Consider the following 1,153,433-nt stretch of genomic DNA (forward strand, 5'->3'; position numbering starts at 1 on the left):
TCCACACAAGGTAAAGGCAAGGAGAGATTGGAAAAAAGGCAGACCACTCCATAATGACTAGTGCCAAGTTTAAAAAGCAACGGAACTTAACAGGAGGCTTGTCTTGGTCAGCCACAAGACAGCGATCTCTGCACCCACCTGCTATAATCTTGAGTGTACGCAGAGGCCTTAAAGGGATTTCAGGCACAAAACTGGTTTCGATAACACCTTATTCTGTCAAGACAATGTCCTTCAAGTGGTTCCCGGTACAGGAACAGCGGACAGAAGGTACATTTATTTCAAGAACAGGGGAAAGGGTACGGAACTTCTCTGCCTGGGGATTCGCCCGTGGTCACATCCTCTCCATGACCTTCTCCCACACTCCCTACGCTTAACTTTGTTAGGTGGCCCTGATTCTGTTTAAATGGAAGTTATGCTCTAGGGAACCTGAAGCGGGGTTAGGCTATGAAAAACCATGTGCCTTCCTCCGGTGGAATGCGGAGTAAGGAACGCCTTCGGCTTTTCCGGCCTGGCGGACTTCGCAGACGACTTCCAGAGGCGGTGGGGGGCGGGGAAGACGGAGAGAGGAGCGCGCTACAACCGCATGAGCCCGCCTCCGGAAGGTGCCGCACTGGACTTCCGGGGCCCCCTGGTCCCTCCGGGTACTTCTGCCCCTGCCTCCAGTCGGCCCGCGGAGCGGGAAGTCACGCCCCTTTCACCGCTCTTCCGCGCAGTCTCTCTCCGCTGGCCACGACGGCAGCATGGCGGGCGCGGGATTGCGGGCGGCGCTGGAACAGCGGCTCGGCGCCCTAGCCATCCGTACGGAGGTCGTGGAGCACCCGGAGGTGAGGTGCTTCTGCCGGGACAGCCCTGCAGGACGGGTGGGCTCCGCTGCGGCGTTTCTCGGGCTGGGCCGTGAAGCCCAGATGCCCCAGCGGTAAGGTGCCGCAGAAACGTCCGTTCTAGGACATTTTCCGGGTTCCAGAGCACAAAAGGGACCCGACAGGAACATCAAAGGCCTTTCGGGACTACGATGTTATTGTGAGAAAACAACGTTTTTCTCTTGGAACGATTTGGTCACATTTCAAGAACTTCTGCGTGTTAAACTGGTGTGTAAGTTTGGGTCAGTGTGTCTTTATGGTGTAAGTTACCAGGCGGTAAACCGTCTCTGTAGTGTCAGCGGTGTATCAGGCATCATGCATATAGCAGGACACCAAGCTTAGAGAGTTTGATATGAACATGGATTCATGTATTGATGTGAGGAGTTGCAGACATTTCGCGGAACCAGTGTAACTTGAATGGTGCAGGAGCATAGTAACATAGCTTGAGTAACAGTTAATGATAATAGCTAAATATGGTGATCTTCGAAGGGTTGACAAATGCTTTTAAAATCAACTTTACAAATTTAACATCAAAACTATCATTTTCTCTGACCTTCTTTCCGCCCATATAGCACAGTTACTCTCCCTCTTTACCTGTGCCTGTTGCCAGCTCTTCTGATGTTATTAGTCCAGGTCCCATTCGGGTCTCATTCCCTGCCCATGATCTCAGCCTCATTGTGGTTATATATTTGTAAAGCGGAGGTTGTCACGTGGTCTGGATGTAATGGAATGCTAAGGAATAGGAATCTGGGCTGGTGTAAATTTTCAGTACCAAAAGTTTAAAGAAAAAAAACTTGAGTAGGAGTGCTTGGCCAGCACATTGGAAAAGAGAACTGGCCTAAGAGGTCTTGAGATGAGGGATTGAAATGGCAAGGTGTATTATTTGGTAACGGGCTGGGAATGAGTCCCTACCAGTCACATCCATGGCATTGAGTACTCCCTACCTTTGCTGTTTTTACCCAGCAAGCAGAGTATGTGTACATGCACATTTTTGACATTTTCATGTGCTATTTTTCAGGTGTTTACAGTTGAAGAAATGATGCCCCATATCCAGCATTTGAAAGGAGCACATAGTAAGAACTTATTTCTTAAAGACAAGAAGAAAAAAGGCTATTGGCTGGTTACAGTTCTTCATGATAGACAAATTAATTTAAATGATCTTGCCAAGCAGTTAGGTGTTGGGAGTGGAAATCTTCGGTTTGCTGATGAAACAGCCATGCTGGAAAAACTAAAAGTTGGCCAAGGCTGTGCCACACCTTTGGCACTCTTCTGTGATGATGGAGATGTGAAATTTGTTCTGGATTCAGCTTTTTTGGAAGGTGGACATGAAAAGGTGTACTTTCATCCAATGACCAATGCTGCAACCATGGGATTGAGCCCTGAAGACTTTCTCACATTTGTGAAGAAGACAGGACATGATCCCATAATACTAAATTTTGATAAAAACAAATAAGTGGGCTGATATTTAGAATACATTTATTTCCGAAAGCTATTTTTCTTATTTGTAATTTATAAAAAGCATTAAAACTGATAAGAATATTTAGCACCTTGGTTTGGTGACTAAATCATTTTAGGAGGAACATTTCATCTAAAAGGAGCTGCTTTTATTTTTTAAGTAATCTCTATACCCAAGGTAGGGCACAAACGCACAACCTTGAGATCCAGAGTCACATGCTGTACTGACTGAGCTGGCCAGGCGCCCTATAAAAGAAGCTGCTTTTAAAAAGATATATTGAGGTAGTTTTAGTCAATTCATAGAGTCCACCTCCCATTCCCCATTAGCACTATTCATTACAGGAATTCCTTCAGCAATTAAGAGGAAATTAACAACAAAACTAAGGCTAGGTAAGATTACCTATCTTATATCTTCTTTAGGGTGTTTACTTGAAAAAAGCAACTTGCAAAAACAGCATATGTAAAATTATACATATATCGTACATATAGGGAAAAAATAAAAAGGGATATAGGAATATATTAAATTGTTGATAGTGGTTCTCTTTGGGGAATGAAGATTAAGGAAAGATTTGTTTAATCTTTTGAGAGGTTAGAAATGTGACCACACTTCCTGTTCTGTAGGCTGTATTAAATTTTACTCATCCCCCCCTTCAATTGTGGCATCTGAAACAGTGTAAGAACTCAGGATTATGTACTGTCAGTTCTATAGAAGCTAGTTGAGAAACATACTTTTTCGATTAAATTAAAACAAAGTCTTCATTAGTTGAAGGGCTGAGGTAGACTATACTATAGAAATAGTCTAGAGATCTTGTAAAGAAAATTCTCTTATTTTCCTCTGGTACAATCAAATGGGATAGTCGTGAGGTAACCATATTTTACTAAGTTTGGTCACTCAAAAGTAACTTCCATCTGGTAGTGATAGTGTAACCAATTTGTGTTACTAAAAGGAAAATAAAAGTAAAAACATTATTTCTTGATATATAGGATTAGAAACTACAAGTCTACTCATGGCCAAATTTCTATAAAGAATGAATTTAAGAGATGTGGGGTTAGTAAATATTTTCTATAAATGATAACTTATTCTAAGGTGCCATGTTACTTTTTACCTGCTGTTTACTACATCTCTAAGAGGAAATTTTAGGTTGCTTTGCACATAAAATGAATGTTTAATGAATAGAATCAAAGACTGAGGACAGTAGACCATGTCCTTCCCATCTTATAGTGAGAACAGGCTCAGAAAGACTAACTTGCCCCAGAATACACAACTGGTTGCCTCCTCTAACATTCTGCCTCCCCAAAATCTATAAATGAAAATGAAAGACACTGCTTTGTGCAATATATTGTATTTAAACACCTATGTGGGGATTAACAGAATTGATAAGATTCTATTCTTTTCCCAAACCTCCAATACTCATCCCTAAAAGATTTAGAAAGAATCATCTGAACAAGGTTATGGGTTGTGTCTGAAAAAAAGGTTTTCCAGGGCAAAGGGAAAGGAAAGATGATACTTAACTAAATTATATGTTACAATTTTTAAATGATTATTAACCACTTGTTATAAAAGTCACCTCTTTGTTTTATTTTATATCAATCAGTTTAAGTGAATGTTAAACCAACTTAATTTTTTAGGAGTAATACAGTTAAAACTAAAATGAAAAATAATGAAATGTTTTTAAAAAGACATATCAAACCAATGATGGTTTGTTAGGAACTGGCTTCCTGTGGTTGATAATAGGTATTACCAAGTAATAATCACTGCCATTCAACTCCAAATCCCTCAGTAACATTACTTTTAAAGGAAATGTTACAGCTTTTATATTATTTGATTTGGTATTTAATAACAATTTAAGTACAATGGCAAACATTGAAAGAGAACCCTTGGTAGAAAAGAAAAAGACAATTTAAAATCAGGTTTTGTTAAAGGGTGTTATAAGTGCAACTTTATCCATAAGCATTCCTTTTAAGGCATTTTCATTGTCCAGATATCTCAACATGTACATCAAGGTTTATATCACAAAATGGGCTCCTTTTGTATTACTCATTCAAGGCTTAAAGAAAAAATACATCTCAGGACGAAATGTAGCAGAAAAGAAAAGCACAAAAATTCACTTTTCTCATAAAAGTAACTTAAAATACAAAGTCACTTAGCATACATTATTACTCCTCATTGTAATTCCAGATTTGGTACAGTATCTTTTTCACCTCCTGACATAAACTGTAAAGACAGTGCAGGCTGTAATACTTCATTTGTGAGGTGGCTGCAATTCCGTCCGTAATATGCACAGTGATTTTTTAATAGGCTCTTACCATGCCTTGCATGAAAGGTGCTACATACAAACCTGTTACATGAACTCTTTGGTAACCACCAGTTCAAAGACGTGGACCAAACCTTTCCACATGGCCAGATTTGAAGCACTTTATTGGAGCTCTTTGCGGAAGCCATTACCCTGTATATTAATTCTTCAGTTTCCTTGGGGTGGGGGGTGGGGGTGGGGAGTGGGTGTTAGGTGTTGATTTAGAAGACAGCCAGATAAAAGCATGTCAGGCCCCAGTCAGGAAAGTGGCCCCAGTAAGTTTCTCGGTAGCCATACTATTTTGTTTGGCAGAAGCCGTTTATCTAAGGGAAAGTAACTTCCTACTAAGTTTGCTTCTGAATCTTTTGGAGAAAGTAAAATATTCATGGGGTGATTATCTAGTCCTTTCTTGAAATTGTATGAAGGTGATGAACATAACTGAGAGTATTCCTACTTTTATGGTCTTAAGTGTTCCCCCTTGTTTGTCTCTAACTGCACTTTCTCAGGGTCAGCCTCCTCAGACTCAGTGCTATATAGGCTGCCCCTAAGCATGTTCTATGTGAAGCAATAATGTGCTGCTTAAGTCAACAGGTTCTCTATTTTAGGACATTAGTGTTCTGGAAAGGTCAAGCTGTGGTATGATTCACCCTCACTGGGCCACTTCCTACTCATTAAATTCCAACTTTCAGTAATTGTCCTGGGATGTGTCCTAGTTGTGCAAATTAGATGCTAGTTAATATAAATCTAAGTTACCCACTTACTGTATTTAGCTAAAACATAACTTCTATATTTACTTTCAATTTATCCACCTAAAAATGAATTTACATTTTTTACATGCAAGTATCTCTAGACTGCCATGATGCCCATTATCAACTGGATACTTGAATCTAGGGAGTCACAAGAGAGATGTTTCAAAGTCTAGAGAATAAGTTTTAAATATGTCTGTTGTGCAATAGTTGTATTTTAGTAAGAATCCTTTTTATTTACATTTACATAGCACCTTTCATCCAAGAGTTTAAAAGTGATTTAATTTTACAGCATTATTTGGCGGCAAAACCTAAGTTAATGGTGGCATTAAGTCCAAGTTCTCTAAATTCCTTTTTGATTTCTGGTCAACTATACATGCTGTCTTTCTTTTCATTAAGTCTTTCTGAAAGTAGACTATGAACACAATACTGCTAACTGGCCTACCAAAAAGAGAGGGAGGGAGGGAGAGAGAGGGGAGAGGGGGAGGGAGAGAAAAAGAAAGAGGGAAAGAAGACAGGGAGAGAGAGACACACACAGTTCTCATGGCTACTAGGTTAGTGATGAAACACATAGTTCCTAAACCACACACTATGAATATGGAATTATTCCAAAAAGATTTTTAGAGCTGGTAATGAGAGCCTAAGAAGTATACCATTAAAATAAAAAAGTCATTATCTTTCTCATTTCAGACCTTTAAGATTATTCTGATATTTATGTTAAATAATGAATTGGCATTAATAAGTATCAATGCATTTTTTGATTTCATAAGAAAATAAAACTGTGATATAAAATTGGAGCTACAAAAAAACTGATGTATCCCTGGGTTAACTAAATCTACTTTTTTTGTGCTTCTTTCAAATGTTTAAGGTAACAAATGCATACAAATATTTCAAAAGTACCAATAACAGTTACCAACTTTAATGTAATATTATAAAGGACAAAAACAGAAAAGTTCTTATTAATACGTGATAACCTTAAAAATAAATGAGTTCCTGGCAAAATGCAGATCATAGTAAATTATTTACATTTTTTTGCCATAAGAAAACTTCTTAAGCAACAGTCAGCTCTCATGTTAAAAAAAAACAAACACACATACATAACCCAATACTAAAGAAGGGAAATGAATTTAAAACATAACAGCATTATCTTGGGAATGCAATTTGCTGGAAAACCACCTTACTAAAAAAGTTTCAGAAAAACTCTTTTTAATTACCTTGGATCCATGTGTGAATGCTTAGTGTTGCTTAAAGGGGAATACGGAAAGATTAATATTACTGTAAATTTTTATAGCTCCTAGTTTTCAGATTTATCTTATAAACTGAATTTCTTTTGCAGTGCATCAAAATAATTGGCTAAAAAAAAGAATACCAACACATGCAGTCTGCTAACCAAATAAGGCTCTGACATGCCAAAACAATGTTCTCTGTATCTTGATATATAGTACATTCCACAACATACTACAGCATTTAATTTAGATTTACACAACTAAATATAAATGGCTAGATTTTGGCTAATACTTAGTAGAAGCATTAAGCAAACATGGATAAATTCATAAACAAATGACGAAAGAAGTAGATTGTTCTTGGAGTACTTCTTGGAACCTTAAAACACTTGGTCCTTAGTGAGAGAATATCCTTTATTCGGTAGATCTTATCAACACAGTGTATAGTAAGTCCTAAAACCTTCTAAAAATTTTGGCAGTTGACTCCAGTAGTGCTCCTTGATTCAAGGAAGGAATGAAGGTTTTGTATTTCTTGCCTGCTCTAGTCACGATGGATTGTTTAAAGTCTCCTTAAAGATTTTTAAAATGATTCCTATAGTTGGGTGTCTTGTTACTTCAGAAATAAAGGCTTCCCACTGAGAAACTGAAGGACACTTTTCTCTCTGTATTTAGTTGGAAGGTAGAAAGAAGAAAGAAAATATAAGAAAAGCTTGAAGATAAGAGAGAGATATAAAACACAGAGCAGCCACTATTAGAACAACATGCACCAGTTATTTCTTCTATAGGAATGAGAGAGTGACAGAAAGTCAGAGACAATTTTTCTTTGGCTCTTCATATAAAAGATATTTAAATTTATTGTTTATTCTCAATTATCAAAAACACTGTGGGAAAGTTGTATTCCTACCAAAAAAAGAAAAAAAGAAAAAGACTTCAAATTAAAAAAGGAATTCCTAAAACATTATTGACAAGTAAAATTAAATTTAAGAAAAAACAAAAAACAAAAAACATTTGTTTCCTGCACTGACAGGCAAAAACTTAAAGCAACCAATAAATCTTGCTTGACTAGTAAGTAGGACAGAAAATCATGAAATAAGCAAGCAATATTTACATCTGTTAATGCAATGTGCACTTATTCTTATAAGTAACACGGTTAGTTTGTATAAATGAGACTAATCCCATTTACATTTAAGCAAGGAACTCACCACTTGGCCCACATGTCATGTAGTGGGAAATAGAATTAGGAGCTTTGTTGCTCCCTAGACCTGCTTTTTGAATTTCTGCTTTCTTGTACTTTGTCCACATCTGCAGGAGAAAAGCATTTCATGTTACTTAATCAAAGGTTAAACATAATGTAATTCATGAAGTTAAGAAACTAATGAACTCTTGTTGAGTAGGGCAAGGAGAAAGAATCTAACTCTGGGAAATTTATTAATCTGATAGACATCTTATTACTTAAAGACTGTTGTATTTTAAAAGCTGGAAATAATATACTTATGTCCTTTTAGTAGCATCAGATAGGTTTACTTGCTATGTTTATTTACTAAATGGTCACAAATAGTTTTAAAGTACAAAATAATCTTGCATGTTGCCACAGAAACATCCACAATGAAGTATTTGTTTTATTTACTGAGAAAAATTTTATAATATGCCTACTTTCACTGTTACAGCTAAAACTGCTTTGGTCAAAGGGGACCCAATTCTTAACAATGTCAGTTTACAATGTCAGACAAATAATAAGGGTATGATTTCTAGAAACCCAGGGTAGGAATGTGAATGCTACTCAGTGTCATCTAAAATCAGGGTACTGAATCTCCAAATAGTTTTCCAAATATTCCTTTATGAAATCGTAGGATATTTATGGAGATGTCTTAGAGGAAAAAAGTGCAGCTGCTCGCCTGAGTCAGAGTTGGTTAATTTTATCTTTAAAAACAATAATAAAAAAGTTAAAATACTGGTGCATCTTTGTAAGACTTATAGCAAGTGGTACGATGATTTTTTAAAGTTTGGGAAACACTGGCTGTATATAATTTCTAAGGTTCTTCCCATGCTAAATATTTGATTCCAAGTGCTATGAAGAAAACATAAGGAAGAAACTGGTATTTTGAGGAAATTTTACGACTCCATAGCCCTGGTGATAGTCTCTGGAGGAAGTCTAGCCTGTTTTCTCACAGACAATCCTCAAGACACATGGACATGGTATGGATCTGTCTTATATGCACAGTGTATATGTTCCTTTTGAAAACATGTTATACTATAAACTATAGCCATATGTATTGGAAATACTGTTTTCCTGTAAGTCTAATTTTGTAAAATAACCACACAGTTTTAATATAATAGGACATGATTTCTCAATGTATTTTGCATAAATAAATTTAATATGTTTAATTTAAAGTATGTGGCCAGATTTATAATATGTAAAGAGTTGAAATGGTTATAATTATTGACTCAAAGTGGAAAAGAAGTAACACTAATCATTACATTTTAATCATATGTGGCCCCCCAACTAATCTCACTTATATTTACCGTTAAGTTTTATTATTGTTATAAAAAAAAAGTAGAGATGCCAAAAACATTTTTAATGTTAGGACTAGCAGTGAAACAACTGATAAGACAGATGTATTATTCATGGACAAAATATATTACGTCGTACTAAAAAATATGAAAATTTTCTGATTGTGCTTACGTGATTATTTGCAGTAGAACCATTTTAGTAATAGCTGGCTGTGAGAAAAGAAGCATAGTCAAAGATAAAAAGGGAGAGGGCCTAGCCCCCACAATGATCTTGTGTATAAGTACTAGAGAATGCCTTAATTTAAAGGAGAAATTTTGTTAAGCAAAGATTCTCTATGGATTCTATTTCCTTTGGCCTAATTAATAATAACTTAATGTAACAATATGTATAAAATAGTGATTTCCTCCCCATTTAGAAAGTTACATTTCAAAGCATTCTTTTCCAGATGCCAGGCTGAGTTATTAGCAGTAATATTTAGACTGAATCAAACTGGCAAAAACATTCCAGAGAAAGAGCTAAGATCTCCTCCAGGAGTAAGTGAATCAGGGTTATGGCTTTGTTTTGTTTTTTTTTAAATTCTGGGAGTTAGAGATTCAAGTTTAGCTGATTTTGCTTTAAAAGTGCTACAACCACAGCAAGATAATTTTAAAGTTTATGACACTGGAGTCAGAGTTAGAAAATATTTTCTTTATCTTATATGTTATTTTCTTAGCTAAAAGTTGGTATTTATTTGTAGTTCTAAAATTTGTTCCACTAAAAACACACTTGTTTATTTAAATTCTAATGTTAGTTTTATTTTAGCACAATGTACTCATTTAAAAAGCTGTTTTAAGGAGACACATATAATTTAATAAATACAGAAGCAACAATCTTCACTACTTTTTAAACTTACTACCTTTTTTGAACAGAAGTAAAAATGCAAATTTCCAACACATTGAGTATGATTTGATTTATTTCTCTTTGACTCTATATAAAAAAAGAACTGGCAAAACTAATGTATTAACTGATTCCAAGTAAAAAAGTCATCTTGAAGGAAAGATGGTCCTTGAGCTCTTACATTTATCAGATGAAGGAGAGTGAAGAAACAGAATTAACACAAATGCTCCTAGTCACTGTATAAGTAACGTGTAAATCTGATGGGGTTTTTAAAGAAATACATTAGATTTATGAGTATCAATGTTTTAAATCTGAACAATTTTATAAATATGGGCAGTAGTTAATATTTACTACATAAAGTGTTAATGGAGTTACTGACTATATCCTTGGAAATAAAACAGCAGGACAGAAACGTAGTTAAATGGCAAAAGAAGATGACATCTTTTTACACAGTATGTGTGCAACAGGAAGTGCACATTCTGGGGGAGGAAAGGAATGAAGAGTGAGGAGGAAGAGAGGGAGGGAAAGGGAGCAAAAACGGAGGGAGGGAGAAAATGAGCATTCTTTTTTAGGAGCAACAAGGTAAATATGACTTGGAAATGTCTTCTTGGTAATTATAGCATGCAACTATCTTAATATGCTTCCAGGTATCAAAGTAACAATCTTGTATCTGGTGACAAGAAATGTGAAAGAGGAACATGTATTGTTAAGGTTTTTAAAGTCATGCAGAAAGTGTACAATGCAATTAATATTTCATGCAGGCTTTGGTGTGATTACACATTCATATTTATACACATGCCATCATGTACAAGTCAATACTATGCCACAATTTAAAAATAAAAATGTAAGCCTAGCCAAATTATACTTTTCAACAGCAGCTCTTCAAATCAGATTAGAAAAGCACAGTGCATATCAAGTAACATCAGTATTATATTGTGCAGTTTTGATCAAACACAACCATACTCATACCAAACAGTCTGATTATCCTCAGAAACCAACAGTGCAGCTTCTGTGTCATCAGGATAGAAGCATGCAGAAGTGATAAGATTACTGCTATCTGCAGAAGACTGTGGGTTACTGTTACTAAGGTTCTGATTATCAGAAAACTGTTCATTATCTTTCTTTGCAGCTTTATCCAAAGAGGCAGAAGACTGATCAGTTACTCTGGTGATTGGCCTGGGAGGTAACCCACTTATGTTACTAACTAGTTCCGTATTCAGGGATAAAAATGGCTGAGATGGATGAGCCACAGTAAATGACTCTATGCTATCAGCTGATATTCCAAATGCATCATTTGACATAGTAATAATGGCAAAAGTTTGGTTTGGAAAATGTGACTTTTCTGTTCTGGAGTCTCTAGCCTGGGCATATAGAGACTTGGGCTTATCTGTAGCTAAATCATTTTGTGCATGAGAACCTACAGCATGGGCTGCAGTGTGAAGTGTATGAGAGGACCACTGGTGTAAAAGGTACTCACTAGAGGCTGCAGTGATGTTGCTATCAGCAGTAGCTGGTGGTGAATCGACTGATACAGGTAGTCTACTGTCCTTGGTCAAAAAATCATGGATGCTTGTCCTTCGAGTAGTTCCTTCGGCAGTAGAGATCACACTGCTTGCACGAGGTAAAGTGGCATAAGGATTGCTATCTTTTGATTGTCGTGACAGAGAAGTTTCTTTTACTAATTTTATCTTTCCTTGAGTGCCTAGTGTAGGTTTTCCTGGAGAGCTAATGAAGTAGGCATCTTCAGTCTTTCGAGGACTGGGTCTCACAAATTGTTCAGGCTTATTTGTCCGTCTATCGTAGAAGTCTCCTGGGGTTTTTCCACTTACTGACCTGGCCAGACCACAGCTAACTGGTTTGTTTTTTCCCAAAAAGTCAGAAGAAACAGACAAACTTTTCATTACTTCATCTAAAAGATTCTCTTGACTTGAGGACTTTATCTGTTAAAAAAGATATCACAACACATTAGTGAATGCAGCCAAGCTTTTACTTTCCTGATATAGCAGACTGTATGATATAAAATTGCTAAGCACCCCTTAACTTAAAAAGAAGCTCTACAGTTCAGTCACAGAAATTTAACTTGCTGTGTCGATCTAAATTAAGGTCCTACTTAGATAAAACTAACCTGTATTGAGGTAAGCTTGTTGCTTTCTTCCAAAAACTGCTGTAGAGTAACAACTTCACTTCCAGGGGAACCAGTTTTGATCTTGTGATGTGCTCGACTCTCTAATGATTCAGGCATTTTGTGCTGGAGCATTGGACTTGATCTGGTCTGTCTTTTCAAATACTGGATTGGACTGCTACCACTGCTGGACCAAGCCTCATGATCATGAAGCAGGCTAAATTCTCCACTGCTGTGGCTTTGTGGCCTGCTTTGGATATTAACTGCACCTGCTTTTGGAGTAAATGGTGTGTTAAGAGTTCGGTAATAGAAATGAGATTAAAACTATGTAAGTAATAACATTTGTTGACTGGATTCTTATGAATAGCTAAACTGACTTTCAAGCTTTATTTAGAAATGCCTCGTGAACTGTATTCATCATTGTCTACCCTAGTTTCATTTTGACAAATATTTTAAGTTCTACAAGGGCAGAACTTGCTTTCACCATTACGCTCAGAGCCAAACTACAAAGCAGGCACTCAATACATTTGATGAATGAGTGAATAAAAAAATAATACATTTTAAAAAATTCAGGTTCAAGTAACTGTAAAACACCTCACGGTTTAGAACAAAACACAATTGTATGGATTTTAAATTATTTCAGAACGTTAAAACCAGAATACAAATTCAGATGTTAAAAATTCTAATTATTTGCTTCTCTATGAAATCTTCATTCCTTATTTGAAGGTTTCTCTGTTCATCCTGAATGAATAATCTTAAAGAATTTTTAAAAAATTTAAATAGCAGGCATATAAAGGAAAATCAATGGAGATATGATAAAATTACTTAGCAAGTTCTAGTCAAAATATAAAATGAAGTATGTTTTACATTTTATTCTTTAATGTCTGAATCATCTGCTTGCTCTGCTTTCCACTGTTGGTATGTGGCTACACAGCCTTAAAAGACTCAATTGAGGTTGAGTAACTGTATAAAATGCAAATTACTAGTTCTGGAAAAAAGCTCCCTAATGTTTAATGCTATTCCTTATGTGGATTCTAACTGACAGCAAACTGTATACATACAGTATCATGATGGAAAATACAACTTTCCATGCTCTCCTAATCATAGAGAGTAAAACGGGTCATGAAAGAATTTGGCTCAAGTTATATAACATTTTACAGAAGGAAGATTTTCTTAAATTTTCAAATCAGAAAAGAAATACTTTGTATTTTCAGACTAAATTTTTCTACTGTATATAAAAACATGATTATAGAAATAAAAAAAAATCCCTAAAAAAAAAATCCCTTCTTGAGATCAGATATTTCAGACCACTGCAACAGAGTCATAGCATTAATGATAAAATTACAACTGAGACAAAATGATTTTATAATACAAAAAGCAACAGAACACATGCATTATAATTTGGCAATTCTGGACTATAGAGAGTAACTACTTTAACCAATTTTTATAATCTATTAAACAATTCCAGAACCCGAGTAGGCAGTATACCTTTTCAGGGAAAAAGTACTAGTCAAGGCCTCTAGCATTTACATAAAAACCTTACCTTAGAATGCACATTAAAAAATAGAGAAAAAAAACTTGAATTCTTTATATAAGCTATGTGCATCCATTTGTCTGTTATACACAAACACAACTGTCTTCTCGAATTAAAAAAATTATTTCCCCTTATTTCATGAATAAATTAAGCTAAAAGTATTTCTAAAACACTTCTGTAATGGGAGTTCATGGTACATGCCTCATGAGAAAATTAAGGACAACCATTTTTATGACGAAGACAAAATGTAAGAAAAATAAGGACTTACATGAAGTTAAAAATTACATAAAAATATTTTATTTGTGAAGATGAAAAATGGCAACCAAAATTACTGCTCCTGTTTTTACATTTATATACATTGTATACACTGTATTACAATGTAAGAAGTATAAAATGTTCCAAGGAACTATGCATAGGTGATTTGGATTTCATACTTTACTCCAGAAACTTCATCAATCTTCTAATTATAAAATCTGGAAATGGATGGACAATATTAATAAATTTACCTACAGCATACCTTTGACTTCATGGAGTGAAGCATTATTATTACTATTGCTAGTGGATGTTCTGCCACTATCAAGGCTGGCTGGTCTTGAAGCTAAATGAAAAGATCAGGAGACAGTGTGATAAAACTCCTAGCTAATAACATTGAACTTTTACATTCTGATCACAGAATGCTCTGAGGAAGCAATCATGCATACTGTCACAGGCTGAGCATGCCCAGAGTTGAATCTTACAGACTAGAGAGCAAAAGCATTTCCAGGTAGTTCAGTTAGATACTTTAGAATAAGACTCTTCTGAAACACTAGTTGAGATTCCAAGAAAAGAAAATAAAGTGCATATTTAGTTTTGGAAATGATTTCTAGATGGATACCAAAACTGTTCTGGTTGAGTAGAATGACATGCCAAAAAAAAAAAAAATGCTAGTGATTAGGTCACTTACAACAGATCAGACAAGGAACCCTGCACACTGCAGAGATGCCACGAACAGGAGGAACATGAGCATCTGCAGAGTTAATGTCCTGCATTCCTATCCGTACAAGGGGAACAATTGCACAGTTAACATGACCCTACCCCGTTTCTTAAAATCCTGCTTACATATGAAATTCCCTCAACATGTTATCCATTTATTATTAATAATTTAGCTTGGTAAGATATGGTTTTGCAGATCTCTCCAAAAAATTAAAAATCTGAAATGCTCACCACTGCAGAAAATGTGGTCTCTTAGAGTTCATCCTTTATCAAACTAAATATTTTTTAAACCAACGGTAAAATGTGTTTCTCATAACTTTAACCTTATATCAAAATGGCAAAATTACCTTCGAGCACTGTGCAGGCATACTTTATAAATGACCTTGACCAAGAGAGAGACTACTTAGATGAAGCAACAACCTTAAAAAGGGGCAAAAGGGAGTATTAGGTTTGAAGAAATGACAGAAGTAGCAGTGAGATGCAGGTTAGAGAAAACATGCTTGCTGGCAATGCCACATTCACCAAATCAATGCCAGAGCCTCAGCATTCCCATTCTGTATGGAATATGTACTCTCTAAGTAAAGTTCATATCTTACCATGAACTCTTGATCCCGTACTAGAATCATCACTAATACCTTGTGGACTTATGTCTTCAAAGGATGTAGTATCTACATAAAATAGCAAAATGGATATAAAAATGTTTTTATACAAAAAAATTATAAAATTTCATATATGCAGACATGGATATTCTTTTTCAATCACATGTAATACATCTTGATTTAACTTATTTCATAGACTTAACCAGAAACTGGAACTAGGAATAAGAAACAGAATAGCTGTGATGAGAGTTGACTCGCTTAACACAGAAGCAGTGAAACAATCTCCCCAAAGACCCTGCAAAGCAAAGCAAGAGCCGGGGTTGTTCTATGTGGTTGTCTCTGTTTGAAGTTGTAGTGTTTTTAGTTTAGTTTTTATTTTAAAGCTTCTATCATCACTTTTTCCCTTTCTCACTCTTTACTTGGCTTATTTTTCCTTTTCTTGTTAGTTCATTAGCTGTTTATTATGAAAGGCCTAGGAAAGATTTTAATTATTTGTATATTTAAAATTTTTGAAATGATTTGAAAATTCTCTCAAAATGAATCCAGACTGTTTTGGTAAATTATTTCAGGTTGTTGCTGTCAAAAAAGTATACATGGAAAAGTCAAATTAAAATTCCTGTTGCCAACAGTTACACCACAGTGCAAAGAGCAGACGGCCTATACCTTTATTATTAACCAACTGCTTGGATCTGAAGCCTGTAGAAGAGTTGACAGTTGAAAAGTTGATGGCTGTAGTAGAGAAGGCCATAGCTCCCAATTCTTTTCTCCTTTTACCCGTTGAAATATCATCAGGAACCTCCAAATTTTCAGTACTACCTGTCCACTGTCCTCCTGCTAGGACCATGGACTGCACCAGGTCATTCATGGCTGGGATGCAAATGAAAGCAAATGAATCAGCATGGTTAATGTATCTGCTCTTACTTCTATCTTGTATTATAAATGATCTGGTTTTTGTCTATGGATTAATGCAAGTGAACATCAAAGACTATAACCACAAGGTCATTCAATTATGACATGCATTCAGCTGAATGAAATGAGTAGGCCAAAGGCTGATAAACTTCAGTAAATATTTTTATCCCACCTCCACCCCCTTTAAAGATAGGAAAAGGAATTTTACTCTGTACAACTGCCATGCTTTTGCGCAGTGATGTGCAATATAATTAGAAGCCTTCATAATGTGGTTTTGTGATGACAGAAATGGAATGAATAAAGGTAAGATGGAGAGCAGTTCTTATACAGCATCATTATTGAAAATGACAAAGAGTCCTTGGTCAGAGCAGGTTACTGAAGAAATCATTCATTTTATGAATCAAATAAGTATACCATTCAATAAACACCTGAAAGAGATGATATCCAAAGTGACATTTAATTTGATTATGTAATTAATTACCCATACCACTTTAAAAAAAACAGAGTATTAATATATAAAGAATGACAAACGTTTTCAAGGGTTACAGGCCATTTTATTTATTTATTTGTTTAATTTAGTTCATTAAGAAAATAAATTCCTAATGCTAAAGGTTTTGTTATATCTTAAGTAAATTTCTTTGGGAAAAAAAATCTCTATGGCATAGAAAATTAAAGTTTTTTTTTTTGTTTTCTGCCAACTTTTAGAAGGCACTGGAAAATTATATTACATGTATGACTAAACATATATGCATGTATATGTATCAGTGAACATACATATAATGCGAATTCAGTGCCAGTTTTGAAAAAAAAAATTCTTCCAGCTCCTTGAATTAGAGGAAGACTGCACTTTGCAAAATAAGAAAATTGGCACAGTCCAGAGAAAGGTTAGTGAAAAATTAGTAATGGAAGCCAGTGTAGTCATTTGAAAGAAGCTGAACTGTCATAAAGTCTTACACATGGAACGACGGTAGCAGGCCTTCATTTTGTCTTTATCCTTCGGTCTGTTCCTCAAAAAGGGCAGTCTTTTCAGTGCAACCACTTTAATGTCAGAGCATGAGGAAAAACAGAAACAGAAAAAATGAAAGAAAAAAGGGAGAAGAACAGATGGGAGTTAAATGTTGAAATTAAGGACAGAAATGAATGTCTGAGCTTCAGCTATGTATGCTATACTAAGCTATTATTCTCATGCTGCTGAGTGATAATGAAATATGAAATATGTACTTTGACACTTTAAAATACTTGGAAAGCACTGAAGACAATGATGAGGAACATATACTTTGAAAGCTTGGATTGGCTAAAGTCCTACAAATACAGGAACTGATTAGAAGTATTTACTGAAGGAACACTTTTCCTAGTTAAGTTGTAAAGGTATACCTTTAAAATTAGGGCTATTGGTGGGCCACAGTATACAGGATGAAAATGTATAAGGCTTTTCAATCCTCTATTTTAACTTTTTAAATAAAAAGACTTCATCTTGGAAAAAAGTTACTCGGGAAAATGCACATTTTACGAGAGTATTCTAGTAATAAATATTAACAAAAACTAGGGTGCCCAGGGAATGTTTAAAACAATCTAAAGAAACTTTACAAACTTTCATTATTTTCTTAAACTTAAACAAAGAAAATAGGTGATTTTGGGGGGGGGGTTAATTTGAATTCTGGTGCATTATTTAACAGCACCATGAAAATATTCTTCTGAACAAAGTCTTCCAAAAGATGACATGAGCAATTACATTTATTCCATTTTGCGAAAGCATGGGTGGGAAAAGAGAAAAGCTAGCACTAAGCTCTGTTAAAGCTAAAAGATAAGAGGCACCCTAATGCAAGCAAAAATGACAGAGAAATGTGTACTCATAACATTTTTAGCTATTTTGAAGGGCTTTTTGGGTGAGTTTGTTAAGAAAAACAAAGGTAGCACTGTGCAGAAAAATTCTGTAAATGAAAATTAGGGTTATAAATGTAGGAGGTGTCATTACCATAAAAATTAAAATGCTCACTAGAGTCACTAACATTCTTGAGTTATATTTTAACAAGATTCAAATACAGAAAACTGTTACACCTTTTGGAACTGCAATTTAGGAGTTAGGGAGAGGATGTGAATAAAGACTTAACAGCATACTGTACATAGCCTTACTAACTATACTCCTTCTCAAGGTTTGCCATCATCTTGTAAGTAATCAAAAGTTCTTCTCCATTAAGGAGAATGCAATAGACATACAGCTTTTTAACTTATTTGACTGCTATTAGGAATAGTCATGATTCATTTAGGCTTTTAATTTGACCTATTTCTTTTCTAGCTTGGTAAACACAGCTGTTTTTAATGATTAAAAAGAAATGAACTGAAAGCAATGTAAAAATGGACACTTAGCTAAAACAAAGCTGAGTGGTTGCAGCATGCACGTGTTGTCTTGTTTAGATACTTCTGTTTCAACTGTTTTCCAAAGACTGCTTTACTGACAGACAGGATAAAAGGAGTTTTAAATTTGCCAGTGGTGGAATATGATCCTTCTTATATCAACTAGTTTGTAGATATACAATGTTCTTTTTCCAACATGCTGAACTTCGGGAACATTAGCATTGCTGGGTTTTGTTTATTTAAAACATTCTAAAACTGAACAACTGCAGGAAAGGAGAATATTACTGCCTTCTGATTCTTATTCTGGATGTTCCAGTAGGGAGTATGAAAGAATGTCAGCCTTATATTAAAAACAGACAAGTTGACCTCAAAAAGGACTGCTGTGCCTTTCTTGTGTTACATTATCATATCTGAATTGAAATATCTTTCTTTAGGGTGCCTGGCTGGCCCAGTCGGTAGAACATGCGACTCTTGATCTCAGAGTTGTGAGTTCAAGCCCCATGTTGGGTGTACAGCTTACTCAAAAAAAAAAAAAAAAAAAAAAAAAAATCAATCCCTTACGAAACATCTTCCTTTAATTGGAAAAAAAATTAAGTAGACCTATTACCATTTCTCATTTAATAAGATGTCAGATATTTTATATCTAAAGGTAACAAAATTATGAATTATCTGGCATCTTTTTAAGGTAAACCTGATGGTTTCTCTAGAAGAATACTCAGCGATTTCGTGTAGATTTGACTGATAAGACTAGATAGCAAAAGACCCAGGTAATGAGAATCTTGTGTGGAAATACAGAATTTAACCACTTTCTTGAGACTAACACACACACACACATACACACACACACAAGTATGTATGTATGCATGAATACTTATGGATTCTAGTTTTTAGGATGCTATAGTTGTATTCTGAAATATACGCTATAATGAATGTCTCATCTCCTACACCCTAAAATACTGTCTTTTCAGAGTTAATTCCCCTGAGGCCAAAACATCTATAGTTTTTTGACTGTTTTGAGTGTTGCCATAAGAAGAGTCTATCCCTGGGGGAAGTAGCAGCTGTTTTTGCCTACTTACTTCAAAAGAATAGCAGTGAAATTATATAGATCTATTTCATATAGATATACATATACATATATACACACATAAATATATATTTTTTTAATTTAGTGACTCTGGTGATGGTATGAATGGATTCAAAGTATCTTGTTTACATATTCTATAAGAACGTTGTTAGTAGTCAACTTATTGGACATCTTCAAAGGGCCTAGCACTGGATTCTTTTCTCTTTCTCTTAAAATATACCTCTTTAGGCTTTTATTTTGCTTTTGTTTAGTTAAGCACACTAGTAATGAAATAAAAATATTATGAATTGTATAGGGCATGTTATGATGTGATACTGCTATATTTGTAAATAAAAAAAATTAAATCACAATTTTATACAGTTTATACACATCAATTTTAATCAATCCTTTACCAAGCAATCCTCAACAATTTTTACAACCTTCAGTTACTTCTAAACCACTGAATAACATTCTTTTCATATTCATGTCTATTTTTCTTTGCTTCTCACCAATGTGACTTTGCTCCAATTTGACACCAAAGTATATGAATAAAATCCCATTATAAAATGCCTTATTATTCTATTTAGTTACAAATAATTATCAAGATGAACTCATAAACATTTCTCACTTGCTCTCTGCAATCACCCTGTGCAGTATGACACAAAGGTGAAAGGTGTGCCCATATTAATACAACTAGCAAGTGGCAGAGATATTCCGGCTCTTATCTCAATGTTCTTTCGACATTGTTTTTACTTCCCTGGCTAAATGATGGTATTTCTGTGTTTGGTATATTTCTAAACACATAATACAGAAAATCATGTAGTTATGCAGTACTGCAATACACAATGAATTTTATAATCATATAGAGTTAAAAAATGCATTCATCAGACTATTACCCCAAAGGACTGCTGAAGTTATAAGTTAAAAGAAATCTTTTGAAAGGATTTTAAATCAATACTAGAGATCACAAATGTTTAAAGAGTTTAAGCACTCACTGCTGCTTTTCTTGGTCCCCAAAGTTTGGCCATCTTCTAAAGAGTTTGAACCTACTGAAGAACTATCTTGACTATCTTGATGGGGGAGCTGAAGAAATCCTTCACTGGAGTCTGAGCGGGTAGGTGTTAATGTTAGAGATTTCTGACGTTCCCGATTAATATCTTTCTTAGACTTTATCAATTTTCTCATTTTTAGAGTAATCCAGTTGCCTCTCCTAATAGAATAATTTAAAAAACTCTTATCAGTCTAAAATTCAACATATAAGTCCTTCACAAAATTAAAAGTCTTAACTTTCTTCTTTTTTTTCCAAAATAAAAATGAATAAAATTTGGTTAACAGTACCTTCTAGGAGGAGATGGGTCATAAAATTTGTATTGATCCATTATCTTCTCTTCTAATTTCTCCTTTTGTCGTCTTAATTCATTTAACTTATCACTATAAAAATAAAAATTGCATTTTAGGACATGTACCATATTTTGTACAGTTATGAATACTGAATTATTTTGTGACTACAACCTAACTCCTGTCCAAAACATAAATAAATACAGATAGTAGAGTTGAAAACTAAGTCTTAGGTATTAACAATGGGATTTTTTCCAAGTTTCTCCTTTATATTTACAAACACACTTAATAAAAGGATATAGAATTTAAAATTCAATTCTTTAATACATTATTTGTTTGAAGAAATTTTTCCATATTATATTCTCATTGTGACAAAGGAATTCTCTCAACATCTTTTAAAAGCTGTTAAGTGACATTATATTAACAGTGACTATTCTCCTATTCTTGGATCTTTTAGTATCTCACATTGTTTTTGGAATGAAGGGTGATTTAATATAATTTATATAAGTAAAAAACTAAAATGTTCAATAGTTTGCTTACAATTGTAGATATAATAAATAATCTTTCAACCACATCTTCATGTAAACAGACTTTTTTCCTTTGCGGGAGAATTACTTAGGCTTACTTTACCTTTGGAGAACTATTTCCTGCCTTCAGCAATACGAGAATACACTAGTTTCACCATGTCTTAGTCTCATTTATGTCCTTGATGTTATATATTACATAGGCAACATCAAAGATCACAGACTAAAGTAAAATGATCTAAAAAAAACTGTGATGCCAAACTGCGATGTTGTTTACTCAACAAATATTTAGTGATCATTTACAATAAGACACAAAGAATATATAAGACAATAAGGAGCCCAACTCTGCTTATAATACAATAGGAGAGAGAGAACAAATATACAGAAATGACTATTACAATCCAAGGCAGTAGGGGTGCCAAAATAAAAGCACTGTGTTAAGTACAAAAGAAACTTATAAAAAGGAAAATATTTCTATCTTGGATGACCGAAGAAAGCCTCATGGAGAGAATGGCCGTATTAGGTAGACTGAAAAGATAAGAATGCTAAATTAAGCAGTTTAGTTGAGGGGAAGCAGTGAGGGATTTTCAGGTTTAGATTTTGCTCAATAGTAAATCAGAACCTTGAAGGTTTCATTACAAAGTGGTGTTATGAAATCTTCGCTGTAGGTACCTAAACTCCATAATGAAATAGTATCTATCAGAAAGGATGGTAGTAAGGAAAACATCCAGGAGGCTAATGAGGTAGTCTTGTTGAGTGGTTAGGCTGAATCAGGGTAGTGGGAACCGGAGCAAATGGATTTGAGAAATTTTTTTGAAGAAGATGCTTTGTGAACAGAGGCTGCCAAGAGTTACCCCACAGCACAATGGTGGATGGTCTATACCTCCCAACTGTTTTCTCTTTTTACCTGTTGAAATATCATCAGGAATCTCCAAATTCTCAGTACTACCTGTTCACTGTCACTCCAGCTAGGACCATGTGACAGAGGCATTCAGCTAGAACTGTCTGACATATAAGATGGATATTTTTAATTTCAATTCAAAAAGTCAAAATAGATACTAATATTTCTAAGTCAACTATATAGATACAGTTACTGAAACTTTGGAAATGGATTATTCACCAAGGCCAGAACATTAAGATATTCTAAAGATATCCAAAGATAAAGCTTTAGATAATGCCTTTGTTTTAGGGACAGAAAACTTAAATGTCAAGAGCTTTACATATATTTACTGCTTCTTAAGCAAAAACACCTCTTAAGGCAGAGAATAAAGGAATACATATCCCTGAAAGGATTGAAGGTGTAGTCCAAAGTGCAAGCCACAAATGTGAAATTTCTTTGAAGTTTTGCATTTATTTTGAAAGTTCATGCAAACTCTGCTTTTTGCTCCATAATATGTCTATTAATATAAAAATCATGTTCCTTGCCCCAAATTTTATAAGAAAACTGATGCTTCGAAAAATGTATGCTGTATACTGGTTTCACATGTGTCCTAGCTCACCATCATATATATCATGCCTAAAAGGCACATATATATTATTTCATTTATTTCTTAGGATAATCTTGGAAGTAGATGTTATATCTCTATTTTAGAGAAAAAGAAACCAATGATCAAAGAAACAAAGTAACCCATCTATGGTCACATAGCTAGTGACTAGAAGAACTGGGATTTAAATTAGGAACTGCCTAATTTCAACATCTGTGCTATTTCTATTATACTATAGTGTTTTTCATTTAGAGAATAGGGGAAGAGAAGAATTTAGTAAAGATGAATATTGGCGCAATACAAGAACTATCCAGTGAGTTGATCAGGCCCAAATTCCTGATTTTACCAGATTCCTCTACTACTAATGGAGACATAAATTACCAATATTAAGCCTTGTCAATTCTATCTTTTACATCTAGTATTTGATCTCAATTACCACCCCTTATGAATTATGATTCACTAGATTACTACAACAGTCTTTCTAAAACTTACTCCTTGTCTCTACTCTCAGAACCTCCAATCCATACTCTAAAACGCCATCAATGCTTTTTTAAAAAAACACAAATCTGATGGTTTTATTCCCCTGCTCAATGTTTTCAGCAACTCCTTTGTGTGGCATGGAAAAACCTTTGTGAAGTAGCTCCTAAGTTCTAGCCACTTCTCTATTGCTCCTTCTTCCTCAATTTTGCTCCAGCAAGAACTACTAATTTTTAGGTCCTATACCATACCATAATAGACCTTCATCACAGCTCTATGTTATTGCACTTGTGCTCCCTTGGCCTGGTATGTCTCCTCAGGCAAACTCCCATGAGCCTTTAAGTCTCACCTTGAGTAACCATCTTTGGAAAGTCCACTTCGTCCCTGCCAGATTAAGGCATTTCTTCCCCTGTATTTGTTGTATTTCTATGTCCTCCTACATATACTTCCATTACAACAATTATTTGTATTTCTTGCTTTATGTTATTAGTTCCTTAAGAGCAGAACCTATGTGTTTTCATGTTAGTATTTCTGGTTAGTAGCATAGTGCCTAGAACATAAGCATTCAAAAAAATGTGCGGAGAAATAATAATGTTGAAAAATTTTTAAAAATTAGCAGTGAGTTTTCTCTGTTACCAGTTGGGAAAAATGAAATCATGAGTATTATTTCAACATTATTTGGTACCTACATGTACTGTCTTTGTTCAACATGAAAGAGATCCTTGCTCTCCATATTCTGCTCCAACAGTGTTCTGTTCTGTAGCATTAATGTCTGAATTTGATCTAGTAGATGTCGATTTTCTTCTTCTAAATTTCCTTTAAGTTGGCTGAGCAACTGTTTAAACACAAACATTTTTTTAAAAAATCAACATTTACATTTAACATAAATCACCCAAAACATCTGAAAAATATAAAGTCTTGGAGTGCCTGGGTAGCTCAGTTGGTTGAGTGTCTGACTCTTGGTTTCGGCTCAGGTCATGATTTCAGGGTCAGGAAATTAAGTCTGTTTTGGGCTCCACGCTTAGCAGGGAGTCTGCCTGAGATTCTTTCTCTCTCCCTCTGCCCCCCCTCCCGCTCCCACATACTCTCTAAAATCAATCAATCAATCAATCAATCTTAATAAAAAGACTTAGGTGTTCTGCTACTTGAACAATTAGGTGCACTTTGATCAGAACATGAATGATTTTAGTTATAATGACAGCTAAATACTGAGTTATGTACTGTACATATTTTTTAAAATTCTTATAAACGCTGGGTTTAACATATAATAAATTATCTAGTTCCAAAAACACTTGTTTCTTTAAAACTATTTAACTTATAGTCTGAAAGCTACCTGGTCTTCTATTTAAGGAGCTACAAAACACTGGACAAGTAAATTAATTCTCTGGGCTTCGATGATCTCATCTATAAAATGAGAATAACAACTCACACCACTGACTGTTGTAAGGATTAAAGAATACATGTAAAGTATCTTGTGTCATGCCTTTAACATATAGTAGGTACTTAATATACCTCATTCTTTCCTCAACCACCATTTTTTAGGAACCTTAAAAGTTTGTATATAGTTTTTACGATTGATCAAATGGACTCAGGTAATCCTGTCAATGGTTGGTATTACTAGCTGATACTACTGGTAGTTGGGCTGCCAGCAGCATTGGGCTGCTTCTTTGTAGTTAGAAGAAACTAGATATATGCCTTGGTTAGGCAGAGATTCCAGTAGAAGTCAGAAAGCCCAAAGTAGTGATTTTCAAAATTCAGCACCACTCATAGAGACTATTAAAAAAATGTAGATTTCCAGGATCATCTGGATGGCTCAGTCAGTAGAGTTTCTGACTTTTGGTTTCGGCTCAGGTCATGATCTTAGGGTTGTGAGATCGAGCCCCACCTGGGGCTCCATGCTCAGCTTGGAGTCTGCTTGAGATTCTTTCCTCTTTCCTCTCCCTCCTCTTCTCTACCTCCCCCTGCTTGCACCTGTGCACCCATGTGCGCTCTCTCAAATAAATAAATCTATCTATGTCTTTAAAAAATGTAGATTTCTGGGTCCTAGCATTCAAATTCAACTAGTCTGAAGTATAGCCCAGAGATCTATACTTAAAAAAAAAAAAAAAGAAAAGAAAAAAAAGAAACAAATATTTTCTGTTTTCTGTAAGATACAGAAAAGCAGACAGTAGGGGCGCCTGGGTGGCTCAGTCATTAAGCGTCTGCCTTCGGCTCAGGGCTTGATCCCGGCGTTCTGGGATCGAGCCCCACATCAGGTTCCTCCGCTGGGAGCCTGCTTCTTCCTCTCCCACTCCCCCTGCTTGTGCTCCCTCTCTCGCTGCCTGTCTCTCTCTCTCTCTGTCAAATAAATAAATAAAATCTTTAAAACAAAAAAAAGAAAGAAAGAAAGAAAAGCAGACAGTAAAATACTATGAATATCCCTAAATAGCCATTTAGATCTAACCACTATCACTATTGTGTTGTATTTGTTTTATCTATATATTGTTAAATTGAAACACAACATGTGGTAGATTCATGCAAAACTGAACGCAGTTTTTCTCCTCCAGGTATCTATACCCTCTTGTGCTGTGACTTCTTGTTCTTATCATCAAGAAGTGGAATTTATTTTCCCTCTTTTTGATTTTGGAATGCCCTTGGCAACAAGAAGGAAGTGGAAGTGATGGAAGTTCCAAGCCTAGGCCTCAAGAAGCCTTATGTGCTTCCACTTGTAATCCTGCTGGAGGATGAGAGACCACATGGCACAGAGAAGAGTTATGCCATCTGGGGCCACCCTAGGCCGGCCAGCCCTCAGAATATGTGCCAGTTAACTGCAGATGTAGGACAAGCCCTACTAAGATCAAATTACCTTGGTCATATTAATACATGCCATCAGCACATCTGCTCAGGCAATCCATAGATTCATGAGCAAAAATAAATGTTTACTGTCCATTACACCAAGGGTTCTGTGTTGTTGTATAGCATTAATTACTGTGTCAACAATTAATAAAACATATATATATATATAGAAAAGAGAACAAATTTTATGTAGCTGCATCTCAATGAATTAGTGCAAAGTGAACACGTGTGAAAACAGCACCCTGAACAAGAAACATTAACTATATTCCAGAACTCATTAACTATATTCCAGAAATACCTTGTGCTCTCTTCTAATTACTGTCCCTTCCCACAAAGATTAACTGCTATCCTGGCCTCTTACACTCTGGATTCATTTTCCCACTCACTCTAAGTCATGTTATCATTTGACTTAGCCCCTAGCCAAGGGTTAACATTTGACTTGAGTTGGGACTATCAGCCAGAGATAAGTAGGTAGCTAGGTCCTTTCTGGTCTCTCCTGGACAGCTTTCCAGGCCACCAGTGTCAGGCAGGACCTTATCAAGGCTCACTATAGCTGGATATTTCATTCCCTGGATCTCCCAGTTACATTTTTGACTAATTTGCTGGTCTATTCCTTGCAACCAATATTCCAACCTCAGACCATCTGAGAGTTGACCTGTGACAACTCTCCTGGGTATGGGGACTTTTTTGTGCTCTGCTCAAATCAAGTCAGTCTGCTCTGGTAGCAAAATTGGTGATTTTCACAGTATGCCCCTCACCTGAACTACCAGGTAGTGGAACGGGGCAGGGGGAGGGGAATGGGAGAAATCACAAGATAAAATGCCTCAGACAACCATAGTTCCTACACAAAGTCAAGTGGCTTTTCTTTAATAAATGCTTCTCAATTTGTTGTACACCTTTCCTTCAGTTCCAGAGTACTACAATTGTTGTTTTTGACAATTTTGCCCAATTTGTTGTTCCTTGGGGAATTGATTTGTCCTCTTCCTCTTTCTGTAAGTCCATCACTCCAATTATATTTTATTTAGACTTTTATAAATCACAGGCATAATGAATCTTCTATACTTTCTGAGCCATGTTGGGTAATTAAATGTATTATGATTTTAAACTAATTTTTCTTTCTATTGCTTTATCATTTCAGACAAAATGCTTTTAAGTATTACTTTTCTGATAATCTATTCCTATTTCCCTTTAAAGGTTAGCTTAAGTGCTTGTTTCTTAAAAATGCCATTAAATTCAGGTGTTAAGCTATATTCAAACTTCAATGATTTGGGGGCCAACCAATAAAATTTAAGGATTTTCTAAGGCTTTCGGTATCCTTTTATACTTTAAAACTCATTGTTTTACCAAACCATCACAAAGAAACGCATGGAATTATGTTAGTAACACAAACTGTATACATAAGGCCAATGTCATTTCTGTTCAAAACACTCAAATGGCTCCCCTGTTTTACTCAGAATAAAGTTATCTTTGCTCAAGGATGCCTACGAAAACTTCAATCTATACTCCTTTATCTATATTCAGTTTATATTCCTAATGCTGGAAGTCCTCGTTATCCCCTTTACTCTACTTCATTTTTACTTGCACATAACTTACCTACCTTGTAACATACCATATGTTGCAGACCAATTTTCAAAATAGTTAGAGTAGTATGCCCAGTCCACATGCTCTTGTAAGAATCTTGACATTCTCCACCGAAAGGTGAGTCTATTTTCTCTTTCCCTTGAGCCTGAATGTGACTTTGACTGCCTCAAGGAATGGAATGCAGGGGAAATGATGCTGCATGACTTCTGAGGTTTGATCATTAAAGTAGAGATAGCTTCTGTCTGGTTATCACCATGTTGTGAGAAAACCCAAACCAGTCCTTGGGGAGACATCATGTGGAGAGATGACCGATGCCTCCAGCCAGTAGCCAGTATCAACCACCAAACATTCATGTAGCCTTTCAATCATCAGGCTGAGGACCCAGTTGCAAGTGGAACAGAAACGAACCTGCCCCACCGTCCCTGTCCAAATTCTGATCCACAGATCTGTGAGCCTAATATATGGTTGTTTTACATCACCAAGTTTTGGGGTAAAGTGCAATATAGCCATGTTACAAAACACTGAAATACTATATATTTCACTTACTTGTTGTGTTTATTGTCTATTTCCTTCCACCAGAATATAAGCTCCACAAAGGGAGAGATTTTTACCTTTTTGGTTTACTAGTATGTGCCAGGTGGTAAGTAAACATTTTTTTCATTAAACAAGGGCACAATTTTACATTTTTAAAGTATGTGGACATGTAAGTTTAAACTAATAGTAACCGATGTTGAAATTCATAATAAAATAAGTTTTTATGAATTACTTATGAATTTGAATTACCCCTGACCAACTCTTTTAGAAATACCCAACCAAATATATACTGCTATTCTCATTTTAATATGATTATTTTTTAGGCATGTCTTGATTCCTAAAGGAAGAAACTTGTCAAAGCTCACCTCACACTGGTTATTTAGCTTGGTGGATGTGATGTCCAACTGTTGGTATTGTTCCTTGAGCTTTGAAAATTCAGCTTCTAATCTTGTTTGTTCCAGTTTGGAATTATTTAGAAGACTTTTCAAGTTTTTATGGTCAGTTTGTAAAACTTCAGTTTCTTTTACAAGCTGATTATATGTATGATTCAACCTATAATTAGAAATCATGATAGAAATATAATTAGATTCCCTTAATAGCTTTCATTGTAATTTATACAACGTGAAAATGCTGTGGATCACATTCAGACAGAGAATATAAAAGACTCTTTAGTCAGTGACTAACCTCATTAAAAATCAGTTTCTATTCTGTAAAACTATATTTAAAAAATTCAGACTACTCTTCCCTTGAAATCTTCTAGCATGTTGTATGTTGCATGTTGGCTCATAAAAAGCTATTTTTCCCTCTATGCACCCCCCAACTTTTACAATGCAAAAATTGTTCTTAGTTTGGGAGCTGAACCAAAACAGGATGGAATTGTTAAATTACTATATTATACTACTGAAACTAATATAACACTATATGTTAAGAACAGAAATTAAAATAAAAACTTAAAAAAGTAAAAAAAAAAAAACAGGTAGAAGAGCTATACAATAAAATCTGTTTTTAAATCTGAAAAAAGGAACAAAAACAAGAACAAAAAACAAGAACAGGATGCAGCCTGGATCTGGTCTGCTGACCTGGCTCTAGTTAGAGACTTTTATCTTATGGCATTAAGAGATGGTACTAGCTCAGAAACATTTAATAATTTACTTCAACTCAATACCCAAAGAACTGAGTCAGCTTACAAGAATTATAAAATAAATAACAAAATAATATGTTTAAAAAATCAAGACTTGGTAAAAAAAAATAAAATGGCAAGACCAGGAACATACAGAAAATGTTCCATAAATAGGTCGAATCCATGAATGAATGTATGCCATGAGTTATAACAGCTGGTCAGACCTCACTGAGACACACAGACAGCTACGCAGAATTTATCAATACTTAGGGAGATCAAAGATTTACCTATTGATTTACCTACTGCTTCATGGGGGTGATATATGAAAAGATACCATATACAATGTCCTCAACATCATCTCTAAGGCAAATGCTAAAATGAACTCTTTAAGAGAGTTTTTTACACTGTCCCTTCAAGCTGAGAACATGAACACCAAAATGTAATTCAGTGAACACAATTCTAATGAGGCCAAGACGAACTAGTCCATGTAAGAAACTTTCCTGGTTTGGCATTATAAAAGATTAAAACTTAGGTTAGTTAGAGAAATGGGTAAACAAACTATTGTTCTTGAGACAAGTCTTCATAAATATCTTTTTTTGGTGAAAGAGCTCTTTCAGGTTTTACTTAAAGCCTTTTCTTGCCTTACAACATTGACATGAGTGCATAAAAGCTGGGATAGAACAGCTTTGAGAGACAGAAAATACTCAGAACCACCATTCCCTTCCAAGCCTGCAGAATCTCCTGGTTCAAGATCATCCTGCTCAATTTCTTTTTATCATGTAGGCTGAGTTCTTTCTCAGAAGGCTCCTCAGTAATGAATACAATTAGATTCCGAGAAGGCCTACCCAAGTTCACAAACTGTCCTAGTTCACTGTGAATCCCAACAACGGGAAAAGGTTAGGTTTAAGATGGGACTTTGACAGTAAATACCTTCCCCAATGTTAAGTGTGTAATAAAAATGACCCTATCCTTATATTCTATAACTTGTCACAACGTGGTCTTCTACTGCACATACCATAAAGATACATTCTTTTTGATTCTAGCTTGGTGTAGAGCTTATTGAAAGTTTAAATCGCCCAGTACAGTATTTCTATTTGTAACAATTACTAAATTAAAAACTACTGAGCATGGAAATCAAAATAGCTCTAGAAGCTTAGGGATTTTTTTTTTTTTGTAAAGGAAAAGAAATACATTCTAAAAATGGATTATATTAAATTCATAATAGGACAAAGAGTCAATGAATGACCCCCATTTGAATTCTGTGTGCTGCCTTTCAGCACTTCAGCAGCTACGGTTAAGTGCAAGTGCAACGCAAATGTTCAGGCTGCTTAAACTTTTCAAAGGTTTCTAAAAACCTTTTGATATGTACCCTTATGAAGCCTGATTACGGGTTGGCAAGTTTTGATTTTCCCAGGCTTACAAATAAAAAGTAACTGCCTCATGGCAATATAAGACCATTAATAACCAAGACAGTTAAAAATAAGAGTACAAATCAGCTAGGATACTGGAAGCTGCTCACTTGTAAAAACTTTGAAAGACAAGAACTGAGATACCAGACTAGCAAAGACAGACAGACATAAAGAATCAGACTTCATTACATTCTGTCACAATAAAGTATGTAAATGCTGTCAAGGTACAGAAATTTCATTATATAATGTGGCTTAAAAACTTAATTAGTTGAATAAATCAAGAGAGAAACAATAAGTGAAAACAAGGGATCTAGGTTTCAAGCCATTTTATAACTAGCTGCATGATTTTGCTGCGTAATTTACTTATTGCTCTGGGGTCTTTTTAAAAAATTTTAAGATACAGATGGTACTGCAAAGGGGCAGTATACACTTTGGATGTAATGAATAATACAAAACTAAAATATACAAATATTACCTATCATTTTCACCACAAAGTTTCTTGTATTCTGCAGCTATAGTCTCATGGTTTTTGTTTTCAAGCAGCATTTTTTCCTGTTCTACTTTCAGTGTTTTTTCCAAATCTTCCAATTGTCCTTTCCGTTTTAGTAACTGATTGTAACTGGAAAAAATATTAGGTATTTGTTTTATAATATTTCCTTAGAAAAAAGAAAATACTTTAGAAATGAAGAAAACAAGAGTAATTTATTAGTAAGTATCACATAAACATGATACATAAATTTCCTATATAAATTATCTTAGATCTGTTTAACATAAAATTTATTATATTATCTAAAAAAAAACTGGTTTTAAACTAACAACACAAGATGAGATAGTAAATTACCGATCTTCAAGGTCTTTATGCTCCACCTCAAGATTTTTGTGGGCAGACTTTAGAGTTCCATGTTTTGAGATGAGAGACTCATACTCTGAAGCCTGCCGTTCATGAAGAAGTTCCAGCTTTTCATGATCTTTGATCAGAGAATCATAGAGAGATTTCAGGTCTTCTCGCTCTTTGATTACAGCTTCATTTTCATTTTCTAAGGAAGACTGCTGGATTAGGAGTTGTGCATTCTGGTTCATAAGTGAAGTACTTTGGGAATTAAGGGTAGAATTTTCAACCTATAAGAAAGTATACTGTCATCAGACATAAGAAAAATAGTTATCTTGTTCTTCTAGAAGAGGCAAATATGTGGTATGTGTTTATTGCAGATAAAATAATTCTCCCATGTTAAAAATTATTCAAAAAAAATTCTAATGGCAACATAAAAAAAATATAAAAGATAATATTAACTTTAGGAAGCTCTACATATCACAGCATATATAGTCATATTATACTGAGAGAATCTGGTTTTTAGTATCTGAAAGAACAAGTCTACAATTTAATGTTATCCATTTATATTACTTAATTTAATATTATGAGATACATAGTATTATGTGTTTTGGGTTGAATTATTTTAAATGAAGGTGATCAGAAACAATCTGTATTACACTCAGTACAGAATTTAAAATGCTAATTTATCACTTTCTAAAACTTGAGAGGAGACAGAACTGAAAAATGACTTGTGAAAATTCAACTGGAAATTTTCTCAAGAGTCTACATTATATTAGTATATGTTTAGCCATTTGGAAAAGATTTACAGAAAGAACTTTCAGATTCAAAGATGGAATTTTTTTCTTTGGCTCTTTAAGAGGTTTCAATGAGTTGTACTTTTTCCGACCTGATCATTCTATGTGAAAAGACACTGCAGCATTAAGTGCAAGATGGATCCTCTGAACTAAGGAAAAGATCGAAGACAAAACTGTCATGCTGTGTTGTTTTCTAATAACTGATATGAAAGCTGTAAAAATGAAATAAGCAATGGTATGTTGCAATCATACTCTAAAGTAAGGGTTTCTGCTTAGTTAATTACAATCAACTTGTTGAAACAGGTAAGAGGCCATAAAGTAAATACAAATAAAATAAAGACAAAATTATGTTTTAAATAAATACTTCATTTTGTTTATTTATTCTTTTCTTATGCAGGGCCTTGCTGGCAGGTGCTGCTGCAGCTCCCCCAGCTCCTTGTGCAGTTGTCATGCTCCACCAAAGCCCTGGGCACTCCCGTAAATATTTTAAATAAAAATTTTAAAATATAAAAATATTTTTTAAATATTTTAAATAAAGTTAGCTTTATTTTATTTATGTTAACTGAGTGATTTATTGGGAAAAGTTTTCAATTAGCAATAATTGTGCCTCAGATAAACTTCATTGGCTATGATACTGCCACTGCGCAAAGCTCGTTGAGCGAATTTATTAGTTAATACTTAGAGGCTCTGATATTTAAAAAAATGCTGATATCTGAAAGCCTGGCAGAGTGCTAAGTAGATATATTTTAATTTATCTTCCATTAAATTCGGTTACTAAGAAATAATGTTACCAGGTCTAGTTACCCTTATTTTAAAAGCATAATTCAAAAGTTTGATTGCATATCCCCAAATACTACATTACAACCTGAAGCTTTGCATTCTGGGTTTGAAGAGTAGTATTCTGCTCCTGTAAGGACACTGTCTGCCTCTGAAGCGCAAGAATCTGAGCCTGCAAATTATTGTTCTGTGTCTCCAGCTGCTTCAGTTGAGTTTTCAGTGCTTGTTTCTCTGCTTGCAGGGTAGCATTCTTAATAAAGAAACACACATATTTTAAAAAGTAACAAACATATTTCTGTTTAACAGATATTAGAATTTTACAACAAAATAGTTGTTTAGAATAGTTGTTACAATCCAAAAAAAATCCCAACAATCCTAAAAGACTTAACAGTTAACAGTTCCCCTCTAACCCAAATTGTAAAGAGAGATTTAATCTAAGAGAAAGAAAGCACTAATACTAAAACCTTACTCTTGTGTCTCTATGGTGTCTGCTTTATAATGCCCAAAAAATAAAATATTCCATTCTCAATATATTAACACAAGAAACTAGAATGGGGTTGTTAGTTATATGCTTTTTGTGCTGTTCAAAAGTATGTAGGACTGTATCTAGCTAATAAAGTGCACATTTTCTAACTGCCCAAAGGCAAAAATAAATAAATAAATAAATAAATAAATAAATAAATAAATATATATATATAAATAAATATATATATATATATATGAGAGTGCTGGTCCCGGGGGTAGCAGCAAAACTAATTATTTTAATAAACACAGTTTTGGAAGAGAAGCAGGAAAAATTTTAACCATGTGTTTAAAAAATTTAGTCCATAATTGACCTAACAGATGTTACATATTTTCTTTAGAGATTTTTTTTTTCCCATGGTATAAAACACTCACTAAAACTCTATTTTATCTATAGGACTTCTGGAGCAAATCCAAACAAAGCATACGATTTTCAATTCTTCCAGTACATTTGACCGTATTTCAATTTTATAGTTAAACAGTGAATTACTACGCAAATCACAGATTATTAATTTAATGTGACAGATACTAAAATGTTTGTCATGGATATTTTCAGGATTATTTCTAAATAACTTTTGATAAAAAATTAGCATCAAAAAGTATAAACAAAGAACCGTCTAAAAAACTGAAATAAAACGTTATATACAAAAAGGCCAGAATTTGTTGCATATAATTGCAATATGCATAAGAAGTTACGACTGAATCACAACATACCACTTTTATCATATCCACATAGGGGACAATGAAATCATTCATTTTATAGGCTTTCAAGTTACATATACTACCTGTCACTGTATAAAAGGCAAGTAATGATTTAACCCATATATTTTATCACAAAATCAAAGGTGAGAAAGCAAAATGCTTTAAGATGGGTTTTGATATTTTACTTCTCTTGTGTTCATTTATTCAAATAAAAAGGATGAAAAAATTTATACTGGAAAAATAATATGGAACACTGATATATTTATATACCATCTTGAGACACCAAAAAGTGAACAATTTTTCACTTATATACATTAAGTACTACTGTAGTTCAGCTCTTAAGAAACCAAAACGTACAAGTTCTAATGGCAAGTCTGGGTATCCCTATAGTAATTAGAAACATTCCTACAGTCTATAAAGAGTAAGACAGAGTAGAAAGGATATCTCAGAGCTGGAAAAGATTTACAATGGAAAAGTTAGGAGGTCAGTAAATATACTGGCAAATGCACCAAAATTATCAGTCTAATATAAGGCTAGCCAATTTTATAAACCATTATGTAAAATAAAAGGGCTACAAAATGACAACCAAGTAACTTTTTTCCAATAGAAATTTATAAAGGAATTCAATTGGAAAAGAGATTTACCTTATAGAACTTTTACATGCCAGCTGAATTTTTTGAAATATAACTATTAATCCAAGTGATGGAGGTGTGTATCTATGTGCATATACATATATATATATAAATTACTATATATATAGTGATTATATATAATATACATATAAATCACCAAAGAATTACAAATAGGTATTCATATATGGCTGATAGATAAAAAGATGTAAAATAGCTTGCTAATTTAAAACATGAAAATTAAAATATTTTCTTATTGCTTTAACAAAAGTTAAAAGGCTGGTAACACCAAATGTTTATCTAAAAAAAACAGATAATTGAAAACTGATGTGATCTTCAAAGGCTCACATGATAACATTAAAATTACACATACACACACACACACACACACATGCTTTGGCCAATCAATTCTGCCATCAGGAATTTACTACCCTATCAACATATTATACATGGATTTTCATTGCAGCAAAATCTGAAAGTAACCTAAATGTTCATCGATTGGGATTTATATAAATAAATTATGGTAATATCCACCCTACAGAATAATACGTGGTTATTACACAAAATGATATGATCTATAACTGCCTAAATTAGAGAGATTTCTAAGATAACATAATTGAAACATGCAAATAAGAATATTGTATAGCATGATTCCACAGATGTAAATTTGTAAGAGAATTATACTCCTAGACATACAAACACATGAAAAGATGCTCAACATCACTCTTCATCAGGCAAACACAAATCAAAACTATAATGAGGTACCATCTCACACATATCAGAATGGCTAAAATTAACAACACAGGAAACAACAGATATTGGCGAGGATGTGGAGAAAGGGGAACCCTCTTACACTGCTGGTCGGAATTCAAAATGGTGCAGCCACTCTGGAAAACAGTATGGAGGTTCCTCAAAAAGTTAAAGATAGAACTACCCTATAATCCGCAATTGTACTACTAGGTATTTACCCAAAGGATACAAAAACACTGATTCAAAGGGATACATGCACCCTCATGTTTAATAGCAGCACTATCTACAATAGTCAAATTATAGAAAGAGCCCAAATGTCCATCAAATGACAAATAAAGAAGTTGTGCTATATATGCATACAATGGAACATTATTCAGCCATAAAAAAGAATGAAATTTTGCCATTTGCAACAACATGGATGGAGCAAGACAGTATTATGCTAAGTAAAATAAGTCAGTCAGAGAAAGACAAATATCATAGGATTTTACTCATGTGTGGAATTTAAGAAACATTAACAGATGAACATGGCTTAAGAAAAAAAAAAAAAAGAGGCAAACCAGAAAGCAGACTCTTTTTTTTTTTTAAATGATTTTTTATTATATTATGTTAGTCACCATACAGTACATCCCCGGTTTCCGATGTAAGGCTCGATGATTCATTAGTTGCGTATAACACCCAGTGCACCATGCAATACGTGCCCTCCTTACTACCCATCACCGGTCTATCCCATTCCCCCACCCCCCTCCCCTCTGAGGCCCTCAGTTTGTTTCTCATAGTCCATAGTCTCTCATGTTTCATTCCCCCTTCTGATTACCCCCCCCCTCAGAAAGCAGACTCTTAATTACAGGGTTACTGGAAGGGAGGTGGCTGGACGTATGGGTGATATGTGTGATGGGTATTAAGGAGGGCACTTGTGATGAACACTGGGTATTGCATGTAATGATGAATCGCTAAATCCTACACCTGAAACTAATATTACACAATATGTTAACTGAAATTTAAATCGTGGAAGAAAAAACAAAAGAACTTTTTTTTTTTTTTTTAAATAAGTAGGCTTCAAGCCCAGCATAGAACCCAACAGGGACTCTGAACTCACGACCCTGATAACAAGACCCGAGCTGAGATCAAGAGTTTGACGCTTAAGTGACTGAGCCACCCAGGCACCCCAATAGAAATACACTTCTATTCACAGATAAGTTACAAACATTTTTCTGGAGGACTGTTAACAGTGATTACTTCTGGATGAGAAAATAGGAATCAACAGTGTAGGAGATTAATTTTTGGCATTATGGCTTAAAGTTCTCAATTCATGCTACATTAAAACAATAACCACCACCACAACTATTTTACTTCTTAGTATATAAATTCCTTAAGCTAATTCATCTTTAAAGGATAAATGTTTGGTGAATTAGTTTGATTACTGTTTGTTGTCAAATATTTCTCTAACTTATTCAGTGAGTATTTACACTGTCTGCTATCTACCAGGCTTAATTCTACATACTAAAGTCACAGTGGTTTAAAAAAAAAAAAAAGAGAGAGATAAGCTCCTGCTGTCAAGGAGCTTTTTTCCAGCAGACAACCAACAAATAAATAATATAATTTCACTAGTGAGAAGTGCTACAAAGAAACTAAATAAGGCAGTGGCGTGATAGTGAATGGTTTAGGTTTCAAATAGCTACTTCACTGGGGAAAGGGGTCAGGAAAGACCTCTTGCAGGAGATGTGATTTGAGGCCTGAATGCCAGCCATGTGTTCCAGGTAGAGGACCCAAACATAAATCTCTGGAAATAGGAACAAATGAAAAAGGCCGGTAGGAACAAACAGAAAAGGCAAATGTGACTACAATTGATTTACTTATTATATGCCAGGCACTGTTTTGTGTTTTCCAGGTATCAACAGTAATAATATCTCAAGATTAATAAACAGAAGGGGTGGAAGAGTGGCATGGTATAAGGCCAATAATATAGGCAAGGCGAAGTCAGGAATGAGCTTATAGGACACTGAGAAATTTGGATTCTATTTTAATTGGAAGGGGAAGCCACTGAATATTTTAAGTAGAAAAGTGACATAACCAGGATTATGTTTTAAAAAATAACCGGCTACTGCAAGAAGAATGGGTTAGATTGGGCCAGGAGTAGAAAGGGGGAAGCCAGCCAGTCAGGCTGCTATTCTAATAATCCAGATGAGAGATAATGGTACCTTAACCTAGAGTGGTAGCAGCAATGATGGGACAAAAATAGATGGGCTTGGGTTACATTTTCACAACAGCATTGACAAAGTTAAGCGTGATGGAGAAAAGTATATTAAATTATTAGTTATTCACTCTTTTTTAATAAAATAAATCAGTCAAGAAAATATAAGACCAGATTAGATAAACTTCAAAGTTATATATACAATGATAATTCTAAAAAAAACCTTTTCCTACTAAAAATTTAAAAATACTTACATTTCTTTCTACTTCAATTAATCTGTCTTTAACTTTCAGAAGCTCTCTAGTTGTTTCTTGACTTTCTCGCTCCCATTTATTATCTTCACCAGAAGTTGGGGGAGAGCTCTGTACCATCCTTTCTTCATCTTGTCTCTGTTTGAGAGCTTCATAATTCTTTTTCACCTAAAATTTTATTTAAAATACGTTAATGGGGAGAAAAAGAATCACCAAAGTTACCATTTCTCACAATTAGACTTTGCAATCATCTGGTGAATGTAAGAGACACTATTTAAAAATGTGATAAATAATATGTATGATTATCATTACTATCATGATCACAATTTACACTTTGTAAACTGCAAATCCTTTTCTCCTAGAAAATATTAAATATACTCTGCTTATGTGCCATACTCTAGTAATATATTCTGTAATTTCAGATTTCTGTTGTTTATGATGAAAATATCACTAAAGAATTGATTAACTGGACATAGACATGTTGTTAAATATTAATAATTATTTTTTGACCCATCTATAGCTGGATTTAGAAATTTCAGAGATCTCCATGTAAAGGACAAATGAAGACTTGACATACATCGTTTCTTCTAAAGAGATACCTAAAGTTGAGGAAGTATCTATATATGTCTCCCCTCTTAAGAAGGATATGTTGCCAGGAATGAGCAATATTAATAGATAAATTGATGACTTCTTTATTAAGATCCTAATCCACATATAATTACTGTAATTTATTTTATAAAAAATGAGCAATCCAAGGATTTATCTTACCCAGAGTTTTCTGGTGTGATTACAACCAAATCCTACTTTAAGAGAGTCAACTCGAAACTAAGAACTTGGTCATCTTACATTACCAAAATTACTGATTAACTTAATAGCTCTCTTCAGTTCAAGCTGATTATTATTACACTTCTCTTGAATCATTAGTTTATCCTAGGAGACATTTATCACAAATTTCTACATTAAAACCCAAACTTTATATTAAGTCAAAAATATGAATGTCAAAATAATTCAATATCTAAAGCAAATCTTAAGAAAGCTTATGACTCAACAATAACCTTTGCTACTACTGAGTTAGAAAATGACGTGAGATTAAAGAAAAAAGGTGCCCAAAACAGAATATAATGTAAAGCTTGGCTGAATGATCTAATAGGTGTTCTGGGATCCTAATTTTCCAGTTTTTTAAAAAATTTAATATCCTAATAACAGATGAGTGATATCATTTCCAGTCTCCTATTTTACATTAATTTCCCACAGGATCTTTTCTCTAGGCTCATAAAACCTATGGACATATGCCATTATTAAGAAGGGGAGTGCAGAATAAAACTCAAAGCTTCTTATTTTTAGCCCATTGTTCTTATAACTAAGTTTCAAAAATCGTCCCTTTACCTTTTGTATCCTTAAGCAGAATATCTAATTTATGTTCTTAGAGGCAGCATATAGGTGGGTCTTGCCTTTTAATCTATTTATTAATCTCTGCCTTTCAACTGAGATGTTTAGAACTTTTATATTTAATGTGATTATTGATCTGGTTTAAAACTGCTATTTTGCTATTTGTCCAATCTGTACTTTTGTTCCTTGTTTTATTGTGGGTTTTTTAACTTTTTATAATTCTATTTTATCTCCTTTGCTGGCATATTAGCTATACCTTTTTGTCATGCATTTTAGCAATTACTTCAGGCCTTCAACTCACATTTAACTTTCATAGTCTTCGAGTGATGTACCTCTTCACAGATAGTATTAAAAGTTACCACAGTCTAATTTCAGTTTTATGGCAGCCTAATTTCCTGTTTATGGCAGGTAGCTAGTCTAATAGCTATGCCAAAACTGGCTGGAAGTGGAAAACAATGATGAAATTTTAAATCTCTGCCCCCTAGCCTTGAAATGCATATATACCAACCCATACCCCAACTGGCTGAGTAGCTTCATGAAGCTGACTTTCTTTGCAACCTAGATACCACAGATTAATTAAATCTGGCACCAAATTTTTTTGGGGTAATCCTTTATGTTAACTAAGCAAAATTCTAGAATTTCTCCTGTAACAATATATGTTTCATGGTACAAATACCAAAAATGATGGTGTGGGCAAATGGGGAACAAAACCTTTTCCCTTTTTGTATAAGAAATTCATCTTTGGTAACTGTGTCCTTAGAAACCTGAAAAAATTGGAATGCTCTGTGTTACCAGGCAAGATTGCATACAAGAAAAATGATCCAACTGGTAAATTATATTTAGACTACAAGAACTATAAATACCTAACAGGAAGCCATATCTTTAAACTTCCCTGAGTGCAGCAACTCTTAAAACTAGTATATCCATTGTGGAGATCTTATATCTATGCCTTCAGAGTTTTTGCAAGAGATGACTACTATGGGGTATGAAGTCTCAAAGACGAATCTCATTGTCTTGCACCTGAACTGTCATCTGGTGGGAATATGACTTTCAGACAACTATAAGAAGAGGGACCCATGACAGTGCCCTGGTATATATCTGTATTTCCAACCATGTTCTGAATCAAACGGTTCTAAATGTGGCTCACAGTAATCTTCTCAATCTGAATGTTTAGTTGATTGTAAAACAACTCCTGGTGGTACCACAGAAATGATAAAAGGGAGAAAAAAACCAGAACATGATTCTGCCTATCTACCATATACTAGCCCTAAGGAATGGGCAAGCCCCTTTGATTGCAATTTACTTATGTAAGGGAAAACAGACAGTTGCTCCTGCCTTGCTTATTTCACAGAATAATTCCAAATATCACAAGAAAGTGGAACTAGGGGAAAACCTCAAATTTATGAGATCATGCTTTCTTATACCACACACACTATTTCCCTCTGCGTGGTATCCCCATACCCACATCTCTGCCTATCAAACTTTCACCTGGATTTTCAAAAGAAGTGTGTCAGAGTGAAGTGTCAGTATCACATTGAGAGGTTTTCTAAAAAAGAGATAGTAAGACTATCTCTTCCCCATCCCATTCCACAATACTGATATGTCTCTAACTGCATGGGGGACATATGCACATGAAATAGAATTAAACAAATTACAGTGTATAAACAAAATGTAGTTTGTCATAGACTAAATGACCAAGACCTGTTACTCTCAAATTTAAGAAAAAGGAAGAAATAGAATAATAATGACATTGCTTTTTTGTTTTCTTACTTTACACTTTTCTGACCAAATATTTGACAATGAAAATTCTTTCTAGGGAAATCACTTACTGTTTTAAGTTCTTGGCGCAGCTGCTGATTATAATTCGTGGATTCTTCTAATCGAGCTTCTAAAGCTGCAATTTTTTCTTCTTTTATTTCAAGGGACTTCTTTAGAGTGGATTCTAATTTTGATTCCAAAAGTTTGTACCTACTATCCAAATACAAAAATAACATAGTTCATAATTAGAGGCAGATGTGAATGTCAATATTTTAGTTATCTTTTTGAATGGTGGGTTCATAAATATTATTATTTGTAATTAAACATTTTTTACAGAAAGGACAGTGCATGAATATAGTTTGAGAGTCAGCCACAAACTAGGGATTATGATTAATTCTTATACCTGTGAACCTTGATAACTAAACCAAATAAAACCTAAGTACATATATGAGAAATTTTGTCATATTCTTTTACTGTAATTAATTTGCATATATGTTTTTGGCTCAACCAGTTTTTAAATTCATTGAGAATAGAAAACAAATCTCACTCATTTTGGTATTGGCTTGAGCAAACTGGCTTGAGACATTTTTAAAGCATTTAACGAATCTAACTTTGGATATGTTGAATGCGTGATGCCCAAGTTGCTTCTACACTGTCCAGACAGAGATGTCCACTAAGCGGGGAATAATGTGGCTATCAGGTAAGATAATGGATGGCAATGCATAGCATTCCGAATAAATGATTAAGAGGCCTAAGAACATAACTCTAGGAAACTATATTAAGAGAAGACATAGGAGGGTGGGAGACTGGGATAGGCCGGTGATGGGTATTAAGGAGGGCACATATTGCATGGTGCACTGGGTATTATACGCAACTAATGAATCATCGAACTTTACATGAAAAACCAGGGATGTACTGTATGGTGACTAACATAATATAATAAAAAAACATAAAAAAAAAAAAAGAGAAGACATGGGAAAAGAGCTGTTAAAAGAGAAAGACAAGAGTGACTGCTTAGCACTCTATTTGTAACCCTACCTCTAAATTTATTTCGTTGCATTTTATCTATACATGCAAATCCACAACTTAGATTATTCCTTGATGGCAAGAATATCTTAATTGAATCTTAAAAGGGTCAGAGGGAATGACATCAATGAGAAAGACAAAAAGGTTAGACTAATAATTAGGGACACCATCTGAGATTAGAGGTAAAGACAGATGCAGATATAAATTCCAAGACAGAGGGGATGGAATGTTAAAGGAATTTATGTCTGTGAGCTTTTATTTTCTTCGTGACACTAAGGCTAACGTAATGCTCAAGAAAGAAGCTGGTTTAGTGGCTTAAGACCTTCTTTTCCTGATGTACCAAATTTGATCATGGTCTCAATCCCAGTTCTTAAAAAATTTAGTTCAATATATACCCTTAGCTCCATTTCTAAAGCTTTCATTATATACATAAATGTGTAGATTAATGAATGCATCACATCTTGCCTAGATTATTTTAATAGCTTCCTAACTGGCCTCTGTGCCTCCAATTTGCCCCTCTCCTTTTTTTTTTGTTTTAAGATTTATTTATTTGAGAGAGGGGGGAGGTAAGGGCAGAGGGAGAGAGAGAATCTCAAGCAGACTCCTCACTGAGCTTGGAGCCAGATGCAGGGCTCTGAGATCATGACCTGAAACAAAATCAAGAGTCAGATACTTAATCAACTAAGCCACCCAGGCGCCCCTGCTCTTCTAATCCATCTTTCGTGTCACTCTTAAGAATTACTCGGCACATCTCTGTGCTTTATTTCCATGGAATGCCCTTCTCCACCATTTCCACCTTGCAAATTTCACTCATTCTTTAAGGTTCAGCTGAAGCATTATCATTTCTTTGATGCTTGATGATCGGCAGATGAAAAGAGCTCAATTAACATTGACAAGTTGTTTGAATTAAGGTTTGGAAAGAGGTGGCAGATAATATGAAGGACCCATCTACAGCTGGGTTCTAAAAGGTCAGTTAGGGTAGCAACATGGTATACTGCTTTCCCCCCCTCTACTAAATGTTTTACACATGATGAGTAATAAATCAGTATGAATAAATAAGTGATGCATATTTAGTATCTACATTAAGAGGTAGTCAACTCAACTGGCTCTTAACTATTTAACCCAAAAATAGTTTCTCATGAAATAGTTGTATGATTAATCCAATTATGGTTGCTTGAATTCATTGCTATAATAAATGCCTCAAATTACTTTTTTTTTAAAGATTTTATTTATTTGAGAGAGAGAGACAGAGCACAAGCAGAAGAAGCTGCAGGTAGAGGGAGAAGCAGACTCCCCACTGAGCAGGGAGCCCGAACGAGGGCTCGATCCCAGGCCCCTGGGATCATGAACTGAGCTGACGGCAGACGCTTAGCCTACTGAGCCACCCAGGCGCCCCTCAAATTACTTCTATTAGTTATTACAGAACTAACCTTTGACTATCAATTTTATTAACTTTGAATATTTTCAAAATTAAATAAACAAAACCCATATAATCAGAATTAATTTTTCCTATATACATTTATTTAATATAGAATATAAATACTAGAACATTAATAGTGGGTAGACAAGAAGACAAAAATTATATTACAAAAATTACAATGAATTAAAATCTAGTCTACATAAAACAATATTTTTAACAATACACAGTTCTAGTCTAGCTGGAGTCACATGGCTGACTGGATGCTAAACAGTAGACTACTTGGAAATCTGTCAAATAGACTGTAATTACCATGGAAGAATAAAAATTTTTAAGCTTGTATTGATCATTCTCAAAATTAAAAGGTATATAAAGTAATTTTTTATTCTGTTTGTCAAGCCTTATTTTTCCACATTATTTTTATACCTTAATTACCTCAGTATATTTTCCTTTTTTCCATGTTTCTCCTCCATCTCTCTTTAAGTCCACTTTTAGCACACAAAATAAATGAAAGAACTGAGGCATTTAAGCACACGATTCAAATAAAAAACTAATTTTGTATTTCAAGAGAGAGGGGTTTGTTTGTTTTCAATGTCTCATTCTACTTTGATAGGTAATTACAGCCTCTGGTGTTCTGCTACCTGGCTGGCATCCTCTTTTCCTATTACATAACTATTTATACTAATATTTTAGCATTTTTTTCTTGTATCAATATTAGGTTGTATTTATCTGGGTTTTTACTTTTTTCTCTTATAGAACTTTCTCTATGGGAAGGAACCAGAAACAGGGTGAAAGACATATATATTCTGTAGTTAGTACAGGAAAGAATGTTTGAGCAAAAAAATAATAATAATGCAACTGTTTGCCAAACAGACTTAATACTCACCTGTCATCAGTACTTTGCTCATCATGTAAGAGTCGCTCTTTATTTAATCCTATCTTCTCAAGCTCATGAGTTAATTTTTCAAGATCATTATTCATTTGTTGAGTCTTCAATTTTTCGCTTACCAAATCCTTATTTTAAAAGGAATGCAAAACTCATGTAAGTGTCATGACCATGAACATCTAACAAATTCAGCCAAGACTATAACTACCATTATCCAGGAATACATATAATTCAAACCAAGAAAAAACAGAAATGTTGTTGAGTTTTTCCTTCATCAATAAAAAGTAGTTAAGCAACAAAATAACCTAGTTCAAACAATGTGGTTTTCCTTTTTCGTTTTTTGCTAATATTTCTTTTAACTTTTTGTGTTAAAAACTAAAAGGAAAAACTCTTTACTTGTGAACATTTCAGGTTTGAAAACTGTGAGAAAAAGGATACATATCTGTTAACTTTTTAATAATGAGCTCGAACTTTAGTGCATATTTCTTCCTATGCAAATATGCTGGATTTAACACTCTTCTTACACCACAAGCACCCCTCTGCCAATGGAAAAAACCTAAGATACTGATCTGAAGGAAAAAAGGACATTTTTAGAAGTTCAGACCCAAGGAACTGGTCATTCATAGACTGTAGGACTGCAAAACAACAGAGAAAAAAACCAAAAAATTACTAATGGGTCCCTCTCAATGTCTCTTTAGCAGACTTCCCAACAGGACTTTCTGCCAGAATGCTAAGAAACTTTTTAACTCAACTTAAAGGGTTACCATGTATAGTATAGCATATGGATAGCAAAAAAGAGCCTTCTGATCTATACCATGTTTCACAGGACCTATAGCCAGTCTACTGAAAGTTCCACAGTTCTTCTCAACACACAGATCCAAGCAACTACCAATTGTTTAGTGTTCTCTCTTAAGTTCAACCTGATTTGCATTCTCAGGCTTAGAGGTCAAACTTCATTGGGTTTTGGAGTCTGAAAGATCTGGACTTGATTCCAATAACCCAATTTTGCCATTTATTAGCTGCGTGATCCTTAGTAAGTTACTTAATGTCTCTAATAATTTTTAATCTAATGGAGATAGTATATATAGAGGATTAGTTGTAAAAGTTATAGAAATATACATAATTACAACTTATGAAGCCCTTATAGCCCAGTACTTGGCACATAGTTAGCATTCAATAAATAGTAGCTGTCATGCTTCCTATTATACTTTAGCATTTAGTAACAGTCTTGATCAAATATTTTAATATTATTTTGAAACAAAATGTAAAATTATAATGTAATAAGTGAGATACCACATGGAAATCTTATTACTACAATATCTTAAAAAATAAAATTTATGTGTACTTCTTGGTGTAACAAAAGTAGGAAACTTAGAAACTGTTTCTAGATGTAATTCCAAATTTCTACTTTCAACCATAAACAAATGATGCAAATTTCTGATGGGTCCCAATAAAACTTAACAAAGCCCTAAATTAAAAATATAAAAAGTATTTGCCTTAAATTTAGGTAACTATATTTACCTCTCGTAATGTAACCAAAGTTTTTATATCAATAGTTGCTCTTTTCACAAGTTCCTTATTTTCTTTCTCTAATTCTTTCAGACGAATGCAGGATTCTTTATAAATACTGATCTCTTTGAAAAGAGTTTTGTTTTCTTTTTCTAAATTTCCAATTTTCACATTATTTTCTTCTAATGTGGTATCTTTTATTTCTGCTTGTTGTCGGAGTCTTTTATTTTCCTTCTCTAGTTGTTTCTTATCCTTTTCCAGTTGAGAAGTCTCTTGCTCTAATGATTTATTTTCTTTTTCTAGCTGTTCTAGTCTTTTGCTAGATATTTTTAACTCTTCTAGGTTTTTCTGCAATGTTTGATTTTCCACCTCTAAGTCTTGTAGCTCACTCTCTAATTGTTGAATCTTCTTATTGCTGTTTTCTAGAGCTTTCTGTAGTCTTTGATTTTCTGTATCTAAACCCTGGTAGCTAACTTCTAAGCGTTCTGTCTTCTTGAAAGATGCTTTCATGAGTTCCAAACCTTTCTTAAGTTGCTCTTTTTCACTTTCCAGTTCTTTATTTTCTAGTTGTAGCTGAGCCATTTTCATGCTTGCACACTTCAAAGATTCCACATTCCTTCTCAGTTCTAAGTTTTCCTCATCTAGTTGGGAATTCTCTTTTTCTAGGGATTCTAACTGAAAAGTAAGGTTTTTAAAGCTATCCAATGTTTTTTTTAATTTCCTATTTTCTCTTTCTAGCTCTGAATTTTCTTGTTCTAAGGCCTCAATTTTTTCACAAGTAATTTTTAAATTGGTTATCTTTTTCTGTAACAATTCGTTTTCTTTCTCAAGATGATGCAACTCATTTTCAAGTTCTTCTGCTCGTTCTCCTTTTTCTTTATAATGTTCCAATTCTTTTCTAATTTGTCTTTTTTCAAACTCGATCTTGCTTAGCTTGCTACTTGTTTCTTTGATAGATTCATGGAGAATTTTATTTTCTTTTTCAATATCTTTCACCCTTGCTTCAGCACTTATCTGGGAGCGCTGCCTTAAGGAAGACACAGTTTGATTCAGATGTTCATTTTCCTGTTCCAATATTTTAATCTAATTACAAAGAACAGAGGAGAAAATTAAAAACTTAACTGAGCATAAACTAAATATTTTAAATTACAGTTTTTCCTTTCCAAAAACTAAAAGGGAAATCAGAACATAAAAGAGTACCAATGTGTCTATCTTACTTTTAATTCTGACAAATATTTACTGAGGGACCCCTGTGTACATGTACTGCCAGGTCATTAAAGTTCTTTCTTTAGGGAGTTTGTAATGTAAAGAAATGGTTAGGAGAGATGTATTTAATATTAATCAAAGTGATCTCCAGATTATTCATAGTTACATGTTTCAAATTCAAATAAGAATACAGGTGAAATGTACACATATATCTCTTTATGAATATTAGTTTTTATTTTCTTTAAATAAATTTGCAATGCATATACACAGTGGGTTCTTAATAAATATTGCTATATTTATATGTATATATGTGGGTGTGTATTCATTCCCCTAAGAATTCTAATTTGGAAACATCAAAATAACAAAATCCTCTGGTACACTTGAAAACTAATCCATCCAATTTATATCATGGTCTAATTTTATGGTTCTCAAAAGTCAGTGTGTTAAATAATTCCCTGAGAACCTTGTAAAAATACAGATTCATGCTTAACTCTAGAATTTTTATTCTGTAGTTCTATAGAAACCTATATTTTTACAGGTAGCCTGAGGACTATATCTGGATAATATAAAACAAATCATTTTACTTCTAAAAAAGTAACAGAGACTTTAAAATAGCAAGTCACTCAATATATCCAGTTCTCAGTTTCCTAAAGCATAACATGAGAATGACCAATAAACACTGGAAAGCAAATGAGAATGCATCTTAGAGGCTGTTGCCACATCTCCCTCTTAAACAGGGTTGGAGTAAGCTGCATTTCTCCCCAACTCCACTCAGGAAATTTATAATCTTCAGTCCTATTCCACAGACACATGAAAGCACAGGTACAGTAAAATTTTATACCAGATAATTATAAAGCACACTGGCCATTTAAAAAATTCTCAGCTTTCTCTTCACCTTTCCTAAAATAGGAGAGAAAATGAAGTAAAACCATAGTTACTCTAAAATTTAAGCAATTCTAAAATATTTCCCTTTCATGTTATATGAACATTTTTGTTTGCCTAAACTGTAAAATAACTTTTGTTAATGCATTTCAAAGTATATGCTTAATAGGAAATTTATGAACCTGTCTCTCTGAATTTTCTCTAAGTGTTTCAATTGTTTTTTCAAGTTGAGCTTTCTCCTTCATTAGATCCTTGCTTAAATTTTGACAATTCTGAAGACTTTGCTTTTCTTGAATAATCTCATTTTCAAGAATTTCAACCTAGAAAAAATTAAATTAAAAAAATAATGTATCATTAAATACTTTACAGCAGTGGAAACATGTCAAAACAAAAGATAATTTTCAAATAAAAAATTAAATACAGTTTTAATACTCAAATGGTGAAATTTAAGAACTGAATAGAGAAATTCAAGTAATATTCCATGCTACTTTTAGCACCTGTATAAAATATGCAGACACGACTTTCTTAACCTGTGCATCTTTGAAGGGTACATTTCTACTTATAAACAAAAAGATAAATCCAAATGAATATATGGTAATTATGTGCTATATGAAGACTGTACAAATCTTACTGAAAGACTTTTGGCTTGAGGAGATTTATAAAGTAAAATTTTAATTACAGTCCAATAATTTCAGTCAAGAAGGGAGAAGAGAATATAAAAAGCATGAATGAAAGATAAGAAATCGTGATTTAAGTTTAATGAGAAAACAGAACGGGATTAGGTTTAAAATAAAAAGGAAAGAGGGAGAAAAAAGGAGAATAATACTAGAGAAAAAAGGGCTGAACAGAACTCCAGCAAATGTTTATAGTCTAGGTTTAAATGTATTTTCAATTACACATTTTAAAGATATGATCAAGTATGTGGTTCACAAGGATAAAACAGCAAATTCCAGTTTAAATTATGCCAAATTGATTTTCCCATTATTATACAACATATTCAAAGCAGGTTATAAAAGAAAATAAAGATTTAGTTACACAAAATATTCCATTTCAAGTTTAAATATTAATTAAATCCTTATGTCAATAGTGAAGAAATCTAAGAATTTGAATAGTCTTAAATACATAAAGCAAGTTGAATTTTCCTATTTTATTATCAATGGAAGATAATATCTCAAAAGCATCAAGTCACAAATCTTATCCAGTTACTCAAATCAATATAAATATGTTCAAGAAGCTTTTATTTATTATGAATCCAGTTCTCCCATTAAAGCTTGAAACATATGGGTAACAGTTATTAATTAAACTCATTTGTTGTTTTACATCAATGGAATTCAAGCGAAATATTCAGTTTACAAAAGCACCTTTCAGACAATGAATTTATTAAAAAAATTGCTAGAATCACTAAAAATTTATTAGAATTCAAAGCTAATTTTAAAGTCAAATTATAATTTCCAGACCCAGTTATAATGATAACCAAAATAAAACTGTTTCAAGTTCTAAACAGCCACTCCTACTTTTATAGGACATTGTTAAATGCTTATTAAGATTATTTGGTTAATGGATTAAAGATGATGGAAAAATGTTTTAAAAGAGTAAAAATCTGGCAAAATAATCAAGGAGTCTTTTGCATTATCTAAGGCAGTGGTTCTCAAGGCATGGTTCCAAAAAACCAGGAAGACCATCACTTTGGAATTTCTTAGAAATGAGAAATTCTTCACCCCTAGCCCAGACCTACCAAATCAGAAACTCTGGGCATGGGACTCAGCGATCTGTGTTTTAACAAGTCCTGAAGGTGACTCTGATGCATTCTATAATTCAAAAACCAGTGGTCTAAAGGTTAGGGAGATTTTCATAAATGATTCTAGAAATCCAGCATCTAAAGAAAAAACTAGACATGGCTGACTAGATACAGAAATGAAAAGGAATACATAAGGACAAATGTATAAGAATATTTATTATAGTATTGTTCACTGTGACCAAGACCCAGAAACAAAAGTGAAAGCACATATTGGGGAGCAGATGTGATGGGAGTATTCATGATAAAAATATCATGTATGTTGTCATGACACAATTCTAGTTATCTACAATATGTGTATGTGTGTGTGCAGAAAGATACTCAAAAATAAATTACTTGGTCTGTTGCACAATTGGAATATTTCTGTTGAACCAAAACATAGGTAAAATTCAGGTTTCACAGTGCCTAAATTGTGGTCCTTAAATACTATTTCCCACTAAAAGGAACAAGGGCTTTCTGGAGAAATGGCTATCTCCAGATCTGGGGCAGGAAATGTTTAAGAGAAGCCTACTATGGCAAAAGCACAAAGGTTCACATCAGGGGCTAAGGCTGTGTCACAGGGATTCAGAAAGCAGCTTAGAAAGGTAGGATGTAAGAAAAACAAATGCAGTAGACTGAAACACTTCGAATATTTTTAAATCCATGAGTTCATAAAGACACTAAAACAAAAAATCACTCATTAATTATCTCAGAAGGATATGAGAGAACCAATTCATTACCAGAAAACTGGTAAATAAAGGGAAAGAATCAAACATTCATCTTGCTTTTTCCAATGAGAGTTCCTCGTCAGGATTTTGCAACCTCTGTTGAATTAAGGGATCCAAGCAAACATTTTTCATGACAATTAACATGACAAAAAGAAAGACAACTAGACATGTACCTCCTGACTGAAACAGACTCCTTATGAATATTCTTACTAAAGCCTCAATTGAACCTGATTAAGCCTACAGATAAAATAAGACCTATTAGGAACAAAAGAACTTGCAAAATGACACAAAAAAGATGCAGTAAGCAAAATCTAGATTGTGGAAAAACTAGATTAAACCACCTGGTTTCTTTAACAGAACAATTACTAGATAAAAAAAGTAAACCTTACATTAAAAAAGACAACAGACATCAGTTGATTGAGCATATTGATCTTATTCTAATTCAGACTTGAACAAAATGCAAAAAAAAAAAAAAATCCCAATAGATTTGGAGAAACTGAAATGCTAACCAAACTCTATTAAATTTTTAAGTGTGATAATGTCACTGTTCTTGATTTTTAAAAAATTCCTTACTTTTAAGGATACATAATGAGATATTTATTGGTGAAATGATACCATGTCTAAGCTTTACTTCAAAATCATCTAGTGGTTGTGGGGAGAGCAAACAAGGGTAGAAATTAGATTGGCTATAAGTTAATAATTGTTGAAGATGAATGAGTATAGAAGTTCATTCACCTTCCATTTATGTATGTTTGAAAATTTCCGTAAGTTAAAATAATTAGAGTACATTAAAAACTGGAAAATACACGTTCAACCACAGGGCTATTTATACTTTTACATATATTCTTTAACTTACATTAAACATTAGTTTTTATTTACCTTTTTACTTAGTCTTTGATTTTCTTTTTCAATTTTTAGGATTTTGGAAGTGTTGCCTTCTGCAGAATCCATAGTACTCCGAAGTTCTTCTACAGTTTTTGTCAGACTCTGGTTTTCCATCTCCAATTTCAATAACCTGCTTGATGTTAACTCATTCACCTCATGGCCCAAGGATTTTTGTGGTGCTATAATAATGAAAAATACTGTCATTGGTAAAAATATATTTACTCATTATTATAAATGAGTTTATAATAACTCACTATAAATAGTGAGTGTAAATGTACATCATCTGGTCCTTAACTTCATAAAAAAATTATAGTTATACAAGATAGACAAATGAAAAAAAAAGATAAAAGATGGGTAAATCTTGAATTTTTAATGCACCCATAAGCATTCTAGAGAAAAGAAAGCACAAAATCTAGACTGAAAGGATAAGAGTTTCAGTTCCAGTTCCGTAAGAAACTACTTGACAATGCCCAAGCCACTTTAACCTCAGTGAATCTGAGGATACGTGTACAAAACATAGTAATTGTTCTGTGTGTCTCACTAAGCTATCGTGTGGTTCACATAAGTATATAGCTAGCCTATGCTGCATCTTCAAAAATTAAAGGAAGACAGTCTAAGGGGGGAAAAAAATCCTAATTTCCTAATCCTCATTCTGAGGAAGGCAAGACAGTATACACTGGTCACCTTGAAAAAGTCTTTCTCTAAATGAAGAATCATGCTAAACTTGAGTATAAAAAGCAACATGAATACCATTTTGCCAAAAAGTTGTATTTCTAAGTAGATTTTAGCATAATTACGTTTTTTAAAATAAGAAAGGTCAGTTTCTAGTTCTGTATATGATGCAAATAAAAAATAATTATTTTAATAACCTTATAGCAGATTCATTAGATATTTTGATGATATAAAAATTAGGATTTAAAGTGAACTATGACACCTAGATTCATTTTGAAACCCTAGATTTCAGGAAGGGAAATGGAGAAGTATAGGAAGGCATTCTAGGTCTATCTATCTTTATGTATGTTTGAAATTCTCCATCATTAAGTAGAGAAACACATAAACACACACACATACACAAAACAACATATTCCCAACAAGTATATAAGCATACATTCTTTTCAAAATTAGGTATGGTAACATATCCCCCAGACTGTAAGTAAAGAAAGCCTCAATTCTTATTTCTAACTTTTGTTCTAGTTAGCATATTATTCTTCAATTGGAAGCTGGTATAATTGATAGTCAATGACTTTTTAAATTCCACTAGTTGTCCAAGTCTTTAGTAAAACTTTACTTCATGATCTGTAGTTATGCATTTCAATTAAACAAGATTAGACTACAATACTCGATATACCTTAGTAATACTTTCAATACTATGACTGTGTTTCAAAGATCCTTCAGGTCAGACTATAAATAATTAAAAAGGATGCTTACAACACATTTTTTAAAAGTAATCTCTATGAGGCAACATGGGATTTGAACTGAAGACCCCGCGAACAAGAGCTGCATGGTCTACTGACCGAGCCAGCCAGGTGCCCCCTTACCACACATTTTTAATAACATGGGAGGCTGCCTACATTATAATCTTAGGTGAAAAAAAGAACCTACATTGTATATATACATTGATCTGATGATGTCTAAAATATCTATTTGTGTGTAGGAACATTTGGTGCTTAAACATTTGTGTGTCTAAAATATCTATTTGTGTGTAGAAACATTTTGGAAGCAAATTTTTTGAAATGTAAAAAATGATTGCAGAAATTTATTAGTGACTTTCATTTCTTTACATTTTTCCACATTTTACAAATCTTCTAGAAAGCAATTCCCTTGTATAGTTAAAAAAAACAACAACACACCACATTAAAACAAGTATTTAGGTCTAGGATCCTAAAATGAATTGCAAAACAACTGTAATGATGATGATGATGAGGATGATGATGATGATGATGACAAAAATAATAATAATAAGCACTCAAATACCTACCATTTACCAGGTATTCTACTAGTGGCTTCATAAGTAGTAATGAATTCAATCCTTGCAATATCCCTACAAGGCACCTATTATTGTTCCCACATAACAGATGAAGAAACTCTTAACTGTGTAACTTTAACTAGTAGAAGTAAACATTTAAGTCTGTTTTCTTTATAACTTATTTCACAAAAAATACAATAAAAAAGTTCCACAAATACTTTTAAGTAACACATCTCAGCAAGTTCACTGGCTGAATATCATCACTTACTGTGTAGTAAATTTACAATGGGGTCCCAGAATTTGGAATTAGGTATCATGTATAAAATTAGGAAAGCCTAATGATAATAAATATGAGGATCCATTTGTAGAAGTAATTATCCTGTAAACATCAGACTATAAGCTCTCTCAAACCTATGTCTACTTCACCACTATATCCTCAGGGGCCTGGTACATTTTATACATGGGAGATGCTTAATAAACATCTGGAAGGAAGGAAAACAGGTGAAATAATCTAACACTGGGTAACTGAGGAATTATGGAACTAATCTAATTCAAATAAATGTGACACGGGCATAATTTCTATAAAGTAAACCAGTATTAACATACTCAAAGCTATGACCCAAATAAGGAAAAAAGAGCCAAAAGTTAAAAATTTATCTGGTGGTCTTTCATTATCTCTAGGGTAAAATTGGGCTGGACTGATTGGTAGGTATAGTGCTAAAATGAAGTACATATATTGATGAAAGTAGCCATGAAGATCCTTAACTTGCTTTACATTGGCTACATACTCGCCTAAGAATCTTCCACTATATTATGACTTCCTCTTTAAGTTTGTCTATAGTTAAAGAACAGGTTGACCAGCTAATATGACTTTTCTATTGAGTAGATGACCTTCTTTCCTAAAATAAATAAACTGGTAATCCCAGCTTCCTGTGATACTAATATAAAACAGTGCCTAAATGACTGATCAAATCTGTTACTATGCTCGTAAAGTTGAGTTGGAAGACGTGCAAAGATAAGGACCAGACCCAGGAACATAGAAATGAACATATTATTCTGTGAAATCATACCTAGGGAGATACCTGGCCTCCTAGGTATCTCCAGCAGGGGAAAATAAAGAATTGTAAAAAAACATAAAAAAATGTAAGCATAAATACAACTTCAGGAATTTATTTACTCATTTAAATAAAAAAATATTGGGAATACCTTCAGAAAGTTCGCTAGTTCTGGATATTTGTTCCAACTCCCAGCCAAGATGTAATGATTCATCCATACTTTGTTTCTGTGCCATTTCCAACGTCATATTTTCTTCCATTAATTCTTCAATCTTTTTTCTATCCATATCACGTTCCTTTTTTATTGTCAGGGAGCAGGAAGAGAAATGAAAGCTGTCAAACAGTGCAATTTCAAGCTAAATATTCTATTACTTATAACTTTTATCAGAAACTGAGTAAAATGAGGGTAAATTCTGAGTTCCTTAAAATTTTCAGTTTGAAGGAGATAATAAGTTATAATTATTCATGCTGGTCACTATATTGATCAGGTGTCTGATATCCTTTTTTTTTAAGATTTTATTTTTAAGTAATCTCTACACCCAACATGGGGCTCAACTCACAACCCTAAGATCAAGAGTCACTGACTGAGCATGCCAGGCACCCAGGTCTGATATCCTTTTAAACTGATCCTTGGGGACAATGAAAACTCTTCTTCATGTATTTCAGTATATATAGTAAATGATTTCTGACCCAATGCTAAATTTTAGCAAATAGTTTTCTAAATTTTTTTTTAAAGATTTTATTTATTTATAAGAGAGAGAGAGAGAGTAGGAGTGGGAGGAAGGGCAGAGGGACAGGGAGATGGAGAAACAGTCTCTCTGCTAAGCAGGGAGCCTGATGTGGGGCTCGATCCCAGGACCCGGGGATCATGACCTTAACCGACTGAGCCACCCAGGCAACTCTAATGAACAGTTTTATTTCTGTATTTTATTTAAAAAAAAATTTTTTTTAGATTTTATTTATTTGTCAGAGAGAAAGAGAATCAGCACAAGCAGGGGGAGTGGCAGGCAAAGGGAGAAGTCTCCCTGCCAAGCAAGGAGCCCCATCCCAGGACCCTGGGATCATGATCTGAGCCAAAGGCAGATGTTTAACGGACTGAGTCACCCAGGCATCCCTATTTCTATATTTTAAAGGCATATTCACACAATAGTTTATTAGGGTTTTTTCAAAGCAGAAGACAAAATTAATAATTAATACCACTCTGTAACAAAAGCAGAAATTTATACTAACCTGTTTTTATAAAGAATTGGAAGCATCTAATTTATTTAGCCACTTCTTCTCTGTTAAAGCCACAGGAGCTAGTCATCATTGTCATTATGCGGAAATCAGATGAATCTGAGAGATTTCCTAAGAGGCCACGCAACTGTCAAACATTACATTACTTACCATTTCCATATCATGCAGTTTAGCCTTTAGTTGTAAATTCTCTTTTTCTAATTCATGTAATTTATCAGAACGAGCTCTAGTTCCTTCTAACTGATCTTCCAACATGGTTTTTGTTTCTAATAAAACTTGATTGTCTTCTTTTAATTCCTATAAAAATTTCAAATAGGTTTTATCACAAGTATGTTAATATTTGTTAATTTTTCAAAGCTCTGAAACAAAAAGTCTGTATTGTAAAATAAGACGTTAAGCTGTCTTTATCAAAAGTTCTTCATGCAGGAGTAAAAGCTACTGAATAACAACAGATACAGTTGATGTTTTCCTGGTTTCATTTTTTTCCCTCAGAATTTACGTTATTATGCAAACATAATACTCAGTACTTATGCTAGGATGAGTAACACTACTATAATTTCACATAAAATTGTCAGGGTATATTTAAATTTCTTAGTCACAAGGATAAGGAATTAAGAATAAGTAGTTTTTCTGATATTTAAGACACAAATCTCCACAGAATCAGGGCTAATTCTTTTTTTTGCTGAAGTAGATTTAAAGATTTCTCTCTACTTAAACTATAACTTGAAAGTGAAGTGTTGGGTTTCTGAGTGAAATACCAATACTTGACCTAAGACTCACCTAGATCATAAACTAAGGCTCCTATCAATAAATATTTTATATCAGCATCTTGAGAAAATGCTTAAAATCCATACATATGTTTTGAAGACATGTGTTCACAAATCTGTCTTGCTAAACTACATGTCTGTGGTTTATAAACAAATTTATAATTTGACTTTATAAATTATAAAGTCAAAAGAAAGTATATTAAAACAATGGCATTTAGAAGGATCTCTTAACAGTGCCATGCATATACTGTTTAAATAAATGGCAAAGAATTAATAAGCACCTTGTGTTTGCTATCTACTGGGTCTATTTTCTGGCAACTTTCAGGCTAAAATATTCTAACTACTTTCTCTTATAATGTTTTCACTTCTTGACTTTGTATACTCCTTCCTTTTTATCACCATACTGAAACTGATAAAACTCTCCTCTGTTTGCAGAAATGAAGAAATTAACTGAGAAAGAAAAACGGAATGTAGAAGCAAGGATTGTCAAATTCTTGCTGTCAAACTGAACTTCATGTAACACTGAACTGCAACTATTAAGAAAAGCTGTCTTTTACACACACACACACACACACACACACACACACACACACACACACACAACTTGGGGAGAGGGAGAGTGCCTTCATTAATCCTAGTTTAGTATTCTGAGTTTACCAATGATCAGAAACATGCTTTAGTTTCACTTCTAGAAACAAGTTTGAAATTAGTAGAAGTATGTATTTTGATAATGAGGGAAAGACTTCACGTCTTCCTTACCTATCAAGCTAAATAAAAGAATGAAAGAAGAACTCCAAACAGTTCAATAAAATTAATAATGTCCAGAGATCCCTTTTTACAAGTATAAGCAATATGCTGATCGACCATAAAATAAGCACCTAAAGTATTTATAATTTGTTCAACATTTCAAAAGTTGCTTAAGTTTATTATGTGCATTTTGAAAAATCTAACTTTTAAACAAAATAATTGTGAATAGCTTAAATTATGCAACATACCTCAACTCTTGCCTTATAAAATTCAATATCATGTAGTCTTTCTTTGTATCTGCTGACTTCACTTTCAAGCTTATCCACTCTGATTGCTTTTTCTCGAAGTGCATCTAACTCATCTCGGTACATTCTAGCAGAACGAGCATCCGAAAGCAAATTCATGTTCTAAATATAAATAAATATTAATATTTTAAATATTATTTTCTATTTTCAAACTGATAATCTCTGGTTGCACAACTCAATGAATTTTCTAAAAAACCCCCAATGAACTGTATGCTTTAAAAGTGTGAATTTCAAAGTATGTAAACTATACCTCAAAGATGGAGATATAGGAAAGCTACAGATGATGGCTGGTACTGATGACTGTTATACCTCAGCCAGGGGCTGCTCTGCCACCCTGGGCAACTTCGCCAAGGCAACTTCTGAGGCCATTCCCAAGACCTACAGCTATCTCACCCCTGACCTCTGGAAAAAAACTGTGTTCACCAAGTCTCCCTGTCAGGAATTCACTGACCATTCTGTAAAGACCCACACCAGAGTCTCTGGGCAGAGGACCCAGGCTCCAGCTGTGGCTGCCACATACGAAAAACATTAAGTGAGTTAAAGCCTGTTAAAAAAAATAAAAAAATAAAACAGGGAGATATATGAAGAGTTTTTTTTTTAATCAAGAACACAAATTATTTTAAAATATGTTCATATGCAAATATAAACATGCTTACATACAAATTTTTAAAGAATGATCACTACTTAGGAATGTAAAAACTACTCAGGATATTTTAAAATAAGCTCACCTCTAGCTAACATAACCATTTGAAATTAATTTAAGGAACAAAAGTTAACTTTAAAATACAGGATAATGAAAACACAGAAGAGGCAAACTGTATTACTAAAGTTGATCATTAGTTACTTTAGAGAAATTATGTTTCTATCCAGATGTGTTGTAACATACCAAAATCCTGCTGAGTTTTTCTAAACTTCCAAATGAATATTGGTTGCACGTGATTAGTGCTTACCTTAATAACATTTTAGACAAATATCAAAAATTCAATCTTTAAAAGCTCTCTCGTAATCCTTTAGAACAATTTATCAAAGTATGACCCAGGGACATCTGTGGGTCCCTGAAACCCTTTCAGGGAGTGCATGAGGTCAAAACCATTTTCATAATAACACTAAAACATTATTTGTCTTTTTCATTCTCATTTCTCATGAGGGTGCAGTGGAGTTTTCCAGGGCTACATGGCATGTGATATCTTAATAGACTGAATGCAGAAACAGATATGAGAACTTAGTAGTCATCAAATAAGCCAGGCATTAAACAGATTGCAAAAATGATTTTAAAAAAAGAGATTTGCAAAAATGTAGAAGAGTAGGATTCTTCTAAGTTTTTTTTTTTTTGAAAACAATGGTTATAAGCATATAATTTTTATGTTAACATGGAATGGGTTGAGTATTATTTTTAAATAAACATTTTTTAAATGCTAAGTTTTAATTTCAAATACAGAAAATACCAGTAAATATAATCCACATTAAATAATCCTCATTAATTTTTAATAGTACAAAGAGCCTTGAGACCAAAAAGCTTGAGAATCACCGTTTCACAGGGAGCACACATACAAAAAACCATGCTACCAAGAAGAACCACAACAGCAGTCACAGCATATCTAGAAATGAAGATTATGATTCCCAGTCTCATTCATCTGGAAAGGTCCCAGTTTAGGATTCTGCAAGTGGAGTAATCCCTGAATTTAAAATAGCAAGTTAGGGAAAGTAAGGAGAAGAAATAATTGTCTAGCTTTACCACAATCCTTACCATTTATGGGTAAAAGGAGACTTCATTCCTACCTCCAAATAAAAATGAAACTACAAACATTAAAAGAAGTGAATTCTTAAACAATCTTGGTTCAGAACGAAAAAAACCCCACAAAGCTTTAGTAAAATAAAAGTAACTTTGAAAAGGTAAAAAATTTTTATCTTACTTAGAAAAGAGTAAAAAATTAAAAAGCATTCTGTCATCTGAAGTTAACACAGAGCACTATCAGAGACCAGAGACTTAGGGAGATACACATAAAGCAGAACAGTTTACAGTAGAGCTGTTCAGCTTTCCAGCCCACGGAAGCCAAATACATAAAAAGAGAAACTTGAACTACCCTTTGAATTCTAGGGAAGTCTGAATAGCACTGATACAGAAAAAAGTAAAGTCCAAAGACTTTGATTTCCAGGGCTCTGGAATTTTTGAACAGAAAAACACTGAAAAAGTCACCTTTAAGCCTCCGTAATCTCATAAAACATTAAGGTAAAGGTTATAAATTTTAAGCAGAAAAATCAATTTCCAATTACTTACTGGTCCCATATAATAAAAGTTCAGGTACCAACCTCTTGTTGTAGCCTTTTTAGTTCTATTTCCATTTGCTCAAGTTCCTGTTTACAGTCTAACAACTGTTCAGTCTTTTCCTCCCTTAAATGAAAATATTATTTATTAAATAATCAGTTTACTATTTTTGAAAACCATGATCAGCATCTGCATTAACACAAATATATTATCATTACTGAATATCTAGTTGAAAATCCTATTAGCCATACACTAACCCAGCGGGAAAAGACAAAGCAATGGATATTAGGAATGTTTATGATTACATGTCATCAATCAGATTCCCCCTTAAAATTCCCCAAAGGCTAATGACCTCAATGACTGACGTCCTCTAAGTTCCTAAAGTAGTTTCTTTCTCATTTTTCTTGTCATCCCCCATTCTCACTCTCCTTTTTGTCTTTTTCCCTCTCAAAGACAAATACACTGGAACAGTTTTTAAGCAAGGCACTACTATCTGGGTCTGACTCTTAAAGGATCTCCAACAATTTTCAACATTTACAGTGGCCTAAAGGAAAGTATACACTGCTACACAGATACATAAAATCTTTATATCCCTATTGGTTTCTTCCCTATAGGCCATAAACATCTTCAAAGTTCTCCTATTCTTTTTTTCTTCTTATACTACTTTACTTCTCCCATTTTCTAACTCCCTTTCAGAGCCAAGATGCTCAAACTCAAGTTTCCGTTCACTAATTCTACTTTTCCACCTTCTGTTCTTTAATTAAAAAAGGTAAATGTTCATTGTATAAAACAATCCATTGCTGACATCTCATCATACCTGTACTTTTTTTTTGAGAACCATAATTTTTAATGAAGAAATAGTCCCTTTCTGAATTCCATTTTTCACTGTAATGAATAATGTTTTGGTAAATAAACCTCAGTATACATAAAACACTGTATGTTTAGGGGCACTTGGCTAGCTGAATTGAAATAGCATGTGATGCTTGAACTCCGGGTCATCATAAGTTCAAGCCCCTTGTTGGGTGTACTTTACTTAAAACAAAACAAAACAAAACAAAAATTTAAAAAAACCTTCCCCCACCCTCCCCCAAAAAACCCTATATATTTCAGGCCAGATTTCTAAAAGTACATTACATGTTTAAAGGTTCTTGATACATACTGTCAAACAGCCCTCCAGAAAGGTCATTACCAATTTATAATGCAACCAGCAGAGGATAAAAGTGCCTATATGGAAAACAATAACTGAAAAATGCTGTGTTACTATTCTAACTTGCATTTGTTTGAATACTAAGACAACCTGGAAGAAATGGGTAAATTCCTAGAAATACATAAACTACCAAAACTGAAACAGGAAGAAATACAAAACTTGAACAGACTGATAACCAGCAAAGAAATTGAATGAGTAATCAAAAAACTCCCAACAAAAAAAAGTCCAGGGCTAGATGGCTTCATAGGCAAATCTACCAAACATTTACAGCAGAGTTAATACCCATTATTCTCAAACTATTCTAAAAAACAAAAAAGGAAGGAAAACTTCCAAATTCATTCCATGAGGCCAGCATTACCCTGATACCAAAACCAGATAAAGAATCCACTAAAAAACAGAACTACAGGCCAATATATCCCTGATGAACATGGATGATTATAAAAAACTAGGAATTATACCCAAGACCTTGCCTTCTCCTTTACTTCTTCTTCTCCAACCCCATTTTTATAACCTTACATCAGGTCCGTACCACTTCTTATCTGGACTGTCCTTCAACCTACCTCACACTGCCATCAGAATTTATTTTCTCAATGTGAACATTCACCAAAAGTCAACCACTAGGCTAGCAACTTTTCAATAAAACATAAAATGGATCTTGTTATTTTTCCTGTTCAAAATATCTTCAATTGGTTCCCACTGTTTAAAGTCCAAACTTCTGAGTACTGCATATAAGACCTTTCATGTATCCACACCATCATTTTCAACTTCATTTCTTGTGATGCTTGTCCTATAGCCTACTGAACCTGCTGTAGTTCCTTCTGCTTAGAATACCCAATTGAGCCTTTTCAACCTAGTAAATGCCTGACATTAGCTGAAAGGTAACCATCTCTATGAAATCTTCCTGACACCACTTCCTTATTCTCTTCCAAGTCAGAAATGACCAAAACTCCTGTGGGTTTCAACTGCAGGGTTTCACCTATCTGTTTAAAAGTTTATCTCACAACTCAATTTTAAAATGGGCAAAGGATCTGAATAGACATTTCTCCAAAGAAGATATACAAAAATGACCAACAGCACATGAAAAGATGCTCTCAACATTACTAGTCAGCAGGGAAATGCTAATCAAAACCACAATGAGATATCCCTTCACACCCACTAGAATGCATAATCAAAAAGGTGTATAATAACAAGTACTGGTGATGATACAGAAAAACTGGAGCCCTCATACATTGCTGGTAGGAATGTAAAAAGGTGCAGCCAAATAGTTTGACAGTTACTCAAAAGGTTAAACATAGCACTACCATAGGATCCAGCATTTCCACTCCTCAGTATATACCCAAGTAAAAACACATGTCCACACAAAAAACGTGCACATCAATGTTCATAAGAGTATTATTCATAATAGCCAAAAAGTGGAAACAATCCAAATATATATTACCTCATAAATGGATAACCCAAAGGTGGTATATCCATATAACAGAATATTATTCAGTTGTAAAAAGGAATAACATACTAATACTTGCTACAACATGGATGAATCTTGACAACATTACGCTAAGTGAAAGAAGCCAGTCACAAAAGGTCATATAATGTATGATTCCATTTATATGAAATGTTCAGAACAGACAAATCCAAGGAAACACAAAGTATATTAATGGTTTCCAGGAGCCAAAGGCAAAGAGGGTGGGGGGATGACTGCTAATGCGTATGGGGCTTCTTTTTGGGGTGATGAAAATGTCTTGAAATTAGATAGTATGTGATGGTTTCACAACTCAATGAATATACTAAAAATTACTGAATTACATTTTTAAAGGATGAATTTTCTGATATAAATGATCTCAACAAAGCTGATATTAAAAAAAGAATTAATAATTTGTATGACGGGAAAACTTTGAAAATACAGGATCCATGGAGGCAGAATTATTAAAGGAAGTCTCTGATAGTGTACTAACTACTGCATAAAAGTGAAATTTATAAGAAACTAATTCTTCCATCCAAATTGCAAATTAGGTGGGAATGCAAACTGGTAGAGCCACTTTGGATAACAGTTTGGAGGTTCTTCAAAAAGTAAAAATCCAGCAATTAACACTACTAGGTATTTACTCAAAAGATACAAAAATATAATTCGAAGGGATACATGTACCCTGATGTTTACAGCATCATTATCAACAATATTCAAACTATGGGGGAGGGGCGCCTGGGTAGCGCAGTCGTTAAAGCGTCTGCCCTCGGCTCAGGGCGTGATCCCGGCGTTCCGGGATCGAGTCCCACATCGGGCTCCTCCGCTGGGAGCCTGCTTCTTCCTCTCTCACTCCCCTGCTGTGTTCCCTCTCTCACTGGCTGTCTCTCTGTCACATAAATAAATAAAATCTTAAAAAAAAAAAAACAAAAAAAAAAACAATATTCAAACTATGGGGGCACCTGGGTGGTTCAGTTGGTTAAGCATCTGCCTTTGGCTCAGGTCATAACCTCAGGGTCCTATAATCAAGCCCTGCATTGGGCTCCCCGCTTATGGGGGAGCCTACTTCTCCCTCTCCCTCTACCCCTCCCGTGCTTGTGTGTACACACACTCTGTCTCTCTAATAAATGAAATCTTAAAACAAAACAAAACAAAACAACAACAACAAAAACAATAGCCAAACTGTGGAAAGAGCCCAAACATCCATCCATGATGAATGGATAAAGAAGATGTGGTGTGTATATACACAACGGAGTATTACTGGGCCATCAAAAAGAATGAAATCTTGCCATTTGCAATGATGTGCTAGAGTGCATAATGCTAAGTGAAATAAGTCAGTCAGAGAAAGACAAGTACCATATGATTTCACTCATATGTGGAAGAAACAAAACAGATGAACATATGGGAAAGAAAAAAAAAGAAAAAAGAGAGGGAAGCAAACCATAAGAGACTCTTAACAATAGAGAGAACAAACTGAGGGTTGATGGAGGGGAGGTGGGTGAGGGATGGGCCAAACGGGTGATGGGTATTAAGGAGGGCACTGGTTGTGATGAGCACTGGGTGTTGTATGTAAGTGATGAATCACTAAATTCTACTCCTGAAACCAATACTACACTATATGTTAACTAACAAGAATTTAAATAAAAATCTGAAAAGAAAAAAAAACCCAAATTGCAAATTACATTTTTACTCTGCATATTAATAAACTCAAAGCAATTATATTATAATGTACCACCTGTAAGTAAGTATGCTATTAGTTAATCTGCATGTTCTCATTACAATTATTTATTTCCATTAGGTATAAGGCAACCGGAACTATTTTTAACCACCACGATTTCCATACTTCATTATTTTGGAAAGATCTGTCCCAACAAAAAGACTTAGAACAAATGTTAATAAAAGAAATCTGTGAAGAAACACATTTTCAAAGGACAAAAAGATGGTATTTGATGAAATGTTAGTTATTGGGAATAGTTGCTATATCTGGCATATTTATTTACTCATTAATAATATTCTTACATTTTCCAGTCAGTATATGAGAAACCAAATTTTATCAATCTCCCTAAGTTGTTTGGGATTTTAATAAACTCCATGGCCAAGTAAATTTCATTTAAAAATCAAATTCTAATACAGTGCAAAATGTTAAATGAATTCACAACCATCATTACAGTTCTAATTGCATGCTTTATCTAAAGACTGGAGAAGATTGTGCTAAATTATATGGCACGAACTAGTGTTCACTGTTTAGGCTATCCATTAGCTGCCAGTCAAACTAATAACAGCAATCTCTTCCCTAATTTTCCTGGTGCAGCTGTTTATAGAATATCCTGGGCGTGTTCACTTCAATAGATACATAATAGCGCAGACATCCACAATGAAAGCTGTATTTTTTTTGTTTTCAAATTTTCCTATAGACTGTATATTTTTTCTACCTTGCATATTCAATCACTTTCTTAAACTAACTGCTTTAAATAATCAGTGAATAAACTTAATTGTTATATTGTGGCTTTAAATTTTAAATCTATACTGAAGCCCAAATTCCAGGAAAACAAACCAAAAAGAAAAAAAGAAAAGAAAAAGGCCCCAAACATAAAAATCCTTTGTTCTTTTTAAAGTACAAAATAAAAAATCTCCAGCAGAGACTCGTTATGCCTTTACATGTGATTCACCAAGGAATACTTACGTGACATTTACACTGACTTTTCTCAAATGATCTTTGAAAGTTAAATAAATGTAATTTCATCAGCACTAACCAATCTGAATATTTACCACGTCTAAGTACATGACTCAGGCATTTCAATTACTCAACACAGAAGGTACACACACAAAATTATTTTGTATAATACTGTATACCAACAATTCAGTCTTTTATAATATTAACTTTTAAAGAACTAAGCTTATTGGCTGAATCAGTGGTTGCCAGTATTTTGGATGTCAAAGAATATAAAATTTAAAAAATTAAGGAGACCCCAATTTGCCAAGAAAGAACAATATTTTATAAAAGAAAGATCGTTTTAATATAAGAAAGGTAGGAAGGACATGAATTCAGAATAAAGGACAATCTTTAAATTGATAAGATTTAGGATTAGGAAAACGTTATGCCAGTCTCCTTATTTTTCATTTTGACAAATACTAGTGAAAACTATGACACAAGCTAGCAGTCGGAAAAACTGATCTATATTCCATAAGCTGAAAAAACATTTTTAGGTCACCTTTGCAACCATGTAAATTCAATAAGCCTTGAAAATCACCAACTTACAATTCCTGCCTAAGCCTTCTTATCTTTGCCTTAGCATCTGCCAGTTCCACCGACAGATGTTGTCGACTTTCCGTTCGCTTCATGCCTGGAGAACCACAGGGTGACTGTGCAGATGAAGAGGCATGCGGTAAAAAATGAAGACCATCCCGTTCTTCAGAGAGTTCTATGATAGTCTAAGGAAACATAGAAATAAACACAGAATCACTGTTAGTATTCTACATATCAGAGAACGAAACACATCAAAACTATTCACTAAGTACTATCCTATAATACCAAAACCAATTCACCAGTCAAAAATAACTTTGTGATAGTTAGCTCTCTTTTTAAAAAGTTTCATGCAACAGTTCATGGATTAGCTATTTACTGGATAACGTTAGAACAAGACTTAATACTTTTTTTCCCCTTCCTAATTTTTTAACAAAGGGAATCAATTGTAGTAAAATAACTACACTAAACAGCAACTGTTAGGAAGGTGTAAAAGACTTGTTGACATAGGAAAGAAACCAACCCAAGAGCAACAGGTCTACAACTATGCTGTCCAATATGGTAGCCAGTAGCACAAGTGGCTATTTAATTACAAGTTTATTTTTTATAAAGATATTATTAGTTAATTAATTAATTAATTTGTCAGAGAAGAAGGGGGAGAGAGAGAGAGAAAGAGAGCGCGGGCACACATGCGTGCACAAGCAGGTGGAGCCGCAGGCAGAGGGAAAAGCAGGCTCCCTGCTGAGCAAGGAGCCTGACGCAGGACTTGATCCCAGGCCCCTGGGATTATGACCTGAGCCGAAGGCAGACGCTTAACCGACTGAGCCACCTAGGCATCCCTAATTACAAATTTAAAAGGTTAAAAATACAGTTCCTTAGTCATACTAGCCGCATTTTAAGTATATAACAGCCACATGTAGCTAGTGATTACTGTATTGGACAGCACAGAAATACAACCTTGCCATCACTGCAGAATTCTACAATATCGCTGTAGAATTGTAAAAAGGGATCTCAGAGGGACCAAGAAAACCTCAGAGGTTTTGTTCAATCTCTTAACTCTGCAGGTTAACGTAACTGAGGCACAGAGACTGATTTGTCCGTGATCACAAAACTTGTAGCAATGCCAAGACTCCAGGTCCAATCTCTCTCTCTCTTTTTTTTAAAAGATTTTATTTATTTATTTGACAGAGAGAGAGAGACAGCCAGCGAGAGAGGGAACACAAGCAGGGGGAGTGGGAGAGGAAGAAGCAGGCTTCCAGTGGAGGAGCCTGACGTGGGGCTCGATCCCAGAATGCCAGGATCATGCCCTGAGCCGAAGGCAGACGCTTAACGACTGCGCCACCCAGGCGCCCCCAGGTCCAATCTCTTGACTCCATATTCTATGTTCTCTTTCTTGCAATACTAGTTGTAATCTGCTTCCCATCTCAACATTTCCTTTATTCCTTTCTTTAGTCTCTCCATGGGACACAAATCTCATTCTACTTTTCCCAATTCTGAACTTTAAGGGCTACTTAACCTTATATTTACCTCAAATTCCTCCATTCCTCCAATTTTCCTCTTATTGGAAAATTCTCTTATTCTAGACCAATTTCTCAGCTATTCTTTCAAACTTCTCAGGCACACAGAAATTATCTTGAATAGTAATTTCAACTGTTTTACTCCAGGTAGAATAGGTGGGTTAACCACCTCAGGACCAGGAAATCACCATTTTTGCTTTCTTATCACCAAGTCTTATAATGCCCTCACTAAATCATTACTTTATCCTTCTTCTTCTTCTTTTGTTTTTTTAAACCACCCATAAGGATTCATTTCTTCATCCTTGGGATATATTTCAGCACCTAATCAAGGTCTGCCCAACTATTGCTTTCACAAATTCCAGTGGCCCTACTAATAAGCTACAGAACACAACTTCTCAGTCCCTTTTCTCTTTACAACTCCACATCCACTGCTTATTCAATACATACAGACTTTTCCAATGAAGGAACCACTCCTCTTCTCTTGTGCCATGCCTCCTTTACTAGCATTACTCCGATGGCACCATACGTACACCTGAACCCTTCATCACTCAACTCCTCCTTTCTGTACAGATTATTCCTGGCTACTCTAGAGTTTCTACTCAGCTTGAAACTACAGTTAAGAGTTTAACTGTCATCCTTACTTTCCAATGTAACACTACAATGCCATTCTTTGACTACAGCCCACTCTTTGGGGAAAAACAAAAGGGAATGAATATTTATAGAATTCCAATTAGGGGAATTTCCAACAAGATTTCATCCAATACTATAATCTACAATAGAGGCATTATGGCTATTTTAAAATAAGGAAATTGAGGCTCATATAGATTAACTTAACAAAGTCACACATTTAATGACAGGTATAACAGGGATTCAAATTCAAGTTTGACTCAAACACTATGTCATTTTCCTTACCCACCATCATTTTTTTAAAATTCCTTCTCCAAGCTAATAAAGAACTCTAAAAGGAAAACAAACAAGAAAATACACAGTCCTATGACACATCTTGCCATCTATTTTCAGTTAAGCTCTTTTCAATGCCCATCAATCCTTTAATTGAAAATCTTAATTTCTTGACAAATTTCTCTACAATGACTGTTTTAAACATATTTTTTTCTACTTAAGCCTCCATCTGTAAACTGCTATTATCACTTCTGATAAATGACCTCTCCTCCAACTTGTCAAAGAAACAAAACCACCTAAGATTAAATCCTCCATTTTTATGCATCTTTTGCTCCCAACATATACTCCTTATTTCTGGAACATTTTCAGCTTCTCTCTTCCTACTAGCTTTTTTCTCCTTGATCTTCAAATATATACAAGTATCTTCTATCTAGGAAAAAAAAAAAAAAGACCACATTTCCCTCCGTTACGCTTCTACTTCTCTTTCATTGCTACTTTTTGAAGGGTAGTTTATACATTCACTGACACTACTCATCTTATCCACCTACCCAGCACGCCCAGCCCAAGTGCCTGTCTCTGTGAATAGTGTTACTAGTAATCTCCATAGTAGCCCAGGCTCAGTCTTCATGGAGTCAAGTTTTATTTATTTTCTTACTGTCTCCATTATCTTTAATCTTGTCTTCTAACATCTCCTTAACCTAATAATAGTGCCTGTGCATAGTACTTAATAAATATTTGTTTCATGCACAAAGAAATTAGAATTTAATTATATGCTATCTTGTGTTTTTCATTTACAATGTGGTTTTTCCCCCATAAACCTGATACAATCTTTCTTATACCTCCTCTGTATCTCTGATCTCATTTAGCATAGTACTGAGCCCAAAACAGCTGCTCAAAATTATTGAGTTCAATGATTCACAAAGTGGAAAACTCAAGAAAAGTACAGAAGACATGTGCTACATCTGAACTTAGTACGTGGTATTATGGAGATATCAAGAGTTTCCAGATGCCAGTGTACAAAAGAACTATGGGCTGCGAAATATTTTCTAAAAAGAAAAAAGAAAGAAACCTCGTACTAAGAGTTAAGAATATTCAGAGGCATTTTCCATTAAAGATTATGTAGACAATGTGACTTTTCTCTAATGGTAGTAGTTTCTTTAGCTCAAGGCCTCCAAACATTTTTAAAAAAACCTGACAAAAAATGTTACTAAAGCATAATCTAATTTCATGAGCCTTCTCTGATGCTTTTGATGCTAGACATTCCACTAGCAACTGTAAGTAATGTCTTCCTTCTCTAAATTCCTATAGTATTTAGATATACAATTTTGGGGGGGTACTTATTGCTTTCAAAATTTTATTACAGTAAAGCAAAGCTGGAGGCATCATAACTCCAGACTTTTTTTTTAAAAAAAGATTTTATTTATTTATTTGACAGAGAGAGAGAGAGACAGCCAGCGAGAGAGGGAACACAAGCAGGGGGAGTGGGAGAGGAAGAAGCAGGCTCCCATCGGAGAAGCCTGATGTGGGGCTCGATCCCAGAACGCCGGGATCACGCCCTGAGCCAAAGGCAGACGCTTAACGACAGAGCCACCCAGGCGCCCCAACTCCAGAGTTTTTATACAGTTATATTACAAAGGTCTAGTGATCAAAACAGTATGGTACTGGCACAAAAACTGACACGTAGGTCAATGGGACAGAAAACCTAGAAGTGAACCCACAACTATATGGTCAATTAATCTTCAACAAAGCAGGAGAGAATATCCTATGGAAAAAAAAGTCTCTTCAACAAATGGCATTAGGAAACTGGACAGTGACCTGTAAAAGAATGAAACTGGACCACTTTCTTATACAAACACAAAAATCAATTCAAAATGGATTAAAGAACTAAATGTGAGACCTGAAACCATAAAAATCCTAGGAGAACACAGGCAGTAACCTCTTTGACACTGGCTGTAGCAACTGCTTTCTAGGTGGTGTCTCTTGAGGCAAGGGAGACACAAGCAAAAATCAACTATAGGGACTTCATCAAAATAAAAAGCTTTTGCACAGCAAAGGAAACAATCAACAAAACTAAAAGGCAACCTACAGAATGGGAGAAGATTTTTGCAAATGACATATCTGATAAAGGGTTAGTATCTAAAATCTATGAAGAACTTATAAAACTCAATACCCAAAAAATGAATAATCCAATTTAAAAATGTGAAGACATGACCATTTTTCCAAAGACGGACAGATGGCCAACAGACACAGGAAAAGAAGCTCAATGTCACTCATTATCAGGGAAAACAAATCAAAACTACAAAGAGATGTCATCTCACACCTGTCAGAATGGCTAAAATCAAAAGCACAAGAAACAACAGATGTTGTTGAGGATGTGGAGAAATGGGAACCCTCTTGCACTGCTGGTGGGAATGCAAACCGGTGCAGCCACTCTGGAAAACAGTATGGAGGTTCCTCAAAAAGTTAAAAATAGAACCACCCTCCGAACCTCAATTACACTACTAGGTATTTACCCAAAGAATACAAAAATACTAATTCAAAGGGATACAAAAGCCAAACTATGGAAACAGTCCAAATGCCCACTGACTGACAAATGGATAAAGAATATGTGGTGTGGTGTGGTGTGGTGTGGTGTGTGTGTGTGTGTGTGTGTGTGTGTGTATGTAATGGAGTATTACTCAGCCATAAAAAAGAATGAAATCTTGCCATTGCAACAACATGGATAGAGCTAGAGAGTATTATACTAAGTGAAATAAGTCACTCATATGTGTAATTTAAGAAACAAACAAAAACCACAAATGAGCAAAGGGGGAAAAGAGAGAGAGAGGCAAACCAAGAAACAGACTCTTAAGTACAGAGAACAAACTGATGTTTACCAGAGGGGAGGTGGGTGGGGTGATGGGTGAAACAGGTGGTGGGGATTAAGGACTGCATTTCTTGTGATGAGCACAGGGTATTGTATGAAGTGTTGAATTACCAAATTCTACACCTGAAGCTAGTATTACACTGTATGTCAACTAACTGGAACCTAAACAAAAACTTAATAAAAAAACCCCTGAATTATTTTATTAAAATAACTTCCCCAGCAGATTGTAACAATCTTTCATCCTTTTTTGAAAGTTTGTCAGTTTGTTGCTCCCAAGCACTCTTAGCACAAGATCTTGCAAAAAGCAGGTATTTATTAATATACCCTGAAGAATATATATAACAGAAAAAGATATACCAAAGCTAAGAAAAAAATTCAAGTGACTTAATAACTCTACTTACAGAACTCCCAATTAAAGAAAAGAATCAGAGATGTGCTCAGCACAATCATGGTTTTGGGCAAAGGTTTTAGAAACTGGAACACGGGTTGGAATCAGATTTGGGAAACAGTTTAACTTCCCTGAGCTCAAGTATCTTCTTTTTTTAAGATGGGGTCATTGTACTGACTTACAAAGGTAGTTTATTATACACATAACATAATGCTTGGCATAAAATAAAGAGTGACAATAAAGAGATCTTAAATTCATTAAAATCTATTTGGTTTTTAGTAAAAGAGGAGGATTTAAGAAATACATGTTACACAGAATTAATAGGAGTGAAGAATAATTAAAAAGAGTGAACAAATTACACTTTCTAGATGAAATAAAAGAATTACCACAAAAGATCAATCAAAACAGAAAAAAAGGACTCTGTTTTGACAAGGAAGGGCATCCCCTGTGAGCAGCCTGAAGCTTCCTAATACTGACTGAAAGGGATGTCTAACCCTTGCCATGACAGTAAATGGAGGATATTTAAGTGCATAGATGGTGCCTACTTTAACTCCCGGAGTATTACTGCTCATCAGGATATACAACATGTATGGACAGAAAGCCCTGGAGCAGCCAACTAGCCTCCCTTGTTGATATGGAACCTCCTAGAATTAAGTGGCTAAGTATGAAGAAATGCATTGCTTAACTTAATAAGCTGCCAGTCTGGGTTCCTTGGAGACCCCTGAAGGAAGAAACAAGCAGAAAGAATTCTAACTGATGTTATTCTAAAAGGGATCCTCCAAAGCTCAAATTTTCTAGGAGGTCACAAACCCAGTACAGTCTATGACAGAGCTGAGAATAAGGACATTTGCAAATTTCAAGTTAAAGTAAGAGTCAGACAAAAAAGTAAACTCAACACCCTAGGGTACGCTTACATGATGTGTTCCAGCAGCAGCAATAAGTACAGCCACCTGCTAGTTCTCTTGCATAAGTGGCTACAAGCTACAGGGTAACCCTGCTAGACTCTGTTGATTCAACCTAACCTGGATTGGCATGGAGCCCACCTGCACAGCCATGAACATCAATGTGGGTGTCAGAAGAGCAGTTTTATGACTCCTATACCAGTTTTATGAGAAAAGGAGACTCTTCACTGTGTCCTTATCTACAGCCCTCCTCTACTGGCTGCAGATGGGAATGTCTTCACAAGCACAGTATGGCCTGGATCTTTGACACATCACCGCGGTGGACCTGACAGGCAAGTTCCTGAGCCCCATCAACAGGATAGGAGCAAAAATTATGCCTCCAGCACTAGCTCTGCCAGTCAGGCTGTTACTGCAACTTCTACTCTATTCCTTCAGCATGGTGTTTGTGGATAAGCATGGCACAAACAAGGAGCACACCTTCCCCTTAAGAAAGATGGGTCTGCAAGCTGGAAAGGCCCAGATGTATGTGTAAGACCTGATGTGATGGTTCCTCTCTTGGAAGTTCCATTTTTCTTTCTACATAATGCTACACACATGGAAGGGCCTTAAAGGTATCTTAATGTACAGATTTTTATTTGTAATTTTTAAAGTCTTTTATTGTAAGTTTTCTTTGCACTTAAAAATGAACATGATGCTTTTGTACTCTGAATGTTCCAAAAAATGTTATGAATATGATACTCCTTTCTTTCCTCCAGCATGGCTGGTAAATTTTGTAGAGAAATTAGAAACCACAACCATACACACGCTTTCAATGTGTTTATTCAGTGTGACATATAACTTTCTTCTATTTTATTTTTTATATAAAATTTTTATATAAAATATTTTGGAGGGAAAAACAGAAGAGCTAAAGGGAAAAATCTAAATAAGAACCTGTTTCAAGCCAATTGATTGCTACAAAATTATTCCATTTATATATTGTGTTTACATTTGTCTAATATTTTTCATAATTATTTTTAAGGATCTTTTCTAATTAGTCCACTGGTGACCCAAATTAAAAAATTTTCCCCTAGAGAACTGGGTTTAAACCAGCTAGCAACTTGTTTCCAAATACCTTGAGACAAGAGAACACGACCACTTTTTTCTTGTTAAAAAAACAAATTCAACCAAAATGCTTAATCAGGCAGGATAATATATTTTAAAAAGTTTTTCAAACAATCAGTATAGTGTTTCATATTCCTTAGTTTTAACATAAATCATATAATGACAAACATTTTGTTCTCATTTCTCCAAAATAATATCCTCCTTCTTCATCCTATATTAATAACTTCATGGAAGTGAGATCAAACAATGCATACATGCCCTCAGAAGCTGGAGGACATCTTATCAAAACACAAATAGAAGAAATACAAATAGAAGAATATTGTAGAAAATTAATAAAGCGGTAAAAAGGTGCTAATATAAGAAGATAAAGCATATGGGTCAAAACTCCGATTGAAAATGAAGTAATCTCAGTATCTCAGGATAAGTTTGATATATATTAGGGCCATTTTTTCCAATTCACACTTCCTTTGCTCTTACTGTCTTAGATTTTTTTAAAAATTTAGTTGTTGCTCTAAAGTATTTATTTCCCATCTTTTGTTCTCTTTTAATGCCTAAAGAAAAACTGAAAATTCCCATCTATATTGTCCAGGAAAAAAAAAAAAACCTTTAGGAATTTCTTCTATGCAAGTCTTTCATTAGCCCAAAGAGTAATCAAATTCTCTGTAAATAAGCTCAAAACTGTCTCTTCCAGGGGCGGCTTGGTGGTGTACTCAGTTAAGCGTCCAACTCTTGGTTTTGGCTCAGGTCATGATGTCAGGGTGCTGGGATTGATGTCTACATTGGGCTCCATGCTCAGTGCAGAGTCAGCTTGAGATGCTCTCTCCCATTCCCTCTGCCCCTCCCGCTCACGCTCTCTCTAATAAATAAATAAATAAATAAATAAATCTTTAACCCCCCACACACACCTGTCTCTCCCACGTAAATGGAAAAACTGATCAAAGCTACACATTCTTCTGAACGGCAGAGTACTTTGGTCTGCTATTAACAAAATACTACTCACCATCACATGCACTGAAGTCTAGACTCCTATAAAATTATTAGCTGTTTTCAGAGAGTGCAGGCAAAATACCTGGTACAATTTTACTCTTTTAAAAAAGCAAAGTACTCTCTTACAGGAGCCTATAATAATTCTTTTTTAAAATCACACCTCATTTACTGACTACAAAAATTTGAGACCTTTTGTGAGACATTTTATTCAGAACACCTGTTATTCTCCTTTTATTAAACTTATTTTTCCAACCTCAAATGTGGCAATAAAACTAAGAAATTAACCTTAAGCAAATTCTCATGCTTCAAGGCAATGATTTTTCCATTTACATCAATAGTATTTTCAGTTTCACACTTTTGTACTGTTGCCAGAGCTGTGGGGATGACTTAAAAACACACGAGAACAAAATCAGAATAATAATTTAAAAGAAAGGACGGGAAAAAAATCTAATCGCAATCTCTTCACTAGCAATTTGGGGCTCTTATCTACCCTTTTTTGGTTCCTGTGTTGCACAAAAAACACACATAAAGTACTTTATTACCTGTTTCTAAGAAACAGAGTATCAATTTTGAAAACCCTCTGAAATCACTCTTTTTGGAAAGCAAACTTTCACAATATACTGAAAGAAGTTTACAAACCTCTGAATGTTCATCTCTCTCATCTATAAGTCTTTTTAGATGTAATGCCATATTTTTCAAGAGTGGTTCTACTTCCTCTTGAGACATATCGGTCACTTCCATCCATTGCAGATCAAACACATTTTCCTGATTATGGGTTACCTTTAGCAAAGCAACCAAAATAAACAATTTTTTAGAATAGCTAATACTTAAAAACTGATTTCATTTTAGTACAATATTAGCTCAAATATCATATATCCCTTATCATAAAAATATGAGAAGCAAATATGATGCCTAAAGAACAGCTGAAATTAATGAATGATGAAAAAGCTAAAAATAAGAATTATTTTTACTAAATATTATCTATAAATAAATTTACATTTGTTTTTCTGCCAACTAAAAAGTTAAACATTTAATTCAGGCATTACTAGGGGAAGGTAATATTGATATGTTTGACAACTGTTTTAACAAAATCAGTTGAACTTTTCTTTAGGTAAGACTAAATTTATTGTGCTTGATCCAAAAGCCAAAGTTTTTTAATCCTGTAGGATATATGTTATTGCATTTTTATACTTGAAAAGCTACATCTTTATAGAGCCTGAAGATGACACTGTCACAGAACCTTAGGAGAAAAGGACTACTAAAATAAGGATTTTTTAAAGAATGGAAAAGTTACATAAATGAAATACTTATTTCTTGCTTTCCTTTTCTCACTGTGATTCTGATATTCTGCTTTAACTTTCACAAGAAACCACAAAAATAACACTTTCAAGAATGATGGCAAATTTAGTAACTTGCAATACTTAGCATTTATTCAAAATAAAATACAAACCACAAAACTAGCATAAACAGACAAACGTATGTAAGGGGAAACTACCAAAAACCCTCCCTCTATCTTGTGGAGCTCTAATATGCTTACTGTTGACAACAATATTACAGACAAGAAAGCTGGACTCTATGAATGCTAACGAAGAGGAAAGATGATATATGCAACACAGGTCATTCAAATAGAGAATATTTTAAACACTACCAGTTTTTACTATTTAAAAATTCTCTCCCTTTCCTTAGTTCTCTTTCTAATCAACATGTAGAGTTTAACATGCTCTAGTTCTAAAAAGTCTTGTTAAGTGTATAAGATTAAAAGCTCAAGACTAGATAGATACAGAAATAGCAGCTTTTAAAATCCATCTGTTAACTTAATTACTTATTACTGCACAATATGTCCTAGACTTAGTTTTTATATGGATGTTACAAATCACTAATGCGTTATAATTCAAGTAATATCTTCAATAAAAATTATACTGTGTCCATTCATTCAAACGGAAATCACTGGAATGGCTTAGTACTAAGGTTATCATCTTACCTCTCACTTTAGTTTTGAATTGAATTGAAGAAAGTGGTCCACTTTCTGCTGCTTCCATTTACAATACTGTTCATTCTGTGCTAACAAAGACATACACTTCATTCCTTAAACACTTTCTACCTAACGTCCCTATGGATAAAGGCAACAGTACACTGAAGTTAGCACTGTGCCATGAGGATTCGTTTAAGAAGTTACCTCTAAAGAGAAGACGATAATGTGTCTAACGGCAGGGTTCATCTGTATCTGACCTTGATTTGTTCTTGCTTGCCCTAGGACTTCAAGTATTTGGGGAGATATAAACACACCACAAGCTTCAAAAAAATTAGTATATAAAAACTATGTGTAGGTTATTACCTCTTGAATATGTGCTGCAACTGCTGCCTTTGTATCAAAATCTAAACCTTGAATTCTTTCAATAAATTCTTCTTTTTTCTGACACTAAAAGAAATTAATAAAATGATCACTCACATTTTATGCACTATAGTCATAATATGTTGTAAATAACCAAAAACTCATCAGGCCAAAAAACTTCGTTATGTTTTGAACAGTACAATGAGGGTTTTGTTTGTTTTGCATTTAAATGGTCTAATATACTTACCTAATGAAAAGATAACAATTTAGAAATATTTATTTAAAAAGCACAGCACTGAAAACCCATACTATTTTTATGCTGTAAAGTTCTAAAGTGGGAAACCATTACACAACCCATCTGAGGTCAGTACAATATTATTATGCTAACTTTACAAACAGAAAAGTAAAGAATCAAGAACTTGTTTCAGGGAGGATAAGTTACTTGCCAAAAAACACAGTGAGTCAGTGGCAGAATTCGGAATACTGCCAAAAAGCTCAGTCAGTCTTTGGCTATCATCAAACAAAACAGCCTTTCTTCTTGGGAAAAAAAAATTGTAAGCAATTTTTACTTCAAGCTTACAATCCATTCTCACATCTTCATCCTATCAATCTTAATAAAAGAAACCTACTTTTGAGGCCCAGTTCAACATTTATAAGGTAGTACAATAAATATTTGATTTGTTTCTACCATAACATAAAGTTACCAGGGGCAAAAATTTAAGAGTATATATACAAGTACACATGTACTGAGTGGAATAAAGGCAGTAGTTCTTTATTGTATAACTTTTAAAAATCTTTATATAAATTAAAAATATTATGAAGTAAACCTAATCTTTTTCTTTCTAGTAAGTACTGAATAACAGTTTAACATGCATCTTAATATCTCTGCCTCCCGTCTACATCTCTTAAACTGCAATCCAACTGCTGGTATAACTGTATTCTTGCAGCTACCAAATGAGAAGTGCATACAAAATAGACAGCAGTGCTTTGTCTAGCTTAGTTGCATCTCCTGGGCCAATTACTCAACTACTAGTGAAGAGAATATATCACAAAAAGAAAAACTGGTTCTTTGATCATTAAGAAACTTAGCAAGGTTCTGCTTTGTACTCTACATATTTATTATATCAAATTATAACATTCTACTTCTATTGCCTACAATTTAACTTAACACATTCCCATCGGTACAAACAGTTCTGTCCTGTAAAAACAAAATTATTAGAGTGAAATAATAATACTTAAAATTAAATTACTAACAATGTACAATTTCTAGCTGTGACTAGGAAATCGAGTTTTGGGGGGATGGGATGAAAATTAGTCAATTTAAAAACAAAATTTTTTTTTTAATCTAGTAAATAATATTTGACAGGTCTAGTGAGAACAATTAAGAATGACTTTCTGATAGTACATATGTAGCATAACTAACTTTTTAGGAATGGTATGCCCAATTTTTAAATTTAATGCTTCCAAAGATGTTGCCCAAGTGTGGTTTTCGAGCCAATGAGCACATAAAATAGCAGGGTTGTGATGACTATGACTCATTGGAAGGGTCTCCCAATTCAACTGCCATATATTTGTTTGCCTTCAGTTTAAACTTAACACATAAACTTTCCTTCTAAGCCCTATAGCCACTGTTTCTTCACTTATACTATCTTTAGGAGCTCATCTTTAACATAGACTCAACACAAATCAATGAGAATTCTTCTTTTACTCTTAAAATACTCACAATTTCTATTAAATCTCATCTTTATTCAAACTCTAAAAGTTTTTAAGAATTCCAAATATGCTTTATAAATAGGTTAAGCCTTCTTAAAGAATACAGAATAAAGGTTATAGGATTTTGAGGGACAGAAAAAAGAAAAACTATCAAGATGGAAAAGAGAATGAGAGAAGATAAAACTCTGAAGTTGAATAATCGGACCAAACATTTTATATCAGTGTTGCCCAGTACAGTAATCACTAGCTATAAGTGGCTACTGAATATCAAAATGTAGCTAGTGCAACTAAGAAATTGAAATTTTCATTTTATTAATAATAATTAATAGCAATTAATTTTAATTTAGCCACATGTGGCTCACCCTGGCTACTGTACTGAAGCCCCATTCTAGAGCATAAAGAAGTCTGGTGTTAAAAATAGACATAGAAATAGTTTTACTTCCATCTATGAAGACTCTTGTGAAGACTAAATAATCATCAGCAAATTGGTTTTTTCCACTTAAAATTGAGCTCTCTTTTATCTTTATATAAAGTTCTTAATGTGTTATGGACACTAAAGTTATTTCTAACTATATTATAACAGCTGATACCTAAAGTCAGCAGATTACCATGATATTCCAAGAAAAGTACAGAAAGAAAAGTGTGGAAAAGTTATTTGGGGGGGGGTTTGCTTAGGTGGCTCAAGAGGTTAAGCACCTGACTCTTGATTTCTGCTCCGGTCATGATCTCGGGGTCCTGGGATCGAGCCCTGCACTGGGCTCCTTGCTGAGCATGGAGTCTGCTTAAGATTCCCTCCCCTTCTCCTTTTGCCCTTTCCCCTGCTCTCTCTCTCTCTCTCTCTCAAATAAATTAATTTAAAAAAAAAAAAAAAGAAAAGTTACTTTGGTAGGAAGTTGGGGCCTGGAGGAAGCATTGCATTAACCCTAAAGTTCTACATCTTTCACCAGCTAGTTTAAGCTCTTAATTCCTCAAATTCCTCACGCTTTCACTTGGTACTCTCAGTGCTTTCTCTTATTAAAAAAGACAGGATTATGAGGAAAAACTATACTAAAATAGAGGAAAGAGTACCCAAAACAAAGAAAACAATAAAGTGAGAAACACATTACAGTGTTTTCAATAAGAATAAGAACACCAATAACTGAACAGATCATAGTTCTATCAAAAGTAAAACCAAAATAAGCACATAAAATATAAATAAAAATAAAAAACTAAAATCCCCTCTTTAAAGAATGGCTTTCCCCTTGCCCCCAAAACAGAAAATAATAAATGTTGGCAAGGATATGGAGAAATTGGAACCCTGTGTACTGTTGGAGGGAATGTAAAATGGTACAGACACTATGGAAAACATTATGGCAGGTCCTAAGAAAGTTAAAAAAAGAACTACCATATATGATCCAGCAGTTTCTCTTCTGGATAGACAGCAAGAGAACTGAAAGCAGGGACTCAAACAGCTGTTTGTATACCTATGTTTATAACAGCATTATTCACAATAGGCAAAAAGTGGAAGCAACCCAACTGTCCATCAATAAACAAAATGTAGTATATACATACTATGACTATTATTTAGTCTTAAAAGTTAGGACACTGACACGTGCTAAAACCCAGATGAACTTTAAAGACATTATGCTAAGTGAAATAAGTCAGTTATAAAAGGACAAATACTGTATGATTCCACTAATGTCCTACAGTAGTAAAATTCATAGGGACAGAAAGTAGAGAATGGTGGTTGCCAGGGGCTGGGAGTAAAAGAGATACAGGGAGTTATTGTTTAACAGATATAAAGTCTCAGCTTTGGAAGATGAGGAAAGTTCTGAGATGGGTAGTGGTGATGATTGCACAACAATGAGAATGTATTTAATGCTGATGAACTCTACACTTAAATTTAGTAAAATGGTGAATTTTATATTATTATAAATTTTTCCTGACTAAAAAAATAAAAAACAGTATCAGCAAAAAATTCCCTCTTTATATTAAGCTACATTTGCTATTTTCATGTATTCTCAGACAAAAAAAAAAGCCAAGCTATGTATTGTTTTATTTCCTCAAAATGTAATGGGATAATTAATGTTCTAAAATGCTAATTTTTAGGATGCTTTATAGATAACTGGTAGGAAAACAACAGGCTGTAGCCCTCAAGCTGTCCAAGTTCAAAAATAGTTTCTGAATCAAATACTAGTGTTAGAATTGCTTGTGAGGGCACACATAAAGGTCAAAATTTTAATTCCAACCACACTTGACACTCAGTTACTTTCAACACTATGCAACCTTGGGAAAGTCCAAAATAAATAATATTTTTGGATACTGAGTAGTCAGTATTAATATAAAACTAAGTTCTGCTGAATTTTACATGGTCTTTGAAGAAAAATATTTGTAAACAACATACACTGCAAACATTTTTCCTTCTGTGTAGGATGATTTCGCATGGTAATCTCTCAACTATTTCATGGATGGGATGCAGAGCGATGTGTCCATAAAAATTTTAGCTGGTGCTCTGACAGCTTCAGAAGATGTGTTATCCACTAAAAAAAGATTCTGGTGGAACTGGACTGGTTTAATTAGTCAATAATGGAAATAGCTAAGCCCTGGCCTTGAAGAGTCTTCTTTGTATTCAAAGTTATTCCTGTGGTTTTATGTATAATTGAGGATAAAAAGTCTTAATTATAAATTTATTCTTAATTATAAATTTATAAATTTGAACAGTGACTGATTTACTGTTTTTTTTTTTTTTTTAAAGATTTTATTTATTTATGTGACAGAGAGACAGCCAGCGAGAGAGGGAACATAGCAGGGGGAGTGGGAGAGGAAGAAGCAGGCTCACAGCGGAGGAACCCGATGTGGGACTCGATCCCGGCATGCCGGGATCACGCCCCGAGCCGAAGGCAGACGCTTTAACGACTGCGCTACCCAGGTGTCCCTGATTTACTGTTTTTGAATGCTGCTTCCCCTTAAGAATTTCATACTTTCTTCGTCAAAAGAAACAAATTTTTTCCAATTTCCTTATGCTTCCTTCCATTTCTATTTCTTTTCATGAATATAGTATCTCTTAAAACTTCCTGCCCTTTGATGGACTTTAGTATCATATCAGCAAACTTTAACTTACTATTTCTACCTATGAATCACAAGTATAACAGATAAAACTAATCCTGATGTGGAAAAACATATTTCTGCCACTTACATATTATGTTAAACATTAGACTTTTAATCTGTTGAATTACACAATGACAGATTTTCTGTAACAGAGATTACATTCTAGAAAGTGTTCAAAGAATACTTGTTAGCTGATTGATTTTGTCAATAGTCTCTTGTCCTGAAGTACATTTTAGCTCTTCCGTATCAACAAAGATTTCTAATTGTTCTTATAGACAGTTAAAGACTGACAGGAGATTCTGACTGTTACACATCTGACGTCATTAGCCAATGTTACACACTGATGTCAGTGGTTCCCAAATACCGACAGGATGAAATCTAAATTCTATCTTAAATATAGCATATTACTGTTATAGAAAATAGGGTAGGGGCTAGCAGCTTAGATTTTATAAGCTTTTATTGTTCCTTTTACAGATGGTAATAATGATGGTTTCTTTAATATTTTAGGCTTTCCCTAAACTGTTCATAGAAAGTCCTTAGTTCCACTCCATTCCCACTGTCAACTTTAGTGACCAGAAATAACAACCAAATAGTAACCAGAAGTTACAACCAAAATTTATGCTGTCACTATGTTACTTAAATTTACATAACATCCATCAATAGAGGGTATTTTTAAAAGCAAATACCATATTGAAGGCTGTAAATAATTAAGGGCTGTGTTTCTAATTTAGGATCTGATGACCAAATTGGAACAGCAATGACCACAAACACTATATTTACTGAATAATCAATTATGAAGTAAACACCTGTATATTACAGACCACGGAACTTTAATAACATGCATTGTGTAAGTATATAGCTCCCAAGCAGTTAGCTCCAAAAGCCACATTCTCTTGGAATTCTAATTTCTGGCATATGTATGTAAAAAATTACTTGTGATCACAGTATTTATTTGTTTACAAATAAATTCATTCCACAAATAATTGAGATAGTTTAACACTGTAATCGCTTATCCAAAAAATGGCCAATTAAAGGAAAAATCAACATAGCGAAATAGGTTTTGAAGTCAGACCAGAGTTTAAACTTAACCCTTTGGCCTGCTGGCAATATGAATCTAGAGCAACCGCCTTGGTTTGTCAGACACAGCCCCAGCTTACAGATGCAGTTCCATTCTAACTGTTAGCAGTACCCTTTCCGACTCTCACAAGTGTCTTAATTGGGTAACTTAAATATCATCCTATCTAAACACCAATCTCCTTATATGAAAAAAGATATAAGAAAACCTATATAAGAATCATACCTGACACAAAGTAGGCATTCAATAAATCATAGCTGCTATTATTATAATCACTCATCAAAAGGGTAATATAATAATAATCCAGACTCCTAAATAACATTTTTCATAATTTCTACCTCTCTCTGTTGTTAATCCTCCCTTCTGTAACATACAAACACGCACACATAAATCATAAGGATATTCTGGGAGAAGTTCTTAAGAATACCTCTAAGGAAATTTGAAAAACTTGGGGCCAGTAAAAGCCTCAAAATAAAAAATAATACAGTAACATTTTTTAAAATACAACTATCTGATAATATACAACTATCTGATAATGTAAGTACAGTTTGAAATAAAATAATGGAGTGTTTTCCTTCAAAATCTCCTTGGAAGGTCATAGTTATTGAAAAGTTCCTAACATAGACTTTGAAAGGCAACAGTCCATCTTTAAGTTTTTCAGAAACTAGAGCCTGAAAAAACATATAAAGAAGTTATTAAAATGAAAATATGAAGAAATATTTTAACTTACCTGAACTGCACAACCCAGTAAAAGTAAAAGCAACTTTTTAACTTCTTCTGTGCCTTGTTCTGCAATAAAAACGATTGCTAAGTACTACATTTTGCTTTAGTTCAACTCTCTTTCTTACATTGGTAGAATCCCTTCTAAAGGTAATATTCACAATAACTTGACCCGAGGATTAAGTATGCAAGTATAGTGAAGAAGTCAAAAAAGTAGCTCTGTGTGCACAATGTGGTAAGAGAAGAAATGGGCAAGGATGTCAATTTTGAAGGGCTGCAGCATAGATAAAATGGCTTTCAAGGCTCTATATATTAAAGTATGCTAACTATATAAATCCACCAGTTTTCCATAAATGACTATACCACACCAATATACCAAATTACCTGCTGATATAGGGACATGCCATAAATTCAACCAAATGGTTCCTAATAGGTCTGGCTTCTCTTAGGCCTATTAATGTTTCTTTCTAAAACACATATCTTATATATGATTCAGCTACCTATAAAATTTAAATGGCTTTCCACTGTAGGCTTATGAGGATCAAAACCTTAAATGTTACAGCAAAGCTGATAAAATGAATGTATATAATAATCTGGATAAAATTAATGATCTGTAACAGAACTGGATAGTACATTTGCTGTTGAACAATACTCAATTCAGATTTTCTCAAAACATACAGCCGGAAAAAAAAAAAAAGTCACTTCTTTGGGCTAAATTTCACCATCAGGGCAATCGTCTATGACAAAGTCCAAATCTTCTTTTCAAACATTTCTTCCTACTCTCCAGGAAACAACCTACTAATTACCACACTAATCACCCTTCCCCAAATATATACACATCCACACTCCTCTGCCTTCGCTTCTGTCACTCTCTTTCCTTGTCTTTCTTCCCTACACTCATCCCTCTAGTGAACTACTTACTAATCATAATCCTAGGCACAGCTCTAACATCTCAGTGTAGTCTTCCCTCGCCAACAGCCCACCAATGGTCCCCAAACCTCACTAATCTGCCAACTTTAAGAATAATGGCTCCATATTTTATATGTCTTAACACTTTTACATAGCTCTATTTTGTATTAATTATTATATGATTTCCCAGTCATCTGTGTATCTCTCACCAAAACACAAGATCCTCCAGAGTAAAGACCATTTTCTTTATATTCCTGGTCTCTATAATTTGGTAGCTAATTCCTAAATGCATGTAAAACTGAAAATAATTCCATTCTACATATAAACTTTTTTCATTTTTTTAATTTATATAACCGAATATCCCAGAATATCTCTAAAGACTATCTAAACTCCTAATTCACTTCATCTAAATGGTAATTTCCTCAGGAAAAATAGCTGCTTGATTTTAGTTTTTATTTTGGCTTTATTTTTGTTTGGTTTGAATGAGAATTGGGGGTGGGGTTTGGAGAAAATATACTTGGATTTGGGTTCTGGGTAGCCTAAAAGAGTAAGTCCATTGTTGAAATGGTTAGTAGCTGCTAATTTCCTAATTATTTAAAAATCAAAACTCTGAACAGGTCACATTTAAAATCTGACAAAAGGCAGAAACTTCTGCCTTAAATGATCTAAGAAAACTGCTTCTCATCTTTCCATTTAGAAGTAGTGTAATATAAACTACAACATCAGTCAGTAAAATCTTAGATTCAAACAGCTCTGGTAATGCAAGCAGATGTAGGAATACAAACCTAGAAATTACTTCAAAATCACTTCTTTCCTAAGGTTATGTTCCTTTGATCTTATACCCACATTATCTTCTATACTTGTTTATAATGAGACACTAAAAATCATTACAGAAAAGTAGCTATTTGGTAGAGTTGAAAAAATACTGGACTTAAACAAAATGTATGTCTGATCCCATCTACATATTACAAATATTCTGTTTATTTTCTCTTTACAAAATGGAGTATCACCTCTGACTTTCCCTAGGGTCATGAAAAACCTGTCGTGTTCATATAAATAAGCAAGATCTTTATAAGCATTACAGTATTACGCAAAGTTAAGACTAGTATCACATTATGCCAATTTTAATACTTACCAGAAAAAGGATTTTTGCCAATGATTAAGACATTTGGCAATGACATCATGATCAATTGTTGCAAAGTCTCCTGTAAAAAGAAATCCCAAAGGTTATATGGGTAATGCTGATTAGATAATTATTAACAAGCTATAACTTACGATTTGTGCACTTCTCTGTAGACAGGCTATACTGCAATTAAAAAGCTTTTAAAAATGTGAAAATAGTTAGCCAAGGTCTTAAAGACTTACGGTTTCACTAATATGTGGAATACAAGGAATAGTGCAGAGGACCATAGGGGAAGGAAGAGAAAACTGAATGGGAAGAAATCAGAGAGGAAGACAAACTGAGAGTTACAGAGGGGAGGAGGGTAGGGGGATGGGGCAACCAGGTGACGGGTATTAAGGACCGCAAGTAATGTGATGAGCACTGAGTGTTATATGCAACTAATCAATCATTGAACACTACATCAAAAGCTAATGATGTACTATATGTTGGCTAATTGAACATAATCAAAATAAATAAAAAATAAACAACAACGAAAAAAATGCAAAAGAAAAAAAAAGACACCAAGGTCTTAAATTTTTTGTAACTTTAAGTTAATGAATTAAGTAACAAAAATAATATCAGCTAGACTTAATAACATATCTATTACCTACAAAATAGGGGCGCCTGGGTAGCTCAGTTGCTTAAGTGTCTGCCCTCAGCTCAGGTCATGATCCGAGGGTCCTGGGATCAAGCCCCACATTGGGCTCCCTGCTCAGTGGGGAATCTGCTTCTCCCTCTTCCTCTCCCTCTGCCCCTGCCCATGTTCTTGCTCTCTCTCGCACACTCTCGAATCAATAAAATTTTGTAAAAAATAATACCTACAAAATAAGTGTCCAATTGGAACAGGTCTAATATTTATTATTTGGAAATCTGAGTTTTAGGCATTAGATACTTAAACAACATTCCTCAATAAAAAGATCAAGCATGTGTACTTTCTTTGACCTTTTGTTACTTCTCTTTAAGGGAATTAAAAACCTCTATTAAAATTAAGGAAGCTAGTTACTTCGTTAAAAATTGTGTCTTATGATCATTTCATGCAAGTGAGCTCTTCCTAAGTGTATCATTATTTTTCCCCTCTATTTACAATAGACGTTTTACTTCGATTTCTGTCAAACTTTCAGTGAGAAGAATATATACACATTCTGATAGTATAGGATGATTCAGAAAGAATTGAATGCTTTCATATTACTCCTTTTAGGTAATAAATCAACTATGCATCTTCCAGTTATCATACTCCTTTTTTGAGGAAATGAAGGAACACAATGTGTCTGTCATTACTAATAATGACATGCTACAAAGGGTCTGGAATGAATTAGACTACAGAACTGATAGGTGTCCTGTGATATTACTAAGTCTTTGCAAGATTACAGAAATAACTGTGAATGCCCTTACAATTTGGCTTTCACTACATATTCAAACATTACTAGTTACTGAAGAGTAAGTTTTCTAAACTATTTAATTCTGTCTGAATCACTCTTTACTTAATACTATGATGAGGGAGCAAATACCATGAAAAGTTAACTTGTATTGCTTTTTAAGGTGTAATTCTAGATCCCATAAAGCATTTCCCCATAGTCAGTATGTGACATGTACCACGGGCTTATCAGAATTAACCTTTTATCTTTAATTCTTTATAGATATATATGAGAAAGTTTCAAAACATATTCTTCAGCATTATACTTACTAGCCCTTTAAAAAACTATTACCAAAAACATGCATACATTTAAAGAAAAAGTATATACTCTGTATGTGTATCTGGTTAGATAAATAATTAAGAATAAGTGTCAAAAACTGCGAAAATCATTTACTCCGAAGACTGAGACCAAGTCTGGTTATTTAATAAATGAATTTTCCAGGTCAAAGCAAGTTACCTCAAGATGGAATATGCTATTATCTAAGCAGGTTACAGCTAAATGGACTGAAGGGAATGAATTTCTAATTCTTCTAATTTTTAGTTTCCTTGCCTTGAAGCAAAATTATCAGGACTATCATTGTACATATGTAAAAGAAATCATAAATAAGAGATGTATTAAAAAAGCAATCACTATTTTGTCTCTATTCCATTTAGCGGATAGTCTAAGTCAGAACAAAGGACATTCAAATTCAGTATCATAAAAGGAGGCATTAAATTTTAAGAGATCCTGAATTATTAGAAAAAAACTTTATTTCAACTTCAAGATAAAGGATTAATTCTCATTTATACCTCTTATTTTGGAATAACATGAGTGAAAATTGATAAATCATACTAGAAAACATCAACTTTTCAAGGCAATTTATTATATTGATTTGCGATGTAACATCCTATGTTGGTACACTGTTATAATGAAACTGTCCACGTGAATAGTAATCTTCAATATGGTCACTACCTTGTTCCTCCACCCTCTTCCTCAGTTGGCTCCCCACTCTCTGTCTACTCTGTTACTCCATGTCTAATGCTAACTCAGTCTCTTCACAAACACGAAAGCAATCTCTTATTGGATTTTTTCATCATATGGTGTAATTAATGACCTCATGTGTTTCACTTTTACACTGTGAAATTCTATTATATTTGGATGACACAATTGCTACAGGAAACGACTAAATTTAAACTTATCTCCATGTATCTAAAAATGTACTTTAGTATAGAAGAATCTGATACCTAACATAGCATATTCTGGTGGAGTACAGTCGGAATGCCTAGGCTTAAATAAAAGTTCCATGACTTACTATGTATGTGACTTTTGCTGGGAAGGGTAGGAAATAAAATGAAAGTATAAAGTTTTTTTTAAATGATAAAGGTTACGAAATATTAGTTAATAGGAGAAAATCTACTTTTCTACTCTACTTTTACTTTATTTCTAAGTATTAAGTTTGTTATGTCCAAAAGTACTAATATTAGGCAAGGCAGCTAAAAACTACACAAATTTAAAAAAACAAATTATTCTAAAACCTCTGTTTGGTTCTATGGGTTCTTCCGAGGATTCTGGTTACACTTTTGTAAAAATTCCTATTTCCCTGTTCTAATCTTACAAGTAACATCAAAAAATATAGAAGACATAAAAGATAGGAGAGGGTAAAAAACCTGATTACTACTGTTAAACATCTATTATATATCCTCAGACTTCCCAGACTTCACCTAGTTCTTAAGATGCGCATCATTAAGGTGCTAAAGAAATGGAAAAATAATATATAAATGAGCCCAAGATAAATATGACGTTAAGTGGTGGGAACAAATTAATTGAAGGGTTAAGGATGATAATATATATATGCATATGAACTAGTAAAGATACTTCACTTTATTAGAAAAGTGTTAACATATTAAAAATGTATGGAGAAAGAATTTTAGCAATACAACTGAAGAGCTAAGAAAGTTATAAGAAAATCAGGGCTGGGACGCCTGAGTGGCTCAGTCAGTGAAGTGCCTGCCTTCGGCTCAGGTCATGATCCCAGGGTCCTGGGATCGAGTCCTGCATTGGGCTCCTTGCTAAGCAGGAGCCTGCTTCTCCCTCTGCCTACCTCTCCCCCTGCTTGTGTGCTTTCTCTCTTTCTCTCAAATAATTAAATAAAATTTTTAAAAAATCAGGGCAGTTATTCATTCAACAAGTATTTACTGTGTGTTTATTATCTGCCAGGCACTGTACTAGACATTGGAAATATAGCAATGAATAAAAAAAAAATCTGTGCTCTCATGGAATTTACATTTTAGTAGGGGTAGACAGAGAAAAAGTAAGTAAATCGTTTTGATGATAAGTGCTAAGGATAAAAATAATAAGACAGGAAATGAAAAGGATTACTGGAGGTAGAGAAGGTTGTAAATTTTTAAAGGTATGCAAGTATTCAAATACAAAGAATCTGAGAATTTTCAGGATCATTTAAGTAAAGTTTCATAGACTAGGGAGAAATTCTATCCTCATATGAAAACAGTCTGGAGAACAGCAATACTTAATAAAAAGAAAAAGATCAAACAAGAAAGAACTGGTAGAAATTATGTTAATAAGAAAATAATAGTAGAGGTGCTCTGATAGATAGAAGTAATTTTATTCCCATTACTTTTTGTTGACTCCTAATAACTTTTCTATTAAAAAATGGTATATTAACTGTATTTTTAATTGATCATCTAAAAACTCTTTTTCCTGATATACAAGTTTCTGTGAATTAAAGTTCAGTTGCTAAAGCACTGTAAGAAAGACTATTTCATGTTTGTGCCAGACACAGACAATATTTATTCTTTAAAGATAACTTAAACTAGGCTTCTCCTTCTTCCTATAAGTTATCCATAAACTACCTTCACAGTAAGAAATTAAACACTCCTGGCAAAGGTCTGGGTTCATCTCCCTTTCTTGAGTCACACACTTAGCAAAATCTTATTACTTAAACCACACATTACATATAGTACTAAATATAAGTTTCAAAGATTTCTAAAACATAAGAGTGTCTTCTTTAGGACTCTTACAACCTATTTTAAAAATTCAAACATAACTGCATTTATTATAATATTTGTGTTTGTCCTTTTATCTGTGTTACTAGTGAAAAGCATTAAGGGGCACCTGGGTGGCTCAGTCGGTTAAGTGTCTGGCTCTTGATTTTTGGCTCGGGTCATCATCTCAGGGTTGTAAGATCGAGCCCTGCATCAGGCTCTGCACTGGGCAAGGAGCCTGCTTAAGATTCTCTCTCCCTGGGGCGCCTGGGTGGCACAGTGGTTAAGCGCCTGCCTTCGGCTCAGGGCATGATCCCGGCGTTATGGGATCGAGCCCCACATCAGGCTCCTCCGCTATGAGCCTGCTTCTTCCTCTCCCGCTCCCCCCTGCTTGTGTTCCCTCTCTCGCTGGCTGTCTCTATCTCTGTCGAATAAATAAATAAAATCTTTAAAAAAAAAAAAAAAGATTTTCTCTCCCTCTCCTTCAGTCCCTTCCCTTTCTTTTTAAAAAAAAGAAAAAAAAACTTATTTTACCATATTTTAGTAGTCTATAGAAAAGTAAATGGATGGCATTAAAAGAAAGACCATCTGACCAAAGTGTCAAAAATATGATGGAATATAACGTATGTGTTGTATAAAAAACAAAAGGACTCATTTCCTTGGCTACTAAGTTTTATTAATAATCCAAATGTTGCTTGTTATAACAGATGTTAAACAAAAACCTTAAAAAGTACCAGCTTTCTCTGGCAACTAGATTTATGGTACCAGATCATTTTGTTTTTAATATGACATCAACCATGCAAAAACTTCCTAATAAATTTAAATTTCCTAATAGTAAAGTGTTCTTTTCTTTCTGAGCCTCAAATGATTCAGCTTATTATTTTAATGGTGGTTGAAGAACCACCTTGCCTCTTTTAATACTTATTTAAACCGCAGCCAGAGTAGTCAAGGCAATCACTAGCTGCTGACAAGAATTCTAAAAACGGATGAAGATTTTTACTTGTAAACTGTGTCTCTGATAATCAAATTCACTATCTCTTCCTCATTCACAGGAATAAAAATAACTTAAAAAAAAATCAAAGACTAGGAAATTTTACGTAATAGCTATAACTTCCTTATTTCTGACTTGAAAATTTTCCAGACAAAAAGAAATGTTTGCTATATATGGATCAAGTGATTATTTGAAAAGGTCTGGGCTGCCACTTAAACATGAAGAAGTGTATATTCAATAAAATTCTCATAATCTAATCTTATTATTTCTCTCAAGACCTCCTACATTACTCCTTCATTGTTCTTATTTATCATAATCAAAATTATTTTATTTAATTATTTACTCATCTATTATCCCTCTAATAAAACCATAAGTTTCATGAGAATAGGGACATGGTTTGTTGTGTTTACCACTGTAGCCCCAATGCCTTGGCATTCAATTACAAGTAGCAGAACAGAGGGGAAATGTGAATGACATTATAATTTTTTTTTTAAAGATTTTATTTATTTATTTGACAGAGATAGAGACAGCCAGCGAGAGAGGGAACACAAGCAGGGCGAGTGGGAGAGGAAGAAGCAGGCTTCCAGCAGAGGAGCCTGATGTGGGGCTGGATCCCAGAACGCCGGGATCATGCCCTGAGCCAAAGGCAGACGCCCAACGACTGAGCCACCCAGGCGCCCCTGACATTATAATTTTTACTGAGCTTTTACATATTCTAAATCAATGAAATGAAAAAAAAATACTGACACTTAAATTTACCTATCATTACTGAAAAGATACAACGAAATAATTCCTTCCACTAACAATCATCTCATGGTATCTGTCAATTTTCTTTTCTCCCTGGGAATCATTTCTGCAAAATAACCCTGATTCTTACCAACCCATTAAAAAAAAAATTGGAGACACACACTTGTGAATTTTAACCTACCCAAATTCACTTCCCTTTTGTGAATCAGAAACACCATAATGTGCTAAAATATTTTACCTCAATACTTTTTCTGAGGAGTGTATGAAATATAAGACAAATTTTGGGGAAAAATCTGATTTTTCCAACAGATAGGTAATTTAACAGGTGACAAGAACTGCACTGATTTAGACTTTAACTTGAAATCTGTCTTATATTAAACAAGGCCATGAGTGTCTTGGTTACATACATGAGAAAAAAAAATTTAGCAAATCAATTAATTGTGTAAATAAGACGGTTGATCTATTCCAGAAGATACTTTACAAGTGTCTTGGAAACATTTTATCTCAGAATATGAAACACTGGGTTGATGGCAGAAATGGTTTTGTAAACTGGTTCTAAAGGAAAAACACAAGGGAATGATACAAGGAGAATTTCAACCTTCACAATATTCTGTGTTTTAAATATCTGAAACAATATTGACAAAATGTTAAGATATTCAATCACTTCTGGCACTAAGGTAATCCACTGGTATTCAAACTTAGATTAATGAAAAGAAAAGGGTATAATAACTGGTCACCCAGCAAATGTTAATGAAGTATTTACAGATGCATCTAAAAAAAATGGTGATAACTCAACAAAAGTAAAAATGTTCATACTAAAATCACCTGGCATTATAAACATTTGGGCTTCTCAATTTTGCACTATTAACATTTTGGGCTGGATAATTCTTAGTTTTAGGAAACTGTGCCGTGCATCATAGGATACTTAGCTGCATTCCTGGCTTCTACTCACTACATACCAGTAATATTCCTGTGTATGACAACCAAAAATGTCTCTAATCGCTGCCAAATGTCCCTGAGGGGATAAAAGCACCCTCCATTGAGAACCACTTATCTAAACTGCTGAACTGATAAATTTCAAATTTGCTCCTCCCCAAATTTTTTTTTTATTTATTTTATTTTTTTTAAAGATTTTTATTTATTTATTTGACAGAGATAGAGACAGCCAGCAAGAGAGGGAACACAAACAGGGGGAATGGGAGAGGAAGAAGCAGGCTCATAGCGGAGGAGCATGATGTGGGGCTCGATCCCATAACGCCAGGATCACGCCCTGAGCCGAAGGCAGACGCTTAACCGCTGTGCCACCCAGGCGCCCCCCCCTTTTTTAAAAGATTTTATTTATTTATTCGACAGAGATAGAGACAGCCAGCGAGAGAGGGAACACAAGCAGGGGGAGTGGGAGAGGAAGAAGCAGGCTCATAGCGGAGGAGCCTGACATGGGGCTCGATCCCATAATGCCGGGATCACGCCCTGAGCCGAAGGCAGACGCTTAACCGCTGTGCCACCCAGGCGCCCCATCCTCCCCAAATTTCTTGATGACTATAACATCATTAGATTAACACGATTAATAAAACTGGGGGCTTCAGAGGGGAGGGAGGTGGGGGAATGGGATAGGCTGGTGATGGGTAGTAAGGAGGGCACGTATTGCATGGTGCACTGGGTGTTACACGCAACTAATGAATCATCGAACTTTACATCAAAAACCAGGGATGTACTGTATGGTGACTTACATAATAAAAAAACATTAAAAAAAAAAAGGTAATTTCAACACCTGGCTTTAGGCAGGAGGAAGACAAAAAACAAGACAACAGTAGTTTAATAAAAAAGAAATACTACTACATGTTACAACATGAATGAACCTTGAAATCATTAAGCTAGGTAAAAGAAGTCAGTAACAAAAGACCACACAGTATATAATTCCATTTTTAAGAAGTCTCCAGAATAGGCAAATCTATGGAGACAGAAAAAGATTTTAGCAGTTGCCTAACACTGGGGTAGTGGGGTAGTGGTGATGGTGGTGGTATATGTATGTGCAGGATAGGGAAAAATAGGATTAACTGCTTATAGATACAGGGATTCTTTTTGGGGTAACAAAATTGTTCTAAAATTGGTTGTACTGAATGCAGCACAACTCGCTAAATATACTAAAAACCACTGAAATGGACATTTTAAATGGGTTAATTGTACAGTATATGAACTGTATCTCAATAAAGCTGTTAAAAAAAATCCAAAAGCAATAGTATACAATACAGAATTAGGTTGCATTGACAACTGAGCCGAAAGCAGACGCTTAACCGCTGTGCCACCCAGGCGCCCCTACAAACTATATTCTTTAATCAAAAATAAAAACCAAAAAAAGGTTGCTTGAAAAATACTTTATGTTCAGAAATCTAAAGGCATACTTCTTCTAAATAACTTAAGTGGAATAAGGAACTACAACAAAAATGAGAAAATGCACAAAAATAAACATTTTAAAAAATACAACATACTAAAATTTGTGTAATGCAGCTATAGTGATTCTTAGAGGTATAGTGATAGCCTGAAGAATGCTCATATTTAAACTCTGAAATATGCATCAATTTAAGTTTTAAAAAGGACAATAAAAAGTATACTTTTCAAAGGCATAATTCAAGTAGCTTAACAAAGTGCTGCACTACTCAAGCTCTCAGAAACTGGTTTTTAAAATTCATAAAATATAATTATTTTAAAAATTATTTTAAAATTATAATTATGAAGTGCTTGCTTGATCTTTAATATTGCCTAAGAAATAAACTGTCAATACTGCTCTATCTCCAGCAAATGAACCAGTATCTGGCACATAATAAGCATTTAGTATATGTTAGGCGAGTGATACTCTCACCTCTTGTTATTACACAAAAATGTGAATACACAAGCATTTATTAAAATACTAAACAACAACAAAAAAAGGAGCACTTACCTGGTAATAAAATTTTATCTGTCTCACCAAAATGGAAAGATTATGAATTCTAAGTGAGGCATCATTGTTGACTTTTTTATTTACTCTCTGACTCTCCGATTTAGGATTACTGTAAGAAATTAAAAAAAGATGCTTTAAACTAAAATTACACTGAAATATACCTATCAACATACAGATGACTGAAAATAACCATAAAATACATTTTTTCTTGAAAAAAATTGTGTATTCATATGCATTAACAGAGAAAATTTGACATGTATTCTGTGCTTCTAATTAATATAAATGCATCTGATATTTCTAAGACAATGGCAAAGTAAATTTGAAACATAAGTCAGATATTGCCTTTCATTCTCATTTTGCTTCTCTATCTTCCTGAGATGAAAAACCTCTTATTGCCTTTGAATATATATGTATTTCCATCACCCAAAATAAATCTATTTAAATCAAGAATGTAAAATATGAGCTAATAACCAAGAAATGCTGTATCTCCTCACTGAATAATTGGGACTATATTGGAGTGGGCACTGTCCCACAGGAATTAAAGAATGCAGTTATGACATGGGTTAATACTTTAATCTTGGGTAAACTTTATATATTCAATTAAAGCAAATGGCTGAATGATTCTGAGGTAACGGAAACTGAGGAAAAATAGACCATGGTTAAGAATGTGAAATTCAATGACACCAAAAGCAAAGGCAATATAAGCAAAAATAAACAAGTGTGACTACATAAAACTAAAAGGCTTCTACACAGCAAAGGAAACCATCAACCAAATGAAAAGCCAACCTATGGAATGGGAGAAAATATTTTCAAATCATATATATGATTAGGGGTTAATATCCAAAATATAAAAAAACTCCTACAACTCAATAGCAAAAACCAATCTGATTTTAAAATGGGCAGAGGAACTGAACAGACATTATTCTAAAAAAAAGACCTACAAATGGCCAATAGGTACATGAAAAGTACTTAATATCACTAATTTAAAAAATGCAAATCAAAACTATAATAAGGTATCACCTCACATCTGTTAAAAGAGCTACATCAAAAGCATAAGAGATAAGTGTTGTCAAGGATGTGGAGAAAAGGGAACTCTTCCTCACTGTTGTTAGGGATGTAAATTGTTGCAACCACTGTGGAGGTTCAAAAAAAATTAAAAATAGAACTACCATATGATCCAGCAACCCCATTTCTCAAAATATAAGCCAAAGGAAATGAAAACAGAATCTCGAAAAGATATCTGCATATTCACTTCAGTATTATTTACAATAGCCAACACAGGGAAACAACCTAACTGTCCATCAACAGATAAATGCACAAAAAAGATGTGAAATACACACACAAACTATATATATATATATACACATATGTATGTATATGTAATATATATATATTAGAATTATTATTCAGCCATGAGAAAGGAAATCCTGCCATTTTCAATATACAAATGGACATTGAAGACATTTGATAATAAGCCAGACAGAGACAGTCATTTATGTTCTTTTTAAGAATAGGAAACCCAAGTACAAATGGCAGCACTAGAACAGAAGGGAAGCTGATGCCACAACATAAGCAGGTATGAGTTAGTTCCTCATTAGGGGCAAGAGGTCAGGCTGGAGGAGGACGGCCAAGTGAAATAGCAGCCATTAAATCAGGATTCCCTATGCAAGGGCTGAGCGCATAGTATCATAAAGTAAGAACCTTAGCAGTTGTTGGGACGCAGTACCATCCTATGATTATGACTTTAACAGCCACACCTCCACACAAGAATGAAGAGAATAAAGAAATTGATACCTATACAATAGAGAAAAGGAACTGAATAGAACCTCTCATTCCTTAATCCTTCCCTTTTCACCTAGTCCATTAGACCCCGAATGCCTTCAGTTTCTTCCCCAGACAGATTAGACTGTATGATGCTTTATTTTAATAATTCTCAAACTTTTAGGTTCCAAACAACTTTTTTGTGGACTATATTTACAGTGACAGAAATTAAAACTGAGAAGATTTCATAGGTAGTTTACGTATTAACTCATTCTTTAAAATAATAAATTGCATGCTTAAAAGTACCAAAGTAAAAAAAAATTAGTGAGAAGAGTAGCACTGTTTTACTATTTTTACACATCTCTTTAATATCTAGTTTAAATTTGAAAAACAGGCTTGCTCATCGTTGTTTCTGCATTCATCCATTGTTTGTGGTATTTTGGTTCATGTACATGAAGAAAATTTAGCATTACCCAGATATGTACTTTGAAGTAGAAAGACCCTACGGAACGAGAGGATCCTCAAACCATACTCTGAGAATTATTGCTTTACTTCAACTATTCTCTTGCCAGCACTTCCAACATATTGATCCTTTGTCATGTGACCAAGTTCACACAGTCCAACCCCAACACTGGATCAGTTCAACCATATACAGTGAGATTGCTCACAACATTAGATGAGAAAATAATACCACCAAAGCAAGCTAAAATATCAAATAGGATGGAACAGCTAGTATCAAACTTGCCCTCTTGCCATAAAAAGCTAGAAAACCGTACAAAACATGAAATAACAGTTTCAGACTTTGGACAGCAGGTAATGCAATGTTATAAACCCTCACAAGGTTCTCTTTACTGAAGCAGTGAGGCACTTTCCAGAATGAGGTATTGGGAAGGGTAGCCCAAGTTTCACTGAATTTAAGGACCCAAAATTTAGAGTTCAAGGAAACTGAAGGAACTAAAACTTTCAGAAAAGAACACTAGAGACAGGAAACTATCCTAATGTATAAGAGAGTTCCAAATATATGCTGTGAAGATTTTGGCTAAATACTAAGTTGTGCATGTGTACTCTAAATTCTACAAGGCTGAGTAGAGGACAACCACAGGAATGCTATAAGCTAAATAACCACCAAAGCTCACAAAGGGCAGAGAGAAATTCAAGTTCTGACCAGCCAGAGTGAAAAAGAGGCCTTTTTAAACACCCAGAGCATTTAGGAGAGAAACCTCAGAAAAGTATCTTAAAAGTAGGAATAATCGAGCAGTTGAGTAAAAACTATTCCAGAACCTCCCCAACAAAGCTTTAAAAATAAGCCTTGAAAGGATCAAGCTAATTAAGAGCAACCTGACAACATGCCAAAACAAAATTCATAACTCCTTAGAGGATAAGAACCAGACACTCGGCAATGTAATAATCAAAATGTCCACTATACAATCAAAAATTACTAGACATGCAAAGAAGGGGGGGAGAAAAGTGATTCATGACCAGGAAAGAAAAATGCAAAGTTAACAGAAACAGACTCAGAAATGAAAGAGATCATGGGATGAGCAGACAAGAACTTTTAAAAAGCCATTATAAATATAGTGGTCCCTTGAATGACATGGGATTAGAGATGCTGACCCCTTGCACAGCCAAAAATCAACATAAAAATTTTGATTTCCCCAAAACTTAAATTCTAATAGCTTACTGTTGCTCAGAGCCTTACCAATAATATAAAGTTGACTGACACATATTTTGTGTATGTATATATACTACATTCTTATAACAAAGTAAACTAGAGAGAAAAAGAAAATTATAAGAGAAAAATACACCTATAGTATTGTACTGTATTTATTACAAATATCTGTGTATAAGTGGACCATGCAGTTCAAACCTGTTATTCAAGGGTCAATTGTACAGTAAAGGACTAAAAAGAAAACATGAACTTTATGTGAAGAGAAATGGAAACTGTCAAAAAAAAAAAAAACCAACAAAACCAACCACCCAAATGGAACTTCTAAAGCTAAAAATTACCTATCTGAAATGATAAACTCACCGCATGTGCATAACAGTAGATAGGAAACTGTGTAACAAAAGATTAGTTAACTGGGAGACACACAATAAAATCCAAAGCTGAGGGGGAAAAAAAAATAAACCAGATGAAAAGAATCAAGTCTAAGTGATTTATGGGGCAGTATCAAACGTACAGAAATGCTGCATGGACAAGTAGTCTTTTTCCTGAACCTCCTGAGAATAAGTTGCTGACCTGATATCCAATAATCCCCAAATATTTTAGTGCTTATTTTCTATAAACACATGTAATTATTAAAATCAGTAAATTAACAATAATATCTTCCTTTTTTTTTTTTAAAGATTTTATTTATTTATTTGACAGAGATAAAGACAGCTAGCGAGAGAGGGAACACAAGCAGGGGGAGTGGGAGAGGAAGAAGCAGGCTCATAGCGGAGGAGCCTGATGTGGGGCTCAATCCCATAATGCCGGGATCATGCCCTGAGCCGAAGGCAGACGCTTAACCGCTGTGCCACCCAGGCGCCCCAACAATATCTTCCTATCATCCAATCTTTAGAATCCATTCAAGTTTGTCATTCCCAAATAATGAATCGATATCCTTTTTGGAAAAGGATCTAATTCAAAATCACACTTTTCATTCAGTAGTCTGAATTTTTATCTTTAGTTTCTTTCAGCTTGCAACAGCTTCTGTCTTTCCTCGAGTTTCATGACCTAGGCATTTTAAAAGATTAAAGCCAGTTATTCATAGAATATTATTCAATTGGGTTTACCTGATTAGACTGTGTCTGACTCATAATGATGTTCAGATTATGTATCTTTCACATCAAAAACACAGAAGAGATGCAGTGCTCTCCTCAATGCATCCTAGGAGATGGTGCATGATTTCAATTTGTCTCATTACTGATGACATTCCCTTTTATCACTTGATTAAACTGGCAACTGCCAGTTTTCTCCATGATAGTTATTATTTTTCTTTTGTAATTATTAATATTTTGTGAAGACATACTTTGTAACTATGTCAATAATCTGATCATCAATTTTTGTATTTATTTATATCAATACACACTCATGGTTCCCTATAACATTTAATGGATCATAATCTATTACTATAATTACTTTGATAACTATTGTAGATTGTCTTTTCATTTTGCTGTTTCTTTTATTGTGTATAAATTTTTAGTTTGATGCAATCCCATTTGTCTAATTTTGCTTTTGTTGCCTGTGCTTTTGGAGTCATATCAATCATTGAGCTTTTCAATTTATAATTTTCTCTAGGAAGAATTATTACATATATGCTTGAATGCCTCCTAGTTTTTGCTGTTAGAGTGGATGTAATATTTTAAAAATATTTTTGCTAATAGGTTATTACTACTATATGAATGCTATCAATTTTTGTGTATTGCTCTTCTCTTTGGAAACCTTGCTAAACCTTCTTATTCTCATAGGTTGGTGCTTTTGGAGGTTGTCTTTAATATAATTTGTAGTTTTTCCATATTGAATTTTCCCAACACCAATTACTAAAGAGCTTATTTCTCACTGATCTCTATGATATATTAGATTCCCATGAAGTGTGGGCCTACTTTTGGAGCCGGTTGTATCCCATTACCCCATTTGTCTATTCCTGTCTTTAAAAACTTCTTAATATTACTACAGGTTTATTAGTATCTTGATTCTATTACAGTAAGCTCCTAGGTTTATTAGTATCTTGATTCTATTAGAGTAAGCTCCCCTCTTTTGTTTTATAAATTGTCCCGATTACTGCTCTTTTCTCCGAATTTTAGGTTATTTATAAGGTTCTAGGAAAAACCTGGTTGAGAATTATTAAGATCGTATTAATAATAATTATTTGAAAAGATTGACATTTGCATCAGTAAAATTTTTAAATTTCCCCACAAGATCTCATACATTTAAATAAATTTTTTTTCTTATTTGGGTTCTGGTTTGTGAAATGAATTTTTCTATTATTGTGTACTTGGTCATTGCTAGTGTGTGACTGGAAAACTGTAGTTATTGTAGATTGCACTTCTGATTAACCAGCTTTCAAAATTGAGTTTATTTAGTTCATTTTCTTGGGTTTTCCAGTATAAAAAATTTTTTTTATCATCAGCAAATAAGTTATTTCCTCTTCTTCAATCTGACACCTCATTTCTATTTCTTTACTTGTTGCATCAACAAATAATGAAGATAAGAGCTATCCTTATCTTGTTCTCAAATTTAATAAAACAGCTTTTAATGTTTCACCATTTATGTATAATGTTTGCTGTAATTTTTTGATATATACCTTCCTTCAAGTTAAGTTCCCTCCTATTCTTTACTCAATATCTGAATGGGTGCTGAATTTTACCTAAGTTTTCCTACATCTATTCCCATCTGATTCTTCTTCTTTAATATCTTAATGTAGTCAGTCACATTGTTACATCTTCTAATACTGAGTCATCCTCACAATCCTAGACTGAGTAAACAGTATAACAACCATTCCCCCTTTCTGGTACATACTCTATCATAGGCCTTCTAATATTTAATTACCTTTATATCTCTCACTTTTTCACTTGACTATAAGTACCTTGACAGCAGAAGTCATATCTTATTCACATTTTTATCTCTAAAAGTTAGGACATATCCTAACAACACTGTTTGAATAAATAAAAATAATAAATAATCTGAGACTAAGAATAGTGCTTAAAAAATGGGTGCTTCCTAATAAGAGTTATGAGATGACATTCTCCAAGCTAACAACTCATTTGGAAGCCCAGAATAGATACTCCCCACGAAGGTTTGTATCCCAAAGATCAGCTGAATAACAGAGTCCTAACCTACAATTTGAGATCTACGGAACAAGGAAGAATAGTAGTAAGGCAGGCCAAATCTGACCTGTGACTGATTTATGCTTAGTGCAAGGGAATTAATGAGTAGCCCAAGGCAAATGAGTATAACTGGAAAAGTGGGCCTCCAAAGTAAAAGCACCAACCAGAACTAGTTACTTAGAAAAACAAGGAGACTGTATTGCGGAAGTCAGATTATGTGTGATGGCAAACAAAGACAAACAGCAGCATGGTCAGGAAGTCATGGTTAAAAACTCAGAATGCTGAAGGGAAAATCTTGTTTTATATAATCAACTGTGATACACTTAGTAAGTTAAACAAATACTCATTGAGTACCTAATGTGGCCATATTACTTAATGTATAAAAGCATAGTTCAGTCAATCTATCATTGTGGAGAAAAATGTACAGATAATTGTAATTGGGAGAGGAGAGTAAGAACAACCCTAGTAACAAAAATGTTAGGTAAACCTACAATTATGTAAATTTCACTTGCAATCATAGAGATTCAGTAAATATCTCTCTAGCCTTCTTCTATCTTTTAATTTTTATTTTCCTTACTCTATATTTGAAACCTCTTACATACCTCTCACCTGTGACTGCCTCCTATTCATACACTGATAACAGACCTAAAAAACACTTTGATATTTTAATAAACCCAGACATTTAATTCTAACAACAAATATTTAAGAAAGATTTCAATATTGGGATGCCTGGGTGGCTCAGTCGGTTAAGTGCCTGCCTTCGGCTCAGATCATGATCTGGGATTGAGCCCCGTGTGAGTGGAGTCTGTTTCTCCCTCCCCACCTGCCTCTCCCTTGCTCATGCTCTCTCTCTCTTGAATAAATAAAATCTTAAAAAAAAATAAGAAGTATATATAGATTAAAAAACGGTACAAATTTATAGTGCAAACCCATTATTACATGACAATATATAATTTGGATTATACTTTGAAATGGATGCGTGATATTCTAATAAACACAAGTGATTTCATTCCCACTTTAACAAATTTTATAATGTAACTATTACCATTGTCCCTGACAGTTGTTACCACATTTCTCTGCGTTCTTTAAATTGATATATTTCTTAAAGTTTTAAAGATTCTCTTAAAAATTTTTACGCCCAACATTCCTCACATGGTATTTCAAAATGTATTCAGTTGCCAGAAAAGCCTTTGGCCTCCTTTGTATAAAGCTTTTCTAAGAATTAGCAAGTTTTAAGAATTTAGAATTTTGGTTTGCTCAAAATCTTTTAAAAACTTTTTGTAAAGAAAATTTTATTTATCAATTTAAGTTTTTCAGCCTTTGAAAAAGATTCCTTGAAACAAGACAATCCTGACTATAAAAAGGTTTAGTTTTTACACACTAAGTATATCAGATGAAATTATTTTAGCAATCTGGGAAAAACTAAAAACTGAAACTTAGAAAAGCAAGAGAAAGTACTTTGAAAAATTTGCAGAAAAGTACTTCAACACCTAAAATTAACCTCACATTCAACAGGGATTATTAAAGATAGGGGAATGAAAGTTTCCTGCATCTTTTTATAAAACTGTGGAGCTTTGTGTTTACAAATCTTTGCTGTAAGGACCTGGGATTTGAGCGGATTTCTATGAGGGCTAGTAGACTCATTTGGAAAGCCACTAGAATAGTGCAGTTCTTTCGTAGAGCAGGCTAATACTAGATACTCAGAGTCTCAGTTTCGGTTTTTAATCCACACTGTACATACTGAGAGTTATTTTAGTATGCAAACAGAACTGGAAAGTTCTCATTTGTTTAGAATCTGAGTAATACATCACAGCCTATCCATAAACCTGGACTTGTGAGACCAGGATAACTGCTAAGCACTTTTAGCATGGACCAAGAGAACAATAAACTTTCAATTACAAGGCTTGGATTTCCCATTTGATTCATGCCTAATTTGAGTTAGGGTCATAATGACATATGTTAGGATCACAGAAAACAGGCCCTTTTGCCCTAAGAATGCAATCTCTTTATGTGAGAGGGATGGACTACCCTCAGGTGAAACTGCCTGAAAAGTCTTAATCTCCACTCCAATGAAAGATAGCTGATTACTTAAGGATAGACTCACTGAAAATTATGTACATCAAGAAAATCAGTAACTTCAGAGAAAACAGGTTTTTTTTTCCCCAAAAAAAAGGTAGGTCTGCAGAAAACATTATACAGTTATACTAATGTGAATACTGATTTGACTTAACTTGTAATAAATATATTAGAAGGATAGGATAAGGAGATATAGAGATGGCCAAAAAAACCCCCAAAAAAGCTAAAATCTCATCTACCATTATCCAGAAGCCAAAAGACAATGTCTCTAAAAGGGATAAATCAAGAAATACGAGGGTAGGCATATTATCACCATAAATGGGACAAAATGACATTAGAGATTGCTTTTAAAAGGTTAAGTGTTTAAGAAACAGAACTGAGAGGTAAGTTAGGGCAGGGATTACTATTTTTCACTATAAACCTTTTATTTATTTATTTTTTCAAAGGTTTTACTTATTTATTTGAGAGAGCAAGACAGAGAGAGAGAGGGAGCATGTGCTGCATGCACTAGTTGGGGGCAGGGGGAGGAGGGCAGAGAGATAGGGAGAAGCAGAGTCCCCTGATGACCAGGGAGCCAGAGAACTAGGGGCTCGATCCCAGGACCCTGAGATCAGGACCTGAGCCAAAGGCAGAGGCTTAACCGACTGAGACACCCAGGCGCCTCCACTATGAACCTTTTAGTATTAACTAATTCTTTAAATACGTAAAGCATTTATTAAAGAGAGTAAAGATACCCATAAAAAAATCGTTTCATGAAGCCTGTCCATCTTATTTACTTCTAGGAAAAAAGATAAATGATTGTATCTGTTACTTAGCTGAAGCACCTTTAATGAGGCTATAGATGTAGGATTCAGTGCAAGAGATTCAGAGTCATAAGACATTTGTCAGACTATGATAAACATAAGAAAATAAAACAGTATTAAAAATTACATCTGTAAAAGGTATGCATCCCATGTAAAGACAGAAAGCACTACATTCCTGCTTGTATTTTAAGTTTCTTCTTCTTCTTTTTTTACAATAAAAGTCACAGTACAGTAATTTAAACAAACTGGGTATAGTATGAATCCAGAATGCTCTAAAAAGAGATTAGTCTATTACTCTCAATACTCTGGCTTTCCTTCATGTTTACTACTTAAAATGCTAAACAAGGATTAATTCAGAATACAGTCATGATTAATGCAGTTTTGATTAAACTCTTTTTGAAAGCATTCTCTTTTTTTTAGAATTTATCTTTGGAAAAACCTTTTTCTAAAATAAAAGATGAGCTACTGAATGATACACATATGAAATGTGAGCAAGTAACTTTCTAATCATACATAGCTATGTCTGAGCCAACATAATCACAGATCAACCATTTCCTTTTATACAATGAAAACCGAGAAATGCTTTAGAGGCAAACAGCCTAGCAATATAGTTCAAATCTGTCCAGCCAGAAGTTAAATACACCATGGCAATAAAAGGGCCTCAAGCAATTTTACATTTATAAATGACCTACTTATGACAAGATGAATTTCAATAAGCAGGCAATAGTATTATCTACCACTGTACACAGTAATTTTTAAATTAGGGTAAAAGATGAAGAGAAAGTTAGCAAATCTGCAACACTAACATTCTAAGATTTGGTCTTTATATAACCAAGGAATCTGTCTTTACTTATTCATTGACTAATATCTATGAGAAACAGAAATCTGATAGTTTTAATGGCTTTGTGCTCTCCTACCCAGACTGCAAGCCTGTTATGCATCCTCCTGGACCATCTGTTTAGTGTTGGTGCTTCACAACTACATGTGCTCATGTTTTTGATCGTGCCATTCTAATATAAAACTAGTTGTAACAGAATTTTTTTTTTTTTTTTGGTAATAGAACCAAACTTTCCAATGGTATCTTTTTTAAAAATTTTTTTTATTATATTATGTTAGTCACCATACAGTACATCCCTTGTTTTTGATGTAAAGTTCAATGATTCATTAGTTGCGTATAACACCCAGTACACCATGCAATACGTGCCCTCCCTACCACTCATCACCAGCCTATTCCATTCCCCCACCCCCCTCCTCTCTGAAGCCCTCAGTTTGTTTCTCAGAGTCCACAGTCTCTCATGCTTCATTCCCCCTTCTGATTACCCCCCTTTCTTTATCCCTTTCTTCTCCTACCGATCTTCCTACTTCTTATGTTTCATTGATGAGAGAAACCCTATGATAATTGTCTTTCTCTACTTGACTTATTTCACTTAGCATTATCTCCTCAGTGCCGTCCATGTAACAGAATTTTTAAAAAATTTTTGAGATATTTTTATGATAACATATAACTACATAATATTTGCATGTCACTATAAAACATCTGAGGTAAGTATTTGCATATCTAACTTCAAATGTGCATATACCAGAACGATTGCTTTATGAAAAATAATCAACTGGGTAAGCATCATCACCATATAGGGTTATCCAAGCAGTAAGATATCTCTGCCTTGAGTATATCAAGGAAATAAGTTGTTTTGTTTTTTTAAAGATTTTATTTATTTATTTGACAGAGAGATAGAGAACACAAGCAGGCAGAGCGGCGGGCAGAGGGAGAGGGAGAAGCAGGCTCTCCTCTGAGCAGGGAGCCCGACGTTGGGCTCGATCCCAGGACCCCGGGAACATGACCTGAGCCAAAGGCAGCCGCTTAACCGACTGAGACACTCAGGCACCCCAGGGAAATAAGTGGTTTTTCAAAAAAGTATCCCTTCACCTTAATTTCTCTCCCTTCTCACATCAATCACTGCACATGATGGCAACCAATAAAACCCAGTATCAATATCATCTTGTATATATCTACAGGATATTTTCATATATATTAACTAATTTGATCTTTACAAAGACTGAGCAGTCATTTTTGGAGAGATATGTAACACATAATTACCACACAGAGATCTCCACACTGCTTTCCTTCATGTGCTTTCTCATAATTTAAGATACATTAAGTTACCTTCAAAAGTTGAAAAACATCTATGACATTTTCTAGTTAGCCCATGACTGAACTAGCAGCATTATACTCACTGATTTAACAAAGAGAACTAATGCTTTAATTTAAAAATTGCAAACGGACACCAAAAAAATAAAAATTCAATACTATACATATAATTAACTTTGGTTTTATGTGAGTTGGATAAAATGACTGAATATCTATCTACTTTTTACTTCTTATAATGAGCCACATGGGCCCTTCAAATACTAAGTTAGCAGTTTTCCAACTTTTCAATTTGAGAATCCCTTTCTTTCCACTCTTAAACATTACTGAGAACTCTAAAGAGCTTTTGTTTGAATGAGTTATATTTATGTATATTTACTATGTCAGAAATTAAAATTAAGAACCAGCAAATAATTTATTAATCCATCTAAAAATAACAAACTCATTGTATATTAACATTTTTTACAATAAATAACTATATTTTCCAAAAACAAAAAATTTTAGTGGGGAGTGACATTCTTTTACAACTTTGTAAATCTCTTTAATGTTTAGCTTAAGAGAAAACATGCGGATTCTTAAATCTGCTTCTGCATCCAATGTGTTGTGACATATTATTTTGTTCAAAATATGTGAAAAAAATTGACCTCTCACAAATATGCAGAATATTTCAATAGCTAGCCCTTTCAGATAATTACTGATATTCTTCTTTGATACTACGAAACTTCATTACAGTAGTACTTTCTTAAAGTTTGGTTGCAATATAGAATCTGAAACCCCATCAGCGAACTCTTCTTACTGTTATACATTAAAATCCATTGATCTATCTGGCACGTTTAATACATGTCTTACATATGTGTGATTTCTTATCATGAAAGGTTATTTTGAAAATATTTGTTCACTGAGTTATACAGATTTTCCAAACACTAAACATTTTATTATTCAATATGAAAAATCACATTGATTAGTATCACCTCCAATCTCATCTGAAGTGTCTTTAAATATTGAGAAGCTACCAAGCTCATGTTTTCTGTAATTCAAATTTTATCACAGACACCACAACCAGTTGTTATCCTTGAAATGGCAGGCTCTCTTTGTTCATTTTGGAAAAAATGTCTGCCCAATAATCAAGCCTGAAGAGCCAGTTTGTCTATTAGTCATTTTTTCAAATAAAAAGTGTTCCACAAAACAGAGACTTCTTCAAAGGCTTGCAACTCAAGAAAAATTTATATATAATTTATATATCCTTGAGATAATCGTCACATTTTATTATGTAACAAGTGTTTTATGCATACGTCCCATTTTGTCCTATAGAATATTAAAAACAAATATATGCGAGGGTCAAAGCTCAATACAATAACTTTTACTGCTTCAACAAGAACATTTTAAAGTGAAACTCAATTTCTTTTTAACTCAAAGTACACAGAGGGAAGAATATAATGGCTATCAGACAGCTTGGTACCACTCCTTGATTCATGTTAAGGTGTCAGCAGTTTTACCCATCTTTGCTTTTGCAACACAAGCAAAGAAGGCAGATGACATCTTAATATTTTATAAAAATAATTTCAATCTCGTAGACTAGCTGGGGTCTGTTAGGTCTCACTTTGAGATCCACTGTACTAGGCAAATAAATTCCTGTTCTTGGTATGGAGACCTGAGGATTTGCTGTTATGGCTAATCAGTGTCTTCTTAAGATAAGAGAACCTTCTTTTATATGGTGGTCAACCACATGGTCAGTAACTAAAACAAAGTTTATAGCACCAACAAGCATCACTGATCTGTGATAGAACCTTCATCCGTTGTCCTTAAACTTTATCACAGGGTCACAGAGAAATTTGTTTTAGTTGGTATTTTGGGGTAGCATTTGCTCCAAATCCAATCAGTTCTAGAGACTCAAGAAATCTCAAACTGAGCTGATACACAATTAGGTATTTTACTTGATCAGTGATAGATTTGACTGGTACAGCTTTCACTCACGTACTATCAACTCAATACAGAAAGAATTCTTAATCTTAAATTCATAAACCCTCCTAGGATAATTTCAGTAGTTCACTTGATTAATCACCAGTGACAGGTATAATGGTTATTTTTGAGAAGAAAGCCCTCTAAAATTAAAAAACAAACAGAAAAACTTTAAAAAGTACAATCTCTTCTAATTAACTAAAATATACAGCCATAGAAACCTACCTTAAATAAGAAATTTTAAAATTCAGTAACAAATCTTTTTTTGTTTTAAAGACTTATTTATTTGTCAGAGAAAGAGAGGGAGAACACAAGCAGGGGCAGCGGCAGGCAGAAGGAGAAGCAGACTCCCTGTTAAGCAAGGAGCCTGATGCAGGACTCGATCCCAGGACCCTAGGGGATCATGACCTGAGCCGAAGGGAGACACTTAACTGACTGAGCCACCCAGGGATCTCAAGAAAATCTTTTTGCATCATCAGTTTCTCTAATATTAAACAAAAAAGTCCCTCTACAGAATTACTGTAAAAGTCCCTATAAGAATTCTATTAGAAGCAGAATAAAATTACCACAATATTGGCTTAATTTGCTCATTTCAGTGTACCATAAAAGTGCTCCAAAGGGATCACAAACTAACTCCATTATAAGCCCACCAATTAAAGGGGGGAAAAAGATAATCCAATAAAAAAGCGCTGCTAAAAACAGATAGATATGAAAGAATACAATAAAAAGTAGTAGTAAAATAGAAAGGAAATATAACCCACATATACAAACTAAGTACCGTATTGGAAAATACGTGAACTGAAAACCAAGGTAGAGGAAAGGTACACAAGTAGGGAAGTAAGGAATTATTAACAGACAAATTAAAGACTTTGCAGCATGGTCTACAAATGGCTCAAGAGAAATAAACTGTTTTAGGAACCTCCAATTTAATAAAATGGGTCCCTGGTTCTTAGAAGACAGAGGAATAAATGACATAAGATTTTAGAATATTTTGAAAGCAGGTGGGAACGCAAAGTTGATGGATAATGGGATATTCAAAAGAAAAATGTGCAACACTCAATAAATACTGGACTTATTTTATGCATTGCAGAATTAAAACAAAAATAAAAACAAAACTTCTGGAGAACTATACAAAGACCAAAATTCTCTTCCAGAATAAATAACTCAGTAACAGACTTTTTTCAGAATAAAGTATAAAACAGGGCAATTATATGAATACTCTCAGATAACAGAAAAATTTATTGAGAACAGCACTGCCCCAAAACACTGGCCTGAGCTCTTTCTATAAGCACAGACAAAAACTTCAAATCATTATAGTTAATAGAAGTATAACACAAAGATGGCTAAATTCTAACAACTGAGTAGTTAAAATGCAACTCAATATTTTGGGAATTGTTAAATCTCCTAGATAAGTTAGATCCTATAAATGCAGACTTTAAAGCATTCTGACAATCCAAAAGAATTAAAATAACACAACCTCAAAACTATTTCACTAAATAAAAAAATGAAATATATACTAACAGTAATGAAAATGTAAACAAGAGTACAAATACATAGCTATTGAAATGTTTCTCATATAAAATTAGGCATCATTGTCAAAACACATTGCTATACTACACATTTAAATGTTTTCAGCTGCAAGTTAAATAAAATAAATGTCCTTATTTTCTCACACAAAATTAAGTATCCAAACTTAACATCCTCTTTCCTAGAAATACATAATTTTAAGTCTGTCTGTTCAGCTTTAACCTTGGCATATCATCTTTCATTCTTCCCTTTCACACACTATCTAGAATTCCATCAATTCCTTTTCAAGTTCTTGAATTTGCTTCTTCTTCTCCACTCATATACCCTACCCTGACTAGAACAGAACCTCACCACAAGGACAGAATGCTATCCGTCACTACCCATCTATCTTCCACTATCACCTACTTGTTCCTGCCTATTCCTCATCTTTGTGCCAAGCACTAGCACAATATAAGTTTCACTCATTTGCTGATGTAGTCGCAATACTGCAATAATATATAGTGTATGCTTCATAAATACTGGATGAACAAATAGAGTCCATATTCAATCTATCCTATAAACTAACAGCAAAGTGATTTTCCTAACACTTTTAATTCCCTAATAAGTAATTTTAAATGGCTCTACAATGCCTGCCATGTGCAGCCTAAATTATACTGGTTATTTTTCAAGTTTCCCATAATCTGGCCTACTCTGTCGATGCAAATTTATACTCTATTTCCCAACTTGGATGGATCCTCTACCAAGGCTAGTCTCCTCACCACCTCCCAAATCATAAGTATAATATGCTTTTTCCTCATGTTGATTCCCCAGCTTAAAATACCCTCCTCCCCTCACCTATGGCTGCTCAAGTCCAATCATTTTCAAGGTTTGAATTAAATCTAACTTCCTAGGGCACCTGGTGGCTCAGTGGGTTAAGCGTCAGGCTCTTGATTTCAGCTCAGGTCATGATCTCAGGGTCCTGAGATTGAACCCTTCATTGAGAACCGCATTGGGCACTACGGTCAGTGTAGAGTCTGGTTGTCCCTCTCCCTACCCCCACCTTGCTCTCCTGTGCACGCACCTGACCTCTCTCTCAAACAAATAAATAAAATCTTAAAAAAAAAAAAAAAATCTAACTTCTTCCCCTTGACTTCCCTATCTATACCTCTAGAGGCCAAACCCAACTTCTAACTAACTTCTAAACATTAGGGCTCCCTAATCTACTCACACTAACATACACATCCTCTCTCTCACACACACACACAAAAAAACCCATAAAAAATTCATACAAATTAAAAAAGAAAAAAAATAACAAGAGATTTGCTTTCAAATACATACTTGGGATCATTCACCATTCATTACAGATTTTTTTTTTTAAGATTTTATTTATTATTTGACAGAGAGAAAACGCACAAGCAGGGGGAGTGGCAGGTAGAGGGAGAGGGAGAAGCAGGCCTCCGGCTGAGCAGGGACCCAGAGGTGGGGCTCCATCCCAGTACCCCAGGATCATGACCCAAGCCAAAGGCAGACGCTTAACTGACTTAGCCACCCAGGTGCCCTTGGATTCATCTTAATTATATATATATTCAATACTTTACACAAAGACCTAAGTTTAAAACAAATGACATGTACATTCTATATACAAAGGTGGAAATACAGTTCATTTGCAAAGATTTAAAATACAGAATTGGAAAAAAATAAAATAACTTTCAATTATGAGAAAACTCAACACTCCATTTTTCCTCAGCATTCAAGTTAACAGAGAATTTACTGTGGTTTACCCTTTTATAACCAGTCTTGGCAAAAATAGATCGGAGTATTGCTTCCATCGTTTTTTCTTCACAATTTCTTATCCTCCACAACGCTGTAGTAATCCAGGTCTTAAACAATGAGTAGGACCCAACACCTAAAACTAAACTATCTTCCTTGGTCCTTTACCACCCAAGGAAAGGAAATAGTCATGTTGTCAATAATAACGTGACGTTCACCTTTTTTTTTTTTCCTAGCCTTCACTAGGAAAGCAAATTACATTAAGAATACACCATTGTTTTAAATTTCCTGAAAGACTACTGAGATATTCCACAAAGTTAGATGTTTAAAACAAGCAGTATACTAATACGAAAAATTAAAATTGGTAGTCTTCTTCCTTCCTGTTAAATTTTCCTTTAATTATAACACCGTTAAAATTAGCTATTTATTTCCCAGCTTTCAAAATACTCATTTCTACCTCTAGTCTTAATCAAGGAATCAAGAATAAGGAAATAAATTCTTTCTCAACCTTAGTTATTCTCACTCTATTCCATTTTATCCACCCATTAGCAAGGTCTAACCTTGGCCCTAAATCATCATTCAGAACTGCAACCTTCAAAATCTCAAATTCTGAAAGTCCCCTCTGACTTCAACCTCCTATTCATATTCACCCTTTCTCACCTTCTCCTTCTAATCCTACTCTTCCTTCATCCTATTGTGACCTCCAGTCTATCAGTCTTCTCCTGATGACACCTGCTTTCCTCCTCATTTTAATGCTCACACTCTATTCATTTCAACTGTTCACCTGGATATCCCACCCTACATTATCCATCCCCAATTCGGAGTAAACTCCACAGATCTTTTTGTCAGTTTCTGAGCAGCGAAGTATCATTGGGTAAGTTACTCAACTATGCTAATTGGCTCCACTACAAATACGTGCTTTCCAAATCTCAGATAAGTCATCAACCTTACATGACAATATTTGCATTCATCTTTAACTGACTCCCTTTGTGATTTCCTCTCAGCAGCCTTGTGAATTTTCTTACTTTCCTCAAACTTCCAGCCTTTTAATGTTGCTGTGTTGTTGTTTCCTAGGATCTATCATTGGCTCCTTCTGTGTTTTTTTTCTGACACCATGTCTTTAGTTTCCATCACAAACTTAAAAGCAAATTCCTGTATCTCTCTCGATTCTAGACCTTTCCCCTGAGCACCAAACCTATGAATATCCACCTGCTCACAAGATATTTCTCTGTTCACCAGACACTCCAAAATTAACTCAGAACTTATTTTCTACACTTCCCCTCCCCTCAAATTTTCATCCTCTTGTAATGTCTTACTTAATAAGGGCACTACCATCTGCTCCTTATCCAAGTAAAAAGTAGTCATCCCAGTAATCCCTTTCTCATTCTTCGTATCAAATTGGTAACCAAGACCCATTATTTCCATGCTCTCTTCCCTATCACTTCAACATCAATGCTGTTTCTATCTCTATTCTGGCCCCCCTAAGCACCAAATTCAATCCTTCTAAAATGCAAATGCTATCTGTTTCAATTCCTTTTATGATTTGGATAGCCTATATTACTGTTTTTCAAGCTGGAATAAGGTAATGACACCTTTTTAAAAAACAAAATTACCCATAACCAGGATTTGGGATGCCTGGGTGGCTCAGTCAGTTGAGCCTTTGGATCAGGTCATGGTCCCAGGATCGAGTCCCACATGGGGCTCCTTGCTCAGTGGGGAGCCTGCTTCTCCCTTTGCCTGCCACTCCCCCTGCTTGTGCTCTCTCTGACAAATAAATAAAATCTTTAAAAAAAAAAAAGAATCTCTGAGGATTAGTCTACAGATATCCTAAGAGTCCAAAGACCCAGTATGAGAAAGTGACTTAAGACACCAGTCTTATTTATTCTATGAAAAAAAAAAATCTCTCAATTGTGAATTATCGTTGCAAAAGAACTTTGTTATTACCACCTCTGGAAAAAGAATTTAAATTACTGAAATGAAAACACAAAATTAAAATTCCTAAATTACCACAGACCCCCCCCCCCAATATCTGTGGACCTAGCTTAAGAAACACTAGCTTTGATGTTTAATTTTATGTGTCAACTTTGATGGACCACAATGCATAGATATTTGGTCAAATATTATTCTGGATGTTCTGTGAAGGTGTTTCTTTGGATAAGATTAACACATAAATCAGGGGACTCTGAGTAAAGCAGATTACCCTCCATAACGTGAGCAGGCTTCATCCAATCATTTGAAGGCGTTATTGGAACAAAGGCTGACCTCCTTCTAGCAAGCTGCCTTTGAACTCAATGCAATTCTTCCCCGAGTCTCCAGCTTGCCAGGCTGCTAGCCTGCCCCATCAATTTTTAAACTACCCAATCCTCCACAATCTCATGGGCCAATTCCTTAAAATAAATCTTTCTCTCTCTCTCTGTATACACACATGCACGCATGCACACACACACACACCCCTTGATAGTTCTGTTTCTCCAGAGAGACTCTGAAGTAACACATGTCTCTACAGGAAAAAAATCCAATCTTCTTAACATGGTATCTAAGGACAGTCTCCCAATCCCCACCTCTTCAAACTCATCTCCTATGTGCAAAAAATCTCTGCTTCGGCTATACAAAATAACCTATAGTTATTTGATTCTACTATTTTTAGTCACATCTCCATGCCTCTTTGTATGCCATTTTCCTCCTACTCCCACTGTTTCTGATTTCAACTTACCAAATTGGTCCTATTCACCGTTTATGTCCTAGTTCAAATTTTCCCTCTTCCTCTTTGTGCCAACATTATTTCAAGAACATAATTCCACTATATAGCACATGTAGCACACTGCAGTTTATTTGCATGTTGTCCCCCTTACTAGTGAGCAAAGATCATACCTTACGCAGCATCATATCCCAGCACCTAGCAGACAGCTTGTGATACAGTGAGCACTCAGAAACTACTCACTGACTAAACTGATCTTTGACAGAATCATCCCTTCATCTTCTCACTGAGTACTGTTATTTAGATTCTGGCAAAACAGATCTCAGCCCCGAGACACACTCTGGCCCTCCTCAGGCCATGCCCCTCACCACTGGACAAGGAATCTATGGAAACAAGAGGATATATCCATCCCTTCCCCTTCTAGATGACACTGCAGTCACCAGGAACTCTGGAATTTCTTGCCCAAATATCTCTAACCCAATTACAGGGCTTGCACAGGAATCTTTCCTAGGTCTGTCCTGAGGATGGACCATGCTACTGATGTATATACCCCTGTGCCAAGGATTGCTGTTTGGAAGAGCTTGGACCTTGGGCATGCATGCAGGATGTCCACAGGCATGCACATGAGACCTCTCTGTGGTGTTAGAGATATGGATGTGGGGAGGTGGTTGGGCTCCACGACATTCTGATGTGAAATTGAATATTGGAATTCTCAATTCTATAAATTCTTAATTTGAATCTTTCCTTTTAAGTCACTATGAAGGTATATTTTTCAAGATAAAAGATCAGAACATAGTCAACAATTTATTAGCCTAGTTTATAACCTTTAAATATTTAGGCCTATTGTGTAAATGAATGCTTGCCCTGAGTCTCACAAATGTCAGAATAAAGTTGATGAGTTTCACCAACCTAGTTTTATTAAATATTGAACTAGTAAAATAGAGCTAAGATAGCACAGGAATAAAATAAGGAAGAAAGAATATAGACGTACCTCTTTTTATTGTACTTCACTTTACCACACCTTGTAGATAATTACGTTTTTTACAAATGGAAGGTTTATGACAATCTTCTGTTAACCAAGTCTATCGGCACCATTTCTCCAACAGCATTTGCTCACTTTGTTTGTCTGTGTCACATTTTGGTAATTCTTGCAATATTTCAAACTTTTCATTATTATAATATTTATGATGATCTGTGATCAGTGATCTTTGATCTTGCTATATTGTAAATGTCTTGGGGGTGCCACAAACCACACCCATGTAATATAGTAAACTAATCAGCAAATGTGTGTGTTTTGACTGCTCCACCAACCATCCTGATCCAGGAATTAAATTTATAACTTTCAAGGTAGTTATTTTTCCTCCAAACCACACCAACTCTCTAAAAATAGCTAGCTTGGTAATGACTAAATTAAATATTAAACAGACATCTCTTAATATCAATTAAAATCTCAAATATCATTTTTAAATATTGAAATATTATGCTTAGAGTGGGACCAGTCTGTTTCACAAATCCTAAAAGAAGGTTAACTTGTGTCCTGAAAGAGTGTAGTTAAGAACTGATGTTCCTCGGGGCACCTAGCTGGCTCAGTTGGAAGAGTGTGCCACTCAGTCTCGGGGTTGTGAGTTCAAGCCCCACACTGGGTGGAGAGATTACTTAAAAAAATAAGTAAATAAAATAAAAAATTAAAAAATAAAAATAAAAAAGAATTGCTGTTCCTTTATGAGTTTCCCATATTAATACATATAATAGAGAAAATTTGCAGTTAAAAAATTAACAAATACTCCCATATGTAGCAACTACTTTCTGTTCTCTAGGTTCTTATCACTTTTTATAGCTTAACTAGATATGAATCAGAGAATCAAACAATCACAATAGACTGCTCTTAAAGACCTCAGTCCAATATAAGGCTGTGGACAAAAATCTCAATATGTTGGACATCATCAGTAACATTATTGGAAACCAAACTGAAGTCACTGCATATTTTTTTTAAAGATTTTATTTATTTATTTATTTGAGTGAGAGAGAGAAAGAATGAGCACAAGTTGGAGGGAGGCAGAAGGAAAAGAAGACTCCCCACTGAGCAGGGAGCCCAATGTGGGGCTCGATCCCAGGCCCTGGAATCATAACCTGAGCTGAAGGTAGACACTTAACCAACTGAGCCTCCCAGGGACCCCAGTCACTGTATATTCTAATACCATATAAAAGCATGGATTATGACTTGTTCTTACAACCTCAACTCAAGCTAGACATAACATAGGTAGGGAAAATATTCAATAAAAGTAATTAAATAACGAGACAGAGAAAGAACAAAAGAAGAGAGAAATAGAAGACAAACTAGGGAGCCTGGGTGGCTCAGTTGGTTAAGCATCTGACTCTTGGTTTCAGTTCCAATCATGATCTCAGGGTTGTGAGATCAGGGATCGCGTCCATACTGGGCTCCCTGCTCAGGGAGGGTCTGCTGGAGATTCTTTCCCTTTCCCTCTGTCCTTCCCCACCACACTCATGCTTACTCACGCTTGCTCATGCTCTCTCTCTCGCTCTCTCTTTAAAAAAAAAGGTAAAACAAACTAAATTCTATAATATTAAAACTAGAGTTCTCAAAATTTTTAAAGTTAATAAAATTCTAAAATTTTTCATTCATTCCTTTGACATTTAATAAAAACTAGTGACATACCAAATCTATGCTAGGTGCTGGTGATACATAACAAAAATCTCTAGCGTCTAAATGCTAACTATCTAGCAGCTGCAGCACTTTAACACAATTTGGTAAAGACAGATATGGGATGATAGGGGAGAGAGCAATTAACTGTGCCAAGAGACTTCAGAGGGTGTTACAGAATGAGTAAAAACTTGCTAGGCAAAAAAAAAGGGGAAAGGGCTGTACAGAAAAATGATTATAATAATAATAGAAATAAAACTAAGATCAATATCTAACAATAATTTAATCATGCTATATGCTAAGCACTGTGCACAAATTATCCTATTTGATTCTCATAACCATGTGATTCTTTTTATCCTGTTTATAAATGAAGAAATTGAGAAGTAACTTGCTAAAGATCATACAGCTATATACAGGTGACACCAACAGAGATTATGCAAAACTAAGCTGTGAATGATCATGATTTGTTTGACAAAACAGAAATAGGTAGGTATGGCCTAGCACATGATAATAATTACGACAGCAACCAACACTGGGGATACAGTGGTCAACAAAACAGAAAATACATACTATCTGTGCCTTATTAGATTAAGTCTACTCCAGGAAGGAAACATCATCGTTCATCTCATAGATGTAGGAACTGAGATTTCAAAATGCTAAGTAAATTGTTTAAGGTCACACACTAACAAGTATCATAGTGAGAATTAAACCCTGTCTGACTTAAAGTCTGTCTGACTCAAAGCCCAAATTCATTCGACTTTACCACATTACCTCTCCATTATTCATTCATTCAACAGAAGTATATCAAGTACCTACTATATGTCAAGCACTATGCTAGGAATAAAGATGAAAGATAGTCCGTGGCTTCAAGAACTTCACAGGTTAGTCAGTGGAATCAGACATACCAAGAGCTGCAATCCAGTGAGATAAATGCTATCACCAAAGTACATTCAGAGTCTTACAGAAGCACATATGATCACAGATGAGAAGAAACTTGAGGAGGGGCAAGCCCAAAAGTAAGACCAGTCAGGGCTACCACATTAGTTCAAAAGTCAGCGATACATCTTACAAATATTTGGAAGATAAATCACAAAACTTGGTAATAAGACAGCAACTATGACTATATCATGTGTGTTTTTAAAGAAGCAAAAAACAAAAACTAAACTAAACAAAAAAATATGAGGTCCAATGAGAAAATCTGAGATGCCCATACCAAAATTCGGAGTCAATGCCATACTTGGGTAAGAAACCCATATTTTTTATAAGTCATTTTAAAGTCATTAACTTTATCATCATAAAGTTAGCACAACCTACTTTTGAATCTTTTTTTCAAGTATAATTAACATACAGTGTTATATTAGTTTCAGTTATACAATATAATAATTCAACAACCTTATACATTACTCAGTGCTCATCAAGGTAAGTGTACTCTTGATCCCCTTTATCTATTTCATCCCTCCCCCATCTACCTCCCCTTACTTTTGAATTTTAAACATTCATAGAACTAAGGAACACGTCTCGGTCAACTTCCTCTATTAGACAAATGGCTTCTTATAGATATACTTTATGAAGCTGTATCTCAGGAAATACTTAAGGAGAATCTACATGACCATGCGTCACTTAATTTTTTGTCATTATTAATTTTTTAAATTAAAAAATTATTTTCCTAATAGAGGACTTCTAAAGTTCCTTCGAACTCAAGATTCTAAAAGAAGAAAAGCCATAACAAGTATATCATAACGGCCAGTATAGATCTCTATAGTTATCTAATGGGGTTGAATCATGTCATTGCTCTGAGGACTTCTAAAGTTCCTTCCAACTCAAGATTCTAAAAGAAGAAAAGCCATAACAAGTATATCGTAATGGTCAGTAAAGATCTCTATAGTTATCTCATGGGGTTGAATCATATCATTGTTCTGATATCATTAAAAATTTTCTCAATACTTAAAACCCTAATATAGCCATATTTTCAACTTCTTAGATAATATGAATACACACTTTTTAAACTTTAGGATTATGAAATTCACGATAATGTTATGAATTTCTTAAAATTTCATAGCAAATAATATTCAAAATGGGTTACAGAACTGCATGACATCTCAAACAGAGAAATGATTATTTATACTGTCACCAAGCCTTATATCCGATAACTAGCACTGAGAAAGAAAGATTTCATTTGGTTGAAGTACGGAAATGCCCTGAGGCATGCAGAAGAGCTGGCCCATCATTCCCAATCTCTAAAGAGCTTTCCCTTCCCATTAAAGAGGACTGATGTGATGTCACAGGCTCTTACAGAGATTCTTTGATTCAAGGAGCTACTCAATGAAATCCAGGATTCATCTCTAAATGCAGTGAATCCCAAGCCAGTGAACAGATTTCAAAATTATAAGGCAGCGGTGGTAAACTGCATGAAGAAGTCGATATAAACAAGGTCCAAAATGGCAAATCCAAAGTCACTAATCAGTATTCTTACTTTTAGTAAACATTGTAGATGAAAAAAAAAAATTCTACCATAAGCCTTCTATAAAAAAAATTCTATGTCACAACTGAAAGCAGGAGTACCAGAGTAGCAAGCCAAACATGTAAATTATAAGTATATAAATAGATTTCCACTTTGGCCAAGATGGAATATCAAGAACTAAATTTACCCTCTTGCTTGAAACAACTGGAAAAGCAGGACAAAATATATTAAGTGTTTTTCAAGGCAATGGACTTCAGACAACAAAGGACAGTAGATCCCTGATAGATGGGAAACATACCAGATGAATCCTCAACTGCCCCAACTTATTACCATGAAGGAGTTCCTAGGCCACAGAACAGAGATGGAGAACACAGGTAGAGCAATGACCTCCCTGAGGTGAGATGCAACTTAATCTATAAACAGCAAGATGACTGTCATATACAAAGTAGAGTACCTAAGAGTAGAGAGGCTCACAGAAAAATCCAGAGATCTGCCGAGGGTATCCCTCAAGTCTTCCGTGAGTACATTTTAGTATCTACATGTGAGGAAACTACCCAAGAACAGTGAAAAAACCACCAAAAAGGATTAGAGGGACCACCACCCAGGCAGGGCTCACACAGGTCCAGGAATAGCTCCTGTTCTTACCACCCAGAGTACTCAGAGGGTTTTGCCAATAGAGTGACAAAGTGGTACTATGTGATATAACTTAAAAGCAGGATCTGAAAAGATCAAACTATTTCAAAGTAATTTAACTATATCCCAGAACAAAGCTCAAGAAACCTAATGAAATACAAAAATACCCAGCACCTAAAAAGGTAAAATTCCAAAGTCTAAGATCCAATAAAAAATTACCAGGTACGCAAAAGCAAGAAAACACAATCCTTTATGAGGAGAAAAATCAATCAAAACCGATCTAGAAATGATACAGATAGAATTAGTAGAAATAAACATTAATCCAGTTATAACTATATTCCATATGCTCAAGAAGCTACAGAAAAGACAAAGCATGAAAGCTATAGAAATGGGAGATATAAAAAAGGACTGAAATTCTAGAATAAAACTGTACTGTCTGAAATGAAAAATATGCTGGACACAATTAACAGCAAATTAAACACTATAGGAAAAAAAGATTAATGAAGTTGGAGACATATCAAGATAATCTAAAATGAAACAGAGAAGACTGAAAAAAACTGAAAAGAACATCAGTGAACATCAAGCAGCCTGATTTACATGTAATTGGACTTCCAAAAAGGGAAGTGGGGGCAGGAAAAATACACACACACTTAAATCTTTATAAATATGTATTTTTTAAAATAAATAATGGCCAAAATTTTTCTGAATTTGTTTGTTTTTTTTTTAAAGATTTTATTTATTTATTTGACAGAGATAGAGACAGCCAGCGAGAGAGGGAACACAAGCAGGGGGAGTGGGAGAGGAAGAAGCAGGCTCATAGCAGAGGAGCCTGATGTGGGGCTCGATCCCACAACGCCGGGATCACGCCCTGAGCCGAAGGCAGACGCTTAACTGCTGTGCCACCCAGGCGCCCCAATTTTTCTGAATTTGTTAAAAACTACAAACCCACAGATCCAAGAAGCTCAACGAACTCCAAGCAAAACAAACATGAAGAAAAGTATATAGTTTCATTTAGAAAGGGTTCTCACTCACAAATTCTGTAAACAAATCAGAACAAAGTCAGAAATGACTTAGACTAAGTCTAACTTTTAGTTTAACTTACTGGGTACAATTTCAACTGACAATTTAATAGAGTACATTAAATCAAACAGTAACTTGAGTGAAGTACTTACCAGAAATCTTAATGATTTTAAAGTTAGCAAAGTATGGCTTTAAAAACAATGTATATTTTGTTGTTTTATTAGGTCATTAAAATAAATTTATCTTATTTTAGCAAATGATTTTTTAAAAACTAATGCCTATTTCTTTTTTTCTTAATTTTCTTTTCCTTTAATTTATATAGGTCATTCAGAACAGAATTAGGACACTGAAAAAACTTTTAAAGAAACTGAGAGGTGGAACTGAAAACAGAAGCAGATTTGAGGTTTGGAATGGAGCTAGTCCTCCCCCCCAAAAAAAACCAAAAACAAAACAAAACAAAACCTGGCAACCACTATTTTGAACACCATTACTTTCAAAATATACATACGTATTTTTAAATATAAAACTGCACTCAAAGTGGAAACAAGTTAAAGTGTCTGTTTTTAGCACCTCTGCTAACTATTCAGGACTCAAAAAAATTGAAGTATTTTTTGGAAAAAGAATCATTAAAATAAAAAACATTAAAGTGGAGAACAAGGGGTGCCTCGCTGGCTCAGTCAGAGCACGAGACTCTCAATCTCAGGGTCATGAGTTCAAGCCTCATGCCTTGGGCATGAAACCCACTTTAAAAATAAATTAATTAATTAAATAAAGTGGAAAACTAAAATAATGTATTTTCCTATTATGTAAAACATTTTTTTTAAGGGTTCAGAATACAATTTCAAAATTTTCTGTCTAAAAACAAGAGAGGGGAACAAATTCTGAGTATCTACTGTAATGGCTACCCTTCCTGTCATGTGTGTTCCTTAAAATAGAAGTCAATTTAATTATTCTACCATTTTGCTTAGGGAATAGTGGGATATTTCAAAGATAAAAAATAGTTTCAGGGAGAGAGCTGCCAAAAATATATTTACTATCCCTGGAAATAATTAATGTCAACATTCCTTTTTCCTTTCTTAAAGAAAAAAACATATACACACATTTAAATAACATATATATATATATTTCTTTGGGTGCCTATACAAATAAAACACCTTCAGAAAGCATACAGTAGTATAATACCTCCCTGAAGGATAAACACATACATGAAAAACAGCACACAAACTACAAATATCTCTGAGCACACAGACTGAGAAGTTACCACTGGAACATTTATGAATTTGACTTCTACCTCTTTTAAATAAAAAATCTAAAAAGAAACAATTTTCTACAAAATAGAGAAATGATACTTTATGTTATTAATCTATTCACTGTAAACTTATTCCTTAGTAACAATTATTTATTAATAATGCACTTAATTCCCACATATATAAAAGGTAAGAATGCCTTGAAATTGAAAGTTCCAAACTACTCTTGTAATCAGATTCTATTCAAGAGACAGAAGGCTAAATACACATATTTTGAGTACAACTATAACATTCAGAGTTCGTACTTAGAAAACCTACACTGATGTACTTAGAATGCATGTGTGCTACAACACCTATAATGATAAAAATGGTTATTTCACTGATCTAGCTACCAACATGATTTTGATATCAATTCCCATCCTAAAAACACTTTCCTACTTAATACAAACCCAATATCACAAACATAAAAGACAAAAATTTTCCTACTAAATCATTATTTCATTGTCATCAAGATGTCAGTTACTGGCATTTCACAACTAGCCTTAAAAATACCTTAAAATGATCTCCCAAATATTAATCTGTTAATTCACGTAATAATCTCATAAGACTTAAGTTACTGTACGCACTTAAATTACTTGCTACAGCAACAGTTCTCACCAATCAGAACTGCCATTTGAAATTCTCTCTTCTGAAATGTTATTACTTCACTAGTTTCAAAATTTGAGCCACTTATTTTTAGATACAAAGGTTAATAAGAAACATTTCTGCATCAAATACACACTTCACAGTAGAGGCTTTATTCTCCCTTAGGAAACAATTCTCATATTCTCTCTCTTTTTACCAAATGATCAGAGGACAATGTGGTTTGGATTTCAGCACTGAAGACAATAAGTGACAATATATGGTTTGCAGAATAAAAATTAAAGTTTCACAATTTTAACAGGTATAATTATTAGGTTGTGATAAACGGGCTGGTGGGCACATAAGACTATCACCCCTTTCAAGGTCCAATTCTTAAACCACCTGAATTCCTTTGGCCAAAGATCCAAATTAGGAGCTTCAAACATAAAGTAAGTTTTCAGTATGCCCTTTTTCAAAGAAAACAAGTTACCTAGAAAAGAACACTTACATTTGGAGCATGACCTGGTTCAAGAATACCCCATCCACCAAAGCCACATATTCATCCAGGTTGGTCCCATTTCCTGCAGCCAGAGGTCCAAACGTTTTAACCTAGAACAGAATGATCATAAGGACACGAACGCCCATCTCCATCTCCGCAGCTACAAATAATGCAGCAAAATATACAATAAATAACACCCTACTTACCCAAGTGACCAAGGGGCTGGTCATAAACTGCTCCAGAAGGGGAGTAAAAATCTCGTTCTCCATTTTACAGATAATGTATTTGAAAAAGGGAACTACCACAAAAATACGCCTAGGGAATAGATCACTAAACGTTGAAGAAGTAAATAGAAATCAATGAAAGTCCATTTTGGCACAGGAAGAAAATCCCATCGCGGAGGGGAGAAAAACTCTCCCTCCTCAAAAAACACCCCAGAGGGGAAGGAGTCGAAAACCCGAGAAACGGCTTCGACAGCAGCCACGAGCGGCAGCTTGCGCTGGAAATGTCTGTACCGGGCGAGGAGGGGCAGAGAAAAGGCATCTGGAGGAGGAGGAAGGGAAAGGGGGCTGGAGCAGCAAGACAAAAAGCCCGTCAAGGTTGCCCAGCTCCTGGAGGAACCAGACCAGCGAAGCTGCCCACAATGAATTAATCCCAACGTGGTCTAAATGAAATACCACGTTAGATACCACGTTACGGGTTCCGAGCGGCAGCCAGGCTGGACCTCCGCGTTCCGCTCAACACGTTCCACCCACCAGTGGGCATGGAACCGATTCGACCCGCGGAGCCTCCCCTGCCCGCAGCCCCTCACCAACGACAGGGAGGGCTCGCCCCTTCCCCCCGAGCAGACACCATCTCTCCGCCGCCCTCAAGCCTCGCCTCCAGCCCCCTTCCCCTCCCGGGGGGTGGGGGCTTGAATGTGTGTCCCTAACCCCCCAGTTTCCTGAGCCCCGCAGCCTTTTCAGCGCGCCTCTGGGAAGCCCTGGCACAAAATCTCCGCCGCGCTCCAGCCTCCTCCTCCGCCCTCTCTGGAGGAGCCGGAGTAACGGCCTCAGAACCGCAGTGCCGCATCACACCCCACTCCTCGCCGCCCAACCAGAGCCACGAGCCCTCCGTCAAAGGGAGCGCGCTTCTCCCTCCGCGCCCATATCCTTCCGCCGACTCTCCGCCCCTCCCGCGCCGCAGCCTCTGGATTGTGGGAGAAGAAAACCGCTGCATGAGCGCGCTCCCGAGCGCGCGCGCCCCCGGGCCGGGCCCGCCGCCGCCCAGATTTTGGCGGCGGGCGCGGGCGTGGACGCGCGCTCGCTGCAGCTGCTGCGGTGACCCGCGCCTCGAGGGAGCTCGGGACTGCTGCCAGGGCGTGGGGGGCGGGGATGGGGAAGGCAGAGCAAGGGGTCTGTCTGCTCGGTCGCTCATGCCTAATTATGGTTTATTTCCTCCCCGAGTGCCTTCTTTGATGTGTGAAGGAGAGGGAACGAAATCCTTCTCTTTTAAACAGGAGGGATGCAGACAGCCTTTTTCGGACAGTTTGATTTGATCTCTTAAGCGTGCCTTCGCCCGCAAAACGGAGTAGGAAAACTCAGTGCAGCAGATAGCAAAAGAGGGACTTGAGCTGCAAACTTGGTTTTGCTTGTTTTTTTTCTTTTTTCCTCTTCTCTTTAAAAAATACAGGTCACTAAAGCATGAATGCTCTTCAAAGTTGCAAGTGAATGTAGTAGGATTTTAAATAACCAAAGCTGTCTTTCAGCATGTTGGTATTCCCTGACTGGAGCAAACGTGATTCAGACATTGTTGTTTGACTATTTGGCTATTGAAAAAAAAAAAAAATCCAAACAAAATCAAGAACTACTAAAAGGAAACATTTGGAAGTCATCCAAGATGGGTGACAGATTACATATTTGTCTTAAATCTCTATGCTATGCACGACTGGAATCATCAAAATAATTTTAACAGTTCCCCAGCAAAATCAAATGTTACTCCTCATTTTGAAGGAACATAAAAACCTTTTCCCTGGGACAAAATGGGCATGTAAAACAATTTTTTTTTTGAGAAAATAAATATAGTATTACAGTTTTGTACTGTTTGCTGTTTACATTTACATAAATCTCTACTTTGAGTACTTATATGATATTTTAAAGTAGCAGTAAAAATATTTTATAACACTAAGAAACAGCAAAATTTCTTAATTAGGTAATTGAGAGCATGGGCTCTAGAGTCTTCCTGCCTGCTTCAATTCCAGGCTCTGATACTTCCCAGCTGTGTGAGCCTAGGCAGGCTAGTGAACCTCTCTGTGCTTCACTCTCTTCATATATAAAGCAGGGCTAATAATAGGGTTAAATTAAATGGCAATCTATAGTAAGTGCTCCATAAATGTTATTGATGTTGTTTTCATCATTATTCCCCCAAATGAAGAATCTTTAGGAAAAAACTTGAAATGTAACTTCTCCTACTTTAGTTAGAGGAGAAAGGATCTTGCTGTAGAGACTAGAGAAATGCCCTTCCAGAATCATCTTCATTAAAATTAGGATGCATTCATGTGGCACTTTGCAAGGCGTACACAGAGTAGAGCCTTGTATTGCCTGGGCTAGTACACAGCTTTGGGTCATCCTGGTCGCTAGCAATTTTTTCCTTTTGCTCTTGATGACTCTTTCTTAACCACAATCCTTTATTTGGAAAGGCAGACCAAGAAAGAGCTGGCACCAAGAAGAAAGCATGGCTTTCAGAGCAGCCCAGTGCCTGACATGCCCACTTTTCTTTGTAATCCCTAGGAAGCTCAACCAAACAACATGGAAGTATTCATGCGTATACTGGGGTTTGTCCTCAGATATACCCACTTGCTTCATCCATAGATGAAAAACTCATAAAGAATTAATACCAGGTACAATAAGCTAGGGGCATTTTGGACAGTGATGACCGAAGGGTTAGCACATTAAGATAGAATCGTGTATTCAGTTTACATGTAGTAGATAGCCCTCACAAATCTGGATTCCCTTGTACAGCCAAATGGCCCCAGATGCTTCCTGATCTATCTTTAGCTTTTACACACACACACACACACACACACACGCACGCACACATACACACTCAACAAAGAAACATGAGGAGTTAATTGTAAAAACAGGAAGCTTTAGACCAGACTGAGGTCTGGAGTAACTTATTTGAAAACCTACCAATTCACAATTCCCTAGTTTAACAGCAGCCTTAGAAATGCTTTATAATATCTCGAGAGTACAATCAGGAAACTTCTTTGTCTGGCAAAAAAGGGATTGTACATTATACACAATTTAATGGTCCTCAAATTGCAACATCCTGTAAGATTAAATCCAAAAGTTTCCTCCTATCTGCCTTTCACTTAGGAAGAGATTACTCAAGATTTCTTTCAGGTATTTTTTTTTTTAACTTGGTAGTCATTTATTTATCCTGAATTCATCCTTTCTTCAAAAGTTAAATCCAACAGGAAAGGACTTTGGAAAAAATCATACCTATCTGACTAGGTCCCGAGTTATTTGTTCAGTCAGCTCTCTTCTGATCAGAAGTTAAATGTTTGTTATGGACCATGATCCCATTTAGAAGTCACTAGAGAAAGATTCCCTCCTGTGTGTTATAATTGAGGCTTCCCCTGCAGGTTACACATACATGATACTACCTGTATACCAAAAGCATCCATGTTTATCTCCATGCTGATCTACTATAGTAAGTGATAGACTCACCCCAAACACATATTGGGTGACACATATTTACAGAGCTAATCACTCCATAAGCAAGTATAATAAAAATAACACAAATACAACAGAATGGCACCATTGTTTGTAATAGCCAAAAAATGGAAATAACCCAAATGTCCATGAACGATAAATGAATAAACGAAATGTATTATATCGATACAATAGAATGTTTTGGCAATAAAAAAGAATAAAGTATGATACATGCTACAACATGGATGAATCCTGAAAACATTATGTTAAGTTTAAAGAAACCAGTCACAAGGTACTACATGTTGTATGATTCCATTAATGTGAAATGTCCAGAAATGTACAGATATATCTATCTGTATAGATAAAAAGTAGATTACTGGTTGCCTAGATCTGGGGCAGTTGGGAGGAAATGAGGTTAGTGGCTTAGGGATGCCTGGTTTCTTTTTGAGAAAATGAAAATATTCTAAAGTTGTGACAGATGCACAGTTCTGTGAATATACTAAAAATCATTTAACTGGATACCTTACACGGCTGAATTGTCAATTCTCAAAAAAGCTGGGTTGTTTTTTTTAAAAGATTGACACCATTACTTCATGAATATTTAAGAAGAAATGCCATCAAGAAATCCAATCTCTCATACACTTTTCAACAAGCTCTCTAAGTCCTCTTGAGCTAATGAATAAGATTTTAAACTCACCTAAGATCACAAAAGGCATATGTCTTAATTATCTAACGTAGTTTTAAGAGAAATGTTATCTAATGAGAAGGAGAGAAGAAGTAGGTATGTGGTTTAACTTCTTTGAGCATCAGTTGAGCGTCAGTTTCCTCAACTGTAAAATGGGCATACTGGCATCGTTTCTTACTGGGCACCTGCTTAGGCAGTAGGCCTGCTCTGTCCCCCATGTAAACTGCACAGAGGGAAAGAAACTCGGAAAAAGATGACGAGGCCGAGAGAGGGGTCCTCCTCTCAGCCCACTTTCAATGGTTCCTCTCAAATGCCCTACTGCTTTGTGGCCAAAAAAGTGAACCCGCACTAATTCCCCACTATATTCCATGCTACCACACCTGTCTGAAAAGGTCTTTTCTGCTTCCTCACCAGGTCAACTCCCATTCGTCCTTCAGGATTCAAGTGCCCAGTCTCTGTGAAACATTCCTCTTCCTTGGGTTGAGTTGACCACTTCCTGTTTTGTGCCTTGCATAGTATCTAACCTCCCTTTATTTCTGTAACTTGCTCTAAATGGCACTGATTTGCTGACACGCTCTTCTGAGTAAATGGGGAACTCTTGGAGACTGACATTTTTAAATTCATCCTTGTGCCCCTGGCATTTAGGACAGCGCCTTGCTATTATGGGCACTTGCTGTCAATATGTCAAAGAGTGTTCTTTCAACCATGGTGACCGGTTTAAATTCCTAACAATTGGCAAGAGCTCACAGCAAAGCAACTTCCGAGAAGGACTATTCTAATTAACTTAATGACCTAGAGGAAGCATAAGCAAGTGATTACTGCTTGCTAGTGAATTTGAAGAACTAAAAAGACATTGAGATCATAAAATAAATGGCTTTCAAGATAGGTTTTTCCCAAGTCTATATAACTTTTTTTCAGAGAAAAACTTAGGAGAATATGTAAACATCATGTATTCTTTTATTTCTCAGCAGCATATAATGGTATTTAACCTTTTCAGCACTCAGACTGTGTTTCAGTTGTTATCATTTTGATGCAAATCTTCTAGAAAGGTATCACTGTCTAAGCTTTATTGGACAGCATACTCTGAACAGAAATTGACCTTTTATTAAAGAAATATAACCTCGCAATCGACCTAAATGACTGTTGTGCTTTTAATATAATTATGCTTTCACAGGCCCTTAAGAAGTGCATGAGTGTTCGACCTACATTCACAAACCCAAGACAACTATGTTTTGAGTTTTTAATTTTACATTGAATAGCTCTCGCTTTTTGTTGCTGACAATATCTCTACTGAGAGTCCCGTTTTAATTTGCTGCTTCTCATTTTCTGTGTGTAGGGAATTCACAGATTGTTAAAACAGTCTAAAAGAATGAATACTTTTTCAGTGAGAACCTGATGGGCTCTCTTATGAGTATAGTCCATGTATTTATGGTATGCCTAAAAGTGTCTCTTGGTGTAAAGTTTCTTCTTTCTTTCAGTTTCTTGGTCTTAGGTGAGGTGGTGCTATCCTATTCCTTTAACTAGTTTGCTGTGATAGGACGTGAAATAATCTTGTAAGTTAATGGTCACTTACCAGGTATTTCCAGGGTATGACTGTCCTATCAGGTGATCAGTTCCTTGTGTTTGCATGGTTCCTCTAATTCCTTAATCCCGTGCAATAGGTGGTGACTCATTCCTACTTCCAATGCTACTGATGGAAAGCTACTAAGCAAATGAAAACCTGATAGAGGAGAAAATAACAAGTATAGAAAAGGAAAAATATTATAAAATGGACCTTTAAAAGGGGAAAAAAATCATTTTCTTATTCTGACTGTAAGCCTACTCCCAACTTCTATTTTCTACCCATTTAATCCTAGAGACAGGCATCAGTATTACCTGATTAAAACAGAACCTAGCCTATGTCAGAATAAATGATGGATCATTAATAAAACAGACAGAAACCAGCAAATAGGTTTCTACAGAAGGCACTGGTGCTTTTAGGCTACTGAAAATAAATGTGGGCTAAAACAATTAAATACTTCTACTCCTAGAAAAAGATGTAGATCTGCAAAAGAATAAAAATGTATTCTCTGAATTTAGGATAAAACTAAGGTTATGGGTTCTATATTTGTCAGTGCATTCTCACCTTCTCATTAATATTTATTGAGCTACCACATGTGCAAGATAGCATATTGAACATACAAGACACAAAGAAGGTTATATCTAAATGAGGCCAAATGAAATAAAATGGCAAATACATCATTCAATCAATTAGTTCAGATGGGGGCAAACCTTTTCTGTAAAAGGCCAGGTAGTAAATATTTTAGGCTTTGTGGGTCTCTGACCCCATAGGGTCTCTGTTGCAACTGATCACCTCTGCCATGCTAGCATAAAGCAGCCACAGACTATGGGTAAAGAAAAAGCTGTGTTGTGGAAAAGCTTTATTTGCAAAAAAAGCTAGTGAGTCAGGTTTGGCCCCTAGGCCATTGCTTGTCCACCTCTCAGCTAGTATTCATTCTATTTACACTGGATGCAAAGCAAAACGAAAAATCAGGACTGAATTCTTTTCCAGTCAGTTAGTTAACTTTATAAATAATTAAATTAACCACCCAACTGTATTGTATAATTATGTTCTGGAAGTGCAGAAGAGATGGTCTTCAAGTTGCTTGGAAACGGAATTCCATCATTCTGGCGTATCAGATATAGTTCAAATTGCTCTCAATCTCTTGTGTTACCACGGAAAACCTTTCCCCAGATATGAAGTTATTTTTTGTTGTGGGGGGGGGATTCTCTTGAGTCCCAGCGGGAAACAGGGGGCACTCTGAAGGTGCTTAACTAAACAGAATTTTGTGAAGGGACAACTTAGGCATGGGGAGTTAAGCGAACCAACAGAGGGTAGGTAAAGCGCCCAGGGATGAGCAATAGCGGGGATCCCCTTCAGTCCTCAGCCAGAAGGGGCAAGAGGATGAAACTGTTACCAGAATTCTGCACGACCATAGTCTTGTTAGAGGAGCCACTGGACAGGAGCTAGGTCCACAGAGAATGGGGCCACTGCCATCATCATGGGGCAGAAGAAAAAATTGGGAAAGAATATCCCAATGTCTCTATCCTTCTCACTTATATTAACAGCCAGTGCTCCCCACTGCTGAATGCCATGAGAAGCAAAGAGCAAGAGAACCCAGATGATGCAGGCCACAGAGGTCAGCCTCCTGGCACAGAGAAAGACAGAGGGAGATTGAAACTAAAACCCCCAAATGAAGCTATCTAGCACAGAGTTGCATGTGGAAAGTGTGGATAACACCTAGAACCATTTCTGTAGTTTCTCAGATAGCCAAACAAGAGGGCAATTCTTTTCAAATTAACAGAAGCTTAAATATTTGGTGGAATGCCATGATGAAACAGAGGGAGCTGATTAGCATGTTAAAAATAAAATGCCACACAATTTGTGGCTTATACCCTGACATATATGACCTGTTCATGCAAGGTATAAACCAAAACTTTTTTTTTTTTTTTTTGCTGACAGATCTATAGTACCAGCACCCTGCATAGTGTGTGCTCTGTAGTAGCTGAACGAATAACTTTGTGAAAATAACTCATTTTTCATGACTTTCATTTAAATGACTTGATTGGTAAGTAGCAGGAAATATAATTTATTAAAAGATACTATTTTAAAAGAAAATAACAAAATTTGGCTAATATGACTATGGGGTACTTGTAATTCTCTTACGTGTGTCCTCCACTCACAGCAGAAACTGGAAGCACTACATACAAACCAGCCTTCACTAAAACCGATTCACCAACGTTTGTTTAGAATGTATTCCAATTTGAAATCCTTAGTCATCATTTTGTTTAATGAAAGTAAAATGGACAACAAATCAGAAGTAGGCTCTTTACTTGTATTTGGTAAATTTCAATTAGCCTCTTCCAAAATCACTGTGAAATCAACATAGTAGACAGCCATGGAACTGGCTGCAATAATGTTAGTGGGTAATAATGGCTCCATCTTCTGTATCTCACATTAATCATGTGAAAACTTTGAGTCTAAATTAGGAAGAGATCGTCTGCATGTTAATGTCACCTTTCATAATCACACGCACACCATCTGTGGAAATGTACTAGCATAAGTCTAACAACAGGTTTCCAAGTCCTGCAATGGGCATATTTTGATCCCAGAAGGCTTTAGATCTCACCTTTCTTCTTTTTAGTTTAAGATAGGGCAATAGTATATCAATTATATTATAGCTACAAACGACTTTCGAGTTTTGGTAATTCTGAATTAGTTACCCAGCTGTCTCTCCTTTATTTCTCTCTCTCTCCCTCTCTTTTTACTATGGCCCTCTCTAACTCACACTTGATTTTTTTAAAAATTTATTTAACAAGGGTCATAAGAACAATGGCCATATTTTTCCTGTAGCACAATGTGAAAGCACTTTTCTTTTACTCATTTTGCAAGGGCATATCGAATTACACGGAATTGGCAAAAATCAACATGATTTTGTGAGGAGCAAATCCTGCCAAGCTAATTTCTTTTCTTTTCTTTAACCAACTGCAGAACCTGACAGATGGTATAGTAATGATTACCTCTACAAAACATCATCTGTGTCTACTTACCGGTATATATATCATGTGTTTTTAAACATAGTGTGGTGCTCAAGTCTGAGGTGGAATCATGAAAGGAATGCTTCCTCTCCCCTCATTGTACTCTTGAATGCTGATCTCAGCATAAGGGCGTAAATGAGACTGGAATCGGTTATTGAGCGTGCAGAGTACACACAGACCGTAGATCATCCCTTGTCTCCAGAGAAGCAGGAAAGTGGAATTCCACCTGGCCTAGAAATCAAGTGACGTGGTGCTTCCAGGATTTCTCCACACTCTAAACAGCATAATATCCCTGCACTTCTGTGTGAAAGGACCCTCTCTTGACAAGTACTACATAAAAAAATCTGGCCACTAAGAAGAGGTGAAGAAATTAAAATTCACCAAAAAATTCCTGTATATTTCAAAAAATAACCCTTTGGCAATGCCTGATACTTCCTGAACATGTGAGAAGCACCAGCTACATGCCACAATGTCAATCTAAAATTTTATCCAGTGTGTTTTGTTCAATATGAGAACTTCCTGCTTAGCTCCTTTTCTTCTGGCCAGTGAAAATGCATTTTGAGTATTTATTATGCCCCAGGCACTAGGGATACAAAGATGAATAAGATGTTTCCTTATGACACAGGAACCTTCAGAGACATTATAGTCAGCTATTCTAAAACAGTGCAATGCGTGATATGTGCCATTCGAAGGAAAGACAAGGTTCAGTTTTAATGGAATGCCAAGAAAGGCTTCACAGAGAGAAGACTTTTCAGCCAGCCCTTGAATGAAAAGGAGATGTTTAATGGGGAGAGGAGGATCAGGGAATTTTCGGTGGGAAAACTACAGAAGCAATGCATCAAACTACAGAGGAGCACAGGGTGTTTGGGGAGTCATGAATAGGTTCATGTGGCTAAAAAACACACTTTCCCAGGGGTGGAGAATGGTGGGAAATGAAAGTTGAAGTCATATCGTAAAGAAAACAAAATACCACACTAAAGAATTGGCTTTTTCCTATAGGCAATAGGGTTCAACTGCAGCTTAAAACACACACACACACACACACACACACACACACACACACACACACAGAAGGGAATGATATCAGATTTCTCCTTTAAGAGGAAAATTCTAGCAGCACTGTAGTGCAGGCGTTGGAAAGAGGTGAGACTGTAGGCAGAGAAGCCAGACAGGAGCTCTTCCTACTAAAGTTTTATAGATTCAACTTATGCTGCTTTTGTTTGTTGAAAGTTTAATATTGACTTTCTTGAACTTTGTTGATAGATGTGAGAAGATGAACACGATCACCAGTCCAGCAGCTTGTTCATGTTGCCCTCCATTGGCAGAAAGGAAAGGAAGTTACTGTCTAGGGCATTATTCCATACTTCATTAGCTGACAGTATTGCAGTATTTCCGTTTCTATTGCAACTGTGTGCCAGTAACTGTGCTAAGAGTAGAGGATGAAAAAAAGAATCTCAAGAAATTCATAACGTAAGAATAAAAATAAAATTAAATTACCATTAATGTAGTGGTCCCAATGCATAAATAATATTAACATGTGTTATACAAAATAGACACATAGCTAATTCACAATTCTTAATATATTCAATAATAAACACATTAACAAAAACTATATACATAGTTATGTAAGTTAACTTGTAAGAATATGTCTTCACTGCAGGAAAATCAGACACTACAGGTAATAAGATAAAAGAGAAAAAGGAAAAAAAATGGAAAAAAATTCCACTAATATCTCAACTACCTAGATGCTTCCAAACTGTCACACAGACACACGTGCGCATGTGCACACACATGAGATCATATCATAGACAATATATAGTATTTTTTCCCCACTTAATAAGATACCAGGGCTACATTTACATGTCAATAAAAAAGCTTTTAGAACATAATTTAGATGAGATGGAAACCAATTAAAATTTTTTCCAGCTTTCTTCAGATATTATTGACATATAACATATGTAAGTTTAAGGTGTACAAGTGATGATTTTATACACATTTTCATTGCAAAATGGTTACAATACAAGATACACCTCCATCCCCTCTCATAATTACCATTCTTTTCTGTGTGGTGATAACATTTAAGATCTACTCTCTTAAAACTTATAAGTACATAATAAAGTGTTGTTGATTACAGTCACCATTCTGTATGTTAGATCTCCAGAGCGTATTCATCTTATGCTGTAAACTGGTATCCTTTGACCAACATTGCTCCATTGCAATCACTGGCAACCACCATTCTATTCTCTACTTCCAAGAGATTTTTTGATTTCACATGTAAGTAAGAATACAGAGTATTTGTCTTTGTCTGACTTATTTTGCTTAGTATAATGCCCCTAAGCTCCATCAATGTTGTCATGAAAGGCAGGATTTCTCTCTTTTTTATGGCTTAATAATATTCCATTGTTTAACCATCTGCCTGTCATCAATGGACACTGAGGTTACTTCCATGTCTTGACAATTGTGAACAATGCTATAATGAACATGGGAGTACAGGTATCTCTTCATGATCCTGCTTTTATTTCCTTTAGATATATACCCAGAAGTGGCATTGCTAGATCATATAGCAGTTTAATTTTCAATTTTTTAATGAAGATTTTTTTACTTATTTTAGAGAGAGAGAGTACACACATGCTGGGGAGAGGAGCAAATGGAGAGGGAGAGAGAAACTCAAGGAGACTCTTCGCTGAGCATGGAGCCCGACACAGGGCTTGATGTCATGACCCTGAGATCATGACCTGAGCCAAAGCCAAGAGTCTATGGCCCAACTGACTGTTCCACCCATGGGCCCCTTATTTTCAATTTTTGAGGAACCTCCACACTGTTGTCCATAGTGGCTGCACCAGTTTACATTCCTACCGATAGTGCACAAGGGTTCCAATTCCTCCACATCCTTGCTAACATTTGTTACTTCTTGTCTTTTTGATGCTAGCCTTCCTAACAGGTGTGAGGTGATACCTCATTGTGGTTTTGACTTGTATTTCCCTGGTGATGACTGATATTGAAGACCTTTTCATGTACCTGTTGGCCATCTGTATGTCCTCTTTGGAAAAATTCCTATTTGATCCTCTGCCAATGTTTTAATCAGATTGGGGTTTTTTTGTTTTGGGGGGTTTTTTTTTGTTTGTTTGTTTTTGCTATTGAGATGTATGGGTTCGTTTTATGTTTTAGATATTAACTCCTTATTAGATATATGGTTTGCAAATATTTTCCCCCATTCTGTAGGTTGCCTTTTCAATTTGGTGAGTTTCTTTGGCTGTGCAGAAGCTTTTTCGTCTGTGTAAGTTCCACTTTATTTTTGCTTTTGTTGCTTGCACTTTTGGTGCCATATCCTAAAAACCATTGCCAAAGTCAAGGAACTTTTTCCTTATGTTTTCTTCCTCCAGTTTTATTAGTACTACATTCAAGTCTTTAAACTATTTCAAGTTAATTTTTGTGAGTGGTATAAGAGAGAGGTCTAGTTTCATTCTTTCATGTGAATATCCAGTTTTCCCAAAACCCTTTATTGAAGAAACTATCCTTCCCATTGAGGATTCTTGGTTCCTTTTAAATAATAGTTGAGCACATATGTGTGCATTTATTTCTAGGCTCTGCCCTGTGTTCCATTGGTCTATGTCTGTTCTTATGACAGTACCATGCTATTTTGATTACTATAGCTTTCTGATAAAGTTTGAAATTAGGTATTGTGATGCACCCAGCTTTGTTATTTTTTCTTAAGATTGCTTTGGCTATTTGGGGTCTTTTGTGGTTTGATGTGACTTTTAAGATTATTTTTTCTATTGCTGTGAAAAATGCCAATGGAATTATAATAGGGATTGCACCAAATCTGTAGATCACTTTGGGTAGTATAGACATTCTAACAAGAGTAATTCTTTTTTTTTTTTTTAAGATTTTATTTTTAAATAATCTCCATACCCAATGTGGGGCTCAAATCCACAACCCTGAGATCAAGGGTTGCATGCTCTACCAACTGAGCCAGCCAGGCGCCCCAAGAGTAATTCTTCTAATCCATGAACATGAATGTCTTTCCATTTATTTGTTTTCTTCAATTTCTTTCATCAGTATCTTATAGTTTGGATCTTTCACCTGATCTTTCACCTCTCGGTTAAATTTATTCCTAAATATTTTATTGTCTTTGATGGTATTGTAAATGGTATTGGTTTTTAATTTGTTTCACATCATCTTTCTTAGTTTATAAAAATGTAACAGATTTTTGTATGTTGATTTTGTATAATCAACTTTACTGAATTTGTTTATTAGTTCTAAGATGGTTTTTGATGGAGTCTAGGATTTTCTATATAAAAGATTATGTAATCTGCAAATAGAGACAGTTTTACTCTTCCTTTCTGTTTTGGATGCCTTTTATCTCTTTTTCTTGCCTAATTGCTCCGGCTAGGACTTCAGTACTGTAATGAATAGAAGTGATGAGAGCGTGTGTGCAGCCTTGTCTTGTTCCTGATCTTAGAGTTTTTACCCTTTCGCCATTGAGTATAATGTTAGCTCTGGTTTGTCATATATGACTTTTATTATGTTGAGGTGTGTTCTTTCTAAATTTGTTAAGAGTTTTTATCATGATAGGGTGTTGGATTTTGGGAAATTCATTTTCTACATTTATTTAGATCATAATTTTTTAAATTTTATTTTTTTAAGTAATCTCTATACACCCAACGTGGGGCTTAAACCCACAACCCCAAGATCAAGAGGTGTATGCTCCACTGACTGACACAGCCAGGTGCCCCAAGATCATATTTTTTTTAATCTTTCATTCTATTAGTGTGGTGAATCACATTTATTGGTTTGCATATGTTAAACCATCCTTGCATCCCAGTGAGAAATCCCACTTGATCATGTCTATAATCCTTTTAATTAAAAAAAATTGTTATAGAGGTAAAGTATGAATAACATAAAAGTTACTATTTTAATCATTTTAAACTGTATAGTTCAGGGGCACAAAGTACATTCACATTGTTGTGCAAACATGACTAATATGCATCTCTAGAATTTTTTCATCATTCCAAACTGAAACTCTGTACCCATTATATAATAACTCTCCATTATTTCTCCCTGATCCCCAGGTATGGGTAACCATTCTACTTTCTGTCTCTACGTTGTTGACTAAACTATGTACCTCATATAAATAGAATCATACAGTGTCTGTCCTTCTGCTCTGGTGATTTCACTTAACATAATGTCTTCAAAGTTTATTCCTGTCATAGCATGTATCAGAATTACATATCAGGAGTATGAAAGCCCAGCTCTCTTGTCTCAATCTGGGACAAACTCTGAGGTATAACTAACATCCCAGAGGTCCCCTGTGGGACAGACTACCCTCAGTGGGACTTTGCCTGACGTCATACCTTTGCTTGGCTTCTTCCCTTTCCTTATCCTGCTTCTCATACTCCCATATTCTTTTCTCCAGGGAGCACTTTCTAATTAAATTACCTGCACTAGAATCCTCCTTTCAGGATTTCCTTCTGGGGAACCCGACCTACGATATCAAGAAACAACCCGTGTCCAGAATATTTTTTTAAAAGTTCTTAAAAAAAAAAAGGAAAATATAGACTAATAGGAAAAGGGCAAAAGATTTGAACAGGTAGTACATAAAACAGCATATCCCAATGGTCAATAAACATATGAAAAGGTACCCCACTTTGTTAATCATCAGGGAAATGTGACTTGAAATCACTGTGGTATACCACTACACACCCACCTGAAAAGCTAAAATAAAATTGCCAAGGATTGGTCAGGATGTGGAGCAAACAGAGCTCTCATATTGCTGGTGGGAGTGTAAACTGGTATTTTGGAAAACCGTTCAGCAGTATAGACTAAAGCCAAATGTGTATATTCTGTAATATAGTCGTTCCACTCCTAAGTAAATATCCAACCGATACGTGTGACTATGTGTCCCAGAGGCCCGTGCTGAAATGTTCATGGCAGCACTATTTGTAATAGCTCCTAACTGGGAACTCCCCAAATACCCATCAACAGTTAAGTTGATAAATAAGGGGTGCCTGGGTAGCTCAGTTGGCATCTGACTAGTGATTTCGGCTCAGGTATAATCTCCTGGGTCTTGAGACTGAGCCCCATGCTGGGCTCTGTGCTCAGTGGGGAGTCTGCTTGAAGATTCTGTGCTTCCTCCCCTCCCCATTCTTTCTAAAATAAATAAATCAATCTTCTAAAAAATGGGTAAATAGCATACTATACAGCAACATGAATGAATGATCTACACAGAACAATATAGATGATTCTCACAGTCTAATGTTGAATGAAAGAAGTGAGACACAAATGAGTGCATATTGGAAAATTCCATTGATATTAAGAGCAAAAGTAGATAAAACTAATCTTTAGTCTTAGAAGTAGATAGCAGTTAGTTATCATAGGTAGTGGGGACAGTAACAGGAAGGAAGCACAAGGCAGGCTTTTGAGGCACTAATAATGTTCTGTTTCTTGACCTGGTTACTGGTTACCCTATGAGTTCCATTTGTGAAAATTCATTGAGCTGTATACTTTGATATGTCATATAATTTGATATGTGTAAAACATTTTTTAAAAAAAGTATATAATTTAAAAGTAACTCCTCTTAGAATAATCGAACAAGCTATAGTGCAGCAACCCAAAGGCATATCACACAGCTATAAAAGAGAATGAGAAAGATCTCTATGAACGGGTATGGATTGATTTCAGGATAAAAGTTTTAGGTGTAAAAAGCAAAATACGAAAAGGTATTTATCTTCATGTAAGAAAAACAGGAAAAGAAAATACATCTCTGTCTGCTTATTTGTGGACGAAGGAGAAAGGGGAGGAGGAGAAGGGACAGAAAAGGAAAAGAAAGGAAGGGGAATGGAAGAGAAGGAAAGGGAGTGGGGAGAGGAAGAATAAACCAGAAACCAGTAAGGCTGTTTACCTACAGAGAGTGGGTGGAAGCAAAGTGGAAAGGATGGAAGAGGAGTAGGAACAGGGTAAAAGGATTGAGAGGGTACTGATACTTTTGGAGGTAAACTTCCTTGTATAGCTCTGACTTTTAGAACCATTTTAATGTTTCACATACACAAAAAATAAATTATTTAATTCAACCAGGATGTGAGAGACACCAAAATGGAATCCAAATAGTAACAAATGAACCCAACCATATTACAAAAGAATAACCTAATCACACTGAAGGAACAAGGACAGAAAAAACTCATCCAGGGAACTTTGGACATCAACATTTTGACTACATATTCTAAGGCAGTGTTTGACATATTAAGGCCTATGGACCACATCCAGTCCACTGGCTACTTTTGCAAGTTAAGTTTTATTAGACACATCTACGCTTATTCATTTATGTGTTGCCTATAGCTGCTTTTGAAGTACAATGGCAGGGTTAAGTAGTTGTAAAAGAGACAGTATGACACCCAAAACTGAAAGTACTTCCTATCTGGCCCTTCAGAGAAAAAGTTTGCACACCCTGCACTAAGCCTGAAAAGAAAAAGAACTATGCATTAATATCTTATTAGAGTTAATAATTCTGTTTTTCAGAAGAGAATGAGTTAGAAATTCTGAAATTACTTCATGTCTGTTATGGGATTAAGCCAATAAGTAAATATATTGTGAATACTAAGAGCAAGATTTTATATAGTAATGATGTCAAGTGATTCTTATTTAATCTATTATTTTATTTTATTTTATTTTATTTTATTTTATTTTATTTTATTTTATTTTATTTTATTTTATAGAGTCAGGGAGAGAGGACGAGAGGAGGGAGGGTCAGAGCAAGAAGCAGACTCTCTGCTGAGCAGGAGCCGGACCTGGAACTTGATCCTGGGACTGGGGATCCTGACCTGAGCTGAAGGCAGATGCTTAACCGACTGAGCCACCCAGGTGCCCTTCATCTATTACTTAATGAAAATTTTAAGAGAATTTCTTTTTCTCTTACCTTTTAGCACAGAAAATTTCAAACAGAGAGAAATTAGTATAATAAACCCATGACACAGTTCAATAGTTATCACTATCTTGCTGATCTTGTATTATCTATTTACATCCTGCCCCCATTTTTCCTTCTCTTGGCTAGTGTATTTTAAAGCAAATCTTACTTTTTGCCTCATTGCATCTGAGAGAGCAAGATGGGTCACCAGCAGCTCTATTGGAGCCATCTGAGGAAATGTGGCCTGGGTTCTCCTTGCGTTCTTGCGGTGTCTGCTCAAACTGCCCTGATCTGATCCGGAAATACCGCCTCAATATGCGTCGAAAGTGTTTCCGTCAGTACGTCTAGGGTATTAGCCTCATTCAGTTGGATTAAGTGAACTTCCTTGAATGGTCATCCAAGATACCTACCTTAACTGCAGATATCCAGGATACCTACTATAATGGCAACTCACTGTACATAAAATAAAAATACTCCAAAAAAAGAATAAAGCAAATCTTAGACATGTCATTTCACCCATAAAAATACTTCCAGTATGCAATTTTAACCCAAAGGACCTTTTTCATGGTAACTTTTCAAATCTTTAAAAATGTTTACATATATCTGAATGATTAATCAACAAAATTTTTAAAAAGAAAAAAATATGGGGGAACTTGACCCTCCAGATAATGAAAATGTATTAATTTTTTTTTTTTTTAGAGGTTGGGGAAGGGCAGAGGGAGAGGGAGACAGAGACAGAGAATCTTAAGTAGGTTGCACGCCCAGTGCAGAGCCCCGAATGGGGCTCCATCTCACAACCCTGAGATCATGACCTGAGCCAAAATCAAAAGTCGGATGCTTAACGGACTGAGCCATTCAGGTGCCTCCAAAATGTATTATATTTTAAAGCTACAGTAATTAGGACTGTATTTGGCCAGAAATGGAAGCATAGGGGATAGGGAAAAAACAATTTCATATGCCATTAATAAGTGTAAATTGGTGCAATTTTTCTGGAATGCATTTTGGCCATATGAATTAAAAGCTTTTAAAATGCATACACTTTTATGCAAAGTGAAATAAGTCAGTCAGAGAAAAAAACTGTATGATTTCACTCATATGCGGAATTTAGGAAAAAAATAACAAGTGAACAAAGAAAAAGAGACAAACACAAAAACGGACTCTTAACTATGGAGAACAATCTGATAGTCTACCAGAGGGGTGGCTGGTGGGGGGATGGGTAGAATAGGTGAAGGGGATTAAGAGTACATTTATCATAATGAGCACTGATTGGCACATAGAATTGTTGAATCACTATATTGTACACCTGAAACTAACACTGCATGTTAACTATACTGGAATTAAATTTTTAAAATGACTATAAAGTGTACACCTTTTTATTATATGCAAATTACTCTTACATGATTCAAAGAAAGAAAGAGAAAATAAATGTGGAGAAAGTCAATACTTGTTGAACCTAGGCTTCATTGTACTATTCATGTAATTTTTTTGTAGATTTGACAATTTTCAATACACAAAGCTTTGTTTTTAATGTGCATCTACTTGACCTGCAAGTTCTATGAATTTATTCAGAGAACTAAAGAACCATACGAAGATAAACGTACAATGAAGAACATGGAAGGATGTTCACAGCAATGTCGTACATAATTGTGAAGAACTAAAACCAACCGAAAGATTTAAAAGCAGAGGCCTGTGAATCATTGGGGTACAGGTATATAATTAGGTACTGTGCAACCATTTGAAATCCTCTTGGAGAATGTATATATTACCATGCAAAATTTGCATAAAATATTGTTTTGTTCGTTAGAACCCTTTGTATGCAAGGGACAGAAAATGATCTGAGCTGCCAGGCCAATTATCCTCTGACTGTCTCTCTGCTTCCAGCCCACCTTCCTTAGTGTGCTTTGTGCTGCTGGGGCTGGGACCCTTGAAGCATTTCTTCCTGGTTCCTCCTCCAAGCTTTCAAGTTTTAACAGTCCCAACCATGTCCCTCTGTTCCCTCCAACCCTAATGATGGTATCTGCTTCCTGCAGTTGCTACCTCTGTGATACCTTCATGTTTTCTTTTTGTCTTTTCAACTCATCAGTACCTAGTTAGCAATTCTTTATATATAAAATTATTTCTGTAAACATAACTAGTGTGGTGTCTGCTCTTGGCAGCTGGCCGGGGCTGGAAAGGAGAATGTACTCTAAGGACTCAATGTGTCTTCTAGAATCTGAGGGCAGAAGTACCTCAGACGGAGCATGGGATATTAAAATGGTTAGCAACCAGGAACCCAGGAAATGCCTTCTCATATCCTGTCTTGGCTTCTCTGTTGAATTGTCATTTCTTGCCTGGCAACCATCTCTGCTGCTCAATTCACCCATCAGTTTCCAGCTATATTCCTGCTTTGAAGTTTTAAACTTTCCTTCACTCAAGACAGTGGATCAGTCTGAAAAAGAATATTATGGCCCCAATTTCAAATTCCTAGTAGAAAACATCAGATGGAGCAGGGTTGGGTCTGATTTCTACCCATGATGTGATCATCTGTGATCAGGGAATGAAGTCATACAAGTAGAGACATGGTTGTCTGGGGCCCATCTTCAAGGAGAAGGAAGTTAAACTAGGTCATTGTGAGATGAGCCAACACCCAAAAAGAATTGAATACAGTTCTTGAGTGGAAACAAAAAAGTATGTATGTATAATACAATCCCAGTTCTGTAAAACAGAACCAAGCTACCTGTATATAAAATGTCTATTACTAATACATATCTTAGAAGAATCTGGAAAGATTTTGGTGAACAGGAAAAATTTTTTTTTGTTTTTTAACTTTTTATTATGAAACTATTTCAGACTTACAAAAGAGTTGCAAAAATAGTATGAGGAATTCCTGTATACCCTTAACTCAGCTTCCCCAAATATTAAATGTTGCACAATCACATTAAAATGATCAAAACTGAGAAAATAACACCAATAAATACCACTAACTAATCTACAGACCACATTCAGGTTTTGCCAACTGTCCACTAATGTCTTCCTTTCCTTGGACCAGGAGGCAACAACTCAGGATCACACAACACATTCGGTTATCATGTCTTCTCAGTCTCTTTGATCTGGGATAGTTTCTCAACTTTCCTTCATCTGTCGTGACCTTGACACTTTTTCTCTTTTTCATCAGTAAGTATTTTCTGGGGAGATACTTTGACATTATGTAAAAATCCCATTTCTTTACACTCTAGCCCACCGATTTTAGCATCCATTAATGATTCTTGGTTGAAACAATGTTTACTATGTGTTTGGCAAATGGTGATTACCTGTTTCCATCACATCTTCAACATTTATTCCTTGAAATTCTACTATAATGAAGAGCTTTCCCTACTCCACCAATTTTTTATGAGATGGCCTCATGGACATTATTTTTATTCCATGGGTTATAAATATGTTATTATCATGATTTATTTTGTTCCTTAAATCATCCCAGATTTGGCCATTGGGACCCCCTTCATATTGGTTCCTATGTTCTTTCAACATGCCCCCATCATTTTTTGACCACCTACCTTTTGGTATTACAAGATCGTTCCAGGCTCCTCTTGTTCTCTTTCTGTTTCAGACCCTGGAATCAGCCATTTCTCTAAGGAGCTTTGGTTTCTCTTTATTTTTTGGAAAAGTGTAGTTATCAAACAAAATCTGGGCACCAAGTATGTTTGTTGCTACTGCGGTATCATTGTTTCTAGGCCCTCTCAGCAGACAGAGCTAGGAAATATATTTTTATGCACATAAATTAATATCTATATCTATATATATGCACACACCTCTATTTCTTTATTTATCAAAAACCATTAGTTCATACTGATACTTTTTAAAACCAGTTTAATTGAGGTATAATTGACAAATAAAATTATATATATTTAAAATGTACAACATGATTTGATACATGTATACATTGTCAAATGACTATCACAATTAGGTCAATTAATACATACACTTCTTCACATAAAAATCTTTTTTGTCTGTGCGGTGAGAATGCTTAAGATCTATAGACTTGGCAAATTTCAAGTATACGATAACAGTAATCTTAATTATAGTCACCATGCTGTATATTAGATCCCCAGAACTTATGCAAATAAAGTAAAACTGTTCTTCTTGCCCTCTTCATTGTGTCTATTCTCAGATTTTTGTTCCAGTGATGTGCTGGAACTTCTCCAATGGACTGCCAGACACCCACAAAGGTATTCTCACCTGTGAATGACTGTCAAAACTGATTCTGTGCTGGGACAACAGCAGAAAACTCCTATTTCACTGTCCTGCTTCTGATACTTTTTATTCCAGTTCAACATCATAGGGCTCATTCCAGCCTTCCTTCTTTTCTTATTTGTAATTCCTTCTGATGCTGCAAATACTAATAAAAGAATTAAAACTTATTAAGTACCTACCTTCTATCAGAACTGTGCCAAGAACAGTTACCTCCTATAGCAGGTAATATTTTTAGCTGCATTTTATAGAGAAGAGAGTGAGATATCAAGAGGTTAAGTAATATTGCCACTTATTGGTGATAGAGCCAAGATTGGGACCCTTGGAGTCTGACTTCAGAATTCATGTGCTTGACCACTATGCATAGCCTATTAATAAAACCTGAAGAAGCTAGCACAGTATAAACCAATCTCACCCATGCGTATAGATATTATAGTTTAACCAGAGGGGTTAAACACTTACATGTAAAATTTCAAAAAATAAAGTGAGAAGAAAATATAAGCAAAGATTTATTCAATCTCGGAGTGAGACAGAACTCTTTGACCTTACAAATGTCCACTCCCTAGCTGCATCAGTCTCTTCAGGTTATACGCAACTCTTTCAGCAGTAACCAGGTTAAAAAATAAATTGTGGCTGTATGTATTTTTTGTCAGAGATCATTCTTGGCTCATCTGCCTTCCTCCCTGTTTGAACTCTCTTTGCATTGCCTGCTCTGTCAGACAGATCGGCTTCGAACCTGAGATTCCTCTTCTCCTTGTTCTCTCTGATTTTGGCATCCTGACCCTAGACTATTGGTCTTGGCACTACTGACCCAGTAACTCCATAGGAAACTGACCTGGTAATTATCCTCTTGGCTCCATTTATCACAGCCTCATGCCTGCTTCCAGCCTGCCCACTCAGGGCTCTACCATGCCCCTCAGCCCCCCATCTGTCCAAGACAAGAGTTCTCGCCAAAATATACATGCAAACAAACAAGAAAAGATGGATAGATTTGACTAAACAGTGGCACGTAAAACTTCTATTCTTCAAGACAACTTAAAATTCTATGATTCTATGTACAAATATGCCCAGGCACGTATGCAATAATTGATTTTTAAATTGCTAACATTTCTTAGTATTTAGTCTTTTCCTAATACTATCCTTTTTTTTTTTTTTACAAATTTAGATTTTGAAAATTTCAAACCTACAAGAACCTTGACAGTACAACGAATACCCACATACTCTTTACCTATATTCAACAATCAAGAATTGAATTTTCTGGGAGATGGGGTAACCGGGTGATGGGTATTAAGGAGGGCATGTGTGGTGATGAGCAGTGGGTGTTATACGCAACTAATGAATCACTGAACTAATCAAAAACTAATGATGTACTATATGCTGGCTAATTGAACATAATAAAAAAAAGAAATAATAAAATAATAAAAAATAGAAGAATTTAATTTTCCCAGCAGATCTAAATATTTATTTTCTCTACCTACCCCCCAAAAATCGTGTGCGTTTTGAATTTTGTTGCATACCATATGTTTCAGGAGTCCCATGACCACCCCATGTTTGGCGATTCGTTAGAAGGATTTATAAGTCAGTTCAAGTGTCAGGGTTTGAGGTTGTTTTTTTTTTTTTTTTAAAGATTTTATTTATTTTTTCGACAGAGATAGAGACAGCCAGCGAGAGAGGGAGCACAAGCAGGGGGAGTGGGAGAGGAAGAAGCAGGCTCATAGCGGAGAAGCCTGATGTGGGGCTCGATCCCAGATTGCCGGGATCACGCCCTGAGCCAAAGGCAGATGCTTAACTGCTGTGCCACCCAGGTGCCCCAGGGTTTGAGGTTTTTATGAAGGTCTGGTCACATAGGCACCTTCTGGTACATGACTGTACTGAAACTCAGGACCCTAAAAATGAAACCAGTGCACACCAGCAATCTTGTTGTTTGTGCAAAGCAATTCTGACGAGCTGGTAAATCATAGGCCATTGTTCCAGGTGTATATGACAAAATCATCAAAGTTCAACATCAACTTCCAAAGACCATACACCCAGGGGTTGGCGATGGTCAGTTATGGGTCTAGGTGAGGAGAAGGTTAGCAGACCTACTGTATTAACTCCTCATATCACACCTTTGCTCGTGCTGTTCCTGACGTTTGAATTGCCTTTCTCAGATGCCTGGCTCAAGTCCCACATTATCTACAGCACCTGCACGAGGCCCTTCTTGGAGCAGGTATTTTGTAAACATGTGCACAGGGAAGGAATCTTGAGTGAAGCCTGCCCAGATCTATTCAATCCAGTGATCTCTTCCTCTCCACTGGCTTTTCCGTTTATTTTCTAATTAATCATATAATGCCTAGAGATAGCTCTTCTACTCCTCCCTGATACTGTCATTAAATTTTTCAAGTTCATATGTTCTCCTTGACTATTTTGTTAAATGATGATCATTTCTGAGGTCCTTTATGTATATTCTGCTGCTCCTAGAACAGCGTATAGGTTGTAACATACACTTAAGTATTTGTTGATGCTGATTGATCACTGGTTCAAAAAGTACCTTTCTACAATTTAAGTTTTAATTAATATATGAATAGTAAGGAGTGAATTGGCTAGGGTTGGCTAGAACACAAGCTGAAATGATTTTGCCCTGGTACTAAGTAACATAGGAAATTCAAGTCTTCCAATCTTGTGAGAAAAGAGTTAAAAATAAGAACGAATTTTCAAAGAATAACTGTTACAGAGAAAAGATGCCTTAGGAGTATCAGCTGTTAGAGACAGCATTGTCTCTATATGGCACTGGTTAATGATCACGGAGTTTAGAACTCCAGAAGTAAAAACAACCTGAGAAGTTCTTGTGGATGACTTACAAAAATGGAGGAGGAAAATGAGACCATCTCAACCCATCTAATGTGTGTGTGTGTGGGTGTGGGTGGGTGGGCGGTTTAGGTGAAAGAAGTCATTGCAACACTAGAGGTCTACTAGAGGTCTACTGCTGCGAGTAGCAACAGCAGACAGGGAGACCCGTGCGTCACACACATCTACATCACCAAGTTCTATCGCTCAGGCAGTGGCACAAGCCACCAGGAGAGTGCTCATCACTAATTAGGATGGTGTGCCTCTGCTTTAGGGTGCACCAGAAGCATGCAGAAGCCTTGTAAAGCACAGATTGCTGGCCCGGCTCCCAGAATTTTTGATTCAGTGGGTCTAGAGTAGGGCCAAATCATTTGCATTTTAAACAAGCTCCTGGGTCCTGCCGCAGGACCCCATCCTGCACTTTGGGTATCCAGGTGCTATACCACTCATGCACACAGAACAGTATGCACTTTCAGTATCCTAAGTGCAATTCTCAGCAACCAACTAGGTCCTAAGTAGCAGAAGTTAGACGTTATCACTTGACACTCCATTTTTATTTCGGTCTGATCCACCTATATGAGGCCACTGTCTTTCATATATGAATAGGAATGTCTTTTTGCTGCAGTGGCACTGCTTTTCAGAATCTATTTAATAATAGAATTTCATGCCAGAAAGTTGCGAATAATGACATCAGAGTGTTTCTGTTAACACTTAAAATTGCAACTGATACCATTTGTCAAATTTTAATCAACCCTGCTATAAATTAGTCATCATAATGTAATGGTCAGATATCTCACCACAATTTGTTGTTTGAATAGCGTTCTTGCAATTTGTTCTCTTTGTTCTTCTTTGAAGCTTCCCAGGAATGGAGAGAAGTGGAAAAATAACGGTGTCCACATTGCATGTGGTCAGTTTTTCACCTGGCACATGATGTCTGACAGACACGACGTGGAGTGAGCTATTACCAGCAATCTGTTCATTCTACCCTCCAGTAGGCACGGCAAATAGGATGTGTTCCAACTAGGCCGTAGGTCTCCTTGAGAGCTAAATACTACATATGGCATTTGTTGAATCATTTTATTGTCCACAAAACAGAGAGATATTTATCAGGAGCATCATTCTCCAGGAAAACCCAGGAGCTTTGAATCTATAGATGATGATTAAAAGTGCAAACAGACCATCTTAAAAAGTCCCCAATTCAATTAATTTCAATGTTTCAAGGACATGTATTTTGGTTATGATATTTGCTGCTATGGCATATTGGCATCTTTTTTTTCCATATCAATGTTAGCCCACCTCTGCTTATGAAAACCTTCAGACTTCCATTGTAATGGTATCGTGGGGGGAAGGGGGAGGAAATCCCAGAAAGTTCTCATGCCAGCTGTTCTGCATGGTCTCTGCAAGCTAAAAACAGGAGGTGGATCAAAGTTTATGTGCTACAAAATCTTAAGACATAAAAGTTTTAATTCTTCTTGCTTTTTGTAATATCCAATTTAACACACACAAGCCAAGGAAAGCAGGGTAAGAATAGGGAGGGTGGGGGAGGCTGAAGTAGGGGTAGTTTGGGGCCATTTGGCTCCACCCTTTCTTTTGATAACAGTCCTCTCCCACCCTCAAAGCACAAGTGACCCAGACTTGAGGTACCTCAACCTCCTGCCAGAGGGATGATCCAGGGGTTATTATTCAGAGCAGGCGACAGAAATTGAGATAATCCACGTCTTTCCTCATCAGGTACTCAAGATCAAGCCCTGAGTTGGCTCCTCGCTCACCAGGGAGTCTGCTTGAGCGTCCCTCCCTCGGCAACCCCCACCATTGTCGCAGGCACGTGCTCTCTCTCTCATATAAATAAATAAATCTTAAAGAAATAAATTAAAATAGAGGAGCCCCCTGGCTCTGTGTTCATGGAGCTAGAAGGACTTGAAGCTAAAAGGGCTGAATGCCTTGTAAAAAGTCTTTTCAGAAATAGAAGAGAAAGAGGCCCAAATGCAAGAAATAGACCTGTGAGGCAGAAACACAATGCAAAGGGAAAGAGAGAGACAAAAAGAGAATGAGAAGAGATTTCAATATCCTTTGAGTCCTTGGGTCCAGAGTGCCTTGGTTGGATCCTTCCCTATTCTCACCAGGACCACGATCTGCTAATGTCTGCTCTGCTTAAATTAATTTGAGTAGGATTTCTGCCCCTTGACTAATAGTAAGGCACACTGCATTTTCTCTATTTCTGAGTCATGGTAACTATTTTTAAAACCAATCTCACTTCCACCCTGGGAGGGAAAAAAAAATACTGTGAGAAATAAAATTAGATTTAAACGTTATTAGTTAAAGGTGTCTGATATTTTGTCTGGAATTTGCTTAAAAATACACTGGTTTGATGTGAAGGTGTTCGTACATTAATCTACATCCCAGAGGCAATGATTTAACATTTTTAACAGTCTGGTCAGGAGTCCACACCCCAGGTAGAGGTGATCAGTTAGCAGGTCCAAGGACCTTAATCACTAGTCCATCCCCCAAAGGAGGCTCAGGCAGTACTCTAGATATTGCTATCTGAACCAGCACCAAGAGATAGCAGGTATTTTTTTTTTATAATGAACTATAACTACGGGCATAACCGTACTATCGGGCATAACTATACTACCCAGCTATTTCCACTTTGCATAAATGGAGGATAAGCACCTGGCAGCCCAGAAGCCCAACAGCGGTTGAGCACCCAGTGCCTCTAGCGTTGTTTCCTTCTGTGTCACTCTTCTTAATACAGAATTCTTCTACTTGAGCTGATTGGAAGTTTGGCTCATCCTGTCAGCCTACAGTGTATTGGCCTCCAAGTGAATCTTCTGGCAAGTTATCTTGTTAGATTGCCAAGAACAAGATGTGTGGACTTTACTGAGTTCAGAGGAACTGTGTGTGCGTGACCACTCTCTTCAGCCTCTTGGCTAATACATGTTGGTATCTGTGGAAAATTTAGGTCTGAGACTGGATTATGTCATAAGAAATCATAGTAATGATGCTGTAGGAGAGGAAGCATTATCCTAAGGAGAGTTCTGAACCACCTTCAATATCTGGAATTATTACTGTTATTTTTACTAGAAGAAGCTGGCAATTCCTGAACTGACAAATTGGCTTGGACCAGATCTCAAAGATGAGAGAAGTTGCTCCATTCCCCCTGATGACTTAGATTCTCAAACTGTCTCTGGGATTTTATCCAGTTTGGTTTCTTGATGCCTGCTTCTAGTTTCATACTTCTATGATCTCTGTTTCCTATTCTAATCCAGCTTAGTTCCTGGGCATTAGTTTTTATGTCTGCTTGCAGTCCACCTCTGGTTTTGCACTTAGACCAACTCACACATTCATATGCTGTGCAGATCCGCCCCTCCCCTTCTAGCCCCAGACCTGTTTCATCTAACACTGAAAGAGTTTGTTTCTAATTTGAATGTGGAAAACCTCTATCACTGTACGTATCACTAGCAATAATCTGTCCATAATTAGAGTATCCCACATTTTTACATAAAAGCAGAATTTCTATAACTAAAAAAGAGTCTTCAAAGACTCTTTCTTTAAAGACTTATTTATTTATTTTAAAGATAGAGAGCACGAGCGGGGTGGAGAGGGGCAGAGGAGAGGGAAAGAGAGAGAGAATCTCAAGCAGACTCTCTGCTGAGCTCAGAGCCTGATGCAGGGCTTGATCCCACAACACTGAGATCATGACATAAGCCTAAATCAAGAGTGAGCTGCTTAATTGACTGAGCCACCCAGGCACCCCAGAAAAGTCTTCCATCTTAAATACTATTTCACCATGTAATTTCTTGAGTTTCAGCTGTAAATACATGTTCCTAAAGCAGAGACCTTTTTCTTTGGAGGCAGGCTAATTTCCTCATGCAGCAGCATCTTTGGCCCAGTTCTTAGCCATTCACTTTAAGAGACTGAAAACAGAAAGGTTATTCCACCTCCATTAAGAAAACGACATTTATCTTCTCACCTATTAGAGAGCATTTCCAACGTCTTTGTATTGGCCTGAAGAAAAGTATACATGGACCCAACAAGCAATTAAACGGGAGCTGCCCCCAAGGGGATGGGGAGGAGGGTTTGGCAGAGATCTGTGTCCCACTTATACACGAGGTGTGAATGGGGAGCTGTCTGCATGGAGTCCCAGAAGGATGCTGGCTTGGGAGACCTGCCCACGCTTGAGTCTGGCATGAGGAAGTAGAGCCACCTGTTTTCAAGGGACTGTTTCTGATTATGGAACACCTGAAGTCGTAATCACCCTGGCCTTCCCTAAATGTTCTAGACTTTCTAATTTTGCCCCCATCATTTCCAGTATTACCCCAGGACTGCAGCAATATTTATCATACAACTGTATCATGGAACAAATTCACACATATCATGAGTAAATGCACAATTAAACAAATCTAGATAAAGTTATTTATAAGGTAGTTAAGCCAACAATGACTTCTTGTTTTTCAACAATGGCTTCTTGAGGATATCTTTTTTAAACACTATGTATTATGGAAGGTTGCAACTATATGAAGTAGATGGATACTTTGGCTACATTAGAGATTTCTAAGCAACAGGTCTGGTTCTAGCTCATTGAGATATTGACTGCTCTAAGTCCTTGGAGCAGCTGGTCAGAACCCCTGGCTGCTTATCTTCAGCTGTAAGCTTTTTGCCCCAGTATGCAATACAAACACTGTATTATCATTTCTATGTGTGCCATTTTGTTGAGAAGCATTGGTTCATATGATCAATAATGGTTAAGTGCAAGGGGGAATGATGTTCTTTAGCTGCATCTCCTACTGACCAAATAATTTTAAACAGTTGCTACCTGAATTCAAGAAATAATTTATCAGATGGAAGGGCAGAGCCAGAATAAAAGCAAGATTCATCCTAGGAGTTATCGAAGTTCCTATGGTATTAGATACTCAGTAAAGTTTCTGGATAGCACTTCTATTCAGATATAAAGGTGTCAAATAGTATTTCAGGAAATAGTTTTTTCCCCTAGTTCTATAATCATAGAAAAGTAGAGATTAAAGCCTGAACAGAAGTAAAATTTAGAAACCGAGCAGAAGTAAAATTTAGGAACTGAATCCAACCATTCTTTTCCCACCATGGAGGTCAAACCTGTCAGAGAGTCTCTGATTCACCCTGGGACTCTATCTGGTGTTCCTTCCTTCTTCCCTCCCTACTTTGTCATTCAATCGAAGTGTCCTGATTTAGGAGGGTTAGGCTTTCTGTACTCTCTGTCTCTCTATAATTAGGAAATAGTACTAGGGAAGTAATTTTTCCATCCTGGTTACACACTGAAAATCATGTGGAGAATTTTTTCCCCAAAAATCTATCACTTGAGTCTTAGCCCAAATCAGTAGTTCTTAAATGTGGCCCCTAGACCAGCAGCATCTGCATTACCTAGGAACTTGCTAAAAATGCAAATTATTGGACCCCACTTTAGTTCTATTGAATCAGAAATTCTGAGGTTGGTGCTAATTTATTACTTAGCAATAAATTTAACCAAGAAGCAGCAAAACTTACTGACTGAAAATTAAAAACACTGCTGAAAGAAGTTACAGAAGACTTAAATAAATGGAAAGATATCTCATATTTATGGATTGATAGACTTGCTATTATGAGGATGACAGTATTTCTCAAAGTGATCTACAGATTCAATGCAATCCCTATCAAAATCCCAAGCCTTTTTTGAAGAAATAGAAAAGCCAATCCTCAAATTCATATATGGTCTCAAGGAATCCCAAATAGCCAAAACAATCTTGAAAAAAAAGGACAAAGATGGGGAACTTACTTTCCAATTTCAAAACTTACTACAATACTACAGTAATCAAAATACTGTGGTTTTGGCATAAGGAGAGAGATTTAAATCAATGAATTAGAATTCATAGTCTAGGGGCGCCTGGGTGGCACAGTGGTTAAGCGTCTGCCTTCGGCTCAGGGCGTGATCCCGGCGTTGTGGGATCGAGCCCCACATCAGGCTCCTCCGCTATGAGCCTGCTTCTTCCTCTCCCACTCCCCCTGCTTGTGTTCCCTCTCTCACTGGCTGTCTCTATCTCTGTCGAATAAATAAATAAAAATCTTTAAAAAAAAATTCATAGCCTAGAAATAAACACATATACCTACAGCAAATTGATTTTTCACAAAGGTGTCAAAACCTTTCAATGAGGGAGAGAACAGTCTCTTCAACAAATAGGTCTGGAAGAACTGGATATCCATGTGCAAAAAAATGAAGTACATTTATATACGAAAATATACAAAAATGTATTCAAAATGGTTGAAGGACCTAAATATACAAACTATAAAACTATAAACAATAGAACTCTCAAAACAGGGGCACCTGGGTGGTGCAGTTGGTTAAGCATCTGACACTTGGTTTCAGCTCAGGTCATGATCTCAGGGTTGTGAGATTGAGCCCTGTGTTGGGTTCTGCGCTCAAAGTGGAGTCGGCTTGAGATTCTTTCTCCCTCTCCCTCTATCCCTCCTGCTCGTGATCTTTCTCTCCCTCTCTAAAATAAATAAATAAATCTTTTTAAAAAATCTCTCAGAAGAAAACATAGGAGAAATCGTCATGCCTTTGTCTTAGTTAATTCAGGCTGCTACAACAGAATACCATAGACTGGGTGGCCCATACACAACCAAACACCTCTTTCTCGTAGCTGTGGAGGCTGGGAAATCCAAGATCAAGGTATGGGCAGATAAGTGGTTAGCACTCATTTTAAAAATGAGCAAAGGACTTGAACGAACTTTTCTCCAAAGAAGATACACAAACAGCCAACAAGCATATGAAAAGATGTTCAACATCATTAGTCATTAGGGAAATACAAGCTAAAACCACGATGAAATACCACTCCACACTCACTAAGTTGGCCATATTTTTTTTTATTTTTCAAAGATTTTATTTATTTATTTGACAGAGAGAGAGAGAAAGCACAAGCAGGGGGAGCAAAAGTTGGAGAGGAAGAAGCAGGTTCCACATTGAGCAGGGAGAAAACAATCCCATTTAAAAATGCACCCAAAATAACAGTAAGAATAAACTTAACCAAGGGGGTGAAAGATGTGTACTTTGAAAACTATAAAACATTGATGAAAGAAATTGAAGATGACACTAACAAATGAAAGATATATTCCATGCTCACGGATTGGAAGAACCAATATTGTTAAAATGTCCATATTACCCAAAGCGATCCACAGATTTAATGTAACACCTATCAAAATAACAACAACATTTTTTTGTAGATCTAGAACAAATAATTTTAAAACTTGTATGGAGCCACAGAAGACCCCAAATAGCCAAAGCAATCTTGAAAAAGAAAAACAAAACCGGAGGTATCTCAATCCCAGATTTCAAGATTTACCACAAAGTTGTAGTAATCAAAACACCAGTACGGTACTGGCACAAAAAATATACACATAGATCAAGGGACAGAATAGAGAGCCTAGAAATAAACTCATGATTATATGGTCAGTTAATCTTCCACTAAGTATGCAAGAATATGCAATGAGAGAAAGACAGTCTCCTCAACAAATGGTGCTGAGAGAAGAAAAACAACTACTACTCATCGAATTAAAAAATGGGCTAGAAGACATGAACAGACATTTTCCTTTTTCTTTTTTTTAAGATTTTATTTATTTATTTGAGAGAGCGAGAAAGAATAAGAGAGGGGGCGGGGAGAGGGAGAAGCAGGCTCCCTGATGAGCAGCAAGAAGCCTGCCGAGACAGGGCTTGATCCCAGGACCCCGGGATCATAACCTGAGCTGAAGGCAGACTCTTTTTTTTTTTTTTTTTTAGAATTGCTATGATAGAACTTTAATATTTATATATTCAAATAAAAACATTTTTAAAAGAAGAATTAACCATGCTTATATTGAAGCATGTAGTTAAAACCATCTCTAAAATTCAGTTTTTTTTTTTTTTTATTAATAATGATTTTTTATTATATTATGTTAGTCACCATACAGTACATCCCCGGTTTTCGATGTAAGGCTCGATGATTCATTAGTTGTGTATAACACCCAGTGCACCATGCAATACGTGCCCTCCTTACTACCCATCACCGGTCTATCCCATTCCCCCACCCCCCTCCCCTCTGTAGCCCTCAGTTTGTTTCTCATAGTCCATAGTCTCTCATGTTTCATTCCCCCTTCTGATTACCCCCCCTTTCTTTATCCCTTTCTTCCCCTACTGATCATTCTAGTTCTTATGTTCCATAGATGAGAGAAATCATATGATAGTTGTCTTTCTCCGCTTGACTTATTTCACTAAGCATTATCTCCTCCAGTGTGAAGGCAGACTCTTAACTGACTGAGCCACCCAGGCACCCCTGAACAGACATTTTTCCAAAGAAGATATATAGATGGCCAACAGACCCATGAAAAGATGCTCAACGTCACTCACTATCAGGGAAACGCAAATCGAATCCACAATGAGGTATCAACTCACACCTGTCAAAATGGCTAAAATCAAAAACACAAGAAACAAGTGCTGGTGAGGATGTGAAGAAAAAGTGACCCTCGTGCAATGTCGGTGGGAATGCAAACTGGTGCAGCCACTGTGGAAAACAATATGGATCTTCCTTAGAAAATTAAAAATAGAACTTCCATATGATCCAGTAATTCCACCACTGTGTATTTACCCAAAGAATATAAAAACACTAATTTGAAAGGATATATGGACCCCTATGTTTACTGCAGAATTATTTACAATAGTGAAGTTATGGAAGCAGCCTAAGTGTCTGTCTGCCATTTGCAACATGGTTGGATCTAGAGTGTATTATGCTAAGTGAAATAAGTCAGTCAGAGAAAGACAAATGCCATATGATCACAGTAAAATTTAAGAAATTTAGGAAACAAAACAAATGAACAAAGAAAAAAAAAAAAGAGACAAACCAAAAAAACAGACCCTTGACTACAGGGAACAAACTGATGGCTACCAGAGGAGAGGTGGGTGAGGAGATGAGTGAAGTGGGTGAAGGGGATTGGGAGTGTACTTGTGATGAGCACTGGATAATGTGTGGAATTCTTGAGTCATTTGTACTAATTGTACTAATATAACACTGTATGTTAACTATAGTAGGATTAAAATAATAAATATGTTTAAAAATGGCTATTAATTTTGTTACGTGAATCTTACCTCAATTTAAAAAAACCTTTCAGGCAAACATATGAGGTAAGAGATGCTAAAGTAGATGGGAGGACATGCTGGATGCCATTAGATGTCTGTAGTTCTGCAGTTGTTTGTTGAGTATATGGCTCCTCGTCTTTGGGGATGTCCAGACAGAGCGTTATGCAAGGGGAGATGGCTCAGACATATTCAAGTGGAAACACAAACAAGAACATTGTGTTTTGTAAAGTTCAAAGGACAATATTTCTCTCTGAGATAAATAAAGGCTGTAATGTTGTAAGAACCTTGGGACATTTATAACTAAAGTTCCAGAGGAAGAAAAAGGAAGAAGCAATCATGTCTTTCAAGGGAAAGTCCAAACTAGCCCAACTAGTTCAGAAGGCAACTTTCAGTGAGTATTGGTTATACAGCTCGTTTCCTCCAATCTTGAGGGTTTCAGCAGTAGGGATCCTTGGGCGGTCTGGTTTGGGTACTTCTCCCCTTGTGTTATGCTGCTCAAAATACCAAGTCCCTGATTGCACAACATTGTGAATGTACTTGATGTTACTGAACTGTGCACTTAAAAATGGTTAAAATGACAGGGTTCCTGGGTGGCATGGTCGTTGAATGTTGAACTCTTTGTTTCAACTCAGGTGGTAATCTCAGGGTCATGAGATCAAGCCCTGTGTCGGGCCCTCTCTCTCCCCCTCTGCCCCTCCCCTCACTCACATGCTCTCTCTCAAATAAATAAATAAATCATAAAAAATGTAAAAAATGGTTAAAATAATAAATTTTATGTTATATATATATGTATATATATATATATATACACACACACAATAAAGAAAAAATTAACAATAATCTTAATATAGCCGAATACTGAAAATTTCAGTAGAGTAATTTTAGAGCAATGAAACATAAATATATAGCTTTTAATCTTTTTAGGGATTAAATGATACATGATAATATATAGACTTAAATAAATCTGATCAAGTTAAATAAAATTGATGCAACAATGTTTGACTTTGGGAGTAACAGAGATAGACAAACAGAGTTACAGAAACACAGGTCACCAGACCTTGACATTTCTTTTTTCCTCCAGTGAAGAAAATACTTTTTTTCAGGTGTTGTCAGTTTCAGTACTGGGCACTGAAAGGACTTTTAAACGTATCATTTCTAGCACAAAGCAGTATTTTCATCAAACTAACTTACATTAGTATAATGGCTTATATTGGTAATACAGGGAAAAATATTCCTTGATATTATATCTGTAAGATTTGCTTCAAAAAACCGTGCAGCCTGGAGGAAATGGAGAAGTATCTAGATAAGTCAGAATAGCCATGTATTAATCATTGTTGAGAATTAGTTAGAGTTTATGGAGATTAATGTATTGTTCTTTCCACTTTTGTATATGTTTAAGTTCTCCACAGTAAGAATTTTTATTAAATCTTTAAAAAAAAAAGAGTTTCAGAACAGAAAGTGTAGCTGGTCTAGTTTTGTCTCATGCTCACCCCTTGACTACACAAGGAGGTGAGAGGTAAGTGTAGGGGGAAACCCTAGGGGGCTCATTTGGTTTCTGTACCAGGGGAGCACTTGGATTTACTATCCTGTCAGTGAGACACAGGTAATTTCTCCCTCTCCCTCTGCCCCTCACCACCACACACTCCCTTTCTCTCTCAAATAAATAAATAATTACTTAAAAAAAAAAAGAAGTCACCATGCTTTGCTATTTGCTTGCCACCGTCCTAGTTTACACACCCTGTCCCAGTATAATGTAGTATTTATATCACTTTTCACTCTTAAAATGGTCACAGTTTGGGGGCGCCTGGGTGGCTCACTCAGTTAAGTACCTGCCTTCAGCTCAGGTCATGATCTCAGGGTCCTGGGACTGAGACCCGCATCGGGCTCCCTGTTCAGTGGGGAGCCTGCTTCTCTCTCTCCCTCTGTCCCTCCTCCCGAGACCTCTCATGCTCTCTGTCTCTCAAATAAATAAATAAAATCTTTTTTAAAAAAAACCCCACAGATTACTGAGCCCCACCTTGAGAGTTTCTAATTCAATATGTCTGGGGTGGGGTCCCAAGAACTTGCACTGTTAACAAGTTCCCAGGTGAGATGTTGCTGCTTTTGGTTCCAGGGACCACAATTTATGAACCTCTGCTTTAGAGCACTGTGTCCAAATCTGACAACATCTCAGCCTCACCTATAGAACTGTAAAAAAATATTGCAGGGGGGTGCCTGGGTGGCTCAGTTGTTAAGCATCTGCCTTCAGCTCAGGGCGTGATCCTGGCGTTCTGGGATCGAGCCCCACATCTGGCTCCTCCGCTGGGAGCCTGCTTCTTCCTCTCTCACTCCCCCTTCCTGTGTTCCCTCTCTCACTGGCTGTCTCTCTCTCTGTCAAATAAATAAATAAAATTAAAAAAAAATATTGCAGGCCCATAGATTTAGACACTCTGAGAGTGGAATTTAAGAATCTGTATTTTTAATAGATTTCATAGGTATTATTTCTTATGTGGTCCTGACACAATTTTTTGGATAGGCATTTGGGGACCATTGTAATAGTCTGTGGGCACTGATTAGCCAGAGTAGCAAAGTGACAGAAGAGCCTAACACGTTTCTTCCCAATGTGACAGAAACAGCCCTGAAAAAAGAGTGCCTTCCCACTGGTTAAAAGATTATGGGGGCACCTGGGTGGCTCAGTGGATTAAGCATCTGCCTTCAGCTCAGGTCATGATCCTGGGGTCCTGGGGCCGAGCCCCTTGTTGGGGTCCCTGCTCAGTGGGGGGAGCCTGCTTCTCCCTCTCCCTCTGACCCTCCTCACACACTCATGTGTGCCGCATGCTCTCTCTCTCACTCTCTCAAATAAATAAAATGAAATCTTTTAAAAAAAATCATGTAAGTGAAGATGAACATAACTTTACACAAATATTCAGGAAGAATTGATCCTTGCTTGTAATTAAAAAATTTAAAACCACCAATGTCCATCTCTTAAATGAACAAAACATTAAAATAATTTAATAGATTAGAGACATTATTTTTTTTTAAAGATTTTATTTATTTATGTGACAGATAGACAGCCAGCGAGAGAGGGAACACAGCAGGGGGAGTGGGAGAGGAAGAAGCAGGCTCCCAGCGGAGGAGCCTGATGTGGGACTCGATCCCGGAATGCCAGGATCACGCCCTGAGCTGAAGGCAGACACTTAACGACTGCGCTACCCAGGCGCCCCAGATTAGAGACATTATTAAAATAATGTAATAGATTAATTTAATTAGATTAGGGGCAAGATGCTGTTGGCATGGTACACTGATAAGCTCTTTCTGAAAAGTGATTTGGCAATCTCCATCAAGAACCAGAAAATGTTTGATTTCGTCATTTTGATTCAGTTACCTTTGACTCAATAATCTCACTTCTGGGAATCAGTCCAAAAAAATAATTCATAATATATTTAAATACAATAAATCATATTAAAATTATATAAAATACATTAAATTACTACAAATAAATACATAAAAACATTATTGTAATAGTAAAATACTAGAAGCAATCAAAATATCTAAAAATAGAATATTGATTAAGTAAATATATGCACTTAATGAAATATTATAAAGCAATTTAAATGACTGGTTATTTATTCATTAAAGCAAAAAATAAAATAGTTGTCAAATTGTCCCCAAAGGGTTAAACTAATTTGTACCCTTCCCAACATTGTATCTGTATGCCAATGACAATGCATATTATCATTTTTTAAAAGTTGTCAGTGGTAGGAGTGCCTGGGTGGCATAGTTGGGTTAAGTATTCAACTCTTGCTTGGTTTTGGCTCCGGTCATGATCTCAGCATCCTGATCTCAGGGTCATGGGACCAAGCCCCAAGTCGAGCCCCACACAGGGCTCTGCACTCAGCCTGCAGTCTGAGTGGGATCCTCTCCCTTTCCCCTCCCTCCACACTCGCTCTCTCTCTCAAATAAATAAATCCTTAAAAAAAAAATAGTTGTCAGCGGTATCATGTGTTGTTTTATATATTACTTTCATGATGGAAAAATGGTAAAATTATACTTTTAAAAGATTATGTCAATTAGGGAGGGATGTATATATATGTCATCGTTGAATATCCGTGTTTTTATTTCTTTTCACTTCTATAATTTTATGTGGCTTAAATTCTGAATTGGGTTAATTCAGGATAGTTTTTGTCCTTAAAAGGAACTATTCATTGAGGGTCTAATGCTATCTAATATTTTTCCTCTTACTTAATCCTATATATTTCATTCACTTAATCCTGATTATCCACGAAGAAAGAATTCTCGTTTGTGTATATTTGTATTCGTCTAAATAAGGAATCATATTTAAAATAGATCATGACATTGGAGGGGGCCCTGAACACTGGGACTTGGCTGGCATGCAGACCCCCCCTTGCTGCTTGGCACACGGTGGTTGCTTAATAAATGTAAGTTTTATTGTTAAAAAAATCAAATCAAATAAATAAAATAAAAGAGATCATGAGCCAGAGCGCCTAGGTAGCTCAGTATGTTGAGCATCTGCTTAGGCTCAGGTCATGATCCCAGGGTTTTGAGATGGGCCTGAATTGGGCTCCCTGCTCAGCATGGAGTCTGCTTCTCCCTCTCTCTCTGCCCCTCCCCCTGGCTCATGCTCTCAATCTCTCACATGAATAAGTTTTAAAATCTTAAAAAAAAAACCAACAACCCCCCCCCAATATTCTGAGCCTTTAAAATATTCTAATATTTAGTTCCAGTAATTATATTTCAGAAAACAAATGCTAGGGTTATAATCCAAAATGATGATAGTATTTCAAAAGTATCAAATAATTGAGAAAATTTTAGAAAATTTTATTTATAAGGTGTTTAAGAACATGGGAAAATGTTATATTAAGTAGAAAAGCAGGAGATTAAGCTTGAATATTTATTATAATCATAACTATGCAAAATAAATTTATCATGATCATAACTATGTAAAGCAAGCATTTCAAATACTGCAAAATTTCTAAAATGTTAGCCTGGTTATACCCAAAGCATGAGAGAATAATTTTCTTTTTTCTCTTTACTCACTTGTATCTTCCAAATTCCTTTTAGAGTGAGCATGCATTACTTTTATATCTAGAAAAATAAAAATACATAGAGACTACTTTAGTTGAAATTCACAGAAACACAACTCAAATTAATTTAAGCCAAAAAGGGAAAGGATTTGAACAGAGAGGGAGAGGAGGGAAAGAGAAGTTCATGGAAGGATTTGGTTTCAAGCCCAGGTGGAAATTATATCTACAAGTCTCTCTCTTCCACCCTCTCCCCAAATCTCAGCTCAGCCTCCTCTGTGTAGTGACCTCATTTTCTTCCCTCTTCCAGACTGCCAGAGAATTAGGTTGCCCACAGCTCTAGGCTTACAGCATCTGCTTTAGGAATCTCATTGCAAAGAGACCTGTCTCCCCCAATGTCTACATATCAAACCCTGTGAGGGACTCACAGTCTCTGTGTGGGTCTCATGCCCACCTCTATATTCATCACCATATCTGAGGAATGCAGGATTAAGATTGGGTGGGCTTCTGGCATGTGCCCATATCTGTTCCAGAAGAAAGAATCTGGTACTGCAAGAAAGAAATAGCATGATGGCCATCCAAATTAAGGAAGGTATCGGGCAGCACTTATGCTATCACAGTTCACTGTTATCATTCACACTTTTGCCTTTCTGAAAGGCAAATTCCAAAAATGTCCCACCCTGAATTTAACGTAACAGCCCCACGTACTGTTCACCTCGCAACAAGACAACGTAAGGTCTCATCCAGTGACTACCTCGTCTTTAAGTCTAGTATTTCTGGGCCATAGGCTTTCCTCCTGGTCAGGTGGAAAGGGGCCTCCTCCTGGACCTACAATAGAAATAGCATCCCAATTGCTTCCCTTGCAGTGAAGTAAGTTCTTCAGTGATTCAACCTTGCTGCCCCTAGATCTGCACATGTGGGAAACAAGTCTCCCTTCCCTGTCATGTTCTAGGATGGCAGCGCCTTAGCACCCAACTTCTTGTTGCTCTCATTATGGAGCCTGGGTATTGCTTTAGGCTTTGAACGGTCAAGGGCTTTGTTTCCAAGTTGGGTTTTTCTGGCAATACGATCCTCTTCAGATCTCAGCTGGTTTTTTGCCAATTTCGTATGTGGAGATTTCATAAACTAAGCACCAATACCAGAAATATTGCCTTGTCCCCATAGTTTCATTTTCTTAGCAACAGATCTCAGCTTTGCCCACCCTGTGGGCTCTCTCCCATGATGGTTAACCTGCCCCTAGTCTGCCATGGGCATGACTTCTAATTATACTTGGCAGGGAAGAGCACAGCTGTATAAGAGGAAGGGGCAATGGAGACAAGGTTCCCTAATTTTTACCGAGTCTCTGGTGTGTTTCCTGCCTCATGCTTTTGTATTAATTTTAGATTGAGACACAGGGTTCAGCTTTTTCAACTCAGCAAGAATTATTATTTGACTCTCAGTGGTCCTGGAATGCTGGCTAGAGGCAGAAGGGGTCTCTCCGTTGGCTGTTGCCTTCGTGCTTTCAGACAGGTGAGCGTGGATTCAAGCTTGTCCCTTCCTCTTAGCCCAGCGGGGTTCTTCCTTGCTCCTCCACGTTCGCGCGATCCTGGTGTGTCCGTATGTCCACAGAAACAGGGCGCCTTTTTTGATTGGACCGGGTCATGTGCCCACCTCCGATCGCACAGGGCCGACTGGAGAGACGCAGGAGGGCTAGACATCCATGCTGAGGCCGACTAGGAGCTACCATTTTACCTTTATTTTTAAAAGAAGTTAACACTTCGTATAAAAATTAGCCAATTTAAAACTGAAAATGTATGAGTAGAAAAGATTCTTAGGATCACACCCTCATGCTTAAAAATTGCAGGGTGATCTCAAACAGAATGAGAAAGAGCCGGAACCAGAGAACGAGGAAAACAGAAGACTTTGCCACCCCGCTTCACAACCTCAGAAAGGCAAGAGACGCTGCTGTAAATTCTCAGCGACTTCCTTCTCTTTGCACAACCGACAGCTCCCGCATGTTTGACGGGTACAGCCTACATTTCAAAAGCACTTTTATTTAAAAGGTGCATCTGTCAGTGCGTGATCCATCATTCTCATCTACATATGTTTTGTGTTTATAAAATATTCTGTTATTAAAATCTTCTAGCTTTATATTAGCATTTAGTGACTTCCTATACTGACAACCCAGAGGATTTCCTCTTCAGTGGAGAGCCCTCTGTCATTTTTGAACCTCCTCACCCGGAAGCTCTTTCGGTTCCAGCCTTTTTGGTTTTGCATCTTGCTTCTATGCCTTGTTTTCCCCCATAGTCCCGAATCCAATCTGGCTCCCTGGACTTGTGGGTCTGCCCCTCTTATTCATGGAGATAGACTGGAAAATATAAATTCAACATTCTGCTAATTTAAAATATATAATCTTTTTATTGTGGAGCAATTTTAGATTTACAGAAAAGTCACAAAGGTATCATGGAGAGTCCCTGTATGTCCTTCATCCAATGTCACCTAACGTTAGCATCTTACCTAGCCAGGGTGCATTTGTCAGAACTAGGAAATTAACAGTGGTACGGTACTATTAACTAAACTCCAGGCCGTATATGGATTTCACCAGTTTTCTACTACTGTTCTTTTCTATTCCAGGATCAAATCCAGGATAGCACATTGCATTTAATCTGCTAAATTTTAGAACAAGATATTTTTCAAGTCCTTTCCAGTTAAACTATGACAATTATGAGGAATGTGGCATTTTAATATTTAAGATAAAATATTCATCAGCAAAAACAACACAAGTTGTCAAGATGCCACTTGTTCTGTGATTATGAGCTCCTCTAGGGAAGAGTCTCTATTATTTGTTTGGCATGTTTTAGCTATTTATAGTTTCATACATTCACTTCAGGATGTAGTTTTCACAGCAATAAGAGTTGAGAAAAGTTAAAGAAAATTTAAAACATTCTAACTTAGTAGAAAAACTTTAATTCTTCCTAATGGAGTAGAGTTGGGATTTTATTCCAGTGACATGCTACAAAGGTAGTGGGAATATAATTTCTGAGTACATTACGGATCGGTTCCAATCATCATAGTGTAAGCCAGAGAAACCACAAAAGACCACAGAAACCGATTCCTGTCCAACCAACCTCTCTGGGGGGAAAAGCATGTCAACAAAACCCAAAAGTTCTCACTAGGAAAAGAAAGCTCTCTCCAGGAGTAATATCTGGAATAATTTGGAGGAAAGTTAAAGTGGCTATGCAATTTTACACAAAGATCTTTAGACCTATAGAAGCTATCTTGACAGAAGAACTTTTAAAAAAATTTGCATGTGTCTTTCATTTTAAGCGAACAATTTCATGGGTATTATAACAAAAGAGCTATAAAGAATTCAACTTGAAGTCAATTCAAGGACTTTTCTAACCCAAGAGAAATACAGAACTTTGCTAAGTATATATTCCATCAAGTTCCTGCCACAATTAGTAGTTATTTTCAGCACAGCAATCACATGTAAAACTCCTGTAGAATCTCTTCCTCCATCCCAGAAAAAAAGATTCAAGACTTATTTAAATTATTTTGTAAAACTTAAAGAAAGCAAAGACAGGTGAGAAAAGCAAAGGGAAATAACAAAATATTTTGCCAAGCATTAGCCTATAAGTTAAGAAGGCAAATAGGATATTATGTATTTAGATTTTTGTTTAGCAATTTGTATTCTGGAAGAATAGGGAATATAGTAATTTAGCTAATTAACTTATGAAAGAAAGAAAAACTGAACATTTACATAGCATCTTACTGCTTCTTACTTATTTCTCATTATAATATATTGAATAGTTAAGGGGCAACGTATAATTTAGTCACAGTGGCCATGGGTGCTGGCACAACGTATACAATGCCTGCCTAATTGTCCTCTGAAGCCACTTCAAACGTAACCACCTCCGTGAAGTGTTCAGATTACTTCCAGGCCCTCCATCAAAGAAGAATCTGCCCTCTTCCTTCTGTGCTTCCAAGATATGTGACCAATTTTACATACTTCTTTGATAGCACTTATCACATTGTCACCTATTTTAGGAGTACCATCTTATCCAATATTTTATCTTCATAGGTAAGTGGCAGTGTTATAGGCTGAGTTGCTTCTTTCCTTCTTCCTCCAATTCATCTGTTGAAGCCCTTACCCCCAGTTACTCAAAATGTGATTGTGTTTGGAGATGGGATCTTTAAACAGGTGATTTAGTTCAAGTGAGGTCTTTGGGGTGGAGCCTAATCCAATCTGTCTTTATAAGAAAGTTGTGCATGCAGAGAGACATAGGGCTGAGCATGCACACAGGAAAGACCCCATGAGGACATAGCAAGAAGGCTGCCATCTGCAAGGCAAGGGGAAAGGGCTCAGAAGAAACCACACCTGCTGACATCTTGATCTTAGACTTCCAGCCTCCTGAAATGTGAGAAAATGAATTTCTATTTAAATAATCCAGTCTATGGTATACTGCTAGCCCTAGCAGACTAGTACAGATTGTCACGGGTGAATGATATATAGTGAGTGCCTTAAAAAATGGTAGTTAGCATGTATAATCAGTAGTTATTATTTATATATATACTTCTTCTATATATATTATTCATGCATATGCTTAGCAAGTTTTAGGAATTTATGTGTGTCTGTATTCATGTCTCCTTTAGGGTTGCCTTTAGGTTCTATGGGTGTCTGTTTGTGCATTAGGCAGCTGAGTGAATTATTTTTCTAAAGCTTTGCATTCAAGAAATTTGGAAAGTATGCTTAGTCACTACAAAGACTTCTATCATGGATAAAATGGATTCTCTAAGGTTAATAATTTTGTTCTACAACTCAATTGTACAAACATTTTATTCAAGCAAAGGACACATAAGTTTTTCAAGACTCAGATTAATTCAGGAGATAAGTAGCTCTGGATTTAATTTAATTTTTCCAATTTTTTTCATAAATTTTTATTTTTTTCAAAATTAGTTTTTCATAAGACAGATGGTGAGGAAGTAAAGTAATAGTCAATAATTTTTGATAAAACCATAAGAACAAAAATCCACAGGAAAACTGGGTCATAAAACTTCAGGTCTTGGCCTGTACAATTTGTGGACCCAAGGAAAATGTAAATGCGATTCTCAACACTGTAAGAGCTTTCACTCACTTGTCTTGAGGGCCTTGAACAATCCTTCTCCAGACTACTTGTTCTGATTTCACTTTCCACCTTGTTCCCCTTTCTGTTCTTCAGCCTCAGAAGCTTCCCTGTGGATCCTGAAACATGATGAACTAATTCCACTTGCCTGAAGGGCTGCTTTTTCCTGAGAGTCATATGATTCACCCCTTCTCCTTTATTCTGCTTTCTACTTCAATGTCAGTGATCAGGGAGGTCTTCCCTAATCATCTGGCTAAAGAACATCCCCTGTCATTCTCTGTCTCCTTACATTCCCCCTCCCCAGCATCTATTAATATCACGGCATTATGCCTTTGTTTACCTGCTTATTGGCTCTCTCCCCTCTACCAGATTTTCAGCTCCATGAGGCTTTGTTTAGAAATGTTGGACAGAAATTTGTACCATCAAACACTAAAGCCTTCAATATTCCTTAGTGATATAATGAATATTGCAATGAAGTAGTCAAACAATGCTGAAGAGATGTTTTCCACTATCGATTGAGTACATTAGGTTATCCCAGAAATCTGTTATTTTGTACTATGTAGTTGACCCCTTTGAGGGTGTCTGTTTTGCTGCGAATTTTTGTCTAGTATCTTGGAACTGCCCCTGTCCTCAGAAATGGATCCTTCATAGCTATAAGAAGAATGCTGTCCAGGAGAAATATACTGTGCACGACATATATAGTTTAAAATTCTCCAGTAGTAATATTTTTTAAAAGTAAAAAGAATAGTTAAAAGCAATTTTAATATTTTATTTAACCCACAATATCCAAAATATTATAATTTCAACATATAATAAAAATAAAAATAAATACAACTATTAATGGAATATTTCTTCTTCTTCTTCTCCTTCTTCTTCTTCTTCGTCTTCTTCTTCTTCTTCGTCGTCGTCGTCGTCTTTTTTTTTTTTTTTTTTACCAGTGTCTTCAAAATCTGATGAGTATTTTCCACTGGCAGCACATCTCAGTTCAGATGGTAAATTTTAGCAATTAAAGTAAAAATGTAGTTCCACCCAAACAGTGAAGTTGTAGGTAATGGAAATATATTTTACATTGCTTCAGTTTCAAAATTTAAACCAATAACAAGTAAAATGAAAAAATTCATTTCCTCAGTGTCCCAGCCACCTTGCAAGTGTTCAGTAGCCGCACGTGGCTGGTGGCTCTGCATTAGAGGTGCACATACCGAGAAGCAACCCTGTCTCCTGGCCATCCTTGATTGGAGCAGCAGCAGCCTGCTGATCACAGCACAGCCAATCAGATCCTCCTGCCCAAGAATTTGAATTTTGAACTGAGATACACAGAGATCAGAGACGTTTGGCTCTGAGTCCTGTTAATGGCAGAATTCCAAAGGGAAGATTTGTGAGCAGCTGTTGTCAGGGTCCCCAGAGCTTCCCTGTCTTCTGCCTTTCCAGAGGCCCGTTTGGTAGTTTAGTTCTTCTTGGATTCCATGAGAGAGCCTAATAGATTTCCAATAAGTTTTCATTTTCTCTTGAGCCAGCTCTAGCTGGTTTCTGTTACTTGTAATGACATTAACAAAAAAATAAAATGAACAAAAACTCTGAGATTTCTTTAAAAGGAGACACATAAGAGAACATAATTACACAAAAGGGTATATACATTTATGCAAAAGTGCTTTTAGTACCTTAGAAAAATCGTAATTGTCCAGAGTGTTATCAGCTCCGAACAGAATGGAGCACTGTGTAGATAATTCAAAACAGTAAATTGTTACAAAAAGAGCATCTATTTGATTTTGGAATGCATTTGTGTGAATTGGGGGTGGGGATGAGGGCAGAGCAGAAATAAGATACAGCTTCCTGATTGTTTTAGGGAGAATTTAATCAGCATGAATTCTCTAAGAATGACGTTGATCACACAGCAGGTGCTTGATAAATGCATGTTGATTAATTGACTTAGAATACACCAGCTGTCGATGAAAGAATGTGATCCACAATCAAACCATTTGACAGAAGAAAGCCAGGATGGCTTTTAAAATTAGTAACAACATGGAATTCTATATGCAAATAATCCCTTCTTTGGTTCCCTTCCTTGATGAGAACAAGATAATCATACTCTGCTTTGAGAGGAAGGTGTTTAGGGTTTAAGGCTGTAAACCTAGGTAAACACATTCTCCATTATTTGTTCCCAGTTTTCATTAAGAATTTGGAAAGCCTTTCGGTTACATATATGAAGTCTGTGTGTGGGTTTGTGTGGAAGGGGTTTGGAGGCTGAGGCAGTGGAATGCAATCATAAATGATCTCTCCTGATCATGGGGAGCTTTGATTTTTATCTCTTAGCATCAGATAATCAATATTTAAATTTTACAGCGTAGAAAAAAAAAGTAAAAAAGAGTTTCAGAATAACAGGTTTAAATGGGTGGAGGTGAATCTAATTAATCTAGCAGAGTAAAATTACCATACTGGTTATACTCTCCTATAACTACTAGTTTACAGAAAGTATCAGAAATAAGAATACACACGGGGACACAATCACCCAAATCCAGAATATGGAAAATTCTACAGAACAAATGACCTGGCTTTTTAAACAAATAAATAGTCTATAATTATGTTGTAAATGTCACAACTACTGGAGGCTAGTGCCACCTCTGGTAGAACACTGTTTTACTCTAAGTTCCCGACATACAAATTCCTAGGGGGAAGTTGCACGCAGAAGTTTACTAGAGAGATACCTCTGAGGAAGTGAGGAAGATAGGACTGGACAGTGGAAAAGCTGACCTAGTGAAGTTTCAGCTGAGGCCTCAGTCATCCTATGGGGAGTTCTGGAGCAGGAATGACTCTCTGGAGTTGTCCCAAATTTGAGCAAATTTTCTTCCTGGAATTCATCTAACAATTATAGTTGCACATTTGCATACAGATACCAGGGTGTTCTTTGCAGCATTGTTTGTAAAAGCAAAATACCGGAAACCACCTAAATATCCATCAATAGGGGACTAATAAATAAATTATGATACAATTCTAAAGGCTGGTATACTATGCAGTCATTATGAAAGAATGATTTAAAAAATTATCATTTTAAAATCTCAGTGTAGGGGAGGGACATCTGGGTGGCTCAGTCGGTTAAGCATCTGCCTTTAGCTTAGGTCATGATCCCAGGGTCCTGGGATCAAGTCCCACATCAGGCTCCTTGCTCAGCTGGGAGCCTACTTCTCCATCTGCCTGCCGCTCCCCCTGCTTGTGCATGCTCTCTCTCCCTCCCCCCCCAAACAAATAAATAAATAAAATCTTAAAAAAAAAAAATCTCGGTTTAGGGGAGCCTGGATGGCTCAGTCCATTAAGCATCTGCCTTCGGCTCAGGTCATGTTTTCAGAGTCCTGGGACTTCTGCTCACTTCACGCTCACTTCTTGGCAAGGAGTCTGCTTCTCCCTCTCCCTCTGTCCCTCCTCACCCCCCCCCCCGCCCCCGCCACCACCTTGTGCTCTCTTTCTCTCTCTCAAATGAATAAACAAAATGTTTAAGTAAATGAATAAATAAATAAATAAAACCTCAGTGTAACGGATTCAAGCAAGGGTCATCAAGAGATGCTAAAACCATCAAGTCAAAGGTGATTGGGGAACAGGAGATTTACATTGTCTTGAAGAGTCACCCCATAGACTTTTTTACAAAGGGGAAGGATACCTTTGCACTGGAGAAATTCTAGCTGCTACCATCTGAAGAAGATGATCATTAGCATCATCACCAATGAGATGAACTGGCATTTTGTGTCTTCTGATGTGATGCGATGGGAAGTGCATACTTCTACTGGATATTCTTACAAAAAATGTTTAATCTTCAGAATCTAATCATGATGAAGGACTTAGATAAATCCAGAATGTAGGGCATTCTTCTACAGAGCAATTGCCTGTACTCTGCAAAAGTGTCAAATGTACTGAACACCCTCTCTCCCCCATCCAAAAAAAAGCAAGGAACAACAAAGGAGACTAAAGAGGTATTTCTGTTACATGTAATGAATGAGCTTGATCGAATTCTAGATAGAAAGAAGCTACAAAGGACATTTTGGGGGATAACTGGGGAAATCTGGATATGGGTCATGTCACAGTATGTTAATATTAAATTCCTTGGGTCTGATAATGGGATCGCGGTTTTGTAAGAAAATGTCCTTGTTGTAGGAGAAAATGCAAGTGGTGAATTGTCAAGCTGTCTGCAATGTGCTTCCAAATGACTCAGCAAAAACAAAAGCGAAATAAAGCAAATGTGGCAATTTTTTAACCATTTATGAATCTAGATAAAAGATGTGCAGACATTTATTGTACTATTTTTTTCAGCTTTTTTTGTAGGTTTGACATTTTTGAAAATAAACTTTTGGGGAAAAGAGAGTAACAGAGCTCTAGGTACTGATTGTTATGTTATTATCATTGAAGCCAAGATTTTCAGCCTAAGTGAAAAGAGATAGAAATATAAAATCAAACCAGCCAAGTAAAACTGGTATTTTAAATCTGAGCAGTCTTTTTTTTTTTTACATGATCTCTAAGGGTCCCTGTGGAGAGGAAAATGAAATCTTAGTATCTAATATTTCTATCAACAATATTTACGTAGTTACAATATTTACATTGTTGTTATTGTCAGTAGTTTTCAATTTTTAGAAGCAGCCTATGAAACAAACAGGGAAAACTTAAATATGGGTTACTAGAGAAAAAATAAATGCCAACTTTAATAGGGGCATTAATCTGCTCACCTAATGTACTGATTTACCAATAAATCAAGAGATAGCAGGAAAGGCCCCTTATTTAGAACTAGGGAAGTAACCACTAAAAAACCTTGAAACAGAAACAATTAAAAGTGGTTCCTTTTGGGAAATCGAATTAGGGGTGGGAGAGGATGGGGCAGTAGACAATGGTTTTCATTAAAAGCCCTATTATATTATTGATTTTTCCCATGTGTGATTATCGAGTTTTTAAAAGAAGAAAATTTTAATAAAGCAAGGGGAATGGCCTACAATTCATAGTGCCTGTACCAGCATAATAAAAACCTGATGTTTAAATGTTATCAGTTTCACAGCTTCCAGGGTAGAGTTGGTTACTGGAGGATAAACAAGCATCCACAGCAGAGGAGGAGGGGGGAGGGGCTGGGAGAGAGGGGAAAGGGAGAGGGAGAGAGAAGCTTTATTGAAATAGAAGGTTTGGCTGTCAGAGTAATTTTGAGTATTAATCATATTATTCTCTATCCAGTGGTGTCCCAGCAACTAGAAACTTGAGCCAAAGCCCTGGGGAAGGATGGCTATTAATTTCGAAAAGAGTGAAATCCCTGGAGCCTCTGAAGGTGTGAGCTGTGCAAAGCAGCTGTGCTCTGTAGACATCTGGAGGTGGGAGGGAACACTGCTCTCTTCTCAGCAGGCTAGGAAGGCTGCACAGGCCCCTGGAGGGATCCTCCTGGGCACCACTGGACTCCTTGCAGAAGCACATGCAGTGCCTGGTGAGGCTTGAGAGAGAGATGGGGTCTTGCATTGCTGTGAGTGTAGGCTAAGCTAGAAAAACACTGTTTTCCTAATGTTATTATAAGCCATGGTAGCCAGAGCCATGTGTGGCCTATAAAAACATGATCAGCACAACTGATTTTATAGCAAAAAGCATTAAGGGAGACAAACAACATTATAGCGTGATTGAAGATACATTAAAAAGGGAAGCATAAATGCTATAATGGTAAATCTCAGATATAATCCAACAATAAAATAGAGTTTTGAATTGACAGAGATGCAAGGATAAACCCTTCTGGTTGCAGCATCATGGGAGCGAACACAGGCCTAGATTATACCATTGTTCCCTATTATCTGTTGCTCTGCCTATAAATGGATTGTGTTCACCACTGCATGGCCGTCAAGTTTAGCCTTATGACTTGCTTTGTCTGTGGAATGTATGTGGAAGTGATGTATGCCCCCCCATCTGAGCAGAAGCTTTAAGAAACATCCCAGGGTTTAGCCATGAACCAGTGTGTCTCATATAGAGGGCTGCTCCTTCAGTCTACAACCCAGAATGAAGATCCCAGAACAGAGCTTAGCCAATATGTGCGGTGATTGAGTAATAAAACTTTGCTGTCATAAGCCACCGGGAGTTGGGTGGTTGTTTTTCATAACCTAGTGAAAGCTAACTAATGTATCACAATCTTCAAACCCTTTTGCTACCAACACCTAGAAAAGCTGGTTGAATTGTAACAAATATGATTTTAAATGCATGTGTAAACTCCTCCAGGACCTCTAAGTTCAGGGATACTGAAACAAACTATAAGTGTTTGAAATAATGCTGTTGCTATAAATAGCAATAAGGAAAAAAAGGAGAGAGATGCAACATAGAAAACAGAACACTAAATACATGTACCCAGTGACTATTCATTTAAAAATTGTTTCTCCCTGTTGTGGTCCTTCTCTCTTACTGACTATAAACTATCATGGGTTTGATGTTTACTTTCAGAAAACCAATATGTTTTTGGTACATTAATAAATAGCAATAACAAATTAAAGTTACATATAGGAACAAATTAAGTTCTGAACACATGTTTATGCTTCCTTTAAAATAAAACAGAATGTATTCTCCAGCAGAAATTCTACATCCTGACCATAGAGTTGTCATTATTTAGGTCAGTGTTTTTCAGTCCAGGGTTGCAGCCTAATGAATCATGAAATCAGTTTAGTGGATTGCAATTTACATTAAAAACTGGAAGAGAATAGGGGTGCCTGGTGGCTCAGTTGGTTAAGTGATACTTAACCAGGCTCAGGTCCTGATCTCAGGGGTATGATATGGAGTCCCGCGTTGCACTCAGTGCTGAATGTGAACCCTGCTTAAGATTTTCTCCCTCCCTGTCCGTCTGCCCCTCCCTCCCTCTTGAGGTCCGCATGCACTCTCTCTCTCTCTCAAAAAAAAAAAAAAAAAAAAAGGAAGAGAATAGAATTGAAAATATCAGAGTACAGAGCATGTAGTAAAGATTAGCACTGTGTCATGAAACATGGGTTTTGAGTTATATAATTGTGTGTGTGTGCGTGCGTGTGTGTGAATTGTGTGTATATCAGGTTGACATCAAAATGTATATCTTACTGTAGGTGGGTTGGAGTCAAAAAAGTTTGAAAGTCACTGATTTAGGTCCCTGTAATCAAAAGTTATGGTCAAAACATTTCACACTGGTAAAGCTCGGACACAGGCCCGTCAGAACTAAAAGCTGGATGCAGTGTCAGAACAGGGCTCTAGGGAACTCTGCTATGCCGGGGTGTCCCCTTTTGTTCCTGGCTTAAGAGTCCCAGTGCAAGGGCAGGATGGCCAAGGCAGCAAGTGGGCTTACGGCAGTGGCTTTATGTATAATCAGTTTTCTATTGCTGCAATAACAAATTGCCACAAATCTAGTGGCTTAAACAACACAAATTTGTTATCTTATAGTTTTATAGGTCACCAATCAGGCTCATGTCTCACTGAACTGAAATCAAGGTGTCAATAGAGCCTCCCAGAGGCTCTAAGGCAGATTCTGTTTCCTTGCCTTTTTCAACTTCTAGCGGCTGCCCACATTACTTGACTTGTGGCCTCTTCCTCTGTCTTCGAAGCCATCAACATTTTATCTCCCTCTAACTCTTCTTCCATAGTCTCATCTTTCTCTGATCCTAGCTGGGAAAAAGTTTGCTTGTAAAGAGCCATGTGATTAGACTGAGCTCACTGGATAATCTAAAAAATCTAATTTCAAGATTCTTAATCACATCTGCAAAGTCCTTTATGCCATGTTAGGTAACACTTTCACAAGTTCTAGAGGTGGAGGGAGTGGACGCTTTGAGGACCATTATTCTACCTACCACAATGGGTATGGATGTGTTTCATTGTCTGAACAAACAGTATAGCCACACCTGTGCAGATGGCCTGAATGCAAGTAAGTACTGGTAGTGTGTGAAAGCACTCTAGGCATGTGTCTTGAATGTTCACCCTACTACCTTGAAGAGGAGAGAGGGGAAAGTTTAAGTTACACAAACCAATATAACTTGATCCACTGCTTTTACCTTTCCAGTATTTTCCTAGGAGGATTAATTATTAAATGAATCGACTACTTCAGTTCCATAAGAACTGGGAGAGCATTGTGCATAAACATAAATACCTGACCAAAATATTCTTCTTTTTATCACGTGAAAAATTTAAATGCACATATATATATATACACTTACTTTATTATTTTTATATTAATTTTCATTGGTTATAATAGTATTTCATGATGACAGCAAGTGGCAGCTTAAAAAAAAGTAGTTCCAGAAACCCATTCCAACTTTTATAATTCTAAAATATTTCATAATTCTGACATAAGTCTCTAGAACAACATTTCAGATTGGTACCCCACAAAATATAGTCATTAACTTAAGGTATCTATACTCCCATTTATACACTCTGGCGAGGAGCAGACAAAGTTCATTTTAAAGGCTAATGTTTTAAGTTCCCAAGATTCTAAAAATTAAATGTACTTTACTAAAAAGAATTTTCAAAACAATCTTTGAAATGATCTATACATATTTACTCATAGAATATCATCCTGCTCAGCATTGCTCATTGAATGTTTTCTGTGCCAACTAACAAAATAGGAATGAACTCATTTTTGAGTCAGAGAAGCCACAAAATCCCAGTAAACTCCAACAAAGCATTTTGTGAATCAGAGTGAGGGTGGAGGAAATACAAAGAAGTTTAAAAAATTCCACATCAGGTATCAACTGATGGTAATGTGAGCTTTTTACAAATGCTAGTGGATATCCCTGGGTGGGAGTATGAAAGGGAGCTAATTTGGGGACATAACTGTGTTATGCTGTTCTACTTAGTTATCGAAACACATGCAAGGATGCTAACGTATGTAGCTTTTGTATTTTTGGTGACTCATTTTTGTTCTATTTTAAAGGAGATTTTACATATAATTAGTAAGCTAGATTTTTTTCTTCTTATGAAACTCATTGGCTCTTGCTACTCAGACAAAAGAAAAGGTTTTTATTGTTGTTCTTCTACCTCAGTCCTCAATTTTAGAGGCAAAATGTTTTCTCATTAGAAAGGTGGAGTCTTTTTCAAAATGCATGCTGGCCTCTCAGATTAATTATCCAGATGTCTGCCCCTGGACCTGTTCTGTCCTGTCCATTCTTCCCTTTCTCCACCACCCTTGGCTCCCTAGCTGTCTTGTGCTATGGCCACTTTAATAAGCCTCAACAGCAAGATCTCTCAGGAAATAATCAGAAAGTGATTAGTCCTTTACACTTATCCAATCCATTCAGAAGTAATTTTCCCCCAAACAGAAATGATTAAAAATGATAAATGTCTACCTAAATGATGTTATTGTGCCAGGTTTGTTTGTTTTTTTCTTTCTGTTGGCACAATGCCACACTCTCCCTTCTGTAGTCTGTAATTGCAGGGGCTGGAAGCCTATAACTCCATTCCCCAAATCCTTTACCCACTGGCTTCCAGTCAGATGTGGCCAATGGGAGTCACTGGTGGGAGAAAAGAATAAGCCATTCTAGTCTGGTCCCAGTGGTAGAAGAGTCTCAATGGCAGATTGGCACTGGCCATGGGGAGCCCCTTCTGTGAAGGTGGAGTTAACATGGGCCACACAGTAACTTTCTGGCAGCACATGCAGCTGGAGGGCTCCAGGCTGAGTGGTGGTAGCAGCTTGCTCATCTCTGGACGACATTCCTTTCTTTCTCTCCCTTTCTCCTCTAGCCCTTACAACACGTTTGTAACCATTTTCCAGAATTAAATCCCTTATCTGTTTGAACTATGTACAGTGGTTTCTGTTTTCCTGACTGGACTAATTGGACTGACTATATATGTTATCAGGTAGGTTTTAGGCACTTCCTAGTCCTAGGCACATGGAGCTCCACCCAAAAGCAATGGATCATGGAGTTCAACTGAGTCCCATTTCAAGGGTACAGTTGAGATATACCCAGTGTGTGGTCTGGACACTCTGAACAGTGGCTACGGGCAAGTGAAAAGTCCTTGGCCAATGTGCAATATAAATAGCTAGGTTGATCTGCTGTTCAGAGATGCTGCAGAATGAGGTCTCAGGCTCTGGTAGTTCCTTGAAAAGTCATTGAGAATATTTCATAATTTGCAAGTGGGGGACAAAGTTGGTCAGGCAAGAGAAAGTTTAGTTATCTAACTGAATTTGGAGTGGTGGTTTAGGGGCTGTCTTACCTAGTTCTTCATCTGTTTGACAAATGTGTCCAGTAGGACAGTCTTAAAGTCTATTTCCAGCCTTTGTTTCACAGATCAGGGATTTCAGATGGGAAATCCTAAAAGAAAAAGCATTAATTAGGATTAGATTTCCTGTGGGTGGTTAAGGTCAAATTGAAGGGGTTCCTGTGGCTGCCACAATTTCTGGATTCCTCAAATTCTCCACTCCAGGACCAGATGATGCATTTATCTGGGTGAGCATTTAATGTCTTATCATCCCTTAAGCTTTATTTTTGCTCATCACTATATCCTCAGGGCATACAAAGTGCTACAGATATTCATTCATTCAATTAAATTAAATGCCTACTTTATTGCCAACACATCAACATAACAGTAACATCTTCAAAAGCTTCAGAAGTTCATGGCAACAAATTCTGAACACCCGTAGGGTAATTTTTTCTCTAACAAAATCTTCCCTATGCATCCTTGAATGTCTAAGCAGAAATTGCTATTTCTTTTTTTAAATCTTTATTTTTAAAGACTTATTTGAAAGAGAGAGACAGAGAGAGCGAGCAGAGGGAAAGGGAGACAAGCATACTCCCTGCTGGCTAGGGAGCCTGACATGGGGCTCTATCCCAGGATCCTAAGATCATGACCTGAGCTGAAATCAAGAGTAGAATATTTAACTGACTAAGCCACCCAGACACCTCAGAAATTACTATTTCTAAGTTGATCTGTAGATATTCTGGAGTACGATTTGCCTTTGTTATCCTAAATCTGCTAGAAAGAGCCTTCTGTCTACACGTGATAGGCCAGTGCTCCCAACCCTAGTAAGTCTCAAACTGTAATAAACATGACATGTATGAAATGAGTAGGTTCTATTTTGATTAAGTAAATAGAAAACAAGGGGTGCCCAGCTGGCTCAGTCAGTAGAGCATGCGACTCTTGATCTCCAGGTCATAAGTTCGAGTCCCACGCTGGGTGTAGTACTTAAGAATAAAATCTTAAAAAAAAGAATAGACAACAAAAGAAACTTCCATTTCAGGGAGAGAAATATAGAATACTTTAAAAGTTTGGGTAAAATGGATGGAAATATATAAAATTGAAATAACATTCATATGTACCAACAATACCCAGTTTGAAATACATAATTAAAAAGGAATCCTGATTTACAGTAGCAGCAGACATGAATATATGTTAATGACCTTTAATGAAAAATATATCACTAATATGAAGAAAATGAGAGGACTTTCCTGAAAGATATTAAGTACAAGAAGAGTTATATTTCAGAAGACTAATATTTTAATACTGTCATTTCCCCCACCAATTAATTAATATACTTCAAGTTATTAGGCAAAATCCTAATAAAAATACTTCTGGGAGAACTTAGCAAGATAATTCTGAAGTTTACCTGAAATAACGAACAGGCAAAAATAGCTAATATTATTAGCTATCATAAAAAATGATCTTACATTACATTCATTTTTAAAATGAGGTAATCATGCAAAAACAGATAAAAAGAATCGTCTCGTGTTTTTTGTTATTTCTTGTGTTCATGCCATTATTTTGTTAGCAAAACTTTTCCTAAGATACAATGCAAACTTAAATTTGTGAGTCAGGGGGGACCCAGGGAATAAGATTATATTTTATCAAAATGTTGGGCTAATCTCAGTTACTGATCCGAGTGAGGTGTAGCATTTTGTTTCTGCTCCTTCCTGAAGAGTTTGCCACCTCTCTCATCCCTCTGAGAGTTGGCCTCCACCACCAGTCTCAGGATCTTGATAGAAACTTGGGGTCTTTTTTTAAGTACCCAGGCAGTCTAATATTTCAGTGTTTTCAGTATTTGGATTCTAGCCACAGGTAATTTCATTAAAAACTAGCTTTTGGTTTTTTATATTTAGGTAGCTACCATTATTCTCAACTGCTGAAGATCACGACTTGAATGATGAATTAATTTATTAAATGATGAAGCTTTATCTTCGAATGAATCGTTGTCTCAACCTCTCTAAAAATAATACTTTGCAATCTGTTAATGAAAAGATAATTCACTGAAATAATTCATTGATCCTATTAGGTCGTTTGGAACCATAAAAAGTTTCCAATATATGTTCAGATTGCTCCTACAGAAATGCAAGAAGCAACTCAATGCAGTACTGCTACAATAATGTAACCACCAAATCTTAAAATTTTAATAATAATGGAGCGGGGTGTGGAGACTACGTGTAAAACTGGTGTATACCGATACACATTTTTAGCAAGTTTAAAGTGTAATTACAGTAATGGATTCAGTGAAATGGCTTCATCTTTGAAAAGGAGTTCAATGATATGGCTGCAATTTCCATACTAAAGTGCCAATTCTATTCTTAAGTTTTCATTACATTTTTTGCCAACTCTTCTTGATCACTCTTTTTTACCCATGCCCGGTTTATTGATATAATTATCCATCATTATACATGTCATATCCATGTTCATGTCAGTATTTAAACCCAATTGCTTTATTTAAAGAAACTAACAAAAATTCAGATGTGAAATTACAAAGACACCTAACAGCAGAGCTGAAAGCATGTGAACAAAGAGCAGCAACAATAGCAAAATGCCAGTGAGAGGAAAAACAGAGACTTCTCAGAATGGGAAAAGGTGTCTCAGACAGGAGAAAAGTATTAAACCAACTTTTTAAATGCAAGCATAAGTGATTTTGGAGGAGAGAGCAGAGACCGATACTGATTTTCAGTTGTCAAAATACTGGCAAGTGAAATTTATTTATGCACAATAGGGAAATGTTTCGTGCTGGAAACATTCTGGGTCCTTAATGTATCTACACTCATTCAATTTCATGCTTTGAAGCTGCGTTGTCCAGTATGGTAACCACTAGCCTCTTGTGGCTACTTAAATTTAAATTAATTACAATTAAATAAAAGTAAAAATTCAGTTCCTCATTGGCATTAGCCACATTTTAAGTCCTCGGAGCCACAACAGACACAGGTATGCATTGCACACACAGAACACTTCCATCATGCCAGAAAGTTCTGTTGAACAATGTTGTGACTGGTCATGAGAAGGGTCATAATGAAGTTTTATCAATATTATTCATGGAGAAGTTTACCACGACTACTTTTTTATTATACAAGCCATGACTTACTTCCAGAGGCAGGTCATACAGCTAGATAAAACAAGGGTCAAATTCTTTAGTGCTTCCCACCCCCAACCAAGAAAGACTTCCTTGGAATATTATTATCATACCAGAACCTGAGAAATCCAATAGCTTCTTGTGAAAACTATATAGGCAGCAACTTTTGACTTGGTATAACATTTCAGATGCTGAATCACTAGGCATAATTTTATTCTTTCCATGACTGAGCAGAACAGCTGAGAAAAATAAAGGATTTTGTCTGCTTTATGTAATAGTGTAACCCGTAGCACACCCAGACAGAGATAATCTTTTATAATGGGTTTGGCAGGCATTTCTTTAACATGTTGGGGTGGGGAAAATAACCTTTATTTTAGCTCTTTAAGGTTCTGAATTGTAAAAACGCCTCTACTGTAATACAAGCATTTCTTTATTTTCATTTTTAAATTTTAAAAATAGCATTCTTTCCAGAACTGCCTTGGGAACACAATAATAATAAAACAGATAAAAATCATTATATATTTATTCTGGAACATAAAACACAGAAAATTATTGGATGTTATCCAATTCTTTTATGAGCTAAATATAGCTCTAACACTACAATCCAATAAAGATATGACACTCCCCCAAAATTTACAGACAAAACTTACTTATGAATATTAGACACAAAACACTGGCAATGTAAGGAAACATTAATAAAATAACCACATAAATTGATTAAATAAGAAAAAGTACGTGATCCTATCAGATGTTGAAAGGCCACTGGATGAAATTTAATACCCATTTATATTCTTAATAAAAACATGCCATTATATAAATTTAAAATAAACATGAGTATCTTTTCCAAATAACTCAATTATATGTAATAAAGCTATATTTTATCATTACTATTAAGTTTTTACATTTTTATGTCATTTTTAGCCAATATAATGACACATGAAATAGAAATAGAAATAAACAGTGGAAAGGCAAATACAATATGGTATTTTTCAGATTACATAATTGCAAAGCAAGAAAACTAGAAAGAACTAACTTATAGCTACTTTAATAAAAAACGAAATTAAAATTTAATCTGCAAATACCAATATATTTCTGTAAAATCATCAAAATCCGGTTAGAATATACGTAAAATAAACCCACCCCAAGTAAAATTCTTTTTTTTTTAAGATTTATTTATTTATTTATTTGACAGAGACTGTGCACAAGCGTGGGGGCGGGGGGGGGGGGGCGAGGAGCGGCAGGCAGAGGAGAAGCAGGCTCCCCACCCGGTCAAGGAGCCTGACGTGGGGCTCAATCCCGGGACCCTGAGACTCGATCCCGGGACCCTAAGACCATGACCTGAGCCTACGGCAGACGCTTAACAGGCTGAGCCACCCAGGCGCGCCCTCCCCCAGTAAAATTCTTAATGAATGATATGCATGATCTTTATAAGGAAAACTGCAATCCTTACTAAGGGATACAAATGGAGGCCTAAATAAGTGGGGAGAGCATCATGTTCTTTCATGAGAAAAAGAAATACAAAGATCTTGATTTTTTTATCAAATTAACTTATAGGTTTGGTGCAATTCCAATTAAGACATTATTTTTGGAGGCCTTTAGAATGGTAATAACCTTTATAGGGGAAAAACATAAACGATATTTTATCTAATAAAATACATCACATAATAAACCACATTACTATCAGATAATTAAGCACATTACTATGGTTTAAAACAATGCCTCTGACTAATCTTCCCCCCCCCCCCCCAATACTAACAGGAAACCAAGTTCTGTAACACTTGGTCATCCTGGAGCTGGGTCTTGGTAGGTTTAGATTTCTTCCTCCCCTTTTTCTTTTTCCCCGTGGTCTGCCATCTGGTGGCCTGCATCAGTAACTTGGTTTTCACTGCGGCAGGACACCTAGGGTTGGCTCTCATTACTCCTTTAGTTCACAGTTTTTCTGGTTAGCCAAGGAATTAGAGGTGAGGGCCTGGGTCAAAGGGCACTAAATGATATCCTCCAGTCTTACTTAAAAGCACTCTTACATGAAATGACATGGTGTTTGAGTTTGGCAAAAATGTTAATAACTGTTGAAGCATGGTGGTTCTTTTGTATATATTTGCAAATTTGAACAATAAAAGGAAACAAAACAAAGAATCTTTGCTCTCACAAATATAAATGGCTGGTGAATATATGAAAGAATCCACAATCTCATTAACAATAAAACATAGGCAAATTAAAACAAGTAAATGAGGTGCTTGGGTGGCTCATTTGGTTAAGGGTCTGCCTTCGGCTCACGTCATGATCATAGGGGTCCTGGGATGGAGCCCGAGCCCCCTGCTTCTCCCTCTCCCTCTGCCATTCCCTATGCTTATGCTCACTCTCTTTCTCAAATAAATAAAATTTAAAAAACAAGTAAATATTTTTTAGCTTTCACATTACGAAAAATCACAAAAACACTAATAGTTTTTAGTGCTGAAAAGGTGTGGAAAAATAAACACACAAATCTTTTGGTGGGAGTATCAGTTGGTATTCCTTTTGCAGGGCAATTTGGTAGTACCGATAGAAAATTTTAATATTCCACAAATGTTTCATATCCTTACACCTGGAATTTCACTTCTCTTTTCTGAAACTACTCAGGCAAGAATGCAGAATTACATGTATACTATTGTTTATTGTAGCATTGTTTATAAGAGCAAAATATTGGGCATGAGCATAAACAAAATAAAGAGATATCCCTATATAACGGAATACTATGCATCCATGTAAAAGAACAATTTCTTTGTATTACTATTGAAAGATAGTCTTGGAAAATGAAGTAAAAACTGTTGTATAAATAGGAATGGTCTCATTTTGGTTGAAGAAGACAATAATACATGTTAACATGTGCATTTAAAAAATCTGGAGGCCAATAACCACACAATTACAGTGGTTTTCTTTAGGTGGTAGGAAAAATAGGAGACTTTCACTTTCTTCATTGTATAGTTCTATAATGTTTGCGCTTTTTTCAATGCACATATATTACTTTTCCAACAGAAAAAGCAATAAAGATACAATTTTTAAATGAATAAATAAAAGAAAGTTTCCCTGCCATCCTTAAGAAATGTTCCATTATTAAGCTAATTCCCTACTGCCTCCCACATCAGCATGGTTCCCAGATAGGATGGTTCTACCTATTCTGAAGGTACAAGAGGCATTTATTACTCTTTTTGTCTGAGAATTTTGATTTCAATGTGCTGGGCTCCAAAGATGACTCTCAAAATTGTCTTTACTCTTTCCTCCCATAATATTCCAAAAGGGAATAGAACAAACAGGTTGCTCAATGGCTTCCTTACAATGAGAGAAGACCAAACTATAAGTTTATCAAATCCAAACTAGGGGCTTCCACAGTGGGTGCACTAGATGATCCACTGGCACTCAGGGAAAAAGTATTAGAATTTCAACCTATATATTTTTATCTCACCCTTTGTTAATTTCAATTTTTTTTCAAGTTTTGTTTTTAAATTGCCTATTATACAATTGTGTATATTCATATATATGTATGTACATCTATGTAGCTCATTAGTAAATATATATTTGTATATTAAGGGGAGTACTCAAAAAATTTTTACTGATGGATCATCTGGTCAAAAAAATTTAGAGGCCATTAACCTAGACTGCAGCTGATTTTAAGAGAACAAAAACCAGATATAAAACACTATAAACATGGTCTATAAATTAGTTACCCTCCCCAAAAGCCAGTAATAGAAGAAAACAAAACAGAAAAATAGGTGAGAAAACACATAGGAGACAAATATAAGAGTCAGCTTAGTAGGTAATAAAAGGTAGAAGGAAAGAGAAGGGAAAAAAGATATGAAAAATATTTACACACACACAAGTAAAAGAGTGAACAAAAAACCCAATAATGAATAAAGAAAGGGAGGTGAAATAAAAAGAACAAATGCCACGAAAAGACCCTGAACATTTAGAGATGAAATGAAAATAAGCAATCTGTCATGCACTCGGAATTTAGAAGGTACCAGATCCAGAGCTCTTTATTCTGAGCGTCTAGCACAGTGGTTGGCACATAGTATGCACTCCATTAATAAAGAAAGGTTTTTAAGCTATGGCCAATTTATACCAAATGTATATATTTAGCCATGATTTGAAGTCATTGTGTTTTCGTTATTTCTTTGCTGCTATTTTATTTTAAAAACTTTTTCTTAGGCAGACACCACACCCAGCCTAACATGGGGCTTGAACTCACAACCTGAGATCAAGACTTGAGCTGAGATCAAGAGTCAGATGCTTAACTAACTGAGCCACCCAGGCACCCTTTCTTTGCTGCTATTTTATATCTAGCTGCTGGATATTTTATAGATTATGAGGAGCAGAAAACAAAAGACACTGAAAGGAGAATGAAAATTCTGTGATGCCACATCTGCACATGCAATAAAAATCTAAGGATTCATCGGAGAATTTGAAGATACGGCGGGTAATTTTTTATTTGCCAACCCATGGAAACCTCCTCCATCCCTTTGCTGTTACATACACCAAATAATCAAGAAAAGATATTTGCAAATAACCTATAATTTAGAACTTCTAAAAAGTCGTTCTATAGCCAGGATAAAAGCAATTTATAGAATTAAAGCAGTGACCTTTTTCCCCCTCTCACTTTACTTGAAATCATACCATTTGGAGTAGCAATTAGATAGTTCATTAGTGATGTTTTACATGTTCTATAAATTATATATGAAGATGACATTTCTATTGCACAGGTATTTTGAAGCCTATTGCTAATAATAACTAAACCATTTGATCTAGAATGGCAAGCATGTTTCGTTAACATTAAAAAAAAAACAACAAACCTGCTCTGCCAGTAGTCATGCCTTTACTCTCACTCCCAGGGTCAGAAAAAAGAAATGGATTATTTTTAGGCAAACATGAGGCACTATATGTTCTCATCAATATTCACATGTTCATCAAATACTCACTGTGGGTCTCTTAGCACCAAGCATTGTGTTGGAGATATATTTGTGAGATTAAAGAGTCTGCTTCCTCCAGAACTCACTTTTCTCTGGTCATACTTTGATTAAACTGGCAATTTCCAAAGTATCTGGGATATATTTGTGCACATGTATGGATGTGTAGACTCATGGATGTAAAGGATAAGAATTACTTAGCATTTAACTGTGATTATTGCAGAATGCACAATACTTTCTCTTAAAAAAACCTTCATGGGTACAAATGTCTTTAAAAACTGCATATGGTGTGATTTAGCAATTCTACTTCTAGAAATTTGTCTTCACAAAATGATAAAGATTAGGTGCAAAGACTTAGTTACAAGGATGCTCACTGTAGAATTATTTTTTAAATAGTGCAAGAAACCGCCTAGGTCAATACGGGATTGTTTAACTAAATTGTGTTATGTTTATACAAGGGGAAAGTAGCTGTTTTTCTGTCCCTAAAACTCATATGTTGAAATCCTAACCCCTAATGTGATGGTATTAGGAGGTGGGCCTTTTAGTAGGTGATTAGTGGTCTTATAAAAGGGACACCCTTGTAACTTACACCTGTGAGGGCACAGCTAGAAGACAGCCATCTATGAACCAGGAAGTGCGCTCTTGCCAAACACCACATCTGCTGACATCCTGATTTTGGATTTCCCAGACTCCAGACCTGTGAAAAATAAATTTCTGTTGTTTATAAGCCACCTAGTCTTTGGTATTCTGTCATAGCAGCCTGAGCTAAGACACTAGATAACATTAAAAAGAATCATGTATTTTCACTGATATAGAAAAATTTCTGTGCTATATTATAAAGTGAAAGTTGGAAAGTACCTTGTTGTTTAAGTATCAAGTACAGGGATGTGTAAACCCTGACTTTGCTCTGACCCTGGGCAAGAAATTGGACCTCAAAAAGTTTCAGTTTTCCCATCTGTTGTGGGCTGAGTTGTGCTCTCCCCAAATTCATATGTTGAAATCCTAACCCCCTACACAAGAATTTGACTGTATTTGGAGATAGGGCCTTTAAATGGGGATAATTAAGTTAAAACGAGGTCATTCTGAGGCGGGGAGCCCTAATCCAGTACGACTATGGAGGGAAGGAAAAACCTTTCCCCCTACCTTCTTAGGTTTAGTAGCTGGGGCCTGAGAATTAAACTGACAAAAGAATAACAGGAGAGAATAACAGGATAAGAAAATACCTAACTTTAAGTATCAACAAAATTGTATATGCATGGGGGCTTCACAGAAAAGAAGTGAAAAAAGTCAAAGAGCAGACAGACTTGGGGGCTTACGTAAATCTTCAAAAAGAAGAAGAATTTATCACCTTTTTAACAGAAGGTGATAAATTGTGGAGAAGTAACTAGACGAAGGAAGGGGGATTTGGGCTTCTTGAGTGCATTAATTGGGCAAAAATGAATAGGAAATATGTGTGGGGGACAAAGATCTTTTAATGTAAGCTAAGGGTTATTTTAGTCAAGTCTGTTTATGCAAACTCATCTCAGCATTGACTCCTTGCCTGCAGTGATAAGAGTGCTCTCCTCACCTCTCCTCTTCCTGGTACTCTCCTGGAAATTTATGCCCTACTTTTATGCAGATGGCGAGAGAATAGAGAGTTCTCAGTTGCCTTCATTTCAGCTCAAAATAATCAATATTCTGAAAGTGGCATATTTCAGGATATCATATTCTGACTCCCCTTCAACTGATGTCCTTATAAGAAGAGGAAATTTAGATACAGATGGGTAAAGAGGGAAGACCATGTGGACACAATGAGAAGGCAGCATCCACGTGCCAAGGAGAGAGGCCTTAGGAGAAACCAACCTTACTGACACCTTGATTTCAGACTCCTAGTCTCCAGAAGTGTGAGAAAATAAAATTCTGTCATTTAAGCTACCTCGTCTGTGGTACTTTGTTGCAGCAACCCTAGCAATCCTATAAGATGGGAAAAATCTTAATACCGTCTTTATTTAGCTTTCAAGGTTGCACTGAGTCAAATAGACATAAATCCCTATGTAAACTACAAAGCACTACACAAATGGGAGCAGTTGTTACTCACATGGTCCCTGAAAAACCTAAAGGAATGCAGTCATCTTGTTGAGACTGGACTTTATAGGGGCACCTGGGTGGCTCAGTTAGTTGAGGATCTCACTCTTGGTTTCAGCTCAGGACATGATCTTGGGGTCATGGAATCGAGCTCCACATTGGGATCCACCCTCAACACAGAGTCTGCTTGGGATTCTCTCTCTCCCTCTCCCTCTGCCCCTCTCCTTGCTTGCATGCACTCTCTCTCTCTAAGTAAACAAATCTTCAAAAAGAAGAAGATTGGACCCTTTCATAAGGCAGAGGCTCAGTTCCCATACAGAGGATGGAAAGAAGCAGATTTCAGCAGAACTGTCATGAAGAACACAAATGACTTGCAGGGGAAGGAGAAAGGCAAAATAAAAAGAATGGTTTCTTACCGCCACACTGCAAGATGTTAAAAAAAAAAAACTACACTATATATAACAGTAATAGCCAATATGTATTGAGCATTTACTAACTACTAAGCATGGTCCCAAGTGCTTTTTATGTGTTCTATAATTAAACCCGTATCAACCCTATGGTAAAAGTAATGTAGGGGTGTGTATGTTTATGTGTGTGTGTGTGTGTGTATACATACATATATACATATATATATATTTGTGTGTGAAGAGTATATATATATGTTTATGTGTGTATGTAATCTATTTTGGTCTCTCTTGTTACAACACATACCTGCAATACGAAAATCTGTTTATATGTAGGAGATAAAAAGTAATAAAGCTGCCAAAATAAGAAGTCGTGATTCTTCAAGAGATGACTATGCTTTGCACTACTGTGAAACTGGAAAAACACTACTTGACTGAACAAAGTAACCTATGGTAAAATGCACAACACACATCCACATTGTCTTCTTACTCTTACCCCAGCGCACCCACATGCGCTGCCCTAAGTACGTGCATTGTTCTGATGAGTTTGTGTTATTTCATGATGAACATGTTGAATATATTTTGTTAAAACTGTATGAGCATACTGGTGCTAAGAATCCCAAGTAGTGAATAAAAAGAAAAGCCTTACATTTTGAGGTGAAAGTTGAAACACTTAAAGGTTTTGAAATAAATGAGAAAAATTCAAGGCCTGAGGAAATCCACACTATCCACATTCAGGAATAATGCCGAGAAAATAAACCAAAGGAGAGCTTGTGCATCCCAGTTATTGTCTGCTTCTAGTGAAATGGGAAAGCACTTGGAAGACACGGAAGATGAAGACTCTAATGCCAAGTAATGCCAAGTGCAGTTGAATAGCATTCTGTGGCCTCTAGGCTCATTAGAAACCATACAAGCAACTTCTTTATGAAAAGAGGAAACTGGCAGAACACAAGTGGGATTTCTATTTTAAGCTGGTTTAGGAAACAGAAAAACAGAATAATAAACTACAGAAATCCACCTCTGGTGTCACAATAGGTTGGCTTAAGAATGATGATATCCTTCTTTCCTTTTACCTCTACTCAGTAATTAAAAAACCACAACACTTTATCACACCCATTTCCAGCAAGTGGTGTTTGGAACATAGCTATTCACTAAGGAAAATAATTAACTTATAATCTCCCATTTCAAGTCTACATGGAAAATACAAAACTTCCATATAGCAAAAGGCACAACGAAATAAATTAAAAGACAAAAGACAAGCATGTCACTGCAACATGTGTCAAAGGGTTAAAATTCTTATAATATTGTATAAAAAGCTTTTTTTTTTTTTTTAAAGATTATTTATTTATTTATTTGACAGAGACAGAGACAGCCAGCGAGAGAGGGAACACAAGCAGGGTGAGTGGGAGAGGAAGAAGCAGGCTCATAGCGGAGGAGCCTGATGTGGGGCTCGATCCCACAACGCCGGGATCACGCCCTGAGCCGAAGGCAGACGCTCAACCGCTGTGCCACCCAGGCGCCCCATGTATAAAAAGCTCTTATACATCAATAATAAAAAATAACTTCCCAATAAAAAATGGTTGAAGGATATGGAAAGAACCCAGGAACAAAAACAAAGGCTAATCCATGTCAAATAATGCTCAATTTCAAATTAAAAAATGCAAAGTAAAACTATGTTTTATTTTTGACCTAGTAGATTGGCAAAGACATTTTTCAAAAGAATTTTAAAAATAAGTTCAGTAATTTTCCATTTGGGAATTTATTCAAAGGAAATAATGAGATTTGGGTTCAAAAATTTATGTGAAGTGTGTTCATTACAGAACTGTTTATGAGTTTTAAACATTGAAGTAATTTAATCTAGCAGTTGAAGATTAGTCGAATAAATCAAGACATCTATGCTTTCATTTAGCAATTCTGCTGGAATCTACCCCCTAGAATAGTCCATAAAATCAACAGTTCTTAGTGACACACAAGATGTTTATTTCAGCAGTTTGTTAGAAAAAAATGGTAGCATACACCCACAACAGGGAGGGAGAAAAAGACTGCACAGTAATGATCACATTTCTGCATCCACTAAGATACTGTGTGTGTATATATATATACACACAAAGTAAAAATAGACTAAATGGTAGTTTATAGAATACTATGCAGCTGCAAAAGAAGTTCTATATTTTCACACGAAAAGTGACCTCATAGTGAGAAAAGTTCCTTGACTGTACATATAATATGATCTCATTTACATAAATATATCGTTAAAAAGAAAACCACAGGCCCAAAATGGGGTCACTTAGGTTAAGGACCAGAACCAGTAAACCAAGACTTAAAAAATACCTAACCTGTCATTCTGCCTAGAAACGTAACTTCTAACCAGTCAACATGGGAATTTCTCGGTCAGCATTAGGAAATCTACCGATAAACCCTTTCCGTCCCCCTCAGGAGGGTGACCTTGCCTCAAACAATGGATTTTGCTAACAATTTCCTTTTTTCCACACCTTTAAAACTTTTAAAAAGCCTTTAAAAACCTTTCCTTTCCTGTAGCCCTTTGGAGCTCTCTTCTACTTGCCAGATAGGTTGCGGCCTCATTCATGAATTAATAGTCAATTAGATCTTCAATACCTAGTATAACAATATATAAGGCTGTTTGAAGAGATTTGGGGTCACCGAACACCTTGGCAGTGACCTCTGAAGACCCATTCCACAATGGACCCTAATTTAAAAATTTGAGTTAGTGTTGTCTGACATAAAGATTTGGCCATTTAACATTTATTTAAATGAATATTAAGTTCGATTTTGCCCTTGAAAATCTCCTAATTCTAGTTGTTTCTATCTACCCGTGAAAGGTGAAAAGACCCGCCTGGAGCTATGAGATGCAAAGATAAAGCCAATCAGCAAATCTTACAGAGCTACGCTGCTCGGCTTTGTATTTTCAAACAACCCTTGTATTAACAAAGATTTCTGGCCCAGTGGGTTTGAAAATGGTTGGCACTGACATGCATTGTATACAACGGTGAACCCAAGCCTCTGAAGCCCTTACAGGGGTAGGACCCGTCACTCCAGGTACCTCACTGCGCCATTTCCAAGCCTTGACTCCCACGCACTTCGAAGAGGGAACATCGAGTCCTGCTAGGGCCTCCAGCCAATGGCTACACTTTTGCTCTCAGCCCTAGCAACTCCGGGCCAATGGGCGGAAGGCTATCTTTTGATCCGATACGGTCCTTTTCCAGCCAATCGGAAGCGTTCTTCAAATGCGCCTCTCTGAGATCGGGGAAGCTGTCTTCACTTCCGGGAGGCTGTCAGGGGCGGCTGCGCCTGTTGCCATAGCGACCATTTTACGTTAACTGGTTTGTAGGTTTCGTCCAGGTAGCAGGGCGATTGCGGGGACCACTCTTTCTTCTCCCATTTTGTCTCGGCCCCCTGCGGCCCAAGGGCCTTACGCAGGCTCCAGGGGTCTGGCCTAGGATTCCGCGGCGGCCCCCGAGCGGGATGGCTGCGGAAGAAGAAGATGAGGTGGAATGGGTGGTGGAGAGCATCGCTGGGTTCCTGCGAGGCCCGGACTGGTCCATCCCCATCTTGGACTTTGTGGAGCAGAAATGTGAAGGTAAAAGCAAAATCCCGAACCGACAATTCTTTCTCGCCTCTCTCTCACCAGAGATCGGCAGGAAAGTGGTCGCCACGAACTGTCTCTCCTCTCTCAGGTCTTTACCCCTGTTGGCCTTTTCAGAGCTGGTTTGTAGAAGATATTGCTGTCACTGCGCCAGTGTCCTCCTTCGCAGAACTGAAGACGGGGACTCCCCTTTCCCTGGGCCCAAGCACACATCCGAAAATCATTAGACTTCAATCCTCTGTTGGGTCTCTCACCCTATCCTGCACGTTTTTTCCTTGGTCAGGTGCACTGTTTGGGTGGGCTTCAACAATTTCCCCCAGGGACCGGGGAGGAGAGGTGTTGGTTTGCCTATGCGGCTTCTGATCTAAACAGTTAACCACAAAGGGAGGGCATGCTGTTACTCCAGCAGGCCCAGAGCTGGCGACCCAGTGGCCTGTTTGCCTTTACTGAGCACTCGACTCTCAGATATACCAAAAATGGGGGGTATCTTCTAACAAGTGAAGTATATTAAGGTGGCATAATATTCCCAATGAGGGCAAAGGACCTCCAGGCCCTGGTCATTTACGCTTAGATTCTTCATTCAGTTCTCAGAGACAAATTGGAACCCACCTATGGGAAAGGAGCTAGAAACCATGTCATATGAATGAATGCCCAACTGATACCATGGTTGCTTAGCAGGCAGGACTTGTAGGGTGGGAATATCCATCAATCATTTGAACGTCTGCCTTATGTTGGAGGGTTTAGACTTGTTTTGTAAGGCTCAGTGGCATAGAGCTAGGGTCAGTGGGTACAAGCCACAGACAAATTTCTATGAAGAAAGTGCTCCATAGCAGAATGTATCCCAGTTAAGTTAGCGTACCTCAGAAGCTAATGAGTTCTCCAGAGGGTAGCAGTGTTTAAATGGATTTGACAGCAACTTAATGGAGATGTTATAGAGGGGAATTCAACCATCAAATGGTTAGTTATCCTGGATGACCTTTTAAGAGGCCTTTCAACCCTAAGAGTCCATGAATCTGGTAAAGATAAACTTTAGTTTGACCATTGGATCTTTTCATTACCAAAACTATGCCCTAATAAAAATTCAGATAGTATTTAAGTATTGATTTTATGCGTAATTTCTAAAGAAGTTCAAAATAATTTTAATTTGTGATCTTTTTAAGAATTTAAAATTCTGAGACGGATGAAGCATGTGGAATTCTGACCTCCTTTGGGAGAAAAAAAAGAATTATGTCACTTTTTGATTCATTTCCCCTCTGAGACTAAATGCTAAAATGAAAAAAAATTAAAGCATTGCTCTTGGGCGCCTGGGTGGCTCAGATGGTTAAGCATCTGCCTTCGGCTCAGGTCATGATCCCAGGGTCCTGGCATCGAGTCCCACATTGGGCTTCCTGCTCCAAGGGGAGCCTGCTTCTCCCTCTCCCTCTGCTGCTCCCCCTGCTTGTGTACTCTCGCTCTGTCAAATAAATAAATAAAATCTTTAAAAAAAAAAGCATTGCTCTTTTTATCCCCAAATGTCAAAAGTGGTTGCATCTCAGTAGTAATACATCTGATTGTGTAATTTTACAGGGAAGCAGTAATCCTCAGCCTCCTACATATGTAATGTACTAATTTGGTTTTAGAATTAACTGGAAACAGTTTAAGTTGCTGCTATATTGTGTGTTTGCCCCGTATTATACAGAGAAGATGCCAGTAGAAGTGGAAGTAACTTCCCAGTGTCACTTGAAATAAGTGTTAATACTTCAATGACTTTGGTTGTCAGTGTGCTATTCTTTAAAGATTAGTTTTGTACAACCTGTGATATCAGCATTTATTTCAATAAACACTTTTTGAGTGTTTATTCTGTGGGCCAGAAGCTGGGGATAGAAAGATGAATGAAACAAAATCCTTGTGGTTGAGAAGTTTATGATTTAGTGGGGAAGACAGGCAGGTAAATGGAATTTAAATCTAAAGTGGCAGGTCTTATAATAAAGGAAGGCATGTGGTGCTATCTTAAGAGTTCAGAGGAAGGGATCTAACCAGCCCAGGAGTTGGGAGTGGATGGCAGTTCTTGGAGAATGCCATTTGTGATGTCTTGAAAAATAGTTGGGAGAAGAGGACTGGGTAAAGGCAAAAAACTCTAGGAACACTTGAGCAAATGTACAGGAGTTTGAAGCACTGCGTGTGTTATGTTCGGTGGTATTCGAGTAGTGGTGTATGTTAAGGGTGCAAAGTTTGGGTTTTGGAGTGATGGGAGATGAGACTTGGTGGTTTTGTCTGGCCTTCTAAGGATTTTGCATTTATTATTTAGGCAAAGAACAGTCATCGAAGAGCTTTAAATAGAAAATTAAAGAAGTTAGTTTTGCATTTTAGATCATTTAGGGGGAATTAAAAAAAGTTTATTGTTAACAATTCATGAATTTGGCCTGTTTCCCTAATTAGATTGTAGCTTCTTGATGGGATATAGATCTTTCTAATCCACATTGTTTCACACATATGATCATTGAGTAAACATTTGTTTTGGTTTTATTTATTTTAATTTCGTTACTGATTTATATGGAGCAAAAATGGCCTAGTCACTTTCAGTAAAATTTGCATCAGCATATTTTGAGTATGATGACATAATCTGGAGCCTGTTGTAAAAGGAATTAATGTTTAAAAACTATTAATAATATTCCATTAAAAGTTTATAAAGAAATTGTTTCCTTTTATTATTGAAAGTGACAAATTAGTGTTTGTCTTACATATGAAATAGATCTTAAGTAGGAAAAAACTTGTTCACAATTAACACTGTTTTATGATATATATATAACATATATTATTGCAAATATACATATATGTATATATCATATAGATATATATACACAGGGTTTTTTTTAATTCAAAGAATTCAAAGCTGAGAGCTATGTTATAAGAATGAGAATTCTCTTGTAAAATGTAAGGAGTGCACTTTTATATTTACATTAATGAAATGATTTGTTTTTGTACAGTATACAATAATATTTTTCTTTTAAATTTAGTTTTTGATGATGAAGAAGAAAGCAAATTGACCTATACAGAGATTCATCAGGAATACAAAGAACTAGTAAGTATTTTTTTCCACTGATTTTTGAAGGTAATTAAAATAATATTAAAAATTAATACTGTTTCTAAATTAAAAACATGGACTTTTTCCATTTTAAAATTCTTTAATTCAGAAAATCCATTCTTGGTACACCTGACTGGCTCTGTTGTAGAGCATGTGACTCTTAATCTTGGGGTTGTGAGTTCAAGCCCCATATTGGTAGTAGAGCCTCCTTAAAAAAAAAAAAAAAAAAAAAGAATGAAAACAATCCAATCTACCCAGATAGTACTACCAGTTCTATCAGGCCCTAAGGCTTCTCTGAGCATTTCATCCTTTTGACTTCTTATTTCTTCTACTCTAGAATCTAAGAAATGAATTTAGGACAACTATTTTAAGGGATCTTGCATCTAATCTTTAAATTTTATTCTTAATCTTCTGCTGATGCATCTAGAGAAGCGTTAATGATCAATTTGCCATGGTTGTCTTGTGATTTTTAAAAATGCCTCTGAGTAGCAGAAGAGTTGTACCACATTGACTGTCATAACCCTGACCTCAATTATTTCAAGTAGAGGAAATAAAATTTCATTTGATTCTCTGCAAAAATTTTAACTTTTCGTTTTTTGTGGGGTTTTTTTGAAAGACATTGTCATTGCCATATAATATAATTTTATGTAGATTAATAATTGCAAGCAAATATTTGATTATCCTTTTCTAAACTCAACATTTGGAATTTTTCTGTGTAAACTATAAAAGTTAAACTTTCTCTGTCTAGGTTGAAAAGCTGTTGGAAAGTTACCTAAAAGAAATTGGAATTAATGAAGATCAATTTCAAGAAGCATGCACTTCTCCTCTTGCAAAGACCCGTACATCACAGGTTCTGCTTTTGTGTCATTCTGCTAACATACAGTTTTAATAAAAATGCCCAGCATTTTACTTAAATTTGCTCTATTTGATTGTCGAAGTGTACTATTTTAGACATTGTATGAGTGAAAAGCTAATTCATCACATGTGGGTTCTTTTTTATAATTACCTCAAGGAATGATAATGTGTGGGGCGCCTGGGTGGGTCAGTTGTTTAAGCGTTCCACTCTTGATTTCAGCTCTGGGCATGATCTCAGGGTCATGGATCAAGCAGTGTGTGGGGCTCCCTACTGGGCCTGGAGCCTGCTTGGGATTCTCTTTCCTGCTCCCTCTGCCCCTCCCCCTCCTCCCTCTCGCCCTCTCAAAAAAAAAAAAAAAGATAATTTGAGGCATTAATGAACTAACGCAGTTAAAAAGGAACTGTCTGAATGCAGAACTATAACAGATCACAGTTTTTATTTATATATACTGTTCTGTTGTTTTGTTTATATACTACTGTTTTATTTATATAGATCTCTGACAGTTTTTCAGTTGCCCCTTTTTTAATCTTAGCAGTTCTATAGTATACAGTTCCTCAGGCTTCCTTCTCTTGGAACCATTTTTATTTTTAAATTTTTAAAATTTTTTAGCAATCCATTTATTTATTTATTTTGAGAGAGACAGAGGGAGAAAGAGAATGCAGGGGCAGGGGCAAAGGGAGAGGGAGAGAGAATCCCAAGCAGAAGCTGTGCTGAGCATGGAGCCAGACATGGGGCTCCATCTCACAATCCTGAGAGCATGACCTGAGCTGAAACCAAGAGTCCGACACTTAACTGACTGAGCCACCCAGGTACCCCTGGAACTACTTTTATTGTCTCATTCGTTTTGCAGTGCTGGTTTGAATTAAATATCATGTGTATTTATAACTAATATTTACTGAGGGCTCATCTTAGCCACTGTTTTAGGCACTTGACATGTATTACCTCATTTAATCTTCCTGCTGCCCCTTAAGAATTTGGCACTATTTTATTTCCACTTAGAAATGAAAAACCTAATGCACAGATACATTCAGTGACTGGTGCAAAGTCCACTGCTAAGTGAGTGGTAGTGCAGGGTACGAGCCCAGGCAAGCCCTTCCTCCGAAGTTCAGGATAGGGATGTGTTACTACTACCCAAATAGCCTTCTCAACAAGTTGTTTTAGCTTTCCGTGTTCTACTAAATAAACTGTAATTCCTCGGCCAGGTGATAGTGAGGATTATCTCTGATGTGACCCTAAAGTATATTTTCAGTCTCCTCCTGCTGCAGTTTCCTGATACATTATGTACTGTTGTCATTCCAGGCCCCTTGATCTTGTAAGCACCCATGCGTCTGGCTTTGCTCATGCTATTCCCTAACCCTGGAGTGTTTGACCCTCATCTCCCCACCTCAGTATCTTTTCCTTACCAGATAAATCCCTCTTATCATGAGGGCCTTGCTAAAATGTTACTTCCTGTGGCAGCTTCCCTGAACTCTGGAACACTAGGGTAGACTAGCACTCATTCTACCACACTGGAGATTTTTACTTTTTTGGTACTCTGTCCCGAGTTATAGTTTCTTACAAGTCTGTTTTCCTTTCTAGATAATAAATCCCTTTGAGATGTTTTTAGTATCTTTTCATTCCCAGGGTCTGGCACATAGATGAGAACCTCGTTACTGCTAGGTAGTTCTTAATAAATGTTGATTAACTTAAATTATCTTCCTATCATGGCCTAGAAGAGGATGCTTTGACTACTATTTAATCCAGCGCTTCCTACTATAGTTCTCTGTTGTGCAGGTTTTTCTTATTTAGCGATCATCTCTAATTCTAGAGATAGAACATCCTTAATATAATATGACATTTTGAAAAAATATTTTTAAATATTATTGGTTTGCCCCAACTAATGTAAATAGACATCTGATTTTATTAGCTAATAATGCTATAAAGGGAAAGTTGTTTTACAGTCCACCAATAGCTTTGATTCTATGTGTACTATAAGTTTAAGGAATAATAACAGGCATTATTTTCTTCCCCTTTTTAGGTGGGCAGGAATAATTTGAAAATTATTAACTAGTATTTAGGTTTCTTATAAAATGTTGATATTTGTTTTTATTTTCCTTGTTTTTCAGGAATATTTTCTACTTTGGTTAATATTTGTCTACCTCTTAGTTAAGTCATTGTGAATGAGCCTGAGTTACTTTGTGAATAAAGTTGTTCATGCTAAAAGCAGACATATCCACCTATTGTTTTCATTATTCGGATAACTTTAAATTGAATGAAGATGTTCAGAATTTTAAAATATTGTTTTCAGATCAAGAGTAGCACATCTTTCTCTTTTGCTCTGAATACAACACCTTTTGATTCATTTGGAGTTGATTGGTAATATGGTCTTGCTATGTACAAGGAGGCAAGCTTTTTGATACAGACCAACCTAGATTTGAGTCCTAGACCTTTCATTTACTAGCTGTAAGATTGTTGTGCTGTTTTCCTTTCTTATCCATTCCGATTCTCAGTTTCCACATCTGTAAAATCTGGATAGTATCTGCTTTGAAAGGTTTTTGCGAAATTTAAGAGATAATGATCATAAAGCATTTAGCACAATTCCTGACGTTTATAAGGTGGTGTATAAATGGAAACACCTCCTAATTAATGCTAGCTATTTTGGTGGTTGATTAGCAGTGTGCTAATTAGGCCAGGGTCATTGGTTCAATCCCCATGTGTACTAGTTAGCTGTGTTCTCTTCTGGAGCAAACACTTAGCATCGGATACTGAATAGCAACATGACTGAATCAGCACAAGGCCATCTCCATTACCAGAAAAATAGCTTAACACTGTTTTATTTACTGCTTTGCAGCAATAATCTAGTCTTTATAAGAAAGATCAGAATGCTGATTCCATTATGCCAATATAGGGTACCTAAGAATTAACTCAAGGAACCAGTTGCTTGTCCTAGGTTATTGAGGAGGTAATTTTCATTTTGTTTTGGTTTGCTTGGTTTGGTTTTGATTGTTTAAATCAGCTCCCATTGAATTATACTGCTAAAGCCCACTTAACAAACTTCTTTTCATCTGGTTTGGTAGCAGGAGTAAACGGAATGCATCAGATGAAGAACTCTAGTTTAAGACAACAACAACAAAAAACCTGTAAGAGCATGTTTTTCTGTTGAGTCTGTGATTTCTTAAAACAGGCTCATGAATTAACTGTTCAGAAAATATGATACTATAATAACTACTGAGATACTTCTTATTTCAGCCATCTTCAGTTGAATTTTGTAATTTTGTGGTGTTTTCCAACTGAAGTAGGCAAAGTGACTTCCTTCATTGTGACTTCCTTGTGATTTTTCGTTGAGGATAAAGTTCATCATCGATTTCTATGTACTGTATTGCAAAAGATTTCTATATGGCAAGAGACAAATGATATTTTTTGCTTTTGTTTCTTACTTGATTTGCTTTGACTTTTATAACATAAAAATTAACACTTTCAGAAACATTTGTGTTATGATAGTGATTTGGCAAAATTATGCTGTTTTTCCAATAACTTGTGTTATTGAAATGTTACATATGTGGTGTAACTTTCATTTTGTAAAAATACAAGATAATTAACAATATTTTGTGTGAGTACTAGTAAGATTTTAAGAAATTAATAGGCTTTATTTTATATTTTTTTAAAAGATTTTATTTATTTATTAGAGAGAGAGAGAGAGCAAGAGCGCACATGCACACGGGGGCGAGAGAGCAGGGGGAGGGGGCAGAGGAATCTCATGCAGACTCCATGCTGAGCCGGAGCCTGACATGGGGCTCCACGTGGAGCTTGATTTCACAACCCTGAGATCATGACCTGAACCGAAATTAAGAGTCGGAGGCTTAACCAACTGAGCCCCACAGGCACCCTAATAGGCTTTATTTTTTGGAGCAGTTTTAGGTTTACAGAAAACTGAGCAGATAGTACAATGTCCCTTATTATTAACATCTTTCATAAGTGTGGTAGATTTGTTAAAATTGATGAGTCAGCATTGAAACATTATTATTATTATTATTATTATTATTATTATTATTATTAAATTCAGGTTTACTCTGTGTTCTACAGTTCTGTGGATTTTGCCAAATACACAATGTCATATATCCACCATTACAAAATAGTTTTTTTACAATAGAATAGTATCTTACAAAATAGTTTTACTGTCTTAAAAATCCCCCTGTCTCCCACATGTTTATCCTTTCTATCCTTGCTCCTGGCAACCACTGTGTTTTACTGGCTCTCTAGTTTTGCCTTTTTCAGAATGTCATATAATTGGGATCATATACCATATACCTTTTCAGACTGGCTTCTTTGCTAAGCAATATGAATTTAAGGTTCTTTCATGTTTTTTTGTTGTTTGATAGTTCACTTCTTTTTATTGATGAGTAACATTCCATTCTATGGATATACCACAGTTTATTAATTTACCTTTTGAAGGACATTTTGGTGTCTTCTTTGGTAATTATGAAAAGGCTGCTACAAACATTCATATTTAGGCTTTTGTGTGGACATAAAGTTTTCAACTCATTTGGGCAAATAAATACCTTGGAGCAAGATTGCTGGATCATACAGTAAGATTAAGTTTTGCTTTGTAAGAAATTGCCAAAGTCTCTTCTAAAGTAGCTGTACCATTTAAAATCTTCACCAGCAATAAATGGGAGTTCCTGTTCCACATCTTCGGCAGCACTTGGTATAGTCAGTTTTTTGCATTTTAGCCGTTCTAATTAGGTGTGTAGTGGTTTACTTTTGCCCACTTAAAATTGAGTTGTTTTCTGGTAGTTGAGTTGTAAGAGTTCTTTATATACAATTCTTGATACAAATCTCTTTTATCGGATATGTGTTTTGCAAATATTCACAACATTTTCTTCTGTGGCTTGTCTTTTCCTTCTCTAACAGTGTCTTTCACAGAGCGGAAGTTGTTTTTTTTTTTTATTTTTTTTTATTTTAATGAAGTCCGTGATTTATCAGTTTTCTTTCGTGGATTATGCTTTTGGTGTTGCATCTTCAGAAGTCATCACCAAACCCAAGCTTATCTAGATTTTCTCTATGCTATCTTCTAGAAGTTTTATGGTTTTGTTTTTTACATTTAAGTCTGTGTTCCATTTTGAGTTAATTTTTGTGAAAGGTGTAAAGTCAGTATTTAGGTTCATTTTTTTTGCATATAGATGTCCAGTTCTTGTAGCACCATTTGCTGGAAAGATTATCTTTTCTCCATTGGATTGCCTTTGTTTCTTTGTCAAAGATCAGTTGACTATGTTTGTGTTGGTCTATTTTCAGATTCTTTCTGTTCCATTAATCTATTTGTCTTCTCTTTCATCAATACCATAGTGTCTTGATTATTGTAGTTTATAGTAAGTCTTGAAATCAGGTAGTGTCAGTCTTCTGACTTTGTTCTTTTTCAGTATTACGTAGCTATTCTGGGACTTTTGACTTTTCACATAAATTTTAAAATCAGTTTGTTGATGTCTACAAAATAATTTGCTGGATTCTGTTTGGGTTGCATAAATCCACAGATCAAATTAGGAAGAATTGACATGTTAACAATGTTGAGTCTTTTTATCTGTGAACATAGAATACCTCTCTGTTTATTTACATTACCTTTGATTTCTTTCATCAGAGTTTTTTAGTTTTCCTTATATAGATCTTCTGTGTATTTTGTTAGATGTATTCCGAAGTACTTTCTTTTATTGTGGAGCTAATGTAAATTGTATTTTGTTTCTTATTTCATTTTCCCATTACTCATTGCCAGTATATAGGAAACCTTGTATAGTAACTTCGTATCCTGCAGCCTTGCTATAATTACTTATTAATTCCAGGAGTTTCTTTAAACTGATTCTTTGGGATTGTCTACAGACAGTCCTGTCATCTGTGAAGAAAAACTGTTTTATTTCTTCCTTCCTAATCTTTGTATCTTTAATTTCCTTTTCTTTTTCTTTTTTTATTATTTTTTTAAAGATGTTATTTATTTATTCAACAGAGATAGAGACAGCCAGCGAGAGAGGTAACACAAACAGGGGGAGTGGGAGAGGAAGAAGCAGGCTCATAGCAGAGGAGCCTGATGTGGGGCTCGATCCCATAACGCCAGGATCACGCCCTGAGCCGAAGGCAGACGCTTAACCGCTGTGCCACCCAGGCGCCCCTTTAATTTCCTTTTCTTAATGCATTAGCTATGACTTCCAGTATAATGTGGAATGGGAGTGGTGGGAGGGAACTCGTTTCTGATCTTAATGGGAAAGCATCTAGTTTCTCACCATTAAGTATAAGGTTAGCTGTCAGTTTTTTATAGATGTTCTTTATCAGGTTAAGGAAATTCCTCTCTGTTCCTCACTTGCTGAGAGTTTTATCATGAATGGATGTTGGATTTTGTCAAATGCTTTTTCTGCATCTATTGATATGATCATATGATTTTTCTTTTTTAGCCTCTTGATGTGATTGATGAATTACATTAATTAATTTTTGGGTGTTGAACCAACCTTGCATAACTAGAATAAATCCCACTTGGTCATGGTATATAATTCTTTTTATAAATTGTTGGATGCAGGGGCGCCTGGGTGGCGCAGTCGCTAAGCGTCTGCCTTTGGCTCAGGGCGTGATCCCAGCGTTCTGGGATCGAGCCCCACATCAGGCTCCTCTGCTAAGAGCCTGCTTCTTCCTCTCCCACTCCCCCTGCTTGTGTTCCCTCTCTCGCTGGCTGTCTCTGTCAAATAAATAAATAAAAATCTTAAAAAAAATTTTTTTTTAAATAAAAAAAATAAAATAAATTGTTGGATTCAATCTGCTAATATTTTGTTGAGTATTTTTGTATCTGTGTTCATGAGAGATATTGTTCTTTCTTATAGTGTCTTTGTCTAGTTTTGATATTAGTGTAATGCTGGCTACATAAAATAAGTTAGGGAGTACTCCGTCTGCTTCTATTTTCGCAAGAGATTGTGAAGAATTGCTATAATTCCCTTTTTTTTTTTTTTTTGAGGATTCTTATCTAAGGGCAAATTTTCATATGCATGTTCAAATACATGTAAATCCAAACCTGAATCATGCAGGGAGGGTTGCTGGGACAATAGCATGGACACTAAGTAAGTTATATATAGAAGAGATAGTGGAATTCAAAGTCATACTTTTTCTTCCTTAATAATTTGAATCAGTAGAAAGGCTTTTACATCACTTCTATAGGTTATGCTATTTAACTTCTGCAAATAAATATGTGATCATTATTCTTATGAGAAATAATATGAATCTATAACTTTTCTTCAAAGTTTTATCTTTTTTTTTTTTTTTTTGGTGGAGAATTGTATAATTTCTTCATTAAATATTTGGTAGAATTTACCAGAGGACCCAGCTAGGCCTGGTGCTTTCTGTTTTGGAAGGTTATTAATTATTGATTCCTTCTCTTTAATAGATATAGATATAGATAGAATATTCCTATCTATTACCTTATTCAGATAGTTTATTTCTTCTTGTGTGAGTTTGGCAGATTGTGTTTTTCAAGGAATTGGTCCATTTCATCTAGATTATAAAATTTGTGGACATAGAGTTGTCAATAATATTTCTGTATTATCCTTTTAATGTTTCTGGGATCTATAGTGATGCACCCTCTTTCATTCCTGATATTAATAATTTATGTCTTTTCTCTCATTCTTTCATAGTTAACCTGGCTAGAGGTTTGTCTGTTTTATTGATATTTTTGAAGAATCAACTTTTAGTTTTATCGATTTTCTATTTTAAATTTAATTGATTTCTTTTCTAATTTCTACTGTCTTTTTTTCTGTGCTTACTTTGGATTTAATTTATTCTTTTTTGTAGTTCCTGAGGTGAAAGCTTAGATTATTGATGTTAGATATTTATCCTTTTTAAATATATGCTTTTAATGCTATAAATTTCCCCTGAGCACTACTTTTGCTGCACCTCACAAATTTGGATAAGTTGTATATTCACTTAGTTAGAAATATTTTAGAAATTTCTCTTTAAATATTTTAAAAATTTCTTTTTAAAGAAAAAATTTCTCTTAAGACTACAGTTGACCTTTGAACAACACAGATTTGAACTGTGTGGGTCCACTTCCATACAGATTTTTCTTTTATAAATACAGCACAGTACTATAAATGTATTTTCTTTTCCTTATGATTTTCTTTTTAAAAAATTTTAATTCCACTATAGTTAACATGTAGTGTTATATTAGCTTCAGGTGTACAATATAGTGATTCAACAATTCTATACATTACTCAGGGCTCATCATGATAAGTGTACTCTTAATCCCCTTCACCTATTTCATCCTCCCCCACCCACCGCCCCTCTGATAACCATCAGTTTATTCTCTGTAGTTGAGTCTGTTTTTGGTTTGTCTCTTTTTGTTCCTTTGTTCGTTTGTTTTGTTTCTTAAATTCCACATATGAGCAAGATCATATGGCATTTGTCTTTCTCTGACTGGCTATTTAGCTTAGCATTATATTCTCTAGATCCATCTATGTTGCTGCAGATGGCAAGATTTCATTCTTTTTTAATGGCTGAATAATATTCCATTATATCTATTATATACCACCTCTTCTTTATCCATTCATCTATCAGTGTATACTTGGGCTGCTTCCATAATTTGGCTCTTGTTAATAATGCTGCAATTAACATAGTGGTACATATATCTTTTCAAATTAGTGTTTTTGTATTCTTTGAGTAAATACCTGGTAGTGGGACTACTGGGTCCTATAATATTTCTATTTTTTCCATAGTACTTTCCACAGTGGCTGCACTAGTCTGCACTCCCACCAACAGCACACGAGGGTTCCTTTTTCTCTACATCCTTGCCAACACTTGTTGTTTCTCGTGTTTTTAATTTTAGCCATTCTGACAGGTATGTGGCAATAGCTCATTGTGGTTCCGATTTACATTTTCCTGAAGATGAGTGACATTGAGCATCTTTTCGTGGGTCTGTTGGCCACTCCATATGTCTTTGGAGAAATGTCTGTTCATGTCTTCTGCCCATGTTTTTTTTTTTTAAAGATTTTATTTATTTATTTGACAGAGATAGAGACAGCCAGCGAGAGAGGGAACACAAGCAGGGGGAGTGGGAGAGGAAGAAGCAGGCTCATAGCGGAGGAGCCTGATGTGGGGCTCGATCCCATAACGCTGGGATCACGCCCTGAGCCGAAGGCAGACGCTTAACCGCTGTGCCACCCAGGTGCCCCCTTCTGCCCATTTTTAATTGGATGATTTGTTTTTTGGTGTTGTGTAAGTTCTTCGTATATTTTGGATACTAACCCTTTATTGGATATGTCCTTTGCAGATATCTTCTCCCATTCAGGACGTTGCCTTTTAGTTTCCTTATAATTTTCATAATAACATTTTCTCTTCTGTAGCTTATTGTAAGAATGCAGTATATAATACATATAACATATGCAATATGTGATAATGGACTGTTTATGTAATTGGTAAGGCTTCTGGCCATCAGTAGGCTATTAGTAGTTAAGTTGGAGGAGTCAAGAGTTATACGCAGTTATTTGACTGCATAGGGATCAGTGCCCCTAAACCCCTTGAACCCTTGTTCAAGGGTCAACTGTACTTCTTTTACTCACGTGTTATTTAGAAGTGTGTTGTTTAATCTCCAATTATTTTAGGTTTTTCCAGCTATCATTCTGCTGTTGATTTCTAGTTTAATTCCATTGTGGTCTGAGAGGATACTTTGTATTATTCCTATTCTTTTAAATTTATTAAGTTGTGTTTTATGGCCTAGAATGTAGTCTGTTTTGGGTGAATTTTTCATGTGTGCTTGAGAAGAACGTGTATTTTTCTGTCTTGGGAGAAATGTCCATTTGATCAGGTTGACTGAAGGTGCTGTTCGGTTCAACTATGTCCTTTCTGATTTTTCTGCCTGCTGGATCTGTCCGTTATGGATAGAGGGTATTGAAGTCTCCAACTATAATTATGAATTCATCTGTTTCTCCTGGTAGTTCAGTCTATTAATGGAGTAGTGTAAGTACATGAAATCACTTGTACCTTTCAAAACTATGGTATGATGAACTCTAAGCAGATATAATAACAGGATAACCTTAGGCTAAGTGTGAATATATTTGAATGTCTTATAAACTCATGTAAATCAGATTCCTAAATACTCACTGTTCATTTTTTTTTGTTAATGTGCTTTTCTCAAACATAGATACCATCACATTTGCTTTACCTCATAGTCTTCTGTCAAAGTAGTTTGACATTTCAATTAATTTAATGGATACTTATGATTATTGTTGTTTTTAAAGTACTTGCCAGTTTTTTGAAGTAACTCTTGTATTTAGTTCCTCTAAGTGCCTTTATTGGAAGCTCTTATCCATTTCCTTGAACCAGAAGAATCCCCTGGCTGTAAAGTTGTTAGGTTTAGTGCACCATTTTGATATTTAACCAGCCTCAACAGGACCAGAACAATTACTTTTACAGATACTTTTCAGTTTAAAAAGTGCTTTCTCATTTAATTCCAACACGCAGCCAGAAAGTTATTATTATATTTTTTCATGCTAAAATGCAAATTTTTCATATTGTAATACCTCTGAAATGAGAATGTATTTTGCACTGAATGACATTTTATAATTTAATTGGCAGGGTTTTTTTTTTTTTTTTCTTTTCTAGTTGGTACAAGAAGTAAAGGCTTATTTTACTAATCTGGAGTCTTAGATGCAACAAAATACTGTATCACTATTATTATTATAGTACCAATTTGCAGATGAAGAAACTGAAGCTCGGAGGACTAAATGACATTCCCAGAGTCACACAGCTGGTGCATGGTTAAGCTGGAAATGGCTTTTGGTATCAAGGGCTCATTTTCTTCCAATGTGTCAATGGTTCTCGAGCTTTAATGTTATAAGAATTATCTGTGGAGATGCACGGGCACCCACCTTCTGGTATATGTGCTGCCGAAGCGAGCACGGCACCCATCCTCTAGAAATTTAGATTCATCATGTTTAGGGCAAAGCTTAGGAATACGCATTTCTTAGATGCATCGAGGTACACATGTGAGGATCAACTCAAACTCTGACTTGCTGTTAGAAGCTCCAGTTGATACATTGTTAATAGCTGTTAACAGCATTGCCCTTCAAATGTTTATTATTGATGAGGATAAAGTCCTTAAGGAGTCTAGGAAGCCCCAGAACAAAGTTACAGGGGGCATAAGCCCATAAAGGTGTCTTGGCAGACATCACTAATCTATCACAGAGACTGTCCACAAGCGTTTTCAATACTGAGCTTTGGGCAGCAACTTTCAGTCAAGCCTATCTGCTATGCCTTGCTGTGGGTCTTTTGAACAGTGTATGTGAAATTAAGGGAAAGAAACTTTCCATCATTTTTTTCTGCAGTTGGCTCCTCATAAATGTCAGAGAGCTGCTTTTGCGTTTTGTTTTGCTTTGCCATACTGCGGTTGTCTAGGGTGTGAGCCGGTTGCTGGGGGGAGGGCTCCTTCCTCTTTGATTAGAGCTCTTTGATAGAGCTTTTGTTGATGTGTCTGACGTTGCTGCAGCCTGCCTGGTGGACAATAGCACACCCTTGGTTGCCTCTGCATGATTTTGTGTGTTCAGCTTTTACATTAATATCACGTAAGCTTGAAATAAGATTTTAGCCAGGTGCCTAAATTTTGAGTGCTTTCTTCTGGGTTTTCATACATTGCAAATCTTATTCTACATGTTATTAATTAGCTTGGGAATTGGTTTGCTCTTTAATACAGCAATAGCTCCCAGTAGTTAAGGAAGTGTTAATTTGGGCACTCCAGGGTAGACGCCTTCATTATTTCACTTAATTTATCACATTTTGTTTCATCCAGAAAATGATTTCACGTCATAATTTCTAACTTACCTCTTACATGAAACTTCTAAATACAAGACAGTTGTGTTCTCACATGACTAATATCTCATTACACTTATTTTCCAGACTCCATTTTTTTCCTTTTCCTTTTTTTAAAATTTTTTAATTTATTTTTTTAAATTTTTATTTATTTATTTATTTTTTTAAAGATTTTATTTATTTATTTGACAGAGGTAGAGACAGCCAGCGAGAGAGGGAACACAAGCTGGGGGAGTGGGAGAGGAAGAAGCAGGCTCATAGCAGAGGAGCCTGATGAGGGGCTCGATCCCATAACGCCGGGATCACGCCCTGAGCCGAAGGCAGACACTTTAACCGCTGTGCCACCCAGGCGCCCCTCCTTTTCCTTTTATTCAACTTGGTACTTCTATTAATTAAGGGATAATTTTGTAGTTACCGATTTATTATTCACAGTAAATTTCAGGTGATAGAAAAAAAACCAAATAGGTATCGTTATTTTGGCTGCAAAACAAATCTAGATACTGAAGTGGTGACCTTAAAAAGTAAGCCTAATTTGTGTGTTGTTTTTCAGAGTTACTCAGCACTGGCTCATTCGGAAAATATATCACCATTGTCAGCCTTAGCTTCTTGGAGGCCTGGGGGTTGGGAGAGTCAACCTCTTGAGAACCTTACATGAAAGGCTTTTAGAATCTTAAAAATTTTCCTTTTGAGTCATCTGACCATAAATAATAATACAGCATTCTTGAATTAATAGAAATTATTTGCCATAGAAATGATCTGAGTGTGTGGAAATAGTTTTAAAACTTGAATCTTCGTTTAACTTCCAGACTTCTTTCCGTAGGCCATTTTGCAACCTGTGTTGGCAGCAGAAGACTTTACTATCTTTAAAGCAATGATGGTCCAGAAAAACATTGAAATGCAGCTGCAAGCCATTCGAATAATTCAAGAGAGAAATGGTAAAATGTTGAATTTAGAAATCTAAGTACTAAATGCGGGTTTTTTTCAGTTTTGACTATTCTGATTCTATTATGGTCTTAAATGTAGCTGCTTTGTATAAATGTATTTCAAATTTGCTGACTGGACTGAAGAGATTTAAGAATGTAAACTTTCCTGATCAGTTTGTGTTTGCTGTCTCAAAGAAAGCAGACCAGAATTTGATTTAATGATGTTTTAGGTCTCAGGGAGCTTGATTTTTCTTCCTAGCCATTTTGTTTATGAAATTCAATATTTTTGAATGGTCACAGTTTTAGTTACTGTTGAGAGAAGGTGACTAGTCTTTTCCTTCGTGCTTGTCATTGCTAGGACATTTGTAGGAGACAGTGGCTCTCCAGCATTAGTGAGCTTGGGAGTAGGTGGAGGGCTGCTGAAACACATATGCTTGTTTCCCTCTTCTGATTCAGTAGGTCTGGGGTGGGACCAAATGCTTTGCATTTTTAACAAGTTCCCAGGGATGCTGCTAGTCCTGGGACCAAACTGAGAACTGTTCTAGGGCAATGGGCAGGTATGATCACACTACCATCAGGGAAAGGAAAACAGAACTCAAAGCCCTACTAGCCCTTTTTAGTTAATCTGTTCCCTGACTCTCTTGTCTAATTTCGGTTTGTCCCTAGATTTTCCTGCTTTTGTTCCCTTCTTGTGTATTTGAGTTACATTTGACGTCTTGACTCAACATGTCTGAGTTTCTAACCATACTTCTTCTTATTGTATGATCTCCTTTTCAATCCAGATTCAATCCAGACTCTTACCTCCTTTCAGATTTCTGGCCTTTGTAACGTGACCTTAATATCTATGTGTTCCTTTGCTCGATAAACTGCACTGATATTCTTGACGATGCCTATATACTCGTTAATGGTTTGGCAGCAGGACCTTCTTAAAAATTGTTTCTTGAAGACATGAGAGGTATAGTTTAGTTGTACTGTTTGCTTTTAAGGGTCTGAAACATGCAGTAAGAGGCTTCCATTGTTGCAGGGCAAACATTGCACTGTTGAGGGAGCCCTTGTGGATTCTCCTCTCATCATGAGAGTGGAGACTATCTCTTAGAGCCCAACCACAGCCATAACCATCCTGTAAAATCCTAGGGTGCTGTTCACAGCAGGTGAGAGAGCTGATGTCTGTGTGTAGGAGATAACATCACCCTAACCCTGAATGATGGATGACACTGTGCTGTTGCTTTGGTGTAAATAAGTTTGGAAAACAGTCTGTTTGTCTTTCTACCATGGTTTACTTTATAAAATGGTTTTCTCTGAATGTTTCTGAAATTATGCTTTATTCTGACCTATGGGTTAGAGGATGTGAATAATTATTTATGTTATAGTTAAAATTGTTTGGGGGGAATCATTTTTTTTGTTTTTTGTTTTTTTAATTTTTATTTAGTTGACAGAGAGAGAGGCAGCAAGAGAGGGAACACAAGCAGGGGGAGTGGGAGAGGAAGAAGCAGGCTTCCCGCTGAGCCCGATGCGGGGCTCAATCCCAGAACGCTGGGATCATGACCTGAGCCGAAGGCAGACACGTAACGACTGAGTCACCCAGGCGCCCCAGGAATCAGTTTTGATAAAAGAGCTAGTGAACTTGATATTGGCACTCCTTATAGTTATCAGTTTGGAATTAACTGGAAACTCATTTAGACTTTAATATAAAGGGACGAAGTACATATAGCTCGTATCAGCCGGATGCCTCAGGCTGCCATTAGCAGAAAAAGCCTCAGTGAAAATGTCCTAAGCAGTAGGAAACCATCTTCTCACAGAACAAGAAGTCCAGAGGAAGGAGGGAAGGAAGACAGTCCATGTTGGTTAAGTTGGTGACTCAGTGATATCCTCAAGAACGCTGACACTTTCCATCTTTACACTCTGCTGTTCTCAGGACCCTCTTTCCTGATCGCCCTCTAGCTGCATTGGATGAGAGTAGCATCTCCTGAAGAAGAGGGGTATTTCTTCCCATACATCTCTTTTTGTTAGCAAGACAAAACTTGCAGGGAAGCCCCCAGGAGCTTCAAGACTGGGGTCACATGCTCTTCTGAAACCCTCCGGCAGGGGAGAGGAGACGGGACTGTGAATCACTCTCCTGTGGTGGGCTAGGGCTTGGCCTCTGAGTACTTGGCGGCGTGATAATTAACAAATCTGGCTTATATTTGCAAGGGAGATGAGGCAATGACGCGGAATAGGGCTGGTGTCAAACCACAGGGTGGGACTGTTGGCTTACATTCAGATAAACTCTAATACTTAGTTTCTGCCATAGCATTTGTAATACTTGCACTTAAGAATGTTGCTTCACTTAGATCCAGGAGTTAATACCTGACAGCAATGTTGAGTGTACTCAAAACTGCAGACTGTTTGAAAATTGTCTTTGTGGTAAGAAAAATTCTAAGGCTCTCTGGATTCTTGGTTGTATTTTATTAAAGGATTTTGGGGAAATGCAAATCAGAGCATTATTTTGATGGTTTTAAAGTATTGCATACTGTTGTATCATTCTTTCTTTAGTTCTTTTAATTTTCCTCAGCACTACTACCAGAGAATACTCACTGTATATCTTTTGGCTGGAAAAAGTGCAAAAATGCACTTGAGATTGGTTTTATAGATGTCAGTTTTCTGGTTGTGAGGCCATGGGGGGAAAACCGAATAAAGGGTACATGCAGAGCGTCTCTCTGTATTATTTCTTACAACTGCATGTGCATCTGCAATGGTCTCAAAATAAAAAGTTTAATTAAAAAAGGTATTTAAACATCAAGGGGATCAGAGTAATGAAGCTACGTTAATTTAGAGCAGATCCAAAATCCCATAGTCATCTGTGGATGAAGAAATGGAAGGTAAAAATTAAGAGACTTGCTGCCGATGTTGTGGGAATATACTAATTATAGATATGAATAGAACACTGATTACCAGTCTACCTGCTTCTTAGGAAGATGTAGGTAATAAAGTAAATTCAACCAATACTTAAAATTACTTGCCATGGATTACTATTTGCATTGGGCTGAAGTTGGTATTGCCCTGGTTTATAGATATTGGCCCAATATCTGGATAGGAGCTCCGAGGGCAGAAATTGTTTTATTCATCTTTATATTCCCCCTGAGTGCTTAGCACTGTGCTTTTTCCCATGTAGTAAGCAGGGCCCTTTTCAGCAGCATTTGCTGTAGTATGAATGAAGAGTATTAACATGCTGTTTAAATTAACAGAGTATTTTATATTTTGTCTTGTAAACTCTTTTCACACTTAAGAGATACTTCTGAGAGCATACTTTCATTATTAGGAGCTTAATGATTTCAGTGGTCTATCCTCGGTATATGATTAGGGAAGGTGATAGTTTATATTAACTAATTTTAATTGCTATATTATGGTTATTTTTAATAGGTAATACAAATAATTACTAAGAGAATTTCTAGGTAATACTGTGGGGTTTTGGTGGGCCTGATTCTGTAAAACAAGAAAAAGTAAAAAAGACAATAATTAGATAATAGCTTAGAACATTTTTTAAGTGAAAGCTATTAATAAACTAATTCGTACTTCTTGATGAGTTAGAATACTGACCAATAAATGTTTTCAGTTGAGTTCATATTCTTTTGTGTGGTCTTTGATTTTGAACAGGTGTATTACCTGACTGCTTAACAGATGGTTCTGACATGGTCCGTGACCTTGAACAGGAAGAGATGAAAATCCTGAGGGAAGTTCTTAGGTATCCTTCTTTAATTGTTTTTTGAATGAGTCATTAGTAATATTGTGATATGATCTGTATATGTTTTCTACCCTCAAAATATTATGAACTAGTGAAAAATAACTAAATTCTCTCCTGAAACCCATAAAAAATGATTTATCATTGTATTTGTTTATAACTATGTATAACATTTTTTAATGGACAGAAGAAATGATTTTCAAGTGCCTCATTACCATATCTGCCTAATTGGGAGGGGCTTATCTCCCTCCCTATGGGAACAGGAAACAGCCAGTAGACCCAAAAGCCTGGTGAGCAAGACACTCCATGGCTTCTGGACCTTGGTATTTAGAGGTGGCTCATTGCAGGTGTCTAACAGCAGGAGGCTGGACGTTCATTCACACTCCACAGACCAAATAGCTGACGGGGTGGCAGGTAACCTGCAAGGGAAAAGTGGACAGTGGGAAGTGTCCATCCCAGATGACTGTCTTGCCGGTCTCTTCCTTGCCCCAGTTACATGATTCTCAGCCAAATTCCTGGCATGAAGTATGCAGGCCTCTAAAGGAGCATTTCTTTTTTCCCTTGAGACTGTTGTCTCTTGATGCCTCTGGGAGTTTGGGAAGGGAGCAGCAATTGCAATACCTAATTTTTAAATCTCCTTTGAGAATGTATAGGCTTGGGGCAGAAGGATACTTGCAGCCACTGTGTCACCTGCAGAATGTGGCCTTGTCCTTTGGGAGCCCTTCCTTTCTCTTCAGCTCTAACCACACATAGGACCATCTTCTAGCATCCTCTAGTTCTGCCCCTAGCCATCTTGTCCTCAACCCCAAAGCAGAAAGGAGGACAAGGCAGGGTGGTGATTAGGAAGCTGGGTCTAGTGGGGAACTGTGGAAGGAGCTCCATGACTTAGTGATTAATTCCAGGGGATTTGAGTAGTTGTGGGGAGGGAGGTAAGTGCTGGTAAACCCAGCCTCTTCTGGCCACATCCTGTTTTCCACAGCAGGGGCAGATGGGAGCCTGAGACCACACAGAATGCTTTGAGTTTATAGGTTTGAAGAGTTAAGGATATTGTTGATAGGTTTAGAGGACTGGTAGTTTTGACTTGAACTGGTTGCTTCTGTTGGTTGATGGGTGGTCTGAAAATTAATCAGCAATGTACTTTTAGATTTTATTTTCTAATGGCTTTTGAAGGGAATGTACTCTGTAAAGTAGTAGAGCTTAGTTATGAAGGAGAGTTGAGTTGGCTATTTTCCTAAATCAGAGGGCTTCAGTGAGCAGTTTACAGTAGCCGATAGGGCTTTGGCATAATGTATGAGAACTTTGTGATAGCTCTGGTGCCACTGGAAAAACTAAAATGAGGGGAGAGATGGATCCTATCACTTTAAAGTGAGAGATAAGACTTGCCATTCAGATTTGGGTTTAGGATTTCAAATCTGTAGGTCTTTGTTCAGCTAGGGGTCATTCACATTTCCAGAAGAAATGGGTGAACTGTAGTTTATGTTACTCTATTACGCTGTGTATGCCTATTACATATGTCTTTCTCAGTTGTTCTAAGCTGCTTTAAGAAAAGCCTGATTATTTCCATCTTGGTTCAAAGTTCCTTGCACATATTGTGAGCTTAATTTAGCATGTTGCTTGTTGGATATTTGTTCTTTGACCAAAAAAGAAAATTTACTTTTCTACCTTGTTTTTGTATATTTCAGAAAATCAAAAGAGGAATATGACCAGGAGGAAGAAAGGAAGAGAAAAAAGCAGGTGCCTACAGAATGTATTAGTATAACAGAAGTATTTCATTGCTGTTACCCTTTCTTTTTAAGTAAACTCACCCAGCATGGGGCTCGGACTCATGGCTCCAAGACCAAGAGTCGCCTGTTGTACTGACTGAGCAGCCAGGGGCCCCTCATTGCTGTTATCTCTTAAGTTTATACCTAGGCTTTGCTGCTTCTGTGGGACTACACGGTTCCTCAGAGGATTATATTCTCTTGGCAGTTCTAAGCATTTATATGTGACTTTATAGCCATATTCACTTTATAACCCATGCAGCAACCTACCTTTTAAGTACCCATTAAACACGGAGATGAACTACAAAAAATTGTAATATCATTCATATTATGAGGGATTCCTTATAAAAATTCCCCTTAATTTTATGACTAAGGGACAATTAAGAATAATATTTTACTTTCTCCCTCTCTTTGATTCTTTTACTGTTTTGAAAGAGCAACTACAGTTACCCTTGAGGGTCCCTTGCAGACTTGAACGTTATCAGCCTGAAGCAGAATGAGTCAATTATGATATTCCCTGGCATACTATTTTTCCATTAAGAACTGTTTCCATAAAGTGCCTAATCTTCCCTAAGGATAAACTAAACATGTATCTGGCTGAGATGAAGGAATCTAATAATTATTCTTTCCTCTCCTCTGCTCTAGCTGCCTCTCTTCTTATGTTTTCCCAAATCTCTCTGAAGGGAAAGGGAAACCGAGTATAAACTTTCTCTCGATCACTCAAAAGTCATTCTCCTTCCTTTTCCTTTTTCATGATACACGCGTGTATCATGCGCTGTCTTTAAAAAGCCTTATTTTACTGAAAGATACCCCATGAAGAGTAGAAGAAATAGAGATGTTTTAGGATTAAGAGGTGATTTATGTATCTTTAAGTAAATCTCCTTTTAGTAAATGGAGGTGCAATTCATAGATGCTAATATTTTTAAATGTAAGAGTATAGAACAGGGACGCCTGGGTGGCTCAGTCAGTTAAGCATCTGCCTTCAGATCAGGTCATGATCCCAGGGTCCTGGGATTGGTCTGTATCAGGCTCCTTGCTCAGCGGGGAGTCTGCTTCTCCCTCTGCCTGTGGCTTCCCCTGCTTGTGCTCTCTCTTTGATACATAAATAAATAAAACCTTTTAAGAGTATAGAACAGAAATCAATTATCATATGGTTTCACTTATTTGTGGAACATAAGGAATAGCAGGGAGGACATTAGGAGAAGGAAGGGAAAAATCAAGTGGGGAAAAACAGAAGGGAAGACGAACCCATGAGAGACTATGGCTTCCAGGAAACAAACTGAGGGTTTTAGAGGGGATTGGGTAGGGAATGGGTTAAGCCTGGTGAAGGGTATTAAGGAGGGCACATATTGCATGGAGCACTGGGTGTTATACGCAAACAATGAATCATGGAACATTACATCAAAAACTTATGATGTACTGTATGGTGACTAACATAACATAAAAAAAAAAACAGAAATCAGCTCAAAACTGCTATCAGAAGACATTAGTATTAACTCTCTGGCTTATAAGCAAACTATGTTTGGCTTCTTGAATAATGTTATGTTTTAGGGGTTATATGTATGGGTTTTTTAAAGACTTTTTTTAAAAAGACTTTTTATTATAGAAATTTTGAAGCACACAAGAGTAGAGCTGATAGTATGGATAATGAATATTCCTGTGTCTATTACACAGCATATAGGGACTTATGACATGAGTTACCTAACAGGCTACATGTGATTAAATTTTCCTCAGTTTTTAGGAAAAACAAATTACCAGTTTACTTAGTTTTTTTCCAAGATTTAAATGATTTATTTGGTTTAAATATACTATCCCATTTTAGAAATGGAAATAAACCCATTTATAGCTTCTGGAGGCATACCATGGTAGTGGTATATAGATTAAGTGGAAAAACACCTTGTAATTCAGTGGATTTCTTTCTCTTATTAGAGTATTTTTGGTCTCTTCCTCAAGGTCACCTGAGTAGTAAGGGTGAAGTCCGGGTTTGAACCTAACTTCTTGCTAAGTCCAAAGTCCTAGACATACTAGTTAGTTACTCTTAGCACTTAGAGAATGTTTATTACCTCAAAAAATAAAAGATATGCTGGAAACATCTTAAAAACTTTGGAAAATCTCTTGTTCATTATCTATTTAGTAGACAATGTATTTTTTTTAAAGTAACGTCTTTGGATCCCTTAAGTAGTGAATTAGTCAATATTAATCTATATGTTTTTCTAAATTGTATTATGGATTTTTGAAGTTATCAGAGGCTAATACAGAAGAGCCTCCAGGGCATGCTAATGAAACTGCAAAAATGAAGACTTCCCAAGAGGATGGTGAACATTTTGCACACCCACCCTCAGGTAAGGTTGAAGTGTATTGAACTTTTGCTAACAAGACGGATACTTAAGTGTTACTTTCTCATACCTACTTAATCTTCAAAACCCCTGGGAGGGAGTGTTGAATGGCCATTGGTATTTAAAATTCTTTTTTAATTTAGCTATGGAGGTTGCAGGTAGGAAATACTCAGATGACAGCAAGGGTGTAGTCCTCAGATTTCTAAGTGAAGCCTGGAACCCAGAGCAGTGAGTGAAATTCCTTGAGAGGGCCACCAGCCTTTGTGCCACGGCCACAGCATCCAAGATATGTGCACGTCGCATTTGTGTTCTCTTCCTTGACCGCAGTTACATAGTGTTTGTGAGTTGGAAGCTGAACTTGGAAAGGTTATATTAGTTATTCCTAATGAATTAAAGCATAACTAGAAAACAAGAAGTAGCCAGTTGATCCAGATGTTTAGTCAGGAAATACTGAAACTAAAATTGATGAGAATCCTTGTGGAAGATGTTAGTGGATGAATTTGTACGATATATGGCAAATCCATTTTCAATATATTCTCATTTTCTTTATAAGAAAACAAGTAATTCTGAAACAGAAGTTGAGTCATGATCATGAATTCAATTCATTTTATCATGCATTTCTCTGGTTTTCAATAAATGTTCTTTTCTCATTTAAAAAGAAAGCCACACAACTGTGAGGTGGGTGTTATGATCTTTATTTTTCTGTTGTCTTATTATTTTTGTTTTAGAAGAAACTCGAGGAAGTTGAGTGACTTGTCCAAAATCACTGAGCTTTTAAGTGGTAAAACTGTAACTTTCTTTGGTCTTCTGCCTCTAAATCTTGTGTTCTTTTACACTTTAGAAGATTTAGAAGAATTTTTATAATTGAGATGAGATGGGTTTGATATTTACCCATTGATTTTAAGGAACTGTACTCTTAGTTGATACAACAATGGGGCATATGCAACAGAAGCAGTTTTATGGAGTTACCTTGCTTCTTTCTTCCTAGCAAATTTAACCATTTTTCTTTTTTCATAATCAGATTCTAGGTAGAATAATCTCACTTGAACTGTGTTTATGAAAGCACTGGCTTTAGATTTGTCTGAGCACATAGGTGGCACAGAACAGATGGCAAATAATTTCTAAAGTAATGACTTTAGTTTTCAAAAACGATTCTATTTTTTAAAAATGGGTATATCTGATATTCCAGGAAATCATTTCATACAGTGATGGAAGTCCATTTTGAAGACCTAATTTGGGAAGAATCAAAAAGGAGTCTGACTTCCTTTTTAATTCCTTTTTTTTTGTGTTTCCTTGGTTCCTGCTAGAAATGGATGGCATCTGTTCTCAGATTGATGCAAAGAGTTGCCAGAGATAAGATGATCTTTCTTTAAGCTCCCTGGTTTTCTGATTGTCTATTCCTAGAAATCAGAGAAGATAAGTGTTTTGGTTTCAAGTACTTTCCTCTCTAGGTGTGAGTTAGAATATACAAGATGTTCATAACTAACACACTCCAGGCAAGAACTATCCTGAACAAGTAGGTGAATTGAATATAAATGCTTATGTGCCTGGGATCCCCCTCCTCAGAAGTGAATGGAATTGTCCCTTCTTTGGGTGTGTGCTTCCATATGTGGGGGCTAAGCCTTCCTCTCTGTCAAGTCACCATCAGTAAGAACGGCATATTTAACTCTTGTTTGCAGTCACCGACTTGCTTGAGCATGTCTTTCTTTCTCAGCTCTGTAGCTCCCTGTCTCGGCTGGTTGGAGCTTAGCTACAGCCTCATCTCTTCTAGGGAGACTTTCCTTACTGTCCAAGAGCCTGAAGAGCGTTTCTTGTTCCAGCCTCCCTCGCACTGCCCTCAGTGCACTCACTCCATGCTAAAGCCATGGTCCTTTGGCAAGTTTTTTGCTCCTGCAGAGTTGTATTTCCAGTTTTACTGTGCTATCAAGATTTTTAAACATTTTGAGACATGTATATCATGTTCGCACATCCTTTTGGTTCTTGCTATCTTTTTTATGAGTCTTTTCTTGTCTTACTCTGCTTTCATATCATGTACTTACCCTGAAATTGTTTTATCTTCCAAAAAAAAAATCGCCTTGTCTTATAATAAAAGATGGCTCAGAAAAGCAATTAGCATGTTAATCTTGTCTCTTAGCACAGTCACCAAATAACTGGAAAATATTGAGTGCTCTGTTGTATCTAAGTTCTACTTAACTTTAAATTCTTTACATTTTCTTAGTGTTAGTAGGTTTATTAAAGTTATCTTCAGTATGTATTACAAACAAAAATTATTGATATTATTGGCACTTACTTGTCCAGTACAAAAAATTGTAGCTTTAACTTCATTGTTTTGAAAATACAGGATCATTTACATAAGTTTTTTCTGTAAGCAAAAGTTCGGTAACCAATTACAGTATCAGTAAGGGATTTTATGTTCTGTTTGTTTAGCTTATGAGGCAGCCTTGTACTACAGTATAGTATAGTTGTAATCTTTAGACAAGAATTATACTTCTTGTAGCTGTAGTGCCAAACAGCAGGAGCTTGGTTTGTGTTGAAATGTCATTATTCATGAGTAACAGTTCAAGCTTCTTGAGGACAGAAACCATGTTTTTGTTCCCACCCAGTGTTTGAAACAATATAGGCATTGAATCAGTGTGTGTTGATTGAAAGTGAGGGAAAAAAAGTGAGAAAAAAAAAACACTAGGCATTTTGGTGAACCAACCTAATACTTAGTATTTCTTATAATATTCTAATTGGTCTTTATTTAATTACCGCCAGAAGTTAAAGTGCATTTTGCTAATCAGTCAGTACAACCTTTGGCAAGAAAGCTGGAAATGCTGCCTGAAACTTCCTCCTTCCCACAAAAAGGCCTGAAGACCCCTGGCTTAGAACATGCAAGCATTGAAGGACCAATAGCAGTAAGTAAAAAACATTACTTTTTAAGAACTATGAACAAAATGACAAAGTACTGGGAACAAACAACGTGAACAGCCATACTGTTATCTTGAACTCAGATTTTGAGTTTAATCAGCCAGTGGTTATCTGTGCCGCTCATTATGTGGACTTGAATTTAAATAATTCCTTCTCTTTTTTGACCCAGAATTTATCAACACTTGGAACAGAAGAGCTCCGACAACGAGAGCGCTACCTCAAGCAGAAGAGAGATAAGTTGATGTCCATGAGAAAGGATATGAGGACTAAGCAGATACAAAATTCTGAGCAGAAGGGAAAACCTGCTGGGCAGGCAGAGGTATGGCTAGCTTTAGTGTGTCAAACTTTGCAAATCTAGAGGTGGAATTGTCAAGATCGGAATGTGTGCAAGACAGCCTTGATAATGAACGTTGCTTGTAGATGCAGTCACATTAACCTCCCCGCTACTGTAGCACCTGTTCAGTTTTTTCTAGGCAGTGAAGTGGTTGTGATGTGAAGATTTTGTGAGGCTGAAATGATAGTGGTTTCATTATACATTTTTTTCTTTACTTGTCCTGCCTGCTCTGAGTGCTCAAGGGTGAGCAGTCTGTTCGACCTAAGCCTTTTTAAATATTTTATCCACAAAGCAGCCACAGTACCCTCGCCACCACCTCCAAGAGGCTTTCTTCCCTAAGAAGAGATTTTGGCAAAGAAGAGATTTAGGGAACCCAGTCACCATGTAGCTTTTTAAATTTTGACTTACTGAAAATGCTCTTTGAGGCAGTATGTTGCGAATTTTAGACAAATGAACCCATCTTACACCTTAGCCAATTTTTTTTTTCTGTTTGTTTTGTTTTGTTTTGAAGGAAATGACAGAGAAACCAGAAATGACAGCAGAGGAGAAGCAAACATTACTAAAGAGGAGATTGCTTGCAGAGAAACTTAAAGAAGAAGTTATTAATAAGTAACTTTAAAAACAATTTAGCAAAACAGAAGTTCAAATTTTCTTAAAAATAAATTATTTAATCCTTAAACTGAGCCTGTTAGTTTCAAATACTTGTGTTTGTAAATGCAAATATAGCTCATTATTATTACTTTATTAAACTTTTGAGGTAAAGGGTGGTGGGGAAGACAGCTACTTGGGCTGAGAGAGAGGGTATAGAAACCTGATAGTGCATTTATTCATTCAAACTTGGTTACTATTGTTTGTGCTAAGCACTGTGCTGGGGGCCAAGGATACATTCAACTAATCATCAGGGTCCCTGCCTTCACGGGGCTAGTGAAGAAGGCCCGAAGAGCCAAGTGTACAAAGGGAGAAGTGCAGTAATATAAGCAGAGCTGGCCAAGTAATGAGAAAGCCATGCTTAAGCTGATTGGGAGGCTAGCTGCAGGGAGAAATGGGAGGGAACAACTCAGGTCCTACCGCAGGAAAGGAGGCGGCTAGTGAGGAGCGGGCAGTACGGCGAGTATACACAGAATGAGAGCAGAGGGCTGGCCTATGAAATTGGAGATAGGCAGGATACTGGAGGCTTTTCAATTTTATGTCAGTGGGAAGTCACCACAAAGTTTTAAAGCAGGGAAGTTACATTATCAAAATGTTCAGTTAAAAAAAAATGTGTGGCTGCCGTAATGGAGACTGGGTGAGTTAGAGTTGTTGTGGGTATACCAAGAAGGAAATCCAATCAGACCAGTTTTCCTGGGCAGGAGCAAACAGCACTTGGAAAATGGATGTGAGGGATGTTAAAAATATTCAATTACTCTTTCTAGAAAAGCTACCACTAACAAAGGGAACAAATGACTACTGAGGGGAATGCAGCCATGGGTGTAGGTCTTTTATTACTGGGTGTAGGTCTTTTTTTACGTGAAGTGGTCCTGGATGGTTTTCTGTGTTTGCTTAGAGAACCAGAAGAGTAGGAGAGACCCTTCTTTCAGAAAACTTCCTGTATTGTGTCTTCCAGCAAGCACCCCCTTTTCTAGTCACGGGTTGCTCCTGAAGTTTAATTTATAATTCCATTTTATCTCTTTAAATCTACAGTTACAAACTTTTAAAAAGGATACCAAAATTTGTTTAGCTCCAGTCTTCAACCTGCAGAGAAAAACCAGCATTACATTTGTTACATTTTCATCACTGAGATGGACAAGAGGAAACACTAGTGATTAAAACACAGAAATCTGTTTCATGTAACTTTTTATTAAAAATAGTTTTTATAGTGGATACATGTTTACAGATATAATTTTAAGAGAGCCTCAGGCATACAAATGTGGGCTCTGGCTTGGTTCACTGAGTGAAGATAGAGATATAAAAATCCTGATCTGCCTGAGGGTAGTCGTTAAGACAGCAGCTAACATGTGGAAACTTAATATTCTTTCAAGGATATTTTAAGCCCTGTTTTCATATCATTGTGGGTGAGCATATGTACCATGAAAACTGTTATCCTGTAAGTCAACAAAACATTCACATTTCTGCGATGATAAGGTTCCTAAGATGATGATGATTTAAATGTTTGACTCGTAGCAATTCTTCAGAAAGGAAAATTAAAGAAACTCTTCATAAGGTATAAAGATAATACTTCCTACTGGAACTTTAAAATTACTTAATCAGGAAGAGTCAAGAGTAAATAAGGAAATGCTTTAAGCCTGGTCTTCTTAGATGACAAGAGGAAATTTAAGAGCTAAGAAGAGTGAAAGGGGCCACAGAACTTGCTTGATGGTAACTTTACTAATCTTAGTTTAAATTATCCTGAGTCACTTGCCTTATAAAGTGGAAGGTCCTTTTCATTATATGTACTTTTAATCAAAGAGGTGAGACTAGCCCCATGCTGTGATGTTTTGGTGCTCGGACTTCATTTGCCCAAGGCACATGTTCTGTAAGTAGAATCAGTAATTCTTAAAGTGCAGTCAACCTTCGTTTGTTTAGAATTATTTCATTCAGATTGGTGTAGGACTTAGTGGTTTATAATAAATATCTATGGATAATTTATTGGCTTTTAAAAGATACTATAAAATGGACAAATCTCAAAATGGAGTTAACTTATATTTACAACAAACCAAACAAAAGCAACAATCATAGAATTACAGGGTCACATTTTAATTCCTGAATTTTACAGTTCAGCATTAATATCACCACATGTATACAAATGGTGTAAAACAAGTACAGTGGTATTTTTAATACAAAATAAACATCTGTTTTATGGAAAAACTATACTTCATATCTACACAGACAGCCCATCTTTTCCAAACAATAGCCAAAATTAAAATTAACTACAAAATCTCCAAAACAGGGGAAACTGCTTCAGTTTAAGCTATTCCAGGAAAAATGGACCCATAACACATTACAAGGGTGATCTGAAGATTGTAGCTGGAATTCCTGCTTTTAGGTTTTTTTCCCAATGCATTAAATTGTAGTTTGAGGGACGTTTTTCTCACTTCAGCATGATCTCAGATCATAGATGAGCAAACTAACATTAAAATATTTACAGTTAACTTGCTGTTCTAAAAATAAAACCTCTTAACTGTTTGCCTCAACTTATTTTAAATTCATTTACGTACATGGAATGTGCTGTTACTCTTTAAAAAAAAGCAGCTTTTGTATTACACCCTTGTTTGTTTATGGAAAAACTTCATGTGCTGCATACTGACTTTGATACTGAAGTAACTTCTTGGATCAAAATGGCCTCTAGATATTAAATGCCACTTAATTCAGCACTAGTCTTTGTATGTGAGTCTTTATAAATTATACTTTAAAACTTGCTTGCAGCTCTGGAGAGAGAAACTTTATGAACAAAGCAGAAAGTGACTTCAAAGTATCTTGCACAAAAGATTGTATGTACTGGGAGACACTTGGAAACATTCTGTTCAATCCACTCCCAAGTTTCTAGAGAAAATCATTTCGAAATACTACTGTACTGATTCTTGGCATCAGTTATCTCTAAAAGTGCTGTAAAGTTATATTAACAAGACTGTCCATTTTGAATCCAGCTTGTTTTCATCAAAATCATACTGAAAATTCCTGGTGTGGTAAACTCAACATGTACTGTAACACAGAGAGTACTTCCCTCCAACTACCTATAAGGCTGAATTTCTGTTAAATCTTCAAAAAATGGTCCCAAGAGCATAACCTCATTTTTATGATAGTTGAATTTGGTTTTCATAAAAATTTTTTTTTAAAAAGAGGCAACTGATTAAAAGAACAACATGGCCAGCACCATTATACAAGTAATGTTATTGGGTTTGTAACTAAAGTTTTGTAATTGTTTCTAGATCGGATACCCCCCTGGAGCAACCCTGCATTTAATATTATTTTATTAACCTTGTTCCCTCCCCCAAGCCATTCCCAAACCTGAGAGTTTCCTCAGGAAGAAGCTATCTCCCAGGTTCTGGTTACTAACCATTTTCTTTTCTTTTTTTTTTTTTTGACAGCCTGAAAGGCAAACCCCTTAATTACTAGCAAGCAATCAAGTTCCTGGGAAGCCTGGTTTTTTACAGAACTAAACTCTCCTAGCTGATATACTGAGTATCTTTTGCTACTCCTTGTATATTTATAAGTTCAAGTGAGAAAGCTTTCTGATTCAGATTTTCAGCTCATTGAACAGTTGCAGCATTTTAGTAAGACCACACACTGAGGATCCCCACTAAATATTTTATGAGCCAAGACGAGGTCTTTTCCTGGGAGATGTTTCTTCTTCTTCGTCTTCCTCTTCGTCATCTGGATAATCCACTAAACCAACCAAACTTCCCTATTGAAGAATAAAAATAATTTTTTAACATATGTAACTTTTAAGAAAAAAAATTATTAGTATAAATAGTCACTTTTAAAGACATCACAAATAACTCTTCTGAACTATCTAATCATACATATCTCAAAAACAGATATATTTGAATTTGATAAAGGAACTGCTTGAAAATTATGAACACTTGGTACCACTGGTGGCACTTTAAGTTACCCTCAACTTTTCTATTTATTCTTAGATTTTTTTTTAAGATTTTTAAAATTTATTTATTCGACAGAGATAGAGACAGCCAGCAAGAGAGGGAACACAAGCAGGGGGAGTGGGAGAGGAAGAAGCAGGCTCATAGTGGAGGAGCCTGATGTGGGGCTCGATCCCACAACGCCGGGATCACGCCCTGAGCTGAAGGCAGACGCTTAACCGTTGTGCCACCCAGGCGCCCCTATTTTTGGATTTTTAACGATACCTCACAATTCAATTCAATTCAGCAAAATTTCACTGTGGAAAAATTTATCTCCAAATAGCAGGACTCACAAATCATCATGACACGGGGAGCTGGAAGGACTGTGGAAATGCACGAGTTCATTTCTCTATGTTTAAACTAGAGATGGTAGTCAGTCAGGGCTTCCTTTTGTCTCCGTACTTCACATATGTATTTCATTACTAAGTGCATACCATTGTTTTCATTATGCTTTTGATAATAATAAACAAATAAATTGGTTCCTGAAACAAACAACTAAAAAATTTAGGGCTACCTCTCTAACCAAAAGGAAAGTAAGGATGAGGTAATTCAGGTGTTCGGCCTTTTATGAGTCATGGACCCCTTTGAAAACCTACTAAAGCTCTGGACATTACCCAGGATATTAAATGTCCTCAGGTTTGCACTCATTTTGAAGCCATCCCATGAAGTTTATACATACGTCCCACAGGTTAAGAGTGCTACAGAAAACACTGGATTTAGTTCAAACCCTTTAGACTCAAGGGGATAAATAAATACAACTAAAATAACTCATACTTCAAAGCTAAGTAGCTTCATATCTAAAGAACCCAGACATCTGGCAGTAACACTTTGCCAATATATAACTGAACCGTTGTAATTATCAACAAAGGCCACTGAGCAGCTAGAAACCGTTATCAGAAAGTCTGGGAATTAAACTTATTTGTACCATTTATACTTATACCTGCTTTCTCAGCTTAATAACACACAAGTCTTAAGTTTGATAAGCAAGAGGCAGTACAGCTAAATTGGTTAAGAATGTATTGATTGTAGTCTGCCTAATTTCAAATTCCAATGCCACCATTTTTTAGGTGTATTGACTGTGGGCTAGTGATTTAGTATCTCTATGACTCATTTTCCTTATCTAAAATTTGTGTAACAGTACTTAGATCTCAGTGAACTATTTTGCAAATAAAATGAAAAGAAAACATAAAAAGCACTTAGCACAGTGCTTGGTATGTAGTGTTCAATAATTGCCATTTGCTGCTATTACTAATATCATTCTTATTCATTTGGTTTCTAAGCCAAACGGAGGAGATAGAAGATATAATTACCTTCTGAAAAGGCACCAGTCTGATACTCACAAAGATGATGAGTTATCAAGGAAAGTTTTAATCATGCTTAGGATTACAGATTATATATCATAATGTACAAACATTTCAGTTTCCAATGGGTAACATTTAAAATGACTTTTTGCTTAAGATTAAGAAATATTCTATCTGAAACAGCTACACAATTGAATATCAATTTTATCTCTATTATCTATACATATATGCCATAAACAAACTCCTATACATTAAAATGATAATTTCTATTGAAAATAAAAATATAAAATGTGAAATATTAGAAGTTAAATCCAGATATGCACCCTGTAAAGCATCTGACAGATTCCAGACTTTAATATACAAACATAAACATACTTGTTTTAAAATAACTCTCAGATTGCAGTTAAGATCACTTATGCCAATTACCCTTGAGAAAAGTTTCCAATACAAAGGAAGGGATAAAAACGAATGATAATGATAACAAACACCTATGAATACACAATGACATTTTTTCTGAATCAAACAAACGAATGAACTAACAAATTATAAGTTAGGAAACTATTAATATAATTAATCATATTAAAAATACATAAGGAGAGAGAATTCAAGAATTATCCTCTACTCAAAAAATAAAGGACAGATCTTCCATAAACATGATTAATAAAATTTTACAAAATCATCAGGAAAAGTGGTTTTTATATCTTCTAATTTTTATAGCTTTAATTTCTTTATCTCGACTAACTGCATTGACTATGACCCCAGAACAATGGTTAAATAATAGCAATCAGGGGCGCCTGGGTGGCTCAATCATTAAGTGTCTGCCTTCTGCTCAGGTCATGATCCCAGGGTCCTGGGATTAAGCCCTGCATCGGGCTCCCTGCTCAGAGGAAAGCCTGCTTCTCCCTCTCCCATTCCCCCTCTTATGCTCCCTCTCTCGCTGCCTCTCTATCAAATATATAAATAAAAATCTTAAAAAAAAAAATAGCAATCATAGTGGTATCCTACCTCGTTCCCAACTTTGGTGGGAATGCTTCTAATATGTCCATAAGTATTAAGCTAGCTTTTGGTACTGGGCATATATACCATGTTAAGGAACTATCCACATATTTCCATTTTACTGAGTAAATTCAGTAACTACTCAAAACTGTAAATGCATATTCTATATAGAAACACACATGGATATGAAATATTTTGTGTAGAAAGTCACATTTCTTTTAACTGCAAAAAACTGGAAACAACTTTAAAATGCATCAAGAGGGTTAGTTATAAATTAAAGTATATCATGCTTTGGAATTCTATGGAGGAAGTTCTTTTATGTTCTAATACGGAAAGTTCACCCAGGTAAGTTTGTTAAGTGAGAAAGCAAGATTCAGCGTTCTCTTTTGTTAATCTGAGGCAAAAGAAGCGTTCGTTTTAGCACCCACTTATAGTTTTTGATTATGATTTTGTAAGTATTTTTCTTTCTTTTTTGGGGTAAGTATTCTTCTTCAAGGAAAATGTGGTTTTACAGCTAAGTTAAAAAAAAAAAATCTTTGTAATTTCATTAGTAGCTAATGTCTCACCAGCCTTGAAAACTATCAAATTTTCAAAGACTGCAATTTTTAAAAGCATATTAGAGCTTTAGAATGCCTTGCCAAGGAAAACAGACAAGTTCACACCTGATCTATTTAATTTTAAGAACTAATCAATTCGACTGTGGGAATCAACAGATAGTGAATTTCAAACTTTTGTCATAATCTAGAGTGATGAGCAATTTATTTTTCAAGAGCAATCACTGTTTTCTCCTTGTCCCCCCAAAAAGAGGGAGTACAAATGTATTCAGTAATCTCCTGTTAGTGTCAGAAAGGGTGAATAATGTGTTGGTGCTTGAACTTGATTTTGCTTAAAAAATTATTTGGAAGGATAATGAATTAAGAACTCCCAAGAAATAACCCAGAAAACAGAACAAGATGATTAAAAAAAAAAAAAAAGAGTAATAGGAGAGAAAAATTATGAAAATTATAAGATCAATACAGAGGGCCCAACATCCAAACAATAAGTTACAGTGAAATAATATAAAATGTTTCCAAACTGAAGGACATGACTATTTAGCTGCTTCCAAGAAGAAAATAAAAACTCAACACACAAAGGATCAGAAATAAGAATGTCTTTGGATTTCTTGGCAATAATAACTTCTACGTTTTAAAAGAAAATGATGTCCAATTTGGTTCTACATTCATTTAAACTGGCAGTCAAGCAGGACGGAATCAACACATTTTCATAGATGCAGGGGCTCAAATTTTACCTCTCCTGGGATTCTTTTCTCAGAAAACAATTATCAGAGCATGTGCTCCACCAAAATGGGAGGGAAAATCAAGAAAGAGTACAGAGACATAAGACCCGGAAACAATACAAGAAAAAGAGAGGCAAAAGAAGTATTAGGATAATGGCCTCCGCAGCCTGAAGACAAGAGCTGAGCAGCAAATCTAGTGAACAACGGATCTAGGTCGGAACCAGACTGGAGACGTTAAGAGAAGGCAGAAACTAACCTGAAAGGTACTAAAGAATTAGTGACAGGCACCTAACTATTGCAACAGATGAAAAAATGGTGGCAATTATTTACTCTAGAAAGAGAAAGTTATCAAGAAATATAGAGAAAAAAAGACCAGACCAATTTGCAGAAGAGCAAATTCAAAAGGCTAATATTCAACTCTGCTACTAACTAAGGACACACAACTGGGAACGAGATCTATATTGTCTCCACTACCTAATGGGCAAAGATTAAAAATAATTATAATAACACTGGCAAAGCTGCAGTGAGCCAAGCACACTCATACAATGTTTACGGTAATGTAAACATGTAGAAACTTCCTGGAGGTATTTGACAGTATGTATGAAAACATTCTTCTACTCATCAATTCAAGAAAATAAAGTGCAACACCACCAGCAATCCTATCAATGAAACATCAGAATCAACGTATGTGCTCCAAAATATTACTGGGTAGGTTACTTAGAAATATTATAATACAGCTAAATAAAATGAAATTCTGTAGTCATCAACAGTGTTTTAGTAACACAGGAACATTCTTTTAACAAATAAATAAAAGCAGGATACAAAACTGTTTATAGAAAGACCTCAATTACACGTCAGATAAACCCATATACCTAAAGAATCAATCAAATGTTATTAGCAGTCATGTTCTCTGATGACAATGTGTACAACTTTCTTTTCTTCTTTGAAATTATTTTTATTATCCAAATTTTCTTTAGTAAACATGAAGTAATTTTAAAGATGGAAAAAGCAAAGTTTGTGTACAGAATAATTTCACATACCTTGGTGGCTGTTACTGATGTGGCCAAGTTTGTAGTTTTGGAAGAGGATCCATTAGAACTTGCTGGTGGTGTCTGGGCCACTACAGATTTACTATTTGTTCCGTTAGCAGCACTGGCAGAGTGGGAGAAAGTAAATTTGAAGCCACCAGATGATGTCCTTTTAGGAAGGTTTTCCTTGTCTTCACTTTCTTTTGCTAAAGTGAAAGTAAAATTTTTATCTTTCTCAGTAAATATTCCTAATAAGCAAAGCAACTGAAAATAACAATAACAATAAAACACTGCTTTTGCTTCATAAGAGCTAAGAGTAGAGCATGATGTGTACAGTGGTGAGTCTTTAATGAGCTGGAATCTTAGAAATCTCAGGATTAGAAAAGACCTTAAGAATCATATACCAGAATCAGCCATCCTACACTAGAATTCTACACTGTTGTATCTAGAACGTGTCAAGGATTCATTACCTGTCTGACTCTTCCTTCTACTGTCCCTCTGCAGGGTCTCTTTACTGCACTGACCCTATACTTCTACAGTCCTTGACAGACCTGATAATCTCCCCCATAAGTATTTCAAATGCCTAAAGACAATGATATGATCATGTCTATCAGTCTTTTACTTCCCGAATATTCCAGGTTCCTTTAGCTGTTTCTCTTATGACTTAGGTGTCTACTATCCTTTCATATCTGGTTGCTACTTTTTTGTATATGATTCTTAAGTGGATACAGTACTTCAAGTACAGCATCGCTGCCCCTTTTCACAGTAGTCAGGGCAGTGCCTGTAACGAATAAAGATAGAAGAATTAGGCTACCAAAAGTTACCTATTCCTTAGGACATTTTGGTGGGCTGTTTGCTCTGCCAGGCTGAAGTAAACAGAACTTTGGGCATTAATGAGTAAATGATGAGTGAGGCTGGGAACAACAGTTGCAGGAAAAATGTAATGAATCAATGAAACACTATCTAAGGAGAAATGCTTTTAGAAAATCTCACATTCAAAATCACAAACAGGAAATGCTTTTGCCTTTCAAAATGTAAATTGTTAGTAAACATTTATATGATATATGCAGGACAGTACTCCAATAATGGTGATTTTTCAGGCCATAAAATTAATGTGATTAATTCTTTTGAAAGGTAAGATCTCAGTTTTATAAACTTAAGCATATTTGAAAGATGGGAAATGTTACTTCTCTTGATAGTATATCTTTATGAAATTTTTATAATGATTTTAAAATTTCAAAGAGCAAAGTTACTTCTTTGAACTTAGTTTCCTCACAGCTATAAAAGGCTGAGTGCTCTGGAAAGTTTCTATGGATCTATATGGCCTCTATTATAATTGGAGATTTCAGTACAGAAATAAATCCAAGATTGTTCATAGAAGGCAATGTATAAGTAGACACTGTAATTCTGAATAGCAAATGAAGAGCATCGCAAAATGGCAAGCTTTAAAAGAAAAACAGTTTGAAACATGAAAATAACTCCCAGATTTGGAAAAAGATGTGGAAATTTTAAAAGGTCCTGATTCACTATAAAATTCATGTCTTTCATGCTTTATATACTACGACCAAACCTTCACAAGCAACTGATAATTTCTGTACCTAATAAATGATACATTATTCAAAAATTCAAAATTTTAATACCTTTTTTTGTCTCCATAAATTTTTCGTAAGTATCTGGATAATCATCTTCTGGCTTAGATTTCTCTACTGGTGCCACAACTGCTTTTCCTTCCTCCTCCTCATCTTCATTAAACCACATTTCTTCATCCTCTTCCAAGGCTTTTGCATCTCTGCGAAATCTGTTACTACGCAATATAGATGGTACACTGTAAGAAACATCACAAACACTGAGTAATGATTTAAAGTTTGTGACCAGATTAAATGTGAGAATAAATATGTATAACCAAGAGGAGCTAAAGTAATTTTAACTACGTATAATTTACATCATAATCACCTCAACTGTGATATAAGATGTAACCAGAGAACACTCCAAAACATTGCAAATTAAACTAAAAATTTATCTTGAGTTATGATATGCAGCATTTTTCATATAGAAGATTTAGGGTAGGGAGAATATCCTACCCTTCTACACAACCCTGTAGTATCTAATGATGTGAAAGAATACTCCTGGGTAAATTTCTTATGTCAGATCCACACAAGATTTTGGATATAATTTTATAGACTATAGATGCAATATATTTAAACAATACCTGTTCAGTTTCTGATTCTGTCTGTCTTTTTCTTGCTCATATTTAGTCTTCAATCCTTTGAATGTCTGAACATATTCAATTGATTCAAGTGCTTTATAAAAGTTTTCAACTATATGTGCAGTAAGAGACTTGATATCTTCCTGTATAAGGACAAAATTTACAATTCAAATATGATTCAATGATTGTTAGCGGAGAAAAACTTAAAAGAATTTTTTTATAGTTCCAACGCTGATCAAAAAAGGTTTTTCAAAATCACATTACAAAAATAAATGTCCTAATTTCTTTACACATGAGCCAGGCCTCCTGACAAAACATGGAATAAAAAAGGCACCCTTTTGGGGGGCTACAAAACATCTGAAAGTAACTAGATTTAGTTTATGTCTTCTGTTTATTTTTTGCATTTACATAGCACTTTACAATTTAAAAAGTGCTTTAACGTATAGTTTCACTTGATCCTCCTAACAATTCTATGAACTAGGTTTTATTACCTCTATTTTATAGAAAAGGAAAATTGAAAATGTGAGAGGTTGGATGACCTGATGAAGAGCACACAGCTAGTTAGAAGGCAGATGTTGAAATTACATTTTTAACGAATTTTAGGTGTTACTTAATGACTCCTTAACTGCTATCAAAATGGGATGTCTTACCTAAATAATAAACACAGACTCCTTTGACTATATTACATACACAGATCTGATAAACTATTAACTTGAATTCCACCTATTTCCACAGTCTTCCAATGGTATAATTTTTGTGAAACAAACTCACAGCAGTAACTTCTAAATTCTTTTAAATTCTAAATGAACCATTCTGAATAATAACTGCAAATGCCTGGGTGTGAAGTACGCTCATTATTAATAACTGAAGTTGTGATTCAGGAATTTATTAAGAAGAAACATATATGCCACTTCTTTAAAAGATACACCATAATCTGCTGCTTTTAAGGATTTTAAGTCTTTAAACTAGTTTTGCTGGAAATCTCAATTAAATAATACGCAAAGAAGAAATACTAGAAACCCAGGTAAAATGTTTCTGTGCTGTATACTGAACAAAAAATGAGTTAAGTTTTGGGGCACCTGGGTGGCTCAGTCGGTTAAGCACCTGATTCTTGGTTTTGGATCATTGAGCCCCATGTGGGGCTCCACACTTGGCAGGGAGCCTGCTTGAGATTCTCTTGCTCTGCCCCCACTTGTACTTTCTCTCAAATAAATAAATCTTTAAAAAAAAAAAGATGAGTTAAGTTTTGGGATTCAATGTACCTTTATCAACCACTCAAAATTATTTTCTGAAAAACAAATTCAATCATATCAATAAGGATGGGGTTGTGAACCCTACTCATTTTATCAGTTTCTCACCAAAAATTTTAAGGAAAAAAAATATAGGTCGATCTCTAGTTCATTAGAACAGTGCATTGTGGAACAGGGTTCAGATACTTGGTAAGCTAGTTAACAATATTCCCTCTTTTCTAAGGCTAAAGACAATACTTTTACCCTCTTCATCCTTTTGATAACCATACTCTTGCCAAGTGACTACTATTAGAAAAATAATCCAGTCAGCCAAATAATCTTTACATGAGAACAGCATGTCATGAGCAGAAATCTGATTTGTAAGAGCCAAAACCAGAGAATGAATTTCTAGCTTTTTCTTTTTTTCAAATTCTAACCATTGGCCATTTTCCCTGGTGGAATGATTTCAGTGTGTGGGAGAGGGTAAATTTATTGTACTCGTTCTACAGTTACCAATCTTAACCCTGTTGTTCACATAGAGCTCTCTTTAGATCTTTTTATGACACATCTTCTGTTGTCCCAAACTGAGCTGTGACCTATCTTCAAACTCTGACTGTGCTCCTAACCAAATGGAGGCTCTAGAATAAATCACTTGATTACTATGGGTGTCTGAAGCCCCTCACCTATAAAATAAGGCAGTTGGAGTGGTCTGCCTAACTTCTTGGTCTCTTCAACTTAAAATTCCATAATAGCCTACCTTTTATGCATCTTCTATCAGTTTACCAAAGTAATTACTCTCAACGTTTTTATTTATCACTACCCCTACAAAGATCATAGAGATCTCATGAATGGCATACTTGACCAAAATGTCTACATATGCCAAATATAATCCGGAAACATTTGGCCAATAAAAATGGAACTGAGAATAATCTAGAGTAAACATGGATTAAAATATTATGCTAAATTTCACAATTTAAAATAGTAACGTCGCTAAACATGTAATTATTTTATTTCACTAAAAATCCTTTAGCATAAACTTACCACTCTTATAAATTCAAATAACTCAATAACAGCTGAATTCAACAGATTGTACCGAGTTCCATTATCCAGAAGAGCATTTATAACTGGCTCAAAAAGATTTCCCTTCGTGATGTAACGATTATAAAATTCATCTTTAAGGCCAATTATCCGCCTCATAAAACGAAGAGCACCTAATTAAAAATAATACAGGGAACAAATTAATAATCTCATTAATAACAATTATTATACAGGTATTTGTACATAAAGCAATGTATTCTAAAATAAAAAGTGAAACTGTGCACTAGAAATAATTGGCTTTTGAAGAAAAATAGAGTTAGGGAAAGACCACTCAAATCTGTGTAACTCATGTAGCCAGACCTAGCAAAAAAACCAATTAACTGGTACTTGGGAGATAAATAAAGTACCCAGGCAGGTAGCTCCATGGTATAGATTAAAAAACCCCACAGAAACCATCAAGTGCCAATGATGGCAGTACTCAGAGCAGCGCTGGTAGACATGCAGGCGATGTAGTGACGGCAGCTCAGAACCAGTGCAGGGCTGTCTGTCATGAAGATGGGCACAGGAGTGGTGCAACCTGCCCAAGGCTGCCTCACTTCTCTGCAGGGGGAGCTCTGGAGGTAGGTACTTCTTTTCAATTTTCTGAAAATAAAGCCAAAGGGGTTCCTGCTGCCAGCTTAACAGAAGAGCTGAAGGTCTTTCACTTTTTCTGATGAAGGCTATAGTTCCATTTCCACTCCTTCAGTTCTCTTTGCCTTGGAAAAACCATCTGTGAACCAACACTACCTATGAACTGACACTACCTATACATTATAACATACACATTTTAACCCTATACATTTTAGCCCTTGTTTATCAATTGCTTATGAGCTGTTTTGCCTTTGGTAAACATGAACTGTGGCAGATCAGACTGTATTTGTGAAGGAACAATAGATTAACAAGCAGTATAATGTGGCTTTTCATATTTTAAGTACTGAAAAGAAATGTCTCTCATTTCACCCTGCTGTTCAAAGATGGAAGTCATTAAAAGAAGTTGTGCCTGTCAAAAGAGGTTCCAAATATTATCTGAGAATAAGCTGAAACAGGCCACATAAGGTATAAATGTATGATAACTCTAACACTAAACAAGTGTGAAGAAAAAAAAAACAAGTGTGAAGAGAAGTGCTAGACTTATCATCTCTTTTCATAGCAGGACAAGAAATAGTTATTTAAGATTAAAAAGACTGAGTATTGGTAAAGATGTGAGCAAGCAGGCATTCTCATACCCTGCTGGTGAATGGGTGAACGATATGATACAGTTACAACTGTACTACTTACAATGATGGAAATCTTGAAGCAATGTAAACATTTAAATACTGGAGATTTGTTCAACTATGGTATATCCACATAAATAGGACTACTCTGCGGTCATCCAAAAGGACTACTTACAGAAAGCCAGATAGGAACACCTATCATGAGAACATCAATCTTTCCAAAATTAATATAAAAATTTAACATAATCTCTCATGATGAACTGGATAAAATTATTTTTAAGTTTTTATGGAAGAACAAATGTCCAAGAACCAAGAAAATTATGAAAAGGAAAAGTGAGCAGGGACTTAGCAGATATTAACCTTTACAACAGAGAGGCTATAGTGGCCTAAGAACAAACTTTCCTATTATCTCATCTAATAAAATAATAGATTTAGAAATAATAGTTCAGAAACAAGACACAAGATATATATGGCAATTTACTATATAACAAAAGAAATTTTAATTCAGTAAGAAAAATATAGTTTATTTAATAAGGGGATTGGCACAACTTGCTATCCATCTGAAAGAAAGACCCTCCAAATCAAATACAAACTTCAAATGTATTACATATATAAATAAAAAACTAATAAAAATAGTAGAAGTAAACTGAGAAGAGTATTTTATTTGTATAACCTTAGGACATAGGAGATGTTCCTAAGCAAGCAAAACCCCCAAAACTCATAGGAGGAAAAGAGACATATTTTTATATATTAAAAAAATACTACAAATAAAGGCAAATGCAAAAGACAAATGAGACTGGGACATTTTTTCCCAAAAATGTGATAAATTATTAATATCACTAATATAAAAAGAGCTCTAAGAAAAAAATAACGGGCAAGTCGGAACAGATAAAATTCAACAGCACTAAAACAGGAAAATATATTGCCAAGGAAAACGGAAATTAAAACACAAATGGAATACCACATTTTCCAATCATCCTCTTCATAACATTTTAGGAATCAGTAACACAGTGCTGCAAGAGTGTCAAGTGCTTCAATCTTTTGGGAAAGTAATCTGGAGGCTGTATGTGAAACTCAAATTTAAAAGGATACATTAAAACTATATAAACATTTTGTCCTGGCATTATCAGTATTGGGACTCTATACTATGTAAATAAAGAAACCAGTACTTAAAAGATTTATATACGAGACTATTTACTACAGTGTCATTTGGAGTGGCAACATACCCAAACAATCCCATGATCTGTGCACTACAGAACAGCAGAATAAACTGTGGAAGAGCCACTCCATCAAGTGTTACTCAGCTACATTTAGGAAAAAAATTTAGTTGAGACCATATTCGATCACCTAGAGCAATACTAAGGGGCTGAGAAGTATGTTAAAATGATCCTGTTTTTAAAAAAATAAAACAAAAAAACCTGTAAAAGTACGTGAATGTTTATATAAATTTGTACAGATGTGGAAAAAGGAATAGGAAAAACTGTGCACACAGTTAATGGTGGCTACTTTTAAGGCCTTAAGAATAAAAGAAGTAGTTGGGAGATGAATCTTTTTCTCTATACATTAAATGTTTCAATTTTAACTATGATTTTTAAGCTCAGAAAAAACACACAAAGCTTTTTTTATCTGGAGGGTGAAGTAGGCTACTTTATCTCTATTTGCAGGTAAAATTAGGAGAGGAAAGGAAACTTAACAGTTTGCTAAAAATAACACTGACGCAAATACTGGCATTTAAGTTTGCTTATTGTTGGTCCAAGTGGTATACTGAAAGGGACTACTCATTAAGTTATTTTACCAGTTCAATAAATAACCCAAGTTACACAAAAACATTTCAAGGCCCATATCCCAAAGATTATTTAAAAATTAATAAAAATTAATAAAAATTATAAAAATAATTTTATTAAAAATTATTTAAAAAGTCACTATAAATGACAGTTTGACGAAGCAGATGTGAAAGACAGCAGGACTTGTTCTATTAGTGAAATGTCACCGTACACACTGTCACAACAGTTAAGCTAATTCAATCTAAATGTGAGTAATATGTGGGTGGGGAAGCACCATGACCTATTCCTCTTGTCCTTTAAATAAAAGAAAACAAAAGATTAGTACTTCTCATAATCATCTCTTTGATAGTATAAATACTGTAAAAGATAAATCAATTCACATGGGTAACTTCAGGCTTTACCTCTATTACAAATATTGTTCCTTAAAATACTTTATAAGAATGTTCTTTTTAAATTGTTACTTACACAAGGCCAGGAAAGTGTGCTTTGAATTCATCAAGACCAAGACTCTTCTTAGCAAGTCCTTGTTCATAATATAGTTTTTTATATGATATGTGTGATGTTCCACACAAAATGTGAGTAGTTCTAAAATTAAGGCAAGCAGCTGTGCTGTTTGATAATTATCTACAAAAAAAGTCATCAGATGAAAATAAAATAAATATTGTAATTCACCTAAATTAAGAGAATAAAGTTTATGTCCCATATTTGAGAGCAAAAGTAAAATTGTATTTCTTCCTCATTTTTCTATCAATTAAAGAAGACACAGATTTTTACTTTTTCATTAGCAGACTTTCCAATACTATTCAAGCTCTTGTATAAAATATTTATTAGTGTTAAGAGGAAAAAAAAAGCCTAAATAAAAAAATCTACAAACATGGTAAGAAAACCCTCACTGCATTGAGATCTTCTTGGTAATATTGCCTTAATATGTGCTGCTTTCATTATTAATATTAATGAATCTATTAAAGGGTCCACAGTAAAGAGCAAATACCTCAAGCTTTTTACCTGACATGGTGCAACAAAATTTCCCAAGAAAAATTAATATGCTTTCTTTAAAGACATCTTTAAGGAAAGGACATTTTTGGCTATTTGAATATAAAGTGAAAAATATTACCTTGAGATTTTTTAACAATAATCTTTTTAACCTCAAAGTGTGATATCCATGAAAGGCCTAATAAAATAAACTTGTTTTTCCTTAAGAGGCCTTGGTATATACATTAATGAAATGATTTCAAACTGGTTCCTGAACATCAAAATTGAATGTATGTCAAAGGGCTTATGTCAATAATTACTGACACCTATTATAAATGTTTTAGGCAAGAAATATTAAACTGTGAGGAAATTTTGGAATCACAGCCTTACAGAATAAACCTAGTCCAACTACTTTATTTTTCAAGAAGATTACACATGTAGATATTTTGTGGAACTATGATGCTATCGGGAATAAATCAGCATTCTTTTGATAACAGAATAGCCATTAAAAATACAAAATACAGTTCTGATATTTAAAAGATCTTTCCTACGTTAGATCCAAGTAAAGAGTTTTACTTGCTTCAGACCAATCTGTGTAACAGCCAACACCATTGCCAGTATTTGAACTAGTTCCTTACTGTTAAACAAAATAAACTCTGTTAATTCCTCAATTCCTGAATTTTATTCACAAAAGATTTTGTAACAACAATCTACAGTTTAATTAAAGGCCTTGTTTTCACTTTCTCAAACTAGGACAAGAAATTCATCATTATACCTCTAACTAATCCAACCTCTGAATGGTCTCCTCATTTGAAACTGGCTCTCCTAGACCACTGAAGAGCCTAGTAAAAAAGACAGGATGCTAGGTGCACACAGCGTATTTTCTATACTCCCAGCCCCATACCTGGTATGCATGTTCCAAGTAGAAGCAACCATGCTTACACTCAGATTCATGAATAATACCTAAGCATAATGAGGTCTGAATACTAACACTAGTTCCTAACTGGCCTTCGTTTACTAGGTTTCAAAAAATAATGAACTAAAATCCTCAACTTTCAGATGTCTTTTCAAAAAAATATCAGAAAACAAGCTCTAAATTTATAGTAAAAAACAAAAACAAAATTTCAACCAGTTTTCCATCTTTTATATTAGAGAAAATGGAATGTTTTTCTTTACAATAAAGGAAAAAGGTAAATTTTTTTGGATTAAAAAAAATGCCTTTCCTAGCCTTGTATAAATAAATGCATTATATCTGAGCAAAAAAAGCTTACAATTTGTATTAGTTCATAAAATAAAAATTTATACTTACCAGGGCAAATTGTGCTGTTTTTGTTAGATCCAACTATATTATCTAATAAAAAAAAGTTAAAGTCGGTTAACTTCAGCAATAATTATTTCACATTTTCCTAGTCCTCTACAATATACAGAGAATGTCTTTGGTCATAATCTCATTTTACCTGCTTAATAACTGTTAAGAATTAGTTGTGAGGGGGGTTAGGGGATAGGCAAAATGAGTGAAGGGAGATACAGGATTCCAGTTATGGAATGTATGTCACAGGGATAAAAGGTAAAGCACAGGGAATATAGTTAATGGTACTGTAGCAGCATTATATGGTGACAGATGGTAGCTACACTTGGGTGAGCAGAGCTTAAAAGACTTGTCAAACTACTATGCGGTCCACTGAAAATAATTAGCATCGTGTGTCAACTATACTTCAGTTAAAAAAAATAGTTGCTTCAGTCAAAAAAAAGATATACAATCTTTTACAGAATTGGGTGCACATGAGGAATTGTTAAAAGACAATAAAAATTCTGATAAAAAAGTGAGGTTACAACCAGAGACAAGACGGACATTCTCTTTTATTTCTTAGTCATCCTCCCAACAATTAGGATATGTCTCTGTATAGGAATTTCTTAAACTCCAGAATAATACAAGTTAACAATTATAATTTATGCCTTGAAGTTTTTTTTTTTTTTTTTTTTTTTAAAGATTTTATTTATTTATGTGACAGAGAGACAGCCATCGAGAGAGGGAACACAGCAGGGGGAGTGGGAGAGGAAGAAGCAGGCTCATAGCGGAGGAGCCCGATGTGGGACTCGATCCCGGTAAGCCGGGATCACGCCCTGAGCCGAAGGCAGACGCTTTAACGACTGCGCTACCCAGGCGCCCCTGCCTTGAAGTTTTTAAAAAATAAGTAGGACATTATAAATTCTGAATTTTAGGCACCTGTTTTAGAGCACATTTGCATAGGGAAAAATACGAATGTCTATCACAGCATTGTGTGTAATAGCAAAAACGAGAAACAACTTAAATGTACATTAGAAGCAGAATGGCTAAGCTACAACATACTCATAGAGAGTATTATGCAAGACTTAAAAATAAGTTAAGAACTCCAGGTATCAATATGGACAGATTTCAAAAATGCACCGACCGAGTGAAGGAAAAAAATGCAGAATAATGTGTACAACAGAAATCAATTCAGTTTGGAAACATGAAAGTTTGGAAACATGCAAAATAATACATTACACTTGTCATAATAATATAAACAGACATGGGGTAATAAACAAATTCAGTATTCCTTGAGATGGGGGTGAAGTGAGAATGTGAAGGGGTGCACAGGAAATTCCAACAATATCTGTAATTTATTTTCTTTTCAAAAAAATTTGAAAAAAATAGGGCACGTTAGTTTTGATAGTCAACAGGAAATATATGGGTGTCTATTATATAATTATCTAAATATTTCTGTATGCTGGAAGTGTTTTAATCAAAGATTAAAAATGCATTTAATTTATACAAATGAAGCCATTCTGCATGAAAACATTCTACAACATGTTTTATCCAGTTTTATATTTTCAAGAACTAGTTAGTTGAAAAATCAAAATTGTTAACTGCTATATAGTATTTCATTGTATGAATATACCACATATTCTTTGTTTTCTTACACATTCTTGTACCTGTCATGTATATGCATAAACGTTCCCTTTGAGGATATGCACTTAGAAATTGCATTGCTGGTATCATGTAAGGTGTGCCCATTTTACAATTTAATTAGTTTAGTAAACATTCTCTTTAATTGACTCACTTATAAAATGACTCATCAGATTAACCAACACTCTCAGAGAAGATACCCCCCATTTCTCATTTCACCAGTTGAGTTGTATGCTTATCAAAAAGTCCTTTGTTTACACTAATTATTTTTGGCAGTATGATTACATACTTTAAATATCACAGACTGATGAAATATCACAGACTGATGAAATATAAAAATGTAATATCTATGGCTACGTTGAATATAGTCTAGAAGTCAGTAAATCCAGAAGTTGTAGCTGATGAATTATGAGTGTAGTTTATGCATGAAAGATGACATGGAAATACAATTAAAAAAATACATTAAAAAGAAAGCCTTGCTCCTAAACAAAGTATCAGCAAATGAGTCAGCATTTAGAGTGTTTACAGAGTTTTTTTAAACTGTTCTCTGCTTTAACCAACTTTTTTGATTAACCCATTAACTTTTGATTCTTATGTTGTGAAATTAAAAAGCTTTTACTATATTAATAAATTATTTTCCAAAATGATGGTTCTTGGATTTTCTAATGTAGGTAATATACTGTTTACTTTAACCCCCTTCTAGATAATTAACAGCCTCAGGAATAATCTTTTGTTAAAATGTTTATATTCTCTTCCTCAAGGTGTAATACTTTTTGCTACATTTTCTGTATCATTCTCTAACATAGACCCTCTGAAAAAAGGGAAATCATGACTTTACTGCAGTTTAAATTTTTCAGTAGTAATTTCCCTACCATATAAAGCACTGGGTAGACAGCCTGTTATAGTTACACTATTTATTTCACTCTTTAAAAATGGAAGTCATAAGCAGATAAGTAAGAGACCCTACCCTTTTCACACTTGTCTTCTGAAGTATTGGTCAAAAGTGGTGCTGTGAGAACATGCATACAATGGTTGTAGAAGAAATTTAGAAATTCACTTTTTTCAGTTTTCTGAAACATACAGAATTAAAAAATATTTTATTATCTTTTAATTAATAAATATCTTTAAGAATTAATGCAGGTCATATACAACAGATACTTTAAGATATCTTGAAAGCACCAAAAAACTAGTTATATTCACTTTAATCATATTTCTGCAGAACTGAAAAATCAAATCTACTTCATATTACTAAATTAAAATGAAAACAAGAAAAAAGATTATAAAAAATTTTTCTGAGGAAAATTGTTCAGAGAATTTTTTTCTAATATGCTTGTGATCTGAAATGCAATGAAGAATCTATCAAGCAATGTGAGAGGAGCAACTTAACTGCTGAAAATTTGAAACTCCATATCCATAGCATATTCAAATTTGAGACTCCATTCATAGCATATCCAAATATGAAAACAATAAATTGATTTATCAAGCCACTTGAAACAGGATAGAATTTAGATCTATTTTTTAAATTTCAAAAATTTATTATTTGGAAATTTGGAAAACAGTGCCTTACGATTTTTTTTTGGCTATTTTTTATACAATGGTCTCATAAACAAGTAATGATTTAAAAACAATATAGATATTCTTCTCTAAATATGAGGGAATTTTATAAAGAAAAAATATCCCAGCATTTTGAGACAACAATTATTAATACTTCGGAATACTTCCATAAAGTGTTTTCTGAATGACTTCTAGCATGCAGTTGAGATCATTCAGTACATACTAATTTTTTTCATTATGATTAAAGAACGTGTAACTTTATAAAATTATCCATCTTAGCCATTTTTACGGTTTACAGATCAGCAGTGTTACATATATGCATACTGTTGTATATTAATTTTTAAGAAGTTCAGAATGAGGCCCTGGGCCATAAATAGAAATGCTAACATTTTACTAAGATATTCACATAATACAGTCTTGTATTTTGTCACAAATAAACTGCTACAGGAACACCACAGCTACCTGGTTATCAAGTGTATAAGTATTTATTATTTTAAAAAATTATACAAATTTTAAAAGATTTTATATATACATATAATTCATGTATTTATACATAATTTATTATAGATTAAATCCTCTAAAACTGACTAGACCAAGACATTTTTATCTCAGAATAATTCTTACATTAGTTGTAGCCAGCATGTTCTCTGGATCAATCAGAGTACGAAGAAGTCCCATTAACTGAACAGCACCTCCTAGCTCAGGATCAGTATCACAGATCATTTGTTCAATTACAACATTAATGAGAAGGATATCCTGAAAGAAAATGTATTTCCATTAGAACTGGTTTGGACAGTTCTAAATAAAAACAAAAACAATATGCCAGCTGAAAGAACAAAATCAGAACCAAAGAATAAATGAACTTATTTAAACTTTTATGTTCCTAGTATTTTTCAAAGTTCTATAAACACACTAGAGTGAAAAATGCCCACTAAAAAAAAGCAACATCAATACAGGGAAATGGAAAACAAAATAATTTACCAGTGATTCTTGTTCACTGGAGATTCTAGCAGATTCTCATTCTAGGTTTCAGCCTCATATATGAATTTAGAAGTTGACTGAATAAGGAAGATGACACATCATGTGACCCTAAAACACAGATTATCTGGGCTTCGAATGAGAAAATCCTTTCTAGCAAAAAAGTGAGAAAACCCTAAATATACAACTCTCCACAAGAGGCAAGTGGGTGCACACTGTGTTTTATAGAGATTTGCATTAGTTGCATGCTTTTGGGTCTTAACCCTGAAACTAAAAAGCAGCTTGCAGATACAAAATTTCTTTGCCTTTGCCTGTATTTTTAAGAAATCACAAAATGACTATTCATGTCAAAGAAAACAGTCCTGACATCAACTCAGGTGGTTTGAGAATATGTCTGTTATTGGGGGAAGAAAGGCAGTAACTGAAAGAGATGAAATAAGGGAACTGCATGAAATGAAGATAAATTTCTTAAATTGGGAGAATTTTGTGAAGTAATAAAAATAAATCTTCAGTATAAAGCACTTTAAAAAAAAGATCTTATTTATTTATTTGAGAGAGTGTGTGCACTTGCAGGAGCAGAGGGGAGAAGCAGACTCCCTGCTGAGCAGGGAGCCAGACATGGGGCTTGATTCCAGGACCCAGGGATCATGACCTGAGCAGAAGGCTTAACCGACTGTGCCGCCCAGGCACCCCCAGTGAAAAGCACTTTTTGTTATTACTTTGTTGTGCTAGCCCCTCTCAAACTTAACTTACTGTGGTTTCCAAAAATATTTCCCTGTAAAGTTGTGTTCTTAAATTCCATTAAGAACCAACAAAAGCATGTTACAGCGACTTAGCTGCTTAAAATTAGAACCCTAGTCCCTATCATGTTTCAAAATTTGAACAACAATGAATCAATTCTGTCGTGGCATTAGAAACAGAATAAAATCTCTTCAAAGAGGAATTACAAATTATGAAATAAAATTCAGAGAGCTAATAAATCCAGACCCAAGTCTCATTTCAATTAGAAGAAAATGATAGATTCCACATTAATCTGCTGCTCTTTCTTATTCTGGCATCATTGGCAAAACTTAACTCATGTAAAATATTAAGATATTACAAAAAGGTGTCAGCCAATAAACTTTCTTCAGAACAGTGCTATGACATTTACTTACTTTAAATTTATGTCAATGTGTACTACCACTTACATTCTACCAGTTAATTAGGGCCTCAGATAATTTGCTGAATTATATATAATCCTCTTTCATAAGTTCATTCATTTAAAACTGGGCACAAAAAAAATAAATGATGAATTTAGGTTACATCTAAATAAAACTGGAGTGGCAAGAAATACTTCTTAAGGTATAGCTTATATACTGAAATGTCATTTCAACATACAGTCTTCAAACTTTTTGCTCTGGTCTCTCTCACATGCAGTTTCTCATAAATCCTACTTCCATCAGTATCAATGCCAAACTCTGAGTCCCATAATTTAGTGACTTGTGGAACTGAAAAAAGCTGATTTATATATTTCATCGTGAAACAGACTGCTAAAGAGAACTATAGCCTTTTTAGGAGGTAAGAAAAAAACTGTCTTTCTCAAAGGCCTGTAAGACTTCCCTGCCAGAGAAAGGTATATGAACCACTGAATGTTATTCTTTAGAACATTTTAAGATCCCCAGGCTTCAGATAGGAGGGGCACAGAGGTCAGCAGATAAATTGAAATCTCTAGGTTTAAAGATTATGCTTGGATACGGGGCACCTGGATGGTTCAGTCAGTTGAATGTCCAACTCCTGGTTTCCACTCAGGTCATGATTTCAGGATTGTGAGACTCCACGCTCATTGGGGAGTCTGCTTGAGATTCTCTCCCTCTCCCTCTGCCCCTCCCACAGCTCGTGCATGCATTCTCTAATAAATAAACAAATCTTAAAAAGAAAAAGATTATGCTTGGATAAGATCTTTAAAATCCATGAGAAGCAAATAGCCTGGAAGCCTATTAAATAGCTGAAGAAGCTTCACTGTCAAGAAAGTTTTAAAATAAGTTAACAGTCCATGACTGTTCAATCTCTAAGACCAGAGAACTCACACCAACAAAAAGCAGACTATGAAGATTATACAGGTCCTGGAGGAAAGGCATCTTCTATTGCCCAACTCAGATGGAGCCACAGCTGATAATATCCTGAGGGAAGAAATGCTTTGGGAAAAAAATAGGCAAGGTGGATCCTTTAGTCAGGTGGTTTCGTTAATCAAGAACCTCCTGGGACAAGGAGTCCAAGCTACCGCTATTCAACAAATACCTGATGGATCAGTGCATCATAGTTATGAATGAATGTCTGCTGTATGTATGCTCTCCCTTTTCCCAAACAAAAGCAGTTTCATTGTGATGCTGGGGGCAGATAAATTATCTTTTTATTGTAGGCCACTGATAACACCAGGAGTCTTATCTGGACTTGAAGAGGACTACCTAATACTCAAATATTCCAGATGTGGAACTGGATACAAAAGTGAATGGAAACTTGATTTATCTCCCTTGAGAAAAGGTGGGTGAGGAAAGAAAACTATGTATGAAAGTTAGGTAGCTAGAGAGGTGGACTGTGTGGCTGATACGATGAGATGCCAACTTAGTCTCTATTTTGTTTTGCTAGCAGAGCCCAAATTTTGTTCAGAAGCAATGTACTTGGCTAAAACACAATCTCCCAGCATCCTTCATAGCTAAGGGTAACCTACTTTTGGCCAAAGATAATCCAAGCAGAAATCGCTAAGAAGAACCTCCAGGAAAGTGCTTTAAAATGAAACACAAAAGCTTTCTAGCCCTCTCCATTATTTTGCTCTCTGCCTTTCTTATTCCTCAAGGTGCAACAGCAACCTTGCAACCTCAAAGTAACAGACATTAAAAAGAAAATGAGGATGACTGACTCAAAAGATGAAGTCTTTTGGCATCATGAGCTGCATATCTAAGGGCACCATGGAGCTGCTTCATGACTTACTGTGACATTAATAAAATTTTCATTAGGTAAAACTATTCTAAGTTGGTTATTCTTTTTTCGTGTGACAAAAACACTTAACATAGTATCTACTTTCTTAGCAAAATTTTAATTTTATTCTTCACTATAGGTACTATGCTGTACAGTAGATCTCTAGAACTTACTCATCCTATATAAGAACTCTTATATAAGAAACTCTATACCCTCTGTCTAATATCTTCCCCATTTCCCCTACTCCCCATCCCCTGGCAAGCACCATTATTCTGTTCTATGAGTCTGTATTACTCATACAAGAAGTATCATGTATTTTTCCTTCTGTGTCTGGTTTACTTCACTTGGCAAATTGCCCTCTAGGTTCATCCAAGTTGTCAAAAATAGCAGGACTTCCTTTTATTAAGGCTGAATAATGTTCCACTGGACATATACGACAAATTGTATCCATTCATCTGCAGATGGACACTGAGGTTGCTTAAATGTCTTGACTATCGTGACTAATGCTGCAATGAACATGGGAGGCAGGTATCTCTTCAAGATATTTTGGATTTATGGACAGAAGCAAGATGGTTGGACCATATGGTAGTCTACTTTAATTTTTAGAGTAACTTCCATCTGTTTTCCATTGATGGCTGCTCCAATATGTCCCCATCGTCAGTGTAAAAGGACGCTTCTTTTCTCCACATCCTTGTCAAGACTTGTTATCTTTATTTTTTTGATATTAGCCATTCTTTTTTTTTTGAGGACACGTTCCACATTTTATTTACATTTTAAGACTAACTTTAATCTCAAAATCACATATCCATATACCTATTTCCTTTTTGTTCATTACACTTAATCATGTTGATGCACTTAAACGCACAGTTTGTCAAAGACTATAAACAAATATTTGCCATGTCTGTTACATGTAACACACAGGAACGGCTTTTAACAGAAATTCATCAACCTACCCCACAACATTTTTTTATTATAAATAAAATTTAAAAAATAAAAAAATAAAACAATCCTGAACGTATTTCTGATACTACACCACTTCAAAAATTAACACATTTTGTGGCGATATTCATTGTACCTGCTACTTCAGACAGTTTCACCTGAAGCTCTTTCACTAAGCAAGATGGATAAAGCACGTCATTTGTTTTTCCTTCTTGAGATTTTTTACTTTTTCGAAACACACATGCTTCCACAGTATGACTCTTCTCTCCATGCCTTCATCCTGTAAACCTGAATTCTATTTTGAGTACTCCAGGTTTATGCATAAATGACAGTACCATCACCTACTACCTTTTGTCCTTCAAGTTCTTCCAACAAGCGAAAATTACGAAGAATTTTTAACTCCTGTGGAGACCGCCATCTTCTCCTACAGCCCCAATACTAGCCATCCTAATAGATGTGTGTGTACTTAAGAGAAATGTCTGTTCAGTTCCTTTGCCCATTTTCAAATTGGGGTTTTATTTTTTGCTACTGGGTTGTAGGAATTCCTTATATATTTTGAATATTAATATCTCATCAGCAATTGCAAACAAACTACACTTTTACTCCCAACCTACATACTATGTTATTGATGTCAGAATTTATTTTTTTTTTTAATTTTTATTTTTTTAAAGATTTTATTTATTTCTGAGAGAGAGAGAGAGCACCACAGGAGGAGCAGCAGGCAGAGAATTATTATAGTTTCATTGTTACAGAAAAGGAAAAAAACCCAGGATAATCAGACTTAGCCCCACCCCCCCAAAGATGCAGGGGGAGAAAAGGGCAAAATATGGGAATTTCTCATAATCAAAATACTAATTGCCACATGAAACGATATAGAAGTCTTTAAACAAGTTGGCTTCTAAACCCTTGTGTCAGATGGGTTTATTTTTTACTGCTCTTAAGTGTCACTTTAACGAAACAATTTATTTAAAGAAAACACAAAAGAGACAGGAATCCACAAATATTCTAATTTTGTAATAAGAGTCAGACTTTTGCAAAATACATACAAAATCAGACTTCTGCTTTTGGTCAAGATGGAGTGACAGGAACTAGATGTAGTATTTACCTGGAACAACAGCAACAAAAAGCTGGACGAAATATATGAAACTATAATTGGTAATATAGTAGACATTAGCCAGTCAAGACAGAAAGATGGGAAAAAATGAGGTAAGCCCTAGGATACATGTCAGGTTCTATTACTATCATTACTATTATTATATTATTGGATCCTGCCAAATAAAGTAAAAATCAATTCCTAAAGTACTAGAATTAACCACAGATTTAGAGATTCTGCCCCACAGAGCAGTATGGAACAGCAAGACAATCTTATTCCAGAAGTACAGCCACTTCAGTAAACAATTAAAATTTGTCTACTACAACGCATGAATGATACACCCACTCAAAAGTACTGGTATTTTTTAGAAACAATGAATAGTTTCAAAACAATTAATGAATGATTGAACATACATCAATGAACTAAAAGTATTATCAACATTATAAGTTGTCTGTAAGGCATGTTTCATTTCTTAATTAACATAATAGAGCAAGCCTGGTGAACAGAAAGAACAGCTGAATTAAAGGACCCAGCCTCTCTAACTGCAGTACAGTCATCTAAGACACACACTATCTAGGTGACCCTATTAACTTTCCCATGCCTATTTCTCCATTGGCAGAACAAAGGAAATGGAATAAAATCACTATAAGTTGGACCACTCCTTCAAAATTCAAGCCAGCTAGAGTTGAATTGTCTGATTTCTAACTGTTTGCTTGAGTTCTCTACTGGTAGCATTAAAATATTACACATACAAATTCAATTTTCCTTAACTTGCTTCTCCAACAGTGGCATTACTCAGGCTAGAAAAAAACTCATGCTCAAGCAAGTGCAGCTAAATAATGACGATGTAAGAAAAACTACTGGAAAATTCTGTCTTAAAATCAAATGATGACTTGATGTGCAAATATACCATTACAGAGTAACTCCAGTTAATATGTGTCAATGCTGGAGCACCAATCTATTCTAAAGAAAAAAAATATATATATATACCTTGTCAATGCTGGAGCACCAATCTATTCTAAAGAAAAAAAAAAATATATATATATATATACACCTTTTTTCTCTGCCCCCCCTTACATTTATAGTCTTAATTAAGAGGGCCCAATGACTTTCTTTCCACAGAAGCCTGCTATGTTCTATGTTCTCTCTTTTAACTTCTTTTTACACCACCATAGCACCTTCTGCAATTACAACCTTCAATTCAGAGTGAGTCTTTAAATGTCACCATCACTGTCCTGCAATATTCTGAGAAAGGGGTCTAAGTTAGGGGTTGGCAAACCACAAGACCACTTTGCTGGTTGCCTGCTTTGTAAATAAAGTTTTACGGTAAAACATTTACTAGAACATAGCTACACCATCTTTGGAGAATTCACATTACAATGGCAGGGTTGAGTAATTACAACAGAGACCACAGGGCTCATCAAGTCTTCTTTGTCTTCTGGCCTTTTAAGGAAAGTTTGCTATCCCTCACCTAAATAGCAACCATTTAAGTGAGTTTAACCAAGGTTTCCAAGAGATTTTTCAAGGTTTTAGTTACTTCTAAATCAAAATTTTAGAGAAATGATACTCTTATTGGTTTCATCACACTCCAACCTCATACTATTCTTAGAAGCACATACTGGTTTTTAAAATACATTTTTGTGGGTTTAAGAATTTTGCAATATTGCAAAAAATAATCAGCAACGGAGGGGAAGTTCTGGGTACCTAACATATGGAATTTAGAGATTATCCAGGTTATCAGCTGGCATCTCTATTTTCTGATTGGGAAAGATAAAGAACATACTTTATTTCACTGATTCTAAGATTTCTTAAAACTTTTAACTTCTTGATATTGAGATACATTTTATAATCTATGGCATTAGACAGTTATTATGAGCCAAGTGGCAAGCATGACAAAGTCAAATGAAAATTTTCCACTAACACTTTCTGGTAAGATCAAGAAAATATTAACATCCATGGAGCTTAGATTCCATGAATATAGTAAATAAGAGGAAAAGAAAGAATGACAGGAGCAGGAACGTTATTGTGAAATAGAATAAAAACTGATGGATGTTATGGAAATAGCTTTGTTTTTAAATGTAAGAATTATTTTAAAAAATGCACATAAAATTCGTTCTGCAGCAACTTGAATAAGGCCTAAAATAATTAGAAAAACAATACTTCTTTTAATCCATCTGACATATCAGAAGAAAGCAAAAACAGCTCTTCAAATTCCACAGAACTGATGGTCCAATTCCTTAAGTCTGGGAAACAGCAAAAAAGTCTAACCAAAAAAACCTTTCAGCTCATTTTTTAAAGTTAAGGGAATTTCTTGATGTGATACACTGAAGGAAACTTTACTTCTATACCATTCCTGATAAAGAAATAACCTAAACTGAATCATGAGGAAACATCAGACAAATCCAAATTGTTGATACTGGACCAGAAAATTTTCAGTTTTGTCTTGGTTAAAAAGAACATTACTGAGACAACTGAAAAAATCTGAATTAGGACTGCAGTTAGATATTAGTACTGTAAAAATGCTAACTTCCTGATTTTGATAATTAAAATAGACACTGCAGTAGATACGGGTAAAAAGGCATTGTGTGATCATTTCTGTACCTTATTTTTCAATGATTTAGAACAAAAATAATTACGTCTGTATGTAAATGTGTACATACAAATATAAGCAAAGAAAGAGAATGATAAAGCAAATTAGAGAAAAAATACTGACAACTGGGGAATCTGGATGAAAGGTATATGGGAGTTCTTTGTACTAGTATTATAACTTCTATGTAAATTTAAAATTACTTCAAAACAAGAAGTTAAAAAATGGATGCAATTTGAAGAAACATGGTATGTTCAATACAAAATATCAAACAGTTAACCCACAGAGATTAGCTTATGTATTTTTTAACTTTATTATGGCAAATCTCATCTTCCAGAACTACTGTAAATTCCACATATATAATTCTGTATTTCAGTATAAAGCTTTACAAAATAAGGACTCTTAAAAAAATAACCCCAATGCTATTATCATATCTTAAAAAATTAACATATGAGTTTATTCTTAAGTGAGAAATACATGAAAATACCTGCCCAAATAAGTGATTCAGTAATAGCTGCATTACTTATCCAGTCAGATTCTTTAAACTAAGTTTTACTAAATGTTTCAAAGGACATTAGCATAAAATATGTGAAATCTGTGGCAAAACAAAAAGACATTACTGCTAAATCTATCCATCTAGCTCAGAAAGAAATAACGACTATAATAAAAAAATGTTAATATTTCCTATTGCTCAACACACATTTTAATATGTAATCCAGGTTCCTAAAACCAAATCTGCTCCATAATACTGGAAAGAAAAGTTTGAATGCTGTGAATTTACTTTAAAAGGACATCAAAATAGAAACTGCCCACCAAATACACAGTTAAGTCTTTTCTTTTTAAAGGTTACCAGGAACTCAACATAGAATTTAGCATGCAGAATCCTTAATTCTGAAGGAAAAAAAAAAAGAAATTTATCCTCTTTTGTGGGCTAACTCAATTATTTTGAGGCAACAAAATTTTTAAATTGTTAAACTGCTCAATTTCAGAAAATGTGGGGAAATGAAAGACCTTGAAGACTATAAGAAAAAGAAAAACTGAGAAAGGGACTTTTCACAGTTAAAAATCAGTAACTGCTTCTCTAAGTCTCATCCAGCAATTAAATGAAAATAAGGAAATATTTCTAATGAAAACGGAAATAAAAGCTTTCAGAGTTACGAATTCTAGAAGTTTACTATTCTCACCATCTGAAGATATTTTATAATGAATGCCCTTAATCACACACATCACTGATAATGCAGCAATTAAGAGCATTAAATTCAAAGTTACATTCTATAAAGGATGGCACAAAGATACACCAACAGTGAGAGTATAAACTGATTAATAAACTAGGTATTTATTTCTTTGAAGTCATTTTTAGCACCATTTGGGTTTTAAAAAAAACAAACCTTAAAATATACTTAACATAAAGATTTCTTCTATTTCTTTTCTACTGTCTAAACTGTAGCATTAGCTCAAACTGATTCTAAAATAATATTGCTTAAAAAACCCCACTGGAAATATCTAACAAAGAATGTAAAAATCTAAGGAGACATTAAGAGATTAAACACAAAACATATAAAACAACTGTAGTTTAATTCAATAGTAACTCCTAACAAGGATCAAATTAACAACAGAAATCAAAATCTTCTTTAAGATGGAACATATTAATATATTTGATGTAAGAAAGAGTACTTTAAATTGCAGCTATATGTTCATTTTGTTCCTAAAAGAGTTTAAGGGGAAAGTTTAAGTATTTCTGTAGGGGGAAAACACACTAGTCTCATTATTAAACATTTATTCACATGGAAGAAAAGACACGCTTTTGAACAAGTGAAGGCAACTTGTTAGTTATACTAGAAGTGCCTGACCTAAGGGGCTTGAAATTATACATCATTAGCACTTGAACTTTTTGAAGAATTTGATTCTTATTATAATCTATCTCAACACGAGTTTGAATACAGTTTTTTACAAGAAACAAATCAAAGGCCACATATTCAGGGCTTGCTGAAGTCGCAGCTGATCAGAAATCTATTTTGCTTCATTAAAGATTTAGATTATAGTTATACTTTTTCTTTCAATAGTTAGCAAACACTACAGGTAGTTCACGTAGAATCAGAGGATTATTACTTACATCATCACTCTGCTGGGCTTCTTGCATTACAAATTCTCGGACCATGGATGGACTAAACTCTACTAGATAAGAAAATATATCTGTAGCTGCTGATCTGACTTGCAAATCATCCATGCCCTGGTAAAAGGAAAATTAGGTTAGAGACTGTCAACAAAAATTATGCCATGTTCCCTTTCTTTCCCAAATTTATGCATACCAACTTTTTGGATTTAGACATTGTACTGGAATCTTTTTTTCCTTTTGTTGTATAAATATTAAAAGCTTTTAAGCAGCTCAATGATTAGTTTCTGCCAGTTTTTACCATCACAAAGATAAATATTCAGAGAATTTAGACGTAATAATCAGCAGAGGATTATACTACTATACTTTACAAATGCTGTAAAAAAATTTTTTTTAAATTTATGTATATGCAAAATGTGAATGATGTTACCAGTTAAGACTTCAAAATACTCTTAGTTTTCTAAGGTAGTGATCCTGAATGCTTTTCCCTCTTTAATAAAGGTTACATGACTCATAAGTTACAAAATCTCTAAGAGAGTCTGAAACATTCCTTAACTCAGCATTCTCAAAGTATGGTCCAGGGAATTCTGGTGAGGTGTTCAACATCCTGTTCAGGAAGTACATGAGATTAAAACTATTTTCATAAAAATAAATAACACTAGGGCATTACTGGCCCTTTTACTCTCAGTATATCACAAGTATAGTGGGGTTTTCCAAAGGCTACAAGAGACGTGGTATCATAACAAATCAAATGCAGAAGTTGCTATGAAAATCTAGCTGTCATCTCTTACAGCAAAGGTTAAAGGGATGGGCAAAAAAAGGTGAAACAACGCCACTCTTCTCACTAAAATTTTTTTTGTTTCTGGCAAATTATTTTTTGATAAAAGTTTTATTATTTGTAACATAAGCTTGATTATCATCTTAAAATGAATTAATAAATATTTTTAAAATTTTTCAGTTTTAATTTTTCATACAATACCAATGGATAAAAATTATAGAAACAAATGTATGACAACCACTGCCCGAAACCATACTGCAGCATGAGCCGCCTTGGTCAGTCTGTCCTCACTCTACTCACTAATCTAAAAAGGAAAGATATATTTTAATAGTTTCTATGAAACATAACATTGTTACAGAAGAAATAATAGTCTTGAAAAAGCATGTGGGATTTTTATTCCCTTGAAGCCACATTATATGCAAGTGCTTACATACTAATAAATATTACAAATTTAAGTTAATAAAAATCCGAAGACTGAACACACACTTGTAGTAATTCACTATCAAGTGAATCATAACCTAATATATATATATATTGAATATACATAATTCAATATGTATTACTGTAATAAATATTTTCACACACATAATATAAAACTACTACAAATTCACAACTTCAAAAACATGAAAAGAAGCTATATAATTACCATTACAATTTCAAGAGCAGGAAGAATTCCCAACTTTGCCAAAGTTTTGAAAAATGCATCCCTGTTTTGAGGTTGTAATGTCTGAGAAAATGCACAAAATTCCTTGAAAAAGTTAACCTGTAATATTAGAAAGTATAGTGAGAAGTTGACACACATAAGAGCAAACTTGGGGCACACTTTAATGTGATGTACCACAGTGTAATGTGCCCTTCTCAAGGACCTTGATTTTTTAGGGTGTCCTGGCTTCTTAAAACCTATATTAAAAGAGCATATTAAAAAGTAGCATCCCACTAAAAGTAAACTTTGCATTATTTCCAAACACTGAAGTCTCCAAAGACATTACAGCGTACATGTTATATGCGGAGTCCCAGAGGGTGAATACACATATAATATTCTTAACTTATGATTTATTTCCAAAAATGTCACGTAAGGCATGTATCTTGCATTACAGCATGTATTTTCACAGAAACATGCTATATAACTAATGGTGGCTGGCTTCTCAGGGAGCTCTCAAAAGTACAATTCCATTTTTAAGAATTGGAAAGGACATTAGACATTCCTGAGTTTAAAGAACTAATTTTATAAATGAGAGAACTGAGTAGGCAATCAACTATACCAAGATGACTTGGCTGACTTTAAGTCTGCAATCTTTCATTCCTTTTTAAAAACCCAAGCACCTGATTATAAATAACGTACCAATTCACGCCGTTTATCATCATCTGTAGCCTCATCCGTTAACTGTGCAAAAACTTCAGACAAAAACTTCTCATCTTCCTACATGAGAAGAAATAATTACTATGAAACAGTCTAATAATAGCATAAAGTTACACTCATTTGTATGATTTACACAAATTATAATAAAAAAAGCTGAAAATCTAAGTTTCATCATGAAACCCAAAATTCCAAGGTATATTCATGTTACAAGTTTCAAACCCTGACTACACCATTTAGTATTAGTTATACATACATTAATACCTCATTTAACCAGAAACTTCAGCTATAAAGAACCCTTTGGAGAACAAAAATAACCAGTTATGTTCTAGAAGTCATGCATGAAGACTCCCGTATTTTAACTCTGCAGTTAAAGGCTCTGCAGCTCCCTCTCAGGATCTATTCTTTTTTTTTTTTTTTAAGATTTTATTTATTTATTTGAGAGAGAGGGAAGTGAACAGGAGTGAGAGAGCACACACAGGCCAAGGAGGAGGCAGAGGGAGAGAGAAGCAGACTCCCCGCTGAGCAGGGAGCCAAATGAGGGGCTCCATCTCAGAACCCTGGGATAATGACCTGAGCTGTAGGCAGATTACATGCTTACCTGACTGAGTCACCCAGGAGCCCCTATTTATTTACTTTTAATTTAAGTGTAATTCAAACAAGTTTGAAGATCTCATTGTCAGTCCGCCGCAAATTAGAAAGATGAGAATTACAAATATGGCACAGGAACAGCAGTAAAGGAGATTGAATTCTGGCAGCGGTAAGACTGCAAAGCCTTTTAAAACACAAGAACTCGGGTCGCCTGGGTGTCTCAGCCAGTTAAGGGTCTGTCCTCAGCTTGGGTCATGATCCCAGGGTTCTGGGATCGGCCCGTGTTGGGCTCCCTGCTTATCAGGGAGCTTGCTTCTTGCTCTCCCTCTGCCTGCTGTTCTGCCTGCTTGTGCTCGCTCTCTCAAATAAATAAACAAAATCTTAAAAACAAAACAAAACAAACACAAGAACTCATGAAATATAATTATCTAGGGCCATTTGGGGTACAGGCTTCCATTTTCTTGTGGTTCCCAAGGATAAAACCAAATGATAAAACACCATAACTGATTTTCACACTGATGACTCTGAGGTATTAAAGGGCAGATACGTGTTAATTTCTCTAAGCATTGTTTATAAGGGCAAACAAAAATATAGTAGAGTACATACTATATAATTTTATTTTTAATATAAATTTGTATATCTAGAGTCTAAAAGGGGTAAACATTAAAGTGTTAGTTGTGATTATCTTTTGGTGATGGATTATGAGTGCTTTTTTGCTTATCTTTATTTTCCAATTTTCCACAGTGAGTACAGACTATTAAATTACAAAGGAAAAAACTGACATGAATACTGAAATTCACTTTGGAGATTTCCATCAAAACCTGCTAAAAAAACCGTGCTTTTAAATTTCATTTACTTTTAAAATTCACTTTTACGAAATACAACTTGCATTAATTTTAATTAAGGTAGCATATTCTAAGAATGTTTGTAATAGTGATACCTTCATAGTTGATAATAAAATCAAATCATGACATGTTAAGGATATACCTTAAATATCTCCCCTTTTACTTAAGATGGATCACCTATGAAGCGGTATCAATCTCTTAAATAAGTTTTTCTAAAATAAGTTAAAGTGTTTATATAAAAAATCTGAGTAAAAACCACTCGATATGATCATGGACGATGTAACCATTCATCAGTGTTACTCAAAGAACACTGAGAGCCACCCCCATTCTTTAGTCTGACTCAGAATGGTGTTTCTTTTGTTCTTTATTTTGTTGACTTCTTCTGGACCTTATACACTGTGGTCTGAACCATCTGTTTCGGAGAGAATTCAATACCATTACACTTATTTCTAAAAATCACTTTTTCTAAATATTTTTCCTCTCAATATTTTAGGTTTTGGTGAATAACTATGCATTTACTTTCACTTATACCTTTTATAAATTTTTTTCTTCTTCCATCTCTCCCAGATTAAATCTTCCTTTCTTGTCTAAAGATTTTTATTTATTTTAATTTTTTAAATTTCTTTATTTTTTTAAAGATTTTATTTATTTATTTGACAGAGACAGCCAGCGAGAGAGGGAACACAAGCAGGGGGAGTGGGAGAGGAAGAAGCAGGCTCCTAGCAGAGGAGACTGATGTGGGGCTTGATCCCAGAACGCTGGGATCACGCCCTGAGCCGAAGGCAGACGCTTAACAACTGTGCCACCCAGGTGCCCCAAGATTTTTAAACCTTTTTGAGAATACTTTCATAGGAAAATAGTTCCAATTCTTTGATACATGCAATTTCTTCCACGATTCATTATTTGTGTGCTGACAGCTAGAACTGCATATTATGGAGGCAATTTCAAGTATTACAGTCTGTTAGGAGAATGTTTTCTAATTCCTACTCTATGTATTTTTTCTGATTTCTAACCTTATTCTTGATAATACTGTACAAAAGCACTCTGTTCCAATGCACATTAAAGAAGCAATTAATTGGGGCGCCTGGGGGGCTCAGTCAGTGAAGCTTCTGCCTTCGGCTCAGACTGTGCTCTCGGGATTGAGCCCTGTTGTCAGGCTCCCGGCTCAGTGGGGAGCTCTGCTTCTCCCTTTCCCTGGCTCTGGCTGCTTGTGAGCTCTAGAGCTCTCTCAAACAAATAAATAAAATCTCAAAAAAAAAAAAAAAAAAGCAATTGACAGCTTAAAGTTCATCATAAATATAGTTGTAATGTTTCCCCCCTAAATACCTGGTTCTCCAAGTAATTAAACTAGTCTCTTTAGATAACTTTAGTTTTTCTTTTTTATTTAGTTTTAAAAGCCTTTGTTTTTTAATAAAACATAACTTTTAAAACAAATTGTGTGGGCTGTTTTTTTGAATTACATAGCAAAACCCTATGGGGGAAAAAGGGAGCCACTTTTAAAAAGTCTGAATCAAACTTTTCTTTGCAGTAATGTAAAAACAGGCACATGCTCAAAATCCAAAAACCCAGGGGTGCCTGGCTTGCTCAGTCAGTAGAGCATGCGACTCTTGATCTCAGAGTTGTGAGTTTGAGACCCACACTGGATGCAGTTTACTTTAAAAACAACAACAAAAACCCCAAACCCAGAACCCATTCACCATTATTCGAATCATATAAATGCAGAAATTTAGAATTAGATCAGGCTTTAAGGGGCGCCTGGGTGGCTCAGTCGTTAAGTGTGTGCCTTTGGCTCAGGGCGTGATCCCAGGTCCTGGGATCGAGCCCTGCATCGGGAGTCCCTGCTCTGCTGGGAGCCTGCTTCTTCCTCTCCAACTCTCCCTGCTGTGTTCCCGCTCTCACTGACTGTGTCTCTCTCTGTCAAATAAATAAATAAAATCTTTAAAAGAAAAAAAAAAAGATCAGGCCTTAAGAGATCACATAGATTGCCTAGTCCGATTTTAAATTTCAAGACACTGATGCCCAGACAGTGGACTTATCTGAGTCTGGCTTGTAACAGAGATGGATTTAGAATCCAGGTCTCCTGCATGATGAGATTTTTGTCACTCCCATGATGTATAATAACCTATAGGACAGATTCCTAAGTAGTTCATAGTTATGAAACAAACCAAAGTAAAACAAACATACAAACCAGAATAGGCCAAATCTAGTAAAATAAAATTTAATATGTTAAATCCTACATTGAGTCCCAAAATCTTTAAAACAAAATAGAGAACTGTATTATTGTAAGAACTGTATTACTGTAAGTTGTTTTCTTAAAGGCATTAAAGGATTTTATATATTTACTTAGTAACTGGGATGAAATGTTAGAAATTTCTTTTTTTAGTGCTGAAATCTACAAAATATGTCAAAAAACAAACTACTGATTTTACTGGGTTTGTTTTTGGTTCAATTCTCATTCATGGAATAGTGGAAATACATGTGTTAAAATGTCAACATTTGCGAAACCTGTCCTCCACCATTTCTAGTGATGGAAGAAGTTAAAACTTCTCGTTCTGAAAAGGATCTTATCTATAAGCTGTGTGAAAATAACCTCACTTTATTGGCTTTAAGGAATTTAATTTTTAAAACATTTTTAAGTATATTTCTCAATTCTGGGCACATGGGATTTTGATCTGTAATTAGTTAGAAAGTTCAGGTTAACTAAACTCTTATGCCCCATTCAAGCTTAAGAGAATCTCAATATGTATTACAGTATGTACCAGGAGCCAGTGACCACAGTTAAGTGCTTTCATGTAATTTCTGTTAATTAACTCAATTCAGGCTAGGAGTTATATTATGTACCTTTGCACTAACTCATTTTGGTCCAGATAAATAGAATTCTTACATTTTCACTTGCTTATGTAACTCATACAATAGCAGGTTAATACTCATTTAAGAAGCTACAGATATCAGGGTGCCTGGGTGGCTCAGTTAGGTGTCTGACTCTTGGTTTTGGCTAGGGTTGTGATATTGAGGCCCATGCTGGGCTCTGCCCTCAGTGCAGAGTCTGCTGGAGATTCTTTCCCCCTTCCCTTTCCCTACCCCTCTGCTCCTCCCCCAGCTCATGTGTGTGTGCCCACGCTCGCTCTCTCTCGCTCTCAAATAAATAAATAAATAAATAAAGCTACAGATACGTATCCTATCTAGAAGGCTATCTGTAAACATCTAATAACCTAGCCAAAAAATTTGTATATGGAAACCTCAGAGCTGGGCTTTAGGAAATGAGCCTTTAGAGGCCAATCGCCATAATCCTAATTCCTTTCTTCTTACATACTGTCGAGAATAGAAAACAGAATTCAGCATCACCGCTGACACATAAGAGATAATTAAGTGGTAAACCCTAGATAAACAACAGGTAATTCACAGTATCTGACTATTTCATAAATGTATCTCATGGACCAGAAATGAGTAAGACTTTCCCTTCTTAAAGCTACACTTGGATTTATATAATTTAGCCTTTACAAATAGATCTATGACAAAATATATAAAATGACAAAGTGTTATATTTACTTACAGATTAGTTTGCATAATTTTTTAAAACATAAAAAAGCATTTATTTATTTATTTTTAAAAAGATTTTATTTATTTATTTGACAGAGATAGAGACAGCCAGTGAGAGAGGGAACACAAGCAGGGGGAGTGGGAGAGGAAGAAGCAGGCTCATAGCGGAAGAGCCTGATGTGGGGCTCGATCCCATAACGCCGGGATCACGCCCTGAGCCAAAGGCAGACGCTTAACCGCTGTGCCACCCAGGCGCCCCTAAAAAAGCATTTATGATTCAGTATTATGGATTTGGAAACCCTTCTGAAGTCAAAAGCAGTCATTTGAAAGCTTCTGCAGTTGAGTTCATGTCAATGGGTTCTCTACATCAGCTATACTGACTGTGAGTCCACTTCCAAACTCCTGAACTGTACCTGTTTTTCTGTTAGCAAGCCAAATGGCACGCTGATTTGTATAGTAAGTATGGTTTTAAAAAATCAGGTCCCATATATTATACATAAACCCTAATTCATAAGTCTCATTTCCCTTATACCTGTTACTGTGGAATAAGGAAAGACCGTGAGGTGAAAGAATGATCTAGAGAAGTAAATCCTGTACAAAAAAATACAGTAACAAGAGAAAGGTGAATGCTGGTTGGAAACATAATAAAATGGAATCACATAGCTAAGTACTAAGACAGATATTCTCAACTTTTTGGTCTCAGGACCCCTTTAAACTCTTAAAAATGATGGAGGATTCCAAAGAATTTTTATTATGTGGATTATGCTTATCAATATTTATAATGAAAACTGAGACATTAAAAACATTTATTAATTTGTTCTAAAAATAAGCTATTAAAAGTTTATGTAAATATTTTCTGAGAAATTTTATAAATTTAGAAAAAATTTTTATAAATTTAGAGAAACGTGACTCTGTTTTACATTTTGTAAATCTCTATAATGTAGAAGAAAGCTATATTCTATCCTCTTTGACATGCAATATGTTGTGATATATTGTTTTGGTTGAAGTATATGAAGAAAATACCGCCTCACAGTAACAAGAAGTTGGAAAGGAAAAACTTCACAGACCTCTCCGAAAGGGTTTCAGGAGCCCTGAGAATACACTTAAGAACCACTACATAACGTATACAGAAGCTCCTCAAAAATTTTAGTGAGTGATCTGGACATAACAAAGGCAGTTATGTAGGAAATTGTGGGTACAGTGTACTACCACAAGTAAAGCAAAATCTTCAAAATCACCCTTACTACACTGTTAGGGTATAAAGGATTAACATGATAAACGTGGTATAAACTCCTATTTTACAACTCAAGGAGACACAATAAAACCAACCTCACATAGTAAATAATCTAATTATCATTTCCTGAAAATTAACGTTTTTCAGTACTGGTTGAACATCTGAGTTATTTGGGAAGCTTTAAGCCCCCCCCCCCACACACACTCATATACATCCCCCCCCAGTAATAACTAGGTCTCACATAATGGACTAAAAGATAATCTGAAAATAGCTGCCTTTGCTCAGGATGATGAAAAAGTTCTGGAAATGGATAGTGGTGATGGCTGCTTAACACTGTGAATGTACTTAATGCTATGAATTATATACTTAAAAATGGTTAAAATGATCAATTTTATGTCATATATATAATTTTTACAATACATGCAAAAAGGAAGTTAAAAAAAAAAAAGCTCCATCACAGAACACTTACAAAATGTAAAAGGTCGCATTAAGAAATAATTCTCCTTCAAAAACCCATGAGAAAAAGTCCTGTTTTCTATGCTTGACAGTATATTTAAAGTAAACAAAAGAGATCTTTCAAACAGGAATGAATACCAGCTTGAACTATTAAGGGAAGTAAGTATCTGAAAAAATATAAGAACACCTTTGTTTACTTACCTGCAACATGCTGACTATCTCAACTTTGTTGAAGAAAATAAAAGACGTAAGAGTAGAAAGAAAATTCTCTTCAAAAACGGATGGCGTAGGCAAAATGATGTCCTGAATGTATTGTACCCTGTAAGTCTGATGTATTTTTTGCCTTAGTTCAGAGTCTGTTATTGGTATAACTTCCTTAAACTTTGCAGTTTTGGTCAAGAATTCTCTATGCCTTTTTGGCTGAGCCAAAGCAGGGTCATATTCAAGGCATCCCACGACATCCATGATACACTCATCAGAAAACATTACTTCAAACAGAGTTGCCTTATTTAGGAATAAGATTCCTCTAATAATTTCATACAAATGGTGTAAGCCTTCAGTGTTTTCTAGATTCTCACACGCCTGGAACAGCTGCAGTAGTTTTTTAATATAGCCTTCATTTTCCAAGGCCAGGGCCAGCTTTTCCCTACGGATAGGTGAGGAGAGAACTGAGGTAACTAAGTCAGCAATCTCTTCAAGTTTATTGAGTTCACATGTGGGCAGGTCAATCAGATGACTGGTTTCAGGCATTTCTTCAAATCTTTCTTCTTCTGATTCATCAATGAGGTCCTGTGTGACTTCCACTGATGGATCCTTACCTTGAACCTAAAAACATCCAAGTACAGCTGGTTACCTTAAAATACAAAAGAATTCAAAATTTTTGATATCAAATCACTGACCACTGAATTTAAGTAAAAATACCTTGCAAAGAAACAGTATTAGTCACACAGCCATTGTTAAGTGAAGTCTAGAGGCAGAAAACACAGCCAGATTGGAGTCAATTACTTGAGTCTCAATTTCACCTCTAAATTTCCCAACTTATAACTTGAGGTTAACTCGGATCCCTGACAATGTGCACATTTAAGCTAATGTTACACTGATTTATGTGATGTTATGTAATAATCACGTGCAGTTGTTTAGTAATTTCACTATTCCTACTAATACTGAATTTTGCAGAAGGTTAACTCTTCTGTGGATCCCCCAAATCACTATGTATGACTCTTAATGCACCATCACACTGGCCTGACAAAAGCACTACTAAGTTTATTATTTTTATTATATATGTGTGTGTGTGCGTGTATATATATATAAATATAAAATATATTTATTTATAAATAAGAATATAAAATATATATATATTGGGGGGGGAGAGAATATCTTAAGCAGGCTCCACGCCCAGCCCAGAGTCCCATGCAGGGCTTGATCTCACAAACCTGAGATCATGACCTGAGCTGAAATCAAGAGTCGGATGCTTAACCAACTGAGCCACCCAGGCACCCCAAACACTACTAAGTTTAAACCAAACTAAAACCCAACTCTTTGTATATTCAAGAGTGAGAAGATCTCCTCAAATTATTTTTGAAATTCACTTTTGGACAAATAGCTGCTTTTGCTCTGAGCCTAAAACTGCTCTAAAAAACAAATACTCTTGGGGCGCCTGGGTGGCTCTGTTGGCTAAGTGTCTGCCTTCAGCTCAGGTCCATGATCCTAGAGTTCCAGGACTGAGCCCCACATGGGGCTCCCTGATCAGCGGGGAGTCTGCTTCTCCCTTAGCCCCTCACACCCTGCTCTTGTGCTCTCTAATAAGTAAAAAATTTTTTAAAAATTAAAAAAAAAATAATATTCTTAAAACTGGCATTCATTTAACATCTGTGATAAAGCCTCCAAGTTATAATACTTGGAAAACATAATGAATAAAAAACTTTTAAGATTCATGTTGACAGCTCAAGAAAAGCATGGCTAACTTATAACAAGTTTTCTATAATGATTTCTATAATGACTAACATAAAAACTTCATTCTTTATAAATTTTTTCTAAATCCTAACACAAGAGTGCAATTATCCTTTTTTCACCTCAAAATATCCAAATATCCTGAGATGAAAAAGCTCCAGAAGTTTCTATATCCACCAATACAACATGAAAAAAGACCTAAGAGCTTAGAGAAAGTAGACAGATATACTGGTGCATACTGGATACCTTTTTTCCTAGAGTACTTTTACTTCTGAGTCCTCAACAGAGTAGCTGGGTTTAGGGAGACTGACACATAAATATAAACAGTGAAGGGCAGTTCAGATAAAATACCATGGAAATTCAGAAGAAGGGAATTCCTTCCAGCTTTTGGGGGTACAGGGGGTGGCAAGGAGAGATGATATGGAAGAAATCATAAAAGCAGTGGCATTTGAGATCTTCAAACTGGCATTTGGACTTTCAAAGATGGGTAAGATTCAGATGGGGATAAAGGCATGCAAAGTGCAAAGGGAACAGTGAGGCAGCGAGATGGAAACATGTGACATGCATATGGCAAACAGCAAAATTGGAAATGTAGATTGAAGTCAGATTATGGAAAGTCAAGATAGAACACTTGCATTATTGTTCAGGGAAGTGAATGTGCAGCCTTGTCCTTTAGAAAGTCAACCTGTCATCACCTGTATGGAATAAACCTAAGAACATACATAAATAGGGTCTTATTCCAACGTCTACATGAACAACTGAATTTGGCTAGTAATGGTGGGACAGATAAGGGACAGGTATAAAAGAGAGGAGGAACCACGAATGACCCTACAGTTTTAAATCAGTAATTAGGAAGATTATGGCTCCTTTAATAAAAACTGAGAGCATGGGAAAGGAATGGTTAGTAAAAGTTCAGTTCTATTAAGTTTGAGGTGTTTGAATACCCAGCTGGCAACTAAATCTGTGGACTTACTACTCAGGAAAAAGAGTAGGACAGAAGGCAGAAATTTGGTATTAGGGTAACCCTTAAATCCAAAACACTCTGACAGTAACCAGAGAAACAGAAGTATAGTACAAAGTGGGGAAGGAAGAGGAAGAAGAATCATAGGTTATAAACAAAGAACAAGAAGAAATCAGAGGAGGGGTGCCTGGCTGGCTCAGTCTGTGGAGTGTGCAACTCTTGATCCTGGGGTTGTGAATTCGAGCCGCATAGTGGTTGTAGAGATTACTTAAAAGAAAACCTTTAACTTACACTTCAAATGAATATAGTTTGCATATGTTTCAGAATAAAAGCACAGGTAGAGAAGCATTTACTCAGTTATAGTACATTTATTTGTGTTATCCACTATTACCTTCACAAGCTTCCTGGACTCCCTCCTAAATATAACACTCACTGGTATGATCTGTCAATCCTACATAAACCCAAGTGACTATCTGGATGTCAATGCTGTTCATCAAGTATTTCTGGTTCTCTCCCTTTTGTGGCACGAGTTGTTTCCATGAAGTTAAATGTAGCTATGTGATTTGTTTTGGCCAATGAAATGTGAGCAAAAATGCCATGTGTAACTTCTGGAAGAACTTTTAAAAAGCTAATGTTCTGATTTGCCACCTTTCATTCTCACATTGCAATGATCTTGGAAGTATTAAAATGAACTATCAACCTGGGTCCCTGAGTGGATGTGATAAGCACAGCCCCTCCGTCCAACTCTGTCCGTCATTGGTCAAATAGTAGTAAGGAAATCAAACTTTTGTTGTGATAAGCCACTGAGATTTTAGGATTTTGTTACTATAACACAATCCGACCTTAACATTCTCCCTTTTGTGGCATGAGTAGTCGACCAACTGTGGCACGAGTCCATCAATTAACTGTGTTGAGTGTGTTCACAAAAAATTTACACTATCAGTAGGGTTCTCAACAAAAATTTCTTTTCCATACTTCTAGCTTACTTCCTTACAGCCGCTGCTTTAATTTTTCCCCCTTTTTAAGTGTCAAACACTATTACTTTCCCCTTTAAATCTCAGAATTTTTCCTTTGAAAAAAGAGACCACTGATATTCAATATACTCCAACACCCTTCTCCATCTCGCAACTTACTTTCACTCATTTCCTTCATCTCTTTCAAAGAAAATGTCCCTACCCTCCCATTTTCTGAGGTTAAAACTTCCACATATACTTTTGACTTTATGCTTTCTAAAAGTTATATATACAGGAACTGTCTTGGTTTTTTTTTTTTTGTTTTTTTTTTAATAACTTCTTCCTCTTCCACACATTAAAGAATCTGACTGCAGCCAAAAAATTTATAGGGACCTTAAATAGGGACCCCATATCTTTGGGGCATTAAGCACTAATAATGGCCAAGGTGGGTATCAGCAGACTTATACCCTGGACTTTAGGGAAACAGCTCAGAGAGACGTAGGTAGAGCTGCATGACTGCCTGCACCTTAGTGTGGCCTTCTGGGGCTTTCCCACATGCCATGCTCAATCCTCTCCCTCCTTCCCTGTCACGTCTGCCCTTCACCCATTTGCAACACACAGGCATACATCTCCCCTGTTCAAATCTTACAGTGGTGCCTTGCCCTGCCAAAGGGACAATTCAAAATGTGGTATCAACATTGAGAAAGTGAAGGACTCTAATGACTAAGTAATAAATATTTATCTAAGACAAAAAAGAATTATTCACTATTATTCACCATTCCCCTGAAGAAATTTATTGTTCTCTGAGCTATCACACTTTTCAGAGGAGTTTTACTTTCTCATTATAAGGAGTTAAGAAGCGACTGAATAATATGATTTCTGTTGAAATTAAAACTGTTTTTTCAAAAGTCAGCAATGACTTCTCAGAAATGGAAAGTAAAACATAACATATGGTTCTGTGCAAAACCAGGCAGTTATGAGGAGCAATAAACTGAATGTATATTCAGCAACATGCATAGATTTAAAAAGTACAGTACACGGGGCGCCTGGGTGGTTCAGCAGGTTAAGCATCTGCCTTTGGTTCAGGTCATTATCTCAGGGTCCCAGGATTGAGCCCCATGTCAGGCTCCCTGCTCAGCAGAGGATCTGCTTCTCCCTTTCCCTCCATCCCGCACATGCTCTCTCGCTCTCAAATTAATAAAATCTTTTAAAAAGTACAGTACTCAGTTATTTAGTAAAAAATTAAACTTCCGGACCAGCAGAGTGGCCAAATCTAACACTCCTTCCAAAGGTGGAAAGTGTGAGTAAAAATCAGTGACAAATGGGAAGAAATAGTAACCAAGGGCAAAGGAATGAATAAATGGGTAAATCAACAAGAGAAATCCAATATTAACACTCGTGCTTCAAGAAAGGATCGAAGCAAGAGATGATATTCTCTTAGCTCAATTGTATCAGATGCCTGGAAGGGTAAAAGCCGTATGTTTTCCAAGATCACCCATTCTTGGGGCTTGACAAGGTTCAATGAGGCCTGTAAATAAACTTGATGAATTGAAACAGTTGTTAATGACTGTTACGGATTCTAGTAATGTGCCACACTCCAACTTTTCAGGTTACACCTACTACCATATTCCAATATGATATAACACTAGCATTGCTGCTCCAACTACCTTAGGTACATAAGGCTCATAATATTAATATAATATTAATATTGGGAAACTGAGTTAAAGCCTCCTCAATATCAATGCTGACAGAAAATGGCTGGTAGGTGGTAGAAATGGATTTTGTTAACTGTCAGTTAAATTTCTATGCTAAACACTTCTGTACAAGTTTATCATAAGGTACAAACTGCAACAGACCAAGGAGGAAAATGAGTAATCAGTATAAAATACAAAAAGTAAATCATGGCTTTATCAGACAGATTAGTTGTCTCTTTATAAATATCCCTATCCCTGAATGGCTCCTCCAAATATTAGGCATATTCATATTGATATTTGCTTTGTCATATAAGTGCTATACTAAATATAGATACTTAGACAAATATAATCATTTTGCTGTGATAGTCTTGGCAATGGGCCAAGGGGTGGCCTTTGTAGTCAAGGATTAGTCTTGCCTAAAGAAAGATTTGGCTTGTGCCTAGCTCCTGAGAAATAACCTCTAAGCACTTTTAATACCCTGTCTGATTAAATTAGTGTTTTCTGTTTACTTGGGAGCCTTGGGCTATGCCAGACATTCTATGTGTGGGTAACCAGGTGGTTTATAGTGGAGGTCTTGGGCCATGCAGTATCGGCTCAACCTGTGGAGGTGCTGGAAACTCAAGTCTGTCACAGCAGGGAGCCTGCTTATAGGACTAACATCCAGTGAAAATACTGGACACAAAGGTAGTGGTAAGCTTCTCTGGTCAGCAATACTACGTTCAGGTTGCCACACAACATGGCTGGGTGTAAGTGCTGTCTGCATAAGTATCCTGAGAAAGAAAACTGGAAGTTCATGCCTGGAACTCTCCTAGACTTTGCCCTATGTGTCTTTTCTCACTGGTAATTTTAATCTGTGTCATTTCATTGTAATAAACTGTAACGATGAAATGTAACAACTCTGTGGATTTTTGTGAGACTTTGTAGTGAATTAGTGGACCTGAAGTGGTTGTGGGACCTCCTGAACTACATGAGTGAAAATAGTAAATAAATTTCAGCAAAACTTTCTAGAACAAATGTACCAAGTCTTCAAGAATATATGTATATCCAGGAACTAGTATTAAACAGTATATGCTGATGTGTGGGAAGGGAGTAGGCATAATGTAATATGCTGATCATAGGAAAATTTCAACCACCATATAAATATATGTTCTAGCAGAAATGTAATTCAACACCCTAGTTCTGAGTAAGATGTTTATCTTCTGTCTTATTCATTCCTTCTTAAAATATGTACTGAGTACACACACAACATGTGCCAGTTTGCCATGCTGGTATATTGGAGGAGGGAGAATATAAAATAAAATATCACTTTTCAGGAACTTATAATAAAAAGGTTAATCTCTATATACCATTAATACTCTGAACAGCCTTTAAACATTACAGAAAAGTAATCTTTCCCTCTTTAATTTTTAAAGTTTTATATTCTTCAGTATGCTTTCATTATTTTCATGGACCAGTTTTTTCCAATCATTTTGTAGATGAATGCATGCATGATTCAAGTTTAGTGAATCAAGAACAGAGCAGCAAATATTTGTGGACTGCATGTGTCTGAATTTGCAATAGAGGTCATTTTTAAGTCTTCATCTCACTTTACAGAAAACTTTGCAAACAAAATTCAATCTCAATCTGTGGAGAGCACACAAGGAAAAGAAAAGGGTAAGTATTAGGACCTCATCACTGCCACCTATAGGTTTACAAACAGGCAAAACACGAAGGCAAAATAGTAACAAAACAATTTGGAGTATATTCTTATGTGTACTTTACAAATTAAAGCAAAATCACATTTATCAGTGTTTTCACCCATTCATCAATGGAAATCCTTTTATTTAATAGTGTATACTAATAATGCTCCATTAATACATAACATAGTAAGACATGAGGCGCAAAGAAACAAACCATCTACTTCCAGTTTAGATTTGTGACCTAGAGCCAGCCATTAAATAAGCTTTATATACAATGAGAACATTCATATTATACTTTCTTGGGCTACTTTATTGCCCTGTATGGCACTCTTACTGGGAGGACTAAGGAAAAAAATTACTGTGGTCAGATGCATTAAAACTCAAGAACCCTCAGTGATCAGAATCACTATAGAGAAAAGCTGAAAAAAAATGAAAAAAAAAAAAGTGAAAAAAGTGAAAATGACAGTCAAAAAACACTAGAACAGTATATTACACTAGGAACTGCTGAAACAGTGATCCCATTTACAGAAAATAATAGTTAAAATGTTATGATTAATTTAAAATTCCAGCTACCAGCTGTCACAGACTATATTTGCCTAAGGAGACATAACTACTAAATGTAATATGGTATCTTAAAAGGAATCCTGGCACAGAAAAAGGACACTAGGTTTTAAACTGAGGAAATCTGGGGTGCCTGGGTGGCTCAATCGGTGGCTCAATCAGTTAAAGCATCCGACTCTTGATTTCAGCTCAGGGCATGATCTTAGGGTTGTAAGATCAAGCCCTGAGTTGGGCTCTGCGCTGGGCCTTGAGCCTGCTTAAGATTCTCTCTCTCCTTCTGCCCCACCCTGGCTCAACTGCATGCTTTCTCTCCCTCTAAAAAAAATATGAAATTGAAATTGAAATTGAAATGAAATGAAATGAAATGAAATGAAATGAAATGAAATAAAATAAAATAAAATAAAATAAAACAAAACAAAATAAACTGAGGAAATCTGAAATATGGCCTTTAGCTAATAATAATGTATGTATGAATATTAGCTCATTAGTTATGACCAGTGTATCCTACTAATATAAGAGACTATTAACAGGAGAAACTGGAGAAGAAGGTGTTAGGGAGGGAAGTACACAGGAACTCTCTCTGTATTTTCTGCTCATATTTTCTATAAATCTGAACTTCTAAAATAAAAACTTTTCTTTTTAAGATTATTTATTTGAGAGAGAGAGAGCATACACGCACACAAGTGTGCGAGAGCATGGGGTGGGGCAGAGGGAGAAGGAGAAGCAGGCTCCTTGCTGAGCAGGGAGCCTGAAGTGGGGCTCAATCCCAGGATCCCGGGATCATGACCTAAGCCAAAAGCAGATGCTTAACTGAATGCATCACCCAGGTGCCCCTAAAATAAAAATTTTATTAAAAAATGTTCCAGGGTGCCTGGGTGCACAATGGGTTGAGCATCTGACTCTAGGTTTCAGCTCGGGTTGTGATCTCAGGGTCATGAGACTGAGCCCCATGTTGAGCTCTGTGCGGAGTCTGCTTGAGACTCTCTCCCTCTGCTCCTCCTGGCTGTGTGTGAGCTTTCTCTCTCTAAAAATAAATAAATCTTAAAAAAAAAAAGTTCCAATTATCTGAGAGTTACCACCTATCTTATATTCTGCTATATTATAAGTTCTTGCTGAACTGAAGTCATGAGCACTTTTGATCACTAGTGTCTGGCACGCAATATTGATAAACATCAGGCAACAGGTAACCAAGTATTAAAGAAAAACCTCCAAGACTTAGAATGTAATTATTTACTCTGACCTTTTATTAATTATGAATATATGCTATCAAAATCTAAAGTGATAAACACATTCTCTCTCCACATTCTAATACATATCTTTCAGGTAAAAAGAAAAAAAAAAAATCAAGAATGCCAACTTAAATTAATATTATTAGAAAAACCTTACCTGACAAATTTTTTCCCAAATCTCATCGCAGCCAGCTTTTTCCTGAAAACTTAGAGCCAGATCATAGTTTTCAGCTTCGGACCAAACAATTAATGTATCCTGTTTAAAAATAAAGATTTTTACATCATCACACTAGAAAAGCCAGAAAAGAAGCAGCTATGAAGTATAAGTAGAAATCAAGAGGACAGGAAACAGCACAGTAATGACAAACGCCCTCTGATGAGTGCAACTAATGTACACTCAATTGACATCATGCAACTGTATTTTGTTATCCTTTAAAACTTGGTAATATACTGGCAATGGAATACTAAAATGGTACTGGTAATACTAAAATGATACTGAGCAATTTTCTAAAACAAAAAATATTAAAACAGGTTAGCAGGCTCTGGCTCATGTTACCAAGATAATGTCGAATGGAAAGTCTAGCCTTCTTGGCCAAGCTGTAATGTAGACATTTTAATCCTCTACTGCCTCTCTCCTCTAAATCTGGAAAAGCCTTCAGGATATGAAGGAATTCAAAACAATGATGAAATGAAGATACTCTAGCTCTAAGTATTACCAACAGCACCTATTTCAGCAGCTTAGTTTGTAGAAAAATTAAGAACCCCAGGGTTTAGGTGTTTTTCTACTAATGTCCTTAATTGTATCCCTAAGAAAAAGTCAGTTAAGCTTTTAGGAAAAAGTTGTCAACCCCTTTATTAAAAACTAGAGTTGGGTTTAAATTAAAATAGAGACACATCTAAACACAAAAATCAATATGCAACACTAAAATGAAATGGCCCATTTTTTAAGGATATATAACAATTAAAATTTAATAGTTAAAACTTTGATTTTCAGAAAATATACATTTGAAAACAAAATATACATGAGTTTATATCCTAATTACCAAGTATATAATCTACAAAAACACCTTATAACGAGTAATTGTTCATCTAATACTTCTAAATATTATGACTTGATATTAAAAAATATGATACTAAGGGCGCCTGGGTGGCTCAGTCATTAAACGTCTGCCTTTGGCTCAGGTTGTGATCCCGGTGTTCTAGGATCGAGCCCCCCATCAGGCTCCTCCGCTGGGAGCATGCTTCTTCCTCTCCCACTCCCCCTGCTTGTGTTCCCTCTCTCGCTGGCTATCTCTCTGTCAAATGAATAAATAAAATCTTAAAAATATATATATAATACTAAAAGTGAGCCTCAGATTAACAAAGTCTTCAAAATGAAAACACTTCATACTCTGATAGGTCTAATCTCTAAATGAAAAATATCCTTCAATTAACTCAGGCCTCAGATTTATATCTATTTGCTGTTTAATCAGGTTAAGAATAACAGCTGGTAAGCTGTGCTCTCCCTTCCGCCTGGCTGTGCTCCTTAAAGGAAAATATGCCACCATGTATTCTAAAATTTTATCAGGTCAATCCATTCATTTAAAAACTTTCCGTGGGGCATCTGGGTAGCTCAGTTAGTTGGGCGTCTGCCTTCGGCTCGGGCTTCTCCCTCTGCCTCTCCTCTCTGCTTGTTCTCTCTCGCTCAAATGAATAAAAATCTTTAACAAAAAAAGTCTACACTTTCTAGCTCTGTAACAAAGAAAAATACATTTCACCTTTAAAAAAATAAATAAAAATAAAATAAAATAAAAACTTTCTATGGCTCCCACCATATACAGAAGTTTTGAAATCTTTAAAAAAAACCCAGAACTCTTTACAAACAAAATTTTACTAAGAATCTTCATGTAAAAAAAAAAAAGATAAAGACAGAGCTCCTCTGGTTAAAGGTCTAGAAAGGTCTACACAAGGCTCATGTACTTTACTCAACCCGAGTCAACTTCTTGGAGCTGTCCTTAAAACAGCTTCATAAACAGTGATCTCCAACACTCCATGTGTGTGTCTCGAATTACTTATACATTATATTCAGGAATATATTAGTACAGCAATACTCTATAAAACATACACTAAAATAGAAATAAAAAATCTTATATAAAGATAAAATAAGCAACATTTAAAACGTTTGAACTGTTATGGCTCCCACCATTATTAGTTAGCATTTTAAGACCCAATATATACTTAGGGCACAGTATACCCACGAATGACAGTAGATACAAATCCATATTTAATGCCATCCTTTTAATAACTCTGAATTTTGGGGGAGGGGTAACTTCTTGTGACATCTATTTTATCATTGTTTCTGCATTATTACTTGGCTGACAGGAGTTTAAATGTCAGTTTTACCATTACCATGTCCATTTGCACTTACATTATTGTTTTCAGGCCTTTTTAAGGCATGTGTTCATTTTATTAGGGTTACAGGTCAGTTTAAAATGAAAAATATCTATAAATAGTTATCTTCACATGCAGGCTACCATAATTCATAGTAGTTAGGGAACACTTTTCATGGAAGTGTTACTCTCAGAATACCATGTCTACTTTTTTTTCCCCTAGGGGCACCCGGGTGGCTCAGTCGGTTAAGTGTCTGCCTTCAGCTCAGGTCATGATCCCGGAGTCCTGGGATTGAGCCCCGGCACTGGGCTCTCTGCTCAGCGGGGAGTCTGCGTCTCCCTCTCCCTCTGCCTGCAGCTCTGCCTACTTGTGCTCTGTCAAATAAATAAATAAAATCTTTAAAAAAATAATAAAAAAATTAAAATATCTAAGCAGGCCTCTTCTCAAATCTTAATGCTTTATACTGTGCATTCCATTTTGGAGATAACTAGTACAACAGGATGAAATCCAGAATACTTTATCCAGGCATCCAAGGCCGATTTGGTTCCAATCTATGTTCTGAGCAAAAGTCCAGGTAAGCAATGAAGTCTGACTTAAGGTAACTGAATCACCTTCTTTGTCAGTCTCCTTTTTGTTTCTTCTTCTTTCTTCTTAAAGTCTTCTCCCTAAACCGGTCAAAATCCCAGAAACTAAATGGTATTTATATGCAGAATCCTTATTCAATGTAAATAGGATTGACCTTGGGTGATGGTTAAATATACAAATTCCCATGCTTCTCCCCTCGGGTGAAGTCCCTAAATCCGTATTTTTAACAAGGGTCTTAAATAATTCTTTTGATAAGTCAAATTTGAAAACTAAGTGTCTCTCTGGTTGGTTAACAGAGGATAGGAAACTGCCATCAGAGCAGACACCTTCCAGCTCTACGAAATCTACTCAACATGGGTTACAAATCCCATCCTTTCGTCTTCCCCTCCCTGGAAACCTACTATCTCAGTCAAAAAATAACCCTAAGAAGTACTTCTTATAACTGCTTATTCCAAAGATCCCAGTAAAAGCTCCTAGGTAAGAGAGCACAAAGCTGGCACAAGAATATTGAAAACAAAAAGTGTCAAATGGCAGGGTTTCCTACATATCCCAAAGTCAAGCTCAGTTTTAGTAGTAATGTCTGTTTTCAACTGCTGTGCTCTTTGTATTATATTTTTTGCTCATTTGTGCATGGCACATAAATCTTTGGAACACTATTAATGCCTGTTTAAACTAAAAGAAGCTTAAGAGTTTTCCTCTACCAACTAAACATTTAATCACCGCTATGTCCCCATGGAAATCAGATTTAAAATGAGCCTGCAGGGAGAACAGAAAAATCAGTTGTATTTGGTCTGGTCCTTTAAAAAAATAAGAAAGGTGATTAAGTCTAACGCCAGGATGTAAGTTAAGACATGAGCTGGAGAGGCTTGACAATTTAGCTTTTACTGAATCAGATTTTCACAATGTTGTTTTATTATGAGAAATGGTCATTTCCAATCTTAAATATTAAAAATACATTCTTGAGGTGAATACTGTTTAAATCAAAGGTTCTTAATTCAAGGTCTAAATCACGCCATAGAATTGTATCTAAAACTTGGTGCTTTTAACATCTTTTCTATGGAAAGGGTCTCCAGTTTTTACATTATACTCACAAAGGCACCTGTGACACATTTAAAATAGTCTAACCAAGATATTATCAGTTTTGTTTTTTTTTTTAACATGAAAAAAAATGCACTCATGAAATATTTGAGATCCTACTCCTTGTCAAATTAACCCTATCTTTGCCCCAACCGCTCTGATGAAATTTCAAAAGGAATATGTATTTATTTAAAAGGGAAAACAGAAATATCAGATTTGTAGACTTCAATTTGCAGATTCAAAATCAATTTAGAAGTCTGAAAATGAGTGAGATTAACCAGACATTCAATGTGACATCTAGCTCTCTAGTAGCTCCTAATGGATAGTTGACCTAAATTTTTTCTGAAATGGATTTTTAAAATATAATATGGTATAACATACAGACTAGAGAGACCTGATGATATTGCTAAAAACAATACTAATATCTTCCTAAAATCTGTGATATATTTGGATATAATGGGAATAACCCCAGACTACAATTAGGACCTGAGCACCACTCAGTTTCACTGTCCACTATTTCCGTGACTCAGCAAAGTATTTAACCTCTTTGATTTTTCTTTCCTCATTGGAAAAGAGGATTATGATGAGATTATTATGACTATAGTTCTCTTATTGAGCTTATGTGTTACATACCACGCTAAAGCATTTTTCATACATTAATTCACAACTATTATGTGATATAGGTAGTATCTTCATTTAAAAGGTTCAGAGAAAATTAGCTTAGAAAATTTGAAATAATGCAATAAAAAATTGATCAGCTCTAAACCATGTCCTTGCTACTATGCCCCATAAAAAATGTGAACAATTCTAAAAGAACACAAAGTTCTCAACAACTTGCTTCCCAACTTCCCACCCGGAAGCATTATATTTATCTAGGTATCTGTCTGGACCCCCATGTAAGAACCCTCTCCATCTGATTTCCAAGGATTCCTCCTTCGTCCCATTCCAAACCACCACCCAGAACATACCTCTACCCATTACGGACCAATCTTTCCACCCTTATAATTCATGTCTTCCACTCATGCTCCTGATCTACAGCTAGAGTGGATTCTACTCATTACAAACTCATGCTGTTTTTTTAACTCAGCATTCAAAGCTTTCACCTCTACCCTGGCAAATGTTTTTCTAGCTAAAACCTAGAATAGTTTCAATCTTAACTTTGAAGGATATAAACAGCCATTCACTGACTGACCCTCCTTTCCTTACCAAAATTCTGTTCTCCCTTGGTTTCAAGACATGTTTTCCTGATTCTCTACTCTTTCCAATTGCTTATTCTTCCCCTTGACTAGATGATCTTCCTGATTACCAAATACCTAACCCAACAGCACGTCCTGTCAATTCTATCTTCTATATATATCTCAAAACCATCCACCTCTTTCCATCTCCACTGACATCATCCTAACCCGACTCAACATTGTATCTTGCTTGGATTACTACTCTCCCAGCTACTGCCTCTCTTCAATAGCACATACTGATGTTACTAGTTTGGGTCATGTCATTCCTCTGCTGAAAATCTTCAAAAGCTTTCAACTGCCCTTTAAAAATCAAAACCACAAGTGGAGGAGGGGTGAAAAAAATAAAAAACCAAACCAAAGGTAACAGTATATAGTATGCTACCATTATGCCAATAAAAGGGAAAATATATATGTAATTGCACACCTATTTGTTTACACATGCATTAAACCTCTAGGAAGGTATGCAAGAAACTGGTAATACTGGTGGCCTCTAGCAAGGGAAACTATAATGGAGTCCAGGGTGGGAGAGACTTCACCAAATACTTTCTGAATTTTTAAAGCTGTGAATGTATTATCTATCCAAAATAAACAAAGAGGGTTTTTTTTGCTTTTTGAAATGAACAAGCCACTAGTCAAATGACTAATGTAAACCTGCTTTCTTGTCAACTTTTCAGTTTCTGGAGAGAACCATCATTTTCCTGGCCCCAAGACTCAAAACACTACTAGTGACCCCTGCTTCCTTCTCTTTCATATTTAATCATTCACCCAATGTTCCAGCACTTTCTTGCGAATATACTGGGGCTCTATTTCTTCTTTACAATTCCATTTACTACACTGGAACAGACTTTCATTTTCCTGCATCTGAATTATAATAAAAGGTCTTGTCACCTAAAGCTTTTATTTCCCTCTCCACCCCCAATTCATTATTCATGACATTGCCACACTTGCTTCCTAAACACAGTATCACTTTATTCATGTTAGGCCCTACTCAAGAATCTAGAATAGCTCCCTTTTGTTTAGTAAACCAAGCTCACAAATAAAACCTCTGCTGCCAAAAGCTTAATAACTTTTGTGTTAGGTGTACTATTTCCTTCCCTATCACAATTCCTTCAACAGACCCCACCAGGGAGACTGAAATTTTTCTTAATGATTCTAGCTCAAATCAATCTCTTCCTTCTTTAATTTTCTACTGTCCAAGTCTGTGGAACAAAACTGGCTTTATATAAATTTTGTGTTGGCACATACCTGCTGTAAAATCTCAGTCAAGAAACTTGACCGTTCTGTGACTTAACTGGCTCCTCTGTGAAATGCTTTCATGGGCTTTCAACAAGGACTGGGTTAAAACCCTTTATCAGCTATTTTATTATCATTATGTAATTCTTTCACCTGTTAGGTCTTGTCTCCCAATAAAACCAAGGATGGGGACTTCCTTATACCTCTCTCCTAAACCTAATTAACACAAATTATATTCAAATTGTATTAAATATAAAGGGTATACATCCCTATGACTCTGCCTTTGATTTAGTCAAGATCAGTAGGATGGATTCTAACTAACTTAAAAATTTGACATGTATCAGACACTATTTCATATTCCACTATATCATCATTCTCTTCTGTTTCCAATGTGTTTAAACACTTAACAAGTTTATTGGCCCCTTTAAATTTATTTTCTTCCCATTAACAACTTCAGTACTCCCCACAGTACTGAAGCAAGAGTGTTGTGAATCAACGACGACCGATCAATAACAGGGTCATTTGACATTCACCTCAACTCATTCTAACTTACTTTGAGCCTGTAATTCAGAACTTGGCTCATTTTAGAACTGTAATGTTAAAAAAGAATGTTAAATAGTCTACTTTGAATTTATTCAATGTATTTTGTAGCAAAACATCCTATAAACTATGAGCATCTCATTCACTCACTCAAGTCTTTTTAAACTTAAAAACCCACTAATGATCAATGTTTCATAAAATTCTGGAAATGGTTATTTTCCGGACTCATTTATTGAATAACTAAACAATGACATTTTTAAAAGCTAATTCTAATGAACACAGAGAAATATTAATGTGTTTAGAAATCCCAATTTCTATAATCTGGTAAAAAGTGCAAATTGAACAAGATTTTGGTGAAAAAATGAAAAAACTGTATCTGTAACAAAGAAACTAAGTTTAACAGAATCCCTAAATTGCTCTTTGATTCTATTAGAAAAGTGCACTCAATTTAAAGAAAAATAAATAAAACAAGTGACCCCACTTACACATTTTTCAATCTTAGATACAAGCTTTTCCATGTTATTCTCAGTGCCAAAGAGTTCTCTTATAGTTTAATGTTATTTGGTAAAGGTAATTCAATTAGAAAAAATACTTAAAAATCCTAATAGTATAAACATGATTGATTACAGAAAACATTTTCCCAATAGTCTAAAATTTTCAAAATAAGTACTCTTTTCTCCAATACTCTAGTTTTCTAGCACAGTAATACTACACAGAAAGACATGTTCCAAAGTTTCTAATGAAACATCGTGTACTTTTGGACTAATGTTGGAGGGCTATTTCATACATAAACCTCCACCATATGTGATCCTTTCAATAGTAACAACAGTTAAAAAAACTTATACACAATCTGAGAAGAATCCATATTATAATTGATCTGTAGGAAGTCACATTTAAGAACACAGTTTCTGAAAATTTTATATTTGTGCAGATGGGGGGGGAAGATTACAAAACAGTGTTCTTTCCCCACAAAAGGGGAGGCCAACAAAAAAATAAAACAAAAGTAGCTACCTGGTAAAATTCCATGCAAAGACAGAGAATAACCATCTGCTTGGCTGACTCAAATTAAATTTACTTAAATGTCTAAGGTATAGGAAATAATACAGGACAAATGTTTAATTTGATTCTCCATCAAAGACACGCAGTATTTTCTATGCAGAAGGAAAAGAACTATTAACTGAATATTGAAAATTTAAATATTTCAAAGAAATGAATAAGAATGTATTGTATACACAAAACAATTGTTTAACAGTAAGACTTTTACTAATAACGAGCTGTGCAACAGACATAATTTCATTCCTCCAATTCTGAGTATTTATTCTTGGGCATCCAAATTTTCATTGACCTTGAAGAAAGTAGGTACCGATGATGTAAATATAATCCTAAAATAATTTATCTTTTCTTTCAAAAATCTCTGCCATTTTTACTTTACACACCATACACACACACAACACACACACAAACTGGAAACAATCCCGATGTCTAACAATAGGTGTGTATCATACAGAAGAATACTATACAGTTTAAAGAAAAAACTAAATCTACATTGTTAACATCAACAAATCTTCATATTAACTGTTGAGTGAAAAATGAAAGTTCAGAGTACACGTAAGAGCATGAGTTCAACCGTGTAAAGTTTAAGAACACACAAGACTACAAATTATTTATGGATACATACATATGCAGAAAAGTTATATAAGCATGTACAGAAATAATACATCAACTTCAGAACAGTGGTTACCTATAGGGACGATGGAGAATGTATAGAATGAGATGGGCACAAAGGGGGCTTTAACTCTATCCACAATGTTCAACATTACAAAGATTAGAAACGAATATGATATAATGTTAACATTGTTAAATTTCGTGGTGTTACACAGACACACATCATATTTTCTGTACTTTCCAATTTTGAAATCTTTCATAATAAAAATGAAAACATTCACAGAAGAAAAGGTTGAATCACTGCTGCCATTTCCAGATTAAGTGACCGGGTACACTAAAATACAACACAGGTTTTCTTTTCCCAAATAAGACAATAAATATTAACAGAAAACATTACATGATTGGCAATGTACACTTTTCATAAAGTATCCACTGATTATATTAAAAATATACAACAATTAAAGAACAGGATTTAAATGCTTCTACTTCAAAAACTCTACCTTTGCTTGAGTCAAAGGATCGAATTTCACACCACAAACTGGCTTTCTTTGCTTTAAAGAGTACCCCTTTGGATTTTCTTTTATGTCATTTCCTTTAAATGTGATTGAGAATAAAAGGCTTAGTATACAGGGTATAAAAGATACCTGGCTATCTGTAAATAAGACTAATGAATACACTGTATTCTAACATAAACTAACAGTTGCTCAATTCAAAGATAATAAATTACTGCCAGTACCATAACTTTCACTTTTCAGTTTGAAACTTTAGACCTACGGGGAAATACACAGAGTGTGTAACTCTGTTTACCAAACATGTTTTTTCTTGTCAGGAAAGCTTTCCCATCTTTGTCAGATTAATACTTCCTTGATCACAGATGAAGTCTTTCAAATTAAAGATAAACAACTACTTGCCTGTTGTTTCTGATATGCAGTGTTTGGATTTATCTTTGATTCCAAGAGTAGTGATCCTGAAAGATAAAAAATAGTATTTATAAGTTTCAACTTGTAAAATTCTGAATAAAATATCTGAATATGAATTAAAAAAAAAAACAAGAAGAGAACTTCTGCTCTCTTCCCCTAGCTAGACATATGAAGTAATCAAATGTATTCTGATACACGTTTTTCTCTTCAGATCTGGGCTTCATACAGAACACACCAACTTATCCCCCATATAACCTTAACGGAAAAAAAATCCACCTAAAATCAACATTCAGACCCAAAATATAAAGAGACTAGATGTCCATTAAAGTTTTATTGAAATGAAAATTTAAAGGTCTAAATGACTACTTGAAGCCAAACTCTTTTTAACAAAGTTATTTTATTGCATTTCCAGTTTAACAAATAAAACAAATTACAAAGGACCACAACAGGAATCTAAGTACTTAATACACAAATTACAGAACTGCATTTAGCCTTTTCTCCTTAACAAAATGAAGGACACTTCATATAGAAATAAATGTCCATAACTGTTTAAAATAAAAGGGAAAGTGCAAGAGTACAAGATACAAGAATAAATCTAAGATTGTTATTTTTCTATAATCGGCACATAATCGCTCAAATCGAGGCGTTCAGATTACAGTGAGAAAGGTTTTAATTAAACTCTACATTTTATAATTTAAAACTACTTCACGTATGACTCGTACAATAAACCAACGGATACAAGTTTACAATCTGTTCTGGTGTCCTAACTCGTTTAGGTTGTTTTTCACGGCAACCTCTACAAAGGCAGCCTGGGGGGATCCCAGACTACAGATATGCTTGTGCGTGCATGTATCGTGGCAACAGTCTGCAAACCATAGGAAAAGGTACCTTTTGGTTTTCCCCAGCACCTGTCGACTGGGGAAAACGGGGCTCGTTAGTAAAACGGGCTTAAAAAAAAAAAGCCACTCAGAAAGTAAAGTTTCACTAAGCTTTTTGAAACAGACAAAATGGATAAGAAAACAAAAAATAAAAGGAGGGGGAGGGTCAGCTCCCTAGGACGAGAAGAAAACTCTTATTACTTCCTCCCTTCTCACTTTCCCCTATTCAAAGGCGAGACTGGAGAGGAAGGGGTCAAATCGTTAATAGGGATAGGAGGCGGGGGAAGAGAATCAACGTTTGACTGAGGGTAAATCCGGACAAAGTAGTTTGTTTTTACCGTACAGAAGTGCAGGCACAAAACCAATGCGCTGTCCCAAGATGTGGTAATAACAGTACCCGGCCCAGGGCCTAAACACCAGGGCTATGCCCAAACCGAAGGCACTGAGTGTCCCCTATCCTATGTTCCAATAACCTTACCGTCGGACTCAGCCCGAACCAGCAGCGACATCCCCTTGAGCTCCTCCACATAAGTGGAGGAGACATGCCCGGTGCCTCTGTCGTCCCATTGACGGTCTTCGTTGAGGGTATAGACCTTCACTCGCCGCCGCGTATCCGACATGGTGGCTGCTGTCCCCACCGCCCCGGCCGCCGCCTCCTCCTCGCTCACCTCGTCCGCGCCCCTCACTCTTGAGAGACGGTTGCGGCGGTGGAGGCAGCGGCGGCGGCGGCGGCTCCGAGGAGGCCCGAGTTGACCATGGCTCCCAAGGTTCAGTCGCGGGAAGGGGAACTAGAGTCACCGAGACCTCTCCGCCCGGAGTCCCGGTAACCTCTCACTTCACCCCCGCACACACCCCCCTCCCCTCCCTTTGCCCCCCAGAGCTCGCTCTCCCGCCGCCGCCGCCGCCGTAACTACTACAGATCCGCCATCTTGTAACCCGATTCTCTCTGCCTTTCTCTTCCTCCTCCAGCAGGCTCGCACGGGCTGTCCTAGCAGGGGCTACGGCGGCCGATGAGCCCAATGCACGTCGCGTCTGCTTCCCGCACGCGCTTCCCAAGCCGGCAGTGCTCGGTATTCTCGCGAGGCGGGGTACTGGACCTAAGTGGGAGGGTCTAAGTGCGACTTCCTTTTTTTTCGGTCCCGCCTGCTGGTGCGGGATCTCGGCCGGGTGGTCTGTTCTCGCGAGTTCCCTGACCCTCTGGTGCCGCGAGATTCCTTTCTGAGCCGGCAGCGAGTGCGGAGTCTTAGATCTTCTTTCCAGCGGTTGCTGGCTGCACCTGGGGTTGTGACGAGCCGTGAGACCCAGCTCTGAGGAAAAAGTAAAGCATACCTGGGAGGTACGCATCCTTGGACGGGACTAACCCTGAGCAAAAAGGAAGAAAATGTGCTTGCACTCCTTAATGGAAGCTAACCTTGTCAGCCTATTGGAAAAAAATAACTCAAATTTCTTTCTGAGAATACGTAGGAACTTTGAGCCCTGTAAGTTATGGGGACCCGAAACCCACTAAAACTCGTTGTAGAATCTGTTAGAGTTAAACATCTCCTCAGGAAGTGTTCTAGGGACCACCAGGCGATTATAACGTGGTACATTAGTGTGTTGCCAAATTCCTATTTCCCGCCAAAGGCATTTGGTTAGGCATTTGGTAGCTGGCCATTGAAAAGCATACTTTCCACCTGACGAAAATGCAGTGCTTTTCCCGTGTTCGTAACCTCGGAAAACAAGTCTTCAGAGAAGTTTAGGGAAGTGGAGGGGAACTACCTTCCTAACACATCTAAGAGCATTGTTATGATATTTTTGAGTTTCTCTTACGAGCATTTTTTCTATCTATCGGGAGGTCGTCTGCGCTGAATAAGCGAAGGAGGAATTGTCTGGGCATTCACGTTGTCAAACATCACATTAATTGTCAAACATTGCCCGGTGGATACCAGTCATGTGCTAAGCAGTCGTTTATTTCAGTCCCCGTTTGTTCTTGATAGAATCCTTTATGTTTTTAAAGGCATTCTCAGCTTGTTCTGTCAGTTCCTTAAAACCCGTTGGTCTGAAAGGTGAAAGAAAACCAGACGCGATGTACACGTTGCCCCTCCAGCGCATCTTGGAGATTGTAGTCATTACTTATCAGTGGTTTCGTCAAAAAGTGCTTTTGTTTTGACCAGATCATAGGTGGACACTCTTCGGTGATGCACTAAAAACGTGAGACGTCTTACATAGAACAGGCGCCTGATAAAAAATAAATTCTAATTTCAAAATCTGGATACCTCGCATTTGTAAAAAATAGAACCTCAGAAAATGTACTTGAATTAAGTAGTTAGATGTAATAATAGAGCCCATTAATTGCCATGACAGATGTGGACAAAATGCATTTTGAGCCCAGAGAAAATAACCTTACTGCCTTGGGTCAGAGAAAGCTTCACAGATTAAGTTTTGATCTAGGTGTTAGGGGGAGTTTGCACTTTGGCTTGTGAAGGTGTTCAAGGCTGAGGGGACAGGGTGAACAAAGTCATAATATGTTGCTGGCCTAAAAGAACTTGCAGGTAAGTTATATATAAGTTAAAGGAATGAAAACTATACATTAGTCACTTTAACACTCTATGTGTTGAGGTTAATGTCCTACAAATAGAACTCTGGACAAAATTGTGAAATAAGTTATTTCCTGCATTTACTCAATCATTCAAGTATTTGTTGAGCATAAACTATGTGTTAGACACTGTTCTATACAGTGAATAAACAGAAAAGGCCCCTCTTCACATAGAGCATACATTCTAGTATAGGAAGACAATAAAATACATGCCAGATCCTGATAAATAGTAATACCAAAAAATACGAGTAGCAAAAGGTTAGTAAGCTTGGGAAAGGTAATGGTGTTATTGAGGAAGGCCTCTGAGGGAGGCAGGCAGCCATGCATTTCCCCAAGGGAAGAGAGCATGAGAAAACAGAAAAGCAGATTTAGCCATGAGGCTGTAGTGAGAGGGATAATAAGGAAACCAGTGTCTTTAAGCCTATATATAATGGAATATTACACATATTGTTGTCCATATTGTTGTGCACATGTACCCTAGTTTATTTAAACCATCTATTTGTTTATATGTTATTTCCAGTAGTTCCAACCTAAAATAATAAATGATTTACCACAATTATTTCATGTGTTCCAATATACTTGATGGTAAGTTCTTAGAGTAGGGTTTTTCAAGGTTAGCACCACTAATATTTTGGGCTGGATAATTCTTTGTTGTGAGAGATTGTTCTGTGCTAAACAGGATGTTTAGCAGCATCCCTTATTTTTACCCACCAGATGCCAGTAGTATTGTACCCTCTCTTCCAGCTGTGACAGCTCAAATTATCTACCATCATTGCCAATGTCCCTGGAAGGCACGTTACATTTTTTAATTCTTGAGGGTTTAAAAAAATATCCTGTTAATCTCTATAGGGTAAACTGGGTTGTCGTTTCATTGACTCATGCCCTTGGAATGTCAAACTTTCTGCTTCCCATTCTGTTAGATGTTTTTATGAAAATGTTTTATGAAAGTTTTTTGCTGTATTCACTCATTTTTTCCCTTAAGGTGATTAAGTCTTCTCCATTTAATAAACCATCAGAACTGATAACCTATAACCTCTTAGCCACATTCCTATTTCTTTTCCCCTTTACAGCCAAACTATTTAAGGGTTGAGGTTGTTTATACTCCTTTCATTTCTTCACCTCTCACTTATTCCTCAATTGAACCCATTTTGGTTTCCATCACACTGCCGGCCCCAGCATCTTGCTCTCATCATAAAGCTCTTCATAAACTAACTTAAGATATCTATGTTAATAATGCCACTGGACATTTTTCAACCTGTTTTACTTGATTTAAGTTAAAATTGACACTTTTTGTATGAACTTTGTTCCATCCAGTCATATCATGGAGATTCTTGCTTTATCCTTCAGATGTTGCCATAGTTACCACTTTCATAAAGGACCCTTCTGACTCCCCTGTCTAGACAATATCCCCTTGGGATGTTACAAGTACCAAAAAACCCAATTCAAAGTAGTTTAAATGATAAGAGAATTTATTCGTTCATATGAAGGAAAATCGGGAGATAAAGAAGAACTTCAGGTAGATTTGATTGACTTGACAGTATCAGTGAGAACTTGATTTCCTTCTGCTTCTCAATTCTATATTCTGCTCTGTCAAATTCATACTAAGGCTGACTCCTTTTATATCCTAAGATAGTGGCCAAGAGCTCCCAAGATTCCACAGTTCTTCATTCACAGCAAAAAAAGAGTTTCTTCACGTATTCCCAGTTGCATTGTTATTAGACTAATATAGGTCACATGCCTACCCTTGAACCCAGAGATATGGGGTCTAGGGAATGTCAAGCACTGATTGGCTGAGGCAAATCAGGGCCTGTCATTGGAGCCTGGGGTTAATCCCACCCAAATCCCATGGATATTACACCATGCAATATGGTAAAACTGATGTAGGAAGACAACTAGAGTATTGATTTTATCTTCTTGTTATACACAGCACTATGCACCCTTCCACTGTAGCATTTGCCATACTTGGAGCTTTAGGTTTATTTGTATGATTTCTGATTAATAACTGTCTCCACATCTAGATGACAAATTTCTGTGAGTTCAGGGAACTATGTTTTTTTATCACCATTTTATCTCTAGTGCCTAGCAGAGGGCGTGGAACATAGCAGGTACTCAATAACTGTTGAAAGTTAGAAGTTTACTACTAGAAGTTTACTACTCAATTTGACATTCTCCCTAGCAGATAATTTAATAACTACCGTATCAAATCAACTGAGATTAAATTACATCTTTGAAAGCTCCAGGCTGGTATCTCTAGTTTCTATCTAACTACTCAGTTCTTGACACACTTATGAATGATAGTTCTGAAACAAATTTGATCATATAATATTGTTTTTACATCTTTCAGCAGTTTCTGATTTCTTGTAGGATAAAGTTCTTTAGCATGGCAATACAAAGCTTTTCATGGTTTGGCTCCTACCAAACCCTGGCTGGCTGTCTACTCTCAAGAGCAAGGCTATGGACTGTTGGGGTGATTTTCCCTGGGTGTGATTTTCTTTTTCAATCACAGCCCCTCCCATTCACCTTACCAAATGTTTTTAGAAGTCTTTTCTTTGGGTGAATGTAGTTTCTGTAGGTATTCCCTCATACCCTGACAGAGTAAAAGCAGAAGGGAAGGAGGCAAGGGTCCTTCATCTGTTTGGTATTTAAGCTTTCACTTAATCACTCCTTTTACCCGTGCTGTCACAGTCTCCCACTACTGTGACTAGTGTCTCCAAATCAAGTCTCTCCTATTTCATAAAATAAATCTCAGTCTCCTGAGGTGGTGGTGATGGTGGTGGCGGCAATGTTCAAAGAACTAGTATGGGTATGAGTGTGTGTGGAGGGAGATGGTAGTCCTTTGGTTATGTGGGATTGGGAAGGGGATCCAGTTGTGTGGCCCCTCTTTATAGAGACTTTGACCCTGTCCTCAGATTCTGAGCCCTGATCCTTTCTGATTTGTTGTAGAGGTAATTAGTTCTCTTCTTCTCTAATCACCTATGTAACCATTTAGGTGGTGACTTCCTCTGTTCTGCTAATGTCCACTACTGCTCTACCATCTGCTTGCCATGCAAATGACATTTGTTAAAATCCTTTGTCTGCTATTGTCTCTTTTATTATGTTTGCCTTTTAGACTCTATACTTTAAAAAAATTATATTTAACTGTGATTATTTTGCATTTTTGACAAAGATATTCTAGCATGTTTTTATAATGTTTAGTTCTGTATTTCCCTTGGGGTTTTTTTGTATATGTGAAGTAGGATGCCAATTTAAAGTTTCCTCCAAGTGGAGAGCCACTTGTCAATATCATTTATAGATGAAATAATTTGAAATGCTATTTTAATCATATTCTTTACTAAATCTATACATGTATACATACATGTATGTGGACACTAACGAACTCACTAATCTGTTTTATTTGGTCAACTGTAGTATGACAGTTTTAATTGCTATAGTTTTGTTATTTGTTTTGGTATTTGGTTGATGTGGTGGCCATATCAGTGCACCATTTAGATCTCCTTCAAGAGAACTTACTCTGGGGACCATACTTGACTGATAGCCAGCTGCCACCCCTTTGGATCCACCATTGCATTTGAGCTGAGGCCATAAAGACCTCGAGTTGCTCCCAGCCATTAACTGAGCATAGCACAGGTACTATACTTGTCTTTTAGTATCCAGTGCAGAACTCCTTCAATGGGCAGCTTTGGCTTAGGGAACTTCTTAGCAGTCTGGATGAGACTTTATTGGAACTACACTGTAGTCTGCAGCTCTTTCCACCCAGTATTTCCTTATCTTCCCTCTTTTATAGAGGTCAAACTTGTACTATGGTCTGTAGGCTGTCCCTGTCAATTCCTGAGCCTGTCTATTTTATCCTTTACAGACATTTCCTCTAGTCAGTATCTTACATGTTTAATCCCTTCTTGGCATCTGTATCTTAGAGGGCCAGAACTGACATAGGTGGTACAGGGAGTGGTGTAAGAAATCAGGAAGTAAGATGGGGCTTGGGGATAGTTTACTCAGTCCTTGGCACAAGATGGTCACTTGACTACTGATTTGACCAGTAGTGACCTAGGAAAACATCCCACAAGAGGGGAATGTTGTTGTCTATACAGTGATTAAAGCATTTGAAAAATATGGAGAAAACAATGCCTACAAGGATAGTAGAGCTGTCCAATTATGTTGTACTACTGCCTTGCAGAGGGACAGTGGGCTTCAAAAAAGTCTTTATTTCCTGCAACGGAAGAACAGACATGGGATTTGACAGAGTTACAGAGCTCTAAAGATTATTTGAATGCTCAGCTTAAGGGGGGCTACTATGCAGTTAGGGTCTTGGTTGGATAATCCTGAGCTTGAAATATGGAATGGGGGTACCTGTGAAGATGTTGGTTCTGCAGATAACCGTGAACCCTCAGGGATTGCAGAAGTGGCTCATACTTCCTGTAAGAGGTAATAATGCCCTTCTCTTGCAAAAAGATCTCTTCCATAGTTGCTCTCATTTCTTATCCTAGCTGTGAGATTGTGATAGCTAAGGTTAAATCTCAGCATAATCTGCCTAGGGACTGCTGGGCCTAGCGAGGAAAGAGGTTACAGACTGAAGGAATTGAAATAATAATCTAGCATGTACTACCAAGGAGCCAGAGAAGTACACTTGGGATTGGACTCTGAGGGTCCCTGATCATGGGGGCTGGAGGTTAAGATTGGATACCAAGATTTCATTGATTTGGGATACCTTTGGAACAGAAGACTTAACCTTGGCCAGACCCAAGGGGATGGGGCAGACTTACTGCTAAGATAGCTCTTGGAAGCCTGGAAAAAAGAGTGGAAATGAGCTTACACCATGGCAGCTTTTTGACTCCTGGAGAAGATACCTATTTATTTTGGCATACCTATATGGTTATTGCTCACTTATTTGTTCTAATTGTTGTGTACCAGTTCAAAGTATTTTTAAGAAGATCACCTGCATATGTTTTTGTTCTTCTCCTCAACCTCTTTTTAGTCTTATCTTGTTGGTTAGGACCTGAGAACACTGATGAGAGTAATAGTGGTGATCCTTAATTTGTTCCTGCATTTAATGGCAATGTCCCCAGTGCTGTATATGTTTTTAGGAGAGGCAATACATAGTCTTTCAAGAAACCCCACCCTAGGCATAGAGGCCAACATTTGAGAGGAATCTCGTAATATAGGGCTTGTCCCCAAGGAGTGAGGGGTTTGTGCTCCATACCAGGCACCCCAGACCTTTGGCACTGCATCAGAGATGAGCCCCCGCCCCCCAAGAGCACCTGGCCTTGAAAACCAACAAGGCTTACAACCATAGGGCTTTAGGGAATGGAAAATCACTCTTAAAGGACTCATGCACAGACCCGCTCATCCCAGGACCCAGCACAAAAGTAAGTTTGAAAGACACCTAGACCATATGCTTAGGAAACTCATCTGGCAGAGAGACAGGAATCTGTTGGGACTCTGTGGGGACAGAGGTGCTGGCAGACACCATTTTTGCACACACACCCCCAAACCCCGCCTGCTAGCTCAGATAGAAGTGTCCTGCCCCCATCACAGCCCAGGCCTACCCTGCCCTAGCTGAGTGCCCTGCCCCCATAGTCTATCCTGCCAGCCAGTGGGCATGTGCAGCCCACACAAGGGACACCCCTTGAGCACCTGGCTCTGGTGGCCAAGGGGGATTGTTTTGGACCCCCAGGCCTAAAATACTCAGTCCTTCACAGTTACCACCCAAGGGCACTGCACAACCAGCAGACTGAAACATACCCCCAGAGTTCATGTGAAAAAGGCATATTTTCTTGTCCTGGAGCTTCAGCCTGAGGAGCAGGATTCAGGTTTGCCATATATTCATAAGCTACAGAGGTGCCCCCAAGAGAAGATGGGCAAAGAGATAACCATATTAGTGCTCTCCCATGGCCATATAACAGTTCACAGATGCCTCCCAGAAAGGAGCTTATATATGCCTAAAGCAAGAATTTTGCAGCTGCCGCCCTAGGGGTAACTCCATATTTCCTGGTCTGAAAGTCAGCAGGGTTTACCATTACAAGACTATATATTTACATACCTTGAAAGCTGCTGCCTGTGGATCTGGCTTACTCTATACCTAAAAGAACTAGAAAAAGAAGAAATGAAGCCCAAAGTTAGTAGTAGGAGGAAAATAATAAAGATCAGAGTGGAAACAAATGAAATAGAGACTAAAAAGATAACAGAAAAGGTCAGTGAAATGAAGAGTTGGTTAGATAAGCAAGACTGATGAACCTTTAGGTAGGCTCACTGATTAAAAAAGACAGGGCTCAAATAAATAAAATAAAAAATGAAAGAGACGTTACAACCGATACTATGGAAACACAAAAGATCATAACAGGCCACTACTAACAATTGTATGCCAACAAATTAGACAATCTGGACGAAACGGAAAAAATCCTATAAATATACAGTTTTCCAAGACCGACTCTTAAGGAAATAGAAAATTTGAATAAGACAGTTGCTAGCAAGGAGAGTGAATGAGTAATCAAAAACCTCCCAACAAACAAAAGTCCAGGACCAAATGGCTTCACTGGTGAATTCTACCAAACATTCAAAGATATAATACCTATCCTTCTCATACAAGGACACACAGAGAAAATTACAGGCCAGGCCAATAACCCTGATGAACATAGATGCAAAAGTCTTCAACAAAATATCAACAAACCAAATTCAACAGTACATTAAAAGGATCATACACCATGATCAAGGTTGATTTACAGGATGCAAGTATGGTCAGCATCCACAAATCAATCAGTATGATATATCACATTAACATTTGCATGTAAGAATAAGCTGTTGTATGCAAAGTACAAATGAGAGGCCAGGAGACTCCAAAGCAAAGGGTCGAGAGAGAGAAGGCCTTTGTTCATAATGATGTACAGTCCTGGTGACAGTCAGCCACAGGGAGTGTGACTTGGCTTCTGTGAAATAAATTCATGACCCTGTGAAAATCCCTATTCCACTCCCCCACCCACCACCAATTGCTTTAGCTTATGTTGGTTTCTGCTCCTTGATACCAAGACATATTCTCACTTTTCCATTTACACTGCCAACTCTCATTAGCCTAGAATTTTATAAAAGCCTATTGAACTTTAACATCATTATCTACCTTCTTTTTGCAAGTAACCAAGCATATTCTTGCCTAAGTGCTTTGAAAATATCACCTTGTACAAGCCTCCTCTTGACTTGTATTCTTCAATAAAATTTCATGATTCTGGTGAAGAAAAGGCACAGGGTTAAGGAGTAAAGGACTACGTTAATTGATTTATAATGAAACGGCTGCTCCATTCTAAACATACAATACCAATTGAATATGAAGTTGTTAGTGCTTTCATTTGGAATTCTCCTTCCAGAATAGCTGCACATCTTCCTCCACTTCATTCAGGTGTCTGCTCAAATGTTACCTACTCAGGCCATTCTGGATCATTTTATCTAAAATAGTACCTTTTCTTGATCACTTTATCCTTTACCCAGTTGTTTTTCTTTAAAAAACCTACTACCATCTGGCATGCTATATTCTTTACTGTTAGTTTCCATCCACAAGAATGTGAACATTGGAACTTGATCTGTTTTGTTTATTGATGCATTCCTTGCACACGTGTGTGTCCGGAACATACTAAGTGTTGGCAGAACTATGCTTGGCAGAACTGAACTAAGAAAGATACTGATATTTACACTACTATCTTCGATCTAGAAATATAAGATATTCTGTAAGAGATGTAAAAATTATTGCATAAAAACTGTAATTTATGGGCAGGGGAGTGTCAGTAACAAAGAATATGAAGAAAAAAGTCTTGTAAGTACTCAACGTTGCACTAAGTACCAAAGATGGGCACTTCAGTTTTAGTCATTACAGTGTTTTTAGCATATAATTGCACTTTTACAAGTACTTCATGGGAGTAGGGAAAGCTACCAAGATTTGAATGAAGGCAAAAATAAAAGTTCAGACAGTGTGGGATCTTGGTTTAAGTGGAAATGGAATCTTTTTGGTGGTTTGTGGTTAGTGGGCTATATTGTCACTTTGTGGAACCACTGGTCTCTAGAATTTAAGAACTAGCTTCATTTTTCTTCCAGTAGTAGCTGGGAGTCCCTTAGAAAAAGAAAATAGAAAACTTAAGAAAAACATAAATTGCAGTTTTGAAATGCTACCATTAAAGCTTATGTCTTTTTTTTTTTTTAACAGGTCTCAAACTCACAACCCTGGAGATTTAACCTACTTGAGCCACCCAGGCACCCCAAAGCTTATGTCTTGAACAGAAGGCAAGTGAGAATGAAAGATTTTTGTCACTATCAGAGAAAAATCAAATGTACAAAGCATATAGTTTACATTTAATGTCATTTTCAATTAATCTTCAGTATTTCAGAAAATGTGCCTACCACACAATTTTATACACTATATATAAAATCAGTGTTTACTGACTTAAAAATATACATATTTAAAAAATATTTGACTAACTAAATTTTTAATATTTTATGAACTATTTATGAGTCATGAATATACAAACATTTTATCAGATTTATAAAAGGATTGCATATTCTAAATTAGGACTTCCATGAGCCATCTTCTTTTTTGTGGAATTATGTAATATATTAAATCATTAAAATGAACATCTTATAGCTATTACTAAAAATTATGTCAACAGCCTCTATCTAGGACTGTTTCAGACATTAATTGAAAATCATGATTTTTCCATCCTTTATACCAAGAACATCCACACATTTGCAACATATACTCAAAAAATGACCTAGCTCTATTTGATAAGTAAATGGTTTTTCTGTATTTTCTAAATAAATATATTTTCTAAATTTGAAAAATGTACTCCTTCATTTTAGGTAGGATCCCATTTATAATATTTATTCTACTACATTTATGGTTTTGTGACCAATTTAAAAGGTGGTATATCATTAAAAGCAGATCAGATTAGCTCCTTCAACTCATTATATCCGGTAACTGTACTAACGAAACTGGCTTTGAATATGGCAAGTTCCAGTTTGTGAAACAGATGTAGCCCAATACAGCTCTTGTGCAGAGGTGAGCCATTAGATGACTAAGAGTAAATGCTCATTACTGTATACAAAGAAGATAAAGAAAACGGGTAGGAAGAGATCCATTACAGTAGCAAATGTGATCTATTATTTCTAAGGTTTTAAGCTATTTCAGAATTATAGGAACTAAAGGGCAATCTTTTTAAAGATGTATAAATGGTTTAGTTTTAATAATATTTATTGATATAATGTAAATAAAAATAAGAGAATATAGGTTAACTCTTGAAATAAAAAAATAGACCACATAAAGTGTGTATTTTAATACAAATCATTAGAATATATTTATGCTATATATAAATCTACACATTACAAGATACTACTGAAATTTTGCTCTATAGAATATCACTCTAGAATTCTCTTAAAAAAAAAAAAAATCACCGGGTAGAATTAGATGATGACTGTGAAATAGATTCTCCCATTACAATACTGCTTCTGTCATTTAGAGTTCTGACAACAGATGTAGCTGGAGACTGTAGCACTTTACGAGAAAGCCTCATTCTTCCATCAGCTGGATCACGTCCAAAGTATTTCACCTGTATTAAAGAAGCCAATTTACTTTTACAGTTATAGTACAGTGATCAACATCCAAATTAGAAGATACTTAAATTTACATGGTGCAAAAAAACAATGATTAATGTTTTTTCTTTGCTGAAAGCATAGCTTAGTGCTAAGTAAAGGTATATGTTAATAAATATAATTTGGTTAAATAGTCCTTATAAGAAAAAGAAAAGAGATGGGCATTTAGTTGCCCTATTATAATCATCTATTAGACTCAACTGTGCCATCTTATTTTCTCTAGGCTAGGTCCCTATACTGGAAGAACAGTGAAAACCATGGTGAATGATTCTAGACAAAGGCTTTCTGAGCCTAATGCTATTATAAACTATACAGGATTATGGTTAGGTTATTCACACTATTCCTCAAAGGACTATCACAGTGAGATTATTTGGCTTGACTTTAGACAACACAAGTCAGGGGAAATGTGGCAGTTTTAAAGTCCCTTCTGATGTAAAAACACAACTTGATACAGATATTAGGTCTTGGTTCTTATTCTTCCCTAGAGACTACTTGAACAATGGGACTACAGACTGGGAATAAACTAAAAGCCGTGGTTACTCAGGTCATGGGTAACAGGTATAGCTGGAACAAAATGTGGTATGGACAAACAAAACTATGGACTGAGAAACAAACTGAGGGCTTCAGAGGGGAGGGGGTGAGGGGATGGGATAGACTGGTGATGGGTAGTAAGGAGGGCACGTATTGCATGGTGCACTGGGTGTTATACGCAACTAATGAATCATCGAACTTTACTCAGAAACCAGGGATGTACTGTATGGTGACTAACATAATAAAAAAAATTAAAAAAAAAAAAAAGTTTAAAACTAAAACAAAAAAACCCAAAAACCAAACCACACCAGACTGGCATTGACTTCCTTTATCCACTCACAAAAACTATAAAAAAGGTCAGACAACATGGCTTTCATCAAACTCAAAAGTTTTTAGCTGTAAGCAGTACATAACCAATTAAAGTCTCAACTCAAATATGACATTCAAGGCCTTTAACAGAGTTACATTTTCAGAGTTCTCCTGTCCTGTTTGCAAATCACTGCATAGCTATCACTGACCTCATGTACTTCTAAAAGCTCTAAAGAGTTTGGACTACTATTCTAACTAAACTGCAAGCTCCCTAAGGGAAAAAATTGCATCTTAAACCCTTAGTCTGTTTAAAAGGGAACCTAAAGTTAAAAGAACACAGCACATAAATAATATAAATCACAGATGTTGATTTGATTCTTTTAGCTTTTTGAAAAAAAAGTAAATGAAACTTCGAGTACAGTTTACAACTTTAAGGCTAAAAAAGTGAATACAAGTACCTGAATTTCTTGGCCAACTTCTAATCCGAGGGCAGTGGGATGTTTAATCTGAAAGAGAACATATTCATCTATTAGTTGTTGTGGATAATTTCTTAATGTCCATAGTAGTACACACTTTTTTAAGTGGAAAGTTTTATTGTTTTTTCTGATTATAAAATCTGTTGATTATAGAGGGTTAAAATAGTAAGTATTCAAATGAGAGCAAAAATCATCCAAACCTCTACTTTTTAGATAACTACTGCTGATACTCTAAAGTATCCCTTCAAATGTCTCCTTAGTGTGTACTGCATTTGGAAAAAATGGACCTTACTGAGCTTGTTGTTTTAGAATATGTTGATTTTTCATTCAATAATACGTTGAGGACATCCTTTTATATCAATAAATGAAACAGCAGAGTGTTCAAACTATGTAATTTGTTTAACTGATCCCCTAAAGATGGTCATTTAATTAGTTTTAAATTCCGGTATTTTTTTAAAGATTTTATTTACTGGGGGCGGGAGGAGTGACAGCAGGCATACACGAGTGTGTGAGTGCATGGAAGGCACAGAGGGAGAGGGAGAAGCAGACTCACTGTGGTGCAGAGAGTCCAATGCAGAGCTCAATCCCAGACCTGAGATCATGACCTGAGCTGAAGGCAGACGTTTAACTGACTAAGCCACCCAGGCGCCCCTTAAATTCCAGTACTGCAAATGTTAATAATTACGGAATCTAGACGTAAGGTATATGGGTGTTCAGCGTACTATTTTTTTCAACCCTTCTGTAGGTAACTGCATTGTTGCAACAATTACGTATTCATTTACTCAAATTATCCTCTCAGAACAAAGTCCTAATGTTGAACCTTCTAGGGCCAAAGGTAATACTCATACACATTTACTAAACACTCCAAAAAATTTGTCCCAATTTACATTCCTACAACGGTATCTCAAGTGTATGAGAATGTCCATTTTTTCCTCCATATTTTTACCCACATTGGGAATTTTCAACTATCTGAAAGTAGAAAAATGATAACTTAGTTTTATTTGCATTTAAAAAATTTGCTGTTGGGATGCCTGGGGGACTCAGTGGGTTTAAGCATCTGACTCTTCATTTCAACTCAGGCCATGATCCCAGGCTTGTGAGATCAAGCCCTGCGTTGGGCTCTGCTCAGCATGGATTCTGCTGGAGATTCTCTCCCTCTCCCTCTGCTCCTCCACCTGCTCGCCCATGCTGTCTAAACTTAAAAAAAAATAAATCTCTAATTACAAAAAAATTGCTGTTGATACTAACCTTTCTTACTGATCCATACAAACTGTGTGCATATGAAGCCTCTCTCATATGTTATATACATCTTTTTCCCCCGAATTGCTACTTGCCTTTCAACTTTATTGTAATTTTGCCATATACTTTTTAAAAATGATGTCAGGGGCACTTGGATAGTTCAGCCAGTTAAGCATCTGACTCTTGATTTTGGCTCAGTTCATAATCTCAGGGTCGTGAGATCAAGCCCTGCACGGGGCTCTGCACTCAGCAGGGAAGTCTGTTTGAGATTCTTTTTCTCTCTCTCTGCCCCTCCTCTCACTCATGCACTTGTGTTCTTTCTCTAAAATAAATCTTTTAAAAATAAATAAAAAGAGCAGATATTCTGCTTTATGAAAACCAGTTATTCCAATACAATGTGTTGAATAATCTTTGTTTCTTCAGACTGAAAACGCAACTTTTAGTATATATTATATTCCCATGTATATAACCGGATGATTTTTGGTCTCTATTCTGTTGTATAAATTGTCTAATTCTAGGTCAGCAATACACTATTTTATTCTGTATAGCCTTATATTTCAATATTTGGTAAACCAAACATTCCTATTATCCTCTGCCCCTTATGGTTTTCTTGAGTAGTTTCATATTTTTAGTTTTATCTTGCCATGCTTGGTTGGCCAAGAAAATTGGCAAGACAGGGCAAGAGCTAGGTATTTTTAAAAAGTAACTGTTATATGTTAATTCTAGATGTGTTAACTCAAGAGTATTTCCATTCCATCATATAAGGACAAACATAAATATCTGTGTAAAACAGTGTAAAAACTTTTGTCAGCAACATCGCTGTCATTTTCAGTTTTCTGTACTTAGGCTAGTAGTGGACAAACTGCCTAATCCTCACCAATCCAGGTAATTTCATTATGATGAGTTTAAGACAGTTTTTAAAAAAATAAGTTACTTTTTTTTACCTTTCGTTGATCAAGTTGTGTGTTATGAAGTAGTACTGCAGTCATATTTGGATATAGTTTAACCATTACTCCAGTGTCTCTGGAAAGGAAATAAGCCTGATTAAAACAGTATCTGTATATCTACTGATAATCAAACTGATTATGTATTCATTGGAGAACAAAGTAAACACACAACATAAAATTGTATAAAGGATTATCTAAAAGAGATACTCATTTTTTCAACTGAACATACACCCTGTATTTAAATTTTTTTTTTTAAGATTTTATTTCTTTGAGAGAGAGTGAGAAAGAGAGCATGAGCAGGGGGAGAGAGAGGGAGAAGCAGACTCCCCCGCAGAGCAGGGAGTCTGACACGGGGCTCGATCCCAGGTCACTACCTGAGCTGAGGCAGATGTTCTGAGCCACCCAGGCGCCCCTACACCCTGTATTTAAATACTTGTGAATGAAAGGACAGAGAAGAGATAAAGGAAAACTGTGTAGTGACAAGCTTTTAGACTATATATTCTTCTGTATTTCTCTTCATAGTATTTTCCCAAACATTTTGAAATGACATTAAATTTTTTTTTTTTAAGATTTTATTTATTTGAGAGAGAGACAGCAACAGAGATAGTAAGAGCACAAGTGGGGAGGAGCGGGATAAACAACATTAAATATTTTAAAGTAGTGTAGATTAATCATCAACCTATTAAATAATGATTTAAGGAAGGGGGTTGGATAAAATATTTATTTCATTAAAAACTTTTGTCTTTTTTTCATTAATCTACTAAAATAAGCCATCCCGTTTCTTAGTTTTTTCACCTGTGATATTAAACAAATTATTCCACTGGCTTTTGTTATTGATTTCAAATAGCTTTGAGCACTCAGGCTACATCTGATACATATGTATTTTTTTCCTTAAAAGAAATTTTCAGGGGCACCTGGGTGGCTCAGTCCATTAAGCGTCTGCCTCTGGCTCAGGTCATGATCCCAGGGCCCTGGGATCGAGCCCTGCATTGGGCTCCCTGTTCGCAGGGAGCCTGCTTCTCCCTCTCCTCCCGACTTGTGCTTTCTCTCACTACCTCTCTCTCAAATAAATAAGATCTTTAAAAAGGGGGGGGGGATTTTCTCGCCCCAAAAAGTCAATCTTTTTAGCTGATAAAAAATGCTTTGAGGTTGAAATTGACATTTAAAAAAATCTGCTCCTTAGGCATTAAGTAGTACTACCTTTAAAAGAAACCAAAAAGAAACTATCAGAAAAAGAAAGAAAAAGGAAATATTGCTAGGTCTATTTTGGGCCTAAATGTTTTACTGTGTATTGGGAAAATTTAAATGGTGGGAAATTTGATTCAAGAAAACAATTCACTTAGAAGAACCTATTAGTATAATTATAATCACAGAATCATGTTATTGAAAATCAACAAATGGTACAAAAAATAAATTATACCTTAAAAATAATTAATGATTCTACGGTAGGTAATTGACATAAAATCTAAATACCTTACACTTTCAAAATATATAATGCAAATGTGAGGTTAACATGTGATTATACTGTAAATCCTATAAAAACCAGCATAGCATATTAGTTGATATTACCTGATTTCAGTTATTGTGGCGGTATACACTGCTCCAAATTCTAGTTGCTGCTCTTGCTGTAAGTGCAAAATAAGCCATAAGATGAATAAACAGCAACAAAATGCAGAAAGAAGTATTATAAGATCTATACTTACATCATCTTTGCAGATTTCAGTAATGAAGTCTCTTGCTTCATGCATAGCACTTGGTGTTGGTGCAAATACAGAAAATGTTTCTTCATCCACCTGACTAACAGTTACTCCTTTTAAAAAGATAATTTGACATATTAAAGCTAACTTGCTCACTCTAGTGGAGTCTAGTCTTGGGGAGTAGATATGAGAGCAGGGGACTGACCTGCAAGTAGCTGGGCAGGGTTGTGTTATATATACTCATTGCTTTAGGAATGAAGAGATTCATTCACCAACAAATACACATTGCACACCTACTATGTATCTGACACTGTACTAGGCCCTGGGGAAACAACAGCAAGTCACTGTCTCTATGTTCTTGGAGCTCACAGTTTGGTAGAAGAAAGCATATTTAAGTTAATTTTTGAGGGTTTGGTTTTGCTTTCTTAATTACTATTAATTATATAATTATAATTAAATTATTAATTAATGGTTTCCTCACCTTTTCTTCTTTCTCTTACTCTAGAGTAGTGAATGGATGAAGGACGAAATCATGTCAGTTTCTCAATCTAAAGAGCTGGCTAAGACTACTCTCCTTCTCACTTTCCTTCAATAACCTCAAAGCTGGTAAGTACTAGGTAATTCAAAGATTGCTTCCAGAAAAAACCATGCATACTATTTCTACACATACTCTTTAAATAAAGAGTCTAAATAAGACTAAGGGAGAAATAGCAGAATAGAAAATGACAGCAAAATCCTCTAAAGTGAAAAACTAAACATTTTTCTAAAAGTTCGATTTTAAAATGTCACAAAGAAATTGATGAATTCTAGGGGATCCTTCTTGAATATACTTAAGAATCTGATTTATTAAGAAAACTTACAGTAAAGACATGTCAGTGTTATATATTTTCTTGCATATCTCAAACATATTTTTTGAACAGAGATAAAATGGCAACTCACATGGCCTACCATTAAAACCTCAAACTTGGGGTGCCTGGGTGGCTCAGTTGGTTAAGTGTCTGACTCTTGATTTTGGCTCAAGTCATGATCTTAGGGTTGTGAGATCGAGCCCTCAATTTGGGGTCCATGCTGAATATGAAGCCTGTTTAAGATTCTCTCTCCCCTCTTTTCCCTCCTCCCTCTCTAAAAAGAATTTAAAAATTGAACCCCCAAACTTCATACACAACTCTTACCTGTTTCAGCCTGAAGCTTTTTTAAATTATATCCACCCGGTCCAACAAATTTTGCCCGTTTTGATAATGGAACCTGAACAGTTTCTGAAATGCAGCGCAGAGAAAACTGTAAATAATTCAAATACACATATGAACCTAAAACATATCTTGATCGGTCAAGATTTTTTTTTGGCATAGACACATGTAAAAGTATTTCATGGGAAATAGAAAAATAGTTACTTGACTAAAGTTTCTGAAAGTTCTAATATCTAAAAATATCTCCCCAAATTTAAAATATTTTAACTACAGAAATAGTTAAAATATTTTTGTTTTGTGTATTTAAAGAAATTTAAATAATATACTTTCATATATTAATGTTTACCTTATCACGGAATAAATAATAACTTTAATACACTACCTACAACAGGCCCATTTTCTTTTCTAGATGCTCGAGGTTTTGAAATAGTTTTGTTCATAATCTGTATTATCTCCTTCTTTGCCACTGTAAGAGATAAAAACATAAAAATTATAACTAGAGTTGACCTTTGAACAACTAGAGATTAGGTATGTCCACCCCTGCATCAAAAATTCGTATATAACTTTTGATTCCCCAAAACTTAACTACTAAGAGCCTACTACTGACTGGAAGCCTTACCCATGACAAAAAAACAGTTAAGTAACACATTTTGTATGTTATATCTATTATACTCTATATTCTTGAAGTAAACTGAAGAAAAGGTTAAGAAAACCATAAGGAAAATATATTTATAGTATTGTATGTATATTTATTGAAAAATATTTGTGCATAGGTATGGGATAGGGGGCTGGCCCTGGGATGGCAGAGTTCCACAGCCTGGTGGCTTAGGCTCAGCAGTGGCAACCCCTAGATGGCCTGCAGGCTACAACAGTTGCGTGGAGGCATAATATAGCTGCCTTATCTCCCTGGACATGTACCACTGGCCCATGGCTATACACTGGCACCTGTGGCTGCATGTGAGTGTGCTGGACTCCAGGAGGCCTCAAGGCCGAGGTGCCATGGTGAGGAGTGGGTCCCCTCCCAATGCCACCAGCCACAGACGACTTGGTGCAGGGACTTCCTATGCAGTGCTGTCCCTGCACCCTGGGCATGTTTCTCCATTTCAGCCCAGTCTTCTGCTGGTAAGCCCTGGATGCTCGATGGGACCACCCTCTCAGCACAATGGATGATCTGCAGCCCTGCCCAGTCATGGCACCCCCACCCCCAGGGGCTGCTAATTGCCTCAGCAGGCCTCTTAGGATACTCAGTGCAGCGGGCATGACCTCTGTGCCAGCTGCCTTCAGTTGGTCTGGTGGGATGGGCAGTAGTAAATAAATGCCTTGCTGTTGTAAATAAATGCTTTTGTTGTCAACTCTTTAAAAAACATAACGTACGTATAAGTGGACCCATGCAGTTTGAGCACACATTGTTCAAAGGTCAACTGCATATAAAATAAATATGATGTATAACAGTATTCTTAGTTTTTATGAAGTAAAATCCAAATTCTTTAACTTAGTAATCAAAGCTCTTCATATCCTAATAACCTTTACAGTTCTACTTATAGTCCCCTTTCTCCATAAATCTTATCTTATGGAGTCACTTAACTTGTAAAAATTGAATTTTCTCTGGTCTCTCATAAAGATTTTTACAAAGCAGTATTTTATAATAGCCCATTTTTAATATGCCTAATGGGAATTATAGTTTCCATGAACAAATGAACAATAATGGAAAGAGAATCAGGCACACTGGCTTAGCTTACCTGAGGCTTGTTGAATGGCCTCCATTACAATTTTTATTGGTATTCCAGGTAATTTAATATCAGCCTAATGTGGAAAAGTAAAAAAAAATATAAATATTGATTCATGACATTATTTAAATATTATAAAAGTGAAACAAAATAGGTTTTAAAATACCTGTAATGCAGTTATTCCCTTACTGGTGCCGGCTATTTTGAAATCCATGTCACCATTGTAATCTTCAATTCCCTGAAGGAATTTAAGAAATTACGATATAGTTTTAAACAAAAACAAAATTCACCCAGTCACTATAAAGGAATTTTAGAAAACATCTGTAGAAGTAAAACCATGTCCTCTAAGACTAAAGACAAAGAAATATCTTCTACATTAACTACTGCTTCTAATTTGTGGCTTTTTAAGTTAGAACTGTTTCATCAGAAAATCACTTTAAGATCATGTTGCCCCCACATAAATGCACAGGGATTCATTTATGATCACCCTAAAGTGAGCCATTATGGATATTTATACTGTGTGTCTGTGTGCGTGTGTGTGTGTGTATGTGTGTGTATATATATATATATATATATATATATATATATATATATATATATATTTTTTTTTTTTTTTAACTCACATCGTATAAAATCCAAGGCTAATATGCAGAGGAGGAAAGTAAGAACAAGGACCTCCATTTCTCAAGTACTATTATTCTTCTAAGCATCCAGTGCTTATAAATATGTATCATCTTCACCACTGAATATTTGAAAACATGGATATACTTGCCAGAATATCTGTCAGCAAACGATAATCTTCTATTTCACCCTTGTCAGGATTGTTTTTGGTGACCAATCCTACTGCCACACCTGCGACAGCAGATGAAACTGGAACTCCTGTAATGGAGAAAAAGAGCTTGTATGTAATGTGTACATCAGGCTAACATGCATATTTATCATTCCATTGATATTTATTTTAATGTGAGTGGTGTTTTAAATTTGACATCATCAGAACTAAGCTGGAAAGGTGATCTATCTACCTCATTTCTTCTTAAGCATATGATAAAAGCCCCTTAAAACAATTCTAAACAGGTAATCACTGTTCTCACAAAAACCTGTATAAAAATAGCAAACTTAACTCTTATTGAAATCCATTTGTCTTTTTACTTTTGGTATGTTTATCTTTTTTTGAAAAAGTAACCATTTTGTTGGTAAATCCTTCTAGCCTTTCCATGAAAGCCATCGGTAGGTTTTTTTTTATGTATCCTCCCAGAAAATCTGTGCCCAAATATGAATCCAAGTGTAATCTTTTATTTTCTTTACTTATGGAATCATAGTGAATGCACCTTGCTTTTTTCCACTTAATAACATACCTTGGATTTTGACACATAATGCCACACAAAGTTCCACTTTATTCTTTTGAAAGGCTGCTTAGTAGTCCCTGAATGGATTTATAAAACTGTCAAACTGCCTTCCAGAGTTGTAGCATTTTGTATTTTCACCAGCAGTATGTGAGGGTGCCTGCTGTTCTACTTTCTTGTTAATTCCTGTCATATCTTTTGACTGTAAAGGGTAAAAATGGTAGCTTATTGTTCTTAATTTGATTTTTTATGAATGAGATTAAACTTTTTAAAAAATGTTTATAAGCAGATTTATTTATTTATTTATTTATTTATTTATTTATTTATTTATTTATTGGGGCTCCACGCCCAGTGTGGAGCCCAACGTGGAGCTTGAACTCACAACCCTGAGATCAAGACCCAAGCTGAGATCAGGAGTTGGACACTTAACTATGTGAGCTATCCAGGCACCCCTTATATTTTGCCTGTTCATGCCCTTCAACCATTTTCCTACTTGTTAGTCTTTTTCTTAATGATTTATAAAAGCTCTTTCAATATGGACAACAGATCTTTGTTAATTATAAATATAGAATAGTAAAGGAAATATCTTATTTCCTAGTCAGTTGACTTTGTTTATTGTGATTTATTTTTCTATACAGAATTTGAAAAGTTATATGTAATCATGGTTCCTGGATTTTGCTTTAGAAAGGTTTTTCCTAAGATTTTGATAAAATCTTCCATGTTTCCTTTTTTTACAAAACGTTTAAGGTTTTATCACTTGGAACTTACCTGTTACAAAGGAGTGTGGCAGGGGATCTCATTTCATATCCTGTAAGCAATCTCACTTATGCTCATGGTTTTTAACCTTAACTTTTAATGTTGATGACCTAAAATTCTCTTTGCTAATAAGCCCTAGACCTGTATAGCCAATTTGCCTATTGGACATTTCCAGCTAAATGTCCCCAAAACACTTTATATGTATGTACATATATTCAAAATGTAATCACACCCAATAAATCCTTTCTGTCTTGCCTTTCTTATGTTGGTTGAATGCAACTAAGACACTCATGCCAGAATCAACATTTCTTTCCTCATTTCCTATATAAAGTCACAAAGATCTGATAGTTTGTCCTTTAAATTTTTTTAGGAAGTTGTTCTTTCCCCTAAATACTGAAACATCAATTGCTACTCCTTTAGTCGAAGTCTGCATTGTTTCTTGCTCTGACAACATTCTCCCTGCCTGGTTTCCCCAATTTTAGTCCCCCCCACCCCACCCCAAGTTTCCATTCTCTCCCTTTTCATCCTCTAGGTCTATCACCTAAGCTGGGAAAAACTACCAAAAAGAAGAAAAAGTCAGATTCAAATCACACCGTTCCTCTACATAAAATTCTCCTAAGTTCCCAATTATCTGCTTTTAGGAAATTTTATACTTGTTCTGTGGTCAAAAACATTTGGGAAATAGTACATATCCTGTTCCCAGAGATTCAGAATTCACATTAGCATATTAAAGTTTATTTAACTTATATTAAATAAACCTGCTTAACCCTGCTGAAATGTACTTTAGAACAGATTGATTTTTTTTCATGGTACACAATAATCAACATCCAGCAGGAACACTAGTTCATAGAATCCTGAGTTGTGAAATATTAGCTTTAAGTTCAAAATCCTTAACATAACAATGACCTTTAAAATCTGGTCCCAATTTATTAATTTTTTCAAATACATTTCAGAAACATCCTATACTGCTTCATAACTTTGCCCATGTTGTTCCTTTCACATGAACTATGGGCCCTGCTCCTAATGACAGATCAACTACTCAACCTTTAGAAACCAGATAAAATGTAGCTGTCTCTACGAAGCTAATTACCTTCAACCTAATTCTTCATATTGTACATATTTGTGTCTTTTAGCTGTCTGACTTCTTGATCTGTTAGTATATGTTTTTCACATCTAAAAGCTTTTTAGAAAATGGGTACCATTTGTATCCCTGAAGCAAGACAGGGCCTGATGTGAGGAATGACAGGCACTCATGTGTTTGAGATGAATTGCATACCCTTTGTTGGCTTTTCCCACACAACTTGACATTCATTCTTGTCAAATTCATTTTTTTTTTCCTATTGGGCTTTTTTTTTTATCCTGTTAACATTTTTTTAGAGATCAAAATTGCCATTTAATATATCAGTCACCCATTCCTTTTAACAGTATCCTTTTTATCAGCAGGCCAGTGTTGTAAGTCAATTCAATAATAAAAACATTGAAAGGGACAGGATTTAGAAGGAAACATCCTCAAGCATTCCACGTGACCAAACCATCCTACAGATCAGATTCGCTTGTCTCCTCTGCTCATGCTTCAACCAGTTATGAAGGTGCACCTATCATCCATCTCCATTTTTTGTATCATTTATAGAAAAATCATGAGCTGCCAAGCTGACTCTAGATATACAATATAAGCAGCAAGCCCCCTCCTCTCCAAATCTAGTAATATTTTCCAATGTGGAATATTATTTTACTACATGATTAATTTTAAATGAGTCCCTTCTGGTCCCTTCTCTTCACAGCTGCCTCCTTCCTAAAAATACTTACAAACTTTTTTTTTTTTTAATAATCTATTTAAGAGTTTTGCCAAGGGTCACTGTCAAGTTCACTAGGTTATGCTTTACAGAAAATACCTTACTCTTTCAAAATTAAGAACTTTCGTGTCCTTAGTATACTATTTTCTGATTTTTCAAATACTGCCAACATCGGTCAGTTATCTCATCCTGAAGTTCTCATCTTAGGTTGGGTTTTTGTCTAGACCAAAAGATCTGAATTCATTTAAAGCAGTTAAAGACTCTCTTATGATCTCTTTTTACTTTATTTTTCAGTTCACCTTTTCGAGAACATGTTGTTTTCCAATATGAAAATGTAGGACTGACTGAATGCAGGATAGGGACTTTGTTTTGTTCATTGCTGTGTTCCAAGGGCTAAGTCAGTGCTTGGCACAGGGGTGGCATCTAGTAAAGACTGGTTGAATGAATGCATGAAGGTGAAAACAGAAAAAGTATTTTACCAGCAACCTTAAATATCAGCTTATGTTTTTTTGGCACTGAACACAAATAGAAAAGTACCTTTACTTTTTTTTTGCTTCGGTTTAAGATTTCATCTTTCTAGACAGTGTTATTATATATTCACACGATTCTTTTATCTCATCCTTGGTTATAGTATCCTATCTTTCTGTTTTTCTGTACTATAAATGTGTGGACTTAGACGGAGCTCCTTGCAGCCTCTTGAGTATCTTAGGTTCCTTTTGTCTTTCTTTTTGAACAGCATCATTGGTGAGATACAGAAATTGCTTTCAGAGCCTCTTAAACATGTTGACTCTTTCCCTTTTGGTGTTTCAAACCAAGAGATTATACTGAACCTCCTACAGTCTTTCTTCCTAAAATTCTCCATACCCTTCTGTGGGTGGTATTGTTCTCATGGTGTGCAAATTGACTGGAAGATTACATGGTTACTTTCCTTTACTGGTCCTAAATACTTCTGCTTGCTGGTCCAAACGTCATTGGTGAATGGAATCAACTGCAGAGCTCTTTACCTTTTGGAAGGTGAGAAAGCTCACTGGATCACCAAGGCAAGTAAATAATTTCAGTGTCCTCCCTTTTGCCAAAGATAAGAATTCTAGTAATTATCTGTATACTTGAAGCTGTATGTTTTAACTATCTTGTTCTGGCCTGGTTTGGTAATCTCTAATCTGACTTCTCCAGATCCTACCAAAATCCAATTTTAAAGAGATCTTATATTTTATACTCATCAAATACAGATAAAGCCTAAGTAGTTTTGACACATAATTCTTTTACCTGCGTCCATTAACGCTAAACTTCCACCACATGCAGATGCCATTGAAGATGATCCTATAGAAACAAAAAATACTTGCTTTATAATATACTGACTTTTTTAAATGTAGAAAGCTGATACTACTGGTTATTTCCTTATAAATATTCAGTATTCTTTCCTTCTTTCTTTTTAAAAGCAATTAAGGCAAGCTCTGTGAAACCACAAACTATAGGACTACACAGTCCAGTATAACAGCCATTAGGTACATATAGCTACTAAATTTAATAATTGAAATAAACTCAGTCCCTCAACTGCATAGCATAGAGATAACTTCCATTAGCACATGAAGTTCTATTGGAGAGCAGTGCTATAGATTCTAAGAAACCTCCCAGAAAAACTACCATGCCTCTTTTGTTGCTTAATCAGAAGGCAGTTAAAGATACAGGCTCTGGTTCTCTCACTGGACCCTAAGTTATAGCCTAGTCATACCCTGTAGAGAATAGAAAGTCTCTTGTTTAAATTCAGAAGGTTTTTTTTTTGTTGTTGTTGTTTTAAATATTATGACCATCTCTGTGACCTTTCTGTCTCTAATGGCCATACCTTGACTTGACCTGGGTACTTAATTTTAATTTACATTTGATCCTTTAAAATATATTTTTTAAAGATTTTATTCAGGGGCGCCTGGGTAGCGCAGTCATTAAGCGTCTGCCTTCGGCTCAGGGCGTGATCCCGGCATTCCGGGATCGAGTCCCACATCGGGCTCCTCTGCTGGGAGCCTGCTTCTTCCTCTCCCACTCCTCTGCTGTGTTGCCTCTCTCGCTGGCTGTCTCTCTGTCATATAAATAAATAAAATCTTTAAAAAAAAAAATAAAGATTTTATTCATTTGGGGGGGGAGCGGCAGACAGAGGGAGAAGCAGGCCTCCCCGCTGAGCAAGGAGCCCGATGCAGGACTCCACCCAGGACCCTGGGATTATGACCTGAGCCGAAAGCAGACACTTAACTGACTGAGCCACCCAGGCATCCCTAAATTTGATCTTTTAGCCCAACCCCTCTCTCTGTGCTGTCTACTTCTATCTGTGATACTTGATAGGTGTCCCCTGCCTAATGGATGACTCTCTTTTGGCCCTTTCTCTCTTGAAGCTGGCCTTGCCTCTATGGTTTATAAAAATAAACAAATAATCCCAACTGGATTTGTTTTAAAAGATACATTAAGATACATATTTGTTTTATATTGGTTTCAAAATATCTCATTAGCTAAAAAAGAGATTTAGGCCGTGTATGATTAACTAAACACATTTTTCTTTTGTTGTGGGTTTTGGGCACTGTGGTAATAAGCACATTAATAAGTTAATAAGTAACATTAGTTATGGAAAGTTAAGAATATAACAGGGAATTCTGGTCTTTTTGACTGGAGGAAAAATTTAATTTAATATCCTACCATTTGACTCTAGGACTTCAGATGTTACTCTTATGGTGAAAGGAAAATCCTTGGGGATAACAGGATACAAAGCTTTCTCAGCAAGAGCACCTAAATTAGAATAGAAAATAATAAGCATAAATGTACTAAGTCCCCATAAGAATACCATAAGAATACCTGTAAGTTTATAGATTTGTACTCACCGTGCCCAAGTTCTCTTCTATTCACACCAGTGACCTTGCCAATTTCATTAGTGGCGTAAGGAGGAAACTTTAAAAACAAACAAAAACAAATACATAAATAGCTGACATGGAAAGATATCTAAGATACAGTACCAAAATAATAAAAGAAGTTACAAAATAGTACAATCCCATTTTTTTTAAAGTTCATTTATATACACAGAAAATATCTGGATATAAAAAAGATAACAAATTACTAAAAGTAGCTATTTTTCTAATGTGTATTTGAACCAGAGTGGGAAATGGATGGTTATGGGAATTCACAACATAAACTTCTATAATGTTTAAATTATTAACAATGATGAAGTATTATATAATAAAAGTATATACAACTTTAAAAAGAAATGCACATTGAGGAAACAGATCTTTTCCAGTAAGGGTTTTCTTTAAGTCAGAGGTTGCAAACTATTTTATTTGACCAATATAGTGTCTCAAAGGAATATCACTTAGTTGCAATCATTTAAAATATTGGAAAATGTCCCATAAAAATTTGGAATTTCAGTTTCTTTAACAAAATATTTTTTGTTAAAAAAATGGTACATGAAGTAATGGTACATGAATCTTCAAGCCTCTGGATCTAGCAGTCAATTTTCAGGAGTGCAGTCAATTTTTAGGAGACAGAAAGACAAAGAAACTTGTTGGATTGCACCATTAGTATGTAATCAGCAATACCCAGACTACAGGGAACTCTACATACAGGTCAAATGGCTCTGGGACTTTAACAAGACAGACTGAAAAGAAAAGAACTTGTTGGAGGAGAAACCTTTAGGTTAAAAAAGAGACTTACAGAAATATCAAATTTTTAAAAAATGGACAAGATTACAGTGTCTAGGGATTTACACTAGAAATGCAAGGAAGTAATTACTATAAAATTTAGGAGAGTAGTTAATTTCAGGGAAAGAAGGGTGTTGAGACTGAGATGAAAAGCATGGAGGGGCTTCAGGGGTGACTGGGAACATTTCTATTTTCTGATTTTGGTGGTGCCTTATAAAAACTCATTATGTCATCCTTTGTCATTTTTAGTATCCGTGTTTTATTTTACAATAAAAAGTTTTTAAAAAATGAAATGATGTAGCAATAAGTGCCCATATCCTTTTACTGCCCCCTCTTTCACTTCTGTTGCCAGTAATCAGCTAGAGGTGCATTTTTCAAGCTGCCCTTTTTATTTTTTTTACTTTTAAAAAAGATTTTATTTATTTATATGACACAGAGAGAAAGAGAACAAGCACAAGCAGGGGGAGCAGCAGGCAGAGGGAGAGGGAGAAGCAGGCTCCCACTGAGCAAGGAGTACAAAGTGGGGCTTGATCCCAGGACCCCGGGATCGTGACCTGAGTTGATGGCAGACACTTAACCGACTGAGCCACCCAGGCGCCCCCACAGCTTTTTAAAGACTGCCATTCCATGTGCTGTGTAGCTCATGACAAAGGATATGCTTTACTCAATTGTAATTCCTTTCTGGCTTCTGCAGCATCCAAGTATATACAGAACAGGTTATTTATAAGGGACTCAAAATCTTTGAAAATCTCCAGTTCTGTATATTCTCTATTAATTATAGCATGCTCAACAAAATTGAGATGTTGGGATTCTGGGTAGCCAACAATGGTCACTCAAAAGTGAAGTGACTTGCTACTTTCACACTAGCCTCCCAGCATATATGCTCCAAATACTAAAATAGAAGTGCATATGTCATGTCTAATGCCTTAGGACTTAGTTGTAAATCAAGTCAATCACGAACTATAGTTTCACATAAAGTAATTTAATATTAAATACTTCAGAGTTCTTTTACTACTAATCAACTGAGTAAAAATATGAACATTTAAATGAACTGAAGGGAGGAGGTGATTTGTCATTTGAGGTATTTGAAAAGCCCCACTTTTGTTTGATACTGGTGAATGTGTACAACTCTTTCTTGACTAAAATAAAATTGTCTACTCTACTTTAACTTTTATGTATGATTCAGAACATGAAGTTACTGATTGAACACTATGACTTATTTCTCTAAATTCCCTTCTGCATGCAATAAAAGAACATGCCCAAACTCACCTTAACAGATATATAAAACCAGCATAGTAAAATGTTAATAGTAGAACCTAGGCAGTGGGTATGGGTATTCACTCTAAAGTTCTTTCAACTTTCCTATGTCCTGAAAATTTTTCATAATAAAATACTGGGGATAAAATTCACCTTACCTCATAGTGCAGCATGAAATTTTTATCTTTTATTCCACTAAAAACAAAAAGCATAATATTAAAAACATCATATAGATACAAAAAAATAACTCCAATAAGCAACTAAAAAAGATTTAAGGGGATTTTAAAAAATAATTACATATTAAAGAGAGTTGATCTGAAATTGAAAACCAGAAGAATTAGAAGGATGAATATCAGAGACAGTATATTTTTCTGGGGTTTTATGAATGAATTTTACAAAAATTTTTAGAAAAATAATTTTGCTTCAAATAGAAACACTTATTCTATTTGTCTATACTAAGACAACAGACATTTATTTTTAAGCATTAGTGACTACTAAGAGAACCTTAAATGTTATAAACACATTAGTTAAATCTCAGAATGATGATCTTTCTCTCATCAGTATGTGAAATGAAGATCAGTAACTGAAATGATATAGGGGAGAACAACCAGGAGATCAGACAGGAAAAGATTTTTTTCAGGGTTTGAAATGAGAAATATTATGACTGTATCTAGAACAATGGGGAAAATAAGGATGAGAAGAAGCAGAATTCCTGGAAGCAGGAAACCAGATTTATCTTTAACTGAGGAAAAGACTGGCATATACAGTGTCTTAGCACAAATAGTGTCCCCTTTGGGACGGTGTAATTACAAAAGGCACCTCTCTGTGCAGAGAGGCTTGAAAAAGTCCTGGGTTAGGGCTGAATCTGCATACCATAAACCACAGTCTCAGGAAGAGAAATCTAAAAACCTGATTACAGAAGACAAAGGAATAACAGATTCTGGGGGCTTGAAAGGAGGATACAGATCATTAGCACAGCACCTGCATTTTATAAGATGAAGAAACCAAAGGCCAGCATGGTTGACTGATATGTGCCCTCTCATTTACATAGGTTACAGACCTAAGTAGAACATAAAGAGGTACCCTGGCCAAGACCAGTGCTCTTTCTTATGAAGCTGTGTTGCCTTTTAGAAGAGAAAGGAGTCAAAGTGAAGAAGAAGGGCAGGGCAACCAAGTTTGGGCTCAGATGGGAATTTAAAATACAAAGTTTAAGAGCTCCCCCAAAAGGATTATGATTACAATAACAATCTCACCTATACACACTGTCAATTGCAGTCAGTTGCACTGTCAACTTTATCAGATGTGTGAAAAACAATTAGTGATGCTATCCTGAAGATACTGGGGGTTAGCCTCATCAGTTGAGCAGTAGGAAGAGGAAGGCAGAGTCTTATGGTCTTGAGACCTTTACCAAGGGAAAGGGAAGCAACCCTGGTAGGCACTGAGCAAAGAAAAGAATTGTGGCTGATGCAGTAGTGCTGGTGAGGACTGTAACATAAATTCTCATCATCTGAAATCGATGAACAGGATTTTACTACTGACTCTTTAGGAACAGAGGAGAGCCAAGTATTTCCGAACATAAATTTCAATGTGGCTTGGGATTAGGTAAGCCTTTGTTACTTATTAACAGCCTCCAGATTCTTTCTAGCAACTGAGACTCTTGTTTATCTATTTACTCTCTTATTTATAACAGAAAAACCTACCCATATCTGTCCTGAGGAATGGTTCTAGAGATAGAGACTAAAGTGAATGTACCCATGTTAAAAATCACTATTATGTAAACAAAAAAATAAAGTACAGAAATAATAGGTTTAAAAAAGTAATAATGAATAATAATATACTACATGAGCTTCAATTATAAAGCGGAACATCATAACTTACTTTAAAACATATGAAACATGTTTTAGGACATACCAACATACTTTAAAGCTTAACAAATAACATAACTTACTTTATGGCTGTTATAATTTGGTCTGACTTCATACTGGATTCTAATGAATCAAATGTAACAGTACAAAGCACCTAAAGTAATAAGAAAAAAAACTGTCAGGCTTTAATTTACTAACAATGAAGAGGAAAACTAAAAATATTTCAAGAACCCAATTAGCTATTAAAGGAATGGGATAAGTAAATTCTATACAACGCTTGCCATGCTACTTAATACAGTAAACATTTATTAATTCTATAAATATGAGAATTATGTACAAATCTCAGTAATCCAAAGATCTAACATCACAGACTACATATGTAAAGCACTGTACTCCAAGTACTGAGGGAGGACAGGAAGAGGAAGATATGTTTGTAAAACCTGGCTATAAAGGAAGCTTCAATAAAGGTCCAGCCAGGGAGGGAAAAATAAAATAAGACGGGATCAGAGAGGGAGACAAACCATAAGAGACTCTTAACTATAGGAAACAAACAGAGTTGCTGGAAGGGGGGAGGGGTGGGGAGGAAGGGGTAACTGGGTGATGGACATTAAAAAGGGCATGTGATGTAATGAGCACTGGGTGTTATATGCAACTGATCTATCACTGAACTCTACCTCTGAAACTAGTAATACACTATATGTTGATTAATTGAATTTAAATAAAATAAAGTTTAAAAAAATAAGTAAAGGTCCAGCCAATAAAACTGCCTATTTAAAAAAAAATCCGGGGGCGCCTGGGTGGCACAGCGGTTAAGCGTCTGCCTTCGGCTCAGGGCGTGATCCCGGCGTTGTGGGATCGAGCCCCACATCAGGCTCCTCCGCTATGAGCCTGCTTCTTCCTCTCCCGCTCCCCCTGCTTGTGTTCCCTCTCTCACTGGCTGTCTCTATCTCTGTCAAATAAATAAATTAAAAAAATCTTTAAAAAAAAAAAAAATCCAGTCTTCTCTGGAGGAACATAATGTAATCCAAACTCAACAATGCATCATTCACAACATCCAGGATACAACCTACAGAAAAATAGGAAATGGTACCCATTCTCAAGAGAAAAGATAATGAGTAGATTGCTCCAAGCTAATTCAGATGTTGGATTAACAGACAAGGATTTTCAATAGCTCTTATAATTATACTCAAAGATATAAAGGAAAACAAATGGAAATTCTAAAAATGAAAGATACATTATTTTATGATGGAAAGGAGATGACAAGAGTCAATGAAAATGGATTAATAGAAATTGCCAAATTTAAAGAACAAAGAAAAAGGGGTGTCGGGTGGGGTAGGGAAAACATATCCTCAGGGACCTGCAGGACAATTTCAAAAGGACTAACATATATACTTACAATCCCATAAGGAAAGATAAGAGACTAAGGTAGAAAAAATATTTGAAAAAATTATAGCTGAAATCCCTAAAGTTTGATGAAAGACACAAATTTACAGGTTCAAGCTCAGGAAACTCTTAGTATGATAAATGCAAAGAAAACTACACTTTTCATAGTTATATTATTGAAAAACAAAACAGAAAGAAAATCTGGAAAGCACCCAGATGAAGACAATAAATAGTAAACAGGGAACAATGATTTGGATGCATCCTGACTTTCTATTAGGAAAAAAATAAAAAATAAAAAAGAGTAGAGTATTCTTTTAAGTGCTAAAAGAAAAAAGCACCAGCCCAGAATCTAAGTCTTGCAAAAAACATTCTTTGTACATAAAGGCAAAATAAAGACATCTTCAGATAAATGAAATAAAAGAATTTGTTGTCAGAAGGCCCACAAGACAACAGTAGAGAAAGTCTCATTAGATTGAAGAAAACAATACTAGATGGAAATTAGGATCTTCAGGAAGAAACACAAAGCATCAGAAATTATAAATACACAGGTCAATAAAGAAGACTGTCTTTTCCCTCATAACTTCTGAAAATACATGACTGTTTAAAATACAAGTATAACACTGCCTTGTGGAGTTTGTAATATGTACATGTAACACATAAGACAACTACAGCATAGTGTGTGAAGTAGTACAAAAAAGTTAAGGATATATACTGTATTCTCTATAGTAACCACTAAAAAAATAATGCAAAGGTATAGCTAAAAAAACGAGACATATTAAAATGGAATTTAAAAAAATATTCAATTAATCCCAAAAGAAGGCAAAATAGAAAATAAAAAACGGGGCAAACAAAAACAAATAATAAAATGACAGGCTACATTCAATCACATCAATAATTAAATTGAACATTAATGGACTTAACACTCTTTAAAAGGCCAAGGTTGTCAGAATAGCTAACAGAAGTAGGCAGGATATCTTAATGGAGTTATTTTTAAAAATTTATTAAAAGGCATAAAAGAAAACCTGAATCAAGAGTGAGACTATTGAAAAGACTGTGATTTAAGTTGTAAAAATATAATTTCTCTCTCAAGTTAATTTATAAATTCAGTGCAATACCAATCTAAAGAAAAGATTTTCCCCCCAGAACTTAATATAATACTAAAATGCAAATGAAGGAACAAATGTACCAGAATAGCTAAGACAATTTTGAGGGGCAAGGGAGAATAAAAAGGGAAGATTTGCTTCTCATCTATTAATACATACCCACAAACCACAGTAGCTAAAACACTGTGACATTGGCCCAGGAAATTCACAGAACAATGGAAGAGAATATAGTTCAAAAATCTATTTATAAACTTTGAATATAGATAAATTGACATTACAAGTCAACAGGAAAAATGAATTATTAGTAAATGGGTTGTAAAATTGGCTCACTCTGGAGGTTCCCATCTCACACCATATCTAAGAGTAAACTGCAAATCTTGCATTAATTGTCTAAATTTGATAGCTACAACTAGAAAGTTAATAGAAAAACTAGGTGCCTAATTTTGTGACTTTGGAGGTAGTAAAGATTTCTTAAATAAGACTTTAAAAACATAAATCACAAAATAAAAAAGGGAAGGATTAACTACATCAAAACTAAAGATGTCAGGTTTACTCTAGACAAAGAGTAGGTTACCACAAGCAAAGTTAAAAGGCTTAGGATAAAGAGGGAGATAATATATTCAAATTGTGGTTACTGAAAAGGATTAATGTTAAAACACGTAAAAAATCACTTAAATATAGGAGGAAAAAAAGGATACAACCAGATAATTCACAAAAGAGCAAACCTGAACCAGGGCCACCATACTGTGCAAGTTCAGGGACACTGTCTATGGTGACAGGAGAGCCCTGGAAGGTGTGCAGCCCCCCACGGTCCGATTTATGCAGTGACCAAGGTGACTGGCTATGATACAAAGAGATCCTGAGCCTCACAGGGAAATACAAACAAAAGCAAGGAATACCACCTGGTACCCATCTGACTGGCAAAATTATAGTGATTTATATAAGAAAAAGGAGGAGGTATAAAGCAAATACCATACACAAAACAATTGGATACACATATGTTAAATACAAGAGAATAGGTGCTAAAGTAAGGGAAAAGAATAGGACTAAATACAGAAAACAAATGAGGGCCCTGAACAGACCAAAAATGACAATATGCCATAAACTAAAGAGTACGAGTGACTCAGTTTTGTGCATCAAGATTAAAAGAAAAATACGATAAAGATACCAGGTAATTCTAAAAAATGCAAACCGATTTATAGTGACAAAAGCAGTTGCCTAGGGAAGAGGAGGGGACCAGGAAGAAGGGTATAATTATAGAGAAGCAGGAGGAAACTTTTGGGGGTGATCGATATGTTCATTATCTTGACTTTGGTGAGTTTCCCAGTTGTGCACACATAAAAACCTATTAAACATACACTTTAAGTAGGTGGAGTTTCTTGGATGGCGATTATACCTCAAAAAAGCTGTTAAAAATATTTTTTTAAAAATCAGGTATTAATAAATTCCATAGGATAAAAATCTATAGTGTCTACATAATGTGCTTCTATTAGATCTGATTAAGCAACCCGGAATCAGCAAATAATTATAGCTTTTTACATATATTACCTGTGTTTGTCCCCTCTGAAATAATGCTGATCCATGAAGAGTTTTAAACATATCTACCTCACAATTTATATTCCTAAGTGAAGTCAAATCCCGACCATCGCACCTATAGTCATAAAGGAAAGAAGTATGTAAAGCAGTGATCAAAATCAGAAATATCACCTATTATCTCTTATTCCTAATTCCTGGAAGTTCTCAACCCCAGTTGTGTGTCGTATCACCTGCGGAACTTTAAGAACTTTAAAAAATAATACAGGTACCCGATCCCTACACTAAATCCCACTGAATCAGAATCTCCGGTTGTGACCCATACACTTGTACTGTTAAAGAAGTTCTGCAGGCAATTCTGATGTTCATTCAGAGTTGGGAAGCACTGCTCTACACACAAGTCCCACAGAGAAACAGTCAGACACATCCACACACTTTTCAACATCTGTATATGAAAGATCATAATTTTTTAATGTTTACTTGAAAAAAACCAGTTCCTTGCTTTGATCAAGTTGCCACTTTCAAGGCAACTTACAGAAGCACATACTTCAATTCCATCAAAAAAGGATATTATTTACCTTTTGTATTCATTCAAAATAATACTTCTAAAAACCTCCTTTGCAACAACGTTGAAGGATTCTATTATTTCATATGTATCAGCCTCTGGAAATTTTTCTATAGAGAGAAAGACAAACCAAAACAAAGGTTTTCTCTTTTTGGAAGATAAGATTTCTCTTCAATTCATAGTATCAAATCAGTTAACTATGGTAGTAAACCAAGGGAGTTGATGCTGAACTATTTAGTCCTCAAGCAAGGAAAGTAGATAAATATTCTCAAGTAGGAGAGACACAAGTATTATATCTCAAACATATTGTTATTGAGAACTTAATTTGCTTTCTTTTTTTTTTTTAGGGGTATTTTATTTTATTTTAAAGATTTTATTTATTTATTCGACAGAGATACAGACAGCCAGCGAGAGAGGGAACACGAGCAGGGGGAGTGGGAGAGAAAGAAGCAGGCTCATAGCGGAAGAGCCTGATGTGGGGCTCGATCCCATAACGCCGGGATCACGCCCTGAGCCGAAGACAGACGCTGAACCGCTGTGCCACCCAGGCGCCCCTTAATTTGCTTTCTATCACAGCAATAGTGCTTTGTGATTAGCTCTCTATTGTATTATGTTACTCACAAATCCAGCCATATTATGAAAAGGTCTGAGTAATGCTTTTAAGATTAACAGTAATCACCTTCAATGTTTTACCTTAGGAACTTTCCTTAGTCTGCAAATAGAGAAAGAATTTGCTTTATATGTTACAAATCCCTACTGGTTGCCTTTTTAGTTAACATTTATCCAATTCTTTCAGGACCCATGTACTATACATGTTTTTTTAAATGCCTTTAATCTTTGTAACAACTTAGGAGGTATATTCTATTATTATCACCATTCTAAAGAAGAAAAAACAGGCTTAACAAAGTAAATTGCCTGAGATTACACAGGCAGTGACAGATACAGCTGTGACCTCAATACAGGTCTGTCTGCCTACCTAGGCTTATGTTTTTAAATGTTAAGCTACTTTATCAACTGATTCATGCCGAGTCTTAAGTACTGTTCTCTCAAGCATTTGGTTTATTATATATAACTTTAACCAGAACATAAGAAATGGACAACAGAGCGAGAGATATATTAAGAACTGTATCTTCGTCAGGCAGGAATAGTTTTAAAAATTACACTTTATTTTATTTATTTATTTATTTATTTATTTATTTATTTTTAAGATTTTTATTCATTTATTTGACAGAGATAGAGACAGCCAGCGAGAGAGGGAACACAAGCGGGGGGAGTGGGAGAGGAAGAAGCAGGCTCCCAGCGAGGAGCCTGACGTGGGGCTCGATCCCATAACGCCGGGATCACGCCCTGAGCCGAAGGCAGACGCTTAACCGCTGTGCCACCCAGGTGCCCCTAAAAATTACACTTTAAATGTCATGGTTGGTACACATTGTTTGTGATTGATATTCACATAATAAAATCCTTTATTATATTTAATTTCTAGAGAGCTAAATTTTCTAAAATCTAAATTTTACAATTCCACATATTATTAACAGCATCAGTTAACATTTTTTGAATACTTGGTATGTGGCAGGCACAAATGCAGATGACTTACCTATTTAATAACCATAAACCAGATATTATCAGTATTACAATTTCACAGATTAAGAACTTAAGAATTTTAAAGAGTATTTTTCAGATTTTCAAATGACATGATACAAAGTTTCCCATCATAGAATATAAGAACCTGATCCAGAAAAGATTGGGAATATTAACATTCAACATTTACTGGTACCCACTCTATCAGGTGCAGTGCTGACCACATTCATAAAGTGCAAGATTTTATTAATGAGAGAGAGAGGGAGAGCGAGCAAATATGCATGCATGTGAGCAGGGGGTGGGGGGCAGAGGGAGAGAGCGAATCTCAAGCGGACTTGGCACTGAGCCCCACGTGAGGCTTGACCTCATGATTCAGAGATCATGACTTGAGCTGAAATCAAGTCAGATACTTAAACAACTGAGCCACACAGGTGCCCCTCACAGAAGTTAATTTTTTTTTTTAAAGATTTTATTTATTTATTTGTCAGAGAGAGAGCACAAGCAGAGGGAACAGAAGGCAGAGGGAGAAGCAGACTTCCCACTGAGCAGAAAGCCTGATGCGGGACTCGATCCCAGGACCCTGGGATCATGACCTGAGCCGAAGGCAGATGCTTAACCGACTGAGCCACCCAGGCATCCCTCACAGAAGTTAATTTAACAGTAACCTTGGGATGCATCATTATTGCAAATTTACCAAAGATAAAACTAAGCAACAAGGAAAATAACTGATTCTCCGAGGTCTTACAACTGAAATTTAAAAAACCTATTTTTCCCTTTTAAATATTTTTTTAATTAATAAAGCAAAGTTTACCTCTTAGTTGCTCCTCTGTATCTAATCTTATCTTGTTAACAGCTTCGTCTCTGGAAATCTAAAAGAGAGCTGAGGTTCAGTATACATGGCAATATTTAACATTTCTATTTTTACATTATTATACAATTAACACATTGTAATAGTACTCAGATTTCTCTACTGGTAGTATTTTTTAAGAGATTAGAGCTAGTTATTGATTTATAAGAAATATTACCTGTTTAATTCATTCAAATATATTTACACACTTCCCTAAAACTTGAATTAATCAACAAAACGAGAATGGAGATGCAAATAACTAGGTTTCTATTTAGCTTTCTGTTTAGAGATTTTTAATAAAAATTCATAAATAAGATTATGTGAATTATGACAAAAAAGAATTCTCAGAACAATTATTTAAGACAAAATTCAGGTATACCTACTTTATCATGTTCATAATCAGTAAAAACTGCATAGAGTCTTTCCATGGTGAGTCTATTTTAAGCACAAAATAAATGTCAGCATAATAATTCTTATTAATAGTATAATGATACTATTATAAACAAAATTGCAATATTAAATAGTAAGCTAAAATATTTAATAAGCATTGTATAAAGAATTAAAAAATGTATTTGTTGTTCTTTAACCCAGCTAATCTGTTTACTATTTTTAATACAATATACCAAATTTCTTTCTCCCCATCTGTCAGGGAAATCACTCACACATGGTACTATGCCCTCCCTTCTTCTTGTCAATTTATTTCACCTTAGATTTTTCTTACACATAAACTTTCTCTCCCCACTCTTTTTTAACTTCTTGCTTTTTTCTATTCTATCCACTTGGGCTGTTACTGCAGGCAACTGTTTTGTTGGGACAGTTTACATCTCTTTAGTCTCTGACTGATGGCTATAAGACCGATACTAAGGGAAATATTAACTTTTTCAATTTATTTGAAATAAAATGAAATGCTTTTCTGGTAATTTCATTCATTCTTACTGAGTACCTGCCTATATGCTGGCACTGTTTTAAGCACTGGGCATACAGAGGTGGTTATACTTGATTTCTTTTCAAGAACCTCAAGTTTCCTTAGATATTCAAATATCTTATGATTTGTTCTTTTTCCTTGTTTGACACAGAGAGATATGTGGATTATCTGAATCTTAACCAATAAACTCCCTCCCCCTTTCATTTGAGATTCAAACTTAGGCCCTTGAAGTGGGAACTGGGTTTATCCTTTTTAAAGCATTAGATTGGTATTTATGGCGCTCACTTTTAAAGTAGAATGGTTCCATCTAAGAAGTAATGCAAGGATTATGCTTCCATGGGAAGTTTTTTTCTGAGAGGAAATTAAATCTGGTAACAACTTCAAATTTTCTTTTGTACAGATATTCTTACTTATGAGTGTGTTCCACAATCTCTGGTGAAGGGGTAAATAACTTCTGAGGTGTCCTCTTGGTAACACCAATTTCTTTTACCAACTGCTGGATGCCCTGAATTATCTGTTGGGTATATTTTACCCCCACTTTAATAGCATGGCAAAAGTCCTGTTGTAAAATGTTCTCCGCAGAGGCTTCCATCATCACTATTTAAAAGGGGGAAAAAAAAAGATTGCCATTGAATCTTTTACCAGTATAGCATTTTTAAGCACCTTGACATGACATAAATACTACAGATCAGTTTTGCTTATTAATGGTATATCTACCTTTTTAATTTCTTTCCTTAGCATCAGCATACTTCCAAAATGTAAACAGCAGTAAATGAATAAAGAAACCTTAATATTTGAAATTAGGTTTATAATTTTCTTGAATTTAATAAGGGATTTCTCATAATAAAGTGAAACAAAATAAACTATGCTTAATTATTAAATAACAGTTTTGATATATAATCCAAATACCATAAAATTCCACCTTTAAAAATATACAGCTGTATTTATTTTTAATATGAATTTAAAATGAAATTTAAAATATCAGCATAGTAGGAATCCAATAAATGTTTTCTGTTTAACAATTATTGGATGTGACCTATTTAATCTGTCACTGTCACAATGTCTAATGCTTGCACAGGTGGGGGGAAATCTTTTGCAGTGATACTGTTTCAAGTAAGCCAACTAGAGGACCATAGATACTACCATAAAAAGGCTGCTTTTATGGTTTTGTGATAGTAAAACTCCTATGTAAAGCAGGGAAGCACTAAGTAGCACTTCTGACACGGTATCCAGTAAAATCTGCTATTCAGGTTTGGCTTTGGTATCTGTCAGGCCGCTAGACTCCTGCCTACTCATGTGTCATATCTGGCCCGTCTCAGTTTGTACAGTCAAAAATCATGTAATGCACAGATATGGTAGTAACTATCATATTTAATATGTTTAACCACATCATGTTGTCATTAAGATTTCTATTATCTAAATCATCACTTGTAAAGCTTCTATGTGTAATCTAGAATGAAAAAACATCTCCTTATGTGCTTTGTATTGTATGTTGGAATTCCAACAGTCAATCGAAGCCAACCTCTGAAACTAAAAAAAAGATCTAACATCTGTGTCATCTGATTTCCGGAAAGAGAAGATAAATATGGCAGGCTGAAAGTACTGGAAAAATAATAGCTAGAAAACTACCCAAATTTGGCAGACATAAAGGTACAGATTCAAGAAGTTGACCAAACCCTATACAGGGTAACCCAAAGAAATACATATCCTAATTAAACTTCTGAAAACCAAAGACAAAAATCTTAAAACCAGCCAGAGAAAAACACCACCTCACCCATATGGGAAAAGTAAAATAACAGATATATCATTAGAAACCATGGAGGCCAGAAGCGAGTGGCATTTTATTTGTTAGGTGCTGAAAGAAAAGAACTGTCAACCCAAAATCCTATACCCACTGAAAATATTTAGGGAATAAAGGAATGAAGGAAGGCATAATTAGGAATGAATTGAGACTCTTAGATGGAGATTAAGAATATTTGTCACTGGCAGACCTACCCTAAAAAAATGGCTAAAGGAAGTTCTCTAAACAGAAACAATAAAAAAAGAAACCATCGAATATCAGGAAGGAAAAGTACCTGTTAAGCAAAAATGTGGGTAAATACAATATGCTTTCCTTTTCCTCTTGAGTTTTCTAAATTATGTTTGATGGCTGAAGCAAAAGCAAAAATTTTAACATGGCCTGTTGTGGTTCTAAATGCAGAGGAATATTAAAATGATTATATTACAAATGGGGGAGGGTAAGGCAAGGTAAGGTTTCAGTACTTCACTTGAGGCGTAAAGCAGCTTTTCTGACATGATACTGAGATTATACTTATATTATTCTTCTCATCATATTCCCATGACATCCTCTCTCACTTTTCGCCAAATTAAACTGAACTAGAGATTTTTAAAAATGTATTTGACATATGTAAATTATACCTCAATAAGTTGATTTAAAAGAGACTATTCATTTTTAAAAATACTTTATAAGAAAATTCCTTACAGTTTTGTGTTTATAGACCAGTGCTGTCCAATTGGGCAATTACTAGCTTCATATGGTTATTTGCATTTAAATAAATTAAAATTGTGTAAAATTAAAAATTCAGTTCCTTAACTACTCTAGCCACATTTCAAGTACACAGCAGCCACATATTCAGATATAAAACATTTACTTCATTGCAGAGTTCTACTGGACAGCACTGCCACGTAAACTAAAAATTTACACAAAAAAAGGCTGTCTTAAGTGATTGCTCTGTTAACCATTTTCAGTAGTTGAAGATTAAAGATTTTTGAGATTAGTTGAAAACTGTGAATTCTAGATACAAATTTCTTCTTAAAAAGTTTTACTGGTTACTTTTTCCTAAAGTATATCCTAGCATACATAGGAAGATGAGTGATATTAAGTTTACCAGTTGAAAGCAAGCAGAATGTGCAGCATGATGGCTGCTGAAGTCATCTAGAAGCCAACAGCACAAAGAAATTATTCTTGTCCTTTAAGGTCATACTTTAAAGATTTGGATTACTCAATATTTTAATAATGGAATGGCAGCAATTACTTTTTTTTTTTTAAAGATTTTATTTATTTATTTGACAGAGAGACAGCCAGCGAGAGAGGGAACACAAGCAGGGGGAGTGGGAGAGGAAGAAGCAGGCTCATAGTGGAGGAGCCTGATGTGGGGCTTGATCCCAGAACGCCGGGATCACGCCCTGAGCCAAAGGCAGACGCTTAACCGCTGTGCCACCCAGGTGCCCCAGCAATTACTTTTTTGTATTTTTGTATCCCAGAAGTTCCATGATGATGGTATTGGACTTGGGCCCAATATTAACTTTGACACATGGACATGAAGTCAAATGTATATTTGGTGCACTGTTATGAAAGCAGAGAAGTTGATGAATATGAATATCTTCATGGAGACAGTGATGCAAAAGACATAAAATGGAGGCTGGTAATTTCTGAAACCAGTCTTACAGGCTGCTTCTGAATCACTCTCAGCCTCCTTCTAGTTACTCAAAACAAACTTCTGATGCTTTATGCAGTCTCTAGAGTCTAATTCATCCATCTAGAGAGCAAGAGGTAAGAAGAGAAAGCTAGAAGTTGCCTGTGGGGTTTTTACAGCATGCCACAGATGCAGCAAAGATCCTCAATTCATTGCTATAACATCTCCATAAAATTAGAGGGGTTCAAAGTCTAAGGCAGGTAGAGGCTATGTATTTATGACCATTCAGAAGCAAGTTTATTTCTGTGTCTTAATGATAACAGCAGGTATTAACAGTACGCCCATTAGGTACTAGGTATTAATGCTAGGCACTTTACAAACCCTGACTCAAATCTTCACAATGACCCTATGAAGTAGCCAAATCAGTTTACTAAGTGAAAGTAATGAGCACTGTAACTTTAAGCAAAAAAAATTTCAGATGCAGACCAGGTAAACTTGAGACAGTAAACTACTCAAGGCCCTTTCTGGGATGCTCAAATATGTAGGGGTCATCTGTTTCATGGCTTCCCCAAATGTTTGGGATGTTCTCTATACATTGTAATAGTTTCCCACAGTAAGAATCTCACCTTCTGGAGCTAGAATCCAACAATCATTTCCTTGCTTCCCCTGTAGTCAAGAATGCAATCACGTGTTATAGTTCTGCCTGGTGTGAAGTAAGTGAAAGTGAAAATTGCTAGCTGAGGGCTCTAGAAAAGCTCCTTGAAAGGGAAGGTGGCATACTCAGCTGCCATACACCTTTTTGTTATTCCCCTCCTTTTTCTTCCTCTTGCCTATAAATCAAGTAAGTTGGCCAGAGCTCCAAAAGCAATTTCATAAGCATGAAGATGAAGGCCACACCTTGAGGACAGCAGAGCAGAAAACTGGAAGGAATCTAGATTTTTTAAGGTATCATGGAGCCAGGGGTGCCTACATGGCTCAGTCGGTTAAGCATCCAACTCATGATTTTAGCTCAGGTCATGTTCTCAGGGTCATGAGATTGAGCCCCAGGACGGGCTCTACACTCATCATGGAGTCTGCTTGAGATTCTGCTTGAGATTCCCTCTGCCCCTCCCCTGACTGGCTAATGCTCGCATGTACTCTCTAATAAATAAAATGTTTACCCAAAAAAAGAAAAAAGATATCATGGAGCCACTATAACTGTCCTGGACTCCCTTCTTATTTACTTTAGCAACACAATTCCTAACTAATATGTAGATAACGTACAACTCATATGTGTTTTATCTACTATATAGTACCTTATTCTATCTCCATTACAGACCAATATTCCAAAAGAAGCTGGAAATGAGGTGTTTCACACATTAATTGTACACAAAAGTACTAAAAGCTTAATAGTTTATTCCCACATCAGAAGATTCCATGTCAAAAAGTCCCAGACATCAAATATCACACAGAATTAACTGATGAAACCTTAATTAATTTGTCCAAGGTTACACAGTTAACTGTGTGACAGCTGCTCGGTTTCAAACACAGGTCAGTCTATCAAAGCCAATTCTCCTTCAAGAGAACTAGGCCAATTTCCATTCATGCAATTATGACATTTTTGTTAGAAGGAGTGAGGGTGACCTATGGTTAGTTCATTTCTTCTTTATTAGTTTTCTACCTACCAGAAATAGGTCACCTTTTCCTCAAAGGACATTAAACAGCCTCTGAATGATGAATTAGCTAAATTAACATATTTAAACTAATAAAGCAATTTATTACCAGATTTAGAAATTCAATTTTGAAACTAGCTTATTGGTCTAAAAATAATTACCAGGACTGTCTTGGTAAATAAAGATTTTTGTATATTTCAATTAAAGTTATATCAGTCTTTTTAAAAAATTTTTATTTATTTATCAGAGAGAGTGCACAAGCAGGGGGACAGCAGGCAGACGGAGAAGCAGGTTCCCCACTAAGCAAGGAGCCCAATGCGGGACTCGATCCCAGGACTCTGGGATCATGACCTGAGCCGAAGGCAGACGCTTAACCAACTGAGCCACGCAAACGTCTCAAAGTTGTATCACATTCTGTAATTTTAGGTATCGTTTGATATGAGCTAAGAGCACCACCAAAATAGGGCAGCAGTAAAACAGAACAAAAATCTTTATGGCTAAGTGACAAGACACACATACACAGAAGAATATAGATGCGTTTTTAAGAAGCCAGAACTTACAAGTAAAATCGAGAACAAATGTACTACTTAAACTACTTACCAATTTGACTTTTAGGTGCTCCAGCAACCACTAAATTTAAAGTACTAGAAGACATTTCTTTCCGTGTTGGGTTAACAACACACTCTCCATCAATCATTCCTATTCGCACTGCCCCTAAAATATATCAAAATACCGGCAGTTGTGTAATAAAAAGTCTCAGTTTTCAAGACACTATTCCAGTGATAGCTTCAATCCCTATCTTCAATTGTGACTACAATAAAATCCATATTTCTATGGTATTTAAGGCCCACAGAACATCCTACACCCTACCTAATAGCCTCACTGGAACACTCTGCATTGCTCAAATACATTATTTTTTCCATACCTCTGTGATTATGCTCATGCTTTTTTCCTGGGTTAGGCTATACTTTCTCCAAGGCAAATGCTTACCATTTGAGTCTACTAAGGTTCAGCTTTTATGTTGAGTACTCTGAGAAGCCCTCCTTGACAACCTGACTTCAAAAGACTAAACCCGCCCTTCTCTATCATTTTTTTTTTGCATTTTTACTATACCTTTATAATAGTCTGTAAATAATTATTTGTTTGTTTCCCCTATTTATGTTGAAAGCAAGAACTATTCCTAGACTGCCTTTCTTCCTTCAGTTCTTAGCTTAGTATCTGACATTTAGGATATTCAAAAATTATTTATTCGATGAATCATTTTTATATTGCATGATTACAACTTGTAAGAGTTGTAAGTTATAAACATACTTGTTTTATCCTGAAAGACTATGTACTCTAACAATTTCCTATCCCCCCCCCACACACACACCAAAAGTCCTTAAACAGAGAGACAACTAAGAAGTCAAAGTATCTAAGAACATAAAATCTCTAACACCATAACATGTTGCTATCAAAAACAAAACCTACGGCAAAGATGAAACTATCTCAAGGAGCTAAAAGGAGTCTTAGAATGTCATCTAATTAAACTCCCTACGAGATAATAAATCAGAGCTAATAAATCTGCTCTTGCTATAATGTGCTCACTAGTATTTCAAGAAAAGACATGCTTCTTATTTTCAAATCCTAACTTACCAATAGGTCCATTCCAAGGAATATCTGATAATGAAAGAGCTACAGAAGCTTAAAAAAAAAAAAGAACAAAAAAAAGAGAACTGAAGTAAAAAGATTTCATTCCTTTAAAAAGACAGTCATAATTTTAATCTTGATTTTTATACTTACCACCATTAATTGCTAAAACATCAGGTTCATTAACACCATCTACTGCTAACAGATTACAAAGTACCTGGTACAAGGGAAAAAATTCAGAGCACTTAAAAAATAATCTACTTGATTTAGGAGGATTATCATTTTGGTTAACATCTTGGGCTAAAATAAAGGAGCACTCTGTGGTTAAAAGCATGAGGTTTGTAGTCAAACCCCTGATTTCTGGCTATCTTATAACTACATGCTTGACTATGGCAAATCACTTAGGCCTCAAAGTTTCTCATCTTTAAAAGGGAAAAATAATAGCATTTTCTTAAAAGGTTTTCTGAAAATTATAGGAAATACTATTTGTAAAGCATTTACAATACTGGGCATGTTGAAAATATTTAGTAAATGTTAGCTATTTCTATAACATAAAAATACTGTTTTCTGTTTATAAGCATATACAAAACAAACTGATGAATTCCTTTATACTGCAATAATATGCCTATGTCACGTACTTAAGAAAATGACTTATTAAAAAAGAAAAAACGGGCGCCTGGGTGGCTCAGTCCCTAAGCGTCTGTCTTCGGCTCAGGGCGTGATCCCAGGGTCTTGGGATCAAGGCCCGCATCAGGCTCCCTGCTCCGCTGGGAGCCTGCTTCTTCCTCTCCCACTCCCCCTGCTTGTATTCCCTCTCTCGCTGGCTGTCTCTCTCTCTGTCAAATAAATAAATAAAATCTTAAAAAAAAAAAGAAAAGAAAAGAAAAAACAACTACTTGAGGTAGTGACATCCTTGCAAAGGTATATTTGCAAGGCACATTTATTTTTATGAAATAAATAAAAGTTCATTAAAGCATATGGGTCATTATTCTGAAAGAGAATATTATTTAAAAAATATTAAAATATAATAAAATAGAAGTTTAGAGGACCCAATAAAATAGGTAATAAAGACTAGTTGTACTGATTGTCCTAGCCTCTGACACTAATATGACTTAACAAGCCCCAGCAGGGTCTGTCCCCACCTTCCTCTATCACTCTATAAACTTTAAAACTCACCAGTTTGTTTCCTGCCTCTGGACTTTTGTGCTTCCCATTCCATCTGCTCAGAATGCTTCCCCCACACTCCTAGGTTGGCTAACTCCTACTCATAATTCGGGTATCAACTTAAATTGACATTGAATAAACATTAATTTTTAAAATTATTAATATTTTTTAAAAAGCTTAATGTAAAATAGTAGCATTACCAAAAATTCTTATTTTGTGTTCTAAAGTTTAGCCTAAGTAGTATAGAAATTCATTAAGTAATTTTTTATTGATCTGGAAACAAATAAACCTAAAGCAGAATCTACCTGTGTATCATAAAAGTATCCAGCTGGAAAGAGAGGTCTAATTGAACGATCTGCCAAAAGAAAAGAAAGAAAAGACACTAAATAGTACTGACAAAAGTCGCTTTACAGTTTACCCTTTTCTCCTATTAAACATCCTGAAAAATAATATAGCTAGCTGTTCAATATGTTAAAAAAAAATCCCCTTGGACTGATTTACTGAAAGGATCATAGATAAATGTCAGTGCTTTAATTAATATATACCATGCCCTAATAACAAAAAGCTAGCAGGGCACGAACACACAAGTCTAAACTTGGGGAGCAACTTTTTATTCTGGTTCCATAGGCATCAGTTACATATATAAGCAGAGGAAAGAGACTTAAGGCCAGCAGCAGACCAAGAGAAAATCCTTCCTTGGTATTCTGTGTCTGAAAAATGCATATAAATATACACTAACAATTTCTGTATAGAGGAACTGTATAGAAGAGCTCTTCTGTATAGAAGGGCTATAAACTCAAATGATCCCAGAATATTTAAGATTTGAAAGATTATAGTCCTATTTCAGTACTTGATGAATATAATGCTTTCAAGAATTACTATGCTGAATATGAAAATGAAAAATACTAGGGATAGATTGAACAGAGTAGTAGAGGCACGAGCCACAGAATTTATATGCTCAATAGAGATTCATTCATTTCATCGACATATTTATTGAATGCCGATTTTGTGCCAGGTAGTATAACAAGTACCCAGGATTCAGTAGTGAATAAATAGTTTTTTCTTTCCTGGAGCCCACATCTGAGTGAGGGGATACAGAAAGTAAATAATCTCAGGCAATATTAATGTAAGAAACTTTAAGAGAACTATAGAATATAGATAGAAGAAATGCTAACACAGGCATAACAAAGAGAGTTAATGCCTCTATCTTACTATCTTACCTATTACTCGACTTGTAAGAATTTCTTTATCAGAAGATCCAATCTCTCTTCTGAGATAGTTTGTGGGAATTCTACCTGCTGCAGCAGCCTTCTGTCTATAGTCTACCTGAAGGAGGAATGAAAAAAAATGAAGTTCATTTGACTTCTTTTTATGGCAACAAACGATTCCCCAAGAACCACTACACAGATACTAATTCTCCTGAGGTTGCTAACAACATGGTCCAGATTAAGAATGGAGGATATTTTATTTACTTTTAGGATTTTGTCTCCCATTGGGAAGGGAAAACTGATAAAAATATTTCAGTAAACTGATTTTTAAAAAGTCTTCCACTTAGTGGACTACACAGCCTCATTATTTCCCATAGTGGCTTATTCTGGTCAAATCAAACATTTCCTTTTTAGTATCAACTCTGTTACATAAAACTGCATTCCCGTTTTCATAACAGAAAGAAGCCATAAACTCCTAAAGTACTCCTTACTCTTCACGAAACATATACTTGCAAACTCACAGTGAAGGGAAACCTGTGAAAGCAATGAATTCACTGCTATTAAACATCAAAACCTTCATGCACTTCACTGTTCTTATCAACCTGGACATTCTAAAGCATGCTTACTACTCATATGAGAATTGGTTATGAAGCAATCAGTCTAAATCTTTTAATGACTCAGTATCAAACTACAAAAGAAAATCCTTCGTTGTGTGAAGTTTAGACATTATGTACTCGTTAGACATTAGACAAAAATATTACAAATTCTACATTTATTTCATATTACTGTTCAGATAAATCAGCAAATACTTACCACCAATGGCATGAACTGGGAAGGTGAAGGTTTTGTTTTACTGACCGCTGTGACCATCACTGCAGTGTCACCTGACTTAAACATAAACAACACAGGCAAATTCCTTAAAAACCAGACATTAAAATCTAAATAGTAAGTGAGTGAATCCTTGCTCCAGTTAAATATTACTCCATGACAAAATGATAATAAAAATAATCACAACTAGTCCAATCTTGATCCCTTCTACGAGATCAGGAAAAGGCTTACTGATAGCTTAGTCACATGCAATAGTATTTTCTACTTCTTAAGAAGAAATTTAGGCTATATACAAAGAAAAATTTCTCACTTAGCACAATTAAAGAAAATAGTAAAATCACTTTCACTAGAGAAGCATTACAGAATTTATTAGCAAAATAAAACAGAACCCCAAGTTTCAAACAGATCTTAAAGGTCATTTAATATATCCAGCCCTCTGACTCCCTGGTTCTCTGGGATAGTTCTTAAACTAGAAATGTTCTGTATTAACTTACAGTACCACAGTTCTAAGAAGTGACATGATGTTGTAAAGTTAGTCAGTAGCAGTCTCCATAACCATTTTTAAGATGAAAATTTAAAAATTGGGACTTTTTACCTGTACTACAGCAGAGCCATCTGCAAATCTGGCCAGTTTTCCAGAGGATATTTCTAGTTTTCTGTTTAAAAATAAAAATTCAGTACAAAAGGACTTAGGTCATCAATTCAAATCCCAGCTCAGTATAAAATAATCTAAGATTCTAATAGAAGAACCAAGCCACATAAGCAACCACCCAGCAAAAATACAAACAAAAAAGGGATAGAATTCACAATCGTTATTAAAAGTATCAGGGGAATTTAAGAGCTGCTTAAGGAAAAATACAGAAACCAAAGCACAGGAAAAATCTGAATGAGAGATAAAGTACTTTGGGGGTGCAGAAGCTGTGTTCCTAAACGTTAATTCCCATTTACAATCTTTGTTTAGTCTGTCATCCCTTGCCTTATTGATAAAAGTAGCCTTTTAACAGACAAACAGGATCAGTTCTCTATTTAAAATCCTTTAAAGTAACCCCCAGTGCTTTCAGGACAAAATATAAATTCCTAAATATTGCCTACAAAGACATTCATGTTCAACAGTGGTGCCAAGACAAGTCAATGGGGGGGGGGAGCCTTTTCAACCAGTGGTGCTGAGACAACTAGATACCCATATGCAGGCAAGCTGATAAAGCTGGATCTCCTTCCTCCTTGTAAATAAAAATTAACTCAAAATGTAGTATAAACCTAAATGTAAGAGCTAAAACTATAAAATTCTTAGGAAAACTCATAGGAATAAATCTTCATAAACTTTGGGTTAGACAATGTCTTACATATGACATCAAAAGCACAAGTGATAAAAGAAAAAAATAAATTGTACTTTATCAAAATTAAAAATTTTCATGTTTCAAAGGGATCAAGAAAGTGAAAGAAAACCCACAAAAGAAAATATATGCAAATCATAGATCTGATAAGGGACTTGTATCTAGAATATGTAAAGAATACTTATAACTCAATAAAAAGACCACCTAATTTTAAAATTGGTGAAGGATTTGAATAGAAGTCTATACAAAGAAAATCTAAGTAGCCAGTAAGTACATGAAAATATGGTCAGCATCATTAGCCAGCCACTAGGGAAATGCAAATCAAAACCACAATGAGATATTATTCGCATCTACTAGGATGGGTATAGTCAAACAGATCGGTAACAAGTGTTGGTGAGGATATGGAGAACCCTCATATAGTATTTATGGAAATGTAAAATGGTACATCTCCCTTGGGAAATAATCTGGCAATTCCTCAAGAGGTTAAATACGTAAGTGCCAAACGATCCAGCAATTCTACTCCAAGGTAAATAGCAGAGAGAAATGAAACCTTCTTATGTCCATGCAAAAATTTCATAGGAACATTCATAGCCGCAGCATTATTCATAATGGCCCCAAAATGGAAATAATCAAAATGTATGGCCACTGATGAATGAATAAACAAAATGTGGTTTCACTGCATACAGTGGAATATTATTCAGCCATTTAAAAAATGAAGTATTGGGGCACCTGGATGGCTCAGTTGGTTGGGTGTCTGACTCTTGGTTTCTGCTTGGGTTGTCATCTCATGGGTCATAGGATCGAACCTCCCCTTCCCCCCCAAAAATGAGGCTCCTCACTCAGCAGAGAGTGTGCTTGAAAGATTCTCTCGCTCTGCCCCTCCACCCACTCTCAGGCACTCTCTCTCCATCTAAGAATAAATAAATCTTTAAAACAAAGTGAAGTATAGGGTGCCTGGGTGGCTCAGTTGGTTAAGCGACTGCCTTTGGCTCAGGTCTTGATCCTGGATTCGCAGGATAGCTCCCGCATCAGGCTCCCTGCGCAGTGGGGAGTCTGCTTCTCCCTCTGCCTGCTGCTCCCACCGCTCATACTCTCTCTGTCAAATAAATAAACAAAATCTTTTTAAAAAACTGAAGTACTGTTATGTGTTACAACATGGATGTAACTTAGAAACATAGTAAGTGGGGATGCCTAGGTGGCTCAGCCAGTTAAGTGTCTGCCTTTGGCTCAGGTCATGACCCCAGGGTCCTGGGATGGAGTCCTGCATTGGGTTCCTTGCTCGGTAGGCAGCCTGCTTCTCCCTCTACTCCTTACCCCTGCTTGTGCTCTCTCTCTCTCTCTCTCTGGCAAATAAATAAACAAAATCTTAAAAAAAAAAATTTCCATACCTTTAAAAAAAAAAGAAACATAATAAGTGAAAGAAGGCAGTCACAAAAGACCATGTCACTGATTCTATTTTATGAAATGCTCACAATAGGCAAATCCATAGAGACAGAAAGTCTCTAGGTTAGTGGTTGCCTGGGGCTATGAAGGTTGGGGAGAAATGGGAAGTTACTGCTAATGGGCCTGAGGTTTCTTTTGGGGGTGATGAAAATGTCCTAAAATTGATTGTGGTGATGGCTGCAAAACTGTGAATTGTACATTCTAAATGGGTAAATTGTATAGTATGTAAATTATGTATTAATAAAGCTGTCTTTATAGATATTACATAGGTGGTATTATCAGTCTTATTCCCCAGCTTCCGCAGAGTACAAAAAGAGGTTATTGAAGGCTTGAAACAGATCAGCAAAACTTGTCAAAGAAACCAAAATTCATAAAAGAGTACTGTGAAGCCAAACCAACTCAGTGACTCCTGAAGATACTGAGGAAGATATTCTGTCCCACAAAGGCTGCTTCAGAAACACTATCATGGTCCAGTGCTGAATATACACATATACACGCACACTAATGCCCTGCCTGCCCTGTCCTTCATATGCAAAAGGGATAAAGAGGTAACTCAATATTTCTACCCATTAAACACTTTTGTCAGAAGTCTGAGTTCATGAATAGCATATTTATCTATTCAGATAGACTCATTTTGTTAAATTTGAAAACCAAAAAAAAAAAACGCATGTATATTTGTACTATCAGTCCTAACTTTGAAAAATTATGAGGTTTGTTTTTTTTTTTAACCACAAGAAATACTTGAGAAATTCTGGATGGGTTTCTATTACTATTCAACACAGATGTTGTGATGACGGCCTACAATAAAATGGGTTTACCCTGACAGATGGAATGATGAGGTGCAGAGATAAGGCTGGAGCTGGCATAGTAGGCAGAGGGAATGAGATGCTCAGAGCCAGTCACACTGTGTAGACTCAAGCAAAGTCCCACCAATCTATCTGAAATCAGTATTAAGATTTTATGTGTAAAATGTAAGTTTGGGGTCTTGAAATTTTGTTTAATCTGGAGTTAAGAATATGCTACCAGTACTTCTCAAGACCTAACAGGAATTGGCATTCCACCTAATAATGTAAGTTCTGAGTGATCCCTGTGAAAGGAAGGGGAGTGTTCTCTAAATAAACTGAAGTGGGCCCAAGACAGACAAGAGGAGCTGTGAAAGCTCTAGTTCTAGTCCATTAATGGGGATCTAGTCCATTAATGGGGACCAGAATTTTTGAGATTGCCCACAGTGGCATATTCTTTTGCATATCTATCTCAATGATAGTAAGTCTTTATTCTTTAATGGGGATATAATTTTTACAGGGGACCAAGACAAGGCAGTAGAGAACAGAGGTTAAAAACATGGGTTCTCTATGAATAATGGTAAGCATCAATGGAATAAAATACTTGAGTATGCAGATGACATATATCACTTTTAATTAGGTTCCACTGGTGAACACCGGTCACATGGCCCCACCTATGTAGGGACTAGCAGTGTACCAAAGAGAGCACACATACTCACAAAGCTTAAGGCAAGGAGTAGATGGCCCACTCTGCTAACCGGCCCCCCAATTGTATCAGCAGGCAGAGAAGTGAAGCCAAGGAAACACTGCTAAGGTTCTACAGCTAACCTAATTTACAATGGAAGCTGATTGAATCAGTGAGAAAAACGAACAGGTGTGCAGTACCTCCAGATAGTCTCATACATGCACACTTCCATTTATATGCTTATCCAAACAACTTGGATTTATGTGTTTATTCAAACACCACATCCTCCTGCCTTCTTTGTTCCCTCTGTTGATTCTACTCAGTGTCTCCAGCAGGGGTCCTAGGCCACCCACCACATCGTCCCAAGTCCTGCCTTGGTGACTGCCCTGATTTGAACTTTCTTCCAGGTGTGTGCAATTTACATTACACAAAGAACCAGGTGGTTACTTTTCATTATATCTCATGATCTCAGCTGGGGTTAACTGACCTATGTAATTTTTTCCTGTTCATGCACTTTGAGTACTGTTTTTGGTGCAAGCTTATTACTTTTATAAATCATGATTGATTTTACCTCTTACTAATTTACTCTTCAGTATTTTACGTGTAAAATTTCTCCAGATACATACAAGATTGATAACACATATGCCGTTTGGGGATTGGAACTGGCTGGCTGTGGAAAGAGATTTTTGAGTTTTAAAATGTTAAGCCATGTGAATGTTTACCTAATATGAATGAATAACTGATTAAAAACACTTGAAAACAATAAATAAAAAGGATTAGGAGGAGCAGTGATTCTACTGGAGGGGAGAAGGGTGGACAAGGTGGCTGAGGAAGAGAAAGGGGAAGAGCAGAGCTAGCTGCCACAGAGAGTACAACTCCAGGCAGAGAGGTGTTTGGGAAAAAAAAAAAAAACATTTTTAGAAGCATCTGCAGAATGACGTGTAACGTAACCACCTTCCTCCAACTTCCACCCAGAAAAATTCATTAATACAAAAAAAAAACAACAAAAAACCAAACATCTTTATGATTCAGCCTCTGCCTGTCACTTGGCCTTACCTTTGATGCTAAACTCACATTTCACTCTTTGCTTCATACACAGTGAGTTATTTTAGCTACTCAAATGTACTCTGTCACCTCCCTGTAACTGCACTTTCACTTTCTCCTTGCTAATTCTTCCTCCTCCCCCTTCAAGATTCACCTTCAATTACAAGCTGTAGGGTGCGATAAATATGCCTTTTGTGCTCCTTTGGCACCCCATTCACATTTCTCCTACAGTGATTTTCCCAGCACCGCATCTGTGTTTATCTTACTCCCTATCAGAATTTGTTTCTACTGTGCCCTGTACAGAGTAGGTGCTCAATAAAAGCTTGTTAAACTGAAAAGTCAACAGTAGTCTCAGAGGTTACTCTGAGTATTAAGTACAGCATTTGAAAAACACAATAGTATATAGTCTCCTAAAGCATTGTATATAATACACATGGTAACAAGTATAAAGTGAATGGTACATAGTAGTCAAATTCAATAAATGTGGCCCCCCAAAAACCTTAATACAAAGATTTAAGAATTGATTTACCCAGAAGGTATGATATTTAGGAATCTAGTTGTTACAACACACGACACAGGTTCAAGAAGAACTAACTACAAGAGATCCAGGGTGACTGATAATGAAATATTTAAAATAGATTATGGAAAATTTGGAAGGCAGGGGCTAATATTGTTGCTTTGAATTCTTTAAGAAAGTCCGTTTAGTGCATAGCAGGTGTCTGTTCTGAGGTATTTATTCAAAGAATGTTAAGTCATTGAAAAATGGAAGAGAGATTCTCTCCTTTAAAAAATCAGAATCAGGGGTGCCTGGGTGGCTCAGTCGTTAAGTGTCTGCCTTCAACTCAGGGCCTGATCCCAGGTTCCTGGGATCGAGCCCCACATCAGGCTCCCTGCTCTGCTGGGAGCCTGCTTCTTTCTCTCCCACTCCCCCTGCTTGTGTTCCCTCTCTCGCTGGCTGTGTCTCTCTCTGTTAAATACATACATACATACATACATACATTGAAAAAAAAGAGAGAGAGAGAGAGAGAGAATGCCAGAGGTGGAAAGAGCCTTAGAGATCATCTAGTCTAGGGATCAACAAACTATTTAGCCTGTTTCTGTACAGTCTTTCGGCTATTTTTTTTTTTTTTTTTTACATTTTTAAAGGGTTTGTAAACACACACCAATATGTGACAGATAGTATGCAGCACACAAAGCCTAAAATATTTACTGTCTGGTCCCTTACAGAAAAATTTGATCCTTGACCTAGGCCAGTCTTCTCATTTTGTGGCAAAAATATTAAGTAACTTGTTCAGGATCAGTCATTCAGTAAGGTCAGGAAGAAGACCTGTAATCAATGGCAGATTTTTCGGCTTTTTGTACAAACTAGGGTCAAAAAATTTTAAAGTACATGTAAAAAATGTAGATATATAAAGTAAGCATTAGCAATTTCATTTACTCTAAAAATCCGTTTTTAAAAAGTGATTTTATCTTTTTAAGATTTATTCGTCAGAGAGAAAGAGACAGCCAGCTAGCACAAGCAGCGGAGCGGCAGGCCCCCAGCTGAGCAAGGACCCCAATGTGGGACTTGATCCCAGGATCCTGGGATCATGACCTGAGCCGAAGGCGGGCACTTAACCGACTGAGCCACCCAGGGGTCCCTAAAAAGTTATTTTAGACTTGAATTATGGCCAACGGACCCATGGAAAAGTATGGGCTTGGAGAGAAATACAAAATCCACCTAGTCTCGAATTAGGTGACTCTGAGAAAGTTACCTTTTTTGAGCTTCTGTTTTAACTATGAAATGAGATAATAGCACCTTTACTGCAGGTTTAAAAAGCGTTTATCACGTAACCAGCGTTCAGTAAACCGTTTCCCTTCCCTTCCTACCCAGAGTCACATTGGCCATGTATTTAGGCAGTAAATTGGATTGGAAAACGTACGCATCCACTGTCAACTCATACCTGAAGTGAAATGTTTCCCACTTCAGAGTCCAGGAGTCCCCTCAAATAAAGGGGTTGAAAGTCAGGTGGACTGACTCATCTGGAGAAAGGAGCCGGAACAGGGTAAAAGGGAGGACAGAGAAGCAGAGGACACGAGGCTGAGACAGTGTGGGAAGGGGAAGGGTGCCAGAAGACAGACTCCAAACCCGGAAAGAGAAATCTGACATGTAGGTTTGGGGTAAAGAGGGGTAAACGAGACCTGCGTTGCCGGATTCCTAGCCTGAGAGACGAATGTACTTAGGGCAGCCTGGACAGGACGACTTGTGAAAGGACATAGAACGCACGCTATTCCTTACCTGCTGCCTAAGTCCACGGCCACGGCTCGGAACCTCGCGCCACCCCATAGTGCTCGCACCTGCAACTGGGTGAGGGCCCGATCCCGCCCTGGCAGACGAAGGGGACCATCGCAAAGCGGCCGAAGCCGCAGGCATGAGCAGCAACGCCTGCAGGCCGCCATGACACCCGGCACGCGATCACCCCAGGCTGCACCCTGATTGGCTCCCTGTAGGGCGGAGCCTGATGCAGTTTCGTTTCCGTGGTGCCGGGGGGCGGGGGAACGCCGGGGAAGCGGATACCTTGGTCGCTTTCTACGAAGACAAGAGAGGGTCAAACCTATCTGAACGCAATTGTGACAACCTAGCTTTTCTATTTAAGTCTGTGCCAGTGAAAGTCAATCGGAAAGTTAATGCCTTTTGTGTATGTGTGTGCTATCGTAATTTAAAAGAAAATCCTAGAATAATGCAAATGTTGAAAAAGTAGGGTAAATATAGTAATGATGAAAGTCACCAGACAACACATTAACATTTGGCTTCTGTGAACTGAGAATTAGAGAAGATTTTGTGTAGTGGACCATGGAAAGAGATCTCTCTCTCTCCCCTTTTGTGCCTTGGTTTTTATTTTATAAATTTCACACAAATATTACTGCAAAGGTTTATGTTAATTTATTTCTAGTAAGTAAATTTAACTTTTTATTGATCTATATCATCGTTTTAGATCTTTGACATCATTTGTTATTCATCTTCATTTCCATTGTTAATATTTAGCAATTCATTTCTCTGCCCCTTTTGATCAAGTGTTGTTATTTTTTAAACCAACTCTTATCAAAGGCAAAATGCCAGCTACTATTTAAAATAAATGTTTTGGAAAATAAAGAAAAATAGTTTTGGAATTTGAATTTGATAAATTTTCAGGGAGTAAATAAATCTCTCCCACCCCTCTTAATCCTGTTAGAACATCTTCATATGGTTCCTTAAATGAATCAATGATAATTTTTTTTTTTGTTATGAGGGTCATATTTCTCCTCTGAAGTCATAACCTCCTTCTTCCGGAGAAATCCAAACAACAAAATCCAACATACACTCAAACATGGTTTTAAGAACTAAAAATGTTGAGCTTCAAACAGGCAAATGATTTAGTGGCAAAGCAGCTCCCTGACACCTTGGTTTCCATGAGATATTAATACTGATTTGGAATTTCCATGTCAATAGAAGGAATTACTACTAACACTTCTAGGGATATTTAGTGTTAAAGAAGTTTTTGCCTCTTCCTTTACATTTGACTTTACCTCCTGTTGCTACAGTGTTTTCTAGACCAATCTAGTGAAACCTGCCCTAATGACAAATCTATAATCTACTTGCCATAATACAACATGATTTTGGATTTATAAAATAAGAATAGTAAATCACCTTTTGCTAAAGCACTTAAGAACTACTTAATCATTTCATTCAGGTGGTGTCGCCGAATAGTTTGGAGTATGAACTTGAAATTAGTCTTGAGTGGTCCCAGTCTTAGCTCTGCTGTTTACTAGTTGTCTGACCCTATCTCTCTAAGGCTCAGTTTCCTCATTTATAGAAATGGATACTAATATGAATCTCATAGGGTTTTTGTAAAGATTAAATGCGACAGAGGATGTAAGATGTTTATCACAGTCCCTGCCAACATTGTCAGCACTCGATAAATGGCAGATTCAATTTGACTAGCCTTTTCTTAATTTTCCCTCTAGTTTCCTCTTTGAAATACTGAACAACCCTCTTTGCTGTAGAGCCCCATGAATCTGTTAAGGTTTCATCCATCTGGAAATACTGGAAAGCAGTGTTTACACATTAAGTCCACCTGTTTCCTCACACCAACCCCAAATAATTAATATGGTAGTAATTATTTCATAAATTTAAAGGCAATGTGGGTATTGAAATTTGTTATTAAGTAGTCATAAAGGTGATCCAGACTGTGTTTATATTATGTGTGGTGTCTCTCTTGATTGGATGGGGGCCCCCAGATGTGGGGCAATGATCGCTGGTGGAAGCCAGAGATGGGGGGGGGGTGATAAAAGGATTCACCCAAGGCAAAACATAGGAGGTAAAAGTTTACTGAATACACTGCAACAGAGGAGACAGCAGGACAGCAAAGAGACTATCTGCAAGGAAGCAGTGGGTGCGGGCTGTTTTTAAAGGGGGGAGGTGAGGTGTGCAACTTATGGAATTTTCCCTTTTTTGGTAAATGTGCCTGGTTGTAAGTAGCCCATTGGTTAGTTAGGGTCTATGGCTATTTTGGGTGGGTTGCCTGATCAGCCTGTCTGTATTCAGCCAGGGGATTGCTCCAGGCCCTTTCTACATTCATTCCATTGCTCACCCCGTTTGCCTAAAAGCAGGCAAAAAGCAGGAGTTAAGCATTTTAAGATTAACACAGAAACAGAAGTATAAAGAGTTAAAATTCTTGTGGTTGTGAGATAGGGAAACTGAAGGACTCCATAAAAACATGGTTTTTGCTTTTTTCCCTGCTTCTATTCTTGCTAGGACCTGCACCTCCACTTTACACATGCCTCAGAATGCAAACAGTGTATGTCCCCCTTGTAAGGAGCAAAGAGTTAATGATTTTTTTTAGAATAGATAACAGCTAAGGAAAGACCAGATGAGAATGAGTGGACAAAGCTATCATATGCATATTCCAGACCACCAGCACTAGACTTTTTGAGGCCAAGACCCCCTGACTCCAAGGAAGCCTGCTGGCTTGCATTTGATTTTCATCCTGCTTGAAGCCAAGCTGGTCCTGGGGACCCTCTCTGGGTCCCTGGACCCAGCCTGCCAGCATCAATTGTATTCACAGAAGCTGTGATCCATTGAGGTGCAATCTGAGATGTCACATTCTAGAAATATAGTTCTGCCAGTTATAGTTTGACAGTCAAAATATAATTTAAAAGGAAATTCTTTACCTATAACTTCTGAAGGACATTAAAGATGATCTAATTTAAATCCACCAGCAATATTTCTCAGATCTCCTTTTTTCTTCAAACTCCAATGAATGTGCATCAAAGTAGTTAATACCACTGCCAGCTCTGAGTAGCAATTTCATTTAAGTAAAACATCATAGCATTAAATTACTGTTAATTAAAATTTAATTTGGCTTATAAAGTATATACAATTATTTTAGTATTATGACTGTGTAAGAGGTACAAGATTAAAGAGTTTGTGTCTTGTTATATATTTGTACAAAAATTTTCAGTGGCCACCAAGGGTGTCTACGAAAACTTTTTCTCTTGACGGAATGTAGCTGGAGGGAACTTTCTAAGTTGCAAACCTAATTGTGTCTCCATTCTGATTAATTTTCTTCAGTCACTTCCTAATCTTTGCTTTGCATTGACTACAAACAGTCCCTATTTAGCCTCATCAATTTGTATTACCTATTTTCTTCCCTTCCTCTCATTTTATAATCCAAGGAAACTAAGCTACTCATTCCTCTCTAATATACAACCCTCTCTCCTGCCTCTGTGTCTTTGTATGTATGATTCTGTGTGTCTGATATATATTCTCTCCAATATGTCAGTCTGGCACAAACAGCCTTCAGATCTTAATACTGGAAGCCTTCGGTATTAGCCTCTCTGACTTCCCCATGCTGAACTGTGGGTACAATCTATGTCCATCTTCCACTTTATTAACTAATTCATACGGTCATTTCATCCACGGAAATGAATGTGGGAGTAGGTACTGTGTAGTGGCTAAAAGTGCCGGGTCTGGCACCAGATTGTCTAGGTTCAAATCTCACTTGTCACCTCCTAAATATGTGACTCTTGATAAATTGCTTACCCTTTCTATGTCTCAGTTTCCTTACTTGCAAAGTGGAAATGATAAAAATACCTACCTCTTAGAGTTGTTAGGCAGATTTAAGTGCAATCTTATTTTTATGGAACTTAGCATAGTTCCTGGCCCATGGAATACCTGCTTTATGACAGGCACTATGCTAGGGTGAGGGGACTTAGGGGTGTCAAGACAGTCATAGGGCATAATAATTCCTGCTTTATGGAGCTTGAAGTTTAGTATGAGAGATGGATAGAAACACAACCAAACAAATAAAAGGAAAAATTAGAGTGTGATTAATAGTAAGAAGGAAATAAACTAGGTGAGAAGATAGGGAATAATGGGATGGAAGAAAATACGGTGGCCAGGAAAAACCTTTCTGTGGAAACGTTTAAGGTGCCCTGAAGGATGAAAAAGAGACAGGTTCTGAAACATGGGGGCCAGGTGGGAGCAGTGACTTGTGGGCGGAGGGTTGCCCCTGAGTTAGGAGAGAGTTTGGCTTCTGTGAGGATTTGGTAAAGCCAGTATGGCTAGAGAGTAGTAAGTAGGAATGTGGCAAAGATGAGGTAGGAAGTGCCATGACCTAGTCTATCTTTTAAGATGGTCCCTCTGGCTGTTGAGTCTTGGATGGATTAGAGGATGATAAGAGAGAGGTGTTGAAATCAGGAATAATGTGGTGGCAAGGGTGACAAGGAGAAAGGAAGGAGAGATTTGGAATATATTTTAGTGTTGGAATTAATAGGACTTGTCGATGAATTGGATACTGGGAGGTGTGAATTAAGACTATTAACAGGCTTAGATGGGTCACACAGAGTGTGCCCTCTGTTCCTTGCTTCCCTTTGCACTGCTCTGATCTCTCTTCCAGCAGTAGACCACTGTAACTTGTTAGGTGAAGCTTGTTACCCTAGAGGTGGGAAGTGAGGTGCATGCTGTTCTCTGCTGTTCTTCTTCTTTTTTTTTTTTTTTAAAGATTTTATTTATTTATGTGACAGAGAGACAGCCAGCGAGAGAGGGAACACAGCAGGGGAATGGGAGAGGAAGAAGCAGGCTCCCAGCGGAGGAGCCCGATGTGGGACTCGATCCCGGAACACCGGGATCACGCCCTGAGCCGAAGGCAGACGCTTAACGACTGAGCCACCCAGGCGCCCCTGTTCTCTGCTGTTCTGACTAACTCTCAGTCTTAGGAAGGTACTGTGTCCCTGGATTCTCAGTGCTCCTGCCCCTCTCTTAGCTGTAATTCTGGGCCAGGAGTAAAGGGTTGTGTTCTGCTCCTTCTTCTACCTGCAGTGGGTTTTCACAGTGCCTTAGGAGTAAGAGTATTTGTCACATTCTCACAGCACATAAAGCTTTGATTCCTGTGGAGACACAGGAATCCCTTAGGGCTTTTGCCTTCCCCACAGTGGCTGCTGTGTGCCTTCCCCAGGCCTGCACCTTTCTCAGGAGTCTTGCTTTTACCCTAGTCTTTTTTGTGAGCACTCAGTGAAGTCCAAGGAGAAGAGCCTGTGAGGTGTTGCAAATTCCTGTGTCTGCAGCTTCCAGGGGTTCTGTTTACTCTCGTAAGTCCACACTCAGCCCTTAGTGATTGGTTAAAACATCTAGGTGAATTCTTCTTCCCCTCCCCCTCCCCCTCCCCTTCCCCCTCCCCCCTCCTTCCCTCCTCCTTCTCCTCCTCCTCCTCCTTCTTCTTCTCCTACAGACTCCACACCCAGTATGGAGCCCAGTGTGGGGCTTGAACTCACGACCCCGAGATCAAGACCTGATCTGAAATCAAGAATCAGATGCTTAACTGTCTGAGCCACCCAGGCAACCCTAGTTGAACTCTTCTTACCCTTTTCTGTTGGTGACTATACTGGATGAGCAAGAGCTCATGTCCATTTCTCTTTGAAGGCTCTTATCTTTCCTTAGATTTCAGATTCATTGGTTTTCCTGTCACTTTTAGCTCTCTGATGGGTTCCAGAAAAGTTGTGAATTTTCAGACTGTCTGGCTTTGTTGTTATTGTTACTGTTATGAGGGTGGGGTGCTCTTTCCAGATTTCTGCATCCTAAGCAAAAGCCGGTCTCACATGCTTTTGAAGACCCCTCCTCTCTCTTACTTAGACTAGAGAAGTGAAAAAAAGGATATAAACTGTTTTGTCACTATTTTTTTTTTAGCTTGCTCCTGCCTCCATAATTTTTATGGTTCTTCCAGGATTGGAACACAAGAACAGGGAATAGAAGAGGGATGGAAGAATTCAAATTCTGGAGCCAGTGGAGTTTTTATTTCACTGACACTAGTTGGTTTCCATATCTACCATTACTGCAGACATCCAAAAGCTGGTGATGCTATGGGGTGGATGTGGAGATTGTCTAGTGATCTCTGCTGGGACCACCAAAACCACACAGTTCCCTGATGTAGGTACTGTCTGGGTGACCTTTTGTGACCTTTCCAGCTTCTACTCCTGGTGGTCTCTTGCATAGCTTCTTACTGCTGAGATCCCCTTGTCTTGGCTCTTAGCCTTCTAGGGTGAAATACCATCAAAATGGCTTTCTTGGCTTCTTTTTGCCCACACACATCCACAAACAAGTAGAATTGAAGCCTATCTTAAACACTGATTTCCTTTCTTGCCCTGTCATTGCAGGTGGATTCAGTAAGCCTCTACCTTCCAAATTCTCTTACTGGGAAGCAGGCGCTGGTGTCTATATTGTTAAATGTCCCTTTATGGCCACTTTGTAGTAGCAGAATAGACCCTCATCCAAAATTTGGTTTGGATGTCAAGACTGATGTTTCTTTCTCTCTCTCTCTCTGTCTCTGTCTCTGTCTCTCTCTCTCTCTCTCTCTCTCTCTCACACGCATCCCAAATAGGTATTTTTGTTTGTTTAAATAATTACTTACACTGGTGCCAGAGGAGAGAGCACTCAAACTTTCTTATCAGCTTGCCCAGCTATAAGGCATAGGGGAAGAGAGAGTGATGAGGGTCAGAAGTTATCAGCAATTAAACATCAAAAAATTGATTCAGATTCTTTATTTATAGTCCTCCAGCTCTAGGGAACATAAGTCAAACCTTCCTGAAAACTCTCTTACTGTGTTTGCTCCTATTTCATGGTAATAGTACAGGGCTATTCTATAGCTTAATAAATGCCAATGTTTTCCTCATTCTCTATCAGTGGTTCTCTTGGGCTCCAGTTGCTTGGCTTGATTGAGGGTGGGACAGACAAGGAAGGTCTCCCTCCCTAAGTCTCCCTCCACGGAGCAGGGAGGAAAGATATCACATCATTCCTAACTAAACTGGAATTCTCTGTCTCAGTGACTTTTCAATTTCATTTCCAAGTTTCTAGTATTCTCTCTTTTGACTGGAATGGAAGATGGGAGCTGATAATTATGGACTCATTCTATTTAAGTGATATATCTTCTTCAATGTTGGCATAATTATCACTCATAATTTTTCAGTTTTGGAGTCTTAACCCAAATTCTGATGCTGTAGGAAAAGTCCCCATTCAACATCAAGGAAACTTCTCTTGACTGTAACAGGAGAGAAGGTAAGGGTAGGAGCAGATGCAGGAGAGTTTTAAAGTTTGTCTCAGGGAGAATTAGATTTGTTTGACTTCAATCTGTAATGAAGTCTGAGGTAAGGCCAGCAGCTGAGAGTCAGGGCAGAATGGGAAGAGAAGGTATGTGAGGGTTAGGAAGGAACTTATTTTGAAGACTATAAAAGTGAATCTACTCAAGAAGCCTAATGGTATTGCCTGACATTGATGAATTGCTGTGTGCTCTTTGAGACTTGTGATCATGAATTTCAGGGGAAACTAGTCCATTCAGTTGGGTAGCAAATTTTACCTGTTTGGTGCAGGAATGGAGAAAGAGAGGGGTAGGATTCACTTAGGCTTGGGATTTTCTAGGTGCTATAGACTTAATTGTGTCCCCAAAATTCTAATATTGAAGCCCTAACCCCCAGTGTGACTATGTTTGGAGTAAGGAAGTAACTAAGGTAAATCAGGTCCTGAGGGTGGGGCCCTGATAGGATTAGTGTCCTTGTAAGAAGAAATATCAGAGTGTTCCCCACACCCTAATATGTGAGGACAGAGTAAGAAGGTGGTAATCTGCAAGACAGGAAGAGTGCTCTTGCCAGGAAGCAACACCAAACTCAACCCTCTCATCGCCAGATATTGTCCTCCATCACTGGCTCTCTGCGTTTTGATGGGACCCTCGACATGGACCTCACAGAGTTCCAGACCAGCCTGGTGCCCTACCCTTGCATCCACTTTCCCCTGGTGACCTACTCCCCCATCATCTCAGCCAAGAAGGTCTACCATGAGCAGCTGTTGGTGGCAGAGATCACTAACTTTAAACCCTCCAACCAGATGGCAGAGATCACTAACTTTGAACCCTCCAACCAGATGGCAGAGATCACTAGCTTTGAACCCTCCAACCAGATGGTCAACCGTGACCCTCGCCATGGCAAATACATGGCCTGCTACATGCTCTACCGTGGAGAAGTGGTGCCCAAGGATGTGAATGCCACCATTGCCACTCTCAAGACCAAGGGCACCATCCAGTTTGTGGACTGGTGTCCCATAGGTTTCAAGGTTGGCATTAACTACCAACACCCTGCAGTGATGCCTGTGGGAGACCTGGCCAAGGTGCAGCAGGCAGTCTGCATGCTAAGCAATACCACAGCCATCGCCGAGGACTGGGCCTGCTTCGACCACAGGTTTGACCTGATGTATGCCAAATGGGCCATTATGCACTGGTACGTGGACAAGGGCATGGAGAAGGGGGTTCTTAGAGGCCTGAGAGGACCTAGCTGCCCTGGAGAAGGATTATGAAGGAGTGGAACAGACTCTATGGATGGCGAGGATGAGAGTGAGAAGTTCTCACTGGCACCTGCAACACCCGGTCTCTTTTCCTAGTTTCGTATTTCTCATTCTACTGTTTCCCTAACCCCTACAAACACAATCAGTGTCTCAAGTGAAAGCAAAAACAAAACAAAAAAAAAAACCTTGGACCTTGATCTGGGACTTCCAGACTCCAGAACTGCAAGAAAACACCTATCTGTTGTTTAAGCAATTCAGTCTATGGTATTTTGTTATGGCAGCCTAAGCTGACTGACTAAGACACTAGGCATGGATGACAGAGAGGGGACAAAATAACTGTGGCGATTCACAGAGAAATGATTCTAAGCATGAGTCTATGAAATCTAGGCTGGACAAGTAGCTCCCAATATGAAGCCAAGAGGAGGCTGATGAATACTGAGAAATGGTGGGGTCAGTGGATTGAAGGTTGGATTATAGCTGTGGGAACAAAAAATGGTGGATGTTTTCAAGGTTCACTCATGTTATAATATATGTCAGTATCTCATTCCTTTTTATGGCTGAAGATTATTTTATTATATGGATATACCATATTTTATTTGTCCAATTATCAGTTAATGGATATTTGAGTCATTTTCATGTGAGTCAATAGTTTTTTTTGTTTTTTGTTTTGTTTTGTTTTTGTTTTTGTTTTTGTTTTTGTTTTGAGTGAATCTGTTTTGGGCTTCTGACATTTGCATTTAAAAGAGTTCCAAATAGGGGTGCCTGGGTGGCTCAGTCGTTAAGTGTCTGCCTTCAGCTCAGGGCGTGATCCTGGCGTTCTGGGATTGAGCCCTGCTTCGGGCTCCTCGAGCCCTGCATCGGGCTCCTCCGCTGGGAGCCTGCTTCTTCCTCTCCCACTCCCCCTGCTTGTGTTCCCTCTCTTGCTGGCTGTCTCTCTCCATGTCAAATGAATAAATAAAAATCTTAAAAAAAAAAAAAAGAGTTCGAAATAATAAATACATGGTGGCTGTGGATGTATGTAATGAAACAATCTAGACTATGCCACCCTGAAATTTGCCGCTTTGGTTTTGGATTATTTTGAGCTGAAGGAAATTGAGAAACAATAAATACAGGAAAAGTTCTTGGCCCTCTTCTTATCTGCCTTAAAGCAGAGCGTAAATTTCCCTTTGTGAGGGTGGCATAGATTCACCCCATCTCCTATGCCAGGATGAGGAGAGTAACCATAATCCTGAGATGGAGGGCTGGCATCAAGATGAATCTGCATATACATACCTTACTAAGATAACTCTTCCATTAGTTTCCCTTGTGTATTTTCTTCTCATTTCCCCACAATTTATCACCTCTAGAAGCCCAAACCTCCCTTTACTTTGTCTAGTGGCTTTTTTATATTTTATTAAATATAAAACATTAAAATGTACAACCCCTGAATCTAACTACTTCCTTAGGCTTTCACTTCTTTTCTGTGAAGCCTCTGTGCCATGTAAAAATATTAACATCAACAACATTTGTATGACTTTTCTCCTGTTGATCTGTCTTTCATCAGTTTAATTTGCAGGCCTCAGGACTGAAATAAGTGAGTAGAGGAAAAGCTTAAGAAAACACCTTTTCCTCACTGTCCTATATTCATTAAGAAAGCTGTGACTCCCGGGGTGTCTGGGTGCCTCAGTCGGTTAAGCGTCTGCCTTCGGCTCAGATCATGATCCCAGGGTGCTGGGATCAAGCTCCATGTCAGGCTCCCTGCTCTGCGGGGGACCTGTTTCTCCCTCTACCTCTGCCTGATGCTCTCCCTGCTTGTGCTCTCTCTCTCTCTCTGTCAAATAAATAAATGAAATATTTTAAAAAGCAAGCAAGCAAGCAAGCAAGCAAGCAGGAAAACAAGTAAGCAAACAAGCTGTGACTGGTTTCAACCACTGGCTCATTATTTTCTGCTCTGAGGAAAGCAGTAACAGGGGTTAGAACAGTTCTCTCGGGGCGCTTGGGTGGCACAGCGGTTGAGCGTCTGCCTTCGGCTCAGGGCGTGATCCCGGTGTTGTGGGATCGAACCCCACGTCAGGCTCCTCTGCTGTGAGCCTGCCTCTTCCTCTCCCACTCCCCCTGCTTGTGTTCCCTCTCTCGCTGTCTGTCTCTGTCTCTGTCAAATAAATAAATAAAAAAATCTTAAAAAAAAAAAAAAAAAAAAGAACAGTTCTCTCCTTTGGAATGGGCACCCAGGCTTGCTGGTATAGATAGCAGGCATCTCTTCTGTATCTTCTCCAGGAACCAAGTGACCTGAGCTGTTTTGAGGTTCTGGGTCATTTGGATAACTGAAAACTCCTACCTGCAGGAAGAGGGTAGGAGTGGATTAGGTAATGTATGGAGAATACTTGCTGCTATGTTTGGACAAGAATTAGAAATAGTGAAAACCCCTTCAGCCTATCTTTGTTTCTTGGTATACTGAAATTTTCCTCCATCCCAATAAAAGAGAATCAGAAAGAGACCTGCCCCAATGAGGAGATCACCCTTAATTTTTTCATACCTTATAACAGCTAGAGCTCAGTTTCCAGATCCTCAGTCTGTGGGTGTCCCCCTATGTGTCAAGATACCTCCAATCACCATTATGGTTATTTGTTTCTTCTACCACCACCAGTCATTGTCATTTTCCCTAGTACATGGATTTTCCTGTACTGACTACACTCCTGGTGCCTTCAATTCATTGTCCCAAATTGGCTCAGAGAAAGTGTTAAACAGAATTGTGATGAATAGAATCAATTTACAAGTAGACTTTGCATGGGTCGTGTGTCCTTAGGCTTTTAATTAAATGCAACCTGCATTAGATTATTTAAATTTTCATGTCGGTTAGTTGTTCTTAGTATAGTGGGATCATTGTTCCTTCTCACAAAACAGTTTCTTTAAAGTCAGCTTGAATGAACAGTTAATTGAGCACAAAAGCCTGACCTTGCCAATGCTGCTTTGCATGCTCAGTCAAATTAGTTCAGACTATTATGGTTTATATTAACTATATTTGTCATTTGTAATTAACATGGATTAAAATTTGGAGGAGGTTTTTGGACTTGTTTTTGGTTGATTATGCTGGTGGGAATTTCAGACCATATTAACATTTTCTCTTGCTTCTTAAATTTGTTCTGTGTTTTCTTAACAGAATAATTATGTCTTTGATCTGATTTTGGAATTGGCTGACTAATGTTTGCTCAGAAAGAACATAAAACCATCCCTTACCCCTTCTTCTCCTTCTCACTTTGACAACTAACACAAAAGTTTGATCAGGAGAGAAGCAATCCATACATTTGAGTTTTGGCTCATTGTATAAGATGATGGTATCAATCCAAATTTAGAATGTCATGGAATCACTTAAGGTTTTGTATTAAAATCCACTCACTCTGCATTGGATACGAAACAGGTGGCTCTGCAGACAGGCCTGAGCTGTTGCCAATGAACAGACTATTGTGTGCAAAGTAGCTTTCCATTATCATTGTTAACCTTCTTTAAAATTACAAGCCTTTAGGGGCGCCTGGGTGGCACAGCGCTTCCTTCGGCTCAGGGCGTGATCCCGGCGTTCTGGGATCGAGTCCCACATCAGGCTCCTCCGCTATGAGCCTGCTTCTTCCTCTCCCACTCCCCCTGCTTGTGTTCCCTCTCTCGCTGGCTGTCTCTCTCTGTCAAATAAATAAGTAAAATCTTAAAAAAAAAATTACAAGCCTTTAGCTTCTCACAGCTTTATCCTCTTTTAAAGAGATGATGTTCAAGGTTTTCAAAATGTTTATATTTTCCTGAAATATCTTCATTGGATCAATCTTCTGAGAGAGGAGGAGGCTTTGAGGCTGAGCAGTAATATTAGCTTTAATATTTTGTTGTCTTTTTTGGTCTTTCATAAAACATTCAAAAATTAATAAATTCGTAAAAAGTCCATTTGGGTATCTGCCTTTGCATTTTCTCTTCTTCTTCTATCTTCTTCTAACTTCTTTTATCTCTACCCCCCAAGATACATGTTGGCAGTCATCCCCCAAGCAAGTGACCCACCAATATACATCTGAAGGGTCTCATGACTAAGGTTTTACCAGACAGTAATAACCTAACAATAGCTAGCCCCCTCAAGGTCTAGGAAACCTTACTTCCAAAATTTCTTAGAGATTTAGGTTCTCCCTACCCCCCTCCCAACTTGAAAGTAAATAATCAGCCAGTGCTCAGGACTCCATTACATCTCTTTATGCCCACAGGTCCTGTCCCTGTGCTTTAATAAAACCACCATTTTGCACCAAAGATGTCTCAAGAATGCTTTCTTGGGCATTGGCTCCGAACCCCAACAATTTCCTACATCAATACCAGGGTGAAGAGGGCATTTGAGATTTCTTTTAGGCTGCAACCTAGTTCTCATTAGGCCTCTTTTAATTTGGTTTTGGCCTTAGAAACATAGCTTAGTTTAATTGCTCATAGCTTGGTTTGCTTCACTTTCTCCATCAAAACTTAACTCTTCTCATCCCTCCAATATTTTCTTACAGAAAATTTTAGTTTGAGTTTTTATCTCTCATAAAGTTTGGTTACTTTAATTGTTAGGAAGTTACATTTCATTCAAACCTTGAATTCTATATAATGTGGAAATGTTGGGGTTTGGAGCCAACGTCCAAAAAAGCATTCTTGAGACATTTTTGGTGCAAAAATGTGGTTTTATTATAGCACAGGGACAGAACCAGTGGGCAGAAAGAGCTGCCCTGGGATTGTAAGGAGGAACTGATTATATATTTTGGAATTGGGGGAGATGAAGACAAAGCAAGTTTCTAAAAGGACTTTCATATGCCTGAGAAAACTCACAGGATCCTGGAGGCCTCTCACAGGATCCTGGAAGCCTAGCTATTGTCAAGCTAAGGTTGTTTTTCCCTCTAGCAAAGCATTAACATTAAGATTTGGAGTTCCTGGAGGAATGTCACATTCTGACTGTCTCAAGTATTTGTCTATGGGCTGCAGGTTATAAGGACATTTAATTTTATCTACATTTCCTTTTGCCTTTGTTCTCCACATCATATGCAGATTCAAATTGTTACCCCTTTTAATGAAGAAGTAAATTCAGAAATGGTACTTAGAGTATTAGGGTTCATTTTCTTTTCTTTTGTTTTTTTTTTTTTCTTTAAGATGTATTTTATTTATTTGAGAGAGAGAGGGAGAGAGCATGAGCAGGAGGAGGGGCAGAGGGAGAAGCAGATTCCCTGCTGAGTAGGGAGCTGATGCAGTACTCCATCCCAGGACCCCGGGATCATGACCTGAAGGCAGATGCTTAAATAACTGAGCCACCCAGGCACCCCAGGGTTCATTTTCAACAATAATTTTTATTGAATCTGTTGCGTATAGGTACTATGCTGTTTTCACATTTGTTATTTTACTTACCTATAAAGAATAGGGGATCATGGCCCTGAAGACTTGGCTTAATATAAACTCATGAGCAATACGTTATAGGGGAATTCAGATAATAAGAAAGTCTGTCCTCTCTTGAGAAATTTGCCAGGAGGCATGCAAATACAGTGAGATTACATTTTGAGGTACTAATTTATTCTTCTTTTCCAATATTTTCTCCTATCCTACTATTCTCACATACTCAGGAAGTAACCTGAGTGTCGGATTCTCACTGCCCCTAGAAAAGGTTGCTACAAGAAAGAAAATAATAAATACTTTCGTTGTGAGTTTCAAAATAGATGCAGACAATACTTTGAAAGAAATTATTTGTGAGACTTAGGGCAGAGAGTTCTGCGTATTATAAAAAACAGATTAGGAAGAATGCAGGATGATGTAAATTCATTTTTCCAGTTTTTGAAAAGATGACGTAGAGAGAGGAAAAACAGGAAGGCCTGGCAATAGGAACTTCATGGAAGTTTGAGTATCTGTGAGAAGAGGGGACTTCAGTCATATGAGCTCTTTTCAGTCCCCTAAAGAGCCATGCTGGCTTCTGCCTTGATGATTTTGTTCATGCTTCTACATTTATTTGATGTGTTTTTTCCACCTATATTTCTTCTGGCTGATATGTGGTTTGTAAGAATGCATTGGGAAAGCACGAGAATATAGGGAGGTGGACTCCTTAGGAGGCTACCGAGAAATCCAGTTAGGAGATGATGGAGGTCTAAACTGGGGTGTTGGGCATTCATTGGAGAAGAGTGGAAAGATTCACAAGACGCTTAGGAGGTAGAATCCATAAGACTAGGTGATACATTGGATATTGTGGAGAAGGCATGAAAAGAGTTACATGTGACATAGTATGCCTGTTTTCAAGAGGTGTGAGCAACCGCACCTCTCTTAGGGAGGTGTGAAGAAAGTCAGATTTGGGAAGAAAAGATGAATTCAGGTTTGGTCATGTTCATGTTTTTTAATGATTTTCTTCCCTTCTGGTCTAAGCTCCATTTGGTCAGCTAGTTGTCCCAATGCCATTTTTAGAAATATAATCTAGTCTGCTATAACTCAATAGCATCATTCCTAAGATACTTCTCACTCTGTAAAGTATGTTATCAAAACAGTTGTTTCAGTAGAAAAAGGAAATTAGGGGTTAGAGAGTTTTAGATTGGTAATAACCAAGTTATTCTTGCTTCAGGGATGTCAATAATAAAGGAATTTTGAATATAAGTGTATTTAGTTATTAGATGCTAAAAATAATAAATTATATTAAAACTGACAAAACAAACTTTATTTTCTTTACATTCCACTCACTCCAGAGCCTCATTTTCCTCTTTAATCTTTGGCCTTGACCTGGCAATTTTGTTGCTTACAGCACACCTCAGGAATACCAAAGTTAACATAAGAACAAATGTATCGGACATGGCAACAGAGTAGCCAGCCATTCCAGTGAAGTGGCTGTGTCACATACACATTTTCTCTACTCACTCAGCATTAGCTCCCAATCACAATCAAATTATCAAACTATTAATCACATTATATCATATATATGTTGTGAAAATTAACACTTTTGGAGAAATGGTTGCTATTGTCACCCCCTCCCCCGTGCCAATGATGTGATATACCACCTTTGTAATAGGCTCAATTCCAAGTAACTTGGATTTAAAAAAAGCTCTCCAAGATATTTTGATACTCATTCAGCTTTGTGTACAATGACTATGAGAATGTAAAGATATATACTATAAGCCAGGATTCCTCATCTCTAGCAAGTCACAGTCCTGCAAGTGAAATGGCATGAACATAACATTTCAGTTTAACCAAAATTTATTGAATGTGTGAGGCACTGGCTTGGAGTCAGAGTTACAAAGGTAAATAATTCTTTGCCCTCAAGCCTGGTAATAGGAGAGGCAAACACATAACCAGATGATTTTTTAAAAATATGGCAAGATGCGATAATTGAAGCCATGTACACTGCTGAAGAAGTCCAGGGAAGCTTATGGGAGAGATGAATTTTGAACTGAACCAAAACAACAGGTGTGACTTCATTAGGTACAGAAGAGGGACTGAGGGTGGCAGGGCCTATTGTTGGTACAACATATTGTATCCTGTGTGAATGGTACCCCCAAGAGTAATAAAACACAGAAGCCCTGCAAAAGGAGTGCTGAAGGGAAGGTCAGTCCAGGCAGAACAAGAGAAGAGAAGTGTAAAATAGCAGTGTGTTCAGGGAACTGGCATCGGTTTGCTGTTACTCTACTGTAAAGTGAAGGTGGAAAGTAGTAGGATGCAGAGCTGAGGATGGAAGCTTCTCTGCTATGGATCTTAGACTGTGCTCTGCTGGCAGTGGAGTTAAGCAGGGGAGTGGTGTGGTGTTCTGAATTGCCAAGAGATGTCTTGTGTGGTGATGTGGAGGATGAATGTGAAGAAGGAAGTAAGGTCAGATACAAGAACAGAGTTGACACTAATTGCTGTAATTCTATGATCGATGAGGTTGGGTATAAACCAGGACATTATAAGACTCTAAGCGGGAGCAAATGCGAGAGATGTTCAGGGAGTACAAAATCTGGCCCCTGATTTACTGTAAGGGGTGAGAATGAGAAAGGAGGATTCAGGATGACTCCCGAGTTTCTGAAAGGTTTAGAATGGGAGAAATGAGGATGTCAATTTTGGTAATGCAAAGTTTGAGTTACCTGTCAACTACCCACATGGATTTGTCCTGTAACACAAGGCCAGAAATAATAAATGGCACAGAGGAAGTAGAAATAAAACTCAGAGGAGCAGAAATAATTTTTAGTTTGCAGAATCAGGAAAGATGGAATCATAAAGAAGGTGGTATCTGATCTAGGCCTTTAGGAATGGTAAGATTCCCATTTGGGAATATGATGGGAGGGAAATGTCCAAGTGAAGGCATGGACACTTTCAGGATATTGCTTGAGAACAACTGAGACTTCCTGTTTGTAACGAGAGTAAAGAGTTTGCTAAACCCTAACGAGGGGGATGTGGCTGAAGTGGTGGTTTGGAACCAGGTCATGAACAGCCTTCAGGTTCTGTGCATAATGGGCATTGCGTTTGCATTGGGCAAAGATGCTAGTAGAGCCATGGTTTGGGAAGTATGATCTCAGGTGCTGCATGAGACAAAATAGAGGCAGAGAAGGGCGCCTGGGTGGCACAGTTGTTAAGCGTCTGCCTTTGGCTCAGGGCATGATTCCTCGAGTCCTGGGATCTAGCCCCGCCTCGGACTCCTCTGCTGGGAGCCTGCTTCTTCCTCTCCCACTCCCCCTGCTTGCATTCCCTCTCTCACTGGCTGTCTTTCCCTCTGTCAAATAAATAAATAAAATCTTAAAAAAAAAAAAAATAGAGGCAGAGAGATTGAAGCCAGATAGAAGAGTCCGGATGCTGCACCATGCTAGAAACAGGAATGGAGAGGAGGGGACTCACAGTGAAAAAGATTGGGTAATTCATTGCATTTGAGAATGTGGCTCAGGTCAAAGGTTATAAATGCTTGGATTATAAGGGATTGAGAAGATGGTGCTGACTCATAGAAATAAAGGAGTCTATTAGAGAAACAGGTTTATAAAGATAATGTGTAATTTAAGTACTAGAGGCACCTTCAAAGAGAAGACACTTGTGTCCCTACTAGTCTTTTTCTTTGTTACAGGCAAAGAGATTTTTAAAAAGCCTCCTTTCTCAGTGGGGAACCTGCTTCTCCTTCCGTCTGCTGCTCCCCCTGCACTCTATCTGACAAATAAATAAATAAAATCTTTAAAAAATCTTTAAAAAAATCTTAAAAAAAACCCTTAAATACAATTCATTCAAAATTTTCATCGGCTCTTCTGATGGACTGAAGGGTTGGTAAGAAAACATTGATGTCATGTTGTAATAATCCAGTTGGTGGTTACTACCAACTGTGCACAGTTTAGAGATTACCTCTTGGACTCAATTAATATTTTAAAGATGTCCTGAGCTGAATCCCTTACACCTGGCTCTGAACCTATACGTTTTTGCTGTGAATTCAGAGAGATCCATGCAGTGGGTCAGGACACTTTGCAAAATACAGAAGATAGCTTTACAAAATGTCAAATAAATGGAAACAAGTCTGATGAATTCAACAAAAGTTGTAGGCATTTTCAAGTGACACCAGCAGATTATAATTTGAGATAATTTCAAGAGTTTGCTAGTTTCCCAGTTATGTATATTAACATATTATTCAGGTGCTTTGGAATCTATAATGTAAATAAAAATATCTTCTGTCTTCATCATAGTAATTGATTCATGCAAGAATCATCAATGGAGCTAAAACTAGTGGGTAAAAATTTGAGGAGTAAAGATTTGATTTAGATCAATGTCATCTAAAATTTAGTTTCCTTCTGTTTTCACAATGGTTCTCTCCAAAATCTCTCTCCTCCAGTCAGTCTTTTTCTTTATATTTGTCCTCAATACACAACGCGTTCACCAGTTTCAAAGGATTCAAATAGCAATGGAAATCTCAGTTATTGTTTAGCATGGGAAACACTCCTGCAGCCTTTGGACAACAGAGGATTTCGTTCCCAGCAGAGGGCGCTCGGTTGTTACTTAAGTCACCATTTTGGGTTTGTGGACTTCCTTTGTAACTCAAAAAGTAAAATGGAATTTTTATCTTGTACATTTGTAGGTGAACCTACAGGTTTGAGGATTAATATAATTCTAACATTTAAAACCTTGAGTATGCCTTATTTTTACTTTCAGATTAAAGATAATTACCTGAATGCATAGCAATCAGACTCCCTTACAAACAAAACAAAACAAAACCATAAAACAAAATAAAACAAAACAAACAAACAAAAAAACCCCCAAAAAAACCAAAAAGGAAACTTCCACCACCTAAAAATCAGTTTTTTGTTTTTCAGTAAACACTTCCAGTCCTGGTTCATTGCAGTTTTGAGAGGCATGATTCCTTCTTCATCTCATTCACTTACTCTGGAATCAGGTTATTGAAGGTGCAGTGGGGCCAGGATGGAAGGAACTCTGTTTCAGCGCTTAGGTGCAAGGTGCTAACAGTCCTATGAGTCTTGCTTCCCAGATTGGTTTTACCTTCCACTAGGCTGTCCCAAGGGTTCTCAAAGTCTTCCCACCAGCAACATCAGCATGACCTGGAACTTGTTAGAATGCAAATTCTTGGGCCCCGCTCCAAACCTCCTATGTCAGAACCTCTGGGGATGGGGCCCGGCAATCTGCATTTTAACAAGTTCTGTGAGTGATTCTGATGTATGCTGCAGTTTGAGAACCACAAAGCTGGACACTTTGTTTTTACAAAGCAAGGTGCTTTTGGGCAATGAGAGCCTCAACATTATTGTTCAGTTTTCATTCTGAGAATTAGGAGTACTTTCCTCCAGGCTAGGTCTCAGACTTTTAGGCAAAAGACGGTCAGCATCAAAGTAGTTTTCTACCTGCTTTAAGCCTTTAAAGGAACTTGCCTTTCACTAGCCCATGGAAGGAAGTTTTGGAAATAGATCCCTTACATGTAGAGGGAACCAAGAGACTCAGTTAAGAATTTAGCAAGGTGGGTCACCTGGGCGCCCGACTCTTGGTTTCGCTGAGGTCATGATCTCAGGATGGTGAGATCGGTCCTCCATCAGCCTCTCTTAGGCACCATGCTCAGCGCCGAGTCTGCCCGAGGTTCTCTCTCTCTCTCTTCTTTGGCTTCTCCCCCTGCTTATACACATTCTCTCTCTCTCTCTCTCTCAAATAAATAAAATCTTAAAAAAAAGAAAAAGAAATTTAGGAAGGAAGTATAACTTGGTTAGGCCTACAGATTCTGGATCCACCTTGCCTGCTTCAAGTGACAGCTCCGTGTGATATTGGGCAAACTTTCATTTGTTTGTTTGTTTTATCCTCTCTGGGACTCAGTTTCCTGATCTGCAAATTGGGGATAAAAATAGCACCTATCTCATATGCTTGTTATGAGAATTAAATTAGACAAGATTTCTAATGTGCTTAGAGCAGACCCTGGCACTATGTAAGTATTTAGATCTATTCTGCTTTACCATCCTGCCAGCACAATACTGTCCTCTTTGGCCAGCAACAAAACAACCATAATCATACATTTCCTAATTCTCTCTTTTTTTAAAGATTTTATTTATTTATTTGTCAGAGAGAGAGAAAGAGAGAGAGAGAGAAAGCACAAGCAGGGGAGCAGCAGGCCTCTCCTGAGCGAGGAGCCCAATGTGGGACTCCATTCCAGGACCCTGGGATCATGACCTGAGCCAAAGGCAAATGCCCAACTGACTGAGACACACAGGTGCCCCCCCCCCACATTCTTATGGGAAAATCTTAATGTAACCAATCTCCATCACATTTACGAAGGTGACAGGAGTCCTAGGAACTTCTTTGGAGTAAACAGAACTTTTCTTTTGATTCCAGCTCTCCGACCTAATAGATGTCTGGCTTTGAGCAAATTACTTAACCTCTCTTCAAAACTCACTTCCACTTTTATTTGTAAAATGGGATTATAATACACATCTTGTAGGGTTTAGTGTGAGAGAAAGGAACACAATCAGTGAGTAAATTGTAGAAACGAAGCACTGTTATCTGTACACTACTGTTCCCAGGAAATGCCATAAAGAGTGTAGGATAGGGCTTGGCCCATAAGAGGGCTCAATACACATTTGTTCCTTTTCATTCACAGCTTTATACATTTTGAATATTAGGGGACCTTTTAAATCACCAAAGTGCTAATTATGTTCTTGTACTGTTTACTTTCCGCTTCACACTTCAGCTCCTGGATTTCTGGCCTGGAGTGACTGGGAGAGCTCTGTTTTCCCTTCTCACACAGGGACCGTTGGGGCTAGATTTTCTAGTCAGTTCTTTCCCACTTCTTTAGGCTGACTTTCCCCTAAGATCACAAAGCTCATATTTTTTATTGTAGAAAATTTGGAACATTTCAATAAAGCACAAATAAGAAAATGAACATTGCCAATTCCTCTCCAAAAGAAAACATCACAAATGATTTGGTGTATTTCTTGCTAGACTTTCCTCCCTTTGCTTAAATAAAATTGCTATCATAAAGTGTGTTTGATTTTTCTTCTTGCCTCAGGGCTTCTATGGATATGAACCTCTTGGCCTGGTGTGTCCTTCCATGGCCTAGGATGCTCCTTACTTCCCCACCCCTTGCTCCTATCCCAGCCACCTCTGATGTTTCAGATGAGGCTAGGTCTCTCTGTTAGACACTCTCAAAGCATGTTGTCCTCATTCTGGACTTACTTCTGGTTCTTAGTGATAAATTTCTTGTGTGGGTATGTGAGTAGTATCTATCTCCAGGATTAAACTGTAGGAACCATGTCTGGTTTATTCACAACTGCGTTCCAAGTGCCAGCACAATGCTGGACACATCGTGTGTCCTCAACAAATAGTTTTCAAATGACTGAATGAGCAAATGAAAAGTGTTGTAAGCATTTTTCCATGCTGGACATGATCTTGAGTGTCTGATTTTAACTGACATGATTTTAACTTATAAATGGCAGGGTGATAGGCAAGAGGTTCTCTCAGGATTTCAGAGAACTCCATGGGTTTCCAAAGCAGCCTGTTATGGTGGGAGGATCCCTGGGCTGGGAATCAGGAGGACCCATGTTTTCCTTTCTGCTTTACCAGTTCCTGTGATCTTGAGTAAGCCATTGACCTTCACTGAACCACATTTTCTTTATCTGCTCTGCTTCTCTCCCAAGGAATCTCATACATTAAATAAAAAGTGTGTGTAAAGACACTTCTCAAATTATAAAGAGCCATATAAATATATCCAGACCATTCAAAAGATATTTTACTTGACTGATAGATAGAGCCAGTTGCAAATTTGCAAAGAGGCTCCAACTTTCAAACTTGAAATTGATTCTGTTGCCAAGAAAATCTTCTATTTAAAAGCTTAATGATTAGAAATAATTGTGAGTCTGAATGTCTTAAGTAGCTAAAATACATTAACTACTATTTTATTCCTTAAAAGCAGACACAGCAGAGTTTGTTTCAATTTTGTACTTAAAGATTGCACTTAGATTTACATTTCTTTCAAATTTCAGTTGGCTGATGAAGTCAAGATATTTTTGACAGATTGGCCAAAGAATGTAAATTAAATAGATTAAAAAGAAGCTTTAGTTTTTGAATATACTTTATACCTTATTCAACAGTCATGGAATATGTAAGATTTGGAATTTCCGAAGTGGAGTTAATACCTCTGTGATGGGATTAGTGTTCATATTTGAAAGCAGGATGGAAGAAAGAAAATTTCCCACCAGTGTCTTAGATGTTAGGATTTGGAATAAGTCACCCCTATGACTAAATTTTATTGGCTGATTCTTTGGTAGTTTTCCACTGCCTCTTAAGTAATTTCCTTTCCATTTTAAGTTATGTGAAGGTGCTTAAAAGGTACACATTGAGGAGGTAAAATATTTTGGGGAACAGATAAAAATTGACAGTATGATAGAAGGAGAGAGCAGTCTCTTACACTCTGTGGAAATTGTGAGTTCATGGGTAGAATGAAGCAGTTTTTGCTGCAACACACCCTATTGAAAAGTGAACATTTTTCTTTTCCTTCTTCATAATACCAAATAATAAATGCATAGCATTTTAGAAGAGGAAAATACTTTAAAGGTCCAATGTCCTTGTTTCAGAGACAATATCTATCATTTACAGAGAAATTTACAATTGCTTCCAAATTACATGATTTCACAGAATCTTCAGAATTCTATTATTATCCTCAATTAAAAATGAGGACATGAAGACTCAGAGAACTTAAATGACTTGTATAAGGTCACAGAGATGATAATAATAATGATGGATAATATTAATTGAGTACTTGATCTATGCCAAGCCCTCCTCATGCACGATCACATCGAATTCTCATAAGAGTCCTAATACATTATACGTAATACATGACAAGCTGGGATTGTAAGTCAGTGCTAAGAAACTGGCATATTTTTTTCACTGAATGCTCTTCCAGAACACAAGACAAATATTGAACAAAATTAACATGATTCTGTGTTTTTAGCTTGTGTTGTGTACTAAGCTGATCAATCAGGTAAATAGTATTCTCATATTGCAGGTAAAAAAATGGAGAGTTGAGACTACCATAATAGTATTGTGCGAGCTCATACTGACAAGCAGAGGCAAGAATCTAGTTTTCCCCAACAGACTAAGTTCCCTTTATTTGCCATGGGTTTCAGAGCATTGAGTGGACAATTGGCAACTGGGAGCAAAGCTAAGGATAAAATACATCATATTCTGAATATTGGAGACCAGATATCACCTGCAGGATTTGATGACTCAGACAAACTACTGTCCCCCCCCACCGCCCGCCCTCGAAACCTCCTTCCTGAGCCCTGCCCATTGTCATCCGAGACTGAACCAGTCCTCATGTCCTATCCACTTTTTGACTAGATAAGGGGAGATGGACATGTTGTTAGAGTTGTGAGTCTTTGTCCTAGTAGAAAGTACAATGGCTCCCCTTTGATGGTGCTGAGGACCATTTGCAGAGATTGGGATGAAAAGAAGATAATGGTATATTATTTCTTAGTCATCAAGTCAGACGATCAGACCTCAGTGGCTGTATGAGTAACGGAACAGAGAATTGAAGTGAGATAATGGAGCAGAGAGAAGTGAGCCAGCAGAGCAGCCTGTACCTACCTGGTGGCATGGCAGTGGTGTGTGGGTCTCCCAGGAGTCAAGAAGCCTCCGTGGAAAGTAGCTGGACTTGAGCTGACTTGCAAGTGCCCTACACCAGAGGCTGTGGGGGTAATGCCAGGGGTAGCAACTGAGGAAGTATTAAAAGAGCAAGATGGGGACCTTGTCCTGGGAAGGTCCCTCACTAGAGTCTAAAACACCCTCACACACATACACAATGGAAGAGCCAGTGTTGGGATGTCTGTCACCCAGAGGCCAATAAGCAGCATCAGCCAAGAGAAGGCCACAATGCAGCTCTGAGACAAACACTTGTCCCTTTCTACCTCTGCTTCTACTACAAGCTCCAACCTTCAAGCCCACCACTCTAGAGGGAAGGGCAGAGAAGTGAAGGGAAAGACCAGTCCCCTTCCCCATATCAGGCCCTAGTCACAAATGCCTCACTTACAGAAAGGGAGGAGCTGCAAGTGAAGTTTTAAATTGGACTGGATTTCTTTAACATAGTCATTTTAAAACTGTGGGAGCCTCCAGAATGTTGTTAAGTGTTGGAGTTGTACTCTGAATTAAGGCTGTTTAGAATGGATATTACATATACTTCAAAAATATACGTAATAACCATGGCTTACCTGGATAGCTTGGCATCCTCTTCAAATACACAGAAAGGTTTATGAGATGATGTTGTCAGGAACTAAGTAGCATCTTTAAAATCCTTCATTATATTGTGTGCATGGGATGAAATTGAGAAAATATGGGCTAGCAAAATGTTAACCTCCTCATTTCTTCTGATTATTCCTTTTGCTACAGTAGGTATCTTGGCATCTGACCTGCTAGCATGAAGATCTCTGATTCCAAGCCAAGTACTTCACTTTTGTGTGAGAAATTCTGACTGATGGGGTCAATCAAACAGTCAGTATTTAACAAATGCCTTCTGTGGTAAATGCCGTAGAAATTAAGAGTATATAAAAATGGTTCTTACTTTCAAGGAGGTTACAATCTGGATAAACATATACTCATCAAAGATGGGTGAGTGTATGACAAGTGCCAAGGGAACGGAAGTGACAGCAGAAGTACTGTTGGAATTGAGATTGCCCAGAAACCTTCTTAAAGTGGTAATCAGATCAGAAAAAGTGAGGCTTGAATAGTGTGGTGAAGAATGGGTAAGAATAAAGTGTACAGAGACAGAGGCTTCTATATGAGCAAATGGGCAGAGATCAGGGTGATTTGGAAGTCACGTTCGATGGTACTGAGTCCCCCCCAAACAAATTCTGCGTTAGCCAACTTTTCTTTGCAAGTATTGGAAACCTCACTCAAACGGACTTAAAAATAAGGGACATTTATTTATTGGCTTATGTAACTAAAGAGAACTAGAGGTAAAATGGGCTGCAGGGGTGCATTAATTAGGGCTGTAGCTACATTTTTCTGTGACCTTCATAGGCCTCTCTTTATCTTCACCTTGGCGTTCTTGCTAGTTGCAAGATGATTCCTCAAGTGTATGAGTTATCTATTGCTGCAAAACAAATTACCTCAAAACTTATGGATTAAGCCATAAACGTTTATTCTCTCATAGTTTCTGTGTGACAGGAATCTGGGCATGGCTTAGCAGAGGGGCTCTCTCTCAGAGTCTCTCACGGGGTAGCAATCAAGGTGTCAGCCAGGCTGTGGTCGTCTGAGGCTTCACTGGGGCTGGAAAATCTACTGCCAAGTTCACTCATATGCTGTTAGGTAGAGGCTTCAATTCCTTATCGTATGGGGCTATGTATGGGTTTCTTATGAAATAGCAATTGGCTTCCCCGAGAGCAAGTGATGAGAGAGAGAGAGGGAAAAGGATAAAGAGAGGGAAAAGGGGGAGAGAGAACCCAGTATGTTGTAACATAATCTCAGAAGTGACATACCATCACTTCTTCCCTATTCTCTTGGTCATACAGACCAACTTGGGGACACTGCGAGAGGGGTATTATACAAAAATGTGAATATCAGGAGGCTGGAATCATTGGGGGCCATCTTCAAGTCTGATTACCACATGTAGCCTATATGACTCCTTGTTCATATCCAGGAGAAGAGAATTGCCTCTTTTAGTTAATGAAAAAAGTTCTCAGACTTACTCGGATTGCACCATCCTTAAGTCAATGACAGTGGCCAGGAGAATAACAGCAACTGAATGGCTTAGGTTTGGGTTATGCCAATGTTTGTTTCAAGGGGGACAGAATAACAATGACTGGCTTAGACAAATTAGAGTCTACCTGTAGCAGGAGTTGTGGTTTGCTGCCACCCAAACAGCCTGGTTGCTCTACAGAACACACAGACACACACACACAGCTAGAATACAATACATAGCTTTCCCTGGTCCACAGCACACATCATAACCCACTGGACAGGAAGAGTAAGCTCCTTGCCCTGGTTGGAAGAGAGAGTCTGTGTAGGGAGGGCAGGAATTGAGGTCCCAGGCACTAATTGCTGCCAGATTGTTGAGGGCCTTTTAGAACTTTAGCCTGTAGGCAATGGAGAAAGAAAGAGAATCATTGAGGACTTTTGAGTAAGGTACTGAAATGATCAAAATTGCTTTCGTAAAATTAATTTGGAGGCATTAGGCAGTATAAATTCACAAATCTCCTTAAACTAATGCCCTGGGGACAAGTTTCCTCACATAAACTGAAGGTGATGCTTGAAAAAGAAATGCTAACAGATTCCACAGTAAAAGTCCATGTATAACCCAGGTTCGTCTTTTTCCAAATAGAAATTATAAGTTGTTTCTAGGCACCTATGTGAAACAAACAGGGTGGCTCACATTGTGTCACTTCCCTGGCATTAATTCCAAATTAAAGTGAATGAGCTTTTAAGGCTTTTCTGAAAAGGTTTGTAATAGAAGGTAGACTTGGTAGGTAGAGAGTCACTGGAACTAAGTTTAACTTGAAAATGTAAGAAAAAAATGAGTAGGGGAGGCTTTTTAGATAGCAATAACCCTTCACTTACCTATGCATGGTAGAGGAAATAATAAAAATCATTGTTTAAATTATTTTACTACTGTAAGTTCTATGCAAGTTGGCTGGTTAGAAGTCTGTGTAGGTTGTGAAGCACTTGTGTTTTAAAGAACCAAGCTGGGGGTAAGAGAAGCCAGGAGCCTGCAGCACCACCCACCATTGCGAGGGGTCTTTACTTGTTCAGGGTATGCAGAAATATCCTCTTCATAGTGAGAAAGCTTATGAGATTTCTCCTCAGATGTCCTGGAGGGAATCCAAGAGGGGAAGTGGTGAAAAAATTGATTATTCCTATTTGAAATTTCAGATATTAGGATTGGAATTGTATTTTGACTTATTCCTGAGACACGTATGATAGAACCCCTTTCCCAATCCCAACACACACACACACAGACACACACACACACACACACACACACACACACACACACACACGTTGTTATTTCTCTAGTCTACAGACTTGAGTGAGTATGAGTGAGTGAAATGTATAAAAGAAAACATTTTTTGAGGTAGGAATAGATTCATCATTGAGTTTCCCTGCCAAATTCAGAATTAGATAGTGGAAAAATTCTATTTATTTTGAGTTTGTGAATCTGCCAGCAAACTGTTGGGAAAAATAAAGACAAGCCAGATGAGGACTTGGGTTATGGAATGAACCATAGATGACATATGACTGAACTTTTTAAGAGAAGAATATAGTTTTTCCTACTTTTATTTCCCAGTTTTAGTTTAGTGTCTTTAATGACTTTGATTTGCAGCAGGCTTTTCTATTGTACTGAACTATAGCAGCAAAATGGAAAACAGCATATTGCAGTGTTGAAATTGACCTTAAGGGTTGGGAAACTGAAAATATCAAGTTTCCATAGTAACACTAATTTAGTCAGATCACACATGTTGTTTCTGAGCCATTAGTTTACTCTTATGATGTTAAAAGAACATAATATTTACTCTGTAATATGGTTAAGTTAATGTTACAATGCAAAGCAATTTCATATTTTCTCTATGTACATTTTATTATGGTAGGCTTGGCATTTGATTGTTTGTACTATTTTAGAAAACGTGAAAATATTCTAAAGGTTTTTTAAAAAGTTTCTGAAGATAATAAAACAGGATATCATGAACATATCCCACTTAGAAAAATGGTAAGACAAAGATGAACTGGATTTTGAAAGTTTGCACCAGTATTTTTTGCTGAATTCCTGAGAATTTGTTTGGTCTTCCAATTGAACAGCTTTTACGTGATCTGATTTTAATTCTCACAGTTATCACATTCTCTATGGTATATCCTTGACATCTACTAGGAATTTGTCCCAAGTCCTTTTAGAATTCCCAAATCCATGAATACTGCTATAGCTCTGTGCGTTGGCTGATTTTGTGGGCCTATTATTCCACAAAGAAGTCTTTTCCTCCACAGCTTTATGAGAGTTACTACAATGATAATGATCTAGTGAAGGTCAGAGCTTCCTTCTCAGTGGGCCCTCTTCTCGGGCACACACCAAGCTCATCTTTAGGACTGGCCCTCATATATTGGTCTCCTACTGTGTGTGGTTCAGATTTGTTTCTCAATAAAATGACAAAATGCTATGTGTCATATCTTTAAGGTCACTCATGATTGAGGGTATTTACAAAAAAAAAATTGGTCTGTAGTTTTATCTTCTGCAGATATTCATGAATACTAGTGTTTATGCTACCCAAATTTCCATACAGTTTACTTAAATTAAAAAAAAAAAACAAGTAAATTCAATGAAAAGTGACAGTCATGCTTTTTGGTAGAAATTGTGAATATGGATACAATTCACTTGGTTGACTGGATTGTTCACTTCTTGCCTGAGTCTAAGCAGTGCTGAGAAATTTAATTCAATTCAAGAAGTATTTACTGAATGCCAATTATGCTGGCATTGTGTTAGGTACTGGGGATATATTGATAAATAATGTATGGTAGTAGCAGTAATCGCAGTAGTATGGTAGCAATAAGTTTCACAGTGGGTAACAGTGCCTGGCATTTGATAATCACTAGATACACTTCAGCTATTATTACTATTATTATCATTATTTGCATTTCATGTGCAGTGCTTACATTACTTCATTTAATTCTTACAACCACCCTGTTGAAGAAGTTGGCATTACCTTCATTTTTATAGCCCCGAAACCTGGGCATCTGGGAACTAAGTAACTTGCCTGAGATCACCAATATGGTGACTGGTAGAATCAGAATTCACACCCAGAGTATGCTTGACTGCCAAGCCAGTGTTCAAATATATTACTCTACGTAGCCTGTCCCTGGCTTAAAGAAGCTCTCACCTAGTTTTTCCAGGAAGCCCTGTCCAATAACTAGCTTAGATTCTTCAAAGTTTCCAGAGGAGGTCTTCTGGGGCTATATTCCAGTAACTTATTCCCCTAAAGTCAGTTAGAAAAAAAAGTCTAACACAAGTGTCATGTATTGCACTTGAAATTTGTTTCTTCCTTAGTATAAAGAAGAAAATGTATCTACTCATGTTGCAACCTGAAGTCTATACATTCTAGTGTTTTATTGCATGTACTTAGAGACTTCATTGTTCAATGGGGGAGAAGCACAAATTATATTATGAAATCTTTGTTTTTCTGGATTTCTCTTTAATGTTAAAAAGCTCAGTTAAGGAACTGAATCTTTTGTTGCCTATTTGGATACTCTTTCTGCCCTTGATTTTGATCGTGTTTCAACATTATTTTCCAGGGTCTTCTGACTGCCTTCTCATGGGTTAGGTTCTCACCTTGTAGTTTTTAAATGTTCTCAGTATTCACACCACATGATGGGCATAAGAGGTCATGAGAGGGTGGGAAGAGGGTCAATAAATAACGTGAAGGCAAAGCTATGAACATTTAGGGCCAACTTTAGTGCAAAACTTATCTTGTGTAGAAATAGCTTTTCTGTGGTTAAAAAAAAAAGACTATTGGGGCGCCTGGGTGGCTCAGTCGGTTGGGCGTCTGCCTTCAGCTCAGGGCGTGATCCTGGCGTTATGGGATCGAGCCCCACATCGGGCTCCTCCGCTGGGAGCCTGCTTCTTCCTCTCCCACTCCCCCTGCTTGTGTTCCCTCGCTTGCTGGCTGTCTCTCTCTCTGTTAAATAAATAAATAAAATCTTAAAAAAAAAAAGACTATTATTTTTGGGGAACCATGACAGAATTTTAGATGCCAAGGCACCACGCAAAGGAGTTTAAGAAGCCTGAGAGGTAGAAAACAATGCAGAATGAAGGTAGGGTAACTGTTGTGTTGTGCTTCTACTATAGTCTTATATGCCCTTCAGGGTCAATGACATTGTAGAAAACCAACCTGTTTCTCCCAAGAGGAGAAATTGTTCAGCATTTCCTCTTTTTTCTTGTCCAGTGACTCTTAAAAGTTAATGTTTTTAAACTCTAGATTAAGGGATTGGGCTTATAAGCAATATGTACTCAGAATTGAAGTTCTCTGTGAAAGATGGGTGAATACCTAAAAAGCTGACATCTTTCTTGAAGGAAAAGTAGTTTTTATTTTAAAGGAAGAAAATTCCAGTGCACACCAAGTATGACACAAGGCTGATACCCACCCAATGGCCAGATATATTTTCCTGAGGGATTTTGTTGTGTTTATTCCTCTAGCATTTTTTCATTCCTGACTTTTGGGGTGGCCCTTCTGTGAAGAGTTTCCTCATCCCAGCTGTTATGATGTTTAATATAGAGTTGCCAACTTCTCATCTGGCGGTTCCAAGACACAGGGTGAGGAAAACAAAGCTTTCCAGTATTTTGAATCCTATCCCCCACCCGCACTGAAATTAGTGCTTTCATCTCTGGTCAATCCTGAATTGTTTTCAACCCTAGCTTCATCTCTGTTCTCCCCCGGAATAGCAGAACAATTACTAATGGTAAAGATCCATGTCCATGTCCAGAGTTCAAATTACTTATGCCTCACACAAACCTCAATTTATTTCTCTTTTCCTTTTTTATTCCTTTCCTTCCCTCCACCCAAGTAAATTAGGTGGTTTTCTTTTGGGGGAAATATTTACTTTAAAGAGCTGTTTTTTTTTTCAAGATAAAAATTAGATTCTGGTTTTTAAATGAAGTAGAGTGTAATTTTTTCTTGGGAAAAACAGGGTAATCATCTGGTTTTGATCCTAATGTTAGTCCATGGGATGGCTTGACATTTCCAATAAAAGAAGTCATGGCATTTCGTTTTAGAAATATACAAGGATGGCTACTCTCTGCTTCCTCCTGCCCTTTAGCCTGAATTATTTAATGTTCAGGTAGAATGGTCCTGACTGGTTCTGTGTTTTATGCCTGGCCTGCTGCAGGATTAGGCAGATAAGGAATTTGGAGTAAGCAGGAAAAGGCAGAAATGCAGAAAGAAAGGCACAGAAATACGAAGAAAACAGCCCATTGTACCAAGTGTGGAAAGGCATAAATCTTATAGTACTGTAACCTGTTGCTTTCTTCTGGCACGTTCAACATGTTATTATACTGTGAATACTTCTGGCAATGGAAAGTATTTGGGAGATCAAATGGTGAAGTAGGAAAATATGGTTCTTTGGTTCTCCTACTATCCCCAAGTGTCTGGTACAACACGGCTTTTCCCACATGGCTTTGTTTAGGGACCCCACCCTCAGAGCCCTCACAAATTTGCCATTAAGCAGTATCCCATGCTCTGGATCCTTTCCTCATCGTTACCAACCACAGGAAGGATGGGATATCCATTGACCTGAAATAATTGGATCTGCTTCCCTTATGCACACCTGTTCCCAGCCATGTACAGCTAGATAGCTGGTTGAAAAATTTTAGCATCAATATAACATTTTACACTTTTACAATAGGAATCTTTTAGAATTTATATCTTATCCCCAAAGAAACTCTGCTAATATAACAAATTAGTGGAAATTTCAGATGATGTCAGGATAATTGGACAGGTGTCTGGGAGCAGGCAGGCCTTCTAGGGTTTTATAGACCCTAATGCATATGGTCAAAGCTGCCTTGGAATCCTTACTTGTTTTCTATGGAGAAAAGTCCCTCTTACTTCCATAAAAAGGTCTTAATGCAAGCTTAAAAAAAAAATCCAAATTTGTAATGAAGGAAGAGTGGGTCCTTATTTTAAAGACGTTTTGACCATTGTTTATTGTTTGTTTGCTTTTTAAAAAATTTTTAAATCGAAATTCAATTAGCCAGCCTCTAGAATATCACTAGTTTCTGATGTAGTGTTCAACAGTCCATTAGTTGCATACCAAAAAATACAAAGAAAATGCTGTCCCCAATATTTCCTAGCAGGCTGGATGAGGAAAACCCAGATTCCTGTGCCATTTTCACTGTATTATTCTTGGACTTTTGTACGCTTGACAACTCTTGTTCACATTTCTTCTCTTTTTCCTCTTTCTGCCTCATCTGTATTACTTACACTTTGTTTCCATATATGAAAAAATATTCCTTTCAAACAGTTGACATTCCTATAAAAGTTTGTTGTTGTTGTTTTAAAGAATGAACATGGCTGCTGAATGAATGTTGTTTTAAAGAAAAGTAGGAATCTACTTTTAGCAGAAAGGAGAATATTTAGGAAATCCAAGTCATATTATTATTGGTATTGACATTATACTTGACTCTTCCCTCAAATATCAAATGTGGTGGAAACCTTTTATGAATGCTTGTGTTGAGTGAATTTGGATATCTCATTTACTGATAAGGATTCGGAATTTTTGTTTATGAAGATATACTTTGTACATCATTTATCTGAATTTGTATAATACTTAACTTTTGCAGAATTCAAGAAAATAATTCCTTCCTGTTTAAACATTCAAATGTGCTTCTTCAATTTTATAACAATACAAGGCATAATTATTTTGTTTAGTATTAAGGTGCTACATTGGGCAAAATATTAAACTATTTTTGGTTTGTTTACTCATTTTCAGTTGTCAAAATAAGTATAATTGGAAACAGCTGCCTTGTGATTATTTTTGACAACTCTTCACATTCAGATCTAACATGGATAACTTTAAGAAAATGAGCCTTATCTAATTATGATTTTTCCTAGAGTATATATTCAGATTGCTGTTCTGCAAATTAGAAGATAATTAAAAACAGAAACTGATCATTTAAAACTAGTACCACAGTTTTATAGAACGACATTTTCCATGGCTTTCTCATTTTTGTATAAATTGATTAGCTTCATTTGGCTATTTTATACATATCAATGTTTTACTATTCTCTGGGATGATTAAAATGTAGTAAAAGATTAATGAAGTGTTTCTCTAATCTACCCTTTTATTCCTGTCTTCAAGCTGTACTTAAACTTCTTTTTATTTCCAGAACAGCTTACTAATATGATTTAATATTAGTAAGAGATTTAGACATTTTCAATATTTTCATAAATTTTGTGATTAAATAAATACATTTATTTTAATAGTTCCTCAGATTAATTTATCTCACTCTAAATGAACTCTTGATTAAATTTAGAAATTAGGAAGCTATTGGAAATATTTTTTAAATACCAGCTTATTATAAAATCTTATACTGTTAGGTAACTTTTTATTCTAAATTTATTCCTATAGTGCTTATAATTTACTTTAGGAATTTAAAAAGGAAATATTGTGTGCCTTTTTTCTCTCCTAGACCAGAGAGTTTGGCAAAGACCAGAATAAGGATAATCAAAGACACCTACCATGTATCTGAAAGTATGGGAACTGCTTATTTTACTGTTCATGCTAGGATTCCATTCCTATGCGCGCATTACAAAACTCACAAAGAAGGAGTTGGGCTCCAGAAAACTTTGATTTTACATGGCAATATGGTAAGGCATAAAGAACACTGGACTATGGGTTGACAGTCCTATGTTCCAAACTTCACTTTTCATTAAGCCATTTCTCTAAGGCCTCATATTTCCCCTCCAAACATACTGATGAGGGTGGGTTGGATAACTTTCCCGTTTTTGGTATTTTGGGATATTTGGAATGCAATCTACAACTGACTCCCTCTCATGTTTCCTACACTGTCCATCTCAAGCATTTTGCATTTTCCTCAAGGTCTACACTTTATCACAGACACATTCATTGACTACAGATGACTGTAATTCTGAGAGCAACATGAAAAGCACCTCATGGACCACAGTAAAAACCAAACCAAAGCAACAACAGGCTGTCTAACGTGAGGCCCTGAGTAATGAATTCAGCCTGAGTCCTTACTGAGAAGTCCCTGATGAAAAAATATTCATTCCCGACTTCTGCTATCTACAGGTAGGTGGCGATCCTTGCCCATGTGGTAAACTTGTGAGGAAATGTCTGCTTTTCCCCACCATAAACAGATTTATTGTTACCTTTGTAACCTCGCATTTCCCCCCCCTAAATAGCTGCTGTATTCTTTATTTGGGGAATCAGTTCTATTACTGACTGGACTCCATTATAAGGCATTAAAAGTAAAAATATTTTCTTTTTTAAAAGATCTACTCTTTTAGCAACTTTCAATTATGCAATATAGTATTATTAACGGTAGTCATCATGCTGTAAATTACATCTCTCATTACTTATTTATTTTATAACTGAAAGTTTGTTCCTTTTGACTTCCTTCCCTCATTTCTCCCCACTGCTGTTCCCCCTTTCCCACCTCTTCCTTGCCTCTGGTAACAAGCAATCTGTTTTCTGTATCTATGAGCTGGGTTGTTGTTGTTGTTGTTTTTAAAAGTTTTTAAATGAGATCATGCTGTATTTGTCTTTCTATGACTTAATAAGTGACTTATTTAACTTAGAGTAATGCCTTCAAGGTCCATCCTTGTTGTCACAAATGGCAAGATTTTATTCTTTCTTATTTGTTTTGTTTCTTAAATTCCACATATAAGTGGGGTCATATGATATTTGTCTTTCTCTGACTGACTTATTTCACTTAGCATTATACTCTCTAGCTCCATTCCTCTCATTGCAAATGGCAAGATTCCATCCTTTTTCATGGCTGAATAATATTCCATGTATACATATACCACATCTTTACCCATTCATCTATTGATGGACACTTGGGCTGCTTCCATAATTTGGCTGTTGTAAATAATGCTGCAATATACATAGAGGTGCATATATCCTTTTGAATTAGTGTTGTTACAGTATTCTTTGGGTAAACATCCAGCAGTGCGATTCTTGAATTGTAAGGTAGTTCTGTTTTTAATTTTTTGAGGAATGTCCATACTGTCTTTCACAGCAGCTGCACCAGTTTGCATTTCCACCAACAGTGCACAAAGGTTCCCTTTTCTCTACATCCTCGCCAACACTTGTTGTTTCTTGTGTTTTTGATTATAGGCATTCTGACAGGGGTGAGGTGATATCTCATTGTGGTTTTGATTTGGACAACCCTGATGATGAGTGATGTTGAACATCTTTTCATGTGTCTGTTGACCATTTGGATGTCTTCTTTGAAGAAATGTTTGTTCATTGACACTGAATATTTTTAAAATATGATATTGGTCATTGGAATTTCCTCTTTTGTGAAGTGCTGGCTCAAATCTTTTCACCATTTTTACTCCTGTGTACTTTTACTTTTCCTTGTTATTTGTAGCAGTTTCTTATATTCTGGATACTAGTTCTGTATTAGTTATATGCATGGCAAATATCTTTTCCTACATTTACGATGAATTTCCATTCTTTCTATATCCCAGGACCCTGGGATCATGACCTGAGCTGAAGGCAGTCACTTAACCAACTGAGCCACCCAGGTGTCCCAAGTTTATTTGGATTTCATATAGAAATTATTATCATCTGTAAATAATGACAGGTATTTTTCCCCCTCTACTTTAGTTTCTTATTTTTAATTTTTTAAAATTTCTTCACGAATGAGCCCTCCCTTACAATGTTGATTAGAAACAGTGATAGCCAGGCTTCCTTGTCCTGTTCCTGATTTCCAATGGGAAAATTTCAGCATTTAAATTAAGTATGATATTTGCTGTATGTTTTGCAAATATCCTTTATCAGATTAAAGAAATTTCCTCCTGCTCCTTGTTTGCTAAGAGTTTTATTTGGTTCAGTCATAAATGGATGCTAAATCTTATTAAGTGCTTTCATCTGCATCTATTGAGATGATCATGTAATTTTTCTCTAATTTGTTAACATGGTGAATTACATTACTTAATTTTTGAATATTAAACCAACCATGAATTTCTGGGATAAATACACATTAATCATGATCTATTATTACTTTTATATGTTGCTAGATTAGTTTGCTAATATTCTATTAGAATTTTTGCATCTCTATGCTCATAAGTGACTTTGGTCTGTAATATTTTCTTCTTTTCTTTTTTTCTCAGTTAAAATTTTTGAAATTAATATACATCAGTTTTTAGAGAAATTGAGCAGAAAGTAGAGTTACCATACCTCTCCCCACCCACCCACAACTTTCCCTATTATTAGTATCTTACATTAGTGTGATACACATTTATTACAATTGTTGAACCAATATTGACACAGCATTTTTTTGGTAATAATCTTTTCTTTTATTGTCATTGTCAAGTTTTGGTATCAAAATTATGCTAGATGCATTAAAGAAATTGAGCAATATTTCTTATTTTTCTATTATCTGGAAGAGTTTATATACAATGGAAATTGTTTATTCTTTGTAAGTTTGTGAGAACTTAAGAGTAGAGTCATCTAGGCCTGGGCAGGCTTTTTTTTTTTTTTTTTAACTGATTTAATGTCTTTAATGGTCATAGGACTTTAGAGTTTTGCTTTTTAAATTTTTTTTAAAAAAAGATTTATGTATGTATGTATGTATGTATGTATTTATGAAAGAAAGAGAGAGAGAGAGAGAGCTTGTGCATGTATGTGCGTGTCCACAGGTGGGCAAGGGGAGGGGCAGAGAGAGAGAGAGAGAGAGAGAGAATACCAAGCAGATTCTTTGCTGAGTGTGGAGCCCAGTGCAGGGCTGGATCCCACTACCCAGAGATCATGACTTGAGTTGAAACCAAGAGTCAGATGCTTAATGGATTGAACCACTCAGGTGCCCCTCTATTGCTTTTTATTGCTTTTGATGCCAGTTTGATATATTGTATTTTTCTAGGATTTTTTTCTGCTTCATTTAAATTTTTCAAATTTATTGGCAAAAGTTGTCAATAATATGCTCTTATTATTTGTTTGTGTGTGCAGAATCAGGAGTGGTGTTCTCTTTTTTACTTCAGATATTTGTTATTTGTTCTTTTTTTCCTGATTAATATCATCAAAGTTTTGTCAATTTTGTTAGTCTTTTCAAAGGAGAAACTTTTAGCTTTGTTGGTTCTTCTTCATTAGCTGTCTTCTATCTTTATTATTTCTTTCCTACTACTCTCTTTAATTTTATTTTGCTTCTTTTTGTCTAATCTCTTGAGATAAATACCTTGCTTATTAATTTTCAGTCACTATTTTCTAATATATTCAGTTTATATATTTCCTTCTAAGTGCTGTCATAGCTGCATCTTAAAGTTCTAATATTCAGGTTTTTAAATTATAACTCAGTTCAAATTATTTTCTAATTTCTCTCATTATTTATTTTTGACCATTTGACCCATTTTATAAATCTCAAATGGAGATTTTTGGAAATTATCTTCCCACATTGTATAGGGGTCAGAAAATATTATCTGTATGATTTCAATCCTTTGAATTGACTCAGCATATTGTCGATTTTTTGTAAATGTTTCTGTGTACTTGATAAGAATGTGCGTTCTACAGTTGTTAGAGTCAGTGTGTTATGTATGTTTATTAGATCAGTTTGTTAATTGTGTTGTTCAAGTATTTTGTCCCTATTTTTTTGCTTGTTTTATTGTTTACTGAGATCTTTTGACATAATTATGGATTTATTTGTCCTTGTAGTTCAGCTTTTGGTTTACCTATTTTGTAGTCACGTTATCAGGTGCATATACTTCTAAAATTATATCTTCCTGGTAAATTGAAATTTTTATCATTATGAAATCTCTTTATTTCTAATTTTTTAAAAGGTTTTATTTATTCACTTGAGAGAGAGAGAGAGCACAAGCAGGGGCAGGGGCCGAGGGAGAGGAAGAAGCAGACTCCCTGCTGAGTAGGAAGCCTGACATGGGGCTCAATCCTGAGACTCTGGGATCATGACCTGAGCCAAAGGCAGACACTTAATGGACTGAGCCATCCAGGCACCCCAAACCTCTTTATTTCTAGTACCTTTTCCCTTGAAGTTGATTTTGTGTTATATTTACATATATACACACCAATTTTACTTTGATTATTATTTGCATTATTTCTATCCTTTTATTTTCAACTTTTTAATGTCCTTTTATTTTTTATTATTTTTAAAGAAGTTTTATTTATTTATTTTAGAGAGAGAGTGAGTGAGAGAGCAAGAAATGGGGAGGGGTGGAGGGAGAGGGAGAGAGAGAATCTCCAGCAGATTCCCTGCTGAGCATGGAGCCTGATGTGGAGCTTGATCTCATGACCCTGAGATCATGACCTGAGCCAAATCAAGAGTTGGATACCTAACTGACTGAGCCACCCAGGCACCCCTTCAATGCCTTTTTCTTTCTTTTCTTTTCTTTTTTTTTTTGAACATTTAATAACACTTTATTAAGAAATCCCTTGGTAAGAAACCTAAGAAAAACATAATGAGATTAGGAGCTTATATGACTACCTTGGGTTCACTACAAACTCACTTTTATAACAAGTTACATAAATCCTAATTAAGTATTAATTCAATTATCGGAATTCCTTGACAAAGAAACTTTAGAAAACTAGTAACATGAAAATTCAGCAGCACTGTAATGGTCAAAGTTAATCTACAGGGAGTAAAAGTTTAAGAAATAGTTTTCACACTATGAAAATACATGAATTATTACTTTTGAATCTTACCCAAATTCTAAGTGTTTATGTAATGGTTGGTAAATTTTAATAGATGGCATGCTATAGAACTGAACAGGATGCCTGGTATAGACCTTGAGACACAAGTGACAGCTCTGTGTGATGGTGTGTATAAAGACGCCTTATATGTTTTTATGTATTTGCTGACTGGAAAGGATTCTGAAGCCAAGATTGGTAATTATCATCTCAACACATCTTAAAGTATTATTTTCCAACTTTTAAAATATTTTCAGAAAATTATAATCTTTGGCATATATGTTTATATATCTACCTCATTTACATACACGTATGCCATCACATATAATATATGTATATACATAAATGGATACACATACATGATGTTATGCAGTAGACAGCTTTTGTGTTTTCAGTGTCCCTTTAAAATCCAGATTGAAAATCTTTGTTTCTTAAACTGGAACATTTAGTCTGTTTGTATTAAATGTAGCTACTGATGTATTTTATTTAATTCTATCATTTTATTTATTTATTTTTTAAATCTGACAAACCCCATCTATCTCCTTATTTGTTTCTCTCCAAATGACTGAGTATATTTTTAAAAATCATTTTTCCGTTTATTATCTTGGTCGTTATATACTCCAGTTTTATTCATTTAGTCACTGACTTGAACATTACAATAATTTACTTACCAAAGTCCAAAGTTCATACAACTTTGCCCCTCTTTCAGGTAGTACAAGTAATTTAGTATTACACTGCCCCTGTCCCCAGCTTTATTTTTTCCTCCATTTTGACTTTCTGAGTTATTTCAACTTTATTACTCCACAGAAATGGAGAAGGCAATTTAGGAAAACATAATAAATTTAATATTGTTTGCTACAATCTTACAACAATTTTAACTAGAAATTCTAAATTTACTTACGTGTGTCTTCTTCTGAGTTTCAGAACTGCTAGGGACACTTTTCAGTCAGCATATGTAAATTCTTAGGTTTAGACTTCTAGATTTTAAATAAGTCATGCATTCTAAAGGTGGATTTTTTACTTTAGCATTTTTATTGCATTGGAACAGTTCCAGGCCAAATACAGCCACTTTATCCCATATAGCACTTGGTGGGCATGTTTGATCTGAAGACCTCTGTATTTCTTCTATTTTGGAAAAGTTTATGCCATGTCCTCAACACTCTTTTTGTGACTCTCCCATTAGACATATGTTGGAGACTTCCAACTGAATCTCTATAGTTTTGAACTGCTTTTTCAAAATTATGTTTTACTTCTTTATCTCACTTTCGTAGGTTCTGCATTAATTTCCCAGTACACTTCTATTTTATTAATTCTTTCACCACTATCTATCTCACTTATTAAATTTGCTAAAAAGTTAAACTCTAATTTTTATTTCCAGGACTTCTAACTGGTTTTTAAAAAATGCTTGTTCTCCTTTCATTTCGCAACTTATTGATTTTTTTTCCATAAAAGTGTTACTACTTTATCTCTTTGAGTATCCTAAAGTCATGTTAAAATTCCTTTGTATTTTCATTTTTTGCTTCTTAGTTTTTCTCATGTGTTATAAACTTTGATTTGTAGATTCATCTTGAGGGCAAATATTTTTTCCCTTTGTCTTTCTTTATTCACTCCTCTACTTTGTCACAGTTGTCTGTACATAGCCTCTGTTGTCCCCTGTTCAGAATCAGGTGGTAGGGACAACTCACTGGTGGTTTGGGAATATAGCACAGATTCACTTGCTTAGCCAGAGGCAGCTCAGCCCATGTCCTAACTGCGAAGCTATCTGCTTTGTCTCAAGAACATGGGCACAGAGCTTTATACAAGCTGTAGCCCCAGGCAGCTCTCAGGTACAGCTCTTTCCAGCCTCCTTTCCATTCCAGTCTGTTATTTCAAGCAGTGGGACTGGCTCTGGTCTTCTGCTTCAGATAGGGCACTTTTAGTCTCCATCGTCATTAAAAATATAAGCTCCTGGCTGCCTTTGCCTGCTGCATGCACCTGGTTTATTGCATTCTGTTAGGAGTTTCTTCTTTTGGAATGTAAGTTCCATAAGAGCAGGGACTTTGTTTTGTTCCCTATAGGGTCCTGTGACTTAAATTGAATGTCTATTATATAGTAGGTGCTGAATTAAAGCTTGTTAAATGAATGAATGAATGAATGAATGAATGAATGAACAAATGAATGTTTGGTTACTGAACCACAGAGATGTTTGTCTCTTTTTAAGCTTGGCTACATTTTTTAAGATTTCTGCTTTTTACATTTTAATCTTCCAATGCTTATTTGGGGTGGAGCGTGAGCGGCTCAAAGCATGAATTTTCAACATCTTGATCTGAAGTTGTGGCCAAGTATATATGTTAATACAGTTAGTCATTTGCCTATTAGGGATGAATAGTGTGTGCTACAGTTATTAGTACTTATATCTCACACAGCCAAATGCTTTAAAGTTTTAAGAATTTGAGCTCCACAAACTCAAACTAATTTCCTAAGCACATCTTGATTTAATTTTCCTCCATGCTCTAATGGTGGATAGCATTAAAAATTTCACATTATATTTAGTTTGATGGAAACCTGCCCAAAATAGTCATTGAACACAGCTTGTCTAATTAGCCCTTTTCCACATGATTGTAATTGTGAAAGTGGTGGAAGGTTCTGCAGAATATGATATGCCCAAAGAATTAATTAGAAACATGCCACCAAGGAGGATTTGGCATATGTATTAGTTTTCTCTTGCTGCTGTAACAAATTGCCACAAATGTAGCAGCTTAAAACAATATCCATTTGTTCTCTCATAGGTCTGTAGAACAGAAGTCTGCAATGGCATGGCTGGATTCACCACTTAGGGTCCTGAAAAGCCAAAATCGAGGTGTTTGTAGGGCTGCGTTCCATTCTGGAAGCTAGTGGGAAGACTTCCATATCTAACCTGCATTAATTATGCCTTTTTATTTTCTGTATTTCTGATGCTTTGACATCTGAGATCTTGTTGACCCTGGAGAGACTGCCCCTCTTGGGCTAGCTAATTTCTAGAGATGGTAAATGACTTACCTGGAAGTGTGCCTTTCATAAGCAAATTAACCAGGCCAGAGCCCTTACCCCACCACCTTCTCCATTGCGCTGTCACACTCAGGGCCAGTATTTCCTGCTCTAATAATCACAGGTCCAGGTACTAGGCAACTGGGACAGCCCCTGAGCCTCAGAACCTGTTGAAATTATTCAAACTAGCCAATCCTAAACTTGCCTACCTTGCTTTGCTCATTCCTTCCATGGAAACCACAATAAAGACAATTGCCCACATTTTCCCCTCCCCCTCAGCTTTTGACTGACCCTAGCACTTCCCTGTGTGGCCTTGGGTGGTATGCCTGCCTATTCCTTTTGGAACTGTGAATAACAAACTATCTTTTTAATGGCAGTAGCCTCCTGATTGCTTGGCCTCACCATATCTGTTTTATTTATTTTTAAAGATTTTATTTATTTATTTGTCAGAGAGAGAGAGCACAAGTAGGGGAAGCAGCACACAGAGGGAGAAGCAGGCTCCCAGCTGAGCAGGAAGCCTGTGTGGGACTCAATCCCAGGACCCCTGAGATCATGACTTGAGCGGAAGGCAGGCAGATGCCTAAACGACTGAGCCACATAGGCATCCCTAAAACCTATGTTTTAAAACACAAGCTTATTCAGGTTGTGGGCAGTGTCCAGTTCTTTTTCATGCCTTCCACAGGGCCCCTCCACCTTCAAGCCAGCACATCAAATCCTTCTCATGCTTTGACTTCCTCTTCCACTGTATCTTTCTGACTTCCCCTTATCCTGTTAAGGGCTCCTGTGATTACACTGGGTCTACATTAATAATCCAGAATGATTTCCTTACTTTAAGGTTAGGTGATTAGTGATCTTGATTACATCTGCAACACCCTTTTATCATGCAGTGTAACATATCAATACCACAGGAGCAATACCAGGGGGCAAATATCATGGAGGCCAAAATTCTGTCTACCATAGTGTTTTAGAAGTTAAATAAGAAAAATACTGGTTTCAAAATTTGCATTGGGAAGACATCAGAACTTGTAATATGTTCTTACTTGTTCACATTGCAGACTGTAGTCTCTGAGTTTATTTGTTTAAAATTTCTATGACTGAAATAGCTTTAAATAATAGTATGATTGAAAGAATTACACTGTAAAGACTTACTCAGGTATGAGTCTTGTTTTGCTCCTATCATGCATAAGGCCAAGATTGCATGACATTCAGACTGTGCTCTATTTGAAATTCCTTATATTTCTGTAAGGGAGATCTTAGATGTTTCTGTATCCCTTCATGCACATTCGCTCTCACAAGACACCTTAATACTTACTGTATTTTTCCATCATAGGATCTTTATATAGGTTTTGTCTATTTTCTTATATACTCATTGGGGGAAAAGTTCTAAGGCACAATGACATGTTGAAAGTTTAAAAGATCTGACTTACTCTTTCTTTCTTTATTATATTATGTTAGTCACCGTACAGTACATCCCCAGTTTTTGATGTAAAGTTCCATGATTCATTACTTGCACATAACACCCAGTGCACCATGCAATACGTGCCCTTCTTAATACCCATCACCAGCCTATACAAACAGTTAACAATGCCTTATCCTCTGCAATTAATACAGGACCAAATAATACAAATGTAAAAATCTCAGAGGCAAATATTTTCCAAAATCACTGTACTCCAAAATCCACGGGCTCCTTGAGATAGTCAGACGTATGTTCCTCTAGCCTTGTCAGTGCTCCTCCTCACTTTCTCTAACCCTGTCGTACATAAGCCTTCTGTTTTTCCTTTTCTCTTCATTTTTTTTCTTATGTCTACTTCTTGCTTTCCCCTTTCTTCTCCTATTTTCTACTTTTTCCTAAGGTGCATGTTCTGATCCTGCTTTATGGATTTCATCCCTATATGATTTCATCACTCACTTTATCTTAGTTTTCCACTTTCTTTGCATTGCTCTCTTACCTATTTCTTTTCATTGTGTTTTTCCAGCAAACATTGTTGTCTTACATCTTCCGTTCCTTAAACACAGCATTTCCTTTCAAAACACAATAATGCAATCAATTGTTTGGGAAATAGTACCCATTGAAGTCTATTGCTGGGTGAGGAAAGAGAAATAAAATTAATGAAAAATAATTAGCAACGTGACCCTGGATTTACACATAGGGTCTTCCTCACCCATAGTGATTAATCCCATTTTCTCAAGTTTAAGCTTTAATTTTCTAACTTGAGAATATTACAGGTTAGAATAACATGATGAGGACAGGGGTGCCTGGGTGGCTCAGTCGTTATGCGTCTGCCTTTGGCTCAGGGCCTGTTCCCAGGGTCCTGGAATCGAACCCTGCATCGGGCTCCCTGCTCCTCTGGGAGCCTGCTTCTTCCTCTCCCACTCCCCCTGCTTGTGTTCCCTCTCTCACTGGCTGTCTCTCTCTCTGTCAAATAAATAAATAAAATCTTAAAAAAAAAAAAAGAATAACATGATGAGGACAGGTAACCACTTGAAGGTTAAGCGTTTTTCAATTTCTTGCCAAAGCAGGAGGGCATGGCAGTCTTATGAGTTGGCTCAGGTTCAGAGACATGCTTCTCATGTTTTTCATGCCTTTATAAAAGAAGTTCAGAGTTGCTCCAGCTCTAACATCTCATATGCCAAGAGTTCTGAATTTATCCCTGTAGGGTACACTGTGGTTAGTACACTATGTGCTTAATGAGTCTCCGGGGATAAAGCTTGACTCTGAACTCCCTCAAATATGAACTGTCATTATTTTCCCAATGTAAGTAGATTTACCATAGCTTTGCCATTTGCTTAGTATGTTGCTATGCTGCAGTTTTAACTCCTGAAAGATTGGTGGAGTTTTTGTTTGGTTGTGGTCATTTTAACAAAATCAGATTTGGCCTTTGCAAAATCATTTTGCTTTTAAGAAGTCAGACCAGGTCTTTGAAAATCCTTCGGACCTTTCGTGAGGCTTTTAAGAAAAATATTTTGTGAGAGTCAGGTCCAGTTGTTTTTTCCTTCTTTTTTTTTAACAACTGCCACTATCATGGGAAATCTGGGCAGATGAATCAATTCCCTCTGTTTCAGAGTTAAAGCAATGCAATACATAATGCAAATGGTAGCATTTTGCCTGTGTTAGAATCTTTCTACCATTTTATCCTGCTACAAATATAAAAACAAATAAAAAATACATCGTTTCCCACTTAACCAAGTGACTCTGGTCACTTCTCTTTGTCACTTGGCTATTCAGAGTGTAATCTCTTTTTCAGTTGTAGAAATGGGATTTTTTTCTTTGTGTACTTAATGATAATCAGGTGGGACATTTGCTGCGATACGATGAGGCTTCTATAATTGTGGTGCTTGAGAGATGCTTTTCTGTGAGAATTATGGAATACCATACTGTCTACAGAAAGCTAAGGATCAAGATCAATAACTTGAGGCGGGATTTATACTAGATTTTCCTGCTTTCATAGTCTGAAATTTATAGTACACTGGGGCACTGATAATTTTATATATCTACGCGCGCGTGCGCACACACACACACACACACACAATGTATATATAAGTATTTGTACATTTTTTCCCGCAGTGTCAAAAGAAATAGAATGTAAAATGTAGTAGGAAGGATTTAAGCTCAAAATAATTTCTTAAATACTGAAATTGTTAAGGGATTTAGCATTGACTGAGAGTCTACTATGTATCTACACTTTACACATATCCTTTTATTTAATTCTCCTAACTACCACATGAGGGAGGTATTATACTCCTCATTTTACAGATAAAATGGAGCCTCAGAGAATTAAAAGTATTTAAGGTGACTGAGATTCGGGAAGCCAGGATTCAATACCAGGTCTGTCTTTCTCCAAGTTCATGTTCTTTTCAGTACAAAAAGAGCTAGGACAGTTTTTGAGTTTTTTCCCCCCTGAAAGTTTTTATATTCTTATTCCCAGGATCATCTAATTGAGATCTGAAGGTGAAAATAATGGACAGAGAACTCTCCTCAGTGTCAGGAGATCTGGGTTCTAGGGCTATCTCTGGTTTCCACATCTGAAAGTAGACATAGAACTGTTGGCTTTGCTTGGACTTTGTCAGTTGTAAAGCACTGTTCACAGGCAAGGTGCTATTCATGAATAAGAAAATGTCATCCCTGGTTTTCTTGTGGTATAGAAAGCACACAACTTAGGGTTTTCCCACTACCACTCACTTCACTTAATCTTCTACTCTTGGTCAGAGTGGTTACCATTAGAATACACAACGGCTGAGGGCGCCTGGGTGGCTCAGTTGTTAGGTGTCTGCCTTTGACTCAGGGTGTGATCCCAGGGTCCTGGGATCGAGCCCCACACTGGGCTCCCTGCTCCGCTGGGAGCCTGCTTCTTCCTCTCCCACTCCCCCTACTTGTGTTCCCTCTCTTGCTGGCTGTCTCTCTCCGTCAAATAAGTAAATAAAATCTTTAACAACAACAACAACAACAACAACAACAACAACGACAACAAAGGATATACAACTGCTTGAATGAAGAAGACATGGATAGTCAGGCTAACTCATGTCTGCTGCCTTGCTTACGGTGTCACAGAACTAGTAGAACAAGAAAAAGAATATAAATGGATCCTGTCTTGTGGCAAAAAAGCAAAAAACTTAATAATTTTTTGATTCGATCCAGGATCACAGGTCTTTGCTAGTCAGATCCTAATGAAGTGATCTGGCTCAGACTACTTTTGGCCAGGCAAGGTTACTTTCCTACTTTCTGGGTAAAGCAACAGAGGCTGAGAGGTTATGCAGGTTGCCCTAGGTCACAGAGGCGTCCTTCTGAGAGGAAAGAGACAGTAGAACCGCCTCTGAGTACAATGATCTTCCTCCTGCAAAACACCAAAGCAAGTCTTGGTTTTGGAGATGTTTCTTTTCTATGGGAGCTCTTAGTTTTTCATTCCACAGCCAGGGATTGATCTCTCTCCTCACTTTCTAAATCAACCATTGAGTTCGATCTAAAATGATAACTAATACTCTCTGAAGTAAAAGGATCTTATGTAATAGTTCCTTCTAACAGATGCTAAAACATTCACGTTGCATCTGCTGGCTCCTGATCTCCACATCTTGATCATCCAACGTCTGGATAAATCCTCTGGTTTCAGAACCAGGGTGTTCAGCACCTTTTGACAAAACTTCCTTCAGTAGCCTCTATTTTCCACTTCAGGTGTTTAGAGCCTCCTATCTTATTTGTCATTCAATAAACTAAAATGTGAAAAAAAATGACCAGTCTCTGATTATACTTGGTGTACGTATTTCTATGCACCTCTCCAACACTTACTGTAGCTCTCTGCTGGAACGGTCCTCATTACTGCACGTGCTCTACAGCTACTTGTTAGGGAAGCTGTGGAAAGGATCCATGCATCAGATGAAGTCTTGGTTGAGTTTTTGGCCTCTCTCAATCCTGTGAAGCTATGATTTTGTAATAGCAACATTGGGTAGTTGAGAGAAATAGATAACCACTTGCTGGTAATAGTGATCAATGTAGTTAGCTGTTTTATTGATTTATTTTTTGTTAAAAAATTTTAAAACTTTTAATTCCACTATAGTTAACATATAGTGCTAGATTAGTTTCAGGTATACAATATGGTGATTCAACATTTCTATATATTACTCGGTGCTCATCGAAGTAAGTATACTCTTAATCCCTTTCACCTATTTCACCTATCCTCCCATCTACCTCCTCTCTGGTAACTATTAGTTTATCCTCTATAGTTAAGAGTCTGTTTTTTGGTTTGCCTCAGTTTTTTCTTTGTTCATTTGTTTTGTTTCTTAACTTCCACATATGAGTGAAATCATACTGTATTTATCTTTCTCTGACTGACTAATTTTGCTTAGCGTAATATTCTGTAGTTCCATCCATGTTGTTGCAAATGGCAAAACAAAACAAAACCAAAAAAAAAAACCAAAACCACTTCATCCTTTTTTATGGCTGTATAATATTCCTCTGTGTGTGTGTGTGTGTGTGTGTGTGTGTGTGTGTGCGTGTGTGTGTGTGTGTGTACCATATCTTTATACATTTATTTATGGATGGACACCCGGTTGCTCCCATATCTTGGCTATTGTAAATAATGCTGCAGTGAACATGGGGGTGCATATATCTTTCTGAGTTGGTGTTTTTAATTTTCTTTGGGTAAATACCCAGTAGTGGAATTATTGGATCATATGATGTTTCTATTTTTAATTTTTTGAGGAAACTCCATACTGTTTTCCATAGTGGCTGTACCAGTTTACCTTCCCCCCAATAGTGCACAAGGGTTCTTTTTTCTCCAATTTCTTGCCAACACTTGTATTTCTTGTCTTTTTTACTCTAGCCATTCTGACTGGTTTAAGGTGATATCTCATTGTGTTTTTGATTTGCATTTCCTTGGTAAGTAGTGATGTTGAACATCTTTTCATATGTCTATTGCCCATCTGTATGTCTTCTTTGGGAAAATATCTATTCAGGTCCTCTGCCTATTTTTTAAATGTGGATTATTATTATTATTATTATTATTATTATTTGGTGTTGATTTGTATAAGTTCTTTAAATATTTTGAATATTAACCCTTTATCAGTTATGTCATTTGCAAATATCTTCTCCCATTCAGTAGGTTGCTCTTTTAGTTTTGTTGATGTAAAAGCTTTCTATTTCGATGTAGTCCCAATAGTTTATTTTTGCTTTTGTTTCCCTTGCCTCAGAAGACATATCTAGAAAAATGTTGCTACAGCCAATGTCAGAGAAGTTACGCCTTGTGCTCTCTTCTAGGATTCTTATGGTTTCAGGCCTCACATTTATGTCTTTAATCTATTTTAAGATTATTTTTGTGTATGGCGTGAGAGAGTAGTCCAGTTTCATTCTTTGGCAATGTAGCTGGTTTTCCCAGCATCATTTGTTGAAGAAACTCTCTTTTCTAACCCATGAGCATGGAATCTTTCTGTTTGTTTTTGTAGCTTTCAATTTCTTTCATTAGTGTTACAGTTTTCAGAGTACAGGTCTTTCACCTACTTGGATAAGCTTATTCCTAGGTATCTTATTTTTTTGTGTACTATTGTAAATGCGATTTTCTTAACTTCTCTTTCTGCTACTTCATTATAAGGTATAGAAACACTACTGATTTCTGGGTATCAATTTGTATTCTGCAACTTTACCGAATTCATTTATTATTTCCAATAGTTTTTAGGTGTAGTCTTTTGAGTTTTCTATATAAATGATTATGTAATCTGCAAATAGTGATGGTTTAACTTCTTCCTTACCAATATGGATACCTCTTATTCTTTTTCTTCTCGATTGCTGTGGCCAATACTATGTTGAATAAAAGCGGTGGGAGTGGACATTCCTGTCTTGTTTCTGATCTTAGAGGAAAAGCTCTTAGTTTTTCACCATTGAGTATGATGTTAGCTGTGGGTTTTTCATATATGGCCTTTATTATATGAAGTATGTTCCCTCTACACCAAATTTGTTAAGAGTTTTTATGAATGGATGTTAAATTTTGTCAAATGGTTTTCTGCATCTGGTGAGGTGATCATATATTTTTTATTCTATGCTTTGTTGATGTAGTATATCACATTTATTGATTTGCAAATATTGAAACATCTGTGTATCCCCAGAATAAATCCCATCTGTTTGGGTGAATGATTGTTTTGATGTATTGCTGAATGTGGTCTCCTAATATTTTGTTGAGGATTTTTGCATATGTGTTCATCAGAGTTATTGGCCTGTAGTTTCCTTCCTCCCTCCCTCCCTCCCTTCCTTCCTTTCTTCCTCTCTCCTTTCTTTCTTTTTTTCTTTCTTTCTTTCTCTTTCTTTCTTTCTTTCTTTCTTTCTTTCTTTCTTTCTTTCTTTCTTTCTTCTTTCTTATTGTGTCTTTGTCTGATTTTGGTATGAGGGTAATTCTGGCCTCATAGAATGTATTTGGAAGCTTTCCTTCCTCTTCTATTTTTTTTGAAACAGTTTGAGGAAAATAGGTATTAACTCTTCTTTAAATGTTTGGTAGAATTTGCCTGTGAGGCCATCTGGTCCTGCACTTTGATTTTTTGGTAGTTTTTTGATTATCAAGCCAATTTTGTACTAGTAATTGGTCTGTTCAGATTTTCTATTTCTTCCTGATTCAGTTTTGGAAGATTGTATGTTTCTAGGAATTTATCCATTTCTTCTAGGTTGTCTAATTTGTTGCATATAATTTTTCATAATATTCTCTTATAATCCTTTGTATTTCTGTGGTGTCAGTTGTTACTTATTTTTTGTTTCTGATTTTATTTATTTGGCTCCTTTCTATTTTTTCTTGATGAGTCTGGCTAAGGATTTATTAATTTTGTTTATTTTTTTCGAAGAACTAGCTCTTGGTTTTATTGAGTTTTTTGTCTCTATCTCATTTATTTCTGCTCTGATATTTCCTTCCTTCTACTCACCTTGGGCTTTGTTTGTTTTTCTTTTTCTAGTTTCCTTAAATGTAAGTTTAGATTATTTGAGCTTTTTCTTTTTTCTTGACATGGGCCCGTATCACTATATATCCTTCTTAGAACTGGTTTTGCTACATTCCAAAAATTTTGGACTGTTGTGTTTTCATTTTCATTTATCTCCATATATTTATTTTTTTAGTTCTTTGTTGACTCATTGGTTGTTCAGTATAGTGTTGTTTAACCTCCATGTGTTTTTTGTTTGCTTGTTCCCTTCTTATGATTGATTTTTAGTTTCACATTGTGGTTGGAAAAGATGCATAGTATGATTTGTCTTCTTTAATTTATTGAGACTTCTTTTGTGGTCTAACATGTGATCTATTCTGGAGAATATTCCATGTGCACTTGAAAAGACTGTGTATTCCGTTGTTTTTGAATGGAATGCTTTGTATGTATCTTTTATGTTTACCTGGTCTCATGTGTAATTCAAAAACACTGTTTCCTTATTGATTTTCTGTCTGGATGATCTATCCATTGATGTAAGTGAGTCATTAAAATCCCCTACTATTATTGTATTACCATCTGTATGTATGTTAATATTTGCTTTATGTATTTAGGTACTCCAATGTTGTGTGCATAGATATTTGCAATTGTTATATCCTTTCGTTGGATTGATCCCTTTATCATTATGTAATGCCCTACTTTGTCTCTTGTTACAGTCCTTGTTTTAAAGTCTATTTTATTTGATAAAAGTATTGCTACTCCAGCCTTTTTTCCACTTTCATTTGCAGGTAAATGTTTTTCCATCCCTTTACTTTCAGTCTGTATATGTCTTTAGGACTGAATTGTGTCTCTTGTAGGCAGCATTTAGATGGGCCATGTTTTCTTATCCACTCCATCACCCTATGTCTTCTGATTGGAGCATTTAAGCCTAAATGTGCTCAATTTTTAAATGCCTCATGAAGTTTCAAAGGGGCATTGGGAACTTTGTATCTTCAAGTCCTATTGTCTGTTGGCACAGAGGCCTGAGGGATGATAGGAACAGGAAAAATTTATTAATTTCATTGCTTGACTACAACCATTCCATCCTTATTTTCTCATTAACTTCATGGTTTGATAAGTGTTCTATAATTTGGTTGTATAAACTTTTCCTGCAAAGGGCCAGATAAAAAAAATTAAGCCTTTCTGAATCTTATAAGGTCTCAGTTGCATTGTCTTCTCTTACTTCTCTTTTTCTTCTTTGTCCTCTTCAATCCTCTAAAATTGTGAAAACCATTCTTGGCTTGCAGGCAGTACAAAAACAGGCTGAGGCTGCATTCAGCTCAGGGTCCATTGATTGCAAACTCCTGGACTATATCTTAGCTTTTATTTGTTTGTTTTTAAACATCTCCTTTTAAAAGATAGGTTGCTTGCACTTTCACTAGGTCAACCAATGCTATAGTTAAAAATCCTGCTTGTTTCTTTGTTCATGTGTGACAACAGAATCCTAGAAGTGGAATTAATCACTAAAGTGTATTTGCGTTTAGCTCTTAGACAGATATTGCCAAATTACCCTCTGTAAATGTATCATTTACACTTACAGTAATAGTGTATGAGAGTGCTACTCCCTATACCTTTGTAAAAACTTGATATTATCAAACTTTAAAATTTTTGCCCATTGGATGGGTAAAAAATGGTGTCTCACCTTTAAAAATAATATTTTCCTCATTCCTAGTTTTCATATATTTATTAGACATTTAGGTACATTTTCTGTGAATTTCGTATTAGTTTGCCTTTTTGTTTTTTTGTTATTAATTTGTAGGAGTTCTCATTAATCTTTCCTCAGCTTTATATGTTGCAAAATTTCCAACTAGTTTGTCACTTGTCTTTTAACACTGTTTAAAAAGTTTCATATTTGTATTTTAGGCAAACTAAAACTTTTACTTTGTGAATTCTGGGGGTGTTATGTCTTGTTTTAGATGCTTTCACTCTCAGGTTAGAAGTATGTCCTTTTAAATAGTGTGCTTTACTAAATTTCTATCCAAATTTGAAAATAAGGTTTATAAGGAAAATAATGGTTTCTCTCTAACATGTTACATGATTTTTTGTCTTAATTGTCAGGCAACAGCTAAATCTGTGGTTCAAGTGTGGTAACTATCCTACTCCTTATGCTATGCAGTACTTACTGCAAGCTGTCAATGCTAAAATGGTAGCTATACACCTGAAAACTGAGGCTGGATATAACCTGGGCAAGTTTGAAAGACTAGCGCCTGAATAGAATTCGAAGGCAGAAAAATAAGTCATTAGGAGACCTCAAATATGAGTGGGACATCTTTAAGAATCTGAATTTGTGAGACAGATTTGATCCGCTGTATCGCGGTGTTGGTCGGGAAACAAAGCTTGGAAATGGGAACAGATGCACAGAATCTGGGGGAATCCATTGCCACAGTTTCTGATCCTGTGAGCTTACAACTTCTGCAGGCTCCTTTACTAGCAATTCTGAAATCCAGAAACCTCTAAAGACCTAGACTTAAAAAAAAAATTATTTTTGAAATCTGACCTAAATTGATGTGAGTCTATATTGAAAGTCTTTATCCCACTTAGTTTGAAAATGCATACATTTTGCTGCATCGATAACAATGTAGTTGATTTTAAGTTATTCTGGAGGGTAATGTGTAATATCTGGTATGTGTGCCTCCTTATCTCCTTACCTTTCTGAAATCCAAAAAATTCTGCATTCTGAAACATATCCAGCCTCAAGGGTTTCTATTAAGGGATCGTGGACTTGTAATAAACATATTACCTGAAGGCCCCAGGTGGAATCAGCTTTCTTCTTGCCTCTTTATGGCTTTGGTTTCACTTTCTAACATTATTTTTAATAATCCTGTTGCATAGGTATTTTTACTATATGCTCTCAATTTATTTTTCATGATAGGGATATGGAAGATAGTCTCCAAAAGAACCCACAATAATCCTTGCCCTTGTATGATTTTCCCCTATATTAACTCAGAGCCGCTCTGTGTATGCATAGCTAATATGGTGACGTGTGACTTCTGAGGCTAGGCCATAAAAGACATTTCAGCTTCTGCCTTGGTTTCTTGGATCCTCGGTTCTAGAGGAAGCCAATTGCCATGGCATGAAGACATACAAGGAGCCACAAAAGAGGCGCAAATGAAAGGAACCAACTTGCCAACCATGTGAGTGACACACCTTGGAAGTGACTTCTCCAGCCCCAGTTAAGCCTGTAGATGACTACAGCCTTGGTCAACACCTCCACTGGAACCTCATGAGACACTGAGTCACAACTGCCCAACCAAGCTTCTCCCATATATACAGCCCATAGAAACTGTGAGAATAATAAATAATTGTTTTTTTTAACTGCTAAGTTTTTGAGTGATTTGTTATGCAGAAATAGATCACTAATGCAATGAATGCCAACTAATGAATAATTAATTAATTCTAAAACATCTACTGTTTGGAAGTTGTTTTCTGCAGGGCCTCACACCAACCAAAGAATAGACTTAATGTGGTATTTGATCCCTGATTACATTTCCTGCATAATCGTTTATAGACAAAATCTGGGATTTTATCGTTTATCATACATGGTATTTAAATTTTTTCCCACTCTTCTTTCTTTTTTCCCCTTTGACAGAACTGCTGATATAATTTATTTTCATGAAACTCCTTATTGTGCGACTATTCTGATTCTGGTCAAGAAATAGTTTTGCATCAATGATCTATTGCTATGTAACAAACCACTCAAAAACTCAGTATTTTAAAACAATGACGATTTACAGATGGTCCCCTTATAAATGATTTGACTTAAGGGTTTTTTTTTCTTCATTATGATGGTATGATAGCAATATGCATTTGGTAGAAACCGTGCTTTGAATTTTGAACTTTGATTTTTTCCTGAGCTAGTGATATGTGGTATGATATTCTTGTGATGCTGGGCAGTGGCAGCCAGCCATGGCTCCCCATCAGTAAACAGGATCATGAGGGTAAATGACCAATACTTACAACCTTTCTGTACCCATACAAATATTCCATTCTTCATTTTCAGTCTAGTATAAGATAAATTACATGAGATATTCAACACTTTATTATAAAATAGGCTTCGTGTTAAATGAGTTTGTCCAACTGTAGGCTAACGTAATTGTCCTGAGAGTGTTTTAGGTAAGTTAGGCTAAGCTAGGATGTTTGGTAGGTTAGGCGTGTTAAATGCATTTTTGATTTACAATACTTTTAACTTACGATAGATTTATTGGGAGTAACTCTATTGTAAGTTGAAGAAGATATGTACTATTTCTCATGGTTCTGTGGGTTGGCGGGGCAGTTCCTCTGCTATTCTTGGCCAGACTTCCTCATGGAGCTTCATTCATCTGCTGGGTCTGCTGGAGCTGAAGAGTCTAGATGATCTCACCAACATGTTTGGGACTTCAGCAGGGATAGTTGGAAAACTGAGACCTCCTTCTTCACATGATCTCTCAACAGTATTTGAACCCAAGCTTTTTTCCATGGTGGCTGAACCCTACGAGAACACAGGTGGAAGCTACAAGGATTCTTGAGATCTAAGCTTTGGAACTTCACAGTATTACTTCTGTCACATTCTAAAGGTCAAAGCAAGTCACCAGGCCAGCTTAGATTCAAAGGAGTGGAGAAAGAGACCCAGGTCTTTACTGAAGAAGGAGCAATGTCACACCACAAAAGAAACATAGGCTCAGGGAGAAGTGATTCCTTGGGGGACATTTTCATAATGATATACCACATGCTTCATTAGAAGGAATTATAAATATTAATTTACAAGATTTCAACAGCCTGGGTTCCTGAATATAGAACCAGAAGATCCAGGATGATCCATTCATCAAACATACATAAATTAAGAATCTACTATGCTTTGACCCTAGGGAATAAAAATATATAATCCCTTACTTGAAGCAAAAAACAGATTTTTTTTTGTCTCTTCAAATTCAGTCCTTTAGAATTAGTAAATGAGTATTCTACATAGATAAAACACAGCAACAGATATTTCTCAAGTGCCTTCTGTGCTTAGAATTCTGCTATTTATCCCTGAGGTGCTTTGCTAGGAGATAAATATGGCAGCCTTTGTGAGTTATTGAGGCTCTCTGCAGATGTGCCTATGGATCCCATACTCTTGGCCATAACATCTGCCCTCAGGGTGTTTGATAGGGCATCTGAGTCCTATTTAGCTCCACCTGCCTTTCTGTTATACACTCTACCATATGGCAAAGATGGTAGAAGTGAACTCTCATGCCTTAAAATAATTGGAGTAGGTGTCAGAAGAAGGTTATGGAATTGTCTGTCTGTATTTTATGTGTAGAACAAAGTATTGAGCATTATGTTACAGAGACCTGAATAAGATATGACATGGAATCATAAAGCAGGAAGAAAGAAATGCAAATCATCTAGCCATTCCTCTCATTTGACAGATAAGAAAATTGAGACTCAGAGACATTAAATGACACACTCATGCTAAAATATCTATTTAGCAACAGACCTGAAAGTACAATCTAGGAATTCTGAATTGCTGTCTGATGTTCTTCCTATTGGTGCCTTCCATCTTAAGATCTTATATCCATAAGGAAGATTAGTGACAAAATCTAAAATTGATGTAGAATTGAGTTAGTGTGTCAAGCAGGGTGCTTAACTTGGAGTTTCTTAATGAATCCTCACAACAACTGAAAGAGTGGGTATTGTTAGTATTCCCATTTATAAAGGAGGAGAGCTTAAGTAACTTTCCCAAATTCTAAGACTAAACATTTTGGAGGCAGGTTCTTATTCAGGCATTCTTACCCTGGAGACCATGCTTGTAATCGTTGCGCTAGTCCTACTGTATGAATGAGGCTGACAATAATGAAAAAGCCAGAGGAGGCTGGGAGCCTGCTGAGGTTACATGGAAAATCTTCAGGTCCCAAGTAAGGTACTAGGCTGGAGACAGAGGACATGAGCATCTTGGGTGTAGAAACGAGGGCCTGGCTCGAGGTAGAAGTCTAGACTGAGTTTGAATGAATGTCCAAATATCCCATTTCCTGGTCAACTGACAATTCAGTAGATTACACATTATGATTAGAACTTTACTCTTGCACCAAAGACATTGCTGGTGATAGTCTGTTCATGAATTAATTAAATCTAACTATTGTTTGGGGTGGGTAATAAATCCTCTTTTTCATATTCCACTTTATAAATGATTATATTTGTGGTCCATTCATTCATTTATTCACTCGTTTCATTCAAGAAATTGAGCATCAGTTTTGTGTAAGACATTATGTTAGACACTGAGCCACTTCAGGGTTACCTTTGGAAGCTGGCTCTACCTTCCTTTTAGCTCTGATTATGTCATCCTGTTTGTCATGGCTCATGGCTTATGGCACTCTCTTTTCTTTCTTTTTTTTTCTTAAGGTAACAACCAAAATTTGACATTTTCTTTAAGTTCAAGGCACAAACAAAATTAAAAAGTCATATATCTCAAATGATTTTTGATTTGCTATTATTTATTTATTTATTTATTTATTTAATGATTTTTTATTATATTATGTTAGTCATCATACCGTACATCCCCGGTTTGATTTGCTATTTTTTAAAGGATCCAAGAGAGAAGGAACTCGTGTCTGCCTTAAAGGATCAATTTGAATGAAAAGGTCTTGTATTATTTGGAGTATAGCTCACTGATGTAACAAGTCCAATGATAGATAATGGCTAAAACATGAAATAAATTTGTTTTTACTCATGTAAAATCCCAAATGGGTATTTCTGGTAAATAGGTGGATGTTTTCCAAGTAGTAATTCAGACATCTAGTTCCTCTCAAGGGTGTTGCACACATCCACATCAAGTTAGCGGAAGGGGGAAGGGTATGGAGGATGTCACACATGTGAGACTTTTATGGGCTAGACATGTAAGTGGCACCTATATTTCAACTAACATTGATTGGACTAGAACTCAGTTATCTGGTCAAAACCTAACTGTGAGGGAGCCTGGAAAAAGTACATCATTGTATGTACAGAGAACAGAGGGAATAGTGGAAAATTGGAAAAGACTGTGAAATCTTCTGACTGAACTCCACTTCTCTTTTAATTCATCAATCCTTCTTTAAACTTATTCCATTTTCTTGAATTTCATATATTTATAAATTTAAGTTTTTCATTTTATAAAATTAAAAAATTCTATTGTCAAGTTTCTTTTGAAATCAAGTTCAATCCTTTTATTTTATAGATGAGAAATATAAGGTCTAGAGAGGTTAAAGAACTTGCCTACTGTCCCACAGTTTGTAGATAACAGAGCTAAGATTAAAGCTTGAAAGTTTCTTGATTTTCTAATGTATTTTTTAAAAAGATTTTATTTATTTATTTGAGAGAGAGAGAGCATGAGCAAGGGAGGAGGCACAGAAGCAGACTCCCCACTGAGCAGGGAGCCCAGATGTGGGGCTCGATCCCAGGACCCCAAGATTATGACCAGAGCCAAAGGGAGATGCTTAGCTGACTGAGCCACCCAGGTGCCCTTTTTCTGTATAATTTGAAATAACATCAATATCTTTCCATGTTCTTATTATCTGTTTTTTATTTTTCACTTCTCACAGAACAGTTTGAATTCATTTTCTGGAGAGCTCGATATGAATATTATTTATTTATTTCACTTATTTTGTAATTTATTTTATTTTTCTTGTTCAAAGAGGTTCTCACTATAGCCTTTAGGTGGCACAAGTTAGCTAATCCAAGGCTGTATTGTAGCTACAATAATTACAGAAGGTTCAAGTAAAGTTTATAGAAAACGGGAGCATTGAATAATAATTTAAACAAAGTAGACATGTTATCAGCAAAGTCTCCTTGCATTTTTTTTAAGATTTTATTTATTTATTTGACAGAGAGAGACAACCAGCGAGAGAGGAAACACAAGCAGGGGGAGTGTAAGAGGGAGAAGCAGGCTCCCAGCAGAGGAGCCCGATGTGGGGCTCAATCCCAGGACTCTGGGATCACGCCCTGAGCCAAAGGCAGACGCTCAAGGACTGAGCCACCGAGGCGCCCCGTCTCCTTGCATTTAGAATCAGTCTTCTGAATGAGTCTTAATGTGCAAGAGGCAAATTGTTTGGAAGTTTTTCCAGGAGTTCTCTAACTCCTCCAGTGTCAGGAGTCACTAGGAATAAATGACTCTTGAGATAGATTTTTGTGATAAGAACAGGAATTGGATAAAGGCTTTGTGAAGTAGATAGAATATAAATAAGGGAGGTAGGAGGCCTCAGGTTTCCACAAATTCCTAAATATTCAGGATACGTTTTCTATTGATTGGCTGGTGCTACTTATTATGGATCTACATAGTATTTGATAATGCTGTTTGTCTCATGTTCTGAAGACCTATACATTGATGTCTGGAAAGTATTTTATGTACCAGTGTAGGATGGTGCTGCAGCACAATGCTTTGCCTTTGTTAGGGCAATAGCAATGACTTATGGAGTTGAATTTTCCAACTTGATTTTTCTTTTTCTCATTCTTATCCCTGGAGGAATTGTAAACTCCTTTCCCAAGGTGTCAAGGAGAAGCGGTATTTACCCAGTGCCTCCTATGTTGACCAGCACTCCGACAGTCAGTGTGAGGAATCCTAGGAAAATCTACTCTTTCTTGAGATCTAATTCAGTTCTGAAGACAATATTTAGCTAAGAAAAAAAAAAAATCACAGAAGAAGCAATTTCAGATCAAAACACTGAGTGATCATGTGAATAATTAGTCTTTCTGGTGTGAGCATGTGCAAACAGCCACCATACACCACATAGGTGAAAATGTGTTGAATTGAGAAAGGAGATGATAAAATTTTGCTCTTCTATTCAACTAAAGTATGCTCTTTGGCTTTACCATCTCTAATTTTCCAAGTTCTATGATTTTATAGAGAGTATTGGAATCTGAATTGGAATTTGAATATGCTAACTTCATTTCTCCTGACAATGTCAGTTGCAAGGCTTATCTAATAATATGAAGTAGGCAAAGCTAACTGTTGGTGTTCCTGGATTCAGCATTGTGCATCCTTTCTCATTTTGGGTGGTATCCCTACCCTCAGCTCATTCCCAGCACCTAAAGTCTTCTTGTTGTCTTCCCATTATTCCTCCCCAAATCCACTCTCTCAACCTTCACAATAAGGTGTATGTAACTGATGCCAGCCTCAATTGTTCCTGATATCCACCAAGTTTTAAATTTTAACTCATCTCAACCATTTTGTAAAAATGTACACATGGTTATTACAAAAATTCAAATGATAGAGATAAGCATATCCTAATTTCTATTTCTCAAAGTTTCCACTATAAGCTCTGTCATGAAAATTCTTCCCTGTACCTTTATATATGCATACATATGCACAAAAATGGAATATGAGGTTTTGTGGTGAAATTGAAGTCCTCCAGAGGTTAGCCTATTCCAACAACTATGTAATTTGCTTTGCCTATAGATAAGACACCTTGCATAACAGGCTCAGGAACTTAAAATACACTGTATCCAATTATCCTCTGTGGGTTGATGATATATCTATCTTTCAAATATTCTGAAATGTAAAGGTTACTTCTGATGATCTATTTCTATTTTGGTACATCTTACTGTACAATTTTTGGTAGGAGAGAATGGACACCTACATTTGGCCTTTAGTGCCCCATTAGAAAAAATCACAAGTATAGTTCCTATTGACTGCATGAGGGTAAAGGGTTAGAAAATTTGGGGTATGAGTCACTGAAAAAAATGATTAGAAACATTTTGACTTTAGTCCATTGGTCTAGTCACTATTATGTCTTCTAGAACAAAGTTTGATATCTTGAAACTACATTATGGCTTCATTATTCCCCTATTAAATTTCAAAACTTTATTTAAGTTTTTATATAGAAATATCTTCTGTAGTAAGTAGAATTCTGTATACTTGATCTCTTCAATACTTTTCTCCCACTCCAAATACCTGCCAATCTTTATTTTTTATTTTTTTATCTTTTAGGTTTAGATTTTTCCTTTCTCTTTTCCTTATTCTAATCTGGACCAGTATTTTTTCTTCTTGTTTATTACATTCTGAAGAACAGGATTTTTCATCCAAGATAAACCATTAATTACTTAAACAGGTAAGGTTTTTAGTAGTGTGCCTGGTACATTTCCAGGTACCGTAAAGTCTATGAGAGAAGACACTATTGCTTACTGGTTTAGCACTTGGATTTAAACTAAGGTTGCATGGGTTTGTACACCTGTTTTACTAGCTGTGTGAACATGGGCACTTTTTCTTCTGTGAAGGTGACAATAAGAGTAATTCCATCAAAGATTATTTATATGATTAATAGAAATAATCTATATAGGGGCGCCTGGGTGGCACAGCAGTTAAGTGTCTGCCTTCGGCTCAGGGAGTGATCCCGGCATTGCGGGATCAAGCCCCACATCAGGCTCCTCCACTATGAGCCTGCTTCTTCCTCTCCCACTCTCCCTGCTTGTGTTCCCTCTCTCACTGGCTGTCTCTATCTCTGTCAAATAAATAAATAAAATCTTAAAAAAAAAAGAAAGAAATAATCTATATAAATCACTGAGCCCAGTACCTGGTACATAATAGTCAATAGATGTAATTATTTTTACTTACAATTATTCTTCATTATTATTAAAGAGTGTTTAACATGAAGACTGTCCCAAGGAAATACACACTTTAGCTGAATTAATATTCATATATAAAACCACAAAGAACTAATAAAGTAACAAAATTGAGTGATGTAGATTGTGAAATTGGCAGTAAGAACTATAACTAAGGAGTTCATGAGCAGGGGATTTAGCTGAACCTTGAAAGGTGGGTTAAGTCTGCAAAGAAGAAAGAGAGACAAAATTCCCTTGTGTAGACAATATGTGTTAAGGTTAGTTTTTCTTGAATACCAAGACTTGGGATCCTTCCATCTTTTATGGATAAGCTACTTCTAAAGGTAGATTCTGGCAAGACCAGGAACACCGTAGATTCAAGGCCCCAGGGTTTGATGAATATGTCCTGTGGGGATTAATAGAGCAGATGAATGAGTAACAGAAATGGTAATTAAGCAATATGATAGGACAGACTGTGGCATAACAATGATTACTGGGATGCCTCAGGTGAGCACTGAGGCACAAGGCAGAACTGAGAGCTCTTGGTCTACCAGTGAAGTGTCATTAATCAGCATTACATCATGCTTGAGAGTAGTTTATTGAAATTATAAAATAGGTACTTAAAATAACATTAAAAGCACAATTTTAAACATGCACAATTGATTCTAGTGAAATCCTATGCCAGAAATGAATTCCAACCTTTCAGAGGACTGTACCCCAAGAAAAAGAAAAAAAAAAAACCAAAAAACAAAAAACCTATGCTCCTTGAAGCTGAAAGTAGCCCATTGACACAGTGTGCCCCTGCCAACTTTACCTTCTTAAAACTGTTCTTTTCATTGGAAACCACAGTAGAGACCAGCAAAAACAGAAACGAAATTTTGGCAGGGCTTCTTCCTGCCTCATGTGCCTTGTAATGTCGCCCAAGCTGTCAGCCAAGGCTGGCTGTTTCTTCCACACCAGATCGCCAGGGACTGTGTAAAAGAAGGGGTTCTGGACAATGCACAAGCATCTGTTGAATTTGGGACAATCTATTGCAACTACTCATCAAAGAAAAAAGATGGAGTTTGGGGGTTGATGGTCCAGGAAAGAGATCAGGTCTTTCACTTTGAGCTGTTATAGTGGGTTCATCCCAGTAGGAGAACAGGTCAGCATTTAGTGTTGAAAATCAAGTGGTTAGACCAGAGATCAACATCCAGAGTCAGATTTGAGTTGCTACTTGGGAACTCAGAATCTAGAGAAAAGATAAAGTTTGGAGAAGGCTTTTGAACAGAGGAGGGAAGAGGAAGTAATGTAGTACAGAGTTGATGCACTTGGCAGGGCCCAAAGAGGTGCCTAGAATATTAGGCCATCAGAAGCTAGGAAAGAGTCATGAATGTGTTCTCTCTCAGAACAACCAGAAGGAACCAAACCTTGCTGATGCCTTGATTTTGGACTTTCGGTTTCCAGAACTGAGAGAATAAATTTCTATAGTTTTAAGCCACCAAATCTGTGGTAATTTGTTACAGCAGCAACAGAGAACTAACAGACTTGTAGAGCTTGCTTCAAGAAGCAATTTTGAGTTAAGGAGTTCAGAAACTTGCTAACTTGCTGAATTTAGTATCCAGTAATAAGCCTCTACAGTTCACTCTGGTAGTCAAAGGTTTGATACGGATGAATGGATGGATCACTCTGCTGGTTTTATTGCAGACCATTTTTTTTTTCTGAAATGGGTGGAAGCCTTTTATTTCACAACTCATGCCTACCAGCTTGCTTTGATAAATGTCAAGTTGGATGAGTTTAAATACTTTGATGAATAGCTAAAATACCATCTTAAAATGCAGATTTTTTTTTTCATCTGTTAGAAGAGCACAATTCTGGAAACCACAGACAAGTATTCTGAGCTCTGGTTTCATTAATTTATTCACTGAAGTATATAATAAACACATTCAAGGTCTCTGTCTTCTTGGGATTCACATTTCATGGGGTCCTTCCATTTAGTACTGTAAACTTCATTTGACTTAGTTTACTGTCCTTCAAGTTCCTCTCAGTTGATGTATAAAGTTCCAGACTTGCAAAATAGATAAGAGGATGATGATTTTACAGAAGGATCTGTTGCTACATGAAAAAGTTAAATACATGGTTCATTCATTTATTTAGCGAGTATTTATTGAGAACCTTTGTGGCAGACACCTTTCAATGCACGGGGAATGCAAGAGTGAACAAGGCAAACTTCCCTCATCAAGCTTGTTTCTATTGGGAGACACAGACACTGAACAAATAAACTAATTATCGAAATGAATAAACATATAATGTAATGTCAGACAATAGTAAGTTTATGAAGAAGCCCCTTGTCCTCTGGTTCCTGGATATATTTTGACAGGATGTTTCTATCATTTATAACTTTTTCCCCCCAAGGAACCTTGGTTCCTCTAAAGGCAACAACTTCCATTTGAACTCCTGGTTTCCACTCTTGAATGCAAATCTGTCCTTCATCCAGCAGCCAAAATGGTATTTCTAAAACACAAATCAATTCATTTCCCCCTTGGCTTTGCCCTTCAGTGGCTTCTCTTGCACTTACAGAGGAATCCAGACTCCTGCAAAATCTTGCATTATCTGGCCCTGCCAACCTATAGCTTTGTTTCATGCCACTTACCCCTCTGCTTACTTGTTTAGCCACATTGTTTTCTCTCCTTTCCTTGAGTACCCACACAGGTAACTTCCTCTACTGGCAATGCTTTTCACTGCTTCCTCTTTCAAAAATTCCTTCCTGTTATTTCTTATCATAGCATCTATTACAGACTGGAAATATATTTTTATTTTGTACTTTCTTCCTACCAGTCTTCCCCTGATTTTGCTCATTTGAAACCCCCTGAGGGGCTGGGATTACAGTTGTGTACGTAGAACTTAGCCAAGCACTTGGCATATAGAAACTATAGGCAAATATTTGTTGGAAAAATTTCAAAAAATGGGAAATGCAGTAGTGAGTAAGCTCTAAGCTTTTAAGAAATCAACCATTGCAAAGAGTTACTTAAATTGTTCTTATATTAAATTATATTGCTTTATACATGTGTTATCCTCTAGTCCTTTTGTGCCTATGGTTGTAGGTCCAGAAAGGAGAAAGTTTACTGGGGTTAGGTGATTTGTTGGCTTCAGACATACTTTTATGTTCCTTTCCAGCAACAATATATTGGTTAACAAATAGAAGACAGCCATCTAATAAATACGACTGGCTGTTGATGGTATGTATCACCAATAAAATAGGAAATAAATGAGATCGTTCTTCAACACGTTCTAGTAAGCACGTCTCCAATTTGTGAGATTCAATCTACCAGTGACCTTTACACACTAAAGATTACTATCCCCTTTTTGAACCAGATGGTTTCATCTTCTTTCCCACTATGGAAGCTTTAGGTGCTCATAATGCTGCTTGAAGGAGGAGATGCCCACAAAGTCAATTTCTCTCTCTTTGTAAAGTCAAAGTTAGAAATCACAATTGCTTCACAAGGCAAGAAACAACAATTGTTGGAGAGGATGTGGAGAAAGGGGATCCCTCCTACATTGTTGGTGGGAATGCAAGTTGATACAACCACTCTGGAAAACAGTGTGGAGGTCCCTTAAAAAGTAAAAAATTGAGCTACCCTATGATCCAACCATTGCAGTACTGGGTATTTACCCCCAAAGATACAGATGTAGTGAAGAGAAGGGCCATATGCACCCCAATGTTCATTGCCGCATTGTCCACAATAGCTAAATTGTGGAAGGAGCCGAGATGCCCTTCAACAGATGACTGGATTAAGAAGTTGTGGTCCATATATACAATGGAATATTACTCAGCTATCAGAAAGAACGAGTTCTCAACATTTGCTGCAACATGGACGGCACTGGAGGAGATAATGATAAGTGAAATAAGTCAAGCAGAGAAAGACAATTATCATATGGTTTCTCTCATCTATGGAACATAAGAACTAGGAAGATCGGTAGGAGAAGAAAGGGATAAAGAAAGGGGGGGTAATCAGAAGGGGGAATGAAGCATGAGAGACTATGGACTCTGAGAAGCAAACTGAGGGCTTCAGAGGGGAGGGGGGTGGGGGAATGGGATAGACCGGTGATGGGTAGTAAGGAGGGCACGTACTGAATGGTGCACTGGGTGTTATACGCGACTAATGAATCATCGAACTTTACATCAAAAACCAGGGATGTACTGTATGGTGACTAACATAATATAATAAAAAATATTATTATAAAAAAAAAAGAAATCACTATTGCTTCATGTCCAATACGCACCAGGGCTGGTGGCTGAGAAATGGCCAGCAGTCTCTGCCTCCTAGAAGGAGACTAGAGTTTGGTGGCTTGGTGTCATAGATTTACCCATGCTGTAGTTCAGTACCCTTATACATTAAGTAGGATTTTGTGGGCAGATCTGGAAACATAATAGCCCTTCATGACATTGTTTTAAAGGAAGAATGCAACCAGAGTGCCAGATAATAAATCTTCAAGGAAAAATTTAGAACTTAATTCACCCACAAAATAAGAATGAACTTCACTTTTTTTATTCTCTGGAGAGAATCTGAAACCAATTTTTTTTGGAGTTACTGTGCCAATTTAGCTAATTTGGAGTTACTTAGCCAAGAACACTTGATTTTTCTATTTTCGAATTTTCTATAAGGAATATGACCTTTTTATTAAGAAAAAGTATTTTTAGAAGAAAGCAAAGACATACAGGTAATACAATGGCATAAATATCATAAATGACATAAGGACCCATCACAGTGGAGGTGAGGATAGGAAATGTGACACTGCTGGGACTCACTCACACATGATGCTGGCAATCCGAAGTAGAGCTCTCAGTCTCAGCCTGAAGAGGAATGGACGTGGATGAGCAGATTTGAAACTGGAGTTTACACTGATGTGAATAGCTACTGTTTGAACTCCTGGTTTCCATTCTTGAATGCAAATCTATCCTTCATCCAGCAGCCAAAGTGATATTTCTGAAGCATAAACCAGGTCATTTCCCCTTTGGCTTTGGCCTCAGCTTTTATCCTTCCCTTTGGAAGATGAGTCTAACTCTTGAAAGCTTATTATATTCTCTGTTGGACATTGTAGAGGGTGGCCAGAGAATGCATTTGCAGTCAGCCTTTGAAATTGTCTGATTGTCATGTAAAAACAAACCTGGACCCACTTTCTTCTCCTCATTTCTGTTCTGGGGCTGCTAAAGTCCAGATATTGCCAGTTTACACTAGGCTTCTCCTCTTTCCATAATTTATTCTAGATATTCAGAGAAGTAGTAAAAGTAAGCCACATACAATCCCCTTCTGGGGAAACTGCTGATTCATAAATTGTAAAGAATTAAGAACATTTTTAATAGTTTGCATATGTTTGGCACTTTATAATCTACCAAATGTTTTCCTTTTAGAAATTAAAGAAAATTAAATGTGGTAAGTACACATAACAAAAAATTTTTCATCTAATCAGTTTTAGGTGTATAGTCCAGTAATATCAAATATACTCAAATTGTTGTGCAACCATCACCACCCTCCATTTTTACAGAGTTTCTCATCTTGCAACACTGGAACCCTACACCCATTAAACCACAATTTACCAAGTGTTTTCTTTTCTTGTGTATTATTTCATATTTAATTCTCTTCTCTATAGCAGTGAAAGTGAGAGGGAAGGTAATATTAGCTCTGTAGAGCACAGTGGTTAATGGGGAAGGCCCTAGCATAAGGCTATCTGGCTTAAACTTTACTCATTAAGTATTAATTGTTAACAATACAGAACTTATGTGATGAGGTTGTTGTGAGAATTACACAATATTATTCATAAAATGTTTAAAACATTGTAAACACAGAAATGCTGGCTATAATTGCCCACATTTTGCAGATAAGAAAAGTAAGACTAGGGAGGGCCAGGGTTGCTTCGTCGGTTGAGTGTCCGACTTTTGGTTTTGGCTCAGGTCATGATCTCAGGGTTCTGAGATCAAGCTCAATGATGGGCTCTGTGCTGGGCATGGAACCTGCTTAAGATTCTCTCTGTCCCTTTCCCTCTGCCCCTCCCACTTGCGTTCTCTCTCTCAAATAAATGAATAAAAAAAAAATCTTTAAAAAAAAGTAAGACCCAGAGAACTCAAGAAATTTACCTAAACCCACAAAATTAATAAATGGCAAGTGGAAACCTAAGCTGTGATTGATTTAGTGTTCTTTCCTTTCTATCAGTCAAGAATTAATCAAGTCTTAGCTCACAACCAACACAGGCAGCATGCAATAGTCCAGATTTTAGGCTAGCAAAAGGAAATGATTTCACTTGAGCCTTATTTTATGATTTTTTTAAAACATAGACTCCAAACCCAGCATGGAGCCCAATGCAGGGCTTGAACTCAGGATGCTGAGATCAAGATCTGAGCTGATATCAAGAGTCAGATGCTTAACTGACTGATCAATCCAGGCACCCTTATGTTTTGACTTTAGAGTCAAGGCCTTGCAAACTTCCTTATCAGCCCTGGAATCCCATTGGAGGTACTACATGTGAAATTCAGGCATGTTGGGAATCCAGGAAAGCAAAAGCTGGGGATGGGGAAGTTAGAGGAAAGATGGATGAAGATCAAATAGGAGTGAGGTAAATTTAGTCCAGTTCTAAGCTAGGTACTAGAGGCCCAAATGGAGCTTCTTTTGAGAGGACTGTCATAGGGAATGATTTTGAATTGCAGAATAGCAATGGTGAAGAAACCAAGCAAAGCTATGTTAAGAAGCCTTTCTCAAAATAAGGTGAGAAATAAGATAGATTCCAGACCTAGGCACAGGTGTGTGTGTGTGTGTGTGTACCTGGGATTTAAGGCAGGATTCTCTCCTAACCTTCCTGCCCCACTCTGTACTAGTGCCCTGGGAATGTGGAGGAAACAGCAGAACCCTTCCTGTCCCAAGAGAGGCTAAGGCAGAAAGGGACGGAAAAGTGATCTGGTCATCTTATAGTTTAGGGATTAACACCATGAAAGTGCCTGAAGTCTGTCGTTAAGGCATAAGATCCCTACCAATTATTTCCAGATTCCACTGGTGCAGAAATTAAAGGCTCTTAGTTATAGTGTTTCTATCGGCAAGGTGAGGAAGTCTTTGTATACCTGGATGCATCCTTCAGAGCTGGCAGGAGGCTAGGACAGGACAGAAGTCAATATGGGTAAGATTTGCAAGACGAGCTACATACTTCCTTATCCTATTTCCTGTTTTTCCCTCAGGGACCATCTTCATCAACACCAATCTCCTCCCCACCACACCCTCCTTTTTTTCTAGTACTTCTAACCTCTTCTCCATGGCACATTCTTTTTGTGTATAAGCATGTTCAAGTCTCTCATATAATTAAAAATCAAAGAAACAAAACCAACAAAATAGCCTCTCCTCCTCAGCTCCCTGTTTCCTCTGGTTGCTGCTCTTCATTCTTGACTGTCTTCATTGTCACATACGCTTCTCACCCCTCCTCTCCATGAAACTGCCGCTGCAAAAAGCCACACAGTTCTCTGCAGTCCCAAATTCCATGGCCACTTTTTCTCCTTTTGATGATAATGATTGGGTCTGCATTTGTTTTTCACTGCTCTATCCTCATTATCCAGTAGCACATACTTGGCACATAGTAGGTGCTTGATAAATACTTGTAAAATCGAATTGACCTCTCTGTGGCATCTTATAGTTTGCCATTCTCTCCTTTCTGTTCTTCTTCAGGCTTCTTTCTTGCTCTCCTTCCCACATGTACCTCAAAGTTAACATTTTCTGAGATTAGTTAAATTCATTCTCTCCCTCCTCAACCTGCCTCTCCTGTGATCCCTTAACTCAGTGAGTGACACCCACAATGCACCCAATTGTCCAAGCCAGAAACCTGGAGCTGGGCTCATTCCTTGTTCTTCCTCATCTCTCACCCTTAGTAAGTCATGAAATCCTACCAATTCCAACTCCTTAATAGCTCTCAGATCCACCTTTTTTTTTTCTCCAACACCACTGCCACTGGCAAAGTCCAGGTCACAGTCATCTGTCCCTCCATTAATGTGGTGGCCTCCTCATTGTTCCTTTTAGCCTCTGGCCTTCTCAGACTCTTTGTCTCATCTCTATTCTGCATGGATAACTTCCAGTCATCCCTCAACATCACTTCCTTTAGGAAACTTCCTTAAGTCCTCCCTATCCCTTTGTGTTAAGATAGGTTGAGTGAGGGCGCCTGGGTGGCTCAGTCGTTAAGCGTCTGCCTTCGGCTCAGGGTGTGATCCGGAGTCCTGGGATCAAGCCCCACATCGGGCTCCTCCTCTGGGAAGCTTGCTTCTTCTTCTCCCACTTCCCCTGCTGTGTTCCCTCTCTTGCTGGCTGTCTCTGTCTCTGTCAAATAAATAAATAAAATCTTAAAAAAAAAAGATATGTTGAGTGCATCTATTATATGTGTTCCAAGCACTTAAATCATCCTATTATAATTTTTTATTTAATTGCTTAATTGTTTAACTAACCTACTAGATTGTAAATGCTCTGTTTTCTGCTGCTGTGTTTTTAGCACCTAGCAGAGAGGAGTGCATAGAATATAGTAGCACATAGCCCATAGTAGATACTCAACAAATATTTGTCAAATGAGTCAGTGAAAAGATCCTCTAAACTGAAGAAGCACCATTTTGTACTTCATCTAAAAATAAACAAGATCAGTAGTTTAGCAAATAAATCTATGGTGTGTGTGCAAACCTCCCACTCTCAGTTCATGTGGTTGATGAACCTCAACTATGTAAGTAAAGCCTTATTTTCCAAATAAAAATATTCAGTGTGAATTGCAGTGTCATAACTTTTGGTGCTCATGGCAACAAGCAGCTGCAACAAACAAAATTAGCAAGGAAACAAAGGTAACAAAACCTCATTTATCTACCAGAATCTTTTCTGTTTAACTCGGCATTCTTAACAGTTCAATAATTAAACTGCAAATTTGTTAAGATTCATTGCTTTCCAAGTCCATCACATGCTTAGGCCTATTTGCTTGTCTCTTTCTGCTGGGAAACTATTTGTCTGTGGAGTGGCCCAGAAAACAAATCTTTTCCACGTTAATTACTCAAAGATTATGAAAGGTAAAATAAGAGTTATGTAATAGAGAGTTTGTTTTCCTCCTGGATTACTTGGTAGTGAGGGTGCATACTTTTCCTTGGGAATGCTTACAGTGATGTTATTTTATGAGTGGTAGATTTTCTTCTTGTGGTTCTATGAATAAGATACTAATTTTCATCTTCTTATCTCCATCAATTAAATAGATTTGTCCAAACCCTTCTGTACCTGTAATTAAAATTTTGGACTACTTACTATGTTTATGAGAATGTGAGAATTGCCAAGCAGTAAGGAGATGTATCCTAGGTCCTAGAAGGATGGGATCCAAACCCTCACGAAGCACATGGGATGGGGTGTGAGGAAGTAATTGTAACCAAAACCCGTAGGCAGGGTTCCTTCCTACTAGCCAATACCCAGTAAATATTGAATATTTCAACTCTAAGAGTGAGTTTTTTACAATCTGAAAAGTTATTTTCTTCTTGAGATGCACGAACTATGGTTGCGTTTTTACAAAACTAGTTGCATTTTTATAATACTTTTATGATTTTTTTAATACTACAACATGTATAGAAATCTAGTTTAAGAGGAATAATTTAATTCTTTTCTCTCTCCTTTACTTCCTTTAATAAAAAATTAATAGTATCCCGAGATGCTTGGGTGGCTCCTGCTTCTCCCTCTGCTTGCTGCTGCCCCTGCTTGTGCTCTCTGTCTCTCTCTCTGACAAATAAATAATAAAATCTTGAAAAAATAATTAAAAATAAATTAATAGTGCCCTGTTTTTCATCAATATAATATGACCACACCGTTTGAAAAGTCAAATAATACTAAGAGCCTTAGAGAAAATTCAGTATTTTCTTAATTCCTTCAGTCTTCATTGCCTTTTGTCCATTGGGTTGCTCCTGCCTCCCTCCAGTAACTATTTTCAAAATGTTTAGCTTTTTAATTCAGTATATATTTCTAATATCGAAATACTATGCAGATACTGCTATTGTTTAATATTTTTAGGTATTACTTATTTTGACTTTTTATTTTTTATTTTTTAAGATTTCATTTATTTATTTGACAGAGATAGAGACAGCCAGCGAGAGAGGGAACACAGGCAGGGGGAGTGGGAGAGGAAGAAGCAGGCTCCCAGCAGAGGAGCCTGATGCAGGGCTCGATCCCAGAACGCTGGGATCACGCCCTGAGCTGAAGGCAGACGCTTAACGACTGAGCCACCCAGGCATCCCAACTTATTTTGACTTTTTTTAAAAAGATTTTATTTATTTATTTATTTGAGAGAGAGAGAGTGCGGGTGGGAAGAGGAGCGGAGGGAGAGGGACAAGCAGATTCTGTGCTGAGCATGGAACCCAGTGTGGGACCTGATCTCATGACCCAAATCAAGAGTTGGGCGCTTAACTGACTGAGCCACCCAGGAGCTCCCCCCCCCTTTTTAAAGATTTATTTATTATTTTAGAGAGAAAGAGAGAGAGCAAGACAGTGTGAGGTGGAGGAACAGAGGGAGAGGGAGAGAGAATCTCAAGCAGACTTCCCACTGAGCATGGAGCCTGACATGAGGCTTGATCCCACAACCCTAAGATTATGACCTGAGTTGAAATCAGAGTGGGACGCTTAAGTGACTGAGCCACCCAAGTGCCCCTTGGCTTTCTTACAGCTCCTATCTACATTCTATTCCTTCCAAAAGAGTAAAATCACAGTTTTTGGTTGAATCAATATTTAGTGATTTTTTTTTATAACTGTTGTGTAGTTATATATGTATGTAATTGGTATATATATCATATATAGTTTATACTGTGTATAGGTAATAATATAGTCACACTATATATACTGTATAGTTTATACTATCTATATTTTATACTATATGTAGATTATACTATAAACTATGTACACTATATATAGTGTATATATGCTATATAAGTTTAAACATACTAAAATATAGTATATATATGTAGTTTATACTATAATTGCTTTTCTTATACAACTTCTAAGTTTTCTTGCAGTTAATGTTTGCTTTATATTTTCATTTACTTAGTTTTTATATTTTTTGAATCTATGGTTGATTCTTTTCTTATGAAGGGTCTCTCAATACAGCTTTCCAGATGATAAAATCTGTAAGATTATCTGCAAGTTCCATTTTATTTGTTTCCTAGAAAAATCCATCCATCCACCTTTCATGTTCCTTTTTCAATCAGGACTGGTTGCTTTTTAAACCTGTTATACATCTGGTTACTAGGATTTGTTTTTGACATCATCTTGAGAATTCCTTCTCAAAAAATTCTTTCTCTACTATGTTGAATCTTTTTCAGCTTATTCCAGCGTTTTAGAGGAGCACATTTCTCAGGAGCTTCCAGAGAAAGTGTGCCTACGAGTTTGCTTGGGAATTTTATGCCTGGAATTGGTTTTATTTTAACCTCACATAGTTTGATGTTGAAAATTATTTTTTTTTCAGAGTTTGTCTTTTTTTTTTAAATTAGAACTTTTCTTCAAATATTTGGCAATTCTTGGCAATTATTCTTGGTTTTTACTTATATGGTTTCTGTGGGACAAGCTTCTCTCTTTCTTACTCTCTTTTTCTGCCTGACTGCCTTCCTTCCTTCCTCCCTCCCTCTCCTTCCTCCCTACTTCTCTTCCCTTTCTTTCTTTCTTTCTTTCTTTCTTTCTTTCTTTCTTCTTTTCTTTTTTTCTTTCTCTCCTTCCCTCTCTCCCTTTTCTCCCTCTTCTTTCCCTTTCTCTCTCTCTCCCTCTTTCTTTCCAATGTTATTTATTACTTTGACAATTAAAATTGGTTTAAAAAAATAGACTAGTTTGAAGGAGAGGAAAAGACCTGAACACATAAATTTACAGCTGTATTAAAAAAATATTTTTAAGTTTTATACACAAACACATACACACAAATATTTACATGTGTATATATACATCCATATAATATTTTTTCACATATAGTGAAATACAAGATCTTAAATGAACAATTGATGAGTTATGACAAATGTATACGCCTGTATAACTAACACCTCAATTAAGAAATAGAATATTTCCATGACCCTGAAGTAACTTTCAGTTTGGAAGCTTTTAAAGACAAAGTTGAGGGGTACCTGGGTGGCTCAGTTAGTTAAGCATCTGCCTTCAGTTCAGGTCATGATCCTGGGGTCCTGGGATTGAGCCCCATGTTGGGCTCCCTGCTCAGTGGGGAGTCTGCTTCTCCCTCTCCCTCTGCCCCTCCCCCCACTGGTGCTCTCTGTTTCTCTCAAATAAATAAAATCTTTAAAAAAAATAAAGACAAAGTTGGAAGATAATTTTAACTAAGTATATTTAGCTTAATCAATCTTCTTTTTAAAAACAGTATTGGGGGTCCTGGGTGGCTTAGTTGGTTGAGTGTCCAACTCTGGGTTTCAGCTCAGGTCATGATCTCAAAGTCATGAGATTGAGCCATGCGTGAGCCTCCACACTCAGGGGAGAGTCTGCTTGAGATTCTCTCCCTCTTCCTATGCCCCTCCCCCACCCCCTCACATGCTCTCTCTCTCTCAAATAAATAATCTTTAAAATAAAGAAAAATAAAAACGGCATTAACAAAGTTATACAGAAGTGTTTTAAAAAACATTATTAATAAATTCTATAGCTAAATAAACTTTGAAATACTTTATAGAAGAGATAAGACATTATGTTTTATTTAGACATTATTTTTTCTTTATACCTTAGAGTTACATAACAGATTACCAAATTCATTAATTGACTTTGTATTGATTGTATTCTATTAATATTGTATCCACTTATTTTCAAATTTGTCTTTTTTTATTCATTAATTTTGGGGGGAGGAGTTTGATCTTTTTTTTTTCAATATAGCAATTCAACAATTCTATACATCATTCAGTGCTCATGAAGATAAGTGTACTTTCAATCCTCTTCACCTATTTCACCCATCCCCCCCATCTCCCCTCTGGTAACCATCTCCATCGTTCTCCATAGTTCTCTATAGTTAAGAATCTCTTTTAGTTTGTCCCCTTTTTCCCCTTTGTTCATTTGTTTTGTTTCTTAAATTCCACATATAAGGGAGATCATATGGTACTGGTCTTCCTCTGACTGACTTATTTCACTTAGTGTTATACCTTCTAGATCCAGCCATGTTGCAAATAGCAAGATTTCATTTTTTATGGCTGAGTAATATTCCATTGCATGTGTGTGTGTGTGTGTGTGTGTGTGTGTGTGTGTGTGTGTGTGTATCCTCCTTTTTATCCATTTATCTGTTTGTGGACACTTGGGTTGCTTCATGATTTGGCTACTGTAAATAATGCTGCAATAAACATGGGGGTGCATGTATTTTTTCAAATTAGTGTTTTCATGTTCTTTGGGTAAGTACCCAATAGTAGAATAACTGGATTATATGGTAATCCTATTTTTAATTTTTTGAGGAACCCCCATAGTGTCTTCCACAGTGGCTGCACCAGTTTGCATTCCCACCAACAGTGCATGAGGGTTCTTTTTCTTTTACATCTCACCAACACTTGTTTGGGTTTTTTTATTTCAGCCATTCTGACAGGTGTGAGATGAGATCTCCTTGTGGTTTCAGTTTGCATTTCCCTGATGATGAGTGATATTGAGCATCTTTTCATGTGTCTGTTGGCCATCTATGTCTTCTTTGGAGAAATGTCTGTTCGTGTCTTCTGCCCGTTTTAATTGGATTATTTGTATTTGGGTGTGTTGGATCATATAACTTCTTTATATATTTTGGATAGTAACCCCTTCATTGATTTTTTTTCATTATTATTGTTGGTGTGGGACTTTGTTGACACTGTTTTAGGTCTGCACTGATTTGAGATTTTTTTCTTTCTCATTTCAAAGAGAAAAGTTAATTTGGGTAGATACTACATTTGTGGTTAGAATTACATTTTTCTTGGAGAGGGAGTTCAAGAGACCTGATTTGTTTTTCTTACTATATGTGCTTTATCTTACATGATTATGTTAATTGTCCTTTGAGGTAGGATTTTTGTACTCATCCTATAGAGTATAACAGAGTAAATGGAACCAAAGTCACATATCTAAGACCAATGGGATTTAACGTAGGTCTTTTCAACTCTCTGACCTTTGCTTTTCAACTAGAAAATTTGGAATTGTCTAAATGTCAATAGTGCTAAGATTGAGAAATCACAGCTTAGACATTTAGGAAGTTTAGGGCAGTCACTTTTTTTAGGTGAATAATATTTCCAACATTACATATGTCAAGTAGATTCTTATCTGAGATTCATTTTGAAGACTTCCTTTTTTATTTTCTCCAGCGACAGTCCAAAATTACACCTGACTTTTTTTTTTTTTTTTGATAGAACACAAAACACAGTAGTCCCCTTTTATAGTTGCAGGTATTTACTTTGGCACTTAAAACAAGGCTTTCATTTGAGGCATTTCCAATAGCACATTATTTGTAAATCTTAATTATCACTTTTTTTTCCTGTTTATTCAAGTGACTTCATAAATCAGTGAATAGAGAAGGGTGATTATATTTATAAAACTAACACAATAGGTCTGTACTTAACTTGGCTCTTTTTCTCCAAAATGCTTTTGGGTGAAAAATATATTCTCAGCAAAGTCTTTTTAAGACTTGACTATTTTAAAGGGATTCTCAGCATGAACACACCACAACATTTGCTCAAGAAGTGATCCAGCATGTATGCCGAAAACTCTCAAGTTGAGAAACTTAAATAGATCAACTTTTCATTCCCTCTGGTTGAACTTCAAGTACTAATAAACACTATAGCATGAAAACATGAGGATATTTTGGGTTAGGGGTTGGTTTGTAGTCTTGGTGAAAGGTTTTATTATGTTATTTTTTTCTTGTGCGTAGGTTTTAAACTAAGATAAAAAAAGAAGTAGGAGAGTTGATGCTTTGCTCTGAAGCTTTAAAAAGAGAAAAGGGAGGATTTGTATCCACTCTGTACTTGCTGATTAGTGCATCTTAAACTCCAACCAGGCAGATGACTTCCAGACGTCCTGAAAAGAAGTGGAATCTCTGTAACCTTCTCAAGTTTCCTATGCATATGGTCTTTAGAACACAGCAGTACATTTTACTATTATTTAAATCAAGTATTTATTGACTACATATTGTGCTGGGTGTGGGAAATACAGAGAATGATAAGATGTAATCTTTGCATTTAAGGGATGCATACATTAAAATATTAGTTGCTTTCCAAGTTACAACCTGATAACTGCAGAAAAGACAGGACAGGCAGTTTCTGCTACTGAAATCCCCTTTCATCTTCTCATGCAACCGGTCCTGCCTTGAGCTGTGGGGCAAATTCTATTCTCCCATGGCCGCGCTCTGCATGACCCTCTTGCTTCTGGTGTGCTAGAATCACACCCTAGTTCTTGGATATCCATATGGATACTGGGGTTTTGTGTCTGTGGCTAGGCTTCCTTGGCTTGGTGATTGATCCAGACCGTCTTTGCTGGGTTACTGACCTCTGGGCTTTGCTTGTCTCTTCCCTCTGCAGCCTGGCTTAATTTTGTTCCTTAGCAGCTTCTGGGAGATGACAGCCTAAATTGGGCCCACAACACCCCTACCAGTGTTGAGCAGCTGACACTTCCTAATATTCCTTTCTCCGACCTTGGTCACTCTTACCCTCCTTCCAGGGAGGAGGTAGGAGTTCAACTGAACCTTGTGCAAAACAGAGCTTTGAAAAAATTAATCTGAGAAGGTCATGCACACTGTGGAGTAAAGATGGAGACTTTACAGAAGTTTTGCAGTAGCCCAGGACCAGGGGATAAAGTCTAAATTGGTGGCAATAAGAAAAGAGATTGATGGTAGAGATGTTACTAAGAAAGAATTATCTGTGGGGCACCTGGGTGGCTCAGTTGGATAAATGTCCAACTCTTGGTTTTGACTCAGGTTGTAATCTCAGGGATCGAGCCACCTGCTCCTTGCTCAGCACAGTGTGCTTGGGATTCTCTTCCTCTCCCTCTGCTCTCTCTCTCAAATAAATAAATAAATATCTTAGAAAATTAAAATTAAAAAGAAAGAATTATCTAGACTGGGTGGAAGGAGAAAAAGAAGTTTTTGAGTTTTTGGAAATGCTAGATGTAAAAATAGAAAAATTTTGCTCTAAAGGTAAAACTGACCCCCTGGGGAAAACATGAGAGATTTTGAGGAATCATCCCCCACTAGGGTGACAAATGTCCCAATTTGCCTAGTACTGAGAAGTTTCTCTAGAAATGGGATTTAGGATTTCAAAACCAGGATGGTCCTTGGCACATCAGGATGTTGGTCACTCTATCCCCAACCAGTGTTAACATCACAAAATGTGGTATTGATTAATAGCTTTTATATATATATATATATATATATATATTATTTTTTTTTTGGTGTGGGCTCTTTTTACATTCTAAGTCAACTTTGCGTGGGTCATCTTGGACAGGCATTTCAAACAGCTGTTGGGAATTTAGTCAGAAAGGTTGGGATTTTATAACTGGGGGAGATGGCCACATATGAGTGGTAGGTGCCTTTGTGATTATAGCCAAGCTTCCTGCTTCCATTTTGCTAAGAGGCAAATTTAAAAAGTAAAATCTTTCCTTTCGGTGTACTTTCATTTCTCCCCCACCAACCCCTTAACTTCTGCCCCCCTCCAAGAAAAGAAACCAGAGTTCAATTTGTATGGCTTAAAATGTTTTGCTCTTTCCTTTATGGTTTCTTTCCTTATACTGGATAATTTAATACTTACTGACATGGCTCAAAGCAGGAATCAGAAGGACAGAGAAGACAAGTTTAGGAGGAGGAAGAACTCTGAGAGTGAACAAATTGATTGCTGACTGCTGAACGTGGCTGTGCAATACTCACGGACAAATAATCTCTCTGCTGTGAGATATAGATGAAGAGCCAATGAAGAGCTCAAAGGACTTTGAGCAACCAGAGTAGATGCCGCACATTCATATACTGATGCTTATGCGTTTATAGGAGAGGGCTGGGATTCAGAATACCATTCAGAACTAATTTAGTTTTTTAAAAAAATATTTTATTTATTTGACACAGAGAGAGAGAGAGAGCACAAGCAGGCAGAGGGAGAGGGAGAAGCAGGCTTCCCGCTGAACAAGGAGCAGGACGCAGGGCTTGATCCCAGGACCCTGGGATCATGACCTGAGCTGAAGGCCATTGCTCAACCAACTGAGCCACCCAGGCACCCCCTAATTTACTTTTAACAGAGATGTCATGTCAATAAACTTGTTTGGGTTTCCAGTCATCCACAAACCGGAAACAATAAACCCAAAGTTTGCTTTTAGGGGCTGACATATGAACGTTGGTGCAAAGTGAACACTGAAAGTTTGATATATGGAAGGACATAGAAATAAAAATATAAAAATTTGCCCAAGTAACCAAGGAAGCCTAGTGGCCTATTTAATGTAGGCACAAATAATTCTATGCATCTGTTATTGTTTTATAACTGATAGTTTAAAGATGACCCTAAATCACCAAGAAAAAGTCAAATACATTTGGCATAACTTGTTTGAGACCCAAGAGAACTACTTAATATCTTAGAAAAAGTTTGTACCAAACCTTTACATTAACAAAGTCTTCAGTTATCTGAAAAATTGGCTTCTGTGGAATACTTTACTCCAGGAACTAACAATAAGGGAATGTTACTGCATATTTAAAACAAACAAAATGGAGGAAACTAAACGAAATTCAGAACTCTATGTTGGGATACCAGGGACCCTGAATTTGTGAGAAAATTGACTTGCAATCTCCCTATTCAGCTGGGGCTGCACAATGGATGCCAACTGCAGGACAAAGCAGGATCTTGTAGACATTCTGTTGCCCTGACTGCCGGCAGAGAGCCATCACAAGCTTCAGTGCAGCCCCAAGAGGCGCATATATTAAAGAAAAAACAAGAGCCATGCTCCAAAATGGCTTATTTAAAATGCAAAGGGTAACAAGAGAGTTACATTTGGGGAAAGCCCAGCTCTCAGAAACAGGAAAGTAATACCAAATCTTGGTTAAAGTTGCTTGCTCTTGAACTAATTAGCTAGGGATTAAATTCAGCATGAGAAGTCAGAATGTGGGTTAAAAGTGAAGGAAAATGTTATTTTTCCTTTTAGGTACCAGCCTGGCACTTCAGAATGTAGTAGCAGGCACCACATGACGAAATTGCAAAATTGTGAAAAACACCATGGCTAATTGAAAAGGGGTTCCAGAGATATAATTTGGGCCAGATGCATGATAAAAGGCATTTTTATCTTCTTTGGTGGTAACCTCTTTGTAATAAGATACGGGCACATTTGTCATTAAAGAAAAAAAAAAGAGAGAAATGAATAATACAGAATGCAGTGAAACAACAAATATGTTCTCACCACTTTTGAAATACTATTCCTACCTAGCATTGATCTGCTATTGTTTTCTTTCAAGTTTCTTTCTTGTTTTTCTAAGATGGGAGATTTGTGGGAAAATCACGCCAAGATCTTTTGCTTTTATTTAACTTGTAAACCTTTAAGAAAAGCGTAGAACTTTTTAATAAAGTTGTATTACCTATTGATGGCATCCCTCACTGGATATGCACCCTTGACAGAACATATCTGCATATAACAAGATATTTTTTAAAATTTATATTCATTTAGCCAACATGTAAATACATCATTAGTTTCAGATGTAGAGTTCAATAATTCATCAGTTGCATATAACACCTAGTGCTCATCACATCATGTGCTCTCCTTAAAGCCCTCACCTAATAACCCTATCCCCCCCACACCTTCCCTCCAGTAACCCTCAGTTTGTTTCCTAGAATTAAGAGTCTCTCCTGGTTTGTCTTCCTCTCTGATAACTTCCCATTCAGTTTTCCCTCCCTTCCCTATGATCCCCTGCACTGTTTCTTATATTCCACATATGAATGAAACCATATAGTAATTGTCTTTCTCATTGACTTATTAGCTGTGTAAACAAATTTAAATTTAGGGAATCTTCTATGTCACATGGAAGTGAAGGTTTTGAGCCCAATTTGTAGATGGGTCCTCCCCAAATTTGATGGTGTAGACTGTTTGAAATCCATGCTATCCCCTATGGTAGTCCCTTTGACTCTTCTATTGTGTATCCTGTGTAATTTGGCTGCCGCTTCTGCATTCAGAAGTGCTCACAGTCAGAACCGAGGGTGGACCGACGGTCTCAGGGAGAGAGTTACACTGCCCACAAAGCGCAGGGCACATTTCAGCAGAGGGCACCCAGCCCTCGAGGTCCTGCCCTGCCAAAGCCCAACAGTTATGTAAGGTTCCCATGCCCAGATCTCTGCCAAATCTGGGAATTCTGTGAATTTCTCTTTAGCTTATTGCAGAATGAAAGGAGAAGGAGGAAGAGACTGTGCCAAATCAGGGGTTCGTGAAGAAACGCAATAATTGGTTGTGGTCATCTATCGGCAGAGAAGACCCACCTCAGCATCAACTGGTCAGGAATCTACAGAGAAGCCAGAGGTGGGGAGAGAGGTGGGGGTGATACAGGTCACCTAGAAGTGGTTTTATCTTCTCTGACTGACTCTTAAATGGCAGAGCTCATTTGATGCTGTTCCAGGCTTACTGCTGGGTGTTTCTAACCGTGTATTTTAATTAATGTTTTTATTGTACTTGGGCCCAGAGGCTGTTTCAACAGACCAGCATATATTTAGAAATCTCTGAATAAATAAATGTAAAGCAAGGAAAAACTGACTCTGCTGGAATGATGAGAGTGATTGTTTCTAAAGAGATAGATGAAGGTTTGACTCTACTGCTTGAAACTAACCCCTCTGCAATATCATGGCATGTCACCTAAACACACCCTGTGGGTGTAATGGCATGGCTTCAGGACCTTATCCAGTGTCTGGCTTTAGACGTCTATACTCTGGGTCTTGAGGCAATTGGGGATACAGTAGAATTTATTGTGTCAATTTTGACTTTAAAAAGTTAGCAAAGAAATAGTAGGGATGTTGAGCTGGCAGTGGTAGCAAATTTCTGAGGTGACATTTATTTGAACCAGTGTAGATCTCTTCCCACTAGTGGAGAAAGGAACTAGTTGGCATGGGCTAGTTCTTTTGTCTCCCCTTACTGTTTGCTCTTGAATTTTTGCTCTTCTTTTTGAAAGGGGCTTATATCTCTTCTCTATACATTTTAAGTAAGTAGCACTGTTAGGGAGTGGATTTAATCCACTTCAGCCAATCTTTACTGAGCACCTCTTCATTCAAGGCAGGAGCTAGACTTTGTAGGGGAATGAGATGTTTACAAGTTAAAGAAAATGTATTTATAAGATACATCTTGCTTCTGAATATGTGTTAAATTTGGAGTAGATAAAAGCATCTTTCTTTACTTGACAGGATCCATTATTAAATTCCCTAGTTGTGATTTCTTGGGGGCTCCAGAGAGCTTGTGAAAGTTAGTAAAGAGCTGTAAGCCTAGGGTGTTAGTGAATTGCCTGGCAACAGTAACCAGGTCTGGTCCTGGGCAGAAGAATAAGGTTCTGCAAGGTCTGGTTATGTGCCATCACTTTTGTTCATCTCTTCTCATAGTGGCACCCCTTTTCCTTCCTTTTCTCCATCTTTAGATGTCCAAATTTTTCAAGATGCTCTTAATTAGTGGTTCTTTTTTTAAAAAATATTTTATTTATTTATTTTAGAGAGAGAGAGAGAGACTGTGAGCAGGGGGAGGGGCAGAGGAAGAGGGAGAAAATTTCAAGGAGACTCCCCACTGAGCATGGAGCCCAATGCAGGGCTTGATCTTATGACCCTGAGATCATGACCTGAGCTGAAACCAAGAGTCAGATGCTTAACCTACTGAGCCACCAAGGTGCCCCTAAATTAGTGGTTCTTGACTCTGGTTGCAAACAACATTGAAAAAACACTGATGTTTGGGCCTCACACCCAAACCAATGAAAAGCATTGAAGTGATTCTATTGTGCAGCTGCAGTTGAGGCTATGGTGCCCCTTGCCCACTGTCAACGATTCTCCTCCATGTACAATTTGGCAAACTTGCCCTCAGGAAACTACCTGCTTGCATTATCCTCATTCCTTGATTTCAGGAACTAGGCAAGAACTTCAGTAGGCAACCACCTATTCTAGGTAACTGGGTTGGCCCAGGTGTCCTCTTCACTCCTTATTTACGTTTTTTTAGATTGAGTTAATTTTCCTCTTTCTTTCACTCCATTCTCCTCCCTATTTTCTCTTTGATTACCATTCTTTTCACAAGTCTTCTTTTTCCCTGACCCTACCTCTAGGTTTTCTGGGGAATTGAAGAATATATATTTCATACTTGGCTTTGTCAATAGACATGACATGTTAAGTTGTGACATAGACCATAGATTTAATAACAGCTTTTTTATTAAAAAAAAAAAAAGAACAAGAAAAAAAATCACCACATTAAAAGCACACCTTAATTTTAGGTCATGGCATGCTTTCAGAAATATTAAAATCTGAAAATCATAGAATAAAGAGAATATTATTTTTAATACTATATTGTATGAGAGCAAAAATTCACCTGTAACTTTTTGAGGGCTATTTGCACTGTGAAAAAAGGTACTTTTAAAAACAAAATATTGCAAATATTGCCAATATTTCCTTTTTAAAAAAAAGATTTTATTTATTTATTTTAGAGTGATATAGAAAGAGCACAAGCAGGGGGAGGGGCAGGGGGAGAAGGAGAGAGAGAATCCCAAGCAGACTGCACTGAGTGGAGCCTGATGTGGGGCTCCATCCCAGGACCCTGTGATCATGGCCTGAACCAAAATCAAGAGTTGGACACTTTGGGCGCCTGGGTGACACAGCGGTTAAGCGTCTGCCTTTGGCTCAGGGTGTGATCCCGGGGTTATGGGATCGAGCCCCACATCAGGCTCCTCCATTGGGAGCCTGCTTCTTCCTCTCCCACTCCCCCTGCTTGTGTTCCTTCTCTCGCTGGCTGTCTCTATCTCTGTCAAATAAATAAATAAAATCTTAAAAAAAAAAAAAAAGAGTTGGACACTTAACCAACTGAACCACCCAGGTGCTCCAAATATCGTCTTTTTAATGATCAATTTTCAAATGGGATTCTGGGCTAGAGAAAGGTTTCTCAATCTCAGCACTACTGTCATTTTGGACTAGACAGGTCTTTGTTGTGGGGGGGCTGCCCTGTGCATTGCTGGATGTTTAGCAGCATCTCTGACCTCTACCCACTAGATGCCAATTGTATTCTCACTTTCTAGTTATAACCAAATGTCTCCAAACATTGCCAAGTATCCTCTAGGCAGGGGACAGAATTATTCCCAGTTGAGAACCATTAGGCTAGTGAAAAAGATATTTTGGGAGCAGCAGCTTGTATCAGTTAGTGTTCAGTTGCAGAGAACAGACCCCACTCTAGCTAGCTTAAGCTGAAATGTATTAATGACAGAGTATTCAGTGTTCTACAGAACTGGTCTGTGGGCTGAAGAAACAGACTCTAGGCTGGTGAGCTTCCAGAAATGAATCCCAAAGCCACACCACAACTGAGCCATAAAAGCAACTGTTGTGCTTGCCTTGATCTGGTTGCTGCCTGTCAAATGGAGAAGCTATGGTTGGGAAGTCACTTCTGCTAAACTGGGGAGTTAACATTCCATCTTCAGGAGCAGACGATGCCTCATGTCCAGCCTCTCTCTTGTTTCACTCAGTCTCCATTCACATTCTGAAAGTGAATCTGATGATGGAGCCTACATTGTACCCAGAACCCTGGTTACAAGGAAGCTGTGGAAAAAAGCAGAAAGCAATTTTTAGTTTACCAGCCTCTGTAATACACAGAAAGGCATTCCAGAAGGAAGTTGGAATGGATGTTAAATGAGTTCATCGCTAGGGTTCTTCTTGGAGATCCTTTATTCACACCACTAGGCAACCACCTATTCTAGGTAATTGGGTTGGCCCAGGGGTCCTCTTCACTCCTTATTTACATTTTTTTAGGTCGAGCTGATTTTCTTCTTTCTTTTACTCCATTCTCCTCCCTATTTTCTCTTTGATTACCATTATTTTCACAAGTCCTCTTTTTCCCTGACCCTACCTCTAGGTTTTCTGAGGACTTGAAGAGTATATGTTTCATACTTGGCTTTGTCAAATGACATGACATGTAAAAAGTCTTTGTTGATGGACTGTGAGCTGAAGCCTAGGATACTGAACTAACACCACCTGTATCTGTAGTTACGCAAGATGCTACGGGAATAGATATTTTGGGGGAGGGGCTTGTATCTTTGAAGTCTAGAATAGACCACCAGTTAACATAAATGATCATATTATCTGATTTGAACTAAATGTTGATCAGTAGCCTTAAGTCCAAGAGGATAAGAATAAAGTTACACTTTCTGTCTCTGGATTATAATCTTTTCCAATTTTAAGAAAGGTAACTCCTCACAGCTGGGCATAATAAGTGATTGCTTACCGTATATCATATATCTTTCTTCTAGTTTATTGCTAAAAATATCCTGGTTTAAGCTATGGGACTTTGACCCAAAGTTAAAATTAAGTCAATATCTTGGGAGAAGTAAAGACATCACAAGTCATTTACTCTTTAGTGTAGAGTTGGTTCGTAAAATGCAGGACAACCAGTTAAATTTGAATTTCAAATAAACAACAGCTAATTTTAGTGTAACTACAGTTTTAGTATAAGTAGGTTCCAAATATTGCATAGGATATAGTTATACTAAAAAATTATTTGTGGTTTATCTGAAATTAAAATTTAACTGGATGTCCTGTATTTTTATTTGCTAAGTCTTATGTGAAAGAGCTGATCAAGTTATTTCTTGAGAGGGACAGAAGATGAAGAAAAACATGAGGGTAATGGACTCTTGAGAGGAATAAAAATGACCAAACTAGGCTACATACAGAAAGGAAAGGGGGCAACTAAAAACAATCAGGCACTTAAACTGGTCCTAATGGTCACTGACCATTCCCCTAGACATGCAAATAAAGCTCTTATGTCGAGATAGAGCTCTATTTCTTCTCTGCAAATGTAGTCACTATCTTAAAGCATTTGGATCTGGTCCCAATGCAGCATTCGTTGCCCCAGTTGGACAAGCCAAGCTTCGAGGTAAGCGGAAGAGATGAGCAGCCCAGGCACTGGATACCTTGGAGCCTTGTAATCTTGCTTGCACAACCTCCAGATTGCATGGTTCTTGGCTTCAGTGCAGCTGGGCACAATTTCAATGCACATCTATGGAGACCATGTCACAACAACAAAACAAACCAATGTAGCTGCAAGTTACATTAAGGGCTTGAAAAAACAAGTCAACAGACTTGAAGACTGCTCTGGGAGCTCCTCCCAGGGAGTTAGTCTTTGGCAGAAAGGGAGTTACTGTGCCTCCTTTTTGACATTTTTTTTTCAGCTAAGATGATTCTATATGATCTGCAGCTTGTCCCTCTCAAAGAGTTTTTGTTTGTTTTTTGGAGATAACCTCTATTTGCTTTATTGTTGACGAGCATTAGATCTTCCTCAGGTGCAAAGTGTCCTGTATTGCGTACAAGTTTCTTGTCCTAAGAGATGGTTTCTCTACTACAGATGTCACACCCATGCAATGATACATCCTTTCCTTACACTGCTGTTGGTCACAGATACATTGAGCCAGATTTTCCAAATATTCTGATACTTCAGTCACTGCCTTGTTGCAAATTGGTTAGTCAGGAAGACTTTATACACCTTGCAGCAGTATCTCATATGAAGTAACTGTTGGAGACATCTTGCTCCTTACAGAGAGTACATGAGTACATATAAATTAAGGTTGGTAGCACCCTCCCCATTACTGAACTAAGAACAAACTGGCTTCTTAATGTTAGTGGAGCAGGCCCAGGACTATATGTGGATTGGAGTCTTGCCAATATCAGGAACCTCCTGTGCTCATATATTTTTTATTTCTGATTTTTATGAAAGTTTTGATTTATGTGCCTCTAACATCAGGGCGTGTGGGTGAACACACTGTGAGGAAGTTGGTGAAGAGAAGGAAAAATTAAGCATTTTGGAGGGAATATTCTTAGCTGCTCAGTGTAATTTCTCTAAAAACAAATGTAAGGTATGCTTTATTTTGCATCTTGAATCTTTTTATTTGATTTGCATATATCCTCAGACTACTGTATTTTACCTAAAAAAATTTAGCCCCAGACATACAGTACATTATAACAACTCTAATTTTTGCCTTGTTAAGTAACTATAAACTTTTGTTTGTAAGAGAATATTAACAACAAAAACAGCAAAGCCATTCTAATTTTTATTTGGTTGTCTTTTTTTTTTTTTTTTTAACAATCCTCTTCTGACTCATATCCTGGGCTATCTCAATTTGTGCATGTTTCCAGAATTTGGTTTTTATTGTTTTTTCATTTTCACTATTTTCTCTAGTTCTTCTTTTTCCTGTTAATCATTCCCCAAGTCCTGTTCCCACATATCCTCCCTTTTCTGTAACACCTCTTCCTATTTCTCTAGATCTTTGTGGAGAGACACAACTTCCTTTGCTCTTTCATCACAGAAACTTCATGAAGTTCTGCTCAAAAGCCCCTTAAACTATGTGGAACAGATGCCCTGGCTCCAGGGAACACACCAGTGAGAGGCATGGAATGACTCGGAGTTTCGAGCATGAAAGGGGATGGGTTAGGATCTCTGTTAGGTCCATTCCACTCTTAGGATGCCATAATTCCATGAAGAGATACTTCGGATTTGGTGTATCAGGTACATTCTTTTTGTGCATTTAGCGTCTCCAACTTAAATATTATAGTTTTAAGTTAAATTATGCTAAGCTGAAAAACAAACGGACAAAAAAATTTCCAAGTCATAAAAAATTTGGCTTTTTTCAGAGAAGCCAAAAAAAAAAATCAGTATTGTTTGATAGTCTGAAATCCTTATACTATCTGAGAGGAGATTAACTCACAAGGTAGACTAACTGGAAGGATGAATTCCAAATGCAGTTAACAGGTCTTTCTCTGGTACACCTTGGCTCTCCCAACCTGTTGGTAATTTTAAATTCTCTCAGGGGCACTAGAGGTCATTGATATAGGTAGCATTCAAAGCCCTCCCTTGGATTCCTGTCTCAGCTACTAAAAAGGAAGACTGCAAAATTATGTCACAAGTGGTGAGCATAATTCAAATCTACTCATTTTGTTGAGACAAAATAATATTTGTTTCATAGTGCACCTACTCTATTCCAGGGACACTGTTACTCAGTGGTGAACCATGGTAAGTAAAGCCAGACATAAGGCTTCCACTTACAGGCACTATAGTGTCTGGGGCAGGGAAGAGAGGGAATAATCACAGAAATATATTTAAAATGATATCAGTAATAAATGCTAAAAATAAAAAAAGGGAGTACATGGAGCTACTGGAGCATAAAATAGGTGGGTTTGACATAGTTGTGAGATAGGAAGAGGTCTGAAGGAAGAGAAGGTGGTTTGAGAGTAGGGTGAGTAGTTCCCTACGGCCAGCAGCCAAGGGTCAAAACTCTGTGACAGGAGGTACAAAGAGAGGGGGTTAGTGTAGTGGGAATAGAGTGAGGATGGGCGGCAGTGGTGGTGGGGCAACACAAGAATGGGCAGCAGGGGCCAGATCATTCAGAGGCTCAAAGGGCATTATTTTTGTCTTTAATTCTGAAAACAGTGGGAAGCCACTGAAATGCTTTGGTGGTAGGATGATGCTTTGCTGGGAGAGGTGATCAGACCTACACGTCAAAAATATTTTTTTAGATGTTATACTAAGCATCCCACAAATTATTAGAAGACCTCAAATATTTAAAACTGAGACATGTGTTCTTTTTTTAAAAAATCTTATTGTGATCAGGACACTGAACATGAGATCTATACACTTAAAAAATTTCAAGTGTACAATACATTATTGTTGAATATAGACATAATATTGTACAGCAGATCTAGAGCTTATTCATCTTTTTTTTTTTTTAAAGATTTTATTTATTTATTTGACAGAGATAGAGACAGCCAGCGAGAGAGGGAACACAAGCAGGGGGAGTGGGAGAGGAAGAAGCAGGCTCATAGCGGAGGAGCCTGATGTGGGGTTCTATCCCATAACGCTAGGATCACGCCCTGAGCCGAAGGCAGACGCTTAACCACTGTGCCACCCAGGCGCCCCTAGAGCTTATTCATCTTAACTGAAATTTTGTTTTTTGATTAATAACTTATTTCTCCCTTTCCCTACCCCCTGGTAACCACCATTTCAGTCTTTGATTTCATGAGTTTGACTCATTTATATATCTCATATAAGTAGAATCATGCAATATTTGTCTTTCTGTTTCTGGCTTATTTCACTTAGCATCATGTCCTCAAGGTCCATCTGTATTGCCAAATATTATAGAATTTCTTTTTTTCCTTAAGACTGAATAGAATTCCATTGTATACCACATTTTTAATCCATTTATTTGTCAATGACATTGGTAGTTTCTTCCTCTTAGCTACTGTGAATAGTGCTGCAATAAATATGGGAGTGCAAATACCTCTTTGAGATCCCAATTTTAATTTTTTTGGATATAAATTCAGAAGTGACATTGTTGAATCATATGGTAGTTATATTTTTAATTTTTTGAGGAACCTCCATTGTATTTTCCATAGCAGCTGCACCATTTTGCATTTGCACCAACAGTGTTTAAAGGTTCCAATTTCTGTGTATCCTCTCCAACACTTGTTTTATTTGCTTGTTTCTTTTTTCATATAGTGATTCTGACAGGTATAAGTGATATCACATTATAGTTTTGATTTGCATTTCCCTGATGATTAATGATGATGAACATTTTTTTCCATACACCCATTGACCATTTGTATGTTTCCTTTGAAATTTTTATTCAAGTCCTTAGCTCATTTTTGAAATCAAATTATTAGGTATTTGTTACTAAATTGTAGGAATTCTTTATATATTTTGGAAATTAATCCCTTATCAGATACATATTTTGCAAATATTTTTTCCCATTCCATAGGTTGCCTTTTCACTCTGTTGATTATCTCCTTTGCTACGCAGAAGGCTTTTAGTTTGATGTAGTTAGTCCCACTTGTTTATTTTTGTCTTTGTTGCCTGTGCTTTTGATGTTATATTCATGAAATAATTGCCAATACCGATGTCATGAAGCTTTTCCTTTAGGCTTTTTTCTGGGAGTTTTACAGTTTTAGGTCTTTTGTTTAAGCTGATTTTTGTTTATGATATAAGATAAGGATCCAATTTTATTATTTTGCATATGGATATCCAGTTTGCCAACACCATTTGTTGAAGAGACTATCCTTTCACATTGTGTATTCTTGGCACCCTTGTCAAAGATAGCTGTATGTGTGTGGATTTATGTCTGGGCTCTATTCTGTTTTATTGGTCTATATACCTGTCTTTATGCTAGTACCATAGTGTTTTGACTACTGTAGCTTCATAATATATTTTGAAATCAGAAAATGTGATGCTTCCATCCTTGTTCTCCTTTCTCAGGATTTGACTCTTTGTGGTCTTCTGTGGTTTCCTATACATTGTAGAATTGTTTTTTTCTATTTCTGTAAAAAAATGTCTTATGGATTTTGATAGGGATTGCATTGAATGTGTAGCTCACTTTGGGTAGTATGGACATTTTAACAATATTAAGTCTTCTAATCCATGAACACATGATGTCTTTCCATTTGTTTGTGTCTTGTTTGATGTCTTTCATTGACGTTTTGTAGTTTTCAGTATATAAATCTTTCCCCTCTTTTGTTGAATTACTTTGGTAACTGTAAAAATGTGGTCAAGACAGCCCAGAGTAAAAATGAAAGATCAAAAAGTGGGTAAAATTATTTTGGACCTGTTTTTGCATTTTTAGGTATATCTTATCAGCATTTAATATGAGATCCTGTTCATCATAGGTAGGCTTAGTTTTCATTCTTTTCAAATTAAATTTTTACTTTATCTTATTTGGAAGGTAAGTGAAAAACTAACTATTGAGGTCCATATGATACTTGGAAAGGAAGCACTAAGAAAAGGTTGATCTTTCACATTTAGTCAATAAATAATCCTTTTTTTCTGCCTGTAAATAATATGGATACTTGTTTGGGATGGCTATTGATTATTTAGTTCATATTGCAGTCACTTAATAAAATCTATTGAATTATAATTATTTGATTACATTATTTTGTAAGTTGGTAGTGAATTTAATTTGTAATTTATGACAGTGATTTATAATTTGACAGTTTAGAAAATTTTGAACAGCTAAAAATACAAGAAGCTGTTGTTTATCATGATCATTCAAAAAAAAAATTCAGATTCTATTTCTAAAAGGGCTCACCTGAGGTTAGAGTTAATTTTCCATTGGTAAAATGTGTAGTAATTATTGGAAATTTTCATTTACCCTTCAAGGAAAGCAACCCCATGTATAATCTTCATGGGTTGTTCCCAAACCAAGTATAATTTCCACTGATAAGTTTTGAGAGCTAACTGGAAAAAGTGATGAGTGATGATCAAAAAAATATAGATGCTAAATGTTTCATCAAAAAGAGCCATCTTCTAGAGAAAAAATTAAAGTTCTTGAAAAATATTAAAATAAGTGCACAGCTATAGTTCTTAAAGTGGATGCAGTCTTACATTAATTTGTTACAAAAATTATCTGGTGAAATTAAATGTGGAAAGTCAGCATGAGAATTGTGAGTGTTGAATTATTCTACTGTTTGAGATCAACAGTTCCAAGACACACTACAGAAAGAAGAAAAACTCTGGGGCACCTGGGTGGCTCAGTCAGTTAAGCATTTGCCTTTAGCTGAGGTCCTGATCTAAGGGTCCTGGGATCAAGCCCCATGTTGGGCTCATTTCTCAACAGGGAGTCTGCTTCTCTCTCTACCCCTTCTCTCTGCTCGTGCCCTCTCTCTCTCTCTATTGAATAAATAAATAGAAATCTTAAAAAAGAAGAAAAATCTAAAATTTTGTAGATAGACTGAAACTCTTATTTTTAAGCTCTGGGAAATCATTTGCAAATCAGTCTCATGCATGTTGTTTATGGTTCATCATCAATATGGCATAATGGTTAAGAGGGCAGGCTCTGGAGCCTAACAGTTTAGGGTTAAAAATTCTTGCTTTCTCATTTATTAGCTATAGGACTTGTGAACAATTGGGAAACTTACTTAACCAGCCCTGGCTTCTTCACTTCTAAAATGGGGATCATAATAGTCCTACCTCACAGGATTGTTGTCAGGATTAGATGTGTTAATGCATCCAAAAAATTCTGTTATCATTTTTTTTCCTTTCTCCCATATTCTTTTTTTTATAATAACTTTTTATTATGTTATGTTAGTCACCATACAGTATATCCTTAGTTTTTGATGTAGTGTTCCATGATTCATTATTTGCGTATAACAACCCGTGCACCATGCAATACGTGCCCTCCTTAATACCTATCACCAGCCTATCCCAGTCCCCTCTGAAGCCCTCAGTTTGTTTCTCAGAGTCCGTAGTCTCTCATGGTTCATTCCCCCTTCTGTTTACCCCCCTTCATTCTTCCCTTCCTTCTCTTACCGATCTTCCTGCTATTTCTTATGTTCCATAAATGAGTGAAACCATATGATAATTGTCTTTCTCTGCTTGACTTATTTCACTTAGCATAATCTCCTCCAGTCCTGTCCATGTTGCTGCAAATGTTAGGTAATTGTTCTCTCTGATGGCTGAGTAATATTCCATTGCATATATGGACCACATCTTCTCAATCCATTCGTCTGTTGAAGGGCATCTGGTCTCCTTTCAAATTTAGCTATTGTGGACAATGCTGCTATGAACATTGGGGTGCATATGGCCCTTCTCTTCACTACATCTGTATCTTTGGGGTAAATGCCCAGTAGTGCAATGGCTGGGTCATAGGGTAGCTCAATTTTTCACTTTTTAAGGGACCTCCACACTGTTTTCCAAAGTGGCTGTACCACTTGCATTCCCACCAACAGTGTAAGAGGGATCTCCTTTCTCCACATCCTCCCCAACATTTGTTGTTTCTTGCCTTGTCCCTTTTTGCCATTCTAACTGGCGTAAGGTGGTATCTCAATGTGGTTTTGATTTGAATTTCCCTGATGGCTAATGATTTTGAACATTTTTTCATGTATCTGTTAGCCATTTGTATGTCTTCATTGGAAAAGTGTCTGTTCATATCTTCTGCCCATTTTTGATTTGATTATTTGTTTCTTGTGTATTGAGTTTGAGAAGTTCTTTGTAGATCTTGTATACCAGTCTTTTATCTGTAGTGTCATTTGCAAATATCTTCTCCCATTCCGTGGGCTGCCTCTTAGTTTTTTTTGACTGTTTCCTTGGCTGTGCAGAAGCTTTTTATCTTGATGAAGTCCCACAAGTTCATTTTTTCTTTTGTTTCTCTTGCCTTTGGAGATGTGTCCTGAAAAAAGTTGCTGTGGCTGATGTCAAAGAGGTTGCAGCCTATGTTCTCCTCTATGATTTTGATGGATTTTTATCTCACATCGAGGTCTTTCAACCATTTGGAGTTTATCTTTGTGTATGGTGTGAGAGAGTGGTCCAGTTTCATTCTTTTGCATATAGCTGTCCAATTTTCTCAGCACCATTTATTGAAGAGACTGTCTTTTTTCCACCAGATGTTTTTTCCTGCTTTGTCAAAGATTAGTTGCCCAAAGAGCCGAGGATCCATTTCTGGGTTCTCTATTCTGTTCCATTGGTCTATGTGTCTGTTTTTGTGCCAGTACCATGCTGTCTTTGTAGTATAGTTTTGTAGTATAGCTTGAAATCCGGCAACATGATGCTCCCAGCTTTGTTTTTCCTTTTCAACAATTCCTTGGCGATTCTACCTATTATTATTATTATTATTATTATTATTATTATTATTATTATTAATTCAATGCATCTGAAAATCCTATCTCTTGTTGTTGTTGTCATTGTTGTTATTACTATTATTAGCTACAAGAGAGAATTTTCTGGTCTATTACAAATAGACTTCTTCTCAATTTAATATATAGTTGGTGTTTGGAGAATGTTCTTTCCTATCTAAATCATTTTCTATGTCTAAATGATCTTCATGAAGGAGTTCTAGACAGCTGTGGGGTGTGTGTGTGTGTGTGTGTGTGTGTGTGTGGTTGGTCACTAAGATGAAAAAATATATCATATTATTATATTGTGATAGGAATCTAATATTGCAGGTATTAAAACAGTAGGAACACACAGAGAATAAAATTAATTATGAGAAGGTATTTAGAACTATGTGACCCTAGTAAAGCACTTTCTCTCATGTCTTAGCTTGTTTAAAATTTTTTTCAGTCATGTAAAATGCTGTCATTGGACTAACTCCCTAATTTCCTTCCTAAGCTTCAGATCTGTAATACTCTTCCTCTGAAATGCTCTCCTTACATATCACTTTAATGATGCCTTGCATCCTTGGACACTTATAAGATGGTCCAGTGTAGAGTGGATCATCTGTTTTTAACCCACTCAGGTTTGTCAATGGAAACCACAGTATAAGGGGTAAAAGCATCCAGAAGTGAAGTGCGCAGTATTGTATGAATATTAATATGGAGGCAATGCTAAACGACAAAATGATGATGTAAAGAGGGGATCACCCAAACTCCTTCAGTGCTTAATGTTAATAGGCATTTACTAGCCTCTTACTGAGCTGAAGTTTCTTTTTTTTTCTTTCTCTTTTTTTTTCTTTAAGGATATAGAAGTTTATTGAATACATCGCAAGGGAGGGGCAGGCAGGACAGCAAGGGAGAGGCTGTCTGCCTGAGCTGAAGTTTCTTTAGGTAACATATTCCAGATAGAAGCTGCTGGAAATTTTTACCTTTAACTTTCATCTTCACTCCTCTGTTCTCTCAATTTATAAAAATCTATGGCTTAAAGGGCTATTTGTTACTGTAGTTGAGTGTCGCCTCCATTAAGGACCCACCATTTTCAAGCTACTCTTCTGGGCGTTGAGTCAATATTTGCTAATGTTCTAAATGCCAGGGCCTCTTGAGAACCTAAGAGGAATGTTGCTTAAGCAGGGAGAGGGGAAGGGCAGATTGATTCCTGGCCCTGTAGCTGTGCAGCAAATTTTGGAGGTCTGGGCTGAACGTCTCCAAAAAATGTACAACTTATTACCCTGTTAACTGTTACTGTGTTGGTGCCTGCATCTCTCTCAAGCTGCCTTGGAATACTCTTTCGTGTTAACACTGTGGAGGAGAGCAAGAATTCTTCTCTTCACATTTGAAGAGAATTAAGAGAATCATGGAAGTGTAGGTCTGTGGAGGCACGACGAGGCAAGCCATCAAGCTCACAATGAGGGCTCAGCAAGTTGCTTCATGTTTTCCGCTCATAGCTGCCTCTTCTCTGTCAGCAATTTTGAAGCACCCATAAAACAAAATAGGCTCATTAAATATGAAGGGGTAAGTGAAATTGGCAGTTGTACCTATTCAAATGGGCCTTCCTTTTTAAATGTTTACACTCCAGAATAATGAACAGTCAGAGGATGAATGCCTGCTTATCAGTGGCTGCTCATGGCCTCTTTTTGGGATGAGTGTCAGCCAGGGTCAGTGGGCATTTTGCTCCAGATCTAGCTCTAAAATGGTCCAAGAGGTTAATGTCACAGTGAAAAGGTAGGATGGCCTTGTCACCATCATTTCATTCACTAAGTTTGCATATAAGGGTGAAGACTGTCTCGTGTTCTTTTCTAAATAATGAAGGGCATTTCTTCATGACCCTTCCTACATGGGCATAGACTTAGTTATACCATCTTCCTGACAGGGACAAGCAATAGTTACCATCTGTGGACCAGCTCATCCCATCCACAGATTCTCTGCAATGAAATTTTCTCTGCAAATTTGGATCCTGTCCTGAACCTACAGCATCAACATTTTAATGAGCTGAGGAGGAGGTCAAGATACATAGGAGATATTTTTAACTCTCAAAATCTTAGTTAGTTAATGAGGTAACATGTGATGATGTTCAGTAAATCACTATGCAAATGCGAGGCAATTTGAGCTGATCCTTGAAAGATGGAAAACATTTCTATGCTCTTTGGTTGTTGGAATAGTTTGAGCAAAGGTACAGAGATGTTTCTAACCAGTGGAAACTGTTTTTGGTCTTTATTTTATTTGGCATGAGTAATATTTGACACCTTTGACCACTTGCTTCACCTTGAAGCGTTCTCTTGGCTTCTGTGATATCACATTTTTCTAGGTTTTCTCCTGTTATTCTAACAGCTTTTTTCAATCTCACCCCCAGGTTTCTATAACCATAGAGATGCTCATGATGCCTGGCCTGTGCCTCTAACCACGTTGCTGTCTTAAAGGTTGGACCTATATATCTGCTGTGCACACCCACATATCCAACTTTTACTTAAATACCTTATGTCCAGCATGGCCAAAACCGAACTCAACATCTTTGTCCCCACTTCTGCATCCCTCAGTGTTTCCTATCTCAGTGGATACTGTACATCCAGTTATTTAAGTCAGAAACATAATCATTGATTCCTCCTGCCCTGTCACTCTCCATATGATTAACCATCATGCTCTATATATTGTAGTATATTAATATTTCCTGAATCTGCCCAGGTATCTCCATCTCCACTGCCACCTCCTTGGGTCAGCTCACCATCATCTTTTGCTTGTATGACTGCAGTAGCATCTACCTTTGATTTTTCCTCCAGCTAATTCTTTCTCTACAGTGTTGCCAGATAAAACTTTCTAAAGCACAGATATGACCATTGTGATTTTTTTTTCCTTAAAGCCCTCTAATAGCTTCTATTTGCCCTAAGGATAGTGTTCAGGTTCTTAAATTAGGCTACTTGCCTCTCTTGTCCTGGCCTTGCTGACCTCTCTTGCTTCTTCTCTTGCCACCACCACTCAAGCTCCCTGAGCTTCAGCCATTTGGAAGTGCACTTGCAGTTCACTGACTCACCAGGTGAGTTTTCTCATCTCTAGGTCCTTGTGCATGCTGTTTCCTATCTAGCACGTGCTTCTCCCTTGCTGTTTCTGTGGTCTCAGCTGGGAAATCACTGTTCACACTGATTCTAATGGCTTGTTTGCTTCTCTGTATCTCTTAAGGTCAGTCAATAACTCTTATAGAGTCTGGAACGTTTTAGATATTCAGTGGATTTTTTTTTTTTGATGAATAAGTGGTGATGTATGAGGCATCTTTAAGGAATGGCAGATCGCTCAGTTTGACTGTAATGTAGGATATAGGAAGGATGAGAATGAAAAATAGATGGCTGGGTGAAAGAAAGATGGCTGGGTGTCTTAGCTTGGGTTCCTTGAACACAAATTCTGAAATAAAGATTCTAGTGCAGGAAGCATATTGGGAAATGCCTATAGGGTCAACCCTTGTGAGGGAGTTAGTGAAGCAGGATAGGGCAGAGGGAAAAGTTGAGTTGAAATGAAGTTGCAACAGGGCCCTCAGCTAATCCCACGTGGTACATAGAAGTTAATGTAACTGTACAAAATTTCCCTGATTGAGACAAGAGGGTTGGGCCTTTGTATTCACATGGTATTCAGATATTAAATGTGGTCTGCCTCTGGGGAGAAAGCAAACCTTGGGCCAAACAGTTCCTTTTGGTCAATGGCAATTTCTGGGGAAGAATTAAACTATGGCTTGTCAGAAGCCAACACTGCTAGCATCTGGGGGAATGAATGCTTTGGTACTGAAGGGGGATCTGGGTGGCATAGCACAGCATCCATAACACTACGCCTAGTTCATACCAGACTGAGGAATTTATACTTTATTTGGTAGGCCTTGAAATGCTATTGCAGGTATTTTCTCAGAATAGTAATGTGATTCAGAGCTACATGTAGGAAGGTTAATCTGGCTGAGGTGTTTAGATTGGACTGAGATGGAGAAACTGGAGGCAGAGAAGACAGTGGGAATCTTTTGAAATAGTCCAGGTGAGGAAATAAAGACCTGAGCAAGGGTATTGGCATTGGAAATGGGAAAGGCAAATGGTTGGTTATAAGAGATAAGGCAAGGCTAGAATTTGCAGTCCCTGGTGACTGGTTTAATATGGGAAGTATGGAAGAGGAAGGAGACCCAAAAGTGAGTCTAAGGTTATGAGCCTAGCTGAAATGTAAGAATTATGGTGCTGGTAATAGAAGTTTAAGAAAAATATAGGCTTGGTGGTAGATTTATTGAATTTGCAGGATGGTAGCCACTCAAGTAGAAGTAACTTACAGGTGACTGGAAACTTCTTTGGGAGGGCAAAACACACTAAAATAAAACGTTATACAATGATATGAGGATGGTCATGCAGCAGTATAAGTATTAAATGGATAAATAAAAAGTTAATGCTAAGGGAGATCAGAGAAGAGAGAAATCCTTGTGGCCAAGAAGTCATCATGGAGGAGCTGTGTTTTTGAGTTGGTAGATGGAGGTGTGGGATCTAGGAGAGAGGGAGGAGGAATGATAACATTCTAGGTGGGGGGCAATGGTTTGAGTAGAGGCAGAAAGGTAGGAATATATACCACACGTTCATGGTACCATAAGAAGATGACTTTGGCTAAAAGAAAGGATTCATTGAAGGAAATACTGATTTAAAAATTATACAGTTGATTGTGGAAGGATTTGAATTACAGTCTGAATGACAGGGAAGTTAGAGGAATTCAGATTTTTTTTTAAGATTTATTTATTTGAGAGAGAGTGGGGGGGAGAGCAGAGGGAGAGAATCTTCAAGCAGACTCCCCGCTAAGTGCAGAGCCCAGTGCGGGGCTGGATCCACGACCCCTGAGATCATGACCTGAACCAAAACCAAGAGTTGGATGCTCAACAGGCAGAGCCACCCAGTAGCTCCAGGAATTCAGATTTCTTGTAAAACTTTGTTTCTAAAGTTTGGTTCTATCTACTGCTGAATGTAGGTGTTCATAAACCACAGAACTAGAACTTGAGAGATACTCTGTGTTTTTTTTATACTTAAGTGGCTCTGATGTAGAAGACTACTGGTCATTGGCATTCTTTTTTATGGAGATTATATGAGGACACATGAAAGGAAAGTCCAGCCTGAATGTATTTCTGTGGCTTTTATATTCACAGTCTTTGCTTAGCTTCCATAAAGTGCAAAGAATCTGTGGCCTAATTGGTCAGCTGGTGTACTGGCTCACCCTGAAAAGTAAATATTGTGTGTCTGCAAGTGGAAAGTCAGTATGTGTAATCTAGCTGCCTAGTCACGCCTGCCCCAAACACTGTTGAAAACTTTGACCAAGGGCTATAAAACTGTCAAGAGCTGGGGCCCAAGTTTGCTTCCATATCAAATAGCTTGTTACTGAAGCTATTGGGAAGACAATAGGGCATGCATTTGACTTGCTGGGATCCCTTGTTTGTTACAGAAGCATCTGGCAGAGCTAAATAGCTTTGTATTACATCATTTTTCATTTCTTGTTTTTTATTTATCTTCTACTTCGATTTATTTGACATCGAAACTTGCCACACCCTCTTCTAAGTACACTCATAGAATAAAAAGGATATCTTTTTTTAAAATTTATTTATTTATTTTTTTAAAGTTCCATGATATATTACTTGCGAATAACACCCAGTGCACCATGCAATACGTGCCCTCCTTAATACGCATCACCAGCCTAACCCATTTCCCCCCTCCTCTCTGAAGCCCTCAGTTTTTTTTCCCAGAGTCCATAGTCTCTCATGTTTCCTTCCCCCTTCTGTTTACCCCCTTTTCTTCTTCCTTTTCTTCTCCTACCAATCTTCCTATTTCTTATGTTCCATAAATAAGTGAAACCATATAATTGTCTTTCTTTGCTTGATAAAAAGGATATCTTGATATCAATGGTATAACTTCAAAATGGCATCTTCAGATTGGCACTTGGACCATTAAAAAATAAAACAAAACAGAAATTTATTTGGTGTCTATGAGCAGGTGTTTAAAGATTTCACCTTCTTCCAAGGTGATCAAGGGCTGCTATGAGACTCCCCCATTGCCATTTTGTGACATTCACAGAATCACTTATTTCCTATTTTCTTTGCATAATTTCAGCACAGAGTGTTTGAAACATCTCTTGGGGAAAGAATGAGAATTACTGCTGAAGGTATTAACTCTTTTTTTTTTTTTTTTTTTTGAGCAGGAAGTGAATGATGTTTGCTGAAGCCACATGGTTACTTTTGGAATGGCCTACTAGATTTAGAACAAATGATGGAGAGTATGCCATTGATATGCGAACAATTACTTCTGTTAAGGTAAAGTAACCCAGACGTTGTCTGTAGCTTTTTGTACAGCTAATTGCGTGAACTTTCACTCAACAGAAGAAAACACGTCAAATCTTGAGCAATTAAAAAACAAAGCACCTGAGCACATTAAGTTGCAACTGATATTCAACAGCTCTACATTAATCTCTGAGAAACAAAGGAGTATTTACTCTTTTTGTTCATTGTTCAACTTTTCACAATTGATTTTATTCTTTAGTCTACAGAAATGTTTACTGCACTCTAAAGATTTTTTTATACTTATATATTTAATGGTGTCCTTTAGACACTTGTTCTAAAAGGGGTACATTTCAGTGATCCAAAGAAGAATCATATAAGAGTTGTGTGTGTTGTGTTTTCAATTTTAATTAGAAATCTTATTTGTTTAATGCCTTACTTACTCCATTTAGATCCTTAGTAAATCCAGACTAATTTTCACAGCTATCTTAGACATCCCTTTTAGGAACTTTTCATTTCCTCCCTATTTACCTTGGCTAGAGATGTGGAAGAGTCATCTCCAGACCCATGGTGTGATTTTAAGGGTATTAAGACATCCTCATTTTCCAAATTAACTCTCATAAATAGTATTTTTTTATCGAAGTAAAATTGACATATAGAATTATATTGATTTCAGGTGTACAGCATAATGATTTGATGATGGTGTATATTGCAAAATGATCACAAGAAATCTGGTTAACATCCATCACCATACACACTTACAGATTTTTTTCTTTTGCAGTGAGAACTTTTAAGATCTATTCTCTTAATAACTTTCAAATACGTAATAATTTGTTATTAGTAATATTCCTTTAATAGGCACCAAAGATCTTGATGCAGTTTGCTTATTCATGGTATCTACTAGTCTCATCCCTGGTAGACATGGTTTTTGGCTTACTGACAGGTTTTTTTAAAAAGAAGCACAGAAAATACAAATGGCTACACAGAATTAGCCACTGATCAGTAATGAGGTGTTTAGGACTACAGGCTTTGGAGTCAAATTGACCTGGGTTGTAGACCTTGCTCTACCAAATTTCTACTTATATGACATCTGTTTCTTATTTCTCTGAGGCTCAATCTCTTCCTCTTTCAAATGGGATGGAAATGCCCATATCATAAAATGAGGTAGTATTTGTAAAGCACATCAAATGTCTAGCACAGCATGAGGCCACAGTTTATGGTGTATAATAGGTACTTAGTAAATGTTAGCTCTCATTATTACTCTTTAAATAACTTAGGCATTAAAAAAATGCCTTTCTTGGAAAAGGCTAACACAGATTTGCTGACACTAAGCTATACCTTGGAGATGTTTAAAGGCATGCCTTAGATTTTCAACTGAGGTACTAGCCTAAATCCCATTTTAGGAAATTAATGTGAACTGCCCAACACCTGAATCCTTGCTCCCGAACCTCACTTAAAATGTTTGAATCCAAACTGCTCCAGCAGCTTTTGCTGCATCTACTTACAGCTTACTCTGTCTCCTTCATCGGTCAACTCTCCGTCAGCTTACTCTGTCTCCTTCATCGGTCAACTCTTCGTCTGAAAGCCATTTAGCTCCATGCTAAAGATGGTGTAGGACAATAGGGAGGTCTCTTTCATTGTCAAAGACAGGTACACTTTGAAGATGACACTCAAAAGAGGTTAAAATGGGTCAACAAGCAATTGTTGGGCTTATGCAAGGGCATGTGAAGCTAATATTAAAGCCACACACAAAAAAATCTTGATCTCAAAGAATTCAATTTTAAGTTAGAGAAAGTGTGGGAAGGAAGGAACTAACATGCAATATTAATTTCATTCCAAAGAAAATTTAAGGGGGGAGGGGATCTACCTCAAGAGGATTAATTAATAGATGGTCTGGGGAAGGTCTTTGCCACTCCAAACATCTACCTACACTGTGTATTAGAAGGATAATAACTAGAATTTAAATAAAAATTTGAAGAGAAAAAAAGAAAGATAGATGTAATTGGGGGCAAAGTGAGAAAATGTGACTCGAAAGATGATGTAAAATATGCAAGTGGAGCTAATTCCATGCAGGCTATTACATTTGTAAGAATTATATTTTCTGTATGCACTTTAGGAAATATGTGCAGTATTTAGTAAGATGACAGGTAAATGGCTGGGGGGTGGGCATATTTAAATACGGTAGTTATTACTTTTGTACAATTTCTTAGATATCCTTAAAAAGAAAAGCTTAGAAACCGTCTGAGAAGAACTGATCTAGAGAGAAGTAGCATGGCAAATTTGAATCAGCCTGCCTGAGTTTATGGTCTGACTTTGCCTTATACAAGTCATGAGACTTTGGACAAGTAACCTAACCTCGCAATTCTCAGTTTCCACTTGTGCAAAAGGAGGTAACAGGGATGCCTGGGTGGCTCAGTCTAAGTGTCTGACTCTTGGTTTCTGCTCAGGTCATGATCTCAGGGTCGTGAGATTGAGCCCCACTCCACACTAAGCATGGAGCCTGCTTAAGATTCTCTCTCTCCCTCTCTCTCTGTGACCCTTCTTTTCCCCTGCCCCCCACTCTGCTAGCATGCTCCCCCCCCCAAAAAAAAAGAAGAAGAAAAGAAAATTATTCTGTGTTCCAGTGGAACACTCCCATTCCTAGAATAAAGAATATACTCTTTGCTAGCTTCCCCACTGAGGCAGAAACCACTAGTTAGTGACCAAACCCATTTTCTCATCTTCCTGGACCCACAGCTAGACTCTATTTCCCAACTTTCCAAAGGAAGATGAGCATGGTGATGGAAGCCACTTTTAGGCCTGCCCCATAAAAAGTTCTAACATTCCATCCATCATTGATCCATCTCTTGATGTAGATGATAGATCAGCACAGTGACCTTGGAAGCCATTTGAAGATGATAGAGCCCCCAAATGAAAGGAGTTTAGATTTCTGAATCTGTGCTTGGAAACAGTTGCCTGCCTATCAGGTTATGGGAGCCAGAAACTTAGACTCTCTCACTGTCCATGTCCAAGCCATCATTGAATTCTTTATTTTGTCTCCTATGTGTAATGAATTTTTCCCTTCTCTTCATGCTTTCCAACAACACTTTGTCCAAGTGAAGACATCTTTTTTTGGGCTGCTGGCATAACTTTCTAACGTGCATCCATTCAGGCCCTCTTCCAGTCTATCAAAACTTGTTCTTCTTCTATTACCTACTCTGGTTCTGGATGCTATAGGACACATTGTATTGTGATAGGACCCTTGGCCTTGAACCTTTGTGCATGTTGTCAACACAGAGGGTAGTAGGAATATTTCTAGAACCAGACAGGAGCTGAAATTAACCATATATAGAAGTGACTGTGAATTGTATAGATATATATATCCCACTAAACTCAAACCAAATGCACCTTCCTAACTTAATTTTCCCAGGTTGGATTCCCAAAAATGCTTGTGACCACTCCAGTGCCATCCAACATGAAGGGAAATATGATGTGACAAGGGAGGATGGACAGGCGGTGGGGGGTTGGGGGGCAGGGGATAAACAGAAAGAGCAGTCCTAATCAATTCAGCTAAAATGTATAACTTTTGCAAATTTTACAAAAATATGACCATGTAAACACATTACTAGGGTCCCTTCAGGACCTTGGAAGAGACTGGTGTATGGGATGGGTCTTGAAGATTTAGTTTCATTAGCTTCTCTGAAAATTCACCTTTGAAGGGCAGCCAGTTTTGGTGTTTTTTTTTTTTTTTTTTGAAGATTTTATTTATTTATTTGACAGAGAGAGTGCACAAGCAGGGGGAACAGCAGTCAGAGTGAGAGGAAGAAGCAGCCCCCCCCCCCCCCCGAGCAGGGAGCCTTATGCGGAACTCGATCCCAGGACCCTGGGATCATGACCAGAGCTGAAGGCAGATGCTTAACCCAGCACCCCAAAGGGCAACCAGTTTTATACAATAGTCTGTAATTGGACTTGTGATGTGCTTTGGAATCTCATAGGCTCATGGTGTTAACTATATTATACCACTTTACATAATATCTTATGTGTCTTTGCATCTAATTCAGAGCCATGTGTCTTGGATGTGGTTGGTCCCTAATTGTGAGGTAAATGATACTTGGAGAAGAAGAAAACTAGAGTAGAAGAAGAGAAAGATAGAGTAAGAAAGAAAAAAAGATGGAGAACCAACAGAAAAAAAGTCAGGGAAGAGGTTTATGTGATTTGAAGCCATTAGGCCAGTTACACGTGCTTCAGGTGTCAGACTCATCACCACGCAATGAATTGACCTCGGTTAGCAGATTTTCATGCCTCCTTCAATTCCTTTCAGCCACTTGAATTTACTGGGGCTGCAGTAGAAATTTCTAGCTCATTGACAACATCCAACATCATGCCTCTGTTTTCCCGTCTGCCTGAGGGCTTTCTCCAGGGCTAAGGAGCTCCCCCTTTTGCAGGCAGTCATAAGTGGGTGTGGTGTTAGTGCCCCTAGGGGCAACCCCCACAACAGAGTTGGATGTTGGTAGATAAATGGCCCAGCCGAGGCAGCTTCTGGTGGGATGCTTTTGAGGTGAGTTCCACGAGATTTCTCAGAGGCTCCCTAGAGGAAATGCGTACCAGTTGCCCATAGTAGTGATCTACTCATTAACTCATTTATTGGCATCTCTCCTCTCCCTGACTAATTTTCCCCACTTCCTTGCCTGTTCTTTCTGAGTTAAACTCTCAAACTACCCTCACTCATTTCTTGTGTCAGGGTCTGCTTTTGAGGCAACACAAACCGAGACACCTGGTTTAAGTCACAGGCAAGTAATTTACCACTTAAAGAAAGAAATGTAATCTAAATATTAAAATACAAAAACATGGAATACAGTTTTTAAAGGAAATAAACAATTAGGAGATACCAAGAAAACTCAACAAAATTATTTATTTGTGTTATATGCATCTGTTTAATGCTGAGATTCTGCAGAAACTAATTTAGTTTCTGTGGGAAGATAAAAAAGAACTGAATTATTGCATTCAGGTCTTTAAAATTCTCTTGCGTTTGTATTCCGACTCTGGCTTATTAAAGGGGTCTGTGCTCCGTTAACATACACATGCGTTTACAATATAAACAGCTTAACTAGACATCTGTGTTGACTACATATAAGAGGCAGTTAACTTTTTGCCTTGTTTCTGTTCAACGATCTTGATATTTTAGTCTGCTGGCCAGATGAAACAAGATTGGTTTTTTGGTACCAGATGTGTCACAGTTTGGGTTTGTATTTTGCAGGTGCTCCCCCCAGCTGGGAGGATGGAAACATGCCATCTTTCTGAGATGATGATTCGGGATAGAAATATAAGTCTGTTAAAAATAATTCGACATATTAATGGAAGGTTTTGTCCCTTGTGGGCTTCTTATGCATACCATATGAGCAGCCTAGCAGCTGTTCTATATTTCAAAAGCAGAGTTAGAAAGTTAGAAGCATACACGGCTATTCAAAACATAAGCAACTGCTTGGAGTCATGGAAACAGGATTCAACAATAAACTTGTATTTGTGAAGCTTCCCCAAAAATAATAATCCCACTGGGCTGTGTTCAGGTGGTCTTAGGATACTGAACAATCTTTCTATTTCCATCATTTGGATTCACTAAAACATCTCCCTTGTAGGGGCAAAGTGGTAGAGATGACTATGTTTATTAGATGTGGGGATCGGTTTCCAAATGATTTCTACCCTTCAATATTTATATTTTTAAATTACAGTTTTAAAAGCCCTACTTGTTTTTGCCATTTTTACTTAAACATATTGTGAAAGAACTAAAAGCCCCACTGAGGACTGAGTTGTTAATAAAATGAGGCATCTTATCTTATTCTGGGTGATGATGTTCATCGTTTGTTCCTTCAAAAATCACCTAATGAATATTAACCAATGTCAAGGAATGGCAGTAATCTTTACATTAGCCCTCTACTTTACACTAATCTTTTGGAAGAAAAGACTCTGTAAGCTTTTTGGCCCAGCTTCTGAACCAGGAGAGTGTTAGCCTCATTCCCTCTTCACCACTGTTGCTCTCAAATCTCCCCCATGTAGAGAGCTACATCTGGATCTTTAGTAATAGACTTTATCTCTTTGGGAATTGCTGTCCTATCCAGTATGGTAAGGTCTACATGATTGGTTCTTGACTTTGAATTTCTAGAGTTTAGGAGTATTTTGTGTAACATGATGACTTCTGCCTCTCTGGAGTTTTTAAAGAGAACAAATCAGCTAAAGTTTCAGAAGTAAATCAGAATCAGGTTGGTATCTGTGCTATTTCAACACAATTGCATATAACAGCAGTGGTGACAACTGATCATGGCAATCAGCAAAGCTGGTCCACAATTTGGGGTGGATGCTTTGCAGGAAAGAAAGGGATTGCTTGTTGGTGTTGAAATTCGGAGTATGGCCAATGAAAAGAGCCTAATCTAAATCAGAAGACCTGCATTCTAGGCACTATGCTGTTGCTTAACAAACTGTGACCTTGAGCGAGTCTTAAAAATAAGATAAGCTGACTAGGTGGCATCTAAATTTAGAATCCTGTTATTGTTGTTGTTGTTAATATTATTATTAAAAAGAAGTGCATGTAATAAGAGATTTTATTGGAGGGGGTGGAGATTGCAAGTTAAAGAAACCAGTTAAGAGGGAAATTTGGCAGCTGAAGGGAACTTATTCTTTTTTGGGGCGGTCTTAACAACCAAGAGGTCTTTCCTAATCACTGTCAGAATGTAACTGTTCAGTTAGAGAGCATGGACGTCTCTGAGCCCAGGTATGGTAACAGAATGGTGAAATGATGGAAACAACTTCTTGTGGCCTCATTACTGAGACTTACTAAGAATGTAGATATTTCCCTGGAAGCATGTTTGGAAGTGTGGGAACCCATGGCTGGACTTCTTTCACTGGTGAAACAAGGCAAAATGACTTTTAACTTAACATGAGTATTTAGTCCAGTATCAGTGAAAAGGAGCAAAAACATGCATAATTAACCAGATTGAATGGCAAAAAATATATTTTGAATTGTAATTTAAAAATTTATAGCTAAATTGGTCCTTGGCCCCAGTAGTGAACCCACAGTGTGAAGACCTATTTTGGGGAAGGCCCTATGAATTTTCCCTTTTATCCATGTCCAATGCTTCCCAATAGCCACTACATACAAAGAATGCTCAGATGCTTTAAAAAATTTGGCAAATCGAGCTACCTTATCTCTCAATGTGGCCCAGGGGTAGGGATTAGTTACAGTTGTTAAATTTGGAAAAGCTCCTTGTTTCAATATCTCAGTTTTATGGATAAAGAAAGCAAGGGCCCCAAAAGCTACGTCTCACAAGTGGTTAATGTTAGAACTAGTTCTTTTATACTACATCATACTCTTCAGTGTTGGAGGGGATTACTATATAAGTTGCTCAATAAATGTTTGCTGCTGAATAATAATGATTCTGAGATGAATTTGTCTTGTTATTCCCATCTATGGGAACTGGTTTAAATCAGTGATTCTCAGAGAAGAGGAGGAGGGAGTCATGTGTAGTTTGAAAACAAAGCAGGTCTTTGTCTTACTGCTTTGGTTTGTTTTTAGTGAAGATGTTTACTTTATTTTGAATTTCAAATTACATTAAAAAGAGAACAGGAGATTTTTAAGTTTACTGAGAATGGTTGTACCTGTAAGGGAACTCATGTGTTAGCTTTCCAAAGCTCTTTCCAGGATTTTGCTTCTGTGAATGAAAAATATATTTTTTTTCACTTGCTATTTTTTTTTTTAGTTAAAAATGAAACTAAAAATGAGTGATTTAGGCCATGAAATTAATGGATGAATCATCTAGGAATTAGTTTCCTTTTTATAGGTAAGACAAAAAGGAATTGCAGGTGGAAACAACATATCAATTTATGTCCATCAACTGATGAATGTGAGACAGGGAAACTTAAGGACTCCATAAAAATCTGCTTTTTACTCCTTTTCCTGCTTTTATTCTTGCTAGGACCTGTACCCCCACTTTACACATGCCTCAGAATGCCAGTAGTGTATGTCCTTGTAAGGAACAAGGAGTTAATGATTTCTTTAGAATAGGTAACATTTAAAGAAGGACAAAGTGAGAATGACCAAACGAAACCATCATATGCATATTCCAGACCACCATTAGAGCTAGACATCCCGAAGACATGACCCTCTGTTCCAAGGAATAACACCTCGGTCCTTGTCTTTGTTCTAACTGGTTCCTGGCTGCCTGAGAAGACACATACACCAAACCACAATCTTCAGTAAAAATCTCTAAACCCCAAGCAAAGACCACTCTCTCCTTTCCTTTCTGAGTCTCCCAGACATTCCATCTGTATCTGCTCTGTCTTCTGCTCTCACCCTCTGCTGGCTCACCTTTGATTTCCATCCTGCACAAAGCCAAGCACCCTCTTGGCTGGTCCTATAGGACCCCTTCTGGTCCCTTGGACCCAGCCTGCCAGCATCAAATGGATAAAGTGTGATATGTCTACACTATGGAATATTATTCAGTCATAAAAAAGAACAAAGTACTGATACATGCTACAACATGGCTGAACCTTGAAAATATCATGCTAAAAGAAAGAAGCCAGACACAAAAGGGTGCCTATTGTATGATTCTATTTATATGAAATGTCCAGAACAGGCAAATCCAGAGACAGAAGCTAGGTTAGTGGTAACTCCTACCACAGTTTATGGGTTGGGGAATGAGGTATTACTGCTAATGGATAATATGGGGTTTATAATGGATATGGGACTAGATAGTGTTGATATTTGCATAACATTGTAATGTACTAAATGCCACTTAGTTGTGCACTTTAAAATGAATTGTATTTTGGGGTGCCTGGGTGGCGCAGTCATTAAGTGTCTGCCTTCGGCTCAGGGCATGATCCCGGCGTTCTGGGATCGAGCCCCACATCAGGGTCTTCCGCTGGGAGCCTGTTTCTTCCTCTCCCACTCCCCCTGCTTGTGTTCCCCCTCCCACTGGCTGTCTCTTTCTGTCAAATAAATAAAAAGATAAAATGAATTGTATTTTACAATTAATAAAAAAGGAATCACATCAGTGATCAGTGACATTTCACTATATCAACCCTTTCCGTCTGTCTATGACTTGTGAATAGGGCTAGGCTTTGGGATGAAAGGGCAGCCATCTCGCATATAGTTAATGATTTCTTTTCTTTTCTTTCCTTTTTATGATTTATTTAGTTATTTTAGAAAGAGAGGAGGGGCAGAGGGAGAGAGAGGGACAGTCTTAGCACACTCCATCCTGAGCATTGAGCCTGACGCAGGACTCAATCTCACAACCCTGAGATCATGACCTGAGCTGAAACCAAGAGTCGGATGCTTAACCGACTGCCCCATGCAGGCGCCCCTGCATTTAATGATTTCTATATATCCCAGATATGTATGTACATATATATGATTATTTTATTATTATTATAAAAATGTAGTTCATAAATTGTTATATGTTATAATGTTTTATATATTAATTATGTAATACAGAAATACTAATTTATATATTTACATGTGACATAAAATATATTATTCTATAATATATAACATATAATTATATAATAATAATATGTAATTATATAATAATATATGTATGCTTAGAGGTGGGGATGGAGGGCCATGGTTTATATATAAATGTTTCAGAGAAATTTCTGTTTCTTCTTCTGTAATCTTCTGCAGAGTTATAGATGCTGCCATCTTATTTAAGAGTGAAAAATCTGTTGGAAGAAGGTCTTAGACTGTCTTTTTAAACTCTCACCATTCCCATCATTGACTTGAGGACTGTGTCTATATGTAGAAAAATCAAAAGACTGATTAAAAACAGAAAAGTTTAGATCAAGCCTTAATTTACCTGGATTGCAAGTAATCATGTGGATGGAGTGACAGGAACGCACTCAACAGTCCTGCTGTGTTGTGGCTGGCGGTTTATTCTGCTTCCTTGTGTGGCTCTTGGTTAGACCTGTTCTCTCCTCACTGTTTCTATGCCCCTTTAACAAAAGCCCATTCTCTGCTCACACAAGAAGTTTGTGTTTTGTTTCTTGATTTCTTGATGAACTTTATTTTTGACAATTACTGCACATTTAGTCAACTCTGAGAAACACCTGTTTCAGGGTCGAGGTTGCCTGGGTGTCAGAGGTTATTCATCTGTGTTTTGAAACTGGATGTAAGAGAAAATCAGATGCACACCTTCTTGTGGCATCATTTTAGCAGACTTTTTGTTTCCTTATCTCCTAGATTACCTATTAGAAAAAAATCAAGTGGTCGTTCTTGCTTCGGCAGCTATAACGCATTTTTTTCCTGGACAAAATTATATTGACTCTTATTGGTTACACTTAAAAAAACCTCCAAAGATAGAGTGATCCTCTAAAAGAATATTTATCTTTATTCAAAAATATGATACATCAAAGTGAAGCAGTTACACTTTAAACAAATTAAACATAAAACCTTTTCTTTGAATTCAGAGGGAGGGCAATTTGCTTTAGTTCCCGATCACTCTGGATGCCAAGAATAAGAACCATTCTCATTTTCTTCCTCTATGACCATCAGATATAAAGATGAGAAACTTCAGTCGAGTTTTAATTTTATTCAGAAGCTAAAGCTTCCTCGGTACAATACCTTTTCTTCATTTTATTCTACATCTTGTGAAAGACCTGAATTCAGGGATATTCTTACATTTACCGAGTGTTATAGATTGAATGTTTGTGTCCTCCCCAAATGTTGGAATCCTAACTTCCAATGTGATAGCGTATGAGTGGAGGCCTTTGAGAGGTAATTAGGTCATAAGGGTGGAGCCCTCATAAATGATATTAGTGCCTTTATAAAAGGGACCCCTGAGAGAACTCTCTTGCTCTCTTTCTACCATGTGAAGATACAAGTCTGCAACGCAGAGGACAGCTCTCCCCACACTTGACCATGTTGGCACTTTGATCTTAGACTTCCAGCATCCAGGCTGTGAGAAATAAATTTCTGTCATTTATAAGCCACCCAGTCTATAGTATTTTATTATAGCAGCTTGAACTGACGAATACACAGAATTTGCTTCTTCAGGTCAACTCCAATATAGTTTAAAAAGAATTTGTTTTCTCATCCCTCTTTGTAGATTTCTCAATATAATAATCGTTCAGTGGATAACTTATTCACTTTGGGAATTTTGCTTACTTTTTGTTTACATTCATAATAAAAAATTTCTGACAAAATTTAAAATATTCAACAGAAACCAGCATGATATACAATAATTGTTTATTACTAAGTAATAAACAACTGTGTTTAGAGTGATAATGAAAATAAAACCAACACAAATATGGAAGATCCTCATTTTCTAAAGAAATATATCTTTATTGACTTTTTCCATTTTCTTACAAAGCAGTTAAAAAATTCATTCTTTTGAACTTGCATGCTGTTCATGTTATGATGGTTGCCTCCTAATGAGACTGTCAGTGGAGCTGTAGTAAGTTTCCTTAAGCACCACAGAAGATAATCATTGCTTCGTCCCACTTTTACAGAAAAGAATCCAAGTTTCATTGGATAGAGTATGCTTAGCTCTCTTGAAGAAGATAAGTTTAGTAGATTAATGTCTAATTTACATACAGTAATAAAGACAAACTTTGAATCTTTACAGATTAAATGCCCACTTTATACCATGGTGTAATTGTTTGAATTATTTGTGAGTGTACAGCATATAGATGTAGATGTACTAGATATGTCTATAAATAAAATAGTGCTTTATGGTAACAATATTCTTTGGCTGATTTAAATGCCTATAGTGGACTCTTTTAAAAGACTAAAATGCAAATGGCCCCACTATTATTGTCAATCTTAACACTGAGCTTGTGCGGAAGGTTCCTATACTGTTGACTGTTAGCATCTCCAGGTCCACGATATATTCTCTTGGTCCTGATAGCGACTTCACCAGCACAAGCATTGCACTTACAGGACTTGTTTGCTAAAATACAAGAAAAAGAGGGAGGGAGAGAAAAATTTTTCTTAAATTGGAGTTTCTATTATTTGTGACTATACCTAGTCCTTTAAGAATTAGGGGAAGAATTTTGATGGTAGGACAAAACTCACTACTTAATTCCTTCTTGGTTTCAACCTTTCTTGGTTCTTTTCCCCTTGTCCACACATAGTCATTAGAGGTTTGATTTTCCAAGTTACAGGGACCTGCTTTTTTGGTAGTTTTGTGTTTTCTGTTCATTCCTCTCTGTTAATGTTTCTCTTCACTTTTACTGAGTAATACTAGCTTTTATAGAAACTGTAGTTCAGGTAAGAATGTGATAATTTTTGAACTGGTAAACAAAGTTATCATCTTTCACTTCTTAGCATCATGCATTTGTTTACATTTGACAAAAAGACATGTAAATAGTTAATTTCAATAGAACATAGCAAATGCTAAGATATATGAGGTTATGTAGGTTATGTATGAAGATACATAAAGGTGAAAAATATGGGGAAAAAGAGGAGGGAACTTGAAGCATTGAGGGGAGTCACCACAGATAATTGGAAGTTTTGCAAAGAAGTATATTCAGGAGAACTGGATGCAGTTTCATTTTGCTGAAGAATGTGATGGGTGCTGGAGAGGAGAGGAAGATGAGTTGGAGGGGCAGGTTAGTAGATGTGTGAATCTGAATGCCAGAGGAAAGCAGGGGTAGGGACAGTGGATTAGGATTTAGCAGTCACTTCAGTAGGTGGACAGTAAACCAAGGGAGTGAATGTATATGTGATAAGACTGGATGGATCTGGGAGAGGCCAATATTTAAGGAGTGGGCAGAAGAGAAGCTATTGAGGGAAGCTGAGAAGAAACAGATGATTAAGTGGGAAACAGATGCATGGCCAGCAGTATCCAATAGAGTAGTGAGGCTGAGGGAGACTGGAACTGAAAAATGCCCTCTGGAGTTAGCAGTATGGATGTCATTGGTGGCTTTTTTCAGAGCAACTTCAGTAGGGTAATGGGAAAAGAAGATAGAAGGGTGATAGGAAGTGAGAATGAAGAGACTGTGTTTATAGGCTCTGTTTTAAGAAACTTGGGTGGGAAGGGAGAGCAGAGAGAGGGCAACATCTACATGGAGGCAAGCTGAAGATGTAGGAGGCAGATGGGAGTTTGATGGAACAAGGTTCTAGAGGAGACGGAAAGAAGAATACAGGTGGTGAACTGGCCTTGATTGACAGAAGTTAAAACTTATCTTTGGAAAACTCAAGGGATAAGGTATGAAGGAGGACACATGAACCTAAATTTGTAGTGGGTGAATGGGAAGTTCAAGTAATTCATGTCCGTTGGCCTCAGTGGTTTCAGAAGAATAGGAAGTGCGTCACCTACTGAAAAAGAAGGGTCCAAACTGAAAGGATGTCCAGATTGAACTAACCTTCCTCTCTACACTGGCTCCTTCTTCCCTATCTTAATAAATGGCACCACCACCATTTACTGTTGCTCAAGACAGAAACTTATCTTTGGAAGTTATCTTTGGTGCTTCCTCTCCCTCCACCTCCCTATAGCAAATGACTCACCAAGTCATGTAGATCTTCCTATATCTTCATAAATCTGTCCACTGTTTTTGGACTCACTGCTACCACCATAGCACCCTATTCTCTTGAACTATTAACTGGTCTCTTCATTTCTATTCTTGCCCCACTCTGATCCAGGCTCTGCAGTGCAGCCATGCATCATTTTTTTAACATGAAAGTCTGACAGCATCTTCTCTACCTGAAACCTTAAAATGATCTGTAAGGCATTCTGTGGTCTAGGCCCTGCTCATCTCTCCAGGCTCCTCTCAAGCCACTCCACTGGCAGCACTTGGGAGTTTCAGACCAAATGGGCTGCTTTTTATTCCTTCTATTTGCTAGTCTTTAATTTTTAGTCTTCAGCTTAATTCCACTTCTTTCAGAGGCTTCTGAACACTCCTATCTTCTTACTGGTTGGTTTGGTAGGCACTCATGAGCACTTGCAACTCCCTATTATAACATTCAGCATACTTGTGAGCATTTGCTCAATGTCTTGACCATGAGCTCCACTGGGTCAGGAATTGGCTTGGTTTTATTCACTGTTGTGTCTCTAGGACCCAGAATGATGCTTGACCGTTGAAGGTAATAGTAATACCTCGAAGGCACTAGCTGAATTAATTCATTCATTTAAAAATATTTTTTGAGCACCTGTTAGGTGCTAAGTATATTCCTTGTGCTGAGTATAGAAGAGTGAACAGACAGGTAAAGTCTGCTCTCATTACACCCACACTGTAGATCACACACATAGACCAATGAATACTATGCAAAGTGGTGATAAGGGCTATGAAGAAAATAGGCTCAATAAGGCGTAGATACTGGGTGGCATGGATGGGGAGGATGGTATTCTACCTTCAATTTTATGTACTACTTCTTTATTGTATGTCTTCTTCTCTAAGGAAGAAGGTTTTCTCAGTACTCTCCCAAAAAGAATTAATGAAAATCCTATATTCTGCAGATCCTTCAAAGATCCGGTCCAGTATCCTGACCATAAAGAAACATTCTTTAACTGTTCCAGCCAACATTAATTCTTTGATGTCTTGGACCATGGAATTAAACAAAAAATTGTTCCCTCCCCCCATATATGTTAACTTTTGCCCCACGTAATATTTAAAGCTCTTTAAAATAAGAAAGTATGTATTACACACACCTGGCATGGGGCTGAGCATATAATAGGTGCTTAATTAAGGCCTGATTGATTCTTATGCATCAAATGCCCTCTACACAAGTGGATTTTCAGGAGAGAAATTTTGTAGGATTTAACTCAACTAATTCTTGAATTACATGATAAGAAATAATCTTAAAATGACTTTTTATTTCAAATAGTTTTTGTTTCAAATAACTTAATATTTAACTCTGGGATTAGCAAAATTGCCAATGTTTTATATCATTCATGGAAAAAAAAGATTTTATTTAAGAAAAACACTGTGAGAATTTATATTTGAAAATATCGAGTCGATAAATGCACTGATATGAATCATAAAACTTTTAAAGTGCTATGTTTATTGCAAGGAAAATAACATGCTGGAACTTTGCTTAACTGTTTGCTGATTATGCTAGAAATATTATTTTCTTAAATTATAGCTAAAAGTTCAAAGTGGAAAACTATTTTTAAAAAAGATTTTGAGATGAACCTATTTTATTGCCATGGGTACAAATAATGTTATTTGTTTGGGCTAAAATTATTAAATTGGTATTATCTGAACTGTGTGAAATTCATTTAGAGTGAGCTTCTTACAAATATCTAGTATATTTCAAATTTAAAGCATCAAATGTTAAAGTTTATTCTTAGCTATTAGAAAAAAAGAACAGTAATAAATTTGGGGTTGGATTTTTCTCTTCGGAAGTTGGTCATGAGAAATTAATCATTTCTAATTTACTGGCAAAGAATCAGAATCACATAATTCTGGAGTTGGAAGGGAACTTAATATATCAAAGAACGGGATAAACACGTAAACATTAAAAATCTGTAAACTTTACCACAAGGATGAATTTCCCAATTTACTTTTCATGTTCTTAAAATGAAATATTGACTTTAAAATTTGATTAAAATGAAGAGTGCCCTAAGGAGTTTTGAGAAAATTGTAACTGGATGAATAACATCCTTAGCGTGAAACAGTTACCGGAACCCTGCAAACTGCTTGGTGGGGTGCCATCATTTGCACATGAAGTGGTGAGCCGTATTTAAAATATGTCAGAATTTTCACCTAAAATGAACTTGCTGAGATTTTGCCTGGGGCCTGGAAGGCTGAGGCACTGGAGTCAGGGAGATCTGCTTGGAAGCCCTTGGAGGGATGAGGGGGTACTAAGAGTTAAGGAAGAGAGGCAGGGGTTTAAAGGTTTAAAGGAAGAGAGGCAGGGGTACAGGGAAGGAAAGATAACCATGAAGAAAGAAATGGCAGAATTCAGAGAAAGATTTCATATAGGCAATGAAAGAAATGGAAAACACAAAGGTGACCTCACATTGTCTGCCTAGAAGTTTGCAAGAAGGGTACAACTACTGGCACATTTGGTGCAGGGGGTTGGGGTCATTGCTCAAGGACTTCCAGGTTTCAGTTTTGGTGTGAATGTAAATTATCTTTTAACAACAAGGAATTTATGGTTTTTGAAAAGCTCTCCATGAATTATTTTTTCTATGTACAATTAAATAACTATCACTGATTTGTGGTATCTATTTGGACTGTGTGTGTATGTGTGCGTAGACTTGTGTTTTGCTGGTCACACACAACTCCATTAGAGTCTTCAACCTGGTATCTGAGTGACTTTAGAGAAGCTACTATATCTGAGTCTCACTGTTCTGTAAAAATGCAGATGAAATATTTAGTATCTATCTGACAGTGTTACCAAGAGGATTAAATGAGATAATGCACACAGGAAGACCTTACACAATGCTTCACATAAAAACTTAAATGTTAGCTTTTCTTCCAAGTGAATACTGCCAAACCACAGCAACCTTGCACCTCTCCCAACAGCTATGGCTGCCCTCAGGGTACTACTCACCCTTAGGTAGAACTCTCCATTTTCATTTCCAGATTTAATCCGAAAAGTATTGATGGTGTTGGCATAAATGGTTGTGGCCTGTATCTGGAAGATGTCTGATGGCACAGACCTATCGGATCGGATGCTCATGTACTTGTAGACTATAGACTGGGGAAGTTCTCGGCACACCGCATTTGCGACTGGGCAAACACATCGGCTGCAGAGGAAAACAAAAGTATTTTCCAGTTTAGTGTGGGAAGACCAGAAGGTTCTCACTTTCAAAGGCTCTGATTTTTCTTACTTCTCTGATGTTAGAACATAGGGATCTTGACAAGGATTTCGTGGGTAACAACGGAAGCCGCCATGATAATTCCAACACATTTCATCTTCCCGACATTCATTTGTGGTCTCACACTCATTTATATCTGTAAACGCAGAGGGTCAAAGAATTTACCCACCTAGGTAAATTGTGATAACACTTCATAGCTTCACTTCTTGTGCTGCACTTCCTCTGGACAGTGTAATCCACTTCCAGAGCATCAAGTCTCCACCCGCATCCCCTGCTTACCAAAACAACACCTCTAGGCTTTACCTCTCTTGGAAGCTCCTGAGTCAGTCAAATGCCCTCTCCATTGGTTCTGCTTGCTGCTTTCCCAGCCAGGAAGGCCCTCCACACCCCAACCATGAAAATCCCGTCTAACCAGCACACTTCAAGGCCAAATTGAGATGCCTCTTCCTTCCTGCAGCCTTCAAACCCTCTAGGCAGAATTTATTCTGCTTCTAATCTTCCAGTGCACTTATCCATCTCTTATTTAGTTCCATTTTATTTTATAATTAACTATTGCCGTATCTATATTCTTAACTAAATTACAATTTCCCCGAGGGCAAGAATTGGTGTCTTTCACTTTTATATAAGCATGGTCAATGGCTAACATTTGGCTTTGAATTTAACAGATGAACAATAGGTGCTTGATAAAAATATCATAAAATGACACATACTAATCTGTCTGGAATGACTCAGCTACATCTGTCCTCAATTAAATGCAATGAACTCAGGTCCTACTCAGTCTTGTGTCTAAAAGCACATTAAACTTAGCCCAGATCCCCATACAACCTGAATCTGTCTAGATCTGTTCCACCTTGGGTGGCATAGCTATTTAGAGACAGTGTGGAAGAAGAGGAATTAAAGAAAGGGCTGTGGTGAGAGGCAAGCCAGAAAAAGGCAGTGCAGAAAGCCAGAAGGGGAAAGAGTCCCAGAAAAAAGAGGACTGTAGAAAGGTCAGGCTGGACAAGGACTGATTTTGGATTTGGGAAATAGGAGCCTCCAGATGACATCTGAGAGAACACTTCCATTAGAGAGCCATTGTATTTACTACTAGAACAACAACAATGAAAATTATATTAGTATTCACATCCCTAGCTATGTCTACCTCCCTTTACATTTGAATAACGACTGAGATTTTATCCATTATAAGCCTTTTCTGAATCTTTCCACTTCATAACCAGATACTTTCATTCATTAACTTATTTATTCCATAAGTAATGTACTGAATCCCTGCTGCAAGCCAGGAATGGGCTAGTTGCTGGGGTTCAATCTGTTTTTCCTATCAGAATTCTCATACCCCATGTTCTTTTGAGGGGGGCCTTTATTGCTTTCTGCTTTGCATTATTGAAACCCTTCTATTAGCTTATAAACTTCTTTAGGGCAGAACTACAGTATCCATCTTTATATCCCTTTATTACCTAGCATTAATGGACTCAGGGGCACCTGGCTTTTAAGAAATATTAAAATGAATAGGTTGTTCTTCACAGAAATCATGTAGACATAGATGAGAACGATATTATCTCTACATGACATGGAGGAAAAACAAATAAGGGTTAAGTAAGTGGCTCAAGTTCATACAGGTAGTGACAGGCATCTTTCCACTGTAAGGTACTACATCCTCTAAATGAAAATAATTCCATGCCTTGTGTTTGGAGGAAAAAAAAATTCTTTTAGCTTCCAAACTGGCCAGAGCTATCTGGAACTCAAGAGGAGACTGGAAAAGTTTCCAAGAGTTTCCAAGAGTCAGTTTTACAAAGTGTCTTCTTTTGGACTGGCTATGGCTAAAGAAAGAATTTAGAAGAATTTAGATTTCTTCTCTTAGAAGAAATCATAATTGACTTGTTCTTTCAATATTCTTCACTTCTCTGAAAAATAAAGATGCTGTGAGCTACAAGGAAAACTAAGACCGGTCTGTTATATGGAAACCAAGAATGGCAAAAGGAAACTTTATGTAATAATTTCAGTTATTACTTCCATTAATTTAGAGTCTAGCATAATCAATATCTTAATCATTCTGGAATGTTTTTCAGGAATTATTAATAGTATTAAAATATTTGATGAATGTGTGTCTGTGTGTATGTATATCCTCTCTCTGTCTCTGTTTCTCTGTCTGTCTTCTTCTCTGTGGCCTCCCCCATCACACCCAAACACACACAGAGTTTTCATTTTTGCAAGGTTGTGGAAATGAGAACAGTTATTTCATCCTCAAAATAAGCCTTTTGGGTAAAAATAAGAATCCATACTCTTTCAGTTTTATTTTAGTCTATGGATGAGGCTTGGAAGAGATAATTTTAGTGGAGAAAACCATTTGCTTTGTATCTTAAAAGAATGTTAAGTCTCTCTCATAAAAAAATGTTTTGGCTTAACCAAACATTCTGGAGCTGCATATCTTCAATATATAACACTCATGAATCCTTTATTTGCAATTCCAGTACATTTTTCACCTTTAATTGTAACAGATATGTTTCCATATACATAGAGTAGAAAGGTAAGATTCCACTGTATGTTAATTTACTTCTGTCTTTTGCTGAGTACCAAATCCAATTTATGATCAAAAACAAATAGACATTTATTTGAAGGACTCCAGGGAAATTGGTTAAGATATCCCACTGGCTAACATTTTCCTCCATGTAATATTCATATTAAAAGTCTCAGGCTTCAGAAAATAAAATCATCGGAATGCAATGTTTTCCCACAATTAACATTAGAGTCTCTAGGAACCTGGAAAGGGATATAAAGGTGTTCATTGTGCAATGAATGGCATTCTGATTATGCCCATACTTAGTGGTTGGAGTCTAGTTGAATGATCATATGCATACTATAAAATTCCGGGTCCTGGGTGTTCCTCTGAGTTAATGTTCTCCTGTAAAATCATGATGTAGACTAGGAGACCCTAGTGTCTCCTTTCCTTGATTTTTTTCCGTTCTTAAAGGATTTTACTGGCCTTGTATGTCCTTTCTTAGTTCTGATTAAAGAGGACTCTCTAGGGCAGATTTGCTACTAGTCACTTACATTGCTAAATAAATTTTATGAAAACATCTTGGATTGTAAGGCTTTATAGTTTATAAATAATTTTTATGTATATTATCTCATTTCATGCTCACAAGTTCCTTTTCCAAATGAGAAAGCTGAGGCTTAGAGACATTTGATAATTTGTTCAAGATTATACAGATAGAAGGCAGTACAGCTAGGACTCAAACAAATTTTCTGTCTTCAAGTTCAGTCATTTTTTCCCACTCTTTCACTGCTTTATGTGAATGTAATTGTCTAAACTAGCTTTTCTAGGATTAACTATACTTTTGGTTTTATCTGAGCAGACTTTTCCCTGTTAAAGAAATTTGAAACTACATGTAGCACTGAAGGTGTGTAGGTATGAAGATCACCTGAATGTTTATTTTAAAACTGGACCCTAATATATTAGCTATTTTTGGATCAATAGTTTTTTTGCTGAAGAATTCAAGCACATTTTAATACACGTGAGGCTGATTTTCTCAGCACCTAAATTACTGCCCAATTCATAATCTTGGTGTTTTAGAGGATATGAGACTGGTTTGAGGTTTGCCTAACCCACATATTAAGTTTATTCTCTAGACTCAAATTCACAGTGAAATATTTTAATAATTGAATCTTTCTGGGCAGGTCATTAGAAGATGTATATCATAGAGATTATGTAGGTTATATAGAAGAGATAATCAATATTTTATTAAAATTATTTATGACTTAAGAAAGAAAAATAGTTACTTTAAGTTTTTAAAAAGTCAGTGTTAACTGAATAATTCCCTTTTTATGAGATGTGCATACTGCATGATGAGCAAGGGAAAAAAGAGCTCAGATTTTATTCAAAAGGGAAAAAATGAAAGTCTATGGTAGAGCATCCTGTAACTTTCTCCCTGCTTTTTCTGGTTAAAAATGAACACTTAACAGATATGAAAACAATAAACTTACCCTGACAGGTTCTACTTCTCACCACTTGGTATCCCTGGGGGCACATACATGAAAATTTCCCAGGTTCATTGACACATTGATACTGACACAGGTAGCTTGAGGTTCTGCATTCATCAATGTCTGTTGAATCAGACAAGAGCAGGGACACAGAGTTGAAAAACTTATAGGTCACTCCTTTGTATTATTTGTAAAGATAAGGTAAGAGGGTAAAAATACCACAAACTCTAAAACAGAAATATAATACTTTGAAAAAAACTCAAGGGAAAATTCTATAATATCAGCTCATTTCCTCTAGAAATTCACCAAAGAGTTTTGCTTACAATCAGTTTTACTCAATCATTGCTGAGAGTTTGGCAAATCTTGGACCTAACCATACCGACTGAGCAGACTGAATGAATTGGGAATTCAGAGGAAGAATGCTTTGCATTTCTCAATGGTAATGTCCTTACAGTTTGCTCAGAAAGGCAGAGGCAGCTGTCCAGAGCCAGCCCCTCTTGGTTTTGAACATAGTGGCATGATATGAGGCCTCTCTGGGTGGGGTGTGACCTTTGTGGCCCCAAGTAAAGCTGGGAGGAAGTCAGAGACATCAAGTGTCAATGGCATTCCCCTCAGGATGTCTTATGCCTTCCGAATTGCACAGTGGAACATGCACGGGCAATGGACTCTGAAGGTCATCCTTCCAATTAAATGGCCCTCTTTTTACTCATGTGGAAAGTGAAACTTATGAAATGTGTCCAAGTCACACAGTGGCAGGAGAAAGACTAGAGGACAGGTCTCTTGGTTTATATTCTAATGTTCTTGACACGTAATTAGCTCTCTTCAAATTTAAATGTGCATACCAGTCACCTGGGATTCTTGTTAAATGCATCATCTGACTCAGTAGGTCTGGTCTGGAGCCTGAGATCTGTATTTCTCCCAAATAGAGACAAAGAGGTGTCAACGCTGCTGGCCATCAGATCACTTTGAGAAGCAAGACACTAGAACACCCCTTCTAATTATTAGACGCAGCCTACATCTAATATTTTAGTTATTTTGTTCCTTCTCCTTTTTCTTGATAACATACTAAAAAGCCAATGTTATAATTGAACTTAATTAACTGGGTTTCAAAATAGAATTTCCATGGTGAAAAATTTGTTTTCATAAACAGGTACATAATTGGATAAAGCAACAGCAATTATACAGATTGAGCTGTTATTACAAATTATTTGGAAAGTATTTTACCTTCACAGTTGAGCCTGTCACTGCTCAGCTCGTATCCTTGATTGCACTGACAGATGAATGAACCAAGAATGTTGTAGCATTGCTGAGCACATTGATTGCTAGCATCACATTCATTTATATCTGAAAGGAAACATTATATATATTTATATATCTATGTCTTAAAACATATCCTTGCTGTTTTGTACCAGTGCCATCTAATGATAAGTGAATGATTCCCGGGTTGGATTCTTTGCCCTGCAGAAGCTCACTGGAGAGCATCCATTCAGGTTTCATATTTGTTGGAATAACTTCAAACGTTTATCATGCACTTCTTTTAGAAAAACCAGAATATTTCTTTCTGGGAATGACAGTTAGTTTTGTGTTTGATGAATCTTTCCAAAAGAATTTAATGATTCTAATAAATATACATTCCAGTATCTATTTTCTTTTATTGTTGTTCAGATGCAAAGTGCCAAGTCTATAAATAATTGATATAAGACATTCATACTGATACCGTCTCTCAGCATGCTGTGGTGAAGATTTATCTGTGCTATTTATTACTTTTTAAATGGGTTCTGTTAAATTCCATTACAATTATAACATAAGCCGTTGAGACCCATAGAGAGTTTTGCAATGCTCTAAGGCACTGAAAATATTGTGAAAAGGCATTTTTCCTGTACTAGATTCTTTCCATGTCATGCCAATCTTAAAATTGTGTGCCGTGACACTGCATTCTGAAAGGGGAGAAGAAGCATGTAAAAATCAGATGCACTTTCAGTGGAAAATTTATGTACTTGAACTTACAGTAACCCATTGGCACCTTCATCATTTATATCACACACTGTTGACTAATTGGTGTGTGTATATCAATTGATCTGTAGTTTTTTATATTTTTGATACACCCACAGAGAAGAACAAAAACCAAGGTTAACAAAGTTTTCCATTCACATCTTGATGTGTTTTAAGAAACAGATTGGTTATTGTCTTTTCAGCTCTATTCAGGGAAGATAATGGAAACCAGTTCACTCAAGAGCACAGAAAACCAGAAATACTGCAACATACCCTGACATTTGTTTTGGAGACAGAAACCAGTCAGTATGGCAGTTCCCCCAAATCTTACCTACGCAGGTATAGTTGTTTGCAGCCAGCTGAAACCCAGGACTGCACTGGCAATAAAATGATCCTGGTGTGTTCACGCATCTTTGGTGGCAATATGGAGGGATGGCGCATTCATCTATGTCTGGGTTATCAGGCACACAAAGAGAACCACGTTATTGACTATCCATAGCTGTTAGCTCTATATTTCTCAGCAGAACATTATCTAGAAAACCTAGCTGGAGAAAAATCTCATTTTAAAAGTAATTCTCTCTCTTTTTAAATTAGGGTTTATTTTTTAAAAATATACTTTGGTTTGCATTCTGCAGTTGAGTGAGATGTTAAAAATAAGATTTCATAAAGCTGGTTGAGTGGGTTGAGATTTAAAGAGAGAAAAGCAATGAAGACTATTTCACATATATATGAGAATATATTTGTTAGTTCTGGGATCTAGAAGATTATCTGTATTGACAGAAGTAAAAAAGGATTATGGAAGAATAGACTGATGTAGCATAAAACTAAGAGAAAGGAGGCGTGGTCTGCCGCTCAGCTGGTGACATTGGCCAAGTCACATAAATGTTTGGTATCTTGGTTTTTCCTTTTGTTAAATGTGGATAGTAATGCTTTCTATGTGTATCCTATGAATTTTCTGTGAGAATCAAATGAAAGAGCACTGTGGAAGGAGTAGGATGCTAAACAAATGACCTCTTGGGAGCGCCCTCTGACACTCTGATGAAGTGTTCCAGGCTGTGTTCCTCTCAGATAAATATTTCCAACTATAGGACGGTCAGTTGAGAACTTGTGGAGTAGGATTAACATCTTAGAGGCATAATAAAATTTCATGAACTCTACACTTTATGACAACTCTAACACGGTGTGTGTAATTTAAAATAACAATTGTGCATGTACAATGTTAAGACTGTAGTGACACTACCTTATGGTAAAAAATGAAAACAAAACAATACTTTACGCTGAGTTCCTCTAACTAAAACTGTGGGAGGTGGTATGCTCAAGTGGCCTCAGAATAACCTGAGATGAATCTTTGTTCTGGCGATTACTAGCATGGTCTTAACCTCTCAGAGCTTCCATTTCCTCTTCTGTAAGTGATAATATAGCAATGTGGTACACTTGTTGGAAGGATAACATGAAAGTATATAGGCAAAGTTCTTCACAAAAAACAGGTAAAAATAAATGGCAGCTATTATTAATAGGCTACAAAATATATTTGGTTTCACTTGAATATGGAAATAAATGGTAATGACATGGTCATGGCTTTCCACCTCATTTATTGAGGGGTCTGCTCAAGTGTCATCTCAGGGAGGTCATCTCTGTCCATCCATATAAAATGGCTTCTTCTGTCCTCTTTTCCTGCTTTGTAGCCATTTTTCTTTTTTTGTAGCCATTGACACTCCTTCACATTGTATTATGTGTTTATTTGCTTCTTATCTGTCTCCCTCACTATAATGCATGGCAGATAAGACCTGTCTCCTCTTCAGGTGAAGGTAGAATATTTTTGTGTCTGTTCACTGCTGTGTACTTAATACCTGGAACAGGGTATGGCATAGTAGTGCTCGATAAATATTAGTCAAATGAATGTAAACTTTATGCTAATTAAGAGCAATTTTAGCGTAGTTCTTCCTTGTACCCAGTATTATAGCCAGGTGCCAGTGTTGACAGCTGATTTGTATAAATGGTCCCTTCTAATAGCTCCATGAGGGACATGATTCCGTAAAATGTGTTTGTTTACCATGAAGGCCCAGCACTTAGAACAGTCTCTGATACACAGTCAGCCCTCAGTAAATACTTGATGAATAAATGATTCATGTCTTCTCAACCAGTGAACATCCATTGAGTCATTGTTATTTGTAAGCACTGTGTTTGGCACTTCAGTTTTATAATGATGATAATAAATACGTACAGTATACCCTGTCTAGCATGGAAGAAAGGCATGAAAACACATTATTGCATGGAATGGTAAGATCAACAGTAGAAAGCTATACAAGGGACAGAAAGAACACCATTCCACTCAAGGTGTGACCTGCTGACCACTGTTGGCCCAGGGACTATTTGGACCAGTCTGCAACAAATAATTACAGAAATTGAGAATATGTGTTTAGGAATAACAATTTGTGTTACTACAACATTTTTATTATACTTTATAGAAGTATTGATATGCAACAGACTGGAAATTTATAAAAAAAAAAAAAGACTCATCAAGGTTTGAGAAGCAGTGACATAGAGGAGGGAGTAACTAATCATGTCTGGGTAAATCATGGAAGACTTCCTAAAGGAAGTGACCCTGAGCTGGGATTTGGAAATTGAATAGGAGTTTTCCAGGGCTGCATGTTCCTGGTGCTAAAAGAGCTTATGTAGAGGCACTGAAGTGTGACACTGTGTGATGTATGTGGGGAACTATAACTAGTGGACAAGGCTGCAGTGTAGTATTTTTGGGGGAGAAGGGTGTTCATAGAACAGAGCTGGTCTGATGGAGGAAAACCTTATATGCTCTGTTGATGAATGTGGAGTTGGTTCTGTGGGTGAGGAGAACAGCAGGGAAGCCACATGATTAGATCTGAATTTAAGAATGTTTCCTCCTAGGTGCCTGGGTGGCTCAGTCATTAAGCGTCTGCCTTCAGCTCAGGTCATGATCCCAGGGTCCTGGGATCGAGCTCTGCATTGGGCTCCCTGCTCAGCGGGAAGCCTGCTTCTCCCTCTCCCACTCTGCCTGCTTGTGTTCCCTCTCTCGCTATATCTCTCTGTCAAATAAATAAAATCTTAAAAAAAAAAAAAGGAATGTTTCCTCCTGACATATCATATAGGGCTATAATCATACATTTTATACCCTTTAATTTTTCCCATAGTAGGTTGAGTTAGTTCTTTTTCTGTACCTTTTATACCCTCAATTGTTTATTTTCCTGACTAATCCATTGGGCAAAACTTTGGTGCCTGTAGAGTTTTCCACACAATCTTCTCCTAAATCACAGCTTCAGTCACACAAAGCCTGGCCCTTCCTCAGAGGCTGGGCACTCACCCCAGCACCTGGGCACAGCCCCATGGCGGGCAGAACTGGGCCAGGGCCCATGAGGAGCTCAGTGTTGAAATCCTGACATCAACAGCGAACATTCTTGGGTGAAAATTAATGCTAGCTTCCTGTCCCCATGTTCTTATCCTCTGTTTCAAAGAGGAAACAAGGACTTTTCACTGATGTATGTTAAAAGGTAGTATGTAAATCGCTATCAATATCATATGGATACAATTGACACAGGGAGTCAGTAAGAAAGTTTTACTCCTAGTGCTGGACCTCATGACTGAACCCAGAACACATTTACTTTTTACTGTTTACTTCTCATTTGCCAGTCAGCCTCCTCATACTGTGTTCTTCCAGGCGTTAAAAAAAAAGCACAGAATATCTACTTGCCAGGCACTTTTCAGGTTCTGGGGAGACAGAAGTGACACAAACCAGACCTGGCTCCTGCTCTCAGGTAGCTTAAGTAGAGCTCTCAAGTAGAGGCATGCACTGTACTTGGCTTTGCATTCCCAACACTGTACCCACATGCAACATAACAAATGTTTAATACATGTCTGTTAACTCATCACACAATGATGGCACACAGCTCGTTGCAACTCTAAGCACTCACACGCATGAGCTCTTGAGTATCTGTCATTTGTCTAAAGCCTCAAAGTGAGTGAGGGGTAGAGCTGGGATTTGAACCTCACCATGTGCCCTATAAGCTATGCTATTTTATGAACCAGTGACTGAAGGTCACATCATCAATGTTTTGGCGCTATGGCCCCCAAAAAGCTAATTTAAAATTATTTTCTTGGTGCTTTTGTGGTCCCATTCATACTCTAAATTTTTGCTTTTGCTTAGTCTAACATGTAACCAACACTTTGATATCCAGAATATGTTCACCCTTTAAGGTTAGCTCTTTCTTGTTAATGTGGAAAATGGATCCGTAGTCAATGAAAGAATAAGCAGTTGTTAGCTATCATTCTCCAAATAAATATGAGTGCTTTGTTTTGAATGACTGAGGTTTAAACAAATAAGAAGAGGTTTAGGACAGGATTTTGCTTACTGCTCTGCTGTACTTACCTACACACTGTTCTCCTCGCTTCTGGTACCCTGGAGGGCACTGACAGGCGAAGGAGCCTCGTAAATTGATGCACACTTGGTCGGCTCTACAGTTGTGAGTCCCGGCAGTGCACTCGTCTATGTCTGGTAAAGACAGCCATCACAGAGTTTGAGTTGGTTGTGCAGATGCTACTATTTCCTCCATTTAAAAAAACCCGGAGAAGTCTAGTTGACACATAAGTGACATTAGTTTCAGGTGTACAACATAGTGGTTCGACAACGCTATATGTTACGTTACACTCACTCCAAGTCTAGCTACTATCTGTCACCATGCAATGATACTATTGCAGTATCATTAACTACATTCCCTATGTTGAATTGCCATCATACTTTTTTTAAGAAATAAATTTTTTACTTTATTCTTAAAACAATACTCTGTAATATTATTATATTAGAAATGTTTAAAATGATAAATGATTTCAAGTGTTCAGAAAATAATTTCATAGGTTCCGGTGTGTACCACTCAGATTTAACACATGCTAACATTAGCCATGCTTGCCTTGGCTTACTTTATTTTCGGAAATGAAACATTCGAGACATAGCTAAAGCCTTACTGTATTCTCATCTCTTTACCTACCCACCTACAACTATTCTGGCAGGTGTGAATCCTTCCCTGAAATTACATCCATCCATTAGATTATACATTGCATCCATTAGAATATACGGTGTTGTTTTGTGTGTTTTAAAGTGTAAACAAATTATATAATACTTGCTTTTTCTACCCAATATGTTGTATTTGAGATAATTTATGTTGACAAGTCTCTAAAGATCTGTGCAGTAACCAGATATAAATCAAACTTTACTACTGTGCATTTCCTGTTGCCTTTTTTTTTTTTTTTAACTTTAATAGGGGTGCCTGGGTGGCTCAGTTGGTTGAGCAAATAATTATTGATTTTGGCTCATGTCATGATCTCAGGGTCGTGGGATGGAGCCCTGCATCAGGCTCCACGCTCAGTGTGGAGTCTGCTTGAGATTCTCTCTCCCTCTCCCTCTGTTCCTTCCCACCATCCCACAAGCCGCCCCCCGCCAATAAATAAATATATCCTAAAAAAAAGAAAACAAACCTTTTGGGGTGCCTGGATGGCTCATTCAGTGAAGCATCTGCGTTCAGCTCGGGTCATGATCCCTGGGTCCTGGGATAGAGCCACATGGGGCTCCCTGCTCAGCGGAGAGCCTGTTTCTCACTCTCCCTCTGCCCCTCCACCCCCCTGCTCGTGCTCTCTTTCTCTCTCTCAAATACATAAATAAAATCTTAAAAAAAACCAAAACCTTTCATTGAAAATTTCAAAATGCAAACGATTCAACTTGATCATATTCCTTTAGGAGAGATAGACTGGTGTAGTTTAAAATACATATTTTCCCAAAACATTTCATTTCAGTTTTAAAAAGATATTTCCCCAAAGCAGTTCTATAATTTACTAAATGTGTCCTGAGGAGTAGGTAGATTATAGTTTTAGAAAAGTAAAAAATGCTCAGTCATAATATAATGAATCTGTTATAATGAATTTCTTTGAGATCTAAGTGTGATATGAATTTGTGCATGTGCATTCATATTACAGTAATTTATAAGTGAAATCTAATTTTGCCTTTTCAACATTACCTTTGCATTCAATTAACTCTCTCCCATTATGAAGTTAAATAGGTGAGTTAAGAAGATGAAAGGATTACGTGATTTTGGCATTCTTCAACAACTGAAGAGTCTAGGCTTTGTTAAAAAATATCATCGAACTTGGAATTCCTAGATGACAAATTTTCATAAAAACTGAGAGCCTTAGATCATCACTGTGGTAAACCCAGGGTGGTGCTTTGGAACAAGCAGTGGGCTAAAATTCAATACAAAAGATGAGCCATCAGTAATTAGAATGTATTCCTCAATTCCTGCCTTCCCTTAAAGAAGCTCAGAGAGTGGCTCCTACTGTGTTGCCTTTCAACTCTATTTCCAGGGAGAGCTGCTGCACTCACTCAACCAATGTAAGAATGTAGGAGGTTCCTGTAGTAAGACAGTTGTCCTCAGATAGTGGCTTTGAACAATAACAGGATAACAGAGATTGCTTCCAGAAGAAAGAGGGAGGGGAGGTGAAAAATACTCGAGGGATGTATGGCCGTTTATTGGATAATACCCTATAAAAGCATCTACTTAACATAATTCTTTGAACCTGGTTTCAAAGTTTTGGTGAACTTTTTGTGTTGTTTTTTATTTTTGTTTTGACATCCATTGTCATCATCATTATTTTCAAATCAGTGATTCTAACTCTGTCCTTGTAAGGTACTATGCAGAGGTGCCACGATCTTGCTTTGAAATTATCTGCTCTTTTTTGTGTCTTTTATTATATTCTCATATGCACTTGATGAAAACATTTCTACTGGGGTTTCCTTCAGAGCTTTATGACTCGCTAATGCAGAAATGACAGCAGAATTCCTATTGTTTTATGTCAAGAGCATCTGCCAGCATTTGCAGTGATAACAGCCCTGAGAGATACCGAAATGTGAGATTCAGATGTGGCAAGTTTCCTCAGTACATGCTGGCAGAAGATCAAGGACTGGGGCTGGCTGCTGCATTTTCTGAGGGAGGCCTCACCAGTGACTGCGGCTTTTCTTTCCGAGACCTCTCTGCAAACCGCCTCCACCCCATCGCGTTCCTGATGTCCTACAATTTCCTTCCTACTTTCTTGCTCAGGTCTAAGGCTCTTTGATAAATAGGCTAACATTTCCAGTGGACTTAATATATCATTAAATAAGTTTTAAATATAAACATTGTGCTACCTGGGCCTACTCCTTTTTAAGAACCAAGTCCATTGACCTTCTGAGAAAGATCATCGAATATAAGTATCAGGTCAGTTAAAATAATTTAATAATAAAAAAATACCGCTGCCTCCACTGCCACTATATTCTTTTCCTTTCTCTATCAAAACAAACAAACAAATAAAACTGCAATAGGACTCACCACACCTAACACCGGTAATATTTTTAACACACTTTGTAAATACTTGGACTCACTTTAATTTTTAAGTCTTTTGGATGGGAAGCTTCCTGAAATTCAATAAAACACAATTGCATGAAATCCCCTTCAAGAAATTATTCCAAAGGAGTTGAGTGTGTGCTTTGTCATATACCCAAAGCTGGGTCTGCTAGGAAATGAACTGACTACATTTTCATTTACAGTTTCTCCAACTCAAGCTGAGACTATTTATCCCCTCCCTTGCTCTTAGCAGTTTATCTAATGCTGAAGGACACAGAGTCAGATAGGATTTCTTTGAACTATCTTTGACCATACTGTCAATTCATACCATTATCTAAATAACACAATTCTATTATTTTAAAAGTTATACTTTGAGACCCTGTTATTACTTACTCACAAAGCATTATGAGAAAGTCATGTAAGAATTGTTGCACATTGTTAAACTGTCTTACACTTTTTTTTAAAGATTTTAATTAATTTATTTATTTTTTTAAAAGATTTTATTTATTTATTCGACAGAGATAGAGACAGCCAGCGAGAGAGGGAACACAAGCAGGGGGAGTGGGAGAGGAAGAAGCAGGCTCATAGCGGAGGAGCCTGATGTGGGGCTCGATCCCAGAATGCCGGGATCACGCCCTGAGCCGAAGGCAGACGCCCAACCGCTGTGCCACCTAGGCGCCCCTAAAGATTTTATTTTTTAAGTAATCTCTACACCCAACATGGGGCTCAAACCCACAACTTGATCTGAGATCAAGAGTCGCTCGCCCCACTGACTGAGCCAGCCAGGTGCCTCCACGCTTGTTTTTTCTACTCGTATGCGTTTCAGTTGTCTTAAACATCAGAGAGTTAACGTGGTAAGTCAGTAAAGCATACATGTATGTCAGAGACTTGAAGCAGAATATCCATTCCTATGCTGGTACACCAGAAGACCCTGATTTCCCCAGGCTTTTCGTTTATGAAAGGCCTCTGTGGTGGGAGTATCTCGAATGGCAAAAGCACTGCTTTATCTTAAGGGAAATGATGCGGGTCAGCCATGATTTTCCTTGTAATCTAGGAAAAAGTACTCCGGGGAGAGGAGTTTTTGTTTTGCTTTTAAACTATCTATAATTTATCCTCGACAGTGAAGCTCACCAGGTTCTTAAGCAATCAGTTAACACATTCCCCGGGCCCTAGCCCTAAGCTCTTTGAGGATGGGGTCTACATCTTACTTTTTTCTGTATTCCTAATGCCTAGCAGAGTGCATGAAACATCGTGGGTTTTCAATAACTGTTTATTCATAAAATGGATGAGTGAATGATAATCATTTGCTGGAACCGATGCCTAGAGTTTGAGAGAAGTAAGATCACTGTTTTGTCTTACGAACTAATCATTCACAAGGAAGGGTGACAGGCAAGATGTGAGAAGCAGCAAAACCAACAAGATGTCAGCACATGGAAACTGTAGGAAAGCAGTGATGTTGAGAAGTGCAGAAACTAGGAGGCATAAGGTAGCATCGGAGGTGGGTGGCTGTGGAAGGTCTGTTGGGCCAGGGGAGTTTTGAGCTGCATTTTGAAGAAGTCGAGGAGGCTATTTCTAGGCAGGAGGCAGGTCGCATTAGAAAATGTCCTACGAAACAAACGTGGTCTGCAAGACAGCTGGACTCAGCATGGCTGGAAGGGCTGTGTGCGTGGAGCCTGCTGCAGTGCCCACTTGAAGGTGCTCATAAAGTGGCAGCTCAAGCCCTAAGCAAAAATTCAGGGCCTTAAAGGTGGGATTGGAATTTGAATTGGACACCACAGGGAGCAGCTCTGAACTATGTAGACACAGCCTAATGTAAACATAGCCAAAGAACAAAATAATAGAGTGTGCTTCCTAAAATATCACAACACGTAAATCAACTTACATTTCATCATTCTAATGCATTAAGAATAGCTAAGGGCAGTATTTGGTGATTCCCTCATTTTTCAAAAATGTGCCCACACTCTCCCTCCTAGTGATTTATACTGTTGTAGGTCCCTTTCTTGCTGACTTTGGCACCACCATCGCTTCAAATAATGCAGTCTGATCTTTGCTCGGCTCTTGCTCCTAGCCTCTTTATCATGCTGACCCCAGTCTATGGAACTGCATATTTGGTTACCTCTCAAAAGTTAATGGAGGCAACTGTGTCCACATCTCTGTGGTGTCCATTAAGTCCCTGCTTAGGCCCTCATTCTCTATGTTTTTGGCTCCTTCCCGTCATTCTGACTCATATTTCCCAAACCCCTGACTCATGCTGCTTTCTCTCTCTTATGCAACATTTTAATCTCTGCAATGTTCTTTTCATAATTTGATAACTTACCATGACATGGACATTCAGTGTGTTTTCATGGGCAAACGTTTTCTGTACCTTAAATGCTTTAGATTTTTTAGATTTAGACTTTGCTGCTTTAGGTTTAAGGAATGATTCAGAACTACCTTGGAATAATCCACCACTGCCCAGGGATGGGAGAACACACTGAAAAAGGAGGAAGGGACTGAAGTGATTTTTGCATCTGTCACTGCCCAGGTGACCTAGGACCATGGAATCAATTCTTTTTCTCTGTTTCTCTATCTATAAAATAGACTGTCCATCCTTAATGATGCAAGGATTTTTTTAAAAAGTTCAGAATCTTCAAAATATATCTTTTTGTTTCTAGACTGTAAATGTTTAAAGTAAAATAGCCACATCTTTACTAGTTCTGTGGGGAGCACTGTACGTGCTTTGTGATTATTACTTGATGGCGCTGTCCTTTGAACTCCTGTGGTTAAAGCAAAGGCAGTGGTTAAATTCAAGTTGCTATTTCTTCATCTGTGTGGATTTACAATCTTATATCTTCTGCAACCATACTAATTTAATCTCATAAATGAAGTAAAGTAGAAAAAAAGAGGTCAGGGATTCATGTTTACTGTGAGAAGGAGCTACTTTATTCCTAGACTCTTCCCTTCCCTTCCCTTCCCTTCCCTTCCCTCTCCTTTCCTCTCCTACCCTTTCTTCTCCCTCTCCTTCCCTCTCCCTCTTCCTTCCTTCCTTCCTTCCTTCCTTCCTTCCTTCCTTCCTTCCTTCCTTTCACATTCTTAACAATTTAGATAGATACCCATCTGCTCAGAATGATTGGTCCTAATCCTTCTAGTGACACAACAATAAATTCGTTCCCAGCACTCTATTTACTCTATAAAACTTTTTAAATAAAAGGGACTTATTGGGTAAGGATCTTATTGTTATTTTGGGTCTTCATCTTATTTTTCAGTATAATCTTGGAAAGTAGGAGCTATCTCAATAAGTGCTGAGAGCATTGCTGTTTTACTACTGCCTCATCCATTCCTGGCTCTTAATAACGATAACCTGAGTAGTCAAGACATTAAATTACGTTGCTTAAATTTTGATTAGGAAAGAGGCGTGTGATTTTTTATTTAAATTCATATATAAATCTGTTAATTAACTGGTATAAAAATTAACTGGTATAAAAATAGGTAAGTGCTTAGCAATATTTAAATATCTATTATTTGATTAGACAATCAGATCTGCAAGCCTCTGATTTAATCCTGATAAGAGCTCTGTGAAATAAATGGTCACATCATGCACAATTTATGGAAGAGGCAGGAGGATGTCACTGAAATGTAGATTTGTGAAGTGACTGGCCCAAGGTCACACAGAGTAGAAATTCAAACCCCAGATTTCCATTTTGCCTCTGCAATTTAGGTTTCCAGACAGACTTATTTCCTAAGAGCTCTGTATAGCAGACTTTTAATTGTAGTTTTATATATGTATATATATTTAATTTTTCTTAGAAGTAAAGAGAGGGTCGTTCATTTGTAGTGCCTTGATTCCTCCCTTGTGTCTTTCTTCTACATTAGAATAACATTCATAGCTCTCCAAGTCTTCTGTTTCCCTCCCCAGTCCTTAGCCAATTATCAACACTTTTTGTCAAAGACTTTCTATTTCCCTTGCTGCTTCTTTCATAGTACTGGAATCAGATTTATCTGGGCTAAATGCCCAGTTCTAGTTAGCTTTTCACCCTTCTGAAATTATCAGCTAGAATTCACCCAAGCTAAGCAGTTCTAGTGGAGAAAATAAATACTGATATTAAGTAACAAAAGAGAACTGTCTTCATCTATGGCCAGCAGTAGATTTATAGTTCTAGATTCTTATCTGTTCTGGCAAAACAGATTGTTAATAATTTGGTGTGCATTAAATGATAAACAAAAATATCACCCAAATCAACAAACATCAGCCTCCCTGATAGTTCATTTCTTTGTTTTATAGAGTGGTGAATCAAGTGTCCTGGAAGTCCCTGTCATTGCACTGTGTTCTATCAGAATCTTGAAATATGCTGCTCTCATATGGAAAAATCATTCTACATGTACTTGGAGTTGCTTTTCCAGCAATGATTGATTTGCACTGCAAATCGACCTTTTCTCACCCGGTCTCCTTTGTGGCTAGTGGTGTTCATTTGCAAGATGATGGGATGAGGTTAGACATACAGTTCACGAACATAGGGGAGAAAACCAAGTGGCACACATGGCCAGTTCAACTTGTGACTCATCTGTACTACACACAGACCAAATGCACCAATTGCTCAAAGGCTGAAACAGAACCAGCAAGGAAACAAAGGCCTTAATTATTCTTCAGCTCTTTTTGTAAACAGGCAAAGTGAAGCTTATTGCTTTCAGAATGTTAAGGAAAAACTACTGATCAATGATTGCTAATCACCAGGAGTGTTCTCTGGCATCTCTGTGAATATGTCATTTCCAGCCAAACTTCCTTTTTCACTTCTTAAACTTAATTACCCATTAAAAATATTTTTGGGAAAAGATGACCCTGGTATTTGGAGTGATATTACAACCAGTCATCAATCCACAACCTTGTGAAGGTAAAACAGTATTTTTGAAACAAGTAGCATCATTAATCTTTGCTTAAAGATTGAATTAAAGATGGTCTGTGTGAAAGTGTAAGCCCAGTCCATACAAACTGGGACGAGCTTCCAACTGCATGGCTTTCAGAGGAATTATGATTCCATCTTATTATGGGATGCCTCTGAACTGACATTTCAATTGTAGTTTTCTGGTGCCTTACCTCTTTACCTCGTTCCTCCCAACCACCTTCCATCCCCAGCTCCAGATCAAACCCCTGGAGAGCAATGAACTGAATGGACACTACATTCAGTTGAGTCCACCAGGCCCTGCCTAAGCACTGTGACTTGATTTCTGGCCTCCTCCTTGAGCCTTGCAGCCAGATTAGTCAGTCTCCCTAGCTCAAAGCACACACATTCTTGGCTTACTCCTTCAGGCCAATCATCGCTTGAGGCCGCACAAGCCCCTGGCTATGGCAATGCCAATTATAACAAGAATGGCTTGGTGACCTCCTAATTGTATGAAACCAATTACATTATACTTGTTGTTCATTCAACAATAAACAGCTTTTGTGCCCACTAAATTGGGGCATACTACTAAATTTGCTGAGTATAATTTGGCAATGCTTCTTCAAATCATTAACTGCTTAAGGCTTTTTAAATAAAGCATATCTTTGTGCTTCTTGCCTTCAGAACATGTTACCTTCTTGTGTATATTTTCCTACCCATCTCATTACATCTTACTTATGATGTTTCTGCACAGTGTTTCCCCATATGCCTCAGGGCCCTTATGTTTTCTGAATTCCAAATGAAGCAGGGAGGTAGGATGAAGGACGGGTGGAACTCACCAAATTTGCACTAAATTCCTTTCTCTTTTTGATTCAAAATTCCAGCACAATGAAAAGCAATGAAAGGATAAATATGTGAGTAAATCTAAATGCATACGGACTGTATAAAACAATAATAGGAAGGTCTTTTGGGATTTATAAAATATTTGGGATTTATAACATATTTGGGATTTATAAAATATTTATAATTAAAATACATGAGGATACATGAGAATAATAAGTTGGCAGGAAGGTAAATAGAGTTTAAGTACTTGAAGGTCCTTGCACTGTTGGGGAAGAGGTAAAACTACTAATTTATTTTAGACTTTGATAAATCAAGGATGCATGTTAAGTAGCCCCTAGGGGAAAAAACTAAAGGAATAGTAAAAGCATAAAACTACAAATCTAATACAGGGGAGAAATGGAATAATACATAATGGTCCATTATTTTAGAGAGAAGGCAAGAGAGGAAAGAAAAGGAAACTAAAATGTGCAGAACAAATAGAAGGCAAATAGTAAAATGGTAGTTTAAACCTAATCATAGCAATAGTTGCATTAATGTAAGCAGATTAAATGCTCTTACTAAAAACCAAAATTCTCAGGCTGATTACAAAAACAAAACCCAAATATGCTGTTTCAAGAGAAACAATTAAATGTAAGGATGGAAAGGAAATATAGGTTAAAGAAAAAAAGATGAATAGTGTACTATGCCAACACTAATCAAAAGAAAGTTGGCTTGCAATATTAATATCAGACAAAGTTGACTTTAAGGGAAAAAGGATTCAGAATTTAACTGCATTTAATCACACAGCCTCCAGATAGACAAAGCACAGATAAGTAAAACTAAAGGGAAGATGAACGCACACAATTACACTAAGAGATTTTAATATACCTGTCTTTGTAACTAAACAAACAAACACATTTTCAGAAATGAACAGAAAATATGAACAACATGATTATAAACTTTGAACTACTTGACGTATTATAGAACACTGTATAGTAATACATAACCGATTCAAGCATTGAGTGAGTGTTAAAAGAAAATGATTATATGCTAGCCTTAAGGAAAGTCTAAATACATCTCAAAAATTACAATATACAGATTTTTGTTCCCTCAGTACAATGCATATATGATGGAAATGACAATGACATGACCACAACGAAACTAGAAAAATCCCCTTCTTTCAGAAAAGAAGACATACACTTCCAAACAACTCATGGTTTAAGGAAGATGAAACTGTAATCTGAGACGTCAAACTGAATGAAAATGAAAATATCACATATGAAACCTTGTGGGAAAAAAATGCCAGCCCTTAAGAAGGCCTATAGTCCCTCCTTCTCTCCTTATATCTCCTTCTCTTTGCCCCCACTCTACTCAATTTACAAGAGAAGAAAATACAAATGAGATTTGTAGCTGAGATAGTCTTTTATGAAAGTGAACTTTAGGGTTTTGAAGGGCCACTTAGAGAAGAAGGAAAAAAATCTTGACCTTATCTTTCCAAGGACAGAACTAGAGTAAATGGGTAGAAATTTAAGGAAGTCAGATTTTAGTTCAGGGTAAGAGAAGAATATGGTCATTGGACACTTGAATATATTAAGAAGTAGTGAGGTTCCTATCACCAGAAATACACAAATGGTACAATGTGGCTCTCAGTAGCAGGTGGGGATTTGACCAGTCATCTGTGTTGAAAAATGATGTCAAGGCATTGCAAGCAAATATGGCAGAATGTTAACAATTATTGAATCTGGATGGTGGGTGTTCAATATTCATTGTATCGTACATTCAACTAACTCTGAGTTTGAAAATGTTAATTAAGGGCAACTGGGTAGTTCAGTTGGTTAAAAGTCTGCCTTCCGCTCAGGTTGTGAACCCAGAGTCCTGGGATAGAATCCTGCTTCTACATCTGCCTCTGCCTCTGTTTCTCTCTCTCTCTCTCTCTCTCTCTCTCTTTCTCTCATGAATACATAAATAAAATCTTTAAAAAAAAAGAAAGAAAATGTTCATTAAAAAATTGAAAAATCACGACACCTGGGTGGCTCAGTTGGTTAAGCATCTGACTCTTGGTTTTGGTTCAGGTCACGATCTCAGGATTTTGAGGTCAAGCCCCACATCTCGCTCAGCTCAAAGTGGGCTTGTCCCTCTCCCTCTGCCCCTCCCACAGCTCTCTCTCTGTTGAATAAATAAATAAAGTCTTAAAAAAAATTGAAAAACAAGGGCACCTGGATGGCTCAGTCAGTTAAGCATCTGCCTTTAGCTCGGGTCATGATCTTAGGGTCCTGGGATCGAGCCCTGCATTGGGCTCTTTTCTCAGCGGAAAGTCTGCTTCTTCCTCTCACTCTCCCTCTGTGTTCTCTCTCTCTCAAATAAATAAATGAAATCTTTAAAAAAATTGAAAAACAGATGCTGCATCTACCTAAATATAGAAAGTCGTAGGGATTCAACAAAATGAATGAATTCTATACCTTCTCTCATTTGACACGTGATGCATGTACATATATCTTTGTACAGTTGTGATGTTTACATTTATACTTGTATAATTTATCCTCTAACATCTGAAAACTTTGCTCTAAGATAAAGTATAGCAAGGAAAGATCTTATCTTAAGTGGTTATTTATTTTATCCCTCTTCCTTGAGCAATGTGACAGTTAAAACCTAGACGTATTATTCCTTGTTCCATATGAATGATTTTTCAGGAAGGAAGGCTCTGCAGCTTTCATCATATTAAAGCATAAGGTTATTCAGTGACTAAAATGTTAAATTTGAACAACTATCAGCTTGTGTCCAAATCCTTCATACGCCAAGTGAGATTTGACTTTTTGGTTTTGTTTCAAATTGATACTATGGTTGCCATTTTCCCCAAGTTACTCATGAATTATCATGCATATTCGAATTTAATTTGCTGATAAATTCTGTTTGACATATGTAGTCTATGGGATATCCCCCCTGTCTATGTTAAAACACTTTCAGTGTTGTGAGGTAATAGCATTCAAATAACTCCTATGAGTTGAAGGAATACCTAAAGGCAATAGGGAACTAAAGAAAATACTGTTCAATGAAACTATTGACCCTGTGAGTGTTTCAATCCTAAAGACTTCTCAAGCTAGCATATAAAATAGCCTTTGGACTTTTAAGTGAATTTGGGACATTTTACCTTACATTTCCATCAGAGACAAAATTATGTTTGGACTATACATTGTCTGTGCCCCCTTCGGCGGGACATGTGGTGGCACATGTACTAAAATTGGAATGATACAGAGAAGATTAGCATGGCCCCTGCGCAAGGATGACTCGCAAATTTGTGGACTGTATGTCCCCTGAGATCTCTTTCAGTTTTAAAAATCGGATATTCAAGCTCACTTTACTGAATTCCTGAATGCTGTTGTAAAAAATAATCATTTTCCCCCTCTTACCTCTTCTGCCCTCTCTACCTTAAAAATATTGGATTCTGGGAAACCTGAACAACATGCTCTTGCTTTTTGGGGACCATGATCATAGATCTCTATTTCTTCTTCCCTTCTTTTTCATTTTTCAGCAGTGGCTTCTGATCTGTAGATTCAAAGGAGGGTCTAAAAATGGACTCATCTTTCAGGATTAAAAGGCTCTGTTAGCTGAGCGGGATGAATAGAAAGTTCTCTTCAATATTTAAATGCACTACCATGTACCTGTAAAGTTACATATTTTCAGGAATTTAGAGTTGCTTAATGCCTGTTTGGCAGCATAAACTCTGAAAAAAATCTCATGGGGAAACACGCCCCATACACAGTTTCTATGTCTGTAGAGTACAAAGGGAGATGGACCTGTGCCAGTTATACAGTTGATATGTTAAAGGTAGATCCCAAACTAAGTCAGTCTTTAAGGGAATTTCTTGGCATGCATAAACACAGAAGGAAAAAAAAAGACTATGTTCTTAGATCTGATGTGTGTGTGTGTGTGTATATATATATATATATATATATATATACTTAAAATGGTTACTGCGTGGAGCACATCCGTAGAGTCTATCATATTCCAAGTTTTCATTTTAGAAGAAAATGGAAAAATTGAGCAATTCATATTGTTAATTTTAAAATTAGCCTGCAATTATTTTTCCCTAGAAATGTAATAATTTATTTATGGAAACCTTTAAATGAAAATCTGGCTTCAGGCATGTATGTAGTTAATGTGGATGACTGCGAGGCTGCCAGAGAGGTGTAGGGATCTCTTTCAGAACTACAACAATCATACTATTTTCTCACTGCACATGATTTTTAAATTCTAAATTATTTTATTTGAGATTGTTTCTTTAGCTGCTTGTACTAGCTTTTTTCTAACCTTATTACACCAAGAATTTATCATACCAAGAATTGGAGTTGATGGGAGGATTGTCGATCTTTTCAGAAAGTCTGAGAACCACAGAATAAATTTTTTTCTTGTGCAACTCACTGACAGAATGATATGAACTATAATTGAGACAGAAGAGTGGGTAAGATCACAGGTTTTAGCATCAAATAGGTCTCAGTTCAAATCCAAGCAACACCATGTTTAAGGTGTGTATTCAGGGAAAATTCTTTAATCTTTCCAAGTTTCACTGACAAAGTCTGTCAAGTAGGGATAATACCCATTTCATAATGCTGTTGTGAGTACTAATTGAAATAACACACCCCTCAAATGGTACCTGGTTGACACTAAGTGCTCAATAAATTGTACTTAACATTGTGAAATGGCTATAAGTCGGTGTACATCAGGTCAGTACTACCGTTGTCTACAGTGCGAGGGAAGCAAAAACCTGCAGAAAGTCAGGGCTTTTAATATAATTTGCTATGCACTTGTATATAATTACCATCCTATCTTTGCTTCCTTGCTCAGTGTCATATTTTGAATGTGGTCTGTTATGACTGAAATCCAGTTGGGAAGAACATCACAGCTTTGAATGACTTCTCTTCCTTTGGCATATTCCAGGTGAACAGATAAGAGAATGGGCAAAATCATTCTTTCTTAAAGCTATTTCTTATTAGGGAAATTGCAAACATTCAAACAAAAGGGATATGGCAAAGCAAAAAAAAAAATCTAACACCTTTTGCATTTCATAATATTTTGTGATATGAAAGGACAGTTAATGGCTATAGGACCCCCTTCGTGGCAATGGAGTGTTAATGTTTATAAAGACTACTTAGCAAACGTAGCTTTGATTGGAGCTCTAATTAGAACCTATACGTAACTCTCAGAAAGAACTTCTGTGTGAACAAGTTCCAACTACGAAAAAGTTATGACGATATACATTTCAGCAGCAATTTTTATTGTATTGACTATGTGGAGGACATTATGGTCATCATCGTTCAAGGCAGTGATGAAGTTATAAATCAGAACTAAAGAACAGATGGGGAGTATTTTCAAATGTAGTGGAAATAACCGCATTGTAAAGTCAGGACAAGTATTTCTGGTTGTTTATTCATAAGGACAAGACTCTAAGATGAACACATCGATGTCTGCCTTTTCAAATGAGTGGGAGTCTTCACAAAACATAACGGTGATCTATGTAATCACTTGTGGCTGATGAAGCATCCATTCAATCATATCATACAGGAGAGTTTGATTTGGAGCCAATTTTTGTTTTGTAAATGCTATGCTAGTAATATGGCAAAACCATGGCATATTAAAAAGTATTCTTTGCATATATTAATTTTGGTTTTCTCCAAACACTAAATGACCTCTTCCCAATGCTTTCATTATAGTTATAGGCAAATTATGTATGTGGATATGACAGACTCTTGTTTCCATATTAAGGGTTTAACAGAGAAAATTAACAAAAAAAGTGAAAGAATTTAAAGCATGAGGAAAAACGCGAGGCTTATGTTGACAGTGTGACAAACCAGCAGGTGGCTAGGCTGACTTCCTTCTGTCATCTTCTTACTTATTCTCTCTTTCTCTGTCCTGCATTTCTGACTTCTTCCTATTTAAATACTCTATTCTGCATTTGCCCTTTCTCAATTTCACTCCGATCAGACAGAGCATTGTTCTAACTTGAGAGCTCTGACTGCTGCCACATCCGAAGTAGTGTTAGTACATCTCCCACTGGTTTGTAGGTCTTGGGCACTGCTACTTCAGCAATGGCCCAGTACTGTGACCCTCCCAAGCACCCTCTGGGAGCTCAGCAGGGTGACCCTGCCATCTTTATCATCTCAATGAAGGTGAGCTGCTGTCCAGGTCCCCAGAACTCCAACACCTACTGCCAGTCTCATCACTACCCACATAGATGTTGATAAAATGCAGAAGGCTCAAAATTAGTTTGAGCCTCACTGCAACATAACAGATGGTTTAATATAAAAACTAGTCTTTTCCTTAGATTCCAATTTACAAACACATTTTTTTTTAAAGGATTTTATTTATTTATTTGAGAGAAAGAGAAAGAGTTCATGTGGGGGAAGGGACAGAGGCAGAGAATCCGAAGCCAACTCCACTCTTAGCACGGAGCCGGACGTGGGGCTCAATCCCTTGACCCGTGATCACCCTGATCAAGACCTGAGCAGAAACCAAGAGTCTGTCGCTCAGCCGACTGCACCACCCAGAGCCCTTATCAGTGCATTCTGATATGACCCTCCACATCAGCCAGGCTGCATATCGCCATGTGTAAGACACCTTTTGCCACCTGTCTGACTTTGCCCATGAGCCCCTCCCCAACCTCTCTACTTTAACAGGATAAATTCCTTTTCAAGGTTCAGCTCAGGCCCATCTTTATGTTTCTTTTCTCAGGTTCCTTTGGTCAATGTAAGATCACTACAGAAAGCAGCTTGTCCAGCTGACTTTGGGACAGCTGTATCCTTGTTAAGAAAGAGCAGTAGCAGCAAATTTGCTATCTCTAGAAAGTCAACTGCCTTGGATAGGTCTTGAATAGCTGTTCCCAACCTCCTCCTTAACTTAAGGGTGAAAGTGTGCCCCTGGCACCTTATCTGGTTCAGGGTCCCAAACAAGTTTTGCTCCAACTACTGATTTCTGGCATTCTTCATTAGGAAACCAGCTGCTGAATAACCCTCGGTATATATTGGTGGCCTTTATAAATTTTATGGCCCCAATTTGTTGAAGGTACCAACTGAGCTCTCCACTGGATTTGATGCATAAATTATGGCACCATTATATTACAACATAGCAAAACATAATAAATAACACTCAGAGCTTCCATAGTATTTATACAATTGTTATTACATTTTTTTTACAAGACTAAGGAATGCCATGCCAAATTGGGTGAGTGTGTAGAACTTCTTGTAGCTTCTGCAAAGGCTGAGTTAAATTTTACTTTCAAATTTGTCTTCCAATAAGTTTTAGTATGAACTTTAAGACAGAACAAACCCCAAGTGGTAAAAATACTTTAAGAACTACCGTTATATTCTAGGTGAATAAAATCACAATGGCCTAGAACAATGCACTAAGTGTCGAGTGGATTCTTAATGCTGATGTTTTAAACTTTTCTTTGAGCTAAGATATTTTCCCCACTGCACTCTATTTGGTTAAAAATGTGAGCTGTGCTATTTTTAGAATGAAATTCATACTTAATTTGCCTTGTAGCACTGTTATAAGTGGGGAATGAAACCTGTCCTAATTACTTACAATGAAATTATTTAACTGGACTAACAGTTAGTATTTAGAAATGTTTTGCAAAGTAAATTATGTGTTTCCCTCCTCTGTGAGCAAAGAGAGTGGACTTCATTCGGATTTGCATACGTTCTGTATTTGTATAGGACATCTTTCACTTGGTGCAGATGAAAACTCATTATGTCACTTTCCAGTATCTTCAGGATAAAATTCAAACTTTTTAATGTGATGTGCAACACCCTTCATGACTTGATCCTTGCTTACCATCATGTACTACACACTGAATCATGCAGAACACTTGTTCCCTTCTTCTCTCTTTTACTTAGGACCTTAGCAAGTGCTCTCTGCATGGAACATTCTTTCTCCTTCCGTCCCTCCCTCCCCCCAATTTGTTAAAGGCTAATTCACACCTTCCTTAGACTGAAGCCTGGTGTCACCTTCTCTGGGAAGTCTTTAAAATGGGAGACTCAAAATGTCACACTGTAATTACTGTCCACTCCCTCTTAGACTGTGAGCTTTAGAAGGCGGGCACAATAGGCTTTTTTATCTTTGTATTCGCAGTACCTACTGTGCTTAGCACATAATAGTTACTCAACTCAGGCTTCTTGAATAATCTTACAGTTACAGGATATTTAGTGGTCTTGTGCCACCTTCCAAACTGTAATTAACAAAGCAAATGTTAAAATCCAGTATAAAATAATAAAGTAAATCTAGGCAACTAACACATCATCTCCAGAAGACCCCACTTTTAAGAAGTATATGCATGACTATTGCTTATGAAATGTTTTAGAATTGAAACTTAAAGAGATCAATACACAGACAGAACAGGTGTTTTACCTTTGCAAAATTCTAGCTGTTGGTTAAGTTTTAAATACACACACACACACAAAGTATCACGACTTAGTGAAGTGAGATCTAAATCCAGTTAAAATTCTTTTGGATTATTTCATAAGGTGAACTACATATTCTTATGTTTTTAAGTCCTTGCTTTATCAGCTTAGCAGTCCAGCCTTACCCTCACTCCCAAACAGCCCTTCCAAACCCCTCCTTCCCTTTTCGTACTCAATTTAAATTCTCATTTTTAATTAAGGTAATTGTGAACTAGGAAATGCATTTCCCCTAGCCATACTGGGAGAACTTTTTGTTCTCCTCTATTTATAACCAGATTATTCCTTGGTTCATGCTTTATATGCAAAATGGATGGTAGAGGACTTAATGGGGAGAGTGGGCCTATGGGTAGTTACTGCTTGCCATAATTTCCTGTAATTGCAAAAAACTTTTTTATAATCAGGGCATCACTCTGCTTAGATTACGTTCATTGAATTTCACAACATCACAGTCTTAACTATATTAGAAATAAGAGCAACTGCTGTTAAAGGTCTATGTTCAGACGTAGTTTATGGTTAGAGACTTACTCTGTATTCCTTCAGCCATATATTATGACTAATGAACATTCTACAGTTTAATGGATGTGAGCATGAGACAGAAAGGCCGATTGTTCAAAAGATCATTTAAGGGCTTGTTTAGCTCCTAATTGGTTATTTCATGGGGTGTAGGAGCTGAAATTATACCAAAATATTATTAATCGACTATTTGATGTTTACCTTTATGATACCTATGAATAAATATATATTGCTAAACAATATTATAAATCATTTATCGTAGTTGGAGTGGAACTTGTTTAGAATTGTCTTTGACTCAGGATTTGACTCATCACTTATTTACAAAAATAATGAATGTGTCTGTTAGAAATGATTTTAAACAAATTAATTATGATCCTGAAAATAGTCCTTGTGGATCAAACTCTTTTTATGCTTCTTATTAGCATTGTTATTATATGTACAGTACTTGAAAATTAATGTAACTCTTTTTTGAGGAACTCATTCACTTTACAAGAAGTCAGATCTGCCCCCATCTCCCATCCCAGTCCTACTAAGGTGATTCAACACATTTAGCCATATGTGTATACTTATTTTTCCCTCTCATCCTACAACTGTTCGGAAGTAGCATTTTCATTATGTCATTTTTTTATTCAAAATCTTTCTCAAGTTATGACATTACTAAATCTAAATGGCTTAACCAAGAATTGGATTCATACAAACTGTCCTCCAATGACTTTTCTTAACTTGATTCCTGTGGTTCCCACAATAGCCCCCCTTTCCCTCACCCCAAACACTGACAGGATATTGTCACCATTATTCTGCATATAGGACATCTCCCCAGCAAAGCCTGCCTTTTCTCCTCTAAGGATTATTTATACCCAGTTGGTCTTTCATGACCCAGATTATATCCACGGCCTCCGAAAAGCACGTTATGGCCCCTGATTGTAGCAAGCAATCCCTCCTCTGGACTCCCACCTCCGCTTTTACCATTGACTCCATGGGGACTGAGGCCCTCGACTAAAGTTTTGTTGACCTGAATTGTTAAGCTGAATTATTTGTATTATTTAATTTTTTTTTAAATCAACCTTACCTTACCACTACAGATAGACTGAAAAATCCTTGCAAGAAAGGCTATATGTCTAGGCATCTAGTACAGTTTGGATACATATTAACTGAATATATAGTTGCATGAATTGATGAATAAATGACTAAAAATTGAACAAATGAATGCATGAATGGTGCAGATGTCAGAGTATACATGAGAAAATATATCCTAAATTTAGATGAACAATTTGGGGTCTGGTGAGGGAAAGGTGGAATTCTTTAAAACCAAGGCTCATGATATTTTAATGCTTACAGGGCAAAAAGTAGTGGCTCTAGCAAGAATGGCCAGAAATAGGCTTTTTTAGTTCCATAATCCCTCAGTTGAGCTCTGCATGTTTGGGAATTTAAGATCAGCATGATGTTATGGTGACAACCTGGCCACACAATGTCCCTCTTTCCTTCTACCCAAGGAGGGATCATGACTTCATTCTCTGGGAAGGGGACTCTCCTCCAAAGCATTCAAGGATCATCTCTCTGAAAAATTAAATGAAATGCAAAATGGGGGCAGGACAGAACCAATCTTAGAGAGCATGCATGAATTCTGGGGGGAAAAGTCATTGCTGAGTTTTATAATTTTTTTGTCTTTTAAACCTTTGAAAAAAGAGACCAACTCTGGTTTCAGTTTAATTTTTTTTTCAAAAAAAAAAAAAAAAAAAACCCAAAAACCCTACATGGCCACTTCTTCAAATTTGTTCCAGATGGATTTAGTCATAGAATGATTGATTATCCACTCAGTGTGAGCTATGTGGTTAAGCTCAGAAACCTACAACAAACTAGTTTGGAGCTGTGTTTCATGGTAAATGGCAGAAAGGATAATCCTTAAGCTGTCATTTTAGAGTTAGTGATGAGGAAAGAGGAATTTAGTGGGGCTACTTATGTCAAGAGAATGTATTAGCAAATGGATGGTTGAATATGAAGAAATCTTATGAGCGTGATACTTTTTTTTTCCTCTGGACTTCATGGTAAGGGGAACCAGATCTGACTGGCAGCCGCCTTAAAGGCTTCCCCAGCTCTCACTGCCTGCTCCGTGGACCAGACCACCTCCCCAGGATGCTCCAGGCCTGAGGCCAGAGGCTGGCCTCTACGTGGAAGCTGGGGCACCCATTTATCCTAGCCTACACAATAGGCCCACAGAGGTTTTTATTATTGGTATCAGAGACACCTGGGCAAATCTGGAAACTAATTCTGGGGAGAGTGAACCAAAGAGAAACTATACTGCATTCCACACAGAGCTGTATCATGCACTTTAAAAAGCAATTTAACAACATTTGGTATCTTTTCATTTTAAAAAAAAAAAACACTTCCTTTGGATTTTAATTACTCTTTTTAATAGCTGTATTAGCATTTTATCTATTCTTTCCATCTGGTTAATTTACAATTTAGCTACTAGAACATTCTTTTAGGAGAGACTGGATGTGTCTGGTGGCTTTCCCCACCTTCCACCATTTGATTTTACTGGTTCTCCTATATGTTGTTCAACTTTTTGGTTTCCATCTTCACTGATTTTTCTGTTTTTGCTCATATATCTTTTCTCTTTTTTCTTTCCCTTAGAGGGCTCTTCGGCTCTATTATTGTCTTCTTGCTGAAAAACGAGCCACTAACCTGCCTCCTAATCAAGATACCTACCCTTAGAATCCCAAGAAAATCCATGCTGGTTTTTATGGCTTCTGAATTTTTAAGTCTTACATAACTTATTTATTGTAATCTTAGGTTATGCTCAGCACATGTCTCCTAGTAGATTTTTGAGGCAAAAGAAAAGATGTAAACATGTGTAAACATAAAAATGACAGTTCTAGGCACGGGCTTTTGACTAGGCTGAAGGAAGAAAAATGTGACCAAAACAGAACAGAGGTTTCTATGGGAGAGATGGAGAACATTTTCCATGATTCCCTAACAAACACAAATAACACAGATGTCTAGGACAAAAGTTAACATGACGAAGAAGAATTTTTACTAAATTTATTTTATGTAACAGGCATTCAGGTATATGCTAATCTGTAAGAATAAAGGTAGTTCTTCTGCTTGCTCATAAAGTTTTTGTTTCATGGATATTGTTTATTTATAGAATAGATTAAAGAGGTTCTTAATCAAAAGTTTCAGAATCAAAGAATATAGTCATAATTATTTAGGAGTGGTTTTGGAGAGGATTGGTAGCATTTTAGAAGTTCCAAATCCATGAAGGAGAGAAGGCTATACTCATTCAGAAGGAGCTATCAGAAGAGCGAGGTTCTTCTTAACAGACAGTACTTTGCCTATTTCAACCACACCCATCAGGCAGTGTATCTGAATGAGTCATCCAGTCTCCTGTACTGCTGGGGAGGTGGGTGCATTTTGCTTTTTAACTCATATTTTGCTTTTCAAAACCATTCAAAATTCTAGATTTAACTCTTAAAGTTTGGGCTGGAATCGATGGAGGGGGAATTTTCATTATAGATCGTGGTAGGCAGCTACTGACATGGCTCCCAATGATTCCAGACTCCTCACATTCATACTGTTGAATGGAGACTGGATCTTGTGACTTATTTCTAATGAACAGAACATGGCAAAAATGATGGGTTGTCACTTCCATGATTAAGTCACAAAAGACTGTGACTTCAGTCTTAGTAGTGTTCTCTCTCTCTTGCCCCCTCCCTTGCTTACTCTGATGAAGAAGGCTGCTATGTTGTGAGATGGTCTATGGAGAGGTGTATGTGGCAAGGAGTTGAAGGAGGAAGAACTCATGACCAACGGAGGCAGGAAGTAAATCCTGCCAAAACCCATTAGTGAGGGAGCTAGGATGTGGATCTTTCCCAGTGAAGCCTAGAGATGACTTCAGCCTTGTGAAAGACCCAAAGCCAGGGGACCCAGCTAAGCCACATCTCAATTTCTGACCCAGAAAAAATGTGAGATAATAAGGGTTTGTTGTTTCAAGCCGCTAAGTTTTAGGGTAATTTGTTATGTGGCAACAGATAACTAGTGTGTAGACTTCCTTATGGTTTCTATGTGATGGATAATAACCCATACTCAGGAAAGATTGGTTACTTTGTTGTAAACCTGGTTTGAGTCTGAGTCTGAAAATATCCCCAAATATGAAATGAATAGATTTGTAGAACTTAAACAGATTGTTCTTTGCTGAAAGGTACTTAGGAAGGCAGGAAATCTTAACTGAAGGCAGGACATTTTAATTCAAAATGAAGAAATAATACAGAGCCTTTAATATTTAGTGTAGTCACCTTTACATATTAAAGCAGTTTATATTAATATATGCAAAAAAAGTATATTTACTGTGCAGCAAAATAAAAATAACTCCTTTTTCTGCTAGGGTTGAAATGGAGTCCTGGGCTATGACATGAACCACAATAATTACCCCTGTCAGTGCCTGGGGAAAAGACTGCAGTGATCTGGCTTGAAAGCTTCAGTGATTTGGTCCAGACCTAACAAAGAACCAGTACTAGGTGTGAACTGTTTTGTCAATAAAGCTTCACGTCATTAGAACTGTCTGGATTTTGTTTCTGAGTCATTAATGCTATTACAATCACAGAATGCACCTGCATTCTTCCCAGGGCAGATTTTAACTTGTTCTGGTATGTTTTTCTGATAAAAATACCATCTGAAAGGCAAAGAACTCCTATCAATAGAAGCAGCTTAAAGGCCAGGCATGTATCAATCATGAGCCACATAGCAACCACACTTCGAAAGCTTATAACCTAGAGAAAGTACACTCTTTACCTCTCTCTTAATTTCTCTCTCATTCTTCTACAGTTGTTTTGAATAAGAGCTGGGAAGGGCGGCTTTTTAATTTTAACAGCTGAGAAAACTGAGGCCCAGAGAGGTTAACTGGCTTAATATAGTCAAGTCACTTAGGGGAAGACCCAGATGGAAACCTTTGTCTCTTGCTGAGTTTCCTGGGGTTTCTGCCACTCTTTGCTGCCAAAGACTACTTTCTGGGATCCTCCTGAGCATTCAAGCATAAAAACATTCCACTACAGGGGAAAATTATATTAATTAGTAAGCAAAGGAAATATCTATGTATTACAGCTGTAGCTGTAACAATGGAATTTACATTGGAGAAACTGAGTACTAACCAGAGGAGAAAATATCTTTTTGGAAAAACAAACGAACAAACAAAACCTCACCACATGCAAATTATCCAAATTATACCACATTTTGCTAAAGGCAGGAAATAGAGGATGAAGAATCACTAGACACATCAGCTTCCTGTGGGAAGCACAAATTTTCAACTACTGGAAGACAGGCTCTGTATATATCCACAAAATCTGGGGACTTTGTAGAAATGTGAAATCTCAGGTCTCATCCCAGACCTACTGAATCAGAATTTTCATTTTAATAGGATCTCCGGGTAATTTATATTGCATTAAAATTTGAGAAGCCCTAGTCTATCACACGTAGCAATAAAAGATTCTCAAAAACTTATTAAACAATTGAATCGCAAATTTAAAGACTCCACTAGCCAACTTTATAAAAACAGTAAAACTGATTTATTCAGAGTCACCCTTCCTTTTTTTCTTCATCAGTTTTTTTTTTTTTGAGGAAAATAGGCATTTACATGTATGAACGTAAGTGGAAATTTGGTAATTGTAATACTATTTTATGAGATACTTCAGTAGAACCTATTTTCGATTAGCGTAGTCTACACTTACTCATTGTCCTTAAAGCTCCTATCTTGCTCTCCTTTTCCCCTCTCTTCCAGTTCCATTCTACATCTCTTTGTTTCTGCCCCTCATTCTTCTTACAGCTGCTCCTGACTCCCAGGGTAAAAGGAGATTCCTGGAAGAGAAGGTTATAGCTCAGCTATTTGCCCTATCTTGCTTTTTTTTCCTCCACAAATGTGTGAATATGGTCCTGGCCTCTACCCTAACAGGTGTTCGCTGCATTTTTTTGGGTTTTTCCCTAGATGACTGATTTTCATACTGAATGGTATGTGGTGATGGCAGGTAGTGTTGGGGGGAGAGTGTTACCATTACTTGAGTCTCTTAGCAGAGGAGCCAGGGAAGTCCCATAACAGGCTTCACCGTTCCATTCTAATAATATTTGGTATATATATTTACAATCAGTCAATGAGCAAGCAACATTAAGTCACGAATTTTCAGCAACTGCAGTTACTCAGTTGTGATCTTTCTGGATAAGTGGTTCACCTAACTGTCACAGCAAAGAGAAATTATTTCTTCTCCTTTAAGGGAAAGTGGTGTTTTCTTTCTGCTGAGTAGTAGAATTGACATAACAGAGATGTGTCATTTTTTTAAGAACAGTTTGTAAATGTAGCTCTCCAAATCAAGTGCAAAGATGTGGTTTGAACTTGAATCTGCACTGATTCTTCTTTTCCTAACTTGAGAACTATACTGAATAACTAGCTGGTAGTTTTACCCACTTCTCAGGACTTTGATTTGATTTTTTTTAAGCTCTTCAGAAAATTCAAAACACTACTCATATTTAATGAAATAATTCATGCAATCTTCCTTGTTGAGGTCTTCGTTATTTTCTCTTGTCACTATAAACTGTTCCCTTAATATGAGACCAGAAACTGTATTTTACCAAGAAAAACCATGTATTTTACCAAGAAAAACCATGTTATGACCCTATGTAACACTTTTGGTAATGTGTAATTCTGCCTACTCCTGACTTTGATGTTATAACCAGATTTTCCAACAATTCTTTAAAACTTTCTATTAGAACCCTAATACTGTTTGTGGCTGGGTTTTTACAATGGCAACTAAATAGCCCAAGATCTTTTAATAGAGTGATATTCTGATGGTCTATTTGGGGTATTAACCATCTGTGACAGCTTGGTTTCTTGAAAACTATAGCTCTGGCATGCTTACACAATCCATTTTTCCGCTTAAATTGAAAAATCAATGAGAAGATTTTTTAGTTTACTTAGAGCTGAACTCTCATTTACAATGGTTTTGTTATTTAACATCTTTTTTTGAATGAACTATTCACCAAATAATCTTTCCTCGTATTTCAGAACTATCATTAGCTACTTAAATTGCACCATGATTAAGTTTCCTTCTTTCATTTAGCTTCGTTTTTTTTATCATTAGCTTATTTATTTATTTATTTTTCAATCACTAAAGAAGGAAGGTCATGCAGTTGAAGTTCAGAACAAAGCCCTGCATCTTTACCAGCTTGTGTGGGAGTATTCCCCCACCCCTCTGGCTACCTTCCTGGATTAGGGTTCTTCTGATTCGCCAGGTCATGAACTGTTTTTACAAAAGGGACCCACAGGTTTCACTGGGAAGTTTAATTAATCATGAATGACTGGAATTTTCTGCCTTGCTTGTTGAGTGGACTTTTATTCCGGGCTACCTCCTGACTATATAATTTACCAAAGTCTGAAGAATGAAAGAGCATGGGGATTCAGTGTCAGACTCAAATAAGCTATTTTTAAATCCATTCTATGAGGGTCTATCTAAAAAGTTTATTTTGCTAATAATTCTGTTGCTCATTGTAGAATGCAGAGGTGGGTCAGGATGGAATCTAGGTAAATCTCTAAGGAAGATTAGTAAAGAAACAGCCAGGGTGCTGTAGAAGCATAAGACAACAGGGCCTTAGAGGGCACCCCCTATCACTTTTACTTCTATTTTGTTGACCCTGTCTTTACTCCATCTAACAAAATTACTTGTTGATTAAATAATGCAGTAGCTGTCCAAGGTGTCCTGTTCTCCTGTGATAGGTAAACACATGAATTTAGAAAGCAGTTTCCAGCGCTGATATTACAGAAATAATGAGAGAGTAACAATCATTTTAGAAGCTTTATCAGCTTGGATCAATTTAATTTGGGTACTTGTTACTTTCCTATCAAAAATGATGGTGCATAATACATGTCTGTGCATGTGCATGGATATGGATATGAACCTGAGTGGGTGTGTGCGTGTGTGAGTACATGTGTGTGAGCGGGAATAGATGCAAGCTAGGCAAGAAAGGGGACATTGGGCCTGCAGAGGCATATTTCTGAGGTGTCTTTGAACACCTTCTTTTAGAATGTCCTTGTCTCTTTTAAATGAGGTATCTTCTGGTATCACAAACTCTCAGGAAAGAACATGGATAAGGAGAGAAAACCATCTTATATAATAATCTCTCCTCAGGCCTCAAATTATGAAACTCAGTGATTAGAAAAAAAATTCGTCAGTGGGTTTAGTAAAATTAAATGGTGCCAGATACCTCAATTGCTCCTGTATTTTGGGAGAATAATTAGAGTTCAAATAGTTCTCTAAGAAGCCTCCTCAACAACAGTTCAAGGGATTCAATAGCAGATTCTGAAAAACAGACATACCGCTCTTCGTAATTAATGCTGAGTAAAAATTTGGTAATTTTTTGGTAAAAAATTTATTCTTTTTATTAAATTTATTTTTTTTACCAATTTTTGGTAAGAAAAATACTGAGATTTTTTTTACTGAATAGTAAAAATGTCAATCACAATTTAATGGCATGCTCATTTGCGAATGTATGTATGAGAGGAGAACTCTGCTGCAAAATATTTTGCAAGTAAAATCTAACTAATCACCATTAAACAAAAAAATCTTCCTTAATCCAGATTGTGATAGACCTGGCTTCCAGGGAGAACACCGAATAGAACCCTGTGAATTGTTTCCCATTTTGGATCATGTTCTACACCTCCACTCAAGGGAGTAGGAGTAGATTCCTTACAGGACACATAGCTGTGTAGGGTGCAAAATTTGTTTCATTACAGTTGCTGGAACTTTTTGGGATTTAACTATATGCACAACAGTAGTTTCAATTCCCATTATGATTCTTATTTTTGCTGGACATACATAAAAGCTATACACACAGGGGCGCCTGGGTGGCGCAGTCGTTAAGCGTCTGCCTTCGGCTCAGGGCGTGATCCCGGCGTTCTGGGATCGAGCCCCATATCAGGCTCCTCTGCTGGGAGCCTGCTTCTTCCTCTCCCACTCCCCCTGCTTGTGTTCCCTCTCTCGCTGGCTGTCTCTCTCTGTCAAATTAATAAATAAAATCTTTTTTAAAAAAAAAGCTATACACACAACTTTTTCGGGTGTCTCTGGTTCCATTCCCTACTTGACATTCTTATTTCATCTACAGTTCAAGTATAAGCTAGTTAGTAGCTCCCAATGGGGCCCTCAGTAGCTGGTTTCTTTCTTCCTGGGCCCCTGGGATCCATGGATTTTCTTCTCACCTCCCAAGCAATTCAGCTCTTCCTACCTTGGAACCAGATCAGAACTGTACTTTTTAAAGTCACCTACACCCAACTAAATGACTTTCCTGGGTTCTATCCTTCAGCATTTGAACAAAGTTGACATTAAAAAGGATAATTTCTGGCTGGTAGTTGATGAAAATGACCACGATGGATTGCTCTGATCTTTTCTTCCTTTCTTACTCTTATTTTAGAGAGCTCTTTTATCAAGTGCCCTGAGCTTGTTCACAATATCAGAGAGTTTACATAAATATTTTCCAGCCTTATGATTATGTCACTTCAAATCTCATAAATATTAACATTTCCCCTAAACAACTCTATTTTCATTATTCACCATTAGATTTCTGAGGAATTATATATTTGTTACAAAGAGGCATTCACTAGTTAAATGACTTGTCAGAAAGTAAAAGAAAAAAAAATCTAGTATTTCCAATTACTAGTTTTGCCCTAGGGATAACAGAAGCCTGTTTATTCACCAATGTTTATTAAAAACCTAACAATCCAGGATGTAAAGAATAGATGTGATAGCTCCTTTCAAGTTGCTTAAGCTTAAAATGGGAACAAGATATCTAAGACCCCAATTATTAATGAGAAATTTGATAACATATATAGTTGGGAAATATACCTTTATATACGTTTGGTACTTAACAGCTCATTTACAAGGATGGTTTTAGAACTCAGAGTAAACCATAAGCCTGAGCTCTCTGATGCTTAAAAGCCATTCATTTATTCAATTAAACACACACACACATGCACAAAAAACCCCACATCTGCTTAGTGTCTATTCAATAATAAATAAAACAGGACACAGTTCAGGAAGATATTTAGACAGAGCTGGAGGAACATATTAGGATTATATCAGGGAGAGTTACTGAGGCTGGAACCAGTCATAGATGTTGGCTATGCAGTGGCTCAGCATCATGTGTACTTTCTGATGAGGTTTTCGTCTACCTACCCTTATGCCTTTCCTTGTTAGCATTCCTATCAGCAGCACACTATTTCTGGGGGACTCTCCTGGGAAACCACTCTAGAGTAGAAGAAACATGGACACAATGCTGATTCTCACCTATTCTGCTTGGCTACATGATGGTTACTTCCTCTATATGGTTTGGATTTTTTAATTTCCTCATGACACCTCTCAACCTCCCCTCATCATTCTCTTCTTTTTTTTTTTTTTTTTTAAAGATTTTATTTATTTATGTGACAGAGAGACAGCCAGCGAGAGAGGGAACACAGCAGGGGGAGTGGGAGAGGAAGAAGCAGGCTCCCAGCGGAGGAGCCTGATGTGGGACTCGATCCCCGATCGCCAGGATCACGCCCTGAGCCGAAGGCAGACGCTTTAACGACTGCGCTACCCAGGCGCCCCTCATCATTCTCTTCTAACTGGTCCATTCTAGGCCACCTGGGTGGCTCAGTGGTTAAGCGTCTGCCTTCGGCTCAGGTCATGATCCCTGGGTCCTGGGATGGAGCCCCCACATCGGGCTCCCTGCTCAGTCGGGACGCCTGCTTCTCCCCTCCTTCTGCCTGCAGCTCTCCCTGTTTGTGCTCGTGCTCTCTCTCTGTCAAATAAATAAATGAAATCTTAAAAAAAAAATAAAGATCCATCCCAGGGAGGAACTAAACTTTTGTTCTTGACCACATTTCTGGTTACAGGTCTTTTTTAAAATTTTGTCCAAATATAGATTTCAGTAAATTGGAAGGATACCTGTATCACACACTGGTGATACTTTAAGCAGTTCGTTATGCACTTCTTGCGATGTCCCGTGTGTCGCATTGCTGGACTGTTGTCGGTTTCTTTTATTGCTTTTTGATGACTGAGGGGTCGATGATGCCAAGTTTCCTAAGGACAATGACCACTCCTTCCTTCCACTTTGTTTCTATCAAAGTGCCTCACAAGAGAAAGTAGTTCTCAAACTTGACTGAGTTTGTTGAGCACTCACTGAAAGGGTTTGTGTTCTGTTTGATCAATTTCACTTGCGGTATTGCCTGGTTACCCTTGAATAGGACAGATGCACAATTATTTGAAAAGTAGTTCAAGGTTTAAAAATTGATTTTGCTCAAATCTTAAGTTTTTCAGTCTATTTAGTACACATTTACATAACATTGATTCACTGTCTCTTCTTCCTTTGATCTGCAGTTATATGAAATTGACAGCAATAAGCTATCCATGCTGCTGCCAGTATCTTGCCACTCAGCCTTCCTTCATGTCATTTCTTGATTTCATCTTTATTAAATGTTTACAAATCAGTTAGGTTCAAGCTACAAGCCTAAAATTGTGGCTAAATGCTTGCAATGACAGCTGTGGTTTTCTGCCAATATTTGAATGCAGTTTTCTTGATCAGTTTTGTTTTTGAGTGTGCAATTTGCAGTTACCTCCTGGAAAAAGAAGCATGCTAATGGATTTCAGATGTGGCGTGAATTACTTATTTGTACGTTCGTGCAAAATCAAACACATTTGGGACAAATTTCGTTTACTCTTTGGTTTCAAAGAATAGAATTGTGCCAGTAATTCAGCAAGTGTAAGGGCAATCTTTACAAATAGGGCAACTTGTTGATTTCAAAGAATACAGTTTGAGACTTTCTGCTGGAGAAAGAAATAATGAGCCAGTAACCAGTGCACATTCCTGAAGTTACCCAGGCTTGCAATTCTACTCTCATCTGCTTCTTTTTGCTGCTACAGGGAGAGGGAAATTCATTCCACAGATTAAGTGTTAACTAGTTTTAACAAGAATCTCGTCTTTGATGAGAAGTAAATCTTTGATCAAGTTTAAATTGAACAGAAGACACTATGGGAACATTCTTCTAATATCTGATGATATTCATAGAATCTAAGTAGAATGAGATGTCAGCTGGGCATCTAGTAGTGGAAGGATCTCGTATCACTTTGGTAAATGAAAGATGTTTTAAAGCCAAAGTCAGAATCAACTTTCTCGTTTGTGACTCTGCATGAACTAAACCTCTGGATGGCATTATCTCATCTCACCAGTTTGTGCTGTGAGCATAAGGGGTGCCTACAGAAGGTATGAGTATTTCTTAGCACCAACCATTGCCATAGCCAGACCAGAACTTAGAGATTCACCAACTGACAATTTAAGGACTGTTATGGTATTTCACATTTTCAGGTTTTATAGAGAGATGCAAGGTCTCTTGTTTTTGTCTTTAGATGCTTCCTTTCCCTCTAGACTGCACATATCATACCCTACTAACTAGGACTCATGACCACTCATGTTTAGGAATCAGAGTACTGATGATGACAATAAAAAGGCGAGAGAAGTAAAATAGAAACAGAATATATATTTTTGATAGTTTCTTTTTCCTACTTCACATTTCCCATGTAAAGTATTATAACCCTACCCTCTGATTTTTGTAGCTGAATACAATTCTCCGATGTTAAGATTAAGTTGTGGCTGTGGTTCTCAAACTTGAACACACGTCAAAATCATAGGATTATTAAAACACAGACTGCTGAGTGCCATCCCCACAGTTTCTGATTCAATAGGTCTGATGGAGCCCAGGAATTAGCATTTCTAATAAATTACTGGATGCTGCTAACGCTGCTAGTCTAGGGACCACACTCTATGAAACCACAGACTTAGGCAGTTATAGATCATAGTCTTTTGTTGCAGAAGTGTGATCATACTGACCTCTTTCATCCTTTCACCTCAAATAGTTGCTATTCAATTTTTATGAGGCAATTTTAAGGACACTTCTTGAGTGTGCATGAGTCAGATACATATACATATTGTTCACAAATGTATATTAGAAATAAGTCTTTTTTTAAAGATTTATTTATTTATTTGAGAGAGAGCGAGACAGCATGTGTGTCTGAGGAAGGGGAGGAACTGAGGGAGAGGGAGAGAATCTTAAGCAGATACCCCACTGAGCTTGGAGCCCAAAGTGGGGCTTGATCTCATGACCCTGAGATCATGACCTCAGCTGAAACCAAGAGTCTGACACCTAACCGACTGAGCCATCCAGGCGCCTGTATTAGAAATGTCTTAAATTAACTAGGCATTCAAAGATTACAGTATTTGGAAAAGTAAATTATGAAACTGTGCTTGATTTTTTTGGGAGAAAATCAATTACTTCTATTGCACTGTATCAGCTTATATAAAAAGTAATTAAGTTATCCCTATAAACTCGACCCCCATTTATTTACATGGCTTTAAAGAATTTTTAGATACTCAAAGGCAATTAACAACTAAAACAACAAAAAGCAGTAAGCAGGCTAAATACCCATTTTCCTTTCTGCTTGAAGTATTCGTTTCTGTTAATATCATAATTTACTCAATTATAGTCTTCCTTTTGGAAAATATCTATTTTCTGAGATCAGAGTTCTTCACTGGGTTGTATAATTATATGTAACAAAAATTAGGCATTTCCTCATAAAACTAACCAAAGCAGTAAGAAACCCTAATGACATTAGTGAGGATCAAAAAAAAAAAAAAAAAAAAAAAAAAAAAAGGGTAGTGTTTGAAAGCTCTTTTGTTATAACAATGCCAGGTATGTTAAGCCACTTGATTACACTATAATTTACAAATCCTCTTTTGGATATGAGATCATTTAAGTTTCAAATGAAAGAGTCAAAAAAGACGTCCCTAGCATCTGAGAATCTGTACATGTTAGTTCAAGTTTCTCTTTTTAAAAGTAGATGTATAGATAATAACTTCTTTCCTTTTCAAAATAGTATTTTAGTTATCCTTATGTTTTTAAAGAAATGTGCAAAAGACAATAGGTGATCCCCAACAGTGTAGAGCTTTTTAAACCCTGAGTATAATTTTTACTTTTTTGTTCCTTTAGGCTTTATAAAAAGGCAGTTTTTCCTCTTTAGCTTTTTAGTTGCTCCTGAATCACAGACAATAGTGATAAAAATGAAATAATTTAAAATACAGCTAAAATTTTTTTAAAATTTGACAAACAAAACTTTATAGTTGAAGCATGATATTTAATTTGGCCGTGTGGTACATTTTTTCCCAGAAGAATGTGGAAAGATGAGCTACCTATGGTATGACATGTATCCAGATATGCAGATGCTAATGTCTAGGTATTCTGCACATGCAGAAAGTCTAGAACAATGTGGAAATCCACTTATTGACAAACTGGCAAGTGGGATCCTGACAACAGCAAAGAAAGGCTCTGTCCAGGTACTTAAAAATGAGTGAAGTTTGGTTTTTGAAAGTTCAAATCAAATTAAAAAAGCAATTTTACTGGACAAATAAGGCCCTAACCTGAAAAACTGGCTTTAACGTTGAGACTTTCTCACTCTTGGCTGTGAGGTGCAAGAGATTTGGTGAGTGGGGGGGTGTGCTAGGGTGATCAACCATCCCATTTGCTCAGGACCAAGGCATTTCCCGGAATGCGGGGTTTTCATTTATCAAACCAGGACAGTCTTGGGTAAACAGAGATAGTGGGAAACCCTACGTTGTGTTTTCACATCTCTCAGTTATACCTTATAGAATACAAGCCAGGTACTGCACTTGGCTTTGGCTCCATAATCAGCTTCATTAGGGCATTTGTATCAAGTTGATTTTTTGTTGTTGCAGTTTCTTTGGCAAGTTAGTAATGATACCTGTAAATCCTGACCGATTTTAGTAATGGCTTAATTATCAGCTATACAAAATACCTTATGTTTAATTTTTTGAAAGTTCAATTAAGTAAACAAATTCCTTCAAATTGGGCAATTGATGCTTTCTCTTACTTGCCAGTTCCCAAATCATATTTTTTTCTACAAGAATGAGGCCTTTAGAACATTATATATGATTTTAAAGAAATCTTTTCTTAACTTGAACTAGTGATTTTGAAAGCCATTGCCTTTGAGGAAGATACACAGAGACTATGCAATAAAGTCATAGAAAAATAAAGTGATCCATCAATGGGTTATAATATATTCCCCATTCATTCACCTCCTTTTTGGAACAGATGAATATCTGTTGTCTTTTACCTAGATGATAGCTTATAGAGAAACACTTTCTAAAACTTTATTTATATACGACTCCAGGTATGTGACAATAAAATGATATTCATGTAATTTCTATAGCTGCCAAGGTTGGTGCCTGTCATTTGCAATTCTCAGTGCAAATTGCTCCCCCAGCATCACCCATGGTTAGCAAAAATTGTCTGAAAAAACTTCCTCAGTGTGAATTGATATTTGGATGTAATCTTGCTTTTTAAACCTCTTGCTTTTGCACAAAGTTGAAAAATTCTGGACAAATACATGAAAAGGAGTAAAAAAAAAATCATGTTTTCACTGAATGTTAAAACACAGATAGTTGGTTAAAAATATATTTATAAAATAGGGGTGCCTGGGTGTCTCAGTCAGTTAAGAATCTGACTCTTGATTTCAGTTCAGGATGTGATCTCAAGGTTGTGAGATTGAGCCCCGAGTGGGGCTCCACGCTCAGGGGGAGTCTGCTTGATTCTCTCTGGCCTCCCCCCCCTTTATCTCTCTCTCTAAAAATAAATAAATAAAATCCTTAAAAATATATTTATAAAATAGAATACACATAAAATATCTACTGGCATTTAAATTATTAGGTGCCATCTGTAACTCGTAATAGTGTGTTCAAGGTACGATTGACTTTAACATTGAAGCACAGTACAGATTTCAGCGATTACATAAAAAAATGTCCTTAGCTTTAGGTTATGTAATGATAAACTGTACCTGTTGAAAAATATATGTGGAAAAAAGAAATAATTTTAATACAAATATGACTCAGCTGCAGGCATTCATTTATTCCAATCCAGCAACCATGGTAAATGTGTTTGGATTATGGGGCATAGTATGAAACATTTAAAAGGGAGTGGAGATCTTTATTAAAACAGAAGGCTCTTCAAACTCCACAATGATGTCAGAAATATAGGTCCTTGGAGCACACTATTGTTTTAAGCGGAGGTCCCCGCACTTTCACACTGGTTATAAAACATTATTTTGTGCTGCTGGCCTGGAATGAGAATGTCATACATCTGCAGGCAATTAGAAGAAGCTGGACCGCATGTTTGATTAGCTCAATAATAAACGGGCACAAGTGTGACTCCACTTATGTTAGTCAGATTCCCTAGACAGATTATCCTGTTGTTATCATATGAAATAACCCCCTTTTATCAACAATTAAGTAAATCCACATTTATGGGCACTTTGCAAAATTGTGAGGTGGGAAGAAATCCAACTTAAGCCTTAAGTCATCCAAAAAACTTTTAACCCTGCTTTCAATGACACAGACCCCAATCCCAAGTTTTAGAAATTGGTTATGTAGAAATATATACATAGAAATACCGTGTGTGCACACAATCAGTAAGTATGCTTTTAGCATCTATCATAAGCAAGGCATTTAATAGTTTTAGCTTATAACTAAAGAAAAAAATTCCCACAGAAGAATTACAAATGTTTTAATCTGTGAAAAGTAACTTTGTAAAGTAGTCTCAATCTTTTTAAGAAAAATAGGGTTTCATTTTTATTATTCACGTTTTATTATACAGTTTCTACTCTAACCAGTGAATGTCGTTAATCTTGAATATGCTCTATCCTAGAACTTCTTCATTCAGTTCTGGGCATTGTTCTTGAATTCAACCACAATAGTCAATGATAGACTATAAGCCACTTTGGGAAATGACCAATTCATTTATCTGGTTTTTTTTTCCTCCTAAGTACCATTAAAATATACATCTGAAGCATGAAAAATAATTCAGTACATAAAGGTCAATACTTTAAAAATTTTCAGCATAACTTTCCAGTTTCAGGAAAAATACCACCAAACCTTCCAATCCAACTATATATTTAAATAACATGATTAAAAGTTGCTGTCTCAAATAAAGTCAAGATACTTTTTATCAATATTCACTCAAATACATATACATAAAATAACCTCATGAGGCTATCTCCTTGACATAATCCTTAAATTAAATATCGGAATATCAAGCAGATGCTGAAACATTCATCATCATTATTGGAATTCTGACTCATGACAGTAACACGAAACAGATGCTAATATGATGCGCCCTCTTAAAAGTGACACCATCACGGCATGGGTTAGCTCTTGATGTGGGGTACTTAAAAATTTGAACACAAAATATAAAACAATAAAAGTCAGGGCATGATAGGTATCCTTCATTTATAAGCCATTTGAAATCTATCTCATACAGAAGATAAACCTCAACACTGGAGCATAAAGGGCAACATCTCAGGAAAACAGAAGATGCTTCTTTCACTTAAAGCAGCAGTTAGGTGATCCTGATTGAACCCCTCAGTGTTGAGGGAGGCAGGTGCTCTCTTCCTCACCCATGAACAGATAGAAAGTTAGAAACTTCTAGACCCTTTCCATTGGCCAATGTGTACCAGGCACCTGTGGTGTAACATGGGGTCTACTCCGTCAGCCCCTAGTGGTACAAAAGGAGTCTGGGGCTCCTATGGCCCATCTTACTAACAAGCTCCACACCAGGCAGTCTGAAAGGCTTTGCTAAGCAGGAAAAGGGAAACAAAATCTCTTAGCACTGTCAAGTTAGCTAATATCCTACACATCTTCGAAGCCCAAGATTCTTATCATTTTGCTAGCATGAGTCTACAGCTGTTTCTAGAATACACAGTGATGTGTACTCTTTGTGAAAATAAACAGAAAAACCCGAGCAGATGGTGCCACAGTGCAAGTGATAGAAGCGAAATGTACTCAGATGAGAACTTAAAAAGATAGAAATATGAGTGGGGGAGATTCCCTCAAAGGTAATGAGAAACAGAGTCCTCTTTCTTGATTCTTCAGTGAGAAAAATAAATTAGTAGCAAGTTCAATGAAAAGAAAGCCTGAGAACCCAAAGGAGGACATTTATGGAGTAGCCTGACAGCACAATTTCAAAGTCCAAATGAGTAACCTGACTGTTCCTTCTGACAGCTGTGACTGTGGCTCCGCCTGCCTGGGTTTGAAAGCTAGTTCTACTCTCACCACCTGGCTGACCCCTGGTTCCCAAACTTGGCTGCACGCTGGAACCATGTGGGGAGCTTTAAAAAATACCAATGCCGGGAACCCACCCCCAGAGACTGTTATTTAATTGGGCTGGGGTGTGGCTTGACTATGGAGAAGTTTTAAAAGCTCCCAAGTGACTGTAGATAGAGGCCACTATGGTTGAGAACCACTGATGACCTCTCTCTGATCCACAGCTTCCTCATTTGTAAAATGAGGACCGTAGAGGCAGCAACCACCTTTTAGGATTTTTGTGATGATTAAATGGTAATTCGGGCAAAGCACTCAGCACAATGTCTGGCGTGTGGGAAGCTGTCAGTAAACGTCAGCTGTTCTCCTCACCACGAGGAGCACTTGGACAGGAACATACATTCTCGTTAGCATAAGTTGTCAAGCTTACCTTGGCACACGTTATGCTCACTCTGTTCGTAGCCTGTTGCACACTGGATCCGGTGAGAAGGGTTGGAGGGGATGCGCTGAGGGTCAGCTGGGTTCCGCCGGATGACAAAGTTATTTCGGCTCGTCTGCATTTCCGGGCCTGCAACCGCAGCAGCACTGGCAACGAAGCCGCCCCCAGGCATCACTCCACTGGCGGCCATGCCACTGGCTGCCATGCCCCCAGCGCCTGCAGACGTGGCGGCTGCATTGGCCGCTGCACCCGCACCTTCCGAGGTGGGTGTTTCTTGCTGAGGTTGTTCATTATTGACAATAATCTGGGCTGTTTTAGGAAGGCAGAGGTATCCTCCGTAGTGGTTGACACATTTCATTCCACCTTTGCAAGCGTCTGGGACAATGTCACATTCATCAATATCTGTGGTCAGCAATAAAATAAATCAGGAATCTTCTCAAAGGGAACTCTGAACATGTAAATATATGCTCATGCCTTTTTGGTAGAATACAAACAGGATAGGAAGAGTGACATGAGATGGAGACAGAAAGCTATATTCAGAAGGGAAGTCTTTGAAGTTGGCTCACCTTTGCACTGCTGTCTTACAGGATCCCACTCATATCCATCTGTGCATTGCTGTGAAGAAAACATCAAAGATGGAGCCAGGAAACAGTTAATTGGTGTGTCCGCTTCCTAAGAAGTCACTCTAAAAGCTTCATTCCTATGGCAACAATCCTTGCTCTAGAGCCCTACATAGATGATGAGATGGGTAGTTTAACATTCCCTAGATTTTCTTTCTTTCTTCCTCCCTCCCTCCCTCCTCCCTCCCTCCCTCCCTTTCTTCCTCCCTTCCTTCCTTCCTTCCTTCCTTCCTTCCTTCCTTCCTTCCTTCCTTCCTTCCTTTCTCTCTCTCTCTCTCTCTCTCTCTTTCTTTCAACAAATCTGCACTGGACCATTTCAGGGCTCCTTCTCAATCACCAGCTGCCTCAACTCTTGTGTTGTATTTGTTATAGTTGCCCATCACCATCTTGGAATTCTTTTCTCTGTCTCAATACTGATCTTCTCTAATCTCTCTGAATGCCCGGTTTTGCTTTATTTGCCCTTCTTGCACATTATAAATTTTACCAAAAAAAAAAAAAAAAAAAAAAGGAAAAAGAAAATTCCACGAAATTCCTTTTTTCAGCCCTTGACTCTTCCCCTCCTCTTTCATTTCTCTTAGAGCATTCCAGCACCTGCCTTTCCTTATTCCTGTTCAGCTGGGTCCCAAGCCTCCCACTCACACCCTGGCCTGCCTCCTAGCTTCAATTCCTACCAGTTCTCTCTAGTTCACTCACTAAACAAACCATCTACTGAGTACCTTCTCCTGCTGGGCACCGTTCTAGTCCCTTGGCACGCAAAGGTCATGAAGATCTTGTCCTTGTCCTCAATTGGTTCACAGATCAGAAGAGACAGACAGTGCCACAGTGCAAGTGATAGAAGCGAAATGTACTCAGATGAGAACTTAAAAAGATAGAAATATGAGTGGGGGAGATTCCCTCAAAGGTAATGAGAAACAGAGTCCTCCTTCTTGATTCCTCAGTGAGAAAAATAAATTAGTAGCAAGTTGGAGCAAGATGTCAGGTGCTGTGACAGAAGCATGTATGTGGAAAGAGTGTCCAGGGCTGCATGTGGGCATGACAGTGTGGAAGAAACTTTATGGGGGAGGCCACAAATGAATTGGGCCTTACAGGCTCTTTCCAGGAAAATGTAGGAATTCTAGGATAAGGGCGACATGAGCAAAAGTGCAACATTGATAAAGAGAGAAGGAGCTGCAAGTAGTCTGAGTGGGAGGATGCAGTTAGAGGAACAGGCAGGAAGAGATTTCTACCTTGAAAGTCAGTGAATCTCAGGCTTTATGATCAAGCTTAAGAGTCACCCAGGGGGCTTGTTAAAATGCAGACCCAAAGGATCGGATTCTATAGGTCTGGGTAGGAGGCTTGGAATCTGAATTCCTAACAAGCATCCCAGGTGATTCTGACACAGGTTGCCTATAGGTTACTTCTTGAGAAACGCCACTGTAAGTGATAAGAGGCCCCTAAAGAATTTTATTTATTTATTCATTTTTCCCCCAAAAGTATTTTTAAGCTCAGGAAAATATTTGACCAGACGCAGATTTGAGGAAGATGCTTCAGGAAAGATTGAGCAAAAGTAGAGTGAACAAATAAATACACTTGAGTTCTTTTAATAGAGCTGAGAGTTGCTTATGCACACAACAGATGCTAGGCAAGTAAATAGCTGAATGGAGTCAGAGAGCTCAGTTAAATATTTTAGCGATATCTAAAACTTCACAGGGTGAAAACTAAACTCACTTTATCTCCTAAGCTAATTCTTTCTAGTTTCTCCAACCTGTCCAAGGCACTACCACCTTTCTTAGGACCTCGGATTATAACTGTAACATCCACATTGATTTTCCACTTATTTGTCTTCAAACTCTGCTGACTTTGTGTCCATTTCCATACTCACCACATTGGTGTAAGCCTTCCTGGCTTCATGAATAGGCAAGGCTGTTTGGCTGTCCATATCTCTGCATGCTGCTCACAGTCTCCATGACAATCTTTCTCACTCTCTTGATTATTTTACCCCTACATTTAAGAGCTCACAATGACTTGCAGACCTCTCAACTCCAACTTCTGCCATCTCCAGGTTCCCCCCACTACCTAGCTCCAACCCATCTAACCTTGTCATCTCCTCAACTTGTCTTGGTTGTTTTTACCTCTAGACTTTGATCATGTCACTTTCTCTGATTCAGGTGCCTCTTCAGCCTTTCTAGATTAATCTGACATCATTACTTCTTTCAAGATTCAGCACAGAACTTGACCTCTTCCAATATGCCAGTACTGACATTAATTACTTCCTTGCTTTTCTATCTCTTTAGCAACTTGTATAATCGGTATAATTATATTTGTTCTTGCTTAAGAACTTTGTAGTTCTCAACAGTATTTTCCCAGAGTAAATTCCCTTGGTGAAGGTCTGAATTTTCTTAAACAAATAACCTTAAATTCTTTTGCTGATGGTAAGAACTGCTTATGCACATGGTAGCTACTTGGCAAGTAAATGGCTCAATCAACCCTAACTTTAAAATGGGAGGGGGATATGAGGCTGTCTTGTGAATATGAGCTCAATATTCCAAAAAGTATCTTTCAAGCCAGGCACAATGACAGTTCACTGAATAATCTGTATGCTAACTAGAGAAGACATGCAGATTGTTTTAGGTATTTAGTTCCAGTATATTTAATATGGATCTACTATTAAATAGGCCTAGAATGAGTGTAGCTTCACCCCCAGCTGGCTGTGTAGCCTTCAGCAAGTTAGATACTCTCTCTGATCTTCAGTTCTACTATTAGTGAAAGGAAGATGATACCACCTACCTCAACCTTTGCTGTGAAATGAAAGGAGATAGTGTCCCCACAATGGGGTACTCACAAAATAGTTATATATTATTCTTTAACCATGAATTATCAGGCATACACAGTTCAAGAATGAATAGACCTAATTTTAGAACAAAAAGGATGTCATATATGGAAAATCTGCTATAATAATAAAGAACCCTAATTAGTGGTCTAGAACTCTAGTGTTTAATCCACAGGGGCCTTTCTCTGCTAAAGATGAATGTGATTGAGTTGATGAACCAAAGGGAAGGGGGTATAAGACAAGTAATTGTAAAAGGAATAAAGTATTTTATTGGATGAATATAAAAATGGGTAGTTAATATTTTAGCTCCCTAAGAAGGTAGTAAGTTTAGCCTGAAAAACAAAACATTCTCATTTGAAGATAAACAACACATGTATTCATTTCTTGTGCTTTATTTATCTTCAGCAGAGGAAGCAACTACATTTATCATTAAGTTAACAAAATATTTATGTGAAACCCTATTTGATTTATAGTTGATCTGAACAACAACAAGGAACATTTTCCAGATGAATACTAACATTCTGGGGATAATAGGATACCAAAAAGTGAGATAATGTTTATTATCAGTAATTGACATTAGCTCACTTTTAGGAGTTTTATTTTCAAAAATTTTTCACATTCTTTTGAGTAGGATTACTTCATTTTAAATTGGGAGCAAGTAGAAAAATATGTTTTTCATATTGTGATCCAGGACAAATGTCACTTGCCTCACGACACCGGTTAAAGACTAGAAAACACAAAACAAAAACAAACAAACAAAAAAAGAAAACAGAAAATGGAGGTGCAAACAAACTCACTGGAAGTGAAGTAAATACTGCCATCTGTTCTCACCCCTTTCATTCCTGATAGTGGGATGGGTCAGATGATGTTTTCAATCTTTTATTAAACATTGGTTATGTCCATGCAATCAACTAATTAATCAAATATTACTTGGAAATAATCAGATGCAATTAATTAGAAAATGCAAAACCAAATTTCGCACAATGCATTTTAAGACCACTTTAGCCGATATTGGATCCTGGTAGCACATAAATTCTACCTGAAGGGCATTTATATGAATTATCAGTTATATTATAAATGAACATATAGCCTTTATGAATTCAATAAAGGCCACTTACATGAGAACATAAGTCACATATACAAATGAGGTATGTGCTTTTGTGATGTTTGTTCTTATTTGACTTGTCTTGCTCTGCAAGTTTTGGTTTTACCTGCATGTATATAGGAATCCAAGCTTTCCAATTCCTTACCCTTATTAATTTATTGGATGTGTTGGAAACATATAGCTTACTTTGGTTTTTGTTTTAAAAGGGTCTCCTTTTTCAGTCTTGCAAAAATCATTATATTGTGGTCCCTATTTCAATCGGTGATCTACATGAACTTTGGAGGGACCATGGGCAATTTAAACAAATTAAATGTGAACTGTATTAAAGCGTTGTTTAATTTATTACCCTCCACAGCCTACAGCCCACATACACTGGCAAGAGTGGATAAAGTCTCCCTTGTGTCACAGAATCCCGCTGAACCGCACTTATCTCAAATTCCATCATCCCTTACCGTGTATGTGATGGTTTCTTCGGTGTCCTGTGATTTGACCAGTGCCAGAGTCAGCATAGTTAGGAAAAGGGCTTTCAACATCGTGAATCTCAAAGAAAACACAGGACAAACTGATGCTTAGTATCTGCTGCGGGGGAAATAAAACTTTAGCTGTGCAGTAATAAGCAAGGAAGGGCAGGAGGGAGAGGGCTAAGGTTCCATCATACCCAATTTCCAATCTACTTTCTCATTCCCCCTCCCCCTCCTCAACCTTCCCTGGGCCAAACGAGGCACCAAAGACTGTAAAAGGGCTGCAGAATTACATTTCACTTTACTCCATCCAGCTGCGCTGAACATATACAAAGGATATTCAGCGAGCATTTTATACTGCACCTACACAACGGGCTCCAGAAAGAGGGTGGAAGGGAAAGAATAGAGAGTAATTAATTTCAAAGGAGATGGTGCATTTGTGTGTGGGTGTGTGTGTGTATGAGAGAGACACACAAACACACACACATACACACACACACACAGAGAGAGAGAGAGAGAGAGAGAGAGAGAGAGAGAGAGGAGGTGGGGCAGCAAATCTCATATTCCTTGAACATTAAGGCTTTCCCTATATGCTCACCTCCAGCTAGTGAAGTTCCTCCCACAGCTCAGCAGAAATACCTGTGCACTAATATGAATTACCTTGGCCTCAAACTTTTTTTTTTTTAACAAAACACCAAAACAAAACTCAAAGAACAATTTCCCCCCCTAGTAGAATACCTGCCCTTCAGAGTTCCTTCTCATATCCCACAAAACAAACCCTCAAAGTGGTATTTCCATGCCTTTCTCTGCGCGCAGTTTCCTGTGGAGGAGGAGCCCAAACCGTCTGATTCCTTTGGTACCCGACACGCTACCTTCAGGATCGGGCTGCCTAGAGCCAGAACCGGGGGACCACACCGCAGCCCGAGGTACTAGTTTCCAGGCGTCCGGCCTGGCGCCCGGGGGAGGTAAGGTTCCCTCTCTTAACAGTAAACTAACAGGCTGCAGCCCCGGGAGCTGCTCTGCGCTCCCGCTTTTAACCAGCTCCTGTGGAATCCAGGTGCGGCTTAAATCTCTTACATTTAGCCCCCTAAAAGTTTCAAAACCTCGTTTATGGGCAAAGCCCAGTCGGCTGATTGTCGGCGCGCACACACTTGCCCATCCAAACAGATGTCACCCCGGTACTCGCACATGCTGACAGATAGCATTCCGAGACCGCACACCTCCACCTCCCTCTCCGCCTGAGAGATCCTGCACAGTCTGGGGCAGTTCTCGGGTACCCTGCACCCCTGAGGTTACCCCACTTACGTCCCTGCGCGCGGCCCGGCGGACACTGGGCGCGCCAGGGGCTCCTACCTGCGCGGCCGCGCTGCTCTCCGGGCCTGGGGAGCAAGGGGAGAGCGCAGGGGAGGGCAGCCCGGTGGGTCTGAACTGGCGAGGTCTGGCAGCGGCCGCGGCAGCAGGAGGAGGAGGAGGAGGAGAAAGGGAGGGAAAGGGGGAGGGCGAAGGGGGGCGGAGGAGAGAGCTGAGGGAGGCGCAAGGGCTGAGCCAGGAGCTGGAGGCCGGGCCGGAGAGCGCTCTGCGCAGCCGGGTGCGCGCCCCCTCCTCCCTGCGCCCTCTTGGCCGCGGCGCCTGCCCTCCTCTGCCAGCCCTTCACCCCAGTTCCCAGACACGCCGGAACCCCAGGCCAAAGATGGCATGCTTGGCATGTGAGGTCTTGGGTTTGAATCAGCCTTGGTGATGCTCCAGCCTTCCGGACAATATCTCCTGCCCCGTAGAGGGGAAACATCTCTCCGAGAGCTGCTCAGGGTCCTGAGAAATTGCTTAAACATTTTTTTCCAACAAGCGAATCCTAGGACAGTTAATTAACCCCATTCATTGAACTGGTTCGTTTTGCAGGTTCTTTCAGTTTGTTTGTTTGTTTGTTTATGTTTGCGTGGGGGAGGGTCTGCTTCCTCAAATGTAGAAAAAAGAGAATCCATTCGTTCAACAAATATTTTTGACCCACTGTGTGCCAGGATTGGCAATGGGCCAGGTATAGCTCATGCTAACAAAATTGTGAGGTCAGGTTTGTTTTTGGTCTCACAAACCTCCTCTGTTTATGGGCCCTTTTCTTACCTACTGTTTCTCTTCTCTCCACTGGTTCACTTGCAGGAGTCCCCAGTACTGGTCATTCAAAGTTGGGCATTTCATTTTCACCTATCATACTAATGGTGGAATTTCAGGAATCTGGAGAGCAAAAAAAAAAATTTTTTTCTGGCTTCTTTAATCATACCACACAGATTGCTGTTATCTCTGAAGGCTCCAACTCTACAGTCAGATTAATAGTTTGCTTCTAAGGCAGTCATGTCTTCTAAGAAGCAAACAGCCAAATACAACTTCATGAATGAGACAATGTACCAACTGAAGGTACTAAGGACTTTGACCCCAAGCAGGAGACAGGGTGGGAGAGAGAGGATCAGCTCCTTTCCTTTTCTGCTGGCCACCAAGGGAGAAGGTGGTAGACAGTGCAAGAGAGAGGCTGTTGGGTGGAGGCCTCTCTTCTTATCTCTGGGGTATGCAGCAGGTTGTCTAGACCTTGCCAGATTGGTTGCAAGCCACACAATATTGGGCAAGATCAAAGGAACTTCATGGCCCTGAACCTTACATAAGTATGTGGGATTTTGCTAATAGTATTGAAGATTTTTACTACCAAAATTCAAATAAGTTTGTTTTCCCAGTCATTAATGACCTCCAAACTTGGGAAAAAAAAAAAAAAAAGAGGAACTTTGCCTTTGTATAGTAAAAGATCTGTCCAGACATTTTCTCCTATTTTTTTTTTTTTAATTCTATCTTCAGCTCTCTCCCCAGAAAAAGTGGGTTGAAACTCCCAAATTTCTCTCTCCAGCCTGGAACTCTTCCTGCCTGAATAGCCAACTGCTGACATTGTTATCTTTATCTGTACATCTAATGGGCATTTCAAACTTAGCAGGTCTGCTGAGTCTCACCCTCTCTCCCAGTCTACTCTATCCACCTGCTTCACCATCTTGATTAATAGCAATTTCATCTTTCCAGTTTGCTCAGCTCCAAGATCATGAGTCATCCTTGATTTCTCTTTTCCTCACACACTTTGCATTCAATTCTTCAGAAAATTCTCTTGGCTCCATCTTCAAAATATATCCAGGAACAGACTACTCTTCGTCACTTCTTTCATTAACACCCTGGTCTGAGCAGCCAGCATCTTCCACCTGGATTATTACGATAGCCTCCTGCAGTTATTTTTCTCAGCAGAAGTTCACATAGATAAATCCTGGGTAGGTACTCTTTGTTGTCTGGCTTCCCTCACTTAGCACGCTTCTGAGATACATCCTTGTTGTTGGGTGCATTGGAAGTTCATTCCTTTTTATTGCTGAATAGTATTCCAATGTATGGCTATACCCTGACTTGTGTATATGTTCAACTGTTGATAAATATTTGGACTGTTTATGAATAAAGCTGTCATGGACGTTCATGTAGAAATTTTTGTGCGGATATATGTTTTCTTTTCTTTTAGGTAAATACTTGGAGAGGAACTGCTGGGTTATATGGTAAGGATATGTTTAATTTAATTTAATTTAATTTTATTTTATTTTTAAAGATTTTATCTATTTATTCGACAGAGATAGAGACAGCCAGCGAGAGAGGGAACACAAGCAGGGGGAGTGGGAGAGGAAGAAGCAGGCTCCCAGCAGAGGAGCCTGATGTGGGGCTCAATCCCATAACGCCGGGATCACGCCCTGAGCCACAGGCAGATGCTTAACCGCTGTGCCACCCAGGCGCCCCAGGATATGTTTAATTTTAAAAGCAAATGCCAAATTGTTTCCCAAAGGGACTGTACCATTTTACACTCCTACCAGTAATGTGTGAGATCCCATTTGCTCCACATCCTTGCCAATACCTGGTACTGTCAGTCATTTATAGTGTTAGCTGTTATGGGGGTATATAAGCGGCATCTCATTGGTGATCTCATTTCTAATGATGTTGAGCATTTTTTATTTCTTTCTTGTCCATCAATATATATTCTTTTGTGAAGATCCTATTAAAATCTTTTTTTTTTTAAGAGTGGGAGGGTGGGGAGCAGGGGAAGAAGGAGAGAGGGAAGCGTTGGGAGAGGGAGAGAGAGAATCTCAAGCAGACTCCATGCCCAGTGTGGAGCCTGACATGGGGCTCAATCTCATGACCCTGAGATCATGACTTGAGCCAAAATCAAGAGTCGGATACTTACCTGAATGAACCACTCAGGCACCCCCTATCCTTCCTATTTTTAATGATAGGATATCTCTATCTCTTCATTAGTTGAAAAATAGTGAAATTGGCAATGGCATTCTTGGGTTACTGATTCAGGAGTAGGCTATTGTCCCACTTCAAATTAACCAGAACTAAAAGGAAGTACTTCTTTTCCACAGTTCAGGGAAAGGCCTTCCAAGTTCACAGTGAAGGGGAACAATGGAGCCCTTTGCCTCAGTTGTCACTGGCAGCCATGTTACTGCCTGGAGGTAAGCCAGCCTCATCAAAAGGTGGTGCATGCTGTGGGTGGCCAACACGTGGATCAAACGTAGATCCTGGATAGATTGTTCATAGGGCTGACTGATCGTAGGACCCATGATACTTTTAGGGGTCCTCCACAATGTTTTATTTTCTTATAAAGTCAGAGGAAAAAATAAATATCATCCAGCCTGATTAAATGTCTTAATGCCATTGCAGTCATGAAATACTTTTTTTTTTTTTTTTTTTTTTTTTTTTTAGTGGAGGAAGGGGACCGTGAAGGCAAAAGTCCCCAGGGACCGTGAAAGTCATACTGTGGCCCTGATTGTTGTGCTTCCAAATCAGGCAAATGTGGACTCTGTCTACCTCTGCACTCCAGTTTTGTGAGGTAATATATTTTCTTATGATTCAAGCCAGTCTAAGTCAGGTGTTCAGTTACTTGAAGCAGAAAATGTACTCACTGCTAGCGTCCTACTCTGGAAGCTCTGGCCCTTGTGATGTGCTATATTTGCGTCCTGCACTCCAGAGTGGCAGGCTGTGAGTGTTTCTTGGGAGAGGCTGTTGGGAGAGATTCCCAGCCTTTCTGTCCTTGGGCAAGCTGAATGTTCCAGCCACTTCTGCTGGGAACAGCTTCTGAGTTCCTCCCCACCACCCCCTGGCATTGTGTGTGTGTGTGTGTGTGTGTGTGTGTGAGATTTTGAAAGATTTAAGACTTGAACTCTCCCTTTAATTCAAGAAGACGACTCTGGCTTCTCTCATGTGATTTAAAAAAGTAATCAGTGACTAACTTCTATAAGTGGGCCCTCTGCTTCCTAGTTTACCAACTATTACACTATATGTGTTACAAAGAAAAATTTATATTCTATTTTCTTTAATATTTCCCTTTTTAAAAATTCCCTGAAAATAATTAGAAGTCTCAAGGACCCACAGGCTCTTTAATTAACTGAGTCATGGAGTCAACAAATCCTGTGGTTAAAACCTGATTAAAAATATTCCCTGATGTGTGGACAATTGGAGAGTTAAATCTGTAAAAAAAAAATAAATAAAATGAATTAAACAAAAAGGTAGTAAAGATGAAACAATTACAAAGGGACTAACAGCAGGGTGATCAATTCACCCCAGTTTACCGAGGACTGTTCCAGTTTTTGCACTGACAGTTCTGTGTCTTGGGAAAGTCCCCAGTTCTAGACAAATTTAAAGGTTTGTGTAGTGGAAAGAAAATAGGACAAGTAGCCAGGAGTTCTTGCCTGGACTTTGCTATGCTCTAGCTGGGTAACCATGGCAGTCACTCAACTTCTTTGAATCAGTTCTGCACAAATGTTGACCAGGGTAACAACATTTATAACTGTAGTTATATTATAATTACTTGTATTTGTCACCTTGTTTTTGCTGGTTCCTCATCTATTCCCTCTTCTGCTGGTAATAATATCCTGATTTTCCTTTGGAAACCAACCCTTATAGTGATAGGCCATGACCAGGCCTGCCCATAGAATGCCACTAAGTATATATAAAGGGAAAACTCATAGGACCTAAAAATAAGGGGAAATGGCCCAGTGCAGTGCAAGAAGAATGTCAAAACCAGAACCTGGTTATTAGTCCCAGTGATGTGGCAGAATTACTGTCTTCTTAAGTTGTTTCCATGTACTGATAATAATGAGGATACAAAGAACACAGGGCCCATAATTCCATGCTCCTCTGACTGGAAGGAACCCATTCCACATGGGCTGTCAAGACTTTTAGCCTTTAGGCCTGCCTCTGTGAGCTATAAGGTAGGTGGAGAGCTGGGGCATACACCCTGAGCCCTTATTTCATTATATCCTTTGCTGGCTGATTCTTTCTGAATCCAGACACCATGGTTTGGTCCAGAGCATTTCCAATTCATATGATTTGCATGGAGCTTGTTTTTCCTCTGACTCTATGGGTGAGCACGTCACCCAGGTTCTACCAGTCATAGCACCAAATCTCCTATACCCACAGTAATTGGGTCAGAAATTATAAATACACCCCAAGATAACCCCCACTGAAGGGTCACTGTGGCATAAGACTAGGATTACAGAGAGTCTGGCTTCAAGTCCTGACTGCCACTCACTGGTTGTGTGAACCTGAAAAAGTTATTTAACCTCTCTGGGCCTCAGTTTCCTCTTAGGGAAAGTGGGGATAATGATATGTCCTATCTTGTAGAATTTTTATGAGTATTAAATAAGAGAATGCACATAAAACCCTTAGTAGAGTTCCTTGCACATAGGTATCGTTGCTATTATTATTATTAATACCAGGGACATATCACTCATGGGTCTGTGCTGTGAGCTTAGTAAATCAGATTCACTGTACATTGAGATAAAAGAAGTTACTAAGGGGTGCCTGGGTGGCTCAGTCAGTTAAGTGTCTGCCTTCGGCTCAGGTCATGATCTCAGGGTCCTGGGATCGAGCCCCACATTGGGCTTCCTGCTCAGTGGGGACCCTGCTTCTCCCTGTCTCCCCCCCCACTTGTGCTCTCTCTTCCTCTCTCTCTCTCTCTCTCTCCCTCTCAAAAATAAATAAATAAACTCTTTTTTAAAAAAAAGTTACTAAGGTTGAAAATTGTCTTCATATTTTTGTTTGTAACTATTTGTACATTATGAGATATTTAGAAGAAGCAGGGTCTGGACACTTAGTCCACTGCAGTTTTATGACTGAGTCATGGAAATGTGTGGCCCCATACTAAGCATCAATGCTGTCCTGAGGTGACAGTATTTTTGGAATAAGTGGCTCTGAGTTACCTAATGTTCTGAATTTTGAACAGCTTATAAAATTATACTTCCTTACTGATAATAAACAGTAATAGCTAACACTTATGTATTACTTACGCTGTGTCAGGAACCATAGTAAGCAGTTCTTATGTGTTAAGTCAGCAGCACTATTATTATGCCTATTTTGCTAAAAATGAAATTAAGGCACAGAGCAGTTCAGTAATTTGCCCAGGTGATACAGCTAGTGAGCAGCACAGTAGGGGTTCAAGAGCAGGCTGTGTGGTGCCCAAGCCCCTGCTATACATGCTCCTTTGTGTCACTTCCTCCCCACCATCAACTGAACTTAGGGTTGCAAGAACAGAGCAGAGGCGTGGATTATTTCTTCAATGTAATGCAACCACAGAGATTCAAGCTGGATTGAGAAGACTGCAATTGAAGATTATAATAAATTCACTTTGCTAAATTGCCATAAGCTTAAGGGAATCTGAGATTTTAAAGATTTGAAGATCTGTTTGGTGGGGGGGGGGAAACCCACAATTTCAGCAGAGATTCACAAATGTCGATGACCATGCACTGTGCTTTAAGTCTTCATATGCTTTAGAATGTGTATCTGAATCAAAGATGTACTGTCAATGTGGATCAGTTCTAAGAGTGGCTGACTCCAGCATAGGCTAACTACAGCCAGCAAGAACCCACAGTGAGTATCCCTGACATTCTAGGGACCAAGACATGAATTGTAGAATTAGCCTACAATTTCTGGCCATGTAGCCAAACCAGACAATATTTGGGTCCAGTTGGTTTGTAAAAGTATATTCCCTTATGAAGCTGTTGAAGGAGAAGCCAATGCCAGAGCCAGAATTGGCTGTATAAGCCTTTGCCTTTCATAGAAAGAGTTCATTTGTTAAATACTAGTATTCTTAGTGACCTGATAAAAATTGATCTCTGTCTAATGATAGCCCTGTAACATACTCTTCCAAGAGTAATGTTGATTAAATTATTTATTTTCTTGGGCTGCTTTCATATTGATGCTTAAAAATTCAATATTTTTGAATAGCTAGGTTTACTGTTATTATTTGTGAGAATATTTTCTTGGTGAATACACATATGGATTTCTGATATGCTTGCCATTATTGAAACAAGTCTTTGGAAGAGATAGCTTCTAGTACTCTTTTTAGTGCTAAGATACTTTGATTCTATCTTGTCTCTTGGAGTCCGCACTAGGCCAAGAGAAAAGATGAATTTAAGTGGGCTTTCAGCAGATACTAAGTCTTTCCTAATACACCCACTCAACACACACACATACACAAACCATTATAAACTTGTATACAGAAGATAATGTGTATTTATTAAATTGATTGCTATAATACCCCAAACATTAAGCCATGTGACTGGTGGCTTGTGCTTTAGAAGAAAACTCATTGAAATGCCTGAAGGTTGGATTGCAGCTCTGGGCTCAGGGAATATTGGCAAATTTGCATTTATGTGACATTAATTTGCCTCAAGTATGTCATTGGTGAGTTCTTTATTTTAGTGAGTGCCAGATGTATTCTCCTTCAGAATGTATTTGGTGAAACACTTTTGCTGAATGCCAAACTGACATGAGAAAACTTTCAGTCATCTGGAGCTTGTAAATTGTTCTGAAATTTTTGGAATTTTTTTGAAGGCTTGATTTCATCATAGAGCAGAGAATACCTTGGATGAATAAAAAGCAAATCAATCAGAAATGATTGGAACCAGTAATTAAAATTTCCTTGGAGAGATAAAATGTATGATGTAAATCCATTGCCTAGCAAAAAAGATTGCTTTCTAACAAGTTATCAGATCTTACAGAGCAACTTCAGATGCCCACACAGATGTGAAGCTTTATTTTGTTTTTGGCTACAAGTTCCTCCTTCTCCTTTCAAACTTGGCTTTTCCGGAAACTACGTTTAGCTAATCAAGGCTGATGGGGATTCAAGATGATTCATTATGGAGCATGAAATTAGAAAAAATACCCCCTGAAAATTAGTAATTTGATTTCAATATGTAATTTAAAGAAATGGATCATTACTCTCCCACTTTTGTCAGTTTGTAATTTTTACATAATATTTTGTTGACTTTTAGAATTTCTGTGTTCTACTTTCCAACTTTATTTTACATTATATGAATTATTTTTCCCTAACTCTAAAATAGAAAATCCTCCTTATCTGTCCTTTTGTGAATACTTAATCTTGTATCTTGTTACTGATCACCGATAACGAAATGGGTTTTGACATCTCTTTGAAGATATTTAGATTAACTTTTTAGGAAGCAGTGGTTCAAACAAAATTGAAATGTTTTCATTGAAATCCAGAATTTTAAAAAATGTGTAATAATACTAGTAATACATATTTATGATTTTTTTCCTGTTAATATGTCATATCCTATACAAATGGAACTGCTGAGACCAAAGCCTAAAATGGAATAGACATTATTGTTTTCTCTCTGCTCTTTGAGGAATTTTAAGGCATAAATTATTTTGTTTAACTGTCTTTAACTTCTTTCTCAGCGTAGAATGTGGAAAGGCCAAAAAAAACCCAAACCCTTTCCACTTGGAATTTATAGTATGCTGCTAAGGCAAAAAATATAAGGAATGACATATCTGACTTTTATTGTTGATTAAATAGGGCAAATGTGGAAACTCTATTCAAGGTAAGAGGTTGAAAGTTTACATATCCACAAGGGAGATATCACAAGGATATTGCTTAGATTTAAGTGTTGGGTTTTTTTTTTAAACTCTGTTCAAACAGATGCTTCGACTGTAGTTGATTTTTAAAAGGACCAGGAGTTATAAAATACTTCAGTTTGTTCAACTCAGTTGGAAGAATGGTAGGATCAGAAAGGACTTTCTAATCTGATTTAAGATCGATGTATCATTTTATGATGAAAAGGAAATGGAAGGTAGAGGGAATCTTTGCAACCATATGTTCCAACTCCCTCATGAAACTTGGAGCTTAGATGACTTGTTCAAGTTAACCCTAGTTAGTGGCAGAGCCAAGGACTAGAACCAAGTGTTTTGACTCCTCATCTTGGTAGTGTTCCACCTCCCTACCTTATCTTTTTATCTTTAGCCTCCTTTATCTTTTTGACATAATCTTCATTGTCATCATCCATTCATACAACACAAATCGAGCATTTAACAGAGGTATGTTTCTAGGCATAGGGAACTGTTGGGTGGAACTGACACACACATGTACAGAATGAAATGAGTGTTATCTCTCTTTTCCACCGGGCTGTGATCTTGAAGGCAGGGATTGTGTTTGTCCACCCAGCCCACATTGAGCATATATCCTCTATGAAGCTTTATGCAGAATGCACTTAACCTTAGGAAATTTCTCCACCTGTCTCTATCCTATGAATCCTCTTGTCTGTTTTGATTTCTGTCCCATTGTCTCCTACTAGGAGTCCTCTAGTACCCCCTTTGGACTGACAATTCTCTTGGTCAGCCTGACTTCAATTTTGGTATCTCTCTTGGAGATTACCTTTTATATTATTTATGCTTAACACTATGCTCCTTGGGCAAGTGACCTAAATATCTCCCCCTGTTGCAAACTCCCAGGACATGGTCCCCAGCCCACCCTAGTGCCTAGGCCCCACTTGTCTGGGAGCTGAAATTGATAGTCTTTGTATTGCTGAGAAAATGAGGATAGCCGGCACTTGGTAGATACTCAATAGATGTTTGTGGAATGAACAGTAAAGACACTTCATAGTGTCATCTTTGTCCTTATCTTCTTCATCTTTTTATTGAACATTTAGCTTGGAGAAATGATGTTAAGCACCCTGTGTGATGTAAAATGGCTCATGGTTCATTTGATCCCACTCAGATACATAAATAAAACCTACTCTTAGTCTCGAACCCCCAGATAATTGGCTTTAAATACTTGGAAAATTCTATAAATAACTGGTTATTTTTCTCCCTCCCCGTGTATTGTAAAGACTTAGTTTGGATATAAGTTTGTGCTATATATCTCTCTCTGAAAAAAAGGAGAAAATAAATAAATAAAAATGTGTTAATCAGTTATATTTTAGAAAAAATAAACGTATTTTTCTTCCACAGAAGAATATTAAAGGAGATAACAAAGAGTTTAAAAATGACAATCTTGATTAAAAGCTTCTTTTTCAGTGATTTGCTAACATTTCAACATGAGTTTATGATGTTTCTAAACATTCTGTAGTTTTCTTCTTCCTAATGACTCTTTTAAATAATAGTATTTTTTGTGTTTTAAAAGTAATATATGCTCAATGTAGGCATTTTATAAAATATAGGAAAATATGAAGATGTAAATTAAAGTCATCCATGATGAAATGACTTAAATGTTATCTAAAAGAGAACCAGTTAACATTTTGTTGTATTTCTTTCCAGATTTGTATATATATATATATATATATATATATATATATATATATACACACACACTTATTTAGTCTTCTCTGAATTTCTCTCTCCTCCCATATTTATTCTAAGTATATATGCAAATATAGACAATGGTGTTATTTTGGAGCATATACATTATACACATGTACCAAATGTTGTATATTGTTTTTTCTTTATCAACATTTTGTTTTAAACATTTCCTCATATTTGTAATGTTTTGTAAAGCGTTATCTTTTATTTTCCCTATGAGCAATCTCTAGACCTAGGTTCTGGTCACTACTGAATTTCTTGGATAATAATCATGCTCCACTTTCATGGGTTGAAAATCTGGCTTTCATGGGAAAATTATCCCTTCCATTTTATGACACTTACAAATTGGGTTAAATACTTGTCTACACTATAACAGCACCATGTATATTTCCATTTCATTACACTGACCTACAGTCTATGATTGCCATGGGCATATACATCTGTGTGTCTCTCTCCCCTATGGGACCAATAGCTACTTGAGGAATCAGGTCCTTTTAATTTTGATATTCTCAGCACTCAGCAGAGTGGCTTTAGTTGGTGCTCCATATGTGTTTATTTAAAAAAATGAAAAAAGGAGGCCCAGAGACATTACATGGTCCCAGTGAACAGGATTAGTCTAGGTCTCTTTCTAGAGGGCAGGGCTCATCTTAGTTTCTTTGTTACTGAAGTTACTGCTGACCACAGCAGGCCTATGTTGAGAATAATAATTTGTTTTCTGTCCTTTGCAGCTGTTTCTAACTGTTTAACTGTTTTAACCTTCAGTCCCAAAGTCTTTCCTCCTGGGCAGTAATATCTGGGTGTGTGTGTGGCGGGGGGGGGGGGGGGCGGTGTCCCACATGGACTCATGAATATGTCTTCTCACTTCTGCTGAGAGCTGAGAGCTGCTGAGCCTGAGCCTGCAAAATGGCGTAACTCTCCTGGGAATGCAGTTTAAGGCATTCTATTGGGCACTGAAGCTCCCACGGTTAGGTTGGAGCCCTTAAAGTTTCCAAAGTGAGCTGTGTTCTGGAGCCTGCAAAGCTCTGACACTGCCCTGGACCCATGCAGAGGTAAGGGAAATGTCTCTTACTTTCTCCTGAGCTATATTTTATCACATGGGCACCAAAGTGGCATTGCATTGGACTCCAATATTTACACAGTCAATAGCAGAAACAGTATCTTGAGTCTATTCTCTCATCAGCACATTTTCTTAGGAATCAGTGTGTGAGGCTTTGGCCAATAGGACAAATCTGGATGATAATATACTCAAGATACTCTGCTACCCTCTTTTCTTCCTCTCGGCAACTGTGTCTTTGCTATTGAATCAAACCAGGTTCTCTCCAGGAGGCTCCTCAGTCTCCTAGCGTAAATCATCTTCCAGCAGGCCCATGCTACCAGTTCACCAGACAAACTCATATGTCTGGATTTCGATGGGGGAACATGGCATATGTATCTCTGTATCAAATTAAACTTGGGTCTGCAAGGGATCGATAGAAGATAATGAAGATGAAAAGGATTTTGAGCTTCCAACACAGACTGAAGAACTTTTGAACACTTGCTATTTCTAGATTTTCTTTTGTATTTTCCTTGGAAAGTTTTGCTATTCTTGCTACATGCTGGCTCTTACTGGTATGCCTAAATTCTATTACCTTTCTTCTCTTCCCCATAGCATCTGCTATGTGTCTTTCTTCCCCAGCATCTTTTAGCCCCTCATTTATTTTTCTCCTAGCTTCTGAGGAAAGCCAGATTTCTTAAACCAACATCATTGCATTGACATGAAATAGGTAACAACTTGGTCACAGACAATAAGGGTATCCTTGTCCCTTTCATTCTTACTCCTTTTTCTATAAATAGCTTTGAAACTGAAGTTGAGCAAGTTAAGAATTAGTTTAAATAAAATAAAGCATTTCAGAGTCTTGATTTCAGCCTGAGGATCATTTTTCAGGCCCTTTCTTATTTCCGTATTCTCATATTTATCAAAATCCTGCAACATTAAACAGGCACTAGATCTTTAATTCTTTGACCTCCTATGCCCCTCATTCTTCTTTTATGATTGTACTTCATATCTAGAGGTTTAATCCCATTCTATTCTGTAGATGAAGAAATTTACCTGAAAAGAAACATAAACACACAGTAAAGAGCTGGGTCTGGGATTCTGTTTTCTCGATTCTTATCCTGTATAACATCCATCCCTTCACTCACTCTTAAGGATGTTTTGAATACCTGCTATGTTCCAGGCCCTGGGTTGGGTGTCAGGATACAAAGAAGAAAGCTCAGTCTGTGGCCCATCCTAATTTGGAAGAAGAGACTGATAATGCTTAATCCTTTCTAGAGGAGTCAAGGGTATTTTTTGAGACACATAATATACATTTATGAGGTAGTCATCCAGGTCTGAGAAATAGTTTATAATACCAGAGTAAAATTATAAATGTATAATATTGGGGTAAGAGTTGAGATTCAGATTTTTTTTCAGTAATAAGGTCCTGTCAAACATACATTACAACTGAATCTAAGCTCTCTAGGGGCAAAAGCTGCTTCTGTCTGTCCACTTCTGTGTCAATGTTTGCCATGCAATAGGTTCTCAACAAAAATGTGTTGGCTGAACTATTGAATGAACAGTTAGTTTTTTTCTTGGAAGCTGTGGTTTCGTTGAAGAATCTCACAGAACACCATGAGGATATTATCAAGAATATGGCTTCCTTCCTTCCACCTTCCACTAAAGAGCGATTGGCTTCAATAAATGTTTATCATTTTCTTTTTGCAACTCTGTTTTGCTACTATTTTTAATATAAAAAAAAAACCTAAGAGACTCCTTGTTTAACAGACCTTAGAAATAGAGTTAATTTGAGTATGTTTTAGTCTTTCCAACTAGATTTCTTAAAATGCAGATTTGTAAAGTGAGGGTTTATGTCTTTTTCTTTCGATTTCTTACTTTGTCTGGACAACAGTGAGATTTTAAAGCACATAGAGGGGCGCCTGGGTGGCCCAGTCATTGGGTATCTGCCTTCGGCCCAGGACGTGATCCCAGGGTCCTGGGATCGAGCCCCTCATCAGGCTCCCTGCCCCAATGGGAGCCTGCTTCTTCCTCTCCCACTCCCCCTGCTTGTGTTTCCTCTCTCTCTGGCTGTCTCTCTCTCTGTCAAATAAATAAATAAAATCTTAAAAAAAAAATAAAATAAAGCACATAGAATGTTTAAGACGTACCCAAACTCAAAACTCCTTTCCAAATGAAAGTGAATGTGTATTTCCATTATTTGTAAGTGGTAATACATTAAGTTTGAATAGCTTCCAAATCTGTGGAAATAAGGTTTATGTGAGAAAGCTCCTAGTCATGTATTTGAAACTAATTAACAGGCTGTGTACTAAGTACCCAATACCACATCCTAAGCACTGGCTTTACCACCATGCCTCTAAGGATATTATAGTCTGGAGGAGTGTCAAACACCTAAGCAGGCAATTATAACACAGTGTGATGGGGACGAAAGGTTAAGGAAGAGGCAACTAATTCCACCTTGGGAGGCCATGGAAGGTGTACTTTGGAAGGAGAGACATCTAAGGGGGGTCCTGGAGAATAAATTGAGTTAGCCAGGGCAAGGGAGGAAATAGCCCTTCACAAAGGCTCAGAGAGCCTCCAGGGGAGCAGTAAACAGTTCATCTAACAGGTGTAGAGAGAACAAAGAGGGGAGTTGAAGCTGGACAGATAAACTGGGGTTTGATTATGAGGCTTTTTTTTTTTTTTTGGCCAGACTAGGCAATCTGGACTATTTGGTACTATGTAAATGGGTTTCAAGTATGTTTGTCTTGAACTGGTAAGTGTTGACTGGATTTAGAAACAAAGGTTATTTTTTTACCTTGAAGAGAGCAGCTAATGGGAGGGGTGAGAGTGGAAAGCAGAATGCAGCAGGTTGAAGAATGGATAAAAAATGATGTGTAGAGACAGTGGTTGCTGTCAAGAAGTTAATTCAATTTATGAAACAGTTAAAGTTTGTATGCTATTAGATGTATAGAATTAGTATGGAATTTTAGCTTGGCTACAATAAGAAAGGATAGGATTACTATCATATATCTCCTTTGATGTATGCTAATTTTATTTTCCCAGAGTACTATGAAGAAAATAATGTTAGGTGATAAAAACGTTACCTCCAAAAAGAAGTCTTCATGACCAAGGTTAATGCCTTCTACTTAAGAATTATGGTGCATATGAGATCTGAGAAATTTCTACAAGGTTTTGTCTCATAGTGACTAACTGAGAGAACTTATGATAGATTATATTGTATGTGGAATCTAATTTTTTAAAAACTGAGCTCAAAGATAAAGAGAACAGATTGGTGGTTGTCAGAGGCAGGGGTGGGGGGTGGGTGAAATGAGTGAAGGTAGTCAAAAAGTTCAAACTCCCAATTATAAAATAAATAAGAGATGGGGATATAATGTATAGTAAGGTAATTGTAGTTAATAATACTGTATTTCATATTTAAAAGTGGCTAAGAGAGTAGATCTTAAAAGTTGTCATTACAAGAAAAAAATTTTGGGACTTTAAAATGGTGATAGAGGTTAAGTAGACTTATTGTGGTTACCCTTTAGCAATATATACAAATATTGGGCCATTATGTTGTATGTCTAAAACTAATACAATCTCCAAAAAAAGTTTTTAAACAGTCTCCGTGCCCAGCACGGACCCAACAGGGGGCTTGAACTCATGACCCTGAGACCAAGAACTGATCTGAGATCGAGAGTAGGATGCTTAATGAACTCAGCCACCCAGACACCCCTAATCTCAAATAATTTTAAAGTAGTTACTGCTATAAATAAAGCAGTAAACCAGAATTTAATTTTTGAAAATAAATTATTCATTTTATATAAGAATTCTTGACATTAAGAAAGACACTGATTATAGAATTTCTTTGACTCTTTTATACATGTAAAATGATTGATTTACAAGAATTCCTCATTCATAATATTATACAAAGCAGTCTACCTGTACTGTAAATTACCATGCTGCCTTCCTTTCAATAAAAACTTTTTTTCAGACTACAGCATTAAAAATTAAGCCAATAGATGATACTTCAGTTGTTAAAACTCTTATCAAGGGTAGATTTACCACGAAGTTAATGAAACTTCAGAGCACCCTCACTTGCACAGCCTTCTACCTAATTCTGGATTTCTAAATCTTAAGGTCTTGTACTTAATTTTGTATTTATAATTTCAGACTCCTTTTCTTAAAGAGAGTGCCCAAATTATGTAAGTTTCAAACCAACAAAGATCTGGGTCTTCCTCGATTTCTCTGTAATAGATAATCTCTAGAAAAAGAATCTCAGTGTAAGTATTTAAAGCTTCTACTATGAACTTTATCAAGAAATTGGGAGAATAGACTACCGAAGGGAGAAGCATGCACACTTAAATTTTAAACAAGTGTCAGTGAGTAGAGAATATTCTTGGAAACTAACAAAATAAAACATTTCTACAGCTAAATCATTTCATGTTATTTTTGTGTGGCTTTGCTATACAGTAAGAGGCCACAATTTTAGGGGTCACTGTGAACTAGGCTTGAGTTAATCTACACAGCAAGACTGGGAGATAGGACCTATTTCTGTTTGCATTGTACAAAGATGAGGAGACTGAGGCCTACAGAACTAAGACTGATCTGGGTCTGCCCATTAAGAAAGTGTATAACTTAGCTGTACATTGTTCAAATGGTCAATATGTTCAAGTGGTTCAAGTGGTGAGGTTTTTCTGTTTCATACCTGAAAAAAGTTAACTCTTCACAGAAAAATATATCTAAAGACAAATGCCTTGGTCATAAAGGAACTATTAGGAGCCATGGCTGGCTCAGGGCACACCCATGACCACACAGGAAAAGAGACTCCAAGCATATGTCTTGTCAAGAGTGAATCTGTCTATGGTGTCATTAGCATGCATGAATGATGGCTTATTGCTTTGGTATATTTTAGATAGTTTTTCTACGTAAGGTATTTTATTAATTTTCCATCCCAGGAGAAAATTAAACTACTCAAAACCACTGGTTGTCCATAATCAGAATCTTGTTAGAACATTGGAATGGCTATCAAGAAAATGACTTAAGAAAGGAGGGATAAAGCTATCGTCTTCTGACAGAATAAAATGAAAGAGACGGACCTAAATTAACTATGGCCATGGAAAAAAGAAACATTCAATAAAAATATTCAATAAAAATACCTGTGAATAATTTGTGTATGACGCAGATACCTGGTGTCACACAAACAGCCTAAGATTTATTTTGTCACTAAATACTTCAGTGTGAGGGCGCCTGGGTGGCTCAGTTGGTTAAGCAGCCAACTCTTGGTTTCAGCTTAAGTCATGATCTCAGGGTCCTGAGATTGAGTCCCACATCAGGCTCTGCACTCAGCAGGGAGTCTGCTTGGGATTCTCTCCATCTGCCCCTCCCCCCACCCACATGTGCACATGTATGTGTTCTCTCTCTCTCTCAAATAAATAAATCTTAAATAACAACAACAACAACAACAACAACAACAACAACAACAACACACATTTCAGTGTGCATGGGGCTTGTGGTAGGCATAGCCAGAGTCAGGAATCTCATCTATGCTAAAGCTATCCACGAGTACCTGAAGAACAGGTCATCCCATTTTTGTACGCAGCTGTCAAGGCATTTATATTACCAAAACGGAGTCATGTTATTCCATAGAACCAAATGTATGTTTAATTGAATCCTCCTGTGGTGATTCTGCTTTCAGGCTGATCCCTGGTCTCCAGAATTCTTTCTAGAAACCTGGAAAGGGTTTCATTGTTTATTACAGGCTTTTCACGGACTATTAAGGCTTCCTTTACTTTCCTCCCAGTCCAGCAATATTTTATTTTTAAAGAGCCCTGGTACTCCAAGCATAGTTTATTCTTACATTTCAAATCTGAAATCCGGTTTTTAGAAAAAACAAACAAACAGCTGAGATCAGGCAGAATCTACTAGTTTTAGTAACATTTTTAGGGTATCTGTATTTGGTAGGTTACAACAAAAAATCTGTTAGAAATTTACCAAATCATATTATAGCTGAAAGAGCTGCTTCTGAATGTTACATTTAACCTGAATGGCTGACAGATTTATCCTTTCAATAACCTCCTACTCCTGCCCTTCTAACCCCCTACCTACTAATTTTGTCTTATTTAGTCATGAATAAATAACCTTTATGATTACAGTATGTGATGGCCCTTGGGAACTATGAGATGCTCTCAACTGGAATTTAAATTTCTATAAGCAATAATCCAATTTGTCAGATTTTGGGATCGTAGCCATGTATACTTAGCGTTATTCAATCACCAGAGTCATATCTCTAGGAAAGAGCAGGTCTCACCACATAAATTTAGTCTCTGAATGAAAGCCAGCATGAGTTAAACAGACACAACTAATTGGGTCTTCACTGTAAAGAACATTTCTTAGAAAGTTGAGGCATAATTATTCATTATCTGATAGAAAACTCTTTATTGGTAAGATCTTTTGCTATGAAAATAGAAAATATATGAGGCGGGGGTACTTTTTGGGAGGTAATCATTGGGAGGTTTAAATCATGCTTTAAATGTAACAGAAATCTTAGAATTTTGATGCTAGGAGAACAAATTCAAAATGAACTTGTACTGGTCAAGCTTGTCTTCTAATTATAGCATGGTTTAGTTTGTTCAACAAAAAGCTACCAACACTTGCGTGAAAGTTGGAGCTGGATGATTTTAGGTGGAATTTAAGCCACCTGTTTCCCTGAATTTTTTATTCTCTCATTTCCTCTTTCATACATACGGAGTTATTTAGAGAACAGGTAAAAATCAGGATTGATCTCTAATTTCTACGGCATTTGCAGGGTCCTAGTAGAAATGCCACCTCAGTAGGTAGATTTTTGGATTGAATACATTTTCTCCAGGCGAGGGGACCATGTAAACACTGGGAATGAAGTGTAGGTTGTAATTCTTAGTTATTTGTTGATGTAGGCCAAATTCCAAACAATGAACTGGAGGTGAAAGTCCCTAGGTCCTATTATGAATCCCCATGGTCTCTTAGGTTCCTTTCATTTTTCTTCTCATTATGTTATTAACTGTATAGTGTCAGGGGATACATCAAAAGTCCATAATGGAAGCATAAAGTATAAACAATTTATAACTTAGGAAATTCTTCATTTTGGATGTAGGGTTCTATACATAACATTATTGAACTCTAGATAACTTTTTCTTTGTTTCTGCAGATTTTTTCATTTTCTCCCCGATATTGGATTTTAATTTTTATGACTTCTTTACACTTCTGTATATTAAATTTGTGGCCACATCAAATATAGCTTTTAAAACTAATTTCACCTGTGACTTCCTCTATGTTCCATAGTCGTGTAGTCTTGTATTGGACTCCACAGTACTTCTTGAGCCTCGGCATGTTCCCTTGGAAAGTGCTGGGTTCACCATAAAGGAAGAGGTGAAGTTTTAAAAAGTGGCAATAGTATTATCTCTGGTGCTGTTTACACACCATATTATTTTTCCAAATACTACATTTAAATTTTTTTTTCTTTTGAAGTTGTTTGTTATACATGACTATGGTACGAAATAAGAAAATAATGACAGGCAAAGAGACATAAATTGAAATCACCTCAAATCCTACCACCCAGAGGTAACAGGTGTTAATATTTTTTGTTTGGATGTACTTTATATCCTTCAATATCTTTCCATTTATACACAGGCATACATAAGTATATATAATGGGGTCATAAAAAAACAACAACTGGTTTTTCCCATCTAATATTAATATAGACACATTTTCCTGTCCACAATTAGGTATTTACGATATCAGCTTGTGGTTGTTTATGATAGGTATTTATGATATCATCTAGTGGTTGTATAATGTGTTGTAGTTTATTTAGCTAATCCCTAATTATTGGACATTTAAATTGTTTCTAACTTTATATTTTCCAACCAGTGTCTTTATACATAAATCTTGTGCATTTGATTGATTATTTTCTTAGGATGAATTTTTAGAAGCATCATTTCTGGGTCACAGAGTAAGCACATTTTAAGGCTTTTGATATCTTTGCCAAATTGTTTCCCAGAAATATTACATCAATATGTATGTAGTCCCTCCTGTTGAATATGGGTGATCTTTTATCCCATACTATCCCTTTCTTCTTAATCTTTGGCATTCTTACCGTTGAAAGTAACATCACATGGTTGTTCTGATTTCTACTTCATTGATTACTAGTGAGGTTGAACACATTTTCTATATTTTCTTGTACAGCTATGATTTCTTAAAAAGGATTGTCTATCTCAGTGTTTAGCCTATTTTTCTATTAAATCTATTTGTAGAACTTAAAAATGCAATAACTCTTTATTAGGTATGGCACGAGATTTAAAACATTTTATCATTTGCCTTTTAATGTTTGTGATATTTTTGATTTACAGTGTAAACCTTTAAGTTTTATTTTAAAAATTAAATATTTGTATGACAGAACATGTAAATACCACACACATAGTATTTGAACAACAATAATAATAAAACAAGTAACCCTGTACTCACATCCCAGTTTAAGGATAGTATATTTCCAAAACGCCTATCATATCACATTTCCCCTTCTTTCAGAGGCAGCCAATTTCCTTAATTTTTACTTCTTTTCCTTATAGTTTTGTCACATAAATGATAATTCCTAAATAATATATTAATTTTATATATTTTTGAATAGGTACAACTAGAATCAGACTTTATGAATTCTTTTGTGACACCCTTTATTTTTTGACTAAATGTGACCCATTGAGAATCACCCACATGAAGGCATCCTTTTTAATTCATGCAGTGTTCATTATGTGGCCATATCACATTTTATTGATTCAGTTATTTCTAGTTTTTTGTTATTATAAAATAAAAATGCTACCATAAATCTTTTGTACATATCTCCTAGTGCTTACGTGCAAAAAGTGTATTCTTAGTATTAGAATTGTTGGGTTGTAGGGTAGGCATATTTTCTGCTTTAAAAAAACCCAAACTGTCTTCCAAAGGGTTTGTACCATTTTGTACTCCACCAGCAGTGTTTAAGTTTCTGTTGTTCCACATTGTTCTGAACACTTGATGTTATCTGACTTTAAAATCACTAGTGGCCATAAAATAGTTTCTCATTGTGATTTTTGCATTTCTCCAATTACTGATAAAGTGAGCATCTTTTTCATGTTTATTGGTCATTAGTAGATGCTCTTCTGAGGAAAGCTTTTTTATGTCTTTTGGCCATTTTTCTGTTGAGCTGTCTGTTTTTGCTTCCTTTTCTTCCTTTCTTCCTTTCTTTTTTCTTTTCTTCCTCCCTCCCTCTCTCTCTCTCTCTCCCTTCCTCCTTCCTTCCTCTTTCTTTCTTTCTTTCTTTCTTTCTTTCTTTCTTTCTTTCTTTCTTTCTTTCTTTCTTTCTTTCTTTCTTTCTTTCTTTTTTCCTTTATATATTCTGGATACTAATCTTAAGTCAGCTTTATTTGTGAAACAATGCCTTCTTTCAGCTTGTGACTTATTTTTTCCACTTACTTTTATGCTGTCTTTTGGTGTCATAATTTAATTCATCAAGCTTTGCTTTCATGACTTGTGCTTTGTGATTTTGTGTTTAAAATTGTTTTTTACTGTGAGGACAAAAAGATACTCATCTATTTTTTTTCCTGAAAGATAAACAAGTTTGTTTTTCATATTTATGTTCCTTTACACATCTGAAATCGGTTTTTGTGAATGGTTTCTTGTGCTGTGGTAGGTTGTTTTATTGCTCCTAGTTTGTCACCCCTCCTCATATCCTCTTTGACTTGCGGCTTCAAGTTCCTCCCACAAAGTTAGATGTTATTTCCCCAGCACTTGAGTTGGGATCAGTCACCTGGCTTATTTTGGCCAACAGAATGAGCAGAAGAGACATCAGTTTCAGGCCTAGGCCTTAAGAGGCCTTGTGTGTTTCTGCTTCTTCTATTGCTATGAGATAAACATGTCTAGGCTAGTCCACTAGTCCCAAGAGGAAGAGAGCTATCCCAACCAAGCAACCTGAGCTGAGCCCAGTTGATTTCAATAGAATTCCAAATAACTGAGACTTGTCAGTGATAATAAACCATCGCTGCTCTAAGCCACTGGTTTAAGGTGGTTAGTTCTGTAATGCTAGTTAACTGATAAAGGTGCTGATTCAATTTCATTTCTTTTCTGGGTGAAAATCAGTTGTCTCTTTTTTCATTATATACAGTGATGTCTCTAGACTAGGTTTTTTTTCTGGTTAGTATTTGCCTATTACTTTTTTTCCCCCCATCTTTTTTCCTTACAGGTTAGCTATCTTTTTTCTTTTTTAAATTCTAGTCTAACAATTTTGTTCTTCGATGGAGAAAACATTGTCATTTTTATTTATAGTGATTATTGCGATTTTGAATTCATCTCTACCATCTTAACTTTCATTTTCTCTTTGTCTTATTTTTTCTATATTCTTTTTTTCTCCCTTTTGCTTTCTTTGGGACTGGTTTGTTATTATGTTGTTTTTTTTTTTCATCCTACTTTTTCTTCTAGTTTTTAATTATATATACCATTTCTATTAATTCTGTGTTACCTTAAAATTTTTAGCATGCATATTTAACTTAAAAATGTTCAAAGATAATCACTGTCTTCATTCTCTTGGATATTATTTGGACTTTAGAACACTTTAACTTTGATATAAATATTCTGTACTATTTTTTGCTTTTACTTTTGTTCTGTCTTTTTTAAATGTCACACATTAGACATTGTTATCATTGCATTCAATGTCTATTTAGTTTGCCAACATGTTTACTATCATTTTCTCTCAGTATTTCCTCCTGTATTTCAGACCTTTCTTCAGGGCTTTGTCTTAGAGCAGTTCCTTTAGAAGTTCCTTTCATAAGTATCTGCCAGTAATAAACTTTCTCCATTTTTGTTTGTCTGAAAATGTTATTATGCTCATCTTGAAAGGTACTTTTGCTGTGTATATAATTCTCGGTGGAGAGTTATTATCATTTAGCATGTTGAAGGTATTATTTTCATAATCTTCTGGCTTCCATGATTACTCTAATGATGTTAGCAGTCATTTTAATTGTCTGTACATAATCTTTCTTTTCTCTCTAACTTCTTAGTCTTCTCTAATTCAGGTATGCGGCATTTTCTGTGATGTGTCTAGATAAGGATTTATTTACACTGGCATTGTTGTAATTCTTGAATCTGAGGATTTATGTCTTTCCACAATTCTAGCAATTCTCTGGCATCTCCTCATTTTCTTTATTATCTTCTTTTGGCTGTCCTTTTAAACATATTTCTAACTTCTCTCTTCTCCAAGTGTCTTGACCTCTCTTTTATATGGTCGAATTTTGATTCTCATTGCTGCATATGGTTACTCGATTTATGTTCTCATTTACTGGTTCTTTCTTCAGCTTTATCTAATCTGATGATTAATCTGACAATTAAGTTTCTAATCCTAATTATTATAGTTTTCATTTCATTTTTAAAAGCCTGTCTATTTTTTATGGTCTTTTATTTCTTCATAATTTTCAGTACTTTTAAAAACACATTAAACTCACATTTTTTTATTCAATATATTATTTTTCCAACACCGCCAATTTCTGTAGTCTGATTGAATGGCTTGGTTTTTCTGCTGACTCTTGTTTATGGTGACTTGGCTTCTTATGTATTTTGTGATTTTTATTTGTAAGCTCACAATTATTGGAACTCTGTGGGAAGTCTATGAGGCTGGGGTTAAAAGTATCTTCTGTAGAGAGAATTTTCATTTGCTTCTGTAAGCCAATTAGGTGCTACAAAATCGAGAGCTATTTTGGTCTACCTTAATTTTTTTTTTTCAGTCCACATAGACAATGTGAGGTCTGTTACCAAACCAAAATGAAAGATGACTAGAGGTTATTAGTTTTCAGGCATTCTCATCTTCTTTTCCAGAATCCAGAATCAAGAGCCCTTTGTCTGTGGGACAGGGGATGGGATTTTTATTTTGCTTTATTTGTTTTTTCAGTATATCTTTTTCACTGAGAATGTTTCCTTTTATGATTTCAGTTTTGAGGAAGTATCTTAATCTTAATTTCTGCCTTGAATTGACCCTGTTTCCTATTTCTCATTAAAATTGGAATCTTCAAACAGCCAGAAATCAGAAAATATCAGCAAGTGGCCCCAGGAAACCATATACTTTAGTGCTTGATATCTTTTTGTATTCTAACTATTAAGTAATTTTTGCCTCTGAAGAATTCCCTTATTTTCTTCCATTTAAGCTATGCTTTTAAAAGGTTTTAAACATGTTTTATTCTGAAATTTTCTGGTACCCTGTACAGAAACATTCCTTGGGGTACACCATATTGCTGGAATTATAAATCTGGAAATTTAAATAGTTGATGTATTCAAATCTATCAACATTTTCTTTAATAAGTTTTGGTTTTGGTGTTAAACTTAGAAAGTCCTGCTCCACTTCAAGAATATTCAAATATGCACATATATTTTCTTTTGGTAATTTCATGTTTTCATGTTTTAAACGTTTAAATATTTAATTTATTTAGAATTTATCTTGATGAAACACGAGAAGTAGAAATCTAATTTTATTTTTTTTCTTAGTTAACTTGTCCCAAAATCTAGGTGATTTGTCAAAACATAAAAATATGAGATAATTAAGGCTGAAGTATTGATCACCAATCAAAAGGGTTGTGTTGAATAGAAGTTATAAGCATACTTATAAGCTGCATAATATGGAAAATCAATTATGAAAACAAGTGCTTTTGTATTTTTAAAACTATCTTAATTTCCTTTGTACTGTTGCAAAGAGAATAGACTTTTACTTCCTTGGTTTTAGTTACCAGTGCCTACTGTGGAAGATATCTTTTTTTTTCCACAAAAATTCCCAGGATACAATAAAATGGGGCATTAAAATAGCAACCCTGGGGAACTAAAGATTTTTGCTGACCTCATGTACATATTCTGTTTTTCTGAAATCAGAATCTTGCATATATTGAATTTCCCATTGTGACACAATTATTGGTGGTCCAGTAGAGAATTAGAAACAGACACACATTAATTTGGAAGGGAAATTGGAACTTGAGGGGGGTGCATGGATAACTTCTACAGAAGAATATTAGGCTGTTTTTCATGGATTAAATTGTGCTTTCTAGTCAAGCTTCCCTGTATCTATAGAATCACTTTCATGCAAACTAAAAATTCACTGTTCTGTGGGGACTTGCATTATGGACATAATCTCAGTCATTCAGCAATTATTTGTTGACCCTTCAAAATCTCATGTTGGGTTTTGTGTAGGGTACAAAGAGACTTCATCCCTCATTTATTTATAATGTAGGAGAACAGGCTATTTTTATTAACAGAACTATAAGTTAGTCACATTTATTCCATAAAGTCAAATAATAGGAGTACATTTGAAACTAAAAGTATGTGGAAGAGACTTGGTGCTTTCAGATTTTATAGTGATTTCCACTTACCGCCAGAGCATTGGCTATTATTGGCCTGTGGTTAGAGATGAACAGGCAGTTTGGAATTGAATCAGGATTACTTTTTGATGTGTTAGAAGTTGCTTGTTTACTTGTTATTTTTTTCCTCATGAAAGTGAAGTTATGCAATCCTAAGCAACACTTGTGACATATACTACAGCATCCAAAACAGTGTTAGGAACATAATAGGCATTCAATAAACACCTGTAAATTAACTGAACAGGGAGCATAGGAAAACATCACCCTGTTTGTTTTAACATTCTTGTTGATCGCATTCTAGATAAACGGCAGTTTATTGTAGAGAGAAAAACAGGACCTGATGGAATCTAGGAAAGATGTGTAAAGAGAAGGCTGTCCAACAGGTCAGGAAATTTGAACCCGTTGTCAAGAGTTGTGAATGTTTTTCCTGTTGAATGTTATGAGGTGCTTACCCATCATTAATTTTAGTTTGTTTTTATGTGAGCTTAAACGTTGAGTGATTTCTTGACTAGTGCTTTTTTATTTAACATCAGGTTTTTTTAATGATTTGCATTTTGTTTCACAACAGTTGCCCAAAATATCCTTGAAAAAGGAGGGCTGTGTTCACCTTTAATACTTAAAAATCACTTGGAGGCAGTTCAATTGAGCATGAGTATGTGTTTGCAAGAAAGTAAAAACATAACCAGAATGAGTAACCTCTGTTCTCTGAGGCTTATTGCATATCATTTATGCTTGAAAAAACAGAGTGAATTTATTTGTTTTAATGTCCAAAAACTTTGACCCAAGAGTTAAAAAGAGCTAGCTGACCAATATGGTAAAAATAGCTGCAAACTTACTTTTTAACTGGGGTGATATTTAACCTCACATCTCTTTATCACAGAACATGTTGAAAACAGTTTGAAATAATTTTCTAGTGTTAGAGGCACATTTAGAGTATCTTCTCTGGTAATATGAAGCGTAGGTCGGCCAAATTATCTGAATAACGCAGGTCGCCAAACCCACCCTGGAGATAAAGGAGAGTTATTTTTTTAGTTTAAATTACCCAAATAGCTTATCTTTATAATCCCATGACACTCAGTAATTGCTCAATCTTCATCAGATCCCTGCTGCCTTGTGGCCAGAGTTATATTAATAAAATGAAAGGATTTAAGGAAACAGTATGTCAGGAATCAGCAGTGAAAGGCTCATTTGACTTTAAAAATGTTGTTTTTAAATTAGAAATGATACATAATAATTGAGTTAAACCTGAAGAAATCCTGATTAATCTCTTCATATATCTATATTTTGATTAATCCTCAGAGATTTTGCTCTGTTGTTTTCTATTTTCTCGCAAGGAGTGGGTGGATCTTAGCTTGATTGGATGTTCCCCTCCCTGGCCACTAATAAAGGCAGGCCTCTTTCCCCACATGATTTTTTTTTTCTCTAGAAAAATGCTGATGACAATATCTTTTTTATTACCCTTTATGCTGGGCCTCTTCATGTTTCCTCAATTCAATATAACAGTCAATTATTTAATATTTAATGAATAATTTTGGGTCAAACAAGGGCTTTTCCCCTCCTGCCTATCATCTTACAGCTGTCAGTGTAACCTAGAAGGCACAATAGAGTATACGAAAATCACACATTCAGTTATTTCTTTTAGACTCTGAATTTGATAATAGCAAAAGTGATGTGGATAAAATGACCTTTCAATAATTAAACGCTTGTGTCCTTGGTACTGTGCCACATACACTGTGGGATATAAAAGCTTAAGCTGTGTTACTGTCAACAACTTACAGTCTGGATCAAGTGGTCATATTTACATCTGAGCATTTGGTAATTAAATAACGGCATAAGACTGTGCATGACTACATGTGAAAATAAGCACTACAAACGGCGAGTACTGTAAGTGCTTCTCATGGAGGGTAAGTATCAGTAGAGGACATAGGACTTAGCCAGTGGAGTCACATCTTACTTGGGGGTTAGGTGCCAAAGTCAATACACAATATAAAAACTATGTGAAGTCCATATTTTTGAAAGTCTCTTAAATCGCCCATAAATTTGAAGATATATAGTCACAAATAGGTGCCACATTGGATCCTGACACATGCTTTCTCTTAGCAAGTTCTGTTCAGTTAGTGTTTCATTTACTGTACAAACAGGTCACTGAAGAACCTGGCTTGAGTTTATATTCAAACCAGAAAATCAGCCTCAGCATTGCAAGCTGCTTATACTATGAGGGGTGCATGGGCGGTGCATTGGACTGACTTGGCATCTCTTGCTCCTTTATCAGAATAGGTGGCAGAATTGCCCCTTTTATGGCTCTTTGTCTCTCACTCTCTCCTTCCTATCAAGCCTCTAGAGGTTACTTTACATAAGTTAAATGTGCATATGATATGTTCTACTGTGTATAAGTTACACATACTCTTGCCAACTCTTCCTCTATCTACTCATACATGGTACGTTCTGGTATGTTTTTATTTGGCTGCATTTAACATTTGTGTGGTATACTTAGCCTCGTATATTATTTTTTCATGATTATTTTTGTAAGATCAAGGCTCTCTTATTCAGGACTTTTGTATTCTTCTCTATAATTTTCCTATTTCTTCCCTCTCATCCTTTTAGTTTCATGGGAGGAAATATACCCTGTCTTTCCATAAGCTAAAAACACTACCCATCCTGTGTCCCACTCATTTCCTCTAAAATTCCATCCCTTTAAAGTTTTACCAATCAGCAAATACTAAGGAATGCCTACTACGATGCAAGGATTGGACTAAGGTTTGGAAAACACACTTCAAAGTGCAGCAGGAAAGAAAACAGACATTTAATAGCTCAAAGCACCATGTTGTAAATGCCAAGCCGGTGATACAGAAGGTAAGTGATGTGACCATTCAGAGGAGGGAGACACTGCCTGGAGTGAAAAAGTCCTCGAAAAGGCTAGGATTGAGTCAAGCCTGGAACCTTGAGTAGGATTCACATAAGCAGAGGGCAGGGTGAAGTCATAGCCATATTCATTTAGACCGAGATAAGTGACCACTACCTGGTACTAGTCCTCTGTGAGCTCATGGTCTAGTGATGCAGACAGGTAAAAAATAAATTTCAACACAATGTGGCAAATGTGTTCATATAGGGATTGGAACAAAGTCCTGTGAGGGCACAGGGACTCTGCTAGATTCTGATGGGAAGTGAGAATGGAGGAGACATTTGAATTACACTTTAAAGGTAAGTGGGGTCTTCCCAGGGTACAGAAGGAGGAAAGGCACATCAGAAAAAAGAAAGCCTTCCTCCTGGGCTTGATTCTGGAAAGGAAAAAAAAGTTACCCTGGCAGTGACAAAAGGCTGGGGGTAAGGGTTGTGGCACCTGGGGAAGCAGATTATGAAACATCTTTTATGACAAAGGGAGGACATATGTTTCATCTGGAAAGATATAAGGAGTCAAAAGAGAGCTGTGAGTCACAGCATGACATTATCTGATTATGTTTCCTTTTTTTAAAAAAATATTTTATTTATTTATTTGACAGAGAGAAAGACAGCCAGTGAGAACGGGAACACAAGCAGGGGAAGTGGGAGAGGAAGAAGCAGGCTCCCAGCAGAGGAGCCTGATGCGGGGCTTGATCCCAGAACGCTGGGATCATGTGCTGAGCCGAAGGCAGATGCTTAACAACTGCGCCAACCAGGCGCCCCTGATTTTGTTTCCTATAAGAAAATGCATTAAGACTGTGGCAGGGAGGCCAGCTGAGATTGAAAACTACACAAGGGCAAGGTTGTGTTTATGCCTTTGGTATTTCCTAGCACTATCACATGGTAGGTGTTCTAGAATATTTCATTGAAGTAAACTTTTTGGCAGCTTGAATAGTCTAAAGAAAGTTTGAGAGCCCAGACTCAGGCCTTAGCAGTAGAGGTGGAAAGAAGAGGTCAAATTTGAGGGGTGTCTGGGTGGCTCAGATGGTTAAGCATCTGCCTTCAGCTCAAGTCATGATCCCAGGGTCCTAGGATCAAGCCCCATGTTGAGGTCCCAGCTCAGTGGGGAGTCTCCTTCTCCCTCTCTCTTTGCCTCTCTCCCTGCTTTTGCTCTCTCTCTCTCTCAAATGAATAAATAAAAAATCTTAAAAAAAAAGAAGAGGATAAATTGGAATGATGTTTGTGAGATGGAATCCATAGGGTCTATTGTCTGATCAGATGTGGTGGGAGGTGATTAGGAAGAAGGGAAAGTTGAAGATGATGCCAAGGCTTTTCACATGGGAGACCAGATGGTTTTATCATGAATTAAAACATAAACCACAGTAGGCACCATCGGTTCTCTTTTGGAAGTGGACATGTTTTGTTTAAAGGGCTTATGGATTTCTCACTCAACCATATCCAGCGGGCAGTGGGAAATACAGGTTTGGGAAGTGGGGTTGAGATTGAAGCTGGGGCTGCAGCTTCATGAACAGAGATAAGATGGGTTGGAAGTAGATGAGTCCACACTGGAATGACCACTGTCTGAGGAAAGGCTCAGGATTGTCTTAAGTAGCATAACCCTAAAATTCATGTCAACTGGAATTTCAGACTATAATCTGATTTGGAAATATGGTATTATCTTTTTTTGTAAAGATTTTATTATTTTATTTATTATTTAGATAGAGAGCATGTGTAAGTGGGGGGAGGGGCAGAGGGAGAGGAAGAGAGAGAATCTCAAGTGGACTCCATGCTGAACACAAAGCTGACGTGGGGCTTGATCCCACCACCCTGAGATCATTACCTGAGCTGAAACCAAGAGTCAGTGCTTAACTGACTGAGCCACCCAGGCACCCCAGGGTCTTTTCTGATGTAACTTGTTAAGATGAAGTTACGCTGGATTAGGGTGGGCCCTACTCCAATGATTGGTGTCATTTCAAGAAGAAAAACAGAAACAGATACAGTGGAGAAGGCCATGTGAAGACAGAAACAGAGATTGGAGTCATGCCTGTGTAAACCAAGGAATGTCAAGGATTGCCAGAAACTACCAGAAGCTAGGAAGAGGTAAGGAAGTATCCTCCCCTTGAGCCTGCAGAGAGGACATGGCCTCGATGACACCTTGCTTTCAAACGTCCAGCCTCCAGAATTTTAAGAGAGTAGATTTATGTTGTTTTAAGTCACTCAGTTTGTGGCACTTTGTTATGGTAGTCCTAAGAGACTAGTACAAAGACTAGGGATGGACCCTGGAAACTTTGACATTTGAGGCTAGCTGAGGAGGAAGACCCATGAAAGAGGCAAAGAAGGAACAGTCCCAGAGGAGGAAGAGCCACGTGAGCGCAGGAATGGATGAGCCCAAGCATGTTTTTATTAGAAGAGACAACTTGTGACAAGGGATGGTTTAGAGATAGGGTCCCACAGGTACGTAGAACCAGTCTTTGGGGCACATTTCTGCCAGATGCTGGCATGTGGTCAACCTGTGACCATTGTGGGCTGGCAGGAAGCAGAATTGTTCTGGGCTGTTTCCATGTCTCTAATCTTCTGTCTCTCAGGGCTAGCCTTTCTTCCCCTGGCCTCCAAATTCACAATGGCCTCCCCTATTCTGTAAAGGATAAAACAAATGACCCTGGGTCAAATCAGCCACCCTGTCTCATCTCTCTTTTCCCTCACTGCCTCCATTTCCTCATCATTCACCCTCAGAGATTTGATTCTCTCTTTAGTCTCCTGATTAGCCATTAACTAGTTAAATCCAGTGACTTCTTTCCTCTCCTCATTTTCCTTGACTTCCCTGCATCTCTGCAGCGTTAACATTTCTGATCTTCTCTGCCTTGTTGAAAGTTTCTCTTCCTATGAATTCTCTGCTGCTATATTATTCCAGTTCTTAAATTACATCTTGGTCTCCCCAGGGTTCATTCTTCCTGCTGCTGCAATATGTGGACTAGATGATTCTTTTGGTTTCACTATGACTTCTATGATTCCCTTCCTCCCTCCCACAGCCAATTTATATACCTATTCATTGAATGAATTAATTATGAGTTAATTCAATACATATTAATACCACCAGAATGACTTCTGCTCATCTGACCTCCCTCAGGCCTAATCTAATTTTGGTCAGGAATATTGAACATTAACTCTAATCTGTGTCTGTTTAGAGTCCCTCTTATTTTACTTAAAATGTTTCCTTAAGGAGTTCATTGAAGAAAATTTGGAAAATATAGAGAAGGTGAAAAGGAGAAAAAAAATTACCCAATCCTTTCAATTTTTTTGACATGTTGAGATTTATTGTTTATTTTTATAAGCCTATTTAAAAGTGTTTTATATATGTGTGTGTATATCTGCAATATATGTTGTCTTCTGCTTTTAAATGTAATATTATAATATAAGCATTTTCATGTCATTACTGATGTTCACAAATATTTCTCATGGCTGCATAGTATTCTATTGAGAGGTTATGCTAATTTTCCTTAATCATTTTCTTTTTTTTCTTTCCTGAAGATAGAAGTATTTTCTTCTTTTAAAAAAAAAGATTATTTAAATTCAACTTAGTTAACATATAGTGTAATATTAGTTTCAGGGGTAGAATTTAGTTATTCATCAGTTGCATAAAACACCCAGTGTTCATTCCATCAAGTGTCCTCCTTAATGCCCATCACCCAGTTACCCCATCCCCCACCCCCCTCCACTCCAACAATCCTAAGTTTGTGTCCCTATGGTCAAGAGTTTCTTATGGCTTGACTCCCTCTCTGTTTTTATCTTATTATATTTTTCTTTCTCATGCCCTTTGTTCATCTGTTTTTCCTTAACTATTTGCTTAAGTTCAACATACAAGTTGTTTCTATGTGTTTTTATTGCTGTAGTAAATATCTTCATGCACAAAGCTTTACATTAGTCTAGATTTTTTTTTAAATGCTAAGTTCCCCAAAACGGACTTTTTGGATCCAAGGCATAAATATTTAAAACCTTAATATATATTGTTGAGTTGCCTGTGAGAGAGTTCCACCAACTTGCATGCCAGTGATCTATACCACAGCCCTGCAAAAATGTTTACTTAATTTTTTTGCTCTTTAAATAATTGACTCTTTTCCTCCAAGAACACTGATGGTGTGTCTCAGTGAGTAGACCTACAATTCGGAAATTTTTCATGATACATGCATTTAAGGACTGATAGTAGAAACTAAGTTGATAACAAAGGTTTGCCTTTCACTAACAAAAGCATGTTTACTTGGAAAGCAGAATCTCAGAAAAAGAAAGATCTGAGAAGAGAATTTGATATGGTTTTAGAGGCAGTCTCTTTGAATCTGTGGGACAGTATTTTGGCTTGAATTTCTCTGTAATTCCTCTGCAGAAAAGAAAATATTCTTAATTTCTTAATTTTAAGCAGAAAGCAATTCCAAGAGAGTATCTTTCTGCATATATGGGGTTCACTTCTCCTTACAGAAAACGTCTTCCCAGAGGCATGTACAGATGATCATTTCTGATGTGCTGCTTTTTTTTTTTTTGATGTGCTTCTTATCTGCTCACCAAATAAAGTGACTGTTTAGCAAAACTTTTATGAGAGAAGTACATATTATCCTAATGTAGGTGTGTGCAGCTTGTGCACAGGGTCGGCTCAAAACATTAATTAAATTCTTCTTGCTAGTTTATACAGATCATAGTGTCAGTTCATGGAAGAGAGTTTTATGTGTTTGCAGAGTTCTTTCAAAGAGTCTGAGATTTGATACATTACATAAAATAATCCATGTCTTACCAAGTCTGATTTCTGAAATCACTTTTTCATGGTTTCTGGTTTGTGACACTTGAATAAAAGAAAATATAGGTGCTCGATACCACGCAACTGGTATGTTCAGTCTTCCCAAATTTTGGAAAAATCCAACCACTATTAATATGTTGAAAGCTAAATTTTGTAGAATGTTAAACATTCATGAAAGGAATGATGAAAGAAAGGATAGGTTTCCTGCCAGCATTGCGGTCAGCAGCAGTGCTCTGGCCTGATTACTTAAGCCCATGTTTTTCCTAAATCAGTCATGAATCAGTAATTATCAAGTTTTGCAATACTAGGCAATTCTCTTGAGAATAGCAAATGATTTGTAACGTTAAGTTGATGGCTTTTTTAAAAAAGAAATAATTTGGCTCCTCTTGGTGGGTTTCCCTGGGCACTGGGCAGAACCCCTATTGATTTAATGGGGCTTTGTCTCTGGAAACTTTGTGGATTGATCTTTCCTACACAATCAAATAGCTTTCTTTCCCCGCAAAAATAAGAATCCTGCTGGTGTGTGGTGTGTTGGTTTCACTTCCATTCATTTGGCTTAACTATTTAAACCACAATTTAATCCCAAAAGGGGGAAAAAAGAAGTCACAGATCAAAATTCAGGAATAAAGTTTTTGCTTTACTTAGTTTTTTCTCACATGTTTTGTGATGACCTGTTTGATAACTGCTTTCTTCAGCTATAAGATGTTCTCCTTTGTGCATTGGGTTTATAGACCTTACTACAGTTGGAAGGGACTTCATGAAAGTTTCTCATTCAGTCTCCTCCTTTGTGAAGCTCAGAGGAGTCAAACTGTCTCAGTCACAGAGCCTAGAATTGGTAAATAGAGATCCAAATGTGGGCATTTCTCTTGATACTTCCTTCGCCAACATGCCTGTATCAACGCAATTACCTTGTTTAGATATGGGAAACCTGGAGCTCAGTGAGTCACATTCTTTGCAGTTTGTTCTGATGTGCCACGTGACACCAGGATTTTAAACAGCTGTTTCTTAGTTTCCAGGACCCTCGTGCCCTTGCCTCCCTTTTACACCCACCATCCCGTGACTGCTTATTTCACCCAGTAGGCCTTTATAACTTTGCTTTGTCCATCCCCTGCTTGCTTCACTTTGGAGACACTCTCTTACTGGGCACATCTTTGGCAATACCTTTGCTTGGATGTTCCCAAGGATTTTAATGCCTTAATGTCCAGGAGGGCCCCTTAGTGTGGGGACCAGGAGAGCCTGCATCAGATGAGGCTTTCAAAGTACTCTAGATCCTATATATGCCTTCGCCAAAGGGCTGCAGTTTTAGTTCCTGAGTTAGCCTTTGTCTTGGGGTGTTCCTTGTCTGATAGCCATCATCTCCTTTAAGTACTAATGAATTTTGGTTTTCTGAGGCTCTCCCAGAAACTCTGACCTCAGGAGTTTGGTCAGGCTCTTGGTAGAAGTTATATATTCCCATGTTGTCTGTTTCCTCACCACCATTCAGTCTGGGCACTGGTACCCTGAATGAGCCTAACTGGCGGCTAATCTGCAACATTGTGCCTGTTCCCGAGCAAGGGTTCCCAGATTCGTCTGTTGTGCTATCAAGTGGGAGCTGCAGAAGTTCACACAATCTCAGGATTGGAAGGGAGCCTACTGGTCATTGAATGCTTGAGTCACCTCTACAAATCACTGCCAACTAATTATCTAGCCTGACGGGAAACTTATTACCTCCCAAGGCGGTTCATTCTAATCCGGACAGCTCCGACTGGTGGGAAATTCTTTCTCAAACCTATTCAGTGTTGATGTGTTTCCCGTATTGAGTAAAATAGAATTCTTATTAATTAGGGCCCCCAGAGTCTTTCCAGAGTTGACTTAACCTAATACCTTTGGGAGGAAAACTTATTTGCATTTACAGAACCTGGTGGATGCTGCCTTGTGAAATTCAGAATGTATCCTTTCATCATCAGACCTGTAGTGGGCATTTAATATAAAACACTTGTTGAACTAAACTGAATTATTCTCTGAAGAAAGCAGTGATGGCTAGGAGTATAGTGCTTCGAGCATGTGTTATTCTTTTGGCAGCTACTGCCTTGGGCTCTTAGTTACTTTATACGCACGAGTCTTGCCTATACAGCTAGTTGTTAAAGTCCTTGGGGGTATGGACCTGTGTATTATGTGTAGTCTCTAACAAGCTTTACTCATGACCTTGCATTCTGCTAGTGTTTTGCAAGAAAGTGGAAGTATAAGAATTACTTCTCCTGTTACTGAATTGCTTTTCTTTCTTGCCCCAGATGATGAGTGATGGTAGGGGTGGTGCTGTGTGTGTGTGTTGCCACAAGCCTAGGGCCAATTTTGTCTTATTGAAGGTTTTAGAACTAATCTCCCAACAGAAACACATTTTTCCAGACCATCCTACAAAAACCTGTTTCTTTCCTGTCTCTGACAGTGCTGCAGCATTGGCAGGCTACAGTAGGGGTTAAATTGACACTGGGGTGTTGGTCTGGCAGCCTGACAATCACATACCAGGAACACCCTTCTCCACTCATCTGTCTGGTGCACACTTCCTCATTCTTCAGGCCCCATCAGGAATATCTCTTTGTGGAACCTTCTGAATCTCCCCAGGCAGAGGGATCACCTTCTCTTCCTTGTCCTTGCTGTACTGTGGACAGTCCTCTATTTTTACACATGCTGCACTGCGTTCATATTATTTGTTTCTACTACTGTCTCCTTTGTTATTTTGTGAACTTCTGGAAAAAAGGGAACTGAGTCTCATTTCTCTTTGTCTTCCTATGCCAAGGGCAGTGGCTAGTGCAAAGTAGGGTGATAATGAATATTTTTGAAGGAATGACTATTAAAACAAATGAGTTGATTGTGAGGGCTTGGGAAATGCATTCCCAAGTGCTAGAGAACCTATTTACAAACAAACTTTTGAAACAGCAGTTTTTGAGGTTGGGCATTGCTTGCCCTGTTTGTGTATTCTCAAGACTCTGCCCATGATGGGCATGACTAAACAGCATCCTTTCAGTTAACTATAGTGAGGGTCGTGCAGTCTGGGATAAGCCATGAGCTGGATCAGGAGCGAAGCAAAGCAGGCCCTGATGATATAAACCACTATAGCTGTCCTGAGGGAGCACAGGGTGACAAGTAGAACATGGTATCCCCTGAGTCTGGCAACCAAGAACATATAAGGCAAGCAGTTGGCTTTACAGAGTCTGATGGAATCAGTGACAAATCCCAAAGGTGGTTAAATAATGTGGTGGGAGGAGTTGAGGATGAGGTGAACCTCAGGAGTGTCAAGTGCTAATTGGTCGGCCAGCATCAGGGAATCTGTCAGTAGGTAAGAGGGGTGTATAGGAAGGGAATATTGGCAAGAGCCTGGCAGAGCTCTAAACCTCGGGGAACAATGGCATTAAGCCGTTTATCATTCATTCAGCAATATTTACTGAATATTTGTATCCTCCCAAATTAAATGTTGAAACCTCATCCCCAGTGTAGCAGTATTTGGAGGGGAAGACTTTGGGAGGTGCTTATGTCATGAGGGTGGTCCTCATGAATGGGATTAGTATCATAAAAGAGACCCCATGTGAGGACACAGTGAAAAGACAGCCATCTATGAATCAGGAAGTACATTGTCACCGAACACTAAATCTGCCAGTGCTTTGATCTTGGACTTCAGAACTATGAGAAATGAATTTCTTTTGTTTATAAGCCACCTGGTCTAAAATATTTTGTTATAGCAGCCTGAATGGATTGAGACAAATGTGTCTTGAAAATGCTTTCAAGAGGAGGTGAATTCCTGATCTGGTTGTCAGTAGGAAAAAAAAAGGAAGGTGCCTAGTTGTCAGCATCAGGGCTCATAATCAGGGTTGGACTAACTACTGTGACAAATATGAATTCCTTGTTATGGGGCTAGAGCTCCCTTAAATGACTCTGTTTCCAATCAGAATATATCCTAGAGACAGGATGGGGCAGAGCTTCCAAGGCCAAATATACCCAGCTGGGGCAAGAAGAGGGTCTGGGAGCTGGGTACCAAGGAAGGCTTGACAAATGTCTCTTGACTGATAGAACTGCATCCAGCCTATAACTGTCCATTAAACCATTAAATATAGTTGATTGGCTACACCAAATGGTGGCTACATAGACAGCAAGAAACACTGATTTTAATATCATCTTGCACTTGAAAAATACTCCATACTTACCAAAATACTTTCACATTTCACTATTTCATAAGACTCCAAAATTCTTTGATATAGGCTGCTATGGGGTTATACCCATTTTTTTGGATGGGTACATTAAGGAACCAACAATTTAAATGAATCGTCTTACTCCTGGTTAGCCAGTGGCAGGAGCAGAACTGGAACTATGAGCTCCTTATTGCTAAATTACTGCTTTTTTCCTTATGCCACTGCTTTGCTCAAGGATGCTGTGACATCTCTTGAAGGACCATGTCCACTGAGAATTCGTCCAGGTTTAACTGATTCCTGGGAAACAGGACCCAGCTGGGTCTAAACTTTCAAGAGGATACTCTCAGCAATAATCGTGAACCCAAGTATTGTTTAAAAGATACTTGCTTTAAGAAATATGCTTTAGGGGCGCCTGGGTAGCGCAGTCGTTAAAGCGTCTGCCTTCGGCTCAGGGCGTGATCCCGGCGTTCCGGGATCGAGCCCCACATCAGGCTCCTCCGCTGGGAGGCTGCTTCTTCCTCTCCCACTCCCCCTGCTGTGTTCCCTCTCTCGCTGGCTGTCTCTCTGTCACATAAATAAATAAAAAATCTTAAAAAAAAAAAAAAGAAATATGCTTTAATTCTGATTAAGTGGGTTATTTAAAGGAGGTCTCTTTAAATGTACTGAAACAAATTAGGCACTACCAGAGATTTTTAAAAAATCAGTTTCTAGTAAAAATGTTCCCATTTTTTTTGTGATTTCATCATGCTGCTGAATTACTGAGTTCTTATGATGTTCTAAATACTATTGTAAGCTTTGAGAACACAGCAATAGACAAAAGAGACAAAATTTCCTCTGTCATTGTGTTGTGTCCTAGTTGGGGAGAGGGTGTTTGAGGAGGAAATTTATAGAAACCAAATAAAATATAAAGTATATCAGATGTTGATAAATGCTGGAGAGAATAATACAGCAGAGAATGGGGACAGGATATGTGGGAATTGGGAGGGGTTGCAATTTAAAATAGGATGATTAGGGAAAGCCCCATAAAAAAACTTGAAAGAAATACATATCTGTGTACAAATTCAAAATAGTTAACATCCAAACTAGCTATCAGTAATTATTAGTGAGTACGCACACACAATGCACACATGCGTGCACACACACACACACACACAACAACAACCTAGCATTTACTTCTCAAATTAACCCCCAACTCTATTCATCTAAAAAAATGAAATAAATTTGACTTTATGTTTTTATAGAACTTTAAGGATTTGGAATTTAGCTTTCACTAATCTGGGCTTTTTGTTTGCAGACCTCCCACTTTTTAGTTCAGTGATAAAATTCCACAATAAATTTTGACTTGAAAGATTTCAGGATATCACAAAAATGAGAATGACGAACGAAGGCTATGAGATGAGGCAAATATTTGGCAAATCCTGTAAAACACTTAGAACAAGCTTTATTAAGTGTAGAGAAATCAGATGATTATTACCATTTTTATTTTTATCTGGGGTCAAACATAATTAAAATAAAACCTTTTCTGTGGGCTTTCAAAGTAGCCTAATGATTTATTGGTCTCCGAAGATCTTTGTAGACGGTCATCCTGGCACGAAGTTCTAAAAGAGGGCTCTCTAGATCTGGAAAGAAGTTGGAAAATAATTTGTTTAAAAACAAAACAAAAAAGTCCCAAGAAACACCGTGAGAGAGTGTTCTGTGACATATTGAGGATTTGGTTAAAAGGTGCTATCAGTGATCTACGGCAGGCTGGGCCCTGAAATGTCCAGTTTGTCCTGGTTTGGAACTGCAAAGATCAAGGAGGAAATGTTGTAGCTGCCCTCTTGTGGCCAAATTGGAGGTTTTTGCTTCTCTGTCTTCAACACTTGAAGGAAATGATATCCATCCCACCCCCAACCCTTGAGCTATTCATGAAATCATATAAGAATATTAAAACATTTCAGGTTTCCAGGGGCGCCTGGGTGGCGCAGTCATTAAGCGTCTGCCTTTGGCTCAGGGCGTGATCCCGGTGTCTGGGATCGAGACCCACATCAGGCTCCTCCGCTGGGAGCCTGCTTCTTCCTCTCCCACTCCCCCTGCTTGTGTTCTCTCTCTCACTGGCTGTCTCTCTCTCTGTCAAATAAATAAATAAAATCTTTAAAAAAAATTTTTTTTTCAGGTTTTCAGATGGGCTCAACAGATCTTTCCCCCAAAGCAAGACCCTGAAAGTCAGTCAACACATATTTTTAGGTTGAACAAAACCCACGGTTATTGGCAGATTATATTAAAATTGTGACCCCTCCACCATACCTCAATGGGAAGTCATGGGTGATTCAAGGGAGGCTATTAAAGATAAAATCCTCAAGTCTACAAGTACTTTTGGGGGGAATTGCAGAGGTAGATATAAGAAATAACAAGAAAGGCTTTGGCACCTCTCAGCTGGGTAATCAAGGCTAAGTCCCTTAACCTGAGAGCTTGGACCTCAGTTTCCTCAGATGTAAAATGGAAGAGTTCAAAGGCAGATTCCAATATCCCCATTAGTTCTAAAACTCTGTAAATATGTGAGTTGATGAACAGGGCAAACTACTTTTTAGTCCCTGGGATTTCTTTCAGGTTAAGTGGCTTTATGGTTAGTGAACTAAAGAGCCATGGGGAAATTTTATGATGAAACCTTTGAAAATTGCAGGGCTGCAGAGGGGTTTGTAGAACTGCCCCATTTGTCTTGTGAAAAATTTTCAGTTTATTTGTGTAAGTACTGAATTTATTAAGTATCTTCTATGTGCTGTTCATTATTCTAGATGCAAGTAAAGAAGTGATGGAAAATAGGAGAATCCTTGTCTTCAAGGAGCTTATTGTTTGAAAAAAATAAATTCCATCATTTTAATGTATCTTTACATAGTTTGCTTTTATGTTCATATGGTTCTGAAAATAATAAGAGGATCTACCTTAAACTTTAAAAGCCTCCAAAGATCTTCTGAGTGAGATTGGCTCAAAGCTTGACAAAACTCCCCGTAAACTTGGGCAAGAACTGGTTCTGGAATCAAAACTTCAAGGTAAGGAGAAGTGTGCCTTTTGGTGAAGCTTCTAGTGGAAGAGGTACCTGGTTATGCTTTGGTCATTCTGAAAACTGTTCTTTCATGGGCCATTTTTTTTTTTAACACAGAAGGAATTTCTAATGGTCCCCATATCTTTTCAGAAAATGTCATTTCTGTGTCCTGTTTTCACATTTATGCCATTCTGTGAAACGGTTAATTAAAAGGCAAGATTGTATTTTAAATGATTCATAATTTTGTTTAAAATTTTTATTTTATCAGGATGAGATTATTTTCCTTATTTTTTTCCCTCCTCAAGTCCTTGTGTATGCTCTGATGTTTAGAGAAACCACCATAAATTTTGAAATATTGTTTTGGATGTGAGAAATCTTAAGGTAAACATTACTAAGATCAAAGTTGACTTCTGTTATTACTTATAAGGATATACGCATATGTGCTATGACCAGGTTACAGGGTCCTGATAGAGATGATTATTTCAGATTACAATAAATTCTGGGAGGACCTCTTGATGACAGAGATTTTTTTTTTTCCTTGTTGCCTTGGTATTTTCGGAATATCTTACACATCATCTACTATATGTGTCTTTGTTAAGTTAGAGTCTGGTTAGATAGAACATTTGAACTCTATTCAACTTGGCAGTGCAAAGAGCCTGGAGTCCAATGATTTGTCTTTAGGGCGGTGTTTGGGGAATAACAAAATATTTCAGAATCATTAAGGGTATCAAGAGGGAATTTGGGAGTGGTTGAAATGCTTTGTGTACTTCTAAGAAAGCAGGATGGGAGAGATTAGAGGAGGAAAATGGTTTTAAAAATTTCACTTAGTGATTTGTAAATACAATAAGCATTACTGCAGGTTCATAATAAAATAAAATGATTATAAACTGGTAAAAAGATGAGTTTATTCTGATCTCAGTTTAATAAAACTGGGTTTAATAAAACTGAGAAGGTAAAATGAAAAACAATTCAGATGTTACAAAGGCAGGGTCATTGGTGAGTAATATTAGAACTCCCTCTTGGGCAAAGATGTATCTGTTAGGAAGGCTTTTAAATACAGGGTGTGTGATATCATTTTGGTACAAATGGGGATACCATAGATCACTTCTTTAAACAGGATTTTTAGCTCAATAGGCTCTGAGGAAGGTACTATGAAGTCTTAGAACATAGACTAGGTTCAGAATATGCTGTGTCAGCTGGCTGTGTGGTCTTGGATAACTTTTTGGTCTCAGTTTTTTCCTTGTAAATTGAAGTGATTCCTCTTCTCTCATAGGCTTATACAGAGGAGGCTCCATGCCTTCCCCTTCCCACATTTTCCAGGTTTCTAGGAGAGTTTTGCTATATATCTGTCAGTTTTCCAAGATCACACCAATCACCAAAGCCTAAAGAGCTAAAAGAAAAAAAAAATGGTTTAGAAGTTGTTGCTTGAATTAAGTAGTACATGAAAATTTAAACTACCTTATCTAGCTATGCCAAACAAAGAAGGATGTTTTAAACATTGAAGGCAAATTGTTCTTAGCCTCAGAGCCTAAAAGGAAACCTGAATTTTTTGCTTTTTGTTTAGGTGTGGAAATGTGGAGAGGAACAGCAGTTGTTTACAAGTCTTGCACATACGGCTTGAAAGCTGATCCACCATACTTAAGTGGTTATGATTTGAACATGGTTGTTGATTGCTTTTTACTCAGACGTCTTTCCTGCATTCATTTGTTCCTTCATGTCATTCAAACATTTCGACCATTGGGTGTACATTATTGAACATAGTTCTTGTGTCTTTATGGACAAGGCTATGTTTAGAGCACTGCCTCATTCTGGATCACAAGTTCAAGTGCATGTGCAGGTCCGAAGTGAAGCAGGGCCTACCTAATACCACTGTGAGCACTGGTGACTGTGCTGTTTAGTCCAGAGATTAGTCATCAGTCAGTGACTTACTGATTGCTACAAGGATGTGGGCTGCATATTGCCAGATCTTCCAAGGTTTTTTTTTTTTTTTAAGATTTTGTTTATTTATTTATTTGAGAGAGAGAGAGAGAGAGAGCAAGCAGGAGAAGGGAGAGGGACAAGCAGACTCTGCTCTGAGCATGGAGCCTGTCATGGGGCCCATCCCACCACCCTGTGATCATGACCTAAGCTGGAATCAAGAGTGGGCTGCTCAACTGACTGAACCACCCAGGCGCCCCAAGATCTTCCAGACTTTTTTGAGAGAAATCAGAAATGTAGGCTTTAATGTGGACTCTCCTGATTGCTAAAATATTGCCAACCAAACAGAGCCCATTATCTGAGGACTGCCAGTTTGTATACTCAGGTTCCAGCTGAAGTTAGTTCCTTTCTCGGATCTGCCCCTGATAGCATGATGGTTAAGAGCTAGATAACCCAGGTATGAATCAGTGTGTGTGGCCTTGGCAAGTTACTTGGCATCTCTGTGCCTTAGTTTCCTTATCTATGAAATGGAGATGATAATAATAGTGCTTATCTCAGAGGGTTTTGGGAGAAGAATCAAAGGAGTTAAAATGTGTAAGTGCTTAGAATGGTGCCTGGGATGTAGCAGGTGATATTCAAGTGTTTAATATTATTAGTACCTCTTTCATGTCCTCTTATTACACAGGCCACACCCCTCTTCCTGTGAGGTCTGGGAAGAGAGGAGGAAAATGAAAAGGGAAACAAGCGTTTATTGTGTACTAGGAATTATGCCAGGTGCTTTGTATGACATTTTTTCATTTAATCCTCATGCAAACTCTTGAGATGGATTTCATTCCCATTTTATAGTACAGAGAACTGAGACTATATGAGACTCAGTAGCTTGTCCAAGGCAGAGTTGGGATTTGGACGTAAGTGCATCTGATTCCAAAGCTCATCATTTTATACCAGAAAGCTTACCATTCTTGACCCAGGGAAATTTGTGAATTGGATGCCTGGCTGGACCTTCTTCATAAAGGGTTTTAAGAGAAATTGCCTTCAAATAAATCTGCTTGGGTCCAGATAAACTAGGGAGACTGTTGTTACCTATAAACCCACCCACATTTCCCCAGGCAAGCATGAGCTCCTTGAGGGCAAGGACTGGGTCTTCAGTCTATATGGAGCTGCCAGTATATTCAGTGAGCTCAAAAGCTTACAAAGAAAGACAGACGGACTCAAAATAGGGGGCCCTCAATCTACAGAGTTTTGAAGAGTCTGAACTCGACATGTGGTGACAAATGATTAATTAATTACTGCACTGAAAGCCCCTGGATGTTATACAACTTTTACCTCCCTTCCCAGCAGGGTTCCTTCTGGTGTCAATGAATAGAATCAGAGTAGATGAGCAGAGTGGAGGTGTTGTGAAGGGAAGGAAGAAGGGAGGAAGAAAAGAATGAAAGTGGGAAATCTGTCTGTTTAGATAAAGAGAGCAGGGGTGTGAAAGGCAAAAGCCATCAAGCAAACTTCCTGTAAGCTACACACAATGACCTTAGGCTCGATGAACTTCCCAAATCAGGATGGAATAAAAAATCACACACAACGGTTTCTTTGGAAAGCCCTTTTCACCTCCAAACGGTCTGCTGAAAACAGCTTTTGTTCTTGGTAGATGGAATAAAAGAGTATGGGAAGTTTACTTAAAAGAATATCTGCTATTATAAATCACATAAAATCTTTCCCAATTAGGGCTTAAGTCACATCCATCTACAACTCTGAAGCAGAAAAACACGAACATCTTTCTGCTGGCTGGTGATATGTTTTTAAAGGATTTCAATTCCTCTTCCCTGTGAGAAGTTTGAACATCCACAGATCATGCTACTCCTTGCCTCATCGACTCAAATGTGTTAGGAGTCAGTGAAATTACAAAAACCGCAAACTAAATTATTAATAGGTTTGTTTTCAAGAATCAAGTGGAAAACAAAAGACCAATAGAACTGTAGTTCCCACTCTGTCCCTTGATCCCTTTGATCTCTCACTAGAGCGAGGGGACTGTCAGACTGCCTCACACTGCTGCTCTTCTTCACTCTATCCAGATGGAGTGCCAAGGCTATGAAGGCCACACTGTCCCACCCCAGGGGTCAGGCAGCCTCACAGATGGGCCTTTGGATCTAATCCAGATGCAGAGCAACACGGAGCCCATCCATCCTGAGTCAAGCGTCCATGTCTGAATGAATGCCGTGCAAGTGCTCTTTAGTAGGCTTAATCTGGCAAGTTACTAAACCTCGCTCCATCTCAATTCCCTCACCTGTGAAATGGAAATAATCTGAGAACCAACTTCACATGTTTGTGATGATTAAATGAGCTTTACTACATGTAAAACACAGCAGTGACTAGCAATGCTCATTAATATTTTTAATATAATAATATCTTTTAGAGGAGATATTGATCATAGGTATAGGTGATCATATTTGTATTAGAAATAACTTCTTTCAAAATGCTCTGACTTTGCAAATGATTTTAAAAGGCCCTTGGTGTGAGATCAAGTACATTTATTCACCACTCTCTGAAAATCAGCCATTTCTAGTATAGTCAGACTTTTATCTCTTTCTGTAAATTATCCAGATTTTCAAAATGTTCTTGTTCCTTGGAGGGAAAGTGGTATAACTATATAGTAACTCCATGTGGATTAATCAGTGGTTGATTAAATGAATTAAACATGACTTTAAAAAATAAATCAAAGGGGGTGAAATTCGCTTTTTAAAGAAGTAACTTTGTTCTCTACTGTTTCTCTATACTAGATTATTTCTCTTTTTCCCTAAATGGGATACAAAATTGTCAGGTCCAAATTAAAATTTCACAAAGCTTGGTTTCCTAGTTCGTACCACAAAGTGTTTTCTGATCAGTGGAATGTATCATTGTCAATTCTCAGGGGCTGTCCTTTAGACAGTTCCCTACATCACATTATTGTAGATAGGAGAACTGACTAGCATTATAGTGGCAAAGCAGAATTCAGAATTATGTTCTACAGTCACACTTCATTTAAAATATGTTCCATCTTCAAGATCTTCCTTTGGTAATGTTGGGATGGGGCAGTATAGTTTAACAAAAGGCCACAGGCTTTGGCATCAAATAGACTTGTATGTGAATCTCAGATATACCACCTATTGTTGAGTTTTGAATGTATTTATTACTCTAATAAATTTATGGAACAAATGGTTCTCAAACTTCAACATGGCCCAGAATCACCTAGAAGGCATGTTAAAACACACATTGTGAACATCACCCCCAGAATTTCTGATTCAGTAGGTTTTCTGTTTGGCCTAAGAAGTTGCATTTTTATTTGTTTCCACATAAATATGGCAATGATGCTGGTCTGAGGACTATACTTCTGGAACCACTAGGTTACATTATGTGTAGTAAATTAGGTTCAGAAGGTTCAAGTTGGGCCAGAGTTTCCATGTGTCTAAATGGGAAGAATATTGACTTGCAAGATTTTCTATGAAGATTAAAGATATTGTGTAGATTCACCCAGCACTTAGTGGGCAATCAATAAATAATAGATATTCTCTTGAGTTACACAGCCCTGGATTCAAGTTCAAGGGCTGACTGCTGACTGAATGATCCATTGTAAACTCCATAACCTCTCAAAATACCATTTATTTGTAAAGTGGATGGTATGGTCTCAATTGTATTCCCCCCAAATCCATATGTTGAAGCTCTAACCCCAATGTGATGGTATTTGGAGAAAGGATTTGGGGGAGATAATTAGACTTTGGTGAAGTCACAAGGGTGGGGGCTCATGATGGGATTAGTCTTATAAGAAGAGACCAGAGAGCTTGCTTCCTCTCTCTCTCTCGTTCTCCACCATGTGAGGACATAGCAAGAAGGTGGCCATCTGCAAATCAGAAAGAGAGCCCTCATCAAGAATCTAAATGGCTGGCACCTTGATCTCATTCTTCTCCAGAACTGTGAGAAATTCCTGTTGTTTAAGCCATTTTATGTATTTTGTTATGGCAGCCTAACCTAATGCAGTGGACATAATCCCTACCCTGTAAATTAGGGATATATATATATAATCTCGCCATATATCATTGTCTGCAATGCAATATATATATTGCTGTGTGTGCAGCACTTGGAACAGTGCTGGCTATCTGTAATAAGAGGCAGCCAATGAGTATTAATGGTATTATCTAATAATTGCAATCGTCATTATGCCCTTGCTTCCAGTTCCTTTACAGGATTTCTCCTCGTGTTAGCTTTCCTAAGAACTCCTCAAATCTGATGATAAACTGATTGCAGGGCATGTGGATGAGATGAGAAGTGTTGAGGACTTTATAAATCACGTCATTGTCTTTCAAGTTTGTTGCTACAGATTAATTTCTGTCCCAGCATCTAATCTTTGGACCAGCATATATTTATATTAGAACAACAATGCTATCAACCTTCTTTCTGGGTTCAGCCTATCCAAGAGAATAAGCCCTCTCATGTGGCTCATTTTCTGGTGACGATCCGACGATCCGTTTGTCAGAGCACAGTTGTCTCCTGGGTGGTATCTTGCACATGTGTTTTCCATTAAAGTAGCAACTAAAGAGTGGCAGCTGTGAATCTTTTCTGGCTGGAGCTCATGTTCCGTTTTCTTCTTTTGTAATTAGCCTAGGGTGGAAGTTTTTGGAGGAAGCGGGGGGAGGGGGGGAGGCTTCTTTGTGAATTGAAAATTGGACTTCATGCATATGACATTGGGTTAAATTGCTCAAACTTATCTGTGATGAAAACTTTCCCTGGTTCTCCCTCTCTCATTAAAATTTCCTCGTTTATAAGTAGATTCCTCAGGCTTTACATTTCTACAATTTTCAAGCATCCAATTTTGTTTAAAACATCATGTTAAAGTATTAAAAACTTGGTTGAAGTTTTAAAAGTGAAAAGAAAAGAAGTCAGATGCTTCTGGTTTTTTAGGGACAATATTTTATCGTGGTGAATAATATTGTTGGAATCACCTAGACATGAATGAACAAGCTATCAGGGATCACTTTTAATAGTTTTTATTATTTTACCTATGAAAAAGACATTGTGTACAGCCACTCTGGAAAAAGTTGGGCAGTTTCTTATAAAGTCAAACATATATGTACCATGTGACCCAGTAATTCCACTCTTAGGTATTTACCCAAGAGAAGTGAAAGCTTATGTTCACAACAAACCTTGTACTCAGATGCTTCTAGCAGTTGTATTCATAACTGCACCAAACTGAAAGTAACTCAAGTATCCTTCAGTGGGTGAATGGATAAACAAACTGTGATTCATACAGTGGAATACTCCTCTGCAGCAAAAAGGAAAATTATTAAGACAAGGAACAATTTGGATGAATCTCAAAGGCATTTTTGATGAATGACAAGTTACATGACAAAAGTTATACGACATTTTTGAAAAGATAAAACCATAGTGACAGAAAACAGATCAATGGGTTACCAGTGGTCAAAGGTCCTGCTTTACAAATTAGTAGCACCAGAGAATTTGGGGGCTGATAGAATTGTTCTATACCCTGAACAACAGTAGTGTTTCCATGTCTCTATACATGTAGTAAAATTCATAGAAATATGCATCAAAATAAGTCAATTTTACTGTGCTAATTAAAAAGAAAAAAAGATTGGTGGTGGGGGCAGGAAGATATTATGTCTCTTTCAGGAATATAAAAGATTGTCCCAGTATGGTATGCAATGAGGTATTTAAGTGTGTTTTGAGTCAAATCTATTATGTAATTTCCATACAGGTAGGAAATGTCGCAGAGATTTATTTGTTTGTTTATTTGTTTTTAGAGAAAGAACGAGCAAGAGTGAGTGCAAGCAGGGGCAGGGGCTGAGGGAGAAGGAGAGAGAATCTTAAGCAGGCTCCACACCCAGCACAGAGCCCAACACGGGGCTTGATCCTGCAACCCTGAGATCATGACCTGGGACAAAATCAAGAGTTGGATGCTTAATGACTGAGACACCCGGGCACCCCACAAAGAGGTTTACTTTTTATTATTATGCATAATGAAGGGAAAGAGAAAGGATGGGTTCACTTTACCCATGGTTTCACGTATAACAACTAAAAATCGTAAGACAACATAATGAGTTAACAATACACATAAATTGCTTTTTGAAATCTCCAATCCTCACCAATTATTAAATTTCTGATCTCCATTGCATTTTCAAAAATGAATTGCATCTGGATTCTGAGATGCCTGAGATGGGAAGTAGTTGGGTCAAAAGTGGGAGTTCACTTTCCTTTATACTGTACATCAGCTATTCATATCCTACCATCTGAAACTAATTTGTTTTGTGTGATTTATTCCATAAAGTTGCTGGAATAAACAATGCATGCACAACTCCTCAGATGTGTATTCAGCAGGGACTTGCTTGCCTGTGTATGCTTTGCAGCTTTCTCAGAGCTTTCGGAAATACCATCCAGCACATGGGATGTCTTGTGGGTTCTCAGAGGGCCTATGATTTATAAACTTGGGTACTTGCATGTGTATGTGTGTGTGTGTGTGTGTGTTGTTGTTGTTGTTGTTGTTGTTGTTTAATCTATGATTGATGTGATATGGGCCATGTTTCCTATTCCCAAATTTTTCCTAAGTCCGGTTCAGTGAGTTAATAATGAGGAACAGACACGTCCGCTCTATGTCTCTGGTCCAAATAAGCAGAACAGGATTGGGACTGTCAAATGGATGAGAAGTTACAGCATTGTGGTCTGTCACTTGCCTCCTAAGGAAATGAAAAGCACCTAAGATGGTGCATTTTCCATGGTGGCATTTAGTTGCTGCGTGTGGCCTGACTTCACTTAGTGTGATGTGGATGCAAAAGCATTTCACAAAGTTTCTCAAACTCTTCCACCTCCCATTCTTACTGCCAGGAGCTTTGCTAAGTGATGGCATGATATAGAGGAACAAGACACAGTCCTTCTCATGGACCTCAAAAATTTCTTCACAGTCCTTATAATGCAAGCAAGTCCTTATCACACTACATGTTCCAAACAGCATTTTTCCTCTTTTAAAGAGAGGCTATACTAGAGTCAATATGGGTCATATCTAGCGCTCTTTCTCCCCCAAATCCATTTTTTCATTTTGTCCCCATAACTAAATTCAAGCATTACTTAAATATTTCTCTTCTGATTCCATATGCCATCGTCACTTTAAGATAGTACAAATAATCATAGAACGTCTTAGAACACTCTTGTCAGTTCTAGAAATATACTTTTGAGTTTCTCCTTGCAGTGAAAGGACTCCTTCTCCAGGAAGCTTCTGGCTTACACTTGAACTTTGGCATGTGGTTCCCTCTTGCCTTACGTTCTTAGAGGCCATCAGTCCTTATGGTATTCAAAGGTATTTTTGGAGCATCTTCTATATACCAGGCACTGTTCTAGGTATTGAAGAAATAACAAAAAGTCACAGGCTTCTGGGAGTGAAGAAGAAATAGAATCAATGAGGAGATAAAAATAATGTGTGTGAAATGCTAAGAAGGAAATAAAACATACCATAGAGCGAATGTGTGCGTAAAGGTGGGGAGAATACATTACTTTACACAACAGGTGGTCATGGAAGACTTCTTTGAAGGGCTCACATTTGAGCTGAGTCTGGAAATAAGAAGCCAGCTGTGTAAAGATTGAAGAAAGAACATTCGAGCAGGTTGTTTAATCCATTGGGCACTACACTCTTTGTGTTTGAGGCATGGGGATGGGAATTACCTCTCTTACCATTTTACTTAATTTCCACTTAAGGAATTCCTTCTTCTCTGTCAAGCCTTAGGTTGGGTGGATTTGGAGATCCTAGTATCCATGGTAATATCCACTTCCTCATATCCACTTCAACCAGGGAACCGAGGTCATAATTCTATGAAATTGGAGGTTGCCGCAGTTCCTGCTTCTGTAGCTGGTCATAGGCCTATGTTGATAATCATAACATCAGTTCTATTCCTTACCCTCTGCCAGAACCTTAGCTGGTCAGGAATTTTTATCAGGTGGGGATGAATCAAATGTTTGTGTCTACAGGACGCAAGTCCTTAGTGGTCTTGTCTTTATTGGGTCATCACTATTTCCACTGACCAGTATTTCTGTGCTTGGGAGTACTATGGTGTGTTCCAATGAATCCCCTGGGTTTCAGACATAGTCTTCCTCGCCCCTATTGTGTAGCAGCAACCCAGTTTCTCCTTGAGTAATTGAGGCCAATCACCTTGGACAGTACAAGGAAGTGCATGTTGGCGTAGTGGTTTAAAAAGCCCCAAGCAGTCTCAGTGCTCAGCTTAACAGAACTATGTTTGAACATTAGTTGTTTCCTTTCCTTCCCTTTTTCTGCTACTTCATTGGAAGAGCACTGGTGGTGACTAACTTTACAATTTAGGTTTGAGGTAGGTGTAACTGAATTAATTGATATCCAGTGTCAATACAATGATTATAGGACCATTTGCGTCAACTATGTTAGGTACCTGAGTTTTTCATCCAGATAAAGGACAGGAGATGATGTGGAGAAACAAAAGTGATGAATTGTACTGGAAATTTGCATTTACCTTTCCATTTATACTTTCTACTCTTCTGTGTGCCAGTAGGTTTACCTCTCAGACTCTATTATCTGGGTTCTTTTGCCTTTTGGCATCCAGGTGAGTTTAACCAACAGGACACACTAAATGGAGTTCAAAATGCAGGAGGAGGAAAGAAGTTACAATATTTTTTCTTACACTCCCACACCCAACCATGCTATCTATGATTTGATAGTGGCTTCTTCTCTCTACCTGAAGGCATATCTCTCTATCCTCTATCTATCTATCTATCTATCTATCTATCTATCTATCTATCTATCTATCTATCTCTTCATCCTGTTAGTTGCTCCTTTCTTAGGGCTCCAGTTCTGGTGACCACTCACTCCATTTATGTCCCTTCAGGACTAGGTATGGTATTGGCTCTCCATTATTGCTATGGTTATAAGTCCTTGGGTCCTTCAAAGTCTCTCTGGGTTCTTTATCCCTCACTAAGCCTTTGTGAAGTCCCTTCAGTTACCCTTTAGAGTGCCTATAAGGTTCCTGCTGAAACCTTGACTCCTAAATATAGAGAGCAAATTGTATAGCATAAAATTGGGAAGGGTAGACATTAATTAAAACAAGCAAAGTAGGTAACAATAAACAGCTTTTATTATATTACAAATTTAGTGGGAAGTTGAGGATTTGGGGCAAGGGAGTCATGAGCTTTCCTCCTTCACTCCTTTTCAGAATATCTATTGTTCATGTGTGTATGGAGGTTCTCTCAGTTGTGGTCAAGCCTCATGTCTAGACAGCCAAGAGCAATGACGTCATTATGTATACTCAAATTATATTCTGCATTTTAAAAATTGAGGTATAATTGACATATATTAGTTTCAAGTGTAAAACAATATTTGTACATATTGCAAAATTATCACCACAATAAGTCATACCCCCTCCCTTTTTTAACAATTACTCCAGCTATCTAGGGAGAGAATGGATTTCAGAAACACACGCACACAAAAGTAATAAAGTATGAATAATAAAGCAATAACTGAATAATTATTATACTAATGGCTAACATCTGAGTGCTTATTTTATCCCACACACTGCCTTAGGCACTTAAATGCATGTTCTTCTCTCATCTTCATAACCTCCTCATGAGCTCATTATTTCCATTTTGCAGATGGGAAAACTGAGGCACAAGAAGTCAAGCCACTTGCCAAATAGCACTCAGTAAGCAGTGGAGCATTCTGATTAGAGTCTTCACTCTTAACCATTAAGCAATGTCTCCCTGGGAATGGAGGGGGACCTGGAGGAGGTTTTTGCAGAAGTATAGGAGAGAGGGGAACCTGGACTATGATGGAAGCAGTGGTGATGATGAGGGTTGTCAGATATGGTCTGTATTTGGGATGAGCTGGAGGGAATGACATAGAAAGGAATCAAGGTAAATCCCAGCATCATGACTTGAACAACTAGACAGATGTCAGAGCCTTTAGCTGAGATGGTGAAGATGGGCAAAATGGCAAAATTGTGAGTCCAAAAAATAATTTATGTTCTGGTCATATTAAGGTTGTCTATCCAAATGGAGATGCCAACTACATTAAGGTTCTCCAGAAAAATAGAACAAAAAGAATCTATCTCTCCAGCTATCCATAGAGAGACAGAGATTTTTATAAGGAATTGACCCACATAATGATGAAGACTGAGAAGTCCTTACATCTACAGTTGGCAGGCTGAGGATCCAGAAGAACCAATGATGGAAGTTGCAGTATGACGGCAGGAGGAGACTGATGTCCCAGCTCAAGGTAGTCAGGCAAGAGGAGTTCCCTCTTACATGTGTGAGGGCCAGCTTCTTTTTTACATTCAGGCCTTCAGCCAGATTGGATGAGGGCTACCCACTTTCGGGAGGGCAATCTGTTTTATTCAGTCTCCTGATTCAAATGTTTATCTCATCCAGAAATATCCTCACAAACATACTCAGAATGTTTGATCAAATATGTAGGCACTCTGTAGCCCAGTCAAGTTGACACACAAAACTATCACAGTCCACGGTTTGTCAATGTGGCCACCCATGAGCATCTCCTTAATCCATACTTAATCTCCAGATAATAACAAGGTTATCATTCCACCTAACATGATAGAGCTATCCTGCATGTAACCCAAAATGCACAAACCCCTTCCCCAGAAGGAGTCAGCCCTTGAGTAAAGTTTACTCTTCTTGATAACCTATAACTCATGTACTATGATGTAAAATTAGCAATACTTATGTTACATGATAAAGGAACAAGAGAGAAAACAAAGCTATGTGTATATTTTGTATATACAAAACATATATGTATATATGAATACACATACACAAACATAAGAAAATAAGGAGGAAATTCTCATGACAATTGCAGTGTTCTTTTCTGTAACTGGTTATGTGGTTAAGCTCATATTTATAACTACCTTCTTCTACTATGCATTCTGTATTTTCTGCCTTCAGGAAGCACCTCAGTTGGTCATGGTTCTGTACCTGGTGGGGTGTCCCAAACCTTCTTACCTAAAGGGTCTGAGCCATTGGTTGTCTTGCCTATATTGTTGTTGTAGTTTTCCATTAATTTTAATCATGGGGTATGGTAATACTAAAAGACACATTAAGGGATATCCTGTATTCCAGGCATAGTCTTCCTTTCCTTCATTGTGGAGTAGCAGCCCAATTTCTCCTTGATAGTCAGGATCAATCACTCCAACCAGCCCAGTAATTCTCTTCTTCGCCTGTTGATTCAGAGGCATGAGGAGTTCAAAGTGGCTGGGCAACAGTCTTCACTTCCAGTTCAATGGAATCATTGTTGTGTCTCTTGGTGGAAGCATTCCTCCCTTCGGAACAAAGACCTCTAGGCCAGCAGAGCATAAGGTCATGGGAACAGGAAACAAAAGTTTTGCTAGTGGGTTGCTAGGGGTGATAGTGAGTGGTACCACTCCCATTTCCACCCCTTGATTCCTGGACCCGAGAATCCTGGCTATGGGAGAAACAACACCATATATGGATGCTGATTTAGAGTGTATACAGCCTTCTGGAGAACCTTGCTCCAGTCCTACATGGTATTCCCAGCTGATGTAATGAGTCTTCAAAAGGTCATTAGACCATTCTGTAAGGAAAACTGCTTTGGGATGGTAGGACACATAGTAAGACCACTTAATTCCATGAACATGTGTCCATTGTTATACTTCTTTTCTGTGAAATGAGTCCCTTGCTCAGAAAAAATGCTGTGTGGGGTAACATTATGGTGGATAAAGCATTCTATAAGCCCAGAGAGATGGTAGTTTTGGCAGAAGCATTACATGCAAGGAAGGTAAATCTATATCCAGAGTAAATGTCTGTTCCAGTAAGAACAAAATGCTGCTCCTTTTGTGATGGAAATAATCCAATGTAATCACCTGTCACCAGGTGCTGGTGGATCACCCTAGGGAATGGTGCCATACTGAGAACTCAGTGGTGATCTCTACTGCTGGCAGATTGGGGACTCAGCAGCAGTAAGGCTGGCCATAATGAATAGAAATCCATATTGCCGAACCCACATGAACCCTCCATCTTTGACACCGTTACTATGTTTATGAGCCTGTTAGGTGATAACAAGAGTGGCTGGAGAAAGAGGTTGACTGGTATCCACAGAATGGGTATCTTATCCACTTGATTATTAAAATCCTCCTCTGTCGGGGTCACCCTTTGGTGAATATTCACATATGACACAAATGTCTTCATGGGATTTTTGCCCATTCAGAGAGGTCTATTTGCATAGCTCTTCCCCAGATTTCCCTGCCACCAATTTTCTAATGTTCCTTCCAAATCCTTGACCATCCAGCCAAATCATTGGTCACAGCCGATGAGTCAATATATATTTATACTTCTGGCCATTTCTTCTTCCAAACAAAGTAAACAACCGGGTAAACTGCTTGAAGATCTGCCTACTGGAAAGATTTCCCTTCATTGCTATCCTTTGAAATGTCCCAGAGACTGTAATGCTGCAGCAGTCCACTTTTGGGTGAAGCCTGCATATCATGCACAACAACCCATAAACCAGACCTGAGTCTTTGCGTCCTCTATTAACTGGTTATAGGGAGCTCTCCATAAGGCTATATGGGAGAGAAAAGGCAGTGTAGCAGGAAGGGGGGCCATGGGCATTTGGGTCACTTCATATAACTTACTCGTGTCTTTAGGGCCTGTTACTCAAAGGAGCATAGTTATTTGGGGAGGTTGATAGGGGTTTGAACCCAAATCCCAAGGGCCTGCACTGTGACTCACCTATAGGGATATTCCAAAGGCTCCAAACAACATACTTCTCTGCCATTGCCACTTCAGGCACCGTTGGCTCTGTGAACTGTATGGCCCAAGTGAAAGAGCAGCTGGCACAGCAGCCTTGTCCTATTGCAGAGCCTTCTCTTGTTCTGGTCCCTACTCAAAATGAGCAGCTTTTTCAATTACTCAGTAAGTGGGTTTGGGTACCACACCCAAAAGAGGAATAAATATATTGCCTCCAAAATCCAAAGAGGCCTACTAGGCATTGTGCCTCTGCATTGGTTGTAGGAGGGCCCAGATACAACAACTTGTCCTTCACCTTAGAAGAGCTTCCCTGACATGCTCTATACCAGTAAATCCCTGGAAATTTCACTGAAGTAAAAGGCCCTTAAATTTGTTCAGATTTATTTTCTACCTTCTGACAAGCAAATGTCTTATCAATAAGTCTAGATATTTGCTCCTTCTCATTTACTAGGATCAATCAGCATAATGTCATCAATGTAATGGACCAGTATGATAGCTTGTGGAGTTAAAGGGGATCAAAATTTCTGTGAAATTATGTCATAGGGCTGGACAGTTGATATACCTCTGAGGTAGGACAGTGAAGTAAACTGAAAGTAAACTGTTTCTGGTGGTCCCCATTGACAGGTATGGAGAGAAAAGCATTTGCCATATCAATAGCTGCATACTAGGTACCGAGGGATATGTTAGTTTGCTCAAGCAATGAAACCACATCTGGTACAACTTGATTAAGCTTACAATAATCCAGTTATTCTTCTAGATCCATTTGTCTTTTGCAAGGCCAAATTGGCAGAATGAATGGGGATGTGGTGGGAATCACCACTCTTGGCTTCTATTAGGTCCTTCATGAAGGTGCTATCTCTGCAATTCCTCCAGGTGTGAGGCATTGCTTTTGGTTCACTATTTTTCCTAGGTAGATATGGTTCTTTCTTTTTTTCTAAAGGGGGGTGGAGCAAAAGGAGAGGGAGAGAGAGAATTTTAAGCAGGCTCTAAGCCCAGCATGGAGCTGGACACAGAGCTCAATCTCACAAGCCTGAGATCATGACCTGAGCCTAAATCAAGAGTCAGATGCTTAACCAACTGAGCCATCCAGGCACTCCTAGGTAGATATAGTTCTAATGGCTTCTGCATAACCTTTACCATTGTAGCCATTTATGGTTGGGGAACCAGTGTGAGAATTCTGCCAGTTTCTGAGTATATCTATTCCAATTCTGTATTCTGAAAAATGGGAAATAACCACAGGATGGGTCCAGGTACCCACTGGGACCACTATGAGACAGACCTGAGCTAAAACTCCATCAAACACTTGACCTCCATAACCCCCCACCCTATTTTGTGGACCACAGTAACATTTTGGTTCTTGTGGAATTAGTGTTAGTTTAGAGCCAGTATCCGTAGTCCTCAAAGGTCTGATTATTTCCTTTCCCTAATGCACAGTTACCCTGCTAAAAGGATGTAGGTCCCTTTGGTAATGACTGGGAGAAAGATAAACAGTATAAAATTTTGACTGCATACGGGGGTCCTTCCTCAAGAGGATCCAGCCTCCCTTCACTCAAGGAGTTCTGGGTCTATAAACTGACTCACATCTGGGAATTGATTAAGGGTGGTCACTTTTTATGATTCAGATTAGACTTTTGTTCACTTGACGTAGAACTTTCTACTTATACATATAAGTAAGAATTTAGTAGTCTTCCTATGTATTTTATTTCTAGGAACACCATGATTGACTAGCCAATGCCATAGTCTACATGAGTTAGACTATTCTGATTGCCCCTCTGAATCTGCTGTCCCTTATGGGAACTGTACCCACCTTGCCTTTGGTGGCTGCCATCACTCAGGATCCAATATCCAAATATTTAGGTTCTCCCAATACAGTGACAGCAGTTCTCGCTGTAAGATCCGATTTATTGAGAAGAGCTCTTCAAGGATCTAGAGTTCCCTCATGAATTTATAGGTCTTCTGGACTCTCCCAGGGTAGGTGAGCAGGTCTTAAATGACAGGTACTCTCTAACTTTCCAGTCTCCCTAAGTCTTTGAACCCTTCCTTTATGTTAAACTTACAAGGTAAGTCTGGCATTTCTAACTCACTCATTGTAGACCACCTTTTGGTCCACGTTTTAGCCAACCAACCAAACTGTTAGGGCCCTTTCTAACTCTCCATTCTGCAATATTAAATTCAAAATCTCTACTTAGTGAATTCATATCAATAAATTTGGCCTGAGACAACTATATGTTCCTTCCAACATTATTCCACACTCTCATTATCCATTCTCACATGTATCCTCTGGATTTCTGTCTATATAAGTCAGAGAACTCAAGTAGTTCTTCTGGAGTATAGACACATCCTCATGGGACACATTGCACCTCACCTTTAAGGGCCTGCTGAGTGCTGGGACTGTGTCTTGTTATAGGTCTAGAAGCAAAGAGGTGTGGGAGCAGGCGGATCCTGAGGAGACTCAGCATTGTCTTGCATGGAAACTACCACAGTAGAGACTATTCCAGTTTTCTCAAGCAGTGCAGGGTTAATCCACTCAAGTTGGAGGGAAGGAGGAGAAGGTGGAGAGGCCACTTTCATTAGCAAATGCTTCAGAATTTAGAGGTTCAATGTCCCCAGCTTCATCAGGGACGTCCATCTGTCCCCATTCCAACTTTCAGGATCCCATTCCATCCAATCGATCCAATCCAAGAGTTGGATATATAGGTCTGGAGCTCAGGGAACAGTTAGGGCTAGAGATATGAATTTGTGATTCATTAGCATATGGATAGTATTTAAAGATACAGGACTCGATTCTAAAACCTCCCACCCTTTCCCATCCCAGGAGAGACTGGAGATAGAGAAAGGCCTGAAGACCTAATTAAGAATCTTTCTAAAATTGCATATTTAGGTATGCACTATTGTTCTGAAAAGAATTAAAATGATGATTTCCAGGACAAAAAACTCATTTATTCAAACAATTACTAAAAGCCCACTATATGCAAGGAAATCTTCTAGATGCTAGGGATACCACATTGAATACTACACAGTCCCAGTCCTCAAACTATGTACATTCCGGCAAGGAAGACAAAGAATTCAAAAAACCTAAACAAACAGACAAAAATACACCAAATTTCAAGTAGTGATAGATACTATGTAGAAAAATCAAGCTGGGTATGAGGATAGATAATAAAGGAAATAAGAGGTGCTATCTTATTGTTTTTAAGTTTATTTTTATTTATTTAAGTAATCTCTATACCCAACATGGGTCTTGAACTCACAACCCCAAGATCAATGGAGTAGCTGGGTATGGTAAGCAAGGAAGAATGGAAGGAACCGGAAGAGAATCCAGAGGTCTGATTCTGTAGGGTCTTGAGAGTGAGAGGGAAGAGGAGACAGGAGGGGGACAAGAGGAGGCAGAGGGAGAACCGGGGAGATGGGAGAAAAGGAGAGGAAAGAAGATATAAAAAGCCAGGAGGGCTGAGGTCTTGCAGTTGGCAACTGTTAGAGAATTGAGATTCAGAGGCTCCTGAGCAATTGTGGGGGCACTAAGAATAAGAAAGGAGATTCCTCGAAGTACTGCTGAAGCTTATTAATTTCCTTTCCTTTAATGTTCTTTGTCAGCTATGACTAGAATTGGGGATTATTTTTATAATTAGTTACGGTCATTAGCCTATGTTTCTTTTAATGTACTCTCCACTGGTACTGGGCTCTATGGCCATATTTGGGTTGTTTTTAAATTTAATAAACATTAAATTTATGTCTCACATTAGCTATAGGAATGACTATTCAGAGATCCAGCATATAGTAGCCTTTTCTCCCTTTGGGGAACATACTCAGCTGAGTGTATGAAATATATATATATATATTTAAGGTATAGTATATGGTAAGTAACTTATTAAATTGCTTATGAAATTTATTTAACAAGTATGTATCCACAGAAGTTATATTATTGCTTGTATACTATATTGCTCAATCCATGTTAAAGCCTGTCTATTTTAAGACTTATTCTTCTGGAACCTTGATTTCACAAAGAATATTATAAATTAATTTTTAGTCTGCTCCCTTCACTAGTATGTAAGTGCCATTAGGATAGTGATTTTTCTCACTCCCAGTTCACGAGCGCCTAGGATAGCAGCTTCCATACAATAGGTGTTCAGCAAATATTTGATAAATCAATTAGTAAGCAAAGTAAAATGAGCTAGCTTATCAAACTCCTGGACCCTTCAACTAGAAAATGTACAAATGACTTTGGGCTAGTTGAAAGTAGAATTTAACCACCAGGTTATCTTTTATAGTAATTGTTTTGTAGCATTTTTTTCTTATAATGACATTTATTTTAGTGCTAATAGTGGGAAATAATCTCTATTCAAATATAAATACCTATTTAACCCCGATAAACCCTTAAGTTAAAAAACAAACAAAAAAGCAAAGATAAGAAAAGTCCAAAAATTTTCTATTAATATTTTCCCAAGTTATAAAAATGATCAGCAACTCTAGGTTGCTTTGTTTAGTAATATATTTAGCAAGGAAAGTACCAGTTTGTTATAAGCACACACGTGGGACTAGAATGACTTCTTGGGTTTCAGTGGTAAATCTCTAAGAGTATAGGCTATTGATAGGTGTTTTAGCATTTTGGGACCATGTCTTTTAGAAACATTTCTCTTCAGGGTTAAATTAAGAGTGCTTCTTTTACTGTATAACCATAAACACATCCCAGAACATCTAACACGAAGTGATCACTGAGGCTTGTTTAGATGCTGAAGGCAATGCATTAGGAACTGATGGTGACCCATTCTTATCCAATCAGTTCCTGATGCAGTATCTGCGACATCAAAAACTGTAGTAATTATATGAAGTATTTATTTCCAAATGCAACAACTTTGTTCCCTTTGCTCCTACATATAAAATTTGCAATTAAATAATCCTTTTTCAACATGTCATGTGATAAAATCAATCCAAGGTCACACTAATGAGTAATTTCCCCAGTAATTTCCACACTAATGAGACTGGAAGTTTCACTGATTGCCGTCCGTGTGTCTGTCTTCATTTATCTGAATACCACATAGACCTGAGCGTTAAGGTTTCGTCATATTTTGAGAGACATCACAAACATGATGTGTATAAGACTCATGTAATATAATCATGTATTTCATGGCAAACTAGTGTGGGTAAGTATTTTTTAGAGAGGATATTTTAAAGATAGCTTTCCTTAAGCCACTGGTTCCTATTTTTTTAATGATTATTTTTAAAATGTTAAAATCTTAAGGTAGATTTGGATGAGACAAACTGGTGAGAATTTAATTTCAGATTCACTAATGAGGATAAATTGTATGTACATGTTCAAGATAGGTTTATCGTGTTTTTAAGTTTTTCTAGAATTCTAGCTCACTGAAATAAGGTTAGAATTAGAATTAGTAGTTATAAGAGGCATAGGACACCAAGAAGAACATAGTGGTTAGATACACAACTCCAAGAATGTGGTTTCCTACCTTATTGATCATTTTGCAGGTCAGTTTTTGATGATCTCATCAGAAAATTCTAATTAGTCCTCTAAAATTCCCCCACATATAGAATGAATGAAGGGCTCTACTATTACTTAGAAAATCTATCCTTCTATCCAATGGAACTTTTCGTTTACATGGGCTATCTAGGACATAAAGGGGAGGAAATGACTGGGTTGGGGATTTGGAAGTGGAATAGAAGTGGAGACCACAGAATGGAGACTGAAAAGTCCACTGACTTCTGTCTGTCTGTCTTCATTTATCTGAATATCAAGTAGACCTGAGAGTTAAGTTTTCACCATATTTTAATTCTACCAATGGTGAAATTTTGGAATATATTAATCCAGCTTATTATTTATTCTCTTTCTAGAGTTCTTATCTATGATCAAGTATGTTATCTCTATCGTTTAACGGGCATTTCCTTAAGGTTTATACGCTTTTCACAGAGAGTATTTCAGTAGAGCCAAAGGACTTGTAAACAGAATGGTCCTGGGGACCCTGAAGACCTCTGTTGGAGAAGAAACCCCAGGAGAAGGACCTGAAAAGTCAGCCCATCATAATATTTTCTTGTAGCTCCCATGGTCCCTCCTGGTTATATGTTTGGTTTTTGCAGGTAGATTTGACAGGTTAGGGAATGCAGTTAACGACACTAGTCCTGGCTGGCAAATTAGTTGGTATTGTGTAATTTGTGAGCTAGAAGGAATGTGATAAGGAAATAAAAATAAGTGAAGAACAGGACTTGGTTCCTCAAGATCTGATTGTTGCAAATATGCAGTGTGATATTTATGTAATGTCATTTATCCAAAGTAACAGAAGTCAGTTTGCCCACGTCATGATTCTAGGCCTCTATGGGCAATTTGAGTATCTAGTATAGGATTGCAACGAGTTTTGAAAACCCTCAGGACTAACATGGTGTTTAGGATGGTTGACTATGGGAATATCACCTTTAATTATAAACTGCTACAAGGAATTAGGGGGGAAAAGAGGGATTCATGGAGGTGGGTAAAAGCTCCTATATGGGCCTGTGGTTATCAAACTTGAGCATGCAGCAGAATTGTCTAGAGGCTTGTTAAAAGATTGCTGGGATACACAGAGTTTCTAATTTAATAGATCTGGGATGGGGCCCAAGAATTGGCATTTTTAACAAGTTCCCTGGTGATATATCTCAGAGACTATAATTTGAGAACAACTGCTGTAGCCTGGCCCAAGGCTTTATGGGCTATTGGAAACAAATGATCTTAACCAGGACTGTGATAAAGTGAGTGTGATGATTTAGATGGAAAAAGGGCCAGAATGAAGCACCTACAGAAGTTCAAGTCCTAGTAATTATTAGAGTTCAGGAATGTTGCTCTTTAGCCATCATATTACTATAGATCTTTTAGAAATATATTTGCAGCTTCCTGTTTTCGTTTCCTTTCACCCCAGAAAATAATAGAATAAAAACTCTTTAGTTCTCTGGACTACTTGACTTTGGAAATAGAGCTAGTTTGCCTGTAGACAGGGCAAAATGCTAGTAAGGAAAGACAACTCCGTAATCTCCAGGGCATCGTATAGGCCAAGGCCATCTCTATAAAAGAGAGTCTATAATAGAACTAAAAAGCAGAGGGTCATTTTTTTCTAGAAGATCTCCCAGAGGTTTTACTAGAATGATCCTCCTGGTATGTCAATTCCAGGTGATAAGAATGTCAGCCAGGTGGTAGAACTTACCGTTTCTAGAGTTGATAAAACTGCTCCCTTCTCCCAAGATTTTCACCATGCTACTCCCACAACTCCTACCCATTCTTCAAATCTTGACCTCACCTTCTGTCCAGATGAGGTCTCCCCATCCTTTGCTCATAGCAGTTAACTGTCTATATTTACAATGGAGATATTTACATGATTGGCTTAACAACCAACTCCTCTACTAAGGTAGAGATGGTTTGTTTACTGCTGCATTCCCAATACAAAGCCTGTTACCTCAACTGGCATTAAGGACTTGTTCAATGAAACATGAAAAGCAGCTGCATCTTATGGTGAGAACTTGAAACCAGGGTTTCTTGGTCAAGCATGTTGGCTGAGCTTTTGGAACTTTCTCCATCCTTACCCCCTCCAGACCATCACGTTCACTGCTAGTGGAGTGTGGGATGCAAGTGAAGCAGATTTTGAAACTGTGAATTACTTAATACCATAACCCCCAAAAGAAAGTGGATTTTTAAGAAGTTTGGACTTCAAAAATTATTTGTAAGAATGGGCTAGACAATAACCTGGCAAGATTACTGATCTTGAGGGGCTCTAGCTGATATAAGATTGAGTCTGTCACCAGGAAAGATTTCTTTAACCCTGCTCTACCTTAATGCAAGATAGCTCTGGCTTGGATAGGATGGGCAGCTGTAGACATCCTAAGACCTTGCAATCGTCACTGGACACAGAAGCCTTTTTTGTTTCGTTTTGTTGTTGTTTTAGCTTTGATTTTTTAATTAATTAGTCATTTATTTAGGAGTAGAGTTTGGCAAAGGAAGACAAAGATGGCCTTTCAGGGCATTCAATGACTGTTTATCCTCCAGGAGTACAGCCTGGGGAGGGCCACAGAAAGTTCTAATCTAGATATAGAGGACAGGACCACTTTGTAGTTTGCATGGGGGTGCTGCTAGGATGCCTCTGGCTAGGATGCTTCTGACTTTGTCAGTGACTTCAGAGCCCTTCTTGGTGGCAGATGGAACTTTTACTGGCTGATTTGAGCCTGCCCACATTCCTTACTATATACGTTCAGATGCAGAGGACATTAAAATCCTTTGAAGGCGGAATGGTGATTTCTCTAGCTAACTGGTTCTCAATAATGGAATAAATAAAACCTGCTGTCAAGTTGGGCTTCCTCACAGCACGGGGCTCCCTGCAGCAACTGAAATGCTAGAACAGCCTCCTGAGCCAGCATCGCTAACAGTCTAACGGGGCTGGTAACCTTGCCTCACTTTTTGAGCCAGGACTGAAATGTTGATTTCTAGCACTAAGAAAGCTCAGTCAAGAGTTGTCCAGGGGAATGAGCTCGGGAAGGACCTTTGCTCATCTGGGGAACTGACAGGCAATATGGAAAGCCAGGAAATTGGTGGGGAAATCATTAGACCTCTGGACCTCTGTCACTCTGGTAGACATCAGAGTTGGGTGGCGGTGGGACACTTCGGGGTTGGCAGTGTATACCTGATGAGGAAGCCAGGGATGCTTAGAGAACACTCAGTACAAGTTTTGAGCACCACAGGTTGGTGTGCAGTACATACTGGGACAACTGGTCAGGGAAGAATCAGGCAGATCTAAAGAAGCAGTCTTGGGATACCCTTTGCATGGCGCCCCAAATAGCTAAGGCTGTAGGAGGCACATGGTCCCTGTGGCTCCTAAGGGTAAAGCCAAATCCGGGCGTAGAGGCGAGGTCTGACATGAACAATGCTTTGAGCCTCAGTGACTTGGGATCTGTGATCAGACAGGAATACACAGGCTGGAGGATGAAGAGATCATGGCCATCTGTACTGAGCAGGAGTAGAATTCTGGGTTAGTGCACCAGCTCAGGATCACAGATTGAGCACATAGCTGAGGTGCGGTCCTGCAGACCAGTAATAGGTTCTGCCTGCTTGCTCGCTCTGGGAGAGGGGCCGGCTTCTCCACTTTGACGTTGGTAGTCTTCACGGCATAGGTAGTGAAGGGGTAACAAGGGCCACACTGTAGGTGCTGGCAATTGAGGTGGGGACTTGGTTCCCAGGAACCCTAACAAGGTCTCTGATAGTGAACAAGAGAGAGCCTCCCTATGAAAAGGCTGGGAACCCTATTGTACTCTTTCAGTTTGAAGTTCATACATTAACCCCATCTAACAACAACATTTTGAATGTCTCATTGACAGAGATGCCAAAGCCTTCCCTTATTCTGATGCTAAGTACCACCAGGGTACAATTCTAGAATTTAGGGTTTTATTTTTTCAAGTGAGGTTCTGTGTGGCTTAAAACAGTAACAGAGCTAATCAGGTGCCAGAAGGAGTTGGGGCTCCTAACTCCAAAGCCAGTTTTCTTTTTGTTCTTTTATACTAGCTCTCCTCTTGGTAGGAACCTGCCCATCCTGTGGTCTGTGCTCCTGAAGTTTAATTGCGAGGAAGTTGTTTGGAACCCACAACAAATATTCTTCCTTAGAGTTTATAAATTATGAAGTTCTGAGAAAATCCTATTCGATATATGTAACCTAATCAACAAGTCCTGCTACTTCTCTAATTAAAACTCTCCCCACGCTTCTCAAGTCATTCACAGTAAAACCCCACATCCTTACCATGGCCCACCCAGCTTTTGCTCCAGCTCCAGCTCCTGCCAGTTTCTCTCATCCCCTCCACTCCATCCACAGCCTTTCTGTTGGACTCCTGATTCTCACCTCCCACTGCACATTAGAATCCGCTGGGTAGCTCTTAAATAGTGATGCCCAGGCCCCACGACCAGTCATTCTGATTTGATGCAGCTGTGAGGAAGCCCTTAGCCAGTGACCTTTCTAAAAGCTCCCATAGTGCCTGTATGTGTGGACAGTAGTGCAAACATCTACAGTACTTGCTGCCTGTGCCAGCATGACCACAAACACGGCTCCTGATACAGAGTGTGGGCTCCTCTATGTAAAAATGATCTCCTATCCTGTTGAATTACAGTAATTTTCTTTCCTTTTGAAAAAAGGATTTATCTTTTTTGAAAAATTGTCACCAAGAGTTGGAATCGGTAATTTTCTAATGTTTGGGGGAAAAAGTTTATTTCAACTAGCAGGAAGATACAGATGACCTTTGGAGAAGTTCATAGCTTTAAAGGGCCCTAATGAGCCCTGAGGATTCATACGAAGCCATCTTCCTATCAGGGGTAAGTTATTTTCTGGCTTACAGTTCAGGGTTTGTCCTGTTAGTCTGGGAATAACTAGTTCTCAAAATGACTTCCTACTACCCGACATCAATTTCTGGCAAGGAAACCTAATACACCACAATAGCAGAAGTGTAATTTAGTGAGATAGACGTACAGACTTCTTCTCTTCCTGAAGATACCCAAGGAATAGTTCCTATGCGTCAGCCAAGACCTTTGAAATAGCATCTTTAATAATTTCTGCTGTTAAAATTAATCTTACATTAATTATAAATTCGCTCTGTCTAGTTTGTTCTGTGCTGCTGGGTGAATGAGAAAGAGAACTGGCCTTCATTTTTTTATCCTGAGGAATTACATTTGTTTGCAATCTTTTTCCAGAATATGGTCTTCTGCCCATTTCCAGGGTCACCAAGAATTGGAGTTAGGTATAGCTCAAAAAAGTCTTTGAGGCCAGAGCCACAGTTGATTCTATATTTCAGTTATCAATTAGAATGGTTGAAAGTGAAACGTTCACAGAAGGAATGAGGAGGAGCCACTCTATGTGATAATCTGAGCACTTGAAGTTTGAGTAGGGCCTGGCAGATCATCCTCTCTTGGGCTGCTTGGAATTTGACAGAGTAGCACCCACAAAAAGAGTGGAAGGAGCTTTCAGAAGGAAAACATTTTAGGTTCAGCTTCTAACACTTGAACCTGTATAGCCTTGAAGGAGTGCTGTAAATGGAACGTGAATCCAACAAAGGTAAATTAATTCCCAAGGCTTGTTGCCTTTCTGGTATAGCAGGACTTCAGAAAGACTTTAGTAAGATTAAAAAAGGTTGAACATGAAATGGTAACCATAGCAGTTTTGCTTTTTCTTTTTCATGAAACAGAAATTTGGTACTGGAATTTTGGTTGCCTACAAGTCTTTTGATCCATGAGGGCAAGGAAATTGCTCTGTTTAGCATAATCCCAGAGACCACTGTGGGGGAGTGTATGAACATCTCACAGTTGCCAGCTGAGATTAAGCCAACTCACAGCCATCCAGGTTAGACCTGCAAGAAGAAGAGAATCATGTGAGCAGAGGCACATGGGTGCCTTGGGTAAAAGCATGGTGCTATTCACTGAACCCATCAGCTGAAGACTTGTGTCTCCCTGCTTTTTTCTTGATGAGACATTATCAAGCTATTTTTCCTGGTGAATGGAAACCTTATTTTCACACATCTTTGTTATGTAAATGTACTAATCTTTGCATTTAGAAAGGATTTGTTCTATTTAATCCTTACATAGTAAGAAACGCATAGGTGGATATAAAACCAATCACTCAAAAACCCATTTATAAGCAAGCTTTCCTAAGAATTTGGGAATGCCAAAACCAACACCCTAAAATAGTTCCTCAGGTAAAAAAACAAACAAACAAAAACAAAACAAAACAAACACACACATACACCAAAACAAAACAAAACAAAACAAAAACAGAAAAAAAACCCATCAATTATGTAAGTGAAAAAAGTAATGACTGTATACTCACCAAAGGGGCAGGTGTGACAATGGGGGTCCAGGTCTTCACCTTTTTTAGATGGTAGTTTCTGTGTCCTTTCCTTTACCCATGCTGCTTTATTCAGCTAAATCGGATTGGGCCACGAACCTTAGCCCTTTCAATTCATTGAGTGGAGCTGATCAATCATAGGGATAATGATCAAGAAAGGTGGGAGGGAGGGACTGCAGAGGTGCTCCATCATCTGCTGCAGGGGTTGCCAGCTTCAGGGAGCATAAGAAGCATCAGAGGCCCTTGTTACAAACACAGATCCCCAAGATCCATGTCCAGATTTTGATTCTCTAAGTCTGGTTTGGGGCTGGGATTCTCACTTTGGCGCCGATTTGCCCTGCCTTTCTCTCTACTTTCATGGCAAAATAACCATTTCTTCCCCTACATTGTGGAGTCCAGCTATAACAAACTGCTTGAAGTTCCAAGAATCCAATGAGCTGTATTGTGCCTTTGCACATACTCCCCACACACATATGCACACATGCACACCTGTGTGACTGACATACACGTTGAATCTAACAGCAAATCAGACACTATTTTCTCCTCTCTCCTTTCTCTGTGACCCTGTTCAACTTGCACCCTCTCTATTTTGACACCTGTTATGCACCATGGTGTTTTCTTGCTTACACCCTGGCTCCCTCGTTAGACTATGAACTACTAAATGTAAGGACCACCCTTATTCATCTTTATAGTCTCAGCCATACAATTCTCTGTATGGCATCTGGTACTTAAAAGGTACACAATAAAAATTTCTTGAGCTAAATGTTTGTTGAACCAAAGAATTATAGATTCCAGCTCATAACTTGTCCCTAAATAACTGAGACTTGACAGAATTAGGATAGTGATAATTTGCTAAGTTAGAAAGATGGCTTTTCATGGAAAAAATTCAGGTAGATATGAAGTTACAAAACAATTAAGAAGGAACAAGGGAATATAATGTTGCTTTTCATATGAACTCCTAAGTAAAAGGCTACTTTTTGAAAAGTGAAAATGTCTGCTCACTGAAATTTAACATTTAAAATATAGTTCTAAGTCTATTTTCTGGAGTCATATTGCTCAGGATCAAAAAGAACTACAAGATTATATTCTAAGCAGAAAATGAGGGCCTATGTCTTTTTTTTCTCTAGGGTTTAGGATAAATCAGATCCAACCCCAAAGCAACATGCATGCTGGTTCACTTTTTGTTTTCTCTTAACCTTAGATTTGATTTTCCTTTCTCCTTAGAAGGTTTACCACTGAAAAGTGACTATAAAGAGACAGCAAGAATAAAGATGTAGTTCTTCTTCCCTCTACTGGAAAACGTTAGAAAAAGAAGATCATAAATGGAAATACTGTACATTGATGAGGAAAATGAGTAGTTCCGGTGAACCCAAGACACAGGGCATGTCATGCCCACAACCACAGTGGGGAAGGCTCTGAAGGGAAAGCATAGACACATACTTTGCTGCCTTGCCCACCTTACGGGGTTGTTGTGATGGGCACTTAAAAGGAAAAAGGAGGGAAACGATATAAAGTGGTTCTGGTAACAAAACTATGCTAATGTGGCTAGATAGTCTGATAAATGGAAAAAATAGTACCAAAGTATCGAGAAATAAGCTATTTCTAACACTATTCATCTCATTCAAAGATATTAGGGATATTACCAAAGGAAGTGAGCCTCTAAATCCATAGTAAAGTATTTCTACAGGCATCTTAGGGGGCATTGCAATGTATGCATTTGTGATCTTAATTCTGTAAATTCTTAGGTCTTACTCTATATATTTGTATTGAGATATAAGAGAAATTTGTCAGGTCATTGAATCTGTTCAGATAGTGGCAATTTTAATATTTCTCTGAGGATCATGTTATTTACTCAAAGTTGGAAGTTATTTAGATACCTTCTGAAAACTTGGAAGGATTATTCCTCCTACTGAAAGTTTGACTGTGGAACATAGCATAAGTTGTTGGGAAGCACATGAGCTTTAGAGCAAGGTAGACTGGGGTCTGATTCTTGTTACTGTCACTTACTAGCTGGATACTTTATGTCGCTTACTAGCTGGGTGCTTTAAGGTGAATAAATTCATTTCTTGGAGATTCAAGTTTCTGCATTGTTGATACTTGTGGGTGAGATTATTAATGACTAAATGGGATACTATTGTGAAAAAGTCTACTTAGCCAAAATCTGATACATAGATACTCAATAAATTCTGGTTTTATTTTTACTATGATGTGCTTTGGTTAACACAATTACTTTTTTTTCCCCCAAATTTCCAACCTCTAGATTTTAGAAAAGGTACCCAAATTCTACTTCCATTTTTATGCTTATATTATCTGCTTTGTTATTTTCTTCCTTCCTATAAGTTTTTCAAATCAACTTCTGTACGTTGCTCATTAGTGATTTATTATTGACATACCAGGGTGTTCTAGGGTGTACATCAAGAGGTATCTCTATTTCTATATTGAGGGGCTTCTGAGTTTGCATGATGTTTATGGTTTCTTAGAACCCCATGGTATCCAGAGTTGATATAAGCTATTTTATAATTCGGTTTTCTCTTCTTTATGGATATGAGCATGCCATCATTTGAAACACGTTTAGAAATCTAGTCCTCCCTTAGTCTTCAAGGTGGAATTCTGAAACATCTCAGGTCTTTGGGTCCTCAAACTCACATTGGTGCTGGAGTGTACTAATTTTGTTACATTTGAGTATCTTTTGCAAACCCTGTTTTGGGAATGAACTCCAAACAAAGACAAGAAAATCCATAAAAACCAACTGATATGGTGCTGATGGGTGAGAGGACTTATAAGAACCCATTCAATGCGACTCTATTCTATATCCCCATTTCCTAGTAGTTGTGGGGACCACCTGAAGTTTCCCCAAACAAACTTCCTCTCTCTGATTTCTGGATGAGAGTCACTCTCCAGGCAATGGCTTTTTTCAGGTCTGCTTCCTTTTTACCTTGCCTTCTTGTTCTTTATGGGATTGGGACTCTGAATTCCCCAAGGCTTGAAAGATAGCCAAACATTATTTATTATTTTTGTAGCTTTGTAGGCATTCAAAAAATGTTTGGCTTCAAATTGGTTTCAATAAAATAGTTGGCTGCAGTTACAAATGAGCATTTTGGCTGGAATTCTGTTAAATACCAGTTTGAAGCTGAATTTTGGTAAAGCTGCCCTGAATACATCTATCTTTGTCAATGGATTTGTTTGTTTATTAAGTGCATACTTTCTGGATTTTTGTGGGAAGAGAAGGTCAGACAGAGGAGCATGAGGATTAGAAGTGATTACGAATAGAGAAAAGGATTCATGGAGAATGGTGTCTAGAGATAAGGCGTTACGAGAAGGGAGTCTGAGTCATACTGTGCATAAGTGGGTGTCCAGCCCAAAGCCAAAGCCAGAACTTCCATTGAGCTGAGCTTCCCATTGGCATGTTTTCCACATTCTGAATGGTGGAGACATTCTTGAATAGGTAGTCACAATTAATGACAGAGCAGAAGTGTAATTGATATAAAGAATGGTTCCCATAAAAAAAAAAAGGCTTTTTATACTTCTCTAGTTTAAGCTTCTAGAAAGCCTTAGATAGAAGCCAGCCCTAGTTTAAGAGACATAGTGTATCTTTCATAACTGAAGCAAAGCAGAGGAATAAGTAACCTCTTCAAGGAAAGCCATTAGCAGGTTGGGTAATGATGCTGACATGAGTAACTGGAGAGAAATAAATAAATTGATGTTATTAGAACATTCATTAAGGACTTCCTGTGTATAATTGTGTGTAACTCTAAAGAGTTGGTGTATGCCACCTTCCACTTCTTAAAAAAAGAAAAAAAAAATCTTGAAGGTCCTCTTTCTGGAGGCCAAAGACAGCAAGAACTAGCTTCGGTGACATGGGGCATTGATTATGACTCAACAGGCTTGTAGTCTTAGTGGCTGAATCAGCTTAAACCTACCTTCTTTTGTAGTAAAAGAAGGAGGGGCGTTTATTCTGGAAATTTTTAAGAGAGAGTGTCTAGAATTCCAGACCTGTGGAGATTCTTGAAACAGAGAAGAAACTTTAGTCCCTAAGTTTGTTACAGTTTTCTAAGGTGATACTTGGTTTGGGACCATAGGGGAGATGCTAAAGGCAATAAACACAAAGAGTATGAGATGATTAGGTCCTTGAAGACTGCAAAGCTTTAGGTCTCAAAGACAAAACGCTGGGCAAGGTGGTAACAGGGTTGACTTACCCATTATCTGCTCCTTAGAGGCAGGGGCTGGGTTTGAGAATTCTTCTGTAACTGGGTCCCAGTGGCTGCTTATTGAGGGGTTGAGTGCCATGCCACAATCTGGCAGGACACACATCCTGCAAGAAGGTGGTTATTTCAGAAGCAAACGCATCTCCATGGTCAATTTAATTGGCAAGTGACCAAGACAAGTGGTGTAACCCCTACAAAACTCAGTTTTCTTGGGGCGCCTGGGTAGCGCAGTCGTTAAGCATCTGCCTTCGGCTCAGGGCATGATCCCGGAGATCTGGGATCGAGCCCCACATCAGGCTCCTCCGTTGGGAGCCTGCTTCTTCCTCTCCCACTCCCCCTGCTTGTGTTTCCTCTCTCACTTTAAAAAAAAAAAAAAAAAAAAAAAAAGCTCAGTTTTCTCATTTTAAAATGGGATCCCAAATCTGTTTCGTACTATTATTAGAGGCTTAAATAAGACTATTTGTGTCAGGTGCCTAAGAATGCCTGATATAGAACACTTAACAAAATGGTAGCTGCTACTTTGTTATTCCTTCAACATTACAACAGTTTTCACAAGCTAAGAATTTGAGTTGACCCTACTGTCATAACAAACAAAAACATTCTTAGCTAATCATACTATTAGTAACAATATCAAAAGCTGCTATTTAATGAGTGATTACCATGTGCCTGTTTTACTTAGTATATGTAACTAAGTATTTTATGTAGATTATTTCATTTGATTTTGCCAGCAATCCTAGGAAGGATTCTTATAGAATCTAGGAAGGTTCTTATAGAAACTAAATTGAAAGTGGGAGAATGTCCAATAGCAGTACCTTTCAGTGGAGTTGCAAAGAAACATGGGATTCATTTTCTGGAAATCCAAGCTCCAGAGGTATAATGAAAAAGAGAGAGAGAGAGAGAGAGAGAGGAAGAGAGTAGGAGGCATAGTAATTCTTAATCCTATGAGCCCATCCCGAAGAGGAACCTGAGAAAGCCATCGAGCCAGAACCTATGGAAGGACATCTAAAGTGTTGTGGCAAGTGTGGCTGGAGAGTGTACTGTGAGGAAAAGATGAAGGAAAGAGTTTTTGCACTGTTTTTGAGATATTAAGAAAATATAGGGACCTATTAGGGAAGACAGAGGTCCGGTCAACAGAAGAAATTCCTTAAGGAAAAAAAAAGCGTAAAGGGAGCATATCTGATGAGAGAGAGGCCCTACAAACAATCTCTTGGATTGAGGTTGAAGAGCTAAAGTCCCCGAGGCAAGAAATGAGGGCTCTAGGAGAGGAAACATAAATACTCTCACGTGGAATCAGTTATTCTGGTTGTGAGCTTGCATGTGTTTGGGGAGGGGATGTCAGGACTCTTCATAAATACGTATTTCTAAGTTATTTTGTGAGGTAAATACTTATAGAAAAATGTACAAATCATAAGTGTACAGCTTGATGAATTATCACGAAGCGAACACACCCATGTAACCACCACCCAGGTCAAGAAAGAGAACATTACCATCTTTATAAATATTTACTACTCAGAGTTTTCACATGCTTAGTTTCTTAAATGAATGTGTCCTTCTAACATAGATATTTAAAGAGAAATGGGGACAGTTAGGATGTTTTATATATAAAGTGAGAAAAGAGAGCTTGTTCTAAAAACAAGCTGGGGAAAACACTTAAAATCCATAAAATCCCATAAGAGTGAGGTATTAAAATCTGAATAAAGTATAATTAAATTCTAAAATAAGGGATACTTTTGTGAATCCCCTCAAACCATTGGGGCAATGAAAATTAAGCTTCAGAGAGGAGTCCCCACTAGAAAAAGGAATACCCCATCTTCTTTGCCTAAAGCCTTCAAAAACATACAGCATTTGGCACTGTTCCAAGCACATGGTGCGCTCAGCAAATATTTGTCAATAATGATAATGGTGGTAAGTTACCTTTTTCATAAACTACATGGTGATCCCTGGTTTCCCTAAAGCAATCACCTGTGCAAAGGAGTATGCCTTTTAGTTCTTCTGAAGCTCTGGGGTGGAGCCTCAGGGGAAAAATAATCTATGAATTAGTGGTGATGTGTCTTACACACCAGTTGAAATGATTTTGCCCTTCACCTCCATCCTGTCCCACAATCAAACACAGCTCTGAGTTTTGCAGAGATGAGGAAGAGGACAGCAGGAAGGAAAAAAAATAAGAGGCAAGATGGTCAGGAGCAAGTATAGGAAGGAAAAAAAACCCAAGTTAAAACCACTCAGGAGAGGTCTCTTTGTACTTTCTTTTGCTTTAAAGAATTAATGTTACAACATGGCATAGTAATTAACCACACTTTTTATTAGATATCATTTTGCGCTACTTGTATTTTGGTAGGTAATCATTTGTGGTATGAAGGAAATTATCTATGGCAGCTACCACAGTGGGTGACCACTAAGACAGAAAATTAAAAGGCATTTATCAAATGGAAACATTATCTATTTTTTTACATATTGTAATATCCTTAATGGGCCCTTCAGTTGAAAATTTACAGAAGACAGAGTTGACAAGTGACATGGAAATTTGATGATGAGTAATGAATTGGTAACATTTACCTGTTTATGAGTGCAAATTCAAGCCTGGTCTTACAAAACCCCAAGATGATCCCTGCTGTGCTACAAATAGATCTTTCTTGATTTATAATGGGGTTACATCCCAATGAACTCACTGTAAGTTGAAAATGCTGTAAGTCAAAAATACATTTAATATACATCACTTACAGAAAATTGTAGCTCAACCTAGCCTGCTTTAAATGTGCTCAGAACATTTACATTAACCTACAATTGGGCAAAGTCATCTAACACAAAGCCTATTTTATAATGAAGTGTTGAATATATCCTGTAATCTGTTGAATACTGTACTGAAGTGAAAAGCAGAATGGTGGAGTGGATACAGATGGTTGTAAGTATTTCCGTTGTTTATCCTCGTTTATCCTATGCCACTGAATACGAGAGAGTATTATATCATGTATCCTTAACCTGGGAAAAGATCAAAATTCAAAGTATGTTTTTTACTGAATGTGTACCAATTTCACAGCACTCTAATGTTGAAAAATTGTTAAGTTGAACCACTGTAAATCAGGGACCATCTGTATTAATGATTGGTTTTGCCTTGTTTTTTAGGTTGCCAGCAGAAATTAGGAAAGGCACCTGTTTCATAATGAGTGAATTTGATGATTTGTCATGTCCTCAGGAATGGAAAGGCATGAGTTTAGTACTTACCCATTGGGGTTAAAGTATAAATAGATGGAGAATGCACATGAAACTTTCTTCTTTGGTGCCCACTCTAGCTGGCGGATTATAAGTTAGCAGCTTTGATTTCAAGTCAGCCAATAGGCTTATATGACAGATTGAATAATTCTTTAGGACACTTTTCTAAGAAGATAGACTGTTCAAGTAGTAACAAGGGTCGCATGGTGCAAAGAAAACTGAAGTCTAGTTTCAGGCTTATCACTAACCAGTTGTGTGACCTGGAGCCACTGAACCTCTAGGCCTTAAAATTGGGCAGTTAAGATGATGGGCTTTGGAGTCAAACAGATCTGGTTCCAGGCCCTTATTCAACCTCTAAGAGCTTCATTTTTCTCATCTGCAAAATGGCACATTCATAATTTGATTTCATACAAGGTTGTTATAAAGATTAAATGGGACGGTGCATGTGAAATGCCCAGCATACAATCAGAGCTCAATGAATAATAGAGTTGGAATCAGTAGTCACTCTTTTCCTTTCTGGATCTAAAATATTATGATTCTATGAATGATAGAGCTTATAAGGATTGGATCTGTTAGGATTGGATCTGTTAGGAATTTCCGGTGGCTGAAGAGGTGGTACGTTGTAGCCAAGCTCTACTTCTGAATAGGCTTTTGGGCACTAGTATATTTCAATTATACGTTTATTGAAAATCCTGACATTCCTTCAAAGCAAAACAGAGGAGATTTACTCCCCTGTCAAAAGAAGAAAGACCATGTGAACTTTGTCTGGCACAGCCCTTCAAGAGAGGCTGTTTGCTTTAAAGATGAGTGCCCTTGAAGTCACCAGAATGGGACAAAGGAACATGGCTGGGCCTGGGAGGGAAAGTGATCGAAGACAGAAGGCCAGAGTTTTGGGAGAGGCTGATGATGGGGGCAAATTAGTATTCCCAGCAACATCCTTTCTCTTGCAGTTTCCCCAGCTCTGGATGTAGTTTATGGTGGGGGGAAATAACAAGGGACCAGGCCATCCCCAAAGCTTGCCCAGTTCACCTCAAGCATGATAACAATGTCCTACATCTTTCCAGTTCTTTATCATTGGCAAGTGTTTCCCGGCCATGGGAAGTAAACAGAAGAAGAGGATACATTGTTTGAAAGATGAGGAAATTTAGATGCAGAGAGGCACAGATAGGGAGTCAAATATTCCAAATCCAGGTTTGCTGACCTATAGTTCCCTGTTTGTTCTCCATATTACTTTGTCTCAGATGTATAGTTGTGTACGTTCTTTTCATTCCGTTTATGTCTTTCTCAACTTCAGTTTCTTTGCTCACGAAATGGGACTGTTAGTAATACCTTCCTCTTCAAGTTTGTGTGAGGACTGAATTAGATAATGCGTATTGAGTGTTTCACGTTATTGCTATCGGACAGTTTTGGCTTTCCTACTGCCTGGGAGGATGCTCAATTCCTAGCATCGCTTTTTACTGTTTCCTCCAGTTAATCCCATGTTTTGAAATATTTTGTATGTCAAATTGCTTATATTTGTTAATACTTTTTATTATCAAAGACATTCAAGACTGCCAGTTGGGGTACCTGATCAGCAATTCCATCAATACTGAATTGATTTAATTCTAATAAGAGCAGAGAGAATCTTTTTATCCTCATCTAAGGAAATGTACTTCTTTCGGGGTGTTTGAAGTCTGAAACACCTTGCTGTTCTGCAGCACTCTCTTTGCAGATTCTGGACATAGCTGGGCTCTCACTTGTCAACGAATAAGCCAAACCTTATTATTATAATCTGAGTAAGTTGTCATTTTGTGTGTGATCTAATTCAATTTTTGAATGTTACAGTTTTTTCCATCACATCATGGGAAATTGGTGTGGTCCAGAAATAATAAAAATGAATTCATTATGAATGAAACTGAAGAAGAATTTTTAACACGCTACCAGAAGTTACTGATTAACAGGCACACCAACATTTCAGATACTATATTCTAATACATAAGCGCCAATTTGTATATTTTATTCATTGTCATTAAAGGCCAATTTAAGATTATAATTTTTAATTTTTTTTACCCTTCAGCTACGCAATTTTTATAATATCAGAGAGGAAAGGAAAATAATTTTTTTAGTATGCAGAAATTAGATCTTTTATAGCCAAACTTAACTGTTAAGAGGGGAAATTATTGATGTTATTGAAAAAGACAAATTCGTATAAACTCATCTCTTATTTTGAAAAGATATATTACATAGAGAACAAGTCTTGAGTCTTTCAGATATTATTGGGTCAGGCTAAAATAATTTCATTGTGAGAGCATTTTCCTTCTCTGTGTGCAGTCTAAGTGCATATTTTGTGCTCTTAGGAATAACTTTCCAAAGCTGTGTGAAGAATGTAGCAATAAAATCTAATAAGAATTATGGCTCATGACTTGAATGATGTCAGTACCCTTTTAATCCTCCCAAACATGAAAACGTTTTCTCCTCCTAAATAAGATTTCTTAACTCTTTATTTCTAAGGAAAATTGCAGAGCTCTACAATTCCATTGGCAAAGTAAGAGTTAAAGGAAGATGTTCCATTCCATTTTTAATACTTACACTTGTTATTAAAATAATTACTTTAGAAAAGAAATGTATCCTAGACAATAATATTTTTGTGAATACATATTCTTTTGTCGGGTTTTTTCATATATTACATAACATCAGAAGATCTCTGAGGTCAGTCTTCCAGCAATAATCTTTTGTTTTCTGTAAGCCAGTGGTTCTCAAACTTGAGTATGAATCAGAATCACCTGGAAGGCTTGTTAAAACACGTTATGACTGGGGCTCATTCTCAAAGTTTCTGACTCAGGAGGCCTGGGCTGGGCATGAAAATGTGCATTTCTAATAAGCTCCCAAGTGATGCTGATGCTGTGATTCTGGGGCGGGTCACACCTTGCTCTTAACAGCTTTAAGCCATTTAACCTTCTTATCTTATAAATTAATTCAATGGGATTCAACCATCATGAGACATGTACGCCCCCTTAGTTTAGAAGAAGCCAAAGTTCAGTAAGTTATCTATAGTTTGGTTATGTGGCCAGTACAGATTTATTTCAAGTCAAGGGTCTGCATCTGGAAAAGCATAGTTGATGAATGGTTTGATGCTTGAAGATGTCAGACTGTAGAATCTCTACGGGTAAGTGTGTGATTTCTTTAGTGACATCACATTTGCCTGCAGAGATTTTCCAGTCTGTCACTTTTGAAGTTGTACTTAAGATGGAAAAAACCTGTCTTCTTTCTACAGTGATCTTTCCAGGAAGGCTAGATTTTAAACCTAATTTATCCAAGATTAAAACTGAATGGGAAAACAGAGTTACGGTTGGGGTTCAGATAAGAGAGTAAACGAGAATGAATACTCTCTGATTCTGGCACACAGCTCCATGGAGAATGAAGGAAAATGGGAAAAGTCAACCTTCCCCAAACCACAACCAATCTCATTCGTAACAGTGTTTTTGCCACACTGAAATCTCTATGATCAATCCAAGTAAATATCCTCAAATTTCAAGCAATTTTATGTAATGGTTAGACTTCTCAATTGGGTTTCTCAGTCTTTCTTAATTTACACACAGGCCTAACTAGTCACAAGAGAGATGAGTGGAGTGAGGAGGTGTGCTTCTCACTTGTTCTCTTCTACTTAGAACGGCTGTCTTATAAATGACATTACCTGCTGCTAATTTTTAAAGTGCTGGAATAAAGCATAATTAGTAGTATTTACTTCAGAAGCTCAATAATCTGTGAATATTGTAATATCATTAAGTTTATAATGTTGGGGTTTTTGTTGTTGTTGTTGTTTTTGTTATTGCTCGTTTGTCAAGACATACTTTTTTCCCAGTTTTAGCTGTAAATTTATTTCAATGACTACAACAGGGACTTTGTGTATTTTGTTCCCTGCTGTATCCCAGCATAGAGAACAGTTCCTGGCACATAACAGGTACTTGGTAAACATTTATTTAATGAATGGACATTAATCTACATTGGTTTTTTTTGCAAATGCTTATTTACCATTAGAAAGGCAATACATATATATGTATATATATATATACACATCAAGCCACATTTTATTGATATCAGAGTGAACATATTTAACTTTACACACAAGACAAAAATGGAACATTTAAATATCAAAAATCTATCTTCATAATAAAGAATATTCCTATTATAAAATATATTATAATGGAGCTTTAAACTTTTTCCCTTATAGTCTACCAATGTTATATTATGCCTTTCTGGCATGTAGTTTTATTTTAGATGATGAGTTTTTAGTTCTGGATTATATCCAAATTTATGTAATGAATCACAAAATTAGGTTGGATTTTGTTTACACCGCACAACACAGTGTCCTGATTATCTGTTAATCTGCCATATACAGATCCTTTGACCTCAAGATGACTTTAAAAGCATCCTATCAATTGCATTCTGACTTTTCTAGATAAACCATAAATACAAACTTAACCTTAAATCTCTCATAAGTGTGCAGAGGATATAACAGGTGGCCCTGATCTGATTGTGAGTGGAGCTAAATAATGCGTTGAAGTAATTGGAGCTTAGAAAGATAGAAAACATCTGGTTTCAAAGGAGGACATTTCCATCCGTTTTACTGCTTTTTAAATAGAGAGCTACATCATTCTGGGTTCTGTAGAAAGAAAGGGCTAGTGTTAGGAACTCCATGATTCTCATTCTGTTCATCTAAGCTCCAAAGGGTGGGACTAGCATACTTGATTATGGAGGGAGGATAAGGCTTCTTATGCCATTTTTTTTTTTTTTTTGGTTTTTTGTTTGTTTGTTTGTTTGTTTTATATGTGTTTGCAGGCCTTGGTTAACAGTATCACTTGTTCTTTTGAAGGGAAGTTGAACTTATGAATGAAGGAATCATGGTTGCCATGTCCCTGCTTGTTGACATCTTGTTTATTTCTATGTTCCATGAGAAGGCATGGATGGAACAGATCTTTGGAAGAGCATCATCATTTTAACCCCATAACTAGGCTCTTTAGAGGCAGCCAGCCTATAACACAGGGCTCCCGTTAGTTTAAACACTTCACAGAGACACTCCTTTATAGATGCAAATATTTGACATATAAGCATTATCTGACATTAACATATTACAGATGAACTTAGAATACCACACCTACCAGAGATTAAAGGTCTGAAAAAATCAAGCAGTACAGTTACATTTTGAAAGATCAGGAGACCAAGATCTACCAAGTAGTTCTCAACTTTGACTGCATGTCAGCATCATCTTGGAATTTATGGAATAGACAGATTCCTGTGCCCCAACCAAGACCTCCTGAACATGAACTTCCCAGATGTGAATGTGAGAAGTCTCTATTAAAAAAAAAAAAAAGAACTTTATTTTTTAGAGAACTTTCGTGTTCACAGAAAAATTGACTAAAAAGTTCGGAGAGTTCCCATATGCTCCCATTCTTACCTACCCACAACCTTCCCCATTACGGACATCATGCACCGTAGTGATACATATATTCATTGCAATCAATGAACCTTCATTGACATATCATTATTGCTCAAAATCCATAGTTTAAATTAGGGTCATTCTTAGTGTTCTCGGGGTTTTGACAAATACATGATGACATGTATCTGCCATTGTAGCATCATACAGAATAGTTCCAGTGCCCTAAAAATTCTCTGTGCTCTACCTATTCATCCATCTGTCCCTCCAACCCCTGATCTTTTTACTGTCTCTATAGCTTTGTCTTTTCCAGAAAGTCATAAGGTTGGAATCATACAATATGTAGCTTTTTCAGATTGGCTTCTGTCACTTAGTAATGTGCATTTACATTTCCTGCATGTCTTCTCGTGGCTTGATAGCTCACTTCTTCACTGAATAATATCCCACTGTCTAGATGTCCCACAGTTTATTTATCCATTCATCTACTGAAGTACTTTGTGGGTGCTTCAAAGTTTTTGCAGTTATGAATAAAGCTGCTGTAAATATACATTTGCAGATTTTTATGTGAATGGAAGTTTTCTATTTATTTTGGTAAATACTAAGGAGTATGATTGCTGGATTATATGGTAGGAGTATATTTAGTTTTCCAAGGAAACTACCAAATTGTCTTCCAAAGTAGATGTACCATTTTGCATTCCTACTAGCAATGAGCAAGAGTTCCTGATGCTACACATCTTTGTCAGCATTTCGGGTTGTCAGTGTTTTGGATCCTGGCCATTCAATTAGGTATGTAGTAGTCTCTCATTCTATTTTAATCTGTAATTCCCTCATGACATATGATGTTGCACATCTCTTCTTATGTTTACTTGTCATCTGTATATCATCTTTGGTGAGGTGTCTGTTTAGGTCTTTTACCTCTTTTTTAGTTGAGTTGTTTTATTCCTGTTGAGTTTTAAGAATTCCTTGCATATTTTAGATATTGATCCTTTATCAGATATGTCTTCTGCAACTACTTTGTCCTAGTCCATAGCTTATCTGCTTATTCTCTTGACATTGTCTTTTGCAGAATGGAAGTTTTTAATTTTAATGAAGCCCAATTTATCAATTTTTTCTTTTGTGGATTATGCTTTTGGTTTTGTATCTCAAAATTCATCACCATACCCAAGGTCACTTAGATTTTCCCCTATGTTATCTTCTAGGACTTATACAGTTGTGCATTTTACATTTAGGTGTGTGATCCATTTTGAGTTAATTTTTGTGAAGTGTGTAAGGTCTATGTTTTTGTTGTTGTTTTTGATTGTGGATGTCTGGTTGTTCCAGCACCATTATTGGAAAAGACTATCTTTGCTCCATTGCATTGTCTTTGCTTCCTTGTCAAAGATTAGTTGATTATATTTATGTGGGTGTACTTCTGGACTCTCTATTCTGTTCCATTTTTCTATTTGTCTATTCTTTCAATAATACCAAATGATTTTGATTACTGTAGCTTTACAGTAAGTCTTTAAGTTGGGTAGTGTCAGTCCTCTAACTTTGTTCTTCTCCTTCAATATTGACTTGGCTCTTCTGGGTCTTTTGTCTCTTCAGATACTTTAGAATCTGTTGATATCCACAAAATAGTTTGCTGGGATTTTGATTGGGATTGTTTTGAATCTATAGAGCAAGTTGGGAAGAACTAATATCTTGACAATATTGAGTCTTTTTATCCATTACCATGGGATATCTCACCATTTATTTAGTTTCTTCTTGAAATATTTCATTAGAGCTTAGTAATTTTCCTCACGTAGATCTTGTACATCTTTTCCATTGATTTTTATCTAAATATTTCACTTTTTTGAGGTGCGAATGTAAATAGCAATGTGTTTTTAATTTCAAATTCCACTTGTTTATTGCTGATATATAGGAGAGCAACTGACTTTTGCATATTAACCTTATATCCTTCAACCTTGCTCTAATTATTTATCAGCTCTAGGAGCTATTTTGTCAATTCTTTTGGATTTTCTATATTTATAATCATGTCATATGCAAGCAAAGACAGTTTTATTTCTTCCTTCCCACTGTGTATACTTTCCCTTTTCTTTCTTCCTTCCTTCCTTCCTTCCTCCCTCCCTTCCTCCCTCTCTCTCTCTCTTTCTTTCTTTCTTTCTTGTCTTATTGCATTAGCTAGGACTTCTAATACAATGTTGAAAAGAGTGGTAAGAGGATATCCTTGTTGTGTTTCTGATATTAGCAGGAAAGTTTCAAGTTTTTCTCCATTAAGTATGAATTTGCTGTAGATTTTTAAAACAGAGTTGAGGAAATGCCTCTATTCCTAATTTGCTGAGATTTTTTTTTTTTTATCATGAATAGGTGTTAGATTTTTTTACATGCTTTTCTGTACCAATTAATATGATCATGTGATTTTCTTCTTTAGTCTGTTGACAAGAAGGATAACATTTATTGATTTTTTTGAATGTCGAACCAGTCTTGCATTCCTGGGATAAATCTCACTTGGTCATGGCATATAATTATTTTTATACATCGTTTATTTGATTTGCTAATATTTTCATGAAGATTTTTGCACCTATGTTCATAAGAGATATTAGTCTATTGTTTTATTTTCTTTAAAGTTTTTGTCTGATGTTGGTATTAGGTTAATGCTGGCCTCATGGAATGAATTAGAAAATATTCTATTTTTCTGGAAGAGATTGTAAAAAATTGGCATAATTTCTTCCTTGAATGTTTTGTAGAATTTACTATTGAAATTATCTAGGCCTGGTGCTTTCTGTTTGGAAGGTTATTAACTATTGATTCAATTTCTTTAACCAATAGAGATTATTCAGATTGTCTATTTCATCTTTTCTGAGTTTTGGAAGATTGCACCTTCTAAGGAGTTGGTCCATTTTATCTAGGTTATTAAATTTGTGGGCATAGAATAGTTCATAATGCTCCTTTATCCTTTTAGTGTTCACAGGATTTGTATTGATGCCCTCATTCATTTCTGTATTAGTAATTTGTATTTTCTCTTTTTATTCATTGGCCTAGCTAGGGACTTACTGATCTTATTGATCTTTTCAAAGAATCAGCTTTTATGTTTTTGCTTATTTTTCTCTATTGATTTCCTGTTTTCAATTTCTTTGATTTCTGCTGTAATTATTATTATTTTTCTTCTGATTACTTTAGATTTGTTTTTCTTTGTCTAGTTTCCTATGGTGGAAGCTCAGATGATTGATTTTAGAGCTCCCTTCTTTTCTAATATATGTATTCAATGCTATAAATTTCCCTCTAAGCACTGCTTTCACTGCATCCCACAAATAGTTGTGTTTTCATTTTATTTTATTTTTTTAAAAAGATTTTATTTAGGGGTGCCTGAGTGTCTCAGTCATTAAGTGTATGCCTTCGGCCCAGGGCATGATCCCAGGGTCCTGGGATCGAGCCCCGCATAGGGCTCCCTGCTCAGCTGGGAGCCTGCTTCTTCCTGTCCCACTCCCTCTGCTTGTGTTCCCTCTCTCCCTGGCTGTCTCTCTCTGTCACATAAATAAATAAAATCTTAAAAAAAAAAAGATTTTATTTATTTATTTCAGAGAGAGAGAGCACGAGCAGGGTGAGGGGCAGAAGGAGAAACAAACTCCCCGCTGAGCAGGGAATCCAATGTGGGCTCGATCCTGGAACTCCAGGATCATGACCTGAGCCGAAGGCAGTTGCTTAACCGACTGAGCCACCTAGGCACCCCATGTGTTTTCATTTTAATTTAGTTCAAAATATTTTAAATTTTCTCTTGAGATTTCTTCTCTGACTCATGTTTTACTAAGAAGTGTGTTGATTAATCTCCATGTATTTTGTGATTTTCCAGTTATCTTACTGTTACCGATGTCTACTTTAATTCCATTGTGGTCTAAAAGCACATATCTATTATTTTAAATTTGTTAAGCTGTATTTTATGGCCCACGACATGGTCTATATTGGTGAATGTTCCATGTGCTTGAGAAGAATGTGTAATTTGCTATTTTTTGGATGAAGTAGTCTATAGATGTCAATTATTTCCAGTTGATTGATGGTGGTGTTGAGTTCAACTATGTCCTTACTGATTTTCTGGCTGCTGGATCTGTCATTTCCGATAGAAGGGTGTTAATGTCTCCAACTAAAATAGTGGACTCATCTATTTCTCCTTGTAGTTCTATTGTTTTTTGCATCATATATTTTAATGCTCTTGTTAGGTGCTTACACCTTAAAGGACTATTGAGTCTTCTTGGAAATGAATGCCTTTTCCTTATATAATATCCGTCTTTATCTATGATCACTTTACTTGCTCCGAAGACTGCTGTGTCTGAAATTAACATAGCTACTCTCACTTTCTTTCTATTAGTGTTAGCATGGTATATTTTTCTCTATCCCTTTACATTTAATCTATATGTGTTTTTATATTTAAACTAGGTTTCTTGTAGACAATATACAGTTGGTTCTTATTTTTTGATACACTCTGACAGTCCCTTTTAATTAGTGTGAAAGACCATTCACATTTTAAATGATTATTGAGGTAGTTGGAGAAATGTTTACCATATTTGCTATAGTTTTTTATTTGTTGCCCTTGTTCTTTGTCCCTATTTTTGTCTTCCATACTTCTGCCTTTCATAGTTTTAATAGAGCATTTTATATGATTCCATTTTCTCTCCTTTCTTAGCATATCAATTATACTTCTTAAAAACTTTTCTTCATTATTTGCCTAGAATTTGCAATATATAACTAACCCAAGTCCACTTTCAAATAACAATATGCCGTTTCTCAGGTAGTGTAAGTACTTTATAATAATAAAATATTCCTAATTCCTCCCTACTATCCCTTGCATCATTGTTGTAATTCATTTTACTTATACATAAGCATCTATGTAGGTATAGATATATCACACATAAACACATAATTTAATATGTTGTTGCTATTATTATTTTGAACAACTGTTACCTGTTAGAGCAATTAAGAATAGGAAAAATAACAGCTTTTATTTTACCTTCACTTACCCATTTTCTATGCTCAGATCCAAGTTTCTGGCTCATATCAATTTCCTCTCTGAAAAATTTTAACATCTTTTGTAAGGCAGATTTTCTGGCAACAAATTTCCTCAATTTTTGTTTGTCTGATAAAATGTTATTTCTTTTTAACTTTTGAAAGATAATTTCACAAATTACAGAATTCTAGGTTGGTGGAGTTTTTTTTGTTTTTGTTTTTGTTTTGCCCTTTAAACAAATTCATTCCACTCCTCTTGCTTACATGATTTCTGAGGATAAAACTAATATAATTATTGCCCTTGTTTCTTTATAAGTAAGGTGATTTTTTCTTCTGAGCTTTTTTGAGATTTGTCATTGATTTTCTGAATTTTGAATATGATGTGCCTAGGTGTAGGTGTTTTTTGTTTTTGCTTTGTTTTGTTCTGGCATTTATCCTGCTTGGTGTTCTCTAAGCTTCCTGCATCTATGGCTTGATGTCTGATGAATTTGGGGAAATTCTCCATCATTATTGCCTCAAATATTGCTTTTGTTCCCATTTTTCTTCTATATTTGATATTCCCATTACACATATGTTAAACTTTTTGTAATTACCCCACAGATCTTAGATATTCTGTTCTTTTAAAAAATTTTTTATTGTTGTAGTCGATGTGCAATGTTATACTAGTTTCAGGTATACAAGACAGTGATTTGACAATTCTATATATTATGCAATGCTTGCCATGGTAAGTATGGTTACCATCTGTTGCTGTACAATATTAAAATATTATTGACTATATTACTTTTTGTTCCTGTGACTTAATTATAACTGGACATTTGTACTTTTTTTTTTTAGTTGTTTTTCTCTCTGCTTTTCCATTTTGAAAGTTTCTATTGTCATATCCTCAAACTCAGAGATTCATCTATTGTGTCCACTCTACCAACTAACTTAAAAAAGGCATTCTTCATTTCTGTTAGTGTTTTTTGAACTCCAGCATGTCTTCTAGATTCTTTATTAAAACTGTCAACTCTCTGCTTACAATAACCATGTATTCTTGCATGTTGTCTGCTTTTTCTGGTAAATCCCTTTTCATAGTTTTTAAAAAATTCCTGATCTGATAATTCCAACATTCTTACATTTCTGACTCTGGTGGTTCTTATGTTTGTTTAGTGTTGTCAAATTGTGTTTTGCCTTCTAGTATGCCTTGTCATTTTTTTTGTTGAAAGGTAGGCATAATGTACTGGGTAAAAGCAACTGTGGCAAACAGGCCTTTAACAGTATGGTGGTAAGGTGTTGGGGGAGGAGAAGCATTCTATAGTCCTATGATTAGGTCTCAGTTTTTTGATGAGCCTGTGCCCCTGGGCTGTGAACTTCAACAGTGCTTCTCAGGACCCCTATTCTCCCACCTTAGGTGGAACAGGATAGCTATAAGGAGCTAGAGTGGGTCTTATCCAGGTCTGATAAAACCCCAGTAGAGGTTAGGCTCTGGTAAAATAGTTTCACCTGAGGGCAGGCCTTATTAAGAAAAACAGAATGCTCTGGTGTATTTCAAAATGGTTCCTTTTCCCCTACCCCTATTGGAAGCACAAGGAGGTTTTTCTCCGATATAAACCATAAGGACCTGGTCGAGCAACTGGAGGTAAGTTTCAGAAAAGTTTGGGGGTCCTCTATGACTGAGTCCTACTGGAGTTTTTAATTCTCAGACTTGTCCACACTGAGCCTCCGACAATTCCTCAATAGCAGTTCAGTTTTTCCTACTGTGGTACTGGTTCCCCCACGTGGAGGTTTCTGCTGTAGTAAGTTGTGATTTTTCTGTATTCACCTGCCTCTCCAATTTGGGGGGGCATTGGTTTGTGCTACGAGCTCACTTCTCTGATAAATCTAAGAAGAGTTGTTGATTTTTTTCAGTTTGTTCAGCTTTTTATTGTTAGGATGGAGCAGTGACTTCTAAGCTCTGTGCATGCCAAATGGGAACGTGGAAGTCTAGAAATCTATTTTTCAGGTTGAGTCTGATAATTGGGTTTGGAGCTCATTGACTTTTAAACATTAAAAAAGCAATATGATCTTGTTTCAGAGAAAATCTTTGCGTTTATAAATTTATAAAACAACATAAAATATAAAATTGGTAAAAGTGGAGGCTGTTCTGTTTGGAGTGTGTGTGTTGGTGAGGCAGGGACCCATTGCTTTGTCCTCTCAGACCTTCATCTGGTGGCAGCCCCAAATGCCTTCGTTTAACATTCATAGGGCTTTCTGTAGCCTAGACTAAGCCAATGATCTCTGAAAGCTCTAGGAGGAGAGGGTTGCGTATGTGCACGAGTGTCCTACCAAGGCAAGGAAGGACGGCACCCAAAGGGGCACTGACTTCAGGTATCTGGCCTGTAATTGCCACTGGAAAGTGAAGGGGGCAGGAAGGTGACACAGTTGGAATCGAAGTTAGAAATCTATTTGCTGCGCAAAAAGACCTTTTTGCAATTTGCCCCCCTTTAAAGGTTCCTGCCGGTGCAGGGTATTATTTAGTTAACCCAGCCTAAGGGGATGTTTTAAAGGTGGAGGATTGCCCTGGTGATGAACAAATATGAGAAATAAACTTCCAGTGGGGCTGGGTTGCAGGCTGACTGTGATTTCCTGATGATCTATAACAATGGTTATTCACTAACAGCTGGCGCATGTCTCCCTCAGACAAAGCCACTGGGAAGCGCAGGCGCTCAGATTGGTGAACCAGAACCGTTTCCCTGGTAACCGTTAACTAGCACGTGTTTTATTGTTTCCAACTGCTTTTCCTGGGGTATTTGCAGGTGGTGGGAGATGCTTTCTTAAAGAGGGGTCATAACCTCATGAACTTTCAGATGTTGCAACAAATTGGGGAACAAAACATTTTTTTTTCTCTTTCAAATATATTAAGTAAATCTTATTACATAGCATTTTCGAGACAGATGCAGCCCAACAGTTTTTCTATTTTGCCATTTCCAGATGTTACCAATTTTAAAGTCAGAGTTCCTTTTTAGGATCAGGATCTATAGGAAGGCAATATTAGTGATGTGTATGGCAGCAGTCTACTATTTTGGCTTTTTGGGGGTGTGTTCTGATTCTATATTTTGCTATAAAGTGGGAAATCAACCATAAATCTGAGACTATATTTAGCCGGACTTCTAATGGTTCCTTTATTTTGCCTCTTCGTTAATTTCGCTCAATGTTTTTGCCTTTACTGGAAGTTTTCTTTTTTGCTTTTAATGCACCAGAAAATTTGTAATGTTGCTATAAAATACAAGACCAAATAGACTAAGACTTGGTCATGTTAGAATTTCCTTCTATATTTATTTGACATATTTTTGAAAGGATCAGTTAATTTCCAGATGGATAGCTCCCTCTTCTGTCTGGTTTCTAGAACTCGCATCTTCTGAAAGATGGAAGATGCACTATGTATCACAGAATTAGTCTCTTGGCTGAAGGTGAACATAGTTACTATCTGTTGAATGGCAAATTCGTGACTGGAATATGGAGGGTGTTTCCATTGTAATTATTTGGTTTAAAATAAAGTCATAAACCCTGTAAGCTGGCTGAAAGTAAATGAAAACATTCTTTTAAGTTAATATTGAACAGATATCCCTGAAAAAAAAATGCAGCCCTCATTGATCATTTGAACTCTATTTGAAATACCTGGACTTTGGTCAAATAAGCATTTGTCACCTGATTTGCAAAGAATCCAAACAATACCGCAACTCAAGTCTTCTCTCGAGCCTAATTTCCAAAGCCTTTTCTTGGAAATGTTCTTCAGGTTTTCAGACCTGCACCTATTTATAAATTACATCAGTGGAATCCAAATGGTCTCCTCCAGGACCTTAGAATGTTTAAAAGGGTTTTGTTTTGTTTTTTAAAGTACTTAAAAAATATCTTCGTTTCCTTGGGTCCAGTTTAATCACTATAAGCAAGAGTTAGGGTTATGCTCTGAAAATGAACACAGAAACACCTACAACCTAAACTCATAACCATAGAACCAAAAGAGCTAATAAACTATTTATGATGATGAGGGCATGTACATAGAATATTTTTTGGTAAAGATAAAATAAAGTGATAAATTTTGACTGTGGAGGAAAATGTAGATTCATTCAGTCTTAGCCTTCTCATTCCCTTCAGTGGCAGATTTTGGGGGCTTATATGATCTTAATCATGTAAATACATATATGAAATGAGCACTGTTCACAATTCTCTGCTTTGCTTTTGCTGGGGGCAGGCACACCTAAATGAGAGACCTCATTTCCCCACACACAGTCCTATTGGTATTGTGTCATTGTCATCTTAGTTTCATTCAAGGGGTATACAGGATGATTTGAGCATAGTGGAATGAGAATCAGCAAACTATTGATTATCGATATTGGAAGACTGAAGCATACATTTAAACATTTTAAATTACATCCTCATCTCTCAGATAACGCTCCAAGTCCTGAAGTACTACAGGGTAAATCTCATTTGGAATGAGGGATTGTTAGAAATGAGTACACCCAATTCAACCTCCTCTTCCCCAGCACTGAGCCCAGGGAGGGTAGCTGCCTTGCTGAGGGTCCTGCAATGAAGTGGTGACACAGATGGTTTTTCTGGTTCATAGCAGAGTCCTCTTTTGGCCAAACCACACCTTCTGCAGTGATCAGGGAGTTCTTTACTATTTGGCTGTGGCTCCACAAAGAGGACTGCTGTGATTTCTTCCCTCCTCCCAGTGCACATACTCTCCCCCTACCATTTCCCAGTTTTGCATCCCAATGACTTACTAGCTGAGTGACTTTGGACTAGTTAACCAACCTCTCTGTGCTTCAGTTTTCACTTCTATGAAATGAGGCTAATAATGGTACATGGTTCATAGAATAAATACCAGTGATAGACATGGCACTGTGCCAGCATATAGTAAGCACTTGATAAATATTGGCGATTTTTATTACTATATTTTTCTGCCATTCTTTATCCAGTGTGTTTTGTGGTCTTCATTTAGTCTGTAGCATGCAGTAATCACTTTCTAAAACAAACTGAAGATTGTACCACGATGTTCAATTATTTGAACAATAGTAAAGGTGGAAGCAACCCCAAGTGTCCATACGTGGAAGAATGGATTAATAAAAGGTAATATTTACATATACTGGAATACTGTTCAGCCTTAAAAAGGAAGGAAACTTTGACACATGCTGTAACATGGATGAACCTTGAGGATATTTTGTTAAGTGAAATAAGCCAGTCATAAAAAGGCAAATACTGTATGATTCCCCATATGATAGGTAGCTAGAGTAGTCAAATTAAAAAAGATAGAATGGTGGTTGGCAGAGGCTGGGGAGGAGGGCATAATGGGGAGTTGTTTAATGAGTACAGTTTCAGTTCTGCAAGATGAAAAGAGTTGTGGAGATTTATTGGGCAACAGTGGGAATGTAACACTGCTGAACTGTAGATTTAAAAAGGGTTCAGAAGGTATATGTTATGTTATATATATTTTACCACAATTTAAAACTTTAAAAAATAAACATGACTGAAGGGTTGAGTGCAATTACAGCATATTAGTTACATTAGTCAACCCTGCAGATTCTAACTTCTTGGTCCCAGAGTTCTGGGTCAGTGCTGTGGGTCAGGACTGAGAAGGTTTTGGGGGGTTAAATGTGTGATAGCAGGTCATATCTGTTTTAGTTCTGTTTTCTTCCTCTATGATTGCTGACTTCTTGCCAAGGATGGACTTAATTTCCAGGGCCTTATAGTTTATGGACTCGGATGAAATTACAGAAGCATACGGTCCCCCCCGCCACCCCAGACATAAAACCCCAGAGACTTTTCAAAAAAATGCAGACACATGAAAAGCAAACTTGATTGAGGAAGTTTACCATTAAAAAAAAAAAATGTCTTGGGAGGGTGGTACAGGCTGTTAGAAAGAAGCTTAGAAATCACCTTATTGAGCAAAGCAAGCCAAGAGAGAGAAAAAGAAGAAAATTTCATCTGGGTTTAGGATTTCTTTTCAAAATTCCTGTTTAATTATCATTGTTGTCTACAGAGATGATGAAAACATCATACAGTTCCAGAATAAAAAGCAAGCACAACTGGAAATGAGTTCATGCTAAATTGGCATTTGATCATTTCTTGTCATAATCTGATGTAAAAGTTGTATCCCTTTTATTTCGATTATTGAATTCCTTTTATTCAATTTTAATACCCTTTTAATTTCAATTCAGTAACCTTTACTGAATAGCTACTATACAGTGTCTCAGGAGACTTCTGGTTGGAGTTTAAAAAAAAGCTCAGACCTTTTTAAAAAAAAAAAATTGAAGTAACTGAATATACTGGAAATAACAAGTCATCCTTCCAGATAACATTTCCATTATGATCATGGGAATTATATAAACTAAATATTTGCAGAGGAAAATTTTTCAACTATATTGTAGCAAGACTGTCTTCTTTCAGACACGCTAGTAAGTCACCACACAAGTGGATGGGTCTGCTCAAGCCAGGTCAAAAAAGGGACAAGATGGGTACATTTACAGCTCATCAAAAAGAGCAATGAAAATGCTTAGTAACAGGACATCACTAAAGCATGTCCAGCTATGTCACTTTTGAAATGCCACATTTTAATTTTACTTTGTTATTATGGAACAACAATGGGAAGTTTTACTTTAAATGTTAAAAGTTGTACACTGACATACAATTATTAGCTTATTCAGGCACACTACCACAATCTTAATTTCAGCATCATCTTAATAAAAAGCCTGGGTTTATGAATCTACTAACTGGCCCTTATTGGAATCCGAAGAGGTCAGTAACAATCTGGAAATCACAAAATACGCATGAAGAAAAACATAAGACTTACCAAGAAAAACAGCTGTAACCGCATCAGACAAAAGGCCAGTTTGATGACATTATTCATTCTTTCAGCATCCACTACTTATTCCGACCATCTGAAGGCTCTAGACATAGGTGGGGGGGTGTGGTTTTAATATTAAGAGCTGTGAAAGGTGAGAAACGGACTTTGACAAACACATCTAAACACATCACTATTTCATAATAGAAACATTTTCCTTTTCTCAATATTTCTAGTTGAATAAGTACCCACCACTGCAAGGATCTGTAATAGAAACATTCTTCCCTTTTGAGAGAGCGAGACATTAAGTGCATTTTCAAAGGTTCACATTTAGCTTTTAACCAAAGGCGAACCTTTGGTGGCTTTCCAATCCTTTTCAAGTCAAGAAGCCTTAGAGAGAAACGGAAGTGAAAAAGATCAGATCTCGGCCTACCTCTTTCAGCCCTTGAGAATTCCTTTTCCAGGTAGTTTCTCAAATAGTGACGCTATATCGGAACCCTCAGTTCTTCTCCTTGGAAGTTATTAAATCAGCAGAGAGACGGACAATAATGGCACATGAAATCTAAGTTTTGTATAGGAAACGGACAGGCAGTCTACACTTTGTTATTCACTTGATAGACAGAGCCATTTTGACAGCCCTAACCTTGGAAACCACAGGTCCTGCTGAGCTCAGCAGGAGTCAAGCGCTGAGTACCATCTGTCAAAGCTTTATTTCCCTCTCCTTCTTATCCACGCCTTTACTACAAGATGCTGAAAAGAGCACTGAATGGAAAGTCTGCTACCTACAGTTAAACTTGCGTGCCTCGTAACGCTAATGTTGGGGTAAGAAATTCACTCTGCAGTCTACCAAATTTGGGTGAACTGAATTAGGTATGCTATGTCCTTTCTCAATGGTTATCCTCCAACGAAAGCGTGGGTTGAGAAACTGTTTAACTGCACTCCAAACAACACACGCTACAAAATTAGGAAATTTCACCTAGTTGTGGTTTTTGCCAACTCTGTGGCTGAAATCATGGATGGCTTGGAAAGTTCTCAGTTCTAAGGATTTGTGTGTTTTTTTTCCCTTAATGTAGTTTAATTAAACCTGTATAACACAACAAATTTGCTTCTTTCCCCAAAATAGAGACGTTAGTGAGCTAACCTTTTGCTTCATAAATAAAATCTCAGAACACATAAATAAAATCTCCCCCTCTGTGTAGCATAATCAACTCTAAAAAATTAACAAGCTAATCATAATAAAAGCAATTAAATCATGCTGCACTTGTATAGAAGACAATGTATCAATTGATAATAAAGGAGTCAGAAATGGCATTGCTTTTAAGTGCTACCAAAATGCTACATGATTTTTGAAGTACAAATTTATTTTATATTAAAAATTTTGTATATTTAATGAGTAATTTTAGGTGTCTATTTGAAATCTTTAAATTTAGAATACCATTTCTAGCATACACAGTTCATTCAGAAATTTAGGAAATTTCCATAAACACAGAATCATAAAATAGAAGTTTTGAATTTAAAAGTTGAAGAAAGTGAGGTCATTTTTAGTAGAATTATTCCAAATTGAATTTTTCAGTTAAATTTGGTGCTTAATTCTGACTTATTCTTTATCTAGTCTTTCTTCCCATTTTCCTAAATGCTAAAAAAAATTTAAGAGCCGTGTTATGATAATAATACTATATACACTATATGTACTAGATTTGCTATATTTAGTAAGTATATTCATTGTTTAGTGGATAATTACATTGTTAAGACATTGTAAAATAAGTATTTTAATTAATTGATTATATTTACACAAGGATGTACTTTTTACATTTTATATTTTACTGAAGATGCCATAGGTATGTTGTGCAGAGATTTGAGAGATCTTACATAGAAATGCTTTAAATGCTTTATGTAAAATATTTTTAATAAATTTCACACCCAGAGGGTGATTTTTTAATTTAAAGTGACCAAGAAATGATTTACTTTGCAATGTCAAAACTAGTTAATAACAAATTGTTTCTAATTATTACCAGATTGAATTTTTGTGCATCAGTTTTGCAAGACACTAAGCTGTACATGCTTTTGTGAATATATGCAGAAATGCATTTGAACAAAGTCTGAATAGGTAATACTTGAGTTGGGACTTGGCCCCTTTTCTGAGCTTCCCTCACCTGCCCTTCCTCCTTGAAAGGGCTGGTCTCATTCAGAGGTTGGGAAGCTGACTTTGCAGGCAGACAGGGTCCCTGCTCTGTAAATACCTCTTCCACCAGCGTGTTAATGTCTGAAATCCCTTCTCCTGGGGGCAGGAAACAACTTTTACCACACTGAGAGAGAAAATTCAAAGGCAAATACCCCCAGGGGAAGACAGCACGTGGATTTAAATTAATCTTGCTGACAGTTATTCTGAGAGCGAAAAGAAGCAGAGCAGAGCCAGAGGGGAGGCCCTCCAGATGGAGAAGAGGTGAAGGCAGGAGAGGCATAGTGGGGCTTCTTCAGGGTTTCACGTAAGGAGGGCCACTTCAAGTGTCCACGGAGTCGCCTTGCTTGGCATCACGCATGTGAGGTTTTCTTGAGTCTCACTGTTACGTTAATTGTCATAGTATCAGAATCTGAGCCTTCAAGGGATGTTAAGGATCGTTTAGTGAAACTCTACATTTATGGAGATGAGGAAATTGAGACAGAGACAGCCCTACCCTATAGTTTATCCAAACCTTGGTTAAAAAGCTGTTTCAACGTGATTTGACTGTATTTAAATCCTTCCAGAGAATTTAACTTAATAATTTGCTTTCCACACTGTCAGTAACAATTATACCCTGTATTTTATATTTTATGTATATATTTATACTGTAGCTGTTTCTAAAAAGGGTGGAGGCAGGTCCTTCTGTGTACACTGTACTTTGGAGTTTATGAAGTGCTTTTTTCATTGACTTTTTTACTTTCTTAGTTGATCTGGCATAATAGGTTTTCTTTTTCCCTTTTTTTTTTTTTTTTGGTGGGAAAGCAGACTCTAAATGTCAGGTTTGTTCTTTCTGTAGTCCAGGTCTACTGGGTTTGTTTGAGCCTGTGCTAACTGCACAGTTCCATGGCAATCTTGAGGAGTCAGATTGATATTCGTTCAGCAAAGATTTATCAAAGACCTGCCATGTGCTAAGAGTTGGAGATACGAAGGAAAGCCTCTGCATTCAGAGAGGCTACATTATAGCAGGTAGTGTGGCAATGACGGGACATACAGAAACATGAACTAGACTCAGGCAAATATAAAATTACCACTGCAGTAAGTAGCATGAGGGAAAGAGACACGAAGGGGTGAGTGGGTGCCACAGGGTGAGCTTTTCCTGTGGGACAGGTCTGCAAGCCTCCCTGAGGAAGTGGTGGTGGAGCTGAGGCACCTCGGGGAAGGGCAAAAAGGAGAGAGATACCCAGGCAGAGAGTGCACGAGCCACCTGCGAGAAAGCTGGTGTGAGGGAAGCTTGGAACGCGAAGTGGAGAGAGACAGGGAGGGCCAGACCCCACAGAATTGTGTGGACTGTGCTAGGGATGATGTGGTTCTATCCTAGGGGCAACTGAAAGCAAATGGTTTGAAGAAGAAGTGTGGTGACCTGAGGAGATTGGGGTTTTGAGATGGCCGCTATGGCAGCAACGTGGGAAAGTCTGGGCAAGGGCGGAGCCATGGCTGGGAGGGGCTGACTTGCTTGTTGGACGAGCAGTACCAACCACATGTCCCCACTGCACAGATGGGGAAGCTGAGGCCCAAGAAATGACACAATGAAGCTCTGAGCCCATGTCTCCTGATTTCTAGGACAGATATTACTGGCAGCTTTATCCCACCTTAAAATGTAACACAGATTTCTGCTGTTTAGTGTTTGTGTACTGAAAATGATACTGCCTCAGGGATGTTTGAGGATGCCACCTGAATCCACACCCTTCTAGAGACAGGCAGTCTAGTGTGGTGACAGTGTGTAAGGGTCACCACAATCAGGGAGCTGTTTCTGCCCCCATTGTGACAAGAAAATGGAGAGTTCCCCCCCCAACTCCCACCCAGTATAGTTTCTATCTCTCTGTGGCCTTTTTTATAGAACCGTATAGGTTAACAAGACAATATGTTCATTCTCATAAGAAAACTGCAAGGTACATAGCTTGTATGTGCACTGGAGTTTGAAAGAGGCTGAGCACTGTGTGTTCTGGTTTCCTCATCCATAAAGTGGGGTTGATAATATTACTGTTCTCAGAGGACTGAATGAGCCACGCTGATGAAGCTTTCAGCACAGCACCAAGCACAGATGGAGCATTTGGTCATTGTTTATTCTTGTTATCATTCGTGGAGTTCAGGGCCAGATTTAAGGATAACTTGTAATAACTGTATTAGGTCTCATCATTACTACATTTGTTTTCATTTTCTCTTAGTAATACTTATTTTAAAGAAATAAAAGTAATTGAGTAAATACTGAAAGTTTAGAAAACAGTCACTTATATCCTGCTTATCCTGATAAAACATGATAGGTTTCACGAATGTGTTCCATTGTTTTCTAGAAGTGTAATTGTCTTGACATAGTATTATGTCAAGAATTATAACGTGCCACAGTTGTATAATCTGCTTTTCCTCCTCACATTATACCAGAATTTTTCATGCTGCTGCCAAGTCTTGGTGAATATCATGTTAAATGAGCAAATGTTCCATAATTTAATTAGCCATATCCTGAACAGAGAGTATTTTGGTTGCTTTCAGGTTTTTTTTCTATTATAAATAATACTGTAATGATCATTTTAGTACATGTAACATTTTCTTCTTTGAGAATATTTTCTTAGGATATGTTTTCAGAAATTAAATGACAAATTAGAACTTGAATATTTTTGTAATATTTGCTACTTACTACTAAATCATGGCCCTACTCTTTTATTTTTAGTTTAATAACTTTATTTTATAAATGTCCTTTCTTTTGTTTGGCTTCCAACCTATTTTTTAAAGAAGTGGTTCATTCAAAGTCATGAGGGTGAATAATGGTAGAAACCGTACTTGAAGTCTTCTTTCCATTATACCTATGATGCCAATAGGAAAAAAATTCTCATGACCCAGATGTGAAAGAGCCATTTCTTAGGACTAGCTGAAGCAGCAGAAAGGGCAAAAATCTAAGATTTGGGAATTTTGAGTTCTGCTACCACCAGTCATCTACTGTTTGACTTTGGTCTTCTCAACTATAACATAGATTCATTGATTTTTGCCCATAAATGCTGGGAAGGCTGAGGCTTACATGATGCACTGGAGTGCTCTTGGAGCCGCGTAAATCACTGCATTGGTATAGGGCAGATATTGCTCTCTGAATCCTGAGCCTTGAGTTGCTCTAAGAAGCCGTAGTATAGTGGTGCTTAGGCTTGGATCTGTACAAGAATCATTTGGGGGGGCGCCTGGGTGGCACAGCGGTTAAAGCGTCTGCCTTCGGCTCAGGGCGTGATCCCGGCGTTATGGGATTGAGCCCCGCATCAGGCTCCTCTGCTATGAGCCTGTTTCTTCCTCTCCCACTCCCCCTGCTTGTGTTCCCTCTCTCGCTGGCTGTCTCTATCTCTGTCAAATAAATAAATAAAATCTTTAAAAAAAAAAAAAAAAAGAAAAAGAAAGTACTTCCTCAACCTCTCTTTTAAAAAAAAAAAAAAGAATCATTTGAGGATCTGGTTAAATGCAGTTTCAGAAGGTCTAAGTTAGGGCTGAGATTTTACTTTTTTTTTTTTTTTTTTTTTTTAGGTAGGCTTCACCCCCCACCCCCCAGTCTGGAGCCCAGCAAGGAACTTGAACTCAGACCTGAGATCAAGACCTGAGTTGATATCAAGAGTCAGATGCTTAACCGACTGAGCCACCCAGGTGCCCCTAAGATTTTCCATTTCTAACAAACTCCCAGGCAATGTCTCATGCTGTCTCTGCTGGTCCATGGACCACACTTTAAGAAGCTGGCTGAAACAGCCACTCTGAGTGGTTGTTCACTCACACAGGTAACTATGCCCACGTGCAGAGCACCCTGCCCACAGAGCAATATTAGTAAGAGGAAAAGAATAAGAGTTAATAGTAGTTGGCCAGATGCCCCTGAAGTGAGGTCTAACATGCTGGAGTGTGCGGTGTGTGAATATTGCTGACCTGTTTGTGGAGGAAGCATTCTCTGATCTGTTTCCTCTTGAATGCGGGAGACCTCCTGAACCTAGGAATGTCCCTTTTCCTGAGATGTCATAGGAAGTGGAAAGCAGTAACCTGGAATAATGGAGTAATATGGAAAGGTCCTAGCTTTTATTATTATTTCCCTTATCTGAGCACCAACCTAAGAATGAATTTTTCCATCCTTGTTTCATACTGTTGGCGAGCCCACCAAAGTCCCCTTAAAAGCTGACGGAGAAAATTTGCCAGCAGCAACTTAGAAGCCATAATGCATTGTTACAAATCTCTCCAGACATCTGCTGCATGAAAAGAAGCAAGATCTTGCAATGGCAGAGGGCAAGAGGGCATCTCCAAAGTGGGACGTCCCAAGGCTGCTCTGAGGACGCCCTTTCTCCGCAAGCAGGCTGCCCTGGGAGGCTCCAGCACCTGTTCTTACACGTTCCTGCTGGCTTCTGTTGTTTGCAGTTGCTGTCAAAAGCATCCCAGGAGAGGGCTGGGAGGAGCCTTGTCAGGGAACAAGAAAAGCCTGGAGTGTGGCAGTTGGCCTCACAAATGCGAGGATGTTCACAGTCCCAGTAGGGACTCTCATTTCCCTTTTCACATCACCACATGCCTCTTGTCAAAGGGAAATCCTTTGAGTTTAGGTACTGTGGCAGAGAACATTTCTTTGAAACTCAGGTGATATTGATAGCCTAGTTTCCATTTTTCTAAACCTGAGACGCCAGGGGCAGGACCTGGAGGTACACAGCCTTCGGCCTTGTGGAGTTACTGCCCAAGAGCGGCTGGCACCTTTTCAAGAAGGAAGAAAATATTCCAAGGTTGGAGCACAAGAAAAGTAGCCCACCTGCAAATTTGACTTGAGCCTTGAAAAATTAACGTAACTTTTGAGGAAACATTCAGAGGGAGGATATAATAAGTGTAATTTTATTTTGAATTTTTTCCCTGAAGACCTCCTTGGGAGGACCGCACAGTTCCTTCACTCTGATAGTGCAGGTGGCTCTGTCCTTGAATGTCATTGTAAGTTTGCATTCTAGGACATGTGAACAGTTTTTGATATAATGGAGATACACTTTGGCCATTTTTTTGTATTTATCTTATCGTAAGCAGTAGGGAAGTTGGATTCTTGGTCTCAAATTACAGGTTTTTCTTCTTGTTCCTTGATTAGCAGAATCTCAGTTTAAAATTTAAAGTACAGAAAATAGAACAACTTTTAAGGGGATTCTTAGCCAGCAGGTTTTATACAATTAAAAATTAACTCCATAAAAGATACATTTTGGCTAAAAGATAGTGTTTACAGCTTGAAAACGCTGCCTTTCCTTTGCATGAACATCTCTCATCCTCGGACAAAATGAAGTTACAATCTATATTTCAGAATACAACTTATTTATCAAAAAACATAATCCCCATCAGGGTCCTGAATTTTCTTTACTCAAAATATTAACATGATTGTCTTAGTTAAGTTTTGATTGTAATAGAAGTTGTTTGAGCTATGCAGGTTTTTGGAACCTTTAAAAATCTAAATATCGGGAAACTAGTAATGCAAGCTTATTCACTTTATTTAATGGAATACAATTTACATTTAGGAACTATATTCAGAGTAAATCTGCTTTAAGCAAGAAGCAAAAGCTCTGTCTTTGAAATGTTCTTCTCTTTTGTCCAAGTATAATTGTTGGGTTTTGGTTAAACTGATACGTATTAATTCCTTTGGTCCACTTGAGGTTTTATATACATTTTAAAATAGAATAATCTAGAGTGCCTGGGTGGCTCAGTCTGTTAAGTGTCTGCTTTCAGCTCAGGTCATGATCCCAGGGTCCTGGGATCAAATCCCGCATGGGGTGGGGGTACAGGCTCCCGGGAGCTCAGAGGGGAGCGTACTTCTCCCTCTGCCTGCCGCTCCCCTGGCTTGTGTGTGCTCTCTCTCTGATAAATAAATAAATAAATAAATAAATAAATAAATAAATAAATAAATAAAATCTTCTAAAAAGTAAATAAAGTAGAATAATCTATAGGTCACTATTTTGTTAGAAAACTATGAAATGTTGTCTTTTACGTTAAAATCAGGTCATGTAGCTATTAAAGAAATCGCTGTTGTTTTCCTTTAGGGTTTTAAAATTCGTTATTATTAGAATGGTGATATTTTGATGTAGATTATAAATACATGATTTTAGGATGGTTATCAATTGCTCATGCATGTAATATGAATTTAAAAAGTGTTTTTGAAACTGGTATCATTCATGAATAAGGAAATCAGATTTTCAAAATGGCCGGTTTTAGCTGTTGTAGAATCTTGCAGAAGTCAATGTAAAAGATCCATATAATGCAAAGTTCAGAAGAAGAAAATCTGGTTGCCTTCCTCACAAGAAACAGTTGAAATACTTAAGATTTAAACTGTCAGCCTAAAGGCATATGCATTTTCACTCTTCTACAGATAACAGGAATGTCTTCTGCCAGAGGCGATTCTAGCAAGTACTTTGCAAGGCCTCTTCCAGAGGACGGTTGCCCTGTTTCAGCTCCCCCTCACCATCCTTTGGGGGTGGGAGTCATGGCTAAAAGCTTGGTTCTCACCTGACAGCAAATGGGGGAACTCTCCAAACGTGGGGTAATCTGATCCCTTATCGAAGGAGATGTGGAATACTTTCAACTCTTGCCTGTTCTCATGAAGAGGGCATAAACTGCAAGTCTTTCTTTCAAACTTTCAAAGCTCCTCTTGCTCCTTATAAAAGTCAACAGTGGGATATTGACTCAAAACGGGCCTCATCATTTCGGGGAAGGGACTAGGGCTGTTGGATTTTGAAGCATCTGCATCTACTATCCTTTCGTCCAGAGGTGGGAGCACCAGAAAGACTTCTGGGTGGAAGCCTGACTGATTCTGGAGGAGAGGTGCCTTCAGATGCGAAAGCCCCAGTGAAGGGATGTCTTGTCTATATGGGCAGCCATACGACCTTCACATTTTTAGATTGTTTTGGAGGAGCTCTGAAAAGAAAGAAATTTTTCATTGTAGGAAAAAGTGCCTATACCCTAGTGTGAACTATTTAAACCAAATTTAGTTTTTTGGTGAAAGTAAAAATAATTTTGGCATTGTACTGCCTAAACTTGTATATTTTTGAAATGCTTTGAAAGCACACATACTCGTTTGTAAGCTCATGTGGTAAGAGATTTAGAGAAACCTTTCAATATGTTCTGTCAGGGTAAAATCTGTTTCATGGCATTTATTCAGCCTATAGAATAGATTCTTCCCACACAGTATCCTTCCTGGCAATGTGTATGTTGTCATTTATCTGAATATGCTTTGTGGGGTTAAGCACTTCTGGTATATTTTTCATGCCAGACAACCTAAGGAAGCAACAGAGGCATGGCATGATTAAGCGTATAGGTCACAAGATAAATTTACACGGAGAGCCAAGTTTCCAGCTTTAAGCAAATGACTTATCTGTAATGTGATGCAAGTACAATGACTGACCTTTCAAATGTTTGTTGGGCTTCAAGTGTCCGGAACAATCGATATGTACATTATTGTTTATATTTTATGTTCCCGATCCCATTAATGTATGCCTACGGAGTGCCGGGACACCATTAGTTTCTGATACTTCTGAAGCTACTGGGTGGCATTCATCAAACAGAAAGGCAGCACTTATTGACTTGTGACAGTTTTTGAATTTCTCGAGCTCAATGTTTCATGAGCTGCTTATCTAGTTTTGGTAAGCAAGGCTTTTATTGCTCTGAAGCCTCCTCAATTAAATAGTAATGAACCAATTTGTTTAAGGAGAATCTTTAACTTGCAGACTCATTAATTTCTCCATTTGAGTGTCAGAAGATGTGTTCTTGGGCAGGGGAGAACAGAGAAGCTTGGTGCAAGGATCGCTGGGTGGGGGAGCTGGGAGTGTGGGACAGTCTCTTGGACAGGTCTCTTAATGTCCCTGAGCCTCTGGTTCCCCAATTGCGAAGAGGGTTAGGGGGTCCAGATAATCACTAAGGTCCCTTCCAGGTAATGGACGTTTAACAGGTAATGGAATATCAGTATGCAGATATGTGAGTAGCAGTGCAGCCTTACCAGTAAGTGCAAAACTGAGATGTTTGCAAAGCTGAGATCCTTCAACCACCCTGCGTCCCCTTTGAATAAGGAAATAAGGGAAAGCTGCATTCCTTCTTATTTGCCTGGAACCTAATAGACTCATTGTGGGTGTCTGGGAGACAGGTATTTGTGAAGTAAATATGCCTATAACAAAATATGTATAAACATATGGAAATAAATACAAAAATGTATATTTAAATATAAATATACATAAAAACAAATGTAAATAATACCTCACAAATAGATATTTGCAATTAAATGTATATAATTATACATAGGCCTATAATTATATATATGTAAATATATATATATGATATAAAGGCCCCTCTTTTTTTTCCTACTTCGTTTTCTCTCGTTCTACATACCTTATCTTCACCCCACCCCAAAAATGCTCAAAGTGAAAAGTACCACCTGTTATTGAAGCAGAACAGGAACTCTTATTCATTGAGGAGATAGAGGATAGGTACACACTTCTGTATTAATTAACTCTCTCTTTCTAGTGTTTTATTATTGGAGAGTCTAATGACTTAGAATTAACCATCCACGGTCCAATTAAAAAAATCACGAATTGATGAATTGGTTTCTAAATTCTCTGTGTTATCGACAAGTTGCTGCATCACTGAAGCTATAAGACATGTCATCCATTATTAACTTTGATAGAATTAAAAAAGATAAATTAGATCTTTTAGGTAGAAATGAGTTCTCACAAAGGCTTCCCTTCTAAGTGGACACGGTCTCAATTTTCTCTGAATTTCATCCCACTTATTTGTTTGAGTTTATTCTGGTTTCACTTAGATTGTATTGATTGTTTAGTAAACATTAACTGATGATAGAGCCTTCCTAATATGAACAGATAATAGATAATCAGTGTGTAATGCAGTTTAAGTGATAAAATACTTTTGCCAGGAACATAAAACCTGCCATGAGGACTGGAAATGCCTTATTTAAAAAATTAAAATTTACAATGAACATTTTAGAAAGTAAACCTATCTCTTCAGTGTACAAAATGTGAAATTTACTTTTAAGACAACAATCCTAGATAGGAACATATACATAAAACATGCTATTTCTAAGGCACATTTAAAGTATAACCATATACCTATAGGAATAAACTAATATCCTTTGAGCTCTTACAGTTTGTGTTAGGACAAAGGTAAAAGGCAATAATAATAAATTCAAACTAACATTTGAAATTTGAGCTCAATAGTTGATTTATTACAGAGGGAAGATGTTCTTACCTTGGCTTTTGCAAAAGTCCTTATTCTTACTATTATTTACTTCTCCAACCTAAAACGGTCTTTTGTTTCATAGCCAGAATCTTATTTTACTAACATTGCCTATTAACAGCTCCAGTATCTGCTGCAACACAGATGTGTTGGGGAAAAAAATGACTTAGGCAAGTTTTTAATACCTCAAATTGGACCCGCCCTTTATCCCACAATCCCTTTTGGTGTCTCATTATTGATTAGACATATGCTGCTTTTTGAAGCCTGGGAATTACCAGGGCAGTGTTTTATTTGACTGTTTATCTCTTTAGCAAAATTGTTGCCATCTCTGACCTTTCAAAAATGTTTATGACAAGGTGTTTGCTGTTAATTGCACACAGGAAGAAGTGAAAAGCCTCCCAGTTAGATCTTGTATTTACCAGAAGATAAGATTTTTCTTGCAAAATCAGCCTTAGAGGAGGCGGATTTGGGTTGTCATTTTTACTTTTACATAGCAATATTGCTTGAGAAAATTACTATTTTCTAATTAGCAGACCTATTAACAGGATAAGTAAAGATATGGCTTTATATAGAGTATGCAATAGCTCTACGGGCCAGAGCTGTTTTCATACCTAGTGAAAATGCAGGAATAGAAGTATAAAATCATAGGCTGGAAAGGACCTTAAAGATCATCTATTTAAATCCATTTTATTTTGCAGATTGCTAAACAAATGTAGAGAAGTTAAGGCACTTGTCTTCTGTCCCATAACCAGTAAGGACCACTTCAAAGTGTATTGACCCCCAACCTAGTGTTTTATTACTGTCTGTAAGATGCAGAGCTCTACATAGATGCGGGTAATTGCTCTGCTTTGGTTGCCTTCCTGGAGACAACAGATTGCTAAAAGTCCATATGGACGGGCCAATTTTGTTTTTTTTTTAACTTACAAAATGGGGAGGCATTCTATATTCTTATAAAGCCCTACCTGATTTGGTCCTGCTCACCACTTTGCCTTCATTTCTTGCCCCTCTCCCCATCGTGCACGATGTCCCACCATACTGCCCTTTCTTCTGTTCCCAGGACCCTCTCATGTTCTTTCCCACCTTGGTTTTTTTTTTCTTCAGTCTGGAACGATCTTCCCCCAAATCTTTCCTCAGCTGGTTTCTAATCATCATTTAGGTTTCAGCTCAAATGCCACTTCTCCAGATAGGCCTTTCTTTACCACCCATTGTAAGTATGATGAAAATAGTAATAGAAGTAGTGAAGCAGCAGCTGATACTGAGCTCTTAATTAATGCCCACTCCATTGTCATATGCACTTGCTGAAAAGTGTTTATTAACTCATTTAACCCTCAGAACAGCCCTATGCGGTATGCTTATTTGGTAGTTGAAATGATCCTGTTCATTTTTTTGCTCCCTTATTATCTTTCTTCCCCGCCACCCCAATAGACTCAGTTCCATGAGAACTGGGACCTTAGCTCTCTCGTTGTCTGCTGTTTTCACCAGGTCTAGGTTAATGCCTGGATCTAGTGATTGCTCAGTAAATACTGCATGAACGAATGAATGAATTTGTGGAAGGGCAGCTGGACAGTGAGAATGGAAGAGGCTGGGGGTTGACTCCCTAGTGAATGTGTGTGAGGAGGATTCTCTAGGAGCAGAAGCCAGACTGATGAGAGTAGGAGTAAGTGAGTGGACACGTCAAGAATAGGCTCAGTTTTCAAGAAGCTTGGCAGTAAGGGGAGTGCGATGCTAAATGGCAGTAGTGGTTTCATGCTTTTGTCAGAAAATAGGAGCCTTCCACCCTTGCAACTGAAGAATGCCCCCTCACTGCTCTTTAATGATACACGGAGACCTGTCTCTGTCTCATTTCCCCGACAAAATGACCTGCTGAAAAACTGAAATAATGGTTTGACCACAGAGCTACTGTCCATCTTCATCCACTTCACCACGAGGGCCCTCGTGGGCACTCCTTTCCCAGGATCATCCTTGGGGCAGCAGACCTTCCCTCGTCTCTGTGCGGTCGGGAAGTCTAGAAGACACACGCAACGTGCCTTTGAATCCCAGCAAACACATCATTCCTCCTTTTCTACACACTCTAAAGTTGCCAAGAGCATTACAATTACTTCTTTTCCTTGATTTTACCCCAGGAGGGAGACCATAGAAATAGCAAGTGGCGACACAAGTGGCTCTAAACCATTCCTGCTTTGGTCTGTGTCCTGCATGGCCAACTAGAAATGTTCCCATTACATTGTTCTGGTTCCCAATTTGTGCAATAAGTCGTCCCTCATCCCCTCGACAGCACTTACTGCCATCAAAAGGAGGACGTGTCAGAAATGTCACATGTAAAAGCTAACTCCTTTAAAGGTGGTTTTGGGTAGCAGTCCTTCTGGTCTCTAATGAGGCACTGGTATGAAATCATGAAACCGCAGTGGGAAGGGACATTTTGTTTTTATGAGGACTCTATTATGAAGTCAGATACTGCTATTACTTCAGGGAAGAAAATATTGCTCTCCCTTCAACTATAGCAAAACATGTTGTCTCTTTCTCAGCATCAATTACAAAGAAAGATTCTCTGCAGAGTTCTTTTCTTTGTGTGTGTGTTCTCTGGTTAGTAATTGGGAAAGGGTAATAATTCAAATGGAGCCAGTATTCTAAATCAGAAAAGAAATATTAAGGTTAAAGAGCAAATGTGGCCCATGACACGGTCTGGCCCAGAGTTTCTCAAATGAGGTGCCACAGGCACTCAGGGATTGACAAGTCTTCCTCATGAGCAGGGTTCCCAGGCATTACAGGATGGGGAGAATTCTTGGTCCTGGGTCACAACTTCCAGTAGCTCCTGCCAGTTATTGTGACACCCAAAATACCCTCACACCTTGCAAAAGACCGGTGGGGGTTGTCAGTATGTCCTTTGGCCATGACCCGGCTCAGGATTCTTTCACGCAAATGCCGGTGGTGCCAGGGGGTGAGGTAACATGAATGTGTTCATCTGGCCGCACGTAAGGGAATGGGAAGTGCGGTGTCTTGTGATTGCTGGGAAGTGTGCATGGTTTGCCTAGAGGTGTTACCAGCGAAAGCTTAATAGATGTTCCTCGCTGCTTTCTCAGTGTGTCTACCTCACCCTTCCTGCCTCCAGCCTTTGCTTTTCCACCTGTTCCCTCCTCCATCACCCTGACCATTTAACCAGGGTCTGCCCATTACACTGTATTATATACAGTGAATTCATGTTGTTTTTCTCTTCTGAGCTGTGAGCTCTTTGAGGGCTCCTGTCTTATTTTGGCTCAGTATCTCTAGCATCTAATGTAGTACTTGGCACCTGATAGGCTGCCTTAAATACTAGTTGGGTGGGTGAATGAATGAATGAATGAATGAAAATTATTCTAGGTCTTTAACCAATTTCTGAGTTTATGAGGGATACTGATATTTTAAATTTCCCCTTAATCCACATCTGCTGTGAGTCCTTAGGAGGCATCTCTGGGTTTCCTGTAAGTCCTCTCCTGGCACACGGACAAGGGTTTATTTTCATGTCCCTGTGTCTGTTCTGTTTGTTCTGGTTTTGCTGCACAATTGGAATGATTGAAACCTGAGATTGTAAAAACTTGTCTCATGAGCTCTCATTGCTGTGCTTTGCCCAGGATCACATTCTGCTTTCTCAGATGTGTGAGGGTTCAGTGACCTGTGATTCTTCGCTACTAGCAATGTGCTCCATTCTTGCTGTAGTACATGGCAGGGGGGTAGGTGTTGCCTCTGTTCCAGGCAAATCCAGCCCACTTGATGTTGGGTAATGATTTCAGTGGAGGTAAAAACTCTTGCCATTCCAAAGTCAAGACTTTCCAGAGCATCTTCTAGATTCCCCTTCCTTCTTACCTTCCCTCCTACCTTCCTAATTCTTCCTTCTTTTTCTTTCTCCCCCACTCCTTCCCTCCCTCCCTCTCTCATAATTCTAATCTGTTCCTTTAGGTTGGAACTATATGAGAAATCAACTTTGCTGATTCTCCACCCTCTTCTTGCCATCTTATTTGACTATAGAGCCCCCGAACAGAGCAAGACAAGTGGCATTCAAAGGTAACATAGTAAACTTCTCCTGTGTTCCCAGGAGCTTAAGCAGGATTTTATGTAGAAAATCTTTTTATTGGTGGTCTCAAGATTCCTAGATGCTTACAACATACCTCTCTTATTTCCATTCATATTATTCTTTCCTGCAGTGGTTTTAAACATAAAGAGATATTCTTAATTCAAATACTTCTTTTTCCTCACATGGATGCAGTTTGGGGTTTGGTTGGGTTGTTTTTTGTTTTGTTTTGTTTTGTTTTGTTTTAAGAAAGCACACACTTGACCAGCTGTTTGGTTTCCCACAGCCCACATGCACAGGCCCAGGGTGTTCCCCTGTGATTTTCAAGGCCTGGCTCTCTCCTGATAAGGTCAGCAGCACACACAGTTTTATCCACATCTGCTGTGTTCCTCGAGGTCAATCAAAGTAGTCTTCCTTCTGGGACTAATGGGGATCTCCCGGAGAGAAACAATTATTGCACTCGAAAAATCTATTGATCTACATTGTATGGTTCACCTAGTATTTGGGGTTCAGGGATAGTTTTTGAAACTGGGAGATCAATTCAGGGAATTCAGAACAATACACTAGCAAATACAGACATGCTCTACACTCGCCAGTATTTGCTGCTACTACTGTTAGGGTGGCAGAATGCTGGGTTCATTTGCCACAAAATGTCAGCAATGTAGGTCATTTAGCATTATTGACTTCATTGGTTGAAATTTAACTTTATGAGAATTGCATCAAGCACAGTCACAGATCAAAAAACAATCATTGGAATCATGAGTGTTTCTGTTGGTGTGATTTCCCATTTCCCCTTTTTCTTTGCTTAAATTTGAGGTACGTTTTTGTATCTCCTAACACTGCTCTGGATAGAGATATGAGGAACAAATGACTCCATGTTGCAGAAAGCAAGAGCACTGGGCTGCCAGCCTTTACATTTCACTACTCACACAGTTCATGTTGAAATTTTCAAAAGAAACTTGGGACCAGGACAACATACTCTGTGTTGCCATCCAGATCCAGGAATTGAATAAATAATTAAAACCCTTCAATAAACTATTCAACCCTTCCCCCCACCAAGCCAGTTAACCAGAGTCCTAGTCTCTTATCCCCCTTTTGGAATTGGAAGACCTCAAACTATATTCCAGTCTCAGTCTTTATCAGCTGTGTGTATCTTTGCTCTGCGTTTATACCTGTACACTATGAAAGGTACTGTCAAATAGTTACATTGTGAAAATTAAATAATTCACAAGTTACAGGGATGCTATCTGGCACACAGTAGACCCTTAAAGCATTGGTCTAATTTGTATCTTTACATTCTGGAGAGTCGAAAGAACAACAAAGTAATCCAAATGCTGAAGATACTGAATAAGTCTCAGGGTGTTATCATTGAAGTTTTGTAGGAAAATACTTGGATATGAACTTTTGTTCCTTACGAAGATATTTTTGAGGGCTTAAGAGGTAAAAAATCGAAAGTTGTTATTCTACTGAGGTATAGAACTAAAGCAGTTTTCTGAAGATTTTGTGTTGGGGCATTTATTCATTGTACTTACACTCTTTTTTTTTCTACAGAGGAGTCAATAGAATGTTCATTGATCTGTAGCCACAGTCTTACCATCTATGAAATGGGGTTAGTAATTATAATGACCTCATAGGATTTGGTGAGGATTGGTGAGATAAAATATAGAGAGAGCTTTGCATACCACCTGCCACATAGTAAGTGTTCAATAAATACTTGATTGATATTATTACCAGCATTAATAAAGAACCTACCACAGAGGTTGCTGCATTTCCATACAGAGGTTGAAAACGATAGAACAGATTACCTTTAAGCTCATTCTAACGAAAAATATACCCTTTTCCATTTGATAAATCTAAGATAATAATTACTAGAATAGTGTTGAAGGCTCTATTTTTTTTTGAATTTGGATAATTCTAAATGACATCTTTCAATATGAAAGTCCATAGTTTTAAATCTCAGAATGTTGAAAACCCCCAAGACAAACACCAAATAGCATCTAGCCATTTCTCCCTTTCAGGTGGTGTCATTTAAAGACAACTCATCCTTCTCACTTGCAGAGATCCTCAGATCTGTTTTAGAAGTTACTCCTTTTTTTCCTAGAAATTTAATAAGAAACAAATGGAAATAAACCAATCAGTATGAATTTTTTCTGCTGATTAGAGAACATGATGGCTTTAGTTGTTTGCAGGGCAAAAGTGCTGATGCAGGAAGGCCTAATTGATTAGAACAATATATGGGCTGGCTTAATGCTTTAGGTCAAATCCTTGGAAAGTTTACATTCCTTATGCAAAATTAAATGTGTTGCAAGCATCTTTCTTGTCAAATGCCATTTTTTTTCTTCTGTTCATTTGGCTCCAGGTTTGACTTGTGGGGATGAATCATGGTAGTCTTGTTACAATAGATTTCAGATGCTGTTCGTAGACAGCAATTAAGTTCTGACTATTACTCTCCCTGCTATTTTTGTATTTTGTTAATGTCTCCTTTTGCCATTTGAACAGCTCAGCATTTCTCATTCTCCCATTTTGGTAGTCTGTAGGTTGTGGTTTGGTCCCCTTATAGAATAGGGTTGGGGTTTTTTTTGTTTGTGTTTTTGTTTTTTTCCCTTTGTCTCTGAGTGATTCACACTTTCATCATGTGTTTGAGCTCCCTGGTAGGTGGGGTATAAGGTTACGCCCAACCTCTTCTTACTGTATCAAGCCCTCAGAGAAGTTAGAGGTGCCTTCACTCAAGGTGGCAGGTTTCTCATTGCTACTGCTCTTCCTTGTGGGTGTATGTCTTTGTTGCTGACTCCTCTGGGTTGGGCTATTTACATGTGACCGAGTGACCGCCAGACCCTTTGTTCCCTCTTTCAGTCCTGCGACTGTCAGAATCTATGCCAGTTCATTGTTGATGGACCCTTTCTGATCTAGGATTGATTGGATATGACAAGTAGATGGATGTAGGGAGGAGGGAGGGGGAAGTTGAAAATAACTCTTAGGCTTATAGATTGGGCTACTGAGTCGATGGGGCTTGCAATAATACTAAGATAAGAAATGAGGAAGTAGGTTGTTTGGAACAATGAGAAGTTCAATTTTGGGTATGAGTTTGCTCTGTGTTCAGATCATTGTTTAGGTGGAGATGCATCAATGGGCCATTGGAAAGAAGAGCTATAGCTTAGTATTAGTAAGGCATTAGAGGACCACTACTCGAAGCAATCATCTGTGCCTTAAGGTTTCTTTGTTTTTAAAAATGAATCTATTGTTTAATTACATGAAATCAGCCATGGGTTGCATGGAACATGTGGGGATCCTCTTTAATAAGAGGTCCCTCTTAAATGTCTCTTCTAACTGATAGAAGCTAATAGCCACAATCTCTTTTTCTCTTTTATCATGGCACATTTCAAACTTAAATGAAAGAGAGAAAATAGTGTAAAGAATGCCCATTTAACCATCATCTCACTTTACCAATTTTCAACTCATGCCCAAACTTGTTATACCTGAACAACTCTACCCATTTCTTTATTTCCCAGAATTATTTTGAAGATTTTATTTATTTATTTATTTATTTATTTATTTATTTATTTATTTATTTCAGAGAGAGACAGAGACAGAGAGTACAACCATGAGCAGTGGGGAGGGGCAGAGGGAGAAGCAGACTTCTTGTTGAGCAGGGAGCCTGATGCGGGAATCTGATCCAAGGACCCTGGAATGATGACCTGAGTCAAAGGCAAACGCTCAACCAACTGAGCCACCCAGGCACCCCTTCACAGGATTATTTTGAAGCAAATCTCAGACATTATATGTAGTATTGAATCTTTAAACGTTTTAGCATGTTATCTCTAAAAGATAAAAATATATTTTAAAAAACAAGCACAATATCATTATTGCATCTAAAAGTTAACACCAATTCCTTGATATTATATAATACCCAGGGGTGTTTAAATTTCCTTGTCTCATAATTTTTAAAAATTATAATCTATCGACAATAGTATGAAATAAGGTTCATACATTGTAATCTGCTCCTATGTCTCAAAGTTCCTTTTAATGTGTGGGTTTCCCTTTCTCTCACTCCTTTGTTTCTTCCAATGTATTTGTTGACAAAACCAGGAAATAGTCCACTTATAAATTTCAGCACTTGAATACATTAAGTTCTCAAAAACTGCTGGTGCTTTCGAATAAGCCAGTGTCACAGAATTTCAAAGAATGGGAGTCAAGGAAATGCATTCCTAAGCACAGCATAGGACTGTGCATTACAATCATGCGGCAGTAGGGAAGTGCCAGCAGATGGGGAGTCTTTCCGTGTGCGAAGTAGTGTAGGTGGACTGGAGACAGCTCACATACAGGGCTAGGGTGGGTCATCCCGTTGTGGTTTGGGTGACTCTCCTCAACATCTTTCACTCAAATCAAGATTAAATACAACACAATATGTTAACATTGATTGAACTGTTGTGTTGTCATCCGAATCAGCATACATTTATGAAGCTTTTCTGACTTTTAGATACTCAGATATGTTGCTGTCCTGGGTTACTGTTGTGAAGGTTTGAAAGTGATTTTCTCTGAAAATCTCAATCTCTTATCTCAAGAAAGGGTGACTAAGTGGATGTGTTGGTGTGGGTTGGTGTGTTAACAGCATTATTTTTCAGAGACAGAGAGCGTGAACACATGTGTGGGGGGAGGGGCAGAGGGAGACGCAGACTCCCTGCTGAGCAAAGAGCCCAATGCAGGACTCTATTCCAGGACCCTGGGATCATGACCTGAGCCAAAGGCAGATGCTTAAACCAGCTGAGCCACCCAGACACCCAACAGTATTTTTAAGGACAACTTTTTAAAACCACTTTTATATTTGTGTCCTCATCTTTAGGTTAGGGCATGACCTTGGGCTTTTATACCTTGTAAGACATGCTCCCGTTTCTTTGGTTGAAAACAGGCAAAACTAAATCCCACAGTCAGAGGTGATTACTGAATGGGTTATGGGCTCTTCAAAGAGCCAAGGAGCCTGGGAATCAGCACACTGCAGTGAATTCTCCAGGACATTACAGACTAACAGAGGGATGCTGAAGGAATTATGCAATGCTGCCATTGTATGAAAAGTCTTTTATGAAAATGTGCAAGGGTAGACTTTGGGAAATCTTCTTGGGGTCTCCTTTCTTTGGCAGCTAAAGTAATGATGTTCTCGTTGTGCAGATGAAGAACTGAATCATAGAGAACTTCATAGGGGGCTCCAGTGACCTGGCCAGTGTCACACTACACAGAGGTAGCAGAGGAGGGTGGAGGGAACACTGGCATATTGATACACGGCTCTCATCAACACCTCATTCTGCTACCCAGAAAATACCACTGTCAGGAAAAGGAGAACGTATGCTTCCTTCCTCTCTCTAGCTTTTGAAGCTCCTGAAGGGTTGTGCACCTGCAACATTTCAGGACTTAACTCTTCGAACCGTATTTCAAGCCCAGCCAGAGAGACAAGAGTGGACACTGATAAAGAACTTGGCCACTGGAGTCACACAGCCCTGGGTTATGCCTGCCCTGTCACCCACCAGTCTTGTGACCTTGGGCAAGACATTTAATGTCTGCAATCCTCAGTTTCCTTATCTGTTTAAAGTGGGGAGAAAATATCTACTTGATTTTGGTGTCAGGGTTAAATATGTGAGAATCTCTGTAAAGCACACAGCATGGAGCTGGCACATTGATGCCTAGAAAAGTTGGCTGCCGTGACTGTCATCCGCTCACCACTCCAGAGTGGTGAAAGGATGTGCTTCGTATCTCACATGTCCGATTTGTGCATCATAAGATTGAACATGCTCACAGACCTCTTCAGCCATTTTTATCTAGTTTTTTCCTTCCACAACTTCAGCTGTTGCTAACATTATACACGGTAATAAAGAAAGCAAAGCTTCCTTGCTTTGTCTTCTGTCTTTTCACCTTGCATTTCTTCTGCCTTCTCTGCCCCTCTTTAGAGATGCTGTGGTGTGGAAGGGTGCTCATGCTCACTCCTTGGTCTCTGGCACCACCCCCTTTGCCTCTTTAAACCCCAGGCCCCCTTTCTTCCTTTTCAACCAATCAAAATTTATCCTTAGATGCCTTTCACCTAGAGGATGTAATTCCTGGTCTGTAGGTTGGATCCAGCCTTTTTTTTCTTTGGTCAGCACAGTGCTTAATTTTTTTTTTTTTTTTAAGTATTAGTTACTAAGTTTTAACAGTAGGGAAATTTCATGTAAAAGCCAAGAAATGGTATGTCTGAGGGGGCCCACCCTTCCTAGAGGCAACCAGCAGCTGCGTAGCCGCTGTCCTCTTCAAACAGCTTGGTGCTGCTCAAGTTCGTCATAGTCTCTACCCATCCCTAAAGCCTTAAACCTAGTCTGCCTTATTATTTGCCTCCCTCTTGATGCAAGAGTCATTTGCTTTTGTAACCTAACAAATTTAAATCCTCAACAGGTAGTAACTGGTGGACTGGCTTAATGAAATACATGACTTTACAATGTTCCCCATATATTCGACATCAATATATATGAACTGCCTTTTTCATGCTGAATTAAGGTGATGAACAAACATTTCAAGTTGATGTGCAGGGGTACCACCTGCCGGTTTAGACTTGGGAATATTACTGTCTCTACCTACGTCAGTATTTGGGTGATATATGAATCTTTGTGTGACTCTTACTTTTTCTATTTAAAATGTTATAAAAATTGGGGAACCTGGTTGGTTCAGTCAGTTAAGTGTCCAACTCTTGATGCTCAGGTCATGATCTCAAGGTTGTGAGACCAAGCCCGGCTTTAGGCTCCGCACTCAGTTGCAAGTCTGCTTGTCCCTCTCCCTCTGCTCCCCACTCCCTCACTTTTTTTTTTTTTTTTTTTTAAAGATTTTTTATTTATTTATTTGACAGAGATAGAGACAGCCAGCGAGAGAGGGAACACAAGCAGGGGGAGTGGGAGAGGAAGAAGCAGGCTCACAGAGGAGGAGCCTGACGTGGGGCTCGAACCCGGAACGCCGGGATCACGCCCTGAGCCGAAGGCAGACGCTTTAACCGCTGTGCCACCCAGGCGCCCCTCCACTCCCTCACTTTTGTGCTTTCTCTCTCTGTCTCTCTAAAATGAATGAATGAATGAATAAATGTTATAAAAAATTAATGGAGACAATAAAAGTGCTAATGCCAATGTTAGAAAGTTTGAAATCATGCAGTGCAATACTTGTTAGGCTCATCCAGCCCCTCATTGAGGTTTCAGCTGGAAACTTAAAGAGGATGTGTCAAATGTAAAAAAGATATCATCAAAACCCAGGTTTATAAGAAGAGCTAATATTTTAGCTCTCTGAGAATGAAACTGCTCTTAGGGCACACAAATTACGTTGTTCCACTTGTCCTTTTTCAAATCTGGTGGAAGTTTTCAGGAACATTGCATATAATATGTACTATTTGTATTTGTTGTTGTTATTGTTGTGTTGTTTTTTTAGAGGACTGCTAGAGACACAGGCATTACCCAAAGGGAACAAATTTCATTGGTTGATTTTTTTTAGGGTCTGACAGAGGTCATTGTGAAAGATTTGGGGGGGAATACTTATTGAGCACCTAGTAGCTGTAAGGCCCACCTGAATTGTCACAGGAGTCCTGGCAGTCAGTATTGTCCCTGCTTAGTAAGGCAGCACAGTGCCTCAATCTGCGTGGGTCCATTTCCTGGTTCCTCTATTGACTTGCTCGGGAAACTGGAGCAAGTAACATAACTTTTCTAAGCCTCAGTTTTATGATCTGTAAAATGGGTTGTTGTGAGCATTACATGAGGTAATAGGTGTTAGCATAGTTAGTGTAATTCCTAGCACAAAATAAGAACTCAGCAAATGTTGGCTGTTGTTATTTAGTCTCTTGAAATCCCTCCACTTTGGACAGCTTCCTAGTCTTCCTCCAGGTTGGTTTGGGCTTAGCTTCCCAAAGGTAGAGGTGGATATTTCTTGTTTCAGGTGGCCCCTTTCCCCCTTCCCAGACCATCTGTGCAAATTGGTTTGGAACTGGTGGCTTGTGCCACTCTGGTTCCATCATTGGTCCCTTCCTTTCTCAGCCCGACCTTCTGCAGAGCTTGAGTTCCAGTGTACTGCCTCTTCCTTGCTTTAAATGAGATTAGTCCCCTCCCCCTGCCATCGACTCCCTTTTCCTCAGTCGCCTACATGCTATTTCCCCCTGAAGTTCAATGATTTCAGTGTTTTAGGGAACTTTTTAAGGTGAAAAACCATGGAACTGAGGGTCCTAGCCTGGCCAGTTTAATTAGAATGACTGTGGAGTGTGCTGTTAATTAAGTAAGGAGTTATTTTTAGATGGAGGTGTTCATTAGTCCTCCTGAGCACCTCTTCCTTCAGATTTGTAAAAAACAGGTTAATTTATGGCCTGGTTACAAGTCATTGACTCTTTATCTTCACCCTGTTCAGCAAAATCACTCATGAGCCTTCTCTCTTGCTAGAAAATCCCAGCGAAGGTGAGATGAGCATCACATTTGGGAAGCAAAGCTGCCTTTCTTCCTATGGTGCATTCTTCCCAGTGGTACCTTCCATAGACAGTGCTCTAGGCTGTGGAGATTTGCTCCAAATACTCTCATATTAGGTGCCTTTCAACTTTATCATAGAATCCAGTTCTCAGAGCTATTGAGCCTTTTTAAAAGCACAGAGCTCTGCTGTCTGTCAGGGAATGATTCACCCTGCAGACCACACTCTGGCAATTTTCTCCCCAGGGCTGTCTCTAATGTCTTGTTGTAGATTGAATCAAACTGAACTTAGAAACACTTTAATAAAATTTGAGGCAAGATTATACCCTGTAAATAAATGAATGTGATTATATATGTATAATAAATTTAAAAGTAAATTATATATATATATATATATATATATATATATATATATATATGCCATGTATGTACTTTAAAAAATAGGCAAATCTTCAAAAAGAAGGTATATTCTGTATGACTTCACTTCTATAACACTCTAAAAATGACACCATTTTAGAGATAAAGACAAGATAGTGGTTGCCAGGTGTTAGGGACAGGATGTGACTATAAAAGGATGAACAGGGAATTCTCTGTGATATGGATCAGTTCTGTATCTTGATTGTGGTGGTAGTTACACAAATCTTTACATGTGATAAAATTTCACACACTCACACAAATAAAAAAAGAAAAACAATCCCAGCAAGATGATTATATGATATACCATGCATTAAGTCAAATATACGTAACTACAACCAATAAACAAGAGAGCAAATACAACACATATTGCTAAGATTTGGAGCAGACTTATTAGCTGTAGCTGGACAGGCAAATGACCACATTTAATCAAGTCATATTTACACTCAATGTCAGTTGAAATAGGTTCACTGAAGTCTTCCGCTTTATTGTAGCTTTTAGTGCCTATTAATGAATAATGATGCATTTGAATTCCCTACAAGTATGTTACATTTTAGTACCTTGCATTTTGCTTTGGGCTTAGTTAATAATTTCACGTGGCTCTGTGATGAGACACAACAATCTTAAGTTAACAAAGGGTTATTTTTTTTTGCATTAGAATAAAACAGGGATTTAATTCATGAGTTTATAAACACTCATTCCCGTTGTGGACATTAGCTTCTGAGTTGTCAGTCATCAATAATGTAGAATTTATGGGAAATACCTCTTTTTTCTCTTTCCCTTTATCACCATCATCCCACTTCAATATGACTATTGACTGATTGATTTTTAGGGGTGTGGGGGTAACTGAGAAGACCACCTTTCTTTTCTGTTTCTGACTCTTGATTTTCTTGGTAACATTAACTCCTTATACACACCTAGTCAATAGATTGTGAGGAGTTTAAGCTTATTTTATAGGATTCTTTCCCCTGCCTTTTGTGTATATTGTCTCCCTTTTAATGATCCTTCCTTTGCACAAAATTTCCAGGGACTTCATGAGGCAGGGGTCCTATTTCTCATAGTAGAAAGTGACCTGATAAGTAAATAATATGACAACAAGTTAAATCATCTATGAACAATCACATATCTTCAGTGAGATTATCAGAAAAAAGAAATCTATTACAGTAATTTATTTAAGTGATTCTTATATTTAAAATGCCAGCAATTAAATATGCCTAGGAAAACCTAAATAATGACCCATTGGCATTGGAAGGAAATTGGAGCAGTGCTTAATGTAAATAATTGAATTCTAAAATACAGTAGAATTTCAGTGACTATAACACCTGGGAAGGAAAGAGAATTTTTTTAGGGGTACAGGCAGTTAGGTTTTTCATACTATTTATTGTGATAATCAAGCAATTGCCCTAAATCAAACATGAAGCTTTTCTTACCTCTGAATGTTCAATATGTTAAAACTTATATATATGGAATTTGTATATATATAAAATAGAATTTGGGTACTCTTAGCACCTCTTAGCATCTCTACTAGATTTTAAGTTCTCTGAGAGCAGATGTTATATCTTTTATATAGCTTTGAGTCTTAGTAATTTAAGATTTTAATATATTTAATATACTTAATATAATAGTAGATAATTAATAAAGATTAATAGATTTAATGAGTATATTGATATCCTCAAAGAATTTAGATGCAAACATACTATTGTACAGGTGAGGTCATTTGTTGCTATATTCATGTTCTTAGATCTCTGATTCACCTTAACTAAGATCACATTCAGCAATGATACAGCATTACTTGCATTGCAATTTTTGCTTTGATATTATTTAAGAGATTGTTTGGGATATTAATGTTAAATTTATATACATGTGAAAAACTTTTATATGTTCATTTTTCAAACATGCTTCCTTGCTTATGAAGAAAATATCTGTCCTTTGGGAGAATACCAGTCTGTTCTATAATGGGTATCCACAGTTAGTGATCAGAGAGAAAGCTTAACATTGCTTTTCAACAGAAGTGACTTATAAACAACCTGTATCATTATCAATAATGTTTTTACTACATTTCTGGGTTTATGTTTCCAAATTTCACTCCTAGGTATAGAAAAAAACTGTATATTATTCTGCTCTAAAGAGAATTCTAAATTCTGAATTCTAAAGCTATAGAAGAGAAAGGTTTTGTTTTCCCTTTTTAGTAAAAAAAAAAATCTGTATCACAAAAAAAGAGTTCAGCAAACTTTTTCTGTAAAGGGACAAGATGGTAATTATTTTTGGCTTTGGCAGGCCAAATAATCAGCTTCTGGTTCAACTACTCAGCACTGCCCTTGTAGGGAAAACAGCCACAGACAATATGGAAACAAAGGGTGTGACTGATTTTAGCCCACAGGCTTTAGTTTGCTTAGTCCTGTTACAGACACTAGTAAAGGAACGTCAATATATATAATTTTTTTTTTTTTGCTTTTGCTTATTTTGTGGAGAAAACAGGTGTCATAGAGGAGATTCACCTGGAAGCACTATTGAGCGCTCACAATACTGGTGGTAATGAATGCTTAGGAAGAGATTAATAATAAACCCGTGGAATCTGCAGGATTGGCACACAGAGTTGACACCAGCTTCAAACAGAAAAATTAGGTCCTCTGGTACCCGGATAAAAGGAAGATAATTTTGTTCTTAACCCCATTTTAGTGATAGCAGTTGGCAGGTGTCCATTGGTGCTCTCCTTGGGTGAGGCGTACAGAGCAGATGGTTAAGTACTAGCACCAAGCCAAAGGCAGAGAAGTTGAGTTTTGATTGATTACTCATTGCCACCTCTTTGATACCAAAATGGGTATCAAATAAATATCAAAGGAGGGGACCGTGGGCACTCACTTTCTATATTAGATAGAGGAGGAAAATAGCAATCCATTGCTCGCCCATTTAGACCAATCTAAATTGATTATCTTCCTCCTCTCCCATTTACCCTGCCACATGTCTCTCTCAAACCATAATTTCAGGAGTAAAAGTATTTATACATTTTTGCTGAGTTCAAGGATTTAATGTGCTGAGCAACATATCATTCAAGAGCTGACCTGCAATTTTCTGATTGATAATGGAAATGTTAATGTATTATTAGCCCTCTTATTTTTGGCCTAAAGTGATCTAGTAAATAGAGTCATTACGTGTGCCTGTAAAGTGTGCAAGCAAAAGGGAAAGTGCAGAAATGGAGGTCTGTTTCTCAAGTTAATTATAATACTGGAAAAATGAATTGGACAGCAGGAAATATCCAATTTCAGACCCTTTTGCTGATAAAAAGGGTGATAGGAGAACCAATTCTGAACTCTACAATGCTAGTCTTTGGAGAAGTTTATTGCAGAAGGTTTTACCCCTCAACCCCTGTATTATAATTTTTAGTTCAATACTTGCAACTGTGGAGCCTGAGCTTTCACTGAATGAAACCCACCATTTCTCTGGACTTGTCAGTCTCTCTGTCCCAACACCCTCATGTTGCCATGGCATTGCATGGAGCAGTCACTCAGTCACGTTGGGCCTCCTAGCCCTGTGCCTGCAGGGCTCATACTGAGTCTAAAGGAGAGCGAGAAAAAAGAATGAAAAAGGAACCCAGAGGTGGTACTCAGGAAGTGTTCTGTTGCTTCTCAACCCCTGGGGGCAGTCTGTGACTTGCATTCTTAAGGGGAGAGGTATTGCCTCTGGGGAGTGGCGGGCGGGGGGGGGGGGGGGGTGGGGTGTCACTGTTTGAGGGACCAAAAAATCTGAGGCATTACAACAACCTGCGGCCTCCCAAGGGTCCCAGTACACAAACAGATATACACTGTATCTGTGGCATTAAAATGTCAAGGGGGAGCAATTTGGAAAAAATGTCTAAAAAGAATTCTTAGTGGGGTGATAAAGAAAGGTTGAGAAGAACTGCCTGTGAGGAAGAAGGAGGCCCTTTCCACCTCTCTGCTCAACCTTCCCAAAGCACTGGTTTGATCAGATGAACAATGGCTGCCCTTTTGCTGGCAAATTGTGTCAAAGTCTCAGGAGTGCCCTGTGTTTGCCTTGAGGTGGTGGTGGGAAGAAGCCTGGGTGCCTCTCTTCTCCACCAGACCTGGTCCCCCAAGGCACTGTGCCACACACAGTGTCCTCGGGTCATGGTTCTCCACACCCGTGCTGGTAGGCTGAGAAGCCAGCCAAATACTAGTTACAGCGTTTGGAGCTATTTGTAAGGAGAGACTACAGAAGACTTGGAAATCCTGGGAGCATTTTTATGCTGACTTGTTTTGCTGTCCTTAGAGGAACGGATTGGGATTTTCCTTTTCACCAGAAGAATTTAAGCTTTTTTGTAATTGTCAAAATTCCAAGTTAGAGTTCCCTTCTCTAATATATTAGTATGGGAGGGCAAAGAGGGAAAAGAAACGCCTCACTAGTCTTTCCTCGTTTCCGTCTTCTCCCTCTGGGAGGATGACCAGTTTTAGTGAAAACTGAGCGCCCTGCAAGAGTGAGGCCATTCTCCCGATCCTGTCTCCTTTGCTTCCGGTTCTCCCAGCTCTGCTTCTTGGGTAAAACAGCAGCTGTGTGGTGTGGACCTTGAACAGCCTAAGGTCCAATTAACAGAGTCTTGGACTGATGTGTTCACACTCAGACACCTCTTAGGAGACTGGCCACATGGCAGTTACCAAAAGTACGTTCTCACCTCTGGGGCTGAGTTCTGTCAGTCAGGAATTGATTAAGGAAAAAAAAAAAAAAGCATTTGGTGAAATTCGGGAAAGACAGTAGTGTGTAATGATCCCTTTTCTTTGCCATATATTTTCACAGAAAGAACCCTTCTATGGCCTGGGAGAAGATTAATTTAAGGTCAGACAGATATTTCTCAGTGCCAGGCACTGCTTCTGGCATTACCAAGAAGTAAAAAGCAGTCTGATGTGAAGGAGATAAGAAAGTATCAGGCCATCAGGATTAAAAAAAAAAAAAAAGCAGAAGTCAAGTATGTCTTAAGAAAGGCAGAAGAAGAGGGCTGTGGGTGATCAAAGAAACATAGAGTGCATCTGGTTGGAACGACTAGATGAGGCCTCCTGGCAGAGATGGCATGTGAGGTAGGCCTGAAGGTAAGGGTAGGATTTGAAGGCGTGATGGTGGGCAGCGTATTGCAGAGGGAGGGAGGATGTGAGCAGAAGGCAATGCTGGGAAAGCAGCAGGTGCTTTAAGGGAATGAGCAGCTGCTCTGTGGACTGGGAAGTTACAGGTGGTGTTTGAAGCTGCAGTTTCCCCAAGTGGAGGGCAGAAGCTACCTTGCAAATGTGGAGGAAGAAGGAGGAGCAGACTTGGCAGAAGCTATAAGGTTAGATGGCTCTTTAAAAGGCCCAACCACAGGGGCGCCTGGGTGGCTCAGTAGTTAAGCGTCTGCCTTCGGCTCAGGGCGTGATCCCAACGTTCTGGGATTGAGCCCTGCATCAGGCTCTTCTGCTGGGAGCCTGCTTCTTCCTTTCCCATTCCCCCTGCTTGTGTTTCCTCTCTCGCTGGCTCTCTTTCTCTCTGTCAAATAAATAAATAAAATCTTAAAGAAAAAAAAAAAAGCCCAACCACGGGGAGTTCAAGGCCAGAGTAGCTCATTCTGTAGTGACCCCCATATACATCTGAATTCTGAAGAGAGTGTGAGCTGACCCCCTTGGTTGCAGCGCCAGGTATCTCCGTGTGAGAGACCCAGCGCTGGAGAGGCATGGAGGAGAGCCTCAGAAAGACTCCTTTCTCTGTCACTATCCAGAGTTCAGCGTGTCTCTCCAAATCCAAGAGGCTGTTCTAGAGGAAGTGTGTGACTCAAGTAGGATAGGCTGCAGGACACCAGCCCGGAGGCCTCTGGTCTTGCTGGAGAAGTAAGACTCATCCACTGGCTTAGATGCTAGTTTTATTGGGTGACATCATCAAGTCCTGACCTCTCTGAGTTCCTTTTTCTGATGCAGTAAATGATGCTATGCCCTTCCCAACATAAGCAAGATCCAGTGAGGATCTCAAGTGATCACATCTGTGAAAGCACCTTGAAAATTTTTATTTTCATGCTAGTATGAGCTGGTGGTTTTGATTCATAAATTATAAAATAGTTTTTCATAAACTCTTTGCTCCATTGGTCTAAAATATAGAAACTGAGTCTTTAAGGGTCATCTGGAACTCATAGATCAATAGAATGTAAACATTAAGAGGGACTTTAGTACCATCTAGTTCTCACCCGCTGCAAGGCAGCTCATCAGAATGCTCAAGAGAGTAGATGCTAGAAATAGATTATGTCCAAATCCCATCGCTGCCACTTACTAGTTGCATGACTCTGAGCAAGACGATGTTTGCTTCTCTGTGCTTCAGTGTTCTCCACCTGGAAAGTAGGTATGAAGACTGCTGTCCATCCCACAGACAGGTTGTGAGGATTAAGTGAGCTACTCTGTGCGGAGCCCTGAGAATCTGCACAGAGTAAACACTGTACACACCGTTATGGCTAGTTCCACTGACTCATTTTTCAGATAAGGAAACTGAGGTCAGGAGAGGCAAAGTGACTTGCTCAAGGCATTTCTTTGACAGCTAGGCCAGGACTAGAACACGTCTTTGTGACTTCCAGGGCAGTGCCCTTCTACTTCTTCCCATTTTCCTCTTTCATTCTTCGGTCAGCAAGATTTGCTTCTCATGAACATTTTGAAATGAAGACAAATCTGCCAAAATTGTTCAGGTATCTTCAAGGGAGGAAAAATCACCTATCTTTAGGGAGAAGGAAGAGCCTCTCAGAAAGAACTGCAAAATCACATCCTCACACTGCATACATTTCCTGAAAGCCCTTTATACTGAAACTGCTCACCGCGTTGCCTTTTCTTGCCTGCCTGGGGCCCGGACATCACACCTGCTGGTCTGGGTCTCTGGCAAAATGAATGAGAATTAGACAAGGCTCTCCCCAGGCTAGAGGAAGAAATAAATCGTAAACTGTTGCCTTGAGAGCAGAGTCTACATTTCTTCATGCTTGTATTCTGGGCACCTAGCACAGGGTCTAACAGGGACTCAGTAAATGTCCGCCGAATTGACGTAGAACAAAATAGTGCTCAGCTTTTGACACTGGGGAGTTCGGTGTGTGTGGCCTCATTGTTGCCTGGTAGAGACATTCATTTTATATTATCCCTACCCTGTCCTGGGACTCAAATAAGCTGTAGAGAGGGCAGATTCCTGGGTCCCTGGGAGAGCCTCTTGACCCCTTGGGACCTCAATCCGTGTATCCATGACAGAGTAATAATAATATGAACAACATCCTGCAGCTAAATGAGCATCTGCCTGCAAAATGCTTAACCAACTGAGGTGAGAGAGGTTGGGAGGCATGCGGGTTCTGGGAAGCACCACCTAGCAGCCTGCACCTGGCAGCCTGTTGGACAGAGGTGTCAGCCTCACAGAGGAGGGGAGGACACGGCACAGGTGCAGAGCAAGCGGCTGGGAACTTTGACCTTCCATTCCTCAGAGGCTCCAGAAGGGTGGGTGGCCATGGGATCCAGGATCTGGAAGAGGCATATTCCTACCCTGCTCATCAGGCCAAAAACAGTAGGAAAGCCAGATAGCGTGCAGGGGAGGCCAGCTCCCAGATGACGTGCAAGTCAGGGGCTCCCGCCCACATTTGTGTGCCACCCGGCGTCCGTGGTGATGTTTTCCACATTAGCAATAAAATGAAAAGACAAGGCAGTGTGTGTATATGTGTGTGTGTGTGCCAGGTGTACTTTTTATTCTCCTGATTTGTGTGCTTCTTAATGACAAAATGTCTTTTCCTTCTTGAAATGTCAGTATTGATAGATGGTAGATAAAAACAAAAACAGGATCTCTTTCTTGAGAGAAAGCTGATGCCTGATCTTTGAGCCCCATTGGGGAATGTATAATATAATTAATAGAGATATAATAAATATTTATGTATTTTATGTATATACATACACTTCCTGGTGTGTGAAATCCCCAAGTCTGGGCACCACCTATGGGAACGACTTGTCTAGGCTTCTGTGAACACAGAAGTTAAGTAGTGGTATTACTTTATATGAAGGCTAAAAGCTGTGGGAGTCTCTCTGAAGGAGCTGTTCAGAGTCTGGAGTTCAAAGTCAAAGGCAGAACTTATGTTCTGACCCCAGCTGCATAAAGGGCAACATATTTAATACTATTTGTAGTAGTCATTGGTTCAGCATCTTCTGGAAGAGTGACAGGAAGTTTATGTATCTTTATTTAAAGCCTCATCACAATCCTGGAGGGTGGGTGAATTATCCCCATTTAATAATGAAGAAACTGAGGCTCAGAGATATATTAATTTGTCTAAAATTATCTGACAAGCAACTAGGCTGGAATTTTAAAGCCTGTGCCATTTGTTCCTAATGTGGGCTTCATACAATAATAGCTGCCATTTACCCAGGTCTTCTGTGTTCCAGGCACTGTGCCTAAGCCCTTTTTATGCATTACATTTTTCAAATATTCTCATAACTCTATGAGGTGCGTATGTGTGCATTATTATTCCCAATTTGCAGAAGAGTAAATCGAGGCTAAGAAAGGCCCAATTATTTGTCAGGGGTCACAGCTAATAAAAGGCCTGAACCCAATCTATCTGCCTGGCGCCAAGGTCCATGCCCTTCCCCATGGTACTAAGCTGCCACCCCCCCCCCCCCAGTACAAGCTTCCTGAGAAAGGGATTATGTCACCTTGTGTGTCTTGGCAATCTCTTAGCTCATTTAAGACTGGAGAAGAGAAAGGATCACCTAAGCCTTGGTAGGGATGAGAAGATTTGGAATTTGTCAAAGGGGGTTCTGCGGATACAGAGGATTGGTGGAAGGCAAGAATATTTTTTCTGCCTTAGTAGTAGGAAACTGGAGTTGCCTTGAAGTTGAATAAACATAGGAAAAGCACTATTTAATCTCAAAGTGAAGTGAAAACTGGAACAGAGAGGTGGGAAAGTGACAGAAAGTTGCCTAGAGACCACTAGTGTTAGTATTTCCGAATAGGTGAAAAAGCCTTTGGCCAATGAAAAGGTGGGGGTACATTTTAGAGGTAGAAGCATGAAATCTGGAGCAGAGAAATCTTTCTTACGCACACTACGACGTGAGCAGTGCTGTGTGGCCATCTTCTTCCCAGGTCGCATTTTGGGTTAGCCTTGGAATGGCTAACATTCTGTGTTAGTCTTGGAAGGACTCCAAGCTTTAGAACACCACATCACCCAGCTGTCAACGCTGGAACCCTGAGCACTCATCACTCATTTGGCCCCCAGGCCTGATGCTCTGGACCATGACACTTCTCAGTCTACGTAACAACTCAACAACCACTAGAGTAGTCTGCTGTGGGTTCTGTAAGACATAGCCTTACATCCCATATCTGAAGACACCAAATCCAAGAGATGACAAGCCACATCTTTCTCTGGCACACGAGGAAGAATCTATTGTGATTGTGAAAACTCTTCTGTGTTAAACCTGTTAGTAACACTTTCCCTTCAAAATGGGAAACGGAGTCTCCTGTAGGACACAGAACCCAGTGGCACTGGATTTCAAGAGGAAATAAATGAGCTTTAGGAAACAGTACGAAGACACTAGGGCAAGTGCTTGAATCACTTGCCTAGTGAGGACGAATGTTTGTGTCCACTTTGGAATGGAGGAACGCCTGTGACCTGCTGTGCTACAGGAAGCTTTGACCTAATACATCCTGGGCACTTTCCTTTCAGTTTGTCACTGGCCCAGAGAGCACTCAAGGGGTGATCTGGCGGGTCTAGGAAAGTGATAGTTACTTCTAAATATCTCCCTCACCAGAATCCAAATTGCCTGAAATGCTGTCATTCGAGAATCAGTGCTTATGTATTTCATCCAGGCATCTTTCTTACAGATCTGGGGAAAATATGGCCTATTGACATTAAAGCCCATGTGAGATAGGACTCTGAGGAGTTGCGATATCTGAGCATATGATGGGGAGGAAATAAGAAAGGGGAGAAATTATGCAGAAAGGAAAAGAATACCTTCCCTAAGGTTTACCTGTTGAGAGCCCCTCACTCTCCCTGACACTACTTTAAGCCCCACCTAACCAGCCTAGAGTCAGCTTTAGGAGTCGACAGCCCTGCTTTTGTTGAGTGCCCTTGGCCAGGGAGCCCTGACCAGAGAATGCAGTTGGTCCTTTTGGCTTTGGTCTGTAATTGAGGAAAGGACAACTCTTTGACCAGTGGGGGACACTGTTGTCAACCAGCTGATGGTTCTCTCTGGCTAAGGCCACATAATTGGTTGAGCAGCTCTTTCAGATAGATAATCTTAGCTCCTCCCTTTTGAAGGGGCTCAGGCTCCCTTCTGTGCATCTCTATTGAGATGAACCATCAGCAAAGCCATGGTGCTCAGGGAGCTGAAAGTCTCTGATGGTGAAACAATGGCAAATGCATCCATCGGGCTGGTAGCTGGCTCCATTTTTGGAGGAGCTCATAAAAATCATTCCTTTAAAACTTCAGATTGAAGCAAAGAGCTGAAATCTCAAAGTGGCTCTTCAAACAAGTTAGCAAAGCATTGTAAGTATTCAGTTTCAAAAGACTCCCTCCCTCAAACTATTTTAGAAGCTGTCTTTCTCTGAGAGTAGAGGAGTGAAGAATGGAAGCTCATTTTAATCTGATTTACTCTTAGTTCAGAGGGACAGGGCCGCAGTTGGTGTTTGAAGGGGGAAAAAATAGAGCCCCAGATGCTCTAGGAGGCAGGAAAGCTTCCATTTTCTTCTCAGCTTTATAGAGCACATGCTCAGGAAAATGATTGAAACCTGGGAAACTATGGATATCAGTTTAACTAAGAAAACCAGTGAACAGCTACAATTTTCTGCCATGAGGTTTTTTGATTTTTTTGTTTGTTTTTGTTTTTGTTTTTTAACTTGAAGGCTAGGAAATATTATTTGCATTGGGTTTTCCAAATTGATTCTAAGAGTATATTATGCTAATAGATAGTAGCTTGCAACATAAAAAGAGCTTTGGCTTTCTAGTCTGAATTTCAGGCATAGGGGTGGTATCTCACTGTTATATCACACTTATTCGCTCTGATGAAAGAAAAGAAGATTGAACATTAAAAGCTGAAGGTCATCCATACAGTTGTCCCAATAGCAATCTGTGTACCTTTAACCCTGTGGAGGAAAAGTAATTACCCTTTGGCTTCTCGTGACCTCAACTAACCTTTGTTGAAGGGCCAGAGAAAATAAAGGCTGACCATCAGCCTGCCCTGGCTGCCCTGGGCTTAACCTGCTCTGTGAATGAAGAACAACCCAACAATAGGAGGAAAGGATGTTGCCATGGAAATAGCCCTGGACGAAGGAGCAAAAATCAGAAATTTATCACAATTAATTGTTTTATTAAGAACCTCCAATCTTTTTGGATTATTCCCTGGGGGGATGGAGGGGGAGATGTCCTCTCGTTTAGATCTCACCAGAGAAAAATTCTATTCAAGTAAATGAAGCAGCCCATGCAGTAAACCCATCTGAGTTGTGGCTCCAACTAGACAGCTTTTCGAGAGACGAAAGGATCTATATCTCCACATAATCTATAAAGATGCAAATGCAGGCAGCCAGGAGGAGGGCCTAGGAGGCTGGTGCTACCAGACACATGGGTTGAGGGTGAGGATTTGGGCCTCTGTCTTTTAATATTTTTGGTAGACTGGTGCCTGTGTTTCCATGCCTTGGCAAGGTCTGGAAAGTACAGGTAATCATACATGATAGTTTATCAGTGAACATAAATGCAATGTCACATTTTGCTGTCCTTGTTTAACCTTTCTGTTCAATAGAATCCACCCTCTGCGTGCCTTTGAGGTGAGCTCATTGAGAATAGAGACTAGAAATTTGCTATCTAATTATGTTCAAATTAAACTGGACTACCCAAGACACTCTGGCTGCTGTTGACTAATTGCAGGAAAAAGAAAGAAAGGGAGTGAGAAACAGCTCTTTTAGGGAGAACCTGCAAGTTATCTCTTAGGTATAAGCAGATTTATTTTTAACATTAGAAGTTTTCATTTGCATTCCTTATATTTGTCATTTTTATTTTAATGCAAGGATGAAATTAGCTTTTAGAAAGTAAAAAATGTGGAATTTTCATTTTTTTTAAGTGAATTAAGGAGTTACTAAGTAAATGAGAACCAGGTATCACTGTATCTTTCTTTTTCTTTTTGGGCAGATGTTAGAATGGCAATGTGAAACATTCCTCCATTGTATTTCCTAAGCAGTGAGTTATTTATGTTAATCAGTTTTTAAAATAATTTGAGGTACTAAAACAAAGCAGGTGGTTAAGCTCAGATATTGATTTTTCTCTTTAATGGGTATTTCATCAGTGAAATTGTAACCACCGATGAAGGAGAAAAAAACCATAGCAGGTGTTCACTGAAGACCCTGTTCACAATGAGATTTGCTTTTTTGGTCACAGTGTAAGATACCAACCTGGGTTCATTTATGCAGTTTAACTCCAGTTGTTTTAGGCAATTAATCTCATATTGGGGAGAGGGATTCTTTGGCTTTTTTTAGAAATTGGGAAGTTATGTTTAATAGATGTGAACTTTTTAAACAAATAGACACTGTTGGCACCCTGTTAACTTACAATGAAATCCAGTTCTTGGGCTTCTTGTTCACCCACCTCCTGCCTACGGTTAGTTCATCACTCATTTTGTGTGTTGCTCCCACTGTTAGGGCCAGGATTTTCTGTCTGCTAGCACGCCGCGTGCCTGTGCACATGCAGCCCATCTCCAACAATGTAATAGACATGGCTCGACTCTTAACCACTCTCTGTGGCCTTTGGAAGGCTTTGAATCCTTTTCTCTGCTATAGATAACAGTTTTTACTAAGTGGCAGCAGACATTCCAAAAAATAAACCTGCAACAAGGTCCTGCTTGTGCTTACCTTATAGTTCAGTAGCACCTTGCCTGTGATCGTGCTTCTTCGTTTCCACGTGCCTCAGTGTTTTGTTGAGCTCATACCTGCCTGTAGGTGCTAAGAACGTTCCTTCTGGCTACGGGACCTGCCATGCTGAGCTTGTTCTTCACAGGCCTCACTATATTTGGACCATCTCCAGGTTTTCTGTTTTTATTAACCCTTTGCTGGACAGCTTGGGTGAGGCAGCAAAACGAGAAGTGAAGATGGTAAGGGGTTTCTGTTGTTTCGCCTGTTTGGATCAAAAGAAGAGTGAGAGAGTGAGAATGAAGGTTGGGAGCAAAATGTTAAGAACTGAAGCTCGTCTGTCCTGTGTGGAGGCAGCAAACATCTCCTTGGTCTCGCCCATTCAAGATGATTATGCATAATTTCTGCTGATTTGGGTAATCATCTTGGTATTACAATTACCAAAAGATATTTCACTACATATATAGTTTACTTGTGGAGTTCATTTTTATTGTTCAAATTTTGTTTAGAGGAAAGACAACATATGCATTTATTTCGTTTTCATAGAGATCTTTCCAAAATAATTTTGCAAGGAACAGGATAGGTCAAATTTGTCAATGACTAGACACTGTAATGAAGACATGAGAATATTTACTGGCTTAAAACAGACAGTGCTTAGACTTTAATTGCTCTTCAATAACACCCATAAAAATTGTATTAAAGTACAAAGAGTCATTTACAAGAGGACTACGGAGAATAGTTCTTCATATTTTTCTAATTTTCTACTCATTGCTTCTAATCCTTAGTCCTATGTATGCACACTTAGCTACAATATAAACATACAAACTATGCAATGTAAATGAGCAACTAAATACAGTATGCTAGGAACAAAAAGATAATTATCTAATAAATGAAAGAAAAAGATTAGATAAATATGTATGTGGAAAAATGTTAAAAACTGCCATCCAGTACGCCTTGAACATGCATAATTGAAAAACAACATGGAATTTTGTTAGCAGAGTTTATGATAATTTTATAGGGTTATCACCCCTATTTTAAAAACAACCCGGAATTTTGTCAACAGAGTTTAACATACTCTGTATAAGGTAAATATACGTATTTTAAAATAACACGACATTTTGTCACAAGAGTTTATAATAATGTTAGGTTGAATGTATACTTTCAATGAAGGGGGAAAAAAAAAAAGCTAAATAGCTTATGGGTGTTAACACTCCCAGCTCCAAATTCAGCATACATTAACGGCATGGCATTATTCTGCCACACTCAGTATTTAAAATATCTTTCCATGTCTTATGATTCAGTGTAACGAATCATATGGAATACAGAGTGTTTATGGGGAATACCTAGGTATGACGTTAGCACTGTACCCGAGTTAAAGGATGCAAAAACATTATACAAAAATTATATGGCATCAGTGAGCCTTCTAAATGGACACAATTCAGTCTTCAACAGACTGATGGAAATATGATGCTCTCAAACTTCCTATGGTTTCAAGCACAATGCAGAAAGCAGGTAACTTAAAATTTTTTTTAGATCTATTTAAATGCCCCTCAAAAACCAAAGATATTCCAAAGAAATGGTCAAATGAGCCTATCATAGAGTCCTACATGGTTCGTCCTGAGTTTGAAGCAGGAGTAGGAATTTTAGAAAACATTTCATTAAGAAATATCTATTATGTCCTTCTAAAGCAAATGATTAACCCAGTTTAAAGTCCCAACCACAGAATTCAATATACAATAGTGCTGTGTACCCAGCCTCAAGGTAGCTGGGTTTGGTACGATTTGCACTCTCACACCACAGGCACCTAACTACAGCGAGTATCTAAGCTGTGAGCAAGAGTATCAGCTAGCCTAAAAGTTACCTTCACGATGAAATCGCTTCATGCTGCAGCGCTCTGGATTTCCAGTTAACCAAACTCTGTTTCCAGCAGAAAGTCCTGAGGTAGAGAGAGTTCTCGTCTGGAAGCCCTTCCCTCTGGTCTTCTTAGGAAGCTGGTGCTGGAACGTTTTATTTTTTTAATCCTGTTTGATAATTGGACTCTCCGTCAACTAGCGCTTGTCAACCCATCACTAGCCTTTCTTAGGGTGGAGATGACCGGAAGGTTGAAGGACTGCAGGCCATACATCATGCTCCCCTTCTCGGTACACCTTAGTGTGAGCATGGCATCGGGACTCTGAGGGAGCTGAGCCATCATAGAGTCCACAGATTGCAGGCTTTCCCTATGTCCTGCAGTGCTGGAGAAGGGGATTATTGCTGCAGGAAAAAAAAAAAATCTGGCCACACTGTAGAAATAATCACAGCAGTTCAGCTCGCCCCCCACCTCCCTCTGTGCACTCTCTCTTCCTCTGTCTCTCCCTCTCTCTTTCTCGCTCTCTGTGCGAGGCCCCAGCTGATTCAGGCTGCATCCATCCATACATAAATCATTCCCCTTATTCTATTGGTTACATGGTACATGGCAAGTATTGATTTTTTCCGTTGCCTCATTGCTGGAGAACACTTGGTTTTTGTGAGACAGAAAAAGAAACACACACACGCACACACAAAACAAAACCTAAACCAAACAAAAAAAAATCCTCACCAGAGTTTTGTCTAGACAAAAAATAATGAAGCAGATTTGTATCATGCTAATGATAAGCATGTTGTAAAAAGAGCATACTTTGGGGGGCCTTTTGCTGTGTGTTTGCATGTGCTCACAGTCTACCTTGTCTCAAAATAAGAAAGAATTGTTCCCAGTCGTCAAGAGCTTTGGGTTCAGGAAGTAGGAGCCACACACACAGTCTCCCTCCGTAATTATATGGGGCAAGGAGACACCTAATTGATCTCGCACTCCAGGAAAAAAGAAAGTTTAGTTAAAACATCACTAGCTCAAAAAAACAAGAATAAGGAGGCAAAAAGAATGCCTCATGGTCAAATGGCATGCAGAGGAAGAAAGAGAAGTTGATCTAGGTTTATTTGGTGTGGTGATAAAATGTGCAAGTGTGACTTGTTTGTGTGAAGTATCAATATAGAATGTGCCTCAGCTGTCAAAACAGTGTCTTTCAGTACTCAGAGACAGGACAGAGCAAAAAAGTGAGTACATCTTAGTTTAGGATTCTGACATTTGAGTATCAGAGAGTGATCGTTCTTCAGACCCAAATTAAAACACACAGGAATCTTAATATATGACTTGTCGCGAAGACCAATTTGTTTTAAAGTGGTAGTGGCTCTTGGAGTCTGTCCAAAGGGGTTTTATTCCCGAAATATCAAAATGATTTCTTTATGAGGTAATGCTATCCAAAGAATTGGCCCAATACTCAAGGAGTTTGTTACAATGAGGAAATTGTTATAAGAAGGTTGCTGCGCAACCATAAGGCTTGAAAAGATGGTAAAAATCCCATTTTAAATTTAAAAAACTTATGCGACAATTGATTATCAGTCTAACAAAGGGTAAAGTTTAGGAACAAAAATAATTCAGCATGTTACACAGGTCACGGGACATTTTCTTTTAGGTTCTACATAGAGCAATCAACTAGGAAATCTGCTATGCACAAAGTGTAAGCGACCAGTGTAATGGCTTCTTGAACCTCCTTTTTCCTTTGAACCCAGAATACTTACTCTGTTACATACACAGAGTTTATGAAGTTCAACTGTCACTATCCTCAGAAGTCAGACGAGGACTTCACCTCTTTGGCCTCACAAAAGCTGTGCTGGGGAATTCTTTTTGTCCTTTTCATCTCTGTTTACCTCAGATTACCTTGCGGCCCTTGGCCCTTGGTCCCTGTCAGAGACAGGGTGTCCGACAGAAGATTCTGCAGGGCAGGACTGCCAGGGGTGTGTCCATGTGGAGCTGGGGCCGGCCTGTCTGGGTGTTTCGTCTTTCAGTGCACAGAATTACTCTTCTCTTTCTTCTCATTGTTAACTTCCTTTTATTGAAAGACTCTGAGCATCTCTGTCTGCATAGAAGCATTGGTTTATCTAAATTGCCCTTTCAAGGGAAACTCTGGGACTTAAGGGGTAGGAGGAGGCCAGTGTGGAATTTTGTCCAAATAAATGTTTTGTTGTTTTGTTTCATTTTGTTTGTGTGGATGTTACAGTTTTTGGGCTGCAATCCAGTTGCATGTTCTCTCAATTTCCTTCCCATGCACTGGGGAGGATGGTAAGCCTGCCTGTCTATTTACCTGCATGATGAAGGGGTCCATGAAGGACTGAACATTTTAAATTCAAAAGGAAAACAGAGAAGAAAAACTACAACAGCACCTATAGGAAACCCTCTGAACGTGACCTCTTCCTTTCTCTGCCTCATTCTTTCCTGCTTTAGCAATCTGAGCACATGTTTACGGACCACTTGCTCTGGGCTGGTGATTTACTGGGGCAAGGGAAAGTGGCAAAGCTATATGCCCGTGCCTGCTCCCAGCCCAGGGAGCTTGCTGAGCAAACACACAGGTGTCCAAACTGCTGCCCAGGCAGGGGCGGGCCACTCATGCAGTGAGGTTTCTGCTGTGTCACTGCTTCCTGTTCTCTGTAGGCCTGTTTCTCTAGAAAAGTCATATGAAATTACATTGAGTAATGAGCACCCAGAGAGGTCTTTGTTTTAATGTCTTATCTTCATTGAACTTGAATGAGATTTTAAGTGACCCACATAAAACTTTGCCCACCCACAATAGGCATTTATGAGTGTTATTTTAAGACAGCATGGTTCCAAAGGAGAGCTAATTATAATCAAAGCTATCAATTATTATACAGTTAGGGTATCAGTGCATTATGTCATGTAATTTTCACAGTAACCCTGTTTTTAAATAAGCTTATTTTATGCCCATTTTAAAGATAAGGAAATGGAGGCAGAGGTCAAGAAACTTGCCCAAGACTGCCCAGCTAATAAATGGGGGGATCAGGTTTCAGACTCTGCTGCTCTTGACAAGTGTGGAGGACCAGTGGCAGCTGGCAGAGGCTCTTAAATTCCAGCTGAGAGTCCTGACAGAGGGTGTCACCAAGGAAGTGGCTTTCGTGTTGGCCCTGAAGGATGTTACATCCCATAATTTTTGTACCCTATAAATAAACTTTGATTCACTATGAAAAAAGGAAACATTTTAGATCTACTAGTGGAGATTGCTGTGACAAGGAATTGGGAGGCAGAGCGACTTTTGGGAAAGAAAATATTTACCTGTTAACCTGTCTGTCAGGAGAGGTCTGGATATTTATGAATGGGGTTTCCCTAAGGTGAGGCTCACCCCTGGAAGGAGCAGTGACAGGCCCCAGCCAATGGAATCCCAGGGAAAATCCAAACACTGCCTCTGAGGAACAGTGACTTAGCACAAGTGGCAAGCATGCTCAGTTGAATTCATTGGTTTTTAAGAGAACCAGAACATGACTCTTTCTTGTTTCTTTTCTACTCAAACACTACCAGGTGAGACTATAAAAATAGTGGAATTTACCTCAGAAATTCACTTGTAGTATTTCCTGATCTCAAAAATTTTGAGGTAGGAAGAAGTATAGTTGCAGAGCTGATTAGCCTCTTCGCAACGAATCCCTTAGAGGAGGAAGCTGGTTCCCACCCGTCCTGAAGGGGACTGACCAGAGATTTCCCTGCCTGAGTCTCCTCCTTCTCAGAGCTCTTGGTCTCCGTCACACACAGTGATTTACTTAAAAAGCATTCACTCAAGCATTGAGGGCAAGGAGGTATTTCAAGATATTACAAATAATAATAATGACATTATTATTATTATTATTATTATTATTATTATTATTGAGTTGATACTAATGTAGACAAAACATCACCAGGCACACATTTTCCTTCCTTTCCATGAAATCTCTGTCATTGGTGTTGGTCTTCTTTGTGCCTGCCTGATACATCAGCCAATCCCCAAACTGAGATCCAGAAGGTATGTTATGACAGTGGCCATCTGAGAGCACACCCCAATAAGCCCTGCTTCCCCGCCGTTGGCTTGCTCCCCGCCTGCATGAGCAGAGAGAAGTCCCAGTGAACGCGGGCTGTCCCAAGTTATCACACTGATTTCACAGCCCCAGGAGGGAAAACAAAAGAGCAGTGGGCAGCCCGTTAGGAATACAACCTAACCTATACCCTGTGTTATAAAACTGGACCGATAAGAACCAGGGAAAGGTTGTTTTACCTGAATTTATTGCCTAGCAACAAAGCCTCTACCTCGAGAGAATGCTGTTCTGTGGGTTACCAAGTAACTGGCTGTGACAATTACCAAACAGCTGGCCAACTAATCTACATACCCTTTAACCCCAGCCAGCTGAATGCGGGACTGTGGACAGCTCACTAACAATAGACACAATCTAGTATTTTATTTAAGAATTGACAGAGGCCACAGTTTTATGGGTCCTGCAGGCTTGCGGATTTCACTATTTTAATTTGGACATCCGGTTCCCCAGGATCTGCTGTGCTTAAAGGGTTGTCGAAGCAGGGGAGACACCCAAACCAGTTTCCATCAGAAGGCTCTACCCTGTGGAGCTTTGGGGGAAAATATTTTTTATAACTGAACAAAAGTGCAAAGTTTTGTTGAGAATGAAGAACCTGCAAAGACAGTCATTTAGAGAAAGGCAAAACCAAATTTGGTCCTTCCTAATTTCTTACAGGTAAATACTGAGTTGGCCTGGCTGTAGAATACAACACATAGAGAATAGACTAGAACCTTCCAGTACAGTTAGATGTAGGCAAGTATTGAGAACTATTTCGACACTAGGTAGATTGGATTTAGATGTTCTTGTTCTAATGACTGTGTTATAAGCCATGATTACTTACCAAGTCATTTCTGTTCTGGACTCCAAAGGAAGAAAAGAACACAACCGTAGATATATTTGTTTGCGTACATTATTCACATTTATGTCTTTAGGATTTTTACTTACATCTGGAAATACTTTCCCTGTATCTGTGCACCCCCAAAGTGTCAATGCTTCAAGTGGCAGACTTACACGTTTTCCACCCACAAACAGCTGTGGAAGGTGCATCTGTCGCACAGTAGAATGTCCAGAATAATTTAGGGGAGACCTCATTACGATCCCTCCCCCTCCTGCCTCCACAAGACCCACTGGGGCACCAGAGAGAACCCATTTCTAGGAAATGGAATCATGAGAAAGTGAAACGCATCTTTTTTTTTTTTTAAGATTTTTATTTATTTGTCAGAAAGAGAGTGCACAAGAAAGGGGAGTGGAAGGCACAGGGAGAAGCAGACTCCCTGCTGAACAGGGAGCCTGATGTGGGACTCGATGCCAGAACCCTGAGATCATGAGCTGAGCCAAAGGCAGCCATTTGACTGAGCCACACAGGCGTCCCAGAAACCCATCTTTTAAAAACAAACATACCAGACAGAACCTCCACATATAAGTCATGAGTGGGTCATTTTTGAAAGCTTGGTTTCTGTTTCAGTTGTGCTGCTATGTGCTGCGACAGACTTCACTGGAACTGTTGAGAATTGGTTTATCATCACTTAATAAAGCCCATGGTCTTCATAGCCACATTTCATCTGGGGCTGAGTAAATAATCCAGCAGCTAGAATGGCTGGCACACAGCTGCCTTCAGTATGTACATGTCGAATGAACAAGTGAATGAACCCAGCTTCATCTACCCGTCTTATTAACTAGGAAGCTCTAAGTGAACTTGATTCAAAAATTCAAACTGACGTCCATTAGATGGAGATTTGCCATTTTTGAGACTATTCAAAGGAATCTAATGTTCCTAAGAAGGCATGTTCCTTGCTCTTTTATTCATTTAACAAATATTTATAAGGTACCATCTATGAGAAGGTACCGTTCTAGGTCTTGGGTTACGGTGGTGAACTAGACAGAAGAGCTCTTGGCTTTCAGCAGGGGGAGACAGAAAATGAGCACATATATCATAAAATGGCAAGTAATAATATGTACCAATGGGAAAAACAAAGCAGAGAGCAGGAGAGTGGGGATGGGAGGACAAGAGTCTCTAAGGAGATGGCATTTGAGCAGAGACCTGAAAAGATGAGAGAGCAAGACCTGTGAAATCTGGGAAGAGATATTTAAGGGGAAGCAATGGAAGTGCAAAGGTCCCAATGTAGCTATTATAATTTAAAAAACAATTAGTGTAGACAACTAATAGTATTTTTGTAGTAACTGAACCCCCCCCCCCAAAGCATCCACTTTGTAGGAGGGAAATATTTACTGCATGAATAAGTTTTAGGAGGCATTTGCTGTATAAATCTTATTAATCCAATCCTAGGACTGCTATGGTTGCTACTGAATAATTTTTCAGTAAGTGTTCTCAACCTTTTTCTTATGTGATAACCTTTGAGATGCCGAGTCCTTTGAAACCATATATTTTCATACATTTAAAATGTATGCGTTGTGACATGTCTCCTGCACGACCCGATGTTGGAGTTGTTTGTGGGTTTTTCATGCTTCCCTGCTAGAGTGGAAACTCCCAACAGGCATGGACCCCATCTTTACCTTTGTATCTGGCCCACTCCCCAGTGTGGGGTCTTCCATACAATAGGTGCTCAGTAAATATGTATCTTAAAAGAGCATGAATATAATAAAACAAAGTGTTTAGCACACAACCAAGCTGACTCCATGCCCCACTCACAATTTCCCACCCAAGTGCACCCATAGCAAGTGCTTTCCCATCTGAACAATGCTTTTGAGAGGATTCCACTGTTTTTTAAGAGAGAGAGGGAGGGAGGTGGAAAGGGGAGGGGCAGAGGGAGGGGGAGAGAGAGAATCTTAACCAGGCTCCATGCCCAGTGTAGAGCCTGGGGGCTTAATCTCACAACCCTGAAATCATGACCTGAGCCAAAATCAAGAGTCAAAGCTTAACTGACTGAGCCACCAGGTATCCCTAAGAGGATTCCATTTTATCCAGAACAGTTTCTTACTGTCTAACTTCCCTTGCTTGGAACATCATATGCCAGGCAAGGAGGTGAATTTCTCTCCCTTCTAGGTCTGCCTATTCATTCCTTTTAGAATGTTCTTATTGATAAATTGTCCATTGTGTTTTGCCTTCGTCACAGCTAAGAAAAAAGGAAAAATCTGACCCCACTTACCAGAACAGTGCAATAGCAGAGTTTGACAACCTGAGGATTGTTTAAAATAATGTGCTTCTGAAATGGTGGGTTGAGTGCTAAAATTCTAATCAGACAGGCCCCTGTAAATTCTAATATCTTTAGGATTTCACATAATTTTTCCAGTCCTATACTAAAGGTAGTGGCTTTTCTATACTTTTATGAATACACTGATTATTTTTAGTGATAAAATCCCTCTAATGTTTTGAGAAATAATTCAAATACTATGTATTTTCTATGAGTACGTAACCCTCTGGGTATTTCATACCTATTTCATTAATCAAATTAATAATCCCAATATGAATAATAGCTGTCATTTATTAAATGTGTCAGCCACTTTATATATTTCACCTTTCATCCTCAAACCAACTCTGCATGAAATATTGTCATCCCCATTTTAAAAATGAGGAAACTGAGGCTCTGAAAAGCTTAACAGGGCATCTGGGTGGCTCGGTTGGTTGAGTGTCCAACTCTTGGTTTTGGCTCAGGTCATGATCTCATGGGTTGTAAGATCAACCCACATGTCTGGCTCTGAGCTCAGTTGGAGTCTACTTGAAAGACTTTCTCCCTCTGCCCCTTCCCCCGCTCTCTCTCTTTCTCTCTCAAATAAATAAATACAAATATTTTTAAAAAAGAAAAGCTGAACAATTGATTGGGATTCAAAATTGGTCTACTGGGCTCTGAAGTTCATGTTTTTCCCAGTATACTGCAAATATCTCGTTCTTTTTCTTAGTTAAAGAAAAAATTGGGGGGCGCCTGGGTGGCACAGCGGTTAAGCATCTGCCTTCAGCTCAGGGCGTGATCCCGGTGTTGTGGGATCGAGCCCCACATCAGGCTCCTCCGCTATGAGCCTGCTTCTTCCTCTCCCACTCCCCCTGCTTGTGTTCCCTCTCTCGCTGGCTGTCTCTATCTCTGTCAAATAAATAAATAAAATCTTTAAAAAAAATTGGTATGAGAACAATTTGAAGTCTCTGACCCTAATACAGAAATAGTTCCCTAAACTTTCAACATTTATTCACCAAGACATTCATTAAGAACCCACTCTTGCTCATGTCCTGTACTATCTGTTGTAAAACAGCATTAGTAAGACAGAACACCTCCCTACAAGGATCTGTCAGTGTAGCTGGGAAGACAAAGGTATATTCAGCCTATGAACTTACAGTTGGGATGAGGGTTATAGTGGCGCTACAGATTCGGGACTAAAAGCCACAGGTGAGAAGTTTTGCTGGGATGATGGCAGTTGAGGAAGGTTAACTGTTCCATCCATGCCTTGAGGGACAAGGGGTATCCACTGGGCAGAGAAAGTCTGGCAAATATTCTAATGAACATGACCATGAGAATGGTGGAGTAGATGAGTGTGCGTAGGGTCTTCAGAGAAGTGTCTGTCACTTACTGAGGCTGGACTGTAGCAATGACTGTGGAGGGTGGTGGTGGGGTTGAAATTTGGAACATGTCATGAAAAATGACCTGAGAATTCACCCTAAATGTAATACTTGGCACTTAGTGTCCAACACTGCTGGTTTTTCTTCTTTTGGTCTTTTATTTTCCTTCTTTCTTGATTATTGGAATTATGTAGGTCTGTAGGGGAAATTCTGGAAAGTACAAACAGGTGTAATAAATCAGAAAAATAAAAAATCACCCTTGTTTAGTACTGCGAGCATACTATTCTTCACATATTGGAAGTAATTTTGATGAATAAAACTTTGTAGTAGGCTTTTCTTGCTTAATGAAGCTCCATGTTCGATCACAATACCATCAAATGTATAGTAGATGTGTCTTTGGTGCCTGCCCATCCCATGTCCCTGCCTTTGGGGGTGCCTTGGACCTGGACCTGCTGAGAAGCAATCAGGCCTTACCAGTTCCCTGTCCATGGGACACTTTTTTTTTTTTTTTTTTTTTTGTGGTCCAGTGGCCATATCTGGCTGAACTACGTACAGATAACTGACCCAAGTTGGGCCTGTTATATATTCTTCCCAGAAGTTTAGAACGAAGGCACTGAGAGACAGAGTCATTACAACAGTCTGGATTCTGGAGCCAGATTTGGCATCAAGGCCAGTTAAAGCCACATGCAAACTAAAGTTGTAGAAGAGAGGTGGGCATTGTTCCCTTCAGAGAGAGAGAGAGAGAGAGAGAGAGTAGAGGAGGTGTGCATAGTGCCAGAGAAAAGAGACCATGTGGACCAGAGAGAGATGAAGATGAAGAGGGGAGCTGCCTACACACCTTCCTGTTCCCATGAATCCACCTGTACTTCCTATACTTCATTTCAGTTAGATTCTTCATCAGTTTTTCACAGGAAGTCATTGGAATAGATGCCCATTCCATTCAACAAAAAACCTTCTTAATTATAACTATTTATCTTTTTTTTTAACCCTTAAATTTTTTCCCCCTGATTTTTGCTTTTGGTGTTTTTAAAAAATATATATGCTTTGCAATTTTTGATGGTTATGTCTTTGGTCTTTTTCTTTGTCATTACTTACATTGCATTTACACCTAAATATTCTTTCCCTAATCAGAGATTAGGTAAAAATTCACCCCTAACTTTTTTTATAGATTTGAAAAAAAAAATGATATTGCCTTTATTTAAATCTAATCCATATGGAACTTATTTTTCTGTATGTGTGAGACAAGGCTATAACTGAAATATCTTTTAAAATGCAAATAGCTAATTAGTTGTTGCAGAATCATCCTCTCCTTTCCCACTGATTCATGATATCTCCTTGATCATATATTAAGTGTGTATATGTATTTTTCACATGGGTCTCTTACTAGGTTATCTATTCTATTTATTAAAAAAGAAAATATTTTAAAAATAAAATGGTCTGGTCTGTGGTCAGTAATGATCCCTGGAGAAATTGACTGGATTCAAAGGAGGATGATGCTATGTTAGAGAACTTAGGTTAGCACGTCATTTGATGCCTATGACTTTACTATCTGAACTCTGATCAGACAGGCTGATATTTATATTGGAATACTTCCACCTTCTTTCTGGGGCAGCTTGGGTAACCCTGACAATTCTGGTAGTTTTTGAAGACTTGACACAGGTTTTCTGTTACAGAATTTCAACTTATGGGGGCACCTGGGTGGTGCAGTCGTTAAGTGTCTGCCTTCAGCTCAGGGCACGATCCCGGCGTTCTGGGATTGAGCCCCACATCAGGCTCCTCTGCTAGGAGCCTGCTTCTTCCTCTCCCACTACCCCTGCCTGTGTTCCCTCTCTCGCTGGCTGTCTCTGTCAAATAAATAAATTTTAAAAAAATTTAAAAAAAAAAGAATTTCAACTTATGAAATTGTATTTTATTTTAGAAAACACAAAACTATCCAGAGTTTAACAGTGTGCTAGATTGGAGCACCTGGCAGAGATGACAAGCACATACTGTCATTTTCTCTTTTTGTTTCTGTAGTAAATACATTAATTAATTAGGGTCTCCATTTACCACTGAACTTGGATACAACATCAGAATCCCTCTAAACACAGTACTCCAAGTAACTATTACCAGTTAGTATTCCCTGGCAAAATGTAATCTATTTTCAGATTAATTCAAGCAAGGAGTATAAATTCCTAAGTTAAAGGTAAAATAGAGGAAAACTCTCAACAAAGTGGGTTTAGAGGGAACGTACCTCAACATAATAAATGCTATATATGAAAAACCCACAGCTAATATCATATTCAATGGTGAAAAATGGAGAGCTTTTCCCCTAGTATCAAGAACAAGACAAGGATTGTCCACTCTCACCACTTTTATTCAACATAGTATTGGAAGTCCTAGCCACAGCAATCAGACAAGAAAAAGGCAGGCAGGCAGGAAGAGAAATAATGAAGGAAATAAAGAAAAAGACATCCACAGTCATAAGGAAGAAGTAAAACTTTCGTTATTTGCAGATGGCATGATATCAGATATAGAAAACCTTAAACAGGACACAAAAACACTATCAGAACAGATAAATCCAGTAAAGTTGCAGGATACAAAATCAATATACAAATATCTGTTGTGTCGTTCTATACACTAATAATGAAGTAGCAGAAAGAGAAATTAAGAAAACAATCCCATTTACAATTGCATCAAGAATAATAAAGTACCCAGAAATAAACTTAATCAAGGAAGTGAAAGACCTATATTCTGAAAACTATAAAACATGGATGAAAGAAATTGAAGACAACACAAAGAAATGGAAAGATATTCCATGCTCATGGACTGGAAGAACAAATATTGTTAAAATACCCATACTACCCAAAGCAATCTACACATTTGATTTAATCCCTATGAAAATACCAACTGTATTTTTTACAGAACTAGAACAGAGAATCCTAAAATTTGTATGGAACCACAAAGACCCTGAATATCCAAAGCAGTCTTGAAAAAGAAGAACAAAACCAGAGGTATCACAATCTCAGATATCAAGATGTACTACAAAGCTATAGTAATCAAAACAGTATGGTACAGCATAAAAATAGACACATAGATAAATGGAACAGAATAGAGAGTCCAGAAATAAACCCATGATTACATGTCAATTAATCTTTGACAAAGGAGGCAAGAATATGCAATGGGAAAAAGACACTCTCTTCAACAAATGGTGTTGGAAAAACTGGACAGCTACAAGCAAAAGAATAAAACCAGACAACTGTCTTATACCACACACAAAAAGAAACTTGAAATGGATTAAAGAGTTAATGTGAGACCTGAAACCATAAAAATCCTAGAAGAGACTCTAGGCAGTAATTTATCTGACATTGGCCATAACAACACCTTTCTAGATATATCTCCTGAGGCAAGGCAAACAAAACCAAAAATAAACTATTGGGATTACATCGAAATAAAAAACTTCTGCACAGCAAAGGAAACAACAAAACTAAAAGACCACCCACTGAATGGGAGAAGATATTTGCAGATGACATATCTGATGAAACATTAGCATTCAAAATATATAAAGAATTTATAGAACTCAACACGCAAAAATAATCCAATTAAAAAATGAGCAGAAGACATGAACAAACATTTCTACAAAGAAGACATACAGATGCCCAACATCATTAATCATTGGGAAAATACAAATCAAAACCATAATGAGATATCACCTCACACTTGTCGGAATGGCTAAAATCAACTCAAGAAACAACAAGTGTTGGTGAGGACATGCAGAAAAAGGAACCCTCGTGCACTGTTGGTGGGAATGCAAACCGGTGCAACCACTGTGGAAAACAGTGTGGAGGTTCCTCAAAAAATTGAGAAGAGAATTGCCATGTGATCCAGTAATTCCACTACTGGGTATTTACCCAAAGAATACAAAAACACTAATTTGAAGAGATATATGCACTTTGTGTTTATTGCAGCATGATTTACAATAGGCAAACTATGGAAGCAGCCCAAGTGTCCATCGATAGATGAACGGATAAAAAAGAAGTGGTATATATGCATATATACAATGGATTATTACTCAGCCATACAAAGGAATGAAATCTTGCCATTCACAAACAACCTAGGTGGATCTGGAGAATACAGTGCTAAGCAAAATAAGTCAGAAAAAGACAAATATCATATGATTTCACTAATATGTGGAATTAAGAAACAAAACAAAAAAAAAGAGGCAAACCAAGAAACAGACCCTTAACTATAGAGAACAAACTGATGTTTATCCCAGGGGAGGTGGGCAGGGGGGATGGGTAAAATAGGTGATGGGGATTAAGACTACACTTACCATGATGAACACTGAGTAATGTATAAAACTGTCAAATCACTGTATTGTACACCTGAAACTAATACAACATTGTATGTTAACTATACTGGAATTTATTTAAAAAGGTAAAGTACAGGAGCTATATTATAGGAATAGCTGGAATAGATTTACGGAAGCATTCTTAAACTTTTTTTGACTACAAACCATAATAATTAAGACATTTTACGTTATATTTAACCATATAAAGAGGAGGACAATTGGACAAAAGATTGATGGATTTTTTTTTTTTAAAAAAAGGTACTTTATACTAACTTTGCAACATGGGAATGAATAGGTTAGCCTTTAAAAAAATTCTTATTATTCAGAAATAAAACTCTTATAGTTGATATTCTGAGATTGGTATAATCAGACAGAATGATTTTTGTCCCAGTCTCTTTGTGATTAATCTGAAGGGGAAAATCCAAATTTTTATTTCCCTCAACTTAGGTACCCCCTCAAAGCTTAGAATAAACCTCAGTAGAAATTTGCTAATATGTAGAAAAAAAATTCTACCATCACCAATTTTTAGCTCAGACAATATTCATCTGGTTTGTGGTAGATTTATAGGTTTGAGGACTATCATCTCCCCATAGCCTAATCATTATTTAGTTAATAAAACAATTCCAGACTGGACTCTTCTTGCAAGCTGTGTGAACTTACCCAGCTTACTTAAACATGCTAATTTGAAACCCTACAGTAGTTTTATATTACTTAAAAATCTATGTGCTTTAAAAAAACTATATCAAAGTTGAATGTCTCTTCTTTTAAGAAGTTTTGATCATTTCAGTTATAGTTTGCATTTGTTCTTCTCTCAGTATGTTAGCCTGTGTTAAACTAAATATGATGAAGGACTGCTAAGACATGTTAAACCAAGCATAGTGAAATAATGGTAGGGGTGTGTTAAACCAAGCAAGGTCAAGTGAAGGTAGGAGTGTGCTTAGAGGCTGGATGAGGATGGAGAGTGGAGAAAAAATATGGTGACCTTGCATCTTCCAAAGTGAATTGCACAGTATTACCTTTTCTTCTCTGGTGATTCAGCATTTGGCTTTGGCGTTTTAAAGTAGGCAAAGGGGATATTTCTAGGATTTAATAACCATTGCTTTCATCTTTGTCATTAAGGTCCAGAAGTTTCTAAGATTGCAAGTGCTCCAAAGTGTGATCAGTACCCTCTGCTAGGGCTCAGAGTTAGAATGTCTTGTCAGGATTTCAGTTCTGGCATTTTTTTCTTTCCTGATAGTTCCAAAATGAGAAATCCCTGGATTTAATCAGCACACCTTACTGAAGACACCTAGTCAGAGATTGATGATGAGCTCAGTGGTAAGAGAAGATGACATTCACAGAAAATGGGTGACTCTCGCAGGAAAAACAAGCAGACAGTTGGAGATAGCTCCAAAGTATCTGCTTTTACAGTGCACAAGGTAATACATGCCAGACTTGGAGAGTGCTGGTGCGGCGGCTACTGACCTTAGAGTTGAAGACCATAGAAATTTAACCTGCTGTCAGGCTTTGATCATGGTATGGAAGCATTGCCTCACTGGTTTGAGGATTAGAAAGTTGAAAAGGTAGAAAATTTGGGATGTTACAATTCAGCATACTAATGATAATCTTTAAAGTACATGCTAATGGAAGTAAAATTTCCATCAAAGGTAAGAATGCCAAATGAAAAGTATGTCTCTTTCCATGATGCATAGCCCTATTCCCAAGAGGCTACCACCCACAATATTTTCTGTTTTTAGCTCTTCCAAAAGTTATCACGATAGCTCTAAATATCAATTTTATAAAACTTTAAGTATCTATTTTTTAGCTTATAAGATCTTTTCTTAACTCTTTGCTATAAAAAAAAAATGTCTATATCAGCGCATATCTACCAGCCCTTTCCTTTTTCCTTATACCTTCTCCCAAATTTGTTTTGTTTTGTTTTTGCTTTTGGTCCTCCTCTTCATTAAACTTAAATAATATATTTGGCTTTTATTCTTGTTCCATCAATCTCAGACATATTGGGTAACTACCCATGGTATAAGGTATGTTGGAGTTGATGACCTTGATACTTTCTCCCATCTCTCTCCCTCAACTGCTCTACTGCTGGTCAATTCTACCACCATTTTTACATTGCCAAGGTTTAAAGCATTTACATTCTGAATAGTTACTTTAATTAAGTCTTCCATGCTTTTGCCTATATGTTAACTCTGAAAACCAAAGAGAAATGAACATCATTGACAAATTATGATGTTACTTAATATCTACTGCAGAAACAGAGTGCGACTGTAGAGATGTAATTTATGTTCTTAAATCAAGTCTGCTTAAAGTAGAATATTTCAAGTTTCAAGTTCAAGATTTTTTCTTAGACTCCATAAATGTATTATAATCATGCTTCATAATTTTGCCATGAATTTTTGTACAGCATTTTATTTTTCCTGGAATTTCTAGTTACCTTTAATTTTTCTTGTTCACATCAGAAACATAAACTTTCTTCATTACGCACCACCCAAAAGCCAACCCACCGTTTCTTCAGTAAGCTGCATCCGTGTCTGCTTGGTTCCCGGGTTTGTTTTGTGAAATAACAGCTCTCACCTTCATTGCAGCTTCTCTTGTGCCTTCTCTTGAGCTTAGCGACTTTCTCTCTTTTCTATTTTTCCATTAGTGTCATCTCATATGCCATTCATCTTCAAAAAATTTTCTTTTACCTTTGGCCCACTCATGTTCTATTCTTCACTTCCTAGAACTTTTATGACTTCTATTTATTTATTTATTTTAGTTTCTTTACTGTCATTTCAATGGGTTTGAGAAATAAATGGAGGCAAAGCTATTTTGTAGGTCCAATATATTGTGTTGGAGATCCTCAATTCTTGACTTGCTGGCAGACACTGATATCAGAAGGAAAAACAAACATCTAAAATTTACAGATTTCTCCCAGAACTGACTTAGGAAGCATTTACTGTAATGTGCATGAAAGTTCTGTTTTAAAATTGGAATATCCTTTCCATTTATTTGATCTCATAGCCTGTTTAGAATTAAGACACCGCTTGAAATTAATGGACCTGCCAAAACTGCTGGTGTTGCATTGGCCCAATGCAGGTATTGTCATCCTAAGTCCTGGGAATGGAACCTCATTTTATCAATAAAAGAGATTCATCGACTATGACTCCAGAGTTGTCTGGGGACAGAGTACAGTGCCTGATAGAGACTTTAAATATAACATGTGAGTTTATTAGATTCTGGAAATCACCAGATAGGGCCAAGGAGTTTGGGTCTTGACTGGAAAAGGAGTGTGTGTTGCTGCTGGCAGTTTCTAAAAGGAGTTTCAAACTTGTTGAGGAGTTTCTCCACTTTCAGGTATAGAAATTGCCTTCTAAGTGAGATAATGTGGGAATCATTTTATAAATTTAGATTCCAGAAGGAGAAGCAGTTGACTAAAATGATGCCTTGGGAAGTCTGGAGTCAACGTTTGTGTGTGTTAGCCAAGTGGGGAAACAGAAGTGATGAGAGGTGGCTCCAAGCCCCACTGGATTAAGAATATTCTTTATGTGTTCTTGGAAGCGCTCTTTTATTTGTCCATTTTGAAATTGCTTTGTGGTGCTGGGAAAAAGCTGAAAGAGCTATTTATGAGACATATGCACTGACCAGTGATGTTTCTAGAAGTCAATGGTAGTAGAGACTGGAGGGGTGGTGTTTGGAGTAAAGACCATCAATGCTGTTGAAGTGCCTCTCCTAACATGCCTCTCTTGGCTTGCCTAGGTACAGAGAACCAAGTCTGTATCTATACAGACAGATTCTTTTCATGCCCTTGAAGATCTCTGAGGAGTATTTGGTGGGTGGATGGGGACAATGAGAGGACTGAGCGTGGATAGCATTAAGAGACTCTGTGATAGGTAAAAAGGCAGAGTAATATGTGGTATTTATAAAATGTGAAGAAAGTAATATGTGAATTTATAAAAATTCTAAATCAAAGAAACACCCCATGAGTACCTGAATTCTAACTAGATGTAAGACATTGCTTATTAAAATCCTCTGTTCGTGGAGAAATAACTCCCCAACTCCTGCCAGTTAGAAGCTTGTTTAAATCAGTACACTACTAGTTAAGTAGTGCAACAGTCTCATCCTTTTAAGGAAAGTTTTTGTTTAACAAATAAAAGTGCTCACTAACTCAATAAATTTTCATAAAGTGAGCACACCCTGTACCTACTACTCAAATCAAGAAACAGGTGTAATTGGAAGTGGAAATATTGTTTTAAATTTCCTTTTCTGGTAGTTTTTTTTACTAGTGTATAGAAATGTTACAGATTTTTGTATATTGACTTTGTATCCTGCAACTTTGCCAAATTTGTTTATTAGTTTTAACAATTTTTGGTGGAGTCTTTAGGGCTTTATATATATAGTATCATGTCACCTGCAAATAGTAACAGTGTCACTTCTTCCTTTCCAATTTGGATGCCTTTTAATTCTTTCTTGCCTAATTTCCCTAGCGAGGACTTCCAGAACTATTTTGAATAAAAGTGGCAAGGGTATTGGCATAAACATAGACACATAGTCAATGGAACAGAGTAGAGAGCCCAGAAATAAACTCATGCCTATATGATCAATTAATCTTTGATAAAGGAGCCAAGAAAAAATTATGGAAAAGAGTAGTCTCTTCAATAAATGGTCCTGGGAAAACTGGATGTCCAAATGCAAAAAAATGTAACTCTACCTGCATCTTACATCATACACAAAAGTCAACCCAAAATGGATTAAACGTTTTAACACAAGATCTGAAACCATAAAACTGGAAGGAAACATAGAGGGTAAGCTCTTTGACATTGGTCTTGGCAATGCTTTTTCGGATTTGATATCAAAAGCAAAGGGCAACAAAAGCAGAAATAAACAAGTGGGGCTACATTAAACTTAAAAGCCTCTGCACAGCAAAGGAAACCACCAACAAAATGAAAAGGAAACCTATGGAATGGGAGAAAATAATTTGTATACCCATCTGGTATGGGGTTAGTATCTAAAATACACAAAGAACTCATATAATTCAATAGAAAAAAGCCCAAATAACCCAAATTTTAAAAATGGGCAAAAGAACTCACTAATCGTTTTTCCAAAGAAGACCTATAAATGGCATATAGGTGCTCAACATCACTAATCATCAGGGAAATGAAAATTAAAAACATGGTAAGATGCCACCTCACACCTATTAGAATATCTGTTATCAAAAAGGCAAGAGATAACAAATGCTGGTGAGGATGTAGAAGAAAGGGAACACTTGTGCACTGTTGGTGAGAATGTAAATTCATGCAGCCACTATGGAAAACAGTATGGAGGTTCCTCAAGAAATAAGAAACAGAATTATCCAACAATCGCACTTCTGGCTATACGTCCAAAGTAAATGCAGTCACTCTCTCAAAGAGATACCTGTACTGCCATGTTCACTGCAGTATTATTCACAATAGCCAAGGGATAGAAACAACCAAAGTGTCCATCAGTGGAAACATGGATAAAGAAGATGTGGTATACACACACAATGGAATATTACTCAGCCTTAAAAAAGAAGGAAATCAGGTCATTTGCAACAATAAGGCTGAACTTGGAGGGTATTATGCTAAGTGAAATAAGCCAGATTGAGAAAGACAAATACTACATGGTGTCACTAATACGTGGAATTTTAAAAGAAAAAATCAAGTTCACAGAAACAGTAGAATGGTGGTTGTCTGAGGCTGGGAGGTGGGGAAAATAGGGAGACGTTGGTAAAAGGGTACAAACTTGCAGTTATAAGATGAATAAGGTCTGAGGATCTAATGTATAGCATGGTGGCTATAGTTGATAATACTGTATTATATAATTGAAATTTGCTAAGAGAGTAGAACTTAAGTGTTCTCACAAAAAAAAAAGTTAAATATCTGAGGTGATGCATGTGTTCTCAACTCAATGTTGAGAATCCTTTTCCATACTTGGAAATTAATTTTTTTTATTTATGCATTCGAAACTGTTTCTCTAACACCTCACAGTTCAAGGCACTGTGTTGGGCTTCAGGGGATACAAAGGGTGAATCAAACATAGATACTATTCACCAAGAACTTACAGGCAGATGGGGCTGAAGAGAAAATTAATTCATAGCTTACATAAAGTTTTTTTTTTTACTTCTAAAGTTGGTTATATATAGTATAAGGTGAAAATCATAACTAGTCAAATCACTATCAAAGGCAACAATTTGGAGACCATTCTCCAACTTTTGGACAGAATGCTGCTTCTACAGTTGGGTCCCCATGTGGCTGGTTGGCAGTTAGGGATAATGCCTGGAAAGGGTAAGTCTTTAAATACTGAAATCATATTCAGTGCACAGGACATGGCAGATTCAAGGCTCCTGGCTCAGGCTCACTGAGCCATGTGTTCTTTGGGTGGGGTCGAGTGGGAGGTAGCACGGGGTGGGGGGGTGTTGCTTGCACCATTTAGATAGGATTTCCTTCTCATGTTGTCACTCTCTTCATCTTTTGTTTGTTTATCTAATTTTTTTTTTAAGATCAGTGGGTGCCCATTAATTCGAGGCCCTTTTCTACAATATGAAAGGTGATTAGGGTGTCAAGATAGACATAGGCAGCCCTGTGTTGAATGAGAGAAATGGTAGCGAACTTCAAAATACCTGTGTAAAAATTGCCAAAAAGAGGAAATTACCAGACTTTGATAATTTTTATTTACTAATGTAGCATTGTGTGTCAACACTACTCAAAAAAAAAAAAAAGTCTGTTTATGAGGAATAAGATAAAACCCAAGAGTAAGGTTGTTTCGGCAGATTAACTGAAGTCAAAAAATACACCAAGAGATTGGCAAAATGTACAGAAATAGTAAGACATTAATGTATAAATGAAAGATTAATGTATTTCTCTCCAAGGGCTCTGAAATGAAAACCAAACATAGCAGAATCATGTTTCACCATAGCCTTGGTTAGACGCTTGTGAATACCCTGCACTGAGCCAGATGAGCCAGACCCACAGAGACCATCCGGCTACCTCCAAGCAGGGAATTTCAGGGCCTATCAGCTTTAAGCCTCAGTACAAACGGATATGGCAGCCGCTGGCGGGGCTTCTAGCCCCGAAAAGTCCCTTTGCTATTTTCATATCCTTTGTACTTCAGGGAGCCTTTAAGGATAGGCACGAACTACCTCCATCCATACAGAACAGTCCTTTCGGGAACATTTGCAAAGCTGAATTGATTGGTCCTTCAAGGATACTGGTTCCACACGGCAACAGTCTCCATGGACTCATGTACCTGCATGTTTCCACCCAAAACTGACAGCAAGTGCTCAAGAGAAAGCGGGTCCTGACTTCAAGAAAACGGAAGAGGCTTCTTTTCCTACATACCTTGTTGGCTTACTTTGGAGCTTCAGTGTTAACTTTTGGTGACTCGGACACTGGCCGCCCACCCCCTCCACATTTCAGCACCTGGGATGAGAGGACAAACAGAGGCTCACAATACCATATGTCTACATACATGAAGGTTCTAAATCAAGCTAACATACTGCTAAATAAAATACGTTCTTTCTTTCTACTATGTACCTTCATAATGAGAAATAAAAACAACGTGGGTAAAGCTATGTTTTTTATATGGTAGAAAGTTGGCAAATATTAAGAATGACTAAATTTGATTACTATTGTGTATGCCTTGGTATTATGATATGGGCTAATGATGTTTGGCTGAGTAATAAAATACATGCACGTTTTATCAATTGCTATATATTTTTTCTGTAAGATACTTTTTTCTCTTTATTTTAGCAAAATCACTACTTATGTTGTTATACCTAATATTTTTCATAATTTAAGTGGTATTTATAAAAATGAACTAAAGAATTAAAAGTGAAATATTTTTGTACTCTAAAGTGTACAATTGATTATATTTTATCAAAAATATAAGTTAGAGTAAATATAAAAATCAAAACATGAAATTTATTTATCATGTGTTAGAAGTTACATTTATCTTAAAATATTCAAGGTTTAATAAAAGTGAGCTAAAAATACAAATCGTAATTTATGAATATAATAATTTTTAAATAAAAGTGTTATTTAAAATTTAAATTCTGAGCATTTTTATAAACATAAATCTATTCCCAATTCCAATGTTGAAAGTTCATCTGGTTGCCAATATAAAGAATTTTTATTATTCTTTACAGATATTATGTTCAGATCTACATGAAGATAAATTTAAGAGTAACGTGAGTTGTGTAATGTTGTGAATGTTCTTCATCATCTGTCTGCAACTACTGCAAATACGGCATTCACTGTGAGTATCTTCAGAATCATAAATTTTGAAGAGAAGTAACTCTTAGTTTTGTGAGTATCTACCAGATTTATTCTATCTGTGAGGGAAGGTTTGGCAAGGGAATTAATTTGTCCTCTCTCTTGCCTTAAGTGCTTTTGCTGCTCAAATTCGATTCTGCTCTTAAGCAATGTCCATTTGGACCTCAGCAGTGTCACAATCCATAAACCTTCACCACTTTTGGACAAAGTTGCCTTTTGTTTTGACAGCATAGGACAAAAGATATAGGGAAGCCTAAATGGTATTAGTCACAAGACAGAAGGTTTAGGGTCTGGGTGGGTACTATGCCAGTACCGAGGGTCAAATCCTGAGTTGTGACAGAGATGCTCATGTGTCTGTCCGTCTGTCTTTCTTTCTTTCCTTCTCTCTCGCTCTTTCTTTCAGAGAATCCTAAGCAGATTCTACGCAGAGCCTAGAGTTGGACATGGGGCTCAATCTCATGATCCTGAGATCATGGCCTGAGACAAAACCAAGGGTCGTTTGTTTAACCAACTGAGTCCCCCAGGTGCCCCAGTGCTTATGTGTTTCTAATACAGCGTGTGTGGGTATATGTGGGTGCACACAGGCGGATGATTTTATGCATGTAAAGAAGAATTCTTGGTTCAGAGATAGCATAGTCAGCGAGTTCCCTGAGAGCAGGGATTCTATTTCATTCATCTTTATAGCCACAGTACTGAGCTCCGTGCCTGACGTTTAGTACATGCTCAAGGGACATTTGGTGAGTTAATGGATAAAGCACTGTCTGATGAAAGAAAGCTTCAGGAAGTGTTGCCTTCTTTTTTCTAAAGCCATGTGCTATTCACATTTTGGTCCATCTCAGTCAGAGACAGAGATTCTGACCAGGGCAGATCCAAAGACTATTCTGGGGTCACCTACTGCACAAGATCTGACCCAGGGACAGCCTATCTTGATCATAGATATAAATCTGAAACTGTCATAGAGGACCTCCTTATATCTCATTAGCTGCAAATTATGCCGAGTTCCATCATTTCTTCTCTTATTTCTTATATCAAGACAGCTTTTTTGGCCAGTGTTTATGTCTCTGGGGAGGAAAAAGAAATAGAGCAGCTAGTGGGAGGTTGTCTCCCTCTTCTGAATCCCGCTCAATTGCCAGGGACTTTCGCAAACCCCTTTGTGAGCATTGGACGAAATGGACCTTCAACAAACTGAATCGGATTGTGGACTGGTAAACCAAGCCTGGGACAGGAAGCAGGGAGACAAGGATTCTATTCTTTCTCTGCTATTCACTGGCTTTGACTTAACTTCTTGGGAGTCTCAGATTCCTCATCTATGAAATGAAGGGATTTGTACTAGATATTCAAGATCACACTTGTTCAAAAATTATGCGATTTTACTTTAATAGTGTAATTGGGCAAAATATTTTTTAGGCTTTGCATATGAAGATGAACTATCATGAGGACCTTATAAGACAGTTAGGTGGGCAGACAGCAGGTTGAACAGATACTTCCAATGTTTATAGAGCTCATGGGCTATGACTAAATGGTATTTGTTCAGTGACTCATTAAGATTAAAAAAACCTATTCTAAAGCCAGTTTCTCACTGCCATTCATGTGAGGTGTTGAGGCCTCAAAGATGAAGAAGCCTGAGCTTCTGCTCTCAAGAAGCACACAAACAAATAATTTTAGTAGAATGTGATCATTGGTGTTACTAAGAGGTTTTCAAAGTGTAGGAGTGAGGCACAAAGAATAAAGGGGTTCCTGCTGAAGAAAAGGGGTGAGAGCATCAGGGAAGTCCCCCAGGTAAGGAGATCCTGGAGGGGAGTATTAGATGATTTTCATCTCTCAGCTCCCCAGGAGTACAGGAGCGATTTGAGCAGTAGCTTTTGAGCAGTCTATCCTTTTCAGCACACCACTATGATATCAGTGATTGAAATTACTACAGAGGATGAGCCAGTGAGCATTGGACTTTGCTGCGGGCATTTGATGCATGTACTTTTCTATGGCAGCGGATGGTTCAGGTTTCAAATGGTGCCTATTTTCCTGCAGTGGGCCCAGGGGAGGTCATACTGTTGAGTAGAGCCTTAGAGATGGATTTACGGGCACATTGCTCAAGCTCTCAGATTGCTTGTCTCATTAGCAGTGGCGGGAATGGCTAGGGGTAGAGGAAGGAAGAGGCCAGAGATGCTTGGTATGCAAATTATTTCATAGTCACAGACTCAGGGCTCTGAGAGAAAAAGATTCTCATCTTGGCTTCTGAATCATTTCAGCCAAGGACCTTAACATTGAGTCTGTATATAGCAAGTTCTTAAAAAATATTCTCTGCATCAATAGTCACTAAGTGCTTACAGTGTAACAACTAAATGCCTACTGTTGTAGGCACTTAATAAATATTTATGGAATAAATTAATTTCACTTAACTAATACAATGCCAAAGGACAACCAAAAAACTTGTATGAACACTTAGTTCCCATGAAATAGAAATGAAATATTGATTAACCTCTAACCACACATTATATAAATGCATCCCTGTTTGAATTTGTAGCTTGCCAGTGCCATCCAAGGGAACTGTAACTTTTGTCTTAGTAAAATGTTTACTTGTTAAGTAAAATGGGAAATGAAGACACTTGTTTGGCTTTGTATCTCTACTGGGTACTCTGCTAGTGGTCTTTCTCTAATGGTTTTTCTCTTATATCAGACACACATATTTGGGGTCACCTGTGTAATACTGCAGTACTAGAGACCAAAAATTAGCATTCTAAATAAATCAAAGGTAACAGACCCTCCTCTCAATATTTATGCTGGTGGAAGGGGAGGAGAGGTATAAACCAGGTAGACATTTGAATCATTTCAGGACTCTAAGGGGGCAAAAACAAACATCAACATCTTTTTATTGTTTTTGGAAGATTAAGAAAGAAAAAACAAAGAGCTCTGATGCATTGTTCATTTCTTAATCTTTTATTTTAAGGAATAAATGACATTTGCAAACTATACTTTGTATTATGAATATTCTACTTTTTTTTTTTTTTGTCACAGGAGAATAAAACTTTCATCAGCCCTAGTCTTTAGCTATCTAATATACAATTGGCTTTTGGAAATCACATCCAGTAAAGATAGAAAAGCTCCTTTTGTTGTGTCAGAGAACATTGTCTCCTCAGACATCACCCAGACCAAAATATCACAATTCTGTGTCCAAGGTCTCCAGATCAACCCAAACCCTACCTTTTGTACTGGCCCTTTTCCTTTCAAAGCACTCATAGAAAAATTGGATAGGACCCAGTGGAACAACATTCTTTATCTGAAAATGGCCAAAGCCGTTCTCAGAAATAAATTAGAAAAAGATAGGAATTACCTAGAAAGAAATGGAAGGAAGGAAGCCTATTTAGCTCCTCGTAATCTCAACCAGCTTGGGCTTATCTGAAGAAGGAAAAAGCTTGCGTTGGAATGGATTTCGAAGCAGCTAGGCCCATCTTCAGCTCAATTTACTAACACTGCTAATTCAGTACATTGAGTTTAAGGGCAACATCTGGACCTAAATTTCTTTGCTGAAGGCTTATGCCTTCCTTGGAACTTTGTCTTATCTCTTCTCACCTTCCTGAATTTGCATTTCACCTGTCCTCTCTGAGTTCTGTTTGCATTGCATTTTCCAAGCAGCCTTTCCTTAGCCATTGGGTATCAAAAAGGACTCTCAATGTTTGTAGGTGTTTCAGGGCACGAGACATTTTGCTGGCTGAGAAATGAGGCCACAAGTTACAAACATGGTAGGGAAAGGTAGAGAGAAGGCAATGACCATAGTAAAACAGTGTTTACTGGTCAGAGTATTCAATACTTGGATAATGTTTGGAAGAATAAATGAGCTTCTAAATTTGTACAATTTAAATTGTGTCATGGTGGTGGAGGTGCTAAAATCAAAGTCAAGGGACACCTGGGTGCCTCAGTCAGTTAAGTGTCTGCCCTCAGCTCAGGTTATGATCCCAGGGTCCTGGGATCGAGCTTCATGTTGGACTTTCTGCTCAGCGGGGAGTCTGCTTTTGCCTGACATTCTGCCTGCTTGTGCTCGCTCAATCTCTCTCTCTCCCTGTCAAATAAAGCAGTGTGTTTCAACCTTTAGTGAACCTCAGAACCACATGGAGGGCCCTTAAAATACCCATTGCTATCCCCATCCACAAAGTTTCTGATTTAGTGGGTCTGAGATGAGACCCAAGAATTTGCATTTCTACCAAGTTTCCAGGAGACACTGAGCTGCTGGTCCAGGAAACCATTGGAAATCATTGCTCTAAAATCTAGGGGAATTTGAAAAGGAGAAATAGAGGAGGAGTAGGGCTCAGTCCAACACAATGAGCGAGGTTGATTCATTTTGCATACCAGCTTTTTACTACAAATAAATTTTCCACGTTTTTCTATTTTTTAGTGTTTTGTTTTAAGATACAGTTGGTTCCCTTTGCGTGGCAGGAACATTGTGCCTCCTTGACATTCCTCTTCCAGGGAAAGTCGAGTCTCTTTGCCTTCAGGCTGCCTGTACTCTGAAGTCCACAATTTACCATCAACAGGGGTCACTAATAACCTGGACACCACTAAATAAGGACACTTACGCCTAACTAGGGCTCGGGAGGATCAACAGACCATTTTTTTACGTTTCTGTGCCCTTAATAAAGCATGTACTTTGTTTAAACAATTTTGTCTAATTATGGACCTCTCCTTTGGAGTTCAGAATGAGTTTGTGAGATAAATTATATGGAGGGATAATCTCTAGGTATCTGGGAATATAGGAGAGAAAAAAGAGCTTATAGTGTGAGAAAACTTAGGGGAGGTGATGAACATGTGGTCGGCTTGAGAGATGATGCAGAGACATTGTGGCTGGAGGCATTTGGGCTAGGGTGATAATGTCTGTACCATCAGAGAGAGATGGGGCCTGGGCAGCAGAAAAAAGCTATTTGAAGAAAAAAAAATCAAATCTGAAATTGAATATCTTCTGCTTTGAGTATGTGGAGACATTGAGCAGTTTTCACTGTCATATCATAGTTGGAATGTCAGTAGTAATGTCGAGTTCTCTGAATTATTTAGGATATCTAAACATCTATGCCAGCTGGATAAGGGTCCCTTCCCAAGAGGAATTGTGTAGTTGATTGGTTAGCCTCACAGGCAGCCGAAATGTGTAAATTTCCAGGTTGTGTTTAGAAGCTTGAAGCTCACGTGTACCAGACCCAGACCAATTCCCAGCCCCACCCAGGTGGTTGGAACCAGCTGGGTCTCGGGCTGCAGTCCCTGTACCTGAAGTGGCTGTACCATCTCCTCTTCCTTAGCTCACCACGGTGCTGACCTAAGCAATTAGAACATCAAAAAGAAGTTACTGTTCCTAGAGGATTTGTGACTAGAACAGTCACTGTAGTCTAGACTGGGGGGCTGGGGGGAGGTACTTTGCTCAGTCCGGTGACCCACATTCTATCCATCAGAGTTACTTGAGGGAACAAGTGCATCCCTGGAATGTAAATGCACATTGGGATATCTGGGGCTATGAGTTAGTCATCTTGATACTATTTGCTTTAATCAGATCAATATTTAGCTTAGGTAATTAAGACATTGGAGTTTCAAAGTGGATTGGGAAAAGGAAGGAACATGAAGAGAGAAATGCACAGGCTTTTGAAATCAGTCACATTTTTAGGCCTTCCATTGCAAAATCAAAACAAAACCAGAACAATTAATATATTTGCTTCCCACTGAAAGAGTTTATTTCCTTTAATTGTTTGGGAAGGATATTTGAATTTGGTTCAAGTTTAGACAATAATCTTCAAATATATCAGGATTTATTTTCCTATCTATCTTTATAAAGTACAAAATTTATATTTTATCCCTAATTTCAACACGTTTAAATTTGCAAAATCTGAGACATAAAAAAATGGACCTTGAAATTCTACTTACTTTGGTTTTCCCAGAAAGCAAACTTGAGATGCTTATTCAAAACAGCAGAAATGGATCCAATGTCCTTAAAACACAGAAGAATATTTTTAAAACCTACTAGTTCGTAGATGCAAACAAAATCTCAATAATAAATTCCTAGGGAAAATGCAGAAGAGAAAATGTTTCTTTTAGTTGTTATTTATTACACTCTAAAACTCTGATATTTAACACCTGTCAGTCTATCTATTGATCAATTGATCGATCTATTGATCTATGTATATGGATCCAGCACTGGGAGGGAATCATCTGTCCCTTCTCCTTGCTGCACACCCGACTAGTAGAATTGGCAGGAGGATAGGATGCTGAGGCCTTCCTGATGTGTCTCATCTTGTTTTCTGCAATGTGCAGTGATCTGTCTGGATGGGATTGGTGGGGAGGCTGTGGTTATACAATTTTGTCCCTCATTGAACCAACAATTAGCTATAAAATTTTGGCCAAGATCTAACCCCATTTCTCACCCAGCCTTATCAGTTTATGAGCTTCTACTGTGTTTTGACTATTTGCCTTTTGTGGCTCACTTCTTTGAATGAGTTCCCAATTCACAGCAGACTTATGGTGGTGAGCGGTCATCACCCTACAAACCCTCCAAGAGACAGTGCTGCTGAGATTCCTCAAAGTCGGTCATTTCAGACTTTCACTTTATGATAGGGTTTTGATCTTTCTTCTACTCTTGAGCTGTGTTCATGAGTAGAGAAGAAGGGGTGTGAGAACCTCTCTGCTTTGTTCACTTGCTAAATGAACTTAGGGCTGTGATGGCTTTGTATCTGAACGACTGCAGTACTAGAAAGAACATCGCCTTTAGGCTGAGCAGATCTGGCTTGGGATCCTTCATCTCCTACTCACTAACCTAGTGACCTTGGGGAACTCCCTGACTAGGCTGAGCCCTGTCATCTCTAAAGCGGGGACCACAGTGATGTCACCGCCCTTTAACACTCAGGGTTGTCATTGGGGCCAAGGAAGGCACAGGTATGATGTCCTGAGCTACGCAAACATTTTACTGAAAGAGCTGTCATAGAGCTGCTTTGCACCTTTGTCCCTCCCCAAATTCTCTTTTCTTTGCATATTAAAGACCTCATAGAATGTGCTCTCTTGCTCCCTGTACTATTTCCTCCAAACCTTCCCACCTTCTAAATCTGGAAAAAAGAATAGGAAAGTTTGAGAACTGAAAAACTCATCAGCGTGTTTGTACTGTTGGCCTTTGTCTGCCAAGGTTGAGCGAGCATCTTGGTCCAGCTGAGGACCAGCTGCCCTCCTCCCCCACCATCCTTCTGGAGCTCCTGCTGCAGCTGGTTGGGACTGGAACCCAACTGGGAACGCTTGGTTTTCTTCCATGTCTCCCAATCCTGACCCAAGTGCCTTCATTGAGTAGTAGTTCACTGAAGCGCAGTCACCAGGCAGGAGATAATGTGTTACAGGTGAGGTAGCAAGGCCTGGAAAAGGAAGTTACTAAGAAGAGGCTAAGCGAGGGAGCAGGAGGCAGACCTTACAGGACACCGTGCTGTGGTTCCTCCAATCCAGGGAACGAGGGAAGGACAGGAAAGCCAGGGCCTGAGGAGGGGCAGAGTTAGAGGAGTAGACATAAAATGAAAAATGGAAGTGGCTACTTAATTTCCTCTTCCAATAGTAAAAACATTTATACCAATATACATAAAGTCTAATGTGTGTATGATATAGTATACAAACAGCTATGTGAGTCCCCCAGCTGCTCAGTACAAAAATTCCTAAAGACCTACCTGGAATCTGAAAGGTCTAGGACAAATTCTTATCTCATATCCCTGGTCCAGCTCTAGCCTTTGCTTTAATTTTATTTTTAAATTTAAAAAATTGCAGAAAAAGCAAAAATGGAACTATAATAATGTCTATTTCCATGACTTAAAATGAACCCTGGTTAATATTCTGGCATTTCTGCTTCCAGTCTTTTTGAAGATGAAAGTACTTTATCATTATCTTTATAAAATTATAAATGCTATTTTGAAGTAAAAATTATTAAATTTAATGTTACTTGAAATTATAGAAGACCAGAGGAACTACTGTATTTCAAATATGTATTTCCTCATCTAGGGAAATGTTATTTCATGAAAGGGCTCTTGAAAGTTAAGAAAACATGAAACATATTAATGTTGGAATCAAGATTTTTAAGTTATGTATTTTAATTTTCAACATTGAGGGCCCTAGTACTATCACACATCTTCACACCTTTCTCTCCTTCACCTCCCATTTTTGTAAGTTTTTTAATTATTATTTGTACATTGTTTGGGTTTATAACATTGCATTTTATGCTGTAACTTCAATTTTGGTATGTTAAGAATCAATTTTTAAGTGGATTAAATGTTCACTATTAGTCCCTTAAAAAAATCATACCTTCTCTATTTCTGAGTTTTTAATTTTAATTAAAAATGGATTGGCAGGTGTTCATTCTCTAGTTTTTTTCAAACAGGCTCATGGGTAACATGCTCCCTTCGTCCTTCCATGGCTCATAACGTTTCTCTACTTGATCACCACCGTGGGTATCACATTACTGGGTCATGCAATTCTCACCTCAGAACAATTGTTCCATTGTCTTACAGCGCTGATTGATCTAACACAGCCCGATTTTAATCTCTTGTAGGTTATTTGCTTTTTCTGGTCCAGATGCCTAAAATTGTTTTATTCCTGAAATTCAGGAGCTTGACTAGAATCTGTCTTAGTATAGAGTCCTGTATTTAATTTTCTCAGAATACATGATCTTTCCAACTATAGATAATTTAAAAAAATGTTTCTTCAACTCGGATACATTTTCTGTATTATGTTTTTGAATACATAACCATTCCATGTATTGGGATTTTTTTTAGAACTATTGTCTTTTTCTCATTGCTTCGTCTTTTTAAATGTGCATATACCTTAATTATCTCAAACCTTTATTCTACGCCAGTAATTTGACTATCAGTGATACTTATTTTGTTCCTTGCTTTTCTAACTTATTTGTTATTTCTTTAGTTATTCTGTTTTGTTTTTCCAATTTGTTTCCATGAGTCTGAAGTTTTCTTTTTCATAATATTCCTGTCTCATCATTCTATCTTTGCCTCAATATTGACTTAGTATTCTTGTTAAGATGTTCTGTATCAAGAAGCATTTCTGAGAAAAGTTCTTTGAGACATGTCTCTTCAAGGGTTAGGTGTTGGTTTGGGGGGTTTTTCGGGGGGGTTTTGGATGTTTTGGACAGTATGCTTCTTCTCTGATCATGAAAAAAAAGTCCCACCCAATTGAATTGAAAAAAAAAAGCCCCCCATATGTTAAGAGACCTGTATATTTTCATTCTGACTTCCTAACCAAACTCTCAGATAGAAACCAGGAGCGAAAAGGGCTTTGTACGTAACTAGGGTGAACACAACCTCTACACAGAAGGCTCACACTGGGTCACCGATATTTCCTTATCACGACTTATTAGTTTTTATTCCCCACTCTGTTCAATTCCCAGGCCTCTTGTAGACTTTGTGTGCTTTTTGCAAAAGAACATTTCTAATTTTAGCTTGCTGGCTTGCTTAAGCACATGTACTCCCATAGAGAAAGATTAAAAAAAAAAACCATCCTTTAACCCACATTTTCTTTTGTATGTTAACTAGAAAATAAATACATTAGAAACTTCTAAATTAAAATTAAAACTGTTACATGCTGACAATCTTCTCTATAGAGTAAGTAACTTCATGCATCCAACAATACTTTCTTTTTGGCATCAGAAGCTAAAAAATACCTGATTAGCTGAGAAGATGAGATGCAAAGAAATTAATGCAGAATGAAGTCTTTCTAAAGGAAATACCAACATATTCATAGGCAAGATGCAAAGACTTCAGACGTATATGGTATTTAAACTGTATTCAAGTAACAGCAAGATAATGGTCAGAAAATGAACCAGATTCTTATATGAGAACTCAATTCATCACAATACCCAGTGTTTTTATAGTTTCTCCTCACAGTTAGAAAGAGGCAATCCATTTCGATTACATGTGCTAAATTTTGTGGTCTCTGAAATGATATACAGTAATGGGTTGTTTCAGCAAATATAATCAAATCGTTTCATTTACTTTAGCATGCAAATTCAAGCTCCCTACTGCAGTTTGGAACTGAAAAAAAGTTGCCCGCATGGCAGATGCTGATGGCTTTGTTTTATTCTCCTTCGGCTGAGAGCAGGTAACAGCAGATAATTTTGGTAATTTTATGTGGAAGACTATACAACAGCATCCAAAACATTTAATGGTTTAGCGATTTTTTGCTTAAGGTACATATTCACCAGAATCTCCTTTATCAATTACCAGCCTCTGGAAATATTTTTAAAAGTATGAAATTCAAATTTTGTTAAACCTTGCCTAGGAGTCGATTCTATACACATAAGAGGAGGAAAAGAATCCAACTTTCCTTTCATTGTTAAGATGGGAGAAATGTAAAAACTAGAAAAAATTAAATGTTAAGTAATGTTTCTCTTTTCTGGTAGCTCATGATTCATCGAACATTTTAGTCAGAAGAATTATTGCGAAAATCTGGGCCCTCTGGGATGTAGCAACAGAATCAAAGATGCCCCTGTCTTTTTTCTTGCCCTTTCTTGTGTTTCTCAAACTTTACATTTCCTTTCATTTGGTGTCCTAACTGTGGGCATATGTAATGTCTAAAATATGTGTGTCCCAAAAAACCAGGAGTAATGGAAAGTAAATTTGTCCGCCCAAAAGATGTAGTGCCGATCAGAGGGAGAGGATTTTATAGATAGGAATGGTCATTTATCTCCACTTTCAAAGCCAGATCAAGTATTTGTTTGAATAATACTGAGATGGCCATTTTGCCAAACAATACATATGATAATACTTGCAAAGAGCTTGGGGGCAAACCAACCCCTTCCAGAACCGTACTGAGAATTGAGTGAGAGGGTACGGTCCCACAGTGAGTAGCAGGGGCTACTGCCTCTTTCGTCTTCCGTTTTTTTCTGGGACTCCTTGGTCCTCCTGGAAATCCATGGGCCCAGCCTCAGTTGCTGCTTATCAAACATAATAGTGCCGGAGATCATGTCTGCGGGAGACGGACTGGAATGCTTGGCAGGAGGGAGGTGAATGGATGGACTCCTGTGGATGACCCATCATCTTTATGGTCTAATTTCTAAATTCGTGTCCAGTCAGGTTTGTAAGCTCCAGGCTCACCTATTCATCCACCTTTTTGACACATCACACCTCACAGACATTACAAAATGAATGTGTGCCTGAGACAGGACACCTGACTCCCTACCCCCTGCTTTTCTTTTGTCGTGTCTAATTCGTAAATGTGCGGGATGCGTCTACTTCTTTCCCACTGATCCCAGCCACCATCATCTCTCATTTAGGTTACAGCAACAGTCTCCAAATTTACAAGCCATATTTTTTCCCCAAACCTTACTTGTGTTCTATGTGATGGCGAAGGTAATCTTTTATTTTTTATTTTATTTTTTTCTCTTTCTTTTTTTTTTATAATTTTTATTTTGTTATATTAGTCACCACACAGTACATCCCCAGCTTTTGATGCAATGTTCCATGATTCATTATTTGCGTATAACACCCAGTGCACCATGCAATATGTGCCCTCTGGGGGCACCCCTCCCCTCTGGCAAAGGTAATCTTTTAAAACACACATCAGGTTGTTACTGCCATGATGAAAACCTAACAAGAACTTCTCAGCAAATTTAGCATAAAGTTCAAGCCCCGTTTGATGGCCTGGCCCTGGCCTAGCCCTTCACCCCAAGCCCGTGCCTTCTCCCCCACGCGCAGCGTCTCGGGGTCTTGTGCTGAGCTCTTCGCCACCTGAGGACTTCTTCCTTCCTTCCTGACGAGCTTCTCTCCAGTAGTCCACAGCTCAGCCTCTTGTCTGTTTTCTTCATTACACTTATTCATGCTGCATCACACTGGAATTATTTTTCTTATTTGCTTGTCTACCTATTCCTTTCTGTCTTTGCCTGCTAGTACATAGGACTGTGAGGAAAGGGACCATGTTTGTGGTTCCGTTCTTACCAGTAGCACTTAGAGGGAGCCCAATAAATGTTTGTGAATGAATGAATGGATGACTAATGTGAAGCAGGCAAGATTGAGAGAAGGACACACTACAGGCTCTGCAGAGGGAAAAGCCTGAGCTAAGACATGGACAGAATCTATAAAATTATGAATCAAAAGGAAAATGCAGTCTGGTTATCAAATCCCAAAACACTGGGCTGAGGAGACTGCTTTTGACATTTCAGGGAGGTGATTTTAGAACAAAAAATTTGTGAGGCTCATTAATTAAGAGGTAATGTAAGGAGGATACAGAGATGAATGGGAATGAATATCAAAAAGATTGGACAAGTTTGCAAATGACAGTGTCCTAGAAGGCCACTGAGGTCTGGATGACAGGGATCGTCACAGTTGAAGGCCAAGGAAGATCCGCTCTCCATCCCCTTTTTGGAAGGTCATAGCTCTTGTCAGTATGGGTTTAATTCAATATGAACAAAAGTAATCACCATGTTTTTGGTTTTGTTTTAAACCAAGAACCGTACCAAGTGCTTTTTCCTCCCAACTCTATTTGGTGGACACGCCTGTTTTACTGGTGAGGTAGCAGAGTCTCAAGCGGCCACGTAACTGTCTGGAGGTCCCATTTGGTGAGGGGAAGAACCGGGGAATGAAAGTCATAGTGTCACTACAGCTCTGCTCCTCCCTTCTTTCCTGACCCTAATGAATATTCAGCATCCCGAGCCCTAGGGAAAATGGCCAGAGACATTTGCCTTTAGCATTTATTTCTCCATCTTTTACCCTTTTAGGAGGTCCCTACCCAGGCCCTCCCTGGCTAGAGTCCTTTTAGAAAGTACGCAAGCTGATAAGTCATTAACACCTTAGCGTGAATTAGCTAATGACCCTCCAGGGAAACCACTGACCTTTGAGAGGTGAAACTGTTCTACAGTGGCCTTCTCCTCCCCCTCAAATCCCAGACTCAGAGCTGCAACTCTTGGGTCCATGCTGGCTAATGAGCATGTGCGGGCAGAGGAGCTCAATAGAGATTGACTGATTTATTGATCCTTGGGAGTGAGGCCGAGCTTAATCTCCCCATGCAGCTGCTCCTTTCTTTCCATATCTCTGGAGAAGTGTGTGTGGCTCCGCCCAACAGCCACATGCTTGGCCCACCCCACTCTTTTGAACTGGGCCTTAATGGGAGTTTGGTGTGAAGTTAATCAGTGGTAGAGAGACTCCTAGAGGGGAGGGGCTGATGCTGGGATCCTGGCAGGAATCTCATTATCACACAAGAGAAAGGCTGTCCTAGGGCTTCCCCACTGCCAGAGAGGGACGGGGGAGCAACCTTAATCCCCAGAGAAGCAATAAGCCAAGGCAGCTCCGGGCTCCTTGCCTCTGTGTATGAAGCCGGGAAGGAGCTGGGAAGGGCTCAGAGACCCTGGCATGGGAGGAGGAAAGGTGATACTGGTGCTCCTGGCCCTCCTTGCATCCAGGCTAGAAGGGAGGGAAGCCAGCATCGGGGTGGGGGGGGGGGTGGGGGGGGACACTTAGCTGGTGAGTGGAGAGTGCCTGGCATCTGGCATGGAGCTGGGCCTTGTGGGTGCCTGCCACCGGTGCTGGGGGTGTGGTGTGGCTGTGGCAAAGATGGTAGTGGCGGTGAGGTTGCCCACAATCGGGAATGTTTGTTTTCAAGGCCCACACTGCACATTTTATGTGTAGTTCTGGGAGCTGCACTTTGCAAAGGAGGCATAGCAACCAGCACATACACTCAGTGTGGAGAGGGGGTTTCACACTCTGTCATACGAGCAACCACGGGAATAACCTCATCCTCGATGCAAAGAGACCTAGAGGGCACCTGAGAACCAACTTCAAATCCTGGTAAAGTTGTCACACAGAAGACATTTTGACTTATTCTCTCCCCAGGGGCTGGTACTCGGACCAATGAGCAGGAGTTGAAGAGAAGAGGGGAGGGTTTCTAAGCCTAGGTCATCTGAAGGTGAACCAGGCACTCCCTGGGGGCACGGCAAGCTGCTCACTGCTCACTGCTCACTGCTCACTGCTCACTGCTCACTGCTGGAGGCATTCAAGAAGGGGCTGAGGAATTGGCATGAGCATTGTATAAGGTGCTCGAACCCCTGAGAAGAGATTAGGCTAGACCACCGAGGGCCCCTGCAACTTTGAGGTGTAGGGTTCCAGGAAGTCAGGATGGTAGACAAGAGCATCCGTGGGACTCTACCTGTGCACAGGGGGTGAGCACGGAGGCCTTGCCTGGTCCCTCGCAGGCAAAGACTGGCTTTGGAGCTCAAAAATGACCTCTTGGCACTGGGGCTAGAGATGACTTCAGAGTTCATTTCCAAATATCTCTGAAATCCAAGGCCTGGAAGGACAGAGACTTTGTCAAAGGAACATGGCTTTACCTAATATTTACCATGTTTTAGGCTTGTGCGGCCTCATATGGCAGCCACCCTCACAAGCACTTGGCATGTGGTTAGTTGGCATCAAGATGTGTCATATACATACAGATTTCGAAGATTTCATATGACAAAAAGAATTTAAAGATACCTTATTTAGTATTTTATACAGATATTGTTTTGTAATGATAATATTTATAAGTATATGTAAAATTAAGTTTACCTGTTTCTTCACCTTTTTCATAAAAAGGAAACTACTAGAGAATTTAGAATTTCATATGTGGTTCACATTATGTCTATTGGACAGTGTTACTCCAGACCCAGGCTAAGTATTTCTTTCTTTTTTTTTTTTTTTTCAGATTTTATTTAAATTCAAGTTAGTTAACATATAGTGTGTTACTAGTTTCAGGGGTAGAATTTAGTGATTCATCAGTTGCATGTAACACCAGTGCTCATCGCATCAAGTGACCTCCTTAATGCCCATCACCCAGTTACCCCATTCCCCCACACCCCTCCCTTCCAGCAACCCTCAGTTGGTTCTCTGTAGTTAAGAGTCTCTTATGGTTTGCCTCCCTGTCTGTTTTTATCTTATTTTATTTTCCCTTTTATGTGCATCTGTTTTGTTTCTTAAATTCCATGTATGAGTGAAATCGTACAGTATTTGTCTTTCTGTGACTGACTTATTTTGCTTAGCATAATACCCTCTAACTCCATCCACATCATTGTAAATGGCAGGATTTCATTCTTTTTGATGGCTGAGTAATATTCCATTGTGTAAATGTATGTGTGTGTGTGTGTGTATATATATACACAGCACACCACCTTTATCCATTCATCTGTCAGTGGACATCTGGGCTCTTTCCATGTTTTGGCTATTGTGGACATAAACATGTGCTATAAATATTGGGGTGCACGTGCCCCTTCGAATCACTATGTTTGTATCCTTTGGATAGATCCTAGTAGAGCAACTGCCAGGTCATAGGGTAGCTCTATTTTTAACTTTATTTTTAACCTCCATACTGTTTCCAGGGTGGCTGCACCAGTTTGCATTCCCACCAACAGTGCAAAAGGGTTCCCCTTTCTCTGCATCCTCACCATCATCTGTTGTTTCCTGACTTGTTAATTTTAGCCATTCTGACAGGTGTGAGGTGGTATCTCATTGTGATTTTGATTTGTATTTCCCTGATGATGAGGGATGCTGGGCATTTTTTTATGAGTCTGTTAGCCATTTGGATGTCTTCTTTGGAGAAATGTCTGTTCAGGTCTTCTGCCCATTTCTTGACTGGGTTTTTTATTTTTTGGGTGTTGAATTTGTTAAGTTCTTTGTAGATTTTGGATCAGGCTAAGTATTTCTGTTCATTATCTTATTTTATCTTCATAAGTACTCCATGAGACAGGTAGTGTTATCACCCCTATTTTATTCATGAAGACACTAGAATTTAGGGAGTTTGAATATCTTGTCCAAAGCCACATGGCTAATCATTGGGTGACTTGGGACTTGAACCCAGATCCCCCAGATTCTGCAACCACACTATCCCGTTATTTTATGGGGCTATATTGACATCCTCTTTAGGGAATTGCTGCTATGTTGTAGAACGCTGGAGGAAGAAGGATCGTGAGAAAGGACTGTGAAAATGGTGACTGCGGCTAAACTACAAAATTAAAAATGCACCAAGGCCTCTGAACTATGTGCCTGAGGGGCAGGAACCGACAGGGAATCTGGCTCCAGGTTTGACCACAAAATCCATGCCCTCAGGAAAGGGAAGCTGTCAACCCAGAACTTTGGAAATGAACATCACTTGGGGAATTTGAAAGTTTCTGAGATGTGTGGAGACTGCTTAAGATTCTCTCTCTCCCCCTCTCTTTGCCCCTCCCCCGGCTCATGCCTGTGCTCTCTCTATAAAATAAAATAAAATAAAATAAAATAAAATAAAATAAAATAAAATAAAATAAAATAAAAACATTTTCTATGGGGTTATTGGGTAGGATTGCTGATGGAACAGGAAGGGAAAGACAATTAGGAGGTGTTTTGGGGAGAATTTAGACAGCCCCTTCAGTTCTGGTTCAGTAAAACTCTCATAAATAACCATACTGTATTTGGAAATGCTTTACCTGACATAAGAAGGCACTTTCTTTTCTTTTTTTCAAACTAGTGTAGTAAGGGAAATTTGGAAGGAGTTTTTCACATTTCTCAGTACACAAAAAGACCTCTCTCCCTATGCTGCCCCAGTGCCTCCCTTCGAGGAGAGACTGTTGTTTCCCTGGCTTCGTTGTCTGCTGGGGGCATCTCCAGGCCAGGCTGTGGTGGCTGAGGGCTGTGTGTTGGGGGTCCTCCAGGGCTTTGCCTCAGGAAGGTTTCTTTGTGGGGATCATCCACCCTTCACTCACACTTAGGAAAACAGAAGGTGGCCCGAGGCTGTGGAGGGCGGGGAAATCAATGGCAGGCCTTCTGCTGCTCTGAGTTAAATAAATAAGTACAACCCCCCAGCCACTACCACCACCACCAAATAACATTCAGTTGAGAAGATTCATGAGACATGAGGTAAATGGCCTGTATAAATGTCTGGCCGAGGGGAGAAAGGAGCCATGGTAATGATTTTACCTGCCCAAAGGGAAGAGGAACCAGAGTTGGAACAGAGTGATTGACTTATAATTACACTGACTGGGGACCCTGGGGTTGTGACCACAGAAAATTACTCAAGTTTTCCATAGCCTTAGAGCAGCAACAAAACCCCCAATACCCAAGGCTCCAGAGTTAAGTTGACTGCGGTCACCTCTGGGTCTCTCAGGAAGCAGTGGGGCACGTGGAGGGGGGCTGTGGGAGGCAGGCCAGTTCAGGAGATTCAGGGCAAGGCTGCAGTTGGAGCATTTCAAGGACCTCACCACCCAGAACCATTGAAGGGGGTGAGGGAGGCAGGGGATGAGTCCGAAAGGGAAAAGTTTCTATTCACAAGCCATAAAGAAAATTTGAAGATCCCATCTTCCCGGCTTTAAAGAACTCTGGAATGGTGTGGTGGGGCCCAGCAGATAGGACAGATGAATGACTCAGTTTAGACCACAGTTCCTTCAGCTCTGTATTCCGGGTCTGGGGGAGACATCCAGGACGGACTTGAGGGAATGCAGCTGTTCTTCTTAATGGTCTCAGAAGGTTAGGGCTCCACCTGCAGACTGACCCTCACAGACCTGGCGGGAATTTTTCCACCCCTTTGGAACTCAACTTTTTACTTCTAGTGAGTTTCCACCAGTAGCATTGTTAGCAGTAAATGGTGTGACCAATTAGGGGTCAGAGCAGGGTGAGGTAGGTCAAGAACAGCATCTTTTGGCCGAAGGCTGCTAAACTAGGTGTTTGCTATACTCTGCAGTTCTGTTTCGGGGGCCTGGGGAGAACAAGGAGAGAGTCCCCAGTTCCCATTAGCCCCAGAAATCCCACATAGTAAGGCTGCTTTGTGGTGATGCTTTTCCGAGGGCCATTCATTGTATTCCCTCTGAAGTAAGCAAGCAGTTGCAAGAGACACTTACTGAACCAACTGCCTTGAAAGTCCTGCTTCCCTGAGAGTCTTCCCTTCACGGCATCACCAGTGAAACATCCATTGAGCTATGCCAGCTCAGCCCGAACAATACACAAGTCCCTCTTTTCTAACAAGGGGAGCACATTCTTTTAGACTGCTTAGTGAGTCTTCTAGAGTTCCAGACAGAGGCTGAGCAAAGCTCATCATTTGACAGTAGGTCCAATAAAAGCATCAACATGAGAGCAATGATTTCAAAGCCCAGTGTGAGATGTCCAAATGGCATCTGGAATTAAAGAGGTCTTACCAGTGAAAACTTGGTCAGCATCTCCCCTCCCGCCCCACCCCTTCCTCAGAACTGTATAGAAAGTAAACTCTCCCCTCCTCACCCTCCCCCCCAGATCCAGCTCTGCCACACAGAGTTAGCGAGCAAAGTGCAGAGCAGGTCACAGTATTTCTAATTCAGATTAATGACCCCATTCGGCCCTGTCTCCTTAGCAGGAAATTAGAAAGTGTAGGAAGGAGCAAATAGTGATTCATAATGCGTGACTCTGAGTATTGGCAGTTGTGCTCGTTAAAAGCTAAGATATTGTTTTGATATAAAATAATTGAGTCTGACTTATTTATGGAATAAAGTGTTCTCCATCATGCCAGATCCCTCTTGCAAAGCCAGCTGGTTCCATACCCATGTGCTCGAAGGACAGGAGAACTGCCCGGTTTGTGTTTGCGGCAACTCTGTGGGAAATAGCACTTGAGGGTAATGGGCTGGTGGGGTGCTGTCCTTCTCCTACACTCTGCTTTTGATTCTGTGTCTCCTTCCTCCCCTAGGCCAGCTCTCCCCACTACAATCTAGTCCTGGCCTTTCACTCTCCATCCTCCTTGTCTACCTCTTCAGGGAAACTTTAATTGGGGGCTTCTTTTGTCACCTGTCTGCATACAGTCATGACCTTTTTTTTCCAAACCTTTTCCCCTACTCCCCAACACACTCTCACTTCCATTTGATTCACACAGACTCAGACCCCTGGTGGTCACCATGTAAATTCCATTCCTTCTCTTAAGTCCCCCTGGATAGCTCTGCATATCCGTTCTTTCCCTCCTATGTCTCCATACCTTGTCTGTCACCAAAAGCTCTTCCTTCCTCTTTGGACTCAGCCCTTTTCTTCCATTTCCACGCTCAGTATACAAGCTTGGGTCAGACTCTTGTTTCAGAGGGAGACATGATTTCTTTGAATAACAATCATGCAGAGCTCAGTCCCTGGACATGCCAAATAAATCTTACCCTGGGAGGACACATTGTTTGTTTCCATGCTCCAGGGATGTGTCTACTCTCAGCTCACACACCAAAGTAGTGTTGATGAGAATTGAGTAAAGTTGGATGAGCTTTAGAAGTTAAGTGCAATTGAGAAGTCATTTCCAAACCTGGATGTGTATTGGACTCTCCTGGGGAACATTTTAAAAACGCAGATTCCTATTAAATCTGAATTTCATCTCCTACTACTTCCTCTCTTGCACACCCCCCTTCTGCCACCCGTCTCCTTAGTTCTTGAATATACCGAGCACATTTCTGCCTCAGGGCCTTTGTACTTGCTAATTCCCCTTTGGAACTCTCTTCACCTATACATCCACACTCACACTGTCTTGTTCCACCACCTTTTAGGTCTCTGCCTTGATGGATACTGTCTCCTCAGAGAGGTGAACACTGCAACTAAAATAGCATCCCTCCACCTGCCCACTTTTTTTTGTCTTTCTTTCAATCCCCAGTCACATTATATATTTATTATTTCCGGTTGGCTGTCAGTTCTAGATAGTGAGCTCCGTGAGGGCAGGGATTTTTTCTTCTCGGATTTATCCTCAGAACAAAAAAGAAGCTTCACATACAGTAGACACTCCAGCAATGTCTGCTGAATCAGTGAATCAAAGGTGACTGGGAGAAGCAGAGTTAATCCCGGAAGGCTTGTCCTAAAATAGTGGTTCTTAAAGTATGGTTTTGGGACAGCAGCTTCAGCATCACTTGAGAAATTATTAAAAGTGCAAATTCTTGGACGTCACACTAGTCCTGCTAAATCACAAACTGGGAGGTGGCATGTGGGCTTCAAGAGGCCCTCCGGGTGACTCTCATGCTGCCCGAAGCTTGAGAACGCTGCTCTGAGATACGGTTTCAGTGCCATGTTCTGGTCGGCATGTACTAGGAATTATCAAGGCAAAAACAAGTCTTGTGGCCCTTATATCTGACTTTCACACTAATCTTAGACTGTTCCCTAAGTGTTTCATTGGATCACCAAGTGGTGCATTGGATCAGGAAGCTGGCTTATCGTGTGGTCCTCAAGCATTCAGGAAGAGCTCAGTACATATTTGTTGGCTGGTTAATTTTGCAATACCCCTTGGATATGCTTTTTTTTTTTTTTGGCTCTAAATGACATAGGGAAAAAGAAAGTTTCTATTCTACTTAGAGTTAGGACAGTATATATTTTATTAGAATATAGAAAGACATTGCTTAAGAATACTTGTAGGTTGGTTTTGACTCATTGTTTTATTACTTCTTAATAAGTATTAATGTGGTTAGGAGCACGGGTTTAGGAGTCAGGTTTGGGCTGGATCAAACTTTATTTTGGTAAAATGGGCAACAGTACCGGCGCTGAAAAATTAGTAGCACTGGCACACAGTGGGTATGCAAAGTAGTTATTAATAATGATCAAAGTAATTGGCATTTTAAACATATGATATGTAATGTTTATTATGCTGGTGTACGTGTTGGGATGTGTGTGTGTATGTGTGTGTGTGTGAGTGTAATTCTATCCAGGCAGAAAAATGACAGTGGAAAGTATGGCTTAGAGCAGTGGTTCTTACTAAGTGTTCCTAAGACCAGCAGCAGCAGCACAACCTGGAAATTGTTAGAAATGCACCCAGATCTACTGAAACAACTCTCACAGTGGGCCTGCTGCTGTTTTAATGAGCCCTGTAATGACTCTGATGCATGCTCGTCTTTGGGAATCCTGCGCTAAGATCACACACACACACACACACACACACACACACACACACACACACACACACCTCTATGCGGGGTGCCTCTTTGGGGAAATAATCTAACAGGTGGAAGGACTAGGGTAGTCAACGACTAGAAAATTTCTGTGGAGGGACAAGTCAATAGAATCTGAGTCATCTGAGTTTGGAAAGAGACCCAATTCCTGGGTTCTGTATCCAACCCGTTCAGTGGACTAGCTTTCTGACAGGTCTTTGAACAACGAGGTTCCCAGTAACAGCCCCCTCTCCCTCAAATGTTTCCCTGGCTGCAGCAATCAAACCGCTGAGCAGGAAACTGGACCTGATGTTTGGTTAACCCTTCATCAGCCGAAGCCCAGAGGCCATCTTTCTCACTGGAGAGATTTTCTCCTCAACTTCTCTCCCTCCCACCGCACTATAAAGGGAAAGGCTCCTAAACCATTTCCCGGTCGAGTTTTTCCCAGTTTCGAGGTTCGTACCGTGTCTGTGTGATTGAAACAGCCGGGTCGGAGATCAACAGAGGGGAGAGGTCGTTACAAACTAAACGCAGCTGCATCTCCTTGTGCTTCTCCGTGGTGTCATGAAGACAAATAGCAACAAGAAAAAATTCTCCCAATGACACTCCTTTCTCACCAGCCTCCAAGCATTTCTTAATGAACGACAGCTCAGTCCCCTACGAGCCTGGTGGTCTCCAGTCCGAGCCGAGCCTCACTGGAAATGATCAGAATACAGTCGATGGGGCCAGCTTTCTGAACACTTAGTGCTGGTGTCTTTAAGGTCAGTCCCCGTCCCGGCCCAAGCCCTCCCTCTTACCACTTAATGACAACATCAGATAAACACGTGGGCTTCAGGGCCAGGCAGGACTGGGCCACTGGGCCACCACTTCCTGCTGACTGACAGTTGTGTGTCTTTCCCTCTATCTTTTACAGACATCCATTTTATTATTGTCCACACAGGCTTGATAGACTTTCTCTGTAAACTCTGAATTCTAGACCGGCATCTCCTACCGCCTACCGAGGGGTTTCCCAGCCAATCTGAATGTGAATTTAAGCAAAAGGTAATTCGGATCATCACCTTATTTAAGCCACATCTGTTAGAACCCAGTTGCTCTTTTTGAAGGAAAGACAATCCTGCCTTCCCGTTTCTCTGTTTCTGAAGTTGAGAAGAGTTTTGATTTTGGCAAACAGAATAAGGACCATCCAAAAGTATCCAAACGAGCATCTCTTCAGGGATGAGAATCCCCTGTACTCACCCGAAGCTGATTTTTGTGAGGTCTTTATAGTTGTCAGCATAGTGCTTTGGTCACCAAATGCCCAACACCTTTTTCAGATTCAATATTATTTTCAAATGTAGTTTTAGTCACATAAACATAAAAACCAGAATGGAGATGTAAGAGGTGGAGATATCTGATTTTACAGTAAAATGAGGATTTATTAATCAAATTTGGATTTCTACTCTATTGATACAGATGATAGAAGAAAGAATTGGACTCCTGTTTTTGAATGAAAATATGTATATAAGTCAGCCAATATGGACCCACTCCTGTCATACAAGGGAACAATGAATATGACTTCTCTTCTCCTCTCCCTCTCAGGTGAGCGATGTGCCTTCCACATGCCAGGAGACAACCGTACTAAAGAGTGGGCAGGAGTCAAAACTGTGGAGAGTGATTTCCCACCCTGGCTTGTGGACATCTGCAGGCAGGGAGGGCAGGCAGGGTTGGGGGAGGGGTGACGGGAAGGTTAGCAGAGTAGCTGCAAGAGCTCTTAAATCCATATATGCACTGTGCATTGCATATAGATGGATTAAACACTTCTTTTACACAGAGCTCCTATTCTTTCTCAAATATCTATCTACATGTTATTATAGTAAATAAAACATTTATCTATAATCATAGAAAATGAATTGTAATTTTTTTGCCATCCTGTATTTTCTCAACTGCTACCAAGGGATGTGTGAGAAATTTTTTGAGAAAAGCTTTCCTCGTATTGACGAGCAGGGAGAATTGCTAGTCTATAGCACGGCTGAAGGCAGGGCTTCCCAGGTGTGGTCCTACGACTCTGCGGTACTGTTTAAAGATTGCCTGGCCCGATCCCTGATAGTCAGGATTAGAATCCCGCAGGGGAACTGGAAATCCGCTTTTTAAACAAACTTCCTAATGCCAGTTTTTCCCATACATTGGCACTTGAGAACCATGGGTTTAAGGAATTGGAAAATACCTCCACACAATCACGAATCAACTTCAGAAGGTTAAAGCTTTGTGTTTTCAGTTTCACCTGAAGATGGACTCTCTCTTTCCTCTTTAAATCCTTGCATACGGTGCAGAAACTTGCTAGAATATCTATCCATCGTGTCAGATAGTCTATTGACAATTTTAAAGCACAGTATCCTGCTGGAACTCTGAAACATCAACAACAAAAAATGGCTTTGGATCATCTACAGATGTGGCTTAGTCACATGACTATTTGCCTGCATTGGTGTGCACTGAAATGCCACGTAAATGAAATTACAGTGGGCAAAGGAGCTCAGATCTGAAATCATTAGTAACTCCTGGGGGCATTCACCTGATTTGTGTGTATTTAAATATAATCTTCAATAAAATTAGGAAACCTTTACCACCATCTGTGTTGCCATAGCAAAATGCACGCACAGCAAATATCTGGCCTATGTGTTGACACCCCCTCTCTAGCTGCATGGCAGCTAGACATTTCTAATCAATTCCAGCAGTCCTTCCGCTTGAACCAGGATATTTATGCCTCAAAATCCCCTGCCCCAGGCGACTGTTAGCAGATGGGATGACTAGACGAAGAAATCTATTTGCTGCATCTGGAATGGAGAAGGGCGTAGGCTCTGCAGTCAAGTGGGATTAGAAGGCTCAAACCCCAGTTTTGCCACTTGGAAGCTGTGGGACCCAGAGCAAGATATGTCAGCTATGTAGGCACTCAGGCAGTGTCGTTCTCCTCGTCTGCAAGAGCAGGAGAATAGTCCCATGTCACAGGATTGTTGCGAAGGCGACAGAAAGAACCTTGTGTTCATCACAAGGAGAAAAGAACCCATCTCGAGGGAAGACTTGGGTTCTATAAAGCAAGCATGGAGGGTTTTATGGCAAAGTGCCTCCCTATTGCAACCCCTTCTCTGGGATTATGGCTTACATGGCCCACATTTATTGAGAGCTTAATAAATTCCAGAAATCAGCCTAAGCACTTTATGAGGGGTATCTAATTTAATCCTCCCAAGAACCCTGTGAAGTCAATGTTCTTATCCCCAATTTATAGGTGAGGCACCTGAGGTGTAAAGAGGTTCAGTAATTGACCAGGGATGGAGTTAGACCCATGCTATTCACAGTAAGCTCCCCACCCCCACCCCAGCAGCAGCAGCAGCCCCACTGAAAATTGGGAGAAATGCAAACTCTCAGGCCCCACCCCTGAGCCCAGAATCTGAAACCCAGGGATGTGGGTGCCTTTTCACAAACTTTTCATTCCTATCTGTATCTCTTCCAATGAACATCCTGGAATTCTGCGTGCATTTTTTTTTTTCTTGTTTATGAGGAAAATTGGTTGGTTTGTGGTATTGTGTTTTTACTTTGTGTCGCAAGTTCCAGTAGAACAAAGGAGAAAACCCATCTCTCTCTGAATTGTGTAGGAACTAGTGTGAAAAGCACCCAAGTCTCTTTCAAATCCCTGCTCTCCTTACTTTATGCAAGTGTGAGTTCCTGTATTTCCCCCTCTGTAGCCTCTTGTCCTCTCCCTGTCCTTCAGTTCAGGTCAATAACTTCTGACCATCAAGGAAGGTTTTGAGCCCTCTCTGCCACATGAATTTGAAAGGGCCTTAGTTGGAGGCCTGTAGCACATGCTGAAAATTACAATAAAAATCTAAATGTGTTAAGAATCCCAGTGCTAAGGACTGCCCAGTGACTCCTTCACTAACTCTTTGTAAAGATCTTAATACGGCTCCCATTGTTATCCCTGTGCAAACGAGAACACTTACCCACCCTTAGCTTTGGGAGGGACCCACCTGCCCAGCACGTGAGCCACGTGGCCAGGATGCAACCCCAGGTCTGTCTGACACCCAAACCCACTCATAGCCACACACTTTATGTGACGGAGGAGGAAAGATTGATGGAAATCTGAGGCCACTGACATCACTCAGGTGGAAAAGCCAGAACCCACTAGAGAGAAACTGGCTGCTGGGAATTAGGGACTTTCCCTGGTGATTTCATCCTGATCTGCTTTTAGCCCCAGCACGTGATCATGAACCCCAGAAAGCTCTCGAGCTTTCTGGCTTGACTGGGTTCCATCCAACAGCTCTTTAGTTTCAGAAAGAGAGACTCCGTGGACCTGTGTTCTTGTGGGGCATCCTTGTGGGGTGCTCCGGAGGCCGCCCACCTCATGGCGCTCCGGTGCTCCAGGGGATGAGGGAGGAACTATCCCCAAACACTGTGTGTCCTTTCCCGGTGACTCTGGGGTAACGTGCACTGTGGGGGAAGATGAAAGGAGGAAAGGGATTCTTTTTGAGCCAACCTGCGTCTGCCGCTTTCCTGCCGTCTGTCTCACCGATTTGTCGGCTTCTGCCAACACAAGCTGGGAACACATGAATACCCCGTCACAGCACGTTAGAAAAGACACAACAAAACCCAGCCACGTGTTGCTGTGTATCTCTGGAATTCAGCAAGCTTTCCTCTCTCTCTCTCTCTCTCTCTCTCTCTCTCTCTCTCTCTCTCTCTCGTGTTGGCTGCACAGACCTTCCCTAGCTTGCTGTTTGCTTCTCCAGCTCCGACCTCCTTCACTACGGGGTTTTGGCGCCGGTGTTCATTCCAGACTTCCTTTTCCTAACAACCAACATTGGACCTTCCTCCCCAGGCCTCACTCTCGGCCTGCTCTGGGCATGCTTATGAGGTTTGCCCCCAGCGCATGTGCCCCATCTGTGGTAGGGGCTGTCACGGAGTTCTAGCGCCTTGCCAGAGCAGGGAGGGGGTGAGGGGGAGTGGGCATCAAGTGCCTTGTGGAGTGGAAATTTCCCAGCTCCAAGACCTGGGCAGTGGATCTGAAACTTCAGAGGAGCTAAGAATCTACTGGGGGTTTTGTTAAAATGCGGATTCTCAAGTCTCTTCTCCCTGAATTCTGATTCAGTATGTTTGAGGTGAAGCCCAGGAATCTGCATTTTAGTGAGCAGCTGGGTAGTTCGTATGCTTCACTTTGGGGAATAGAGGTTTGCCAATGGTATGGTGGTATCAGACCATATCACATTGCGCCTTTGGTTAGCAGAGGACCCGAGGGTGTGGGGTGGGGGAGGGCCGTGGGGGGAGGGGAGCAGTGGTGCTAAACTGATGCCCAAACTGGGAGCGTCAGACGGCACTGTGGGAGTCAGGGGAACAAGATGGCACATCCTCATACTCTTCCTCCCCTTCTGTCCCTTCCCCACCACTTTCTCTTCCAAAAGAAGTTTCTTTACAGGATCTCTTACAAGGAAACTTTATTATACGTAAGACAGCTGTCAACAAAGCTATGCCAGTTGGGGCTGAGGGGGTCTGGAGGGGTCCAAGCTGACCTCTCTTCTACTTCATCCCCTGAGGAAACACCTAAGGTAGATCCATGGAGACTTTGGGGTTCCTTGAGGATTCATTTGAAAATAGTCTTAATCTAGCCCCCATTTTACAGATGAAGAAGTTGAGACCCAGAGCAGTGAAGTGACTCACGTAGGGCCGGCTGGAGACAGAACTGAATGACTGCCTGGCTCCACTCTCAGTCCACTGAGATTTTCCAGACAGCTCATTAGAATACCAGTGTCCGATGTGAAGCCACTAGGAGTTCTGGGGGACAAAGGGGTGAGCTGTGGCCTTATAAATACATTTAGGCAACACTGGATATAACCTAGTTAAGCAGGTTTCTTTATTGCAGGATTTCATAGCCCCCTGAATAGTCTAATGGGAGCTATGAATCTCCAATAAAGGTCATGGAGGCAGAATTTTCCAAACTCATTTAATAACAGACACTTTCTCCTCCTTTGTAACTTATCAGAGTCTCAGCAGACACTATTATAGGGAGTACTGTTTGGGGGATTGCTGTAATATGCTGTCCTTCCCCTGAGACCAGCCAGGGAAGGTCCGTAGTCACTGAAGACTTGAGTCCTCTGAGGGTTATCGATCACATGGACTTACTCCGGACCAGCCACCTCTGACAGCTCATCTGCGGCACCTGGGCTCCAGGTAGACCAAGGGGACCCATTCCACGAGAAGGAAGCCACAGGCCAGAAACATCTGTGGGCTAGCTGACAGAGTGGCTCTCAGCCCTACTCCTGCTGGATGCAGAAATTCAGCTCTTGGAATTGCTTCACCTACAGGACAGCATTGAGGATGTCAAGAAGGCATAATCAGCTCAGGGTCCCGTTGAAGACACCAGGATTGCTATGGGCAAGGATGGAGCCAGGGACGTGCCATGGAGGAGGCCGTTACCGAGGAGCGCTCCCCAGCCACCTGCTACTGGAGCAGACACATGACCAGGGAAATCAATGGAGCCAAGAGGCTCTGGGGCCTCGGTCAGCAGACAGGCTGGAGCTGACTAGTTAGCTGGTCAAGGGGAAATTATGCAGTTAACTTTGCCTTCTCTGTTCTTTTTTGAAGCTGTGGCTGGGATTTGTGGACCTTTGTAGCCCATCCTTTGAAGGCTACCTAGAAGTGAGCAATGTAGGTTCTGCCTACAGATGAGTCGGAGACTTGATAGTGAGGGGAGGCTAGAAGAGAAGCAGGCAATAAATCAGAACCTGGGAAAATGGAAAGGTTGGTTCAAACCAACAGTGATCAGATCCCTGTCCAATAACCTTAGTTCTGAAGCAGATCACCCAACATGGGTTCCTAGGGAGGGCATGCACTGAGTGACCATGAAGAAGGGTGCTTCTCATGGCTGGATGTTTGCAGGGTGGGGTGTCCTTCAGGCACTTGGCCTGGGCCCTGTAGCCCAGGTTAACCTGTATGGTGGACGATGCACCAAGCCCACTAAGTTCCCATGTCCTGCCCGGTAATCATGCACTGAAGAAAATTTGGTTCCAGGTCTGATTTTATCTTAATCTTTAATTTTTTGCATGATTGAGAAATAAATACATGTCTGTTATTAGTGAGAGCACCAGAGTATGTGGTTATGAGCAAGGTCTTCAGAAACTGAATTTGAGCCCAGAACTCAGAAGCTCTATGACTTTGGGTAAGTCATTTACCATGTCCTGTTTTGTAAAATGAGAAAAATAATGATATCTGGCCTCAAGTGGTTGTCCTGAGGATTTAATGAGACAATTTACATAATGCTCTTAACAAAGTCCTGAAAGGTAGTAAGCACTTAGATTTTAGCTATTATTATAATCATTATAATTACCAACCCAGATGATCTGTTAAATTCTTTAGTATATCCCTTTTCAGTCTTCTAGTAATTTAATCATGCATTTATGTTTTTAAATAGGTAAGATCATATTGGACATAAGTAACATTGTGTCCTGCTTTTTTCGATCACTGTTCTGTCCTATGTGCAAAGTTTCTACTGGGTAGAGATAAGGGGACTGGTTTGGGAATAAGTAGTACTGGGTTAGAGTTTAGCTTTACCACTTACAGACCCAGGTGTATGGCTTTGGGGAGGCTACTTAACCCTGCTGAGCCTCAGTTTCTTAGCGGAGTTGGTGTGATCATTGAGTTCCTTCATATGTAGTTATGGTAAGGAAACTGAGTTAGCTACAAATGTTAATTAAGCTGACCTATGAGCCTGGTCCAGAGCAGTTGGATCTAATGCTTGCGAACTATTCTTCCAGGAATCCCAGGGTTCCAAAGATGCACCCTAGGGACCACCGAGTGGGAGAGGGCTGGGCACCATATCTGTGTCTGCCTGTCTCCATGCTTCAGCACTCCCACTGTCAGCTCTAAGTAGAGCCCCTCACTTCTGTTTTAGGTATCAGAATTTACATGCAATTTTATTTGAAGACAGTCATGGTGCTTAAAAACAAATTTGAGTATTGCTGCTTTAGAGAATGATACCCAAGCAGGGCCCATTCTCGTAGGAATATTCCACATATTATAAGTGTAATACGTTGAGGGAGTTCGATATTGCTGCAATTAATAGCAGCATGCAGAAAGTAGGACTAGAATTGTTTGAAAACGCCCCATATCCTACTAGCCTGTTATTAATGGAGAAGGCTTCTCCGCTATGGACCTATTCATCTGGGCTGAGACATTGTAATCAGTGTAGAGGACTGTTATCATACCTATCATTGTGTTTGCCCTGCATGCCTCTTGACCCACCTCCTTGTGGCAACAAAACCCCTAATTTCACTGGGGAGCCCTTTCCAAGTGCTTTAGGGTGAGCATATGACATAAGGCCGACTAATTAGAATACACAATCCAACCGGCCATAGTAAACGGTTTAGGGGTGACACATGATTAAGCTAGGTCAACCAGAGTGCGCCCTGGGATTTGTATTGGAATTATTGGGACCACTAGCCATAAAGACGAGGTGAATCTAGAGCTGCTGGTGACCCACTTTGCTAACACATAGGGAAGACGCACCTTAAGATGAACTGAGACCAAAAAGAGGCAGAGCTGAGAAATGGTGTTAGGTTTCTGAGGACATTGTCTAAACCCCTGGATCCAATGATTTCTGGAGTTAGTTCGCCCCTTGAACTTCCCATCTATGCAAATTTCCTTTGTGGTCTAAGTGTGAGATGAGCTTCTATCTGCTACAGCTGAGAGTCACTCGCTGCATGATTCTTGCTGATGGATGTTCTGAGAAGTGCTGTTGGGGAAAGAGAAGAGAGTGGGTCCCTTCATAGGGAAGCAGACAATATGGAGAGTTGCTGCAGAACTGTGGAGGCCGCTTGGAGGCACTGGACACCTGATGGGGGACAGGAGGGGTAGGGCATGAAAGAGGAGGGAGGTGAGCCGAAAACTACTTCCCACTATTACCCTGAGATGTGCATATCTGTCCTTCGAATGCCTCACTCCTGGGCCCTGGAGGTATTTTGCATCCATTTCCTTGCGTATCACCAAAGATCCATCTAACATGGTATCAGAAACACCTTGTAGGGGTCAGTGATTGGGGCTGTGAGCACCAGTGAGGATGGAAAGTAGAGAGTGGGCTGGCTGGAAGGTGCTCTGGTGGTTAGCTGGGGCAGGATGGATGGACGGCATAAGAGCAGTAGAGCCTGGAGGAGTTTGCAGAAGGGAGAACAGGGATGCTCTCCCAGATCAGAGACAGACAACTGCCAGAGGCAGCAGAAGATCCAGTGAAGCCATGTCACAAAATGTCAGAAGTCCCTTTGCATTGTGATCAGTACCCGTCTTTCAAATCTGGTCAGTTGATTAACTTCTTCTTGTGATAAAATGGTTGGGCAAACCTATAGTCACCAGAATTCAGCACTTAAATGTTATCAGTATTTCTAAAGCTGACATGCCGACATAGTTTGGGTTCTGAGTTGCGCACTCTGTGTATGTTAAAACAATTAAAAATCAGTCCCACCTGCCCTATTCCACTCCCCACCTGACCCCCCAAGAGAAACCTAGTTCACACACATCAGCCTCAAATTTCTTTTGCCTACTGCCATTTTACCGTCCCAAGTGAGAGCAATGGTAATCAAGTTCCTGGCAGGAAATGGGTTTCTTCCGTGAATAGCCAGAGTATTCCTGAGTCGCTGTTGCTGGGAGAGGGGCCCCGGCTGGGGTATATATCATCTGAATGGTGGGCTGGGCCCCGCAGCTGGTTCTTCACAGAGGCTATCACTTATTTCCATGGTTCCCAGTGGCAGCTTCAATAAGATCTCAGGGAAGGATAACTGGGAATAGAATAAATGTTGCAGCTGAAATAAATGCAAGTAAAAATCTGCACGATCACTGGCCCAGGAGCAGTGTGTGAAAGCGAAGATGTTTTCCGTTAATAGACTGGCCGGTTTAGGAGGGTGATCCCATTGTTGGAAATTGCCTATTGTCACAGTCCTGATACGGTAACGACTTTTTTCTTCCCTCTGAAGCTGGATAAATCAGAGACCAAAAATATCCTTAACATTAATCATTCTATTCCAGCATTTGACAGCCTCTGTCTCAAACTCAATTAGTCACTGGCACAAGGAAAGCCGAGATCATCACAGATTCACATGTGTTTAATGGATAAAGCACGACTGGGGAGAGATTTCTTCTGTTTAATCTCTGCTGTTCGATGTTCGTTAGTAGATCACATGGCTATTAAAATAAATAGGACAGTAGAAGTTTCTTTTGGGCAGGGTTAAGCAGATGTGTTCTATTTAAAAAGATTCAATGAATTGTATCCCAGAGAGACATAAAGGAGACAGAGCAAATGAAAGAGTCACAGGAGAATATAAAGGGCATTTAATCAAAAAGCTTGTCTCATTGCTTGGATGAGGACCCTTTCTACCAGGAAGCTCATTTCTGAACCCAGGAATCTGAGCACTAGTACAAAACCGGACCTCTAGGATACCAAAATCTGATTCAGGCCCCTCTGGAGAAAGTGCTAGACAAGAAACATGGTTTCACTGGTACTAGAAAATTTGAACTGCCTGGATCATTCCTATGAATCCTGTTTAGTGATTCTCTAGGCCATGATGTCTCCACTTCCCGTGTCCTATTTCTTGGAGTAATAGTGATGTTCATGGTTTTATTATACCAAACAGGGTTTATTGGTGGTTTCTTAATGCTGTACTGCTGATTGGTTCTAGGCTGGAGACATGAATACAAATCAAGTCTGGGAATCGGTTGTAGACAGTACCTTTCTTTTTAACAATTCAGAATATTTACCTAAAGCCTTGTTATTGCTTTGCTTGTCTGGGTCAGCATTGTCTGTTTTTGCTCTCTCTTTTTTTCTTTTTAAGTTTATTTATTTATTTTGAGTAATCTCTATACCCAACGAGGGGCTCAAACTCACAACACCGAGATCAAGAGTTGCATGTTCTTCCGACTGAGCCAGCCAGGCACCTGCTTTGTTTTTAAGTTTGAAATCAAAGAGACTATGTTTAGGCATAGACGAAGGTAATGCTATATAAAAAGAGGTTTTGGGGGCACCTGGGTGGCTCAGGCCGTTGAGCGTCCAACTCTTAATTTTGGCTCAGGTTATGATCTCAGGGCTGTGAGATGGAGCCCTGCATCAGGGTCTGCACTGGGCATGGAGCCTGCTTAAGATTCTCTCCTTCCCTCTCCCTGTGCCTGCTAACCCCACCCTCACCCTCTGTCAATTTAAAAAAAAAAAGAGAGAGAGAGAGATTCTTAGGATCATAACAATCTTCCTTATAGGTTTATGAGGTTGTTCTGAGGAGTCTCAATGTCCTGATGGTGGGCAGGTGCAGGAATCACTCCATATTAATATGGAAATACTGAGACCAATGGGGTTGACCTGTTAATGCCAGATTCTCGATTGTCTGAATCTCAGGCCTGACTCCTGGCCAGCTAATATTGTCCAGCTAAGTAACTGGAAGTGGATTCGATTTTGCAAGGTCAAGGCTAGGTCTGTGAGTTCCTATCAGAGCCATAGGGGACCCCAGGAACCCAAAGGACAGACCAAGACAAAGTCTGTGGCTGAAATCTTGATGATGGAAGATGTTTAAACATCATGTTTACAGGGGTTCAACACAGGGATAAAATTCCGAGGTCAGAGCCAAAAGTCCAGATTTAGGAAAAGATGGATCCAAGCATGGCAAGCTGGAAATGCTCAGGATCTGGGACTCTTGTCTGAAACTGCAGCTGGGGGGGCATGGGCGGTACGGCTTACCGAAGGACCAGGGCTGACTCTCCTGGAGACTCAAGTCCTTGGCAGGTCCCTTCTTTTACAAGATTTTATGTGCCTACCCAAACTCAGGGAGGCTTGCCATTTGAAATCTAACCAGTTAAGGTACAAAAAGAAGATAAGAAAATCAGGGACTAAAGTTGTTACCTTTCTTCTTGGTTCTTATGAGTATTTTAGATTTGGCAAGATGGAAAAAAAGACAAGTAAATCACTTGGCTATATCAAATTGACTTTCTGTTTGAGTCCTTTCAGTCATGTATTTATTTTAGCCAAGGTTATTTGTTCATTGTTTTCTCTAAAAGTACCCATAAAGATTCCTGTACATGAAGAACTGGGGCACTAGCTTAGATGCACGGTCCACTTGAGCTGCCATTTTATTGGCTAATAGGGGCCTGAGGGACATCCACAGTGTGACATCTCTTCCTTCCCGCACACCCATCTTAGTGTTGCCAGTCTTTTAGAGATCTGAATTTCAGTAGTTCATCCATGGGGGGAGGGGGTGTAAAATGTTCCTCCATCCTGCTAGGGTCTCCATTTGGGACTGACAACCAGGAGAAAAGCATATGAATTTTATTTTTATGTGTGTGGGAACTATAGCAAGAAAAATGAAGATCCAAAGAAATGGTTATATACTAGATTGAACAAAGAGTGACAATTATGGAAGGTTACTAAAATATGTGGGGAGACCAAAGGAAAATATGGGTTATTTTAACAAAGGTCAGTTTTTACAGATTTCTCTTGGCCTTGACTCCCTGTCCCCGGTGATGAGAATGTTTCTTCCTCTGGTATAGATGGGGCACCTTTCACATGGGAATTTTATCACCTGTTTTCAGGAAGAAAAAGGAAGGTCGGGTGTCTTTCTTGTACCTACTGTTTCTCAAGTGCCTTTAACTCAAAATAATCAATGTGCCAAAGTGGCATATTTTGGCGTAGCATGTTCTGAACTCCTTGATATCCAAACTTAAAAAAAAAAAATTTCCTGCTAGTTCTGTTTTGGAGGTACCAACCTTATTACTCTTTGCAAGAACCAAGGATTTCCTTCTTTTGTACTAAAACAACTAGAAAAGCCCCCAGAAGGTGACATAGAGCTTGATGCATAGACCCCCATCCCATGTAAGTGTTGGAGGGAGAGGGAAGCCAATGAAATCAGGAGCTTGTGAACTTTGAGGTTAAACAGGATGCTCTTGGAGTGTCCAGTAGTTCAAAGCAAATCTCAGTTCTTTGGAAGATAGAGTGACAAACCTGTCCCTGTTTTCCTGGAAGCTTCCTGCTCTTTGCACTGAAATTTCCACATGCTGGGGAACTCCTCAGTCCCAGAAAAACTGAAACAGTTGGTCACTCTATTGGAAGACCACAGTGTTGGCCCATCTCAGACATCCTATGCGTCTCTAGATCCTTTCTCTTCCATGTTCCTAAGTTGGTTTGGAAGCTGGTGCTTACCCATATGTTACTGGTTAACCTCCTAAGAGTCTTGGCTTGAAATTTCTGAGTGAAGTTGGGTAACACCTCTTCCTGGGCTCCGTCGGTCCTGCAAAAAGACTTGTCTTGGTCACTGCTGCAAGCCTGATGCCTCTTTATGGACTCAACAGCTCGTGTAATTCACAAACTTGTGTGCGTGAAGCTGAAAAATGAATAGTTGTTGTTCTTTCTGGCTTGCGGCATTTGAAGCAATGTATGGCTATCTTTTCTTCTAAAAATTGGGGATAATAATCATACTAACACCATAAAACTGTTTGAGAATTAAATAAGTTAACACAGGAAAAGTGCTTAGAACGGGGACCAGCACAGAGTACATACTAAATAAATAAAAGGAAAAAAAGAAAAAGTTACATAATACTATAGAAATACAGGTTCTTGGTAGAATTGTCCTTGTCATCCAGTTTGCCAGTTCCCATGGCTGAGGGCTTTCAGGCTGTGGAGCAAACATACTGAAGATTAATATGAAAGTCGTTCAGAATTGGTGAGGGTTTGCCCAAGGAAACCTAACCTGGGAGTCAGGTGGCCTAGTTCCCCTACCACTTACCTGAAACTGTAGCCTCATATCCTTAGGAAGCCTGTGAATTGTGTCCATAAATCAGCAGACCATCAAAACTACAAATTTGTGCAGTGGCCCGTGGGTGAGGCTTAGACCACCAGAGGGAGCCAAAGGAGCAAATCCCTGAAAACCCAACTCAAACCTGATTGGGTGCCTAGGAAACTAAGTGTTCACCTAACCAGAAGTCCAGAAGATCATGCAACTGACCTTGAGAGTTAACTCAGTTGTGAGAAGGAAGGGAGTTAGAGCCAGATGTTGATCTTTTCTCCAGGCAGAGAGCAGAGGGTTAGTAGTGAGGGGATGGGGGCCGCGGGGCCCATCTCTTGCCTGGAAAAGCCAGGGTGCCCAATCCCAGGAGTTTACCAAAGCTCACAGCCTTGGGGAAAGAATGTCACCATAATAGGCAGGGCTTGTGGTAGGTTTTAGGAGCTGGAGAATAAAGGTCTTGGAACTTAGCGCCTGAGATGAGAGCAGGTAAGGGCATGTCAGTCAGATTCAAGGTGATTGTTGGTTGGGCTGGGTGTTACATGTTTGCACATTCCCCCATGCATTAAAGGGGCTAGATTCCCCAGAGAAGCAGTTCAGGGCTTCCCTTCCAGAAGCAAAACAGGAATACATTCAAGTAATAACTGACGATGTTTCTAGCTCCAAGGGTATCAGGTAGCCAGGCTGGTCCCAGGAACTCTGGGCTAAGGGCAGCAAGACCAAACCTGGTAACACCTATATGGGTAGGACTGGGGTTCCTAATCCACTGCCAGGCTTGAAGCAGGGGTTGGTTCTTCCCAACCTGAGGCTGGTGAGATCTTTGTTCACCTTCCTTCTTTTCTCAGAAGTTAAATTCAAATTTCTAAGCTCACGTTTCCCAGTGTTAGAGGCCTTTCCCATCTCATTTACTGGCTTCTTTGCTTGCCAGTATCCTAGAATAAGTCTTCCTACAATATGGGCCATGTTCTACCCCCCCACTGCCTCCCCCCATTCCCCACCCCATGGCAAAAGTAGCCATCTGGGAGACAGAACATATGGGCTGAAAATAAGGTTATAAGTGGATGAGTTCTATTCTTTCCAAAAGCATTGAAAGTGAATGGTTAAATTTCATTGACTGTGGAATATTTGCAAATAGCCTTTCCAAGGGGAAATTTTTTAAAAAACCCAAACAACTCTTGAATGTGAGGATTATCCAGGAAGATGGTGCTATTGGGAAGGGATTGTCAAAAGGAGGCATTGAGACTTTTCTGTTGTAGGCTGGAAACTGATCATGAGATTATATTTCTGGAGAATGATTTTCTAAATGTTTTTTAAATGGCAATGTGACAGCATCATTCAATCATCTGTAATTTCAAAGTTTCATCATTTTGAAAGGCAGTACTCAGTTCTAACATACAACAGTCTCATGTGTCTATATCAAAATGTTCTAATTTCTTTATGACACCTTATATGTAGAACCTAAATGATTGTTTAAATTGTAGAAAAATCAATGAATATTTTAGGTGAATATTTAACATAAAGTTCTTCTTATTTATCTGTGTTTGAAAACAAATTCTCCCTACATGCTTTTCACTCTGTGTTTATTTTCTGGGCTGTCTGCCCTTTGTAGGCAGAAGGTAATTGAAAATTGTAATGGGGTGCCATCTACTGGGGAAATAGAACAATAGAGTAAAAAAAGATTTGATGGGGGTCTCATTTGCAGAGGAATGAATACTTACAAAAAGAGAACTTGATGAATATGTAATAGCAAACGTGGAAAGAGATGGAAAGTACATTTAGCTTACTCTGGAAAATTCTAATTTGAACTCTAATGGGCTTCCTTTAATAAGATATGGTGTTTTACATTAGGTCAAACATTAGTTGTCAGAAGAAACCCTCAGTCTATACTTAAAATCCTGAAACTGTCAAAGAGCTGAGACCTCTGCTATCACCCTCAGGTTACAGATGGGAAGCAGGGGCTCAGAGAGGAGAAGGGATACTCCGTGCTTCCCAGCTAGGAAACGGCAGAGCTCCTTGTCCTCCCAGCACCCAGATGGTCCACACTTAGATGAGTGGCCATTTGGCTCAACATTATGACTGAAGAGACATCCAGAAGTTATCCAGGGGGCAAACCATCGACTCTCTTACTGGCTGGACAGACTATCAGAAAGTCTCATGATGAGAGTTGTCCTTTGAGTGGAAACTGGTGCTTCTTCATTTGCTCTATGTCTCCACAAACACCTTCACACAGGATTTTTCTGATTAGCTGTTATTTCCCCGCTTATTTAGTAAGTAACCGGCAGAGTTGCTGATTTAGATCTAATTGTAACCAAGAGAGGGTGATGGGGAGTGAAAGCCTTCTGAAAGTGACCCTGGCATTCCAGAGGCAGTGAGAGCCCAGGAGGAAAGCTGACTCTCATAAGGCATAGGCTCTGGGCTCCAGAGTTCCGAGAGAAGCAGGTCCTTGGAGGGAAAGTCGTGCACGAGGGACCGGGAACTCTCAAAACCCCGGCGGTGACTGTGCAAATGGAAATACACCAATGACAAGTAATTAACTGGGTTAGGTTAGAACATATGAAATTGCCAATATTTGGGTTTTCCATTTTAAACTTGTTTCCTAAAAAAAAGGAGACTAGACGGAGATTCTAAAAACTTCAAAGTAGTGCGCTTGGTGTGATTCTGAGTGAAAGGCTAAAGATTATTTTTTATTTATTTATTTTTTTTTTTTAAAGATTTTATTTATTTATTCGACAGAGATAGAGACAGCCAGTGAGAGAGGGAACACAAGCAGGGGGAGCGGGAGAGGAAGAAGCAGGCTCATAGCGGAAGAGCCTGATGTGGGGCTCGATCCCATAATGCCGGGATCACGCCCTGAGCCGAAGGCAGACACTTAACCACTGTGCCACCCAGGCGCCCCTAAAGATTACTTTAAACCCCTGGGAAAGGAAGCCCCTGCTCCAAGAACCCTGCAAGGGTTGTTAACACAGTAATTTAGGAAATACTAGGGTGCTGCTCTGTGCCTGTTGCTTGGAGGACACCCTGATAAACAGAGCCCTCCCCTCAAAGGAGTCATGAGCAGCAGGGGAGACAGGCCCACAGAGGATAGCAACACTGTAGCGACACCAGCTAATGCAAGTTCCGCAGCACAGTGTTGGGGGGTCCCTGGGGGGCACACAAACCAGCCTAGAGGCAGAGGAACAGAGAAGTATCCTGGGGCAATGCATTCCTTTTCCTGTCATTAAAAAGGTTTTTTGAATGAAATTTCTGTTAAATTTTTAGGTGAACTATATGACTATATCGCATTGCCTTTTTAAAAAGCCATAAATGGACAAATACTGGCAATTTCATATGTTCTAACCTAACCCAATGTCTTAGAAGTCCAAGAGCAGGACAAACAAGTGTTAATATGGAAAGGGCAGGAGTTCTCTGTGCTACGTCTCCCCCTCGCAGGCTTTTCTCCCCAGGGCTGCCTCCTTCAACTCCTGGAGCTGCTTTTAGCTATTTGTGGCTACTTTTTGCCACCTACTATGTTTTGCTGTCATTTCTTGCCTTTCCATTTTAACGCTCTGCACTGAATTTCTATTATAAAGACAGGGCTGTCGCTGTCTTATGCCTTTAGGACCATACACACCTGCATTCCCTCACAAGTCTTACACTGCTCTGTTACAATTTCTGGTGAAATCGCTATGTTGGCGTTGTTAGTGTCAGGGGGTGGGGAGGAGCCTGTTCCCTGCTCCTAATGTCTTCTTCCAAGGGGTGGGATTTCCCCTACACATTCTGTGTTCTTTCTTGCCCTTTATTCCATTATTACTCACTTCTCTCTAGGGGAGGAGGAGCAGTCTGGGTGGTAGATTAAGTTCAGCCTTTTGTCCGTCTGCCCGCTGGAAGCTCTTTGTTGCCAAGGAGCAAGCTTTCCCTGGAGCACTGCCCTGCCTGGGTGGGAAAAATCTGCCTAATTCTGGGGTTCAAAGCCCATTTGGCTCTCAAAACTAAACTACATTGGCCAAATAAACCTTTATTATGAAGAAAAACAAAGTGATATTTTGTCCTTCGTCTGAATTCCTTACTTTTACTTATCAAATTATTTAAAACCTGGGTGGGGAAGGAGAGAACGATTTATGAGGTTGCTTGGAAGGACCCTACAATTAAATTATAATTATGTACCTCTAAATTTATCCTTGTTTTCCTGTAGAACCCTCTCTTTTCTCTAGAGCTGTTGATTGGCTCTATTTATTTATCTGCTTAGCTCATCCCTAAAGGACTGAAGGGTGAAGATTCTCTATCAAGTCATCTCTTCCAGTCATCTCAGCACATCCACCCTCCTCCATGCCCTTCTGACCTTTGGACTTTCCCTAACTTACAGAATACTCCTCCCCCTGTTCCTTTCCACCCCGTAGCTGTTGGTTCTCCACTCCCTGGGCCTGAAGCTCGGCTGTCACCCAGAGGCTCTCCTTACCAGCATCCTGGGCATTTTGCTTGCTTGTCTCTGGTGTTGAATCCCAATTTTTTTAGATGACATGACTTTCTCTTTCTTGGTCTACATTCTACCCTCACACTTAACTAATGATTTTGCTGAGTAAGGAATTCTGTGTTGGATAGATTTTCCCTTAGAATTTGAAGGCACTGTTCCATTGTCTTCCAGAATCCTAGAGTTACGAAATTTCACAGGGATGGATACTTGGTAGGTCCTTTCAATTTAGAAACATATTTCTTTGTGTTTGGGGAAATTTTATTGCATTCTTTCTTTTTTTTTTAATATTTATTTATTTATTTGAGAGAGCGGAGGCATGGGGCAGAGGCAGAGGGAGAGAGAGAATCTCAAGCAGACTCCGTGCTGAGTGTGGAGCCTGATATGGGGCTCAAGCTCATGACCCTGAGATCATGACCTGAGTCAAAACCAAGAGTCAGATGCTTAATCAACTGCACCACCCAGGCACTCCTGCCTTATTTCTTTTCTAATATTCTCCTCTCTGTTTTCTCTGAACTTGTTGTCTACCCACCTATCCATGGAACTTCTGTTATTTTGATGTTTGACCATCTGGATTGATGCTCCAATTTTCTTGTCTTCTTTCTTATTTCCCATCTCTTTGCCATTTTGTTTTACTTCTCGGAGATTCCTAGACTTTACCTTTTAATATAGAGCATTGTATTCAATTTTCCTGTTTTTAGTTGACCATCTCACTCCTCCCTCTTCTGTGTCTTCGATCCCTTGAGTCCAGAGCCTGAGTCCTGAGCCCAGAGTCTGAGACCTGCCACTTCTGTAGAAAGGAAACCACTTGTTGTTCCCATCAGAAGAAAAAAAATTATAAGTATGCAAGGTGATGGATGTTAGCTAGACTTATTATTATTTTGCAATGTATAAAACTATGGACTCACTGTGTTGTGCACCTAAAACTAACAGAATGTTACATGTCATACCTCAATTTTTTTAGATTAAAAATAAAAAAATAAAAAGAGGAAACCATCTGTCTCTCTCCAGCTAAGGCAGAAGAGTGGGGGTGGGGGTGGACTTTGTAGCCTAGCTTCATGGGTTTAGGAGGGGATTTAATTCCCTCTCATATAAACTTTCAACCAGCACTCCAATTTTCAGCCTTATTCCATACCCTGGTCTTCAGGATTAATTGAGGCTTCCAATTTCTTCAGAAGTAATGATGCCTCCAATTTGTGAGCCTTTCTGGAGCTCTGTGGAGTGTACATATCCCATCCTGTCTTTTCCTACGGGCTTGGTTTTCAGCTTTCCTGAGTCTGCTAGGTCAAGACGATGCACATGCATCTACTTTCCAACATCTAAAATTGTGTTGACATCTCCCCTTTGCTGTGCTTTCTTCTCCCATACAATTTGTCCATGTGGGATTATGTCTTTTTAAAAAATTCTTTTATCACCATTTTATTGGGATTTTGGGGAGAGATAAATGAGTGTGTTTAATACTACATATTTAAATAGAACTCTCTTCCTCCTTCCCTCGCTCTATCACTTTTTAGTTACAACTTTATTAAGATACATTCACATATCCTACAACTCATCCATTTACAGTTATTTTTAGTATATTCACAGAATTGTGCAACCATCACCACAACCAATTTTAGAATGTTTTTGTCAACCCCCAAAGAAACTTGTACCCATTGGCAATCACTGCTCATTTTTCCCCAGTCCCTCCAGACCCAGACAACCACGAATCTACTTTCTGTGTCTATGGATTTGCCTAATCTAGGCATTTCATATCATGGAATCAGACAACAAGTGGTCTTTTGTGACTGGCTTCTTTTGCTTAGCATAAAGTTTTCAAGATTCATCCATGTTGTAGCAGGTATCAGAATTGTATTTCTTTTTATAAATGAATAATATTCCATTATAATATTGGAATGGGATAATCCATTATCCAATAATATCAATATTATCCATCTGGATATATCACATTTTATCCGTTCATTCATTGATGGACATTTGGGTGGTTTCCATTATTTGGCTATTAAGGATAATGCACCTATAAATATTAATGTTCATGTTTGTGTATGGATCTATGCTTTCATTTCTCTTGAGTATTTACCTATGACTGGAATTGCTGGGTAATTATATTTCACCTTTTGAGAAACTGCCAGACTCTTTTCCAAAGTGCCTGTACTATTTTGCATCCCTAGCAGTGGTGCCTGAGGGTTCAAGTACTGCATTCTCACCCACACTTGCTATTACCTATCTTTTTTATTTTGGCCATCCTGGTGGATGTGAAGTGATATCTCATTGTGGTTTTCATTTGCATTTTCCTGGTGGATAATCTTATTGAGAATCTTTTCATGTGCTTGTTGGCCATTTGTATGTCTTCTTTGGAGAAATGTCTATTCAAACACTTAATCCATTTTTAAATTGGGTTACTTGTTTTTTTATTATTGAGGTATGTGTGTGTGTATGTGCGTGTGTGAACATGTGTAAAATGCATTCTAGTCCTTTATCCATCATATAATTTGCAAATATTTTCTTCCATTCTATGTGTTGTCTTTTCACTTTCTTGGTGGTGTCCTTTTGCAATACAAAATATGTCCAGTTTACCTATTTTTTCTTCAGTTATTTGTGCTTTTGCTGTGATAGGATGAGTTATGAAGTAGTCCCTTCTCTCCTGTTCTTTGGAAGAATCTGTAATGAGTTGGAATTATTCTTGTTTTTTTTTTCTTTTAATGTTTTTATTTAAATTCCAGTTAGTTAACATACAGTGTAATATTGGTTTCAGGTATACAATATAGTGATTCAACACTTCCGTACAACACCCAGTGCTCATCACAAGTGCACTCTTCAGTCCCCATCATCTATTTCACCCATCCTCCCATCCCCCTCCCCTCTGGTAGCCATCAGTTTGTTCTCTATAGTTAAGAGTCTGTTTCTTGATTTGCCTCTCTCTGTCTCTTTTTTCTCCCATTGATTGTTTTGTTTCTTCCGTTCCACATATGAGTGAAATGATATGGTATTTGTCTTTCTCTGACTGACTTATTTGGCTTAGCATTATACTCTCTAGCTCCATCCATGTCATTGCAAATGGCAAGATTTCATTCTTTTTTATGGCTGAGTAAATTGCATCATATATATATGATAAAAATATACCATATATATACATATTCATATATATACATATCCATATATATATATATATGAATGAATGAAGAAGATGTGATATATATCACATTCATTCATATGTCAATGGACACTGGGCTATTCCCATAATTAGTCTATTATAGATAAGGCTGCTATAAACATTGGCAGTGCCATGTATCCCTTTGAACATTAGGGTGCATGTATCCCTTTGAACTGGTATTTTTGTATCTTTGGATAAATACCTGGTAGTGCAATTGCTGGATTATGGAGTAGCTCTATTTTTAACTTTTTGAGGAAAGTCCATACTGTTTTCCAAGTAACTGCACCAGTTTGCATTCCCACCAGCAGTGTAAGACGGTTCCTTTTTCCTCTGCATCTTCATCAATACCTGTTATTTCTTATGTTGTTGGTTTTAGCCATTCTGACAGAGGTGAAGGGATATCTCATTGTAGTTTTGAGTTCTGTTTATTTCCCTGTTGATAAATGATGTTGAGCACCTTTTCATGGGTATTTTGGCCATCTCTATGTCTTCTTTGGAAAAATATCTATTCATGTCTTCTACCCATTTTTAATTGGATTATTCATTTTTTGAGTGTTGAATTTTATGTTCTTTATATACTGTGGATACTACTCCTTTATCAGATATGTCATTTGCAAATATTTTCTCCCATTCTGTAGTTTGCCTTTTAGTTTTGTTTTTTGTTTCCCTTGCTATGCAGAAGCATTTTGTTTTGAAGAAGTCCCAATGATTTATTTTTGCTTTTGTTTCCCTTGCCTTAGGAGACATATCTAGAAAGAAGTTGCTACGATTGATGTCAGAAAGGTTACTGCCTGTGTTCTTCTCTAGGATTTTTATTGTTTCAGATCTCACATTTAGGTCTTTAATCAATTTTGAATTTATTTTTGTGTATGGTGTAAGAAAGTGGTCCAGTTTCATTCTTTCACAACAGCACCATTTGTTGAAGAGACTTTTTTCCCATTGGATATTCTTTCCTGTTTCACTGAAGATTAATTGACCATATATTGTGGGTTCATTTCTGGCTTTTTATTCTGTTTTATTGAGCTATGTGTCTATTTTTGTGCCAGTATCATATTGTTTTGATCACTTCTTCTTTAATTGTTTTGATAGAACTCACCAGTGAAAATGTGCTGGCTTGTACTTTTCTTTGTGGGTAGTTTTAAAATTATTAATTTAATCTCCTTATTATTAGTCTATTCAGATTTTCTGTTTCTCTTTGAGTCAATTTCAGTAGTTTGCATCTTTCTAGAAAATTTTCCATTTCATCTCCTTCCATTGATGTGTTTATATGTGTCTTAGACACCAGGAGTAGAAAAATCATAGGTTAAGGCAATATATATGGTTGTGTGTCTGGGCTTCAGTCTGCTGTATGAGATCGTGTAGATTGTAGTCACTTGAGCTATCCTTCTCTAAGTTGTGTGGTATACAAGTTGTGGGCAAACATGGTGGTGATCTTAAATAGCAGAAGCGTTAAATGTACCATCTTTGGAGACAGACCATCTTGGTTTGAATCCTGTTTCCACCACTTTCCAGAGGCTTTGGGCAAAGTACTTAATCCTCTGAAATTTAGTTTTCTTCTATATAAATAATAGTACTTTCTTTAGGGTTTATTATCTGTGAGGATTCAATGACACAATGCATGTAAAATGCTTAAAATAGTTCATGAGTCAATAAATGTTATTTCTTATTTGCTATCTTTATAACCTTCACTAGATGCTTTATGAGGTTAGAAATGGCCTTTTTTTTTTCTTTTTAGGTAGACTCTATTCCCAGAATGGAGCCCAACAGGGGGTCCAAACTCATCACCCTAAGATCAAGATCTGAGCTGAGATCAAGAGTTAGACACTCAATCGACTGAGCCACCCAGACACCCCAACTTCTTTCTTTTTTATTGCTGAAATTTTAGTACTTATTAAGATGCCTGGTCCGTAGTAGGAGGTCAAAATTATTTGTTTAATGTTTTCATGTCAAAGAACTAGATTTGAGGGGCACCTGGGTGGCTCGCTGGGGCGCCTGGGTGGCTCAGTCAATAAGCATCTGCCTTTGGCTCAGGGCGTGATCCCAGGGTCCTGGGATGGAGCCCCACATCGGGCTCCCTGCTCTGCTCGAGCCTGTTTCTTCCTCTCCCACTCCCCCTGCTTGTTTTCCCTCTCTCACTGGCTGTCTCTCTCTCTCTCTCTCTGTCAAATAAATAAAAAATCTTGAAAAAAAAAAACACAACTAGATTTGAGGGCAAAACAGCTTGTTTGGGTATTGATTAGAGTACTGATTGATAATGAATGTCAACTGGAAGAGACCAGAGGTGTGATGAAGCTAGTTTGGCCCTTGTTGGGCTTCACAGAGTTTAAATGGCTTGAATAAAGTTATGGCGCCTATACCTATAACATTTGCACTTGACATAGTTATGTAGGAGAACAAAGTTTGCATATGCATGTATTTGTGTGTATATATTCCTGTTCTTGGGTCCTAAAATAACAACTGCATAAGCAAACAACAGAAATATGTGATCAGCAACAACATAAAAAAATTCTAGGGGTTCTTGTCAGTAACAAACTCATTATGAATAAACAGTTCAGAAGCAATAGCAATCTGAAGCTACATTCATTATGTGTGGAACAAGGGAGGGGATAGGCACACACACACACACACACACACACACACACACAGATGTATTGTGGCTTCACCCTGATTTTCAGCTTTTGGGGGGAAATTTTCACCATCTCTTTTAATAAACCAGATGTCGACCCTCAAGCAACAGGCAGTAGACACGGAAACATTTTTTTTATGAATATTATTTATTATGCTCTTAGTAGACAGACTGTCTCCTAAGTACAACACGTCATCATGATTGATATAAAAATGCATTCTTCTATCACTGAATTGTCACTGAATGGGTGTTGGCCTTTTTTCCAGGCATGACTCTTAGGCTCCTCAGATTTCACACAAACATATCAATCCTATTTATAGCTCAGTTGAACTGAAATGTGAAATAAGGATACCTGTTAGTACTCATCGGTACTCAATTACTTTCAAAACTGGGACCAAGAGAAATAATATTATGGAAAACAACCTGAAGGCTATGTAGTCCGTCCATCTACACCCTAACGTTTGTCCCTGAATGAAGCCTGTCAGAGAATGAGACTTGGAAAGCATTGTACTGTGGCTCATGTAAAATTTGCTATTGTTTCATTGACTTTGACATGAGGGTATCAAACTATGTATGTTAAAGATTATTGTAGGAAACATCTTTATCAGGTATGTCTTTGGCTTTACATTATTCGAACATGTTTCATTAGAACATGGTTTCCCAGAATAATTGTTTGAATTAAGCCTGGAAGATAAAGGCTTTCCTGGGCAAATCTGATAGAGGAGGTAGTGTTGGGGAGGGATGAAGAGGCATTAGAGGTGAGAAAGTACAGTGTGTATGTGGGAAATGATGGGTATCTCAGTTTACCTGGAGTGAGGTATACAGTTAGGACTGGAAGATAGAATAGAGCCATATCGTACTAGGCCAAAGAATGAATATTATTTGGGAATGAACGGAATATCCCTCATTTGAAAGAATATGATTTCAGGGCTTACTCTTTGAGAGGTGCTAGATGTGGAATGAGAGATAAATGGACATAATGTTTTACCCCCTAGAGCTATTATGAGCAGTGAGGCAGATAATAATCCAGTAAGGAAATGCTTAGTTTCTTCTGATGGAGTCAAAGAATAGGGTGCTAAGAGGGAACAAAGTGAAAGAAATTTTTAGAAAGGGTGAACTCATCTCTGAGGAGAGGACATTGAGCCAGAGACCTGAAGGATGAGAGGTGTTGCCCAGATGGAAGTGGGTGGGAAGAGTGTTGGTACAAAGGGAACGGTAGCTGTGAAGGCCCTGGAGTAGGAATTGCTCAGTGCCTGAAAGGAAGGAGAAAGACCGGCGAGATTGGAATATGGTGAGGGAGGAGGGAGGCAAAGTGCAGGTGGAGAGGTAAGCCATGCCCAATCATGTAGGACATAGTATTGATTGGGAATTATTCTAAGTGCAGTGAGAAGTTTTTTACAAACTTTTTGAAAACTGTATGTGTGGGTGTGGCTGTGTGTTAAGATCGTTGGTAGAGTAATTCAGTACACGGTTCGGATTCGTGCATTTTTTTTAAAAAGCAGGGAGAACTGGAAAGAAGTTAAGGCTGGGCAGACCGTTTGCAATATTGTAGGGCAGGAGTTAGCGAACATTTTCTATAAATGGCCTAAGAGTAAACACTCTGGGCTTTCAGGGCCAGTCTCTGTCTCGATCACTCAACCTTGCTGTTGTAGTGTGAAAGTACCCATAGGTGATACAGAAATGAATGAGTATGGCTGTGTTCCAGTAAAACTTTATTTCCCTAAAGCAGGTGGTGGGCCAGACTTGGCTCTGGGGCCCTGGGGCACTAAAGATATGCCAGTGGGCACGAACAGAAAGGATGAGTTAAGAAGGAACTGGGATGCAGAACTGCTAGGCTTCACGACTCCACACAGGGGCTGAGTTGGAAGGCATCTAGAGATGGGGTTCAAAGCCTCAGGTACAGAGAGAATGGTGGGATTATTATTAGCAGTCGTAGAGCTATATGGAAGTCAGAACAAAAAGCTGGTTTTAGAAGCAAATAGTGCATTTGCTTTTAGCTTCTACACAGTTTTATACCAAATTTTCTATTGGATTTGGCCAGTGTGGAAACATCCAGAAGCCTGGCAGTTGGAAATGATATCCAAAGCCCATAGGTTGTGAACAAACTGTATGGGATCCTTTGTCTCTGTTTGAAGGCATGGGTGACTTCTCTGATCTCGCCCATAAGATGGCTGTGAAATGTTGTCCCCTTTACTGTTGAGGAGCACTTTCTGGAAGGTGAAGATTCAGCTGAAAAATGCTCTTCTCTCCAAAGGTTTTTGAAAGTTTTATTCTCTTTACAGGGATGCATTTATGTTTGAGTGAATGTGGTAAACCATTGCAAGTGCCATGGAAGGTGTCACCAGCTAGACCTCGAGACCTGACCTTTATATGCCCACCTGCTTGTACTCACCAACCTTTGTCGCATGTTTTCCCTTAAGCTCTTCTTTCCAGCTTATCTCTTAACTCAGGCAAGTGGAAAGTGAAACACCCCTCAAGTGATAGGGACTACCCTGCCAATACCTCTGGCCAGGTCCAGAGCACCCAGGCCAGTTTGAACTTAACCCCAGACTCACGCCTGCACAGATGGACCATGGAGTGGCCTCTAGAATGAACGGTTACTACCTTTATCTCACTATAATACTAAAATCTCCACCTAAAGGAGAACAAGCCTCATTTACATAACACACAATATGTGTATAGGCATGTTTCCTTAAGACACATGCATGACCTTATGCCCACCTCTACATATGATGACGAGGCTTTCCTATCTAAATAGTCATTGTAACCCTAAATTTTTGGAAGCCATTCCCCAGGATCTCCTTAGTTGCTGCAAGTAAAGTTTACTTTGTGCGACAACTCTACCTGGTACAGTTTCTGACCCATCAAGGATCAAACTCACATTGGTTCTATTACGATAGGGCAGCAATGCCTCCAGTTCTATGCAGTGAGTAGCCCCCACCAGATACCACATGTGATTTGGACACTTTGTCTCCCCCCAAGAAAACTGTCTCCTGGAGTGGATTTCCCAGTTTTAGATCTCCTTAGTTTTAAACTATTTGTGTCTTAAAATATGTTGCTATCTATCACACTGATACATTTTGCATTTGTTTATTATTTAAATCCTAGAAAATACATTTGTTTAGTGAAAGATGCAAAGTATGCCTGAAAAATATGCTGAAGCTAATACAGGAGAGGATGGGAATCGGGGTGTGGCTGTGCTTTGATGGTAGTATGGTTCTTACAGAAGAGTTCTGTGCTTTGCATTTTATGGGTGGGTTTGGCAAATTGGGGGCAACTGTATTTTTTGCTGCAGCCCTAGGATTACAAGACTGGAGAAGGAGCAGGACAAGGTTTGGCTAACATCAGTCCTCTTACACATCTTAGGATAGCTGTCTGGTTAAGTGAGACCTTTTGTAAATTCTTGCCCCCACCACCCTTTCCTTAAAAGTCTGTTCTAAATGCTCCCTGTGTCCTATACTCCATTTGGGGTGGCTGACCACAACAGCTACCCTAAGTGGTCATGTCTGAGCCAAGTTATATCTTCCCTCTCCTGTCCCCTTCTTTGGGGCAAACTCCTCTCCCCACAACCCTGGTCATGTGGTCTAAACAAGGACTGCCATCACTTTACATGTCCCTAGTTTCGTGACCGCAGTGATGGGTCCAGAGATGGCCCTGAGTTTCCCCTTGTAAGTTCTTAAATGGGAGCTGCCCCACTCTGGTGATAGAACCACAAGGAGGCTAATTTGCAGGGATGGTGCTGTGTCCACGGCTGGGCAAGAGCCTGTGTGCAGACAGAAAGGATAAGAAGCACTCCGGAACAGCGGCACGAAGGCAAGGCGGGGCAAGCCCAGGTGATGTGCACTTTTCTGTTTTCTTCTGAGTTCATTAGAGCTACCTTCCCTGTCCTGCTCAAAGCTCAGGAGATAAGCTTTCTTTTTGATTCTCTGAGCTACCCTGCAATCTTACAGCAAATCCCCTGTTTGCTTAAGTGATTTAAAGTTGAGGTTCTTTCATCTGCCATTTTATAAGGTTTTGGAGTGGGGATCAGGACAGAGCATCATAACAGTATCCTTCTGCAGCCACGCCATCAAAACAAAAGTAGTCAATTCCTTTGCCCTGAATGGAAGAGTGGAGAGACCACCTTCAGGTAGTTTATCAGAATTAGCCTCAAGACTTTCAGAATTTTAGACAGGGGCTGTCCCTGAGGGCATAGGTCACTAGAACACTTGAGGCCCATCTTGTGATGAGAAATCACTTGTTGTAGCCTAATGACAGCTAGCTAAGGAGGAATAAATGGAGGGAAAGACCAGGTCTTTGTCTACCTAGAAAGGGTCTTTAGTTCTGACTTTGTGCTGGGAAGGAGACCTGTTTGACTCTCTTGGTTCTCCTTCAAGTGGCCCCAGGCCATTGGTCCATCTTTATTGTTCACTACTAGACAAGCTGGCTATTAAACCTTCCCGGAAGATGGTTTCTGCTTTCTTGCTTCTGTCTTAGAACAGAGTGCCTCTCCTCCCCTCACTTTTCCACCTACGGAAATCCTACATAGACATCAAGACGTATTGAAGATGCCACCCCTTCCATGTGTACCTTATTGATCCCAGTTAAAATTAACCTCTGCCTCTTTAATTTACAGTAGGAATTTTATAGTTCCTTTAGCATTCATGTATTACTTCTTTCAGTCGTCCCAGGTACACTCATCTTATTTTCATGCTACCTGGTAAAACATTAGGTCAGGAGGTTGGCCTGTATAATTTCTAGACCCTTGCACTAATTTTGTAATTCTGTACCTTCTGTAATTCCATAACTGAGGTGAACTTCACAAACTTAGGGTGCAGATAAAGGCTTCTTATTTTTTTCTTCTTATTTTTTTAATGATTATCTTAATACCTCTTATCCCTCTTTATTTTTCCAGCTTTGTTGGGGTATAACTGACATATAACATTGTGTACATTTAAGATGTACAGCACAGTGATTTGATACACTTGCATATTGTGAAATGGTTATCACTGGAGCATTAGTCAACACCTCCAACACCTTGTAGAATTACCATTTCTTCTTTGTGATGAGAATATTCAATATTTACTCCCTTAGCAGCCTTCACGTATATAACTCTATGTGGTTATCTGTAATCACCACACTGTACATTAGGTCCCTAATGGTCAAGAGGTTGGTATGTCTTCCTTCCTTGAGATTTCCCTTCTTCCTGAAATACCCAATAAACTAGGGAGGCTATTTCCAATAGAAATTTCTGCCATGAGGGTATCTGCATGTAATTATTGAACACTTGAAACGTGGCTAGTTCAAACTAGAAACTCAACTTTTAATTTTATTTAATTGTCATTAATTTAGATGGAAATTTAAATAGCCATGTATGATTAGTGGCTATCATATTGGATAGCACAGCCTTTATGTTTGCTCCTACCTCCGTACCCGAGTAGAGCATCACTGGACCCAGTAACCACAGTAGCTGGTGTTGCTTATTGAAATTCAGTGCTGCACCGCCTTCTTACCGTTGCTGGTTACTTGCTGTAAAGGGAGAGGTAATAGAACCCTGCTTTTCCTACTACAAGTCTTGGGGGTATGATACTCCCTCTGGCTAACATCGGCCACACTGCTCATGGTTGGACTCCAAGGCTGGAAGTCTTCTTATTCATGTTTCCATGCAAAACTACCACCCAGGACTCTTGCAGCAACCAAGTTAGGATCAGAGGTGATTCTGTTGTTCATCATTTCATGGACCGAGGGTTACTGACCCTTCTTTGTTTAGGTATCCATCACTTGGAGGCAGATAGCTTTTCTTTTTGAATCCTCGGAAGTACAAAGGACTTGCCTTTGGATTTTTCCAAAACTGGACTGTTAGACAAGGGTTCAACTATAAGGAGTTTATTTAAGGAGGTGATGAGGAAATACCGGAAAGGGGGTTGAGAAGTGAAATAAGAAAGTGAAGGAAGCCCCTGCAGGGTACATATCAGGTGTCCTGGGCAAGCGAAGCTCAACCATCCCGGGGAACTCTAGGAGGTAACGGAGAACATGCGTCAGAGTTATCTCAGCTGAGAGGCAAATCAAATGCTGTCTATCCACCAGGCCTCATTGGTCATCGGCTGGGTGCTTCTCCTGGAAGCACTACCTCCCTGGCACTCTCGGCACACTCCGCCACCCTCAGAGAAGAAAGACATTAGGCAGAGTTATAACCATCGGCAGTAAGAAGTCACTGGACTGTAGAGGTGAATGAGGGAGTGACAGTGCAGGCTCCAGGGTCCTGGACGGAGTACTCGTACTTCCTTTTATAAGATTGACTGCCTTAACTGGTTCTGGGATGCTCACACCTCCCCTTCTAGGGACAGCACCCCCCAGAAGTTTCTCACGAGAGAAGCAGTATCTGCTACAATTGTAAAAGCTGGGGTAGGGGCATCGTCTCTGATGGGCTAGCCCATTTCATTTGTCTGTTAGGTAATATACTGACCATTTAATGTAATAAAAACATCAAATAAAACTTGCATGTGGCCTGAAAAGCACAATAAAAATTAAATTGAAACCACCTTCATGGGTTCTAACAGTAGCACCAGCTTTATATAAAGGGAAGGGGTTTAGAATTTGAAGATATCTTACAATTTCAGATTTTAAATGTACACATTTTCATAAATTCTTGCTTTCCTCAGTTTCAGTAGGAATGAGGAGCATTGTGTTGGCAGAAGGTGAATAGGATAGATGAGGTCCCCTATGCACAAAGTGAAAAAACAATTTTTAAAAGAATAATCTTCTCTTAAATAAAGTCAGGTAGAATTTAGTGATATGAGAGCCACTCCAGAGGTGACTCAGTGTTCCTTCATGGTAAAAGCTTTTAGCTTTGTTTAAAATGGATCATTTTAGAAAGCTCATTGGTGACAGTATCTCCTCTCACTACTTCCTGGGGCCTGAAATAAAAGGCTTTTTAACTTTACATTTAATCACAAATTTAATTTGGCCCATAAGCAAAGATTTACAATCTCTCCAGTTATGCAGGGTATCAATAATAGAGGGGCTGCTGGGCAGTCTGCTGCTTCTCATTGAATATTCAGTGTGTGATATGCAGATTTATCTTGTAAATATCACTGCTTATAGCCTTGTAAATTCAGAGATACATCATCTACAGTTCGGCTTTGAATATAGAGCAGATGAAGGAAGAATGGATTTTTTAAATGAAAAGATCAAAAAGGATAATTAATATTTCATAACCTTAATTAACTTTTCCACTGCACATTGATTTTTAATGCTACTTGGGGTATAAGGTGTGATTATTGCTTTCATAGACAAGTCAGATAATCTGGTCACAAACCCACATGTTAAAAAGGTAATGCGAACATCTTGTTTGGCTTGAGAAATTAGTCATTAAGTTCCTCAATTAGCTCTGTGCTTATTCTGGGGAAATTGCATTACATAAGTGAATAAGCTTTTAGAATAAGAAGCAAGTCATAAGCGTGTTGGGTTGGAACCCAGTGGTGAGAGATGTATGAAGCGGTGGGTTTTGGGGGAAAGAGGAACGCTGCCTTGAAGAGCATGGAATAAGCCCTGTGCATTTCCAAGTGTGATAGGATTTAGCAGATCACCTGGCATGGCAGATGGGTCAGTGCTTCTGGGCTAGTAGACACCTGACCCTTGAGGCCAGCCAGAATTACTTCCGAAAATTTACCCACTGACCCAATAGAGGTGAGCCACATCCACCAACCAGGGCGAGAGGGAATTGCCCAGGACTGTCCACTTTTGATCAGGACTCACTTTCCTTTTGGCCTCCTTGCTCCATCCTGAAGTGCTGGCTCCAAGACTCTAAGACTTTAACTCCTACTTCGGAGCAACTCTGATTTCTAAAATGTCAACTCTTTCTCTACTTTTCCCCTCCTTGCTCTAGTGACTCCCTGCATCAGCTGAAAACTTCCAGTTCCATTCTCTGTTCTGGTGACTTAGGAAATCTCCAGTGGGGTTACCTCCTGACCTCTTTCGGGTTGAGGTCGGATTTGGGGGAGAAAGTGAGGGACGGATGCAAATAATAAACTCCTGGATGGTGACTAGAACTTCACATTCTGCATCTGCTGCAGAGCGTGCTGGGGTCAGAGAGGCGAAACGGGCCCCAGTACGGGAGAAGTGTCCAAGAGCAAGAGACCCAATTCTAGTTTACAGGCAGGGATTGAATTTGATATAAATTGGGACATGCTAGATTGTGCTGTAATAACACACAGCCCCAAATCAGTGTTTTAACAAAATAAAAGTTGACTTGGACAAAGTATCCGGTGTGCCATGGTGTAATGGTCTGCTCCGCACAACCACTCAGGAACCCCAGCTAACCACGGCTCTGCTGCTTTAGTACCTGCTAACATCTGGCTCATGTAGACTTTGTACTCCACAGCAGGAGAAGTCAGGCCAGAGACTCTGGCATCGCCTCTATCTGCCTCAGTGCAAAAGTGATGGATGTCACTTCTCATCCCATTCTACTGGCCAGAACAAGTCAGATGGCCCTGTAATGTTAAGGGAGTCAGGAAATGCGGAAGAGTTAAGTATACTATTTGGTGAGAATTCTGACTCTACCATGAGATCCGTGGGTAAGAACCCCACAGGAGGAGTGGAGGAGGGGAGCTGCTGCTGAAGTACAGGCCGGAAGTTTGGGGGAGTAAGTGCAAAGGAACCCATTCAAAAGAGAGGTGGGGGGAGGCAACAGGAGAGCCTTGTCTGGCAGGAAAACGTTCCCTGGGGCCCTCAGCTAGCTGAGTCCTCAAGCTGACCACTAGGACGGCCCGGGCTCTGACATGCAGGATCTGAAAGTAACTTCGAAAGATCAGTATTTCATGCAATTATGAATGGAGAGTAGGAAGCGACTCCTGAAAGTATAGAGAATGCACCTGCCTTTAAAAGCCACATGCACTCTTGTCTCATGTTTTGAACTAGTCAAGCATCAAACGTGCCATCTTCTGGGAATCGCTTGGTTAAGAGAGTCACCTATCTTTTGAGTCATATACTTCACCTATAAAATAGAGATAAGTTTTGATAAATTTTTGCTACCACTTTTACATTAAGTACTTTATGTGCATGACCTCATGTATCTTCTCTATAACCCTGGAAGATTGTTATTAGCAACCCCACTTTACAGGTGAGACTACTTTCAGGGAGGTTAAAATCTAATAGCTAGTAAGTGGCAGAGCTGGAATTCAAATCTAGGTCTCTTCTGACTCCAGAGCGTCAGAGCTGGTTGTTGGAATTAATCAGAATATAACATGTCTGGCATTAACTATGAGCTCAATAATGTTGATTTTCTTCCTCTTCTTTTCTGTTTTCCTTTCTTCTTCTCATCCCTGGGACTCCAGGCAAAGAACTCTACACTTGTTGGGGATTTCTCTTTTGAGAAGAGCCAGAAAACCACTGACACTGTGATTTCTCCAGCTGAGCCAGCGAGGGGAGGGAGACCTGGGGGTGTGGAGGACCGAGCCCAGGCTGGGAGAGGCAGGCGAACAAGGGGGCCAGAAAGACTCCTCTGCCTATTTACCTCCTCAAAAATAAGAATAAGAGCAGTCGCCCTTGCCCCCTTCCTTCTCCCCTTTTGCAATATTTCTGTCCTTAGTGCTGTTTCATTTGTTTGTTTATGGCTGGAGAAAGTGATTCCCTCGGTAATAGAAACATTTCTCCTTTTTAAACAGAGGAAGCTCTACCAATTCCCAGCTCTTCTCAGAAATGAAGTTATTTTGACATTCTTAAAATAGTAGCTCCATCAACCAGATTCCGGTTCCTTTCCTGGAGAGCCAGGTTCCTAGGACAGTGGGGTTGAAGGTCAAGGGTTGGAGGTAGGAGGAAGTGGTTCTACATCTTGAAAACAAGATTCTCTCTGTGCTTTTTTAAATTTAGAGAAAAACAGGAGATGCCTCTTTATGGAGCCCAGCATGGAGCCTGGGGATATGTCTTTTCTTTTATCTCCTTCTATAAATAAACTGGATGACTGCCAGGGAAAAAGTGATATGGGGCCTGACTCAGTGTCTACTACAGTGAACTACTCCAAAAACCCCGGGATGCCACTTGGTACAAGTTTCAGGGCCTTACGGGGTATTTGGAGTCTTCATGCGTGGGAAGCTTAATACTTTGTCTTTTTTATCTCGTTTTCACTTAAAAAAAAATCAACAGACTCGCAGAATGATTTAGAATCTCTCTGTAATCAACTGCTAACCAACATCCGCCTCAGCAAAATGTCCTGCTGATTTTCTTATTGCTTATGGGGTGCTGGGTGATCGGCTGTTTTCCTGGTAATTGAAAGGACAGAGATGATTCACTACCACTAGTCCAGCAAGACCAAATTCTTTCTTTTTCTAATTTTATTTTATTTAAATTCATTTAATTAAAATATAGGATATCATTAGTTTCAGAGGTAGAGGTCAGTGATTCATCAGTTGCATATAACACCCAGTGCTCATTACACCACGTGCCCTCCTTAATGCCTGTCACCCAGGTACCCCATCCCCCCGACCCCCCTCCAGCAACCCTCAGTTTGTTCCCTATAGTTAAGAGTCTTTTTATGGTTTGTCTCCCTCTCTGATTTCGTCTTATTTTATGTTTCCCTCCCTTTCCCTATGATCCTTTGTTTTGTTTCTTAAATTCCACATATGAGTGAAATCATATGATAATATTCTTTCTCTGATTGACTTATTTAGCTCAGCATAATATCTTCTAGTTTCATCCATGTCATTCAAAAAAAAGGGTAAGATTTCATTTTTTTAATGTCCGAGTTATGTTCCATTGGATATATACACCACATCTTCTTTATCCACTCATCTGCTGATGGACATCTGGGCTCCTTCCATAGTTTGGCTATTGTGGACATTGCTGCTATAAACATTGGGGTGCAGGTGCCCCTTTGGATCACTATGTTTGTATCCTTTGGTCAGATACCTAATAGTGCAATTGCTGGGTCATAGGGTAGCTCTATTCTTAACTTTTTGAAGAACCGCCATACTGTTTTCAGAGTGGCTGCACCATTTTGCATTTCCACCAACAGTGTGAGAGGGTTCCCCTTTCTCCACATCCTGGACCATATCTGTCATTTCCTGACTTGTTCATTTTAGCCATTCTGACTGGTGTGAGGTGGTATCTCATTGTGGTTTTGATTTGTATTTCCCTGATGCCAAGCGATGTGGAGCATTTTTTCATGTGTCTGTTGGCCATTGGGATGTCTTCTTTGAGAAATGTCTGTTCATGTCTTCTGCCCATTTCTTGACTGGATTATTTGTTTTTGGGGTATTGAGTTTGATAAGTTCTTTATAGATTTTGGATACTAGCCCTTTATCTGATAAGACATTTGCAGATATCTCCTCCCATTCTGTAGGTTGTCTTTTGGTTTAGTCAACCATTTTCTTTGCTGTACAAAAGTTTTTTATCTTGATGAAGTCCCAATAGCTTATTTTTGCCTTTGTTTCCCTTGCCTTCAGAGACATGTCTAGCAAGAAGTTGCTGCAGCTGAGGTCACAGAGGTTGCTGCCTGTGTTCTCCTCTAGGATTTTGATGGATTCCTGTCTCACATTTAGGTTTTTCATCTATTTTGCATCTATTTTTGTGTATGGTGTGAGAAAATGATCCAGTTTCATTCTTCTACATGTGGCTGTCCAATTTCCCCAACACCATTTGTTGAAGAGACTCTTTTTTCCATTGGATATTCTTTCCTGCTTTGTCAAAGATTAGTTGACCATAAAATTGAGGGTCCATTTCTGGGTTCTCTATTCTATTATGTGTCTATTTTTGTGCCAGTACCATACTGTCTTGATGATTACAGCTTAATAATATAACTTGAAATCTGGAATTATGATGCCACCAGCTTTGGCTAATCAGGGTCTTTTCTGGTTACATAGAAATTTTAGGATTACTTCTTTCAGCTCTGTCAAAAATATTGATGGTATTTTGATGGGGATTGCGTTGAATGTGGAGATTGCTCTGGGTAGCATAGACATTTTAGCAATATTTGTTCTTCTAATCCATGAGCATGGAATGTCTTTCCATTTCTTTCTGTCTTCCTCAATTTCTTCCATAAGTGTTCTATAGTTTTCAGAGTATAGATCCTTTGCCTCTTTGGTTAGATTTATTCCTAGGTATCATATGGCTTTTGGTACAATTATAAGTGGGATTGATTCCTTAATTTCTCTTTCTTCTGCAACAAGACCAAATTCTTAGTTAAAAGTTTAAATTCTGCTCTACTGATGTAACTCATGAATGAGGTTTAGCCCTAGGAAGTGCCTGCCTGCAGGTAGAAGACCAACCAATTTGTTAGTTTTTAGAATTTGGGGCTCAAAGATGGTTTTGTAGTCTCACATCTTTTCTGTTCCTGCAAATTGCTATTGAGGGTGTGGAGACCTTAAATCAGGATGGCAAGACTTTGACCATGGGGCACTGAGTCTTCAAAGAGAGGACATGTTGCATCTCTCAGGCAGCTTAAGGATTTAGAAAATCATTCTCTTCCGTCTGCTTTGTATATGATGGGGTGCGGCAATATAGAAAGTATGTCTTTATTTGGGGAATAGACTAATCTGATAAATCAACAGACGACCGCAGGGGAGCTTGTTATGAGAAAACAGAGGAAAAATAAATGAACTCTGCGGAATTGGTTCATCTATCAAATTTCCTTTTAACTTTAAAGGAAAATATTTCCCTCCTCCTTCTGAACCCTTATGCTCCTATTGTCGAAACCATCCACTTGGCAATGGCACTTGTCACATCCTATTCCTATTGTGAGTGGGATTTTCATGTGTAAGAGCCTGCTATCTCAAATAGATGGGGGGTTTCTCAAAGCAAGGGCCTGAGCTTTCCAATCCTTTGTGTCCTTGCATCTTCCAGCTTTGAACTTCCTCCATAATGATGCATAATGAGCCAATCATTATTATGAATTATGCATTATTGTTATGAATTATGATGATGATCATTATTATGGCTCATTATTCATACTTGGTAAAAATTCAGTTGAAGTTAAAAGTACACAAGATGCTCTCTTTCCCCTGCACTTGTGTAGAGTCAAGACAAGTTTATCTTAACTCAGGACCCAAAACTCCTATGTAGGGAACTTTCTTTATAGAAGGCTTATATTTAGGATGCAGTCTACTTAACTCAGTGAGAATTTACTCAGCTTCTATCACATGGAGTTTTAGAGACTGTAGAAAAGAAATAAGATAATATCCAAGCACTGAATGAGTTTATAGTCTAATACATGAATGGCAAACAGATCAACTTAAAAGTATATGTCTATTGATGGTGACTGTTTGGATTGCTGACAAGGATTATAAAGTCCAGTCTAGATTCAGTAGGAACAAATGCTGTGATCAATTAGTAATCTACCATTTATTTAGGAATGGAGAATGGTAGCACAAATGCCATATATTCATAAATCCCAATTTGCAGAATGAATTCAAAATCTAGATAGAAGAAGCTTATATATTTAGTAGAATCCAATCAGTTAATACCTTAATCAAATTTGTTTGGTGCACGGTACCAATAAAATATATAAATTACACGCAATTATTATTTATTAGTCTGCTTCAGCCACCACAATGAAATACCATAGACTAGATGTCTTAAACAACAGAAATGTATTTTCTCATAGTTGTGGAGGCTTAAAGTCCAAGATCAAGGTTCTTGTTCAGTTCTTGTAGGGCTCTTTTTCTGGTTTGTAGACAGCTGCCTTTGACATGAACATGACCTCTTCTTTGTGTTTTGGAGAAGAGAGAGTGCTAAGGCCCTATGGGATCAGGGCCTCAAGCCTTATAACCTCTTTTAACCGTAATTATTTCCTCAGAGGCCCCATCTCCAAATACAGCTTTCCTCAGCTATCCAAAACTAGAGTGTTCCTGTTGAAACCTTTTGCAAGCCGAAATGGCATAAAGCCAGGATGATATCCTACTTTTGGAAAGTTTTCGTTATACCACTTTGCTTTTACAAAAGACCTGCATTAGTACAGTAACTGCTTTTTTTGTAACAGTGAATATTCTCTTTGGATATTTTTCAGCTAGTGAAAGCAGGTACTAATGTAGCTCTTTCATAAAACTGAAGTGGTGTAATGAGAACTTTCCAAAAGTGGGGTATACTCATATAGCTCCATTGGGGGGTTAGGGCTTTGACGTATGAATTTGGGAAAATACGTTCAGTCCATAACAATATGTGATGTGAAAGAGGTTTATGTCTCATATTTGGAGAAGTGAATATCACAGGAGCCGCAGATGTACACAGAGTTATCATTTTTAAAAAAGCAAGACATAAAAATTGATTTCCTAATGTTTTTCACATTAGCTGCAATTATAAATTTTAAACACATATGATCTTATAGGCTGTTCATTATAACTCAGGAAATTTACATAATACAACAAAAATTATATCAAAGATGCCAGTAGTTCAAAGTAACAAGTGGTCAATAGATTTGCAAATGCACATTTAACAAAAAATCATGTACTTTTCTAAATCTTAGTGGCACCTTAAAATAAGTACTAACTATTAAAGAATACTGTCCTCCAAATGTTGTTAACTCCAAGCTTTCTGCCTTGGAATAAGCCACCTTTCATCTAATTACCAGCATGCCTCACTTTTGTATTGATGTGTGCTTAACAGGCTGAAAAATCACATTTGTTTCATTGCTATATCCATTACAGTAGAATTAAAGAATGTGATTTCTTAAGGTAACATTTGCTGTCAGTAAAATTTAAATCTGGATCCAGGCTAGTTTTTGTTTTGTATGTGAGGGTTTTTTCCCCCCAAGAAGATCCATTTATTGAACTACAAGATACTACAACTAGCTATCATCTCTAGAAAAATAAAATATATATATCAGTGTTGGACTTTGACTTCATCCAGCTCTTGCTTATCTACCTACCCTTCCAGGGTTTGATATTTCAGAGTAAAAAAATGTTTAAATAACATTATTCTTGATTCGTTAAGTAAAAGCCAACCTGGGTTTTAACATAACTCTCAGCCTCAAATGGGTCATAATGCCTTGTCAGCTTTTGTCTTGAGTGTTACAGTTTCTGTGTTTGTCAGTTTGGTAGGCAAAGGGCGTGACATATCATCCTTCTCTACTTAGGGACTTAACTCTGGGCTTAGATCAGAAAGTAGAATATGGAAGTAGAGAAGGAAGACTTGTCAGTTGGTCTTGTGGCTCTAAAGACTAATTTTAGATTGATGTCTTTTCATTAGGGCATTCAACAAATGTTTTTGAGTGTCTCTTCAAGCAAGGATAATAAGATGTAAAATTTATATCTGACGGGGTGCCTGGGTGGCACAGCGGTTAAGCGTCTGCCTTCGGCTCAGGGCGTGATCCCGGTGTTCTGGGATCGAGCCCCACATCAGGCTCCTCTGCTATGAGCCTGCTTCTTCCTCTCCCACTCTCCCTGCCTGTGTTCCCTCTCTCGCTGGCTGTCTCTATCTCTGTCAAATAAATAAATAAAATCTTTAAAAAAAAATTTATACCTGACAACTTAGTGTTCCTCAGTCGATGGCACATAGCACCATAGTCCGACTTAGTAGTATACCGTGGTCCATGCCAGGAGGCTCTTTCGTTCTGTCCTTCCGTCCTTTCATCAGGATCCCCACCCCTTTTCCCTGCTCTTCCATAAGCACCTAGTGAGGACGTGTAACATATATAACAGATATACATGCTTCCTTGGAGAATATATAGTGTTTTATGGTTTTGAGAATATGTGTTTTTAATTTACATAAATTGTATTCATACATTTGTGTTAATCTTACATTTTCCACTCCGAAGCATTACATTAAAAGCAAATTAAACTCTATCCTTGTTGTTGCAAGCATGTTTAGATTTTTGCCTGTAATTGCAGCCAAAGGTTCCTTGATGTCCACCTGAGGTCCCAAGAAGAAGGAAATTGTGCTCAATTCATTATTCTGAGAAGATCAAGTGCACATTTATGAGCTTGTTATTTCTTGAAAGGAGATCATGATTAATTATGTGGCTACATGTGTCTATAATGGATCTATAAGGTTCTGAGACAGCTGCAAGAACTTTTAGGACGCTTAAATTGGTAGCACCCCCTTACAACATCAGCGTTCCTGGGAAGAGTAGAACTGTTCTGTCCATCCCGCACTTACACCCAACAGGGCATGTGCAGCACGCCATTGACTTGAGGTGGGAGCAGTTGGAGTCTATTTCAGCGCCCTCTACCCCCTGCTATTGGGCACTGCAGCTTGGAACCCAAGGCTACCTCACGTCATCTTGTATCTTCAGTATCATTCACAATGTCTGACACGTAGGAGGCATTCAATATATATTTGTTGAGTGGATGAACGAAAAGGAATCACTCTAAGATGAATCTTAGAACAATAATATAGGGAGACAAAAAACTTTACTGCCCAAGCAGTGAAGGATCTCCAAGGAAACAGCTTGTAGTTCATGATACAGAATTCACCCATGTCTTGTTCTCCTTTCCTTCCTGAGCATGTAGAATACTATCCTTCCTAGGCCTCCTGCAACGAGGTAAAACTGTTGGACCACCTGAAGCCAGTCTGCAGGAAACTAGTCTGTGCCATCCCTCCATCCAAACTCTCTCTTCCCTTCCCGGCCAGGAGGTCATGTGTTCCAGATCATGCAGCTACAAGATGGTAAAACATTAAACAGCCTCGGACTCTGGGTCAGCTTGGGGAGATACCACTCCCCCTTCCCCTCTCTGCCAATCCACATGGGGAGGGGGTTACGTTTGAAACAGCGGGGCCAGGGAAGCCCTTAGGGAGATATTGATGTCTAGACCTGAAAGCCTGAAGGGAGTGAGGGAGTGAGGCACCTGGGACAGGAATATTCTGAGCAGAGGGAGCAGCAAGTGCAAAGGCCCTGAGGTGGGACTAAGTTTGGCGTGTTAAAGGAAGTGAGACAAAGTCAGTGAGGCTGAAGCAGAATGAACAGAGGGGAAAGTGACAGAGATAAGGCAAGACAGGTGACCAGAGGTGGGGAGAACAGTTTGTAAGTCCTGATAGGTCATTTTAAAGACTTTGGCTTTCACTGTTGGAGTGACATGATCTGACTAGCCTGTATTGAGAATAGACCCAGGGTGGCAAAGGAAGGAGGCGGGCTGCGTAGTTAGGGGGCTATGGCAGTAATCCAGGAATAGGGTGATGGTGGCTTGGATTGGGGTGATAGTGCTAAGAGCGGTGCGAAGCAGCCAAATTCTGGGTATATTTTGAAAGTAGAGCCATTAGAATTACAGGTGATTAGAGGAGGGGTGTGAGAGAAAAAGTCAAGGATGAACCCATGGCTTTTGGCCTATCTAGCTGGGAGAATGGAGCTGCCATTTGCTAAGATAGGGAGCCTGCAGGGCGAGCCCAGGTCCGGACGTCTGGGTTTGAGGCACTCACTGGACACACAAGTGTGCAGGAAGGGAGGCTATGCCAGGCTAAGCTGGCCAGGAAGCTGGACTGGAGAGTGGGACAGGGATGGTGACTCTCTTCCCTTAGGAGACAGAGGTCTGGGTTCTCCAAGTGGAGGCTCAAATACTAAGGGCATTTGGGAGCCCTGTCCTTGGTTTCTGTTGGGCAGGCTGGCCTGGAACCAAGTTTCCAACTACTGTGATTAAGCTGAGTTTCTAGCAGACTAGCTGTCGACATAGCAGCAGATCCATCTCCGTACAACAACCATCCATTTGGCCATCTGAAAGCCGGAGGTCCATTCACACTCTGCCTGAAACGCGGCCTGAAAGCCCCGTTCTCAAAGCTCCCCCCTCCTTGGATCTGGGTTCATTTCCAGGTTTTCAGATCTCAGGGATGGACACTGAAAGTCTATTTTAAGGCAACGCAATTCATGCTTATTCCTCCAGCGTAAAAGATTCCATTTCCACACCAGAGTCACGTTTGGTTTCTAAACCTGTTACCATAGCAAGTGCTGTATTCTCCAGCTCTCCCTGGTGGCACTGTCTATATTTCTTAGCTGACAACATCTAAACCCTTTTTTTTTTTTTTAAACTCACTTGGAACTGCCATTATTCCAGCCCTTTGCTTCATGAAACATTTATATATTGAACATGTGAGCCTTAAATGGGGAATTTTACACGCCCCCCTCTTCTTTTTAGAGACACGATGAAGGTAGGATTGGTTTGCTTCCCACTGCTGGCCCTAAACCGTGGTTCTCCCCGCACGGCACGTTCCACTCCTCACCGTTGCACACGCGTTCAGACTTGACAGCAGCCTGTCCGTGGCTGGTAAACAATGACTCACCCCGTGTGCTACAGCTCTATTCAAGTGCCGTCTCTGGGACTCGGGACTCATTGAATGCTTTGGCGGTTGTTATTTCTGTTTATCTCCCTGTTCATTTACATGGTTGCTTACTTTGTGGGCTTAATTTTGTTTTGTTTTGCTTTTTTTTGTCCTCTTTCTGCTGTTTTAGATTTTCTCTGTTCTCTCATTGCCTCGCTGAGGGGGGATTGAATGTGTTGTGCAGACCCACCAGTCCAGGGAAATCGCTGTACCTCCATCAGTGAATGGAAGGGTTCAACATTGTAGCTTTGACCCCCGTAAGTCACGGAACTCAGAGGATTGTCTGGGGGAACCCCGAGTGAAAAATTAAAGAGAGGCTGCATTCAAACGACTCTTAAGGTGAAATGCCCTTTGTTGGGGTATTATGTGGAGCCCAAACAGTGATCGGTCCAGAAACTATGGTGGGATTGAGGGAACCACAAAGGTGGGACTATGGTGTCCCTGATTCTGGAGAAGACGTCATTTCTTACGGCGGTCCTTACCGTGGAGGGCAGGTCACTGTGTGTGTTTACGCAGATCGTCTTCTACACACCTGTGCCCAGCCGATAGGCAGAGGGGGAGTGGAATGCAGCCTGTGGTCCACCATGCACCCTCCTTGTGATGGTTACTTTATGTGTCCACTTGGCTGGGCGGTTGTGCCCAGATATTTGGCCACACGTTATTCTAGGTGTGTCTGTGAGGGGGTTTCTCGATGAGATTGACATTTAAATCAGCAGAGTGAGTAAAGCAGATTGCCCTCCCTAACGTGGTTGGCCCTCATCCAAGGCATTGAAGGCCTGAATAGAATAACAAGAGTGAGGGAGAATTTGCTCTCTGTCTGACTGCCTTTGAGCTGGGACATTGGTCTTCTCTTGCCTTAGGACTTGGATTCCGACCGAAACATACACTGTCAGCTCTCCTGAGTCTGAGCGTGCTGAGTGCAGATCTTGGGACCTCTCAGCCTCCATAACCATATGGGCTAATTCCTTATTTTATATATATGAAGAGATACACTATTTGAGACACCACTCAAGAGAGGGGTGCCTTTTGCTAATTCACGCAAAGGTTTCCAAAGGCTCTGGCAATGGGTGTGGAGTTGGGTATGGAGAGGTGGGAAGGGGGCTGCTGAGCATAATTTGAAAACTTACCTCCCCCTCCACGCCATTGCAGCTTAGATTTGGCTGTGCTGTGAAGCTCCTGGTCTCAGCATGAGTCTTAGAGTATGGGGATTCTTCCAGAGGAATGGAAGCAATTAAGGGCTTTCATTCCTCTGCTACAGTAGTGGTGAACCCTGAAAATGCCTTTGCTTGCTGGAGAGAGATTCAGCAAAGTAGGGATGAGTCATATCCATAGAAATTACTCAGATGTTGCATTTGGTGAGTCAATGTGTACTTTTCGAAACGTGTTCCTCTCATTATATTAATACAAAGAAGTATGACTGACGCTTGTTATCATTCTCATTTTAAAGGTGTGCAGATAGAGCTGCAGAGGGGACACTCAGATGTCCCTGTGGCTAGGTGGTGGCTAGAGATGAAGTCTCTCCTCTGGCTGAGCAGCTGTCCAGCTCCTGGGCTCTTTCCAGCCTTCCTCACAGACCTATGGAACTCTCAGAACATTTGTGCATTCTTTCTAAACAGTTCATTTTTTTGAAAAAAATAGAACAGTATCATCAGGAGCATACTTTCCTTCAAGAACAAATACTAGAGTTCCTGGCTGGGGCAGAGTTTAATTTTTATTTTATTTCTTGAGAAGATGGCCATGTTTACTTAGGCTGAATTATCTATTTTAGTCTAGTTCTCTCCTTTCACTGTCCTAAGTCTCTTCTTTTCTAATTGCTGTAAAGGCAAGGGTCCACACCTACACAAAAGCACACACACGTACACACACACACTCGCACCATACACATATATTTCAGGACTGTTTTGTTCTGTAATTTTCTTTTTTTTTTTTTTTAAAGATTTTATTTATTTACTCGACAGGATAGAGACAGCCAGCGAGAGAGGGAACACAAGCAGGGGGAGTGGGAGAGGAAGAAGCAGGCTCATAGCGGAGGAGCCTGATGTGGGGCTCGATCCCGTAACGCCGGGATCACGCCCTGAGCCGAAGGCAGACGCTTAACCGCTGTGCCACCCAGGCGCCCCTGTTCTGTAATTTTCTAAAGAAGCTCTCACACTGCACGTACTCCGGGCGCTGCGATAGCACACAGATCCCTGCAGTAGAGGCTGAATGTGAGGTCATGTTTGCAGTCCCTTCAGAATCAGAATTATGGCTGGTGATAATCCACAGCGGGGTTGGGGGTAGGGGGGAGGAGCACAGAGAGGGATGTGCAGGGAAGGGGAAGAGTACCGGGGACATTATGATGCGGTTGAGAGTTTTTTGTGCCCTAGGGAGAAGAGGAAAGTCAATGAACCAGAGAACCAACGTTTTGTTTTTGTTTTGTTTCTCAGCTGCTACCCAAATTGGTTTCTTGATTTCTTGCACTTTTATGTAACCTTGCCTCTGGGGCATTTAATGCAGATTACAGCAACGCAGCCACACCTCTGACTCTGGAAAGACCCAGCTCTGAGGAATGGACATTATGTTTATGAGCATGAATAACAGATTCCTAAAGCATTTCCTAAAATTCTGTGATCTTCATATTCACGCATCATCCTAGGAGGGCTGGCTAAGGTTCCTAGGCCCAAAGTATTTAAGAGAAAATGGCAGAAGCAGATCTGTCAGCCCCTCGGAATGATCTTTACCTGGTGTCACTGCCTACCAAAACCCAAATTCTAGGTCCCAAGGCTGCACGCTGTGAGGAACCGAAAGGCGTTCAGTGACCACTCCTTGGCCCCTTAGCTTATACCCTCCTCAAGGCAACAGGACATTCAGGAATGCAAGAGTGATAAGCCCTGTTTCCCTGACTCACACTCTCCTTGGATGTGATCAAGGCTTGAATATGTCCACAGTGGGACTTCCTCTAAGCTAAGGAATTCCTAAATTCTAAGGAATTGCCTCTGGTTCACCAAGCTCCTATTTGCCATCGGTGTAAGTCAGCGCTTCTCAGAGGTTGAAATGTTATAGACTGTTATCTAGTTGTTCTAAATTGCGGGGAGATCATCAAAAGGCAGGTTCCCATTGGGTAGTTCTAGAGTGGGGGTGGGGATTCCCAGTGTCCAGCAAGGTCTTTGGCGAAGCTGATGCTGCTGGTCCACAGGCCACACTATGAATAGCAAGGGCCCAGGTGCTTCATCTCATCTCTGCTCTTTCTTCCGCTGTGTAGCTGGAACTCTACACCCTACGGTTACCCATCTATTGCTGAACGAGTGTTTGGGTGTTCTTCCATCATGCAATGCTGCTTTGAGCCCATCTGGTCAACCTCAGGTGCTCCCACTTCCAGTTCTTTCACAAGCCCCCAAAGGATGTATGTTACTTTCAGGTTCCAAGCACCTTAAAATGAGTTTCCCAGAAATCACAATTTCTCCACTGCCCTGAATATTCTCCCAAAGACTGTGATGAGTGTTAAATCACCATGTATAGAACTAAAATCGAATTCATGGCTTCTCATGGGCAGACAAGTGGGACACATGCAAATAGGATTCAGAGGCTACTCTCAAGGCATCCCAAAGACCCAGAAATGAGTGTGTGAATTAAGTTGTTGCCATGACTGTCACTGCAAAGAGAATAAAAATTGTGTGAGGGAGGCAGGCACAGGGGTTCCACATGCCGTTCTACTGACTGATTAAATCAGAATCAGCCCTGAAACAACCTTCAAACACACATTTCCAAGGCCTCGCCCCTGGCAAGATGAATCAGCGTTCCTGGGGGGAGTATGGGTTGTTACAAAGCACAGAGCAGTAGCGGCTTGCTGCACTGATGAGCAAATATTAAACACCTGCAAGTTTCCAGTCGCAGAGTTACTATCTTTTGGGTCAGGCCTAGTACACACAGCACCTTCCTTTATCCCTCTCCCTGCTCAAAGCAGAAAGTAAACAAACCAGAAATAATTGCAAAGGATAAGTGTTATGAAGGAAACAGGCGGTGAACTCGGGATGAAGGAGTAGGTCCTTTAGATGACCTGATTAGCGATGGTGTCTCTGGGGCAGTGACATTAGGCTGTGACTTGAAGGGGTAGGAATTACCCAGCATCATAGTGGTGCTTGGCCAGAGAGCATGCCATGCGGACATTCCTCTGGGAAAGAGCATGCTTTATGAGTTTCTGCAGATGCTACCAGACAAACCAAAGAAAACCAGGATTCTCTTGCAAGTTTTTCTGCAATGAAGACTCTTTTTTTGTAGGTGGCAAAGGCAAAAGACTCCGTTTCTGTCGACTTCAAAGCCTGTTCTTACTCACTAACGCCAAAAGCCTGGATCTCACCAAACACCCCAATGAAGACCCCTACACCACTTCCTGAAGGTTGTATGGAAGACTGGGGGCCGGAGAGCCACCTGCAGAGTCCTCAGACTCCTCCTGTGTCTTCAGGTGGAGGTGATCACGATCATTAGTTGTGTGAGTCTGGCTTGAGCCTCAGCCGTAAAATGGGATAAGGATGCCCGTCCCAGAGTAGATTCCTTAAGATGAGGTGCCTCATCCATGATAGTTCCTGTCCAGTCGCAATGTGATTATGGCACCTTGGAAGGTTCCATCCTGAAAGGCAGTGAGTGTACCTCAGTGTTCGGTCTGTGATGTATCATTTTTAGTGAACGGGGGCAGGATAAGCCAGCATCTCAGGTGACACTGATGCTGCCAGGGTCAGGCTATTCGAGAAACTGCCCAAGAGGGACTTCCTAATCAAATTTGCACACCCTCTGGGCAGCTGATTTCTGTGTTAGGAGAAAAGCTCTCTTATTGAGCAAATGTGTGAAGAGGCATTTTCACTTGTGAGACTCTTAACCGCGTCTATTTCAGGCAGCTTAGCAAAAGGACTGGAAATTTCCAGATCGCTTGGGGGTGGGTCTGTGTGGGGACAGGCACGGGTAGGCCAGTTGCACAGGAATTGGCCTCGAAGGTCAGACCTTTCAGCCAGTCCTGCATTTAGTGCTTTCTCCCTTTTCTCTACTCCAGGGGTCACGGCTTCTCAAAGACACTTCCGGTGGCCAGGGCAGGCAGGCGATCCAGTGGTCATCTGGGATGTTTGTGATCTGTTGCTTTCCCATATACAGACCCCTTTGGGAGGCAGCCTTTCCTTCTCACTTTTGCTGAATGCACACCAGAATCCGGGCATCCCCGAGGCTGGGCTTCCGGTGCTTTACTGTGCTCCTGCAACAAGCACTTTACTTGCTAAGTGTGATAGAAGGTTCATCAGTGAATAAGACAGGTCCCTGCCCTCCAGAAAAAAAAAAAAAATCAATAGGTATCCAACCAGCAATAAAAGAAAGACTGTGATAACTTCAATCATACAGATAAAAAGGAAGTGCTTTTTTATTAAATGGTCTGTATTAGTTGCCTATTGTGACCACAAATTTAGGAGCTTAAAACAACAGAAATTTATTCTCTCACAGGAGGCTAGAAATCTGCGATGAGTTCTTCAGGGCTAAAATCAAGGTAGCGGAAAGGCTGCGCTTCCTCTGGAGGCTCTGGGGAGAATCTGTTCCTGGACTCTCCCCGTTTCTAGGGGCTGCCAGCATTCTTTTACTTTCCTCATCACCCCGGTCTCTGCCTCTGTGGTTCCATCACCTGCTGTTCCATTTGTGAAATCTCCCTTGTCTCCCTCCTGCGAGGATACATGTGATTGCATTTATCCACTAGGAGAAGTGAGGATGATTGCTCTATCTCAGGGTCTTTAACATAATCACATCTGCAGAGTCCCTTAGTGCCATTAAAGGGTAATGATGATTCGATGGATGTGTGGGGTTGGGTCATTGTTCAGCCCACCCCAGGTGACACTCTTATTCTTCCACACCCTCCCCCAACCAAATGGCCTATGGGGTGATGTCCAATACGGTAGCCACTTCCTAGTGGTCAGAATATTGGCAGTCACTGGTGGCTCTTGAGCGCTTGAAACATGGCTTGTTTGGATTGAGGTATGCTGTGCATGGAAGACACACACTAGATTTTGAAGTCTAACGGCAAAAAAAACGCAAAGGATTTCATTAACCGTTTACGTTGATTACATGTTGAAATAATGTTAGATGAAATCTATTATTAAAACTAGTATCGCCTCTTTCTTTTTACTCTTTAAGTACAACTACTAGGAAATTTAAAATTATATCTGTGGCTTGCATTTGTGGTTTGTGCTCTATTTCTATTGGACACCGCTCTGCACTGTTTACAAGAGTAATTCTCAAATGGTGGCACAGCAGAATCACGTGGGGAGTTTTTGAAAACCCCAACAGGCAAGCTGCACCCCAGACTTAGGAAATCAGAACTCTCTAGGGAGAGGCCCAGGCATTGGTGTGTATTAAACTCCCCAGGTGATTCTAGTAGGCAGCCAAGGTTGAGAATCTGTGGGTTAGAGACCTAGAAGAGGGCGAAGAGTGGAAATTGCATTAATGGCCCAGGGACTCTCCAATGGGTCTGCCCATTTTCTTTACAAACAACAGAAAATATGGGCTCCTGAAGGGTCCTCTCCTTTGTTTTCTTCCCTGAGATGCATGCCTCACCTTACCCACAGAAAGCAGATGGGGGTGCAGGTGGGGAGGGAACAGAGCAGCTGTTTTCATGACTCGGAAGACACCTGGGGTCTCAACACTCTCAGGGGCAGGCTGGCTGGACCTCTCTCCCTTGGGTGTTTCTGGCAGGTAGATGAACCCTTCCCTGGCAGTGTCTATAGGACCTGGCAGAACAAAATACAGTAAAGGCCAGCGAGCTCCTTAATGTTTGGTTTGTGGGGCCGGATCTAGGCAAAGCACGTTTGCAGAGGCTCCCAGTGACAGCAGGTCTGGGAGACATCCATCAGTAATATCTAGCACCACCAGAGGCTCCTGGTACTGCTGGGATTCCCAGCTATGTCCCACTTCCATGCAACTACTGTGTTCTCTGGATGTGGACTCAGAATTAGGTAACGGAGCAAAAATCCGGAGCACTTCATTGAGTTTTAAAGTATGGCCTGGGAAATTGGTTCTTAGTGGAGCAAGATGGGACGTTTCAATAGCTGCGTATTGCCTGACACGACGCAGACACAAGGAGACAAACTGCAGCCTTGGGCAGCGGTACCTTTATTACGTCCCGGCATCGTCAGTGGATGAGCCTGTCACCTGAGGGCAGTTTAGGGCCATTTGAGGCTAACGCATTAAACACCATACGATCCTACATTTAGACAATTTAGAAAACTTTCCCGAATTGCATAGCACTCACGTGGCTTCCAAAATAGCATACACTACATGGTCATTAATATTTTCCAAAGGAGGAGGTTTTCTATGTGTGCTGCAGGTGATGAAGCTTTCCAAACGAGGGGGATAAAAAAAAAAAATTAAACAAAGGCCTTGAGCAAGCTCGTTCCCTCCTTCCTTCTCTCTTTTATTCAACGCCGACTCTAGGTTAGCAAGTGAGCCTCGTCTTCACAGAGTTTAGGAAGCTACTGGAGGGAGACGACCTCAAAGTAAATGACAGAAAACATTATAGGGTCTATGACTGGAGACAAGACCTCCCTTCCCCTTCTGCCCCTTCCTTCCTTTTTTTGCCACACACACACATACATACACATACACACACAGACATATGTATGTGTGTATCGGGAAACTTAGAAAGATTAAAAAGAAGAAATTAAGAGGGAGAAATTTGAAAATAACAAAATGATAAAAGTCAGGTTTGTCAAGTCATATTCCTTAAGTCTTATTTAAATTGCTGAGGGTGGGCCACAAATTTAGATCTGACTTCCCAGCAGCCAGTGAAAGAGATATGTACACCAATTGCATAATTCACAGTGTCTGTAAGATTAAAACCAACGAGCCCCAAGGAACATATGGATTAGGGTGTAGAGTCGAAACAAGGCATATGGGATACACTCAGCAATGTCCTTGACAGCATTTCTGATTGCATTGAGGAGTTTCATAGCGCATGACAGAAGTTCACAGGGTTTGGAAAAAGTGAAAAAGAGATAATATTAAATTCTAGCTAGAGCTAAACTATCGGTTGGGCTGGGTTAATATGAGCTTCCACCTGTAATTTTCTGTAGGTCAATATTCTGTTTTAGGTGCTGGGCTAGAGGTATGCTAGAGGTTATGGGGCTGGAGAAGGATACTCACTTCTGCTTTCGTTGAAGAAGTATGGGCTGATGAGGCAGGTAGAAGGATCCAGTGGGATTCATCCAGGCGATAAGGCCAGGGACGGCCTTCCACGCGTGACAGAATAGCATCAGGAGGCACAGAGGTATGGAGAGTTGCTGATGGGGATCGCTGGGCAGTGTGGCACTGGTAAAGTATGATATGAGGCCAGGTATGATGGGGGTGGAGGCAAGTGCCAGACTGCACCCGAATTATGTTGTCTGCTAAGCAATGTGGCTTTGTTCCGTGGAGAGGTACTGAGTTGCCACCGAAGGGATTTAGGCAGGGGAGCTGTACCTGCTAACTGTTGCATTCTGTATCTGGCCAAAACTGAGGGGCTTAAACAGCAGTCACATACTGTGGCACAGAGATGTGCGAGTTTGCGAGGGGAAGGAGGCTCACTTCAGGGTGCAGGTCCGTAGGATGCCTGGGGTGGCACTGGGTGGGGCTGAGACCAAAGGAACAGCAGCTGCCCAAGGTCAGCTCTTCTGCCAGTGACATGTGGAAGTACAGATGGTGAGGGGACAACCAGAAGGAATGCACCTCAGGCACACCCACATTCCATTAGCAACACCAGCCCACGGCCAAGCACAATATCCCCAGGGAGGGAAGATAAACGCCGCCCCCTCCGTGGGAGCTACTGCAGTCACATGCAGAGAGTGGCCTGAATTAGACCGCAGGCTGGGAAGAACTCTGAGCCATGACTCCATCTCCACTAGAGGGGAAGCAGCTGCACTTGACTTTGTAGGTAGTTCACTTGGGCAGCTGTGCGGAAAGCAGGTTCAAGAGAAGTGATGGTGTCAGAGCGACCAGTGAGGAAGGTCAGGTGAGACCTAGTGAGAGCCTGGTCTGGGCAATAGTGAGTGGTAGGTGGAACGGAAGTGGTTCAAAACAACAGATGAGATAAAACCGTCAGGGCTTAAGGATGTAGAGTCATTTATGGCTGGTTTTTAGATACCTCCATACACTGTACACAGAATCGACTGCCGGGGTTGCATATGAAACTGTTAGTTGTCCATCACATATCTGTCTTCTTCTTTCTTATTAAAACAACTCTGATTTTACTTGTGGCATTAATGTGTTTATCTTTTTTTTTTTTCTTTCAACAAGGGGCCTGAACTCACGACCCTGAGATCAAGACCCGAACTGAGATCAAGAGTCAGATGCTTGGGGCACCTGGGTGACTCAGTTGGTTGAGCATCCGACTCTTGATTTCGGCTCAGGTCATGATCTGAGGGTTGTGGGATCGAGCCCTATGTCAGGCTCTGCCCTAGTGGTGAGTCTGTTTGAGATTCTCTCTGTCTCCCTCCCCTCCGTCCCTCCCCGCTGCTTGCACACTTTCTCTCTCTTTCTCAAATAAATAAATAAATAAAATCTAAAAAAAAAAAGAGTCAGATGCTTTACCAACTGAGCCACCAGGCACTCCATAATGTGCTTAGCTTTAAAAAGTTTCCTAGCTTCCCTTGTAGGTGGGAGGTTGTTACATGGCAAGCCCTGGCTATTAGGATGGGAATGAGATTCACTGGGTCATATTACTAGGAACACATTTTAAAGGGGCACATGTCCGTTTGCCATTTGCTCCTATCCTTGTCCTGCTCCAAATGTAGATGGATGGCTAGCACTCCAGCAGCCATCTTGTTGCCAGGAGGCAATCATGCTAAGGATGGCTGAACAAAGAGAAGGAGTCCAAGTTTTTTTGTTGTTTTTTTAAAGATTTTATTTATTTATTTGAGGTGGGGGGAAGAGCAGAGGGAGAGGGAGGGAATCTCAAGCAAACTCCACACTGGGTGCAGAGTCCAACCCAGGGCTCAATTTCACGGCTCTGAGATAATGACTGGAGCCAAAACCAACAGTCAGTTGCTTAACTGACTGAGTCACCCGGGCGACCCAGGAATCTAAGTTTTTGATGATATTATAAAGACATCATACGATCCTCAACTGAATGTCGGTTATGTGTAGAAATGCCTTCTTGAAGTGATTATTTTTTGAGTTGTCTGTTTTGAGCAACCAACTTCCCGATACCACATGTGATCTTAGCAACAGGAAGCAACATCATTCATTCAATAATTATCCTGAATCAATGACCAAAATTAGAAACAAAGAGCAAAATTTCATCAAGGTGATCTAGCCCAATAGTAAGTACCTGCTAGTGTATATAAATTTGTGGAAAAATTTTCTTTGGTTTCTTTCTTCCTTGACTTCTCAACTCACATCTTTTTCCTCCTCTCAGCCATCTATCTGCCTTCTAATAGCTGCTTAGGTGTTAAATGTCCGAGAGAATTAGCAGCCAAGGGCGCTGGCTGTTGGATTTTGGAAATGGACTCTTAAAAAACAAACCTGGTGGAGGAAAAAAACCACCCAGCTATGGTGGTTCCTATTTCCAGAGAGTGGGCTGGGCGGACGTAATATCGGCTGCAACAAAGTAGCATTTCTGTAGGTAACTTGACAAAGCACTTCATGTACATTGCCTTATTAGCTGCCTAAGCCCCATAAGGTAGATGGTTTGTTCAAGGAGACAAATTAACAAGGGACAGGGACAGGACCAGTTTTCTGACTTGTATTTTCCCTTCCTGTGTCAAAAGAGGTCTCAGGAACTGTGTTGAGGAGAGCCTTCTGCATACATGAGAGAAGGGGAGGCGTCAAAGAGAAATTTCACTTGTAGTTAAATTTCATGGGGAGAGACTAACCTCAACTCCTCTAACATAAGAGGCAGGAGGGTGGTTTTTTGTTGTTGGTTTTTGTTTTCTTCTGTTTTGTTTTGTTCTTGTTTTTTAAGTAGGCTCCATGCCCAGCCAGGAGCACAATGTGGGGCTTGAACCCAAGACCCTGAGATCAAGAGCCAGATGCTTAACCGATTACGCCACCTGGGGCCTCAAGAGGCAGTAGGGCTTTTAAGCCCCCAAGGTGGGCTACTGGGAAAGTACTGGAGGACACTGGGAATGGGAATGGGAAGGGGTTGGGGGGGCGGAAGTTGGGTGATTAGATCATTTATATTTGCTAATTGGCACTTAGTGAAGTTAGGCTCCTCACCTTTCAGAGAGATGGAGATATTGGGGAGCTATCTTCCTTGATAATTGCATTTCCAAGGGATGACTCCCAGGTCCTGGAGCCGGGGCATTCCTAGGTGGTGAAACTGGTGAGAAGCTAGGAGGTGATTTACAACTCAAGGCAGCAGAGAAAGAATTCACAGTTCCAAGTTCTCTAAAGGAAGTGCTCTAAGAAAAGAGAGGTCAGGGACCTACAGTCAGGAAGAATCCTGTCTGAAGTTTACAGTCAAGCTGAGGAGAACTTTAAGGCTGTCTAGGTCAGAGGGTTGCACCCCCTTTCCTTGCTCTAAAGAAACTAGGTCTCAGAAGTCCCCATCTGATTGTCTGTTAAAAGGTGGCAGCCTTATCAGGGGACATACAGTTACCTGCTGGTGAAGGGGCTCTGATTCAGAGACTCATCCTACCTCTGCACCCTGGCTTCCCAAAGTCCTGCAGGGGCAAGTTCCTGCGGTTTTCTCGCTCTGTCTCCATCCTGGAGAGGACAGTGAGTATTCATCGAAATGACATGCCCAGGACAAGTGCATCTACTTCTTCAGGCAAAAAAACAGATGTTTTCAGCTCAGGTTTGATTCCATGCAACAGGAGGGTAAAACTGGGGAGGTGGGAAAGGGAATTCTGCAGCCCAAAGATAGGACTCAGGGACTGGGAATACCCACTTCCAGAAATTACCATCACAAAACGCCAACCCAGTAAGAACTGACTGCCTTCCGCAGGAGGAAAACGGAAATCTCTCTGGCAGGCAGTTCTGGCTGCTTAAGGGGCTGTCCTCCGCTCCGAGGGGAAGTGACTGTGCTGACCTTAAAAATCCAGGCCTGGGGGAACCTGAAGGTGAAGGTATTTTATTTTCCCCTTAAGTCCTTGATGTTTTTCAAATAAAACTTTAAGAGATCCAATACCGTCCCCTGAAGCTTCTCACAAAGCAGAGGATTTTTTAAAAAGACAAAGGCCTGGGGGTGGGGAGGTAGGTGGTCCCTAAAGAGTAGTGCCCCGAAGCGAAGCCTTTCTTTCCTCTTTTCAGAACGCTGGGATTTTCTTAAAGGTTCCTTTCCCACCCCACCTACCCCCCCCCCAACACTTTTTTTTGGCCATTGACCTTTTCTCCCATTCTGCAAAGCAGAAGCCGACGGTTATCCCCCAGGTCCTCCTATCTATCTATCTAGCTATCTGCCCTGACCTCCGATCCCTGCAATTACCAAGTGTCTCTCATTTTGGTCGCCCGTTGTTCCCCCCGCAGGGTGACAAGCCTAGCGCGCAGGGGGCGGAGGAAGGAGCTCCTTTCGCCACATGGTGGCGCGCGAGAGCCTGCCAGAACCCGGGCCGCACAGCTTCTCATGCTTCTCCCCCTTGCCGCCCCACCCGCGCCCTGGCGCTGGAGGAGCCGCGCCCCCGGCCTTCCCCGGCGGGATAGCGGGGAGCGCGCCTCGGGAGCCCGGGAGGCGATCTAGCGGCAGTTGCGTCCGGTCCGCGCGGGAGGTGCGGCCGGCTGCGGACGGCCCCGGCTGCAGGCTCCTCCTCCTGCCGGTCCTGCCTTTACCCCTCCACCCTCTACCCCTCCTCGGCGTGGCTCCGGCTTTGCAAATCGCAGGCTTCCAGGAGCAGCCTAGGAGCGGCGGCGGGCGCAGCGAAGGCGGCGGGAGGAGCGCAGCAGGCGGGCCGCGCTGAGCCCTCGGGCAGCGGCGGCGGCGTCGCTCGAGCAAAGCCGGAGGCGCCGCGGAGCCCGGCGCGCCCTAGCTCGCCCAGGAGCGCAGTGAAGCCCGGGCTGCAGCTGGGCGAGGGGGAGGAAAGTGCACGGTGTGTGCGTGTGTGCGAGAGTGTGGGGGGCGACGGTCTCGAATCGGAGCAGAGGAGAGGGCAGGGGAACCGGGGCGCGGCCCCCGGGCGCCCCCGCCGCTCCCCGAGGTTTTCCCGCGGCGGCGCCCGCTCCCCAGCGCCCCTCACCATGGACTTGCGCCGAGTTGGGACGCGTCTCGGTAGCAGCGCGCGGGTGACTGCCCGGCCCTGGGGGTGCGCGGGCGCGCGCGCGGGGATGGCGAGGTAGGATGGCCGCCCAGCGCGACCCCTGCCGCCCCAACCCAGCGGCCGCCGGGCGGTGCAGCTGACTCGCCCGAGCGCACAGGGGTGTGGGCGGAGGCGGCCCCGCTGCGCCCGCGCCTTCGGGAGTCGCTTTGCCTCTTCCACCCACTCGCACCTGCCACAGCGCGGATATCATGTCGAAGGCGGCCGGAGGCACGGCGGCGGCGGCGGCGGCGGAAAGTTGTCCCTCAGCCTCTGCCGGCCCGTCCGCCGCCGCCGCCGTGGAGGACCTGTCCAAAGTGTCGGACGAGGAGCTGCTGCAGTGGAGCAAGGAGGAGCTCATCCGCAGCCTGCGGCGCGCAGAGGCCGAGAAGGTGAGCGCGATGCTGGACCACAGCAACCTCATCCGCGAGGTGAACCGCCGCCTGCAGCTGCACCTCGGCGAGATCCGCGGGCTCAAGGTGAGCTCAGGGCCGGGCGGGGAGCGGGGAGCCCCGGGGAGGTGGGGCCAGGCAAACTTTCCCTCCCTCCGTCAACAGGTGATCCTCCCCATTCTCCCGGTCAGCACCCCCTGCTCCCCGTCCCCAGCCCTTTGGAAACTTTTCGGAACTTTGGAAGCGATTGGTCTCCTCTTCCCTATTTGGGGCGAGGCAGTGTGGAGCTCTCACTCGGGGTCTTCTGTGGCCGGAGGAGCGGGAGCCGAGGATGCTGAAAAGTAGGGACGGAGGTGATGGGCATGCAGAACCTTAATTTTCCTAGGAAGCCTGGAAAATCAGGGGTTTGGGGAGCCGGGTTACAGGCAGGGGAAAGGGTGAGTGAGGGAGCGAGTCCAGGGCATCTTCGTCTTTGGAGATCAGAGATACGGATGCGCTGGAGCCACGACTTCTCCAGCAGATCCGAGGAAAGGGCGCCAATGCCTGGGAGAAGGGCTGGCGGGGTGCCTAGGGAGAAGTCGCGGGCGCCACCTTCGGAGCTGGCGCATGTCGCCCAGTGCAGAGGAGCTTAAGCTCTGCCTTCACATTTTCTACCTGCCCCTGTGCTTTCCTTCTCTCCAGTTCAGATGGCGTCATCTGGGGTTCCTTGACCCCCTTTCCCCATTCACCCCCAGTTTGATTATAATTTCATCTACCATTGAGGGGGGCTAGGGGATTTGAAAGGCACCACCCCAAGTGTCAGCCGATGATGCTTTGCTTTTTGAACCAGCCTTCCCTCTTTGCTATTAGAAAAAAAGAAAAGAAAAAAATTAAAAAGAAAGAAAAGAAGAAAACCAAAACCCCATCAACTTCTTTTCTCCTTGGAGAGCTCGGATTATGACCGCGGTGTGCCTGCCAGCGGGGCGGTGGGAGCCGGGGCGGGATCCGCCCTGCCAGTGCGCACCGCAAACTTCCTCCCCTCACTGCTTGCGCGGTGCCTGCTGCTATTCCTTCCTCTCATTGTTCTGCTTTTGTTTATAGGAAGCCAGACACAAACGAAAACACTGCAGGGACATCAGGGAGCAAATTCCTGCAGGCACACGCTGTTCTTGTCCCCTTCCACTCCCACCCCACTTCTCGGGCTGTAGACACTTTCTTAATTGCCTCAGCGCTCCAGCTCTGGGATTCTGGGGCAAAGAGGCCTGGAGGGGCCGAAGGCCAGATGCTCACCTTGCTGGGCCTAGTGCAGGTGAAGATGGCCTTCCGCGGGGCCTCAACTCACTGTCATCCAGTTCCTAGAGTGGGTGCAGTTAGAAAGATCCCACAGTCAGAAAAATCCCAAGGCTTCCACTCTCCTTTGGTTTAATTCATTAATAATGGAGTATTTATTAAGTACCAGACTCTTGGGGAATTAGAGACAGGCTAGTGTAGTGAGAAGATCCTCTCAGAGGTGGGTTTGCATCTAGAATCCTCATTTGCCAGGAGGGTGAGCTTGGGTAATTAATTTATCAGAACCTCATTTTACTCATCAATAAAATGCAAATGATAATAAGCATCTCCTGGGGGGTTGCAACAATAGGTTAGAATAATGTAGGAGAAGCTGTAATGCTGGACTCAACTACAAAACAATGGTAGACTTTGTCATCAGGAGAGGCCGAGGAAATGTATAGGTGTGCACCTCCAGGATTGGGTTTCTTAGGCAAACCTGGACAAAGGTATAGTTCATAACCCTCCAATTTAATCTTCCGTGGTTTGAACTATAATGTAACTTGGAAGAGTTTTAATTAAGTAATCAATATCCTAAGGATTTTAATAGTATGGAGCATTGACATAATAGTTCAGAAATACTTGAAGGCTCTCTTGGGTTGTGTGGATTGCCTGTGCGTGCGTGCGTGCGTGTGTGTGTGTTGACAGGAGCTGTGTGTGAGTGGTGGGGGAGCCTGGGCTTCTTTCTAGTAGCTTCACCCCAAGTAGGAGAGTCTCCTGCTGGTCTGGAGTCATGACCTGGCCTAAAAAGACTTTCCTGTCCGCCTCCTTATCAAGTTCAGAAAGGTGGGGCTTTCTGAATACTTTCTGATGCAGCCTCTACTCCTCCTTTCCGTCATCCCTGGTCAGTTACAACATCGTAGCCCCCAAGGCCTCTGGCCCACCCCTGAGGGGCTGTAGTGAAGCCCTGCTGAGGCCAGCCTTCTTCTCCCTTCTATCCATCGTCTTAGCTCAGAACATCCCTGGACACCCTCGTGATCCATTAATGTGGTTGACTGAGTAAATGATAGGTATGCTGATGTATTTTGGCTTAACTAGAAGGACGGATTTTTGGTTTTGTTTTTGGCTCTGATGGTTTGGGACTTCCAGTTGAGGACTGTAAATTTAGGGTTATGAAGGCCACAACACTTCTCTTTTTTATGTTTCTTTCTGTCATCTGCTTTTGAAATTGCAATAAATATTTTCAAGGCTACTAGGTGGTACTGCAACTTTAGAGATGGGGAGATAAGAGTGCCAGGTCTTTCCTTTGAAGGGCCTGTGACTGAGTCCACGCACCGGCTGACTTCTCTGTGTTTAAACATTTCAGAGGTAGAGCAGTGTGGGGCAGCGAAGAGATAAAGGATTTGGAGTGTGACGATTTGGGCAGCATGGGCAAGCTGTTAACCTCTCTGAGCCTCAGTGTTCTCATCTGCTAAATGGGAATGCGAATTCTGTAAGAGGTTTGATGGGGATTAAATGATACATAGATGAGGTTAAATAGCTCTCTCAAGGTCACACAGATATACAATGTTTAAAATAGGCTGACTTTCTTTTCTTTCAGCTCGTTGACATTCTCTGGTTAGAATGTGTGATCCCGCAAGGGTGGACAAAGGGGATTCTGGTTCTGACGTTATAAGGAGTTGGATTCTGAGAACCATGTCTGTGCACTGCTAGCATACACCAATGCTCGGGTTGCTCTGACCTGGGATTTCAGGAGACGGGGGCAGATTTGGGGGAACTGAATCTGTAGACTTGTTATGCATCACATTAATGTTCCTCTCTGCTCCCCAACACACCAATCCCCCTCTCTGCAATGAAGAAAAATTACAAAATAGAACAATTCTGTAACCACAGATACAGTACTTGAGAGTCTTGTGTATGAAATTTTGAGTGGTACGCTATGAGGTGGCTTCAGTCTTTTAAAAGTCCACTTTAGACAGATGGATAACATCTGGTGGCCAGTGGCAAAGTTAAAAGACACTTAATGTTTTGAAAAAGAAAGCCCAAATCATAATGTGGCAGATTTGAAGAAGCTGGCTTATAAGGTGATTATCAAATCAGTTGCTTAGCTGTTCCACACAGAAGGGAAAGGAAATAACTCAGAATCGTCTCCCCAAGGATATTATTTACTCTTAGAAGAAGGCGTGGTGATAAAGAAAGCTAAGTGGGCCATTACCGCTTCTACCCCAGCTGGAATTCTGGGAAGTATATGCTTCCCTCCATTTGGAAAGGCTTTAACTCCATGAAGCCCCAGGGTAGCACCGCTCCTACTTCTCTCCCAGTTGTGAAGAAATCAGGAATAGCTGCGGGACAGTCAAAAGGAAGCATTTTCAGACGGAAGTTCATTTAGATGGAGAAGACTATGACTTGAACTTTCTATGAAATGCCAGGATTAAACTAAATGTAGAATAATTTTTGAAGCTTAGAAAGATGAATTATTTTAATGTTATTTTCTCAGAGTCTCCACAACTTCTGATTTCCCTTGAAGCATCCGTGTCAACAGATCATTTATTCTCTTATGACATAGACTCCAACCTCACAGGGCACTATTGAGACAGTAATAAGAAATGCTTTCGCAGTAAGTAGAGCCGTACCGTGTTTTGGCCATGGGCCTAGAAGCGTTGGTCAGTCCATAAACACATATTGTTTACTGTATACAAGGCGCCACCTGGGAGAGTCAGCTACACAAAGAAAGACTTTAGAATGGACTCTGCCCCCCAGAAGCTAAGATATCTACATTGAAAAGAAAAAAAAAAAGATGCCCGATGAGGGCTCCAACTAGTGTCTCTTAGAGGCATTAAGCGGTGAGTGGGGAGGTTACTTCATTCATTCGTTTGTGGTTGTCGCCGCCACAGGCCAGCAGCTGTTCTAGGGCTAGGGGACACTTCTCAGAGGAGTCTCTCCCCTTAGGTAAGTTCATATGGGGAAGAGGACAGTATTTTCTACTTGGGAAGCTAGATACATTCCGGGTTCATAATTAGCTGACAAAGGGAGAGCTAAAGGTGGAGAGTCAGGAGAAAGCCTTCCTGGCTTGGCCAAAGGGTTTATTCATCTTCCTGGTAAAGGGGAGATGACGGGGCTTATGCCGGAGAGAGAGAACATTCAGGGAGTGATTCTGAAGATCAGTCTGGCCATGGAGAGCTTGGCTTGGGTGGGCGAGGAAAGATAGAGGATGGGGCGGACCAAGGCAGGGAGGCCAGGTGGGAGGTGTTCGGAAATGGCCAGGCCTGAGGTCAGAAAGTGATAATGAGAAGGAAGAGGGGGGCATCCAACAAGGAAACAGAATAGTCAGGATGCCAGGAATTAGAACTGGAGTTAAAACCACGCTGCACGAGATTCTCTTCTTCCTCAGGATGACTCCCATCTTAGGCCTCAGCACCGTCAGGGGTACAGGGTGTGGCTGGCAGATATTTTATAGTTTATTTTCTCACCAGTATCAGGCAAAGTGTTAGAATGCATCTGAGGTTAAGGGAGTTAAGTCTCCCCTGAGTGCTTCCAGTTCTGGGCTGGATGACCGAGTCACAAGAGTCGGCTTCGGAAAAGCAGGGGAAATCTTAGGTAGCAGCCCTGTAACTGCCCCTGGTTCATCGCCACCAAACCAAGGTGCTTCAAGAAACGGCCCCTTTATTCTAGGTGTGACTGGAGAATAAAGGGGGACCTCACAATGCATTTTCAAAGTTCCTTGGTTCAGGTGTCTACAGTGGGGGTGCTGTGTTCTGGACACACAGAGGTGGACAGAATAGGTGGGGTCTCCATTCTCAGGACCAGAGTTTGGTGAGTTCTAATAGCCACATTCAACCGGATATGATTGTAATAAGTGCCACAGAGGGGAAATCAAAGGGGTAACGGTAGAGTGTATAAGGCGACCCCCTTTAGATGGGGGGTAGTGGTCAGGGACGGCTTCTGGGGAAGTGACTTATAAAGTGAGGCCTTTAGGTTGTATAGAGGGTTAGGGGAATGCATTCCAAGTGAAAGACGGGAAGGGCTTGTTCCTTGGGCCCTGAAACCGGGCCAGTGTTGGTGGGGCTCATTCGGCGGGGCTCAGTTGGGGGTCGGGGGTTAGGTCGCACCTTCTCCACTGCTGCCATCTGTGTAAGCCACTATCCTCTCCCTCTACCTGGACTAGCCCGGTGGCCTCCTAGGCTATCTCTCCAGGCTTCCACCTTATCTTGTCTCCCTTTCTTCTATCTACCGCCCCCCTCCTCTGGTCTGTTTTCCACACTGAACGATGGTGATTCTTTACAAAATGAACCTATTGTGTCACCCCTCTATCCTCAGCTCGCCAACAATCCAGAGTCCTTCCCATGGCTGCCAAGGCCCAACGTTACCCAGCCCTGACACCCACCCTCTCAGTCTCATCTCTCCCACCTCCTCTCCCAGCTCTGCTCTCCGTGCTCACCGTGTGCTGCAGGCACGCTGGCCTCACTGCAGCGTCAGCCATATTTGTCTCAGGGCAAATACTTGCCCTTCTCTCTGCCTGGGATCCTCTTCCCTCAAATGTTTGCTCCTTCATTTCACCCAGGTCTTTGCTCAAATGCTTTCCTTCTCAGTGAGGTGCTTTCTCTTAAAAATATAGTATTTTTTTAGCCTACTTTAGTTTTCTTCCCCGCACTTTTCACGACATGGCATACTGTGCTCTATACTCACCTTTTGCCAGTTTTTCCCGCTAGAGTGAAAGCTGTAGGATGTCAAGGTGTTTGCTGTGTCCACTGATCCATCCCTAGCACCTGAACTGGTACCCGGCACATAATAGATGCTTACTAAGTACTTGTGAATGAGTGAGTAGACCACCATTCATGCGGGAGAAATAGGCCAAGTTAAGGGGCTTGGGGGTCTTGGGAGACTTGAAGGATTTTGCACTTTATCCTAAGGGCAGTGAGGTGCTGCTAAGCATGGGAGGGACAGGATGAGATAAATCTCCGAGGTAGGGTTCAGAATGCCTGTTTGGTTCAGGAGTGAGAGGTGAGGGAGGAGAAGCCAGCCGTAACCACAGGCTCTTAGGGAGGGCAGCAGGGTGGGTGGAGGCGGTATTTGCTGAGGGGCCGTTTGGGGAGGGGCCTTTGAAGATCACACAAGAGCTTGGCGTTGCTCGTGTTTCGTGGGATGCCTGGGAGATGCGCAGGGGGTACAGCCAGTAGGGCTTAGATGTGCCGGACGGAAATGCCACTGGAGGGCAGTTGTCCCCTCTGGGAACCTGGCTGTTGGTCCCGGGTCAAGGGCTGAATACCGGACGGTGCTTGTGTTTGTGCTGATGGCAGGCCTGTTGCCTCAGAGCTAGTCAGCATTTCTCAGGTCCCAAGCAGCCATTTTCTTCCTGGAAGGTGGGGCAGGGGATCCTTGGTTTTTTAGTGGTTCCTTGTCAATTAACCGGCTGCCCCCTAGATACTGGCCGGATGGTCTTGGGCGAGTGCAGCTTTCTGCGGTCCGGGTCCCCCTCTGTAAAAGAGCCATAATATCATTATCGCCCAATCTGATGAGATAATCCAAGTAAAGCAGTGGGCAGGGAGCAGAACCAATACCCATTATTGTTATTTTCATGACGATCAGCAGCTTCCTCTCAGCTGCCACCTCCTCCCCTCACATCACAGAGAATTCACCGATTCCCGCCTCCCTCCCAGGAGGTCTGAGCCTGATGACGCCTCAACTGTGTACCTCCCTTGAATGGTTCTCTCTCTCTTTTCAGGATATCAACCAGAAACTCCAGGAGGACAACCAGGAGCTGAGGGACCTCTGCTGCTTCCTGGATGATGACCGGCAGAAAGGCAAGCGGGTGTCCCGGGAGTGGCAGAGACTGGGCCGCTACACGGCTGGTGTGATGCACAAGGAGGTGGCCTTATACCTGCAGAAGCTGAAGGAGCTGGAGGTGAAGCAGGAGGAGGTGGTGAAGGAGAACATGGAGCTCAAGGAGCTCTGCGTGCTGCTGGACGAGGAGAAGGGCGCAGGCTGCGCGGGCAGCCGCTGCTCCATCGACAGCCAGGCCAGCCTGTGCCAGCTCACCGCCTCCACGGCGCCCTACGTGCGGGACGTGGGCGACGGCAGCAGCACCTCCAGCACGGGCAGCACCGACAGCCCGGACCACCACAAGCACCATGCGAGCGGTGGCAGCCCGGAGCACCTGCAGAAGCCCCGGGCCGAGGGCAGCCCGGAGCACGCCAAGCACCGGAGCACCAGCCCCGAGCATCTACAGAAACCCAGAGCCTCCGGGACCCCAGATCACCCAAAAGCACTCAAAGGACCCAGCCCCGAGCACCACAAACCCTTGTGCAAGGGCAGCCCTGAGCAGCAGAGGCACCCGCACCCCGGGAGCAGCCCCGAAACGCTGCCCAAACACGTGCTGAGCGGGAGCCCCGAGCACTTTCAGAAGCACAGGCCTGGGGGCAGCCCTGAACACGCCAGGCACAGTGGAGGGAGCCCCGAGCATCTGCAGAAACACGCCCTTGGTGGGAGCCTGGAGCATCTACCCAGAGCCAGGGGCACCAGTCCTGAGCACCTCAAACAACATTTTGGGGGGAGCCCCGATCACAAACATGTGGGCGGAGGAGGCGGAGGCAGCGGCGGAGGCAGCAGGGAGGGTACCCTCCGAAGGCAGGCGCAGGAGGACGCGTCACCCCATCACCGGAGTGTCTACAGTGGCATGAACGGTGGGTCAGTACGTGCGGGGGAACCACTTTGGCTGGGGCACCTCACTAGAGAGTTATGAACCTCGAAGGGCTTTCCAGCCACATTAGCGAGTGCAGGCGCTGGATAGGGGGTGGGTTGGGGAGAGGAGCAAACGTGTGCTTCCAAGGCTCCATGTGTTTCTTCCCCTGGATTTGTTTAAGTTTGTACAGTTCTCAGTCAAGTAAGCCTGGTGAAGAGGTGATGAGGAGTTAGGGGAAGGACAGGAACAGTAATTCCATGGGACTCTGAGTGGTCAGGGTGAGGTGAGTGGGGATTGAAGGTAAAAAGAGAACCAAGCTCAGGTTTTCCCCTCTTGAACTTGAGTGTTTTCCTAGTTGTGTGCAGTGTCCTACTGGGGTTCTCATCCAACGGCTGACCAAAAGGTTTTTGAATCCAGGTTAACAGCTTATGTGCATAAAGAAATGAATGTTTATTATGAAAAAACAGTAACAGTGGAAAAGAAATCTGTCCGTCAACAAGCCCGATGATGCCATGTTCCCTGAATGCCTGTCGATATGCCTTACTTCACTTCGAGGATTTTGTCCATGTGTTGGGGGTTGGGGGACTTCCCTTTGTAGGAGAAGCACATCAAATGATTTCCTTCCATACTCTCTCAAAACCCACCACCCTCTCCCAGACTCCCTTAAACATACTTTGAATAGCATGCTTTTTTTACACTGTGAGACAGCCGTCCCCATTGTTTGAATGTTCCTTTTGAAAATGTACAGATGTATTTGGACGCTCCTTTGGTTTCCGAAGTGTGATAGCCACTGCATTTGCTGAGACGGCTCTAAACCGGACCCTAAACCTTTTGGAAGGGGTTTGATTTCCTGCATCTTGGTTCTAAAACCACTTTGAACTTCAGAGAGGAAAAAAAAATCACTTCTTAAAACAAACAAACAAAACCCCCTCCCAACCCTTTCATGTTGCTTATGGTTGAGTTAGAAAGAAAACGTTTGGTTTTATAAACTGTGGGGTTTTTTCATCCAAAATACCTGAGGTTTTCCTCTTTGTTTGAAAACTGCTACGGAGTCTATGTGCAGTCAGCTCTGAGCAGTGGTGGAGGCGGCCAGTGTGAGCAGTGACATGAAGGGGTAAATTTTCAATATTGTACCTGGGGATTTACCTGTTGGATCCCATTTCATCCTAATCCTTTTCTCCTAGTGCTGAAAATTGACTCCTGAAGCTTGGCTCTAATGCAGCCAATACTCTTTTATGCGCAGATGGAATTGGAAAGGGTAGGGAAGACAGGATGCTGCTGCTTTCTGGGTTGGGTTGGGAAGTGAAGGTGGGAGAAGCCAAGTCACCATGTGCTGAGGCCTCCTGGCTGGCTGGGGCTTTTACTACATTAATTGCACCCTCACTCACTGTTTCCAGGACTGGCCCAGAAGCTGCCCTGGTGGCGGTGGGCAGCCTTGGCTGTGCACTTCCCACAAGAGATGAAAGTCATTTAAAAAGATACTTTAGTTGTCTTACCGTGATGAGGTGAGTCACTAGCCATGAAGCTTGTCTTCGGGGAGTAATGGGTTAACGGGAAAGTTCAAGTTAATGACTTTTCCATTTCTCGATTACTTTTTAATGAGCATGAGAAGTAAGTATGTGTACTGTTTTAGGGAAACTTTGTATCTGGAACCCCCCCCCCCCAATTACTTAGGGGCCAGGTAGTTCACATACAAAACAATTTTTTTCTTTCCCAAAGTGCTCTTTTAAATAAAGAGCTCCTCTAGTTGAATCAAGGCATGACTTAATGGACAAGAAGAGATTTCAAGTGCGATTTTTAAGCAATACCTTGCATAAAGTAAGGTCTATTTCTAGATGAGGATAACATCACATCAGGGCTTATTATTGCCTGGATTCAGATAGACTTCTTGATTCGGCAAGTGATTTTTAAAATTTAACCATTTTATTTAATTAAAAGTTTGGTGTAGCATAGATGCATTATTTAGACTGACACTGTATTTAATTCTTATGTTTACGTCGGGTTTTCTCATTAAGTGACAAATCTCCTGGCAGTTGATACCCTCACCAAAGTATATTTGTAGCGCGTATGCATTGCCTTTTTATTTCCATACTTAATTGGAAAATGAAGTGGTACCATGAGGTGTTTATGGATCATCAGCCTATAAACGTGGGCCTGTATGTATCCTGCCATTGCAAATTAATTTTTGATATGGATGGTAAGACATGACTTTTCATATTTTTAATCCCCCCACACTTCGGTTGAATCATTGGCCTAGAAACAAGTAGGAACCAGTAGAGAGATAAATCCCAAACTGCAGATTTGCTGAGTCATGTACAGAGTCCTTCGTTTGGAGTTCGTGTGAGATAATGAGTGTTTTGCATGAGCACTCGCAGGTTTTCGAGTGAAGAAAAAGTAGGTGAAAGCAGGTGGAAGTGTGTCTGCATTGTGCCAGAATGAAACTGAAAAGAAACACATATTGGCAGACTATGGTCCTACTTGTAACGCTCCCTCCAAAAAGACACACATATACACACTGAGGGAACATCAGTGAAAACAATTACTGTTTGAGTTGACTGTGCCTTGGACATCTTTAAATCTTGTTACAAGCCCAGTGGAGGAAGCAGCTGATGACCTGGGGCATCCAAGAGTTTCTTTTGGTTAAAACAGCTTAATTCCCAACTGGATACAAAGGTGAATTTTGAGTATTTTTCTTTTCTTAAAAATAGCTAAGACTATATAGCCATATTTAAATTAGTAGCTGATTGAAAAACAACAAAAGCCAAGACAAAACAGAAAAAAAACAAACCACCCAACCCTCCAAGTTGAATAACATGCTCATGAGTGCGTTCGCTTTTTTACAAGTTATGATCCACCTGTGTTTCAGTTTGCAGAGAATTCCATGTGCAAAGAGGAGGTAGATGCAATTAATGTCTAGTTACATCTAGACAGTAAGGCATTTGTCTGTGCATTCAAGTCGCTTGCTGTATACCAGATTTGTAAATTAAGCAGTTGAATAGCCACTTTTCTGTAGACATGGACCCAAATAGACAGCCGCCTTGAGAATGGGGGATTCGCTTACCTGATGCCATGGAAATCCAAGGTTGGGTCCAACTTTCTCCCATCGTGAAACCAAGGGGTTTTGCTTCCAGATACCAGCTGGCAGATCTGTGCTTTTCAACAGGTGGCTTTTTAGCCCAGGTTGTGGGCGTCGTGGAGGACTCGGCTTCTTCCAGCGGTAGCTGTGCGTTGTTGACCTTCCGGGCAAAGGTGATTCTGGTAAGCAGGAGCCCACACGAGTAGTTCACCCACTGGGTGTTATGAATCCAGTTGAAAAAGTCACAAAAGTAGTTTTATTTTCATTCTAGGGGCACATATTGCTGGTTATCAGTAACTGAGAAGGAATGATGAGCAGAGACATTACTCTGTTGTTTATCGTCCTTCCAAAAAAATTCCTTAGCCACGCTGGTGGGTCTTGTTTACTTTACGGACTTAGAGCGTGTCCCAGGGACCAGCAGCTTCACATTGTCCTTCAGCATCACCCTAGCCAGTGAGAGCACCCAGGAGGGACCTCTTCATTCGTGTCAGACAGGGTCCATGTGGAACTACCTCCGGCCTTGCTGGATGGAGTGGCAGGGCTGTGAGTGTTCGGCTTCCTCCTGAAAGCTTCTTAGTGCTTCCTTCCTTCTTCTGTGAGGGGATCTTCAGAGACCGAACAGTTGTGTCTCCCCCCACCCCTGTTCTTTCTCTAGAGCAGGGTTTCTCAACAGTGGCACCATTCACATTGGGACCAGATAATTCTTTGTTGTAATGAGTGGCCTTATGCATTTTAAGAGGTTTAGCAGCATACTGGGCTCTACCCACGAGCAACCCCCAGTTATGACAATTGAAGATGTCTCCAGACATTGCCAAATGGTTCCAGGGAGTAGGGAATGGGTAACATTTCCCTGGATTCAAAACCACTGCTTTAGAGAAAGCAGTGTTTTTCAACCTGGCTGCAGATTACAATCACCGTGGTAGCTCTGAATAATCACGAGCGCCTGCGCCCCGCACGCGGATGCGTATTGAATTGGTCTGGCCGTGGGTACGTCGCAAAAGAGCTCTGCAGGTGATTCTCATGATCAGACCAGGTGAAAACCATTGCCCTAGGCGCGTGCGCGGTGTATAAGACGGCTTGACGCGCGGGAAGTGGTGAGGAGTCCGGGCTGCTTGGGAGGAAGAACGCTAACCTCTTTCCTTTGGTTGAATTCCGAGCCGGAGAAGGACTGTCCCCAGCAGGTACTGTGAAGCTTCGTCCCTCACCCCCCCGCCCGAGATTCTCAGATAACACGTCTGGGGTATGGGTTGAAAATTGGAGTTTTTGGTGGATGGGATTTTTAGGTTAAGTTGGGGGAGACTCTGGCCTATGGGTAGGTCAGGACTATTTAAGGCCTTCACATGCACACTGAAAGGAAAGTACGTGGATTTCCAACCCCTTTATAGCGGCTGCTGATGGCGCACGTAGATCCTGTAACGTCTGTAATGCTAACGAATATTTCTCACCGGGGTTACTACACTTCCCATCGCCCACCTCCTGAGTTTTACTCGGAGTCTTCAGATTTCTTCTTATTCTCTGTTGAGGTTATTAATGAGTGAACGAAAAACGCTGATAACACAAAATGACCTTGTCTACGAGGGGTAAGATAACCTGTGTGTGGAAAAGCCCAGCAGGAATTCTCCTCAGCAAGGTTGTCTGTACATGAAGCAGTGGTGTGCTATAGCATGAGTAATTGCTCTCCTAAGTCTTTTCTTTTGCTTAGAAAATGTCAGAACAACCTTTTATGAATGAATTTGGACAATAGAAATTAAATGTCTCTTGGGAGAAAAATTTTTAAGTTACAGAATACCAGAACCAATTTAAATTGAGGACCTCCGAGTGTTGTTTTCTCTTGTGTGAACTGACATGTAGGTGGTTAAAGACGTAGACGATGTTTTTTGATCTTTCAGCTTCAGTATGATAGTCTGGTAGCCTTAGACACACTTCGATAGGACAGCAGTTGAAGAGTTCTGAAAAATAGAATCAATTATCCTATTATACTTGTGTGTGCAAACCATAGTGCATTTTTCATAATTCGTCTTGACTTAATGAGAGAGAGCTTAATATTGGAAATATAGTTTAAGAAATTGCTAAATATCTAAGAGGTGAGATATCACTGGAAAACCTAGATGGCTTAGAAAGGTATTTTCCAATAGAATTTAAGGTTTTCAACACCACTGACAATAAAGCTATAAAAATTCTTTAAATCTAGGGCATCATTTTCCTTTTTCCAAAGGAGATTATATCTGTATCTATAATCTATATATGTGTGTATATATTTCTGTTAATAAATAAATTTGTACCTGAACAATGCCAAACATTCAGTTTGATTCTGTTTAGTCAAATCAGTTTCAGCTGCATCTGGCATCCAGCATCGACCCACTCGTGGAAGCCAGTTGCTGTGAAGTCCAGAATCCCTTCCAGCTGATGGTGGTTATGTTCTTTAGACCCAATGGAAGTCAATTAAATGGTTGTATTTTTGGTTCATTGCCAGAAGGTGTAACAGAAAAAATTGAATTAGTGACGCATTTATCTTCTTAATGAAAATAATTTAAAACCAAGCAGGAGAAAGTGCAAAGTTACGGTGAGTATGCCATTGGATTGGCTACGTTTTCAGAAGGAATACAAACACAGTGATGGGCTATAAGGCTATATACATTTACTCACAGTGATGATAGATTAATCTGGAGGCATCCGTGAGGGATTTAGTCAAGCTCCACTGATCAGAAAAAAGAACGTGAAGATAAACTTTGCCAAAGTTTTAAAAATAGTAAAGTTTTACCCGTATAACCCCGTTGGGCCAGTGTATGCTTAATGGAGTAAGTTTTCCAGACAAATTTATGACCTTAGGCTCTCAAACGTCGTAAATGTTAGCCTCTTCTGAAGCTTACAGGCCTCAGACTCCTATGTTAGATAGAACTGGGAGTCCTTACAGCAGATGGCCCCACATGCTATTATTTTCTTGCTCCGTATTTACTTTCAAATAATAGGCTTTCAGTCACTTCAAGCACCAGCATGCCCCCAGCAGTATTCCTTGCTGCCCTCAGCAAGCCTGACTTTAACTTTCTTTCTCATTGCTGTTTCTAAATTCTGTTCTTTCTACTGGCTGGTCATACCTTGGGAAAGTGGATAACCACATTGATTAGAATTGTTTTTTTTAATCAGAGTGAATGACCTTAAAGTGTCCTTCTGGCAGTAAAACACATGAGCTTTAGTGCATGTGTGTTCTGCGTCAGTAAGTACTTTGGCTTTTCAAGGCTTCTCTTGGCTTATTTTCTAGGTCTTGACTGTACTTAAGATAACTCTGCTATTTCTGTAATGTAAGAACTCAGAAATGTTTGCCATTTGGGTCCTTGGGCACAACCAAGTTTCCCTTAATCCTATTTTGGTACATAATGTTTATGGGAAAAAATGTGTACATTTGAAAAGTTATTTTGAATTTGATTCTAGGAAATAAAGAATATTTTGCCTACTGAATAAGAAATTAAGAATATTTCATGTTGTGAAAAGAGCAGATTTTCAAGAGTTCTAGGAAATGTGAGATCCAGTGTCAGGGGTGGAGCGTGGGACACTTGAGAATACAGGCACGGAGTCTCAGCTGTAATGGAGAAGTCTCTAGTCTGCAGAAGAATGAGGTTCGGGTTGCTGCTGCCCCTGACATAAATGGCCTCCTCTTTAGAGTGCTGTTCATGAGTTGCCAATAAAGAGTGGCTGCTCTTTCTGAGAGCATCTTGGAGAGGCAGAAGAGGTGTTCGAGAAAGTGGCAGAGAAGTAGCAGGTGGCCATTATCGCCCTTCTGAAGGCAATGCTGGTTTGTGCTTCTTAAAAGACCATGACTGGGTCGCTCGCACATGGCTGGGTGGTCACTTACAGTTCTCTCCTGACAAGGAGGTGCGTAGTTGAGAGCTTCTGTACCTGAATCCTAATGGAAAGGTGCAGAAGGGCTTGGGATGTGGTCTTGGACATGGTTGAAACGAGGCATGTGTTTAATTACCAGTTAAGTGAAAACTTCACTAATACTTCAGGTTTTTTTCTTGAGACCCGTATGTAGGCCTTCGGTAGGCTTTCCCTTTAAGACCGGGTATGTTAGGGAGGAGGGTTGGGTTTGGCGATCTCAGTTACTTGTATTCCGTGCACATACCCACATTGTAGTGTTCTTGTATGTGGATTTACTAGAATATTAAATTGAATTTCACTCTATTGAATGACTTTTTTGTTTATACCCCTTCACTTTCATCTTCAGGTACATAAAAGAAAGTGGTGAATCTTTACATTCTAAAATCTTGCAGACAAGATACTTGTAGCACTACTTTTGCCTGCTGATAGAGTTGAGGGATAGAATGTTTTTACTTTTGGCCGCAAACTCAAAGGTCTCTGCTTCCTCGGTGAGATGGCTTTTCTAGTCCAGTGTGTTCATTATTGCATTAAAGATCTTTATTTGAGAGAGCACGCGAGAGAGGGCGCATAAGCGGGGGGAGGGGCGGGGAGAGAAGCAGGCTCCCATCCCAGGACCCTGGGATCACGATCTGAGTCAAAGGCAGGCGCTTAACCGACTGAGCCACCCTGGCGCCTCCTTCCTTCCGATTATTAAGGGCTCTTCTGGCTTTTAGGAGAGAAGGCTGGTCTGGAGAGTGCACAGCCTGCTGCTCCCTGACTGCCCGTAATTGCTAGTTGGTTCAGAGATATGAGAGGGACTTGCATGTGGGGGGTGTGGTGTATGTGTGTTCCTCCCAGTAGAAAAACCTAATTAGTGATGAATATTTACATGCAAATATATGCACACATATACACGCTTGTGTATGTTTTATTCGATGGAGAATGGATCGCTTAATGCTGACCAAGAGAATGAAATTCGGACACTGTGGTTGTATTTAGTTCAGGAAGCCAGAGAATCCTAGAATTTAAATCTGTAAAGTACTCTGTATTTTATCTAGTTCAACTTTTCAATGTTTTGAAGGAGAAAATTGACTTCCAAAGAAGTTCAATGAATTCTCCAAGGCCAGTTGCCAGTGAGCAGAAGACTGAAATCAAGCGGACTCACAGGGCACGGAATGCATCTTCTAAGGAAGACCTTTAATCCCACAGACTTTGAGTCCACTCGAAGTAGGGGTAATGTTAATAGTGAAGATCCTGAACGGAATAGAGAACCATTCTTCCTCTAGTGCTGTTGGAAATTCCTGAAAACCAGAGCCCTGCAATGTTAAGAACGAGACAAGATGAACGTCCACAGACTCTGGCTCAGGAGACTTGGTGGTCTGGCAGGTGAGCGCTTATCTGTTGCTCCGGAGCCTCTGGTTAGGCCCGATGGGGTACATGGCTCACAGCTCTGCACAGCTCCTGCAGGCGGTCTCAGTAGAAAGAGCAGTTGGGTCCTAGCCTCAGGCTAAAACCTAACTGCCCTTTTTCCTCCCACGTGGACTCTTCCCCCCCCTTCGAGGCCATATTCCTTCCAGATAAATATTCTTGGGAAGATGGACTGACCTTAGTCCTGTCCTCACACATCCCCTTGCATTCACAGCCAAAGTGCTGCGTGTCTGGACTAGTGTCAGCTTCTGGACTGTACGCTACAGAAGGGAGAGAGCCCAGGAGCAAGGGGATGGGCCAGATGGCAAAACCAACTGCTCTCAAGGAGTTGTGTTTTTTAATGACTCAGCTTGCTGCAAACAAAACTAATTAGGCCAGTTTATTCTGATTTATGCTACTATAGGCAGAAGTAGAGTACACGTAGATTGCACTTTTGATGGCACTTAAAAGGTCAGAATATCTGAGCTGCAGATTCCTGTTCGAAGCAGCCTGGTCTGTTGAACCGCTCTTGAGAATTCAAATTAACCGTGCTCATTAATTCAGCATCTCTTCCCTTTCCCTAGACGGCAAGTGCCAGTTCACCCAAACGGAACAGTAAGACCCTGCAAGGCGAGTTGCTAGTCTTATCTGCAGATGATGGATTAGATGCAGCTCCCGGGAAAGTGAGCTAAGAGTCAACGGTAGAGTAAGAGCGCGAACTAGCGGACAAAGGCGGTGTGAGGGTCAAGGCCATGAAGAATTTCAAAGGGTCTGTTTGGCAGCACACGCCCTTAACGGGCACCTGTCTTATGTCGATGGGCAGGCCTTGTTCCGGGGACCAACCAGAATGGTCCTGGTCATGGAGCCTCGGGGGGAACTGGCTGAATTTAGCTGCATATTTGACATGTGAAGGTACTTTAGAAGAGCGTGCATTTAGCATTATAACCAATAAGGGATCTAGAAATCAATATTATCCAGGTGGTTTGCCACGAATAGCTCCCGCAGCATAGTCATGGTCACGAGAAACCGTTGAGCACCATCAAGTTTTTCAAAATCTGGAAGAACAGGCTTGAAAACCGTTTATTTTTATAGTGTCCCTTTAACACTGAAACTGAAGACCAATACTTCAGTCCTAACACTATGTGCCACGTGGTTTTCACCCTTAATCTCTTTCGCTTGACCTGGTAGTCTCAAAATTGCCCACTTTGGGGTTGATTGGCCGAGCACGTAAATCTGTTTGATGGAAACCTTATTCTCACCAGAGCCTACATAGCCATGTCTACAATAGGCATTCATTTTAAAGAGAGCTAGACTGTACTATTATACTTATCAAGGCTTATTTAGTTACTTTTTTATTTGTAGGTATTTATTGAATTTCACCCATCTATTAAAGTGATACGTAGATAACCATCCCTAAATTGGCTTACGGCATTTAAACTTTATTTAAAACTTTAAAGCAGTGAAACAACTTTATAAACCTTTTAGCCAAATTCTGTTTTAACCATGAGTAGAAATGATAGGTCTTTTAAAATACGTTTAAAAACCCTTTAAAATAAAATCTTTCATGGAGTTAAAAAATAGCGTGATGCACCAACTTCTTAAAAGGTGTCAAGACACATGAGAAGCTGCTCTACGTCCCTCATCAGGCAGCTGCAAATCAAACCACGACGAGAGAGCGCCCTGCCCCCCACACCTGTCAGAATGGCTAGCATCAAAAAGACAAGAACTAGCAAGCATGGCAAGGATGTGGGAGAAAGGGAAGCCTCGTGCACTGTTGTTGGGAATGTAAATTGGGGCAGCCGCTGTGGAAGACCTATGGAAATGAAGGAAGTCAGACTGAGACAAATAGGAGAGAATGAAATTGTGGGATCTAAAAACAAACGAACCAACAAAAACCAGAATCCAGACCTATAAATGCAGAGACCAAACTGATGGTTGCTGGAGGGAAGGCGGGGAGGGGAGGACGGGCCCAAGGGGTGAAGAGGAGGGAAGGATACAGGCTTCCAGTTAGGGAATGAGTACGTCCCGGGAATAAAAGGCACCGCAGAGGGAATAGTCCGTGGCGTTGGTGGACGACAGCCGAGCTTGTGGGGAGCGGAGCATAATGCGCGGGGAAGTTGAATCACTGTGCTGTACGCCTGAAACTAATGTTCTCCGTGTGTGTCAACCATCCTCCAAAGAATTTGAAAAAAAAATTGGAAAAGAGTCAGTTCCATAAGTACAGTGCTAGAGAAAATGACCTCACAGGTGTTCACGTGGGGTCCCCTGGATTGTTAGAGTCCCCACAAATCCAATATGAATAACTTTAAAAATTAAAGGCATCATGGCACAGTTGCCTCGCTGGTGACTGGGATATACTGAGTTGACTTGGCTACTCTCTTGCTGTTCAGCACACCACCAACTTCTGTGGGCAAAATAATTGCTCCCTCAAGTAAGGGGCTCCCATAGAGAAACTGTAAGTCCATAGTTGCAGAATTTAAAATTTCCAGATATAGAAGACCTAAAAATAAACTTTGAATTGCCAACTTTTTACTTCTGTTAGGCGTGGACTGTAAAATAATCCTCCTCTAACACCATTTCATAGAATATCATTTGGACGTTTAAAACAGGAAATAAATATATTTACCAAAGGTCAGTCTTTCTCCCTAAAGAAACAGCTGGAACATTGTGTCGCTGCATCTTTGCTGAACCTTTTTTTGGAATAACGTGTAGTCCAGAGTTCGGATTTAACAATGCAATGGCAGATAAATTTCTGGTGTCCGGTACACTTAGGGATTTTTATCCCTGCCATTGTAGGAAATCTGGTTTTACCCAGATTCTGTTGAACAGAATTCTCAAGAGTTAACGGAGTTTCACTTAGGCACGGTCTGTGTGACCTGGTGGAAGCCAGAAATCGCAATCCAGGTATTCCTACCGGATTCTTGCCTCCTTTCTCTCCAGGACAGGAAGAAAGATGACCCATCAGCCTGTGGGGCTGGCCAGCTTAGATTGGGGGTTCCTCTCTCTGCTGCCGCACCCGTCTTGCTGGGCTGGCTCCTAAGCGAGAGCAGTAAGGATGGTATCCAAGAGGGCCGCTGTGCTTAGGAGGGGACTTCGCTGTGCGTGGCGCGACATGAGGACCATTGAGCTAATGTGCTGTCGGCACCATTCATTGTGCCTTGTAAGGCCCTTGTCAGCGTTGTGGAAATTCTTCTAGCGCTGTCAGAATGGACCCCATGCCCTTTGAGGTGGTCACACGGATGAGTCTGAATGCCTCGTCAGTGAACAAGGAGCTAAAGAGGCCATAGTGGGGGTGACTTGGGCTTTGTACAGTTCTCAAGTCTGGTCTCTTCTGCTCGGGCAGGTCTCAGAGGGCAGCCTGCAAATGCACTGGCCATGTATGAATCATGTGCATTCTGTTTGGACGCGTACGTGTTTTCTCATGTTGCTTAATAGGATAGTGTTCTGGAAAGTCAGAACGAGGAATTTCATTTTCTACTCTACTGTAGACTGGATTTTTCTCAAGTTTCTTTGCTGTCTCTGCCCCAGATGGGAGAGTAAGGCTATCAACTAGAAAGAGAGGAAACCAACAAGTCCGTGGCACCAGGCTCTTCACGTGAGGTTACGTCCCGTCTAACCAGATTTCAGGGGTCTTTTTCTGAAACCTTTGGACAGAGTGAAGACCTTTTCTCCCTTCTTTTTAATCCTATTTATAGCTGGGGTTTGAACTAGTTTGGAGTAAGGCTGTTGAATGAAATCGGGAGGTTAATATTAAGTGAGGGGAAGGGCAAAATCTACAGCAATTTCATTGTAAATCGTTACCTCGACTCACCAGGCAGCTACAAGTTCTAAACAATGCCAAGGATAATAGAGATTTATTACAACAAATTAAAGGCTAATCAGAGTGTGTCCTGTCGATCAACAACATAGTAAAACAAACATAAATGACAGGAAAAGCATGAGTTGATAAAAGACTCATGAGTGTGGCTGGTAGTAGAAAACCAAATTCCGTTCATGGCTCGCTCACTTTGTATATTTCTGCCCGGTTCCGTGTGGAGATGGGGGGTGATTGGGAATAATACATGCACGTTTGTTCAACAAATATTGTGTGTTTCGTGTGGGTGCAGCATGGTGATACACCCCGGGTGAGGTAGAGCAGAAAAACAAGCCACAGCCCTTTCATGCTGGGAGTTCACACACCCATGGGAGGACGGAAGGGACAGCGAGGGTGTGTGATTAAGAACCAAATAGAAGGAACTCCCCAGGTGCTGTGGGCCTTTGTGGGCCTGGGGGACGGCTGGTGGGCTGCCATGGCGGCGTTGGCTGCCTAGAGAGGGGTATTGTGAGCTTGAGTCCCAGGGAGTGCTTGGATCTGGGCAAGCGGGCACGAGGAGTGAGGGTGTCTGTGCGAGATGAAATTGAGTGGACAGTGTTGGAGAAACGATGAGGACGTGCGTGGATTTGTGCTGGTGTCTTTGTTAGAATGTGGCAGATCGTTTTAGAGAGTACATAGGGCGTAGACAGAGTGTTAGCGTGGGTGCTTCCACTAGCAGGGTTCCCGTCCAAACGGGGAGAAACGTCACATGTTCTTCATTCTCTAGATGTTGTTATTAAACAAAGTGGACCCGGAAAGCTGGTTTCTTAGCATTAAAAAACAAAACCAAACTCTTGTTGGGATTTTATAACTCAGTTTAATTCTAATGGTTTTTTTATTCCTTAAGTGTTCCTGGGCTAAGCGGTTGTACAACGATCAGGGCTCTATACACCCAGGTTTACGCCATCATATAAACCTCTTCCATTTTTTTTTTTTTTTTCTAGCAAAGGTTATGCTGAATTACTACTACTTTTCAGTGGAGGAGTTTTACAGTGAGTGTTATCGGTTAAGAAAATCCATCTTCTGACTACTATCTTCTGAGTCAGTAATGAAGATGTTATGAGATTTGGGGGGAAATCTGGAAGGCAGAAAGATAGTGCTAAGTAAAAATCAATAAACTAATTCTGTTAAAACAATAAAGAGAGAAAAATAGTCTTGAAGCCCGTTGACCCTTTGATTAGTCTAGATAGGAAAATTAACCTAATCTGGCTTTTATATTTCATTCATTTTGGTGTTTTTCCTCTTCAGTGTTGTGACCTCATTTTTAGCCCGTGGTGTTGTAGGCTAAGTCTCAGATCATTTTCAGAGCCCTACAGGCTCTGTGGAGCTTCTTTGGGAACAGGTTGAAGCGAATGAGGGGGAATAGGTAGGCTCCGCCACCCCTTTCACCCCGACGACTGGTACCCTTCCGCTGGGGCAGCCCTCAGTCGCCTGCTTGGTTCACACTTCTGCTTAAGCTTTTACTTGAACAGATTTGACTTTACAAAATTCGAAAACCTTTCGTCCAACCCAGAGACACCAAAAGCAAACATTTTGGACCTACCACCCAGATTTCTGGGCCAGTGTATAGATGTCCCCAATCACACCATTTCTGGATTCTTCTTGTCACTGAATGTGTGTACTTGGTCACATATGTCCGAATAGGCATGGGAATTTAATTTGACTTGTAGGCATGGGGATTTTATTTTTCGGAGGTAGACATTCAAAGTGGCACATCTTCGAAAACTTGGACCTTTAGGTTCTTCTCCTTGGTGTCCACCTGCCTTCTGGAGCTGGAGAGGAAACAAAATAGAAGTTCTGTAAAGGAAACCAAGCTTTTGCTAACCTCTACCTGTAACTGCTGAGATGCTGATAATTTTTAATTTTTTTTTTTTGGAAAGTAACAAAATTTGCTGCGTAAGTGTAACAGTGTTAATCCTTGAAGCTACCAAATGCCTAGTTGTTTCCTGTTGCACCTTCACTTTTCTTTGTTATGGAACTCTCTGGGCAGAATTTCTATTTTAATAGCTTAATTAGGTAAATGTGAGCTTTATTGTGACCTCAGTGAGGTTCCTTTTCGAAAAGGTTGAGTTTGAGGTTCCTTTAATTGCCTGTCTTCTGAGTTCTTATAGGAAGATTTATTTAAGAGCTAGCTTTTTTTTGAAGATTTATTTATTTGTTTATTAGAGAATGTGTGCATGTGCATGCGTGCAAGCATTGTGGGGAGGTGCAGAGAGAGAATCCTTAAGCCCACTCCCCACTGAGCAGGGAGCCCACTGCAGGGCTCGATCCCAGCACCCTGAGATCATGACCTGAACCAAAATCAAGAGTGGGATGCTTAATCAATGGAGTTGCTCACGTGCCCCAAGAGCCAGTTTTTAATAGTATTCAGGATACTAAGTTTTATTAGCTCAGAAAACATAAAATTGGTAATTTTATCCATAAAATGAAGTTTGTTTCTGGGAGTCTCCTCTCCATTTTACACACACATGTGCACACAAGCATATGCCTCATCTTCTACCAACAGCTACTCGAACTCTCCGAAGATACAGCTTGGCTGTCGCGGAGTGTTTCGGAGCAGTGGCTTACGTTACAGCAACCTAGGATGCTTTACTTCCCTGCACTCACAGCTCCTGGAATCCTCCAGTAATGTAAATCAAGAAAAGCCTGATTTGATGAGTAGAACCTTAGAATTGATGGGGCGCATGGTGAAGCGCTTGCTGTGAGGTCAGGCAATGTTCTTGAGCTCAGCTTGAGTCAGAAACTTTCCCAGTGATTTATAGGCGTTGAGATGACAAGCAAGCTTTCCCATTGTTCTCCTCCAGGCTCACCCAGAATGTGTGATAAAAGGGATGTGGAGAAGAAAGCTGGCGGCCTTGGCTCTTAGTCTCCAGGGTGTTTCCTCCCATCTACTTGTCAACTCTTGGCACTTCATGGTCTCGCATCCACTCCTAAATACTGAAGAAACCAGAGTTCCTTTGGTACTCCATATCAAATCTCAAAAATTCCCAATTTATAATCCAGACAGGAGATAGCAGGCATTCTTCACCTGTTTTAAGGACTTCCTTGTGCGTATTGGTGTGGGGTCTAATGCAGGCAGAAAGGAAGGGAAAAGATCTTTTGGCCATGGCGTCAAAAGTCTGGCCCTTTCGAGCCATCCTTCTCTGAAGGCCTCACGACCAGATCGTGGAACAGTGGCGGATTTGACTTTGCAATCTGAGTTCATATCCAAGTCATCTTTAATATTCAGTCCTGATAGGGTAATTATACCCTCGCTCACTTGTGCAGATGGCTGTGGTACCGTGATTTCACAGAAAGTAAATAGAATGCTAATTTGTCGAATGCAACCTATTTGAAAGTAAATATTCTTGCCGAGTCTCATGTGACTTCTTTTCTCTGCTTCTTATAAAGAAAATTAAAACAGACAAACAAAACCCTAGTCACTTAGAAGATTAATTTAGGCCTGGGTGGTACTTTGTAAAAATGACAAAGATGCAAATAGGAGTCTGTTCTTTCTTTCTTTCTGAACTCAGTGCTGGCTTGGATACAAGACTCCCTACTAAGGAGTTTAGATGAGAATGGCCTTTTATCTTGGGCAAATGTTTTAATCTATAGTGAGCTGTAAGGAGCTGCCTGTACTGGTTGGTCCCCAACAGGTGTAGAAACTTGGGAGAATTGGTCATTTCTGTTTTAGGGACTTAGCAACTTAAATTAGTTTCAGACCTTATGTGAACCTAGATTAGGTTGTGGTTTTGTGTTTTTGGAGATGCCTGAATGCAGTGTGAGGGAAGGTTAGACAAGTCATCTGTTGACATGGTCGTTTATCCGTCTGTTCATTTACACATTTATTTTTTATTGAGCTGCTCTTGTATCCCAGGCTTTGTGCTCACCTTTGATTCCACCACTGAATCCCTGGTCAGCTTTGTGGGCCTTGGCTCCCAGGCGTGCCCCTTGAGCTCATATTTAGGACTTCCAAACTTGTCCTTGGCTTTTGTTTGTCCTCACCAGGGCTTGAGGTGTTAGCATAGGACCTTCTCATCTGTTGGAGATTTAAAACTAAAGAAAATCCTGGAGTGTTTTTACGAATATTTTGGGGAGTTGCTCAGCCTTTCCTAGAGCTGACTCTTGCCTTGTGTTGTCTAAGAAAAATCAGCAACCAAAGCTGGTCTGGAGCAGAGTGGTGGCGGCAAGGTGACCCGAGCCCTTGGCTCTCTGTGCTCTTTGAAAGCAGCTGTCTGCACGGGCGCATCTCTTGGCCACCAGAGAACCTGTGTGCTACGTGAGGGCTTGCGAGCTGGTGGGCCGAGGACAAACCCAGTCATAACCATGTTCGTTTGGCCCACATGGTGTTCTAACAATTGAAAAAGACACCTACAAATCGAAGTTTCTGACTTCTTTTAACAAATGGAAGGGTGTCCCGACACGGGCCCTGCGCTCTCTCAGGTCAGCGGGAATAGAGCGGGAGCCAGCTTTCTCTTGAGGTGCTCTAGTTTCCTCCTGCTGTGTAACAAACCATCTTGACTCTGAATGTTGTAAAACAGCAACCCTTTCATTATGTTCATGGACTTTGTGAATTGGGAATGTGGACAAGGCATGGTGGGAATGGTTTGTTTCTAGTCCACAGTGGCTAGGGCCTCAGCTGGGGAGACTTAAACTTGGGGAGCCAGAATCCTCTGGAGGAGGAGTCATTTACATGGGTGCCTGGGCCAGGAGAGCTCAGGGCTCCTTGGGAATCCCCCAAATCTGTATGCAGCATCCAGGCTTTCCATGTGTTCTTTCTAGGCATGTTCTGTAACATGGCAGCCTCAGGGTAGTCAGCCTTCCAACATGGCGACTCGAGATCCAAGATGAAGCTGGACAAGGCAAAAGCCACCTGGCCTCTCAGGACCTAGCCTCAGAGATCGTATTGTGTCACTTTCTTGTATTCTCTTGGTTTGAGCAGCCACAAGTCCACCAAGATAGAAAGAGAAGGAAGGGCCAGATTCACCACCTCTTGATACGCTAATTATACAAAGAATTTGCGACTATGTTTTCAAACCAACCAAGGGGCCAGACTGGTTCCATCTGCTGTCGTCTTCACTCCCTATTACATTGTGTCCAGACTGCTTTAGATTTCTATTATCTGACTGTCCTTGAGGGCATCTGAGTTGGAGATTACTGTTCCTCTTTGGGACTTCTAAATCTAGATGAACTCTAAAACTAGAATTTAGAGTTCATCTTCTGTGAACATTTTTAATGAGAAGTGTTCCCTTCAGGGGAATGAGTGGAAGGCAGTGTGGACTCATGCTGCGAACATCTTTCGGGAAGTGGTGTATGAGTGTTCGCTGGGGGAGATAACCCCCTGAAGTATGGTTCATGCTCATGTTGGCCATGCTCTGGGTTCACATTTGCAGAAATGGGTTCTCCTACTCATGTAGTCACTGCTTTATTTCTTCACCTTGGATACATGCATTTCCTCTTGCAGTTCCTTTTTCTGGAGACTGTGGGCCAAGCCATTTGTTTATTTTTTTTAAATGACTTAAATATCCTGTGGATGTCGTCCTGTCATTGTAAATAATGAAATTTTAATTAGGAGTGCTACACTACAAGGGGTGTTAGCATTAAAGCAACCATACTTTAAAGAGACTGAAGGAAAAGTATCTAAAATTATAATCCTTCCATTTCCACCCAGCTCTGTCCTTCTAGTGAAGGTATCACAGTTGTCCTGGTTGGGGTACTGGGTATTACCCCAGTCCCTTCCTTGCTCATCATCGTGGACTGTCGATAAATTTGGCAATGTATTCTCCTAAATAGTTTTCTATCTGTTCCTGTCCACTGTCACTCTTAGCTCAGACCCACGTAATTGGGCCACCTGCCTAGATGTTCCACTAATCTGTATTATCTCTGTGTTCCATCTGCTCTGTGTTAAGAGTGATCTTCCCAGAACCTCCATCAGATCATGTTAGTTCCCTGCTAACTGACAGCGGCATCACTATGCCTCTAGATGAGAGGTTCTGTTGTAAATGGCACAGGAGGTCCTACTTGGTCTGGACCCAGCTTTGCTCTTCCACCTCATCTCTAGATTGCTCCTCCCTGCTCCAGAACATTCCCACCCTAAGTTGCTCCAGTCGTAACTGGCCACTTATGTCCAGGCACTTTCTGGATACTCCTGGCTAAATCCTATACTGGAAGCCTTGGCTGGTGTTCTGTCTTTTCCATTCTGTGCCAAATGCTCCATCGTTGGGTTTCTATAGTATCCCAGGGCCTTTACCCATTGTAATAATTATTTTTCACCTGTTTTTTCAATTCTAATTCAGATTTCTTGAAGACAGAATCCATCTTTTGTCTTTATGTATTCACACCAGGCATGGGTAGGACTTTGGGTAAGTGTTGATCGAATGGCGGGCTGACTGAACACCACCAGTGATTCCATGCCAGGATCATTCTTGCTGATTAACAGTCTATTTATAATGAGGTAGAGGACACTATTCTGGTTTTGTATTTGATGGGGGGAGGGAATCCTTCTCTGCGCCTTTCACACCAAAGGGGAACATATAACATGCATTTGGAAGGAGAACAAGGAAGATCTTCTATATATGTATCTTGCTGATATGTTCGTGTATATTACAAAAGGGGAAAGTAGTAAATCCAGGCCTCCTGGTAGATGTCAAGAATAACCTTCCCTTGTGTGCACCTGCACACTTCCTAATTCCCTCAGCAGCCCGAATTTCCACCAGTAATTCTCTCGAGAGCATCCCATAGAGTAAGTGGGACCTGAATTAGGAACCAGGCACACTCTGCAGATTCTGGTTCTAGTTTCTTCCTAAGCTACATACTCTAGGGGACAGCTTGCTTCATTTCTCAGTGCCTCCCTTTGCTTATTACAGGCAGGTAGCAGGTAAGAGTAGCCGTTGATAAATGCCAGGTCCCTTCCTTCCACCGGAGGAGAAATAACAGTGCACCTAACTCTGTGTGTGTGTGGCGGTTGGATGGCCGTCCCGCTCACATCTCAGCTCCTTATTGTGTCCTCTTAATCTCAGCCGCTTAGGAAACTGTGAGCCTCAAACTGCAAGTTCCCTGTTGCTAACTGAATGTGAAGCGGCTGTAACATCACAGAATCAAGGGAACGGGAGGGGAAGACCTCTCGACTGACTACACTCTTGGGCAGGGCTCCTCACTTTTTTCCGCTGACAGCTGTCAAATGAATCACCTTCGTTCCTATTATTTATAAAAGAAGAAATAAGCATTTGAATGTGCTTTGAGTGTGTCCAGAATTTCGGTTTCAAGCTCACTGCTTAGTCTGGGCCCCTGTTGCCTGCTCTCAGGGTATTCGGTTAATATTTTACATTGACCTGTACTTCGTTCCCTCCTTGTGGATCTAAGCTCAGGAGGCTTGGGTAGCAAGGCGGGACAGCGACAACCGGGACCCACGTTCTTGCTTTCCGAAGAGTTTAGATTTGGCTGTGACTGGTGGCAGGTTCTTTGTGTTGCCGACAGCTGAAGCTAAAATTACCTGTGTTTCAAACAAAAGTTCTTCTAGGAACTGCCTTTTTCTAGGAGGTTGGAGGAAGAGGGGAGATAGATGACTTTTGTCTGAACACCCAGACTCTAGGATCGAGGCCAAAACAGGAATTGAGCTGCCTCTTAAAATTTTTATTATTATGCTCTTTAGGAGCCCCTTGAAAAGAGACTAATGCACTTTTAATGACTGGATATTAAAGAGTATTTAAATCACGTATAAAAAAAAAGTTATATCACGTATTATATCACGTATAAAAAAGTTGAAGTAATTTATTTTTTTTCTTGCCTCAACTCAGACACAGAAGGAGCAAAGTCTAATAACTGAAAATAGAAAAACCAAAAATAGTGTGTTCTCATAACCGTGACCTGATCATGTATGACCCAGTTCGGGTAGGGCACCCCTTCGTATTGAACTGGAATTTTGGCGAGGAGGGCGCACAGTCAGCTGAGTGGATGGCTGGTGGGTGGGAGGCCAAGATGTAGCAGCAGATATGCCCAGTGAGGCTGGAAAGGCTTCGGGAAGTAGGCTTGGCTGACAGTATGTGGTGATCTCGAGCGCTTTCTTGAGACAAGACTACACAGTGAAGGCCAGTCCCCTATGACAAAGTTGACTCCAGTGTACATACCACATATAAGGAGCGTAGGCTCTGGCCGGACAGGATTTTGAGTCTTGGCTTCTCTACTAGCTCTTGGTCTGGCCTCTGACAAGTTACCTTTCCTCCTCGGTTTTCTTATCTATAGAAAGAGGAGAGTAAAAACTTCTACCTTCTAGGGACGTTGTGAATATTGAGTCCACGTATATAAAACATTTAGATTGATGTCTGCCATTGATAAGTGCAGTATAAACGTCTAAGATGAATTACTAGGATTTTTCATTGATTGCCACAGGACTTGGAAACTGTAGGTGAGGATCAATGGTAGCAAAGATGAAAGACTTTCTCTGGGTGCTAATTACCCAGTGGGTGAATTTTCTTTCAATTTGTTGGCCAAATTCCTCTACTTATTCCCTGGATGATAGCTAGTATCTAAGATGACCTGAAGATGGCACAATTAAAGAAAAAAAATGGGAAAGGAGGAGTCCGTGTAAATCATGGTCAACAGTTGAATTTATTTGTAAGTCAAAAGTAGACCTGAATTCAAATTTAGACAGTGTGAGCCTCGGGTCCAGACTTCAAACCATATCAAAGTGAAAAGTGATACGCCTACCTCCACCCCCCAAGACAGATGACTTCATTGTTTTTATAAAAATGGCACATTATCATAATAAAAAATTTTCTGAGCAGTCCAGAAAGTTAAAAAAAAAAAAAAAGCCAAGATTGTATTATCCAGAAATAAACACCATTCCCATTTGTGAACCTTCTACAGCTCTCTCCAGGCATAATATAAATGAAAGGTAGATAGAAATTATTTTATAAACCGAAGTACGTCTATACTCCCCCACCCTCAACCCTGCCTTTTTAAAGGGTTGCTTTGGACAAAATAAGGGTAACCTGACTTTTTTCCACCCCATGAATGTGACTTGCTTTTCTGCCTAGAAAATTGTCCAGTGAATTTCCCCTGTATATTGTCTTGAAATCGATGCTTCAGAATTTTTTCCTGGGATTTTTTCCCAAGAGTGGGCCCTCTTGATGTGGCTACTTTTTAATTTCAGGAAACTATCTTTTGTTACATCTTTAAAATATTTAGCCTTCTCAGGGTACCATGTAAACAGGGGAATGGAATGAAACTAGTTCCAAGAATTGTTTATAAAGGAAATTCCCAAGTACTGCCACCTGGGTGAAGACCCAGATCCTATCTGCCTCCCCAGAGGCTCCCTGCTATCTCCTTCCCACCCCCAGCTTTCCGTGGTGGTACCCTTGTCCTGACCGAGGGGCACCAGTCCCTAGCTTTTCTTCAAGGTCTGTACGAGGTCAGGACATGAGTGCTGGTGGTGTGTTTAGCTTAGCTGAGCCCATGCTGTGTGTATGCTTTCCTTACAAATGGCGGTGAACATTTTCTGTGTGTTGGCCACTTGTAAATCTTCTGGTGAGAGGTCTGTTGGGATCTTTTACGCATTTTAAAAACTGAATTTTTTGTCTTATTTTTGAGTTTTTCAAGGTTCTTTGTATATTTTGGATACAATTCCTTTACCAGTAGGTGTTTTGCAAATATTTTCGCCCAGTCTGTGGCTTGTCTTTCATTTTCTTAAACAGCGTCCTCTGCAGAGCAGTGTGTGTCAGCTTTAATGAAATCTAACTTAACGTGTTTTCTTTCATGGATCCTGCTTTTGGTGGTACATCTAAAAATTCATGGTCAAATCCAAGGTTACCTAGATTTTCTCCTATGTTATCTTCTAGGGGTGTTTTACTGTTACTTTTAGATATAGGATCCATTTTGAATTTTTGTGAAAGGTTTAAGGTTAGTGTCCTTTTTTGTCTTTTTTTGCATACAGACAGCACCATTTGTTGAAAGCAGTATTTAATTACCATTGCTTCTTGTCAAAGATCAAGTGACTAGATTGATGTATCCCCAAGTTCTCTATTCTGTTACATATGTGTCTGTCCTTCTGCTAATTCTGTACTGTCTTGATTACTGTGGCTCTGTAATTATAGAAGCTGGGTTTTATGAGTCCCTAAAATTTGTTCAGTGTCGTGTTGGCTCTTCTGGGTCTTCCTTTTCACATAACCTTTAGAAGCTATTCGTTGATGTCCATAGGAGAGTTTGCTGGGACTTTGGGATGCCGTTGAACCCACAGATCAGGTTGGGAAGAATTGATGTCTTAACAAAATTAAGTCTTCTAAATCTATGAGCACGGAATATCTTTATTGTAAATGGTATTATTTTTAAATTGCAAATTACACTTGTCCTTTTTTGGTACATAGGAAAGCCATGGATTTTTATGTATTAGCCTTAATTTTTGTTATACTGGCTTATTTGTTCTAGGAGGGATTTTTCCTTCCACTTTGGTATGTTCTACATAGACAGTCATGTCCTCTGTGGGCAAAGATAGTGTTGTTCCTTTCCAATTTCTATACTTTTTAGTTCCTTATTGCTCTGTCTAGGACTTCCAGTGTGATGTTGCCTAGAGTTGCAGAGAGAGGACATTCTTGCCTTGTCCTGGATCTTTGGGGCAGAGGACCCGGTATGATGTCAGCTGGAGGCTTCTTGCAGATGTCTTTTTATCCAGTTGAGAAAGCTTTCCCCTTTGCTAAGAGGTTGTTAAGGAAGTTCTTATCAAATCTGCTAAGAGTTCTTATCAAGAATGTTGGATTTTGTTTAAATGCTTTTTTTATATTGATATCCTATGATTTTCCTTTTTTAGTACGTATTTTGTACTTGGTCACTTTTTTTTTTTTTAACTGAATCTTTTAAGACTCCCTCGTCTTGTACAAGTAGGTGGAATTTATACCTTTTTATTGTTGTATAACAGGAGTTAGTAAACTCTGGCCTGTAGGCTGTGTCTAGCCCAGTGCTTATTTTTATATGATTTGCAAGCTGAGAATGGTTTTCACATTTTAAAGTGATTGAAAAGATTTAAAGAAAAAATTTGTGACATGAAAATTATGACATTCAGATGCCATTGCCATAAATAAAGTTGAAATGGAACCAGCCACATCGACTTGTTTCCACAGCGTCTGCTGCTGTGTCTGTGCTCCCGCGGCAGGGCTGAGTAGTGGTAAGAGATCAGAGTCTCTCCAGGTGGAAGACATTTACCATCTAGCACTTTGCAGAAGTTTGCTGACCCCTGCTGTATAGTAGTCCACTGCATGAATGCTCCACAAAATATGTACCCATTCTACTGATGGGCTTAAGGGTGTTACTGGCTTTGGCATTTTTAAAGAAGATTTTATTTGAGAAAGAAATGGGGGTAATGGGAGGGGGCACATGAACAGGGAGAGAGAATCTCAAGCAGACTTTGCACTAAATGTGGAGCCTGACGGGGGGCTCAATGTCACACCCCTGAGATCATGACCTGAGCTGAAATCAAGAGTCAGATGCTTAACATACTAAGCCACCCAGGTGCCCCAGTTTTTGGCAATTATAAAAAAGCCATCACGAACTTATGCACGTGTTCTGATGCGTTTAAGCATGTGTACCATTGCTGGGTGTGTGCTGAGAGGTGACATTGCTGAGTCGTGGATTGCGTCTGTCCCCGCTGCAGTGGGTAATGCCAGAGTGGACGTTTGCAGCCTCACTGTCACTAGCAGTGGGTGAAACTCCCAGCACTCCACGTGCTTGCCGACAACCAGTGCTGGTAGGACTTAGAAGTTTTTGTCCGTGTGATAGATGTGATCTCGTGTTGATTTGTTCCTTCTTGACCTCCAGTGGGACCTACTTTGGAGTATTTTTCTGCATTCTTTTCTTCCAAAGCAGCAATTACATATACGTTGCCTCCCTGCTCCCAATTCCCTTTTATGGTGACTTAATCCTGTCCACCTTATTTTTGATTGTCATTTTAGACAAGTGTGTGTGAACTTGTCTCTCTGTTTCTGAGCTCTTTTATCTAAAATTTCTCAGCAGACATAGGGAACTATTTCCCTGAGAAAATCCTGTTTCATTGTAGGGTTTTTGGTTTTGTTTTTTTTTTTTTTTTTTCTTTATGTTCTTCATTTTTGCTCATGGGACAAGAGGAGTGTGAACTGGGCTAATCTGAAGTTTCCATTTTGATTTTTGTTTCAAAAGCCGTCTCACCAAACAGGTTGCCGTCTTTGCCGTGTGGGTCTGTCCTTTAGATTCTAGCCTCGAACAGGTGATGGGATTCAGAGCAAAGACACTGAAGTCAGAGACTGTCAGCTCCCGCTTTCCTGCTGGCCGGCTCCCTCCTCTGAGTGTAGGTCACAGGTGACACCGGGGCAGGTGTAGAGGGTTTGTGTGAGCTGTATGTCCTGTGACGTTCTGTGGCATCTTCCGCAACTTACTTGCCTCCGGATGCACTCCCTCTAACCACCCCTCCATCTGGTTGCCCTAATGCTTGGATGGGCCTCTGCTGGAGGCCTCCTCTGACTTAAGATTTTAGGGGAACCCATTGCCACTAACTTAGGAGGAGGCCTGTGATTACCCTCCATGACTTGGGCGTGCTTAGGGTTTTGCCTTTTGGAGCTGCCACTGTGTTCTTGTTCCAAGGAAATTTCTTCTGTGTTAAATTTTTAGGTTGTTTTCGAAGGAGATGAATTCCTTTGCTTAGTTATTTTCAGTGGGAGGTCATGACATTTTTTTTTTTTTTTGATGCTGTCAAAATACGTGAATGTTGGTGTTAGAAGCTGAAATAAGTGGATAATTCTCTTTTATCCACATGTGACGATGCCATATAAAGATTTGTAAGGTGTTTTCTTCCCAAAGTCCTAAACATCAAGAATGGAAGGAAAAAAGATTTTTCTATGTGGAGTAAAAGCAAAATGCTCAAAATAATGATGTTCTTTCTAAAAGCTTAATGCTGTGTATCTTAATTATCTAAGGATTAAAGCCTACAATGTACAGTTGTTATATTGTACATGAAAATCATGGCAAACATCCTCCTATACATCTCTGAACGTGATTTGCCAATGTTTTTTGTTAGTCATAATTATCTCTTTCTTAATTAGGTTTGCCTCATTATTGGTTTCTTAAAATATGTGCATATTTTAAGGATCATAGGGAAGTCAATTTATGGAAAAGCATCATTAAATTTGTTTTACAGACTCCGAGTTGTTCCTGCTGAGGTTTGGGGACATATGGCATCTTGTCTGATACAACATCTTGTGTGAAAAATCTTGCTCAGAAACCAAAACAAAAGCAACAAAAAATAAGAATAAACTTCAGCAACGTAAAATTTTCCTCAGTCAAAATGCTTTTAAGTAATTTCAGCCAATAAATCGTACATTGCGACTATGGAGATAGCACTGACTATTTTCTATTTGTGAGAAAGAAGAGTTTAAAAAACAACTTGAAAATGGGAACTCTAGTCTTAATATAGTAATCTGAAATATTTAAAGCCAAAGCTATATTTGTTAAAGAAGCACTAAGTCGTTCGCTACTTTTTTTTTTAAATTAAGAGCCTTTTTATTACAATAGCAGTAGGTAGACATTGTAGAAAATTATGCAAAATAAGAAAATGAAAACCCAGCTTCCTGCCACTAGGGATTACTGTTAACACCGTACACTTTTTTCACGTGCATTTCTGTGTACCTGTTTTTTAGCCAAAAAAAGATCCTACTTTATGTGCCATTTTGTAATTTTTTTTCCCAGTTAATAATCACCAGCTTTTGAGGTTAATAAATTTGCCTCTTACATATGACCTAGTTCACATTCAAAATCAACAATTGTCTCAAATATCCTGGGGAACTGCTTTGTCCAGTCAGGATTGTGTCTCTGTCTTCTCTTGGCATCTAGCTGCCATGGCCCTTAAGTTCCTTTTGTCTAGCACGGTCCCCACCTTCTTTCCTGTCACACTGACTTGTTGAAGAAGCTTGGCAAGTTGTCTTGTGTCCAGAAGTTTTTAATGTGAACATTTTTAGAAATCGTATTTGACTTCTTGAATCATTCAAGTCACTTCTCAGGAGGTGTGGGGAGCACCAGAAGCATGAGGAGAAGGGAAGGTAGACCTAAGTGTTGTCACTGAAGTGAGAAAATCCTTTTCTCCTCAGGGCATGCTGGGTCTCACTTACATGTCGGGTCTGTGAGAGGTTGTCTCCTGAGCTGTGAGGCTCCGACTTCCCCAAGCCCTGCCTGTATTCCTTACCGTACCCGCAAGGCCGATGACGAGCATCAAGTTGTGGAAGAGGTAGGCACACAGGCGTCTTTGTTGAATTTTGTGGAGGCTGTTGTTTGCCCTCGCACTGACTGTGTGCGTGCACACGCAGAGACGTGGCCGTGAGGTCGCTAAAGGCGGTGGTGTCGAGTCGCGCAGGGCGCCAGGCCTTGTTACGTGTTCGCGAGCTAAGGCTGAGTAACAGACTCCTCTCTCACGGCTCTCTGTGGAATCCTTACGGGGGAAGGATCGGCCAGAAACAGGAAGAAAGAATGTTAGCAGAGACTCTTGGCCCAATGCAAAAGAGGGTCTGATCTTGTATTCTAAACATCCCCTCTCTTGAGTTATTATTTACATGCAATAAAACGCACTCATTTTGGGGCACCTGGGTGGCTCAGTCGTTAGGCGTCTGCTTTCAGCTCAGGTCATGATCCCAGGGTCCTGGGATCGAGCCCCGCATCGGGCTCCCTGCTCAGTGGGGAGGCTGCTTCTCCCTCTCCCACTCCCCCTGCTTGTGCTCTTTCTCTCTCTCTGTGTCAAATAAATAAATAAAATATTTTTTTTAAATGCCCCCATTTTAAAGTGTCTAGCCTTATTTCGTGGCCACCCCCTGCTTCATCCTGCTGCAATAACAAAGTGCTTGTGAAGTCGAACACACGTTCCACCCTCTCCTCGCCCTTCCGACTACTCGGTATGTCGTGTGAGTTCGCTGCTTCCGTTTGTCTGGAACGCCTTCTTCCCCACCTGCTGCTCAAGATCCACTCCCCGGCCTTCCGCCTCACGCCTGGCTGTTAACCCCTCCTCTGTGCTCCGACGGCTTCGTGCGTAACACTGTTGACCAAAGTGTCTGCAACGTCTGCTTCCGGGCCACTTGAATAGCACGTTCACTTTACTTTTGACCTTTTATTAGCAACCTTTCTTCTTTTCCTTTTTCTGTTTCATCCTTTTAGTAAATATTTTCCTGTATCCATGAGAGAGCAGGCTTAACGCTCGATCCTGGGGTAGATAAAACTTAGATCCAGACTTTGTCCCTCTCTTCGTGGGACTGAAATACAGCAGGGGTGACAGAAACAATATCAGTACGGTGTGAGAAATGTCACAGAAGGACTGTGATCCATGGGAGCAAGGAGTACAGAGCCATTGGTTGGGGAAGAAAGAGCTTCACTGAAGTTAGTTCCAAAGCATTAAAGATTCTGGGATTTGCTCTAGGGAAGAAGGCGGCCATAAGAGTGTGGCAGACAGTACCTATGAAAGCATGGTATTCTGAAGGCCGGACCCACTCAGGGAGTTCTGAGATACCGTGTTTTTGGAAGATCCTTTCCTGCATGTGAATATTTGTCAGTGTAGATACAAATATTCCCTTCTACAATACCTTTGAATTCCATTTTTCTATTTAATCTTAAGCTCCATTGCCCATCATTATATTCTTTACTTAAAAGGCTGGGAAATCGAGCCACGTCCATGTGCTGAATACACATTTGAGACATTTTTTTCCTCTTAATGAAGCCAGGCTTGTATGATCTAAGAACGTAAAACACAGACATCATGGAGAGTAAGATGTGGTTATTTATAGCAAGTCTATAAGCTACCACCAAGCTTCTGCAAACAGCTTACCTCCTCATAACGATTCTGAAGAAAGATAAATGTGATTTCAAAGAAGAAGCTAGGACAAGAAAACCACATGGCATGGTGCTTTGTTTTCCAGAAACTCCATCATTTAATATTACTCTCATTGCAGACAGTTTAGCAGGTCAGACATTTCTGAGAAGGCAGCTGTTCTTCATCATTTCTTCTCAGTAGCTGAGTGGCATTCCGGAAGATCACTTTACAGAAATGGCAGTGTGCTTAATGATGGGACAAGCCGCAAATGGACTGTCTAAAAGCTAAGTAAGACTGGCTTTGTCTAACAAAATAGCAATAAAAGTTGATCTCCATTGATAACTTTTTGTCTCCCGGCTACCAAAAATAGCTTGTAATAACTTTCCATGAATTGAGAAGGAAAGCCATATGCAGGAGGCCAAGGAGGTAGGGTCTCTTGGTTCTTACATGGTTTCTCTATTCCCACCAAAGCCAGCCACCTTTGCCCCTCCCCCTGACAGTTGGCCCACTGGATTGGATCATGTGGGGAAGGAGGAGGAGGACTTCACCGACATTAATTCTGAAGATTTAAAGCGTCTGGGTGTAGGAGTGCTGACAACACTGACTCCATCTTTGGCCCTCCGTCTTGTTCTTGCCCACTCGATGACCCCCGTCAAGGCTACCTGTTCCAGGCCGCTGGAGTCTAATGGAAGCCCTGACTGGAAGGCTTGTTCTGGTCTTCCCTAAAGTGGTGCACAAGAGGCGTCACGTTAGATAACTACCCTTTGACCTCACCACACTGCCCCTTGCTGTGGATGCAAGTTCACATACGAGCTGGAGGACAGCTCTGTAGCACTGGCTCCTCTGGCTGCCTGATGCTCCCCTCAGTAGGTTACCCTGAATAAAACCCCACATAAATAGTACGGAGTGGCCTCTTCCTTTTTCAGTGTCACGGTGCCTTCTCGGACCCTCTTCTACCTTCTAACAGTGCGATCTGCCAGAGACGCATATCCTCTTTTTCCAAGACAAATTTGCATTCTGTGAAAACCTCTCCATTTAAGGTCCTCATTCTCTTGACGTTTTCTGCGGTTCTTCGCTTTTCTGACTCCATTTCCTGGTACACTCATAACCAGCACTCGCTTATGAATAAGAGATGAGCCACAGATTGTTTCGTAGAGAAGTCTTAGATGGACCTGGACTCCTGGACGGCCACTCAAGAATAGAATCAGCCTGTGTGCAGGGTCTGTCTGGGCATTTGAGCCTTGCAGCTTCCAAGGCGTTTCCATCCTATCACGGAGTCGTGCACCGCATATGCACTTGCTAGGGAGTAGATGTTTACTTAGCCGGCTGCCACTCACCCTGCTTAATAGACCGATGCTTTCCATTTTTGCTATAAAATATGTTGATGCCCTTGGCACTTGCAGCTGGAAGGATACTCCTTGGTAAGCTTGTGTATTTCCCCCTATTAATTGAATTGTTTGCTTCCTGGGAGTTACCTGTGTGTATTCCCAAGCCTGTGTATGTTGTTTGCACTTGTTATTATTGAAATCTTGAAATTTAATGAAATATCGCATAGATTGATGAACTAGAACTATAAATGAGAGTTATTTTTCTCTGAAAAAGAAATCAAATGATATGGGAAGATTCAGTAAAGGCAATTTGTCTAAGAGAGTTGTTGTCAAATTACAGATGGGCAAGAAAAGGGTAAACTATTTGGAAACAGAATTATAAAAATTAAAGATTTGCTAGGTTATAGATTTCTGACTCTTTAAAGGTTTAAGTGTTGATTTTTCACTACACTTTAAAGACAGCAAAACCAGAGAATCTGGGTGATGTATTTTGCATTGGCTTTTGTGAGCATTACAGTATAAATTCTGAGAAAAGAACTTGGTCTATATTTATCATTTTAAAAGTGATCGCCAACTTTTGAAATTAATGAAATAACCCTTGTTATGGTGTATCGTAGACCAAAGACTTGGAAAACATCCGAAGTACAGGTGCACCCCCCCCCCTTTGTTTTTTTCATCTGCTGTCATGCACAGAAGAGTATTCCCTGTTAGAACCACTGAGCTGGAACATTTCTCTTTTATAGAAGAATGCATTTCTGGACCCAGTCAGGGAGGAAGATGCGCAGGCCCTCCAGCTATTAGGGAGCCCATCAAGGATAATTGAACCATGGAGAGTTAATGTCTTTGTAAATCTGTTTTCCTGGCACATAACATTCAGGGGCACATCAGACACATTTTCCCACCCGTTGATAACAAATGTATCCTAAGTCCCCAGTATGAGATGTGACTGGGAAGTAAAGAGACCGGTTTAACCAATATGCCAGGATTTATACGTCCAAATGAGCTTGTTTTTCAAAATAATGGCAGTAGGAGGTTCAACAATTATTCCAAAGATTCTCTACTCAAAAATCACTTTTGGAACCCATTTGAAATTGCTTTTGAAGGCAATTTACATGCTACATGGGAATGCCAGTTGGCTTGTTTCAGAGTTAAACCTGACTTTAAACCAATGGTAGTTCAACCCATCTTGATCTGCCATCTTGGTTCCAAATATCTCCCTACTACTTATAAGTGCCAAGATTTTCTATTGCTAGGATATTAAAAAGCATACATTTCAGGTCTTAAAGACAGCGCCAAAGGGGAGTTTCAAAAAAGCCTTGAGCAATGGTAGCATCGCTGAAATAAACATACACCATCTAATTAAGTAGATGTTTTGAAAAGGAGCATGTTGATTTGGATATGCAAATCCTTTGTTTAAAAAGTTGAATTAGTCCTATTGTTCTACAGAAGCCATTAGCCAATTTTTCTGTAGAGGGCCAGACAGTAAATGGTTTCGACTTTGCAGGCCAGGTGTCTGTGTCACAACTATTGAACTATGCACAGGAGCAGTCAGAGACAATATGTAAACGAGTGGGCATGTCTCTGTTGCAATAAAACTCTGTTTCCAAGCACAGGCAACAGGTTGAATTTGGCCAATGGACCAAGCACTGCTCTACAGAGCTCTGAAAAATGGACGACCCTCAATAGTTAAGTCTCTATCTCATCCTCTGAAAATATAGACTGGAATCATAGCTTCCATCTTTGATACAATAATCACCATTTTAAAGGATTGCTACTTAAGTCAAAGAAGGAAAAAAATCTGACCTTCCTAACATACAATTGCAATCTGATATTTTTAGCCAGTAGCCTAAATCGGAAGTCTAAAAGGGAATTTACTTCCGTATCCAGTCAGCTGAAAGTGCTCACGACTGTGGTGTTACTGTGACCGACACTACCCCAAAGGCTGGTCGTACAAATGTCTGGAATGGCTGCGTCAGAGATTTAAGAAAGACATGATGGACATGGGTTTTCCCATTCCTCTAAATAAATCCTCTAGAATTTACTTCAACTGTCTGGTGGTACTTATTGTCTTTCCTCTCTTCCTTTCCTTCATTCCCCCTAGTAATTTTCTTCTCTCTCCCTTCCATATCTTTAAGATATAATTCACATATAAAAATCACCCATTTAAATATATATTATTGTACAAATGTGACTATACTAAAAACCAATGATACATTTGTACAATCATGACTGCAAACAATTTTAGAACATATTCATCACCCCCAAAAGAATCCTCTTTAATTTTTCATTCCATTAGTAGTCAATCCCCATTTTCCCCACAACCTGGAAGAAACCACTAATCTACTTTCTGTATTTATAGATTTGCTTATTGTGGGTTTCATATAAATCGAACCATGTAATGTACGGTCATTTGTGACTGGTTGCTTTCGTTGTAAGATAACGTTTTCAAGGTTCATATATCTTCTAGCATCTATCAGTACCTCATTCTTTTTTATTGCTGAATATACAATAGAATAATCATTGGATGCATATACCACATTTTTAAAATCTGTTCCTCAGTTGGTGAACATTTGGGTTTCCATATCTTGGCTCTTAGAAATAATGCTTCTATGAACATGTATGTAAAAAGTTTGCGTGTGAACATATGTTTTCACAGTTCTTGGATAAATACCTAGGAGGAGAATCGCTAGGTCATGTGGCACCCATATATGTTTAACGTCTTGAGGAACTGTTGGCTGTTTTCCAGAGGGGGTGTGCCATTTTTACATTCCCACGAGCGGCGTGCGAGGGTTCCAGTTTTCTACCTCCTTGTCAACACTTGTTGATGTCTGCTTTTTTATCATAACTATCCTAATGGGGATGAAGTATCTCATTGTGGTTTTGGTTTTTATTTCTTTGATGACTTACGATATCGAACACTTTTCATGTTTAATGACCATTTGTATATCTACTTTGGAGAAATGTCCATATGTCTGTCCTTAAGCCAGTGCCACACTGTTTTAATTACTTTGTGTAGTAAGTTTTGAAATTGGGAAATGTGAATCTTCCAACTTTGTTTTTTTCCCCCCCAAGAGTATTTTGGCTATTCTGGGTCCCTTAAATTTCCATCTGTGTTTTAGTATCCACTTGTCAATTTCTTCAAAAAAGGCAGCTGAAATTATGACAGGGTTTACACCGAATTTGTAGATCAACTTGGGGCATATTGCCAGCATGACAATATGGCTTCTGATTCGTTAACATGGGATGTCTTTCCATTTATTTAGATTTTCTTTAATTTCTTTCAATAATGTTTTGCAGTTTTCAAAGTACAAGTCTTATACCTCTGTTAAATTTATTCATGTTTTATTCTTTTTGATGCCCTTATAAATGGAATTGTTAATTTCATTTTTGGATTGTTCGTTGCTAGTATATAGAAATAGAATTGACTTCTGTGTATTGATCTTATGTCCTGCAATCTTGCTGAACTCATTTATTATGATAGTTTTTAATGGATCCCTTAGAATTTTCTATATAGTAGATCATATAATTTGCAAATTAGGCATTTTTTTAAAAGAATCTATTTTACTGGACTTGGTTAACATCCTTTTTCATGGCCCTCTGTAACTGTTTCAGACTTTGATCACCATGGTTAAGTCTCCTTCCCAGCAGCTATACCCTCTGATCTCAGCAGCTGACCTTCTAGAATGACAAAAAGGCTGAGAGATAAATAACACTATATGTGTGGGAAATCTCAAGCAATCTCCAGTACCAACATCTTAACTGCAAGTCAAAGAGAGGATGAAAAAATAAATTTATCTTTTGTAGCTCAAGCTCATTTATTAAAAAAAAAAGTCTATGTTAGAATAGTAATGAGAGTTTTTTTTTTAAAAGAAATTATTATTGCTTTTATTAATAGTGAGAGTTGGGGGCATCTGGGTGCCTCATTCGGTTTGGAGACTGACTCTTGGTTATGGCTCAGGTCATGATCTCAGAGTCAAGGGTTTGAGCCCCATCCATCTCTGTGCTCAGTAGGGAGTCTGCTTGAGATTCTTTCCCCTCCCCCCTACTCTTTCCCCCACTCATGTTCTCTCTCTCTCTCTTTCTTAAATAGATAGATAAAATCTTGAAAAAAAAATAGCTTTTGGCTTTGGGTGGTCTTGCTTAGGACATTTACTCAGAGCAGTGGGCCAGTGAGATTAAAATCATTAATTTGATCCCTGTGTTAGGCAGTCTTATAATGACACACCGTCAGCTGTCATGAGGTGGTGGTGAAAGATAAATTGAGCCTATGAAGCCTTGGGCATCATGGAAATGGAACTCAGTGTGTCAAGCTGGAAGAGGCTCGGTCATGTTCTCTTGGTTTATGAAGGATAGGCAGGGTTGGGCCATATGGCTTCGCAAATTGTGCATTGAACAACTCCAGGGAGTGCAGTTCACGTAGACTAAAATGTACCATTAGCTCATAGTCTTGCGATAGGATTACATATTGTCAGAACTCAAAGCCTTTTAGATTTGCTGGTAGAGAATTCAGTTTTGAATATTCATTTACATTCTACAACTCAACCTAGATTCCTAATTCTTGGGTTGGCTTTAGTCCACTCCTGCCACTTCTTGGTTGTTTTATTGTTTTGGTATTTTCAGCAAGTGTTAAAGGGAGTTGTTAAAGATAAATTGATACTTAATTGAGCTTTTCTCCTTGATATAGTCAACAAAATTTAAAAAGAAAATTTTAAAAAATGTAGAGCTTTTTTTCCTTCTATATACAGAAATATATCCAGCTACCTGAATAGTGTGTGTGTCAGAAAACAAAGTATATGAATTTCTTTTAGAATGCTAGGGTATCAAAGTGGGTAGATTTTGAGAAATCATTCGATCTGACGTCCAGTTAACACACACCCTCCATACCACCATCAGTGGCTTACTGATCATCCTCCACTTGAGGAACTTTGGTTTGTGGGACCTTATTTTGTTTGAAAGCCACCAATAATCAATTTTGGACATATTTTCTGTCAGAAAGTTATTTTTGTTGGACTAAAATCTGCCCCTTGCTGTCATTCCCCCCACCTCCCGTTATGTCCTCTCTTTGGTTTATGCTTAAGACTTTATAGAGTAGATCTCATAATTTTTCAAAGTAAAAATCCTTTGTTAGGTAAAGATGTTTATGACATCTCCACCTAAATCTTTCCTGGTTATACAACCTAGAGAGTATTCCTGATACATTTTCCAGATATCTCATTATCCTGATTGACAGAATGTACTGAGAGCAACACAAGGCCCCTCTTAAAATGCTTCACAGAGAACTGAATATAATTTTCAGGTGTGATATCATTGCAAGGTACAATGGAATTATTACCTGCCAAGTCAGGACATATGTAACATGCTTAAGACTCTAGGCTTTGGAGTCAAAGACACTGGAATTTAAATTCCAAGCCTGTTACTTACTAGCTTTGTGGGGAAGTTACTTGAATGTGCTTCATTTCCTTATCCATAAAACAAAGCAGCTCCTCTAGCCTGTGGATTTCATGAGGGCAGGAACTGTATCTGTTTTGCTTTGCTTTCCATCAGTTATCCAGTTCGTAGAACAGTGCCCATAGACCATAGTGTGTGCTCATTAAATATGCATTGAATGGATGTGCGAAACGATGCTGTCGCATAGAGCTGGTAGCATTGAAAGCACTTAGCACAATGCCCAGAACTTAGCATTCACTCATTTTTAAAATGCTTTTTAAGCAACTGTATTATACCTTATATTGAACCTCCATTCAGCTAAAAGTCCAAGATCTTTTACTCCTGAAATCCTACTTTCCCGGTTTGATCTTTTTAACCTCAATGCGTATTGTTACATTACATTTGGTGTTAGCTTTGCTATTGCGTCATTTCTTTCTTCTGTTTTGTTGAACTGTTGTACCTTCATTGTATCTCCCAAATGTTACCATTCCTCCGTCCTCCCACTCTCCCCATTGGCTTTATAGGATTAATGAATTCACCCACCATGGTAGTCACACCTTTGAAATCTCTCTAAAATTTCTGCCCACAGTTTTGACACCTGACTTCATAGCTCAAGTAGAGGCTGTTCGCATGGACCGGGACTGTAGCTTTGGGGTTTGGTACCCAGATATTGGTGGCTTTTTCTTTGTTACATGAATACTTGCAGGGATGCATCCTGAGTAATTTCAACAAGCGAATTCTAGCACTAAAAGGTGCAAAAGCTAATGAAAAGCATTCAGTAACTGACAATGCGTGATTACAGCTAATGTGGGAAGAGTGACTTTGCTATGTTTTTACATGGCTGCAGAAATCTGCATAGCTGCGTAGAATCCTTCTTTATTATTAGTTCTGCGCACTGAGTTTTCGGAAATTGAAGAATCCACAGCTGACTGTGTCCAGTATAAAAATCAAATGATTTGATACGAGTCTTATTTCTTCTTTCTTTTTTCTTTTATTTATTTATTTTTTAAACTTCATTCTGTAATCAAGATATCCTGTTTCTATATCCTTTCTATACAACTGAGAATGTTAATCAAGGTCTCAAATTGTATCTTAGCAAAAGTGTGTTGCTTGGCAACAGAAAGGAAGATATAATGTTTTTAGATTTTAAAATAATGCAGGGGGTTATTATTCATTTTTTTATTAAAATGATTTCATTATTTGTGGAAAAATAGCCTGGAGGGAGAAGAAAATGGACAACGGTATCGGTATTTTTTTTTTGTATTTGTCTTCTAAGAAATATTTTAAGCAGGGGTTGGTGTTTGTCCATTTGAGCTATGTAGTTACTCTGGCTGAGACTCGAGCTCCTGGTTTGAAGATTTGCCCGGCCTACTCATTACAGACAGAGGTCTAACCTCTGTCCCCTGTGTGAGTTCAAGGGCCTTGGAGGCCTTTTTCAGAACCACCCCCCATCCCCATCCTGTGGGCTTGAGTTTGTTGCTGGTCTGTCCCTTTTGAAATGTGCTTACCTTGATTTTAAGACTTGTGAAAGACTCAGTGTTGTGCACACCGAGCCTTCCTATTTCAGAATCCTGGAAAAGACTGAATTGCTGAGGGATTGAGATGCTTTTTCCCCAAGGACGTGGCACAGAGCAGAGCTGAGTACAAAAGTTTCCTCATTGAGCATCAAGGAATAACTATGTAACGAAGAACTTCCTTTGTGAAGCTGGCCAGTCCAGTACTACTTTCTGACTCTGCTAATTACAAGCTCTGTGATATGAACAAAATTCTTAACATCTCTGTGCTCTAGTTTCCTTCTCCATAAACTGAGGATATTAATAGTACATACCATTATAAGGTTGTTCTCAGAATTAAATAAAGCAGTACACTATTTGGCACACGGTAAGTATACAATAACACATTTGCTCTTTTATTATTAGGCATTAAAAGGCAAGAACCTAAAAGCCTATGCATTATCTTCTTTTTCCTCTTATTTCTTTACTGGTACTCCACTTGACTGTATTAAGATGCAAAATTAAGTTGGGAGAAGTTTTAATATACCTTCTAAACTTTATATTCATTGGATAATAATATGCTTAAATAAGGAACTTTCACATTAAGGCTTGGCGTTTGCAAATAAAGGGATGGGATACTTATGATTGCAAAGCTTCTGAAGACCCTAAACTTCATCCTGGTGAGGAGTATCTTTGTTATGCAAAACCAAGTCAAGGGCAGGATTTTCCCACCATAGACAAGGATTGCTGAGACATAGGTACTTTTACCAGCAGAATTAGGACCTATCCCCCATCCCTTCTGTTTGGAAATTTTGGGGGGTTTTTGGATGTATCCAAAGTTTCATTTGTCTATTTCATATCGTGTGTGTGTGTGTGTGTGTGTGTGTGTGTTCTGGTATTTGTTTCATAAAGAACTTAATCCTACCTGATCGAGACATAGACTCATGTCTGTGAATATCTGTACTATTTAGCAACTGTTTTATTTCCTCCTTTTGATTGGCTGAGTTTTTTGGACATGTGTAATGTTTTCTCTAGCTTTTTAATAGAGGAACTGGAAGCATTTTATTTTTCAGGTAAGATAATTAACATTGTAGCCAGTAATCATGGCAAACACCATGGGTCAGTGATTGCCAGTCATCTTAGACCTTAGTTTTGCAGTTTTGTTAAAACTTGGATAATGGTGGCAAGTCCAGAGTGTAGAGAAGAGTATGGGAAAAAGTAAGAGAGGAAAAGGAGCAGCACATTTGCTATCATAGACCTCTGATTTTTGCTCAAGGGGACCATAAACTTGTTTGTGTTTTGTTTTGTTGTGAAAAATAGAAGAATCAAGTTGAAGCACGGTTATAAACAGCCAAATCTATAAGTCTAGATTTTTCTTCTAAATGAAACGTGAAAAGGTGATCAATTTTTCCAAACAGTAAATGGGACAAATTCGGCTTAAAGAGGCTACATGGTCTTTGTGTTGTATCTGAGGCAAAGATGAATCAGTCTCAACAAATGAGTTTTCGCCAGGCAATCAATAGAACTTTCACCCTGAGCTCCCTTTGCTTCAGCACTCGCAAGATGTACCTGAATTTGGACTTTGATACTGTGCTAGGAAACTTTGTTTCTTCACTGTCAGAATTTTGGTGATGTCAATGCAGATCTTAATGTTGTCCATAAAATTATTGAGTATTGCTGAAGCAATTTTTTTTTTTAATACTGGACAGTGTCATTTTCAGAATCGGCCAGGGAAATTTAGCCAGGTATTAGGCAATACCGAGCCCAACATATCCAACATTCTATTCTCTGTAGCTCATGGTTAGTTTCATTTTCTGTGTTTCAAACATTTTCTTAAGGGTGGATGAAATTTGCACAATTATTTAGACTAATCGAACTAAATAAACTCTTCTCTGCTTGTGATATTAGTAACTCATGACTGATCATTTAGGAACATAGACCTACTCTAGGGATAGATACCTAGGGCAGATGATGTAATTCCTGGACACTGGCAGTAAAAGTACAAATAGTTGTTGTTTTCCATGCTCCCTACTCTCTTAATTAGACATTGAAAACCTCATAAAAGAAATAATGACTCATTCCTTTTTATAGGCAATCCCAGGCGTTCATATTTATTTTCCTGCTATGAGAACTATTGCTGCTTAACTGCAAAGTCGAGATTATTTTCCAGTGGTTTTAAGCTTGATGTTGGAAATGACATGGTAAAAGCATAAATGGAACCCTCTTCCTCTGCTCTTCCTGTGGCCACTCCCTCATGTCATTCAAGTCTCAGAGTCCCCCCAGAGCACCCAGTTTAGAGAAACCTCTCTGCTTCTGACTCCGGTTTATTTTTTTTGTTCAAAGCAGTAATCCCACTTAAATTTCTTGCGTATTTGTTTATTTTGTCTTGTTTGTTGTCTTTTCATCTACTCAAATGTGAGCTCCATGAGTGGCAGGACCTCAGCTGTCACTCAGCTCTTGCTTCTTGCCCCCCCCTACACACACACACCTCCTGCTCCCCAGTACTGACCTTCTAAGAGGGCATGGTTGGTGTTGGTGCTGGGTAGAGGAATACTGGAGGAAATAAAAGAGTAAGAACGAACTGTTCTTGGTTCAGATAATGCTTTTTTGTCATACACTTGAGCTACTGAAGGTGACTTAGGTGCTTAAGTGATTTGCAAAGCACGATCTCTTGCCTGCTTCCCTGGCTGTGCTTTCTCTTACGCCTGGGCTCTTGGTCTTCCCTTCTCGACCTCTCAGTGTCAGAGGATGCTCTTCTAGATACCTCCCTTCCTTACCTACGTCTTTAGGTGATTTCCTCTGGTCCCATGGATTTCAGTACTAACTACAGAGGACTCCCAAATCTGTACCTACAGCCATGACTTCTCTGCAGGATTCAGACTCGGATAGAGAAATACCTATTTAGCATTATCACTAGGATGTCTAAGTGTCGAAGGCTCTGGATTTCTTCTCCAGAGCTACTTCTCCCATGGAAGTGGCACCCGTTGCTCAAGCCAAAAATTTACTACTTGCATTTGATGTCTTGCATTTCCTTACCGTCCGCATCCAGTCCATTGAGTCTGCTCCCCACATATAGATTGAAAAATGTTTTCTGTATATGAAATGGAGGGGTGTGTGTGTGTACACACATTTGCATTAGTGATTTCCCCCCGAAGAGTATGGTGGTTTAGTGCCTTGTCCCCATCGTCAGCAATGTGTCTGGCCCATCGTGACAGCTAAAGGATTTGCTGAGCGAATGAATACATGATTATGCTCAAAGGGATCTGCGATTTGAAAGACATTAAGAATGACTGATACCAAAAAAACAGTAGATTTGTGCTTTGGGATTTGTCTTTTGCACTGTTGTAGGACCAGCGCCTTTTGTGTTGTGCAAATACAAACATCTCGGAAATGTGCCCATGGAAGAAGAAAGGCTTGCATGTGAGCTAAGAAGGCAAGGCCGTGAACTCGGCAGGCTGTCCAGCTTTTGGTAAACCTAGGCTGCTGGACCGATGGACAGGAAAGGAAACTGAGGCTGTGATGGGTTACGTCACTAGGCAGATGACACAGCTGGTGACTGAGAGGCGAGTCCTGGAGCCCTGTCTTTCTTTCTTTCTTTTTTTTTTTTTTTAAAGATTTTATTTATTTATGTGACAGAGAGATAGCCAGCGAGAGGGAACACAGCAGAGGAGTGGGAGAGGAAGAAGCAGGCTCCCAGTGGAGGAGCCCGATGTGGGACTCGATCCGGGAACGCCGGGATCACACCCTGAGCCGAAGGCAGACGCTCAACGACTGCGCTACCCAGGCGCCCTGGAGCCCTGTCTTTCTGACTACAGAGCCTGTTCTGTAATGAGAAATCTACACAGCTTTCTTGTCTCATCTTTTTGAGACATAGCAGAGGGAATACATGTTAAACATTTGTGTTGGGGAATCCTGGCACGCTCTAAAGCAAGAGTCAGCCAACTTTTTCTGTAAAAAACTAGATGATAAATATTTAGGCTGGGTTTCTGGGCCAATAGGTCTCTGTCATAACTACTCAGCTCTACTATTATGGTGCCAAAGAAACCATAGGCAAGATGTAAACAAAGGGATGTGGCCGTGTTCCAATCAAACTTTATTTATGGACACTAAAATTTGAATTTTAGATAATTTCACGTGTCACAAAGTGTGTTGAAAGAACTTCCTTTTCAACTGTTTAAAAATGTGAAACTCATTCTTTGCATCTGGGCCATACAAAAACAAGCAGTAGGCTGGACTCAGCCCAGGGACCGTCGTTGGCTGACCCCTGCTCTGAGGGATGTTATCAGAGTTTTCAAGAGCTGTATTTGAGAATCTAAGAATGGCCTTCATGACGACCTCTGAATTGTAGCTACTGTAGGCTCCTTGAGGGAAGGCCCATGGGATGTGTTATTTACCATGTTTTTGTTTGTTTGTTTTTTACCAGTGCTTGCTTGAGCTGACCCCATTTTGTTAAGTCCGTTTTGCAGTCTGCAAGGGAAAAAAGATCCTCAACATTTTAGGTCAAAAGAAGAAGGGGAAAAGTCAGCTGATGCATAATCCAATTGGAAATGTACCGAGGGTGGAGTTATTTTTCAAGTATTATTTTCACACTTCCGTGCGAAGATCTTGGGGGATAAAATTTATTCCCAAGGTTCACTGGCACAGCACCTGACTGAAACGCTGGCTAGAACATCTTTCCCTGGCTGTGCGTGTTCACCAGCCCCTGAAGGACGGATATCTGTCCTTATACTTAACGCTGTCACACAGGTATTGCTTGTTACGGTGCTTTTTTACTTCCAAATTCTCTCTTTCCAGCCTAACCACATTAAAATGAGAAAGTCTGCTTCTTGCTTTTTTAATGCAAGGCGGTTTGGGGTGTTCACTTAACTCTCGTTTCTCCATGAATGAGAATAGCGCGCAGGCTCACATGTGCTGCTGAGTTCCTTCTTTCAGGAGGGAGCTTTCTCCTTTCCCTCCTTACCTCTGGGTGCTTCTCTCCTGACAGTCGTCTCAGTCTGCCATCTGTGGTGGTTTTTAGGTAGGGTGCTAGCTTTGTTTCTGTCATTTCATTGGGCTTTGGAAGGGCAGGTCTTTCTTTTCTGTCTTTGTGGACTCAGCAGCTCTTAGCATGTCTGCGTGGCCCTGCGTGGGACCTCAGGAAATAGCTGTTGAATTGGACTGGCCCCCCTCTGAGCCTGCTCAGCCTTTCTTTTTTAGCTACTGCTCTTATCAAATAAAAATAAATCTACAATTTTTAAAATTAAACCTCTATGGGGGCACCTGGGTGACCCAGTCAGTTAAGCAACTCACTCTTGATTTTGGCTCAGGTCATGTGATCTCAGGGTCTTGAGACAGAGCCCCTCATTGGGCTCTGTGCTCAGGGGGGTATCTGCTTCTCTCTCTCTCTCCCTCCCGCCCCTGCCCCTCCCTCCACTGGCAAGTAGGTGCATGCTTGCTCTCTCACCCTTTATCTCTCTCTCAAAATCTTGAAAATCCATGAAGGCTTTTTTTGTTTTTTTTCCTCTTGGGTTTCATGTTTACTCCCATCTGGGTTCTTTTGGGACTCCTCAGTGTTTTCCTCAAAGTTGCCTGTTTCACTTCCATCAGCTATCATTTATCATCCACTTTTTTCTCCTCTCCATGTTTCATTTCCCTTTGAAATATGCATGTCCTCTGGAGCCAGCTTAGACCTTTCTTAAAGATATTCAGAATTGATCTAGTCTTTCTAGCCCCTAATTATGTATTCCTCTTCCTTCACCTGAGTATTTACACATTCTTTTCTTGTCCTGCCTATTTGCTGACTTAGGGAAGACACGATGGTTTAATTATTTGGTGAATAATAATTACCACATTATGAAAGGTTGACCAGTTTTTATCATCTCTGCTGATAGAAATAGCTTAGATGTTCCCATATACCTGTAAGCCTGGGCATAAATGAGTTGATCTCAGGTTGTGGAAAACCGTTTACTAAAATCAGAAACTAGTCAAAACAGATGTAAGGTTTTGGGGTCATTAATCTCCATTAAACTTCCTGGAGACGTATGCGCAAGCTAAAAATCTCTTCAGTGGAATTATATGAAATGCCATCTTCCATGGTGTGCGGTGTGATAGCAGAAAAATATAAAGGTAAATACTACCCGAGGACTCTTAATCTGCAAACTTATCTAAATAAAAATGGATAATCTCATTACTTGGACTAGTTAATAGAGTAGGCGGGGGAAGATTTCTGCATAGATTCCTTCTGTAATTTCTTGTCAAGGTCCTCTTACTGTAGAACCAACCAGAGCCTTGATGAAATAACTGTCATTAGATGTACTTTGAAAAATAATTTAATACCATGGGAGACTTATTTGATACTGATTTTTTACACATACATGAAAAAGATAAATTAGGGGAAAGCTAGAACTAATAAGGCGAGCCTGGGTGGCTCAGTCGGTTAAGTGTCTGCCTTCAGCTCAGGTCATGACCCCAGGGTGCTGGGATTGAGTCCCACATTAGGCTCCCTGCACATCGGGGAGACTGCTTTCCCTATCCCTCTGCTCCCCCCCCCCAGCTCTATCAGTCAAATAAATACATAAAATCTTAAAAAAAAAAAAAAAAAGACTAATCAGTGAGAGAAACAGAATACATCAAATACTAAAAAGAGATGAGGTTTTCTCCTCAAAGTTAGTATTTATCTATGTTTCTTGAGCAAATGTGTGTTGTGCACCTAGTGTTGAACACAGGCATTGATGCCATGACACTACGTATCTTGAAGGTTGGTCAGTCTAGCAGAGGAGAGAGAGATGTACAAAATCAAATGGAAGTTCCATCCAGATGGTACTAAAAAGCTCTGTAACAACTGAGAGAGACTGCAAGTTTTGGGAAGTAGGATGAGAAATCCTTGTGCAAGAGGTAAGAGGTGTGTTTGAGATCCCCTTTGCGGGGGGTGCACGGTAAGTAGGAGAGCGTTCCTGTCAAGAACCAAAAGGGAAGAGCTGCAAGGCAGTACGGAGTTGTTTGGGGTTCAGGGAATATTGCTGAAAACACAAGTGTGGAGTTTGAATACTGTTAGGGGTGATGATGATAATAATAATAATAATAATAGTAGTAGTAGTAGTAGTAGTAGTAGTAGTAGTAGTAGTAGTAGTAGTAGTAATAACAATATGGCAGAACAATATCTTGCTTCCAGGGAGTAAGCACTGGGAGCACTGCAGGAAAAGTCCATGTGCACTCAGTCCCTGGTACCTAGCGCGCACTCTTCGACTACTCTTCGGAGGACAGTAGGGAGCTGCTGTCTGTGTTTGAGCAGAGGAGTGGCACGGTCATGTGCCTGATGCAATGGGGAGGGGGGGGCCTTGATGCAACTGGGAGACCAGGAGAGGTGACCAGGTGTGTTCTGGGCCTGACTCCGAGTCCATTTCTGGTCTTGACCTCTCCCTTGAGTTGGAAGTCAAGCACACGTGGTAACGAGAGGGGAGGTGAGAGGATGGTGTCCTGTCCAAACGGAAGAGGAAGAGCAGCTAACTCATGCATGGTTGAGGAGCCGTGACCTCACACTTCTGGACATTTCATGAGAAATTCATTTGCATTTTTTCTTAATTCTCCGCCCACATTTTACATATTTTCTTTCGGGATCTAAAAACATCCTGCACGGTATGGGGACAAGGGGTGATGACTTGGGGCAGACGAGAGAAAACAAGCATGCAGTTTTGTGGAGGAAGGACAAGAACCCGGATCTCCCGAAGGCGTACTTTTGTCCCTGTCAATGGCTGCCCCGGCGTTTTGGCCTCGTATTTGTGCACGTTGGTCAGGCTGCTTCTGTCCCCATGGTTCTTATTCCTAGTCTCACGCCTGAATGTGTGAATGATGCAGTCTAGAGTGTCTTTTCGGCTAGGACAAAGTAGGGCCCACCCCTGCAGACGACAGATTCTATCCTATTCTTTTTGTCTTGTCTAGCTTTCCTAGGAACTTATTCACATGACTCATCAAAATATTTTCGTTGGTCGTTAATTCGTGCAAAGTGCTGCTTTGGTGCAAAGGGGCATTTCTAAATGCTTCTTATTTCGGCATTTCTTTTATACTGGGATTCCCACTGGAGATAGATCCGTAATCTACAACCTTGCCAAGAGGGCTAACCACAGACCTCGCCCAGTGTGGAGAGCTGCTCACTTAAATACGGCTCGGGCACTTCATCAGAGCCAAACAGATGTTCTCTTTAGATGCCTGTCATGACTCAGCACTTGCAATTTACACTCAGTTCTTCAAGCTTATTGCTACAGTTATACTTCAAATAACAGGCCGACTTAGCTCTTTGACTGGAAAGGTGGGTGCCGGAGGCAGAAAGAAGGGTCTGCAGGTGTTTCTGCTGTAATGTCCCCTTTCCACCATGATGGAAATTCAATAGATTAATACCGTAAGGGAATTTAGTAGAGAAAAAAAACCACATAAGCATCTTGATCGTTAATAATAATCCCTCATGTTTATCAAGCTCTTTGTTAGGCAATTTACACGAACATCTCCTCCCTATTTCAAAGATAGACTGCATTTGGGAGGTTAAGGAATTCAGTCCCGATCTTCTCAGCTGTGTGCAGTGGAGCGAAGATTCACACTGAATCTCATCTCTGTTTTGGGGCAGTCTTCACCGTGGTGCTCCACTGCCTCTAGCCGTTGAACGATAACAAAATGAACAAAGTTGGCTGCAACAGAATGGTTAATGACGTGGCGTTTGTTTGGAGATGAAGAAGGTGATACGGGCTAGGTGCCTCCTGTCGGTGGCCGGATAGAGGTCGGGAGCTTGCTGCGGCGCGCGGGCCGGGTTACGTGCGAAACCCTTGTTTTCGTGTGGTAGCCTCATGGCCACGTTACAGGGTAGATAGCATTACGTCCGTTTTACAGAGTCGAAAGCTGAGAGTTGAGGAGGCAAAGGGAACTCCTCAAGTTCATCCCCAGCCAGTTCGTTGTGGAGCTGGGCTTTGAACCCAGGTCTGACCATCCCGTTTATCTCTGCTGCTGTGAGGTAGACGGCTGAGAGAAGAGCAGCGCTCCGCGGTCAATGCTGCCGTTCAAAAGGTACGTCATGTATCCTTTTATTAAAAATACAACTCGTCCATGGAGCAGTCTTGATAGCCCGTAGTTTCGTTTGGTTGAACATTGCACAAATACATCTAGAATATGGAGAAAAACCTTTGAAAAGTATTTGGAGGCTTTGTGTTTTTTTTTTTTAAGATTTTTTTAAATTTATTTATTCGACAGAGAGATAGAGACAGCCAGCGAGAGAGGGAACACAGGAAGGGGGAGTGGGAGAGGAAGAAGCAGGCTCATAGCGGAGGAGCCCGATGTGGGGCTCGATCCCAGAACGCCGGGATCACGCCCTGAGCCGAAGGCAGATGCTTAACAGCTGTGCCACCCAGGCGCCCCAGAGGCTTTGTTTTTATGGGGGTACCTGCTTAATTAGAGCAATGAAATGGTGCAATTTGTTCACCTGCCCATTCGTTTTCCCTTCAAAGAATGGATCACTTTCTTAATACAAGACCACTTGTTAGGTACTGTGCGAGAAGAATAAACTTGTATTATTTCGAGTCATGGGCACAGTCTACACAGAACCAGCCCTTTTCCTGGAGGATGGACTCATTTGGTAAGTCATCGTGTACGCTTGGAACCGTAGCTGTGTGGCTCTGAGATGAGTGTTAGCTAAAACTGACTTAATTACTTTGTATCTTTTTATTTTGTGTTCTCCTCATGAGATGGGGCATCCGACTCATACGCTGGATACTTATCTAAGAGCAAAATGGATCCTTATGCGTAAGAATTCGCTTGGCAGCTAAAAAATAAATGTAAGGAAACTTGAAAAGAAAGGTAGGTTTCCTCTCTAAATTGTGCCGAAATTTAAAATGTTGAAGAGAGAAGAGTGTGCTTTTGAGGTTCCCGAATAGACATTTTTCATTGAGCTGGTTGTCAAGGTCACTGTATAACTATGGAGTACGCACAGACAGCCTGTTTGGGTCAGAAAGATAATGAAATGTCCTGAGACTCAAGGTACATGTCCTCCTGTTTGCTTTGTTCAAAAGTGGGCAGGAGAGAGAAACCTCTGGATGATGGAGCCCAGAAGAGAAATGGCAGAAAGCAACCTGCTTATAAAGGCCGCTCGACGAATGCCTCGTGTTGGCTGACAGACTGCTCTCTGTAGGCTTTATCTGGCATATTCCTGTTTCCTCTTTGAAATAACTTTGCAGGAAGCTATGTGTCGCGGGGAGCTGGCCACATGCATCTCAGTTGGAAGCACGTAGTGAGGGTCTGGAGCCTTGTAAAACAGCTCTGACATACACTGAGACATAGAGCTTATTTGAGAAATAAATTGGCAGTGTTCGTTTTTATGATGAAGAATCATTTTAAAGTATTTGGGGGATGACTTTTGCTTTCCTAAGGGTGTTCCTCATTGATTCTTCAGACCAAGCTAAAGATCTTTTCCAGGTTTTGGATTTTGAAAAAGGCCTGGCCTGGCCTCGTTCAGTGACCACGTTGTTCCGATTGCTCAGTGACGGCCACTGGCAAGATGACGCGGTCATTTGTTTGAGGATGTCCTCGGAAGGTTTTTGGAATCCTACTTTCAAGGACCGTCATAACTTGGTCCTTTTATCAACTTGTCGCTTTATGTACTTATCTCTGTTCTGTGGCAAGTTTTTAATGGAATTGCTTGATTTTTTGTTTTAACCAAGATTTGCATAATCTTAAAATCTACATAGCCCTAGGGATCAAAACTTTTTAAAAATTGAGATGTAATTCACATACCGTAAAATTCACCTTTTAAAAGGGTGTGGAGTAAATTCACAGGATGTGCAACCATCAATACTGGGTAATTCCAGATTGAATCCTTGCCATCGCTCAGAAAAGAAACCTCGTACCTATGAACAGTTGCTCCCTGTTTCCCCCTCTCTCGATCCCTAGCACCCACATACATACTTTCTGTCTCTATGAATTTGCCTATACTGGGCATTTCATGCAAATGGAATCATGCAATGCATGATCTTATGTGTCCACCGCTTTCACTTAGTATGATGTGTAAGGTTCGTCCATATTGTAGCAGGTCAGTACTCTAGTTCTTCTTAAGGCTGTGTAATAGTCCACTGTATGGATGTACCATCTTTCATCCATTCATCAGTTGATGGACATTTGAGTTTCCTTTTTTTTTTTTTTTTTTTTGGCTATTAGAAATCATGCTGCTGTGAATATTTGTGTACAAGTGTTTGTGTGGACATATGTTTTCAATTCTTTAGGGAGTGAAATTGCTGCACCATATGGTGACTCTGTGATTAACTTTTTGAAGAACTGCCAAACTGTTTTCCAAAGTAGCTGTACCATTTTACATTCCCACTGGCAACATATAAGGGTTCCAGTTTTGCCTTATCCTTGTCAACATTTGTTCTTGTCTGTCCTTTGGCTCATTGCCATCCTAGTAGGTGTAAATGGTATTTCTTGTAGTTCTGATTTGCATTGCCCTAATGACTAATAAACATCTTGTCATGTCTTATTGGCCATTTCCATGTATTATTTCGATAAATGTCTATTTAAATCTTTTGCCCATTTTTTATTGGGTTTCTTTTTAAGAGTTCTGTGCATATTATCTGATTACATGTTGCTTATCAGATGTAATTTGTAAATACTTTTTCTCATTCTGTGGGCTTTTATTTTCTTGACTGTGTCCTTTGAAGTGCAACAGAACTTTAATTTCTATGTAGTCAAATTTACCCATTCTTAGACTGCTTGTGCTTTTGATGTCATGGCTGAGAAACCACTGTCTGACCCACAGTCATGAAGATTTATGCCCATGGTTTCTTCTAAGAGATTTGCAGTTTTGCCTCTTACTTCTCATTTTTTGATCCATTTTGAGTTAATTTTTGTATATGGTACGAGGTAGAGGTCCAGCTTCATTCTTTTTCATGTGGATATACAGTTGTCCCAGTACCATTTGTTGAAAGATGATTCTCTCTCCATTGAATTGCTTTGGCACCCTTGTTGGAAATCAGTCATATATAAATGTGAGAGTTTATTTCTGGACTCTGTTTTATTCTGATCTATATGCTCTTACGGCAGTGCTAAACTGTCTGGATTATTCCAGCTTTGTGGTAAACCTTGAAATTGGGAACGTGAGTCTTCCAACTTTGTTGTTGTTGTTTGTTGTTTGTTGTTGTTGTTTCCAAGATTATTTTGGTTGGTCTGGATCTCTTGAATTTCTGTATGTATTTTCATATGGGTTTGTGAATTTCTTCAAAGAAACCAGCTAGATTTTTTTCTAAAGAAGATTTTATTTATTTATTTGAAAGAGAGACAGAGAACACAAGCAGGGGAAGGGGCAGAGGGACAAGCAGACTCCCTGCAGAGTGGGGAGCCTGACATGGGGCTGGATCCCAGGACCCCGAGATCATGATCTGAGCCAAAGTCAGACACTTAACTGACTGAGCCACTCAGGTGCCCCAAAACCAGTCAGGATTTTGATAGGGATGGTGTTGACTGTAGATTAGTTTGGGGAGTAGAACCATCTTAGCAATATTAAGTCATGATTGGTGAACATGGACTATCTTTGCATTTATTTAGGTCTTTAGTTTCTTTCCACAGTATTTTATGGTTTTCAGGGTATACATTTTGCATGCCTTTTGTTAAATTTATTACCAAGTATTCTTTTGATGCCCTTGTAAACAAGTGAAATAGTTAATTTCATTTTTTTGGATTTTTTATTACTAGTGTGCAGAAATGCACTTGGTTTTTGTATCCTGCAAACTTGCTGAACTCACTAATTAGCTCTAATATTTTACTTGTGGATTCTTTAGGGTTTTCTAAATACAAGATTATGCCATCTACAAAGAGAGTTTTTACTACTTTTCCAATATGGTTGCTTTCTATTTCATTTTCTTGCCCAATTTTTCTAGCTAAAACCTCCAGTACAATGTTGAATGGAAGTAGTGAGAGGAGATATCCTGATTTTTGTTTCTAAATTTAGAGGGAAAATTTTAGTCCTTAACTACTAAGTATCACATTAGCTGTGGGTTTTTCATAGATGCCTTCTATTGGGTTGAGGAAATTTGGCTTTTTCCTGGTTTGTTGTGTTTTTATTAGGGCATTCGATTTTATCAGGTGTGTTTTTGTCCTTTATCCTATTGATATGGTGTATTATGTTGATTTTTATATGTTGAACTAACCTTGCATTCCTGAGATAAATCTTCCTTGGTTATGGTGTATAATTTTTTTAACTTTAAAATCAATTTGATGTTCAGACTGCTGCCTTAAGAGGAAAAGGTTTTATGTTGGAATTCCTTCTGTACTTTTTAACAAAATTCAGTGGAATTTGGGCTGTGAGGTGAGATGATGGAGTTATGCAATCTGAACTGGCACTTGAAGGCAAATCATAGCATCGCTATTGGGTGGCCTTTAGAGGATAATTGCTTCATTTGGTTTTAGACATTCCAGATGAGTCACTGGAAAACCAGGCTATCCTCAGGGTAGAGAGAAACTGTGATATTGCCAAGAAACTTCTCCCTGGAGTGTGTGTTACTTTTTAAAATCTGTACCCACCATTTAAATCTTAAATGGGGACATTTGGGGAAAGAAAGACAGAAGGTTTTTGTTATTTGCTTTTTAACAATTTCTTGGAAAGATGGTAAACTTAGTGTAAAGTAATGAAGGAGAACACATAAGAGGACGAGGGGACTCAGGATGTGATAGGGTGGTCTATTTAGATTTCAGCATTGTAGTTTTCAATGCATAGATAGACTTTTTTCATTGAGGTTAGAAAACAACATAAAAAACATTGACTTCTGGATTTGTTTCTGCCCTGAAGGCTGATGGTTTCAGGCCCTTTCAGTTCTGACTTAATGGCTTGAAAATATATTTATTTTGAAAAAGAACAATTGATTCTAGTCATCCTTACAGCCAAAGTATGTGTGAGGGACTTGAAGGAGTTGTGATTTTTATGATTTTCAACAATATTTTCCTATGAAAATTCAGTGAGGCTCCACTCGCTAATGTTTTTATTAGAAAGTTTCAGATATGCTATGTGCTAAATGATGTCCTTTCCAAACATGAGTATGCCATAGTACAAGTTCTCCCCAGGAGCCGAGACTGGCCTGGTGTGTGGCTGCCTAATAATATGGGGTAATCGAAAGGTGACCAGAACACAGTGAGTTTCCAGAGCTTTTCCCATTGGTGTCATCATCCCTTATTTGGGCTGGCACTGAGGCTCTCTGACATCGGGTCGCTATGAGCCCATGTTGCTTGGGAGAAGTAACAATAACCCACTGGTATCCAGTGAGAGCGAGTCCTGAGAAATTTAAATTTGATTTCAAGACTTACCTGGGGATTATGGCCAGGGAATATAACAGGTCCAAGAAATATTTCCTTGGAAGGAACAGCAAAGGAACTTGAAAGATACATCTTTTTTCTTGAGCACTTCTGCCTTGCGTAGATCACACGTCTGGTGGGACTAAAAGGGTGTTCCTCTATGATCTTAAAGTATTGGGACTGTTGTCCTGCTTTTTCTCATTAAAAGTGTTCAGGCTTTTAATGCAGCAGGAGTCCACAGGGAGAAATGGGCTCCTTGAAGCCACCTTATTTAAATGTGAAGTGTTTTGTTTGGGTATTTCCAAACTGTGTCTTGTTTTGGTGGGGAGTGATAAGTGTCTCCTTTTATGCTTTGATAAAACGGTGAAATGGAAAAGACCAGACTATTAAAAAATATAAACAAATAAAAAGACATCAGAGAGGATATGAAGGACCCTGAAGATGGAAGTTATATTCTCTCTTTTAATATAGTTTTGTAAAATACAACCCTCTTAAATTCTCTCCTTTGGATCACAGGAGGAAGGAAGGAATGCTCTGATTCAATAAACAAGTGGAAAATCTGGGGATATTGGAACTGGGGCCAGTGTTTTGCTGGTACCAAAAGCTATTAAGAGCGGTACAAGCCATTCAGAGAGGAAAGTGAGAGTGCTTCAGAAGTGCTCCCCTCATTTGCTGGGGAGCATGGAGACTTGTCAGGTGTACTCACGCTTTACCTGCTTGGCAAAAAGTTACAACAACTTTGTCTTTCTCACTGGATCATTTCAGAAAGTGACAGAAGATATAAGTGATATTACTCAGATGCCTGTTTCTAGATGTCTCAATTTCTGAAGTCAGGTTATATCACTGTGATAAATGCTTTTGCTCTCTAACTATTCTACAGAAACATTGGCTCTGGAGGGAACATGTTTTGCCAGCTGGCAGAAAGGATGATGGATTTAAGGTGAAGGGCCTCTTCTGGGCATGGCTGGCCCTGTGTGGGGGTCTCTGACTCAGGACTCCAGCCTGGGTGACCTTTGGTTTGGAGACAGCCCTGGCCTCCTGATCGGGTGCTAAGGTGCGGGTGGCGCACTCCTCAGGAGGCAATGTTTCTTGGCCCCATGTGGCTTGCCCTTGGGAAAACAGGGAAGCAGATAACACAGGCCATTGGTGTCTATCCACCTTCCTCCCAGTGATGGCTTCTCTGCCTTGTGGCCAGCTTGTCTCTCAAGGCTTCACTTCCCACTCAAAGGCCCTGGCATCCCAGGGCTCCCGTTGTGGCAATCCACTGAGTCCTGACTATCCAGGCCCACATGCCGGTCACTTCTGGTCAGATTTCTGCTTGGACTGGTAGCTTTTCCCAGCTGCTGAATGTGTCTTCTCTTCTTGAGGTAGTTTTATTTTTATTTTTCAATAGAGCATATTTTTTAGATCAGCTTTGGGTTCACAGAAAAAATTGAGCAGAAGGTACAGAGACTTCCCAAATATCCCCAAAGCATTTCTATTTTAACGGTGGCTTCTAGCAATGTAGGGTCTTATCACAGAAGTGTGGATTTCAGGCAGTAGTAGCAATTCAGGGAGGAGCCAGAGAGCGATGGCTGTAAATAATTGTGATAACAATGACTAACGTTTATCAAGCACTTTTACATGACAGGAGTGCGGTAAGTGTCACACACAACTTATTGTCATGACAACACTCTGAGCTGGGCTCCATTAAGATCCCCATGGTGAGGAAGCTTGAAGGGGGCAGATCACTCGTCCAAAGGCACAGAGCTAATGCCTGGCAAAATCAGAATTTATATCAGGGAGTCGGACGCCAGAACCCATACTCCTCGCTGTTGCAGTTGTCCTGGACGTCACATCAGGTGGGTGCCTGTTTCAGTCAGGGCCTCATAAGAACTGGGGAGTTTCTAGGCAATGTGGATAAGGGCAGGGACTGTAACCTCAGTCAGGGGATAGACACACCAACCCAAGGTGGCACCGGAGGGAGGGCACTGAGGGAACAGGGACCAGAATCTCACTCTCTTCCTTCTGTCCATTATCTTGCAAGTGCTGCTCAGTATACTAGGGGAAAGCCAGAGGCCAGGAGGGCCCATGGCTGCAATCCACATGGACCAGACATGCAGGGAGAGGAGGTGGCTGTCACAGGGGAGAGGGGCCAGCAGACGTGAACTTTGCCTTAGGTAGAGGGAGGTACCCACTGCCACAGCACAGCCTGGCAGGGAGAGAATCCTTCTTATACTCTTTCTTGACTCCCATCTCTTGCTAGGGCTTCCTGTTGGTGGATCCCAGTGAGAAGCTAGGATGCAGTCTTCAGGGCACAGAACAGGGCGGAGGAGGGTAGAGAGAGTCTAGAGGAGCACGCACGCACACAAACACGCACACAAACACACGCATGCGCACACACACACACACACACACACACACAATCTTGCTCATGACCCGTCTGTGAGCCCGTCCCTGAAGAGCAACCTCAGAAGCCACACTGGGGCAGCTGCCAGGTCCCTAGGTCCTTGGTCAGCAGCTGTATTGAGGCTGATTGCCTTTGTCTAGACAGCATCTTTCACTTGACCTTGTTACATACCTGTTTTCTCGAAGCCTTCTGGAAGAATCCTGCATCAATTTGCTTTGCCTTGTGAGTAAAAGCCAGCATATTTGCAGAGGGCTGGTCTTCTCACATCTGGATGTCTGTATAGTTTGCAAATTCTTGACCTTGAATGGCCCTGGCATGTAGTTATCCTTCTGTGTCTACACCTGGGCCCTGGGGCATTTGTGTCCTTCAGATGCCCCTTCGTTTGATAAACTTTCTGAAGCTTCAGCATTTTCTGTGTCTCATTAAAATTTAATTTGCTGTAACATTGCCAGGCCCAGCCATAGCTGGTGCTTAAATGGCTTCATTGTCTCATTCTCTGCTCTGCCTCTGCTTTTGAGATTTTTGAGGCAGTAAATGCGTCCGGCATGCCAGCAGCCATGAAGGGCAGGCCAGGCTGTGCAGACGAGATCAGTGTGTTCACGGGTTTGCTTCTCAACAATATGGTGAGAATGAGGTAGATGGGAAGGGCCTGTAGGACAGCAGGAAGCCTCTGGAAGCAAGTACTCCTTTGTTAAAGGCTTGGTACTTGTTGGTTCTGGGGATGCCCACTTAAAATAAGCAAGACTTTACATTGGAATGCTTTTCTAAGCATTAGCAATAGAAATGCCCCTGGACCCAATTGTATAATTGGCATAAAGTCTACAGCGGATTTTTATAATTATTTCCATGCATCCAGGGCTATGTATATGCAACCTTTGGAAAACATTCTTAGTTTGAAGTTGGAAAACAAAGTAAATTTTCTGTTGGGGATGTTGTTGAGAAGGATGTTACACTGTGTACCAAGAGTAAGATGGCCAGGGAAAATAGGGAAGGAAAAGCTCTCCTTGGACTTCTGGCATGGTGGTTGACATGGCAGCCAGCCTAACCAGCAGAGACACGGGGGTGGGGGGTGGGAGGTGGGGAGAGAGCTTCAGGGAAGGTAAGGGGGCCCAGCCAGGACATTGGAGGACTGAGAATTCCAGGTCTTCTAAGAAGCAGTGAGTTAAGGATTTCTTTCCTGGGTTTTGAGAAGTAGATGCATTGGAGGAAGGGGTTATACCATGTTTCAATTTTCTAAAATATACTTCTTAAAAAAAAAACCCTAAACATCCTGAAGAATTGAACTTGGTTAATAAGCAATCAGATCTCTGTTCATTGAGTGACCACTGGACATTGCCACAGCTGGTCCCTTGAACCAGAGCAGACAGAAGAATATTAGAAGGGCATTTGAAGGATTTTAGATGCAGAAGTCTCTTAACTGTAAATGTCATCTTTTTTCCTTTCTTTCCTGCCAGATTCTTAGTACATTGCCCTGACCTCCCGTCTCTCCTGTTCTGTTTTTCACTCTAATCCCTTTTTATTTGTTCTTTCCACCCTAGTTCAGTTCCACCCTGTGTGTGTGTGTGTGTGTGTGTGTGTGTGTGTGTGTGTGTGTGTATTTCCTTATGGGATGTTTTTGGTCCCAAACGCTTCTTCATCTATTACCTGTGCCAGCTGTCTCATCACCTCCTCCCTCAAACGTGTCCCCTGGCACCTGGAAGTAATGCCTCAGTATGTTGCAGACTTTGGGGAAACTACGGGCAGGCGTGCATGAGACCTTTGCCAGGCTCTTCTGCCGCCTCCAGTTCGGGTGCCGAAGCTTTGTGGAGCCCCCCCCCCCCGCCCTGCCCCGTCAGCCCATTGCCTGGCACACGTTAGGTGCTTCGCGAGTGCTTGCGGAGCCGTGGCTGTGTTCTCTGAAACAGTCGGGCCAGCGGGAGCGGAAAGCGGGGACCTCTGTTTGGGAAGATGTGGGCAGGTCCTGCGGCTCCCGTCTGGTGTGGTGGCTCAGCCGTCCTGGCTGCCGCTTTGTCTTGGCACTCGGTTTCTTTCTCGCTTGCGTATTTTCATTCGTTCTGCTGTTTCTTTCCCTTTCTCTGTTCTTATAGTAAATTTGATTCTGAATGTTTTATCGAGTTGCGCCTTCCTCTTGGCTCCGCCACCTGCGGGCTGTGCTGCTGCGGGCGGCCGGCCCGCGCCTGCCCTCCTCTGCCCGCTCTCCTCGCCGTGCTTTCCCTGGCCTTGTTACTCTGCCGCCTCCGCTGCCCTTCGGTTCTTCCGTTCTGCCTGAATGACCCAGGTCTGGTCTTTGTAAGATGAAGAGCTCGTGCTTTGTCATAGGCCTGAGCCCTGGCGTGCGGGAGGGACCCGGAGAGAAGAGAATGTCCACGACAGGGGGGAGCGCAACTCGTGTTTCTTCCGTCAGATAGCCTGTGCCCCTGCCTTGGGCCTATTTTCTTTTTCTGTGAGATTCATGCCATCAGAGGTTCACCGGCCACAGCCTCTCGTATTTCTTGAGTGCTTTCCGAGGCCCGGCGTTGTAGGGTTATGGTGAGCAACCCCAGCTTGCCTCCATGGAGCTTAGGGTCTAGTGGCAGACGATGAGACATAAATCCAATGATGTAAAATTGCAGCTGGGCGAAGACATAATATGTAAAAGGAGACATAGACTAGGATCAAGGTGCTCTGGGAGTTTTTAAAAGTGTTTTATTGAGGTAGGATATACATATAAGAGAGCACACCTCTTAAGTGTGCAGCTTGATGAATCTTCACGAACTCAGCAGTTCTGTGTGGCTAGCAGCAGATGGAGAAACCCAACTTTACCAGCCCAGAAGCCCCTGTTGAATTCCTTTTACGTCCTTACACCCTCTCTAAGGATTGCAGCCTCCGTAAGTGCAACTTCTAACAGTGCAGGCTGGTTTGGGGCATGGGTCAAATACAAAGCCAGGAGAGCCTTCCTTAAAGAAGTATGGCTTGAGCTGAGAGCTGAGGATGAGTGGGACAGGAGTTAAGGCAAAGACCGAGGGAAGAGTTTCTTGGTAAGGAATTCTGTGATAGGAGGAAGGGAGCAGGAAGCTTTTGAGGAATAAAAGACAAGCATGGAATGGGAAAAGAGGTATTTTTCGGTACAGGAGAAGGCTGGAGAGGAAGGTAAGGCTGGACCATGCCGGGCCTCATGGACTATCGTACGGGGTTTTGACTCATCCCAAAAGCAGTGGAGTTGGGAGATCACATGTGTTTTGTAAAGGTCATTCTGGATGCAGGGGAAGGAATGGATTGAAGAGGGGTCATGGTGAATATGGGGACACCAGTTAGGAGGTCCTGGCAATATTCTAGGCTGGGGACGAGGTGGCTGGTCCAGGGTGGTAGCAATGTAGGGAAGTGGGTGGATTTGAGAGCTGTTCTGTAGCAAAGATGGACAGGACTTGTTGATGATCAGCCACAAAGATGAGAAGGGAGATGTTAAGGATGGCTTCCACGGTTCTGGCTTAGAAACGTGAAAGAATGGTGATGCCAGCTGCTGAGCTCATCTGTCAGCTCAACCAGAATGGTTTTATAGAAGATAGGTCTGGAACAAAGTTGGCAGAACAAAGGACAGGTGTAATTAGTTTTGTGTCCATCCAAGCAAAATGTACAGTTTGGTACATTGGATATTAAAAGAATGGGCCTCTTCTCCTCCTGTGTGTCCTAACTTACTGCCCTCTGCTCTGCTGGTGAGGAGGAGATGCGCACACACAGAGGTGCACACGCACATGTGCTGTGTAGCTTACGCGTGCTTTCCCTCTTCCCAGCCCCGAGTTCACTGGAGTGGTTGTATTTGAAGGGATGATGATAAGGTTTTATTTATTTATTTGAGAGAGAGAGAGAGCATGTACACACACAAGCAGGGGGGACAGGTAGAGGGAGAAGCAGGGCCCCCGCTGAACAGGGAGCCCAATGCGGGACTTGATTCCAGGACCCTGGGATCATGACCTGAGGAAGGCAGACGCTTAACCGACTGAGCCACCCAGGCGCCCCTGATAACTGTTCGCAGCTCATAAAGCACTCTTATCAAGTTCTCAGAGGAGCTCCTACAATCCCACAGGTGACTCTCTGCGGGTCTTAGTGATGCTCTTTGTCTCTACTTGAGGCAGAGATAGTAGCAGTGGTGTTTAGGATATAAATGGGGAGCTTGCCCTGAAACAATTGAATAGAGGTGATGAGACATTTATGCCGATGTCTATTGTGTACGATGGTGCCATGCTGATTAATTACCTCCTGTTAAAAACCCAAGTATTGTACCAAGTGCTTCGTTAGACACTGGAGGTAAAGAGGATGAGTAAATGTCGACTCAGTTTGCAAGTGCTTGTTAATTTCTTTATTCTGTGCTGGACCTTGGGTCACAGTGGTGAATTAGAACAAGGATCACGGGGCGCCTGGGTGGCACAGCGGTTGGGCATCTGCCTTTGGCTCAGGGCATGATCCCGGCAATCTGGGATCGAGCCCCACATCAGGCTCTTCCACTGTGAGCCTGCTTCTTCCTCTCCCACTCCCCCGGCTTGTGTTCCCTCTCTCGCTGGCTGTCTCTATCTCTGTCGAATAAATAAATAAAATCTTAAAAAAAAAAAAAAAAGAACAAGCATCACGACCTGCTCTCACAGAGCTTCTAGGCTCGTGGTGGAAATGTACATTAGGTAAAGAGAAAGCAAACAAATGACAATGATGTGTACTGTGAGGGAGAAATATATGGTGTTATAAGAACATATAAATAGGTCCTGGCTCTAGTGAGGGGCATCAGCAAAGGCTTCCCTGGGGAAGTGGTGATTCTGTTGCAAGAACAGTGTGTCACTTGGACGAGAGAGGATGTGAGCAAAGCATTGTCTTAGTGTAGGGCAGTTTGAAAAACAAGAGACGAAGCAGGCCAGGTTATGTGTGAGGAGCCCGTTAAGCTCCAGATTCCCGGCACTTAACATCACAGAGGTTTCTTTCTTTGTTCCCCCATGTGAATGATGGAGCTGGGTAAGGTCCTAATCATAGGTAATCAGGGACCCCACCAAACAGAGGCTTCTCCTTCTAAAGCATTGAAAGTCATTGTGGCATGAGAAGAGAAGACATGGAGTTCTCATGCTTTGGTTTTCTCTCTGCCCATTCAGAAGTAAAATACTTTTCTTTTCTTTTTTTTTTTTAAGACTTTATTTGAGAGAGAGAGAGCGGGAGAGAGCATGAGCAGGGGGAGCAGGAGGTAGAGGGAGAGGAAGAAGCAGGCTCCCTGCTGAGCAGAGAGCCTGAAATGGGGCTGAGATCATGACCTGAGCCGAAGGCAGATGCTTAACTGACTGAGCCACCCAGGTGTCCCATAGAAGTAAAATACTTCTCCCCATGGCCCATTGGCCAGACCAGTCACACTACCACACCAGCTTTGGGGGACTGGAAGGTATAGTTTTCTATGTGAGGTGATAATGATGTTCACTGATATGTGATTATGGCTATCTCAAAGGAGTAGAACGTCTCAGTGACCATGCAAACGACATCTCAGATCAATTTGGTAGCTTATAAAATGTGGATGGTAAAAGAGGGGAAGGAGTCAAGAAGAAAGAGAGGGTTTTTAGCACTGGGTGAGTGTAGAATTAAAATACAGTTCACAAGGGTAAGGAAATGATGGAGGTTTTTAGAGAGAGGGACAGTAAGTCTGGTTGAGGTCATGTTTAGTCTGGGATATTTTTAGGGAGAAAATGTCTAACAGGCTGTTGGAAATTCAGGACTCGAGCTCTAGAAGGGAGGGTTGGAGATGGCATGTCGAGAGCAGTACAACAAGGAGTGACAGGTGAAACTAAAACAGAAGAGGGTAAGAACTGTCCCTTGGGGAACCATTCCATGCAGCTGTACCGGGAAAATGCAGACTCTTCCAGGGAGAGGAGGAGCAATCAGGGGACAGCACGTGGAGTTGCAGTAGCTCAGGTAAGGGGCACTTCGGAAGGGAGCGGTGGCCAGCACTGTCAATGCTGTAGACATCAAGGATGGAGAATGAGGCCAGGTCCCTAGGTTGTAGAATTGAGGGAAGTCATTGATGATCTTCTAGGAAAGAGAAACAAATGATGGAATTCTGGGAGATTATTGAAGTCATGGGTTAGGGGCTTTTAGTGGGAGGGGGTGAATCCTGGGCATGACGGTTGGCCTAGAATCGGGATTCTATGGACAAAGAGAAAATGAAAACACAGGAAGATGAGGATTTAGGGGAGACAAGAGCAGACAGAGTCCTGAGTTAGCCTTGGTCACAGGGCGGGTGTTTCTTTCTTATAGATAAGAGTGGTAGATGGGAGGAGACTTCAAAAAGAGATATCTTTGGGGCGATGAAGGGGATGACAGGAGAGATGAAAAGATATACTTATTCTCTATAGAATTCAAGCCCCTTAGAGGTTTCCTGTTCATAACCCTGAAATGTACAGTGAGTTGCATGGCAGGACTCAGTATTCAAGTTAGCTCGTGATCACCATAATTCAGATATATCTTGATTATAGGCCAGGACTACGAAGGACCCTATGAAAGGCCGCTATTGGGAAATGCAAAACAGTAGTCCATGTTGCATTTTGAATAATTGTGCTTTTATTATTATTATGCTGTTTTTCTGGGAATACAGAACCAACCTGCTGGGTGGAATTGACTACAGATCTTCTTAAGTGGAGTCAAGGTACCTTGTAGGACTGTGTGTGAGAATTAATTAGTGGGAATCTTTCAGATGTCAGGGACCTGCTTGTTGTTACTATTAAGTGGGCACACTGTGTCCTTGGTGGCCCATTGATCAGTGTTATCACTGTAAAACCTGTCAGTCAGCCTAGCTGTGAATTGCCTAAAGAAAATTCAATTATAAAGTGGTTGGCTAAAATAACTCATGCATAGGGAGGGAATGAATTACACTCCTAAGAATTTCGTTTGCAGTAATAAGTCTGATTTTTTTTTTTTTTTTGGAGATTAGGTTTTCAGTATTCACTTTAAAAATTCAAAGGAGGGCAGGCCATTCTTATCCCAATTTAAGAGCCACACAGGTGACTGAGGTATTGTTTGGCTGGATTTGACTCCCTTGTCCAGCCAGATAAATATAGACCTCCTGGCCTGATGCCTAAGCTGTGTGAATGACTGCCACATGCATTTAGTAAGCTCCCTGTGACTCCAGAAGTTGTGAAAAGAGTAAACAGCCCTGCAGACTCACCTGAAAAGATTTTTTTTTAAATCAGACTGCAGTTGTGAATTGTTGCTAGATGAATGCCATTTATTTTTCACTTTGTGCTTGAAAGTAAAAAAAAGTGGTAGTAATCTCAGCCAGATTCAACTTGTCAAAAATATTTGAGAGGGAAAAGGAGAGAGCTCATGGGGGAACGTTCACCTGAAGTCAGCACAGGATCGCCCTTCCCAAACCATGAATGTAGAGTAACTCGTGACCTGTGGCCTTAGAAGTTACCAGGTGATAGACCTCTGTTTGCTTTTCTTCACTTGGCAACATGTTTGACGAGTACCTTCCATGGGCGAGGTGTTGTGTTACGTACCTTCTGGAAGCATAAACTTAAGACCCACTCTTTGACTTAAGAGAGCTTGAGGTAGATTATCATATATGTACATGTATTGGGGAGATGGTGGCAAGGCAAAAAAAAAAAAATGCAATGGATGACACAGATGAGACCCAAAGTACTGCAGGAGTTCAAAAGAGGAAGGTGATGTCTTGAGTTGGGATCAGGGAAGTTTTTATGAAGGAAGCAGCATTTAAAGTGAGCCCTCCTGTAAGCTGAACCTACATTATGGGGGGTGGGGGGAATAGTGAGAGAGAAAGATGGGGAGGTGGAGGTGAGGGCAGAAAGCAGTGGTACACACAGGCAAGGTGTCTGTCGTCCTCAGCTGACAGAAGCAAGGTACAGGAGTAGAGGAGTCACATGAACAAATGTGGGAGGAAGGGAGGCTTGGGCCGAAGACGGCAGCTCAGCTGCCTGCGTGAGGGGTGGTACATTTGAGTGGAGGAGCTGCGTTATGTTTAAGAAGAGGAATCAGGTGCTTATTCAGGTTATATGTAAGATGGGTTACGAGAGGTGCTGGGGGCAGGGAGTTGAGGTGTAGGGAGCTATTTTGAGGATCTAAATGAGAAATTGTAAAGATAGAAACAAGGAGAGTTGTACTCTGAACCTGACACGAAGGAGAGGACGGATACAAAAGATGTCATGGGTGTCAAACTTCTGCATATCAGCTACTGATGGAGGGAAAGGGAAAGGAAGTGAAGATGGGGTAAGTTGTTGAAGTCTTTTCCATCCACAGAAATAGGTAAATCAGGAGGAGGGGCTGTCTTTTATTTGAGATCAGCTAAGGTAAAAAGTTTGGGTCTATAATTCTTAAATCGTAGACACATTAGCATTTGTCAGCTGTTCTCCCTTGAGATGGAGCCCTGGGAGCCATGGACATGGCAGAGAAGGGCTGAGTCGGTTCTGAGGATGGGGGGTGTGGAGGGAGAAGCAAGTGGAGAGCAGGGCCAGCAGCGCCCCTGTGGTGAGGAAGTGAGGGAGGAGGTGTGGCTGTGGAAGGAGATCAAGGAGGAGTGGCCATGAGGGAGAAGAATGAAGCCAGGGGAGTGATAGAGAAGCCAGTGGAAGAGTTTGCAGAAGGAGGGTACCGAGGAAAATGAAAAATAAGAGAATGTCTGGATTTATCCATTAGGATCTCACCGAAAGCCGGGAGGTAAGAGACGCAGGAGTGAGTGGGGGCAGGAAGACGAAGGGTGTGTTAAGCGCTTAGTACTCTCACCACTGCTGCCTTCTGTCCTGCTTCCCCATTGGCTGTGGCCTGGCCTTGGCTTGAGTCCTTTTCCATCGAGAATGATGGACACAGGGGTCCCTGGGCTGACTGCTTGACATCCTGGTATAGATTCTGGTGAATATACCAGAATTTTGATGGAACAACGTGGTAGTTGAAAAGGTAAAATAGGACATAGGACAGGAGAGACCTGAAAGTAATTAAGACAGGGATGAAGTCATGAGAAAAAAAAAAAAAATGAGGTTGAATTATGAGAGAAAAGAACTAACGAATAAAGTTGTGACTTTGCCAAGTCCAGAGGGGGAGAGACGAGGTCTGGGTCCGGCCAGGCGAGAACAGGGGATATTTCTTCCTGAGATACAAGGGGGGAGGTCAAGGTAACAGACATTGTGAAGCAGAATGGAAGGAAATTTGGAGCCCTGTAAATTGGATTTCCTCGATCTTCTCAGTAAAATGTGAAAGTTCTCTGCAAGAATGAATAGGTGGGGAAGACGTAGAGCTAAGGCCTTTGAGAGAGTTTAAAGTAAGTGCTACGTGTCAGATGGTTCAGGGTCTAAGAATAAAAATAAGGTTTGGGCAACCTCGAAGGCAGGTGAGGTTGGAGAACCCTGGATTTGTAGGGACCTAGGTTCTGGCTTTTTCCTGCAGTGCTGGGCTTAACCAGTTGAGGTTCTGCAGGACCCAGGATGAACAGAGCCAGGAACATTGACAATGGGGACTGGGGGACGGGGAGTCATAAGAGTATGTTATCGATTGCGTTTTTGGATGAGACGTACTTCCTATCGACTGGATCACAGGCGCTGATGGCTTCATTCCTTCGTGCTCCTAGAGGCTGACCTATTGGCATTAATATCTTGATGGTAGAGAACAGGAGAGGCCCAAGAGAGCTGGTGGGCCCTGGGGTCCCCAGTACCAGTCCTCCAGCCATGCCTTCTAGACCTCCCTCTCGCATCTCAGACCCATCCAATCCCTGACCCCCTGAGTAGGACAGCAAATGTGCACACTGGGAGCTGCCAGTCCACTGGTGGGTGGAGGTGGAATTAATTCTGTTTCTGTGCCCCCTCATCTGATAAAGATGTGCTCGATCCTGGCCTCTGCATGTCCGTGGAGTGGTAGTCTGCAGTCGATGCTTCAGTTTCTGTTTACTGCTCCTCTCTGAGCTTGGGATTGTCTGAAACCCTGCCTGCATGACTCATCCTCTGTCACCTTCCTGGGTCTTCCGAGAGCCTACTCTCCAGGGACTAGAAACCTCACCATTGACCGAAGTCCTGCCCTTCATGGACTAAACACCATGAAGCTACCTCGTCCCTCTTGCCAAATTGGGCCTCTTCAGGTACTGATGATGGCACAGGATCTGATTTCTCCTTGTGTCTTCAGACACTGAATGCTCAACTTCCCATGACTCATCTTGGGGGCCAGTCTGATAACTGGATCGTCTTCACCAAATCCATCTGGGCCCACTTCCTCAATACTCCTTTGGTCAAACCTGCTTAAATGCTAGCATTTAAGATAAGAGAAGTAGGATATGAAGGGAACCAGAGAATCAGAGAACAGGATGACTGATGGGAAGCAGTGAAATACCAATGTGAAAGTCAGCATGCATCTTGAAGTCTAGAAAGATAGTATGGAACCAAAAAAACCCAAAAAACAAAAACAAAAAAAACCCACAGAAAACAAAAAACCAAGGACAAATAGGGCAACAGACAAAAGATGGTGACCAGTAGTGCATGCTGTCCCCAAAATACCCTTTGGCCTCCTGCTGGAGAAGGGATTATTTTGAGTTTGGCTTTCCTAGGGGTTAGGTTGGAGTAGGGGGCAGTGGTTAAAAAATAAATAAATAATGGTGGATTCTGAGAAGGAACCACAGGAATCTTTCTTTTGGTCAGTGTTCTTTTCAAGATGATGTTTGCCACTGCCTGTAATGTGAGAAGTCATGCTTGAAATAAAACTTCAGTGAAACTAATTTATTCAAACCTGGGCTTCCATGAACATGATACGTTTGTCCAGTTTTCCTCGAGCTGCTCTCATGTCATGGTCCTTATCTGCCAGCAGGAGTGGCCATGTGCTGTGGCTCTGCAGCGTGGCCTGATGAGCAGGACAGGGCTGCGGTCGTCATCGTGTTGCGTTTCTGATGCGAGGAATCTCTGCACTCGGTGCTGCTGCCAGGAAGCCTGTGTTGGGGGTGAGGTTGCCTGGAGTTGGTGTAAATCCACCGGCTTTGGAAGTATATGTGCCGTGCCCGGCCAGGGTATTACTTCAGCACTGGGACGAGGTGGTTTGGACATAAACGAGTGTCATTTTTAAAACATTTCCAGTCATTCAGTGTGTTGGCTGAATATCTCATTTAGCCTGAATAGTCTTTGTGTCCTGTTTCAGGGTTTCTAATCTTCATTAGATTTCTGTTTCTCATAGATCCGGCTTTCACAAAAATGAAGAATTTTTTACATGCACCTTAGTGGTACAAATCTGTCTTGTGCATACCTAGGTTTGTTTTCATCTCTTAAGGAACATCATCTGGGAGCACCTGGGTGGCTCAGTCAGTTAGGCATCCAACTCTTGATTTTGGCTGAGATCATGATCTCAGGGTCGTGAGATCGAGCCCCATGACGGGCTCTGCTCAGCAGGGAGTCTGCTTGAGATTCTCTCTCTCTCTTTCCCTCTGTCCCTCTCCCCCACCCTCTCTCTTTCTCTCTCTCAAATAAATAAATAAATCTTAAAAGAAAAAAAAAAAAAGAGAACATCTGATTTACTGATGAAGTTGCCACATCCTTAAATAGGCATCAGGACTCTGGATTTCCACCCCAGATCAGTCTCATTCTGGGCGATGTTGGGCAAATTTGTGAAATGTAGCTTTCTTATCTCTTAAATGAAACCTCCTTCATCAGGGAGATTGTGGAGAAACCTGTGATAGCACTTTGAAAACCACAGGGCTGTACAAACATATGGTGCTATTCTTAGGCTGGAACTGAAACCCTCAGCTTTGCAGAGAGAAATAGAGCAGCAAGATAGGTAGTCTGTAAGCTCGGTGTTCTCCTCCTCTTTCCTTCCTAAGTGTTGTGTGTACATCCTACTGCATCCAGAGTGATTCTGGCACAGTCCTGCTGCCATTTTGAACATTCATACATCAGTTAACCAAATTCATATGCTAAGAGTTATCTCATTTAAGCCATCTGAAGTTCTGCATACATCGTACCCCAGTAGGATCCTTTGGGTTGTATTCACAAAATCTATGCTTCATTTTACTTCAATTTACCCAACATTTAATGAGTGAGCATCAAACATATGCAAGGTATGATATACGGCATATGCACGGCACAGCCCCTGTTCTCAAGGACTTGCTTACCATCTGCTGAAATGCGAATAAGCTTGCTACAAATTTGCCATTGGAAAAGTAGAGACAATGCTAGTGACTTGATGCAAATTGTGTTGTGGATGAAATGAATTTTTGTAGATCTCTTCATATGCCCTTTTACTCCCAGACTGTCGCACTCCCTGGCCCCGAGGCCCAACCCCAGCCATGGGCTGGCCCTTCACACTTAACCCCTTTCCAGAAAGCATCCACTGCCCTAGCTCCTCTGGCAGCGAGGAAAGAACTAATGAAACCAACTACCCATCCTCTCATTCAGCATGGATTTCGTGAACATCTGCCCCGCGATGTGTTGAAGGGTCTTGGAGTACATTGAAGCCGAGAGGAGACAGCTGTGCGTGTGCCCAGTTCCACTGTCAGGGTGCAGTTTCACATGCCTGGAAGGGGAATGGGATTGTAGAGATTTGAGCGGGTCAGTGGAGCTGTGAGCTAATTTCCTGTAGCTGTGCAGTGACCTCTACCGTAGGGTAAACTGATTCGTTTCGTCAGGAGGTTCGCCTAACTGAGGGGTAGGTTATTCAGAATTAACCTAATATTGATTTTGGATTTTTAAACAAAATTTGGTCTGACAAGGAGTGCATCAGATATTTGAGGGACTTCTTTCCAACAGAATAATATGATTGGCTCATAAAGATTTGTTTCACTCTTTCCTGTGACTCATTGCTGGAAATGTCTCTCTCTTTCAGTCTAATATGAAATTGCCTTCTCTTCAACTTGCCTTGTCCTGTAAGGTTTTTTTCCCTATGTGAGAAAGCCAGGATTGGGCCATTAGATTCTGCTGAATAAGCTGGTGTAACTCAGTCGCCCCCAGGTAATCAAGAGTTGTCTTCACCTCCCTGGGAGATGCTCATCCCCAATGGGGGCCATCAATAAACAATCCACACCTTGCTAAGGGGTCGTTAAATTCTCTGTGGTATCTGGTAACTGGCAGCAGTGTATTTGTGAGAGACCACAGCAGGGTCAGCCCTAACCTTAAAAATAAGGTTAAGGCGGGGCATCACGGTCTCTTCTCAGTTCTGTGCTTTCCAGTGGAGTCTTCACAGGCAGGCTGCACAGCACAGTGTCCGTCCGATTGATGCCAGCACTGTAGCTCACAGATAGAAAATGGGATAGGCTGGTGATGGGAAGTAAGGAGGGCACGTATTGCAAGGTGCACTGGGTGTTATACGCAACTAATGAATCATTGAACCTTGCATCAGAAACCAGGGATGTACTGTATGGTGACTAACATGTAATAAAAAAACATTAAAAAAATATGTAACTGCTCAGTCCTGTGCCTCTAAACAGGGCGTTTGGTTTGCCCACGTCTTCCCGCACTGGATCGTACCATTACTTTGGCAAAGTATAACTACAGCTTCAATTACATTGCTTGGAAAATAAGAGGCGCCTCAGAACATTTTTTTTTTTCAAGACCACTTAAAGCGTTGATTAATAAAGAGACCAGCAGGGACCAAATGAATACTTAGTTCAGAATAGCACCAGGAATACTGCAAGCAGCACAAAGCAAGGGAAAGTACTTAACTGGAGTGTGTAAAACTTGACCTTTCCTGGGCACTGTGACATCTTACACAGAAATGCAGTATCATCCAGAAGTGTGGACTTCCTCCAGGCAGCCCAGCGCCCTCAGGGATTGCTGAAGTCCTGATGCATGAGGGGCGTTGATATCCTGGACCTCTTTGTCTTGCACTCCACCTAAAGAGGGCTTCTAGATCATGTTAGGCTCTGTAAGTATGAAAACTTGATGAAGATACAAATTCTCCTTTTAAACTTGCAAGAGTGTTTGGGGATAGGTAGGATAATTTTCTTTTTGGGTTTTGTTCCCTTTGGGAAAGCATCCTGTGCGATTCAATCAGGACAGGGTCTTGAAGTTGACAGTGAGTTCCCCGATCCCCTCCCCCACCCTGCCGGCCTCCTCGGGTTTGTGGAGTGAGGCTCTCCGAGCCTCCTGCCTCCAGGGAGCCCTAGCCAGCAGAGTCCCTAGCGTATTCGAAGTTGGCACTTGAGCTGTATTTGGGCTTGTCCTGGGGAGGTACGACCTGGATGTGAGGGTGTATGTGAAAGTGTGTTCTTGAGAGCGAGAGAGTGCGGTGTGTATGGGCACGGTTTGTGTTGGAAAGCGAGGAGTGGGACCGTATAGACACTTGAGCAGCCTCCTTCCCGCAGGACAGAGTTTGGCTCTTGAAAACCGGGAACTGATTCATTCTCCTTTTACAGTGGGGCACACGGAATGATTTATGAGGGACTCCTTCTCAGCCCTTTTTCCCCAATTTATTTTTATCTCCTCCAACTTACAGATTGAAACCCTGGACTGCCCAGAGTTTGAATCCTTGATGCTCTTCCCTTTTCTGAGCCCCCTCGTTCCCTGGGTGATTCCGTCTGGTCTCACGTGTGTATACAGTCCTTACAACAGGTCTGTGCTCTTGACTTTCAAATTTTACCTAAAGCCTTAACCTCCCTCCAGACTTTTCTATCTGCTTCCTGGATATTTCTTCCTGACCATCCAGTCGGTTTTCAAATGTAACATGTCCCAAACCAGACTTCTAATACCCTCATCCCCGCAAAACCCACTTCTCTCCCTGCCTGATCAGTCCTCCTGCATAGTAATGTCATGTTTTTCATTTTCCAGACCAGGAACCTGTCACCCATGACTCCCACCCTGTCAACCTCTGAAATTCCATACCCAAGATACCAGCAAACCCTATGGGCTCTGCTTTCAAAACCTCTTGAGAATGCCCCCCCACTTCCCTCCCCATCCCCCAGCCAGCACTCCTGTCTCAGGTGCCATCATCTGTCTCCGGGATCATTACATCCGTGTCCTCACGGGGTCCCGGCTGGCAGCCTTGCTCCTAACTGCCCTTCACATGGCACCCAGCGCCATCCTGTCCTTATGTCACTCTTCTCTGCACAACCCTCCTGACTGCTTCCCTCTTATAGTCTGAGAGCAGCGGTCCTGACAGGACTGCAGAGGCAGGCCTTTTGTGATCTGGTCCCGTTTCTGTCTGACCTCCCCTCCCAGCGGCTTCCCCTCCCTCCTCTCCAGCCCATCCTTGCAGTCTTGCTCTTCAGTCATGCCTTGTATGCTTTGCCTCAGAGCCTTGGCGAGTGCTGTTCCCTCCGTCGTCTAGCTACAGGTACTTTGCATGGTGAGGCCCTCATAAATTCAGATCTCTGGTGAAATGCCACCTCTTTAAGGAGGCCTTCCTGGACCCGCCTATATAAAATGACACAATAATAGCCTCTTCATCCTAGGGTGACCTCTGCCCCTCCTTTATTTTTTCCCGTAGCGCAGACCACTATGTGATGTAACCAGAGTGCCATTGGTGGAGGGTGGTTGGGGGGAGGCGCAGGCGGCCATTGCTCGTGGACGCCACCAGCAACCCCAAGGAGTAGGGAGCAGGAAAGGGGGAAAAGAAGGCATGGACTGGGGAAGGACAAGCTGTAGAAAGAAAAGCTGTCTTTCCTGCTGGTGCCTCTTTGCTGCCAGTGTCCGAGTTGCCTCTGCTGGAACCCACTTACTAGAGTAATCTCTTCTGTGGGGAAGAGTTTTCATAACACAGCTGCTGGCAAAGATTAACCCTGATTTCTATGGAAAGAATGGAAGAAAGCCTTGAAATGTACACTTTAGCATTCATGGCTTTGGCTTTTCAGAGTCTTTCTTGGGTTAACAGCTTCCTGATTCCTGTTGCTCAGGCCCCTCTGCCCCTGCCGTCGTCACCCACTTGCAGCCCTGACCCTTAGTGATACCCTTCGCAGGAAGGATTATTAGTACTTTGTACAAATGAGGACATTTAAAGTCCATTAGCAATTAATGAAGCCTTCTCTGCTACTGTTATAGAAAGAACAAGATGGCAGGCCGTTAACGTCAGGGGTGGGGGCAGGCAGAGGGGCACGTTCACTTATGCAGAGAAAGGGAGCAGCGGTAAGACCCATTTCCTCCTGAGAACAAGATCTTTGGAGACTTTGTTTGTGAATCTTCATGTGCTTGCACGCATGAAGACAGACTTATCAATTTTTTTTACCACGTTATGTAGAGCTAGTATAGTATGTAATTACGGACCATGAAATATGTTCATGGGCTTGGTTTGTGGTATTTCCAACTGAGAAGTAGAAGCTGTTCTAAAACGGAACAATTTTCGCTGGCCCTAAAAATAGAGATAACTTCTCCACCCCCCAGACCCCACTTTTCTGCCAGTTCTCACCATCCCTGGCCAAGGCTACAGAACAGGATTCAAGCCAGCTCCCTGGGCAGAGCTTGTTAACAACCAGTATTGCTATTTCTGATGCTTTTTTTTTTTTTTCTTAGACCCAAAAACTCAAATCTGTGAAAAGACTGATGAAACCCGTTGGGAATGGTGTTTCAAGTGACTTTTTTCATATATGGTCCATACCTGAGTAATTTTAACCTGTTTTTATCCATGCACGTTCTAGTTTCTTCTTCAAAAAGATAATTGGTGTGTTCATCACAGCGCATAGGCCCTTGCGTTCGTTCTGACTGGGACCAGATGGGACATGGCTCTGCCCTGCTGGCATCCAGGGTGAGCCCGGGGCCTTTCGAGCACGTTTATTGAGTGCTCACAACCCTCATAAAGCATATAACGGGTCAAGTTGACCTCAGAAGGCAACCACATAGACCCATTTTTCATTAGAAACAGTAGAGAGCTAGATTTAGTATAATTCAGGGCTATTTAGAACCTCCCCCCTCCCCCCCGAATTACACTTATAATGTAAACCTATTGGTCGATATCTAACTCCCAGGATTTAGGAACATCTGGAATTTCTCCTTGAACATAATTGAGAGAAAAAGCCTAAATGGGCAGTGGTGTAACGGCTCATGATGTCCGGTGTGACGTTGGGTGGTCTTAGGAAGCCTATGCCAATCATTTTTCTAAAATTCATCTCAAGGATAAATCTCCTAGACTTTCTCTGACATCTGTGTGATGGTTAAATGATGCCCTTGAAGCTTGATATACAAAATAGAGAAAATCTACACTTTGATTTTAAAACATTTTAGGTTATTGTATATTTTTAGAAGAGCTCTGCAGGCTAATACTAAGTCAACGTTCTAAGTTGCTGGGGCTTCCGCATATATATCAGGATGCTGTTCATTCACTGTATGGAAGGTTGAAGACCAGGATCTAATACACAGAGGCAGACCTAGGTTTCGTGGGGCTTAAAACATAAAATTTTGGAGGATGTCTTAAAGGAAAACAAAAGATTAGGTAGAGTGGAATATTTAGAATGAGAAAAGAAATCACAGCAAGTTACACATTTTTTTAAAAAGTGAGAAATACCATTATCATAGAATATCCAGAAAAAGCATGTAATATGTTAATTAAATGCCTCCAGTGTCTATTGTCTGAAAAACTAGTTTGGGCCGCATGGTTTTTGATCACTTCATACAACAGTGATTTTTGTAATTTTTTTTCTTCTTAAGAAAGTGAGAATGCAAGTGGAGGGGGTAGAGGGAGCTAGAGAGAGAATCTCAAGCAGGCTCCACGCCCAGTGGGAGGCCCCACAAGGGGCTTGGTCTCATGATCCTGAGATCATGACCTGAGCCAAAATCAAGAGGCAGTTGCTTAACCAACTGAGCCACCCACACGTCCTGATTTTTGTAATATTTTCTATGGAGAGATTAGAAAGATAATTGTTTTCCCTCTGTCAGGGTTGATTGGACTTTGCTTTTTATTGCTAGTTGAGAAGAATTTTATGGTCTAATAATAACGTCATATACATTTTTTCAGCATTGCTGTCAAATTGGAAACTTAGTCAAGTTTCTTTCACTGTAAATACGTTTCTGTAAGATTTGGAGACTTTTCCATAAACTGATTTCTGGCTCTGCACATTTATTTCAGCTTTGTTTTCTCCCTCCCCACTCTATTTCCCTTTCGGTCCTGGGCGGTTTATTTAGCCATCTCTCGCCCTGTATCTGTGGGTCATGATGCAGCGGAAATTAGGACAGGAGCATTCCTGGAAGCCATTTCTCCACCAGGACACCTAGCAATAACTTACCTCGCGTAGAAACTTACAAGTGTATCCTACTAAATCCCAACCTCTTGTACTCCCAACTCAACTGCTCCTTAGCGGTGTTCCAGATGCCCATAGACGTTACCACACCACCTGGCAGGGTGTATGGAGAAGAAACACTTGGAGGAGAGAGGAAGAGAGGGAAACAATCTTGACAGTAGTGGTAATATATCTCATTCGTGCAGGTTTTACGGAGACGGAAGCCTGAAGATCACACTGCTAGAGCTCCTCCCAAGCTGTTGGAAGAGTCCCGTGCAAGTGGGAGTCCTAAAGCTTGAGCCTCCTTACAGTCACAGTAAATCTGCCTTAGCTAATACGTATTGATGATTCATCAAATCCATCATTAAGAGTGCTCTCCGGAGAAAGAATGTGGCACTTCCTCTCACCAGCAGCTATCCCCAGGGTCACATTCAGTTTTCATAATTTAAGCATGTGATTGAAAGTCCCCTTGTGTTTAATTGAGGCTATCCCCCTCCTCCCCCTGGCTAAAAAGCAACCAGGATAGAAAGCTGTTACTTTTTTTTTTTTAAGTGAGGATATGCAAATGTTAGGCTGATTGGGGCACAAGATGGGAGTTAACACCCATTCATTCCCTTGGATTATCTCTGATGATCCATTACCATAAACAGCACTATTATATTTTCCTTGCATATTAGCTTTGCTGGTGATTTTTATTTTATACTCAACATGGGGTATGCATATCTGTCAGTTGGAATGCTGTTAGGAGTCTTGTCTGCTAAATGCTTTCTCATAGTAATGCGTTGTCAGGCTAAGTGAGTGGCAGTTTCATTTTGTGCAGAAATAGCCTGTCATGTATGCCCCAGCTGTTTTCATTCCACTGCGGGAATTACGGAGCTCTTGGCCGGTGAATGTATACATGTATTTATGTCAATCCAGATTGACTGATTTGCACCTTTCTGTTATACTAATTAGTATAGGTAGGATCCAGAAGGTTTTGAAGATTTATCCTAGTGATTGGAAATTGCCAACTTTAGGAATTGTGGGAGAATTAGAATTAGCACCATTTTCTTAAGTATTCATATAATTTTGTAATTTAATAGCAAATAACAATACCTAAAAAAAAGTTCACGCTCCTATTAATTCATAAGGTATCTTTGAAGGCTGATTTTTTTTTTAAAGTTCTGGGTGATTGGGTAGAATGTTGCTACTACTCAGATTTCCAAAGAAAATGTGATCATAAAATACCAAAGAACAAGAAAAGCTTTGAACATCCCATTTAAACACCTGGGATGAAAAGTAATAGATACTTTGTGGATACCTGCAGTATTACGTCAATTACTGTATACCCCTGAATAGTTGATTTTCTATTTAAATCAAGAACTGTTAAACCTGGAGGAGTTATTTTTGTAGTGATTTTTACAAGTTCAAAATAACTAATAACCTCCCATTTTTGTTTTTGCTATTTTAATGTGCATTTCATATTGTAGTGGGTCCGAAAGATTGGCTTGCTTTGTGTATTTGAAGGTCAAGGGATTTAGAAGCAACCAGAAATTAGCACTAAAGATAAAGGTGATTAACTTAGGAGCTCAAGCAGGGTCCATGTGATGCTTCTCAGATAGTCTGTGCAGCCCACCATGGGAAAATCACTGAATTTGCTACTATTTCAGTCAGCTTTGATGGGGCGGAATACTATGTATCACATGCTTATTCTGTTTCATGTGCTCTGTTAATTGATAGTTGCTATATTATTTCCTTGAATCCTCACAACTTTTTGAATTAGAATTTATTGTTCTTTCCATTTGCAGATGAGGAAATAGGTTAAGGAGATGCAGTGACTTGCCCAGCATCCCACAGCTAATGAGTGGCAGAGCTGGCATTGGACCCAAGTCTGTCCAGCTCCAGTGTGTAACCTATTACTAGTACATTCCATCACCTCTCCTGCAGGATTTCCTAAACTGGAGTTATGAGGCTAGAGTCAGATTTGGGTCAGATCTAGGTCAATTCTGAGGAGCTATAGATTTTGGCCAAGAACTGGTGCTCAGTAGAGATACGAATAATTGGAGTAACGAATTACTACTGGACAGAGCATAGTGGGAGAGCTGGTAGATCCTGTGTGTGATTAAGCAAAGCACAGGATCGCGTGCAGCAGCTGAGCTGTAGTGGAGAGGAGCAGACCGGTATCGCTGGCTGGGCTGGCCGGGCTCCGATGCCAAGACGGCAGGAGTGTTAACGGGAGTGTGGGAAGCGCTGTATATGAGCCACAGCTGCTCCCTGCCCTGGTTTATGCCGCCTTTTGCTTTCGATCCGCAAACACTACCCTGCAGGTATCAGAGGTATGTGGGTGAGTTTCAGGGCAGAGATGCTGAAGGTTGTCTTATAAAGAAAGAGGCCAGGGGTATTAAGTCCTTTAGGTTTTTTCCTCTCGCTTTCAGGCTGCTCCCAATCCATCATTCTATCCCAAAAGTTTATACTAATTAGGAGGTCTCTGTTGCTGGAGCTCTCCGCGCCTGATGGGAGGTTAGGCACAGAGACAAGGGCAGGATCTCCTCTGTGTCTGGGAAGGAGGGGAGCCCCGGATCAGGTCAAGGGCTGGGCTGCTTCAGATACAGCATAAAGACCATATGCTCAGGGGCAGAAATAGATCAGATCTGGGCTCTTCGGTCAGTGGCAGACCCTCTCTGGCTCGGTCCTTGCTGTCTGACCAATGACGACATTGATGAGGTGAAGGGTAGAAGTTCAAGTTTTGCACCATTTGGAAGAAGCTTCCCTCCCGGCTTCTTCCAGTTTCTGCCTAGAGGAAGAGCCCTGGTGGAAAGCTATGAGGCGTCGGGGTAGCAGCCAGTTGGTGGTGTTCATTTCCAAATAGGTTGTGAGACTAAGATAGTCCAGGGCTTTGAACATAGTTTAATACAACAAATTGACCACTTTTTTCCTCCTTTCCCTCTTCCCCCCCCAATACTACCCAAAATAGTAAACTCATGAAGTGGCATTTAGCCCCAAGGCTAAAGAAAATGGGCACCAGTGGGTGATAGACTTTAATAAAGTTTAGCAAGGTCAAATGCAGCAAGAGGAGTGGAAACCAACTTAGCAAAACAAAGGAAGCTCCCGCCCACCATCTGTCAGAGGGGTATACTGACCAAAACCAAGTAGATCCGACGTGTATAGCCTCTAACGGCTTTGGAAGTAGCGGGTGAACTTGGTTTGAAAGCTGCCAAAATACATTTATTCAGAAGGTTCTTAAGGAACAGGTTGTTTTGGCTCCTTGGCCGCCTCGCCACCTGACACAGTCACGTGATCCTCACTCACCAGCCTCCCGTCCCTTTCCCCTAGCCCTTAACTGGGAAGCTCCACACGGAGGGACATCACATACAAGGCAGAGGGCAAAGATAAGTCACCGGACTGATGACGTGGAGACAGTAAATCTACGGGGTAGGTGCTCCTGAGGCAGGAGAGTAGAAAATTAGTGTCTTGAGAAACAGAATGACTCCTGGATGAAAAGATTTGCAGATCCTTATATTTGAGAGCCTCTCAAACAAACAAACAGAAAACTTCTCTCTGGCTGATTGCTCTTCATCGAAGGCTCCAAGGGAAAGTACCCAGCCCATACATTTCACCCATCCACAGAGACTGTTAGTGCCTCAACTTGTAAATGTGACGATGCAGGCGAAGACTACAGAGCATTAGAGGAAAGCTTTCAACGTGGGAGAAACACTGATAGGAACAAATTGGGGGGGGGGAGGAAATATAGAAAATTGAGATAAGAAGATGTCAAAATAACCATATTTGATATTCCTAAAGAGATTTGGGGTAGTGCTGCATTTATGAATTAAAAGAATCCTGTGAGAAAGGAACAATTAAGGAATAGATAAGTCTCTTAAATATATACTTAGCCAAAATAAAAGGAAGATTTGGAAGATAACTCTCCTCGAAAGCAAATAAAAAGAAAAACATGGAAAATAGGAGATGAAAGATAGGAAAATAGGAGATCTGTTTGTGAGGGTCAAATCCAATATTCTAGAAAGACACCACAAAAAAGAGGGCAGGAAATCAACATAGAAGCATTTTTTTAAAAATCTAAAGACCTGTGTTTTTTGAACACATCAAAATGCAGAAAGATGTGTGTACTTGTAAAGGGCACCTGGGGTGCCCTAGTCTATGGGGGTAAAACCTAGACCAAAGAAAACCACCATGGAATTCCATAACCGGAAAGGGAAAAGAAAGAAACAGAAAGGAATTGGAGTCAGACTTGTCAGGAACAACACTAGATTCTAGAACACAAAAGAACAGTGCCTTTAAAATAGAGGGGGATTGTCTTCGACTTGATATCTTATACTCAAGCAAGTGATCAGTCAAGGGTGAAATAAAAAAATATTTTCAGAAATATAAGTATTTTAAAATATACCTTCCATCTCATCTTTCTTGGAAAGTTACTAGAGGATGTCCTTCAACAAAATGAATGGATAATGGGCGCCTGGGTGGCTCAGTTGGTTAAGCATCTGCCTTCGGCTCAGGTCATGATCTCAAGGTCCTGGCATTGAGCCCCATGTTGGGCTCCTTGCTCAACTGGAAGTCTGTTTCTCCCTCTTTCTGCCCCTCCCTCTGCTTGTGCCCTCTTTCTTTCTCTCTCTCACTCTCTGTCTCTCAAATAAATAAAAACTTTAAAAAAAACCAATAAAATGAATGGCTAAATCAAGGAAGAGGAGGACGTGGCTTCCAGAAAAAAGACAATGCCATGCTGGAGAAAGGAGAAGGGCAGTCCTAGGATGATGACGGCTGTGTCATGGAGCTGGCTTTAGGAGTAGGGTGACTGGGAGGTAATGGTGAAGGAGGACTCCATGGGGGGGAAAAGTGGAGTTGACAAAGTATCTGATATTTGCTTATTGGAGGGGGGAGAGCCTTTGTCAGGTATATGGGGTGTCTGATGGTAAGTAGCGAATGAACTGAAAACTATGCAAGTGAGAAAACTGGGCCATTATTATCTCTAAGTAAAACACATAAAGTAAACATGATCAGAGTAGGTAATACCAAGTTTTAATTTAACTATCTTAGACTTATCAATCAAATCAGCTGATAAGTCTAAAATACTATCCTGTACTTTAGTAAGCTCTGTAAATTACCCCAACCCTTGTGGGTAACATGGAAAAGATCTGTGTGTTGTTTTCTTTCTCCTTGTTCCCTCCCCCCACTCCACCCCATCATTGATTATTTATTGCATGTTTGCATTCTGTCCTTTTTCTTAGCTTGTATATTAGGCAGGGTTCTACAAAGAGCATGTATGTATGTGGGTGTATGTACGTATATATGTGTGTGTTCTATCTATGCACAAACAGAAAAATATAGTATTTATTTTAAGGAACATTTGGGGAGGGGGGCAAGTCTGAAGTTTATAGAGCTGATCAGCAGGCTGGAAATTTTTTTTTTTTAATGATTTTTTGTTATGTTAGTCACCATACAGTACATCCCCGGTTTCCGATGTAAGGCTCGATGATTCATTAGTTGTGTATAACACCCAGTGCACCATGCAATACGTGCCCTCCTTACTACCCATCACCGGTCTATCCCATTCCCCCACCCCCTCCCCTCTGAAGTCCTCAGTTTGTTTCTCATAGTCCATAGTCTCTCATGTTTCATTCCCCCTTCTGATTACCCCCCCTTTCTTTATCCCTCTCTTCCCCTACCGATCATCCTAGTTCTTATGTTCCATAGATGAGAGAAATCATATGATAGTTGTCTTTCTCTGCTTGACTTATTTCACTTAGCATTATCTCCTCCAGTGCTGTCCATGTTGTAGCAAATGTTGAGAACTCGTTCTTTCTGATAGCTGAGTAATATTCCATCGTATATATGGACCACAACTTCTTAATCCAGTCATCTGTTGAAGGGCATCTCGGCTCCTTCCACGATTTAGCTATTGTGGACATTGCTGCTATGAACATTGGGGTGCATATGGCCCTTCTCTTCACTACGTCTGTATCTTTGGGGTAAATACCCAGTAGTGCAATGGCTGGGTCATAGGGTAGCTCAATTTTTAACTTTTTAAGGGACCTCCACACGGTTTTCCAGAGTGGCTGTACCAACTTGCATTCCCACCAACAATGTAGGAGGGATCCCCTTTCTCCACATCCTCTCCAACAATTGTTGTTTCTTGCCTTGTCTATTTTTGCCATTCTAACTGGTATAAGGTGGTATCTCAGTGTGGTTTTGATTTGAATTTCCTTGATGGCTAATGATTTTGAACATTTTTTCATGTGTCTGTTAGCCATTTGTATGTCTTCATTGGAAAAGTGTCTGTTCATATCTTCTGCCCATTTTTTGATTTGTTTATTTGTTTCTCGTGTATTGAGCTTGAGAAGTTCTTTGTAGATCTTGGATACCAGTCCTTTATCTGTAGTGTCATTTGCAAATATCTTCTCCCATTCCGTGGGCTGCCTCTTAGTTTTTCTGACTGTTTCCTTGGATGTGCAGAAACTTTTAATCTTGATGAAGTCCCATAAGTTCATTTTATCTTTTGTTTCTCTTGCCTTTGGGGATGTGTCATGAAAAAGGTTGCTTTGGCCGATGTCGTAGAGGTTGTTGCCTATGTTCTCCTCTAGAATTTTGATGGATTCCTGTCTCACATCGAGGTCTTTCATCCATTTGGAGTTTATTTTTGTGTATGGTGTGAGATAGTGGTCAAGTTTCATTCTTTTGCATGTAGCTGTCCAATTTTCCCAGCACCATTTATTGAAGAGACTGTCTTTTTCCCACCGGATGTTTTTTCCTACTTTATCAAATATTAGTTGCCCAAAGAGCCGAGGGTCCATTTCTGGGCTCTCTATTCTGTTCCATTGGTCTATGTGTCTGTTTTTGTGCCAGTACCATGCTGTCTTTGTGATCACAGCTTTGTAGTACAGCTCGAAACCCGGCATTGTGATGCCCCCAGCTTTGTTTTTCCTTTTCAACAGTTCCTTGGAGATTCGGGGCCTTTTCTGTTTCCATACAAATTTAAGGACTGTTTGTTCCAGTTCTTTGAAAAATGTCCTTGGTATTTTGATCGGGATAGCATTGAAAGTGTAGATTGCTCTGGGTAGCATGGACATTTTAACTATGTTAATTCTTCCGATCCATGAGCATGGAATATCTTTCCATCTTTTTATGTCTTCCTCAATGTCTTTCAAGAGTGATTTATAGTTTCTAGAATATAGGTCCTTTACGTCTCTGGTTAAGTTAATTCCAAGGTAACGTATGGTTTTTGGTGCTATTGTAAATGGGATGGATTCCCTAATTTCTCTTTCTTCGGTCTCGTTATTCGTGTATAGAAATGCAACTGATTTCTGAGCATTTATTTTGTATCCTGCCACGTTACTGAAATGCTCTATAACTTCTAATAGTTTGGGAGTGGCTTCTTTTGGGTTTTCCATATAGAGTATCATGTCATCTGCAAAGAGAGACATTTTGACTTCTTCTTTGCCAATTTGAATACTTTGATCCCTTTTTGTCGTCTGATTGCTGTTGCAAGGACTTCTAGTACTATGTTGAATAATAGTGGCGAGAGTGGGCATCCTTGTCGAGTTCCTGATCTTAAGGGAAAGGCTTCCAGCTTTTCCCCATTGAGAATAATATTTGCAGTAGGCTTTTCATAGATGGCTTTTATGAGATTGAGAAATGTACCTTCTATTCCTACACTCTGAAGGGTTTTAATCAGGAAAGGATGCTGTATTTTGTCAAATGCTTTTTCGGCATCGATTGAGAGGATCATATGGTTCCTGAGTCTTTTCTTGTTGATATGATGTATCACGCTGATTGATTTGCGAATATTGAACCACGCTTGCATCCCAGGTATGAATCCCACTTGATCGTGATGGATAATCCTTTTAATGTACTGTTGGATTCTATTAGCCAGGATCTTGTTGAGGATTTTGGCGTCCATATTCATTAGGGAAATCGGTCTGTAATTCTCCTTTTTGATGGGGTCTTTGCCTGGTTTGGGGATCAAGGTAATATTGGCCTCATAGAATGAGTTTGGTAGCTTTCCTTCTGTTTCTATTTTTTGAAATAGCTTTAGGAGAATAGGTATTATTTCTTCTTTGAATGTTTGGTAGAATTCCCCAGGAAAACCGTCCGGGCCTGGAGTTTTGTTATTTGGAAGGTTGTTTATCACTGACTCAGTCTCTTCATAATTAATTGGCCTGTTTAAGGAATCAATTTCTTCCGGTTTCAATCTTGGTAGTTTATAGGTTTCCAGGAAAGATTCCATCTCTTCCAGATTGCTTAGTTTATTGGCATATAGCTGTTGATAAAAATTTCTAATAATCCTTCCAATTTCAATGGTGCTCGTCGTGACCTCTCCTTTTTCATTCATAATTTTAATAATCTGGGTCCTTTCTCTTTTCTTTTGGATAAGTCTTGCCAGTGGTCTGTCAATTTTATTGATTCTCTCAAAGAACCAGCTTCTAGTCCTGTTGATCTGCTCTACTGTACTTCTGGTTTCTGCTTGATTGATTTCAGCTCTAATTTTGGTCAACTGCTTCCTCGTGCGTGGATTAGGAGCAGGCTGGAAATTTAGGTAATGTTGTGAGTTTGAGTCTGAAATGTGGGCAGGCTAGCAGGCCAGAAACTCAGGCAAAGTTTATGTTGTAGTTTTGAGGCACAATTGCTGCTTTATTGGGAAACCAGTCTTTGTTCTTAGGGCCCTCAACTGGTTGGATCCACACTGTGGAGGATAATCTGCTTTACGTAAAGCTTATTGATTATAAAGATTAATCACATCAATAAATACCTTCATAGAAGCATCTAGGCTAGTGTTTGATCAGACATCATCAAAAACCGCTCAGCCACGTTGCTAGAAGTCCTTAACTAACATCACAATCTTTTAAGCATCCTCTGTGTCGCAGGCTGGGCTGCCAAAACAAACACCACAGATGAGGTGGCTTAAGGGACAGGAATTTATTTCTCAACATTTCAGGAGACTGGAAGTCCAAGACCAAGGTGCTAGCAAGGTTAGGAGTCTGGTGAAATCTCTGTCCTCGGATTGCAGATGGCTGCTTTCTCGCCGTGTCTTCACGCGGCCTTGCCTTGGAGTTGTGCAGGCAGGCAGCGGGGAGGGACACGAAGCCAGCTCTCTGATGGCTCTTTTTATTAGGGCACTAATTCCACGGTGAGTGCCCAACCCTTGTGACCTCATCTAAACCTTATTATCTCCTACAGGCCTCATCTTCAGATACCATCACATTAGTGGTTAAGGTTTCAACATAAGAATTGGGGGGGAGGGCATAATTCACTTGATAGCAAACAAAATATAAGCTGGTTGTCCTTTCTGTGAAACAGGAGACAAAAGTTCATCGTGAACCTTCTGAGTAAATCTGTCCTCTGGTTTCGGTAGTTCGTAGGTCTAGTTTTGCAATTTAGGAGAAAACACGGATTCAGTGAGACGGAAAAATTAAGCTCTTGTGGGCTAGCCTCATGATGTTTCCTCATCCTCTGTAAGGGTTCGCTTTAAATTTGGTTCAGGAAAAATATTTCACACTTAATCACTTGAGTGAGATTGATAGCTTGGAGACAATTTCACGCTATATGAAATAGATATAGGGCACCTCCCTTTCTTATACTCTTATTAGGTAAATTTAGAAACTCATTAATTTTTTTATTTTTTTACTTAAGCTTTTGGGTGTAAATGTAGAATTATTCCCAGGAATATGCACGGATTGGGTTGCAAGGTTATAGGCCAAGGAATTCCTTTTTTCTTTAGTGCTTTTCATTTTGCTTATTGGCTCTTGGTAACTGCTTCCTGAGGATGACTGGGCAGAGTGACTGGGCAGTTTTTAAGTCTTAGTATGTTTTTAACTAGAAGGTCGATGTACATCTGGATTGCGAATGCAAACCGTGACCACTTAGGCAAGCGTCATCCTGCTTCAGCGGCTAACTTTTTTAGCTTCTAGTCAGTGCAAAGAACCCTAAGATCTCAGCATTATTATACAGCCCAAGGAGCGGAGGTTATAGTCTCCAGACCTTCCTGGAGCAGACAAATTCTAGATACTCTGGGTTGCTGGGTTGTTGTCAGGGCAGAGTCCTCTCACTTTGACACGTCTTCCTGCCTTCAATGACGGTTTTGATTCTGTCCTAAAAGCAGCTCAGGTGAGGAAGCTGGATCCTGGTGCCGAGCTGGCAGCGAGAACGTTCTCCCTGGTCTTCCCTAATGGGGAACTTCTGCCTGTGCCTTTGATGTCTGTGTCCTCAAAATTTCAAAGTGGGAAAGGACATAAAATTTAAAAATAATCTTGCACGTTTCCTCATTTGGGGGGCGTGATTATGCCTTTTAGAGCTGCTGGTTGTTTGGTTTTCTCTTGAAAACTCTGGGAGCAGAAAACCTTCATTTTCTTCCTTGAGGGGTTCTTTCTTCTGTCCAACTAAAATCCTGCTTTTGATTCCTTATTGATTCTCAGAATCCTAGCACTGTAGAACTTAAGAATTGAAAATAATTGAGGTTATTTAACCAATCTCTCTATAGGACGATGGAGACGGGGAGCATAAAAAATTCATGTGGCTTGTGTAAAGCCATAGACGGGATTCAAAGCTGACCTTGCTGTATGATGATTGCCTCAGATATTACATTTCAGAATTTTCGGGAAGAACTTCTTGACAGAGTCCGTATCTTCATTGGTTCATTCATGTCTTTGTTTTCAGCTAACGTTGAGCGCCTTCTGTGTACAAGACACTCTGCCCAGCGTAGGGTGTGCTAACCTGAGTAAGATTAGGCTCTCGATGGTCAGTCTAGTCTTCTAAGGAGCTGCCTTTTAGTAGTTTCTTCTTAGGAAACACCGTAATGTAGTGAGAATGGCCCCTTCGCTCAACTGGGTTTCTGAGATGTGTTGATTTTTGCTCAGAGTTTCGGAAGAGGAGTTGGAGTGACTCAGACGAGATATTATGAGAAAACTTGGGAGAGACAGAGCAGCATGCAGGGAAGTAACTCAGGAGAGGTCATGGGGTTCCAGACAGCGTGGAGAGACTAGGGCAGCATGCAAAGACATGTGGGAGATACAGCTGGGCAGGTGCGTGTGACCCATATCTTCAAGGACCTTGCATGCTGAGGAAGGCACCAGGAAGTTTTCGAAGGATTGTAGTTGAGGATATGATGTAATCCTGTTTGCCTTTTGGAAGTGTCAGTGTGACAGCAGCATGACTCTGCGATGACTCTGAGAGGAGAGCTGGGCGGAGGGGTGCAGGGGAAGCAGCAGGCCAGGTGAGACCTAATGAAGACCAGAAGGGCACAGGAACTGTGCTGCTTGGATCAACTGAGAACATAGGAGGAGAATGTGAGGTGAGGGTAGGTGACGACAATTTCAATCTTAAATATTCTGACTGTGGCGAACTTAAAAAACACTAGAATGAGATGCCCAGTAGACAGTCGGATATAACAGTCAGGTACTGAGGACATCAGCTCTGGCTAGAGGGTTAGTAGGCGATTGTCCTAATGGAAGTATCACTAGAACCTGTGTGTCTTTAGCGTCTTTCCAGCATGCCAATTTCTAGATCCTCTGTTGCTTTGGGTATTTCCCCTCCTCTTCTCCCCTCCCCCCTTTTAAGAAGAAAACCAAGAAAATGATTTCTTCATAACATAAACTGGTTGTTTGAGGTGAACAGGACTGGGTACATAGATGAAATGGTTTCATTTTTCTCTACTCACAGCCTTCTCCCAGGCTATGTTGAATTGCTCTTTTAATGATAACTTGAGTTAATGATAACACGGAGCTTTCTGGTCGCTTATAAATATCCAAGAAAGCGCACTCCAGTCTGGTCCTGCCAGATTCTTCAAGCTGATACCTGGCTTGGGGCTCACCTCATTCTCCTGTCCTTATAAGCAGTGCCCAACATGCAGTCTCGGGGGCTTGGCATGGGAGGGACATATTCTGCTTTCTTAGTCCTTTGCTCATTTTTTAATTGGATTTTTTTTTCAATTGAGCTGTGTGGATTCCTTATATATTTTGGAGATTAACCCCTTATCAGATGGTTTGCAAGTATTTTCTCCCGTCCCATAGGTTGTCTTTTCATTTTAATGATTGTTTTGTTGTGTAGACGCTTGTTAGTTTGATGAATTTCCACTTGTTTGTTTGCTTTCACTGCTTGCATTTGTGGTGTCCCAGCCAAAAAAAAGTCCTTGCTAAGAACAGTGTCAGGGAGCTTTTTCCACTGTGGTTTTTTTCCAGTAGTTTTTCAGTTTCAGATTTTACATTTAAGTCTTTAAACCAGAGCTGATTTTTTTTTTAAGTAGTAGAAGATAGGGGTCTAATTTCATTCTTGTACATGTAAATATCCAATTTTCCCAGCACCATTTATTTTTTCCACTGAGTATTCTTGGCTTCTTTGTCAAATATTAGTTGACTGTATATACACGGGCGTATTTCTGGGCTGTTTATTCTGTTCCACTGGTTTAAGTGTCTGCTTTTATAACTAATACCATACTGTTTTGATGACTAGGGCATTGTAATAAAGTTTAAAATTGGGAATTATGTTTCCTCCAGCTTCATTCTATTTTACCTGGATCACTTGGGGTTCTTTTGTGTTACCATAAAATTTTAGGATTATTCTCTTTTTGTGAAAAATGCCATTAGAATTTTAATAGAATTGCATTGCATCCATAGATGGCTTTGGGGAGTGTGGCTATTTTAACAGTATTCTTCTAATCCATGAGCATTTACTGTCTTTCTGTTTATTTCTGTCTTCTTCCATTTTTGTCATTAATATCTTCCAATTTTCAGTGTATAGACCTCTTACCTCCTTGGTTAAATGTATTCCTAAATATTGTTTTTGATGCTTGTAAATGGGATCATTTTCTTTATTTCTTCTTTAGAGGTTCCTCACTAGTGTATGGAAGCAACTGGTTTTTGTATGTTGATTTTGTAGCCTCTACTTTGCTAAATTCATTTAATACATGTAACAGGTTTTTCTATGGAGTCTCTAAGGTTTTCTGTGTATAAGATAGTATCCTCTGCAAACAGACAATTTTACTTTTTTGTTTCCAATTTAGTTGCCTTTTATTTCTTTTTCTTGCCTCATTGCTCTGGCTAGGATTTCCAGTACTACACTGAAAAGGAGTGGAGAGAATGGACATCTCGATCTGTTTTTCTGATCTTAGTAGCAAAGCTTTTGACTTTTGGTGAGCATGATGTTAGCTGTGGATTTGTCATTTATGGCTTCTATTATGTTGAGGTGCATTTCTTCCATACCTAGTTTTTTGAGAGTTTTTATCATGAAAGGTTATCGAATTTTGCCAAATATTTCTTCTGCATCTATTAAGAAGATCATATGAATTTAATCTTTTATTCTATTAATGTGCTGTATCACGTTTATTGATTTGTGTATGTGAAGCCATCTGTGAATCCCTGGAGTAAATTCCACTTGATCAGGGTGTATAATCCTCTCAATGCATTGTTGAATTCTATTTGCTAGTATTTTGTTGAGCAGTTTTGCATTTATATTCATCAAGGATATTGGTTTGTAGTTTCTTGTAGTATTCTTTTCTGGCTTTTGACTCAGTGTAATGGTGGTCTAGTAAAATGAGGTTGAATGTGTTCTCTCCTCTTTTTTGGAACAATTTGGGGAAAATTGCTGTTAATTCTTTAAATCTTTGATGGAATTCACCAGTAAAGTCTTTTGGTCCAAGACTTTTCTTTGGTAGGTTTTTGATAACAGTTTCAGTCTCCTTTCTCATAATTGATCTGTTCAAATTTTCTGTTTCTTTATGTTTAACTCTTAGTAGTTTGTATGTTCTACAAATGGATCCATTTCTGTTAGGTTATCCAACTTTTTTGCATATAATTGTTCATAGTAATCTCATGGTGATTTGTATTTCTGTTGTGTCAATTGAAATGTCTCTTCTTTCATTTTTGATTTTATGTATTTGAGGCTTTTTTCTCTTCTTTCAATTTTATCTTTTCCAAAAACCAGCTCTTAGTTTCATTGGTCTTTTCTATTTTTTTTTTTTCTGGTCTATTATGTTAACTTATGCCTTATCTTTATTTTCTTTCTTCAGCTTATTTTGGACTTTGCTTTTTCTTCTTTTTCTAGTTCCTGGAGCTATAAAGTTAGGTTGTTTGTGATCTTTCCTTTTCCTTTATGTAGGTACTCATCACCTAGAACTTCTGCATCCCATAAGTACTGGCACATTGTGTTTCCATTTCATTTCTTTCATGATATTTTTTAAATTTTGATTTCTTCTTTGACTCATTGTGCATTCAGGAGTATGTTAACATCCACACATTTCTGAATTTTCCATTTTTCCTTCTGTTATTGATTTTGAGATTCATACCACTGTGGTTAGGAAAGATACTTGGTGTGATTTTTTTCTTTTTAAAAAATTTTACTTATTTATTTGAGAGAGAGCAAAAGTGAGAAGGATCACAGGAGGGAATGGGAGAAGCAGACTCACCATTGAGCAAGGAGCCTGATGTGGGACTCAATCCCAGGACCCTGAGATAATGACCTGAGCTGGAGGCAGACACTAAACCGACTGACCCACCCAGGCACACGCCCACTTGGTGTGATTTTGATGTTATGTTTGTTAAAGCTTGTTTTGTTGAACTAATATGATTTATTCTGGAGATTGTTCTGTGTTTGCTTGAGAATTTGCATTGTTCTTTTGGGTGGAATGTTCTGCGTATGTCTGCTAGGTCCAGTTAATCTAAGGTACAGTTCAATCCCGTGTTTCCTTGTTGATTTTCTATCTGTATGATCCATCCATTGTTAAAAGTGGATAATGACGTCCCATGTTAGTAATGCATTGCTGTCTATTTCTGCCTTCAGATCTTTTAATATTTGCTTAATATATTTTGTTGCTTCAGTGTTGGATGTGTGTACATTTGCAATGTTATAACCTCTTGATGAGTTGACTCCTTTATCATCATATAAAACTCTTGTTACAGTTTTTTAACTTAGTCTAATTTTGTTTGATAAAATTGTAGCTACCATTGCTCTTTTGTTTTCTGTCCACATGGACTGTCTTCTTCCATCCCTTTACTTTGAGCCTACGTGTGTTCTTAGAACTGATGTGAGTCTCTTATAGGCAAGATAAAGTTGAGGCTTGTTCTCTTAATCCATTCAGCTACTTTATGCTTTTGATTGGATAATTTAATCAGTTTACATTTAAAGTAATTATTGATGGGTAAATACTAATAATGCCATCTAATTGTTTTCTGATTATAGTTCATCTCTATCTTTTATGTGTATACTTTAGGTTTTTCCTTTGCAGTTACTACGAGACTTACATAGAACATGAATGCAACAGTCTGTTTTAAGCTGGTAACAACTCAGGTGTAATCACATATAAAAATTCTACCCTTTCATTTCCCTTCCTGTATTTTACTCTTTTAATATCATAATTTACTTGTTTTTACATTGTGTATTCACTAACAATTGTAGCGTTTGTTCTCTTTAATACTTTTGTACTTTAAACCTTTATACTAGAGTTAGGTGATTAACACACTACCATATTACTATATTAGAGTACTCTGAATTTGATTATATGCTTACATTTAACATTGTGTTTGATATTTTTATATGTTTTTGTGTTATTAATTGCTATGCTTTTATTTCAGCTTGAAGATCTTTGAGCATTTTGTAAGCCAGGCTGAACTATGCCATAGCTTTTGTTTGTTTGGAAAAGTTTTCGTCTTTCCTCATCCCTGAAAGATCGATTTGCTGGGTAAAGCGTTCTTGGTTGGCAGGGTGCGTGCGTGCGTACGTGTGTGTGTGTGTGTGTTTGTGTGTGTGTGTGTGTGTGTGTGTGTATGTGTGTATCTTTTTTCCAGTACTTTGAATATATCATTCTATTTCCTCTTGGCCTGCAAGGTTTCTACTTGAAAGAGAAATCTGCTTGTAGCCTTAAGAGGGGGTATCCTTACATGTGAGAAATTCTTTTTCTTACTGTTTTTTAAAATTCTTTTTGTCTTTGTTTTCAGACAGTTTTATTATAATGTGTCTTGGAGAAGATCATTTTAGGTTGGTATTTTGGGGTGACATATAAGCTTCAATAACTTAGAAGTCTGAATTTCTCCCCAGATTTGGAAAGTTCACAGCCATCATTTCTTAAATAAGTTTTCTGCTTCTCTCTCCTGATCTTCCTCTTTTGGGACTCCAGTAATGCAGAAATCGTTTCTTTTAATGTTATCCCATAATCACATAGGCTTTCTTTATTCTATTCATCTTTTTTTCTTTTTGTTCCTGTGAGTGGATGATTTCAAATGACTTGTTTTCTTGTTCATTAGTTCTTCTCATTGGTTGAGTTTTCTGTTGAAGCTCTTTATTGAATTCTTCAGTTCGATCAGCCACCTGGGGCTGCAGGAGCCTACAGTTATAGGGATGAGCTGGGGTCCTGGGTTTGTGGGAGCTCGTCTGATACCACCTGTGGCTGTAGGAGCTGGCCTCTTGCTGAGGTGGGCTAGCTGTGAGATCCATGGCGACATTGAGCTCTGACTTCACTCTCCGTCTTCCATAGGGAGAGTGTGTCTCTGTGTGTGGTTCTGCCTGGGCATGGGAGACGGGTGATGTGGGTAGGTTCAATCTATCTTTTGTACCCTCTTCAATGTGCTTGTTTTTGAACTTCACCTGGTGCTATAATCTCTCACCTGAAATCTTTGGCTCCTATGAAGGTATTTTATTGTGCAGACAGTTCAAATTGATATTTCTGGGGAGGAGGGATGAGTACTAGCGATTCCTGTGTTGCAATTTTGCTGATATCACTGTCCCTAATCCTGAAAAATAAAAACCTGAAAAAAGGATCCAAAAGTTTTAAAATCCCTTTCAAACTACTTTGCAGACTGTGCTCCACCCCTCCTGAACTCAAGGCGTGCACTCACTCAATACACGGTGCCTATCCTTTCTTAGAACCTTTTCACTCTGTGCGGCACTTTCCACCACTTCTGCAGAATTCGGTGGAAATTCATGCAATTTCACTGGCCTGGTATTTGGAGTTGGCTCTGCCTTAAGCCAGCTGGACAGGGGTGCTTCATTCTTAACCTTGAGGTTATATGGTTCAGTTAGAGTCCTTATTCTTTCTGGACTTCAGTTTTCTTATCCATAGACTGAGCAATTTAGATCTTAAAGACTTCTCAAGTGAAGTAGAGCTTAGTGTTTGAAAATGCTTCACGGCTTTGGGTGAGCCATTTCTTTGTCAAAGAGAGTGAGATGCTTAAAAATCTAAGCAGTTCGCCAAGAGCGATAGGAATTGGGATCCAGCTACAGAGAAAATCCCTATTTCCTTCTTAAGTGTTAGACCGTATCAGTGAAGAATGATGTGGGGGAGAGGCAGTGATGTTAGCAATACATCTAACAGAAAAGTCATTTCTGGTCCGTTCTTTCCCCCTCCCCCCGCCCTTTCTCTCTTTCTCTCTCCCTCTATCACACACACACACACACACACACACACACACACTCACACTCACACTCACACTCACACACTCCCTCCCTCACTTCTGGTGAGGAGGCAGTACCATATCCTAATGGAGCTGTATTATTAACTAGGTACATTCACAAACTAATGAAATTTCACGTTCTCCTTTAGCATTAAAAATTAGTATTTGTAAGATATCCTACATTCTGACCTTTTTTTTTTTTTTTTTAGGTAAAAATTTCAAGAGTGAAATCTATGTATCATGAGTATAATTTGATGAATTTTGAAGAACAGCATTCCCATAGAACTAATACTTTAATGAAGATGTAGGACATTTCCATCACCCCAGAAAGTAACCTTGTACCCTCTTACAGTCAATCTCTAAATCACTTGGACAACCGCTTTTCTTATTAATAGCATCATAGATCAGGTTTGCCTTTTTGAGCTTCACGTAAATAGAATTATACAGTATCTACTCTTGTGTCTGTAGTCTTTCACTAAACATGTTTCTAAGATGAAACCATGTTGTTGTGTGTATGATCAGTTCACTCTTTTTTAAAAATAATATATGTTCTGTTCAGTTATATAAATATAACACATTTTTTTATATGTGATTGTATTCATTAGATTTTGTGTTTCCAGTTTTGGTCTATATAAATAAAGCCACGTGCACATTTTTTGCAGACATATGTTACCATTTATTTTGGGTAAATACTTAGGAGTGGAATTAGAGGTCAGAGGGTAGGTGTATGTTGAGCTTTATTAAAAAAAAATTGGCAGATAATTTCTGAAAGTTGTTGTACCATTTCATCCTGCCATCCTCAGGGTATGAGAGCTCCCGTTGTTCCACATCCTCATAAACATTTGGTAGTTTCAGGCTTCTTAGTTGAATCCATTCTGGTGGGTGAAAACTTTGCAGTTTTCATTTTCATTCCTCTGATGAATAATGATGTTGAAAACTTTATGTTGCGAGTATTGGTTATTTGTGTATCTTTTTCGTGGATTGTCTGTTCATGTATTTTGCCCTTTTTATTGGATCGTTCATCTTTTTTACTGAGTTGGAATTCTTTAGATCATCTGTAGTTGTTTGTCATATATGTCCCAAATATACATATAGCTAATATTTTCTGAGCCTTGTCATTTTCTTAGAAATGTAATAATAATTTTCTTAATAGATGAACAAGAAATCTTAATTTTAATCAAGTTCAGCATATTGAATTCAAAATTTGGGGGTTTGTACTTGCTTTGTCCTTTCTAAGAAATCTTGCCTACTCCAAGATTGCAAATGTTATCCCCTATATTTTTAAATAACGCTGTCATTTTAGATTTTACCTTTAGATCTATGATCCATTTCAAGTTATTTTTTCTTTTGTTATGTAAGGAAAGTTTAAGTCCCCTTTTTTTCTTATATGGATATCCAGGTTCTGGCACAATTTATTAAAGAGTATTGTTTCTCCATTGAATTACCATGGCACTTTTGTCAAAGATCAATTGGCAATGTATTTTTTCTGGACTCTGTTCTCCTGTCTATCTTATATTAATACAACAATGTCTTGATAACTGTAGCTTTATAATAAATCCTGGAATCAGGTATCATGAGTTCCCTAAATTCGTTGTTTTGATTTGTTATTCTCCTCATTTGAAGTCAGATATATTTCAAAATCAAATTCTCAGTTTACCTTAAAAAAAAAAAAAGCCTAATGGGATTTTAGTTTATGTTGTATTGAATCTATATATCTTAATACTGAGCCATTCTTTTTACCCTCCATTTATTTAGGCTTCTTTGATTTCTTAGTTTTTTGTATTTTTCAGAGTAATGACCTTGCAAATCTTTTCTTAAATACATTTCTGAAGACTTTTTTTTATACTATTGTTAATGGCATTAAAATACTTTCTATTTTTCTGCAAATATTGAGAAATACAGTTGATTTTTTATATATTAACCTTGTATCCTGTGACCATATTTAAATTCTCTTAGTAGTTGTAGTTTAATAGTAGTAATTTAATAACATATTTAGGAATTTTGTGTAAAAAAAATCATATACAAATGAAGACATTTTTATGTCTTTTCAATCTGTATTATTTATTTTTATTGCCTTAATGTACATGCTAGGAACTCAAGTATTACATTGACTAGAAATCATGAGAGTCCTTTCTCATCTCAGGGAAAGTATTCAATATGCCACTATTACCTGTCACTTTTTTTTAGTGTGATTGAGATTTTAAAATTTCTCTTTCTTTTTTGTTTGTTTTTGTGAGCCAGTTAAGTACGTAGCTGAAATAACCTTTGCTGCATAACAGGTGATTTTTAGAGTTCTAAAAGATGGAAAGCCATTGGTCATCAAATCCTATGGGGCTGTCACCTCAAATCTTGACATGGTTAGCTGTCCTTTTATACTTTAAATTTTGATTGCAAAAGTTATATATAAGTATGCATCTAGGGTGTTTTAAATGAAATCCCTGGTGTAAATATTAGTGTATCTAGTGTATCTTCAGATATAGGAGAAGTAAGGATCTTTTTCCCCATATAACCATATAGACCATATAACCAGATACCAAAATTCATATTAGTTACATTGTCCCAAACATCTTCTCTGCTCCTTTCTTCCTTCTCCCATTTCCAGCCCCCTGGCAACCACTGATCTTTTTACTGTCTCCATAGTGTTTCCTTTTTTCTTAATGTCGTATGGTTGGGATCATACAGTATGTAGTCTTTGTAGATTGCCTTCTTTCACTTAGTAACATGCATTTATGTTTCCTCCATGCTTTTTCATAGCTAGCTTAGTAACATGCATTTATGTTTCCTCCATGCTTTTTCATAGCTAGCTATTTGATTTCTTTTTATTTTTTTTAAAGATTTTATATATTTATTTGACAGAGACAGCCAGTGAGAGAGGGAACACAAGCAGGGGGAGTGGGAGAGGAAGAAGCAGGCTCCCAGTGGAGGAGCCCGACGTGGGGCTCGATCCCAGAACTCCGGGATCACGCCCTGAGCCGAAGGCAGACGCTTAACGACTGAGCCACCCAGGCGCCCCTTGATTTCTTTTTAGTGTTGAAGAATATTCCATTGTGTGGATGTACCACAGTTTATCCCTTCACCTATTGAAAAATGTAATGGATTCCTTCTAAGTTAGGACAGTTATGAATAAAGGTGCTATAAACATCCATGGGCAAGTTTTTCTGTGGATGTACATTTTCAGCTTCTCTCCGTAAACACCAAAGACTGTTTTTGCTGGCTGGTGTTGTGAGAATATTAGTTTTGTAAGAAACTGCCAAATTGTCTTTGAAAGTAGCTGTACCATTTTGCATTACCGCAAGCAATGAATGAGAGTTCCTGTTGCTCCACATCTTCTTCAGCGTTTGGTGTTGTCAGTGTCCTGAATGTTGGCTGTTCTAGTAGGAGTGCAGTGGTATCTCACTGTTTTAATTTGGATTTCTCTGATGATATATGAATGATGTGGAACATTTTTCCATATGCTTATTTGCTATCCATATATCTTCTTTGGTGAGGTGTCTGTTAAGATCTTTGGCCCTTTTTAAAAAAATCTGGTTATGGGGCGCCTGGGTGGCACAGCGGTTAGGCGTCTGCCTTTGGCTCAGGGCGTGATCCCGGTGTTGCGGGATCGAGCCCCACATCAGGCTCTTACGCTGTGAGCCTGCTTCTTCCTCTCCCACTCCCCCTGCTTGTGCTCCCTCTCTCGCTGGCTGTCTCTATCTCTGTCGAATAAATAAATAAAATCTTTAAAAAAAAAATCTGGTTATTTGTTTTCTTATTGTCAAGTTTTCAGGATTCTTTGTATATTTTGGAGAACAGTCCTTTATTAGATGTGTCTTTTGCAAATATTTTCTCCCAGTCTGTGGCTTGTCTTCTTATTTTCTTGACATGGTCTTTACCAGAGCAGAAGATTTTAATTTTAATGAAGTCCAGATTATCAGTTGTTTTTCATGGATCATGGCTTTGATTTTTATATCTAAATGGTCATCACCATACCCAAGTTCCTTTAGGTTTTCTCCCATGATATGGTCTAAGAATTTCAAGTACTGAATTTTACATTTAGGTCTATGATCCATTTTGAATTTTCATGAAGGGTGTAAGGTTCGTGTCTAGATTCATTTTCTTACATGTGGATACTGGTTATTTCAGGACTCTCACATTTTTGCAGATGTCCTTTATAACGCTGTATACTCTGCCCAGGTTCCTGAGTTTTCATCATATATAGGTGTTAATTTTGTCAAATATTTTTTTCTGTGTCTATGTTTTTCTTATTCTCTGAAAGTGAATTATATTGATTTTTTTTTAACTATTTACCCAAATGTGTATTTGGAATAAACCCTACTTGTTCATGACTCTTTTATTCTATATCTTACTGGGTTTAGATAGTCCATTAAAATTTTTTAGGCTATTTTTATGAAGAATTTTGATCTGCAACTTTTAAAAAAATGATTCTTTGGTTTTGGCATCAGAATTATGCTAGTTCTTCTTGAATCAAAATTGGTAATTTGTGTTTTTCATGTCTATTTCATCTGAGTTTTTAAAATGAGCTGGTATGCGGTTGCTATGTATTAGGATCTGCAGGATCTAACACGCTGCTTTCTGATGTTTGCAATTTGCGATTTCCTCTTTTTTTTTTTATCAGTATTGATAAGGGTTTATCAGTTGTAGTAATCTTTTAAATAAACATTTATCTTTTTCTTTATTTTTGATTTCATTAATTTTGTTATCTTTATCCATCTAATTATTTGGAGTCTATAATGTTTTTTTCACTTTGGCTTCTTTAAAAAGAAATTTAGATAATGGACTTTAAGCCTTTTATCTCTTCTAGGTATTTAAAGCTTTGTATTTCCCTCTAAACACTGTTTTATCTGTATTCCATACATTTCAACATATTGTATGTTTATCACTCATCAATTTCAATTTTCTCTATGATATTTTTCTTTGATAAACAGATTTACAATTGTCTTTAATTTTTAAATATTGAGGAATTTCTTGATAGTCACACTGATTTCTAATTTATTTCATTTTCATATGTTCTCTGTAATGTTTCAACAATTTGAAATTTATTTTGACTTTAATTGCTCTTTCTAGAGATTCTATTTACATGTAAAGATAATGTAAGTTCTGACATTTCTGGATGTAATGGTTTTTAATTTTCTTTTCTTTCTTTCTTTTCTTTTTCTTTTTCTTTTTTTTTTTAGAGAAAGAAAGAGAAAGAACAGGTGTTTGCAAGCAGCAGGGAGGGGTAGAGGGAGAGAGAGAGAGAGAATCTTAAGCAGGCTCCATGCTGAGCGAGGGGCTCAATCTCACAACCCTGAGGTCATGACCTGAGCTGAAATCAAGAGTCACTTGCTTAACTGACTGTGCTACCCAGGGTTTGGATGTAATGCTTTTTAAATGTCCTTTAGTTGATAGTGTTCAAAATGCCTAAATTCTTACTAGTTTTTGATTTACTGTTTTTGTCAATTACTGACAGAGATGTATTGAAATATTGAACTATGATTCTGGGTTTGTCTCTCCTTTAGTTCTATCACCTCTTTCTTCCCTTATTATTTTGAAGTGTCATTATGCACATAAGTATTTATAACTGTTTTATCTTTTTGAAAAATCTACCTTTTTATCCTTATGAATTATCCTTTATCTACAGTGTTACTCCTTGACTTGAGGTCTTTGTTTTTTATTATTGTTAGTATATTCATACAGTCTTTTAAAATGCATATTATTTACATGGTAAATGTTTTTCTGTCCTTTTACCTTGACCTCTTGTGTTTTTACATTAGTCACTTTCTGGTAGCCTATAGTTGGATTTTCTTTTTTCAATCTGTCAGTCTCTGCTTTTTAATTAGAGCATTTTGTCAATTTCAGTTTAATGTGCCTTTTAAGTGATTGAGTTGAGGAAAACCATTTGTTTTCTATTTGTCCCATCTTACTTTTTTCTCCTTTCTTTGCTTCATTTTCCTTGATATTTAGATTAATTTACTGTTAATCAAAATTTTTAGCTTTAACCCTTTGTATTCTTAAATCATTGCCCTGAGAATCACACTGCACATTTTGAATTTCAGTGTTCTCAGAACTTATACTATATACTTCATGTACAATGGAAGAAATTTTTGATGATATAATTACATTTATCCTCTTGTCCTTGTGTGTTGTGTCCTATATTTTCCATATGCATTATAAACCGTGCAGCATAAAGATATCATTTTACCTTTACAAAGTTCTCTTTAAAGGAAATTAAGAAAGGAAGGTTGTATTTTGTATTGACTCAGATATTTACCATTTGCAGTGCTCTTCTTGCCTTCCTGTATTGTGGGTTTTGAACCGGTATTGTTTTCCTTCGGCCTGCAGAAAGACCTTGTTGTAGCATAGGTTTGCCGAAAATGGATCTTCTTAGGTTTTATCTGTTCTGCACATGTCTGTCTTTCACCTCCGCTTTTGAAGGATATATTCACTGAGTATAGAATTATGGGTTTACAAGGGTTACAGGGTTTCTTCCCCACTCCGCCCCCCAAAAAAGTGTAAAGACAGCTGTTTTATTGTAGTTCAGTCTTCATTGCTTCTGATGAAAAGTCAGCTGCAATTTGAATCCTTGTTCCTTCGGAAGTAATGTCTTTGTTTTTCTCTGACTGCTTGTACAATTATCTTTGTATCTTTGGTTTTCAGCAGTTTGACATCATGGGGCTAGTTGTAATTTTCTTTGTATTTATCTGCTTCTGGTTCCTGAGCTTCCTGGATCTGTAGGTAGATGTTTTTCATCAAATTGGAAAATATTCAGCATTATTTCTTTAAATATTTTTCTGCCATGTTCGTTCTTTTCTCTTCCAACAGTTACCTGTGCTAGATCATTGGTATTATTAAGACTCTCTCCATTGAGGCTTTATTTTATTTTGCTAATACTTTTATCTATGTTCTTTAAATTGGATAATTTCTATTGATCTGTCTTCAAATTCACTGATTCTCTATTCTTTAGTGTCCAATATGCTCTTAAGCCCATCTGGTGAATGTTTAAGTTTAAATTTATTACTTTGCAGTAGTAGAACTGGTTTTCTTAATTTTTTCTATGTATGGCGAAATTTTTTCATCTATTCAAGCATATGTCCATATTTTCCTCTAAGTCCTTGAACATATTTTTAAAAAACTATTTTAAAATCCTGTCTACTCATTCCTACATCTGGGTCATCTCTTGGTTTCTTTATATTGAATGCTTGTTTTTCTTTATTATGAGTCACATTTTTCTACTTCTTTGTATGACTTGTAATTTCTTATATATTGGACAACTAGGATAATTCTTGTAAGGAATATTAGGTGCATTGTCTTCTTTGAAGGAGATTGGCTTCTTTTCTGGCCAGTAGTTAAATTACTGGTGGGTTCTCTAGATCCCATCAGACTCACTTTTATTCTCTGTGGCCCGCACTAGTTTAGGTTTTTTCTTAGAACAAGCACAACTCCTTACTTTAGGGAATATCTTGGTTTGTTTGTTTTTTCCCTCCACAGGTATGGCCCTTCTCTGGTCTTAACTGAATGTAAAGGCCTTAGGTCAGGTTCCTCCACTCTGGCCACAGCAGGGCTCCGCTGTCGTTCAGCTTTGCTTCTGTCTCAGCCTTGCTTCATCTACTGTCTGCTAGGCCTGACAGAGCCTTACTCCACACTCGTACATCGCAGCGGTGAGTCAAGGACCATGGGAGACTGCCAGACTTCCCCAGAGAGTCGCCGCCTCCCCAGTTCCCAGCCCCATGGAATCCAGTTTCCTCTGTGGCTGCAAGCTCCATTCTCCAAGTTCAGGGACACAGTGCTCTGCTTGGGTTCTGCCTCCCTGTGCCAATTACAGAATGTGCTCCTAGGTTTAAAGCCAGGACAAATGTGGGCTTACCTTGTGGGCTTCCCTTCTCTAAGATTACTATTTTCCATTTCCTGTTTGTCTTAGTCTGGAAACAGTTTATGCCAGGAGGGCAAGTCCAATTCCAATTTATTCGATCATAACGAGAAGTGACATTGTCTGTGGAAGGCATGTCGGAGTTCCATGAGTGATTCTCTGTCATCCTACATTCTCCTACCAGATCTAAGATGAGCTCAACTTTCAGACCCAGTATTTATGTGGGTCTCCTTTCTTGGCTCTTTCTTGGCATTTCTCCTTTATTTTCTCACCTTTACCCTTTTCAGATTCTTTCCTTTTTTTGCTGTTAGCCTGATTTTAATAAGTGGGACATGGAGCACCTAACACACACCCTTCTGTACATGTAAATGTGAAATACTTTTGGGAGTGTGAAATTTTCTTCCCAGTTTGGAGCAGGGCTTTAGGCCTCTTCAGTTCCTTTCCTGTTATCTTCTGGTTTTCTCTTTTCCCCACAGAACTGCCATGAATCATGGCAGGGGCTCTCTGCGGAAGCTTTAAGCCCTGTCTCCTTCTAGCCCTCCTTGGAGGCTCCTTTGCAGAGCCTGGCGTCAGCCTCACTTCCTCACTTCCGGAGGCAGGGTCTTTGGGGGTGATTGACAGCTCGCTCCCCAAGCTGAGAGAGGGCACTAATGCCATGGGAATTACTCATTGCAGAGGGATGGAGTGGACTGAGGGAGACTGAGGTCTTCATATGGGCGTGATGGATAGTTTTGTATCTGGTCACAATGCCAGTGTTTTTATTTGCAGCAAGCTCATCATGACTCATCAGGCTTCATCTTCACTTGCCGCCTCCCCATACTTAAAATTGCCTGTGTTCTTTTTTCCCCCCTTTTAGTATCAAAATAATCTGATGCTTATATATTTCCCAAAGCAGAAAACCAGGAAGGAATTATAATGAAAATCACTGCCAGTTTTTAAGCTCTTCTTATAAACACAAGTGAGTTTAATGCTTTTGAGTGACACTTTTCAATAAATAAATAATGAAATTATTATGAAATCAGTTAGAACTAGTTGTGTCTGTCTGCATATTTTAGCCTCAGAGTGCTTTAATTAGGTACTTTTGATGTATTACACATAATTATGTTTACTTTTAATGTGGCATGAAAATGACATTTCCAGAACCAAGTTTAGTGGCATATTTTAGGACACGCTGGTAAAGAAATACATTTCATCTCCCGGGGCCCTGTTTCCGCTTCCCCCTACCATCATTAAAGTAAAATCAATATATGGATTTTTAAAACCACTCGGATTCTGCCTAAATTGTAGATCCTGAAAACAGAGCACCACAATTAACACCATTTTCCTGGTCAGTGAACCTTGCAAATCTGCAGTTCAGTGTCTGCACAAATAGTTCAAATGACTTGGGGGGGCCATTACATCTGCTCTTTGCCGAGGAAAAGTGATAATTATTTCTAACGGTCTGTGTGCAGACAGCCTTTTGCCCACTTATGGTGACGCTTTAGTTGCTGAGAGTTTCACTACCATGGCGATGTGTCTCAGTAGTTTAAGCAGAGAGGGCATAAGAGTAGCACAGGGAAGAAAGTGGGGCCTGGGATGTAGACCGGGGTTCCTGGGTATAGGCAGAGCTGCCCAAACTAGCATGTCAAACCAAGGACTCCTAAGTCAGTAGGCACCAGAACCCACGAGTTCTGATTATTGACTGAATTTAGTTTCAGATTGTCACTCCTCTGTTTCTTTTTACAAATGGATTTTTTCATGTGTTCATTCTACCTGTATTTATCAATCACTGTTGACTATTCAGTATGGCAGACACTGAGGATATAAGCCTGACAGATAAACTGCCAAGTAAATAGGCCATATAATATAGTATAAATATTCTGATACAGTTGTGTAAGGACTGGAAGATGCACTTAGCCCGGACTGAGAAGGAGGGGAGCTCATGGAAGGCACCGGAGCTGGGCCTTGAAAGATAAGTCGGATTTCACTGGGCGAGAGAGGGTGATGTGGTGGTAGAAAGGCATTCTGAGCGGCGGGAGCAGCCTGAGAGAGCACGGCATGTGTGGGAAGCAACGTAGTTTGGGATGCTTGGAGGATAAAGTCCGAAACAGGGCAAAGGTGACCGTGGGGCATAACTGGGGACTGGGGCTGGGAGTAAGCACACACCAGATCCCCAAGAGCCCCCTCAGCCGGCACCTCCGCCATCTTCCCACGGTTCGTCTGTTACGTGCTCTGTGAGAGCCTGTGGTAAACTTGAGCTCTGTTGTTGGAATTGTCACGAATTCTCAACTAGTGAAGTTTAATAGTCTTATTTTTGAGGGGATAAAGTTATAGCCCACCATGACCTTCTTTCCAGTCCTATAAGAACATGCTAGTAGTAAAATATAATCTGTCAGGTACTTTCTGTTCTAATATTTTATATTTCAACTACAGATCAAGTTGAAGAGCGAATTCTGGTACTAGGTTATCAGACCTCATCCTAGAGGGGTTGAGGGGTAGTGCTTGAACTGGTTCTGACCCAGACCCTCCTTCCCTGGTATTACCCAGTTCTGAGTTACTCTCCTGTCTGCTTCTCTGTTCTGCGCTACTGTGGGCTGCATCCTTCTACAGTTCCCCACTCTTGTTCTTATATCAGTGCTGACATTTCAATTGTAGTGAGTTCTTAATCTCTCTGTCTATAATCAAAGATCAGTCTCAGATTTAATCCATTATCTTTCTGTCATTCTAGCTGTTTTGATTCTTCATTATTAACTATGTAATCCACGTTAATGCTAGAGGTGTAACTTTTTGCCAATGCTAACGTGACATCTGTTTTCTTCCTGGTTTTGGTGGGAGAGGCCCTGAGAAAATGCATCTTTTGTGGTGGAGGGAAAGAAAAGCTTTTTGCTATTTCCTACATTGATGATTAAATATGAATGACTCTTTGCCTCTCAGCTATGGCAAATGAGGTCAAATGAATTATGTTTGCATTCATGGTGAAATTTTGCTGTCGAACCTTTCCAGGCTTACTCAGCTTTGGGTTGAACTCCTAGTAACATCACCGATGGTGACTATTGAACTGTCTAGAAGATAAACAGAAGATGTAAATGGTGTAGGTGATAATCATCCTGTAATTACGATAGATGACGTCATCATGTAATTAACCTCTGGTGTAGAGATCATGACTTTTAACTATCATCGTTAGTGTTTCAAAATTTTATCACCAGTATCTTTATCTTAAACCTGGTGAATGCCTCTTAAAAACACTACATTTGAAATTTTATTCTATATATTTATCTGAAAATTGTTTCTAAAATGTATTCTTGGAAATGCTAGTCCTTGGGGATATTAATTGGTAGTGGTAAAAATGGGTTCTGCTGTCAAGTATGGGAAATCTTGTGTTAGATACAGTTAATCAGGCTTCTCTTCTATAATTCTTTTGGAGCTTTAATATGCTAATGTGCATTGTGAATTTCCAAGGCAGAAAAAGAAATAATGTGGAGTGTTTCCTAGATTCATTTGAACATGTCTCTCTTTTTGAGGGGATAATTGTCAGAACTGATGTTGTAGGTTGTATAGTAGTCATTATTAGCACAACTGATGATAAATTGGGAAATTCTGGTCTTGAAATGTATCGCTTTCTTATTTAGAGACAAATATCGAAGAGTCCATTAAAATAGAGAATTAAAAAAATCTTGATTGTCTTCATCTTGGAATAAAGGCTCAACAACAAGAAAATAGGCATCGGTGGCTCCAGCCATATTGTGGGTTCTCATTTATTCCTGGGTCAGTCATTCAACAAGTTCTGAGAGAGTCCTTGATTGTGAGGCACTGTGCTGGGCACCAGGGACAGCCGGGTGAGCGACAGGACAGCAGTGAGTGAGTTGACAGGACAAAGGACTGAAGCCCCTGTAGAGAATGCAAACAGCAGGTGGTAAGCGCTGTGAAGAGACCCTGGCTGTGAGAGGGAGCAGGGCTCTCTGGCTGGTGTGGGCCGAAAAGGCCTCTCTGAATAGGTGAGGTTTAGGCTGAAACCTGGAGGATGAAAGGATTGTATTCCCTTGGAAATGTGGGAGGAGATCAGAGGACCAGCAAGTACAGCAGCCCTGAAGCAGGGGAGAATGTTTGAAGAGGCTTCAGAGTCCGAGGTGGTTGGAGGTTTGCAGACAAATCCTTGCATTGCATGCAGTGAGGTTGGAAATGGAGTTGAAAAATGTCTGCAGACCATGCAGACGGAGTTACCCGTTTTGCGTTTATTCAAAGAAAAATGGGAAGCCTTTGCAGAGTTAGGAAGAGCCGTAACATCACCTGATTTGCATGCTGCAAGCTCACACTGATTCCCTCACAGACAGAGTGGCGGGCAAGGAGTAGAAGCTGGGGGGCTGCTTGGAGGCTGGTGCAGAGCCAGGTGAGAGAAGGCCAAGGCTAGCGAGGCTGGGGGGACACTGCCGGAGATGGGGACGCTGGGGCAGATGTGTGGCAGTGGCACAGGGCAGCCCGAGCCTCCGTGGTGACAGTGAGTGTTGCAGTGACAGTGTTGTCAAAGGCACATTTTGAGCTGCAGGGTAATTCTAAACTTGAGAAAGGATAGACATTTTTTTTCTCATTTCCCCTTTTCTCAATCTTTCCATCTTGGCCTTCAGAGGGGGTTACAGATCCTTCTACTGGCCCCAATCCTGTCTTAGTCCCCTGAGAAGAAAAGGTGGTTGTGAATAGCTCTTTGATTTCAGGCAGGTTGAGAGAATGGAAATTGGTCTGGCCTGCTTGTGTAGTTGCAGGCCACATGGACCCCCCTCAGACCCGGGCGGAAGTGAGCGGAAGTACTGCCCGTAGTGCCTTCTGTGCTACCTCGTGCACCCTGGGCGCCCAGTTCCCTTAGCTACGCCATTTACACATCTGTCTTACAAAGCGGCCGTGCAGGCGTTGATGGATAGGACAGGATGTAGGCTTTGTGCATTTTGGTTCCTGGCTAGATATCCTCCCATCCCGTTATGGTGAACATTGATGAAATTTTCTATAAAAAGAAGCTGAAAATGAGGTAGCATGCAAGCCTATAAAGGTGTCACTTTTCCCAGCTATTTTAAATAGAATGGCTAATCTTATGAACGCGGTTGACAGCCAAGTTGGAGGAGAAGACGGCAGAACAGAGTGGCACCGTAGCCTTTCTGCATCATGGCCCACAGGAAATGAGCATCTGAGTCCAGCACGGTGGAGTGAGTGGCCCAGGTCACCCCCAGCTGGAGAAGACCAGTCAGAGCTCAGCCCCCTTGGCCACTGGACGGCTGCTATAATGGGGGAAGGGAGCACTATCTGTGGCATATTAGTGACCCATTTGCTGCCCACCAGGTGTACCAGTTGGAATGTTCTAGTCTGGAGGATTCTATGAAGATAAAAGCCAAAGGTACCCCGGAGATGGAACTTTAAAATCACTTTTCCAGGTCCTGGTGGGGTTTTTTATTCTGTAGGAATCGTTGCAGTCAGTGGCATCCAGTCCCCCACACACTTAATCTAGGAGTGGCCTCAGGGAATTAACTGCTCATCCCAGTGAGATAACTGTTCAGAATCGAGGGTTTATATCTCTCCCCGCCCACCGCCTGCCACCCCAAGTCCCTTGCTGTATGATCCTGGAGGGACTGACTGACGGCGACAGATAAAACACATACCTAAGCACCTTCCATACGTGGGGATTTATATATGAAAAGATGATAATGTGTCCATGTTGCTGGGCCGGAGGAGAGAACTTCTGGAAAATCCCACAGTTAAGACACTAAGTCCAATACAGGACTTGTTGCAGGGAGTTGAGCTGTGAGGAAGTACATGGTGGTTCCTGCAATTGCTAGGTGCCTCCAATACCCAGCGTGGGTTGGTGGGGGTAGTGGTAGTGATAATTCAGCAATCGGGACAGTCATGAGGACTGAACACGTAAGAGCAGCAACCTGAGTCATTGACCCATGCGCATTACCCGATGTGAGTGTGGGATTCAAAGCGGCGTATTTACCACGTCCGGACTGCTGAAGGAGCATGCCTGATATTAGTTGCTGAGTTTGTTTTTCCTGCCCACGTTTTTTAAAACTGATCAGTTGTGGTTTTTTTTCTTTTTTTCTTTTTCAGTTGCTGTTGAATGAAACAGACACCTGCCTAAATGCCACTGCCTCAAAAAAAAAAAAAAAAGTCATAGCTTCAAAGAAGCCAATTGACTAGCATACTTATTGCATTAATTTTCCCCTTGCACTTACTTCTAAGATCATTAGAACATTGCTTCTGATCTTAATCCTGAACTGTTTTTTCCTTTCGTGTAGTAAGACCTAAATCAAGGTTTCCTTTGTGTTCTGTTAAACTGTGATTTCCGAGATGGGTTGGTTTCTTTACAAAGGGCCAGACCAGACATAGGGCAGTAACTTAAGCCTGACTGATTACTACACGCTGAACTGTTCCCTCTTTGTGATGCAGAAACTCAGCTTAGACCTGGTTAAAGGCAAGGAGGTTGACCTCTTTCTAAAGGATGCTGCTGGAGTCTACCCTAAGGGTCCTCACTGGGGCAAATGGTGCCCGGGGCTCCAATAAAGAGAAGTGACCCCCTCCCTTTGGGAGTGTAAGATTCTGCTGTTGCTCACTCTGGTTCCGAACATTTCTATCCAAATTAAGAAGGTGGTGTTTGTGTCGTAACTTGTTTCCATGAGTTTTAGCATCATTATTTAATGGCAGGGAACTCTTTGGGGGATAGGATTAAGAAGGAGGTGTTGGGGGAATCTCTCCTGGTCCCACACCATACTGGCTTTTGGCTTGGGGGTTGGGGGGCGGGGGGTGAAGCTGTCAGTGTCACTGCCCAGGTGCTGTGTGCCTGAGGATTTCTGTCTCAGGATTCTGCAAATCTAGCTGACAGTGTATTCTACCGCTTTCTAATTAAGTCTGTAAAGTGTTGACATCTTTCTTACTTATCGATAAGGAGAGGGGAGGCAGGCAGCCTGAAAAATGAAAAAGTCAGTTTCTAAAATGTGAAATCTACAAGCAGCAATTTTCCTTTTCTCTCTGTGAAAATAGCATCAGGAAGTTCAGCACACTGCCAGGATCTCATGGGCATAGCTTTTGTTGCCTTTTTGCTCTCCTCCCCAACATTTTCCACTTAATAGAAGCTTCTAAATATGTGTCTGATGGCCATGTGTGCCACTTGGGCTACCATAACAACACCTGTGTAAAAGGTTTATTCTAAGGAGACGTTAATAGTTTAGAAAAAGATTTGTTTTTGCCCAACTATGCCAGGTTATTAGGAAATAACTTGGTAACATAGCTACTCCCTAGAAGACAATAGTTTTTCTTCTTTCCCTTTTCCACAGATAGCAAATGTAAATGAGGAAGAGAGACTATTGAAACATACCTAAGCCTGTCACAGGAGAAGGCAACTCAAGATCCCAGGCCCCTGGGCATTACTCCACAAAGGCGTTGGTACCCCCCAACCAGTGCTTTGCTCCTAAAGCAAGGGGGTAGCTTCTGAGTAGGGAAGAGAATTTTGGTGGGTTTTGACCTTGAGTGAGCATTAAGCAACCATTATACTGAATGCTTTTCATCAAGTTTATGGTGTCTTTGTGAGATAGTCATGGGACAGAGCACCTGGATGGTGTATCTGGGGCACGAGGGAGGAAACCCTTCACTTTGGAAGGGAATTTTCCATTTTCCTTGGGAAGGAATGCACCATCTCTAATAATGGAAAGAGGAAAGAGTTAGCAATTTAAACAATTTACACAACAAATTAATAGCGCAATAATTATCCATTTGCTTATTTAAAATGGGCCAGAAATGCCTCCCTTTTTTCGTGGAAGATCATTTCGTTGCATGTACTAAAATAGAATAATGCCATACCGAAAAGCAGTAAAAATGAAATAAGACTTTTGAAAACATATTAATACATAAAATATTTATTACAGAGTCTCAGTAGTGTTTGCATTTAATCATTTTTATTGTATATCAGGGGTTAGTCACTTCATTCTGAATTCTGAAAAATGAACATGAGCTGTTTTGCAAGCACTGCTTTTTCACTCTCACTGGGATTTACTGAGGAAATACTTATTTGTTGAGAGGTGGAGGCACGGGTCCGTAAGCACATTACGCATGCTTCCCACAGTGGCACTAAAATGATCAAGGGAAATGAGAAGAAAGCCAGGCTACGTTGCTTCATTGAAATGGATGTTCAGTGGAGTAGAGATGAGTTGGGGAAACTTCCTCAGGACAATAGAGAGCCAGTGTCTGTCTCTCCTTTAGTTCTGTGCTTAGAAAACCACATTCTTCTCTTAGGTTTTTTGGACACCAGTCTTTGTACTAGCCTATGTTTTCTATCGTGTGACCTCTGTGTGACATAGGTATATTTCTGTCTCCAAAGTATGTGTATACGGTTGTTCAGGTTTTCGGGCCAAGAGTTGGGGCATTTGGGATGCAGCTACTTAATAAACAAGAGTTCATTGACTGAATGAGGATATATTTTGAGCAAAATCACAGTGGAGGGCCGTGGAAAGTGACTCCTCATGGGTAGGTGTCCTGTGTCAGACAGTGAGGTCCCTAAGGACCAGGGTATGGCCTATTCTCAGCCCATTCCAATAGCACAGACTGGTGGAAGAAATATGTGTTCACTAAATCCAGGTGGGTGTCAGAACTTGCTTCTTGAGATAAATTGATGGCGTTGGATGGTGGTGCTTAGAACTGGGTCCAGAGTTTCCTTCAGCCGTAGCCATTTGGCCAAATTGGGGGCATTGGGCAGATGGTTAGCTGGAGCTTGGCACCAACTACCGGAGTGTTTAGGGCTGTGTAAAAAAAATAATAATACAAAATTTAAAAAATGGCGGGGGGGGGGGACTGTGAAATGGTCAGACTTTCCATCCTGTTCCATGTTGGAGACTCTGTGATCTGTCACCCACATGTTCGTCTCCAGGAAAGGTTGGAGCTGTGATTTTCCAGCTGTGCCATCACACGTCCTACAGAAGAGATTTACGGGGTCATGCCCCAGGCTCCAGAACCATCTTGCATAACCACACCTTCCTGAGGTCACTGTCATGTTGATAAACGATGATTCCTTGTTTGTGGACGCACTAGCTGAATGGCAACTTGTGGTAAGGAGATATTTTCAGATAATTTGAAGCTGACTGAATAGTACGGGTTGAGAAATTGTGGCAGGAGAGCTTTCACAAGACCGATCCGATACCCAGGGCTTGGAGTCTCATACAAAAGTCACTGTAGAAGCGAAGGTTCTGGTGTGAGACACCCACACTGTCTGGGGAGCATCATGGAATTTCAGATCTGAAAGGAAGCTAAATGCTGTCCACATGGTAGGCTGCCTTATAGAGAAAAGGTGATCTTGTTCCCCCGTTTAGTTAAAGGAAAATGCGAATACTCTCAGTAAGTACTTAGATCTGAATTCTATTTGGGGGCTCAGCTGAATTTTCCTTAATTCAGAAATTCTTAAGGAAAATTGTTTTAATATATATGGTGTCATGCGTTCTGGGAGGACGTGATGAGTTTAGGGAATCTTTTAAGCCTACTATCCCTTTTCCGGTTTCAGATTTTCTTCAACTCTTTCTAGGATAACTAGAGTCCAGAGATCACTGGTTTGTGGTGACATCACTACTCTAAAGATTTGAGCACAGTTGGAAAATAGGAGAGGCATCTAACTTACTTGAGAATAAAGCTTTGCAAGGTTGGGAATTTAGGACCTTACTGGTAGAGTATTTAACCACACAAATCACTTTTATTTACTTTTGTGGCCTTTGAAATGCTGTGATTTTATTACCTAGCCAAATGTCCCAGGTCTGGAGAGGAGAGATCTGAGAGGAGGGGCAACAGAGTAGACAACAGCTGGAGAGGGGCTAAGGACTGGATCACGGATCGGGATTCTTCTTCAACTCTGTCATTCTCATTACCATCTTGGACAGAGTAGCAAATCCAGTTACATTGTAGCAAATACCAGGCTTTCGCATGCATTAGCGCGCGGCAGGTCTGAATAAAGCTTTCCACACCTGTAGTTCTCATGCATTATTTATGCTTGTACCTCCGCTCTTACTCCTCTTAGAACTGCACTCAGTCTGAAAGAGTAAAGGGTGCACAGGAAATCCTCAACTCGTGGCCTAGAGCACTTAGAGAATATCACCTGCCAATCTGCTAACTGTGATAACTGCAGCAATATTCTTGGGTAGCTTGTTTGCAGGGCATCTTTAATGGGAGGAGAGGCTATAGGGAGGCTATTAGCCTTGACTGTGCTAAGTTTAGAGTGCTGTCAGTGATCTGCCGCACAGATGCCCCCCTACTGATTTCTCCCTTGATTAGCCTGTTCTGATGTTCTTGCCTGGGCACGGCTATGCTGCAGTAGAGGATTAAAATTCATAATCTCTGCTTGGGATCCCAAAGCTGTACTTCGTTCTGGAGCGCAGACGTCTTTTGTTTCCTAGCTTGGCCACTGGAAACAAATTTCCTGGCAATTTGGCTGATGGTTGGATGAGCAGTGTGAATGCGAGAAAGAAAATGCTGGGAATGGAGGGTGGTCAGTTACAGTCTGTCTGACTCAGAGGATGAGGCCCCAGCTGTCTTGTAGATTACAAAGGACAATAGCCAGTGACGGACTTGTCCCGAATCAGGAAGCTGGGAAGGGTGAGCAAAACATCACTCTAAGCAAAAAGACAAACTGAATTAGATCCCTGAAGTCATTTGTTAACTGTGGTTCCCGCCCCCCCATTGTCCTCATGAAATCAGCTGATGCTTCCTCCCCCAGCCCCATTGCTTTCTACCGCTGTGTTCCTACGTGTTTGACGTGGGCATGTGAGTTTTTACTAACTAAAGACTTGCAGTGATTAATTTCAAATATGAGGATACATTCTTAGAGTTCCCAGGTGCATGACTCAAAGGACATGATGGGGACTGGAAGAGTTAACCAGGATGGGAAAAACTAGAGAGGTGAGCAGCTGGTTGAGGAACTTGGCCTTTGGCATGTTCGATAAGCTTTGTTCTAGGGAAGAAAGGAGAGAGTGTTGGGAGAGAGTGGTCGCAGGGAGGAGGCACCTGAGTGACATAAAGGTGTATCCTAGTGGTGGCCTGTATTCAGAAATAGCACACATAAATACAAGCTTCAGGCCCCTCCAAGGTGATGAGGATTCAGAGAAAGGACTCCATAGGTCCCAGACCTGGAAGAACTGTCTTGCTAAACAAGTTATCAAGGTACAACATCAGATATTAGGGGAATAAGATAGGACACGACATGGTTCTTCTATGGGGAAGGGATGACCGGAGTTCAATTCTATGGTCTAGATCGAAAGACCCTTGAGGATAAATACCATACATTAGAAAAAGTAGGTTCGAAGTAAATGTTTGTTGAAAAGGTGAATGAACTTGAACAGCATTTCTTGATGCTGAAAATAGACTCAGATGTAGTCTATCAGCAAGTGTAATTTAAAGCTTATTCGTTAGTGAGTTGACTTAGGTTTTCCCAGCAATCCCCCTCTCCCCTTCCCTGACTTATGGGCAACTTGAGTCACCTGAGGGACAAGGCTGAGCCAGGTTGGGGGAGGAGCTGGCTCATTTCTGATCAAGTGGTCTGGTTGGGTGGAAAAGAAATATACAGAAAACACAGGTTACTCCAGCACACTGCTGATGGACTATCAAAGATGGACTACTTTTCTGTTTGTAAAGTCTGAACTTATACTTTAATTTTTTTCTCAGAGCAGTTGAGGAAACAGTCCAAAGTATGTATAACATACTCGACATGATAAAAACAGATGACAGTGTTGGCCATTGTAGTCAGTGTGCATGGTCCACTCTCGTCCTCTCTCATGTGGGGATGGTGTTTTTTGCGAGTATGATTGCGTTTATGATGTTTGCCCTGGGAGGTCTGTGAATCTTGCTTTACAAGTCTGTGCTTTGAATCACATTGAATCACAATTCTTCCTACAAACACCAGCTATGGAGTTCAGCCCAGAGTAGTACCTAAGTAATGTGTGTGGATTTTGAAACCCTGGTTTTATTTTAGAAGCAGTAATGAATCAAAAGAGCAATATTCAACCCCTTCTTTTTTTGTTTTAACCTGTCCGAGCTGCTAATAAGTTTTTGCACCAGAAATTTTGTAAAAACAGGGGCGCCTGGGTGGCACAGCGGCTAAGCGTCTGACTTCGGCTCAGGGCGTGATCCCGGCGTTGTGGGATCGAGCCCCACATCAGGTTCCTCCACTATGAGCCTGCTTCTTCCTCTCCCACTCACCCTGCTTGTGTTCCCTCTCTCGCTGGCTGTCTCTATCTCTGTCAAATAAATAAAATCTTAAAAAAAAAAATTTGTAAAAACAAAATTGAACCTCTGGACTTTGGATGCTGAAATAATAAAAAGTTCTACCCTAAAATATTTTCCCACTCAAAATAATAGTCTTTTATGTTGTATGAACTATATATGGGACGAATCAAATTACTGCGTGATCACTAAATGTGTCGTGTGAGGGCGTTGAGTGTGTTTTGAGTGTGTGTGCACACATGTGAGCGTGCAGAGTTCTGTCACGGGATGAGTTTACGGCAGCTCGCTGCCTCTGAGTGGGACCTCCCCACCGCCTGCGAGAATCACCTGGGGTGCTGGTGAAATTGTTTCTCTGGCCACATCTTCCCAGTCAGGATTTCTTGAGGCTAGAGTTTTAAACACACACACGCCTACCGCCCATGATTCTGATACACAGGGGTTCCAAGGCTGTATCATGATTTTTTGGACAATAGGTGATCACACCAAGTGAGTAGGAAGTGAGAGGGGAAAGGTCCCCAGAGATGGTGTTTTGGGGGGTTGAGAAACTTTACAGACAGTATGGAATTTGAATTTTTCTTTTGGTGCTGAAGCAGAAGATGGACATCGTATGCATATGGCTTAAAAGGTAGAATGTAAAAGAAAGTAAATAGAACTGCTCCTTCTAGAGCGAAGGCTTTGTGTGACCTAGGGCAGCAGAAGATGCTCGGCTAGACCAGGTGAGGCGGCAGACAGTGAGGGGCTTCTGAGAGAAATGGACCGGTGCTGACGGGGCGGGCGGGAAGGAGACTGGGTTGTAACACCACTGCGAATAACGTGCTACTTTGGCCCCTAGAGATTTCCTTTCTCTTGCCCACCTGCCAGAAAATGACATAGGCCTGGAGCCCGGTATTTTGGACCAGAAAAACTAACCACTTGATTACAGGAGGAAAACAATCTGAGAGAAATGCATTTGTTTTTGTACTGTTTGCTTAGGACAAAGAGATCCGGACAGAGATTAGGGTGTCTAGATACCATCTTTCCAGTACAAAGACATCTTTGTTTCTACGGTTCTCTGGTGTGAACCTCATCTCAGACCAACATCGCAATTTCACTGTAAAGCGCATTTTTACAAATACCTATGTGAGATTCACACTGTGCGTGTCACTCTATTTGTTAGCGTCCGTTAGGTCCGCTCTCCTAAGCCTTCGTCTTACCTCATTCTCTACAGCCAGCTGGCCCCATTATGAAAACTGAGAATGGAATTTCAGTAAATTGCATTTCCATCCTTCTCCTCTCATTTGATGCTCAAATGAACCCTGTGAGATAAATGAAATCGACAGGCCTTGTCAGAGCATTTAAACTGAGACCCTGAGTGGGGGAGAAGTTAGGCCATGTGCTCCGCATCCAGCTGAGCTAAGACAGGGAAGAGTCAGGCCAGGCCTCGGGATTCCCAGGCCAGTGCTTCTCCACTTTACACCCCATGCCTCCTTGGGATGGACCTGCTGATTTCTTTCCTGGAACTCTAAGAGTATTCTGTCCTTGACACAAGTGTGAAGCCTGTAGACTGCTGGAAACAATGGTAACTGGGTTTCCAGTCAGGGATATCTCACAAAATTCGGAGTTAGAATATTCTTTGGACTTTTATCATAGGATTAGGCCCATCAAAAAAATAATAATTATAGGAAATATTGGACACTTAAACGGTTTTTCTAACCACCTTATACATATCGACTACTTTAATCCTTATGCTAACCTCATAAAGTGAGGACTGTTTCTATCCCCATTTTAGAGATAAACAGAAGCCCAGGATTCTTAAGATTTAAGATTGCACAGGGGTCAAGGAAGGGGAAGAGAAACAAAGTTTGTTTGGGGCTGTCTAGGCTGGGATAAAATGTTGCTAATGGGAGCACTCCCTGGACTTTTCTTCCTCTTGTGTGACTCCCAGATGGACTGTCTGTCTTCTGAGAGGCTGATGGTAGTATCTAACTCGTAGGACAGACTGATGATTGTAAAGTAGATGATCTTTGGCGGGCTTAGAGATTTCTGATCGAATATACTTCTGATAGTTGCAGTGTTACATGTTTTATGTATTTATTTTTTTATTTAGTGATTTCCACGTACAAGGCATTTGGGGCACATATAGGATTCTAAATCACAGATCCCTAAAAGCTTACCATAACATTTTAAATATATATCGTAGGGCTAAAAATAAGGAAGGAGATTGAAACTTTCCAGGGAATAATTTCTTTGACATTTACAATAAAATTTCAACAATTTAGAAGTGATATTACTATTCGATGTCTTATTAGAATTTCCCTCATTATTTCATCGATTCTTAGTGCATTTGGTTTTTTTCTCCAGATTGAGCTCAAACCAGGTAAAATAAACATTTTGCTGGTTTTTTTTTCTTAAACAATCAGTTGGCTACGTTGTATGGAAGCCCTGTTGACTGGGCTGCACCCTGCCGCAGGTGAGCATTGCCGTACAAAGGAGGTTTGAAACATGGCGCCCACCGTCACGGGAGGTAAAGCGTAGATGGGAATGTAGATCCCTCACATTCAGCATCTTCCTCCTTCACCCCCGCCCCCCGCCGTGTGGACTCTGTCCTCATAAACTTCAGTTCTCTGAATTTTTCTCTTCCTTCCCATCAGCTACTTACAGAATTATACTGTCTTCCCAACTATTTTACTAGTTTCTTAACTTGTTATACCCTTAGCCTGCCATCTGGTCTAGTCTTTTTCCATTTATTACTTTCCAAAGCTCTCCATTGCCCTGGCCGAAGGTCCTGGTAAAGATGGGCAGGGTTTCTTCATCTTCTGGCCTCTGCCCGTATTCCTGGCCTGTCCGCTACTTCCCTGGCACTGCTCTTGCCCCCTTGTGCTCTGTGCCATGGCGGTCACATCTCAACACAGCGCCTTTGCCCTTTGTGCGCTACCACTGTGAAGGCGTCTGCACTCTCCTCCTCAACCCACGAAGGATTGCATCTCATTGCGTTGTAGTTCTTTACTTGTCTGCCTATTCCCTGTACTAGACTTGGAGGAAATCGCTTCAGGCCTGACGTTACATCTTCCCTATGCCCTCAATCCCCCACGCCCTGGCACAGAGTAAGTAATCATTATGTCATGTTTGTTTATTTTTTTTTAAAGATTTTATTTATTTGACAAAGAGAGACAGCCAGCGAGAGAGGGAACACAAGCAGGGAGAGTGGGAGAGGGAGAAGCAGGCTCCTAGCGGAGGAGCCTGATGTGGGGCTCGATCCCAGAACGCTGGGATCACACCCTGAGCCGAAGGCAGATGCTTAACCGCTTTGCCACCCAGGCGCCCCTCATTATGTCATGTTTAAGTGAAAGCATGTGCATGGTTTTGTGGTTCAACTAAAGATAGTTCAAAAGACACAGTACGGGACTCCAGGAACCCGGAGGGCATCACTTGTTCTCCTCCTGTCTGTTGCACTCTCAGTTCTTGGCTGGTAGAGCTGGCACAGAGTATGCATGATCGGTATTTGTTGCATGAAGAAAAGGAGGAAGGTCAGCAAGGACTGCTACAAGTAGGAAAGCACTTGATCTGAACCCCGAACCTGGAAGAATAAGTAGGGCTTTTGAAGGGCACCGAGCAGTAAAGGCATTCAACGCACGGTACTTGCTTTGAGCAAAAAATTAGGGGAAACAAGGAGTTTGTCTTTATTAGGAATTGAACTATTTTCCCTTTGAATGGTGGGTATGTTTATAGTGCAGATGAGAAAATACCATGAGCTTTTTTTTTGATTGCAGGAAGAAAATTATATTCATAGAAGTCTTGAAAGGTCTTTGTTGACTGCAAGGAGCAATTATTTGTGAAGTGTAAAGTATGTTGTGTTCTGGCATCATTAATGGACAAGCAGTGTGTTGGTTGATACGAGTATCTCCCGATGAAGGTTGCTTAGACACTCACAATCTGCAAGGATGTTTTTGGGATCTGACATCAGTAAGAGTTGAGGAAGTTGAGGAAGTTCCTATTACCAAGTAAAGCCAGGAGGAGCTATGAAAGAGATAAAGACTGGGACAGAAAGCAGAAAGAGTCGATGTTAGATCTCTGTGTCCTGGTGATTTTCATCAAATGAAATCCATTACATATGTTATTTCAATTAGGTAGCAATTGTGAGGGTTCCTTGCACGGCTATGAACTGGGCTGTTGTCCGTGCGCTCTCACTGGGGGGTGAGGGCATGTTATCGGGAATCCCATCACATTTCATGACCAGTGCTGCTGACAGTAAGAGTCACCTTCGATTCTGCAGTTTTCATTGAAGATAGCACCTATCATTTGGGCTTTCTGCACTTAAGGGGAATTCACAGAACTGACATTTCAAATGCCTCATGTTTTTGAAACACTCTCACGCTCACACTAAACAATGGCACTGACGATGGGCTCTGAGATGAATTTTCAATCTGACGAATAGGATATGCAAGCAAGCCCGACTTTTGTGCAGGGGCATCGCTAATTCCTCTAGGTCTGGTGCATTTATACGAGAGTTCACCAGGCCACGTAGACTTAATTATGAGGTGAGATAACACTTGTGATTTTATTTGCATCTGTGCTGGTAGCAGAGTAGGAAATCCAAATTATGGGAAGAACAGTCGGGCTGCCCACAATAATGTTCTGATGCAAATGAAACTCAGAAATGTTAAAATAGCAGGGGCACCTGGGTGGCGCAGACGTTAAGCGTCTGCCTTCGGCTCAGGGAGCGTTCTGGGATCGAGCCCCATATCAGGCTCCACTGCTAGGAGCCTGCTTCTTCCTCTCCCACTCCCCCTGCTGTGTTCCCTCTCTCGCTGGCTGTCTCTGTCAAATAAATAAAATCTTTAAAAAAAAAAAAAAGAAAGAAAGAAAGAAAAAGAAAGAAAAAAGAAATGTTTAAATAGCAAACGTCCCCCCCCCCCAAAAAAATAGAATTCACCTGGTGCTCACTCTAAATTTTATCCGTGGGAGAATCTAGGAGATAGAAACATATCTGAAATACTTGAAAGAAAATGTCTGATTTTAGTTGGGCTTCCTTTAAAAAAAAGTTTACAAATTTTTTAATGTTTATTTTAACAATCCATGGAAGATTATCTTCAGGATTATTAAGAAAATTTAGAGTAATAACAGCTGTCATGAGTATATTTAGTACATGATGCCATCGACCCATTGTTACTTTAAGGAATGGAGGTGAATACAGAGGTTTTTTAGTAATGGCTAACATTTACTGAACAGTCACACTTTAGCAGATGCTGTTTACAGTGTTTCACAGGTATTAACTAACTTGATTTTCCAGCAAGTATGTGAAGTAGATATTATTCCCATTTTATTGAAACACAGAGATGTCAAGTGACCTGCCCTAAGTCACACAGCTTCTAAGTAGTGGAGTTGGGATTTGAACTTGGGCAGTCTCCAGTTCCTGTGTTTACTTCCAGTATAATTAACATACAGTGTTACATTAGTTTCAGGTGTACAATAAGGTGAATCATCAATTCTATATATAACTCAGTGCTTATTGTGGTGATTGTATTCTTAATTCCCATAACTATTTCACCCATCCCCCCAACAACCTCTCCTCTCTGGTACCCATCAGTTTGTTCTCTAGAGTTACCTATTTTATTCATTTGGTTTGTTTCTTAAATTCCACATATGGGTGAAATCATATGGTATTTGTCTTTCTCTGACGTATTTCACTTAGCATTACACTCTCTAGATCCATCCATGTTGTTGCAAATGGCAAGATTTAAATTTTTTATGGCTGAGTAATATTCTGTTATATATATGCCACATCTTCTTTATCCATTCGTCTATTGATGGACACTTGGGTTACTTCCATCGTTTGGCTGTTGTAAATGAGGCTGCAATGAATATAGGATATATCTTTTCAAATTAGTGTTTTTGTATTCTTTAGGTAAGCGTCCAGTAGTGGAATTACTGGATCATAGGGTAGTTCTATTTTTATCTTCTTAAGGAATCTTCATGCTGTTTTCCACAGTACCTGCAGCAGTTTGCGTTCCTCCCAACAGTGCGTGAGGGTTCCTTTTGCTCCACATCCTTGCCAACACTTCTTTTTGGTTCCTGTGCTTTTAAACGCTAAAATATATTGCTCTGTGTTTGCAATTGAGAGTATAATCTTTGTAGTACCCAACCTCTGTTTCCAGATTTATTCAAAAGATGAGGGCACAGCCCAATAGGTAAGGACTCCGAAAGATTCTGTAATTTCAGTATGTACCTCAAAGGCAGCAAGATCAAGCTTGTTCAAGTTTTTAAAGAAGGAGACCATTACTCAAGTCGCTCTGACGTCTTGGTCAGCTACCTAAGCGAACCAAAAGCTAAATCAGAATCAATATGCTTGAATATGAGAAAGTGAAACTAAAGAACAGCCATTTACAAGCAGCTAACTGGACTCGGCAAATACAGCAACTGCTTAAATTATAAGCAATCAAATAATTGCTTTGCTTCCACTTGTTCGCTATAAAAACCTTGACCCTAGTTCTTGTTGGAGCGCTCCTAACTTTCTGTTTAACGCTGCCTGATTTCGGTTGATGTTTGCTCAAATAATCTTTTCAAAAATTTTAACTTGCCTCAGTTTGCCTTTTATCAGGCTTCAACAATGACTTTGGTTTCATTACTTGGAGAAAACAGCAAATCGTATCTCAACATTCACTGATTAAAGTCATGGTCTTGGTGTTAATCGATTGGCTGGTTTGTATGCTTAAAATTCAATATCGATATTTACAAGCAGGCACATTGGCTTTGATTAATTGCTGAATTTAATTCAGCATAGAGTACTTCTGATTCTGTAATCAGCATTGCTGATTTAATAATCAAGTACTCCTGGTTCCCAGATAATGACATTAGGTACTCAAAATGACAATTTGAAGACTGATACATTTCTTTTCAATTGAACTGTAAAGTTGTTCCATAAGAGAGATTCCCTCCTGTCTCTTGCTGTCTTTTCCTTATTTCACTTTCTTAACAAAAACTGTGTTAAATGCTTGCCAGGTGCCAGAGCTGCACAAAAGATACGGCTGCAACAATGAACATGAACAGGAAGGTTGCAGTCTCTCCCCTGTTCTGTAAGCTCTGTGAGGTTTACAGAGCAGCAACAAGAAAGGACATTTTCCTAAACAACAGTTTTTCAGTTGGGTTGAAAATGTTTTATAGAAATATTCAAATTTTAATTCTGTATGTAACCATCTCCATACTCCCACATCCAGTTTAATCAGAGAAATTCTGGTGGTATAAGTTTAAATTAGTAAAAAGTATGAATTAGAAATGCTTTCTTTACTCTATGTTTATTTTTATAGTAAATCCATGTCATGGCTTTAGTCAGCTGGTGCTGCTCTCACAGAAATATCATAGACTAGGTGACTTAACAGCTTAACTTTATTTCTCACGGCTCTGGAGACGAAGTCTAAGCCGAGCGAGCCCACATGGTGGCTTCCTGGGGAGGGCCCTTTTCTTGATTGGTGTCTCCTCACATGATGGAGGGAGAGCAGAGTGATCCTCGTGTGTTTTCTTATAAGGGCGCTAATCCCATTCATGAAGGCTCAAGCCTCATGACCCAATTACTGCTCAAAGGCCCCACCTCCAAATGCCCTTGCTTTGAGGGTTAGGGCTTCACCATAGGGATTTGAGGGAACATGAACATTCAATCCATAGCATGACCCTTCCTGTTTCTAGCTGGAGATCTGCCAGGTAGACTGAAATTTCAAATAAGTGTGCTTGCCACCTGGTTAGGCACAGATATTCTTGACTACCTACTATGTGCCCTGCCCAGCCTGGGTGCTGAGTTACAGCAGTGAGCCAGATGTATCTCCTGTCCTTCTGGACAAGATGCTGGAGTGGGATACTGCTGGACTCAATGACGTTGTTGCCCGAAAGGGGTTACAGCTTTCCTTTCCTAGCTTTCTTATGTTACGAAAACATTTTGCCTAGTTCAGATTAATTGAAATTTTAGAATGAGTGGTTTTACTAGATTCAAAATTTATGTGACTCTTTTAATAATACAGATTTTTAAGCTGGATATAAGGTTAAGGATTTCTAAAATATTAACTATAGCCCAAACCAGAGAAATATAGGGGGTTATCTTTATAATTTACTTCCTGTGCTTTAAATAGAAGAAATTGGAGGCTTTGTAAATAAGTACTATATATAAATGTTTAACTCATTTTCCTTAATTTTCTTACACATTATAGTCTTACCAGTTGAAGGGATTGCCTACTTTTAAGTATGCAAAGCAAGAAAAAAGATAGGTAATGAAGTTTACCATGATGAAATACATTAATTCCATAGTACAGAAATTATCTGTATTTAAAAAAAGAAAAACCCAGCTGGGCTCAAGTCCAGGCAATAAAATCAGTTTCCTCTGGGAGTTAAGCTCCATGCAGGCCTAATTCATAGTAGTAACCCTAGTACCTAAACCAATGATAAGAGGTAGCATAGAAATTTAATGAACTAATGCTTACTGAATAAACTGCCCTTTTTCTTATATTGAGAGACACGCATGGAAACTTTGAGTTTGCTCTTCTTCACCAATGTCTGTACGTAAAAGTAATAATAATTAACATGTCATTGATTGTTATTTTGTGCCAGTTATTCATTTCCTATTCTGACAGCAATTCTACAAAGTATTGATATCTTCATTTTGCAGGTGAGGAAACTGAGGCAATTAAAAACTGCCCAAAGTAGTGTTCCTAATAGTTAGCAGCCTTAGGAGGAGAACCAATGTATCTATGGCATCAAAGCCCGTGCCTTGTTCACATGCGACACCGTTTGCCTCGGCGAGCCAAGATGGCGGACCCAGTGATAGCGTGGGTTGCATATACAGCCCGAGTGTATTCCAGCATTGGCCCGCAGGAAAGCAAAGTTGATGGAATAGCCTGTAATTGTTGATATCTAGTTCTACTTCCAGTGCCATGATGTTCCTGTCTGCTTCTGCCATCGCTGCAGAAGATAGGATACCTATGACAAAAGCAAACCTTATATAAAATGATTTGACATATAGAAACTTTGATTTACACAGATCTTTTCCAAATACGTCTGTTATGTACGAACAGGTGGATATGATTCATATATAAAACTGACTTCTTGGGGCACCTGTGTGGCTCAGTCAGTTAAGCGTCGGACTCTTGGTTTCAGATCTGGTCATGATCTCAGGGTTGTGAGATTGAGCCTCGAGCCAGGCTCCATGCTCAGCACAGAGTCTGCCTGAGGTTCTCTTTCTTTCTCCTTCTGCCCCTCACCCTGCTTGTGCATGCTTTCTCTAAAGAAATAAAATATTTAAAATATATGTCTACACACGTATGTATTACATGTATGTATACACTGACTTCTTGAGTGCTTTGAGCAGTGGCTATTGACAGCTAAGGTAAGCTTGGTTGTCAGTAACAATGCAGGAAAGAAAGGACTTTCTGAGCACAGCCGTGATGACATCCCTGTCAATAGCAACAATTAAATGTCTTTAGGAAGTACATTTTCTATGAATCACTCCCATCCTGAAGTTCTTTCACTCCAAGATCATCCTGTTTTTATTTTTGTAGTGCGACTAGATATTTAAGGGGGATCTTTGATGACCTGGCAGTTTGACCCAGCCCAGACCATCTGGAGCATATCTTGACATATCCCTGAACTAGCTATGAGAAGCCAGTGTAGTTCAACGTTTTCAGACTTTTTTTCCCCCCGCAAGACTTTTTTTTTTTTTTTTAAGACTTTATTTTTTGGAGAAGTTTTAGATTTACAACAAGATTGAGAGGAAGGTACAGAGTTTTCCCATTTACTCCCTGCCCCAACACATGCATAGCCTCCCTCATTATAAACATCCCTCACCAGAGTGGCACATTGGTTACAAAGGCTGAACCCAGGGGCACCTGGGTGGCTCAGCCGTTAAGTGTCTGCCTTCGGCTCAGGTCGTGGTCCTGGGGTCCTGGGATCGAGCCCCCCATTGGGCTCACTGCTCGGCAGGAAGCCTGCTTCTCCCTCTCACACTCCCCTTGTTTGTGTTCCCTCTCTCGCTGTCTCTGTCTGTCAAATAAATAAATAAATAAATAAATAAATAAATAAATAAATAAATAAAATCTTTTAAAACAAAACAAATGCTGCACCCACACTGACACATCATAATCATCAAAGTCCATGGCTTACTTTAGGGTTCGTTCTTGGTGTAGTACATTCTGAGGGTTTGGGGAAAAGTTGATAATGACAGCTGTCTATCTTTATGATATCATAGAGGTTGTTTCCGCTGCCCTAAAAATCCTGTGCTTTGCGTCTTCATCCTCCCATCCCACCCCTGGCAACCACTGATCTTATTACTGCCTTTATTGTTTTGCCTTTTCCAGAATGTCCTATAGTTGGAATCATAGAGTACGTAGCATTTGCAGATGGGCTTCTTTCACTTAGCAGTACGCATTTACGATCCCACCATGTCTTTTCAAGGCTGGATAGCTCATTTCTTGCTAGCACTGAGTATTAGTTCATTGTCGGGATGGGCCACGGTTTATTCATTCACTTACTGAAGGACTTCCTGGCCACTTCCACAAGACAGAGAGTTATGTTCATCAGAATGTTCCTGTTCTGAAGCCCACTCTTCAAGCTGTATGTATCTCTCTAAAAAGAGCTCCCCCTTACCCCCTCATCTCTACTTTTTAACTAAAATGGAGAGCAGTGTTAGGGGAGTTCTCATCAATACATTTATCCAAGCATTCTGGATTCAGCCAATGTCATTTTAGGGAGTGGATTTTATTCAGGCCACTGTGGAACTGTGAATATCTACTTAAGATGCGTTTTAGCAAGACTGAGCTTTCTTTTGGACTCATAAAGACCTAGGTTCAGATCTTGGCTGTGCTGCCGTCTAGCTGTGGGAACATTGGTGCGGGGTGGGCAGACGACATTTCTCTGAGCTGCAGTTTCCCTCAACTGGGAAAGTGAACCTTATAATACCAACCGTGTTTTTGGTGAGGCTCTCCTTCTGTGGATACTAACATTTACTGAAAGCAAAGTGGGGCCTTTAGTCCAAATGGCATGTATTTGTGAGCAAGAGGAAAGAGTACTTGTGGTTATTGGGTGTCTACTGAGGCCAGTCCTTCGGCAGATCAACATGTCCTGTCTCCTTCAATCTGCGTGCATGTATCCTGCACCCCAAAGCCAACTTCTTTGGCTTTGGAGTCACCCAGACTTGAGATGGAACCCTAGCCTTGTAACTTAGAGGCTATTTCAGGGAGGGAGAGGAAGATGTACCTTTGGGAAGACTGAGAGGAAGAAGACCGAAGTCTTGTCTAGAAACCAGGACTTCCTTTTGGAGGTGGAAAGGAAAGGTAGGTTCCCCAGCTTCCAAAGTTCCAAACTGTCAACTGGACCTTAAGCCTGCTTCCTCCAGAAATTGGGAAACTATTATTCATATGATCATTTTGTGCTTAGAGTTAATAAGATTTATTTTGGTCAGTTGGGAACCTAGACATTCCTTCTATGGGGAAAAAAAAGAGAAAACCTAACATAAGAGCTTAGGTAACAAAACTTTTTCATAGGAAAATAACTGCAGCATGAGATTTTAGATTTTGTGTCTTGCTCAAGCACTGTTCAGAAGAAAATACGTGGTTTATGGCGTGAATCCTTATAATGGTTAAAGTTAAATTTTTGACATTACACTCAGCTCTTGAATCTGATAGGTGGCTCCACAGGTCACGCAGTTTTGTAAATATGTTTTACGAGCCTCAGCTTCCGGCGTAGTGATGCCGCCGGCTCGATGATCACAAACGCTCCACAGACCCTAGTTGGCATGATGGGCTTGGTTTCTAAAATATTTTATGGTACCGTGATAGCTTGCTTGATGCCACAGTGTACAATACTGCTCAGAAGATAACAGTGATGCTGATGTGAGAGGTGCGAGATTGTGTGTGATGTCTGGGTAACAACAGAGGTGATTTTGAAAATAAACGTTGAGACGGTTTGGTGAACTGGGGAAATGAGCCTGTTTGTTAATGGTTCATCTTTCGATGGTCTCATTGAGACAATAGCTTAGAGAAGGATTTAAACAAATAAGCTATGGTGTATCCCGGAGTGAAAGGTTGGCATTGACTTTGACCATCATGCTGGCTGAGGCCCAAAGGATGGCGATGGGGTTGGAGGCTGGCTTCACTGCACCGCTGGATGTCGGCTGGATGTCAGCCCCGTGCCTAGACTTGATGGTTGCTGCTTAAATGGTTATAACAATGTGTACTTTGCCTAAGAGAGAAAAATACTGTTTTTTCTCCTTCAGTTTTTGGCCCTCTAAACATTTGTACGAGGCCCTGGAGGAGTCACACTACTCACACCATCAACTTTTGCCTCGTTTTATCCCATCTCGCATAGGAAAAACCAGGGGCCTGAGGATTTACATACTCCTGGTCCCATCCAGGTGTGACAGGGGTAGAGTCATTTGCTGTCTCTGGGTCCAGCCACTGTTTAAGCCATACTTCCTGTCATGGGGGAGGCAGGGGTATGCCTTGGGTGAAGTGTCGTGGCCACGTCCCCTGGTGCTGCTGGTTGTCGAGCAACGTTGGCTTATTTTGACAAAGGTGATGGGATGCCCCCCAATGCAGGTTTCTGATGGACCAAGAACAGGGTTAGGATCCTGAGGAGGTGAGCTCATGTGCTTGCTGGAACTAGCTTTCCGTTATTCCTGTCGACTGCCACTACCAGACGCAACAACAAATCCCAGTGTTTATCTAGGATGCAACAAAAATCTCAGAATAGTTCTTTTTAGGCAAAATGGATTTCCTCTATTCTAACTTACAACAAGGCCTTTACAAAGTTGGACCACAATGATGATTCTGCATTAAGAACCGAATCAGTGCCACCAGACCAGCCAACCACACGAACAACAAAAAATTGATCTGCTTCAACTTTATTTTATCGGATCATCTGAGCACATTCCTAACTGATTTCACATTCCCTGGGCTTAGCGTTACTCTGACTGATAATTTTTTTAAGTCTTTATGTGGCTGCATCTGAGAATGCCCATTTAAGAATTGCCCCAATGGTGGGATAAGGGGGGGGGATTTCTATTATCACAGCTGTCGTCTTAACATCTGCCTGTGGAAGGGCTATAGCACTCTGAACCGTTGAGGAAAGAAGCAGCCAGAAATTCTTCCAGGAAGCAAGATGGAAGCAAGGTTGTGTAGACAACGGCACATCCTTTTCAGGAAGAAAGGATTAGTTCTGTTTAATTTTTCCCACTTCAGGTTTGTAGGTCTGAAGAGGCAGAAAACGAGACTGCTCCCACACTACTCCTCCCACAGCTTGAACCGTTGGTCTCTCTCCTGAATTCAGATCTTCCAGGAACTCTTGATCCTTGCAATGCTGGTGACTTTCAGGAGGAAAATGTAAAATTGGACCTTTTCCACCCAAATCTCGTACAGGTTCAATGGCAGTGTCCTTATCCATTTCCATGGATGCATTACTGTTAGAGGCTGGCGTTTTGACTTACAACATGGGAAGGAAAGAATAATTTTGATTTAGATTTTGTTTCAGTTTCTAAAATTCTTCAGAATTCTTGGTAATCTCTGGTGATGAGGTTGAGGGGAAGAGAATACAAACTCGAATGTCCCAAACTCTAGAGTCAGTCACTGGGGACAACCTTCCTCTCCGCTTCCTCATTCACACTGCATAATTCATACCTTTCCTCTGGTCTCAATGCCTTCTCTGTGTGACACTTTTCATCAGTGCTTAAACATAAGATGTTGGTGTTTTGTGGCTTTTAGCAATTTTGGTGAGAGTTGCTTCCCGTCTGCTCCTAAAAGCTCAAGCTAATGATCTCTTAATCATTGTGGTTGTGCTTGTTTTTAATGACTCTGCACTAAAGGGAAGGTAACTAACATTTAATGAGAGTCTATGTGTCAGAAGCTTTTATGTGAATTCAATTTGTCTTTACAGTAATTCCAAAAATGTAGCAGTAGAATTTCCCTTTTGGAGATGAAAACCAGATCTGAAGGCTGCGTGAGTCCCTCAAGTTCTCAGAGCTGGTGCAGGGCGGAGCTGGGAGCCCAGCATCCCCAGTGCTCTCACGCCTGGCCTCTCCCAGGGTTGTCCACAGAGCAGCCACAAGACTGCCAGCCCAGCCCAGAGCCCCTGAACCGAAATCTACTGTGCAAGGAGATCCGTAGGGGATTTGAATGCACGTGAACATTGGAGAAGCGTGGCTTCACCCGGAAGGTGAACGGCAAGCTGCTGTAGATCACAGGGTGTCAGGAGCACCTGCTTCCTGGGGGCTCTGTCTGTTTAGGGGTGATGTTGGGCATCTGGTTTTCTAGCTTTGACGGAAGCAAGAGGTTGGGGAAAATGAAGAGTGGTGTTGCCGTAATGGTGACCTCCAGGCTAATTTTGGAGGTGTAGAAACACCACCATCGCCGTCATTAACAGTGGTAAATATCTGTCAAGTAAACATCTGCTGTCGCTCTCTGTTGATGAAATGCTTTAGAAAGCCTCTGTCTGTGGTGAGACATGGTTCAGGAGAAAATGGGGGCTTAAGTCAGAATTTCTTGGACTATGTTTGAATACCTGGAGACCATGCTAAAAAGGCAAAAAAAAATTGATAATTGTTTCATGTTGATTATAGTTACCATGGTAGCTTGGGTTTGAATTTATAACGTAATAGGGTTGTATTTTGTGATGTGGGTACAATTTATGATGCATTAGGGCCCTGCGTCTAATCAATGTGTACCAAGCACGATGCCCATATCATAGGGTTTGAAGTCTAACTTTAGTACTTTCCACGACTGTGAAGACTTATGATCATTTTATCTTTGCTTTTGTAAGCCCGTAGGTCATATTTGTGACAGCTGTAATACTGAATCTTTGGTCAGAAACAAACACCAGTTATAATACAGTCTCAATGGGAAAGGCGATTTGCTTTTGGAGTGGCCACTTCACAAAGTGATTTTAAGGACTTTAACGTCACAAAAGGAAATACTGTCTGCACAGCACTTTAATTTTAGCGTTTATTTGATATTGAGTGCTTTCTATGTACTAATTGTGTTTGTCTCAAATTTTTGAAAATCTGAGGATATTCGCAAGTCCTGAAACTGAGTTGATGTATTATTTCTGAAGTATTTGTATAAAAAGGATAGACTTGTTAGCCTGTGGTTTGATCCTGAAATGCAGAAACATGTTAGCTAAGTGTGTAGAGCTCTTTATGCTTCTAAATGCTTCCTCTGTCCCGTCTCATTTAAGCCTCACATGCATTAGGTCTTAACATGCCCATTTTAAGGAAGGATGGGTGAGTCAGAGGCTCTTATTGCCCTTCGCATTCTGAAAGTCTTTTATTATGTTCGTAGACGGGGGATTGTCATTATTGCTCGGAACATTCATGGCTGTTATTGTTTGTACAAGCCGGTTGGCAATTAGTCATGTTCCCTTGTGTGATAACTTTGTCTTCTATTTTTATTTTAATAGCCATTTAAAGTATATTTATCATTTTAGACATATTGGCTTTATTTTTCTAACTAGCCTGTTCAAATCTCGCGTGTGTTCTACTTCTTTATATTCCTCATATTACCTGGCACATCGTGGGCCATCAATAACGTTAGTGAATCTGAAGTGGGAAGAAGGAGGACTGATTGCCTGATTTGCATCCTGCCTCATTTGCTCCCTTTCCCGGGCAGGGTTTTGTTCTTGAGGCCAGGCAAGGCCCGCGCTGCGGTCTCTCCCTTCCAGGCTGTCACTTGAAGGCATGTCGTTGCCCAGCAGACCATGGTGAACAAAGAGGATTTGGAGCCCCCTATACTCTGTTTTGCCAAACATTCACTGCTCTGATAAATCATCTATTGGCTAAGCTAACTTTGGGGAATTGTCTGTGGACTTTAATTCTATTTGCTGGCCCCATCTGGTTGCCATGGATACTTGCTGTGGCAGAAGCTTGTCCTACAGGCATTGTACAGGATGTTGCCTGTGGCAACAAATAGCTTGGTGGGCGGGCGGGCGGCAGAGGAACAGGGATGGAATGTGAGCACCAGGTATTCGCAGCGAGGGCAGGGACTTTGGTTGGGTGGACCCAACAGAGGCCACAGGGCGGGCGGGCATTCTAGGCAGGTAGTCAGGGCTGGGCCTGTGAAGGGAGTGTGTAGTATCGTTGCGAGCAGTGATCGTGATTGAAGAGGTCCATTAAGGGCAGCGGGTGTGTTTTGGCTGGTGGTCAGCCACGTTGTGACGGGGATTCTGGACGCAGGTAATCTGCAGAGATCCAGGTGAGCTGGCAGTTGAGATTAGATTAGGTATTAAGTAGAAGAGATGAAGGACAGTAGTCAAGGGCAGTCTTCAGTGAGCATGGGCATTTAGCCATGGAGGGAAGGGGAGAAGGTGGGACTGAGGCACGGAGACCTACCAATTGAACCTGTGGTCAGAGCGGGAGTTAAAAGCTGTGTGTTGCCATAGAAGAGGGAGTACGGACCTGGAGTAGGAAAATCCTGAGTTTTGGCCCCTGCCCTTGCACATAGAACCTTGCCATCTGAAGAAGTTATTTTGCTTCTCGAGGTCTCCATTTCCTCATCTGTAAAATGCGGAGATTGGGTTGATGTGCATTTTTCAACCTTTGACCTGCATATTGTCACCTTTTGTGAAAAGCATTCTGTTACAATCTTTTGGGGAATGCTTATGGTGTATCTCCCTCCAACATTACCAATATTTTACAATGTTCATTATTACCTTAAAGGATCCAATAATGACCTATGATTGATTTTTCATTTAGCCTAGTGGCTCTCAAACTCTCTGACCATGGAATGTCTTTTCCCCAGAGCAGCCATTGACCTGGTGAGGGGATCTAGAGTCTGGAAACTCACAGTTTGAGAAGACTGGGCTGCATGGATTCTCCGATGCCTGCCAGTTGAACATACCCTCAAGTCTGTCTACCGTTCATTCATGAGGCCGCTGACACACTAATGGCCTGTCCACCCATGGCTCCTTCCACTCAAATTTACCTTGGTTTTTCACTCTCTCTTTTCTCTTGAAAGTTACGGTGGGGACTCTGCTGCTGTTAGGGATTTCCTGTCCCTCAGCAGAGGAACACTGGTCCCTATTTCCCAGATCCCAACACAGAGGAAGGGGTGTGGCGCGTGCCTGTAATTGTTCCTCTTTCCCTTCTCAGAGCCCTGCTGGTGGGTGTAAAGTCAGCGTCCCCAGATCTGCTTCTCTTCCAGCCCCTTTAACTTCAGCTCTTAGAGGCTTCTGGAAAACTTACCCCCACATCGGGCATTTCTGTCAGTGGGAAAGTGTTTTCCTTTTTCTAAACAACTGATTTACAAATAAGCTTCTGGAATTCTGCCCATCACCCCACGTCCCATGGGGTTGGCTGAGGTAATTCCTCAATACAATCTGTTTAAACATTTTGTCATCAAGAGTAGGAAAAAATGCTAATTGTTTTATCAGACTGCATTTTGCATAAATAACTTAAGAACAGCTTGACTTTTTTTTGCCCCCCCCCCCCAGCAGCCTTTTGGGATTGGGAAAATTTCATAAAATAAACGGTGGAAGTAAACATGACTGTGTTTTAGTGGTTGAATCTACTTACGCTGACGACTTGAAGACTGGCGATATTGACTCAGGTAGCAGGCGTTTCTGCGCTATACCACAGGTCTAACGCTGCGTCAGGCACTGTGGGGCGGCAGCCAGGCTCTTGACCTCAAGGAATGTGTGCAGCAGAGGAGGTAGGACCACGGTAAGGCCACCTTCTCTGAGGTGGCAGGTGGATACGTAGGACCTGGGAAAATGAATGTATGTAAACAGAGTAACTGCGGACGAAAAGAACAATCGATCCAGCTTCCCTGCTTAGAGTGAAGTTGGAATTTTCCCAGCTTGGTGGGAATGGGCAGACAAGCCCGCTCAGTGGTGGACTCCGTGTCGGGAGACCTGGGGCCAGAACTGAGTGGTGATGGGAATATGAGGTTAACAATTAAGTTATCATGATAATTAATACATTCCTGAGATGTATTTGTTAAAAGAACTTAGGGATTTGGAGCACTGACTGCTAATGAGATTATAAATTTCAAGCAAAATAAATTTCAGGTTTTCATTTGGAATCATCCTAAGAACTGTCCCATGCCAAATTTGGTTTGGATGGCTTTATTTTTTTTTTTTTAAACATGTATTTATTTGAGAGAGAGAAAGAGCAGGGCAAAGGGCAGAAGGAAAGACTATCCAAGGGGACTGCTGCTGAGTGCAGAGCCGAAGTGGAGCTCGGTCCCATGAGCCTTGTGATCAGGACCTGAGCCGGATCCAGCTCACTGAGCCACCCAGGCGCCCCTGGTTTGGGTAGCTTTTAACCATTAATCTTTGCCAGGACACTTCTGTGGTTATGGACACTTACATGTTTATCATCTGTTCTTGGATGTCAGGGACCAAATGATCCTATCCCATCTTGCATTTTTTTCTATGTTTAGTTAGGCAAAGCCTTGAAATTGTAGTTCTGCTTTTAACTGGGTCCAAGGACCCACACAAAGGACCAAAGGTCCTGTTGAATGCATAGAGAGATCAGTCCAGTGATTCACCTGAGTTTCGTTTTTGGCTTTGTTATTATTTACAAAAATTGAGAGCTATCAATGAAGCTAACTGGTCAGTTCTTTTGAAGGTGTGGACTGGCTTGCACGTGTAGACGCGATCTGTGTAATTGACTTGGAAGGAATCACTAACCTTGGCTAGATCCCATCCACCCTATCTGTTGAGTCATGATGCTACTATTTTGGAATAAAACAGAAAGTGTCCCGAAAGTACGTAGTAATGGGGTGTTCTATTAAATGTACTCTATTAGTATTTTGGTTTTTTTCAGTACAGACACATGGTTGACTGCCCATAAGTGTTTGTTAAATGAATGTGTAGTTAAAGGGTCCCACTTCTGTTTCAGGCAGTTATTCACAAAATGGCCAAACAGCACTTTTCTATAGTAAACAGACATGATTGACATTCAGTAGATTGGAAGTATTTATAATAGTTGTCAAAAGGTTTTTACAATGTCTTTTTCTTTTTTGTGTGTCTTATCCATGGCTGGAAATCCATTCTTAAGCCAGAATTATAATTTTTTTTGTCTGTTTTGTGTTCAAGTGGGCTTTCTATTCATAGGGCTAATTTTAGCTTTATGCATATCGGAAAATTAACTCAAGCTATCTAATAGAATATAAGAGATGCTCATAGCAAATGGAAGATGGTGAAGGGGAAGATTTTTCCTTTCCTATTATTAAAAGCCTGTATTTCCCATAGCTAAGCCAATTCAGCCAAGACATGTAGGTACTAATTATGTAAGATTTTCCTTGGAAGCAGCAAACTTTAATTAAAATATATAGTTGATATGGTTTTCGAGCCACCTATTTGAGCAATTTATCTGTAAAGATATTTTCACAAAATAAATTCCATGTTAATTGGAGGGTTCCTTCTGTATTGCGGAGCGCACTTACACCAGCACGCAGCAGTTCGGAAAGCCGAAGCCACGTTGCTGCATGTAGCCTTTCCCCCACATCTCTCCAAATGAAACATTATGCCATTTTTTCATGAATATTAATGTCTGAATTAAGGCTGTCGATCTCGACTTGCAAAGCTAAGTGGGAAATTAAATACTTAGCCAAGCAACCCAGTTCATCTGTCCCCAGACTCTTCTCTTTCCTCATTAAGAGGAAATTCTACCTGAAATATCGGAATTGTGTTCATAATAGGAAATGAGTTTTTCAGAAGGGACTTGAAAAGGGTGCTTGTTTCAAAGCCCCCAGCAGAGTAGTCTGACTGATGCTCTTAAACAGTCTTTGGAGTTTAGACTTTTTAAAACCTGTCTCAGTTTACAAAAAGGAATTAAAATGATTTTTAAATTCCAAGTGGTTCATGGATCTGCTTGCCTGTTGCTGTGTAACCTCTAGTCCCACTTTATGCACATCACCCCCGTCCTGAGCCCCTCTGCTGATGTCCAGTGCTCCGCGCGGTGGTCGGGGTGCTCTCCGTGACAGTTGCTGCTCCTTGCCAGTGTTCGTGTGGGTGGTTGAGACCGAGCAGCCCATGAAGGTCTAAGATGGGAAAGCTAGGCCGAAGATCATGTATGTGGACCACAGTGGCAGAGAAGGGGACACAAATGTTGCATAGTCCTTTCTGCCATTGTGGCTCCCGCAGAGGGCCAGCGGTGGTCGTGTTATCAAACCCAGCTTCGGCACTAGAAGGGAAGCTGGTAATAGTAACAGCTAAGGTTTACTGTCCTGGGTGCCTTACACTTAGTCACTTACTTAATCTTCTACCTAGGAGGTAGATAGTGTTATTAACCCATTTTACAAATGGGGAAACTGAGACACAAGAGTTTAATAACTCCATCAAGGGGGGGGGGAGCCAGGATTAAAATCAGGCAGTCTGTGCTCTGAACTACTTGTCTCTACCAGACCCCAGATGAGTGTCCTCAGGGGAGTGATCCTTACAATTGCATAAAGAGAATATTGCCCAGACAGAGCAGGATCGGGTAAGAGCTGGAGCTGTTGGAAGATTTCTAGTTAAAGTGAGTAGAAGCAAATGAACAGGAAAGATGCCTGGTCCTGGAAGGCAGGCACAGGACAACCGCAGTAATCTCCAAGCCTGAGCTTTGTCCCTAACGTGCCTCCTTTGAAGGTCTAGCACCTGCGTTCCTACCTGGCCTTTGCTTTCTTGGAGGGCGCAGTGCTCCACTCCCTGGCCAGACTTTGGGTTTGTGGCTTGAGTCCAGGTCCAGTTCCTGAGCCTGGAATCTAGTTTGTCAGAACAGGTTGAAAGCATCGGCACACCGTACACGGACTCTCAGGAGTACAGCAGGTTGGGCTAAATCTTCTGCAAGTTAGGCAGAATCTTCCGGCCGTAGATAGTAACCCTTTGTCCAAGGAGGAATATCCTAAGACTTTGGATCTGACATGTTCCATTTTCCTGTGAAAACAATGCATAAAAATGTATAATGCAGTGGCGTACATTAAGAGAATTTTTTAAAGCCAGAAACCTTTTATTTAAGAGTAACTGCTAGGGGCGCCTTGGTGGCTCAGTTGGTTAAGTGTCTGCCTTCAGCTCAGGTCATGATCCTGGAGTCCCGGGACAAAGCACCGCATCTGGCTCCCTGCTGAGCAGGGAGCCTGCTTCTCCCTCTCCCTCAGGTACTCCCCCTGCTTGTGCTCACTTGTGCTCTCTGTCAAATAAATAAAATCTTAAAAACAAAAACAAAAACGTAACTTTTAAAAGGCCAGTTAAAAGAACACAATATTGGTAAATGTTGTTTTGAAACAAATATTGCATGTACTTTCTAGGTGCTGATAAAAGTGGAATAAGATACATGGAAAACACATTAGAACAAATGAAACGGTGGGCACAGCTCATACCGCGGTGATGCTGAAGTCATGCAGAAGACCCATGTGCTCAAGGCCGGACCCTGTGAAATGTCCTGGAAATTGGCTAGGAAATTCACTAGACCCCACACAACAGGGTGACCGGTAGTGAGCGTAGACCTCGGTGCTGGGAGACTGAAGAGCAAGACAGAATGTAGCTCCTGACAGTGTAAGAAATGGAGGCTGAGTCTAGCAACTGGGAGGGAGGCTGGGTTAGGGCTCCAGGGAGGCTCTGTGTTGAAGTTAACTTTGGAGCTCCTGTGCAGCGACTTGCTATTTCGATCAGAGTCAGCAGAAGACAGTAACAGGCAGTTCCTGACCCTCGTGGGTTTGCACAAGTCCCATTTGCAATTCCCTTCCTGGGGTAGCATCTTCTCTGACCTGATGTGGAGGACTTGGCTAAGCTTGGAAACTTTTTTTTCCTCCCTACGTATATATCAGATATGTCATGACAGTAGTGATCACAATGCTAGTATTTTTCTAGGCCTCTCTAAAAATAAGGCTGATTTTACCTTATTTACATAGAATCGAGGAGCACTGTCTTCAGAATGATTATACGCACTCCTTCCAAGTAATTTATTTTTCTCCATGTATGTTGGAGCTAAATTCTTGGCTTGATAGGAGTGATGGAATAAGAGAAGTTGGTGTCTCTTGGTAATAGATTGACTTCTCTGTCATCCCTGCGTAGACAGCTACAGGAAAATAAATTTCAAGTGAGTTGTTATTTAGATGGAGAAGATGAATCTATCTAGATCAGTTTGTTAAAATGCTCATTACGAAAAGATATATTTGTAAATGTAAGAGGTATCCATCGTTTTTTATGGATTTGAATATACATGGGCACATGGGATATTGTTTTTTTTCTACCTTAATGTTCCTGGGTACTTCTTAAGGACAGAATGGAAATTAAAAACAATTCATCTTGTCCCATTCTTGGGTCTAATGTGATGATTTAAAGAAGCTCTTTCCCTGTAAATCTGCTAAGCCAGGAGCCTCACACAGAAGCCCCGTTTGGGTTGTTGGTGCTAACAGCAGTGAGCTGAGCCAGACACAGAGGGGAGAGGGGAGAGGGGTGTGTTTATAAGCAGTTCTGCCAGCAGACCCTCTGCTTTACGGCACCATTTTAAGTTCTTGCATAGCTTGGTTTATTCTCAGGGAGAAAATAGACTTGTAATTCTGTTTACACAAGGACGGTGCCCCTATAGCTGTGTATTCCTAGAGGAGCCAGGATAGAATAATGTTAATTATTAATTAAAGGTATACATAAGCAGGAGATAGCTCTTTGACCAGCCTCCCTCCACCCAGCCTGCCCTGAGATACCTTATTAGAATGGAATTTTCCCAAGTGTATAAAAACATTATTATTATTTATTATTATTTTTTAATTCAAGTGCCCACTCAAACCATTTGGGACCAGGTAGACCCCCCTCCCCGCCTCCGTTTTTGTTTTTTTGGGTTTTTTTTAATCTTAATGTGCTCTGCAGGGGAATATTTTTACTGGGAACTTATTTGTACTTCTACCTACTTTATTTACAGTTTTCTTTCTTCCCTGAAGCCAACTGCTTGCATTTTGTCCTACTTCTCATACACTTGAACTTTAGGGATTTTTTTAACTCTTAAAATACTCCAGGGTCATTATTTTCATGTTGAAGAAAATGCCCCTTAGTATAACGACTATTTAGAGTTTAATGTTAGTGCCAGACTTGGAGTTACAAACATTGAATAAAACACAGTTCCTTCCCTAAGGAATGTGGAGTCCACAGTCTATTTTAGGATTTCACAGCTTATTTCTTCTTCAATTTTTATTTATAAATTTATTTATTAATGATTTAAGGTTTTCCCTAAACAGTTAGAATGACTGTGCAGTGACAAGAAGTAACTCGGTGAAAACTTAAAGATTTTTAATTCTATCTGCTTTGAAGGTTAAGGAAACACTTTTGTGTTTTGTGAAGGTGAATAAAAAATCGTTGTCTTAAGAATGCCATTTCATAATACAGCACGTAACATTGTAGGGTGATACGTCATCAATCTGAAAATTAGTATCAGCAGAACAGAATTTAATAAATTCATTGTATGCCAAAATTAATTTAAAATATCCTTTTTGAGGGTGCCTGGGTGACTTAGTCTGACCCTTAGTTTCGGCTCAGGTCATGATCTCAAGGTTGTGTGATCAAGCCCTGTGTCAGGTTTATCACTCAGTGGAGAATCTGGTGGAAATTATCTCTCCGTCTCCCTTGGCCCCTCCTCCCCAGATAAATAAATAAATCTTAAAAAATATATTCTTTTGATTTTTGGTATAATTTTGGGCGTGCAGAGCTTGAGAAACCGTTATTTGAAGGTTACAGTTATTTTAGGTATAGAAATTTATTGTACCTACTTGTTTTTCCTGTACCATAAATATTGATACATACTTGCAGAGTCCATAGGATTTTGTGGACAAAGGTGATTACTTTAAAAACAGTGCATTGAGATATTCGATTTGGAGGAAAAAGTAACCTCTGTCCGAATGCCTGGGGTTACTTCTATTAGGTGATTTATATCAAATTGTCTTTTGTTATCACCAGGAAGAATGTTAACAGCTTTGATAGTGGTGACATTGAATTAAGCAGAGTGAACATTTCCTTGGGTTGCCTAGCTGTCCAGAAGAGGATCCGGGGGAGACTCAGGAAAGCAACTATTTTGAAAACAAAAATTAGACATTTACAAGCCAGGAGAAGGTGCCCTTTGCCTCTGTCAACATTTTCTTTCAAGACTGGAGATTTCCGAGACGTGGGTTGTAAGAAGTTTGTGAACGTTTCTAAAAATTGCATTGCGAGTGGCGTCTGCGTTAACTAAGTGCACTGATGACTTGGCAGACCCAGGCATTTAGCTTGGGATGGTTTGGTGGTTTTGTTGACTGTGAAACTTTCTCCACTTTGGCTGACTCCTGTTGACTTGAAGGCACCACCATATGAACCGAAGAGGTGATGCACTGATTTGCGTCTTAGAGAAAAATACAGTTCCATTCTGTCAATAAGTGCATCAATTGAGTAATGGTATACTGCTCCATTATGATAAGAGAATTTAGGTCAGACCGTACTGGTGCTGGTCAAAGTCTTTGATAATTGCTTTATTTAGCTTTCACTGTCTCTCTGCAGGACCTGTGTTCTCCAGCACACTGGAGTAATCACAATGCCGCAGATGGTGGGCTTCAGGGGGCAGATCTCATGTTGAGGTCCAGAGTTGTGCTCCCTAGCTTTGGGACTTTGAGGAGTTACTCAACATCTTTAAGCCTTTAGTCTTTCATCTCTACGATGGGGTAATAATACCTGCTTCATAGTTTTGCAGTGAGGATTAAATGCATTAACGCATGTGAAAAAATGCATATGCCTTTTTGGCAAAACGTTTGATGCATGATATATCCAGTTAAAGTTATTAGCCATTATTTGTATCATCTGATTTACTTGCTTGACCAAATTGCTTAGGCTATTGTTGCCTAGCAACTGTTTAGTGAAGACAAAATGAATACTTGTGAATCTAGAAGAGCCCAAATGAACTTTGAGGTCAGCAGGAATTTTCCTAGCTAGAATGCCGTCTCACTACCATTCCCTACTTTACTATTGTAAAGTGACTCTAAAAATCAAAGGATGTGAAAAACAGGATGAGCACGTTCAAGTCGCCCTGCATTGGCTGTGTTTAATAGGACTTCGAGATCTACTTCCTATATCAATTTCACTAGTGGCAGAAAAAAAGCTATTAAGTTTAGAGTACCATCATTTTATTTAGATTAAGTAACACTTTTATAGTTTTTTGAGTCCTTGTTTTTGCAGACATTCAGTACTTTGTTCTCGTCTGCGGCATCAGTTAATATTCTTTTACCCTAAGACGGTTTTTTCTTAACCTGATGATTTTCTTGAGTGGAAAGAGTTTTTAAGTGTACAGAGTTGGGACTGAAGTCTGTAAGGAGGTATTCTGAAAGGGACAGTATTTGAAAATGTGAACAAACTTCAGATAAGCATGTTGAGCTGCCGAAGTCAGAACTGGTTATGGGTGTGCTTTCCCCCATTTCTCAGAACATTACAACGTCGTGTTAAATATTCTGTTTCCCCAAGGTCTCATACATGGTAGATATTCCACTGACTTCTGTTGAATGAATAAATGAGACAGCAGACATATATATCTGCTGTTAGAAATCCTATGTTGGCTGCCTGTAGTGGTTAACCCAGGATTTTGGAAAGTGCCTGATCATTGCTACCCAGGAATCGTGGGTCTTAAGAGTCTGAAAGACCATCTGCTGCAATATTTGTGTTCGATAAGGGACAATTAAACTCACCGAGCTGGGAGCGCTAGCCACTGTGCTCTTCTTCCCTCCTTCAACATAACTGTGGGAGGGCAAGGGGTCCCAGAAGGTGAAGAATGAGGGGGCCATGCTAAATGCATTGGCAGGAGATCAACAAGAAAGTGGGAGGATTGGATGTAGGAAATGAAACAGAGGTGAGAGTGAAGACGGATAAAGGGGTCTCATTGAGCCAGGCTGTGTCCACCAGGGAGGCTGGGTGGTGAGTCAGCTTCCCGAGGCTCAGGGCTGCGGAGAGGGGGGATTGTGGAGGGGTGTCTGCGCTGGGGCTCTGCCTCCTCCCCCAGGCTTCTGTACTCACACCCGGCTCCAGCCCTCAGGCTTCCTTTCCACAACGGCTCTCTGCTCTTGACTTTGATATTTATACCAAAACCCCAAGTCTCTTGTCTGAGCTCCAGACTTACGCATTTAAGTCACCCTCTATGTCTTACCTCACCTATCTAGTACAGATGTCAAGCCTAACACGAACAAACTAGATTTCTCAATTTCGGACCCCCATCGTGCTCCTTCTCCAAGCCGTCTCGCAAGTGCCACCACTGCCCCCATTCATGTCAAAACTGTAGCTGTATCTTTGATTCCTTTTCGGCCCACACTACCTCACCTCTACTCTGCATGTGCTTTGCGGCTGCCTCCTCTAGGAGACACAGTGACGCCAGTGCCCTCTGCCCCACTGCCGCGGCTCTTTTGCAACCCGCAGTCCTCTCCCCGCACACCCAGGGGCCCCCTCGGCCATCACTCCGCCTTTACCTACGGTCTTCTCCACAGAGCAGCCAGGAAGAGCATTTGAAAGTAGATCAGTTGGGTCACATGATAGTGGCAAGGCCCCTTCCGTAGTGGCTTCTCGCTGCGAACAGTAGGAAATCCAGGCTCCTTGCGTTGGCCCAGTGACACGCGGAGCATCTGGTCTCCTCCCTCCTCTTCCTTCCCAGCGATATCCTTTCTCCTCTCCCTCACCTCTTGACCTCGCTTGGGCACTCGAGCCTTCTTTCTGCCCTCGGAGTGCCTCCGGCTCGTTTCTGGGGACCTTCTAGTTCAGCTTTCAACTTGGATGCGCAGATGTTTCTCAGATGATCCAGGTCTAAGCCAAGTGGTGGAGGGTGTCTGGGAGAGCATCGTCGCTATTTATGTGTCTGTGTGCATGTCTGTCTCCCATACCAGAATGTTCCTTGAGCAGAGGAGCCCTTTTTGTTTTCGATGAGTGTCTGTAGCCCAAGAAAGAGTGTTTAGTGCCTAGTTAGTACTCGAATATATGTTAACTGCCTGTGATTACAGAGTGCGTTTCGATAAATATACCAAAAGAGCTAACACACACACACACACACACACACACACACACACACACACACACAATGTTCCAAAGCCTGTGGTCTTTCCAGTTTCATCTAAATTCACTATCCATTCTCTGACTAGATTTATCCACCTATCTGCTTCACTTTGTGTGTGCACGGATAATGCTAAAACACTGGGTAAACTTAGCTTTTCTTACGTGAGGAAACTACTCCCTGATTGTCATACCGTGAGTTTGTTTTGCCAGCTGTTTCATAGCCAGGGTTGAGAGCGTATACAGGCTCAATTGAACAAGATTTTTATGAATTCCCAAATGATGGGATCCAAACTAATGCTTTGCTGTAAAATTCGATAAAAATTAATTTATTTTGCTGACAAGTATGACAGTAGAAACAACTGTAGACAGGCTTTTAAAAAGATCTAAATGTTAAAAAAATCTAAAAATACATAAAAAGTCAAAATAATTGTCGGAAGAGAGTAACATTTTTGTGGGTTTTACAGTCCTTTGAAAAAATTTTTTTTACAGATTTACTTCCTTATGCATTCATTGACAATACTGACAAGATATGCTTACAAGGGGGCAACCTACATTGAAGAAAATTGCTACATTTATTAAAATGACATCGGTTTTTGTGCTCTGGCCTTGGGAAAAGGCAGTTATTTTCTCTGGGAAATGACAACAAGGACAGCAGCAACGTAACAGTGGAAAGTAAGACACATTTGAGCCCCGAATAGCTGTGAAAATGGTACTCATGCTAAACAGCTCTTTAGAGTTTGAAATATTTTCCATGTAGTCCCCCGTCCTTTTGCCAATTTATTGCTATTTACCTAGTGCCTCCTTTGTGGGGCTGATGCTTTCAAAGGGAGTAGTAAAAGTGAAGGCAATTTTAGGGCACAAAACGTTGCTCTGAACCAGACTCCGATTTAGATTGCATGTTATTGTGTATTTTCTAAGCGGAAATCTGACTCCGTTTGGAGTTCCCGGCTTCAAACTATCTGGGAAGCACAAACTTCGAGTAAGAGCGAGAGCTTTTGGGAACAGGGTGATGGGACCGACCTTCCTTCCTTCCTTCCACAATAAGTCATTGAACACCTTGTAGCTCATGATTCCGTGCTAGTCCTAAGGCAGCTCAGAAAAGAACTGGAAGGCAGGACCTTGCGACACGGAGCCTCCAGTTTATACACACACAGAGAGAGAGAGAGAGAAATGGAGACTGAAACCATCACGTGTCCTTTACCAAGGACGAGGCCAGGTGGATGACAGCAAATACGCCACAAGGGCCATTTTCTCCCATTTGAAAAACACTTTCTTTTGGGAAGAGGAGAGACTAGGACAAATCTATGGTGATTATTTTCTGGTACAAAAGTTAGGATCATTTTTTCTGATTTCTAAATTGACTTATATGTAAAGCATTGGGTTTCAATATCCATTTGATGATTTACTCTTATAGAAAATAAATGAAACAAAATCTGGACTGTTTCAAAAAAATATGGCACTTGGGTGGCACTAGGAGAATAGCACACATGAAGTTTTCTGTCAACGCATTGTTAGATGCGGTATTTTCAGCCTTCATTCTAATTGAAATAAACAGGACAGCGCCTTGCTCTGGTTCCTTTAACTTTGAAATGACAGGTTTTTCCCTTTGCAAAGAAGCATAACCTGTTTTGATATGGACTGCTGCCCACCGCCCTCTCTGGCTGCCCTCCGACAGCTTAGAGCCCCTCCCCCAGGCTCAGCAGACACCTGCTGGTGCCCCACAGCTGTGTGAGCTCCTGCACTCTTGGGACGCCCCTCACAGAGGGGGGCCGGGAGGAGATTTCGGGGGAAGGCGCCATGCTACCCAGAAAGCAACCTTGCTGATTAGAGCAGATTTCCAGCTGCAGGACATTGATACCATGTTCTAAGCTATTAGTGGTAGAAATGGTCCATTTTTTGCACATCCCCACAGCTGTTCTCTGTCTTTGCTCTGCTCTCTATTCTCTTCCTCTCTCTCTCCTTTCCCTCTTTACCTCTCTTTCCTGCTCTTTCTCCCCAACCCCCTAACACACACACACACACCATTTTTTTTAGCCTGCTTGGCACATTTCACATTTTCTTATTGAAGTTACCCACCAGTGATTTGGTCTGGCGTAATATGAGAACCTCTGCCAAGTTTCCACCCAAAGTTTAGCGTTCTCTAGTATATTTCTCAAATGGCACAACGGAATTGATATTAAGCTCCATTTAAATACAAATCCTGCCTTGCCTGGAGTGATTGAAAAGTGGACTTGTACTATTAAATAATTTTCTTTTGGGGCACTGTCAAATGTGATTGGTCAACACATTCAATAAATTTTAATTGTACCAGACACTATTCTAGGCACTTGGAGGGCATCACTCAACACAACAAAGGTCTCTGCCTTGGGGAATTGACACTCTGATGGGGAGAGACAGAACTTCTACAGTAAGATAACACATGCACAGATGAATTTCTATGATAGAAGGTGATGAAGTGTTTTCAGAAAAATAAGTACAACAGGCTTGGAACTCAGGAAGGTAGGGTAGAGGTGGGGGCAGGTGGCGGGATTAAATGAGGTGACTCCGTGAGTTGTGTGGAGAAGCTGAGATTTGGACAGTGACTTCTGGGAAGTGAGGAAGTCAGTCGAGCAGCTCCCTGGGAGAAGGAAGAGCATTCCAGAAAGCAGGGACAGGAGAAAGCAGGAGCATGCTTGGGGTGTTGGGGACAGAAGGGCAGCAGCGTGGCTGGAGCACGGGGTGTGGTGGTTTGAAGGCAGCCAGCTACTGCGTGGCCAGATCATATGGGGCCCTGCCGGACTTTTGAAGGACTTTGGCTTTTATGTGGAGCAAAATGGTGAGTTCCTGCAGAGTTCTTAGTGGAGAAAGAAATGAGCAGGCTTAGCATTTCAGAAAGAAAACCCTGGCCGCTGTGGGTTGAAACAATTTGAATGAAAATGGACCTGGGAAAGGAGGCAAGAACAGAAGCAAAAACACCCATTAGAAGCCTCTGGTGAGGCTGGGTTTTCAGGATATTCTGGGGGTAAGGTCAACAGGATTTCCAGGTGCATGAGAACCAGTGTGTGTGAGAGAGCGGAAGCGAACACAGTGCAGACGTTTCTGTCACAAGAGAAGCCTATTGATCAAAAGGTTTAAGTCTAGGCCTAAGGAGTAAAAACCAAAAAGAGGACAATGTTTTAAAAACTTAAGGCGTGGAGGAAGGTGACAAGACAGAGGGATCCGTCTGGGCAGGCGGCTGTCACTTCCCCCTTCACAACTGGATTCCAGAATGTCAGGCTTCCCAGCCTGGGAAGCCTGTGCACTCACCTTGCGTCAGGCCTAGAACTCTCTTCTCCCAGGTCTTTACATAGTTGGCTTATTCGCAGGGCCTTAGCCTCAGAGCTCTAACGGGGCCACGCTCCCTAACATAGCTGTACTTCCCCAGATCTCGCTACACCAGTACTGTCTCGTCCTCATTGCACACATCACCTTCCCAAAACATCGAATTTGCTTTTCATTGCCCATCTTCCTCCCCACCCCACCCCTGCCCCCAAATGCTCCACGAACTCACAGACTCTTACCGCTTGGGCTTGCTGCTGTATCCCCAGTATCTAGGACATCGTCTGGCACACAGCAGGACACTCTCTGTTGGGTGAAGAAGTCTCGGTATTAAAGTAAATCAACACGTCTGTATTAAACCCCTGCAGGGAACACCACCAGTCTCCGTGTGAAGTTGAGGGAATATTTTCATGTAGCATATTTGGGTAAAAAAATGAAAACATGAGAAAAAATAACATAGAAGAAAGTAGATAAAGAGAAATCATAAGGCACTCAATACATGATTTATTAGCAAGTGAGTTGAGAAGAGTTTCATGAATGGGAAGAATTTAAAAATTCAGGATCACTGAACTTCAGAAACGGCCCGAGAGCATGCTTAGGTAGAAATCTCTGCAGCCACTTGCTGAGCTTTCTCCAAACACCTCCAATAACGTGAAGCCCGTTATCGTACAAAGCAGTACACGCCAATCTTGGGATATTTTAATCATTAGGAAGCTACTTTTCATTCTGTGCACAGAAGAATAAGGAGTGTGGCACTAAGCAGAGTGGAGTGAGTATTTGGCCAAGGGAAGGTGTCGGAGAGACTCAGACCTAAGGAAATGTGGGGCCAGTGAATAACCAGTGCCCAGGTTTCTACGTGGGAGAAACAGGATAGAAAATATTTCCTATCTCTTTGAGGCTGGCACAGTGGGAAGGGTCTGAGAGTAAAATCAGCCCCATAGATAATGGACTGGAGCAAGACCTGACATCATTTTTTACTTATTTAGGACAATTAAACTTCCTATGTTTAAAAAAAAAGAAATCCCATTTCTGCCCATGAATAAGGCAGTCAGAGTTAATTATCCACGCAAATCTGAGAATGCTGATTCCAACAAGATTTTTTTTTTTTAATAAGAAAGGCATCAAATTATAGTGAGAAATGTAATCACTTATATTTCTGGAGCTAATATGAATTCTAAGTAGGAGGCTGACCTTTGCTTGCCTGAGGGAAAAGAGAAACACTTCTAGTCAGAACAGTAATAATTTTTAAAAATAATAGTTCTGAAGTAATTTCCTTAAGAATGTGCAAAAGCCTGTGGATGGTGGGATTAATTTGGAACTAATCCAAGCACTGTCTTCAGAAGTTGGGGTTTATCAAAGAGATTACCTCCGATTTAAATCATGTGGTCATTGGACTCTTTCTGGCTGAGGGGGCTAACTCTGAGTGAGCCACCGAGAAACTTCCATCTGTAAACCCATGGCCGCCAACGTCTTCCAAGTGATTTTCTTTCTGTATGCTCTTCCAAATGCTGTAATTTGTCTTAGAATGGACCATTACTAGATTTTATTTTCTGCCCTGAGATTTTGGAGACCCGATGGCATTTCATCTAATCAAAACCACTCAGAAGTTTGACAAACCTTAGACAGTAGCAACTACCAACAATAAACCTTTTATGTACAATAATCAGAGTAATTCGTGGGTAATTCCAAGGGTGGGTGTTCCCCTACGAAGAGAAACGCTGCTTCAGAAAGCAGGGGGAAATGAGAGGGCTTAACGTTTTGAGCAGAGTATTTTCAAACTAACAGAGGAAAAAGTCCAGCTACTTTGTATGATTGAAAGCATTTCTGCTAAAAATGAAGTGAAATCAAGTCCCGGATGTTGTCCAAGGAAAATATCAAGTTGTTTTAAGTAAAGATTCGTCAAGAATGATGAGGTTGTGGAATATAGGTGAGGTTCAGTGGGGTAGAGTCCGGAGCCGATGACCAAGAAAGAATTCTTGAGGCGTCTTTGGCGCAAAATGGTGGTTTGTTAAAACACAGGAACAGGACCGTGCACAGAAGAGCTGCTGCCCCGGGTTGTGAGGGGTGGCCGATTATATACTATGGGGTTGGGGGAGGTAAGGAAAAAGGGAGGTTGAGAAAGTACTTTGATATTTTAAAGAAGGCTCAAAGGGTACCAGAGGCCTTGCCATTGTCAAGTTAAGATTGTTTACCCCTCTAGTAAGGCATTAACGTGAAGATAGTTGGGAACTTCCTGGAGGAACATCACATATCCGATCCAGGAGTGGGGGTGGAGAGAGGTTGCAGGGTGTAGGCTTATGCTTTGTCTTCAGCCAGCCTTCTGTTCCCTCAACAAAGAATATCTAAAATCAGGAAGAAAAAGGGAAAACTTGTCATTTATCTGTATAAGAAGCTTGATATCACTTAAGAATTAAAAGACCCCAGATGGCAATCACTGTGATGCCCTAGCAAGAGAACAACATTTTCTGAATATATTTAATCCCCAGTGTTAGAGGCCAAGTTTCCTACCTTCTGGGTTTTATTCTCTTATATGCCTAACGAGTCAGGGGATCAGGGATAGGCTGAACTAGGAAACCTCTAAGTTCTACATCTCAGTTCTAACACTGGCTCCGAATAGAAGATACGAACTTAATGGAATTCTTGTGGCCGTTGACTGTTTTGTACACTTGTCTCGTTGTGAGAGGTGTTGTGGACTTTCACATGTAGGTCCAAAGAAAAGTAAGATACATGGTGATAAATTGTTTCTGCTTTGGAAATACGCCCAGCATTTATCCAAAGAACATCTTGGCATTGTCATTGGATTTTCACATCGGTATTGTTAGCTTAACCTTTTCTAGTGGGTCGATGTCCTCAGTTGCCCACAGTGGGAAGAGAAAATACATTTTGGGGACGTTAAAAGCAAATCACCATCTGCATAACTGGGTTTTGATGTTGGCTTTTCATACCCTGGATTGTGGGAAGTGGCTTGGCCTCTCCTCCTTCTCCCCAGTGTGTCCCTTCCTCCTCCTTCATGTGCCTCCTTCCCTCTTCCCTGTTTATACCAGGATCATTCTTGGCTTCTGGTCCTTGTCCATCCTGTGGCTACGCTCGCATCTCTCTGGCCTGTCAACTTCTGTTGATCCGTGAAGGTCAAGTTTCTCTTTCCCGAGAACTGCAGCCAATATTGATCTCTTTCTGGGCTCACGTTTCACATGATTTCGCACTGAATTTCACATTACCTTACCTTTCCCTTTATTCTCCCTTCTTCCCTCCCCACGACTGGTTACATACTTCTGAAAGGTCGTGTCCTTCTGGAACATGTTAGATCTGTGTAGATCCAGTATAGCCTGATGTCTGGCTGGTTTTCGGAGCCTCATTCTCAGAATTCTGAAAGCCAAAATGACGTTCTAAACTCCCCAGCTGTCAGCCACGGGTAGAAGATGTGATGAGCAGTTCAAATCATTGGACATTCTAATCAGGGCTTCCTGTGCATGTGTGTGCGGGTATCACTTAATAACAAAGAACACCACGAGCCCAGCGTCACGTAGAGAGCTGTGGGACGCTACGTTGTCACCCGAAACGAATACAACATTGTACTTCAGCTGTACCTCGGTTAAGAAGAAAAGAACTCCAGTGCTTGCCAGATACTTCTCTTAGGTTAGTGCACACCAGTAGTCCTCATCCTCCGTGTGAAATGGAAAACCACCTTATCTCATAGGTGACACCACCTTGGACGTCCCCGGAACGAGGAAGAAAAGGGAAGAAGCAGCCTGGGGAAGGGGTTGTACCTATATGGACAAATATGTGGTAACATAAAAGGGGCTCCTTTTCTTTCTTACAAGAAAATTATTCCAGTGTTCTATCCAGTGTTGAGCTAGGACTGGCATGTACCTTGTGACGTATTTTTAAAATATGGAGTTTTGAGGTGCCTGGGTGGCTCGCTCCGTGCTCTCTCTCTCAAATAAATAAATAAAATCTTTAGAAAAATAAATTAAAAAAATAAAAGTATGAGTTTCTGACACTTTATCCTATTACATCTTGCTTTAAAGTGGTTACATATTTTCTATCCCATTGTGGGCTATGTACTAGCAGTCAGGCTTGGCTAGCCTATGAAGCAGTAACAAATAAATCTTTCAATCCTAAAAGCTGAACAAAATGTTTCTTGTTTGTTCCGTCACAGTGGAAGGGTTGGGTAGTTTCTTCAGTGGTTTTTTATATAGGGACTTGAGGTCCCAGTGGTATTTCAGAAGAATGTTTGCCTACCCCACTCCCCTTAAGGAATTGTATAATCAGGTTCTTGATGAATAAAAGAACTAACAGCGTGAATTTGCTTATTTATGCATGCACTTCAGCTAGACTTCCTGTTCCGCTCACCCTCACCCCCTGAGGCGTTTTCTCGTTGTGGTATCCGGTGCACTGTTAAGTAATAATTGCAACAGAGACAGCCTGGAACAATAGGGCCTTCTGGAACACCACGCCTGTAATCCTAAAGCAGAATTTGTATTCTGAGAAATGTTAAGTCTTGTAGTAACTGGCCTTCTCTTCGTCTGGTCCCTAGAATAGTGCCTGACCCGAAGCAGTGACACAGTCAATATGTTTGAATGAATGAATTCAAAACTCTCCTTAGCTTTGCCTTTATCTTGTAAAGCTAATCTTTAAAAATTATTTTACCAGTCTAAAAGTGTTTCCTATCTTTTTCCTGTCCCAGCCTAGATTTGCAGTGAATGCTTGGAAACGAAGATGCGGACTTCATCTATTTTAACTTGATATTAAAAATTGGACTTAAGTGGTGTTTTCCAAATTCAGGAATTTACCCCGTCTTTTTTGAACTGACATGCTGGGTCTTTCGTAATGTAGGTAGACACTTCGTGAAACCATCGAGTGTGTAAACTGAAAAAACTTTAAGAAGAGAAGTAGATTAAAGTGACTGAAGATAGTTACTGAATTAAAATCCATTCAGTGGCATTTTCAAATGTCACCCGAAGCACTCTGCATAGAGTCGTTTGAGCTGCTTTAAGTATCATGGCTTTGGGGATAGTGCAGTCTCGGGACAATAAAGATAAGGTATAAATTCTGAACAAAGGAGAAAGGAATTATATCTGTTCATGGTGTAAGTAGAACATTTCTGAGCAACTTTTCACTTGGACGGCCCTTATCAAGTGGTGGTTTTTCTAGAGTAGAGAGTGGGGCTTGCAAAACTGTAAATCAGGCAGTTTACATTCATATTCTGATCTGCAAATCCCTCGTTCATTTGCTAGGGTAAGACAGGTTCATAAAACTAATACGTTTGTTCATTTATGCCTCTTTTTTTTTTTTTTTTTTTTGGCATTTGGAAGAGTCCATAGAGCAAACTCTTAACATTTTATTGAGCTAAAAAATGAGCGCATATTTCTAGGAAATGTCTTCAGTTTCCTTTACCTTATGTTTCTGGCTTGTATGAGGGATGCTCAAAACTGAGTCTTGCCCACTGGTATGAGATTGGTGGGTGGTTATATTAATGTCAGTGATAGGGACTTTCTGCAAACATTTGTGAAAACAGGCATGCTGTCGGGGTGCCTGAGTGGCGCAGTTGTTAAGCGTCTGCCTTCAGCTCAGAGCGTGATCCCGGCGTTATGGGATCGAGCCCCACATCGGGCTTCTCCGCTAAGAGCCCGCTTCTTCCTCTCCCACTCCCCCTGCTTGTGCTCCCTCTCTCGCTGGCTGTCTCTATCTCTGTCGAATAAATAAATAAAATCTTAAAAAAAAAGAAAGAAAAGAAAGAAAGAAAACAGGCATGCTGTAAACCCACCAGGGATGAGCTTAATTGTTACGTCTGCAAATTACGGACTGAAGTTTCTTACGTATTTTAAGAAAATAAAATGCTATCTTACTGCTTTGAAGGTCACAAAAATGGAATTGAGTTCGTATAACCAATTTCCATATAAAAATTACAGCGTTTCCATGATGATTTCAGATCAAGGTATTAATTGGCATCAATATCCATTCTCACTTCAGATTATTAGAGGCTCCAAATATTTACCATTTCAATGCACTACCGTCTTGATCTTGCTTCTTGCTGTTTTATGTTTCTGACGCTGAAGAACATGTGCTGAAGTTTAATATTAACGATGCCACTCTAAGATTAACTGGAAACACGGTGGAGGAATTCTATCATCATGTACATTTTACTTTACCTGAAATATGTGTATTTTTGGGTAGTGAATCCATGGCCGCTATGTTGCTATGTGATGCATGTGGATATTTTTGCTTTAATGAAGACTTCCTGTCAGCTTGTTTCTCAAAGTGAAACTCCTCTTGCCTTCACCTGTGAATCCTTTGCTGATGTAAAGCTATGAACTTTAGAGTTCACATGGAACAGACTCTAAGCGTAATGCTGGTTGTTACCAGTCAGCACACACCTGAGCTCCTGAAGAAATGAAAACAAGAACAAGATTTAAAGTCAGCCCCTGGCTTACCTAAAGATTTGGGAAAAACTTGGTTCTGTGTCACATTCAGCCAAAATCAAAGTAAAAATTTAGCCTCCCCTCCACTTAGCCCTCTGGTAGCTAATCTCTGGACCATATAGTGGTAAAATCTGGAGATCGGGGAGAAGAATGAATGTTGCATTTAAGACTTGAAGTATTTATTGGGAAATGAAGGGAACTGGATATTGGAAATATTTTAATTTTCTATTTTTAATATGACTTTGTAATTTATGTTGGCTATAATTAACATTACAAAAAGCCTTATGTGGGGGACAGCGCCTTGAAAGCTCAAAATGCCCAAAATAAGTAGAAAAGGGAGTAAGTGTCTTCAAGATGTCTGACGTTCTGAGGGCTGCGTGGTGTGGGAAGGCCTGCAACGTCACCCCCAGTAAATTCCTCTGATTGTCCTTAACACGGTACGATTGTTCAAAGTGCTTGTGGTTTCAATGGCTTTTGTTACTGTTTTTCTGGGGAGAAATCTTTTTTTTTTTTTTTTAAATAACAGACTACGTCGTCACTACCTGATTTGAATAAATCAAACCAGAAATATCCTGACAGTGCACTAAACAAGACCTGTGTGTATAATGTGAGTTCTTTCTTTTTAATTTTAGAATCAACCTTGTCCTATGTTAGGCAGCTGGAGGCAAGAGTCAGACAGCTGGAGGAAGAAAATCGCATGCTGCCCCAGGTGGGTGACTTCCAGAAGCTTGTAGCTAGTCAGTGTCATTTGACTTGTAACATTTTATCTGGAATTTAAAGTCTCAATTACATTTTCTCCTTTAAATGATAGAAATCATTTTGTAAATAGTCATTCATCAATGTAGAGTGTGATTGCTTTCCATAATGACCATCATATTATCTGAATTCTTAAGTGTGATACCAAAGGAGGCAGGTGTCTGAAATCAGAATGCAAAGTCATTTTGAAGGAAGAAAACAAGAGAAAGAGAAAATGAAGAGAAGTGGAAAATATTTTGCTAGTACTAGTCATATACATCAGGCATGTAGTCGGTGAATATAGAGAAGGGACTCTTCTTTATATAAAAAATTTGCTAATTTATGAGCTAGGGAAAGCTGTAGGTAGTTTGAAGATTTCATATTTTAATTAAATTAGCACTTGCTAAAATTCTTTGTGATATAATTGAACTCTTTCAGTGCAACAAAGCAATGACAGTAATTGACAGTTTCACTTTGGGGTTTAATTTCTTTTCTCTGGTGAATATAAAGTGGCACTTTTTCCGGGATTTAATGCCTCGCCATATATTTTACTTATAATATTATTTCTATGGGCCGAAATATCTTGGTGAGAATGATGTTGGCTGAGGTGGTGGTTCTCAGGGAATGTTTTGTTGAGGAGATGAACAAATCCCCTGATTCTAGGTTGGTTTCCTTTATAGACATGGAGGCAGTAAAGTATTTTAATATTTTATGAAAGGAGTTTCTAAGCATTTAGTCACTAGTGTTCTTTCCACATTCTGGTGATTATTTCTACTTCCTGAGTGACTAAGGGAAAATTCACCCCTAAAAAACTAAGCGAACAGTAGTTTAAATTAAAAGACAGAGACTGGTTATAATTCAGGAGAAGACGCATAAATGTGAACACTTGGCAAAGGTATTTTAGGTCTTTTAAATCTCGTTTTGTTTTCAAACTACTTTCATTCCTTAATGATGATTTGGTCTGTCAGGCACTGCGCCTAAGAATGCCTTTCTCTTTCTTCCATTGGCCAGGCATCTGACTAAAAATCATGATTAAATAAAATGAATCTACCTCTCTCCTTTCTCGAACTATGCACACGTCAATACCCATGTTGACAGAAGGGATTATTTGCATCATAAAATAGGTCCTGCTAGTAGAGTTTTCTCTCACCTCTTCTGTACTTTCCATTTTAAAACTTTTCTTTGCCATTTGTCCTTTTATATGGGATTCACAGTATGACTGTGCCAGGACCCTTGACTGAAAACATCTCACTTCTTTCCGTTCCAAGAAACCTAAAACTATAATCAGGGTTTGTGAGTATTCTGTATGGTTATACCATCTCTGGGCAACTGGGAATGTAGATGAAAAGAGGGAAAAGATCTGTTTCTTAATTTCCCTCTGAGTGGGAATTGAGGCTCGTGTCGAACATTGAAATGCTAGCGTGTGTGCTATGTTATTTAAAAAGAGGCACAACAAATATGAAAATGATTACAGGATTGATTTGTAAAAATCTGTACAAGTGTTAGAAGTCTTGAAGGGAAATCAGAAGAGTCTTCAACCGTACTCGATGTATCGAGTGTATGCATATTTAAATACGAAGTACTTGCACAGTCGAGAAGTAGAAGAGATTAAACAACTTTTCAGGCTAAAGTCTTAAAACGTATGTTTTTAAATGCATTGCTATTTTCTATCAAAGAAAGTTTTCTTTCTCCACAAGAAAAGGCTAGGAGGGATCATGTTTTACTGAATCTTAAGATGTTATTGGTGTGGGATGCACCATTATCATATGGACCACTGAGAACGAAAAGAGATGTTGTCAATTATACCATGCCGGATTCTTGCTGATTTCAGAGATGTTAAAATGGAGAAACCATGCTTTAGAATTAAACAGCTTTTTACATGTCCAGGGTACTTTCATGAAAAGAAAATCAATTGTTTGAAATGCAAAGAATACAATAGATCTCAGTTCAAAAACAATATTTTGTTAAATTTCTAAATCTGGGAGTGTTCCCTTCATTTATAGCTAAGATAGGTATGATAGGACCACCAATTGCAAGTACTTGTATAAATACAACTGAAATGAACAGACAATAGACGAGGTCTGAGGATGGAAAACAATAAACGAATCTCAGAGCAGTGAGAATCCTGTAAAGGGAATATTCGTGGAAGGCTGAGATTGGGACCGGATAACACAAAGGTGCATGCAACTTATTCTTGGATGTTCTTGGTACTATTACAAATAATTATATGCTTTCCCTGCAGAAAATATTTCTGACTGCATGATGTTAGCTGATTTGCAAGGTCAATTCAATGTGACTAGCTGACATCCCTGCATAAATTAGTCTCAATATCTGAACACTTGATTTTCCCATTGTAGGAAATTGCTCATTGTGCCTTGATTAAAAGATAGTCTGTTTTACTCCCAAGTTTATAAAAAAAAAAAAAAATCCTCTTGACTGGATAAACAGGAAAAAGAGTATAGTTGGCGATTGGAATTCCAAGTGTATTGGATCTCTTTTATGGCCCCGGCCAGGTTCTTCGTTGATAGTGTAGCATTTAGACTAATTATGTAAAGCATTTTCCTGGAGGAAGAAATCTCCTTAATGCTTATTTTTATACTTTATGTAAAATTGTGTATAATGAACTGAGAGTTACAACTTTGCCCCAGCAATACATATTTAAAAGTAAACAAGATGAGTGTAATAAGTGCTTGTGGATTTCTCTCCGGTTAGATGAAAAGGCTTCAATTTCTTAATTTATAAATGACAAGGTTCCCCCTAGCCTCTTGTAGGCCTAATTATAAATAAAGCTTGGGTTCAGTTTTACATCCGTGCAAAGTTACCAAGTCCCAGAATGAAGGGTTTTTTATTCAAAAACAGAAAAAGGTAGTGAAGATTGAGTCGGTTCTAGCCAGTGGTGAAGAGGAGCCTCCAGGAGGTGTGGTTGGAATATCAGCACGGAGCCCACGTGGGATGTAGCTCTTTGCTCTGCCATGATGTCTACGATGTCTCACGAGAATCACTGAGCAGTACTTTAAATCCAGTTTGTGAACACAGTATTTCAAGAGAATCCTAAAATAATAACAGAAAACACAGTATTATTTGCTACGTTATTACTTGAAAAGAAAATGTCTTTATTATATATTAGATAGGAAGACAAATGAGACCTACCCTCCTATCAGATTTTCAAGGGCATAACAATTATTATTTATAGGTGTGATGTACATTAGATCTCTAGAACCTAATTCATTTTGCATATCTGAAATTTTGTACATGGTGATTAGCAAAACCCCATCTCCCCGTCCCCTCAGCCTCGACAACCGCCATTCTAGCCTTTGCTTCTATGAGTTTGAGTGTTTTAGATACCTCATGTGAGCGGAATCATGTGGTATTTGCCTTTTTGTGACTGGCTTATTTCATTTGGCATATTACCAAGTGATCATTACCATATGATCCAACAATCCTACTTGTGGATATTTACCCAAAAGAATTGAAATCAGGATCTCAAAGAAATATTAGCAATCCTGTGTTCACTGCAGCACTGTTCACAATAGCCAAGATGTGGCAGCAACTTAAATGTCCATCAAGAGATGAATGGATAAAGGAAATGTGGCATATACCTATAATAGAATATTATTCAGCCTTAAAAAAGAAGGAAATCTTGCAACACGTGACAACATCGGCGAATCTTAAAAATGCTTTTTGGAAAGTTGGTACAAATGATCATTAAATTAAGATCACCTGAATTTAGGATATTCTTCCTTGAACCCATAAACTAATGTGGATTTATTTTTTTTATTTTTATTTTTTACTGATTACATACAAAAATATTTCATGGGATTGCAATGAACCTCTCATAATACACAGAGTGCTAAAGCTGCTCAGACTGGCCTGTCTGCTCCCCTGTGTACATACTTAACATGATGGGAGCCTTAAATGAAGGTTGTATGTGAGTGAAATAAATGTAGCTGCTGTGTATGAAGTTTTATTAATTTTTAAATCTAATGAGGCGGAGTCACACACAATGATGTAAATAGGTATTTATAGATAAAAGACCCAATATGGTATAAAGTAGATGCAAGGAATTTTATATCAAATTTAAAAGGAATGTACCTATTTTGTGTATAGACATTTATGCATAATCACAAACTTTCTGTGGATAAAGAATCCTAGATTTTCAAAGCTGGATAGAACCCACGTGTCACGTTGGACAACACCAGTTTTTAGGTAAAGGCTTACAAGATTCACAGAATGTTAGGAGTATAGTCCTGGTCAGACAGCTAATGAAGGATGGACTCAGGCGAAGATGTGGGCCTATTCAGTGTCCTTCTGGCATGCACAGCAGCTCCTTTAGTCATTTCATACCATTTATGTAATTCAGTTTAAGTAAGCTGCGAAATCTGTTTTTATCTTATTGTCGTTCTTTTTTTAAACATTTGTTTTAATTAACATTGGGTTTGCTTAGCTCTCTAAGATTTATCAGACATTCTAGTCCTGATTTAAAGTAAATATTCCATTTTTCTTAGAGCCATGGATGGAATCCATCAAAAATGGGGGAAAAAATGCATCTTACAGAGCCTTCTTTTTCTTGACACATTTCCAAAATACCTCAGAATCCTAGTTTTGTACATACACACCCATATCTGCACGAGAGATTCATACTAAACAGAATGAGGTCAGAGAGGGCCTTGCTGTTCCGAGTGAATTTGGAGGTAGGTGGTGGCTAGGGGAAAAAATAGTTATAGTCGTTTTAAAGGTACCCATGAAATTTGTTATTTTAGCCCAAATTTTAAAATCTTGCTTGGATATCTCAACTCATCCCATGATCCTTTTCTTGACGGTCACAAGGATTTTAATCCAGACCTATGTACTATGTTTATATGCTATATTCACGATGAAGTCTATTCAGCGAGAAATTAAAGTGGGTGATACAGAACACCTCGCTGATGATTTTATTATAAATGATACTGTCTTTTGAAGGAATCAGTCCCTCTTCAGACATCACCGTGAGGTAAAAACTATTAGTTTTTTAAACTCTTCTCCCCTATTCTGTGTTGAGTTTGGGTTTTACATCAAGAAGAGACCAGAAATAAGCAGTTTGCTCTGATTCCAAAGTCAATTAAGTACATTTATTAAAAGTCCTGCTGGGAAATCTGTTCCCTCTCATCAAATGCTTCAGCCCGAGCATCTGCCTGGAAAGCACTCTATGTCCTTTGTGCCCCAGAGTTGCTCTCCCAAGCAAACCACCCACTCTTGAGACTAACTTTTTAGAGATTTGTTAGAATCTGTAAAGGTGCCCCTATCTGTCTGGTGTCATATGCCTGCCCATGTGCTGTGGGTTCAGCAAACGTGCTCGAAAGGCATGGCAACTCAGATCGCCACTGCGTGGGCTCCTTTCAGCCAGTGTGTCTATTTCTGTTGGGCTAGCACACACAGAGGAGTCTAATTTTAGGAATGGAAATGAAAAATCTTCCTCTGGTGTAATTTGGTTACAGTGTGGCCTCACGATGCAGTGCGTTGGGAAGGAGGAAGGGCCTTTTCCAGAGCACTTTCTGAACAAAGGAACCTGTCACCATGGCCAGGAATGCTGAGGAGGGTACACGGGTTCTGAGGAAATTGAGCTTGTCACTTCCATGGCAACACACACCCCAGGTCCAGCACTGCATCTCTGAGAAGCTCCCTCACCCGTGTGCCTGTGCAGATTACCCGTGTCCCGGACAGAAATGAGAGGGGTCCTTCTGACACTTAGATTTCCCTCATGGGCTTCTCCTTTCGTTGCTGTGGAGATACTTATTTTGTTGCTCTTTCTCTTTTTCATATTTTCTGACTTTGTTTTTCAAGTCATTTTTATCTTACAGGGCCATAAATATCTGGCTTTTCTAGGGTTTGGAATTGCTCTGATAAAAGGAAAAGATCAGGGAAAAGAAAAAAATTGCACAAAAACCAGGCACAGAGTAATGCTCTGAAAAAAGGAAAAAATCAGGGAAAAGGGAAAAAAAAAAAAAAAAGAAAAAATTGCACAAAAACCAGGCACAGAGTAATGCTTTACAGGCTGTTTAAAGCAAGTGGTGCTATCCTTCAATTGTTACTTGCTTGGAAATTGCCATTCTGGCACTCCTGAGGAGTAACTGGTGCAAATTTTTTTTCCTGGATAGCAACTCTGTGTGGCACAACTAAAGTAGAATCTGGATGCTACTGATAGAAGAAATGAGTTAAATCCATGAAGGGCGGGCTGCTGCTAGAGTCCTATTTTGGGGAGGGGGGGGAAGGACTCCACCAGAGGAATAATGCTTGTGGGTTGCCATTTCCTCCAAATCACTGTGATTTATATAATTAAAAGAAAAGAAGCTTTTATGTATAGTTCAATAGAGTTTTCAGAGGACAGATGGGAGCTGCCCAAGTGGGTGTGGGTGTATTGGAATAAAAGAGACAAATAGATATGGAAAATAAGTTTATGGGGAAAAAGCCATGTTGGAGAACCTGAATACATGGAGACTGGATTAAGAAAAGAGGTAAAATGTATTAGCAAAAATGCCGAGGAGAGTGAAATTCATAGGAAAAACATTGAAATCAGCCTGGAGGCTCTCACGGTGAGGAGGTTGACAGCATTCTTCTGTGCCCCCCCACCCCAATGCTTGAGGGTTCTTGTTTGAGAATCTCAGATGCAGGATGCGAAGTCTTCATTCTAATGAGAGAAAATACATGAACTAGAAATGCAACAGAAAATACAGCTATGCCACTTACTAAACTTATTAAGAGAATTACTGAATTTAAAAGGCACTCAATGGTTAGGGACTGTGGTATCCATTCTTATTTAATAGGACTGCCTTTTTCTCTGTATACTGGCATGATGATAGCTCTACCACGAGGGCATATTTAAAAAAAAATTTTTTTAAAGATTTTATTTATTTGATAGACAGCCAGCGAGAGAAGGAACTCAAGCAGGGGGAGTGGGAGAGGAAGAAGCAGGCTCCCAACAGAGCAGGGAGCCCGATGCGGGGCTTGATCCTAGGACCCTGGGATCAGGCCCTGAGCTGAAGGCAGACGCTTAATGACTGAGCCACCCAGGCGCCCCTAAAATTTTTTTATGTTATTTGGAGTAGCCATAAAAATAGCATTTTGATTACCTGTCCTTGGCAGAATTTGTCACAGAAAGAAATGATAGGACTCGCTCAGCAACAAGTTTTGCTGTGTAGTAATATCAACTAGGATCATAGATATTTGAATGAGAAACAACATGGAGGAAAGTTGAGACGGGGGATAGTTTGTAAATACATTATACATATTTTGGGGGAAAACTTGAGACAGAACTGTAAGAGAAATTAATGTTGTCTTGGAGAAATGGCTTTCTACTCTTTATTTTTTGTCTGAAGTAAAGTGGAAAATCAAAAAAGATGAAACAGTCTTTCCTTTTGTAATCATGTAAGGAAACAGTCTCATAGAAAGCAATAGAATAGATTGTGTAGTGTGTGACATGGGAATTAGTTAAATGTAAATACTATTCAGATATGGATATATATATATATATATATATATATATATATATATATATATATATTTAAAAAACAATAAACTGTGAAAACTTGGGTCTAACAGAAGCCTGTAAAGATGGGAAGATCCCTAGCAGCCTCACTTTGCTTTCCATTTCCATTTCCCACTGGAGGTCACCATCCCTCTGCTGTGAAAGAGGCACCCTATCCACCCTGTCGTCCTTTCCAGTTCAGACCTTTCCTACAATGGGGTTCAGGCATTTCTCATTTAAAAGTCTCTACTTCTAGTTGTGTTTTGTTTTGTTTTTTGTTGTAGCCTGAGCAAAGTGATCAGTCATGCTTATAACACATTAAAAATTAAAGTTGGTGCCTCTTAATATCTTGTAACTGTAAAGTAGACAGATACAAATGTAATACAAGCAATATCTGTATTGCCTAAATGTAATATAGACAATCACTGTAATAGAGACAATAATGGGGTTCTTTGACAGAATAGGACAGTTTAAGTAAATACATTTCTAAGTGGTTTGAGATTTTCCTAAATTATATTTAAGCTAGCATTGTGTGAAAAATAAAACATAACGGAGTTAATTTTAGAAAGCTGAGACATAGTCAACAGTGACTTTGGACTCTTAGTTACCAAGTAATTAAAGGAGTCCCCACGAATATGCTAGAACAAGCAGAGAATCGGAATTACAAGAGCTAGGACTTAGCTAATTAGCCGTTGGACCAAGATGATGCATCTTAACCTTTGTGAACTTGATATGCTTTGAGTAACAAAGAAGATTGCCATAGGTGATATGGAAGGTTCTGCTCAGCTCTGCAAATCCATGACTCTCTATTCAGAGAAAGTTTGTGTATACGTATAACGTATTTACAAAATAGGTGTGTCCTTTCTATTTTGATACTAAATTCCTTAAAACTACAACTTTATACCTTACTGGGTCTTTTGTTTGCAGGTGCATATTTATGTCATTGTGGGTTATTCTACCTCATTGGGTTCTAAAGTTAATCAAATTTCATCAGATAGCTATTTATGCAACAGTCAAGGGTATATATCTTTGAGGCTCATGTGACATTAATATGCATATAGAGGGGCTCAGTCGGAGTAGTGTTAGCTTATGTGTATTTTGAGAGATAATGTGCATTAATGTCCCTTAATGTTCATTTTTATTCTTTCTATAAGCCCTCCGTAATGAACATAAAGGCCCTTGTTTTCCCTGAGTATACATGTAAAAATAAACAAGATGAGTATGTAAATGCTATTGATTCCTCTCTGGTCAGGGACAAAGGTGTCTGTGTCCTCATTTGGTAAGTGTGGTCCCTTCCAGCCCTGAACATTCTGAGCTCAGGGATTAAAAAAAAGAAAACAAGGTTGTGCCCGAGTCCTAGAACGAAGGGGTCTTTAGTCAATCACAGTAAGAGACATGCAGTGGATTGAGTTGGTGCTACCAGTGGTGAAGAGGGGCTCAGAGGAGGTGTGGCTGGAACGTGAGGCATCACCAGAGAGCACAGCGCTCTTCCTCGGCCGTGCTCCCCGTGGGATCCTGCGAGCATCGTGGAGCTGAACTTTAAATCCGGTGTGTGAGCACAGCGCTTCAAAGAGAGCCCCAAAGCATGGATCTTCTTATTAGATATTATTTACGTATTAGCCGTCATGACTTGGGAAGGAGCTACCTTTTAAAAGTTGACACAAATGATAGTGAAAGGTCACCTAAACTTAGGATGTTCTAATATAAACATTTTTAAAAAATCACATTTAAAAATATTTTATAGGATGAATGGAGACCTGACATTTCGGAGAGGATTTTTTTAAATGGTGATGAAAGTGTATACCGATATAGGAAATGTTTAAAATGTAACTTTCATTTACCTGCAACTTATATGGAAACCATCTGTATTCTTTATTTTAAAATATAACATACTTGTCAGGAGTCCAATTCTGAGATAAGCCAAAAGAAATTACTGTGAAAAAGAGATGACAAAGATCTGATATAACATACATTATTTTTTTTCCAGTGTGATAGACTGAGGAGAATAACAAGACAGCTTGCATATGAATCAAAGTCAGCTAGACTAGGGATACACAGAAGGAACAATGTCCAGAGGGGAAAAAAAAGGTTTTTTTCAAAGGATAGCTGATGTATTGGGTTCATTCTGTACACTAAAACATCTGAAGTAATAGCTAGCAATCAGGACTGGGCCTGTCTTCCAATTTTCTCGTTGACCCAGAGTATGAAAGAGGAATCATTGTGGGTACACTGTGAGACAATGATCCGTGCTGCCTTTACAGTTCACATGGAGGTTTTGTGGACTCTTTTTCAGACTGTGTGCGTTGAGCCTGCATAACTGGGTAGCATGTTATCATACGAAGCTGATTAAAGGACGTGTGGAGGAGCAGTATGAAGAGAGCATAGGAAATAAATTACGGGCTTCCCCTCAATTGTTATAAGTCTGAAGGGCCTTTGGTGGCTGGGTAAACAGGTCTTAGAAGATGACTTGGGGTTTATTCTAGAAATTCTACAAAGTAGTTTCTACATCAGTAGGCAGTGGAGTTTTGGGGGAAAAAATCCACCCACGTTTGTAGATGGTGGCATTACTAGAAAGTAATAGAAGTCTGTGTTTCTTCAGGCCACACCAGCACCGATTAGGGTCAAACAGATGGAATCCCTCTCTCAGCTTACCTTCAAGTGGATGGGTTTTCACCTGTCCTCCTAAGTCTGCTGCTGACTTTGGCTGTTGACTGGCTGCTACAGTGATGTCGTGGCCATTCCCCTGACTCCTCTGATCGGGGCTCCCAACATTCTTTGGGCTGAGAAAATTCCCCCAGTCTTGTTTGGGTTCTGCCTTGCTCCAGGTCCAAAGCCTGTGTGACAAGTACTCCTTCCCACAGGTTCTGGTGGTAACCCCAGAAATGGAGGGGGGGAGGAAGAGTTACTCTTAGCAAAGGGTCGATCTATTCAAAAAATGTTCCTCCCTTTTCAAAGTACTCTGTTCTTCATTCAGGTGTCTCTCTCTGGTCTCATTCTTTCCTTTGGGAGAACTTCTTGTCCTCAAGTTCATCAGTACCTCCCCAAAATTGACTCAACTGAGATATTTGTGATTTCAGGAGTGGCCTAGTCAAGGCATACAAATAAGCCCTCTTTCAGAATTTTTATCTTCTTTGAGATTTTTCTAACTTTCATAATGTAGGTTAGAGGAGTAGAAGCAGCTTTTGAATTAATACTTTTTAAAAAGAAAAAAAATTAAGCACAAAAAGGAGACAGCTAACCACCTTGCTTAAAACCCTTGGACTAATTATTTTGCTAGTTTTATTAATCTAGCTGCTACTCTTAGCTGTTTATTAGGAAAAAGATTGCATATACAAATGTAAGGATCAACAAGAAGTGTAATTCTGACTCAAATGTAGTATAACAAAGAAATTTGGTACTGTCTTGTCTTTTTTTTGACCTGAAATGCCTCTCATTTGCAACAGAACAACATGGGAGGCAGAAGTTCTAATGTTTGACAGATAACAAATAACTAATAAACCCAGGACCAGATGGGAGCCATCCTGGACTTACATAAAAGCTGGCTCTAAGAAAGGGAGGCTTTTTAATAGCCAAGATATTTCTGCTGTTTTTGACACCCAAGGCTGGTGTATCTTAATGTCAAAAAGGTAATTTCTTAATTGAAACAGTTTCATATGCAAGAAACTGTAATATCCGTAACTACAGAAATCTCATACAAGAAAAACATAAAATACACACTCAGAAATAAATGACAACTCCAGCAAACTTAATCACAAGTGAATTGTGTGGGAATGATAGGTCTTTATCCTTTTGGGTGGCAAGCATGTTTTGAGAGCCAAAAGTTAACAGAAGCTACGGTTCGAATCTGGCTGACGTCTATTTGACAACGAGTTTTAGACAAAGGGAGCTTCAGCAACTTTGCATTTTGAAATGTGTTGTTTTGTTTGGAACCAGCCCCATTCACTTTCCATTCCCTGTTTCTATCTCACTCGTATTTTAACGCGTGAGTCCTTAACCAGCAAAACTCATGCACTTTTGTCAGTAAGTTCTGCCAGTGATATGAGAGTTGGTGGTGGCAGCTCAGGTTCTTTGCCAGTTGAAAAGGATTTGGAGAGGTCGATTTAAGACCGGACACTCTAAATGCTCACTTGTGAAGAGGGTGGCTCATGTGGCCTCACGGGCATTCATTTAATTGAAGAGGACTCTCTTGGTTAGGGAAACCAGTTTCACTGAGCCTTTGACATTGGAGAACGAGATTAAGATGGACATGAGGGCAGGTAAGGGCAGTTGCCTCTCCAATGTTTTTCACTTAAAACAAGTGCCCTGCTCATGATCTTGATATTGACAGAGTTCTTCAGAATCAGTCATGAGAGTGTCATAAGACAGCTCTCAATTCTGGGTGGTTTCTCAGGGCTGGAAATGATGCTATAGTGACTTACAAATCGATAGGACTTTGGTCTTTAAGCCTGGAAAATGTCCAATGTCGCTATCATGTTGATTTTTAATACTTTATTGCCTTATTAAGTTATGTCTTTTATTTTAGGTGTATCTTTTATGTTCATTCTGTCTAAAGGCATCAATCCTGTTGGTCTTCAGTATTCAGAATCTTGAGTCTTTAAGGCCCAAGGAGAGACACCGTAGGTCACGAATGGGTAGTGCCCGATTCTTTTATTTTTTATAAGCTCTTAAATGATGGGGCTGCAGCCTGAAATGGACCTTTCTCCCTGTGAGAAACACAGCTTGGGCCACAGCAAAATGGCTGATTTACAAGAATCTATCACCCTTGCAGTTGAGTCAGCCGCAGGGTGCAGACAGCACACAGGATGGGGCTGGTTGAGTCGCATGTTCCCCCTTAGAGTTCTGTTGCTGTCACTAGCCCTAGAACCACATCCTGAGTATCAGCTGAGGTCCTGCATATTGGAGTAACACTGAGGCCATCTTGATGCTGATGACTCATCCTGACCCTGGCCCCTATGATGATCTCTGTTTTGCAGGTGAGAGAATGTTCACTCAGGGGCAGAGGCAAGGTTTGTGCCCAGATTTTCTGTTACCACTAGTCTAGCATTCTTCTCATGTTGCTGAAACCTGTTGCACAGCAAGTGTATTTCTTTTGAAGCAAGATAGTGGTGAAAACACCACCAACCACCACCACGATCTCCACCATCACCATCCAGAGCAAAGCTCTGGTGTAGTATCCTTGGGGTCTGAATTGGGAATTAACCAAGAAACCCAGTTGGGTTGTTAGTCCATCTGTTTTCTAGTCACTGAAAGATTTCATTGTTCTGATAATGATTTTCTCAGCATGGGAAGATCTCATCATTTTATTAATCTTAAGGACATTTCTAGCCCCTAGATAACTGATTAGTCAGGAAAGAATATTTGTCTACTTAATACTTATCACTTCTGGTTCAATTATAGTTTCTTTGTAAGCCACTTGCCTCCTCCTCCAAAAAATTCCAGTCTGTCATGATTTTCTTATCCTCTCAACCAGGGCTTGGCACTTTTTAAAATGGCCAGATAGTAAATATTTGCAAAATTGTGAGCCATATGGTGTTTTTCAGCTACTCCTGTCTGCCATTGTGGCACCAGAACAGCCAAAAACAGAGTATCTAAATGAACAGGTGTGGCTGCATTCTAATAAAACTACCTATGAAAGAGGTGAAAGAGTCTGGATTTAACTCCAGTAGTAGTTTGCTGACCCCCTACTCCACATTGAAATCATTTGTCAATTACTTGGGTTATCTCTTAATATCATTTTTAAAATTGGTCTCTCATATTATGTAAATTTTCATTTGTGTATAAATAACTTATTATATGATGGCATCTTTATATTTTCATTGGCTTAACTTCCTTTGTCCTGTCATCCCCAAACCTGCCCTAAGTTATCAATATGTGGGATTTGAAAAGTGCTGTGAGTGAACCAGAGGAGTAGTTGGGAAGAGGTAAAGCTATTCTTTCCAACAAACCACTTAGCTTTGGGAGGAAAATTTGTTGGAGATCAAGATGCTTGCATTTGACCTGAAAAGGCAAGTCCTCCCCTACAGGACTCACAGTTGTTGTGGTACTGATGGATAGGGAGTTTGTAGGTTTCTAAAACGTATGTCTGGTGATTGAAGGTGTACTTTAGTGAGTGATTGATTATATTGCTTTTGTGTCCTTCCACGTCTTAGATTGCTGGAAAGATAACGTGGGGCAGGCTTGTCTTTAAAATAGATACCATGTGTGGCTGGTAGCTTGGAAAGAATATGAAACGCTATCTAGTCCTTCACAGACAAGTGAAATCCTAAATCTATGTCTGTCAGTGAATGAGGAAAACCATTCCTGGCTTGGAGGGAGGTCAGAAACCAATTAATCTCCCTTTTTCTGTAAGTGAGGACATCACATGATAGGATGAGAAATCGGGAGATCACTAGTAAGAATAGAGTAAATTCTGTATTTTTCAGGTCATTCATATTCTCTTCTCCCATGATCTTTGTCAAATCTGTGGTGTTTAATGATGATCTGTGTTATGCTTGAAAAGGACAGAAAGGAAAGGCCTTCAGCTGGCCATTCATGCAGTCTCTCTTCATGGGAATCTGCAAGGTACTTTGGAAGGAACAAAGGAGTGCAAAGGCTAGTCTGCATCTCCGTCATGGGTCCTGTGGATCAGGAGGAGACCTACAGGAGGGTGAGGAGAATCCTCCCTCATCTTTTTGTCTTTGTCAGTAGGACTGATTGACATCAGAAGAGCCAAGGGGTGGAAAAGAGCTTAAAAAGAGCCAGATGCATTCGCAATGCTTTCATGGCAACTGATGGCGATCTGGCAATTATGAAGCTTCTCTATAGCACTTAATGTCTTCAGAGTGCCTTGCAATCAGGTTTATTAGTCACCCTTCACAGCCGCCACGTGAAGCTAATTGGTAGGGCTCTCCATGTTCGCCTCTCCATTGAGGACAAGTGACTTGCTGAGGGTCAGGCAGCGGCTAGCTTATGGAGCTCGTTAGTCTCTGGGTCATTTCTCTCTGGAGCTAGCAAAAGACTTAACTTTTTTTGTGTTTTTTTTTTTTAAGACCACTCTGGCTAGCTTAGGAAAACTTCTTATTACTGGTTAACCTGTTTTCCTCTTTTAAAAATTCCTTTTTAAAATTTGCCTTTTCTCAAGCTTTATGATGTTGCTTCTCAGAACTCTCCAGGAAATTTTAGCCATGCATTTTAAGGTTCAGCCAGGTCGTTTACTTGGGGAATGGTCTCAGAATTTTGGCCCTAGAGACTTGAAGAGAAACAAAAGTTTTTAACCAGGCAGCCTTGGTTTGTGGCATTAGCTGTGGTCAGAGTTTGTGTGGAGGGATGAGGGGAAACTTCTTTCTATATCAGCTTTTTATGCTATCTTTTACCCCCAGAACCTCAGAGAGACTAGACAAAAGCAGTGACCTGCTATTTGGAATGAGAAATGTTGTTATTTATTGTTAGATTAATGCAGGGATAGGCATTCAAAGATAGGTGATTAGTGGGCTTCCCCTGCTTTTCTTAGTATAAACAAAACAACCCCTAACAAATGTGGAATGGGATTTCTGTAGATGATGGAAAGCTGATTGCTTGTATTGGCCATTCTTTCAATAGTTTACCTCTCAAATATTTTTTGAGCACCTCCTGCTTACAGATACGGCTTTAGACAATGGGGATACAGTCCTGAATTCATGCAGCTTACATTTTAGTGGACTATTATTTTTAAAAACGTTAAATATGTAATACTGTGGAAGTAATAATCATTTTGAAGGAAACAAAAGCAGGGTACAGAACTGGTAAGTGACTGGAGTGAGAGGGTGTTTTGCATGGACTTAGAAGAAGCCTCTCTGAGGAAGTGACATCTGGAGGGACGGAAGAGTATGGGAAAGCATCGCAGGGATTGAGAACAGCAAGGGCAAAGGCTTTCAGTGGGAGTGAGCTAGGTGTGTGTGAGGAAACAGGCTGCAAGAAAGCTAGTGTGGCTGGAATAGAGTCTGTGAGACAGAGAATAACAGGCGGTGAGGTCAGAGACCAGCAGGTAACAAACCTTTGGGCTTTGTTGACCAAAGTCAAGTGTTTGGGTTTGGGTCTGAGTTCGTGGAGAGCCACTGGAGGAACTGAGCAAGGGTGTGATACAACTAGTTACGTTATCAGAAGGTCACTGGGAATGCTGGGTAAAGACCTGACTGAAGAAGTTAGAGGCAGGTGGGGGAGGACATAGGGACGTTCATTAGGGAACTAGGTTGGTAGCCTAAGGGTTGTAGGTTGTATCAAGTGGAGGACGGAGAGGGTGAGAAAGTGTTGGAGTCACAGTATATTTTGAGGTAGAGTTGAGAGTGCTCCATGATAGACTGCATCTGGAATATAAGGGAAAGAGGCTGCATGTGGCTTCATAGTTTGAGTACTGACAACCCCAGGAGGGACTATTACAGTGAGTGACAGCCCAGGGTGGTCCAGTGTGGCGGCCCTGGGAAGAATCCAGGATGACTCCTTGGATTTTGATCGAAGTAATTTTGTATGGTGGGTGGCGCTGTTTAAGGTGATGGGGAAGCCTGGGGGAAACAGGTCAGGAGGTGCAGGGGAGTCGAGTTCTGTGTTGGACACGGTACATTCGAGGTGGGCGTCTGTGAGATGTCACCTGCAGGGTTAGATGCATACATCTGGAAGTCCGGGCAGAGGTCAGGGCCGGAGGTACAACCTTGCAAGCATACGTGGGCTGTGGGACCAAATTAGAACTTCTTGTTGAATGAATGTTGAGGGAAAAAGAGGTTTGTGGGCTGTGCCCCAGGACACTCTAAAATTTAAAGATAGGGAAGGAGAAAGTGCAGTCCAGACTGGAAGGAGAGGCTCACTCAACTTCTTTAATCTCCTAGAATTACAGATGACTTGTGTACTAATTCTGCAAAGTGGTTTTACCCTTTATTTTTAACTAACAGGTCCTCGACTTCCTTTCTGAATATTATTGACTTAAATGAACATTTATAGTTTGCATCCAAAACTCTTGCTTTTCATCATGTTATTTATGTTATGAGGTAGGGCACACATAAACCTATTTGTAAGTCTCTTTCTTTCTTCCTCATAAGAGCTATCTGTGAAAAGAGAGCTCACAGTTTTCGAGATGCTTCCTTTTGTGCCCCGATGGCGTTCTCACTGATGCGGGGATTTCAGTGCTCCTAGCTAGAGTAGCCCCCCTGGGATGAAGCTGGCTCTAGCTAACTCTCTCTTGGCTTGACCTTCCCATTCTATGCGGGAGCCTTGTGGACTGGTAGACTCCTGGAAGGGAAAGAAGATTCTTCCTTTTGCCAAAGCCAGGGCAGCCAGCGCCACCTCACAGAGTAATGTTTCTTAGACAACTTAACACGGATCTGTCTTAAATAGCTGTTTGGTCCCCGGGGCTCGAGCTCTGTGGCATGTCTACCACCGGCTCCCGGGAGTGCTGAGGAATTCAACACCAGCAGCGGCTGGCTCTGTTCAGCAGCCAAATGCAGGGTTAACAAGCACTCCTTTTTGGCTTTGGAGTCTACACTGGCAATTCAGCCGCAGGCCCTGACTCCGGGTCCTACTCCAGCCTCCTTGACCCCCGTGCTTACAAGCATAAAAGTATTCAGATCTGTTTTTCTCAACAAAAATGCCATCAATTTTCACTATTTAATTGATGTCAACCTGATTGGAAAACCATTTAGAAGTGTTGTTGGTTTTTTTTTTTTCTAGAAATTTCCGTGTTTCTCACTGGGGATTGTATGGATAACAAAAGACAAGAATTAAGCACATAAACTCATTACCTAGAAGCAGAATGTACGTAAATGTAATTGTTCACATTTCCTGCCTATTGTTTAACAGCCTTTTTTTTTTTTTTAACCGGGCCTTCATTATTATTCTCTGTCTGCTGTCACTCTGGCTACAGAGATACAGGGTGTTTGCCGTCTCAGCCCTTTCATGATATGGATTCTTTTCTTCTGGGGCTTGCCCTCTCTAATTCTTGTAAAAAGGCATCCTGTTAACCTCTGTAATTACTTTCATTTATTTTTGAATCTGTGTTTATATATCTGCAAATTTCACCTGGAGTCACAGATATTTCAAAATTACTTAGTTGTTCTCCCAAGAACTCTATTATTTGAGGGGAAATTTTCATCATGGCATGAAATCACAATCAGTTTTAATTTAAAGATTTTGCGAACTCTCACATGTCAGAAGAAAACCGTTGTGGGGGTATCTGTGAGAGAGATGTTTTGGGGCTTTATATTGTTAATTCCCTCTTCCATTAGATACATGACTTGCCTGGCACTTTCTGGCCTGGCTCACGGCATGACCATGTAGCCAGTGCCCAGCCAGAAAGCCGGGAGCCACCCTGGGTTCAGGTTATCACGAAGGCTCACAGGGTCCTGCCCTGTAGTCCATCCGTATTATCCTTTTCATTCCTTCTGCTGTTGTCTGTGAGCAGGTGGTCATTTTTCATTTGGACTTCTCTGTCCATCTCCTGATTGGACTTCATCCCAGCTAGTCTTGTCCCACCTAGATCATTCTCCACATTATTACTAGAAGGGTCTCTAAAACACAAATTGGGTCTTGTCACCACCCATGCCTTAGCACAGGATATATTTTAAATCCTTCACATGGTGTAGAAGGTTCTCCATGATCTGACTCCTTTCATGTCATCCTCATTCTTGCTACTCTGCCCCCCACATCTTTCTGAACCACTTCTGTTTCCCTGAAAGTGACAAATGTCTAAAGTTTTAGAGTTTTTTTTTTTTTTTTTTGAATTAAAGCTCCTTGCCATCTCTTCTGTGACTCTGCAGATCTCAATCTGAGCCATTATTGGGCACAAGAAATGAAGAATGAGTGAATAAATATTACCTTCTGGTTTCCCTGGCTGGGAACACCGGGACACTTACAGATTGGCTTACACTTAACGGAGTTGAGAATAGTATCTCTTTTGATGATATTTTATTTTCACCACTTGATGTTTGGCCTTATGTAATGATTTTAATGAGAACCAGCATATACTTTGGATGCCCTGGTCATATGTCTCTTTCTACTTTTGGCCTACTTACCATCCCCAGTGATCTTTTCAGTTGCTATTTTAACATATTTGAGCTTTACTGTAGCTTTAGAAATAAAAGTGATTCAGGATTTTCAGGATGAATTTATTTTGCTCAAATATGAGTAACTGGGTAATGAGAATAAAAGAAAATAATGAGAATTATTTGGAGTTTAACTTACCAAAATATGAACCATCACAGAAATGGAGTTTCACTTCTTGACTCGGGCCATGCTAGCACTCTAGAGGTGTGCTCTAGTTACTTGACAAGTAGTTGAGTGGCTTCTAATTACCCAATGTATAGACACACAAGTCGAGCACTGACACAACTATTCTTGAGATGATTAAGGAAGAGCCACAGTCTCACACCTAGGTTTTGACCATCCAATAATATACTAAGTTTATTGAGCAACTACTATGTGCAGATAGGGTACTAGTCATCACAATTACAAAGCTAATAAAGGTCAAGTACAGTGACCCCAAGGAGCTCAAAGATACATGAACTCTTACTGTAAAATGTGATAGGGCTTAAAATTGAGCTATGAACCAGATTCTTATCAGTTCACCTTAAGGTGAGTGATCAGACTAATTATACTCATCTGTTAAACAATGAAAGTAGAGTTCACATGATCATTACTTATGCATCAGCAAAGCCAGGATTGAAGCACGTTTTTAAGATACCTATTCTGGGATCAGAGAGGCAGAATATGAATATGAATGAACAGTAACCAGAATCAAGAGCGTGACATCCTGGATCACACTGGTATGGTATCAAGAAAAGCATGAGATCCAGAAAAGTATCACTGAACCCAAACTCAAACGGAAGAAAGTTAGAACAGGAAACAGACTGTTCTCTTGACAACTGTATTTATCTGGAGCCCTATCGTATTTCGTTTATAGCATGACTCATAATATTCCAAAGTGAATTGTCAGTAATTCTCAACAAATTCTTTAGGAGACTTTGTAAAATTCCAAGTTTCAAAATCCTTGGGTTAGGATTCTAGATGCAGAATTGAACTAACCGTTACACTGCGGCCACAGTTATGTGCCTTGAATGGAGAAAGTCCGATGAGCACAGAGCTGATGTTCAGCTGTCGACCCTGGTTCATCTGTATCAGTTATTAACATTAAAACACTTTTATTCTGATTGCCCCCAGACCCTGGGCTGTTCCAGACAACTGGATCCTGCCCAGGATCTCTTTGCAGCCCGGGAACTAAGCAGTGGGTACAGAGAACAGAAGGAGATCTCTAGGACCCCAACACAAAAATTATGGAGCATAAATTATTATTGAGACCATCACCAGTTAGTGTCTTAACAGGTATTCCCGTGTAGTAGGAGCTCATAGTAGCGAGTGTGAATAATCTCTTAAATGACAGCATTTAGTAGAGTCCAAACAGGTAGCCGGAGCTCAGTGGCCGAGCACGCTGAGGACTCAGACGCGCCCTCAGGAAGTCTTCCACCTGTGGAGGAGGCAAAGCTGTAACCAGAGTACAGCCCTTAGCCACCTGTGAAGGAGACGGCAGTCGCCGGTCAGGTAGGGATCTCTCTGATTGCCCTCTGCACGTCACGCGATGCACTCATCTGCCCCGGGATGTTGTTTCCCGGGTCAGGGCTCTCAGTTCTAGTTGCTGACAATTGTATTCTTTCCTAGTGTGACTGCTTAAAATTGAGTGCAGAATCTCTACCTGCCATATTGCTAAGGCAGCTTTATTTCCTTTCATCATTTCCACAAAGCACCTTCTGCCAGTTTTACTCTGTGGGATTGGTGTCTCGATTCGTAAGGTGCTTGCAGCATGCTCTCTCCTCCGAGAGCTCTTTGTTCTTTGGGCCGCTGCCCTGTGCTGCCCGCTTGTATTCTGTTTTTGCTAGCGTTGTTAACAAGAGGTTGTTTGGGGTATTTTTCATTCTTTCTCTTCTGTTAGAAAGAGTAATTTCCTATTTGGGGTGGGAAGATAGATGTCTTTATACTTAGACCACTTGAGGGTGGAAGCCGAGAGAGTTTCCTTTAAAATCCTCACAAGCTCCCAATCATGGGGGCGACTTGGCCTCATCTGCAAAATCTACGAAGCTGTCAGCAGAAATTTGGCTTTGCCGTTTTCCAATATGGTTCTCTTTCTCTAGATCGGAGTTTCTCGGCTTGAGCACTGTTGACCTTTGGGGCTGGATAATTCTTTGTTGTGGGGCCGTCCTGTGCACGGTCAGGCCTTCAGCGGTGCACTTGGCTTCAACCCATAAATGCCCGCATTTTTGCCAGATGTCCCCATTGGAGGGCCAGCTCACCCCAGGTTGAGAACTACTCTCAATAACAAACATGTGAAAGTAGGTTGACAAATAAATTATAAAATGTGTCGATAAGCAAAGCAAACACATTCATGACAAGGACAACAAAGAGCTGCAGAGCGCTGAATGTGGGCCAGCCGCTGTGTGAAGAGCTCTTCTCATGTAAGTAGCCTCATCAAGGGAGGTACCATTGTACCAGAATTACCCACACTTTATAGATGGGGAAGCTGAGGCTCAGGGAGGTCACGCACCTGCTAGCTGTCGGATCAAGAATCTGAGCCCAGGCAGTGTGAGCCCTAGAGTCAATGACTTGAACTTACCGTGCTGCTCTGTACACAAAAAGTTATGGGATTGGATATCTACCTCGCGTAGCACGGGAAATTACTTAATATTTTAAATCAGTATTGAATAGATTCCTTTAGTTCAATTAAATTTTAAAAATGCACTTTTCTTTGAATATACTCAACTAAATATCATGTATGAGAGCAAAACAGCGGGTCTCTTAGCATTTCTAAGCTCATTCACAGAATCTTTTGGAAAAGATTTGTCAGGGTGACCTCTAAAGCTTCTGTTTGTGGGCTAGTGCAACTTTGTAGTTTGTCAGAATGAAGACTGGTCAAACTGAACAAAAGATTATTTTCCTGATGAAATTAAGCAAAGCATCTGCCTTTGACCCATAGTAAGGAAAGAAAATTCATCCTCCTTCCTAAACTAGGTATGCGGTCTGATGCACTGTATGATAGTTTGACCTAGCTTCAGATCTTATTAAAAATTGAACATCTTTAACTAACAGGAAACCACTTTAGCCGATCAATCTTTAGCTTTCCGTAGTTGGCTTCCTATAATAGATAAGAGGGCTGGGCTCCAAGGTTTGTTACAAATGCATTACATCTGATTTATATCTAAGTGGGAAGCCTGCATTTTATATGATAAAATATAAAAACATTTTTGTGTTAAAGACTTTTTTAATATGTACTTCTATAAGGCCAAGGAATGGAAACTCCTAGAATGTTAATTAAAATTATAATAAAACCATAAAATAGCAAGAAGACAACTTAATTACAATAGCTTCATCTTGTTGGTTCTCTTAAAATTCCTATTATGAATTATAATTTTATTCAACGAGACCATAAGTAATATATTTTATCGTTCAGATGATCTTTTAAGTGGAGCCATTCAAGTGGCTCCTTTTGTTCCCTTAATTCTGAGGAGAAGTCTGTTATTGTAAGGACAATACTAGAAAATATCTCAAGTCTCAACTTTCTTGGCTAAACATCTTCCAGATATCACGTAGTAAAAGGCACAATAGTACCAATACATTTTCTCTTCAGTGATAGTAAGGGATATTTTTGTCTTGATCTAGGGTGTTTGCTCACAGCATTAGATTTCATGATCTCTATAATGAGTACTTACCACATAGTAAGTAAACTGTAATTTACCTCCCACGCGGTCTTGACGTAGAGCAGTACTTAGCTATTAGCGTTTAGAGTGGGTCCTCCTGATACATAAATTAATTTATGGTTTACGTACCTGAATATAAAGTGGCTGTTGAGTACACAGATTTCTAGGAGAATAGTAGGGTCATTCAGGCATTCTTTACAAATTTGGAATTTGGGGAAACTGCAGAAAATAAAACTAAGCAAAATAGAACTCCTCAGAAAATAGAAAGTGACTTTTTTAAGGTTTGTTCTCCCAGTTGGCCAGAATCTGGGTTCCCCCACTTCAAGCTCTGAAGTTGCCAGAAACAATTCCTCCTACAGAGTGAGGATTATTATGTTTTATGAAGTAGCCTTCAGAAAATAGCACGATTGACAACTGTAGAGCTAGCAGAGAGCTAAGCTTTCATTAGTACATAAATACCATTCAATTTACTCGGTCAAAATGATGACCAGTCCAGAATACATTTTTCCATGACCTGGAGTGTTTTATAAAGTTGCCAACATGAGTAGAAAGTCAGTCATCCTGATTCTAAGAGTATCTTTCCCTTTAAAAATGGTTATACCATCAAGTAGTTTATTCTTCCGTAAAAATCTGACCCACGTAAAAAGAACCCTTTACAACATGCTGAGAGGCACAACTATTATTTCATGTTGTATCTACTTGACAAAAGTGGGGGGATATTGTAGCTAAAAGGCTGCTCCTTCCAGCAGGCTTCTAAATAGCTATAGATGTTACGTTAGATTTCATGGTTATGATGATGAGCTTGTTGCAATGGAGCAGCACTGAGATTCAATCTCACTACACATTAAGGAAGAACGAAAGTAGGAATCCCTATATGTCTTACTCAGTCATTGAATCTGAAAATGTAAGATCGAGAGATGTGTTAAGTCGTGCAGGGAACCAAATCTGGAAGATAGGACTCATTTGTTTAAAAAAAAAAATGAAACTGTGGTACTTTCTAATGATCATCTCAGAAATAGAACTACGCAAATTGGGGTGAGAGGTGGATTTTAAGCCATAAACCATACTATAAATTATTGGATGGAATTCTTTTAATGGGAAGAAATTAGACACTGACGCATGAGATGATCACTGAAAGAGCCATGTTCAAATCCATGTTGCTCACAATGGAAAAAATCAAAATAGTTCAAATACATAATTTTTTCTGTTCTATGTGAGGAATACGTGTGGCTGACTTATTTAATAGGTAACTGCTTCTACTGATTCCCTAGATTCAGAAGAAAGATTTGTGAGTACCAACTGCTGGTCATCATTACCGTTACTTTTTTTCATTGTTCAGCCTCTAAACATTGTGGAAGAGTGAAAATTAGACCAGTGCTATTCACAGCACAGCACACGCTTCTAGGAAGAGAGATCAGTGGGAAGTGAAAAATTATGTTGTCATTTTTCAGCCTCCTAAAATTAAATATTCAGACACTGGAATTTGGGGACTATTTGGTGAATTTTCAATATTTAAAAAGAGATCTTAATCCTTAGGACTTAGCAGTCTTAGATAAGGGTCTTAGTGGAAGTTGTCAGGAAGAGGAAATTATGTTCAAGTGAATTCATTTTGCGTCTGATAATTTTAATAGAATTATGCTGGTTAGTCATAGAAAAAAATGAAAATTAGGGGAAAATTTTTTACTTATCTGCTATCTCTAGTTCTAACCAGTGTAGAAATTTGGAGGTTAACTGATTAATAGAAATTTTACTAATGATGTAATAATTAATTTAATGCAGTGATGACCTCTCAGCTCATTACACACTCTTCCGTGTGCACAAACGTTGCTGAGAATTTGATAGTGTCAGTTTTTTTTTAAGTATTCCTGAATAGATCTACCCACCTTGTGTTTAACAAAAGAACGTAGTACTCCCAATTGCATTTTGAATAATTTCTGTTAAGTTCTGAAGTTACACAGTTTTAAGTACTAAGAAGACTTAATTCTCTGTTTCTCGCAAGTAACACCAACAAAACAAAGTTGTTCAAGTAGCTTCAGTTTTTTGCTGAAATTTTGGCATTATCATCTACCTCTTTTTGATAGCTTAAAAATTAGTCAAAAGCTTTTTTTTTTTTTTAAATCAGTATTAGCTCTAATAGGACTTTGTTTTTAATTTTTTCCCTAATTCGAGGTGCATGTTATAGCTTGCCATTGTGGTCATTGTGGTTCATTTCATTAAGCTTCTTGTTCTATCTGCTTTCTTGAGACTTGGGAAAGAGTATTTTTCTGAGTGATTGTACTATATTGTTCCAAATATAAGGCCACCCAGAATAGAAGGCAACCTCCAACTAGAAACAGCTCAAATATGGAGAAAGGCTGGGGGCCCAGAGCCCGGCGGGTCTTGCAGTGGTGGCAAGGGTGCCGAGGAATAGGACGATGCCTGCCCACTCTCCCGGTGAGTGAAGACCAGTCAGCTGCTGCATTTGCTTGTGCATACAGATGGCTTCTGTTGCTGGAGGAAAAGTTACAGTGGGGGGAGAGAGCAAATCTGTACACATGAAAGAAAGTTGCTGTGTGTGTCTGAATCTGGGGAGGGGAGCTGGGAGTAGAGTCTTTGATCTCCTAAATGGTCAGCATCAGTATTTTGTTTTGTTTTCCTGAACTTGGGGATGAAAGTCGAGTAACCCTAAGCACTGGAGAAAAGCAAAGGTACCCTGCACCTTTCATGAAAAGTTTAAAAGGCCTGTGGCCATGAAAATGAATTGTCTGTCGACCAGCCCAGAAAGTTGTTCCCTGCCCTTTAATAGGAATCGCTGACCCAAGACGTGGTGCGTACACTATGCGATCATGTGTTGTTTGAAAACAAGCAACCCTCAGGCTGGGAGTCTTATTTCCAATTTTATTAAGATTTTCTTCTTTTTAAATTCCCTGTCTCCGGAGCCAGCCAAGTTACAATTTTAAACAACTAGGCTTACTGTTATTGTAATAAATTCCAAGGGACTGTTTAAAATCAGTTGTTTCACTAGCATTTCACTCAGCATATTTTCAAAATAGTCCCGTGAAAATGTATTCGTCAGCTGAGAGTAGGTATTGATTGAACCTACATAATTCTCCAAATATCGTTCACAAAGATATATAGCCTTTTATTTTAGAGTAATTACATGGGATGTGATAGAATGAAGTGCTAGATTGTGTTATAATCTAGAAAACAACAGAGCACCCATTGGTGTACAACTTCACCAGGCATTTGCTTACCTTTGCAAGTTTACAAAAACCACATAAAATATGAACCTTGATCTTTCTAGTGATGACTAGTCCTTGGCCTACCAAGCGGACTTGAAGTAGAACTTTAATCCCTGAATAAGTTTCCCCACTGTGCAGTTCCTACTTTAGCCATTGTTATTATTAAAGAAATAAAAGAGTGTTTAAGGGAAGAACAGGACTGTCCTTAAGTTTAAACAATGCCAACTGGCTCAAAGGATTTGGTTTAGGGAAACCAGTTATCATTGATTTTAGAAATTCTTTTAAATCAAAATGCCCTGAAAGATCGGAGGCCCCATGCCCAAGCAAAAGCATGCCAGGATTGAGATGCCTACCATTTTGCCAGTTCTGGGAAGGGGACATTTGAAACAGAAGGGCTGCGCAGCAGAAGGTTGGAAAGGAAGAGCTGGAAGGGGGGATAGCCAAGGATTATGGCCTGCCCGGTGAGGTTACCAGTCAGAGGGCAAACTGCTCTACATTGGTCCTAAATAAGAAGTTTGAAGTGACCTCTGCATCACCTCAAAGGCCTTTTCAAAACCATTCATCAGGGTGGTAACAGCAGGGAAAGGAAATAGAAGGGGACCACAGCTATTCAGAGAAGAGCTTCCTTTAGAACTCCTTCATTTCGGAAACGTTTCATCTTTACAGAGGAAGAGGATGTCCAAAATTTGGTGTTGACGTTGGGGGCAATGGTAGGCCCTTTCACCACCTTTAAACTTACTAATAAGTTCCCTTCTATTATTTGTTCGGGCACTATTATGTCTGATTTGATCTGAATTACAAATGCAGAAAACCAAAGACATTTTTCCCCCAGAAGGCGCTGGGGCTATTATAATTGGCTTTCCTATGTCATCACCTGCTATTAACATAATCATTCACAGCAATGGAGGACAGAGCTGGAGAGGTCCCCCAAATGTCCTGTCCAACAGCTTCCTCTCCCTGGTGACTAGTAGGGGTGGGGGCAGGACCTGATTTGGTTGTATTATTCTTTGAGCAAGGAAAAGAACATGGCTCCAGTTGGCTTGTGAGGTGGCAAGGATAGCCTTCAAGGACGTAGGAAGAAAGGACAGTGACAAGGGAAGGGGGAAGATACTCCAAACTGCAAAAAGGATAATCTTTGTAAAAACCAGTGGGAAATGTCAATTTCTCTATGAGTAGTATGGTCTGCATAAAACCCATACTTACACTGTTGCTGCTCTCGGATTCTCCCTCCCATCCCTAAAATGGACAACACAGAAGCTCTGCTGTAGGTGCTAGAAAATAAATGTCCCTAATCGCCGTGTGTCTTCCCTTTATGAAGCCACACATGAGGTACCTTCAGTGGCTCCTTCTCGGGGTATTAGAGTCATAAAATCAAGGTAAATGGAGCAGTTATTAATCTGAGATGCAAGAAAAAAATATCGGTAGATTTGTTGATGGACCGAAATTAAAATCTCTCACGCACTTCGAGTATCATGATCTCCATAAAAACAGGTTTGGGAAATTCTCATTTGGCTGCTTTTCTAGGAGGGAACATAACTGAAGTTTCACTTTTCCCCACTTCCTGCGTGGGTGACCATGACTCTCCTAGGCCGAGTTAATCAGGCCCAAGTGCTGGTTTTTCAGCAACGAGGTAAAGAGTCACCAAAGTACAAATATGTAATTTGCGGCCATAGTTTATTTTTTAAAAAAACCAAAAAACAATGCTTTCTTAAAGAAAATGCTGAGTTTGGTTAAATCTCTTTGGAAATGCTCTGCTATAGGTCTTTGCCTCCAAAGACACACCGTTTCTCCAATGCACGAACGTGATGTGTGCGTATTTGCTGAGACATATGGAATATAGCGTTTGTCTTGCTGACTGAGCATGTTTAATTCAGCTGCTGAGAGACTCACAAATTCCCTACGCTTGAGTATCTTTAAGTTTTAAAAATCATTCTTGAAATGTTCTTAATGGGCATTCCTGAGGGGGCATGGTTCTCTGTGGCAAATCAGAAATGACATCTGGACATGCATGGAGGTGGCTCTTGGTTAAGTGTTCTTGCTGGTCAAGCAGCAAGTGTATTCCAATTAACAGGTTGAGAGCATCTTAGGACAGGCTAGAAAAAAACTTCACCAAGCGGCTGATTCTCATTTGGCAGTGAAATTGAATACTGAATGACATCTATGCAGTTATAAACGACTTTTGTTTTAATAACAAAGTTGTTGATTTTCTACTAAGGGTTCTTTTAGGTTGTCATCAGGGGCTGATGGGAGTAACAGTCCACCCACCTCTCCAGCTAGCTTCAGTGGACATACCACACCTTCTCAGCAGCCTGAACCCGTGGTACATTCTCTTAAGGTAACCAACTGTGTCCCACCGTTTATCCAGAACTTCAGTTGTGTTGTGGCTTGTTCGCTATAGTCTGGTAGTCCTCACAGTCTTGTTTTAACTGTAGATACTTTAATTTTTGAAGTATAATTTTTTTTTTTGAAATGACGAGTTCAAGTACTTCTGGTTGAATCTCTAGCTTTATCATTTCGTTTTGAGTGATGTGATTCATATCAGTCTGCATCGAGGCTGAAGTCTGTGCATGTATATATCCATGTGTGTAAACTCTCGTTCTGGGTACTTGTGCAGTGTCTGTAGCATGCGTGTCTGCAAAACGGAGTCAAGCGTTGGCCAAAATAAGGAAGGATACCCGATTTTTCTTTCTTCCTGCAATTGAACTACATGGTGCAACCAACTGAAAGAAAATCTTGAACTAAAAACCTCCTCTGTCCCCCATTAAATTAGGTCTTCAACCTCTAATTAATGCTCTTTCATAGGGGATTAGAAAGTAGAGGGTCTTATTCATAAAGCTAGTTTTATTTTTGGCTCTTACTTCAGATCCTCCAAGGAATTCAGAAAAGATTTAGCTGAAATGTATAAGTAAAATTAATAATATAAATATGAGCTATGAGAAGAAACTGACGCAGGCAGTAACACTCACCTTAAAAATTAGGACAGTTTATCAATTCCAAGTACGCATCACCGTCCTTCACATTATCTGTAATTCCTAACACGTAGCCTTGATCAAACCGTTCTGAGCCATCAAGTAGGGAGCGTGCTCCAGCCCCGCGCTCGCTGTAGGAGTTTCACAGCTTTACTAAAACGCTTCTGGTTTCGGAATGATTTATCAGCAGCCTGAAGATGCACTCTTTTGGAGTGGGCCACACTTTCTTTGGCACGCATAAAGCAAGTAAGCAGATAAGAAATTCAAAATATGTATTGGATTTGGTTTTAGCAGGAGATTGCGCTCCCTTGTATTTTGCTGTAACTTCCATGAAATGCGCTGCTCCTCCCGAGCATATACTGATCGCAGGTGAGGGAAGGTAGCCGAACCGTGCCGCTGGCCAGCGCAATCCTGTCCCGGTTGGAATGCCTCAGCCAGTGAGCGACCGAGCGGAATTTGTGCAGGGAGGCACACGAGAATGAGGGGCGCCCCCGGCTCCGGTGGGCGCCCGCTTATCGACTGACCAGCACCTTGCTCTCTGCGGCAGCATTTCGATGCGGCTAAGCAGGAGCCCCATGCTAAGCGTGCTGTTACTTGAGCACGACCCAGACGCTGCTATCTGCAAAGCATCTTAGAACGAAAAAGTGAGCCGCTTCAAACCTGTAGTGTTAGCGTCCGCACTTGCTCCAGCAACACACGGCTCTAATTTTTTCAGGTTGAAAACGGTTTCCACCTGTTGCCTTGTTAAATGGCAAGTGTAGTTTGAATCAGATCAGCATAGTGGGTAGCTCTGCAACCTTTCCCAAATTTTTCACTGCACCTGTGCTCCTAGGGCCTAAAAGGAAGGGAAGAGCAAGGAGGAGCTCTTCAATTTTCTCTGCATTCGTTCTCTAGTTTTCATATAAAATGTTTATCTCAAGAAAGCTATAATAGAGCACATTAAGTGTCCTCACTCGGCAGGTGGGTGGTACCGAGCGACTGAAGCATCCTTATTGCATACGGGGAGGCTCTCGAATACAGAATATGATTGCTTCCCTGACTCAACTGTGTCATGAAGCAGAAATATGTGCCTGTGGGAAATGCATCGTAGAGATAGCACAATGTAAAAGGAGAAACATAGCCACTCAATGCGTTTTGTTTTTCAGAACCCACAGATCCTAGAGTTGATTTATAGCATAAAATTTTTCTGTTGTGAAAGAATTAGAACAATGGCTCAGTTTCTCACCTGAGAGATCCGCCCTGCCCTGCCCCGCCCCGCCCCCAAATCTCTAGGCTTTAAGAAAGACCTCTGTGGTGGTGGTTTGGGAGGAAAGCGTTGTAATTCAGTGTGAGAAATTAGCCCCCTTATACTAACACCACATTTATCTTGCTTTAAAATTCATGCTATTAATTGGAGCTTCACTTCATTTGGTAGAAATTAACTGATTTGAAGTACACTTCTCTGAGGTGCATTAGAAATTGTAGGCAAATGAGCTTGTTCCAGGAGTTAAGTTTTCTATGCATCTTCACTGAGCACAGTCAGGATTTCCTCGGAGTAGATGGAGAATGCGAACGGACTCTGAAGTAGTAGTAAGAACGGCTAGCCGTTTTGAGTTAACAAGGGAGTAGTTTGTGAATCAGATATTTCAGGATTGAACTCCAGTAACTACCCATGTAGACGATCTATGAACTTCACCTGAAGGTCCCACTTCATGCTTAAGTCGTAAATTTTGGCTCAAGTGTTCACTGGTGCCCGTTCGCAGGTGTGACCGTCAGCATTGACCACGATGACAACGGAACCAAGCGGTTTAGCAATGTCACAGTTCAGGGGGGATTCTTAGAGGAGCTTTTAGGAAATGCATTATTTTGGGGGTTTTGTTTTCTTGGGTCTTTTTTGCTATATTAGTGCTTTGGCTTATATGCGGATATGGAGAAAAATAACACTCAAAACCAAAGTTTTCTCCCTTTTTGACCTATAGAAAGTATGGCATGAAAACTTCATAGATTTGAAGAAATATTATTTTGAATCCATTTAGAGATAACATAGAGAAGTGGAATCCTAGGCCTCTAAAATTGCTTAAAAGCATCCCCTCCCAACACTGTCTTTGCTCTAAAGTGTTGCTCAAATATTTTCACTGTAAGGAGCCAGTTTTTCTCTTTGATATTATCTAAAAACCATTTTCATAGTCCTTTTCTAGGCCCTGGGAACATGTCCAGGCAAGAACTGTGACGTCAGTAGTGTTCATGTTCGCTCGAGTTCTTTTGTACGTATTCCTGGGTTCTGACCAGTTTCACCTGTCAGTATCATCTCTTTCAGTCCTCTTTTCTATAGGCCATGTCTACATATCATTTGGATTATTTGGCACATCATTAATTATATTGCTCACCTTTACAATGGAGCAAGAGTTACTTTCTCCAAATGGTTGCTATCGTCACATTCTCTTAATGACCCAATTAACTAAATTCATTAATGTCTACAATAATTAGATGCATTCAGTCGACTATTAGTGATGCAATAGATTGCTTTTCAGGGCCATTCGAAAATCAAGTAGAATTGATCCCTTTTAGGTTGCAGAATAATCAACTATTTTAAAAGATTTTGCCATATATTAATCCACTCTGATATGCAGACACGGAGAAAACCAAAGGTTTTACAAAGTGGAGCTCCTTGATGGTTTAATTCATAACTAACAAGTTTTTTTCCATGTGAAATTTGCTTTTCTTTTTCAACAAATCCAGGTCTTGGATGTTCAGGAAACTGTAGATCGTCAACAGGGTAAAGAGTATGAAAATGACCTTAGTGAGACAGAAAAAGCTATAGTCAGAGAAATGTGCAATGTAAGTTTAATGTGCTTTATTGTGTATTATGTGTCGAAAGCCCTATTGTAGCTTAGTTACCACTTTATGAATATCTACTTTTTTAAAATGCTGGCCAAATGCTTTTATATTTTTATATGAAAATAAAACCTATTCCCCTGGTTTTTATCTTTAGCATATTTTATTGCAGTTTTATTAACAGTCATAAAATATTCAGGTAAGCGATAATCAGCCAAGTCTGGATTCCAGAATGATCCATGAACATTTTTAAATAATTTATTGTCTAAAATATTGTGCTAGTTTTGAGAAATGGGTTTCTGTTTCATACTTTCAAGCAGTACCTAAAAATCAGTATTTAAAAGCCTGTGATAAAACACAGCCTTCTTCAGACTTCTTTATAACCATACTTGGGGGGAAAATCATGTGATATGGGCATTTCATGTCATGCAAAGTAGTATCTTTACCTTTCAGTAGTGGATTAAAGCTCAGAAAAGTTTAAATATGAACATGAGAGATAGACACATAGAAATCAGAACACAGTAAAAAAAAAAAATGACATGCTATTTTCATGATGCATACCAATAATGTGATTTGGATTTTATTAATCTCTGGCTAAATTTTGAGTAATATGCATGGGTATATCATTTAATCAAAATATAATTGGTGAAGTTTGGTAAGAAGCTAAATAGAATATTGTAGAGGAATACATTTGTTAAAAGCAAAAAAACCATATTAAGCACTGATTTTAATTGGCTCTGTATTGTACTTTTATCCTCATATTCTTTATCAAAATTGCTCAGTAATACCTTTAAGCTATTAAGACCAGATATTCTCATTATCTACTTCCTTGAGGTGTTCTTGAAATCCAGTAAATGTTTTAGGTCCCACAGGCATTTTATATGTGGTGGGGCCACAGTTTTAGTCTCCTGCTTCTTTTGTTGTTAGCCGTTTTCCTTTTGAAACTCCAAGTTATTTTTCTTTGTTTTCATCAGGTCATTCGTTCTAGAAGTCATAATTTCCGCAGTGCACCACTCTTCACACCTGTAGCTTTTCAGCCTGGCCTTAGTTTTCAATTTGAATATTTCCTTCAGATCAAAAAGTTAAGCCAAATGCCTTAAAAACAGCCTGTTGCTTCTCATCTGTTTACTACAGAATGAGAAATAAAGTTCAGACATTAGGAATTGTAGAAGTGACCCCAGCTATCATTCCACAGGTTCTCCAAGAGTAGTACAACTGGATCCTTTGTAATTCAGAGGGTGGGTTTCACCCCAGCCACTGCGCAGGTGGAGAGGAAGCTCTGGGTATGATCCCCACATCTGCATTTTATGTTTGCAGAAGTTTAAAATCCCCAAATAAAGTTGCTCCCTCGAATTGTTCTCTAATGAAAAGTCAGGACTACACCCAGCTGTCCTCTGAGTACCAGCAGTCACCACTTTCCAAGTGGGATAAATCTGAGGACTTCCATTTACTTTTCCCAAGCATGAAAAGCAATATATCTTCCACAAAGGACCCTCTCCATTTTTCATAATGAGTGAAGTTCTGTAAAAACAAACGCCAGGTTTGCTTGTTTTCTTGCCTTTTTGTTCTGGATATAAGACTTCTGTGACTAAGGAATGAATTTTCTAATGTCCAGAAGAAATGTACTAATGGACTGGGTCTTGATTAGTTCATGGTGATCTTTGTGTTGGACTATATTTCCACAAATGCTTCAGAAGACCATATGCAGTGGTGTGTTTTTCCCTGCAGGATATTACCAGGAAGCCAAAAGCTTGCCCTCCTTGTTTGCCTTTAGGGCTTCTGTTTCTGTCTTTGATTCCCAAAATTTGACCAAAAAACTGCAAGCCAACCCAAATCTGATATATCACTCTTACATTTGGAAACTCTTTAAATCCACACTTTTAAAGTATTTTTGTCACCATTATAAATTACATGAACATCCAACACACATAATGCATACTGGAGAATAAAGAGAAAAACAGATTGTGAGAAATTTTCATAGATAAGTAATTTCTTAGAAACTAGCTAAGGTTATTAAACCTAGTAGAGGAACTATGTGCTTTTATAATGTCACAAAAATGGAAAGTTTTCTCATAAAGTGAGATCACTTCAAAGACTCCGGCTTTAGGATAAGAAGTTTTGCCTCTGTTCGGTGTTCCTCCTGGAGGTCAGTTGTCAACATCTCTACAAGGAAGTGACTGTTAGCCTCATGTCGATTAGTAAGAGGTGCTTTTATTCTCCTCCCAAACTGTGCCACAAAAATAGATTTAGTGTTTCTTACAATGCAGTACCTTTATCTTTTTGTTTTTTTTTTAAAGATTTTATTTATTTATTTGACAGAGACAGAGACAGCCAGCAAGAGAGGGAACACAAGCAGGGGGAGTGGGAGAGGAAGAAGCAGGCTCGATCCCATAACGCCAGGATCATGCCCTGAGCTGAAGGCAGATGCTTAACCGCTGTGCCACCCAGGCACCCCCCTTTATCTTTTTGTAGTAATGGTATTTTTTTAGGTCTGTTTGGCTCTTGTAAATTCCCTGAGGACAGCTGGAATACTTGACTGGTTGACTCAGACACCCACCTGTTGTTTCTTTTCGTTAACAAGTCACTACTCTGTGTCTACCTTAGTATCACTGGCTCATTTCAGAGTTCTGCCGCCTTGGACTCTCCTTTCACCACATAGTCGTTTCAGGGTTAAGGGCCATGGTATTCTACATTGAGTACTGGGAGAGTGCTTGCAGTTTGGAGTTGTAACCATCTAATGCTTTGTGTCTGTGCTTCCGGAGGTATTTGGCTTAGAAGCAGAGGACAGATTCAGACATTCAAAGCATTTGGTCAGCTGTATGTCTACATACCATGTAAGGGTTAGCAAGGGCAAGTCCATATCATCCCTTGGCTTCCTGATTCAGTGTTTGCACCTTTCCACTATTTATTAAGAAATGAGACTTTGCCTAACTCCCTTGTGGGAACCTTGAGCCCTCCCTTGCTGGATCATTCCTTTCTTATTATTTAAAGACCATAAGTACAACCCTCTTCAAATAGGACTGGTAAATTCTACCACATAGTGGTGTCCACTAAAAGACAGACTAATGGTTTCATTGCCTTAGAAATCAAAGTAGACAGAACCCTATATTCTTATGTATAACAATGACTGGTATTGGGTCTCCCTAGAGTATCTGCTCTATTTAAAATAAATGCAAAAACGAAAAAAAAATATCAGTCATGAACGAACTGGTTTTGTGTTCATGTTAGAGCTATGTAAATTTTTAGGGAATAAATCAATCTGAAAATAATCTTTATAATGAATCACCCTAAGGATGGTAATGACTGTTAATTGGGGGAAGGCGGGTGCATTTTCCAATTAGCATTAGCATATTGGTATATCATTGGTGAATTCCGTGGTTTTACTTTCTATTCTTAATCTCATCTCTTGCTATTGTCCCTCTAAAATGACCCAATTTTTGACATATATCTGTTGATTCTTGAATGGATTCTTAATATTTTTCCTGCATTTGGATGCTCTCTGCTTTGATAACCTGAGAGATTGTACTGTTTGGTAGCTAAGATTTATGACTGAAGCTCCTCCCCCACTCTGTAGGAAAAGCCAGGGAAATTTACTAATGGCCCTAAGGCTAGTAGCTCAGGGCTTAAATAGCTCAAGAACTCCTTCATTTTCCTTAGTGGAGTCAACATTTTGGAATCCGTGGTTCAAGATGTAGGATATAGAAACCAGGATGATTTTGCTCATGTGTTCTTAATTCTGGCTATACATAATTGGGAGCTTAAAAAAAAACAACGGAGGACCATGCTTCCCCTCTACCAGTGCAGTCAATCTGAGTGGCTGTATACTGTACTTGAAGAAGCTTACACGGTAACTCCCAGAGTTGAGGACCACTCATGTAACTAGAGTAAGCTGGCACATCATTCTTGAATTTTGACCCTGATTGCTGACAAAGCATAGTAGTTCCCTCTACTGAGCAGCTCTTGTGACTTTAGAGACTTCATCACATTTCACTGTTTGAGCTCATTCATGGAGATACTTTGTCTTGTCTTCACATTCCTCTTTGCCCTTTCATAGATACCCCTTTAAAAACCAAGGATCTCTTTGTGGATGGAGCAGTTAAGATGCTTATTTAATTATTTATTTTACCTGTTTTAAGGTTGTGTGGAGGAAACTTGGAGATGCTGCAGGTTCCTGTCCTGGAATTAGGCAACATTTGTCTGGAAACCAGTACAAAGGACCAATGTGAGAGGCACTCTTTCGAACAAGAGATCACCACTGCCAGAGAGAGAGAAAAGAAGGAAAAAGTGGGTTTCCACAAACCTGGACTCATTGAATAACCTAGAGTGATTGTACATTGCACATATTTTCCCTCTAAAACCTTTAGTATTACTCACACTCTATTTCATGTCTCTCATTTCCATGTCCACAACAGTTCATCGCAAGTCAATTTCAAATAGCTTTGAAAATCACCATTTGGGTACCAATATTTTCATTAGAACTAAAATGTTTTTGACTCCTCAGATCTAAGATTGTAACTGGGAAATCTGCACGATTGAAGAATCCAGTAGGGCCGCAGGGTGTTTGATAGAGTTGACTCATTGCACAGAATGGTGGGACTTTCCTACCATGCTGTGTTGAGGAACAGGTGTCCTCCAGCTTTCCAAGTTTGAGAGTTGGGCATCCATTTCTTGTATTTTAGTCAACAAATTACAAATTCCTGGTGCCTAATGAATTTGGATGTAAGATAAGATTAGGTTTCTGGGATTTTGTTTTGACTTTTGAGGTGCTAAAAATATCACATAAATTCTCTTTACCAGCTAGAAGGGTAACAAGACTTTGTAGAGTGCTTATCAGAGCATACCATTTATTTCAAACGATCAAGATCAATATGGCTTTTCTTTTAATCTTGCTATATTCATGAAGACACATCTTGGGGACGTACCAACTTCCATATTCATTCAATGTATCCATTGATGTTAATATTAATTCCAATTAAAGAACAAGCAAACGTAATTTTTCTAAGTGTTTCCAGCTGTGAGATGTCAATTTCTACAATTTAGTTTCTAGATCCGCTGTTATATTTAATAAACTTTATGTAAACTTTAAAATATTGCACTGCATTTATGAAAAAAGCTTTCTTTGCCTACAGCAGCTAACGTTTTATGAAACTGACGCATGTCCTTCATTATTGAGGCTAAAAGCTCTTGTTCAGATTGCTTGAGGTTTGAAAAAGAGGTGTGCTAGCTTTGCTTAGTTTCTTATTTTTGGTATATATATATACACATAATATTAGACTGTATTAGAAATGCTATGATAGGTATTTTGTGTTTTTTTCCAAATGCAATGATAGTTTCTTGTATGAATGTGCAAGAGGCCTGTGACAGAATGCTAAGTTTTTATTGTAGTTTAAGATTATAAAAGTAGGAATGCAACAATTCCCAGTTTTTAGATTTCTTCTAAATTACTCAGATTGGATTCATAACAGATATTCATTGTTGCTGTTGTTTTTTAAATAGACTCATTACAGTGTATTAATTGTCATTGGTGAAGGAATGTGAAGGAATTTCGTTATACTTTTTAAAATGTTGCTGTGATGAAAAAACAGCCTGTTTTCAGAAAATAGTTATGAATTAATTTACTATAGAATTATCTCCCTAATTATTGTAATTGGGTTACCAGTTAAGCTTATCTTTCTTTTGAAATGTTATATTATTAGTCTGTAAAAGAAAATCGCTTGCTCTATTTACACCTTCTCTTGTAGAAAAGCTTTCATCCTTAAATTGTTGTATTCCTACACTCTGAAGACATTTAAAACAAGTTTTTGTGCCTGCAGTAGGCACTGCAGAAGCTAATACAAGGAACACTGGTCTTTTGACAAAATACTTGTGTAAATTTTGATACTGTATTAAAACTATTTTTTTAAAGTTCTGCATAAAATTGAGTATCAAATATATGTGTTCATCTTAGCAATGGTAATAAATTATTTAATCTCAGTGTTTTTTTCCTTCAAAATGTTTTTCCTACGTTGAGTAGATTTCTAATACTAAGTATCACAATGTTTCTGTACGATGGTGTTACTGGTGGTAATACAGATGATTCATTATCTTAAATATAGAAGGAATCTTTCAAAATATGCTCATAAGGGATTTAATATTCAGGTTACTCAATTCATACCATTCTGTTATAAATTCTAAATTTAGAATAGTCTTTAAGAATATTTAAAAATCAGTGTTATAAAATCTTTCACTTGTTATAATTCATGTAGATTTAATTCAATTATTGTTGTTTTAAACAGTCAATAGGAAATATACTAAGGGGAAATACTGCAGAGTGGAAAACTGGGCCTCTATACTTCAACATATATGACCAAGACAAATTGGAAAATGCACACATACACATGCCCAGAGAACACACCTGCTTCTGGGAAACCATGAAGAAGATGGGAATAACGCTTCCTACACTGAGCATTAGCCCAAACTTTGACAGACAGTCCAGGGCCTGAATCTTGCTAGTGCCTACTGTTTATCATAAAAATGTATGGCATCATTCTCTTCTGTGATCAGTCTATGATCTCCTTTTCTCCAGAAAAAGGTTAATTTATACATCTTGGCAGAATATTTTTACCAGCCTTGAAGCTGACAGACTGACGATCATAATCTAAGCTTTACAAATGAAGGCCTTTTAAGTTTCCAGCGCATGCTCAAGGCACAACAGAAAACTCAGATCTGATGTGACATCCAGTGATACATCATGGAATGTGAGCGTGTCATGCATCGCACTGGCTGGAGCCAACAAAGTCGGCTTTACTGAGTACAGCACCGAATAAACGCTCTTCGGCTGAGCAAAGCAGACTTCGGGCCAGCAAGTTCAGCACTGGACTCTATAATCAGCTCTGTGGGTTCGAACAACTTACCCGTGCTTAGCCTCTGTGTCCTGACACACTGAAAGGAGAGAACATCTAGCTCACTGACTTGCTTTGAGGTTCTTTAGAGTCTGCACAGTTCCAAAGTTCATGGTCTTGGCGGTCCACAAGGAATAATGACAAGTCTCCCAAGACGTAGGAGCCTAGACCCAGGAGCTGTGGCAGTGTTCTACCATTAGGCTGGGAGAGGGAACCACGTCAACATGAAAGGTCTATGACCCACATAAGAGATTCTAGCTGCACAGTTCGCACTTTCAAGCTCCGTTTTCTGTAGATCAGCCTATGTAGCCGCAGGCCTTATCCTGGCCAATTACAGTTGGTAATGGTGGAAATGGAGAGAAAAAAGGGGTAATAGTCTGATTCTCAAAGGAATGATATGTTTGAAAAACAAAATTTCCACAACTATTTAATTCTGTAATTTTCATATCACTGAAAACATTTAATAAAGACATTCACTTTAAAATGGTAGAGTATCTGCATTAGCTCCCTCCTCTTGCCCTAAACTCTAAAAATGGTGGAAGAGCTATTTAATTTATAATCCCACTAGAACATAAATAGTATACTGTGTGAACCAGCAATTAAGATAAATTCTTAAAAAATGGAAGACAAACAGTATCTGGTTGAAACAATGGGTTCATTATTCAAAGTACGGGATGGAGGGTATCGTTGACAACAGAATGGCTGCAAGGGTGCTCCAAATTAGGCAGAGTTTGAACGTGCACTGCATGGGCTTCTGGGGCAACTGACAGTAGCTAGGAATTTTGACTCCTGCATATCATCTCTCCCTCCTTGGGTCAGACAGAGAACAAAAGGTAATTTCTCCTAGGCCAGAGTAGAGAGTAAGGATACTTGAATTGGAGGCACAGGGCCAAGTCTTCTGTTTGTGAAACACCCAGAGGAAAAAGGACCCTCTGTGCCCAGATCATTAGGTGCTAAAGTTTGTCCCACCACCCCCCTTACGCTTAGGGTCAGGTATCTCCCAAACCCAGCATCCCAACAGGTTTCTTCAAGCAAGTTGTATGGTAAACACAGCACGTTAATGAGGAAATATCTGTACTAAGATGGGTAGACAACCAAATATCACCCAACATTGGCGGGAAGCCATGACTATGAATTAAAAGCACACAACTTAATGAATATATACCAAGGAAAAGAATTAAAATGAAGAGAATTTCAGAAGTATGACCAGTATTCTCAAGAGAATAAATATTGTTTTCACTATAAAGAATTAATTTCACATCTTGATAATAAAATCTTAGTGTGAAAAACTCAATACATTGGCCATATAGAAGAAAGGACACTGCTGAGAGCAAGTTTGCAGGCTTGAAGCTGAGAAATTTTGCCAGAATTTAGTGGAAAATTTTTAAAAGTCTGAGGGTTAAGAGAATTGGTTACTATTGTTCCCATACTGCTTTCCCTTACTTCCTCTACCATTTTCCTTCATTCTTCCATCGTTCTCTATGTAGTTGTTAATTGCCCTAAGTTTTAATGTCAAAGGCTATCTCAAAACCACTTGGAAGTAATGATAAAACACACGAGAAGTATAGTCTCATTTCAGTGAGATTTAAGGATGTCCCTTTAGAACACAAGGTCCTCTCATTTTTACAATAGGATTTTTCATGCCTAAGTTATAATTCCATCTGGTCTCGTTACCAAGAAGAATTTCCCGTTCCCATCCTAGGACTCTTAGTGTTCTAGATCCTGTTCTGAAGTCATAGCATACAATATACAACATCATAATGTCCATGGCAACAGATTCACATGCTAATCAGGAATGCAATTTATAGAAGCAGAAAGTGTCTGAAATTGGCCTTTGATTCTGTGGATTCATTGCTGGATTAGGGCCAAGCTGTATGAGCTTACCATGGCATTTCAGATAGGCATTAAAAAAAAAATCTGTTTTCCCTTTGTAGTCATCTAGGTTAGGTAGGAATGGGTTTCTGACAGACCAAGTAACAGTCTCCAGGATATTCTTTTCTTTTTTTTTTTTTTTTTAACCATCACCATTCCCCAGGCTCAGTCTAGCCCTTGCATTAAAAAAGTGAACTCATTGATTGGTTACCCAGGATTCATTTTTCTTTTCCTAGGAGAGCCTTCCTTTGCTTTAGAAAAACACCCCTCCTCTACACTGTTCAAGTGAATCCAGAGAAGCAATTTCCAGTTCCAGAGCTAAATCTTGATTAATGCTTAGACTCAAAGCTGGCCTTGGTAATCTCATCCTACATGTTAATAATTGGCTCAAGAAGCCAGTCTTAAGCCAATCAGCACATGGTCCTATGCAGCAATAAGACCTAATGACGCTCATTTAAATTTGAACTCTTGGAAGAAGTTTTATTGGATGGGAAGGGGAGAGGTTTTTTTCCCTGTCTAGTGTTGGATGTGCTAAGAGTTTTCTGTTGCCTATAGTCATGTTGGCCGTCATTAGAAAAGTTATCCTGAGGAGAAAGCATACAGGAAAAGGTAGAGCCAAGAGAATAGTGGAGAAAGGTGGCTGAAACACCAATTATACCTTGTCTGGAGTCCACTCTAATTCTGGACTCTCAGTTAGATTCGGTTTTTTCTTATTGTTTTAAACTAGTTCGATTTAGGATTCTGTTAGACTGCCCAAAATCTGATTCAATAAAATTGTACACTGCATATGTCCATGACTTTCCTATATGGTCTCCTAATACGGCAGATTGGAGGCTACGACAATAGCTTAGTTTTATTGAAATAAACAGTGTGTCTAAACAAGTGATTCCTTTAACTACTGTCACACACAAAAAAGAGGTTCCATACTCTCTTTATGTGATAGAATAAAAAGAAATTAGCAAGTAGGGCTTCATGGCCTTCCCCATTCCTTAGGCTTATTCTCCATCTATTTTGCCACTCTTCTCCTGATGCCTCCCATCCTCCAATCCATCTGGGAAACAAGGTAAAAACAGCGCTGAGGCAAAATCTCAATAGGAAGGGAAGACCGGCCAGTCCTATATATCATGGCCTTTGAAATGTGACCCTGATCACCATCTATTTGATGAAGGTATCCATGCATAGTACTCAGCTTCCCTGATCCCCTAATAGTGGCAGCCGGGTTTGCACAACAGGGGAAAGCTTGGGTTAGGTCAGATACAGCGTCCACACAAACCAAGACATATGTATAACCCCCACTCAGAGGAAAGAGAGTCAATATAATCAATCTACTGATCCCTCACCAGTTGGGAACTTGGGTGGATGGACTCACAGTCTTTTGGCAGCTGCCTTGAGCACCATTTAGAATACATAGGAAATGGTGTTGGTCCATTAACCAAGTCAGTGTATTTCTAGGGTAATCTGGCATCCCTGGCAATATGTCATCCCATCCAGCTGCTCTGGTGGACATTTTTTCTGTATACCCAGTCTGCTATATTTACTGAAGTGTCAGTTGCTAGAGCTCATACCTGGGCTAGGGCATTGCTTCCTGACTGCCGAGAAGTGTCAGTACCTTATGAACCAGGACACAGAAGGCAGTGAGGACTGTCTTAGGCTTTTACAGGCCAACCCAAATGTCTTTCCATGTATCCTGACCCCACTAGGGCTTAATCATGATCATTCACCCCTTAGTATCTCACTGTCCAAGCCATAGGGTTAATCACTTGGAATAGCCTGTCAGTGCAAAGGGTTAATGGCCAGGGCTCATGCGTGATCACTAGCCAAACAGTTCTGAGCTCAGCCCAAGGGCTGCTGTGGTCCATTCCTGCTTCCATCCAGATGGCGTCAGTGTTGGGCAGAAGAGTAACTGTAGTCCATATGGACCCATCTGTAGACCCATATGAGACAGGAGCTGGAATTTCCCCCAGTCCCTCTCTACAGGCCACAGGGGCCACCATAAGAATAAGAGTGCAGGCCTTTACAGGGTCTACCCACACAGCATTTCTAAAGAGAGTAAGCTGGTAAACATGGTGTTCCTCTGCTGCAAATAAGCATGCCACCTAGTCAAAGTGGGGTTTGAGCCATGGGAGAGGCGGATGAAACATTCTCAACCCACACACTGACTCAAAGGGAAGTTCTTACCATGATAGGCTGTTCCTTCCTGAGCAGCTCTACTGAAGGAGCTGTTGCTCTATGGGATATATCAGGCTTCTGCCCCTGTCCAAAGCTCACCAAAATTCTAAGGGTACTCTCGCGTCCTGTTGTCTCTGCCACAGCACCTAACCCATACATTTTAGAGTCACAGATACATCTGACTCAGAGGGTGACCCTGCTTGGGAGATGCCCAGAGCTTTAATCTACTTCTCAAGTATTTCTCTGCCTTCACAAATGTTGCTTGCTGCTGTGATCCCCAGTCTCATGTGTGTTCTTTCTTTGCCAGACAATATAAGGGTAAAAAGGCACTGTGCTAAATTCAAAATAAAAGTTCTCCAAGGCACCCAAATCCTATAAAGGTTTGCACTTTTTCTATGTTTGGGTTGGATAAATGTGTACCTTATCAGTATGTAAAAGATGAAATGAAATGGGGTAAGTTATGGCAAGGGATTAAAATGGAGCCAGGGGACCCCTAAGGAGATGGGCCTTATGCAAGTTTTCACTGGAAAAACCATGAATTTTTGAAATGGGCCAAACCACAGTATTCCAGAGACTCGTGAATATGCAACATACGCAACTTGCCACAGTAGGACACTTTGCTTAGTGACAATCTTAGCAACAAATTATATTCAGTCAAGATTATATTCAGTCAAGATTAGTTTTCTGTCACTAGTATCAAAATTCTTTGTAAATAAGATATACAAGGAAATCCAAGAAAAAAATGGGAGAGTAGAAGGGTCCTGAGCTCACCTAGTTTGATAAACATAATGAAGCAATAACTACATCTATTATGACTGACTCTGAAAATGACCTGAAAACCGGCAGAACAGATCTTCCACAACTAGTCAAAAAAGAGAAGGTCCCATCAAAAGGGGCAGGAGGGGCAGAGGCATGGTCAAAAACCAAACCACCAGCACAGCTGACCACAAATGGAAGGGACGTCACGAGCACAGAGGCACAAGAGGATCAGACCCCATATCTGCCCTGGGGACCTACATTGGGAAGATGGATCCCTGTAACATCTGGTTTGAAAATCAGCAGGGCTTAAATCCAGGAGAGCCTAAGGATTATAGGAAACGGAGTCCCTACCCTTAAAGGGCCAGCACACTAAATAACTTGGCCTGAGACACAGCATAGCAGCTGCAGTTTGAAAACCACCTGGGGTATACATCATGAAGGAGATTTGACTAATCTTAGGACGTGTGCTGCAGGGCAGGGATCTGCAGGAGATTTGTCCTAGTAGGCACCACTCTTCTTGCCCTCCAGATATCTGCTATCCAGCCTAGATATCTGGACCCTTTCAGAAGCCAGTTCGAACAATCTCTATTTAACTTGCTAGCACCTCCATGTCCCAGCCTCATGTTTCCCTGCAGACCCTTCCCACACAACAACCCCCCTTGAAAGGCATAGCTCCTGCCCCAACCGACCTGGCAGGCAGCCCTGGCAGGATGGTGCCATTCCAAAGTGACTCCTGCCCTGAGAAGCAGGGGAGATAACCCCACACACCAGTATGCCTGCATTGCCTGTAGCCAAGCCTCCCAGCATGCTGCGTAGGGAGAAAGCCCTGGCCTTTGGTGTACCACAGTTGTCCCAGGACTAGATGTAGATGGCCAGGCTAAATTACAGCCCTGACCACCAGGAAGACTACAGAGGCTGCAGCTAGGCCTCTCAACAGTAATCAAACCTTGGCCAGTGTGCCCACAGCAAGCAAAGAAGATCATTGCAGCTGGCTGGGCTGAAGGCCAGTCCAAACCACCAGCATGCCCATAGCAGTTGTGCTTAGCCACAACAGGAGTGAGCATACAGCCTACTCGGATGATGTCTGGAGCACCCAGTCTTGGTGATCAAGGGGGGTTGCACTACAGGGCACTTCTATTGCACATCACTATTTTCAAGACCAGGAGACACAGCTATCTACCTAATACACAGAAACAAATAGAGCTTTAGGCAAAATGAAGAGACAGAGGAATGTGTCCCAAATGAAAGAACAAAACAAAAATCACAGGAAAGAGCTAAGTGAAATGGAGATAAGCCATACGCCTGATAAAAAGTTCACAGTAATGGCCATAAAGATACTCACCAGACTTGAGGAAAGAGTAGATAAATTCGGTGAGAACTCCAACAGGAGATAGAAAATGTAAAGAAGAACCAGTTAGAGATCAAGAATACAACAGCTGAAATGAAAAAATATACTATATACTATAAATATACTAAATACTAAAAATATACTATATGCTATAATATTAGAGGGAATCAATAGCAGATTAGAGGATGCAGAAGAATAGATCAGTGATTTGTAAGACAGGGTAATGAAAAGAAACCAAGCTGAACAGCAAAAAGAAAAAATATAAAGGACCCCTGCGAGACCTTCAAGCATTGTGACATTCGCATTATAGGGATCCCAGATTGAGAAAAGAGAAACAAGGAGGCAGAAAACTTAATTGAAGAAATAATAGCTGAAAACTTCCCTAATCTGAGGAAAGAAACAGACCTCCAGGTCTAGGATTCATAGATAGTCCCAAACAAGGTGAACCCAAGGATGTCCACACCAAGACACATAAAAATTAAGATGGCAAAAATTAATGATAAAGAGAGAATCTTAAAAGCAGCAAGAGAAAAGCAACCATTACATACAAGGGAACCCCCCCACCCACCCCCATAAGTCTATCAGCTAACTTTGCAGACCAGAAGAGAGTAGCACGATCTATTCAAAGTGCTGAATGGAAAAAAAACAAAAACAAAAAAAGAACATGACAACCAAGAATACACCACCCAGAAAGGTTATCATTCAGAATTAAGAGATAGTTTCCCAGACAAACAAAAATTAAAGACGTTCATCACCACTAAGTCAACCTTATAAGAAATATTTAAGGGAATTCTTTCAGTGAAAAGAAAAGGCCATAGCTAGAAAACAAATTATAAAAGGAAAACTTTTCACACGTAAAATCAAACACGTAATAAAGGTAGACCAATCCCCTATAAAGCCAGTAGGAGGTTAAAACACAGAAGTAGTAAAGTCAATTATATCTTTAACGATTAGTCAAAGGATACACCATATGACAAGATGTAAAATATGGTATCATATACATAAAACATGGAGGGGGGGTAAAAATTTAGTGCTTTTACAAAGTGTTTGACCTTAACCATCAACTAATACACACTGTGACATATATGTTATATATGAACCTAATGGTAACTACAAATCAAAAATGAACAATACACAAAAAATAAAAAGGAATCCAAGCATAACGCTAAAGAGAGCCATCACACCACAGGGGAAGAGAACAGAAGAAAGTGACAGAGAGAACTACAACCAGAAAATAAGTAACAAAATGGCAATAGTACATAGTGATCAATAATTACTTTAAATGTTAATGGACTTGGGAGGCCTGGGTAGCTCAGTCAGTTGAGCATAGGGCTTTGGCCCAGGTCGTGATCCCAGGGTCCTCGGATTGAGTCCCACATCAGGCTTCCTGCTCGGCAGGAGTCTTCTCCCTCTCCTGCTTGCTCACTCGCTCTTTCTCAAAATAAATAAAATCTTTGAAAAAATGTTAATGGACTCAATGCTCTAATCAAAAGACACAGAATAAATGAATGGATAAAAAAAATAAGACCTGGAGAAGCCTGGCAAGATGGCAGAGCAGGAGGACAGTAAGATCACCTCATCCCGTAGATGCAACTAGTTAACACTCACATCAGTGTAAATAACCCAGAAAATGACTCCAAGACTGGCTGAACAAGCTCCACAACTAAAGACAGAGAAGGGCAGAGACACAGGAGCTAAATGCACCAGCGGGACCATCTGAAGGAAGGAAGCAGCCACAGGCACAAAGAAGGGAGAGAAACAGACCCTCATACTAAGGAGCCTGCAAGGGGAAGACAGCCCCATAACACGTAGCTTTGAAAACTAGAGGGGCCAAATTTCTTGAGTTCTTACAACAGTGGGACTTAAGCCTGAAATTTTAAAAATCAGTGGGCTCAGTTCTGGGGAGCCTGAAGGTGAGAGGAAGCCAAGTCCCCACCCTTAAAGACAGGGCACCACAAACAGCCATGGGAGATAAGCATAGAAGCAGTAGTTTGGAAAATGCCTGGGGCACGTGGAAGGGAGTTATTTACTAAACTCAGAGCCTGTCCCAGAGGTGCAGAGGTTCCTGAGGGACTTCTCCAGGAACAGAGGAGCTGGCAGGTGCCATTTACCTCTGAGCCCTCCAGCATAAACACCCAACACCTGCAGGAACCAGCCTGGGCACCAACATTCACTAGCTACATTGCTTACACAAAGCCCCACCGTCCTGCGCTTCAGGAGTCTGATTGTAGGGCCCACCCACCAATGAAAACTTCTCAAGAGACAACACAAGCAAAGTGCCCTGCAATTTGGTGCTACTGCATCTCTGGCAAATCAATGGTCTAACTAAAGCCAGAGGTGGCCCCAAACTGGTCAACTAACACCACAGGAACCAAATACTGCCTACGACAGGCAAAGAGAGATGCTGCAGACAACTGGCCTGGAAAATAAAGCAACCAAGACAAGGCAGCGGGACACACCAGCGTGCATCCAAGACACTCCCTGAAGTGCCAGGCCCTGGGGAGCAGAGAATTCTACATTGCAGGGCACTATTGGACCTCTTCTTCATAAGGCCATTACCCTTAAGAACAGAAGTAGCAGACTTTCCTAACACATAGGGCATGCACACAGACTTAGACAAAATGAAAAAACAGAAGAATTTGTCCCAAATGAAAGAATAGGACAAGGTCGTGGCCAGAGATGTAAGTGAAATGCATGTAAGTAACATGCCAGATAGAGAATTTAAAGTAAAGATCATAAAGATACTCACTGGACTTGAGGAAAGAGTAGAAGACCCAGAAATAAGGAATAACATAGGCGAGATAAAGGGCTCAATAAACGAAACAAGAAGTATGTTTGATGAAACAAATAGCAGGCTAGAAGAGGAGGAACAAATTAATAATCCAGAAGACAGAGTAATGGAAAGTAATCAAGGGGAACAAAAGAGAAAAAAAAATTATGCAAAATGAGAATAGACATAGGGAACTCAGTGACTCCATGAAACATAACAATATTCACATTATAGGGATACCTGAAGAAGACAGAGAAAAGGGGGGAGAAAATTTATTTGAAGAGATAATAGATGAAAACTTCCCTATCTGGGAAGGAAACAATATCCAGATCCAGGAGGCTCAGAGAGCCCCCCAAAAAAATCAACAAAAATTGATCCACACCAAGATATATTATAATTAAAATGGCAAAAATACAGTGATAAAAAAAAATTTAAAGCAGGAAGACAAAAGACGACAGTTATATACAAGGGAAACCCTGTAAGGCTATCAAGGGATTTTTAGGAGGAACTTTCCAAGCCAGAATAAAGTGGCATGATAAATTCAAAGTGCCGAATGGGGAAAGTTTGCTGGCAAGAACCTTCTATCCAGCAAGAAAATCATTCAGAATAGAAGGAGAGATAAAGAGTTTCCCAGACAAATAAAATCTAAAGGAATTTGTGATCTCTAAACCAGCTGTGCAAGAAATATTCAAGGGTACTCCTTAGGTGGAGAGGGAAGACCAAAAATGATGTAAGAAAGTAGGAAACACAAAAGCAATAAAAAATGAATGTTTTTGTAAAATATCAGCCAAGGAACTCACAAAATAAATAGACGTAAAATAGGACACCATATACCTAAAATGTGGGGAGGAAAAGAGTAAAGAATGGATTCAAACTTAAATGATCATCAACTTAATATAGACTGCTATACGCAGAAGACGTTAAATACAAACCGAGTGGTAACCACAAATCTAAAACCAGTAATTGATGTGCAAAACAAAGAGAAAGGAATGCAAGTATATACCAAAGAAAGCCGGCAAACCCTGAGAGGAGAGAGCCAGAGAAGAAAGGATCAGAGGAGAACTACAAAAACAACCACAAAACAAGAACAAAATAGCAATAAAAACATACCTCTCAATAATTACTTTGAATGTAAACAAACTAAATGCTCCAATCAAAAGGCATCAAATGATGGAATGGATTAAAAAAAAAAAAAGACCCATCTATATGCTGACAAGAGAGACTCACACTTCACACCCAAAGACACATGCAGACTGAAAGCAAGGGGACTGGAGAAACATTTATCATGCAAATGAATGTCAGAAGAAAGCCAGTGTGGCAATACGTAAAGTCAGACAAAATAGACTTTAAAACAAAGACTGAACAAGAGACAAAGAAAGATAATACATACTAATAAAGGGGACAATCCAACAAAAAGATATAATAATTGTAAATATTTATGCATCCAATATGGGAGCACCAAAATACTTAAAAGCAATCAATACAGTAGTAGGGAACTTTAACACCCTACTTACATCAATAGACAGATCATCCAAACAGAAAACCAACAAGGAAACGATAGCTTTGAATGACACACCGGACCAGATGGATTTAACAGATATACTCAAGACATTCCATCCTAAAACAGTAGAATACACATTTTTCTCAAGTGCACATGCAACATTCTCCAGAATAGATCACATATTAGGCCACAAAACGAGTCTCAACAAATTCAAAAGATCAAGGTCATTGCATGCATCTTTTATTTATTTATTTATTTATTTATTTATTTATTTATTATTATTTTTTTTAAAGATTTTATTTATTTATTCGACAGAGATAGAGACAGCCAGTGAGAGAGGGAACACAGCAGGGGGAGTGGGAGAGGAAGAAGCAGGCTCATAGAGGAGGAGCCTGATGTGGGGCTCAATCCCAGAACGCTGGGATCACGCCCTGAGCCGAAGGCAGACGCTTAACCGCTGTGCCACCCAGGCGCCCCTTATTTATTTTTTTAAGATTTTATTTATTTGACAGAGAGAAAGAGAAAAAGCATGAGAGTGGCAGAGGGAGAAGGAGAAACAGGCTCCCCGCTGAGCAGGGAGCCCAACACTGGGCTCAATCCCAGGATCCCGAGATCATGACTTGAGCTGAAGGTAGACGCTTAACGGACTGAACCACCCAGGAATCCGCATGCATCTTTTCTGACAACAACACTATGAGACTAGAAATCAACCGCAGGGGCACCTGGGTGGCACAGCGGTTAAGCGTCTGCCTTCGGCTCAGGGCGTGATCCCAGCATTCTGGGATCGAGCCCCACATCAGGCTCCTCTGCTATGAGCCTGCTTCTTCCTCTCCCACTCCCTCCGCTTGTGTTCCCTCTCTCGCTGGCTATCTCTGTCAAATAAATAATTTTTTAAAAAATCTTAAAAAAAAAAAAAATCAACCGCAAGAAAAAAATCTGAAAAGAACACAAAAACATGGAAGCTAAATAATTTGCTAAAGAATGAATGATTCTACCAAGAAATCAAACAAGAAATAAAAAAATTACATGGAGAGAAATGAAAATGAAAACACAATTGTCCAAAATCTTCAGGATGCAGCAAAAGTGGTTCTAAGAGGGAAGTTTAAGGCAATATAGGCCCAATTCAAGAAGCAAAAAAATTTCAAATAAATAACTTAACCTTAAAGGATCTAGAAAAAGACAACAACAAAACCCCAAAAGCAGTAAAAGGAAGGAAATAATAAAGATTAGAGCAGAAATAAATGAAATAGAAATTAAAAACCAATAGGGTAGGAAAATGAAACCAGGAGTAGGTTCTTTGAAAAAATTAATGTTGGTAAACCTGTAGCCAGACTTATCAAGAAAAAAAGAGAAAGGACTAAAAATCATAGGTGAGAGAGGAGAAATGATAACCAACACCACAGAAATACAAACAATTATAAGAGAATATTATAGAAAACTATATGCCAACAAATTGGACAACTTAGAATAAACAGATAAATTCCTAGGAACATATAACTACCAAAACTGAAGCAGGAAGAAATACAGAATTTGAATAGACTGATTGCCATCAATCCTATGTAAACCTGGACGAATGTTCACATTATAGTTTCAGCATTTTCTAAGCATACCACAAAAGTCAAATTTCAGAGTTTAAGATACGAAAATGATCTTTATACCAGAACATTGTGAAGTAGTATGTGCGCGTATGTGTGCTCACATACACTGCAGATCGATCTTGCTTATGAATATTGATGCAAAACCCTTCAATAAAATACCATCAAATAGGAAAAAAAAAAAAAAAAACTGCCAACAAAATTCCAGGAACAGACAGCTTTGCAGGCAAATTCTACCAGACATTGAAAGAAGAGTTAATACCTGTTCTTATCAAACTCTTCCAAAAAATAGAAAAACAAGTAAAACTTCCAAATTCATTGTATGAGACCAGCATTACCCTGATACCAAAACCAGATAAACACATCACAAAAAAAGAGAACAGGCTGATATCTCTGATAAACGTAGATGCAAAAATCCTCAACAAAATACTAGCAAACCAAATCCAACTATATATTTAAAAAATCATTCACCACCATTAAGTACTTTGCACCTGGGTTGCAAGTGTGGTTCAATATTCACAAATCAATCGACATGATACATCACATCAATAAGAGAACGGATGAGATCCCTATGATCATTTCAACAGAGGCAGAAAAAGCATTTGACAAAGTACAACACCCATTCATGATAAAAACCCTCAACAAAGTAGGTTTTGAGGAACATACATCAACCTAATAAAGGCCATATGAAAAACCCACAGCTAATGTCATACTCAATAGGGAAAAACTGGGCACTGTTCCTGTAAGATCAGGAACAAGACAAAGATGTGCACTCTCACCACTTGTATTCAACATAGTACCGGAAGTCCTAGTAACGGCAATCAGGTAACAAAAAGAAAGGAAATCTAAATTGTTAAGAAAGAAATAGAACTTTCACTGTTTGCAGACGACATAATATTATATATAGAAAACCCTAAAGACACCATTAAAAAACTACCAGAACTGAAAAATGAATTCAGTAAGGTGCAGGATACAAAAATCAATGTACAGAAAATTGTCACACTTCTGTACAGTAGTAATGAAGCAGCAGAAAAAGAAAATTACGGGAACAATCCCATTCAGAGCTGCACCAAAAAGACTATATTACTTAGGAATAAATCCAGCCAAAGAGGTGAAAGACCTTTACTCTGAAAACTATAAAACACTGGCGAGAGAAATTGAAGAGGACACAAAGAAATGGAGACATTCCATGTTCATGGATTGGAAGAACAAATACTGTTAAAATGTCTATACTACCCAAAGCAATCTACACATTTAATGCAATCCCTATCAAAACACCAACAGCATTTTTCACAGAACTAGAACAATTCTAAAATTTGTATGGAACCACAAAAGACCCTGAAGAGCCAAAGCAATTTTGAAAAAGAAAAGCAAAGCTGGAGGCATCACAATTCCAGACTTGAGTTATATTACAAAGCTGCAGTAATTAAAACAGTACAGTACTGGCACAAAAATAGACACAGATCAATAGAATAGAAAATCCAGAAATAAATCTGCAGCAATATGGTCAATTAATCTTTGACAAAACAGGAAAGAATATGCAATGGAAAAAGGACAGTCTCTTCAACAAATGGTATTTGGTTTGGGAAAACTGGATAGCAATATGCAGAAGAAAGAAACTGGACTTCATTATTACACCATACACAAAAATAAATCCAAATAGATTAAAGACCTAAGTGTGAGACCTGAAACTATAAAAATCCTAAAAAAGAATACAGGCAGTAACATTTTTGACATTGGCCATAGGAACTTTTTCTAGAGAGGTCTCCTGAGGCAAGGGAAATAAAAAAAGCAAAAATCAACTACTGGGACTGCATCAAAATAAAAAGCTTCTTGCACAGCAAAGGAGACAATCAACAAAACTAAAAGGCAACCTATGGAATCGGAGAAGATATTTGTAAATGACATATTCAATAAAGGGTTCCAAAACATATAAAGAACTTATACAGTTCAACACCCACTAACGAATACTCCAATTAAACAGGAAGACATGAACAGACATTTCTCCAAAGGAGATACACAGATGGCCAACACATCAAAAGACGATCAACTCTTACCATCATAGAAGTGCAAATCAAAAACTATAATTAGATATCCCCACCCCTTTCAGAGAATGGCTAAACAACAAACAAACAAACAAACCAACAAGATACAAGATGTGTGGAGAATATGGAGAAAAAGGAACCCTTATGCACTCCTGGCGGGAATATGAACTGGTGCAGCCCCTCTGGGAAACAGTATGGAGGCTCCTAAAAAGTTAAAAGTAGAACTAACCTACCATCCAGCAATTGAACTACTAGGTATTTACCCAAAGAGTACAAAAACACTAATTCAGAGATACATGCACCCCATGTTTACAGCAACAGTATTTACAATAGTCAAGTTAGGAATGCAGCCCAAATATTCATCAACTGATGAATGGATAAGGAAGAAGTGATATGTAATGGAATATTATTCAGTCACAAAAAGGAATGAAACCTGGCAGTTTGCAGCAACATGGTTGTAGCTAGAGAGTATTATGCTAAGCAATATAAATCAGAGAAAAACAAATACCATGATTTCACTCCCATGTGGAATTTGAGAGACAAATGAGCAAAAAGGAAAAAAGAGCAACTGAGACACAAACCAAGAAATAGACTCTTAATTATAAAGAACAAACTGACGTTTACGGGGGGGGGGGGGATGGGTGGGTGGGTTAAATGGGTGCTGGGAATTAAAGAGTGCACTTGTGATGAGACCCAGGTGATGTATGGAATTGTTGAATCATTATCCTGTACACCTGAAACTGATAACACTAAAAAAACACAAAAAAATAAAGTTTACGAAAGGGAAAAAAATGGTGAGTCAATTCCTTAATATTCAACATGTAATCTAGGTCTTTGAAAAAATATTACCAAAAAAAATCTTTCTTTTGCAAATCTCTGCAAATCCAGAAATGTAACTCTGAAAAAACAAATCCAAGCCTACCTATCTTCACTAATCTCAAAACCTCACCTTTTCTTCTCAAAATGCTTATAGATATTACAAAAAGATCAGGATATTAGAACAAAATTATCTTGTACTTAAGGGAAAAATTTTTAATAGCAATTATCTCAAATCTCTTTTAAAAACTTACTTTTTCTATTGCCTACAGCTATACATTCTTTCATGTTTTTGAAATATAAACACAGTCTACAATCACCCAAGACTGAAAAGGGACAGAGGAAAAGGCTTTTTTAAAATACAAACTGCTAGACGTGTTCTTATTCCCAGCCTCTGACACCTCTGATTAGAAGCCATTATGTCCCAAAATGTCCCCCTGGAAAAAATTCAGATATGGTCCCTATGCCTTTATAATGCAAATTTTCTACCTCTACCTTCTCTAGAACCTAAAAGCCATTCTTTGAAATATGGACTTTTTAAGGAGTTTTTTTTTTTTTAATCAGAAAAAAGAGAGGTATTTGGAAATCAGATCTGTAATTCCCTCTCCACTAATATTAGTAAAACCAAAAGGCATAAGTGTTTAAATACATGCCCAAACATATGTAATAAATGCTATATTATTTTCTCTATCTCTGGATGGTATTGCTAAATTAATTTATACAAGAGTTGTATGTAGTTGATTTAAAAGCAAGCACTAATAAGGGTCAGGCATTCTAAAACTTTCAGAAAGAAACGAACCCAAATGTTTTTCAAGTTTGTGTGCTCTGAAAAATTCTTCAATATTAAAGCTAATTTAAGGTTGTCTGCTTAATTTAAATAGACATGTCTTCAAAGTTATCAGCTTTAAAATTAAAAACTTTACTTTGCCCAGGTTTACTTAAAGTTACTTATTATGTCTATTACAAAATGTTTAAAAGAAATATTAGCTTGGGAAGAGGATTGGCTTTGAGGTTTCAAAGGTTTTATGGATAATCTAAGCATAAATCAAACAGATGTAATAAATAAGTTTTTAGGGTTTTTGGAGAGAGAGTGAGAGCATGCACACGAGTGTGCAGCACACACAGGTGGGGGTGGTGGAGAGGGAGAGAGAGAATCTTAAGCCTGTGCCATGCCCAGTGCAGAGCCCAATGTGGGGCTTGATCCCATGCCCCTGAGATAGACTTACACACTTAAACAACTGAGCCACCTAGGCAACCCTAAATGAATTTTTAAAAGAGCTTTCCCAAATCGTTTTGGTAACCTAAAATCCTGAAATTTTGCTAAGTGATGAATTAGGCTGAATTAGGTTGAATTCATTGAATACCTAGGTCACTACCAAATAAGATAAATAATTAACCTTAAGTACTTAGCATAGGTTTATCTACCTTTGGTTTCCCTATTACAGAGAAACTAAAAATAAAATTGGGTCCATTAGTAAACATGTTTAGTGCTTTATTAAAAAGATTGCACTATGAAGAAGCAGGTTTCTAAAAGTTATGAAATATATCCATAAACTTGCCAATCCAAAAAATGCTGCTGAAACAGACAATACACAGTTACTACTACTCTTTTTCCTCGAAGTTAAAGCTTTATGGAATTAAGAATTCTAATTAATATATGAGGTTAAAGCTGCCAAAAATAATATGGGAACAGCTCTGTATGCAAGAAAAGATGTATGCTTTTGATAAAATAAAGTAGGAGGAATGGAAATAGATTTTTGTTGAGGAAATTTTTTTTTTGGTCCTACAGTGAGGCTAGTTAAAGACAACACAGGACAAAATCTGAATGTAAAAAAGAAAGTTGTAGAATGCTTATAGAAAAGGAACTTTTGGAATGAAATTTTATACATGGTCAGTACTGGCTAAGATTAAAGTAAATTTGTTTAAGAATGAGGTTTAATATTAAAAGAACACTGGTGCAAGTTCTGAGGAACACGGCAGAGTAAGAGGAACCTAGCCTCACCTTATCCCACAGATACAACTATACAATCCAAAGACTAGCAGAACAAATCCCACAACTAGCTATAGGGAAGAGGCCACATCAAAGAGGGCAGGAAGGGTGGAAAAATGATCAGAAATTAAACACGTGGGGCTCTCCAAAGAGAGGGAGGGACTCTGCCCACGTGGAGGAGAGGAACAGACGCCCACACTGGGGAGCCTGCATGGAAAGACGAACCCCATAACATGGCTTTGAGACCAGGGGAGCTGAAGTTCATGAGTTCTTAAAAGCAGCACTACTTAAAACCTGGAATAAAAAAAAAAAAAAAAAAAAAATCAGCGGGCTCGGCTCTGGGAGAGCAGATGGGTGAGAAGAAAGGAGTCCCCACTGGGGCATATGAGGAGACTTATGTGGACAGAAATCCTTGCAGAACTTCTCTAGGAGCAAAGGAACTGGAAGGAGCCATTTCCCTTCCTCACCACCCAAGGTAAACACATGGCCATCTGTGGGACTACCTACCTACCTTCATAGCACTACCACTGCCACACTCTCCCCCCTTCCATCCCATGCTGAGCTTCTACGCCCTTCCATCCCATGCTGAGCTTCTACAGGTCCATCCTTTCCAACACTCCCTAGGCCAGAGCCCATACAGGGTGGTGCCACAGGCCTGACAATGTTTAAGTAGCCCCTACAGTAGCCATCACCACTCCAAAGTGACTCCTGCCCCAGAGACAGGGAAAGATAACCTTACACACCAGTCAGACAGAGACCCCAGCACTGGCCTGGAGGCAGACAACTGGTCCCCACTAACCAACAAAAGCTTCTCAGGGTACAACACAGGGAAAGTACCTTGCAGTTCCATGCTACTGCATATCCAGAAAATGCCTAGTCTGGCTCAGCTGAAGCCCAAGATGTCCCAGACTAGCCCACTAACACCACAGGGACCAAACACTGCCCACAACAGGCAAACACACCCACTGTGAGGGTGCCTGCCTGGCTTAGTCAGTAGAGCTTGCAAATCTTGATCTCAGGGTCATGAGTTCAAGGCCCATGTTGGTTGTAGAAATTACTTAAACTTAAAAGAAAACCAGTACAGATGACTGGACTAAAGGAAAAAGTGGTTCAGCCACAAAAGCAGGGAGCATAATTCACACATAGACAGTCCTAAAGTACCAGGTTCTGGTGAACAGGGGACACTGCATGGCAGGGCACTATAGGACTGCTTTTTCATAAGGTCATCACTTTCAAGAACAGGAGACATAGCTGTCTTTAGTAACACACAGAAACAGACACAGATTTAGACAAAATGAGGAGACAGAGGAATATGTCCCAAATGAAAGAATAGGACAAAAGCAAAGCAAGAGACCTAAGGGAAATGGAGATAAGTAATATGCTTGATAGTGAATTTAAAGTAATGATCATAAAGACACTCAACTGGACTTGATGAAAGAGCAGAGGACATCAGTGAGACCCCTAACAATGAGATGAAAAAGAACTAATCAGAGATGAAAAACACAATAAATGAAATTAAAATTCACTAGATGGAATAAGTAGTAGACTAGACAAAGCAGAATGAATCAGTGACCTGGAGGACAAAGTAATGGGAAGTAATCAAGCTGAGCAAGTAAAAGGGGAAAAAAAAAAAAAAAAAGCAAGATGAGAAAAACTCAGGGAACTCAGTAACACAGAAAGCATAACGGCATTCACATTATAGGGATCCCAGAAGGAGAAGAGAAAGAAAGGGATGCAGAAAATTCATTGGAGAAAGAATAGCTGAAAACTTCCCAAATCTGGGGAAGGACACAGAAATCCAGATCCAGGAGGCACAGAGAGCCTCCCACAAAAATTAACCCAAGGAAGCCCACAACAAGACACATAGTAATTAAGATGGCAAAAAGTAGCAATAAAGAGAATTTTAAAGCAACAAGAGAAAAGAACACAGTTACATACAAGGAGAAACCCCATAAGGCTATTGGCTGATTTTTCAGCAAAAATTTTGCAACCCAGAAGAGAATGGCATGATATAATTCAAAGTGCTGAAAGGAAAAAAATCTGTAGCCAAGAATATTCTATCTAGCAAGGCTAACATTCAGAATAGAAGGAGAGAGAAAGAGTTTCCCAAACAAAAGTTAAAGGAATTCATCACCACTAAACCAGCCCTACAAGAAATATTAAAGGGGACTCTCAGAGTGGGCAGGAAACACTATAAGCACGAGTAGGGAAAGTAGGAAGCACGAAAGAAGTAAAAGTAAGTCTATCTGTAAAAATCAGTCAAGGGACTCACAAAAGGATGTAAGTATGACGCTGTATACATAAAACATGGGACGGAGAAAGAGTGGATTCAAACTTAAGTGACCATCAACTTAATATAGACTGCTGTATACACAAGATGTTCTCCACCAACCAAATGAGAACTACAAATCTAAAACCAGTAATAGATATGCAAAAGATAAATAGAAAGGAATCATGGGATGTCATTAAAGAAAGCCAACTACTGAGGGAAGAGAGCAAGAGAAGAAAGGAATGGAGAAACACTACAAAAACTGTAAAACATGTAACAAAATTGCAATAAATACATTCCCATCAATAATACTTTGAATGCAAATGGACTAAAGGCTCCTATCAAAAGTCGTAGGGTGACAGAATGGATAAAAAAATAATACTCATCTATATGCTTACTACAGGAAACACATTTCACACCTAAAGACACAAGCAGATCAAAAGTGAGGGGACGAAGAAATATCATGCAAATGTATGTCAAAGTGGAGTAGCAATATTTAGACAAAATAGACTTAAAATAAAGCCTGTAACTGAGACAAAGGACAATATATACTAATAAAGGGGACAACCCCAAAAAAAGATGTAATAATTTTAAATCTTCATGTACCCAACATGGGAGCACTGAAATACTTAATAACAAACACAAAAGAAATAACTGATACTAATAAAATAATAGTAGGGAACTTTAACACCCCACATTGATGGACAGATCATCCAAACAGAAAATCTACAAGGAAACAGTGGCTTTGCCAAATGTCCATCAACTGATGAGTGCATAAAGAAGTGGTATACACACACACACACACACACACACACACACACAAGAATATTACTTGGCCATCAAAAAGAATTAAATCTTGCCATTTACAATAATGTGAATGGAACTAGAGTGTTATCTGCTAAGCAAAAAAAGTCAGAGAAGGACAAATACCATATGATTTCACTCATATGTGGAATTTAAGAAACAAAACAAATGGACATATAGAAGGGGTGAAAAAAGAGGGAAACAAACCATAAGAGACTCTTAACAATAGAGAACAAACAGGGTTGATACACGGTGGTGGGTAGGGGGTGGGCTAGATGGGTATTAAGGAGGGCACTTGTTATGATGTGCACTGGGTGTTGTATGTAAGTGATGAATCACTAAATTCTACTCCTAAAACCAATAATGCAGTGTATGTTAACTAGAATTTAAATAAAAACTTTAAAAAAGGAAATAGTGCTTTGAAAGACACATCAGAACAGCTGGATTTAGCAGACAGAGTCAGAACATTCCATCCTAAAACAGCAGAATACACATTCTTCTCAAGTGCACATAGAAGATTCTCCAGAATAGATGACATATTAGGCCACAAAATAAGTGTCAACAAATTCAAAAAGGTTGTTGTCATTCATGCATCTTTTCTGACTCCAAAATTGTGAAACTAGAAATCAACCACTAGAAAGAGCACAAATAAATGGAAGTTAAATAACATGCTACTAAACAATGAATGTGTCAACCAAGAAATGAAACAAGAAATTAAAAAAAAATACATGGAGACAAAAAAAAATGAAAACACAATGGTCCAAAATCTTTGGGATGCAGCAAAAGCAGTTCTAAGAGGGTTGCCTGGGTGGCTCAGTCACTAAGCGTCTGCCTTCGGCTCAGGGCGTGATCCTGGCATTCCGGGATCGAGTCCCACATCAGGCTCCTCCACTGGGAGCCTGCTCCTTACCCTCCCACTCCCCTGCTGTTTTCCCTCTCTCGCTGGCTGTCTCTCTGTCAAATAAATAAATAAAATCTTAAAAAAAAAAAAAAAAAAAGAAAGTTAAAAATAGAATTACCCTATGACCCTGTGATTGTACTACTGGGTATTTATCCAAGGAATACAAAAACATTTATTCGAAAGAATAAGTGCACCCATATATTCATTGCAGTGTTCTACACAATAGCCAAATTATGGAAGCAGCACAAGTGTCCAACGGAATCTTATTCAGCCATAAGAATGAAGTCTTGCACTTACAATGACATGGATGGAGCTAGAGAGCATAATGTTAATTGAAATAAGTCAGAGAAAGACAAATACAATTTCACTAACACGTGGAATTTAAGAAACAAATGAATGGGGGGGGGGAGAGAAACCAAGAAACAGACTCTTCACTACAGAGCAGTGATGGTTACCAGAGGGGAGGTGGTTGCGGGGATGGGTGAAATACGTGATGGGAATTAAGGAGTGCACTTGTGATGAGCACTGGATGTTGTGTAGAAGTGTTGAATCAGGGGGCGCCTGGGTAGTGCAGTCATTAAAGCATCTGCCTTCAGCTCAGGGCGTGATCCCGGCGTTATGGGATGGAGTCCCACATCGGGCTCCTCTGCTGGGAGCCTGCTTCTTCCTCTCCCACTCCCCCTGCTGTGTTCCCTCTCTCGCTGGCTGTCTGTCACATAAATAAATAAAATCTTTAAAAAAAAAAAAAAAAGAAGTGTTGCATCACTATATAGTACACCAGGAACTAATATACCCCTGTATGTTAACTATACTGGAATTAAGATAATACAAAAGTACACTGGAGCAAAATTAGATTTTTTTTTTCTGTTAAAAGGAAAAAGCTTTTAGATTATTGGTTTCAGTTTATAAGAAATTATGAACAATTTTTTCTTTAACTTTAATATAATCTGCCTAGAAAACAAAGATTCTATGTTTTGTCTTTATCAGATGTTTGATTATTCAAAAACAAAAGAACCCCAAAAAACCCCGAGTCTTCTAAATACTAAAAGAGCTAATTTTTATTCACAACTGTTTAACCCTTCTGTTTTTGCCTTTAAAATCCTTGACTGTCACTTTGGTTAAATAGCTAAATATTTTTTTCATGATGATCTATGATCTAATCACATGTTCAAACCTTTTAATTTTTAAAATAAATGTTCCAAAATCAAATTCTAAAATAAAGCCTTTTGACGGCAACATAACTGAAATATTCCAGAAGGTCACTTGAATATTTCAAAGATTTTGATTCTCATAGAGATATTAAAATAATTATGCTTATTTTTTATGTTAAATTACATGGGAAGCATTGTTAAATAAGTGATACTAAACCCTCTTACATTATATTTGTATATTAAAATCAATGTTCTAAAAATTTTATGAAACTCCTAGCAATCTGGATAGGTCCTAGTGTGTTACTGTCTTGAAGGTCAAAATAACCAAATTTCTTTATCAATTGCATTGTGATGAATTCTAATCAGAGCTTTAACTATGGCCATTTTTAGTCTTTAATCTTTTATAGATACTTATGCTTTTATTGAGATGCTTTACAAAACCTTCCTGCAAATATGTTTCATCTGCAGTTAGACTTACGGAAAGAACTCTGAGTGCAAGTTTGTGATAAGCTTAAGATCATAAAACTAAAGTAGGTAGGATTTCTGGAACTAGTGGAAGAACCAAATTAAGCAGAAAAAGAATTAGTAACATAAGACTAAACGAACTGAAGAGGAAAAATTATAATTTTTATGATTTTTGTTTGAAATATTGCCGATATTTTCATCTTTGTTTTTCCAGATTTAAGAAAACTTTTTCTCTTAAGCTAATTCTGACTTACATCTATTTGATAAAATATACCTTTGTGAATAAATTTGAACACTTATCCTTTTCTTCCCACTTGACCCCTCTGAAGAGGAAAATTGACCAGAGGAGGCGCAGGCCAGGAGGTCCCAGAAGATGGAAAGTTACTAACAATAAGCTAGAAATACCCAGAAGCCCTTCTAGGAGCAAGAGATAACCAGCCATTCCTGCTTCTGTAAACAGGCTTCCTGCCACAGGCTCCCTGCACTACTGCTCCCGCTGAAAGCAGCCCCCACTCCCCCAGTTTAAACCCACCTACCAGCAGTCAGCATAGCCCTTGGAACCTGGCGGCCTGCAATCCCCTATAAAAGCCCTGTAACCCCATTGCCCGGGGTCCGGAATTTGGAGCAGGAGCTCATCTGGGTCCGCCAGCATAAAATAAATCCAAGTTCTCCTATTTCTCCGAGTGTCACTTGGTCTCTCTTCAGTCTGATTCTTATTTTTCCATAACACCTCCAGAATTCAAAAACTCTAAGTGAATATTCTTGTAAATTTTCATGACAATATATTTATTTGCATACGTTCAATAAGAATCTGTTCTTCTTATGACCAGATCCAACTGAAAACATTGGTTATATTACCAAGGCTTTGACTGGAATGTCATTTTGAGGAGGTACGTATAGATTTGAATATGACCAAACAGTTTTTAGGAACTAAGGTTGACTGTACAGGGTCAACAAAGTCCCTTGGAAAAACATTATACCTTGCTTACAGGTGTTGGGGAAAAAGAACTTCTTTATCCTTCAAGGTTCGAACTGGACTAAGAATCAAGTTGACAATGATACAGATTAACAGGAGAAAATCAAAATTTTAACAGGGTACTATGAGGAAATCACACAGATGGAAATTCCAAAGACAGCGAGGCACCATGATGCTTATGCGAGCTAAGGGGAGGAAATAGGGTCTGAGGATACAAAGGGGAATAGACCATTATCAGAACTTGAAAGGAGATCTTGAGAAAACAAAGGTACTCTATTATGCAGAGAAGTTTCTTAGGTAAAGAAGAATCAGTGTTAATAGCTCTCCTCCTGGTACAAACAGGCAGTTGAAGGGGGAGGTAAAGGCTGGGTTTGGGTTGCTTTTAACTCAAAATAATGCTCATGCCAAAGTGGCCCATCTTGGTCCTGCCCTTGGTCCCTACACAAGGTTCCCAGGAACCTTACCGGATGTGTAAAGGTGGCCATTTCTTAGCAGGTGCAAGAACCTCAGGATATTTGGGGGAACCTGCGAAACAAGAAATTCATCCAAATTTATCTGAAGAGGTTTCAAGCTGGACATTTAAAAAATCCTCTTGATTGGCTCTCTTCGGAACCCCAAAACTGGTTTTTAAGTTTGATCCAATGATTAACCATCGTTTTTCTTTTGTTTCCATAGAAATACTTCTTATAACACCTGATTATTTGAACCATAGGCTTCAATTTGAAAACACACTTGCATCACCACTTCCTGATGAATTTAACTGAACTGACCTATTGTCAGTTGAACTAAGAGACTGGTTTGTTGAGACAGGACAACCCACCAACTCATCTTGTAATGTGTGAAACTTCCAGGGAAGGAGGCGCCAAAGGCAGGCCACCCAAAATGTGCCACTTTGGTCTATTACTTGGAGTAAAAGTTACTTAGGAGGCAGCTGTTCAAGGACACCAGACCCTTCTCTTTACCCCCTAAAAAAAGAAAGTAAGTTTTCCATTTGAAAGATAGCTCCCCTATACTAGGAGGTAAAGAGACAGCCTTGTCACCAAAGGCAGGAAATTCAGGGCCCAGAAGGATGTATACGCAACCCTTGTTACTTTTTCCTAATTTTACTACTGATGAGGGAACAGAAGGCAAGGTGAGGACAAAGCAGAAACTGACACCCCGCAATACCCCCCACCCCATGGGATGTACGTGACATTGCTCAGGCACTCCTGGCTGCCCTAAATGAAAAAGAATAGTTAACTTATAGAGACCACAATCCTGCAAGACTTGAGTCTCCCTCAGTTTACAAATGTTTTAGCAGTTTACAAGAACAAAACTATCAGTAACCTAGCTTCCAGAACGAAATGTAGATACAATTAAATGTCTTTATAATCTGCAGCCTCCAGGAAGTTCCCAACTATCTTCATGTTAATGCCTACCTAAGAGGAAAAACAACCTTGACAATGGCAAGGCCTCTGGTATCCTGTGAATTTTCTTTAACATAAAAAATTCTTTTGAAAACCTCCCATTCCCTTACCTTCCCCAACCCCATAGTATGTAATCAGCCATGCCTCACAACCTGGGGCAGCAGCTCTTTCTGCACACGGGTCCTGCACCTGTGCTTTTGTACCAAAGACGTCTCAAGAATTCTTTCTTGGTCGTCGGCTCTGGACTCTACCCCACTGAACCTCACCTATATTCCACAACCTCATCATATGGCGGCCGAACGTGGGGCTTTGAGTCTTTACATCTGGACTCTGAGCTTCGGTGCAAAATTGGTGATCACTTTCTCTCCTCTTTACTCTCATTCCAGGGGCTCTTTAAGGAGTTCGGTCTAATTGGAACACTTTCATGCTGACTGCTCAGGCTGCAGTCCTCTAGCCTGCGGCTAGTCAGTCTATGGGGAGGAGAAAGCCTGCCTTCTGGCTGGAGTTAGTACCCTGCCGGGGATGATAATAAGACCCTTGATGCCCTCTTTACTGCTGTCCTTATACAAAATCATCTGTCTTGGGCATAGGACAGCCGCCTAAGTGAGTAGCATGGCTACCTATCTTAAGACTCCCGTGTGATGTTTCCTCCTGATTGATCTAATGCAATCCCCTCCACATCCCTGGTCTAGCCGCTTCTGGCCTCGGGACCTCCACTCTGAGCCGGCCAAAACCAGTACCCTATGGAATTACAACCCAACCAGGGACCGTTTCCTAGGGAAATTGGCCGTAAGGACCACATGTGTTGGAATGTCACTTAGACCATGATGGATTTCCATCTTTACTGTTTTCCATCAATGTACTCTACTTAAGTTACAAAATTCGGTAATTTCCCCTTGCAAAACTTTTCTAGTGTTCTCCATGGGTTAAAAACAGCTGGCTCCTCAAGGCAAGGTAAGGCATGACCTTCTCTGGCATGACCTTCAAGGCAAGGTAAAATAGGAATAAGGCGTGACCTTCAAGGCACGACCTTCAAGGCATGGTATTTCAGTCTGATGAAGGAGCGGAAGGCAAGCTGAGGACAAAGCAGAAACTGACACCCTGCACACGTTTCCCCCCCACCATGTATGCAACATTCCTCGGCACTCCTGGCTGTCCTAAAACTAAGGAAAGGAAAAAACAAATGGTTAACTGACAGAGATCACAGTCCTTCAAGACCCATAATTCTCCCTTAGTTTACACATGTCCTAGTGATTTACAAGGAAGAAGTTTTCTTATCAATAGCCTAACTTCCAGAGACCCGTAATTCAGTTTCCTGGAGCCCTAACATTACCACCCCCTCCACAAAATTGAGGGAGGCTGAGGCAGAAGGAAATGTAAATAAAATGGAATTTCTTTTAAACCTGCAGCCCATTGATAAGGACATGTGATAGGAGGAAAGTAACATTCTCCTGGGAAGCTCCCAACTGTCTTACTATTAACACCTTCTAGAGGGGTCAACAACCTTAACTTGACAATAGCAAGGCCTCCAGTGTCCTTCAAGTCTTCTTTAACATAAGAAAGTACTTTCTCAACCTCCCTTTTTCCTTACCTCCCCCAACCCCATGGTATATAATCAGCCACCCCTCACAACCCGGGGCAGCAGCTCTTTCTGCCCATGGGTCCTGTCCCCGTGCTTTAATAAACCATTTTGCACCAAAGACGCCTCAAGAATTCTTTCTCAGTCGTCGGCTCCGGACTCCACCCCACTGAACCTCACCGATATTCCACAACCTCATTAAGTCCATAGGCCAGGCACCCATCTGCAGGCTAGGATGCAATGGGGAAGTGCGGGGAGGGCAGGCCTCCCTCCTACAGAGCCCTTTAATGGCGGCAGTGATCATAGTGATTTTGTTAAGGGACGCCCTGGATTGCTTTGACACCAGGAACCTCTGACATATCCTGTGCCTGGGATGCCACCCGGGAGTCAGGAGGGGATTTTCTTTGTTAACGGACCCTCTCTAGCATGGGATGGGAGCTTCTTCAGTCCCCAAGGATTTTCCCTTGGGATGCCTTTTAACCCACTGGAAACAATTCGGATTGCAAAATTTAGGACAATACTGATCTCCTGTAACACTGCATGGCCTCACTGGGATCTTCAGTTAGATCTCTTCTAGGGCAAATGTACCTAGGCCTGCATTGCTCTACACCAGGACCCCGACCTAAGGGCCTCTTGCAGAATGTTTGCCCGAATGGGTCAGCTGGTAAACTCTCTCCAGACATTGGATGATATTTATCTAAGTAGGCCTCCTCCTAGTAAACCCAGATTGCTGAAGGAAACACAGGCCATCCCAGACAAAGGGGACTCTTGACTCTCTTCTCTCTCTGTTCCTTCTAACAGATGTGGGGGCTTCTCCCTCACTCATTTCCTGGGTTAACGGCTGTAACTGGAGCCAACTGTGGTTAGTCTACCTGGGGATGGGGACTCTAAGGAATATTCCCAAGCATCTGCCAAAACTCCCTTTGTTTCGGGGAAATTCCATTCTTCTCTGGCCTGACATGGACTGCCTATTACCCCTTGTTGGCGGGAAAACATGGCCTCTGCTTCTGTTGGAGCTGGTGAGCTCGAAAACCGGAAACCCTTTCTCTGCCTTCTGGCAGCACTCTGCCTCCACTGTCTCCCCCTCCCCCTTCTTTCTGCACCACCTTGTGTATCACGTGCATAACTGGCTTCTGTACCATCCTCGGTGCCTCCTGAACCATGGCTGCTCCTCCCCTCCTCACCATCAAGGAGCAAGAAGAGCACCCCCAGGACCTAACCACCCACTCCAGATTTGCCCACCAGTGTCTCAGGTAAAAATTGACAATGGGGAGGATGCAGGTGGAACATAATTCAGTATTTAAACTAAGTTTGTTGGTTTAATTAAGATAGATATGGCTTTTAAATTATCAGCACTAAATGTGAAACTTTTATTCTATCGAGCTTTAGTAAGGGTCAGACAAACGTGTTAATCTCTGTTGTGAGTTGTTAGTAAAAAGATGACTAAAATGATGGTTAATTGTCTCAAAGTTTTCATGGGTAATTGTTAAAATAGCTTTCAAAGTCTTTGGTAGCCTGAATCTTTAAAGTTTAGCTTGGATGAATTCATAGGACATCTAGGTCTTTTCCAAATAGGATAAAGTGCTAAGTCATTGATAACTGGACGTAGGTTTGTGCTTTTGACTTCTTATTGCAAAGAAATGAAGGATATTTAAATCTGTTGGTAAACATGTTTTGTGCTTAATTGATTTATAAATTTGCCATCTAAAGGTTTTGGTGTACAGTTCATAATGGGTTACTACTTAGTCTTTACTCACTGGAGACTAAGGTTTCTAAAGAATGCAAAATTCTACTAAATGTAATGAAGGCTGATGGAAATAAGGGAAGCAACTCTGTGTGTAGAAATGTAGGAGATACATAGGGAGGATAAGGAATGGGAATGTAGTTTTTTTTTTTTTTTTTAAGATTTTATTTATTCGACAGAGAGACAGCCAGCGAGAGAGGGAACACAAGCAGGGGGAGTGGGAGAGGAAGAAGCAGGCTCACAGCGGAAGAGCCTGATGTGGGGCTCGATCCCAAAACACCGGGATCATGCCCTGAGCCAAAGGCAGACGCTTAACCGCTGTGCCACCCAGGCGCCCCTGGGAATGTATTTTTTGTTGAAGGTAAAAGAATGTAATTTTGTCCTAAAAAGGATGGTTGTTTGGAAAGATGGCATGGAATAAAATCTGAATACAAAAGAAAGTTGTGGAAGGAAAATCCTAGGAAAGGAATTTTAGGTGTGGTCGGGACGACTAAGATTGAAATGAATGGATTTCTAAAGTACACTGGTATAAGATACATAAATCTGCTTTCTCTGTTCAAAAAGACAAAGGTTTCTTGAATTGTTCGTCTGTTCTGGATAAGAAAACAATGGCTTTTTTCTGCACAGAAAATAAAGTTTCTATGTTTTGTCATTATCAGATTACTTGGTTAAAACTTCTCAATATCAAAGGAGCTAAATTTTGCTAACAACTATAGAACCCTATATATTTGCCTTTCAAATCTCTTATTGTCACCTTGGTTAAATAAAAATAGTTTGTAATGATCTGTAATCCTATTCAGGTATGTGCTATAATTTTAAGGTTTTAACAAACTTAACCAAGATTTAAATTGTAAATAAAGTCTAACTCAATAGGCCTTTTTCTTTGGTGTGCTGAGTTACTCCAGAAGTACTGTTAAACAAATGATAAGCCTTAGGTTACCTTTGGGTAAACGGTTTAACTATGCTAGAGATAATATGCAATTCCTAAAGTTTTGGCGTGTTAATATTAGGTCATCATCACTCTTTCCTGGTTATCGAAGTGTTACATGTCACAGAGGTAACCTAATTTCCTTGCCAGCTATATTGTAGACTCTCATCTCACCAGATCTCTAACCATGCCCATTCCGTGTTTTTATTATTTATAATTGTTCTTATTCTCCTCTAAAATGAGTTTCTTCTTCAAGGAGATTCATATGAAGGACTTTTGGGACAAATACAGGTATTCGAAATCTTTATAGAATCCTAAAACTGAAATGGGTAAGAATTTCCAGAACTAACTAAAGCTGCGTTCAAACTAAACAAGAATTAGTAACATGGGACTAAATAAACTAAAAGATTATAGTGCTGTGACTCTTGTTTAAAACATTGCTGGTTCTCTAATGTTTGCTCTTCCAGATTGAGGAAACGTTCTCTTAAGACATCAGTGATGTACAGAAATAATAAAGCAAATTAAAACATTTAACCTCTCTCTACCTGAACCCTCTGAAATTAAAAAGGTCTAAGTATTTTCCCTTCCATGGCAATCATAATCATTTGCATAAGTTCAATAAGAATCTGCTCTCCTTATAACAGGACACCACTGGAAACACTGGTTATTTTACCAAGGCTTTGACTGGAATGTCATATTTGAGAGACATGCATAGACTCAGATATGACCAATCAGCTTTAAGGGACTAAGGTTGACTTTATGAAACCTGGAGCCATAAAGCCCCCTGGAAATGGCCTGACACCTTGCTAAAGAGTTCTCAGCAGCCTCACCAGGTGAGTAAGGAATGTCACTTCCTGGAAGGTGCAGGAACCTCAGGCTACTTTGGGGACCTTGTGAAGAGAAATTCCCCCAAATTTACAGGTAGTGCAGGCACCGCTGATGGCAAGCGCTTGGCTTGGCTTCTAGGCTGGAGAGGCTACTAAAAGTTCAACCTGGAGATCCCTTATAAAAGTTCAGCAAAGCAGATTCTCTAAGATCTGTATGATCAATCACTATTCTTGCTGAGCTTATGTAAATAGTTATGCCAGGTTTGCTAAAATTGGAACTCTTTTTCAAACAAATTAGTCCTGATTTGGTTATCTCTGGAAATGAGGGTTATTTTAGAGAGAAAAATTACATTTAAATAACCCACCTTTGTGGATGTTATTCTAGGTCTGATTGTCCTTAAATGTTTGCTTAAGCTAGACAACTTGAGGTAAACTTCAGAGAAATAGCTTTTTTCCTATTTCTATATGATAGCTCATATATAGATAATCTTCATGCTTTCTATTCTATGGGGCTAATAACAGGACCCCATGGGCATATAATTATTTGAACAACTGGGAAATAGGATGGATTCCCCAATGATTGTATAACTCGGCTATCACCTTGACCAATTCTATGTGGCTGGGATGATGAAATCGTTCCTTAAAAGCCAGAGCATACCCCACTCCATAGGGATAACTATGGGCTTGTGGAGATAATGGATGACCCCACTTTCCTTGTGATTGGACCAGATGATGACTTGGGGGTGCCCTTATCTCTTGACAAGTCTTCCCCCACTTGCCAGTGATTCTTGTTAAAATATTAAGGCTAGACCTCAAACAAAGAGGGCTTTTTTTTTTTTTTTAATTTATTTGACAGAGATAGAGACAGCCTGTGAGAGAGGGAACACAAGCAGGGGGAGTGGGAGAGGAAGAAGCAGGTTCATAGCGGAGGAGCCTGATGCGGGGCTCGATCCCACAATGCCAGGATCACGCCCTGAGCCGAAGGCAGACGCTTAACCGCTGTGCCACCCAGGCGCCCCCAAAGAGGGCTTCTTAATGGTTTCATGCCGCGTAGTTACATTTATCCTAGAAGCCACCTCTATGGATGTACACTTACAAGGAGAGGCTTTAGCCAAGCATACAACAGCCCTCCTGGTAAAAGGAGCCTCAAAGGTCACTATGGGACAGTCTCTGACTATAATGACTTCACATCAGGTCCAAGACCAAAAGCCATCAATGGATGATGGGAAGCCAACTTATTAAATACCAGGCTATGCTTATAAATATGCCTAAAATAATACTTAAAACCTGTCAGACTTTAAACCCAGCTACCCTTAAGTACATGGTCAAAGCCTAAATGACATTCAATAGCATTTCTCTATTAAATACTGAAGTAATACAAATATGTGAAGCAGTTTTACAAAACAGAATGGCATTAGATGTTTTAAATTACACGAGGTGAAACTTGTGCTAGCATAAAAACAATGCTGTGCATACAGTCTAGATTACCACCTAGATTTCTGGGTTTCTAATTGACATATTCAAATTGGCACTTTAAATGATCACTTTCCTTTAGTGATTGCTTTAAACTCCTAGACTAGAGGAAAATTATCAAAGGTCAACTATCAAAGATCTTTCTTTCTCATTACAATATTAACCTTGTCATTTCTGGTGTCTCCCCAGTGTCAAGACTCCTTCACTGCCATAACTTCCAGCTAACAGATGATCCCTTCTACTCAAGGAGGCTCAAATATGGAGGTTCATCTATGTTGTCCGTGTTGGATTCAGCTGCCTCCCTTCTTGTAACTCCCCTATACATTCCTCAACTGACCAATATTGACCCATAGATAGGGACATCTCCACGCCCCTATTCAGCAGGAAGACATTACAGAAGATGAGACAGACCTTCCACCTTCAACAACCTTAAAGACTTAAGGGTCAAAATTGTTCAGGGGGGGAAAAATTGTTCAGGGGGGAAATGATGAGGGAACAGAAGGCAAGGTGAGGACAAAGCAGAAACTGACACCCTGCAATCCCACCCCCCCACCACCACCATCCTCCCGCCCCTCCTGCCATGGGTTGTATGTGACATTCCTCAGGCACTCCTGGCTGCCCTAAAGGAAAAAGAATAGTTAACCTTTAGAGACCACAATCCTGCAAGACTTGAGTCTCCCTCAGTTTACAAATGTTATAGCAGTTTACAAGAACAAAGCTATCAGTAACCTAGCTTCCAGAATGAAATGTAGATACAATTAAATGTCTTTATAATCTGCAGCCTCCAGGAAGTTCCCAACTATCTTCATGTTAATGCCTAAGAGGAAAAAACAACCTTAACTTGACAATGGCAAGGTCTCTGGTGTCCTGTGAATTTTCTTTAACGTACAAAATTCCTTGTGAAAACCTCCCATTCCCTTACCACCCCCAACCCCATAGTATGTAATCAGCCACGCCTCACAACTGGGGCAGCAGCTCTTTCTGCACACAGGTCCTGTCCCTGTGCTTTAATAAACCACCATTTTGCACCAAAGACGTCTCAAGAATTCTTTCTTGGTGGTCGGCTCTGGATTCCACCCCACTGAACCTCACCTATATTCCACAACCTCATCACTACCACAGCTCAAATTCTGTTTAGAACTTCTTACCAACTGAAGCTCCCAACGTTAAATTCTTTGTCCTGTCAATTCTTCATAGACTGTCTCTTTGTCTAAAACGTATAAAAACTGCCTCCTTGGTCATTTCTTTAGGTCTCAGTTTTATTATTTGGCATCTGGGTATATACAGTAAAACTTTTTTTTCTCCTGTTAATCTGGCTCATATAAATTAGATTTGTTGTCTAGCCAGAAGGCCTTGAAAGGTAAAGGAAGAATATTTTCCTCCATACTTATGCTTTGTGGAAAAATCTTTTCATAGCATACTCCTGGAAGATGAAAACATCCTCCACTATTATCTGCAACCTGGAGATTTTGTCTTCTGGAAAAGACAGCACCACAAAGTTGCCCCATAACCCTAATGAAAAGGACCCTAACAGGGATGCTTAACTAACCCTTATTCAGCTAAACTCAAAGGCATTGATTCTTGGATTCATGTTTCTCATTTAAAGAAAGCTCCAGCCACGCACTGGGCTCCAGAACCTATTGCAGACCTAAAACTGAAACTGACCCAGAGTTAAAGCAGAGGACATCTGGGTAGACAACTTTCTCTACACATTGGACAAGGCTTGTATATTTCCATGTTTGTTTTTTTTTTAAACCAGTAACTTATCGTCCTTATAACCTTTTTCCTAATCATCTAACTGGGAAAGCTTTTTCGTCAGCTTTTCTACAAAAAAATAGGATATCATGTGTAACATATATCCTCTTATTCCTTCTTGTAGACCTCTTTGCCTGAAATGAAGAATACCAAGAATGGGTTTATGCTTGACATTTTAACTTGGAGAGCACATCTAAGATTCTTAGGGAAAGTCACGAAGGACTGTTGAAGTATTTGTTCTAGTAAGTATCTTAACACTTTTTGCTATATTACATACATTAAGACTCCTTAATTGATAAATCCTTATAGTATCAGAAAAACTCACTACTTTCATATTGGTTATTTGCCCTCTGGACTGAATCCAATATTTTAGTTGCTCTATTCTGCATAAAACTCATACTAGCCAGTATCTTTTTTTCCACGTTCTTACAATGGCCTCTGTTATTAGGAATGATTTTTAGTCCAGGGTTAATGTTTTATATATTCTTGCGACGCTCATTACGGATGGTCAAGCCTTATTACACCCTTTTGTCCCTACCCTGCAAAAACTTTGATTCTGCAAACCTAATTGTTGGATTGGTGTCAGAGAAAATCATACTCAGGAAATGCCTGAATTAATAGCTTGGCCTCTATCCCTAGAAGAATGGAAAACTTAACTGGCAAAAATGTAAGATTCTCTTTTGTTGTCAGAAGAATCTATCCCCTTCAAGGTCCTTCTTGCTGGACTAAGAATCAAATTGGTAGGAGAGAGATTAACAGGAGAAAATTAAACTTAATTCATACAGGGAATCCACAGACATGGAAATTCCAAAGACAGGCAAAATGAGGTATGTATGTCATCCTGAACTAAGAAGAAGGGGGTAAGGGTCTGAGATTTCAAAGAGAAGGAACACAATTTCCAGGAAATAAGAAGACCCCCAATGTGGATTCTTCAATGGAGTTAAGAGAAGGATATAAAATTTCTCGAGCCAGCAGGGTTCCGATTGCTTTTAGCTCAAACTACGCTCCATGTTAAAGTGGCCCATTTTGTGTTGGCCTGTCCTTGGCCCCTACAGTTTCCTCCTCTGAAACTTCCCTAAGTTTTCCATATTAAGAGTTAAGCTAATAGATTGGTTCAATAAGATGAAACAGTCTCAGTCTTGACAATAGGTCTGTTTAGTTCATCTCCTTTCAGGCGGCAGTGATGCAGGTATGTATTCAAAGCTAGGCCTAGGATTCAAGTAATCAGGCATTAAATAAGATGCATTTCTATGGAAACTAAAATAATGCTTAATAATTGTATCAAATTATTAACCAGTTCGAGTTCTGAGGGTAGCCAGTCGAAAAGATTTGTAGATGTCAAGCTTGAAGCATCTTCTGATAGAGTGAGGGCAAGCGGTGGCAACCTGATCTTTCTCCTTTATGGTTAAAGGTCTCTGGTGATTTTTGTGTGGCCCACAGAACAACAGGCCCCAAGATGGCCTATACTGAGCTATTGTCATTTCTCTGAAGTTTCTATTACTTTGTTTATCCTCATTTTGCGGCTTCAAGGAAAAGGGTCGTTTTAGTTCTCAAATAATTCCAAGTCAGAAATATGGGAGAAATTTAAAATGTTAGTTTTGAGAGTTGTAGACAGGCATTGGAGAATACTAGAAGAAATTAGGATCTAGTCTAGTTTATAAGAAACTGTACTAAAATATAATACCTACGAAAGGTGTGTTACATTTTCTCCCTATAATCACCCTTGTTTCTATCAAAAATAGTTTGCAAAATAAGTCTAGTTTCAAAAAAAAAAAACCACTTTGCCTGATTGGTTATGTAAGTGCAGCAAGAATAGCAATTAATCATATAGGCTCTTTAAAACCTGCTTTGCTGAAACTTTTCATAAGGAATCTCTAGACTGAACTTTTTAAGCCTCTCAGGGCCAAAAGCCAATCCAAATACTTGCCATCATACTTCACCCTCAATACCTATAGATTTGGATAAATTCCCCTCTTTTCAAGGTCCCCCATGTAGGCTGAGGTTCTTGCACCTGCTAGGAACTGACCTTCTAAGGCAGTTGGGAACTACTGAGTATGCTGGGAACCCTGTAAGTAAGGCAACAGGCTGATATTTCCAAGGGGATTAATTGGCTTCATAAAGTCAAACTTAGTTCCTTAGAACTGTCTGGTCATATTTGAGTCTACACAGGTCCCTCTCAAATATGACACTGCAATCAAAGCTTTGGTGTAGTATGTTTTCAGTGCATCCTGTCACAAGAACAGACTCTTATTGAACTTATACAAATATATTGCCATAAAAATATAAGAATATTCAGAGTTTCTTAATTCTGGAGGGATTAGGTAGGCAGAAAGAAACATTTCGATTTATTCAGAAAGGTTTATTTTATTTTATTTTTAAGATTTTATTTATTTGACAGAGAGACAGCCAGCGAGAGAGGGAACACAAGCAGGGGGAGTGGGAGAGGAAGAAGCAGGCTCATAGCGGAGGAGCCTGATGCGGGGCTCGATCCCCGAACACTGGGATCACGCCCTGAGCCGAAGGCAGACGCTTAACCACTGATCCACCCAGGCACCCCCAGAAAGGTATATTTTAATTGTTGTGAGTCAGCTTAAAAGAAGTTCTTAAAAACAAAAAAACCCTTGTTTTTCCAGATTTAAGTCTGTTTCAGACATCATAAAAATTATAGTTATCCTCCTTATTCAGTCCCATGTTTTAATTGTTTTGCTTGAATCCAGTTTTTTCACTACTTCTGGAAATTTTTATTTTTTTTATCTAATTCAGTTTTACGATCTTAAGGTTATCAGAAACATGTACTCAGCTTTATTTTTCCCTCCTCCATGAGTCTCACTGAAGCACATTTGTAAAAAGCTTTTGTACGATTTTTAGAACACATATTTTGTTTAATTTCTCATGAAATTTTTGAAGTGTTCCATAGGTCCTTTGGAGCACCTTACACCGTGGTCAGAAGACTTTTAGAATTTAATTTTGGGAAGGTCAAAATATTAAAAAAGGTTTGATCATTAAATCAATTACAAATCATTATGAAACAATTACCCATTGAACAAAAGTGACAATAAAAGACATCAAAAGCAAATACAGAAGTTTACATAGTTGTAAGCAAAATTTATCTTTTAATATTAAGACTTTTTTTTAGGTAATCAAAGACTTGATAAACAGGAAGTTTTGGAAAAACAGAAGTTGGTTTTTTTTTTTGGCAGATAATTTAAATATAAAATTTGTTTATAAAAATTGATAATTCAAGAAAACTTTGTCCTTTTAACAAAACCAATTTTTATATCAGTGTACTTCTGATGTTGAAACTCATTTACTTAAGGGGCACCTGGGTGGCACAGTCGGTTAAGTGCCCAGCTCTTGATTTTGGCTCAGGTTGTAATCTCAGGGTCATGAGACAGAGCCCCACAACAGGCTCCGTGCTCAGCATGGAGTCTGCTTCAGATTCTCACCGCCCTTCCCCCCTTCTCCCTGCACACACTCTTTCAAGCAAACCTTTAAAAAACCCTCATTTACTTAAATTTATCCTAACCTTAGCCAATACTGACCATGTATAAAATTTCTTTCCAAAGATTCTTTCTCCATAAACCTTCTACAACTTCCCCCCCATTCAGATTTTGTTCTCAGTATTCCCTCTCTAAATAACCAGTCTCACTGTAGGTAAAAAAAAATTTTACCTCCTCAAAAAACAATTTTATATATATATATATATATATATATATATATATATATATATATATATATATATATATATATATATTCCTTATGCTTTCTCACCAAAAACCCGTATCTCACTTTCCTTGCATAGAGTTGTTATTTTCAGTAATCTTATTTAGTAGAATTCTTAATACTTAGAGATATTATTTTCTAGTAATAACTAAGTAGTAAGCAATTGGGAACAGTGTTTCATCAGAATTCTTTAGATTGGCAAATTTATCAATATATTCCTAACTTCTAGAAACATGTTTTTTCATAGTAAACTTGTTTTATGCTAAATTGAAAGACTGTACTAAAAGATTTGTCTTGAGTTTTTCTCAAAGTAGATCAACTTATGTTCGGGACTTCATGTTTCATTATTTTACCTTATTTGGAAAGGATATAGTATTTGATGAATTTAAACTTACTCATCAATTAACTTAGTAAAACTTACAGTTTCAGATTACCAAAGATTTTAGAAGCTATTTAAAAGTTTACCTACAGACGTTTTCATTTTATTTATTTACTTGTTCTCGATTATGTTTAGACTATCCACAACTCTACTGGATGTTAAACAGAGTAAACATTATTCTAAATTTTTTCCTGACAAATTTTGCAAGAGATAACATGAATTTATTTAACTTTCAGTAAATATATGCAGAATAAAAGCTTTATAATTTAACACTGATAACTCTAAAAAACATGTGTATTTTAATTAAATCCACAACCTTCCATGAGCTTTAATGCTGAGTAGTTTCTCAGATCACAGGAATTTGAAAAACATTTACGTTAGTTTTTATCTTTCTGAATTTTAGAATGCCCAATCTTTACCAGTAACTTGCCTTCAAACCAACTAGAGCTCTTTTACAGATTAATTTCAGCAACACCATCTGGAGGTAAAGAAAAATCACATTTACAGCATACATGGACACATACAAATACTGAAGCACAATGCAAACAATCTTAAAGCTTTTGTTTTTATTTGTGGGAGGGACATTACAGGCCCCATTTTCAAATACATTTTTCTCTAATGAACAACTTCTCCCTAAATTTTGCATTTCAAAGAGTGGTTCTTAGGTCCTAGAGAAAATGGGGGAAGGTGGTGTGTGTAGAGAATTTATATCATAAAACAGAGAAAAAAAATCTACGTTTTCTCCAGGGTGCACAATTGGACATACCTGCCTCTTATCAGAGGTGATAGAGTCTGGGCATGAGAGCCCTTTCAGCAGTTTATACTTTACACAGGTCCCTTCCTACCTTTTTTTCTTCCTTCGGTCTCAGGTAATTGTGGGCTATGTTTACATTTCAAAGGCAAAGTTTATAATTTCAGGGGGCAGAGAAAGAATGTAAAAATAAAAACAAAAGATTCCCCCTAGGGTTTCAGGATAATTCCTATTTAAAATCTATCCCCCCCACCCCCCTTAAACAGGATGGTTTTGTTCCCATATCCTGATCAAACATTTTGAGAGGAATAGGGGAAGTTCTGAGATTAGTAAAGATAGGTGGGCTTTAATTTATTTCTAGAGTTGTATTTTGGTTTTGTGGAGGTTTGTAAGGCGAAGACTGTTGTTTCTAATTCCCCAAAGACCTGAATATTAAGGGACAGGCCTATCTTTTTAACTAAATCTGCACTTCTTTTTATCAGGGAGATTTTTTTTTTTTTAAAGATTTATTTATTTATTTATTCGACAGAGATAGAGACAGCCAGCGAGAGAGGGAACACAAGCAGGGGGAGTGGGAGAGGAAGAAGCAGGATCATAGCGGAGGAGCCTGATGTGGGGCTCGATCCCACAATGCCGGGATCACGCCCTGAGCCGAAGGCAGACGCTTAACCACTGTGCCACCCAGGCGTCCCTATCAGGGAGATTTTTTTGTTACTGGTGTTTTGTGGGTTTTTTGGGGTTCTTTTTTTTTTTTTTGTATCGTGGAGATTTTGTAACTAAAATGAGAATGAGAAAGATTTGCGCCTTTGTAAAGTTTATATAAAGCATTTTAACAAGACATTTTTCTGGATATACAATTCATCCTTGTTTCTATTAGCCCCTGAACACTGGCCTTTCACTGATCATTTGTAGGAGGGCCCAAGAGAAATTTTGGTCACCTGTTTCCACTGTGAAGGGAAGATTGTGAATATGGTCAAATAAGCTCTCTGCAAATTTTGTAGGAAAAGGCAATTTAAAACCGGCAATGAGGGTAGATTTTGAGAATGGGATCTCACATTGGATATGGATATTTTTATCTCAAGTCTAATTTCTGTTTTTATTTTGTCAAGGGAGTCCCTGTGGCTGTTATGCTAATAAGAATTTAGAGCTCTTCATAAAAATATGTATTTTAAATATAACCAATTTAAAGGATCCATCATCTGGCCATTGATGAGTAGTATCTTATTAATTTCAGTAGTAACTCAAACCAATAAGCCTTTTAATGGCTTAACCACAAACACAAGAAGTTTCCAGAGAGGGCATTGAAGATGCGGCCCACACAATTCAAAAGTTTACTTCCAAAGTCAGCCTAACTGTTAGAGGCAATTAGTTAGGTTCTAACAGGATACCTATAGACCAGCAAAGAAGTAGTCATGGCCAGCTATCCAGAAAGTCAGACACCTGTCCTGGCAGCGCTCCAAAACAAAGCCATAAGAAGCCGGATCAAAACACACAGACCCAAAACGGCTGAAAAGGAGGCCAGAAACCCCTGACCAAGTAAGGAAAAAAAAGGGGGGGGGCCTGAAACCCTGCCTCCAAGTAATCCCACCCCAAGTCATGAATATTCCACCTCCTAGTTAACAGCCGTCAATGAAAGATAGAAACCCAGGGCATGCAGCTCATGTTCTCCCTCAGGCTTGCCCACTCTCCCATCTTGTGAGTGAACATACTTTAATAAACTTTCTTGCTTGTATCACTTGTCCACTGTGTTGTATATTTCCTTGAGTTCTTTCTCTTGATGAGACCAAGAGTCTTCAGCAACATCTTTGGGATGGGCTGGATTGAGGCCTCAGGGCCAGGTCTCCCCAGTTCACCAGGCAATGTAAGGGGAAAAAGGCCTTCTTTGCATAGGCAGTAAGGATGATGTAGTGAAAACGGAGTCTCCGGTCTCCGAAAACATCAGATGCCTCCAGTCACACACCCGCTAATGTGGGACACCAGGCAAGTGAGGTTCTCTAGCACTAACAGGGAATGAAAGTTCAGATAACAAAGATTCTATAGGCTCGGACTTCTCATGACACTCCCTTGATAACTGGCATGGCCAGAGACTCAGAAACCCACTCTATTCAACTGGCTATCAAGGTACACCCCAGGAAGGGCACTCTCCAGATGGCAGATACCAAAGAGAATATTCTCGGTGGTCACAAAGCCAAGCTGTCAGGACATGAGCAAGATGAAAGGAAAAATCTTATCCAGTATATGCACATTAACAGTTTTGTCGAAGCCTTGCATCTCTCAGAGCCAAACCAATGCCTAGAAGGATGCGCTGTAGGGTGGGAACTATGTTGTTTTACAGTGTATTTCCACGCATCAACATTTTCTTGAGGTTGGCAGATGACCTAGTATCAATCTAACCCATTCTATGACCAACATATCCTAATACTGGAATCTCTGAGTTAGGTGGCAAGTGCTCTAACAGCTTTTAAGTGCTCAACCAGTGCCTATCAATTTTGTAGCATTGGCTTCCAAGAGGTCTATTAGCAACAGCCTTTACCTCCTCTGCACATTATGACAAACATAGAAGACACAAAGCAAAACAAAGTCTAACTTTGGGAGAAAATGGGTCAGTAGCTGGAGAATATTCTACCGTATTTACCAAAGAGTCTATAAGCCCGAGGAAATAGTTCCACAAATATTTTCTGCTAACCTAAATTTAGAGAACAAGACACTCAACACACTCACTCCATCAGTCTCCACAGATAGATTCAGGGAGACTGACATGGTAAGAAATCTTACCTTCTGCTGGCCCTAGGTAAGATAGCGTGAACTAAGAGTAGGAGTCTAGGACTTGAGGGAAGGATTACAAGTCCCAGGCAATAAGAAAAGCAGGTGTTCGGCAATTAGATGTTTGCCCTGCCATACAGGTGGGTCACTCATAAAATTTATCTCTAGTAATAATCATTAGTCTGGGAAAGACTCCCAATTTGATTCTTCTAGGTGGTTAAGGGAGGCGCACTAAGTTTCTCTTGAGCCTACGGAGTCTCAGTTGCCTTCAACTCAAAATAATTTTCATGTCAAAGTGGTTCATCTTGGGGTGGCCTGCCTGTGGCCCCTATCATCTTTGAAGTTACTCACCAACTTCTATCTGAAAACGTGCCCTAGATAGAATTGCCTTCCATTGGGTTGTTCCGGCTCAAAAGAGAATACCTCTCAAACCTGGACATTGACTAATGATCTTTCCTTATGTTTTAAAAATAAAAGTGGCATTGATGGGACATTAGGTTATCTTCCCTTGAATGTTTGGTTTTTATAGGATTTAGATGATCATGAATTCATTCCACATTGAAGTCTACACAACTGCAGTATAATTTTTTTAATGTATTCTTACGGTGGGGAAATGAAATTTATAGGAGAACTGGATACTGGGAAGCAGATGTACTTCCCCTAATGGATAATAGGGAGAATTAATCAGAAATCTGAAAAATGGTGGATGCTTAATTCCACCTATCTTTTTCTTGGAAACATCCCATAACTTAGTCCAAAACAGACTGCCAACAATCAAACTCATTTATTGCTTCAAGTACTTGAAATAGAAGATGTGCCTACAATCACTCACATAATTCCAATAAATCGGATTATCATGTACTCTGAAGAGGACCACATTTTTAATCATGAGATTTCTTCTTCTGAAGCTGATAAAAGGGAGAAGTCCCCCTTATGCTTTGTCCCTAGAAGGTTCTGGTATTTCCCTTGGTATTTCTGTGGCACCAATATTTACTCCAATCTATTACATGGAAAGGGTGTGTTGGAGTTGTTATCCCTGCCCCTGATGCCACCATTAGAAAGGCTGTTCCTTCCACTGCTCCTATACCAAATCTGGGATCCTTCTCTTACCAATTAAAAAGGCTTTGGAAAGGCTGGGAAGATTACACTTTTTAGATGGATGTCAACCAATAACCCAGTTGTAGACAGAAAGTGTCTTGGTCATGCCCTTGTCCAAGACTTTTTTCCTTGGATTGGTGTATCAGACTTGGAAAAGGCAATATGCAACCTATCCATAATCATGACCACCACATTCAGTACTTCTGTTCAAGCATTTGAGTACCAACAAACTCAAATTGATGGACTGGCAGAACTTATCTTACAAAATAGAAGGGCACTTAGTATCTTAATGGCCCAACGAAGATGTACTTGAGCCCTATTAGAAGAATGCTATTTTTATGTTACTCAATCTAGCAAAATAACACAAGAACTAAAAACTATAAAGGATATTATCAACCTTTTAGCTGAGGTAGAACACATGCCAGCACTTGGAGATTACTTCCATCTCTTTAGCTGGTTATCATCAGGAATAGGATCACGGTTAAGAAGGAGGCACAAACTGGTTTATTACTTTAATCTTAATACGTATGGTTAGGCAGATCAAAGGCTTATGAAAAATTGTAATCACTGCTATAACTTGCCCAACTGCACAGCTTAGGTTTGCACAGATGACCAAGTTAGATGCTTTTCATCAGGATGGATTTATGGACCAAAAGAATTGAAGGAATTAGCAGGTGGTTTTTTCACAACGCCCCGCCCCCCCCAACCAAGGGACTAAATGGAACTGGAGCAGGTAATGAAACCACTCTGGACTCAAGGGATTGAGGTTTTCTCCAGGAAATTATGGGCAAAGAGGAAAACAATATGAGGAGAGTTGCCAGCAAGGATTCCATTTTTACTCTGGACTCAATCTTGTTACAATATGAAATATGAATTTGCACTGGCCTTGCCAACTTGCCAACAATTGATAGGTTTCACTTCCTTAGATCTGCTCTAGCACACTGATAAATTCATTGAGCCTTTAGATACTTAATAAACATTCGTAATATCCTGGATTAATGCCTACTGTCCAGGAGGATTTTAGGTTATTGCTAATTGCTCTTATGTTCGTCACCTTGCTAAGAAAGGTCCTTCTAAAACTCAAACATCTGCTCACGGTCACCCAATGAACTGATTCACTTAAATCTCCAGGCAGTTTAACAAAGCCCCGGATGAGGATATGACCTAGAAGCCATTTCCAGACTGCCACCTTGTTGCTCCATGTGGCCTGACTCTAATAACAGTGACTCCTTAAAACAAACTATCCAAAATTTAAAAATCCTCCTAATGTGGGATAGGATTTCCTGGGACAAGTCCAACCCAGTGACATGGGACTTAAGCAATAGTTGATCAGATGTTTGGAGAGAAAGATCTTGATCAAAATGGGGAAATGTGAAAGGTGAAATGAATCGGGGTCATTTATGTCAAGGAGTTTTAAAATGGAGCCAGGAGGCTACTAAGAAGATAGGCCTTATGTACGTCCTCACCAGAGGAACCACAAACTTTCAAACTGGGCCAAACCGCAAATATTCCAAGGGCACAGCCTAAAGGCCAAGCAACTTGCTACAGGAGACTTTGCCTAGTGATAGTTTTTGCAACCATTTATAGTCAATCAAGATTAGTTTTCTGTCACCAATACCAATCAGAACTCTTTGGAAATAACACACAGCATAGCATTCCCTTTTGTCTTTAAGAACCCTTGACTTTTGTTCCCAGAGAGAGGCTGGGGGGAGGGGTGCACAGATGACTATTTGGATTATTGTCCAAGATCAGTGTTCCCTGAATTGCAATTCTGAGACCCCAAATAAATGCTTTATTTTAGCTCTGCCTCTTTTTTTGGCGAACAAATTACAGCTTCTGGAACAATGCACATCTTACCTTAACCAAATCACTCCCAAAACTTTAAGGTGGCACCTGGGCATTGAATTTTCTGTGGGTTCCCTGCCCACCCTCTCCCTCACAGATGCTCCCAGCAAGAAGACAGGGAGTATACCCCCGGCTCGGCTTGTGTGGCTATGGGACATGGGGTGGGAATTGGGATTTCTCGGGCAGGGCAGGAGGCAGAGAAAATGACCACTTGTCCTACCTGAAGGCAGTGTCTGCAGGGTGCTGGGGTGAGGAGAGGGGAGGATTAGTCTAGCCTGCAGGGGAGTTTGGCCTGTGAAGGGGAACTCCCGGGGCACGGGGGATCCTGGCTGTTGCTGGAACTTGGCCGCTGCAGCAATTAGCCAGTAGGCATACCTTCTCTTACCCTGAATGGCTCCTGCACTGGGGGCTGCCCTGCTGGCTGGGGTTGTTGGTTATGCTGCTGCTCTTGCTTTCTCTTGCACTAAAGGTGACATGGGACAGTTCATCCGTTTCACTATCAACACAACAGCCTCCTCTTCGCTCTCCTCACTTTCCCCTAGGTTCCACCTCTTGGCGTCCTAACCGGGCTCTGTTACAAGCACTCAGACCCTAATCTGGGGCAGCCTGAGCACCCGCCTAGTTCTGCAAACCGGCACGCAAAGCTCTCCAAATTATCCTGCGCTCCCGCCTTGTCTGCCAGCCCTAAAGTGTGCAGTGTGGTGGAGGTACACGAGTCCCTCTCGAACCTCAGCCCTTCCCAGCCTCCAGTCGGGCCTCCCTGGCCAGTCCGCCGGCCCCCAGCCAGCAGCCTCCCTTCCCCGCACAGTGCTCGGCCGCGCTGGTCCTCAAACCCGCGCATTAGACCAGCTGGCATTGTCGGGGCATTCCTCTACTCATGGGGGGATCCATAAGCATCTAACATACCGCCCCCCCCTCCGCCCCCGAGGTCTAAAGGCCAGCTCAGGATTTCCCTCGCAGACGCCATTTTCCCCAGACCCGTGCCGCGGGTTTCCTGGCTGGGTCCCCACTTGCTGGCTCGCAACCTCTGAGAGTCCCCGAGTGAAACCTGAAACTGGCTTCACACAGAGAGGGCACAGAGACGTTAGAAAGGGGCAGGCCAGCCCAGACTGGTAGGTGGCAATTTCGATAAGCAAGAGAGCTTACTTATGGGGCTGGTGGTGGGCGGCCGCAGGCTAAGCACAGCTTCACACCTGTCCGCCAGGCTCAGGAGTTTATATAGAGAGGCCTTAATGGGGCTTGGTCACGTGTACCATCCAGATGCTCTCAATAACACAGGGCTCTCTCAAAGCTACAGTGCTTGGAAGTGCACCCAGCTGCGGGAACAGTGTCGGCGCCCTCCGGGGGAGGAGCCTCCGTTGGCCCGGTCCTGCTCTGGGGCCAACCCGAGGTCACATCTTCTTCTTGAGCTCCTCCAATACTGTTACTTAAAATTCCTATGTCTTCTTTATATCTCGCCAATTTGTTTTTCTTCAATCCGGACTCTTTCTCTTCCAGATGAGTTTCAGAGACTAACCTATCAACATTCATAAATAATCCTGCCTTAGAGTTTGATTGGAATGGATCGATCTAAAATAGAGCAATAAGTTTTCCCACCCATTACTCTTTAAATTTATTTAGATTTGTTTATACCTTTTCATTATGCTTTGCAGCTTTATTCATGAAGGTCTGACACATCTTTTGTGGCATTTATTCCTAGATGCTCTATGGTTTTTGTTGATTTTGTGGGTGAGATGTTTGTTCTATTACATTTTTTTCTAGTTGGTTATTACAGAGGGACGAGAACCCTGTTTATTTTCCTTTGTGGATCTTCTATCAAGTAACCCTGGAGAATGGTTAATTTGAGTATCCTGTTGAATTTCCACTGTAGACTGGCCGGTGGTTCTTGGGAAGTATTACATGATAAGTGTGTTTCTCCCATTCTAATTCTTATAGCTGCTCTTTTTAAACATAGTGGTTAAGAGCACAGTCTTTAAATTATACTTGCTGAGCTCCAACTCTTATCAGCTGTGTGACCTTGAGCTTCCTGCTTCAGTATGCTCATCTGTATGGTGGAGATAATAATTCAAATAATTCACATATTTTTTGTGACAATTACATGAGTTATTTGTAAATCACTGGAAACAGTGCTTCACAAATAAGTTTGTGATAAATAATGCTATCACCACTACTATCGCTATTGTCATTGTTACAGCTAAAGCATATTTGGTCACGTAGAAAGGGAAGCAGTGATCACTGGCATCATTGTATTTTCTCAAAAAGAAAAAGTGCTATAAGCTAACATCATGTTTTGCAAAGTAAGGGTATCAAATTCCATGGTTTATTTAAGTATTGGATCAGATCTAAAATCTTCTCCTAACAAAATTTACTGGCTTTCTACCAAAAGCTCACCTGTGGGCATTGATGGATCATCAGTGAATCCAAAAGAGAATAGTAGGTTGTGTGTCAGCTCTTAAAGGAAAAGATCACTTTATCCACTTGCTCATTTAGTTTCCAAAAAATGGGGAGCTTTCTTCAATGCATAGTCAGTATAGAAATATGATTTTCAATCTTGGTCAGAGAGTATGATCTAATTTTTCAGTCATCTAGCTCTAAATAAAAACCTGGCTGACTAAATTCCATTTAGGAAAAATAAAGTATTCACTATTTTTGGTAATTTTAAACTGTTATTAAAACAAATTAGGGGGGATCTGGGTGGCTCAGTTGGTTAAACGTCTGACTCTTGATTTCAGCTCAGGTCATGATCTCAAGGTTGTGAGATGGAGCCCTGCATCAGGCTCTGTGCTGGGCGTGGAGCCTGCGTAGGATTCTCTCTCTCCCTCAGCAACCCCCTAAAAAAAATTAAATAAAAAAATAAAAAACATAACAAATTAGAACACCGGAGTTTGCCATATAAGCTTGGTTCATGGAATCACCTTCACCCAGCTGCATTAAATAATTAACCAAGTATGTTTTTGTGAGATGGCCGTGTGTTTGCTGTAAAAATGTTACCAAGCATAATGTCCACTAATCAAATAGGATCTGTTATATATGCTCTCAAATGAAAACTTCAGTCTAAAATTTATAATTGGAAAATATTTTTGTCTCATATAGTGAATTAGTTGGGTTTTTTCCCCCTCTCTTATTTGGTGTGTTTTACCTTACATTTGGGGCACCTGGGTGGCTCAGACGGTTAAACAGCTGCCTTTGGCTCAGGTGCTAATCCCAGGGTCCTGGGATCAAGTCCCACATTGGGAATCCCTGCACAGTGGGGAGTCTGCTTCTCCCTCTCCCTCTGCCCCTCTCCCCTGCTCATGCGCTCTCTTTCTCTCTCTCTCGTGCGCTCTCTCTCAAATAAATAAATAAATAAATAAATAAATAAATAAATAAAATCTTTAAAAAAATATTAAAATAAATAAACTTACCTTTTGTCTGGCTGTCAAGAAGTCTAGAGCCAATTTTAGAAGTTCAGTCATGTAACAACAATAACCACTATGGTTAGCATCCTATTTTTTTCTCCGTCCTTATTTTCCTTTCCTGATTTATTAATCTGTATTCACCATTCCAGCATCTCCTTTTTTAAGCTCATTGAATTTTTTGACAGAACTAGAGTATAAATTCAGGAATTAAAAACTTAACCATCAGGCTGCCTTATCAAGTGACTATCAAGCCACAGGAGCAGCATGAAGGAACTTCTACATCAACCACAATAAAAGCAAAACAAAATAAAACTACACTACTACCACTAGACCAAGGGATTTTATTTTCTTTTTACATTTGCTTCGGTGAACAAACCTTTCATCTGAAGTTTGGAACACATAAATTATTTATATTTTAAGACAGCTAATTTGCATTCATACTTAAACAAAGATGTAATTATTGAGTTAAAAGTTACCTGAATTATCTTTTCTTTTAGTGGATAAAGTCAAGCATAGTCCTCGTTCTTTTCTCAGCTGCTATAGCTCTTTCTGAAATGTTAGCATGGGGCTTTTATAAAGAAAACATCTTCGCAGCCAATATACATTGACTTTTTCTGCCCTGAGAATCTCTTCAACTTGCAGGAGGGACCCTAATTTCTTTTATCTTACCAAAGTTTCTTTAGCTCCCAAAGGAAGATGGTGCAAGTTGGAGCCAAGTTCCCAGGATTAACGAACACATCTTTTTCCATGGTACAACTCAAAATTGGCATTTGTATTGCATGAAGTATATTCATCTCACAGAGGAAGAAGAGGACTTGAAAAAAGATTTAAAAAACAAAGAATTCAAATTGGCTTAGTTTGGTAGTTAAAATTCTAGGCAGACTAGCAGAGAAAACTGACTCTGTTTTTTTGTGGTTTTTTTTCCATGTGTCCTTCTCTTCTGTATTCTTTGCCTTAAAATTATTCAGGAAATCTACTCGCAGCAATATGGTGTCATTAAGTGACTGAGAGCACACACCAAGAGATTGTCAGTTCCTTTTCTGGCCAATGAAGAGCTCCCCATGTGTCGATTAATGTGCAAGTTTTCTCTCCTGTATTTACTGCTCTAATGACCTGAACCATTTGCTGAGGCCTCGCTTAGCAGACATGAGCAGCAGCAGTGGTAATTTGGGGCTCTCGCCATGTGTTCTGTCTTGCTGATGTGGTTCAAAGAATCAGATATTCTGAACATCATTCAGTTCATTGTAGCTATGAGGATGGAAACTAAGGGGAAGAATGACTAGAATAACTTTGGTACCCAGTGCGATTGGGTACCTGCTTGGCTCCTGTCTTGATTCTGTCTTCTCTTTTAAGAAAAGTGATCAGAGTACACAGTATGGAGAAAGAATGCCCAGAAGGTTGGACACCGACACGCATATTCCTAAGGACTTCCTTCTATTTTTCAGTAATAAGGGTTGCTTATCTATCTTTGGTTAATTAATTAAATCTACTTTTAAAAAATAAAGCATTGTTTCTTTAAAAAAAGACTTACAAAGGTGTCATTAATTCACGAATTAATCTTGACCCTCTTGGTTCGTACATTCATTCATTCATACATAATCCGGTATTTGCATCTATGTGCCATAAACTAGATTAGACCCAGGAATGCAGCAGTAGGGACAATCCAGTCCCTCCACTTATGCAGTTAATGTACCAGTAGAAGGATAGACTTTGAACAATCAATTGCCCATGAGTTGAGTAATATGCAGTGGAAGTACAAAGTGCAATGAGAGCTTAAAGCAAAATGTTTTAGGTTAAGCTTCTCAGAAGCAGACTCTGAGCTAAGAATTGTTGTACAAGGGAAGTGCTCTGCAGAGAAGCCAGAAATTAAATGAAGGAAGGGTAAGAAGACAGGAGAAGAAACCAAGCGAGGTCATAATTTGTGGAGGTATCTTAGGCCTGATGCTTCAAGAGAATGTTGGAGTGTAAATGAACACTTCAGAGTTTGTCCTGAGCCAAGGTAAGTAAGCTGGTTTTACCCTGCCACACCAGCTCGTCCCTTGTGAAGGACCAGATACGGAGCAAGGGCATGGGCATGGTGAGAATGTTAATTCCATGTACTTCCAGCTCTCTGCACAAGTGGCTCAGGGAGCCTGAGGACAGTAGGCCAAAGAAGAGTCACAGTTGTAGGCCACCGGAGGCAAAATTGCATAAAAGCTGGGAGGTGGGCAGACAGAAACGATAAAGGGGATCCAAGTGGGGTCTGGATACAACACGAACAATTTCCATTAGTGTTGCATCCTGCTCATTGTTCTGATCATTTGCATCTAACATGTAAGTCACGGCTTCTTCCAGATGGCGGTCATCATAATTTCTAGGGAAAAATCTACAAGAATGAACAGGATGAACTACAAGCCTTGTTGGTGCAGTGGGTCCCAAGGCTCTAGTTGATTTTCATTACCTTTTCCCTTGCCACTTATTTTCAGTTCCTCTCAATCTTAGCTAGTGCTTCTGCTAGTCCAAGTGGCTTACCAGGTGGTATGACCTGGATTTTCCTCTTTGCTTTTCAGTTTTGAAATTTTTATTGTCCTGTCCAAGCTCAGAGAGTCTTCCCTCAGCTGTATCAAGTTTCCTAATGAATCCATCAAGGGTATTCTTCATGTCTGTCACAGTGCTTTTGGTAACTACTATTTATCTTTGATTCTTTTGTAGAATTCCATATCTCTGTGTTTACAGTATCCATCTTTTCTTAAATGTTGTCTACTTTTTTGCATTAAATCCTTTAGCATATTAATCATTGTTTGTTTGTTTTTTTAATTCCTGGTCGAGTAATTCCAACATTCCTGTCATTTCCGACTGGTTTTAATGCTTGTTCGGTCTCTTCAAACTGTGTTTTGTTTTGTTTTTTTTCCTTTTAGTATGTCTTGTAAAATTTTTTGAAATTTTTGAAAGGTGAACATGACATACTAGATAAAAGGCGGCTAGTAGGGGCACCTGGGTGGCACAGCGGTTAAGCGTCTGCCTTCGGCTCAGGGCGTGATCCCGGCGTTATGGGATCGAGCCCCACATCAGGCTCCTCTGCTGTGAGCCTGCTTCTTCCTCTCCCACTCCCCCTGCTTGTGTTCCCTCTCTCGCTGGCTGTCTCTATCTCTGTCGAATAAATAAATAAAATCTTAAAAAAAAAAGAAAAGGCAGCTAGTAATGTAGTGATGAGGTGTGAGGAGAGGGGAAGCAGTCTAATGTCCTGCGGGTAGGTCTCAGTCTAATAGTGACACTGAGCTCCTGGACTATGAGTTTTATCAGTGCTTCTCAACTTTTTTCTTCCCTTAGGTGAGACAGAATGGCTAGAGGGGGTAGTTGGGCATTTCCCTTCCTCTAGGAGGCTGGGACGTGATAAAACCCCAGCAGGTTTTTAACCCCAGTAAGCAAGCCTTACTAAGAACAGAATGATCTGGCATATTTTTAAATTAAAATTAAAATTTTAAATTTAAAAATTTTCCTTTTCTCCTTCTCTGTTGAAAGCACAAAGAGATTTTCCTGTGATGTTCACTGTGAGGACCTGGTAGAGTTTCTGGAGGGAAAACTCACAAACCTGTGTGGGTGCCCCTATGACTGGGTCCCCTGAAGTTTTAAACTCTCAAACTTGCCTGCCCTGAGGCTCCAGCAATTCATCAATTACAAGTCAGGTTTTCCAACATTGGCACTGCTTCCCATGGTGGTTTCTGCTCATGGATTTCTTCTCCAGTGAGTTGTGATTCTGTGCATTCATCTGTCTGTCTCCGCAATTTGGACAGTATCAGTTTGTCCTGTGAGCTTCCTTCCCTAACGGATCTGAGAAAAGTTGACGATTTTTCAGTTTGTTCAGATTTTTACTTGTTGTAATTGAGTGATGGCTTCCGAGTTTCCTATGTGCCAGACAAGAAACCAGAAGTCCAATCTCCACTTTTCATTAGACTTCTTGCTCCACTGAAGTCTACTCTTTGGCTATGTGTTTTACAAGTGGTGACGTCTCCATCTTTTTGGTTGCTTAAAACAAAACCCGTAGAGCCATCTCTGACTTCTCTTTTGTTTTTCCTCACATCAATCTGTCAGCAAATCCCACAACATTACCTTTAAACGTATCTATTATCCCACCACTTCTCATCGTCTCCACAGCTGATTTTCCGGTCTGTATCACCATGTTGTCACGTCTTGAAATGGCAGCAACTTCCCATCTGACCTTCCTGGGAGCCTTGGCCTGTCTATGGTCACCACAGAGCAACCGGGGCAAACCCATCACAACTTAAGTTAGATCATGTCGCTCCCTACTTCAAAAACGTCCAAAGGCTTTACATCCTCCTAAGAATAAAATCCAAAGAACTTGAGGGGCTCATGAGTCCCCCTATTATCTCCTGACCCTTTCTCCTGTTACTTTTCTCCTCACACACTCCATTATAGGAACACTGGCCATCTTTCCCTTCCTTGAACTCAGGAGATGTAATTCCTTACGTCGCTTGCACTGGCTGTCTCTCTGAGAAGGCTCCTTCCTTGCTATCCCCACTGCTAATCTCTTACACTCCTTCAAGTCCTTCCTCATCACCCTGTGTACGATTGCAACTGCCTCCACTCATATTCTGTCTTTCTGGGCTCCATTTTATTCATTTTTACCATAGCACTAATCACCTTTGTACATACTAACATACAGTTTACTTTTTACTTACTAGGTAGTATATAGAATATAAACTTATGAATTCAACAATCCTTTTTGGTTTGTGTTCCAAGTGCCCAAAACATGCCTGGAATGTGGTAGGTGCCCAAGAGGTGTTAGGCTTTTTTAATGAATAAATTAATTATTGTGGTCTTCAAATGGATCTTGAAAAATCTCAACTGCAAGATAACAGTTCAAATTATTTAATACAGCAGATGATGGAGCAGGGTGTGTCCCAAAAAAGTCGACGGGACTAGAATTAGATAAAACCTTGCCAGTGTCCAGAAACAGAGAAACTAAACTGATACACAAAACAGAAACAAAATCTTATAAAACCAACCAACAACAACAACAAGGGACAACAAAATCCATCATTCTGCTGTCCTAGTGTGTTTTATCACTGTAACTATTGACTCACATTATAAGTTCTTCTACAGAAAATTATTTCCATGGCAAGATGTTCAGTTTCTAGCTTATGATATGAACCCATAAAAACAACACCACAACCACCCCCAGCCACAGAAAAACACAACAAACAAAACTTGGTAGCATGCAGATGATTATATATACGACTATAAATAAGAAAGTAATACATATGAAGCTATACATTATACTTATTTTAAAATTAAGCAATTTGGGGCGCCTGGGTGGCACAGCGGTTGGGCATCTGCCTTCGGCTCAGGGCGTGATCCCGGCGTTGTGGGATCGAGCCCCACATCAGGCTCCTCTGCTATGAGCCTGCTTCTTCCTCTCCCACTCCCCCTGCTTGTGTTCTCTCTCTCGCTGGCTGTCTCTGTCTCTGTCAAATAAATAAATAAAATCTTAAAAAAAAAAAAAAGAAAGTATAAAAAAAAATAAAATAAAATTAAGCAATTTATACAAAGAAGGGACAAATTAATAAGTACTAATGCTTTAAAAATATTACAATGTAATTTTTTTTGCAATTAGCATTTGAAATTAAATATTCATGCACACTGACACTTTATATGCACGTGTTAGCTTATTATGTCGGTTCTGGATTTCTTACAGAAAGATTTCAATCCTGAGTGAAAGATCAATGGCATCCAGTGGGGGTTGTCTTTAATTATCATTTCTTTCACAGTCTAAAGGGACTGTTCCGACTAGAGAAGCAACTAGCATTTTATTTTGACAGTTATTTGAATTATAATGAAGAATAAGAGGCTCTTATACATTTATGGTTTTGGAGAAGCAATCTGTGGAGAAATGCATTTTGTGTAGCTTCAATCGAATTCAGTGGGGCTTCTACAAGAGAGAGAAAAAAGGGAGTTATTAGAAGATATACAAGTCATTTCATTCTTAAAGCAGTGCTTTTGGTCTTTGATGACACTGGAAACTCTCTCTTTATATTCCGTACTTCCTATCTGGAATGAACCACTTCTTTTTTCACTGCTAAGTCAACCCTTCTTCATTTTTAATTCCTCCTCCAAAGTTGTCCAAACAGTAAATAATAATAATAGTAGTAAAAAATAATAATAACAATAATAATAATATTTCTGGTGTCTGTGTTTTGTAAGCAACTGTTGTTGTGAAGGCTCTCGTCTCTCTCTCCTCTCTTTCCTCCTTTAGGAACGACTCTGAAATTTTTCTCGGATGTCTCTACCAGACCATGTCGATTACTCCATGATGACAGACCCCATTGTTACTTCTCAAGCTTCTCACTTAACGTACCAAAGCTCTATGGGTTTTGGGACCAAATGAAGTAGGCTTTGGCACTCTCTTTGTATGTATGTGGCTTTCTCTGTTACACAAAGACAGCCCGTACTAAGTCCCAGTTCCTTATAAGGGTTTCATTTTTCCCCCACACCTCCCCTCAACAGTCACCACCATGAAACTGGACTGGATGGCACTGGGGCAGCAGACGAAAGCCAGCAGGAGACACCACGCTCTGCTTAAGATTTGGTTAATGTGTCAAGCTTGCCTTTTTCTCTTAGAAATGACGTTCTTAAACTGAGTCTGTGGGCCCTTCCTGGGTCTGAAGGGACTGCGGTGAATATCTGAGCCTTGTGAATTTGTATGAACATTTTGTGAACTTAATGAGGTGTTTTTCAAAATCCCCCAAAGGTCAATAATCATAGAGATTAGCTTTCTCTCACCTCATAAAAAATATATGTCTAGTTTGCCCATCCGCCAGTCTTGTGGACATGCTGGGAAATATCTGATTTCTGTAATTTTTGGTTCAAGCTGGAGCAATTCTCCACTTCTACTGCTACCCCTAACACCACGTCAAGACAAAGGACTTGGTGGGTAGCTAGTTGCTTCAGGAGGTAATACCTGATGACGTTCCAGAGTACTGCTTTGGAGGGAGGCCACACTGGACTTAAGTCCCACCTCTACCACTTTCTGACTGACTAGCCTTGGGCAAGTCACACAGCTTGGCTAAGCCTAAGTTATAAAATGGACGTAAGACATATACCTACCTCACAGTGTGATTGTGAAGAATCTGGGAAAAGTATGGAAAAGCACATGCTTCACGATGAAAACAAGTACTTAAAAATTTATCGATGGACTGATTGGCTGAATCACCCCTTATATGTTTTCCCTGACTTTTACATATCCTCAGTAATATTGTGAGGAAATAACAGCTCAAGACTGGGTCCACACAGAAAATGTCCCCTGTACCTACAGATCTTTCCAGTTCTCCCACATAAAGCAGAAGACACTCTCTAAGAACCGAGCACTAGATATTTAGAAACGCATATATAGGGGTGCCTGGGTGGCACAGCGGTTAAGCGTCTGCCTTCGGCTCAGGGCGTGATCCCGGCGTTCTGGGATCAAGCCCCACATCAGGCTCCTCTGCTATGAGCCTGCTTCTTCCTCTCCCACTCCCCCTGCTTGTGTTCCCTCTCTCGCTGGCTGTCTATATTTCTGTCAAATAAATAAATAAAATCTAACAAAAAAAGAAATAGAAACACATATATACGCTTTATGTGCCTTTAATGAACTCAGATTCCCCTAGATTGGGTTCTTTATTTCACCAGTTTGTATGTGTAAAGAAATTATTAATAATAGCTTATAAACACATTTAGGGCAAACAGAGTTCTATGCATCTTTTTTTTTTTCAACCAAGCACATTATCATATTAAGATTTAAACTATACCTACCGAGTTCTGATATTGTGGGAGGCACATGTAAAGTATTAGATATTATTAAGTATTAATAAGTGTTAAAATATCTTTAGAACAATAGTGTATGAAACAATTTTGGTGGTTAATAGTGACTGCCTTTTAAAGACAAGATCTTCTTTAAATGTCAGTGTTATTGGGGAGCCCAGGTAGTCTCCGTGTTAAAGAGAATTGGAAAGAGATGAAACTCTCCAGCTGGATGGTCCTGCTTCAATAGTCAACCATTTAATGGGTAGCTCTTCAGGCCAAGTGCTACAAGTCTTTGTCCTGGTGCCAGTGGCAGGTGTCTCATCCTAGCCCCAGAGTTCCACTGTACCCTCAGTTCTGAGGAAGCTTGATTGCAGATCGTTGGCTTAGAGCAAAATGACAAGTCTGGTCCTTAAGGAAGAAGATTGTTTTCCAACTGGAATAAAACGGGAGCTTTCTTCCACCTGACTGATGCTGTCTGAATGTAACGTATAATTGGATCCTCTGAGCCGGTCCCCTTGTAGCCATCAACTTCTTTCTTAGTCTATAACTTTGTCTTCCCCAGAGCCTCACAGGTGTCTCTACCGACAAACCCACATATGAGCTCCATCTCAGGTGAATTCCTGCCTGAGGGAGGAAATACATCAATCCTATCCCACCACTCCAGTCATGTGACTCTGTAGCAATCAGATGCAGAGTTTCATAACACAGGGGCATGCCCTTGAACCTATTCCATAGGGCCACATTCTATTGAGATTTCCCACCTTTATTACAACATCTCCTTCTAGAACTGAAAGCTATCATTAATGACTGGGTTCTAGTTTAATAATCAGTCCAAATAGTTTTCATTGTAATATATTTTGATATTATGTTGTAGAAAGTTTGGTCATGTTGGATTGGATTTGGCCTAGGGATACAAATCGGATTAACTTTAGTGTTTCATTTTTTTCAGGAAACAAGAATAAGGCTTTTCTAGCTTGTTTCTATTTTAGTAAATGGACCTATTAGATACGGGTTGATTCTGTTTGAAAAGATTCACTAGATGTTGATTAGGTACTGTTTAATGGTTCATGGTTCAATTTAATTCAAGTAGCTAGATGGGAGCTTTTTGTTCAGATGGTTAGAGTAGTTCTGTTCTTGTTCTCCAGTCTCTACCTGCATCACAGATGCATGACATCAGATTAGGGATGTTTCACATTCCTGACCAGGCAGGCCTGGTACTGTGCAGTTGTAAAGTCACAGATGGCACATCTATGCCTTGAAAAATCAGTCTTCGAATAAAAAGAAAAGATGTCTTTTATATGGAGGGTTTGCCTTCCTTTCAAAGAGCAGGCATCTGGTGTTCTTCATGAATTTTGCTTTTTTAGGTAAACATTACAAGAAGAGATAAGACCTTTTCATGTTCTTCAGAGGGCTCCACTTGTACCTCCACTGCTAGCATAAATCGAAAGGCTGAATCCCCTAGAGACACAAGAAAAAGTGTAAATGTGGCAAGTGGCCACAGGCGCCTGAGAGTGTCACTCTCTGGGAAACCACAGATTAAGGGAAGCACAGCAGAGCAGGGCAGGAATGAAGCCACGGTGTCTGCCATCTCCCTTTTGGCAGCAGATAGGACATCAATGAGCTGAGGGACCCTAGGGACTTGGAGGACAGAAGTTTGCATGCCCTGTTGGCGCTGACACCCAAGATGAAAAGGTAGGGAGACTGGTCTTTGTCTTTGTTTAGGCCTTCCAGCTTGGATTATGGTATATCTAGAGAGCCTCAGGGATTTCCCAGTGGAATGTCATGGCTCTCAGCATGAGTAAAGAATCAGAACTGAGAGCACATAAAAGCTTTTTTGGTCATGAAGTTGCTGACTTTATTCTGGTCCTTCTGGGAACCCACTTGTAGCAGGAAAGGCTGCTGCCTAAGATCAGTGGTTCTTAAATGTTTGTGTGCAGAAGAATCCCGAGTAGTTTTTCAAAGTGGGCTTCACATCCAGAAATTCTGATTTGGTAGCTCTGGTTCATGGTCACACATACATATTTCAAACAAACATCCTGAGTGATCCTGACCTGTCAGTCTAGAACCAGTTTGGAAAACGCTGGGAAAGCAAAATCCCAATGTTTACGGCCTCAGTGGCCTCATTTCCCACAGTTTTGGGAGCCATTCTGGAAGAGACATTTTTTAAAGTACAGATAATGGAGGACACAGCTCTGAGACTCTCCCAAGAAGACCACCTACCTGCGAACTGTTTTCTGACTACCAAAACAAACACATGAACACAGCTTTGTTGGTCATGTCCTGGACAGAGGTTAGAGAAGTGCTATTATAGCTTGTGTGTATTTTCTGGTGCTGATTCAACTTCCTGAGGAATCTCTATCAGGTAAAGTGGCCCAAACTAGGAGTCAGGAGACTCTGTGACAGTTTCTTCAAATATCTATGAGGGGCACCTGGCTGGAACAGTGGGTGGAACATGCAACTCTTGATCTCAGGGTCTGAGTTTGAGTCCCATGTTGGGTGACAGATTACTAGAAAAATTAATAAATAAACTTAAATATCTATCTATCTTCTATCTATCTATCTATCTATCTATCATCTATCTATCTGCCTATCTACTATCTATCTATCTATGGGAAACTGAGCAAGTCAGTTCACTTCTCTGTGTCCTAGTTTCCTCATATGTAAAATGAGAAGGTTGGGGGCAAATGATTAAAATCCTGTGTTGTATATGTCTGTGCGCGAGTGTATCTTCTTTTAATAAATTTTCTGAGTATCTAAAAGAAAGTGAGTTTACTAATATTCCCACATTATTGTCGTGTCATTGTTGTCATCATCATAATTTTCTTCTTCAGAGAAGAAATCATATAGTGCTCTTGAGGTCAAGAAAGTAAGCTCCCAGCTGGTAGGACAGCAAAATCTTTATTTGGTTTAGATTCAGCAAATCTCCCTCACCCATTTGACATTTTCTTCCCATATTCCCATTCGGTAGCATGTATTTTATTTCTGTTCTGGATTTGGTTACCATAATCCTATGTGTTCAGAAGGTAGCAGAATATAGTAGGATATTTTAGCATAATTGTGAAACACGTGGACTTTTTGGCTGGAAAGACCAGACAGCAGATTCCTGTTTCTGAAACTTACCAGCTATTTAAATGACTAAAACCTTCTAAGCTCAATTGCCTCATTTATAAGATGGGTAGAATATGGTAACTACCTGGTAGAGCTGTCATGTGACTTGAATGAGATAATGCTTGTGAACAATTTATTGTAGTGCTCGACATGTAGCAAGAGCTCAATAAATACTAGATTTTTGTTTATGCCAGAAGTTCTCAACTCTGGCTGTACAGTAGAATCGCCTGGGAAGTTTTGAATACATTGCAATGTTTGTGCTCCACCGTAGACTAAGTCAGTACTTCTGAGGTTGGAGTCGGGGCATAGGTGTGTTTTGAAAGCTTCCCAGGTGATTCTGTGTGCGGCAATGCTTCAAAACCTCTGGTATTTGCCAAGCATCATATAGAAAACAGGAGATGATTCTTTTGGCCTCTCATGTACATATGACTATTAGACATAATCCTCACAGCTGATACAGACCTCCCCAAAGACACGGGAGAGAGGCCTGTGGTAATCACGACAGTGTCAATCCTTAACCAGTCTCTGGCTGGTGCCCCAAAGGCCAAGGTCATTATGTAGTAGCAAGAAAACAAGATGTGCCGAAGAGTCTATTTTAGCCGGTAGACTCCAAAATATTGTTCTGAATTTTGTAATCTCTGGTTTTGAGGGAACTTTTCACAATCTTCCTGGTCCTCTTGCTATTAAAAAAACAACATGACAAAAAATAGTCTATCAAAAAACTGTGAGAACTATGTAAGAAAGACATTTTCCTGAGTGTGAGGGAAGATGGATTTGGTCACTAGGGGGTTCAATATGGTTTTTCACTGGCCGCTGGTCCCCTGGTCCAACTCTGAGTACAGAACAGACCTGGTCAAGTTGATTAAATTCTGGGGGACTTTCCCTCAAGTGAGGGTAATCAGGGGCCACTCTGGCAGCCCTAGCCATGGGAAAAGCTGTTTCCAGGCTCTGGCCTCTACTCCTATAACCCTTTTTTTTTTTTTTTTTAAGATTTTATCTATTTATTTGACAGAGAGAGAGCACAAGCATGGAGAGCAGTAGTGGGAGAAGCACGCTCCCTGCCGAGCACGGAGCCCCATGTGGAACTCAATCCCAGAACAAAGGCTCAACTGACTGAGCCACCCAGGTGCCCACCCTAAGGCAGTTTTAAGTTTGAGTTTGTCTGAATAGGTAGGCAAATGCCAGCCTTCTCTAAAAGTTTTCTTTTTTCTTTTTTTTTTAAATTTAAATTCAATTAGCCAACATATAGTACATCATTCGTTTTTGAGGTAGTGACGTAGTCTCTAGTTGTTTTCTAAGACACATGGCTATACTTTGCCAGGGCTCACCTCAGAGAGGTTCCCAAAACTCTGATACAAACTAAAATGAATGAAATGACACCTCTTGCTTAGAATGGGCTGAATCAGCACATACTCAGGTAAGACAACTGCATACATAATGTACTCCAATGGGCTCTGACCCTCCCCTTTCACCTCAGGAGGCTCCAAACATTTCTGTCACAGGCTCCAAATGTATGCATTCCATCCTTATTGGAGAGTGGGCTTTGAAGGCTATAGGGAAAGTATGGAGTGGAGGGAACTAGGGTGCCTGTGGATTCCAGGAGAGCTGAAGGGAGTGTTGGGCAGTGAGAGGACAATGAACGCCTATAGGGGCAGGTGGAGAAGGCCTGCAGTGGGAGCCATAAAGTTGGTGCATTACCTTCCCAGCAGCACTGCCCCTTCTGGCTTCACAATCAGATAGTGCTAGTGGACCTGTCCAAGTAACTCAAGGAGGGTCTATCAGAGTTTTTCTTGGAGATCGATATCAACAGTGAAATCCAGATGGTGATGGTGACCGTCTATTGCAAGTTGAGAGTACGCAACAAACATGGAAGTAGGGAGGAGAGAGGGGGAGGGAGAGACCTGAAGATTCCTGTGTGCCTGAACCTGGCCTACCCCTTGGTCTTCCCAACATTGTGAGCCATTATGTTCCCTTTTTAGACCAAGGGAGGCGAATAGAGTTTCTGACACATAAAGCTCCAATACAATCCATGTGACAGTTTGACAAGAATCGGCCCTCCACATGGCAGTAACAATAGAATTTTTTCCTTAGCATTTCCTTGAATAGGTTGCCTCTTTTAACAGCAAAGTCCTTGAGCAGTACAGTTCACAGAACTATTGCCTCTGTAGGCAGTTTTCTATGGTCTGTTCCGCACATTTATTCTGCTCTGGTGGATTGAAATCTCCTCAGTTGCATTCCCGATTTAGACCCAGAACACCTAAAGTCGGGGCCTATCAGGCCTTGCTCCTACACGCTTTCATTCTTTTCAGCTGAGGCAGCTTCCCAGTTAAGTGCGGCCTTGTAACTGGTCCCTGCATAAAAGGACCAGAGCAGGTAGCACCCCTAATGATTAGAAGCCCCCACATCTGTCCTACTTCCTTTTCACAGAAACTCAGGGCTGATATTGTTTGGATCCAGAAACTAAAATAATCCATCAGGGGCATTTCTCTGGGGGGTCGAGCGGGGTCTTCAGAAAAAGACGTACTCTAGATTCTTGTGGTTAGATAGAGCTAGATAGAACTTGTTAGATGCCTTTGAAGGTGAGCACTGAAAACAGGTTTTCAAGGGATTTCGCCCACCGCTCGCCAGCAGCCTGTTCTGGAGTGGGTGTGTGCTGTTGCTCAGATCGATTTCAGGAAGCACGGTTTAGAAGAGGCAACTTTCTCAATGGTCCAGGCCGGGAAGCAGGCCGGCAAGAGCCTTCGAGTAAATGTCAGGCTGAGAAGTGATTCTTAACCTGGGGTGATTTACTCCTCCGGGAACATATGAAATGTCTGGAGACATTTGGTTGTGACACCTGGGGATGGGGTTGCTACTGCCATCAGCGAGTAGAGGCCAGAGAGGCAGCTAAGCGTCCTACAGTGCAGAGGACACTTTCCCAAACTATCTGGTCCTAAATGGTCATCGTGCTGCAGGAGAGAAACTGGGCTTATGCCATTAGCGACACTCGGGAGACATGGGGAGCTTAAGAACAGACGGACACCCTTTCCAGAGAGTCAGATATAGGACTGATGCCAGGACCAAGTGAGACTTTGTAGTTAAGGGAAGAAAGCGTTAAAAGGAGTGCAGGTCAGGAACACAGGTCCCGGGATGGCAGTGAGGTGTCTGTGCTGATTGGTCTTGTGCGGAAAGGTTAAGCTTACTTAAAGGTCCAGAGTAGAATTTCTTTCATTGTTTTTATTCCCAGCTAACATGCTAAAGTAATTCACTAAAGGAAAATAGTTACAAGTGCCACTTTTTCTTTCTTTCTCTATCCTCAGTGCCTAGAACAGACTAGGCTCAATAAGTGGCTGTTCATTGAATAGAAATGAATGGAGTACTATCTTCCTTCTGCAAAACATATGTGCATTTTTACATATAAACATAAGAATATTTACATATGTACATGTATATATGTTGTTTTGCACACACTGGAGGCATAAAATATGACTATTTATTAACCGTACACTTATTACATGAGACCTAGAGTAAGTCACTTAAGTCTTAGACTTCTCACAAAGATAATACTAACATTGATATTACAAGGGTTTTCTTTAAACTTTAAAAAAATTGAAATATATTCACACGCTGTAAGTTTACCTTCTTAAAATGTACAATTCAGTCATTTTTAATATGTTGAAAAATTTGTGCAGTCATCATCACTATCTAATTCAAGTACATTTTCATCCCCCAAAGGAAGCCCTGTTCCCATTACTGGGCCCCATTCCCTCCATTCTTTGGCAACCACTAATCTACTTCCTCTCTCTATAGATTTCTCTATTTTGAATATTTCATATAAACATAGTCATACAGTGTGTGGCCTATGGCATCTGGCTTCTTTCACTTAGTATAATGTTTTCAAGGTCCATTGACTATAGAATATATCAGTAATTCATTCTTTTTAAAAAGCTGAGTAATAGTCCATGGAATGGGTATACCACCTTTTGTTTTATCAGTTGGTGGACATTTGGATTATTTTCTCTTTTTGGCTGTTATGAATAATGCTGCTATGAGCATTTGTATTTAAGTTTTTGTGTGGATATATGTTTTCTATCCTCTTTGGTATGAATTAGGAATGGGATTAGTGGGTCATATGGTAACGTTAGATTTAACCTTTTAAGCAACTACAAACTGCTGTCCAAAGCAGTTGTACCTTTTTACATTCTTGCCAACGATGTACGGAGGTTCCAGTTTCTCCAGATTCCTGGCAACACTTGTTATTTTCCATCTTTTTAAATTATAACCATCCTAGTGGGGATGAAATGGTATCTCATTGTGGTTTCGATTTGTATTTCCCTAATGACTAATGAGGAACATCTTTTCACGTGCTTGTTGGTCATTTGTCTATCTTTCGGAGACATGACTCTTTGAGTCCTTCACCCATTTCATAATTGGTTTGTTTTTGTTTTTGTTGTTGAGTTGTCACATGTATTTTGGAGAAATTTATACAAAAAAAAAAGAATCGTTGACGTATACATTGTGATGCAGGAGTGACTTCAGTTGGATAGAGTTAGGAGACGGGGCATGTGGCCAAGGACACCATCTAGTATAGCATTGTCCTGTTAGTCAGAGGTCACCAACCATCGTATAGATGGCTGCTCTTTGGGTCAGGGGTTGATCCTGGTCCAAAGAGCTGTGGTCTTAGGATCTAAAGCATGGAAATCTATATATGAAAATTAACTGGCTAATTCATCTGAAGTGATGTTGAGAGATGGTGGGCATTCAGGGTGTAGGTGCAGCTCAATAATGATAGTTTTTTGGGTTTCATTTGCCATATGAAGAGAATGGTACCCAGAGATATGAGAATCTTGCTCAAAGTTATATAAGGTTTAGTATTAGATCCAGGCCTCCTGATTTGCCAGTTCAGTGTTCATGCCATATTGTCACACAATTTCTCTACCTATCTTAAGAAGAATTTGATGAAACAAGATTCTAGATCATACAAGGAAGTTATCACAGATATAGGAAAGATTTTTTTTAATTGTTGGTGTTTGGGGTTAAATTTAATAGAAAAAGAATCTCATCAATGTCATGAACAAAACAGTTACACTCTGACCGAAGGGAAGTGTCTTTAATCTCCTAATGGCTCTATGACTGTAACCTCACCGGGGCTCAGGTATATCTTCAGGCCACCATTTTGTCCTTAACTCATTGCTGGCCAATCTGGGCCTTCAGAGCCCATCCTTCATCGGCTCTACTCTTGTCTCAGCTGCAGAGGATGCAGAGGTCACGCTATCTTCCTCTGCCTTTTGCTGCAAAATTGTCAGGGGCTCTGTCCACTACAGAGAGCTAAGATTGGCTTGCCTCAAGAGTTAGGGTTCGTAAGTTAACACCCTCATCTCAGGTCAAATGGCCTTCCTTTCTTAGTCTGCTTGAAAATTAAAACTCAAGACTTCTCTTTATTAGATGTGAGAGGACATGTGCTCTAAAAGAAAGGACATGACCTAACGTCAGTTCTGCTACCTACTATCTGGGTATCCTTTGGGATGTTATCTTGCACCTCTGAATCTTTACAATGGAGATAATAATATCCATAATATTATGAGGACTAAACTGGATAATATATGTAAAGATCCTAGAAATATGTTTGATTTGTATGTGTTGCACCACATTTTTTCCTTCTATCCTTGTAAAACATCAATTTGTGGAAATTCATTCTTTTACCCATTGTCAAATACAAAGTAAAGAAGCAGTGTCAGTGTTCCAAATCTGCTCAGGATGTAAATATTTTCATTAGATTTGTTCTTCAGTAGTGATATGTTGACTCAGTATTGTCCCAGTTATGTTGGTGGTTTTTTTAGCTGATATCAGGCCTAGCTAAGACCAGAGAACAATGGGAAGAGAAGACCAAGCAGCTTACATCTATGAAAAAACCAGGGATCACAGAGAAATAAGAGAAGGCTCAGGGCTCAGGCCCAAATACAACATTCCTTTACTCCTTTAGTGATTATTTATTGAGTGCTTCCTATGAGCTAAACACTGGGTGGGCTTGGCACTGGAGCCATAGTCACAAGTAAGTCATGGTTTGCGGTAGATTAATTGCTAAACTGACCCCGTTTTCCACTCCTCCCTTTATCCACACCTTTTGAAACAGGAACTTACAGCTGGCCCCTTCCTGAAGCAGAGAATATTTTTCTACCCCTCGAATCTGACTTGGTCTTGGGACTTATTTAGGCCAACAGAATGCAGCAAACAGACAATATGCTAGTTAGTCCCAAAGCTGGGACTCAAGAGGCCATACACCTCTCCCTTGCCCTCTTGGAACCCTATCTGGGTGTTCTGTGCTGAAGGATGACAGAACACACGGGGAGAAACAAGGGACCCCAGACATAACCAGTGAACTTCCAGAACAAGCTACTGAGTGCAGAAAGGAGTCCAGCTGAGATCTGAAGAATGGTCTGGTGGCTTCTGGAATCATGGGCTGTCATTTTAAGCTTCTGTGTCTTGATGTGGTTTATTTTGCAGTAAGAGCAAACTGATCTAGAGTACCTGACCTCAAGAAGCTTAGAATCCTACAGTTGCAAAGGCCAAACTCAGGTTTGCAGAAAAAGGAGACCCCACCATAACTCTTCAGAAGACAAAATAAAGCCATAGTACTTTCCTGATGTGATGTTCAAGGGACAGGCTGTTAGGCGTGACCAAACTGAGGAAGTGTACAAGTTGAGTAAAGATTTATTCCTTTTTTTACGGTGACAGGAGGCAAAGAAATACCCTAACCGAAAGAAACCTGAGAGTACGTCTCATTATTAAATGTCATTTAGTGTGCATTTGGTAATATTCTTGCAACAAGGTGGTGCTCGTGGACATAATTCCAGAACTGGGGCCCAGGTCTCTTGAGCCCAGAAGTTTCATGAACTGAGCCCTGCTCTCTCTAGTTTCAATTAGGCCTCAAGATCTGGAGACTTTCTTCATGAGCTTGCTTTAAATATTTGAAGTGCTGCAGCAAATTCTTTTTTGAAAGAATAGTAAACTTTTTAAATTAATCTGTGAGGTAGCTTATTTTGATCCTTATGACAGTTCAGCATCAACACCAAGTTTATTCCAAATACAGCTCAATTTCCTAACAATATGCCAGATACTGTGGCTTCTCTCTAATTCATGGAACTGGGTCAAGTAGACTTCCAGGAAGTAGTATCCAAAGCCTCTTGTAATACTACAACCCCACTGCGATAAGCAAAATTCAGACAATAAGCAAGTGACTGATTAAGGCTTGAGATCTTCATTTTATGGGGATTTTCATTTTTAATAATGTTTGTCATTGAAGGATTTGGCCAATATACCAATTTCAAGGCTCAAATTTCTCTTTCATCCGAATGTGAAATTGCTTCACGCTGTATTCAAATATTACTAGTACTATTGCTACTGCTATTACTACCACTATTACTCACACGCACACCTGTTCTCTAACACTATTATATGCCTTTCACTGTGCTGTTTATATATAACCTCATTTTCCTTATAAGAAACTTTTAAAGGCTGGTATAAGATTATTATCTCCATTTTGCAGATGAGGAAATTGAGGTTAAGAACCACTTAGGCAATTGCTTAGAATTGTATAGATATTTAGAGTATAACCTTATATGTGAGGTCAGGATTCTTGAGTCTAAATCCAGTTTTCTTTCCACTATTCTGCTGCCTTCTCTGTAAAATGGAGGTGGGATGTCTCTCCTGCCATCCTCATAAGGCAGAAGGAAGAGACAAGTTATATAAATGTTTAAAGTATAATTTGAATATAATGTTTTAAGTGAGCCGGACAAATGACTTTGAGGAGACCGTCGAGGAAAGAGCAGAGATAGAGAAAGAGAAACGAAAGAGATAGGAATAGGAAGCCAACGTTCACTCATTCATTCACTCATCCGGGATGTATTAACTGGACATTGACTATGTGCCAAGCTCTCTTCTAGGCCCTGAGAATACAGTGAGGACAAAAAGGACAGGGTGCCTATCTTTGTGAAACTGAATTCTAAGTAGAAGATCCACACTGTAGACAATTAAATAGGGCATTTATCAGCTGTGATACATTATTTGGATACAATGAGTATGGTGATGTGATAGAGCCCAGTTGAGGGGGCTGTTATAGTCATATGACTGCTTAGAGGAGGGGACACATAAGACCCCATACCAATATTTCCTTCATAATAGGAATAACGATGATGGTGGTGTTTTATGCAACTTGCCACCATCTTCTTCTTGAAGTCCTCGCCTTTCCTTTTTTGACTTCCTAGTTTCACACTTATTTGGATTTCCTTCTATTTCTGCCCCTTTAACTGATATCTCTTCTTCCACCCCGCCTCTAAATGGTGAACTTCAGAAACATGTCCTGAACGGAACTCTTCACTTTCACCCTCAAAGCTGTTTCTCCCTATAGTCTTCCAAATTTGGGGAAATGGCAGGGGAACCCACCCTCTCAAACCTGGAGATTTTCTTGATACACCCTCTCTTTCGTATCTAATACATCAGCACATCCTGCCAATTCCAACTGTTCAGATGATCTTGGCTCTCTCCTCTGCTCTGGAACTCCTTAGATGACAGTGACAAATCTTTTTCCTGGCCTCCTGCACAGGTTCCCAAAATGGCCCCCTGCTTCACCTCTTGCCCTCCTCCATTTACTTAGAAGCCCTTTAAAAGTAGAAACCCCATCATATTACTCCTCTATTTAAAGTCATTTAAATGTTTTCCTTTGTAGTAGGAACGAAATTGACCTCCTCATGATGGTTTCAAAGATCTCCATCATCTAGCTCCCGCCTGTCCCTCTGGCTTGCTCTTCTATTACTTTCTCCCTTGCTAACCATACTCTGGCCTATTACCTCGGTTCAGAAAGATGTCATCTTCTTAGGGAAGCCTTAATTGAACATTCGGCCAATACAAACCCCTCTTTTATTCTGAATTTTGGCACTATTTGTTTTCTTATAGAATTCTTATGACTTATGACTGACTGACGTGTTCAATTACTTGTATACTGCCTTGTTTCCCCATCAGTTACAACAGATACCACAACTCTTGGTCACTGGTTTCTCCCTAACATCGGCCACAGTGTCTGGTACACAGGTGTGCACCTTGCTATATGTGGAATGAATGAAAGAATGAAATTCTTGCTATATGCCAGCCACCATCTCAAGCATGTCATAGTATCTTTCTCAATCCTCCAAAGTTTCAATGAGATAGGTACTGATACGGCTCTCAGTTTGTAGAAGAGGGAACAGAGTAAAGCAGCTTCAGTGACCTCTCAATGACACATGTCTAGTCAGTAACAAAGATGAAGCCTCAACCCTGGTCTTTTTAATTCCAGAGCTCAGAGTCTTAGCCATTGGAAGGCTTTCCCAGCCTGCCACCTTTGGAGACATTTTTTGCATTGGTTATTCTTTCTTGACTTTGCTTTTCTCTTTAGATTCTGAAATTCTTGAAAGCTTTCTTCCTATATTCTTCAAGGTGACTGCCCCAGAGTACATGCCTGTACATGTGGGTGGATGGTGATAGTAAAAGGTCTTGCAAGTTTTTGCACGTAAGCAACTCAGAAGTTTACCCTTTTAATCTGAGCTTCTTTTTGAAGACCTCTCTCAGGAGTGTGTGTTGCTGAAGAGGCCTGACCCAAACCACAGCACTCTATATATTATTCACTGAAAAGCTAGTGGACTCCAGTCATGGAAATAGGGCACTTTACTTACATTATTAATAATCCTCACTCTGACTTTAATGAGGTGGGTATTTTCATTTCCATTTTGCAGTTGAGAAATCAGACTCAGAGAGACTAAGTGATGTGTTTAAAGTTGCATAGCTAGTGATAAAGCTATGTTTTACTCCCAGTTTTTGTCAAGATCCAAAGTTGATGTTATTTCTAGCATTGTTATGTATTTTCCCTTGCTTCTATCTATCTGCCAAAGTTTTCTAAAAATTTAGAATTTAAAAAAAATTATTTATTCCTTTTTTGAGAGAGAGAGTATGTGCAAGCGAGCAGGGGGAGGGGCAGAAGGAGAGGGAGAGAGAGAATCTCAGGCAGACTCCCCACTGAACATGGAGATCCCCCCATGCTCCTGAGATCACGACCTGAGCCGAAATCAAGAGTCCAACGCTTAACTGTCTACGCCAGCCATGCGTCCCGCAAAAATCTTTGTTTTTAGCTAGATATTTAAAAATGAAAATTATAAATAAAATAATACATACATAAAATAATAAATATTTAAAAATTAAAATTAAAATTAAACATTGTTCCTAGCTTGTGGGTTGTGCAAAAATAGGCAGTGGGCCCAGTTTGACCTGTGAATCCTAGTTTGTTACTCCGAGCCAGATCTATAGTCTATAAGTTCCAGGATGGCTTTGATTTTAATTTTCTTAAAATTCCAAATACTCTTGGATATGTTTTGAAATCCCTAACTCACCAGTTATGTGAATTCTGAATTAAAGACACACGATTTCTCTTAAACACAAACATTACATTTGCTCTTCAGTTGTAAAAAGGGAAAAGGCATTAGGTGCAAATATTTCAATGATTAAAATTCAATTATAGTACCATTTTCAATGCCACCTACTGCTTTGGAAGAGTCAAATCAATGAATTCACAACATTTATATAATGCCCTTCCTGCAGCGTCATTTTACCCTTTTAATCACACCTTTGAATATGAAATAAATGTCAATGAAAGTGAGTGGAATACAAAGTGAGATGACTAGTAAAACGGAAATTGTCCACAACGAAACCAGGTGGAGTTGATACAATAAACTAGGTCTCATACGGTCTTCACTTTTAATTGCCAGAAGAATTTGATACTTGAGCCACAGTCCTTTTCCCCAGATATTTTCATCTATATAATGGCATGCCTTTAGCTTTAAAGAGATGGGTGTTTTTACTTTTGATGAGAAGGGCTGTAGTTGAACATGAGCCCAGGTTCGTCTGGCCATATCCGGTGACCTGGCGCTCTAGCAGTGCGTGGGCCATTCTGAAGGAGCTGCTCAGCCTGCCAGGTAGGTGGGAGGGGGCCTGACCGGAAGGAGTGTTGTGCAAGGGAAAGTGGAGAGGGGCGTGAGCATCTGCCTCTCTCAGTGCGGGAACTCCGAAGGTCTACATCTGAGCCTTAACAAGAGAACGCTGTCTTCCATAATTGTGCAAAACACACCATGATTCAGCCCCTTTAGGCTTGAAGTGAAGGCAGCATGGAAGGTCTTTCAACTTGGGGAACACATAGAAATTGTGGGCAGAGCAGCTGCAGGGGCAAAGTAGCTCTGGGGCCAGCGGACATCCACAGAGAGACGAAAGGAAGAAAAGACTGCAGGGTGAGCAGACTTCAGAGCGAGCCCCTGCTGGGACACTTGAGTCTCCCAGAAGTTATCAGGTGAGACTACAGAGGCACCCAGTCGAGTATGAGGGATGACAAGCCAGGTACACTGACTGAAAATGCCTGATGTGACTTCATTTAATTCCATAGGTCTTGGAGCTTGTGGGGTCCAAAGACAGGCAAGGAAACACAAACCAGGTAGTAGAAAACTCTCCAATAAAAAAGGCTTAATTTTTTTCTAGAGGATTTGCATTTAAGAAGACTGCTAATGGTTAGATTTGAGCTTTACAGAATTCAGTTTCTTCATTTTTGAAGTTGGACAATAATAGCATTTAATTTTCAGAGTTTTAGGAGAATTAAATTAGATCATCCCTATGGCGAGCTAAGCAAAATTCTTGGACTTAGAGATGTTCAGTTAAAGTTAATTTTTATTCTTATTATATACTACTATTAGCATTAGTCATGAAATTGGTGCCCATGTAGTTCAAACTGACTCTCAGCTGATAGCTAGAGCCCCTGTGAAAACCTTGTTCACAGGCAGTTTGGAGAAACTGCTTCCAGGCAAAATCTCTTGAAAGGAAAAAATGTGGCTCAGGTGAGTGTTGGAACGTGACTTAAAGGCAATTACATGAAATCAGACATTCTCAACCCCATGCTTTTCCCTGGACACATTATTTTCAGATTATTTCCAAGTTTAGTATGAATGCCCTGAGTTCTTGATATTGCTTACCTCCCAAGTGCCCCCAATTTATCGTCTTGTAACGATTATAGTGAGACACAGGCAAAGAAAAGGATTTAGAAGCACCACAATTTTTCAAAGAAAGAAGTTAGGCAAGGAAAATCAAACTAAAGTAGGATGTTCATAAAATGACCAGAATAAATTCCTATGAGGCAGTGAGGCCAACAGGCAGCTTCAAGAGCTGACGGATCACTATCACTTCCTCTTGGACACCATGGACATACCTGTTGCTTTTGGGCAAATGCCTGGAAACCAGACTCCATGGGTCACTTGTTGAGAATTTACATCTTCCTTTCTGTCCAATGACACGGACAAAGACAATTGTCTTCATTTCCAATTACATTGAGACACCTAGTTTATAGCATTCTGGGCATTTATTTTTGACTGTTTTTAAAATTAATTTTTTATTTTGATAATATGTTCATTATAGAAAACTTGGAAAAATGCACAAAAGTGCAAGAAACTTCCATGATCCCAACCCCAGCAATGAAAACCGTGATCATTGTGTTACATTTTTAATCTATTTTCCATATGAAACATTATTATTACATATAATGCATCTTTCTTTACAAAATGGTATTATGAGTACATACTTTTTTCTTGCATGTTTCTTATATTCCTTCTACAATACATAATGAACCACAACATTTCCACACCATTTAACATTCTTCTAGAGCATGATTTTTCATAGCTACATGAAGTGCATCATAATTTATTAACCAATTCCCTATTTTTTGACACTGAAATTGTGCCAGATTTTTTAGTGTAATGACTAATGCTTGAATGAAGACTTCTGTAGATAAATATTTATGCACATCCTTGATTATTTCCTTATAATAAACTTCTGGAAGTAAATGTTTTGGAAGAAAGAGTATGTACACATTTAAGCTTTTATTTCAAAAATGTTTTATAGGAAGACGGAATCAATGTACATTCACTTTAGCACCACATGAAAGCATTGACTTCCTCACACCCTGGTCAACACTGGTAACTATATGTGTGTGGGCGTGTGTATAGTTAATTATCAATTTGATAGGTAGTAAATGGCATTTTATTGTTTATATTATTTTCATATTTCCTTTGGTTACTGATGAAATAGATTTTTTTTCATATAATTTATAGTTGTTTGTATTTCTTCCTTTGTACATTGCTAGTCTGAGTGCTCTGATCATTTTCCTATTGTTTTATTAATTTGATTATTAATCTACATGAGCTTTTATATATTAAACTTATTAGCCACTGTTATAGATCATACAATAAAATACATATATTTTATTTCCTCATAATTCTCATTGCATTTTAATTTTGTGGTTGCTTTTAGCTGTATAGGAGGTGTTTTTCTTTTTTTTTTTTAAGGTTTTATTTATTCACTCAACAGAGAGAGAGACAGCCAGCGAGAGAGGGAACAGAAGCAGGGGGAGTGGGAGAGGAAGAAGCAGGCTCCCAGGAGCCTGACATGGGGCTCGACCCCAGAACTCCGGGATCACGCCCTGAGCCGAAGGCAGACGCTTAACGACGGAGCCACCCAGGCGCCCCTGTATAGGAGTTTTAAAATGTATGTAGTAAATACATCATGCTCCTTTCTGACTTCTCTGCTTTTGATCTTAAAAAGCCTTTTGCCAACGAGATAGAAGATAAACATCACTTACATTTTATCTGTTATTTTATTAGATACATTTTCCCACTGTTTAGCTCTTAAATTTATAACATTATTTTATGACACTGGATTGCCTTTTATTTTTATATAAGTAGGTTCTATTTGGGTCTGCTCTGTCTTTAGTAGCTTTCTTCTGTGTCTGTGTGCTGTCAGTGCTGTGGGGAAATGCTTGCATTGCACTATTCTCCATATTCCTGAATTGTCATGATTTTTCCTTATTTATCAAATTGACTGGCTTCTTTAAATTCCTCTAAAGTTGCAATCTTGAAAGTGTAATCCTCTATCATCGCATTTCTCTCTGCTTAGCAGAGCGTCTTGTGAAGTGGTTTTATTGATGCGTCTAGATGCATTTGGTGGAGTTACAGAGTCGGTGGGGATTCTAGTCTCTTTGGGAGCGTGTGCTGGCTGGAGCAGTCCCTGTCCATCACCTTGGCAGGCATGTCTGTAGGCTTCAAACTATCCAATGTTCTCATCCTTTTTTTAAGAGTTATGTCAGCAAGGTTTTTATCAAAGAAGATAATTTTAGAGGATGTTTAGGTCCAGATACCCACTGTAGGTAGAATTCTAAAAATGCACCTTTCCCAAGATTTTCTGCCTTAGTCCCCGTGACTGTGAATTGGATATGAGTATGATGAGTACGGTATGTTGTGGATCAAAAGGGACTTTGAAGATGTAATTCAGATGACTGATTATTAGTGGACCTTAAGAAACGGAGATTTTCCTAGATTATCTGGTTGGGCCTAATCTCATTACATGAGACCTTTAAAAGAGGAGAGTTTTCTTTGGCAAGCAATAGAAGGAGATGCAGAGATTTGAAGCATGAGGGAGACTTGATGCACAATTGCTGACTTTGACGTTGGAGGGCTCCGTGTAGTGAGGAAGGCAAGTAGCGTTTAGGAACCCAAAGTAACCCCCAACTGACAACTAGCAAGGGAATGGGGACCTCACCTTTACCACGGCAGGGAACTGAATTCTGCCAATTTTCTGAATGAGCCTGAAAGTGGCTTCTGACCCTAAGCCTCTAGTTAAGAACCCAGCTTATCTGACACCCTGATTTTGCCCTTGTGAGACCCTATGCAGAGAACCAAACCACACTGTGCTGACCTTAGAAGCTGTGAGATAATAGGTGGGTGTTGTTTTGAGCCACTAGGTTTGTGGTAATTTGGGTTTTTCAGTAATAGAAACTTCATTCAATACCTACATTAGGGCTCTTATTTTCACAAGGGCACTGATGACATATCAAAGTGGGTGGAGATATGAGCTATGAGTCAGAGCCCATGTCCTCACCAAAGGAGAGCCACCTGGTCACCGCAGGACAGAGAGGGGAGTGGGACAGCAGGACTCTGGCCAATGTGGCCAGTAGCACTCCTTCTTGAGATTTTTATTCCTTGGATAGATACACCTGCAACCTAAATAGGGGTAGGCCATCTTCTGGAAACAGGTATTTAGCCACTCGGTTGCATCGCTGACTTTCAAAAGCTAAAAGAGTTTATACCGCACACTACCAGGAGCTTGTTTGGCAATCCTGAGAAATGGCTTCATCTGCATGTTAGTACATAGAGAAGGTCGATGTGAATAAAACACTATGGCAGCCACTCGGATCTGAGACTTCAGAGGATAGACTTGAACTTCGGCTCCAGGTGCTGCTCTCTGAAATCCGTCAGAGCCTTTACACCCATGCCGCGCTTCCCACGCTGCTCCCAGCCAGGGACTGAGTGTGGTAGGAATAGTCAGGCAGGTGCGCTCCTGGGAGACGCTGCTCTTTGACAGAGGCTGCCTTAAGCTCCACCCAGTAACCTCACCCTGGCTTTGCATAGAATTGCCCTGCCGTGTAAGACACTTCTCCCCAAACTTCTTTCCTCCCTTTGCTCCTTGCTTGGAGTCAGACCTGCACTGCTGTCCAAAAGTTCTGGCCTCTCCTGATTTCTTCCCATTTTTTTTCTCCCAAGAATTCCATTAATAACTTTGTTGCACCTTAAGTCTTGTCTTGGCGTCTCTTTGTTTCTTGGCGGACCCAGATTAACATACACAGTGCGAGTGAAGCAAACTTGGGGAACGCGCTCTAGCTTCGTTTGATCCACCAAGGATCCCGCGGGTCACGTAGTCACAGGGCAGCTTTTAGGTCTGGGTAGAGAGGCCCCAGCTGTGAGCCCCAAGCTAGCTAGGGCTCTGAAATCATAAACACTGACAAAACACTGATCTTCATTTGTACCTTTGTTCCAGGCCCCCCAAATGTCACAGGAAGGCCTGCACAGGGATGTGATAAGTCTGACCCATTTCCTCATACCCAATTGTACTTTCTCATTATATAAAGGGAAAGTCAAAAAACTATTATTTCGGTAGCTATGTGAAGTTGGGCCCTAGAAACTTCATTTGTGGGTTTCCTCCAAAAACGCTCTAGCTTGGGGGTTAGCCTTTGATTTCTGGGTATCAGAGGAGGTCTGGGAAACCAAATTAATGCAATGAGAGTAATTAGTGTTTGTCAGGCTTCCTTAAGTAGGCAGGGAATAGTTGCTTAAACTGATCATGGGGTAATGTTTTCCAGAGTATTCCTGTATAGTTTGTGACATTGTAGATTTGCAGCAGGTGAGCTGCTCAGCCAGCCTTCATTTTGGTAATGAAGGATATGGTTAGTGAACCATACAGATTTTTCTCATGAAGGACATACCACAGCAACACAGAACCTTTGCACTAAAATAGAGATCACCTTACGCTTGTGGAAACTGAGGCTCAGAGCGCTTAATTGATGTGGAATAAGTCACACAGCTGGTTACTGGTAGAGCAGGGCTGAAGGCCATTGTCCATCAGATAACGATTCACGGAGTAGTCTCCCACACTTCGGGCTGAAGACATATTTGGTTAGAGGCAACACGAACGAATGAGCTGTAGGTCAGAGGCGATGTGGAAGAGAGTGTTATTTAGAGTCTGGTGTCACTTTCCACGCGATTACTTCAGCTCTGTCACTTGGGCCGCCATAAAACCATCCGCTGATTTACTCTGGGCTCCTGGCCCCGTCTCGTAAAGGCATCTTTGTAATTCTCACCAGAAATCATCCTCTGGGATGACAAATAACATTGATCATCAAAAATGACATCCGTAATTTTGCAGCCAGGGAAGACGATCTTTTAAAGCTGTCAGTGAAACAAAAGGGATTTTAGGAGATGCTGATGCAATCTCTTTAAAATCTTTGGAAGTTCTAAAGCCTGAAGATGAGCTGTCCGTTATGGAACCGCAGGATTTATCATGTGCTAAGGGGTGCCCTACACCCCCCTGCTGTCAGCGGAGGTGAGGTTTGAGGCAACCAGGGTTCCCTGCGGCTCGATCGTTAACTCGCTGATCTGGCTGGGAGTCAAAGGAGGAGTTAATGGGCTTCATCCAGAGCTGGAGCAATGGAGGGAAGCAGGGGGGGGGGGGGGGACTCACTGCCTATTGCAGGAAGAGTCGCTGGGAGGCAAAGTCACACTGGGAGGCGGGGAAGCCACAGACCCTCCAGAACACCAGCTCTGCTTTGAGGCTGGCGATCATTTGAGCGACCAAATGAACCTTGCACTGCAGACCCGCGATTTTACCGAAGCTGAAGTCACCTTAATAAATAGTATTGTCTCCCTCTCCTCTTCATTAAATTTTCCAGGACATCAAAATTGCTGAATCGTCAGCCATGTCAATCTCTACAGCTCTGCGAACAATAAAAGGGGAGGAAAGAAAAGAAATTAGGTGTCCATTTTCCGAAAGAGGGAGAGGGCAGAAGAGAGGAGCGAGCCTGGGCCTTATGCCCTTTTCTCACCAGAGGCAGGGAGCTAATTAGTCAAAATAAGCAAAAGCTCAGAGCACCAAGACTAATGAACAGGCTTGTTCTCTCCACGTGGAAAGCAGGAATCTGGTGAACAGCTGCAGGTGCAGAAGGGCTAGTGCTGAGGGTCCGGGCGGCCAGTCCCGGGAGGGCTGAGGGTGCAGCTGAGGGACATGGCTCCACTTGGAGTCCCCATAGCTGAGTGAACATTCTGGATGGCTAGGAGAACAATGCGCTCTATAGACTCAATGTGGGCTTTAGACTCAATCCACACCAGTTCTGCTTCTCCATGCCCATTTCGTATATGCTACTTTATCCCACTAGTTACTTTATAGAAGAAACTTTAACCGCAGCAAGGATTTCACAAGGGTCTGAGCAGCTAATGACCTATATTGTTAGTTGCATTTGGTTTCTTTAAAGCTTTTCCTCTTTTATTACCTGATGCAATGTTTTCTCTCTGTGTTCCTGGTCTGAAGTGAACTGTGGGCTTGCTTCTGACCCCCTACAGTCCCTGGGATTCCCATGCTGGGGAGAGGGGAGGTATGTAGTCAGCATGTCTGACTCTGGGGTGGAAGTCAGCAGAAGGGGGTGGAATAATTTCCCTATGCCTTCGCCTGCTGACTTGGCGTTTAGCGTAAATACCTCCTGCTTCCAAGATATCTCTTCCATAATTACCAAGCATGATTCTATTTTCAGTGCAATAGCTAAGAGGATGTAATTGGAAACCACAGAGACAGATTATTTTCTTTCTTTAAGGGGCTTTTTGCTATCATCATATAATCTTTTCCTCCCACTCACTTGTACCAGGTACTTCTCACGCTGAATAAGAATGTGTACTAGTTCTGAGAGTCTTCGTGCTTATAGGTTATTTTGCTTAAGACCTGCAAAAGTTCCTGACCGTAGGCCCCTGGCCACTGTTTTCTTTGAGCATTTACTTTAAGAAACTTGCAATTGTAAATTCTTTCTCTGCCGCTTTGAGATGTAAATCTTCTACAATCTAGGAATATCTTTCTCCAGGGTCTGGGAGCCAGCCTTTTGAAATGTAATCAAGACACACAATGGCCCTGTCTCCCAGTCCTTGTGGGAAGGTAGGAGCCTAACTTTGATTAGTGGCAATTGGCAAACACTGATGGCCAATCACTTTGAACATCCCTCCCCCCATATCCTCCAGTACCTCCCCACTAGCTCACCCCAGTACTTAAAAGTTCTCCTGACTTTTGTTTTAACAGATTTGAGTTCAATATCTTTCCTCCTTTGAATTAATCCTGACCCCCTATAGAAATATCCTTGAACAGTCTTCCTTAACTTGGATTTTAGCTGAATTCTGTACTGAAGTATCTTTCTCCTACTGCAGTAGCTTGTATAAAATCTGTCTTACCATTTTTAACAGGTGTCAAATGCAATTTCTCTTTAACATGGTGCACCTGGAATGTCACATTTTCTTTTTGCACAATATAAAAAGGCACAGCTTAGATATTATTTGTTCACTTATGGAGCCAGCCCTTGGCTAAGCTATCCAACTGCATGAGTTAGGGATATTTATTTCTGATTTTTAAAAAATGTTATTTGCTCAAAAAATATCTCCTGATGGGGCGCCTGGGTGGCGCAGTCCTTAAGCGTCTGCCTTCGGCTCAGGGCGTGATCCCGGTGTTCTGGGATCGAGCCCCACATCGGGCTCCTCCGCTGGGAGTCTGCTTCTTTCTCTTCCACTCCCCCTGCTTGTGTTCCCTCTCTCGCTGGCTGTCTCTGTTAAATAAATAAATAAAGAAAGAAATCTTTAAAAAAATATATATATATCTCCTGAGTTCCTGCCATATATTAAGCACTAGAGATGCAACGGTGAGCAAAAATCGACATGATTTCTGTTCTCATAGGATTTATTGTATGGTGGGGAAGACAAACATTAATTGAAGAATCATGCAATTAAATATTAAATTGCAGATGTGAAAAGTGAAAAGTGCTGTGAAGATAAAGTACATGGTTCTATAACAGCATGTGTTGGGGTAAAGATGATCTCATCAGGGAGGTCAAGGGTTCCCTGAGGTATTTAGTTGAGTTTGAAAGAAGAGTTGGAGGGCTGGGTTGTAGGTAGGCAGAGAGAATAGCATGTGTAGAAGTCTCCTTTGAGAATTTTGAAAAGGAATTTTGAGAAGGAAAGTCCATGATGCTCAAGTAAAGACCCTGTGTCCAAGTCAATGATGATTAATAGTAGCTGGTCTAGTCAGTGGTCAAATGTCCACCCTTCCCCCCAGCTTCCTTCCCATTAGGGGAAGGAAGTAGCTGTATTCCTTCATTTCTAGGTAAAGCTGTATTTCTAGAAGTAGCTGTATCATGTCATCAATACAGCTCGTATACTGTTGGGGAGGATCCAGTTCCAATGAGCTTCCGTAACACTCTTTCTTCCTTTTGTTCCTCTCAGTCTTGGTCAGTAATGTCTTCTAGCTATCGGTAGTCTCTGAGTACCTCAACATCCTTTGGTTTTAGTGGTGCCTACGTGTCTATGAATATTCCTTTCATTAAAACTGCTTGTGCCATTTGAGTTGGAGTTTTTTCCTTCTGGGATCTTGACAGTTACACATGATCTCACTAAAGCTATCTCTATTTATGATGGAAACCTAGTTCTCTCTTGCTCCATCTGTAAGCTGAGAATTAGTCCTGATCATTCATATGCCTTGTCCCTGGCCCTTGGATGCCCCAACCTAGATTTTATCCTCAAGTCTTGCCTCAACCAGAAGGGGAGATTGGATAGTTTCATGATGTTCTCTAACATGGTGAGGCAACTTTGAAGAGTTTGCTCTAGAAGAGATTGTTCCTACCATCTTCATGCTCCTCTAAAAATGCCTAAATCCACTTTCTCCTGAGCTCAGGAATCCCCAGCTGTCCTAGGAGAGAGTTTTACTGTTGTCTTGAAGTAAGTTTGCTGACCACCTTATTTGTGGTTGTTCAGTGTTGGTGTTTTTCATGCTTAGGCATGATTTTGCTTCTGTCACTCCTCAACAATGGGCCCACCAAATGAAGGCTAGTAGTATACTTTATAGGATGAGAAAGGACCAAAAACCACATCTCTGGTTTCAATGATTTAGGGATATCTTGCTTTTCCCAAATCCCAGAGCTCATATTGACTTGACAGATTCCATAATTCAATATTGTTTTCCAGGACAATGCCTCAGTTTTGGATTTATTTATTAACTTTCCATTTCCCCCTTGTCTGCAAACAAAAAACTTGTCTCAAGTTCCATTTCTAAAGAGTCTTCAGCTAGGTATCAGAAAGGTTGTGTTAGATGAACTCAGATGAAATTGTTGAGAGCTATATTGTTCTCAACACGTGGATGCAACAGATGGAATACTCTCGTATATAGCAGATGGGGAAAAGTGCCCTAGTTTCTAATGCGTAAAATTTTTGGCATTGAAACAGGCTAGTAGAAGTAATAACAGAAAGGAAGGAGTAAGAAACCATATAAAAGGGCCGTCTGGGTGAAACAGATGAAATGCCTATCATACATATTTGGAAAAATACTTTCTGTTACAGTGTCAGAGGGAGACTAGGATGTTTTAGCCCTGCCCTAACTTCTTTGTTCTCAAGAATCCTCCACTTTATAATCCCAGCTAAAACATAATAATAACTTTTTAAAAGTAGTAGAACTTTACGTAGAAGACTGACTTCCCATTTCTGTCAGTTGTGATGGAGCTGACATAATTTGGAATTTAATATTTGATAATACAAAAATTTATGTAATAAGCCAGTTATATATATTTTTATCCACGATCCCATCATCCTCCCCAAGGACTAGAACATTACTAACACTTTGTAACTTTCCTGTGGTTTTCTCTCATCCCACCTCTGCTTTTTTTTTTTTTTAAAGATTTTATTTATTTACTTGACAGAGAGAGACAGCCAGCGAGAGAGGGAACACGAGCAGGGGGAGTGGGAGAGGAAGAAGCAGGCTCATAGCGGAGGAGCCCAATGTGGGACTCGATCCCGTAACGCCGGGATCACGCCCTGAGCCAAAGGCAGCCGCCTAACGACTGCGCTACCCAGGCGCCCCCCACCTCTGCTTTTCTACCAGAGGTAACCACTTGTCCCCTGCAGACTGCAGCTTTGTCCCTGGATCTGGCCATTCTCAAATTCCTCCTTCATTTCTAATACTGCCATCCCTTCCTGTACTTCTCTTCTTAATGAAAATAGAGGCAGCACAGATAAAGGTGACACAGATATAGGGTAATGAAAATAAAGGTGGCCATTTTCATGGAATTGAAATGAAGGTACCTAGTTTACTTTAAGAGTATCCTTCATCTACTTTCTTTGCATTGTTCGAGAAGTTTCTTGTCATCCAGTGTCATTTCACTTCCTTGGATGTAGCCTTGCTGCTTCTATGATACATTGTGCATGACTGAATTCACTCAACACTATTAGCTGCTAATATCTGCCTGTCACGGGGAGCAAAGGTCAAAGAAAAAGTAACACTGAAATATGTACTGATTCATATATCACATATAACTTTTAGCTAAGATAGTTTCAAGAAATTAAAAACAAATCAAGTCTTTAAGTCCAAGTAATTATAGGATGGAGGCATAATTAGTTTAATTATTTTGTACAATAGGATTTATCTGGATTTGAGGATAAGAGGGGAGATGAAGAAGGTGTTAGACTGAATTATTAAGCCAAGTGACTCTTTGAAATGCGATAGCGTCCCCGCTCCATCTTGTTCTATCTCTGAAATTTCAAAGGAAAAAAAAGAAACAGAGGAAAAGAACACACCACTAAGCTTAAACCACAGGAGAATTAATGATGGAACAATAGAATCCTACAATGACTTGTTATCAATTTTCTCTTCACCCATTAACGTCCTTGAAGAAAACAAGGAATAAAGAAGGTTTAGGAAAAATGTTTATCTTCATAGAACTATATACGTCTCTGGTGAGTTTCCAAGGTATGCAGCCAGATGGAATAAGTTTTTTTTTAGTTTCTATTTTTCATAGCTTACCATTTATAGGTGAGCAGTGTGTGTGTGTATATGTGCACACACACACACATACATATGCACACATATTATATATACATATATACATGCGCACATATATATTCACATATATATATATTTATGTATCAGCAGAGGGACATAGTAAATGACCACTTGAGGAAGCTGTGTATTTTGGTTCCATGTTCTGAGTTGGTTCTGTGAATGAACACAGGCATCCTCCTCTCTTCTCATACACACATACACTTACCCACATGTACACTCCGCTCCATTTTCCTGCCTCAAAAATGAGGACAATGCTTGCCTGACTCCTGAGGATTGTATCAGGGTTAAATAAATAATGGAGTGATTGGAGAAGAAGGGCAATGAAAGTAGGAGAGTGTGAAATTAGACTGTAAAGCAGTACATGGCTGTGAAGGCAAGGGGCAGATTTAAGTGCTGAATGAAATACTGCGACACAAACTGGAACCTATTAGTTCATAAAATGCTCTTGAAATTCCAGGAGAACCCAAGGGTCTCTGGGATGTGATGTGAGACTCCCTTTCTCAGTGAAACAATCTATATTTCTAGAAGCAGCACTAATATTTATAGAGAGAAATCGCTTTGTTCTTGAGGAGATGGAATTTCAGGGGGTGAGTTTCTGTCCGTGGGTGCAGACTTGCCAGGAAAAGCAGCAGCAGCTATAACTGCTTAGCACCTGGCAGAGAGGAAAAGAGAGCTCTAATGTAATCGAGGGTTTTCTTTAGCTTAGGAGCGCCCGAGCTAAGAGGCTAGCACGGAGAGAGACTCTTCGGAGTTTCCCAGCCGGTGGGCAGCGTGCACACAGACCTGCAGCATGAGAGGCCATGCCCTGACATGGGATGCTCTGCAGATCATGCTGTTCTTGCCACATGAACCAATCAGAACGTGGCACAGCATCGCGCTGCAGGCTCTGCAAATAGGGAGCGCGTTTGCCCAGCCTGCACTGACTGATGCTCCATGGTTTCAGGAAGCCCTAGACCGTGGCCCCGGGCATGGTCCCTGGGTATGGCCCTGGGATGGGGAGGGATGTCACAATTACCCCACCCACCGTGCTGTGCCTGCCGCTTCCCTTTGCAGTTCTCCGAAGGGAAAAGTGCAAGGTGAGGTGATCTCTTTGAAACTTGTCAAACATAAGCCCTCCGTCACACGGGAGGGAAACAATACAAGTTTCTTTAGTGGGGGAAATGTCGAGGTTTTTCTGAACTCAATTAAGTCCGTTTACAAGCTGCTTTGATTTTGTCAGTTTTGAAAATGGTGATAAAGTTTGCTGCATACTTTATGCTTGAGCCTAATCAATACAGTTTTATACATTCTTTTGCTCTGATGCATCAGAAAATAAGACAGGAAATCATTGAAAAGTTTTCCACGGAGACTTCGTGTTGAAAAATCTATTCTTTTGCTTCCCTGGGGAGGGAGAGTGGAACTTGCAGGGAGACGGTAATGATTCTAGAATGACTTCCCACTGTAAATAGGCAACCAAGATCATGTGTTTTTTCCTAAATAGTTTTTTGAGACACAAAAATCCCCTCTTGAGGAAGTGATGTTACAACAGAAACTGTGAACAACAATAGAATATTTATTCATTAGTCAGCCATGCTGTCACTGTTGGGATACCACAGTGCTGGGCATAGCGGTCTATAACTCCACACTTTGGGATGAATTAAATCTTTTGTTTATAGTTTGAAACTCTTAGTAGAACCATCTTTCCTCAGGAAACTCTTGGAACTGAAGAGACCAAACTTCAAAATGACACCAAGTCTTCAGCCTCCTTCTGATAGGATTGTCACACAGCCCGCTGAGAGAGGCACCCTTGAAGGATGCCTGCAAGTGGTAGAATTATTCTCTGAAGCAATTCCTGCATGATGAGGACACCCCAGGTTCACAACAGGATAATAGCCAATTTCCACCCTTTCTTCTGGAAGATGGCATTAGAACTTTACTTTCCCCATATTTTTCTACTAAAAAAATGACAAAAGCATAAAGAATGTTTTAAAAGTCCAAGTAGCAGTAGTATTGGTCAGAAGGTTCTGAAACCAAAGCACTTCCATTATTACTTCCTGACCTTGTGCCCTCTTAGCCGAGAGACTCTGGGCAAGTCACCTTGGGCCCACTCTTCCCTTGCTCCGGTTACATTTTCACAGGACCAGGGCCCAAGTGGGACGCCACTGCTGCTGAGCCTGTTAAATCTTCACAGTGACTCTCAAACCAAGTCACTAGCTCTTCAATAGCCACAGTTTCCCTTCTTAAGCTATTGAGCAGGACCCTCTCATTGTTTCCTTGCAGATAATCACCAGGAAGTTCTCTCCAGGGAGCCAGGCGCTTTTTCTGCAATCTTGGCCTCCACAACAAAGCAGTCTCTTCACTGGCCTAAAGCAAACATGAAATTCTTTGCTTCAAGGGGAGCTGAAGTATAGAAAATTTAAGTTTATTACAATCAGATTATGATGGTCCCCTAACATATCTTCTAGATGGGCAGTTGCTTTTATTTTTTATATACCAAAGCTTCACAGTGCATTTTTTCTTATGAATGTAAACTCTCGTTATCTTTTCCTCACAGCAGCCATGTAACAGTGATATTAATAACAGTGACAATAGCTAAACTTTAGTGGACGCTTAGAATGTTCAAGGTCCTCTATAGTTAACGTAAATAATTTTAATTAATCCTCTCAACAGTCCTAGGAGGAAGATACTATCGCTTCATTTACATAGGCAAAGAAACTAAAAATCAGAGAAATAAATTCTCCACACAGGGCTTTTTACCACTAGGCAACTCTGTCTCAGGGAAGCCTTCCAGCTTCTTAAAGTAAGAGTCTGAGATTCTCTTTTGTAAGCTCTTCTCACCTGAAGGGTGAGATTCAGTGATATGCAGATGCCGCCCCTCCCCCAACCTGCCAGGTAGTTACAGTGGGTACCATTGTTCCCATTTTATAGAGGGGAAATAGAAATGTGTAAAAAGATGAGTCTCGTGCTTACACATTTTCCCTAGGCCCTCACAAGGATTAGGATTCCATTTATAGAAGGATAGAGTAAAAACTTGGATTCAGCTTTAAATTTGGAAACTCCAAATAAGGCTGCAACTACTTTTCCCCAAAATGAAAGAAACCTGGAAACCACAAAATTAAATTGGTCAGATCCCAGAAATAGCACCTTAGTTATGAGTGTGGCTAGCCATGAAGCCTCATAAATTAAATGGAAGTCTTCCAGGCACCACCCCCACCCCCCACATATACTAAATTTATTTCTAGTAGCTGCAGTGGGTGTGCATTATAAATGCTATGATTGCCGGCAGGAGTTTATAAGCCAAGGGACTTCTGTGACACTCCCTGACTCAGTGGCTGAGGTGTCCCCTCCACCCCCACCCCTTTCTGGTGCTGGCGAGGAAGGATCAGGCTGAAACTATCATGGGTAAGCTCAATTTCACCTTGAACCTTTTGACTGTGCTGTTCAAACTTAACCTGTGAGATGACAAAAATCCTGGGAAGAACTTTCCTTATGGCTATATGAAGAAGCTGTGGGGAGGACATGAGTGACCAGTTGCATTTTCTCTTCTTTCTCCTATTCTAAGCCTATGTTCCTTTTGATTTCCAAAAGGTGAGTGTGTCATGGAGTGGGGAATGCCCACCAAACCTTACCAATCAATCCCATTCTCCCTCCCTAAAATCTATCATCTCAGAGGAATCTGTTTAGTTTGAGTTCTGCTTCCAACCAATCACGTTCCCTTGGATAACCTCTTTCAATGCCTCAGTTTCCCTGGTATAATGCAAATGCAAAGTGCATTGGACTTGATATCGGATCTGAGTTCCTGTCCCAGCCTTACCTCTTACTATCTCTCTGACATCAGACAAATCACTTTACCTATTTGAGCCCCATCTTTGTTATCTGTACAATAAGGAATACAGATCCCTAGTTCCAAGAGTTTTTATGGGGATAAATATGTGTATACATATATACACACACATACATATATATATGTACATACATACACACATATACATATATACGTATATTTATGTATATTTATATATTATCCATGTATATATAAATACATCTCTCTCTATATATATATACAAAATGTTCTTTGTGTACTGTAAAGTCCCATGTCGATATAAAAGATTAATATCACTTCTGTTGTTTGCAGACTTGGTGATATCTAGTCTGGAAGGCAAGATGAGCTCTCCTGGTTGCTCCTACCCACTGCTTTGTTACAGCGCTGCACTCAAGCTCGTGAAGATGGGTGGAGAGCCACATTCCCTGGCTTCCCATTAAGTCAACAACCACCAGCTTTATTCCTTTCTCAGCTGTTTCTCTTCTCGTGGGATTCTAAGGATGAGGCATTAATATGACATAGATGGTTGTAAAAGTGGCCCTCCCAGACCTCATAAAGGAATCCATGCTGGGACCCCCCTGCAAGCTCAGTTCCCAAAGCTTCGATCAGGACTTCTAAGTTTAACTTGTACCCAGAAATGCATTGTCATAAACAGAATGGAGTAGTCTTTCTTGAAAGTAACAACGGACTGTTAGAATGAAATAAACTGGAAATTAAATGAAGCATAAGAGTTTTTCTTCCATCATGACTTGCAGAGAGCTGTACTGACTTTAGACAGCACTTAACTATTGGAGAACCCTTCCTCAGCTCCTCCTCTCCTTCCTTTCCTCTCCCTGCCTTTCCCGTTTTCCTCTCTCAGGTTCCTCTGTACTCGTTAGGAAGGGGAGAAACTTTACAACTTTGCTGAGGCAAGTCGATGCTACAGTTTGATCCCGGCTAGCATCTCCCACTTGGCATGCTTTCACAGTTAAGGAAAAACGCAAAAGCACAGCAAAGCTGCATGGTCACCAGATTGTCTATTGGGCACTAGTCTTCAAACTCTTCCTTAGAAGGTTTTCCTCGTCTGTCTCTCTCTTCCCCTATTAACTGGGCTTCTATCACATAGCTTTTCCATAGTAGAAGTCCACAAGGTGACCACTCACGGATCTGAAGGGAAGGGGCCACGATGAGAACCGGCATCTTGGATGGTATCAACTCAGTCCAAGAGCAGAGCAGACTGTGACACGAGCTCCTGCGATGTGAGATGCCTGGCCTTTGCCACTCACTGTCTCGTTTTCATGTGAACGCAAAGAAAGGCCTGCTGGCCGTACTTCCTTCTGAGGCATATACAAGGAGCCATAGGACACGTGCCAATAGTAAACACAGCCTCTTCAGATGTGTGACAGTCTTTGCCATCCTCTGCACCCCAGCCAAGCCCTTGTGAAAATATCTTGATCTGTGTCTAGAACCATACCACCTCCTCCTTAACGTGCAAGAGTAATATGTTTATTTGGCATATGATTTGAGTGTTCAGGAGATATTCGTGAGGCTACTGTCAGTCAAACAATCTAAGCCCACACATTAAGTAGACCCATAAATACAAACATCCCATAATGGTTCATATCCAAAGAATGGGCAGGGGCACCATACACATGTATGAATAACAGCCCCAGGGTGGTGCCATTGCTCCTGCCATTGCCACTGGAATCTCTCTGTAGCTGAGGTAGCGGCCCAGGGATTTCCCACATGAAATGACTCCCAACCGGAACCTTAGTTGAGGAGGAAGAACCCAGAGGAACAATTCAGGGAATGGACTCAGGTCAACCTAAAAATTTTGTTTTTTGTCTTTTGGTGTTTGGCAGGAAAATATAATTTGTTTTAAGAGCTCTGGGATGTCACTGGGATGCCTGGCTGGTTCAGTTCATTACACTTCTGCCCTCAGCTCAGGTCATGACTCCGGGGTCCTGGGATCAAGCTCTGCGTCGGGCTCCCTGCTCAGCAGAGAGCCTACTTCTCCTTCTCCCTCTCCCTCTGCTGCTCCTCCTGCTTGTGCTCTCTCTCTCTCTCTCTCTAATAAATACATAAAATCTTAAAGAAAGAGCTATGTCACTGGCCTACAAAGAAAATATGCGTCATCCAGTCTTCGTTCTCCATACAGGTCCGGTATTGTAATGAACTGTATTTGAGTTTGTGTATAAAGGGAACATGTGAGCTTTGCTGCAGCATGTCTTCTGGGCTTCCATGATGGCTTCACTGATGATTTGTGATTTGCAGGGATTCGGAAGAAAATCTGAAATTGATTATTTGGGTATATATGAACACACTCATGTTTATAGACAGACACAGGGTTGTGATATTCCTGTGCCAGGAGTGTGAGCAAGTTTGGATATGAAATGAGGTTCCCACACATGGAATGTGTGACTGCTGTTTATCCTAGGCAGTCTATATATTTCATTTCATTTAGACCTCACTTTATAGACTTGAAGCCTAGACATATAAAGATAAATAGATATACCTAAAATGAAAAGCAATAAAAAGTACAAAACTAGGATTTGGACCTAAGCTCATATGCTCCAAAACCCATGCTCTTTCTCCTACTCAACACTGGATTGAGTCAAGTTGGATGGATGTTACTTTTTCAAGCATTCAGAGTCAGTGATGATTTGAGGTCAGCAGGTGGTAGCTCTGTGTCTTTTTCTGGCCATTCAGCAGCCCCAGTGCATAGACTGTTTATTCATGGGCGGACTTGTCAAAAGGGTCTGGTAGTGAGAAACTGGGTCTGGTAGTGGGCCACTGGCCTGTTTTTCTCTTGATGGGAGTCTCCTGATGTCCCTTCAGCACACAGTCCCTTCTGACTTTGCTGGGCTGTGTCTTCATGTAAAATGCGAATTACTAGAGAGTTCTTTCTTCTTGCCATGTATGTTATGAAGAAAAGATGCTATCATTAACCATGACTCACAATCCAGGAGAGACAGAGCTCTGGAGGCAAGTGCTCAGCCTAGAGCTTTGGCCCTGACCACATGGCACCCAGCCTCTACTTCCTGCCCTTCTAACAGGGATAGAACGAGTGTAAAGTGCATTGGCCCTGTGGTCGAGATTTCAGTGTCCACTGATTTTCTTGGGGAAGGATTCTTGCAAGTGTAAGAGAAGTGGTGGAACAGATTTGGGTCTAATAAATCATAGACGAGGACTATCCTTTGAAGAAAGGTCCTATTTAATTCAAAGAATTCAAGGTTGATGCTGAGATATTTGACTTTAAGTTGATTGGAAACAGTGCCTACTTTGGATTAAAGGAATTTGGATAAAAGGATAAAGGAACAAAATTTCTAATGTGAAATTATCACCCTTAAAGTATAAAACTTATCCAGTGATTTGTCAGTGGCTTTTCTCCTAAGAGACAGATGTATTTTGGGCTTTGATTCTTAGTGGTTAGGATAAAATGTTCACTGTTATTCACTGAGAAGGAAACTAATAATGCCTTTCTACATTCTCATTTTAAAAGAAACTTCTCTATTTAACATGAGTCACTTTTAGCTATGCTTATAAGTCTCAGAGGAGCTATTCACTCACGAGAGAAAAAGTGTAGATATGGTCTGAAAATGGTCACTGGTCTGCTTAATTTCCCATTGTGTACCCATGAGTCCTAAGGGGGCTGGTGTGATCACACTATCTGGATATGGGCTTCACTAGTTGATTGGAGGTTACTAGTTGATTGGAGGGCAATGATCTCCACAACTTCAGGCTGATTATAAAAGGCAGGCAGAAATATAGCAGGAAATACCCTGTGGCAAGTCTCTAATTCTGAGAAGAAAGTGAGTAATTAAAAAAAAAATCTATATATTTCATTCTGAGGTAGGTACACAAGTCTCCTCTCACTTTCTAGAGGAGGCCTTCATGAAGACACCCGAGGCTTTAGTTTACTTTGCCCTCAACTGCCATAGATGGATTGAAATCTCTAGATTTGAGGACTCTATTCCTTACCCCACAGTGATTCTGATACCACACGTGCTTTCAAAGTCCTGATCTAAAGCTGGGTACAGTGTTATGTCACAGAAGCAAACCATGGATGGAAAGAGATCTTGCCAGGAGTGGAATGAGGTCCTTGTAGACTCCTGTGCTTGCTTTATTCATTCATTCGATAGACAAAGTTATATTTTTCTACAGCAGCTATATACCTTAGATTCTGATTCTGTTACAGGTAAGAAGATGAATTAGACCCTGATCCTAACTTTACAAGGTTAGGTTTAAGGTACTATGCAGCTTGATTGATTTATTGAAAAAATTTTTAGGGGCCCCTGGGTGGCTCAGTCATTAAGCGTCTGCCTTCGGCTCAGGGCGTGATCCCAGAGTTATGGGATCGAGCCCCACATCAGACTCCTCCACTGGAAGCCTGCTTCTCCCTCTCCCACTCCCCCTGCTTGTGTTCCCTCTCTCGCTGGCTGTCTTTATCTCTGTCAAATGAATAAATAAAAAATCTTAAAAAAAAATTTTTTTTTACACTGTGCTCAGAGAGTACTGAAGAGGGGGCCAGTAGAGATGGTGACCAAGTTGGATCTTTGTTAGGATTTTATTAAAATATAAATGAAATAGAACCTGTTAGATACAATTACAGACCATTTCCTTCCTCTCATTCTCAGGCATCTCTCTATGTAGAGGAAAATGAATCTTGAAGGAAAAGCTAGAGTTAGTCAAATGCACCAGTGGGACCATGTATTCTAGACCGAGGAAATGGGATATATCAGGCATGGAAGTCTGAGGCTCACCTGAGAAATGCCACTTAGGTTAGTATGGCTACCCAGTGTGGTGGTATGATGGGGAAGTGGAGGAGGTATAGTTGGGGAGATGGATAATGAAGAATATCCATATTTGGGATGTATGGGGAGCCAGAGGGACACAGTAAAACTAAGGAAATGTCAAAAACAGATTTTTATTTTAGAAAGATTCTCTAGCAGTAGGGTAAAGGAAGAAGTGGGGAGAGGCACTGTTTTATTCTGAAGAGAGATATGAAGGCTCTCAAATAGTGGTTCTCTACCCTGGTTGCATATTTGTATCACTTAGGGAACTTTTCAAATCCTGATGCTCACCCAAGACCAGATGGTTTTACTGGTAAATTTTACCAAACATTCAAAGAAGAATAAATGCCAGTCCTTCTCAAACTCTTACAAAAAATTGAAGAGGAGGGAACACTTCCATACTTATTTCAGTAGGCCAGAGTTACCTTGATACAACAGTCAAATAAGACAAAGTCAAAACTACAGGCCAATATCCCTGATTAATATAGATGCAAAAACTCTCAACACAATGCTAGCAAACCAAATTAAACAGCACATTGAAAGGATCATACACCATGATCAAGTGGGATTCATTTTGGGATGCAAGTATTGTTCAACATATGCAAATCAATTTGTTAGTTAATAGAATTAATAGAACAAAAGATAAAACTTATGTGATCAACCCCCATAGATGCAGAAAAAACATTTGACAAAATTTAATATCCTTTCATGATAAAAACTCTCAATAAACTGGAGATAGAGGGAATATTCCTCAACATAATAAAGGTCATATGTGATATGCCACAGCTAACATCATATTCAGTAGTGAAAGATCGAAGTGTTTCCTCTAAGATCAGGAACAAGACAAGGATGCCCACTTTCATCCCTCCTATTCAACATAATATTGGAAGTCCTAGCCAGAACAAGCAAGCAAGAAAAAGAAATAAAAGGCCTTGAAATCAGAGAGGAAGAAGTAAAATTACCTCTATTATGAGATGACATGATCTTATATATAGAAAACCCTAAAGAATCAACCAAAAAACTGTTAGAACTAATAAATGAGTTCAATAAAGTTGCAGGATACAGACAGAGAAAGACAGATACTGTATGAGCTCACTTATATGTGGAGTAAAAAAAAAAAAAAGAACTCACAGAAACAGAGAGTAGATTGGTCGTTGCCAGGGGCAAGAGTTAGGGGGTGGGATAGGTCAAATGGGCGAAGGTGGTCAAAGCATACAAACTTCCAGTTATAAGTGAATGAGTTTCTGGAAATCTATGTATAGCATGGTGACTTTAGTTGACAATACTGTGTCAACTACTGTGACAACACTTGAAAATTGCTGAGAGTAGATCTTAAATATTCTCACTAGACACACACACACACACACACACACACACACCCCTATTCAACATAGCACTGGAAATCCCATCTAGAGCAATCAAGCAAAATAAAGAAATTAAAGGAATCTAAATCAGAAAGAAAAAAGTAAAATTGTGTTTATTTGCAGATGACTTGATCTTATAAATATAAAAAATATACAATGAAAAGTTCCTGGACATAAAATCAATATAAGAAAAATCAGTTGTATTTCTCTACACTAACAACAAACTATCTGAAAAAGACATGAAGAAAACAATATCATTCAGAGACCAGCAAAAAATAATAAATAAATAAATAAAAGAATAAAACACTTAGAGATAAATTTAATCAAGGAATGTCAGATTTGTGCAAAGCAAATGATAAGACTTTGATGAAAGAAACTGAAGAAGACATAAACAAATGGAAAGATACCCTGTGTTCATAGGTCAGAAGAACTAAAATTGTTAAAATGTCTATACTACCCAAGGCCGTCTCTAGATTCAATGTAATCTCTAACAGAATCCTGATGGTATTTTTCACAGAAATAGGAAAAACAATCCTAAAATTTGTATGAAACCACAAAAGACCCGAAATAGACAAAGAAACCCTGAGAAAGAAGAACATAGCTGGAGGCATCACACTTCTGATTTCAAATTATATTACAAGCTATAGTAATCAAAACACTATGATAGTGGCATAAAAATAGACACATGGAACAGAATAGATGCTCAGAAATAACCCCCCACCTATATGGTCAACAAATATCTGACGAGGGAGCCAAGAATACTAAATGGGGAAAGGGTTGTTTCTTCAACAAATGATGTTGGGAAAACTAGAAGAAGAATAAAATCGGACCCCTATTTTATACTGCTCACAAAAATGAATTTGAAATAGATTAAGGACCTAAATATAAGATCTGAAACTGTAAAACTCCTAGTAGAAAACAGGGAAAAGTCTCTTTGACATTGGTCTTGGCAATAATTCTTTGAGTATGATACCAAAAGTATTAGCAACAAAGGTAAAAATCAACAAGTAGGACTATCTCAAACCAAAAAGCTTCTGCACAGCAAAAGAAACGATGAACAAATGAAAAGACAACCTATCGTCTGGGAGAAAATATTTGCACAAGCATATATCTGATAAGGGATTAGTATCCAAATATAGCAAGAATTCATACAACTCAATAACAAAACTATCTGGTTAAAAAATGTGTAGAGCGAATGAATAGACATTTTCCCAAAGACATCAAATGACCAACAGGTACATGAGAAGATGCTCATCCTCATTAATCATGAGGGAAACACAAATCAAAACCATAATGAGGGACGCCTGGGTGGCTCAGTCTGTTAAGCATCTGCCTTCTGCTCAGGTCATGATCCCAGGGTCCTGGGGTGGAGTCCCACATCAGGCCCCTTGCTCTGTGGGGGAGCCTGCTTCTCTTTCTGCCTGCTGCTCCCCCTGCTTGTTCTCTCTCTCTCTCTGACAAATAAATAAATTCTTTAAAAAATATTTTTAAAAGGCCATAATGAGGTATTACTTCACACCTGTTGGAATGGTTATTATCAAAAAGACAAGAGATAATAAGTGTTAGGTTTTGGAGAAGGGCAACACTCGTGCATGTTGGTGGGCACTCTGGAAAGCAGTATAGAGGTTCCTCAAAAAATTAAAAATAAAATACAATATTATCCAGCGATCCCACTTATATCCAAAGGATATAAGGAGGATATCAAAAAGATATCTTCAGGGGCGCCTGGGTGGCTCAGCCGTTAAGCATCTGCCTTCGGCTCAGGTCATGATCCCAGGGACCTGGGATCGAGCCCCACATCGGGTTCCCTGCTGGGCGGGAAGCCTGGTTCTCCTTCTCACACTCCCCTTGCTTGTGTTACCTCTCTCACTGTCTCTCTCTGTCAAATAAATATATAAAATCTTAAAAAAAAAAAAGATATCTTCACTTTTATGTTTATTGCAGCATTATTCACAATAGCCAAGATATAGAAACAACCTAACTGTCCATCAATGGATAAATGGATAAAGAAGATGTGGTTGTGTATATACATACACGACGGAATGTTATTCAACCACGAGAAAGAAAGAAATCCTGCCATTTGCAGAGACATGGGTAGATTCTGAAGGCATTATGATAGGTGAGATAAGTCCGAGAAAGACAAATACTGTATGATCTCTCTTATATGTGGAATCTAAAAAAAAAGAACTCTTAGAAACAGTACAATATGTGTCTATATATACACATTGCAAGTCTTCTGTATCTGTTCGTCTGTTGATGGACACTTAGGTTGTTGCCCTGTCTTAGCTAAGAAGCACCACTTTCATGCTCTTTTACTCCATTTGGAATATTCTAGGTGAACCAATGCATCTCAAAACTTCTCCCTAGAGGGCTGCAGGCAACTGGCTACGGATGGCTGGAGGACAGAAACTTTTCTCAGAGGGCAGTTAGTCAAGCTGCAGGCTGCATGGCAATAGGATTGATTTCCCAGTGATGCACACGGGCTTTATCCGAGATGCAGTCCATAGAATCCACAGAGGAGCTATTGATCTGTTCTTTGGAATCTTGACTCTCATACTTTCAACCATCACCAAGTAATACAAATGACACAAATATTCATACTCACACTAATACATACAAGAATTTATTGAGAAATTATTATGTGCCGGGCTCTAGGATAAGCAGTTTACATACACAGTCTCATCGAATCATCAAAATGACTCTATGAAGGAGAGTTTTGTATTACCACAGTATTATAGCTGAGCAAGCTGAGGTGTTGAAAGCTTAGACAGTTGCTCAAGCTCATAAAACTGGGGAGCTGGGATTTAATCCAGTATGATTTCAGAGTTAGTACTCGTCACTTCCTGCCTCTGCAAATATCATAGGGTTTTCTTTCTTAGAAATCCAAATACCCGAGTTTACTTCCTTTTACTCCAGGTCAAAGTATTTAAACCTACTTGACTAATGCCACTTGGGACTGGACTAATCGTGCTAGGACCTCAGTGCACACCTGTGGGCACCCAGCCAGAACTGAGAGATTTCTGGCTTCCCTTTAGCAGCTTCACATGTTCAGGTCAATGAAGGGAACTTCAGAGCACACAGAGAACTCCTTGTTGTTAGGCTGGACTTGCACCCAGGACGCATTAGGCTTTGAGTGGGCCGAGGGGTTGAAATAAACCTGTCCTAGAGGTTTGCTTTAGCCCAAAGGCACAACGTTGCAAGGATATCCTTGTTCTCACAACTTCAGGTGGTTTGATATCTCCTAAGCAGTTCAGAAATGGTAATTTAGAGAGTCTTATAAAGGCTGGTAAATGATCAATGAAGAGAAGCATGGATCACTGAGTGCTGTGACAACTCCAGTCAATCCCCGAACTGAAGACCTGTGAGAGAGCCGTGAAGTAGACTCCAGGTGATGACAGAGGCCTTCACACCTCTGCACGACACTTTCGACCCTTTCCTTCTGACACCACTTGGGTATTTCATTGCCTCCTTCCTTCACCACTGTTCGGAGGTATGAGTTCTTTCAGGGGAACTGGGAATGCACATGTGCTTAAAACGGCTCATCCACTTGGCTCATGTTTGAAATTTGTCCAGCTTGAAGGGAGAATATGAAGTAGGAGGGGGAGAGGTTCTAGGGATGAGGGAAACTCAAAATAAAGACGTTAGAGTGGCTGGGAGCACAGGAGGAGTGTAACATATTAACAGTTTTACTCATTCATGATTTCATGCCCCTGACCATTTATCTCTCAGATAATGAACTTCGTATTGATTTTTAAGTGCAGCTCTATTTTAATAGCCATGGGAGGAAAGTCTCTGAAAGAAATAAATATTACCAAGCTATTTTAGGTGCAAGAGAAGCATAGATCAGTGAAATGTTTAGAGTGGAAACAAAGGCGCTTTCATTTTTATCACAGTGAATCTCTAGAAGCCTTGGCAGTCACTTGCTTTGTACTGATTTGGGCACCTGGCATTGATCTGAGTGACTTGCTTTCCCTCTGCTTTCCTTCTGTCATCTCTCCAAGTAACGGAGGTGATTCGAGAATGAATAAACAGCACTATAAGCAAGAACTCTGGAAGCAGCACTCAACCTTCAAACTTGAAGATATGATATTATGTCACCAGGTCCATGACACTTAGTTAATCACTTTTAATATGTATCTGAGCACATTGTAATAGCTTACCAGGGCCAGTGGTGTAACTCACGAGAGTGAGTTAAAAATAGCACCTTGGCTATTTATTATGCAGCCTTCACTGGACTGTGCAGATCATCCTCGGATTGCCCTGACAGCATGCTGTCCTGGAACTATTCCAGAGAAGTCATTTCTTCGTACTCTCTGCCGTCAGGACATCCCAGAAAAGCAGAATTTCGGGTTCTGGACATGATGCTGCTACCGTTAGAAAAAGCGCAGAGTCGGTGGGCCTTGGAGCTAAGGTAATTGAAACAAGCTCACAGAATGTCTCAGGTTCATAAACAGGTGAGTCTGTCTAGAATATGCTAGGGATTCACTTTTACATTACTCAACTTCAAGGGAAAATATACCGAAAACACTTATGTCCACGTTATGGATGAATAATGCTATCAAGTGATTCAAGTATCTGTTTCCAATTTCATAAATTCAGAGAAGTTCTTAAGCCTCACCTAGAATGAACGGATATTCACTCCAATTTTTCAGACCAGGGAGCTGGAGGCCACAAATAGTTCAGGATTCTCTCTGGCCCAGTGAGCTGCTTGCATTTAATAAAATGTTCGGTATTAAAAACATCCAAATGTGTGCTGATTTGAAACAAAACTAAAATGGCTGCCTCTAATCTCTGCCTTGTGCTTCCCACAGTGATTCTTTTCTTGGCTTTCTCTGTCCGGTAATGCTGGCACCGATCAAGGTCTCATTGGAATAGGTTGGCACACACGGGATTCTCCCAGAGTCATCCTCAATTTCTCAATCTGTGAAATGAGGCACACATTTGCATATAGAGTTCCTACTAACAAAAGTCTAAAACCCCTAACCCTCTTTTCTCCACCCTTAAAAAATCACAAATTAGGGGCGTCTGCTTTCAGCTCAGGGTGTGGTCCCAGGGTTCTGGGCTCGAGCCCCGCATCAGGCTCCTCCGGTAGGAGCCTGCTTCTTCCTCTCCCACTCCCCCTGCCTGTGTTCCCTCTCTCGCTGGCTGTCTCTCTCTGTCAAATAAATAAATAAAATCTTTAAAAAAAATCACAAATTACTTTATGCATTGTCTTTTTAGCGTAAATGGAATATTTATGTATTTGAAGTCAATCAGTTGATTTTTAAATAACTTTATTGAGGAGCAATTTGCATACCAAAATATTCACCCATTTTAAGTGTGCAATTCAATGACTCTTAGTAATGTTACGGAGTTGTTCAACCATCCCCACAATTTTAGAATATTATTATATATTATTTAGAATATTTTCATTAACTCTGAAAAGATCCCTCAAGCCTATTTGAGTTGTCTTGCCATCCTATTAAGTTTCCATGCTGAGACCCTCCCATTTGTTTTTCCTAAAGCAGTGCCCTGAAATACTCAAGTTTGCGCATCTACTCCCCATCCTGCAGTCAGGCTGGCTTTCTATTCATGCTCCCTAGCTATTTACAAAGGATCACATTCACTGTCTGCAGGAGTGCACTCAAGGAAATGGCCACGGGCCTTGGGAGGAAGGTGAGGTGTGATGAAGAGCATTGAGGGTACCCACTGGCCAGTTGGGGGGTCCATAAGTAAAGCATCCTCAGTGGCTCACGGGCAGGCTTCTTGATGAAGTCTACGAAGCTGTAGTGGGATACATGGCTGTCAAGCTACAAGCTCTGATCGCTCTAAGTCCCTTCCACGCTTCCATGATCCCAGGGTCTCCCAGCCACTCAACCATGCTGATCCCCTCAGAATTCCGGGTAGGACGAGAAAGAGGTGGGTCACTTAGGCAGTGTCCCACACAACTAGGAAACCTGGGCACTCAGTAGCCTCTCACATTCTACCACGGGAGGGATGAAGGACTGAGGGAGTCTTTCCTGGCATTGAGCTGTGCCACTTTAGAGGAAGAGTGATTATAGCTAAAGTGAAATTGTTCCTTTTTCCTTCTTCAATGAGTCTGCTCTGTGACTTTTTGCTCCAGTGATGTGCTGGAACTTCTCTGCTGAACTTCTCCCACAAAGATACTCACATCTGGGGTGTTGGTGAAAACTGATGCACTGTGGCAAAATGACAACATAAAATTCTTATTCTGCCATCTTGCTGACATCACCTGAAGTAGTTTTTAAAGATTTACCAACCTTTAAGGTGGTAAAAGTATAGTCTTTGGAATTACTACTATATAACCCTGAGTTCAGCTTTCTTATCTCTTTTCAAATAATTTGCTAATATTTTTCCCCCTTCTGCTATTTTAGTTTTTTTGTAGTAAGCTTAACAGGTTTGACTTAACCCAAAACCATGCCTGGAATCTGATAAAATATTATTTGCCTTAAGCCAGGGATTCTTCTCTACCACCCAAAGAATATAACTTCATAGGAGGTGTTAACAATTCTAAACATAGCGCTAAAGAAATTCATTTTACTCCTCTGTTGGGAGGTGCTGGTGGGGGTAGGGAACCAATTAACGAGGAGAAAGGGGGTAATTATTAAGTGCATAAAAGTTTCCCAAATCAAATTAACACTTAAACACAGAGGCACATGGACTTCTCATCTTCATACGTATCACGTGTTTTCTCTTTTAAATGCTGCAATGTCTCTATATTGAGATTTAATTTGTAATTGCAGGTGATTCCCATTCTTACTAGAAAAGTAAAGCCCTATTAGTAAATTCAGTAGATTTGGTAAGCTATTAAATTCAATCCTGGGAATCATCCTTTTTATTGTGTTTTCTCTCCTATTTTTCTGTTTGCATTTTTAAAAAACGTTTATAGATGCTCCTCTTGGCTATTTCACTCTTTCTCTGGTTTTGAAAAATTCCTCCACAGGTTATTGTAACACAAAGGTAGTAATTTTATCTTTAGCCATCATTATGGAGTTCCTCAAGAATTTTCCAACTTTCCTTAAATTTCTGCTCTTTGCTGGATATTCCTAAAGCCTGCACTACAGAGTAACGTCCCTACCTATCCCCAGGCTACTTTGTTGTAGTTGGAAATACTTCCCAAAAAACTGGTATAGGACCGTTAATAGTGTTGCAAATGTATGTCTGCTGTTGACATACGTTCTTCCATGCTTATAGTTAACGACTTCCTGTTGGATTTTAATAAATCCACGAGAAGATCTTTATTTGCTTCTTGAGTTTTGGAAAGTAAGGGTTCCCCTCTGTGTAGTTCACATGTTTTCTGTGGACTATTGGGCTGTGTCAGTGACACAAAATGAGGTTACCTAAAGTCTCAAAAAATTGGGTCTTGAGATCCTCTTGTTTTCTTTAGATATTTAAATCATCTTGAGCGAAGAGTTTATTTTTGTAATGTGACCATCTAATAGGGTTGCACATATGCCTTTTTTTTTTTCTTTCAGTTCTTGAGTTACCAATAATCTATTTCTATGCAGCCTTATAATAAAAGTATCTGCAAAGGATAGAGCTGCAAGAGGAACTCTTCTTACCAGTCTTCGTCTACTCTACTGCTGCAGCTGCAAACTTTGCCCCAGTGTTTGGAGAAACCCCCATCACTCCTGCCTACAGCATACTGATTCCTGAACTAGTCCTGTTCTCTTTTCTTTCCAGTGCCAGTTTTTCCTGGGAAATCCCAGGGGTGAAAAGGGGAAAAGCGAGGGATGTCTGATAAGGAGACTCTATGTATCGCTAAGTGCAATCTTCTAGCTCCTGTTGCTCCTCTTTCCTGCCTCCAAGGACCATCTGAAAGGCTGAATTATCACCCAGTATACTGCTCTCCCTCTCCATACCATCCCTGTTCTTCACCCCAACAGAAGTTCCCACCCAGTTCTTCGCACCCTTAGAGCCTCACTATTCCTCCAGACTTTCAAATGCAAATTAAATGACTCAGAGCAAACTGAGAAACAAAACTCGGTATTTAATTTACTGTCACAGAACTGAAATGTACGAAAGTAATAGCTTCAGGCCAGTTTGATCCAGGCGCTGATAGTCTGTCATTTAAAATCTGCCTCTCTCCAAATCTACACTCTTATTAGGATAGTCTTAATATTTGACTGTAGAACGTGGCTAAGCAGGCTGCTTTCCTCTTTTTAACACACAAAGAGGTGCCTGGGTGGCTCAGTCATTAAGCGTCTGCCTTCGGCTCAGGGCCTGACCCCAGGGCTCTCAGATAGAGCCCCATCAGGCTCCTCTGCCGGGAGCCTGCTTCTTCCTCTCCCACTCCCCCTGCTTGTGTTCCCTCTCTCACTGGCTGTCTCTCTCTCTCTGTCAAATAAATAAAATCTTTATATAAAACACACACACACACATACAAAGGCAAAAGATTTCTGTTTCGCTTCAGTCATTGCCCCACGAGCTTCTCTACCTTCACTTATGAGCAGGAAAATCTCCAGACTCACTGCTTAAAAGATGGGCCAAAATGTGTTTGGAGCATCACTAAGTTGGATTTCCCCATACATTCTCCCACAGAAATCATACTTATTTATACCTACTTAAGTCCTGCCTTGTTCCAAAAATGATTTAAGGTGAAAAGGAAAGACTTGTAATGGCAGTACACTTCAAAGTGCTTCCAAAACTGAATTTCAAATACTTTTTTATAAGTTAAATAGATTTCTGTAGATGACCAGGCCCAATATCCAATCACCATTTTTAATATTTTCTTTAAGGGATATGCTTCCCAAGTGAAAAATGATTTACAGATGGAATTTTTTGAGCATAATCTGGTCAGACTTGCTACAGACTGCCTTATTCCTTTTCATGTCAATGGCTAACTGAAATTCACTGGACATTCTATGTTAGATCTTCTCATTATGTTTGTACAAGTGCTTTATTGAATAAGCACTTGGTCCCCTGACTTTCAAGCCAAAGCCTTAGTCTAGATGAATCATATTGTTTAGTTTTCTAGCTAGCCTGCTACTTCACTACTGAAATTTTGAACATGTGCAGCAGTATTGACTAATTTCTGCCAATGTCTAAACGCTTTCTTCTCCCAAAATATAAAATACATGAAATGTGTATTGTCCAAATACTGCTAGACCTCATTAGTCTGTGGAAATAATGAGTTCACATTAGAATTTATGCTCAAATCCTGCTGGCACATTGTCCTATCTGCTCAAGCAGGATGTCAGCATTCCAGAAAATTCCCTTACCGCTGCTACTCCACTACCCCTGAAAGTATTCTTGGAAATTGTTAGGAAGTATTTTTATGTGGAATCATAAAATCCATGTCTACCAGGGGTCCATTCTCCCTCCAGATTTCCCTTTTTAAGAGAGCGGGCTCTGGAACTAAACTACCTGGGTTCGAATCCTGGTGCTGCTGTAGACATGCTGTGTGATCTTGGGCAAGTTGCTTAACTTTTCTAAACTTTAGCTTGTTATCTGGGAAGTGAGGATTGTTTCTTTTCTTTTTTTTTCCCCCATGATATGTGAAGTTTAATTCAACTGGTTGCCAAGGACTATGTGTAGTACAAAGCAAAACAAAATCAATTTTTCCATAATAAACTTTAAAAGTCATACACACATATTCCAAAATGTTACCAATGATTACCTCTGGGTGGGAGGGTTCTGGTATATTTTTTCTGCCTTTTGCTCTTTAGCATTTCTTAAACTTTTAACAATATACATGCATTATTTAATAACCATTGGGAATCAGAGCATATGATTTATTTGAAAAATTATCCAGTTGAAGACATTTTGGATGCTGAAGGAGAAAGGAGGTAAAAAGTATTGACTAGGGGACCAATTTTGCTTTAGAAAGTCTTATGGTTCATTCATTCATTCTTTTTTTTAATGTTTTATTTTTATTTTATTTTATTTTTTTTATTATTATGTTCAATTAGCCAGTAAATAGTACATCATCAATTTTTGATGTAGTGTTCAATGATTCATTAGTAGCATATAACACCCAGTACTCATCACCACACATGCCCTCCTTAATGCCCATCACCCAGTTACCCCATCCCCCTACCCCCCTCCGTTCTGTAACCCTCAGTTTGGTTCCCAGAGTCCATAGTCTTACATGGTTTGTCTCCCTCTCTGTTTTCTTCCCATTCATTTTTCCCTCCTCTCCCCTGTGGTCTTCTGCGCTATTCCTTATGCTCCACATATAATTGTCTTTTTCTGCTTGACTTATTTCATTTAGCATAATCCCCTCCAGTTCCATCCATGTCAATGCAAATAGTGGGTATTCATCCTTTTTGATGGCTGAGTAATATTCCATTGTATATATGAACCACATTTTCTTTATCCATTGTTTCAAAATTAAGTGAGAGAAAGCATCTGGAGTAGTTGGAGAATGCTGACGTGTATTAAGTGTTCCATAAACATTAATCACTATTATCCACAGCATCTTCTGCTTCTTCTCTTTTTTAAGGCTCTTGGCCTGACTGTAGGAAATGAGCCTCAAAATCTGCCAATCCAGGGGGCATTAGAAGAGTCCTCAGTGTGCCAGATGTTTTCATCAGAGAAATGGAGAAAAAGCCCCTGCTCGCCTTTGGCTCAAGTGTTTTTCTTGGAGCTCATTGGGGTCAAGGTGGCACAAAGTCTCCTATTTCTCATCTCTTTTCCAGGCTCCAGTGCATCCAAAGCTGTCTTTTGGCAAAGACCCTTCGCCTCACGAAAATTAATGGGTAGGATCCAAAGCCTCCGTCCAGATAAGGGTGGGGACTAAAATCTAATCCAGCCACATAACTTAAGTGACCTCACTTTACTCTCCACCATGACCTCTGCACACAATTTTCTCCATTGCACTTTCTACCTGTAATTTATCTCAATTTTCATTGTCTATATATATTAAGTAAATTAGTGGACTGAATCCATGTAATTCAAGTCAAAAACTCTTCTGTTCCTTCACATTTCTGTAGATATGACAGTGCATTTTATTTTCTCAGTTCTATGATGCATTCTGCTTTTGTTTGTCTTCAGAAAATGATATGTAAAAACAATTTAGTAAAGAAAATGGCTTGATTATTTTTAGGACAAAACAAAAGTCAAGATGAATTTAGTAAATACTATTAAAAAGTATTCAAACATTTTAAATTTCAAATAACTACTTTTGACCGATTTAATATTTTGTTTATTTTAAGCCAGCTCCAGGGTATACTATGTCCTAGTTTTAAATTATTTTAAGATGGCAAGAACAAATTGGACCCACATGAAATCTTTTTAATGGGCAACCAGCTACAATTGAAAATATTTGGAATCTGCTTCAATTTTTGATCTTATCAGTTCAGAGAGATAGGGTAATGTCATGATTATGTGAGGAGGCTGGGGGGCAATTTGCCTAGTTTGAATCCTAGCTCTACCTAAATGGGAGTTATGTATCTTGAGCAAGTTTCTTAACCTCTCTGTATACTTCAGTTTCCCCATCTATAAAATGGGGATAATAATAGTCCAGCTGTTATAGGACTGAGAATTAAAATAGTTAATATTTAATAAGTGGTCACAGTGCCTGGCATATAAAAAACCCTCAATAACTGCTGGCTATTATAATCCATTATGTCAAAATCATTGGACAAAAAGAACATCATTTTGACTCATTTACTTAAAAAAGAGTTTTTGAGCATCCAACTACATGCCAGGAACTGTGCTGGATTATGGACTAAAGCAGTTAAGACAAAATTACTTCCTTAAGGAACTAGTAGTCTTGTGTTTGAAAATTTTCAGATGAGTGCTTCCATTAAACATTTCATTTTAGAGAACAGTTATGTTTATGAACCCAGCTATGGAAGAGATGGCTATTTTTTTTTTTTAAAGAATTTATTTATTTATTCGACAGAGATAGAGACAGCCAGCGAGAGAGGGAACACAAGCAGGGGGAGTGGGAGAGGAAGAAGCAGGCTCACAGCGGAGGAGCCTGATGTGGGGCTCGATCCCATAACGCCGGGATCGTGCCCTGAGCCGAAGGCAGATGCTTAACCGCTGTGCCACCCAGGCGCCCCTCTTTTTTTTTTTTTTTTGAGATGGCTGTTTTTAAATGGGAAAAGGTATCTCTCATATAAGTGAAGAATTTTTAAAAATTATATGCAGTACTCTTTTTTTCCTTTCTTATCCAAAAAATCCAAATTTCAGGCAAGTATGACTATGTCAATGAATAGCTTTAATAATGGGACTCAAGTGTCTAGGAAGAGTTAATGCAGCTGCAGAGAAAGCTCTATGTTTTTATTCTCCTAGAAGTCATCCAAAGAATTTAAAAATTAGCCTACTGAAGATAAACTAAAATAATTTCCATTTTAAATGCAACATTGTATAATTAGCATTTTTCCATTTATTCAACATTCTGTTCTTCAAAGAATAATAAGAGTTACTTAAATTTGAGTGATACAGCTAAGCTTAAATAACTGGGAATAATACTTTTCCATCTTTTCCAGGAAATACATATTATTTTCTAGAAATTCAGCATCATTAATAAGAATTCTTAAACTGACACAAATTGGAAAATAAGTTAGCTTCCCAATTATTATTGAAAGTTTATGAGAAAGGCCGCTAGTCAATCTTTTAGGGTAAATGGAAGTAAAGTGACGGCAAAGGGTACATAACGTTAAGTTGTGAAGCGAAACTGACCTTGTGCCAATCTCTCGACCTTCCCTTCTTAACAGATGAATGTCATTTGCTGCGTCAGTGGTTTGAAGTCAATAACCATTGATACTCTCCTTTGGGAACTATTGTGCTTACAAAGGCAATCTTTTAGAATGAGGACACAGTCTGCTGATGAGTAAGTATCTCTAACGATGGTGGGAAGAAATGTTACTTTGAAGCTCTGAAATTCAAAAGAATTATTGCTGCTCTGTTCTTTTTAGTAGTTATTGAACAATAATGGTGCATAATTCTGAACTATGCTCAAGCAGGGGGAAAAAAAGGTTATGTCTAATAAGAACTTCAAAATGTTTGTTTCTATAATACATCATTCTTGTTCTCTTTGGAGAGCAATTTCAAAATGCTTACCTGGTAAGAAACTTGGTAGAACAACACCTTTTCAAATGAACCTGCTCATTTACGTCTAGGTCAGAAAGATATGCAGAAGGTTAGTTTTCAGCCCAAATATACTCGCAGCTATGAAATGTGCTTTACCATTCCATCAAATCTTGCCTTTGGAGTTCTTACTCTAGTATTTGGTTACTTGCTTTGTCTGGGCAAATTTTGAACCCTGGCCTCCTGGTTAGTTAAAATCTGCTGTCAACTGTGATTCACAAGGTTTGGCCTTTTAATAACCATTTCTTTATTTTCTTGTCCTCACACCTTTCTGGATGCTATATACTACTTAAGACAGATCATGGAGGATTTGGACAGCCCCTCAATCTTTGGCATTGAGGCCTTAGAGTGTTAACCAGCCTTTGGTGTTAAACACAGCTGGACTGGCCAGTTCATTTTACCTAATTCCACAGGATAATTTGGCTCTTTTCATGAGGGTGTGAATCCTGGTTGCAAGCAGGAGCTATTCAAGATCCTGGAGACCTCCAGTTGGGTGACAGAGACCTGGAGATACAGCCCATTGAACATGAGCTTGTCTGCTTTCGGGTTCATTTTTACGTTTGGGTTATTATTGGCCGAGAGGAAGAACGATTCGCTGTAGCTGTATGTAAAATGTGTGGATGATAGTTCTCCTCTCCTAAAAAGGTGCATTTTTGTAATACAGGTTAGAGTTAGCGTTTAGGTAGTTTCATCCTTGTTCCTCATCTCTCCCCCCCGAAAGCCTCTTAAATGGAAACAAGTGAAATGAATAAAAATGTGATTAGATGAGACGGCTACAATATGATCTGTAGCACCCTGTCAAAGCATTTGTCACACCATATTGTGACTTATCTTTTTATAGGTCTGTCTTCCCCTCCAGACTGTGACCTTCTTCAACAGGGATTGTGTGTTACTGTTCTTTCATCAGTGCCTGGCACAAGTCCTGTTGTAGAACAGACATTTAATGTTCAATAAATGAGCGAACAGGCAAATAACAGAAATGAATAAATGAGTAAATTTAGAGTAGATCACTTTGCAAAATATTTTGTTCATGAGTCCTGCTCAGATGTCTCCTGAATCCAGTTAGGAAACATGTTGCTTCACAACCTAATCAACAATGGATGAACAATAAATGTAAAACGTACATGGGTGTGGAAAGAATCAGTTGCTTGAACCCAGAGAAAACACGGTGTTACTGAAGACCATAAAAGTTTTTGGTTTGTGGCCGCGGCGCTGTTGAGATAGAAAAGTCCTATCCGAAGTGAAATATTTTCCCCTATCACCACAGTTGGTTTCTGAGTTTGGTTAGTTCGAATTAACTCCACATAATCTGACCACCTTCTGAGAATCTGAGAGGATCGAGAGCCGGCATCAAGAAACCTCTGCTTAAAACCTGTCCGAATAGATGATTAGCATCATTCCGATCTCTGTGTATTTCAGCTCGGAGGCTTTATAAACACACTAATTCTACAAGAGGCTTGTATTACTTCAAATCAAACGAATCCAGCAAATCTCGCTTTAATAGAGAAATTTCACTTGAGTTCACATACACAACACTGATAATAACTAGAAGCAAATCCCCAGGTAATATGTGTAGATACTCTTATTTCATTCATCGTAACCTTAGTCATCTCAGTGACTTCCCACTTTCTTAAGTAAAATGACCAGATAATAGAACTTGATCTGATTGATTTGGTTGGTTCAGTGATTAATTTATGCATGTGTTTATGAGGCTCTGCAAGAGACTTGCTCCAGGTCAAAACAAAATTTGACTGGTCAGAGAAATTTTTCTTGAAAGAATTCTGTTTATCTCCTTTTGAGTGCTATAATGAATACATAGACATAAAACTGTTTCAGAGATGGGAGCCTCTTGAGGCCGCTTCATTTCTTTGACTGATAGAAAGGAAACCAACTTATGTTGAGTAACTGCTCTTCACGGGGGTGAGACGAATAGCCCATAGGTCAGGTTGTATACTAACGGACCTTTTATATCTGAGTGCGGTGGGCACCATGCTCTGCTTTCACAGAAGTTTTCTTTCTGATTCCTCGATCAAAATTTGTTCACTATACACACACGCACACACACATTGATTATCTGAAATGTGTATTCAGATTTCGAAGATTCCAAATCTTGAATTAAGCTACATAACACAATCTTAATAAGATGCCAACATTTTGAGACATCTGACAGAATGATATTAAGTTTAATTAGGAAGCATAAATATGTCACTCTGTTCTTAAATCCGGTGGAACTTATATGATAGTTGGGAGAGACACAAATGCGAGTAAACATATAAATAAAATATATGTTTAATTTTTAGATGGTGAAAAATGCTCTAGGGAACAGTGCAATAAGTGGGTATGGAGCACTATCTGTGGGGCTTCAGTTTTAAATAAGGTCTACAGAGAATACCAATGAGGTTAGTATTATCATTTTCATTTTACAGGGGAGAAACTTTACAGCTCCAAGGTATGTGCATGCTACGTGAAAATCAGTGATGGTTCAAAAAGAGTTTGGTTTGGGTATTTGAGCTATTTAAATCAAAGCTACAATATAACCGTCTTGAAATAGAAAATCAATCCAACAAAATGTAACAGATGTTTCGAGAACAATTCATGGAATTTCTGTGCTTAAATAACTCATTGTTAAAAAATCAAAACGTTGATTCTGCAATGTTTATAAAATAATGAAAATGAAAGCAATAAGCCTCAGAACTTATGGGATATAACCTCGTGGATACATTACATACAGCACAATTCCCATAGTCCTACACTCTTACGTAAGAAAAATTAACGCTAAGTACGTTAATTACCCAAATCAAGTTTCTGAAAAAGATCGGTAAGAACTAAGGGAAGTAGAAGGAATGATTTAACAAAACGAAAGCAGAGGTTTATGCATAACGGAGCAGAGCCTATAAATAAATTCAAAGCCTGGTTCGTAGAACAGATAAAGCAGATTAAATGTGAAATGAAAGTGAGGAGATAAACAAACAACTGCACATAAAGAAGAAATCAAATTAGTTAAAAGTGAGATTCTTACAATATTCTCCAATTCTACTTGAAAACCTAGATAAAATTGAAAGTTTTACTAATAAAAGAAAACTTTTCGTAAGTTATCAGAATTTACTCAAAAAGATGTGGAAAAACTAAATGACCCAAAAATTCAGATGAAAATTGAGGAAAGTGCTTGTTATTCCCTACAAACATCACACTCAGAAGATTTTACAGATGAAGTCTTTCAAATACTTTAGAATGAAAGAAATAATTCTAATTCTGTCAAATTTATATCAGATAAAAAAGGAAAGTTTAAACTGATATCAAAATCTGATTAATGGTAACAGAAAGGGAGAAACAAAGGCAGACTATTTTAACCCATGAAAGCAAAAATGGGATACAAATTATTGACAATAGAATAGAGCTGTATGAAAGACGCCTTAATATTTGGAAAACTGGTGATATAATTTACCATAATAAACGATGGAGGGAAATGGTATGATCAATTTAATAGATACAGTTGTTTTACAGCAATATTTATTTTTAAATATAAAACTTTAAAAACTCGTGGGACACCTAGGTGGCTCAGTCGGTTAAGCACCCGACTCTTGATTTCGGCTCAGGCCATGATCTCAGGGTTGTGAGATGGAGCCTCACATTGGGCTCTGTGCTTGGCATGGAGCCTGCTTAAGATTCTCTCTTTCCCTGTTCGTCTCCCCCTCCCCCATGGCTCATGCTTGCTCCCTCTCTCTCAAAAAACAAAGCACTTTAAAAACTCTTAAAATGGAGGGGCGCCTGGGTGGCACAGCGGTTAAGCATCTGCCTTCAGCTCAGGGCATGATCCCGGCGTTATGGGATCGAGCCCCACATCAGGCTCCTCTGCTATGAGCCTGCTTCTTCCTCTCCCACTCTCCCTGCTTGTGTTCCCTCTCTCGCTGGCTGTCTCTATCTCTGTCAAATAAATAAATAAAATCTTTAAAAAATAAAAATAAAAACTCTTAAAATGGAAATAGAAGCTTCCTTAGCATGACATAAATACTTGTCTTAATTCAAAAGCAAACATCAGGCCTGATATTGAAACACTAAGATATTTCTGCTGCGGTGGGGAGAAATATGAAGATACCTTTTTACACTGTTATCATTTATTATTTTTCTGGAAGTACAGCCAGTAAAATTAGGAAAAAAAATAAAATTAAGCTTACAAATATTGGAAAGTATGGGCCAAATTTTTACTTTGAAAAAGATAGCAATAGACCCCAAAAGAATAAGCTAAGAACTACTATAAAAACAATTTAGTAAAATAGCAGATTAAAAATAAACAACCAAAGTTTCCTATATACAAAAGCTATCAATATGGAAAAAAACATAGCTTCAATATATTCTAAATAACAAGTGGCACAAGAAAAGTAGTATTACAAAGATGTTTTGCAAGAAGATATCCCTAAAATGAAAAGCTACACCTGCACAGTGAATTAACATGAAAATGAGGCATAGAACTCTTTACACTGATATATATCTGTTATGTTAATGAATTTTAAGAATGAAGAATTAATTATTCAGGCCTCAGAAGAAGCTCGTCACCTCCAAAGAGAGAAAAAAATCAGACGGACCTCAGACTTCTGCATAGCAACATTCCATGCTCAATTGTAAAGGAGAATTGTCTGCACTGTGTTGTCCAATACGATCGCCACTAACTAGATACGGCTTTTGAACACTGCAAGTGTGGCAAGTTCAAACTGAGATGTGCTATAACTGTAAAATACAGGCTAGCTTTTGGAGACTTACTATGAAAAAAACATTTTTAATATCATTTACTGTATTTTATATTGATTACATGTTGAAGTATTTTAATATATTGAGTTAAATAAAATATGTCATTAACATTAAAAATAAAAAAATAATGGAATAAAACAACATACAATGTCTGGGGGTAGTAATCAACGTGCAGAATTTATGTTAAAAAAAACTTTAGGGGTTTCTGGGTGGCTCACTCTGTTAAGCATCTGACTTGATTTTGGTTCAGGTCATGATCTCAGGGTTGTGAGATCCAGCCCCACACCAGGCTCCAGACTGGGCATTGGAGCCTGCTTAAAATTCCCTCTCTTCCTCTCCCTCATCCCCTCTCCCCCTGCCACCGACATACTCTCTCTCTGTCTTAGAAAAAATGGACAAACAAAAACTTTCAATCTTTTCTAAGGGTAGTAAAGTAGTATTAAATAAAGAGAAAGACATGCTTTGGACAAGAATTATGTATGGTATAAAAATGTGTATTTTTCTCAAATCTATACATTTAACATACTCCTTTCAAAATAGCAGTAAGATTGCTTTTAAGATATTCACAGTATGATACCAAATTTCATTTGGAAAAATAAATAGTAAGATTAAAATGAAAGTTTGTAAATAAGACAGAGTAATGTGGGGATAAAAAACCCTACCCAATATTAACATACGTCATAAATCTAGAGAAATGGAGTTTGTTACTGATTTAAGAGTAGACTGCAAAGTGTGGAAGTAGACGTGAAAATATATGAATATTTCATATATGATAAGGGTAGAATTCAAATAAATGGTGGAGAGAATGGATTAGGTAATAAGTAATGTTTAATAAATTGGTTTGACATTTGGAGAACGAAAGTGAGATCTCTATCTCACTTCTTACACTAACATGAGTTGCAGATGAATCAAACAGTATCACATAAAATAAAATCATAAAAGCAATGGAGTAAAACATTAGAATATTGCTATATGTAGGCCTTCTAAGCATGATGCAAAATTTGGAAGTTGTGAAGGGAGACTGATCAATTTAAGAGCATAAAGATTCAATCATTCAGTCAACACAAAAAACTATAAAGTCAAAGCATGAATGACAACCATGGGGAAAAGTAATTGGAAAAGCATATAAGAACAGGCTAATTTTATTTTTCGTAAAGGATTCATAAATTAATAAGAAAAAGTATTTCAACCCTTCAGAAATACGAACAAAAACATAAAGAGATAGTTTACTAGCACGCTCATCACAACCCATTTGTAACAACCACTCACACACAAATCTGTAAACAATCTAAATATCTGTCAGTTATGATTCACACAATTAATAGAATATACAATATAATTTTTATTAAAAATGAGGTAGATGTTTTTCACAGATATGGAAAAATATCCAAACCACATTATCATGTGAATAAGTAGCCTGAAAGTATAGAGAGATTTATATTACTTGTAAAAAAGCATGGAGTTTCTAATAGGATTATTCACAATGATTTTTATCATTGTTTGTAATAATGTTCACTTAATGTGAAGCATAATGAGTCTATTCTAGGTTAGTAGCTGATTATTTCAAAAGTCATCAAATTAGTAGAATTTAAAGGGAAAAAGAGAAAGAAATATAAAGACTTCAATACCCATCATTAAATGCATTATGTTGGTTTCCTAGAAAACTGATTTTGTGTTAGTTTTTAAGAGTATTGCATGAATTTAACATTTTGTTTTGAAAATAGTTATTTTAAAATATTAAATTCATTGTGTAACTTCATAGGTGATCCACATGAAACATGTGAAAGCTAAATTATTCAGTTTATTATTTTAGTGGAATAGCATATGATTCCAATGACATGTTCTAAAGGTAAGTTTAAAGAACCTCCTTTAATTGAAAAACAGTGGCCTTTTACAACTTATCTTGGGTATTTTTTAGCTTCATGATAAATTCTCTATAGCTATTCTTCTTACAAAATAAAAGGATAATTATCTTAAATCTCTCCATAGTTGTATCTATTTCATTTTAAAGAAAAGAATTATGTAGTATACTTTTTGAATTTCTGAAATTTTAATTTAATTCATCTTTGTTTTCAAAGTTTTAAAAAGATATGAATAATTTTCACTTCTTTCTTTGAAGAAATATTATTTTAAAAATACTCTGCCTTCAAAAATAAATCAAATATAAACCAGAGAAAATTCATTTGGCCATTGAATTAGTAATAAATTACTAAGAACTTGAAAATCAATTAATCACTGAGCTAAGTTTTAACCTTATCTCTCAAATCAATTAGCATATAGCCATGGTTGAATGAGCAAATAGGAAGTTTTATAAAAGAAATTATTGTGGTAATTTCGTCACTAGCAGCAAGGCGCTAGGGTAGTTTCAACCATTTTAAGTGGCTTCTATTTTTTAGTAAGTTATTTGGAATTGGTTTGTTATAACCTATCCTTCCATTTTCTAGCTAAGGAGATGAGAAGTTATCATCACTCTGGGGTGATCACTTCTAGGGCTCTTGCTGGGAGCCCTTCCCTTCTTCCAGTTGCGTTTGGCCTCAGATTTGCATGGTTGCCTCCAACTTGAATCTATTATCACAATTCTTTATTTAAATTACAAAAATCTTGGAAATGAAGGTTCATGTTTTGAACTTGAGGAATAAAACATTTTAACAAAATGAAGAGAATGCAGTTATCTGAGGGGAAAAAAAATCTTTTTTTTTTTTTAACTGTGAGTGATCCTGTATTGCCAAGTTTTCCAAAGAACATGCATCTGTTTCCAGATGTTCAAGCAAATCCTTAAATTTTTTTTTAAATCTTCCCTAGAGTTAATCAATATTCTAATAAGGATTTTGAATAACCCAGAGGGGGATATATCCCAGACTTATTTGACCATGGAAACTATTGTTCCCCCTATAGAATGTCTGTTTAGTAGAACACAATTTGGGTGACACCGATGACAGCATATATTCAGACATTAAAAAAAAAAAAAGAATTATTACCTTAATAATTTGACTTCCAGGAAAATCTCCTGCTATATTTAAATAAATTTTTGCTTTAGGAAGTTAATCTATAATATCACCTTTTATTGGTAAGAGAATAACACATATTTTGAGTTTAGCTAGAGGCTTCCTAACTAACTGATAGAATTTTCCCTTGGAGGTGATTCTGTCAAGGACTCTGTTGACCAAGTTGCTGCTATGTGTTTGTTTGAATAGAGATTTGCTAATCACCAAAGCTGTTGGGTGGGATGGCTGACCTTGTTCGTGCTTTGTAGGCTCTGCCCCAAATTCTAGCCATGGAGACAGTGCGGATGTAAAAGCTGGCTCTAAAAGCCATGCCATTTGTACCCCTGCAGACAATGACCGCTTTGGCTATGCAATGAGCAGAAGAAAAAAAAAAAAAAGGAGACATTTTCATATGTGGGCACTAAGTGCTATTCACTCTCGGAAGGCTTAATATGAGTACACGTTGAGAGCTGTAATAAACTTAAAGCTTACGTTCTTTTGTCATTGTTCCAGGTATTGTCAGGAAACTTAAACTGTTACTGTTCTGGTCTGAAGTTTTTCTCTAACTAGTCCATTTATTCATGCTTATATGAGGGAAATTTAAAAATTCTTTTCTATTCTTTCCTCTCGTGCCTTCAAAGTCAGCTTAAAATTGTGAGGACTTGAAGGTAGTTGGGTTATTCTGTGATCTCATTTGGCAGCTTCCTTTCCAGCTTTTTCTCTACACCCGTTAAATTTCCTGTCCAGATGAGAGGCTGTCTACCAGTATTTTATTAGTCTACCCATCAAGTCAATTTCATTGAGTTCTCTTCACAATATCTGTGATCTACCACTCTCCCTCTATGTCTACAGAAGACTTCACTCTTTACTGTGTCTTACAGGAAGCAAATGGGAGATTGGTTCCTGTTTGTAAAATTTCTTAGATTCTAAAAACACCTTTGATATGGAAAGGAATGGAATTCCCATTATGACTGAAAGAAGAAGAAGGGCTGTAAATGGTCGAAAGGAGGTCCGTAAGTTTAGTTGGTGATTGCCTGTGACCAATTTCAGGGCTCTCACAACAGTAAAACATAACCCCTGTAAACACTCTCTTCTACCGAATGGGGTCTCATCTGTTTGTTTTAAGCTCTTTGATCAATGCTAAAATGTGATAGGCCTTCTGATTCTCAGTTAGATACATCAACACCTTATATATTGAGAATATCAGGAGGGTTAATTTAAGAGGAGGATTTGAGTAGGGGAAGAGACGGACTGCGGGAGGATTTGGGGTACCTAACGTCGGGAGCAGAGGAAAGGACACGGAAGACAAACAATTCCTCTTTGCTAAGTGCAATTCTGAATATGTCACTAAATATCCTGAAAGGGAGACCCTGGCCAGTTGCGCTAATGTGGGGACACTGAAGAACAGATGGCTCACATTTTGTCAATTTTTAGTCAGTAAAGTGATACATTTTTAAAATTCGCAGGTAGGGTATGAGATAGGAAAGCATCTTTGCTATGTACTGCTAAAAATCTGTCATGGATCCTGAAAATTTGAACCACGGTCTTCCTGAGTTGTCTGAGGCATGGCTTTTGGATTCTCTGAAGCCAAAATCTCTTCACTCATCCAGAAAACCGTCCCTTGCCGCTTCTGTAATGTCTATGTCCCTTGTCATTGAACTTCAGGGTTGTGTGCTTCAGTAGGGAACTAGGATGAATAAAGGAGTCCGGAAGTAGGAGAAACCTGACGACCACGAATCAGTGATGCCTATTTCCCTGGTGGTGATAGAGAGGAAGGGATTCTTATGTCCAAACTCTAGGAATTTGAGGCATAGCAGTGCCTGCAGCTGTTTGTGGCCTTCGTCAAAAAGATGGCGTGCTGCATACCACCTGAGTCTTTCTGTGAGGAGGCCAACAGCAACCCACGCGGTTCTTTACCAAGCTTGCACTTTTAAACTTGTAGCTGTCTACTGATTGTATCAAAATGTTAATCTGCTTCGTGTTCTATATCTCATGTGTTACGTTAATTTGTTTTCTTTACAGTGAGTGCTTCTTCTAAAAAAAACCCCACGTAATGTTGCATATACACAAATTAGGTTGGTAAGCTTTTCTAGCAGGACATTTGACTTTGTAACACCACTCTCATAGTATCTTAGGGGAAGGAATCTTGAAATCATCCAGTCCTATTCATCTGGTTCATAGATGAAGAAACAGAGTTCTAGAGAGGTAGACTGCCTTACCCAAGGCTTCACAGATGGACATGAAGGCAAATCCAACCCATGCTTTCCCTCACTACATCACACTGCCCTCTCTGTATCTATGGACTCACTTAACCTCACCTCGAATGAAAAAGAGAACATGTTTCCCTTAAAATACTCTAAAACATCGAGTACTGGTAGTAAATTTTTAGTGCCACAAATCAAATTAAAATATATAAAACAATCATATTTAGATATAGAGAGATCGTTTGTTACAAGTGAAACATTCTTGTAATTTATTTGGAATCTGAAAAAGTTATTTAAAATTTACTAAAGACATAAAAAAACTTACAAATCTCCAAAATGCAAATTGTCTTGAAGAAACTTAAGGTAAGAATTCAAACCAAAGACACCTGCTTGCATTAGTCCCTGCTTACTCAGCTCGCTGCCTACCCACCTGTTCTGCTAATGAGCTTGTTCTTACTATACCCCCTCCCTGTTCCTTCTTAGCATGACAAAGTCTTATAAAGTCAAGAAGTTATCATCTAGTAAAGTCCTGCTCAGCATGAAAAAAATAATTATTTAATTAAACTCCACTGTCATGCACATTTCACAGATTATCTTCATTTTTCCTACTATGAGTATGAACTTCATTGGTTTCAAATCTTAAAGTGGTTCTCTTAGCTTTTTGCATCTGACTCAGAAGTCATTCATTCATCTTAAACCAGCCCACCTTGCTCAACCCCTCTCTTCAATATTCTACCCTGAAGTGGCCTTGGGGCTTAAAGTATCCTGGATGAGGATGTTTTACATAAAGAGGAGGCTAGATATAGCAGCATACTTTCAACAAAATTTTAAATTTATATTTTTCTAAAGTAATACTTTATGTTGCAGGTTGGATTCCCTGGGGAAAATATTCAGATTGAGATTTTCTGCATGGGAAATTTATTGGGAGTGCTCTTGGGCCCATACCTGTGAGACAGTGAAGGAAATTAGGATGGGCAGAGGGAGAAATTGAACTGGATGTAGTCACAATGAAGGTCTGTGCTGAACCAGGAAGATCTGGAGTGGAACGGCCCTATGGATTTGACCCACACACGGAGGCAAAAAGATCTAGGTCCTTATAGTCCCACATTGACCAAAATTTGCATGTGAGCTGCCTCTGGAAATTGGGGGTTGGGGGGAGTGACCTAGGACAGGGGGTCCCTCTGTAGCTTAGATAGCCTTCTTCATCCCAGAGTGATTCCAAAAGATAAATTCAGATGAGAGCCATCAGCTGCCAACACTCAGGAGGTGGGGGAATGAGTGATGAAAGCAGTCCTGAAGGTTGATCTGGGCGTGGTGCCATGGCATCCACAACACCTCCCATTTATACTGTTCAGATCCACGAGCTTCATATATGACCTTCAGAGAGGAGCTCCTCCTGGATCCTAATGGACTTTTCCTAGAAAAATTATGAGAGTAAAGGTTAGTGGGATGAGCAGTAGCTCTAGCTGCTTCTTCTGGTCTCAAGGCTACCACATAACTTTTCTGTCTTCTATTCATTATTCTAGATTCCACTTACGTTTGGCCAGCAACTCTTGGTCTAGATGACTCACTTGCTGGGATGACTCAGACCCTAATCTTAGTGGATCTAAGCCGTGGATAACATGTTCTTCATAGTCCGTGGCTGTGAATTTGCCCATTACAATCAAAATTATGTAAGTCATTGGGGTGCCAACATGTTCTATGCCTTTATGGTCTTACTTCTTCCTCATGATTAGGCCAGTCACTCTTACTGAGATGTAACTCCTTTCCTTGCCAACTGGTCTCTTAGTACAAGAAGTGTAAAGTCAAGGGCAGCATCCATAGCTTAAAGTTCAATGGCACTTCTGCTGCATCCCATGGTGGAAGCATTCCTACCTGGGAATCAGCAGTTTTTAACCTGCACAGTCTAGCATTAAGGAAAAGGGAAGCACATATTCCTCACTTGGGTCATTGAGAGTGAGGGTAAGCTGGGCCACTCAAATTCTGACCCTTTGGTTAGATTCATATGTTCTACCTACTGGGAAGACAGAACCATTAAAAAGTCATTAATTTAGGGTGTTATACAACATTCTGGAAGAAGATCCCTTATTTTCCCAGGGTATTATTTACAAGCTGGTCTTTTAGCTGTTTCCCATCAGGCCATTCCATTGTCCTAGGTCAGCAACTTCCAGATGACACAGTAAGTGAGAGTACCAGTGGATTATTTGGTCTTGTAATCACCAAAAAGTTCATGGGATCCTGTATCAGTGAATCAAACACTGTGTAAGCTCTTGGAGAGTGTGACTAGGTAGGCCCTGCAGACAGGAAAGGCAAAACTCATGGTATGAATGCTGATTCCACTCAAGTTCAGTTGTTGCCTCTTCCAATGTGAAAAAAAAAAAAATTCAATCTGATCAACTTGCCAAGAGGCTAGATAGTCTTCTTGAGGGGTGGGGAAATATGAAGGGTTCAGATTTGGTCTCCTTGTTAGCATGTTGGACATTCAGCAGCTGCAGTGGCTAATTAGCCTTGGTGAGTGGGAGCTTGTGCTATTGGGCCCATGCATCACCTCCATCCTTGTGACTGGGGCTTCTCCATTCATGCATCCTCTGTGCCAACACTAGGTGGTTGATGACAGAAGCCAGTTGATGTCACCTGGTCAAATTTTTCTATTTGGCTGTTTAATGCCTCTTCTGAGGTGGATGCTCTCTGATGGGTGTTAACATGGGATCAAAAGTCTTCACCCTCAGGGCGCCTGGGTGGCTCAGTCGTTAAGCATCTATGTAACGATCCCAGGGTCCTGGGATCGAGCCCCACATTGGGCTCCCTCCTCCTCTGGGAGCCTGCTTCTCCCTCTCCCACTCCCCCTGCTTGTGTTCCCTCTCTTGCTGGCTGTCTCTCTCTCTGGCAAATAAATAAATAAAATCTTAAAAAAAAAAAAAAGTCTTCACCCTCATACTTACTCTCATAGGTCCAGCTATACGCCTATTTCTCAGACCAAAGCAATTGATTACTTCCAGTGACAGCCAACTGATTTCATAATCTTTATAATTATTCCTTCCGTATATCTTAAGGTCTGAGCTACTGTACCCACCAATGTATTCTCTTCTACCCATATCCTTTCAATTCACTCTTAAAGTTTTAGTCATTACCCTACTACTGCATGCTAGCAGCTGTCAGTGTTCCATATACCACCAGGAATAAAGTTTTTATTCCTAACTCATCAGCAGGTGATTTGGCAGCCAAATCCCATTTGGTAGATCATTTCTTTGAGTCACTCCTGGCACCAACCATGGCACATTGGGTTCTCCCACGAAATAGATGCTGAGGAGATCTTCACGCACAAGTGTAGTAGGCTGTTTTGCTGGGGTCAATGTTTCTACTGGGTCGAAGTGAGAAGGATGGTGCAGAGGCAGAAGTGGAAATGTGATGCCATTATAGAAATTCTCGGCTGATCTTATGGGGAGCTCTGGAGTTGGGATGGCGCTTCCGAGGTGAATCACAGTGAGGATCTAGGCTTTCATACGCCCTAGTAGGTCAGTCATTAAATGTCATCTGTCCCTGGGCAAAAGGCAACTCTGGGTGAGGCAGCTGTTTTCAGACCAGGGCAGATTCCAGAGAAGCACTCACCTGAGAACTGTGGGCCACCTACTATCCCAGTAGCTGGGGGCAGGAAAAGGAACATCAGTGCTTCAGTCCCAAAGTGGCCTGGGGGACAGCAAATCTGGGTGTATACAGAGCAGGAACTGTTTATTCTATAAAATTTAGAAAATACAAAAAGTGTAAAAAGAAAAATAAAAGTGGTTCATGATGCTATCGCTCAGCCTGAACTGTTTTTTGTATTTTGGTATATTTCCTTCCCTCCTTTTTCCTGGGTATCCGTAGTTCCTACAGATTTGAAACCACATCAAAAACACCATTTCATACATTGCTGCATCCACTAACATGATTTACGTAATTCTTCATATTAAAAACGATGATTATATCCCCAATTTGAGCAACTTTACATATTTCATTTTGTCTCTGTGCAAAAATTTACCTAAAAGTTTTTCTCTTATTTGTTGTGGTCTCTTGTATTTTGCTAATATAAAGAATATCAGTAAAAATTTCAAGTGTCGGTCTGTAATCTAAAAATACCTGTTAGAGCCTCTCTTCCTTTTTGTTAATTGGAAAGTTAACAAATCTTTGTTGGAAAGATCCTCTCCACGTTCCTTTCCTGAAATTCTTGGATTTGTTGTGGGGAAAAGAAATTACAGCTGGCCTCCTCTGTTTCTCTTGTGTTTTTATTTCAATTCTGCCACTTACAACTTTGCAGTTTGGGGCTAATCACTTAAGTTCTCCAAACTTAAGATTTTATATCATAAGAGCAGAATCTCTGCCCTTCTTCACACATTTATCATGAGAAACCCAAACACTCTCCTCCCAGGGAAGAGAGAGTTTTGTAGTGATGTCATGTCTACAGATAGAAGAATAGTACAATGGGGAGATAGAAAAAAACAAACAAAAACTAGAACAAATCTTTCTTTTTTCTTTCAAACTGCATTCCAATTTGCCTAGGGTCAGGATCATATACATTTTAGAGAGAAACAAGAAAAATGAAACTCATTAGTTTTGTTTCAAAACAGACAGGGGCTGCGCCTGCGTAGCAAACAGCAAAAGATGGAGAAGGGCAGGTTTCCGCTGCTGGTCCAGATGCTTGCTGGGACTCACAGTGTAAACACAGCAGGGCGGTGGCTGACCGAATCTCCCGTTCATCCCCAAGATGCTTGGCCTTGTGCGGACAAAATTGCAAGCTGGTGATGGGGAGGAAAAGAATCCATGTAGACAGAAAAACAGAAGTATATGTGATTCCAGTCTAGTCTGTTTGAATGTAAAAGTCTCTCTTTGTTCCATCCTAAGTGGGAATCTTGGGCAGCCTATTACTGGAGCAGGGGCAGCCATAAAGACAGTAGGGATATAAATGCTGACAGGATGACTAGTCTTCCATTCTACTGCAGACAATCAGAGGGGAGTATTTATGAACCTTTTAAAATAGAGTATTCTATGAACCTTCCCACGTTGGTGTGTCTTTACTTATTTCGTCTTATGCTTTTTCAAATCATGGTCTCTCCAGAAAGCATAAATCATTGTGATACGAGAGGAGGGACCCATAGATCCTTGCTTGTTTTCATGGTATCTGAGAACAACAAGGCTGGAGACCCCTCAGGGTGTGATGCTGAGGAGTTCTCTAAGCCCCGCCTTAAATCTTGAATGAATGCATCCAGATTGCAGACTGGGATGTGAGGCTTCGGGGAGTTAGGTTCTTTTATCCCCCACCTGCAACTATGCTGAGAGGGGAGGGAAGCCAAATATTGGTCTAAAAGGGAGGAGAAAGTCAGCCTTCTCACTTCTTCCACCTTCCTTCTCCTCCTCTACTTCTATAGCCTTGTGAGGACTTTGGAAATGTGATTGTTTATTTTAAAAATGAGTTTCTCCATCGGCGTGATTAACCAGACATTTACTGGACATTCTCTTTTCTTTTGAGGTTTTCATCTGCTTTATATTTGTTATAAAGTAGAGAACACATGTGTAATAGCTCGAAAGACAATATAACATTATCCTGTTTGTTAATCATTCGGTGTGTGCTTGTATACGCACCAGGCACCCAAGAGCCTGCAAAGTGCCCGGAGAAGTAGTTCCTGGTAATTGCTATTCCCTTATCTCTCACTCGCTCTTCCTCAACCTCCCACAATACGACTTCTGTTCCTATAAGTTGACTGAAATTTCTCTTGCTAAGATCAATGACCTCTTTTTTGATACACTCAATAGAGAGTTAGTCCTTAATCTTATATGACCTCTCAGCAGCTTTCCACAAGGCCAACTAGTTTCTCCTTCTTACAAAGCCTTTTCCCTGCCTCCTGGGATATCATGCCACCTGGCTTCCCTACTACTTACTTCTCTGTGGTGCCTATTTCTTTGGCCCTTAGTACGTTTCTCCTTCCTCTGCCAATCCCTAAAATGTTGATGTTTTTCAGGGTTCTTCTGTAGGTTTCCATTTCTCTCCCCTCCCATTCCACTTTCTCCCCTCCCCTCTCTTCTCCTCATTCCACTCAACCTCCCCGAGTAAACAAAGCCATTCCAAAGGCTTTGCAATCCCTAATCTCATATCTACCATTCAGCTCTTTATATATTTGATTGTTTCTTAAATTATACTTTTATCTGAATCTTTACACCTAGACACCATCTCATATATCAAATTACCCCTTGGGTATCTTGATTTTGTTGTCTCACAGGTCCTGCTATTGTAGTATAATGAAGGAAAATTTCATTATCTCCTTCCAAAAATTTAACTCATCAAATTTGCCATTTTACCTTTTCTACTGAATGGTACTAACATCCAACCCTTAGTTTATGTCACAAACCTCTTCTTTCTCTCATACTCCACACATTCAATTAATTACCAAGATCTATGAAATTTATTTTCAAAAATTTCAAAAATATTTTAAAATATATTCACATCCTTCCTTTTCCCTACTATTACCCTAATCTGAGTTCCACCATTTCTCTCAAGATTACTATGTAACTCCTCTCTTAAGCATACAAAGTTTGGAAGAGAGAACAGATACAGTGCACTTTTAGGAAGGAAGTCTTAATGTTAGTCAAACTGGAATAAACAAAGATCCATAGGACAAGCCACAGCATTTCTTCATATTTCTTCCATGGTCACCTTTCAGTTCACATAGACTTAGCTTCAGATGGAAATGTGAGAATCTCTTCCTCTTCTGATCTCCTCCTCTCTTCTTTCCTCTTCCAGCCGTCCCTTGGGCTCTTCTCCTGCACCCTCCTTTCAAGTGCCTTAAATCCTGTGAGGTTTTGATAACGCCTCCTTTTTCCATCCAGTCTGAGCAGCTGTAGGTCTTTACTGTGCCATAGATGGAGAAATGTTTAGCTATTTCACATGCTTCAGAGCACAAACAAGACACATTATTTATTTATTTATTTAGTCAGCATGGAGTGCTTCTCTGGGCATAACTTTTCTGGATCAGTATTCTATCTAAATCTCTCTCTCTAGGAATCAGAGGGAGAGGACCGGAGGTGTGACTCTGCTATTCTGTTAATGGTTCTGTTCACGAGCTGATGTGCCCCTGCTCAACATTCTCTTCTGTCTGAGGTCAGAGTGAGACTTCCAAAAGGCCTGTCCAGTCATACCGCTTCCCCGCTTAATCGCTTCCCATTGCCCTCAGGGTAACTATCAACTTCTTCACAGAGAGGACCTGTCCACTTCCTTTCATGGGTCATCTCTAGTCTTGCCCGCTTCTTTCCCCCAGGCTCAGCTAACCTGGATTTGTTTCGTGCTCTGTGTCATCTAGTTCTCTGTTGTTTCTAATGCATTGCTTATGTTCTTTCCTCTGTCCCAACACAGATCTTGGAATCCTTATAATCTCATGCCTCCGCTTAGTGTTCTTTCTGTCTCATCTCTACTTCTCCTTCTTTCTACAAACAGAGAGATGAGAATGGGAATTTGAGTCAATAATGGGTATTTGTTTATGTTCTGTTTTTGTTTTGTTTTTTCTTTGCTTTGGTTTGTTTGTTTATTGAATCCTCCCAGTAGCAGCAAACCTGAAATTGAATTCCAAGTCTCTATGAATAATAAAAGAACCTCCTGCCTGGGGAGCATTACTCTTGCTTGTGCCTCTGTTGGCTGATAATTGTCTTCAGGTGGAGAATGGTGGGATGTGATTTCTAGTGAGGGTCTCCCACCTGTGGAAGTAAAGCCAAGGGTCCTTCGTGTGCAGGTGCATGTGAGGACAGTCACAATAAGCTGAAAACTGGTATTTAATTATCAGTGTTGATGTTACAGAGACAAGGATGAAGGGTTGTTTTAGCATAAGGAATTAAAATATCATTCGAGATCCTCTGCAACATTAGTATGGAAAAAAATTCACTCCTAGCAGATTTCTGGACTTAGATTCAATGAGTAGTTATTGGCATCATTATTTAGTAGGAGAATTTCTGTCAACAGAGTTGATATATCTCTGGTTCCTAATTTAAATGTTGTGGCGAGTTTTTTCCTGTTAGTAAGAAGGATGTTATTATCTGTTAGATTTGATGGTAGGAGAGAAGCATAAGGAAGCAGAGAATATGAAATTGTGAGCTCAAGCAGTAACAATATTTAGGAAAGGAAACAATCCCAGGAGAAAGAATTGGGTAAAGTTGACAGGTTTTCTGATTTATCTTCTTCACAAAAGTATTCCTACATCCCTAACCAATTTTATTTTCTCTCTACCACCTTCTCTATGGTATGGATTAAAAATCACTTTAACCCTTAAAAAAAAAAAAAGAGTTGACACAATGGCCACTAGTATATCAACATTGTTATCAGCTTTAGAAATCTTGCTCATGTTTTTTCCTAGAGTTATGATGGGTCCGAAGGAACTTAGCAGAAGACAAAATAAGAGACATCATTTTACATCTATGGAATGGCTTATTTAAATTCTTACTTTTTTTTTTTTTTTATAGTCATGCTAACTTCTTTCCAAAGAGATTCGGGACATGAAAAATAAATGAAGAGTTTTTACACATTTTTTTGGTTTGTCTGTTTAACCCTCATTTCAGAAGGTTGTAACGAATCCCTCAGCAATGGGTATACTGAGGCCTGGTAGGTAATTTTGATAGTCCGTGCCTTTAAAAACCTTCTGTGTATGTTCCCCCAGAAGATGCAAGTGATCCTCAAAGCTCCCATTCACCTCCCGAAACTTCTGCGGAAGTAAAGTTTGATATCCAGTTTATGATGGTATTACTCAGAGATGCCGAGCTAACATGGGCAATGAAGTCCAGAGGCATTAAGCATGTTCATTTAGGCAATAATTTCTGTGTTCTCTATTAGCAAACTTTATTAGAGTGATTAGCAAGTAGCTAAAGTGAGATTGATTCTGACTTAATTTTATTTCATTTCCCTTGTCTTCCCTTAAATGAAGGGCATTAGCTAGCAATGAATTGACCAGTCCTCTGAGATAGGGATGGAAAGAGAAAGAAGAAAAGCAAATGTCCAGTTTCTCCCAGGACAAACTGCCTGTAAGTTCCAGGCCTTGGCTCTATCTTCCTGAAAGTAGCTGCAGTTTCACCTGGAGTATAGGAAAATACAAAATAAGGAGTAAATACCATATATATTTTTTTCATTGCAATTGAGACTCGATTGTTGCTCCCGAGCTCCTTAGGCTCAGGGTGGAGGACCGGGAGTGCATGCAGCTGGAGACTAGAATGCGGCATCTGGGTTGTGTGTACACAGCTTTATGCAAAAGTCTCCTATGCCCACACTTCAGACAACTCTGACAGCTGCTGGGACAAACTATTTTCCAGTATAATTACCTGAAGCCAAGAGCAGCCAGCAATTGTATTTACCATTGTGAATTGCATTTCAAATCTTATTCTCTCTGAAATACTCATTTCAGTGAGCCAAAGATTCTCACTTAAAAAAAAATAAATGGCCTTGCATGTAAGGATCTTCAAAATATTTTTATACTGTCTGGTAGCATTATTACATTTCTTCCTGAACATATTTGGATTCCTAAGCTAGATCCTACTATAGCCCAAACTCAAGTCTACAAATAGCAAAATCCTCTATTGTAGTTAGTTTTCGAGACCTTGTGATCTTGATCCACCAGGAATAGACTGAATTTTGGCAATTGTGGCAAATGGATAGTATCTTTTATGATATTTGTCTTCAATCTCTCTGAAGAATATAGGTTGCCAGCTGAATGAATTGACATAATGATAAAGTTGATTTCTTCAGCTTAACTTTCTGAAAGCAAGGGTGATATAAGGCAGAGGAAGCTCAGAAAATTGAAACTTTCATCCAATCCATCTATCCATTAATTTTAGATTTTTTTACTCCCATTAAATTTCTCGTTCTTTCTGCCACCTTGCTGGAAGTGCTTACCAATGGTATGAATAACTAATGACAAACTAGATGAGGTAGCCTTTCCCCTATAGCTCCCTGAGACCTGTGCATATTTGCATTGTAGCGCTAAGTTTGTTGTTTTTTAATTGTGTCTTCCCTCCAGACTAGGGGTTGGTCTGCAGGGCAAACCATGCCCACTCCTTGTTTTTTTAAATAAAGTTTTATTGAAACACAGCTCTATGCATCTGTTTATGTATTGTCTATTGTTGTCTCTGTGCTGCAGTGGCAGACTGAGTAGTTGTAACAAAGACCGTATGGACTGCAAAGCCCAAAGATTTACTATCTGACCTTTAACAGGAAATGTTTGCTTACACCTGTGCTAGACTATAAGTCCTTGAGAGGTTGAGACTGTTTTGTCATCTGTAAATCTCAAGTGCCTGGCACTGTACCTGGCATCTAAGTACTCAGTGTCATTTTTAAAAGCACCAGCAGCATTGAGATTTGCTTACTATCTCTTAGGCACCATGCTTAGTGTTAAGTGCTTATTTATTCTTTACAACAACCCTGTGAGTGGTTATGCTATTCTCGTCCCCTTTTTACAGGTAAAGAAATTACAGCAAAGAAGCTTAATGATTTTTGAAAAGTCACACAGCTTGTATGTGGTGGGGACAGTATTTGTGAGTTCAAATCGGAATGCCTGCTCTCCCTAAGTGATTCTGGAAAGGTCAGTACAGCAAAACAGAAGGCCAGAGTTACCTACAAATTACGTAGAAAGCAGGGTTCCAAGAAGAACATATGCTAGGGGCTGGCACTCTAGAGGCCTCTGCCTTTGTGAAGAGATGAGAAAAGGCTACTTGCTCCTACATTTTTGATGCTGTCTTTCTGTGGCAGTGGTGAGTTCTGAGTGTGTCTTTTGCCAGGCAGGGCTTAATGGAGGGATAACCTGGGCCAGCGTGAAGCCTCAGTGGGAGGAAGCAAGGAGGGCAGCTTGACTATCTCTGGGTGGGGACTCAGGGCTTTTGGAATTCTGTGCTCTTCGGTTTGGGTGGGTAAGGAGCAGGTGAGTGTTTAGAACGGAAGCCCTAGCTGCGGTCATAACCACACATTGGCTGGTTTGAATCCTGCGTCATATCTTGTGGGAGTCCCACTGAGGCAGTGAGGATCTGGATTTGGGATGGTAGTGACCGAGCCATGGAGCCCGACATCGGCCGGGGCCAGCCGCAGGAAAACTCAGCAGCTGGTAAAAGACCTGCAAACACTGCAGTAACAATGGGTAGGTAGCGTTTTCACACAGTGGATAGTAAATACAAGGGATTTACTGACCGTATTCGCCTCCGAAGATTTTTTATGAGAAGAATAAAAAAATGACAGAGATCCATGAAATATTTCAATACCATAATCATTTCTTAAAGGGGAATGATGTGCTCAGAATGTATTTATGAAATGACTAGATAGTAGGGTCACCGAGTTTATTGACTGTGGCGAATGCTCAGCTCCCTAACAAAATATTATTATTTACGTAGCTAAACGTACAGTTTAGCATAGCAGAATGGCTCATTGATCTGCTCAACATAGGATTACATTTTCTATTATATGTTTTTTTTATTATTGAAGATGAACTGGAGTTCTAATATTATGCGTCTTGACCAGGAGTGTGAAGTATTATAATCAAATGATTTGATAGTCTCAAATAACCTAAAGCTATTTCCTGATTGTTTATTGATTTCTTCTGGTTTATTTCCAGAAATGTGTTGTTATCCTTCCCGTCTTCCACTATTTCTCGAACCAGAGAGTACTGTGGCCAGTGTATATCCACAAATAAGCACCGAGAATAGATGAGAAACCTGGAAAGCTTCATTGCATTTCCAGGACATCCGAGTAAGAATCACTGTGCCAGGTTAGTCATTTACTGTAAAGCAAAACCATTTTGCTTTAGGTTTCTCTTGTTCCCACCTCAGGGGTCCATCAACATCTTCTGAGTCCTTTGTTGTTCTCCCTTGTTCTGTTTTTCTTGAAGGATGAATGCACTAGGTTTGTTTTTATGTACAATTTTACTCAATAAACTCTGAAATTACAATCTGGAAAACATGTAATTATGGAAGCAAGCAAAGCAATAATCATTTTGCACAAAACACCAAAAGCCTACAACTGTGGCAATTAGTGTGGCACACCTAGATGAGATCAAATTTGCATAGTGTTAATGCCAAAGTGATGCTTCCATGTGGCTCAAAAAAATAGAAGGTCTCCCAATCCAAAATGACTTGCAAATGATAAGCAATGGAAAACCAGCAGGGTTTCTTCTGTGACCTGGCAGATTTATGTATCTTCCCTTCTGAAATCACTTGCTTGTGTTTTTCTTTTCTTTGCCTAATCATCAATGAAAGGCTTTCATAATATTTCTACTGTGAGTTTTTAAAGCATTGTTCATTCTGATAAATGTCATACACTTCATTTTGTTCTCAAACTATCTCTTTAGGTGAATATGAAGATATTTTTCTTTTTCTTTTTTTTTTAAGTACTTATTTATTTATTTATTTATTTATTTATTTATTTATTTAGAGAGTGTGTGTGCTCTCCAGAGCTGGGGGAAGGGCAGAGGCAGAGGGAGAGAGAATCTCGAGTAGACTCCCCGTGGAGCATAGAGCCTGCCTCAGGGCTTGATCCCGCCCCATGACCCTAAGATCATGACCTGAGCCAAAACCAAGAGTCAGATGGTCAACCAACTGAGCCACCCAGGTGCCCCAAAGATATTTTTCTTTCAAATGGTTTGTATTCTAGATAATTCAAATGATTTGCCTAAGAGAGTCTGAAAGTGTTGTTATTACTGAGTGACACAAACTCAGCTTCTGACTTCACATTCTTTTTCCTTAGTTCAGGGAAAATCAGTTTTTACATGCCCCTAAAGTCCTCTATTTTCTTTTTCTTTTTTTTCCCTAGCTCTAAATAGCTACAATTTAAAAAATACTAGATTATATTTAGTCTCACTTTCACAATGTCAGTGAGGCAGATTTTATCTGAACCCTTCTCAGTTTTTTTTTTTTTTTTTTAAGATTTTATTTATTTATGTGACAGAGAGACAGCCAGCGAGAGAGGGAACACAGCAGGGGGAGTGGGAGAGGAAGAAGCAGGCTCATAGCAGAAGAGCCTGATGTGGGACTCGATCCCAGATCGCCAGGATCACGCCCTGAGCCGAAGGCAGACGCTTTAACGACTGCGCTACCCAGGCGCCCCTGAACCCTTCTCAGTTTTGATTCACCTCCCCTTTTTTTTATTTATTTGACAGAAAGAGTGTGGGGGAAGGGCAGAGGGAAAGAGAGTCATTTTTTTTTAAATTTTATTCACTTATTTGAAAGAGAGATCTCGAGTGCAGGGGTGGGGAGGAGGGGGAGAGGGAGAAACAGACTCCCTGCTGAGCAAGGAGCTCAATGTGGAGCTTGATCCCAGGACCGTGGGATCATGACCCGAGCCAACGGCAAACGCTTAACTGACTGAGCCACCCAGGCACCCCGTGGGAGAGAGAATCTTAAGCAGACTCTATACTGAGCAAGCCTGATGCAGGGCTTGATCTTACAACCCTGAAATCAGGACCTAAGCTGAAACCAAGAGTCCAAGGCTTAATCAGACTGCACCCAGGCACTCCATTGATTCAACTACTTTTAAAAGTCTTAGAAGGTATGGTAATGTCTGCATACAGTGAGAACATTTCATCAATGACAGCAACAGTTAGAAGTTAGGAATCTACTGCTTGCAAAATACTCTACTGAACTCTGTAAGGAAGGTTGTATAGTTGAGGAAACTAAAGCTTAAAGAAGTTCAAAGAACTTATTCAAAGATACATGGCTAGTAAGTGGATTCAAACCCAGGCAGTCTGGTTCTAGCACCCACACTAAAGGTTGCTTTGCTATAGCTTGGCTGCTTTTTTTTCTTTTTTCTTTTAATAGTCAGAATGAGAGAAAGAGAGAGAGAGACAGCATGTGTAGGGGGGAGTGGGAGTGGGGGAGGGGCAGGAGGTGAGAGAGAGAGAGAATCTTAAGCAGGCTCCACACCAAGCACAGAGCCTGACACAGGGCTTGATTCTATGACCCTGAGATCATGACCTGAACTGAAATCAAGAGCTGACACTTAACTGACCGAGCCACCCAGGTATCCTTGCATTTTTTACATTTAGGTGGATGTGAATACCTATTTAGCTAACTCAATATGGACATGGCATACAGGTAACAGGGTGCATGGACAGGTGAGGAGTATATGTGGTTCCATGATGCCTTCCAGCCAGTGTATGCAGAAGGAAGGGAATGTCAGAGTTTCTACATATTTCTACAAAGCTCTTCTCAACCTCATGGGCATTTTGGAGAAATGGAAAGAATTAACAAAGAGCACCTCTGTAGCTTCTGGATGTCTTATGTTTATAATCCTAATGACAGAATATTGTCCTCTTATTGTTCTTCCAAGTTCTCCTTTCCTATTTCTGATGACTGATGTGGTTTAGGGCCAGTTAGCACCTTTGGTGAGTACCTGAAGTCTGCTTTCTGTTTTGGTAAGGCCCACAAGTCTTGATGGCGATTGCATTTCTGTGTAGTCTTATAACCTATTTTCTTGACTTTTCTATTATATTCCCCTTCTATTCTTATGTTTTTTCCTATCACATTGTCATACATATGTGCTAACCAATAGCAAGGGAGTGAAAAGATGCTGCAGGGCCTGTGTAGCCACCAGGATAACTCAAGCAGGCCATCATGCTAAGGGTGTTGGACATGATGAAGCCATTGACACGGAAGTACTTGTGCCTATCAAAGTGTGGCCCCATGATGACAGTACAATGTTCCCATACATGGAGGACAGAATGTGGGATCAAGCCCCACATTCAATTAGGCAGACCTACTTAGTTACCATCGGAAAAAGTAAACAAAAATGTTTTAGGCCACGGAAAAGGAATACTGTTCTTCAAAAATGCTGTTCAAGATGCCTCCTGGTCAAACCAAGATTCTAATGAAAAATCTTGTTTCCAATTTCCAGGCTTACACAGCTCTTTGTATACTGTCCTTGCAACAACAAAATTCAACATGTAGTGGACCTCTCTCATATAAAAATTAAGCTCTCTGACTTCATCTTGGGATCCTACCTGAGCCCTATAGCAGTTCTATAATTACCAGTTAGCAGACGCCTACCCTGCTATGCACTTGTGTTTACCTGACCACAGGTTTATAGGAGGCCAAAAAATATAAAACATCCCCCAAATGATCCCAGTTTGATATTTACTAAGACAAATAGCATCATGTGATTGTTCCAAGGAAATACACACTTTTAACCCTTTAAACTGCACTCGATTTTTTGCCATTCCAATTGAAGTCAAGAAATAAAAATTACCTATTATTTCTTAAGACAGTAAACTTTTATTCCTGGGGCGTTTCATATAAATTATCTCTGACAAGCTCGGTCAGGGGTTAAACTTATTTCAAAGAATTTGTTGACCTTGCTTCATGTTTAAAAGCTAGAAATAGGTCTCTTTTATTATGGCAACTGAAAAGTTCCATTTACCTTATACTCAAAACCAATCTTTTATAGCAAAACTTTGCTCTGTGATGATATCTTATCACTAATACCTGTCTGTATTAGTGCTATTGTTTTGAATTTTACTGTTGTGAGGAGACTATTTGGTGCCTTATCTTTCAAACCTCTGAATATCCAGTTTCACTTAGCTATTTGGCAATCTAAAGTGGGGCCCTAGTCTAGGCAGCACGTATTTGTCACTGTAAATTGTTTAGGTCAGACAATTCGATTTTTTTATAGAAGTCTCTTTATTTAGAAGTTTTATGACTCTATTTCTGGGAGAGGAAAAGGTTTAGTAGGAGCAAGGCATCCCCTTAACAAAATTGGAAAGTTCTAGAAATTTCCATTTAAAATCTTTATCTTTATATTTCTTTTATTCATTCAACAGGGCCCCTTCCAAGTCATTGGCATACATCAGTGAACAGAGACATCTGTTATGCCAACTTCCTTATAAGCTTATTTTCATTCATTGCCATCATTCCCTTGTCTTTTGCCCCTCTTTTGGGTTCATTACTCATGAGCAAATATTTATTTGAGTATCTATAATGTACCAAGTACAATCTTGGTACAATCTTGGGTTGGCCTTGTAGCTTTCTCAGACTGCTCTTAAAGAAGGTGGTGTAATGAGTCATATGTTTCCAAGTGTGAATTGAAGCCAACTTTACTTCTTTCTCTTCCAGAGGTAATGACTTTGAAGTCTTATTTGAGCATAGAGGTACTGGATTTTGCTAAGGGAATTTGGTATTAGTTAGGAGATGGCTAAATTATTGGTCTTAGAACTCACTATCTATGGGTAGATACATAGCCTCCTTGGTATTTACAGCCAATGAGAAGATTGAGTTAAAATAATCTCAGGAGTCTTCCTTTACTTAGCAGGCAGGAAAGCTGAGGTCAAAGAGGTTTTAAATTGCCAAATACCAAATTTGTATCAAAACTCTTTTTTTTTTTTAAATATTTTATTTATTTATTCGACAGAGATAGAGACAGCCAGCGAGAGAGGGAACACAAGCAGGGGGAGTGGGAGAGGAAGAAGCAGGCTCACAGCGGAGGAGCCTGATGTGGGGCTCGATCCCATAACGCCGGGATCACGCCCTGAGCCGAAGGCAGACGCCTAACCGCTGTGCCACCCAGGCGCCCCTGTATCAAAACTCTTATCAGAACTTGGCTTTTGTGACTCTCAGTCTGATGAGTTTTACTCTATCATGGTGAATTTAAGGAGAACCTAAAGCAGAAGGAGCCCAGAGAAGACCAAAAGACTGAAAATTAGAATTGGAATGTGTAAGTATTTAGCCTGGACAAAAAGTGGCTAATGAAAGACTTTATAGCTAGCTGCACTGAAGGGTATAAATGGCTTTCACAGCAAGAATTGTGATGATCAACATGTACTGTTGACTAAAGGCATAAAAAGAACAAATATACTTGCATGGTACTGTGAAGATTTGGGTGAGGTAGAAACAATTTCCTAATGGAAACTGTAGAAGACACTTCCGGGGGAAAAAGATGGACCTGTATTTGTGAAAGATATTATTTGGAAATAACCTAGATCCAGGTGTGTGCGTGTGTGTGCGTGCGCGTGTGTATGCTTGGTTGCCAACCTCCTGTGCAAATGGAAAGAAGCCCATTATGTGAGTCAGGTGAAAGTGGAGTTGAGCTTAGAGAGAATCCCACCTGCTCACGGGATCCCTGTGTTCCTCCGAGTGGAAAGCACTGAGCCAAAAACATCATTTGCCCAGAAAGGCTTTACCTTGGGGCAGAGAGTAGCTGTGTGGGAGTGCTTGAGCTCTGACATTCCAGGAAGAGCTCTCTGCCTGCATATTAAGAAGTCGTTTGGCAACGTACAGGGTATTCAGCAGCCATTGACTCCTGCCCTCTCATTTCAACGAAATGGAATAATCAATGTTCAGCATAAGGCCTTGCACACAGTGAGTTCTTGACAAATAGTTGTTGGACAAAACAAATGCTGTTCTTTGGTACGGTAAAGAGCTTTAATTCTCTAAACGAGCTGGTGAAAAGCAATGACAAGTCAGTGGCACAGAGTTAATTGTGGCTTCCTATCCACTCTAGAGAGTGTATTGGATTTCACCCCATGGGATGGCTGCCAAAGATACAATTTTCCCAGCTCTGCTCGTGCTGGTAGCCTGGGCAGGAGCTGGGATGGCTGTGGCAGCAGAAACATGAGACACAGACCTGGGGCCAACTTGACTCAGTCAATATCTTTCTGCTCAGCACCTCAGAAAATGTTTCCTGTGCTAATCTTTTTGGACAGTAATGAGGGAAGGAAGGATATTTTTAAGAGAGTAACTTATCAATATGAAACAGATGCCCAAGTGTGTTCTGGATTGGAGAGTTTACACCAGAACTTTCAAAACGGATTTTCTTTTCTTTTCCTGGCTCTGTATAGTTGTGGGGAGAGGACACCAAGACATTATGGATTTTGGATATTGAAAGGGCAATCTACCATTGAATGTGTGGCTTTGGAGAGCAGTAAGTAATTTTCCTGGGTTCGCTGACTTTTAGGAACTTGAAAAATGCTTTTAGAACTGCCATCTGAGGAAGATGGTGTCTTTACAGACAAAAAGACATTTTGTAATCCCTCTCTCCCTGCTCTACCCGCATGAAATGTTTTTGTGGTCTTCAGCATTTTTTTCTTTATTTTATCAAGCAAATAGAATAAAATAACAACTCACACATAAAGAAGAAAGACAGAAGTTGTCCAAAATATCAGTGCTCAATTACAGAAAATGTTTTCACGTTTTTCATATAGACTCTGTCTTCATACCAATACTATATAGTGTTAACCAAGATGTGGATAGAATTATGTTTTCCATTTTACACCAAAATTGATGTTATGTGTATTTTCCATGATGAATAATTTTCATAAGTCATCATATTAGTGGCTATCTACTTTTGGTGAATGTGTTACATCTTAAGACTTGTTCTATTGTTTGATGCTTATTTAGAGAGTTTCCAAGTTTTTCTGCTATTAAAACAACGGAGACGAGTGAGGTAACATGTGATTTTTTCCTTCTTCTAAAAGCAGCACAGCATAGAGATGATCCCTTGCCTAAAGAAATTTATATTTTAGTGGAGCTAGACAGGAAATAAAACAAGTGGGTAACAGTTGCCATAGCAGCTGAGTACAGTGAGGAAATGACAACGGTGAATTCCTCATAGCTCAGAAGTTTTTTTCAATATATGAAAGAAGCAACGCTGTTACAGAATCTTGAGAATGTGTAGATTATAACCAAGTGTGTGAAAGCAGAAGAAATTACAGTCAAAGGGAAGAGCAGGCGCAAAGGCATGGAGGTCTGGTAAGTCCTGGGAACTGCTGGTCAAGAGAACCAACTGGAAGTCAGTGTGAAGGAAGCTCAGCTTTAAGGCTAAGATGGGGCAGATAATGAAGGGTCTTGGATGCCCAGTTTGGGAATTAGATTTTGTCGTGGAGGCAACCATTGTGTCATTGAAGGGTTTGAAGCAAATGTGAGATGCAATGCCATTTCTACTTTAGAAAAAATCTTTTGTCAGCCTTAAGGAGGAGAGATTTGAGAGTGACTGATTACTGGAGGTAGAGAAACCTGCACTTATGATGATAGTTCAGGGAGGAAGTGAAAGGAACTTTGGTCATATTGAGTTTTACATGTTGACAGACTCAGGAGAGAACTAAAGACTTTAAAGTTAATTATATATATGGTATTTAAAATATTTGAATGGATGGCATCAACAAGGGAGATTATATAGAATGAGAGAGGGCCAAAAACAGAGGGTTGAGAAATAAGGCAGGAGGAGAAGGAAGATACAGACAGGGGAAAATATAAAGGCAAAGGACAACCAGTGCTCTTCAAGGTTGAAGAGTGAAAATATTTATTGGATAAGTGCATTTAGGTGTAAACTTATATATATATATATATATATATATATATATATATATATATATATATATAATATATGAACATATATATAAATTTTATATAAATATATGTGTAAATATAAATATTTATTGATAAGTGCATTTAGTTGTCAATTTATATATATTTACATATATAAATTTATATATAAATTTGTGTATATATATATATTCTTGAATTTTGTCCATTGATTTCTCCCTGGATTAAAGCTCTCATTACTAATCGATGTGAATTTTCCATTATCATGTAGATATTATCTCTTTGTAAAAGTTGTATTTGACATTTATTCTTCCTAGTGCATTTTTCTATTTTTAAGTTTTCAATTATATCTATCATGAGTTCAACAATTTTTTAAAAATAATTGAATTTTGATGCTTTTCCCTTCTGTTTTTTTCTTTTGCATTGAATTCCAGGCAGATTTATTAAGACGGGCTAAAGGGATGAGGGCAAGAGGTAGAGAGTCCAGTTAGGAAGCTATTATGACACAGGGATGATATCCTGAGGGCCTAGGAAAATGGAAGGAGCAGGAGGGGTGGAAAAGAGGAATTAGATGCATAAGGTATTACACAGGTAAAATTTATATGTCTTCATAACTAACTGTAAATATCAGGTAAGGATATTTGGCAGATGAAGTATTAGACAATGGGGGAAGGGGAAAAACAGAATTTTAAGCTTTTACCATATTTTAGGAAATTTCTAGATGTTTTCATTTCTAGGTGTTCAATCATTCAAAAATATTTATTGAGGGGCGCCTGGGTGGCTCAATCATTGGGCGTCTGCCTTCGGCTCAGGGCATGATCCCGGCGTTCTGGGATCGAGCCCCACGTCAGGCTCCTCCGCTGGAAGCCTGCTTCTTCCTCTCCCACTCCCCCTGCTTGTGTTCCCTCTCTCTCTGGCTGTCTCTATCTCTGTCAAATAAATAAAAATCTTAAAAAAAAAACCCCAAACAAACAAAACCAAAAAAATAAAAAATTTATTGAGCACCTACTATGAGCCCACAGTGTCCTCTGTGTTTGGGATGTATTTGTGAACAAAGCAAAGATTCCTGCCCTGTATAGTTTATATTTTAAGATTGAATACAGATGATAAACAAGAAAAAGAAATAACAATAGCACATAAGTAAAATATATAGTACATTAGAAGTGAATGTTATTGACATTCTGTTTGCTTCTCTAAATTTATTTCATCTTTTCCTCTTCCTTCCCAGAGCTCTGAGAGTCTGACTTTTACAGATGAATCAAAGGCTCTGTTGTCTTCTGGCCTCCAGTTAAGTTCACCCAATAAGAAGAAATGAAAAGAGATCAGAGACTGGTAGGAGCATGAAAGTTTTTCTGTCTTCCTACTGGTCTAAGTGTTGATAATGGCTGGGCTTTCTAGCAACTGACGCAACCTCTGTAGAACTCCTATAGGTTTCTCAGGGTCAAGAAAACTGCTGTTCCTTCCCTTGCCCTTTTAGCCTAGAGTGGTGCCAGAATCCTGATGTTCTAGCTCCAGTATGCTTCACCATTATTAATTTTCCTTTTATTTGCCTAGTGACACCTCCAGTCTCCTTCATTTGATCATACCATTGGCTTTCTACCAACCTTGGCTGATGTTAACTGATAAAGGTTAAAAAAAAAATAAAGCATGGTAACAGAGATCAATATTGTCAGAAGTGAGAGGATAATTTGCAGTATTAAATAGGATGGTTAGTTGGGTTTTATTAAAAATGAGACATTTAAGCAAAAACTGGAAGGACATGAAGGCATTATTCAAGTGGATATCTGGGATAAGATCATTTCAGGCTTACTACAGGTAATGTGCTAAGAATGGTGTGTCCTGTTATGTTTAAGAAAACAAAAAGACAGTATGTCTGGAACACAGTGAATAAATTGGCTTGTATTAGTAGAATATCAAAGACCATACAGAAACTAGAAGCCAGTGTAAAAAATATGGCTTTGTTCTGAAACAAGGAGTCACTGCACAGTATTGAACAGAGGAGTGCCATGATCTGACATATTTTAATAGGATAGTTTTGCATACTAAGTTAAGAATAGCTGTAGGTAGGGGGAGGGGATTGCAGATTGGATTTGATCACAGTAGTCTTCTTGGAAGATGATAGTGACTTTAAACCCTGACGATATCAGAGAGGATGGTGCAAAGTGGTCAGAACCTGGATATACTTTGGTGTATGAGAGAACAAGAGGGGTAAAAGATGACTCCAAATTTTGTGTCTTAGCTTACTGGAAAGTGAACTTGTATCACTTCAGAGGCAGTGAGAGGGAAGATTATTTCAGTTTTGGACATGCAGAATTTGAGATGTATATTTGCTATCTCCAATCGGAAATCTCAAGTAGGCTGACAGATATATGATCTGGAATAATACATTGGGAGTCATTATGCAGATCTGCACTGTCCAACACAACAGCTTCTCGCCACGTGCACTGGCATATTGAAAGTGCTCAAGCAGCCTCACGAGGTTAGTGGTTACTGTATTGGATAATACACATATAGAATATTTCCACCATGGAAGAAAGTTCTGCTGGATAGTGCTGATCTAGGTGGTATTTCAAGTAATCATATTGGATGAAATCACCAAGGGAATAATAAGAGAAGAAAAGACTGAACTCTGGGGCAATCCAATATTAAGGAATTGGAGAGAGGAGATAGAAATGATAAAGATATGAAAAGGAATGGACAATGAAGTATAAGTCAAACCAAAAGTATCTGATGAAGGTTATCGTTTCCTCCTCATGACAAAATTAAGAGGCTTTAATTATTTTCGGCATTATTTAGGTGAGGAACCGAGGTTCAGAGAGTAAAAGCCTTTACATGCCTTTTATCACACACAGCTAGTATTGGAAGATTTGGGATTTGAGACAAGAAAGTGTGGAAATCCTTATTTGGGAGGGATCTAGTTGGCTGTGGATGTGATGATGGTGATTTCTCTTCAACCTTGACAGCTGATGTGTCCTCAGCAATAACATCTATTTTAGTGAATTCAAGGATTTGATTCAGGTCTCAAAGATTCATCCAATCATACAGGATGTAATATATTGACAAAAACAGCCTCTGATTATGACCAAGTTTCCATCATGACCTGTAATGCTTACTAAAAATAGTGTTTGCTTTTCTATTTCCAGTTTTATTGAGATACAATGGTTATATAGCATTGCATTCGTTTTAGGTGTAAATCATAATGATTTGACATGTATATATTGTGAAGTGATCACTACAAGTTAGTTAACATCTATCACCTTATATAGTTATATTTTTTCTTGTGATGAGAATTTTTATTTTATTTATTTATTTAAAGACAAATTTTTTTTTAAAGAGTTTTTATTTATTTGACAGAGAGAGAGACAGCCAGCGAGAGAGGGGACACAAGCAGGGGGAGTGGGAGAGGAAGAAGCTGGCTTCCAGTGGAGGAGCCTGATGTGGGGCTCGATCCCAGAATGCCAGGATCATGCCCTGAGCCAAAGGCAGACGCTTAATGACTGAGCCACCCAGGCGCCCCGTGATGAGAATTTTTAAAATGTACTCTTAGTAACTTTGAAATATATAGTACAGTATTATTAACTATGGTCACAATCCTGTACATTCCATCCTCAGAACGTATTCATCTTGTAACCAGAGGTTTGTACCTTTTGATTACATTCACCCATTGCCCCTCAGAACAACTCCAGCCCCCCGCCACTGGCAACTACCAATCTGTTTTCTCTATCTATTTGCAGTTTCCTGATGATGAGTGATGTTGAGCATTTTTACATGTACCTGTTGGCCATTTGTATGTCTTCTTTGGAAGGATGTCTACTCAATTCCTCTGCCATTTTTTTTTAAAGATGTATTTATTTATTTTAGAGAGAGAGAGAGCGAGAGGGTGAGGGGCAGAGGAAGAGAATCTCAGGCAGACTCCCCACTAAACACGGAGCCCAACGTGGCGCTCCATCCCACTACCCTGACATCATGACCTGGGCTGAAACCAAGAGCCAGACGCTCAACCAGCTGAGCCACACAGGCGTCCCTGTTTCTTTCTTTTCAAATGCAAACTACAGACAGATGCTGATTGATATCAACAGTGTAAAAATGGAATAAAGGGATGTAAAATTCCATTAGATTAAATAAAGAATATTGGCTTTCACGAAAAACTTTGGCATTTACGTTAAGGTAAAATGAAAACTATATGAACAAAGAAAAATATCATTTTATGGCAATTTCTTACTAAAAATTAATGTGCAACCTAATTTTCCCTTTTATCAGATTTGAAAAGCTGCAAGGTGAAAACCAATCTATTCCTACTTTGGTTTACTGTAATGGGCATATTGCTGATTATAAGTTGTGAATTTTCTATTAAATATCTTATCTGCCTTGCTGTATTGCACACTCATTACTCATTGTTTTTGTTTATCGTCTTATTTTCTAGAGACGAAGGGCAAGAAGAAATGCGAACAAGTCAAAATATTGAAAGGTCAAGTTTTCACACACACACACACACACACACACACACACACACACACACACTATTTCACTTTTCAGAATGCATTAGCCATTGTAACCCTGGTATCTCTTCCAACTTTCAGATGTCAAACTGATATTGTGCCATCTTCTCTCCTGGAGGCAATTTTTGAGATCATAAAAGTGTGCAAGGGACATGAGAATGGGGCCTAGATGATTTGGCATTGACAGAAGTTTCAGGTCATGGATACTGAGAAAGAACAAAAGCTGTGGTTTCACTGGCTGTTTGTTTTTGTAACACTTCGAGTATTAAAGCAGCAACATAAATTCTGGGTTGGTTTTGTTCTCTGTTGAAGTTTTGCTCTAGGGACTGAAGAATCTCTTTGTACAGCTGTGTAAATACTATGTTGCCATTTGGCACAAAGGGAGGTTGGTTTGAGAAACCTGCATTTGTGAAGAGTGGAATAAGCACAGAGACTAGAATGGGTGTGGGTTAGAAAGGAAGAGATAAGCAGGAGCTCCCCAGTCTGGGATTATTCTGTATAATTTGCAGTTATTCGCTGCTATTGTCTGCCCAGCATATTTTTATTTGGGTACTTGCTCTTTTTCTACCTAACAGTTTTGGTTAAGCTGTCAAGCATAGTACCCTGTCTTCTGTCCAACAGAGTATATACTAGTAGTCCAACAATTGTAAAATGACAGGCAATAAGAAAAAATGGGTGACTTTGTCTATACAAAATGTTTTTAAATGCATGAAAAAATTGTAAACCAAATCAAAGGCATTTGATAAGCTTGGAGAAAATATTTTTAATATATATTGCATATAAAGGATTAATATCCCTAATACATAATAAACTCTTAAAATTAGAGGGAAAATTTTTAAAAATCTAGTAGAAATTGGAAGAAGACATACATAGATCATTCACAATAAAAAGAGCCCTTAAACATGAAAAGGGTTCCAGTTTCTCCACATCCTTATTAATACTTGCTGTCTTGTTGTTTTAGTAATAGCCGACTTAACTGGTATGAGATGATATCTCACTGTGGTTTTGATTTGTCTTTCCCTGGTGATTAGTAATGTTGAACATCCTTTCATATATCTATTGGTCATTTCTGTGTCCTTTTTTGGAGAAATGTCTATTTAAGGTCTTTATTAGTTTTTGTTTGTTTGTTTTGCTGTTGAGTTATAGCAGTGAACCTGGAGAGATTATGCTAAGTGAAATAAACCAGTCACAATAGGACAAATACTGCATAATTCCACTTACATGAGGTGCCTAAAATAGTTAAACTTATAGAAGCAGAGTATAAAACAGTGGTGATCAGGGGCCAAGGGGAGGGAAAGATAAGCAGTTCTTCCATTGTTATAAAGTTTCAGACATGCAAGATGAATTAGTTTTAGAGGTCTGCTGTAGAGCATGACACCCGTAGTCAACAAAACTGGGGTGTGCACTTAAAAACTTAAGAGGGTCCTTATTATATTGAGTAGTCTTGGTGCGACACAAAATACAACACAGAACAAAACAAAATACCCAAAGGGGTACGAAGGAACTTTTGGACATGGCTATTACCATGATTGTAGTGATGGTTTCATGGTTATATGTGTATGTCCAAATTCATCAAATTGTATACATTAAATATGTGCAGGGGTTTTTTTTGTATCTCAATTATACTCAGTAAAGTTGTTTAAAACAATAACAATAAAACAAAAAAAATATAAAAAGGCATTCAACTTCAGGCATAATTAGAAAAATTAAAATAAAAATTACACAAATACCGTTTACCACCTTCTGTAATTGGTGAAAATTAAAAAGTATGACTTGATATGTTGGCAAGGCTGAAAAACAACCAGAATTGTCATATATTGTGGGTGGAAATGCAAATATATATAACTCTATTGGATGGGAATTTGGCAATATCTAACAAAGCTACATGCCTACTTGCCTCTTGACTCAATAATCCCACTTATAGGATTTACCTGAAGATACACCTCGAATAATATAAACATATAAATGCACAAGTTTATTCAATATTGTTTGGAATTGCAAACTATAGGACTTGAACTCAATGATTATACATAGGAAATTGGTTAAATGAACTATGATATTTAGACACAATGAGGCATAATGTGCCTGTAAAAAAATGAAGAAGATCTTTAAAACTGATATATAGCAACTTCCAGAATATATTATCAAGTTTTTAAAAAGCAAAAAAAAAGAAAATAATCCAGCATATATAATTAAGTGAAAATTAGTGTTTATACAAATGAATATGCTATCATTCGTGTAAGAAAAAAGGGAAAATAAAAAAAAATGTACACGTTTGTTTATTTGAGGAAGAAGAAACATGGAAGATATAAAGCAAAAACTAAAGATAAAAACCGTATATTATAGGAAATAAGTGATAGTGGAGTGGACAATTGGAATAGGGTAGGAGGGGTGAGGGTAACACTTCTCTGAATATACCTTCCCATTTAGTTTTGACTTTCAGAAACACACAATGCTTCATATACTCAAAAATAGATTATTAAAATTAACATGGCTACAAGAAAGCCAACGTGGAAAACAAATAGAAACAAATGAACCTAAATCTGTATTACAATAAATAGCATAACCACAGTGAGGGGGAGAAGGGGAAGAAGAGAATTAACCTAAGAAATTTTGAAAAACAGAATTTTTACTATATTCTGAGGCTAAAGATAAAAAGCATTAAACACACATGTTGAACTCGAGTTAGTAGCTGAGGTTTTCACAGGTGTATAGATTAGCAATTCTGAAGCTATTTTGTGTGTATTCCAGATTAAGCAAGTAAGTAAATACACTGTGCACCATGACAGCCAGATTTTTTCACTGTCCAAAAGAGGAGTTACAATAAAGGAAAGGTGAAATGCTAGAATAAATCTTGTTGCTGTCAGAGCCCTTCAGCGGAAGACCACCAAGAACACAGCTGTAGTTGACACGTTAGGTTTGTTATTCATTGCAGTAAAGGAGAACACACACCGGCGGGAACCAAGAAGTGTTTCAGAGAATTTTTAAAGAGAACCAATCATAAGATTTTGGCTTTTTTGGGGAGTGAACTGAATGAAAGTCTAAGGAAGTGGGGGTTCCCTCTAGGTTGAATGCTGTCAGAGAGTGGGGCAATTCAGTCTTTGGGTATCTCAATAATTGTATTTATAGGGAAGGTAGACAGAATGGGAATAATACTATAAACAGAAAAGAAGTACCAACCATTTATTTCAGCCTGGAGAGAGGGATATTTGATATTTGGTGGGTGGCACAGTGACCTTGTTTTTGTCTGTGTTAAAAAAATTATGAAGTCGTCTTGTTTTCTCTTACTTTATCAGTTACCTGTTTTGATGTTGATATTCCGTATTTATATTCAAAAGAATAATATGACCTAGCTGTGAGTGCTGGGCCCTTTTTAGTAGATTAGAACTGGAGGAATTGGCATGAACTCATGATTCATTGCACATCAATATATATTTCTTAGCTCTGCCAGTGAAAGGATCTAGAAGCAATAACACACCAGTACGAATGAGCACATCTCTCAACCACATCTCAGTTGCTAAACATTGGTCTCCAACAAAAGAGACAAGAACTCCTTGGAGAACTAGCTGGTTCTGTGGCTGAAGCAGAGAAATTACATGATGAAACCAGAATATATTGTGGTGCCAGAAAGTAAGGAAGTGTTTAGAAAATGATTGGGACATATCAAAAAGACACAAAAGCCAACTTCAAAGGGATTAACAGTGGCCAAATCAGTGGCAATGTAAGCAAAAAATGAATAATATTAGTGAAGGATTTTAATCCATGTGGTAAAACAAGAAAGTATGAATACTTACGGATAGAAACAAATAATTGAATAAATAAATCAAGAGAGAAGAGAAACTTCTTTATATAATTTAGTCTAAAATAATAAATGTAGAAAGAATGATAGCAATAGAAATATTACAAAAGGATTGTTTCAGATAAGAATCATCAATAAATGCTAAAATCAGTAATGAGAAATAGGATATTTACAGTCTCAAAGTATCTCCCCATAAGATATAATGGGAAAAGTGTAGCTTTATAGTGGAGAACCATGGAAGACTATACCAGGGATGAATACATTCACATCATGTGTCTCCTAATACGACACACTGCAAAGGACACATGTCACTTCAAAGTGTATAAACTCAGTTCAATAGTGAGGAAATAGTAGACACATCCAAACTGAAGAACATCCTACAAAATAATTGGTTAGTACTCTTTGAATATGTCAAGTTCATGAAAGACAAAGGAAGAATGAAGACCTTGTCCAGATTAAAGTAGACCAAGAAGATTAGATGACTAAATGCATGCCTTCCTGGATTATTTTGGAGGATAAAAAGGATACTAGTTATCAATTAGCAAAATAATACTATTTTCTCAGTATATTTTTGATTATTAATATTCTTTAAAATATTTTATTTATTTATTTGACAGAAAAAGAAAAAGAGAGCACAAGCAGGGTGGGGGGGAAAGGACAGAGGCAGAGGGAGAAGCAGGCTCCCCCCTGAGCAGGGAGCCTGATGCGGGACTCGATCCCAGGACCCTGGGATCATGGCCTGAACCAAAGGCAGATGCTGGACTAATTGAGCCACCCAGGTGCCCCAAGGTCCAATTAATTTAATAAGCTTTTTAGTCTCCATAATAAATCATGTAAAAGTTTGTTATATATATAATTTTTAATAATATATACTACATAACATTTCAGTTTAAACATCAGTAATGCTTTTGAGTTTAAGCTATTGTGAAACTGGAAAAAATCAACACCCATCAGACTCTAAGTGTTGACAATCTTTTTTCTTTATATAGAAACTATATTCCTATATTAGAAATAGATCACACCATTTTCCAGTCTGAAATTATAAGCCAGTATACTGCCAGACATTTCTCAATGGATAAACTGAAAGGTAACCACATTTGTATAATTTTATGTGCTATAAGCTTGACAGATTTGAGTGGACTGTTTTGTTTTCTAAGAAATGATTGTACTCTTATCTTTAAGATACACAGCTCTTTACTCTAAACTGTTTTTTAAAGGATTTGCACTGGAACAGCGACTGCATCTGTAAAATGTATAGGGAGCAAGGCCAGGTTTGTTTAATATCTTATATGCTCTTCAGCTACTTAGAAAGGCAGAGAATGTATTTTTCCATGTGTCTTTTGGCTTATGAATGTCTCACCATTGTGACTTTATATGCGGCTGTTTATAAACATTTTCGTGTGTGTATGTGGATGTGTATATTTAAGACAACACAGATGTTTGCGTGTTGCTACAGAAACATAATGTTGTGCTGTCTTACATTATTAGGCGTTAGCCTCTGCATTTGCATTCTTATTTTCACAGCTGAACTTGTGATGGAGAAGAGTTGCATGAGGCTGGAGGGACAAGACGCATCCTTGTGCAAAATGAAGAAATGGTAAAATTGCAAAGGTTTACATTGATGTTCACAACACTTAATTCTTTCGACTCTAAATCAGAGTCATAAATTTCTTATTACTTGAAGAGTTTGAGAACGTTCGATATGCCTTTTTTCCCCCTCCCCGTGTATAGTTTGGTCTTGACATTAGCTGAAAAATAAACCAAAATAAGCTGTTGTCTTCTTTGTCGAAGTGTCCTTACATCCTCTCTCCAAGAGGGTATGAAACCTAATTCCTTTGTACGAAGCAAATCACAACACTGAAAAATAAAACATCCAGTCAGCGTATGACACCTAATAGCCCAGTGATAGGCTGCAAAGGGAATTTTATAGACTTGAAATTTCTTCCCATTCTGAAGAATGTATTTAAGAAAGGAGCCTTCCGGGCAGTTGCAGAGATAAGATCAAAACCATCTCCAGGCCTCCTGAAAGTTTTAGTGACCTGAGAAGTTTTCTTAGCTTTTCTGGTGGTATTAGTGTTTCAGCAACACGATGCTTGGAAGCTTCACTGACCCAGAGACCTAGGAGGCCAGATTCAGGGATTACATTTTCATTTTTATTAAAAGTACTCTATTTTTTTCAGAGCCTATCTGAATCTTTGTGTGCTGGATGATCTCAGCAGATTGAAGCTTTCTAGAAGGGTTTTGCTGAGGAAGAGGGTTGAGATATCTATTTTCACCACAATCAGTGTTTACAAGGATGTTGATTTTCTTCCGAAGCCTTAACAGTCATCTCTACTTAACTTAGCGGGAAGAAAATACCACCACCTCATCCCTAGTGCAGAAATTAATTTGAAATGGGAAAACTTTCTCTTCTATAATGAGAAAAGAGAATTAAACATAAATATCTCTGGGATGGGGACCATTTTGATTCAAATTCATGCCAAGATAGAAAAGATCTTTTCCCAAGAGCAGTTTCTGATGGATGGAAGAAGAGTAAAGAGAAGAGAGGGACACTTGATGGAAGAAGGACAAAACGTCATAAAATTGGGAGAAATAGAAATGGGCTGAGAGGCTGGAGTGCTCACAAGACAGCTTTGATGACAATTTGATATATGGGTAGCCTGGCCTTTGCACACTGCTTACCCTTAAAGCTGGTTATCAGCTTTGTGGCTGTATCCATGGCTGTTTTTTTAAAAAAATATTAGCCTTGTAAAATAGTGTTAGATTGGGTTGACTATGGTAGGGTTTTTCCCCCCACATAGAAATTGGACACATTTTCTTTTTTTTAAGATTTTATTTATTTATTTGACAGACAGCCAGGGAGAGAGGGAACACAAGCAGGGGGAGTGGGAGAGGAAGAAGCAGGCTCCCAGCAGAGCAGGGAGCCCGATGCAGGGCTCGATCCCAGGACCCTGTGATCACGCCCTGAGCCGAAGGCAGACACTTAACGACTGAGCCACCCAGGTGCCCCCTGGACACATTTTTTAATAATTGTGCTTGAAGACACAATTCTTCTAAGTACTTCTTTCTGCTTGAATTTGCCCTTCCTTAGACAGTAACACATACAATGCTTAGAAAATTCAAGTTTCAGCTGACATGGCAATTGACTAATTATACTTAAAGATGGGGATCATGATTCTTTTAGACCGATGAGAGCTACTTGGAAAGAATGGAAAATTCCAGGAATCAATTAATGTGTATGAGAAACATAAGAATAAAAAACGTATTTTTGAATTGTTACATAAAATACAATGGGCTTAGTCCTCTTGGTGAGCAAGTCTTTATTCACAGTGTCATTTACATGTGATGATTAACCTTACATCACTTACAATTCTCCTCTCTTAGAGACTTTTTTACAATTAAGCAGTCAAGTGACTTTTCCTTTTAGGGGAATAGAAATCATGGAGCCTTGAGCCTGTGCTAGAGTTTCTCACCAGCTTCCCTTAAAGGAACCTTCACCTCAACAAAGCAACGGCTACTGTCTGTATGGAGTCACTCTCTGTGAATTTGTACACATTTTAAAGTGCACAAGGCACTGCTCACTGATCAGCTTTGTCCACTTTCCTAGGAGTCCTTAGCCAGCTGCTTAAGATGCTGATAATGGAAGGAAATCATTCCACAATCTTTTTGAGTGTTCGCTATTTTTTTTTAAAGATTTTATTTATTTATTTGAGAGAGAGAGAGAGAGAAACAGTGAGAGAGAGCACAAGCGGGGAGGAGGGGCAGAGGGAGAGGGAGAAGCAGGCTCCCCGCTGACCAGGGAGTCCCATGTGGGGCTCCATCCCAGGACCCAGGGATCATGACCTGAGCCAAAGGCAGACGCTTAACCAACTGAGCCACCCACGTGCCCCTGAGCATCCGCTATTTTTAAGGCACTACACTAGATGTCCAAAAATAGAATATTCTTGTTTTTTGAAAGTTGGGAGGGAAGGTTAGTTAAAGTATTCGTAAATAAATTGGATATATAAGCTTAACATGACACAGAAAGACCAGGTATTTACTGAGCATCTACTATGTACTATACACTCTGCTATGTGCTGTGTGTGATAAAAAGGAGTAGAGTCCATGACCTACCCAGAAAAATGATGCATGCATACATGAAACACAGACTGGTATGAACCAAAATAAGTGAGCAGAATCTAATGAGAGGACCTCAGAGAGCTTGATGTATGGGAAGTATTTAACAAATATTTAGTGATTGTTTATAGATGACTAGGGGTAATTAAGGACTATGAAGTGTTTTGGCTGGTGCTTTAAGAAAGATGGTCTGGTAGAGTAGGAAAGGAGGAAACACTCTAGGTAGGGCAGGGATATGAGCAAAGGTAAGGAATTGGCTATATACTGGCATGACTACAAAGGAGAGGCTAAGGGAAAAAATATGAGTTGAGGGCATGAATGAGACTTAAAAGTGAGATAACATGTTCACGGTTGTTCATCTAAAAATAAATGGGGCTGGGATTTGAACCTGGGAAGTCTGACCCTGACTCCCCAGGGTGGGAGGCAAGATTGCACACATCAGAATTGTAGTAGCCTTGGATTTGGGCACAGTACTTTGACTTTCATTTTGAGATACCAGGGGATTCGTTGAGTATTATTTTCTTATATTTCTGCTATGGATATTAACAGCTGCTTTAATATTGGAACAGAAAACTCCAAATGCAGAGAACTCTGTTTTCTGAAATAAGGTCTTGTATGTGAACCCAGGTATTGAAAAGAAAATTTTTAACTTTTGAAATTCTAATACTCTGATATATGATAATATACAATTCTACACTGTTACTTGGTTTCTGCTGAAGATCCTACAGGTTTATAAAAGGAATGTTTTCAAGCTGAGATATAACTTGTTTGAGATTCTTAATATGTGAAAACCTTATTTCTAGATTTTTAGATTTTTAAATAAACCTAATAAGTGAGTGTTAGGGATTGATTTGTGCCCCCCTCCCACTCCCCCCTTCATATGTTGAAGCCCTAACTCCCAATAGGATGTATTTGGACATAGGGTCTTTAAGGAGGCAATAAAGTCTGAATGAGGTCTTAAGGATGGGGCTCTAATTCGATAGGATTTGGTGTCCTTATAAGAGCCTACTCCCTCTCAGTTCTTGCATGTGGGAGAAAGGGAAAGTGAGAAGGTGGCTGTCTGCAAGCCAGGAAGAGCACTCTCACCAGAAACCAACCCTGACGTTGTCTTGGTCTTGGACTTGTGACCTCCAGACCTGCAAGAAAATAAATGTCTGATATTTCCGCTACTCAGGCTGCAGGATTATACTATGGCAGTCCTTATTTGACTAAGACAGTGAGTATTTGTGTGGGGAAAAATGGAGGAAGAAAACAGAATCCTACCTCTGAAATTAATAAAAAGAAACTGAGGGGATATATAGTATACCTAGAAATATGTTATCGCCTAAGGAGGCATTGTGAGGTCTTAACATGGAAAGCACATCTTCATAGGCTGTCTAGATTGACATACTATGAAATATCAGGAAGTAAGCGAGTGGGCCTTCTTGGAAAGAGAACCCGGCATGAAAATTATGGATGGTGTCACAGGGGTTACATATGTTTAAAAATAAATGTATTTGGTGCCAATGAGAAATACTGAAAACTACTGGCCATTTTTTTTCACTCCGCTGTAGTTTATTAACACAAGCTTTAATTAACTCTGTTGACAGTATTATTTTTCTCTTGCAGCAGCTGACTAAAAATCTAGGGCAAATTCTAGCAATAATTGTGTTGAATCTCTTCAGGGAAAAAGTGAGAGCAATAATTCTTATTAAACTTTCCAATGGTTTGTGTTAGCAGATTTTTTTTTCTAAGACTGAATATTTTCACTTTTTGTTCATTTGAAAGCAAGCAAACTAGAGTTGTCTGAACTGGAAGAAAAGTTTCACTTTTCACAGGGAGAACTTAAAAAGATAGAAATTATTTTGAAGAAGATGCAAATTTTTCGGTATCCGTGTGTCTAAGTTTACTCAGTAGCTCCGTGTTGGACGATGTGGCATCTTTTCTGTCCCTGTGTTCAGAAATACTGAAACTGTGCCTCGGCACTGCAATGAGGAGATGGTAACTTCTGCTTTTCCATATTTTTCAAAAACTCTGGGAAAAAAATCAAGGCCATGCCCATATTTAATAAAAGGCTTTTAAAATTCTTTCCAGATTCACATAAACCCATCTCAATACTTGGATTCTCTTGCAAAGATATTGAGAATTGAACTTTTGGCTCTATGATATATATGATACATAAATTTACACAAATTTATAGATATATACAGTATTGATGATGAAAGTGTTATGAGAAGACTGATGAATGTTTTCCAGATAGACCTCCTGCAGAGGGGGCATTTGATATGGCTTTCTAAGAATGAATAGGATTTCCAACAGGTACTTTTGGGAACAGGAATATTTTCAACGCACAATTGCCGAAATGAACGAAAGAGCAAAGTGAAGGCTGTGTGGTGGGATGTCTGCAGGGGAAATCATGGAATTGGTTGTGTAGGAATTTAGCAAAGGGTGTGTTCTGAGTGAAGAAAATGGAAATGGGTTGGAACTAGTGAAAGATGAAGAGGCCTTACTTTTGGAAACTCATTCTCTGAGGCAGCAATTTCCAAGCAAACTCCAAGGAAGTTTGCTTCCCAGTCCTCATTTTCAGAGATTCTGATTTTTCTGTATGGGATAGAGCCTAGAATTTTTCTCCTAACAATGACAAATTCAGGTGATGTAGCTGGTCTCCATACAACTTTTTAAGAACACTGATTTAGGTCTTGTAATACACTGTCACATACCTGTAGTTTCTACTAAATACAAATGTATGGAAAAATGACAATAAATAGTCTACCTCCACTACTGCCCAATATTATTGCCAAATAATATTCACTCATTTATGTGTACAACAGGTTCTGTCCAGGAGCTAGAGCTGTATTAGGGGACGAAACAAAGTGCCTGTAAGCACAGAGCTTGTGTTCTAGTTGGAAGTGAGGTAGAGACCATATTGTACTTTGTATTTTTGCTGTAAAAAAATAAGAACAAGAATAGGAGACATATTGTGCGAAGGGGTTTTATCATAGCAGTAATCAGGAAGAAGTTCTCTGATAATGTGATATTTGAGCGGAGTCCTGAAGGACTTGGGGAGGGAGTCTATTTGAGAAAGTACACTTCAGGCCAAATTCCCTGAGGTGGAATTTGTGGAGGAAGAACAAGAGCCCAGCGTGGCCAAAGAAGAGGGAAGAGGAGAGGAGCTAAAGCAAAGCAGTTTAAAGAGGAAGGTGTGATATTTTATGACATGGTAAGGCATTTGCTTGTATTTTTAGAATGGGAAGAGGATTTTGAGCAAATGATTTGTACATACAAGTTATCACTCAGGCTGCTCTGGAGAGAGGGGACTGTTGAGAAAAGCGTTGAGAGGTGAGAGGTGATGGTGGCCTATACCAGGTTGGACAAGTATAGGATGGCTATGGTGATACTTACCCCATTATATGATGTACATCTTCGAAGATGTTTAAGGAATTCTATGGTGTTTTCCAATACCAACAACCAATTCTCTGATTCTGAGGACATGAACCAGATGCCCTACAGTTCAGTTCGATTCTGGCACTAACTATTCAGAGTTTTAGTGTCAGACACCACAAGTTTAAGGACTCAGTCCCGCAAGACTACCCTCACTTCAAATGTCAATCACAAGTATTAGGTCCTCAGGTTTCCACACTCTGTCCAACTTGGCTGTAAATTGGGGGTTCTCATAACCCCCGTCAGGTTCAATAATTTGCTAGAATGGTTCACAGAACTCAGAAAAACAGTTTACTTATTATTACTGGTTTATTAGAAGGGACATAACTTTGAAACAGCCAAATGGAAGAGATGCATAGGGCAAAGTATGGGAAGAATGTACAAAGCTTCCATGACTTCTCCTTTCCATGCTTCCTTCCTAGCATCTGGATGTTTCCCCAACCTGGAAGTTCTGTGTACTTTATCACTTAGGGTTTTTTTAAAAAAAATATATTTGTATTTTTTAAATTTTAATTTCAGTATAGTTAACATATGCTGTTTAGGGTTTCTTATGGAGCTTCTATTATATAGGCATGACTGATTAGGGCCATCAATCTCCAGCTCCCTATCCCTCCCCAGAAGCCTGAGGGTAGGGCTGAAAGTTATAATCCTCTAAACACATGATTGGGTTTGCTGGCAACCATCCCCTTTCTAAAGCTGTCTGGAGGGGCGCTACCAAGAGTTACTCATTAACTGGTTGAAAGGGGCTTGTTCTGAATAACAAAAGTTGTTCTTATCACCCCTATCATTCAGTAAATTCCAAGAATTTTAGAAACTCTGTCAGGAACCGGGGACAAAGACTGAATGTGCATTTACCACAAGTACAAATAATGCTTAGATTTTTGTGTTAGCTACAGGTCAGCCAGCTTTAGGGATACATTTCTTTAAGTATTACTTTTGACACCCACGATCCATGCTTTATTGATGCCTACGTATCAAAGAAAAGGAAAGCTTTTAACGTTCCTATAAAAGGATATTTATTACTTCTATAATTTAAAATAATGGGAAATATCCATCAGGAAATATCATATTTATCCTAAATCCTTCTTGCTGAAATGCAATCTATTTGCTTTCTCTAGTACCATATGCTTGTTTAACAGCATATAATGAAATAGCTTCAAAATTATGTTAAGATTTCAGCCCTTTAAATTAGCGAGTTCTCTTTATGGAATTAATGTCAGTGCCAATTAAATTAGAGAAGATGTCTCAAAATTATGAAGGTTAAAAATCACCAAAGGAAATGAAGATAGCCAATAACATTGATAAAACATGAAGGGTGGTTTGATTTAACTATACATGAATGGCCATTGAAAATTAGTGCTTTTCAATAACGGCATAGGAAATTAACTTATTTGTGTGTTGTTAAATTCTTTCCACAAATGAGAGAACTGACATATATTTTAGTGGTAGAGATAGGTAAGTTTTTATTTTAAGACTGAGGGAATGTATAGAAATAAAGGCAATCATATACTTCTAAATAAAGAGTACTTTAAATACTTCTAATAAAGGAATGCATTTGCCAATGATAATGATTTCAGTCATTTTGAGAAACTATGATACAGTGTTCACCACGTTGAAAATGAAACATCCAGCTGGGCATTATCTATATCCACTGATACGCTGCAAAGATTTAATATGACACTTGTAGAACATTTAAGAATTTATGAAAGAAAAAAGTGGGAAGGTTTTGAAGTGAGGCAAAATAGCAATGAATAGTCTCTTCCTCAGGGTAATAAATCCGAAAGAGAAGAACCTAACGAGATGTGGATGCACTGATAGGTTTCAGTTGCGGGAGCCGCCGGGCGGAGCAGTGGAGACAGCAGGGCTAGAGAGGCTTCCCCCTGGAAGCCCGTGGCTGAGAACGCCCAGCGGGGAGCTGGCGGGGGCAACTTCCGGTCCAGCTCTCCTACTTCCAGCTGGGGCGCTGAGCGTGTGGGAGTTGAGCCCAGTTGATCAGAAAGGTCGCAGAAGAGCCGCTCGCCCTCTTCGCCCCTGTGCTGTGCTCGTTGCTGTTCCAGCTTGTCTTCTCTATCACTAAACCCTGTCGGCCGGGCTGGCCAAAGAAGCAAGAGAGAAAGTGGCGCTTTTGCCACAGCTGGCATGGATCCGGGACGTAGTCGGAGGCTGATATTTGGGTATGTCTGACTGAGAGCATGAGGGGCCTTCACACTTCACATCGCCCTTTCTACGAATTACAACATACAAGCAACTATACCTGGATTTTCCCGAGCAATTTATTTCCCCAAAGAAGTTGCCACTGATTAGGGCCAAGTATAGAGGCTGCTTGCTTTTCTACTCCCCCCCGCAATATAAAAGTATAGATTTATATTTTTTTGTGGGTAAAAAGTACCTATAATTCTTAATCTATTTAATATGCAGTAAAAGCTTGGTTATAAGGAGCATAATAAAGGGTGAATATAGTTAAGAGGTCAGGGTCTGGAGTCTGACTGCTGGGATTTTAATCGTAGTTCTACAGTTTATTAACTGTGTAACTTTAGGGAGTGTTCCGGACTGAATGTTTGTGACCTCTCAAAATACGTATGTTAAAGCCGTAATTCCCCGTGTGGCTGTATTTGAAGATGGGACCTCTAAGGAAGTTACTAAATTTAAATGAAGTCATACGGTGAGGCTCTGATCCAACAGGATTAGTATCCATATGTCCAGAGAGTTTCCTTTTCTCTTCCTTCTCCCCCTTTTCCCTTCACAGAGCAAGGGCGGTGGGAGGATGCCAAGTCAGGACGAGAGCCCTGCCTGAGACTGAATCAGCTGGAAACTTGATCTTGGACTTCTGGCTTCCAAAACTGTAAGAAAATAAATTTCTCTTGTGTAAGTCACCCAATCTGTGGCATTTTGTTACAGCAGCCTGAGAAGACTAATACAGGGAAATTACTTAATTCTCTGTACCTTGGTTTTCTTATTGTAAAATGAAGATAGCAAATAGGCCCACTTCCTAGTGTTGCTTTGATGAGCTGAGTGTAATAATCTCAACTAATGTTAGTAACATATCATAATGATTGAGTATACAATTTATTGTTTTCTATATGTATCTGGAAGAGAATCAGCTCATTGTATTTGGAGAATGAATCATTTTTTAAAAAAACTAAGTGCATTACGTGTATTTATATTGTGTGTAGAAGAATCAGTGTGAGCCTGAGAAAGATTTAAAGTTATGGCAAAGAATGCTAAATACAGAAGTCTGTGAAATGTAAGAAGAGTAAATTAAACAAAGTTTTTTATATGAATTTTGGCTTTTTATGAAGGTGTGACTCAAATGGGACTAGACTTAGAGCGATGAATATTGTTTTTAAGTTTTCGAAGCTCCTCAAAATGTACTCCAAATAACTACTTGCAAATTGTTAGTTTGAGATCTTATTTCAAACAGTAATAACAAGAAAAAACAAAAAGCATTCAGACTATATGGTTGATTTAATTATTTTAGCCCCAAACTTCAACGTGAAGTTTTGACTGCATGAAACTATTTGCAACCAGTTTGATTTTTTTTTTCTTTCTTGTTTTCTTTCTTTTTTGGATGAGTTGTTATTTCAGTGTTTTGGAGACATAAAGCTAGTCAATTTAGTAAAGCAAAGGTCAAGCTAATTATTTGTTGTTATAAAAGAGGAAACGAGTAACTGATTTAATGAATTTTGTATTTTTTAAACTGGTAATCCTTGTGAGTTTTAGATAAAACATTAATGAAATCAGAATTTCTTTTCCTACTATTTGGCAAATTGCTTACTGCATTAGTGCCTTAATAAAATCTTTGGGACCCAGAATTGAAAGCGGATGTGCTTGTGGGGCAGTGGATGGGAATGGTGGGTGAGGAGGAATATGGAGGTTAAACCAATTATCTTCAGTCATTTGACTGATTGACCTAACAAATTTCCTACTGTTCCTAAAAACATTTCTAGTTTGTTGCTGATGCTTTTAAGGGGAGGATGCAATTCTTATAAGAAAATAAGAAACCAAGGATGGGAAAGAGTATTGATCAAAAATGAGAGATAAGGTAGGGAAAACAGATTTTTTTGAAAAAAATCTTTTAAAAATCATTCTTCTCCCTCTTAATTAACAAGTCTGATTAGTTAGAGGAAGAAGAAGGTGGGAGAGAGAGGGTGAATACAGAATTTCAGCGTCATCAATAAAGTGTGCCCTCATTGCATATTTTACCATAATTCTGTAAAACTGGGGCTTAGTAGCAAAAAATTCTATAATGGATCATAAATATAATAGTATTTTCTTAGTATAAATTGTATTCTCATGGTGCTTATAATAGAATAATAAAGTCTTTGAATAAGCACTAGAAAAATCATAAATATAAAACCAAGTAATGAAAACCTGTAGTTTAAAATAAAACACTTTACAGCACTCTAATTTGTTTGGTATCGTAATTAAATTATCTGAACTTAGTATTGTAAGTTCAGTGTGTAATTAGATAATTCCTTTGCCTAAGAAAAAGGGCAAAGAAAAAAAGCACTTAAAAAGTGCTTTCTCACTTAAGTTATGAATAAGAAAATATTAATGTGCTTCATGTCCATTTTATTAAGTGGTGCATAGGCAGCGGCAGAGAGGAGACTAGAAAACTTTAACAAGAATGCATGCTAAAAAGTGATATAAAAGTTGTTTTGTATTGAATTCCCACCTGAAAATTTCAGAGAGAGAATAGAATATATCCAGTTTTTAAATACTACATTAGAAATAGTTTTATTTGATAGAAAGTAATGAAAAGACAACATTTCTTGGTAACCTAAGAGAGTATATTTGATTGCAAGCTTTCAGTATCTGTAAGTGCCATTTGCAGATGACATTGTTTCCTAGGCAAAGCAAAGTATGTCATTGGGAAAACTATTAAAACTAAGAACATTGGTAAAGTGGCCACTTTCAAAATAAATACTATAAATAAGTGGTTTTATCAGTAATAAACATCAAAAAGAACAAAAAATTACACTAAAATGGTAACATATGAAATTTCTAGGAATAATCTCAGTAAAAAATGTGTAAGACTGTATGAACAAATTTAAAACCTCATGGAGGAAATAACTAAAAGACTATTTTTTTCCTTTTTGTATCTCTAATAGTATAAATTTGCTGGATACATAGTAGGCCATGAAATATATGTTGAACAACTAATGAATCAACCTTGTGGATATGTAGAATATAGCATGGGAAATGCTTTCATGGTGTAAAAATATTGCAGTGTTGACATTCAGCGTGTGTGCATATATATAAAATATGTACGTATATATGTTTTTGTTTAATGTATATATCCTGAATGTCAACATGGCAATATTTTATATTTATACGTTCTATGTAGATGTTTATTTAATATAAAAATGAATATTCTTCTCAATATTGCATCTAGTATCGTATATAACAGAGATAATAGAAGCTTGTCATTCTAGTATTTAATCAGAATGTCAAGGGTTACAGATTTATTCTTTTATATTTACTTATTTTACTCCTAAATTTTAATGCCTAGTTGTTATGTACTCTGTTTTCTGCATATATAAGGCCAAAATGTTCAGTTACTAAAACCAAACACACACACTTGCATATACATGCATACACACACACACACACAAACACACACAGTAGTTAACCAGCCAAACAGAGAATAAAACCTAGTGTCCCAGTTCAAATCAATATCTCATTTCACCCATCCTCCTACCCACCCATTGATTCATTAATCCATCAACCTATTGATCCATTGGTTCATCCATCCTTTATGCATACATATAATAAAGTTTATTGATCTTATAAACTGCTATCATTAACCTTTTCAACCAAGGAAACAAAAAGTAACCAGAGAGAGTTGGAAAAATGGAAGAGTATTGCCATGTAAGTCTAGGAAAGGCAGAGTTTCAAGGAATTGGGAGGAATCCATTGGGATCATATAGAGAGATTGTGTTTTGATAGTATTCTATTGGATTCATCGCTTAGGATGCTACTGATGAATTTCAAGATAGCAATTTCAGTAGGTTCATCAAGTGCAAGCCGAATTCAGTTGTACTTAAGGTAAGTGGGATGAGGTGGAAGTAAGGAGATGAAGATGTGTCATCCTTAATCGGTACTGCCCTTATAACTGGGAAAGTGCGGCCTCTGCCCTCAGAACTGTATTGTAAAAGAACATACGTATCACAAGCACACACTTTCACAAGCTTATTAAAGGACATGTGGGCAGTGCCGTTAATCAGGGATTTGGAATTTAGTGCTCTCATAGCATAGGCAATGAACCTAAACATCCTCTTCTGTGATAGACCATTCAGTCTCCAGGGAAATGCTTCTCTTCATCTCTTGCACTTTGTGCTTGTAGCCAAAAGTGACAGTGTCTGAATGCCATGAAGATTTGTGTGTCAGGCCATTGTCAAAATCATAGATGGATATACCTTCAAAGTACAGGACTGATCTGAGCAGGTGGTTAGGTAAAAGAAAATAAAAAAATATTAATTAACTTGTCAAATTCTTTCTCTCACAAAGTATCATTCCTAGCAATTCTGAACATCTGTAGTCTCTGTTCCTCTGTGTTCTAATTCCTGGTTCTGAAGGCACTCAAAGATAGTACACAATTTGCAGCATTTGCATGGCAGCTAAGAAGTGGTTTGTAATATTAAATCACATTACTATAATGATTAATTTTTTTGCTTTAATTTACATGTTTGATGAAAATACATGGAAAATTTGGATGCTTTGAATACAGTGACATTTTATATTTTAACTCTGAGGTCATTCCAATCAGTAGAACAAAAATAACATTATAATATTGCTTATAAAAATAATTTGATTTTTGATGAAATAAAGGGAAAAATATGTTGGAATATAATTTGTGAATTAGACATGCCTTTGTTTATTACATGGCCAAACACTGCTGCCTCAAAAGAGAACACTCAGATATACACAATATTGATTAAATTCAATCATCTTTGACATTTTACCTAATTTCAGTCACATAAAAATATGGTTTTATACATATTTTTCCATTTCTAAAAAAATAAGGTAGCTTTATCAAAGCAGAAGAAAAATATTTTTATTTAACACTGTGTTAGCTTGGTTTGTAATTTTTAAGTATTCAGACATGTGGCATGTGGGCTTCATTTGTATTCTTGCTTTGGGCCTTGCAAGTTGTAGGAGTGGGTCTAATGTGATTACATTCTTGGACATTTGTCCACTTACAGAGTTTCTTAAGATAAATTTATAGAACAGAATTACAAAGTCAAAGAGAAAGCATTGTTTTATGAGCATTTAGATCTGTGATGATTTTCTAGCAAAGACACCTTTAATAAATGAAAATACTGTTTATTGAGTACCTTTCACTCTCCTTCTACCAGAACATCCCTCTTGATTTTGTTACTGAATCTGTAAGTTATTGTAGTGCTGAAAAGTTTTGCAGATCTCTTCCACAGACTCTGTAGAGACCGAGAGGAAATGAGAGGAGACCTGGGGAAGTGGGCAGGACAGCTGGAAGATGCTTTCTTTGGACTCAGGTTTTATCAGTGGTCTCTGTGCTGCAGTTTAGTTGAGATCCAGGAATCCCTTAGCCTGGAAATTTGGTTGTGGGCCAAAATTTTTTTCAAAACAAATAGCATTTTAAAAAACTATACAAAAGTATGTTTTTGTGACAAAATATAAATCAGAAATTTTAGGAAGTATGGAGAGATGATAATTACCTACAGTCCTATACCTAGAGAAAAATTGCTGTAGTATTTGTGTGTATATATATATTTCAGACTTATGTAATGTAAATATGTATGTGTATTTGTGTGTGTGTGTGTGTATATTTTAAATTTTACCCCCCACTTAATATACTGTGAACATATATCCATGTCAATACATATCTAGGATTGCATTTCATTGATACATGCATATACCTTAATATATTCATTTTTGATTTATATCACCTTCTTAGATATCTAAGATGTTTTACTTCCATAAATAATGTCAAGATAAACATCTTTGTACATAAATCTTTAGAATTTTATCCATTTATTACTATTTTAAAGCATTTTCAGCAAAGTGGAATTACTGATTTTAAAATAAATGTACTTTAAAGCTTTTGATAGACATTGTCAAATAACTCTCCACAAAGGGTATATGTATTTTACCCTGCAGTATGTGAAGGAGATTAATTGGCTAATTCACTGTCATTCTTTTTTACCCTTTACCAATCTCAGTGGCAATCCAAAATAATTTTTGTTTTACTGTGTATAGGTACAAATAATTTTAGATAAACTTTCTTGTATTTATGGACAAATACATTCATTTGTGAATTGTTCATATAATTTCCCTATTATTGTCTGATGTCTTCAACTTATTCTTCCTTATGAATACATCTTACCAGAAAAAATATTAAAACTTCATCTCAATTTAGTAACAATTAGGAAATTATTTATTGACCAATGTTCTGTTTGAGGGCACTAAATAGACAAGATGAACAAAATAGGCATGACAGCTGAGGTGAATGACTCATTTAGTGATCAAGCCAAGGAAGATAGAAGAAAAAGAAAGAGGGTCTTTATACCTGAAAAGCTGTTTTAACCCAGACAAGTTGTGATTAAATTTACATTGCTTTAGAACAAGGAAACTGGCTCTATAATTGTTATATTTTCCAATTTTGTTATTTTATATTGGTTTATTACAAATAAAAATTTAATATAGTTTTAGAATTCAGATAGTTTGGAGTAGCATATCAGAAAAAGCAGCATGTCCTGCCCTGTTCCTCCTCCCCCTGTACTCCCACTGTACAGAAGCAGCCGCCCTCGTCGCTTTAAGTTACCGAGACAAGTGTTTGCATATTTATAAGTAATATATTTAAGTATCTTTAAATGTTAGCTATTATGAATTGATTTGATGTTAAGAAAGATGGGTTTTCACCGTATTATACTCTCATACATGCACATACACACACAGACACACATCAAACACCTATATTTCTCAAAATTACAATGTTTATTTAAATCATTTTGGTGAGTTTCTATTGTATAACCATGACCCAGGGTTTCTCAGTGTCAGCACTGTTGACACTTTGGGCTGGATGATTCTTTATTGTGAGAGGCTGTATTGTCCACTGTCGGATATTTAGCAGCATCCCTGCGTCTACCTCCAAGATGCCAGTAATACGTCCCAGTTGAAATAACCCAAAATATGTACTGGCATTGCGAAATACCCCCTCGAGGACGAAATTTCCTCCAGTCAGGAACTACTAATTTCTCTTGTAAGTGGTGAGTTGTTTTTTTAAAATATTATTTACCACTGAAATTATACCTCATTCAATTATTTTACTCTTTCCATACAAATTTTGTTTTTATTGGGAGTTAATGATTGCATTGTGCGTATATGTAGGAATTTGCTTCGTTTTATGTGTAAATTCACTGACAGAAAACCTCTCTTAATATGTCAGAGACATTCGCTGATCTATCAGCTCTGTTTTCTCTGGGAGGTATACCTCTGTCCTGCCAGTGTGGACTGATTGCTTTCTTAGATATAAAGCTGTCATTATGCAGCTTCTTGTCATACTAAGAATTTCCTTTGCCTCAGTAACCTGGTAAAGCCCATTTCCCTGTTCATGTGTATTGGCTCTAAGTTGCATTTGGCTGCTCGTAACATACCAAAACATCAGTAACTTAAACAAGCAGTAAATTGGCTTTTTGCTGATCTAAATGTAGTAGAGAGCTAGTTCTCTGCTGTTGTGATAGCTCCAAAAGTTATCAGATTCTGGCTCCGAGTCTTTTTGTGACACCACGCTTATGCATGGCTTGCCTTCTGATGTTCAATAAAATGTCTGCTATATCTCTGATGTCTCTGGACTCAAGGAACAGGAGGAAAGGTGGGAAGAAGACAAAAAAGATCTTGCGCAAAATTCGTTTTTGTTGTGTATAAAATTCTATGTCGGAAATCATGTTCACTTAGATTAAGATGTTGAAACTGTTCCTTTATTGTCTTCTGGCTTTTAGTATTGCTACTGAAAAGTCTCATATCATTCTGATTCCTGATTCTTTGTGATTAATTTTTTTGTTTTGTTTTAGATGCTTTTAGCATCTTTCCTTTATCTTTACTGTTTTTTATTTCATGACAATCTTCTTAGTTTGGATCTTTTTTATTTGTTTTGCTGGGTACTTGGAGGAGCTTTTCAAAAGGGAAAGTAAATTTCTTTTGGATAATTTTCTTATAGTATTTCTTTTTTTTTTTTTTTTTTTGATTTTATTTTTAAGTAATCTCTACACCCAACATGGGGCTTGAACTTAAAACCCCAAGATCAAGAGTTACGTGATCTACTGACTGAGCAGCCAGGCACTCCTCCTTAGTATTTCTTTGATAATTTACTCCCCTTTACTTTTTCTATGCTTTGATTTGGCTGTTAGGACTCTAATTAGTTGAATGTTGAAACACTTGAATTGATTCTATAATTTTTCTTTTTTCCCCCTCCATTTTTAAATTATTTTCTTTTTGGTTCTGTTTCTGATAAGTTTTTCAATTTTAACTTCAAAACCTTCTCTCGAATTTATTTCTGCTGTCCATTTATATTTTCTTTCTTATTCTCTGTTTCTGTTTTATAATCTGTTTTTACATCATTATTTCAATAACTTATTTCTCTGAGCACATGAATGATGAAATTTTAGCATTTTCTTCACTTCTGCAAGGTGCCTTTCCCCAGCTTCTTTCTTTTTTCTTTTTCATTAAGTTACAGTCCTAAAATACCTTGTAATGTTTTGATAATCTGTTCCTCTTTAAGAGTGAGGTCTTTAAAAAGTAATTTGAAGAGTTCTCTCTGTACAGAGCTTGTTATCTTTCTTCAGCATGGTAGGGACTTGACCATTTCATTGGGAAAAGCCCAAAGTCAGTATCTGTAGATATGTTTTTTTTTCTAGTTTTATTGAGATATAATTAACATGTACCATTACATAAGTTTAAAGATGTGCAACATAATGATTTGATATATATATTGTGTTTTCTAGTTCTGATCAGACTCCTTGTAGATGACTACTCTAATCCCCTGCTCAGGAGAGAGATATAAACTTGGCTGTTAGCATTCTGGGAATAGAGCATGAGAACTGGAATGCAAGCTTCTTTTTTAGGATGTATAATTCAGTTACTTTTCCTGTTTCAGAATGGCACAGTATTCCTTTCTTCATCTGTGCAGCCTCAAATACACAGGTTTTTAAGTTCAAATTTTCCAGAAACTTAACTCCAGTTTCTGTGTGGTAGGGGAGCTTGATATGAGGGTCTAAAGTCTCTTTATAAAGACTTTCAACAAATCCTCCCTTTTTCAGACGCATCTTCTATTTCTGCCTTCATATCTGCCTATATAAGTACCTGTACGTTCAATTACTGAGTCCCTAGGGTTCTATGGCTGGAATTGGTTTCAAGTGTCTTTCTGTACTAGGACAGTTACCACTCTTGAATCTTATTTTTGTCTTCTGTGTCTTTACTGATACATCTTAGGAGCTCTAGTTAACTTTTCATTTGCTTTCCCCTTGTGCTTTGTCCATTTTTATTGATTTTTTTCTTGTTATTCTTAGAGGCTGAAGATAAATGATTATGTTCAATCTGCTGTATTTATCAGAGTTTTCATTAATTTGTTTTAATTTCCCAGGGTATATTTAAATAGTCTCAAATGTATAAAGAAAAAGAGCATTTTGATGTAGTTAGGTTAAGATAATGGAAAAAACTAGTTACCCTGAGTTGACTTTAGGGGCTGGTCTGCCTGATGGGGCTTTGACAGTTGGTGCCATGAATTATTTGGCCAAAACATAGCAGATTGTATAATTTAATCCCCACTTTAGGTATTCCTTATCATGATAACTTGTACAGCTGCTACCTTTGTTAGAATGAATAAGTCAAATGTGCCAAGATTTGAAAGATGCTTATGTGGTTATCTGATAAAATGTGACTTGGAACTAATGTATTTTTGTATCACTTCCACCCTTCACTTCCAAACTGATTTTCACATTAGTTATCATGAATGAAGAATTTATGAGTTATCTAATCTCATACCCAATCTTGAGTTGAAATTCAGTGAGAACAATTGGGGATCTTCCACAGAGCTCCCTTAAGTCGAGAAGTTTGAGCTGAACAGGTTACACCTCACTAGCACAGCATGGCATTGGTAGGAAGATGCAGGAGTAGAAGAGTAGGGAGGACGAGGTCTGCGGTGGTCAGAGTATATTTCTGATTTTTTAGTACATGACCGATGTGGAGGATTCCTACTCATTATCAGCGGTTACATTGCCTGACTTGTGAGGCACTATGCAACGTGCCTTTGGTCATAAATTTAGTGAAATGGCCTTATTATTTGGGTTGTACTGAATCCCCAGTGCATTTTGTACTTGCCTCAATTTAGCTCAATATTTGCCTGGTAAGCACAAGTCACTTCTCAGATGACATAGTCCTTGAAATGCCATATGGGAATAAATAGTTGTATTTGATTTTTGATTATTTTCAAAATGCAGCAGTGAAAAGTTGGGGTAAAATATAATAAGGTTTAATCCCTGGATAAAGGAAATTGCTTCATTTCAGGTACCATATTCTATGTCTTACAGAAATGCTAACTCATATTATTAAGAGGTACATTGCATTATATGTCTCAAGAGTAGAAAATTTTTTGCACTCTAATTAAATAGATTACGTTCTTGGGTTAAGCAGAACCAAGAAAACAGCAGTGAGATTTGGCTTTAAGTTTTCAGATGTTAAGGAAAAGAAAAAAAATGCAGAGTTTAACAATTTTTATTTGTATTTTTTGACAATAGGAAGATGTGAGGATAATTTTTGCATGTGTGTGCAAAAAAAAAAAAAAGGAAATTTGTTTTCTGGTTCTTTTATACAGAGAACATGCACAAATAAAATCTTCAAACATAAAAAAACATTGCCCAAACGAATGGTTCCTGTATCAACTTTCAATAGAGGCAAAGAACATTACATTAAGTTGTGCCTCAGTGAAAACAGTTCTTTGAAGGGCTAAGATAGTGTGGTAAATGTGCTTTACTGTCTGATGGTTTAATAGAGGAATGGGTCTTGGGGAATCAGACAGATGGATGTTGGCACATCCATTAGGCGTTTTGCAGTATCATGAGTAGAAGGAACCTTAAGATTCTGTAGAATTTCTGTGGGAAATTCAGTTCTTCCTTAGACCTTCAGGAGTATGGAAGGGTTACTTATCTCTGAAGTAATCATGATTATAACCCTATAACAGAAATTCTTTATGGTGTTCATATCTTGTGATGTACACTCAGGTTCATTCCTCTATTTCCTATTATGGGTAAAGATGTCTATTTTTATTTGATTGCATATGTGGAAAATTTGTTCTTGTTGATATCCAGAGGAAGCTGAATATTCAGAAAGTAGATGAATGGACTGGAAGCATACTTTTATTCTCCTTAAATGAGCTACCTATTCAAACATGTAAATGTAAAGATTTATGGCTCAGCAGTTTGTGGAATAGTTACTATTTTCTTCCAAATTTAATGCTAAAAAATTTAAACAATTGTATTCATGTACTCGGGCTGCCATTATAAAATACCATAGACTGGGTGGCTTAAAATAAATTTATTTTCTCACAGTTTGGTAGTCTGAAAGTCTGAGATTAGGTTGCTAGCATTGTCAGATTCTAGTGAGGCAACTGTTCCTTGCATACAGAAGGCAACCTTTTCTCTGTGTCCTCACCTGGCAGAGGGAGCAAGTGCCCTGGTGTCTTTTTTATAAGGGCAGTAATTTGATCATGAAGGTCCACTCTCGTGACCTCACCTAAACCTAATACATCCCAAAGGTCTTATCTTCAAATAGATACACTGGGGGGTAAGGTTTCAACATATGAATGTGGAGGGGACACAATTTTAGTCCAGAGCAACATTACCTGGATTTTAATGTTGAGTATTCTGGTTGACTCCTCTAGATTTCCCTGCTGCCAGTGTTTGCAAACCAGGATATGTGGCCGTCTTTCTGTCTGACTAAAGTACCAGGGCTCATTCAGGAGAACTTATGTCTTTTATTTTGGCTGCCCCTCCCCTTATTTTTAAAGGTATGGTCAACAGACTCATTTTTGTAGAATCCAGGAATTCTTGGTTAAATGATTGGTAGATCTGATGAAAAAGGAAGGGAAAAGAAAAAATTCAGAAGCAATGCAGAAATTTTAAACAGACTCCATATCAAGCATGATTTTATACCCACATAAAGCACATACATAAACTTATAATTCTAATTGCTTGGTACAACTTACTCATTTATCACTCTACCTAAACATATACATACATATAATGCAATGTATGTAAAATAATGTCCCTGATCCTTTTATTTTGCGGATTTCATGTGAACCCACACCTGCAGTGTAAAAATTAACACATTAATTTAAACAAAAGGTTCATATGGTAATTCTGTTTGAATTACACAGTACACCAGTTTCCATTCCCACCAGCAGTGCACAAGGGTTCCTTTTTTGCACATCCTTGTCAAGATTTTTTTTTTTTCATGCTAGACATTCTGATAGATGTAAGGTGATACCTCTTTGGGGTTTTGATTTGCATTTCCCTGATTAGTAGTGATGTTGAGCATCATTTCCTGTGTCTGTTGGTTATTTGTATGTCTTCTTTGGAAAAATGTCTATTCAGGTTCTTTACCCATTTTTTAATTGGATTATTTGTGTTTTGTTTGGTGTTGAGTTGTAGAAGTTCTTTATACATTTTGGATATTAACCTTATCAAATATGTCATTTGCAAATATCTCCTCACTCCGTAGGTTGCCTTTTTGTTTTGTTGATGGTTTCCTTCACTGTGCAAAAGTTTTTTTTATTTTGGTACTGTCCCAATAGTTTAATTTTGCTTTTGTTTCCCTTGCCTGAGGAGACATATCTAGAAAATGTTTCTACTGCAGATGCCAGAGAAATTACTACCTATGTTTTCTTCTAGGAGTTTTATGGTTTTAGGTCTCACATTCACATCTTTCATCCATTTTGGGTTTGTTTAATATATGGTGTCAGAAAGTGGTCCAGTTTTATCTTTTTTGCATGTAGTTGTCTAGTTTTTGCAGTACCATTTGTTGAATTTGTTGAACAGAGTGCCTTTTCCCCCATGATATATTCTTGTTTCCTATATTGTAGATTAATTGACCATATAGGCATGGGTTTATTTCTGGGCTCGCTATTCTGTTCCATTGACCCATGTGTCTTCTGTGCCATTACCATATTGTTTTTATTATTACAGCTGTGTAGTTTATCTTGAAATCTGGGATTGTGATACTTCCAGCTTTGTTCTTTCTCAGGATAGCTTTGGCTATTCAGTGTCTTTTGTGGTTTCATACAGATTTTAAGATTATTTGATCTGGTTCTGTGAAAAATGTTGTTGTTGTTTTGGTAGCTATTGCATTAAATTTGTAGATTGCTTTGGGTAGTGTGGACATTGTAATAATATTAATTCTTCAAATTAATGAGCATGGAATATTTTTCCATTTGTGTCATCTTCAATATTTTTCATCAGTGTCTCATAATTTTTAGAGTATAAATCTTTCACCTCCTCTCTTAAATTTAGTCTTAGGAATTTTATTACTTTTGGTATAAATGGGATTGTTTTCTTAATTTCTCTTTCTGCTACTTCATTATTAGTGTATAGAACTATGTAACAGATACTTGTATATTAATCTTGTATCCTGCAACTTTACTGAATTTATCAGTTCTGATAGTGTTTTGGTAGAGTCTTTAGGGTTTACTATACATAATATCATGTCATCTACAAATAGTGATAGTGTTACTTCTTCCTTACCAATTTTATTTCTTTTTGTTTTCTGATTGCTGTGGTTAGTGCTTCCAGTTCTATGTTGAATAAAAGTGGTCAGAGTGGGCATCTTTTGTCTTATATCACTTTACACTTTTTTAAAATACATTTTTTTAAGTTCTTGAGACCAAGCAAGCATATATGAAAGAATGTGAGCAGTTTTTATTCTGTGTGTGCTATTTGCAGAGTAGAGGAACATTGTTTTGTAGATCATAATAAATAGTCCTAGCATTTATATACTTTATTTGTGTTTTTAATATATAGCCAGTTGGGTTAGAAGGGAGAAGACTGGGCCATATTCATATGTATGTGTCTCATTGGACTTTGAGCTCTCTGAGGGCAGGCTCTATAACATACTTGACTCTGGTACTCAGAACAGTATTTGCATAATATAGGGACTCCATAAGTGTTTACTGACTGATTGAATACACACTCCAAACTCTCTTGGACACAGCATAATTAACTCAGTGTTTTAATTTGATTTAATGACCAATAGAGACAGCTCATGGTCATATAAATTCATGTGTATCAAGTTTACAACAAAAATGGTGAAGCAACTTATTTCAGTAACAATTATTTATAAGATTTTCTATTCATCTTGCTGAAAGGTTAAACCTATATTTCAAACAAGGTATTAATTATGAAGCTTTATTTTCTTGTTGCTAGTTTATTTTCTTTTCTGTTACTTCAATTTTGAAGATTACTGTGAACTCAAAAAATATTTCCTACCTCATTGAAGATTCTGGATGACAAGTCCTTGTTTGAAAAATGCCCAGTGGTACTTAGTTTTGGTTGTGTCTGGTGCACTTGCAGAGTATTGGAAACCTCAGGTTAAAAAAATTTCAAGTACATTTTCACAGAAACTCTTAAAGATAGACCAGGATGATTACAAAATCAAGGTCATTTTGCAAGGGTAAAATTCCTTATTGAATTCTAGTTAACCTGAGGATTCTGGTCAAATACCAAGTCAGATAATTGCTTTATGGTGTAGAAAATTTCCTTCTTTGGTTAGAATGTATTTGCTTAATTTTATGGTTTCTTCTGGGGGTGGATAATTGGTGAATATTGCTGATGTTTCATCACAGACATAGTTGTAATATGTAATTTTGGGAAGTGATATGTACTAACTTGCAGAATTTTGTGGCTTTTTGTATTTACTATCTGGGAGTTGATGAATTCATAGCACTGTGCTTTCATCTGTGAAGCAGAAACCAGAGAGAAATACCTTGATGCTTTATCTTAAAAAGAATTGGGACACCTTAAGATGAAATAAGATATTATATCACAGCAATGCCATAATAGCAGTTGTCTATAAACAAAAACAAAATCAACAATCTGTGTAGATGTTAGTTGTAGCATTGTCAGGAACAGATGAGGAGAATTTCCTATCAGTTTGTTAGGTAACCAAATAGTGTAGGCCACATTGCCCTTGTAGTGAGAGTATTAGTTTTAGAGTCATACAATACTGGTTTCAGTTCCCAGTTCTCCCTTTTAGTAGTTGTGTTTACTCAGGCAAGTTAGTTTTCAATGTCTGGCATATAATAGTTCCACAATAAATGGCAGTTACTGTCATTAACTAATAAAAACAACTAGGACGTCTTAATGGAATATTCGCATTTTTTCAATCAGTGTTCGTGTTGAACATATTTGGTTAATGCCATGTCGAATGTTTTGTTGGGGTGAAGTTTTTATTTTGCAGTATTTCCTATTCAATTAACCAAATATCCTTTACTCTTGGTTTACATAGTAGAAACATCAAAGATTAAAGAAACAAACATTTTTGCATACTGTATCTCATTTTGTTAGCTGTTTTAATAGGAGTAACATTAAAAAAATCACTTAGCAGTAGGGGCATGGCCATTTCTTCTATATTTTGGTTATATATTCAGGAAGATAGTGATGGTAGCTGATAAGGTAGTTGTAACTTAATGGTCCCTGAAGGGCTGTTCTATTGGGACATATTCAGATTTGCCTTGTAAACTATATTTCCTGGTTAATTTTCCCAGGTGGGACTGAGTGTGAAGAGGAGCAGAATCCTGAGGTTTCTTACTTTTTTAATTTTTGAGGGCTGGGGAGACAATATATAAATTAATTAAATCTAAAAAATATATGTTCAGTCTATTCCTGAGATTATATTGAACTTAACTCTGATTATGAGGTCATGAATTCTAGCTTTGCTATTGATTAGCTGTGTACTTCCTATGAGTTACTGAACTTCTCTGAGCTTAGTTTCTTCATCTATAAAATGTTAATAATATGTCCCACATTGTTATCAGTTTTATCTAGAACCCTATTGCCTAGATAATGCAAGGGAATTCTTGGTTCAATTCATACTGCAAAATATCTGTTCAGAAAATGATCAGTAGTCTCTGAACTAAATTTTTGAGGCTTGAGAATGCAGAAAGGGAACTGGTAATTGCTAAGTAAGTACATACTACGTGTAAGCTAAATGTGCTATTATTATATGCACTTATCTCATTTAATCCACATACCAGTCCAGTAGGTTTCGTTATCTTCAAATACCAGATGAGGGAACTGAGTCTTAGACTGTAACTTGTTAAGTTACACAGCTAGAGGCTGATAATGTGAAATGTTTGCTCCATTTGTCTATTATCAGACTCCAAATCCTGTTCTCACGGAATGTACTGTGTTCTTTGCTATCACCATAATATCTTCATCATTTCCTGTTGATTAGTTTGTTCCTTCTTATGCTGAGCCTGTGTACTTTACTTTAGCCTACATACCTGCTTGATTGGGATTGGTAAATATATATCTATCCATTTTAAATGTCAAGAAATCCATGGTATTGATTTTGTAGTTAGCAGGTATAGTAGAGAGGGATATGATTTATACAGCTTATTTTGTAGCATTGTTGTTTAACTCCAAAGGCAAACACATTCATTTTATGTGCATTTAATAAGCAAAAGACCAATGGCATTAGATTCCTTGATATCCTCTTGAAAAGACATCACATATAACAGAGATTTATTTATATTTTTCTAATTAAGTTGCATATGGATTTACTCTATAGAAAGACAAGGTCTGCATATCTGTGGCAGAATCAGGCATGGTTGAAAGATGAAGTCATTCATAGTTGCTTGGGAATATTAATAATATGACCCCCAAGAGTGGAAGTGCTGTTATCTTTGTGTCCAGCTGCCAAAACTTTCAGAGAGGGCACAGAAAACCAGAAGTTCCGCAGCTACACCAATACGACAGCTCTAAAATGATTATAAAATGGAAAAAAAATTTTGATTTTGAGATATTCTTATATGTCAGTTTCAGCCTTGACCATGGCCAATTGTTAATGAAAAATGAATTCTGACATGAAGTTAGTTAAATTAATTTGTCATTCTCCCTCCTATTCATAGCTAAATTTATGTTTTCTACTTGAAGATGGTTGGTAGGTAATGCAAAGCAAAGATTTCATAAACCTAACTAGACAAACTTCTGTATACAGAATGCAAGTAAATTTGGTGCTTAAAACAGTGTTTAAGCTTGAAAACCTTGAAACGTTGTAACTGTACTTCAAGACAAGATAAGCAACACAAAAATAAATTGCTTTTATTTTTGAGGTTGTAGATAGCATGAAGATAATATTGGCAGTCATTCCAGAGTTTTACTTTTTCTGGAGAGAGTGCGCCTGAGTGAGGGGTGTTGGGTGGAGTAGGGTGGGGGAGGGGCAAAGAGAGAGGGAGGGAAAGAGAATCCTGAGCTAGCAGGCTCCATGTGAGGGTGGAGCCTGACCTGGGGTTCAATTCCATGACCCTGAGATCATGAACTGAGCTGAAATCAAGAGTCATACCCTTAACCAACTGAGCCACTCAGGTGACCCTCAGGGTTTTACTTTTAATGCTTCATGGATAGTGTATAGGAATATAATTCCTTAAACTTGTGCTTACCTTTCATTTAGTAGAATTTATGTAATCTAGGAGAACACAAGAGTGATCTTGGCTCTTTGAATGTCCTCTTGACTCCTGCCCTTCCCAGCCCAAATCTCAGTAAATGACCCTGAATTAGAAGGAAAATAGGAGCCACCCAACAAAAATTCTCTCAACTTTCCAACCCTTTACCTGTAAATTTATCCATGTCTGTATACTTCAATTATAGAGGGAGGGTGTCAAGACTGATTCATTTTCTAGTGCTCTGTACCCCATCACCTCCTGCTACCTCTAGTTTCTTATTATATCCATAATAGTGGTCTATTCTGTGTTATTCTCTCCCTATTCTCTGGTTCCTTTTTTCAACTTAGAAATGCTCATTAAGGGGTGCCTTGGTGGCTCAGTTGGTTGAGTGTTTGCCTTCAGCTCAGGTCATGATCCAGGAGTTCTGGGATTGAGCCCCATGTTGGGCTCCCACTCAGCGTAGGGAGTCTGTTTCTCCTTCTCCCTCTGCCCCTCCCCCTGCTTGTGTTCTCTCTCTTTAGCTCTCTCAAATAAATAAATAAAATCTTAAAAAGAAATGCTCATTAATTTAACAATTATTTATTAAGAATCTGTTTGATGACAAATTCTTTTCTAGGTTCTAGAAGTACAGTATTAAAGGAAATAGACAAAAATACCTACTTCCAATGGAAGTTAGAGTCTGGTGATGGGTACAGATGAAGAGTTCATAAAATAAGGTGCTTTGGAAAGGCTTTACCAAGAAGGTGAAATTTGTACAAAGGAGGTAAGAGTGTAGATCTGAGGAAGAGTATTTTAGTAGAGAGAACACCATATATAAAGATCCTGAAAGAGGAGCATTCTTGCCATGTGCAAGAACAAGAAGGAGGTTATAATAGCTTGAGCAGTCAGTGAAAGGTAGATTACGCAGGGCATTTTTGGCATTTATATGAACTTTGGCTTTTACTTTGATTTGAGATGGTGTGATCTGAATTGATTTTTATCAATATCATCTAGTTTCTGTGTTATACAAGGGCCATGCAGAGGTAAGGGCAGAAGCAAGAAGATCAATAGAAAGCTATCACAAAATCTGGATGAGAGGTGAATGTGGTGGCTTAGATTAGAGTGGTGATGGTAGAGTTGTTAAGCAATCAAAATATGGATTTTTAAAAAAGACGTTATTTATTTATTTGAGAGAGAGAGACCGGGATGGCGACAGAGATAGTGAGAGAGAGCACGAGTGGGGAAGAGAGGGAGAAGCAGGCTCCCCACTGAGCAGAGAGCCAACTCAGGGCTTAGTCCTGGGATCATGATCTGAGCTGAAGGCAAATGCATAACTGACTTAGCCACCCAGGCGCCCCCTTTAGCTAAAACTGTTTAGGAGTTGCTAAGGGCTAGTGTGGGCTGGAAGAGGATATGGAACCCCTGAGGACCAAAGATAAAAATATAAAAGAATTTGCACTCACTTGTAGGCTCTTCTCCATGACCTCACTGGGTACTCAAAAAAGATTGGTAGAAGTCTTAAGAAAGTGTCCCTTATGGTATAGGCCAAAAGTGGGGAGGGGAGTAGCCACCTCGGCAAAGGGATAAAATCCTTCTGAGAACCTTCTTCCTTATATCATCTTAATCTGCTGGGGGATGGCAACAGGTGTTTTCACATTTAGGACATACGAAAAACCTTTCAGTTAGGGGAAGAGAAAAGAAATACTCTCTAACCCTGGAGGAGGTGAAGGAATGTGTACTGGGTCTATAACTACGACGGATATAGGAGCAGGAACACTGAGAAGGCCACACCAGTAGGATACAAGGACACTGCTTCTAGGGCTGAAGACTAATCAGAACAACAGGTGATGAGAGCTCCAACCACCAGGCTAAAAATTGCCAAAGAACATTTAATAATGGAATTGTATTGAGAAAATTACGAGAAAGTAGAGAGACTCTTTCTAAGGCACAACACAAAAGAAACATCGAAAGCTGAGAATGGAGCTACATTGACAAAAACTCTCTGATGGGTCAGTCCCTACCATATACATAAGGTAACGTTAGAGGAATTGAAGCCTGTGGTACAGAGAGTAATCATAGAAAAAAATCCCAAACCTTGCTCAACTCTTGATTATTATTGGATCAAACCTCCACATTAAAGGCCTAGCAAAGGAAAAGGTGTACTTATTTCTAATTAATATTATTTACCTCAATCTCTAGTATCATTTATAAGAGATCTAGTTTGCAGCAAAATTATGAGGCATACAAAAAAAGAGAAAAAAAACCCCATTGTCAAGTGAGCAACAGAACTGGATTCAGATATGACAGGAAGTTAGAAATAATAGGAAGTTTAAAATAACATTGATTAATGGGGGACTTATTGGAAAAAGTGGACATCTATGACCAGATGGGTACTATCAGCAGAAATATAGAAACTATAAGAAATGGTCAAATTGAAAAGCTAGAAATAAAGCAACAACACAGTAATGGAGATGAAAAAAAGCCTTTGATGGATTTATCAGTAGACTTGATATATTAATGAAAGGATCAGGGAGCTTGAATATAGGTAGGTCAATGGAAATAACCCAGACATAAACACAAGGAGGAGAAGAAGTAGTGTAAAGTAGAGGAGAACATCCAGGATCTTTGTGAACATAATTAAAATTCTGAGGGAGAAGAGAGAACTGGGCAGAAGGAATATTTAAGGAAATAATGGTTGAGAATTCTTCTGAACTAGTAACACATGCTAAACACAGATGAAGAAGCTCAGAGGACACAAAGTAGGATAAATACCAAAGACATCTTGGCATATCATATTCAAACTAATGAATATCAGAGACAGAGACAATCTTGAAGGCATTTGGAGAAAAAAGGCATATACAGAAGAATAAAGATAAGAATTAAAGCAGACTTTATATCACAAGCCTTGGTACCAGAGGTCACTGGAATGATATTTTTAAAATATTGAAAGGAAGAATCTGTCAGCTCAGAATTCAATACCCATTGAAAATATCTTTCAGAAAAAGAGCAAGAAATAGACTTTTCCAGAACAAAAAAGTACTGAAAATACTGAGAGAACTCATTGCCAGCAGACCTGTTATATAAGAAATGGTAAAGGAAGTATTCCAGGCTGAAGGATTTTGGATTTTGCAAAGAAATGAAGAGTGCTTAAAAATAAATGAAGATAAAAATTTTTATTTTCTAATTTTCAATTGCTCGAAAAGATAGCTGAATATTTAAAACAAACTATAGCAGTGTATTGTGTTTAGAACACATAAAAGTGAAATATATGACATTAGTATAAATGTTGGAAGGTAAACATTGGGGAAACATTTATTGTAAGGTCCTTACACTACAGCATGATATTATTTAAAGATGGAATATACAGCTGAAAGTGTATATTGTAAAATCTAGGACAATCACCGCAAAATAATAACAATGTATAAATGATAAGAGGGGGACTAACAGAATCCTAAGAATGCTTGATTAATGCAAAAGAAGGCAAAAAAAGGATATAAAACAGATGGAACATGTAGAAACAGCTAGAAAGTTGCAGAATTTTACTACAACCTATCAATAATCACATAAAAGCTTTAAATTCACCAATTAAAAGTCCTATGTTGTCAGATTGGATATAACAAAAAACCCCAACTCTATGCTTTCTATAAGAAACTTACTTTAAAAATAGAAAAAATAGAATAAAGTGTTAGGATTAAAAAACATATAGCATACAGATCATAAGAAAAAGAAAGCTACAGTAGCTCTATCAATATCAGACAAATAAGACTTCAGAATAAGTAGTACCACAAATGAAGAAGAGCTTCACATGACACAGATCAATTCTCCAAGAAGACCTGTCAATTATAAATAATTATGCACTTAAAAAAAGAACAAAAGCTGATATAATTTAAGAGAAAAAATAAATACACAATTTTAGTTAAAGATTTCAATATTCCATTAACTGATACCACAGTCAGATAGAAAATCTGCATGGATATAGATGATTTGAATAATAGCAGATAAGTTGACCTAATTGACATTTTAAAACAGTCCCCTCCAAACACACCCACATCCCCCTCCCCCCACCGCCAGGGAAGAATACACATTTTTTTTTGCAAATGCACATGGAATAATTACTAACCTTAACCATATTTTGGGCCATAAAATAAACCTTACAGACTTAAAGTAGTAGGAATCATACACACTATGTTCTTGGACCCTAATGGAATTAAGCTAGAAACAAATAATAGATTTCCAGAAAGTACCCAGGCCCCACAATTCTGTTAACTTACCTGTGGCCCCCTCTAAATAAGCTTCTATCACCCTCACATCCAGTGGCTAATGGTCAACAAGGACTATTATTGAAACGTCTGATCCACTCCTTACTGGCTTTAGCTCTTAATTTTTAGACATGCACCTGTATTTTTGACTTGAGATTGACCTTGATTTCCCCGTCTTGACCTTTTGTATTGTTTTAGGACTTTCGCTGCCTCCTTTTGCTTTCTACTGCTCATAGTGGTATGCCCATCAAACAATATCCCCAGAATGCCTAATTTGTTACCCTCCTGCTTGGCCAAAACCCATAAGGTAATACTTGGTAGAGGTCTACCCAGAAGTGTCAGTCACTCTCTGATTTACACTCTTACTGTAGCTCACCCCTGATTGAATGAAATATAATATGGAAGGAATTTTTGTAATCATTGGCATGCAGTAAGTTTGCAACAAATACTAATTGTTAGTATTAATATATTTTTTTGTCTTTTTCTTGTTTTTGTTATATTGCTATATTTGTTCTGTTTTACCTTCAGCTTCTTTCCTCAGCCTGCATTTACTATTGATAAATATGATCACCAGCCCACAAGTTACTCAAATTATAAAACTGGACTTTTATACTGTCTCAATTTCTCTTTGTTTTCCTCCAGTCACTAACTACTATAGAGCCTACCTCCTGAACATCTATTATATTTTCTCTTCTCTCTTCCCTCTTGCTCCTGTCTCTTTATACCTTGCCTGAGCTATAGTACAGTAGTTTCCTAACTAGATTCCTTTTCTTGAAGTCATCCCCTACCATGATTCCAGAAGTGTATTTCCAAGACACAGATATGATCCTGTGTTTATTTTTATTTTTTAAAAGATTTTATTTATTTATTTAACAGAGAGAGACAGCCAGCGAGAGAAGGAACACAAGCAGGGGAAGTGGGAGAGAAAGAAGCAGGCTCCCAGTGGAAGAGCCTGACGTGGGGCTCGATCCCAGGACTCTGGGATCACGCCCTGAGCTGAAGGCAGACGCTTAACGACTGAGCCACTCAGGCGCCCCTGATCCTGTGTTTAAAACACAGTATTCATTCTTATTGGGAAGCACTTGAAGCCCTTCATTGTATCCTCCCTCAGAGTGACCAGTCTCATTTTTGATTACTTCATTAGATGCACTCATTAATGCCACACTACTTGGAGTGCCTCCAAATTGTTTACATCTTTTTGCTTTTGTACATATTTTTTTTCCAAATTTTTACATCTTTTTGTTTGGGTGTGGACACAATTTAAATTCTGCCTCATTTCTAAAGCCTTCACTGATAGCTAACTTCTGTCCTTTCCAGTGGCAACACTCCAGATATCCCATCCAATGTGGTATTCCTTTTGGTACTTACCAAGTGTGTTATTGTTTTAAATTCATATGTCTTTTTTCTTCACTAGATTAACCTTTATCCAAGCCCCAGCCCAACGCTGGACACAATTAATGCAAGAATGACTGCATAAATAGAATGAAATAGAATGGGCAGAGTTAGGTTGAGTAATCTCCCATGAAACTTCCCAGACTCATGATTCCATAATGCATTGAAACTCAATAAAGACAAGAATCAACTTTTAAAAATGTGTTCAAATTAATCAGATGATGTAGAAAACATATCAAATGTTATGTAGTTTCTTCATTTTCAAGGCATTCTATTTATCAATACATTCTTTGGATTTTCTAGTATTATACCACACATAGTTTATAGATGTATGTGCATTTAATTATTTCTAAATTTTATAAACATATGATTTATTCTTTTACTTCAAAATAATGGTCAAAATTTGAATTGGCTATCAATCTTTAGCTATAGAAAAATGCCTCCTGTGCATAAAATGTGATTCTATACTGAGAGTGTGAAATTTTATCTACTATAAATTTTTTTTTGGAGATGTGCTGAAAATATGATCAGTGATGAAATCCTTAAGCAAGAAATCTTCAACAAAATAGGATAAATTAAGTGCTCAAATATCGTTTGTTGCTCACAGGGTTCTATTTGACCTCTTGATTTGATCTTGTCAAGATCCAAAATTGGGTCCTGAATGGATGGCTACTGGATGTATCCAAATTACTATATATTACACTTAAGCAGATATCTTTTTGCCTTAGTATTTTATTGGCTGGATGTATAATTCTTTCTGAAGAGTTACAATAGCATTACTAGATTCAATAAGTCAACCAACCTTTTTGAATTATTCCTACTATATGTAATAAATTTGAGAGTGATTGATTAGAAAGAGCTCTTGTTTCCAATATGCTTATAGATTGATATCAAGACAGTACCAGGATTACTGCTCCTAATTTTGAGACCATCAACAACAATGTTATATGTTGATATATGTGTCTAACACTGTGGCAAGGAATTTACTTTATATATATATATAAAATATTATAGTTTAATCATTACAAAAAACCCTATGTAGTGAATGTAGTTATTATCCATATTTAACCACAAAGCAAACTAAGGCCTAAAGATTTTAATGAACTGATCTAAAGTCACGGTTGTTAAGTAGTAAAGCTGAGATTTCTACTCATAGTAGAGCTTGTTTTTTTTACTGCCACAACCTATTGCCACCCTAAATTTCACACACAAAAAAATGTGAACAGTTAAAAAGTACATGGACTAACTCATAGTTCAGTGTAACAACCTAGAAATATTGTGGGCAGTACATGATTAATCGCCAAAAAATGTAAAGATGGCTTTGGGTTTATCTTGATTTTCTAGAGTACTTTAAGACCACCTTCTTTCTCTTCTCTTGTAATGTACTTCCTCCTTTAAACATTCCCTTTGCAGCTCCAGTTTGATAGCAAAATCCAGAATTGTACAAATTAACTCAAAAGTATTTTTCTAATACAGATTTAAAAAATATACTGATTAAATTTTTGTTCTTTTGAAATACATACAAAAACTGATCTCCTGCTTCTGTATATAAGCCAATTAGCTTTTCCACTTATACATCAGGATTAAAGGATAGCTCTTGTTGAATTTTTACAAAATGAATTGGACTAAAATGTTCTCATATCTATCAAGAATGTGCCAATCAAATAGCCATATGGTAATAGCAGATGTCTGGCTGTGACCTATAAAGGACAGCTTTTTAATATAGGTTCTTACCCTACATCTTTAATTTTTCCCTTATTTTAAAGCTTCTCCCCATGCTATCTTAGTTCACAAAATTCAGAAGTAATTGCATTCAGTCTGAATGTATAGGACTCTGGAGATTTTTGATGCAGCTATATGACTATAAAAGTGAAGTCATGTGGTAATGATTTTCTTTGATTGTAAGAAAATGCTTTTTAGAAAATCAGTTGAGCAGTTTTGCCTCCCCATTTCAATGTAGATCATCACTGCTTTAAGTTATAGCTCACATCAGGTTTTGTATAGAAAGGGAAAAGAAAGCTTTGTTTGGGAGTGCTCTACAGAGATTGATTTACTGAAAGAAAAACCTCAGTAGGAATAATTTTAACCCTAGCTTTTCCAAAGAATCAGCAATTTTAAAATACAGGTAACTTTCAAACACAGACCTATTGATTCCATGTTTATGCTAGTGTAAACACTTTTAATTCAAGGTGGACCTACCTAGAAGAAACCAAATTCAGATAGTTTGATTACATAAAGGCTTCATAGAATCTGAATAAGGCAGAAAAGGAGTCTCGGTCTCATAAAATAACTTTTGTTTACAACACAGGATTTGAATACTGGTGGCAGAAATCTGCAAACAAAAAGTGCATAGTCAGGTTTATGATTTTATGAAACTGCTTGACTGTTGGAGTTTATTTTGAGCATCTCTGATTTTATTTTTTTCCCTTTCGTGAATCTGTTTACAGAGGAGCATGAAGTCCTTGATGTAATGAATTTGTTCCTTTCCAAAATATCTTAGTATATTTTTGATGTGGTGATAATTGCCTGATTGATTCCAATATCTGCTATAATATGCAATTTAACTTCTCTAGCACCCAGATTATATTAAATATTGAAAAATACGATGTTATTTCTGAATTTTTAAGTAAAAAGGAGCAGCTTTTTCACAAGAATTTTCTAAAGTGTAGATGCAAAACCACTGATTTGTGAGTCACATGGCCAGGGTTCTTATCCTGAGGTCTTTGTTTCTCTGAACTTTAGTTTATTCTTTCTTAAAAAAGAAAAACATACTATTAATATGGCTGTTTTGAGTAAATAAAAAAATTAGGTCAAAGAGTATTGCCAGTTACCTTTTTGGGCAAGTGGTAGTCATCATAATTATTTTTCACAATAAATATATAATTATTGCTCTTTGTTCAACAAGAAGAGCATTTCTATTTTGCTTTTAAGATGCAGTTTTTCTCTTGTTTGGCACCTGAGAAAGTTTCTCAGATTTGGTTAATTCATTCTGTTTTGATTAAAAGTCAGGTCTTCACAGTGGGGTATTGGTGACTTAATCTTCTTTTGGAATTCTTAGCCTCATTCATCTACTTTGAGTAAGCTCTGAGTTGAAACCTATGTTTGAGACAACTGACTGCTTTAAAAGCACAATTTCTTTAAAGATTTGGAAAGAAACCCCAAAATCAGAGGGAGAAAAATTAAATATTTGAGCTTGTTGTCTTTCACAGAGATGCCATCATTTAATATTTTGTAGTTGCTTACTTGATGTAGTAAATATTCTGTCATATATTAACAGGTCCTAACAATCTTTGCAAAGGATTGCTATAAATAGCTTACTAAAAGAATACTACAGAAGACTTTTTTTATTTTATTTATTTTATTTTTTGTTATTTATTTATTTATTTATTTATTTATTTTTTTAAAAGATTTTATTTATTCGACAGAGATAGAGACAGCTAGCGAGAGAGGGAACACAAGCAGGGGGAGTGGGAGAGGAAGAAGCAGGCTCATAGAGGAAGAGCCTGATGTGGGGCTCGATCCCATAACGCCGGGATCACACCCTGAGCCGAAGGCAGACGCCTAACCGCTGTGCCACCCAGGCGCCCCCAGAAGACTTTTTTAAAATTGAATTCTCTTTGATCTGAACATCAGTTGGTGTCTATAAAGAGACTTGATATGTCAAAAAAATTGTAGAAGAGTTGATTAACTGTGCATAGAAGGTAATACTCGATTATATGAAGAGTAAAATCAAATCAGAGGTAGCAGCTGAATTCGATAAATTTAGGAGCCATTGGGAAAAATCACACTTCTAGGGAAACCTAGTCATCTCAGATCTCTAAAGCAGACAATTTAATGTTTTAGAAGTGCTTTTATTAACTGTATTAAGTCTTATAGAACACAGTATTAATTTTCTTAATTTATTAATTAATCGATTCTAAACTATATGCTTTCTAACCAAGTAAGGCAAAAACTACATGGCATTAGCATTTGTGTCGGGAATGAGAAAGTATTACTTTATTTTATTTATTTTTAAAGATTTATTTATCTATTTTTAGAGAGAGAGTGAGAGTGCGTGTGAGCGCACAAGCAGGAGGGGCAGAGGGAGGAGGCTCAGCATGGAGCCAGATCACGAGCTGAGCCAAAACCAAGAGTCCGGGGCTTAACCGACTGCACCCCAGGTGCCCCCAAAAGTGCTATTTTAAAATTAGCTAAATTTCATTTACATGTTTTCCAAAATTTTTTATTATTAACATGTCCAGTATAATCATGAAGTATTGATAGTAAAGGGTCTCAATATCAGCATTTTCAGTGTGATCCACCTTTATGGTTTACTCATCAGAAATGCACCACCAAAATAACATTGACTTATTGGGTCACATAAACAAATTCTGAAGCTTTGAACCCTGTTGTATCTAAATGAGATGGCATCTGTTGAGATGGATAGGAGAATTCTCTGGGTGGTATTGCTTGGTTGCCTAGCAATCAGTCACTTGATATGTTTGGAGAATCAGGCAATGAGCAAGAAGTGTGACAAAAGAGAGAAGCCACAAAATCTTTTACAGAGGCTAATTATGTGTACAGTAGCATCTGTTTTAGCTTCTGCTTGAGTGTATAAAGTAATTGAAACTAGGCCAACAGTACCTTTGGATAAGCTTCACTGTGGAGAAAGAGGGATCTGGCAGTAGCTGTATTGAGCTGCTCATATGATTTTTTTTTTTTTTTTCAGAAGATAGGGATCATATTCTCAGGAGACGTCTAAGCATCCAAGAAGATGTCCAATATCTGTCCTACAAATTGTAATGATTTGGGAAATAACATTTTGAAAAGATATTCTTCAGCATTATTTTCAATAGAAAATTTCAGTTCATGTGAATGAATACACTTAAGTAAGCAAGTATTTATGTCTTTAGATTAATTCTCATCATATAGAGTCTTTTTCCAAAAATATTGTGACTTCTTGATATAATAAAGTTTTGTGTCAAAAATAGGGAAGCCATCTAACAAGATGTGCCTGTTGTACTATTATTATGTCTAAATTAGGGTGATGCTAGAATTCTTAGTTAATGTAGCAGTAAGTATGAACTACAATTTGAATTCATCTCTACCAAGATATGGTATATATTTGTGGCTTCTCTCTTTTGTCACACTTCTTGATGGATAACTGAGTCTGATACAATAAGGTCTCCTACTCCTTGACTTTTTAAAATCCTCTTCAGAATAAGGCAGGGTAAAAATAAAAAAATAATAATATAAAAATAGAGTGATAAGTGTCTGTAAGAATTGTCTTGAAAAAGTATACATATAAAGAAGTATTTAGCAAAACGTCTGATCCAGAATATGCTACCTGTATAACCATACTACAGAAAAGTTCTGGAACATATGCATTTCCCTCTCATTAATATTAGACTTAGCTATTTACATTTAACTTTAATGTTTATTTTTTAAATATAAAGAATATTAAGATTTTAAAAATTGAGAACATTGTTTTAATAATTTTAAAGTATACAATTCAGTGTTTTTTGGTATATTCACAAACTTGTGCAGCCAATACCACTATCTAATTCTAGAATGTTTTCATCACCCTTAGAAGTATTCTTACACTCACTAGCAGTCATATTCCCTTCTTCCCTCTCCCCAAGCTACTCACAAGCACTAATGGACTTTACATATAAATGGATTTGCTTATTCTGAATATTTCAAATAAATGAAGTCTCACAGTATGTGGTATTTTATGTCTGGCTTCTTTCATTTAACATGGTGTTTTTAAGATTCATTGCCGGGGATAGCCAGCAATCCCTGCACCAAGGGATGAAAGATTACTCCAGACTTTGCTGTGAAATTGAGGAGAAGGCAAGGGGGTCAGCGCTCAGAGACGAAGACCCTTTGTTCTTCTTTGCTCTCACCTTTATTGGTGCTTCAGGTTAGTCATAAATCTTTATTACTCTGTTTCGCAAGCAAGTGATGTGTGGCAAGGGGTCTTACAGAAAATAGGAGTCTGATTATAGGACTAATGTGCTGATCAGTGTGTTCTACGAGTTCTGCTAAACATAGCTTAGGGGACCATGCATATGTCTCTTAGATCACAGGGCAGCAGTTTGGGGTAAGAAAGCTTCGGGGAAGGCAACTCCCTGTGGCATTCCTGTGGCAGAGTGGTCATGCAGACCTTGGCATTCCAAAGGCCTGCGCCCTCCTCTGAAACCTTGCATTGCTCCCAGTGGCCTCTGTGTTACATTTTAGCAAGCCAGGTATTACAGATGATTTCAAAGTCTACATTAACCCCAACAATAACACATGTTTTAGTGTGTATCAGGACTGCAATCCTTTTTAGAGCTGAATAATATTTCATTGAATGGTTATACCATATCTTCTTTATTTGTTCATTGGTTGATGGACACTTGGGTTGTTTTCACATTGTGGCTGTAATACACTGTGATCACTCATGTATGATTTTTGTGTAGTTATATGCTTCCATTTCTCTTAGATATATATCTAGGAATGGAATTGCCATTAACCCTATGTCTAACTTTTGAGTAACTACCAATTTTTTTTTCATTGCAGCTGCACTGTTTTACATTCCCACCAGCAGTGTATGAGGGTTCCAGCTTGCCCACATTATTTCCAACACTTTTTATTTTCTGTTGTTTTTTTAAATTATAGCCATTCTAGTTGGTGTGAAATGGTAGCTTCACATGGTTTGAGTTTTCATTTCCCTTGTGAATAAAGATACTGAGCATCTTTTCATGTACTTATTGGCCCTTTGTATATATTTTTTTGGAGAAATGTCTATTCAAAACTCTGCCTATTTTTAAATAGGTTTTTTTTTTGTCGTACAACTCAGTTTGTTATATATTATAGATGCTAGACCCTTAACAGATATATTATTTGCAAATGTTTTATTCCATCTTATGGTTTCTCTTTTCACTGACTTGATAGTATCCTTTGATGCACAAAAGTTTTTAGTTTTGGTGAAATCCAGTTCATCTGTTTTTTCTTTGGTTGCTTATGCTTTTGGTGTCCTCTTTAAGAAACCATTACCTAATCCAAGGGCATGAAGATTTACACGTTTCTTTTTCAGAATGTTATAGTTTCAACTCTTAAATTTGAGTTGTAACATTTATTTTGAGTTTATTTTTATATGTTGTGTGATGTAGGGGTGCAAATTCATTCTTTTGCAGGTGGAGATCCAATTACCCCACATCCATTTTGAAAAAGCTGTTCTTTCATCATTGAATGATCTTAGCATCTTTGTTGAAAATCAATTGTGTTGGTTTATTTGTGGATTCTCAATTATATTTCATTGATTTATATATCTGTTCTTAGGCCAATACCCTGTTGTTTCGATTCCAGTAGCTTTATAGAAAGTGTTGAAATTTGGAAGTTTGAATCTTTTGTCTTTGTTTTTATTTTTCAGGATTATTTTGGCTATTCTGGGTTCCTTGCAATTCCAAATGAATTTTAGAGTCAGCTTGTCCATTTCTGCAAAAAAAAAGGAAGTTAGGCATTTTATAGGGATTGCTTTGAATCTGTGGATCAATTTGGAGATTATTTCCATTTTAACAATATTAAGTCTTTCAATCCATGAACACAGGATGTCTTTCCATTTATTTAAATTCTTTCAACAATGTTTTGTAGTTTTCAGTTTCAAGTCTTGGCATATCTTGGTTAAATTTATTTCAAAAGTATTTTTTTTAAATGCGTTAGTACGTGAAATTGTGTTTTGGTTACATTTTAGGATTGTTTACTGCTAGCATATTGAGATATGACTGATATTTATGTTGCTCTTATATCGTACAATTTTGGTGAGCTCATTTATTAGATCTAATAGTTATTTTGTGTATTCTTTAGGGTTTTCTATGTGAAAGATCATGTCATCTGTAAATATAGGCTAAAATTTTGTATGCAAAAAAATGCTGTTGGAATTTTGGTAGGGATTGTGTTGCAATCTGTAATATAGGCATCTTAACAATGTAAGGTTTCCAATCCATGAACACGACATGCCTTTCCATTTATTTGTGTTTTTCAGCAGTATTTTGTGGCTTTGTGTATAAGTATCCTTCTTGGTTAGGTTTGTTCCGAAATATTTTATTCTCTTTGATGCTATTGTAAATGGAATTGTTTTCTTAATTTCTTTTTCAGATTGTTCATTGTTAGTATATATCTATTTGATTCTTCTCTATAATTATTTCTTTTATTGATATTATCTATTTGGTGAGGTGTCATTCTCATGGTTTCATTTCATCAGTGAACATGACTTTATTTGTTTTTTTGAATGTATTTAAAATAGCTGTTTTAAACCTCTGTCTAGTAATATCTGAACTTCTTCAGGGAAAGTTTCTATTCATTTCTTTTTTTGTGTTATATTGGCCACATTTTCTTGTTTTTTTTTTGTTTGTTTGTTTTGTTTTGTTTTACATGCCTTGCAGTATTTTTTTTTAAAGATTGTATTTATTTATGAGAGAGAGCATGCACAAATGGGGGGGGAGGGACAGAGGGAGAGAAGGAAGCAGATTCCCTGCTGAGCAGGGAGCCTGATGTGGGGTTCTGTCCCAGGACCCTGGGATCATGATCTGAGCCAAAGGCAGCCGTGTAACCGACTGAGCCACCCAGGGGCCCCATGCCTTGCAGTTTTTGTTGAAAAGTAAGCATTTTAAATGTGATGATCATGCAAATTTGGCAATCATATATATATACATATAGATATATATATATATGTATATATATATATATATTTGATGGGCTTCTGCTTGCTGCTTTTTGTACTTTTTGTAGTGGTGATTGTTTGGTGGCTTTTCTAAACTAATTTTGTAAACTTGGTACTCTTTATCATGTTTGGCCACTGAATTCTGTTCTGTTAACTTATTGATCAGCTGGTGATTAGACAAATACTTCATTAAATGACTGGAACTAAAACAAAATCTCCCAATTTTTAGGTAGGTTCTATGAGTGAGGTTGGGGCATACCTTTGACTCTCAGCCAAGCATTTTACAACTCTACTTCAGCCTTTACTTCTTGATTGTACAAACCTGAAGAAAGCCACAGCTCAGCATATAGGGCCTTCTCATGTCTTTACTGAATATGTGCACAGTCTGGGTATGAACTTGGCCTCCTGGATTACCAGTAACATCTTGGATCTTCTGAAAACCCCTGTTCCTCAAATCATCTCATTTCTCAACCTTTCTTCTCAAGCTTTTTGGTTAGTCTTGTTATTTTTCTGAACTGTTATCCATTGTCCTTTAGCAGATGTGACTAATATATTTCCTTGTAAATTTGACAGTCACCGTTCCTTAGATAGCCAACTCAGCGCTGTGAACATTCTGAGTTAGTCAAGATAAAGGCCGGTAGTTTGATCTAAGGAGCACCAGACAGGTCAACAGAACACCCACATCTCCTTGTGAATGGAGGCTGTTCTGTTCTCTCTGGTATTGCTGTCTGCACTGGGTATGTGAGTTGTTATCTTCAAGGCCAAATCTGAGCCAGTTATTGAGTAATGGGATGAGAGTAAGTTCAAATACCACAAAGCTCTCATTTTTTACCAACATTCCCAGTTTTTCTTGATTATAACCTGTCTTAGTTGCTGCAAGTTTCTGGTTGTTTCCAGAATTCCAAAGAAATTGATGGACAGGTTTTGCCAGTGTCTTTATTGACTTTATGGAGGGACAGACTTAGATTTCTATTCTATGCCATTTTTTGTTAAGAACACTCTAGGATTTTAACAAATACTAACAGAATATTTACTGATAAGAATCCAACTATATGAAGTATTAATATCTTAACACAGTGGGTATATTTTATTACAGAATGAAACAGAAACATATAACATATAACCTACATGCTACTCTCTACTTTGACCCATTTTAACTTATATGTCTTTTTCTCTTTCAATAATTGGAAATAGAATTTATATTCTTGTCACCTGGTATAAGAAAACAAAATTCTATTTGACCCTGTTTATCATTGTACTCCCATATTGCCAAGACTCAAGCAGGATTGGGAGAGTCAGTTAGAAGTTACTATTTAGCCCCAGAGTATCACACATTAATAAAAACTAAATGTGCCCCTTCTCTTTGATACTTCCCCAGCAGTATTGATTCTGAGATAGGTTAGGCTCACATAAGACTGGGAGAATTGTGTGGGACATTTGTAGTGACGTAAAGTTAAGTGCTTGGCAAAAATATATATATTTTTTCAGGTATACAGGGAGATATTAAATGGTAAACAGGGGTTTTGCTACTTTGTTTGAACATTAAATTTGCATATTCTGTATGTGTGTGTTTTAGGCATTTATTGACTTCTATTAAAAACGGAGTTCCAAAGTACTGTCTTAACCTGTTTAATTCCAGTACGGTAGTTTAGGAAAGTTGTTCTTACCTGTTACTTCAGAAAAATATAGCCTAGATAATAGTAACTAACATTAATATAGAAATTCATGGTTTATAAATTTATGGTTATTGGTTTCTCCATAGTTTGTCCCTTCAATTCTCACAAAAATATATTCACAAAGGAAAAAAAATGTTCAGAAATGTTGAGAATAACTTGGGGTCACATGTCTAGTAATTTAACAAACTGGGACTACAAATCATATACTTTTCCCAATACCATGCATTTAAAAACAATGTGTACTGGTTTGAATGACAGATACTTAGTGTGAACCATTTCCCTAACTAAGCAGTCCATAGAATTGATTCAGTGCAATTCTGAAATTTTACCTCAGTCTGTCATCTCAGGGGACCCTCATTAAAATCATTCCTTAATGTAATGGTATAAATGGGTTCTCCAATATTTTAGGCTTTTCTCTGAGGAAGGACTTGCCTGAAGCCTTTGATGTTTTACAATCAGAAGCCTTTTTGATCTTGCTTGGTTATACCAATTTTGCATAATATTCCCCTGCCAATAATAATTCTGTCATATGAAGTACTCTGCTTTTTGCTTGATGGTCATCAAAGAGTATTTATTTCAGTCAAATTAATTGCCTGTGGTATAAATGCAACCAAGGGATTAATTTCTGTGAGAAGTTTAAAAGCTGGTTCACTATCTAAATTTCGAGTACCTATTGGGTTAAATTTGTTTATACCTTTATTCCCAAACTTGGAGGAGAAAAAAATGTTGTATCACTATTCTAAATGATTTTTAATATGTATCAGAGTTTGGAGATAACAAAATAAATAAGTCCAGATGACCAAAGAGAATAGAAGTGTGCTTGATTTAAAAGTAAGTTATTGATACTTGAGTTATATGAGACATGAAATACCTCTTTACTGAGCAGTCAGTGTTCTGAGTCTCTATGAGATCAGTAATCAGAAGCATTATTCTGTGGAAAAGAATGTATGGATGGATGGTGGGGGAAAAATGGGTTTCAGGCCAGGCCCTTCAGTCTTGGTTTGCGAATAATCTGTTTTAACTGTTTATAGGATTATTGTGAGTATCTTAGGGGAGTTAGTATGAAAGATGTTTTAAAAACAATAAAGTGAATCATAGACATAAAGTGCTTTTATTACCATACATTAATAATTCTTAAGAGAGTGTAGCAGTGTGCCATATCAACTATAGATGTTGGAAGGTTCCTCCCTGGTTGCCCTTTCTTAAGATGTTTGTCTGCCATTACAGCAGTATTTCCAGCCCTGCCATTAAGCAGGGAGAGAAAGTAATAATTTGTAGCTCTCTTTCTAATTCAAGGGAATATTATCAGTTCAGGTGGGACAAAGTAAGTCACAATGCCAAATTTCAAGAACAGCATTGGCAGTGGCTCTGGATAGCTGGAATCCAGGTTTAGACACTATCAGGATTTCCTCAACATTTGACTCTAATTCTCTCTATATACTTCTTCATATTTGCTCTATCCTCATGACCTCATTTAATCCCAATTACTTCCCAAAGTCTCTACTTCCTAATATTATGCCAGTGGGGGTAGGGTTTCCAAATATGAATTTTGAGAGGGAACAAACATGCAGTCCATAACATTTCATTCCTGGCTTCCAAAATTCATGTCCTATTCACATCCAAAACACATTTATCCCATCTCAACAACCTTAAAGGTCTTGTTCCAGCATCAACTCTGAAGTCTAAAATCCAAAGTCTTATCTAAATATCTGAATAAGATATGAGTGAAACTCAAGGTATGATTCATCCTGAAGCGAATTCCTCTTCAGCTGTGAATCTGTGAAACTAAATGTGCTTCTAAATTGTGGTGGAACAGGCATAGGGTAGACATTCCCATTCCAAAGTGGAGGAATAGGCAAAAAAAAAAAGGGGTAATGGATCAAGTAATTCTAAAACCTAAGAGGACAAGCAGTAATAAACCTTAAGGCTCAAGTATAATACTTTTTGGTTTGATGCTCTACTTTCCAGTCCCACTTGGGTGTAGTTTTTCCCCCATGGCTTAGTAGAACAGCCCTACAGTGGCTCTGTAGTGGCTTTACCCCTATAGCAGCTCTCTGCCTGGGCCCTGTGGCTCTTCAGGGCTCTCTGCCCTGTGTCTCTAGCTCTTCTAGTCTGGGGTCCTAGCTTGTAGCTCCAATGGGCAGCCACATCCTTTGAAATCTAGGTTGAGGTAGTTAGGCCACTCATGGCTCTGCTGAGTATAGCCCACACTAAGCTCACTGCAGGGTCCAATCCCTGAGGCACAGAGCAGGGGCATCCTGGCCTGTCTGACTGGATAAGTGGCTCTGCCATCCTTTGAATCAACCTCATCTTCCAGGCCCTTGTACACTGGGCCTGTGATGGGAGTGGCAGCCCTGTTGGTGTCTGATTTGATTTGGGGGTCATTCTTCCATTACCTTGTAATTCTTCAGTTGTCTTGAAATAGTTCCTGGCTTCTGGTCAGATGGCTGATTTATAACTAATCTTCTTATCAAAGCTTGTTTGGCTGCAGCCTTAATGTTCTCATTTTCTGTAATATAGATAGGCTAATAATTTTCCAAATCTTTAAATTCTGCTTAATTTTTAAAATATTTAAAAAAAAATTCCAGTTACTTAACGTACAGTATAATATTAGTTTCAGGTGTACAATATAATGACTCAGCACTTCCATAGAACATCTGGTGCTCATCACAATAAGTGCACTCCTTAATCCCCATCACCTATTTCACCCATACCCCCACCTGCCTCCTCTCTGGTAACCATCAGTTTGTTCTCTATAGTTGAGAGTCTGTTTCTTGTTTTGTACCCCCCCTCTGTTTTTCCCTTTGCTCATTTGTTTTGTTTCTTAATTTCCACATATGAGTGAAATCTTATGGTATTTGTCTTTTTGTGACTGACTTATTTTGCTTAGCATAATGCTCTCTAGCTCCATCCATGTTGTTGCAAATGGGAAGATTTCATTCTTGGCTGAGCAATATTCCACCATGTGTGTATGTAATACATACATACTTATATACACACACTTCCTTTTCCATTCATCAGTCTATGAACACTTGGGCTGTTTCCGTAATTTGGCTATTGTAGATAATGCTGCTGTAAACATTGGGGTGCATATATCCCTTTGAATTAGTATTTTAGTATTCTCTCAGTAAATATCTAGCAGTGCAATTCCTGGATTGTAGGGTAGTTCTATTTTTAACTTTTTGAAGAACCTCCATACTGTTTTCCAGAGTGGCTGCACCAGTTTTCATTCCCACCAAAAGTGCAAGAGAGTTCCCCTTTCTCCACATCCTTGCCAATGCCTGTTGTTTCTTGTGTTGTTGATTTTAGCCATTCTGACAGGTGTGAGGTGAAATCCCATTATAGTTTTGATTTATATTTCCTTGATCAGTGATGTTGAGGATCTTTTCATGTGCCTGTTGGCCATCTGTATGTCTTCTTTAGAAAAATGTCTATCATGTCTTCTGCCCATTTTTTAATTGGATTATTCATTTTCGGTGTTGAATCTTGTAAGTTCTTTATAGATTTTGGATACTAACCCTTTATCAGATATGTCATTTGCAAATATCTTCTCCCATTCCTTAGGTTAGCTTTTAATTTTGTTGATTGTTTCCTTCATTGTGCAGAAGCTTTGTATCTTGATGAAGTCTGAATAGTTCATTTTTGCTTTTGTTTCCCTTGTCTCAGGAGACATATATAGAAGGAAGTTGCTGTAGCCAAGGTTACTGCCTGTGCTCTTGTCCAGGATTTTTATGGTTTCCTGTCTCACATTTAGCCCTTTCTTCCATTTTGAATTTATTTTTGTGTATGGTGTAAGAAAGTGGTCTAGTTTCATTCTTCTGCATGGTGCTGTCCAGTTATTCCAACACCGTTTGTTAAGAGACTGTCTTTTTCCCTTTGGATATTCTTTCCTGCTTTGTTTAAGATTAATTGACCATATAGTTGTAGATTAATTTCTGGGTTTTCTATTCTGTTCTATAAATCTATACATAAGGTTTTGTGCCAGTACCATACTGTTTTGATCACTGTAGCTTTGTAATATAACTTGAAGTCTGGAACTCTGATGCCTCCTGCTTTTCTTTTCTTTTTCAAGGTTGCTTTGTCTATTCAGAGTCTTTTGTGGTTCCATATAAATTTTAGGATTGCTTGTTCTAGCTCTGTGAAAAATGCTGTTGGTATTTTGATAGGGATTGCATTGAATGTGTAGCCATATTTTAACAATATTTGTTCTTCCAAACCATGAGCATGGAATGTTTTTCCATTTCTTTGTGTCATCTTCTGTTTTTTCCATTAGTATTTTATAGTTTTCAGAGTACAAGTTCTTCACCTTTTTGGTTAGATTTATTCCTAGGTATCCTATTGTTTTTGGTGCAATTGTAAATGGTATTGCTTTCTTGATTTCTCTTTCTGCTGCTTCATTATAGTGTATAGAAATGCAACAGATTTCTGTATGTTGTTTTAGTATCCTGTGACTTTACTAAATTTATTTATCATTTCTAGCAGTACTTTTCAAGTGCACATGGAACATTCTCCAGAATAGATCACATATTAGGTCACATAACAGGCCTCTATGAATACAAAAAGATTGAAATCATAGCATACACCTTTTCTGACCACAATGCTATGAAACTAGAAATCAACCACAAGAAAAAATCTGGAAAGGCCACAAATACATGGAGGGTAAACGACATGCTACTTGACAATGAATGGGTCAACCAAAAAGTCAAAGAAGAAATTAAAAAAAAAAAATACGTGAGAATGAAAACACAAGGGCCCAAACCTTTGGGTTGCAGCAAATGCAGTCTGAAAAGGGAAATATGTAGCAATACAGGCCTACTTCAAGAACCAAAAAAATCTTAACCTAACCTTACACCTAACGGAACTAGAAAAATAACAACAAATGAAACCTAAAGTCAGCAGAAGGAAGGAAATAATAAAGATTAGAGAAGAAATAAGTGATATAGAAATTTAAAAAACCCAATAGAACAGATCAGTGGAACCAGGTGCTGGTTCTTTGAAAAAAGTAATAAAACTGATAAAACTCTAGCCAGACTTATCAAAAAGAAAAGTGAAAGGACCCAAGTAAAAGAAATTATAAATGAGAGAGGAGAGATAATAACCAAAACCACAGAAATACAAACAATTATAAGAGACTATTATGAAAAACTATATGCTAACAAATTATAGAAATGGATAAATTCCTAGAAACATAAATTATCAAAACTGAAACAAGAAATAGAAAACTTGAACAGACCAATAACCAGCAAAGAAAGTGAATCAGTAATCAAAAAATTCTCAACAAACAGAAGTCCTGGACCAGATAGCTTCATAGGTGAATTCTACCAGATATTTGAAGAAGAGTTAATACTTATTCTCAAACTATTCCAAAAAATAGAAAAAGAAGGAAAACTTGCAAATTTGTTCTACGAGGCCAGCATTACTCTGATTCCAAAACCAGATAAAATACTTCACTAAAAACAAAAACTACAGGCCAGTATCCCTGATGAACATGGATGCAAAAATATTCGGTAAAATACTAGTAAGCTGAATCCAACAATACATTAAGGAAATCATTAACTATAATTGAGCGGGATTTATTCCTGGGATGTAGGGTGGTTCACTAATGGCTAATCAATCAATATGATACACCATATCAACAAGAGAAAGACTAAGAACATATGATCATTTTAGTAGTTGCAGAAAAAGCATTTGACAAAGTACAATATTCATTCATGATAAAAATCCTCAACAAAGTAGGGTTAGAGGGATCATACCTTAACATAATAAAGGCCATATATGAAACGCCCACAGCTAATATCATCCTCAATGGGGAAAAACTGAGAGCTTTTTCTCTATGGTGAGGAACAAAACAGGGATCACCACTGTTGTTCAACGTAGTACTGGAAGTCCTAGCCCTAGCAGTCAAACAACAAAAAGAAATAGAAAGCATCCAGATTGGCAAGGAAGAACTTTCACTATTTGCAGATGACATGATAATGTATGTAGAAAACCCAAAAGACTCCATCAAAAATTCTGCTTAATTTTGCTTAACAATACTATCTTCAAGTCATTTCTCTCTCCTCACATTTTTTAAGAAGACATTATTTATTTATTTGGGGAGAGAGAAGCTGGGGGTGGGGGATAGAGAATGAGCGCACAGGTGGGGGGAGTGGGAGAGGGAGAAGCAGGCTCCCTGCTGAGCAGGGAGGCCAACGCAGGGCTCGATCCCAGGACCCTGGGATCATGACCTGAGCTGAAGGCAGACGCTTAACTGACTGAGCCACCCAGGCATCCCCATCTCTCCTCACATTTCATTGTAAGTAGTCAGGAGAAGCCAAGTTGCACCTTCGCACTTTGTGTAGAAATAGTTTCAGCTGAACAGCCAATTTCAAATCTCATAAGTTCTTCCTTCCATAAAATGCTAGAACACAAACACAATTCAGCCAAGTTCTTTGCTATTTTTTAATAAGGATTGCCTTTCCTCCAGTTTCCAGTGACATGTTACTTATTTTTGTCTGAAACCTCATCAGAATGGCCTTCATTCTCCATATTTCTACCAACATTCTATTCAAGATTACTTAGGTACTCTCTAAGACGATTAAGGCTTTCTCTACAACTTTCTTTTTTTCTTTCTGAGCTCTTATCAGAATCTTCCTCAGTGGTCTATTTATGGCAGTGTAGGTTTATTTTATTATGCACTTAAAAACTTTTTAAGCTTCTGCTCATTATCAGTTCTAAAACCACTTCTATATTTTTAGGTATTTGTTAAAGCAGCACATCTACTTCTTGGTGCCAATTTCTGTATTATCTTGGGCTACGATATTAAAAATACCATTGATTGGATGACTTATAGACAACAGAACTTTATTTCTCACAGTTTAGGAGTCTGGCAGTCTGAGATCAAGGTGTCAGCATGGTTCAGTTCCATTGAGGGCCTTCTGGATTATGCACTGCCAGCTTCTCAATGTATGTTCACATGGAAGAGAGCAGAGAGAAAACAAGCTCTCTGTGATTCTTATAAGAGTACCAATTCCATTCATGAGGGCTCTATCCTCACGATTTCTTCTAATCCTAATTGCACTTCAAAGGCCTGCCTCCTAATGTCATCCCATTGGTGATAGAGTTTCAACATAGGGATTTTGGGGGAAGTACAAGCATGTAGTCCATAACATACGTACATACCACATTTTGTTTAACCTTTCATCCATTGATAAACACTTGGAATATTTCCACCTTTTGGTTACTGTGAATAATACTGCTATGAACATGGGTATACAGATACCTTTTCAAGACCCTGTTTTCAGTTCTTTTGGACCCAGAGTGGAGTTGATAGATTATATAGTCATTATGTTTTTAACTTTTTGAGTAACCTTCATACTGTTTTCATAGTGGCTGCACCATTTTACATTACCACCAGCAGTGCACAAGAGTTATAATTTCTCCACATTTTCACCAACGCTTGTTATTTTTTATTTTGTTGACAGTAGCAATTCTGATTGATGTAGAAATTCATTCTTTGTAGGAAATTCCCCAGTCTTAAGCCATATGTCCATCCCTTTTTTTCCCATTTAAGAATACATGTAACTGAATGGGAATCATTTTATTGTCTTGTCAGATATCTGTTCTAATTCATTTTTAGTCATCAAGGACTAATAATTTGCCTATTTTAAGTAACATGTAGCACACAATCTCATACTGTCTGGTAAGAGTTATAAATGGTGTCTCTGAAGTCTCAATGATACAATTACAATGTGTATGTATTGAAGGCTTAATTCTTATTTGCCAGAAAGTGGTGATTCATATTTTCTATTTTCTATCAGCATTCCTTCTTTGCTATATGATTTAAAAAAAATTTTTTTTAAGGATTTTATTTATTCATTCGACAGATAGAGAGACAGCCAGCAAGAGAGGGAACACAAGCAGGAGGAGTGGGAAAGGAAGAAGCAGGCTCCCAGCAGAGGAGCCTGACGTGGGGCTCGATCCCAGAATGCCAGGATCATGCCCTGAGCCGAAGGCAGACGCTTAACGACTGAGCCACTCAGGCGCCCCTGCTATATGATTTTTTTAATCCCAAATCTATTTTAGCCTTAAGTCTATAGACCCATCTAATTTGAGCAATTGATTGTATTTTGTAATGAAACTTATGAATAGAAATAAGACTAAATCACTAATTTGATAAAGTCTTACTGAGTTCTCATTATGTTTTAGACAGTGTGCTAGGTGCTGGGGATAAAATGAACAAGTCAGGGTTCCTGCCCTCACTAGGTTTACTGTCTAGTTCCGGAGGTAGACATCAATCAATAAATTAACCAAATAGTTTTAATTACAATTGTGATAAATTCTGTGAAGAGAAAGCACATGATGCTCTGGGAGTATGTAATGGGAATTCCAACTAAGCAGAAATGGGGTGGGAAAAAAGGCTTCTCTGAGAATTGACTTGTAAATTAAAGCTGAAATTGAGTGATTGTTTAGTAAAATGGTAATGGTCTGTTGATAGACATGACTGTATGGATGGATGAGGGAGGACTCCAGGCTAGGTTAGAAAACATTTACAAATCCATAGGCTGGAAAGATTAGCAGTTTAGGAACCAAATGTAGGTGCATTTGTATGAAGCATAAAGAAATAGGAGAGGAGTTAAGATGGCAAAGTAGTAGGGGGACCCTGGGCTTGCCTCATCCCTCGAACACAACTAGATCAACATCAAATCATTTTGAACACCTAGGAAATCAGTCTGAGAATGAAGAGAACAATCTGCACAATTAGAGGGAGAGAATGTGGCAGGCTTACTTTAACAAATAAATCAAAGCACACCTAGTTAAAGTTCCAAACACTCCCCACTGCAAGCAAGGAGAACTTTGCAGACAACTGACCTGTGGGAAAGAACAGCCAAAACACAACAGCAGAGTGCACACAGCATACACCAGAAACACTTCCTGAAGTGCCAGACCCTGAATAGTGCACGATCCCTTTTTTTTTTAATTATTATGTTCAATTAGCCAACATATAGTGCATCATTAGTTTTTGATGTAGTGTTCAGTGATTCATTAGTTGTGTGTAACACTCAGTGCTCATCAGCACACGTGCCCTCATTAATGCCCATCATCCAGTTACCCCATCCTCCACCCCCCTCCCTTCTGTAACCCTCAGTTTGTTTCGTGGAGTCCAGAGTCTCTCATGGTTTGTCTCCCTCTCTCATTTCTTCCCATTCGGTTTTCCCTCCCTTCCCCTATGATCCTCCATGCTATTCCTTATGTTCCACATATGAGTGAAACCATATGATAATTGTCTTTCTCTGCTTGCCTTACTTCACTTAGCATAATCACCTCCAGTTCCATCCATGTCAGTGCAAATGGTGGATATTCATCCTTTCTGATGGCTGAGTAATATTCTGTTGTATATATGAACTCCATCTTCTTTATCTATTCATCTGTTGAAGGGCATCTTGGCTCTTTCCACAGTTTGGCTATTGTGGACATTTCTGCTATGAGCATTGGGGTGCATGTGCCCCTTCTTTTCTGTCTGTATCTTTGGGGTAAATACCTAGTAGTGCAATTGCTGGGTTGTGGGTAGCTCTATTTTTAACATCTTGAGGAACCTCCAGTGTATGATCCCTTCTTAATAAAGTTATTACTCTCAGGATCAGGAAACATAACAAGGTTTTATAACACTGAAAAGACAGAAACCTAGACATAATGGAAAGATGGAGGAATTCTCCCCAAAAGAAAGATCAAGAAGAAATCATAGCCATGGATTTGCTCAAAATAGATAAGCAATATATCTGAACAAGAGTTTAGAACAACAGTCATAAGAATATTAGCTGAACTTGAACAAAGCATAAAAGATAGCTGGGAAACCCTGGCTGCAGAGATAAAAGACCTAAAAACTAGTCAGGCCAAAATAAAAAAAGTTATAACTGAGATGCAAAACCAACTGGGTGTGGGGCGCCTGGGTGGCACAGCCGTTAAGCATCTGCCTTCGGCTCAGGGCGTGGTCCCGGCATTGTGGGATCGAGCCCCACATCGGGCTCCTCTGCTATGAGCCTACTTCTTCCTCTCCCACTCCCCCTGCTTGTGTTCCCTCTCTCGCTGGCTGTCTCTATCTCTGTCAAATAAATAAATAAAATTAAAAAAAAAAACTAACTGGGTGTAATCACAATGAGGATGGAAGAAGCAGAGGATTGAATAGGTGATATAGGAAATAAAATTATGGAAAATAATGAAGCCAAAAAGAAGGAAAGAAAACTATTAGATCATGAATGTAGACTTAAAGAACTCAGTGATTCCATGAAGTGCAATAATATCCATATCATAGGAATCCCAGAAGAAGAGCAGGAAAAAGGGGAGAAGGTTTATTTGAACAAATTATAGCTGAGACCTTTCCTAATCTGGGGAAGGAAACACACATTCAAATCTAAGAGGCAGAGAACTCCCTTCAGAGTCAACAAAAACAGATCAACACCAAGACATATCATAGTGAAACTTGCAAAATACAAAGATAAAGAGAATTCTGGAAGCAGCTAGGGACAAAAGTTCCATAACCTACAAGGGTAGAACACATGGTTAGCAGCACACCTGTCCACAGAAACTTGTCAGGCCAGAATAGAGTGGCAGGATATATTCAGTGTGCTAAATGTGAAAAATGTGCAGCCAAGAATACTATATTCAGCAAGGCTGTCATTCGGAATAGAAGGAGAGATAAAGAGTTTCCAAGACAAGCAAAAACTAAAGGAGCTTGTGAACACTAAACCTCAAAGGGAACCCTTTGAGTGGGAAAGAGGACAAAAGCAACAAAACTAGAAAGGAGCAGAGACAATCTATAGGAACAGTGACTTTACAGGTGATGCAATGGCACTAAATTCCTATTTATCAGTAATTATTCTGAATTTAAATGCTCCAATGAAAAGACCTAGGGTATCAGAATGGATAAAAAAACCGATACCCAATGATATGCTGCATATAAGAGATTCATTTTAGACCTAAAGACACCTCAAGATTGAAAGTGAGGGGGTGGAGGACCATCTTTCATGCTAATGGACATTTAAAGAAAGCTGGAGTAGTCATACGTATATCAGATAAACTAGATTTTAAACCAAAGAGTGTAATAAGACATGAAGAAGGGCACTATATCATAATAAAGGGGTCTATCCAACAAGATCTAACAATTATAAATATTTATGCCCCCAACTTGGGAACAGCCCAATATATAAATTAATAACAAACTTAAACTCAATAATAATACAATAATAGTAGGGGACTTTAACACCCAGTCACAGCAATGGACAGACCATGTAAGCAGATCAATAAGGAAATATTGACTTTGAATGACACACTGGACCAGATGGACTTAATGTATATATTCGGAGCATTTCATCTTAAAGCAGTAGAATACACATTATTTTTAAGTGCATATGGAAAATTCTCCAGAATAGATCACATACTAGTCTACAAATCAGGTCTCAACCAGTACAAAAATATCGAGATCATATCATGCATATTTTCAGACCCCAACTCTATGAAACTTGAAGTCAATCACAAGAAAAAATCTGGAAAGATCACAAATACATGAAGGTTAAAGAACATCCTACTGAAGAATGAGTGGGGTTAACTAGGAAATTAAGGAAGAAATAAAAAAATACATGGAAGCAAATGAAAATGAAAACACAACCATCCAAAATCCTTTGGGTTGCAACAAAGGTAGTCCTAAGAGAGAAGTGTATAGCAATACAGGTCTACCTCAAGAAGCAAGAAAAGTCACAAATGCACAGCCTAATCTTACATCTAAAGGAGCTAGAAAAAAGAACAGCAAATAAAGTCTAAAACCTGCAAAAGAAGGGATTAGAACAGAAATAAATGATATAGAAAATTTAAAAACCCAAGAAAACAGTAGAGCAGATCAAGGAAACCAGGAGCTGGTTCTTTGAAAGAATTAACAAAATGGATAAACCCCTAGACAGACTGATCAAAAGGAAAGGAGAAAGGACCCAAATAAATAAAATCACAAATGAAAGAGGAGAGATCACAACTAACACCATAGAAATACAAACAATTATAGGAGAATATTATGAGCAGTTATATGTCAACAAATTGGGCAATATGGAAGAAATGGATAAATTCCTAGAAATATATGAAATGCCAAAACTGAAATAGAAAGAAATAGAAAATTTCACCAGATCCATAACCAGCAAAGAAATTGAATCAGTAATCAAAAATCTCCCAACAAACAAGAGTCCAGGGACCGATGACCTCCCTGGGGAATTCTACCAAACACTTAAAGAAGAATTAATACCTATTCTTCTGAAGCTGTTCCAAAAAAAATAGAAATGGAAGGAAAATTTACAAACTTATTCTATAAGGCCAGCATTATCTTGATTCCAAAACCAGACAAAGACCCCACTGAAAAGGAGAATTACAGACCAATATCTCTGATGAATATAGATGCAAAATTCTCAAGAAGATACTAGCTAATCGAATCCCAGCAGTACATTAAAAGGATTTTTCACCGCAATCAAGTGGGATTTATTCCTGGGCTTCAGGGATGGTTCAGTATCCACAAAACAATCAGTGTGATACATTACATTAATTAATTAATAAAAAAAGGGTAAGAACCAGAAGATCCTCTCAATAGATGCATAAAAAACATTTGACAAATGATAGCATCCTTTCTTGATAAAACCCCTCAAGAAAGTAGGGCTAGAAAGAACATCTCTCAACATCATAAAAGCCATATAGAAAAGACCCACACCAAATATCCTCAGTGGGAAAAAAACTGAGAGCCTTTCCTCTACCATCAGGAGCAAGACAAGGATGTCTACTCTCAACCATTACTATTTAAGATAGTAGTGGAAGTCTTAGCCTCCACAGACAACAAAAATAAATAAAAGGCATACAAATTGGCAAGGAAGAAGTCAATATTTTACTATTTGCACATGACATGGTACTCTATGAAGAAAACCTGAAGGACTCCACCAAAAAATTGCTAGAATTAATATATGAATTCAGCAAGTCGCAGTATATAAAATCAACGTACGGAAATCTGTTGCATTTCTATACACCAGTAATGAAGCAGCAGAAAGAGAAATCAGGGAGTTAGTCCCATTTACAATTGCACCAAAACCCATAAGATACCTGGGAATAAACCTAATCAAAGAAGTAAAAGATCTGTACGGTTAAAACCATAGAACACTTATGAAAGAAATTGAAGAAGACACAAAGAAATGGAAAAACATTCCATGCACATGGATTGGAAGAACAAATAACGTTTAAATATTTATGCTACCCAAAGGAATTTACAAATTCAGTGCAATCCCAATCATTACAACAGCAGCATTTTTCACGGAACTAGAACAAACAATCCTAAAATTCATATAGAACTAGAAGAGACCCAGAATAGCCAAAGTAATGTTGAAAAAGAAAAGCAAAGTGGGAGGCATCACAATCCCAGACTTCAAGCTGAATTACAAAGCCATAATTATCAAGACAGTATGATACTGGCACAAAAACAGACACATAGATGAATGGAACAGAATAGAAAACCCAGAAATGGACCCACAACTATATAGTCAACTAATGTTTGACAAAGCAGGAAAGAATATCCAATGGGAAAAGGACAGTCTCTTCAAGAAATGGTGTTGGGAAAACTGGACAGCAACATGCAGAAGAATGAAACTGGACCATTTTTTTACAAAAATAAATAAAAAATAAATTAGAAATGGATGAAAGACCTAAATGTTAAGACAGGAGATCATCAAAATCCTGGAGGAGAGCATAGGCAGTAACCTCTTTGACCTCAACCATAGCAACTTCTTACTAGATATGTCAACAAGAGGCAAGGGAAACAAAAGCAAAAATGAACTATTGGGACTTCATCAAGATAAAGAGCTTCTGCACAGTGAAGGAAACAACACAGTTAAAAGTCAGTCTATGGGGTGGGAGAAGATATTTACAAATGATATATTGGATAAAGGGCTAGTATCCAAAAATCTATAAAGAACTTACAAGATTCAACACTGAAAATGAATAATCCAATTAAAAAATGGGCATAAGACATGATAGACATTTTTCCAAAGAAGACGTAGATGGCCAACAGACACATGAAAAGATCTTCAACATCACTGATCATCAAGGAAATATAAATCAAAACTATAATGGGATTTCACCTCACACCTGTCAGAATGGCTAAAATTAACAACTCAGGAAACAATTGATGTTGTCAAGGGTGTGGAGAAAGGGAAACCCTCTCACACAATTGGTGGGAATACAAACTGGTGTAGCTACTCTGGAAAACAGTATGGAGGTTCCTCAAAAAATTCAAAACAGAACTATCCTATGACTCAACAATTGTACTACAGGTATGTAGTAGGTATTTATCCAAAGGATAAAAAAGATGCTGATTTTAAGGGGCACATGCAGCCCAGTGTTTACAGCAGTAGTAGCCTAATTATGGAAAGAACCCAAAGGTCCATTGACTGGTGAATGTAAAAAGGTATGGTATATACATACAATGGAGTATTCCTCACCCATCAAACAGGATGAAATCTTGCCATTTGGAATGATTTGGATGGAACTAGAGTGTATTATGGTAAGCGAAATAAGTCAGTCAGAGAAGGACCAATATCATATAATTTCACTTATATGTGCAATTTAAGAAATAAAACAGATGAACATAAGGGTAGGGAAGGAAAAATAAGATAAAAACAGAAAGGGAGCAAACCATAAGAGACTCTTAACTACCGAGAACAAATTGAGGGTTGCTGGAGGGGAATGGATAGGGGTATGGCTAAATGGGTGATAGGCATTAAGGAGGGCACTTGTTATGTTGAGCACTGGGTGTTGTATATTAGTGATGAATCACTTAATTCTACTCCTGAAACCAATACTACACTATATGTTAACTAACTTGAATTTAAATAAAATCTTGGAAGAAAAAAAAATTAAGGAAAAAAGAAATAAGAGAGAAACTGGTAGGAGCCCAGGATGGAGATATGCAAGAACTAAATCTTGCAGGCTATGCTAGACCACATTTTCAAAGAATGGTTTTGGGCTTCTGATCAAGATTGCACATGTGTTTATATACAGTCTTTGAATTCAACACAAATAGTAATGATCTATAAAATATAAAAACAGGAAAAACCCAAAATATATAGTTGGGTTTAGAACATGCTAAATATTTCCGCAGAACAAAAACAGAATAGAAACACAAAGTGATGGATGAAGCTGAGGCCGTGATTTTCTGTACCTGACACAGGACACTGTCAGCATTGGCTCCTGTAGACTAATGGGCGCTAAATGTGGTGAGTCGATAAGAGAACCATAACCAGGTTCACTGGTTGGGGCTGTTACAGGCTTTCCTGGCAGTCCTACTGCCTAAGTTCCAAAATACAGGAAAGCATTTGATGGCCAGTTAGCCTACCAAATCAACAGTCTTTTTACTTTCAATTTTTTTTTTTTTCCAAGTCAATCTTCGATGTGAATTTTTCTCCGGGAAATAGAAGAGGGAAATCAGCAAATCATTCTAACATGTCTAGAATAATATTGATGTGAAAACTAGGCAATAAAAGGTTAAGAAAAAAGTTATAGATGAATCTCACCTTGAATTTGGATGCAAAAAAATCTCCAAAAGATACTAACATATTTAACTCAGCAGTACATGATAAAAGTTACAGCATGACCAATTACAGTTGATCCTAGGAAAGCATGAATGCATGAGTATTTGAAAAGCTAATAAGATAATGTATGATTAATGGACCAAATTAAAAAAAAATCTATATGATTACCTGTGTAAAAGCAGCAAAAATAAAATTCAACTCTGCTTCGTAGGTTAAAAAAAAAAACACCTTAGCAGATAGAAGGCAAATAAAATATGTGGGTTCAGTTGTTTTTTTGTCTACCCAGGAGTCATTCCTGAACTCCTTTTCCTTATCCACTTCCTACTATCAAGATGAAGAAAGCCAGATACTTACTTTCTTAGCCTCTCAACTTATTATTTTTTTTAAGGATTTTATTTATTTGAGAGAGAGCGAGCGAGTGAGCACTTAGTGGGAGAGAGATAAGCAGACACCGTGCTGAGGGCAGAGCCCAATGTGGGGCTTGATCCCACAACCCTGAGATCATGACCTGAGCCAAAATCAAGAGTTAGAGGCCCAACTGAGAGCCACCCAGGTGCCTCTTAGCCTCTCTTCTGTGAGGGTGGCCATGTGACCTAGTTCTGCACAATCAAATGTAAAGAGTATTCTGATGGGGAGCTTCTGGAAATGACTTTCCTTCCTGATAAAAGAAATGCGTGATCCTTTTCTTTTTTTGTACCCTAGCTGCCCACTGTTTCTTCCCTGTGACCATGATTGTATGTGCATATGATGCTTGGAATTATGCCATTGTATTCAGGAATGAAGAAGGATGAGAGTTAAAATTTCTTCCGTGCAGTGTTATACTGCAGATCCTAGTCAATACAGTAAGATAGAGAAATAAAGTTAAAAAATAGAAAGGAAAAAAATTAATTTGCTCTAGATATGATTGCTTTTATAGAAAACTAGAAAGCATATGTAGACACATTACAAAACTAGTAATAGAGTTTTGCAGGTTTTCTGGATTTAAGACCAACTGAAAAAAGATTACATTGCCACTAGCCACCATAAAAACAAATTAATACATATAACATTGCATAATAAATTATGAAGTACTTAGGACTAGCTTTAACAGAATTTTGTAATGCTTTTAAAAAGGGGATAATTTCAAAATGTTTACTGAAGTATATAAGACTTGAATAAAAGGAGACACGAGGCTTTGGAATTGAAATACTCATTTTAAAGAAGCATCAATTTACCTCAGACTAATCTATATTTTCTATGCAATGTCTACTCAAACCCTAAAAGATTTGTTGGGGGTCTTAACAGCTTCTCACAAAATTAATGTGAAATTACAAAGAGAACAGATAAATGTAATGACTTTACAGAATACTGAGAAGTTCAAATGAATGAACTAGAGCTACAGTTATACCTCAAAAAACCTAACACAGCAGAAAAGTCAAGTTTCCCACTGATGTGTAAGTTATGCCTTTCATGTAAAATATGATAATGAGGAATATTAATGTTTATTTGTATCTACACAGGTAATCATAGATTTAAAAAAATGCAGGGTAATGATAAATACCAGATTCAAGACAATGTTACCTCTGAGGAAAAAGAAGGGAAAGGGATGAGAGTGAAATCTATACGGGCTTAAATTGCTTGAAATATTTTATTTCTTAATCTGAAAGTCTATTACATGGATGTTTATTGTACAATTTCTTTGATTTTTGTATGCCTGAAATGTTTCAAATGATCTTTCTGTCTCTCTGCCCATCTGTTTTTCTTTCTGTCTTCCTGTCTTTCTCTCTTTCTATCTTTGTGTGTATTGTCCATCCTCTCTCTGTGTACCCATCCTCATCTGCCTCTCGTCTGCCTGTTTGAAGCATGCAGGACGGAATGGAGAGTAGTTCTATGAGTTTTAGGTTATTCTCTTTACTTTGCTGAATATTTTAAAAATACATGTTTCTGCAAGATACTTGCTACTGTGTGGATAATGGATCAGAGGAGTTAAGAAGCAGTGTGAGATACCATTGAGTCTTATTGTAGTAGCAGATAGAAGGAAATAGTGAATCTGAAAATTGTTTCAGAAGCGGAATGGAGGTCTGTGGAGACTACTTGAAAGTGTAGGGAAAGGCTGGTGGGAGGCTGGTTCTACTGTTTCTGTCATGAGCCGCCTAGTGGACAATAAAGTGATTTCTACTGCTAGAAAATACATGTGGAAAGAGTGCTGTTGATGGTTGGGGCAAGGTGACCCCCTATTGAATTTTGGTATTCACAATTTAGATTTCTTGCAACATTCCTTGATGTGTCATATATGCTCTTAAGTACATCCTGAAGCCTTTGCTACAGAGTCCAACAGAAGGAATTTTCTGATGTGGCTTGCTTCCTTCTGAGAAGTCCAAGTTAAAATTTTCTGTTTAAAGAAGTAGACTCCTTCAGAGAGCATATTCATTGTTTATACTGAACTGGCTGGCATGAGGTACTGTGGGAGAGAACCAGTACTTGGTTCTGCTTGTGGACAGTATGGGCTTTGGACTGTGGAGATGCTGGCAGGATTGAAACAGTGCTTGTAGCCGAGAATCACCCGTTAGGAAAGGAATGTTGCATAAGGATGCTGACTGGAGGTTGCAGAATGTGCTGACCTGTATAGTGGAGAGGGCCCTAAAGCGGGCAATGTGCAAGCCTTTCATTGCTGCTAAGAATTCAGGTGAAAAATGTATCTTACAGGCACTTTTTACCCCAGCATGACTTCTGCAGATGCTGCCAGTTGATCAGAATTTGCTGTTTGTTGCTTTGTGGCCACTTTATTTATGCACTATTCTGGATGTACGATTTAAAAAAATTCTTATACTTCTTCAGTCATAGTTGACGGTACAACAGATAGTTCTTTCTCACCTCGTAACCCAAAGTTATTTAAGATTTTGCCATGATGGATACCCCTAAGTATTTTATTAATAAGTGAGCAAGTGAGGCCTCTTAAGAACAAAGGCTCAGCTTATGAGACATCCTAGATTCAACTGTATATCAGTCTTATTGCTAGGACCTGCCACTTTTCTAATGTTGACTTTTTATGACGGCACCCCTTATTCTGAATCATAAAAAGGTGAGTATATGTTTAAAACTCAAGTAAATATAATATTAATTTTAAGCAGTTTTGTAACATCTGTGGAGGAAATAGATAATCCTGGTAACTTGAGGGTTCATTTCAGTTAAGAATAAAAATTGTATTAATATGTTTTATTCACTGAGACCAAGCACATTACATTTTTCTTAGTTAGGTTCCAAGAATTCATCAGTGGGAAGCTAGAGAAAAAACAGAACAAAACAAAATAGGAGATCTTGATAGCAGAGGAGATAAAGATTCAAAGGCCTGTTTATTCTTTTCTTGTAAGAAAGTGTACCTTCTGTAAACTTCATACAAATAAAATTTCAAAATTATAATCAGACACTTCAGGGGCAAGGTGATGTTTCTAATTTGCATTCTCAGCAGTCATGACCAGTGTCTATTTTGTTAAAGGGGATATTTCAAGAACAGTTTATATTAATATTTTACGGCTTCAATCCTAGGTTATCAAGATTGTGAGGGAGGCTTACAGATTTGTTTCTATTCTGTTTATTGAAGACTCTTGCTTTTCTCTTCCACTGATTTCACACATTCCCAGGTGCGTTCGGATACTCCTAACATTGCTTGTACTTCTGGAAAAAAAGTACAACTTTACAAAAAATAATTTCTTGGGCTCCTCCCTATCTCGCTTCTAAAATCACCTGCCAGGCTCTTCTGCTGCCTTTACCTGTTACATACAGTTGGTTCTTCTAGAACAGAGTTTTTCAGCCTTGGTACTATTGATTTGGAGCTGGAGAATTCTTTGTTGTTGAGGGTTGTCCTGTGCGTTGTGGGATGTTTGGCAGCATCCCCAGTGTCAGTCTCCTAGATGCTAGTAGTACTCACCTACGCATTTGAGATAACCAAAAATGTCTCTACAGCTTACCAAGTGTCCCCTGAGGGCAAAAATTTCCCCAGTTAAGAATAACTGTTCTAGAGATGTTTATATGGGTTTCCCAAGGGGAGACCATGGTGAAAGACTATAATGCTGTGACCTTACTTATATTTGGATTAGGTTTTCTTGCAGGTAAGAACTTTCATGAGAGTTATCCTAAAAAATTCATGAAAGGGAACCTCTTTTTGCAGAAGCATCATTCTGTCACAGGACTCACCTTCCATGTTCTGACTCTGACAGCAATATCAATTCATAGATTATTTTTCTATATTAGGTGCCAAAAACATTAGTACGAATGAAAACCGATTTCCACTCTAAAGGAGTAGGCACTCCAGGAACTGATGGTAAATCCTTGACCAAAATGAAGCCTAACATAAATTAGCATTAGCTCTGGACCCTGCCTTTGTAACAGGCATTACCACCGGCTTTCATTAATGAAAGACACCACACTATATATAGTCATTCCTATGCATAAGAATCTGCTTACTCTGCTATTCCTTTTTTTTTTCTTTTAAAGATTTTATTTATTTGACAGAGAGAAACAGCGAGAGAGGGAACACAAGCAGGGGGAGTGGGAGAGGAAGAAGCAGGCTTCCCGCTGAGCAGGGAACCTGATGTGGGGCTCGGTCCCGGGACCATGGGATCATGCCTGAGCCAAAGGCAGACGCTTAACGCTTAACGGCTGAGCCACCCAGGTGCCCCTACTCTGCTATTCTTGCATCATTATTAAAGGATGAAAAACACCCGGACACATAGTTAAAGCCACTTAATTGGCATATGAATAAATGAAATGTTCAATTAAGAGGGCCAAATGCCAGGGATTTGAATTAGTTTAGTGCTTTTCTGTGACTTGACATGATGCATTAATTGTGACTAACATTTACAAAATGCTCTGCTTTATAAGACACAGGTTAATTGTTAAGCTTTGGCTTAAAGCACTTAATTCTATTGTCACTTTATATTTTCTTGTGTTGTTCATTGCTTAAAGTCATACAGAATAGTCCTATTTTAGTAAACATATTTCCCATTTTAAGATCTTCTAAGGCTTTATTATTTACCGATGTTCTCATTAGATGCCATATATTTTAATATACTGTGCAGCTACTAGAGTGAGATGATTTCTTAATTGGCATCTTTCAGCTTTCCAGTGGCTGGCACAAATAAAGATTCTAGTCTGCTTATCAGGAGTGAGCTGATAGCTTATGACATCTTTGCAGATCTTAAAAATTATTAGCCATAAAATCATTTATTGTCCAATCAAGTAAATTAGCCTCTATCATTGGCTGAACTTTCTCGTTTTTTTTTGCAAAATAAAATCATAATAACGAGTAAAAGAATACTAATAAAAATCAAGAGTAATGTACGATATAAAATTTCTTTGCTCTTATTTGTTCTGCTGGTCACTCCTCCTACTACCTATTTCAAAAAGTTATCTAAAATAGAAACCTAGTGCTCTGAATGTTGTGGAAAGTACTCCTTTAAAAGAGAAGAGCATTTACTTTGATGCGTATGTATTTAGAATTATTTGAATACTTGAATATAAGAATTAGAATTATATTATTTAGAACAGATAGTGATTTTATGGGTATTTTAGCACAGTGCCTTCATTTTTCATGTAGGATGCGGAAATTCAGGTAGGTTGAATTGACTTTCTCAAGGTCTCTCAGATAGGAAGAGACAAAGTAAGCATAATAATATAATAATACAGAATTACTAATTCCAGGTCTAGTGGCATTGGTTTTCTAGCATATGATCTTTCTATATGAACTTCAGAATTATTTATTTATTTTTTAAAAGATTTTATTTATTTATTTGACAGAGAGAGAGACAGCCAGCGAGAGAGGGAACACAAGCAGGGGAGTGGGAGAGGAAGAAGCAGGCTCCCAGCAGAGGAGCCTGATGTGGGGCTCGATCCCAGAACACTGGAATCACGCCCTGAGCCAAAGGCAGACACTTAACGACTGAGCCACCCAGGCGCCCCTATTTTTTTCTGGTCATAAAGAGTTAGAAGATGAGGGTAAAGAAGATATTCTTTTGTCCATAGCCAAAAGTTTTGTATGTTTCAAGGGTTGTTTTAATGGTCCCCTGCCATTTGGAGACTCACCATGAACATCACAAGTATAACTGAACACATGTGAGTTGTATGATCTAATTGTTCTAGTTGAATCAGATTTCTTTCTGTTTCTACAGGTGCACCTTTTTGGATTTATATAAAAAAGATACCTTTAGCATTGTTCATTTATATGAACACAAAATGTTAGAAAGTAAAATGACATGCTTTTATGTGTGGGTTTTTATTTTTTATTTTTTTATTTTTTACAGGTGGGAACAAAAATGTTCCTGGTATAATAAAGTCAGAGTTGCAGAAGTGAATATTGTTTTCTTTTGATAGATGTTCAGTATGATTTCAAGGGATACAAACTTGCTATAGTGAGCATTCCTATGGAAGAGAATTCATTCTATCATAATTCAGTAACCTTAGTGACAATGTAGAGATTATAGTAGATGTGAAATGTATCTCACTATAGTTGTGATGTGTATTTCCATAATGACTAGTAATATTGAGCATCTTTTTAGGTGGTTTTGGCCATTTGTGTATCTTCCATTCAAATCCTTTGCCTATTTTTAAATTAGGTTATTTCATTCCTAGGTATATACCCAAGAGAAATGAAAACATACACACACAAAAATTTGTATGTGAACGTTCATATCAATATTATTCATAGTAGCAAAAAATGGAAACAATCCAGATATCTAGTGCTAAGGAATAAACTAAGAAACAAAATGTGGTATATCTTTACAATTAAAAACTATTTGGCAATAAAAGTGAATGAAATACTGATGCATGCTATAATATGGATGAAACTTGAAAACATACTAGATGAAAGCGAATCACAAAAGACCATAAATCATATAATTCCATTTACATGCAATGGCTAGAATAGGCAAATCTGGTGGAGACAGAAAGTAGATTAGTGGTTGCCTGGGGCTAGAGAGAGAGAGAGGAATGGGGAGAGAGTGCTAATGGGTCTGTGGTTTCTTTCACAGCTGATGGGAGGGTTCTAAAATTAGATAGCAGGGATGGTTGCTCAGCTCTGTAAATATACTAAAAATCATTGAATTATAAACTTGAGTAGTAGGGTAATGTTATGGTATGTGAATTGTATTTCAATAAAGGTATTTGAAAAAAAAACATACTTATAAAAATACAGTTTTACTCTTTAGCAGTTTATCAAATAATAGAAGTGAGGGTTTCAAAATAAGGTTTTTAGAGTCCTTACTATGAGAATAAGTTGATGACCAGCTGCTCATTAAAATAACCATTTGTACTTAAATTGTTAATTAAAATCAATGTATTACACTGCTAAGTGAAATAAGTCAGTGGGAGAAAGACAAATACCATATGTGAAATATAAGAAACAAAACATGAACATAGGGAAAGGGAAAAAAATAGAGGGAGACAAAGCACAAGAGACTCTTAACTATAGAGAACAAATGGAGGGTTACTGGAGGGGAGGTGAGTGGGGGATGGGCTAAATGGGCATGGGTGTTAAGGAGGGCACTTATTGTGATGTATATGTAAGTGATGAATCACTAAATTCTACTCCTGAAACCAGTATTATACTATATGTTAACTAACTAGAATTTAAATAAAAAAGTAAAATAAAATTAAAAGATAAATTTAAAAAAATAAAATAAAAGCTTTGTAATACAAATAAGTGTTTTCACTTCCTTTCTTAGTAAATATCACCGCCACCTATCTAATTGCCCATACCAGATACTTGAAAGTCATTTTCCATTTTCTTCACCTCTCACCTGTAGTAAGGAAGAGGTTCTGTTGATTTCATCTTTCACCTACTGGGTATCATTTGGCATTCTCCTTTCCAATCATGCTGCCTCAGTCTTGGTTCAGAATATTTGGCCTACCCTATTTTTATAGCCTTTGGTTGGTCTAGTCTTCTGGTAAGAGATTGTTCTGAAATGTATATATGATCTCAGTGATCTCAATGGTACAGTTTTGCTTACAGAATAAAGACTGAAATTCTTAGTATGATCTGGAAGGTCTTAAGAACCCTGTCCATTTTCCAGTCTCACTTTTTATCTTTCCCACTCAGCAAGTTACAGTAGAGTTCAGCGCATTTGTCATGCCATTTTTTATCTTGAAATTTCTACTTTATTTAGATGTTGTTTAGTTTGTTTTTAATTTGGCTATTTAGAAGTGTGTTGTTTACTTCCCAAATAGTTGGTGATTTCCAGCTACCTTTCTGTTATTGATTTATAGTTCAATTTCACTGAGGTCTGAGACTACTTTGTATGGTTTCTGTTCTTTAAAATTTGCTGAGGTGTATTCTACTGCCCAGTATATGGTCTATCTTGGTGAACATTCCACGTGAGCTTACAAACATATGTATTCTGATGTTGGATGCAGTATTCTATAAATATTAACTACATCAAGTTGACTGATAATAGTATTCAGGTTATGTATATACTTACTGAGTTTCTGCCCACTTTGTCTATCAATTATGGGCAGAGATATGTTGAAGCCTCCCATTATAATAGTGGATTCATCTATGTATCCTTGCAGTTTTATCAGTTTTTGCTTCATGTATTTTGACCCTCTTGTAAGGTGCGTATATGTTTATGATTGTTAAGTCTTCTTGGAGAATTGACCCGTTTATCATTATGTAATTCCCCTATCTTTGCTTGTCTGAAATTAATATAATTATTCCAGCTCCCTTTTGATTAGTGTTAGCTTATCATAGTTTTCTCTATCCCTCTACTTTTTACCCATCTGAATCTTTATCTTTATGGTGTATTTCTCTTTTAGACTACACATTTGGGTCTTGTTTTTGTTTTCAGTCCACTCTGACAATATCTATCTTTTAATTGGTGTGTTTAGACCATTCGTACATAAAGTGATTATTAATATAACTAGATTATTATCTACCATGTGTGTAACTGTTTTCTATTTATTGTATTTATTTTTGTTTCCTCCCTTCTTCTCTTACTCTGGTTTCAAGCATTTTACATGGTTCAATTTTATCTCTTCTGTTTAGTGTATAAATTATACTTTGTTTTAAATAAATGGACTTTATCTTTTTAGAACAGTTTTAGGTTTGCAGAATGGGCAGAAAGTACAGTTTCCATATACTTTCTCTCCCCACCCCCATCATTTGTTCTGTTATTAATATCTTGCATTGATGTGATTTGTTTGTAACAATTGCTTAAACAATATTGATATATTACTATTAACTGAAGTCCATAGTTTACATTAGGGTTCACTCTTTGGGTTGTACATTCTGTGAATTTTGACAAATGCAGAATGTATGTATCCAGCATTTTAGTATCTTACAGAGTAGTTTCACTTCCCTAAAAATCCCCTGTGCTCCATCTATTTCTCTTTCCCTTTTCTCGCCCACCCTCCCCTGCCTTCCCCACCACAAATGAACTCCTGGCAACCACCAATCTTTTAACTGTCTCTACAGTTTTGACTTTTCTGAACTATACTATAGTTGGAATCATACAATGTCTAGGCTTTTCAGACTGGCCTCTTTCACTTAGCAATATGCGTTTAAGGTTTCTCCATGTCTTTTCGTGACTCGATAAGATATTTCTTTTTAAGCAGTACTGCTATTCCATTGTATGGATGTATCGTGGTTTATCCATTACCTTATTGAACAACATCGTGGTTGCTTCCAGTTTTTGACAGTCATGAATAAAGCAGCTATAAACGTCCGTCTGCAGTTTTTTTGTGTGGAAATAAGTTTTCAACTCCCTTAGGTAGGTATGAAGGAGCATGATTGCTGGATCGTATGGTAAGAACATGTTTAGTTTTGTAAGAAGCTACCAGACCGTCTTCCAAAGTGGCTGTATCATTTGGCATTTCTACCAGCAGTGAGAGTCCCTGTAGCTTTTCACCCTTGCCAGCATTTGGAGTTGTCAGTGCTGTGGATTTGGGCCATTGTAATAGGTGTATAGTGCTATATCACTGTCGTATTAGTTTTCAGTTCTCTAATGACTTATGATAATGAGCATCTTTTTATATGCTTATTTGCTATCAGTACATCTTGTTTGGTGAGGTGTCCTTTCAGTTCTTTTGCCCACTTTTTAATTGTTTTCTTACTGTTATATTTTAAGAATTTGAATATTTTGGATACAAGCAAATCTTCTACCAGATGTGTTTTGCAGATATTTTTTTCACAGCTATCTTAACAGTTATAGAAGAGAAGTTTTTAATTTTAATGATGTCCAGTTTATCTTTTTATTTTTCCCATGGATCATGCCTTTGGTGTTGTATCTAAAACTTAATTGCTAAAACTAAGTTCAGTTAGATTTTCTCCCATGTTATCTTCTAGAAGTTTTATGATTTTATGTATTACATCTAAGTCTACGATATATTTTGAGTTAATTTTTGTGAGAAGTTTGAGGTCAGTGTCTTGATGATGATGATTCTTGTATGTGGCTATCTAATTGTGTGAGCGCCATTTATGAAAAAACTATTCTTTCTCCTTTCAATAGCCTATGCTTCTTTGTCAAAGATCTGTTGCCCATATTTACTGGGGTCTATTATGGCCTCTAGTTTGTTCCATGGCTTTATTGTATATTCTTTGGTCAGTACCATACTGTCTTATTTTAAGTTTATAGTAAGTGTGGGGTCAGTGTCAGTACTCTGACCTTATTTTTCTTCAATATTATTGGCTATTCTGGGTCTTTTGCCTTTTCATAGAAACTTTAGAATTAGTTTGTCAGTATCCACAAAATCATTTACTAAAATTTTGATTCAGATTGCATTGAATTTATAGATTAAGTGGGGAGAAATGACATTTAACAATACTGAGTCTTCCTATTCATGAATATGGAATATCTGTCCATGTATTTAGATCTTTTTTGATTTCTGTCATTAGAGTTTTGTAGTTTTCCTTGTATATATCATATACATATTTTGTTAGCTTTTTACCTAAGTATTTAATGCTTTTTTGGGGGCTAATGTAAATGATGTTTTTTAATGTCTGGTTTTAATTGTTCACTGCTAGTGTTTGGAGCACAGTTGACTTTTGTATATTAACCTTGTACTCTGCAACTCTGCTATAGTTGCTGATTAATTCTAAGAATTTTTGTTGTTAATGATTCTTTGGGATTTTCTACATAGACAATCATGTAATCCTTGAAAAGACAATTTTATTTTTCCTTTTAAATGATCAGTTCCTTCCTTTCTTCCATCCATCCATCCATCCATCCATCCATCCATCCTTGTTTTTTTGGTCTTTTTGCATTGGCTAGGAATTCTAGTACAATGGGGAAAAATGAGTGGTGAGAAGACACTCTTGCCTTACTCCCAGTCTTAGGGGGACAACATCTGGTTTCTCACCACTAAGTATGATGGTAGATGTATGGCTGTTTTTTGTTTGTTTGTTTGTTTGTTTTTTATCAAGTTGAGAAAATTTCCCTTTATTTCTAGTTTGCTTAGAGGTTTTATCATGAAAGTATGTTAGATTTTGTCAGATGCATTTTTCTGAATCTCTTGATAAATTATTGTTTATTTTTTAGCCTGTTACTGTTATAGATTACATTGATTTTCAAATGTCAAACCAGTTTTGCATACCTGGAATAAATCTCATGTGATTGTGGTATATAGTTACTTTTTATACATTGTTGAATTTGATTTGCTAATATTTTGTTGAGTATTTGTGCATCTACGTTCATGACACTTTTGTATAAGTACTTTGTGGCTTTAATTTTGTGTAATTTTAACTATAACACTAAGTCTACTTTCAAATAACACTGTACCACTTTACATGTAGTGCAGAAACCTTACTATAGAGTATTCCCATTTCCTCCATTCTGTTCCTTTGACGTTGGTATAATTCATTTTACATAGCCATATGCTTTCATGACCCAAAACATTGGTACTATTAGTGCTTTATATAAATAATCTTTTAAGTCAATTATGAATAACAAGAATATTAAGGTCTTATTTTACCTCTTCATTTCATTGTGTAGATCCAACTTTCTGATCTGTTATTTTTCTTCTGTTTGAGAAACTTCTTTTAACATATCCTGCAATGCAAGACTGCTGTTAATAAATTCCTTCACTTTGTGTTTGAGATAGTCTTGATTTCTTCGTTTTTGAAGGATGATTTCACTGGATATATAATTCTAGGTTGGTAGATTTTTTTCTTTCAATATTGTCTTGCTTGTGTACTTGCAGATGAGATAGTCACTGTAGTTGTTATCCTTGTTCCTGTATAGATAACGTTCTCCTCCCTTGCTTCTTTCATGGTTTTCTGTTTGTCTCTGTTTTTTGTAATTTAAATATGATATGCTCAAGTGACTTTTTTGAAAACCATACCTTGTATTCTTTGAGCTTCTTGATCTTTGGTTTGGTTTCTGTCTGTAATTTTGAAAAATTCTTGGTCATTATTACGGTAAATGTTTTTTCTGCTAAATTTTTCTTTATTCTCCTTCTGGCATTTTATTATATATAAGTTATACCTTTGATATTATCTAAGAGTTCTTGGATACTTTTGTTCTGTTTTTATTTTTTTTTCCAATTCTTTTTTTTTTCTCTTTCTGTATTAATTTGGGAAATTTCGGTTGACTTTTCTTCAAGATAACGGATTCTTTCCTTGTCCTGGTCAAGTCTATTGATGAGCCCATCAAAAGCATTTTTTATATTAGTTACACTGTTTTTATTTCTTGCATTTCCTTTTGATTTTTAGAGTTTCTTTCTCTCTGCTCACATTACCCATCTGTTTTTGTATTTTGTCCTCTTTTCCTATTAGATCCCTTAATACTTTAATAAGACTTATTTTAAATTTTCTCTCTGATAATTTCTATATCTAAGTAACTTCTGGTGCTAGTTCTGGAGATTGCTTAGTTTATTTAGACTTTGTTTTTTGTTTTTGCCTTTTGGCGTAACTTGTAATTTTTTTGTTAGCTCTTGAACATGTTGTATCAGATAATAGTACCTGAATAAATGAGCCTTTATTGTGAGGATTTACATTGATGTAGGAGATGTGCTGTATTTAATGTTTGTTGTAGTATAGGTGCTAGAGGCTTTGGCTTCTCTTATGTCCTTGTTTTTATATCCTCTTGACTTTTGGGCTTCCCTAAGTATTCCTCCTCAGAGGGATTCTGTACTTTTCTGCTCTTTGAGCTATAATCCACTCTTGTTATACTGGATCTCTGATGATGTAGTGATAAGGTGTTAGGGATGGGAAATATTCTGTAATCTTCTCATTTATATCTCAGGGTTTTAGTGGGCTTATTGAGCTGTGACCTTCACAAGTGTTTCTGAAAGGTTTTAGCTTCCCTTACCTCCGGACTCCCTCTTTCTTTCCATGGCAGTAACATTCTGTTGGTTTGCATAAGAACCACTCTGTTTCCTTGCAGCTCTGACCCCTGTTGACCCATTTTTTTTTTTTTTTAATGTCTTAGTTGAGGTAGAGGCAGGAGGGGGCAGAATTGGGAGGAATTCCCTCTTTCCTGCTGAGATAAGGCTCTTGTCAAATCTTTTCACTCAGAGAGCAGGCCTTGCTATAAAGGAGGTTCTGGGCTTATTTCACAAGTATTCTCTTCCTCTCCCCACTGCCAGAGCCACAGGGGAATCTTTCTTGCATTTCCACTCTGAGAACCTAACAGGATTCCTGGAGATAAAGGCCGCAAAAGTGTGAGGCCCTCCTAAGGTTGTAGCACCAAGATTGTAGCTAAAGCTAATTTAAACTCAGCATCCAGCAGTTCATCAAAATTACCATTTAAGTGTTCCTACCAAATTCTGGTTCCAGTAGTGGCTTCTTCTCCAGGGAAGCAAATCTCAGCTCTGACTCTGGGTGTTCCTATCTCTCTGGATGGGGTTGGGGGGTGGCACCTTGCCTTGAGACCTCAGATCTCTGTTGAGTGCAAGAAAAGTCACTGATTTTCAGTTCTCTAGCTTTTTCTGTTGTTAGGGTGGAAGTGATGATTTCCAAGCTCTTTACATACTGGAGCTGAAGCTTGATGTCCTGTCATGCCATTTCTCTTCTGTGTCTTTAGATATACTTTTCCATTTATCCTAGAATGCAGTTTCTAAATTACCTTTTAGAACCCACCTCAAATATTATCACTTCAATGAAATCTACTTCATTTTCCTGTCCACTCTCCACCCAGAAGGTTTAGTTGTGTTTTCCTGTGGCTCCCAGAGTATCTAAAATATTAGAATACATTTATTATAGTACTTATTTTTATTAAGATACATGTATGTACCTTTCATTGTGCCCTGTGAATTTTAATCCATCTCTGTATCTCAGGTGTTAGGACACATGCCAATATATAGTTTACTTTTCAATCAATATTTAATAGATAAATAAATCATTATAAGTTAATTTTGTATGCCCCTCCATGGTTACAAAAGCAGCTTTTCCATGATTTTTAGTCTAATTAACTATAACCCAGTATGTCATGAGGCAGTTTCATTCACCTGGACATTTGTATTCCTTTCAGCTAAAACCTTATAACTATATAGATAGCTGATTTAAGCTATGACAAATATTTGACATGAGGACAACTGAACTAATGTTCCTGTTCTTTCTCCTCCCATAGGTGATAGTCAAAAAAGATTGAAAAATTATCAAATGAAAGGTTTTATTACCACACAAGTAGTTTAAAGAAAGATATGGTGAATTTTTTAAAATACAGCATTTAATTGTAATATAATTTACAATGCAAGCTGTTATAGATCATACAGTTTTATGTAAATCTCATTTTTTTTATTTGCATATGTTTCTCCCTATATATAATGGGGCTTCTTTGTGGTAAGGACTGTGTTTTATCTTACCTTTTTCTTGTAGAGCACCAAATAGAGTGACAGTTGCATATTAGACAATCAATGAGTCACTTTCATAAGTGGACATTAATCAATTAGCCTAATGTTCAAAATAAACTACTTTTGAGCAGTATCATAAAATTATTACTGTAAATGCCATCTAACATTTGAAACTCTGTTAGATGTCCTTATGCTAAGACAGACAAGCCCTCTGACCTGCTAATAACTAGCTCTAAATAGAATGTCAGTTTCTGAATCTGTACATCAGGAACATCATTTAGGAACATGGGAGCATGACAGGCTTTATTGTAAAACACTGTGGGTGTATTCTCCATATACATATGTTCTCCTATATTAAACTTCTCAATTGTTTCACAAATAAAAACAGTGCTTTCAGAGGATCTGCCAAAAGATGACAATTTGAATTATTTATAGATGATTTAGATTCTGGGGTAATTTCCTTCTTGCATATTTCATGTAGTTGACGGTAAATATGAAAGTAGAGAGAATTGTTAGGCTGATTTTTTTTCTCATTTTAAAATGAATCTGTGCTTTCAGATTATATAACTTCCCTTAGGAATATCATGGAAATGAATGAGGTGGATTGCTACATACAGTGACTGGAAGCTGCAATTGGATAATGTTTTAAATTTTTATTATTTTTTATGTTTTTAATATTTGCTTCTGTTTATCTCAGTTCTGGTCTCCATCATTTAGAACTATCTGTCATTCATGTTTTTCCAGCAAGTTAGCAAGACTGTAGGAAAGATTCATCAGTAGCAGAGAGAACTTCGTTTGAGCAATGTTTGTGATTGATATTTCAGAAACAAGATGACCTCAATATACAAGTCATAGTGTTATAAAATTTTCTAGCAATGAAAGATAAACATAATATAAAGATAAAATAAAAATACCTTGAAGGAGGGGTGCCTGGGTGGCTCAGTTGTCAAGTGTCTGCCTTCAGCTCAGGTCATGATCCCAGCATTCTGGTATCGAGCCCCACATCAGGCTCCCTGCTCAGTGGGAAGCCTGCTTCTCTGTCTCCCACTCCTCCTGCTTGTGTTCCCTCTCTCGCTGCCTCTCTCTCTGTCAAATAAATTAAAAAAAAAAACAAACCCAAAAAACAAAAACCTTGAAGGAGGAAAAAAGCTTGTTTGAACACAGAAGATTAATTTAGAAGCCTTGAAATCTCCTGGATTCATCTAGGTTATTAGGCAATAATTCTAAGAATAGTAGCATTCATTTTAACTGATTTCGGTGTACTTCCAAATATAGTGCTGGTTGTTTCTTAGTCAAGTCTCAGTCCAAGCCTGCATCCTCTTTCACTTTTTGAAGTCTGGGCAGGTGTCTACCTCAGAACTTCCTCCCTCCCTTCCTCCCTCCCTCCGTCCCTTCCTTCCTCCCCCCTTCTCTTTTTGGATTGATTAAAATATTTTGTTTAATGAAATATTTTGAGGACTATAGTTTATTAATAGGAAAAATATAAAGCTTACTTATTTAAAGATCATTTTGTATTGACATAGTAAATAGATTTATCCAGATAACATGAACAGTTTTATAGTGTTACTAATGGAATGCATTCTGCAGAAATGTGATTTTACCTTCAAATTTGAGCATGTTACGCCGACATAAAAAAACAAAAAAAGGATAACAAAGAATGCGATTTTTATTACTTTAAATTTTAGTAGACAACATCTGCTTTATTGAAGAGTAAGTTCTTTCATTTATCTCGTCAAGGAAGTGCTTGAGCAGGGTAGGAAAATATATCAACATATATATATTTGTCATAACTATGTAATGTTCAACCTGGGTTTCAGAGACCTTCAAGGGCCCCATAAGTAGTTCAGTATTTTAATGTAATTAGCTTACTTTTTAATCCCATTTTTGATTTTATGTATTTAGAAACATTATTCTGAAATGACGTCCACAGAGTTCTCTAGGCTGCCAAAGAGGTTCATTGAATAAGAAAAGTTATTAATATATACTGGTGGCAAAATTAGAAATCCTTTTTTTTTACTGTCATGGAAGCAAATAATAAATTATCTTATTTTCTAAATAGGATTGACTAAGCAATTGTCTAATTTTATCCCATAGATACCGTATTATTTTATACTGCTCTAGCAGAATATTCAGAAAACTCCATCAATAAGAAGCCATTAACTTTCAGTCACAAGACCATTCTGGCATTCTCAGTTCTTTTTTAAGTGGTTGATTTCTGGTCAGTCTTTTCTAAGACTACACACCATACAAATTATGTGTTTCTTTTAAATTATTGGTGGACTGTTCCATGGACATGCAGTATCTCTTATTTTAATGCCATGTTCAGAATCATGAACAGATATCGCTAACATAGTTCTTGGTAGAGGAACTTAACTCAGGAATGGGATACAGTTAACATGGATTTAGGGAACTGAAGTGAATCTGTTTCAGTGCAATATCTCTTCTACCTACCCATCACTCCTACACATTTCTTTTAGGTTAAGTCATTTTAGGCCTCTGATAACAGGGAAGTCTGTTCTCCTAAGGCTAACTTATTACTTAACATCATCTTCTAACAATATAGCAGTTTTCTGTTTAGCCCTTGTCCTCTAGAAAATTGTTTTTCAAATTATGGGTCATGATCTATTTATAGGTTATGAAATCAATTTAATGGATCACAATTAGCATTTTATTTATTTATTTATTTATTTATTTATTTATTTATTTATTTATTTATTTTAAGATTTTATTTATTTGAGATAGAGAGAGACAGCCAGTGAGAGAGGGAACACAAGCAGGGGGAGTGGGAGAGGAAGAAGCAGACTCTCAGAGGAGGAGCCTGATGCGGGACTTGATCCCAGAACGCCGGGATCACGCCCTGAGCTGAAGGCAGACGCTTAACAACTGAGCCACCCAGGCGCCGCAGCATTTCTTTTTAAATAGAACAGAATAGAATAAAATAGAACATATCAATTCCATCATATGCATAAAAGGTAAATATTGTTTTGTGAAAAGATGTGTATGTGTTTGTATGTGTGTGTAAAAGAGAGATTGAAAGAGAGGAGTTACATGTATATGTACTGCATTAAAATATAAAAATTTTTGGAAATGTCAAATAGGTTAGCTAGAGCTGAGGGAGAGTCAGGAGAATTTGGAAGCAAACAGAAAACTTAGGGTATGAGAAGGTAGGAACATTAGCAGCTGAGAATTGGCAAAAATGGTATTGAGTATTAATAATGGTAATGATTATTATTATACATGATGTTTATTGAGTGCTTACTGTGTGCCAGGTACTGTTACAAGAAATTTCCATGGGTTAACTCATTTAATGTTCCCAATGATGCTTTACATTATGTAGATAGTATTACTATTTTCATTTTACTGATGAGACAACTAAGGTACATATATGCTTAGTTACTTAGACCTTTGTGACTGACAAATTGGGATTCAAATTAGGCTCTCCAAGTATAAGGCTATGCTCTTAAATACTACACTAAATTGCTTCTCTGGTTAAATGGGATTGAAACAAAAGAGAAATGAGTTGCCTGCTTCAAATTTATTTTTAGAGAGGACTGAATACAACACTTTCCTCTTCTTTTTTTTTTTTTTAATGATTTTTTATTATAAACACTTTCCTCTTCTAAAATAAGTTTCAGACAATGGACAGACATACAGGATCAGGGCATTCAGTACCTAACCCATTCAACATTGTAAATTAGTTTTTTGCAGAAGGCTTTAAAACTATCTACAGGTTAATGAGCTTGATACAGTAGACTTGTAAAGAAAATGTACTGACTGAGTAGAGAGCTGTAAATTTAGCTCCTCTGAGGTTGACATGTTGTACAACTCAGATTTCCCAATGTATTGAATTTTAAAATGACAAAAAGATTTAGGAACATTTATTCAAATGCTTTTAACTTTCTTCACAAAGGCCCCAAGCTCATTAGAAACACAAACAAAACTAAAATTACTCTTTCAAACTTCAGGCAGCCAAGGAAGGCTTCTACTGCTGATACAGCAATGTGAAGTGAAGAGGAAGTGATTCAGTTTGATATTTTCCTTAATGTATACTCTGTACAAATTATGCTTCTATCAACATTAATGCATATATATCCCTCAGGGATCGCTAACAAGCAGCCAAGGCAAGCCAAGGTGAAGTGGCCAGAAGGTTTCAGAACTGATGTCTTCAGCTTCTTGGGAGCTGATCTTGTCCATCTTTCTGACATGTGTTCTCTGCATATTAGAAAATACTGTTGATCAAATCAAAGTGTTCATGAATCCAGTGATCTTTTTTTTCCTTCACCAAATGTTCTAGTCTTTTTAGATCTTTGTCAGTGGTGTCACCGCTGAGTGAGCAATTCCTGGCTTCCTGAATTTCCCTGAGGGCTGAACTGTCAACGTCTATGTTTATCATGGAAACCGTAGACTTGAGAAAAATAATCTGATTTTAATCATGATTTTGTATGTAGAATGAAACCTGTTTAGATTTTTTAGTTTTCAGAATTTGTCCCTTTATGAATTTAGACAATGTGTTTTGCCAGAATGAATGTAAATCCCCTGAATGAAATTTTCCTTTTATTTCACTTCCTTCCTTCTTTCTCTCCCTCCCTCCTGTTCTTCCTTTTTTATTCCCTCCCTCTTCCTTTTTCTTCTTCCCTCCCTCCCCTTTTCCCTTTATCCTTTTCTCTTTCCTCCCTACCTCCTTCCCATTTTCTCATTCTCCTTTTTTAAGTCTTTTCTTCCTTTCCACATTTATTGAAATACTTATGTGCCACACACCATCGGTATAACTAGGGATGCACATGTTCTTGCCAAGAGGGACTCAGATTAACCTCTTGCTGTTCATTCTTAGCCATGAGATAAGCAGCTTTCTTCATTCATTGCCTTTTCCAGCGTCACTTCTGCCCACCCCCTGTCTCCTACTCTCTCCGTGTGCTTGGCAGAGGTGCACCAAAGTCCTGGGTGTGCCTGGCTGGGTTTATCCCATTTCATGTCTGGAGATGATAATTAGCTAGATTATGGCATTGCTTTTGCCTCAGAGGAATGAAAATGGATCTAGTTTAATGGCAGATATACTGAAGAAGGGAGGAAAAGGCTTAGAATTCAGATGTACAGGGTGATGCCGGGGAGGCAGAATTTCTACTCTTTAGCCTGTGGTCCCTCTTTGGGTGCCCAGTTGGTTGAGATTATAAGTGTCCTACTAGGAGTAAAAGCTTTGGGTGTGTGTTTTACAAATTTATTTGATATGTGTTACTAGTTACTTTTTACCCCGGTCCATTCTCTACCTAGTCATTAAAGTCATCTTTTTAACACACTAATCTGATTATAATGCTCCACTATGTAGAACCTTGTGGCATCTGATTGCCTAGATGTAAAAGGCAAAAGTTTACTAGCTTTGAGTGTTCAGCCACCCATGTTGTGACTCCTGCAACCTCTCTGTCTTGCTCATTTCCCTTCTTGTGATACTATATACACAAACTGTTCCCCATATATGAATCTACTTATAATTCCCTGAAAGTGCCGTGTGATTTCATACTTTTATGCCTTTGTATACCTTTTTCTCTATGTGGAATTCTCCCGTTCTTCTCTACTATCCATCTACCTGAGAAAGGCAGTCAGTTCATCAGAATCGTGGCCTGGCATTATCTCCTCTGAAGATCTTCCTTGAAATCCCAAAGTAAATGTAATCATTCACTTTTCTGTCCTTCTTCCATATCTTGTACTAATTTTTTTAAATTATTGCCCTTCTCGTATTGCCATATAATCACTTGTATTTACATTTATCTTTCTTATTACACTGAACTCCTTGAAAGTAGACTTTGTGTTTCTGTTTCCGTTTCTGGTTGCTTATCAGGTATTTGAAGTAACCAATAAATAATTGTAGCTTTGTAATTAATTGATATGGATTTATATATTTTTTTCTATTTACAATTTTTTTCTCCATAAAACTCTTTATTCTCTAAGGAAACTTAATAACAAGTTTTATATGGCTATGTACGATAGCCACTTGTGTTTTATATGGCTATGTACGATAGTCACTTGTGTTCTGTAGGATCCCAAATTGGACTTCAATATAGTTCTTATATTTAATATACTCTTCCTTTTTTTAAAAAGATACTCCTAGCCTAATGTTACAATTATTATTCTAACTTTGACTCAGCATCCAAAGAACAAGTAATCCAGTCAAGAAATTGTGCAGCAGACATGAACAGACATTTCTCCAAAAGTGACATCCAATTGGCCAACAGACACATGAAAAAATGCTCAACATCACTTGGCATCAGGGAAATTCAGATCAAAACCACAATGAGATACCACCTCACACCAGTCAAAATGGCTAAAATTAACAAGTCAGGAAATGACAGATGTTGGCGAGGATGCAGAGGAAGGGGAAACCTCATACACTGTTGGTGGAAATGCAAGCTGGTACAGCCACTCTGGAAAACAGTATGGAAGTTCCTCAAAAAGTTAAAAATAGAGCTACCTTATGACCCAGCAATTGCACTACTAAATATTTACCCAAAAAATACAAATGTAGTGATCTGGAGGGGCACCTTCACCCCAGTGTTTATAGCAGCAATGTCCACAGTAGTCAAACTATGGAAAGAGCCCAGATGTCCATTGACAGATGAATGGATAAAGAAGATGTGGTGTATATGTATACAATGGAATATTACTGAGCCATCAGAAAATGAAATCTTACCATTTGCAATGACATGGGTGGAATTAGAGGGTATTATGCTAAGCAAAATAAGTCAATCAGAGAAAGACAGTTATCATATGATTTCACTCATATTTTTTTAAGAAATAAAACAGTATTTAAGAAATAAAACAGAGGGTCATAGGGGAAGGGAGGGAAAAATAAGATGAAATTAGAGAGGGAGACAAAGCATAAAGAGACTCAACTATAGTGAACAATTTAAGAAATAAAACAGAGGGTCATAGGGGAAGGGAGGGAAAAATAAAATAAGATGAAATTAGAGAGGGAGACAAAGCATAAAGAGACTCAACTATAGTGAACAAACAGGGTTGCTGTAGGGGAGGGGGGTGGGCAGATGGGGTAACTGCATGATGGGCCTTAAGGAGGACATGTGATGTAATGAGCACTGGTGTTATATACAACTGATGAATCACTGAATCTACCTCTGAAACTAGTAATACACTATATGTTAATTGAATTTAAATAAAATAAAAATTAAATTAAAAAATAAAATATAAAACAAAAAAATGTTCCGACTTACAGTAAGTGAAGTTGGAGTGAAATCTAATTAGGTCAGTGAGCTTATCATCTACTCTTCATGGACTGTACATATCTTTCAACTATTTTTTTTTTAAGCTTTGAGAGAGAGCATGAATGGGAGGGGCAGAGGGAGAGGGAGAAAGAATCTCAAGCAGACTGTGCCAAGTGCAGAACCCGATGTGGGGCTCTATCTCACAACCCTGAGATCAGGACCTGAGCCAAAACCAAGAGTCGGATGGACACTTAATCAGCTTGCCACCCAAGCACCCCTGTTTCAGCTATTCTGTATTATGTATCTAGTTAAGAGATTTAAGTTAACAAAGAAAAAGTCAATGCCAGTACACTTCTTTATGATTTCTGTTATTATCTTTGATGACTAAGAGTGTTTTTTAAAAAAAATTTATTGGAGTATAGCTGACAGACAGTACTACTTAGTTTCTGGTATACGGCATAGTGATTCAACTTCTATATATGTTATGCTGTGCTCACCACAGTGTAGCTACCATCTGTTACCATAGAACACTATTACAGTATCATTAATGATATTCCCTATGCTGTGCCTTTTATTCCTGTGACTTACTCATTCCGTAACTGGATGCCTGTATCTCTAACTCTCCTTCACCCATTTTGCCCATCCCCCCACTCCATCCCCTCTGGAAGCCGTCAGTTCTCTGTATTTATAGGTCTGATTCTGCTTTTTTTCTTGTTGCTTATTCAGTGTTTTTTTGTTTGTTTGTTTTTAGATTCCACATATGAGTGAGATCATATGGTATTTGCTTTTCTCATTCTGACTTATTTCACTTAGTGTAATACACTCTAGGTTCATCCATGTTGTTGCAGATGGCATGATCTCATCCTTTTTTATGGCTATGTAATATTCAAAGCGTGTTTTTATATAGATAATCTCATTTTCAAAACTTCTCTGTGAGTGGAGTAGGGCTCATTTCACTTACAGGAAAACGTTGCAACATCCCAGCTGGTTGAGGTCTGTGGAAGACTGGCTGGTCAGTTAGACAGGCATTTGTTGACTAGGGGAATTGTCTGTATTTTAGGCTTTGGGTTTTTAGTCTTTGGGTTCAGAATTCTGATGTTCTGGTAAATGAAGAGGAATATCAAACTTTCCTGGTCAGTCTCATACTTAACCAGTCTTTCAGATTCTGATGGTCAAAACTAGAAAGATTTTTTAAAAATTTAAAATGAAAATAAAACATTACCAGGATAGGACACTTGTATCCACTGATTTATATACTTTGTGTAGAAAAAACTACATGAGTTTCAAAATTATAATCTGAGGATAGCTTGAAAGCATTACTGAATCTAGACAAGGAGAGTGTGAGGGCCTGCTTCACCCATTTCTTTACAGACAGGCTGCCATTAGGACAAGAGAGGCCACATCCCTGAATATTCACCTGAATGGTCACTCCGACTCTGATGTTGATTTCTTCTATACCAATCTTGTTTGTTTGTTTTTGAGGATAATTTTTTTTTTTAAATGGATGTTCTTTGTATCAGTCAGGGTCCACCCAGGGCATTAAAACCATTCTATTTATTTTAATAGAAGGGAATTTAAAACAGTTAATAGATTACATAAGTGATCACAAAATGGAGAAGCCAAATGAAGTGTTACGAATCAGGAGCAGGAGGAAGTATCTGCCATTCCTAGGGCTAGGAGGATACTGTTTTTAGAATTTAGAAATGAGATTCATCTGGTGAGAGCCAGAAGCTCGGTTGGGATGAGGTTTAGCTGATGGGACCAGGGTCACAGAGGGTGGGGCTATCAAGGAGCCATGGAAATGATATAGTCATTTCCATGTAGAAACATACTACAGGAGGCAGGAAGAGAGAGCAGAAGAAATACAGTGTCTTCTCCCTTCCTCTTACCATCTGATCTTCCTTCAGTGCTTTGTATTGGGTGGAACTACTTGGGAGCCAGACAGCAGGGATGGAACCCAGTAGCAAGCAACTTCTTTCTTTGGACACATGCAAACATTAAATTTCATTAGCAGGCAATTTGCATAACTGACTCTTAAGGATTCTGCATTCTTTGCAAGTTTGATCAGACTGAAGTATCTATCACATTTTAAGGCCTCTATCAAAGAAATTTTAAAAGCAATGTACATAAGATTATGGGACTTGCAATACTGTTTTCTTCCTTAGGAATTCATATTTCCCAGACCTGGAAGAAATACTTTTTTTTTTTTTTTTTGGTTGAGTCTGTTTTAGATCTAAGAAAAGATTGGGCTTCTAAAATTGACATTCTGTTCATGATAATGGATTCTAATGCCTTTATCCAAATTTTAAGAAGGGGTCAGAGGAATATTAGTGGGAGGGCTGTGCAGCAAACACTGTCCATCCAGTCAGTTCCTGTCAGCCTCCCTGGCAGAGAAAAGTGGTCCAGATATGCACATGATATCCTCAATCCTCATGGATTAGAGGTGTTTATTAAAGTTAAATTTTTAACAGTGCTCCTGAATTCAAGGATGGAGTAAGGAGCTGTCCATACATCAATAAGATGGGAGCTGAATTACTTTTCACCCTGTTTACCCAGACAGGCAAGATCTGAAGTGCTAGGCTGATTAGGTAGGTTCTAGTCCCTCTGCAATTAAATGCTTTGGGGCCATTAAATTATTTTGAGAAAGAAAGTAACATGGCTATCTTCATACTTTAACTAAACATAAAGATAATTGGAACAGTGTAGGCATATTTGGAAGGAAGTGCTTGTTGTTAGGAAGCCCCATTAGGGTATATGTTGTTAGGAAGCCCCATTAGACCATTACAGTGGTCCAGGCCAAGTAATTCAGAAGACCCAGAATAGAGAAGTGTTGGGGAAACTATGAAAGAGGCAGTTCTGAAGGGAGCATGACATTGGGTTCTTCCTGACAGTAAAGCAGTCTCCGTACAAATACTTATCTTCATCATTAGTCTGTTCCTTCCACTTTAGTAAATTGTTGACTAGATAGCCTTGTGGCTATTCTGGACAGTCAGAGCCATGCATTTCCCACTTCCTCCCAAGCCTCATCTCTAGCTTTGTTTCTTAGTGAATGCAGGTATTAGGGGAAATTGACTTATAATCAGTGTATAGTGGGAATTAGGAAAATGAGTTGAACTTAGAATAAAGGTAAAGATGTATTTGAAACATCCAAGTTCTTTTTATGATCATTTTGTGCCTTTATAATTTAATAATTAGTAGCCAGGTAAGGTTAAATAAGTATAAATGGCATTTATATTTGTTATAGTTGCAGATAAGTAAATGATATGATTGATTCCTGTTAAGGTCTGAGACAAATAGAACATAGGTAAACTCAATAAGGGTATAAATTATGTACTCCAGCCTCTAGTATTAGAATTGATAGGAACCACAAGAATATAAATAGAATATGCCATTAATTGTTTATAGATTTTTTTTCATCATGTCTTAAACTTAGAAAAAGACCTTTTACAAGTAATGTGCTTTATAGCTTACGAATTACACCCTTGCATATTCTCATTTGATTCTCAGAACAATTCTGTGAGTAAGGCACTTACTATTTTCCCAAACAGAGACTCTGAAGAGGGTTGAATGAATTTTGCAACTATTTACCGAGTTGGCAAATAACAATGAAAACTTGATACTGTCATTTCTTATTTTCTCTGTGACATTTTGCATACTATGGCATGGTACCTAAGTTATTATATTCATCAGATAGACTAAATTTCAGTGACTCAACAAGCTTTCTATCTATCTATTTAATACTTGTCCATTAAGTGTTGAGTGGGGGCTCTGCTCTGTGTTTTCTTCAGTCTGGAACACCAAGGCAAGAAGGAAGCTTTGTTATGGCTCATGGCCAGTCATCATGACAGGAAAAGAGAACATGACAAAGCCCATAAAGATTTTGAAAGCTTCTAACTTGAGTGGGACACACTGCTAATGCCTCAGTGTCATTAGTCAAAGTAAATTACACAATTATACCTAGCTTCAGGTGAGCAGGGTCGTATATCCCTCCATATGCCCAGAAAGAGGGAGAGCTAGGATATTTAGAAACTTCCTAATTATTATCATAGTTGTTAAAAGTCACAGTTGAAAACTTAATAAAAATTTAGGAAAACCAACCTTTTTTGCTTTAAAGAAGAGAGTAAGTTTGCCTTTTATCCAAAGCTAACATTTGAATAGTTTTCTTTATGTATGTTTTAATGAGCATAATTTCTGGGCAACTCAGTACAGGGGTTTTCAGAGTAGAACTATATAACACTGAGCTTTTGAGATCCTCTGTGATCTAAGGTAGTAAATGTTTTGAAACCCTACCTACACCATCACTTTCTTGGAAAGTCACAGTTACATTAGCATTTCAAGCCCAAGAAATCCTGATAAAGTCCAAACTCATTTGATGGCAACTCTTCTTGTATGTGTGCATGACATCCATTTGCATCCTGACAACATGAGGCCCTTTGGGAAATGCTTCCCTGAATTCTTCTTTAATGTCCTCCTTCTCAGTCCCCACATTCAACCTGCTGGAAAGTCCAGAGTTCTACTTTCCAGAATTTTAGGCAGCAAAAATTGTGAAAAGCCTGTTGTAGTAATCATACTAGTTATGTGCCACAGCAAGTGACTTAACCTTGCAGAACCTCAGATTCCTCACTGGTAAAATGGGTTTGATGGTTGCTGGAGATTGAAAGAGACAACATATGTCAAATTCCTGACCCAGTAGGCAGTTACTTTTGATTTTCCTTTCTGCTCCTCCTTTCTCTTTCCACTTATATGTTGGGAAAATAAATGAATGGAAATGATTTGCCATTGGTTCTTATTTTTTAAACTAAAATATTTTATTTGGATTTTTCTTGAAGATAGCCAGCAAAATTCTGATAGACTAAACTACCACACCCTGTAATTGTGCTAGTAACTTCTTGTGGGGAGTGTGAGAAGCAGAGAGCACTGAGCCAACAGTCTGGAAGTCATGATCCCAGGAATTAGCATGTGTCAGAGAGTGAAAGCTAAAGGCCTTTCATCAGCAGTGCTGACTGCCACTTTCCATAATGAAGGCACATTTCCAAAATGTACCTTGAGCAGTTCCCTAGAGCAGGCAATCAGAAACATCCCATTTTAACATCCTATTTAGATTTGCTCTACTCTAGTCTATCTTTCCCAGTAACAAGAGGAGAGAACTATTTGTCAGGGTAAGGATTGCTTGTTAAAACTCATTTTTAAGTGGATTTACCTTTGGGGCATATATAATGAAGAAGAGGCTCTTTATGGGTCTTTGGGAAAGTTGAGCTAGATAACAGTCATAATAGACAAAGGCAGCCACTGCAATGGGTGTAATGAAGCAAAATCAAAATAATAAAAATAAATATAAGATAATGAAAATGTTAGAAAGTAAAAGCTTTTCTATTGTACAACTTCCCAGGGGGGCTGGGGCTGAAAAACTATCTTGTTCTCGAATCAACTCTGTATTTCCAGATCTAGGCCACAAATGGTTTATTCTGTGGTGTGAGAAATGATGCCTGTGTTCTCTTTATGTCATACCTGGGTCTTAGAGACCATGAAGGAGGAGACTGGTAGTGAAACCCATTTAAAGGCTGAGTTACAAATCACTCCTCTGCAAACCTGATCAGGGATATTGGACCTTATAGTCCCTTGTGCAGTAAATCTATGCTAAATAATTTTCTGTAAAACTCCCTCACCCTTAAGTGGGATAGTGTGAGATTGTGGTTTGTGGGGGACTGGGAAGAGTAATGATTTCTTTTCAGAAGCATCCTACTCTGGTTTTGTGTGGCTCAGTAGATGTGGGTCCTTTTTTCTTTGACTTTTTGATTTTGTCCTGAAGATATCCTCAGCAGTGGACTGCTATTTATTTCTTTACACAAGAAAGCTTTCCTCTAGCTATGGTGTTCCCTGAAAACAGACATCTTCATCAGTTCTGCTGAGTCCAGGGGTGATTTTCCAATGCAAATTTTAGGCCTGTCCCTTGGAGCTGAAGGTTCATAGAGCCAAATATAGAGTAAACATTATTTCCACTCTGTAACGTTAATGAAGAGCACATCATAATAGCTGCAAACAGCTAGCAAACGTGAACCTCTGTTCAACAGAAAAGGCTCCAAAACTAGCATAGAAAGCAAAAACTGAGTTAGCATCTAACCTGGTGACCTTCATGACAGCGAATAATTGCCTTTCATTTAGTGTTTCATTTATTCCCAAAGTCCAGGCCCAATCTCCATTTTTGATTAGTATTTTCATGCCTTGGATGACTGCTTTTTTCTCATCCCAACCTTGGTAGGGAGATGTGCTGAATTCTTGGTAGATTCACTGTAAAATTCATGCCACAACCAGTTTACAGTTTAGATACTGTTTTCCTGCATGCATGCTACCATCAGACCACAAGGAACTATGAGATATGATCTGCAATCATAAATCAAGCTAGAAATATTGAACAAAGGCAGTTTGTGTAGTGAAAATGAATGTATTGGTGGTGCTGATAAAAAGCCCTCTTTTTCCCTCCTCCTTCCCTGCTGAAGCTGAAGTCTGCTGCATAATAAAAAGTGACCCTTGGAAGCCAGCAATGCTAGCCTTCCCCAACTTGATAAGGATATTCAATTCCTTTTTCACCAGACTGGGCTTAAAGGAAAGTATAATTCATACATAAAGAGACCAGGCAAGTGGTTCCAGGACTCTTTCTGTTTCTGCCCTACCTGCCAGGATTTTTGGCATGGCATCAAATAGCTCTGCATACCCCAGCCCAGATGCCTATCTAGGGAATGGATGTTTCAAAGGGGTTGCCTTCTGTTGTAAATTAGTTGACTGACAAATGAAGAATATCTGGCAATGCCGTATTCATTCTCATGTTAAAATTACAGTGAATATATGAACATGCAAGAATAGGTATATATAAGTACACATTTTTATTTCTTTGTCCACCCAGATTCCACTCCTGTTCTTCTAATATTAGAGCTGCAATTCCCTTTGGAGAAATTATGTCTTCTATATTATATGTAGTCTGGATATTGCTCTCCATTGATGTGTTCTGTACAATCCTTACAAGACGGTCGATGCATAACTCAGGCTCAGCCAAAGAAGCTCTCTCCAGAATTTTAATTTTCAGTGGCATGACCCGGGATGGAAAAATGGATGAAGTTGATTCATGTAAGAGGCTGACTCTGTCTAGCACAATGCTTTCCAATAGATATTTCTGCAATCATGGAAATATTATACATCTGTGCTATTGAATACAATAGCTGCTAGTCACATGAGACTACTACTGAGCACTTGAAGTGTGGCTACTATGACCAAATAACTGAGTTTTAGTTTTATTTAATTTTAATTGATGAAAATTTAAATAGTCAGCTTTTTATGGTATTTCCTGCTTTGGACAGCATAAGGCTAACACAGCTCCCTGAGGAAATTGTGCACTGGCACATACTACCTGGATTCCCAGGGCTGTCCTGACTCTTTCTGTTTTTAAACCTGGTTCTTTAGCTATTTCTTTGATTCTGGGAACTACCCCAATCCAATTTGTTGTTATTTCCTCTGTTTCCTATTAGCTAGAATCAATTTTGTTTGCTTACATCCCCAAACTTCTAACTCTAATAAAGAGTTTATGTGGAAAACTCACTAATTTATTGGCATATTTATAATAAATTAAGTATCTCTATGTGTGAAGGACTGAGACAGGATTTGGGGATGAAAAGGTGTAAATGAATATCATCTTTGCCTTTCAGGAGCTGAGACTAATAAGGATGATAAAAATAGAAAATCAGAATTTCTCAAGAATTTTGTGGTCTCAAGAATTTTGTGGTCTCAGGAAGTTTCATTAATACAATGTAGTGTGTTGAATAGTAATCCCCAAAAAACATAAGTCCACCTAGAACCTGTGAATATGACCTTTTATGGAAATAGGGTGTTTACATGTAATTAAATGAAGGATTTTGAGGTGGGAGTATCCTGGATTTAGGGCCAGGGTGGGCCCTAAATCCAATGACAAGTATCCTTATAAAAGATATCCAGAGAAGAGACGTAGGGAGACAAGAGGAAGTAATTTGAAGATGGACAAAGGGATTAGTTTTATGCAGCTACAAGTCAAGAAATGCCTGGAGCCACCAGAAGCTGGAAGAGGCAAGGATGGATTCTTGCTTAGAAACTTTGGAAGGGGCATGGCCCTGTCTACACTTTGTTTCACACTTCTGGCTTCCAGAATTGTGAGATAATATATTTAGGTTGT

At 38.6% G+C, this 1,153,433-nt stretch overlaps 8 protein-coding genes, 4 long non-coding RNA genes, 2 other non-coding genes and 1 pseudogene across 28 annotated transcripts; 8 read left to right on the forward strand and 7 right to left on the reverse strand.

Annotated features, from left to right (window-relative positions):
- Positions 1-669: 669 nt before the first annotated feature.
- On the forward strand, positions 670-2,406 carry LOC123785939 (prolyl-tRNA synthetase associated domain-containing protein 1). The gene is made up of 2 exons (XM_045787998.2): positions 670-824; positions 1,879-2,406. The coding sequence occupies exons 1-2, from the start codon at positions 741-743 to the stop codon at positions 2,311-2,313; spliced, it is 519 nt and encodes a 172-aa protein (XP_045643954.1). The 5' UTR covers positions 670-740; the 3' UTR covers positions 2,314-2,406.
- Positions 2,407-3,641: 1,235 nt separating this feature from the next.
- On the reverse strand, positions 3,642-124,483 carry CCDC88A (coiled-coil and HOOK domain protein 88A). Of its 8 annotated transcripts, none has more exons than XM_087863412.1 (33): positions 123,591-124,481; positions 123,394-123,494; positions 94,714-94,822; positions 85,615-85,684; positions 83,581-83,639; positions 76,979-77,062; positions 75,283-75,423; positions 65,998-66,170; positions 60,117-60,198; positions 57,750-57,908; positions 56,138-56,284; positions 54,903-55,047; positions 51,725-51,909; positions 48,526-48,663; positions 46,268-47,338; positions 44,747-44,874; positions 41,489-41,627; positions 38,274-38,438; positions 33,314-33,475; positions 31,664-31,941; positions 31,298-31,441; positions 28,659-28,845; positions 24,033-24,178; positions 20,859-20,951; positions 20,516-20,730; positions 17,057-17,140; positions 15,857-16,060; positions 15,191-15,262; positions 14,140-14,220; positions 12,092-12,360; positions 11,444-11,906; positions 7,781-7,880; positions 3,642-7,240 (listed from the first exon to the last, which is right to left on the reverse strand). In XM_087863412.1, the coding sequence occupies exons 1-32, from the start codon at positions 123,651-123,653 to the stop codon at positions 7,816-7,818; spliced, it is 5,622 nt and encodes a 1,873-aa protein (XP_087719538.1). In that variant the 5' UTR covers positions 123,654-124,481; the 3' UTR covers positions 3,642-7,240; positions 7,781-7,815. The 8 variants fall into 8 exon arrangements, with proteins under 8 accessions (XP_087719538.1, XP_045643959.1, XP_045643960.1 ...); XM_045788003.2 differs by having other exon boundaries at positions 41,489-41,630; positions 123,591-124,480; XM_045788004.2 differs by lacking the exon at positions 17,057-17,140 and having other exon boundaries at positions 41,489-41,630; positions 123,591-124,480.
- On the reverse strand, positions 32,953-33,100 carry LOC123786165 (U4 spliceosomal RNA). Its single transcript, XR_015725379.1, has one exon. It is a non-coding gene; the product is annotated as a U4 spliceosomal RNA (small nuclear RNA).
- Positions 69,310-73,087, forward strand: LOC123786133 (sushi repeat-containing protein SRPX pseudogene; annotated as a pseudogene).
- An 8,395-nt stretch (positions 124,484-132,878) lies between the features above and the next one.
- Positions 132,879-190,370, reverse strand: LOC123785941 (uncharacterized). Of its 2 annotated transcripts, none has more exons than XR_006777825.2 (7): positions 190,264-190,370; positions 185,324-185,431; positions 176,689-176,786; positions 161,448-161,495; positions 144,458-144,617; positions 143,776-143,971; positions 132,879-133,768 (listed from the first exon to the last, which is right to left on the reverse strand). It is a non-coding gene; the product is annotated as an uncharacterized LOC123785941 (long non-coding RNA). The 2 variants fall into 2 exon arrangements; XR_006777826.2 differs by having other exon boundaries at positions 190,237-190,370.
- Positions 190,371-190,454: 84 nt separating this feature from the next.
- On the forward strand, positions 190,455-219,188 carry CFAP36 (cilia and flagella associated protein 36). The gene is made up of 10 exons (XM_045788005.2): positions 190,455-190,800; positions 193,803-193,867; positions 194,619-194,720; positions 207,349-207,463; positions 211,085-211,172; positions 212,852-212,903; positions 215,169-215,271; positions 218,023-218,162; positions 218,345-218,494; positions 219,021-219,188. Exons 1-10 carry the CDS (start codon positions 190,686-190,688, stop codon positions 219,120-219,122), a joined length of 1,032 nt encoding a protein of 343 aa, XP_045643961.1. The 5' UTR covers positions 190,455-190,685; the 3' UTR covers positions 219,123-219,188.
- Positions 219,189-222,544: 3,356 nt separating this feature from the next.
- PPP4R3B (protein phosphatase 4 regulatory subunit 3B) lies at positions 222,545-280,642 on the reverse strand. 4 transcript variants are annotated; one of them, XM_045788011.2, is made up of 17 exons: positions 280,163-280,642; positions 278,798-278,853; positions 269,339-269,437; positions 260,356-260,979; positions 253,474-253,551; positions 252,778-252,894; positions 251,354-251,470; positions 241,313-241,444; positions 240,102-240,204; positions 238,793-238,869; positions 237,515-237,575; positions 235,699-235,857; positions 232,200-232,369; positions 229,933-230,072; positions 229,364-229,548; positions 227,736-227,929; positions 222,545-222,890 (listed from the first exon to the last, which is right to left on the reverse strand). In XM_045788011.2, the coding sequence occupies exons 1-17, from the start codon at positions 280,302-280,304 to the stop codon at positions 222,795-222,797; spliced, it is 2,550 nt and encodes an 849-aa protein (XP_045643967.2). In that variant the 5' UTR covers positions 280,305-280,642; the 3' UTR covers positions 222,545-222,794. The 4 variants fall into 4 exon arrangements, with proteins under 4 accessions (XP_045643967.2, XP_045643963.1, XP_045643962.1 ...); XM_045788007.2 differs by lacking the exon at positions 238,793-238,869 and having other exon boundaries at positions 229,364-229,527; positions 237,515-237,556; XM_045788006.2 differs by lacking the exon at positions 238,793-238,869 and having other exon boundaries at positions 237,515-237,556.
- Positions 280,643-280,793: 151 nt separating this feature from the next.
- On the forward strand, positions 280,794-922,573 carry CCDC85A (coiled-coil domain containing 85A). Of its 3 annotated transcripts, XM_087863416.1 has the most exons (23): positions 280,794-281,020; positions 290,442-290,518; positions 297,585-297,685; positions 369,230-369,407; positions 369,640-369,849; positions 434,348-434,459; positions 503,589-503,737; positions 506,302-506,335; positions 507,194-507,283; positions 507,534-507,660; positions 654,854-654,963; positions 664,981-665,081; positions 676,733-676,860; positions 677,272-677,397; positions 722,283-729,092; positions 729,570-729,719; positions 729,949-731,709; positions 738,590-739,547; positions 885,309-885,385; positions 909,895-910,029; positions 913,033-913,152; positions 916,505-916,603; positions 920,737-922,573. In XM_087863416.1, the coding sequence occupies exons 17-23, from the start codon at positions 731,443-731,445 to the stop codon at positions 920,824-920,826; spliced, it is 1,746 nt and encodes a 581-aa protein (XP_087719542.1). In that variant the 5' UTR covers positions 280,794-281,020; positions 290,442-290,518; positions 297,585-297,685; positions 369,230-369,407; positions 369,640-369,849; positions 434,348-434,459; positions 503,589-503,737; positions 506,302-506,335; positions 507,194-507,283; positions 507,534-507,660; positions 654,854-654,963; positions 664,981-665,081; positions 676,733-676,860; positions 677,272-677,397; positions 722,283-729,092; positions 729,570-729,719; positions 729,949-731,442; the 3' UTR covers positions 920,827-922,573. The 3 variants fall into 3 exon arrangements, with proteins under 3 accessions (XP_087719542.1, XP_045643973.1, XP_045643972.1); XM_045788016.2 differs by lacking the exons at positions 280,794-281,020; positions 290,442-290,518; positions 297,585-297,685; ... (14 more) ...; positions 913,033-913,152; positions 916,505-916,603 and having other exon boundaries at positions 730,331-731,709; XM_045788017.2 differs by lacking the exons at positions 280,794-281,020; positions 290,442-290,518; positions 297,585-297,685; ... (15 more) ...; positions 913,033-913,152; positions 916,505-916,603 and having other exon boundaries at positions 730,325-731,709.
- PNPT1 (polyribonucleotide nucleotidyltransferase 1) lies at positions 291,550-336,273 on the reverse strand. Of its 2 annotated transcripts, none has more exons than XM_045788012.2 (28): positions 336,079-336,273; positions 329,108-329,168; positions 328,498-328,572; positions 327,697-327,802; positions 326,782-326,831; positions 325,466-325,529; positions 325,319-325,366; positions 324,284-324,397; positions 319,026-319,212; positions 318,074-318,125; positions 317,655-317,712; positions 315,279-315,375; positions 314,716-314,818; positions 310,765-310,835; positions 308,975-309,011; positions 306,750-306,816; positions 306,568-306,657; positions 305,152-305,205; positions 300,766-300,872; positions 300,160-300,231; positions 300,006-300,069; positions 298,649-298,732; positions 298,252-298,335; positions 297,086-297,192; positions 296,952-297,007; positions 295,380-295,458; positions 293,179-293,226; positions 291,550-291,837 (listed from the first exon to the last, which is right to left on the reverse strand). In XM_045788012.2, the coding sequence occupies exons 1-28, from the start codon at positions 336,237-336,239 to the stop codon at positions 291,679-291,681; spliced, it is 2,355 nt and encodes a 784-aa protein (XP_045643968.1). In that variant the 5' UTR covers positions 336,240-336,273; the 3' UTR covers positions 291,550-291,678. The 2 variants fall into 2 exon arrangements, with proteins under 2 accessions (XP_045643968.1, XP_045643969.2); XM_045788013.2 differs by having other exon boundaries at positions 328,498-328,568; positions 336,079-336,265.
- On the forward strand, positions 343,640-345,188 carry LOC148109648 (tubulin alpha-8 chain-like). Its single transcript, XM_087863210.1, has one exon. It carries the CDS (start codon positions 344,041-344,043, stop codon positions 344,653-344,655), a length of 615 nt encoding a protein of 204 aa, XP_087719336.1. The 5' UTR covers positions 343,640-344,040; the 3' UTR covers positions 344,656-345,188.
- Positions 445,708-504,286, reverse strand: EFEMP1 (EGF-like fibulin extracellular matrix protein 1). The gene is made up of 11 exons (XM_045788014.2): positions 504,126-504,286; positions 502,764-502,851; positions 498,344-498,392; positions 497,769-498,179; positions 461,526-461,648; positions 457,458-457,577; positions 456,359-456,478; positions 455,138-455,257; positions 451,169-451,292; positions 450,889-451,084; positions 445,708-446,338 (listed from the first exon to the last, which is right to left on the reverse strand). Exons 2-11 carry the CDS (start codon positions 502,842-502,844, stop codon positions 446,177-446,179), a joined length of 1,506 nt encoding a protein of 501 aa, XP_045643970.1. The 5' UTR covers positions 502,845-502,851; positions 504,126-504,286; the 3' UTR covers positions 445,708-446,176.
- On the forward strand, positions 473,412-473,516 carry LOC123786173 (U6 spliceosomal RNA). The gene has a single exon (XR_006777904.2). It is a non-coding gene; the product is annotated as a U6 spliceosomal RNA (small nuclear RNA).
- LOC148109649 (uncharacterized) lies at positions 582,376-606,357 on the reverse strand. The gene is made up of 4 exons (XR_015725189.1): positions 606,239-606,357; positions 594,817-594,913; positions 588,023-588,071; positions 582,376-582,949 (listed from the first exon to the last, which is right to left on the reverse strand). It is a non-coding gene; the product is annotated as an uncharacterized LOC148109649 (long non-coding RNA).
- LOC148109650 (uncharacterized) lies at positions 782,887-786,929 on the forward strand. The gene is made up of 2 exons (XR_015725190.1): positions 782,887-785,364; positions 785,474-786,929. It is a non-coding gene; the product is annotated as an uncharacterized LOC148109650 (long non-coding RNA).
- Positions 922,574-972,354: 49,781 nt separating the features above from the next.
- On the forward strand, positions 972,355-1,008,489 carry LOC123786114 (uncharacterized). Its single transcript, XR_015725076.1, has 3 exons — positions 972,355-972,580; positions 994,851-995,049; positions 1,008,080-1,008,489. It is a non-coding gene; the product is annotated as an uncharacterized LOC123786114 (long non-coding RNA).
- Positions 1,008,490-1,153,433: the final 144,944 nt, after the last annotated feature.

The sequence above is a fragment of the Ursus americanus genome, chromosome 7 (genome assembly GCF_024610735.1).
Source record: "Ursus americanus isolate L20-20 chromosome 7, mUrsAme1.1.p, whole genome shotgun sequence".
Lineage (NCBI taxonomy): Eukaryota > Metazoa > Chordata > Mammalia > Carnivora > Ursidae > Ursus > Ursus americanus.

Bases quoted from the DNA above. Each gene is read 5' to 3' on its own strand.
- LOC123785939 (XM_045787998.2), top strand. From the start codon at position 741: ATGGCGGGCGCGGGATTGCGGGCGGCGCTGGAACAGCGGCTCGGCGCC. The intron at 825-1,878 runs GTGAGGTGCTTC...GCTATTTTTCAG, and splicing joins AGGTCGTGGAGCACCCGGAG to GTGTTTACAGTTGAAGAAAT.
- CCDC88A (XM_087863414.1), bottom strand. From the start codon at position 123,653: ATGGAGAACGAGATTTTTACTCCCCTTCTGGAGCAGTTTATGACCAGC. The intron at 48,664-51,724 runs GTAAATAAAAAC...AATTTTTTCTAG, and splicing joins ATCAAAGACTAAGTAAAAAG to GTTGAAATTCTTGAAAATGA. The intron at 41,631-44,746 runs GTGAGTATTAAG...GTATTTGGATAG, and splicing joins GAGCAAAGTACTGATGACAG to TAGGTACAAACTTTTGGAAT.
- CFAP36 (XM_045788005.2), top strand. From the start codon at position 190,686: ATGGCTGCGGAAGAAGAAGATGAGGTGGAATGGGTGGTGGAGAGCATC. The intron at 212,904-215,168 runs GTGCCTACAGAA...GGATTTTTGAAG, and splicing joins AAAGGAAGAGAAAAAAGCAG to TTATCAGAGGCTAATACAGA. The intron at 218,495-219,020 runs GTATGGCTAGCT...TTTGTTTTGAAG, and splicing joins AACCTGCTGGGCAGGCAGAG to GAAATGACAGAGAAACCAGA.
- PPP4R3B (XM_045788011.2), bottom strand. From the start codon at position 280,304: ATGTCGGATACGCGGCGGCGAGTGAAGGTCTATACCCTCAACGAAGAC. The intron at 241,445-251,353 runs GTAAGTAATAAT...ATTTTCTTTCAG, and splicing joins AAGCCCAGCAGAGTGATGAT to GATATCCTTCTCATTAATGT. The intron at 229,549-229,932 runs GTATTGTTTAAA...TGTTTCTTACAG, and splicing joins CAGAATCAGAAACTGAACAG to TGTACCATCTATATTGCGTA.
- PNPT1 (XM_045788012.2), bottom strand. From the start codon at position 336,239: ATGGCGGCCTGCAGGCGTTGCTGCTCATGCCTGCGGCTTCGGCCGCTT. The intron at 329,169-336,078 runs GTAAGGAATAGC...ATTTTTAAACAG, and splicing joins GCCGTGGACTTAGGCAGCAG to AAAACTAGAAATATCCTCTG. The intron at 306,817-308,974 runs GTAAGGTGAATT...TTGTTTTTAAAG, and splicing joins ATTTCATGCTGCACTATGAG to TTTCCTCCTTACGCCACTAA.
- LOC148109648 (XM_087863210.1), top strand. From the start codon at position 344,041: ATGGACCTCACAGAGTTCCAGACCAGCCTGGTGCCCTACCCTTGCATC.
- EFEMP1 (XM_045788014.2), bottom strand. From the start codon at position 502,844: ATGTTGAAAGCCCTTTTCCTAACTATGCTGACTCTGGCACTGGTCAAA. The intron at 498,180-498,343 runs GTGAGCCAACTT...TGCTGACCACAG, and splicing joins TGTAAGACAGCAGTGCAAAG to ATATTGATGAATGTGACATT. The intron at 461,649-497,768 runs GTAAGCTTGACA...TGTCTTTACCAG, and splicing joins TGAGCATAACGTGTGCCAAG to ACATAGACGAGTGCACTGCC.
- CCDC85A (XM_087863416.1), top strand. From the start codon at position 731,443: ATGTCGAAGGCGGCCGGAGGCACGGCGGCGGCGGCGGCGGCGGAAAGT. The intron at 731,710-738,589 runs GTGAGCTCAGGG...CTCTCTTTTCAG, and splicing joins GCGAGATCCGCGGGCTCAAG to GATATCAACCAGAAACTCCA. The intron at 916,604-920,736 runs GTAAGTTTAATG...ACCTGTTTTAAG, and splicing joins TAGTCAGAGAAATGTGCAAT to GTTGTGTGGAGGAAACTTGG.